The sequence below is a fragment of the Leptopilina boulardi genome, unplaced genomic scaffold (genome assembly GCF_019393585.1).
Source record: "Leptopilina boulardi isolate dan_hultmark-lab unplaced genomic scaffold, ZJU_Lbou_2.1 LbouV2_342, whole genome shotgun sequence".
NCBI classification, from domain to species: Eukaryota; Metazoa; Arthropoda; class Insecta; order Hymenoptera; family Figitidae; genus Leptopilina; species Leptopilina boulardi.
In genome coordinates this window covers 556,444-1,485,590 of record NW_026137910.1, presented here as the reverse complement: position 1 = coordinate 1,485,590, position 929,147 = coordinate 556,444, and the positions used below count along the sequence as shown (strand labels likewise).

Here is a 929,147-nt window from a genome sequence, read left to right as displayed (position 1 = left end):
TTTTTCCACACTTTTAGGTGTATTTTGTGCAAGAAATTGCAATAAAATAGTCTGCCTAAGATAAATTGAATTTTTTTGTAAATTTTTGTATTATCGGGTTTGAATAAAGGGTGGTATTTAATCGATTAAGGTCTTTCTCTAGTTGTTTCGGGATGTTAATTTCTTTCTACACTTTTAGTTTTATTTTGTGCTAAAATTTGCAATTAAGTTGTGGGTGTAATAAAATTTTGATTGTTTTAGAAAATGTCATGGTAGGGGATTTGACTAGGGGTTTTTTTCTAATTGAATTGGGGTTGAACTTATTTTTTTTTTACGCTTAATGTTTTTTTGAAGTTTTTTGTAAGTTTTTGTTGTGTTTATGCAATATGTTGGCTTTAAAATGTTCGATGATCGTAATGTATTTGAACTTCACCGACCTCGAAAACCTTAAGATACCAAGTTCCATGAAAATCCATTAAATTTTTTTTTTCAAACACTTTTGACCCAAATAGTGGAAATCGTTTCTACTGCCAAGGGTTCAGTTAGTTACCTTTCTAACGAAATGGTTAGGGTGACTAACTAAATGGCAACAGTAACTAATATAAATTAGCAAAAATCCCCTTAAACGAAATTTTTATCTCAACCAATCGTTTCTCTCAGTGTATTGATGTACAGTTTATAATTTTTATAATTTACTATTGTTGATTGATTTTTATGCTGTTACAAACATTATCCTTATTATTTTATTAATTTTTTTGTTATATTTTTTCCCTAATTTTTCAAAACAAGGAAAATAGCGTAATTCATGGATAATAATAAGGAAATAAACGAAATTTTTCGAACAGATAAAATCAAAAATAATAATTTTATTTTTTTTAAATATTTTATTCAGATCTTGACAAATATTGAAAAAATGATAATAATAAGAAATAATGGTATTTAAAGTGTGAAAACTACTGTTCTGTATCATTTCTGATATTGTAATAGTAGTGAAACTTTTCATTTACAACTATATCTTATTTTAAGTTACGTAAAAAGTTAAATTTTTTTGTTCGAAAATGAACAGTTTTTGTAAACTTTGTGCTTTTTTAGCATTGTTTGCACAACTTTCACTGGCGTAAGTTCTTACTTAAAAGAAGAAATAAGAAATTTCGCTGTCATAATCAGATCTATATAACTTTCCCCACAGCACCGAAACTTTCCTAAAGATTTCTTAAAGATTTATTTGAAATGTTCCGTGCTGTGGGGGTTTAACATTAATTAATGGCCTTAAATTACAGAATAGCATTTTTTTTAGAGAGTTTTTCATATATACTCTTTAATGCAAAAATATAGTTTTTTCAAAAAAAAAACATTTTAACTCATTTTTTTTAAATTACACCTTTATTTACATTTTCTCACAAACCCATTGTTTTCCCAATTTTTATATTTACGAAAAAATCTTGACTTTCTAAGAAAAGTAGCTAAAAAAAATATTAATAGGAAAAGGGTTTAAAAATGAGGAAAGGATTAATTTTCAAAAAAAAGTTTTGTTAAAATTTTTTTTATTTAAAGATTAAAATCTTACTTTTAAACCTGTTTGTTTTCTTTGATTTTTTTAATTTTTAAAAAATTTTCTATTATTTTTGACTTTCCTGTTTGTTTTCTTTGATTTTTTTAATTTTTAAAAAATTGTCTATTATTTTTGACTTTCCTGTTTGTTTTCTTTGATTTTTTTAATTTTTAAAAAATTTTCTATTATTTTTGACTTTCTTTTACAAGAATTTTGAAGTTGGGTTCCATTGTAAAAAAAATATTTTTTTCGGAAATTTTAAAAATTTTAAAAATTTTGAATGTTTTTTAGAAAATACCTCTGATTTTTTTTGATATCACATATATATTTATAGAGAAGGGACCTATCTCCGAAATAATATTAGGCTTAGTTTTCATGTACGGTGCACGGAAAACTGAGCCTAATGTTATTGCGGGGATAGGTCCCTTTTCTCGTGGAGCGTCACATATATTTTCATGCGCTCATTAAAAAAATCATAGTAAAAATATCTGCCAAAGTTTTAGATGATGAAAACTATAAAAAACACTAAAAATTAATATTTGATATGAATGTTGTAAATTTCATGGAATCACATTTTTATATGAAATATTTTTGAAAATTTTGCATATTTTATAAAAAAAAACTGTTAATTCTGTGTTTTTATGATTTTCGCCAAGAAAATCAAATTTGCTGATAATTTCAATATGATTTTCCTAATGAGCGCATTAAAATACATAAATATAAGTATAGTATCAAAAAAATTGGAGGTATTTTTGAAAAAATTTAAAATTTTGAATATTTTTTAAAATTCCTTTTAAAAAAAATTAGCAAAAATATAATATTTATAGAAAGAAGAAAAAATTGTTATGTCTATAATACAAAAACAATAACTACAAGAGTGGCAAAAATTTTTTAGAGCACTTAACGACTTTGATATACTGGTATTTGTTCAACAATTTCCAAAAACAACTTGTATTAATTCTCGAGTACCACCAGCTCGATGCAATATACCGCGAAACGATTTGTGGACAATTCATGGAATTTGGCCAACTAAATCTGGAACAAATGGTCCAAACAGTTGCAGGCGCGATTTACCATTCAAACCTGCAGAATTGAGAACCATAAGACGTCAACTTGAAGCTAAATGGATAGATGTCATTAGGACAAATCCAGAAACATTCTGGCGTCACGAATGGGAAAGACATGGAACATGTAGTGTTGATCTTGTTGATCTTAATACACAATTAAAATATTTCAGTAAAGCTCTACAATGGAATAATAGATATAATATTGAAAGTTATTTGAGAAGAGCACGAATTACACCCGGTCGAGCTTATCCCTCAGCGGATATTGTGAGAGCAATTAATCGAGGAGTTGGACTTCAGACAAGAATCACTTGCATTACACAGGTTTAAAAAATTTTAAACTTTTTTTTGACAATCGATCGAAACATTTTTTTTTTCGATAAATGGATGTTTTTGAGTAAGAAAAACATATTTTGAATTTTTTTCCTTCGTGCAGATTTTCTGATTCTGTAAATTATGTATTTTCGAGGTGTGACTTCACTTAAACTTACCTGTAGGAAAATCACCTTTTCCAAATATAATAAGTAATACATCAATAAAAAGGTAATTAAATTACCTTTCGAACCGTCGGTCATACGATAAAATCCAAGGACAATTGATAGACTTATAGTTGACAAAATTTCATGTAAATTTTGATGATTTTTAGACACTTGTCTAATTTCCGCCAAATTTTGTCAATGGAAACAATAGTAAAAGTTTATGTTTAAAATTTTTTACCGATAGTCTATTTAATTACGAAAATTTTGAGCCCAAGTAGAGCACAATCTATCGATAAAAAATTTTAAACATAAACTTTTTCTATTGTTTCCATTAACAAAAATTAGCGAAAGTTAGACAAGTGTCTAAAAATCATCAAAATTTGCATGAAATTTTATCAACTATAAGTCTGTTAATTTACATTAGATTTTATGGTATGACAGACGGTTCGAAAGGTAATTTGATTACCTTTTCATTGATGTATTATTTATTATATTTGGACAAGGTGTTTTTCCTACAGGTTAGTTTAAGTGAAATCACACCTCGAAAATACATAATTTACAGAATCAGAAAATCTGCACGAAGGAAAAAAATTCAAAATAAATGTTTTTCTTACTCAAAAAACACATATTATTTATCGAAAAAAAATGTTTCGTTCGATTGACAATTTCAATGTAAACCGGCGTTACAGACAGGGTAATGATAAACTATATTTTGGGTCGTATGGAATTTCCTACATTAGAACGTGTTGGAATTTTTGTGGTGTCTTATGAGAAATTATCCAATTTTTATTTAGCAGAATTTTATGAAATGGATTTTATACGAAGCTGAAGTACGCAACGTTTATGATAAACGATTTTTAAAGAAATAATTTTTTAAAATGAAAAATTCTATAATTTTTTGCCTAAAAATTTTTTTTTATATTTTGTTGATTAATTAAAAATAGAAAAAATATTTTTTAGGCAAAAAATTATAGAATATTTCATTTTTAAAAAGTATTTTTTTTAAAAATCGTTTATTATTAGCGTGCGTACTTCAGCTGCGTGATAAAATCGACTTTATAAAATTCTACTAAATAAAAATTGGACAATTTTTAATTCGACACCACAAAAATTCTAAAAGGTCTAATGTTGAAAATATACCGTTTAATAAATTATATTTTTTTTAGAATTTTGGCAATTTTTTAGGACAGGAAAGATATATTTAATTTAATAAATATTCTGCTAAATAAGTATAAATTATGTTTTGGGGAAATTTTGTTAAATATTTTTTAAAAATATTTTTCTAAAATCACACTAACAATTTACAAAATATTTAATTTATTACAGGCTAATAAGCAATATTTGCATGAGGTGAGAATTTGCTTCAATAAGAGTTTAAGATTAATCAGTTGTCAAGGACACTTTAATTCTCCAACAAATTGCGTTCCTTGGAGACAAGTTGAATATCCAAGGCGTTAAATTAATTTCCAAATCAAAAGGTCATCCGTTTTCGTTTATATAAATAAAAAATTAGTAACGAATAAAAGAAAAAAAAATTTGTGAAATTTTTTTTTTATCTTTTTTCAATGTTGATAAAAAATAAAATTATAATCATAATTAATAAATATATATGTATTATACAACGAAAACAAAAAATAAAAGTTTGAAATAAATTGACCTGAAAAATTCTAAAAATTTGTACCTAATTTAAATTCTTTTTAAGTGTGTATTATATGTATAATTATTAATTGTAAAAAAAAATATCCTACCGTAGATTCCAATCGCCGATGTCCGATCTCCATTCCGAAGCGGCACTTATCACAAAAAAAAACACTCGCGATTTTAAAAATTTCGGACACTCATGTTAACCGTGAGAAACTACTGATTTAATTTTAAGGGAAGATTTACAAATGATGTCACACATTTTTCAAGATTTTTGACCCCTACCCCCCACCCCTGTCATGCTATTGTACTATCCCTATTGAAAAAAAACACGTATAATTATACGTATAATAATATGTATAATAATATGTATAATAATACGTATAATTATATGTATTATTATATGTATTATTATACGTATAATTATACGTATTATTATACGTATAATTATACGTATAATAAGACATACGAATTTGAAACAAGAATTATACGTATAATTATACGTATAATAATACGTATAATAATACGTATAATTTTTTTTTTTTTTTTTTTCAATAGGGATATATTTTTGTTTATTAATATATACCTAAATATTATAAAATATAGACATGTATAATTATATTTATTATTATATGTATAATTATACGTATAATTATACGTATAATAATACGTATAATTATACGTATAATAATACATATAATAATACATATAATTATACGTATTATTATACGTATTATTATACGTATAATTATAATTCTATTAAAAATAGAATAATAGAATAGAATAATTAGTAGCAAAATTGCGCTGGAAATTTTTAGAAATTTTAAAATGCAAATTAAATTTCACGAAAAAAAATATCGTCGAATGTCAATTCAAGCAGTCACCCATCCAAGTACTAACCGCGTCCAACGTTGCTTAACTTCCGTGATCTGATGAGAACTTGTTCTTTCGCCTTGGTGTTTCCGCTGTCTTGTCTTGATTAATAACTTTGTCGTATAAGTATTGTATCGCACCTCACTTTTAGTGATACTTATACGACAAAGTTATTAATCAAGACAAGACAGCGGAAACACCAAGGCGAAGGAACAAGTTCTCATCAGATCACGGAAGTTAAGCAACGTTGGACGCGGTTAGTACTTGGATGGGTGACTGCTTGAATTGACATTAGACGATATTTTTTTTCGTGAAATTTAATTTGCATTTTAAAATTTCTAAAAATTTTCAGCGCAATTTTGCTACTAATTATTCTATTATTATTCTATTCTATTATTCTATTTTTAATAGAATTATAATTATACGTATAATAATACGTATAATAATACGTATAATTATACGTATTATTATACGTATAATTAATTATACGTATTATTATACGTATAATTATACGTATAATTCTTGTTTCAAATTCGTATGTCTTATTATACGTATAATTATACGTATAATTATGCGTATAATTATACGTATAATTATACGTATAATAATACGTATAATTACACGTATAATAATACGTATTATTATACGTACAATTATACGTGTTTTTTTTCAATAGGGTACTTTCTTATAGAAAAATAATACATTGTGTCACGTTTAGCAAAGCCCCCCCCCCCTTCATCGCAGTGTGTGACATCATTTTTGAACGCTCCCTTATAAACATTACGAACACTCCTGATATTGAAAAATTATTTCAATTTAAAAAATAATTAAAGGAAAAATAATTATTACCCTACATATAAACTCTATTGCGGGTTTAAAAAAACGAGCACTTCCGGATTTGACAAAAACGTGGTCTTCAGAAGCAAGAATGCCCTTTGATGAGAAATGAAGAAAAAACTTTTTACGTACTTTCAGAATCAAATAAATTTACAAAAGTAATAAAGTGTATCTTTATTTTCTTTTACATTTTGATGTCAGCAAAGTATATATATTTTAATTTTTTTATAGGTTATAAAAGGTTACACTTTTGCAATTTTTTTAACACCTCTTCTCTCCACATTATACTTTTCTACAGGGTTGTCATAAAATTTAGACCTATCCTCTCTCTTGAAGTGTGACGTAATAAGTGGATGAAGCTTAAAAAATTAATTTTAATAATTATTTACAAGTTTATTTTTTCATAAATAATTTTAGACTGCCTTGACATTATTAAATACCATTGTCAATTGAAAATGGAAGAAAATACCGTTTAACGGTCTCTGAAATAATTATTGACAAAGAGAGACTATCGCCCTATAAAAACGGCATTGAACGTGAAAATGATAAAACATTGATTTTAAAATATTTTTTTCTCGAAACAAGGACAGTTTTTAGAAAATCGGCCAACGTACCAAGAATTCTTGTTTTATAAATTTTCAAAATCAAAAAGATTATGCGAATTCATACAAAAATGCGATTGCAAAATGAAAAATAGGAAAGTAATGTAATTACAGTTTGGAGGTTAATTACGTCCAATTGACGTCAGATGGCAGAAACATGCAGGGAGACTGAAGTTACTTTTCTATTTCCAATTTTCCTATAGCGTTTTATCACGAATTTGCACAATTTCTCGGATTTTGGAAATTTATAAAACAAGGACTCTTGGTACGTTGAACGATTTTTTAAAAAGTGTTAGTTCTTTGAGAAAACAGTATTTTAAAAATCAATGTTTATCATTTTCACGTTCAGGGCCGTTTTTCACAGATCGTCAAAGACAATATTTATTGCTATCAGTTTCAATGTTCGTATAATTCAAATAAACAAAAATTACAAAATCCAGACGATATTTACATCGAGATTGTCAAATACAATGAAAAAAAGAAATAAATGCAAATCTTGTGCATATCGTTTAAAGAAAAAATATAATTGCAACTGGTGGCCAACAGTTGTCAAAATACGGATATCTATGAAATTTCAATAACCTGAGCTGCAAATAATTCAAAATTCGTCGGTTAGATGCAGAAACGTGCCACTTCAGAATAGTCTTGAAAAACGAGTCATTTCAAAAAACATTTGAGAAACCTGCCATTCCAGCTGAGATTTGGAAAACATGCCAATTCAGAATTGACGTTCGTTTTTTTTTTTTCTTTAAGTTGGCAGTATTGAATGGTTATAAATTTTTACAAAAGATTTTTTCATTACTATTTTTAATAATTATTTTATTTATTTCTTTGTTTTATTTATTTTAATTGTATTATAATTAATTAACTTTTTTCTATTATAATTATTCTTTATTAATTTTATTATAGTTATTGTGCGATTCCAAGTGAGATTTTGACTTTTTCGGAGTAGGTTAACCGATTGCAATGAAACTTTGGAATTTTGTTTTATATAGTAAGACTAATCTTTAACGTAAATTTCAACCTAAAATATTTGTTAGTTTACGAGATTTGCAATAACAAAAAATTTAAAACTGCTATATCTTCCGTTCTAATAAACGGATTGAGGTCTACTTTTTTTTTAAATGTCAAGGAAAATGAGAGGAATAAATCTCTTTCAGAACATTTTTTTATAATTTTACAACTAAAAAAATTATTAAATAATAATTGAATAACTTTCGCGCGACTAACTAAAATTCAATCACTTAAACGCTAAAATGATCTTACCTGTGTTTTCTTTAATGTTCCAAAGGATTTTTATTGTAAATGTAAGTTTAACTTAAGAAATTTTATTAATTTATTAGTATAAACAATTGAGATTTCTGCTAGTTGACGTGCAGACGACATTGCGCACGCAGCATTCTCACATAACCAACTGACGTGATTCGTGGACCTACTCCGAAAAAGTCAAAATCTCACTTGGAATCGCACTATTACTTTTTTTTTGAATATATAATATTTTTAAACATTTTGAATTACGGATTATTTAATTAGATTATTTATTATTTTGTAAACACTTCTTAGGACATTTTTTAATTTTATTGAGAGTGTTGGTTATACTTTTAAATTTGTTTAATAAATATGCCATGCCACTAAATCTTTAACCTTTAACTATAAAATTATTCTTGAGATAAATTTCTTTGTATATTTTTGTGATTTTAGAAATTGTTAATCAAATAATGAATAATTAACAAATTTATTTAATAAATTCATTAAAATACTCTTTTTTCAAACAATAATAACAAACATGTAAAATACAACATGAAAAGTCATTTTCGTACAAGTTTATAACCTTTTACTAGTGTCAACCTAATGAAAAAAAACGAACATCAATTCTGAATTGGCATGTTTTCCAAATCTCAGCTGGAATGGCAGGTTTCTCAAATGTTTTATGAAATGACTCGTTTTTCAAGACTGCTCTGAAGTGGCACGTTTCTGCATCCAACCGACGAATTATGATAATTCTTTATTGTCATTTCAGTAAATTAAAAAAAAATATTATTATTATTAATAAAAGAATTATAAGGACGCACTCACACCTTCGCTGCCTGCCTACAGGAGTTGTCATGGCAACGTACAGGAGTGAGAGAGAGAGAAAAATTCAAATTTTAATTTACTATCTCTATTACTCCTACACGTTGCCATGACAACTCCTGCAGGCAGGAAGGCAAGCAAGAGGTGATGCCCTAAGCAATGTTTTTCTTTCTATTGAATAATAATAATATCAATTCTAAATTATTTTACCATAAAATAATAAATAATACTATTTTTTAATAAATTAATTTTTCCATTTTTTGGAAGACGTAAAGGTAAAAGAAAAAATAATCTTTCACTTTTTTAAAATTTTAGACAACGTTTCGGTGGTCTGGTTCGCCACCATCATCAGGTTACTTTAATAAAAAAATATATTCAAATAAATACAACACAAATTTAAAATAAAAATTATAACATTAAAGAAAAAAATAAATTTTTACCTAATTAAAATCAATAAATAAACATCACAAAAATTTATTTTTTGTTAAATGTTATAATTTTGATTTTAAATTTATGTTGTATTTATTTAAATATATTTTTTTATTAAAGTGACCTGATGATGTGGTAGCGAACCAGACCACCGAAACGTTGTCTAAAATTTTAAAAAAGTGAAAAATTGTTTTTTCTTTTACCTTTACGTCTTGAAAAAAATCGAAAAATTAATTTATTAAATAATTATGGAAGAATAAATTAAATATTAATACTATTTTTTTATAAATAAATCTAATAATTGGATGGGATTTATAAAATAAAACAAACAATTACATAATACTGATTAATACATTTGGTTCTGGAATACATTTACTACACAAATAAAAATGTATATCATAAATACGTGTATATTGAGTATTATAAAAATTCACGAAAAATAATTTCATTATTATAGCCAATCTAACAAGAAAGGAAATCATCAAAAAAAAAAAAGAAAAATACAATTTTTAATACACACAAATCTCACATTAATACAATTTTGTATTATTTGCGACATTCATAATATTATTTGCAAAAAATTTATAATAATTTAAAATAATAATTATTAATTAATTATTATTATATTAATAATAATACTAATTAATTATCATTACCATTCAGTTTATCAATTAACGACCAATATTAACTTTTAAATAATATTAATAATAACAAAAAAAAAAAATTATAATTCTTCATTCAATATTTCAATTTGAAAATTAATTCGTAAAACTGCGAAAAATGAATGTTTTTAAAAAAATAAATTATAATTAAAATATTATAAACTACAGGACAAATAGATTATTATTTATTATTAATTAATAATAAGTTATAAATTAAAGGTAACTTATAATTGAATTAATTAATGTAACTATGTGTAAATAGTAATTAATATTTAATAATATATAATAATCTTGAAGAAAAAATCTTCTACACTAGATTTTATCAAATATATAATATTAAATATAATAATTTTAATATATCATTAGAATTCATTTTTCACAGTCATTGTCATTTTTGTATATATCCGAAAAATTCTTCATCATGAGAGTTTTTACAGTTTTCTAGAATATTGTGTATATAATATAATTATATATATATATTTAATATTTATCTCAATTTTACATTATATATATTACACATCGCTTTTTTACAAAAAAATATATTGTTTTCAAAAAATTTATATATAAATAGAGTGATATATAAATAGAATGATATAAAAATTTGAGCACTTTTTTTCAAATTTTCATATAATAATAATAATTTATGATCTTAAAATTTAATTAAGAATATATTTATAATATGTATTTATAAATCAATATTTATAAATAAAATATTTTTTCATAAATTAAATAATATATTTATGAATATTGCCTGAGTTTCATATGTATATGAAGCACTTAATAATATCACAAAAAAATTTACTGAATAAGGCACAATATTACTTTATATTATACACATGCATAGTTACGACATAGATCCTATTGCAAATTGAGGTGAACCCATTTCCATAAGAACTCTATCTAACCACTGCAATGGTCCTTTTAATTGCACTTCGATCCAACATGGTGTTGAAGTAACGTCCTGACGATGATATTCTGCTCCCCATCCTTTTACAAATGATACTCTGTAAAAAAAAATAAAAATTTACAATTAAGTAAATTAGCAAAAAAAAAAATGTTTTTGAATCGAATTCCATATTACAGAATTTTTATTTAATCAAATTTTCATTGAACGGAAAATTTTATTTACACCAACTTTTATTAAACAGAATTTTCTTTAAACTAAAATTTTATTTAACCGGATTTTTATAATGATTGTACGACATTTTCGACTTTTTCCAATTTATTTGGATCTACTTTATTTCAATTATTTAACAAATTTACGAAATTGAAGTAAGCAAATATTATGATAAACAATTTTTAAAGAAATAATTTTTTAAAATGCAAAATTCTATAATTCTTTGCCTAAAAAATATTTCTTGTAGTTTTTATTAATTAACAAATTATAAAAAAAAACATTTTTTTAAGTAAACAATTTTATAATTTTTCGTGTTGAATAAAAATTTGATTTATAATCGTTGTTGTCAAACGATTAAAAATTTTATAAAAATTCAATAATTGTTTAAAATTAAAGAAAAAATTATCACATAAAATTACCAAATATTTCAATTTAAAATCACTTAAAATTGAATTATTATCAAAAATTTCAATTGAAAAATTTTTTAAATTTAATTATTTCTAAAAAATGTCCATCTAATTTATTGAAATATATCTTTAGATATTTCAAAAAAAAAATTCTGTACAAAAAAGCACAATTCAAACGATGCTGAAGTACGCAAAGTTTATGATAAACAATTTTTAAAGAAATAATTTTTTAAAATGCAAAATTCTATAATTCTTTGCCTAAAAAATATTTCTTGTAGTTTTTATTAATTAACAAATTATAAAAAAAAACATTTTTTTAAGTAAACAATTTTATAATTTTTCGTGTTGAATAAAAATTTGATTTATAATCGTTGATGTCAAACGATTAAAAATTTTATGAAAATTCAATATTATTGTTCAAAATTAAAGAAAAAATTATCACATAAAATTACCAAATATTTCAATTTAAAATCACTTAAAATTGAATTATTATCAAAAATTTCAATTGAAAAATTTTTTAAATTTAATTATTTCTAAAAAATTTCCATCTAATTTATTGAAATATATCTTTAGATATTTCAAAAAAAAAACTCTGTACAAAAAAGCACAATTCAAACGATGCTGAAGTACGCAAAGTTTATGATAAACGATTTTTAAATAAATAATTTTTTTGAATGAATAATTCTATAATTTTGAGCTTGAAAAATATTTCTTGTAGTTTTTATTAAACAAGAAATTATAAAAAAAATATTTTTTTAGGTAAACAATTTTATAATTTCTCGTGTTAAATAAAAATTGGTTTCTAATCGTTGATCATAAACGTTGCGTAGTTCAGCATCGTCAATTCAGCACAATATTTGTTTTTTTTTTTAATATTTAACTTTTTATGTTTAAAAATATTTTTTGATTTTTTTACCCGGAATTTTTTTTTATCTTTTGGAAATTTTAATTTTAGACGTTTTAAAAATGTTTTTAAATTATTTTGCCCAGAATTTTGAGTTTTTCAAAAAGTAAATATTTGTGCACAAGTCAAGCGCCCAATTCAGCACAACATATTTTTTTTTTAAATTTTAATTTTAAACATTTTAATGTTATTAAATTATTTTTCTTGGAATTTTGAATTTTTCTTATTTAATTTTTTTTTTGCCCTAAATTTTGAATTTTTGCACAATTCAGTATAATAGATTTTTAAAATTTTTTAACGTTTTAATAATGTTTTAAAATTTTATTGCTCGCAATTTTGAGTTTTTCAACAAATGAATTTTTGGACAAATAAGCATAAACCTTGCAAAATTGGTCACAATATTTGTCTTTTTGGAAATTTTAACATTTTATATTTAAAAATGTTTCTTTGTTTTTTTGTCCAGAATTTTGAGTTTTTCAAAAAAAAAATATTTGCATTTAATTTAACACCGGATTTTTGCACTAATTTTAGCTCGGAATATTGAGTTTTTATGAGTCAAAAGTTTTGAACGTTCAAATGAACAAAATATTTTTTTCAATCTATAAATTATTAAAAATTAAAACGGCAATGTAAAATAAAACAGTAAATTAAATTAATTAATTAATTAATTAAATTAAGTTAATAACTTCTTTTTAGATATTTTAAACAATATTTTGTAATAAAATTCGTACTTAAAGATGTTACAAAAATATTTTGTTCATTTGAACGTTCAAAACTTTTGGCTCATGTGTTTTACAAAACGAATTTTTGCACAAGTCGAGTTCAATCGGGCACAAAATTTGTTTTTTGAAAAATTTAACTTTTCTGATCAAATTTCCTGGATAATGCAAATGATATAAGATTTTAGTGCAAACATGCAACAAGCATTATGTTTAATAAAAATTCGTAACTTAAAAATTTTATTAAATAATTTGTTTAAAAAGAAATTCTCTAAAATGCTAATTTGAAAAATTAAGATTCGTCGCTAAAACGAATTTTTCATGGAGATTTCGACTTTAAGGCGGAAAAAAAGTCGATTATTTAATTTAATTAGTTAATAAATATTTTACTTCAAATATCTAATGTTATTGTATATTATTTAATTTATTTTTTCATTCCTTAATAAGAATAATTCTACAAGAATATTATCAAGATAATTTATTAAGAGCCAAAAGTTTTAAACGTTCAAATGAACGAAATTTTTTTTTTCAACGAATTTTATTACAAAATATTGTTTTAAATATATCTAAACGGAAGTTATTAATTTAATAATTGTTTAATTTACTGTTTTGTTTTACATTGCCATTATAATTTTTATTAATTTATAGATTGTAAAAAATATTTCGTTCATTTGAACGTTCAGAACTTTTGACTCATAATTTATTTCGAATATTTCAAAACCGAACGAAGACAAATTTTCAAAATTTTAATTAAGTAGAACAAATATCTAAAAAAAAAAATGTTTAAGTCCTATTTAAAAAATTTTTTAAAGTCTGATTTATGCAAATAATTTGAATTTAAAAATTTAGTTAAGTTAAAAAAAATTTCGGAAAATAATTAAGTTGAAGCTTTTTTAAATAGTTGAATTTTTAAAGAAATATTAAAATTATTTAAAATAATAATTGAATTTTTAAAGAAATATTGAAATTATTAAAAATAATAATTGAATTTTGGAATTGTAAAATTTTACAGAATTGAAAATAATTTATCAAATAATTTTAGTTAAAAATTTGGTAAATATTTGAAATTAAAAAGATCAAAAGAAGATCTTGTATTGTTGTGTAATTAAAAAAAAAGACTTATTTTGTTTAAAAAATTTTGTAAAAAAAAAAAAGTCGGAAAAAGTCGGAAAAAGTCGTATAATCCAAGGCCTGTATTTTTGTAGAGAAATAAATTGAAATATAATTTATATAAGAATGAAATATAATAAAATTTCAATATAATTTACCTAATAAGGCACATTGTTGTCAACTCGTAAACAGCTTCATATCCACGATTAACCGTCTCTTGTAATAATGACCAAAATTCTTGATTGCTAAAAATTTTGAGCGAACATTTTGGTGGAATTTTACAAACAGTACTCAAATGAAATCCATGTGCTTGATTACAATTTCTCGATTGTACAAAAACTGAATAATCCGATAAGCATTTTGCATAAACTTCACCATTGACATAATGAAAACTTATACCCTTTCCAATATGTCTCCTTGTATTTTCAATAGTTGAATTTCTATTAATATTTGACAATTGCCCTAAGCAAAATCGTGCCGCATTATTTGGATGTGTAAATCCATCGACAATTATATTATGCGATTGACAATTAAAAACTTCACCAACTCGTACATTTAATTCATAATATGAAATTGTTGACCAATTTTGTGGTTCTTGATAACAAACTTGTGCAACTTGATTTGAAATAACATTTGACGTTGGATTATTCAACATTTGATTTCCATTCATTTGCTGATGTTGTTGATGTTGTTGTTGTTGTTGTTGTTGTTGTTGTTGTTGATGATGATGATGATGTTGATTATTATGATTATTATACTGCGATTGAGCGAATTGTTGCGATTGATATGGTGATTTGTCACAATTATTTGTATTTAAATATTGTGTGAAATCAGTTTGAAAATCAACGTCATTAGTGAAATTTTGTGGAATAAATGATTGCTCGAGATTTGTGAGTGATGATTCCATTGGTGGTGTTGGAAGTCCTCCGGATGTTGGAAAATCATCAGGCGATGGAAATCTGCCAGGATGTGAAAGTCCACCAGGACTTGGCATTCCGCCAGGTGAATTAGCTGAATTATTGAAACCATTATTGGAGCAGGTCATATTTTTTGGCATCACATATTCAGTGGCTGCTTGTTGAAATGGTTGAAGTGCATGATCAGGTGGATATTCCGAGTGTCTTGGCACAAGAATTGGTGGTAACATTTGAATATCAACACGTTTATAATGATAGGGATTAACGCAGACCTCGGGTTTTTTTGCATTAAATGGAAATTGACATGATTCAATGGATTTTAATTCATTGTGCGATTGTAAATCGGGCCATCGCCATACACGACAATAAATAACGTGTGGCAAACCTTTACGATGTGATACTTGTAATCGACCATCGAGACTACGTGGAATTGTTATACATTTACTTGGAACACCAGGATTACTTAATGCACGTTCCAATTCATCGAGAGAACCTTTTTTTTTCTTTAATTTTTTTACTAATGCATCGACAGCTCTTTCAGCCCATTTTTCTTCCTCGTCACCCTGCTTCCAACCAAGAAGCTTTTTTACCGCTGGATTTGTGAATGAAAAAAATTTGATGAAAGCATTTTTGTGACCCGATCCTCCTTCTTCGTCTTCCATGTTTTTTTTTGCTTTACCAAGAAGAGCTTGTGATTTTGTTCTATAAAAAAAAAATTTATTTTTGATTAATGACAATTTAGTTGAATTATTATTATTATTATTACAATTTTCTATTTATAAATTTTTAAAAATAGAATTTCATTTTTTGTACTTTTTGCAAACCTCGAAGCGCGTTCGACATTAAAAATTACATTATTTACAATTATTTAAAATTTAATTAAGAACAGTTTTTAGATTTTTTAAAAAAAATTTTCAAGTTCATTATAAAATTTTTTTAAAAAAGTTTTTCGAGTCTAATTTATGGAAATTATATCTATTATTGCATGTCAATCAGAATTTCAGTAACATTTTTGAATAGTAAATGATATAGAACTTTTACAAAGCTAAAGAACGCAACGTTTATGATAAACAATTTTTTAAAATAAAAATTCTATAATTTCTTGTCTAAAAAATATTTTTTTTCTAATTTGTTGATTAATGAAAACTACAAGAAATATTTTTTAGGCAAAAAATAAATAGAATTTTTCATTTTAAAAAATTTTTTCTTTAAAAATCGTTTATCATAAACATGGCGGTACTTCAGCTTCATTGAACTTTTATTATATCGAAATTTTATTTCGACGAATTAAAAAATTTTCGTAAATTAAACTAGGTAAAATTCATTAAAAAGGAAATTCTGATAAATAAAAATTTAGCTATGTAAAAAATCCTATTATCTTAAATATCGATATCGATTCGAAAATTCTGTTAAATTTAAATTCATTTATGTAAATCAAAATTCTGTTTAGTAAAACTTCAACTATATGAGAAAATTTTTTTTAAAATAAAAATTCTGTCAAATGGAATTTTTGCTCAATAAACATTCGTGTAAATAAGAATTTTTTAAATATGAATTTTCAAAAAATAAAAATATGACAATATGAAACTAATTTAGCTATATGTAAAAATTTGTATAAATAGAAATTTTGCCAAGTAGATTTCTAGGTAAATAGAAATTTTTCTAAAATAAGAAATTATAATACGTAAATTAAGCTTTATTAAAACTTGTCAAAAAGAAAAAAAAATTCTGTTGAATATAGGAATTTTTTTTTAATGCAAATTCTTCTAAATAAATATTATAAGCTATGCGAAATTTTTTTTAATGTAAAAATTCTACTTAATAAAAATATTGTGAATCTCAAATTATATTATGCATAAGGTGGGCCTTAAAAAAAATTGTGGACCTTAAAATTTTTCTTTTTTTTTTGAAAAAAATTTTACATTTTTAAAAAATTAAAAAATTTTTCCCCTGAAAATTAAAATTAACGTTTCATCAAAAATAAGAAACATTTCCTGTCATTAGAACAAAAATAAAAATGTAACACATGATTAATTTTGGGCCTTACAAAAAATTAAAAAACTTTTGATAAAGTTTATTTTAATTTTCGAAAGGGAAAAAGTTAATAAACTGTTAAACTTTTTTATTTTTGTTCAAATAGTATCTGTTCCATATCTTTGATAAAATTTTAAATTTTCGTCAAAAAAAAAAAATTTTTAAGTCCCACCTTAAACCATTTGTTTGGATAGGGAAAATTGACCGCAATAACAGTGTTAGAAATAGTCGATGCCATTTAAAGAAATTGAACTTTTCACACGTACGGCCCAAACGGTCCCTTGGAATCGATTTTGTTTAATAGATTTTTTTATTCCGAACAACTTTTGTATTTAACATTTTTTCCGAAGCTTGCAAATATCTCGAAAAGTACGAATTTTCGTAAAAAATGTTCAAGACAAAAGTTGTTCCAAACAAAAAGATGTACATCTTTGAAACCAAAAAAATTGGGCCCGGAGCCCAATGTTGGGCTCTACAATGAAAAAAGTGGTTTTCTTAAATGAGACCATTAATTTTCAGTATCAAATTCGTAATCCCCATGAAATTCTGCGTTCAGACATGTGGTATAAGTGCCCAAAATATTGGGCCCTATTTAAGGTAATGGGTCCAAAATTTATCTACAGATAAATAAATTTAAAAAAATCGCATCTTGGAGGGATTTTGAGATCACAGGATTAGAAATTGGAAGCTAATTTTCAAATTGGGCATAGAGCCCAATGTAAGATTCCGCGGCCCAATGTGAGGCCCACAGTAAAAAAATTAGTTGTCTTAAATAAAACCCATTAATTTTCAGTATCCAATTCGTAATCCCCATGAATTTCTGCGTTTAGACTTGTAGTAAAAGTGAAAAAAATATTGGGCCCAATGTCTGGGATTAGGCCCCAACATTTTTCGTTAAATAAATAAATTAAAAAAATCGCATTTTTAGAGGTTTTTGGGGTCACAGGATTAAAAATTCGAAGCTAATTTTCAAATTCAACACAAAGCCCAATGTAAGATTCCGCGGCCCAATGTGAGGCCCACATTAAAAAAATTAGTTGTTTTATTAAAACCCACTAATTTTCAGTATCCATTTTAGAATCCTTATGAAATTCTGGGTTTAGAATTGTAGTACAAATTCCAAAAATATTGGGCCCTCACATTGGGCTGCAGAATCTTACATTTGGGCATTGTGTCCAATTTGAAAATTAGCTTCGAATTTTTAATCCTGTGTCCCCAAAAACCCCTAAAGATACGATTTTTTAAATTTATTTAAATTAATGAAAAATGTTGGGCCTAATCCCAGACATTGGGCCCAATATTTTTTTCATTTTTACTACAAGAAAAAATGAAAATCATGGGGATTACGAGTTGGATACTGAAAATTAATGGGTTTTATTTAAGACAACTAATTTTTTTTACTGTGAGCCTCACATTGGGCCGCGGAATCTTACATTGGGCTCTATGCCCAATTTGAAAATTAACTTCGAATTTCTAATCCTGTAATCTTAAAATCCCTCCAAGATGAGATTTTTTAAAATTAATTTATCTGTAGATAAATTTTGGAACTAATATCTTGGATTGGGCCCAATATTTTGGGCACTTATACCACATGTCTGAATGCAGAATTTCATGGGGATTACGAATTTAATACTGAAAATTAGTGGTCTCATTTAAGAAAACCACTTTTTTCATTGTAGGGCCCAACATTGGGCTCCGGGCCCAATTTTTTTGGTTTCAAATATGTACATCTTTTTGTTTGGAACAACTTTTGTCTTGAACATTTTTTACGAAAACTCGTACTTTTCGAGATATTTTGTAAGTTTCCATACATTTGGAACACCCTGTATATTGAGTAGAAGAGAATTTTATGATTTGAAGTGTAATTTAAAAAGTTCCAGGAAAAGGTATTTTGTACAAATTATGGTAGTGCAAGAGGGGTTGGGACAAAACAATACAAAACTCGAAACGTTGAAATGTACAAGTAGATTTCATTCCAGATAAGAGTGGCACGGTTGAATTTTCCAAAACTATCATAAGCTCCCTCATAAATTCATCGTGCAAGTTTTTGTATTTCTCAACAACATTATATATAGGGACTTCTTGCATCGAGCATAATATAGATTGCTCAGTCCGATAGATGAAAATGAGATTAAAAATGGGTAAAACCCAATAATATATATAGTGAACCTCCACTAAAAGCAAATAAATGACAAAAACTTGTAATCTCTTTTTAAAAAAAAATTAAAATTACATCAATTTACTTTTTTCCATAAATTTACAATATTTTTTAAAAATACTATAATTTTATAAAATATTAAATAAAGACAAAAAAAAAGCTAAATTTTATTCAACATAATTCTTAGGTATTTTATATAATTTCTATTTAACCGAATTTTTAATATTAATTTTTATTTAGCAAAATTCTTATTTAACAGAATAAATTAACTATTTAATTGAATTTTTGAAAAACAGAATTTTTATTTTTGCATAAATTTTCATTTCACTATAAATTTTTAATTACAATAAAAACACAGAAATTTTGTATTAAATAAAAATATTGATAAATTAATTTTGATTAAATTGAAATCAATTATAAAAAAAAAAAAAATAAAAATGCAGTTTAATAATAAACTTATAAAATTTCTGTCACTGATATAGAAATTTATGAGTTTGAGAATATGCTTCTCGCATCTCAGTCACTTTGTAGTTATAGGTTAGGTTAGGTGCTTAAAAGTTGTCAATATTATTGTTGCATAACAAAGAACTAAATGCTTCATCTACACATAATTTTAACAAAATAATTTTTATATTATAAATCTAGCAAAAAAAACAAGCTTTATTATCAATCGAAAATTCTAATAAAAATAAATACCAATGTAAATTATCTCCTATTGAATTAGGAAAATTTGAAAAAAAAATATCTTGATTCTGGAATCAACTTTTAAGATCTAAACTTACAAAATATATATATATATATCAGATTGAAAATAAAAAGATAATGTATGTAATATATACCTTAATCTTGTAATCTTGGATATTATCTTTAGTGTGCTTGATTTTGCCGGTATATCCAGGGAAAATTAGAAAAAAGATCAGGCGTTTAAATACACAATGTCATTTTCAAAATCACTTATTAATTTCTTTATTATATTTTAATATTAACTGACAAACTATCCATGTTACGCCTCAAGTAGTCTTAAGTAATACACACGAACTAAAATACTAACTCTCCGAGAGAGTGAGTCAAATGCCACTTGTGTCGAACACTGGCGTTGTTGCCAAACTGAAAATTGGGTTCGCAAATTGAACATTGAACCTCTTCAGGCAGGTCAGGCGCGCACAAAAAGACGAAGGTTCTGGGCTTAGGTAATTCAGGTAGCAAAATAAGAGAGATATAACTGGTGTATGTAAACTGCTTCCAACTATATGCCTTGGATCTTTTAAAAGATAAAACCAAAAATTGTGATAAAATAATGTAAACTAATTTATATATATATATATATATATATATACAAAACGAAAACAATTTTGTTTACAATTCGATTGATACACGTTTTGACGGTTACCATGGAATCATTAAAATCGACTTTACTTTTCTATAAATACAATTTACTGCGATTTTATATTCATTGTATTTTCATTGTTTTTATTTCATCAAAATCATAATTTATTCATAAATAAGAAGAAAAAAATGATTGGAATAATTGATGAAGTTCTCAATGATCTTGGATGGAACGATGGATTTCGAATTCCAATTGCCAATGAAGAAAATAAAAAATTGGAAGAAGAAGTAAGAATAAATTTTTCAATCTACAGAAAATAGATTAAATAAAAATAAAATAAAAAAAATAAATAAATATTTTTAATATTTTTTTTAAATAAAATAAACTCCGTCATCGAAAATCACGTTTTCTAAATTAATTTTTTTTTACACATTAAGGAAAGGGACCGGAGAAATTTCAACTCATCGAAATTAATGTTATTAAGGGGTGTCAATTTTTTCTTAGCATTATTTGGAATCTAAAATTATTGTGAATTAACAAAATTAAAAAATAAATTTTTTTTACCATTTTAGAAATTTTATTTTTTTCAAAATATGAAAAATTTTTAAAAATTCATACAATTGATTGTTCAGAATCATGAAAGAAGCCTACAAAAAAAAATTACCGATAAAAAATTAATAAAAATTGTATAAGAAGTTGAATTTTTAAGGAATAATTGATCAAATTTAAATCAAACATTTGGTTTAGGGGTAACAATTATTAAAAAAAAAAAATTAGAACCTGAAATCATATTTCACTAGAAAAAATAAAAAAAAAAATAATTTTTTTTTTCAGAAATTTATTTTTTTGAAAAAATTGATTTTTTTCAAAATCTATTCGATTGATTGTTCAGAATCATGAAAAAAAGTGTGTACAAAAAAATCAGCAATGAAAAATAATAAAAAATTGCGACAGAAGTTTAAATTTTTAGGTTTTGAAAATTTCGATTTTTTTTTTTTAAATTATTAATTAAATTAATTAATTATTCAATATTAACAGAAAAAAAATTTCAAAACATTTGAAATTTTAGCGGTCCCTCTCCTTAATTTTTTTGTAATATTAATTTTTAAAAAATACAATAAATTCCTTTTACATTTTAATTACTTTTTTTTAAATTTAACTAAATTTTATTAAAAATTTAATTTATTTTCAAATAATTTTTTTTTAAGGTGGAGAAAAAACGAAAATTGAAAGATAAATTATCCTCAGAAATGGAGGCCAAAGAGGAACTTGTGCAAACGATAAAAAAAAATATTATTCATCTTACATCGCAACATGATCATAATCAAAATTTAATTTCTGCCTATTCAGCACAAACGGAGGCTGAAAATAATTTATATAAAACATCACAATCGACATTTTCAAGTATGAAACAAGAAATAAATCAATTTGAAAAAGATAAAAATGAAACGTGCGAAAGAATTGCCAACATGGAAAAGGATATGTCACGAGTTAATGAAAAATTAATAATAATGGAATCAACGATAAAAGTCGATCAAACACGATTGACAAAATGGGAAAAATCGTTACAACGCGATATAAAGGACAATGAAATAATTCAACATTTTATTCAATCGGATACAAAAAAATTCAAGGTTTAATGGATAATTCATTTTTTTTTTTAATTATTTTTATATATTTTTTCAGCATTTATTAAAAAAAAAAAAATCCACAATTTTTTTTTTTAGTATTTTTTTTTAAATACAATTAAAGTAATTATTGAAATTCGCAGGAATACGAGCTTAAACGTCAAAAACTTGGCGAAGAATTAGAAAATTATAGAAATGGCATTGTTAAAGCTGTTGATAAATTAAATGAAATTGAAAATTCTTTAGATCAAACGGCAAGAATGTATGTTCAAGCTTTAAAAGAAAGACGACAATTAATAAATCAATGGACACAAAGCGTTCTTATTTTAAGACAAAGGGATAATTCTATTCAAGAAACACGTAAAGTATGAAATATAATTTTTTTCTTAATTTTTAATTAAAATTTTTTATTTAATATTCTATAATATGTGTATACTATATAATAAATTATTATTTAACTTTCTTTTTCTCTCAATTTCAGGAGATGGGAAATCTACGAGAAATCGCGAAGGAAAAAATGGAATTATTCGAGGATGCTGAACAATTTTTAAAACATCAAATTTCAAATAATAAAGAATTAGACGAGAATATTGAACAATTGGAGAAAGAAATTTTCTTTGAAAAAGGAGAGCAAAAAAAACTCTCGGAAACTATCGTAACATTCGAATCTGAGGTTATTGAATTAATAATTTAATAATTTTGAAAAAAAACTTCCTTTTTTTTATTAAAAAATAAAAAAAACTTTATTCTGAGAATCCAAAAAGTATTAAATATAATTTTAAAATTAGTTATCGTAAAATATAAATTTCACAATAAGGGAAAATTCAATTCAAAAATAAAAACAATTTTAATTTTGTATTTTAGATTCAAATTCAGAAAATGAATTTACATGAAAATGCTTCACAAACACAAACGAAGAGAGCGAATATTAAAAGAAAAAAAATTGAAATCGAAAATAAGCAAATAAAAATGCGATCTATCAACAAACAAATTGATAATTTAAAAATAACTTTGAATGATATCAGCAATCAAAAAATGAATGTCGAAGATCGAATTCGTCAATTAGAGGAAATGCTCGAGGTATAATAATAATAATAATAGTAATAATTAAAAAAATTAATATAATAATTACGTCTGATAATTATTTGTAAGAAAAATATTAAAATTAAATATTTCAGAAAGAAGAAAAACGTAAAATTTCAATAACCAAAGAGACAAATCGCATTCAATCTCTAATATTGCGCACGACAAATCAAATAAATGAATTGGAAAATGAGAGAAAAATCATTTATCTAAGACATCAGAGTGAGAAGAAAAAAATTGAAGCTTTTGATGTGTTTCGGATGAAAATCGAGAAATTATCAAAAAAAAAGAAAACTGAACTTTACAATGTTGAAATTGAAGTACAAAAAAATGAAATAAGATTACAGCATATGACTGATATTGAAAAAGATAGAGGTGAAATTCAAAGAAAACAAAAAATTATCGAGGATTTACAGAAAATTTCAATAGAAAAAATGGGAACATTAAAATTACTACAATCACAAGTAGATCATCTTGATGTAAGTATAGAATTAATTTATCCAAAAAAGTAAAAAAAAAAAAAAAAAAATCTATCTATAATCGAATAATTAATATAATTATTGTTATATAATTTTCAAGCACGATTTAAAAGAAATGATGCAAGGACAAATAAAAAATAATGAAGAATTGGAACGTTTACGTGATAAAAAACAAAAATTAATAGCATTAATAGACGGTGGTGAGAAACAACTTATATCATTGCAAACAGCAAACGAAGAAAAGCAAATTGAAGAAAATTTATTACGACTAAAAGTTAATCAAATTGAAAAATTAATGTCAAGTATCGATGGAAAAGTGTATAATTTAGAAAAATATCGTCTTCAAATTGAAGCTGTGAGAAAAATTTTTTTAAAAAATTTATTTACCCAAAAAATTTATTATAAACCAATTTTTATATTTTGAAGGAATTTTTATTTAATTCAATTTCTATAAAATAAATTTATAAATCTACTATAAAAAATTTCATGAATTTTTCAATTAAAAACATAAATTCTTTTAATTTTAATAAATTCAATTAAACAAAATTTCACCACATGAAATTCATAGAGCTCATGAAATATATGAATTAATTTTTTTACTTGGATAGAAAAAATAAATATTAAAGCGGAAAATAAATAAAAAAAAATAATAATAATATAAAATTTCAGAGCATGCAAGAAAGAATGGCAGAAATTAAAGCACAACGCGAAAGTTTATCGATACAAAAACGTGTTGCTCTCAATGAATCTTCTGAATTGCGTACAATTATATCAGAGAGAAAAAATCGAATTCAACAATTGCGCGCAAAATATGATAATAATAATGCATTAATTGGCATTAATCCAAAAGATGGACAACCATTAACGTCAACTTATTTACAAATACAAAATGCCCAAGAAAAATATTTACTTCAAGAACATGGCGATGAACTCGATCGAACAATAAGAAAGTCTGAATGTGAAATTGAAAGTATGGAAAATACATTGAGAGTTGTCAAGACGTGTAATGACAAATATAAATCAAGTTTAGATCATGTCGATGAAAATGGACCTGAAAAAATGGAGCAAAAAAAATTGGAGGAAGAAATTTATAATATTATCGAGAAAAAGAAACAAATACGCAATAATTTGGAAGAGAAGCAAAAAGATCTAAAAGTAAAGTTTTTCAATTTGATAAATATTACATCATTTTTTTTTTTATTTTATTGTGTAGTAAAAATATTAATTGTTATTTTTTTATATACCTAAATGAGAGCTCTAAAATTAAATTGTTGAAATTTTCATTTTACAAAATTTTTATTTTATCGAATTTCAAATTGACAGAATTATTATTTGCTTATGAATTTTCATTAGAAAGAATAGTCATTTAAGAGAATTTTTATTTTACAGAAACAAAAAAAAAAAAGAATTCTTTTCTCATCGGATTTTCAATTGTTTAAAATTTACATTTTTACAACTCTGAATTTTTTATTTTACAGAACTTTCATTTGTTCAAATAAATATGAGACAAAAAATTATGACACAAATTTAAAAATTGACCAAACAAAAGTTATCAAACGAAATTATGATTGGTTAATTTTAAATTTTGCGCCGCATTTTTCTGTCAAATATTTATTCGAACAAATGAAAGTTCTGTAAAATAAAAATTCATCGAGAAAAGAATTTCTTTCTAATAATCCTTTTTTGTAAAATAAAAATTCTTATTCCTATTCTGTCAAATTCGATGAAATAAAAATTCGTTTATGTACTTGACAATTTTTTAATATAGAAATTCTATTAAGGGTATGTGGGAACCTCCCACGTGACCTAGTATAGGAAAATGTGTTTTGGTATAGTATACTTTTCACTCTAAAATAAGAAAAGATTTTTGTCTAAAATTTTGAGTGATGATAAATTAGGGTACAAGGAATCTCGCTGTTCTCCGTAAAATACGAACCACTTTTAGCGAACCTTTTTTTAAAAATAATGTAAAAATAATTTTTTAACATAAAATTATAGTTTTTCTAAATAAAATTGATTAATTTTTAGTATTTAAATCTGTGAGCTTGAATGGGCGAAAGTTAATGTTTTAAAAATTGGAAAATAAATGTGTATTAATTATGTATATATAAAAAAAAACAATTAACATTTTTACTACTATTATACATATATACAATATTATAAATTTAATTTCGAATTCAAATAATAATTATAAATACCAACATTTTGATGTTTTGGCGGTTTCTTAATCTATGACCTTGACTTTTGAGACTACGTGCGCCTCGGTTCGAAAAACTTTTTGAATCTAAAATGTATAACAAAATCTCTTTATAATAAATTATAACAGCAATAATAATAAAAATAATAATAATAATAAACTGATAACTAAATACAAAAATTTTTTCGCAGAGAATGGAAGATAATTTTGCAATACTTATCGAAGATATTGAAAGAAAGAAAGAAGAGAGAGTGGAAAAGGAGAGATATGTTGAAAATTTGGAACGTCAAATTACTGAGCAAAGGGAAAAATTGTTGAGGGCAGAGAAAAGTCTTAAGAAGGCGTACAAGGACATTCAAAATATGTGCATGTGCACTGACGATCATACAATTTTATGGCAGGAGGTACATTATTTATCTTCTAATTATCCCCATCTGCTTACCTGCTTATTTTTTTTTTCCTTTTAGACTATATAGGTAATTCTTTTCATGGTATTCAGACCCCCCGTTAAACTACCTGTTAACAGTGTTTCTAATTTTGTAAAGATCAAAAATAATTCTTTCCACATGTTTCTATAAAGTAAACCGAGATTTTTACTCTATAACCGCAGGACATAACTTATTTCATTTCACAGAATTTTTTTTTAAAATCTTCTCAAATTTCCATTTAAAGAAAATATTCATTTAGACAAGTTTTTTCAAAATAAAAATTTCATTTAATGAATTTTTTTTTATTCCCATACGAATTAGAGAGAATTTTTTTAAAACGCCAAATTCGAAAAATTCGGTACGAATTTAAAAATTAACCAATTATAATTTACTTGATAATTTTTGATTGGTTAATTTTCAAACTAGCGCCAAAAATCTTTCCAATTTTTTTCCCCACAAAAAAAATTGCAATTTTTAATTACATTATTTAAAAAAAAAAAAAAACTTTTAAATTTTAAGTCAGTAAAGAAATAAAAAAATGTTTTCACAGAAAGATATTTCAGCAAGAGAATTACACGATTTAAACAATTCAGTTCTACAGCAAGTGGCTGAATTCACAATTCGTCATGTGGAGGCAGAAGCGTATGTAAAAAAATTGCTTGCTTCTAAAAATATCGAATTGCCATCGAAATATTACATGAGACCATCGCCCAGTTCTAGCAGATGTGAAAGTCGAGCTTAAAATTTTTTACATGAAAATAATTGGAATAAATTTTTTTTTTTTTTGAAGCTTTGATTACATACAAATAAGTTATTATTAAAAAATTTCTTTATTAAGAAAGTTAATTATTTTTCTTTTATAACTTATACAAAAAAAGCCTATATATTTATATTTATTGAAACAGTAATATATGAATTATTATATAAAAATAAAATATTTACCTCCTCAACTGCTTCTTAATAATATTTTTTAGAAAAAGACTACATTTTCCCAAAAATTGTAATAAAAAAAATTGTTCACAAAAATTTTTTTTTTCTAAAAATATAAAAATGAAGTTGTAAAGACAGAGGAGAAAATAAATTGACTGAATAATTCGATGAGATTCAACAATTTCTAACTGTTCTTCTCATTAACTTTAACAATGACACTTTTTACTTCAGTGTAAGCTTCCAAACCATATTCTCCAAGTTCTCTGCCATGACCAGACATTTTATATCCGCCAAATGGAACTTGAGGTGATAGATTATTATAGGTATTCACCCTAGAAAAATTAAATTCGAATTTAAAATTTCTTCTGAATGTAGAAAAATTAAATTAAAAATAATAATAATAATAATAATAATAATAATAATAATACAATTAAAAATGAAAATTTTAATAAAATTTACCAAACAGTTCCAGCTCTTAAACCCTGAATAAGATAATTCGCTTTATCGATATTTTTCGTGAAAACTGCAGCTGCAAGTCCATAATCAGTGTTATTTGCACGTGAAATAACTTCATCTAAATTATTGAATTTCAAAATTTGCTGTACTGGACCAAAGATCTGCATAATAATTATTAGAAAATTAAAATAAAAATTCACAATCAACTTAATGAAAAACAGATTTTTTTTTACCTCTTCTCTTGCAATTGTCATTTCATCTTTTACGTCAGCAAAAACAGTTGGGGAAATAAAATATCCTTTGTCACCTACTCTTTCGCCTCCGCAAAGTAATTTTGCTCCTTCTGCTTTTCCAATATCGATTAAACTCAAGATTTTCTTCATTTGATCTTCATCCACCTAAAAATAAACAATGCCACTCTTGTGAAATTCAATTTAAAATAATAAGAAAATAAATTATGTTATTAATATTAATATATTATAAATATTTTTAAATATTTGAATATTAGAATGTAAAAAATAAAAAAAAGTGTCAAATTACCTGAGGACCTTGTTCATTTTTAGAATCAAATGGATTTCCAACAGTTCTTGCTTTTGCTCTCGCTGCACTGTGTTCAATAAATTTATCGTAAATTGAACTGTGAACAAAAGTTCTAGAACCTGCACAACAACATTGACCCTGAAATATATTGAACAATATTTGAACCATTTTAATTCTCAGTTAGGTAAAACAACTGAAAATCATATCAAAATACTTGATGATTTTATTTTTTAAAAATCTATGTATTAATATATGTCAAAATATTCACAACATGATTTCGTAACCATAAATTTTAGACTTAAAAAAACGATATTATTCAAAAAATATTTAACATTATTATTATTACGTACCGAAAATATAAATTATTAAATTTTAAAATAGTGTAAACGAATTTAAAAATTTAAAACATTGCAGGTATTTCTATTTTTTGCTTACAAATTTTCTTCCACCTTTTATTTGTTGACCACTAAAAGTTGCAAAAATTTTGTTCAGATAACACATTATACCTACAAGTGAAGTACAAGTGAAATACGAATGAAATACAGAGAAGTAAGATGAAGTACAAATGAAGTATGGTGAGGTACAAATGAAGTGCGATTGAATTCAGGTGAAATACAATGAAGTACGAGTGAAGTACGAGTAAAGTACGATAAAATATAAATGAAGTACAAATGAAGTACGATGAAGTACGAATGAAATACGGGTGAAGTACGATAAAGTACGAATCAAATACGGGTGAAGTACAAATGAAGTACGGGTGAAGTTTGATGAAGTACGGGTGAAGTACAAATGAAGTACAAGTGAAGTACAAATGAAGTACAGGTGAAGTACAATGAAGTACAAATGAAGTATAGGTGAAGTACAATGAAGTACAAATGAAGTACAAGTGAAGTACAAGTGAAGTACAAATGAAGTACAGGTGAAGTACGATGAAGTACAAATGAAGTACAGGTGAAGTACGATGAAGTACAAATGAAGTACGATGAAGTACAAATGAAGAACAGGTGAAGTACGATGAAATACAAATGAAGTACGATTGAAGTTTGATGAAGTACGGGTGAAGTACGATGAAGTACAAATGAAGTACAGGTGAAGTACAAATGAAGTACGATGAAGTACGAATGAAATACGGGTGAAGTACGATAAAGTACGAATGAAATACGGGTGAAGTACAAATGAAGTACGGGTGAAGTTTGATGAAGTACGGGTGAAGTACGATGAAGTACAAGTGAAGTACAAATGAAGTACGTGTGAAGTTTGATGAAGTACGGGTGAAGTACGGGTGAAGTACGATGAAGTACAAATGAAGTACAGGTGAAGTACAAATGAAGTACGGGTGAAGTACGATGAAGTACAAATGAAGTACAGGTGAAGTACGATGAAGTACAAATGAAGTACAAGTGAAGTAGAAAAGAAGTACAGGTGAAGTACGATGAAGTACAAACGAAGTACGAGTGAAGTACAAATGAAGTACAGGTGAAGTACGATGAAGTACAAATGAAGTACGATGAAGTACAAATGAAGTACAGGTGAAGTACGATGAAGGACAAATGAAGTACAAGTGAAGTACTAATGAAGTACAGGTGAAGTACTAATGAAGTACAAATGAAGTACAGGTGAAGTACGATGAAGTACAAATGAAGTACAAGTGAAGTACAAATGAAGTACAGGTGAAGTAAGATGTAGTACAAATGAAGTACGAGTGAAGTACGATGAAGTACAGGTGAAGTACGATGAAGTACAAAGGAAGTACAAGTGAAGTACGAGTGAAGTTTGATGAAGTACGGGTGAAGTACGATGAGGTACAGGTGAAGTACGATGTAGTACAAATGAAGTACGGGTGAAGTTTGATGAAGTACAAATTAAGTTTGAGTGAAGTTTGATGAAGTACGATGAAGTACAAATGAAGTACAAATGAAGTACAAATAAAGTACAGGTGAAGTACGATGAAGTACAAATGAAGTACGGGTGAAGTACGATGAAGTACAAATGAAGTACAGGTGAAGTACGATGAAGTGCAAATGAAGTACAGGTGAAGTACGATGAAGTACAAATGAAGTACAGGTGAAGTACGATGAAGTACAAATGAAGTACGGGTGAAGTACGGGTGTAGTACGATGAAGTACGATGAAGTACAAATGAAGTACAGGTGAAGTACAAATGAAGTAAGAATGAAATACGGGTGAAGTACAAATGAAGTACGAGTAAAGTTTGATGAAGTCGGGGTGAAGTACGATGAAGTACAAATGAAGTACAGGTGAAGTACGATGAAGTACAAATGAAGTACAAATGAAGTACGGGGAAGTACGATGAAGTACAAATGAAGTACAAATGAAGTACAGGTGAAGTACGATGAAGTACAAATGAAGTACGATGAAGTAAAATGAAGTACAGGTGAAGTACGATGAAGTACAAACGAAGTGCAAGTGAAGTACAAATGAAGTACGAGTGAAGTTTGATGAAGTACGGGTGAAGTACGATGAAGTACAAATGAAGTACAGGTGAAGTACGATGAAGTACAAATGAAGTACGGGTGAAGTACGGGTGTAGTACGATGAAGTACGATGAAGTACAAACGAAGTACAGGTGAAGTACGATGAAGTACAAATGAAGTAAGAATGAAATACGGGTGAAGTACAAATGAAGTACGGGTGAAGTACGATGAAGTACAAACGAAGTGCAAGTGAAGTACAAATGAAGTACGAGTGAAGTTTGATGAAGTACGGGTGAAGTACGATGAAGTACAAATGAAGTACGGGTGAAGTACGGGTGTAGTACGATGAAGTACGATGAAGTACAAATGAAGTACAGGTGAAGTACGATGAAGTACAAGTGAAGTACGATGAAGTACGAGTGAAGTTTGATGAAGTACGTGTGAATTACGATGAAGTACAAATGAAGTACAAATGAAGTACGGGGAAGTACGATGAAGTACAAATGAAGTACAAATGAAGTACAGGTGAAGTACGATGAAGTAAAATGAAGTACAGGTGAAGTACGATGAAGTACAAACGAAGTGCAAGTGAAGTACAAATGAAGTACGAGTGAAGTTTGATGAAGTACGGGTGAAGTACGATGAAGTACAAATGAAGTACAGGTGAAGTACGATGAAGTACAAATGAAGTACGGGTGAAGTACGGGTGTAGTACGATGAAGTACGATGAAGTACAAATGAAGTACAGGTGAAGTACGATGAAGTACAAATGAAGTAAGAATGAAATACGGGTGAAGTACAAATGAAGTACGAGTAAAGTTTGATGAAGTCGGGGTGAAGTACGATGAAGTACAGGTGAAGTACGATGAAGTACAAATGAAGTACGGGTGAAGTACAATTGAAGTACAGGTGAAGTACGATGAAGTACAAATGACGTACGGGTGAAGTACGATGAAGTACAAATGAAGTACAGGTGAAGTACGATGAAGTACAAACGAAGTACAAGTGAAGTACAAATGAAGTACGAGTGAAGTTTGATGAAGTACGGGTGAAGTACGATGAAGTACAAATGAAGTACAGGTGAAGTACGATGAAGTACAAATGAAGTACGATGAAGTACAAATGAAGTACGGGTGAAGTACGATGAAGTACAAATGAAGTACGATGAAGTACAAATGAAGTACGGGTGAAGTACGATGAAGTACAAATGAAGTACGGGTGAAGTACGATGAAGTACAAATGAAGTACAGGTAAAGTACGATGAAGTACAAATGAAGTACGATAAAGTACAAATGAAGTACAGGTGAAGTACGATGAAGTACTAATGAAGTACAGGTGAAGTACGATGAAGTACAAATGAAGTACGGGTGAAGTACGGGTGTAGTACGATGAAGTACAAATGAAGTACAGGTGAAGTACAAATGAAGTAAGAATGAAATACGGGTGAAGTACAAATGAAGTACGAGTAAAGTTTGATGTAGTCGGGGTGAAGTACGATGAAGTACAAATGAAGTACAGGTGAAGTACGATGAAGTACAAATGAAGTACTGGTGAAGTACGATGAAGTACAAATGTAGTACAGGTGAAGTACGATGAAGTACAAATGAAGTACGATGAAGTAAAATGAAGTACAGGTGAAGTACGATGAAGTACAAACGAAGTACAAGTGAAGTACAAATGAAGTACGAGTTAAGTTTGATGAAGTACGGGTGAAGTACGATGAAGTACAAATAAAGTACAAATGAAGTACGATGAAGTACAAATGAAGTACGGGTGAAGTACGATGAAGTACAAATGAAGTACGATGAAGTACAAATGAAGTACGGGTGAAGTACGATGAAGTACAAATGAAGTACGATGAAGTACAAATGAAGTACGGGTGAAGTACGATTGAAGTTTGATGAAGTACGGGTGAAGTACGATGAAGTACAAATGAAGTACGAGTGAAGTTTGATGAAGTACGGGTGAAGTACGATGAAGTACAAATGAAGTACGGGTGAAGTACAAATGAAGTACAGGTGAAGTACGATGAAGTACAAATGAAGTACAAGTGAAGTACAAATGAAGTACAGGTGAAGTACGATGAAGTACAAATGAAGTACGAGTGAAGTACAAATGAAGTACAGGTGAAGTACGATGAAGTACTAACGAAGTACAGGTGAAGTACAAATGAAGTATGGTGAAGTACGAGTCAAGTAAGATAAAGTACAAATGAAGTACAGGTAAAGTACGATGAAGTACAAATGAAGTACGAGTGAAGTACGAATAAAGTATGCTGAAGTCAAATATGAATTTTGATAAATAAAAATTTTTTCTTTTGAAAATTCGTTGTAATGTAAAGTGTACTCTATAAAAATTTTCCTAATTTGAAATTCATTAATTTGAATTTTGACATCATAAAAATTCTTCAATAACATAAGTTTAGTTTGAAGAAAATAAATTAGGAAAAAAATATTTTTTTTCATTTATATTTACCATATTGAAGAAGAGACCAAAATGTGATGTTTCAACCGCATGATCGAAATCGGCGTCTTCTAAAATAATATTTGGCGATTTTCCGCCCAATTCAAGTGTCGTTCTCTTTAAATTACTCATTGCAGCGCCCTGCTTTACTAATTTCCCAACTTCCGTAGAGCCGGTAAAAGCCACCTTATCGACATTCATATGTTGCACTAAATGTGCACCGACTTTACCAAATCCAGGAACAACATTAACAACACCATCGGGAAATCCAACTTCTTTTGTCAATTGGGCAACATATAAAGCCGTCAGGGGTGTTTGTTCTGCTGGTTTTAAAATGACACAATTTCCTAAAATGTGAAATTAAATACAAAATTTATTCAATTTTACATCAAAAAGATCGCCATTAAAAATATTATATATAAGAATTCTCTTTTTTTCGCTAAAGATATGAAAAAGTGTCTTTTTACTATCTGTTTTGGTCCGAAAATTACATAACTAGATCTAATAAACATAGTTTGCAAAAATTTTTATTTTAAATAGTTTTAAAAAAAACAAAATTTTTATCTTATATTTTTATATTTATTTTATTTACATGTTTTTTTAAAATGTATTTTAATTTGCTTTTCAATGAATGAAGTAATAAAATCTTAGCGACTGGAAAATTGCTAAATTCGTCTTCAAGATTTATGTGTAATAAAATTTGTTAATAAAACATCAACATTTTTTTAAATATTATTGGCCGGGGTAAATAATTTAATTATTTTATATGTAGAAAAATCCTTTATTATATTTAAGTTATAAGCGATCGACCAAAACTTTGATAATTTTTTTTTTTAATTTCGAGTTTTTTTTTGTCCTCAACCTTTAATGTTGTATAAATTAATTTTTTATTTTTAAATTTTAATCTTGCAATTTTGGTAAAAAGCAAGTTCCAAAAACACATTTTTATATTTAAATAATCTATTACAATTTTTCTTTTTTAAAATTAGTTTAAGTCGTTATGTGACAAGTGATTTTAAATTATCTTTTCATAATAATTTCTTACTTTGTCATTTGAGACGAATATTAAATGGATTGATTCATGCAAAATGAAATATTTTTTTTTTCTGAGAATATATACGTAAAAGCGTACCTGTTGCTAAAGCTGGAGCAATTTTCCATGCCATCATTAATAGTGGAAAATTCCATGGGATTATTTGTCCACAAACACCAACTGGTTCATGTCTTGTGTATGCAAAAAATTTACCATCCATTGGAAGGACTTTGCCATGATTTTTGTCAGCATAACCAGCATAATATCTTAATGCGGCAATACTGCTTGGTACATCAAAACCGTAAGAAGATGCAAATGGTTTTCCATTATCCAATGTTTCCAACGACTAGAAAATGAAAATTCTTTATATTGTGTGTATAGTTGCATTATTTTTATTTAAATAACGTTTCAAAAAATACGAAGCTGAAGTACGTAATGTTTATGATAAACGATTTTTTGAAATGAAAAATTCTTTACCTCCATGAAGTTGGCGTCGACGCTCAGCGTCGAAAAATAATTTTTCATGGGACCAAAAATATCAAATCATTTTTAAAAAGGTTTTTGGGTCCACATAATACATTGAAAAGTATTCCTCAGAGGCATAATTTGGACCGAAAATCATAAAAAAAATAATTTGACATTTTTGATACTGTGAAAAATAATTTTTGGCGCTGAGCGTCGACGCCAACTTCATGGAGGTAATTTTATAATTTTTTGCCTAAAAAATATTTCTTTATAATTTGTTGATTGATGAAAACTACAAAAAATTATAGAATTTTTCATTTCAAAAAATTATTTCTTTTATCATAAACGTTGCGTACTTCAGCTTCATCAAAAAATTATATTTCAATGATAAATTAAGATTTGCATTCAGAAAACATATTGTAAACAATTATCAAATTTAATACAGATTTTTCTAACAGTGTCCCAAAAAGATTGATATTAAATATATTATTACCGCAATATAAGTTTTATCTCGTTCTATAAAATCTGCTAAACGATTTAAAAGTTTGCCTCTCATTGAGGCATCCATTGTTCTCCATGGTGAACCAAGTTTGAAAGCTTTTCTCGCAGCTTTCACAGCTATATCAATATCAGCAGTATCTCCTTCTTGAACATCTGCTATTACCTCCTCTGTGGTAGGATTCACTGTTTGAAAAGTTTTTCCAGATTGTGATTTGTGCCATTCATTATTTATAAAAATCTACAACACAATTTTTAACCCATTAAAATTAAGACATCAATTTTTTTTTTCTTTTTTTTGCATTAGCAGGCCTCGGATCGACTTTAAGGCGCAAAAAAGTCGATTTACAATTAAAAAAAATCGAAAAAGTCGATTTTTTTTTATTTTAATTGAATTCAGTTAGTTAATAAGTATTTTACTTTAAATAATATTAATGTTATTAAATATTAAATCCAGTTTATTAATTTCTCAATAAGAATAATTCAATAGAAATATTATCAAGAAAATTTATTTCGAATATTTCAGAACTAAAGACGTAAATTTAAAAAATTTTAATTAAGTAGGACAAATTTCTACATAAGAAAAATTCTGACAATTCAATTTTACAGTATTTATTTATCTATTATTTAAATAGAATTTTTAAAGAAATATTAAAATTATTAAAAATAATTGAATTTTGAAAGCGTTATAATTGAAATTTTTAGAAATAAATAAATTTCAAAAGATTTTGTTAAAATTCAGACAATAATTAAATTTTATAAAATTGAAAATAATTTATTAAATAATTTTAGATAACATTTTTTAAAAGCAATTGAATTTTCAAAGATTTACAATTCATATTTTTGAAATTAATTGAACTTCAAGTGACTTTGAATTAAAATGTTTGATAATTTCCGTCGATGAAGAATTTATCAGATATTACAGACAAAAATTGAATTTCAAAAGTTTTTAATTGAAAAATGCTTTCAAATAATTGAATTATTTAAAGAATATTATGAAAATCATGTAAAATCATTAAATTTTATAAAAGTTACAGTTTATGAAATTTTTAGAAATAATTAAATTTTAGAAGATTTTAAATTGAAATTTTTAAAAATAATTGAATTCAAGTGATTTTGAATAGAAATTTTTTGATGATTTCTGCTGCTGAAGAATTTATTAAAAATTAAAGATATAAAAATTGAACTTTAAAATTTTTTAATTGCAAAATGCTTTGAGATAATTGAATTTTCGAAGAATATTATAAAAATCATTCAAAATAATTGAATTTCTGAAGAAATATAATTGAAATTATTAAATTTCAAAAAGTTTTAGTTGGAAAATTTTAAAAATTAATTAAATTTTAAAATGTTTTAAATAGAAATTTTTGATAATTTTATTTGATTTATTTTTAAATTTTAGACAATTGATGAATTTTATACAATTTTTAATTGAAAAATAATTAAAAATAATTGAATTTGTAAAGAAATTCATTAAAATTATTAAAAATAATTAATTTAGAAAAAAATTTTAGTTAAAAATTTGTTAAATAATTGAAATAAAGAAGATCTGCATTGTATACTAAAAAAAGACGTTTAAAAATTTTATTAAAAAAGTCGAAAAAGTCGGAACTTATTTAACTAAATCGAAAATAGTCGTATTTTGGAAAAAAAGTCAGAAAATGTCGTAAAATCCCAGGCCTGCATTAGGTATTTATGGGATCTAAAATTATTATTTAATTTATTAAAAAATTTTTAAACCAAATTATTTTTAATTTACATTAGAATTTTTATTTTTTGAAAAAATTTAAATTTTTCAAAATTTATAACAGTTATTATTTAGATTATTTAGAATCATGAAAAAAGAGTAAAAAAAAAAAAAAATTAGTGATGAAAAATAAGAGAAATTATGCAAAAAGTTCAAATTTCTATTTTTTTTTTTTTTGAATTTTCGAATAAAAAAATATTTTTTTCAAATTTGTTATGATGTAGCATAATTTTAAATTCTCAATAATGTCGTCAATAGATTTTAATTAAATAATGTAAATTTTGATTAATTAAAATTTCATTGGATACAAAATTTAGATGTATTCAGCAAAAATAAAGCATATCTCATATGAAGAAAAAAAAATATACCTATTTCTATTTTTTTAATAAAGATCATGCCAACTGATCATGTCAAAATAAAATGATAATGATAATAATGCAAAATTCATAGAACTGATAGGAAAAAAAAGTATATGTAAATAAAAATAGTGCAATAGGTTTATAGGTTAGGAAATTTATATATTTTTTCGAAACATTTTTTTCTATTTGTAATTAATGCGTTCTTCATTTTAATTGAAAATTATATGATACTTTTATACATTAATGAATAATAATAATAATTTTACTTACCCCAGAATATAAAACCGGTGGATTTGTATCCGGAACCGGACCAACTTTAGTAGAAAATGTGCGTGTTAATTCTAAATTTCTTGTTAATAAACGAAGCATTTTATTAATTATTCTATCAACAGTCTTATTTCTATTTCCAATGTAATCTTTTAACTGCACAAATTTTAATAATCACAATACATATATGTATATATATATATCGAACCGAGTTTTCTTTCACAATCGCTCGTGGCAAACGCGCGATCGTTTGCTTTGATTGTCTGTCACTTTTATACAACCACAGTGATAAAATTCTCAACATGCGTATACATATCTCAACTTACGAAATGTGATTTCGAGTCAGCATAATTCAAAAGTACACGATATTCAAATTATATAATTATAAATAGATGAAAAATTAAACAAGAACTTTTACAAAATGGAAAAAAAATTCTTCTTTATTTGGATGATAACAAATAAATAAAATAATTTTTGAAACCTGTTTTTCTGGTAATTTAGATATAATTATTTTTCTTATCAGTTTTCACCGCAAATTGTTCTTTAAAAATAGTATAGTATCATGTTAATAAAGTTATAAATATCATATTTACAGGTACATAATAATAAGACATATATATGCGCTGAAAATTTTATTAATTAATTTATATAATATATATATGAAAAGACACAGATAATCAATATGAATATCTATTTTTAAAAACCAATTAGAATTATTTTAAACATTTTTGTAAAATTTATTTTGGGCAGCAGTTGACAAAAATAATTTTTATAACAATATGTTTAAAAAAAACACATCGTTTTAATACAAAATTTTTTTTTAATATTAAGCTTATTATATTTCATTTATTTGTAGTAAACTTAATATTTTTTTAAATTAATTTTCTCATAAATTACAATATTGTAATTTCCATTTTTTTTTAAATAGCGTGTCTACAACATTTTGAATTTTTAAAAAACAGAGATTTTTTGGAATTCTATTTTATACGCGTTTTCTGTTTGCTCTCGCGAATAATGAATTTTTATTTATGAGTCATCGAAATAGAAAAAATTTATTTTATTGAAATAATCCGGTTAAATTATTTACTGTTTTTATCAAATACTTAATATTTATGATGTATTCCACGCCACAGTGTAAGTCCATCTACAATTGCATCTCTGATTTTTTTTTCTTTTAGTACTAATTGATAGTTTCTCCATGAATTTAAAAAAATTTTTTTTGCAAGCCGTTTTCGAGTTATGGAATTTTGAAAATTGGAGAATTTTCATGACTTTTAATTTTTGAATGCTCATAATTTATTTAAAAATGCATCAATTTTAAAAGTCTTTTTTTCCAAAATGTGTGTTTTTAAACGTACTTTTCAAAAAAAAAAATCGAACATTTTTTTTAACGATATTACTATCAATTTTTTGAGTTTTAATGATAAAAAGTCATTTTTCTCATTTGACGTACTGATCGATTTTTTTCAAAATTTTTTCAAAAAAACAACTTCTTTTTACGAAACTTTTAAGCCTAGTCCGATAATTTACAATATTTTAGGAATTTTTCAAAAATTTTTGAATTTTGAATTTTTTTAAAAATATTTTCGGTTTTTTTTTTTTGCATTACGTATTTTGATGCGCTGATTACGAAAATCAGAGTGACAATGTCCAAAAATTTGATTTTTATGGTGAAAACCATAAAAAAAAGTCCCAAAATTTATGGTTTTTTTCGTTTATTAGGTAAAATATGCTAAATTAAAAAAATTGCATCGGATATAAAAAATGTATTTTAATAAGATCTATAACTTTTGTTGAGAAAATCAAATTTTTGGGTATTGTCACTATGATTTTCGTAATCAGCGCATCAAAATACATAAAAGTACGTAGTATAAAAAAAAACCAAAAATATTTTTAAAAAATTCAAAATTCAAAAATTTTTGAAAAATTCCTAAAATATTGTAAAAATTGTTTGCCCATTATCGGGCTAGGCTTTAAAATTTCGTAAAAAGAAGTAGTTTTTTTGAAAAAATTTTGAAAAAAACCGATTAGTACGTCAAATGAGAAAAATGACTTTTTATCATTAAAACTCAAAAATATAATAGTAATATCGTTTAAAAAAAAATTTCGATTTTTTTTTTTAAAAGTTCGTTTAAAAACACACATTTTGAAAAAAACGGAAAAAAAGACTTAAAAATTAGTATACTAAAAGAAAAAAAAATCGGAGAAGCAATTGTAGATGGGCTAACACTTTGGCGTGGAATACATTAAATACAAAAATTAGTGCTTCGAATAAAAATTATTTAATTCACATAAAAATTAATTGATTTAAATAAATTTGTTTTGTTTAATTATTTAATAAATATTTCTTATTTTTTATTAATAAAATAAATATTAAGCTGGATAAAAAATAATTTACTTTTATTATACTTGGCACAACTCTATATTTAAAAAAAAATAAATAAATAAAAATTTTCTAATGAATCTTTTTTGTAAAAATTTATGTCTATTTTATAAATTCTCGAATAACTTTTCATTCTAATATGGAAAATCTTAAAAACTCAGGGAATATTTTTCTTAATTAGTAGTAGACACTTTTTTGTTTATATTTTAAATCATTACAATAAGAATTGTAAAAAATTACATAGATTTATCGACACATTTACATAGAATTAAAATACTGTATATACAATTGGATTTTCGTTTTTATAATAATTATCTCATTTTTTTTCATTCTGCATAGATATATAGACAAGATAGCTTATCGCTGTCAAATAATAATTTATATTATTATTTGATAGCGATTATTATTATTATTATTATTATTATTATTGATAGTAATAATAATCAAAATCAATACTTTGATTTTATCATTTTTTTAAATAATAAAGAATTCTGGCTGTTCAATGAACAATTTGTTTCTATATATAATACTTAAAGTAAATATAATATTATTTTCTGCTTTTTTTTATATAAAAAAGACGTAGAAACTTTTGTCTGTAATAAATAATTGGAAATTTTTTAAAATTACTAAACAATGGTTTCTCTAGCTTATTCTCTAATCTTAGACAAAAATTTGTTTTCTTACATTTCACGATGCTTCAATTCATTTAAACAATTAATTATTAGTTAGAAATAATTAATTCTAACACGGTTTTCTAATAGTCAGTAAAACGTTATAAAATTGATTTTAATCAAAAAAAAAAAAATTACAAAATATTTTCATAATAAAAATACAATTAAAATTTTCATAAGTTAATTGTTGAAAAATAAAAAATTTGGTTATTCATTAGACATTTTGTTTAAAAATTAATAATTAATTGACTAAAATCAATATTTTTATCAATTAATCGACTAGACGATAATATTAATTTATACATCAATCTTTGCAGAGGTAAATATTATTCTTTAAAAAATACATGTACATATTTTCGTCAAAATTAAATGTAAAAAAAAATTTAATTTTTTTAAATCTATAAAGGTTTTTTTTTGATTTATAAAAGAGTTTGTGATTTCAATACACAAAAAATTTGAAAGAAAAAATTAATACCTACACACCGGTTTCTGAAAGAGTTAATAAATATTTCCACATAAAAATTTGATATCAAAAAACATTTTCAAGCAGTGCATGTAAAAATGCTATAAGTAATGACTTTTATATATACCTATATATATATAAGATTCTTACGATAAAAATATTGTAGGAAAAATAGTTTTTTAAAAGATATTTTTAAAGATACACTTTTTAAAAAGCGAGTCTTACTTTTTCCACAATATTTTTATAAATATATAGAAATGAATAAATTATTTCTCCTCCATATTTTGAATTAAATTATTTGACTTTTCTTCTTGAGGCACCGAGTTTTTTCAATCTCGTATTCCTCATATGTTTCATCATAGTATACATACCGGGTAAACACAAAACAAGAAGATAAATTCTCAATACACTTGGAAAATGAAAAGCAAAATTCCAACTATTTGGCATGGAGACGGTGAATTTTAATGTTTCCTCAAAATATGGAATATTACGAAGAATAATAATACTTTCACAAAGAAAACCAAGTGGATAAAGCGGTATCCACATTGTATATCTCATCCATGTTAAAATTGTTATTTCAACATTTAACAATTGACTCAAATAATATGGATATCGAACAATTTCAATAACTGACCATACAACGAAAACATAAAAAACAACGGGTTTAGTTTGCATTCTTGGCTCGGCCTCTATCATACAAAAAAGAACAAATGTACGACCTGATATTTGCAGAAATGGTATAAATGCATTTCCCTTTACGTAACCAAATATTGGATGCATCACTTCTAGATATTGGAGAATTTGCACAAATTTCATTATACTTCCCACTATTTGATATGTGTCTTTCATTGAATCTGAAAGTTTATTTATTTTTTTTTAAATTCTTTTTTTCATTCAATCTAATTACAAATTTCTAAAACTGATCTTTAGGGTAGCCACTAATTTTTAAAAATTTTGTCTCCCGGTAAAAATGAGCGATTTTTTCTTAAGTTATAATTTAATTGTGAACAAAACATTACTTTTATGTAATATGCAGTTGTAAATGATATAAATTGGTTCAAAAACACTATGAAAATTAATATATTTTGATTTGAAAAATCTGTTTCAAAATTATCGTTTTATCCTTCAAAAAAGATCTTGATGATTTTTTCAAATTCTTTCATCAAGTCACATTTACGAAATATAAATTTTTCAAAATAGTGGAGAATTTAAATAATTTTTTATTTTTGAATTCTCAGAACTTCCTTAAAAATGCATCAATTTTCAAAGGTTTTTTTTTTCAAAATTTGTGTTTTTAACTCAATTTTTCAAAAATTTCATGCAAAAATTTATACAATTAAATTTTACTATATTTTTTGTAATTTAAAATTTAAAATCTTGTTTTTAAAACTGTTTGTATATTCTTCGATTTTTTTAAATTTTCAAAAAAACTACTTCCTTTTAAAAAAATTTTAAACCTGGTTTGGTCATGGGAAAACAAATTTTTCAATATTTTCGGAATTTTTTAAAATTTTCGAAATTTTGCATTTTTTAAAAAATATTTTCGGTTTTTTTTTTGCATTACGTATTTTGATGCGCTGATTATGAAAATCAGAGTGACAATATCCAAAAATTTGATTTTTATGCTAAAAACCATAAAAAAAAGTCCTAAATTTTTTATTTATTGGGTAAAAAATATGCAAAATTTTCAAAAAGTGCATAAGATATAAAAAAATGTATTTCAATTCAAAATTTCGAAAGTTTTAAAAAATTCCGAAAATATTGAATAAATCATTTTCCGACGACCAGAGCAGGCTTAGAATTTTTGTAAAAGGAAGTAGTTTTTTTTAAATTAAAAAAAAAGAAATGGAAAAATGCAAACAATTTTAAAAACAATATTTTAACGTTTAAATTACAAAAAATATAGTAAATTTTAATTGTATAAATTTTTGCATGAAATTGTTGAAAAGTTCAGTTAAAAACACACATTTTGAAAACAAAAAAACTTAAAATTGATACATTTATAAGAAAGTTTGAAGAGCATTCAAAAAAGGAAAGATCATTAAAATTCTTAAATTTTGAAAAATTCATATCTCGTAAACAGCTTGATGAAAAAATTTGAAAAAATCTCTCGATGTAAAATTTCATTCCCGCTTTTTTCTCGGTTCTCCCGGTTAGGTGGCAAACCTGATCTTTTAAAAAAGTCAATCCATTATATTTCATTTAAAGTCGTTGCGACCTATTTTTAGAAAAATTTTCTATAATTCTTAATTATTGTTCATATAGGTACAATTCATTTTTTTACAATTATTTAATGTTATGTGATTTTTGATTTCACATGTAAATATTCTCCTTAGGTTTTCTCGCAAAATTCTTGAACGATTGATCTAAAATTTTGTAGAGAACTCAAAAATAGTACAAAGACTCGTTTTTATGTATAAGAGTATTAATATTTTGTTAAAAAAAAATCTTTATACCTATTTTTAAATTCTCCACAAAGTTTTAGATCAAATTATCAAGTAATTTACGAGAAAAACCTACGGAGAATATTTATATCTGAAATCAAAACAATCACATGACCTTAATACAATTTTTATACCTTGGAATTAAAATTTTTAAGATCATAATTAAAGAGAAAAAAATGTTCAATTTCTTCAATTTTTGCAAAAACTTTTGGTGAATTATAATGTATTAATAGAAAAAATTACAATTTTTTTTGTAACTGTTTTTAAAATTAATTAATTACTTACTTAATTTAATTAAAAATTTACAGTACCGTCAACCGGAGCTAATATGGTACACGTTAATTTTTAATTTGGAAAAAAATCATTTCGAAATCTTCAAATTTGACACCTAGCTGTCATTGTAGTGTAAGATTTTGTCAACAAAGTAAAACTATAGTGTTTTTAGTAAATTTGCTTTTAGAAATTAGAATTATCGTAAAAAAAACGATTTTAAGACACTTAAAATTTTTTAAATATTTGTAATAAACTTACAGTTCCTGAGGATGACGGTTTTGCCATTAAAACAAAAAAAATTGTGTTTTTATTTAATTTTTTTCAATTTGACTCGGAGTGATTGATACCATTATTATTGTAATTATAAAACAAAAAAAAATTGCAATTTTTGTACCATAATAACCCCTCGTTAACGGTAATTAATTAAATGAACAATTTAACATATTTTCACTAACCTGGACCATCACGTGAATATTTTATACCCATCACAGAAAGAATATAAAAATATCCAATAAATTGACTTAGATTATAAAATATAAGATAAACCTTCTTATAATCCTCTGTAAAAAAGAAAATTAGTTTTTTGTATGAAAAAAAATATTTTCATTAGTTCCCAAAAGCATCCCATCAAAAAAATTGAAAAATAAAAAAAGAAACTTCCCAATTTTTTTTTTTTTGCAGAATCTAAGACTTTTGTTTGTACATTGTTTATAATTTAAATTTTGTTTGAACTACAATTCCTTTGTATTTGGTAAAAAAAATACATTGAAAGTTATTTTATTTATTTATTTATTTATGTTTAATACGTAAACATTATTTTGTTTTGAAAAAAAAAATTATTTTTTCTTAATGTTTTAAAAAAATATGTAATTAAATGGTGTTTATTTTTCTTTTCTAGTTATTATAATTTTTAATTTAACTTTGGAACAAAATTTCTTCTACGAATTGAAAAAAAAAATTTGTTGTTAAAATGACTAATAATTAAAATTCAGTTTTAGTCAATTTAAAATCCAAAAAAGTCGATTTTTTTTATTTTGATAAAATTTAATTAGTTATTAAGTATTTTACTTTAAATAATTAATGTTATTAGATATTAAATCCATTTTATTAATTACTTAATAAGAATAATTTTATAGGAATATTATAAAGAAAATTTATTTCGAATATTTCAGAATCGAAGACGTAAATTTTTAAAATTTTAATTAAGTAGAACAAATTTCTAAAAATGAGCCAAAAGTTTTGAACGTTCAAATGAACGAAATTTTTTTTGCAACTTCTTTAAGTACGAATTTTACTACAAAATGTTGTTTTAAATATCTAAAAAGAAGTTATTTAATTTAATAATTGTTTAATTTACTGTTTTATTTTACATTGACATCATAATTTTTAATAATTTATGGATTGAAAAAAATATTTCGTTCATTTGAACGTTCAAAACTTTTGGCTCATTTCTAAAAAAAAAAAATAATAAATAAAATAAAAATTCTGATAACAATTCAATTTTAGAGTTTTTTTTGAAACTTTTTTAAATAATTTAATTTTTAAAGATTTATGAATCAGATTTTTGAAATTAATTGATATTTAAGGGATTTATAATTGAAATTTTTTGTGATTAAGAATTTATTAGAAATTACAGATAAAAATTGAATTCCAAAAGTTTTCAATTGAAAAATGCTTTCAAATAATTGAATTTTTGAAGAATATTATAATTAAAATCACTAAATTTTGGAAGAGTTACAGTTGATGACATTTTTAGAAATAATTAAATTTTAGAAGGTTTTAAATTGAATTTTTTGAAAATAATTGAATTCAAGTGATTTTGAATTGAAATTTTTTGTTGATTTCTGTTATTGAAGAATTTATTAAAATTTAAAGAAAAAAATTGAACTTAAAAAATTTTTTAATTAAAAAAAGCTTTCAGATAATTAAATTTTTGAAGAATATTATAAAAATCATTAAAAAGAATTAAATTACAAAAGAATTATAATTGAAATTATTAAATTTCAAAAAGTTTTAGATGGAAAATTTTAAAAGGTTTTAAAATTGAAATTTTTGATAATTTGATTTGTTTTTTAATTTGTAAGCAATTGTTGAATTTCATAAAATTTTTAATTGAAAAATAATTTAATATAAGGTAAATGCCCCAGTCTTCGTCACTTCCTTAGTTACCGTCACTTTCATTGAAAATTACAAAAATTATTTTCTAAAACAAATAAAGATTATGTTTTTTCGATTTTAAATAATTATTTTTATACAAATAATAAATTATAATAATAATTTTTTCAATACATTGCTTAAAATTCTCAAATTACTTATGTGATGATTACTGAAGCAAAGGTGACGGTAACTAGAGCATTTACCTTAATTGAATTTGTGAAGAATTTCATTAAAATTATTAAAAATAATTAATTTAGAAAAAATTTTTAGTTAAAAATGTGTTAAATAATTAAAATAAAGAAGATCTGAACAAGATCTAAACAACATCTGTATTGTATACTAAAAAAGACGTATTTCGTTTAAAAATTTTGTAAAAAAAAAATGTAAAAAAAGTCGAAAAAGTCGTATCTTATTTAAATAAGTCGAAAAAATTCGTATAATCCAAGGTCTGTATAAATTATAATTTATAAAATTAATTTAATTCAGTAAAGTTAAGATTTTTAATTATGTAAAAAAAAATTCAATTTTTAACAATGTACAGACAAAATGAGCCAAAAGTTTTGAACGTTCATATGAACGAAATTTGTTTTGCTACTTCCTTAAGTACGAATTTTATTACAAAATATTGTTTAAAATATCTAAAAAGAAGATATTAATTTAATAATTGTTTAATTTACAGTTTTATTTTACATGGTCATCATAATTTTTAATAATTTATAGATTGAAAAAAATATTTCGTTCATTTGAAAGTTCAGAACTTTCGGCTCATCAGACAAAAGTCTTATTTTATTGATTGTTTATATTACCTCGTCTGTAGCCAAATTCCTCTTTGTGTAATTTGTCATACATATCGGGATAATCTTGTTGAACGTCACGTTTCTCATCGTCATTATCGTCAATATCTTCTGTTTTCCATTTATCAAAATCAATTTTTAACCATGATGGTTTTTGCGGTTGGCTAGTTAATCGTGGCCACCAACCATTTGTTTCTTTTATCAAGACAAAGTCAACTTGTCGATCAATAACTTTATAGTTGCTTTCCTGAAAAATTGTGAATCCATTATATTTTACCTAAAGTCGTTGAGGCCAATTTTTTGAAAAATCTTATAATTCCTAATAATCATTTTTTTTATATTCGTGCAATTTTATAAATACTTAATAAAATTTTATATATATATTTTTCTTGGAATTTGAATTTTTAAAATAATTTTCACAGAAGAAAAGATTCATTTAACAGCTGTAAAAAGTAATTTTAAAAAAAAGAAATACCTTATACATATAATAAAAAATTATTTACTAATTTTCTAAAAAAAAATTTAATGGAAATGTGTCAAATTTTGTCATTTTATAGGTAAGTTTAAAATAATAATAACTTCTTCCAAGAAAAACGAAAAAATCTAGTTATTTTTTTAATACTATATATAAAGAAATACTAATATTAAATAAATAAATACCTCAGGATTGATAGCTGAATGAAAATCGAGACTAAAACCATAATCGTTAGGACCCCTTGCACCTCGTCCATGAGCAAAAAATTTCAATCTTTTTTCCTCAATTTCAACATTAACATTCTGAAAATTATGCATTTTTTTTTAATATTATAGTTGCAATAAAAAAAAGGTAGATATAAAATTACATTGATTATTTTTCGTACCAAAGATGGTATTTTTATTTATATATTAAAGAATGAATTTTTATATTATAGAAATTTTTTTTTTTATATCTCACTATTAAAAAAAAAAAAAAATTAACTTACCCTTGCATTGTTAAGGTCGATTTTAAGCGAAATATGTTCTGATGTTTGGGCCCAAAATACAAATGGACTAAAACACTCGGGCATTGTTTACAAAACTATTAAAAACAAATAATAAAATTTAAACCAGCTAAACTGTGAGAACAATTGCTTACAAAAGATAAAAAAAGAAATAAGTATAGTGAATATTTATTTTTTTCTTTTTAAAATTCAAAGTTAAAATCTATTTAAATAAAAAATTGCAAGTAAAATTGTGATATAACTGTTTTCTCTACAGTAAAAAATTTAATTAAAAAAACATTATTAATTTCGAGGTTAAAAGAGTTTTGACTTTTAAAGGCAGAGATGGGTAACTGGGCTTTCAACTCTGGCACCGAACCCTCAAATGTATCATTGGACAAGAGGGTTGGGAACATATAAAGGTGTTTCTACAATAACTTTATTGAGTTCAAGAAAATTACATTGTTATTTTAACAATGCAATGTTTTTTTTTTTTATTATTTTAGTAAATACAAAAAAAACATTTATTTTTATTCGACCTGGAGACGATCAAAATCATTACACAATGCAATTAACGTTCGATAAAAAAATATATTGTTTAATGTTATTTATAAAAAAAAGAAATAAAAAAATAAACCAATTCCCTACTAAAAGAAAGGGCTCAAAATGGAGTCCATTTTTTTTTTAGAACAAAATCAAACCCAAATCTATAATAAATTTTAATTATTAACATTGTAAAACTTTTAAGGAATAAAATTTTAGATTAAAACTATAATCCTATAACAATAAATATTCTTTTGTAAACTAAGATTAGTTACAACGGGCATGATTTAAATTCGGACTCAAAACGATTCGAAACTGTTTACAGTACTTTTTGAGTCCGTTCTTCTAATAGTTTTTTATTTATAAATTTGCAAAAATTTTAAAATAATTTTCGTGCCTTTGAGGGAGAGTCCAGAATAAGTGGTTTCTGAACGTCGACGTATCATTCTGTCTTTGTCTCTCCCATTGATGTCCCATAAGACAGACGCGTTGCTATCAACGCGTCGACGTTCAGAAACCCGTATTCTGGACTCTCCTTGAAAAATTAATATCATCAGCTGTGACGTTAAGCAAAATATTTTGATATAAATCTGTGCCAGATTCCCATAAAATTAATCCCCAGGATGATAATTTTCGACAAATCTCCAGAGTTGGCGTTATTTTTGGAACTTCTTCACCTGAAAATTGTCAATAAATATAAAATATAATTCATTACAAAACGCACAATACAACTAAGGGTACGGTCACACGACTTTTGGAAAAACCATTCTTGTCTTTCTCCTATTACAGACGCATAAGTTTGTCTCACTCTGCATTTTCCGTCTTTGGGAAATGTAAGAAAATGCAGAGTGAGACAATCTTATGCCTCTGTCTTAGGAGAGAGAAAGACATGAATGGTTTTTCCAAAAGTCGTGTGACCGTACCTTAATAGAGGCTTAAGAATATGTGGGCAAAGGACGTTTTTTTGTGGTTTGAAACTTTCTCTGAAATAAAAAATGATTTCGGGTTAAAATTTTGGAAAAATGATTTAGTTTGGTACAAGAAATCTCGCTATTCTTCTCATTTACTATAACTTAACGCGAAAATAATAAAAATAAAGCAATAAATAGTAAAATAATGTGTTTTATCAAAGTTCATTCAGCGGCCACTCGCTCAAATTGGCGCTGTTTACTGGAATACTGACACACTCAAGCAACGTTGGTGTATGCGCCGCCATGTTTGTTTTCATTTTCACGTGGGAGGTTCTTTAAGGAAGTTCTCTCCCTCCAACGTCAGTCAAATCAATGCCCATTTAAGTTTTCATTTGTATCACGTAGTACTAGCTCAACGCTTGACAACGTTGGATTATATTTCCCTCGTTCCGTTTCGTGTCGTCTGCTATTGTTTGATTTATTTTCGTTAAATAATAATAATAATAATAATTTATTATTTTAAAAATCTTAATTTTTTATAAGCAAATTCAAATTATTATTCATTATTATGAATCTTTGAAGAATATACTATTATATGTATATACTACTTATATTACTTTCAAATTTCGCGCTTTTTCTATACCTAACCTACAAGACGCAACGTTGCCAAGCGTTGTGCTAAGTAATTTCTGATTGTCAAAATACGGTGTTTTTTTAGACAAAATAATTAATTGTGAGCCTCCTAAGCCAGGTCTGATCAATTTTATTAAAAGTAAGTGAACATTGGCTATTAAACTTTATGTATATAAAGTTCCAGTAATATCTTTTCGTCAGATTTTTCACAATTTGAGATTTCAGACCAAAAAATTCAATTTCCCATAAGAACCCGTGTTAAATGTGAAAAGAGAAAATTATTTATATCTTTTGTCAAAATCCACCTAGACCTCTAAAAATTTAACTACATCTTCTTTAAACCATTATCTATCAGTTTATCAAGTTTGATAATTAACTCTTCGTCATTTCTGTTTGCGAGAGAACTTCCTTAAAAAAGAGACCTTCAATTATCGCTCTATAAGAACAGCACTGAACGTGAAAATGATAAATAAAACCTTTTTAAGGCCTTTCTCCAATAGGATCCTAAACTCTTGCGTTGCGTATGCATTGCGTCGGTTGCTATTGGCAACCAATGCTAAAATCAACGCGTCAGTCACACAACGCAAAAGTTGAAGGCCTTTCTCCAATAGGAACCTAAACTTTTGCGTTGCGTAACTGACGCGTTGATTTTAGCATTGGTTGCCAATAGCAACCGACGCAATGCATACGCAACGCAAGAGTTTAGGATCCTATTGGAGAAAGGCCTTTAGGGTTCCGTACACCTTCGGTGTACCGACTACGGAAGCGCCTACGAGTCACCAGCGAACTGTCTTGTTCGCGTCACATTTTTAGCTGTGAAACCGAGGAACGCGTTCGATGGTTTCGCTGTTTCCTTGTTTTTGAGTGACGATAAAACACACTATACGGTTCGATAGTTCGATGGTTCTCTGGTTTTACTTAGTTCTATCGTTATCGAAGTCTAAATTTTGTATTAAAAAAATAAATTTAAATTTAAAAACCGAAATATAATAATATATATTTAAATTATATATTTGAGATATATCAGATATCTTATAATGTGTGCCTAAAAAATTATTTTATTTAAAAATAATAGTACAAAATATTAATAGTATAGTACAAATATAAAATGCAAACAAATCAACTTACTTCAAAATAATATTTTGTACTATTATTTTTAAATAAAATAATTTTTTAGGCACACATTATAAGATATCTGATATATCTCAAATATATAATTTAAATATATTATTATATTTCGGTTTTTAAATTTAAATTTATTTTTTTAATACAAAATTTAGACTTCGATAACGATAGAACTAAGTAAAACCAGAGAACCATCGAACTATCGAATCGTACAGTGTGTTTTATCGTCACTCAAAAACAAGGAAACAGCGAAACCATCAAACGCGTTCCTCGGTTTCACAGCTAAAAATGTGACGCGAACAAGATAGTTCGCTGGTGGCTTGTAGGCGCTTCCGTAACCGACGGAACCCATATAAAGTCGGTTCTACAATGGGCACGTCGCGTACCATGGATTGTAGAGCCGACTTGAAAAGACTCTTGCGTCCGTCCCAGCTTTGTGTCCCCACCCTTAACTTTTACATTTTTGTATATGAAGAACTGCAATTTAGTACACATACGTATTTTTACGTGTAGATTTGAGGAAAAATATAGCAAGACCGATTGGATTTGATGGATACGAGCTAGAAAGTAAAGAAATCGGTTTTTTTCGAAAAAATTGCAAAAAATGACCATGTTCCCCCCTTAACTTCTACATTTTTGTATATGAAAAACTACAATTTAGTACACATACGTATTTTCACGTGTAGATTATTGGAAAAATATAGTGAGACCGATTGGATTTGATGGCTACGACCTAGAAAGGAAAGAAATAAGTTTTTTTCGAAAAAATTGCACAAAATGACCCTGTTCAGTTATTTATATTTTATTTCTATATAAAAAGAGGTTATTATTGTCGGTGTACGGAACCCTCGAATTAGTGCGACTGCAACTCGCACTTGTCCGATTTTTTTTTGAAACATGAACACTTTTTATAAAATCGGCCAACATACCAAGAATTCTCATCTTATAAATGTTCTTAATCCAAAATATTGTCCGAATCCATGCAAAAACGCGATCGTAAAATTGAAAATAAGAAATCGCAGCTTTCATTATTTATTATTTTTCTATTTCCAATTTTGCAATCGCGTTCTTTCATGGATTCGGACAATATTTTGGATTTAGAAAATTTATAAGATGAGAATTCTTGGTATGTTGGCCGATTTCACAAAAAGTGTCCATGTTTTGAGAAAAAATTGTTTTAAAAACAATGTTTATCATTTTCACGTTCAGTGTCGTTTTTAACAGGCGATAATTAAAGGTCTCTCTTTGCCTAAAGAATTTCAGAGACCGTTAAATATTTCTTAATAAAATTGTTCTTTTATCAAATTTCTATTTACCCAATTATTTACTTGAGAATATTTTCATTAACTAAATTCACGTTTATCATAATTTTTATTTAACAAAATTTGGTTTTTGATTTTAAAACTCGCGCTGGAATGTTTCAAATAGGTGCATGATCTTATATGTGAAAGTTCTAACAAATGGAAATTTGAAATTTTAAGGGGATTTTCTTTCAATGTTTCAATTGCTAAAGTTTGAACAAATAAAAATTCAGCCAAGTAAAATTTTTGTTAAATAAAAATAAGTTCAAATATAAATTTTGTTTAATAAAAGTCTTGTCAAATAGAAATTATGTTAAAAATGAATCGAGTTAATAAAAATACTGACAAAAAATAAAAATTCTATAATTTTTTTAATCCACAAACATTCCGACAGGTCTAATGTGGGGAATATTTTGAGAATTTAAATGAAAATTATAAATTTAAAAATGAAAAATTATAGAAATAAATAAAAATTGAAAATTATTATAAATTATAAATATTTGTTAACCTTCAAGAATGCATATAGTTTCAAATTGTGTGTAAACATTTTGAAAGGTAACTTGTTCAATTCCAGTTCGTGTTATCTCTTGGGAAATTGCTTCCAATAGTATTATTTCCATCATTGAACAACACTTGATAGCTTGCACTCGTGAATTTGTTATCATTTCGTTCAAAGCGAATGTTACATCCAACATTTTAACGAAGTCTCTATTATTGTCACATTCTGCAATTTCCGTTGCTCGACGACAAATATCCAAAGCTCTTCGTGCATCGCCGTAAAATGAAGCTACTTTTCTATTTTTAAAATAAAAAAAAAAAAAATTTTTAGGGCACATGAATTATCCATAATAATCATTAGTGATTCGAATTTTTAAATACAAAAATTTACAATTCACCGCGAATATTCATTTGTCCGAAATTCGAAAAACAATCGAAAAAAAGATTTCGTCGCAAATTTAAAAATTAGCCAATCAAAGATTATCAAGAAAATTGTGATTGCGGTTGAATTTTTAAATTCGCGACGAAATCTTTCTTTCAATTGTTTTTCGGTCATTTGGAATTTCGGACAAATGGAAACGCGACGTTTTTAAACTTCTATCAAATAACAATTAGTGGAAATAAAAATTCATCGAATTGGAAATTTTCGCATTTAAAAATTCAAATCCTATAAAATTCTGTTAATCTGTTTTATTTTAATTCATTTAAAAATTGATGAGATGTAAATTTTATAAAAAAAAAAAATTAATTTAAATACAAACATACCTGGCAACAAGTTCAATAGCTTCTAGATTAAAGTCCTTCATATCATTTAGTCTAGTTTTTATGATTTCCATTAATTGAATGTGATTATAAGAATTGAATATTAATCTGGTCAATCCTAAACGAGAGGTGATACGTTTCATTAAAACTCTCTCCGGCAAATCCATTGCGTTGGCAATTGTTATCACAATCAATTGAGAAGTTTTGTGCGTTGGCCAATCCAGAAGATTATAAATCACATCCTGACGTTTAGTGCACAATAGATCCATCTACGGATTTCAACAATTTATAATAAATCAATAGAAAATTTTTGTATACTTAATCATTAAGTTTTTTAAAAACAAAGTTGCAAAACTTTTACTTAAAAACAAAGTTAATTATTTTTTTTTGAAAATAATTAATATATACCGTATAATTAAATATAATTTTTTTTTATTAAAATTAAATAAACAAAAACTATTTGTTAAAAAATAAAAATAATTTTCATAGAAAACACCCTTTAGGAAAATAATAATAAAAAAAATAATTATTTTTTCAATTTAAAAAATTTTTTTTTTTCTAAAAAGTAAAAAAAATTTGCTATGTAAACAAAATTAACAAGGAGGGGGTCCTTTATGTTTATTTCATAAACATTATGCTTCCTCATTGTGTGAAGCAAAAAATTCGCTTCCTCGTGAAGGACGCAATAAGTTTGTCCAATTCAATTGATTGATTTAAAAAATTTCGAGTTAAAAATGTTTTAAATTAATTAAATTTTTTGAAAAATAAAGAAAATTTTAATTAATTTTGAGTGTAACATAAACTTTATATATACGAATCGATTCGTTTTAATGAAAGGAATACAATTATTTTATTCATCAACTTGAATTTTAAAAAAACACAAAATTTTTTAGCTAAAATATGAATTTTCGATTTTTCAATTTTTATTAATTCTCAAATTTTAAATCAAATCTATACTTTATATATTCCAACCAATTCGTTTCAATGCAGGGAATAAAATTACTTCATATATAAACATGAATTGAAAAAAAACACATCATTTTTTAGCTAAAATGAGAATTTTTGATTTTTTAACTTTCATTAATTCTTTAAATTTCAATCAAATCTATACTTTATATATATCAATCGATTCATCTTGACATAAAGAAGACGATTATATTATATATTACCTTAAATTTTTCGATTTAAAAATTTTTTTAATTAAAAAAAAATTTTTGGAAAAAAAATGATAAAATTTTTTTTTTTTGGGGTATTTTTAAAAACCCTCTCGTCATTTTTGAGAGATTAATGTGTTAAATAAGCCTACCAAATTTTACGAGGAAGCAAAAAATAATTATTTTTTCAATTTAAAAAAAATTTGCAAAGTAAACAAAATTAATAAAAATCGATCAATTATGAATATATTAACCTCATCAATAAGCAACAAAGTCATATTTTTACAAACTACAGATTTTGTGAATCTATGATGAAGATAACGTAAAGATTCTCCCCATGAACTTGCGGTTTTAGTTAATTGCTTTTTAATTTGCACGTAGGCTTGACGTGGTTCGGTCAATTTCATTCCATTGATATCAACAAATTCAAATGGTGACAATTCACCCTTTGATACTAATTTTTTCAAACACAATATCACTTCATTAACGGTAGCAGTTTTTCCCGTGCCAGGTACTCCACTGATGTAAATGCATCTAAAAAAAAATTAAACAGTCATTTAATAAATAAATTAATTGTAATAAAAATAAATTAATACACTGAAAAAAAAATAATTTCATTCAAATAATCGGTTACTTGACTATTACCAAATAAATATTTATTTGTATCAAATAATTATTATTTGAGTCAATTAAATGTTATTTGTGTTTCAGATACAAAAATTATTGGTTCAAATACAATTTATTTAATTGAAATAAAATTTTTTTGATTCAAGTAAATATTTATTCGATAATAGTCAAGTAATCGAGTACTTGAATGCAATAAAACTTTTTTTTAGTGTACATATATCTTTTAAATTAAAATTCTTTTTTAGGAAAATTTTTTCTAATTATGAATTCTGTTAATTCGAAATTGCATTAGATAAAAATTCAATGAACTGGAGAATTTGTTATTTAAAAATTCAGTTCAATAAAAAATTATGTTAATTAAAAATTATTTGACATGAAAATTTTGGTTCAATAATAATTATTAATTTTATAAGTTCAGTGCGTAGGAAATATTTATTCGTTCCCAAAAAAAATGAGATAATTTTAAGTCAAAAATTGCATTATTAAAATTTTAAATATAAAAGTCACTTTAAGGGGGGACCGTTGAAATTTCAACCTTTCTAAATTAAGGCTGTTTAATGTTGTCAATTTTTTTTTTTTTGTCAATATTGAGTATTTCAAACTGTAATATACTATGGGAAATTGAAAAACAATTAATTCATTAATAATTTTTTAAGGGGACTTTCTGGTTTAGAATTTCAAAAAAATCGATTTTTTTTTTTGCTTAAAAATGTTCCATAGTATCATAGAATTACTGTCCCAAAACGTTTTTTAAAAAATATGTACAAAAACAAAAGTTATAACAATATTTATGACGGTATGTATTTCAACAACAATCTACAGTTATCTTATTTACATATTTGGTGTTCCTCTTTTATTGATATTAGCTTGAAACATGTTACTCGAGGGTTTTTGGGGTCGCTGATTACGAATTTGATGTCAGTTTTTGAAAATACAAAATGGCGGATCCAATATGGCGGACGAAAAAATAAAAATTCAACCGGATTTGCTTAAAACTTGTTACTCGGGGGTTTTTGGGGTCGCTGATTACGAATTTGATGTCAGTTTTTGAAAATACAAAATGGCGAATCTAATATGGCGGACAAAGATTAAGAAATTAATTAAATTTAGTTGAAAATGGTTACTTGTGGCCTTTTGAGATTGCTAGTTATGAATATAGGCACAAAACATTATCGTTCTAGGAACATCAAATTCGTAATCAGCGACCCCAAAAACCCCCGAGTAACAAGTTTTAAGCAAATTCGGTTGATTTTTTATTTTTTCGTCCGCCATATTGGATCCGCCATTTTGAATTTTCAAAAACGGACATCAAATTCGTAATCAGCGACCCTAAAAACAGCGGGATACGAAGTTCTGTTGTAATAAAAAGTTGTTTGATATTCATGACTCAATGAACTATGTTATAAAAACTTTGAACGCGTTTTTCTCGAAAACTCATTTTTCAAACTGGTACAGAGCTTTTCTCGAAATCTACCAAAACGATTTTGAAATCCCAAAAATTTTTCGATTCTTTATTTAAAAAACTGGGGCCTAAACCTCTAAAAACTCATATTTCTACCCCCTGTGTTTTTATATGGAGGTAAATTGACCCAAAAACACGGCGTTTTTGTGAGTTTTTGAGAAAAATGTACATAAAAAATAAAAAAACCTTTAAAAAAATCGTTTTTGAGGTTTAGGCCCAAGAATAAATCCTTATGAAGAGATTCCCGTTTGGAACTTGAATTTATGTATTACAGGTTGCCCGGAAACTAACGTACCAAAAAAAAGGTATCTTTTGGAAGACGCCACCTACAGCTATGAAATTGAACTAAATACACTCAAACATATTTTTTAAATTTTCTCTACGCAATGTGCTACAATGTCCAAAAATAATTTTTACAATTTCTTTAATACTGTTCTTACAATAAAAGTTTTAAAACCTTCCTTTTTTGTGAATTATAAACCAGAAAGTCCCCTTAAATAAAACCAGAAACATAAAATTTTCAAAAACTAAAAATTTAAACTTCTGGTCTCCCTTTTAAAAAAAAATGGGATTTTTATTTAAAATTCTTCGATTGGTGGTATTTAAAATAAAATTCTTTTTAATAAAAACCTTTTTTTAGGTAAAAATAAAGATTTTCTAATTTAATTCACCGGAAATTTATTAAGTTAACTTTTTGAATTTGAATTATTATTTTAAGGTTTTATTTTAAAATTCAAGGTGAAAAAAATATTTCAAGGTGAATTAAAGGTTTTCAAGGCCGTTGAACATTATGTGAAATTAAAACTAAATGGAATATTAAAATAAAATTTTACCCTCCCATCTCTTCAGTGAGTTTTCCTTTGATAAATGTGAAAATATTATTAAATTCAGCTTCTCGACAAGGCAAGGATTTGGGCATAAAACTGACATGCAAACGAGTTCGAAATTTTTCAATATTTGTTTTTGGCTTAGAAATAATGGAATTTCTCGTTTGCATAGGCGGTGTCAGGTTTCTGATCAAAATACGTCGCTTATGTAGAGTTCCCTTGTTAGATAATTTATTATCTAGTTGGGCAATATTTTTTTTTTCTCTAGTATTCGATTTTTGTTGGCTTTTCGAAAATTTTTTGTTTCGAGGGTTGTAAGTCACATTTTTATTATTTGAATTTGAGGGCTCTCTTTTACTTCTTGTAATCTTCGGCTCTTGTGTTTTGTTTAGCATTTCTTTATTCTCTGATCTAGTATTTGGAGAAGATGATTTCTCTTTACCATCACGGTAATTTATTTTTTTATTGCGAACCCTGAGATTTCTTCCACTTGACGTTTGAGAATTTTCAATATTAAATGTCCTATGAGCAGGAACTATATTTTTATCTTCGTAATTGTCAGAATTAAATAAACTTTTTTGAACTGATTCTTCAAATTTATAGCAATCTTCTTTTCGACTTAAATTCCATTTGGATTGACAATCCATATTTTTACGATGTATCTCTCTATTAAGGCAAATTTAAATAAAAATTAATTTTTATTTAAAAACTGTAGAGGGGGTAAAAAAGGTTCTTTTTTATAAAAAAAATTCAAAAATATTTTTCATTTTCAAAAAAGGGTTAAATTTTGAATTTTTGGAAAATTTTTTTGAAAGAGCAAGAAAAAAATTTTTGAAAACGTAGATCAAATTTTATTTCACTTTTATATAATTTTTAAATATATTTAATTAATTTAATAAAATTAATTATAATGTTTAATAATGTTTTAATTATGTTATATAACTCTCATGTCATGTTTTTAAATAATCAAATGTTAACTTATTTACTACTAGATCAAATGAGAAATTTTGCCACATATATAAATACCTACAATAATTATCTTATATGTATTTGAAAATATATACCTAGATTAAGTAATTGGGTTAATTATGCAATAATTGTTGTTGCGACAACAATGTATAACCTAGAATACGCTTAATTATATTACTTTTGAAAGAATTAATACACTGAACTCTATCTGGAATGCTGTCTGCCATTGATGGTCGCGAGCCGAGAAGAGAGGGCTGATTTTGGTATCCCTCTCCTTCTCTTGCTAAACTGCGCAGGCGTAGTACAATACGTTCCAAAAGTTTAAGGCCTAAGCAGATTAGCAGAATAGCTTCGCGAAAGACGTTCGCGAACGTGAAGCATGAGTTAGGAAAGGACAGAAGTATATATGTATCCTTTTCTATCTCATGCATCTCGTTCACGAACGACTTTCGCGAAGCTATTGTGCGTTGGCCTTTACTGTTAACTGAAGCATTTCGTATGAGAATACGAGGTCATCACGGTACTATTCCTTCGTGGGGGTCATGTCTCAGATTTTTCTCAAAATTCGGCAAATTGTAGTGATAGTGGTGCTAAATAAGTGTACAAATTTTGAATTTGAAATTTTTAATATTTTTCGAGATATTTACAATAACAAATTTGAGCAATATTTTTTAAGTTTTTGATCTATTGTGGACACAACCTAAAGTTGCTTCTCCAATGAGAACGTTTGTAAGCGAATATGAACATGTAGGTTCTGACGTCACATTGTTCTGCATATGGGTGACGTCAGCACTTACACGTTCACGTCGTGTACTAATGTGCCAATGTAGACTCAGCTTAAGTTTGTTCTACAATAAGCGCGTCGGACGTGGACGTACTGACGTTACCCATTTGAATAAAGTCGGTTCTACAATGGGCACGTTTGTACGTGAACGTATACGTTCCGTGCTGACGTCACCCATTGTAGAACCGACTTGAGGACCTGTCCAGAATAGACCAAAACATGAACGTAAACGTAACATCACAATGTATTTTAAATGGATACGTTAGGGTACGGTCATACCTCGGTAGAAGGCGAGGCTACCTGTCTATCATATAATATAACGTATAAGAGTGAGAGAAATAAAAAATGTTCTTATTTCTCTCACTCTTATATGTAATATTACATGATAGACAGGTAGCCTCGCTATCTACCGAGGTGTGACCATTCCCTTACGTTCACGTTCATGTTTTTGGTCTATTGTGGACACAACCTAACGTCAGCACGTTCACCGCGCTTAGTGTAGAAACAACTTTGAACGGGAACGAAAGAATAAGTAAGAGAAGGATAGCAAATATCTATTCTTCTCTCAACTTTAGGTGAGAGTAGAATCAGCATGAAGGTGCTTATATACCTCAAATTTCGATCAGATGAACATTATTTCTGGACCGTGAAAATGCGTGAAAAGTCATTTTCACGGCGGGTATTTTTGAATTGTTTTAAACAAAAAATGTTTTTTTAAGAAATATAATATTAAATAATTGTTTTAATATGTAAGAACACTTTAAAATAGTGATAGAGAGATGATTTGATTAAAAAATTTAGCAAATTTTGCTTTAAAACGTTTTCTGCTACAAGAAAGTGTAAAATGACGATGTTTGTGAAATGGTTTGTACAGTGCTTCTTCCTTGTTAGTGTCTCTCAGAGTTTTGTTTATGTTATGTCGGTTCTTTTTAACTTGTAATAAATAATGAGTGCTGAAAATAAATCGGTAAGTTGAAATGTTTATCAAATAAATTTAAATTCAACTAATTGTTTCGAATAACTGAAAGAAACATGTACACATGTACACTGTACAAACCATTTCACAAACATCGTCATTTTACACTTTCTTGTAGCAGAAAACGTTTTAAAGCAAAATTTGCTAAATTTTTTAATCAAATCATCTCTCTATCACTATTTTAAAGTGTTCTTACATATTAAAACAATTATTTAATATTATATTTCTTAAAAAAAACATTTTTTGTTTAAAACAATTCAAAAATACCCGCCGTGAAAATGACTTTTCACGCATTTTCACGGTCCAGAAATAATGTTCATCTGATCGAAATTTGAGGTATATAAGCACCTTGAATGAGTAGCATTGTGACGCCAGTACGGAACGTTTCGTCCACGTCCCATTGGAGAAGCAACTTTTGAGCGGGCTATGTAGATGATATCGAACACAGCCCTTTTACCCATCCCTGCACTCATGCAACATCTGTGTATGCGTCGCCATGTTTGTATCAAACTACAAAAAAACGTCCTTTGCCCCACATACCCTTAAAAACAATAATTTAGTTGTGTGAAACAAAAATATTTGGTAGACCGAACAAAACGATTGAACAAAAAAATTTAGTTCTGCCAACCAAATGGTCTAGTTGCATCATATCAAATAAAAAATTTGGTAGAGAGAACTAATGTGATTTATAATGATATAATTTTGTGGAAGAAAAAATAAAGGAGAATAAGAATAAAATGTTGATTAATTATGAATAAAATTTGCATTTAGTATAAATATTTATTTTGTATAATGAGACGCTTAATATGTTATTCGACTACCATTTTTTTCACATTTTGTTAATTGTAACAAAGTTTTTTAAATAAATAAAATTAACATTCGAGTATATATAGTGAAAATTTCTCGTGAACTTGTCACACTGTTCATATTTATTGTTTTTCGTATTATAAGAGTCATGGAAGCCAAGAAGTTAAATAAAGTTCGAGAAGTTTTTTGTGTCATAAGACGAGAATTAGCTTGCTATATTTGGTATATGTCATAAAAACTGAATCAAATAATTATTGTATATTTTCACATAATACATATAAATATTCTCCGCAGGTTTTCTTGCAAAATATTTCATAGATTGAGCTAAAATTTTGTGGAGAACTCAAAAATAGTTTTTTGTCATGTGCCAGATTAATTTAATATTTTGTCCAAAAAAATTTTCTTCAAAAATTGACTATTTGTAAAAAGAACTGGAATCACATTGTCGCCATATTGACAAATTTTCCTCAAATATGAAATTTTTTTAAAAATATTTTTGATAAAATATTAATGCTTTGGTATGCATAACAGTGATTCCTTATATATAGTATTTTTGTTTTCTCTACAAAATATTTTAGTCCAATCTATCAAAATTTATTTTGTGAGAAAATCTGCGGAGAATATTTACATGTGAAATCACAACAATTACATAAAAATTTTTTCACTTATTTTTATAAACTTTTTTTTATTATAGCAAGAAAGTCATTTCTAAACCCTACATAGCAAATTGTGGTCACTCGTACTGCAAAAAATGTATTCGAGAACAAACTATTTTAATGGAAAATTGTCCAAGATGTCTTTTTCATTTCATATATCGTCGTTATACTAAAAAGAATAATAGATTGAAAAAAATTGTTGAGCAATTTAAAGTAGTCGAAAATGCATTTCAACTTGACAATCAAATTGACAGTGAGTATTTAAAAAAAAAAAGTATAATTATAAATAGAACAATAATAAACCTCGGAGTACCGAGGAAAAGATAAAGAAATTAGCGACGTGGGGATTTGTTAGTGATAATTAAATAATTTTTAGTTTTTCTTTTAACGAAGTCAAAAAGGTTTAAAATAAATGGAAAATATGTCTCGAACCCTGTTCTGCAGGGAGAGTAAATAAAATAAAAACGACATTTAATAAAAATGAATATTTTTTAATTTTATTTTTTCTAGTTTCTGAAGATTTGTTTGAGCGTTCATTTGCAGTCGATGCGGAAATTCGAAAGCGTTTTAAAAATACAAATAAAAATTTATCAATTCCTGGAGAAGAAATTGAAATGGAAACTGTCCCCGAAAAAGAAATTCAGAGTGAAGGACTTTTTCAAGAACAAGAATCTGGCTATAATTCTGAGGGAACAACAAGTTTAATAAATCCAAATTTGATAAAAAAAATAGTTAATGTAGATGAATTAAGTTCATCAGAACTTCCAACAGAAGAATATTTTATTAAAAAGATAAAATCAGTTTGATTGAAAATGAAAAATAATTTCCATTAGTGATTATAGGATTTATTTATATTTAATGCATTGTTTATTTGATTATGTTAATTATTAAATTTCGTTTCTACTTCTTTATATAATAATGATCTTTTATCTTTTTTTTTTCTTTTCTTTTTTCTCTATAGGTGTATTTTTTTTTTGTCTTTGTATTCTTAATTTTTGTTAAAAGTTCTTCAATAAATTGTGATTTTTTGATATTGGGAAGTTTATTATTGAAAAATGTTAAATTTTTAAATTGAGCCACTGAATTGTAGAAGGGCACATAAATTTATTTCATCCAAAAAATTATATTCTTTAGCGCATTTTTTTTTCTTATGAAAAAAATTTCCATCTTTTATCCTCATTTACATTTTCTCTGAAGTTTTATTTAAATTATAAATTCGCGAGGTTATTCATAAAAATTGTGAAATTTTCAATAGAATTCTACATTATGATTTTATAAATTTTTGTTTCTTTTATTGTATAAAATATACATAATCAGAATATATTCTAGTTGTATAATATAATTTTTTTTTTAATATACTATGAAAAAGAACGTAACTTTCGTTTCTTAACAAGATAACAATATATAAAATAATGAAACAAAAATTAATACATATTTTAAGAAAGACTCATTTTTCTGAAATTCAACTCTGTTTCCTTTTGTTGATTTCGTTCACGATTATTACAAATTTCTTTTAACTTTTTACAAATTTTTATTGTCTCAATATCTAAATTTTTACTAGAAAATGCATTTGGCAAAAAATCTGTTGAAAGAAAAGTATAAATACAAGTTCGCCCTCCAAGAATGCATTGATGTAACTAAAAAAGAAAAAAAAGAATTAATTTTTTATTGTTTGAAAAAAATAATTTCTTTCGTTTTTTAACATATTATATTTTTGTACATGGATAAATAGAGATCCTTGAGCTTTTTTATATATATATATATTTATAAAAGTAAAATTCATTTACCTCAAATATTGAATTATTGGGAAACTTTTCAAACGCCAGTAAATAATATTTTGCTGCATTTGAAAGATCGTGATTGCACATGTAATAACAAGCCGCCAATTGTAAATAAATATCCAATATTCTACTCTCATATTTTACATAAGTTACCAACATTTCTTCTAAATGTTTTACAAAATCATATTTTTCTCCAGATTTTGCTTGACATTTTAAAAATGAATTTTCGGCTCCGTAATTGAAACCAGTACTCGCTTTTTTAAAATATATTGCAGCTTCCTGTAAAGTTAATCTAAATATTATTATTTTATTCTATTAAATTATAATTAAAAATTTAATTCTAAATAATTGAATTTTTAATTATATATAATTAAAAATTAACAAAAAAATTGTTTTTTCAAAAATCGTGAATTAAAAATCAAATTGTACTATTTCTTACTTTAAAATTTTTTATATTCTCCAAATAAATTCCTTTATAATGCAAAAACATGGAATCATCAGGAACTCGCGATTCAGCAAAATCGAGACATTTTTTCGCTAATGGAAGACATCCTAATCTTATAAAACCAAGCGCTAAACGTAAATTAATTGACGCACTTTCTGGCTTTGAATTATAAATTTCTTTATATATTTTCAAAGCACGATTTCTATCTCTCTTTTCTTTATGCATTTGTGCAAGATAAATACCAAAAGTTGGCTCTTTTGATAATTGATAAGCTTTTTGAAATGCCAATTCTTCTTTTTTTGTTGGTTTAGTTAAAAAATTTTCCATTCGTCTTAATCGTCGTAAATTTTTTCCCAATATAAAATGCCATACATCACAATTTCCATTGTCTTTAATTGATAATTGACTGAATTCAATAACATTTTTTATTCCAAATTCACCGGCTTCTTTATATTTTGACCATGCAATACTTTTACAGCCATTTAATGTACTTCTGTCCATAATATTTTTTTCATAGTCAATATCATTGTGAAGAGTTTTTAAAATCTCATCAATTTCATCGAAACAATTTTCCTCTAATAATAAAAAACATTTTGTGCCCTTGTAAATGTTTTCTAGTACATTTAGAGAAACATCTTTTTCATGTCTGTTTTAATAAATTTTCGTTTTTTAAAATTAAAATTATTTATTTTAATAAATTTTTGTATTTTTTAACTGGAAAAAAATATGTACATATTTTAACGTTTCGAAAACAATCCCGTTTTTCTCATTAGAATTTTATTAATCTATAATAATAATAATAATAATAATAATTTTTTTGTCTTTTAAATTTTGAAAAATACCTACAATTACAGATAAAAAAAAGTTACACATCGTCAATTAATTTTGAGCATGATTGTAATAAAAAAAATAATAATAATTCAAAAATTTTTTTTTAGAATTGACCAAAAAAAGGTCCAAGTTTTCTGAAAAAATATTTATAGTAATTTAATTACTAATAATTAATTAAAAATTTAAATTGTCAGAATTTGACGATATGTAAATTTTTTTTATCTGTAATTGAATTTTTCAAAATTAAAAATATTTTTATTATAGATTAATAAAATTCTGATGAGAATAACGGTACTGGTTTCGAAAATTCATATATATATATATTTTTTCCTGTTTCAATATACCAAAATAAATAATTTTTTATAAATTGAATAACAATTATTATTTATATAAATTACCTAATTATTTTATATATTTTTCTTTAATTTTTTTTTTAAATTAAAACAAATTTTTATATTGTTTTATATATAATTAAATATTAATAATTAATAAATTAATTAAATTAAAAATATAAATTAAATAATTTTACTTTTCTTTTACGGAATTCCAAGTATCTTCTGCTAATTTTAAAGATTCTTTTGCTTCGGAGAAATTCTTTTTTTGTACACTCTCATACACTTGTACTAAGGAACGAATCCATAATAATAATGGTACAAAATTTTCATCGTCATGAGTTTTTGAATCGTCTTCAATTTCATTCAATGTTTCCAATTCCCATGTAAATATGCATTCAATTTTTTTTAAACGTTCCAATATCTCTTCTGATTGATTCATTTTTTTTTTTTTTTTTTATCTAAAAATAATAATTATATATTTTACAAATAATTATTGACTTTTATAGAAGAATTTTTTTCTTGGCTTTATATAATTTTTTATTTAATTAACATTTTTTATTAAAAACATTAAATTATAAAAATATTCAAACATTACGTTTTGATGTAAAATATTACATGAGGGGCTGATAGTAAAAATGGTTTAAAATAACATTGGGAGCAAAAGTGGGATAAGTGACTTGGGAGCAAAAACGGGTTAAAATGATTCGTGTAATTTATTGATAAATTCATTATATTATCGACTAAAAAATATTAATAATAGGAAAAAATGCATATTTTATTATAATTAATATTTTTTAATCGATAATATAATGAATTTATCAATAAATTACACGAATCATTTTAACCCGTTTTTGCTCCCAAGTCACTTATCCCACTTTTGCTCCCAATGTTATTTTAAATCATTTTTACTATCAGCCTCTCACATCATTCTCATCATTGCAGAAACAGTAAAAAAGAAAATCGAAATTTTTAAATCAATTTTTAATGAAGATATAAATGTATAATTTTTTTTTTTAATATTATAGAATAAAAATTTTTATTTAAATATATTTTAATTAAATCCACATTGTTTCTGATGTAATATTTTACATCTAAATGTGATAAACAAATTTTTAAATATTTTTATAATTTAATAAAAAAAAAAAAAAGTTAATAAAAGTCGTTTTGTTACCTATTTTAGAAAAAGTTTTCGATTTTTTCCGTGAAAAATAAAAAACAATTGAATAAAAATAAAAAAAATAACCTATTTAAAAAACATTTAATTTTGTTTAATTTAAACTTACCTGAATTTAATCATGCAGGTCAACAAAAAAAGAAATGTTTTATTGATTTTTTAATAAATATAAACAAATGAGATCGATAATAATTAGCTTCTTGGTTTAGTTATCAGGATTCATGTCTGTCATTCTACGCCGGCAAGGCCGGTTTTCTCGTAAACGGTTGGGTAGATCAAGAATTGCAAATATTTCCTCTCAGACAATTGAAAACAAGCTTTTTCTTCTTTCTGAATTTTCAATAGATCAAAAATTTGCAAGTTAGCCATAAATTACTAAAAAAAAAAAGAAAAAAAATGTAAAAAATCATTTCTCCTTTTCATTCATTAAAAATATTTTAATGTCTGATTAAATATTAAACTATTATATTAAATATAGAAAAGATTACACATCTATTTTAAAATTTAAATTCGCGCTTTAAAATTTTTGACCAATAAGAATTGGTAAATTAACGCATGCGCATCGATGGAGAATTCCGGTGATCACGTTTTGGAATTCTTCATATCCCACTCTGGGCTGGAGAAATAATTATGATATTCTCTCGTCGGTAATTAATTAAAGAAAACGCGGTTCATTATTAGTTTTAATAATATACATATATAATGTAAGAATTTTTCAAGAAAATGGACAATCTTTCAAACATATGTAATCCTGTGAAAATTCATTAGTATTCGAATGTTTTCCTGGATTGTAGCTGCGAGTAAAAAAAGAATTTACAAAACGCAATGGCAACTCACAAGACAGGTGGGCAAAGTGCCCGAAAGAAAGTACAGGTATGATTTTTTAATTAAAAAAAAAAGAAAAAAACTAATTGAAAATTAATGTTTTTTGTATTTCATCTCTAAAAAGAAATAGAATTTCTCCTATGTGAAGGAGAAAAAAAAATACTTTTAAATTTCGAGGTTATAAAGCAAATAACACTTTCTTATTAATTTTTCTGCAATGTAAACAATATTTTGTTACTTTTTTTTTTTACAAAACTTATTATTATTGTTAATAAACTCGTAAATATTTTTATTTTTAAATCCATTATTAATACTTTGAGTTATTCCATTAAATTCTGTTTTAAATTTTATTTAATTCTATATATATTGAAGAATATTGACTTTTCAGGAAAATGACACGATTTTTCTTTCATTGTTTTGAGAAATTGATTTTATTTCATTTATGTTGAAAGTAATTTTTTTGTATTATTATTTAAAGTAATACAGATTTGCAATAAAAAAAAAATTTCCATTTTAATTTAGAAATAAAATTTTCTTTAATTTTATACACTCTTCTCGTAGATAAATAATAAAATTTAAAATTAATGAAATGTTAATTTTGGAAAAAAATCCAGTTTGAATGTTTTAAATTGTTATTCAGGTTTCAATGGTTATAAGAGATGAAGTGGAAAGGAAACACCGTGCAGGAGTGAATTCCTTGCAATATGATCCCAATCTGCATAGGTTATATTCTGCTGGCAGAGACAGCATAATCAGAATGTGGAATTGCACAAATATGAATGACCCATATATTCAATCGTTGGAGCATCATACAGATTGGGTTAATGATATTGTTTTATGCTGTGGAGGAAAGAATCGTAAGTATATAAGATGTATTCCACGCCAAAGTGTAAATCCATATGCAATTGCAACTCCGATTTTTTGAGATTTTTTTTCTTTTAGTACTAATTGAGACTATAGCTTCCATGAATTTTTTCAAATTTTTTTAGCAAGCCGTTTTCGAGTTATGGAATTTTGAAAATTGGAGAATTTTCATGACTTTTAATTTTTGAATACTCATAACTTCTTTAAAAATGCATCAATTTTAAAAGTCTTTTTTTCAAAATGTGTGTTTTTAAACGTTCTTTTCAAAAAAAAAATCGAACTTTTTTTTTAAACGATATTACTATCAAATTTTTGAGTTTTAATGATAAAAAGTCATTTTTCTCATTTGTCGTACTGATCGATTTTTTTCAAAATTTTTTCAAAAAAACTATTTCTTTTTACGAAACTTTTAAGCCTAGTCCGATAATGGGCAAACGATTTTTACAATATTTTCGGAATTTTTTAAAAATATTTTTGGTTTTTTTTTATACTATGTACTTTTATGTATTTTGATGCGCTGATTACGAAAATCATAGTGACAATACCAGAAAATTTGATTTTTATGGTAAAAACCATAAAAAATCGCAAAATTTATGGTTTCTTTTTTTTTATTGGGTAAAATATGCAAAATTAAAAAAAAATACATAAGATATAAAAAATTTATTTTAATAAGATTTATAACTTTTATTTGGAAGTTTTTTTTTATTTTGCATATTTTACCCAATAGACGAAAAAAATCATAAATTTTGGGACTTTTTTATGGTTTTCACCATAAAAATCAAATTTTTGGTTATTGTCACTATGATTTTCATAATCAGCGCATCAAAATACATAAAAATACGAAGTATAAAAAAAAAACTAAAAATATTTTTAAAAAATTCAAAATTCAAAAATTTTTGAAAAATTCTGAAAATATTGTAAAAATCGTTTGCCCATTATCGGGCTAGGCTTAAAAGTTTCGTAAAAAGAAATAGTTTTTTTGAAAAAATTTTGAAAAAATTCGATTTTTATTTTTAATTATTTAATTTTAATTAATTTTTTTAATTAAAAACTTTTTGAATTAAATTTTTGTATGTGATTTCTAATAAATTCTTCATCAACAGAAATCACCAAAAATTTCTCTTACTATAATTATTGTCTGAAATTTAACACAATCTTTTGAAATTCAAGTATTTTCAAAAATTTTAATTTAAAAGCTTCTAAAATTTAATTATATCTAAAATTTTTTGAAATTTAATAATTTCAATTATAATTCTCCTGAAATTCAATTATTTTTAATGATTTTTATTATATTCTTCGAAAATTCAACTATCTGTAACAATTTTTCACTTAAAAAGTTTTCAAATTATTGTATTTTTGTCTGCAATTTAAAAAAAAAATTTAGTAACAGAAATCATTAAAAAAAATTTTAATTAAAAATCACTTGAAGTTCAATTAATTTCAAAAATCTAAATTGTCAATCTTTGAAAATTCAACAATTTTACTTAGGTGAACGTTCACAAGATTTATTATCTTAGAAGAAAAAAATATATACTTTGTGTCTCAAAAAAAAATTTTAACGTTTCTTGATCAACAATGATCTAAAAGTTTTGAACGTTCAAATGAACGAAATATTTCTTTTAATCTATCTATAATAATTAGTAAATTAAACAATTATTAAATTAAATAACTTCTTTTTAGATATTTAAAACAATATTTTGTAATTAAATTCGTACTTAAAGAAGTTGTAAAAAAATTTCTTTCATTTGAACATTCAAAACTTTTGGCTCATGATCAGCAATTTTTAAATGGAAAATTTGTAGACAAATAATTAATTATTTCAGAATGAAAAAAATTTTTTTTTTTTGTCAATCGTTGATGTGCAATTTTTTCCTCTAAAAGGGATTACAGGTTATCATCACCTATTCACCTTTTTTCACCTATTTCATCTGTTTTGATAATTTATTACCTTTTTCACTTTTTATATGTTTCGATTAATTTGCAAATGAAATAATAAAAAAAATAATCAAGTTTACAATGTAAAAACATTGATTTAAGTTCAGGAATGTTGAAAAATAATTTTTTACCTACTTTAAAAAGAATTTTAACATTGCTGAAATTCTATTAATCTATAAAACACAAAATTACAGATTTTCATCTTTTCTATAAATTATTCAATTCGCTCTAGCTTGAATTTATCAAAAAAAAATTTATTTCGATCAAATTTCAATAAATCTACAATTAAATTAGTTGAAGCATTTATTGATTAAAATTGTTATCGATATAAATTTATAATCATTCTAATTCTAATTAACCTCTAATTCCATTGATACAAAATTAAATTTATTCAAATGAAATTTTAATTTAATTAATTTTTTTAATTAATTTTTCCCCAGTCATATCTGCGAGTTCAGATACAACTGTGAAAGTGTGGAGTGCTCATAAAGGATTTTGTATGTCAACATTAAGAACGCACAAAGATTATGTTAAGTCATTAGCCTATGCAAAAGATAAGGAACAAGTTGCCAGTGCCGGGTTGGATAGAGCAATTTTTCTATGGGATGTTAATACTCTCACGGCTTTAACTGCAAGTAACAATACCGTAACAAGTAAGAAAATATCAAAATATTTATTTATATATATTATTTTAAATTGAAAAATCAAAATATCTTTTTTTCTCAATGGTTTTTTTTTTAACTGAAAAATTTTAATGAACACTTTGTCATTAATTTATGTTCGTAGAAAATAAAGATTATAGAATAACATTGATTTTTGCAGCATCATCTCTTTCTGGGAATAAAGATTCCATATATAGTTTGGCTATGAATCCGTCAGGATCGGTAATTGTTAGTGGCAGTACGGAAAAAGTATTACGAGTTTGGGATCCGAGGACGTGTAACAAATTGATGAAATTAAGAGGTCACACGGACAACATAAAGGCACTAGTTCTCAATAAAGATGGCACACAATGTTTGTCTGCTAGTTCCGATGGTACTATTAAATTATGGTCTCTCGGCCAACAACGTTGTGTTCAAACAATAAAAGTACACAGTGAAGGAGTCTGGGCACTGCTGGTAAATATTTGAAATTTTTTTCAAATAGAAAAAAAAATATTATTTGATCATAATCAGAATTATGTGTCTGGAGTTCTGAACGAATAATTTTTAATTTTTAATTTTTTTTTTTTTAAATATTAATTTATGTACATATCTAAACAAATTGTAAATTCAGATGTTTATTACATGAACATTTTGCTTCCTCTTTACGATCAGCAAAAAAATTTGCTTCCTCGTGGAGAAATGAGCCGAAAGTTCTGAACGTTCATATGAACGAAATATTTTTTTCAATCTATAAGTTATTAAAAATTATAATCATGTAAAATAAAACAGTAAATTAAACAATTATTAAATTAATAATTTCTCTTTAGATATTTTAAACAATATTTTGTAATAAAATTCGTACATAAAGAAGTAGCAAAACAAATTTCGTTCATATGAACGTTCAAAACTTTTAGCTCATAGAGATAGCATTAACATTGAAATTAACGTACAAAAATAATATAATAATAATATAAACATTTTAGTACCTATAGATATGAGTTAAATTTAAAGAATTAATGAAAGTTAAAAAATCAAAAATTCACATTTTAGCTGAAATTTCTAAAAATTAATAAAAAATAATATATAATTTATAATTATTTACAATTATATCGATTCGTTTCAATGCAAGGAACACAATTATTTTCTATTTAAACTTGAATTTAAATAAATACAAAATTTTTCAGCTAAAATGTGAATTTTTTAACTTTCATTAATTTATTAAATTTACTTCAAATGTAAACTTTATATATACCATTCGATTCGTTTTCATTCAAGGAATACAATTATTTCATCTATAAACTTAAATTTAAATAATCACAAAATTTTATAGACAAAATATTGTTTGCCAGGTGAACGATACATTCAGTCATGTCCTATCGGGTGGTAGAGATAAAAAAGTAATAATGACAGAACTAAAGAATCCACAACGATACAGTTTAATTTGTGAAGAAAAAGCTCCTATCTTAAAAATGGTTATGACCCCAGACCAGTCCAGTATTTGGGTGGCAACTAGTGAATCTACAATTAATAATTACGTGAGTAATATTTTATTATACAATTAAAGTTATAAGCGACTGACCAACACTAAATTTCATCTTTTCTTTAATCTTTTAACTAAAACAGTTAAACCTTTTGTATTTTTTTTTTTGTAAAAGAAGTTTTTATTGCTATAATCCTTCACTTTCCCAAAATTACATTTTTTTTTAAATCGAACAAAATTTGAATATTACATTACAAAATAGACTCTCCTTCAATCGATGAGTTATTCACATTTAAATCAAAAAGTTGTCCCCATTAAAATTTTTTCAACAATTTTTTTAAATCAGTTTATATTAAACATATTCTTCACATTTAATGTTGTATATTTTTTTTATTTTTTAACTTATTGGTGAATATTCAATTGATATTTGTAAAATAAAAAATTTTAAAAACACGAATTTTTAAAATCAGAATTGCCACGAAAATTTTATTTAATTTTTTTCTGATTTCCAGACAAAATATATTTTTTATTTTTAATCATGGAAAATTGTATTAAATTTCTCTATTTTTTTTCCAAAATTCGGAATTTTTTTTTACAAATTCAGCTCTTTAATATTTTTTCAGTGTTTTTAATAAAAATATCTGCCTCTTCCCTGACTTCTCAGACATGTGGTAACCCTGAAAATATTTGTTTAAAAATCTTTGTTATTACGTAAAAACTATTATAATTAGTTAAAAGAGTAATCAAAAAATTATTATTTGATTTATTAGAACAATTTTACTATTATTATTATAAAGTTAAATAAATAAATGAAGTTATTAAAGTTGCAAAAATCAAAACATTTTAAAGAAGATTTCTTTTTGGATAATTTTAGTTCAATATTATTAATTCAAAATTAATATTTTCTACAAAAAAAAGATTTTAAATTTTTTAATGTTTTACAAAATTATTCACTTTTTAGAAATCAAGAAAAGAATAAATTGTTGAAAAATTTTTAGTTTTTAATTTAAAAATGTAATTTTTTTTTTTTTTTGATAAAAACAAAAATATTTCTTTGATGTTTTTATTTTTTTTATTAATTTAGAAATGAACCTTTGAAAAATGTGACGTAATTTAAAAAAAAAATTTGATTTAAATCGAACAAATTGTATTTTTTTTTTTTAAAAAAATCATGATTCTTATCAGCCCTATTTATTATACTAAAAAAAAAAAGAACAGTTAAACCTTTTTTATTTTTTGTGAAATTATTTTTTATTGCTGTAATATTTATCTGAAAAACTTATAAATATTTTCTCTGTTAAAAAAACTTTTTACGAATATTTGTGAAAGTAAAATTTTACATTTTTATATTAATCAATTTGGGTCAGTGCTGAAAAAAATTTCTCAATTTTCTGAAGATTGTAACTTTTTTTCGTACCTCCAAAAAAATTTGAGGTTTAGAGAATATTTTTATACTAATATAATTTATATAATTTTAAAATTTGACGAAGATGTTTTGCTTTATTTTAAAAATATTAATTTCTTAAATTTTTTTCCTTAAAAAAGTTAATCCTAAAACTTGAAGTTTTAAACTGAACCAAAAATTCTTATATAATTGAACTTAAATTTATATTTTTAATTAAACAGTTAAAAAATTTTTTTGTGGTATAATAATTAAATTTTATAAGTACAAAAAAAATTTGGGACTTAGAAAAAAATAAAAAAAAAGTTTTTTCTTTTTTTATTAATGAGTTCAGAAAAGTTTTGAAGTTAAAAAAAAAATTTTATTGTTTTTTTAATGCGCAATTATTGCTTGTGAAATATAAAATTTCATAAAAATAATAATATTAATTAATTGTTTAATGCAAATACAAAAAAACTGTACTAAGATAACTAAAATTAAAAAAAAGATAACGAAAAATGTGATATGGTTTATTAATTAATTATTTTATCACTATATTGTTAATTCATTAATTAATCGCTTGTTAAAAAATTATTTATTTCATAATGAATATCTTTAATTTTTTTCTTCTTTTTTTTCTTGACAATAAGAAATGTAATTATATTTTTATTATTTTTTCCTTTTTTTTCTAGAGTATTTCGTTTAGGGGAGACCAATGCGGAGATTATTGTGTTGACGGAATTGGCAATGCGGTAGGTGGAATTATACCACAAAATTCTGATCCAGTTCAAAGGATATTGGGTGGACCAGCGATAAGACAATGTTACGTTTTAAATGACAGGCGGCATGTCTTGACTAAAGACACAGAGGAAAATGTATCACTTTATGATGTATTGAAAGCTTGCAAAGTCGAGGACTTGGGTCACGTTGATTTCGAACAGGAAGTGAAAAATCGTAATAAAATTGTTTTTGTGCCCAATTGGTTTAATGTCGATTTAAAAACAGGGGTTCGTATAATTCTTTTTTTTCCATTTCAAAAACATTAAAAAGAAGAAAATTCTAGTTAATTTTTTTTTTTTTAGATGTTAACCATTCATTTGGGTCAAGATGAAAACGATTGCTTTTCCGCATGGGTTTCGGCAAAAGAAACTGGCCTAGCTGAAGATGATGCTGTCGATCAAAAAGGTGTAAATCTAATTTTTTTTTTTTTGAAATCTGTGTTTATTTTTGATAATTATAATTATCAAATTGTTAATATAATAATTTCTAATTATATTTATTTATTTCAGTCAATTATGGAAATCTACTTTTACAAGCCCTTTTGGAACAATGGTGGAGACCTTTACACGCGGACGATGAAAATGAAACCAATAGTAACGATGGTAATGTCCCAAGACATACGCGAGGTGGAAATCCTTATTTTTCGGTACCGGGACACACGCCAGTTATTTTCAGGTACATTTTTTTTGTTTACATTAATTAAATAAATAAATGGGATGCATTAATCTTTCCTAAAATTCATTAATTTGAATTTTATAAGGACAAATTTATATTTAAACAAATTTTATAATGTTTTCTCTAATTTAAATTTGCATTATAATTATCCCACATTTTTGTTGACTGATTACAGTGAAGTGGGAGGTAGAACATTATACAGGTTACTTGTTCAAGACGCGGGAGGTGAAACGGAAGGTGTTCTTTTAAATGACACTGTTCCGCCATGGGTTCGAGATATTGTAGTCGATAAAAATCTACCAAAATTCATTAAAATTCCATTTTATCTCTTACCACATTCCACGTCTGGTGTTAAGAGTTTAAAAAAGTAAGTGCAAACAGAGGAGATAATAACATTTTTTTTTTCATTGTGATATTAACATTTACTCTATAGATTTGTGGATGAATTTAAAAAAAAAATTGTTTTCTCTTTTTCTTCAAAGGGATCGCCTAATAGCTAATGATTTCATACAAATACGTAAAGTTGCCGAGCATGTGTACGATAAAGTTTTAGGAGCCGGAAGTGATTCTGGTTCAGTAGCCGGTGGAGGAAATACAGTTTCCAGTGGCTCTCCTGCTGGGGATAGAGCGAATACTGATTCAAATGCAGATAACTCGTCATTGGCTGAAGAAAAAGTTGAATTATTGTGCAACGATCAATTATTAGATCCATCAATGGATTTGAGAACTGTAAGATTAATATTTAAAATAATAATAATTTAATATTTTCAACATTAACAATTTAATTGTTCTATTATTTACAGGTGAGACATTTTATCTGGAAAAGTTCAACGGACTTGACGCTTCATTATCGACCTGTCAAATAAACTAAGACTCGTGTTTTAGAAAAAAAAAAAAAAAATGATCATTACACAAGTGTTCCTGATTCTCTTCGGTGACAAAGTAGACAATTATTCCTATCGGTATTTAATATAGAAAAAAAATATATACATATAAAATCCGGATCAATTAAATTGTACGCGGTAATTACAAAAAAAAAAACAGCATTAAAATTGCTGCAAGACTTGCGCGTACATATTTTATAAAAAATAATTTTTTTTTAAATATTCATATGATTAAAAAGAAACATCTTTAAATTAGTAGAAAATCTTATATTCTACCAATTTTAGAAACAGCAAACAAAATGAAAAACAGAAATTATTAAAAATTCAATTTTTCTAGGGAATAATACCTTTAATCAAATTGTAAGAGGAATATATATATATATTTCTTTGCATTTTATCTTCCTTGAAATCGTCATCATTTTTTTGTAATCAATTGTATTTTTTTATTCTTGAAATTATTCTCAATGATAAAAGTGATGACGTATATTTTACTCTGATTCGAAATTTTATTTATTTTTTGATGAAGAAAAAACAAATTTGTTGAATCAATTTTCCAAGTAATTTGTAATTACAATTTTACTTTTTAATTTAAAAAGAGAAAAAACTAAAAAAAAAAAAAAAAAATGAAATCAACTTGTAAATAGAAATTGATATAATTAGCTTTACTAAGTTGTGACTCCCATTTCTTCGTGCCATCGAGTCTTACATTGTACAATAAATTTTCATAATTTAAAATCAAACTGAATGTATATAATAATCATTAAATTTCATCTTCATGTATTTTTAAATTAAAGTAAGGTTTGTATACCATACCTGAAAAATTATTTATTGTCTTATTAATTAACCCGGAAAATAATTATATTTTTAATTGATCTGACTATTTAAATTTTTTTTTCTTGGCAAAAATTTTTTCAATTCAATTAATTTAAAAAGTTCTGTGTCATTGAAAATAAATAGATTTTTAAATATTCATATTTCAGCGTATTTAAAAAATGTGAACTATTACATGAAATCGTCCATATATTTTTTAAAATATTTTCTACAGGCTGAAAAAATACGTTTTCATTTTCACAAAATATAAATTCATATTTTACAATAAGTTACAAAAATTTTTTATTAAAAAATTTTTTATTTAATGAAATATTAATATTATGTACAATTGAAAAATGTAATGCAAATATTACATCCCACTTTTTTAAATGAAATACTTTTTAAAAGACTCGGATTTTTCTATCGACTGCGTCTGTTCGATTTTTTCTTAAGAATGAATTATAAATTTTTCAGGATTACATCCACGGCTTCGACAAAGGATTTACAAACTTTTGTCGGTGGTGGTGTTATAGTATTTTCATCACCAGGTCTATATTTACCTGTTTGTACTAAAATTCCTTTTATTCCCACAGATTGCGCTCCAGCAATATCATCTTTTACATCCTGCATTTATTAAAAGTCCATTTATTAATTTATTATTTATTTATATTTTTTGTGTCTTAAGTCTCATAATATCTAATATTAAACACTTTTTGAATATTAAGACAATTAAAGTCATCGCAGACAAATTTTAAAAAATTATAATACTTTACAGGAATGATTTTAAAAAATATCAAGATCACAAAATGAATTTAAAATCTAAAAACTTATAGTTATTCAGCCAGTAGAAAATATTTAAAAAAAAAAACAATTTATTACAAAAGTATGAAACAATTATTGAAATTTATTAATAATGATTAAATTTAATATTTTAAATTTTCATTTTCCTCCAAGAAAGTTATTAACATATAAAAATCGAGAAAATCAGCAAAGTGTCAATTTTCTTTGCAAAATTTTTTATGTTTATTAAGAAAAAAGAAAAGCTCGAAAAAATTCTGTTTTATATCTTTAAACATTTATCTAATAATAATAAAATTAATTATTAATAAATGTCAATAATTTCTTAACACTTTTATAGTGAATTGAATATTTCTTTTCAAATTTTTTCTACTGGCTGAACAACTAACAGTTTTCAGTACCTCATATACTTTAAATTCATATTTTCCAATAAAATTTTTTTTTAATTCACGATCTTGATAGTTTTGAAATTATTCTTGCAAAGTAAGTTTTACTTATAATTTTTTAAAATTTGTCTACAAGGACTTTAGTCGAAATATAATGGATTAAATCTCTAATAGTTATATTTTTGCATTAGGTGTAAATAATAATTTAATCATACATCGCCAATCATAATGGCTTCTTCCGGTAAAATATCTTGTAGTGCAGCTCTAAAAAATTCTGCAGTCGGTTTTCCTATTACTTCGGCTTTGATATTTGTAGCGTATTCTAAACCTTTTACAAATGCACCGGGTCCTAATGAAAGACCATCAGGTCTCTTGTAATAACGACCCTCATGAATGGCTATAAGAGACGCTCCATTCAAGATTAATCTAAAAAAAAAAAATTTAAGATGTTTGAACCCTATTTTACACATTTAAAATTTGCATAAAGAAAAAAAATTTTAATAATACTATTACAAATTTTTATAATATAATTTTTTTATATAATTTTAAATTTTAATAATAATTTCCACCTGAAAGCATTGTTCAAATCGTCGTAATTAAATTTCTCAGGTGCTAAACCAATTACAACGGAATCTTGTTTTTCTGATGATTTTATCAAATCATCAAAATCTTCCATCGCTGCTGAATCAATTAAGAGACATGGATTTAAAGAACGATTAATTATTATTTGTCTCGCCGCAGCTAATGAACTAAAAATTTCTTCCTTCTTTATGTCAAATCCAAGATTTTTTAATCGATTATACAAAACATTTTTTGACTCTTTTGTTGTGTTTGTGACGAACTTAATTTTCGTGTCTGTATTTCGAAGTCTGAGAATTTTTTTAAAAATATTTTTATTTAAAATTAAAAATGAAAAGAAATTTATTTTTCATAAATAAATAAAAAATTTTTATTATTTATTATAATAATTAATTCTGTTTTTTATAATTCATTAATTAGTAATGCGAATATAAAAAAACCTGAACTATTATTATTTACATTAAAAAATAAAAATTTTTTAAAAATAAACTTTTGTCAAATTAAGTATATAGAAAATAAAAAAAAGTAAAAGAAATTTAAAAATAAATTGTAAAAAATAGTAAAATATAGGAAATGTATTATAATTAATAAAAAATTAAAATTCATAACCTGCTCAATGCTTCTTGTGCTCCTGAAATTGCTAAATTGTCAATATGTAAAGTGCCACTAAGATCTATTAAAACAGCCTTTATTTGTCTATTCATTTTTATTAATCTAACAGACGAGTTATAAATGTAAATAAGGTATATTTTTTATAAGAATGTAACAAACACAAAGGGTATGTGAGAACCTCCCACGTGACCTAATATGGAAAAATGTGAATTGGTAGTTTCCTTATTACTATAAAATGAGAAAAGATTTTTTTTGTCTAAAATTTTTTTCTCTGAAAAATACATAATTTTGAGTTAAATTATTAAAAAATGAAGTTTAAAAAGTGACATTTTTAAACGAAAATAAAAACAAACATGGCGGAGCATACACAGACAGGGTTGCGCAGTTATGCGTAACTCGAGGTTTTTGACGTAATATACTTTATAATACGTAGAAAACTAGGTAAATTAAATGCCGACATCGCGACATCTTCCTTCCATATACATAACTGTTTTTGAAAATCATCTCGCTAATTCCAGACTCTCTTGTTCCGACATACTCCAAAATATTAAAGGGGAAGAAATATTCTTTTGTAATAATTTTGAAAATATGCCTCTTTTGTTTACATACAGACCTTACTAATCGATGAAAACTACATTTTCATTATTAAAAAAATAAAAAATTAATTTTCTTGACTATTTTAGAATTTTTTTTTTAAATCGAAAATTTTCAAAATTTATACATCCAATTTATAAAACTGGAATAGGTACTTAGGATTTGATTCATTTTTTTTTTTTGAAGTTTTTATTTTAAAAATATAAATAAAAAATCGTATTTTTTTAATTTGAAAAAAATTGTGATATTTATATCAGTTCTGTTCCTAATTTTTTCTTTTCTAAACAAATTCAAAATGAATTCAAAATAACAGAAGGCAAATTATTATATGATAGAATAAAAAATTTTAAATTTTTACACATGGTCTTCCAAGGTTTGCTTATAATATATAAAATAACATTTTCAAAAATATTTTTTTATGTATCAAAATAAATGATTCAAAAATAAATTCGTATATTTTACAGAACGAAGTGGCTAGTCGTCCGTCTAGACGGATACGAAATTACTGCTAGTCGTCCGTCTAGACGGATAAATATTTTTGTCCGTCTATTATACTGGCATTACTGTTAAAAGTATCAGACAGTATCCGGATGAAATAAATGGATTAAAATTTGTCCGTCTACTCTTAAGAAAATAATTATTAATAATAAGTCACGATCCAACTAACAAGGTCCTGCCACGCGCCTTTAAAAAACTCATCCAATTGGATTCAAAATAAAAAAAGAAATATTCATAAGAAACAGTTACTGCTAACCGTTAAAGGTAATTTTATTATAAAAAATCAAAACTATATACATTAAATTGAATATTTTACTAATTAAAATATTAAGGGGTTAGACCACTGTAAAGACCGAAAATCAGACCCATTTTTAAGATTTTTTTTCAAGAACAGAATTAAAAAATCAATTATATATTATTTTTAAGTACATATTAAAATTTAATTTTAATACATTAAAAAATTATTTTCATAAGGTAAAACAATTAAAATTGCGGCAAAGACAGTCGATCTACAAAAACCCTTTTTTATGCAGAAGTGTAAGGCCGGTAGAAAATCTTTTTCAGTTTTTGACTTAAAACAAAAAACCAAATTTTTTTCTTATTTTGTAATTCAAAATCTATAGAAGCTTTTAAAATTTTTTTTTTATATTTTTAAAAATTTTTTTTAGCTAGCCATTTTTGAGTTATGAAATTTTCAAAATTGCAGAATTTTCATGACTTTTAATTTTTGAATGCTCATAACTTCTTTAAAAATGCATCAATTTTAAAAGTTTTTTTTCAAAATGTATGTTTTTAAACGTACTTTAAAAAAAATGGAAATTTTTTTCAAATAATATTACTATTAAATTTTGAAGTTATAAAGATAAAAAGTCATTTTTCTTAATTGACGTAGTGATAGATTTTTTTCAAAAATTTTCAAAAAAATTACTTCCTTTTACGAAAATTTTAAGCCTAGTCTGATCGTGGACTAAGACTAGGTATTTTGATTCGCTGATTACGAAAATCTTAGTAGTATCCTTACCCGACAAAAGGTATAGATCTTATTAAAATACTTTTTTTATATCTTATGAATTTTTTTAAATTTTTTGTATATTTTACCCAATAAAGGAAAAAACCATAAACTTTAGGACATTTTTTATGGTTTTCACCATAAAAATCAAATTTTCGGGTATTGTCACTAAGATTTTCGTAATCAGCGCATCAAAATACATAAAAGTACGTAGTATAAAAACCAAAAATATTTTTAAAATATTCAAAAAATTTTGAAAAATTACGAAAATATTGTAAAAATTGTTTGCCCACGATCAGACTAGGCTTAAAATTTTCATAAAAGGAAGTAGTTTTTTTGAAAAAATCGATCAGTACGTCAATTAAGAAAAATGACTTTTCATCTTTATAACTTCAAAATTTAATGGTATGTAATATCATTTGAAAAAAAATTTCGATTTAAACTTTAAAGAGTTTGAATTTCGCGCTGAATGTTTATATGTATGTATATTTATATAAATATATACGGGTAGACGGACAGTTTTAACAAAAAATATTTCATCCGTCTACTGTGCCAGTAAATACTGGCACTAGACGGACAATTTAAATTCATCCGTCTAGACGGACTACTAGACGCAGCCTTTACAGAAACTATAAGAAAATATCTGATAGTAACAGTTCTTATGAGGAAAGCAACAGAAAAATATACATTTCATTTTTGCCATTTGGAGATGGTCCTAGAAATTGTATTGGTGAATATATCATTTTTATATAATAATTAAAATTATCTCATTCATTAATATTTTTTTTGAAAATTTTATTAAAAAATGACAAAATTTGGAAATACAGGTGCAAGATTTGCTGTTTATCAAACTAAAGTTGGATTGATGAAAATACTCAATAATTACAAGGTGGATGTCTGTGAGAAAACTTCTATTCCTTATGTTAACCATAAAAGTTCATTTCTTCTAAAGCCTAAGGATGGGATTTATCTCAAATTTCAAAAAATAACTTATTTTTTAACAGTTATGAAATTTTATATATAAAAAGATAATGTTATCCGTAATTCTCTATGTGCAATTAAATTTAATTTGTATGAATGTAACGATAATAAATTTAAAAAGTATAACTAATGTGATGTTGCACACTCAAATTATAAAACAAAGTGTATTCCTTCGTAAAAAATTTTGTTGGCCCTGAAAAGGGCCGATTGTTTTGTTGGAGAGATCAAGATTTACTTTGAGCTGGTGTACTTGGTGACAGCCTTGGTGCCTTCAGAGACGGCGTGCTTGGCGAGTTCACCAGGAAGGAGAAGCCTGACAGCGGTTTGGATTTCCCGGGAGGTGATGGTGGACCTCTTGTTGTAGTGGGCCAAGCGGGAAGATTCGGCAGCGATACGTTCAAAGATGTCGTTGACGAAGCTGTTCATGATGCTCATGGCCTTGCTGGAGACTCCAGTGTCGGGATGAACTTGTTTCAACACCTTGTAGATGTAGATGGCATAACTTTCCTTCCTCTTGCGCTTCTTTTTCTTGTCAGTCTTGGTGATATTTTTTTGAGCCTTGCCGGCTTTTTTCACAGCTTTGCCACTTGCTTTAGGAGGCATTTTCGATTTTCAGAGAGAGAAACAGTACGTCTGAACTCAACGAGAATACAGAGAGAAATGATGAAAAAATTTGAAAACCCGTCCTTTTACGTTCTTCCCCTGAACCATCCAAGCATGTGATTGGTGCGTGCACTCGGTGTAAATGCCCACCACTCATTGCACTGAGGGAGGGGGAACAGTGGTGGGGGACCCTAATGGAAGAACGTAAATAGGCGATTTTGCTGAAAATTTTGTATTATTCAACCAACCTTTGAGTTGTTCGTTTCGTTGTTACTAATCTAATTAAAAAAATGTCTGGACGTGGAAAAGGAGGCAAAGTCAAGGGAAAGTCAAAGACTCGTTCCAACAGAGCTGGACTTCAATTCCCAGTTGGTCGTATCCATCGTCTCTTGCGCAAGGGAAACTACGCTGAGCGAGTTGGTGCTGGAGCTCCAGTGTACCTCGCAGCTGTCATGGAATACTTGGCTGCTGAAGTTTTGGAGTTGGCAGGAAATGCCGCTCGCGACAACAAGAAAACCAGAATCATCCCCCGTCATCTCCAACTTGCCATCAGGAATGACGAGGAATTAAACAAACTTCTTTCTGGAGTCACCATCGCTCAGGGTGGTGTTCTTCCCAACATCCAGGCTGTGCTTTTGCCTAAGAAGACCGAAAAGAAAGCTTAATTTTCTACCCACATCCTCTAAAACAATCGGCCCTTTTCAGGGCCAACAAGTCTTTTTTACGTGTGAATCTTGAGTTCTTTACATTCTGATCGTATTTATACTTAATCTTTTTTTAACGTTAAATAGTAAAATTTTATACATAAGTCAAAGTTCGAAAATTCGAATTACTTTTTCGCCTTGTCTACTTAGCCCGATACCGAGAGGAATAATTATTTATCATTTCTCAAAATATGTACCTAAGCATTTACAAAATCAGGGTGTCTAACGGTCAGGGAATTTCAGAAAATTCGGTTCAAATCAGAAAAATTTATGTAATTTCTACAAAAATAAAAATTGTTTATTCTAAAAAAACATGATTTTTATTACCATTTGTTACTACCATTAGTAATTAATTTATTGTTAAATATGTCAGTAACCATATTTTTGTCCAAAGAAAGCAGAAATAAGGTTATTAAAAAGTCAGGAAATTTTTTTCTCATTCTTTTTTAGACACCCTGCAAATAATAGTATATTATGTGGCAAGCACGTAAAGTAGTACTTTTTAGGTGAGGATGTAATTTTCAGTACGAGCTGTCGTTAGTGCGACGTAGGTGAGACGAAGGCGAGCTGTAGGTGAGATGAAGACGAGCCGAAGGCGAGTCGAGTCGAGCCGAAAGCGAGCCGAGTCGAACCGAAGTCGCACAGACAGCGAGTATTGAAATCATCCGAACCTAAAAATTACTACGTGCGAGCCACATACGCTATTTTTTTCGCCATTGTTATGAAAAAGTGAAACAATTTTAAAGAAAAAAAATAATAAAAATTGATAAATAAAATAAAAGCAAAAAAAAAAATTATGCAAAAATTAACAACTGCCTAAAAAAGACTTTATAGGGCAGTTTACTGCCTAAAAAAGACTTTATACGGCAGTTTGCTGCCTAAAAAAGTCTTTTTTAGGCAGTTGGCCCAAACTGCCTTAAAAAGTGCTACTTTATCTGCCCAAAACAGGCACAAAAAAGACACTTTTTCATGTCAATGGCGAAAAAAAAAATTTATTTGTATTAATAAAATTACAGGGTTGCCACAAGTCACGGAAATTAATAAAAAGTGCTGGAAAAATGTAAACTTAGATTTTCATTAAAATATTCATTTGTTATGAATTTATATATCAAAATAACAATTTTACATGATTATTTGTAGAATTTATAATCGAAATTTTATTTAACACAATTTTTGATAGAAAAAACGAAAATGTCTGGGAAAAATACAAAATTTTTGTCTGGAATACAGAGAAAATTATTTTGAAATTTTTGTGGCAACCCTGAGTTAATTTTTATTTGGAAATTTAAAGAATGTTAAATAAACTATTTTTTAATAATTTATTAGAAAATAAATATATCTAGGTATAGCTAAAAAGTTATAAATTTAGTTTTAAAAAAAAATTGTTTCAAATGTCAAAAGAAATTCCTTCATAAAAAATATTTGATGGCCCTGAAAAGGGCCGTTTGTTTACAATCATCCATTGAAAATGTCACAAGAATGACATTTTCACCTCTTTACTTCTTGGCAACCTTCTTTGCTGCAGGCTTCTTAGCTTTGGGTGCAGCAGCTTTTTTAGGGGAAGCTTTTGCCTTCTTTGGAGCAGCTTTAGGTTTGGCAGCGGTGGATTTTGCCTTTGGTGGTTTTGCCGCAACTTTCGGGGTCTTCTTCTTTTCAGCAACAGCTTTCTTGGTCTTGGCTACCACAGCCTTCTTCGGAGAAGCTGCTTTCTTAGCTTTAGGAGCAGCAGCTTTGGGTTCAGCAGCAGGAGTCTTAGCCTTGGGCTTAGTTTTACCTTCAGCTTTGGTGACGTTCAATTTGAAGGATCCTGCAGCACCTTTTCCCTTGGTTTGAATCAAGGCCTTATTGGCAACTGCAGCTTTCAAATACTTTCTGATGAAAGGGGCTTGCTTCTCGACATCGACTTTGTAGGTGGCAGCGATGTATTTCTTGATGGCTTGGAGAGAAGAGCCACCTCTTTCCTTCAAAGATGCGATGGCTGCATTAACCATCTCGGATGCTGGTGGATGACTGGCTTTAGCGCGTGGCTTCTTTGCCTTTGCAGCTGCAGCCTTTTTAGGAGTTGCAACTGCAGGCACAGCTGGTGATTCTACTTTATCGGTCATTTCGATAATGAAATTTTCGAAAGAAAAAGTTTAATAACTTTAGAAATACTCTCAATGCAACTAGTGAAAGAGAAATGTAAATTTTTGCCCTGACGATCGGTGACCTAGGCAATTGCACGGACGGTGGAGAAAGACCCCTCCGCTCGTTCACCGCTCGCCGTTCGAATTCTCGGTAACTTAGGAACGACATTCAAAAAATTTGTTAACTTTTAAGTGTTAATACTTTGACATATTGTTGTAAATATCTTTAATTTTAATTGTACGATTATTGTACTTTATAACTAACAAAAAATATCTTTTACTTTTATGTCATTCTTGGGTAAAATTCAACATTTTTCGAAGCACTGCTTACAACGATCGGGCGTAACAAGTTTCAAAAATTGTTAATAATATGTTAAAAAATTTCGTTGTTAAAAATTTAAGTTTTTAAATCAATTCTCGATTTATTCCCCTTTATGAATATTTAGTTTATTAATATTTTAACAATATATTGAAAGTGTTAGGAGTAGTTTAAGTTGAGCATCAGTTCAAATTTTTGATACGGAAAGCGCAAACGTTTAGAATGAATGCTTTGATCAATAATGAAAAAATTTAAACATTATTTTAGCATTGTTATATATATTTATAAATTTTAAACTTAATTCATTGTATTAAGGAATTTTTATTTTTAACTATGGACTTGCAAAATCACAAAACTATTTACACGCTCCAATAAAGAGTTTCTGTATATACATATATATATTTATTACTTTTAGCACATTTACTAATTTATAAAAGAATTTTAAAATTTCATTTTTTTAATCTTGGAAAAAGGTGAATTATTTGCGGAAAGTATGTAAAAAAATGTGAGGAAAAACTGATAGTTAAAAACAATTAATGTGCAAAATAATTAATTTGTATGTACTGAAATTTGTATTAATCTTAATTTTTCATCAATGATTGAAGCATTAATAGTTTAAAATTTTTGTAAATTGAAACTTCATGGAATTAAAATTTAGATGAAATGAAATTCGGTTACTTTGAAAACTAAATCAATTCAAATTTGAATAATTTAAAACTTAGATCGATAATTCTTTAGATATTGAAATTCCGTTGCTTTTAGTAAGTTTCGATTGATTGAATTTGCATTTAATTAAAATTTTATTAACTTAATTGAAAGAAGAATGATAAAAAAATAAATAATTTACGAATAAATGAACAAATTGAAAATTTATTTATTTATTTATTTATAAAGGGGACTTCAAAAATAAAGTACCCTTTAAATACAAATTGTATAATATATGTGTATAATGTTGCTATTTAGAAAAGAATTAAACTAATTATTAAATAATAGATTACGCAGTGCTGTACTAAATGCATTTAAGTTAATATTAAAGAAATCAACGTCATTAGCAATCGTATTCGCCTTTATTGATAATCTATTAATGACAAAGTTAATTCCGTAATTTGTACTATGGTATGGTATTTGAAACAGTACATAATGTCTGGAATAACGTATTGGAATAGAAAATTTAATGAGTCATAGTAGAGGAAGACAATCAATGTATCCAGTTAAAATTTTAAAAAAGAAAAGTAAATCAAAATAGTCAAATCTAGATGCAAGTCTGGGTATGCTCGCCAATGAACGTAAGTTGTCATATTCATGTGAAAATCTGTCATAACGAACTTTTGTTTGTCTAGCAAAAAATCGAAGGAAGCGATTTTGAACTCGTTCGATTCTTACAAGATCATCAGATTCATCATTGATATTCCAGTTTTGCTCGTCGAACGAGTCAGACTGTATTCTTACGTAAGAACTTGCTTCTACTCATCAGTCCTTTTCAGGACTACCCATCCACCAGATATACTTGTTGACCTCTTGGTCTCGTGACTGTAAATCACATTTTGAAACAAAATGGATTTGCAGTCATCTGAAACTTCGCCTTCTCAGAGAGAAAACCAACTAATTCTGGAAAATCAAAAACTCCATCAACATGTTGCGTCCCTGCAAAATATGTTGCAGACCCAATCTAGTCAAATAAAAGAACTCACGCAGACAATTCAGCAACTATCAGCAAAATTAGATGCCAGGGATCTCTTAGATGCTGAAAGCAATGATTTCTCTTCAAGTGAATCAGTGTTGTCTGCATTCTCCAAAAGCAGAAAGCGCAAAAAATCAAAGGCAAAAACCAAAACCCCTGAGTCCATTCATACCTTAAACCAGTTCTCAGTTCTCCAAGGTGAAAATGAAGAATCTATGGACATCCAAGACAGCGGGAAGGATCAAAACGCTTCCAAGAAGACTACTGATGACACTTCAAAGAAAGAAAGAATTCCACCTATAGTGCTTCACAATAAGGATAAATGGTTACAAATAAGTTCAAAACTCTCTTCAAAAAACATAAACTTCTCTAAAGCCAAAACTACCTCTGAAGGAATTCGCATAGAACCATGTTCATCAGATGACTTCAGAAATGTCATTAAAACCTTAAAAGCAGACAACCTTCAATTCCACACTTGGCAACTTCCTTCAGAAAAACTACTGCACATTGTACTTAGAGGAGTTCCCGAGCCGATTGAGACAGACCTGATCAAGACTGAACTTCAGGAACTAGGGTTCCATCCACAAACAGTTTCGCGCATGAAACGAAGTAAAGACAAAACCCCAATCCCACTTGTATTAATTACTCTACCCAAAAGCGAAAAGGACATCTATCAACTAAAACATCTAGTCAATGTTGTGATAACCGTTGAAAGTCAACACCAAAAAGCTGCAGTTGGACAGTGCTACAGATGCCAAAGATTCGGTCACGCTCAAAGCCGTTGCTCGGCTAATCCTCGCTGTGTCTACTGCGCTGGAAATCACCATACATATGAATGTAAAAAAGAAAAAGTTCAAGCCCGAAAATGTTGCAACTGTGGCGAGGAACACACTGCTTCCTTCAGAGGATGTAAAAGCTGGCCTAAACCGAAATCAAAATCTGCCCAGAAGACCACACTCCCAGGAAGTAAATCTTTTGCCCATGTAGTGAAGTCAACTATTGACGAAGGAAATCTCAATATCAATAACTCAGCTGAACCTAACGGAGAAATGTCACTAACCCAACTTTTCTTAAAGTTTACATCTATGTACAGCCAAATGCAAGATCTTGCGTTGCAATTAGGTAAAATGTTCCAAGGAAATAATACAAATGAACAAAATGGATCAAAGATCTCAAAGTAACTTAATCATTTGTTATTGGAATGCTTGTGCGGTTACAAACAAAAAGCATGAATTGATGAACTTTCTTGTCGAAGAAAACATAGATATTATGCTATTGGGCGAAACTTGGCTCAAGAATGGAAACAATTTTTCAATACCAAACTATACAACTTACAGAACGGATCGCACAGCGCAACCACATGGCGGCACAGCAATTTTAATCAAGAAACATATTAAGCATACACTCCAGGATTCCAAAGACTCTCAAATAGAAAACACGTGCATAGAAATTCAAAGTACGTCTGGACCAATTCTTATCATTGCCGCTTATTGTTCACCTAAAAAGAAAATAACTAAAGCCGATCTAAATGCCTTCTTCTCGACAAACCGGAAAATCCTTCTTATGGGAGACCTCAACGCCAAGAACACTCAATGGGATTGTAATTCTACAAACATATCAGGCAAATCTATTCTTCGCTACTTTGAAAGAAATGACATTCAACTCCACATACCAAACTCACCAACTCATTATAGTGCAATTGGAAGACCAGAAATACTGGATATAGTAATTTCCAAAAACATATATCAAGACTTAGACCTTGAAGTCTTACAAGATCTTAGTTCAGATCACAATCCAATCAAAATTTCGCTCCTGGGCAATCATCAAATTAAACCCCTTTCTACAAAGTCTTTCACCGTATGGAACCGCTACACATATTACTTAAAAAACAAGATGGAAAACATCAAAACTTTAAGAACAACTGAAGACATCGACGAAGAAGTAAAACTTCTAACTCAAGAGATTAAACAAGCTGTTGAAAACTGTACAAAAGTAATCTCATCAAAGGCCAATGAAATTATCTTATTACCAACTGAACTGCGGCAACTAATTAAAGATAAGAGGAAAGCCCAAAAAAAGGCTCAAAGAACTCGCCATCCTAATGATATTCTCGCTGCTACAAGATTGAATAATAATGTTCGCTCACAATTGCAGACTTTCCACAACAACAGATGGAATAATAAAGTTGAATCCCTCAACTCGGATAGGTTTAGCCTCTGGAAACTAATTAAATCGCTCAAAACCAAACGATCCTCTATACCTCCTCTGCAAGGAACGTATGGAATTGGTTACACAAACAATGAAAAAGCAGAAATTCTAGCCACTAGTATCGAAAATCAATGTACACCTAATGAAGTTGACGATGAAAACGAGGCCGCAGAGGAACTTGAAGAAGAAGCTCTTTCTTCTGTAAACCAAATTGACGAAAGTGCAGCTACCCCAATCACCACGGCTACTCTCCAGGAATTAGAAAACATCATCAAAAAACTTAAAAACAAAAAAGCTCCTGGTGAAGATACCATTACAAACACTGCTATTAAGCACTTGCCTAAAAAAGCCAAAGTTAAGCTTTTAAACATTATAAACGCAAGCTTACGTCTAAACTACTTTCCAGCTGATTGGAAGAAAGCACATATTATCACCATACCAAAGCCAGGCAAAGATCACAAAAGACCAGAAAACCACCGACCAATAAGTCTTCTCTCTTCCTTCTCCAAGTTATTTGAACGCATCATTTTGACAAGACTCCTGAAACAAGTTGAAGAAATGAATCTGCTGCCTGCAGAGCAATTCGGCTTTCGTCAAAATCACTCGACGAATCTTCAAACTCTCAGACTAGTGGAGACAATTCACAAAGGATTTGAATTCAAGGATATTACAGCAATCGCCTACCTGGATGTAGCCAAAGCATTTGATAAAGTATGGCATGATGGTCTTATCCATAAATTGTCTGTGGCAGGAATTCCCACAAACCTGATCAAAATCATTCGCTCCTTTCTTCAAAACAGGAGTTTTGCAGTCAAAGTAGAAGATAAAATCTCTACAAGCAGACCCATCCTGGCGGGAGTTCCTCAAGGCTCTGTTCTTGGCCCAATTCTCTACAATCTGTACACACATGATATTCCAACAAACGACTACTCTCAAAAAGCTTTGTTCGCAGATGATACTGCTGTTATAACTCAGTCTCGCAGTCCTAAACTGGCAGTATCCAGACTTCAAAAATCCCTGAATGAGGTGGTGGATTGGATGGTCATCTGGAGAATTGCCATTAACAAGGAGAAAACACAAGCAGTATACCACACAAAGAAAAGAAAGCCACCACCGGATAAAATAGATGTTGTGGATAAATCAATTCCCTGGTCGAGTGATGCAAAGTACCTGGGACTACACATTGACCGAAAGCTGACTTGGAACAAGCACACAAATGAAATAAAGAAGACAGGACTCACGGCAATCTCGAAACTTTGGAGTCTATTGAGCAGCAACTTTCTAAATTTGGAATCAAAAAGGATAATTTACATTTCTGTCATTCGCCCTGCCTTGACTTATGCAATCGCCACCTGGGGCCATGCAGCGGACGTACATATAAACAAAATCCAAGTCATCCAAAACAAAATATTAAGGATAATAACACAAGCTCCATGGTTTGTCTCAAATCAACAACTTCACAGAGACTTGCAAATACCTAGTATACGGAAGTTTACAAAAGAAATAGCAAAGAAGCTATTTCTCCAAGTTGAGAATCACGAAAACATACTACTTCAAAATATACTTAACTATAACCCAAAAGATTGCCGTCCAAGAGCTCGGCGCCCTCGTACAGTAGAAATACTAGACGTGGGCCTCTACTAAACATTCTCACTATGTTCAACTTTAAAGCATTACAAATAATACAATATTAGATATCAAGGGTAAAGATACAAACGCATCAACCCAAAAATATCACTAGAGATCATAGATAGATAGATAGATAGATTCTTACAAGATATTGAGCATAATATGGTCTCCATGACACAGAACAATTTTCAATTCGTAATCTAACAAATGAAAAGTAAAGCGATTTCAGAGTTCGTGGGTTATGAAACGCTAAAGCATTACTAATAACAAATCCGAGTGACCTGAGAGCACAGTTAACGATATTAGAAATGTGATAACTAAAAGAAAATTTTAATATTTTCTTTGTTTAGGCATCATTTTTTTCAGATTTCAAGTTTAAAGAATCTTATCTTACAATTTAAAGAAATTATTAAAAAATATATACATAAAAATATTTTATACCTGAAAAGTATTAAGTTTTGACAAATTCAAGATCTTTTTCATGAATTTAAAATTTTGTAAACTTCATAAAAAATATTTTATTTTACAAGAATTTTTGCATATAATTTTTTTTTTATTAAAAATCAAAATATTTTTTTTTTGTTTCAGCTGCTGTTTTTGCATTTGTGTTAATAATAATAAAAAATATTAATAATAATAAATAATTGACAGTTTGTGAATAAGCCCTATAAATGTGAAACTAACTGGATCAATGGCTTTGTAAAAACTTTTTATCAATAATAATAAGAGAATTTATTTGTTTCTAATTTTTGAATTAATCAATGGAACAGTCAAAAACAAAATAATTTCAACGTAAAAAAATGTGTTGGCCCTGAAAAGGGCCGATTGTTTTTTTGGAGGGGTTGTAATAAAATTAAGCACGTTCTCCTCGGATACGACGAGCCAATTGGATGTCTTTTGGCATGATAGTGACTCTCTTGGCGTGGATGGCGCACAAGTTGGTGTCTTCGAAGAGACCGACGAGGTAAGCCTCGCTAGCCTCCTGGAGAGCCATCACAGCAGAGCTCTGGAAACGCAAGTCGGTTTTGAAATCTTGAGCGATTTCACGAACCAAACGTTGGAAAGGAAGCTTGCGGATGAGGAGCTCAGTGCTCTTTTGGTAACGACGGATCTCACGGAGAGCGACAGTTCCTGGCCTGTAACGATGGGGTTTTTTCACTCCACCAGTTGCAGGCGCGCTCTTTCTGGCGGCCTTGGTTGCAAGTTGTTTCCTCGGTGCTTTACCACCGGTGGATTTACGAGCGGTTTGCTTGGTACGAGCCATGACGATGTAGTTGGTTCAGTGACTAACACAATAATGATGTTGGGAGGGGGGAAAATGCTGTATTTATAGACTTTTGCCTCCCATTGTTGAATAAGCTGCCAACAGGAAGGGGAGTTCTAGACACTTGATTGGTAGATTGAATTATGGTGGGAGAAATGTGCAACACGACATTATAAAATAACGCTCACTTCCCCCTCCACGCATTCTCAGTTTGTTCTTCGTTCGAGTTTGACGTAGAAACTTTATTCTCTGAAAAATGACTGGTCGTGGAAAGGGAGGTAAAGGTTTGGGAAAAGGAGGAGCAAAGCGGCATCGCAAAGTTTTGCGTGATAACATTCAAGGTATCACCAAGCCAGCCATCCGTCGTTTGGCTCGTCGTGGTGGAGTGAAACGTATCTCCGGATTGATCTACGAGGAAACTCGTGGTGTTCTCAAAGTGTTCCTTGAGAATGTGATCCGTGACGCCGTCACTTACACCGAGCACGCCAAGAGGAAGACAGTCACCGCCATGGACGTCGTCTATGCTTTGAAACGTCAAGGCCGCACCCTTTACGGTTTCGGCGGTTAAATATAATCATCATCGTCATCATCATCATCTAAACAATCGGCCCTTTTCAGGGCCACTATATTTTTTAACGTTGAAATTCTTTTTCTTTGATTACATATTTATAATTATAATTTCATACAAAAGAGGATAAGTAAAAGTGATTATGTTCATTTTATGAACACAAATCATTTTTAAATAAAATAGCTCAAAAGTATCTTTTCTAACGATGAATTTAACATGCTACCAAAAAGAAAAATTTATCTGGAATATTAAATTCAAAATTTGTTATTTATTTTTCTCTGTATGAGTTTTTAGGTGCGTTCACAAATTATGTAACATTTTTTATATATACAAAATATCTTTATATAACTAGAAAAAATGATTAAAAATCAGGATTTAATTTCTTTAAATTGAAGATTAATGCCATCAGCAGCAGCAGTGAAAGTTGATCGATTATCCAAAGTAATTTCATCTTTAGACAATTGGATCACTTCGTACCTTCTTAAAATCATTGTTATTACAACTTTGGCGTGTAATTGTCCAACTTTCATACCTGAATAGTAATGTTAAAAAAATGATGTATTATATTTTATTTTTATGAAAAATTTTGTAATGAAATGCAGAGTAGAAAAATTGCATTTTTTTAATATAAATTAGCCTCACGATCGACATCGCCTTACCAATACACATTCGTGGCCCAACACCAAATGGAATATAAGCATCGGAAACATTAGTTTCGCTGTTAAATCGTTCTGGATTAAAGTCTAAAGAATTTTCAAAAAATCTAGGATCTTGTTGTAAACCATAAAGCGAAATATAAACCGCTGTTCCCTTTTCGAGGACAATATCAGTACCTGGAATCTAAAACCACAAATAATTTTTATTTTTGAAATGTAATTTTATAAAATTTGCATATAAGAAGTAAAAAAAATATTTCCCACCTGATAGTCGTTTCTAGTATAACGGTCAATTGTGGAGACTGGAGGATGAAGCCGAATACCTTCTGCAATACATTGATCGAGATATTTCATATCATTGAATGCCTCGTAAGTTAATCCATGTTTTTCTATTGATGCATTAATATCTTCCCGTGCTTTCTGTTGAAAATCAGAATGTTTTGCCAATTCCATTAGTGTGAATGACGAGGTCGTTGAACTGGATTCAAATCCCGAAAAAAATGTTCCTGATTGGTAAAATAGATTCTCGCCTTCAAATTCTGAAAACGTCATCTTTATTATTATTAAAATACTAGAACGACTTACGAACATCAGGCGCCAACCCCTTCGCCAACATGATGATCATAATAATAATAATTAATTTTTGTGTAAAAATACTTGTGAATTTATACCTAAAAATATTTGGGTATTTTTTTCAAAGGTATAAAAAATATGGAAAAACTTATGCACTTATTTACCAAAAAATTCTTTGGTAAAATCACCCAAGAAATTTTTTACCAGTGATATTCAATACTTACTATAATCAGGATTTTGTGGTTCATTTTTTAATTTAATTAAAGAATCAATAAAATCTCCTCTTTTAATTCCTGTTTTTTCTCTTGTTTCCATTGATTTCCAGAAAACTTTCTCAATGAAATTCGAATTAAACAGAACTCTTGTACCAAATAATTCAACTATTTCAGGCGTAAAGAAAACAGCAACCAATGCTATCATCCTTTTAATACCATGGTAAAATTGAGACACTAAATAATAATAAAAGTAAATAAATTTTAAAATTTTAGGAATTAAAAAATCAGGGAAAAACGGTAGTCATTTTTCGTAACTAATTGAAATTTTTTATACATACGCATTTGTGTTGTATTCTATGTAAATATACATAGAATTTCTGTTAAATAAAAATAATTTAGAATAAATATTATGTTAAATGTAAATTCAGTTAATGGAAATATTGTCAAGTGAATATTTGAATAAATAGAAACAATTTTGATAAGTAAAAATGATTTTTATGAAAATTTTTCGATATGAAAATTCGGCTGATTTATAAAATGTACATTATAAAATCTGCTAGATAAAAATTTTATAGTTTTTAATTCGTCACCAAAAAAATTCTGACAGGTCTAATCGGGGACAATTCAACCGGAGTAATTATATACCAAAACAGGGGATATTGATTTGATTTTGGACGAACAACACCTTTTGATTTCGGACGAACTTCCGACTTATACAACGGTGCCAACGTAAACCTTGTGAACTTGGTGTAAATATTCTTTGAAGTATATAGATTATAAATTTACAAGAGCAGGTGCAACATAACCTCAAAGGTGTAACTTATATTTTATGTTCTGTATTATGAAGCTTATTAGGAAAGCTATGCAGCTATTTCGTCCATTCGGACGAACTAATTCATTTTTCTTATTTCGCCCGTTGAAATAAAATGTGTTTTCAAAGACGGGCGAAATAAGCAAAAAAAGATTATTTCGTCCGTCAGGTAATAAAACAAAAACGAACGAAATAATCTAATTGTAAGTACAATATTTCGCCCATCAGGTATAAACAGCTGTTGGATATTTGTCATATTAATTTTAAAATTAATTTGAAGTTTTAAAAAATAATTATTATATTGAATAACAAGTTGATTTAAAAAAGGTTATAAAAAATTAAGGTTTTTTAATATAACGTATTGTTAAATTTACTTGTTAATTTTTGCATTTGAATAAATAACAATCAGATACGAAAAAATAGATTCAATTATAAATTGTGCAATTAAAAATTAGCACATATTATAATAATTAGGTTGAATAAATTTTAGATGAAATATTCCATAGGTTATAAAAATATTTTATGACTTAAATTTTGAAAAAAAAATTTGATTATTTTATGATACTAGTAAGTAAAAAAAAAGATTACATAATTATTTTTATAAAATAATTATAAAAATGAAAAAAAACTTAAATTTTTATTAGTTTAAATTTTACTGTTAATACTTTTCAAATTCAATTTCTTCGACAATTTATATTATTTTTCATCTAAAATTGACAAAAATATTTTTTTTTTCAAATTTCAATAATTTAGAATAATTTTAAACCCTAAATAATTCCAGAAAAAAAATTAAATAGACTACGTAAATTTTGAAAGATTAAAATTTTACTGATCCATTTAGAAATCGACTATTTCTGACATATTTTATGAAATTAATTATGCAATCATTTTTTTATTGACTTGAATCATAAAATAATCAAATTTTTTTTAGAACTTTAAATAATAAAATATTTTTATAAGCTATTGTCTAAAATTTATTTAATCTAATTATTATATGTACAATTTATAATTGAATATATATAGTTTTTTGCGTATATCAGATTTTATTTATTCAAATACGAAAATTAAATACACACACTGCAAAAAGATTTATTTGATTCAAATAATCAGTCATTTGACTGTTATTAAATAAATATTAATTTGTATTAAATAATTATTATTTGAGTCAATTAAATGGTATTTTTTTCAAATACTTAAATTATTATTAATTATTTGAAATAAATAAATTTTTTTTCAGTGCATTTAATTTTAACAACACATATAATTAAAAAACCACATTTTTTATAACCTTTTTTAAAATAAAGTCGTTATTCAATATAATAATTGTTTTTCAATACTTCGCGACGGGCGAAATATACCCACTCCGCGTATTAGAAATTATATTGGGTTCTTTACTGAACCTAATAAATGTTAATTTAAAAAAAATATCTTTTTAATAAATATAAATTTTAGTAAAATTTTGATGTAAATTAAAAAAAAAATTTTTTTTTAAATTTTAGAAAGATTGTGTTATTAATTTTTTTACAGTATTCTAAACTATCATATTACAGAAAAGATTTCATATTGTAAGTAAAAAATATCGTTTTTGTGAATATTTAATTACCCCGGTTGACGGTAACTGTTTATTTTATTTATTTATTTTTTTTTTTTTTGGTAAAAAAAAGTAATAATTACTACTTTTAGAGAATTCAGAATCAGGATTATGAAAAGTGTTGAATTTCATTCCAAGTGCAATTGAGGCAATTAAATCAGTGGTATATTTATAATTTAATTCTTGAGCGTCAACATTTTTAATTCCATTGGCGTCAGTTGTTTCGGTGTTTAAATATTCCATCATTGATTCACCAATTTCCATCATCAATGGTAACATTAATTTTAATTTACCTTTCGTTAATGTTGGTGTAATTTTTGATCTCACATATTTCCACGCCGGATTTTTCAATCCAAACAAATTTTTCATTCCAATACTGTCTTTTTGTTGTGAACCAGCAAAATGACGATCGGAGAAATTTTCAAAATCTCTTACCATAATTTGTTTAATTAATTTTAAATCTCTCAAAAGAATGCATGGTTTATGAAAAATATAGAATCCCAACATTGGAGAATTTGTTATTGCGGCATTATGCAATTCACCAAGATGCCATCCTGGTGCAGTTTTAAAAAGTGCGGCATTCTTAAAATTGCCGAAAATTAAATCCGTTGGCAATGATTCGACACCACGTCTTTTCCAATAATTTAATTTATATCTGGCGTAATATCGAAAGAGAATTGCAATGCCGCTTATTAACACTAATGAAGTTAATATAACAGCCATATTTGTAAACTTTTGCGTATGAATTTGTTACGAACATTTGCGATAACTTTTATAGCTTTTATATCTTTCCTTGGAAAAAAGTAAGATAATGGCATTTGATATAGTATTTTAATTACCTCCTACTTGTTGTACTTGATTACACGTGGATATAAAATACATATAATGTATAAGACAAAACTATGAACCATATATGTGTCCTGACGCGGTGAAAGGGACCTTACGGTTCCAAAGCAAATTTTACAGGAGAGGCGCTCGAAGTGTAGCACGAAAATAGACATTTGAGTAGTGGGGACGTACAACTGCAAATCAGCACCACTGCTCACCACTACAACGCTACACTCATATGTCTGTGAGCATGCTACCTTCGTGCATCTTCGGCTCTACCATATCTTGTACCTCCCTACTCTTTCTAAGCTCTGATGTAAACATTGCCCTGGGCCCGGCAAATGGATTCATTTTCTATTAAAGTTAATCGATTAATTTTGATTGACAAAATAATACGTAAATAACTTGAAATATCTTGTTCGGATTTGTCGGATTAATTAGATGAGGGCGAGCTGATTAAGAAGCATCTCCATTTTTAAAAGTAATTTTGTGGTTATAAAAGTTGGATTTTTGACAGAAGTGGGGACAGACATTGAATCTATGTGTCAGTGGCCCAGAAGGTGGCGCCAATTCTAGCTAGTGGCCGCTGCTGAACTAACTTACCCCAAATTACTCCACTTTAAATCTTTAATAAAATAATTTCCTCACAATATTATTGCAAAAATAATATTCCTCTATTATTCCTCCAAATGCCAACTCGAAATACTTTATCCTTTAAAGATGAGAAGAAATTTACGAAACCCCTTTTTGACAATGTTTAAACATTTTTTTAATAATTATTTATTAATTCTCTGAAAATCGTTGTTATCAAATGAAATTAATTTTTATTATTTATTTTATCAACAGAGAAATTTTCAATTTTTACTTTTCTTACAACAGTAAAAATAACATTACTTTTGCTGTATAAATAAGTTATATGTCTTGAATTTAAAATATAAATTATTATTATACATTATTAAAATAATGAAAATCTAATAAATTGTTTGTTGCAATTTTACTGGCTTTAATATGAGATAAATCCATTTTCCGGGCCCAGCGCAATGTATACATCAGAGCTTAGAACTAGTGGGGAGAGACAAGAAATGGTAGAGCCGAAGATGCACGAAGGAAACACGCTCACCGATATACGAGGGTAGCGTCGTAGTGGTGAGCAGTGGTAGTGGTTTTGCAGTAGCCACGAGGCGCCCGAGAATACGCGGAAAAGTACTTATGTTTAAAGCTATATAACACAATAAGTATTTGAAGGAGACAAATTTTAATTGTTGGAAATGAAAAAGCAACTCAAAAACTATCGATTGGTATAAAAAAATAAAAATCGATTTATTTAATCATAAGGTCCCTTTCACCGCGTCAGGACACATATAGGGATATGTGAGTGCGAGTGAGACGCTAATAGAACAACGCATAAGAGTGTCACTGTCGCACTCATGGGCTTATTTATAGTTTTATATTTTTAATATATAAGCGACTATAAATTGTTTTTAAAGGAAAAAAAGATTAGCAAAATATACTATATATTTAGAGCACGAGTTGTTTTTGATATATATACGTATATGGGTAATTCTCCAGAATATAACAAATAACACGTACATAATAATTTTTATAAAAATTATGCCGGCGATACGATATTATAATTATTATTTTGATAAAGTATTTTTGTTTTGATTGAAACAAAAATGAGTTCTGTAAAAAATTTTGTTTTATTCGTTTAGGCGGGCTTGCGCCCAAAAAAAAAAGAAAAAAAAAATAATTTCGAGGTTATAAGGAATCATTTCCTTATGTTCAACCTCTCAAAACATTCCAAAGTTTTGGCATCATTTGCAGCCACTTGCTTTATCATCAAGCTTTTGCAAATGTTTTGTAAATTTTTGCCGCTCGGCTTTTCGCCACTTTGAGCCTGCTTTTTTCTATCGTAAAAAGCTTTGAATCCAAACATTTGACTGCTCTCCATTCCGAATCAAAAAGAAAATTGGAATATTTTTCTCAAATGTTATCTAATTCAAGCTCAAACGAAGGATAATTTTTGCCCTGAAAACTTTTTGCCTTTATACTGAATGTGTCTAGTTTTTCTTTCGAGAGAAAAGAACAGCAGCGCACTCTATTTCAAAAGTGCTAAACTAAAAAAGATCGAACATGCTTTGCTATACTATAATTAAAAATTTTTATTATTTTTGTAATCGAATAAAACAAAATTCTTTTCATTAACCAAAAATCTAAAATAAATTATATTTATTATTTGAAAATGACAAATATTTTTCTCATCATTAATAAAAGATAATAAAATATTTGACGTGAATAAAGTTGGAAATATAAGTTAATTTTATTCGGAGTATGATATTTTATAGAATAAAATATATGACATTAGAATTAATCAATTTAAAATAACTAATAGTCAGCCCTATAAATTTTGTTTTCAATTTAAATTAATTTTTAAATAATATCTCTATTTTATTTTTGTCAGACTTGAAACACTTATGTGCGATTCCAAGTGAGATTTTGACTTTTTTGAAGTTTGGAATTTTGTTACATATAGTTCGACTAATTTTTAACGTAAATTTCAGCTTAAAATATTGTTAGTTTACGAGATTTTTAATAATAATAAAAAATTTTAAACTGCTATATCTTTCGTTCTATTAATCTGATTGAGTTATACCTTTTTTTAAATATCAAGGAAAATGAGAGGAATAAATCTCCTTTAGAATAATTTTTTATAATTTTGCAACTAAAAAAACCATTTAATTGTTAATTAAATAAATTTTGTGCGCCAATCTAAAATTCAAAATCTTACCTGTGTTTTTTTAATGTTCCAAACGAATCCATGAGCAGCGGTCAATTTAACTATTTAATTTTAATAATTTCTGAGTATAAACTTCATTAATAGAAAATTTAATGTAATATTTATTCTAATGATACTTAAAAACATACAATATTTATAAAAGCATTTAAGTATTGGTTTTTGGTGAAAATTTCTCTTCCGTCAGTGAGAAAAATGTTCGTCACATATTTTTTTAAGCCTTTCGTTTGCTACAAGAACTTCTTCAGGCAGATATATTGTCTTGTTTTTGATGTAATTTTCAATTTTCGGAAAAACATGATTCGAAAGAAAATTATATACGTTTACATTTTTATCCGTGAGAGGATTACGGTATCTCTGAAAAAATTAAATATTTATTTTAATTTACCAACTCAAATTAATATATAAAAAGAATTTTAAACAATTTTTGTTTTTAAAAAAATAATCATTTTACATACTTCCATTTTGAATTCAGGGGATTTGACTTGAAATGCTTGATAAAAATATTTAATAGCTTCACGAATGTCTCTTTTAATATCAAAAAAAGTGAAAGCAATATGTAAATAAATTTCTTTTTCTTTAAACTTGTCGGTATCGTGATGATATTTTTTGATCAGATTTAAAAAAAAATCAATAAAATCGAAGCGTTTTCTTAGTATTCGCATACATTTTGCATATCCTAAATCAGCTCCATAATTGTTTTGATCATACGCCTCTTTAAAGCACTCAGCTGCCTCCTGTAAGAACATATTTTTTTTTTTTTATTTATTAATTAAATATAAAATAATAATTTAGGTAATTTTTTTCCACAGCCGAAACGTTATGTAAACATAAATTTGCAACAAATGACCAAAAATACTAAAACCATTAACTATTTTATATATGGTGCATTCCTTGGGAAATTTTCATTCAAAATTTTTTTTTGCCCGAAATATTTTTTTCGAAATCTATATGAAAAATAAGAAAATACGTATTTTTTTTTATTTTATAAAAATGAAGGAAGTTATGATTTTTTAAATTTAACGTCATCAAAGGCAATATATTTTTTAACCATTTTTTTAATAGAACTAAAAATAATAATTTAAAAACTAAAAACACCACTTTTGCAGATAGGGAAAAAAATTCTTCAGTCATCAGAGATTGCAGTGCATAAAAAAAAAATTAAAAATCGAAAGTGTCCATCTTTGAGAAAACTCAAACAAAAATACACTGCCTTTGATAACATTAAATTTTAAAAAAATCATAACTTCCGTCATTTTTAACGAAGGTGAAGTACGCAACGTTTATGATAAACGATTTTTAAAGAAATAATTATTTAAAATGAAAAATTCTATAATTTTTTGCCTAAAAAATATTTCTTGTATTATTCATTAATCAATCCGCGGTCCAATAGGACCGTGGGTTTTATCTTCGTACAAATAAATAAATAAATTATAAAAAAATATTTTTTAGGCAAAAAATAAATAGAATTTTTCATTTTAAAAAATCATTTCTTTAAAACTCGTTTATCATAAACGTTGCGAACTTCAGCTTCGTCATTTTTATCAAGTAAAAAGATAAATAAATACATATTTTCTAATTTTTCATATAAGTTTCGAAAAAAAACAATGTTTCGGGCAAAACAAATTTTGAATGAAAATTTCCCGTGGAATGCCCCATAAATTTAAAAAAAAATTTTGGTCGAAACTTTAAATTAACATCTTATATTGAATAAAATAGAGTTCCTTTTTAGTCAAAAAAAAATTATATTTATTTATATCGTTTAGGTCTCAGATCGACTTTAAGGCGCAAAAAAGTCATTTTAGTCAAGTCGATTATTTTTATTTTAACTAAATTTAATTAGTTAATAAATCTTTTACTTTCAATAACTAATTTATTTATTTATTTATTTATTCAACATTAACACCCACGATCCAATTGGACCATAAATGGCCATTTAATATCTAATGTTATAAGATATTAAATTAATTTTCATTCATTATCAAAAAAAAATTTTTCAATTATTTCATAATCAAACTAAGAAAAATTATCAAAATTTTACAAATTTGTAAAAAAATTCTTAAAGTTCCATTTTAAAATTATTTTGCAGTCTGATTTAATCAATTTATTCGAATTTCAAATTTCGTCATAGTTTTGGCATTATTATAAAAATCATTAAAAATAATTTAATTTTCAAAAGAGTTAGGAGTTGAAATTTTTTGGAATAATTGGATTTCAAAAGATTTTATTAAATTTCAGACAATAATTAAATTTTACAAAATTGAAAATAATTTATGAAATAATTTTTTAGATAACTTCAAAAATAATTGAATTTTTGAAGATTTAAAATACAAATTTTTGAAAATAATTGAAGTTAATGTTATTTTTTATTTATTGAAATGTTTTTAAATAATTGAATCTTCGAAGAATATTATAAAAATGATTAAAAATAATTGAATTTCGGAAGAGTTATAGTTGAAATTGTTAAATTTCAAAAAGTTTTAAAAGGAATATTTAAAACTGTTTCTAATTGAAATATTTAAAAAATAATTGAACTACAAGGAATTTTTAAATTAAAAATTTTGTTAATTTTATTTGCTGTTTTTTTAAATTTTAAATAATTATTGAATTTCATTAAAGTTTAATTAAAAAATAGTTTAAGATAATTAAATTTGTGAAGAATTTCATTAAAACTATTGAAAATAAGAGAAGAATTTTAGTTAAATAACTACTTCAATAAATCAATAAAAATCAAGATTACTAATTAATATCTTGAACCTTCTTTTTTAATAACAAAAAAATAAAATTTACTCCATAATATAAATGAACTAAGAAAATCTTCAAGTATAATATATTTAAAAACTAGATTTGAAAAAAAAACAATATAGTTCTCAAAAGAAAATCAATTAACTGATCCTTATTTATTTAAACTAAAAATATGCTGATAAAAAATAAAAGAATTTTTAAATATAACTTAAAATTGAATTAAATTAATGAGCATGAAAATATATGAAAAAAGTTTTTACCTCATATTTATTTTTTTTCATTAAATAGAGCCCCTTGTAATGCAAAAACCAGGAACTTTTTGAATCTCCTGCTTCAACAAAGGTCAAACATTTTTCTGCTTTATCCAAAAAATTATTTTTAAGAAAATATAAAGATAAACGCAAATTAATTTTGCGACTTTGAATATTCATACTGTGAATTTCTTGAAATATAATATCTGCTTTGTCCTTCAAATTTTTTTCTTTATATGCTTGTCCCAAAAAAATAGCAAATTTAGGATTTTTTTCAAGTTCATAAGCTCTTTTAAAATGTAGAATCTCCTCTTCATTGGATGAAGTGTGACATGAAATTAATCTTCTCAATCCCCTCAAATTTTTGGCAAGAAGATAATGCGATGTTGCATTATTGGGATCATATTTTAATGAAAGCTCAGCAAATGTTATGGCAATTTTGGCTGTATGCGTGAAATCATTGCAATGTGTCCATAATGCAGCTTTAATTTCATTTATTATACTCAAATATATTTTATCCTCAATACTTTGAATATTGAATAATATATTGTTTGCCTCATCAAAATCTTCTTTTTTCATTAGAAAATGAACTTTCGTCGATAAAAAAATATGTTCCATTACGTCTTTTTTTAAACTGAAAAATGAATATGAAAAATTTAAACAGATTATTAATTTTTATATATCAAAGTAATGACAAATATTTTGATAAAAAAAAATTTTATTTAAATAATATTTGAAGGGTAGAATGACAAAAGGGGTCAAGCGCCAATTTATCGAAAATGAGGTTTTTGCATAAAAAAATCAAGAAAATTCATTTACACATTTCTGTAGAAGGATTTCCTTTTTTATTTCGTATTTAAATCAGTTTTTAATAAAAATTAAATTAATAAAATAGCCTCAAATTTACTTTATTGCAACCAGATTGAAAAACAAAAGAAAGTGTTGTTCAATTTTGATGAAAAATATTATTTTTTTAGGTTTTATTTTAACATTTTTTTTTAATTTTATTTTAATTTTATTTTAATTAATAAAATTAATAATAATAATAATGTATTTTTAATCTTAAGGGTATGTCCAACATGTGAAATGTAAACAAACATAAAATGTAAACAAACCATGCACATTTTTTCGCAGTTCTCATTTGCGTAGAAAATAAAAATTTGTCGTTTTCTTTATGAAAATGGTAAATTAATGTATTAAAGTTGGTTACTACACTTTATTTAACTAATTATATGAAAAAATAAGTACAATTATAATGAAATGAAAAGTGCACTGAATTAGCGATTTTTTGAAGGTTTCGAAAAAAAAACCATTTGAGTATATCTGAGGCACGGACGTTGAGCGCCTAGGTGGGAGAAGAATGTTGAGCCATTGGACGGTCACATCTTGGAAAGGGTAAAATTCTGAAATTTTACCCCTTCTCTCACTTTCTCCCACCTAGGTCATCAACGTCCGTGCCTCAGATATACTCGAATGCCTAAATTTTTCGTAACCTTGAAAAAATTCATATTTCAGTGTACTTTTTATTTCATTATAATTATACTTATTTGTTCACATAATTAGTTCAATAAAGTATAGTTACCTAGTCTAATATTTAAATTTACCATTTTCACAAAGAAAACGAAAAATTTTTATTTTCTACCCAAATGAGAAGTGCGAATAAAATGAGAAAATTGCTAATTCAGTGAACTTTTCATTTTATTATAATTATACTTATTTGTTCAGAAAAGTTGTTAAAAGAAGTATAGTAACCTAATACAATATATCAATTTACTATTTTCACAAAGAAAGTTACAAATTTTTATTTTCTATTCAAATGAGAACTGCGAAAAAACTGTTCAAAATCTGAACAAATCATACCCATTTTTTCGCAGTTCTCATTTGAATAGAAAATAAAAATTTGTAACTTTCTTTGTGAAAATGGTAAATTGATATATTGTATTAGGTTACTATACTTCTTTTAACAACTTTTCTGAACAAATAAGTATAATTATAATAAAATGAAAAGTACACTGAATTAGCAATTTTCTCATTTTTTTCGCACTTCTCATTTGGGTAGAAAATAAAAATTTTTCGTTTTCTTTGTGAAAATGGTAAATTTATATATTAGACTAGGTAACTATACTTTATTGAACTAATTATGTGAACAAATAAGTATAATTATAATGAAATAAAAAGTACACTGAAATATGAATTTTTTCAAGGTTACGAAAAATTTAGGCATTCGAGTATATCTGAGGCACGGACGTTGAGGACCTAGGTGGGAGAAAGTGAGAGAAGGGGTAAAATTTCAGAATTTTACCCTTTCCAAGATGTGACCGTCCAATGGCTCAACATTCTTCTCCCACCTAGGCGCTCAACGTCCGTGCCTCAGATATACTCAAATGGTTTTTTTTTCGAAACCTTCAAAAAATTGCTAATTCAGTGCACTTTTCATTTCATTATAATTGTACATATTTTTTCATATAATTAGTTAAATAAAGTATAGTAACCAACTTTAATACATTAATTTACCATTTTCATAAAGAAAACGACAAATTTTTATTTTCTTCTCAAATGAGAACTGCGAAAAAATGTGCATGGTTTGTTTACATTTCATGTTTGTTTACATTTCACATGTTGGACTTGCCCTTAAACAATTTTAAAATCATTTTGTTATTAATTTTTAAATATTTTTATGATTATACTAAGTAAACAATTGAATTTAAAGATGAAAGTATTGCTCAATTCCAAAGTAAGCAATTAATTCGTAATTTTCTTGAAAACAATTTTTTAAAGGAATTTTTTTTTCTATTCATTTCGTCGATTCCATAGAAAGAAACTAATTTTCCAGTTTTTCTTTAAACTGTATATTTTTTTTATAATTAATGCTTAAAGAAAATGTGCGCAGTTGATATAACCTCAAGGCACCACAGTTTTTTTTAATTTTATCGTTAATATGTAGGTTTATTTCAACAAATTGTTGTTTATTTATTAAAACATACTAATATATCGAAACGGTTTTCTCAGTTTTTTTTTAAATGACCTGCAAAATTTTTAAAAATGTTTTTTTTACTTCCTGTAAAAACAGTGAATTGGCGCTTGACCCCTTTTGTCATTCTACCCTTCATTTACTCTTTGAAGTGATCAATTAATTTTTCAATTTCGCCAATGCTTTCCTTGGCTTCGTTAAATTCTTGTTTTAATATTTGTTTATAAGCCACTATTAAATGTTTTATAAACTGAGATTGAGGGTCGAATATCTCGTGATACGTAGGATACTTCAATTCATATTTATCCCAATTACTTAATTCAAATTTGGTCATGTCCCAAGTAAAAGGACAATGAAGTTCACTTAGCTTTTGTTTCATATCTGAAATATGTAATTTATTTTCACTATTTGTTAGGTACATAGTAATGTATATTATATAGATTATATACATACAAAAAAAAATTTAAAGATATATTTATCACATTAAAAATTTAATTGTAAAAAATATATATATTTTCATCAGTAAAGATAATTGAAAATAATTTAATTTTAATTTAATAATTTTTTTTTCGTATTTTATTCATAATTATTATTCAGAAACTTTATAAATTATGTATGAAAAAAAAAAACATTTCTAATTGCTTTTATTTATTTTTTCGAACATAAGCGGACAACGTCTTTGTTTTAAAGTAAGAAAATAAATTGCCGAAAATTAACTAAAAATTATTATTTAATATTTTAAACATCACTTTTACAGATTGAGGTAATGTTAAATGATATATAATTTAAGAACTTGGAAATTTACCTTCTCTTTCCTCAGCCATTGGAAAAACTTTGATTTTTTTTTCTGGTTTTCTTATTATAACAAAGTTGAAAGCAATTTTTAATGCTGGCGAGTTTCACTAACACAACATAGGAGCCCCGTGAAGATGGCACACCAAGTTAAAGGAAAACAGGTTTTCTTGTATGGAATCGATTGGTGGTCGTTTGGTGGTGTTTGGTATTCAGGTTTGGAGGTTTGGTGGTCAAAATTGAAAAAATTATACAGATTTCAAGTTTAGAGTGCCATCTTCACGACAGCACTCCAAAAATTAGTATTTTTTGAAAATTCCTTTTGATATCGTTTGGTGGTCGTTTGGTGGTGTTTGGTAGTCAATTTTGGAGATTTGGTGGTCAAAACTATAAAAGATAAATTATTTCTAAAGCTTTTATAAGAGTGCGTGTTTGTGAATGCGCATAGTCTTCTGGCGCGAAAATTCAAATTGTATTTCTAAACTTATTAATTTTTTTCCTAATTTCATTTGTAAATTTATTTAAAAAATAGTATTTCACAAAATTTTGTATGAATTTCATTAAATATAATCATGTAATAATTAAATATAGTAGTAACAATAAAAAATTTTTGAAATAAGTAGTTTTGGACAAAAAATTTTACATGAGCACTTTAAAAATTGAAATATTTTTTAAACATTCTTTTTGATATCGCATGGCGGTGTTTGGTAGCCATTTCACAAGGTTTGGTAGTTCAATTTATAAAAGATAATTATAATTTTAAAAAATTCATCAAGGTGAATAAAGATGAATGCGCACTATGTCATAGTAGGAAAATTAAAATTGTTAATTACGACGATTCCATTACTCTCTTAATTTCACAAGTAAATTTATTATGAAAACAGTATTTTACAATACTAATCATGAGATTTTTATTTTAAAATTTATTTATATTTTTAATATAGAAACTTTCAAAAAAAATTGATAACCACAATACATACATTAAAAAACAAATTAAAAGTTCTAAAATTATATTTAATTAGGTTTATTGTTAAGAAAAGGGGAAAAAATGTTTGAGATAATAATATTATTTATATGAAAATTTGAATATATCTCTTCACGTTACAAATAAAAGTGAGTAAATTGAGAAAAATTTCGAAAGTATGTTTTAATAATTAACTAATAACTACCAATCCTTCAAAGTTGACTACCGAAAACCACCAAACAACCACTAAGCAGTACCAAAAAGAATTATTTAAAAATTATTATTTTTGGAGTGCTAACTTCACATCAGCACTCCAAAAATTAATATTTTTTGAAAATTCTTTTTGATATCGTTTGGTGGTCGTTTGGTGGTGTTTGGTAGTCAATTTTGGAGGTTTGGTGGTCAAAACTATAAATGATAAATCATTTCTAAAACTTTTATCAGAGAGCGCGTTCACTATTACGTAAGATCAACTGGCGCGAAAATTCAAATTGCATTTCACAATACTTAATTTTTTCCCTAATTCCATTTGTAAATTCATTTGGATTACAGTATTTTACAATTCTGTATATGAATTTCATTTAATATCATATTATAATTAAATATAGTAAGAAAAAATTATCATATATTTTAGGTACTTCAAAAAACGTTTTCCACTTTTCCCCTAATAACTACCAATCCTTCAAAGTTGACTACCAAAAACCACCAAACAACCACTAAGCAGTACCAAAAAGAATTATTTAAAAATTATTATTTTTGGAGTGCTAACTTCACATCAGCACTCGAAAAATTAATATTTTTTGAAAATTCTTTTTGATATCGTTTGGTGGTCGTTTGGTGGTGTTTGGTAGTCAATTTTGGAGGTTTGGTGGTCAAAACTATAAATGATAAATCATTTCTAAAACTTTTATCAGAGAGCGCGTTCACTATTACGTAAGATCAACTGGCGCGAAAATTCAAATTGCATTTCACAATACTTAATTTTTTCCCTAATTCCATTTGTAAATTCATTTGGATTACAGTATTTTACAATTCTGTATATGAATTTCATTTAATATCATATTATAATTAAATATAGTAAGAAAAAATTATCATATATTTTAGGTACTTCAAAAAACGTTTTCCACTTTTCCCCTAATAACTACCAATCCTTCAAAGTTGACTACCAAAAACCACCAAACAACCACTAAGCAGTACCAAAAAGAATTATTTAAAAATTATTATTTTTGGAGTGCTAACTTCACATCAGCACTCCAAAAATTAATATTTTTTGAAAATTCTTTTTGATATCGTTTGGTGGTCGTTTGGTGGTGTTTGGTAGTCAATTTTGGAGGTTTGGTGGTCAAAAGTATAAAGGCCTGAGCAGAATATACTTATACATATTGTATAAGTATTTTACATAATGTTTCATGACAGCGCGAATGCAGAATGAAAAAGAGAAAATAATGAGAGTAAAATTAATAATGATATCTTTCTGTTCCTGCTACTCTAATGAATTTCTGTTTTGCAATTTATCTGACGTCATAATCGAACTCGTAATATATCGATGAACTAACAGCGTAACGGTAGGTAGCAGGGTTGGGAACGTAATATACCTCGTGTAAATTACAGTATAACACTAACCAACTCTGAATGTGTCTACTTGTGGTTCTACCTTTGCGGTTCGCTTTTTTGGGATTCCCTTTATAAAACAATTTTACTTAATTTGTTGTTAATTATTGTTGTTTATTTTTTTTGTTATTGTTATTTATTATAGTTCATTGCAATAGTTTATTTCGAGGACTATTTCGAGTTAATAGGCCACCGTCGTGTGGTCTATTGTAACCAGTGATTTATAGTAAGTATAAAAAAAATATATATTTAATAAAAATGATAATATTAATTATGAAACAGGTGTCCGTGTATTGTTTTTTAAAACAATTACATGACTTTTAGATTAATTTATGATAAAATATGTTTCATATTAGGTGTTAGGACATTGATGGAACGTATACATACACTGAGAAAAAAGGTTTGAGCTGACAACCAAATATTTCATTTAATATATGTGCAACTAAAATTTTTTGGTTGACACAACTAAACTATAGTTGACATCAACCAAAGTTTGGTTGAGACTACCAAATTCTTTTTCATTTTCTTATTTAGTCGTCTGCATTGTGTCAACCAAAAAATTTTAGTTGCACATATATTGAATGAAATATTTGGTTGTCAGCTCAAACCTTTTTTCTCAGTGTACACTCAAAGAAAATGCAGTGTAAGAATAACAACGATCAGTGAATTTCACTTTTGGAATGCACTGTCACAGCTGTAAAATTACTAATATTATAAAAATTTGAAGAAATTTTCTATTTTTTTAAAATACTTTCTAATTGCTAAAAAAGTAACACTTTTCCGCTCCTTCTCCACTTCAAACTCATATTTTCAAAAAAGTAATAAAAATTTTAATAGAATTCTTTTTTTACTTCGTTTTTAAGATATCATACAGAATATTTCTGAAAGCATGTTTGGAAATATTTTTGGTTTGTAAAATAATACTTTTTTATTTGTAGATGCCACGACAAGCGAAAATCTCTGTTGACGAGGCAGTAAATGCAATTTGTAAATATTCGAAAGATTTATTAGATGGATCCTTGCCTCATTATACAAGTCAGTTTTATGTAAATGTGAGTAATTTACTTGAAGGACAATGGAATGCCCATAACATTTACACAAATCTTCGTGAAAATAGGAGGAATTTGAGAACAGAAGTTTTTGAAAAAATAGGAATAAAGGAAAAGATTATCTCAGACAATAGCATTAAATGCGATGAAGAACTAATCAATTTTTTTTCTGACGATGATGATGATGATGATGATGATGAGGAGAATTTGAACATTGATGATGTAAATAGCTCTTTTTGTGAATTATTAAAACTACCAGACAGCGAAACATTTAATTTATGTCTAAAATTTGAATTGTGGAAGAGAATTGAGCCCGTTCGTAAAATATATAATAAAAGAGAATTCCTTGTGTTACCACCAGGTGAATGGACTGACATTGTGGCAGACGAATTCTGGAAAGAATTTAGAATTCCTTGCGCGTTCGTTTTTAAGTACTGCAGAGTATCGGAAGATCCGGAAAAACCATACGTTCGGATTCAAGGGCGATGTAAAAGTAGTGAATGTAACAATGTATTTCTTGGTGTTATTAATGAAAAACCAATTCCTGGAAGTGATGTGTGGATAAAAGTAGGGTGTAAGGACACAAGACAATTTAGTCATGACCCGGTAAAGAGACAATTGAGAAACAAAAAACGTGAGGACATTGGAGAAGCAGTCGTTTTTGAAGGAGCAGCAAATTATAGGCGGAAATTGGCTTTAAAATTTCAAAATTTAGGCGATGTCGAAGCTCCTATGTTGTATAAGAATGATGTACTCAGAAAATTAATTCAGGAATGTAACGATAAGAAATTAGGTGTTGATTCTAAAGACGGAAATGATGTAGGAAAAATATTAAGGAAATTAAAATACAGCCCTCCATATGCTGGTTCTATTCACGAAATAGGTAATGACAAATTTTTCTTGATATATTTTTTACAGGAACAAATTTTTGTTTATAAGGAGTACTGCAGACTATTCAAAGAGTATATGAATGTATGTGTCGATGGCACAGGAGGTCTCATTCTTCCTTTGCAAATTACGGAAAATATCAAATCGCCACATATATTTCTTTATGAAATAGTGATAAACTTTTTGAATGTCACAGTATCCGTAGGTCAATTTCTGTCGGCGTCTCAAACAACGAATAAGATTCTATTTTTTTTAAATGAGTGGTTAATGTCGGTTGACATTAAACCGAAGGAAGTTGTCTGTGATTACTCAAGAGCACTTTTAGGTGCAATTAGCCGATCATTCAATCACTTATCTATTCAAGAATATGTTCAAGATTGCTTCTATATTTTGCAAAAGGAAAGTGACAAAACTCTGAACAATGTGAGCTATATACGTATCGACGTAGCCCATCTCATTGCGATTTTTTGTCGACAAAAATACTTCACCTCACGTAATAAAGCAATCAAAGATTTTTTAATTCGTTGCGTAGCATTACTGGTATCGTCTCAAAAATTAGAAGATTTTCGCGAGATTCTCTTATTGACGTTAACTATCTCTATCCATCAATATGGTGGACAAATATTAAATAGTTGTACTTTGTCACCAGCAGAAAACGCTAGAATTAAATTGCTCGATCTTATTGGAAATGCAACACATGAAGCTATGGATGATATGATTCCAAAAGAAGACAGTCTTGAATTTAAATGTTTGATAGAAAAGCTTTCTGTCAGTGGATTAGATCCAAATAAACAGGATCTGTTTTTAAACGAAGAGCCACAATCAGCAGAAAGTGTTAAAAATTGGGTAAACAGCATTAAGCTTGAAGCCGAAATAAATAAAAAGACTCTCTACGACAGACCAAATCCCTATTATCTTCCAGGATTTTTTAAACATCTTTGTAATTTAAGTTCCGAATTTCCGCTATGGACAGCCGTCATGAAAGACAATTTTAATTCAAGATACATCAGGCCTTCATCTTCTTATGTTGAAGGAGACTTCAATCAACTGAAAAATAATATCCTGAAAAATATTCAAGGTCCTTTACGAGTAGATAAAATGTTTAAAATTCATCATGAAGCACTAAAAGGCCAATGTTTATTAGCTTCATCAAAAATAACGGAAGCTCTTATGCTACCGCCAAAGACGGTAACAAATCCTCATCAGATCCTTCACAAATATAAAAAAAATGAAAACCAAGAGACAAATGAAGAACAATCTTCAACATCAAGTGATCTTCCATCTTTTGATGAGCACAACCCGCAGTCTCCAATAATGCACAGTAGTACAATATTTAATTCTTCCAATGTGAACGATGTGGTTGACACTAATGATAGTGCATCTTCAATAATATTAAATGATGAGACTTTTGTAAAAGCTTCAACTGAAGAAAATAGAAAGAAGGAAACGATCTGTGATACAGCCGACTTGCACGAAAGAGAAAATTGGAGAAACAAAGGGAAAAAAGATGATTTTTTAGTTTCTTGCTCGCCTCAAAACAATAATGAAATCGACAGTGATTTAAAAAAAGAAAAAAATATAAAAAAACGTCAGCTTGAAATTAAAGACAGGAAGCCTTCAAAGTTCTTTAAAAAGTTTCCAGAAATTCATTCTCATCATAATATTGTTTCCGCTTCGAATACGAAGTTTACAGCTTCATCAAAACACTGGCTTCTTATAAACGGTTCACGTTTTTCAAAACCGTTAATAATCAACAAACAACGCTACGTTATTAAAAACACATGCCAGTTTGATGCAATCATGCAAATTTTACTAACGAGCAAAATAGAAATTCCTGAATATTCTATACATATTGAAAATTCAAATAATGATGGTTTCAAATTTCTAAAACTCCTAGAAACCTCTGGAGCAAGTATTGAAAAAGCAAGTAATGTATATAAAGAAAGATGCTTATTATTGAAAGATTTTAAAAAAAGCAACAATGAAAATGACAGAACATCCTTTGCTAAAGAAATTGAATCTCCTAAAATTTTAAAGAGTATAGATGTTTTTTCAAATGTAGCAGATATGTGGGATTTCATTATGAAAAGAGAACCAAGTGCATTTAGATTGATTCATTGCAAATGTGGTTATTCTTTAATGGAGGAGGTTTCGTATTTCTACTTAAATCCTGAAATAATTGCAAAAGATGGATTTAAGAATCTTCAGGAGGCCGTAATTGACAGATGGGGAAATGCTTTAGCCTCAAATTGTGAGTGTGGACAAAAACCATTAGAATCATTGAAGCTTAATGCACACATTTTCATTGACGGTGATGTCAGGTCATTGGACGGAAAAGCAACACCTCAAATGTGCAATGCTTTAGAGCTTCCAAACTATATTACACTGTATGGTTTAAAATTCAGGTTAGTATTAAATTACTTTTTTATTTTTTTTGCAATAGAAAACTACAATTAAATTACAGTAATATTAATTATTAAATAATTTTTAAATTCTAATAAACAAATTGAGAGTGCAGTCACACGATTTTGTACTTCTGTTTGCAAAATCTATGCAAAATTTTGGAAATTTTGCATACAGCAGCTGCGTGACTGTACTCTAATTCAAAAAGTAATTTTAAAAAAATTCACGATAAGTTAATATTTTTTAATGTTAAATAAATAATTTTTTTTTGAAATATAACAAATATAAGTAAACATCAATAGACACATTTTGAGAACATTCTATTAATTAAAATTATATACGTTTACTCCTAATAGGTTAACAGGCGTAGTAATATACGATGGATCGCTAAGTCATTATACAGCTCTTTGTACAACCAAATATAAAAAATGGGAGATCTATGATGACTTGAACTCCAAAGTGACAGCTGCAAATAAAAAACACATTCAACCAGGAGGAATTATTTATATTCAAATCCACGGATGACTCGAAAAGAGTAACATTTCAATTTTTTATAATACATTACTTATTAACTAGCTTTTATAATGTTGACCACCAAACCTCCAAAACTGACTACCAAACTCCACCAAACGATATCAAAATGAATTTTCAAAAAATATTAATTTTTGTGCTGATGTTAAGTCAGCACTCCAAAAAAAATTCTTTTTGGTAGTATTTACTGCTTGTTTGGTAGTTCATTTTTTATTAGTAATTATTAATTAATTATTAAAACATACTTTTAAAATCTTTCTCAATCTACTGACTTTTATTTGTAACATTTTTCCCCCATTCCTCAAAAATAAACTTAATTAAATTTAAATTTTAGAACTTTTAATTTGTTTTTTTAAGGTAAGTATTGTAGTCAATAATTTTTTTGAAAGTTTCTAATTTTTGAGACTTATATGACTTCTAGATAAAATTCTCATGATTAGTATTGTAAAATACTGATTTCATAACAAATTTACCTGTAAAATTAAGAGAGTAACGAAATAGTTGTATTTAACAATTTTAATTTTCCTACCGTAACACCTTGCGCACTCATCCTTACTCACCATGATTAATTTTTTACAAATTAGAATTATTTTTTGTAAATTAAACTACTAAACACCACCAAACGATATCAAAAAGCATGTTTAAAAAATATTATTTTTTGAGTGCTGATGTGAAATTAGCAATAATTCACAACTAATTATTTCTAAAATTTATTATTATTACTACATTTAATTATAATATGATATTAAATGAAATTCATATACAGAATTGTAAAATACTGTAATCCAAATGAATTTACAAATGGAATTAGGGAAAAAATTAAGTATTGTGAAATGCAATTTGAATTTTCGCGCCAGTTGATCTTACGTAATAGTGAACGCGCTCTCTGATAAAAGTTTTAGAAATGATTTATCATTTATAGTTTTGACCACCAAACCTCCAAAATTGACTACCAAACACCACCAAACGACCACCAAACGATATCAAAAAGAATTTTCAAAAAATATTAATTTTTGGAGTGCTGATGTGAAGTTAGCACTCCAAAAATAATAATTTTTAAATAATTCTTTTTGGTACTGCTTAGTGGTTGTTTGGTGGTTTTTGGTAGTCAACTTTGAAGGATTGGTAGTTATTAGGGGAAAAGTGGAAAACGTTTTTTGAAGTACCTAAAATATATGATAATTTTTTCTTACTATATTTAATTATAATATGATATTAAATGAAATTCATATACAGAATTGTAAAATACTGTAATCCAAATGAATTTACAAATGGAATTAGGGAAAAAATTAAGTATTGTGAAATGCAATTTGAATTTTCGCGCCAGTTGATCTTACGTAATAGTGAACGCGCTCTCTGATAAAAGTTTTAGAAATGATTTATCATTTATAGTTTTGACCACCAAACCTCCAAAATTGACTACCAAACACCACCAAACGACCACCAAACGATATCAAAAAGAATTTTCAAAAAATATTAATTTTTCGAGTGCTGATGTGAAGTTAGCACTCCAAAAATAATAATTTTTAAATAATTCTTTTTGGTACTGCTTAGTGGTTGTTTGGTGGTTTTTGGTAGTCAACTTTGAAGGATTGGTAGTTATTAGGGGAAAAGTGGAAAACGTTTTTTGAAGTACCTAAAATATATGATAATTTTTTCTTACTATATTTAATTATAATATGATATTAAATGAAATTCATATACAGAATTGTAAAATACTGTAATCCAAATGAATTTACAAATGGAATTAGGGAAAAAATTAAGTATTGTGAAATGCAATTTGAATTTTCGCGCCAGTTGATCTTACGTAATAGTGCACAGTAAAAACAAAATCTTCTTTTAAGCTTATAAGTTGTCTTTTTTCAAGATGTAAACGGAAGTAGATCATATTGACTGAAAATCAGTACTCAAAAAATGTTTAAAAAGAATACCCTTATCTTACTATAAGTAAGATGTCATACGAGCTGAAATTTAGCTCTAAGCTTGTTGAAGAACTGAAATTCAGTTAGGTTTTAGACTATCATTTAGTCTTATGTTAAAAGAGGGCTGAAATTAAGCTTCCTTACAGACTGTCTTTCAGCGTTAACCTGGTGTGATAATAATCCTAAATTATGACTTAAAAGCATATTAGAATTTTGATATATATATATATATATTTATATTACTTATAACAATTTTTTCTAATTTATAAATTTGCATTATTTAAATGAAAATGACGAGGAACTTTTATATTTAAAAAAATCTTGTCATTTTCATTTTCAATTCTGCAAACTAAATTTAAAAAATAATAAGTTAGGAATTAACAGTTTAGAATAATTTAAGCTCTTCCAACAAGTTCCACACAGTTTTGTACTTTTGGTAATATTTAGCGACTTTTTTTCTAAATAGTATAGCTGAGACAAAGGTGAAAGATATGCGTGCTTTGCTGGAATATTCGATATTAAAAACCCAGTAAAAAAACCCATTCTTGTGAATTATAAATGAATAAAACCAAAATTAAAACACGAGAAAATCATTTCTCAACCACGCTTCACTGTACGCGTACGCTATGGCGTTTTCACAACAGACGTTTTGCCTGTGACGTCACAACTACCACTTTAAGAATCGGCGGACTGACACCCAGCTCAAGTAAAGACTTTTAAAAAGTCACTGTCGTCTTTTTTTTACTTAAGACCAGTGAATTAAAAATCAGTCGAATTATAAGCTTATTTATAGTAAGAGAACCACTAACTCTTATTTTAAGCTAATTTTCATTATTAAATAAAGTTTCTTGCTTAAAATAAGTTAAAAATTAAAGTAAGCTTACATTCGGTTTCAGATTTTGTTTTTACTGTGTGAACGCGCTCTCTGATAAAAGTTTTAGAAATGATTTATCATTTATAGTTTTGACCACCAAACCTCCAAAATTGACTACCAAACACCACCAAACGACCACCAAACGATATCAAAAAGAATTTTCAAAAAATATTAATTTTTGGAGTGCTGATGTGAAGTTAGCACTCCAAAAATAATAATTTTTAAATAATTCTTTTTGGTACTGCTTAGTGGTTGTTTGGTGGTTTTTGGTAGTCAACTTTGAAGGATTGGTAGTTATTAGGGGAAAAGTGGAAAACGTTTTTTGAAGTACCTAAAATATATGATAATTTTTTCTTACTATATTTAATTATAATATGATATTAAATGAAATTCATATACAGAATTGTAAAATACTGTAATCCAAATGAATTTACAAATGGAATTAGGGAAAAAATTAAGTATTGTGAAATGCAATTTGAATTTTCGCGCCAGTTGATCTTACGTAATAGTGAACGCGCTCTCTGATAAAAGTTTTAGAAATGATTTATCATTTATAGTTTTGACCACCAAACCTCCAAAATTGACTACCAAACACCACCAAACGACCACCAAACGATATCAAAAAGAATTTTCAAAAAATATTAATTTTTGGAGTGCTGATGTGAAGTTAGCACTCCAAAAATAATAATTTTTAAATAATTCTTTTTGGTACTGCTTAGTGGTTGTTTGGTGGTTTTCGGTAGTCAACTTTGAAGGATTGGTAGTTATTAGTTAATTATTAAAACATACTTTCGAAATTTTTCTCAATTTACTCACTTTTATTTGTAACGTGAAGAGATATATTCAAATTTTCATATAAATAATATTATTATCTCAAACATTTTTTCCCCTTTTCTTAACAATAAACCTAATTAAATATAATTTTAGAACTTTTAATTTGTTTTTTAATGTATGTATTGTGGTTATCAATTTTTTTTGAAAGTTTCTATATTAAAAATATAAATAAATTTTAAAATAAAAATCTCATGATTAGTATTGTAAAATACTGTTTTCATAATAAATTTACTTGTGAAATTAAGAGAGTAATGGAATCGTCGTAATTAACAATTTTAATTTTCCTACTATGACATAGTGCGCATTCATCTTTATTCACCTTGATGAATTTTTTAAAATTATAATTATCTTTTATAAATTGAACTACCAAACCTTGTGAAATGGCTACCAAACACCGCCATGCGATATCAAAAAGAATGTTTAAAAAATATTTCAATTTTTAAAGTGCTCATGTAAAATTTTTTGTCCAAAACTACTTATTTCAAAAATTTTTTATTGTTACTACTATATTTAATTATTACATGATTATATTTAATGAAATTCATACAAAATTTTGTGAAATACTATTTTTTAAATAAATTTACAAATGAAATTAGGAAAAAAATTAATAAGTTTAGAAATACAATTTGAATTTTCGCGCCAGAAGACTATGCGCATTCACAAACACGCACTCTTATAAAAGCTTTAGAAATAATTTATCTTTTATAGTTTTGACCACCAAATCTCCAAAATTGACTACCAAACACCACCAAACGACCACCAAACGATATCAAAAGGAATTTTCAAAAAATACTAATTTTTGGAGTGCTGTCGTGAAGATGGCACTCTAAACTTGAAATCTGTATAATTTTTTCAATTTTGACCACCAAACCTCCAAACCTGAATACCAAACACCACCAAACGACCACCAATCGATTCCATACAAGAAAACCTGTTTTCCTTTAACTTGGTGTGCCAACTTCACGGGGCTCAACATAGGTACAAACATATTAAAAAAATCAGGGTGAGGTAGGGCATTGCTTTTATTTGTAAGTTTCAAACAGGTTGGGGAAGTCCATGAGTAGAACGCAGGGTTGAGTTAGTAGCGTTAGAAATTTTGAAATGCCAGTTAAGTATAAAGGTACGGTCACACGACTTTTGGAAAAACCATTCTTGTCTTTCTCTCTCCTAAGACAGAGACATAAGATTGTCTCACTCTGCATTTTCTTACATTTCCCAAAGACGGAAAACGCAGAGTGAGACAAACTTATGCGTCTGTCTTAGGAGAGAGATAGACAAGAATGGTTTTTCCAAAAGTCGTGTGACCGTACCCTAAAGGACACTCACAAGGAAGAAGTACTTTACAAACCATTTCACAAACATCGTCATTTTATACTTTCTTGTATCAGGAAACGTTTTAAAGCAAAATTTGCTAAATTTTTCAATCAAATCATCTTTCTATCACTATTTTAAATTGTTCTTACATATTAAAACAATTATTTAACATTATATTTCTTAAAAAAACATTTTTTTTTAAAAACAATTCAAAAATACCCGCCGTGAAAATGACTTTTCACGCATTTTCACGGTCCAGAAATAATGTTCATCTGATCGAAATTTGAGGTATAAAAGCACCTTAAGCAGTTATCAAAATTTGGTCCACTTTTAATGCAGATTTAACATGGTTGTTCGGTCTCTTTAAGGCCTGAGCAGAATAGAAACGTAACCGTAATCGCAATCGTAAGGGTACGGTCACACGACTTTTGGAAAAACCATTCTTGTCTTTCTCTCTCCTATTACAGACGCATAAGTTTGTCTCACTCTGCATTTTCCGTCTTTGGGAAATGTAAGAAAATGCAGAGTGAGACAATCTTATGCCTCTGTCTTAGGAGAGAGAAAGACAAGAATGGTTTTTCCAAAAGTCGTATGACCGTACCTTAATCGTGAACGGAAGAATGGGTTAGAGAAGGATAGTCATATATTGTTGTTCTTCTCTTACTTATTCTTCCGTTTGTGATTGCGATTACGATTCCGGTTACGTTTCTATTGTGCTTAGGCTTTTATACTACTCCATGAGTTTTATATATGAATTTTCCATGTTCACATAGAAAAAGAACAATTTTGACGAGTTGCACTTAAAACGATACGATTTTGCCTATTGTAGAACCAACCTGAAAGGCAATGAGAGGTTTCTGTATACACTTTTGGTCGTATATGCCTACATATTTTTGTCCTTTTCTAACGCACGTGTTGCCATGACAACATGTGAGTTAGAAAAGGACAAAAAAGTGTAGGCATTTACGACCAAGAGTGTACATTGGATATGTAAAAGGTAATTCACCAGAAATTTATAGAATTACTCAAAATTTCCAATTTTTTAAAAAGTGAAATATTCATTTTTTAAATGAGTCTTCTTGAAATATTTATTATGTAATTCGTTGCTGATCACAATGAGAAAGAACAATATTCACAAAATAAACATATTTAAAAGATTATTCTAATTTTACACCTTATTTAAAAAGTTTATGTACAAAATTTCATATTTTATTATTTTAAAAAAATATTTTACGTATATCATTTGCCAGAGGCCAAATCCCAATAATGTTCTCCATAATTTCCGTTTGCATTTCCCCATAATACCTGTAACAAAAATAATAAAATAAATAAATAAGACCTATAACAAAATAAGTAAAAAATAAAAAAATTTCTTTATATTATTATCATACTTTTCCTTGATGGCGATTATTTTCAAAATCCTTTTGCTCAAATCTCTGCTCCCATTCAGTTGGATTTTCACAAACATGACCAAATTGAAACAATAAAGGTGCCAAATGATCAGAGAATATATCCCTAAAGTATGAAATATAATATTTAAATTATATTTTTTTAATTATTTGCTTAAATATTTAATGAAAAGTTTAATTTAAAAAAAATTGTTTTTTTTTGATTATTTTTATAAATATTTTGTTTTTTTCTATGTGAATAAAAGTTCTGATAAATAATCAATTTATCTTATATAAAATTGACAGAAAATCATAGTTAAAAACTTACTGGAAAAATTGTCTCTTGAATAAAATTCTACTCGGAACTTCTGTCTCTGAAATATCTTCATTTGAATTGTCTCTCAAATCCTCAAAAGATTCTATACATAAAAATAAAATATTTATATTTTAAATTAAATAAAAAACAGAAAATAATTTTAATTAATTTTATATCAATTTTTAGAAAAAAATACGTAAAATTCTTTTTTAATCAAAATTATCAAAAATATTGTTTAGTTGAGGATAAATAAAATTAAATATATATTTATATATCTTTTTAAATTTAATCTTACCATTTTCTGAATTGTCATTAATTATAATAGGAGCACAGATAACATTTGAAATTATATCAACGATAATTATACACAAAAAGAATGTCAAAGACATTTCTCAAATTTTATTCAAAGTGTTTGGAAAATTTACTTTTTGAATTATATTTTAAATAATATAATTTATAAATTCATTACAATTTTATTTTTAATTATAATATTTTTTGTGCTGTAGTTTACAATTTTGTGATTTTTATCAATTCACAATTAATTAGTTTAAAATATTGAATTGTAATTTATTTGAATTAAAAAAAAATATTAATTACAAACATAAATATTTTAATATAAATTTTTAGTTCACTAATTTTACTAATTTAGTTTACTGTTATAAATTTTAATAATCCATCACAGTTGTTTCTTGAATCAAGTATAATTTCACACTAAAATTAATGCGGCCAGTTGTCTATTCAATGAAGCGCAAACATTTTACGGGATCTACTCTATTAATCACAAAGTCGAGAAAGTGAATATATATATACGTGCAAGTGAATGTATGACAAACAAAAGTCTCGAATATGTATACTTTTTTTTTTATTAAGTAAAAAAAAAGAGACGGAAAACTAACTGTACAGGCAAATTTCACCGTTAATAGTATAGATAATATTATTTGCTGATTATTAATTGTAAAAGTTGTAAATTTCACTATTATAATGGTAACGTAATTTTTTTCCCTTCACAAAAATTGAAAAATAACGATTTTTTTTTTAAATCAAGAAAACTGTGTTTGAAGTAATAAACAGGGTTGCTACGCTTTCTAAAAACATGGAAAATCTTAAAAAGTCAGGAAAAAAGTACAAAACACCTGGAAAACAATAAAATCATAAAATTCATTAAATATTTTGACAAAACGGTCAAAGTGTGAAAAGAAAAAGAAGCGCACAAATCAAAAAGCTTCTCAGTATGATAAAAACTTAAAATTAATTAATTGTTATTATTTATTGTTTTTACCTATAGCCTAAGAATAATAAAAGTAAATTAATTTTTAAAAAATATTTACCGTCTTTTAATAAAATTTTTATATTGAATAACTATTTTTATATAAATCATTGTTTTATGTAGTTTAAAAAAAAAATCATATTAAGTCCTGGAATACCTGGAAAATTAATGAAATTTTAATCGAGAAAACTTGTAGCAACCCTATGATAAAAATTTATTAATTAAAAACAACGTTGATTCGCGAACTATGTTACAAATCGCTAAATATAATATTATTATCTTTCAAAAGGACTGTAGTAACTATTTTTCGCACATTTCATCACTGATTGGACTAATTTTATAAAGCCAGTATCTTTTGGTTTTTCCAAGCCACGAAGTACTCGATTTTTCATCACAGCCACAAATTCTCGATTGCTCAGTTGTCCATCCACTGAAAAATGTGCAAAAATCAGTAAAAATCAATATTATTATTACAAAAATTTGATAGATAATTTTTTACTTATTTTTTGAGAAAGCTAAAATAATAAAAGAAAAAATTGTTCTTTTTCTGAATAAATAAGCAAAATGAATAAATAAATTTTTCACATTTATCATAAAATAATAAAATTTACCAATTGGAGAAAAAATTAGATAAATATTCATGTTAAAATTAAATAAATTTAAAAATGATTTATTTATAAAAATTATGAAATTTTAGGCATTACTTTTTAAAAAAGAAATATATTTATAATTTATTAATTTTTTTATTCTTCTTTTTTTATCATTAGAATATAAAATACTTACTATTTTCATCGAAAATGGTGTAAACTACTTGAATAACGTGATCGCTCAAATCTACATGAGCCACAGTTTTTGCGACATGTTTCAAAGTAGCTGAAAATAAATATTTTCCATATTATAAACAAAAATATATTTTTTATTTTATTAGTCAGATATATCAATTTATTAAAAAAAAATAAAAGTTCAACAAAATTTTTTAACTTATAAAATAAATAATATAAAATTTACTATATTTGCTATTTACTTTTTTTAAAATTGAGTTACATGAAAGAAATGTGCTGGAAGGCAAGAACTTATGTAGAATAAATAATAAAAAAAAAAGTGTTAAAAAATTAAATAAATAGAATAAAGGATATAATTTTGAGATTTCATTTAATCAATTAATAAATGTTTAATCAAAAGTAATTACCTTGATCAATTGAAGCTCCAGCGATGTGATAAAATGTAAGAGCCGTATCAACATCATTAATATTATTCAAAAAATGGAAAAACTTTAAATATTCGTCTTTGTTGATACCTTTCGGACATTCTCTGAAACTTGATAAAGAAAAAGAAAGAAATTAATTTTCAATTATTTGAAAATATTTATTTTATAAATTAATGAAATTAATAAAAATATTGAATTTATTTATAAATCCTATTTAATGATCAATTATTTAAATTTAATTTAAAATTCAATATTTTTTTTTACTATTCTTTTTCATTTAGGTTTTAAATAATTAATACACGAAAAATAAATAATAATAAAATAACGAAAATAAATAATAATTACACGATTGCATTTATTATATAAAAAATAATTAAATTGTAGTTTTGTTTTTTTGTAAAATACAAACTAGTTGGAAATTTAAAAATAAAATTTTTGTTTTAATTTTTAAGTTATTAAAAAATAGTTTTTTTTAAGGTATTTAATTTAAATTAAACTTACGTTTTTTTTACTCGTTTCAACATTTTAGTTTTCTTCTTCTCAGGATAACCAGCATAGGCCAATAGTAATTCCGTAAAATCAACTTCAGTTATATTACCATTTTCATCAGGATTCCTGCGTTCAAACTGGAGTAACAAATAAAAAAATATATTTTTTTTTCGTTCTCAAGAATTAGTTTTGATAAATTAACGTAATTTTATCAAGAAATCAATACCTCAAGATTTAAAATTTCCGTCTGCAATTGTTGTTGAAAATCTAAAAATTTCTCAATGGTCAATTTTTGATTCATTTTTGATCCAAAGAAATAAGTTGTTAATGCCGAGTTTACGCCCTGTTTTTAAAAAAATACATATTTATAATGAATAATATAATAATAAAAAACTATACATATACAAAATAATAATTAGGAAAGAATAAAATGATTTGATACTAAAAATAAAAATTGTAAAACAAACTTGCAACAAAGAAAAATTTAAAACTAAAAAATCTTAATCAAAAGTATTTTTTAAAAATATAGGTATTTTTTTCAATATTTATATATTTCAAAAATTAAGTTCAAAATTTTACCTAAATTTCTCATTAATTGTCAATTATTACGTAATTTTCAATTCAAATTAATTTTTATTGGATTACTAATTGAAATTAAATTAATAATTCATTTCAAATTTAAATTTAACTCTAATTATTTACTTTAAAAGTATTTCCAGTGTTGGCATGATCGCGATGACGATTTCCAATACTGCTCTGTTGTCGAATTAAAGTTGCAACTTTATTAAATTCATCGCAATCGACGTCCCCATCGCCATTAAAGTCAAACATTCTAAATGCAATTTCAAAGTGTCGTCTTGATGCTAAAGTAATATTTAATTAGACAAAATAGAGAGAAAAAAAAATTCTTTCTCATGAATTGATAACATAATGATAATATTTTTCTTGGCAAAAAATTCTACTTACTTGACAAAACCGTGAGTAAAAAAATGTAATCCGAGAATGTAATCAAACCATAACTGCCTAGTCGATAAAAAAAGCTGTTTTCATCTAATGTCAATCCCAACTGATTCTGAATATTCTGTTGAATATGAAAAAAAGACAATTTATCTAATTTATGTATTTCGACTAAAAATCTCGCCGATAAATTTAAAAAAATTAATAATATTTTGCAGGAATGATTTTATTAAGGTATCATTATCACGAAATAAGAATTTTATTGGTAAATTTGATATTTACTGTAAAATATGAATTTACAATTTATGAGGTGCTAAAAACTGATAGTTGTTCAGTTAGTAGAAAATATTCAAAAAATTATACAATTTATTACAAAAGTATAAAAAGAATTGTTGAAATTATTATTATCATCACATGTAAATATTTTTTGCAGATTTTCTCGCAAATTATTTGCTAAAATTTTTGTGGAATATTCATATTCATTGAAATATTGATAATAGCAACAAACTCGGTTTTTTGTTTTTAATCGAAATATTTTAAAATATGAAATAATATATAAAATAAGATTTTAAAGTTCACCTGTAAAATAATTTAATGTGGCAATTTTTTATCCACAAATTACGAGAAAGTAAAATTAAATAAAAACTTGAGATAAACTTTTAGATGTTCTTTGCATTTTTTTTTCTTTCTTCTTGGAAAATAAAAAAAAAAATTTTTAAATAAAATTGATATTTTGTTGTTTAATAGTTTAAAAATAAATTCCAAATTGTTTTACAATTTTTTTTTTTTTTTTTTTTTTATATTTTCTACTGGCTGAACAAAAGTCAAATTTTTTTTTTGAAAATTAGTTGGTTGTGAATTGAATCTCAAAATATAATGAATTGACTCAATTGTTAATTTTATAAAATTAAAAAAAATTAATGAAATTTTAAAATTAAATTGACTTTAATTCGGTAATTATTTAATATAATATTTTAATAATAAAACAAAATTACACGAATAACTTACCCTTGGATCGTATCTTTTATACTGATCTAAACCAAGACCTGCAAAAATTAAACGTCCTTTCATTTTGTATTCTTTAATTTTTTCATTCAATATTTTACTACATTAAAAAATTTGAAAATCAATTAAAAATTTTTTTTTGTCTATTAAATGAATATATTTGTTTTTTTACACAGAAAAATTAAAAAAATTGGACCTTTTTTTCTTCAATTTTTTTTTCTAAAGTACAACACCAAAAAATTCATTCTCTATCGCTAATAATAATAATAATAATAATATAATGACACATGCAATGAAAGCGAAGAAGCACAAGATTACACACTTGAGTTCAATGCAAAGCAAACGACAGAAACAGTCAATGAATCGGAAAAAAAATAATTTGGCGATTTTTTTTTTAAGAGACTAAAATTAAAGAAAAAAAAAAAAAAATTTATAGAGAAAATTTTGGAAAATTCGTACCGTCAGGTTGCTTAACACCAGGCGTTAAAGACCGTAAAAAATCGTCTGGTGTCATAAAAATTTCATGTACATCGTTGGTTGGATTTGTGACTTGAAGTGTTGCAAAGTAACGAAACACTTTGTCTGGCGTCGAATAGTGTCTTATTCGATTTTCATATTCGATTATCTGTTCCACACAATTCAAATTATGATATTATTTAAGCAATTTTTTTAAAATTATATTATTCATTATTTAAATACAATTTTATTATTTTTATTTTAATAACATTAAAAAGTTTCATTAACTGTTGATTTCTTTATTTAATTTTTATTTCCACTCATGCATTTCAATCAATTTTATCACATTCACAGCACACAATCTTTCTTTATCGGAGAGTAAAGGACCCCAAGAGTTTCTAAATTGTTCAAAAAAAAAAAAAATAAAAAAAACGAGAAATTTTCCTCAGAATAGTAAAAATTAAAAATTTTTTCTTAAATTTTAATAAAAATAAATAAATTAAATCCTTCTAATAAAAAATATATTTTAAAAATTAATAATTTTAATAATTTTACAAAAAAAAATAAATTACAATTTTGATTATTTAATTAAAAATAAAATAGATTTTAATCCTAACATAAAAAATTATTAAAAATTAAATTAAAAAAAAACAATTTATTTAATTTGTAGAATTCAACCAGGGAAAGCGAAAGTTTTGCTGAAAAGAAGAAATTCTTAGAAGCATTTTGTTAAAAATCCACTGATTACAAAGCGTGAAGAAAATTCAAATATTACAAGGTTTTATGAGAAATATTAAATCATTTAAAATTTTTGATTTTTCGAGATGATTGCAAAAATTTACTGGTTAAGGATTAATAGAAGCAATGTTAGAAATACCATTTTTCTAAATGTTTTTTTTTTTTCGTTCTTTTTTCTTTTTCTAAATGAAATGTAGGAAAATTTTACCATCTGGCTGCTTCATGCCAGGTGTGATTGCTCTTAAGAAATCATCAGGCGTCATGTAAATTTCAATGCCTTCCAAGCTAGTTACTCTGACAGTGGCAAAATATCGAAAAATTTTATCTGGGGTCGAATACGCTCTCATCCTATTTTCATACTCAATTATCTGCAAGAATGCTTAAAAATTTCATTTAACGTAACGTAATATTATTATCATTATTCTGTAAAAACGTTTCATACAAAAAATTTTTTTTTTTTTTATAAGTAAAATTTAATAATTAACTTTTTTTCAATGTTATTTTCAATTTTATTATTTAATTGTTATTTTTAAAATACTTCTCATTTTAGTAAATATTTTGAAACAATATATTTTTTTTTTCATAAACTATAAATAATGATAAAATAAATTTTTTTTGAAAAACAAAAAACAATATTTGTCGAAAACATTGAACAAAAAATTGATACAGATGAGAAGAAAATAATAACAAAATCACACCTTTCTATCACGAAATCCAACTTTGTGCTTCTTCTTTTTCTTTTTGTGCTCTTCATGTTCGACATGTTCCACGTCTGTATCATTTTCTTCTTGATTTTCATTTAATAATTCAGCAGCTTCGGCTCTTGGAAATAGTCCAGCAATTTTTTCCTTTGTTTTATCATATAAATTCATCCTAAAAAAAAAAATAAATTGTTACTAAATTTATATTATACAATTAAAGGACTATAATTTTAATAATATATCTGTATTATTTTTCGTTCAATTTTTTGTTTAAAATTCAGAAATGTGGAAATCTAATTACATAAATTTCTAATAATTACCAAAAATAATGTGTACAACAAAATAGCATTCCTGATAAAAGAAAAGTACTGTAAACTATGAATAATGAACTGGCAGGTTTTGGCTTATGACCAAAATTTTTATAATATCGATGTTGAGTTTTATTGATAATGATAAAATCATTGTTTCGGGTGCGATTTGAAAAAACGCTTATTGTTCTATATTGTATTGTATTATAATTTTTGAAGCCACTTCCTACAGCAATCGCTATTATTCGTCTTGGGACAATCATTTTGCATTGTGAAACCTGCAAGTATAAAATATAAAAATTAAAAAATTAAAATAATAAGAAAAAAAATTAAAATTTTTAAAAATTCCATAACTTTTCCAGCTTTTTCAGACTATTTTTTAAAAAAAATTCTAGACTCAAATTTGTTTGATAAATTTTTAGTTAGTTACGACAAAAATTACAAAATATGTCAATTAAATTCTAAAAATAATTTATTGGATATTTTTTGGATTATTTTCATTCAAATTTTAGATTTGATTGCAACAATTTTTTTTTTTTTTTTGATTCTAAATTAAACAAAAAATATACTCATTTTTACTTTTTCGTAATTTGATTTAAATTACTTGAGTTATTAGTTAATAATTACAGTTAATAGTTGTTTTTAATTAGACGAAAAAAGTAGAAAAAATGAAAGGAATTCAAATTTTTTTTTTTTTGTTTAGGAAAGTCGTAATATCAACTTGGAAATTTGAGATTTGCGAGATTCAAATATAGAAAATTAACTTTCCAGAACAAAATTCGCTGACATTTCTAGGTTTTTCAGGTCGTTGACAACTTTGATAAATTAATAAAATAATGATAAATATTAAACTAATTATAATTAATAATTGCTGCTAAACAAACTAAATAAATTAATAAAATACAAATTTTTAATGACACAATTAAGCTTAAATAAATTATTTTTTAAAAAAACAGTAAAATAAAGCATTTCATTAGAAAATTATATATTGATAATTATGAAATTAATGATACATATAAATACAATATAAAAAAAATTAATTATCAATTGATAATTATTTGTAATAAGAAATAATCTATTATAAAAGAATTTGAAATATCGTTTGTCCCATTCAAAAAGCAGATAACATTCAGAGCAAGTTTAAAAAACACGTAAATTCCATTGACATATAATAAAAAAAATACTCAACTCTAAAAAACTATAAAAAAAAACATGCAAGTAATTGAACAATTTCTAAATAACAAATAACCTATCACTCGATGGTGATAAAATTTCTAATCTTGAAATTAAAATGCGGACAATATTCATAAATACAACATTACCCAGGATCTAGATAAGAAAATATTTTAACAATTCATTGTTTCTTTAAGTTATCAATAATCAATTTTCACAATAAATATATATAGTTTTTTATAACAATATTTTATTTCACTTTCATTCTTTACAGCACCGACGTGAAGATATCTTTCTTTGCGGAAATAAAGCAGACGACACGTGATTATTGTAGAGGGAAATTTGAATGTAATTAATAAAAATTCATTTTTTTTTAAAATACAGAAAAATATTTTATCGTTTTGTTAAATTAAACATCATATTTAGACTGTCAATAAATTATTCATTATTAAAAAAATACATTTAAAATAATAAGAAAAATAGAGAATGTGATTAAATGACTATTGACTAACTTCAAGGAACGGAAAATATGATTTTTTATAAAATTATTAATTGTATCATAAACACTATATGCATTTGAATAATAATTAATTATTAACAATTTAAAAATAATTTCATACTATATTAATAAAAATTTTTTGAGAAATTACAAGTAAATTTTTATCCTTATCCACCAATCAACATTGAATTATGGCGCTCGATAATTTTCGTAAGCTTTCGTTAAGTTTCGGGGTGAAAAGGCCGAATAAAAGCCGAAGACAAAATACGGAAGGCATTGTTGCGTTTGCTGTCGTACAGTTTAGTAGTTTATTTTTTTTGTGGTGACGCTACTTTAGCGTATATCTTCAACATTCATCTTAACTTATCATCATCAATGAATTCGAAGCACGTCTCGATAAAACATTATGTCACATTAGGTGAAGTGTTTATGTAGTATTAACTTAAAATCGCACGTCCAAGTCGAGTGTCAAAACTTGTCAAGATCAGCTGACTTGCCAAAAAAAAAAAAAGTTGTCTGGTGTGAACCATCGAAAAACCCCTTCAAAAAGACACAGACAAAATGGAGCAGAAACGCTTATACAAACTCGTTTTAACAGGAGGTTTGTAATCTAATAATTAATAATTTATCAATTTTCATTAATGACAACAATGTATTTGCGAAAAAAAAATAAGTATTTTATTAAACGAGACGTAAAATATTTTAAAAGATTAAAATATGTCTAGAAAACAGTGGTTGTACGTGACTACGTGGTCATATTAACATAGCAGCCGAGTATTTTCAGACCACGTGTTCTCCGAATAATTTTTCACTGCCATTTCTCGATTATATCATATCATCTGTTTTTATTATTGAATTATATTTCACTTTTTTATGAGAAATTTTTTATTAAAAAATATAACGGAAATGTAAAAAAAAAATGTCATTTTATTTTTGTTTCATCATACATTTTTATATATATATATATACATATATATAGTATTTGTGTCAAGGGTAAATCACTAGCCGCCCTTTTCAATTTTTATAGCTCGTTTTTTTTATTTCTTTTTGATTTTGTGATTAAAAGAGATAAACTCTTCTTTTCTAATTAAACTATTTCTAATTTTATCATTTTATTAAAAGATAAAATCAGAAAAAATAAAATTTATTTTTAGCAAATTTAAACGAGAATCTGGCGAAATTTTCCCGTGGGTGGGGGGAGGGGTAGAGAATTTTGACAGGAAATTATATGTTAACTTTATTGATTTCTATTATTATACTTTTATAAGTCACAAGAAGAAATGCAAACAAATTTGATTGCTATAATAATAATTAACAGGGGGTATAAATCTTGATTAATCCTTGAATTTTTAATCTCTTATCGATTTGATAAATGAATTTGACTTTTATTATCCTTTAGCATATATATATATATATAAGATTGATAATTTTTGCAGTTAGTGTTAAAAAATGGAAAAAAATAAAAAAAAATAAAAATTTTTTTTTTAGGACCATGTGGAGGAAAAACTACTGGACAAACTCGGCTCTGTACCTTCTTTGAAAATATGGGATGGAAGGTGGGCATTTTTTAAATATATAATTTTTTTCTAAAAAACAAAATTTTTAAATTAATGTTGAAAATCATTGATTATCATTGAATTTTTCAAATACAATATTTTGTCTATCTTTAGAATTTCCCGCCAAAGTATTTTTTTTTTAACATTGACCTTGAATTTTGCTAAATGATTTTTTTTTTTTAAATTCAAGTCCAGAAATCATTGTCAGTTAAAATTTAACAAAAATCAGAATTTACAGTAAAAAAAAATTTCTCAAATTAAACGTAAAAAATTAAATATTATATTTAAACAAACATTATTGTATAAAATATTAATTTAAATTAATATATAAAGTAATGTTTGAAAAATATTTTTTAAAAAAATCTTAATTTAAAAAAGTATATATTTTATTTTCAAAAGAAAATTTAATATTTTAAAAATAAATATTTGAAAAATATATATTTTTATATTTTCAATTTTTGTTGTAAATTTCCATTATACATACACAAAGGAAATTTTAAAAGTAAAATGAAGGCTTCAATTATATTTGCACTTGGAAAAATGATCTAAAGTGCTTTTCCCTCCCCTTAAAAAATTCAAACTATAAATTCATAAATGACTCATTGAGTTTCCTATACATTCTAAAATTCTTTCTCTTGGCAAACGTGAAATGAAACGACGTTGGTTTTTTTCAAATGAAGGATATAACACACTTAGAAAAAAGAATCGGATTTTCTAATTAAAATACAAAAACAATTCAATTTGTTGAACAAAAAAAAAATGTATTAAAATACAATTACTCTAATAGCTGATTTTTATCAGTTGTTTTTTTAATCTTTATGACTATATTTAAAAAAAATGTATTTTTTGTACTAATTATCCTACAATGTAGGTATTTTTAATTACAGTCAATTTCATTTTTTAAAAATTAAATTTAAAACAATTCTCATTTCATCCAACTCTAATGGTTCGATAAGAATATTTTGTTAATTGAAAATAATAATTTAATATTTAATTATATAAATAATTTTATATTAATTATTATTATTATTTTTAATAATAATTAAACGTGGAAATTTTTTCTAAGTGTGTTTAAATTTCAATTTCGTCTGAAAATAATTGCAAAAAAGAAACAAAAAAAAAGAAAAGATGTGAGAAAAGTGTTTTTTTGCGATTATTATCTCTTCGTTGTGGATTCGATAGAGTGGTGGTTGTCTTATTTTTCAGGTATTCCGTGTTCCCGAGACAGCGACCGTGCTGCTCAGGTATGACACTATCACGCTAACAAATTTCTCATTTCTTAGACTCGACATTTTGCATTTGCCCATTTGCTGTGTTGTTCTTTAAATTACGTCACTTTTGACGAAATCAAAACAAAAGACAAAAAAAAAAAAAAAAAAATGATATATCTCTCATTTTTATCTTTCTCAAAGAGTGCCTTTTTTTCTTGAACACTCGAAAAATTAAAAAATTATTTCTCATTAATGCAAAAACTTAAAAAAAGTTCCAATTCTATACGGATACATTATTATAATTTAAATATTAGCAAATTTTTGCATTCTTAAATTTAATTAACTCTAAAAATTTAATTTAATTAATTTTTAATTTTAAATTTAAATTTCGTCTGATAAAACGATTTTACTTTTAATTAGAAAAAACTAATTACATTTTGTGTAGATAATTTTGCTGTTTTTTTTAAATTATTATTATAAGAACAAATTTGAATTTTATATGACAATTTGAAAATTTCGATTATAATGTTTTTTAAAAAAATATATTCTGTTTGCTTTGCAGTGAATTAAAAAATTAAATATAAAAAAAAAATTTTTTATATTATTCGATATTTAATTTCTGGGAAAAAATTTTTGGAAAAAAAAATTTCTTTTTTTTTTAAATTAATTTTTAAGTAATCATTTTTTTAAACTGAAGAATTTAAAAAAAATTAATTTAGACTTAAGAATCATGTTATAAAATAATTAAAAATTTAATTGTTTTTTTTTCATCTGAAATGACTATATAACTGGGTTGGGATTATTATTGTTATTATTTAAAAAAGCGGAAAATTTAAGATTTTCGAATAAATTCTTGTTTTTTTCAGAATAAGTAATTTTAAATTCATGAAAATTCAGATTGTGACTTTAATAGAGAAAGAGAGAGTAAAAAGTTTTGACATTGTTGAGAATACACTGCAAATTAAAATGAATGAGTGTCTGATAAAAATAGCTAAACGAGAATCATATATACCTATATATTCGTTTCATAAAAGTAACTCCTTTATATATACATATATATAAAAATATAAAAATAATAAAGAACTCTTGAAAATTGAAGAAATTTTTTCTTCCTCTTTCTACGAGTCACAATTTGTTTTATATTTTAATTTATTTTAAAGTTAAAGTTTATTTTTTTTCTCTCTTTTTTCTAAAAAGGAACACATTTCGGAAAAATATTTTCTCAAGCATTAATCTCATCCCCCTCTGCTTTTTTTTCAATTTCAGTGGCGGTATCAAATTTTCAGACCTGAACGCAGAAGAGGGTGAGTCAACATATTTTATTATATATTATTAATATTAATTCTGACATCATTTTTAATTTAATTTTCCTCTTTTGGATAAAAATATTCATTTTTTCATAATAAAAGGTGTTTTTTTTTGTTATTCATTAAATTTCTCACGTTAGCAACAGTTTTTTCCCTCTCTCTCTATCTATATACACTGAAAAAAAATTTATTTGATTCAAATACTTCAAATTATTTGAAAAATATTTAATTGGTTTCAAATACTTTTTATTTAGATTAAAAAAATATATATTTGATTCAAATAACTTGAATTATTTGAATCGCATTTATTTGAACCAAATAAATCGTATTTGGTTCAATTAAATAATTAATTGAATTGAATAAATGAATTTATTTAATACAAATAATGATTTACATGAAACTATTCATTCATTTATTTCAATCAAATATTTCGTTTATTTGATACAAATAAAAAGTATTTGATACAATAAATTTATTTTATTTATATTAATCAACTAAATTATTTAATATAAATAATGCGTTATTTAATGTTAATACACTATTTTATTAATCATTAATTCTATGTATTAATTAGTTGAAAAATGAAAATATCCGATCATAGTATGCAGTAATTACATATTTTCTAATTTATTTATTTGAGTAAGAATTTAATTTAGAAATGGAAGAATTAGTAAATAAATGTGTTATTTATTCAATACAAAGTTTGATTTATTTGAATTTAAAAATTCTTACATTTTATTCAAATAAAATAATAATTGCCGCAATTAAAGAGGTTTTAATTTCAATTAAAACAATTACTTATGATAAATAATCGAATATTTGATTCAAGAAAATTTTTAGTTGTTTCAAGAAAAATATATTATTAATGCAAATAAATATTTATTTGAATAAAAAAACATGCAGTATTGAATGAAATAATTTTCATAATTGATTCAAATAATTATTTATTAGCTTTGAATATTCCATTTATTTGATTTGAATACTTTTGTATTTGATTCAAATAACTATTTATTTGATACGATAGAATAAAATACTTAGGTTTATAGTAAATGTGTATTTGGTTCAAATACATATTTATTGGATAATAGACAAGTAAATGATGTATTTGGATCAAATACTTTTTATATGATCCAAATAAAATTTTTTTTAGTGTAGCGTAATCTTTTTAAGAAAAGATTTCCTATTTTTGGAATTCTTGAGAGTTTATGAATTTTTTTTTTTTTTTTTTAATTGCATAATTTTTTATTTGTTTTTATATCAGAGACTTAGTTATAAGATAAAGACGAAAAATAAAGATAAATTTCACAATATTTAATTGTTAAAAAGATTAATTCATTTTATGAACAAGATTCTACAAGGGATTAGATTTTTAAAAAAATATTTTTAATTGAAATAATAAAGTTAATGTTTATTTTTGAAAAAAAAATTTATTTTAAAATAAAAAAAATTAAAAATTTTTTAAATTAGTTAAATTATGAAAATAAATATTTTCTATAGGTAAAAAATTGAATTAATTACCTGCTACAATGTTGAAAGAAAATAATTTATTGTTATTAACATAAAGCATTGTGACAGTATAACAAATGTAATATTTCCGGTTCTGTGAACCTTCACCTCCAGACGAACCGGCTAAGCGCTCAATTATATTTTTATTTTCCAACCAATGTCGTATAACGTCTCTCTCATCTCCTTGAAAAAATAAGTTTTTTTTTGTCAAAAAAAAATTTTTCTTTTATTCTTTTTTTTTCTTCAAGTTGTTTAAGAATATGTTTTTACATATTTTTTTTCTCTCTACTCCATTTCTCAATCACCGGAAATAGATTACGCAGGGAAACCATAACGACCTTAGGTTTTTTTGTACTTATACATTTTCCACTTCAATAAAGATTGATAAAAAAGTTCCTACCTATATATATATATATATATATATATATATATATATATATATATATATATTTAGATTTAAATATTTCTTTTAAATATTATTTAAATTTAAATTTCATCATTATATTAATTTCATGAATAAATTAATTTTGACTGACACTTAAGGTGTAATTTCAAGACAATTAAAAAAAAAAAATGGTACTTGAAAAAGTTATATTCTAACAATAAAGAATCTTTCGAAAGATCCGGGAAATAATTTTTTTTTTTTTTTTTTTGAATAATTATCAAATTTAATTAATTGATTTTGAAAAATTTGTGAAATATTTTATAAAATATTTTCTCTAAAGCAATATAGTTTGATAATTATGATGATTTAAATAATTATTCTATTGAATGAAAATGAGAATTATTACATATTTTGGGGGCTAATTTTCGTCAGATAAAAATTATGTAATTAATTGAAAACATGTGAATCTAATGTAATACGTTCGCGGCCTTGAGTACGAGCACAATGTAGGTTTCCGATATGATGGAATGAACCTCTTTCGGTTGGCTTCTTTATACAGTTTGTTTAAGTCTTTTTACAAATTATCAATTACGGTCAGTGACTGTTTTTATATTATAATACTTTTATTTATTTTTTTAAATACTTTTTGGTTTCTAATTTCACTACGAGTTGCATGTTTCACATCAGTAGAATCGAAATGATAACGATTCGGTATCATTTCGATTTGAACGAAAGAAAGAATCTCCTATTTCAATATTGTTATCGGATTTCTTTTTAAACAAAAAAAAAAAAACTGAATTCAATTTAACGAGTTTTAAAACAATTTATTATTAACTACATCAGTTTATTAAATTTCATTGGTTTTTCATTTTTATTCATTACATAAAATAATAATAATAATAATAATCATTTAATTAAATTTGAAAATAATTGTTTTTAATTGGAAACGATTTTTTTTCACACAATGACTTTTTGCGATTAGAATTTAGTGGAGATAAATTAACAAATTATTTAATGTCATTGCGTGGTTTATTCGTAACAACTATTCCGTTGTAAATTATACTTGCTCGGATTGTTGCCAAATATAAATTTGACAAGATACGTCGACCTGGCTTGTCTGGTGACAAGAAAAAAATATTTCTAACAAAATTTATGAGGAAAATTTGCCTTTGAATTTTGCATATATATATTTAAACGAAAAAAAATCACAAAAGTTGTCACAAATATATATTTCTTTTTTTTTTTTTTTTGATAATTTTATTGAAGTTTTTCAAACTTTAAAAAAACGATTAGCAAAATATGCATTTTAAATAAATAAAAATTCAAAAAATTAGAGGAAAGTCAAATTTTCAAAATATTTGAATTGATTTCAAAGAATAGATGTAGGTAATGCAATCATAAAATTTCAACAAGTTTTACATGTCACCATGTGACAATTTTTGATTCACGCTTTTAAAGAAAATATTGACGCAATATGAAAAAAGTTATGCAATAATTTTTGGCTATTTTCCAAAGGGGTCTCCTCGAAAGTTTAAATTATTGGGCACAGCCACCTGCACTCTCGACTAATTTTGAAACACATTTTTTTATTCACCGAAAATGATTTATCCAAATCGTTTTTTATAAATGACAGTTGTACATTTTTTTTATGTATCTAAAAAATTTCTTCTCATATATATATTTTTTTAAATTTCCTTTTGTCTCAAAAAAAAAAATTTTTTCAATTTGTTTTTCGAAAACAAAATTTATGTCTACGGAAAAAAATTGAAAATATTTTCAGGCCTCGGATTATACGACTTTTTCGACTTATTTTAATAAGATACGACTTTTTGACTTTTTTTTACAAAATATTTAATAAAATGAGTCTCTTTTTAATATACAATGCAGATCTTTTTTATTTCAATTATTTAATAAAATTTTAACTAAAATTCATCACTAAATTAATTTTTTTAAAAATAATTTTAATGAAATTCTTTACAAATTCAACTATCTAATTTTTTGAAATTTAAAAAAGAAATCAGCAACGGAAATTATCAAAAATTTCAAATCAATATCACTTGAAATTCAATTATTTTAAAATATTTCAATTTAACACCTTCTAAAATTTAATTATTTCTTAAATTTTCCATCAAATACTTTCGGAAATTTAATAAATTTTAATTATAACTCTTCCGAAATATAAATATTTTTTTTAATGAATTTTATATTATTTTTCAAAAATTCAATTATTTTATTTCTAAAAATTTCAATTGTAACTCTTCCAAAATTCAATTATTTTTTAATAATTTTAATGAAATTTGTCGAATTAAAGAATTTATGAAATTTAATAATAATTTTTCAAAATTCAAAAAAAATCGGGAAATAAAATCAAAAATTTTCAATTCAAAATCACCTCTAAAATTTAATTATTTCTAAAATTTTCTGAAATTTAATAATTTTAACTATAACTCTCCTGAAATTTAATGATTTTTATAATATTTTTCGAAAATTCAATTATATAAAATCATTTTTCACTTAAAAAATTTTCAAATTTTTTTTTTGTCTGCAATTTTTAATAAATTTTTCAGTAACAGAAATCATCAACAAAATAATTTTCAAAAATCTGAATTGTAAATCTTTGAAAATTCAATTACTTTTAAAAACTGTTATCTAAAATTATTTGATAAATTATTTTCAATTCTGTAAAATTTAATTATTTTCTGAAATTTAACAAAATCTTTTGAAATTCAATTATTTCGAAAATTTTTAATTTTAACTCTTTCAAAATTCAATTATTTTTAATAATTTTAATATTTATTTAGAAATTCAATTATTTAAAAAGTTTCAAATAATAACTCAAAAATTAAAAAAAAAAAATTTTTGTAATTCAATTATTTTAAAAAAAATTTTATTTAAAAAATCTGTAAAACTTAATTATTGTTCTGAATTTTTGTTGACCAGCAAAACTAAAAACTATGACAAAATTTTTAATTCAAATAAATTGCTTAAATCAGACTTCAAAAAATTTGTCTTACAATTAGTTCGATTCTAAAGTGTTCGAAATAAATTTTCTTGATAATATTCATTGTAGAATTATTTTCATTACAGAATTAATAAAATGAATTTAATATCTAATAACATTAGTTATTCAAAGTAAAATATTTGTTAACTAATTAAATTTTGTTAAAATAAAAAATCGACTTTTTCGACTTTATTTGAAATGTAAATAAACTAAAACGGCTTGTTTTTGTGCGTTAAAGTCGATCCGAGGCCTGTATTTTATATATTTAAAAAAAAAAATTAATTTCAAAGATGAGATGAAAAAAAAGGTTATAATTTTTCTTTATTTTGAACAAAAATGGGAAAATATTATTATAGGTAATTTTTAAAGGGCAAAAAGGATAATAAAGTATCCTTGTATGATGGATCGATGCGCTACTTCAATCTACGCAGTATGAAATTTTTAGATGCAACTTGTCAAGTTGATTATATTCTATATGCCTATTTGATGTCTGTAGATATTTATAATATATGACAGTAAAATCATTTAGACACACGTACAAAATGATTACGTTTTATTCGCGAAGTCAATGTCAATGTCAATGACCATTGCTTTCAAGTATTGGAAATTGCTATATATGTATATATATCTCAAGTTACGTAAATTTTTATTTATAATTGTATAAACAATTCTGAAAAGAAAACGCAAAAACAAAATTGTTTTCTATATATTTTTAATGTAAATTAACAAAACTAATTTTTAATTAGTAATATTTTATTTTTATTATTTTTAATTTATTAAATATAAAATATTTTCTAATGAATTTTTTTTTCATAATTCGTTTCATTTTTTAATTCATCTAATCGAGAAAAAAAAACAAAAAAAAAAAAAAAAAAAGTTTAGATGATTGCAGTGAAAATAGAGAATATTCTGATTCACATAATGTGGGAAATTTATCATCAAAATGGAAAATCTCAATAGAAGAAGAAGCCAAATGGCCTCAAATTTTCATAGTTGATTCCAGTGAGGGTGAGTCTTGCTTATCCCTTGGAGAAAAATTCCCGTAATTGGCTAACAATGCTTCTTTATACATATATATATATATAGAAACATTCAAGTGATATTTTTTCAAAAAATAAAATAAAAAAACGAAATTTTTGCTAAAAAAGGAAAGAAATTTAAAAAAATGAATTTTTAAAATAAAGATTGTCAAAAAAAAAAAATAGAAGTTTAGCAACGAATCTATTTAAAACATTATTTAAAAACCATGAAAAGTTGATAAGATAAATAATCCAGAAGTGATAGTCGCTTTATAGCGAGTTCTGTAATTTCGAATTTAATATGTTTAAAAATAAATTAGAAAATTTAGAATTTAAGAAGCTCAAATTTAAAAAAAAATTTATTATAGTTTTATGTTTTAACTTAACTATTATTAATTTAATTATTATACATAAAAAATATGATCATATTATTTTTTCAAAAGCAAATTGATTTAAAAAAAAAATTAAATTATGGATGTTCAACTTATTGACATAATCTCAAACTAAAAAATTGTTTTTAATAACATAAAACTATAGTTAAAATTAATTTAATCATAATTTTTGAAGATTTAGTTGCTCAATTTTCAAAAAAAATTATTGTAAATAAAATTTTTTTTTTTTATCCAATTTTTACAAACTATATCTCATTTTACTCGTTCAAAGATTCTCTAAAATTTTGTTTATTGAATTTTGTGAACAATGTTCTGTTCAAAAGTTATTAAACAAATAAAATTTTTGTTTTTTTATATATATTTTTTGAACAAAATATTATTTAACAATAAACCAACAAACAAAATTGCAGAGAATCTTTTAAAGAACAAACTGAGTTTTTGTTTGTAAAAAATTGAATAAAAAAAAAAAAAATTTTTACTAAACTTTAAACAAAAAAACACAAAATAATAAATAATTATTATTTGACAAGAAATTTTTATTTATAATATTTTCTTTTGGAAATTATATAAAATTGGATCTTTTAAAATTTATAGTAAAATTATTTTTAAATTTTATAATTTTATTTGCTAATAAAACCAATATATTTATTAATTTAATTATTTTGAAATTGATTGATTTAAAAAAAAATCTTGTTTCGCGATTTTCCTCAGAAAATTGTAAAAATAGTTTGAAATTAATTAAATTTATTACTTGTGCAATATTATTTATTTTAATGATTAAAATTTGTTTTTCTTTGTTCAGACATTTACCTATATTAAATATTGTACCTATTATTATATTTGTAAACAGTTTCTTTATTATATTGAAGGCTGATTGCTGGTATATTTGTGAAATATAAAATAATTATAAATAAATATGAAAAAAGAATCGATTTTTTTAATAATAAATTTTTTTTAAAATAATTTAATTTAACAATAAGTAAATGTTTCAAAATTTAAAATTTTTTGATAGAATTAAATTAAAAATTTTTTAAATTTAATTGATTTTTTTAATTTTCTTGTTATATTTAAATACAATTGTTTAAAAATTGAAATTTTTAATTAATATTTTAAAATAAAGAGAATGTCTTATCTCCTTTGGATTATTAAAGTTTTATTTATTTCACTTTCATTGTCAATTTAATAATAATGAAATATGAATTTCAAAATGAATCGTGTGTAAATTTCTTGTGATAAGAAAATAATAATATTGTATTTCACTTGAAATGTATCTTTCCGCTTTAAATAATTAACACTTGGATTTATTTTTTTTATTAAAAAATGCTGGAATTATGAATAAATATTTTACATTTATTTGTTTTATTTAGAGAAAATTTATGGTCAATTATTTTTAGTTTTTTATAATAATTTTGCGGTAATTTTGTTTGCTTTTATCTGCTTGTAATCCAATCATTTTTTTAATATTGAGAAAGTAATTATATTCCATTTGAAAGTAAAAGAATTTAATTAGTTTTTTTGGGTTTTTTTAAAAATTATTTTCCTTTTTCCATTCAGAGAAAAAAAAATTCCATTTGTTGATATCGTTTCTATTTTTGTATTGGTCAATTATTAGCAAAAAAAAAAAATATTCGTGCCAATCAGTATTCTAAAAAGAGAAATGCAAACACATTTACTTTGCATTTGAAGCTTGATACAAATTGAAGAACAAACTTGAAAAACCTTACGTCAATAATTTTCTGATTGAGTGGTCTCGGTACTTTCCACGATTGACAGATCAAAACTCAGGAAAATTTTTAGCTCCACCTTATATATGATAATAATAAATTTCTTTGTCGCATCGATTATAATCAATTCTTTAAAAAAAAAATGAGTTCTATCTTCAAATTTTCCATACAATAATTAATTATTTGATAAACAAATAAATAATAATTTAATAAATTTTTGTTAAATTGAACAAAAATTCGATACAAAAAATAAATATTTCAACTATTTTTTTTCAAAAATTAAAATCTTTTGAAAAATTTTATGTCTGATTTTTTAATTTTGTAAAAAAATATTTTTTTTAAATTTAATTAATTTTTTTGTAATTATAAATTTTACAATTTATTTTTTAATTTTTCACTATATTAGAAATTTAAATTTAGAAAAAAAAAATTATTCTCTAATCATGAACTTTGATTCCAGTTTTCGTCAGGGTTTTTAAATCATCGAAGAAGAATGTGTTTATCTATTAAATAAGGAAATCAACATAAAATAAACGGATATGATATAATTTTATCAAGAGAAATTTTTTTTTTTTTTTTTTTTTTTTTTATTTCCAGAAATGACTGGATATTTCAGCTATCAATTGGAAAAAGAACGATTCTTATCTCCTAAAGGAAATCTTGTAAAGATTATTAACCCTTTGTCTCTAGATATTTATCAAACGAAAAGTATGAGTCACAGAAAAATTTTGTATATTTAATCCATTTAATTGAATTTAATAATAGACTAATAAAAGATTCATTAGGACATTTTAATAGTCTCTTCATGTCTTTACAAATCTTGAAGAGATAATTAATCTTTCTCTTTCTCTCTCTCTCTCTCTCTTGTCGAAATGAAAAGAATTCGATTTAGCTGCTGAGGGGGGGAAAATTGATGCTATTAAACTTCGAAACACAATGTGAAGATTGATTTTGGGAACAATTCCAAAACAAAAGTTTGGCTACTTTCCTAATGGGAAATACTCACCAAATTAAAAACGTGACAATGCAATCATACGAATTTTCTGAGAGAAAGCCAATTCATTAAAACAATACAATATATAGGTACGAATATAAACATGAAAATAATTCACGGCACGTCAAAAGTAAACAAAACACTAACAAACTTTTTCTCGACGTTACAATATTAATTAAAATATAATTTTTGTCGTTTGGACAAAAAAAAAAAAAAAACAATTGAACATTTTTAAGAAATTTAAAAATATGTATTTTCGTAAAATACGTATATTTTTTGAATTTTCAAAAAATAAAATTTTTTTTTATCATTTTCTTGGTACAGAATAATTTTTTTTTGAACATTATTATTTTTCTTTCTTTTCGTGATTTGGAATATAAATAAGAAATAATTGAATTTCTTTGAGAAGAACATTGAAATAGTTTGATAAAACTATAATAAATGTAAAAAAAAAAAAAAAAATGTGAATATAAAATATATTGATGAAACAATTTTGAATTCAAAAATAGAGTATAAAAAAAATTAATTAAAAAAAAAATTTGATATTTTTAAAAGTATTTTAATAATTTATTCTAAGCCTGAAATATACATACAATGTATATTTATATATTCATGATGGAAATTAGACACGTGTCTTCAAGTAAAACTTGTTATATTGTCTATTACTGTAATTGTCCTCTATTAACGACAAAAAGAGTCAAATAACTTGTCTTCTTAAGTCAAATTTTTCTGTCTCACGATTAAATAAAAGTTCCTATTTCAATTATTTATTAATTTCTCGTGTCCTTGGAATCTCATTATTTTCATTCACAATTTTTATTAAAGACACTGAAAGATTGTTTAATAAATTTACTCCTGTGGAATAATTTTTATTCTAAAATTCAATGTTTCTGAAAAAAAAAAATGAAAAATATTTTAAAAAGGAAAATTTATATTAATTTTTATTATTTATTAAATATATAAAAAAAAATTACAAATTTATATCAAAATCAGTAATTATCAATCAATCAATTTTTTTTAAATTGAGTAAAGAAAAAAAGAAATCATTTAGTTATTAATTTCACGGCTTTTATTATTATTGATGATAGCGAAATCGTAGAAATTAATATATGGCTAGAAAAACTGTTGCTAGCAAAGAGAGAAAAATCATTATTTCAGTAATATTTATGATGATAATTTTTATTTTTATTTTCATTTGAAAAGTAAAAAAAAAAAAAAGAATTTTTTTAAGAAACTTTTTGTAATGTGAAAAATTTCTAAAAAAAATATTTTTTTAACAATATAAAAAAAACGGGGATTTTTGTCACTAACGATAATTTTTATTTTTTAGCATTCAAATTTCAAGAGAATCTTCTGCGAACTATGATCCAAATTGAAAATACATTTTTTCAACTGGGCGAAAGTTGTTCCCGAAATTGCCTTATAATCTGTGATCGTGGTGCTATGGACGCCTCTGCATGTAAGTTATATTTTTTTTGTTTTAACTATATAATTTTATTAACCCATTTTTGCATGGTGACAATTCAGTTCTTTTTTTTTCAAAAATATTTGAGAAATTCTTGACGATTTTTTTTTTCAACAAATATTGCAATAATTTTTAACTCTAACAATATTCAACTAAATAAAATTTCTGTTATAAAAATTAGGTCGAACAGAAAATTTTTTTAATAAAAATGTTGTTAAATCATAATTTAGTTAAATAGAAATTTGACTTATTATAAAATCTCTATAAAATTCGGCTAAATAAAAATTTTATAATTTTTAATTCGACATCACAATAAATCCAATAGGTTTCAATTGCTGGCCTCGGATTATACGACTTTTTTTTTTACTTTTTCTGACTTTTTTTGACAATACATATCTTCTTCAGATCTTCTTTATTTCAATTATTTAACAAATTTTTCTCTAAATTAATTATTTTTAATAATTTTAATGAAATTCTTCACAAATTCAATTATCTTAAATTAATTAAAAATTTTTTTTTATCAAATTCAACAATTGTTTAAATTAAAAAAAAATCAAATAAAATTACAAAAAATTTCAATTTAAAATCTCTTAAAATTTTCCATCTAAAACTTTTTAATAAATTTAATAATTTCAATAATACTCTTCCGAAATTAAATTATTTTTAATGATTTTTATAATATTTTTCGAATAATTCAATAAACTGAAAGCATTTTTTCAATCAAAAAAAATTTCACAGTTCAATTTTTGTGTTTAATTTTTAATAAATTCTTCAAGAACAGAAATCATCAAAAAAATTCAATTATTCAAAATAACTTGAAGTTTATTTAATTTCAAAAATTAAAATTGTAAATCTTTAAAAATTCAATTACATTTTAAAAAATGTTATCTAACATTATATTTCATAAATTATTTTCAATTCTGTGAAATTTAATTTTTGTCTGAAACTTATGTAACAAAATCTTTTGAAATTTAATTATTTCTAAAAATTTCAACTATAATAAGGGTTGCCACATAAGACTGAAAAAACCGGGTGAACCGAAAAAAGTCAGGAAAATTCAAAATTACCTGGAAATGTTAGGAAAAACGGTAAAAAAACGGAATTTATAAAAAAAACTTAGTTCAAAAAGTATATTTTGTCTTATTTCGGCATGTTTTCAATTCGAACGAATTTTTTAATATTTTTAAATCATAAATTTTCTACTAAAAATAGTTAAAAATTTTTACATTTTTACTATCTTTTAAGAAATGAAACAGAATTTTTTTTTTCTTATTTTATGTTAAAATTATGATTTTTAATATAATAGATTTTCGAAAAATTTTTATTTTATTTTCTTTAATAAAGATTATAATTTTTAAAAAACAAATATTTTACGCTTGTTGTGTGGCAACTCTGTATAACTCTTCCAAAGTTTTATTATTTTTAATAATTTTAATATTTCTTTAAAAATTCATTTATTTAAAAAAAGTTACAAATAAATACTCTAAAATTGAATTGTCAGATTTTTTTTTTTGAAATTTGTTTGACATAATTAAAATTTTAAAAATATACGTCTTCATTTCTGAAATATTCGAAAAAAATTTTCTTGATAATATATTTCTATTGAGTTATTCTTATTAAGTCGATTAGAACGACGTCGATCTGAGGTCTGTAAGTGGTAAATATTCATAAATGCGTAACCATATATTCTAATTTGAAAAATGTTTTTTCTTTTTTTTTTATCGATAGTTATTTCAAAAGACAAATGGGAATTGATGATGGCCTCGAATGGTTGGAACAATGTGGAATTGCGCGACAATCGTTACAATCAAATAATTCACATGGTCTCAGCGGCGAACGGTGCTGAGGATTTTTATTCAACCGAAGATCATGTATGTCGTTCCGAAGGCGTTGAACTTGCCCGTGAACTTGACTATAATGCCGCCGCCGCATGGGTTGGCCATCCCTATTTCGATGTTATTGACAATTCTCAAGATTTTGAGAGTAAAATTTGTCGAATGATTGAATGTGTTTGTCAAAAATTGGGCATCGATACGGGCGATCGACTTCGTGCAAGTAGCAGAAAAGTGAAATTTCTCGTCAAACCACCACTACCACCGGACAGCGAATTTCCACCGTTTCAAGATTTCGATGTTGTACATAATTATTTGCAAGGAAACACACCGAAGCTTCAGGCTCGTCTTCGTAAACGCGGTCAAAAAGGTTTGAAGAATTTTTTTTTTTTTATAATTTTATTATTTTTAGTAGTAATTTGAAAGGTTTTTGTTTCCTTTTGTTTTAATTTATTGAAATTCAATTTTTTTTTCGCCTTTAAAAATGAAGCAAAATTTTTAAAAAGAAATGTTTTTCAGGTCACTGGTCCTACATTCACACGATTCGACGACCAAAGATGTGCGGACAAGTTGTTGAAGTTAAAACACAATTGACGCATAGAGATTATTTAAATAATTTGGCTCAAAGGGACGATTCACATTTTACCATTTTTAAACGTCGTCGTTGCTTCTTAATCAATAATCAGTATTTCCAATTGGATATTTATAGAGAGCCAGGACATCCTAGGTAAAAAAAAAATTATAATTTTTTCTTATATTTCAATACTTTCTTATTTCTTTAGAAATCTAATTTTTTTTTTAAGTCTTTTTGATTTTTCTTTTCTATTTTGTGCTGAAAAATTTAATCATTTCATCTGTTGACGGTGGAAATTTCATAATACTATAATAAAATTATTTTATTTTACCAGATTTGAAATTAATATCAATTGCAGTAATAGCAAATAATTTGGTTTTTGAATAACAAAAAAATTAATTTAAAATATTTCGCAGGCCTCGGATTATCTTAAATTATTTTTCAATTAAAAATTTGATAAAATTCAATAATTGTCTAAAATTAAAAAAAAAATCATCAAATAAAATACAAAAAATTTCAATTGAAATTCACTTAAAAATCAACTATTTTCAAAAATTTCAATTTAAAACCTTCTGAAATTTAATTATTTCTATAATTTTCTATAATGTTTTAATTGTTAATAAAAAAGTCAATAAAATTTTTAATATATTTTTTTCTGTTATTTGCTTTTTTTTAATTTATTGAAATTTATTTAAAACAGTTTAAATAATAAAATAATTTTTCACTATACTAATTAGATGCAGGGGATTAATGTTACTTGAAACATACACAGCATTAAGTGGTGATGATTTAAGAAAAATTTTACCGCAATTTTTAACAATTGAGAAGGAAGTTACCGGCAATCCCGATTACAGTATGTTCAATCTCAGTCTTCGAGAAGAATGGAACGATACAAATAAATATTGTCGTAACTTGCATGGTATGTATATATTAATTCATTTCGAGGTATACATTTTTTATATCCTATATTTAAAAAAAAAAAAAATTTCCACTTAGAATTTTTTTTACAATCAATTGATATTTTCAAAAAAAATCAACATTTTATTTTAGAAATTTAATCGAAAGAAAAAAAAACAAAAAAATTTCATTTAAAAAAAAAGACGTTGAAACATTTCTTTTCTTTTCAAAAAATAATCAATATTTTTTTTTTGGAATCAAAAACTAATTTTTAATTAGAATTTTATTAAATTTTTTTTTTTGGGGGAGGGGAATGATAAATTAAGAGATATTTTTAATTTTGAAAAAAAGTGTAAAAATGTTAAATTTATAAATATTTATTTACACTTCCGCGGTTCAGAAGGACCATAAATAGGCGACTAACATATAAAAAAAATATTACAAAAATAGATTATTAGAAATTAGATAATTTTGAATATATAAAATTATAATATAATTGTATTTAATAATATAATTTAAATTTATTGTCGAGATAAAATATTTTTTGTTATTTATTCAAAATAAAAGAAGAATATCACATATTTTAATTATTCATTGTCACTTATTATTAAATTGTTTACGTTTATTTATTTATTTATTTAATATGCCAATTGTTTAAATTTGTTACTAATTTTATTTCACAATTATTAATGATATTAAGGCGATTTTTTTAAAACTATTAATCTCGCATGTCGTGTGGTGCTTTAGTTTCCCCGATAAATAGTTTGTAAGTCAAGTTTTATCAATATTTCTCTATTAATTGTACAGAATACGCTCTTCCAGGCACGCCCGAGAAACCACTAAGCACAACAAAATGTCAACCTGACGACAAAATGGAATCAAATAAACAGCTAAATGGCATCGAGAAGAAAAAAATCGATACAGAAACAACAGTCAATGGAAATGGTATTGATGCAAAAATTGTTCAAAATGGCATTCACGTTATGACGAATGGCGTCACAAATGGATTAAAACACAATGGGCAAACGAAAAATGCTACAGCCGTCGTCACGAAATAAAAAAAAACAACAAAAAGAAAAGTAACACATTCAATACAAAAAAAAAATGAATTCTTTCAATGAGTAACAGAATTGAACATGTCTTTTGGTAGTTGAAAATTGTCCTCTCAAGACAATTGTTAGTAAATATTTATAAAATTTTTCATTCAATATTATTCCCCGAAATTTTTCAACATTTTTCTCAAGTCGATTTAAAAAAAAATTACTAAAACCTGTTACCTTTTTATATATATATATATATATTTTTTTTTTTGAAAACTAAATTTAAAAATAAAATTTTAATACAATTGTTTTTATATAAATTTTTTTTTTCTGTTTTAAAATCTTATTTCTAATTTCTTTTTAATTATTTATTGTTTATGAAATTTTTAAATAAATGGAAAATTTCGGGTAATAATCGTCTAATGAAAAATTTACATTATATAGAGTAAGAGTTTATTTTCAAATTAATCGCGTGTGTGTGTGTGTGTGTCATTCTTAAAGCTTTCTGCTATTCAATTTGAAAAGAAAAAAAAACCGAATGATCTTTTCGCAAAATGTCGCATTAAACAAAAAAAAGTAACGAAAACAATTTTTAAATACCATAAAAATTGACTTCAATATTGAAGATAATTTTTTCATACACACTGCAAAAAGAAAAAATTGATTTCATTAACGAAAAACAATTGAAACATTATTGAAGAATAATGAAAGTTCTATAATAATGACAAGTTCCATTTTCAAAATAAGTACTTATTACTGTATAAAGAGAACAAAAATCACAAGACAATTTTTTTTTTTGATAAATTGTCATTAAAATAATTTGATGTTTTTTGATATACATTAATTTACAAAAATGAAAAAAAAAAAATTTTTTACACATGAAATTGAAATGTCTTTTAAAAATGAAGGAAATGTTATATAATCCACAAAAATATACATCTAACACACACTCGCCTGTAACATGAAAGTCTCGTTTTTCATCTATTTCAACTTCGCACTTCGATATTTCAAACGAGTACAAGTTAAAAAAAAAAAAAGAAAAATTAAGAGAACTAGAAATTTTTTTTGTTGCATGTGAAAGGTGATTTTTTTCTCATTTTGAAAATTACAATTCTAAATGTGCGCCTTTTGTGTAGTTTATAACAATGCAGGGGGGTGTAAAAAAAAAAAAAATTTTATTCAAGTAGACACTACCTCAGCGTCTCTGGTGTTAGATATTTTTTTTTTTCAAAATTTATTCACAATCAACTTCTTGTGCCACTGACAAAAAAAAAAAAAAAAAAAAAAAAAAAAAAGTAATGGAAAGACTGCATCCAAAGCATCATATAGTGATTTTATTTATTGGCAAAGACATCTTTGGAGAATGAAACTCTAGTAAATATGAGACTATGTTTATTTTACAAGAAAAAGACGGAGTAGTTCAATAATAAAATAGAGAATATATATTATATCTTTTCCACCTGAAATTCTGAACGTTCAAAAAAAAAAATTGTTGCCTTCGATTTTTTCCTTTATTTTTAATTTTAAATAGAATACAAAATTTTTTTTTTGCAAATTATAAAAATATATTATACTTTTAAAAACATGTGTTTTTTGTCCCAAACATTTTTTTGTATTTTTCTCTTTTATTTTAATTTTTTGTAATTTTTTCATATTTATTGTATTTATTTTGTTTTGACATTTTAATCAACAATTTTTATTTATTTTTTTCTTGCATGTTATATTTAAATCTATATATTTTTATGGGGAAAAAAAATGAGCATTCAGAATTTCATGGACATAATTAAATTTTAATTTAAGATTTTAAATAGGATTTTTCTCCATTCAATCTTGGAAAATAACTGTTAAGTTTTTCGTTTATGTATTTCGCAAAGTATTTAAGACTTATATATTGTAGATTAAGATTTTTTTCTCTTTTGTTTTTAACAAAAATATTTTATTATATATTATATTTTAGTTATGAAAATTGTACTTATTTTGAGTGTAGCGATTTTTATCTAATAGGAAAAGTAATTTTTAGTTGTACATATTATACAAATACAGTATTTTTCTTTTGAATGAAATTAATTTAGTTCATTGAACTACTCCACAACAAAGAAAAAAATTCACTTACTTAAAGAATTTCTTTTTCAATGAAAATCTCTTGAATTGTTGTGACAAAGAATCAGTGACTTAATGTTTTTACGTACAAAATTATAGGTACGTTATTCAATCATTAGTAAAAAGAATACTTAGATCTTAAAAAAAAAATAAATAAATCCCTGTAGTTATTTTATAGAAAAAATATTTCAATAGTTGTCTATAATCTGGAAATGAAAATCCTTCAAGGATTTTCAAAAGAAATTTTAATGAATTATTAAAATGACTATAGATATATTTAATAGATCAGAATATTTGATATAATTAGAATAATATTATTGCGAGACATTGTCACTCTTTTTTTTTGTATATTCTTGAAAATTACTCTTTTCCGGACAGCAATATTATTTTATAAATAACTGTGATTTTCATAATTTTTCTTATATATTTTAAAGTGACAGCGAAAGAAAAACAACATAAAAATTGTAAATGAAATAAAAAGAACAAAAAGTAAAAATGAGAGTGAAAGAGAGAATATGAGAAAGAGTAACAAAAAAAAAAATGAAATGAAGAAAACGATCGTTTTTCTCGTTGGTAATCGTATTATATATATATACATATTACAAAACTGTGATGATCACAATTTTCTTGTGAATACTGCTAAATCGAATTATCACAAATTTTCCTCCCACCAGAGTCAAAGTGCCTGTGACTTTCAGACAAAAGAGAAAAAAAAATAGAATACACTTAAATCAGATATATTTTAAATGAAAGGTTACAATACCAAATTATTGATGTATACACTTGCTGTATTCTTAAATGTGTGAATTTAATCTGAATTCAAATTGTAAATATGATTGTCGAATAAAAAATATCTGTCTGAAAATTTCGTTTTCTTTTATTTTGTTTTTTCTAATGAGAATTTTCTATTTTATTTAACTAATAGAAATTAGAAAATTGGAAAAAAAAACTTAAATTTTATATCCCTTTTACATCTTTTTTTCTCTATTAAAATCGAAAAAAAAAAATGAAAAATTCCTTTAAAAGAAAAAAGGAATTTGGAAAATTATATAAATTTTTAAGTTAAAATAATGTGAAAGAAAGAATTTTACCCAAATTTAGATGTATATTGTATATATTTTATTTTAAAATTATTTGTAACATATATATGAATACAAAATAATAAATAGTATTATAACAAAAATTGTAACTTGATTTCGGAAGTATGTGTAATTACAATGATAAATTCCAATTGAAATATTCACTAAGGATTAGGTAATTTTATACCAGAAAAAAATTTATACATATTCTAGTGAATATTTTATATTTGTTCCAGGTAATATTTTTTTAATGTAAAGTCACAAATAATTTATTCTTTTACAAATCTATTCGAAGCACGTTTTTTTTTCTTGCATATAATAAAAATTCTATTGTAACAAAATAATAATGGAAGTGTTTTAAGAAGCGCCTTTCATATTTTCATATTGAAAATAAAGTGACTAGTTTATTAATTTTAATTCTCTTATTAAAACACAATATGGAAGAATTCAAACAAAATTTAACTTATATCGAAAAAAAAATCTTTAAAAAAGTTCTATTGAAATATAATAATATTTAATATATATATATATTGGAGTATAAATTATGATTTTTTATATAGGATTTTTAAATATTTTCTATATATATATATTATATAATATATACGTAAAGACTTTCAAGTAAAAGGCTTTTTTTAATATTTCTTAAAAATGTACAACTATGGAAGTTTGCAAAGTTACTTTGTACACAAACTGTCATGTTTTAAAAGAAAATTTTCCAAAAAACTAATAACGAGCTCTATGTATAAATAACACTTTTTTTTGAACATTTGCGCTGCCTTTACTTTACTAATTCTGATAAAAATATTAAATAAATTTATAATGCAATATCATTAAATCTCATTAAACTTTGATTCATTAAATTAATTATATATAGAATTTTAGCAATAAATACTGTAGAATAATCTTATAAATTATGAATTTTAGTTGATTTTCATTATTTTCATTCATTTATTTAATATTTCATATTTAATAATTAATAATTAATAATTAATAATAAAAATATAGAAAAATTATTATAGACACAAATTTTAACAAAAATGTTTAAAAAAAAAATTTTAAGAAAATTAAATTTCTTTCTAATTTGGAAATTTTTTTCCACCACAATGTCTATAATATTTTTTCCGTAAGAGCGCATTAATTAATTAATTCTAATGACATTGACAGTGTGTCCAATGGAAGCACAGGGCTAACAGTATATCAAGACTACAGGTAAAATTGATCTACTAAAATGGAAAACTAGAACCAGCAGAATGTTTTTAAAAAAAAAAAAAAAAAACATTTTGCTAATCTATATTTAATTGGAAGCTATAAACGCGGAATTTTCTTCTATTTGAGACAAATTGGTATCCATTATTTTTAGTACCCATACAAAGAAATCAATAAAATTCATTGAAGTAAAAAAAAAAAAGAAACTAAATTCTTAAATTTGAAACGAAAAATTCTTTGGGAACTATTTTTTTTTATAAAAGACGTTGAATTTATCTACCAACTACCTTTGCTTGTTGTGCTTTATACATTTTTAAAACCTTCTTTCCAGGAACAAGTGTTTGACTTAATCCTGGTCGTTTCTTTCGTTTTATCGTTTGTTTATTCTCTTGATCAATTTCATCTTCATCAATCATACTAATTTGTCCATTATATGATGTTTGACAAATAATTGTCTCTTGTGGTGCACGCATTGCCTCTAATTCAGATGCAGTACGATGTAAATCTGAATCATGTGCAAATGTACAATTGTGACCAAATCGACATCTACCTTTACGATAATTCCAACATATTTTTCTTCCATTTATCATTTTTGTATCGTCCATTGTTGGTGTCATTTTCACGTGTTTCTCAAGAATTGCACTTTTTGCTTTTTCAGCTTCGACAAATGGATTTGAAAAAACAGAAGTCTTCATGGTGGTTGTGCCATTAAAATCAGGCGTTGGTAATGGAAGTTTTTCATATTGTAATTTATTTTCATTATAGCCCTCGTCATTATCACTGTCCGAATCCTCTTCCTTCTCCTTTGAACTGATAGTTTAGACAATATCAGATTACAAAGAACCGATACAAAATTTCATGTGATTTAAAAAAAAAGAAAAAATTTTTTTTTTGTAGGTTATGTGAACTAAAAACGATATAAATTTAAAAGAAAAATAGTGTTTAAAAAATTTTAATTTTTAAATTATTCAACGTGATATAATCTGTCAAATTATGTAATTTTTTAACATGGACATTTTATTAATTATTATAATTTAATAACAAATTGAAACTATAAAACTAAATTATAAAGAAATAAAGAAACAAAATTAAACGAATTATTATTGACTTAAAATAAATTTCTAGGTTAGAATTAGAAATGTGTTCGTGACACGCAAAGTAATTTTGTTTTTGTTATAAATTAATTTTAAGAATGTAAACTTACATGCTATCACCATTCTCAGAAACATTGTCAGATTCATTATCTGAACCAGAAGAGGATCCATAATCTGCTACCAAGGAAGCCATTTCTTTTTAACAAATAATAATAATATATATTTTTTTTTATAATTTAATAATATCTAGAGTGACTAAAATCTAATAATGACTAATAATAACCAACACATATACACCATATATGTCAAATTGTACATGTGTATATGTATTAAAAATTTTACGTTAGTATTTATGTATATATGTATTTTCAACTCTACTTACACCATCTCATTATTACTTTTAAAGGTCTTCATGTATATGTAAAAAGCTTTAACCCGGCAACTAACACACCTAGACAATTAAAAAGAACTAAAATGGCAACGTCGCAACAAAATGTCATCACACCGGAAGTTGCGTTCATTTTTTGATATCAACTTTTAAATTGACGATAAATTTAAAAAAATGTAAAAAAAATATTTTAATGTTTTTTTTTAGAAAATAGATATTTTTCTGTATTTTTATTAATTTATATATATTAATAGTTGGATTTATTATGACATAACCTCAAAATTAAAAACGTTTTTAAAATTAAAATAAAATTTTATTATTCTTTACCAACTAACAGTTACAATGATAATAATTAATAAAATTCGAGATTTTTGTTAATTTTTAAAATTGTTAATAAAAAAAAAATTTTTTTAAATAAATTATGGAGTATTTTTTTTTTTATTAATTTTCAAAAATTTAGATTAAATCCTAATGAAATATTTATAAAAAATAAAAAAAAATTTACATAAATTATATATTTAAATTGTGTCTATAAACATTAGCAAACACCAGTAGAATTTATATTTACATTGCATTTTTCACCGACATTTAATTCTAAACTATCCCAAATTGAAATTTCTCTTTCTTCATTTTTCAAATATTTCAACAAAATTCTTGTATTTGGCACTTGTAACCAAATTTTTCCTAATGTTGGTTTTACATTAACTGTGATATTTACACCATCTTTGAATGAAATAAATGCATTTTCTTCACTCCATTGTGTTATTAAATTTGTGGTAATTATTGAAATATTATATTTCCATTTAATGTGTCTAAGCATATTTCGTAAATTACATAAAGAATATGTTGATTCAATATTTTTATTCGACGCAAGACAAAAAGTAGACATCGAATCAATTATCAATAATTTTGTATCAAATTTATCCAATGAAATATTTCCCAAATTATGTAAAATTGAAAATAATAAATTAGTGCTTGTAACTTCTGTTACTTTAATATTTTCCATTACTCTTACTATTTCCTTGAATGAAGAAAAAAAAAAGGGCAAAATATAATTTTTAATTAAAATTTATTTTAAATTTTAAAATAAAAATATTCAAAAAATAATAAATATTAATAATTAAAGAATGAATTGGAAAATTAATCAATTTTTAATTACCTCATCCTTGCACTTTTTTGCATTTAAAATTTGTTCAACTCGTAATACTGAAAAATCTCCTTTGGTGTCGATATAGTGAACAATTTTATTTGTTTCTAATGCAATGAAAGTGGCGATTGACAAACACAATTGTGTTTTACCAGATGAAGAGGCTCCGCAAAATTCATAAATTTGATTTGAATGAAAACCACCATCCAATAATTTGTCTAAACTTCAATAAAAAAAAAAATATATTGAAATTTATTTTTTTTACTCGCTACTCAAAAGTGATAGAAAACAAAACTCAATATTTTGTAAATTCTGAACATTTAAATGAATAAAAAAATTTTTTACTACCTTATATTCAAATTTTATTATAAAATATTAGTTTTTTGTATCAAAAAAGAAATTATTAATTTAATAAATTAATAATTTCAGTATTTTTTAATTTTTCATTGTAATTTAAAAAAAAAATGATTTCATTCATTTAAACGTTTAGAACTTCAGGCACATAAAACTCACCTAGATACTCCTGAGGAAATAATTGTTTCACTTTTTAATAAGTCTAAAGCATTATTAATTATACGTCCACCTAAAAAGTTGGCTATTTCATTTTTAATATCCACAATTTCCTAAAAATATATATTTATTTATTTGCAACATAATTATATTTTTATAAATATGTAAAAAAAAATTTGAATAAATTATAACTTAAATCAATCAAACATTTAAATTGAAATTTGTATAAATTGATATTTAAAACAATTAAAATTTGAATAAATTAAAATTCTGATAATATATTTAACTTAAATCTATTAATTTTTATATAGATTGAAATTTAATTCATTTTAAATTTCGATCGATTATACATTTTCATTTCATTCAAAATTTTAATTAATAAATTACTTTTGACCAATAAAAATTAGAATTGAATAGTTGCGAAATTTAAAATTAAAATTTTTATTCATTAATATTTGAATCGAATAAAATTTAATTAAATTGCGAAATTTTGATGAATTAAAATTTCTAGATAAATTGAATTTTAAATCGATTAAATTGATAAAACTTTTTTTCTCATACAGAATAAGTATATAATTGATTTTTTTCTTTAAATTTGTTCAATTTCCCTATAATAAAAATAAAATAAAAACATAAATTACAAATCCATTATTTTAAAAATATAACCTAAAAAACGTACCTTAAATGACAAGCCGGTGTCTTTTATCAAAAGATTTGTTTCTTTATTAATAAAGTTAACGTACGTATAAATACCTTTATTAAATAATTTATTAATTACAGAATCTGTCAAATTTACATGAATTGAAGAATTTAATCGTGACATTATTCTAGAATATTAAAAAAACGAATTAATAAACAATAACAACAAAGGTGACAATAATTGTCATGAATGTCGTCTGCTTGATTTCCGTTTGGAATATTAACATCAAGTATCAGAAAAAGTAATAGAAAAAGGAAAAAAAATTAAGTGAAAACTGATTGATTTATAACAAAAATCACTATAAAGAGGAACTTCATTTTATTTATTATAAATCTCAATTTTCAGTAAAGAATTGGCTTTCATGTTATATATCTTTTTTTTTAAATATATTAAAATAATGTAAATTTAAATAACGGATATGTAAATCAAAACTACGTCAATCAATAGAGAGATATCGATTATTTCTAAAAGCTTTTAATTGACTTCATTTTTATCACTCTCCCCAAAAACTACCCAAAAACCTAATATCCGGTTTCGGAAATAGTTTCATATATTCTTCGTGATTCTCGTCGATTTTTCTCCACTTTTCTTGCAACGTCAACACGACAAAGTCATCAACTCTCTCTCTGTTAAAAGTATTTTTAAAAGACATCTAAGAAATTATTTATACAGTGAAAAAATACACGCATTTAAAAAAAAAAAGTCATATAATTGCAAATAATTTTTTTTATCATTATGATTAATAATACAAGATTAATTTCTTTTCTCTTTAAAATATCTTGGAAAAATGCTTTTGACAAATATTTACAAGGTAGAAAACTTAGGGAAATTGTACGCTAGTTTCATTGTCGGTCAATGTCCTCACGCTGTTAGAATTATTTCAACTTCAATGAGTTCTCGTGTGTGAGAAATGCATACGCTCTTCATGCTACATCAATAGATTTGGCGAATAAATAAGGTAAATTTTAATATAATAAATAATTTTTTTTTTCTAATCCAAAAAACGATTCGTCGAATAAGTGCGTGAAGAAAAATAACTTGGCACGTGGCATCGCGTCCTTTGCCATTTTTCTGAATATATGTATCATGTTTCATTTTATGAATTATTTCATTTTAACTTTGAATTTAATTTTAAAATTAATTATTATTTTTTTTATTATTGCATTTGTAAATTTAAAAAAAAAATTCGTGTTAATTAACATTTATCAAACAATTATGCAAACACGTGGTTCCTTAATGTTCGTTAATTGGTGAATTAAAATAAGGATTTATTTAAAATTTATTGAATTAATAAATACATAGAAGAATTTTTATTTTGTTAGTTTATTTTTAATAAAAATTATTTATTATAATATACATAATTATATTTTTTTTCGAAATCTTTGATTTTTGAGGTTATGTTAATCGTTTTCGAATTTGTGGAAAATTTAATTTTTTTTTAGTTTATATTTTTTTTTATATTAAAATAAATATTCAAAATAGTAATAATTTTTTTTACAATGTGTAAAACAATTTTTGTATCAAAATTTTAAGAGGTTAATTTACAGAAATAATAAAAATTGAATGTTCATTTATTTGACTCACTTATTACGTAAATGTATTAAATTATTTAAATAATCAGTTTCTATTTTAATTAATGTTTTTTTAGTGTAATAAAAAAAAAAAATTGCATGACAATAATTTTTCCATGAAAAAAAAATTTTTTCCCTTATAAGTGCATGAAATTTTTTTTTATGAAATATAAAAGAGTTGCTGATTTGACTTTCATTGCCGGAAGTCCACCCTTTTTATTTTTAACAATACAACCAATGGTGATCGTTAGAATGCACAATGTTGCCAAGTATCCTCATCTTTCTAGCCAATGAAAATTGCGATAGTCAAAATGTGCGCACTCTGTCGGCGGCTTTTGTAAACTCGCGAAAGCGATGTTGTTTCTCTTTCGGAGTCTCGTTGACATGAAATTTGTCGGAAACCGTCGCCATGTTTAGAAGTGTCTCTGCGTCCTTGAGCAAGTCAAGCAAAAATGTTCGGTAAAATATTAGATATATTGAATTCTCAGCAAATTACGTGAGATATCCATTTCTAATTTGTCGCTTATTAATCACGGGTGAAATAGTTATTCCCGTGGATGGGCGACCTAGGAGGCGGAATCTTGTGATTCCGAAATGGTAAGTCGTCTTCGTGTCGGGACAACGCCAATATGGCGGTCTAAAAATTTCCTTTGTATCTAGGCGAGGTTTTCTCATGTAAAAATAATTATCAAAATATTGTTTTCTTTATTATTAATGTTTTATTATTCAAACGTTTTATAATTAGTGTTTATGATAAATATTCAAGTTTGTGAGTGATTTCCGGTCAGTTTTAATTGGATATCGGGGAAAATGGATTTTTTTTTTCCACCGACCAGACGACAAAACGAGACGCCCCGAGAGTGCTTAGTGATGCAAACGCTATATTGGTTTGTTACTGTAATTTTAAAAAATGACATTGCTTTTTCTTTAGATTACGATAACGCGATTATATTGAGTTGTTAGAAAAAAAAATCATTTCCGCTCGCGAATCCTGATGACGAGCTTCTGGGGGAAAAAAAAATCGAAAGTTCACCTATAGTCTCCGATCGTTATAGTTAATTTTGATTTCGGCGCTTTTTTTTACGATGATAGTTTTATATTGTTTTTTTATATAGTTAAAAATACGTGAAAAAAGTGGATTTTAAATTGTATAATTTTTTAAAATATTTTTTTAACGAATGAATTCATTAGCCAATTTGACTTCGTATTAAAAATTTATTAGCTTTTTTTATTTTTATTGGTTGATTTAATATATAATTTTTTTAAAAAATAATTATGTTTCTTAATTTCTTAGTTTTTAAAATATAATGAAAATGGTTCAAGTGAGAAATTTATGTAATGAAACAAAAAAAAAATAATAATTGTAGTTTTGAACTTGTATTAAAAAATTGATTTCTTGGTTAGTTTCTTCACAGCTGGTGTTTTTATAAACTTTTTTTTTTAATCTTGAATATTTAATCATTCTATATTTGTACATTTTTTTTGCGTATGATTTAAGACTATTTTGGATTGTGGTTAAAGATTTCTTGAAGATTAGTATTTTATTTGAAAATTATATTATTCGAGTATAAATAATACAAATGTAACATGATTTGTTTTTGTAATTTTTTTTCTTTTTTTTTTGAGCCAATTTAAGATGTCAACTCTGAAAAATGAATTTTTTCATTATACTTTTATTTTGTAAAATTTTTTTCATTTTGTTTCTTACGATTTTATCTAATTTTATTTTATTACATATTTTTGATTTAATTTTAATTAATTAATTAATTAATATTTCTTCTGTTTTAAATGAAATTTATTTTTATTTAAAATAATTCATTTTTATTTTTGATGAAAAACATTATTTTTCTACTTAGTACTAATCGATAATAATTTTGCTAAAAATAAAAATTATTACTAAGTATTATATTTTAGAATAAATTTTTCTTCAAGCAGAAGATAAGACAAAAAAAATTTCGTAATTTTAAACGTTTTGAACATGAAGGATATTTTCTTATTTTGACTGAAAAATAAATTATTATTTTTTTAAATTAAAACTACCAGATATTGTATATATAATTTCATAATATTTTTTGTTCTTTTTTTTAATGAATTAATGAAATTGAATTTTTAATTGAAAGATATACGATGCTGAAGTACGCAACGTTTATTATCAACGATTAGAAATTAATTTTTATTTAACGCGAAAAATTATAAAATCAGGATGTTCAGCGATCAAGGAAATTTTTTCGTCAGAGAAAAATCAGGAAACTATTTAAAACTTTGCCAAAAATAAACATTTTAATGGATTTTTAAAATTTTTCGTTGCAAGAAAAAGTTTGTAATGCTAATAAATAAAATGTTTTTTATTATCTTAAAAATACTTTAATATTTGATGCTTTTCATTTTTTTAATATTAAATATTTTTATTAAAGCAAAGTTGGAAAAAGGGTTAGAAAAAAGTCAGGGAATTTTTTTTTGTACTTCTTACTGGACACTCTGAAAATAGTTTATTTAAAAAAATAATTTTTTTTATAATTTGCTAATTAAATAAAAACTATAAGAAATATTCTTTAAATAAAAATTTATAAAAAATTTCATTCTAAAAAATTATTTCTTTAAAAATCGTTTATCATAAACGTCGCGTACTTCAGCATCGTAAAGATATTTAATACAATGTAAAGTTACTAAGGAGCGTAATTTTTGTTTGTAATTAGCGAAGGAGTGAAGTTTGTAAAAACCCTGTATTGGGTATACAATGAAATAAATTATTATTATTATTATTATTATTATTATTATTATTACAATGTAAAGTTAATGTGCGGTTTTGTAATTGAAATGAATTATTTTACAGAATCATGTGTAATGAGTGATAAACAACCTGGTACTACTTTGCCACCCCTCAGCGGGGGTGGAACAAATAATGGAGGGAACAATGGAGGATCCCAACAAACAGTTAATATACATCAAGTTCTTACGACTGCTCAAGGCCTTAATGTTCTTACTACAGGTGCAGGACAACAATTTGTCCTCGCCTCTCAAGTTCCAGGCCTCACGCAGGTAATTTTTTAAATTAAAAAAAAAATTTTTTTTTTTAATTCACAGCTAAAATTTACAAAATTATAAACTGAGAAAAACTTTGATAATGGCCTCATTATTTTATACTTTTGTGATAAATATAAATGGAATAATTTTTTTTTTATCTAAACAGGTCTCGGATTAGACGAATTTTTTTTTTTTTTTTTTTTTGACTTATTTTACATAATAAAATTAAATAAAAAATATGTTTGATTTTTCTTTAAATATAAACTGTAGCTCTTCCAAAACTCAATTTTGATCAATTTGAATCTTAAAAAGTCTTAGCGAAATTAATTATTTTCAATAATTTAAAAAAATTCTTTGAAAATTGAATTATTTAAAACATTTTTCATTTAAAAATTTTCTGAAATTCTTTTTTAAAAAAGTCTTCAGTAATTCAAATTTATACAAAAATTTCAATTCAAAATCTCTTGATATTTGATTAATTTCAAAAATCTGACCTTTAGCCTTTCTCAAAATTAATTTTTTTTTCAAATTTCTATTTAAAATTCTTTGCCAAGTTAATTATATTCAATAATTTTAATCAAGTTCTTATAAAATTCAATTGTTTAAAATATTTTTTAATTATTTAATTAACATTTTTTTAAAATCCTATTATTGCTGTAATTATGAAAAAAAATCTGTAATTCAATTTTATAAAAATATCAATTTAAAATCTTTTGAAATTCAATTATTTCTAAAAATCTTAAATATGTGACTCTTCCAATATTTCATTTTTAAAATTATATCTAAAAAAATAATATAAAAATCTAAAAATAATAATTTTATTTTAAAAAAATCTATATTTTAAAAACTAAAAATACACATATTAAAAAATAATTTTAAAAATTACAAATAATTTAAAGATTTACAAATAACTGGCATTTTGTTGAAGAAACATAACCTAAAATTTGCCAAGAAAATTTTTTCAATTTTTTCAAATGTTTAATTTCTGAAGAAATTTTTTTGGATAAATTTTTGGGTTATTTTTTTCCAAACAAAATTTCATTGTTTTAATTGTAAATCCTTAAATAATTTTTCGTAATGAAAAATATTTTTTATTTAATTTGTTTGAATTCAAATAATTTTCAGGGCTCGGATTACACGACTTTTTCGAGTTTTACCTACTTTTTTTTCAAAAACAAGACTTTTTTCGACTTATTTTAATAAAATGTGACTTTTTTGACTTAAAAAATTTTTTTTTTTTACAAAATTTTTGAAACAAAATACGTTGTATAGAATACAATGCAAATCTTATTCAGATCTTTTTTATTTCAATTATTTAACAAATTTTTAACTAAAATTCTTTACTAAATTAATTATTCTTAATAATTTTAATGAAATTCTTCACAAATTCAATTATCTTAAACTATTGTTCAATTAAAATTTTTATGAAATATAATAATTGTTTATAATTTTTTTAAAAAAATAGCAAATAAAATTACGAAAAATGTTTAATTCAAAATCACTTGAAATTAAGTTATTTGCAAAAATTTTAATTATTTTTAATGATTTTTATAATATTCAAAAATTCAATTATTTGAAAGCATTTTGTAATGAAAAAAATTTTAAAAAGTTCAATTTTTGTGTATAATTTCTTATAAATTCTTCAATTATTTTCAAAATATTTTTTCTAAAAATTTAAAATTAAAAATCACTTGAAGTTCAATTAATTTTAAAAATCTAAATTGTAAATCTTTGAAAATTCAATTACTTTTAAAAAATGTTATCTAAAATTATTTGATAAATTATTTTTAGTTCTGTAAAATGTAATTATATTGTCTGAAAATTAACCAAATCTTTTGAAATTCAATCATTTCTAAAAATTACAACTTTAACTCTTCCAAAATTATTATTATTTAAAAAAAATTTGTAATAAAAAATCTGTAAAACTTGATTAAGTTTTTGTATAAAATTATTTTGATCATCAAAACTAAAAACTATGCATAATATACAGGAATAAATACTACTATTACTATTACTATTAAAAAACTGAAAATTATGAAAAAATTTTAAATTCGAATAAACAGCTTAAATCAGACTTCAAAAAAAAAAAAAAAAAAAAAAAATGTAACTTCAAAAATGTTTTTGGAAATTTGTTCTACTTAAATAATGCAATTATTCTTATTAATAAATTATTAATTTCTTCTAATTTAAATCGAAAAGAAAGGAATTTTTTGCGGTTTAAAATCGACCCGAGGCCTGTCTGAAAAATTGATGAATTTAAAGACAAAAAAAAAAATTATGCTTTCTATGTGGAGGCAATAAATGATGATAATTCTACCGAAACTGAAGGAAATGAAATCCATTCAATTCATTCCTGTTAATGCTGTGAAACGAGGCATTTGTCTGATAGAAAAATAAATTTTTTGGTCTCACAAATGATCCGATGAAGCAAAAGAAATGAAAAATAATGAATTATAATTTTTTTTTTTGTGTTAGGTTTTGCCGAGTGGCGCGACGACAACAGCAAATTTGCAACAATTGGGCGTCACGCGAATTGTCAATATTGGTAGCAGCACATCTCCCCGTGTTGTTGGACTCGCGAGTGCGAGCGGCTCGCCTCTATCATCACCCTCCCGTCAAACGTCAACCAAAGTGGTTTTGACGACATCGCCAAAACTTGTTCGCACCTCCCATGGCAATATGTTTGTTACGCCGACAGCAGCAGTAGCAGCAGCGACAACAACAGCAACAGCACAATTAACGGGACAATCGCCGTCAGCGAGAAAAAAATTAAAACTCACCGACACAACGGAAAAATCAACAACAACAACAACATCCGATGATAATACAACAATGGGTTATCGTCGACGAATAATGGAACAAAAAATGAAACGAATGCGTTCGGTGAGAGAAAAATATGCTGACAATGCCGCGGAACTTTTCTTTTTACACGCGGGCGGTAATGTGATGGATTTTCACACGTGGAGAAAACGACCAGTGACACCGCAATATTTACACTTTCTCCGACAGCATAAATTAGATCCCGATGATGATGATGAGGATTTAACAGTGCCGTTACCGGATTTGGCTGTTACGCCAACGATTACTGTTGTTAGCGCCACTCAATCAATGAGTCAAGGTGCAGAAGTCAAAGTACCGGGCATTGGCGTCACTCCTGTGGCTGTTTCGACGACTCTGCCAACTGCCGTTGCTCAACTTAGTCAACAAGGTTCGTGTGATAAAATAATTTATTTTTTTTATTTTATTCAAATTTTCAATTGACAAAGAAAATCTAAACTGGGCGTTTTTTTTTTAAGTTTTAGAAACATTTTTTTTTTAAATAGAAAAAATACATTAAAAATTGTTTTTTTTTTTTTCATGTGAGGCATTTCATGCCAAATTGGACACAATTTTGCATTTATATCTCCGATTTTTTTGAAATTTTTTTTAAGATATGAACTTTTCAAAAAATTTCTGAATTTTAATGATTTTTTATTTTTGAATACTTATGGGTATTGGTTCCGGTAATGGGAAAACGATTTTTTTTAAATTTTCGAAAGTATTGAAACCATGACCGGATCAGGCTTTAAATTTTTTGTAAAAATCGTTTTTTTTCTTTTTTAGAAATATTTTCAAAAAAAAAAAAAAAAAAAAAAAAAAAAAAAAAATTGAAGGATACAAACAGTTTTGAAAATAAAATTTTAATTGCAAAAAATATAGTAAATTTTTTGCATCAAATTTTTGAAAAGTTCACGTAAAAATACACAATTTAAAAAAAAAATCTTTGAAAATTGATACATTTTTAAGGAAGTCATGAGCATTCAAAAAAAAAAAAAATTCTGTAATTTTGAAAAATTTATATCTCGTAAACGGCATGCTAAAAAAAATGAAAAAAGAAACCATGAAAGCTAGTTTTAAATAGTATACTAAAAGAAAAAAATCTGTGCCGAAAGGCTGAAGCTTAATAAATCAATTATTGATAAAAGAAAAAAATGTTTCAAAAAAAAATCGGAAATGTAAATTCCAAATTTTATTTGATTTAACGTGGAAAACATTACATAAAAATTATTTCTGCAAAGTATTAAAAAAAATTTTTAAATTAGTCGGCGACGATTTTAGTCGAAATAACAATGAATTGATCCTAAAATAAAAAAAAAAAAATTTTTATAATACAATAAGTATAAATTAAAAACTGTTTTTATTTTTATAAAAACGTTAAGAAATATATTTGAAAGATTTCAGATGAAGTGATGAAGGTGAAAAAAAAAAAATTTTTCTCTAATTGTGCTTAAGGGTATGTGGGAACCTCCCACGTGACCTAGTATGGGAAAATGTGTTTTGGTAGTATACATTTCACTCTAAAATGAAAAAAGATTTTTGTCTAAAATTTTGAGGGATTAGGGTTCATAGAATCTCGCTGTTCTCCGAAAAATACATAATTTTGCGTTAAATTATTAAAAAATTAAGTTTAAAAAGTGGCATTTTTAAACGAAAATGAAAACAAAAAATGGCGGCAAATACACAGATGTTGCTTGAGTGTGTCGGTGCTCCAGTAAACAGCGCCGATTCGAGCAAGTGGCCGCTGAATGAACTACGATTAAATACATTATTTTACTATTTATTGCTTTATTTTTATTATTTTTGCGTTAAGTTACAGTAAATAAGAAGAATAGCGAGATTTCTTGTACCAAACTAAACCATTTTTTCAAAATTTTAACCCTGAAATCATTTTTTATTTCAGAGAAAGTTTCAAACCACAAAAAAACGTCCTTTGCCCACATACCCTTAAACTTGGTTCAACATTTTCATTTGTATACCAATATTTTTTATGTAAGAGGAGAGGAGTTTTTAATACAATTAACCTTAATAATTTTTTTTTCAATATCAGTTTTTTTTTTACCAAAAACAAAAAAAATATGAAAATCACAAATTGAAAAAATTACGTACCTAAGTATGAGCGCGTTTTGGAAAGAAACCTTTTTTGACCTTGATCACTTCACAAGAAATCCCTCAATTAGAAAACGTTTTTTTTTTTTCGTTGGTAAATTAGCGTTTTTTTTTTTTTTTTTAATATTTGGAATTTAAATGATGTGAACGAGTGATTTGCGCACTTAGGACATATACCAGGTAGGCCACAAGGGGGCCGCCATGGCATGGTCTTTGCCATCCGAGCTGCCATTCAGACCTCACCAGTGTCCGTTCACCCTTCACCCACCTCTACTCTAGCACCCGCTCTCATTATAGGTGATTACTGTAGGCCTGTCGTTCAATGTTTAAATCGTTCACTGATATATTCTTTATTTCGTTGATTTTTAATTAAAAGAGTGGTCGCAAATTCAGACGAGTAGAAAATAATCGCAGATTTTGATAATAATTTAATTTTCAAATTTACGTCGGTGAAGTTCAAGACGTTTATGATCAACGATTGAAAAAAATAATAACTAATTTTTTGCTTAGAAATTTTTTTTCAAAAAATTATTGATCAAGAAATGTTGCAAAAAAATTTTTAAATAAAAAATAATAATAATTTGCATAGAAAAATTTTTTTTAGTTATCTTTTGGAAAATAAAAATTTATTGCTAAATAAAAATTTTAAAATACATTATTGTTAAAAATAAAATTGCTATAGTACTAAATTCATTTATCAGAAAAAAAATCAAATATTTAACAAATGAAAAATGTTAGTTATTTATAAATTCCTTTCAATATTTTTAATAATTTATTTCTTTACAAAATAATAAAATTTACTTAAAATTGGAAAACTAAAGGAAAATTAGTAAAAAATATAATTATAAAAATTATATCATTTAATTTTCTTTATTTTTTTATCAATTTTGTAATATTAATAATTAATTTTGAGAAAAAATAAGCGACCTATTAGGGAATGTGCTATTAAAATTTTGCGACCACTCGTAATATTTGTTTTTGTTTTTCTTCAGTTTAGAGAACATTCGAAACTCAATTTAGTTCGACTGAATGTCACTACAAACAAATTGCATAATAAAGAATGAGATGCTTACGATACATTGTAAATATTAATAAAAAAAAAAAATGTTTATTTTCGGGATTACTAATTGAAAAGTAAATCAAAATTGAAATTAAAACGTGAAAATAATCGTTAATATCATTTAATTTTAATTCTTGATTATTAATTATTTTATTCTTTATACATATTAATTTTGAAACAATAATAATTGAAAATTAATTAACTTTTTATTGATTAATGGGAATAATTATTTTATTACTTTTATTGTATAAACTAATAAATTTTATAAACTATTTTATTAAGTAATAAATAAAATTTGAATATTTCATAAAAATATAAATAAAAAATATAATATAATAAATGAATACATGAATCAATACATCTTTTTTGATATTTTTAGTCATTTTCAATTTTTTTTTTTTTTTTTTTTTTTTTTTTTTTTTTTTTTTTTTTTTTAGTATATTATAGTATTATTAAAATCAATTTGGTTAAATTTCCTTTTTTTTTTAAATAAGTACACTCGGCACATAGAGTATTTCAAAATTTCTTTATCGTGTAATTGTTTGATGTAGTCAATTGATTCTACAAGTGAGAATAATATATTTATTGTTGAACATTTTTGCCATGATTGCAAATTATTGCACATCTGTGTCGTACATTATTTAATTTCTTTACAATTTGCTTTTTTAACAAGCCTACTGTGATTTTCTAGTGGAGATTTCAGTATTTTCATTTGAGAGGATTAAATAAAAAAAAAAATAATATATAAAAGAACTGAAGTGATTAAAGTAGAAATTCTATTTTTTTTTTATATTTAATTCTCTTAAGTTTTTATCATCATATTGTGAAATTTGCATGATGTTAAAATGCTGAAGTTCACAACATTTATGATCAATGATTTTTGAAGAAATATTTTTTTGAATTATGAATTCTAGTCTAAAAAATATTTCTTGTAATGTTTTATTGATAAACAAATTGTAAAAAACTGATTTTTAGACAAATTATTTTTTATAAATTTCTGTCTTAAAAAAAAAAAATTTGTTTTCGTTTATCATAAATGTTGTACAATTCATTATCATATGTTTGTTATTTAGGGCTTAATTGAGTAAAAATGGTACTGAAATTGGTTTTTATTTTCACATTTCAGTCACAATAAATTTTTAAATAATAATATTCCTCAAAGGAGAATTTCTACAAAATTTGCATGTTTCTATTTCCATCTTAATATTGTAATTTCATTATTTGACATTAGTTTCGTATCACGAATACTTTGTCTTTTTCAAATTATTCAAGGACAATTATTTATATTTTATGATTTTAAATTAAATTTAATAAACTGTACAATAAAAATAAATAAAAGTAAAAAAAAAAAAATTACTTGAAGTATCAAAAAATAAAATATTAAATTTTTTAACAACTAACGTTTTGAAAAATAAATTTCTTGAAAATAATAGAAAATTACAATTTTTAATTCTACATCCCCCACAAAGAGAATTCCGCTGTTTCATTAAATTTTGTGAAATAGTCTCAATTTTTGTGGGTAAATAAAAGTTCAAGCAATTGTAAGACTGTATGGCATTTTATCTATTCAGTCCAAGGGCAGTTTTGATACAAAAAAAAAATAATAAAAATAATTACATTTTATTCCTTTTTTGCAGTACACAAAACATGTAGTGCAAGAATTGTGATTCAGTTTATTTATTTTTTTTTATTTCTAAAATCTTTAACAATTTTGTTTTTGGAAATTTGGATTTTAAGACAAAAATTCGAATCAAAAGGAAATATGATGTACTTTTTTATTTTAGGCGGAACTCCCTTAGTTTTAGATCCACCACAAACAGTCACTACAAATTCTGCTAGTCCAGCATCGGAAAAACAATCGTCGACGACAAATTCGATGAATCGTTCATCACCTGCCACACTTTCCGGCAATCAACCTGTTGTTAAACTCGTGAAACTACCCACGTCTTCTGTAACAACAACATGTGATACCTCGAGTAATCAAGAACAAATTGTAGAAAAGGCCAAACAGGTATGTCTCAAAAAAATTATTATAAGAATTATCACGGTTCAGGGAAATTAGAGAAAAGTTAGGGATTTTATGAAAAATAGTGGAAGAATATCAAATTTCTAAAAAAAAAAAAAAAAATTACAGGCCTCGGATTATACGACTTTTTATCATCACTAATTTTTGTATTAAAAATATAAAAAAAAAATGATTTCATCTCCAATAATGAAGTAAAATTAAATTTAAAAAATTTTTATTTTCATTTTACCAAAAATAGAGAAAATTATTTTTAAAAAAATTAAATTTGTTCTATTATTGAATGAATAATTTTTTTTTTAGGAGGCGTATGTAATGCAGAGGATTGCCGAATTACAAAGAGAAGGTTTATGGTCCGAGCGAAGATTACCAAAAGTTCAAGAACCCGCGAGATCGAAGGCTCATTGGGATTATTTATTGGAAGAAATGGTTTGGCTTGCCGCTGATTTTGCCCAAGAACGAAAATGGAAGAAAGCAGCGGCGAAAAAATGCGCGAGAATGATTCAAAAACATTTTCAAGAAAAGGCCAGCCAAGCACAGAAAGCAGAAAAACTCGAGGAGCTTCGATTGAAAAAAATTGCGAGCTTTGTCGCAAAAGAGATAAAGACTTTCTGGTCAAATGTAGAAAAGGTAAATCTTTTTTTTTTTTTTTTTTAAATTTTAAATAACAAATTTACCCCACACTTATAAGCCGGCAATTTTGACTTCTTTTTTTTCAATGTTTAAATTGTGTGCTCGTTGTGGGAACATTAAAATTCTAATAAAATAAATGGATTGAATTGTTTTTAAAAATTCAGTCATCGTCTTTTTTTAGAAACAGATAAAAAAAAATTTGGAAAAAAATTTTGTTTAAAAAAAACGAGGTTTTTTTTTATATGTTTTAATGTTTTTCTGTATTTTTTCAGTTGGTAGAATATAAGCAACAAACGAGACTGGAAGAAAAGAGAAAAAAGGCACTAGATCAGCATCTCAATTTTATCGTCGATCAGACTGAAAAATACTCAACGTGGTTAACCGAGGGTCTTAATAAAACTGAAGGAAGTCAAAGCATGCCAGTATCCATAAATAGTTCTCGAATTTCATCGCCTATACCCTCAGGAAAGCAACATTCAGACGGTAAATATCTTTAGTTTTTTCTTAATTTATTAAATTATTCTACAAATTTTAATTTACATTTTCAAATGTAATTAAGTATAACAGGGTGTCTAAAGGGCAATATAGTACAAAAAAAAGATTTCTAATTTCTAAAATATTATTGTAAAATGTTTAAAAAATTTAATTCAAATAGGAGTTCATATTAGCAAAATAGTATTATTACCCAGAACGCAAAACATTTTTACGGTTTTAATGCAATTTTTTTTTAAAAAACTGTTAAAGATATAACTTTTTCATGCACTAAGGGCATAAAGTACATGTAATTGAGTTTTCAAAAAATCAAAAAACATTTTTAAAAAAAATATATATATATATGGGCGATTCCACGTGAGATTTACATATGACATTTTAAATTCGGTAAATATATTTTTTTCGATCTTTATAGAAAAAAAAGGTTTACTTATTTTTTTATAAGTGCTCAAATTTTCGAGTTATGAATTTTTTAAAATCTGATTTTTTCGAGTTGTTTTAAAATAAACCTAATTTTAATGACATCTAACTCTAAAAGCATTGAATTTACGAATTATGACCAAGATACAAAAAAGTTTCAGTTTTTCATCGACTTTCAAAATATGTTAACGAAAAAAATGTTTTTGAATTTGTTTATAAAAAACAGCGATTTTTTATAAACAAATTAAATTTTTTTAATTTAAGGGCGATTTTTTTTTCTTTTTACACACATGAAAATAAGCGGAAAATTTTGTAATAAGTTTTGGAGGGGGCCTGATGATCCTTTTGTTTATATAATTTGTTTTAAAAAAAATTTACTTTTTCGTTCTTTTTTTTTATTTTTCAAAATAAAATGTATTTTAATTTCCTTTTCTATGAGTTTACTAAAAGATCCTAGTTGCCAAAACACTTTTCATTTCGAAAAATAAAAAAAAAAGTAAAAATTTTTTTTAAACAAATTATATATAGTAAGACTAATCTTTAACGTAAATTTCAGCCTAAAATATTTGTTAGTTTACGAGATTTGCAATAATAACAAAAAATTTAAAACTGCTATATCTTCCGTTCTAATAAACGGATTGAGGTCTACTTTTTTTTTTATGTCAAGGAAAATGAGAGGAATAAATCTCTTTCAGAACATTTTTTTATAATTTTACAACTAAAAAAATTATTAAATAATAATTGAATAACTTTCGCGCGACTATCTAAAATTCAATCACTTAAACGCTAAAATAATCTTACCTGTGTTTTCTTTAATGTTCCAAAGGATTTTTATTGTAAATGTAAGTTTAACTTAAGAAATTTTATTAATTTATTAGTATAAACAATTGAGATTTCTGCTAGTTGACGTGCAGACGACATTGCGCACGCAGCATTCTCACATAGCCAATTTAGTCCACGAATCACGTCAGTTGGCTATGTGAGAATGCTGCGTGCGCAATGTCGTCTGCACGTCAACTAGCAGAAATCTCAATTGTTTATACTAATAAATTAATAAAATTTCTTAAGTTAAACTTACATTTACAATAAAAATCCTTTGGAACATTAAAGAAAACACAGGTAAGATCATTTTAGCGTTTAAGTGATTGAATTTTAGTTAGTCGCGCGAAAGTTATTCAATTATTATTTAATAATTTTTTTAGTTGTAAAATTATAAAAAAATGTTCTGAAAGAGATTTATTCCTCTCATTTTCCTTGACATTTTAAAAAAAAGTAGACCTCAATCCGTTTATTAGAACGGAAGATATAGCAGTTTTAAATTTTTTGTTATTATTGCAAATCTCGTAAACTAACAAATATTTTAGGCTGAAATTTACGTTAAAGATTAGTCTTACTATATATAACAAAATTCCAAAGTTTCATTGCAATTGGTTAACCTACTCCGAAAAAGTCAAAATCTCACTTGGAATCGCACATAAGCAAAAGGATCATCAGGCCCACTCCAAAACTTATTACAAAATTTTCCTCTTATTTTCATGTGTGTAAAAATGAAAAAAAAATTTTTTTAAGGAGGTTATAGGGATTGACTGAATAAGTCAAAACAGAAACCATTATTTTATGATTTGACTTTCTCGGTACAGTGAAACGTCTGGCAACACCACATTACGTCAGTCGAGTTGCAAATAGTTGCTTTATGACTTGTTTACTTTAATAAAACAATTATCCCTCTATTTAATTAACTTTAACTTAATTTTAAAAATGTATAATCAATTTTATTTATTAACTTTTATTTTCTTTTTAAATATAACGTATTTTATACGTGCTATCAGAATACAGAATAGCATGATCAAGTGTGCAACGTTGCCAGATGTTCTGACAGCTGTTCAATTTAACGTATAAAACGTGAAATATTGTTACAAATTAATTTATTGCAACTCTCACAAGAACCTAATGACCCTTTTTTAAACGGATATTTAATCATTATATATCTGTTTTGTATTAAAAAAAGTTTCATCAATTTCTTAATATCAGGTAATTTGTGGTGAACAAATATGTATGAGAAAGTACTCAATTCCCATAAGACTCAATGTTAAATGTTAAAAAACAAAAACACTCATAACTTTTTTCACAAGTACCTAGAGGTCTCAAAAATTTAACAACATTTTTTTGAAACCTTTATCTAGTAGTGGACCAAGTTTCATTAAATTGGTAATATCAGATCTATTATCCCTATAACCTCCTTAAATCGTCCCTAAATTAAAAAAAATTTTAATTTGTTTATAAAAAAATCGCTGTTTTTTCTAAACAAATTCAAAAAAATTTTTTTCGTTAACATATTTTGAAAGTCGATGAAAAACTGAAACTTTTTTGTATCATGGTCATAATTCGTAAATTCAATGCTTTTAGAGTTAGATGTCATTGAAATTAGGTGTATTTTAAAAAAACTTGAAAAATTCAAATTTTTAAAAATTCATAACTCGAAAATTTGAGCACTTATAAAAAAATAAGTAAACCTTTTTTTTTCTATAAAGATCGAAAAAAATATATTTACCGAATTTAAAATGTCATAATATGTAAATCTCACGTGGAATCGCCTATATGTACTTAAAAAGTTATGTTTCAATATTCAAGTTAATCGGTTAAATATTTTTTGAGTTATCATGCCAACCGTTTCAAAAAGCATAGTTGCAGAAGAATCAACATATCTCCGCCATTAAAATATTTTTTTAATGTTCTTTGATTTTTTGAAAACTTAATTATATGTACTTTATGCCATTACACAGTGGGCCAGGATCGTAAAAAAGTTAAATTAATGTTTAAATTTTAGGAAAATTTACAAAAAATAAATTCAGGTTAGAGAGATTTTACTAAATATAATGGCGTTTAGCGAATTGCAATTAAAGATTTTTTAAATTTATAAAAATGAATAAATTTAAAATTGAGGTTTAGAAATAAATTTATTAAAAAATTTCATAAAAACAAATGCAGCTGTATTTGAATAGTAGTATTCAAATATTATTATTATTATTATTTATTTATTTAATAAATCCAACAAGTCTGGAAGACCAATTACAGGATTATTTTCAACAATCTTGTTATACAATAAATATGTATAATAAAGTAATTAAGAAAAAATATTTAAACAATGATTAACACGCATATATATATATATATATATATAGAATAATAAAAGAAAAAACTGATATTACAAATTTCAACCCGTTTTAATCTCTGAAACGTCTGAGAATTTTAATTAATTTCTCAAAATCAAAAATTCAAAATATTTTTATTCCTCTTTTTTGTTCCACTTTATCAATGATGACAAAATACCGTCTCTGAAGGTGCGAGATTCATTCAACTCAATCCTACTTTATGCTGTTATCGAGGCATTTGTCTGAGAGTCTTTCTTAAAATAAAAAATTAAAATTAAAAAATTAATATTTTAATTTTTTCATAAATTTTTGCATATATTCAAAAAAAAGCAACTTTTTTTTTGCAGACGAATTCGAACCAAACCAAAGTTCCGACGATGATGAGGAGACAATAGCAAAAGCTGAAGAGGAAATAAAATCGAATCATAAAGAAGAAGTGGAACTTTTAAAAAAGGAATCAATTATTCCATTGGAAGATTTATTAAAAGATTTGCCACCAAATTATCTTGATGAACGTGATAAAAGTTTATCGCCTGAATTGAAAGAGAATTTCGAAGAAGAAAATGAAAAGAATGCAGATGGCGATACTGAATTTACCGTTGCTTCTGATGTATCATCAGACGATGAAGAGGACACAATTATGGAACAAGAGAAACTCGAGAAAAATGAGGATCATAAACAAGAATTGGATGATCTTAAAGCGGAAAATGAAATGTCTATCGATGAATTAATTTCAAAATATGGAGCTGGACAAGACATTCCAATGGATGTCGATAAAGTTTCAGATCGAGGTAGGTTTTTTTTTTTAAATTCTTTTAATTCACAGAAATTTGCTTTTTTCTCTATTTAATAGGGCTTATGATTATTTCATAAAAATATATGACAATTTTCAATTTAAAGAATTTTTTAGACGAATTTTCATCTTTCAAATTAGCTCTTAATAGAATTTCTTTTTAAACTAATTTAATTAGATAATTTAACTAATTTGTTAAAGGATAATTCAAAAAATGAAAATTCGTCTAAAATATAATTTTATATAATAGTATTATTTAAAATGAAAATTGTAACTAATTATTTTTATTAATCATATTTAATTTATAAGAAAAATTTGTAGAAAATTAATTTTGAAATAGAAATTCTTGTATTTCAAGAATAATTTTTTTATCAATGATGACGAAATACCGTTTCTGAAGGTGCGAGATTCATTCAACTCAATCCTACTTTGTGCTGCTATCGAGGCATTTGTCTGAGAGTTTACTTAAAACAAAAAAAGAAAAAAAAATTATTCTCTACTTTCTCTTTTTTTTTTGAAAAAAAAAATTTTTCTGAATTTTGCAGAATCTGAAGGAGAGAGTGACAAAGATGATGACGATGATGAGGATGAGAAAAGTGATCAATCGGAAAGTGAAAGCGACTATGAGGATAAAGATCATGATTCTCAAACTCAGAGTGAGGATGAAACAGGCGTTGGTCTTAAATCCCTTCTTGAAGATTTATCCGGCGATCAGTCACTCAATACCGTAAGTTTAATCATTCATTTTTTAATTTTTTGTCACAAAATAAAGTCACTTTACATAAATATAAAAATAGCAGGTCTCGGATTATACGAGTTTTTAGACTGTTTCCGATTTTTTTTCAAAAGTTTGAATAACATTAGTTATTTAAAGTAAAATATTAACTAATTCAATTTTGTTAAAATAAAAAAATCGATTTTTTCTAACTTATTTAAAAATGTAAATCGAATTTTTTTTGTTTTGCGTCTTAAAGTTGATCTGAAATAGAGTTGAAAAAATTATTATGTAAATATTATCAAAAATCGAATTTATGGAGCAAAAAAAAAAAGAGAATTAATAAAAAATTATAATTTTTTATTTTAGACTCAAGAAGCTGAAAGCAATGAAATGGACGACGTTGCCGCCTTGGCTGAAAGTATACAACCAAAAGGAAATACTTTACAAACGACAAGCGTAAGTTTTATTTTTTATTAAAAATATAAAGTAATTTTTTTAAATAAAATTTTTTTATATATTCATATTTTAATATTAAAAAAATTTAATTATAAAAAAAGAATGTAATAAAAAGAAATGCCTTCACTATCCAAAGCAACTTTGCTTTTTTTTTTTGCTTGTTGTTATTTCAGGAAGGCAGAGTAAATGAGATTGTCATTTGTATAAAGAATGCAAGTATTCTTCATTACAGTGACATCGCGACAATTAAAAAAAGAATTTTTTTTTTATTTATTTTCTCATAATTCTAATTTATATAAATTGAAAAAAATTTAATAAATATTTATAAATTATTTATTCAAATTTTATATAAATTATTAATTTAAATAAATATTTGAGATATATTTATTTATTTTGTGTTTGTTGCAGGTCGTGACAAAAGTTCCATTCCTATTGAAACACTCGTTACGTGAATATCAACATATTGGATTAGATTGGCTGGTGACAATGTATGAAAGAAAATTAAATGGTATTCTAGCCGATGAAATGGGCTTGGGAAAAACAATTCAAACAATTGCATTATTAGCTCATCTTGCATGTGAAAAGGGCAATTGGGGTCCACATTTAATAATTGTTCCTACGTCTGTGATGTTAAATTGGGAAATGGAGTGTAAAAAATGGTGTCCTGGTTTTAAAATTCTCACTTATTATGGCACGCAAAAAGATCGTAAACAAAAAAGAACGGGTTGGACAAAACCAAATGCATTTCACATATGTATCACATCATATAAACTTGTCATTCAAGATCATCAAAGTTTTAGACGAAAAAAATGGAAATATCTCATTTTAGATGAGGCGCAAAATATCAAAAATTTCAAATCACAACGATGGCAATTGCTTCTCAATTTTCAAACACAAAGGTGAGTTTAATTGTATGATTTATGTGACAAAAATTCTCGCTGCCGACCACAATGCAAAATATCAATTTCTGTATTTGTGTTTTTTTTTTTATAAAAACAGCGAGACAGTAAAATTCTTCATAAAAACTCGTGTGTTTGTTTAAGAGGAATTTTTTAGAACACGCGTATCCTGTCTGGAGAAACATTTTTATTAATTAATAAGTTTTTTCTTTTCTTTAGAAATTATATAATTGTAAATTGATTTTTTTTTTTTTTTGCAGGAGACTGTTACTGACGGGAACACCACTTCAAAATAATTTAATGGAACTTTGGTCATTGATGCATTTTCTCATGCCAAATGTTTTTCAATCACACAGAGAGTTTAAGGAATGGTTTAGTAATCCAGTGACGGGAATGATCGAAGGAAATAGTGAATACAACGAGAATATTATTCGACGACTACACAAGGTTTGTACGTACTTGAATTTTAAAAAGGATGAAAAAGAAAGAAATAATATTGATGATAATAATTCTCGCTGCCGACACACAGAAAGGGCAAAAATTTTGTTTTCTTTTTCTGTGTTTTTGATTTTCTCAACAGCGAGAGATGAAAATTTTCCATAAAAACTCGTGTGTCTGATAAGAGGAAATAATAAGTCACGCGTATCCTGTCTGGAAAAACAATTTAATTTAAATGAAAAAAAAATTATATTTTAGTGGTTTTTATTATTATACAGATGAGTCTATAAAATAATCTTTTTTTTTTAGGTCCTGCGACCCTTTTTACTCAGGAGGTTAAAGACTGAGGTGGAAAAACAACTGCCAAAGAAGTATGAACATGTTGTGATGTGCCGATTATCAAAAAGACAGAGATATCTTTACGATGATTTTATGTCTCGAGCAAAGTAAGTATTTTTTGTTTATACATTTATTTTTATTTTGAAAAAAATAATTTTTTTTAAATCATTTTTTGTTTATACATTTATTTATTTTTTTTATTTCAATTAAAGGACGAAGGAAACTTTAGCGAGTGGAAATTTATTGAGTGTCATAAATGTTTTGATGCAATTGCGAAAAGTTTGCAATCATCCAAATCTTTTTGAAGTTCGTCCAACGATTTCACCGTTTCAAATGGAAGGCATTGAATATGTCACATCTTCACTCGTTGCCAATGCACTCGACTACGATCCGTTTGAGGTAAAAAAATTATATAAATCCAAAAATTTCAATTTTTATAAACAATTTCAATTAAAAAACATTTGGGCTTTGATTTATAATTTCAATTCTTATTGCTAGCAAAAAAAAATTACCAAAATTTAAGTTTTAATAAACAATCAAGTCAATTTCTTTTTATTTTAAATAAAAATACTATAGAAACTTTAAAACTTGACGTTCCATCGAAATTTTGTCAAACAAAAAATAAAATGAATTTAATTTCTATTTCAGCATATCGATTTGTCTTGTGTGAATTTACTTTTGGTTAAGGTGGAATTTATGCTGACGGCATTTATTGCTCACAGAGCAAGACGTTTGCAAACTCCAAGAAAATTAATTGAAGAAATTGATAGTGCACCGGAACTACCGCCCCGTTGTCCTTCGGGAAAAATTAAAATCAACGTTCGTTTGTCAAATCAAGCAAAATCGACGAATGTTCAACAGGCAAAGGCTAAATGTATTACTAGCGCTGTTTTATCGCCAAGAGTTGGCACATCACCTTTAATTAAAAGCGCAAGCAATCAAACACCCTCTGGACAAGGTATTAATTAAAAAAAAAACATTTTTCCCTAAATGATTTTTTTTGTTTTTAATTACCAATTTTTATAGTCACCTATTTTTTTTTATGTTTTTGTCAACTTTTTTTAAACCTATTTCTTAGAAAAAAAAATCCCATTTCTTACTTCAAATTATTTGATTTTTATTTAAATCATAATTAAACTTTTTTTGTCAGGAAAATTGAAAAATTTATTTTTGTTACAACTCTGAAATGATATTTTTATTCTTGAGAAAATAAATAAAATGTTATTTTTTTAAATTTCAGGCGTGACATTGAGAGTTGCTGGTGGACAACAATTGCAAGGTTATTCGGTTCAATTGGTGCCACATCAAGGAAGTGTGAAAGGTAATTTTGATTTTCTTTTACAATTTCAAATAAAAAAAATTTTAAGCATCATCGATCAGTGATTGGAACACAAAGTGGACAATCGCTTTTGCAATGATGCAAGATAAAAATATTCTCGGGCCAGCTTGTTCATTGATCAATTCCTTTCATGAGCATTCTAGAACCAAGAAAACATTTTCTATAATAATAATATAATTTTTTCTTAATTAGATTAAATATATCTACTAAATTTTGAATATTTTTCATCAATAAGTTTTTTTACGCTTTTTTCATGATTTTGAACAATTTAAATTTAAAAGAAAATTAAAGTTCTGAAATGGACAAAATGCGTTTTTTTTTCAATTTTAATAATATATAATAATTTTAGATCCTAAATAATGTCAAAAGAAAAAAAAAAATTTACACCCCTTAATAAACATTAATTTCGATAAGCTGAAATGGGACGCATGATTATCCCATAAAAATAATTAATTACAATTTATATTTTAAAGTATTTTATTAGAAATAATAATTATTTTTTAGGCGAATTTTCAATTTTCGAATTAAAATTTGACAAATTTTCTTATTATACGAATTTTTGTATAAACAAAATTTTTAGCTATCGAATATTTGTTTTAACAGAATTTTCATTTTACAGTAATTTTTTTTACATTACTTTCTATATAAAAGAATTTTAATTTAATCGAGTTTTAATTTAAAAGAATTCTTATTCAAACGAATTTTAAAAATGACAGAAATTCCAATTGTCCGAATTTTTATTTATACGAATTTTTAATTGATAAAATTTATAAGCGCTGAATTTATACTTATTCGAAATTACAAATGTCCGAGCAAATAATCGACAGAAAGATTTCGGCGAAATTTTTTAAATTGACCAATTTTGTCGATATGACTGGAAAACCGGGAATTTAAAAAGTGACCGGGAATTTTTCAGATATTCTAAAAATTTATATCGTCTATTACATTTCTCAGAAAAATGTATTTTTAAAATAAGTATATCTAATTATTTTTTTTGTAGTAGTGCATTATTAAAATTTATAAGAAGAATTAATATTAAAAAATAAAAAAGTTATGAATTTTTTTTGTTTAGAAAAATGGTCATGTTTTGTAGAATTAAATTATTTACAAAATTTTGACCGGGAAAAACAGAAAATTAACCGGAAATTTATAATCATAAAAATTATCTCCACCCTGATCACGATTTTCTTGATAATTTCTATTTGGTTTATTTTAAAAATTACTCCAAAATCTTTCTTTCGATTGTTTGTTCGGACAAATAAAAAATCGGTGTCTTAAAAATTCTACCAATTAAAAATTAATAGAATTCGGATAAATTAAAATTCGGTGAATTGGAATTTCTGTCACTTAAAAAATTCGAATCACACAAAATTCGATTGAATTGAGAATTGTGTTAAATTAAAATTCGGTTAAATTGAGATTCTTTTAAATAAAATGACTGTTATATGAAAATTCTGCCAAATAAAAATTCGGTAATTAAAAATGTTAAGTAAAAATTCGTATAAATAGAAAATCCATTAAATGCTAATTCAAAAAATAGAAATTCGTCTAAAAAAATAATTAGGTATTTCCAATAAAATTCTTTAAAATGAAAATTAGAATTAAAAATTTTTATGAGATAATCCGGCGCCCCGCTGAAATTTCACTGGTCCTTAAGGGCATGTAAAAAAATACTTGTAATTTATTTATTACTTTTTTTTTGAAATTCTAATTGGAAAAAAACGATTATTTTAGCAATTCCACTGCCGCCAAATTTACAAACAACAAATGTCGGCTCAACGACAACATCATCAACAACAACCGGTGGTTCAAATTCGCAAAAAATCACCGTTGCAAACACCAATATTCGTGAGGGTCTACAAAGACTGGCAACGCAAACAGTTACCGTTAAACAGGGTGATTCCGTCCAAAGGATAGCAGTACCATCGGGCTTTGCTCATTTGGTACAAACGGCAACTGGACGACATATTCTCTTAACATCAAATCAACAAAATGCCAACACTGTTGTAACACCGAGTGGACAACGTTTAACGGTACTTTCAAAATCATTGGTTGGCCTTTCAACAACTGCCGGTGTCAATAAAGTATTTAGTGGCGTTGTTACCACAACATCAGGCGGACGACCAATTGTTCGTGTTCCACAATTAAATATGAATACATCGCAAGCACATATTGCGAGTGGCGCACAAATACGTCCAAATATTGTAACAACAACAACAACAACAAAACAGCCTGTATTGAAGGAAATTGTCGCCAGCAACAAAGTGATAACTAAAGAGGAACAAGCGCCAAAATCGGGATTTCATATGCCACAAGTTGAAGATGAACGACGACGTCGACGACAGGGTAAACTTCGTTTATTGGCAAATGTAAATGAGACACGATGCGCCGCATGTCCATTGTATGGTGAGGATCTTTTTATGGCATTGCGATTGGGTAAACCAGCGAATGGTTGCCAATGGCACGGTGGATGGATGCATTGTACAAATGCAAAGGAAGAAAGTCCACGTACAAGAAGACAATTTTTCTCACGCACCGAAGCACTCGCTGAGGCAATAAAATCAACTGAGCAAATTGTTGAGGAATTGAAGGGTATTTTTGAAAGATTTGTCACATATGTGCCGGCAGTTCAAGCACCGCAGCCACGTTTTCATTGTTCGCATCCACCGCCACAAAAATTGTGGGCCGAGCAACGTCTTAAATTTGAATTAAAACGACAATTATCACCAAAACTTGCACTACTTCATCCAGTTGCAAGATCAATGTTGACACAATTTCCCGAGCCACGTCTCATTCAATATGATTGTGGTAAATTACAATCGCTCGATCAATTATTGAGGCGACTTAAATCTGGTTCACATAGGGTATTAATATTCACGCAAATGACAAGAATGCTCGATGTATTGGAGGCGTTTCTCAATTTTCATGGTCATATTTACTTACGATTGGATGGAGCAACGAAAGTTGATCAACGACAAGTGTTGATGGAACGATTTAATGCGGATAAGAGAATATTTTGTTTTATATTGTCAACAAGATCGGGTGGTGTTGGTGTTAATTTAACGGGGGCCGATACTGTTATTTTTTATGATAGTGATTGGAATCCAACAATGGACGCTCAAGCTCAAGACAGATGTCATAGAATCGGACAAACGAGGGATGTTCATATTTATAGGTAATTATTGTCAATATTTTTCACATCAAAATTATTGTTTTAGATAATATTTTTTGTGTGCATAATTATCCAATAAAAATCATTAGTTAGAATTTTTATTTTCAACAATTTTAATAGATATAATTATTTTTTTACACCAATTTCCATTTTTCGAATTGACATTTGTCGGAATTTTTCGCAATTTTTAGGCATCGAATTTTTATTGTACAGAATTCTTAAAACGACGAATTTTTATTTGTCCAAAATTGCAAATAGTCGAACAAACAATCGACAGAAAGATTTTGTCGCGATTTTTAAAATCCACCCTGATCACAATTTTCTTGACAACTTTTGATTGGTGAATTTTAAACATTGCGCCTAAATCTTTCTGCCGATTGTTTGTTCGGCCATTTGCAATTTCGGACAAATAAAAAATTCGGTGTTTTAAGAATTATGTACAATAAAAATTCGATACATAAGAATTCTGTTATGTAAAAATTTGTTTAATTAAAAAGAAATTCTGTCAAATGTTTATTCGAAAAATAAAAATTCGTCTAAAAAATAATTATATCGAATAAAATTCTTTAAAATGAAAATTTTAACTAATCATTTTTATGGGATAATCATGCGCCCTAATATTTTCAAGTCTCGGATTATATGATTTTTTTTCAATTTTTAAACAAAATTTTTTTATTATACAATACAGATTTTATTCATATCTTTTTTTATTTAAATTATTTAACAAATTTTTAACTATAATTATTCTATAAATTAATTATTTTCAATTATTTCAATGTAATTCTTTACAAATTCAATTAGCTTAAACTATTTTCAATTCAATTATTTTTAAAAAAAGGTTTTTCTAAAATTATTTCATAAATTATTTTCATTTCTGTAAAATTTAACAAAATCTTTTGAAATTCAATTATTTTTAAAAATTTCAGGTAACTCTTCCAAACATTCAATTATTTTTAATAATTTTAATATTTCTTTCAAAATTTAATTATTTAACAAAATTACAACTTAATTATTTTCTGAAATTTTTTTTCGACCATTAAAACTAAAAACTATGGAAAAATTTTAAATTCGAATTATTATTTGCTTCAATCAGACTATAAAAATTTTTTTAAATGAAACTTGAAAAAAATTTTTATTTTAAAAATTTGTTCTACTTAATTAAAATTTTGAAAATTTGTCTCAGTTCTGTTCTGAAATATTCGAAATAAATTTTCTTGATAATATTCTTGTAGAATTATTTTTATTAAGAAATGAAAAAATAAAGTAAATAATATACAATAACATTAGATATTTAGAGTAAAGAATGTATTAAAATTTTTTTGTTTTAAACTTGTTTAAACATTCACGAATATTTTCTAAAATTCAAATGATACTTTTAAATAAATTATATTACAAAAGAAAATAATTATTTTAAAAATAAATGAAAGAAGTTAGAGGTTCCAGTGTAGTTAATGTAATTTTTATAGCAAAAAATTCTATTAAATTAAAATTTAATTAATTTTTAAAATGCAATAATAATAGTACTTAGCCCCGTTAGAATCGTAATTTTTATTCTATTTTTATAGACAATAGCTCCTTTTTCTCTTTGAAAAATTCTCTAAAATTCTGATTTTGTTATTTTGTTAAATAATGGTTTGTTTAAAAAAAATAAAAATTTGTTAATGAACAAAATATTGTTAATAAACTTCAACGAACAGAATTGTAGAAAATCTTTTTAAAAAGTAAAATGAGCTATTGGAAAAATAATTACAATTGTTCATCAACTTTAATCAAAAAATATAAAAAGTGAAAAATAATTATTATTTAACCAAAAAATTTTGTACAAAAAAAATTTATTTTGAAAATTGTACAACTGAATCTTTAAAATTTGATAAAATTAATTTTCATTTATCACTTTTTATTTGTTATTAAAAACAACTTTTTAGTTTGAGGTTATGTTAATTAATTAATTTTAATGATATTATATATGAGAAATTTATAAAAAAGAAAAGTAATTTATTATTATTATTTTCAGACTTGTTAGTGATAAAACGGTAGAAGAAAATATCTTAAAGAAAGCGAATCAGAAACGATTGCTCGGCGATCTTGCAATTGAAGGTGGAAACTTTACCACTGCGTACTTTAAGAGCGTAAGTGTTAATTTATTTGATATTTTAATGATGCATTAAAATTTTTATTTAATACATTTTTAATTCTAATAACGATAGTTTAATAGAAAAAAATATTTAATTTTCAATATTTTTTAATAATAATATTTTCTATAATTTACTATTTGAAAATTATCGAAATTTATCTACATACTCTAATTTTATCATTGAGTTTCAATAATTTAGTATTTATTATGTTTAATATTAACATTTTCATGTTTAATATAATTTTATAATTAATGAAATTTGATTTTTTTTTCGTTTTGTATTGTTTGTTTTTAATTTTTTGGTATTTTATTAATTTGTAATTTTTTTTACCTAATAATAATCACATCTTTTTTTTGCAGTCGACAATTCAAGACATTTTCAATGTCGATCAAACGGAAGGTGATGCCTCAACTCGAATGGCCGAAGTTCTTGATCAATCGCGAGAGCGCGAGAGAATTCTTCAAAGAGAGAGTTCATCGTCACTGTCGCAACCAAATTCAATTGGTGAAGAGAAAGCAGCAATGGGTGCATTGGAATCGGCTTTGGCCGCTGCCGAGGAAGATCTTGACGTTCAAGCGGCGAAAACTGCCAAAGCAGAAGCCGTTGCCGATTTGGCTGAATTTGACGAAAATATTCCACTCGACGAACCCGATAAAGATGAGACGCAAATTAGTAAAGCGGAAATCGAAGTTCAAAACTTAGTTTCACAGGTAAATTAATTTTTAATTTTAATTTTCTTTAAATAAAATTTTTGATTTGAAATGGCTTATTAATGTTAATGAATATTTTTTTTTTAGTTAACGCCGGTCGAACGATATGCGATGAAATTCATTGAGGAAGCGGAGGGAAGTTTTTCGGCCGCACAATTGGCAGCAGCCGAACGTGAACTCGAACAGCAGAAAAAAGAATGGGAATTGGATCGACTTCGTGCATTACGCGAGGAGGAGGAAAGACAAATGCGACTGGCCGATGATGAAGAAAAACCCCTAACGTATGGTCGCGAGGACGCGGAAAATCAGGTTAATAGTAATATTAATTCTAAGAAACATTCTAATAAGCGTGTACAACCGGGTAGAAAAAGTTCGCGTAGAAATAATCGTAGAGTTCAAGATAGGTCGTCAAGTGAAACTGAAACGTCAACCGAAACGGAAACTGAATCACAAGATGAGGATGATGATGATAATGAGGAAAATGAGGAGGAGGAGGAGGAGCTTGTTGGTGAAAGTAACGATGAGGAATCAAGTCATAATGAAAGTCAAAGTCAAGGCGATGATGAAGATGATGACAACAATGAAAATGGAAACGAGGAAAACGTGGAGACAATGGCGGAAAATGGTAACTACACTAAACATAAAGGTCGTCGTTTAAATAAAACGTCACAAAAAAATAAACTCGATTTAAATAGTCCCCGAACAAGATCAAGGGGAAATGTGAAAATTAATCTTTGGACATTAGACGTGAGTCCAATTCTTCCAAGTAGTATTAAAAAACCACGTGGTTTTCATTCAAAAAAACGTAACGAAAATTCAAAAACCGAGGACAATTTCACTTTACCATCACCTGTAAATGATAATAAAAAATCAGATTCAAATTATAGTAAAAAATTTCAAGAATCGGATATTTTACTTTCGCCAACTTTGAGTTTAGAAAAATTGGAAAATTCCAAAATGAATTTTCTATGTAAGGAAAAGAATACAAAAAAATTGAATAATGTCTCGCAATTAAATGGTTCGTGTTGTGATGATGATGTTGATATTGATGTTGATGTTAATGTTGATGTTGATGATAATTCTATGAACAATTGTGTTGAGGAAAAAGATAATGAAGCAATAGTAAAAACAAATTTAATCAACACGGAAACTGATTCACCGGTACATGTGACGCGAGCCTCTAATAAAGCATCAAATTTTGTGAAAACAAATAGTAATAATGACGAGGACACAGAAAATTGTGATGTTAATAATGCATCGCAAAATCGAAAATCATTTTTTCCAAAACGCACTACAATCACTACAACAAATCGAACAACATCCGGCGAGAATTCAAAAGACACTTCAAAAAATTTAGACGAGTCGAAAAATTTCACGAAAATAAAGCAAAAACTTCAGGATGGATTGAAAAATTCAAATAAGAATCTTGTGCCACATGTTTTGTTGTCGGCGTGCGCGACTCCAAAATTAAAGACAAATCTTGCGCCGGATGTTTCACGTCGATCCGTGAGTCCAACGGTGAAAATTGAAAAACGTGATAAAGACTGCAAACATAATACAAGATCATCAGCCAAATTAGAAGCGAAAAGTGAAATTGAAAATAAAGAAAAAGATTGTGATGCAAAAGATAAGGACGTCAAGGATAAAGATGCAAAAGAGAAAGATACAGAAGATAAGGATGTGAAAGAGAAGGAAATAAAAGATAAGGATTTAAAAGAGAAGGACACAAAGGATAAGGATTTAAAGGATAAAAATACCAAGGATAAGGATGTAAAAGAGAAAAATACCAAGGATAAAGATCCAAAGGAGAAAAATATCAAGGATAAGGATCTAAAGGATAAAAATACCAAGGATAAGGATCTAAAAGATAAAAATACAAAGGAAGAGGATACAAAAGATAAAGAAACAAACGAAAAGAATACAAATATTAAAGAAAAAGAAAGTAGCCAAGAATTAATCAACGAAACAAAAGAAATAGAATCAAATAAAATTGAAATTATCAAAACTGAAATTTGTTGTTCTTCTTTAGAAAAAATTTCCGAAACTCCAAGAATTTCCACACGTCGTGCAAAATTGAATCAAGAAATTTCCGAAACTCCCACAGAGTTGGAAGAAAAAACCACTAAATCAATTGATCACGATTCACAAACATTGAAAAAAATTAAATCACTCGATCACGATCCACAATCATCAAAAACAAAATCCATAGAACAAACAAGAATCACTCGTCGTTCAAGTATAATTCAAATGCCACCACCGCCGCCATCGCCAAAAGTTCAAAAATTAATAATAAAACGAAGACCCGACACTCCATTACCAATGAAAGTTGGAAGACCACGAAAAAGGCCTCTCATTATTGATGAAAAATTAGAAATTCCCACAGATAATATTTTCACAGTACCAACAAATATTGTCCCACCAAAAAAAGCAAAAATTCCCCAAAAAATAATTACAAATCATGAATCAACAAAAATTTCACAAAATAAATCATCATCATCATCATCGTCAGAAAATATTCCAACGCGACGTCGACCCGATACACCAATGCCCGAGACATTTAAAATAAAAATTAAAAAATCGAAAGTCGAAATTATTTCCACGCCTACAAATCAAAAAATTCGTACAACAGGTCGAAAATCATTGGAGAAAACAGAATGCGATTCAAATGGAATTGGTGAAGTAAATAATGATGATATTGATAATAATAAACCTCAACGAACAGCAAAAGTTGTTGCAATTTTAACACTTGACTCGCAAACAAAAGCAAATAATCGTTTGGCCCAACAGCAACCAATTCTTGAAGTGAAATTAAATAAAGTTAATGTTGAGGAAGCAAAAAATGGTGAACATTCAGCTACAACAATTACAAATCCAACGATTTCATTGAATAGATGTGAAACATCATCATCATCAATTACGACGCGAGCTTCAATGAAATTAGATAAGAAAAAAAATATATCAACCGATTTGGATAGTGAATGTACGGATAGTAGTGAACCCACAGCAGGATCAACGACAAGAATAATGAAAAAACGATTTAAAAAAAAAATAGCATCCGTTTCGACGAAAACGAACGATGGAAAACAAAATGATATTCAAGCTTTAGAAAACACTGACGAGGACGAGGCACCACCAAAAAGATCTCTTCGTTTTCAAGCTCCTCCTCATGATAAGCTCAATAATTCGGTGTAGAAAAAAGAAAAAAAAACTTTTTGTTGTAAAACAAAAACACAAAAAAAAATAGAAAACGAAGACACTGTCTTGAATAATAGGCTAGTTAAATAAAAAAAAAAAAAAAAAAAAATGAAAACTTGATAGAGAAATGATTGAAAGCGATTATAATCATAAAACAGATAAATTTATTTTCAAGGTGATGACTATTGTTGTAATATTTAATATATTTTTTAATGATGAACGCGTTGGGGTGTTTTTTTTCCTAAGTTACAGGGAAAAAAGAAATTATATTAAAAAGTTGAGTTTATTGTTTTACTTTTTTTTTTTTTTTTTTTTTTTTTTTTTCTCGAATGAATTGCGTCTGTAAATAATTGCGAGATTTTCGTTTTTGTACCAAGTACAATTTGTAATATTTTTTAGCACTGTAAAAAAAAAGAAAAAAAGCGTGCAATTTTTTAACGCTTTGTAAATGACGGACTAGGTTTAAACAGTTTAAGTTATAATTTAACAAAAGACTCATGACTGTTGTATTATAGAAACAAGAGAGAGAGAGAGAGAGAAAAAGAAGAGTGTATGAGAGAATGAGAAGAAAAAAAGTTCATAAATGTATATCTAAATCATAGAAATAATGATAGTCCGATTATATTTGTGGTAGTTTCTTTTTTGCGAGTTCGTGATTTTTTTTTTTTTTTTATTTTTTTTTGTTTTTTTCTTAAGAATTGCGATCTGATGTTGAGAGAAATGAAAAAAAATGTCTGATTAAACGTGAATTAATCGCCTCTAATTAATTAAGTTGTGCGCGCCTGTATTTTGTATGATCGAATGAGTCCTTAAAAAGGAAATAAACGAAATATTCCTTGCTAAAAAATAAAAAAAAACAAACAAATGTGTTTACTTATTTCTTGGTACGTTTCCAAGTCAAGTTCAATCAAAGGTTCAGTTCCGTTTTGGTGTCAAAAGTTGCTCGGTGTGCTTGTTTATGGTTGGAAGTTTTTATCGAGATATGCACAAAAAAAATTCTTTTTTCTTTTTGCATATCAGTTTGGTGTGGCAAGGCTGTCCATGGCCGCACTTACAAAAAAAGGGCTTCTTCAAGAGCCTTATTTTTAATATATTTATAAATTAATTTTTTATTTTTTTTTTTTTTTTGAAAAATTCTAAAATTTTAAAAGCATGCGTGAGAACCGATCAAATACTCACTCAAAAAAAAAGTAAAGAAAAAATGGCACCAAAACACTGCCTTTGCCATTCCAAACTTGGAGACAGCCAAGATATAAGCAGGCACATTAACGAGCCGCGGAAACCAAAGAAAAAAAAAATTACTTCTTAATACACTGTTTGCAGCTAGAAATATTCTTGGAACGAGCCTTTGAATGAACGGGGCTTTCGTTGTTCCTTTAAGAGTGTTTCACATTGAAATTGAAACGTCAATTTATCAATTTTCTTGATTTTTAATTTTTTAATTGTTACTCTTTTTAAACGAAAAAAATCATTTTAAATATTAAAAGTATTTCAAGTGATTTAAAAAAAATGGTTTAATATTTCTTAACATTGTTTTTTAAATCATTTAAAAAAATACTTTTTAAAAATTTCTATTAACTTTTCCTTAATTATTGAAAAAAATACCTTCAGTACAAAAAAAAATGTAGTATAAACTTTATGTTAATGATTTTTGACTTACATTGTAATACATTAAATAGAATTATTTAAAAATTCACGTTCAACATAAAAAAAACTCTGAAATTGCTAAAAACAAAGAATAACTCGATTTTTCAATTTCAAATGTGAATACTCTTTTTCCCCACATTTTTAATCTATCAAATTTTTATCCTCAATATTTTATGGTAATTATTAATTTTCTATTGAAAAAAATATTAATATTTTCTTTACTTATTATTATTATCATCAGAAATTTTTTTGTTTTAATTATTAATTCTAAAGAAAAGTTATTTGAAAATTTTTCTTAAAATATAATAAAGCGTTTAAAAAAATAATTAAAAAGAATAAATATAAAATAGATTTTTTTTTTCTATGAAATAATGAATTTGACTTGAATTGTTATTTTATTTGCTAGTAAAAAAATTTATTTAATGATCTTGAAAAAAAAATTCTCACGGTAAGTCTCAGTTTCAAAATCTAGCTGCAAATTTTAATGGATACTAAATGAAAACGTATTATTCATGAAAATAATTAATGAAAATATAATTTAATAAATTAATGTTTTTAAAAATTTTTTTTTAAATATATGAAAAACACCCTTTTATTCAATTAATTACAAGTAACTTTACGAATCATGAATAACATTTTGTTTCATTTAGAATTCATCGATTGATTAGTAATAAATGTTTTAACGTGGAAAAAAAAAATTATAAAAAATAGTTATTTTGGCAAAAGAAAATTATTTGTGTGCTTTAAAACATTATTAAAAAGAGATGAATTATTTTATCATATTTGAAATTTTTTGAATTTTTCAGATATGGTTATCGGAGAACACAATGGAACAGATGCCGGTTAGTATGAATAAAAACATGAATTTATCAATCAGATTTCATTACAAGATTATATATGGATTTATAAAAAAATTTAAAAAAAAATAACAAATCTTATTAGATGTGGTGTCCACCAACTCCACCAACCTCTGACAATGATGTTTACATTGATTATTCACTGGGATTTCTCTATGAAAATACACCAATGTCCGAGGCTCAATTGCCGCCAGTATTCGTTAAAAAAGAACCAAAACGAATTCGAGTCGATCCCGTAATAAGCGAGAGAGATGGTGAGTATTTTTTATTGAATAATATTAATTGTATTTAAAATTAATTTTACATTTTGAAGAAAAAAATAAATTTTTTTTTTTTTGTTGTGTAAATTTAACAGGTCGTCGTCCAACAAAAGTTCGACACAAGGAGGAATCTGTTTTTGCTCCACGTTCACTTTTCGATAGACCATCGCCGGCATTAGCGAAAATGCGACGCGACATGAAATTACACAAAATTCGTGGAATGGTACGACCATTGTCAAGTGGTATGTCTGGTTTGAAACCACCACTATTAAAATCACCAAATGAACAGGAAAATATTCTCGAATGGACAATTCATGAAGATTGGTCTCTATTGCAATCAATTCAGGTTTATCAAAGTTTACCATTAAATTTAGTTGTTCTCTCACCTGGACAAACACCAAATTGGGATTTGGTGGCCGATATTGTAAATAATACCGCGCGAATTTATCGTTCACCAAAACAATGTCGAAATCGTTATGAGGCTGTCATTGTTCCAAGGGAAGAGGGAAAACTTCTCTACGATACAACTCCAAAAAAGCAGAAAAAACAAAAGGGCGTCTATAAAACGCCACAAGTTGCCGACGTAAGAATTTTATTATTATTAAATATAAATAATACCAGTTATTTCAAAAAAAAATTTTCTTTTTTTTTAGAATTTTTGAGAAATTTTTCAAAATTATTTATAATATTCAATTTCTTTAATTTAATATAAATTGAATTTATTACTTAAAATTTAAGTTAAATTCTCTTCTTCTACTTTAATTTCGTCTTTTTTTCTTAAATTTTTTGATTTCCTTTTATTTAAAAAAAATCGTTTTTTTCTCTTCAACACTGTATTTCCATAAATTTTTTAGGTAATTATTATAGTTACCATTTTTTATTTACTTTTAATTTTCTAAAATTCTCATGTTATTAATTATTTTCCTATTTTACTGTAAATTTCATTATTAACAGAAAAAAAAACTTTTTCAGACCTTGGAATATAGGACTTTTTTCGTCTTATTTTAATAAGATACAACTTTTTCGACTTTATTTTTACATTTTTTTTACAAAATTTTTAAACAAAATATTTCTTTTTAAGTATAAAATACAGATCTTATTTATTTCAATTATTTAATAAATTTTTAACTAAAATACTTCTCAAAATTAATAATTTTCAATAATTTTAATGAAATTCTTAACAAATTCAATTGTCTTAAATTATTTTTCAATTAAAAATTTTATAAAATTCAACAATTGTTTACAATTTAAAAAAAAAAAATCCAATAAAATTACAAAAAATTTTAATTTATAACCTTTTAAAATTTAATTATTTTTAAAATTTTCCATCTAAAACTTTTTGAAATTTCATCATTTCAATTCTAACTATTCCGAAATTCAATCATTTTTAATGATTTTTATAATATTTTTCGAAAATTCAATTATCTGAAAGCATTTTTCAATTAAAAAATTTTAAAGTTCAATTAAACTTTAATTTTTAATCAATTCTTCAGCAACAGAAATCACCAAAAAAAATTTCAAGTCAAAATAACTTGTAGTTCAATTAATTTCAAAAACTTCAATTTAAAACCTTCTAAAATTTAATTCTATAATAATTTCATTATTGTCTGAAATTGAAGAAAATCTTTTGAAATTTAATTATTTCTAAAATTTTGAACAGAAGTGAAATTTGAAAAATGTATGTCTTTGATTCTGAAATATTCCAAATAAATTTTCTTGATAATATTCCTATAGAATTACTTTTATTAAAGAATTAATAAAATGAATTTAATATCTAATAAATTAATTATTTAAAGTAAAATAATTACTTTTTAACTAATTTAATTAAAATAAAAAAAATCGACTTTTTTTGCGCCTTAAAGTCGATCTGAGGTCTGATTTTTATTACTTTTTATTTATTTACTAAGAAGTGCGAAACCTGTTATTATTATAATTATTTTATTACATTTTTATATTATTAATAATTTTTATTAATTTTGATAAAAAAAACTGAATAATTTTCTTCTTTTTGTAGCAACAAAGCAAAACAAATCGACCAATGAGAACATCACAATTGTACAATCAGGATAAGAATTATTCATTTACCTCGATATCATGTCAGAGGCATGACGCAATAAAAGCCGTGTCAAATAAAAAGGCACCGACAACAAAGCCACTTTGCATGAATCCATCGATGAAAAATCCAAAGCACGCGGCTGTATTGGCAGAATGTGGAATACAATACGAGGCACCTTCATCGCCAATGGAAATTGCGGCACGTAAAGCCGATAGAATTGCAAAAGAAAAGAAAAATGCCGTTTTAACTGCCGAACAACAACAACAAGCGGCAGCACGTCTTGTTCAACAGCAGCAACAACTTCAACAACAACAACAGCAGCAGCAGCAACAACAAATACAATTACAACAGACACAACCCGTCACTGGAACAACGTCACAAGTTCATCAAATTGCCCAAACAACAACTGCCACCGCCGTTACAGCAATTACAACAACAACTTCGACATTGACGTCAATAAAAACCGCCACAACTGTTGCTTCATTGGCGGGAAATTCAACGCCAACAACGCCAATTAAAACACGACCAAGTGCAACGCTTGCAATTCAAGAATCGCGTGTAACACCAACTGTTGTTAGTGTTGCAAATATTTCCACATCGCAAAGAATTGCAACTGTCAATTTAGTACCGCAGAGTTCAACGGTGACAACGCCAAGAAATTTTGTTGGCGTAACAACAGCCGGTGGTAAACAAGTGACACAAGCGCAACTTCAATATTTTGGACAGCAACAACTTTTGCGTCAACAACATGGCATTAAAGTACTTCAATCGCAAGCTGGCGGAACGCAAAAAGTTGCCGTCACCGTACCAACGGGAACGGCGGCGCAACAACGTGCCGCAACACTTATGAAACAACAGGCAACAGTGCAAACGACCAGTGGCGGTAAACAAGTGACGAGGCCCGTCACCGAGACGGAAATGGCGGCATTACTCAAGAGACAAGCGGCAGCATCCACTGTTCTTCAGCAGGCGAAAACAGTTGCTCAGGTTCAAGTGCCAGGACAAACGGGTCTCACGCCAGCGCAAATATTCGCTCAAGCTGGTTTACAAGTGCAAGCGAGTACGTCGACGGGTGGAACGCCGGTGGCCACATTGGTGAAAACATCGGGAATGGGAGTGCGCGCTGCGACATCGCAACAAATTCGTCAATTACAATTACATCCACAAATGCTTGCTCAAAGAAAATTGCCCGGTGGTCAAAAAGTTGCACAATTGGCACAAGTCACTGGCAAAGGTGGCGTACCAACGCAATTAATTGTACAAAAACAATCGATACCAACGACAATGACTGTTCAACATCTTCAACAAGTTATGAAGCAAGTTCAACCGTCGACGGTTCAACAATTCAGTCACGTGAGTTTTATTTTCTTTTATTATTATTATTATTATAATATTTTTTTTGCGTAAGAATTTTGGGAAATTTGCATACCTTGGCTTCCGCCTGCTAAAATTCTTTGGCAGAGTTGACACAGACCTGGAAAATTTACAATTTGTCAGGGAAATTTTTTTTAGTTATGGAAAACCTGGAAATATTGGAATTTTATGAAATATCGTTCGGAAAATTTGATTTCCTACATTTAAATCAAGAAAATTTCAAAGTTGACAATACAACTTTTCTGTTTTAAATTTAGTTGAAATTTAAATGTTGAAATCATCGTGAAATTTTTGAATTTTAGTCTCTATTGGTGAAAAATGTTCTCTTACATAATACGGTTTATTAGTTCATTATTTCAGTAATTTCATTAAATAGTTCAAATTTTCAGTGAAACGAATCTTATAATTAAATTCATTTTTATTTAGCAAAATTTTATAAACTGGAATTAATAAATTGATACAAATTCAACAGGCCTTGGATTATACGACTTTTTTCGACTTATTTTAATTAAATTCGTCTTTTTTTTATATTTTTTTTTTTCAAAATTTTTAAACAAAATACATTTTTTTAGTATACAATGCAGATCTTCTTTATAGATTTTCTTTATTTTAATTATTTAATAAATTTTTAACAAAACTTCTTCACTGAATTAATTATTTTTAATAATTTTAATGAAATTTTTCACAATTTCAATAATCTTAAACTATTTTTTAATTAAAATTTTTATGAAATTTAATAATTGTTTCGAATTAAAAAAAAAAAATTATCATATAAAATTACCAAAAATTTTTAATTCAAAATGACTTGAGATTTAATTATTTTTAAAAATTTCAATTACTTTTAATGATTTTAATAATATTCTTTGAAAATTCAATTATCTGAAAGCATTTTGCGCTTAAAAAGTTTTCAAATTATTGTATTTTTCTCTGCAATTTCTAATAAATTTTTTTAATGTAATCATAAAAAATTTTAAGTTAAAAATCACTTGAAGTTCTATTAATTTTAAAAATTTAAATTGTAAATATTTTTAAATTCAATTACTTTTAAAAAATGTTATCTAAAATTATTTGACAAATTATTTTTAGTTCTGTAAAATTTAATTATTGTCTGAAAATTAATCAAATCTTTTGAAATTCAATTATTTCTAAAAATTTTAATTTTAACTCTTCCAAAATTATTATTTAAAAAAATTTGTATTTAATAATCTGTATTGACTGAAATTTTTTTTGACCATCAAAACTAAAAACTATGACAAAATTTTAAATTCGATAAAATTGCTTAAATCAGACTTCAAAAAATTATAAAAATGGAACTTTAAGAATTTTTTTTATAAATTTTTCCTACTTAAATAAAATTTTCAAAATTTGCCTTACAATTAGTTCGATTCTGAAATATTCGAAATAAATTTTCTTGATAATATTTTTATAGAATTATTCTCATTACAGAATTAATAAATTGAATTTAATATCTAATAACATTAATTATTTAAACTAAAATATCCATTAACAAATTAAATTTTGTTTAAAAAAATCTACTTTTTCGACTTTTTTTGGAATATAAATCGACTAAAACGACTTTTTTTGTGTCTTAAAGTTGATCCAAGGCCTGCTTTTTTCAATGAATGCAACTTTTTTTTTTTTTTTTTTTTGATAAAATAAGATTTATTTCGATTTATTTATTGAATTTTTATATGATAAAGAAGGACATAAAAATATTAGTTTTGAATAATTTTTAAAAATTTAATTTTGAATTAGATTCCTGTTTAAAATTTTTCTGAGTTTAAATCTTGAAAATTTTTCTAACTTGAAAAATATTTTCATTATTTGACTTAACAATTTCCCAGGAATTGACCTTTTAAATATAAGTTTTTATAAAACTGATTTTCAAAGTTGGTGACAATTTCAATTCAAAAATTTTATTGAAAATCTGAAAAAATTTTATATAAATTTATTTTAAATTAATAAACAAATAAATAAAACTTAAAAATAGTTTAGAAAAAAGAATTTTGATTTTTTTTTAACCTAAGGATCTTGAAAATTTTTCTCAGTTAAATTCTTAAATTTTTCTAAATAACATTTTTTAAAAATATTATCATTAATTGTTCTTAATAAAGAATTTTATTCTATTTATCACAAATACTTGGTTTGTTATTGAGTTTTTATATGATAAAGTAGTACATAAAACAAATTTAGTTTTTGAATAATTTTTGAAAAAATATTTATTTTAAAACTTTTATTTTAATTATTTGACTCAATTTATGAAGAATTGACCGTAGATAAATTTTTTAAAAGATACTTTTTTTGTACCTTTAAGTCGATAAAAGTTCTGCTAAATAAGAATTAAGATAAATGAAAATTCGATTAAATAAAAAATTCAGATAAGTAAAATTAAATCAATACAAAAATTCAATTAAATAAAAATTCCATTAATTAGAAATTCTTTGAAATAAATATCTATGACAATTCCGTTATATATAAATTTTGTTAATCAAAAATTCTGTTAAATAAAAATTCACTAAAGTATGTATATGAAAAAACAGATAAATAAAAATTTAATTAAATGAAAAATTAATTAAAGAAAAAAATTTTGGTGTGAAAATTCCATTCATTATGAATTTTTTACTTTATAAAATCTGGTTAAATAGAAATTCGATATTGTTCACATCGAAACATAAAAAAAATTATTATTTTTAATTTGAATGATTTCATTTTTTTTATTTATAAATAAATTTCTTGCTTTCTATGTATCTACTTACTTTTTAATTTTACAATTATTATTTTTTTATGAAATAATAAAATTTTTCAAGTAATCACAACGATATTTTGGGGTTCACTTTCTTTTTAATGTCACAATAATTTTCCTCTTGCTTTTGAAGAAAGAAATAGCAAAAAATGAAAAAAATGATTTTTTTTTAGGTCTCGACAGGACAGACTGTTGTCTCTCAACCGGGTCAAGTGGTTCTTGCAAAATCACCATTACAAACACGAGTGATTCCCGTTGCTTCAAGATCATTGAAGCAAACAATTCAAGTTGTGGCTGCAAGCGGTGCACAACTACGACAACCAAGTCCAATTCAAGGGAAGCCAATAGTGACAACGAGAGGTAGTCCCGGACCAAGTCAAGTAAGACTTCAAACTGTCGCCCATCCAACACACACTCAACAAGCTCAACAACCGCAGAATCCACCAGATTCACAATAGAAAAGAAAGAGAAAATAAAACTTACATCGACAAGAAGTATTTTTTTTTTTTAAATAAAATTTACTTCTTATTGAAAATATTTAATGAAATAAAAAAAAACATTCCATAAAGCGAGAAAGCAACAGTTTTCACAAATTCTGTAAATTATTAGAATTATAAATCAAATTAGCACATTCTTTTGAATGCTCGGTTATTTCTTCTTTTTCTTCTTCTTCTTCAATTAAAATAGAAAATTGAAGATCTTTATTTAATAAAATATAAAGACTTTAGTTGATTATTTAAGATTGGAAATAATACACCTAAAAAAATGAACAAAGACTGCAAAAAGAAAAAAGATAACCGATTATAAAATTTTTTTTAGAATAAAAATAGGTGACTATTTTTTTCTCAAAATGAATTCATTGCAGTATCTATCATCAAAACATATACACATCATTTCTATACACATTCCTCCCGTGAAACGTTTTTGCCACCATTTTTCGTGTTTGGAAAAAAAGAGAAACGTAACGAAATGATTAAAGAGAAAAATAAATAAATGGTGGTTAAGGTTGTAAATAAAAAAAAGCTGTGCAAATTTCTTGTTAATTATACAAAATTTTTTTTTTTTTTTTTTTTTTTTGTAAATGTATCGTTGATAATAGAATATTCAATTACCGATATATTTTCGGTTGTTATTTTTGATTTAAGGGAGGACAAGATTCTTTGGCAATTTGTTTAATTGTTCAGAGAATAGTTAAATTTTTTTTCTTCTCAATTATATAATGATAATTTAGCAATAAGAATTGTAGAATAAGTGATTGTATTATTTAAATGTCAAATATCTAATTTTTAAGTATTTAATATGCAAATAACATTTTAGATAACAAAGAGTAAAAAAATTGTCAAATTTCGATAATCGAAAATTGAAAATAAGATATATAATGTAATATCTGATGTTTAACTGTAAAAATTATATTAGATGAAGATTTAGTTTAACTCTCTCACGAATGCACAATTTTTTTAAAAAAAAATAAGGATAAATTTTAAACAACAATTTTTTAAATAGTCGAATTATGAATATATTTTAACAAATTATTTATAATTTTTAATTATTTTTATTTATTTTTTTTTTTTTTTGAAATGAAAGATTATTGTACATTTGATGATTTATTGAAATTGAAAATATGCACAGAGTTTCTGGGAAAATTGTTGATTTGAGAGTTAAATTAATTCTTTAAAAAAAAAAAATTTTTTTTTTTTGAAAATTGCCTTTAACAAAAATTGTCTTTTGATTGGAGAAACCTATGTTGTTCGTAATGTGCAGAGTCGCTTGTAATATTAAAAAAAAAGAAAATAAAAAAATGCTTCATTTCAATTTAAAATGTTTTTTTTTCAGTTTAATTGTCCCTGAATTTTACTTTCCGACGGCCCAGTTATGAACTTAAAAAGTATTAAATAAGAGAAAATCAAATTGAAGGATAAACATTAAGGGTATGTGGGAACCTCCCACGTGACCTAATATGGGAAAATGTGTTTTGGTAGTATACATTTCACTCTAAACTGAGAAAAGATTTTTGTCTATTTTGAGGGATGATAGTTTAGGGTACAAGGAATCTCGCTGTTCTCCGAAAAATACATAATTTTGAGTTAAATTATTAAATAATTATATTTAAAAAGTGAGATTGAATATTTAAAACATGTAATATACTATGGGAAATTGAAATACAATTAATTTATTAATAATTTTTTAATTAAGCATATCTTAAAGTACACAATATAAGCTTTATAAAAAAATTATTGCAAAAATTTATTATTTTTGGATGATATACGATTTTTAAAAAAAATTTATTTAAATATTCTCAAGATTTTTATTTACTTATAACTTTTTTGTCGGTGCTCCGAAAAAATTGAGGTTTTGCACAAAGATTTTTTATAATATTCTTTACCTGCTATTAAAATCTTACGAAGGTGTTTTGCTTCGTTTTGGAGATATTAATTTTCAAAATTTTTTATTTAAAAAGGTTAATTAAAAGACTTGAAGTTAACTAACCAAATTCAAACTGCTTCATTTTTTATAAAAATATATTAAAATCTAGCGATTTGAAATTGGTTAGTTAACTTCAAGTCTTTTAATTAACCTTTTTAAATAAAAAATTTTGAAAATTAATATCTCCAAAACGAAGCAAAACACCTTCGTAAGATTTTAATAGAAGGTAAAAAATATTATAAAAAATCTTTGTGCAAAACCTCAATTTTTTCGGAGCACCGACAAAAAAGTTATAAGTAAATAAAAATCTTGAGAATATTTAAATAAAATTTTTTTTAAAATCGTATATCATCCAAAAATAATAAATTTTTGCAATAATTCTTTCGTTCCTCTGTGCAGAATAAAGTGATTTATGTTTTTGGTGAGTTCCAACATCTAATTTTTAATAGTTTTTTAATAATAGCGTTTTTAAAAAAATTGAAAAATTTAAGGTTACAAAATCACATTGTGAACCTCCTACTTTTGATATTTAATATTTTTAAAGGGAATAAAATTTTTACCATAATATTATGGTTAATGAAATCAGGGAATCATCGAGTTTCACATATATATTAAAACTAGATTTTTTTAAAATTTGGTCGCAACCACTATTAGACGAAAGTCAGTGGACTGACCCATTTGGTTGTATCTGAAGTGCGAAACTTATAATTACTATATACATTCATACATCTAATTATAGATAAGTAATGCAGGATCATATTCTACAGATAGTAATCTAATTTTTAAAGCAAAAAAAAAAAATGAAAAAAAATTTTTTTTTTAAATTTTGATAATTCACAATAATTTTAGATCCCAAATAATGCCAGAAAAAAAATTGACAACCCTTAAAAACATTAATTTCGATGAATTGAAATTTTACCGGTCCCTCCCCTTAAAAATTGTTAGATACCTTTAGTAAGATTATTTATTTAGTTCAAAGAAAGAGTACTGAGTTTTTATTAATTTTATTTTATTGTTCAAAGTTTTTAATCAAATATTTAAATTTTTTAATTGTATGTGTACAAAAAAGAAGTAATTTGTCTTTTAATATATGCATTAGATTACGCTTTTGTATAAAAAAATGTATATACTTTCAATAAAAACATTTTTTGTTAATATTCCGTTGAATTAATTAATTTATTTATTATTATATTTATTATGATTTATAGATTTTTTTTTTATTTTTAAAATTGTGTTTCTTAAATATTTTTAAATATGTAAGCCAAGATTAGATATTCTTAAATTTATAACATCATTTCTTCGGTGGTTATATAAATAATTTTTATTATTGCGCATATGTAATTTAAAATTTTCACAATTGTTTAATATTTACTTAATGCATAGTAAATATCTGCTTGGTTCAACTCGCTTTTTTATGTATATTTGTTTTGGTCTAAAAGAAACATTTCTTGTAGAGTACTGTTCAGATAATGCCTCTGAGGTATATTTTTTGCAATTTAAAAATTGAAATTTTATTTTTAAAAATGTATGTAGCGTTTGGTTTTTTTTTTTTTTTTGAAAAATTTAAAAAAAAACTTCTTTTTACAAAAATTCTAAGCCTCGTCCGGTCATGGGCAAACAATTTTTTCAATATTTATGGAATTTTTTAAAATTTTCGAAATTTTGAATTTTTTTTAAAATACCCCCGGTTTTTTTTTCTATCCTATATACGTTTATTTATGTATTTTTATGTGTACTGATTACCAAAATCGTAGAACAGTAATTTATATTTGTTTAAAATAAAAATAGTAATATATGAATGTTTACAAAACTCATATATAATAAGAAATTTACAAATAAATGTCTGTGTTGTTTTAAGAATTTTTTTTCCTTCTTTAGTTAAAATAAGGAAAATTTGCTTGGTATACATATTTTGAAAAATTGTTGACCCCTTCAATTTAACTGCGTTTTAATTTTCTTAAGAAAAACTTAAAATTGATGTTTTTTTTTTAATAAAAAATTTTGAAAAAATCGATCAGTACATCAATAATGAAAATGACTTTTTATCTTTAAAATACTGAAATTTTTAAAAAATCAAATGGCTTGCTAAAAAAAATTAAAAAAAAAACATGAAAGCTAGTCTCAATTAGTACTAAAAGAAAAAAAAGTTTTCAAAAAATCGGAAATGCAAATTGCACAAAGCTTATACGTGTGCTATCTAAATTAATTCCATTATAAATACTTAAAAACAACTTGTGGGAAAAATATTCGAATTAGATAATTTTTTATAAATAGTTTTTTTTTTAAAGAGAAGACTTTTTTCACATTATAAAGAAAAAAAAATTTAAATAAACAAATTTCCTCTATTCGTTCCCTCATCTTTTTATATGCCAACAATCTTTTGATATAAAAGCTTCTTTCCTTATTGATAAAAATTTACTTTTTTTTGCGCATTTACATGCAAGAATGGCGTTTCTTTCTGCAATTGTACCATTTCTAATAGCTATTGTCATTTTATTTCGACTATATGCCAAATTTAAATTGTCCTATTGGAAAAGACGTGGAGTTGAATCATTGCCAACAGATGCAATTTTTGGAAATTTCAAGGAAGCATTACTATTTCGTAAAGCACCGGGATGGTTTCTTGGACAATTACATAAAGCTGCAAAATCAAATGCTACCGTTTTAGGATTCTACATTTTTCATAAGCCATGCATTCTTATTCGTGATCCCGATATAATAAAGCAAATGTTTGTGACGGATTTTGAAAATTTTTCTGATCGTCATTTTGCTGGCTCCAAACAAAAGGACAGTACTGGAATGAAAAATTTGTTTGGTTTAAAAAATCCAACATGGAAATATGTGAGATCAAAAATTACACCAACATTGACGAGGGGTAAATTAAAGGAAATGCTACCATTAATGATGGACACTGGAGAACCATTAATGCACTATTTGGAAAATCAAAGAACCGATGAAAATGGAATTAAAAATGCCGATGCACAGAATTTAAGTCTCAAACATTGTACTGATTTAACAGCATCAATTGCTTTTGGAACTAAAACGGACTCATTTCGTGGTTTGAATACTGAATTTTCACATGCATGTAAGTCTTATTTTTTTTAAATAATTAATTTCAGTATCTATTAATATAAAATTAATTCAAGAATGCAAATAATAGTTTATTATAATAGCAGAAGGAATAAATTACTTTTTTCAGTCATGGATTTCTTTCAAGGAATGAAAAGAATGACAGCATTAATAGCAGTTTTCTTTATACCAGAAATAATTGAATTTTATGGTGGGGGAGTATTTGTAAAACCTGATTTTGTAAAAACCGTCTTTTGGAATGCATTAAAATCAAGAGAAGAATCCAAAGAGAAAAGAGGAGATTTCATTGATTCTTTAATTAAAATGAAGAACGATGAACAGAATTCAGACTTCAGTAAGTATACATTAAATTTATACAATAATAAAAAAAAAATGAAAACTCGTATGGTATTTCTGGTTCAATATCAAGAAAATTTTTAATTCTAAATTTTCTGACAGTTATTTATTTTGGACGATTGAAAATTGTGCAAAATTAAAAATTCGTCGATATAAGAATATTTAATCCTAATATTCTTTTTGTAAAATAACAATTTTTTAAATGACTATTCTGTCGAGTAAATGAAGAAATTTGGTTAAATTGAATTTTTGTTCAATAATAATTCGAATAATTAATATTCATGCGTCTTATTTAATATTATATATTACACCGTCCGACACGATTTTTCACACACGAAAAAATCAATGATTTTCAGAAACTAGGACCAAAAAAAAGATACCCGTGTCTGGCCGTTTTGCTAGATCAGGTCATTTTTTGCTTTTAGGGGTAAAAACAACCCCTAATTGAAAGGTGATAGGAAATCTTGTACAAATAAATAATTTTTATGAAACCTCCCAAGAAGCACGTAATATAACCTCAATATCAAGGTAATATTACATGTAAGATTCGTAATATAAATGTCCGCCTCAAGGTAATATTACCGGTAATGTTACTGTAATATTACGCGCTAATATTAAGGTAATATTACAGTAATATTGTAGTAATATTATACCGTAATATTAAGGTAATATTACAAGAGAATATTACAGTAATATTATGGGAACATTTCTTTACGAAAAAAATCTACCCATCCAGGGAATCGAACCCCGAACTCAAAGCACACGAGTCCAGAGTTTTACCAACAAGCCAAATTGACTTATGGGCATATCTCTGGAACTTTTAACTTTTCAATAAAAGAAAAAAAAAATTCTTTTTTTCGAGCACAGTATTGAAACTCTGTCAACATAAACTTCAAGTACGAAGATTTCAAATTATATAAGTGGACAGATAAAATTTTTTGTCTTAAAAAAGTTATTAATTATTTAAAATTGCAAATTATTGTTAACCTAAAACAGAAAAGTATTCAACAGGTGGTTGATTTTGGAATGAAAAACAATGGAAAGGAAATTACTGTGAAGTTACAATTTTTTAAAAATGATAAAATTTGGTTAATAATTTTAACATTTATTTAAAATAAAATTCTCATTTTGTACACACGTGTTTTCTGTTATTAAAATTACAATAATTTTTTTAAGACACGAGGCACATCAATTTAATATGTCTCAAAATAATTCTAATGACTTGAACTTTAATTTCTCATAAGTTATTTTGGTGTGCCAATTGTCTTATCAAAGAAAAATGCTAAATAAGAGGATTGCAGTCAAAAAGGTTAAAAGTGAGGGACAACTTTTAAAAGCTTATAACTTTTTTTACAATTTACAAAATGTTAATTTTCTTGCGAAAATGTGTTCATCGTTTAATTAACTTTAAAATGACGTATCTTAGAACTGGTAATTTTTTTTAATAATAAAGTTTTATCGTTTAAAGCACCACAAAGTATGGTTAGGGACAAGTAGAAATTGTTGAAAATCGTGCATTGAAAATTAAATAATTATTTATTTATTTAATAAATTAATGTGAAACCTGTTGGAAATGATTGCTCGTATCAAGTATTGATTTTTCCAACAAAAACCAGGTAAAATTTCATTGGAATTAACAAAATATACGCGAGGGACATAATAGTTAAAAGTTCCAGAGATTTTCCCTTATAATATATTAACGTTTTTTATGCTTTATGAATAACTCAAATCAGTCTGTAATATTACTGTAATATTACTGTAATATTACCGTTAATATTACAGTAACATTACCGGTAATATTACCTTGAGGCGGACATTTTAAGATCACTGTAAGATTACTGTAATATTACAACGTTATATTACGAATCTCACGTGTAATATTACCTTGATATTGAGGATATATTACGTGCTTCTTGGGCTGGTATCTCGGGGTTTTCCGGGTCGCTGATTACGAATCTGATGTCAGATTTTGAATATTCAAAATGGCGGTCGAAATTTATAAATATTAATTATTTTTTATAAAACTTGGTGTCTAGGAGTTTTTGGGGTCGCTGATAATAACATAATAATAATAACATAATAACATTTATAAATTTCGACCACCATATTGGATCCGCCATTATAAATTTGGAAAACCTGACATCAAATTCGTAATCAGCAACCCCAAAAACCTTCAAGTAACAAGTTTCAAGTGAATTCGATGAACTTTTATAAATTTCGACCGCCATATTGAATCCGCCATTTTGAATTTTGAATATCTGACATCATATTCGTAATCAGCGACCCCAAAAACCTCTAAGTAACAACTTTCAAATGAATTGGTGAATTTTTATAAATTTCGACCGCCATATTGGATCCGCCATTTTGAATTTTCAAAATCTGACATCAGATTCGTAATCAGCGACCCGGAAAACCCCGAGATACCAGGTTTCATAAAAAATTATTTATTTGTACAAGATTTCCTATCACCTTTCAATTAGGGGTTGTTTTTACCCCTAAAAGCAAAAAATGACCTGATCTAGCAAAACGGCCAGACACGGGTATATTTTTTTTGGTCATAATTTCTGAAAATCATTGATTTTTTCGTGTGTGAAAAAAAAGATGAATTTTGTCGGACGGTGTTATTATTGTGTGTCTTATTTTCGACTATAAATTTATTGTGAATTTAAAAAAAAAATTTTCCTTATTCAAAAGAATTGGATGGTGAAAATTTACTTTTTCAATCTGGAATGTTTTTATCTGGATTTGAATCCAGTGCAACAACAACGGCATTCACTTTAATGGAATTGGCAAATAATCATGAATATCAAGAAGAAGCACGTAATGATATAAATAAGGCGATTGAAAAACATGGATTGACTTATGAGGCTTTTAATGATATGAAATATGTAGATCAATGCATCTCAGAAAGTATTAGACTTCATCCTCCAATCTCAACCCTTGATCGTTACACTAGACAAGATTATAAGGTAATTCTTTATAATTTTAATATTTAATTCTTAAATTAATATTACACGGACGGAGAATTTTGATCGTGACAACGTCTTTTCTAATTAATTAAAATATATTTTATAAGATTATTATTTAGGGTCAGTCGGGGTAAATCCGAACGCTAATTATTTCAGCTTAATTAAAATTTTTAAAAATAAGTTCGATATGAGAATTTTTACCTCAGATCCTCTTGAAGAGATTCTAAGTATTATCCCATTTTTTGTTTGTTAATTAGCAACAGCATAAACAAAGATAACAAGTATTGCAAAAAAGATTGAAAATCAAAGATGACACTCTTTCAGTATTTTGTCTCGTATTTGAAGAAAAAGAAGCTAAAAATTCATTTTATTATTTATAATTGTTTGTTATGAATACTAGAACAGAAACTATTTTTCATTTTTGCCTTCTGTAAAATTTTATTAATAATATCAGACCGTTCGTATTTACCCAGAAAAATTGGAAAACCGGGGTAAATCCGAACGGTATTTTCAATCATTTTTTTTTACATCAGAGCCACACAAAATTGTTTTTATTTCATTACACTATTATTTTAACATTATAAAAGTACATAGAAAAAAGTTTTTCTTTCTATACGTATCCTCGTTAGTAATTAATAAGCAGAAACTTAATCTCTGTTCTCTCGAAGGAGTGTTTCAATTTTTTTGCCAAATGGTTTGTTGAAAAAACTTTTTCAGGATCTTAATAAAATTTGGTATTCTACGGTTATTGGGATCGCTAATTACCAATTTGAAGTCAGTTTTTCAAAATTCAAAATGGCGGACGAGAATTAAAAAATTCATTGGATTCGCTCGAAAATTGTTACTCGGGGGGTTTCAGGGTTAGCAAATTTGATCATTTTTAAAAATAAGTTTTTTTAGAAAAGTCCGCCATTTTGAATTTAAAAAATTTGACTTTTATTTTTGTATTTACATTCAATCACTCCAAAATACTTTCTGTACCAAGTTTTGCAAAAATCCGTTATGATTTGATAAAGTTATTGAAGGTTTTAATTGTGTAATGCATTTTAATTTTTAACCTGTTTGATTTTTGTATTTATATATGATGCATTATTACATAATAGGTTTATTATCGTATTTTTTTTGAGTTTTTATATAAGTTTAACAATTGCAATACTTTAAATTTATTTTCCCTAAGATTTTTCTGAAATACAGTGGCGTTCGTATTTACCCCGGTATTTTAGGAAAGTTGCAAAGTATCGAGGTAAATACGAACGCTAAGTTTCCTGCGATTGTAATTTATCAAAAATTTTTTCTACCCCATAAAATTGTTCTATGGAAGTAAAGTAACAACTTCATGCACCAGAATACCGGAAGTATTTTTTTTTTTAAAGAAAAAACTTATGTTATTGTTGAAACTTACTAAAAGCGTTCGGATTTACCCCAGTTGACCCTACTATTTATTTTGTACATAAACACACTAAAAAAAAAAATTTATTTTATTCTAATAATCGGTTGCTTGACTATTATCAAATAAATAATTACTTGAACCAAATAATTTTTCTTTGAATTAAATAAATTGTATTTGTACCAATAATTTTTGTATTTGAAACAAATACCATTTCATTGACTCAAATAATAATTATTTAATACAAATAAATATTTATTCCATAATGATTAAATAACCGATTATTAGAATCAAATAAATTATTTTTCAGTGCATACATTTAGAATAAACTGACAATAATTTCCAAACAATTAAATTTAAAAATATTCAAAACGTAATGCCACATTATTAACAATTGCTGAAATTTTGCACCGGAATAATATCAAAACATAACCTCAATTATGGATTTACTCTGTTCAAGAATTGCGGTGGAGCAGTTAATTATAACAATTATTGAACAGAATACATCCATGATTGAGGTTATGTTTTGATACTATTCCGGTGCAAAATTTCAGAAATTCCCCAATGAAAATTCCCACATAGGGTCCCATATGGGAAACCACATGGGTCCCGTAGGAAGCCATAGGGTTTCCTATACAAAATCGTATACGTAATTGGAACAGGAATTTGAATAGGAAATTAAGTCGGAATTATCATATGAATCCACATCCACACAGGAATGTACATTCCTATATGTATATTCCTATTTCAATTCCTATAATATGAATTTTTTTTCAACTCTAACCCAAGAAGCACGTAATATATCCTCAATATCAAGGTAATATTACACGTGAGATTCGTAATATAACGCTGTAATATTACAGTAATCTTACAGTGATCTTAAAATGTCCGCCTCAAGGTAATATTACCGGGAATATTACTGTAATATTAACGGTAATATTACAGACTGATTTGAGTTATTCATAAAGCATAAAAAACGTTAATATATTATAAGTCAATTTGGCTTGTTGGTAAAACTCTGGACTCGTGTGCTTTGAGTTCGGGGTTCGATTCCCTGGATCGGTAGATTTTTTTCGTAAAGAAATGTTCCCATAATATTACTGTAATATTCTCTTGTAATATTACCTTAATATTACGGTATAATATTACTGCAATATTACTGTAATATTACCTTAATATTACCTTAATATTAGCGCGTAATATTACAGTAACATTACCGGTAATATTACCTTGAGGCGGACATTTTAAGATCACTGTAAGATTACTGTAATATTACAACGTTATATTACGAATCTTACATGTAATATTACCTTGATATTGAGGTTATATTACGTGCTTCTTGGGAAGATATATATCTTTCAATAGTAGAGGTTCCTGATAGACTACAGAGATGAAAAAAATTTATTGCGTAGCCGAAAAAGTTGAAGAAAACTACTGCGCATGATATTAAGATATAATGTGCATTCATATGATAATTCCTACTTAATTTCCTATTCAAATTCCTGTTCCAATTACGTATACGATTTTGTATAGGAAACCATATGGCTTCTTATATAGGAGCCTATGTGGGGATTTTCAGTAGGGTTGGTAATACTCCACATTTTTTTCCTCGAATAACGATACGAAAACAAAAGAAAGTGACAGCTTCGGCAGCCATGTTTATTTTGATTATTATACATATATATAGGTATACATAATGGATACTGTCAGCAGTGGCGCTGTATACTAACATGTTAAATCTCTAACCGGTCGGTAACATAGAAAACTATAAAAAATTTCATTTCCAAATTTGACAAAAATAAGTTTCGCATCGAGATTAGATCGAAAGTAATCGAATAACACAAAAATCTTGAAAATATGACTTATAGTTTTCGAGTTCTGGCCGGCGATATGAACGCCAATTTTTCTGACTGGCTCCCTAGACCTTGGAGTAAGACGTTGTCACGTCAAAAAATTATAAGACTAATCTAAAATAAATAAAAATACACTTTTATCAAGTTTTAAAAATATTATTTTTTCTAAATTAATTTTCTTAAAAAACTATGTTTGATTTTTTTGTTGTCACATATTGTATATAATATTATATATAAATTATAATTTTCTTTAAGATTCCTGATACCGATATTGTTATTGAAAAAGGAACAGCTGTTTATGTATCTCTTTATGGAATGCATGAAGATGATCGATTTTTTGATGAACCATTAGTTTTTAATCCAAATCGATTTGATAATGATATGAAAATTTCTGATGCTTACCTTCCTTTTGGAATAGGACCAAGGTCATGTGTTGGTAAGATTATAATATTGAACGTATTTTTTTTTATTAATATTTAAACAAATTTTACTTTCCCTTTAATAATATATTTATAATTAAATATACGTGAATTAAAAAATTTAAATAAAATAAAGTAAATTAATTAATTCTGATATATTTATATTATATTTTTATTATTATTGTAAAATATATAATGAAATTTTTTTTTAACAGTAGTAAGTCTATATAACAATGAAACTAATTATTTTCAGCAACAAAATTGGGACAATTACACGTGAAAGTTGTTTTAGCTACGATTTTACGAGAATATCAAGTCAATCAATTGAGTAAAGACAAAGCTATTTTAAATCCTAAGTCAACTTTTACTGCTGCAGCAAATGGTATTAATCTTCAATTTAAAAAAATTGTTTCATGAAATTTTTATTTTTGAAAAAAATTTTTTCCTTATCGAATGTTATATTAAGTTTACAATAATTTCTTAAACAATGCTTAAAAAACAACTATTTTGTATTTTATATATTTAAAATTCTTTATTATATAATATATATTAAATTTGTAAACTACTATACAAAATTTAGATACTGTTTATTTTTTTTGAAATGAATTTTTATTGCTGTAATATTTAATTTAAAAAATAACTCTTGAACATTTTCTAAGATAAAATTTTTTTTTGTTTAAATTAATTTTTTATTATGATTTTTCACGAATATTTGAGAAAAAACATTTTTTAAAAAATATTTTAATAATTTTTTCTAAAAATAATTAATCTTCTTATTTCTATTATTATTAATTATTAAATAGGACCTACTTCATAATGTTACGTAAGTCTGTTATAGTTTAACAATTTTTTTTTTTTTTATTTTCCGCAGTAGTTTCTTGACCTTTGTAACATTACATTTTTTTTAATACACACAATTATTGCCTCCGAACTTTAAGACTTCATAAAAATAATAACAATAATTAATTTTTTAATGCAAATAAAAAAACTCCAAACTCGTGTCAAACTTTGACATGCCCTTAAGATTTATTAACCATAATAAATATCTACACATAATAATAATAATAATAATTACAATTGCAAGCGACAGCGAGAAAGATTTATATCGCTATATACAATTATAATATTAATGTATAATTATCAAATATGTATGTTTTAATATAATTATAACAATAAAATAAACGATTCTATGTCATTTAAATAAATACATGAAATAATTATATTATATGAATTTGAATTTAACCCGTAAAACGTAAGCGCAAGAGATAATATTGTGCGCTATATTACCGACAAATTTTAAGCGGGAAACGACATTTAACAGTACACATGGAATCTCTGCACATGGTGTCATTGTGTAATTGTTCGTCTTTTTCGTTATGTTCTTCTTTTTTGTTGTTAACTATTAAATTTGTTGATTTATATAAGTGTTATTAACGTTATTAGTTTAGATAACAAAAAATGGAAAACCCTCAAGAAAAAGAGAATGAAACACATCAAGGATTTTCCATCGAAGCTGGACCTTCAGAAGATGCCAAATTAGCGGGTTTGTACTTGTCACTACAGAAATTTTTAGTATTGAATAATTTTTAAAATCATAAATAAAAAGTAACTAATATAAAAATCGAATTAAATTATGTTTAGTTTAAAAATGATATTTTTAAAATAATAAATATTTAGAATATGTTAAAAAAACACAAATTTTACTGTTATATTCCCGGTGATTGATCATTTATCTTTTGAGGTTATATTTTAAATCGCATGAAAACTTTAAAAAAAACTTTTTTTTGAATTAATATATATGAAATTAGGTGAATAGATAAATATTTAGAGAACATTATTTTCATATAACAAAAAAAACGCTCGATTTTAGTTTATATATATTGTAGTAAATTGTGGATTAATTCAAGGGTAAATTCATTTATTTATTGGTCACTGACTAATTTTAAAAAATTGTAATATTTTTTTTTAAAGGTATCAAGATCGCGAAATAAGAAAAATTTTATATTGTAAAATATGAATTTAAAATACAAAATGTTTTGAAAACTGATATTTGTTCATAGCCAGTAGAAATTATTATTTTTAAAAATCATACAACTTGAAGAGTGTTTAAAGTCGCATTATTAATTTACTAATGCTTCAATTTTTTAGTTTTTTTTTTTTTTTTATTCTTTATCAAAAACTATACCATAAAATTTAATTTATCACATGACATTTTTGTTCAAAAAAATTTATTTACTGAGAAACATTTTTTCTCAAATTTTATATGAAAAATTAAAGAAATACGTTTTTTTTAAATGTTTTTCTAATTATATTATTAGCAAATGAAAAATAATTTATTATATAAAATTTGTTCGATTTTTCCTTAATATTTTAAAAATGTGACTTTTCTCAAAACTGAAATCGTAAATTTTTTATTATTTAATATCTTCAAATACTTTTATCAATTTATAATAATAAATTTAATTATTCTTTATAACTTTCAATAATTTTTTTTACATTTTTTTAGAAAATTGTATATATATTTTTTTAAATATTTTTAACTGGCTGAACAACATTTTTCAACGTCTCATTTACTTAAAATTTATTTTTTACAATAAATATTTATTTATTTAACAAGTAAATTAAATTAGTAAAGTAATGTAAATAAATTAAATTTTTCAATAAAATTCATTTTATTTCGTAATCTTGATACCTTCAAAATCATTTTCGCAAAGTATTTTATAATTTTTTAAAATTAGTCAACGACAACTTTAGTTGAAATATGTATAATAGAACCAGAATGTAAAATAAATTCTTCTCTGTCAGAATTAGAGGCTGAAAAGCTTAAACGTGAGGCTGAGATGGCAGAGGAAAAGCGTCAACATGAGGCAGAAGTGGCAGAGAGAAAGCTTCAACGACAACTCGAAGTACAAGAAAGACATCGTAATAATAAAATTTATGAAGAAAAAATTCAAGAACAACGCTACAAAAGTTTAATGCATCTTCTTGATAAGAGTCAGTTTTATTCTAGTTATATAATGAAAAAATTCGACACTTCAACGGATGTTAAAGCAGTTAGTGAAAATTCAAGAAAACGCGGTAGAAAGCCTCCTGATAATAATTCCCTCGAAAACAGTGGAGCCTCACCTTCAAAGAAGAAAAAAACTGCTTCTGAAAATAAAAAAGTCCTCAGGGAAATTGTTTCCAACAGGGTAAGATTTTCTTTTTTTTTTTTTTTTTTTTTAATTCATTTTTAAATCTTTCAGTTTTTCAAATTAAAAAGACAACATTTTTAAAGAGTTTATAATTTTTTCAAAATCAAAAAATTAAAAATAATTTTTCAATTATAATTCATATAATTATTTGATTAATAATTAAATTTAATTAGATTGAAATTTCTACAAATAATTTAATTTAAAAACAGTTATTTAAAAATTTAACTATTATCAAATTCACATTTAATTGTATCAATTTTTTTTTTCGTTTTTTAATGAGCCAAAAGTTTTGAACGTTCAAATGAACAAAATATTTTTTTCAATCTATAAATTAATAGAAATTATAATGTCAATGTAAAATAAAACAGTAAATTAAACAAATATTAAATTAATAACTATTTTTTTTATATATTTAAAACAATATTTTGTAATAAGATTCGTACTTAAAGAAGTTACAAAAAAAATTTTGTTCATTTGAACGTTCAAAACTTTTGGCTCATGTTTTTTAAATGCTTTCTAACTTGAAAAAACAATATTTTAACCAATTTGACGAGTTCAAATCGAAATACAGCAATTTTTTCTATTTTTTTCAAACTCCTTCAATAAAAACCATAAAAAAAATTGAAGAAAAAAAATAATGAAATATGTAAAAATTAAAAATTATTTAATTATCAAAAAGAATTAAATGTAAAATCATTTGAATTTTACAAAATAGTTGAATTTAAATGCAATTAAATATCAAGATAAAATATAAAAAAAAATTCAATTTATTTTAATATTGAATTTAAAAATTATTTTCAAGATAAATGTTTTATTATACATACCTAATTAGGTAATTTTTTGAAAAGAAAAGTAGAAAAAATTTTGTGTTATTTTTATGTCTAAACATTTTTTTTGTAACCTTGCTTTTTTTATTACTATTTAGAAAACTGATTTTTTTAAATCATTGAAAAACATGGAATTTTATTTTCAAAATAATGAAATTTATAATTTTTAGAGAATATTTGTTTTCTTTACACTGAAAAAAAAAATTTATTTGATTCAAATAATCGAATATTATCAAATAAATATTTATTTGTATCAAAATAATTTTTATTTGAATAAAATAAACTTATTTAAACTAATAATTTCAATATTCGAAAGAAATAAAATTTAATTGACTCAAAAATTATTTGGTTCAAGAAAATATTTATTTGATAATAGTAAATAAATAAATTTTTTTTTCAGTGTTGTAAAAATGAAACAAAAAAATTTTTTTTCAGATAAAAGAAAAACAGAAGAAAAAAGCCAATTTGAGTTCTGATGATATCGCTGAAGCATTGGCATTAAGTTCTGATGAAGATGAAAAAATTGAGAGCGTAAAGGAGAAAAAAGAATTTGTTCATCCAGATTATTTTGTCGGCACTTTACATGACTATCAAAAAGATGGTCTTGAATGGCTAAAAGTTCTTAATAAAAATGGTCTAAATGGAATTTTAGCTGACGAAATGGGTTTGGGAAAGACAATTCAAGTAATTGCACTAATTTGCCATCTTATTGAAATTAATCAACCGGGTCCATATCTTATTGTTGCTCCTCTTTCAACATTACCAAATTGGATATTGGAATTTGAAAGATTTGCTCCCGAATTACCAGTTGTTTTGTATCATGGTCCAGAAGAAGATAGACTTATGATGCACAAGGATATTAAAAAAATACACAAAGTAGGTTCATGTAAAACACAACCTGTTGTAATTACATCATTCGATATTCCCTACAGAGATAAAAAACCTTTAAACAAATACAATTGGAGATATATAATTGTTGATGAAGGACACAGAATTAAAAATCACCAATGTCTTCTCGTTCAGTAAGTATTTTTTTTTCTTCACTTTTTTTTGCTTTTGAAAAATAGACGAATATTTGAAAAAAAAATTCTTTTCAGATCACTAAAATTTCTCACATCGCTAAATCGTCTCCTACTCACGGGTACACCATTACAAAATAATTTAGCCGAATTATGGTCACTGTTAAATTTCCTCTTACCGGATATATTTAATGATTTGCAAGTTTTTGAATCGTGGTTTGACGCTAAAGAATTGGAGACTGAAGGTGGCGCGGCAAAATTATTGAAACAAGAGGAGGAAAAAAATGTGATAGCATCGCTTCGTGAAATATTAAAACCATTTATGTTGCGTCGAGTCAAAGCTGAAGTGAATTTACAAATTCCACCGAAAAAGGAAATAATTGTTTACGCGCCAATTAGTCAATTACAACGTGATCTTTATAAGGCCGTTTTAAACCGTGATATTCAAAAAATTATTGACACATCAAAAGATAAAATTCAAATAAATCCCGATGGTTCACGGCCAAAGCGACGTTGTGCTTTTACAAGAAGTTACAATGAAAATAGTTTATTTGATCAATCGAAAACAAATGAATTAATAGTGAGCAACGTACCTGATAATAATGCAGTCAGTAATGTTGGAAGTAATTATGTATTCAATCAAAAAGTTTTGAGCGAATGGAATGACTATACAACAATAACTGATGATAATGCTGAATATTTAGTTCGAATGAAATTTGGAAATAGAGGTAAAATTTATTTTCAAAATTATTCAACCACCTTCACATTGAATTCACTTTGATTTTATTTTATAATTATTTCAAGTGTAAGAAGTTAGCAACGCCATTTTGTTTTTTTAAAAAAAATTATTTTTTGTGCTGCAAAAATTTTTTTGAAAAAATAATAATCGGGACTAGAATTTCAAAAAAAAAAAGAAAAATATTTTACGAAGCTGAAGTACGCAACGTTTATGATAAACGATTTTTTAAGAAATAATTTTTTGACAAAAAAATATTTTTTTATAATTTGTTGATTAATGAAAAATACAAGAAATATTTTTTAGGCAAAAAATAAAAGAAATTTTTTATTTTAAAAAAATTTTTCTTTAAAAATCGTTTATCATAAACGTTTGAGTACTTCAGCTTCGTAATATTTTTAAGATTAAAAATTCCACTCATGTGTAATTAAAAATAAATAATTGTGCAAGACCAAAACAAAAAGAAATTTTTGCAACAATTTTTAAAATTTTCTTCAAAATAGTTCAAATTTAAATTTAAAAAACTATTTTTTAACCCAGAAACATTTGAAAATTATTATTATTTAAAAAAAATTTTGTGCTAGACAAGTACAAAAAAAAACAATCATAATATTTACGAGAAATTAAATATTTTTTAAAATAATTAAATATTAAAATTCAATAACAGTTTTATTTTTTGCTTAGAAATATTCAAAAATTATTATTTTTCAAAATTGTTGAACTAACACAATTCGGTACAAAAATTTATTTTCGAAAAAAATAATGATTTTCGAATTGGTTATAAAAAATCGTTTTTTGAATTATTTTTAAATAGATTATTATTATTATTATTATTATTAAAGTTTTTGAAAATTGTTGTAAGAATTTCTTTTTGTTCTGTTTTTTCTCAATTGTTTATTTTTAAATAAGTGACATTTTTGAGATTAAAAATCCTTTTTTTTAATTCGAATCCTAATTATTAAATTTTTTTAATTTTTGCAGCACACAAATTATCACAAATTGGCAAAAAAAAACAAAAATTATTTTTGTTGAAAAAACAAAATGTCATTGCTAACTAATTATTTGATCTGAAACAAATTTTTCACATAGAAATTTCATAAGTAAAAATTATACTTAATAATTTTATCAAATATTATTTTTTTCCAAAAATTTTGCGCTATGTATATTTTTTGTTGATTTGAATTATTAAAAATTAGTTCCAACATTAGTTTTTCGCAAATTTTGATTTTTTCATTAAACAAAAAAACTCATCAAAAATGAGAAAGTATTCATTTTTTTCTAAACAAATAATAAAATAATTTTATTTTGAGTATAAATTAAACAATTATTTTATATGAAAAATTTCAATTTTTTGGTCAATTCCATTAAACAATGAAATTTTCTAAGTTTTAAAAAATTCAATAGACAATTTTCCATTTATAATTAAAAAAAATGTGCAATTATTTATTTATTTTTTAATTATATAAATTGTATTTTTTTTTATCCTTTCAGCTATGTTATATAAACAAATTGTTAATCATCCATACATGGTGTATTGTCCACTTGATATTATGTCAAAAATGAAAGCTGATGATCGTATTATCAAGGCATCGGGAAAACTTCTTCTTCTTGATAAATTATTAGAAAAACTCTATGCCAAAGGACATAAGGTTCTTCTTTTTTCAACTATGACAACAATTTTAGATACAATTGAAGATTATTTGACAATGCGAGAAAATTATGAATATGTCCGTCTCGATGGTAGAGTTAGTTCTCTTGAAGAGAGGGCTCAATCGATCAAACTTTTTAATAATGATCCAAAAGTATTTTTATTTCTACTTAGTACAAGGGCTGGTGGTATTGGTCTTAATTTGACAGCGGCCGATACTGTTATTATTTACGACAGCGATTGGGTTTGTTTTTTTCATAACTTATTAAAAAAAAAAAAAAAATTCTCAATTTACTTCACATTTTGAATAATATTAAAATTAAATTTTAATTACATTAATTTAAAACACAATTAGAATAATTTTTTTAATTAAAAATTTTTTTAGTAATTAAAGTTTAAAAAAAAAATTTTCAGAATCCACAAGCAGATATACAAGCAATGTCCCGTTGTCATCGAATTGGCCAAACTAAACCTGTTGTTATCTATAAACTTTGTACAAAAGGAACAATAGACGAACAAATTATGAGACGTGCAGAGTCAAAACGCAAATTGGAGAGAATGGTCATTTCTGAAGATTTTTCACTAAAATTAAACGATAAAGAAACATTGATGAAATTAAAGAAACTTTTGGAATCAACTGAAAATGATATGGTCACAGAAAATGGTATGTTAAATGTTTATATTTCTAATAATATTTTTTTAAAAAAATGTTATGTAATTATAGCATTTTTTAATAAATAGAAGACAATTTTTTTGTTTGTTTTAAAAAGACTGTTTTATTTTCAGTGATCAATGATGAAGAATTAAATAAAATATTAGACAGAAGTGACATGATGCAAAATTGCTAAATATCAATGGGAATTATAATAAAATTGAAGACCCAAAATTTATTCTTCAAATTACGTTTATTTTCATTTAAATTTTAAAGAGACTGAATAAGTTAATAGGAAAATATGAAATATTGAAAAAAATATTTTCTATTTAAATGTAAAATCCTAAGTTATTATTATACATGTATCCTATTTAAAAATTCTTAGTTTATAAATCTAAATGTACCTGTTGTAAACATTATTTTTTCATAAAAATGAGATAATTCTGATTTGAGTTTTTTTTTTCTTTCAAATGAATTGTATAAGAAAAAAATTGGTAATAAAATATTTTTCCGCATAAAAATTATTTTCAAATTCTATACCTATAAAAACAATTTTATGCATTTTATACTGGAATTTATTAAACTATTTTTTTTGTAATTTTTAATGTGGTACTCGATTAATTTCAATTAAAATTTAATATTTTCAAAACGGGGCAAAATATTTTCGTTAAATTTTAACAGTGAATAAATTATATTAGTAAAAAAATATTTACAAAACTTCAAATTTTTTGGAGATTCCAGAATAAAGTTACAAGCTTAAAATAGAAATTGTGAAATTTTTTCAACAAAAAAAAATATTTATATTCGATTATTATCTAAAAATAAAATAATTTTATAACAATTCCATCATTTCTGTGTGCAAAATAAACTAATTAATGTTTATGCTAAGTAATAATTAAATTTGATGATGATATAAAAATGATAAAAATGATTTTCAGTGAATTGATCCAATGTCTAAAAATACTTTAAAATAAATAAAGTTTCCTTAAAATTTTTTTTTTTTTAAATCTGAAACTGAGATAATAGTGAATTTCAAAGAGGAAAAAAGTTTCAAAAATTATATTTGAATTTGGCGCTTTCAAAGTTTGTCGTCTGCTTTCTTTTGCAGTGTTTGAGGAGAGAGAAAACAATTGCAAATATTGCAATGAAGTATTGAAAATTTTTTAATTATTGTTAATTTCACATCACTTCACATATACATATAAATAAAGTGTTAAAAATGTTAACTCGAAGAGTTGCATTATTGCAACAATGTTCACGTTTAAAGACAATTTATTCACGAAAATCAACAAAAGCAAAACTCGATCAAACAGAATTAGCTTTCCCAGAAAAGTTAAGATTTCCCATGCCAAAACCAAAACTTCAAAAGACAAAACCATTTTTAAAAGAGCTTTTCGTTGGGAAATTTGATGCTGAGATGTTGACATATCCCGAGGTGAGAGATTTTTAAAAATATGCAAAAATTATCATCGAATTTACATATTATAAAGAAAAAATTGTGTCGCATGCTTCATAACCTCAATTTTTTAGTTTTTTTGTTTTTATTTCCTTTTTCAGTTTTACGCAAGTATTTCATGGATTTTTAATTAATTTATATATTTTTTATATTAAATATTTTTACAAGACCTATTACCGATAAATGTTAAATATTTAAATTAAATTTTAATAGAGATTATTTTTGAATTTATGAATTCTATCCTATTGTTTTTTTCTATATTTTAATTTATTATTTTATTTATTTATAATTATTATTATTTTAATTCTATAAATATGATAATAAATACTTCTATATATGAGACTATGTATAAATATTTTTTTTCGTATCAATAACAAATTTATCCCTTGGTAGATGTACTAAAATAATATGATTGAAGTTTTGAACGTTCAAATGAACGAAATTGAATTTTTTCGACTTTTTTTTGAAATGTAAATCGAGTAAAACGACATTTTTTGAGTTCAATTCGTGGCCTGTACTTTATTATAAAATTTGAATTGAATTGAAGAATTGATTATTGTAATATATTTTCTATTTTATCTAATTTGCAATTATTCAATACCTAGTTATTTATTTCGTTTACTAAAAATCTTTAACTTTTGATTTTTTTTTTCTATTTCCAAGAAAAATTAACAAACAAAAAGCCCTCTGCAATAATATAAATATTTTTTTCAATAATAAAGTTTAAATTTTGAATTCAATTTTTATTTTTTTATCTAATTGAAAATTTTGTTTATACCAAGTTTTGAATTTCAATCTTAAATAAAATACTTATTATATATTTAAAAATTTAATTATAAATAAAAATATGTATCAATGCCTATTTTTTAATAAGCAAGGAAAAAAATAGAAACTAGTAATTTTTTCTAAAATTTCTTTTTAAACATTTGGGCGATTCCACGTGAAATTTACCTATGACATTTTAAATTCGGTAAATATATATTTTTTTTCGATCTTCATAGGAAAAAAAGGTTTACGTATTTTTTTATTTTTTTATAAGTACGAAGCTGAAGTACGCAACGTTTATGATAAACGATTTTTTAAAAAATTATTTTTTAAAATAAAAATTCTATAATTTTTTGGCCAAAAAATATTGTTTATAATTTGTTGATTAATGAAAACTACAAGAAATATTGTTTAGGCAAAAAATTATAGAATTTTTATTTTAAAAAATCGTTTATCATAAACGGTGCGTATTTCAGCTTCGTTTATAAGTGCTCAAATTTTCGAGTTATGAATTTTTAAAAATCTGATTTTTTCGAGTTTTTTTTAAAATACACCTAATTTTAATAATATTTAACTCTAAAAGTATTAAATTTAATACTTATGACCAACATACAAAAAAGTTTCAGTTTTTTATTAACTTTCAAAATATGTTAACGAAAAAAAAAAATTTGAAAGTTTTTCAGAAAAAATAACGATTTTTTATAAACAAATTAAATTTTTTTAAATTTGGGCGCGGTTTTTTTTATTTTTACACACATAAAAAATTATTTATTTTTTTCTATTAATATAATATATAATATTATATAATTTATTTAAAATAAAATTATTATTATTTTATTTTTTTTTTATTTTTCGAAATGAAAAGTGTTTTGGGCACTAGAATTTTTTAGTAAACTCAGAGAAAAGGAAATTTAATTTAATTTTATACATTTATTTTGTTTATAAAAAATCGTTATTTTTCACAAACAAATTCAAAATTATTTTTTTCGTTAACATATTTTGAAAGTCGATGAAAAACTGAAACTTTTTTGTATCTTGGTGATAATTCCTAAATTCAATACTTTTAGAGTTAGATGTCATTGAAATTAGGTGTATTAAAAAAAAAAAAAAATTCGAAAAAATCTTTTAAAAATTCATAACTCAAAAATTTGAGCACTTATAAAAAAATAAAAAAAATACACAAACCTTTTTTTTTCCCTATAAAGATCGAAAAAAAATATATTTACAGAATTTAAAATTTCATAGGTAAATTTCACGTTGAATTCCCGATTTACAGTAGGATATAGTAAAAGAAAATAAAGAATTTTTTAAATTTTAGCCACAACCCGATCAGCGTTCAAATGAATTTAACGATTGGTTGAGGCCAATTGAGGATTATGTGAAAACACTTGACGGTGAATGGATTTATAATAGTCGATCATTTTCTGAGGAAATGCGTGAAAAATTGAAAGAATTTGGAATCTACGGCGGTCGAATACCATATGAATACGATGGACTCAATTTATTAGAATCCGAGTATCTTCGTCTTATTGAAGTTCTCTCAACAATACCAAAATTGGGTATTAATTTTATACAATGCAATAATTATCCAGTTGAATTATTAAAAAAAGATGGTACAATTGAACAAAAACACAAATATCTACGACAAATTGCAAGTGGTTATTATTGTCCAATAGTTTGCGCAAACGAAAGCAACGATCGAATTGATCCTGAATGTTTAAATACAAATGCTCGTTTGTCGCACGATGAGAAATCATGGATATTATCGGGACAAAAATTATTTGTACAACAGGACAATAATGCAAATCTATTTATTGTTTATGCAGTTGCACGCGTTGGTGGCGATAGACGATGTATTCCTGAGACATTGTCAACATTTATTGTTGAAAAAACAACACCGGGAGTTGGTGAATTAATATCCGTTAAATCGCCATGGTTGGGAATGGAAAATATGTTTTCAGTGAATTTCAATGATGTCGTTATTCCTTATGAGAATATTATTGGTGAAGTGGGAAGTGGTGTGCAATCATTGGAGAATTATTATACTCGTGATTTACATTTTTCAACGGGTGTTTATATTAGTTGTTTAAAAAATTTTTTAAATTCATTAATTAAACATGTGATTCGTTATGATATGCATGAACGTGAGGGGATAAAAAGAATTATTTCCAATATTTCAACTTCAATTTATGCAATGGAAAGTATTGCTTATTTAACGACATCAATCGCCGATTTGTATGAGGGTCAGGATTTAATTGTGGAACAAGCTATTGCAAAGGAATATTGTAGTAAAGAATGCATTGCTAGATTAACTGAAGGATTTCAAATTTTAGATGCACATCTCTGTGCAACTACTTTTCCATTCGAACAGGTATTTTTTTTTTAATCAAATATAAGTATTTTAAATATTATTTAAATGCACAATTTTTTTTTCTTTTAAATTTAATTTAGTTTGGAAATTTTTTTTTTTAATTTGGAAAAATTACACTTTTACGATTGTATTTCAACTAAAGTCGTCTTGGAGTAATTTTTAAAAATTATAATACTTTGCAGAAATAATTTTCAAGGTATAAAAATAACGAAATGAAAATTATTTTCTGGAAATTATTTACCTAGATTTAAAATTTTGTCATCTATTTCACCTATTTTGACAATTTATTACCTTTTTCACCTTTCTCAAAATTAGATTAATGTAATATTTGAAAAATAATTAAATTTACAACGTAAAAACATTGATTTTAGCTCGGGAATGTTAAAAAATTTATTAGTTTAAAAAGCATTTTTTTTTAACATTCCTGAATTTATATTAATTTAAAGAACATAAAATTTTCATCTTTTCTATATAAATGATTCATGTGATCCGAGCTCAGCCTTCATAGTCGTCCCCTATTTTCCCTAAAAGTCCACATTTTCTCTATTTGTCTCTAAATTTCCCGTATTTTTCACAAAAAATTAGTATAAAGCTTTGATTTTTATTAGAATACTTTTTAAAAATATTAATACTTATCAAAAAGTTTTGATTGAAATTTCTATCAAAAAATTTCTACTTATTTTAATAATAAGTGACTTCTTCGATTTTTATGGATTTTTAAAAATATTTTTTAGATAAATAAGTACCTACTATTTTTTTAGTATAAAATCATAAACATCTCTGCAAAATTAAATTATTTAAAAAAATATTAACTAGAATACTTCTTAAAATTAATTTTTATTTTTAATAATTTTAATCAAGTTCTTTAAAAATTCCATTATTTAAAATAATTTTTCAATTTAAAATTCTTTAAAATTCAATTATTTCTAAAAAATTTAACTGAAAATGTTTCAAAATTGAATTATTTCTAAAAATTTTATCAAAAATTGTTTAATAAATTTATTATTTCTAATAACTTTAATCAAGTCCTTCGAAACTTAAATTATTTAAATCATTTTTTCAATTCAAAAATTGTTTAAAATTCAATTATTTTCTAAAGCTTTTAAAAAAAAACCTTCTGCAATTCAAATTTACGAAAATTTTAATTAAAAAACTCATGAAATTCAATTATTTCTCAAATTTTTTTAAAAAATTCTTTAATAAATTAATTATTTCAATAACTTTTATCAATTTTTTTTTCAATAATTAAATTTTTTTAAACATTTTTTAATTTAAAATTCTCTAAAATTCAATTATTGTTTGAAATTTTGTAAATAAATTTTCAAATTTACAATAATTTCAATTATTTTCAATTTAAATTCTTTGTTGAATTAATTATTTCTAAAAACTAATATAGTTTTTCAAAAAATTAAATTATTTAAAACATACATATTTTTTTATTAAATTTTTTTTTCTATAATTCCATTACTATTTTTAAATATTTGACGAAATTTTGAATTCGAATAATTTTTTTAAAAAAAGTAACTAAATAATTTTTTCAAAAATTTGTCCCATTGAAGTGAAATCTTGAATAATTTGTCTCAATTCAATTTTAACCTGTAGACTGACGGAAAACCTGAATTTAGGCTTTTTTTTATGGATTTTGCTAAACGCAGGCGGGCTAAAGGTTAAAATATATTTTAAATAAAAATTGTGGAAAATATTTTTAAGAAATATTTTTATTAGGAAATAAATATAATTCATTTAATTTCTAATAATAAAATATCACTTAAAATTTTTTAAATTACTTTTTTATGTAAGTAAAGAAAATGATAATTAAAAAACTTATAATAAAAAGTAAAGTGAAAAATTGAAGTTATTTTTTTTAAAAGTAAAATATTAATTATATTTATTTCCGCCATTGTGCACTTATTAAAAAGTTATTTTTTAATTTTTGCAGGTCATAAGAAATCAAATGTTTGCATTGCAAAATAATTGCGATTTAAAAACCTATATTGGATTATTGGGAGTTCAATATGCTGGAGTTTATTTTGGCGATGATGTGAAAAAGATGCGTAATCCTTATGATTATCCTGGACATTTTCTTAAAAAAGTATTTGGACGCGAAGAAAAATTTCCATCACTTAATCTACTAGAAAATCTTCATCCTTCATATGAAAATTATATTGGCCTTCTTGAAGAATCAATTGGAAGAATAAAGAAAAGTATCAGAGAAATTTTAATTCGACATGGCGCTGAAACGGTGACCAAGGAAATTGATATGCATCGTATTAGTGAAATGGCGTCTTTAATTTATGCAATTACCGCATGTTTTGGACGTGCATCACGTTCATATTGCATTGGTCTTGAAGGTTCAGATTTTGAAATGCAAACAGCTATTGCCTTTTCATATGACGCCTATTATAAAATTAAAAGTCTCTATGAACAAATTGACGATGGCGATATTTGCAATGGCAATATTTATTATCCTACTATTGCAAATCGTATGTACGAATTGAAAAAGTATATGTTGGAAAATCCTTTAAAGAAAAATTGGTAAAAATGTTTACACTGTTTTTTTTTTTTGTACAATTTTATAAATTATTTCAAAGATTTCTTTGGAAAAATGTGAAAAAAATATTTAATTTTTACACGTTCAATGAGAGAGGATTTTTGTTTGTATTTCATTTTTTTTTAATTTTTAAAATTTTATTGATTGAATTAATTTTGATAATTATTGAGTTGATTTCTGAATTTATTAGTATTATAATTATTTTCCAATAATTTTTGGAAAACAATTCCATATTAAAAAAAAGCAATTTTCAAAAATTGCACTTGCATTTTAAAATGAGAATATGTAAATAGTAAATTTAAATTATGTAGCGAATAAGTAATTTGATTGAAATAAAACAAAAAAGTAATAATTTTTCAATTAATTATTCTTTATTATAAAAAAACAAGGAAATAAATTTATAAAAAATGATCCAAAAAAGACGAATTAAGTCAAGAAAGTAATTATTTATTTAATTACATAACAACACAGGTTGTAAATATGAAATGTAATGTAATAAATTGCGCTAAAATTTAACACGTGAAATCTACTTATATATATATACATAATTTTTTTTATGTAAAAACAATAGGAATGACGGCCTTAAGAAAATTCGCTCAATCAAAGCTTTAAAAACAACTTTTTTCGTAGATATTTCATTAAATTCAAATATATAATACAGGTATACTTGAATTTCTAGTAGAAAATCATTTTACAATGACAAAAATTTGTCATCTAGAAATAAATTTATGAATTTTGCTTTTATATTTATTTTTTAATATAGGCAACTTTTTAAAAAAATGCAAAAAATATTCTCTAATGCATTTCTATTGCAATTAAAAATAAAATAAAAAAATAATTTCTTTTTTTATCTATTTAAGAATTATTTTTTATAATGAGCAAAAAAAAGACGTAAAATTCTTTATTTAATATTTGAAAATAATAAATAATTATCACAGATGCTTGCGGAAGAATCATGTTTATTCCATGTGTACTGGAATTTTTTTTTTTTTATTGCATCTGTCGGTAAAAATCAATCAAAGTTGAATTTCTTTTAAATATTTTTCTAGAAAATATCTGCCGTCAATTAGGAACGTTCCAAAAATTCAGTTCATAAAGATGTCAAAGATAGAGTTGTGTGAAATTTCCATTTCTTTTTTTTATTTTTTAATAAAAGTTTATTGCACTTTTGTTAAAAAAAAAAGTTTTTTTAAATTTAAAATTCCATCTTATAGATTAATTAGTATTTTTCATAGACCATAAAAAAATGTTTTTAATTTCAAAAAAATGCAGTATCTATTTTGTTAATTATTTAAACAATAAATTAATTATCCGAATATCAGAAAAATAGAATAAAAAATAAATTTCATTAAATCAATAAATTAATTTTAATGAATTATAGAAAAATTGTAAGAGCAACAAAATTTTTCTAGAAGATCAAAGCGCAAAAATATGTTTTCTTTTTCCTTTCTTTTTTTTTTTGTATACTAACGAATATTAATTAATGAGCACAAAGAAATTTCATTGTTTTCTTTTTTTCTCCCCAGATCCGTTGTACACTGGACGGAACTTGGTTTATGACGGCAATATTGTAATTAACAATTTTTTTTTTTTTTGTCTTTTTTTCTTGTCTAATAGTTTTGTGTAACTTGAAAAACGTTGAAAATTTTGTCTAATTTATATTATAATAATATAATGTTATTACAGTCTTTCCGCTTGAACAATGATGTGTTCTTCACGATAGGAATCAGTGGGTGACCAACAACTTCTCACACATGTAAACACCAAAATGGTTCCAAATTCAATTTGAAAATTTAATTTCAAATCATTGCGTGGTTGTAACCTCAATTTTTGAATAATTGTTGGCAAAATTTGTAGTTCAAATGTCATTTCTTCGCCACAATGTCGACATCGTCCCACACATCCTCCCATTGGATAGAGCAATAATGGCGCGCTGTTATTTCTCGAGTATCTTAAAAATTTATTAATTATTAAATTTTTTTTTAATTAAACAAAAAATTCTCAAAATCAAATGAAAAACTTAATTTAATTTTATTAATTTATTGTTTTTTAATTATTTATGTATTTAATTATTTAATTTTAAGTAGTTGAAGATCAAAATTCAAATTTGTGACTATAGAATTTTATAAAAATCAAATAAATAAATTGAGGGAGATAATAATGAATTTTTTACCTCAATATTTGTCCAGGATTTTCTTGTATTCGTGTAATGAGTTCGTGAAACATTTCATCGCCATGTTTTGGAATGCTTTTCTCATATTTCTCAACACCAGTTGTTTCTGTTGTTGTTGTTTTTAAATCGGCCGATGATGATTCAGATAAAAGTGAATCGGGATCATTTTGTTGATACTCGAGAAATAGATCGCGAACATGTTGAGGCACTTCCGTTTGGGAATATTCTTCAATCATGGAGATGAAAATTTCGGTAAAATTTAATGAACTTCTAGAATCGGCATGATGAACGGGCAATGGTGTGACTTCATGTAATAAACTAATTAGGTCGCATTGTGGTTGTGTTGGTGTATCAATGCAAACAACTTCACTTTCTTCGCCTTCAATTTCAGCAGTTGCATGAAGAGAATCAACTTTTCCAACAGCTCCACCTCCAACTGGGGATTCAACACTTGCTGGACTGAAAATTAACAAAATTATTTTATTTTTTAATCAAATTAATTATAATTATTCAAATATTAGGGTCAATCCATTATATTTCGATTAAAGTTGTCACCGATTTTTTTTCTGACATTATTTGGGATCTAAAATTATTGTGAATTATGAAAATTAAAAGAAAAAATTTTTTTTGAACATTTTAAAAATGATAATAAATTAAAAATGATAATAAAAATTGCGACAGAAGTTTAAATTTTTAGTTTTTGAAAATTTCGAGTTTTATTTTAAAAATTATTAATAAATGAACTGTTCTTCAATTTCCCATAGTATATTACAATTTTAAATTTTATTTTTTTATTTATTTTTTTATTTATTTTTTTATTTATTTTTTTATTTAAAAAATTTTTTTTTTTTTAATTGACAACCTTAAACAGCCTTTTTTTATTTATCCAGGTCTCCAATTAACTTTAAGGCACAAAAAAAGTCGTTTTAGTCAATTTATATTCGAAAAAAAGTCGAAAAGTCGATTTTTTTTTATTTTAACAAAATTTAATTGGTTAATGAATATTTTACTTTAAATAACTGTTATATGAGCCAAAAGTTTTGAACGTTCAAATGAACGAAATTTTTTTTGCAACTTCTTTAAGTACGAATAAAAAAAAGAAGTTATTAATTAAATATTTGTTTAATTAACTGTTTTATTTTACATGAGAATAATTATATAAAAATATTATTAAGAAAGTTTATTTCGAATATTTCAAAATTGAACTAATTATAAGACAAATTTTCAAAATTTTATTTAATTAGGACAAATTTTTAACAAAATTCTTAAAGTTCCATTTTTATAATTTTTTAAAGTCTGATTTAAGAAATTTACAGATTTAAAAAAAAAATTTTTTTTAAATAATAATTTTGAAAGAGTTAAAGTTGAAATTTTTAGAAATAATTGAATTTCAAGAAAGATTTTGTTAATTTACAGAAAATAATTAAATTTTACAGAACTATAAAAATAATTTGTGAAATAATTTTAGATAACATTTTTTAAAAGTAATTGAATTTTCAAAGATTTATAATTTAGATTTTTGAAATTAATAGAACTTCAAGTGATTTTTAATTTGAAATTTTTAATGATTTATATTTATTTATTTATTTATTGAAAATGTACATATTATATATATATTTTATAATATATTTTATATTATAAAAATTATTAAAAATAATTGAATTTCAGGAGAGTTATAATTATTGAAATGATTAAATTTCAAAAAATTTTAGATGGAAAATTATAGAAATAATTAAATTTTAGAAGCTTTTAAATTGAAATTTTGGAAAATAATTGAATTTCAAAAGATTATGTTAAATTTCAGATAATAATTATAATAAGAGAAATTTCTAGTCATTTCTTTTGATGAAGAATTTATTAGATATCATATACAAAATTTGAATTCCAAAAGTTTTTTTATTGAAAAATGCTTTCAGATAATTGAATTTTCGAAGAATATTTTATGAAAATGATTAAAAATAATTGAAATGCAAATAATTAAATTTGATGTGATTTTGAATAAAAAATTTTTGGTAATTTTATTTGCTAATTTTTTTAAAAATTATAAACAATTATTAAATATCATAAAAATTTTAATTGAAAAATAGTTTAATATAATTGAATTTTTTTGAAGAATTTCATTAAAATTATTAAAAAAATAATTAATTTAGTGAAGAATTTTAGTTGAAAATTTTGTTAAGGGTCAAACCATTATATTTCAACTAAAGTGGTCGCTGACTAATTTTTAAAAATTATAATACTTTGCAGGAATGATTTTGAAGTTATCAAGATCACGAAATGAAAAGAATTTTATTAAAAATTTAAATATTTATTGTAAAATATGAATTTAAAGTATATGAGGTGCTAAAAACTGTCAATTTTTTAGCCATTAGAAAATATGCAAAAAAACATAGAATTTACCATAAAAATAAAAAAAAATTATTGGAATTTACTAAGAATGAATAAATTTATCATTATCAATTGATATAATTAAATATAATTAAAAATTTCGTATTTTTTAGGCTATATTGACATGGGTTTTAAAGGTATTAAATCAATGTGAAGTTTGTCGTCACCAGTGAACCACCTTCACATTGATTTAAAATCCATGTCCATATAGCCTAAAAAATACGAAATTTTTAATTTACTTTATCTTCGAAAATAGCTTCGGGACCAATGCGAAATTTTCAGTGAATGTATATGTAGTGTGTATTTAAATAATTTTCGAAACCCCATATTTTTTCATTTTTCTCCAAGAAAGTTATTGACTTTCAAAAATAGTGAAAATAGACAAAGTAGCTATTTTATTTTTAAAATTTTTCATACTTATGAATAGAAAAGAAGAAAAGTGCAAAGAAATTCTAAAAGTTTATGGCAAGAACTTCATATTTGGTAAGTTTTTATTTAATTTAATGTTTTCTATTTTTTATAATTAATGAATAAAAATCGCAAAATTAGGTTATTTGACAGGTGCACTTGGAAATCATATTTTATATATTACTTCACATCTTTAAATAATTATATCAATTGATAATGATAAATTTATTCATTCTTAGTAAATTCCAATAATTTTTTTTTATTTTTATGGTAAATTCTATGTTTTTTTGCATATTTTCTAATGGCTAAAAAATTGACAGTTTTTAGCACCTCATATACTTTAAATTCATATTTTACAATAAATATTTAAATTTTTAATAAAATTCTTTTCATTTCGTGATCTTGATAACTTCAAAATCATTCCTGCAAAGTATTATAATTTTTAAAAATTAGTCAGCGACCACTTTAGTTGAAATATAATGGTTTGACCCTTAAATAATTAAAATAAAGAAGATCTGCATTGTGTATTAAAAAAAAAACGTATTTTGTTTAAAATTTTTTTTAAAAAAAGGTAAAAAAAAAGTCGAAAAAGTGTTGCATTTTATTAAAATAAGTCGAAAAAAGTCGGAAATTTTAAAAAATACCTGTTTGCATTAGGATCGTCCACCCTAAGATCAGAAAAATCAACATTGAAATCGTCCTCGAAACTTGAATGTTGAGTATTGAATGTAAATTTATTTGGATCATTTTGTAGCATATTATTTCCATTTGGTTCAGATCCATTATCATTCCATGTATCACCCCAATCATCCTCGTCGGGTAACCAACTTGTTGTCGGTGGAATTGCTAAACTTCCACATTCCATTGATTCGGAATTTGTTGATTCATCGAGAGATTGAACTTTTAAACAAGTCCAACTCTCATTGTGATTCCAACAATTTGGATTTGTACACGCAAAAATATAAAGTGTTCGATGATATTTGGAATTTTCTAATGGTGCATAAATTTGCAATGCCAAAATTTGATGCAATCCACACAATCGACATTGTGGGGACGATATTGTTTTGTCATTATGCCAATCCTGGAGTTCAAATAATATTGTGAAAATTTGCGTTTGGGTGTTGAAAATTATTTTTATATAGAATTGGTAATATAGAAAAAATTAACTATTTCAATTAAATAAATCAATTGACATTAATTATTTCAAAAAATATTTTCAATAATTAATAATTATAAACTGTTTGTTTAAAAATAAATTTACTATTATTATTAATAACTTAAATTGACAAAACTTTTACTGTATAATTTTTAATAAAAAAAAAAAACAAGGTATAGGAATTAATTCGCATATAAACATTGAAATTAGAAAAAAAGAGATCTACAAATTAATATTTATGTAAAGAATCATTTTCTTTCTAACTTACTGGTTTTCCACCGATTTTATCAGTCATGAAATTGACGAGACTTCGATTCTTGTCAGTAACATATTCATCCTCAAATCCAAGATAAATTTTCGTTCTTTTGTCAAAAGCCATTTGTTAGAATAAAGATATTTTTTTTTTAATTATTAAAAGAAAACAAAAAAATGAAATATTAAATTTTTGATGGAAGACTATATAAGTTAGTAACAATTGACACTTTGAATTGTTTCACAAAAACACCTTGTTTTGCAAATGACAGCTGAGGAAATTGTCATGTATTTTCTATATGTTTGCGTCGACAGGCGTTTTACGCTTGCGCTTTTTCCTCGTGTATTTATCGATTTTCTAAGTTTGATTGTAGAAAAACACACGTCAAAGGATTTCACGTAAACACAAAGAAATTTATTCTCTAAAAAAAAAAGGATTTGTTTTACTTTTCTCCTATCTTTAATAATCCTCGCGAGAGATAAACATTTTAAGGTTATGTACTCCACGTGTTTATGATGCGACTTTTTTTTTGTTACTCTCTGCAATTTCCTGTGTCGATTTTGTAATAGTTATTTAAAAAAGAAATATTGAAACTTAATGGAGGGTTTTAATAAATTACAGCGATAATTTTTCTAAATGTGTAGATTTGTATTTTTTATTTTATGTTACATAAATTGTGTGTAAAATAATTTTGAAACACATCATAAATTTTCAGCACTTATACTATTTGGTTCAAAAATATTCTGCAAATTTATTATGTATTTATTTTTGAAAAATAATTTATTTCAAGTTCAAAAATTAATAATAATTATTTTTTTTTTATTAAATGCTTTGAAATTGTTAAAGTTATAATTATTTATATACTTAATAAAAGATTCTTTGATTTTTATTGCATAATTGAACATTTTTCCTAATTTATTTTAAATAAATCTCGTAAATGGTACAATTTAATTATTTAATAAAAATTAAATACTCACTGTAAGTGGAATTATTAGTAAGGAAAAACAAATTATTGAATTTGACTCGAATAAAATCTTTATAGAATTTTTATTTTGAATTCAAAAAATTTTATAAATAAAACTTTTCAATTTCCAATTATGGATTTTGGAAAATTAAAAAAAAATCTTTCAAAAAGTAATTAACCTTTTTTTTAATTAAATTATTTTTTTCACTTATTTTTTCCTTTTATTGTATCTGAAATTTTACAAAAATTAAATTTCATCTACACAAAGAAAGATATTAACAAAATTAGAAAATACAATGAATAAATGATTTAATATTTAAAAACGTATTATTTACACTTTATTGATTGCTGATTAAGTTTTTACAAAGTCATAAGAGCTCGTTTTTGTGCTCGTTCTTTGTTTCTTCTTATTTTCTGTTTCTCTTTTCGTTTAAAAGTTGCATCTTTAAATAATTGAATTCCCTCTTTTTCCTCAATTGAATGACGTGTGTGAAGCATTCCATAAAGATTAAATCCAATTGTATCCTGTTTTTTTTTTTTTTTAAAAAAAGCAATTAGTATTTATTCTCACATGAAACTCTGAATTTAAATGGTAAATATTCAATTTAAAGAAAGATATAATTAATTGTAAAAAAAAAATTACAATTGTGAGTACCAATACTGACCCTCAGTGTGGTGATTTGTTCGATAGCAAGATTCTTAATTTCCTCCACTGTCGAAAAAAGATTACTAGCAATAATTGAATTATAGTGAGTTTGTATAAGAGTGAGAGCCAATCTTGATACTATTTCCGCCTGATATTTTCTTTTCAGTAATTTTGGCAACATTTCTAAAATGTCACACGCTACAGAAAATGGCAAAACATACAAAGCCTCCTCCAAATCGCTGAAATGAAAATTTAAAAATTCATAATTTCTTCTATATATATAAATTTTTGAAAGAAACAAATATTATTTCCCATTAAAAAGTATGTTTTAAATTTTGTAAAACTAAAATTATTAGAATTCCAAAAAATTATAAATAAAATTTGCATTGATTATTGAGAAAGAATTAATGTTTCTTTTTTTTTCTTACCTTGCACGAATTCGTTTCACAGTTTCTAAAAGATAGTCTTCCACCGTTTCGCATTGATACATTTGCATTTGCAAAGGTAATGGAGGCGGAGGATTTGGAGGTACAATTGTTTTAAGTTGTTCTTCGTATTCTTTTGATAATTCAATGCATTCTAATAGTAAATCCGCCTGTAATACAGAAAGAAAATAAAATCGAATAATTAAATACTGAAACAATAAATTGAATATAAAACAAAATATTCATAAATATTATATTATAATAATCTTATCTCGATGATTTATTATATAGTTATCGAAAATTTTCTTCAATAATTTTTATTATTATATTATTTAAGTTAAAAATTAACGAACGAAATTTTCGAAATATAATAAAATGTTTGTGATGATTAAATAAAATTGTAAAAAAAAATATTTACCCCTTTCTCGCTAGAAACAGTTTTTCTTGATGGTAAAATTTGTGCTTTTTGTCCTGGAACAACAGTATTTTCCCCAGTGGCCAATTCATTTTCTTGTCGTTCTCTCTCTTCCTCGGCTTCATCTTCGAGTACAAGAGTTTCTTGTGATCTTTCATAAATTCTCACGACTTTATCTGATCCGCAGGATGCTGCGAAAATTCCATTTGGCGAAACTGCACAATTCCAAGACTCGCCAGAGTGTCCCTAAAAAAAAAAAAAAAATGAAATATAAGATTTTATACGCAAGAAAATTCATCTCACAATCAACTTTTCTGAATTTGATGAAAAATTCTGTTAAATGGAAAATCGAAACAGAAATTCAATCTTTTAAAATTCAAAACCACTGAAACAACAATGTTTTACCTGAAATGTTATAATTTTTTGAAATAAATCTGCGTCCCATTCCTTAACTTTTCCATCTTTGCCGCAAGTGAAAAAATAATGTGTCTTTGGCACAAATGCCAAACCAGTAACGGAATCATCATGTGCAAATATTGACTTGTGACAATCGCCATGATCCATGCCCCAAATTTTTATATTACGATCAGCCGAACCAGTGGCAATTAGTGTTGAATCACTTGAAATGTCCATACAAAGCACAGGAAGTTTATGTCCGTAAAGTGATATCCAAAACTAAAATTTTCCAAAAAGAAATTATCAACATTGATTTGCTTAGGGATATGGAAATTTGTCAAAAAAAAAAAAACCCTCAACTTTATATTTAAATAATTTACATTATTCTTGAATTTTTAATTCTCTTTAAAATTTTAATTCCATTTTTTTATTGCAATTTGAATAGTAACAAAATAATTAATAATTGTAGCGATCACGCTAATTTATTATAATTTTCTTTTTTTTTAGTTTGTAATATTTTTTCTCACTTTATCTTTATAAAGGGTATAATTTAAATAAATAAATTACAATTAAAATTTCTAAATAAAAAATTCAGAGGGTTTTTTTTTCAAAAAATTTCCATTCTCCTCAGCTAATTAATGTTGATTACAATTAAAATTATTATTATTATTATTAATAATATTTACCTTGAAAGTGTCAAGGAAAAATATCTTGACTGTCGAATCGAGAAGAGCAACGGCAACAAATTTATTATTGGGACTAATTCTCACGCACAAAACACTTTCTTCTAATTTTAATGTTCGCAAATGAACAACTGAGAGAACTTTTGCTTTCGATTCACTATCAGGATCGTTGATAAGTTCAAATTGCCAAAATTTCACTGTCTGATCACCACCTCCACTGGCAATTCCTTTCTGCAAGAATTTTTATAAAAATATATATATATATTTATTAAAATTATTCAATTTTTTCCAATAAATTTCAATTTTTATGTATTTTTTAAGTTTAGTATAAATTTTTTTTAATATTTTTTTTATTTTCATTACCATATCGGGAAATAAAGTTATACTCCAGAGTTCTTTCGAATGTGCGGGAATCTCTTCCAAAATTTCGCCCGAAGCAATATCGACAATAAGCATTTTTCCATCTTTCATTCCAACAATCAAATGTCTATCTCCTGGTACAAAAGTCATTGTCAACGCATATCCACATGTGACTGTTCGTAAACATGCCAGAGTTGGTCTGAGAAATTAACATTTTTTTTTTAAATTATACAAGGGTAAGTCCACGTCAGAAATATCAGAATCTGCAAGTGGTTCTTCGATTTTAATAATACTTAGTAAAATTATAGCTTTATATAAGAGTAATGTGTAAGTAAAAGGAATTTTTAAAATATCTAAAATTGTAGGAGTTATATCACTTTTAATTTTGATACTGCATTTTTTTCTTTCCTTTATATCTCGGTCAATTTTCAACCGATTTTGATGAATCAAAAACGATTTTTTTCAGAAAATTACGTATTTTCAGAAAATTTTAAAATAAAAATAAAATTTTGTTATTTAAATAGAAAAAAGTAAAAAACAAAATTTCTTTTAGATTTTTTTTCAATTTCGACCTTTTTTTTTTAATTTTTAATTTTTTAATAATATTCCTTTTTATTTTATCTTTAATTAAAAAAAAAATCATCCTGGAGACTTTTTTAGATCTCGTGATATCGTCCTTTAAGTATTATAAGTCTTCATCAATTTGAAAAACGCAGGACTTGCTTCTATCATTACTTTCATTTGTTTGTTGAAATTATTTATGGTTATGAATAACTATTTGTTTTAGAATCCTCTAAAAGAAAGCTCTAAAAACTTCAGCTACAATTTCAGGTTGCATTGTTAAGGTTTCATTACAATTTATTTTAAATTATAAATATTACAAAAAATAAAAACTTTGCTTCAAATCTATTAATAAAATATTGATTTGCTTGAATTTTCACTTGTTTTAGTCAAGTAATTTAAAAATAAAAACATTATTACGCGAAAGTTTCTAGTTTGTAACAATAATATTATAAAACAAATGAAAGTAGAAACACAAATCTGGATCCTAGTTTTCTTGAGATGTGGATATTTAAAGAACGATATCACGAGATCTAAAAAAGTCTCCAGGATGATTTTTTTTTATAAATTAAAGATAAAATAAAAAGGAATATTATTAAAAAATTAAAAATTAAAAAAAGAGGTCGAAATTGAAAAAAAATCTAAAAGAAATTTTGTTTTTTACTTTTTTCTATTTAAATAATAAAATTTTATTTTTATTTTAAAATTTTCTGAAAATACGTAATTTTCTGAAAAAAATCGTTTTTGATTCATCAAAATCGGTTGAAAATTGACCGAGATATAAAGGAAAGAAAAAAATGCAGTATCAAAATTAAAAGTGATATAACTCCTACAATTTTAGATATTTTAAAAATTCCTTTTACTTACACATTACTCTTATATTAAGCTATAATTTTACCAAGTATCATTAAAATCGAAGAACCACTTGCAGATTCTAATATTTCTGACGTGGACTTACCCACAATCATATAAATTCAAAATTGAAAATTTAATTTATCAATTAAACTAAAATTAATATTTAAAATATTTAATTATTATCTTATTAAATAAATATATTTTTAATTTGAAAAAAAACTTTAAAAAATATATTCATGTAGAATTTTTTTTTCTAATGAAAATAATATTCTGAAATAAATAAAAAAAAGAAAAATTTGAATTTACCTATTCCATAATTTAATAGAATCACTGCTCGCAGTGGCCAAGGCCAAATTATCAGAACTAAAACAAATGGCCCGCACATCTGTCCGATGTCCATGACTAGTTAAGGATCGTAGAAAATTTATTTCTGACTCCTTTTGTGTTATTATCGTCGAATAAAGTTCAATACTGTTGAAATTTCCCGCAACACATACCTGTATTAAATATTTTGTTTATAATTAAAAAAAGAAATTATAATATAAAAATACATAGAAGATATATAAAATAATAATAGCAAATAATATTAAAACAAATAAAAAAAAATTGTATTTAAAAAAAATTACTATTGATAGAAAATTTTTCTATGAATAATAATTGTTTGAAAATTTTAATATTTAAAAAATTCGTTTTTATTATGTATATTGTATTTGAATTTTTGTTAGAAATTTCTTTTTTTACATTTTTTCAAATGTAAAATATTTAACATATTATATTATTTTTGAAAATATTTATTATTTAAAAGGATTTATTAATTTTTTGTACCCTTAGTTCATCTCCTCTTCCCATAACTAAATCGACTGCCTTCACTTTGTTACTTTGCTTCATATTATTCGCTACTTTGATCTCAATGGCGGGAAGCCTTTTAAGTTCGTCTTTTATACTGAGATCTGTAGAGACAATCTCTGATAATCCTTCTCTGAGAAATAAAATTAAAAAAATAATAAATTTTACTTGAGATTCAAAATTATATTTGAGAAAAAAAATTGTTTGAACCATTATTCTTACGCGGTAGCTTTCTTCCTCGCCTTTTTTAATCTTTTTGCCAATTTTTCTTTTGCTTCTTCTTCCGATAAAATGTAGAAAAGCTCAACAGTATTGTCAATTCCATGACAAGTCACAATTCTTCCCGTTAAATCTGTTCGAAGAGAAACGAGTCTTCCTTTGCCGGCTCTAGCGATACTTCCAATTTTTTCACATCGTAATGGATAATTCTAAAAAAAGAAATTTAAAATAAAATTATCATCATTACCTTCATGAACTGAATTTTACAATAAAAAAAAATGAATAAAAAGTAAAATATTAAATTGTGAGTTTAATTGGATTTTTAATAATAAATTAAATATAAAATAATTATTTTCCAAATTTATTGTAAAATAATAAAACTTTTATTGCTTACCATGTCAGTTATTTCATTATCAAGAGTTAAATTTTTCAATACATTGGAAATTTCAATTTCTGAGGGATCCACAAAGAATATTTTCCAAACTCGTAATTCATTGTCACTACAACCGGTTATTAAATATTTACCGTCTTTCACTAAAACAAGACCCCACACCTATGAACATGAAAAAAAAGTAAAATCAAATCTCCAAGTTTATGATTAATATTTAATTACATAAAAATAGTTAATGTTTTTTTTTTTCGAACCTCAGAACCATGACCAACAACTGTTCGGAAATTATGTTCTGTGTCGAGATCCCAAAATTTCACAAATGTATCTTTACTAGAACTTATTAGAATATTGTGATCTTTCATAAATACAAGAGCTGTAATAACTCCTTTGTGTCCTACTAATCTGCATATTCCTGTTTCTGCGACAACGTCCCATAAAATAATGTCAGTGTCCTGAAAAAAAAAGAATTTTTAAAATTTTTTCCTCTATTATATTGTTATTCAAGATTGTAACAAGAACAAAATTTTCAATTTCTCTGATATTAAAAAATTTTCCCTAACAAACAAATTTTATTAAATTTAATTGGTTTTAATAAAAATCTAATAATTTCAAGTTAGAAAAATGTTTTTTCCTACTGCATTTCACTGTTTTCACTAGAACATGGAGTATTTTTTTTTTTTTTTTTTGAAAATGGATGAAAAAATAAATTATTTACCGAAATTAAATGACAATAAGATGAAAAATTATAACTAATTTCAATCTATTCAAATTTTTCACAAATCATTAAATCATTAGTAGTTTAAAATTTGGGTAAATTGAATTTTGGATAAATCAAAATTATGATAATTTTAAAAAAATAATTTTAAAATTAAATCAATAAAAATTTAGATAATTTTAAATTGAAATCAATAAAAATTTAGATAAATTAAAATTTGAATAATTTTAAATTTAAATCAATTCAAATTTGAATAAATTGAAATTTCGTTAATTTTAAGATTGGATCAATTGAATTTCCGTTTAATTAAAATTATAATTTAATAAATATGTTTAGACCAATAAAATTTAGATTGAAATCGAATAATTTTAATTATTCAATTTATAATTCTATAATTATTGTTAAAAAAAAAAATTAATATATATTTTTTAATTAAATTTTTGAAATTTCTATAAATTAGAGAAATTAAATAAAAAATGTATATTTTAATTTTAAATAAAATTAAATAAATTAGTAAATTTTAGTCAAATAAAATATACTTTAGAACCAGATGCAAGTCGATGTCCTGATGAATCATAAGCTAATGTTGTTATTTCAGAACGATGTCCCACTAAAATACTAATATTTTCTCCAGAACGTAAATCAAACGTTTTTATTGTACCATCTGCATATCCAACTGCAATATGTCTTTTATTCGGAGATGCTGCCAAATGTGTAACATCCGACTTTTCCCCCGACAATACTTGAGCCTATAATTTTTATTTTTGTAAAATTTATAGAATAAATAATTTCATTCGAAAATTATAATTAAAATTTAATTATAGCACTATCAAAGTAGCTTGAATTTTAATTATTTTTTATACATTCAGATTTTTCTACAAAAATAATTTGTCATCATTTGTAATTGTAGTCCTTTATAAGCAAAGAATATTTTAAAACGCAGGTTATGTTGTGCTTGTACATTTTTAAAATATAAAAATAAACAAATAACAAAAAGTGGAATTTAAATTATAAATAACTATTAAAAGATAAATAATACCATTTTAAGTAGATTAATTAAAATAAAAATATTATAAAAATTATTTTCTATATTTATAAAAGAATTGAGAAAATTATTATTAATGAAAATTGAAATCTACTTACTTTTTCTCCAAGACGAAGATCCCAAATAAAAACATGTTCACTTGCACCAGCAGCAACAAATCTACCTTCTTGTCCTTCTAATGTCACAAATACAACATTACAATTTTGACTAGCGATAATATTTAAATTTCCTGCAGGAATATAACGCAAATATTGTTTCGTCAAACCCATTTTGTTGATAAACTTTTTACATGAAAATAAATTTATACATAAAAAATTTGTCGATTTACTTATTACCAGTTATAAGTTTTAAATTTTATTTTATACAATTAAATTTATCTACATAATATTGGGGGGGGGGGCAAATAATAAGAGATTATTTATTTGATATTAATCAAAACACGTGTGTAAAAACAAAAATTGACCACGTGCGTTTATAAATATTTTGATCATGGGTAATTCATTCATTAAGATAGGAATCATAGGATAAGAAGTGGAAATAGTAATGATGCGTTCACACTGTTACGTTTAACAGGGTCTTGAGACCTTTCGTTTCTTTCAACGGATCACTATTGGTGCGCCAAATTCAAATCTTTCAATTAGCACACTTTTAAATAATTAAAGAAATCAAGGTTCAAAATTAAATATTTTGTAAAAAAATTGCTTTCTTAAAATTAATATTGGACGTGAGACGCTTGCTTTTCACCGAACGGTCAATACGTCGAACAGACAAAACATCAAACAGCCATACGTCGAACGGACAAAATGTCGAAAAATTTTATTGACTCAAGTATAATTATAGTTAAGTCAATAAAATTTTTCGACATTTTGTCCGTTCGACGTATTGGCTGTTCGGTGTTTTGGTTTTTCGATATTTTGGCTTATCGATGTTTTGTCCGTTCGATGTATTGACTGTTCGACGTCTTGGCTTTTCGACATTTTTACCGTTCGACGTATTGACTGTTCGACATTTTGACCATTCGACAACTTGCCATTAGACATTATGTCTGTTCGACGTATTGACCGTTCGGTGAAAAGCAAGCGTCTCATCCTGCGGTGAACATTTGAATTATGTTCAAATAACAAAATGTTTGAAAGAAAGTTTATTTCTACGTAAAAAAATGTGTTGGCCCTGAAAAGGGCCGATTATTGTCAGAAGGGACTACATGCCTAACTGCTTTTTTATTATATCAAGTTTCTTCAGTGCTAAATCGATAGCTCGCGTGTGCATAAATATTTCATGCACACGGTTTTTCTTTTTTGCAGCACTTAACTTCTCGTACATTAGTCTTATTAAAATACTCAATCTTCTAAGATGCTGCATTGTAGACGGGCGATTCATTTTCGAAAAAAAATCAATTTTACTAAACGCCTACAACCCAGAAGACAAGTATTTACTGACTCGAAAATAAAATATTGCAGTATTTATGTATGTACTTTCTTTCCCACCAACGTTTCTTAAGTCGCGGGAGGGGGGTACTTAGAAATTCATTGGTGCTCCATTTGTATTTTCTATGAGGTCTTTCTTTACCGTCCGCTCGCAATTTTCGCTGACGGTACTTCATTATACGTGAAGGGTATGTGGGTAAAGGACGTTTTTCTGTGGTTTGAAACTTTCTCTGAAATAAAAAATGATTTCGGGTTAAAATTTTGGAAAAATGATTTAGTTTGGTATAAGAAATCTCGCTATTCTTCTCATTTACTATAACTTAACGCAAAAATAATAAAAATAATAAGCAATAAATAGTAAAATAATGTATTACATCATAGTTGATTCAGCGGCCACTCGCTCGAATTGGCGCTGTTTACTGGAGCACCGACCCACTCAAGCAACGTCTGTGTATGCGCCGCCATGTTTCTTTTCATTTTCGTTTAAAAATGCCACTTTTTAAACTTAATTTTTTAATAATTTAACGCAAAATTATGTATTTTTCGGAGAACAGCGAGATTCTTTGAACCCTAATCTATAATCCCTCAAAATTTTAGACAAAAATCTTTTCTCATTTTAGAGTGAAATGTATACTACCAAAACACATTTTCCCATACTAGGTCACGTGGGAGGTTCCCACATACCTTTAATATTGAAAATCCATTTTAAACATAGTTGTAAGTTGTAAATATTAAATCTTTTTTTATTTCTTTTTTCAAAATTTTTTTATTAAAAATTATATTTTAGAAAATATAAGTACACAAGATTTTATATATATATGGATGAATCGCGCAGACAGGATTTATATTTAGGTGACGTCACTCCTAACCTCACATTTTCTAATAATTTCTATTATATAAATTTCGATTAAAATAACTTGAGTAACTGATGTAATCAATCTGTGTTAAAGTTATTAACAATTCCAAACAACGTTTTTCTTTTATTTCTCGAATAAAATCTTCTATTCGTTTTGAAGGTAATATTTTGATTTCATCTTTTACTGGAAAATAATGTTTCTCCCAATTTTCACCATTTTGACCTTCTTTACAATCTAAACTAATTTTATTCAAAATTTTATTTTTATTCTGTTCATCATCGTCACTTTCAACAGATACTACAATATATCTGTCGCTGTCAAGATTTTTCATACATTTCAAATGAATGCGCAAATTTTTTGGATAATCTTCATTTTTTAAATTGAATGTAAATGATTTTGGAGGATTTTGAAATAGTAGTTCTTGTAGCGCTGTTGTTTCTCTTTCATAATTTAAACTCCATTTTACTTCAAGTAAATATTTTCTGTCAATTTGTGTTTCAGTTTCTAATATGCCATCAATAATGTGATATTGGAATATTTGTATAAAAGTTATCAATGTAACAATGCAATTGATTCCATTCATTTTTTTGTGCATTCTGTAAAAAGAAAAATAAAAAGAATTTTTTTTTTTATACACAATATTCGATTATTAAATTTTTTAAAAATATTATAAAATTACTACTTGCCCCCCCCCCCCACAGTCCTAAAAAAAAATGCCCAGCGATATTACTTGCACACTTGAATTATTTTTTAATAGTTAACAAATAAGACAAATATGAATTACTAACCTTTTAATAACAATTTTTTGATGATTTATGTAAATTATTATGCTTCAAAAACCGCAAAGTAGAAACAAGTGCGTTTTAATAATTTTATTTTGCCTCTATATCTTTCAAGACTGGCATTTGTATACTAACGAAAATTCATATACCGCATTTCTAAAGATCGAACTCATCCCCACTCTGACGTACAAAAAGGCGATTTTTCCGTACACCTGTCCTACACGGAGAGAAAAATCTAACTTTTATAGATTATGCTACACGTCTCCAAATCTAAAAAAACGGAATGCAAGTTACAGGATGTAAAATATACAGAAGTCTACAATCTATATAATTTTTTCATGGCTATTTGACCCTCGGGGACAAGAGGCCAATAAACATAACCAACCAACCAACCAACTTTTATAGAATGAAACTGATTCCTTATTTTACAGTAAGAAGCTGACTTATATTTAAATATTCATTATTCAAATAATTCATGTTATATTAATCAAGTACAATATCAATTATGTTTATAAAAATAAAAAAATTCTACGAAAAAATGTTTGGTGGCCCTGAAAAGGGCCGATTGTTATTTTTTTCTTCTTTTTTAATGAAAAGGAATTTAGCCGCCGAAACCGTAGAGAGTACGTCCCTGACGTTTTAGAGCATAGACAACATCCATTGATGTGACAGTCTTCCTTTTAGCATGTTCGGTGTATGTAACAGCATCGCGGATAACATTTTCCAAAAATACTTTCAATACTCCGCGAGTTTCTTCGTAAATCAATCCTGAAATACGTTTTACACCACCGCGACGAGCCAGACGACGAATCGCTGGTTTTGTGATACCCTGAATGTTATCACGAAGAACTTTACGATGCCTTTTCGCTCCTCCTTTTCCCAATCCTTTTCCTCCTTTACCACGACCAGTCATTTTTTCGGCGACTACGAAAATACGTCAATAATAAAGAAAACCACAACAGAGATTCAAGTTCCACCTGAATTTGTGGCCCTTTTATAGTCTCTGACAATAGTCTTCTCCCTCTCTTGCTTAATTGACCAATCATCGATTTTTAATCCCCTACCACTTGATTTTGTACAGAAGTGAGAAGTTTATAAAAGTCTCACATAAGAAAAAAAAATATACTATTCTCGTTTTGATTACTGTTAGAGAACTTTCGTTACTCAAGAGAAAAACAAAAATGGCTCGTACCAAACAGACTGCTCGTAAGTCAACGGGAGGAAAAGCTCCAAGGAAACAGCTTGCGACAAAAGCAGCAAGGAAAAGTGCACCAGCAACTGGAGGAGTAAAAAAGCCGCACAGGTATAGGCCTGGAACTGTCGCTCTTAGGGAAATCCGTCGGTATCAAAAAAGTACCGAACTTTTGATTAGGAAATTACCTTTCCAGCGTCTCGTCCGTGAAATCGCTCAAGATTTTAAAACAGATTTACGTTTTCAAAGTTCAGCTGTCATGGCCCTCCAGGAAGCTAGTGAAGCCTATTTGGTTGGTCTTTTCGAAGATACCAACTTGTGTGCCATTCATGCTAAACGAGTCACAATTATGCCAAAAGACATTCAATTAGCTCGTCGTATCCGTGGAGAACGTGCTTAATTTTCCCGCTTGCAAATCAAAAAAAAAAAAAAAAGAACAATCGGCCCTTTTCAGGGCCAACAAATGTTTTTTACGAAGAATAATTTTTTTTTCAAACACGATTTACATTTTTCATATATTCTCAAATAGAATATATATATTTTAATTTATATAATACTAATCTCAATGATCAATAATCGAAATTATGGTTCTCAAAAATATATTTTAATCTTGATTGTAAAAACCATAGGGTTTTTTTACAATTTATTTTATAATAATAAATCAATAGAATCTATTAGCGCATTTAAATTTAGCTTATATTTATAATTAAATTTAAAAATTTTATAAGTATTAACATAAGATAAAATTTATTTTTTCATTGTACATTTTTGTTACAGTATATTATTTTTCATCAATTTTCCTTTATTTTTAACAGTTAAATTTTTCTTTTATTTCATTGTTTATATTATTATAAAGTCCAAACAAGTAGTACACAGTTTATTTTCAAAATTTGAAATGAAAAAAAAGAGAAATTATTGTCTGAAACACTTTGTCTTCCTTACTATTAAATAATATAATTTACAATTATTCTATTTATTTAATTAAATTTATTGGTATTTATTACTAAAATTTATAAAAATAAATATAATTTTATAAAATTTGACTGACAAACATTTAATATTTTTATAAATTAAATTTTTCGCCATGTGTGAAATTATCGAAAATCAATTCTATGTGAATTTCAAATATAAGAAATCATAACTGTTGTATGTAAAAGAAAACACTTATAAATAAACACTAAAGGTCACAAAGATCATTTTGTAATATCTTATGTATTTTGTTTTTCGGATTTTCTTTATAGGTTTAATTTTAAATATTAAAAATGTAATGTAATAAAAAAATCGTCTCATATAGGTATATTAATATTTTGTAAAATATGCATATATAAAAAAACGGATCACGTTCTATAGTATATAACAATAATGCAAGTTTTTTCATTACTACCATATAAATTATATTTTATAGGTATTAATTTATGATTGTTTATACCAGAATTAAATTAATTATCTAATTAATTAAATCAATTAAATTAATTTAAATCTATAAAATTATTTAAAAATTTGTTTGTTTCACATTTTTTTGGACAAGCATTTTATATGATTTTGAGTCTATATTAATTTTTTTAATTGTATTTTTTATTGTTAAATATTTTCTATTTACTCTAAAATACGTTTAATAATAAATCAGATTTTAATTTTTTACAAGTAAGATCATTAAACATATTCTATTATCTAATCATTATGTTTTTTTTCTATATATTCAACAAAATTTCGAGTAATGAACGTGACATGAACTTACTTTCACATGTATTTTTTAAACAAATTTGACTATCAAATAGGTCTTTTTTTCATCTCGTTTTGTAAATTCAGAATTTGTGAAGTATTTTTCAAAAAAAATTATTTTATCTTAGTTGTAAACATTAAGAAAAATGAAAATAATTTATAAAATATTGGGCTGAAATTAGAAATTATTATTGAAAATTTACAAAGGCCTTTCTTCACCGTTCGTGCTTCAATATTTATACGTTGCCAATTCAAGTTGCTGATGATATTGTGATTTCCTTCGTAGAGGTAAAGTGTGTAACATTACCCAGTGTCATTGCTAAGTAATAGCAAACCTAAAAAAAATGACTGAATTATCTACTTCGGTTGGAGGAACAACTCCAAAAAAGTTAAGTTCTTCATCCAACATTAAAAAACCAAAATCTAAACCTAATCATCCGAAAACTTCTGAAATGGTGTTAGCTGCCATTTCTACACTCAATGAACGTGGTGGTTCATCTTTACAAGCCATTAAGAAGTATATTATCGGTACATATGCTATTGATGTCGTTAGGCTAGCGCCCTTCATCAAGAAATATTTAAAAAGTGCAGTTGAACAGGGAGATATTATTCAAACTAAAGGAAAAGGAGCTTCTGGATCTTTCAAATTAGGCTCAAAATCAAAAATTTCAAAGCCAAAGAAAGCACCGTCAAATTCGGAAAAAATCGTGGAGAAAGCAGTTGCTAAAAAATCTAAAGTAACAAAAGTTGCTTCTACAAAGAAGACAGCTGTCACAACGAAGTCTCCAGTTAAAAAAGCCGGAACTACAAAAGTGAAAAGTGCAACGACGAAAAAAACTCTAACGAAAGAAAAGGCAAAAACTTTACCTACAAAGCCCAAAATTCCTAAATCAAAAAAGATTACTCCAAAAAAAACCCGTTAAAACTGCCGCTAAATAAAAAGAAAATAAAAATGAATTTATTTTTTTAAAAATTAATAAATCCGTATCCAATCGGCCCTTTTCAGGGCCACCAAATATTTCTTTCGTAGAATTATCTTTTTTTCAAATACATATTTAATATTATTTGACATTAGTAAAACTGTATGTCAATATTAATTTATTTTTGATTCATTTATAAATAAAATTTAACCTTCAAAATGTGAAAATTTTCTTTGTCAATTTTAAATATTTGATTGAAATAATTAATTTGAACGCTCAAGATTATAATCGACATTCTGTGAATATAGAAAATAAAATATTTAAATAATTATGAAATTAAAGAACCCCGTACACAGAAAATGACTTACGGTTAAATTTGGCTATATTTTGAGAATTTTTAATTGAATGTGTCCTGATGGAAAGAAAAAATTGTCCGGACGTCACTGAATAAATAGTTTAGCTAAAAAAAAATGTCGAAACAACGCTGCGCCTAATGAATTTACGTATCTAAGTGGGCAAATCATGTACGTGAAGTTAGCACTCTAGACATAAAATATATAATTTTTTCCAATTGGAAAGGTTTGGTGGTCGTTTGGTGATCGTTAGGTGCTAGTTTTTAACGTTTGGTGGTCAAAAATAAAAAAACTAGAAAATCTTTCAATTTGGAGTGCCAACTTCACCCTTGCACTCCAGTTTTCAATATTTTTAAAAATTTCCTTTTCGAATCGTTTGGTGGTCGTTTGGTGGTTGTTAGGTGGTGGTTTTTAATGATTGGTGGTCATCCAATTAATAAATATAATCAAATTAAAGAACTTAAGTTACGCAGGCGATTCTGCTCGTGTTCAAAAGGCGCCAGAATTTAAATTAAAGAAATCCAATTACAAATTTGAAAAATACAAAACCCTAATTAACTAACAGTTTATATAAGCCTTTTGATTATTTAGTGTTCTACAACAATATTGTTATTTTTTATTTCATTTTATTATTTAACAACATAATCATTTTTTACTTTATTAAAGTAAAAGTATCAACTTTGATCAATTAACATGGAAATAACTATAACAGTTATTTAATTCAGAATACCTCGTAAAACTGGCATATGTTATTTTCTTTAATTTAAATAATGCCATATGAAAATCGAAGATTCTTAATATCTATAACGGAGTGCTAACTTCACATTTACAATTTCTTTTAAATAATTTTCATAATTTTTAAAATTTCTTTTTCGTATCGTTTGGTGGTCGTTTGGTGGTTGTTAGGTGGTGGTTTTTGATGATTGGTGGTCATCCAATTAATAAATATTAACAAATTAAAAAACTTAAGGCGCATTCAGACCTTCGACTGCCTGCACAGACAGCGTGGTGGGAGGCTGCCTGTGCAGGCAGTCGAAGGTCTGAATGCGCCTTTATGTCCTTATACGGAGGCGATTCTGCTCGTGTTCAAACGGCACCAGAATTTAAATTAAAGAAATCCAATTACAAATTCAAAAAATACATCGTGTAATTTTTATTTTTTTAAGATAATTGATGGTAATTACTCATTATTAGTTAATTAATTGTTAGATTATTAATTAATTACTCATAAATTAATAATTAATTACTATTTATTATCAATTATCTTAAAAAAATAAATGTCAACACGATGCGCGCGCATCCATCTCCAAGGGACTTGGAGTTGGACTTGCTTTTTGGAGCTATTGTAGAAGCTCCATCATATGTCTATGATTATATGCCATAGACTAACAACATTGTAATAGAACGCTCAGGACAATTCAAAAAGTGTCCAAACCGGAAGGACAGCATATAAAGGCCTGAGCAGAATAGCGTCGTAATCGTAAACGCAATCGCAAACGTAAACGGAAGAATGAGTTAGAGAAGGATAGGTATATTGTTTATCCTTCTCTAACTTATTCTTCCGTTTACGATTACGATTCCGGTTACGTTTCTATTCTGCGTTGGCCTTAAGATACTGCCTGTATATGTTTGCTGTATTTGCACTCATGACCTAGTTACAAAACGCAACACAAAACGCTGTCATAGAACTCCAGCCTAAAGGTTCTTTACGCGCCCAACCCTGCTACTCAGGCAGCAGACGAGCTGTGCAAGTAGCTTAAATTTAGAGTTATCGAAGTGAAAAAACTTCGATACATTTCCAAATTAGAGATTTCGTTTCATCTTGTTGGAAACCCTGTTTTTCTAAGTGACTAACAGGTCTTTTCTTGATTTGTAATTTACGTTGACAAGCCGCATTAAAGAAGAAAAAGGAAAATTTAGTTTTTAATACTAAGTTTACGTTAAAAAAAATATTGAGTACGCTAGAGTAAGTACAAAATCTTCACATAAATATTATATTCTTTTAAAACGGGATATATTTTTATTCAAAATTTCTTGTTTTTTCATACATTTTGATACTCTTTAATATATGCAATATTTTACATTTAGAATATTTTGTATGTCCACATTATATTATCTTTCGATATATTCAACACAGATATTTCAGAAAAAGTTTCATTTATTATTAAAATTAGCAAATTTTTCTATAATTAAATCATTACATTGATACACAACCCAAGTGGAAATATATTTTCTATAAAATTTACAACAAATTTTATACATATTTACAAAAATATCCCCCGTTTGCAATTTAAAATTATTAGAAATTTAATTTTCATTTACAGCAAGATTAAAATGCAAATTTGCTACAATAATTTGATTTGGATTTGTAAGAAGATTGTAATTCCAAGTTGCGAAAGGAAAACATGTTTGTTTACCTATGTGAAAGAATTGCCGAGAAATTTCAGAATTTTTTAATGGCAATTTTTCATAAATTTGTTTAAAATAATCTAGATAGTGTTGCTCGTGGAGAATTACTAAGTTACTATAATAATTACATATTATAATGTTTTTCGCACATGTTATCAAAATATTTAAAAATTAATTCTGCATGTTAGAAATGAAAGCATTTTTGTTTACAGGAGCCTATACGTGATACTGAAGCAAGTAATAGAAAAATTTTACTTTCTATTAATGGTCCTCAAATCTTCACACGGTGAGCTTACATGTTCCTTATATTAAATCTTAGAATTAAAAATTTCATTTATGATTTTATAGATGCCGCGGAAGCCGAAAGTTTCAACAAACGAAGCAGTAGATGCAATTTTGAATCAAGAAAGCAGTAAAGAAATTCTTGAAGAGAAACTGCCTCCATATTCATCCGATTTTTATAAAAGTGTGAGCAAAAGTTTGAATGGCCATTGGACTGCTCAAGATGTATATAGAAACCTTCGTGAAAATAGGAATAGATTAAGAGCTTTAGTTTTCGACGCGCTTGGTATTCCTGAAATAAATAAAATTCAAAGAAATATTGACAATGAACCTGGATGTTCAACGGAGAATGATGAAGACAGTCTTTCTGATGATGAAAGCCACTTCCAGTTTAATGACTCAATTTCAGAAAATGATAAAACTTTTCTAGTCATCATCAAAAGTGAGCTATATGAATTGATGAAGCCTGAAATGGTAAGATATAAAACTTGCGAAAAATACGTTTTGAAACCTCGTGTCTGGTCAAATATTATCATGAAAGAGGTCTGGCGACAATTACGTCTCCCCTGCGCTTATACATTCAAAAAACCTCATCCTTCTCGAGACAAAACTGCCATTTTTTTAAAAATATTTGGACGTTGCAAAAGTAAAATTTGCAATAATGAATTTTTTGCTATTGCAGATAAAGAACCTCTTCCGGGTGGAGATTTAGTTTTAAAAATTAAAACCAATGATACCAGCGGTAAACCTCACGAGAAGGTAAAACGTCAGTTAAAGTTTTATGAGCGTGACGAGTTGGGGAAGAAAGTAGTTTTTGAAGGAGCTGCAAATTTGCAGCGCAATATTGCTCGAGAAGAAATGCGCGTAGAAGATGCTAATGCTCCAATTCTTTATGACCAAATGGTTTTAAGAAAATTAAAGCAGCAACAAAGAGAAAAAGACTTAGGTCTTTCATCGAAAGACGGAATTAATCCTGTTCTTACACTGCAAAAGTTGAAATACACATCACCTTATAGTGGCAGCATACACCATATTGCACTGGATGATTTCACTCTTCACATATTCATGCCTGAAATGATTTACATGTGGAAAGAGCAAAGTCGGGTAAAAAAAAATCTTTCGGAAATATCAATAGACTCTTCAGGATCGTTAGCAAATAAGCTAAAGCTGCCAAATGGTGATCTATCAGGTCATATATTTGCTACAGAAATAATTATAAATGTGAAACACACATTAGTGTCAGTTGGACTTTTATTGTCAGAGTCTCAAGATAGTGCAACATTCGACTTTTTTTTAAAGAGGTGGCTTATGGCGGGTGCTCCTGTACCAAAAATCGCTGTCTGCGATTTTTCGAAAGCTTTATTGCGAACACTTTCCGTTGTTTTCAACAGAAAGTCAATTAAAGAATATGTTGATACTTGTTTTGAGGTTCTTCAACTGCAAGTGGATTACCGACCAGATGATACATTTATAAGAGTTGACGTAGCTCATTTCATGGCCATTTTCTCACGTTTGAAATGTTTTCAAATTAAAAATATTGCTGTGAAAGATTTTTTAATGCGATGTGTGGCCCTTCTAGTTTCATGCAGTAATTTTGAACGGTTTAAAACCATTTTAACTATGATTTTAATTGTGACAACACATAATTATGAAAGCAAAAATGTAAATGGTATGAATGTACCTATGCCCGCCAAAGAAGCTAGAAAATTCTTGAATAATCTTATATCCACAGAAGATCATTCGTCCATAAAACTGCTAATTCCAAATGAAGAAAGTGAAGAATACAAAAAAATTACATTGAAACTAAAAGCTAATAATCAAGATCCTCTGGAAGAGAGTTCAACTTTCTACGAAGAAATTAATTATTCTCAGAAAATTGAGTCGTGGATTGATTTGATTGTTCAGAATGTGAAAATCGGTAAGTTTTTTGTTGACGCTCATAATTTTGAACAGAACTACTGTTTAATTTTTTCTTAATTTTAGTTCAATATATTATTTTTTCAAATTAAAACTAGTTTAAGAATTTGATTTAATCTATTCTACTTTAAGTGTGTAATTTTTATATTTGTTTCTATTTTCTATCAAAGGTGACGAAAAAGGAATTGATCCAAATCCGTTTTATCTCCCTTTATTTGCACAAGATATGATAAGACTGTCAAAACAGTTTCCTCTGTGGTCTGCAGTAATGACGCCATTTTTCAAATGCGAAATTCTTCGAGGATCAAGTGCTTCTTCTGAAGGACATTTCAACGAATTGAAAAATCAAATTCTGCAGGGAGCTCGATTAACGGACGTTCACAAATTATTTATCATTTATTGGCGTGCAATGCAAGGCGCAATCAATATAAGTTCGAGTAAATTAATTAGTTCCGAATTAAAGAGTAATCTGGAAGTTACAGAAAATAATAATTTAGAGACCAATGATGATGAACAAATTAAAAATATTGCAAAAGATCCGGAACCACGAGAAAGAAATGAAAGCTGCAATATTCGAGAAATCGAATTTGATGAAAGTGCATCATCAGAGCTTGATAATAATAATAATAATAATGACGAATTAAATTGGGATAATAAAGACAGGAATATCGAAACAGACGAATTATTATTAATAGAAAACTGGCGGAACAAAGCCAAGAAAATAAATCCGGTCTTAACTCTGCCTCTTTCCAATTCACCTGCAGAAACTGTACCGAAGAAGAAACGAACTAAATATTTTCAACCATTTCCAGAAATAAAACAAATTGAGATAAATTTAGACAGTAAAAACAAAAAAGTGAAATTGTTTCTGCAAAATAGAAATCTTGCTAAAACGCGACTCCTAATTGACAAAAAATCAGTTACGGTGAAAAACACATGTGCTTTTGACTCAATTATGTCAATAATCTCAATTGCTGCAACAGATAGTCCCTCATATCTTCAATATCTGAAAGCAAAATCGGACTCTATTAAAGATGTGGTTAATTTTGTTTTATGCTTCTTGGACCTTGGAGGGATAGGGCGTAATGTTGGACCCGTTTATATACATCGTGCAGTTATTCTTATGGAGGCCTTTATGGTAAACGAATCCCATGTACAAAATACAATGTCTTATTTAATAGCGCAAGTCCAAATCAGCTAAGAGTTATAGATGCTTACTGCTGTCTTCCCGTTATGTGGCAACACTTAATGAAAGAAGAAATTACTTTCTCGAGGTCTAAAACTTGCGAAGCTGGACATAATGTTCTCCAAAAAGTAAAGAGAATATCGGTTGATGAGGACATTATTAGAACCAAAGGAATTGAAGCACTAAGTGAGTCTCTTATTTTACACTCAAGTTACAAGTGCTCTATTAGCAATTGCTCTCGGCAAATTAAAGATGTAAAAATAGATTTTAACGTTCAAATATACATAGAATTGGAGATAATGATTTCATCACAGACACTGATGACCTGCTCACCGAAAGACTTCCCTATCTACTTGAATTTTGATAATAATACTTTCAGGTAAATTAATTAATTTTTCTTCTTTAAAATTAAATTAAAATTGATTGCATATAAATAATAATTCTCATAACGCAGTGCTAAGAAGGGCATTTTTTTGCACTTTGTTATGAAAAGTATTATTCGTATTTGGAAGCAAAATTGAATTCGACTGGAATTTTATTTTGTATTGAAAAAAAAGTCTACTCCTCGTTACTTTTGTTCACACAGATTGAAACAAAAGTCTATTACATATTATTTTCGTTTCCACAGATGTTGAAACAGAAGTCTTCTTCAAATTCCTTTTGTTTACACTTAATATTGGATAAAAAGTCACTTCGAATTTAATTCCTAATTTGGTATTAAAACAAAAGTCTACTTCACATTACTTTTTTTTACACAAATTAAAACAAAAGTAGTTTTGACTTTAATTTGTAATTAATTTAATTTCAATTAAATTAAATAAAAATCAAATTAAATTGATACTAAATAGTAATAATAATAAGTTTAAATTGTTTAACAAAAATCACTTGAGCAATACTCTTGTGTGTACTTGAGTCCTGCACTTTTTTGAACAAAACTAAAGAGGAATTTACTTTTGATTTTGATATCTGAAAATTAAAAATTTAGAGATCTGAAACAAAAATAAACGAAGTTAACTTATAAATTTGATGTTTAAAAAAAAAGTAAAAAGGCATTTACTTTTGTTTCAAATATCTGAAACAAAGGTAAATTTAGTTGACTGTCAATTCTGATGATAAAACCAAAAGTTACTTTTGTTTCCAATACATTGATTCGAAACCAAACAAAAGTGTTTTCAAATTTGATTTTTATTTTGTAAACGTCCCTGTTGGTAACTTGTGTGAACATAGTTGCCGATTTTTGAACGAGCGTTGTTTTTGGAACTCGCAATTAGCTTCGCCTACAGCTTGTTCGAAAAAAGCGCTCGATCAAAAAATGGCAATTGCTCACACTCATTACGAAATATACTATTCTTTGTCATTTATCTAATCGCAAGAAACAAGTGAAAAAAACACATTTTAAATTTTTCCATTCTGTTTTACAAAATTTCTAATGCTTTTTGACATTTATGACGTTTAAAAGTCATTCAATCATAAGAAAATTTAATTTTCTTTTATATATAAAATTTGAAATACTATACTAAATAGAAAAATGGAACATATCTAAATATATGAATTTTTTTTATAGATTAGCAGGAATAATAGCTTTTGTCCCAGGCCATTTTACTGCACTCTGTAGAAGAATTAATGGAAATTGGGAAGAACATAACGATCTATGTCAGGGAAAGAAAAATTTCAACAGTAATATGAAAATAACACCAATTGCAGCAATATACATTACTTCTAAAAAAAATTGATGCATAATTACGAAAAATTTTAAAAACAAAAAAATTTAAATAAAGAGTTAATTGTCAAATTTGAACGAAAAGATTGCTTTTATTATTGTTTTTCATGTTTCATTTCATATTTTCAGTATTAATAAACATCATATTAAAAGTAATATAGAAGTTATACGAAAAAAAATTGAAAAAATTATTACTAACTTCATATAACATTGAAAAAAAGACTACTATAATTTCTAACCATTACTGAATACGCAAAAGTATTTTTTCAATTTTGACATTAAATCAAGAAAAATCACCACACAAAGATTTATTTTAACTGATATGAAGAAATTAAAAATTTTTTAAAATAAAATGCAAATGTATAGTTAGCACGATTTTCATATGGCAAAATTTATATAAAAAAAATTACATTGGCCTGTTTTACGAGGTATTGTGAATTATGGTTAATTTATTGTTAATTAATAATATTACATTGTTATAGTTATTTCCACGTTAATTTATCAATGTGTGATTTGATAAAATAGGAAAATATTATGAAGTTAAATAATAAAATAAAATAAGAATTAACAATATTATTGTAAATCACTAAATCGCTGAAAGGTTCAGTTGAATTTTAAGTTAATTAAAGATTTTGTATTATTTGAATTTGTAATATAATTTTTTTTAATTTCAAATTTGGCGCCTTTTGAACTCGAGTAGAATCACCTTCGTATAAAGGTACTTGCACAGCTCTTTTTAATAGAGAAAAATTTCCAGAAAAATACATTTTTCTACCATATCAATTCACATTTTACTTTAAAATAATAATAATACGGTAATTCTATTATCTTTTATTGATTTTTATTAATAATTTGCATTAAAAAACAAATATTTCATTTTAGTTGAATTCAAATCTTTCGCGGGAGCGTTCGGCATGCTGCACGGGCGTCTTTTGAACACGAGCAGAATCGCCTCCGTATAAGGACATAAGTTTTTTAATTTGTTAATATTTATTAATTGGATGACCACCAATCATCAAAAACCACCACCTAACAATCACCAAACGACCACCAAACGATACGAAAAAGAAATTTTAAAAATTATGAAAATTATTTAAAAGAAATTGTAAATGTGAAGTTAGCACTCCGTTATAGATATTAAGAATCTTCGATTTTCATATGGCATTATTTAAATTAAAGAAAATAACATATGCCAGTTTTACGAGGTATTCTGAATTAAATAACTGTTATAGTTATTTCCATGTTAATTGATCAAAGTTGATACTTTTACTTTAATAAAGTAAAAAATGATTATGTTGTTAAATAATAAAATGAAATAAAAAATAACAATATTGTTGTAGAACACTAAATAATCAAAAGGCTTATATAAACTGTTAGTTAATTAGGGTTTTGTATTTTTCAAATTTGTAATTGGATTTCTTTAATTTAAATTCTGGCGCCTTTTGAACACGAGCAGAATCGCCTGCGTAACTTAAGTTCTTTAATTTGATTATATTTATTAATTGGATGACCACCAATCATTAAAAACCACCACCTAACAACCACCAAACGACCACCAAACGATACGAAAAAGAAATTTTAAAAATTATGAAAATTATTTAAAAGAAATTGTAAATGTGAAGTTAGCACTCCGTTATAGATATTAAGAATCTTCGATTTTCATATGGCATTATTTAAATTAAAGAAAATAACATATGCCAGTTTTACGAGGTATTCTGAATTAAATAACTGTTATAGTTATTTCCATGTTAATTGATCAAAGTTGATACTTTTACTTTAATAAAGTAAAAAATGATTATGTTGTTAAATAATAAAATGAAATAAAAAATAACAATATTGTTGTAGAACACTAAATAATCAAAAGGCTTATATAAACTGTTAGTTAATTAGGGTTTTGTATTTTTCAAATTTGTAATTGGATTTCTTTAATTTAAATTCTGGCGCCTTTTGAACACGAGCAGAATCGCCTGCGTAACTTAAGTTCTTTAATTTGATTATATTTATTAATTGGATGACCACCAATCATTAAAAACCACCACCTAACAACCACCAAACGACCACCAAACGATTCGAAAAGGAAATTTTTAAAAATATTGAAAACTGGAGTGCAAGGGTGAAGTTGGCACTCCAAATTGAAAGATTTTCTAGTTTTTTTATTTTTGACCACCAAACGTTAAAAACTAGCACCTAACGATCACCAAACGACCACCAAACCTTTCCAATTGGAAAAAATTATATATTTTATGTCTAGAGTGCTAACTTCACGTACATCAAATCACTTGTTCGAAAGTGAATATTATAAAAAAATTAATTCAGTGACTTCTGGACAATTTTTTTTTCAATCAGAACACTTTCAACTAAAAATTTTCAAAATATAGCCAAATTAAATCATAAGGCATTTTCTGTGTATTTAATGCGGGGTCCTTTCATATGAAAATGTTTTATAACAAAAATAAAAGCAACGTTTTAAAAACTTGTTGGCCCTGAAAAGGGCCGATTGTTTTGTAATGTTTGTTAATTCTTTTTAGATAAAAGAAATTTAAGCTTTCTTTTCTGTCTTTTTGGGTAGAAGAACTGCCTGAATGTTTGGCAGAACACCACCTTGAGCAATAGTAACTCCAGAAAGAAGCTTATTTAATTCTTCATCGTTTCTGATGGCCAACTGGAGATGTCTTGGAATGATTCTCGATTTTTTATTATCTCTCGCAGCATTGCCAGCTAATTCAAGCACTTCGGCGGCCAAGTACTCCATGACAGCTGCCAAATAAACGGGTGCTCCAGCTCCAACGCGTTCTGCATAATTTCCTTTACGCAATAAACGATGAATTCTACCAACAGGAAATTGAAGTCCAGCACGACTTGACCGTGTCTTTGACTTTGTCTTTGCTTTTCCTCCTTTACCACGTCCAGACATTGTGTTTAACTTTTTTTTGGTCGAGGATACTAATTACTCGGTAGTTAGAATCAAAATAATAATTTCCCACTTTTACTGCTTATTATATATAGCTCTTGATAGAAAGATCCCCCACCAATCCTGAAACACCTGTCATTTACTTCACTCTCATTGGTGGGCGTTCTTTTGTTCAATGTCTATAAAATAAATGCGAAAAAATTGCAAAACCATTCAGTCTCTGATTATCGTCAAGTAAATATCTCTGTCTGGAATATAAATCAAAAAGTTTCGAGATGGCTCCTAAAACAAGTGGAAAGGCGGAGAAAAAATCTGGTAAAGCCCAGAAAAGTATTAGCAAGTCCGACAAGAAAGTCAAGCGGAAGAAGAGGAAGGAAAGTTACGCAATCTACATTTACAAAGTTTTGAAACAAGTTCATCCTGATACTGGAGTTTCCAGCAAAGCAATGAGTATTATGAACAGTTTTGTAAATGATATTTTCGAGCGTATTGCGTCTGAGTCTTCACGTTTGGCTCATTATAACAAGAGATCAACGATTACATCGCGGGAGATCCAGACTGCAGTGAGACTTCTTCTTCCCGGTGAACTTGCTAAACACGCTGTTTCCGAAGGTACCAAAGCTGTGACAAAATACACCAGTTCCAAGTAACTTTGAAATAACGAAACTAAAATAATAACAATCGGCCCTTTTCAGGGCCAACAAATTTTTAAACGTTTGAATTTTTTGTTCTTCAATATTTACATTTAACTTTTTGCAAGAAAAAATAATTATTGATAATTTATTTATTTTTTGTTTATTCTTTGCATAAACCTTTTAGTGTGATTTTCGATTGTTTTAGTAAAACATCGATATTTAAATTTCTAAAAATTTAATTTTCTAATATTATAATAATAATCTACAAAATAATTAAATTATATTTTTTTTTCTAATAAAAAAAAGAATGATTTTTTACATCCATATACATTTATATATTAATTAATTATATTTGCATTTTTTTTTGAAAATTCATAAAAATTTAACGTAAATTAATTAATCTATTACATTTTTTGTATTTTATTTTTCATATAGTTTTCTATAAATTCAGAAAACAAACAATTTAAATTTCTCACTTATAGTTTTATTTTAAATAAGAGATTGAGTTTGACCTTCGTGTAGATAAATTTTCGTAAAACTTGAAACAAAAATTATATATAACTTTTAATATCCTTTAAAATTTCAATAGAATTTAACGATACTAAAATCATCAACGTTTATGATAAACGATTAGGAAACAATTATAAAAAAAATTAATCAAAAAAAATATTTTTTACTACGAGAAATATTTTTTAGGTTAAAAAAAATTATAGAATTTTTCATTTAAAAATCGTTTATTATAAACGTAGTAAATTTCAGCCTCGTTATTGGTTCTTTATTCTTCTGGCAATAAATTTTAATTAACTTATATTCGTCACTACTATAATCTGCAATATATTTAAAATCATTTTTGGTTTTAAAAAAAAATTATATTTTTTCAATGTAACTTTATTATTTCTTATTGACATTAATAATATATACATATTTACAACATTAAATATCGAGATCACATAAAAGATAATTTATAATTTTATATCTTTTGTCAAAAAGCAATATATGCAATACTGAATATAATTTATTATGAAATTAATTTTTAATTTATTGTCGAAATAAAATATATCGCTATATATAATAATTTAATAATAAATCATGACTTTTCAATGACTTGAGTGTTTCTAATTTCTGATAATGTAATATCTAAAAGTAAAGTTTTACACATTTTTAATTCGCGTAGAAAAAGTTCAAATGGTTTTGAGGGACAATTTTTCACTGTATTACCTATTTGAAAAACATTTTTCGACCACACAAAATTGTATTGTGAACAATTTACAATAATATTATCAACAATTTTATCATCAGGTCTACCATCACTTTTCACACATATCACCATATATTTCCCCTCGGCAATTCTTTCCATACATTTTAAATGTATACGCATTGGACCATTATAATTTGGTAAATTAAATGCTCTTGATTTTAATGTTACTTCAAAGGGAGATTCTTCTAATGTTGATATAACAATATCCATGAAATTTAAATCCCAACTGATGTGAATTAATTTCAAATTGTCAATTACTGTTGTATTTCTAATACTGCCGTACATAGTGATGGTGTTTTCTGTTGAATTGAAGAAAAAGAGTTTTTATTTATATCACAGGGAGAAAAATATCAGGACTTTCTAGCAGAATACTACTTATATGTACTTATTTTGCACGCTTTCCTGTCGTTATTTTTTTCTTTTTTTTTTTGATACAATCAAACACTGTACTTATTGCTCAATATAGTTCTTGGTCGTACTAAAAATTGACGGCAGAGCGCGTGCAAAATAAATACAATAATAGTGTTCTGCTAGAAAGCCCTGATATTTTTCTTATGAATTTTAGTAAGCCAATATTTTTTTACAGAATAGTATTATTTACTTATTATATTTATACATCTTTTTGTTGTTTTTTCATCTCAAAACAAGAGCATTGTTTTGACACGGTAAATTGAGTTTCTTGTTTTGAATTATTTATCGAATATAAAGTATAATAAATTATATTATTATATAATTTTATATATCTAAAAGAAAATTATCTGATAGAAAAATTTAACCTTTTTTTTAAAGCAAGCAAATTTAATAAAATAAATAAATTATACCCTTTTATTTGATTTAGAATTCTAGAAACATTCTAAAATGGAAAATTACAAAAAAATTATGATTACAATATTGTTTGTATATTTTGATAAAAATATGAATTATTTCTTACCTCCTTTTTTTGTTCCTAAATGTAGAGTATAATTAATAAAATATTATTTGATTAAAACTAAGTCGAATATTAATAACTGGTTCTAGGAAGTTTATATAGAAATTTTGATATCTCACTTTTCTGAATGCCATCAATACTTTTAATATATAATACGACAATATCATCACAGAAATTTATCTCACTTTAGTAATTGTTTTTTTCTATAATCGAAGAGAGATAGAGAAATATATGATAGAAAAGGATAATATTAATTTCAACGCCTGAGAAAATATTTTCTGTTTTTGTTATTTATGGGCGATTCCACGTCAAATTTATAGTCGATCTTTTAAATTCAGAGATAAAAATATTTTTTTTTGTTCTTTATGGAAAAAAAATAGTATAAGTATTTTTTTATATAAGTGTCTGAATTTATGTCACGCACTGAGAAAGGTGGGGGGAGAGTCTTTGCCAAACGTGACATAATGTATTTTTTCTATAAGAAAATAATATAAAAAAAATAGTTTGACAGTTGTGGGGGGAGAGGGTAGGGGTGAAAAATCTTGAAAAAGTGCTTGATATTTATAGACGCTCTCTATTGGTACATTTTAATAATTTTTGTCAAGATAAGAAAACTTTTATTTTTTCATCGACTTTTCAATAATGTTAACAAATATCAATTTTTATTGAAAAAAATAATAATTTTTTATGAAAAAATTATTAAAACATTTTTTTTTTCTCTAGAAACACTAAGAAGATTTATGCAAAAGAATTGTATAGTTTTTGCAAAATCTTAGTTTACAAAAAAATTGTTATAATTTTTTTTGTTCACATTCTAAAGTTGAAGACAAATTGAAGTTCTCTTGTAAAAAATTGTTAAATTCAATACTTTCGGAGTTAAATACTCTTTTGGAAAAAACGGATCTAGAAAAAGCTAAAATTTTGAAAATTTATTATTAAAAAATTAATAAAATAATAATAATAATAAATAAAATTTAATAATTTTTTTTTGTAAAAAAGGATAAAAAAAATATTTTTTATAATTTAAATAGTTGACTATAAATTTGATGTGGAATTACCCTTAGACAATCAAGGCAATGAACGTAAGGAAAGGGGAATCACAGTGTTCTGTGAAGTGAAGGTTGATTAAATTTAAGTTAACTGCGGGAAGTACACTCGTAGCCAGATAAGCTTACACATTTTTGTCCTTTTCTAACGCACGTGATGCCATGACAACATGTGAGTTAGAAAAGGACAAAAATGTGTAGGTACGGCCAAGAGTGTACAATACAAGGTTTGCGCATTAAATTTCTAGCGGGAATTTCAAAAAAAAAATATATATTCACGTGAATTTAGAATTTAATTTCAATTTAAAATTTCTTATCGATTTATTAATATATTAGTTATTGCAATACTAAATATTAAATTAAAGTATTTTAAAGTTTATTTATTTTATTAATTTTTTTTTTTATTTAGGATACAAAATTGGTTACTTCCGTACCCTGTACTGTCAATTTATTATTTTCACGTTCAGTGTCGTTTTAAAGGGCGATAATTAATTTTGCCAAATAATTTCAGATACCGTTCAATAATCTTAAAAAAAAGACATTTTTTTAATTTTGAATTGAAAAAAATTTTTTAATTTAATACAAAACTCAAGATTAAAATTTTTCTTTTAAAAAAAATAAGGAGTAAAAAAATTTCAATGAAAATCTCTAAAAACTAATTTACTAAAACTTCATCAGTGTACAGAAAAAAAAGAATAATTTAAAATTAATGAATTTTTACCATTTTAAAGAATTATTGACATTTTATTAATTTAATACATTATAATTATAAAATAATGAATAATAATATGTTGAGATTCAATTTGCATATAAATCACATGAGATTCATTTGTACGTACAATATATAATACAATAAAAGTACAATATTTTTTTTTTCTCGTAATAATGAACTATATCATTAGTAACGTTGATCGATAAATTGATATAGATTTTTTCGATTTTCCTTTTTTGTATTATTATTATCTAAAGATTTTTTTATAAATATAAAATTTAGTTTTAGTTTCCATTTAGAGACTAAAGAACAACAAATAAAAAAAGATTTCTATTTTTTTCATCCCTCAATATTTACCGATGTCAGTTAAAAATTACTATATGTGAAAATATTTTTGGAATGACTTATATTACTTAAATATTATTGATTTTACATTAATTTACAAATTTTTGGTTTTCAGAAAATAGTGTATGGAAATTTTTTTTTTTTTTTTGCTATTCCTTGAGTTTAACAAATCGTAAAAATAATTGTTCTAATGTCGCTGATAGAATTGTAAAATCTACTATACAAGGATATTGTTGTTGTAATCGTTTCATTAAGTCGTACATTGTTTTCCACGTTGTTTCAGAATTTTTCACATAGTAGGTGATGTTACTCTGAAAAAATATTTGGAGAATAGTTTTTGTTTTATTTGAAAATGATTTATTATTATGTTAATAATTAAATAAATTTATTTACATAACTTACCAAATGTTCATCTCGAATTTCACAACTTATTGAATTCTCTAAATCATATTTTAGTGCATTTAATTGCGCCTCTGCTCGTTCTGGATTTAATTCTATATTAATATTGTATCCATTACTAAAACGTTGTTTCAATTCTTCACTCGATCCAATACAAATGAGCTGACCTTTCGCCAATATAGCCAATCGATTACAAAGTGCTTCACATTCCTCCATACTGAAAATAAATTGCCGAGAAATTATTATCTATATTTTTTAAATATTTGGAATTTTTTTTTTCTTTTTAAACGAAAACAAAAAAATTGTATTAGAAAAAAATATTTTAACAAAAAATGTTAAATATCATAATAACGATTTTATTTTTGAAATATTTTACCAATGTGACGTAAGAATAACAGATTGTCCAGCTCTTAAAAATGATTTAAGCATATTCCAAAATGATTTCCGTGAAGCTGGATCAATTCCAATAGTGGGTTCATCCAATAATACTAAATGGGGAGTACCAATAAAAGCCATTGCAATGTTTAGACATCGTTTATTTCCTGCACTATACGTGTAACATGGTTCAGAAGCACAATCAGTCAAATCTATAATGAAAATAATAATAATTATTATTATTTAAAAAAAACAAAATTTTCAAATTTGCTTAAAATAAAAATTTTTGCCTACTTAATCTCTTAATCCAATCCTCAACTTCTAAATTAACTTGATTTTTTGGCACTCCTCTTATTTGTGTGAATAGACGAAGATGATCTCTTGCATTTAATGAATCCATTAGTGCTGTATTTTGAGGACAATAGCCTATTTGTGATAGATACTGTAATAAAAAATAATTATTAAATAATTCTCATTATATTTTATTGTTGCCTAATTTAAAAAAAAATTCGTACTTTCAGAAATATGATATCTAGGAAACGAAATTTAATTATTATTTCGTTAAAAAAATTATATATTTTAAAGCTTGTAACTATTTTGTGAAAGTTCAAAAAAAATTTTGAAATTTAATTGTAGATATTTTTTACAAAAATATAATTTATCTGTTATTAAAATTTGATCAAAGTATTTTCCTTCCACTTCGTTAAAACAATTTCACATTTTCATGTTATTTTATAAAAATAGAGAGAGATATAAAATTTTTAGAAGCTTTTTGAGTAAAAATATTTTCAAATTTTTGAAACGAAGAAAAATACATCTTGGTGTCAAAATTTTAATAGCAGATAAATTATATTAGTATAAAAAAAATATTTGCAAATTGGAGCTTTCGAAAAAAAGTTACAAGCTTGAAAAAAATTTCAAATTCAATTTATAACAATTTCATCATTTCTTTGAGCACAATGAACTAATTTATGTTTTTAGCATCTTATTCAATTAAAATTCATAGTTTGAGAAATAATAAAAATATAATTTTATTCTCTATCGTAGAGAATTATTTTTGAAAAAATGAATATTTTATTTAATTTATTTTTAAATTAGTCCGTAACAACTTTAGTCGAAATATAATTATCTGACTTTTCTGTGAAAAAAAAAAAATAAAGAAAATAAATTCCAAATAATTTTCTATGAATATTACCTCCTTTTTATCAAAGGATATGCCATATCCTTTTAAAAACATATCACCATTGTCCGCTAATTCTTCTCCATTAATAATTTTGAAAATTGTACTTTTTCCCACACTATTCGCGCCAAGTAATCCAAAACATTCGCCAGATTTAACAGAGAAACTAACATCTTTTATTATTTGTTTTGATTTATAACATTTATTGAGTTCATAGGCTAAAAATGCAGTATCGCCCTCAACTCTCGTTTCCGTCACCAATTTATTAGCTTTTTTTGAAGCACCTGAAAATATTTTCATTTTTTTTTTTTTTTTTTGAAAAACGTTTATACCTAGGAATACAATTCTTCAAAAACAATATTTTATTGATGTTTAAAAAATTTGAAATATTAATAATATTAGTTTGAAGAACAAATATCAATTTTTAAGAAAAAAAATTTTAAACTTACAAAAATTATTTATTTGTACAAATAAATAATTATCGAATTCTATAAAGTCGAATAACCATTTTTTTAATGAATTTTTAAAACTTCAAATTACTATAAAAGATCGAATTTCTAAAAGTTTGAATAAAAAAAAAAAAAAATCGAATATTTAGAAATTCGAATTATCAAAAGATTTAATTTTTATACATTTGAATAACAAAAAGATCAAATTTTTATATTGTTAAAAGTTTGAATTACCAAAATTTAAAACTTATTATTTATTAATTAAGCTTCAGCCTTTCGGCCCAGAAGTGGACTTGGTTTAATACAAAATATATAAAACTTCTAAAATTTCGAATTATCAAAAAATCGAATGCTATATTTTTTTAATTCGAAATTTTTAAATTTGGATCTTGATAATTCGAACTTTCAGAAATTCTATTAATTAGACATTCGAATTTTTGAAAATTATATCTCTTGTTAATTCAAACTTTTGAAAATTTGCTTTTTTGATAATTCGAATTTCTAAAAATTCTGTCCTTTTGTAATTCGAACTTTTAATAATTTGATAAAATGGTTATTCGACTTTATGGAATTTGATCTTTTGAGATTAAGGTCAAAATAAGGCGTCTAGAAAATTTTGATCATATGCAAAATGTATAAGTAAATAATTTTTTTTTTCTTGGAAATTGGTATCTATTTTTCCAGTGGATATTAGTAATAATAATATTTTAATTTTCTAAACGTTAATTAAATTCTTTTTCTTTTAAATCCGCATTCACAATTATTAACATAAAAATGCCAATAAACAAAAATTCAACGATAATAATAAATAATATAGATGAAATTTGGATTTAAAAATTTGTTTCACTTACTTTCTGCTCTTAATTTATTGATTTCGAAACCCACTGTGTATTTTTCTTCCTTAACTTGATCGTCAATTTCCTCATTATTTGAAGTTTGAATCTTATTAAAATATTTGATATATAATTTTTGTAAAAATTTATTCTCTATTGCTGCTAGAATACCAAAATATAAAAGTGGAGTTAAACACAAAAATATGAAACATTCCTCTAATTGTATTTCAGCATGGGAGATTCTGGGAGTTCTACCAAAATATGGTAGACTCTTTTTACAAGATCCTCCATGGCATTCTAAATCTGTAAAATTTATTATTTTCGTTATTCAATTATAAAAGATGATTTTTCTTTTTTATTCACTTGTCAGGGAAAAATATATTTTAAATTTTTTTTGGGAAAATTTCCCCTGCTCTTATTTTATATAGATACAAAACTTACCTTCGCAATATTCTTCAAAAAAATGATCAGCAATATCATGTTGTACTAAATAGCGACAATGAGCATTTTCAATGGCTGTTGTTAAAAATGCAACTTGTCCATGAAAGAAACTTATATGTGGAATAAGTTGAAAGAATCGTTTTTGTATTTGTCGAAAATAAAAGAAGGTATTATGTTTTCTTTCATAAGTATCACTCTCATAATTGTAATAGTAGGGATAGGAATCCAATTCTAAAAGCCAAAAGAATCCCTCTATCAATACTGTAAAATAAAAAAATATATTTTCTTCTTTTTAAACAAATTATAAATAATAAATATTAATATTATTAATACATACAAATATTAATTATATTGGTGCCTTTCCAGGAGTTTTTTTTTTATCACATTAATCTCACCAATATAAATTCAACATATTAGAAAGTTTCATTAAAATTTATGATGTTCCTCCGAAATGTGATTAAAAAAAACTTCTGTAATGGCACATAGAAATATATATATATATAATTATGGTATTATTTAAAAAAGTATTTTAAACAATTTTCAAACTTACATAATAAAAATGGCAAGAGTCCTAAGCTAAAAATGACATTAGACTTTGACATTTTCAAATAACTGAAAATATACGCCATCGGTAGAGCATTAATTCCAAGTAATATTAATAACAATGTTACAATACCTGTAAAAAGTTTAATTATATTTTTTTTGCAAATGCGTTATTTTTGTTGTAAATAAAAAAAATTGCTTTGTTTATTAAAAATTCACTTTGGACTAGTCTGATTAAACCTTTTTTTTAATCAAACAATAATTTTGCAATAAATTTTATTTTTTTAAAACAAATTATATAAATAATTCCTACATTCTACGGACATTTTGGATTGGATATTTATAAATTTAATTTTTTAAGTATAATTTTTAATATCTAAGCTTCTTAAAAAAATTATCATTGAAAAATTTATTTTACTATTAACTTTCTTATTTTTATAAACAAATTAATATTAAAATACAATTTACGAAAAATATGTTTTGTTTTGAATTATTTTATTTTTATTTATAAAAAAAAATTTTCCTTTCTTAACATTCAAAAGTCGAAAAAAACTAAAAATTTTGAAAAAAATTGTAAAATGAAATAATTCAAATAGTTTTGTTAAAAGTTTCAAATTGGCCCCGATAAAAATTTTTATCTAAAATTATAGTTTTGGTTTAAAAAACAAAATTGGTTTTAAAAAAAAATTATCATTCTTTTTTTCTATTTTTGAAATAAAAATTACAGTTTTTGTAATATTATTTGTTTATTTAAATAAATTGTTTATATATTTTGTTTATGAAAAAAAGTTGATTGCAAAATAACTTTTTCACGAGAGAAGAATTTCTGGTAGGCTTATATAAAACATTATTTGTAAAAAAAAAAAAAATGCGATTTATTTTTGAACAAAAATCTCTATAGAGTGAAAATGTTTATAGAATTTTGTCTAAAAAAAGAAAAAAAAATTTTTAATGCAAAATAACTGATTGATAAAAAAAAATTTAATAAAAATAGTCCAAAGAAAAATAAAAAATAGTAATCTTTTATAAAGATTTCTAGAAATTTCTAGTAATTAATTTTTATGTAATATTAACTATTTAAAAATATTTTTTCTATAAAATAATAGACAAAAAAAGTATAAAAAATCACAATATTTTTTACATTTCTAAAATCAACAGTCACATTATCTGTTTAGAATTTAGTTCTGAATAGAGAAAAAAAAATTTTTTTTTTAATATTTTTTTTTGTCCATTTGTCGTTCAAAAATTAAATTAGATATTTAATTATTTAAAAATTTTGTAAAAAATTTCGAATTCTTATTTTATTATTTTAAAAAACTTACCGAGCTCAGTTGACCAATAAACTTCAAGACCAACAACGTGATCAACAGTGGATAATCCAATAAGACAAAAAATAATAAAAACAAGAAAAACAATGAAATCAACAATAAATTGACAGCCCCAATAAATTACTAATGGAATTCCAGTCATTGTTTGAAGATGCTTTAAACCAGAAGAAATTTCTTGCGATGGATGTATGCCAAAAAATGCTATAGCCGGATATAAAAAAACTGTGAATAAAAGTGATAATGTAAATAAATCGTACGAGGAATATGATCTTAATTGTGGTAGTGGATGATCTGAAATACTGATTTCATATTCATTTCCTCCATATGATCTAATTAGTGCATTTGAAATAATATTCATTCCAATTGGCAAACTAAATCCAGCCGTTTCCGAATAAAGAACATTAGCATTCATTGATTTTCCAGTGACATTTAATTCAATAGCCGTTACTAAATTGTTACGATATGCTGCAACATCTTTTGTTGAAAATTTCACAAGTGCTGAAAAAAATTTTTAATTACATTTATTAATATAAATATGTTATGAAAATACGTATTTTCTTATTTTTCATAAAAAGATTTCGAAAAAAATTTTTTTTTAATGAAAATCTCGATATATAATATTTTAAATCCAACTACATTGAAATTAAAATATTCCAATTTACACAAAAAAATTTTAATATGTTTTTTTAAATGTAAAATGTTGATTTGTAAATTTTGTTTACCATCGTTCATATTAATTTTTGAATCAATTTCAGTCAATTTTGCATGAAAACGATTGACATATGATTTTGTTTCACGACTGAGAGTTTCATTATTGGTGGCAAGCATAACTTGAGGATCATTGTAGAAATTAAGTGATATGTGTTTTAATTCTCTCACTGTATTCATTGATGAAAAATTCATTATCATAAATAATGAACTAATCAAGGGAAGTGCCATCTGAAATTAATACTTTATAAAATTATGAATATAATGGTTATCAATATTAGTATTGAAGATTAAATTATTTATAAACTATTAATGATGCTCACCATTATGAGAAAAATTTTCCAATTTCTTTTAACAATTGTAACATTTTTTTCAATTAATGCAAATGCAGATTGCAATAATAATTCACGATCTTTTAATTTATAGGCTGAATTTACAAATGGTCGTGTCAAGTCAATATCTTCTTCTTTTTTTGTTACTCTTGAAAAAAAGAAATTTCAAATTACATTAAAAAAAAAATAAATAAATAAATAATAAACGTTTTTCAACAAACATTTAAGAAATTTTCCATTTTTTTAAAACATTTATATAAAAGTTTTCTGAACTCAATTCATTTACCAAATATTTAATATATAATTTTTGAGTTAAAATAAAATAATAAAATTTTTTAAAAAATATAACTCAAAAATAAATAATGAATTTATGAATAATAATCAATTTTTCTAAATTCAATTGATAGCATATTTTTGAGGCAAAATTTTTTTTTAAAAAATTTAAAATTATGAATAAAATCAAGATTTTAAGATACAAGTTTTCAAAAAAAAATTCTAACTTAAAAACAAATTTTCATAAATTGTTCAAAAATAAATTCTAAAATCCTTGTATATTAATAATAATTTGTTATTTTCACTTTTTGAGGACTAAAACCTGCTTTACTATGTTTAAAAAAAAACTATACTTGTTTCAAAAAATTAATTTAAAAACACGTAATTTCCAAACAGCATTTTTTAAATTGATGCATTTTTATAAGAAAATTATAAGAATTCAAAAAAAAAAAAAAATTTTAATTTGAAATTTTGAAAAATTTATATCTTGTAAAATGCTTGATAAAAGAAATTCGTAAAAAATCATGGGACCTGTTTTTATAAAGTAGAAAAAGATAAAAAAATGTATCAAAAAATAAAAAAATTTCAAAATAAACGAATGTTGGAATGGAATATTATATTAATATTAAAATAAAATAATTTGCTTACTTTAGAACAACTTGTTCTAATGTAATGAGAGAGACTTTTATCGCTGTCACACCAAATTCCCTCTTTTGATTTTCAATTTTATCCAATGATTCGACTAATTTTTCTGAACATGGAACACATAAAATCATAGTATCGTCTTCTAATTTAAGAATTTCACTTTCTACACCCAATTCTTGTCTTATTGATTCTGTATTACACCATGTTGTTAATGAGAGTGTAATTTCAATATTTCCCTGACCTGCAAATTTATAATTAATTTATTAATTAAAGATAAAATTCTATTTTGAAAAAATTTTCCAATATTTCAACAATATTGTAATAACATTGTATTATTTTTGTAGGAATTATATTCAACCGTATATTTTCTTCAAAAATGTCGATGTTCCGTAACCCTTTAATATTCCTAGATGAAGAATTGCTATCTTGTCACTGAGTATATCAGATTCTTCTGTATCTTTTGTACTGATCAAAATTGTTTTTTCGCCTTTCATTTCCTAATTAGTAATTATTATTATTATTATTTCACTTATTTTGAATTTTTAAATTAATTTTATAATTAATTTGATATAAAAATATTTGAAAAAAAAGAATGATAAACTCATTGTTACCAGTAACATATTCCAAGTATTTCTTTTACTTTTCGAATCCATTCCTGCTGTTGGTTCATCCATAATTAAAATCTGTTTAATTAAATATTTGTAATTATTTATTTATCCATATTATATTTACTTCTAGGTTTTTAATTATATAGACCTCGGAACGACTTTAAAGCGCAAAAAAAGTCAAAATTTTAATGAAGTAGGACAAATTTCTAAAAAAGTTCCACTTTTAGAATTTTTTGAAGTAAAAAAAATATTTAAGCAATTTATTCGAATTAAAAATTTGGACATAGTTTTAGTTTTAGTGGTCAAAAAAATTTCATATAATACTTAAGTTTTATAGATTTTTAAATTACATTTTTTTAAATAACTGAATTGTAGAAGATTTTAAATTTTAAATAAATTTTCTGCAAATTTAAACTGTTGTAGTTTTTTTTTTTTTTTTTTTCTCTCTCTCTGACAACAATTCAATTTTAGAGTTTTTATTTGAAATTTTTTTTAATAAATAAATTTTTGAAGAATATTATAAAAATCATTAAAAATAATTAAATTTTGAAAGTTACAGTTAAAATTTTTAGAAATAATTGAATTTCAAAAGATTTTATTAAATTTCCGACAATAATTAAATTTTACATATTAATATTGAAAATAATTTATCAAATAATTTTAGATAACCTTTTTAAAAATAATTGAATTTTCGAAAATTTATAGTTAAAATTATTAAATTTTAGAAGGTTTTAATTTGAAATTTTTGAAAATAATTTAATTTCAAGTTATTTTGAATTGAAATTTTTGGTAATTTTATTTGATTTTTAAAAAATTTTAAATAATTATTGGAATTTTATTAAATTTCTAATTGAAAAATTGAATTTGTGAAAATTTTTTTTATAATTATTAGAAATAATTAATTCAGAGAAGAATTTTAGTTAAAAATTTGTTAAATAATTGAAATAAAGAATATTTGAAGAAGATCTGCATTATATACTAAAAAAAACGTATTTTAATTGTTTAAAAATTTTATAAAAAATGTAAAAAAAAAGTCAAAAAAGTCGAATAAATTGTATAATCCGAGGCCTAAATTAAAATATTAAATATTAATTTTAAAAAAAAAATCTTACTTTTGAATCGGATATTAATGAAATTCCAAGACACAATCTTCTTTGTTCACTAAAAGATAATTCTTTGGGTAAAGAGTTTCGTTTATCATAAATATTGAGTCTCTTCATTAATTTTTCAACGTTAAAAGATAACATTTTGCGTTCATCTTCAGTTTTGTTTATACAGTTGAGCTAAGAAATTATTTATTTATATTTTTTATATAAAAAAATCAAGTTTTTAATGCAAAATATAAATAATAATAATAATAATATTTATCATGACTCACCAATCCAAAAAATTCGATTTGCTCCATTACAGTTAGATCAAGAAAAAACATATTTTCCTGAGGACAGAAACTTAAGTCTGTTGAGAAATATTTAAAGAAATCATTTATTCTCTTACCATCTATAAAGACAATTCCTTCGTTTGATTCAGATATTCCTTTAAATAAAAACAGAAAAATATCCATTAATATTGAATTAAAAAAAAAGAAAAATATTTTTTTGTCCGATTAAATAAAAAAGAAAATACATTTTATTCAAAGTTACATAAAATGAAAACTTTGATCCGACAAGAAATGTTTCATCAAACAAATACTATATAATAAACTATTTCATTGTAGTTGAAAAATGTTTATTTGTTTATTGCATAAAAACCTGTTAATATTGACATCAATGCGGTTTTTCCCGAGCGATTACGTCCTAATAAAGTTGTAATTTGACCTTTATAAATATCCAACGATATTCCATGTAAAGCCTCGTTTTCCTAATCAAACATTTAAAAAATTAATTTTTTATCCAAAAAAATTATATATTTATTTTAATTTTATCGATATATACCTTTTTGTTAAATAAATTTGTTGTATAAGATTTTGTAACATTTCGAATTTGAATGCCAGGAGTGAAAACGCCTTTTGGTACTTTTTCAAAAGGTTTTCCATTCTCATTATTATAATTAAATTCATCTAATTCTTCTTCTAATTCTTTATAAATATTTTCTTTTTTCTGTAAATAAAAAAAAATGTAATTTTGTAATTTTATCTATAATCTTAATTTTGCAAAAAAAAAAATAATAAAATTTTACCTGTAAAAGGTAAAATGGATGATGTTTAAGTCCAAATTTTCCCGGGAACACAATATTAATATAAATGCATGAAAAAAAATGCAGGGCAGTGCCTAATATTGAAAAAATTATCATAACTCCAATACTTCCTGCTGCTGTATAAGGAGCATCTGAAACTCGAAACATGCTACTCCATTGAACTCCTATTGCTAAAAAAAATAAATAAATAATTTCACAATTAATATTTTTGATAAGAAAATTAATTTGAAAAGTTTTTTTTTTGCACTTTTAAATTCAAATAAAAAAATTTGTAAATTAAATAAAAATCTATTTATAGCAATTATATTAAATTTCATACAATTTATAATTTCATAATTTTATCGCAAATGTGTGATTATAGGAAAAACTCATTACAATTATTATCATTAAATTTTATCATGTGCTTCATTATTTGCTTATCAAATCTTTTTTTTTTTAAATATTAATATTTATAAAAATTTTGTACCTAAAGTTTCATAATTATCCATTTCTTGAAACATTCTAAATAATAATATATTAGGAAAAATGATACCCAAGTATGGTATCAATGCAAATATATAACTATCTATTAAATCCGCTTGAAACATAGAAGATCCAACGTACAAGATAGTAATAACAATTTCCATTGTTAGAGCTGTAATAAAGAGTAGAGCAAACAATTACAAAAATAAAAATATTTTTTTTATAATTATATATTATTTATACTTTTATGCAGCAGTGTTATATATACTTTTCAATTCAACAAAAATTGCGTTTACTTATTATATACTTCCTAATAATTATCTTCTATATGGAAAATTTTCTTTTTCAAATTTGTCTTGTTAAAAAAAAACAGAAATCTTATCTATTTATTTTATCAAAATTCTATTCAAACATTTTATTTTTCTCAATTGTAATTTTTATACGAATTTTTTCTTGTTCTTCATAATGAAGGAAAATTTATTCATTTTACTATTGTACATCCTTTCAATTTATTTTGATTTAAAATATACAAAAAAATTTAATAAATAAAATATAAAAAATATAAAATAAAGATATAAAACTGAAAAATGAAATAATATAAAAAGTAAAATATAAAAAAAAACTTACTGTTTGAAAAATAAGATGCAATATGCATTCCAAATGCAGTTAAATGACCAAAATGGAAAATCAAAAATAGCCAAATAATAAATGAATTTCCATAAGAAAGTATTGGATTTTCAAAACATTGTGTCATTACAATTATAATTAATGTTGAAAAAATTATGCCTTGCAATATACCAGTGATTAACCAACTGAATAAATTCTCATAAAAATGTATTCCTTTTAAATTCATTAATATCTGTAAAATCATTATAATTTTTTGCTTTTTATTATTATTTATTCATAATATATATTTCTTAAATCCCATTTGTAATAAAATTCACTTGAAATTAATTTTCATTTAACATAAATTTTACATCACATAATACACATTTAACATAATATTTATATGTCATAAAAATAAAACATAAAATTTGAAGAAATAAATTTATATCAAAAAAAATTTTAATGTCATGAGTTTTATATTAAAAATGATTATTTATTATTATTACAGGCTTAGAAGCGCAGTAAGAGGCTAAGAAAAGTATTACTTTTAAAAAAAAAATATATATCCCTAAAATTGAAAAAAAGTATATCAAAACAGTGCCATCTTTAAAATAGCTAAGTTTGATGTTAAAGTATAAATATTTTCTTGTCTAAAAAAATTGAAAGAAAACTTCTGAGGAATAAAATTAACATAATTTTTCTCATGATTATTTTTAAAAAAAAACTATTGTTAAATTTCGATTAACTTTTTGTTTTTGCAGCACAACGGTAGAAGCTTATGATTATTCCATAAAAATGATTTTCCACATAAATTTTTATTTTACACAATAGCATTTAATAAAGAATTTTTTTTTAAACGAATGCTTACCCAAAGAAATTTTCAAAGTATCGAATTTTTATTTTACAAAATTTCTCTTTACCCAACTGTTTCTTGAAAAGAATTCTAATTTAACCTATTTTCAATTTATTAGAATTCTCATTCAGTAGAATTTTAAGTAATTCGATCCTAGAACTTGGAATCGGAAGCTTATATAAAATATTTAGTATTTTTAAAAAATTCTCCAATAATTCAATTATTTCGAAAAATCTTCCAAAATTCAATTATTTTTAAAATTTTTATCTAAAATTCTTTGCTAAATTAATAATTTCAATAAATTTTATCCAAGTATTGAAAAATTCAATTAAATAAAACAATTTTTAATTAAAAATTCTCTAAAATTCAATTATTGTCCGAATTTCGGTAGAATTATTTTTAAAAAAACGGTTGAGTAGAGAGAAATTTTGTAAAATAAAAATTCCGTCAAAATAATTTGACAAATTAAAAATTCTATCGCGTAAAAGGTCGTTTAAAAAGAAATTATGTTAAATGCTATTTAGAAAAATGAAAATTCATGTAAAAATAATTAAATATAAAGCAGTAATTCACGCGGCCAATAATAAATCATCAACTTGTCGAGATTTTATAGGAATCAAAAAATTTATAAAATTTATAATTCTTGAATTTTGTCATTTTTAAAATTATTTTTTGAAAAAAGTAGCATTTAGTTGCTTTTGAACAAAATTAGTAGTAAAAAAAGTAGCCTCGTCGAAAAAAAGTTATTATTATTTATTTCAAATTTAATTCATATAAAAAAAATTTATGCCAAAGGCGTTTTTTGTTAAATAAAAGTTATGCCAATAATATTTGTGGCAAAAATTTTTTTTTTTTGATAATTATAACATTTAAAATTTATGTCAAATGAGAAAGATACGAAAATAAAAATTATACCAAAAGTACACTGAAAAAAAAAAAAATTATTTCATTCAAATACTCGATTACTTGACTATTATCAAATAAATATTTACTTGAACCAAATAATTTTTATTTGAATTAAGTAAATTGTATTTAAGAGAAATACCATCTTAAATAATAATTATTTGATACAAATAAATATTTATTTGATAATAGTTATAAGTAATCGAATATTTGAATCAAATAAATTTTTTTTTCAGTGTATATTTTATGTAAAGTGAGATTTATGTTAAATATTTTATTCCAAATGAGATTTAAGGAATATTTATGCGACTCGTATGTATAATACAGTATATAAATGGTAAAATAAAACAAAAATGTTCATTCATTACTAACATTGACTCCAGTGTATTTCTCCTTAGCAGAAAATGAAGATTCTGTAATCACAGTTATTAAAAATAGAACTACCGCTGATGTGGCGAAGAAAAATCTTGATATTTCTTCGCTTGAACGTAATTGTACCTTACTGTATTCGGGATATTTTTGTATAGACATCTATAAAAATGTCATTTTTTTAAAAATAAAAATAATTTTTGTTAAAATTTATGAAATTTTAATTTATAATTAAAAAAAATTTTAATTATAAATAATTTTAGTTTATTCCCCAAAAAAGTGATTTTTAATTATTGTTCAGAAAAAAGTTTCCTTTTAATTCAAAAAATAAATACTTATTTTTAATTTTGTTATATTCATTTGTTTGAAAGAATATAATTTTTCATTATTTAATTCAATTTGATTTAAAATCCATAATTATATACTACATATTGAATATTTATATTAAAAAAAAAAATAAATTTGTTAAAAAAAAAGAATTTTCATAATAATAACTTTTTCCTTATTATAATAAAAACAATTATTTTATTTTTGCAAAAATTCCTTTCATTCAATGAAACTTGTTTCTGAGCATAAAATTCGATTTCCCGCGTGCGAGACACGTGCAATTATTATTTATGCTAGTCATTTTATAAAATGTGCAATAACAGAGTATTAAAAAAAAAATAGTGTGAAGTTTATCTCTGGTCAAATGAACTGATATTATCAGAAAATAATTTTCTCTTATAAAAAAAACACGTGTGTATATTATCAATATAAATATTATCATCACGCAGTCATTATAAATTTCGAATTTTGATGTAAAATTTCTTGATAGGAAAAACCTTTTTTTACAAATTGTAAAATAATTCCGTATCTCGCAGCGTGCACGATTAAAAAAAATATATAATTCATTACAATTTACGAATATATTTTGACTTTTAGGAATAAAATAATCTAAATTTTATTCTTATATAATAATTAGAACGTTTATATTATTTTTTTTGTGAAAATTGTAAAAAAATATTCTTAAAAGAAAATTGAACAATATTTTTTGATTTAAAAAGTTTGTTATTTTTAAAATGTGGTCTGGATTATTTAAACGGATCAATTAAAATTAAAAAATTTTATTTATTTTTGTTTTATAAAACGAAAAATACATAATTTGTTAAAAAAAAAAAGAAAAATTTAAAGAAAAGTTGGCTAAAAAGAAATTGTTTATTTATAAAAAGTTAATAAAAAAATAAGAAAAAATGTAATAAAATTTTAATAAAAAAAAGTTATTTAATAAAAATTATTTAATTATAATGTAATAATTGAATAATCAATAATCAATATTCTTTATTGAAAACGATGCGCAATTGGCGTTTAATTACGTCTTCATACACGTAATTATTATTTATAATAATTATTGTTATTAAGTAGTACAAAGTTTTATAATTTTTTTTTCCACCGCAAAACTGGAAAAACCAAACAGTGAATAAAAATGATAATACAAAGAGTAATAAACAATATTAAAATATAAAATTAAAGTATATTATTTAATATAACTTATTTAATTTTTTATTTATAATAAAAATAATAAATAAAAAGTTTTACATTGTAAAATGTATGAGGAATATAAAACAATTTGTAAAGTTTACATAGTATTACTATACAATTCTGTGTTTTTTTTTATTATTAAAATTTTATAAATAAATAATTGATTTAAAATAAAAAAATGTTCATACAATAGTATATTATGTGGCAAGCACGTAAAGTAGTACTTTTTAGGTGAGGATGTAATTTTCAGTACGAGCTGTCGTTAGTGCGACGTAGGTGAGACGAAGGCGAGCTGTAGGTGAGATGAAGACGAGCCGAAGGCGAGTCGAGTCGAGCCGAAAGCGAGCCGAGTCGAACCGAAGTCGCACAGACAGCGAGTATTGAAATCATCCGAACCTAAAAATTACTACGTGCGAGCCACATACGCTATTTTTTTCGCCATTGTTATGAAAAAGTGAAACAATTTTAAAGAAAAAAAATAATAAAAATTGATAAATAAAATAAAAGCAAAAAAAAAAATTATGCAAAAATTAACAACTGCCTAAAAAAGACTTTATAGGGCAGTTTACTGCCTAAAAAAGACTTTATACGGCAGTTTGCTGCCTAAAAAAGTCTTTTTTAGGCAGTTGGCCCAAACTGCCTTAAAAAGTGCTACTTTATCTGCCCAAAACAGGCACAAAAAAGACACTTTTTCATGTCAATGGCGAAAAAAAATTATTTTTTACCTTCCAAGACTAGGAAAATTTTTGTTTTTGAATTAGTTAACTTGAAAATTTTTTTTTTTAAGTTACAAGTTACAATTGTTAATAAAAAAAAAATTTTTTGGTTTAATATTTTTGGAAACTTATTTATTTTTATAATAGTATAGAAGTAAAAAAAAAAAGAATTAACATTGTTGAAAATTTTATGTGATCCATTTGAGAAATCCTGATCCAATATTTTGAATAATAAAATAATTTATGATTAATAATAATTTTTATTAATTTAAATAGAAGCCAAAACTTATTCTTAAATTTTGAATATATTTTTAATTTATAATTAAACAAAAAAAAAAAGGGTAAAAGTTGATATGGTTTAATTACCTTAGGTGTAAAATAAGGATTTGATATAGACATATTGATAAATGATTCATCGAGACACATTTGTGTTTGAATATATGGAATTCGTGTGGTAAAACATTGCCGTATATAATAATGACCGTAACCTTGAAAAACGCCTCCTATTGAATTTGTCGGTGTATCGAAAGATGATCTCAGTACATAATCAAGTTCTTTTTCATCGTATGTATTTTGGAAAATAATTCCAAGAATTTTTACATCATACATATCGAAACCATGATCATATGAATAATTTTTTAACATGGCTTCTTCGGATTTAAATGCAGTTACATCTGGAAAAACATTGTATTTCACATACAATTCGTGTCTTTTTTTTTTATTTTACATGTTTCTTGATAATAATTATCTTGTCAATTTGAGATATGAAGCTATTGCAATTTTATACATATCGCATTCAAGACCATAAAAATCTTGTTAATGGTTCAAAATGCATTTAAAAAAAAATTTTAATTCAATATTTTTTTAATAAATTATAAGAAATAATATTAAAAAATTATTATTATTATTATTCAGGCCTCGGATCGACTTTAAGGCTAATTGTAAAAAAAAGTCGTTTTGGTCGATTTACATTCCAAAAAAAAGTCGATTATTTTATTTTAATTACATTTAATTAGTTAATAAGTATTTCACTTTAAATAACTAATGTTAATTTCTAAAAAAAAATTCTTAAAAAATTTCAATTTTAGAGTTTTTATTTGAAACTTTTTTAAATAGGTAATTGAATTTTAAAAAAGAAATTATAAAATTATTAAAAATAATTGAATTTCGTAAGAGTTATAGTTGAAATTTTTAGAAATAATTAAATTTCAGACAATAATGAAATTTTACAGAATTGAAAATAATTTTTGGCAAAATAATTTTTATAGATAACATTTTTTAAAAGTAATTAAATTTTTCAAAAATTTACAATATTCATATTTTTGAATTTTAAACTTCAAGTGATTTTTAATTGAAATTTTTTGTTAATTCTGTTGATAAAGAATTTATTAGAAATAAAAAGACAAAAATTGAATTATTAAAAGTTTTTAATTGAAAAATGCTTTCAAATAATTGAATTTTTGAAGAATATTTCAAAAAAAATTTAAATTGAAATTTTTGATAATTTTATTTGATTTTTTTTAAATTGTAAACATTAAATTTCATAAAACTTTTAATTGAAAAATAGTTTAAGATAATTGAATTTATGAAGAATTTTATTAAAATTATTTAAAATAATTAATTTAGATAAAATTTGTATTTTGTTTAAAAATTTTGTAAAAAAAAAAGTCGAAAAAGTCGCATCATATTCAAATAAGTCGAAAAAAGTCGTATTTTCGAGAAAAAAAGTAAGAAAAAGTTGAAAAAGTCGTATAATCCGTGACCTGCTATTAAATATTATGTGGTAAAAATAATCAATTAGGTCTATATTGCAATTAAAAAAAAAAAGTGGCGATTTTGGAATATTATTCCTATAGTGCCGAGGAAGACAAATATATGAAAAAATTTCATTCATATTTTCACATTCGAAAGTTATCCGAAAATATTAAATTTAAACTTTCTACTTTCACTTCCTTTTTGTGTTAAATTAAAAATTTTTTGCCATTAATTTCATTTACATCGAACTATATTCATTTTTGTCATTAACACATTTTATATTTTATACAAAAACCACAAAAGTTCTTGTAAATTTACTATTTTTTACATACATTAAATTTTTAAAATTTAAAAAAAAATGAAATAATTGTTCTTAAAATTTTTTATTTATTTAATAATAATAATATGGTAAATAAAATCAATAATAATACAATAAAGAAATAATGATTTCAAAATATAAAATTTTAATAATTATTTTTTATACTTACTGTCTGGTGAAAGAGAGAGACATTTAATTGTACTATTTATTAATTTTTCGGTAAAATTATTTTTCGGTGTATAATACAAATGAAAATCCTCTAAATCTTTTAGAAGAGCGTGCTTTGTTTCAATATCATTATAAGTGACAAGTCCCTCTTCTTTGGAATACCATTTTGGTGATCGTGCTTTTTGTAATAGTACAAAAATAAATAGGGGAAATAAAATTTGAACAAAAATAATTTGCTTATAATATCTTTTACGAGTCAAATAATTTTTCCACAATAAAGTACGTAAAATTCTCCATTTCACTTCCATGGTTTTTCTTTTTTTCTCACTGTTGACACTTTTTTTTTTTTGTTTTTTTTTTTAATATTGTTCGGTCGAGATATTAAAAAAGAAATACATTAAAAATTCACTTTTATTTTTTTTTATGAAAGCCTCAGTGTTCGCCATAAAGTTTTTCAGGGTAATTAAATTTTTTTTTCTTATTACACACACACCGCGTTTTATCACTTCGAGTGCATAAGCACTACTGGCCAGAACACTTCTCTAACCGATAACCTTTATCTCTATATACAAAAACACATCATATAAGTGTTAAGAGGCGTCTATAGGGTCTCAAAATGCATTATAAATGCTTGTCGAATATTTCAATGAGTTTAAAATCAAAGTATTTTTCTTCTTTATAATATAATTAAAAATGTAATAATTAAAGAATCATTTTTGTATATATAAATGTTTCAGAGTCTTACTCATCACATGCCGGTGACCTTGAAAAGGCATTACGTTCGCAAATCTATAGTATTACGACAATTGCGTAAGAACGTATATTTTAAGGTCGCTATACACATTAAGAAATTAGTTTAATCGCGAGATGAGCGCTTGTGGTGAACAATTTTCTTCTATTAAAATTGGTACATCTCTTAAATATTAACTGTCTCTCTTCTTACATGAAAAGGAGTTATACTTTTGTAACTATATAGCGATAAATAAAATGAGATATTACAATTTAAAAAGACTATATCAATATTGTCCCTAAATCTGAAATGTTTGGTATTTACAGTAGTAAATATATTTTTGGACTAGGAAGCGTGCACACTAGAGTTGCGCGAGAGGGCGCTTTCTTATTATATGATCAAAATATTATTTTCTGTTACTTGTTATATATACCAAACTTGTATATTTTCATATAATTTAATGATTTATTTCTTATATTTATTTTATTTTTATCAATATTTCTTTATTATTTTTGACTATTTTTTTTCACTTAAATTTTAATAAATATGATAATCGTATAGTTAACCTTCTGCTTATACCTTACCTGACCGTTATTGATCTACAATCGTCTATTCGGACGCCTGGTGGGGACTATGGGAATTACGTTTAGTGGCGCTAGAGTGGGGATAAGTTTAGCGTAAGCAGGGATATGTTTCAATTCTCTTTGTCTATACTCTAATTTAATTTAATCATAATAATAATAATATATATATATATAATAATAATATATATAATTCTCTATTATAAATTTCAAATGATAAAAAGTTGACTAAAATATATTTTTAAAATTTTAACTGCCTGCTAGGTATGCTTATTTTGTACCTCTTGTTCCCAAATGTGATGAGTTCCGTCACCTCTTTTCAAGCATGTTGCTTTTATTAATTCTGAACTTGGTTTCTTTAAGTCATATGCCCATCCGATTATTGAAAACATGTCAATTAAAAATGTTGTTACATTTAAGCCATACATCGGAAGTTCTTGTGCACTATAGTCCCATGGGAAGACGTGATGATAATTATGCCATCCTTCACCTAGTGTTAGAATTGCTATTGCTTTATTTTCCACTGGTGTTATGTTTCTAAAAATTTATTATTTTTTATTATAACTATTTTACAACAAAATGTTATTCTATTCCTAGATTCAACTGTGAATTATGAAAAATTGTTTCCTTTCCTATCTAACTCTATTTGAGGGAAATTCTATTAAAATCCTATTAGAAATAACATTTTGAAATTTTCTTCCACTTTCTGAGGGTGGCAAAAACATATTTTTGTCGCCCATTTAGAAAAAATTCATTCCTACGCTCTTGGTATTTTCGTATCAAACTTCGTTAACATAACCTATAATTTTTTAGTGATTTTTATCGATCCCTAAATTCAGAGCGCTTTTATTGGTTGTTTTCGGCGTTCGCCCTGGGTTAACTCTGAGTTAATTGTGATTGGTAGATCCAACAGAATGTTAATGATGATTGGACCATCGTTAACTCTGGGTTAACCCAGGGTGAACGCCGAAAACAGCCATTATATATTATATTTATATAATTTTCCTACCGATCATAAGGTTTCATTCCCCAAAAATGTGCGACACTATTTACAGATAACGTGATATTTCCCACCAAAACGAATCGCATAATAACTGCAATTAATGATAAACGCCAACTTTCATTCCATAAATATACTGGCACAATTATTGGTATAATAAAACTGCACATTATCATTAATGGATAAGCAAACCTTTAAATAAATTGTTTTAAATATAGTTACTATGTATACAACTTTATACTAGTTTTAAAAGTTTTCTAAATACTTTTCGCCATATTTTATGATCCAATCATCATTCAAATCGCTCAAATCAAGTTTCTTTTGTTGTTTAATATATTCCGAATGCTTTTTTAATAACAACCAACCCAAATGAGAAAAGAAAAATCCTCGTTTTCTATTATGTGGATCGGCATCTGTATCTGTAAATTTATGATGAATACGATGGAATTCTATCCATTCCATTGGTCTCAACTGCAAATAATTAACGTTGTTTATTGATTTTCAACAATAATAATTATTCATAAAATAGACTTTAAAACAATTATTGTTTATACCACTCCATTTGTGCAGTAGGAAAATAGTAAAATCAATCGAAGTGGCCATTTGGCTTTGTAAGCACGATGAGACCAAAGTCGATGAATACCTCCTGTCTCTCCAAATTTGGCAACATTTGCACAAAGCAAAACTACAAAATATAATATTGACCGCTCACATGGGATGAATGAAAATTCTCAAAAATTATATTATTGCCAGACTTTTGTAATCTAATCGTTGACTAACATTTTTTTTTTTATTTTTTTTTATTTTACGAAAAAAGGTTGCATGATTTTTTTCTAATCATATACTAAAAATACTCGCAAATTTAATTTTCATCGTGAAAACCATAAAAAGACACAAAATTCATTGTTCTTTTTTTTGGGTTAATAATATGTAAAAATTTCAAATAATTTTTTAGACGAAAGTTGTAGTTTTACTTTGTATACATTTTTTTGAAAATTTTACATATTTTACTAAAAAAAAAACCGTTTATTTTATGTTTTTTATTATATTTATTTTTATTGGATATTAGTGTGATATCCAGAATTTCCTGGGTATAATATTATACCCATTTTTAAAAATGAATTATTTTTCGGAAATTTGTATACATTTTTGACATTACTTTTGTCAACAAAATTAGAAATAAGTAAATGCAAGATAACCTCAAAAATGTAACTAACATTAATATTTATGTATGTTTTTCAAGTTAATTTTATAACTTTTTCTCTTAAAATAACATAAAAACCTATCGTCACGAAAAAATGGTAAGAATAATATAATCGAAAATCAATTATAGGTCTATTATAAATTTTTGTAAGGGAAATTTTATCCGAATCTAAATTTCTTCGTAACTCTCAACAAAAAAAATTTTTTTCGCATCATTCCGAATCAATCTGTTTCATTTCAATGTTTAATTTTAAACCTTTTGAATCTTGAAATTTCATTCCGAATCAATATCCAAAGCTTTATTTTAATTCTTTTAAATTATGAAATTTTATTCCAAATAAATCCGTTTTCAGGTCAATATATGGGATTAATTCAAAATGAAATTTCAGGATTCAAAATGATTACATTAAAATTTAGATTCGGATAGAAACTGATTGGCTTGAAAACAAATGTCTCGGAATATATAATAATTAGGTATTAAACTCTTTTTTGTAAAGTACAAAATGATAAAAAAAAATGTTAGCCAATTGATAATTATTGTTAAAGTTAAAAAATTGTTGGAATGATATACAGTGTTTTGTTATGAGAATATTTCATATGGATTTGTTTTATAAATCAACTTACGCCACAGAAATGTCATTTTTGATGACGCATAAGGAAAAGTGATGAATCCATATATTGCTATAATGTGCACAGTTGTTAAATATATAAAAAATGACCAAATAATCTTTGTTTTAAAATGAAACAATCCAGTGATTTTCTCAACTTTTCCCATATCATCATTTGTCTCAGTAGTAATTGTTGACATTCTTGAAATTTTTATATTTTCTAAAATATTCCATAAACTTTTTCTCTAGATCTTCTTTTACTTACTTTTATTTTTGTCCTATAAAATTCTTTTTTAATAGAGCAAATTATTTTTAATTTAAAGCGTAGAGTAAAACTTCTTTTGGGATATTATTGAATTTTTTTTTCTTTTTGACTCTTTATATATATGTGACACGCTCTGAAGAAAGGGACCTTAGAAGCAAAAAAAAAAAAAATAAATAAATAGGTTATGTTTTAAAATTTTTAATTGAAAATACACAAAGAGGATTCAGAGTGCGTCACATATTCAAAAACATTAATAAAAATTGATTTTAGGGTAAGTCCACGTCAGAAATATCAGAATCTGCAAGTGGTTCTTCGATTTTAATGATACTTGGTAAAATTATAGCTTTATATAAGCGCAATGTGTGAGTAAAAGGAATTTTTAAAATATCTAAAATTGTAGGAGTTATATCACTTTTAATTTTGATACTGCATTTTTTTCTTTCCTTTATATCTCGGTCAATTTTCAACCGATTTTGATGAATCAAAAACGATTTTTTTCAGAAAATTACGTATTTTCAGAAAATTTTAAAATAAAAATAAAATTTTGTTATTTAAATAGAAAAAAGTAAAAAACAAAATTTCTTTTAGATTTTTTTTCAATTTCGACCTCTTTTTTTTAATTTTTAATTTTTTAATAATATTCCTTTTTATTTTATCTTTAATTTAAAAAAAAATTCATCCTGGAGACTTTTTTAGATCTCGTGATATCGTCCTTTAAGTATTATAAGTTTTCATCAATTTGAAAACCGCAGGACTTGCTTCTATCATTACTTTCATTTGTTAGTTGAAATATTTTATGGTTATGAATAACTATATTTGTTTTAGAATCCTCTAAAAGAAAGCGCTAAAAACTTCAGCTACAATTTCAGGTTGCATTGTTAAGGTTTTATTACAATTTATTTTAAATTATAAATATTACAAAAAATAAAAACTTTGCTTTAAATCTATTAATAAAATATTGATTTGCTTGAATTTTCACTTGTTTTAGTCAAGTAATTTAAAAATAAAAACATTACGCGAAATTTTCTAGTTTGTAACAATAATATTATAAAACAAATGAAAGTAGAAACACAAATCTGGATCCTAGTTTTCTTGAGATGTGGATATTTAAAGAACGATATCACGAGATCTAAAAAAGTCTCCAGGATGAATTTTTTTTTAAATTAAAGATAAAATAAAAAGGAATATTATTAAAAAATTAAAAATTAAAAAAAAGAGGTCGAAATTGAAAAAAAATCTAAAAGAAATTTTGTTTTTTATTTTTTTCTATTTAAATAACAAAATTTTATTTTTATTTTAAAATTTTCTGAAAATACGTAATTTTTTGAAAAAAATCGTTTTTGATTCATCAAAATCGGTTGAAAATTGACCGAGATATAAAGGAAAGAAAAAAATGCAATATCAAAATTAAAAGTGATATAACTCCTATAATTTTAGATATTTTAAAAATTCCTTTTACTCACACATTGCTCTTATATAAAGCTATAATTTTACCAAGTATCATTAAAATCGAAGAACCACTTGCAGATTCTGATATTTCTGACGTGGACTTACCCTTTAGTTTTATATAATTAAAAAAGAACTTATTTTTTTCTCTTTTTTAGGTTCCTTACTTCAGAGCGCATCAAGTATAAATAAAATACTATAAAAATAAAAAAATATATATTTAAAAATAATACTACTATTAATAATAGTTATTTAATAAAAAATATTTGATAATTTATTTTACCGAGAATTTGCAACTTACAAGCAAACAATTCCTCAACTAACAGGAATTAATTATTGTCGATGGTAATTATACGAGTCAAAAGTTATACCTTTGATGATAAGAACACTCATTATAATTTCTTTCCTAGCATTTAATTTCTCTGATAAGTAAAAGACTATTTTACAAGTATATTTGCATTAACTTGAATAAGATAATATTTATTAAATACTTTTTTTAAAATGAGCAACAAAATTTATTAGGTATTTGTTTTTTTGAGGATTTCATTTTTTCAGAATATTAAAAACAAATTCTCTTTTTATGATGATAAGCTTATGTATTTTCTTAATAAAGCGTTTACATAAATTACATGATTTACATAAAGTCAAAAAAAAAAGAAAAAAAACTCGCTAATTACATCTTTATATTTATTAAACATTAATGCATTTATAAAAAAAATTATAGAAAACTAAATATTTTTTTAATAACTTGAAACTATAACTATACGTAACTTTTTAAGAATCGGATAAATAATCACAACAAAAGTTAGTTCAATTTTACAATTTTGTACTTTTTATTAAAAGAAAAAATAAATAATAAATAGGTTACATTTTTAAAATATTAGTACATGTGTGGAGAATTTAATTTTTTAACATTTTAAAGATTGTATTTGATATAAAAATTGAAATTTTCTGATACAGTAAATATTTAGATTTTGCTTTTGGTAAACATAATTTAAAATTTGATAATATTTTCTTATAGTGACAGAAATTTGTAATTTTTTATCCAAATACAACTTTTAATGATGCGAAATTATTAAAAATAAAATTACTCACACTTTTAGTAAAAAATAGTTTTGATTAAAAATTGTTTTTTTTTTCTTTTTTTACTTAAAAAAAAAAAAACTACAAAAATGTAAAGTTGTTGACTAACTTTTGTTTTAATTTTCTCCGTTCTATTCATTTGAATTGAAAACAAAATATAACCATTTCATAGTCATTATTGATTTTTGTTTTAAACATTTAAAATTAACTAAAAAAAAAAAATAACCATATAAATTATCGATAAATGCGAAAAGTCTTACTATTCGTTAAGTTTCTCTTTTCTAAAGAGTAATTTTAGTTCATGAAGTTGAGGGTGAGTAACTTTGATAATATCTGTATGAGTTTCTTCATCATCCGTAGGAAGAGTGAATTTTCCTTTTGGCTCTTCTATTTCTTGTTGACCATCTATTTAAAAAAATTAATAAATTTAAATTTAATGCAAATTTTTACAATTGATTTTTAAAAAAAATAACGTTAAATTTTATCTTTTTTTTTTTATTAAATTATTATTAAAAAAAAGTGTCAAAAGAATTATCAATGAAAAATAATTATAAATTATGAGAAAAGTTCAAATTTTAATATTTTCCGAAATTTTGATTTCTCTTAAAATAATATCTTATCATTTTTTTTCTAATTTTTCATAATTTATTATAATTTTAAATTCTCAGTAATTTAAAAAAAATATAAATAAATATTTTTCAATAATTTCTGAATTTAGAGTTCAAAATATGAGTTAAAATGTAAAAAAAAATAATGATTTAACGTACGTAAAATTTTAATAGTAAACAGATTTGTTATTGGATGCACATGGATGATTTCGCCATACATGAAATTTGAAATTTCAGGCGTATAATTGTCTCCCATTTTAAACATCTATAACACATAATTTAGATTATTTTACATAATAATAAAAAATTAATATATTACATTAATATTTAAGGGGATAAAAAAAAATTACTAATATTTTCAAATAGTAATTAATCAGCAGGGTTGCCTACGATTTCTCCCGAACAAAATTCCATGACTTTTCCAGAAATTTTTTCATACTCCATAAAAGTATGGTTTATATAAAAATAATTATTAAATCGTCGGTTAGATGCAGAAACGTGCCACTTCAGAGTAGTCTTGAAAAACGAGTCATTTCAAAAAACATTTGAGAAACCTGCCATTCCAGCTGAGATTTGGAAAACATGCCAATTCAGAATTGACGTTCGTTTTTTTTTCTTTAGGTTGGCAGTATTGAATGGTTATAAATTTTTACAAAAGATTTTTTCATTACTATTTTTAATAATTATTTTATTTATTTCTTTGTTTTATTTATTTTAATTGTATTATATTTAATTAACTTTTTTCTATTATAATTATTCTTTATTAATTTTATTAGTTATTACTTTTTTTTTTTTAAATATAATATTTTTAAACATTTTGAATTACGGATTATTTAATTAGATTATTTATTATTTTGTAAACACTTCTTAGGACATTTTTTAATTTTATTGAGAGTGTTGGTTATACTTTTAAATTTGTTTAATAAATATGCCATGCCACTAAACCTTTAAAAGTTAATTTGAATAATATACACTTATTATGAATAATAAATGTAAAATAATAATTAATACTAAGAAAACATGAAAAGTCATTTTCGTACAAGTTTATAACCTTTCAGTAGTGTCAACCTAATGAAAAAAAAACAAACATCAATTCTGAATTGGCATGTTTTCCAAATCTCAGCTGGAATGGCAGGTTTCTCAAATGTTTTATGAAATGACTCGTTTTTCAAGACTGCTCTGAAGTGGCACGTTTCTGCATCCAACCGACGAAATATACAAAATTCATTAAAATCCAGTAAAGTTTATTATTATAATAAATATTTTTTAAAAATTAATTTCTTGAGTTCTCTTCAAGTCTTTTGCGAAAAAATCTGCAGATAATATTTTCATGTGAAATCACAACAATCACAATATCTTAATCAATTTTGATGAATTTTATGATTTAATTTTTTTCCAGGTGATTTACACCATTTCCATAACTTTTCTATACCAAATAAAATTCTCTAACTTCTACAGGTTTCCAGAAAGCGTGAATCAATAACTTTAATAATATTAATTTTTATTTGTTTTTTTTTATGGAAATAATGCAAAAACTGAAATAAATAAATAAATACCTATAAATATTAATTTTTTCATCTAAATTTTTAAAATGTTTAATTTTTTGATTATTTTAAGTTATTATACACATTTGAGAAAAAATGATGCATTTTGAGTCAAATAATTATTTTTTAACTTTTTGATTTTTCTTTTCAGCTCAAAAACAAAAATTGTAATTTGTTTATTTTATATAATTTGAAAAAATATAAACAAATCAAATTATTTTTGTTTAATAATTTTTTAACGACATTAAAAAAATTATATTCGCTGAGGATGTTTTTATGAGTTTTTCTTTCTTTCAAAACTTTCGCTAATATTAAGTATTAAAAAAAAAATGATTTTGGGTCAAACCATTATATTTCAACTAAAGTGGTCGCTGACTAATTTTTAAAAATTATAATACTTTGCAGGAATGATTTTGAAGTTATCAAGATCACGAAATGAAAAGAATTTTATTAAAAATTTAAATATTTATTGTAAAATATGAATTTAAAGTATATGAGGTGCTAAAAACTGTCAATTTTTTAGCCATTAGAAAATATGCAAAAAAACATAGAATTTACCATAAAATAAAAAAAAAATTATTGGAATTTACTAAGAATGAATAAATTTATCATTATCAATTGATATAATTATTTAAAGATGTGAAGTAATATATAAAATATGATTTCCAAGTGCACCTGTCAAATAACCTAATTTTGCGATTTTTATTCATTAATTATAAAAAATAGAAAACATTAAATTAAATAAAAACTTACCAAATATGAAGTTCTTGCCATAAACTTTTAGAATTTCTTTGCACTTTTCTTCTTTTCTATTCATAAGTATGAAAAATTTAAAAAATAAAATAGCTACTTTGTCTATTTTCACTATTTTTGAAAGTCAATAACTTTCTTGGAGAAAAATGAAAAAATATGGGGTTTCGAAAATTATTTAAATACACACTACATATACATTCACTGAAAATTTCGCATTGGTCCCGAAGCTATTTTCGAAGATAAAGTAAATTAAAAATTTCGTATTTTTTAGGCTATATGGACATGGATTTTAAATCAATGTGAAGGTGGTTCACTGGTGACGACAAACTTCACATTGATTTAATACCTTTAAAACCTATGTCAATATAGCCTAAAAAATACGAAATTTTTAATTTACTTTATCTTCGAAAATAGCTTCGGGACCAATGCGAAATTTTCAGTGAATGTATATGTAGTGTGTATTTAAATAATTTTCGAAACCCCATATTTTTTCATTTTTCTCCAAGAAAGTTATTGACTTTCAAAAATAGTGAAAATAGACAAAGTAGCTATTTTATTTTTTAAATTTTTCATACTTATGAATAGAAAAGAAGAAAAGTGCAAAGAAATTCTAAAAGTTTATGGCAAGAACTTCATATTTGGTAAGTTTTTATTTAATTTAATGTTTTCTATTTTTTATAATTAATGAATAAAAATCGCAAAATTAGGTTATTTGACAGGTGCACTTGGAAATCATATTTTATATATTACTTCACATCTTTAAATAATTATATCAATTGATAATGATAAATTTATTCATTCTTAGTAAATTCCAATAATTTTTTTTTATTTTTATGGTAAATTCTATGTTTTTTTGCATATTTTCTAATGGCTAAAAAATTGACAGTTTTTAGCACCTCATATACTTTAAATTCATATTTTACAATAAATATTTAAATTTTTAATAAAATTCTTTTCATTTCGTGATCTTGATAACTTCAAAATCATTCCTGCAAAGTATTATAATTTTTAAAAATTAGTCAGCGACCACTTTAGTTGAAATATAATGGTTTGACCCTTTTAAAAAAACTTAACAAAATAGGCTATTGTTACGAAAAATTGCGATTTTTGTCTGAATAAAAGAAAAAAATTAAAATGTTAAAAAAATCATTATTTGACGAATAATTACCATTTTTTCTGAAATGTGTAGAACTAGTTTTTTGTTCCTCCGGTACACGGAAAGAAAATAAATATCAAAATAAAAGTATTTTCAAGTTGTGGAAAATATTGTAAAAAGCGAAATTTCCATATAAAAAATACAAATCTTTAATAAACTTTTATGAAATTTACTATATAGTTATAATAAAATTTAGTAATGAATCAAATACGTTTTACCAAATTTTATTATAACTATAATAAATTTCATAAAAGTTTATTAAAGATTTGTATTTTTTATATGGAAATTTCGCTTTTTACAATATTTTCCACGATATGAAAATACTTTTACAAAATTTGAAAATGCTTTTATAAAATTTGATATTTATTTTCTTTTCGTGTAAAGCATAATATCAAATCGATTTTCTTAGTTTTTTTTTAAATGACTAGAGGAATTTTGAAATATTGTTTTTTTTGCCTGTAAATTGGCCCTTGATCTCTTTTTTCATGCAACCTTTTATTTTTAACTTACTTTGAAAGCAACAGTGTCCTTCTCTTGTGGATTTGTCGTCAAAATTGGAATTTTTTCTACCTCCTTACTATCATAACTATTAATATCAAAACTTTTCTCCTTTTGTGAAATCATATTTCTATCAGATTCTGTGAGATTTTCTATATCCTCATGTATTGGAGTTATTATTTTTGAGGATTTTATTTGTTTATTATTATTTTTTGTGCAAGAAAATGTCAATGGAGTTGAGCATTGTTTTAGACTCAATAGAGCATCTAAACTGTTTGATGAGGAACTTTTACTAATTGGAGATTCAATGAATTTACTTTGAAATTCTGAAATGTTGGGAGATTTACAACTATTTGGGGATATAATTTCTTCATCATGATTACTGAAACGAATATGTTTCCCCGTACTCAACACAACTTGGTCAATAATCTTTGGTTTTCGTTTTTCCTCCTGAGGAGAATTGTCAATTTTTGAATTTGAAGATGTGTCAAGCCTCTTGATTCGCTTTCGACGTGATCGTTTTCTTTTTGCTGGCGTGTTTGTATCATAACTTAAATCTTCGGTCATTATACTGTCCATTTCTTTTGATTCCGCCGTACTACTACCGGCTTCTGATTCGTCTAATAAACTATGATACATTGTAACGTTCGTTGTCTCTGAAAGATTATTTTTAATTGATTTTTTATTTTTCGTCTTTAGAAAGAATGAAATTAAAAAATTTGTCCAACACTTCACATAATTTTTTTATTCAGTAAATTTATTAATAAAATCGAGAACAATTTTATTTAATTTTTTAACAACTTTGAATCATTGAAATTGATTGCATTTGGATAAAGATTATAAATAAATAGTTAAATTATATAAAATAATTTTTATAAAACGTAAATTTCACAATGATTAAAATTTTTTTTTTTTTAATAAATTACAAATAGAAAACTAATAAATTTGTAGACATTAAAATGCGTTTTTTCTATTATTAGGTTTCGAAGCGTAGTAAGAGACTAAGAAAAGTATGAAAAAATATCATTTAAGAAAACTGTTTCTTGAAAAGAATTCTAATTTAACTTATTTTTAATTTATTCCAAAATTCAATTATTTTTAAAATTTGTATCTAAAATTCTTTGCTAAATTAATAATTTCAATAAATTTTATCCAATTATTCAAAAATTCAATTAAATAAAACATTTTTTAATTAAAAATTCTCTAAAATTCAATTACTATTTGAAATTTTGTTAATAATTTTTAGCAATTCTAATTTAGAAAATTTTTTATTCAAAATCTCCTGAAAATCAATTATTATTAAAAATTTTGATTCAAATTTTTTGTCGAAATAATTATTTCTAATAACTTTAATCAAGATCTTGGCATTTCAATTATTTAAAATATTTTTCAATTCAAAATACTCTAAAATTGAATTATTGTCTGAATTTCGGTTAAATTAGAATTATTTTTTTAAAATAACAGTTGGGTAAAGAGAAATTTTGTAAAATAAAAATTCTGTCAAAAAAAAATTTGCCAAATTAAGAAAAAAATCGAAAAAAGTATCAAAAAAGTAAAAAAAAGTGTGTTACTTCGAAGCCTGTACCATATTTCACTTATTTTTCTAGAAAAGGAATTAAAGTACATTTTTTCTTAAAAAAAATAAAAAGGTGAATTATTTAAAAATAATAAAATAGGAAAATTAGGTGACGGAAATATAAACAAAAAAATGAATTGTGGATAAATTGAAATTTAAGTCGCAATTAAAATTTAGACAAATTGAAATTTGCGAATAATTAGAAACTTAAATAAATTAAAATTTGAATAAATTAAAATTCGTATAATTTGAAACTTAAAAAAATTAAAATTTGAATAATTCAAAACTTAAATAAATTAAAATACGTAAAATTTGATACTTAAATAAATTAATCTTTAGTTAGATTGAAATTTCATTAATTTTAAGTTTCGATCGATTGAATTTTCATTTGATTAAAATTTTAATGAATAAATTTATTTTAAATAATAAAAATTACAATTGATTGAAATTAAAATTGAATTGAAATTTAGATTGTTTAAAATTTTAATAGATTAAAATTAATTACATTTTATTCAATTTAATTAAATTGAAATTTGGATTAATTAATTAAAATTTTCACAGATTTAAATTTGAATAAATTTAATTTTAAATCTATTGAATTGATGTCTGATTATAAGTAAAATGAATCGAAATTTAGATCGATTACAATTTTAATCAATAATTGATTCAACTCATTTAAATGTAGATTTATTTATTTTTTTAAATTGCGAATTCTTAAATAATAAATATATTTGTGCTTTTAATTAAAATTAATTATTAGAAAAGTAAAATCGAACCTGGCAATGTATATCCAGAGAGAACAGTCGTGTTTTCATCTTCATTTGAATCGTCTTTATCTGTTTGTACTTCTTTTTCATCGAAGGTGCTGACTGAATTGTTATTATTATTATTATTATTATTTACAGAGCTTCCGGGAACAAGGCTGTCAATATTAAAAATGAAATAAAATTAAAAATATTCCGAATGTTTACATAAATAATTATGTTGTATTTTTTCTTTGATTTTTACAAAACAATTTTTTTTTTTACAAATATTTTGCGATATAAATTTTTTGTGTTAAAAATATTTATTAACCTTTCAGAGATTATTATAAAGGATAAATTCGAAATAATCAAAATAATTAGTAAACTAATCAACAGACAAAAATATTGTTAGCTTATTAAAAAAAAATTCCGAATTAGGATTTTAATATTCACTAGTCAGCAAAGGGAAATGAATTAAAATTAAAATAATGATGAATTATTAAAAAAAAATTTAGAAGACTCAATATAAAAAAAACAATTGTTTATAAATATTTTAAAATATCGGCAAGATTTTAATTTTAAAATCATTGAAAAAAAGGGAAAATTAAATATGATAAATATTACAATTGACAGTAAAAATGTCTGCCCGGTATACGAGAAATGTACATATATAATTTTTGAAAGAAAAAAAAATGGCGACCTATAAAAATTATACAATTAGAGAATAATGAAACAATTTTCTTTTTTGAAATTATACTTACGTTATGAGATTATCGTATTGAATAATGCTAACATTTTCATCACATGGCAAATTTGCTGAATCGCTAAGAATATGAAAGTTTTGAATGCCGAAAATTTTTGCAATATGATCTTTTAGATGTTTAATGCATGAAGTCTTTGTCCTGTCGACAAAAACCCAACTGATTTTTCGATGATCTTGAAAAAATTTCGAGAGATCAACTTTTACACGAAAATTGACATTTGTTTTATCCATTTTCTTTTTTTCAACTGAAACTATCACTGATATTTTTATAACAAAAGAAATGAGAAAAAAATCGAAAGCTACTCTACAGCTCAACAAATACCGGTTACCTAACCTAAACTGGCGGCTTTGCGTCTTCTTCACGTTTGTCACATGACTTGATATTTATATCACTCTATTGTCATCAGATGGAGCCACTTGGTTGAAAATTTAAAAATTATATTAAAAATCTCAAAAAAATGTCATCAAAATAAAAAAATTAATACAAAAAAATCTTATATTGTAAATTAAAAAAAAAAAATGTTTTAAATTTCTAAATTAGATTAACAAATTAATTTATCAAATTGTATTCTAATAACTAAAATTATGTGTTAAAATTATTATTTATTTTAATTCTCAAAAATGCTAATTATTTATTTAGAATTATAATTATAATGAAATTAATTATTTTATTTCTTTCATGAACATGAAGTTAATATTTATTTTTCACACCGTATTTACAACGAGAAATTACAAAGTCATTTTATTTATAAATTACAATAAATAAATATATTGTATTATTATAAAAAAAAATTGAAATTTTTTATTTTTTATGAAATATTTTTAAATATATATTAAATAGAAAATAAATGTGATCGAAAAAATATCTTTAGAATTAATTATAATAAACAAAAAATTTTTGTCAAATCAAATTTTTTTTTTTAATTTAGTTAAAATTAAATTTTTATAATCAATTAACGTAAATTTCTATAATCGCATAAATTTTTTTTTTTTTAACCAATACGAATATTGAAACATTGATTATATATAATTTGATGTAACATTTTTCATTTATAATATTTTATAATATTAATATATATATTTTTTTTAATAATTGTAATTAAATTTTTATACTAATCTCTATAATAAGTTTTTATTTACACACATATGTTTAATTTTATGCGTATAATCTATTTTATAAATATAAATTAAATTAGAGTGTTTAAATTTAAATTATTCATGTGGACAAAATTTATCGATGTCATTATATTATACGACTATATTCTTATAAAATTAATTAATTAATTATATTACACAATTATTACTATTTATAATGTTCTATATTTTATAATTTTTCAAAATAATCATTTTGAAGATGTAAAAAATTTTTTTTTTTTCATTCTCGTTGAAAATTAAACTTTAATATTTAGAAAAAATATTTAATTCTCGTAAAAATAATTTAACTTTTTTTTTTGTATTATTGTACTTTAAACAGGAAATTGTTATTATTTTAATTTTATAATTTAAGAAAATTATAATTTAATTAACGTATAGGAATTTTTTTTAATGATATGAAATTGGCAGTTTTTAGTTTGATATTTAAACTAAGTCTTTACAATAATTATTTTGGAAAAAATTTAATTTTTTTTTCATGAATCTTTCTATTGAATTAATTAAATTAAGAACGTTTTTAATTTTTAAAATTTGAAATATTAGTCAATTAATAATTTTTACGCATATTAATCATTTTATTGAGTAGAATGAAAAAGGAATTTTTTTAAAAAATATATTAACTTTTTTCCAGTACTTATATTAATTAATTATATTTGGTTAAAAGGAAGTGGATTTGGTTTTTAAATTACCATGTGTTACTATTTTTTTTTTTTTGTTCCAAATGACATTTTTTATGAGAAAGTTTTGCGACCTCGTCTATATTTATGTTTCTGAAAGACTTTTTATTTGAAATTTTCTAAGGAAGTTTGTAACAATAGAATAAGTAGAGTTTTATGTTAATTAGAAATGCTTTTAAGAAGCCCATATATATATATATTTATATAGGTATTTATTTAAAACAGGTAATTTTTTAAGAGGTTTAAAAAAGTTAATTTGAATTAGAAAATAATAATAATTATTATTATTCTTATCATTAATTAGCGTTATTGCGAAAATAAATAAATATTAGTTTTGATTTCATTTAAAAATATTTTTCTCGATTGATACATATTATACATGCAGTGAAATATATATAGATTTTATGTTTTCGTTTTTTTTTATTTATATTTTCGATTCATCACAATATTATAGAGAATTTTAGAGTAATTTGTGCTTCGTTATATTTATTTTTAGGAAAAAAAATAATTTCTTTTTTAGTGTTTTTATAAATTTTTTTCTTTTCAAAATTACTAGATATATATATACTTTTTTTTTTTTTTAATAATTTACTATTTAATATTAATCATCTTATATAATTATTATAAATTATTGCTTTCTTAATCCTGCAAACAATATATTAATTATTATTCATTATAACTTATACTTATAATTATCAAATTATTATTTCTTTGTTTACATAATAATATTGAATTAATTCAATACAAAAAATTTTATAATATTTATAGATGAAAAAAAATACAATATGTTATTATTAATTATATTGAAACAAAATAAAACAAAATAAAAACAAATGAAAACATATCCAGAAAAAAGATTTATTAAAAATATATTATTTTGGAAAAAAAATTACAATTTCACAGTAAATTAAATAATCTTTATTTAAAATAGAAAAAAAAACCACTGAGAATGTATGGAAATATCAATATTTATATATTCGATAATTACATAACAATTAATTCTTAGTGATTTTTAATTTATCAATTTATCAATTATATTTCGTAACAATTTTTTTTTGTATATTCACAAAAGATTTTTACGCTTTGAATATAAATAAAAAAATGTATTAATAATTCTTGATACTTTAATAAATCTTTTTTCTGGGTTTGGTCCATGCAAATTTACATTTATTTTATTCTAACACATTTGATTGCAATCGCAATAATGTTGCGTTTGTGTTCCCGCTCAAGTATATATTGACTTTAATATATCTCTGCTAATAAAGTTGAAAAAAATTTTTGTGTAATTAGAAAAAAAAAAAATGACAAAAAATGATCACAGTCTGGTAAATTTTAATAGAATTCAAATAATTTTCATTTTTTCATTAGCTATTAATTTTTCAAAATGAAAAAATTATAATTCACATAGGTAATATTTTTTTGATTCTACTTATACATTTTTTTCAAAAAGAAATTTTTGTACGATTTTATTTTTATAGAAAATTTAATTCAAAATAAAATTTGATAGTTTTTCGTCAAACGACAATTCATTTGATAAAAAGTAATTAAAAATTTATGTAATATGTTTTTTTTTACCATTGTTTTAGTTAGTATACTTATTACAAAATAAGATAAATTTCATTTCATTATATTAAATGAAAAATAATCCAAAGAAGAATTTCATATACAATTATAAATATTTAAACAATATTATAATAAACATATTTTTGATATAATGAAAAAAAATTAACATACTATAGTGAATATAAATACATTTTGAAAAGATAACAAAAACTTATATAGCTAAGGAATATTTGTGTAATTATAGTATATTTAAAATTAATAATAAAAATTCCTCTAAAAAAATTACCTGTATTTTCATTGCATAAACTTTTTTTTTCTGTAAAACCTTATTGAAATTATAATTTCGCTGCTTTATATTTTTTGAACTTTTTTTAGCAGAGCATAATTTACGCTAGATTTATGTATATATATATAATTTTCTGTTTGTTGAGAAATTTCAAATTTTGTATTCAAATTATATTTAAACAAGAAATCAAACAAAGATGATTAATATACATTTCTATGGTAATAATTATTATTAATTGTAATTGCTTTGCCGATATTATTTCAGGCTCAGTAAATGCGATTTACACTGATAGAAATATTTTTCATTATATATTTTCTCTAATATAATTTAATTTTTATTTCGAAGTATTTAAAAAATGAATATATATATAGAATAAAGAATATTTCGATTTTACAAATTTTCTTTTGTACTTGATTTGTTTATACTGTAAATAAATAAATAAATAAATAAATATATAATTTCACGTGTTGAATGCGCACTAAGCGTAATTTGATATTAATTTCAATTTTTGACGCTTGTTCGTGTTTATTTTTCAAATTAAATTAAAAAAAAAAATTTCTTTTTTTTACGATTTTTTTTTAATTTTAAAAATTAAATTTCTTTAAAAATTTCTTTTTTATGAAATTTATTTTAGGAATATTTTTAACAGTGTAAAGAATAGTTGATACTGAAGTGACTTTTATCCAGAATAATACTCTAATTGTGACTTCTCTATAAATTTGAATATTTTTCTCCAAAATTTTGATTTATAAATCTTAAAATTCATAGAGATACCATATTCAGTCATTTTTTTTATTAAATAAATTTTTCTGTGAAATTTAAGAAAACTTATAAACTATTTTCAGTATTTTATATATCTGCCATTCTAGGAATTTTTTTAAAATTACATTTCGTAGCAGTCTCAACAATTTAATTAACCCCTTCGCAGTTAAGTAGAAAAATCGTTTGTGGGCCTAAAACGGTTAAAAAAAAGTTTCCCAAAAAAATATCATATCATACTATTAAAAAAGTTTTTGGGTTGGCTGAATCCAAAATTAAGGTCAGATTTGAAAAATTCAAAATGGCGGACCCAATATGGCGGAAAAAATTTAAAGTTGATTCGATTCGTTCAAAATTTGGTACTCGGGGGGTTTTGGTGTCGCTGAATCCAAATTTAAGGTCAAATTTGAATTCAGCAACCCCAAAAACCCCCTAAAACTAAATTTTGAAAATATTGAGTCAATTTAAAAATTTTTCCGCCATATTGGGTCCGCCATTTTGAATTTTTTAAATCTGACCTCAAATATGGATTTAGGGACCCCATAAACCTTAAAGGAACCACTTTTATGCAAATCTAGTCAATTTTTAAATTTTTTGGACGCCATATTAGGTCCGCCATTTTGAATTTTTTAAATCTGATCACTTTTTACCAAAATTACGACGTAAAATAACTTTGCGATTTTTTACAGTGTAATTTAATATTTTTTTTGTTAAGTATGAATAACTGTAAATAAACAGTTTCATATATATATTATAAAAAAAAATAAAAATCTTTGTTCAAAAATTCTCTGTAATTAAATGTTGATGTTAAAGAGTCGCCCATGCGAACCAATTAATTAAGTCCAGGTGCAACTCGTCAAATGTAAACAAACATGAAAATGTACGTAATTATTGACAAATTTGCGACACCCTTTTTTTAAATAGAAAATAAAAATTGTTCTTTTCCTATGTGAAAATGGAAAATTCATATACATATAAAACTACAGCCTGACACTGTATTTGACTATAATAATATGAATAATATTAATAATTATAATAAAATGAAAATTACACTGAAACAACAATTTTCTAAAAGTTACGAATTATTTTTTTTTTAATTAGAATTTGTTTATTGATTTCAATTAAAGTTTTACAATAGTTTTAACATTTGTATTAACATAATGAAACTTAACCTTTGGCTCCTGTCTGTGCGACTTATCCATATATATAAAAAAAATATTATTTTATTTATTTATTCAACATAATTTTTTAGGAAAATTTTAAATGAATGAAACAGGAAAATTTTTGAAAACCTGCTTAGCCAAGGTTACGAAAAAATAACCATTTGAATATATCTGAGGCACGGACATTGAGAATCTAGGTGGGAGAAATAGTGTGGAAAGGGATAAAAGACCTAGTCTCTGTCCTCTGGTGGGGGTATAATTTCAGAATTTTACCCTTTCCAAGATGTGACCGTCCAATCGCTCAACTCTTTCTCCCACCTTGGTTCTCAACGTCCGTGCGTCAGATATACTCAAATGGTTTTTTTTTTTCGTAACCTTTAGAAAATTGTTGTTTCAGTGTAATTTTCATTTTATTATAATTATTAATATTATTCATATTATTAGTATTACATTGTAATATTACATAAATAATAAAAATATTACCTCAATATTACTTTAATATCACGAATTTTCTATGTAATATTACAGTGATATTAAGGTAATATTACGTACTATTTGGGTTCATTTAAATTATGGTGAGGTTATTCTGAAATGTGACTTTGAAAACTCTTGGAATGGCATATATATAGAAAAATTTAATAATGATTTTGTGAAAAAAATTCAAATTCAGAGAGAAAATTTATAGTGTTTATGGGCGGTAACTTTTTCTTTTCTTACGATAGAATACATGAATTTCGTTTTGAATCCGTTCGTTCGCTAATTTTTTGTAAATGTTGTAATTGTGCGGCTGTTGGGACTTGAGCGCTACTGGTCCTCGAATTAAGATGTTGAGGAGGCGGAAGGGACTGTCGACGTCGTCGTTGAAGTGCTGGACTTAAATTATACTTGACTTTGGCTTGACTTAGTAGCTCCTTAAAAACTGTGGATATTTCTAAATTATCTTTCGCTGATACCTCCACAAATCCATTGCTCCATTCGACAGTCACTAATTCTCTTGTGCCTTCAGTTTCCACCTAAAGAGAATAAATTATTTATTTGATATTATAATATTTACGTGACGCGCTCTGTGTACATTATATATAATTGATAAGCAAGAAAATTATATAGGTTATGTTTTAGTTTTCAAACAATCATAAATACATAACCTCTATATAAATTTTTATGTTTCTTCAGAGCGCGTCACAATATATTTTGATATTATTTGATTTTTACCTGCTCAACATCTTCTCTTAAATCAATTTTATTACCGACAACAACAATAGGTACATTAACACCTTTTTTGTCAATAATTCTTTGTCGAAGTGCAACTAATTCGGTAAATGTGTTTTTATCATTGACATCGTAAACGAGAACAAATGCATCAGCCGATTGTATGCGCATGTCAAGCATTACTGGAAATTCATGTGTTCCCGAGGTATCACGAATGTCAAGAATTAATTGAATTCCACTAACATCGAATTTAGCACGATGCATTTCTTCAACTGTACTTTTGTATTTTGTCGTAAATGTATTGAATAGAAATTGATGTATTATCGCTGACTTTCCCACTTTGGGTGCTCCCATTACAATTATTTCATGTTTCATCTTACTCTCCGATACTTTTCTACCACTATCGGCTTCTGACAACCTTTCATGTCTGAAACAGAATGTGTATTTTCGTTTATTAAAACAAAAACACAGATATCATTATTATTTCTTATTATAATCATAATTATTTATATTTAAAATTAAAGGACAAACGCATAATTATCTTTATCTTTTTCATACTCGTGGTCTAGTTACAAAATTTGACGCTTTACTCCTCGCTATGTGATTTCTAAAAGATCAAATTATTTAAAGGATTGAATTTCTATAATTCCGAATTATTTAAAAATTGAGTTTTCAAAAGTTTGAATAATCAAAAGATCAAATTTCTACGAATACCCAAAAGATCGAAACTTTTTTACTCAAATAAGTTTACTTTCTATGTTTTATAATTATAGTTAAATTGGATTCTATTTGAGCGGTAAATTTAAAAATTCTGTAATAATATTAAATTTCACACGTAAATAGATCGTAGAATTCGATCTTTTAGTAATTCAAACTTTTACAAATTCGGTTTTTTAATAATTCGGACTTTTGATAATTCCAACTTTTACAAATTCGGTTTTTTAATAATTCGATTTTTTGGTAATTCGAATTTTTAGAAAGTAAAATAGTATATCCTCTCAAATAGAGAGGAGATTCTTTTGATGCAATATTAATCTAAAGGAAAAAGGCGTTAAAAGGGAGATTAATTTTTTCTATATTTGAAAGTATTTTTCAGATATAGCATATATATGTATTATTTTATTTAATATATATTTAAAGAATCTGTCGATAACAGTGACGAACACTGGTGAATTTATTTTCTCTTATAAAAAATATATGTTGGAAAAAAATTTAAATATAGCACTCGGAATAAATCTTCTCCTTTCACTTTGAAAAATAGAAAAAATAGAAGTGAAAGAAACTGAAGAAAGGTACACATACTTTAATCTTAAAGAGCTATTAATTTTTATTAATTTTTTTTTAAGAGAATGCTTGACATAATTTATAACGTCAGCAATTAATTATAACAAAAAATTACCTTTCTAATTGAGCCGCCGGAAAGTAAAAGGGCGCATAAAGTTTGTACGGTCGTTTGAGTTGGCCGGCTGTACAAAATTTATGCGCCCTTTTACTTTCCGGCGGCTCAATTTTCAATTTAAAACAAACAAAATTTAAAGGACAAAAATTTCGTTTTGTCATTTCAATGACTTAATTATGTACATATAATTATATAATAATATCTCAATTTCAATTTTCATCTTGATATAACCTTAATTTTCACTGCTTTTGCTTTGTTATTCGTGCGTTCGGCGTTTTTGTGTCAAATTTGTTATTTGAAAAATATTTGGTATATTACTGTTTGTTCTATTGTTGCTAATATTGGTATTAATTGTATTAATATTACGATTTAAAAAAACCTATACAGTTTATCGTCTGTTCATGTGAATCTGTGATTGATATTTTGTAAAAGAAAATTTTTTTGAAAAAAATTGAAAAATGCAAAGAAGTATAACTAGCCTTCAGTTCCCCTGGCTGCCGCTAGATGGCGCCACTGTCACTTACAGCCGGTCGGTATTCACCTACAGTCGGTAATGCAGACATTAGTTCCACCGTCGGTCGATATTACCTTTAGTCAGTTTTAATATCAGTCGGTAATGTAGATTTCTACGCTGTCAGCAGTCGGTAAGGTAGGAAACTGTTTTACCGATCAACTGGACAAGTGACTATGTATAGTCACCATGTCTTAGTGGCGCGCAAATCGCATATGTGAGTGTGTCTATCGGTGAGATGTAATATATAAAGGTGGGTTGGACACAGTAGCGACATTATTAGGATTCTCTTGGAGCAACTCGGAAGGAGGAGCAGAAGCAGTCACTTGGTCGGTAAAACAGTTTCCTTGCATACCGATTGCTGATAATGTAGAAATCTACATTACCCACTGATGCTAATACTGAGTGGAGGTAATAAAGAAAAATTTTAATTTTATAATTTTTTGCATGGAATTTTTGAAAAGTTGAGTTAAAGACACACATTTTACAAAAAACTTTTAAAATTGATGCATTTTTGAGGAAGTTATGAGCATTCAAAAATAAAAAATGATGTAACATTCTCCAATTTTGAGAAATTCATATCTTGTAAGCGACTTGATGAAAAAATTTGAAAAAATCATGAAGCTCTTTTTTGGAGGGTACAAAATGGTAAAAAAATTTGAGCCAAATCGAAGATGTCAAAGTCGACGATATATTGGTTTGGTGCGGACCTGCCCAGACATTATATATATTATATAAATAATTATATTAGAGAAAAAGAATTCTGCGTAATATCACAAGAGGAACTATAAATTATAACGGATTTAATATAAAAATGAATGTTTCTTCCGCATGAAATATTATTATTTTCCGAGGAATGGTATTTTATATATAGTTGTATATAGATATATGAAGTTAAATAAAATCTGTGTTCGTCGTAAAACGGGAAAGAGCGCAACAAGTGAAGGATTTTTCCCCTTGAGTTGTTTCAGCATACTCTCGCTTTTTCGTTTCCTTGCTCCCTTCGTTAAACAAATCGCAGTGTATCTCGGGCGACGCATTAAACTGACTACGGTATTTGCATGCCGAGCTCGTTTAATTTAATTCAATTAATTAAAAGGGAACGAGGAAGACCGTCGTACTACCGAGAGGCGTCGAGGTTGTTCGACGCCAGGGAATTACGTGCTTCGAGTAACCGTATATCCTCGGCATCATACTTCGTCAACCCTCTTCACTTTTCTTCTTTTTTATTTTCTCTTTCTCTCTCTTTCTTCCCTCCCTCTAGTCTTACATCATCACATTTCGTAGCCTCTTTTATTCTTTCTCTCAAATAAGTCTTAAAGAAAAAAACTATTTCTTTTTTTTTTTTTAATTATCTCGATATATCTTATGCAATGTCCCACGTTTATTATCAAAGAGGTCGACCTTCTTCCTTATATTACAAGTCCTTCACAAAGATGTGCTTTCATTTCTGATGATAGCCTATACTATCTTATCTCAAATACACCACGAAATTAAAGTTATACTGTCTTTGAAAAAAAATATGTATACGGATTTGTGTGTGGGTGAAAAAGATGAAAAGTGCGAATATAAGGTTCTTGCAAAAATATAGGTGGGAAAATATTCTCTGAATAAAAGCGAAGTCTGTCAAGTATAGAATAATCCTTTCAATGGAATAAGGAAGAAAAAAGTAAAGGTGGTAATCAAGAGTCGTTTCAGGATTATATGGAAGGGTATAACTGAGGATTTCAACACCCATTGCGATCAGTATTATGCGCTATATATATACATATATACATAAAACGGACTTTATATGTCCCTTGTTCCTGGCTTTTCCATCAAGTTCATTTCATGAGAAAATACTTTTTAGTATAAGTTTTTCTAAGAAATAGACCGATTCTATTGTGTTTGTTCTATATATATATATCATTGAAAAATTATACAAAAGAGAAATATTTTCTATAAGTATTACTAAACAGTAAAGGTAAAGTGGATTTCCCGTTGAAAAAAATTTATACTTAATTCAAGTAATCTTTTACTTCATTGTTATATTATAGCAAATAAATATTTATTTAAAAGAAATAATTACATTTACTTAATTTAAATAATATATAGAGATTTAAATGCTGGTTGAACGATATTGTTTAATTTTAAGGTACACTCACATCGAGCACATTAGCAGAATACATTTCAGCTAATCAGACGATTCAGAAATTCTCTGCAATCGCCTGATTGGCTGAAATCTATTCTGCTAATCTGCTCCATGTGACTTTACTCTAATTGTAAGTTTTATCGGAAAATATCTATCAGTTACATTCAAAAATATTATTTATTTGAAAAAAAATTATGTTTGATTTAAACTTAAGGGTTAGTTTAGAATGGGCGCATATAAATTTCCCCTAAAAATACAGTAGAATGTCCGAAATATATCACAGTTTTCTTGTGTGTATCAAATTGATACAAGAATTAAGATCAACTCATGCAACGTTTTGATTCGATATAAGGTATCAAATTGATGCAAATGTTTGAATCATTTTCATAAGAAATGATCCAGAATATGGGATCATTTTTTGATACCTGAATTGGTATCAAAGTATAACTGTCATGGCTGTCATGCTCTTATTGACAAGTTTATTAATTAATTTATTCACTGCACTGAATATTAAGATATTAAAAATACTTTTATTATGAATTTTAAGAAAGAAAGAAGCGAAAACTTATAAATTGCGAGCAATTAAATAAGAAAAAATTTATTTCGAAATAAAATGAAATACACTAACCTTTATTTATGTTCATCACAAAAGATTTAAGTTAAGTTCACAATCACAACACTTGAAAATTTTTAATTATTTTTGTGGTTCAAATAATTATCAATAATTTATTTATTACAAATGAACAAAATTTAAGCAATACACGCTTGATAAATATTTCTAATGCGTTGTCAATTAATGCAACTAATAATTTTCTATTACACAATATCATAATCGACATATATGACATTTGTAAACAAACAGGGTTGGGAAACAAGAGACCAAAATATGTTCGTCCATAGCAGAGTTGGGTAGGATTGAAATTCGCTTTGGACGAATATATTTTAGGCTCTTGTTTCCCAACCCTGTTTGTTTACAAATGTCATATATGTCGATTATGATATTGTGTAATAGGAAATTATTAATTGCATTAATTGACAACGCATTAGAAATATTTATCAAGCGTGCATTGCTTAAATTTTGTTCATTTATAATAAATAAATTATTGATAATTATTTGAACCATAAAAATAATTAAAAATTTTCAAGTTTTGTGATTGTAAACTTAACTTAAATCTTATGTGATAAACATAAATAAAGGTTAGTGTATTTCATTTTATTTCGAAATAAATTTTTTCTTATTTAATTGCTCGCAATTTATAAGTTTTCGCTTCTTTCTTTCTTAAAATTCATAATAAAAGTATTTTTAATATCTGAATATTCAGTGCAGTGAATAAATTAATTAATAAACTTGTTAATAAGAGCATGCCAGCCATGACAGTTATACTTTGATACCAATTCAGATATCAAAAAATGATCCCATAATCTGGATCATTTCTTGAAAATGATTCAAATATTTGGATCAATTTAATACCTTATATCGAATCAAAACGTTGCATTCCAAAATGATACCATCAAGTTTACAGTGATGTCATAACTTTATATTTTTGACACCTTCTTCACCCTGTTTCTCTCTCTCTTTTTTTTTATCTCTAATAGATTTTCTAGATGATTGCATTTGTAATCTATACCCTTGAGGTCTAGTAATGTATAGTTGTTAATTCATATGAATTGTCTTAGTAATAGCATTCTATAGTGCGATTCCAGGTGAGATTTTGACTTTTTCGGAGTAGGTTAACCGATTGCAATGAAACTTTGGAATTTTGTTATATATAGTGAGACTAATCTTTAACGTAAATTGCAGCTTAAAATATTTGTTAGTTTACGAGATTTGCAATAATAACACAAAATTTTAAACTGCTATATCTTCCGTTCTAATAATCGGATTGAGGTCTACTTTTTTTTAAAAAAATGTCAAGGAAAATGAGAGGAATAAATCTCTTTCAGAACAATTTTTTATAATTTTACAACTAAAAAAATTATTAAATAATAATTAAATAAATTTCACGTGACAATCTAAAATTCAATAGAATCAATAGAGGAAAGAAAAATGTAAAAATTCTAATTTTCTTCATTCTATTTCATTTTATTTTTCCTTTAAGAGAAATTTTTAAAAGAGCTTTTTTCAATGAATATTCTGCGAAAAAAAATTATTAAATTTAATAAATAAATTTTTAAATTAAATTATTTTCCTTTTTATATAGACTCATGACCCTTTGAGTCTTTTATTTTGCAAAAAGAAAAAAATTTACATAAATTTTAAGAAGAATATTTGAGATGAATTATTATTATAGATATGACTTTATATTAAAATAATATATAATAGTTAAATAATTTTAAAAATATTTATTTTAAAACATTTTTAATATTATTAAATATTCAATATAATTCTCTATGTGAAACATTTTTTGTTAGAATTTAAAATTAAAGATGTTTCATTTAAGTAATAATTCAAGGTAAACTTGATTTAAAAAGACATTTGAGATATGTTTTATGCAGAGGCTTTTAGGAAATAGCTGACTCTTAGATTTTATTAGCGGTTCGGTAGAACCCACTTTAAATTGCATCCATAAAGTGCATAAAACTTTTCTCAAACTGTATGTGTGTGGATGTCTATGAGGTAATCAGAGAGTTTTTTGAATGGACGAAAAAATTGGTAAATTTTTTTCCTCTACTTTTCTCTGGAATAGGGAAAAATACTATACTTTGTTTAAAACACAATTACAAAAATATAGTATGTATTGCAAAATTTTTTTTTTTTTATAATTTCAGAACTCTAAAAAATTTAATAATTATACAGTTTTTTTTAAACGGATTTGATTTCTCATTAAACCGAATTTAGTGCGTAGAACTTGCGTAATAAAAATTGTTTCATTATTCCCGAAAAAAGTCTCATTAAATTCTCACAATGAGAAAACTTCCCTAATGTGCCTAAAAATATCTATAGAGATTTACAAGGGTCCGCAATGTCGAACGATATAAAAAAAAAAGGTTTTCTTCTGAATTTTTCATTTATAGTGGAAGTTTTTTGTCCACAGTACTTTATATGTTAAAAAAAATAATATGGATTCACTTCTTCTGTTAAAAAAATATACAATACAATAAATTAATAAAATTCATGATCATAATATTATCACAGAGAAAAATGAATATGGGCAAATCCACGAAACTTTTAATTTTCAAAAAAAAAAATTTCTTTTTTTAATTTGCAGGCACATTGATGTCACTTTGTGTACACGTTTAAGTACATTTTAGCACTACAAATTCATATGCGTGATTCATTTTTAGCTCACGCCGTCAATGTTTAACTCTTTAAATTCTTTAATGTTAATAAATTACATATAAAATTGGAAAATTCAACTTAGCTTAGCACGTCAGGATTTTGAGGGGGTAAAGACTCCAAAAAAGTTTTTTCAGCATATTCTTAACTTAATAAAATTTATTTCAATCAAAATCCATAAGCGGCTTTTTTGTGTTAAAATATATTTATGAAAATGTTTCCATCACACTATAGATTGACCTATTTAAAGCAAAAATGCAGTTGTGCCTTTCAAAAATGTATGAATTTAAATGAAACCACGATATTTATTATCATCTTTAAATTGTTGCCACAGGAATACAATTAGATGCACATCATTGAGAAAGGTCTTAAAAGTTTTGTTTTTTCGTCACCTTTTAAGAAATGCATTGAACTTTTATTTTTATCTAACGCCGTAATAGATATTTTCATAAGAAGACGTTCAATTGAATTTTTTAAAAAAGTGCTATCACTCAATCAAACCTTCGCATTTTTAGTTTTAGTGGTGGCACACTAATGCACTGAAAAAAATATGCTATTGAATCAACAGCATTTCTGCCAAAGGTATAAAAATTATTGATTCAAAAGTATATGCTATGTAAAATATTTTATAAATTCTATAGCATATGCTTTTGAATCAATAATTTTTATACCTTTGACAGAAATGCTATTGATTCAATAGCATATTTTTCTCAGTGTGGGATAGTGAAAATTTTTTGACAAAATATGTCGGTTAGATATTTCCATAGTAGTTGAAGTGATATTTTACACGCCGCAAAAATAAAAACGTTAAGAATATAAACTTTTTCAAGAAATTCAAATGAAATTTAAGCATTTTTTCACTTTTTAACTTATAAAACTAATTGTCAAATAAATATTTTGTTCTAATACTGTACATAAATGTTCCTTTGTATATAATTTAGCAAAAAAAAAAATTATACCCAAAGTTTTAATTAAAAACACACTAATTTAAAAGTATCAAATTTGTGTGAATAATTCAGATTTTTAAGTGTTCGATTCGAGAATCACAAAAGTTAAAAGTTTCGTGGATTTGCCCATAAATACTCAAAGCTGAAAATAATTATAAGTCAGAATACCTATGTACATATATATACTCAGAGATTGTGTATATCTTTCCTAAAATGATATATTTTGGATTTAATATCTCTAATAGATATTCAGAGCAACGCTTGTGCAAGTTTAAATAGTTTACGTCTGCTATATATATGCCTCAGCTAACAGTAACAAACTTAACCTCAAAATAAATGTGTTTTACAAACCTAAAACTTTCTCTAAAATGAGAATAAATTTTGGGCTGAAATTTTTAAAATAATAGAGAAGGGTACAATACGCATCTCTGTTCTCCTTAAAAATACATAATATGTAAAATTATTTTAAAAAAAGGTTTTAAAAGTCACATTTGTTAAACGAAAATGACAATATGGCGGCGAATACACAGACGTTGCGTGAGTGTACCAATGGTGCGATCTAGTGGCCAATGAATGAACTAGGAAACAACGCAATTTTTATTGCTTAATTTTTATAATTTTGTAGTTAAATAATAGGGTAAATGCACTAATTGCGGCGCGATTCGAGTCAAAACACCTTTGAAATAGAAAATTCGACATTTCTATTGTATAAAGTCAATTTAAGACTTATTAAACTAAAAGGTTATGTTATTTAGATGTTAAAAAAATGTTTAACTCTATAAAAATCGATTATTTAAACAAATATGAGAAATTAAAACTAATACCGTAATTTTCTATTGCGGCGCGTTTGTATCAATTTCGGTGACCAAAATTACGTGTATTTTGAAGATACTTTGCCCGCCGAAATTGGAGCCAATGAAAATCTTAAAAATGTTTCAATTGCGGAGCGGAAAAAAATTAGATCTCAAATAATTAAATTAATAATTATTTAAATGTGCATCTTTATAAGTAATTGTATCAAAAAAAGATTAAAATAATTTTTTTTAATCATTTTGCAACAGTTATATTAAATAAAATTGTAATAATAGTTATTTTTTTATGAACGCGCCGTAATTGATGCACTCGCCGTAATTGATACACTTATCTTAGAATAAATAATTAGAAGAGCAATGTTCCTTGTACCTTTCTTTATTATTCCTCAAAAATTTTAAACCCTAAATCTTTTTTTATTTTAGGATAGTTCGAGAGTTCCAATAAGTATCTTTTTCTGAGTCAATTTTTTTAAATTTCTTCGTAAAAAGTAGGACACTTTATTATAAATATACTTTGAAAATAATTTATATTTATTTATTAATTTTCATAGAAATTTTATCCAAAACTTATGATAAATATTGATTTAGTTTTTTCATTTCAAATAGAAGTGAATTGAATTTTTTTTTTTAATTTGGAATGATTATCCTGTCTGAAATATTGAATATATTTTAATTAAGGACTGGATTTTTTCCCCTATTAAATTAGGTATTCACTGTGAATTTTAATTGAAATTTAAAGAGATTGAATATTAATTTTATTGACATGTTTTAAAAGGTAACATTATTAATATCTATATATAGTTAAATAAAATTATGAGAAGTTTCTCAAAAGTCTTAAATTCTTCAAGTACTGTGGATTTCTAGGTTACATTTATAGCGATTTTATTATGAAAAGTTACAGAGGGAATATTAGATTTCTGCTTGAATAAGTGAATAACTTAATTTCTCATACGGCATAAACAGCGGTGTCGATTTATACAAAAATATTCTCTTTGTTTTAAAATGTAATAATCTCGGTTTTTAATGATATTATTCAATATAAATATAAAATTGAATAAATTGTGAAAGAATTTTTTTTATTATAATTACGATATTAACAACTGAGAGAGACTACACTGAGAAAAATAATATCGTAAAAATAAGAAAATAATTTAGTTAAGCATTTTTAGTTGGCCTTACTAAAGTATGGTTGGCACAACAGAAAAGAAAGTGGCAATCAATCGAAAAATTTAGTTTGCTCTACCAAAAAATATTTTTGAAGGTTTCATGTCTACGAACTAAACAGTTTGGTTCTCCGTACTAAATCGCTGGCACGCAGAATTGCGCACGCGCTGTTCTCGAAAATGTGGCGTCGGTCGTAGGGCCTAGTCAGTCGTGGACCTCTTCCGCGTTATGCTTATCCGATCATTTATGTCATGTGTTTTTATTGTTCGGGTGGTCTATTATACTGCCGCCCCAACAAGAATAACCGTATCTGCATTTAGGATGAGTCACCTACTTGCCACTGCCACTGCCACCAATAAGTGACTTATCCAAAATGTAGTTACTGCTACTCTTGTTGGGACGGCAGTATTATCGTAGCAGTGTCATTAAAGTTTTATAAATATTTATTTTTTAAAAGTGTACTGAAAGTGTTTCTTTTATTTCGAAAGAATGGCTGACGAAGTGACAAAACGTTTGCTAAGAGAATGGGGGTTAGAATGCCTCGTGGCATTCTGTATCAACTTTTGAAAACTTGCTCCTCAATTTTATGCGATATCATTTTGAGATATTTCATGAAACGCGCGTAGTGTGTACTTACGGGAAGATAAATTATTTTTGTAATGTCTAAGCATAATGAATTTAATAAAGTTATATTATTAATCTCATCTCTCTTGAATTAAAATACCTTATTTTTTATACAAAATCGTAAAAATGACCAAATAAACTATTTTATATAAAATAAATTATTTAGTTATTTCTACAAAAAAATTTTTTTTAATCAACGAAAACAGTAAGTTGAAATAACTAAATTTTATTTACGTCAACATAACATTTTTTTTCATTCTAATAAATGTATTTATTACGTAGACTAAATTATTTGGTTACACCTACTAAATAATTCAATTGAGCGAAATTTAACGGTTGGACAAAAAAATTTAGTACTCCCAACCAAACGGGTTAGTTGCACATATATCAAATAAAAAATTTGGTAGGGACAACCACACAGTAAACTTGGTTGTATCTTTTTCTATTGCAACGTTTTGATGCACATAAGTTATATCAAAAAGAGATCGTTTTGTGTATCATTTTTAGAAATGATACACGAAACGGTCTCATTTTTTGATGCAAAAAATTTAATCAATTTATATCAATCATGGCCGAATTGAATCGACTCAAAATTAAACGAATTTTTTTCAGATATTTTGGTAATAGTACAATTGCGGAGACGATTTCACTATTTAATTTGAAAATGAAAATAACAGAAAATCAAAGACAATGTGCAATTCGATAATTAAAAAGTGACAGCTTATAAACATAACCTAAAATGCATGAGAAAAAATTTGTCGATAAAATCAATATAGCCGAGCTTTTTAGAAGGTAGATGGCAGCACTCATCTATTTTCTTTCTTTAAATTTTTTCTGAATCGTTTTTATAAAAAGCAAAACTGCCATCTACCTTCTAAAAAGCTCGGCTATATTGATTTTATCGACAAATTTTTTCTCATGCATTTTAGGTTATGTTTATAAGCTGTCACTTTTTAATTATCGAATTGCACATTGTCTTTGATTTTCTGTTATTTTCATTTTCAAATTAAATAGTGAAATGGTCTCCGCAATTGTACTATTACCAAAATATCTGAAAAAAATTCGTTTAATTTTGAGTCGATTCAATTCGGCCATGATTGATATAAATTGATTAAATTTTTTGCATCAAAAAATGAGACCGTTTCGTGTATCATTTCTAAAAATGATACACAAAACGATCTCTTTTTGATATAACTTATGTGCATCAAAACGTTACAAAGATTTAATGCAATTTTTGGTCTCAATTTGATACTTTTAGGAAAACTGTGCAAACTTTGATACATGATACCAAACAGTTTTCTCAGTGTATATATACTGTTACAATCGGTACAACATTAAAAATAATTATTATACGAAAATCCATTTCCTATAGGAAATACATAAATGTCTCATTTTTGTGTTAGAAAATTGAAAATAATTATAATTTTAAAAGGGGAATAACATAACCTCTAAAAGTAAAATTTATTTAACTTTTGCATGTTGTTCAAGTTAATTTAAAACTTAATTTAAAATTTACGAGCCTTATTAATTATTACTATTTTTCCTTTATGTTGTGTAACATTTTGGAAATGTGTTTTTTAGCCTAATTTGGGGTCGCTGAAAACGAAAATGAATTACCAAAAAATTTGTAAACTAATGTATTTAATATAGGTACTTACCTAGGAGTTCTATTTGGCGGATTATCCTGTCCCTCTTTAAAGGACGCAGGTTGCAGACTGTAACGTCGCTTGAATTTAGGGTGACCCTTCATCACCCACACGTTTTGCTTCCTGTGAAAAAAGAGCAGTTCATTTAATACGAATGACCCCCTATTAGATAACAAAAAAGTTCCTTTATCATTGTTGAAAGGAAACTCTCTTTTTCTCATTTAGAATCACACAGATATTGATCAACTTCATGGACCGAATACTATATAATCTCGAACGTTAAACATACGCAGAAAACTGTTTTCTTGAAAGCCAATCGAATATATGTTTTATTTAATCAAATAAAGTATTCTAAATCAAAATTTTAACTGAAAAAATTTTTTAATGCAAATTTTCAAACTATTCATATAAAATAAAAAGATGTAAATTAATCATTGTTTTTATTTCATAAAAACCATGACGTTGAGGAAAATAATTATATAGTTATATTGACAAATATTTTTCAAAAATTTTAACTGTAAATATTTTTTTAATACTCTGTTTGTATATTCTTAAAACTTTTTTTTTTACATTTTTTTATTAAAAGATAAAACCGCGGGAACTGTATATATATAAAAGAAAGTTTACAATAAATATTTTAGATATATGAGGGCATCTGAATATAGTTAAAACATAAAAACATTTTGATTTCTATTCAAAATGATATGATTCGGAATTATTAATAACACAGAAAATTATAAGGGATTAAAATAAGCTGCAACGCTTATTATTTTAATCCAATTTTGCTTATTTTAATACCAAAATGGATTAAAATAAGCAAAATTGGATTAAAATAATAAGCGTTGCAGCTTATTTTAATACCTTTAAATTTTCTGTGAACATAGCCACACAAAAAATTAAAAAAGTTCTGATCTGGGAATTTACTATATATATATATATATTTTTTGGGTCGATGAATCTGAATCCTAGGTCTGTTTAACCCCATCAGATTAAGATTTTGACATAACCTCAAAAAACCCTAAAATTTATCTGCACAACAAGCAAGAAAAAAAACATTTTCTTTATGATCTCGATATGTTTACTATGTATATGTATTTAAAGGTCCTTGAATATAAACCCGAGGCCCATTTAACCTACTCACTTCAGAATTCTGCCATAACCTCAAAAAATGCAAAAGGGAAGGATGCCGCATTGTGCTCACTCGCCATTTGTCCTAATTCTCGTCAACTACCACACCCTGCTCTAGTAAAAATTTAGTGACTTTTTTGCTAAAATTAAAAGTTACTATAAAAGTTACTAAATTTTTAATAGAGCAGGGTGCGGTAGTTGACTTGTGGGGACAATGACATCCTTTAAATGGTCCTCGGATTCGGATTCAGGGACCGCAAAAATATATAGTAAACACAGTCAGACCCCCAGATTAGAACTTTTTTATTTTTTTCTATGACTGTGTATAATTTTATAATAGGGTAAGTGTATGAATTACTGCTGATGCGGCAATTACTGTGATTTTTATAAAATTAGTAAAACTTAGTAATTGAGAACATAAAACTGTTTCAAAATGACTTTAAAACTTATTCCAAATGATATTTGATATTATATCCACTAATGATGCATATTTCGACTATTATCAAATTATTTATTCAAGTTACAATTGAACCTATCACAGTAATTAGAGCATGCGTATATTTTTCTCATGCTGCTATTACTGTGGCCCATCCAGTCAACCTAACCTCTAAATCAACACTTTTAGCGCAGTAATTGGTGCACACCATTCGCAGTAATTCATATGCAAACTTGCAGTAATACCAGCATATGCCATTTTTAAAAAAGTTAATATTTTTAATAATATATTTGTTATTTCTTCAAGTTTAAAGTATCGTTTCTATTTTAATAGACACTAATAGTGATTTAACAAAAATAATTAAATCATTATTTCATTTACACTTTTATTATTTTATCATTAAAGTCGGTCTTGGGTTGTACATCACAGTAATTGGGACATTTACCCTAACCTTATAATTTATCTTTCATGTAATTTTTAGAAAATGACGAAAATAGGGACGCATGATTATGTTCTAAAAATCATTAGTCATAATTTACATTTTATCGAATTTTATTTGTCCTAATTAGTTTTGAGCCGAATTTTAATTTGTTCGAAATAGCATTTGGCATAATTTTTATCAATCCGATTTTCTATATTGCAGAATTTTTATATAACGGAAAATTCAACTCACAGAATTTTTATTTCTTCGAATTTTTATTTGTCAGAATTTTTATTTGCTCGAATTTTCATTTTAAATAATAGGCATTTTAAAGAATTTTTATTAGGTAGAATTTCATTGAACAGAATTTTTATTCAGATGAATTTTCATTTGTTCGAATTATTATTTGATATAATTTCCATATAATCAATTTTTCATACTACAGAATTTTTACTTAACCGAAAAATCATTTGTCAGAATTTCTAATTGATAGAATTTACATTTGTCCGAATTTTCAAATGGCCGAACAAACAATCGACAGAAAGATTTCGGCGCGATTTTTAAAATCAACCAATCAAAAATTATTCATAAAATTGTTATTGGTTGATTTTAAAAATCGCGCCGAAATCTTTCTGTCGATTGTTTGTTCGGCCATTTGATAATTCGGACAAATGTAAATTCTATCAATTAGAAATTCTGACAAATGATTTTTCGGTTAAGTAAAAATTCTGTAGTATAAAAAATTGATTATATGGAAATTATATCAAATAATAATTCGAACAAATGAAAATTCATCTGAATAAAAATTCTGTTCAATGAAATTCTACCTAATAAAAATTCTTTAAAATGCCTATTATTTAAAATGAAAATTCGAGCAAATAAAAATTCTGACAAATAAAAATTCGAAGAAATAAAAATTCTGTGGAGTGAATTTTCGGTTATATAAAAATTCTGCAATATAGAAAATCGAATTGATGAAAATTATGCCAAATGCTATTTCGAACAAATTAAAATTCGGCTCAAAACTAATTAGGACAAATAAAATTCGATAAAATTTAAATTATGACTAATGATTTTTAGAACATAATCATGCGTCCCCGAAAATATATATATATTTTTTAAATATTGACAAGTAAAGATGAAAATTTAGAGACTTTATATATGTACAAATTTTGTTTGTTCGAAAATTCCTGTCGCTTTACGTAAATAATGATAATAATTTTTTGTGATAAATGGTGAGATACATTGAAAAAAGTGACGTCATATTTATTGATAAAAACCAATTAACACATGTATATGCAAAAAGCATTGAAATTTATTATTATTATTATTTGATAAAAGTGCTAACAGCCATTGCTGGTGTATACAATATATATATATATAAATAAGAATGGAAATAGATATCTATATACATAAAAAGGGACGCATATTCATTGTCGAACCAAAGTTATATGTGTGAAATATCTTTTATCTCTCGATTTTGTCCATATAGGAAAGGATTTGGAGCATAAAATATCGATAGGAAAATGCTTATTATATGGCACGTGACGGGAAAATATAAAATTGCCGATATTCGAAAAATTGAAATAAAGTATTCCGATCTTTTCAATGTTTAACCCTCTATATATAACGAACAAGTCACTATTTTTTTTATCTTATATCAACAATTTTCCTATTTGAGATATATTAGTTATTATTTGTTGTTTTATTGTTTATAAATAGAAGAACAAATTTTCTATTTCATATAGATACTATTTTTTCATTTTGTTTTTATTTTATTTCAGTATATTATATTCTGTGCAGATATTGAAATATGAACCTAAAGGGGTACTGACAGATTTCCACATATGCCCGACAAGGCGATATTAGATAATATTATTTAGAAAATATAATATACTATTTAAATGAGATAATTAAGATAATATTATATATGGATTATTTAATATCTAGATTATATAATTATATACAATATATGTGCACAAATATAAATTGTACATTAAATATATATATATATATATATATATATATATATATGTGTGTGTTTGATAGAAGGAGGGTCGTAAAATACTATGTCAAAAAGTAACTGCAGAAGCCAAGATTCTATCTTTACTGCCGCTCGAATGGTTAACTGTACATGATGTTGATAAAATAAGGGGGTAGTGAAATGGACGGATGAAATGTTTTCTCATTTTCGTTCTTCCGAAACTGGAATAATGTTTTTCCTGCTTTATTTTTAGGTTGAGTGCATGCCAATATGGTTTCAGTAAATTTTCTTAGTCTGTGAGTGGAGAATTAAATAACATAAATTTTTATGCATTGTATATCGAATTTTCTTTTAAATTTCGAAATTATTATACATGACAAGTGCCAAACAACCTAAACTGCATCAGATGTGATTGAAATGCTCGATCATTATATATATGAGGCACTCTCTAGAAAAAAATGACAAAAAAATTATGCTTTTATAAATACATATATATATATACACTGAGAAAAATAATATCGTAATAATAAGAAAATAATTTAGTTAAGCATTTTTAGTTGGCCTTACTAAAGTATGGTTGGCACAACAGAAAAGAAAGTGACAATCAATCGAAAAATTTAGTTTGCTCTACCAAAAAATATTTTTGAAGGTTTCATGTCTACGAACTAAACAGTTTGGTTCTCCGTACTAAATCGCTGGCACGCAGAATTGCGCACGCGCTGTTCTCGAAAATGTGGCGTCAGTCGTGGACCTCTTCCGCGTTATGCTTATCCGATCATTTATGTCATGTGTTTATTGTTCGGCTGGTCTATTATCGTAGCAGTGTCATTAAAGTTTTATAAATATTTATTTTTTAAAAGTGTACTGAAAGTGTTTCTTTTATTTATATATACCTGATATTTCATAAAAATTCTTAAAAATTAAAATTTTTCGTATTGTACAAATACAAAAAAAAACATTTATTGATTTACTTAGTATATGAGACGTATATATAGAAGTATTCGTACAGTCGAGAAACGATTATGTGCAGCTTCTCGAGACTAATTCTCTCTGAAACGATCTACACCGCAATATTATGACATTATGATACGCGTCCTCGCATATTATGTATATACAATTTGCTGGGAACACCTGCCGTCATCATGTTTCAATACATATAAACGGAATATATTATTTTCCAATTTCTTGATACAATAGAATACTAATTTATAGAAAATTATTCTATTATATTTTAATAGCTATATAATGTAAAGGAATATTGTAATACATATAATTGTAATACATATAATTTTCATTGACTAAAAATATTACTTTGCACAAAAAAAAATTGGTGATAAAACGATATTTTTAGTTCAACCATACTATGTTGAACAAAAAAGTTGAATTTAAATTTAAAAAGTGACTTTTCTTAAAGATGGACACTTTCGATTTTTAATTTTTTTTTTTGCACTGCAATCTCTAATGACTGAAGAATTTTTTTTCTTATCTGCAAAAGTGTTAGTTTTTAGTTTCTAAATTACTATTTTTAGTTTTATTAGTACTGCTCACAAAATTTCAAGCAGTTATTCTATTACAAAAATATAACCTTTTTTCATTATCATTCATTTGTTTTTTTTTAATTTTCAAAAATACATGCTATAAATCGTTGCGTCTAGCTTAAAAATTGTAAACAGTAATTTAAAAACTAAAAGTACCACTTTTACAGATAGGAGAAAAAATTCTTCAGTTATCAGAGATTGCAGTGCAAAAAAAAAATTAAAAATCGAAAGTGTCTCTCTTTGAGAAAACTCACTTTTTAAATTTAATTTCAACTTTTTTCTTGCTTCCATTATAGGTACGTTATTTTTGAGCACATATTAAAAAAATTTGAGAAAAAGTGAACAAATTTCATATACAGTATAATTTTTTATTCATTAGTGCAATAGATAAAAAAATGTTTTAAAAATACACTGCCTTTGATGATGTTAAATTTCAAAAAAATCATAACTTCCTTCATTTTTATCAAATAAAAAAATATGTATTTTCTTATTTTTCTTATAGATTTAAAAAAAAATGTTTCGGGTAAAAAATATGATATTAATAAAAATAAAGTAAATTTATTAAACATAGAATAAACTTTTAACTTAAAGTTATATTTTTGGTTAAGAATCATGTCAAAATCTTATTCACTGGAACACCCGTATTGTCCCACTTTGCAGGGAGTGGTAGCTTTTTTCAATATACATGGCGGGGAACTAGAATATTGAGAATAGCAGGGTGAAGTAGGTGTCAAATATTTATAAAGATACGTCATATTTCGAACGTTCTACTGGATCAAATAATTTCCATTATTAAAATAAAACTTACAAACTGTGTGAAATTAAAGAAAATCGTTTACTTTTAATATTATCAAATAAATATTTATTTATATTAAATACCTATATTACTGAAAAAAATTTACGATTGTAGAGAATATTTTACTGAGTAAAATAAGCTATTGTTTATAAAAATTGGTTAAAAATTGCGATTTTTGTCTGTTTTGAAAGAAAAAAGTGTTTTTTTTTTTACAAAAAATATAAATTTAAATCTTCTAAAATTATTTAAAATTAATTTTTATTAAATTTTTGTTTGCGTTAAATACCATTTCTTTTAGTTTTAAGGTTATGTTAAGGTCTCCATCCTTCTTTAATGGTATTTTGTTTCAAATAAAAAAATTATTGGTCTAAATATACAATTTATTTAAGGTATATCTCCGGCTCCAGTGGTGCTCAGTTCCTTACGACTAGTTTATACTAATCAACAGCTCACTTCACTGTCGTGTTTTCTCTCTCTTTCTCAAGCGAGTAATATACATACTTGACTCTCTTGAAAAATCAATAGATAACTTAACTTTTCTACTTAAAAACGTTGTAATTAAAAAATTATAATGTGTACCCCTACTAAAACTTTTTTTTTTATCTTATTCTATTAATTCTATTCTACAATATACTCGTTTTTAAAAAAAATCTATCGATAACTTTTTAAATAATTCAATAAAATGTATGAGTTTTGCATGTTCAGATTAGAAATTCTATGTTAACTGGTGCAATTTTGAACCCAGATTTCTTAGTTTTTTGCATGGCAAGGAGTACTGGGTTTTTTACCACTTATAAAGTACATAAAAAGGAACATTTTCCCAGAGTTTAAAAAAATTCTAGCGAAAATCGATTTGCCGGAGAAATACCTTAATTGAAATATAAATTATTTGGTTCAAGTAAATAGTTATTTGATAATAGTCAAGTAACTGATTATTTGAATCAAATAAATTTTTTTCAGTGAATATAAAGGTTTTTAGCTTTGAAGATCTTCATTCTTAAGGAAAAAAAGAATCTTTCAAAAAGCAAAAAGAAAAAAAACAAGAATAATATGCTTTCACATGTCTATCTCAACGCGGTACGAGTCGAGTAACCGACGAAACAATCGACGGCTAACAAACAAAAGAAATCTCTCAGTGAGATTACACGCTGAGGAATTTGTACTTAATTAATTTTTATTTCAACTAATCAATATTTGAAAAAAAATCTATGTCCACCATTTTGCATTGGAAATTTTTAAAATTTAATCATTAATAATATATGGGGCACACCATGTGGGAATTTCATTCAAAAAATTTTTTTCACTAGGAAATTTTTTTCCAAATCTTTATGAAAAATAAGAAAATACCTACTTTTTTTATTTCGTTTATTTGATAAAAATTATGCAAGTTATTATTTTTCTAAATCATCAGAAACAGAGTACTTTTTTTTATCTGTTAGTAGGACAGAGAAAAACGTGTTTCAAAAATACTCTGCTTCTGACGAAGTAATATTTAAAAAAAAATCATAACTTCCATAATTTTTATCAAATGAAGAAATAAAAAAATAATTTTTTATTTTTCATAAAGATTTTGTGAAAAAATATTCAAGTCAAAAAAAATTTTTTTGAATGAAAATTTTACATGGAATGCCCCAATATATGGGGTAAAATTTCTGAAGCGATCTAACTGAAAAAAATTTTTTTTCCTATCGGGATGAAAATTGTTCTATATTTTGTCCTAGTGATGAGAATTTTAACCACGAAGTATTGTTAGATTTTTTTCAAAAACTTTAGTGAGGGGAGGGGGTTAAAGTTTTTAGTAAAGTGTGAACACTGAATTTTTGAAAAGTCGTTAAGCTATTTAACAACAAGGTTTTAAAAAATTTGAATTTTTTGTCTTTGAAAGTTTTTTTCATGCTCTTTTGAATGGTGTAACAAAGTTTTAAAAAAATGTAACTCTTTTTTTGAAAATGGAAAATATTTTTCACTTTTTCTCAAAATCGGATTTTTATTTTTTTATTAAATTTTTATTATCTCGAAAACAAAAAAAGGACATTTTCATATTTTTTTGTATTGAAAAAACACATTTTAAAGTTTATAAAAAAAAATGTTTTTAATTGATAAAAAAGCCGATTTTGAGAAAAGAGATTTAATAATATATGAATACATTAATTTATTTAAAATATATTGAATATCCGACTATGCTTAAAAAATATTTAAAAATAAATTTGTAAAACACAGAGAAAATAAATTTATATTAATATTTCATTGTTCGTTTCAGGATAAATTGAAGTATATATATTGAGTAGAAATCACAAAAAAGCAATATATCGAGTAAGTTTAAAAGTTTTGAAATCTTTCTTTAAGAAGTATAGCATTTCATAAATGTATTGTCTCATGGATATATAAAAGTTTATACTTTGCAAAAATGTTAAAAACTTTATAAATAAGGTCTGTTCATTTTTTTTTTTTTTTTTTTGAAATATCAATTATAATTAATAAACAAAAGATAGAGTTAAAACATGATTGAAATTAATATTATATATCAGACGCAAGAATTAATTTATCCTGATGATGAAATAATTCCTCGACAAAAGTAAAAATAGATTTTCTTGTATTAAGAGTTTACTTTTAGAGTCTTTTGAAAAAAAAAAATTGTGGAAAACTTTTTTTTTTCTCAATATAGTCTTTTATTTTATATTCTTTGTGAGAAAACTTCATTATAGACTCAATATAAGAGCATTGTGAGAGGATTCTTTTTTTTTTTATTCTTGTTTATCATTATTTTTTCACTCCCTTTTTTTTCTACATGCTATTTTCCCCTCTCCCTCCTTTTCTTTTTCTCTTTATTGTTTTCTTCTATCGCGATGCATTAAGAAAGGTCGATCTTCATTGAAACTTAATAGATTTCCTCGCGTACCAATTTAATTTACATTTCCGAAGGAAGATTCTTCGATCTCTTGTATTTCAATTTGATGTTGAAAATGTTGAATGCAGATTTTCTCGAGTGTTTTGTGCTTAAATTTTAATGTCACTTGCATTCGAATCTCAATTTTATAAATGAATCTATTTTCAAAATAGACTCAAACTAATGTATTTTATTAATAATTTTTTCCGCTGAACGAAATTTTTATTTGTAAAAAATTTTGTTTAAAAAAAAAATTTTTTTAAACAAATTTTTATTTAAAAAAAATTCTAATTTAACCGCAAATATTAATTTAGCACCATTCTTATTTAAGGCCATGTGAGACAAAAACACTTTGGTAGTTTTTGTTAGTTCTTTGAGCGGCCACTAACTCGAATTGGCGCTGGTTCCTGATACACTCACGCGACGTACCCCCGCCATGTTGACTTCAACTTTCGTTTAAAAAAATTAGAATTTCCAAACTTTTACTTTTAATACTTAAACGTAAAATTGTGCTTCAAACCGAAAACAGCGCAATTCTCAATGCTATTCTCTATTATATTTTCCAAACAAAATCATTTTTCCAAAATTTTAAGCCGAAATCATTTTTTATTTCAGATAAAGTTTCAAACCACAAAAAAACGTCCTTTGTCCACATACCCTTAAGGAAACTTTTTGCTTAAACCTTTCTTAGAAACTATACTGTCTCCATTTACCCCAAATTTTCTAAATCTTGGGGTAAATGGGGACAGTAATTTTCATGCGTTTAAAGCTTATCTAAACTTTCTTCTGATGCATAAAATTAATCCTGGGAATGTAAATAACAATTTAAAAAAATATAAACTCGCAAATATTACCCTTTAAAGGAGGAAACTTACGTAATTTGTGAAAAATAGAAATTTTATTCCCATTTACTCCAACTGACCCTAATTGTTATAAATTATAAATAATAATTTTAAGTATAATTATATAATAAATAAATAATAAATTGTTATTAGGATAAAATTTGATATAAAATGACATTTAAATAACGTAGATCAAGTGTCTCATAAAAGAAAAAAAAAATACAAAAATCATCTCTGTATATATATAGTTATTTATGACGTATCGCATTCTTTTTGAAATGGTCTCCGTCTTTAAATCTCCTCTTGCTCAATCGCGTGCTAAAACCATAAAGAACGTTAACCTCGCTCGTTATTAAGCAGAGCGTCAATAAAAGGAAATTCGTTTTCTTAGATGATTCAACGTTCGCTTTATATAGGCGGGAGAAAAAAAAAAAGGTTAACAAGAAAAATAATTGAAGTGAAGCTTTAAATGGTTCTTTTAATACAAAATCTTAACTTTCTTATATATAGATATAACTTTATATCTTCATTTCTTAAAGCTATCAATAAAAATAATAAGCAGAATTTTTCTTTTTAAATTCTTTTTCTTTCCGATTTATTTTATATTACAGACATGGAAATGATAAACTGTATAATACAATTGTTACAATTATTGCCTAAGAAATTTTATAACAATGACAAAAAAAAACGACAATAGATTTTGAAATAAATTATCAAAAATTCAAAATGACGCATCCAATATATGGCGAACGAAAAAATAAAAAATTAATCGGAATTGCTTGATACTTATTATTGTGGGGTTCTTGGGGTCGCTGATTATGAATTGAATGTCAATTCTTTAAAATTCAAAATGGTGGATCTAATATGGCAGACAATTTAAAAAAAAATCATCTGATTCACTTGAAACATTGAATTTTAAAAAACTGACATCAAATTCGTAATCAGCTAGCCCAAAAAACCCCCCAAATAACAAGTTTCAAGCACTTCTGATTAATTTTTAATTTTTTCGTCCGCCATTTTGAATTTTTTAAAAATGACTTCAAATCCGCAATCAGAGACTCTGAAAAACCACCGTGTAACGTATTTCAAATGAATACGATAAATTTTGAATTATATCGTATTTTGTATTTTTCTAAACTGATTAGGATAAAAGGATTTTTTGTATAAAAGACTAAAAAAAAAGAATGTGAAATGTCGAATATTTTGAAAATTTGACCTAACTTTGAAAAAAAACTGCCGCTATTGAATTCATCAATAATTAAATTTACCTCATAACTGTCAAGTTTGTTAAAAAAAAAAGGTTCTCTATTCGAGCACAGTATAATAATAATAATAATAATATTAAAAAATTGTTCATCATTTTGGATTTATTTTCAATTTTAAGGTATTTCAAAATTTAATGTTAGATTCGTATAATCATCGATCTCGATAACCTCAAAAATAATAGCAAACTTTATATGAATTGGACATTATTTGTAAAATAACAGTCGCCATATTGGATTCGTCATTTTAAACTTTGTAAATTAAATTTTGGCTTTTCAATATATAGTTGAAACTTTTCAAGTTGATTTTTATTTCTAAAATATACAAAAACTGTCTGAATATATATATATACCTATATATAAATACGTACATAAACTTAGCGAAACAACTTCAAAAACCAAAAGTCTTATATAGACCAAAATTTGCCGCTTTTTAGTCGCTAATTAGTTGTGAAAAAAAAAATTTTGTCGCTCTTCAAATTTTTTTTAAAATAGGGTGCTTTGCTAAGTTTACATAAAGTTAGCGAAGCACCCATTCTAACTCCGTTGTTTACAAAGATTCACAAAATTCTTCTTGACAGAAATTTGCCGTTTTTTTGCCGTAACAAGACCAAATAATTCATTTTCCAAATACCCAAAAAATTAATTAAAAAAATTTAAAAAAAAATTTATTAAAAAATTTTTTTTAAATTTAAAAATAAAATTAAGAAAAAAATTTTTATACGAACTGTAAATGAATGTAAATTAAACAACTGCAGATGAATCACATAAGTACAGTAAAAAAAATGTAATTCATATAGAAAAAAGAAAAACTTATTTGTTAAATTTTACATTAAACTAAATTAAATTATTTCATAAGAATTTAAAATCTATGCAAGAGAAAATACGTAATCATAAATTATAAAAAAAAATTAATCAACTACTCATACGAAGAACTACTCAAGCAAAAAAAAATGTTCTTAAAAAAAATTAATTTCATTACCTCATTTCACTTACATATAACTAACTACAAAAATTTCCTTAAAAATGTTAATTGTTATTAAAAATCAATTTTTTACTTCATTTTTGACGTTAACTTTTTTAAAACAGTATTTATCAATTTTAATTTGTCACGACAAAATCGAAACCAAATAAAATGATCTTAATAGTCAAAGCGACAAATTCCCCAAGTAAAATTTGAATTAAAAAAGTTAATTGATATTAAAAATCACATTTTCAATTTCGTTTTCGACTTAAAATTTGTTTAATCAATATTTATCAATTTTAATTTGTCACGACAAAATCGAAACCTACTTGAATACACTTAATAGTCAAAGCGACAAATTCCCCAAGTAAAATTTTCATTAAGAAAAATTAATTGTTATTAAAAATCACATTTACAATTTCGTTATCGACTTAAAATTTGTTTAATCAATATTTATCAATTCTAATTTATCACGACAAAATCGAAACCGACTTGAATACACTTAATAGTCAAAGCGACAAATTCCCAATTAAAATTTTCATTAAAAAATATTAATTGTTATTAAAAATCACATTTTCAATTTCGTGTTCGACTAAAAAATTTTTTAATCACTATTTATCAATTTTAATTTGTCACGACAAAATCGAAACCTAATTGAATACACCTTATAGTCAAAGCGACAAATTCCCCAATTAAAATTTTCATTAAAAAATATTAATTGTTATTAAAAACCACATTTTCAATTTCGTTTTCGACTCAAAATATGTTTAATCATTATTGATCAGGTTTAATTTGTCACGACAAAATCGAAACATAATTGAATACACTTAAAAGTCAAAGCGACAAATTCCCCAAGTAAAATTTTCATTAAAAAATATTAATTGTTAATAAAAATCACATTTTCAATTTCGTTTTCGACTTAAAATTTGTTTAATCAATATTTATCAATTCTAATTTATCACGACAAAATCGAAACCGACTTGAATACACTTAATAGTCAAAGCGACAAATTCCCCAATTAAAATTTTCATTAAAAAATATTAATTGTTATTAAAAATCACATTTTCAATTTCGTTTTCGACTCAAAATATGTTTAATCAATATTGATCAGGTTTAATTTGTCACGACAAAATCGAAACCTACTTGAATACACTTAATAGTCAAAGCGACAAATTCCCCAAGTAAAATTTTCATTAAGAAAAATTAATTGTTATTAAAAATCACATTTACAATTTCGTTATCGACTTAAAATTTGTTTAATCAATATTTATCAATTCTAATTTGTCACGACAAAATCGAAACCTACTTGAATACACTTAATAGTCAAAGCGACAAATTCCCCAAGTAAAATTTTCATTAAAAAATATTAATTGTTAATAAAAATCACATTTTCAATTTCGTTTTCGACTTAAAATTTGTTTAATCAATATTTATCAATTCTAATTTATCACGACAAAATCGAAACCTACTTGAATACACCTTATAGTCAAAGCGACAAATTCCCCAATTAAAATTTTCATTAAAAAATATTAATTGTTATTAAAAATCACATTTTCAATTTCGTTTTCGACTCCAAATATGTTTAATCAATATTGATCAGGTTTAATTTGTCACGACAAAATCGAAACCTACTTGAATACACTTAAAAGTCTAACCGACAAATTCCCCAAGTAAAATTTTCATTAAAAAAAAAATAACAATTATTATTTTTTAATGAAAATTTTACTTGGGGAATTTGTCGCTTAGACTTTTAACCCAGACAGCTCATAACATTGCGGCAATGTTGCGGCAATATTGCTGGGCAAGTTTCGCAATATTGCCTTGTAACATTACAGCAATGTTGCCACAACATTAAAATGTCTCACCTTGCTCAATATTTCACAGTAAGCTTGCCACAAGGTTATGGCAAGGTTGCACCACAAGCTTGCAGCAATGTTGCACGGTAACATTGCCGCAAGATTGCTCGGCAAGTTTGCATCGTAAGATTGATGTAAGGTCGAATAGTAAGCTAGCTGCAAACTTGATGCTACAGAAAATTCTCGCCGTAGGCCATAAAAATAATTTTTTCTTCCATTAAAAAATAGCTAGATTTAAATGTTTTAATTCCATTTTTTATACTATCTTTAATTTTTTTTAATTGAACAATTAAGTAAAATAAAATTTAAATTATGGATATTTTCTTTTTTGAAGTGTCGTTCAAATATTATATAGCCAAAAAACTGACAATAAATTTAAGAAAAGTGCCTACGGCGAGAATTTTCTGTAGCATTAAGTTTGCAGCTAGCTTACTATTCGACATTACATGAATCTTACAGCAAGCTTACGATGCAAACTTGCCGAGCAATCTTGCAGCAATGTAACCGTGCAACATTGCTGCAAGCTTGTGGTGCAACCTTGACATAAGCTTGTGGCAAGATTACTGTGCAATATTGAGCAGGGTGGGACATTTTAATGTTGTGGCAACATTGCTGTAATGTTACATGGCAATATTGCGAAACATGCCCAGCAATATTGCCAAACCATTGCCGCAATGTTATGTGCTGTCTGGGAAGTGTATTCAAGTAGGTTTCGATTTTGTCGTGACAAATTAAACATGATCAATATTGATTAAACATATTTTGAGTCGAAAACGAAATTGAAAATGTGATTTTTAATAACAATTAATATTTATTAATGAAAATTTTAATTGGGGAATTTGTCGCTTTGACTATAAGGTGTATTCAATTAGGTTTCGATTTTGTCGTGACAAATTAAAATTGATAAATAGTGATTAAAAAATTTTTTAGTCGAACACGAAATTGAAAATGTGATTTTTAATAACAATTAAAATTTTTTTTTATGAAAATTTTAATTAAGGAATTTGTCGCTTTGACTATTAAGTGTATACAAGTAGGTTTCGATTTTGTCGTGACAAATTAGAATTGATAAATATTGATTAAACAAATTTTAAGTCGAAAACGAAATTGAAAATGTGATTTTTATTAACAATTAATATTTTTTAATGAAAATTTTACTTGGGGAATTTGTCGCTTTGACTTTTAAGTGTATTCAATTATGTTTCGATTTTGTCGTGACAAATTAAACCTGATCAATAATGATTAAACATATTTTGAATCGAAAACGAAATTGAAATTGTGATTTTTAATGACAATTAATATTTTTTAATGAAAATTTTAATTGGGGAATTTATCGCTTTGACTATAAGGTGTATTCAAGTAGGTTTCGATTTTGTCGTGACAAATTAAACCTGATCAATACTGCCGTACGAAATAAAAACTTACTTAACTCATATTTTCGTGAAACCGAGAAAATGATGAAAGACTGTTTGTCTTAAAAAACCTAATATAATATAAATAATTCTTTAATCTAACTTCACTTTCTAGGTAAATAAATAGAGTTCTTTCTAAATCCGTTGTCAAAAATTGATTATTTAAACAAATTATATTAAATAATTGAGATAAGTGTTTTTTTACACAAGCAAAACTTAGTTAACTCGAGTTAAGGAGTGCTTTCCGAAAAGGTAGGCGAGTTCGAGCCGCCGCTCAGAAGTAAAAACTCACCTAACTCAAGCTAGCACGCGAGGTGGGGGAATAAATACACATTATAAAAAATTTGTTTTTGAGTTAAATTTTATTCTGATTGTGATTAACAAAGATTATTTTTATTATTTTTAATTTATATATTTTTTTATTATTTTATTATTTATTAATATTTTTTTAAAACTTAAATTTTAATCAACATGTTTCAGTATAAAATTTATTACAATTAAAAATGTGTAGAAGGATTGTATGAAAAAACGGCGTTATTAGTGGAAAAACATTGATTATATTTGCTTATAATATTCAAATAACTTACAACAGCTGTTTATAATTACTACAACAGTCTTTATATAATAATCAACAGTAAAAAACTATTAATTAAACTTTTTAAAAGTAAAAAAAATCAAAGAAAATTTTGTATTTTTTTCGTTTTTTTTTTCACTTATTCACTTATTTATTTTTTTCTAAAGTAAACTTTTTCTAAAAAGCCGGTGCATTATTTGCAAGAATAACAAACCGGCATGATCATAGCACGCGAGATTCCGAACCAACCCGACGAGAAACCGAAGTTAAACGATGTTGAGTTGAGGAGTTTGCTTTCGAAACACAGGGTCTAGCTCACGCCACTTTTCGAAATAAATACTCACTTAACTCGAGTTAAGGTTTTCGTTTCGAAACTATGCATGAAATTCGACTACGTTTTTGACAGCAAAAATACTCAACTCGAGTTGACTGAGTTTTTGTTTCTTATATCATGCTCGAGCTGCGACTTTCGGACTCCTTAACTCGAGTTAGCATACTTTTTATGTAGTATTTCTTCATTTTCTGGGTTTTCGACAATTTTTTATAATTATTTTTTTGCAATAAATAATTAAATAAAAATTTTTTAATAATACCATCAGACGCGTTTTTTTATTACGAATCCATTGATACCAAAAACTCATTTTTCGCCAAAATATGAGTTAACTAAGTTTTTACTTCGTACGGCAGAATATTGATTAAACATATTTTGAGTCGAAAACGAAATTGAAAATGTGATTTTTAATAACAATTAATATTTTTTAATGAAAATTTTACTTGGGAAATTTGTCGCTTTGACTTTTAAGTGTATTCAATTATGTTTCGATTTTGTCGTGACAAATTAGAATTGATAAATATTGATTAAACAAATTTTAAGTCGAAAACGAAATTGAAAATGTGATTTTTATTAACAATTAATATTTTTTAATGAAAATTTTACTTGGGGAATTTGTCGCTTTGACTTTTAAGTGTATTCAATTATGTTTCGATTTTGTCGTGACAAATTAAACCTGATCAATAATGATTAAACATATTTTGAATCGAAAACGAAATTGAAATTGTGATTTTTAATGACAATTAATATTTTTTAATGAAAATTTTAATTGGGGAATTTATCGCTTTGACTATAAGGTGTATTCAAGTAGGTTTCGATTTTGTCGTGACAAATTAAACCTGATCAATATTGATTAAACATATTTTGAGTCGAAAACGAAATTGAAAATGTGATTTTTAATAACAATTAATATTTTTTAATGAAAATTTTAATTGGGGAATTTGTCGCTTTGACTATTAAGTGTATTCAAGTCGGTTTCGATTTTGTCGTGATAAATTAGAATTGATAAATATTGATTAAACAAATTTTAAGTCGAAAACGAAATTGAAAATGTGATTTTTATTAACAATTAATATTTTTTAATGAAAATTTTACTTGGGAAATTTGTCGCTTTGACTTTTAAGTGTATTCAATTATGTTTCGATTTTGTCGTGACAAATTAGAATTGATAAATATTGATTAAACAAATTTTAAGTCGAAAACGAAATTGAAAATGTGATTTTTATTAACAATTAATATTTTTTAATGAAAATTTTACTTGGGGAATTTGTCGCTTTGACTATTAAGTGTATTCAAGTAGGTTTCGATTTTGTCGTGACAAATTAGAATTGATAAATATTGATTAAACAAATTTTAAGTCGATAACGAAATTGTAAATGTGATTTTTAATAACAATTAATTTTTCTTAATGAAAATTTTACTTGGGGAATTTGTCGCTTTGACTATTAAGTGTATTCAAGTAGGTTTCGATTTTGTCGTGACAAATTAAAATTGATAAATATTGATTAAACAAATTTTAAGTCGAAAACGAAATTGAAAATGTGATTTTTAATATCAATTAACTTTTTTAATTCAAATTTTACTTGGGGAATTTGTCGCTTTGACTATTAAGATCATTTTATTTGGTTTCGATTTTGTCGTGACAAATTAAAATTGATAAATACTGTTTTAAAAAAGTTAACTTCAAAAATGAAGTAAAAAATTGATTTTTAATAACAATTAACATTTTTAATGAAATTTTTGTAGTTAGTTATATGTAAGTGAAATGAGGTAATGAAATTAATTTTTTTTAAGAACATTTTTTTTTGCTTGAGTAGTTCTTCGTATGAGTAGTTGATTAATTTTTTTTTATAATTTATGATTACGTATTTTCTCTTGCATAGATTTTAAATTCTTATGAAATAATTTAATTTAGTTTAATGTAAAATTTAACAAATAAGTTTTTCTTTTTTCTATATGAATTACATTTTTTTTACTGTACTTATGTGATTCATCTGCAGTTGTTTAATTTACATTCATTTACAGTTCGTATAAAAATTTTTTTCTTAATTTTATTTTTAAATTTAAAAAAAATTTTTTAATAAATTTTTTTTTAAATTTTTTTAATTAATTTTTTGGGTATTTGGAAAATGAATTATTTGGTCTTGTTACGGCAAAAAAACGGCAAATTTCTGTCAAGAAGAATTTTGTGAATCTTTGTAAACAACGGAGTTAGAATGGGTGCTTCGCTAACTTTATGTAAACTTAGCAAAGCACCCTATTTTAAAAAAAATTTGAAGAGCGACAAAATTTTTTTTTTCACAACTAATTAGCGACTAAAAAGCGGCAAATTTTGGTCTATATAAGACTTTTGGTTTTTGAAGTTGTTTCGCTAAGTTTATGTACGTATATATAAATTGCGACCACCTGTTTTGAAGTTGTACTTTAAAAATAAACTTTCAAAAACACTTATATTACCCATGGGTAATTGAAGTTGAAAAGAACGATTTATGTGCGTCAATATTCTCTGGGGATATGACTGATGAAGGATATTGTGTTTAAATCGCCGAACGATATATATATATATATATATATATATATATATAGTTATATTTATACAGAAAATAAAATTTCCCATCGACTACATATGAAGCAAAATGAGCAAAAACTATTTTCTTTTTCATTCTGTACTTGAATGCCCTTTTAATGTTGTCACTTTTTTTTTTTTTTTGGCTTTTCGTATAATGAAAACACTACTAACTAAATACAATATGAACGCTCGAGACTCTTGATATAGCTTTTCTGTCTCTGGCTATACTAAAATTATTTGAATTGATGATCAACTTGACAAAAGGATTTGAATATGAAATACATCATTTTCCTGATGATGATGATCATAATATAGATGCGCATCTCAAATGTTAATAATTTGTATATTTGTATATTAGTGATAATAATAATAATAATAATAATAATTCTGCGTATATATGTAATCGTGTATAATAATTCATCATTAATGGAGAATTCTGGAATATTTTCAATATTATTACTCATTTATCTATACATAATTAAAAAGTACTTTATTTAAAAATTTTATTTTTTAATTATTAATTATTACTGATTGTAATTTTATATTCTAAATAAAGAAATATATAATATAGCAATCCTTTATATTATAGAAAAAAATTGAACTTAAAATAATCCCGATAACAATAAATTTAAACATAGCGCCATTATTCATAGTTTTTGTGTTACAATGTTGGCACTTTTACTTTTGTCACTTCACATATGATTCCTTTTTGTTTATAAATATTTTGTTTAGATAAATTCAGTCAATTGTGGTATATGGGTGGAAAGATCTACAAAAGAGGAACACTTTTGCTGTGGACCGTAAATTGATTGGTCCAAAATTAAAAAAAGTTATAAACATTTAAAAAAAAAAAAATCTAGTCAGGGTTGGACTTTTCAGTCAGGGTTGGACACTTTTTGAAAATCGAAACGCATTATTGGTAAAAACGTAAAATAACATTTGTAATGTTTTTTATTCTTATTTTTTCATGTTTATCTTTACTTATTGTTTACAAATTGTAAATCTTCATGGATTTAAAAAAGGAATGAACTCAAATTGCAAAAAATAACGCTTTATTGTTCCAAATAACTCAATGAAATGATGAACAAAATTTAAACAATTTAGGTATTATTTTTCTAATATCTTTGGCACAATTTTGCACTGAAATATCAATAAAATAAAATTTATTTGTAGGGTCATTTGGGGAAAATGTAAACAAGGGCTAAATGTAAACAGCAGATATTGCAGCTTAATTTACAGATTTAAAATTAAGTTCGACCCCAATATTTTAACCTCAGCTCACCTGCAACAGGTTCTGAGTATTGCCAATTTTTTTTTTCGACAATTGTCAAAGCCATACTCCAATTTGTCGCTTAATGCATGAAAGATTGAAAATCAAAGATTTACTGTTTCAGTATTTTGTCTCGCATTTGAATAAAAATGAACTAAAAATTCAAACTAAAATTTCTAATTATTCTTTATGAATGCCTTAACAAAAGCTGACTTTGATTTTTTAGAATTAGAATTAGAATTAGAATTTCTTTATTTTGTCCCAGGAAAACCATGAGAACAACAATCAAATATACAGAAAATAAGAAAAACAAAAATAATAACAATTATAAATAAAAGATAATATCATTCGCAACATACTTTGAATAAATTTATCGCAATAGCAAATTATAAAATATGTATATAAATTTGAAAAAATTTCTAATCATCACGCGCAAACAAATAATTATGCAATTTGATTTTAAAAGTCGACGTACATTTAATTGAAATTATAGAGCTGGGAAGAGAGTTCCACAGAGATGTCGCAGTAATTATAAAAGAGTTTTTATATTGTTCAGTTTTACAAGGAGGAGCCCTGAGAATATTAGGACACCTCAACGCTCGAGAAGTAATTTCATCCCTGAAAGTAAATTTTTCATAAAGATATAAAGGTTTTTTAGTATTTAAAATGACATGTGTTAAACATCCAATAAACCAGTGCCGTCTTTTACGAACACTCAGCCATCCAAGTTTTCGACGATATGGCGTTACATGTACATCCATACTTAAGTTGAAAATAAATCGAATACAAGAATTGAGTAGCTTTTCTAGTTTATAATTTAATTCATCAGTTAAATCATTGTAGACAGCACAGCAGTAATCGAAATGAGGAAAGATTAAGGACGTTACAATCTTTATTTTTATTTCTGTAGTGAGGGCATTTCTATTTGCTTTAAATTGCGATAAACTAGCATAAGTGTTTTTACAAATTTTACCAACTTGCTTGTCCCAAGAAAGAGTTGGTCTATAGATAACACCCAAGTTTCTAACAGAATCAACAAAAGGAATAGTAATGTTATCAATCTCAATCGGGGGGTAATTACATTCATTGACATTATTTATGTACCAAGTAGATCCAAATATCATAGAATAGGTCTTGTTAAGATTTATTTTAAGAATATTGGTCTCAGCCCAATTTAATACAGACTGAACATCTTCCTTTAGTAATGATAAATTATGTTTTAAGTCTTTCAGACTAGAATGCATATAAATCTGCAAATCATCCACAAAGTACATATGCTTACAATATTTGAGGACACTACTTAATTCATTTGTGAATAATAAAAATAAAAGTGGTCCTAGCACTGATCCCTGAGGAACTCCAGTTCCAATATCAGCCCACTCAGAAATTTCTCCTTTAGCTCCAACAACAGCCTGCATCCTACCTGAGAGATATGAAGTAAACCATTTTAAAACAGAGCACGATAATCCAATAGATTTAAGTTTCGTTAGCAAAATGGTATGAGGAACCATATCAAAAGCTTTACTAAAATCAAAGAAAACAATTATAGTTACTTTTCGCTCATCAATTGCTTTACATATATCATCATTTACTTTTATTAAAAGAGTTTGAGTACTAAAGCCCTTTCTATAGCCAGACTGATAAGGACTCAGGATATTATTAAATTCAATAAACTCAATAAACTGAAAATAAACAATTTTTTCAAGGACCTTTGACAAGCAACTAAGTAAAGCTATCGGACGGTAATCCGCAGGCTGTTGCGGCACACTTACTTTAGAAACCGGCTTGATAAGAACTCTCTTCCATTCATCAGGAAAGGTTGATGTTTGCAAAGATAAATTAAAAAGATCAAGCACGTAAGGAAACAACACCGGCATGGCTTTCATGACAGCACTTATGGATAAACCATCAAATCCCTGTGCCTCTGTTTTAATACTTCTTAGAGCTTTCATTAACATAGATGGACATATATCCTTAAAGAAAAAAAGAGTGTCATCAAACTCATCATCACAAAAAAAGTTTGAAAGAAACAAAGGCTTAATATTAAAAGACGAATTTCCACAAACAGATATAAAGTAATCATTAATTAAATTAACATCAAAATTAAGTGGAGAATCATCCATTTTTCTCTTTGCAAGGCCAATGCGTCTAAGCTCACTCCAAAGTCTACCCGAATCAGTAATTAATCTCAGCCTACCGGCATTGTACTCATCACGCGCTTTTCTAATTGAAAATTTAACAATATTTCTAAGTGTTTTAAACTTATTTCGCAATGAATCAGTACCAACTCTCTTCCAAGCTCTAAAAACAGAATCTCTTTGCCGTATCATATCTCGAATGTCATCATTCATCCAAGGACATACATTCCGTCGCATTACACAGGTGCGTAGTGGAGCATGTTCATCAAGTGCCTTAATGATAGCATTACAAATAAAAGACTGCTTAAAATCAATAGAATGAGAAAGATAAAGATTGGACCAGTTTACAGAATTAAGAGTTGACAAGAAAGAAGTATCATCAATCCCAGAAATGTTTCGAAAAGTTTTAGCAGAACATGTTGTTTGTTTAAATGTCCATTTATAAGATATTGAAATAAGCTCATGTCCCGCTACAAAAGGTACATGGGATTGAGATACAGCAATCAATTTATCTTTATCATCTACCACACACAAATCAATCCAAGATTCAGAATTAGTCGTATGGTGAGTTGAATCGTAAGGCACAATAAATAAATTAAATGACTCAAAAAAATCTCTGATATAATTTGACTCAATTGATATCCCATTAAGATTATAGTTAAAATCACCACATATTACAACATTATCATACAGATTAAAAAATTTTTTAAAATGATACTCAAAATCATCCAGACTTTCTCCACCAGGTCTACGGTAAACAACAGCAAAAAGTAAAGGCTTAACATGACGACTAGAAATCTCAACTATGATAAATTCTGGTTTATTATCAAAAAGTTCAGAGGATGAAAATAAAATTCTCAAATGAAGGTGACTCTTAACATATATTGCAACCCCTCCTCCCCTTTTACCATATCTGTCCCTTCTGACTAAATTAAAGTCATTAATATCAACCATGTCATTACTAATTTTATCAGTTAACCATGTTTCACTTAATGCCACCACATCATACGTATGCATTGAAAGATGACTACGCAGAAGATCAATATTTGCCCTAAGTGAATTAATATTAATATGACACATTTCTAAAAATGAGGAAGATATACAACCAGGATCAGCAGAAACAGCCGCATGTACATTTACAGATGTAGATGGCTGCATACATAACAATGGCCGTCATTCCTTTAACATTTCCAGATCATTTAAAGAGTTGATCCTGATTATTTCATCCTTATCCTGTCGTCTCACGAATATAGTTCCCTCCTTATGCCACACGTACTTATAATTGAACAACTTAGCTTTGCTTCTTGTTTGTTTAAGAAGAGAGTAAAAATTAGACGGGAGATATGCATTAATATACACTCGTGATTTCTGCAAATTTGGACTTATTTCCGAAGAGAAGAGAGATTTCTTAGACTTCATAGAAGAAATAAATTCAACTTTAAATCTACTCGAAGAAAAACAAACTAAAATGCTTCTATGTCTCTTCATGGAATCCACCGAACTGGAAGCAATAGAGCCACTAGATTGGATTCTATTGCTTGATACAATGTCAGATGCATCAATGCTGACCTTCAATACAGAAGCTATCACACAGACAAGCTGATTAAGATTTTCTCCTTCAATTTCCGGCAAACCAGCAACAACCATCAAATTATCACACTGCCTAATTTCAGCTCTAGTTAAGCGCTGGTCCATCCTTCTTTGTTCATCACTAATGGAGTTTATCTGCTCGTGAAGAACAACACTATCTTTTGAAATCTGGGAAACTTTAATATCCAAATCATGAGTGCGTTGAGAAATGTTATTCAACTGCTCAGTATTTTCACTCATCATTTTCCGAAGACTAGGAAGACACTCCACCTTTGATTTAATGTCAGCCAATTCAGAGTTTAAAACACTTTGTTCAGAACGCATTGATTTTACTGCATTAGTACAGGTTACAATAGCTGACATTAATTGATCAAACTGAGGGGTTGAAATATCATGAGTTTCCATTCTGCAAGCTTCCCCCATTTCCATATTAGTAGGTGAATTTGAACTTGACAGACCAGTTTGAACAGTTTCTTTGAGATTAATTTTAACAGGAGGTTCATTACAGATAATAAGTTCATTATTTGTATTATACACTTTATGACTGTAGCAAGTTGAGTTTGTATGAAAATATTTATCACACCTTTTACAATATGCAGCCATATTAATGATGTCCTTTTTACAATATCTACACTCCTGAGGCATTTTTAAACAAGAAACAGTGAACCAATAAATATAAGAGATCAGTCAATGAATAAAGTACTAACACTCCCTGTCCGTATGCAACCGAAAACACACTTAAGGCCCCTTAACTATAGGCAACCCAAAAAGCGTACAAGTCTCTGATTAAATACACTCATGATAAGCAGATAAGTAGGCAATCTAGGGAATATCAGATAAGCTATAACTTTCAGCAAGAGATCAACACTCATTTCCAAAAGATGGAACTCTGTCCAAAATAGTCTATGACGTCACAAAAAGAGCTTTATATAATAAAATAACACAAAAAAACAATGTATAAATAATATAATAAAAAGATAAATAAAGCACAGCATATAAATCACAATGTTAAAAAAGAAATAAGACACCAATTTACAGATTTAAAAAAAAAACAATCTTATTGCCTCAGATCACTCTAAATGAAACCAGATGTCACTTTAAGAAGTCACTTTTTTTTAACAAAAACATTATTATTAATAAAAGAAGCAATAAATAAATAAAATCAGTCCAGAAATCACTACACAATTATAGAGTCACATTTTATCTTTAAGAAGACACTAGATACAATAAAAAAAACATTATAATAAACTTGAAACAAAAACAATATTGCGGAGCAAATAAAAATACGTCATTCCAATACTTTATATCTATGTTTTCATCGATTAATTCAGTTAATAGATAATTAAGTGTTTACATTTACCCCGAGAATTCGAAAACTCGGGGTAAATGTAAACAGAATTTCTGCTGCATTTTAAAAGAAAATAATTGAATAAATTTGCTTCTATTTCACAATTACATTATTTTGGCCCTGTAAAATTACATAAAGAACGAAATTGGATCTTCTTTTATATCTCCTTCGTGTTAGTCAGTTGCAGGTATAGACCTGCATAGTATTGCATAGTGCATTTACGTGTTTAAAATATAGGAAAGCGATTCTTCACGATTGGTGAATAAAACTCAGGTACGTAGGAATCCTAGAATAAGAGTGAGTGATTGATTGGTTGATTGATTGATAGATTGATTGATGGATTGATTGGTTGATTGATTGGACGATTGATTTATGGATTGGTTGATTGAGTAATTGGTGGATTGATTGGTTGATTGGATAATTGATTTATAGATTGGTTGATTGGTGGATTGCTTGATTGATTGATTGATTGGTGGATTGATTGGATGCTTGGTTGATTGAGTGATTGATTGGTGGATAGATTGGTTGCTTGGATGATTGATTTATAGATCGCCATTTTGAAAATTTTAAATTTGTCTTCAAATTCGTATTTAGTGACCTCAAAAACCCCCGAGTAGCGAGATTCAAGCAAATTTGATCAATTTTTAACAATATTTTTATGTTTGTCCGCCATTTTGGATCCGCCATTTTGAAATTAAAAATTCGATTTTAGAATCTTATTCAGCAACCTTAAAAACTTATTTTCACCAAGTTGAATGAAAATTTATTAAAATTTATTGAAGTTATTCAAGTTTTTACATTACTACACGGAAAAAAATTTTCTGTAGAATTTACAGAAACTCCTGAGCCATCTACTGATGTTTCTCCAAATAGAGAAATATGTTGAATCATTGGCATTAAAATCTGCTAATTCTACAAGTTTGAGCTACAGTTCTTAAAAACTGTTGAGTGACCAAATTATGTATACTATATGGGGATAATATATATTTGGTAGAGTATTTCTTATAGGTTATATTCTCCTCCGAATACATTAAATTCGCGGAACATTATTGTATAAATTAGTATAACTTCTATGTAAATAAATTCATCCTTCAATAATTTTCTAACAAAAAAAATGAGGAGCAAGTTTTCAAAACTTATGATAAATCCACTTTTTCTTATGTCCAGAAATTGAAACAAACGACTTTTCTCACTTAATCACTACAGTTAATTTTAAAATAAAAAATTTGTAATAATTTATTTCTATAATAATGTTTATATACTTAAGACGCTTCCTTTTTAATTAAACTTTCTTGCAGACACTATGATAATAACAAAAACACTAAATTCGCCTTAACCTCTCGCACTCAATCGTACTCAGCCTTAGTCGAATCACTGCATTGTTTTCGCGCATGCGTTAAATCCTTGCAGAAAATATCTGTAGAATTAACAGATTTAGGAACATGTAAAATCTCTAAATCGACGTTAAAGAATTACCAGAAAATTTTTTTCCGTGTAGTTTTGTTATGGTAATGATTGCTTATTTTATATGTTGCATATCAATCAATTGGTTCAATTATTTTACATCTACCAAGAATTTTTTTTCAGTTTTTACATCCCTTTACACAGTAGTATACTTGAGATAACTTTTTTCTTAAACCTTTTTAAACTACAGGGGTGTTTACATTTACCCCGAATTTTGGGAAAATTTAAAAATCTCGGGGTAAATGTAAACAGTCAGTTTTAAGCGATTCAAGTTGATCAATATTTTTTTGTACCTCATAAAATGTTTCTAGGGAAGTGAAGTAACAAGTTCATGCAGTAGAAAACCGGAAGTATTGCTTTTTAAAATAAAAAACTCACGTTATTGTCGAAACTAAGCAAATCCGTTTACATTTACCCCAAATGACCCTATATTTATTTATAAATTGTGTCAAATTCATAATTAATATGGGTGTCCAACCCTAACTAGAAGCATCATTTTCGAATTGTGCTAACCATAACCAGACATGTGTCGCGATTCGATTTTTCACTTTTTTTCTTCTTAAATTATGTACCCCACAATACATTCAATAAGCTTACCTTGCCGAATTCTTGCTTTTTTTACACATTTTTTAGGTCAAACAAAACTTTTTTTGTCTCTTCGATTGCACCGAAGTCACAGGAGACGCTACTTTTGATTCTCCAAAAATGTAATGCCACAAAAAGTTAGGTTACACTACTAGAAGATTCGTCACGTACGCACACAGGTGGCGCTAGTGTTCTTATTTAAAAAAAGCCAAGTGTCCAACCCTGACACTATTCCCCTAATTTAAATAAACAAAATTCATAATAGTAGTAGAGGAAGCTATGATAATTCTTATATGTGTTTTACACAACTTATCAAAATACATTAATACCATTTCTAGGTTAGGAATATTGATAATTGACAAAAGTATAAGTGCCACCATTGTAACACAAAACTTTATTGATAATGGCGCTAAATTAAAAAATTATTTAGAAGTAAATTGACTATTTCATAACATAATTAACACGAAATTCTTAATACATTATTATCGAAATTTTGTCATTGATGTAACATTATATTATGCGGAATATTGAAAATATGTCTATTCATATTTTCTTGCAATCAGTACAAAAATTATTTATATTTGTTTAAAAAAAAAAATTCAAGCAAACACGCGTAATTATTTAGAAATAATTAAAAGTAATTTACATAAGATATTCTCATTATTATTTTAATTATTCACAATAATTAGTTAATATTGACTTTTAAAGTACCTGTAATTATTTCACATTATTACAAGAGCATGAAAGTTTTCTTTATAGCGCAGAATAAGGAATTTCCAGATTTCATAATATATTGGGAAGTGATTTAATATAAACAAATTAAATTTTATAATTGGAATAAAACAAAGAAAAAAGCAATGTTAAACCAATATTAATATAAAAAAAGAAAATGTATGTCATTTTTTTATATATTTTTTAAGTATATGCACCTATAAAGTTTTTCATATTCGTATGAAATGTTATCTGACATAATCTTGAACGACGATATGTCCAATTTCATTTTATATGATCGCACGTGATAAATTTTTAGATATAACATGAGAGACTTTGAAAATATTCTTTTGTATAATCTGTATCTTTTATTCTATAAAAATGCTTTGTATAGTAATATCGAAAATTAAATAAAACATTGTACAGATTTTTTTTTGTATAAAGTTTAGTAATTATTGTTTATTTTCTAATAACTTAAAGGAAAATGAAAAAAAAAGATTAGTTTCCAGTTTCACTTTAATTATTTAAAACTAACAGATGCTAACGTGACTAGAAATATTCAAACTATGCTAATTCAACATTTTCTCACCAAGCCAATCAATTTCCCAAAGTTTTAAACTTTAGAAGTTCATTTAAAATTAATGAGTCATAAAAATTTATGTAGTTATATTTATAGTAATAAACTTTCTATATTCGGGAATTTAATAATTTAAAAAATGTTATTAGAATACTAAAATACTAATTCATAATTATTTTCTTTTTGTATTAATCAATTTTTTTTAATTTTGTGTGATTATAGTTTAGTTTATTATAGTTACGTTTAAAATTTACCGGGATTTTTTTATTCTGTGATTAATCAAAATTCTAAACTTTATACAAAAAATGTTTTAAACTATTTAGTCATGTTGTTGATATCCTTATAAATATTTCCTCTGAGTTTAATAACAAAAAAATTTTTTTATCTAGCAATTATAGTAAAAAATTACCAGATAGCACGGAAGCTTGCCGCAAACTTACCATGCAAGTTTGACAAGCTTGCAGTGCAAAATTGCCGCAAGCTTGCCTAAAATATAGAAAAATTTTTCCACCCATAGTTAGCTTTCCGTGAAAGGTTGTTTTCAGAAATACTTCTTAAATTAAGAAAAAAAAATTTATTTATTTTTTAAATTTAAAGATTTTTTTGACGTTCATTTTTATTAATTGATACAATATGTTAATTTAATTGCAAATATTTTCAAAACTATACGATGAAAATTGTTTAAACTTTACAAAATTAAGTAAAATTAAATCCAACTCAAAAGCATAAAAAACTCCTTACTTTTTGTTATGTTACATTCCTCCTTAAAATTAGAATACTCTTTTTTTAGTGTATCGAATAAAAAAGAATTTTTATTAAAATTCTTTGAAATGGAAATTTGAATTAATAATGATTATATGTAAGAAATTCAAGCTACATTTAATTTTATAATTTGAAATCCATTAAATTAAATCTGAATTTGAAGAATCATTTCATTTGAAACTTTGCAAACCACAAATTTTACAGCACTAAAAGCAAGTTTCCTAACTCCCGTCTCTCATTAATTGCATAATTAATAAAAGTTATAATAAGATCGATATATTCTAAATCAAAATATAATTCAATTAAAACTTTCATGTTATTACTATATTATTTATATATGTGAATTTGTACGAAAATAATAATATTCTCATGAGATTTATGTATATTTCCAGTGTACAGAGTATATATATATATATATATATATATACTATTTCTAATATAGTTTCATAAAATAGGTTAAAAATATAATTTAGTATAAGGAACACATCTACAGAATGGTTGTATCTTCGTTGTAAACCAATATATATATAGCAGAAAGTTATTGGCACTTTTTTTCAAACCTCCGTCGTTTACTTTTAACTAGGAAGGCATGAAAAAATTCTTGAAAATGACGTGCTTTCTGGGAAAGATTCCAACAAAGATTAGGTATAGCTGCGAGTATATCTATACCTTCTATAACGTGAAAATACACACGGGTACTTGACATACGATCGATTATTCGCTTTAGGAACGCGATACCAAGCTTTCAGTGAAACACACCTTTTGCTTTGGATGCTACTTGATGAAACTTCAAACCCCAATAAATTTATAAAATATTCACAGCAAATATATAATTTCATTTTTTTTTTTTTAAAGAGAGATATATTTTAAAATCGAAAATTTGCCTAAAAATAACTTTTATTTGGTTTGAAATTTTTTTTTTTTTATGGTCAATTTTAAAATTTAATACCAAATTTTTCTGTCCAGCTATATTTATTCGAACAAATAAAAGTTCTGTAAAAAGAAAATTCGTCTGGCAAAAAATTGTTTCAATAATATATTCTTTTTGTAAAAAAAAAATTCATCAATAGTAATTTTAAAAAATTCCAAAAATATTTTTAAACAAATCGTTTACCCACGTCTGAACAGCAGGCTTAAAATTTTTGTAAATGGAAGTAGTTTTTTTCAAAATTTTTTAAAAAAATTATTAAATTGCAAAAAATACAGTAAATCACACAGGAATGCAAAACAAATTTTTTTTTGTCCGAAACACTAAACTAGTATATTTCTATGTATTTTCCCAGATGAATCCGAATTCGTAGTCAGATTGGCTCGAAATTAAAATTTTAAGATAAACTCAAAAAACTGCTCAAAAACACAAATGAAAAAGTGAATTTTACATCACTTAATAAACGTGGTCTCAAATTGAGTACAAAATTTATACTCAACTTGATTACGCATCGAAAAGATAGAAGATATAAGATAGATAGAAAATCGGACTCATTTTTGTTGCATCTCGAAATAAATCCATGTTAAATGACATAGAGTCTGCTTGACTCATTTTTGATGTTTATCAAATTGAGTATGAATTTCGTACACAATTTGAGGCCAGGTTTTTTCACTAAGGTAAATTTTAACTCTAGATTCAGACTAAACAAGAAAAACATAGCATTATAATAGAATAACGTTTTGAATAAAAAAATTCTCTTTTACATTCGTGTTTTTTGGAGCATTTTTTGAATTTATCTCAAAATTTTAAATATATTTGACAATTCTGACTAAAAATTTGGATTCAGCGGGGAAAAATATATGGAAATACATTACACTGAGAAAAATATGCTATTGAATCAACAACATTTCTGCCAAAGGCATAAAAATTATTTATTCAAAAGCAAATGCTGTATATAATTTTTTACAAATTCTATAGCATATGTTTCAGAATCAATAATTTTTATGCCTTTAGCAGAAATGCTGTTGATTCAATAGCATATTTTTCTCAGTGTAGTGTAGTGTCATAGCATATAAAAAATTTCTTTTTTTGATTTTAATTCGGTTTTTTAGTATAACTCAAAAACAAGAGCCAATCTGACTATTTTTACTTCGGATTCGGATTCATCGAGGAAAAATACATGAGAATATACTAGTGTACACTGTAAAAAATTTAGGGCGTTAACAGCACTAGGAGTTGGGAGTTCGATTTTTCGAGTTAAAAATCAACTCGAAAAAGGAGTTAACCAATAGTGGAAGGGAGTTCAGGTTAGGGAGTTCAGTATCAACTCCCTTTTGAGTTATTTTATAATGGAGGATCATATTCTTCAACTCGTGTAAGGAGTTAAAGTTGAACTCCCTAATCTGAATTCCCTTTGCTTTAACTCTAAAAAAGGTGCGACATTTATAGAGTCCCTTAGGGAGTTCAATTTTCACTCCCTTTTTTTACAGTGTAGTGTCTCGGACAAAAAATTTTCTTTTTTTGTGTGCCTGTGTTATTTTTGTAAAATTTTTTTTCATCGAATTTTTTTATATATTTTTAATAAAATATCATTTAAATTCTTCAATTTTAAAAAATGCGTAAATGGTTTGTTAAAAAAAAAAAATTGAAAAAAATCATGAAAGCTAGTTTCAATTAATACCTACTAAAAGAAAAAAAAGTTTCAAAAACATCAGAGATGAAAATGCAAAATAGTTTATGATATTTGGCGTGGAATACTGAATATTTTCAATAAAAAGAATTTTAAGCAGCACTTCTCTTAATGAAAAATGAACTTAACTTTGAAATATTAAGAGAGTTAAGGATACAAAAGGTCTGAAATGAATGTATATATGTATATATACGTGGACTTGACCGAATTTTATACTTATATACCATTGTTCGTACTTCTAATGCTTTATTCATAACTATGAAGCTTGAAAATTGAGAAAACTGAAACCCAAGAAGAAGAGTTAGAACGTTGCAAATCCCTGCGGCTAGGAACATGATTAAAACATGATAAGAAATTAAAACATCATACATTTTTTAAATTGTCCAAAGCTTTTGTGTATACTTAAATAAGGCAACAAAAATAATATGTAAAAAATGAATTTTTAGAAAATTTTATATATACTATCTTGTATAAATACTTCTTTTTATAAAGAGAAGCTCTCTCTCTCTCTCTCTATCTCTCTCATCCATATATAGTTTCATCTGCGGTGATTTTCTTTGCTGTGGTTTTGCTCCATCTTACCCTTTGTCCAATGGATCCACTATATAACTCTCTTCTATACCCTCAGATCAATGAAGATAACTCCCGCAACGGGCTGAGATTCTGTCTCTGACCCTGAGTGATAGGAGCTCGTTATCTTTCAGTGCGACTGTCTTTTGCTTCCTGCACTATACTTCGTCTCTTTATATCCTCATTTTCAATAGAATATTGCTTTTTCATGGAGAAGGTATTGTAATACCAAATTTTTTAAATTTCATTTTTTATTTGCCCAAGAATTTTGTTATTTTATAGAATTCTTAAAACGACGAATTTCTATTTGTCCGAATGTGCAAATAACCAAAAAAAAAAAACAATCGACAGAAAGATTTCGGTGCGAATTTTAAAATTAACCAAACAAATTGTCAATAAAAGTTGTGATCAGTTAATTTGCACTTTTGGACAAATGGGAATTCGGCATTTTAAGAAATTTAATAATTTGTGCAAATGAAAATTCGGAAAAATGAAAAATCAATTTAATAAAAATTTTGTGAAGTGCATTTTCGATTATATATAAATATTTTTTAATATAGAAAATCGGTTTAATAAAAATTCTCCAAAATAATAATTTCAAACAAATAAAAATATGGTTCAAAAAGAAATTCTATCAAATGTAATTCTAATGATTTATAAAATTTATTTATGCGTCCCTTAAAATATATTAACAATAAAGTGGAAATTTTCACTAAGCAAATCAACGACACATAAGAGCGAAGAGATTTTAAAAAATTAATAAAAAAAAAAAATTAAAAGAAAATAACTAAAAGAGTACTTTTAACCGTACAATAGAGTATAGACGGAAATTTTAATAAGAGATACCAGTCCTTTGTCTTTAATATGCACCTGAGAACAAGTTGAAGTGGTAAATTGATTGGCAACTCTTGATAGATTAGACCCAATCGCTTAGTGAACCTACGCTGTTGAGATCTCATTACTTTGAATATTAATTAGTACCCTATTCATATACAGTGACGGGTGGGGTGTTTGTTCGATTTTCCTCAAATAGTTTCACCCTTTTCTTTTATAAAATTCCACATAAAATTTACCTATGACCTTTTAAATTCATTAAGTAGAGGTAAATGTATCATTGACTTTTGACCTCCATGAAGTTGGCGTCGAAGCTCAGCGCCAAAAATTGTTTTTAACAGAACAAAAAATGTCAAAATTATTTTTTTTTGAAAGATTTTCGATCCAAATAATGCCTTGGTAAATACTTTTCAAGATTTTTTGTGGATCCAAAATCTTTTTTAAAAATGATTTGATATTTTCGGTCACCTGAAAAATAATTTTCGACGCTGACCTTCGACGCCAACTTCATGGAGGTCACTTTTGTCCAATTTCAAAATAGCGGATCCAATATCAGTTTTCGGGGTCGCTGATTAAGAATATGAAGTCAGATTTTAAAAATTCAAAATGGCGCACTGCATAAAGAAGTAACTTATTTTAAGATGTTTTGGTAGCGCTTTTAAGACATTAAGATGTTTATGATGTCTTGAAAATGCTACAAAAACATCTTAAAATAAAATACTTCTTTTTGTAATGCGGATCCAATATATTGAAGAAAAAATAAAAATATCAATTTGATTAGCTTAAAACTTGTTACTAGGGTGGTTTTTAGAATTTTTTTTTTTAGGATTTCGTGGCTCAGGTACTATGGTTGCCATAGTAAGTTACCATAGCTTCTCTCATATTTTTTGAGTCTCTAATTACGAATATGAAGTCAGATTTTACAAATTCAAAATAATAAGTTTCAAGCAAATGGAAGCATTCACAAATGATATCACGCATCGAAAAAATTTTGATGCAACAGCTGCCCCAAAAGAAAAATTTCTATATTCAATGAACTTCATACTTAAGGAAGCTCTCCGGCGCCAGTGGAGCTCAATAACAACCTGTTCTCTATACATATAAGAATAACTTCTCCCTCAAAAGAAATAGTTGAGAACATTTTCCTGTTTCCCTTCCCCTCTGTCAAGTGCAGGAGTGCAAAATTTGTAATTGTGCGCAGCTTTTTAAGATACGGCAACAGTGTAGAACGGCTGACTATAAACAGCTGACACAAGTTGGTTCATCGCAAGAAGAACATAACCTATTTTTTATGTTTGTTTATTTATTTATATGCGCGCGTTTCATACGAATAGTGCGGTGTTGCCAAGACCCGACCGGTTGTGTTTCTCCTATTTGTCAGTTCACTAGAAAATCACTTGAATTTCGATTTTCAGATTACTGTTATTAAAAATTGAACATTGTTACCCCTATAGAATTTTATTTACTTTTATTTCTCTAATTCGCCCCTACAATATACTAGTTTTTGAGAGAAAGTTATCACGTACTTTCGGAGAAAATAAATAAAATCTGTCATTTTCAACGTTCAGATTAGGAATTCTATGTTAAATATTACAACTTTCAAGTTAAATATCTCAATTTTTAACATCGCAAGCGATATTGAAATTTTTACCACGCATACAGGATATAAAAATGAGCATTTCCTCAAAGTTTTAGAAAAATCTATCACAAATCGATTTGCCGGAGAACTTCCTTAATATGAAGTTTTTATATGAAATGAAGTTAAATGAATAATAGACATTTTTCTCTACTGCACCAAAAATTTTTCGTTGTGTGTAATTAATACTTTTTACTTAAAAAATGTTGAAATATTCGTACTGGTAAAAGTAATTTTTCATATATGGTTGAAATGTTAGCAAAAAATAATTGAAAATTACTCTGCAAATGATGCCAACTTTGAAATCTGAAATTCCCGGAAGGATCATATTTTGAGTAACATGAATTATGTCCCTCACTCATTTCGATACCCAACTTAAAATGAATTGCAACAAAAATGAGTCCAAGTTTTTTCTATGTAAGTATTAGGAATCGGTCGCGGGAACAGCGTAAAAAGCCTTTTCGGGCACTAGTCAGTTTCTCTTAGAAGTATATACCATATAGGGAAATCTGATCAGTACCCCATCGGGCCCAAATTTGAATTTCCAATTTTCGTTTGATAGAAATTAACCTATCAGATTCATTTAATATATTGTAATCTACATCTAAACTAACGAAGGAAACGTGAATGACAAAACTAATTCCCTTTATCCTATATAGGTTTTATCAAATCGTGTGAATTGAAGTGAAAATTTCTCTCACTCCATAGGAAATGACAATTCCTACAAGTAGTTTCTTTTCCCCCTATATATCTTTCCTCGTTCGACAATGTGTAAAATAAAGGTTTAGCTTGTGGAAAGAACTAAGGGTATATCACCACCACTCACTTGAACAAGTCGATAAATCCCTTGAGGAATATATATATATATGTGGGAGAGAAGAAAGAAGTGTCAAGGAAAAGCGCGATAAAGACGATTCTCTTTCGATACGTATATAAGGGGGTGTCTGATGGGGCTAAAGTCTGAAGAAGCTTATTTCGTCAGGAGAAAAACAGTGACGGATCTCAAATAGATGAAGAGAGGCGAATAAAATATCGTGAGTCTGTGAATAGCATTGAGAGACTTAGTGGAAAGCTCTGCCCGAAGAATGGATATATAAAAGTAAAAAGTTAGGTCTGAAGAAAAGCGTATATATATAAAAGAAAGAGATTTGTTAAAGGGAAAAAGAACTGAGGAAGAGAGAGGGTTGTGCATCGTTTCGCTGGACACGCTACGATGCGACACGACGTCGCATTGTCTGCTGGGGAAAGAAAATCCCCATTGCTCCCTTTTAAATGGATCGGTGCAATACGATGAGCCCCGACAGCATGGAGCCAACTCGAGTCTGACTTCCCGGTCGTTGCTCTACTTTTTACCTATATATGCATCGTAACGTCACTGCATACACAAACTTACGATCCTTAGAGTCACGCCAACGTATATTTACATTTTATGCTACACAAAAGGTTTTCATTTTAAGTACTCGTTTCGTCCAAATCGATTAGCTCAGAAATGGTGATGTATGCTTTTTTTTTTTTTTTTTTTTTTTTTCTTTGCTTTCTCTTTTTGTGAAAAAATGAAGAATTGCCGAGAGATGCTGCTTTAGAGACGTTTCAATATTGTCTATAAAATTTATTTTATTTAAAAAATCAATTTTTTCATTTCATAGCATTATAAATGTTTAAAGATTTAGACCCCTAATGTTTATTTTCTCGACGTTTCGTACCAATTCTCATTCAACATAATTTTCAATTATTCGAATCTTGATTTTTCCGAATTTTTTTATTTGATAGAATTTTTAAAACGCAGAATTTCCATTTGTACGATAGTGCAAATGGCCTACGAAAAGACAATGGACAGACAGATTTCGGCGCGGATTTTAAAATTAACCAATCACAACTTTCATTGATATAATTTCTGATTGGTTAATTTTAAAATTCGATTGTTTTTTCCGGCCATTTGCACTTTCGGACAAATGGAAATTTGGTGTTTTAAGAGTTCTATATATATGGGCAAATCCACAGAACCGGCCGATTTCATGTTACTCACATATTTTTCTATTTTAGAAGTATTATATTAATTATTTTCATACTTCAACCATTTTGTAATATCTCTGAGAACCTATTGAAATAAGAAAATTGAATAAATGTGAACCTTCTAGTCTTTTATAAAAAATAAAATCGAATTAAGTAACTTAAAAAATGAAATTTACGGTGTTACTCCAGGTATAAATTTTAATTCTTATAGGTATAACTTGTTCGGCATAGATCCGAACAATTCCAAACTGTGGTGAATTATAGTTTACTTATTGAAGAATGTTTTGAAAGTAATAAAAAATATGTGCTCTTAAATAAAAAGAAATGATAGTCGTTGAAAGTAGCGTTACTCATTATTTTATAATAATGAAATGTCTATACATTTTTGTAAATATCTTTTGCGGCGATTATTCGATTTGAATTTTTCAAATTGGAGCTTATTGCTTGTGAACAGACGAACAAATGTATGTATCATAGAATAGAGTGCAATCAGAATTAAAGAAAATATTCCAATAATTATCACTCTATGTTTAAGCGTGAACCATTTTCAACTTAGCCTTTTTTCAGTAGCACAACTACAGGATAAAATATGATGAGTTGAAAACATGTGTGATTATATATAAAGACATTATTATAATTCTTGTATGCAAACGCCAAATTATATTTTCAATTTATAACGTCTAAAAATTAAAAATAATAAAAAAAAATTTATCGAAATTTAACTAGTTAATCGTGAAAAATGAATTATCCTTTCATTTGTTTTATTTTCAAAGTTATATCAAAATCGATGTCAATAATGTCAGTTTGTTGGTTAAAATAGTTAATATCAAAATTAGTAAGTAAACAATTTAATTTACAGAAATAAAAAATTAAATGCTAATAAATAAAATATATAATAAAATATGATAAAATATAAATAATTTATTTTTAATAATTAAAAAATTAATTATTTGTATTTTATCATATTTTATTATTCAAAATATTTTGCACATATTTCAAATAATATATTAAAAAAACAAAGAAATGCCATTTTTAATTATAATTTCCAGAAAAAAAATAATATTTTCGTTTTTGGCTTTTAACTCAAACGGCATTAAAATAAAATGAATCACGCAAGAAGATAATTGTTCTTGAATATATTTTAAAGAAAGTAAACCATAAATAAAAGGTGTGCTTGCTATTTGGATAATTTTCATCTTGATAAGTAAAAATCGGCCGGTTCTGTGGATTTGCCCGTATGAAGTAACAAAATTCAAATCGGTGAAGTTCACAACGTTTATGATCAACGATTGATATAGAAAAATATTTTTTCTATACAAATTATTATTATTTTTGATCTACAAAATTTTTTTCATCGTTTCTTGAACAAGAATTTTTTGAAAAAAAATTTGTAAACAAAATATTAGTTATATTATTTTTTGATTGGAAAAAATATTTTTTTTTCAATCGTTGATTATAAACATTGTGAACTTCACCGACGTCAAAATTCGGACAAATGAAGATTCGGTGAATTGAAAATTCTTGTGTATTTAAAAATTAGAAAAAAAAATTCGTCAGAAAAATAATATCCAATAAAATTCTTGAAAAATTACAACTAATGGTTTTTATGAAAAATTCATGCTCCCTGTATTGTATATTATTTATCTATGTGTGTATGTATATAATTGTTGTAAACATATTGTTAATTTTACTAACAAAAGTAATTACAAGTTTCTTTTTTTTTTAATGTTATGTACGTTTGCTACAATATACTGTAAAATGTGTTGTCGGAGTAAAATGATGTTGGATGTTGAACGTAAACATTATATATAGAACTAATTTTGACTTTGCAAATAAGTAAAGATTATTTCTTAAGCTAACATATAACATAAATTTCAACTCATTGCCATTTTCGAAAATTCCATCTCTAGTGTAGTTAAACATTTACTGCATTTAAAGTACTTGAAAGTTAACTTTAAAATTTTTAATATATATATACTCATGTATAGAGGGTAAATTTTATCCTGATAATATAAAATTCATAACTTTTTCCAATATATGACCTTTTTTTATATTTGATTAGAAACAATTTTTGAAAATATTAGATACTTTTTTAATAAAATAAAAATTTTAAACTAAATTTTCAAGCGAGTGTAGATGAATTTTCCATACCACATTTAATTGCATTTTCAACTACATGTAAATGAATTTTCAACTACTGTAACAAAATTGATTCGAGGGGATATATATATATATATGAGAAACTTGAAACTCGATACAGTCTATTTTTTTTTATATAGATTGTCGGATTATCCACATCAGGGTTTGTTTAATAAATCAAATGCACACATAAAAATTGCCTTTAATCCAATCATGATTGTTGAGAATAAAGAGGAGAAATGTTTTATTTTTCATAACTAAATTCTTTATAATAAAATATAAACAGAACTAAAATGAAAAATTAAAATTACTCGAGGGCGTAATTTATTTTAATTAAAAATCATAATATAAGAATTGTGTGTACCTTGTATATATATATATATGTGTGTGTTCAATCTCGATTACAAAAAAGAAATATATATTATATATTTTTTTGTAGCCGAAGGCTTTTTCACGTTAATCCTCTCGTCTTCATTATTTTCCTCTTTTATCTTGAAATCGTCGAATGCAACGAAAGAACTATATTCAATTCTAAGTGTGTATTCCTCTGAATTTACGAAAGTATATAAGACAATTTCCTTTGAAGATAATTATTCAGAATTTAGTGTAAATAAAATGAAAATTAAGTGTAAAGTCAGATTCTTTGATTTCTGTTTTACAGAGGTACACATAGTATAGAAACTATGTGTAATAATCTTGTTACATAATAATTCAGATAAATAAATATGTAAAATTAAAAAAAAGAATTTTTTTTTAAATTGTATGTTTTATGTGAACATTTTGAAAATTTCATACAAAAAATGACCGAAAAATAATTTACTAAAATTTTTGTCAATTTAAAGATGTAAATTTTACTTTTTAAAACTGTATCCTTCGATTTTGGTTTTGGAAAAATTAAAAAAAATTACTTCCTTTTACAAAAATTTTAAGCCATTTTTAATTTTTAAAATCAGCGATCCCAAAAACCCCCGAGTAATAAGTTTCAAGTGAATTTAGGCATTTTGAAAAATCATTCGCCATTTTAGATCCGCCATCTTGAATTTTTAATTTTTGCTACATTGACTTTAAAAGTAGACTTGAATAGCTGAATTTTAAGACCTTAATTGTAGAACCCTTTACGTCAAAGTGGATTTTGTTTATGATAAACGATTTTTAAAGAAATAATTATTTACCTAAAAAATATTTCCTGTAGTTTTCATTAATCAACAATAATTATAAAAAAATATTTTTTTGGCAAAAAAATTATAAAAACTTTCATTTTAAAAAATTATTTCATTAAAAATCGTTCATCATAAACGTTGCGTACTTCAGCTTCGTATATACTTTGCTTTGAAAAGTAGACGAAAAGAACTAAATTTTAAGCCCTATTACGACTCTTTTGGTCAAAACCATTTTTGGAGAGATAGGGGTTCAGAAAGAATGAACCATTTTTAAGAAAGTTATCAGCATTAAAAACAATTTTTCAATAATCTAAAATTTTGAAAATTTCATAACTTATAAACGGCTACATCTCTGAAGTTGGCTTCGACGCTAAGCGACGAAATTTTTTTTTTCGCAGAATCAAAAATATCAAAACATTTTTTAAAAAGGTTTTTGGTCCACACAATGTCTTGAGAAGTATTTTTCAAGGTATTATTTGGATTGAAAAATTAAAAAAAAAATAATTTGAAATTTTTGATTATGCGAAAAACAATTTTCGGCGCTGAGTGTCGAAGCCAACTTCAGGGAGGTAAACGACTTGAGAAAATAATTCAAAAAAAAAAAAATCATTTCCTAGAATACAAATTTTAGGCAAATCAAAAATGTCATTGATATTTGTAAATATAGTGTGGATGAAAATAATGTTCTAAAAAATTTTCTTCTATATTTTGTCTGCAATTTAAAAAATAAAATTTAACGTATAACATATTGTTTAGCTCTTCTAAATATGAAAAAGAAGAAAAATAAAATTGTAATTTGAAAAATTATACTTGTTATAGAAAGTTATAATTCACGAAAAATTCAATCAATCAGACATTTATTTGATCTGAAATTCATAACGCGAACAAAAAGGGAAAAGTTGAATGAGTCGAGAGAGAGAGAGAGAGAGAGAGGATAAGCCTAACTTTTCTCTATATACAAACTCGTGAATAAAAAAAATTCAGACCAACTCTCGAAATCCATTAATCTTTTTGTCTGCTATTTTAGAAGGAGGGGGTGTTTCTTTGTGTATTCACGCTATTATTTCATAAAAATAACAAAAAAAAAAAATTGTTCTAATGAAAAGAATAATAATAAAAGGTCACTGAAGGCAAAGGAAAATTGTCATTATTTGTTTATTTATTTTCTTTTTGTAACAATCCAATAACCATCAATCATGTTGTTTTTCATCATTTTTCCCTTAAAATAGAAATAACAAATATTTCTATACATTATTATATGGGACAAAATTAAAATTCCACTAATCCAAAATATTTCATACATATAGGGCACGTTGGATGCGGCAATTAGTAAGTTCAGAATCACTCTAACTTTATTTGTTGATAAACTATTTCATTTTTTATTAAAATTAATTAAATAATTATTTAATATCTCGAAAACAAAAAAATGACATTTTGTTTAATTATTTAATGAAAAGTATACAGGGGTCGTTCATATATCACGTGGACAATTTTTTACTGATTTTTGACCCCCCCCCCCTCCTTCCATTGTGGACACCAAAATATATTAAATCGTAGTATATGGAGGGTTTCACATTTTAAGCTTTATTTTAAGGGGTAAAAAAATTTTTGATTTTCAAAGAAGGGGTAAATTTTGAATTTTTAAAAATTTTTTTTGCACTGTTTGAAAGAACAGGAAACTATCTTTTGGAAACATATCTAAAAAAAAATTTTTTATTTTAATTGAATCACTTTAGATATTTTGCCCCTTATATGGGACATTCTATGTGAAGTGTGCAATCTCGATATTGGTTTGTTTTTCAATATTACTTTTAAATATTACAATTTTATTAAAAATCAATTAATCAAAGGAAAATAAGTTTTAATTTTATAGAAAATATTTAATAACTTTTGACGTCAAGGTTTTAATTTTGAAGATTAGATTAATTTTAACTTTCAAAATTGAAAGACAAATTTTAAATCAATTTTTTATGAACTTCGACTATTTTTAAAAAAATATTTTACAAAAACTTAAATTGTGTAGATTCTGTAAGTATAAAAATTGAAATCAATTCTTTTTACTTTTATATAACAAAATAAAATTGATAATTTTTTTTTAATTCAATAAACTGCAAATTTTTCTATGTTCAAATAAATAGAAATTATATAATGATATTTTTTTCCAAAAAATTTGAAAATTTAAGTTCAATTAAAAGTGAAAAATATTGCAAAAATTTACGAAATATTCAGAAAAGCAGAAAATTTTCCAAGTTCAATAAAAATTTTTTTTTTACTTTTTTGAAATTTTAAAATTTTAAAGGGTAAACCTCTCCTTTCAATTGAAAAATATTTCTTTTTTTTTGGATAATTGTAATTCTAATCTATTATGTAATATTTTGAACGTTTGAAATATTCAATAATTATCATTTAATTTAGAAAACTAAGAATAATATTTTACTAGCAACGTAGTCGGCCGCTTGCGGACGACAAAGATGCTAGTTTTAATATAATAGAAGATTTGTGAAAAATTTTAAAATATCGATAACTTTTAAAAAAATAAATATTTTTTGATGGGATTTGAAAGTGGGATGCAATTACATGTGAATTACTGAAAAATAACAAAAAGTTGCAATATTTGCAAAAAAATATTTTTTGCAATAAGTTGCAAAATAAAAATTCAGATTTTTTTCCAATTCATGTGTTTAATTTATGTTTAAATTTTAATTTTGAATCATATCTGTACAAAAATTGTTGAAAAAGAATGTGAAAAACGGAAATTCTTGGCCCAGTGACGTCACGAAGACGACAAAACAAACATTTTAATATAATAGAAGATATTATATACTTTTTCAATTTGAATTGAGGAGAAGAACACAATTGTAGAAAATATCAGTTTTTTTTTTGAAAATTTTAATTTCAGACGTTTTAAAAATGTTTTTTAATTTTTTTGCCCGGAATTTTGAGTTTTTTTAAAAAATGAATTTGTAGAAAAAAGAGCATGAAAATGAAATAATCACTGAAATACCAAACCAAATACCAAACCACAGAAATACAATTTTTAATTGAATTTCAGTAAAAGTGAAAATAAAAGTGAAAATTTAGAGAGTTCAAAATTTAAATATATGAATAAAAAAAAATGAGATGGATTGTCGCTAAAAATGCGCAAAGCGTTGAAATCGTTCTAAGATATGTTATATAAATAAAATTCAGTTGGAAATTGTATGAAGTTCACTTTCTGTATAAAGAAATATACACAAGTGTTACAAAAATGGATAATCTTGATTTTATTCGGGTCAGGCTTCTATCTTTTTCATGTGCGGTTCTTTTTTCTTTATACCCGAGGGACTATCTCGGTTTTATAGCACGTCTGCATTTCGGGAATACTATAAAATCTCTGAAGGCTTATTTCTTTTTTTTTTCTTTTAAGTTCGATTTAAATTTTCATTCAAATCGGTATGTATATTTTCTTTCTTCTTTATTTTCACCGACTCTACGAGAAAAACCTCGTCTCTGCATTTTATTCTCCCAGGAATTTAATAAATAAAAAAAAAAAAAAGAAAACATAAATATAGAATCGCTCAAGAATTTCAACGTTAAAAATGTCAAAAATAATTTCCATTATTGCACTAAAAAATTCGTTTCATTTTTTATATAAACAAGAAATGGATAAAAATAGAACAATTTTGTTTTCTCATAAGGAAGCTTTGTATTTAATAAATTTTTCTTTTTATAAAAAAAAAGATTTCATAATTCCTGAAAATACTTTTACTGATTAAAGTGTCAGGGTAAAAATTTTTAATTCTCAAAGTTGAATCATTTCGATGATTTCAGGTTATACTTTAGTAAACAGTTTCTAAAAAAAAGCAAAATCGCTCGGGTACTTTTTTTAATTTAAATTTTGGATAGAATAAAAATCTAAAATTAGTCGAATTTTAAAAAACTAAGGACAATTTGTGAATTATTAGTTCCGATTTAAAAGATTAATCGACTAATATATTTGTTTGAATAATTGAGAAATTTAGAAAAAAAACCAATTTATTGCAAAAATAAAAAGGGGAAATTTTTTAAAATATTTTTTTACATTTAGATATATATGTATTTCTTGTTTTGATTTATGAGAGGATCACCGCATAGAAGAAGAAAAATTACGTAGATAAAAGTTATTTTCCTCTTCCTTTATATCGAGGACTTCTTTATATATATATATAAATGTGTGTATGTATGTTATCTGCCCTTTCTATTCTTCAACTATAGGGATCAAAGTTCTTATCAGGAGCTGCATTTCGCTAGGAAACGTATCACTTTCCGCAGGTAAAACTTTTTAAAAACTATATATATATATACAAAAGTTATTTATGTACATTTTAATCCAATTCTTTCAATGCTCAGGGTGGAATTTTTTTTTTTTTATCTTACACACGTCTACCCTTCTCTGATTCACCCGATACTGATAACGGAATAAACCTTTTGAAAAACATTACCATTACTATAAATCATCGATCGCGCGTTGAAAACATGTTTTTTATTCTTAAAATACTCTATATTGTATATAGATAAGTGAACGATATTTTTTTTCTTCTCTTACTATTTTTAACCATAATAAATTCTGAGTATTAGTACAAAAAAAAAAGATTTATGGATTTTTGTGAAAAAAATGTTTCTTTTTTCAATTGTTTTCAAAAATATATATATATCAACTTTGTATTATAAAAAATATTTCATTATTTTTGTATGAAAATAAATTGTACAATAAGGACGATTCTCCAAAAAGAGGAAATATTATTATATATGTCTTTACGTTATGTACGATTCCAGATTTTGACTTTTTCGGAGTAGGTTAACCGATTGCAATGAAACTTTAGAATTTTGTTATTATATATAGTAAGACTAATCTTTAACGTAAATTGCAGCTTAAAATATTTGTTACTTTACGAGATTTGCAATAATAACAAAAAATTTTAAACTACTATATCTTCCGTTCCACAGTGGGACAGAACGCATCCAAAAGCGGCCCAAAAGATGACTTTAGAATTTTGAATCTAATAACCTAAATCTATAGTATTTTATGTAACTGTTTGTAAAATATTATAGTTATTTGTCAAAGATTATTGTGGTGATCGTATGTTAATGTGACTGACAAAAAATCATTGAAATAACTTCATTTGGTTAAATTTATTGTAAAAGTGGTAATTTTTACTATACTTTACAGCTAATCTAACAATTTTTACATAGTTGTTTCAACTGCCGTTTTGTTTATATAGGCGCCTCCTGGAACTAGGAGAAATACTTAAAATTTAGTCAAATTTACCATGAATTTTTTTGAAGGTAAATGAAAAAATTTCAAAACTGTATAACTTTTTTTAAAAAAATTGTAGAGCGATTTTTAAAAATGGGTTTTAAGGCCAGCTTAGACACTTTCTTAATTTGAATCAGTGAAATTTCACTGGTCAAATAGCTAGAAGTCGGTTACTGAATCATTTAGTGAAATTTTCACTGAAAATCAGTCATATATCACTGATTTCCAGTGAAAATTTCACTAAATGAATCAGTCAATCTGTATTATCGGTAATGGGTAAAACAGATTGACTGATTCATTTAGTAAAATTTTCACAGGAAATCAGTGATATATGATTGATTTTCAGTGAAAATTTCACTAAATGATTCAGTAACCGACTTCTAGCTATTTCACCAGTGAAATTTCACTGATTCAAATTAAGAGAGCATAGTACTATACACCGAAAAAAAATCCTCTAGTTTCAAAAGGATTCCTCTTATTTCAATGCATATTTTCCACTAGTATATGCTGCAAAAGGATGTCCTCTAGGTTTAAGAGGATTGTCCTCTATGTAAAATTATTCCTCTTAATTTAAAAGGGTACTCTTATTTTAAGAGGAAAATATCATCTTAAAAAGAATTCTGAAATAATAAAAATGCAATCATCCAATTTGTATGTCATAGATATAATCTATAAAATTAAAAGGAATAAAATTTGTTATTCCATGATTTACATCTATTTGAGTATAAATAAATTGAAATTGATTTTAATTTTTTTTGAATAAATCAACTAAATCTATTTTTAATAATATTTTTATGCGCAAAACATATAATTCATTAAATTTGAAAATTTATTTTAAATAAATTTTCAAATAAAATTAAAATAAATAAAAATCGTAATAAAATAAATTTTTAAATAGCATAACCTCAAAATTATTTAAATTTTCTTAAAAATTATTACTTTTAAAAATTTCTTTTACCTTCAAAAATAGGCACGTATTGTGTAAGTTGCAACTCTATCAAGATATTTAAAAGATTATTATCCATTTTGGTTTATTCCCCTTTTTTCACACGGAAACTAAAACTTTTTCACGCATGATATGCGATTTATGATGCGACGTAAATGATATAACGCAATCATCTTTGCGCATGAGCGACTTTTTATGGGAAATCCTCTTAGAATTTAGAGGAATCTTCTTAAACATAGAAGATTATTCTAAATTCTAAGAGTATTATTTTTATTCTAAAAAGATTATTCTGAATATAAGAGGAATGCTCTAGAATAGTCCTTTTGTTTCGATCCTCTTGAAATTAGAGGAAAATATTCTCATTTAAAGAGTAATACTCTTGTTTTAAGAATAAAATTCAAGAGGATTCTGTAAGAGGAATTTTCCTCTGAAAATAAGAATTTTTTTTTTCGGTGTACGATACAATTTCGCAAACTGAAAAAAAATTTTGGTTAGCCACAAAAAATTCCCAAAAATGATCAAAATGGCCATTTACGCCAATATTACAAAAAATCCTGACGTGATGGGCCATTTTTGAAGGTCGGATTCGTATTCTACATCACAAAACTTATATAAGAATCACTTTCCCCTTTCTTTGTAACAGAAGTGACCCAAAATTTGCAGGCCTATGTAATTTATTAGAGAGATTTTTTTTATGTTTGAGATAAAAATAACTTCCTTATAGAATTTTGGTGACAATTTAAAATGTCAAACACATAAGTTTGTAATATACTCGAAACATGTTTGATATTGTCTGTATATTTCTTTCACAAAAGATAAAATTTCGCGCAAACGATGACAGTTTTCTTTGTGGAGATTTTCTCATTTAATTTTAATAGAACACTACAGAGCTAATCTTTTCTCTTCCAAAAGTTCTTTTTAAAAGTTTGCTTCACGATTTAAAATATTTTTGTTAATTTTAATTATTTATTTGAAAAAAATATTGTGTCTCACAATTGTTAAATATAATAATTGATACATATATAAAATAAAATATATTTTAATACACTATTCAATGTAAAATTCGTATAACAAAAAAAAAATTGTTGTTAATTGATTTTATTGTCGAGTTTATATATAGAACAGAAAAAAGACAGTTGAATAAATATTAAAAAGAACACGTAACACACAAATTGAAAATAGCGTGAAAACAAAATATACAGATTTGTAAAATTGAGTTTGAAATTTATACATTTTGTTGAGATCAGTTTCATGAATTTCAAATTTATTTCTGGGTTATAGGAAACGTGTATTTGTTGTATAGCGAGGGGTTGCAATGAAAGCTTGAGCAGATAGCTGTCAAATAAATAAAAATGAGTCAGATAAACAAGCTTCCGATATAAACTGACATTATAGTTTCATCACTAAAATGAGTTTTCACTTAATTGGATTTTCATTAATTGAATGATAATAATTACTCTTCTGTTATTATTATTATTATTATTTCGCCAGTATTATTTCTAAAATTCTACATATATACAAATTTTTTTAACTTGTATAAACAATTGCTTTTAATAAAAAAAAAAAAAGAAAAAAAATGCAAAAAATATTTTCAAAACAAAAAAGTAATTATAAATTTGACAAGTTTTTTTTTTATTATATTGCAATCAAATTGAATTTGTCGAATAAAAAATTGAATGACACTTAATCCTAATCGAATGCAATCTAAAATCTGAAAGGAATTCGTATACTCTGTACTGACAGTATAATTGAACTCGATATTGGTTTACGTGCAAATAAAAATCTTCTCCAAAAATTGTAGAGCGAAAATAACACTAAAAATAAAAAATAACAGTTAACAAATAAATAAACAAAAAAAGAAAGAGAAAATAAAATGAAAAAGATTAACGAGTGGTCGAAAGAAATGAAAATAGAAAAAAAAGGAGAGGAGAGGGGAGCAGAGTAAAAAGGTTACCTTTGTAATCATCGTTTTTTTTCAAAAAAAAAAAAAAAGTGACAAAGTTTTCGCAGAATGACAAATTGCATTTTAGTGTAAAGTTTTCCTTACTGATAAATCGCTGAGACGATTAAATCGATTTTTTTTTTAACAAAAATTTCTTTGCTTTTCCATTAGTATATTATCGGGGGGGGGGGGGGGGGTTTAGAGAGCTATTTTTAAATGATTTTAAATATTATTTGTTAAGAACTTTAATAAAAAAACTTGTTTGTTTAATATTTTCAAAAACTTTTTTTGATCAAAAAAAAAAATAAAAAAAAAATGATCTAGTATTGAAAGTTATAATTACTTTTTGAGAATTTTAGATAATCCATTTGAGAAATTTTGACCCAATACCTAAATAATATAGTAATAGTAATAGAAATAGTAATAATTTAATAATAAATATTTATAATTGAGTGTTATTTAATTGTGCTTGAATTTATCCATGTAATATCAATTATAATAAAAAATTAAATCTTCCTATTAAATTGTTATATATAGTTAAAGAGACATTTTGTCGATTATCAGTTTAACTCATTATATTGACGTTGAAAGTAAAAAAGTTTTAATCTTTTCTCACCATCTTCTGCACCTGTTGCAACAATTACAGTTGTATATCGTTTCTATTATTGATTGAATCTTTTTACGTCCTTGAATTGAAATAGAAAATTATTTCATTGGATTATACTATTGAAAAAAAATTTAATTCTCGAATTTAAAATCCGCAAAGTGAAATTGCACAATTTTTAGGTTAGAAATTTTGTGAATTGACAAAATTACAATATATATATAAATAAATTTATAATTTTTTATATATCACTTAATTATTGGAAATTGAGTATTTTATTTATGTATTGTAATATCATAATAAATTGGTATCATTAAAATTCTGATATTTTAAAAAATTTATATCTCGTAAGCGGCTTGCTAAAAAAAAATTTTTTTTTTTTTTGATTAAAAATGAAATAAATTAAAATTAAAAAATAATATGAAAGCAAGTTTGAATTAGTACTTAATAAAAAAACAAAAGTTTAAAAAAATATTGAAGATGTAAATGCAAAATGGTGTGGAAAAAAAAATGGCGTGGACTTTATATACCTATTCTATGGGAAATTTTCATTGAAAATTTTTTTTTGTCCAAAATATTCTTTTTCGAAATCTATATGAAAAATAAGGAAATACGTATTTTTTTATTTTTTTATTTGATGAAAATGAAGGAAGTTATGATTTTTTGAAATTTAACGTCAACGAAGAAAGTGTGTTTTTGGAACATTTTTTAATCTATTGTACTAATAAATTAAAAATTATGCTATATATGAAATTTGTTCATTTTTTCTCAAATTTTTCAAATATGTGCTCAAAAATAACGTACCTATAACAGAAGCAACAAAAAAGTTGAAATTAAACTTATAAAGTGAGTTTTCTCAAAAGAGACACTTTTGATTTTTAATTTTGTTTTTGCATTACAATCTCTGATGACTGACGAATTTTTCCCCCTATCTGTGAAAGTGGTACTTTTAGTTTTTAAATTATTATTTACCATTTTTCAGCTTGACGCAACGATTTTTAGTATGTTTTTATGAAAATTAAAAAAAAACAAATGAATGTTAATGGAAAAAGGTTATAGTTGTAGAAAAAATGCTTAAATTCTGTGAGCCGTACTAAAAAAATTATTAATAGTAATTTAAAAACTAAAAATACCATTTGCGCAGATAGGGGAAAAAATTCTTCAGTCATCAGAGATTGTAATGCAAAAAAAAAAAAAAATTAAAAATCGAAAGTGTCTCTTTTGAGAAAACGTACTTTATAAGTTTAATTTCAACTTTTTTGTTGCTTCTGTTATAAAAAAATGTTTCGAACAAAAAAAAATTTTCAATGAAAATTTCCCGTAGAATGACCCCTATACAAGAAGAAATATACCAATGTTTGAGGGTAAAAAAAAATTTTGCTAGACTTATACCATTAAAAAAAAAAGAATGCAGATATATAAGATTCCCATCACGTAGACATAACATTTTGATGGATACCATCAGCTTTTGTAGCAGCTTGTATGAAATTGCATTGTGTAAAGGAAAATATTAATAAAAGAGTTTATTACACGCACAACACTTTATTTGAAGTTTATATTGCAAGTAAATATAAAAAAAAATAACTAAAATTTGTAATTAAGTGCAAGTTAATAAAATTAATAATAAAGTCAAGAAAAAAGAAACTGGATATGTAATTAAAATGAAATAATCAAAAGGGGAATTTTTTGATATTTTAAGTGTCAAAAAAAATTCTTTTCATGACAAATATTTAAACTTGGATTTGCACTATTACTTTTATTATAAAAAAAACGTAACAATAAAAATATATTTTATGAGTGGAATTTTTGAGAGAAAGAAATATTTCAAATAATTTGATTTATTATTATAGCAAAATGGTAAATAGAGGTTATATTACTTTGAAAAAAAAAAATAATAATAATAATAGAGTTTTTAAACTAATATAAAATGAATGTTGAGACAGTGCATATAATTAATAGACATATTTCATTTCAATTAAAGGAGTTGGTTCGAATTCATCGTCGGTGGAATAAAGGTGCATAAAATGTTTCATAATAAGAGAGAAAGAGAACTTTTTTTTTGTGACCTAATATCAAGCGGAGAGAATAAAACAAGGAAAAAATTTCCACCCTTGACTCGCGGACAATCTGAAGGCTATATTATTTGAACAACGTTTATGGTTCATGAAAATACAAAATAAAGTCTTACTACTGTTATTAGAAAAATAATGAGAGTTTTGGCGAAAATTCACTGGCCCCATTTTATATATCTCTTGAAATAACACAAACACACACACTCGTAAAATCTAGTGAAAAAAAAGTTATTGCCACATGTTTTATTTTCTTTAGAAAAAAATAGACATTTAGATTCTTTTGTTAATATATATGTTTGTAAGTTTTTTTTTTGTTTTTTTTTTTTTTATTTTTTGTGTGCGGTAAAATTTCTCTCTTTACACTCGGTTTTTGATAAATTTTTAAAAGAATTAAAAACTATTTGAAAAAATTGTTTTTATAGTTAAAGAATTATATATAATATTATTTACATAATATTTTTAATCGATATAAACCTAATATTTATAAAGTAAAGTTAATCGAGAATTATTGATGTGGAAATTTTACTATATTGGCATGTATCTTGAAAGTTTATTTAGTGCTCTTCAAAAACTTTATTTTCCAAGCGACAAGTTTCTGAAGGGCTATATGTTAACAGTAATCGTCAGTTAATTAAGCATTACCTATATTTTATTTTTCAAATCCAAAATTCATATTTTTTTTAATAATTAATTTTAAAAAAAAAGAAAAGGTAAATTTCAGGGGCTTTTTAAATTTCAAAATTTTTAAAAAGTTCAATTTTCTCAATTTCTAGACAAAATTTTTAATATTCATTAATTCACAAAAAAGAAATTTAATGAACTTTTTTCTTAATTGTTATTTAATATACAGATTGCTCAGATTACCCCCAGAGCTGGGGTTAGTTGTCATCTATATCAGGGGTAGGTTGTCATATTCTTGTTTTTAATTGGAAATAAAAAAAAATTGATTAACACATAGTAATAAAGAAAATATACAATTCTTAATAAATTAACTAAACAAATTTTATTTGTGAAATAAACATTTTTCAAAACTAAAAATAATTTAAAAAAAAATTTTTAAAACATTGATAAAAATCATTTTGATAATCTTGTCTGAAAAGTAATTACGAAATATAAATTTTAGCTTATAATGAAAGGAAAAAAAATTTATCAATATATTTAATTTTTTTTTTTTTAAGTAGGTGAAAAAAATTTTTTTGCCTTAAAAGTTTGCACTACAACACTATAAGATGTACATGAGTGAGTGAAATTAACAGGTGCTGATCCATATTCTATAATTTAGGATACAAGCCAATCTATATAACTGTATATATGCATAATGTAAGTGCCCCAATTATAAGCCACATCCCAATTATTGACCCCTGAGCATAAGGTGAACTAATAGAATTAGAATGATTAGAATTTCAGATAATAGCATTCATATATATATATATCTATATTCTAATATATATTGTAAGAATTTCTCCTGTATATAATTAAATGTCTGCGTATTTTCGTTTAATTTTTAATAACAAAATATAAAACTATTATTAAAAAACAAGAAAAAATGCGAAACTTGAAAATTAACTTTCCCATTGGGAGTATAAACTGCTTCATTTATGTTTGTATAATTTATAACACAATATTTAATTAGACTGTTAAGATATACGATCTTCATTAAAAAAAATTTTTTTAAATAAATTGGTATAATCTCATTTAAAAAAATAAGTTTTACAAGGAAAATAAGAATTTTTATAAAAACTGTCTTTTTACTTCTTTTGTTGAACTGACAAATTTTAATATAAACAAAGTAATTTGTAACAAGAGAAGCGACGATATTATATTTCAGGACATTCTCTGACTTTTATTCTATATAATATGTATTTAGTTGAAAAAAGAATTGATTTTCTTTGATTATTATTTTTTTTTTTTGATAAGAATAATATTATTTATATTACAATTATTTTTCTTCCTCATGGAGGAAGCATTGTAATACCGAAATTTTTCGAACTTGATTTTTTGATGTATCTTTACGTTTTTCGACCTCAGAAATCCAAAAATCACATTTTTAAAAAATGTAGTTCCGTGTGTATGTGTACATATATACTAAATTTTTTTAAATATCTCGAATAAGAGCTAAAGGGATAAATTTTTTTTAAATTTTAGGTCTCACTGGCGGACAAATAATGAGAGTACTTTGAGCAATATTGATAAATATTAACTATTATTATTTTGCATTTAAAAATTTTTGAAAAATCGTTTTTTGTCCATAATTTTAAAAAAATGTTAAGACACCTATGAATATTTTTCTTTAATTTTGTAGAGTTTTTTAAGACGCATCTTTTGAGATGTTAGCGAACATTCTATCCAAAGTTATTGAATTTTTAAAAATTAAAGGAAAACGTTTTTTCCCCATAACTTAAAAAAAAATGTATTGACACCAATAGATATTTATCTCTAGTTTTGTAGAGTTTTTCAAGACGCATCTTTTGACCTATTAGCGAATATCCTACTGTTATTTTATCCAGAGTTATTAACATTTTGAAAATTTTTGAAAAATCTGCCTTTTTTGCCTTATTTATTAAAAAATATTTATGTAACTTTAAAAGTATTATGAACAACTTGGAGAATATTTAAAAACGAATCAATATTGACCTATTATTGAACCTTTTATTGTGAAATATATTATGAAGTTATTGATGTTAAAAATCTATCTCTGCAAATACCAAAAAATACAACTTTTAACACCTTCTTAAAATTATTATAATACCAAATAAGTTACCATAAATTGATCACAAAAAATCTCCACGAGGAAGCAAAGTGTTCATTTTATGAATACAAAAAGTTCATACTTTAACTTGGCAGCAATTTTATTATTATAACATTATTTTTTTTTATATTATATTGCGCACTTTGGTTATAAAAATACCTCGAAAAATACAGTAAATTTACTACACGTAGAATAAACTTTAACTTAAAATCATCTCCGAACGATACACGAAAAATAATTTTTTAGGTTAAGAATCATGTCAAAAACTTAAGGCCTGCGCAGAATAGAAACGTAACCGGAATCATAATCGGAAACGCAACCGGAAGAATGAGTTAGAGAAGGACAAACAATCTATCTATCCTTCTCTAACTCATTCTTCCGGTTGCGTTTCCAATTATGATTCCGGTTACGTTTCTATTCTGCGCAGGCTTTTATTGACAACAATATTGAAATAATCAGTGGAACATCTGAATTGTGAAAACTTAGCTGGATGTGGTTCCTTTTTTCAATACATGGCGGGGAAACTAGAAAGTTGGTTTCCATTGTCCCCACTCGCCATTTGTCATAATTCTCATCAACTACCGAACCCTGCTCTAGTAAAAATCTAGTGACTTTATTGTTAAAATTGAAAGTTACTGTAAAGTTACTAAATTTTTACTAGAGCAGAGTGCGGTAGTTGACGAGAATTATGTCAAATGACGAATGGGAAACCTACCAGAATAGGAAGCAGGGTGAAGCAGGTGTCAAAAATATAGAAATACGACATATTTTGGACGTTCTACTTGAATTCCAGGGGAAATATACGTGCGCCCATTCGAAACTAACCTTAAAGTTTAAATATGAAACATATTATAATTTTCATTCAAACAAATAATATTTTTAAATAAAAGTGACAGATATTTTCCAAATATTAAAATATTACAAACTGTATTAATTTAAAGAAAATCGTTCAAACAGATTTCTTATATTTAAATTAATAATGAAACTACCTGCCTTAAGTTCTTTTAACTTAAAAAAAGGAACATTGTTTGGTCTATAATTTTTTTTAAATTACTTCGGCAATGACATTATACATTCAATAAATTATTAATTTATTTTTGGATACAGAAAACAATATTTAATAATAAAATTTAAAGTTAAAAAAGTATTAAACAAATTTTTCGTTCAAAATTTCAAGCACATATTATAAATTGTCAATGAAAAATCAACTCTAGAGTAGAGAAGTTGAGTATAGTAGTTGAGGAGTAATTACATACATATACATCTAGAGTATAGAAATTAACTTAGGAATATATTTTGGAGAAGTTTAAGATATGCGTAAAATTACTATAAACTACAGCACATTACTCACTCAACTAATTGTAAGCAAATTTGTCAAACTTGAAGAAGTTATACCTGTAAATAACATTAAACAAGAACTTTGTTAACCACGGTCAAGTGTAATTTGTTGTGGAATTTCGAAAATTGGATTGTTTCCGACCTAATTTTAGCTTTTCTCTCTTTCCGTACAGAATAAACTTGATTTTGTATAAAATTGTAAATAATCTCTACGCTTATATTTCTATTCGAAATTAAATATTAGTTTTAAATGAAATTTTAACCTTTTATAAAAATAAAAATGACAAATAATATAATATGTGTAGAAAAATAATTCGTTTCCATAAATAATGTTTATATATATATCTATATAAATGTATGTTTAAATTATCAAAAGAACTTTTTATAATACAATACAATTTTAATTGCACTTGCTCTAATCATTTGTTACAAGAGAAGATAATAATGAATGTGACTAAAATCTGAAAAAAGGTTTTTAACTTGATCTTTTAATCTGATTTTGTGTATTAAGTGAAAACATTTTGAAATCATAGTACCTCTTGGTAAGTTTCATGTTACTTAACATAAATTGTCTTTGTTGAAGATTAACATAATTAAAAGAAGTGACTTTTATTTTTTTTTTACATTTTCTCTATGTCTTTGCAAGGATTTGTAAAGGTATAAGTTAAAAGAAAATTCAATTTCACTCATGTCAACAAAGTGTTTTTCTACTTCAATTTAAATTTCGAATAAGGTTACGCATATACTTTTATTGAAAAATATTTATATTATAGCTTGAGAGTTTCTATATAAAAATATATAATATATATATAGTCTTTTTTCTGTGAAATGCGAAAAATATGTAAAAATTTTTGTCGAAAAAAATTTGATATCCATTTTGCAAAATATATTACTTGATCTTACATTATAACGTCACAGTTTTTCTGATGATATTAAATTGAGACCATAAAGTGTATCAAATTGTTGATAATGCAACGTTTTGATGCTGTTTATGGTCTCAATTTGAGAGCCTCAGAAAACTGTGGTTTCAATCTTAATTAAATTAAATTTTACTGATTTTCTTTTTTTTTCTCAGAACTAAAGTATTTAATGTCTTACAAACAAATTTTATTTGATTAAAATAAAAATTTTATTTTCCACAAACAATTTTTATACACATAGAAAATAGTTTTATTTTAAAATATGAAAAATATCTGTCACTTTCATTCAAAAATATTATTTGTTAGAATGAGTGCAAGTAAATTTCCACTGAAATTCCAATAGAACGTCCGAAATATGCCATATATTTATAGGTTGGTTTCCATTGTCCCCACTCGCCATTTGTCATAATTCACGTCAACTACCGCACCCTGCTCTAGTAAAAATTTAGTAACTTTATAGTAACTTTTAATTTTAACAATAAAGTCACTAGATTTTTACTAGAGCAGGGTGCGGTAGTTGAGGAGAATTATAACAAATGGCGAGTGGGGATAATGGAAACCAACCTTACATATTTGACACTAACTTCACCATGTTTCTCTCTATTCTATTTCCCCGCCATGTATATAGAAAAAGCTACCATTCCCTGTAAAGTGTCACAATTCAGATGTTCCACTGATTATTACAATTTATTGTCAATAAGGGCTCTGTCACATGGAGCAGATTAGCAGAAAATAGATTTTAACCAATCAAAATTTAGTCTCTTGCGACAAGATAATATTTCCCGTAAGAGACTCCGTTTTGATTGGTTAAAATCTATTCTACTAATCTGCTCCATTTAACAAAGACCTAAGATTTTGACATGATTTTTAATCTAAAAACAAAATTTATGTTTAAATAAAATATTTTTTATCAACAAAAATGTATTATTGAGATAAATTTAAGAATGTTCAACGATTATTGAAATTTTTTGGCAAAGAGAGACAATTAAAACTATCGCCCTATAAAAACGGCACTGAACGAGGATAAACAGTGATTTTTAAATATTTTTTTCTCGAAATTTTTAAACTCTGTAATTCAAAAACTATTTTATCAAATTTAACAATATTCGATATTTTGACTTCCATTAATGCCCCATTTATAAAACATATATATTTTTATTTAATTTAAATATATTGCAGTTTGATTAAAAAAAAGTATATCTCTCAGGTTTCTAAATATAAGTGATTGTTTGAATAATAGTATTATTTCGAAGTGTTATTAAGCTTCTGAAATTGAGAGGATTTTGACCGTAAACTCGGGATTGATGGGAGATTAATGTCAGGCGTTAAACAAGACTATATATATATATATTGGGTATGCGAAGTTGTAAATTGAAAATCCATATTGCTTTTTATGTAATTCCCTAATACTACGGATTGTTCACCTTACACGATTTAGAATCAAAATAGAAAAAGTAACAAAATACACGTGAAATTTACTCTACATCATGTATATGTGTATATAAATAGAGATCATCCTCACAAAATTGAACTATTTTCAAAATTTTAAATTCTAAAAAGTTTTTTAATTAAATTTTTAAACTTTGATGTAGTTTGATTATAAGACATATCAAGTTGATGTCTTTTAAAATTATTTGACATTTAGGCATATGTTATATTTATGTTTAATTTTGAAAATACATTTATTTGCATCTATTTTAAATAAAAATTGAAGAAAACAAAGAAGTTTGAGACGCACGTAAATTTTATTTGTATTTATTAAATTCAAACACATTTGACTGATTTTTAAAAATTTTCTTGCCTTTTTAAATTCTTGAAAAATTTATAATATATTTTGAATTTCGCTGTTTTGCAATTTAAAAATTAAAAATATTTAAAAAGCAAATATAATGAGTTAGGTGTGCAAATAATTTTATATATATGACAATATAAAATTGTGGTAAATAATTTTGAAAATTGTTAGTAAAATTTATTATAAAAACAAAAAATTATTGTTAGCAAATATTATATTTTGATATAAAAATTTTATCATTTATAAAACTTAATTAATAATTATATAACATATAACATAACATTTTATAACATAATTATTAAACTCATGGAAAAAAATTAATTTAAATGAATTTAATATAGAACAATTATTATTATAAATTAAGTATTGTAAACCACATATTCATAATATTTCGAATATATATAATTTTGTATTTTCAATTATAGAGAGACATATGAATGATAATTGTGTTATTTGAATGTTCAACAATGATTTCTGCAAATGACTTAAAGTACATTTACAAATAATTGTTGTTTTTTTTACTCCCGATAATGTCATTTTCATTATTTCGTTCGTTGATTATTTATTGTAATTAAGGAAATTTAATATTGTATTCTTAAATAAAAATTGTATACATGTGACTAAAGTTCTGAACGTTCAAATGAATGAATATGAGTAATTTTTTTTAAATTACCATAAAGGATCGATTATGTACACCCAGAAAAATGATATATTTGTCTCAGAGCTTAATAAATATTTATTTGATTCAAATAAACTTTTATTTGATTTAAATGAAAAATTTTATTTACGCCAAATAAATAGCCTAGTAAGCTGTGAGACAAATTATTTACGTTTATTTAACTAAAATATATTATATTTTGTTCAAATAAAATATTTCTCTGGGTGTAATTCCATTTACATTAAACATTTAATAAATTATCTCGTAAATTATTTACTTAATTTTAGATACATGTTTTATAACAAAATTTGAGATTAAAAAAATAGTAAAGAAATTTTTCGCTAACGTTCATAATTTCAGGCACAATAATTAAAGAGGCAATTTGAAAAAAAAACAACCATTTTTAAAAAGAATTTAAGAAAAAATATTTTAGTACTATTTACAAAATTTTTCCTTGATATACTTTTTGAAACAATATAATTATATATTACATAAAGTTTCTGAAAACAAAAGCATATATATAATATATGAACCTAGAAAATAGTACGTATTTTACTGTGAAGAACTTTTGTCTCATATCATAAATCTGGTACACATATTCACAAATAGAATTTTATGGATTTAGTTGGAGAGTAAGTTAATTATTTTCGTCGACAAAGCACCTATATATATATATATATCAACAAAATACAATCATTTTTTAAAAATACATTACACGACCACCGAATATATATTCTGTGGTCATGTCTATATTAATATATGCATTATTTATATTGGTGGTATGGTATGTCTTTATAATTGTTATGTTGATCCATTGAAAATTAATAATAATTATATTGGTAAAATAAATATCGTGCGGCTTATATGCGAGGGTCGCGCGTAATTGAAAATGTATAAAACAAAAGGAGAAGCCAAAATACGATATTTCTTTTATTTTTAATTTTTATTATATGAACAAATAAAAAAAAAGATTTTATAAACTACGTTATTATTTTACATTATAATATTTTTTTCGTTATTAGATATTATGAAGCAAGCACTTTACGATGTAAAACACACATATATATATATATATATATATATATATATATATATATATATATATATATATATATATATATATACAGAATTTGTGAATAATAAATTCTATTCTATTCTAATATTACGTTAATATTATTATTATTATTATCACCCTGGGGCGTTAATTAAGAGAACTCGGCGAGAGATAGGTACAGGAAAGACAGTGAATGCTTTTAATTTTCTTCAAATTTTCTTTGTCCACTTAAGTGGTGCTCCAGCGTAATTATTTTACCCAAAAAACGAAAAAAGAAAAACAAATTTTATGACTTTTTTTATCGTTTTCAACATAAAACTCAAATTTGAGGATACCCAAGTAATACGTAATATTACAATACTATTAAAATTTTCGCCTCATGGTAATATTATTGGTTAATATTACAGTAATATTACAGGCTCATTTTAAAATACATAAAAATTTCAAATTTTTTTATGATGAAACAGAAAAAAATAATAATTAATCAATCAAATATTCTTAAGTGATTTCTGAAATTTTGTGTAATATTACTGTAATATTAATCGCACAGTTTTCTGAGAATCTAAAATTGAGACCATAAAGTGTATCAAATTGTTGTTAATGCAACGTTTTGATGCTTTTTATGGTCTCAATTTGAGATTCTCAGAAAACTGTGCGGTAATATTACCATGAGGCAGACATTTTAATATTACTGTACACTGAAAAAAATTCCTAACCCCCGTATGCCAGGAATTGACTAATTTGCCTATAGTTACGAGAGGAACCCACTAGGTAATCTTGGTCAAATTTGATTTCGACAATTAGTCGGAATGACTAGGGCAGCTTATCAGAATAACCAGGTATCTTAGTTACATTGGCTAGAATCACTTTGACTGAATAAACTTTAGCAAAATTGACTATAGATACATGTCATATCAACCAAACATCTTAGTTAATATAACTAGTAAACAAGGAGTCAATTCTACTAAATAGACTTTGACAATACCCACATAGCACGACTTCTTGCTGTGAGGTTACTGTAAGGATATCTGTAGGGTTTGTAAGGTTACTGTGTAAGCCTGCAGTAAACTTGAGGTCATCTTAAAACTACCGCCTTACAGTAAGCTTACACAGTAAAGCTAAGGTAAGCTTACACAGTAAGGTCGTGGTAAGTTTACATGGTAAGGTTATGGTAAGCTTACACGGTAAGGTAGTTGTAAGCTTCCTTTAATGTTACTGTAAGGTTGATGTAAGGTTACTGTAAACATAGAATGTTGTTAATAAATAAAATTTATTAATATTTATGCGCAGTAGTTTTCTATGGCACATACGGCTGCGCAGTAACTTTTATTTGACAAACCCTATTGGGGTTCATAAAGTACTTTACCAAGTATATAATTTTTTATACAAAAAAATTTATAATATAATATATATTATAATATAATTATTTTTAATATATTTTCATATTACTTTACATTAACAGTAACCTTACATCAACCTTACAGTAACCTTAAAGGAAGCTTACAACTACCTTACCGTGTAAGCTTACTGTAAGGCGGAAGTTTTAAGATGACCTCAAGTTTACTGCAGGCTTACACAGTAACCTTACAAACCCTACAGATATCCTTACAGTAACCTCACAGCAAGAAGTCGTGCTATGTGGGTATTAACCAAGCTACATAACTGAATTGACTACACTGAGAAAAAAAAATTAGTGTTTGCAACAAAATTGTTTGATTAGGCAATTTTGGTTCTTGTAACCAAATTTTGGTTGGCTGAAACAAAGTCGTAGAATTATCTCAACCAAACATTTGGTTAGGTCAATAAAATTATTTGGTTGAACATTTTTAAATTCCAACCGAAATTCAGTTACAATAAAATAGTTTAGTCTAAAAAACCAAATGATCGTTTGTTGTCCTAACGAAAATTTGGTTGCGACAACCAAATAATTTGATTCGCTCTCAGCTCATAGCTTAAGAGAACAGTTAGTTTAAATCTCTCACAAGGATGGGTAGTCCAGTGGTCAGAGCTCCCGATCTTCAGTTTTAAAACAGAGGTTCGATCCCAGGCGGAGGTGAGTTTGGTTGAGTTAACCAAACATTTTTGTTATGCCAACAAAAAACACAAGCAAATTTTTTGTTGACCCAACCAAATTTTGGTTGCTCTGACTAAACATTTTTCTCAGTATTGCTATTTAAAGTTGCTATGGTCAATAGTCATTAATGCGAAACAAATTTTTTTCAGTGTAATATTACGTGCTACTTGGTCTTTTTGAAAAATCTATATTTCATAAACGGCTTGCTAAAAAAAGAAATTGAAAAAAATCATGAAAGCTAGTCTCAATTAGTATAGGTACTAAAAGAAAAAAAGTTTAAAAAAAAATGGAGATGTAAATGTAAAATGGAGTCTGATTTTACATAGAATACCTCATATATAAGAAAAAGTTGGAAATGAAAAAAATATATTTATTGGAGAACGCGTAGCTGTGAGACTCGAATGGATCTAATAATGATAGTTGAGGTAGGGTTGAAAGGACCGAAGGAAATAGTTCAATCGTCCACGTTATTTCCGGTAACGGCCGGAAGGACCGACTTGCCGATGCATAGTATAAGGGGAGTGGGGTAGTGGGAAATTAAACGATCGACTGCACGTACTTTAAAAATACTACTATACTATATTTATATATTTACTTTAAAAAAAGAATTTTTAAATTAAATACAAAGATCTGTTCAAAAAATGTTGTTTAATTTAACATAGTTCGTAAATTTTATTTTGTTTGATAGAAAATTATAATAATTATACTTGATTTAAAGTTTAGAATGGGCGCATGTAAATTTCCACTAGAATTCCAGTAGAACGTCCGAAATATGTCGTATCTTTATATATTTTACACCTTCTTCACGCTGTTTTTCTCTATTTTAATTCCCCGCCATGCATTGAGAAGAAGCTACCCATCCGTGCAAAGTGTCACAATTCGGATGTTCCACTGATTATTATTTTATATCGTGTAGAGTTCGGAGATGATTTTATTCAGTGTGTATTAAATTTACTGTATTTATATATCCAAAGGCGCAAGATAATACCCGCAAAAAAATCGTCATCTAAAACAGCAATAAGTTTCTCTGGAACAGCGATATATTTATCCAAAAAAGCACTGCAAAAAGAAATATCTTATTTTAAGATGTTTTGGTAGCGTTTTCAAGACATCAAGATATCTTAAACATCTTAATGTCTTAAAAATGCTACCAAAACATCTTAAAATAAGATATTTCTTTTTGCAGTGAGCGAAAAATTTTTGCTATTTTAGTGAAACATATTACTGTTCTAGGTGAAGATTTTTTTGCATGTATAAAAAAAATAATGTACTGCTATAGATCGACCAAAGAATTATATTTTTCATCTAAACTTTTTATATTTTTAACTGCATATCAAGAATATTTAAAGTTTGAACAAAACTAGATTATAATAAATTATTTTACTTGCTGAATGACGTTTTGCGTGAGTAAAGCTATTTTTATTTTTAATTTAAATTAATTAAGAACAAATGTATATTTAACAAAAATGTATTATTGAATTAAATAAAAATATGTTTCACTTTATAGCAAAGATATATTAAATTTGAATTAAGCATATAATAGTATGGTTGAACTAAAAATATCCGTTTTCTCAGTATTTATATATAGAAAGAGAATCGCGCGCTTTCAAGTAAAATTAAATCTCTGAATTTTAGTAAAATTAATGCCATTAATTTGGCTAATTTAATTAGTTTATACATACTCGGAGTCATTTCGTTACAAAAGACGGATCACTCACTTAATTACCAAAATGATACTAAACGTAAGAGAAAAATTTATTCTAATTATTTTTGTATAATAAAATGTAAAATTTTTACCTATTTTTTCTTGTCACCACGTTTTTTATATATATACACGTGGAAATTATAATTACTTTTTCAATATATATATATCTCTCTCTTTTTCCGATAATGAAATATTTCAAATGATAATCAAAGAGAAAAAAGATTTTAATTAGTAAAACTTATAATTTTATATATTAGATATAAAACTGAATATATAATATATGTTAAAATAAAAAAATATATAATATATAACAAAACAAACTCTTTACAACAGAATTTTTATCGCGCCTGCTATCTCGTGTTTAAAATTTAAATCTTTATACGGAATTGGCAAAGAGTTTTTTTCTTTGGAACCATTTTAAAATAATTATTTTCTGGTACAATCAAAAAATATTTTTAAGGTACAAGCAAAAATTGATATGCATATATAGATGCAAATTAATTTCATCGTGAAGCAAAAGAAGTTGAAATTATTTTTCAATCAATGAATTTTGAAAATATTTTTAATAACTGAACCATTTTTTATTAAAAAAGTAGCCATGGAATGTTTTAAATGTCCGTATACATTATATAGCAGAGAACTTGCATTTATATCAACAATATTATAATTTCAGTTTATACAGGAGAACTTATCGCTCATGAATAAAATATTTCACTTTGGTATATATATATATTTTGACTCTATCAAAGAAAGTTGTTTTTTGTTGAAATGTTTATCGACCTTAAGTGCTATTTTAATTTATTATTAATAAATAAATAAATATATAGTTCTATAAAAAAAATTTTTCACTGGAATATTTTTTTTTTCAAAATATTTGTGTAACGTATTTTTTTATTTGATCAAAATTATTGAACTTATGATTTTTTTTTTAAATTTAACTTCGTCAGCAATAGCAAAATATGTACTTTTGATACTAACTCTCTGTCATACTAACACATATAAAAAATAATATTTAATATGAAATTAATTCGATTTTTCTTCAATAGTTTAAAAATGTGGTAAAAAAATTGTTTAATAATTAATTTTGAAATTCTCTTTAATAAATTTAATCAAAGCTTATTAAAAGTATTCAATTTTTTTTTTAAAGATTTTATGTTATTTTTAAGTTTTGGAATTTTCTACAAAAAAAAGCCGAATTAATTACAAGGATAAAATGTAGGATTACGAAGTATTGTAATTTAAGATCATGTGCATTAATTTTCTTATCTAATCAAAATTCTCCTTATGGTGTGAAATATTAATTAATTTTACATCATATAGCAATTTTGATGTTACATATTCAAATATCTTCCTATATTTAAAATGTATTTAATAAAATTAATTACTCTGGTAATTTTATAAAAAAAATTAAGATTTCAATTAAATTAATAAAAAAAAATCTAGGTTAATTTTTATTTATCACAAAATAATATGTTATTTTTAAAATTAGCTATTAATTTTTTTCTTCCATATAATATTGTTTCTGAATTAAAAACTGTATTCTAAATTTTCATATTTTGCACAAATGTTCATGTTGTTTATTTTTTGCAAAATCCAATTAAATTTCTTGATGTAATTTAATTTTGTATTTCTGATTCTAGTTTTCCTTTTCACAAGAACTGTTTCTACTGCGCGCTCTCTTTTCCTATACCCATAACCAGCAAGTTTATTGCAGTACCATCCACAACTTTTCTAATTGCTTTAGTAAATTTTTCCCCTCGTATATTGCAAGTCAAACTCTTTTTATGTTTCTATTTAAACGAATTTTTATTTACTAAAATCGTTTTTCCATCTTTTATTTAAATTATATATTACAATAAATATCATTTTTTGATGCGGACAATTCAAATTGATATTATATTGATTATCCCATAAAAATCATTAGTGAGAATTTTCATTTTCAACAATTTTATTAGATATAATTATTTTTTAGACGAATTTTCATATTTCGAATTAACATTTTTCAGGATTTCTTTTTTAAAGAATTTTTAGGCACCGAATATTTATTTGGTAGAATTCTTAAAACGCCGAATTTTTATTTGTCCGAAATTACAAATTGCCAAACAAACAATCTATTTCGGCGCGATTTTTAAAATCCATCAATAACGATTTTCTTGACAACTTTTGACTGATGAATTTTAAAAATCGTGCCGAAATCTTTCTGTCGATTGTATTTATTCGGCCATATTGCAATTTCGGATAGATAAAAATTCGGCGTTTTAAGAATTCTGTATAATAAAAATTCGATACATAAGAATTGTGTTGAGTAAAAATTTGTTTTAAAAGAAATTCTGTCAAATGTTAATTTGAAAAATAAAAATTCGTCTAAAAAATAATTATGTCTAATAAAATTCTTTAAAATGAAAATTTTAACTAATGATCTTTAAGGAATAATAAGAAGAATAGTGTGATTTTTAATTCATATCTTTAGGAATAATTACTTATTGTTATTCGATAATAATATGTCAATTTGTCATTGGCTCAAAATGATACAAATCAGAATCATTTTTGCTCGATCAATCTTTACACACTGTTTATGATAAGAGAAAAAACGGATTTCTATAAATACATATATATTTAAATACAAAATATGTTAAATGCAATTAATGGTGTTTGATTTCAATTCTATAGAATATGGCACTTTTGATAATATCAACGATATAGTTTTCACGGATTGCCGATAAAATGTAATCTCACTATTAATATTAATCAATTGATATATATATATATATATGTGTGTGTGTTATATAAAGTCATTTAATTAAATTTATCAATTTTCGATGATACATAATTGAAAACATTATGTTCGAAGTTCTATATCAACAAGTAGTTATAATTTAAATTAATTTAATATAAATATCTATCTATGCTTAAAAAATAAAAAAAAAATAAAAAAAGTTCACAACTTTTTTTTAAAAAATTAAATATTTTTTTTCTAAATTTCCTCTTTATTAATTTTATCTCGAATAATCTATCACTGAGGAAAAAAATTTAATGTTTGCAACTAAATTGTTTGGTTAGGCAATTTTGGTTCTTGTAACCAAATTTTGGTTGGCTGAAACAAAGTCATAGGGTTATCTCAACCAAACATTTGGTTAGGTCAACAAAATTATTTGGTTGACTATTTTTAAATTCCAACCGAAATTTAGTTACGACAACAAAATAATTTAGTTAACACAACAAAATAGTTTGGTCTAAGAAACCAAATGATCGTTTGTTGTCCTAACCAAAATTTGGTTGAGCTAACCAAACATTTTTGTTATGCCAACAAAAAACACTCAACCAAATTTTTTTAGTGACTCAAACAAATAGTTTGGTTGCTTAAATACCAACAAAATTTTTTTGTTGGCCCAACCAAATTTTGGTTGCTCTGACTAAACATTTTTCTCAGTGTATATATTCTAATTGCATAATTTTTCGATTATTTTACTCTCAACGTCAATAAATTAGAATAACAAAAAAAAGGAATATTTTCAATAAAAAATTTGACACCCTTTTTTCAAAAAAAAAATAAAGAAAATAAAAAAAAACCTCTATATTCAAATTAATTACAATCAAGTGTGCTATATATATATTTTTTTTTTCCACAATGTACTCATGAAAATTCATGACTGTATATCAAATTTCATCCGTTTAGATTAAAAATGATAAAATATCAAGGATTATGATATCTTTTTTTATTGTTTGAAAATTTTATTGTACTTTGAAAAAAATTGTGATTAAAAATTCTGACACTTAAAAAGAAAATGAATAAAAGGGTTAAATTTCAAATGTTTATATGAAAAATAATAAGTAATAATGATAGAAATTTTTTTTTTGAAAAATATTATAAAAGTTGATTTACATTCTTAGTTTGAGATTATGTTTTTAAGTTATTTTCTGTTTATAAAAGTTTTCATAAAAATAATTTTTATTATTTTTTTTAAAAAAGAGATTTTATAAAATTAATTCTTTTTATGGTAATGTTTCTAATAATAATAATAATAATAATAATAATAATATAATAAAAAAGTAGAGTGTTTTTTTCTTTGCATATAAAACTGTGTCTCAAAGGATTAAATTCCTGTAGATATATCATAAAATAATAATGTTAACATTCAGTACACTTATATAAGATTCTATATATATTTTAAAACATGTTTGATTCATTCATGAAAATTATTCTTTAATTTCTCATAAATATATAAATTTTAAAAATTAAATTTGAGAAGAATTTTTAGTTTTTAATAATTTAAAGTTGAAAGAACTGTGGGAACATTTTTATGAGAACTTTATGAAGAACAGGAAACAAACATATTTTATATACCTATGAATTTTATATTTGCACAGTGTGCTATATTCATTTCATATAAAGCATTCCTTTAAAAAGTCATTTGATATTAAAATAAAGATTGAACTATATATATATATATATATATATATATATATATAAACATTTCCTAAGTTTTAAAGAAGAATTTTGAAATATATACTTGATGGAAAGTTAAATATGTCTTTGATAATAAATTATCGATAAAAACTGAATTTATTATTTTAAAGGATAAATATAAGAAATGTTAAGTTAGAAGTTTGGTAAAAATTTTGAACAAATGTTATCTTTCCTTATTAAATGTAAATTAATTTTTGTTTTACGAAGTATTACGCTTTTTTATGCTGAAATTTTTAATTTATCCACTAGAGGGTGGAATGGTATTTCTCTCACAAGCGAGATTTCAAAACTAAAAAGTTTGCTTTTGGTACATATAGGTATACACTATTTTAATAAAATATTAACTATATCATATAGTTGAGTCTAACAAAATTTTAAACGAAGCTGAAGTACGCAACGTTTATGATAAACGATTTTTAAAGAAAATTTTTTTTAAAATAAACATTTCTATAATTTTTTGCCTAAAAAATATTTCTTGTATTTTTCATTAATCAAAAGATTCGTTCCAACATTGGAAAAAAGTACTTGTCAAAATAAATTCAACATTTCAGCCGTCAATGGGCCAATAATGGCCCAGTAATGAGACATAGTTCGTCTCAATTATGGAAAAGTAGAATTACCAAGTATTGGTGCCAATATTGGCCCAGTAATGTGACGGAGTTCGGCCCAATAATGGCAAATAAGAGTAACTGAGAATCGGTGCCAATATTGGCCCAATAATGGGACGAATTGATCGCCAGTACTGGTCCAGTAACGTTTGTCGTACTTCGACAGACATTACTGGGCCAATGTTGGGCCGTATTGGTAGTCTTGGCATTTCCCACATCAAAGATCGGCATGACAAAAAATTAATATAATCTTTTCGATAACTTATTAAATTCTCATTCAAATTTTTTTGCTTATTTTAATATTGTATATTTAATAAGGAAAAAGAATTTTTACCGTAAGACATTATATATAAAATGCGATTTCTTATAAAGTTTTCAAATCACCATAAATTAATATTGCTTTTGTAAATAGGTAAATCGATGTGACGCTTGACGGAACTATATATAAGTTTAGAAAAGTTAAAATTTTTAAAATGATTCTTTCAACAAAAAATATCGTGAAAAATGCAAAAAAAAAAAAGTTAAAAGAAAATTTCTTATATTAATATAAAAAATAAAAAGTGCTCTAAATCTTAAGAACTGCGTTGAAACTCGGTTTTTACTTTTTTTCTTTTTTTTTTTTGAAAGTTTACATCTTGTACAACTTACATTTAGAAACTTGACGTTAATTCTCTTGTTGAAACTATAACTTTATTTACTCTCTTTATATACGTATAGACACTTAGGACAATCTTTATTAAATTTACGATAAACGAGAATAAATTCGAAATGAAATAATCGTACTCTCTAAATATGAATCAGTGAAAAAGTCACTGGTCTCAAATCAGTCGCTAAATTCTAGCTATTTGAATCAGTGGTTTTCACTGACAGTTAGTGACATTTCACTGGAGAATCAATTACTTTGACTGAAAATCAGTGAAATTTTACTGATTCAAATAGCTAGAATTTAGCGACTGATTTAAGACCAGTGACTTTTTCACTGATTCAAATTTAGAGAGTATAGAAAATGTCTTGAAAATAAAAAAAAAAAAGTTGCTTTTAATTAAAAGAGTATTTATCGAACAACATTTTTTAAGATAAACGAAAGTTAAAAAAAAAAAAATTTAAATAAAGTTTTAAAACTATTTTAAGAAAAGAAAATTTTAAAACAATTTTAAGCAGTAAATTTTTAAACAACACTTTAAAAAAAATTAAACAATTTTAAAGAAGCAATATTTTTAAACGATTAAAATTTTTTTTTTTAATTTTTAACAATGGTTCAAAAATAAAATTATTAAACTATTTTAAACCGAATACAATTTTTTTAAAATTAAAAAAAAAAAATTCTTAAATTATATATAAAAAATTTTTTATCTATACAGTATAAAGAGGCTTACAAAAGAGAAGAATAAAGATGCCCTTTTCGTATTTTGTAAAATGAAAATTTTTAAACTATTAAAGGAAAAATAATTTTTTAACAATTTTAAAGAAATAATATTTTATAACTTATATATTGGGTTTTTATGCTCGTTTGTATCTTTTTATAAAATAAAATAAATTTTTAAACAATTAAATTTTTTTTTTACTATTTTAAAAAATTAATTTTTCAAATATTTTTAAAGAATAAAATTTTTTAAACTATTTAAAGAATATACATTTTTTAAAACAATTTTAACAAAAACAATTGTCAAAAAAAATTTTTTTAAATAAAATTTTTAAACTATTAAGAAATAAATTTTTTTAAACAATTAAAAAAAAAATTCTAAATTATAATAATAATTTTATAAGCCCGTTTACATTGTTTTATTTATTTATTCATTTCAGACGGGTAGTAATTACACTGCCCATTAGTACAATGTACTGAATATTACAAAAAAAAGAATTACAGTAATTATTGTGTAAAATAAAATAATTTTTTTTAATCGAAGAAAATCGTTATTATTATTATTATTATTATTATTATTATTATTATTATTATTATTAGAAACTTTACGATACAAAAAAAGGATTTTTTTTAATAATCAACAATAATTGAAAAATTATCCTGAAGCTTAATTAAAAAAATTAAATACAAAAAAAAATGAGATTCATGAGCCAAAAGTTTTTAACGTTCAAATGAACAAAATTTTTTTTTGCAACTTCTTTAAGCACCAATTTTATTATAAAATATTGTTTCAAAATTGTAAAAAGAAGTTATTTAATTTAATAGTTGTTTAATTTACTGTTTTAATTTACATTGACAACATAATTTTCAATAATTTATAGATTGAAAAAAATATTTCGTTCATTTGAACGTTCAAAATTTTTGGCTCATTGAGATTCAAGATTAGTTCAAAAAAAGTTAAAATTAAAAAAAAAGAAATTTTTTTTTTAAGAAAATAGCTTATGTGAAAAATTTTTTTATTATACATATTTAATAAATAAAATAAAAATAGTTAAATCGAAAAAAATTTCTCTCAATAATAAAATAATTTTAAATTTAAAGCACTTAAAAAATAACTGTTTTTATTGAATTTTAAAAACAATAGAGACACGTTTATCGCATTTATAAAAATAATACAATTGAAATGATGAAAGAAAATAAAGCACATTGAACCGTATATACATATATATATATACACACACTATATATCATTTAAAATTAAAGTTGACTTATATTTACATTTCACGCGGTAAGTGAAAAATCACGTTTCTATATTGAAGAAAATTAAAAAATAAATGAAAAAGAGAAAAAAAAAATAGTGTTGAGTGTTAGGGGGAAAAAAAATTATTTGAACTTACCTGTGCGAGAGGGCGAAGAACCTGTGGGGTCAACAGGTAGCGATGTAAACAGAGGGGGTAGTTTATGTTGACAGGCCTAATTGGAGGCGGAGCGCCGTTATGTTAGTCACAGTTTTGTGTGGTTAGAGTCCTGGACCAAAATGGGAATCACGCCAAGTGTTTCTCTCTGGATAGCGTGTGTGTTTTGTAACCGTGGATATTATCTCTCTCTGTCTCTGTCTCTTTCTGTCTTTCAATAAACGTGTGTCTAACCGGTGTTTTCGACCAAGTCAGGAAAACGGACGAGCTAGCTCTGTCCGGTTCTCCTTTGCTGTATCGGGTGCTATCCTCATAGAACGCAGCGACTGCGCTTTACCGTGAACCTCTTCCACCTTGCTTCCTTTGCTCCTGTTTATCTTTTACTTCTTGTATAATATATCTGCATACATTATTCTATATATTATATACATATATATCCTGATGCGATTATGACACCTGTATACACGCGGTTTGTCTCGGTATCTCATTAACATTTTTATGTCCCTTGCGCGCTTTTACAACTAATCCACAAGGATACCTATCTTATATATAAGAAAATAAGTTGATGACATTTTTCTTAACGATGCGAGTCAAATACTTTTTGAAAAGAAGTTTGAAAAACTCTGATTGAGTTATATTCGCCTTCTATAAAAAAAAAAAACTTTTGGGTACTTATATTTTTTTTCTATACACGAGAGAAAAATAATAATATTTTTCATGGGAATTTTGTGAAAACTTTTTTATTACATATAGTTATGAATAAAATTGGAATATAGATAAGAAAAATTTATTTTCGAGAATAATGTGAAACGAAAATAAGGTAAAATTAAATTAATATAAAATAAGAAAATATAAAATAATTTTCAATGTAATGGAAAATATTTTTTGATGAAGTTCACATAATGTCAACGATTTAGCGAAAAACTGTCAAACATCAGCAGAAGTTAAAGAACTCGAAATTCACCAAAATTCCCTAGGTATCACTAGGTTATATACAGGGTTGAGTAAGTAATATACCTAACCTACGCGTAACTTTTAAGATTTTCGATATATTTTACGTAAAATACTCACTGTAAAAAAAGTCAGTGTTATTTTACATCGTATTACGATGAAAATTTTGTGCACACGTTAAACCTGTGGATTTAGGCAGCGTCTACAATAGATTAAAAAATGTGTAACGATCGTGTAGTGTAGTGTAAAGTCGTGACTTAAGGTGCTTATATACCTCAAATTTCGATCAGATGAACATTATTTCTGGACCGTGAAAATGCGTGAAAAGTCATTTTCACGGCGGGTATTTTTGAATTGTTTTAAACAAAAAATGTTTTTTTTAAGAAATATAATATTAAATAATTGTTTTAATATGTAAGAACACTTTAAAATAGTGATAAAAAGATGATTTGATTAAAAAATTTAGCAAATTTTGCTTTAAAACGTTTCTGCTACAAGAAAGTGTAAAATGACGATGTTTGTGAAATGGTTTGTACAGTGTACATGTGTACATGTTTCTTTCAGTTATTCGAAACAATTAGTTGAATTTAAATTTATTTGATAAACATTTCAACTTACCGATTTATTTTCAGCACTCATTATTTATTACAAGTTAAAAAGAACCGACATAACATAAACAAAACTCTGAGAGACACTAACAAGGAAGAAGCACTGTACAAACCATTTCACAAACATCGTCATTTTTCACTATCTTGTAGCAGAAAACGTTTTAAAGCAAAATTTGCTAAATTTTTTAATCAAATCAACTCTCTATCACTATTTTAAAGTGTTCTTACATATTAAAACAATTATTTAATATTATATTTCTTCAAAAAACATTTTTTGTATAAAACAATTCAAAAATACCCGCCGTGAAAATGACTTTTCACGCATTTTCACGGTCCAGAAATAATGTTCATCTGATCGAAATTTGAGGTATATAAGCACCTTTAGAATATTGCAAATTAACTGCTGCTATTAATAAACAAAAACATAACCTCAAATTCAGATTTTTAATATTAAAAATTAAAATTAATAATTAAATTAATATTAAAAATCTGAATTTGAGGTTATGTTTTTGTTTATTAACAGCAGTTAATTTGCAATGTTCTAAGTCATACAAGATACACGACTTTACACTACACTACACGATAGTTACACATTTTTAATTCTATTGTAGACGCAGCCTTACATGCGTATAGCGTGTTAAGGGAATTTTCATGCAGTATGTAATATAACACCACCTGTATGTTTTTTCTTATTTTGAAAAATAACCATCGGCAAACCATTAGTTGAATTACACACTGCATGTTTGTTCCATGTGGCGTGTTATTCTCCCTTGGCCATATGTAATAAGGTTTTTCATATTCATATTCACTTCGGCCATTCGCATTATGTTATCGCTGGCGTTCGTTTGTTTTACAAGTGATTTTTAGGGTTTCGTGGCCCATGGCCGAAAGCCTTATAGTTTCACTTTGGCGTCCGTCTGTCCGTAGTATATTTTGGGGCACCACAGCTCCCAAATCAAATTTTAGGGCACAGATCCCAAATTAAAATTTTGGGGCACCAGAGATCCCAAATTAAAATTTTGGGGGCCCACAGATCCCAAATTAAACTTTTGGGGCACCACAGATCCCAAATTCAAATTTTGGGGCCCCACAGATCCCAAATTAAACTTTTGAGGCACCACAGATCTTAAATTCGAATTTTGGGCAAACATAGCTTCCAAATTCGAATTTTGGGGCACCACAGATCCCAAATTAAAATTTTGGGGGCCCACAGATCCAAAATTAAACTTTTGGGGCACCACAGATCCCAAATTCAAATTTTGGGGCCCACAGATCCCAAATTAAACTTTGAGGAACCAAAGATCCCAAATTCGAATTTTGGGCAAACATAGCTTCCAAATTCGAATTTTGGGGCACCACCGATCCCAAATTAAAATTTTGGGGGCCCACAGATCCCAAATTAAACTTTTGGGGCATCACAGAACCCAAATTCAAATTTTGGGGCCCCACAGATCCCAAATTAAACTTTTGAGGCACCACAGATCCCAAATTCGAATTTTGGGCAAACATAGCTTCCAAATTCGAATTTTGGGGCACCACAGATCCCAAATTCAAATTTTGGGCAAATATAGCTTCCAAATTCGAATTTTGGGGCACCACAGATCCCAAATTCAAATTTTGGGGCACCATAGCTCCCAAATTCAAATTTTGGGGCCCCACAGATCCCTAATCTCCATTTACTGAATGGACATTTTCCCGAATGGACATTACATGTCCCATTAGTTAACATGCCCCTATAATTGACATGTCCCAGTAGTTCATCTGTCTCAGTAATTGACATGTCCCTATAGTTGACATGTCCCAGTAGTTGACATTAAAATTTAAAGCGACACGAAACCCTAGATGTAGGCGCAATTGCGCCTAGTTCTTTTCCTATTTTTCTGATTTTGTTTTGCCAAAAACTGAAACACAAAAGTACTGCAGACTATTAAATTTTGCTTTAAATGTTTAATTATATTGTATTGTAATATTTTTATAAAAAAAGTTCTGTAAGAAAATCGTTTTTAAGAAAAGTTGCGAGAATTACGAATTCCAATATTTAAAAACATTTTAAATAATAATTTAATTCTGTAAGAAAAAAAAATATTCGATCGATTTATCAGATTTTGTTTCCTTTAATTAGAATATAATTATTGTTAAGAAAAAAGAGAAAGAAAAAAAATTTACAAGCAAATGGTATAAATACAACATTTGTAGGTTATATTACATGCATAAGTTGAATTACATGATGCATATGTTTTTCCAAAAATATATATTCACTTGGAAAAACATGCAGTGTGTAATTCGACAGATGGTTATATTTGAGGGATGTGAAAAAATATAGAGGCTATGTTCGATTACACGCTGCATGTCAATCCACAGGTTTAACGATGTAAAATACTGACTTTTTTTTACAGTAAGCTCGTCAAAGGTCAACGTATTATAGAAACGTAACGTAACCGTAAACGCAACCGGCATAATGAGTTAGAGAAGGACAAACAATATGTCACTGGTCTATCCTTCTCTGACTCATTCTTTCGATTGCGTTTGCAATTACTTTTCCGGTTACGTTTCTATTCTGCTCAGGCCTTAATGTTGATTCTACACTCACTTAAAACTGCGCGAGCAGTCCGCTCTCTAAATTTGAATTAGTAGAAAACTACTAATTCAATAGCGAGAATTGAGCAATAACTAATTGAAAATAGTTAAATTCTACTGAAATATCAGTTAAAATAACTAATTGACAGTTAAATAATTTGAGGTTATGTTTGAAAATAACTGAAATATTAGTAGATTTCGTTTCATTATTGTTTCAGTAACGTTTTCTACTGATAATTAGTGGAATTTAACTAATGTTTCAGTTATTTCTTACTGTCAATTAGTTAATTTTTACTAATTAATGTAGCGAGAATTAAGCCAGGTTTTGACTGCTAATCAGTAGTTTTCTACTAATTCAAATTTAGAGACCGCTTTTCCGTGACGCTTCCTATATTTAACTGTATCTATATAGGCCAACGCACAATAGATTCGCGAAAGTCGTTCGCGAACGAGATGCATGAGATAGAAAAGGATACGAATATATCTCTGTCCTTCTCTAACTTATGTTTCACGTTCGCGAAGCTATTCTGCTTAGACCTTTAATCTAAAAAATGTAACGGAAAATCGAAGGAACCTTGAACTCGGGAAATGTAGAATGAGCATAATTTACACGACAATAAATATGGCGGCAAAAGGGCACGTTTAGACCTAACCTACAAACGTCAAACAGAAATACCAAAGACCTGGATTAATCTGCAAATTAAGGGTATGTGGGCAAAGGACGTTTTTTTTGTGGTTTGAAACTTTCTCTGAAATAAAAAATGATTTCGGGTTAAAATTTTGGAAAAATGATTTAGTTTGGTACAAGAAATCTCGCTATTTTTCTCATTTACTATAACTTAATCCGAAAATAATAAAAATAAAGCAATAAATAGTAAAATAATGTATTTAATCGTAGTTCATTCAGCGGCCACTCACTCGAATTGGCGCTGTTTACTGGAGCACTGATACACTCAAGCAACGTCTGTGTATGCGCCGCCATCTTTCTTTTCATTTTCGTTTAAAAATTAAACTTTTTAAACATCATTTTTTAATAATTTAACTCAAAATTATGTATTTTTCGGTGAACAGCGAGATTCCTTGTACCCTAATCTATCATCCCTCAAAATTTTAGACAAAAATCTTTTCTCATTTTAGAGTGAAATGTATACTACCAAAACACATTTTCCCATACTAGGTCACGTGGGAGGTTTCCACATACCCTTAATAGAAAAATAATTTACAATGACTTCTAAAAACAATAATAATAAGTGACATAAACAATCCTATACGGACATATCTTGGTTGGAAATGAATTTTCTAAAAATTTAAGATAAATGATCAAAATGTATCAAAGTGTCTGTTTTGTGAAAAAAATTTTAAAAATATAACTTACTTAACTTTGCTAAATATTTCCAAAGTTTATTCTATTTAATTTATTTACAATAAATGATAAAAAAACAATGTCTGATTGTTGTCATGTTATAACCATATATATATAACTTCCTCCATATACAATTAACAATATTATTTAATTGTTGTAATGTACAAAACTATTACAACAACTTCTCCCTTAATAATTCCTCACTACTCTTGGGGGGATTTTATTTTCTTTCACTTATACGATATACAATTAACTTGTTTTTTTTTCTTTCCCCTCGGAGAATGTTTAGCTTTTACATCCGCGTAACTATAACATTATTCGAGAATTATATATACCTATATCTTTTTTAAACGTTTTTATTTTTGATTTTAATATATTTTCATTACTTTTTAGAAGAAGTATTTATTGTTTCTCTTTCACTGTGTAATTCTTGCCCTGTTCTACGAAGTAAAAATGTAAAAAAAAAGTAAAGGTAAAGTTTTTTCTTTCTAGAACTAACATACTAGTCTTAGTTTTCGCAGAAAAATATAAATATAGAAAAAGTTTGAAATTTAATTATCACCTTTCTATAATAAAATAGGGATAAATTTTAATAAAAAGAAAAATTATAGAATGGAATTGTAAATTGGTTCTGTAACTTAGAATTTTATTTTATTTATTTTTTGTCTCTCTCTCTCTCTCTCTTTGTATACAATTTTGTTAGTAATTTCAAAGGTAGTGATTGTATTCAGAAAATTTATATCCGCATAACATTGAAACATTAACCCTTTTGTATATATGGTTTTTATTTATAAAATTTCAAAGTAAAAATCCATGCTGCACATTGTAGTCTCTCTAGTAGAATGTAATTTAAAAACTCCAATTTCACACTAAACGTGTATCATATACGCTCAAAAACAGACTTTTATGAGAAAACAGATATATGCTCATATAAAAAAATATATATTTCAGATAAATATTACCTATATTTTTTTTTAATTTTGTTATGTACTAAATAAGCATTTTTTTGCAGTTGTAAAAAATATTACAATAAAAATATGAAGAAAAACCGCTGCCAAGTTGAAGTATGAACTTTTTGTGTTCATAAAATGAACACTTTGCTTCCACATGGAGATTTTTTGTGATCAATTTATGGTAACTTATTTAGTATTATAATAATTTTAAGAAGGTGTTAAGTTGTATTTTTGGGTATTTGCAGAGATAGTTTTTTAACTTCAATAACTTCGTAATATTTCACAATAAAAAGGTCAATAATAGGTCAATTGATTCGTTTTTAAATATTCTCAAAGTTGTTCATAATCCTTTTATACATATATAAATATTTTTTAATAAATAAGGCAAAAAAGCCAGGTTTTTCAAAAGTTTTCAATTTCAAAATGTTAATAACTCTGGATAAAATAACAGTAGGATATTTACTAATAGGTCAAAAGATGCGTCTTGAAAAACTCTACAAAACTAGAGATAAATATCTATTGGTGTCAATACATTTTTTTTTTTTTATGAGGAAAAAACGTTTTCCTTTAATTTTTAAAAATTCAATAACTTTGGATAGAATGTTCGCTAACATCTCAAAAGATGCGTCTTAAAAAACTCTACAAAATTAAAGAAAAATATTCATAGGTGTCTTAACATTTTTTTAAAATTATGGACAAAAAACGATTTTTCGAAAATTTTTAAATGCAAAATAATAATAGTTAATCTTTATCAATATTGCTCAAAGTACTCTCATTATTTGTCCGCCAGTGAGACCTACAATTTAAAAAAAATTTATCCCTTTAGCTCTTATTCGAGATATTTAAAAAATGTAGTGTATATACACACACACAACGACATTTTTTAAAAATGTGGTTTTTGGATTTCTGAGGTCGAAAAACATAAAGATATATATATATATCAAAAAATCAAGTTCGAAAAATTTCGGTATTAAAATGCTTCAGTTTAAGCAAAATATATTAACGATTTAATTTATTACAATTTTTTCTTTTTTTCACTGCAAAAACTAGCCGTCTTAAAAGTGCAAGAAACGTCTTGTTTTCAGACACATTTGGTGTCTTAGACGCGAAAAACGTCTTAAAACAAGACGTTTTTTACACTTTTAAGACGGCCAGTTTTTACAGTATGTTTTTGCAGAACTGTAAACAATATTATATGGTAAAAATATATTTTGTAAAATGTATTAAAAAATTCCCAATGATTTTTACAAAACAGAAATAAAACACAAAAAGCCTAAAATAAATAATATACAGTGGCAGCAAGATAAATCAATTTATCTGTGAGAATAAAAAGTCAATTATAATATAACGATAATTAACTATATATAAAATTGCATAAAAGACGCGGGAAAACTAGATTAGTAGGTTATAGTCAACAAAAACAAAAAACGAGCACTTAGTTTAAAATGATTAAAAGCATAAAATTTGGAGTTATTAATTTTCCAGGCATGAATAGTTAATTCTTTTAATTTATATTTTAAGTGTACACTTCGTTTGTTTCGTTGATTACAACTTTAAACGTTTTCGTTGTTTTCATCATTATAGACAATTTCCCCGTTTTGATTGAATTTTTTTCAATTTACCCTTGCATCCTCATCTGTCGCAACTCTAATTTACGTATATAGACAATAAAAATTCCATTTTACCAATATATTTTCTATACATTTAAATTTTACTAATGTTGATTGAATTTTACAACAAAGTTAAATTGAAATACTCTAAAATAGATCAATAAAATTATTATTCTTATTTGTAGATTATTTTATTATTCGGTATCAATTAAATATTTGACTAAAAATTCTATTATAAAATAATTATAATTTTTATTTATTTGAAATAAAAATTAAAGTGGGATATAATTATATTTTTAACTAATATTGTATAAATATGTATGCAGATTATTGTTTAATATGCAGTCATTAGGATAATTAAATTCAGCGTAAGTTATACGTCTGCGATCATAAAATTAAAGTCATGTAAATTGCGTTTAGTAAGTTGAAAGTTAATATATTTTATAATACAGTATATATATGGTATAATAGAGTGCACTTAAGGGCGCAGAGAATATTAAACTTTCTCTAAAGTAAAATAACTCCTTAAATCACATTCATTATCCATAAATGATTATAAAAAAGCTCCAGAACAATTTTAGAGATAAAGAGGTAATATTCACAAAACTTTGGAGTTAATATTGCACTTATTGTCAAACTTGTATAGACATTTCATTATAACATATGATGCTGACAAAAAAATTTTATATAAGAATTTTTCTAATATTGATTTTTCTCTCTCACTCAAAAAAACTTGAATATTTTCTTACATTTCCGACGTTTCACTATTACTGCATTATATAATCTTAAAGGGGAAGAAACTTTATCATTAAAGTTGAAACTTTGATTTAATATATATATTTAAAATATTTTCAAAGTTTCACATTGTTTTGCTATTTCAATATAATCTCTGTTATAATTATTTTCAATAATCGATAAAATGAAATACTTTAAAAAAAATTAAAAAATGATTTTTTATTATAAAAATTAATTTAATTTAATCTTTTTTGCTTCCTCATGGAGGAAGCTTTGTAGTCCTTTCGTTTATAAAAATTTTTAAACATGGTGAAAACAAATTTTCCTCTATATAGAAACATGTTATATGAGATCCTGATCAATTGTCCGGATGTATGTATGTATGTGTGTGTGGATCGTTTTTGTGAATACGATATCTTTAACAGGTTTTAATGGATTTGGATAAAATTTGGTAGGCTTATTTATCACATTAATCTCTCAAAAATGACGAGAGGATTTTTAAAAATACCCCCAAAAAAAAAATTTTATCGTCTTTTTCCAAAAATTTTTTTTTAATTGAAAAAATTTTTAAATAGAAAAATTTAAGATAATAATATATAACGATTGGTATATATAAAGTATAGATTTGATTGAAATTTAAAGAATTAATGAAAATTAAAAAATCAAAAATTTTCATTTTAGCTAAAAAATGTTGTGTTTATTAAAATTCAAGTTTATATATGAAATAATTTTATTCCCTGCATTTAAATGAATCGATTCGTATACACCGAAAAAACGATATTCTAATTTTAAGAATTTTCAACTTATTTTAAAAATATGCGAGACTTAAATAGGCGCCACGAATATATTCTTAAATTAAGAATAGAATCTTCTTATATTAAGAATATTTTCTTAGAATCACTTTTTTAGAATATAATCTTAAAATAAGTATATTTTCTTCTTGTATCAAGAAATATACTTTTAGCAGTTTTAACAATACTATAAACTTAATTTAAGAATAGTAAATACTTAATTTTAAACCAAAATATACATAATTTCAAATAAAGAAAAAGTACAGCATTTTTATTTTAAAAATATTACTTTTATTAAAGTTTTCAAAAAAGAACACAATTTTAATACTTAAAAACAATGTTAATGTTAACCAATTGTCGAACATTTTTTTCAATTTGGGATCACAAAAACTTAAATTACGTATATAAGATTAAGAAACGCAATAATATTTTTTTTATAAATTTTTAAACGTGAAAAATTAAAAAAACACTCCGACGCGCACGACGACTCGTTAGTCAATGGCGACGCAAACAAGCTAGCAGCAGGTCAATTCTTGTTTTAAGAAGAAGAAGATTTAGTACATAGAAAATATTCTTAAAGTTAGAATCTGCTTAAGAATATTATTAAGAATATTTATGTAAGAATATAACATTCTTAAAACTAGAATATTTTAAGAATATTTTTAAGAATATTTTTTTAAGAAAATAATAATCTTAAAACTAGAATACCGTTTTTTCGGTGTATATAAAGTATATGTTACACTCAAAATGAATTAAAATTTTCTTAATATTTCAAAAAATTTAATTAATTTAAATCCAGTTTTTATCTCGAAATATTTTAAATCAATCAATTGATGATTAGAGAAATTCATAGCTTCCTCCACGAGGAAGCAAATTTTTTGCTTCACACAATGGGGAAGCAAAATGTTTATGATATAAACATAAAGGACCCCCTCCTTGTTTTATTAATTTTTTATGTTTTCGACCCCCTAAAACTATTTTTTATTTCATTTGTTTTCGTTTTTTAAACAAAAAAAGTGTAATTAAAAAAAAATTTTAGGGGGTCCGGAACATAAAAATCTACGTACCTCTATATATAGTACTGATCTGAAAAATTAATTTTTTTCCTTATATTAAATTTATAACAAGTTTCATTTGTTTTACATAAATTTGCATTTTTCGAAAATATATGTGAGCCGTAATAAATTTTTACATTTCATTTTTATTTCTAACTTATATTCAATTTAAGATTATTGCATATAAAGTATATAAAACACTTAAGAATAATTTTGAAAAAACTCACACGCATGGAGGATCGAACGCAGGGCCCCTGGGGACGAGAGTCGTGTACTATTACCACACAACCACATTGAGTTAAGGATTTTTTTACCTAACACTTCTTTTTAATATTAAAACTAGCTTCTGTTTGTGATAAAAAAAATAGCTACATTATTTAACCCTTTTAGGGGCACATTATTCTAAGCATACAAATTTTTGTTTCATTACGTATTTATACGTTTTTTGGGTCGCTGAATACAAATCCGAGGTCAGATTTTTGCAAATTTTAAAAATTCAAAATGGCGAATCCAATATGGCGGACATTTTTTTTTAAATTCAATATATTCGCCATATTGGATCCGCCATTTTGAATTTTAAAAAACTGACATCTGATTCGTAATCAGCAACCCCGAAAACCCCCGAGTAACGAGTTTCATACAAATTGCATTATATTTTTAAAAAGTCGTCCGCCATATTGGATCCGCCATTTTGAATTTTGAAAAACTGACCTCAGATTCGTAATCAGGGACCCCAAAAACCCCCGAGTAAAGATTTTCAAAGTCGTAGCACTTCGCGTTTACAAATAGCTGAATTAATTATTAAAAAAATGCATATTTTTCAGATTGATGGAATAATATTAAGTTAACAATAATAAATTATTCATAAACAATATTATAGATTCGTTATATTATATCCTTAGAATCTAAAAATAAGAAATATATGATTATTATTAGATAAATATGCCGGAAATACCAAAAATACAACAACAAAAAAGGTGGGACGTATACGTCCCACTGCCCCTGAAAGGGTTAAAAAAATTTACATCTAATAATAGGTCATAGCCCTATTTTCAATAGGGCAAAGTGGGGTAATTTTTGCACGGGATAAGGCAGAAGTTGATTTATGAAATTTTAAATGCCAGTAGACGTAGAAAAAACGGGAGAATATGTTTTTTTTTCTTTCTAAATACCTATATATGTATATAAAAGAAGTTTTTTCTTTTCGTTTAAAAAAGAATATTTCGAAGAAAGATTGAAGCATTGAAGAATTGAACTAAGCGTTATTATAAATTGATTCAAGGTAAATTATCGAAAGATATTAATGGAAGGTAATATTTTCTCTTATAGGACATATTTCATCATGTTTTGATTGATGGTTTTTTTTTTACTATTCTTGCGGCTACTTCTTTCTCTCTCTCTCTCTCTCATCTCTTTTTTTGTAATTTCTTGTGATTTTTTATTTATAATATACAATATTGAGCCAAAAGAAACATTAAAAGTAATAAAAATATAACACATATAGCCATTTTAAATATGTTATACAACTTGTTGATATAAACAAACACGAAAAAGAAAAATCATTTAATGATTTTTAATTTCAAAAAATATTAATTTTTGATATTTTAAAAAAAATATTTATTTATTATACGTTCTTTTTCAAATTTACACAGGACATAAAGAACACTCTTTTTTATTAACAGTTTATAAATAAAGAATTTGAAAAACTATTTAAGATAAAAAATTTTTTTAATAAAACTTATTATTATTGTTATTATTATAATTATTATTTTTACACATACATGTAATGTACATCTACTTTCCTTCTACAATGTGTTTGCAAAATTTATAAAAAAAATTATTTTTTTAATAATTATACTCTAAATATTAAACGGAATATTTTGTCTTACATTTTAATGTTCTCTTGTGATGTGTATATCTATGTACATTGCTCAGCGCACGTCTGACCTGTAATATTTTGTACTACTGGGAAATCCAAACGCATTCTTTCTCTCTGTCATTTGTCCTATTCCTATTTAATCGAATTGTGCGCTGTGTTGCATTTACGATATGGTTCTCCGAACAATAAGCAAATACTACTCTTCTCCAAGGGACAATATTGCTTTTATCGACAATCCATTATTATTGATAAAATATTTGTTTTCGCAGATAGCGGCCCATAGTCAAGAGTCCTTTTTTTTTTTTTTTTTTTAATTTTACACTTTTTATATTATTGCGTATAAAATAATATTTCACTTGAAAAAAAATATCGACTGTTCTTGAAATAATTTGTATTACCACACATATTAAATATGCATTCAAAATCAAAATAATAAAAAGTATATTAATTCAACTTTTTTTTCGTTTTTTTTTTTTGGTCTCAAATTGAGAGAATTTAATTCCTTTCAATATAAAAGTACTCCAATATAAATATATATTCATTTCATTTTATGTTTATTATGTTTCAATAATGTTTTTTTCATAAAGTTTTCTTATAAATAATTTAATGACTCTATATTAAAAAAAAGTCGTTTTTTTGCTTTTTTCAAAACTACATATACGAGACAAAAGTTAAAAATCTTAAGAATCTTATAAGAAAATCGAAAAATTCTATATATATATACATGTAACAAATGAATGAGGTCTGACCTCCTTTTCCTATTTGTACTACTTTGAAATTGGGACGATTTTGTTCTCTGATTCTGTTCAAAAATAAGTTTTTCTTATATATATGAGATCAAAGTACATTATTCCTAAATCCTTCGAGAGCAAAATATATGTGAGTGCTGCGTAAGTGAAAAATGTTGTTATTGTCCGCAGCCAAGAATATAATCTCCAAATTTATAATAATTCTTTTGGCACACACTGCATAAAAGTACAATCTAGTTTTATATGAAGTTAACTTATAGTAAAATTCTAAAAATCCTCATCAATTTTTTTTTAACAAGATTATATAAATTTATTTTTTATATGTTGGAGGAAGTATTATTTTTTTTTCTTGCATCATTATTTTATATCTTGAAAACATATAGAGTGGTCAAAATTCACTTAATAAAAACAGTTTGGCACACAACCTCCACATTCTAAATCTGAAACAGTGAATATTTCACTGATTTCAATTTAGTGGGCTATAGTTTTCTTTGATGAGTCAGTGGAATTACATTGACAATCAGTGGTTTTTACTGATTCTCAGTGGAATTTTACTGATGAATTAAAGAAAACTCGTCCACTGAATTGAGATCAGTGAAATTTTCACTGATTCAGATTTAGAGTGCAATCAGGATATAGAGATTTGTCCTCCAAATTAGATTCACCGTTTTGAAGTTTTAAAAACTGACATCGGATTCGTAATCAGCGAACATCAGCGAAGTTCACAACGTTTATGATCAACGATTGAAAAAAATATATTTTTTCCAATCAAAAAATAATAACTAATTTTTTGCCTACAAATTTTTTTTCAAAAAATTCTTGATAAAGAAACGATGAAAAAAATTTTGTAGATCAAAAACGAGGGGGAATTTACTCAGGTAGTCAAGTGTACACTCATCCTGTAATACTCGTGTAATACCTGGTAATACCGTGTAATACCTTGTAATAATGCCGTATTACGGTGCTGTAATAACGCAAAAATCTCTGTAATACCGTGTAATACTCTGTAATAACGTGTAATACTTAGTAATACGGGTAATATGAGGTGTAATACCGGTAGTCAAGTGTACACGTTTTTAACTAGTAAATTCCCCCTCGATCAAAAATAATAATAATTTGTATAGAAAAATATTTTTTCTTCTCAATCGTTGATCATAAACGTTGTGAACTTCACCGACGTAATCAGCGATTCCACAAACCCCCGAGTAATGAGTTTCAAGCTCTAGTTAATTTAATTATTTGGGTTCTACTCATTTTTGAATTTTTCCTTCTGGCTCACTGCGAATTTTCATTAGAAAAAATCTGTCAATTTTTTTGGATTTTTCTATTAACAGAAGATAAAAAACTACAAGATTGCAAAGTTACAAGAAATTTGACAGACAATTTTTTTTTCTATGTATTTGATGCGGAGTCCTTTTTTCAATAAAATAAAAAAAACTTAATTATAAAGATAATTTTTAAAAATAAATTGATTAGGATATATGTAATTTTATTTTCTCTGTCTTAATTTAAATTAAATTAAAAATTAATTTCTTCCAACCAAGAATATGATTTAGTAACTAAATTTTGACCTAAATTTGTTCATTTAAACATTAATCCTCTTAAGTTGGTGTCTCTCATCCACTTTTTCTTCGCGTGACGTACTTAAAATGAAGAAAAATTTTAAGTATGATAAATTTAAATTTCACATATTTAACAGTTATTTATATACATCTCATGGCTTATTACAAATAAGTACAAGTTAGAAAACAATTTTCAATTTTTCTTGTTTATATCAATTTTCACTTATGTCATACTTTAAAATTTCATTTTACCTATATATATTTTCTTAAATATTAAAAATTAATATTTCCTTTTAAAAATATTACAGCAAATTTTGTCTATTTTTTTGATGCCGTATGGCACTTTTTAAATATTAAATATGGGGATATAAAAAATTACCGACATAGAAATTTACATTATCAACTGGTGGTAAAAACAAAAATAACCATATAAAAATTACCGGCACAAGAAATCTACATTATCGACTGATGGTAAAAGCAGAAAAAAAATTATATACAAAATTACCGATATAGAAATCTACATTATCGACTGATGGTAATGTAGATTTCTATGTCGGTAATTTTTATATCCCCATGTTTAATATTTAAAAAGTGCTATACAGCAGCAAAAAGTAGACAAAATTTGCTGTAAGATTTGCTTTTTTTTTAAATTAAATCTATTCTGGGCAGAGGGGGTGTCTTTTTGTCATTTTGTGAACATTAAATTTATAGTACTTCGCGCGTAATTATTATATGTATGCGGAGCCTAGTATTATTGACAGAATACGCAAATAGCAAAATTTGCATTTTGATTGATTAACATTCTTGAATTGAGAAATTTATTGAAAACTAGAAAATAAAAAAATTCCTCTTAAACGAAGAATTTTTTTTGGAATGCATTTCTAAAAATTAAACAATAGATATTATACGTAAAGTACTTTTTGTCCTAAAAATGTTTGATAGCTTTTTTTATATTTAAATTTTCCTCTTGTTTTCTTCTTATAGTAATAAAAATTATATGAATTTAATTCTCAAGATGAAAGGGCTTAAAATTTAATACATAGTCAAGATTCGTGTTTCCCAAGTTCTCATTTCTATTCTTTTGTTTCTCTTCTCGTAGTGAATATATATATATATATGCAGCTAGTGTCATGATTTTCACGAAAACGCAAATTCGCAACATCTGGCTCACGTCGCAAGTGTAAAATATGAGATATAGAGTTTCGTATCATTCTCAGCTTACTTTTCTCTTCTCTTTTAGTTCCTTTCTTCATTCCAATTTCACTACTCTCTCGCCCTTTGCTGAGCACCACCAAAACTGACAGATAAACTTTTCTTTATTTACTTTTGTGCTCAATGAACGACCCCAATATAAAAAGGTGGAGCTTCTCATCAAGTTCGACACATTTCCGGATGTGTTCTCGGAAGTTGGAAAGTCAATAACTCAAGGTACGTTTCGTTCGTAATAATTCAACTTTGCAGTTTGATTACCTCGCACTACTGACTTATCGAATACAAAACCAATCCGCTATACGCATTACTTCACTAATTTATTAATTAGTCTTTGTTATTATAGATTAAAGTCGAATTTTTTTAATATCTCGCTTAAATGAAATTTTTGAACTTAAGTATATATTAGGATTTCAGTTTCTATTTTTAATGACCTATTTAATACAATAATAAAATTTATTAAAGAAATAAAATCGTTTTTTTATTAATAGAAAACGAAAAATTTATTAAATAGGTCATTAAAAATAGAATCTAAAATCTTAATATACTTAGGTTCCAAAATTTCATTTAAGTGAGATCCCAAGAAGCACGTAATATAACCTCAATATCAAGGTAATATTACATGTAAGATTCGTAATATAACGTTGTAATATTACAGTAATCTTACAGTGATCTTAAAATGTCCGCCTCAAGGTAATATTACCGGTAATGTTACTGTAATATTACGCGGTAATATTAAGGTAATATTGCAGTAATATTATACCGTAATATTAAGGTAATATTACAAGAGAATATTACAGTAATATTATGGGAACATTTCTTTACGAAAAAAATCTACCCCTCCAGGGAATCGAACCCCGAACTCAAAGCACACGAGTCCAGAGTTTTACCAACAAGCCAAATTGACTTATAATATATTTACGTTTTTTATGCTTTATGAATAACTCAAATCAGTCTGTAATATTACTGTAATATTACCGTTAATATTACAGTAATATTCCCGGTAATATTACCTTGAGGCGGACATTTTAAGATCACTGTAAGATAACTGTAATATTACAGCGTTATATTACGAATCAACTCACAACTTGAACTACCTAATAATATTATTTTCATTGCGAGGTGTGAAATAAAAAAAAATTGTATAAAATAAATAGTTGAATAAAAAGAAACACTTTTTAAAAAAGATAAAGTAGAATCCACCAGGGATGGGTAAATGTAACAAATTCAAAGTTTTCTACATGTTACCTAAATGACGTAACATATGTAACAAATTGTCGCTAACGTCAAAGAAATATGTCATAACCTCACTTTTTGTACTGAACATGTGTTGTTAACGTTGTTATAATAATAAACGGTAGAACTCATAAATAAAATAACAATAAATAAGTTTGTCTGTAAACAGAAAAATTGAGGTTTTGTTTAGTTTTGACTGACGTCATAAAATGTAACAAACGAACAAAAGTTTTGACAAAAATTACACTAACCTGCGTTAACAGTTGTTACAACATATTAAAGATGAGTATACAATTCACATATTTTTGAATATTTAAAATTAGTTTTTTAATCCAAATGTTTATTGAAATCAAAATCAATCACAAAATAATTATGCAATTGAAATAACAATAGTATATGGAAATAATAGATATTATAGACGACACATAACTTTATAACATACAGTTACCAGAGTTCGGAAGGTAAATTACTATGTGAAAATTAAAGTAAAACGTCTAAAATGTGACACATTTTTCGGGGGGTGGGATTTAAAGGCGTTTACACACCTTATTATTTTTCGATATAGCGAAAAAAAGATGCGACTTTTTGTTGGAGAAATAAATAAATAATAATATGGATCCAAAGAATAAATAAAATTTTACTGATGTAAAAGTACACAAAATATTTCTCTTGATTTCAAATGACTATTTACTCAATCTCAATATGCAATGTGATATAGATTTTGTGAAAATAAGAATTTTTCTCATTTTTGCGGGTAAAAATGACACAGTAAAAACAAAATCTTCTTTTAAGCTTATAAGTTGTCTTTTTTCAAGATGTAAACGGAAGTAGATCATATTGACTGAAAATCAGTACTCAAAAAATGTTTAAAAAGAATACCCTTATCTTACTATAAGTAAGATGTCATACGAGCTGAAATTTAGCTCTAAGCTTGTTGAAGAACTGAAATTCAGTTAGGTTTTAGACTATCATTTAGTCTTATGTTAAAAGAGGGCTGAAATTAAGCTTCCTTACAGACTGTCTTTCAGCGTTAACCTGGTGTGATAATAATCCTAAATTATGACTTAAAAGCATATTAGAATTTTGATATATATATATATATATATATATATATATATTTATATTACTTATAACAATTTTTTCTAATTTATAAATTTGCATTATTTAAATGAAAATGACGAGGAACTTTTATATTTAAAAAAATCTTGTCATTTTCATTTTCAATTCTGCAAACTAAATTTAAAAAATAACATTATACGTAATATATATATATATATATATATAAAGTTAGGAATTAACAGTTTAGAATAATTTAAGCTCTTCCAACAAGTTCCACACAGTTTTGTACTTTTGGTAATATTTAGCGACTTTTTTTCTAAATAGTATAGCTGAGACAAAGGTGAAAGATATGCGTGCTTTGCTGGAATATCCGATATTAAAAACCCAGTAAAAAAACCCATTCTTGTGAATTATAAATGAATAAAACCAAAATTAAAACACGAGAAAATCATTTCTCAACCACGCTTCACTGTACGCGTACGCTATGGCGTTTTCACAACAGACGTTTTGCCTGTGACGTCACAACTACCACTTTAATGCTGACTCTACATTGGCTGCGCAAACGTGTACGTGAACGTGAACGTGCTGACGTCACAATGTTATTCAAATGGGTGACGTCAGCACGTTCACGTTCACGTACACGTTTGCGCAGCCAATGTAGAGTCAGCATAAGACTCGGCGGACTGACACCCAGCTCAAGTAAAGACTTTTAAAAAGTCACTGTCATCTTTTTTTTACTTAAGACCAGTGAATTAAAAATCAGTCGAATTATAAGCTTATTTATAGTAAGAGAACCACTAACTCTTATTTTAAGCTAATTTTCATTATTAAATAAAGTTTCTTGCTTAAAATAAGTTAAAAATTAAAGTAAGCTTACATTCGGTTTCAGATTTTGTTTTTACTGTGGAAGAAATTGGCACAGAAGTAAACTCTAAACTAAAAAAAAGTAAACTCTAATATTCTTAACATTATAGAGTATTTTAATTTTTAAAAAAATTTAATGCACAAAATTACAGTATTTAATGACATTTGTTTAGTGTATTAGAAAATTTATATTTTAATTATCATATATAAAAAAAAACATTTTATATTAAAAAAATTTTAACTTTAATGTTAAAATGCTAATAATTGAACAAAACATATCTGCGGCTTTAGATATTGAAGCCGAATAAGTGGATTAATGAGAAATTGAGTGAAATTATGAACCACTTTATTTGTAATCGTGTCTAGAATAATAATATATATTATGAATAATAATGTAATATACTGGAAATACGTATGTTGAATATATGAATTCGATATATATTTGAAAAGTTACATGTAAAATTCAATTCCAATTTGAATAAGCTGTATATATATATATATATATATATATACAAGAAAGAAGGGAAATTCAAGCTTATTTATCAAAAATTCGTATTTTATCATCTCTTTTATATTTGAATCAAAATTTATCAAAATAATGATCATTAAGAAAAGATTTTGGTATTCGCATGTCAAAAAGCAATTTATCAAATAACGCTCAACGTTAGAATCATTAAATATAAAAAACAATTACACGATAAATAATACTTTTCTCCGCAATTCTATTTTGCTATAAATCAGATTTAAATAATTCAAATTATATAAGTTAAATAAATAATTTCTTTTTTTATTATATCTATATATATATATATATATATATATATATATATATATATATATATATATATATATAAAATGTCTTTATATTATAAAAAGATTTCACCGCTGTCTCCAGTATAGGTCATTCAATGTCAAGTGTCTCTAAGATTCAAGGTCATAGATCAAACATAACCTCAAAATTCTAGGGCATATATTTCCAAGATTCAAGGCCTTATTTCAAACATAACCTCAAAATTCAAGGACATAAGTCAAGGGACTGTTGGGTTTGAGGCAAACATAACTTCAAATTCCCCTAAGAACACGAACATAACCTCAAAATTTAGATAAAATTTTAATAATTTTAAGCATTTAACAAATTAATCATTAAAGTGGAAAATAATAGGGTTGGCGTGCGAATCGCGCAGGGGGGCGTGGCCCCCCTAGAAATTATAATAATATAATATCTACTTAAAATAGGGCTATGGTCAGTGCCCCTCCATTTTTTCCTGTTTAAAAAAATGTTAATAAACTAAGTTTCTAACATTACTTTATTAAAAAAAATATATATTATTAATTAAAGGAATCTTTAAATTAGTGTTTTAATAATTTTTTTAGTTTAGGAATTTGACCAGAATTCCCCGACGAAACTCCAAATAGAATTGTCACAATTGTCAATTGTCACTCTTATAAATATTCAAGAAGAAGTATTAGAAAAAAGGATCTTTAAGTCAAACTGGCTGTGTGGTAAGAGTACATGGCTCGCGTCCCAAAGGTCCTGGGTTCAATACCCCATGCATGCAAAAATTTTCAAAATCATTTTAAATAGAAAATATAAGTTAGACATAAAAAAAATTGTAAAAACCGTCTCCTACGTTTTTCCATAAGTACGATATTTCTTGAGAACAGCGTAACAGCCTTCTCAGGCGCTGGTCAGTTTCTCTGCACGGAAAAAAAGAAAAAGTAACTTTTACTACTTTAAAAGTAAAATTGGACCTGTCCGAAGTTTCTACGCATCTCTGGCAACTTTTACTCCAAAAATAGTAAAATTTACTTCAGAAATAGTAAAAATTACTACGGAAACAGTAAAATTTACTACAGAAATAGTCAATTTTACTATTTTTCGAGTAAAAGTTGCCAGAGATGCGCAGAAACTTCGGACAGGTCCAATTTTACTTTTAAAGTAGTAAAAGTTACTTTATTCGTTTTTCCATTTTTCTCCGTGTGGGAAGGGCCACATAGGGGAATCTAGTCGAGGTATACCCACATTTCATGAAATATAATAATTTTGTATAAAATATATGTTTATTTTTTGTAAATTAAATTTGTTTACAAAAAAATGTCCACTTTCTGAAAAAAAAGAAAACATAAAAAGAAGGAAATGTTTGTAACAACTGCCGAAGGCGTGTAACTGCTAGTTGTGTCAGTTACTGTTATGTGGTTTGCACTTCGAGTTTACTGGTTATCAAGTTTCGCGCGCTCTAAAATTGGTGAACACCCGAGTTGCATACAAAGTCATGCTTCATTCTCATGACTAAAACTATTACTGTAAATTCAAACGTTTCATAATGCACATCAAAAGTTTCAAACATGTTAAATTGATAGATCTGTTAAATAAAAAAAGTTCAATCATTTAAATAAATAAATGTTGAATTTAATATATATATATATATATATTATTTTTAATATAAAATGTACACAAAAATTTTTTAACTTATGTTATTATGTGTTACATGCTATGTTTTGAACGTCCTGTGAGTTAGAAACTTGAAGTCGTGAGTATAATAGCCCCTCGGTTGGCGCTGTTATTCTCAGCAAAGTTTGTTTATTTATAAAATATCCTAAACATATTTTTTTGTACAATTTTAGCTATATGAAATCTTTTCTTTAGATATTCTAGATTACGTAATATTAATTATTTAGAAAAATTTTAACTTAAACATTTTTTTATAATTTAATAATTATTAAATTATCTATACGTGTAGAAAAACTGCTTTAAAATTTTTCACATTGTTATTAAATGTATGTTTATATGTAAAAAAAATATTGAAAAAAATTTCTAACAATATATATATTTTTTCTAATAAATATACGTTATAACTAATTCGTTTAGATTCTTACTTTCTAACATTTTGTTTTATTTATTTAAAAATATAAATCCTAGTTTTTTTTTGCATTTTTCTCTTAAAATACTCAATAAAAAGTTAGTGCATCACGTGTACATCATCGCAACTAAATTTACAACATTTACCCTGCTATATTTTGCAGAAAAACTATAAAACTCTTCGAGATCCAGTATATATAAAATTTGCAAAAGTGCAAAACAAATTTTTCAGACTTTCACGTCTTTATGAATTTTTTTCTGCGCTCTTACAAAAATATAAGTAATTTTAACATTTAGCGCTTTCTGTAATAAAACAATCAAACAATATTTATACACTATGCTTCAAGTTTAAACATTTTAATAAATATTCTATTAATTAAAAACTGACACTGAGTATAATAGTTCCCAGTTGACGATATAAAAATTTTCACTAAAAACAAAAAAAATAAAATTTTCTATATACCATATAGAAAATGTGTCACCTCGATTATCGAATTGTATATATATTATATATATATGTTTATTTAGTAAATTTTATCTACAGAAAATAGTCAAATTTCAAAAATCAATGGAATCTCAAATTTCACAGTAATAATACTCGTGAAGCAAATGGACAAACAGTACAAGCTTCATTTGCATAACAAATGTATGATCAATACCTATCCCAGATACACAAGCTTTCGTCCTTTAACGATATGTTTCGACAGACAGAAAGTGGATACTCAGTGATTTGTCCATCAACTATCGGATTCTATCTTCTCGTTGTTTCAATTTCAAAGCCAGATTACTACATATATATGTATCAAGATTCTTAACATAATTTCAAATCCCATATACATACACATACCCACACACACACACACACACACATACACATACACATATATATATATATATATATATATATATATATATATATATTAGAGGGGCTTCGCGCGCCAACCCCCTATAAATAATAATATTTATTATTTATTATTTAAAATTATATTTAATCATATAGACCTGTATATTTTAATTCTCATCTGTAAACTTCATTTTTATTTATTCTGAAATTAAAAAATAAAGTAATTAGTAACGTAATAAGTTTTAACGTATTTTTAAAGATTGGTTTTTAGCCAAATTCTTTAAGAAAAATTTTTAATTTTTAAAGAATTTGTTTCCAAGATGCACCACGGAGAGGTGTAATAAGCTTTAAAGTTTATTACAAACCAATCTTGCATCTCACCTAAACTAAAAATTACGCGAGTTGAACGGTAGGCGAGTATTGTAAGCTCCCGCGTAGCGTCGAAGTTCTCGCCTAGCGTTCATTCTTGAATCAGCGGCGGCGACGATATCTTTTTATAATATAAATTCACTAAAAATATTAAATATTATTTTGATTAAATTTATTTTAAATCAAAAGTTTTTACATTTGGACAGCAAAAATTTATTTATATTTTAATATGAACATAAACTATATTTTAACCTGCATCCGTAAACTAAATTTTCATCTATTTTGCAATTAAAAAGTTAATTAGGAACGGAATAAGTTTTATAAGATTAATTTTTGCCAAATTCTTTTAAAAAAATTTATTTATATCCAAGATGACCCTAATTTTGAGGTTATGTCAGTGTTTTTTTCTATGAATTTGACAAAATTTTGAGGTTATGTTCGCCTCCATGCCTATCACCTTTGACGTAAATTTGAGACTGTTATTATTTGAGGCATACGTTACGCGAATATGTATGCTTTGTGTGCTCAATGGTAGGCGAGTACAGCGAGTTCCCGCGTAGTGTCGAAATTCTCGCCTATTGTTCATTTGAGACAAATTCTGAACGGTACGCGAGTCTGAATACTTGGTGAGTTGAACGGTAGGCGAGTACTGTGAGCTCCCGCGTAGCGTCGAAGTTCTCGCCTAGCGTTCATTCTTGAATCAGCGGCGGCGGCGATATCTTTTTATAATATAGTAATGATATATATAGTATATAATGCGATGTAATTTTGTTTTGTATGATAATAATCCACGTTTTACTTTTATAATTTTACGTATATTAGCTTTCGCCTATCAATGCGCTAGGCCTCTTCAGGTAATAAAACTGTAAAAAAAGATTAATTTTATAGAGAAAATCAGATTGACATAAAATTTTGTCTATATTACTACATTTATAATCAAAATATGTAAAAACAAGTTGTAAATTCATATGTTCATTACATGAACATTTTGCTTTCTCTTTACGATCAGCAAAAAAATTTGCTTCCTCGTGGAGAAAGCAAAATTTTATTGCCAAAATGTGAATTTTTGATTTTTTAACTTTCATTAATACTTTAAATTTACCTCAAATGTATACTTTATATATATCGATCGATTCGTCTTGACGTAAGGAATACGATTTTATTATATATAACCTTAAATTTTTCTATTTAAAAATTTTTTCGATTAAAAAAAAATTTTTGGAAAAAAGACGATAAAATTTTTTTTGGGGTATTTTTTAAAATCCTTTTTTGAGATTTGAGATATTAATATGATAAATGAGTCTACCAAATTTTATCTAAATCCATTAAAACCTGTTAAAGTTATTTTCTAAACAAAAAAGGGATCCACACACACACACGGAGAAAAATGAGTTTGCTATTATATGGATAGCTAATTTTTAGCTACAGTAGCTAATATTTAGCTGTTACAGCAAACTATTTTAGCTATAGTAGCTAATTTCTAGCTGTATTAGCTAACGAAAATTGCTGTCCATATAATAATAAATAAGGTTAGCTAAAATAGCTAAATTTTAACTAATATGGCTAACTTTTTTTCTCCGTGCACACACATACATCCGGACAATTGATCAGGATCTCATATAACATGTTTCTATAAAGAAAAAAATTTGTTTCCGCCACTTTAAAAAGTTTTATAAACTGCTTAACTTATGTTTTGTACATATTTAAACTATTTAATAATATTAAATAATATGTAAAACATGTTATTTAAGTTTGTATGTACAAAATGTCAAGAATGAGTCGCATTTAACCATTTTTTTCTGAAAAGTATTTTAATTTCAGTAAATCGGAACAATGATAAGTATTTGAATTACACTTTAATATTATATCTAAATACATTCTTTATTTATAGTGTGGAAATATAAAAACTTTTATTTTAAAAGTTGAAGATTCTTCCCTTTATCGTTACTTTGAACCTTAATAACTAACCTCATAACCTAACTAACAAATTATTTGTGCGCAGTAGTTTTCTATGACACCTACGAATGCGCAGTAAATTTTTTTCCGCAAACCCTATAACGGGGTCTCTAAACTATTTTATTAAATATGTAATAATTTGTAAAAAAAAATATTATAATATATATTTTAATATAATTATATTTTATTATATTTGAATAATAATTTTAACCTTACAGTAAGTTTACACCAAGGTTAGAATAACCTTACAGTAAGCTTACAATATTAACTTACCATAACCTTACCGAGTAAGCTTTATACAACCTTTACATGTAAGCTTAGTACAACCTTTAAATGTAACCTTACTATAACGTTTACATGTAACCTTACTATCATGGCAGAAATTTAAAGTCCACCGTAAGTTTACTACAAGCTTTATGATTATGTAACCTTACCATCCATACAAATAATAATAAGATAACCTTACAGCAATATGTTGTTCTATGTGGGTACTTTAAGGGGATGTTCCCATTGCGGAGGCCAAAATTAACACAAACGTTGCCAATTTTTTGCGGGACAAGAGGTGTTTATATTATCTGAAGAGGCCTAGCGTTGATAAGCGAATGCTAATATATGTAAAATTATAAAAATAAAATGTGGATTATCATATACAAAACAAAATTACATCTCATTACATAGTGGATTTTTTGAAAAATCATAACTATGTAAAAGAGGGTGAAAAATTTTTTGAATGATTTCGAAAGGTTTTTTCCTGCTCTTTCGTATGGTGCAAATTCAAAATTTACCCCTTTTTTGAAAATCAAAAATATTTTTGACTTTTTTTAAGGTTCCGTAGCCGAAGGGGAAAATGGACGGATACTGGGACATGGACGGTAACTGGTACATCCACGGTACATGCGTATTTTTACGTGTAGATCACAGGAAAAATATAGCGAGCACGATTGAAGTTGATGATCATATTGTTTTTAAGGAAAACTCATATTTTTAGAAAAAATCATGGATTTTTCGAATAAAAAAAAGAAAAAAATTTTATCTTAAGGGATTCAAATTTATACATTTTTACGTATGGGTCAATCCATTATATTTCGAATGAAGTCGTCGCTGGCTAATTTTTAAAAATTATAATACTTTGCAGGAATGATTTTGAAGTTATCAAGATCACGAAATAAAAAGAATTTTATTAAAATTTTAATTATTTATTGCAAAATATGAATTTAAAGTATATGAGGTATTGAAAACTGTCAATTTTTTAGCCATTAGAAAATATGCAAAAAAAAGAGAATTTACCATAAAAATAAAAAAAAATTGTTGTAATTTACTAAGAATGAATAAATTTATCATTATCAATTGATATAATTATTTAAATATGTGAAATAATATATAAAATATGATTTTCAAGTTCGCCTGTCAAATAACCTAAATTTGCAAATTTCATCTATTAAATGTGAGAAAGAGAAGTCATTAAATTGAAAAAAACCTTACCAAATATAAAGTACCTGTGACTAACTTTTAGTTTTTCTTAGCACTTTTTTCCTTTTTTCTTCATAAATGTGAAATAAAAAGCAATAAAAATTGGCACTTTGCTTATTTTCACTATTTTCAAATGTAAATAACTTTCTTGGAGAAAACTGAAAAATTACAAAACTTGGGCAATATCTAATTGATCACTAACCACACACACTGGAAAAAAATTCGCTTTGGTCCCGAAGATACTTTTTGAGATAATTATGTTTAAATTTTTCACAATTTTTATCAGGTTAATGCATGTGATTTTTATAAAATTGAAGTTAGTTCAAAATGTTTTTCCAATAAAACCTAACTTCGTCCTTAAAAAATTACATGTATTAACCTGATAAAAATTGTGAAAAGTTTAAACTTAATTATCTCAAAAAGTATCTTCGGGACCAAAGCGAATTTTTTTCCAGTGTGTGTATTTAGTGATCAATTAGATATTACCCAAGTTTTGTAATTTTTCAGTTTTCTCCAAGAAAGTTATTTACATTTGAAAATAGTGAAAATAAGCAAAGTGCCAATTTTTATTGCTTTTTATTTCACATTTATGAAGAAAAAAGGAAAAAAGTGCTAAGAAAAACTAAAAGTTAGTCACAGGTACTTTATATTTGGTAAGGTTTTTTTCAATTTAATGACTTCTCTTTCTCACATTTAATAGATGAAATTTGCAAATTTAGGTTATTTGACAGGCGAACTTGAAAATCACATTTTATATATTATTTCACATATTTAAATAATTATATCAATTGATAATGATAAATTTATTCATTCTTAGTAAATTACAACAATTTTTTTTTATTTTTATGGTAAATTCTGTTTTTTTTTGCATATTTTCTAATGGCTAAAAAATTGACAGTTTTCAGCACCTCATAAACTTTAAATTCATATTTTGCAATAAATAATTAAAATTTTAATAAAATTCTTTTTATTTCGTGATCTTGATAACTTCAAAATCATTCCTGCAAAGTATTATAATTTTTAAAAATTAGCCAGCGACGACTTCATTCGAAATATAATGGATTGACCCGTATAAATTACAAAAAAATATAGCGAGAACGATTGGAGTTAATTATTATAGCTTTTTCAAGGAAAAACTGATAATTTTTTATAAAAATCATGATTTTTCCCCAAAAAATGAAGAAAATTTTATCTAAAGGGCTTCAAATTTATACATTTTTACGTATTTTTACATGTAGATTGTAGTAAATATTTAATAAACATGATAGGCAGTTATTTTAATTGAGTTTTTTCGAAAAATAAAATTTTTTTTAAAAGTTGACTTTTCCCTTAAGTTTTAAAATTTTTGACCTAGAAAGATAAAATTTTCTTCGTTTTTGGGGGAAAAATTTATGATTTTTTTTCATCTCCAATTGTTCTTACTATATTTTTTTTGTATTGTTTTGCCATTCTTTATAATTTGCCATTTGCTATTTTTTTATCTTTTGAAATTTTTTATCTGTTGATATTTTTATTATTTGGTGAAATCCCCCTCAAATTTTAGGTTTAAGTGTATACGGAACCCACGGTTTTAATGCGAGTGTAACTCGCACTTGTCGGATTTTTTTTTTTTTTTAATAAAGGACAGTTTTCGAAATCATATAGGTCAAAATTTTTTTTATCTTTTTATACAATAGTTATGATTTAAAAAAAAATGCAATTGGATCACTTCAGGAATTTCGCCCCATATATTTTACTTCCAGTAAAATTAGTACCGTTCCCATATATAGAAGAACTTGTTTTTTTTTCCTTTAATTATATTTTAATTAAAATAAAACATTCTTTTTATTTTTATTAATATATAGAATGAGAAAATTAAGAAACTTTTGTTGTTTATTAATTTGGACAAAGTGCGAGAATGTCAGTCGGATTTTCATCGCGAGAACAGTAAATGGTGTGTGACATCTGGTTAAGTCTCTCTCAGAAAGAATAGAAGCTTATACCTGTTGCAAAAAAGTTGACATTTTAACAAAGATGGAAATTTAGTTTTATTGTTGTGACCAGAGTCTAATTTTGACTCGGCATGAAAGTGCCTTTAAATTTATTATATTCTTGCAATATAGAGAGTTGGATAAATTTCAAATTAACTTGAGAATATTTCAGTTTTTAAACATTCTTGAATTTGAATTTGAAATTTTTTTTTTTATTAATTATTAAAATATAAAAATAAAAAGAAGTTTATATTGGAATTATATAGTTTAATATTTTCATATATTTAGAGTTTCGAAACGTCAGTAATATTTATTTTTATTTATTACATATTTAAAAAAATGAAATTCATTTTTTGGCTGAAACGGCAAGATAATTTTAACAAGTTTCTATACATAAATGATGTTAAACGGAAATATCTTTTTGTCAAGTTTACCTACTGCAACTATATATGTGTTGTAAAGGAAAACTTTTCGTATAAATTTCTCCGCGCACTAAATTTTCTCCTTTTTCTTGGAAACCGAATTCTATATCCTTAATTAAACTATTCGTTACGCGTAGCATGAGCATGTTTCACCGCGACTGACATTTATTGTATTTCAATTAATTTGAATTGTATGTACAAATTTTTTACTAAATTTTTTAACAATTTAAACTGATTATACATTACGGGATTTTAATGTCTTTTTAAAAAAAAATTCTCAACTATATATTTTTTAATGTTTTTTTTTTTATTGTTTAAAAATACTGAATAACAATAAATTAAAGGAAATTATATCTATGACAATATATTGTCCTGAAAATCGTATAAAGACAATTTTGGAGCTCTTAATTCTTTGAATAAATCACAATAATAAATTTCGGTAACGGGAAATAATCCAAGATAAAATGAGATAAATGGAGATCACTCGAGGGTGAAATGGACTGAGGGATTATTTGGAATAGAATATAAGATAAGTAACGTGATCATTAGGAAGAGAATAGTGAGATGAATTTGTGAAAGATTTTTATAAAATTGTTCCGTTTAGCGGAAAATAAAATTATTATTACTATTATTCATGAAAAGTATTTATAAAAAAAATTATTTAAATTACATAATACACGTGTATGTATTATGGATAACACGATGTTATTGAATTCTCGTCAAAGAGACATTTCATTTTGTTCCTTTGATGCACACTTACTAGGATGTGGCTTAAGGAGCTTTAACTGATGATGATATGACGTGAAACCCCTTTTGAATTTTGCAAAAATTCATTCTAAATCTGAATTAGTAGAAAATTTTTAACTAATTTAATTTTACTGTAATTCATTTATCTTTTCAACAAAATTTTGCACATAATTTTTATAAAATTAACAAATATAAAAAATAAATTTAATTATAAATAATTAGGTCAAAGCGGAGCCACTAAAAAAAATTATTTAATGAAAATTATATTATTAATTTATGAAAATTTATAATTTGAATATAATCTAAATAATTGTAAATACTATTTACTGCGTTTTAACTGGCATTATTTTTTACATTAAATGAAAAATAGTTGCATTTATGAAGATAAAGTTGTATATATATATATATATGTATATACTTTTTAAAGAAGAAACGTGATGACTTTATAAACAAAAAAAAATTTGTACACTCAAAGACAATATAATTTTTTTTTTCCTTTGTTACTCTCGAGTTTAGCCCCGAGCTTCGCTTTTATTACAAGTATATGTTGGAAAGTTACAAACTTATTTTGAATTCAATTAGAATCTAAATTTCTTGCTTTAACTTTGTGGAACTTTAAAATAAGTGAAATTAATTTTAACTCGCACACGAAACTACAAGAGATGAATATTTCACATTACAAGATATATACAAAAAAATCTGCTTCTTAAAATCTCCTGATGATTATTTACATTACATAAATTTAAAATAATAATTTAATTTTTTTTTAATTCATTGAATTTTCATTTTTAAAAAATGATTTCTTCAAATTATAAAAAAAAGAAAATTTTAAAAAATGAGACTTTTACTTTTTATTGTAATAATAGACGCAAAATGAAGTTTTCTTTTATAATAGAGAAGCGCTTGTTTTTCTCGTGTAAACAATTCTTATGACGTCACAGCACTTTTGAAAGGATCACGTATGAAGTAGCTTTTGAAAAATGAACTTTTCTTCAACATCGTGCCAAGTGTCGGGAAACCAAACTCTAAAATCTTCAAGATAAACTCTTTTTAAAAGTTCTTTTCACATTTCTTATAAACTGTTCTCTATTCAGTCAACAGTGCTTCCTGTTCATTTACATATTTTTCTTCTACTTTTTAAAAGTCATAAATCAGTATGTGTACCTTTCATCTGCATTTGTTTCAAGTTATATTCAATAAAAAAGAAAAAAAAAATTTCTAAAACTTTTCTATTGTTGAAAGTTTTAAAAATTAACAATATATAATATATAATATTAAGTATGATCATGAAAAATATTATTTTAAATTTTGTAAAATCATGGTGTTATAAAGTCAACAACTTTAAAAAAAAAAAATTTTCTAAAAATATGTTTTTTACAATTTGTTTATCAATAAACATTATAAGAAATATTTTTTAGACAAAAATTTATAATAAATTTTTTAATTCAAAAGTGAACTTCAGCATCATGTAAAATCATTGAAAATAATAATTTCGCACTTTTGAAGAATACCGCGTATAGTTTTGCCATGGATCGGATCAGGGTTTGATCGGATTTTAATGCATCGTCGGGCCTTTTGTGGCCCTGATTAGCAAAACCACTTTTTCTCGTGGCCCTGATCTGAAAATCTTATATTAAGATGAGTCTTAAAATCAGCACTATTATAGTTATAATGGAAATTGCATTCCGTAAATTCAGCAAAGCTGCCTTAAAAATGTTATGCCTCTTAAAATAAGACCTCTTTTCGGCCTTAAGGTAAGACTTTCTTTTTACAATGTAGATACAATTAGTTATCTATGCAATTGTTTATTAAAAATCCACCAATTCAAAATACTTTCATAATAGAGCTCGTTGGATGCGATATTACGTATTTGTAAGTTCAGAATCACGGAAACTTTATTTGTTTGTAAAATATTTCATTTCCTCTATATAGAAACATGTTATATGAGATCCTGATCAATTGTCCGGATGTATGTATGTGTGTGTGTGGATCGTTTTTGTGAACACGATATCTTTAACAGGTTTTAATGGATTTGGATAAAATTTATGTTTTAGCTAAAAAAATTTAGTGTTTTTTAAATTCAAGTTAATACATAAAATAATTGAATTCCTTGCATTGAAATAAATCGATTCGTATATATATAAAGTATATGTTACACCTAAAATGAATTAAAATTTTCTTAATTTTTCAAAAAATTTAATTAATTTAAATCAGTTTTTAACTCGAAATGTTTTAAATCGATCAATTGATTAGAGAAATTCATAGCTTCCTCCACGAGGAAGCAAATTTTTTTGCTTCACACAATGAGGAAGCAAAATGTTTATGAAATAAACATAAAGGACCCCCTCTTTGTTTTATTAACATTAATTAATTAATATCTCGAAAACAAAAAACATGTCATTTGGTTTAATTTGTGGGATGCATGATTATGTTCTAAAAATCATTAGTTAGAATTTTCATTTTATGGAATTTCATTTGTCATAATTATTTTTGAGCCGAATTTTTATTTGTTCGAATTTTAGTATTCTGCAGAATTTTCTTCAAAACGATTTTCTACATTACAGAATTTTTATATAACCGAAAATTCACTTCACAGAATTTTTATTTGCTCGAATTTTCATTTAACATAATAGGCATTTTAAAGAATTTTTATTGGGTACAATTTTATTGCATATAGAATTTTCTTTCAGATAAATTTTCATTTGTTCGAATTATTATTTCATATAATTTCCATATAACCGATTTTTCATACTACAGAATTTTTACTTAACCGAAAAATCATTTAACAGAATTTCTAATTAATAGAATTTTCATTTGTCCGAAATTATAAATGGCCGAATAAATATATACATATATATATACTTTTTCGAGTATAGAATCTATTGAAACTCATTTGACACAAAAAAAGTGCGTTATATGCTTTGTGATTATTTCCTGGAACTGTAAAACTATGTGTAAAGAGAAGAAAAGCAACGTATAATCTCAACTATTATTGAGTTCTATATATATATATATATATAGATATCCAGAGTGATCGGATTATAATCGAAACAAAATGCAAATGAAATTGATTCTGATTTAAAACTATGTACCATTATTATTTCTATAAAGCAACCACGGATCCGTTTTTGTAAAATATGTAAAATTTAAATATTGAAAAATAGTGATTTTCATTCACAGAATTTAAAGGGACTCTGATTTTTATAATATTGAATTTTTTTTTAAATTACTAAAGCATTTAAAAACCCTCATACAAGTGTTATAAGCTTATATGAAATTAAAATTTTCAAATAACATTCTGATAAAAAATTTTAAAACACCTAGCACAACCACGCGTATTTTTAGTAATTTTTATCCTAAACAGAAATTAAAAGATAGAATTACATTAAGTCGATATTTTATTTGGACGAAATTCTACATGGTCGACATTCATGAAGAATTTTATTTGGTCAAAATTCTAAATGATTGACATTTAAAGTAGTCAACATTTTTTTATTTGTTCGATATTTTATTTGGTCGAAATTCTAAATGATTGACATTTAAAGTAGTCAACATTTTTTTATTTGTTCGATATTTTATTTGGTCGAAATTCTAAATGATTGACATTTAAAGTAGTCGACATTTTATTTGTTCGATATTATAAATGATAGAAATTTAGAAGCATCGAATTTTATATCTTGCGAAATTTAATTTGGTCAATATTTTAAAAGCTCGACACTTTTTTAGCTATACGAGTTTCCTTTCTATGTTGTTTGTCAGTAAAGTACATTGAAATTTTGCAAGAAGATCGAAATTATTGATGTAAATAATAATAACAACATATAGAGAGGAAACTCGTATAGCTACACAGAAAATTAAAAGGCATTAAAATAAGCTGCAACGCTTCTTATTTTAATCCAATTTTGCTTATTTTAATCCATTTTGGTATTAAAATAAGCAAAATTGGATTAAAATAAGAAGCGTTGCAGCTTATTTTAATGCCTTTTAATTTTCCGTGTAAAAAAAGTGTCGAGCTTTTAAAATATCAACCAATTTCGAAAGATATAAAATTTGATGTTTCTAAATTTCTATCATTTAAAATATCGAACAAATAAAATGTCGATCATTTAGAATTTCACGAAGCTGAAATACGCAACGTTTATGATAAATGATTTTTAAAGAAATAATTTTTTAAAATAAAAAATTCTATAATATTTTGCCTAAAAAATATTTCTTGTAGTTTTCATTAATCAACAAATTATAAAAAAAAATTTTTTAGGCAAAAAATTATAGAATTTTTCATTTTAAAAAATTATTTCTTTAAAAATCGTTTTTCATAAACGTTGTGTACTTCAGCTTCGTGAATTTCGATCAATTAAAAAATCGAACAAATAAAATTTCGACCACTTTAAATGTCGTTCATTTAGAATTTCGACCAAATAAAATAATAACTTAAAGTAATTCGAACAATTAAATTTTCGAACTTTTTAATTTTTGGAAAAAATCATGCGCCTCCCCTCGATGAAGATTCAAGGGGCAAGTAATCCAGATTTGTTAGTCAGCAATATTTTTTATAAAAAGAATTAATTTCCTTTCCCCTTATATTTTTGACCAATAAATTTAATTTTATTCAACAATATTTATTTAATTTTTCTCAACAATATTTTAGATTAAAAAATTAATTTTTTTCAGCAATATTTTTTATAAAATTATATCTAATAAAATTCTTTAAGGAGGTTATAGGGATTGACTGAATAAATCAAAACAGAAACCATTATTTTAAGATTTGACTTTCTCGGTACTGTGAAACGTCTGGCAACACCACATTACGTCAGTCGAGTTGCAAATGGTTGCTTTATGACTTGTTTACTTTAATAAAACAATTATCCCTCTATTTAATTAACTTTAATTTAATTTTAAAAATGTATAATCAATTTTATTTATTAACTTTTATTTTCTTTTTAAATATAACGTATTTTATACGTGCTATCAGAATACAGAATAGCATGATCAAGTGTGCAACGTTGCCAGACGTTCTGACAGCTGTTCAATTTAACGTATAAAACGTGAAATATTGTTACAAATTAATTTATTGCAACTCTCACAAGAACCTAATGACCCTTTTTTAAACGGATATTTAATCATTATATATCTGTTTTGTATTAAAAAAAGTTTCATCAATTTCTTAATATCAGGTAATTTGTGGTGAACAAATATGTATGAGAAAGTACTCAATTCCCATAAGACTCAATGTTAAATGTTAAAAAACAAAAACACTCATAACTTTTTTCACAAGTACCTAGAGGTCTCAAAAATTTAACAACATTTTTTTGAAACCTTTATCTAGTAGTGGACCAAGTTTCATTAAATTGGTAATATCAGATCTATTATCCCTATAACCTCCTTAAAATGAAAATTTTAACTAATGATTTTTATGGGATAATCATGCGCCCCTACTTTTTTTAAAATGTCAAGGAAAATGAGAGGAATAAATCTTTTTCAGAACAATTTTTTATAATTTTACAACTAAAAAAATTATTAAATAATAATTGAATAAACCTGTGTTTTCTTTAATGTTCCAAAGGAATCCAATTATAAAAAATTATTCTGAAAGAGATTTATTCCTCTCATTTTCCTAGACATTTTAAAAAAAAGTAGACCTCAATCCGATTATTAGAACGGAAGATATATCAGTTTTAAATTTTTTGTTATTATTGCAAATCTCGTAAAGTAACAAATATTTTAAGCTGCAATTTACATAAAAGGTTAGTCTTACTATACATAACAAAATTCCAAAGTTTCATTGCAATCGGTTAACCTACTCCGATAAAGTCAAAATCTCACCTGGAATCGCACTTTTTATTTTATTTTTATTAAATTTACAAATATTATTTTTATGTTTATTAACTTTAATAGTAAATAAATTTAAAAAGATATTATATAAATAAATAATAGTTTAATAATAAAATAATAATAACGGGGATAATTTGAGAGAAAATTCTTGGAAACTAACAATTTAAAATTTTATTAAATTTTCTCTGCACTTTTCCGGGAAATTTACTCCTATAATTTTCTGGAAGTTAACTGAGGAAGTTATGAGGAAGTTACCAAGGCAAACTGCCGAACCAAAGACATTATTAGATTCAGGGAAGTACACAGGAAGTTTCCAGGAAGTTACCCGTGATAGATAGTAAAAATGATTCTTACAATTTTCAGAGTTGAGACATTTTTGAAATTTACGATTCATTTGTTATGAAAATAAATCAAGAAAAAAATTATTTTCTTGCAGAGGTAGAAGAAAGTTATAGATAGTAAATATCAAGAATTGAATAATAAAAAATATCCACAAACTTTTTACAGTTTTTTAGAAGAATTATTCTTTTTTTTTTATTTGATGCTAACAATAATAAAAATGTATACCTAATGTTTTTATGACAAAGTATTCAAAAGTTTTTTGTTGTAACAGCAAATTCTATACGTTTTCTAACATTTTTTCGCGACGCAATAAAAAAATTATATAAAATAATGTTAGAAAAAAAAATTCTTAAATACTGTAGTAGAGAATAAATTAATAGAAATATATTGTAATATTAAACTTAATAAATTTTTCAAACAATTTCTACCGAAAAAAAAGGATATAAAATGTTTATAATTTTATTAAATATCAGCCGAAAATAAAAAATTTTGTTGATTTACAAACATAACCTAACAAAATTCAGTTCAACCAACTTGTTTCACGCTTCTATGCCACATCTCTGTTTTCTTTCATTTGGTTTGAATTGAATTTAATTAATTACAACACTTTTAAAATCATAAAATGAAAAACTATTATTACCTTCAAAGCTAAAAAATGAAAAAAAAACACTGATATAATAATCAATACAAAAATCGATATTAAGGAAATCAATCGACACATTGACAAGGCTGACAAGGTTGTGAAGTTAAACGCTACCATAGCACAGGAACGGAATTATTTTGTATAAGGCTAAATTTATTTATTTGTTTGTCAAAAAATGTTGGGCCTAATCCCAGACATTGGGACTAATATTTTGGGCACTTATACAACATGTCTGAACGCAGAATTTCATAGGGATTACGAATTTGATACTGAAAATTAGTGGTCTTATTTAAGAAAACCACTTTTTTCATTGTATAGCCCAAAATTGGGCCCCGGGTCCAATTTTTTGGTTTCAAAGATGTAGATCTTTTTGTTTGGAACAACTTTTGTCTTGAACATTTTTTACGAAAATTCGTACTTTTCGAGATATTTGCAAGTTTCCATACTATATAATGAACGTGAAAACTAAGAAGCGCGCGTCCCATCGCGCCGCACGGGACGTTTAAATTTTTTTTTCACAAAGTTCTTGCTGTCTCATTATGAAAATTAGAGCATAGGTAATAAGTAGAAATTTTTTTTTTTGAAATCTAAGAGGCAGTTTTTTCAAAAAATGAATTCAAAATTTTTTTTTCATGAACTATTTTTTTCTTAAAATAGCATCTTTTTGTGAGAAATTTGAAAAAAATTACGAAGCTGAAGTACGCAACGTTTATATAAACGATTTTTAAAGAAATAATTTTTAAAAATGAAAAATTCTATAATTTTTTGCATAAAAAATATTATTTTATAATTTGTTGATTAATGAAAACTACAAGAAATATTTTTTAGGCAAAAAATTATAGAACTTTTCATTTTAAAAAATTATTTGGGTGCAGTTCCGAATAGCACATACCTCTGATTTCGATAAAACTTGGTATCCCTACGTAATTTGGTGCGCTGATTACGAAAATCATAGTGAAAATTGGCGGAAATTTAATTATCATGGTAAAAACCATAAAAAACACCATAAAATCATGGTTTTTTTCGATTATCTCGTAAAAAACAAAAAACTTCGAAAAAAGTTTTAGACGAAAGTTGTAGATCTCTAAAAAACACACATTTCATGTTTTATGCATTTTTTACCAAAAGTCATTATTTTTCGAGAAAAACGCAAAATAGTAAACACGGCCTTCGGCCGCGTGAGGTACTGCTCGCTTCTCTTTTTAAGAAATCTTGGCGAGAGGGGGTGGATGTGTCCGAAAGTAATTTGCAGAAATTATCATATTCACCATTACTCAGGATCCAACGAATTCCGCAAAATACTTTCGGCCATATCCACCCCCTCTCGCCAAGGTTTTTTTTAAAAAGAAAAGCGAGCAGTACCTTACGCGGCCGAAGGCCGTGTTTACTATTTTGCGTTTACCGCTGCTGTAGACTCCACCCCACAATTTCTGCAAATTACTTTCGGACACATCCACCCCCTCTCGCCAAGATTTCTTAAAAAGAGAAGCGAGCAGTACCTTACGCGGCCGAAGGCCGTGTTTACTATTTGGCGTTTTTCTCGAAAAATAATGACTTTTGGTAAAAAATGCATAAAACATGAAATGTGTGTTTTTTAGAGATCTACAACTTTCGTCTAAAACTTTTTTCGAAGTTTTTTGTTTTTTACGAGATAATCGAAAAAAACCATGATTTTATGGTGTTTTTTATGGTTTTTACCATGATAATTAAATTTCCGCCAATTTTCACTATGATTTTGGTAATCAGCGCACCAAATTACGTAGGGATACTAAGTTTTATTGAAATCGGAGGTATGTGCTATTCGGAACTATATCCAATTATTTCTTTAAAAATCGTTTATATAAACGTTGCGTACTTCAGCTTCGTAAAAAATTGATCTCATTTTGATAACAAGAAAAAAAGTTACATGTTTTTTTTTTAAAAAATGACATAAATTTTTAATTAGAGATATCTCAAAAAATTTTGAAAAATTGTTTTGTGGGCTTTCATTCTGTACAAATAAAGGAAGATATTCACAAGGTTTCAATAATATTGCTCCAATCATCAAAAATTCTTGTGATCACATCCCATGGAATTGCTCAATAGCGAAATGGCATCACTATATATATTTTTATTTTTTATGTGAATATTGCAGTGTAAAATGTTAAAAAAAATCCTCGAAAAAACCAAACAAAATATAACCTAAAAATGGGACACTTCAATAATTAAAATATGTACTCACTTGTGAAAAGAAACACCTTTTGCATATTTTTTCCCATAATTCGCACATACTAAAACCATTTTTACTTAAATGTTAATTTCAATTATATAAATATTAATAAAAATTTTCGAAAAATTTACAAATCACTTGTCAAACGTACATGAAAAGCACTATGCAATGAACACTAACTTGCGAACCACGCGAATGTGTGCATACAATGTGTATACAACAGGGAATGAACAATATGGCGACCAGTGTTGCCCTTACTCGGAGCAAGAGCAATTGGCAACTTTGCCACAGATTGCTTTGCTTCAGAACGAAGCAATGTGTGACGTCATTAGCAGTGATCTGCCAACGATCTGCTCCATGGCAGAAAGGCAAATGACGTAATAAAATAAATTCTTTTTCAGAGCACTCTGCTTGCGAGCGACTGGAGTACTCCAAAGCAGATTTTTCAATTTAGCGCGAAGTAAAATTTTTTTAAAAATTTTATTTTTTGAAAAAATTATTAGGAACTAAATAAAAAAGCGCATATAAAAAATTGTCAATGAAAAATAATAATTATTATTATTATTATGAAAGACGTAATAATTTTGATTTTTCGAGAATTTCGAGTTTTATTAAAAAAATTATTGACTAATAATAATAATTAAATTTTTATATTAATTTTATTGATTTAATTTAATTTATTTAAAATTAATACACAATAATAATTAATTAATTAGTTACTAATGTTAGTAATTAATAAAAAATTAATAACCTATTTACTTTTAGCTTATTCCAAAATGTTTCCTTTTTGACAGTAAAATAATTTCTTATAATATTAAAAAGATATAATTTAAAGAACTTTCCTTTTATCATAAAAGAAAATCCTCTTAAATATAAATATTAAAAGGAAAATTCGTTTACGATGAAAGGATTCGTTTAAAATTAAATAGATTGTCCTCTCAGTGTATATACATTTAAAAAAAATTTTTTTTCTCTTTTTCTGATAATAGTAAAATTGAACAGCTTGAGTAATAAAAGTGAAAAATAAATTTTCAGAACATATGTAACCAAAGGTTGTAGAGAGTAGAAATAAGTCTGATTTGAGAAAAAAATTTATTGTTTTATGGAGCTTTGAGTCTTTTAAATCGGTAAACAGGAAAAGGTTTTATTGGGAGGCCTGTTCTATCCTTTTTTCTATAAGAAATTCATTCATAACTTCAAAAAATTCATTATCACTATCATCACTAGAACTTTCTAAAAGTTCAAAAGCTAAAGTCAAAGTTTCTGCTTCAATTTCCATTTTAAAATTCAAAATATGACATGCGCAGTAAGATATTTAAAAAATTATTGCTGTCGCTCCGTCGAAAAAGATGGAGCAAGATTTCTTGCTCTAGATTGACTCCGGGGTGGATTTATGTTACAAACCGAATACGTTTTTTGCCCTGTCGTGGAGCAGGATTTGTATCTCGAATACGCAAAATGCTCTGTGACGTAGCGGAGCGTGTTACACGAACACGTGTTCTGCCTGCTCTCGGAGCGGTGTTGTCAAGTCGAATACGCTACACGATATGCTCCGGGGCAGAGTTGCCAACCCGAACACATGGTTCTGAGTTGGAGCACTCTTGGAGCAGTTTAGAGCACATAACCGAATGTGCTATGAAGCATACCGGAAACGACTTTTCTACACTCGTGGACAAATATGACTACACTTTTTTGTCCTTTTTAGTTTTTTTTTGACGAATTACTATTTCATCAAAATTATTATTTGCCTAATTGTCATTTAATATAATGTGTTTCTTTACGAAATACAAAGTTCTCTGATTTTTATTTATCTGATTTATATGATAACCTAAATGTCATGTTTCGTATTTCTTATTCGTTATAAATAAGATGTGTTCTAATTATTATTTATCGTAATTTATTTATTTTCGAATTTAATTCTAACCTAAATATTAAAATCACTAATTATAAATTAAAGTAAATAAAATTTCGTCGAATATGTATTTCAACTAATCGTAATAGCATCAAATTATTATTTAAAATTAGGTTTACTTAATCGAATTTCAATATCTGATAATTTACATTACATCTAATTTTTGTTCAAGGGGGGGGGGGTATAGTTAATTCGGTGAAAATAATGCATACTTTTAAGAATTTTTTTTGGCGATACTAAGAAAGTTAATATATTTATTAAATTTTTATATAATAGTACAACATTTGAACAGTATTTCACTAAATTTTCATTGCAAAATATTGCGAATTGAGCGAGTAAGAGCAAATCTCCTCAGGCGCTTGCAAAAAAAGTTATTTTACGGTGTACACTCTAACTCGCAACAGAATCATCTAAAACAAAAAAACCAAGATGCATTAGTCAAAGGAGATGTTTCTCGAGGTAACGCTGGGAGGATTTTATTTTTCGATTTTTCGTAACACATAAAAGCCACATAATTGTCCGAATCGTTTATTGTCGAATTCTAAAAGTGCGAAAATTTGTGTAGCTGAATGAGTTTCCTACCTATGACATTTGTATTTAATATTAGTATAGTATAACTCAATAAATAAAAAAGTGCAATAAGCTGATTTTATTGTAAAAATAAGTAAAATTTTCCATATATATATAAGACTCTTCTCTTTCGTACAGTAGCGATTCTAAAAAGCCAAAATAGCACCTCAATGTGAAGGTGTGGAATGGCTTTATATGATGAGAAAAATGTCATTAGACCGGAGAACATTTTAACAATGATTTCTTTGTGTGGGATAATTTTGTTATATGAAAGGTTATACTTAGGTTCCTCGACATTGACATGAACTGACGCGAGCCGTGGACCTTTCAATCCACGCGCATCATCGACAATTAGATTATACGAGAGGACAAAGTGAAACTTGGCAAAGTTTCTCTACACGTATAAACTCCAGTTGCTGCTTCGTCAAACTTTGCTCTATCGATTGACTTAGATATCGCTTCAAGAAAATTTATATTACTTATCTAAATGCGCTCAAAGTGATTAGCAAGTTCGATATATATATAAGTAAATATTATTGGAGCTTCATTTATTTAAAAGTCTCAAATACACTGAAATCTCTAAACTTTAGACTGAACTATCATGATGTCTAAAGTTTGCCGAATAGAAAAAAACATTCAGAACCATACAATGTATAAAAACTAATGTCACAAAAAACAGTCTCTGAAATACATTATCAAAGAGAGATCATTAATTATAGCCCTATAAAAACGGCACTGATCGTGAAAATAATAATTATTGATTTTAAAATATTCTTTTTTCGAAACATGGACACTTTTTACAAAATCGGCCAAAACACTAAGGATCATTATCTTATAAATTTTCTAAATCCTGAAGATTGTGCGAACCCATGCAAAAACGCGATTCTAAAATAAAAAATAGGAAAGTAAATATAATAGCAGGTTCACTACGTCCTGTCGCCGTCAGATGACAGAAGCGTGCAGGAAACAAAGTCTTAGCTGTCATTGTATTACGTTTTTTTTTTTCATTTTGCAATCACATTTTTGCATGGATTTGAACAATCTTTGGGATTTAGGAAATTTATAAAATAAGGATCCTTGGTATGTTGGTTGATTTTGTAAAAAGTGTCCGCGTTTCGAGAAAAAAGTATTTTAAAATCAATGTTTATCATTTTCACATTCAATGCCGTTTTTATAGGGCGATAATTTAATTAATTATAAAAGTTTTTAGCGTAAATTTTATTTCGCAGCACAGTTCTCCTAAAAGTATCAAATTGAGACCAAAAATTGCATCAAATCTTTGCAACGTTTTGATGCACATAAGTTTATATCAAAAAGAGGTCGTTTTGTGTATCATTTTTAGAAATGATACACGAAACCGTCTCATTTTTTGATTCAAAAAATTTAATCAATTTATATCAATCATGGCCGAATTGAATCGACTCAAAATTAAAGGAATTTTTTTCAGATATTTTGGTATAGTACAATTGCGGAGACCATTTCACTATTTAATTTGAAAATGAAAATAACAGAAAATCAAAGACAATGTGCAATTCGATAATTAAAAAGTGACTGCTTATAAACATAACCTAAAATGCATGAGAAAAAATTTGTCGATAAAATCAATATAGCCGAGCTTTTTAGAAGGTAGATGGCAGCACTCATCTATTTTCTTTCTTTAAATTTTTTCTGAATCATTTTTATAAAAAGCAAAACTGCCATCTACCTTCTAAAAAGCTCGGCTATATTGATTTTATCGACAAATTTTTTCTCATGCATTTTAGGTTATGTTTATAAGCTGTCACTTTTTAATTATCGAATTGCACATTGTCTTTGATTTTCTGTTATTTTCATTTTCAAATTAAATAGTGAAATAGTCTCCGCAATTGTACTATTACCAAAATATCTGAAAAAAATTCGTTTAATTTTGAGTCGATTCAATTCGGCCATGATTGATATAAATTGATTAAATTTTTTGCATCAAAAAATGAGACCGTTTCGTGTATCATTTCTAAAAATGATACACAAAACGATCTCTTTTTGATATAAACTTATGTGCATCAAAACGTTGCAATAGAAAAAGATACAACCAAGTTTACTGTGAGACAATTGTTATATATAAATTAATAAAAAAAAATTATTTACAATATAAAATAGTTATTTTCGTATCAAGGGCGCAAAATAGGTGATAGTGTCTCAGGCGAGATTATGAAGAAACCTCGGCGACCCTACGCACCCTCGGCTTCGCCTCGGGCGCTTCGGGTCCCCTTGGTTTCTCTAATCTCGCCTTCGCCACAATCACCTTTTGCGCCCGTGCTGCGAACAACATTTTTTGTCCTGTCTGCATGGAAAGTGTATTATTGAGTGCATGCAAGTCCGCTTGTTTCAATGTTCCATCAGGGTTGGGAAGATAATATACTTAAGGTAAATTACATGTAGTTGTTTACGTATATTACGTATGTTTATTATGTCACAAAAAATGAAAACAATACATTTTTTAATGGTGCGGGCGCGAATGTATTTTGCGCCCGCTTCTATGACGTCAGCGGGCGCGAATGTACTTTGCGCCCGCATCTATGACGTCAGCGGGCGCGAATGTACTTTGCGCCCGCTCACCCCATCTGTGGGCGGGAATCACTTACTTTGCGACCGCCTCAAGTGCACGAAATAACACACTTTCCGTGCAGGTAGGACAAAAATATTTATATATATATACCTATATATTGTTATATTCATAAAAAAAAATTAAATAAATTACAAATACAAAAAAAGTAATTTTTTTCGGTCTATTTAAAAAGAGAGAATAAAATGAAAGAGAAGGAAATTCCAATGTGGAATAAATCAAAACGATTTGATCAATTTCAGAGATATACGAGAACTTAAAAGTACCTCAATCAATTTATAACAAGAGGAAAAAGTGCATAACGATTTACGAAAAAGAGTAATAAATAGAACAAAGGAGAGTTTTTGCAATCTTTCTCTTTTATGAGTTTTCTTTCTAAACTCCATTCTCTCTCTCTCTCTCTCTCTCTCTCTCTCTCTCACTCGAAATCGTAAATTTCAAAAGAACTACGCTCACAGAGAGTTCAATAAACAATTCTAATTTTCAGTTGCAGTTTATCGTCGAAAAAAATCATTGAAATTTATTATATAAACCGACTGAATTGAATTTTCTGAAGCGTTCATATATAAGAATTTTAGTACGGCGTTGAGACATCTTTTCACATCGTTGGCATTTTGAATAAAAGCGTAAAACTTTATTCCCTCCCTCCCTCTCTCTCTCTTACTCTCTCTCTTCACGATAGAGAATCCCGCCACCTTTTTTAAATTCAATGTTTATCCATGACCAGTTCACAATTCTCGCATTTTTCCTTGAATAGTTCTTCAAAGTGTTATATACAAAAAAGCAGGGGAAAAAAATGAAAAAAAAATTTCTTTTATTAATTTAAAAAATTTCTGTTTTTTCTATTTTTTTATAAATTTATTCACGTGTTAATTACCTAATAAAATAAATTTTTTTTCCGCTGAACGCGTGAAAAATAAGAGTTATCGTTATATCTCTTTTTTTAGGGGGAGGGAGATTTTTTTTTCATCCCTCCCATTCAGCGAGTAAAGCACTCAAAGTATGTAAATCACCATCACGATGGTTGGTATGCGCATACCAAGCTTCCTGGTGTGTACAGTAATACGCAAAATACAACGTGATGATAAAATATTTAAAAATTCAAGCGTCATCGTTTTTTTCAGTTCAAAAAAAAAAATTGTTTCGTTACAATAAATCATATCACACAAAAATTTTTTTTTTTCCATGATGAAAACTAAAATTCAAAAGTTTTCCTCTTTTCACTTTGAGTTTTAAAAAATTAAAAAATTTAAACTTCTGTCGCAATTTTTATTATTTTTCACTGTTAATTTTATTATACACTTTTTTCATGATTTTGAACAATCAATCGTATGGATTTTGAAAAAATTCAATTTTTTCAAAAAAAAAAAAAAAATTTCTAAAAAATAAAAAAAAATTGTTAAAAATTTTTTTTTTTCATTTTTTATAGTGAAATATGATTTGAGGTTGTAGCAAAATTTGTAAAAAAAAATTTTTACCCATAAACCAAACCAATTATGTTTGGTTTAAATTTGATCAATTATTCCTTAAAAATTCAATTTCTTCTACAATTTTTATTATTTTTTATCGGTAATTTTTTTTGTAGGCGCTTTTTTAATGATTCTGAACAATCAATCGTATGGATTTTTAATAATTTTAATATTTTCAAAAAATAAAATTTCTAAAATGATAAAAAAAAAATTTGTTTTTAATTTTGAAAATTCACAATAATATTTTAGATCCCAAATAATGCTAGAAAAAAATTCACCGGTCCCTCCCCTTTAATTTGATAAATTAAAAAAAAAGAACAAAAAAATTTGCATATGTACAGTTGTAAAATTATTGAAAACGAATCAAGTAAATATTTACCATTTTCAATGAAATATTCTATATACTTTGACCAGAGAAGGCGATCACAAGCGAGAAAATTGACCATGAATACGTGTTTTCATCTTTGGAACCTATTTTCCACCAAGTTCAATTTGAATATGATAATGCAATACGAAAACAAATGTGAATCTGTTCCTATTCAAAGTTTACAATATATATATATCAATGTGTATTATACTTGTTATACAAAATTCTTATTAAATTTTTATCTACTTCGCAACATGTGTGTATAACATTATTACTTTCTTTCTAAAAAGAAAATTATTCTCTCTGCTTTGAAAAAATTTAATAAAAATAAAAATTAGTTTTTCTAAATAAAAAATACATTTTTTTTTTTCTTAAAAAAACTATTCCAAAAAATAATTTTTGTATTAAAAAACAATTTTTTTGCATCGAAACAACATTCTTTTTTTTATTTATAAATTTAATTTTTCAAAGAAAAAATTTTTTTTAATAATTTGTATAATGTAAAAATAATTTATTGGCATTTAGAAATATAAAAATTATTCACAATTTTTAAATGACAAAATATTTTAACATACATTTGAATGCCTCGATGTAGAAAAACATTGTATGAGACCTCAGCTGCTACATTGAACCTTCTTTTTGTTTCCTCGCTTCCGCACTAAAAGAAAATTTATGTTATTTATAGAGAAGGAAAGAAAAATTTTCTTAAAAGCAACTTAGCAAGACTATTTATTTAATTTACCGGTAAAAAAAAATTTTTAATTTCTTCATTGAACTAATGTGTAAACATTTTCTAATTCCAACAAACAATGATGGGAAACAATTTTTCCACAGTTAAAAAAAAACTCTTTTTATTTTGTAATAATTTTTAATAATTTATTTAATAATTAATTATGAATGGAAACTAATTTCATTTGTATAAAATGTTGTCGAAAGGAATTTTGTTGGATTTTTATCAATTTTTTATTTTTGTTAATTTTTTTTTATTTATTATATTTTTTTTTAAATTTATTTATTATTATTATTTATCATACTATTTTTATTATATATTTCTAATTGATGCTTATTAGAAGAGGAGAAATATATTTGTCTACGAAAAAAGTTACAGGAGAAAAATACTGACATTCTCATACTTTTGAAATTTCACTTGTCAGTGCACTTGAAATACTTAATGTCCTTTTACGTTTCCCATTTTTTTTTCCACCTTTTTTATTTCCAACGTTTTTATTCATAAAAGGATGTCCAACTCGATTTCCACTTTTTCAAAATTCATTTTTTTTACAATGTCTATCATACAAATAGACCGATACTTTCTTTAAAAAAGTTACATATCTCATTTTATTTACAAATATTAACAATTTATATTAAAAAATAAAATATACAAATTTTTATAAAATCTTAATTATTTCTAAATTTTTAAAAACTATACTTTCAAATTAAAAGAAAATTAACACCTATAAAATAAATCGATTTGGAAAAAAAAAATTTTTTTATTAGTTAGAACAGAACAATTAGTTTTGTCCAAAATATTGAATAAAAACTGATTTTGATTTTACATAAATAAAAATGAACTTTTAATGGTAAAAAATGTTTTTCATATTTATAATCAAGAAACTAAGAGAAAAATATTTACAAGTTGTATAAATTTAATTTAATTTGAAATTAGAAAAACGAATATAAATAAAAAGCAATTGAATCTTACATATATCCGTTTACCAAAAATGCAAACAGTAAAAAATTCACCACTATAGAAAGTTCACTTTTCTTCAGAACATTTAAAAATATAAAGTTCAGCGCCGAAGCAATGAACATGTGAATGTTCCAATTAGAATTTTTTATTTGCTCGTAAAAAATTTTTCTTGATTTATACTTTATACTCGAAAGCACTCTAATTTCTTTGCAATTTTTTTTTCCGAGAATTTTAAACGCACTTTTTTAAAAAAATTACAATTCCCATTTTTCCATAGGTTAAAAAAGAAAAGAAAAAAAAATTTATGTGAAATGCAAAAATAGTGTGTATTTTTTTAAATTTCTTACAAGTACATAAATTGGAATAGAAAAAAGTTCAAAATTTTTAAATTATAAAAAAAAAAAATTTTAATTTACAATAATAAATTTATAAATTAAGAAATAGCTCCTAAAAAATTAGATTAGAAAATTCTTAAAATTATATATACATTCTAATATACATATGTAATGCGAAAGTCGCAATTTTCAGAAAAACCTCTTCTCATATTTGATGAAAATGTAAAAACAACTAATTGTTAATCATGAGCAAATTAAAATTCAACGTCAATTAACCTTCAAAAATAAAAAAAAAAATACTCACTTTATATTTCAACGAAAAATTATCTTTCACATGATGCAAAGTGATGAAAAATTGCAGGAGAAGCAAAAAAAAAAAATTCATATATGCAAATTTAAAAACGTTTAGTAAAATGAAATAGACAAGAATTCCTTTGTACATATATAATATAATAAAAAGTAAATCAGAAGGATGAGTGTATACTTAAATAAATTTTTTTAAAAAATAAATTCAAATCCTAGGACGTTAAAGTGATCTGTCTAGTATTTGCGGAAAAGGCAAAACTTTAAATTGGAACAGCACAGCATGTAATTTATTCGTTCGACCTAATTTTTTTACCGCATTCGAATTTCCATTCTTCGTTCTTTCATCGTGCACATATATATACGAAAAACCAAGCAGCGCGCGTTTATTATTTATAAAAAATAATCAAAACATAATAAAGTGAAAAATCAAATTTCTCGAACGAAAGAGAACGAAACTCATGATATATGTAATATATTGATTTGAAAATGAAAAATTCAAATTTTCGATGAATTTTATAAATATTTAAATAGCGCATTATTGATTTACAAATATTCTTTTTAAATTTTATATTGATTTTACCAACGGAAAATATCTTTACGTTCTGTTTTATTTTCTTTTTTTTACATTTCTTTCTATTTTTTTTTTTTTTTTTTATTACTTTTACTACCCTTCAGGTACTTAAAATTATGCTGCAAATGGAAAAACATGAGACTTAGAACTTTATATTCTCCATTATATGTTTAATTTTTAAAATAGTGTTTTCTCAACGTTTTATAAAAATTTTAAAATAATTTTTCTCTAAAGGTGTCCGAGAAAATAAAATAAAAAAAACATATAGAGTGAGGTTCAGTTTTTGTCGACGATTTTGGTAGGTATATATATAATGAGCGTTTTAAAGCAAAAAGAGGCTTATTATTCACACACGGCTGACGATAGATTAAAACCCTTCTTTGCACTTGAAAGATTCTAAAGGTGATAGAATATTCTTAAAATGTTTAAAGGATCATAGACGATTTCAATTTTCAAAAAAAAAAAAAAAAAAAAAAATTCATGTTAAAAAAAAAAGAAAAATCTACAATTTTTTATTTAAAAATATTTCCAATAGAATTTTAAATAGAATTTTTTTTTTTACTTTGTTTAGAAGTGTCGATATATTTTTTGATACTATTGAGAATTTAACGTTATGAAAAATTAGAAAAAATGGTTGAATTTGAAATTTTTGAAAAATTAAAATTAAAAATTCTCTCATAATTTCTGTTATATTTCACTATAATCTTTTTTATGTAATTCTGAATAATCAATCTACGAATTTTGAAAAATTGTAATATTTAAAAAAAATAAAATTTGTAAAAAGAGAAAAAAAATCACCATCATTTTAGAGAAATGAAGAAAAATAAAATAGTGAGAAAATAAAGAGTCAAAGAAATTGAAAGAAAAGTGGAGAATTTTTAGGAATTACAAAAAAAAGAAGAATTTATAAGAATAAATTATTTCAAAAACGAAAAATTTCTAAAATGAAAAAAAATTGATTTTGAGGAAATAGAAAGTCATAAAAAAAAATTGAAATAAAAAATCAATTTAATTTTACAAATTTGGAAAAAACAAGAATTTTGTATTGTTTTGTAAAAATAAATAAATTTCAGGAATTTCAAAAAATATAAGTAAAATTTTTTAACACATTTCCTTAACAAATAATTAATTAAAAAATTATTTTAAAATGGAAAAAATAAAAATAATAATAAAAAACATGAAAAAAGTATTAAATACCTCAACTTTTGCTGTATGCTTTTCCTAAAGTTCTTTCTTTTCTATAGAACACATTTCGTCAAATTTACACTCCTCGTCATTGTCCGGATACATGTCCTTCATTTTAAAAACTGGACATGGCATATTTGGTGGACAATTGGGAAGTTGAACGATACGTTCTTGATGCATAAAAAGAATACTTGGTCCTTGTGATTTGCAACTAAAATTCAAAAAATGATCAATTTATCCACAAGAAAATGTTTTGTTAGAATTTTACTTTTTTTAAAAAAAAAATTTAATTTCAAAGAAAAAAAAATAGTCATTATACTTACTTGTAGAATATAAAAGCAATATTAGATGCAAATGTGTCAATCAAACTAGTTCGCCAAAGACGATTATCTTTGTGAAATAGAAAAGATTCACTTGTGAGGGGAGTTTCGTCTTTTGACAATCCCAACAAACATAAAAATTTCACAATCGCCCCTGAATGTGTAAAATACGATACCACAGAGAGTTTTGCATTCGATCTAAAATTTTATAATTTTAAATAAATTAATTCTTAAAATGAAAACTATTAACTTTAATTAAAAAAAAAAAATTGATTGACCCAAAAATATATTTATTCTAAAAAAAAAGTAAAAAAAATTCCATAAAATTTTTATCAATTTTTTTTTTTTAAACTCACTCGAAGAATTCGAACATATTTTTTAAAGTCCCACAAGATTGATCGCAATTTAGAGAATGTCCATAACCATCTTTCCAAAAACTTTTCAAATCCTCTAAATAATCCAGGATCTAAAAAAAAGAATTGAAAATTTTATATTTGACAATTTTTTAATTTAAAAATATTTCAAAATTAAAATATTTAAAGAATTAAACAATTAAATTTTGTTTATTGAAAATTTGTAATTTCTTATTAAACACTTTTTTTAAAAGATGGGATTTTTGTTAATATACCTCGAAATCCTTTAACGACAATAAATCACACCAAGGAGAAACTTGACCCAAAGCTGTTTCAAAACTGCACGCGAGATAAATAAGTAAAACTGTGTCTGAAAAATTAAATTTCATATTTTAAAATTAACATACAACTCGTTTGGAAAATTAAGAAAGCGATATATCCAAAAAGTTGTTAATTTTTTTTTTTATCAAAAAATGTTTACGAGATATAAATTTTTTTAAATATCAGATTTTTTCGTTTGCTTATAACTTTTTTAAAAATACATCAATTTTAAAAAGTTTTTTTTTTTTTTAATTTTTCGAATGCAAAAAATGATGGAAAAATAATTCACCTTTTTTCGTAGAGTTCAAAAAAGATAAAAAAAAAATTTATCCAAATCAAAAGTTATTATACGGAAATAAAATCCTTACCAAAGTCCAATTTTTCTCCAATTCGTTCTGAAAATTCATTTAGCATATTTTCTACAGTTCTACTTTTTATAAATTTCTCTCTTTCTTTAGTAGCTGCGGGTTTTTTATGAATAGCTTGCCTCCACAGTTTGCAATTTTTATAAAACTGAAAAATAAAGCAAATAATGTAACGAAGTAGAGAAAAAAAATAGAAAAAGAAATACATGTATAACTATAAAGAACTAATTTTTTTAAAAAAAACTTACTCTCAAAATTGGATCATCTTTTTCTGCATTCTCATATAAGACATTTTGACTTTTTTTCATTCCAAATAATCCCAAAGCAAAATTTTTTGCACTCAACTCAGTTCGTTGAGTCGCTGTGTATTTAAACTATAACATTTTTTTTTTCAAGTTTTAGTACTTCAACATAACATTATTTACAAATTATATTTTGTTTCTCTAAAGATTTGATGAAAAAAAAAATTATTAATTTATATCCAAAATTTAATTTAAAAATTAAATTAGTAAATTAAATTTCAATTTAATAAATTTTGTTTATTCATTAATTTAAATATTATTAATTAGATTGATATTATTTATTATTCATTAACACAAAGTCAGGCCTCACAGCATAAAATTTGCTAAAAAAAAAGGGAAATAAGAAAAATTTTGTTTGAAAAAAGGGGAAAAATAGAGTAAAATCTAAATGTATATTTTCCTTAACCAAAATACTTTAAAGTTGTTTTAAATTACACTACCGGCGAAATTTTGGAGACCATCCACTTTCTTGATGAATAAAAACATTGAAAGTATAGAACCAAAAATTTTTTTCCAAATTTGTTAAAAGATGATAAATTTATATGGAGAAAAGTCAGATTTAAAGGAGAGAATTTCTCAGTATAGTAATTAATTTTCTTTTAAATATTATTTTAATGTTTTTTAAAAATTTGAATTGTACATCTAATAAATAAACACTTTTTATTTTTTTAATTTATTTTAAAATTAATTTTCCACCGATTGAAAATTACTTCTAAACTAATTTTTTTCTTGAAAAATGCAAGTAATTTTTTATTTTATAAAACCAAAAAAAAACCGTCTTGTAAAATATACAAAACTTGATTTTATTCATATTTTTCAAAGAAAACAGAAATTTTTAATTTATTTAAATTAAATTTAAAAAAAATTCAAATTTTTCTAATTCAGGCACATTTTATAAAAATAAGTCGAAATAGTGGCATTCATTGAAAAAAGTAGAAAAAGTCGTTCAATCCGAGGTTTATAATTTTTTGATTCAAATTTGGATTTTTATTAAATCTCCCATTATTCGAGTTTCAACATAAAATAGGAGAAATGAGTGAAAAAAGGGGAATTTTTTAAAATAGAGGAAAAGGGGAAAAACTGTGAAGCCTGCAAAGTTTAAAGAAATAATTAACTTTTTTTTTAGGAAATATTCGAGAATATGAATTTAATAATCACAATTTTTTTTGTACCTTATATGTTGTATTATCATAGTTTTTTATCAAAATACTCGGAAATCTGGATTGAAATCTTTCAGCCAAATCTATCATTTCATTTTCTCCTTCTTCGGCCAATGTCTTGGATTGATTCAGATCAAAAGTCACTTTCCATTTGGTAAATTTTAAAGCGCTTGACACGGTCAATGTAGTTTTATTAAGACGAAAATTTTCAAGTATCAAATTTTTAATTTCTGGAAGTTTCTCAATAAAGCTAAGAATCTGTTTTCTTTTTGGATAACGTGTACCATGTCGAATTAGAAACCAAATTTTCTTTTCTGTACAACCTGCAATTTTTAAAATGAATGAATTTTCAATAAATCAAAATAATTAATTATTTCACGCTTTTCAAATCAACTCATTAATAAAATATTAATTTTAAAAAAATATCGTCAAAAAAAATTAAATAAACAAAAAAAAATGTTTAACATAAATATATTAAAGTTACATACCAGGAAAATTAAATGAAGAATCTTCATAATTTGCAATATTTCTGTACGGAGTTTTTGAACCAAATTTACAATAAAAATTATTGCTGTCAATGAAACAGTTTTGCAAACCAGAAATAAACACCAATTTTATTAATAGCAATAATAAAATTGAAAATGATAGTCGAATCATTTTTTTAAAAATTCATTTGTGCTTAAAAAGAATAATTATCAATTCAATTTCAATATTTTCAGAAGTTTATTTGAATTAAAAATGTAGACTTTGAAAATTATTATTTATAGCTATTTAAATAAACGAAAAAAAAGAATTTTTAATTAATTTAAATTTTTTTAAATTTTTATTAAATACAATTGAAATAATTTTTTGTTAATTAGGTTTTTATTATAATTATTTATTTTTAAAAAAAAAGTATATTATTTTTATATTAAAAATTATTTTATTAAAAAAGGTTAACCTTATGTCAAATAATTACATAATAAAATATAAACACACTATTATTTTAATATTATTGAAAATTAGTAAAAAATATCAAAATTTGACAATAACACTATAAAAATTAATGATTAAATTATTAAAATCAATAATAAATGTATTAAATAAATGAATAATACTTTTTGAAAGTATTAGAAAAATTTGTTACCTTTGTGCATCATTTAATTTCCATTTTCTTACTAAAGTGTTCAGTTCAGTTTAGTTTGCTAAATGAATTTTCAAAATTTTTTACAAACATTCGGTGACATTCTGACGACGTTTAACATTGCAATGAATTACCATGCATGATGTTTGATTAACGACGATCCAATCATCATTAACATTTGTTAACATTCTATTGGATCTAACCAATCACGATTAACTTGGAATTAACCCGTGGTTGAAAAGACGAAAGATTAGGTTAGGTGGGAGACGTAAACAATTCCCTAAAGTAAATTCATTTATTCTTTCTATTGTTATATTATGAATATAACAATAATGTGGTAAATATATCAAAATTTTATGTTCATTTAAAAATTAATATCGTGACTTGATTGGGAAATTTCTTTTTTTAACGAGAAACACCACATTTGAATATACAAAAATGAAAAAGTGTTGCATGTGTGGTATTTCAAACAAGAAGGAAAGTAATCGTACATTTCACAAGTAAGTATAAATATATTTTTGAAAAACAACTTCTAATCGCAGTAAATTATCAATAACATACAAAACAAAAATTGAAATAAATCAAAATTATATTCTTTAGAAATTTATACAATATACTTTAAAAACTAACAATTGTTTATGCAGAATATTGTGGAACTTTTGTACAAAATTTATGTAATATTACATATAACATTCAATGTAGAAATTGTCATCAATATATTAACTATGTATATTGCTGATAGTGTGTTACAATTAAATTAAACATTATTAGTACTCAAGTACTTGAAACATAACCTGAAATTCAAAAAGCGTGGGTGTTTTAAATCTATATATAATAGAAATTGCAAAATTTTTAATGAAAATTATTTAATTATAATAAGTCTAATAATTGAATAATTTATAATTAATATTTTTTTTATTAATTGATACGTAATTAGCGTAGACGAGAAAAACCTATTTTTTAATTTTTTTAACTGAATCTTGAGAAAAAATTTTGTTTATTTTAGCTAAAATTTTCTATTATTAAAAAAAAATTACAATTCAATTAAAAATAACTTTTTTTTCTTAAAATTTTTTTGCATTGTAATTTCAAATTATATTTGTATATATCATTTTTTTTTTTTTTTATTTACAATGAAAATTTCTATTGTAAAAGTTATTATTTACTATTGCAGATTTCCTTTAAATGATTCTTTTGTTCTTGAACAATGGCTTCAAAATTTGAATTTAAAAAATTTCATACCAAAGAAAGAGGACATTTTATGCTCAGATCATTTTACTAATGATTGTTTCGATGTAAGTACATTTCGAACGAGACTGAAAAAAAAGGCTATTCCAACAATTCGTACAATTTCTGGTTCGCATTGTGTGTCCTGCAAAAGAAAGAGAACACTTCAAACGAAATGCTCGTTTTTCCAGTATGTAATTATAACTGAAAGCACTAATTTTTTCTTTTTTTTAATTTTTCTTTTTTATTCTTTATTTTTTACTGTTATTCACAGTTTTCCATTAGACAATCCGGAGCTTCTTCAAAAATGGTTAGAGAATTTAGAATTGAAAAATTGGCAACCAACAGTTGATAGTGTAGTGTGTAAGAGACATTTTGATAAATTCTCTTTCAATGAGCGAGAGGTGGGAGAACGTTTAAAATTATTAGAAGGAAGTGTACCGTCAAAATTAAATAACACTCCAAAACCAGGTTGGGAAATTTTTTTTTTTTTTATTAAAAAAAATTAAAAGCAGTAATAATGCTAATTTACAGAAAATAATTCAAAAGGATATGTTACATGTGTTAAAACTGAAAAATTAATGGACATTGTACAAGAAGAATCGATTGACGGGGAAAAATCACCAAGTGGATCGCCAGTTTTAAAATCACGTAAACTCGTTGATCATGATCATAAATATGAGCTTTCACCGCGAACATTACGACGAGGTATGGAAATATATGAAGAAAAATTAAAAGCCAAGGAAATTGAGAATAAAGAGAAAAATCGTCAAATTATTGAATTAAAACAAAAAGTTGCTTCCTTGACGGAAATAATTAAAAAATTAAAATCATATGAAAATATTTCTCAAAATCTAAATAATTCTGAGGAATCTATTAAAAATAATGTCAGTAAATATTTATGGGAGAATATATTGGAAAATGGTAAATATCACTTTATTTTCGATCGCATACTCAAGATTTTTGTGTAGTTAAAAAAAAAAAAATTTCTTTAGGTAACAATCACAACGGCCTTTCTCAATCATCTTTAGTAGAAAAACAAACTGTAATTCTTCCACTAGAGGAAGAACAAGATGTTAATTATTTACTTGTTTGTCAAGAATTGAATTTTGATCCACTTGCAGTAGAATCACAGAATCAATTACAGGTTTAGAAATTATGATACTTTGTAGAAGTGCAATAAAAATTTTGTAAAACTTATCTATTTAAAAAAAAAGAAATTTTTATTTGTTTTTAGAATAACTTAATTTATTATTTTAAATTATAAATTAACAATTAATTACCAATATGTATTATTAAAGGTTACAGTAAAGCGACCAAGCACATCTAAAAATAATGATTGTTTTGAGACAATAACATTAGACGAAAATAATTCTGATGTTCAATTGAATATTTTAGAAGAATCTAAAACAGAGGATATTAATGAAAATATTTTCAGAAATATGAATACCCTTGTAAGTTACTTTTTTTTTATTACACAATCAGTTATCGAATTATTTTTTTATTTCCAATCAATTGGAAACTGTATTTTATTTGTAAATTTATGAAAAGAGGTATATTTAATTTTTCTATAAAAAAAAAAAAATTGTAATATATTCTAAATTGTTTAAAAATTTCTAATATTATAACAAATTTTTGCAGGATTTGACTGCTCTTTTAAAAAAGACTATAACTGGACAGAAAATTTTAAATAAATATCAAGAAAAAGCTTTACCAGGCAAAATTCGAAAAGTTCTTGTCGATTTAATTATTCGATCATTGATGGAAATTCCAATATCAAGTGATGGTAATATTAAAATGTAAGTAACTAGAGTCAGTTGTGGTAAATGGGGACAAAATCGCTATTTTTCACAAATTACGTAAGTTTCTTTCTTTAAAAGGTAATATTTGCGGGTTTATTTTTTTTTTAAATTGTTATTTACATTCCCAGGATTAATTTTATGCAGCAGAAAAAAATTTAGATAAGCTCGAAACTGACTGTCCCCATTTACCCCAAAATTTAGAAAATTTCATAAAATTTGGGGTAAATGGGGACAGCATAGTTTCTAAGAAAGTTTTAAGAAATAAGTTTCCTGAAGTATATTATTGTATTAAGGGATGAAAAAACTTGAAAAAAAATTTGTAGTAGATATATAATAGTTAAACAAATTGAAATTTTTTTATTTTTTTTTTTTATTTCAGTATTTTGTCTCGCATTTGAAAAAAAAACAGACTTAAAAATCATAACAAATTTTTTTTTTATTCCTTATGACTCCCATAACAGAAATTCACTTGAATTTTTGATTTTTGTCAATTTGGTTAATAATAACAAGCTGTCCCCATTTACCCTGAGTTTTCAAATTTTTGGGTTAAATGGAGACAGCTTGTCATAATTAACCAAATTGATAAAAATCAAAAATTCAAGTGAATTTCTGTTATGGGAGTCATAAGGAATAAGAAAAAAATTTGGTATGTTTTTTAATTCTTTTTTTTTCAAATGCGAGACAAAATACTGAAATAAAAAAAAATAAAAAAATTTCAATTGATTTTCAAGTTTTTATGCATTGAGCGATAACTTTTTATATCTTGCTGCCAATTGTTAAGATAAAAGCTTGGCAATACTCAAAACCTCTTGCAGGTGATCTGAGATTAAAATATTGACGTTGAACTTAATTTCAAAACTGTAAATTAAGCTCCAAAACCTCTTGTCCCCATTTACCCCAATTGACCCTATAATTGTTTTTTTTTTTATTTCTATTTTATATTTACTTTCAATGAAAATAAAAATTATATTCAAAAAATGAAAAAAAATCCAAACAAAATTGATTAGAAAAATGTTAATAAATTAAAAATTAACAAATCTTTAAATAAAATTCTAAAAAAATTGTATTTGATATTTTGTTAAATATTAAATTGTTAAATGGAAATGGAAATTTTCCAATTTATTAGAAAAATATATACATTTTAAATATATAATTTTAGGCCAGAATTAAAAAATCATCACTTTCTTATTTTGACTAAAAAATTTTGTGCTATTTTCAAAAAAGAAGCTCCAGATTCATATTTCATTCCGCCAAAGACAGAAGGAAAAAATCAAACAATATCACGTGGAAAATTTGTCGATAAATATAGAAATTTGAGAACAACACAAAAAGAATTGGGATTTTTCGATTCAAAAAATTCTGATCATGAAGAAGATGAATCTGACATTAACGATATCAGTTCTAGTTGTAAGATAAATCATTATTTTTCTACATATAAATTGAAATTATTTATTTCATTTAATTTAATTCATGTAATATTTGATTTAATAGCTAAGGAACACGTTAATTGGTTACTCAATAATGATGGGCCTTGGTCAAGTGTTCTCATTCATTGGCAATTGAGTGTGAAAATTCGACAATCAGAATTTAAACGTCCTTCCGAAACTCTCAAAGTTATTTTTGATAAATATTCCATTTTAAAACAACCCTTGGGATACGAATTGGTATATATGAATAAATATTAATAATTCATAATAAAATTGCGCAAAATTTGACAAACTTAAAAATTTGTAATTAAAATTTTTTAAATATAAAAATTTATTTTTATTTAAAAAGACGAAAATGAAGTTTAACTAACTTTTGTTTTGTTTGTTCATTCGATTTTTTTTATTTTTGGAAAATTTTCTAAATTTAACATTATGGTGATTTTATTATTTTTAGATTGAAAGCGATTTTAAATATGAAATTGGTAGAGAAGGAATTTTAGATATACATTGGCCGATTTTATCGAAAAAAATTTACACATTAATGAAATCTGAAATTAAAGACAAGGCAGCTAAAGAATTACTTGAAACACTCTCATCTGGAAATATTTCCGAAGGTAAAATAATTTTTATTAATTTTTTTTTTTATAGACAAATTTAATATAACTGAATGCGCGATTTTTTATTTAATTGATTTTTGAAATGGTAATATTTATATTATTAGCCAAAAAATAATTTTAGCGCAAAATGCAAAAAAATTTACATGAATTTCTTTATTGATTATTTAATGGTTCACATTTGCTTAATTAATATGATAATAAAAACTGTTTTTTTTTTTTTTTTTTTGGTTGCATTCTAATGTTAAAATTTATTTCTGAAAACAATTTTTTAATTTAAATAAAAATAAAAAGTAAGTACATCACATTAATTTTCAGAAACTTTTTTTGATTATGCAGTAGGAGTAAAAAATAAATTTAACATAGAAAATTAAATTGTTTAATTATAGGCGATTAGTTTGAGAAATTTTGACCAAAAACACAATTTGACTATTCGATTAAATATTAATTCGGTTTAAATGACGATTTTGTTTAATTACACCTCTTTAACATAACCCATTTTTGAAATTTTTTTTTTTTTTTTTTTTAAAGAAAAAATTTTTTTATGAAGTAATTTTGAGCGTCACGAATTTATTTTTTTTAAGGTGAAAGAGACCTGAAATTATTAATGGTTTTACCAGCCCTATGTCCACCAATCTGTAAAATTAGAAAAGCGAAAACAGTGTGGAAGCCAACAATTGAAGAGGCACGAGCGTCTTTTATTTTGCATGTAAAGGTAAAAAATTAAAATAATAATAATAATATTTTTCTACTATAATTAATAAAATTATGCATATTTTCATGAATTAATAATTATAAAATTTCAGTCTCCCGATGATATTGATGAAGAAATCAAAAAAATGAGAGAAAAATTGTCAAATTTTAATATGTCACTTCAGCCGTTAATAATCGTTGTTGGAGAAAATTTATCTGTAGTTAATAGATTTTATGTGAATATAGATGACACAAGATATAGTTTTCAAAGTATTTTACAAGCTCTGGATTTATGTTTCAAAAGTTTTCACGTTTTACACACCGAATATCCAAAGCCAAGTGAACCAGTTTGGTTATTTCTTCAAAAATCAATATATTCTATAACAACAAAATGGGATAAAAAATTTTCTTGCGTTGCATCACTTCTTAGTGCAATAGAAAATATGTAAAAAAAAAAAGAGTAATTTCTGTATTTATTTTTAATTGTACCGAAATAGCAAGACGGAAAATTACAATTTTAATATAGATTGAGTCATTTTATATAATAGTATACCAAATATACTAAAATTGTTATTATTATTTATTATTATTAAAAAAAAAAGAAATAATTTTACATTATTTTGTCATTGAATTTTTTTCATTAAACAAAGAATGATTGATTCATATATTAAAATTTTTTGATATGGAAAATATTTTCTACTGTTTATACTAATGATATTAAATAAGTTAATTGTCTTTGAAAATATTATTAATTTACAGTTTTTTTCTTTTTTTAAAAAAGAGAGAGAGACAGAATTTTAAAGCCGTTTAGGCAAAAATTTGTGATATTATACCGATAGTTTAAATAAAAATACTGTATTCACTATATTTTATATTTTTCTATAATTCTCATTTTTATGTTTGTTCCAAGCATTTTAATAAAACGATCATTGAAAAAGATCATTGCATATATTTTTCATTAAGGTTTTTTATTGAATAGTAATAAACAAAATAATTAATTTTTTTTTTATTTAGTATTATAATAATTTCAAAAAAAGGTGCTCGGCATTCATAGATTTTTAACATCAGTAACTTCATAATATTTTTTTATAATAAATAAAAGGTTCAATAATAGGTAAATTGATTAGTTTTTAAATATTCTCTAAGTTCGTTATGATAATTTTAAAATTACATAAAGATTTATATGATTAATATTTGAAAATTGTTAAAAAAAATTTAGAAATACGATGATAAATTTTTCTTAAAATTTTTTTCAATACTATCTCAAAATATTATTTGTATGGAAATAAATATGAACTAAAATTATTTATTACGATTTTTTATTTTATGGCAATACAAAATATTTATATAGAAAATTTTTGCGTTCCTCAACTTAAAAAAAATGTTTTATTCATTTTATTTGGATTTTCTATAAATAATAAAGAAATGGAATAACATTTAATTTAGTTTATAATAAACAATTTGTTTAATTTTTTATATATTCCACACAAACATATGAAAAATAAATAATTTTAAAAATATGCACCAATTTTCTTGATAAATATATTAATTAAACATATATTTATTGTTCTTTTTATATCTTACACATTATATTTAATAGTGGATGAAGCGATGCAGATTGATTTTGTTTTATTTTCAACTTTTAATATGATTTTGTCGATATTTTGAAGCGAATCAACAGGCAAATAGTTTTTCTTGATTTTTTTATAAATTGAAAAGTATAAACAAACAAAAAAAAATAAAATTAAGAAAAATGTTAAAGGCATGTGGGAAACTCCCACGTGACCTAGTATGTAGTGTTTTGCAATATCAGGGTGTCTAGTGAATTTTTATTTTAAAATTCCCGGCAAAATCCCGGATTTCCCGGAATTTAAGACACAGTTTTCCCGGATTTTCTTAAATTGAAATTGTACAATACTATGTTTTAATAATACCTTGGAAGTTACATGAGTAACTAATAAAATTATATTTGTATAATTTTGTTACTATTAAAAATGGAAAAGCATTTTTTCTGTTTCGGAAGTAATTTTAATTTGTATAATTTATTAAAATATACTTTTTACAATTTTTTAATGAAATAAGCTTAGGATTAAGCATGTAAGACAAGTTTTTAATTAATTATTACGAAAATACCGTAAATCGCAGTATTTTTTCAATTTCAAATAACTTAGTAAATCTATCAAGTTGAAGTAACATTCATAATTTAACAAAAAAATTATTTCATATATTTTTTTCAGCAAAAATTGAAGGTCGTTTTTTAAGATTTGAAATATCACCTAGGTCACAAACGACCCAGGTCGAGATTCGAAGGGTTAGCATTACTAAAAAGAAATTTGTCTTCAAAACATATTAAATTTTTTAATGCAAAGATTTTGTGAGAATTTTTTCCAAGTACTTTTTCATTTAATTATAATATTTCCATCTGCACAACAGAAATAACTTTAATTTTTCCCAACTACATATTTTTTTTCCTCAATTTCGAAGTTTTTAGAATATAAGAAAAAATTTATGGAATAATATTGACAAGTTACCTTAATTTTATGAAAAATTACCTTTTAAGTAAAATTGCAAATTTGAAAAACTTCATTATTTTTTGAATTACTTGCAATTTAATAAAACACTGCAATTTGCACTGCTTTTGTAATAAATTACAAAAAATATATTATTAATACAATTAGAAATATTTCTAAAAAAAAAGGATATCAGATACGGGTATACCAATAAAAAATTTTCAACGAAAATTTAAAAATTAAATATATTTTTCTAATATTTTCTAAAAATCTACGGATTTCCCGGATCTGTTTACTAATTCCCGGCAATTTCCCGGTTTTTTTCATGACTCAAAAAATTCCCGCCAAAATCCCGGATTTCCCGGATCGCTAGACACCCTGAATATTCCAACTTTCTCTAAAATGAAAAAAGATTTTAGGCTAAAATTTTGAGGGTTGATAGATTTGGGTTCAATGCACCGCGCTGTTCTCCTGAAAAAACTTAATTTTGCGTTAAATTATTTAAAAAATAATTGAAAAAGTGATATTTTTAAACGAAAATGACAACAAACATGGCGGCGGATAAACAGACGTTGCTTGAGTGTATCAGTGCTCCAGGAAACAGCGCCAATTCGAGCAAGTGGCCGCTGAATGAACTATGATATAATACTACATTATTTTACTATTTATTGATTTATTTTTGCGTTAAGTTATAGTAAATGAGTACAACAGCGAGATTTCTTATACCAAACAAAATCATTTCTCCAAAATTTTAACCTAAAATCATTTTTTATTTCACAGGAAATTTTTTTCTATTATATCTAAAAAAATGCTATACATAATTTGTGATGGCACCTAATAGCTCATCCAGAGAAAAATAAACGCTGGCTCTATACCTACGCTAACGTAAACTGATTTCCAAAACTATAGTTACGCGAAGTGTAAATACACTTCATCATTACACTAGCGTAGTAAAAAACATGTGAATGCAAAATAGTAAACACGGCCTTCGGCCGCGTAAGGTACTGCTCGCTTTTCTTTTTAAAAAAAACCTTGGCGAGAGGGGGTGGATATGGCCGAAAGTATTTTGGGAAATTCCTTGGATCCTGAATAATGGTGAATTTTTTTTTTTACTATAAGTGAAAAGTGAAACTTACCCCACGGGTGTCACTTTTCGAAACTTTTTTCATTTCGCGTAGGTTTAGTTTTGGGAGATCGGTTTACGTTAATTTTTCATTTCGCTGTCACTTCGCGTAGGTTTAGTTTTGAAATATCAGCTTACGTTAGCATAGAAATAGGCACTTCGAAAAATAAATATCAAATTGTGAATTTTATATTCCAGATAAACTTTTCTTTTTGGTATTATGTTAAATTCATCGTTAGAAAAGATACTTTTGAGCTATTTTATTAAAAATTAATTTGTGTTCATAAAATGAATATAATAACTTTTATTTATTCTCTTGTATGAAATTATAATTATAAATATGTAATCAAAGAAAAAGAATTTCAACGTTAAAAAATGTAGTGGCCCTGAAAAGGGCCGATTGTTTAGATGATGATGACGATGATGATGATTATATTTAACCGCCGAAACCGTAAAGGGTGCGGCCTTGACGTTTCAAAGCATAGACGACGTCCATGGCAGTAACGGTCTTCCTCTTGGCGTGCTCGGTATAAGTGACGGCGTCACGGATCACGTTCTCAAGGAACACTTTGAGAACACCACGAGTTTCCTCGTAGATCAATCCGGAGATACGTTTCACTCCACCACGACGAGCCAAACGACGGATGGCAGGCTTGGTGATACCTTGGATGTTATCACGCAAAACTTTGCGATGCCGCTTTGCTCCTCCTTTTCCCAAACCTTTACCTCCCTTTCCGCGACCAGTCATTTTTTAGAGAATAAAGTTTCTACGTCAAACTCGAACGAAGAACAAACTGAGAATGCGTGGAAGGGGAAGTGAGCGTTATTTTATAATGTCGTGTTGCACATTTCTCCCACCACAATTCAATCTACCAATCAAGTGCCTAGAACTCCCCTTCCTGTTAACAATGGGAGGCAAAAGTCTATAAATACAGCATTTTACCCCCTCCCAACATCATTATTGTGTTAGTCACTGAAGCAACTACATCGTCATGGCTCGTACCAAACAAACCGCTCGTAAATCCACCGGTGGTAAAGCACCGAGGAAACAACTCGCAACCAAGGCCGCCAGAAAGAGCGCGCCTGCAACTGGTGGAGTGAAAAAACCCCATCGTTACAGGCCAGGAACTGTCGCTCTCCGTGAGATCCGTCGTTACCAAAAGAGCACTGAGCTCCTCATCCGCAAGCTTCCTTTCCAACGTTTGGTTCGTGAAATCGCTCAAGATTTCAAAACCGACTTGCGTTTCCAGAGCTCTGCTGTGATGGCTCTCCAGGAGGCTAGCGAGGCTTACCTCGTTGGTCTCTTCGAAGACACCAACTTGTGCGCCATCCACGCCAAAAGAGTCACCATTATGCCAAAAGACATCCAATTGGCTCGTCGTATCCGAGGAGAACGTGCTTAATTTTTTTACAACCCCTTCAAGAAACAATCGGCCCTTTTCAGGGCCAACACATTTTTTTACGTTGAAATTATTTTGTTTCTAACTGCTCCATTGATTGATCTTAAAAATAAGAAAACAAATAAATTCTCTTGTAATTATTATTGATAAAAAGTTTTTGCAAAGCCATTGATCCAGTTGGTTTCACATTTATAGGGCTTATTCACAAACTGTCAATTATATTTATTATTATCAGCAAAAACAGCAGCTGAAGGAAAAAAATGATTTCCTGGTCAGAAACAGAAAATATTAAAATTTTCTTTTATTTATCACATTTCTAATATCGTTAACTGTGCTCTCAGGTCACTCGAATTTGTTATTAGTAATGCTTTAGCGTTTCATAACCCACGAACTCTGAAATCGCTTTACTTTTCATTTGTTAGATTACGAATTGAAAATTGTTCTGTGTCATGGAGACCATATTATGCTCAATATCTTGTAAGAATCGAACGAGTTCAAAATCGCTTCCTTCGATTTTTTGCTAGACAAACAAAAGTTCGTTATGACAGATTTTCACATGAATATGACAACTTACGTTCATTGGCGAGCATACCCAGACTTGCATCTAGATTTCACTATTTTGATTTACTTTTCTTTTTTAAAATTTTAACTGGATACATTGATTGTCTTCCTCTACTATGACTCATTAAATTTTCTATTCCAATACGTTATTCCAGACATTATGTACTGTTTCAAATACCATACCATAGTACAAATTACGGAATTAACTTTGTCATTAATAGATTATCAATAAAGGCGAATACGATTGCTAATGACATTGATTTCTTTAATATTAACTTAAATGCATTTAGTACAGCACTGCGTAATCTATTATTTAATAATTAGTTTAATTCTTTTCTAAATAGCAACATTATACACATATATTATACAATTTGTATTTAAAGGGTACTTTATTTTTGAAGTCCCCTTTATAAATAAATAAATTTTCAATTTGTTCATTTATTCGTAAATTATTTATTTTTTTTATCATTCTTCTTTCAATTAAGTTAATAAAATTTTAATTAAATGCAAATTCAATCAATCGAAACTTACTAAAAGCAACGGAATTTCAATATCTAAAGAATTATCGATCTAAGTTTTAAATTATTCAAATTTGAATTGATTTAGTTTTCAAAGTAACCGAATTTCATTTCATCTAAATTTTAATTCCATGAAGTTTCAATTTACAAAAATTTTAAACTATTAATGCTTCAATCATTGATGAAAAATTAAGATTAATACAAATTTCAGTACATACAAATTAATTATTTTGCACATTAATTGTTTTTAACTATCAGTTTTTCCTCACATTTTTTTACATACTTTCCGCAAATAATTCACCTTTTTCCAAGATTAAAAAAATGAAATTTTAAAATTCTTTTATAAATTAGTAAATGTGCTAAAAGTAATAAATATATATATGTATATACAGAAACTCTTTATTGGAGCGTGTAAATAGTTTTGTGATTTTGCAAGTCCATAGTTAAAAATAAAAATTCCTCAATACAATAAATTAAGTTTAAAATTTATAAATATATATAACAATGCTAAAATAATGTTTAAATTTTTTCATTATTGATCAAAGCATTCATTCTAAACGTTTGCGCTTTCCGTATCAAAAATTTGAACTCATGCTCAACTTAAACTACTCCTAACACTTTCAATATATTGTTAAAATATTAATAAACTAAATATTCATAAAGGGGAATAAATCGAGAATTGATTTAAAAACTCAAATTTTTGTCAACGAAATTTGTTAACATATTTTTAACAATTTTTGAAACTTGTTACGCCCGATCGTTGTAAGCAGTGCTTCGAAAAATGTTGAATATTACCCAAGAATGACATAAAAGTAAAAGATATTTTTTGTTAGTTAAAAAGTACAATAATCGTACAATTAAAATTAAAGATATTTACAACAATATGTCAAAGTATTAACACTTAAAAGTTAACAAATTTTTTGAATGTCGTTCCTAAGTTACCGAGAATTCGAACGGCGAGCGGTGAACGAGCGGAGGGGTCTTTCTCCACCGTCCGTGCAATTGCCTAGGTCACCGATCGTCAGGGCAAAAATTTACATTTCTCTTTCACTAGTTGCATTGAGAGTATTTCTAAAGTTATTAAACTTTTTCTTTCGAAAATTTCATTATCGAAATGACCGATAAAGTAGAATCACCAGCTGCGCCTGCAGTTGCAACTCCTAAAAAGGCTGCAGCTGCAAAGGCAAAGAAGCCACGCGCTAAAGCCAGTCATCCACCAGCATCCGAGATGGTTAATGCAGCCATCGCATCTTTGAAGGAAAGAGGTGGCTCTTCTCTCCAAGCCATCAAGAAATACATCGCTGCCACCTACAAAGTCGATGTCGAGAAGCAAGCCCCTTTCATCAGAAAGTATTTGAAAGCTGCAGTTGCCAATAAGGCCTTGATTCAAACCAAGGGAAAAGGTGCTGCAGGATCCTTCAAATTGAACGTCACCAAAGCTGAAGGTAAAACTAAGCCCAAGGCTAAGACTCCTGCTGCTAAACCCAAAGCTGCTGCTCCTAAGGCTAAGAAAGCAGCTTCTCCGAAAAAGGCTGTGGCAGCCAAGACCAAGAAAGCTGTTGCCGAAAAGAAGAAGACCCCGAAAGTTGCGGCAAAACCACCAAAGGCAAAATCCACTGCTGCCAAACCTAAAACTACTAAAGCTGCTCCAAAGAAGGCAAAAGCTTCCCCTAAAAAAGCTGCTGCACCCAAAGCTAAGAAGCCTGCAGCAAAGAAGGTTGCCAAGAAGTAAAGAGGTGAAAATGTCATTCTTGTGACATTTTCAATGGATGATTGTAAACAAACGGCCCTTTTCAGGGCCATCAAATATTTTTTATGAAGGAATTTCTTTTGACATTTGAAACAATTTTTTTTTAAAACTAAATTTATAACTTTTTAGCTATACCTAGATATATTTATTTTCTAATAAATTATTAAAAAATAGTTTATTTAACATTCTTTAAACGAAGTGGCTAGTCGTCCGTCTAGACGGATACGAAATTACTGCTAGTCGTCCGTCTAGACGGATAAATATTTTTGTCCGTCTATTATACTGGCATTACTGTTAAAAGTATCAGACAGTATCCGGATGAAATAAATGGATTAAAATTTGTCCGTCTACTCTTAAGAAAATAATTATTAATAATAAGTCACGATCCAACTAACAAGGTCCTGCCACGCGCCTGTAAAAAACTCATCCAATTGGATTCAAAATAAAAAAAGAAATATTCATAAGAAACAGTTACTGCTAACCGTTAAAGGTAATTTTATTATAAAAAATCAAAACTATATACATTAAATTGAATATTTTACTAATTAAAATATTAAGGGGTTAGACCACTGTAAAGACCGAAAATCAGACCCATTTTTAAGATTTTTTTTCAAGAACAGAATTAAAAAATCAATTATATATTATTTTTAAGTACATATTAAAATTTAATTTTAATACATTAAAAAATTATTTTCATAAGGTAAAACAATTAAAATTGCGGCAAAGACAGTCGATCTACAAAAACCCTTTTTTATGCAGAAGTATGTAAGGCCGGTAGAAAATCTTTTTCAGTTTTTGACTTAAAACAAAAAACCAAATTTTTTTCTTATTTTGTAATTCAAAATCTATAGAAGCTTTTAAAATTTTTTTTTTATATTTTTAAACATTTTTTTTAGCTAGCCATTTTTGAGTTATGAAATTTTCAAAATTGCAGAATTTTCATGACTTTTAATTTTTGAATGCTCATAACTTCTTTAAAAATGCATCAATTTTAAAAGTTTTTTTTCAAAATGTATGTTTTTAAACGTACTTTAAAAAAAATGGAAATTTTTTTCAAATAATATTACTATTAAATTTTGAAGTTATAAAGATAAAAAGTCATTTTTCTTAATTGACGTAGTGATAGATTTTTTTCAAAAATTTTCAAAAAAATTACTTCCTTTTACGAAAATTTTAAGCCTAGTCTGATCGTGGACTAAGACTAGGTATTTTGATTCGCTGATTACGAAAATCTTAGTAGTATCCTTACCCGACAAAAGGTATAGATCTTATTAAAATACTTTTTTTATATCTTATGAATTTTTTTAAATTTTTTGTATATTTTACCCAATAAAGGAAAAAACCATAAACTTTAGGACATTTTTTATGGTTTTCACCATAAAAATCAAATTTTCGGGTATTGTCACTAAGATTTTCGTAATCAGCGCATCAAAATACATAAAAGTACGTAGTATAAAAACCAAAAATATTTTTAAAATATTCAAAAAATTTTGAAAAATTACGAAAATATTGTAAAAATTGTTTGCCCACGATCAGACTATAGGCTTAAAATTTTCATAAAAGGAAGTAGTTTTTTTGAAAAAATCGATCAGTACGTCAATTAAGAAAAATGACTTTTCATCTTTATAACTTCAAAATTTAATGGTATGTAATATCATTTGAAAAAAAATTTCGATTTAAACTTTAAAGAGTTTGAATTTCGCGCTGAATGTTTATATGTATGTATATTTATATAAATATATACGGGTAGACGGACAGTTTTAACAAAAAATATTTCATCCGTCTACTGTGCCAGTAAATACTGGCACTAGACGGACAATTTATATTATCCGTCTATAGACGGACAATTTATATTATCCGTCTATAGACGGACAATTTAAATTCATCCGTCTAGACGGACTACTAGACGCAGCCTTCTTTAAATTTCCAAATAAAAATTAACTCAGGGTTGCCACAAAAATTTCAAAATAATTTTCTCTGTATTCCAGACAAAAATTTTGTATTTTTCCCAGACATTTTCGTTTTTTCTATCAAATATAAATTCTATCAAAAATTGTGTTAAATAAAATTTCGATTACAAATTCTACAAATAATCATGTAAAATTGTTATTTTGATATATAAATTCATAACAAATGAATATTTTAATGAAAATCTAAGTTTACATTTTTCCAGCACTTTTTATTAATTTCCGTGACTTGTGGCAACCCTGTAATTTTATTAATACAAATAAATTTTTTTATTTGCAGGGTGTCTAAAAAAGAATGAGAAAAAAATTTCCTGACTTTTTAATAACCTTATTTCTGCTTTCTTTGGACAAAAATATTGTTACTGACATATTTAACAATAAATTAATTACTAATGGTAGTAACAAATGGTAATAAAAACCATGTTTTTTTAGAATAAACAATTTTTATTTTTGTAGAAATTACATAAATTTTTCTGATTTGAACCGAATTTTCTGAAATTCCCTGACCGTTAGACACCCTGATTTTGTAAATGCTTAGGTACATATTTTGAGAAATGATAAATAATTATTCCTCTCGGTATCGGGCTAAGTAGACAAGGCGAAAAAGTAATTCGAATTTTCGAACTTTGACTTATGTATAAAATTTTACTATTTAACATTAAAAAAAGATTAAGTATAAATACGATCAGAATGTAAAGAACTCAAGATTCACACGTAAAAAAGACTTGTTGGCCCTGAAAAGGGCCGATTGTTTTAGAGGATGTGGGTAGAAAATTAAGCTTTCTTTTCGGTCTTCTTAGGCAAAAGCACAGCCTGGATGTTGGGAAGAACACCACCCTGAGCGATGGTGACTCCAGAAAGAAGTTTGTTTAATTCCTCGTCATTCCTGATGGCAAGTTGGAGATGACGGGGGATGATTCTGGTTTTCTTGTTGTCGCGAGCGGCATTTCCTGCCAACTCCAAAACTTCAGCAGCCAAGTATTCCATGACAGCTGCGAGGTATACTGGAGCTCCAGCACCAACACGCTCAGCATAGTTTCCCTTGCGCAAGAGACGATGGATACGACCAACTGGGAATTGAAGTCCAGCTCTGTTGGAACGAGTCTTTGACTTTCCCTTGACTTTGCCTCCTTTTCCACGTCCAGACATTTTTTTAATTAGATTAGTAACAACGAAACGAACAACTCAAAGGTTGGTTGAATAATACAAAATTTTCAGCAAAATCGCCTATTTACGTTCTTCCATTAGGGTCCCCCACCACTGTTCCTCCTCCCTCAGTGCAATGAGTGGTGGGCATTTACACCGAGTGCACGCACCAATCACATGCTTGGATGGTTCAGGAGAAGAACGTAAAAGGACGGGTTTTCAAATTTTTTCATCATTTCACTCTGTATTCTCGTTGAGTTCAGACGTACTGTTTCTCTCTCTGAAAATCGAAAATGCCTCCTAAAGCAAGTGGCAAAGCTGTGAAAAAAGCCGGCAAGGCTCAAAAAAATATCACCAAGACTGACAAGAAAAAGAAGCGCAAGAGGAAGGAAAGTTATGCCATCTACATCTACAAGGTGTTGAAACAAGTTCATCCCGACACTGGAGTCTCCAGCAAGGCCATGAGCATCATGAACAGCTTCGTCAACGATATCTTTGAACGTATCGCTGCCGAATCTTCCCGCTTGGCTCACTACAACAAGAGGTCCACCATCACCTCCCGGGAAATTCAAACTGCTGTCAGGCTTCTCCTTCCTGGTGAACTCGCCAAGCACGCCGTCTCTGAAGGCACCAAGGCTGTCACCAAGTACACCAGCTCAAAGTAAATCTTGATCTCTCCAACAAAACAATCGGCCCTTTTCAGGGCCAACAAAATTTTTTACGAAGGAATAAACTTTGTTTTATAATTTGAGTGTGCAACATCACTTTAGTTATACTTTTCAAATTTATTATCTTTACATTTATACAAATTAAATTCAATCAATTGCACATAGAGAAATAGGGACCTAAATAAGGAATATGTATATTATCGTAACTTTTTTATTGTCCTAGATATTCATAAAAAAACATGTTCCTTATAATAAATCTTTTTACATATAAAATTTCATAACTGTTACAAATTAAGTTATTTTTTGAAATTTGAGATAAATCCCATCCTTAGGCTGTAGAAGAAATGAACTTTTATGGTTAACATAAGGAATGGAAGTTTTCTCACAGACATCCACCTTGTAATTATTGAGTATTTTCATCAATCCAACTTTAGTTTGATAAACAGCAAATCTTGCACCTGTATTTCCAAATTTTGCCATTTTTTAATAAAATTTTCAAAAAAATATTAATGAATGAGATAATTTTAATTATTATATAAAAATGATATATTCACCAATGCAATTTCTAGGACCATCTCCAAATGGTAAAAATGACATGGGATGTCGTGATACTTCTTCTTCTTCACTAAATCTCTGTGGATTGAAAGTTTCAGGATCAGGATAATTATTTGGATCTCGTTGAATGGCATAAGCTGGAATCCACACTTTTTGCCCTTTTGGAATAGTCACATTAGAACCAGAAAATGTATATTTTTCTGTTGCTTTCCTCATAAGAACTGTTACTACTGGATATTTTCTTAAAGTTTCTGTAAAATATACAAATTTATGTTTAAATCATTTTTTATTATTATACATACAAAAATATTTTTGGAAATGTTATTTTATACATTATAAACAAACCTTGGAAGACCATGTGTAAAAATTTAAGATTTTTTATTCTATCATATAATAATTTGCCTTCTGTTATTTTGAATTCATTTTGAATTTCTTTACGCAATTTGTCTTGAATTGAAGGAGCTAATGCAAGTTCATATAATGCATTACTCATTGTCGTTGACGATGTTTCAAAGCCGGCAATAAAAAATACAAAAGCTTGAGCTGCTATCAAACTATCAGTCAATTCTGCAATCACGATTAAATAAGTATATTGCAATAATAGAATTTGTTTAGAAAAGAAAAAATTAGGAACAGAACTGATATAAAAATCACAATTTTTTTCAAATTAAAAAAATTTGATTTTTTATTTATATTTTTAAAATAAAAACTTCAACAAAAAAAAATATGAAGCAAATCCTAAGTACCTATTCCAGTTTTATAAATTGGACGTGTAAAATATATTAAAAATAAAAAAAATTCATAAATATAAAAACATTTATTTTGAAAGAAAAATTTTTTAAATTAAAATTTGATAATTTTTATTATTTTTTACCACTAATTTCTTTTACGCTTTTTTTATGATTCTGAAAAATTATTAATCGTATAAATTTTGAAAATTTACGATTTAAAAAAAAATTCTAAAATTGTCAGGAAAATTAATTTTTTATTTTTTTAATAATGAAAATGTAGTTTTCATCGATTAGTAAGGTCTGTATTTATCTCCATTTTTTGTTTGAAAAGTAGATTTATCGACTTATGAAATTTTGCTCCTCATTTTTAAAATTCAACTTCCGCAATTTTCATTATTTTTCAGTGTCAATTTTCTTTATACTTTTCTCATGATTCCTAACAATCAATTCTATAGATTAAAAAAAATCTAACATAGTCCAAAATATTTTTTATTTATAGAATAATTTTAATCTTGAATAACCCTAGAAACTTATTGACACTTGTCATCAATATATATTTAAAATGTCATCAACTTGATTTAAATCATTGCAGCCTTGTGTGTATTCTACATAATATTTTACCTACCAAGATCACCTAATCGATCAGGATTTTCCTTCACCTCTCTCAATAAATCAATGAAATCATGCCTAACAATATTATTCTCCTTTCTGTACTGCATAGTATCCCTGATTAAATTAACAAAAAAATTATCTGTCTCCCGATCAGCTAAAATTGGTCCAAGTAATCCATACAACCATGGGGTAATGGTATTTAATCTAAATTTGACAGTTTTCCAAAAATTGAAGTCAAAAATTTTTCGTCCCATTCGAATAAATTCATTTTCTTCATTTGACAATGCATTTATGTCTATTCCAAAAACACAAGAACCAATCACATCAGCAGTGAATTTTGACGTTAATGTTCGACATTCAATTGGTTCATTTTCAATTACCACTTTATTTAAATATTGTTCCAAATGTTCCGATGTTTCTACAAGTAAATGAAACATTTCCTTCAATTTGCCGGATGTAAAAACTGGTGACAAATTTCTACGTAATGGTCGCCATCGTTCAGGCTCAAGTGTAAATAAATGTGGTGATAAAATGTCAACTTTCTCATTAAATGCCAATCCTCGATCGGCGAATTTATTAAAATCTTTAATTAACACATCCTTTATTAGATCTAAATCTCTTAAAAGTAAAATTGGCGTTCGTCTAGCAAATATTCCAATCATGGGTTCACTATTGAATTCATCGTAAAGTTTTTTTGTATAATCACCCACACTAATTCGATTTAGCATAAGATCCGTGAAATTGCCAAGAAGTGGTGTTGGTTTTGGCCCATTGACACCTTGATTTTTCCAAAAATCATGAGTCGACTTACTATATAAATAGAGTAGGAGAAAAATTCCCGCTATTATACACAAAATTTCAAGTGGTTCCATTTTTCTTCACATTAGATAAAATAAAAATTAATCTTTCTTTATTTTAGCAAAGTAAATTTTCTAATGATTGTATTTTATTTGTTATATTAAAAAATTCAAATTTCATCTCGATGCTTTTTAACAGTAACAATATTTTTTTTTTTTAGAAAAGAACACTTTTTCTAATAGTACTTATACAAACGTGTTTTTACAAAAAATAAACAAAAATTGAAGGTGCTTTCAAGGTTGAAGAATTGTTAGTTTTTCGATCACTGTCACTGTTGTTCATTTCCGTTATTTGAATTTAATAATTAGCTCTACAATAAAAAATTCCTTTTATTCCCACAAAAAAAGAATAATTATTAAAATAATTCTTGCATTCATTATAAAATTATTATTATTTTAAATTTATTTATTAATATTATTCAATAAATAATCATTGTTAATTTTATTGTTTTAAAAATTTTAGCGCCGCCGTGACTTTAGACACTAAGCGCACTTTACACAAAATGAAACATAACCTAAAATTATTTGTTTTCTGACAAAAGTGTTACACGTGTTTTTCATCGCATGTGTTTTAGAGAAATATTATTTAAATATTTATTTAATTCTTAGAATTTAAGAAGTATTTATTTATCAGTTTTTTATTAACAAAATCAGTAAAAAGAAAAGAGTGAGTTTTATAATATTTAGAAACAAACTAGTTGTTTGTTGTGTATATTGCCAGGATGGCAAAAACAGAAGAAATTTTAGGATTTGCAAATCCTGAGGAATTTGAAGACGATGATGATGAGGTGGTTAACACAAAGAAAAAAGTCGGAAAAAAATCCGGTGGTTTTCAAGCAATGGGACTGAGTCAAACAGTTTTAAATGGAATTTTGAAACGAGGTTATAAAATTCCAACGCCAATTCAACGAAAGGTATTGTAAAAAAATATTTATTTCTTTCATTTTGAAAATAAATTTGTTTCATTATCAAAATTTTCATTAAAATTATAAAAAGAAAATTTTTTTTTTGTATACGTACATAATTCATGTTGGAAAAATACATTAAATATAGGGTAAATTATATTTTTTGCGAGAGCAATATTTTATAATAAAATTTTGAAAGTAGTAAATAAATTTGTCGTTAATTTGAAGCAAATGGAAAAAGGAAGAAAATTGAACATTTTTTTTTTTAGACAATTCCATTGGCCCTTGAAGGTCGAGATGTTGTGGCGATGGCAAGAACTGGAAGTGGAAAAACTGCCTGTTTTTTGATTCCACTTTTTGAAAAGCTAAAAATTCGTCAAGCAAAAAGCGGTGCCAGGGCTTTAATTCTTTCACCAACTCGTGAATTGGCACTACAAACTCTTCGATTTATAAAAGAAATTGGAAAATTTACTGGATTAAAAGCTGCAGTTGTTTTGGGTGGTGACAGTATGGACAATCAATTTTCGGCAATTCATGGCAGTCCTGACATTATTGTCGCAACTCCCGGTCGATTTTTACACATTTGCGTTGAAATGGATCTCAATTTGAAGAGCATTTCCTACGTCGTTTTCGACGAGGCTGATCGGTAAATAAATAACAAACAAAAAATTTACCACAATTTTATTGTTAATTCTGAATTTTAGTATAAATGAAATTTGGAAATAATAATAATAAAAAGAAATACATTTTTTTTTATTCAAATTTCATTTTAAAGGACGTTTATCCAGGGAAATGCAGACCTCTAGAGAAAAATAATTAATTAACATTTATGTTATTAAAATAATATTATTAATTCTACTATTTGAAAGATGAAATATTAATTTTCACGAAAAAAATTTTAAACTTGTAAAATTTATTTATTTATACAATTTGCATAGGATAAAATATTTTTGTTATATCGCTTCTACAGAATTCTTTTAAAAATGATTCGATTTCAATAAAATATGACTTATTTTCTTCAGAAAATGATTCTCTACAACTTCACCGTGGGGATTTTCAAACAAGCAAGCCTTTTGGAAAATACAGAAATTTGTTTAAAAAAATCCAAATTTTTCTTTTAAACAAATAACTGCGTTTTTCAAACGGCTTGCTTGTTTGAAAATCCCCACGGTGAAGTTGTAGAGAATCATTTTTTGAAGAAAATAAGTCATATTTCATTGAAATCGAATCATTTTTAAAAGAATTCTGTAGAAGCGATATAACAAAAAAATTTTATCCTATGCAAATTGTATAAATAAATAAATTTTACAAGTTTAAAATTTTTTTCGTTAAAATTAATATTTCATCTTTCAAATAGTAGAATTAATAATATTATTTTAATTACATAAATGTTAATTAATTATTTTTCTCTAGAGGTCTGCATTACCCTGGATAAACGTCCTCAAAAATTAATTTTAAAAAACTTTAGACTGATTTGAAATCAGGCGAACTGAAATTTATTTTTTTTTCAAAATGTGATTTTTAAAAATTTCTTTTAGTCACATATTTTTTTGTTTGGCTGACAAATTTTTTTTGTAACGAAATTGTAATGAATTTAATTTTCAAATTCTAATTTTTTGACTAATCAAGGTTTATGATCAACGATTAGAAATCAATTGTTATTTAACACGAAAAATTATAAAATTGTTTAACATAAAAAAATATATTTTTTTTTTATAATTTGTTGATTAATAAAAACTGCTAGAAATATTTTTTAGGCAAAAAATTATAGAATTTTTCATTTTAAAAAATTATTTCTTTAAAAATAATTTATCATAAACGTTCCGTATTTCAGCTTCGTTGTTTGATAAATGGTATTTTGAAAAAAAAATTGATTTTCATCTTCAATGATGTTTAGTCTGCCTCTTTTAAAATAAAAATTTTTATGTAAAACAAAAATTATTTTTAAATACTACGTTCCAAGACAAAAAAAAATATATTTTTTGTTTTTAATTTAAATTTAAACCACATTAAATTTGTTATTTTTTGGGTGATCTGTTTGATAAATTCTGACAAAAAATTCTAATAATATTTGAAATTTGTAGATTATTCGAGATGGGATTTGGAGAACAAATCCATGAAATAGCCAATAGACTACCTCAAAATCGGCAGACGCTTTTATTTTCTGCAACATTGCCAAAAGTTCTTGTTGAATTTGCAAAAGCTGGTTTGGGTGATCCAGTTCTTTTGCGTCTTGATGTCGAGAGCAAACTTCCAGAGGAATTGACACTTTCCTTTGTAACGTGCCGTCCAGAAGAGAAATTAGCCGTTCTTCTTTGCTTATTGAAAAATATCATAAAACCAGATTCACAAACTGTCATTTTTGCAGCTACAATGCATCATGTCGACTATATTCATCAGGTTTTCATTTTTATCTCGTTTTTTTAAAGTAAATTTTGAATTTTAATTTAAAAAATACTTTTCTTTAATTTTAATCAATTCTTAAATTTTGGAAACAATCATAATTACAAAGTAAAAAAGACAAAGCGAATCTTCTTTTTATTTGGGACGCATGAATAAGTTCTAAACCAAATTTTTTAGAATTATGATTTGAAAGAATCTTATTTTTTAGAATATTAATTTTGCAGAATATTTATTTGTTCGAATATTAATGTTTTCGAAAATCAATTTGACAGAATTTTTATTTAGACGAAAATTAATTTGACAGAAATTTATTTGATCGAATCTCAATTTGATCGAAACTTTGTCTTGTAGAATATTAATTTTGCAGAAAAATTAATATTCTCTTCTAATCCTCTTTCTGCAAAATTAAGATTCTTTTAAATTACAATTTTGCAAAATTAATATTCTACAAGACAAAGTTTGGATCAAATTGAATTTCTGGCTAATTAATTTTCGTCTAAATAAAAATTCTGTCAAATTGATTTTCGACCATTTGCATTTTCTAAAACATTAATAAATAAATATTTTGAAAAATTATAATATTCTATAGAATAAGATTCTATCAAATCATAATTCTAAAAAAAGAATTTTCGAGCTTATTCATGCGTCCCTTTAATTTTTAAATAATAGATTTTTTTGTTATCACTTATTTAAACATTTCATTGCTTGTTTATAATTAAAATAAATATTTATTTTTGAAAATAATGAATGAATTGATTAAAATTGTATAATTTTTTTTTTGCTTCAATTATTTTCAGATTTTAAACAAAGCTAATATTTCCAATACCTACATTTATTCGAACCTTGATCCTTCGGCTCGGAAAATTAATGCGGCAAAGTTTCAAACTGGAAAAGTAAAAGTTTTAGTTGTAACAGATGTTGCAGCAAGAGGAATCGACATTCCCCATTTGGATTATGTTATAAATTTTCATTTTCCTGATAAGAGTAAAGTCTTTGTACATAGGGTTGGTAAGTAAAAATATTTTTAAAACGGCTTATTAATTTTTGAGAAAAAAGAAATTATACTTTTCGTTATACGAATTATAAGTTTATAAAATTTTTAACTGATAATTGTTTTTAATAAATTTTTAAGGTGAAATTTCTATTTACATATGTTCAGTTCTATTTTTTGCATTTTAGGACGTTGTGCTCGAGCAGGAAGAACTGGAACTGCTTACAATATTATTTGTCCTGATGAATACGCATATCTTTTGGACTTGCATCTTTTTTTGGGACGTCCATTTCACATTGTTCCAAGTGCAGGAAGTGATGATGCTCCTGAGGGGGCAGTAGGAAAAATGCCCCAGTCAATGATTGAGGAACAAGTTTCTGAACTTATTACTTGGCACGATAACACAACAGATCTTGTGTGTATTAAATAAATTTTCATTTTAAATTTATTTTACATATTATTGAAATAAAGGGATAGGATAAAAATTCATTAACAACTCTAATTTTTTTATTTCTCGTTAGGAAAATATGGAGAATGTTTGTAAAAACGCCTATCAACAATATTTGCGATCCAGACCTGCTGCTTCAACCGAAAGTGTGAAACGTGTAAAAAATTTACATATCATCGAAGCAGGAATTAGTCCTGAATTTTGTGATATTAAGACGAGAGATGCGGAGAATTCACTAGCGAATATTTTATCTCGGATGAAGAATTACAGACCTCCAGGTGTAAGTTTACATTTGATGAATTATGCTGAATTTTTGTTTTTATTTTGATTTTTAAAGTTTTTGAAAAAAATGTAGATTTGACCAAGAATTATGAAAACAATTTTTAAAAACGGATTTTTTTTTTTTACAAAAATGAATTTATTTCAACAAAAAGAATTTCGTGATTAAAGGTTTGATTAATATTTATACACTTTTCTATCAATAAGTTAAAAAAATATTTTGAAATGATTTTCTCATTCATTGGTCAAATTCGTAAGACCGAATTTTATGGATTTTTTCCAAATTCATAAAAAAATACAAATAATTAAAGTTACAAAATAATAAAATATGAATATAATATTGTAATTTACATAATTACTGCGGTTCCAACAAAATTTGAATTTGAAAAATAATTAAATTCCATAGAAATAATTGTATTTCATATTATTGAATTTATATAACAATTAATACGAAAGTGACTAAATTTATAGAATAATTGCATTTTAAAACCAATTAAATATGAAATATAATAATAATAATTCATGTTTCCAAATAATTGAAAATATCATAAAATTGAATTTTAAAATAAGTGAATTTTTATTTATTTACTCATTTATTTAGAGAAAGTAAACGAAAAAAAGTTTTTATACAATAAATTCCTAATTATTCTAAATAAAAAAAACATACAGTACAATTTTATTCTAAATGAATTAATAAAGTGAATTAATTTTTAAATTTTTAATAAATTGGTTGAAATTGTAAAGAAAATATTACAATTTTGAAGAATGTTTTATTTTTAATTTTCAAGATTGATATATAATATTGTTATTTTTTTCTTGAAACTTATACTTATAAAAATAGTGTTTATGTTTAATTTTTGATTATGCCGAAGTCCACAATATTTATGATCAACGATTAGAAAAAAAAACTTTTTAAAACGGGAAATTATAAAATTTGTTATGTCAAAAATGTTTTTCACATTTTGTTAATATTTTTAAGACAAAAATTTATAGAATTTTTTATTAAAAAAACAATACTTTTTCTAAAATTCGTTCATCATAAATAAACGTTGTGAACTTCAGCATCGTAATTTTTGAAATTGAATATTAAAATCTAAAATTTATTACCAATGTAAAATTACTGTATTATTTGTTCAAAAAAAAAAAAATTGGAGAATTTTGAAAAATTTCTTTAATAGTAAAATTTTAATTTAAAAAAATGTCGAAAATTTTCTTCAAAATTGGAAAAGAAACCCTTTGAATTTTTTACAATTTATTTAAGTGAAATAGACACACTGTTTAAATTTTTGTAAAATTAGTTATGTTTTTTTTAATGAAAAAGTATTTGAAATTAATTGATTTTTTTTTCTATTCAGACGGTGTTTGAAGTATGCAGCAGAAACACAGCAACCGATTACAAAGTGATGAAAAGCAAACGAGCATTTCATAAAGAGAGTATTCGAGATTTTCATCGAAAAAAAGAAGAAAGAGAAAACGACGCATTGAAATGTAAAAATTCAATTTTCAAATAATTTTCTTGAAAATTAATCGGCTTTCGTAAATTTTCTCTTTGTTTTAACGATTATTAAAATTATTTTTTGTTTTTTTTGTAGGCGTTGGAAATTCCACTAAAATATCAACACTTCCAACTAGCAGTGCCGATGAAATAAAAGACACCTTCAATGAAGTGATTACTCCAAAGAAAAGAAAAGTAGACGATCTCTATAAACCTTCGAAAAAGAAAAAGAAAGTGACGCGAGACGATGAATTTTATATTCCATACAGTGCTCCCGATAAACACACAGAAGATGGGTAAGTTAATGAAATTAATAATTATAAATATTGTCAATTCGAATGTTAATTTTAGTAAATTAATACTAAAAAGTACTGGAAATAATTCATAATTATTATGAGATTGAATTACGAGGAAATTTTCATAATTTAATTATTTCAAATTCAATTTATTATTATGAAATTTTTTTTTTTTTTTGAAATTTATTAGTTTATCGATCTTAGGTATTAAATTAAAGACTAAAAATTTTAGATTGGCTGTTAATGTATTCGCCAAAGATGCAGAAAGAATGCAATTAGATTTGACGGGAGACAGTGAAGAATCCAGAAGGTTACAGACACAAATAAAGAAATGGGATCGAAAAAAGAAGAAGATGGTGACGATAAATAATGTAAATATTTCTTTTAATTTATATTCTAATATTCAACTTTGACAATTGTTAGCTCTTTAATTTCCAAGTTTTTTTTTGAAACTAATTTATTTACTTAATAAAACACATTTCTGTTTTTGGATTTCAATCTTATTAAAATTGATGTGAAATAATTTTATCTTTTTTTAAAAAATATTTGTAATAATTTATCCAGGATTCCAAAATTGGAAAAATACGATCGGAATCTGGAGCTTGGATTCCTGCATCGTACAAAACAAATCGTTACTCACAATGGAAGGAAAAGAGCAAAATTGGCTCTTTAAATGATGACAATGACGACGAAGAAGAATCACCTCAAATTCAAAAATGTGAGTATTACAATTTTATAATTACTGCATCTTTATTTTTAAATGAAATTTTTTTTATAAATTATAAATTGAATTTTATAAAATTTTGTTAGAAAAATTAATAGTATTGGAAAATCGGGATACATGAATATTTCCTTCATTAGACTTGTCGGAATTTTTGTGGTATCGAATTAAAAATTATTGAATTTAGTAGAATTTTAAAAAAGTAGATTTTATAATGAGCCCAATTTTAATATTGAAAAATTTTTATTTAACAAAATTCTGATTTTTTAGAATTTCTATTCGACTTTACTGTGATAAAGCAGATTTTCTAATATATCAGAATTGTTCTTTTGCTGAATTTCTATTTTTCAGAATATTCACTTAAAAGTATTTTTATTAACAGAATTTCCATATAACAAAATTCTTATTTAACAAAACTTCGGTCAAATAAAGTATCGATGAAATAGAATATAGAAATATTTTGAATAAAACTTTTGTTAAATAAGAATTTTGTTATATGGAAATTTTTTTAATTGGAAAATACTGTTAAAATAATACTTTTAAGTGAATATTCTGAAAAATAGAAATTCAGCAAAAGAAAAATTCTAATAAATAAAAATTCTTTTTTATCACAGTAAAGTTGAATAGAAATTCTACAAAATCAGAATTTTGTTAAATAAAAATTTTTCAATATTAAAATTGGTCTCATTATAAAATCTACTTTTTTAAAATTCTACTAAATTCAATAATTTTTAATTCGACACCACAAAAATTCCGACAAGTCTAATGAAGGGGAATATTCATGCGTCCCGGAAAATAATTAAAAATTTAATTGAATTTTAATTTAATATTAAGTAAATTAGAATTTAAAAAAAAAGTTTATTAAATTTTTTTCATGTTTTTTAATTTGAAAAAAAATATAAAATATGTGATAGAAATCAGATACTATTTGCTTGTAATGTTTAATTACATTAGTATGTACGAATTAAATGGACATACGTAGCACTTTTATGAATGAGTATAATTTTTTTCTTCTTGTTCTAAAAAGAAAAAAAAAAGTAAGAGTCTTAATTGTCCGAAATTGCTGACTGTTGATTAGCAATGTAGACAGTTTTACTAATTGACTGAATTTATTTAACAAGAACAAAGTCAGTGTGTATATTTTTATCCTTACACACCAATAATATAAATTAAGAAGAGCCAAGTGCAATCTGTCCGAAGTTAAACACAGGAAGCGGGTCATTGATCTACTCAGTTGATGTTCTACTCTCAGCGCAAATAAACTTTTATATATGCGATACTTGAATCTCATGTCTATCCAAAGAGATGGAAATTGATGTTAAAGATTTATTTTTTCATCAATTCTTGGAATTTTTTTAAATAGATTTATTTAAAGGCTTTATAAAAATTATATTAGTTTTTTTAGAATGAAAAAAAATTTTTTTTCTCAAATATTTTTATAATTTTATCAAATTTTTCAAATGAAATTTTTAAATGTCATAAAATTTTTCACATAATTTTTTTTATGAATCTTTTTACGGAATTTCTGACTCGACATTTTTTTTACACATTTCTTAAAATTATTTGAATTATTTATTATTTAAAATATATCTGTTTGAAAATAATTTTTTAGAGACTTACCACCTGTTTATATTATACCTAGATATATTTTGTTATTTATATTTATTATTGATTTAATTAATTTTTGATTTATTTATATATTGGTATATATGTTACGGTTAAAGTGCGAAATTGGTGAATGTGCACATTAACCGGTCAATGTGCACATTGACCAAATTGGGCATCAGTAGGTAGGTGATTGTGAGAATAGCATACGAATTTCTTTGTTTTGTGCACTTTAACCGGTAAATGTACACATTCACCAAATCATTTTGGTTAAAGTGAAAAATAAATATTATAGTATTGATGTTTTGCTACTTTAACCGGTAAATGTACACATTCACCCAAATCGTTTTGATTAAAATAAATTTTGCTGCGTACGAAAAATATATTTATTTATTTTTGCAGGGGCGACTTTCATGAAATTTTGTTTAATTTGACATTTTTTTGCTATTTTTAAAGTATAAAGTATTTTAGAAAATATTGAATTTTGAATAATATATATATTTTTTGGGATTAAAAAATTTTAACTTTAAATATAGCTATGTAGGAAGAATATATTTATTTATTTTTGCAATTAATATATTTATTTACATTTGAGAGGCTGATAGTAAAAATGATTTAAAATAACATTGGGAGCAAAAGTGGGATAAGTGACTTGGGAGCAAAAACGGGTTAAAATGATTCGTGTAATTTATTGATAAATTCATTATATTATCGATTAAAAGATATTAATTATAATAAAATATGCATTTTTTCCTATTGTTAATATTTTTTAATCGATAATATAATGAATTTATCAATAAATTACACGAATCATTTTAACCCGTTTTTGCTCCCAAGTCACTTATCCCACTTTTGCTCCCAATGTTATTTTAAACCATTTTTACTATCAGCCCCTCATTTGAACTTCTATTTATATTTGTCTTCCTACTTCTGTTTATAATTTTCATTTATTATAATTCTATTCCTTTAATACAATTTATATTTAATATTATCTTATCAATTTATTAATAATAATATTCATTCCATTTTCACATTTTATATGCATAAAAAAATTATTTAACAAATCACTCATTTCAAATTTTCACATTTACCAACCAAGGCTGGTCAATGTGTACAATCACCAATTTACTTGGTAAATGTACATAATATCTTCCCCAAATGTCCGATTTCTCACTTTTACCAAAATGCCCGGTGAATGTACACATTGACCGGTTAATGTGCACATTCACCGGACTTCGCACTTTAACCGTAACATATATATTAATTAAAATATTAATTTAATTCAAAATCATGTCTATTTTGTTTGAAAATTAAAATTTTTAAAAGAAACTCATTGAATATTTTATTATCGATTTTAAAAGTAAAATATTCTATCATGGAATGAAAGAAACAATAAATATTTTTCATTCATACAAAGTGCATGATTTATTCATTGAAAATGAGATGAATAAATATAGAGTGAGAGAGATTGAAAGAGAGACTGAGAGTGCATTTTATCGGATCGAATATAAGGGACGAAACTTCTTGTCCGCATTCTTCTCGACATATGTGTAGTCTATATAGAGAGATGCACATGTTGAGATGACCTCTAGTAACACACGTCTACGTCGTTACTCTGTTCAGTTACAAAGTACGAACACACTATATAATGTGCCCATTCATTGAACCGGGTGGGGTACAACCTCTGAAGCGCAAATAGTTGACATTCCAGAGAGGCTTTCCCTCCCAACAGTCCTATTTGCAAAAATTCCAATCAGAAAACAACTCACGTAACTGAAACTTATTGTTTGACAAAATATGCTCTTATTAAGTTCGTGGATTGAATTCCAATCTAATGACATAATATCGTGCTACCAACTTTACATGTAAATATTATTCATTTTTCTTTTATTATCTTATAAATATATTCGAAGATTCATATAAATTCAATAAAATTAACGCGGAAATAATATATTTAGAGGAAATTATCAATAATTTATTGTTTCATCGAATAGTGAATAAATTTAATGGCAAATTTATCAAAAATTCCTGAATAATTCTCGATTGGAATATTTTTTTTTATATATCCATCTTGATATTGATTTTTCTTTTATAATTTCGTATCGTAGAGAATAAATAAAACAAAATTTTTTTTTATAAAAATATGTTCTCCGGATTAAGAATTTTTTTTTATCAGTTGAGGTTACTTTTTAAAATTTTTCCAATTATTAGATCTCAAAAAACACATGAATATTTGATAAAAAAAAATTTTCAAAAGAAAAGAAAATAAAAATGAAAAAATCGTTTTTTATTAATTGTAAAACGAAAAATTTTTTTTCAAACAGACACATTTGTCAAAATTTCGTTTCCAAACCATTTTTTCAATTATTAGACCTCTCTCTCTCTCTCTCTCTCTCTCTCTCTCTCTCTCTCTCTCTCTCTCTCTCTCTCTCTCTCTCTCTCTCTCTCTCTCTCTCTCTCTCTCTCTCTCTCTCTCTCTCAAAAAAAAAAATAAATAAAAAGAGCAGAAATTGTTAAAAATAAAAATTCTCAAAAAAAGGAAAATAAAAATAGAAAAATCGCATTTTATTAATTTTAGTGAAAAATATTTTCTGTCAGACAAACAAACCAATTTTTTCAATTATTAGATCTCAAAAAAAAAAAAAACATGGAAATTTGATAAAAATTGTGAAAAATAAAAATTCTCAAAAAAGAAAAAAAAATAAGTATGGAAAAACTTGTTCTTTTTATTAATTTTAAAGCAAAACATTTTCTGTGAGATAAACGAACAGACACTTTTATTATTATTTTTTTGTGCAACTATTTTTTTAATTAGATCTACAAAAAAACACAATTAAAATTTTTCAAAAATTGTGAAAAATAAATAAATGGAAAAAATTGTTTTTTTTAGTAAGGCGAAACATTTTTTTTCAGACAGATAAACAGACACATTTGTCAAGATTTCGTTTCCAAATCATTTTTTTCAATTATTATGTCTCAAAAAAAAATAAAATAAAAAGAGCAAAATTTAAAAAAAATAAAAATTCTCAAAAAAAAAAAGGAAAATAAAAATGGAAAAATCGCTTTTTATTAATTTTAGTGCAAAATATTTTCTGTCAGTCGAACAAACAGATACTTTTATTTTTTTTGTGTTCAAATTATTGTTTTCAATATTTAATTAGATCTCAAAAAAAAAAAAAGATTTGCAAAATATTTTGAAAAATAAAAATTCCTAAAAAAGACAAAATAAGTATGTAAAACTCGTAAAGCAAAAAATTTTTTGTCGTTTCTAAACCATTTTTTTCAATTATTAGTTCTCAAAAAAAAGGAAAAAATGGAAAAAGAAAGAGAAAAAATTCTCAAAAAAGAAGAAAATAAAAATGGAAAAAATCTTTTTTTTTAGTTGTAAATCAAAACATTTGAGTTGGAAAACAAGTTATTTTGTTTGTGAAAGGAAACGACATATATATTTTTTTTATAAGTTTCTAACCCATGTGAAAGGATTTCCGGAAAATTTCCGGAAGTGGTTTCCGGAAATCTTCCGGAAGTGACTTCCGGAAATTTTCCGGAAAATTGTCGGAATTTTTCTAAATAATTTTTTTTGGAATTGACAGCTTTTGCTTGTTATTTATGGTTAAATTTTTTGAGGAATTTAAATTCATAATTATTTTGAAAATTCAAAGCAATGTTTGAGGTATTTCTTGTCAAATTATATGGAATATGAAGAAAATAATCGTTTTGGAATTTTTACATTTCAGAAATCCTTTGAAATTATCATCTTTTGCTTGATATTTATGGTTAAAATTTTTAAGGAATTCAACTTCATAATTCTTTTAAAAATTCAAAGCAATGTTTGAGGTATTTCTTGTCGAATTATCTGAAATATGAAGAAAATAATAGTTTTGGAATTTCTACATATCAATTTGTGTTCCGGGTCAATATTGTTCAACTAACTTTAATGTCTAAAAATATATTTCTTGTGAGTTTAAGTGTCAATTTTATCGCCAGATCTCCCTTGGTTTATTTCTTAAGGTAAGTCAATATATCTCTTACTTTGTTTATCAATTATAAAATGAAGTCAATTTTTATTCACTTAGAAGATAACCTACGTTTGTCAGAATTTATCTTTAATATATATTTATCATTGAACCGAAGTAAAAATAATTTGTTCTAAAATTCTGTAAATAACTCAACGTGACAGACAATAGGAAATAACGAATTCTTTATTTCTTCTTCTAATATTTACAATCCAATTAAAACACATAAAAATTTTAGTGAATTGGAAATCAGTAAAAGGAATAAAATATTCAAGTAATTAAAATAATTATCTATTATTATAATAATTATAAATTATAAGACAGCAGAAAGATGTCCAATTGCTAATTATATTTTATATTTTAATTAAAAAAATATAGCTTTAAATACCAAAATGATTGGTATGACTATTTTTTCTCCACGTTATTTGGAAATAGACATATGTAATCTTGTACACGTAAAACTTTTGTGAATATTCTCTGAATTGGAATAACATTAGTGCAATACGAATCACGCACATGCTTTATACTTTCATTAAAGTCAAATTCAAGTTCTGTGTTTTTAATTTCTTGGGATTTATCGTTAGAAATTATGAGCTGACGTAATACAGCAAAAAGATTTCCCTCGATCATTAAAAAAAACTTAACAGCACCAAAAGACACTACAACATCTTCTTTCCACTGGACAATAAAATTCGAGCGTTTTTTTTGTCGAGTGTACAGTTCGGAAGTATAAATTTCGTTATTGATTAAGCATCTACTAAAAATAGTTGGTTTGGTCTGATGTAACTGCTCTTTTGTAAGGCGCGTGACGTGAAGAATTACTAGAAGATCACTTTCTTCTATATTATATTTCGTAGATGGTCCATGGGTTCGACACTGAGGTTGTTGATTCTGTCTGATCGGATTCATTAAATATTTTATGTTCTGATAACATTGTATTATTTTAATGGTATTAGATAATTCTACATCAACATTTTTTGTACCATGTGTCATTCGTAATAATTCTCCATTGTGATCCTCGGACGAAAAAGCCGACCAAGCCCAAAGTGGTCCCCATAAACTCACAAACAATGTCATGTGCTTTAATTGATGGACATTATATGAGCATTTGTTGCGACCATATAGACGTTCAAAATCGATTACAAAAATATGTAAAAGAGTGTTTGCAAAATTACGTTCTGTCGGGCTAATTTCATCCTTTAACAGTATATAAATCGCGCGGGAAAGTAGCAAAAAATGATTAAAATGTTCATTACTTAGACGCTTTTTTAACACGATTGGTCCGTAATAGAGGAGAAATGCTCTTAATTCTGAGGCTTTCCACAAATTTAGATCAGACAGTAGTCTTGGTGTACGTGTAACGTCATCAGGTGGTGAAATTGCTTCTAAAATTTTATCAATTTCAATACGCTGATCTTTTCGAAGGTAAAATTCTCTTTCGTGATTAGTTGAACTACACCAAAGCGTTAATAACATGAGCATTACACCCAGCAGAACAGCGTGCATGTAGTCAGGAACGAATCCCTTAGATCTATCGAAATGAGGTATTTGGGTAACAATGGCATCACCTTTGACACCTTTAAAGTGCTTCAAATCTTTATACTTTTCTACAATTTTGGTTTGTTTCTCCATTCTTGCGGCTGTCCGTAGACAAGAATGATCATGGGTTACTGGGAAAATCCAATTTGATCCACTGCCTGTTTCGCAGCTTTCCCCTTTCTCTTCGCAGCATCCACACGAATATTCTCCGTTATACTGTTGTACGTTCTGTGCAGCTGCTCTTGCCGGAGCATCTAAACACGCAACAGGGGCAACAACTTTAGTCACAATTATACGATTTAACACTCTATTAAACCATTGAAATCCATTTGTAAATAGGTTTTTTAAAATCAATACAAACGGTTGCAAATATGAATTCATATCTGGTTTCTTAGAAGATCGATTCGTATAGAAGATTCCGCAAACAAATTGAAAACTTCTTCTGTACTTTGGAGCTATATTGACTATTTGTGCGTAAACTGGCCATATATTACTTTTTCCACTTTTGGACACTTGCAGTCCATCAGTGAACCAAAGTAAAAAGACATCATATTCTCCAGGTATAGCTTCAGTTTTCAATCGACGAAACTCGGTCCCTGATGTAAGATCGTACAGATATTCTGGATTTTGGGTTGCGCATTCGGTTCGATAGTTGTCCAATAAAGTAGAAACATCTCTTACTTCAAAAGCAGTGCGCAGTTGAGATTCTAAGTCAAGCTCTAGAAAGAAACTGTTAACTTTTGTATTATCACAACGAGTACATCTTTCTAATGGATCATCGGACCATTTTCCCAAGTAATAAAAGCATTTGGAACAAATCCTGTGCTTCGTCGCGAAATCTGATTGAGAGCTTGGTAATACCTGATCGATTAAAGATAATAATTTAAATTTTGATCGAGGGATAGTATGATCATTGGGTAGCAATAAATCAATTGTAGACAAAATATCGCTTAAAGCTTTTTTACTCAAACGATTTGTGATGTATGTCTTTAATATTTGATATAATGCATTGCCCCCATTGATTGTTGCTTCTGCATAAATTGGATTATCAAGCCAGTTTGCTCTATTTTCTTCAGTATTATTATTGTCATTGTCATTTGTTACGAATAATAATGATGATGATGACGAGGATGATTCGAAAAGGGGAGACATGAAAACATCAGATTCGTTTGAACTTGATGCATCACCTAATACCACGTTATCTATTTCCATTTCAGAAGAGTCTTGTGTATAATCATCTTCAAGCTGATTGTTTTCAAATTGATCATCCACAAATTGATCGTCTTCAAGTTGATAATCTTCATTTTCAACTATTTCATTTGAACTTAATGAGGAAACATCTGCAACATTAATTTCTGAATCTTCTGAAGAGAGCATGTCATGTTCATTTCTCATTTCATTCGAACTTGATGAGGCAGTATCTGCAATGTCTATTTCTGAATTTTCTGAAGAGAGCACGTCAAATTCATTTTCCATTTTTTGGATTTTTGGACTACCGAATAGGAATTCTGTAAATAATACGATTGTATAGTAGAACTGTGCAATTTTCAAATCGAATCAAATTTTGTTAGATTTTCAGGCACCTTAACTCGAATTTTCGACATCCAGCTAGACTGACTCGGATGTCGAAACATTAACTTGACATTTGCTTTTTTACTTAAATTGATCTGTTTCAAGAGGATTAATAAATTCTATAGATCGTTTATATTTTCAATTGATAATTTCCAGATACGCTTTATGTTTAAATTTATCACATAAATGAGTTATCAAAAATATTAAATTCTTTATACTCTGGATAATTATTATATAAAAAATAATTGAAATAAAAAATAGTTATATATTATTTAAAGGCTACATTTAGTTATTTCTGATAATGTAAATTAACGCCTGTAGTAAAATTATAGCGTCCAGCAAAATATATTGGAACGGGCGTGACAACCTTCCTGAAAAATTATCTACCTTAGATTATACAGGCAAACTAAGATTTAGAAAATAAGGGATGATTTCCTAAAAATAAGTATCTCATTTTACTTAACGAATCAAATGAAATAAGTTTGTTTTGAAACAGTTATATCTTTTTAAAAAAATTATTATGCTAATTGGAACTACTTGAAAAGTAGTACTTGAAAAAGTTTAAAATTACATAAAGAATAATTACAATTCCCAAATATAAAATAAATTTTCAACAAAATTTAACAGATCCTTTATAAGTATAAAATGAAATTATTTTGTAATTCCTAATTTTCATTAAAAACAAATTTAAATGTACTCAATAAAAGAAAAAAAATTTATCGTCGAAATTATCGTAATTTAAAACCTTTGCAAAGATTTTTAAACCAATATGTTTCAGAAAAATAAAAAATAAAAAAAATTTTGACATTTGAAAGATTAATAACTCGAGAAAAATGATTCTAAAATAAGTCGAAAAACGCATCGTAAAAACCAGTAGAAAATAGAAGAAAAATATTTGTAAATATCATAACCTTTATTTGGGGTTATGAACAAAATACGCTTTTTGGAGAAATGAAGAACACAAAAAGCAGATATTTGTACTGGATAAATCTTAATAAATAGAAAATAAAATAGATCTATTTTATGTCCCCCTGTGAGATCTACAATTTAAAAAAATATATATGACTAGCTATTTATTTTTTCTATATATAAACATTACAATTTTATAAATATCACTTTGAAACAAATCTATATCAAGAATTTTATTTTTTATTGCGTTCTAAAAATTTAGAAAAAGTTTTTTTACAAATATAATTTCTTAGAGACATTCTCTGGAGATTTTATTTAAGATTAAATAATCACCAAAATGCGTCATAGAATTAAAATTTCAAAAAAATTCTTTTATCTGAAAGAATGGTTTAGCAAGGTTGGATCTCATATAGGAATTATTCCTCATATTGATAAGAATTTATGTTAAAAGTTGAAGTGAAAAAAAGTAGGGTTTGTGAGAAAATTACCTTTATTTTAGGAAATCATCCTTAATTTTGTTCATTTTCAAGCTTCTCGGAAATTTTAAATGGTAATTTAAAAAAGAGAAGGCCACTTAAAAGATCTAAAAAATAAAATTGGATTATAATAACTAGAAAAAAAATTACAAACGAAACAATTCTTATTAATTGGATTTTTCAAATCTTTCCATTTAAAGTGCAATTGTGAATAATTTCGTTAAAATTAATTTTTATATTTATAAAAAATAAAGAAATACGAAATAAATAAAAAATTATAAAAAATAAATAAAAAAATAAATAATAAATGAATATTGTATAAATATTTTTCATAAAAAATAACATATTTTAGTTACATTAAAATCTACTATAACTTGCAGTTACAGTTACAGTACAACAGAAAAGAATTTTCTTACAATATTTAAGAACTCTTACCACTACAATTTAAAATCCATTAATTTTCGTGTCAAAGGAGTCGATGCGTTTTTAGTGTAATACATCAAAATTGATTTTTGTTAGTCTATTGTTAATCAATTTTTAAACCATTGTTTAGTTAAAAATCCATTATGTCATCTTAAAAGGTCTACATTAATTTTCTTATAAGTTTACAGGTGTTTATTAAAAGTTTGAAGATGTTCACTATTTTGACAGTCATTTTGTGTCGTCTGCTTTGTCCGAAGCCCATCGACAACGATCATAGAGTAAACAAGTTATAAAGGGTGGAAATATCCTACTGAAAGTAGAATGCGACTGCGTTAAGGCCTTTCTTCAATTAGCTCCTAAGGCGTGTTCCACAATGAGCTAAAACGCGACGCTGACGTGACGCACTCCCATTTGATTTAAGCAGCGTCTACAATAAGCGCGTCGGACGTGTACCTAATGAGAGAGAGGGGTACGGAGATATACATCTATACCCCTCTCTCTCATTAGGTACACGTCCAATGCTAAAATCAACGCGTCAGTCACGCAACGCAAAAGTTTAGGTTCCTATTGGAGGAAGGCTTTATCTCTACTCATTTTTATCCGACTTGGTTATGATTATTTTTATTGGTTTTTTAATTGGTTATTTTTAAAGAAATGTCAAACGATGAAGATCAAGAACGAAAATTTTTAGTAGATGCTTTTACTGAGGACGGATGGTTTTATATTATTGATAAAAAGGCGTTATTAATCACTGACGATTCCGAAATTAAGCTGGGAGCTTTAATGCAATTTGAATTCCCTGACAAAAAGGGAGAAATAAAAATTCGAAAAGGAAAAATTATAATGGAATCAGGCAAGTATACATAATATATAGGTATTATATGTTTTTTATTGTTTACTAAATCCAATTTTTTAATTTCAATTTTTTGAAAACCGTTTTTTTCAAAAATTGAGCTTAATAAAAGTAAAAAATATAAATAAAAAGTTAATTTTCTAAAATTTTATATGCTTTTTGAAAAAATCATCAAATAATATCTCGTCACGCGGACTCAATTAAAAAGTTAACTAATTAGATCCCTATTTTGTACGAATCATCTTGATTCTTCACATTATGTTCACGAATGAGTTTCATAAATCTATTATTTTACATTTGCGATTTGGTGTTAAAATAAACAAAGACAGTACAATCTATATTTATGTTTAAATCTTCATTATATGCAAAATATTGAATAAAATATATATGTAGATGTCAGCATGAAAATTTCCCTCTTTGTCCGGTCTAGGTTCCGAGATAATCGCGTTTTTCTAAAAATAGTTCAAATTTTCGTTTTTTTTTATTGACTAAAAACAAATTACGGAGTGTCATACGTTGATTCATGCCTCTGTCATAATTTTTTCCCCATTAGAAACATTTGAAAATTTTTTTTTAAATTTTTATTATAAAAGGAGCCAAGGATAAACTTAAACTTTAAACTCTTTTTTCTCAAAACTAATGTTTTGGCACTTCTAAATTTTGTAGTACTGAATTTACTTTTTTATTAAAATTTTTACAGTATTTAAGATAAAATACCTACATAGTTAAGAAATATATATATATTTTTTTTCAGATTCGAATAAATTTTTAGAAAAAGAAATGAAAAGGAGAATGACTGAAATTGAAAAGAAGAAAATTACAAAAGAAGAAGTGTTAGAACAAGAAAACTTAGAATACGAAAAGGAAAGAATAAAATTTAAAAGGAGGGCAAGGGCGGGGAATGTTGAGATGGCATTTGAACTTCAAAAGGATCTAAACATCCAAAAGAAGGAAAAAGAAAAAGTTATGAACAAAATGTCTAATGCGTTGGGATTAAACAGACACACAAATGAAACTCTGTTAAGTATTAGAAAGGTATTTATTTTATTTTTATTATATTCCTTGTTAAACACACCCAAAGAGTTTTAAATTGTTAATATTCTATATTTAGGACCTGGAAAGACCTGGAAAGTCCGAATAGGGCCGACGAATATCTTCTGTTCACTGATTTTTATTTAAAATATTTATACATAATAAACATTTGCGCACAAAATCTCTTTCGTCTTTATGCTTGCTCTTCTTTAATTTTAAGAGAAAAAATAACCTTTTTCTTAAGAATTATTCAATAATAATCATTGATAAAAAATTAAATTACACGATTTAAAAAGCTGTGAACGATTTTGAATTTTAAGCTTTCATATAAATTTTAAGCGTATAAAATAGTAATCATGTAATTTGAATAAAATTTTTTAAATTAACCTTATGTAATGTGTTTTTACTTATAGGCAACATCATCAATTAACCATTTTTTACAGAAAGTATTGTAATATCACTTTTTTAGAAAAAATCAAAAAAATTTAACAGGAAATTACCGGGAACTTTAATTCATCAAAAAAACTCGCCACTTGCTTCTGCATTAACTTGTTCATGTTCTTTATTCAAAATTCAAAAATTTGGGTACGTGTATAAGTATGTATGTCTCCTTTTTTTGTTCATATTTTTACGCATAAACTTGTACCAAATCATGTACGAGGATTTTCAAAAGGTTGAGGATTTGTAGTAGGGCCGTTTACATCATTCTTAATAAAAATTATAATTTTAATAAATAAAAAATAAAATTTAATTTAAAAATAAAGGTTAATCTAGAATTTAAATTGTAAAGCAAAAGATTATAAATAAATAAAACAAAAGTTTAATTTTTATCTCATTGTATACTCGTTGTTATGACAACATAAAACATTAAAATTTATTCATTCGAGTTATATTTCAAAAGTAATCAAATTTTTCTAAAAACATGAGTGAAGAACAAGTTTTAATTGAAGGGGATGGCTGCTACACAATTCTTTATAAAAGTTCAATAAAATTCAATTCAAAAACGCCGAATTTAAAGGTTGGATCATCAATTGAATACTTATGGCCAGAAGACAGTGCTCAAAAAAAATGTTTTACTGGTACCATAATAGCAATCTCATGTGAGTATATAAACTATATTTTCTTTATTAATTATCTGTAATGTGTTATTAAAAATTTTTTAAATATAAAATAATTTGCCTTAAAAAAATATTAATATACTGATTCTTTTATTTTTCAATAAGCTGATGAAAACGAATTGGCAAAAATACGAGCCGAAAAAAAAAATGCTGCAAGAAGAAGCAAGAAAAGATCAAATGAGAAGAATGAAACAGCAGGTGATGAATCTTCAAGGAAGGTTAGGCACATATATTAATAAAATAAAAATAAAAAAACAAGTCATTAAAATTGTTAGTGAGTGTCTTTAAAATTATTTTTATTTTGTTTTAATATAAAATTTTTTAATAAAAGTATGATACAATTATGTCAGTCACGTATAGAAAATATTTCACTAATACAATTAAACAAACAATTATAATCAAGTTTTCTTATTCTTAACAATTAATTTAGAGATTATAGGGTCGAAATTTCTAAAACTACATTTACAATTAATAATTAATTATTTTTCAACGTAAAATCACTTTCTTTCCTCCTAAAATAAACTTCTTTTAATAATTTGATTACAAAAACTTTTTTGTTAAAGCAAATTGAAATTTATATGTTTGTCAGTCGTGTCACAATGATTATTTATTATAAATATAAATAATTTACTTTGCGAAGACTATAACTTTTTAACCTCTCTTAATCATTATTATACAGAAGCAGCTGTTTTCTATTTCTGCCTCAGGAGTTTTGTTGAAAAAAGTAGATGAGGTTCTAGTTACCAATGATGCGTTAAAAAACAAGTTGTTGGAATTAAAAGACGTTAGTAAATAATTTATGATAGAATTTCTTTTATTTTTAATGTAATTCGTATTTTGGCTAAACATTTTGTTTGTTCCGTAGAGAAAAAAGGTGTACGTGTTTTTATTTTTTTTATAGATATGTTCAAATTTTCAAAATATACACTTTTTAAAAGTTTAGACATTTTCAATAATTTATAATTTTAAAGTATTTTATTTTGAAAAATTTTACGTAAAAAAAACTTCTGTTTTCCTTTGAATGTTACATGTTTAAACAAATTTTTTTAGCTTTTTATTTAAGAAGAATAATATTATTATATTAATTTACAAATTCATTTTTTCATTTGTGTATTTTTTATTTGTTAGCTTTGTTTCTTACTTAAAAGCAATTAAAATATTTAGCATAAGTTTTAGAGTGAGCCTAATAAAACTTCTTATTCAATAATAATATATTTTTAAAGAATACTTTTTTTATCTTTCTTATTTTTTAAACTAAAGAGTTTCTAACTACTAGGACTTTTTACTATTTCACTTTCCACACTATACTTGAAGGTGAGAAAATAAAAGTATAAATAAAACATTTTGATTTAAAAATTAAAAAAAAACGTATTGTTTTGAATGAACAAGTTATTTTTATAAATAAAGTCATCAATACAACAGCAAATCTTTTTAGAAATGTTTCTCATTACTTATGGGTAATAAATAAATTTATAAGTTAAAAAATTTTTAATTTGAACAAAGTTTAAAGTTTGCATATTCCATTTTAAAAATACGTTAAATTCAAAGTAAAGAATTTAAAAAATATTAAATTGGTTTAGATCTTGGAACATCCAAGTCAATGGACAGAAGCTATTGAACATACTGCCGTTGAGCCAGAAGGTAATAATGAAGAAAAAAGGATTAATGCACAAATTTATGAAATAGACCTTCCAGAAACTGGAGTTCCAAACTTGGAATCGATGGCTACTATCCTGCTAAATCCAAACCTGGAATTTCTTCTTGATGATTCACCAATGCGATCAACACTAGACACACAGCCGGTAGAAGTGATAGGAGAACCTTTTCGTTTCACTTATTCGGAACAGACCGTGAACGAAGAAGAAACAGCAGCGAACCAAGATGACAACAGCAATTTGAACACTGTGGAAAACGAGGAGGGAGAGAGACTTCAAACTGGACCAACCAATAATGAAATATTTCAAACTTCAAAAAACGGTGATGTAAGTTTATTTTATTTAGATAAATAAAATCAGACTTCTTGTCAGGTCATTGCTCAAATTTTCAATATTTTCTACAGAAATAGTCATTAAAACATAAAGGACTCCAAAATTGCCAGTAAAATTTCCTTGTACCTATATATCTGTCACAAAACTTAGTATGCCCTTCACACATAAGCGGAATAACCAATTTAAATGAAACATTCCAATATGTGAGATATTAACTCAAGTTAGGTTTACAAAATACATTTGAAAATAATAAATAATAAAATAGATTTCAAAAAATCGGAAACTGAAATTTTTCAATTTGTAACATATTGCTACTAAACTTTCTACTCTCTTAATTTGAATCAGTGAAATTTCACTGATGAAATAGCTAGAATTTAGCGACTGAAGCAATCAGTGATTTTTTCACTGAAATTCAGTTATATTTCACTGAAAATCAGTAAATTCTACTGATTGAAACAGTCAAATCTGCTTTACCGTTCAATGATAAAGCAGATAAATCTCACTGATTTTCAGTGAGATATGACTGAATTTCAGTGAAAAACTCACTGATTGCTTCAGTCGCTAAATTCTACCTATTTTATCAGTGACATTTCACTGATTCAAATTTAGAGAGTATAATTTAATATTGAATGTTGTTAACTCACATTTTATTCAAAATTGGGTATCTCAAAAAGTTCTTTATCTATTTCATTTAAACTTCTTTTGTCAAGTAAAAAATATCAAAAAAATAACTTCTGTTAAAATTTTTTAAATGTTTTTAATAAATAAAGAAAATTAGGCTGAAAAATCACAAAAATTTATGAATTTTAAATATTTTCTCACACCTGGAGCCCATAGTTCTTAACCGATTCGTCTGAAATTCTCCTATAATATCAACTGGGTTAAAATTTCAATATTTAATTAAGGATATTTTAATTCACTCAAAAAATTTTTTAATTTTTGTTTTATTCTTTCTTTATTGACATTTATCTGATTTCTCGTTACTTCTTGACTTGCGGTCACCCTGATGTATTTAAAAAATTTTCTGAGATTCAGAAATATTCTCTGATATTTCCCGGAAAACAGTGTATTTATAATTGTGCTAATATTTACATGTTTTTGCAAATTTCACATATATTCTAGAAGTTCTGTATTGTACACATTTAAAGCGATATTTAAATACAGAATTCCAAAAATTGTCAATTTAAAAAAAATCAAAACTATTTCTAATTTTTAAAAATAATGGTCAAAATTTTAATTTGAAAATAAGATTAGAAAAAATTAAAGACCTATGTGTCACATTATTTTTATAACTCAATGAATAAATTTACTATATTATCCAAAAGTTTCACTATTGGAAGCTATTATGTTTGACCACTAGTTCTACATCCATATTTATGAGTTTTCTGATAAATTATTTTTATTTATAAAAAATTATATAACCAAGAATATATTAAAAATTTTAATTTTAGACAGTTGAATTAATTCAGGGAAGTGAAGTTTACGTCGACAAGGCAACTTTAAAAGCAATCAAATCTAATCGGGGAAATACTCATACATCATTGGCACGATCTCTTCTACTTGCGGTATTTAAAGAAAAAGCTCTGGTAGAGCACAGTTTGAGTGGAAAAGGTCATAAATCGAACAGCCTACCAGCTCTTCCAAAGACTGTAGTTGATACCATTTTGAGTAAAACTAAAATTATTAATTTAATAACATAATATAATAATACAGTAAACTCTCAATAACACAAAGCGCAATTACTCAAATTTTTTGGTAACTCAAAGTAATTCTTGGGTCTTAACCATTCTTTATAGGTAATTTCAATATTTCATAACTCAAATTTTTCGATAACTCAAAATATTTTTGATCTTCCTTTGAGTTTGTTTTATCGAGAGTTGACTGTAATTAAAATGAAACTATTAAAAAATGAATTATTTCATATATAAAAATAACATCGTTTATCAACTTTCTAATAATTCTTGTAAAATATCTGGTACCAGATCATACGTAAGAACATGATCTTGTACGTCTTGTACGAGGATTTTCAGTAGGGCACTCAACTAATTCAATCTAAATTTGAGAACTGTTTGAATAATCGATATTAACTTAATTATTTAATAAAAAAAAGTGAATAAATCCGAAACCATATTTCCTTTTACAGCTTTTGCCCGTGTCACGGCAAAGAAATCAAATTGGAAAGTGCATGATGATGTCCAGGTGAAGGAGAGTCTCCGTAAAAAAATGACTGAATTAAAAAAAAAAAATAATCACGCATGTTAAAATATATAAGAAATTTATTTATGAAACGTTAACAATTTAATTTGAAATTTTAATATTATTTCCAGTATAATATTCATTTGTAATTTTTATATTAATTAGTGATATATTGTTTTATCTGAATTTTTACTTGCAAATATTTACTATTATATAGAGTTAATAATTATTTATGTAACTATCGTTAAATTAATATAAAAAGGATGTTTAAAACGGTAAATTTGATTAATAAAAAGAAAATATACATAATGTATCGAATACTCTAATTACTAATTTAAATTTTTTTTATTTTAACACGTAGCAAACACAACCCCAGCCGAGTTTGTGATTTGTGGAACCTTGTATTCATTTTCATTTACTGTGACATCTAAAGAGTTTAAAAATTAAGAATTTAGATTTTTTTAAATCTTAAAAGCATCATAAATTGTACAATATAATTTGCCATTGATTGTTTGTTATTTTTTACCATAAAAATTAAATGTTATAGCATTATTATAATTTGTTGTTTACAGCAATGCTGCAGAGTATTTATTCTCCTTTATATAATGATGCAATTGAAATTTTTTAAACAACTTGTGTTTAAAAGTGTAAAATTAATGTTTGGGATTAATAAGACTATTTTAATAATGTTAATTATGAACATTAATATTTTTTTAAAATTCAAATTTATAATAATCTGCTTCCTTAATCTTTTTTTAAAATAAAATTTATTTTCATTGTCCTCTTTTAGAAGTTATTTGTCCTACTTTTTATAAACAACGTCTAGTAACACTAACTGATTTCTCTGTGAGTTGTCTAACTGTGACTCAGACCACAATATTTAGAAATTCCTGAGCTATCAGTTTATTCAGATTTTAAAGATTTTTAAATTTCTTTAAAAAATATTCCTCAAAAATCACTTTGAATTTTCAAAATAACAATGAATTCGAATTCCTCGAAAAATTTAACCATAAATAACAGACAAAAGCTGTCAATTCCAAAGAATTTCCGAAAGCAATTGAAAATTTTTCAAAAACGTCCCTTCTGGAAAATTTCCGGAATTCCTTTCACATGGGAATCTTCTTTTATTGGCGAACAATTTATAAAAGGAGTCAACAACTACTTAGGTAATAAAAAAGCGAGCTGGTAATTCCAAGGATGTAGAGTTGAAAAAGATAAGAATGAGAATGAGAAAAGATTCAAGGAAGTATTTATGGATTTCTTTTAAAACTGTTTTCTTACATTTTCTTCTTTTCATTTCATTTCGATAGACAATTTCCAAGTTAATTGCATCGCGGTATTCTTAATTATTGTTCACTGAGCGGCGCTTTTAATTGATTCCCTTTCAGTATTTATATATATGGGAAAATATTTAAATGAAACCCTTTATTTTAAAGTTGAAATGCTTCAATTTTTTTTCATTGAAAAATGTTTATGGAATTTAATTACAGTTTTAATTATGTTTTATTTTTTTTTTTTTTTAATTTTACTTCGTCAAAATTAATTTAAGTCTGATTTTAAAATATTAATTAGTTCAGAAGAAATTTAAATTTGTAATAAAGATCTAAAATCTTTTTATATTGTCGGTAATGTTTACAAGACAAAAAACAAGATTTCACCGGAAAAAATTGGAAACAAAAAAAATTTTTTTTTTTTTTTAAATTCTATTTTTGTTTATATTTTATCTTTATACTCTTATCATTAATATAGTTGTTAAATTCATTTCGAAATGTCATTGTAATGATAATGCAACATTTTGAAAAATTCAATATCTTTATTGCAACTAAAATTGAATTCACACGCGATGTTATTGAAAGAAAATGGACCTTGAAAATATTGACGATATTTGTATATAGGAACTCAAAAATTTGCTCTCCTCTTTTTCTCAATATATACAAAATAAATAAAATATTTTTCGACTAATAAAATTTTTCTTTCAGAAAAGTATTGATTTTTAATTTTTTTTTTATTTATATATTTTTTTAAAAATTTTTATATTTAACTCTAAAAACTGTAATTGATTTCAATTTTCATTTGGAATATTTACAACAACTTTTAGAGTTTTTAATGATTGTTTTTCATTTAAAAAAAAATATATATATATACGGCTTTAAAATGAAAAATTAAATATAGTAAAATATTGAGAAAGTTTATAACACTTTCAAAAGTTCTTATCGTACATGCTGTAAATTGTATCACTTATCAGAAATCTCAATTAGTCTGTAAATATTGATTGTAAAAATACTGATTTATGTATCGCGATTTATAATAGGGATAATAATTAAGAAATCCCCCATTTCTTCTTTTACTTGAAAAATAATGAATGGAGTTTTATTGATTTTTTGTAAAATTGAATCATACATTTTTTCCAATTTTATACTCTATTATTTTAAGAAAATCAAAATAAATTGCTAAGCCAAATGATTTGTTCTCAATTTAATTATTTATTTTCAATTTAATTTATTTCTATTAATATTTTTATTTATTTTTTAGAATTAAAAATTATAATTTTAAACATTCTGTTATGTAAGAATTAATTTAAAAATTAATAATAATAATAATAAAATAAAAATGAGAATTTATAGAATTTGAAATTAAATTTTCAATTCAATTATAAACGATTTGATGAGTAAAATTAATAACTAATTTAATTATTGCAGTGAAAACCGGAGCAAATACACATTGGGCTCGGCATAATCAGAAAATGAAGGATAAGGTCAAGGGCAGAGGTGAACTGAAGAGACCAGAACAAATTTTGAAGGCTCGTAAACTACTCGAGAGAAAACAAAATAGAAATGGCAGGAAAAAGGGAAAAGGCAAGAAGGGTGGTCATAAAAAAGGTGGAAGACGATAAATTTTCAAAAAGAGGTGAGTAAGAAAGAAATAAAATTTTTATATTTATGAAAAATTAAGATTGAAAATCTCGATTATTTTCAATCGTGAGTTGAAATGATTTTTTTTTCTCGTCTGCTTTCACGGAGAATATTATTGTTCTTTTCAATTAATGAAAAAAAAAACTTTTATGATCTATTACTGTCATTAATCTGTGGGACGAGAGAGGAAACTGATAATTTTTTTTTATCAATTTCGAAACACATCATAACAACTCCATCGAATATGAGAAAAGTAATTCTTTTTTTAAAATTCAATTTACAAAAATTAACGAATAAATTATTTTTGATAATTATTATTTTTGAAATATGTTTTTACAATTTTACAATTTTTATATCGATTTTTTTTTTTATTTTACTTTTTTATTTTTAATATTTTCAAAGTATTTTTAATTGCTTTAATATTGAATTATTATTGGAATTATAAATTTAATTAAAAATATTAAAATTTTAATTAATATAATTAAATAATTAAATATACATATATTCAATTATAATTTATTGTGATTTTCAGTTTTTTTTCAATGTAATTAATAACTAATTTTTAAAATTATGTAAATAATGTGCGAATTGAAATGTAAAAAAAAAACTTAAAGTCGATTTTCTCTCGTTGGAAAATAATTATTATTTGAAAATGTCACACGCAAACTGGAAATAATCTAGATTAGATTATATGAATGCTTTAATTGTCCTCTGACGTAGTTTCCTGATTTCACGACTAGGAAAATTTCCTGCAAATCGTGTCAGTCGTTCATTTCAGAATATTCCACTTTTTTTTTTTTTTTTTAAATATCAAGTTCCTTGGGGATTTTGTTGAAGATAATAATAATTGTACCACGCTAATTAATATAGAAATTGAGAGATAATCAAATTACAAAATTAATTGAAGATTATCAATAATGAAAGAGAATCTTACCATTATTAATTATATTATTAGTTATTATAGAAAGTTAATTGATCAAATATCAATGATTTTAATATAAAAAAAATAACTTTTTGATTATTTATCTCTTTATATTTATTTTTGTTCATTTATTATTTTTTTCTATTTGATAATATTGAAATTGAAATACTAATTTTACTTTTTTTTTTTATTGACAACATTGAATTTGAATCAAAAATGCTTGAAAGAAAATTTACAAAATTTGGATTCCACTTATTCTGTAAAATTTGAATTAATAATTAGTTTTTTTTATTTATTTATTATCAAACGAGACAAGTCAATTTTTTTGTCGTATACTTCTCGGTAACAAAAAATAATTTTCTTAATATAATAATTAATATATCTTATTAATTATAATAATTAATTATTTAATTAAAATTTAATAAAAAGTTAATTACATAAGAAAAAAGTTTTGAAAACTAAATTGATATAATAATAATGAAATAATTAATAATGACAAGATAATTATAACGATGACTCGATAAAAAAAAAATTTAGTTTTTTTTTTTTTTTGATCAGAATTGTTGTAGGGCTTTGAAAGAAAATGAGAGTTTGATTACGTCAATGGTCTTTCATAAGAGAGGTGCGAAGACTCTCGTATTATATTTTCAAGAGTGTATCTAGATGTTGATAAAAAGAATAGAATACAATGGATTGATAGTGTTAAGAGGACAAGGTCTTTCGATATTTTGCACAAAGGATCTTTGATATACCCATATATTATAATGTTAGGCTAGGACGATATGATATATATTAATTTGTCGCATTTAATTAAAGGCATATATTTATAATTTACGTTTTTAGATGTTTTTCACATTCTTCTTTTTCTTTCTTTTTTTTTTTTTTTTTTGTTAAATAGACACTTTTATGACTTCATGTCACGAGATTTTCGTAATGCAAGTTCTTTTTAGTCTTCGTTTGAAAAGACGGAATATATAAAGCAAAGTCGTATTTTTTAGCACAACAGCGAAAGTCTTTCAGAATAAACACTTTCACGTTATGAATATAAATAATCTCATAAAGCCTTTTGTATTTTTTTTACAAGTTATTGTTTATTTAATCTTTTGTATGAAAGTCGTTTATTTAAATAATTTTTTTCTCCCAATTTGGCGCCTTTATTTTTGAAAGTGAATATTTAGTTCCGATTTCTGTTGCATACTTTTGGGTAATCTTTATATTTCATTTTTAAAGATTTATAAATAATAGTATTTGCTTTTTGTTAAAACCGTTTTTTAAATAATTTTATAATGAAAAGACCTAATATTAATAAAAAAAAATTAATTATTATTATTTGTATTTTAAAATGATAAAATAGTTAACATTTTTTGTAAAATTACTTTTCATGTGAAAGAAAAATAAATATTCTATTTAGAAAATGTTTTCAAATAATTTCTTCTTTATGAATTTTTAAAAATAATTTTTCCTCAAACATGACTTTTATTTATTGATAATTAAATCATAATATATATAATACTTGCAATCAAATAATCATTAAAGTTAAGCAACAGCTGACGTAATTGATGAAAATAAAAACTGATTTAATAAATAAATTTACATTTTTTTTTGTCAGTGGCATATTTAGAATTTTTTTTTCTTCCTTTTGCGATTTTGTATTTGGTAATTTATTCATTTTTTTTTTTAAATATAAATTCTGATATTTTTGAATATATAGATTTTTTTAAAATATTGATTTGAAATAATATAATAATTTTCATTCAATAAATTATAATTTCTCCTTGAATTTGATTGATAGTTAATTATATTATTCGACATTTCTTTTTTGAGTCTAAATCTTGTTTCCTGATTAAAACCATAATTGGAGATTTGCAATGAAATAATCATTAAAATTAAGCAAATAGTTGTCGTAATTAGTAAAAGTGAAAACTGGTTAAATAATAAATATATAGGAAATGGAATTTCGTTGAATGAAATAAAGAATTGTCGATTGTAAATTGAAAAATACTTTTATGAGCTTTGTATAAGTATAATATATTTTTTCTCATACGTTTTGTTTACTTTGAATATTTACAGCGTGTAAATTGAACTACTGCTCTCTATTTTTATTGCGTAGCCGTTGCGTATGACTGCATTGTAATGAAACTACAGGTGCATAAGTCTATTCTGAGTGTATTTGCAAGAATGAGATTGTATCTTCTGTATACATGAGATATTTGAGAAAGTCGAAATTTCACTATATATATATAATGTGACGTATTCAGGGAATTGTTTTGATTTTTCCGATTTTTCTATAAAACAACACACAATAACAATAACAATTTTTACTTATTCATCTGATTTTCTTTATTTTTAATTTTTTGTTTTTCAAGTAAGTACAGTAAGTACCAAACATAACCTCAAACTAAAAATAGTTTTTTATACAAAAAATGTAACAGAACCATTTCACTTGAAAACGAAATTCGATGTCCTTTTAGTAATCAATAGTGATTATGGTGCTAAATAAGTATATATGTATGTACAAAATATTAATTTGGAATTTTTAATATATCTCCTTTTTTCAATATCGAAAAAAAATTTTTTGAATATTATATAATGAAGCAATACCGTAAATTTTACAATAATATTATTTTTTGTTTTCGAGAAAAAAGCTTTTTTTGAATTTTCTAATCCTCGCTTTTTATCACGTCGAAGTGTTCTATGGTGATTGTAACATAACCTCAAATTAAAAAATGGTTCCAAAAATATTAGAAAAATTAATTTCAATCAATTTTGAAAGATCTAGTTATATGCACATAGAAAAAATAATATTAAATCAAAATCATGTGTTAAATAGTGATTTTGTTTAATATATTGAAGTTTTAATTATTTAATAAAAACAATTTGTATTTGTTTATGATTTTTGAAGAAAATATTTTTAACAATTATGAAGAAAATTACGATTATAAAGAATGTATCAAGGATTGCAACGTTCGGAAGTTGTCGCTCTCGTTATTGAGCAGAAGCTCATTACACTAGCGTAGTAAAAAACCTATTTTGCAGTAAAAAATCATAAAAAACATTTTTGAAGAATGAAAAAATCTCACTTTTCACACATGTTTTTTACTACGCTAGTGTAATGAGCTTCTGTTCAATAACGAGAGTGACAACTTCCGAACGTCGCACGCAGCGATAGCAGACGTTTCACAATAAATAAAATACAAAAAAGTAAATACTTCTTTTAAAAACTTTTCAAAACAAATAAGTATAATTATAATAAAATGAAAAGTACACTGAAATACCTTTTTTTCAAGGTTACGACTTTTGACTTGAAAATATCTTTATTATCAAATAAAATAACATTTATACATAATACAGTTAATGTCTTAAAATATACAAGGACTCTATCTTTACAATATCTGCCTTTAGTAGTCTTATTCTAATAATATTTTATTATAAATTTTAAAGGATGCTAACATATCATATATTATAAAATTTTTTATCAGTAAAAATTTTTAATAAAAACCTGATTAATTAGAAAAGTAATAAATAACCTTAAACTAAAAACTATAAACTATAAACTATTTACAACAATAACAACTTATATACTAAAAATTTACTAGGCCATATTTTAAAATTGTGATTATTGTAATAAATGCTGTATAAGCTTATACTTTATTTTAAAAGGTGCTTCGGTATATTTAAGTTTACCAACATCTTTTAAAATATCTAATTTATTTATTTGATTTTCAAAAAAGCTTTTTGTTAAGTTATATATTTGATCTTTGATCATAGGCACTTTAAGAGTATCATGTAAAATTTTTATATTAGTGCTTAGTTTGGCATTTAAGGACATTCTAAGGCATTTATTTTGAATTTTTTGAATTTTTTTGATATTACTGATACAAGTATTACCCCATATGGGAGCGACGTACAAAGCTATTGGTCTGATTATGATTTTATATGTCATTAATTTATTATGTTGGCTCATTTTACTTTTATGATTCATAATATGATATAAATTATTTAGTGTCATAAAGACTTTAGATCTTATTGAGTTTACATGTTTTGTATAAGATAACTTAGAATCTAAAATTGCGCCTAAATATTTTGCTTGTTTTGTCGGTATTATTTCTTCGTCGTACATTGTTGGATTTATAAATTTATCATCACCGTCATTATGTGAAAAAATTACAAGTTCAGTCTTGTTAGTATTAATTTTAATTTTCCATCTCGCAAAATATTTTTCTAATTCGAAGACATAGTTTTGGAGTCTCTTTAAAGCTATTCTTTTTCTCCTAGACGCAGTATAAACAGCTGTATCATCAGCAAATAACGCAATTTTAACATTGTTACTTTTTGGAATGTCATTGATATAATATAAAAACAATACTGGTCCAAGGATAGATCCTTGTGGTACTCCCGCAGCTATATTCTTTTCTTCCGAGCTTTCATTATTAATTTCTACAATAAATTTTCTATTTTTTAAATAGTTATCTATAATTTTAATCAGGTACAAAGGTATATTATAATTATTTAATTTATAAATAAGTCCTTTGCACCAAACTGTGTCAAAGGCTTTTTCTATATCTAAGAATAGAGCTGCGGTACTATGCTTAATATTAAATTTGGTTGAAATAAAATCTGTGAATCTAGCTAATTGTTGAGCTGTGGAATGATCTTTTCTAAAGCCAAATTGCTCAGGTATAAGTTGTTTATTTTCATTTTCAAAAGTTTTTAATCTATTCAATAAAATTGATTCAAAAGTTTTACTTATTGTGGGAAGCAAGCTAATAGGTCTATAACTTTTAGGATCATTTTTTGGTTTACCTGGCTTATAAATAGGTAAAATTTTGGCTGTTTTCCACACCTCTGGAAAGTAGCTAAATTTTAAGCAGGAATTGAAAATATACGTCAGTTGGACTAGTGCTTTTTTAGGTAAGTATTTTAAAATTATATTTTGAAATCCATCAATACCTGGAGCTTTTTTAGGTTTAAATTTGTTTATTATTTGCTTGATTTCCAAAGGTGTGGTCAACTTAATATCATTAGCATCGAAATTAGAATCTACAATATCATTATATAAACTATGAACATGCTCATTATTTTCCGCAGTTCCCATATTGTCTGTCATTTTATGCACTTGTTCAAAATTATTTGCTATCACTTCAGCTTTTTCTTTATTATTAAAAATTATACTATTCGGGGTTTCTAAGGGTGGGATGGATCTTGAGCTTTTACCTTTTAAAACTTTTATGAATTTCCAGAGTGAATTATTTTTAGTGTCAAGTGACGAGAGTTTATTTTCCCAATTAGTGTTTCTAAAATTTATGATATTTTGTTTAATGCTTCTACACGCTTCATTAATTATTGGTTTTAAGTTTTGATTTCTAGTTTTTTGAAAAATTTTACGAAGATTATTTTTATGTTTTATTTGTTGGATAATTTCATCAGGAAGTTTCTCTTTAAACGATTTACAGGATTTTAATGGTATGGATTCATTAATGGCTTTATTGAGTAATTGATTTAGCTTTGTTATAGTTGAATCTATTTGGGTCACATTTTCAATATTTTGCAGAGTATCTAATTTTAAATCAGTATTAATTATTTGTTTAAATATATTCCAGTTTGCATTTTTATAATCTAGAATTTTTGGAGTTATATTAGATGAAGAAGTTATAGAGGTATCACTAAAAGACATGAAAACTGGTTTATGATCTGAATTCAATTCATTGATGACTTTACTATTTATGGGTATGGGAAAGCCTTTAATGATTGCCATATCAACGATACTGGGCCTTGCTTTGGAATTATGCGGATATAATGTATATTCTTCCGGGAGTGACAACATATACGGATATATTTCTATAAAATCAAAAATTATATTGCCATTACTGCTATTATAGGGACAGTTCCAGCTTACATGTTTGGCATTTAAATCTCCTGCTGCAATTATTTTATTACTAATTTTGAATATTTTTTGGAGATCTGCTATCTCTATTTTTTTTTCGGGGCATATAAAGCGACAATATGGATACCGCCTTCAAGTGTAATGGCATGTGCTTCAATAGTTTTTAAGTTATCAATTTTAATTTCAAGACAATCTATATTATTTTTAACGAAGATAGCCACACCTCCTGAGGCTCTTTTACCTATTCTATTCTTTTTGTAACATTTAAATCCAGAAATTTTATATTTAGATTTATCAGTAAACCAAGTTTCACTAACAATAAAAATATCAACTTTATATTTATCAAGAAATGAAGGTATTTCATGCGACTTATTTTCGATACCACCGGCATTCCAGTGTACAATATTAAGAGAGTTTACATTTATTTTAGGGTGTTTACCCATCTAGTTCAGCTGACATTTCATAAAAAGCTTGGAGTCGTTCTAAATTATTCTTACATACACTAAGTTTATTTTTAAGCTTAATTGCTAATTTGAGTAGCTTACCTAGATCACATAATTTGTTGATATCACTAAAAACATCAAGGATGTCTTGCATTTCAGTTCTTGTAGAGTCTTCTTTCCCTTGAGTTGGTCTTCTTTGTTGTTGGTTTGGAGTGTCATGCCTGTTGTTGTTGTTCCATTCGTAATACTTATAGGTATTCTGATTTACTGCTGGTTCCTGCCTTTTGGGCCTCAGTTGTGGAAAATCTCGTTGTAAATTTCCGTTGAATTGTGCAACTGGAGTTTTGAAGTTGGACGATTGTTGTCTTCTTGTTCTTGTTATGTTAACTTTTTCCAGGTGAGATAAATAAGTTTCACAGCCTGAGAAATTAGCGGGATGATTTCCTTTACAATTGACGCATCTCGCAGGTTCATCTTTGGTTTTTTTGCATTCACTAGTTATATGAGGTAGAAGGCACTTGACACATCTGGGTTTATTAAAACAATTTTTAGTACCATGACCAAAGTTTTGACATTTTCTACACTGGGTAACTTGTCTGTTATTTTTGTATTTTTCCCAAGTTACTCTCATGTAACAAACAGTTTTGATTTTATAAACATCACTAATTTTAACACTTTTGTCTAGCATAACTATGAACAAGGGATTGTAATTTTCAGGATCATTTTTCTGCTTCATTTTCACTACTTCTGCTTTAATTCCTTGTTCCATTAGTGAAGATTGGATATTTTCATCTGCAAAGTATCCCAGTCCTCGGAGAACCATCTTTACAGGCTTGTTTTCCTTTTTCTCAAAAGTGTAGTATGGTATTCCTTTCTTATTTAATAGCTGTTGGATTTTTCCATGATCTTCTTCCGTGTCAGGAAATACTGTTATTTTCGTGGAATCCTTGTTTTTTCGAAATATAGGGTCTCCTGATGTCACTTCATGAATTAGGTTTATAAACAAACCAATATCATCAATTGTAGTTTCAATTATAAAAGATGGTATTTTTGATTTCTTCTTCTTCTCATCTGTGGTTTGTTGATCAACCTTCTTTGATGTATCATTTTTCAATTTGTCAGTTGCGGTGTCTATTTTATGAAAGTCATCTTGGTCCATTTCCTCAGAAGATTCATCAATAAGTGGTTGAAATCGATTACTAATTTTAATAGGATTATTCTCCATATTAGTTCTATCATACGGCTTAAATTTCTTTGGACTTGCGTTATCATAATCTCTAACGAAAAGTCTGTCTGTTTTCGGCATGATTGCAAAAACTTGACACGCGCCACACGCCTTTGTCAAGTACAATGTATGGATGCGAGCCAAACTCCTTCATCCATACATATATCAAAAATATTATTTCGCTGCAGAATAATATTCGTAACAAGAATCAACGATGCTAAGTGCTCAGAGTCTCAAACTCGAATCCCAATCTCATCAATGAAATTTTAATGATCAATCAGGTTACGAAAAATTTAAGCATTCGAGTATATCTGAGGCACGGACGTTGAGGACCTAGAAGGGAGAAAGTGAGAGAAGGGGTAAAATTTCAGAATTTTACCCTTTCCAAGATGTGACTGTCCAATGGCTCAACTCTTTCTCCCACCTAGGTGCTCAACGTCCGTGCCTCAGATATACTCAAATGGTTTTTTTTTCGAAACCTTGAAAAAATTGCTAATTCAGTGTACTTTTCATTTCATTATAATTGTACTTATTTTTTCATATAATTAGTTAAATAAAGTATAGTTACCAAGTGTAATACATTAATTTACCATTTTCATAAAGAAAACGACAAATTTTTATTTTCTACGCAAATGAGAAGTGCGAAAAAATGTGCATGGTTTATTTACATTTCATGTTTGTTTACATTTCACATGTTGGACATACCCTATGGTTACTCCGAAAAGTGATAAAAAAAACTCATAGAATGGCACAGGAATAAATTAGAATATTTTATAAAAATTGCGATTTTTGTCTGAAATTTAATTTTTAATTAAAAAGTTTGCAGTACTGTTTCTCTTGATTCGCTCGCGCAACAACTTTCGAACTCGTCGGAAAATTATTCCTTTCTGTACTCGGTGCGCAATAAACAATAATTTTTAAATATTTTTTTTGCAAATGTTTAATTTAAAAAAAGTGTTAAATTTATTTTCTTTTTATGAAAAATTATTCCTTATAGAAAAAATTGAAAAAAAAGAATCTTTCGTGATATTCAGACTGGAAAGTTTAATTTTTTCTTTTTAAAATCATATATGTAATTTTATATCTAGTGCATAAGGCGTTTGTTGATCGATATATAGGTATAAAGCTAAGTGAATGATTCCCCTACATATATATATAGGATAATATTTAACGACATGCGCGTCTGAAGCCCAATATGTGTTTATAATTCAGTTGAAGCCCAGTCTCTCAATAAACAAGCTGCCACTTCACGAATATTCCATAAAATACAATTTTTCAACTTAAATTTTACTTCTTCAATTAAATTTTAAATTCTTTATTTTTTTCAAATTCTGCTCATAATGAGAAAGTATATATATATATATATATATTAGATTTGTGTTAATTTAAAAAAATCGGATGAACAAAAGTATTATCAACTTCACATTTTCGTGTTTATAAATTTATTAAAATAAAACAATTTTTAATTAAAAAGTTTTCCAGTAAAATATTTCGAAATCATTAAAAGTTCTATTTGGATAAAGATTTAAAATTTCTGACAAAATGATTATTAAATTTTAGGATATGTTGGATAAATTTTTTTCTACTGTCAGAAAATCGTTATACTTATTTTTGTTTAAATGCAATTTTTGATGTTTATTTAAAAATTAAATTGTTTACATTTGCTTCGCAATATTAAAAAAAAAAATTTTATTGCAAGATACCATTAGTAATATGCAGTTGGTCTAACTTTCGTTCCGATTGTTTGTATGATTCTATCTTAATGAGAGAAATGGAAATTAGAATAAATATTCAGTTTTAAAAAAATTACGAAAAATTTTAAAAATCTGAAAAATTAATAAATTTTTCTTAAAAAAAAAAAAATATTATTAAAAAAATAAAATATACTAAAATAGTAACTATTTTTAATTTTAGTACATAAATATAATACTAAATAAAAAATATTATATATATAATATATAAAAAAATATATAAAAAAATAAACCTTTTTTTTTTTTGAAGAAAAATTTATTAATTTTTCAGATTTTTAAAATTTTTCGTAATTTTTTTACACGAATTTATCAGAGTCCTTCAGAATTTAATTCTGTAAATTTTCTTTACATTTATTCTTTCGCAACAAAAAATTTAATTTATTTAAAAAAAATGAAAAACCTTCTTTTTTGTTATTTTTAAGTTTTTAAAAAAATTTCTCTTGAAATTAAAAAATTTACATTTAGAAATTCCATTTCATAAGAAAATAAAAAGTTAGTTGGGAAAGGTAAATTAAAAACTCCAATTTCAATTTTAAAAAGAAGTCGTCAAAAGACAAATTTGTGAACGAAAATTATTCCTAAAAAGTAGTTTCTTCAAAAAAAAAGAAAAAAAAATGGGGAGAAAAAAGGAAGAATCAGAGAACATAATTTGAAAAGCTGTTATTTACTGTACTTTCCAACACTTTCTTAACTTTCTAACAAACTAGCCGCCTGGTCATCTAACGCATTTTATTTTTTTTAAATATTAATTTCACTTTCATTGATTGTTCAAATAATTGAACAAGTGTCTTTCTAAATGTGTTGTATGATTAGAAAACATGAAATTTAAATCACTAAATTACATTTATTATTTAATTTTTTTAGTATTATATTTATATGTACTAAAATTAAAAATAGTTACTATTTTAGTATATTTTATTTTGCCTTTTATAAAAAAAAAATCTTAAAATTTCATTTCTATGATTTTTATAAAGAAAGAAATAAAAAAATGTCTTTTATTGTTAGACGCAATTTAAAAAAAAAATTTTTTTTGAGATTAAAAATTGTGGGACAGTATTATTATATTAAAAAATAGATATCAATATCTTATAGAATTCAGAGGTAGATTTTTTTTTATTTTAATGTTTATTTGTCAATATTTGAATTAAATAATATATAATGGCAAATTTGAAAACTGATTCAAGAAGAGACACCATGTAACTCGATCGAAAATGATTTTCAGGTCAAATAACTACCTTCTTCACTAACTTTCATTAATCTTGATTGTTGAGTAAATCGAGTTTGATAAGAGCACAGAGCTTAATCTAAGATAGTTATTCCGGAAGGATCAATTTTCAAGAATCTAGCCTTGTTAAGAGAATAGGATCACAAAAGTCTCATATAAGAAAAAAGTTACTTTCGCTTTTTTAAAATTAGGGAAATATTTTTATTTTAAATCACATAATGAGGAATTATGCTTTTTTTTAATTGATCTATCAATAAAATTTTTCAGACAATATTAAAATATTATGTTTATTAAAATATTTTTAATTTTTATTTTAATAAAAAATACAATAATATAATATAACGCTAATAACTTAATTTACAAAACTATTTTTTTTTTTAAATTTTTTTTAAAGAATAATAATTCATTTTTTTCTGTTTTTTTTGTGATTTTTACAACTTCAAGTGGAAATAATGTATAAATCATTGCGGAAAACGGAAATAAAGCGTGCAATTTAACATATAACTGTTCACTCAACAAAGTTGTTCGATCATCAGTTTTACGATCCGATAAATGTAGCTTGCAAATTTTTTAGAAATGCTTTGAAATTCAATTTTATCTGAAAATAAATTATCAATCTTTCTTTTATGGCACTCAATTATTATTCAAATATATCATTAACGTTTCAACTATTATGTTTATAATATGAGAAAAAATTCAAATTTTCAAATTTTTTTTATAAATAATGATCATTTTTTATATGAATAATAAATTATATTTCGAACAATATTATTATTATTATTATTTAAATAAATTATTTAGATTCTTGAATTTGTGTATTAAATTATATTGGTGTTTTATAAAAAAAGAAAATAAAAAATTCTTTCATAATTTTTTTTATTAACCCCTATAACATGGAATATTTCATTCACATTCCTGGAATATTCCATCCATATTCCAGGAATATTAAAATGTCCGACCTTTGGAATATTCCATTGGAATATTGATGGAATATTTCATTGAAATATTGAAGGAATATTCCGTTGGAATCACAGAAAATTAATAGGCATTAAAATAATTTGCAACGCTTATTATTTTAATTCAATTTTACTTATTTTAATACTAAAATGGATTAAAATAAGCAAAATTGGATTAAAATAATAAGCGTTGCACCTTATTTTAATGCCTTTTAATTTTCTGTGATATCAAAGGAATATTCCATCAGAATATTGAGGGAATATTTAATTGAAACATTGTACGAATATTTTTTTTCGGAATAGGCATTGGAAATTTATCAAAATTTAATCAATTATTTGTAAATTTTAATATAAAAACAATTTTTGTAATGTTGCAAAATTTATTTTTCAAAATTAATTTCTATAAATACATAACTGAACGTTGTTTATTTCAATGAGGACAAAATTAAAAAATTTGATAAGTAGAAAGTAGAAACATTATAAAATCAGTAATAATAGTTTGATTTTTCATTATTAAAAAATATTCGTACAATGTTTCCATTAAATATTCCTTCAATATTCTGATGGAATATGCCTCAAAAATTCCAACGGAATATTCCCCAAATATTTCAATGGAACATTTCATCAATATTACAATGGAATATTCCCTCAATATTCGAGTGGAATATTCCGAAAGTCGGATATTTTAATATTCCAAAGGAATATTCCCGGAATGTGAATAGAATACTCCGTGTTATTGGGGAATTTATTCTATAACTTTTTTTAGGATTTTCCAAATTTTTAATTAATATTGTTAATTATTAATAATGGCTTTATAATTTCGAAAAAAAGTTCTCCTGAGTTCGAAAAATTTTTCTCTAATTTTTCAATTGAGAAAATATTTTTTTTTATTATTTTGTTTACTTTTTTTTTATTCAGTCTCATTCGTTAAATAAGCAGTTATTTTAAAATCTTTTTTTTTGAAAAATTAAAAAAAAATCGTGAAAAAAAATTCTTTTATAGAACTGCATATTAATGAACCAAACCTAAAAAAATTTTGATTTTCTAAACATTTTTCAATACTATAAAAAGGAATAATTTTTAATTTTTTAGTTTTAAAATTGTCTACTTTGGTTCTTTCAAAATATAAGAATAATTTTTTTTTTTTAATATGAAAATAAATTAACGATTTTTGACATTTTTTCAATATGTGACTTTTGACTTTTCTGTATATATTAAAACTTTTGACAAGTAGTATCGATTGCATTGCCTTAATAATACTATTGTAGGAGACATTTGAATGATTCTATGAATCAAAGATGCAATTCATAGAGATCCAATCTTGATCAAAAGTCAGTAATTACTATTCCAGTTGAAGATTCCTTGAGGTTTCTCTCTCTCTCTTTCTGAGTCTCTAAATGCAATACCTATGCCAAGACACGTCTATATATGTATGGACATTTTTTCGTAGAGAGTATTTGTAAAATACGTATAGATATATGTATATAATGCATATATACCGGTACCAAGCAGTGCGAAGTACGTAGAATGTACGTAACAAATAACAAGCCTTAAGTTGGCCTTGGATATGCAAAACTATATGTAAAAAAAAACGAAGCACAGCATCTTTTGAAATTTCCAAATTCATTATGAAATATCTTCCTATATAGAGATAAAGCGAGAAAATTTATTTGAAATTATGAAAAAAATGTTAATTGACGTATAATAAATTATTAATCACTTTTTTAAAATAGGAAGTTGTTAATAAATCATAATTATATATGCTACATTCTTTATATATTTTTTTTATTTTAAAAATTAGGTATATAATAAATTTAGAGATTAATTATAATATTGATAAATATTATTGTAGATTAAATGTAATAATAATTTGACATATGGTTATACAATGAAATATAGTAGATATAATGAGATTGGAAATATAAAGCATTTTTTTTTAAAACTAATTTGCTTTTATTTAACCCTTTCAGTCACAGTGGTCAATATATTAACCACCTTTTGGTAAGGCTGAAAAAAATATAAAAATCCATCATATTTGCTTGACAATCACTAACTAGGGGTTTTAAGGGTCGCAAATTACGAATATAATATCAGAATTGAAAAATTTTGAAAATTGAAAATGGTGGATCTAATATGGCGCATGAAAAAATTAAAAATTAATCGGACTCGCTAAAAAATTATTTCCTGGGAGTTTTTGAGCTCGTTGATTACGAATATTTACAAAATCGATGTTATATTTTCAAAATTTTTGCAAAATTTACGAATTTTGCGAAATTTAAAATAGCGGATCCAATATGGCGGACGACTTTTTAAAAAATCCATCTAATCAGCATGAAACTTGTTACTTGGGGGTTTTCGGGGTCGCTGATTACGAATCTGAAGTCGGTTTTTAAAAATTCAAAATGGCGGATCTAATATGGCGGACGACGAAATTAAAAATTCATCCAATTGGCATGAAACTTGTTACTCGGGGGTTTTCGGGGTCGCTGATTACAAATCTAAAGTCAGTTTTTAAAAATTCAAAATGGCGGATCCAATATGGCGAGTAACAAGTTTCATGCCGATTGGATGAATTTTTAATTTCGTCGTCCGCCATATTCGATCCGCCATTTTGAATTTTCAAAAACTGACATCAGATTCGTAATCAGCGACCCCGAAAACCCCCGAGTAACAAATTTCATGCCGATGGGATGAATTTTTTATTTCGTCGTCAGCCATATTTGATCCGCCATTTTGAATTTTTAAAAACTGACTTTAGATTCGTAATCAGCGACCCCGAAAACCCCCGAGTAACAAATTTCAGGAAAATTAGAATGATTTTAAAAAAATTATCCGCCATGTTGGATCCGCCATTTTGAATTTTTAATATTTTGCAAATCTGACTTCATATTCGTAATCAGCGACCCCAAAAACCATAAATACAATAGCATTTTGAATGTTTTAGTTATTATCTGAATTGCGTGACTGAAAGGGTTAAGATCTATATTTCCTGTCTATATATGTATTACTTGACGCAGTTCAACGCAAATCTTTCGTCTAAATTTCTTGTAAACTTGACCTTTAATTAGTATTGTTGACTTTTCATTTTCTTAAATAATTTATAACAGACTTGTTATTTAAATTTTTATTCCTCTTATTAGAACCAATCATTAGAAATTAAATATATAGTAAGGTGAACTAAACAATGAATAATTTTTCGATTTAGTATATGTATATCTATAACCCTTTTTTTATCAATTTTCAGTTATTATTTATTTACAAACAGAACAAACTTGTCTATTTTTCTCTTCATTAATCGTTTTTTTATAATTTTTTAAAATTATCAATTTTTTTCAAAATTCGTCCCTTTTTACCGAGTTTTTTTTCCCTTAATTTAATTTACAAAAACAAAATTTCCAGACTTTTAATAATGTACAATAACACAGAAAATTAAAAGGCATTAAAATAAGCTGCAACGCTTCTTATTTTAATCCAATTTTGCTTATTTTAATACCAAAATGGATTAAAATAAGCAAAATTGGATTAAAATAATAAGCGTTGCAGCTTATTTTAATGCCTTTTAATTTTCTGTGAAAGTAATGTATTATTAAAAATCAAAAGTTTGAAAAATTTGTTATCGTAAAATAAAATTGAAAATTTATATAGGAAAACAAAAGTGTAATTTAATATATGACTGAAATAAATTTTTTTTTTATTGACTTTGATATATATTATGTAGATATTATATGTATGTGTTAATTAATTGTGAATTCCAAGTATGTAAATGTATTAATGAAGGCTACACCACCCCTATCATGATATTGAAATGCCTGACAGATGCCATATGAGGGACAATGAGAGTAGTCCATTAGCCCCTGACTTAGTATATAGATTGAATATTCAATAACTGTATAATAGAACGAATGTGATATAGAAAAATCGATTTGTTGTTGCTCTAGAGTGATATTCGATTGTAATAGTGTAAGTTTGTTTATATTTTGTGAAGAAATATTTTTTTTTTACATTAAACACTAAAAAAATAACACACGAAAAAATAATTTTATATATATTTACAAACTTTGAAAATTATTTGGCATTTGAAATTTGAATAAAAAATTTTCATTTTCTTTGTGCAAATGGTAAATAAAAATATAAAATCAGGTGACTATACCTTATTTAGTTAATAATACTAAAAAAAATAAATATAATTATGATAAAATTATTTTTGTTGACTAAAGTAGCAATGTATAAACAATTTATACATTGTTGTTTATTTATGGCTCCTGCAGGCTTCGAAGCGTAGTAAGAGACGAAAAAAAGCATGAAAAAGTATCATTTCTTAAAAAGAAGGATACCCAAAATTGAAAAAAAGTATCAAAAATGTGGCATCTTTATAAAATGAAGTAAAATTAGTTTGAAGTGTACCTAAATATTTTCTTGTCTAAAAAAATTGAAAGAAAAATTCTGAGGAATAAAATTAACATCATTTTTCTCCTGATTATTAAAAAAAAAAAAAACTATCATTAAATTTCGATTAACTTTTTGTTTTTGGCACAACGGTAGCTCGCGTATGATTATTCCATAAAAATGATTTTTCACATAAATTTTTATTTTAAAAAATAGGGTAAATGTACTAATTACGGCGCGATTCGAGTCTGAAATAGAAAATTCGACATTTCTATTGAATTAAGTAAATTGAAGATTTATTAATTTAAAAACCTATGTTATTGAGATATTAAAAAAAAAATTTGAACCTTATAAAAATCGATTATTTAAACAAATATGAGAAATTAAAACTAATACCGTAATTTCCTATTACGCGCGAGGGAAAAAATTTGATCTCAAATAATTAAATTAATAATTGTTTAAATGTGTAAGTAATTGTATCAAAAAAAGATTAAAATAATTTTTTTTAAATTATTTTGCAACAGGTATATTCAATATAATAGTAATAATAGTTATTTTTTGTGAACGCGCCGTAATTGGTACACTTACCCTATATAAAATATTTAGTATTTTAAAACAACAATTTTAATTTAAAATCTCAAAAAAATTCAATTATTTCTAAAAATCTTTTACTCGAACTCTTCCAAAATTCAATTATTTTTAAAATTTGTATCTAAAATTCTTTGCTAAATTAATAATTTCAATAAATTTTATCCAATTATTCAAAAATTCAATTAAATAAAACATTTTTTAATTAAAAATTCTCTAAAATTTAATTACAATTTAAAACTTTGTTAATAATTTTCAACAATTCTAATTTACAAAAATTTTAACCCTTTTGAGGACAATTGTTGCTTTCAGGCAACATAAACATTTTTTTGTTATTTTAAGAATAAGTTCCTTGATTTTTAAAACTAAATATTAGACCAATGTTTTTCATTTAGTCTAATAAATTTCCAATTCTAAACTCTGGTTTTGAGACAAAAAACTTTAATTAGTTTCGCTGAAAAACTTGTTTAAAAATAAAAAATCGCGATTTTTTAAGAAATAATTTGGTCCTCAAAGGGTTCATTCAAAATATCCTGAAATTCAATTATTATTAAAAATTTTTGATTCAAATTTTTTGTTGAAATAATTATTCCTAATAACTTTAATCAAGATCTTGGCATTTCAATTATTTGAAACATTTTTCAATTCAAAATACTCTAAAATTCAATTATTGTCTGAATTTCGGTTAAATTATAATTATTTTAAAAAAAAATCATTTGGGTAAAGAGAAATTTTGAGAAATAAAAATTCTGTCAAAAAAAAATTTGCCAAGTTAAAAATTCAATTGAGTAAAATTTCATGTAAAAAGAAATTATGTTAAATGCTATTTTAAAAAATGAAAATTCGTGTAAAAAATAATTATATAAAGCAATAGTTCACGCGACCAATAATAAATCATCAACTTGGCGAGTTTTTAAGAATCAAAAAAATTCGCTAAAATTTAAAATTCTTGAATTCATTTTTAAAATTATTTTTTGAAAAAAAGTATCATTTAGTGTGGCTTTTGGCTAAAATTAGTAGTAAAAAAGTAGCCTTGTCGAAAAAAAGTAAAAAAGTGTGTCATACTTCGAAGCCTGCTCCTGTCTGCGCTACTTATATCCATAGATATAAAATCTTAATTTACTTATATTTACTAAATATAATTTTTATAATTTAAAAATTTGTAATTGAAAAAAAAGAAACAGGAAAATAAATATTCTGACAAGTTAATTAATTTGTAACAGTCGGTTTTATATCTATATCAATTTACCATTTTCTCAAAAAGAAAACGAGAAATTTTTATTTTTTATTCAAATTTCATTATGGCAAGTTTGAAAAAATTTACATTATTTGTTTATATTTTCACGTTTATTTACATTTCACGCAATTTGATTGTACAAAAGAAAAGTAATTATTGAAATTAAAAATTCTCTGATTTGAAAGCAAACTTGTTTTTTAGCTGATTTTAAGCTATTTTAAAAAAAAACCTTTTGTTTTATGTGCTCGCATATAGTGAATGCAATCACCTTGATTGATTAAGCACTTTCTATTTAATAAATGTGTAGGCAAAATCTCATGAATTTCTAATATAAATGTGTCCAATCTTTAATGTCCAGTGGACCAAAAAGAAAATCATCTCTGTTGAATGAGATCATTAATTATTAAACTCGACAAAACCAGGCTGCCGTCGACCTAAATTGTAAATCTATATGAGAGGGCACCAGGTAATGTTTTGACGGCGCAGGAAAAAGTTATAGTCTCCAATCTCTCACCAACCAAAGATGATAAATTATACGAATATTATGTTTAAGCATAAAGTCGAAAGTTAAATGCAATTTATTTTTATATCTTAGAAATTTACAATAATTAATTTTTTTTTTAATATTTTTTATTAAATGAATCATTAAAAAACGGTAGCTAAATTGCAGTATATATCCAGATATAATGTAAAAAAATTTAACCTCTAATTTTTTGATACTTTCTCTAAAAGATCTTATTTTGAATTGTTTACAAAATATTTTTTGTTTTTAAACAAAATTACGTGGGAAATAATTAAATAAAATGTGTTAGAATCTACAAAATAATTAGAAATCAATACTACGATTTGAAATGTTTTTGCCTTTTTTTTTTTTTTTTTTAATTTTTTGAAAGATTGAAAAGAAAATTAGAAAAGTTAATTAAGAAAAATAAAAAGAAACAAATATTTAATGTTTAAAATTGATAGAAACTTGGAAATTATTTAACTGATCCTTGTTCATTTAACGCTCCATAACTCTATAAAATTAATACTAGTTTATCCCCTCCTCTTCTATTCTCATTGCTCATTAAAGCAAAATTAACTCGTAGTAGCTTACAAAATCGATGCTCCAGTATCATAAATATAACAATATTATAATGAAGATAAAAAAACGTTCCTGTATATGTATAGCGAACGCTCTAGTGAAAATTACATTTTGCGATTATTATTTCATCTTAGAGAAAAATTTATAATTGGCATTTGATACCTATAATTTTTAATTAAAATGTATACACATTATTTCTAAGCATATATAGATTTTCTACTCAAAATAACATTTGTTTTATTAATTTTCCTTTTTTACGCAAACTTTTAAAATACTTCATATGTATGGTTATTAATATTTGATTATGTATAATTTGAAAATAAAAAAATAATTGTCTGGAATGTATTTTCAAGTCGTTCAATGATTGCATTTCTATTTGAAGTTGAACGTGAAAAAATGTAGTGCTTGGTGTGTACATACACGAGCGCTTGTGTGTGTTGATTAACTAATTTATAATTGCTTTTAAGAGAAGTTAATTATTATATATATATATATCTTACTATGAGATTCAGACAGTGTTCCACATTTTTTGCACTTTGTACACTTTGTTTTTTTATATTCTTTTGCTAAAATATTTTTAATTATTAATTAACCTTTTTTTTAAAAAAAAAAAAAAAAACAATATGCATTTCTATAATAAAATCGTTGTAAATATGTAATTAGTATAAAATAGCTTTTTGAGTAAAATTAATTTTTTATTTAAAACATACAATAATAAATAATAAGACATTTTTTCATCACGAAATAGTTTTAATTTAAAAATATTTCTTTTTCCAGCTTTCGTATCAAAAAAAAAAGAACCAGCTCAAAATTTTAAAAATTGTTTTTTTTTCTTATTTTAAAATTTTAATTAAATAAACTTGATGGTATCATTTTGGAATGCAACGTTTTGATTCGATATAAGGTATCAAATTGATCCAAATATTTGAATCATTTTCAAGAAATGATCCAGAATATGGGATCATTTTTGGATACCTGAATTGGTATCAAGGTATAACTGTCATGGCTGGCATGCTCTTATTGACAAGTTTATTAATTAATTTATTCACTGCACTGAATATTCAGATATTAAAAATACTTTTATTATGAATTTTAAGAAAGAGAGAAGCGAAAACTTATAAATTGCGAGCAATTAAATAAGACAAAATTTATTTCGAAATAAAATGAAATACACTAACCTTTATTTATGTTTATCACATAAGATTTAAGTTAAGTTCACAATCACAACACTTGAAAATTTTTAATTATTTTTGTGGTTCAAATAATTATCAATAATTTATTTATTATAAATGAACAAAATTTAAGCAATACACGCTTGATAAATATTTCTATTGCGTTATCAATTAATGCAATTAATAATTTCCTATTACACAATATCATAATCGACATATATGACATTTGTAAACAAACAGGGTTGGGAAACAAAAGCCCAAAATATGTTCGTCCAAAGCGAATTTCAATCCTACCCAAGTCTGCTTTGGACGAACATATTTTGGGCTCTTATTTCCCAACCCTGTTTGTTTACAAATGTCATATATGTCGATTATGATATTGTGTAATAGGAAATTATTAATTGCATTAATTGACAACGCATTAGAAATATTTATCAAGCGTGTATTGCTTAAATTTTGTTCATTTATAATAAATAAATTATTGATACCAATTCAGGTATCAAAAAATGATCCCATATTCTGGATCATTTCTTGAAAATGATCCAAATATTTGGATCAATTTGATACCTTATATCGAATCAAAACGTTGCATGAGTTGATCTTCATTCTTGTATCAATTTGATACACGCAAGAAAACTGTGATTTTAATCAGCTGTTATGGTTGCGCGCGACAATTTTGACAAGAGAGTTAATGATAACAACCACATAACAACATAATTTGTGAATTAAATATGGTAAACATAACCTCACTTTTTAGTATTATGTTAGTAGCACTGACTGGCAAATAAGAAGGATCGCGCGCAGCCATAACAGCTGAGTAAAATAAAACGAAATAGTAAAAAAAGCAAAACAATTTCTAAAATTTTAAGCTATAGGTAGTTAATATTCTCCAATTTTTTTTTAATACGAAAGCTGGAAAAATAGATATTTATCAAGTGAAAACATTTCGTGATGTACATTAAAAGTAAAATTTCTTGTATTTTTTAAATAAAAAATTGTTTTTACTGAAAAAGTTGTTTTTTTGGAACTTTATATTAATAAATATTATACTACCATCAATCGTGGCTATTGTGGTCAGTAAAAAGCCATTTTTTTACTCTATGCCTCACTAAAATTGAGATTTAAAAAAAAATTAAATTTTAACTATTGAGTTACGTTTTGAACATAACTCTGAAAATTCGTATTCGTTTACCAATTGCATTAGTAACAGTTTTGACTAATTTTTAGTAAAAAAAACTACTAAATGCTAGTTGAAAACTACTAAATTCATGGAGTAGATCGTAGTTTTTACTATTTCAAATTAGTAAGCCGATTTACTCCACGAATTAGTAGTTTTCAACTAGCTAGTAGTTGTTTTTTACTAAAAATTAGTCAAAATTGTTACTAATTCAATTGGTAAATGAATACGCACTCTTTTATTAGTAGAAAACTACAAATTCAAATTTAGAGAGTACTCTAAAATGTGTTTAAAAAAAACTTTTGAAATTTGGTTCAAAATGGTCCTTACTGTATATAACGAAAGTTACATATAGTTAATTAATTAATATGTCTGATACTTTTTTGAATTTAAAAAAAAAAACGTAAAATTTCTATTCGTGCTAATTATTTTTTTCATTTCTTTTTTTGAAAGTATGCGGAATAGTTATACCGCATGAGAGGGGCATAAATGAGAATTCGCAATGCGATTCATACGGTTTTTAGCAAGCAAGGTCAGTTAATTGCTCGACCGCAAATCGATAAACTGTATTTCATGGAGAGTCTTCTTGTTGAACCTTTTCCTAGCAAGTGAAATGCCCTACCTTGAACCCCAGGTGCTGTGGTGAATCACATTTGCGAGGGCTCAAGACTTTGGCGCCTAACTTCCTACAAGTCTCAGAGGCGGGTTTACATACATATACGTATACATATAACTTAAGGTATACATCTTTGGCGCGACTACATAGGAAATTGATTTTTCATTTCATCTTTTTTGCATTAGTTCCATGAGACAAGAATATGCAATAACAATAATTTTCTTTGTTATATTACCATATATATATAGACCCGAGTCTTTTGGACTAGTCTTATCGTCTCCGAAAATAATTTAAATAGTATTATATACATATAATTTTCTGATATAATCATGTGTGAGGGGAAAAAATGTTTTCTTCTTTTTTTATACTTTATATACACAGAGAAAATAAGTTGTATAGTTTAATTATACAATTCGTTGAACTTTGGAACGCGATCCATTTAAATACGCAATTAGTACAGAAATTTAAATCTGGATCTGATAGGGTATGTACTGTATAGCAGATTTTCTTATTTCTGCTGGGGCTATTCTGAAAACAACTGACTAGTGCCCGACAAGGCTGTTACGCTAATTCCGAAATATTTAGAGAAAAACTTATCAGGGCCTCATCAGTTTTTCTTTAAATTCACCTCACACACAGCACATAAAATTTCCTGAATTTGTCCTGAATATTTCAATGAAAGGTCCATGAAATTTTGATGCAACAATGAAATGTCCGCCTATAAGAAATATTGCAGTTCCGATTGTACGAAAAATTTCAGCGAAATGTTGAGGAAATGTGAGGATGAAAAATTACTGACATATTATTTTTTAATATTTGCAAAATAAAAAAATGAAATATGTTACAAATTTTTAAGTGAAATATTTTGAAAAGATTATTCATTAAAATTCTAGAAATATCGAAATGTAATATTTCTAAATTGTTAAAAATACATATATTTAGGCAATATCATCCGGATATATTTGTGAAAAATAAAAAAAATGAATTTCAGAAATAAAGTGCGGTAGTGATTGTGAAAATATGTGACAAAATTTGTGTATTTAGTGAAATAGTGACAATTTATTTATTATAAAGAAATTATTACACGTAAGATGCAACAAGCGAAACATGATTAATATATATGAACAGTAAGTATAAAAATAGAATACTTAAAATAAATAAGATCCGCTCAGGTTCGCAAGGATATACTATAAAAGTCAATTTGTTACAAATTTTGCTTGACTGGACTTTCAATATTCGTAACTTTTTAATTGAATTCTTAATTTACTGCATAATTATAATTGAACAAAAAATTTTTTTCGCAGAATTGTCATTTGATAACATTTCTATTTTTCAGAGTATTCAAATGTTTAAAATTTAATTTGTCTAAAATTGCAAATGACAAAAAGTACATATGAACCGATCGCCGGAAAGACGGCATACGTCGATTTAAGACATTTTGAGATATGTTAAATTTAAGATTCACTTGTAAGTTATAATTTAAGGCATTATTATCGAAAAATTTTTTCTTTTACAAAGGTTTACTATCGGTCAATTAATTTTGTCACATATTTTCACAATCACTACCGCAATTTATTTCTGAAATTCATTTTTTTTATTTTTCACAAATATATCCGGATGATATTGCCTAAATATGTATTTTTAACAATTTAGAAATATTTCATTTCGATATTTCTAGAATTTTAATGAATAATCTTTTCAAAATATTTCACTTAAAAATTTGTAACATATTTCATTTTTTTATTTTGCAAATATTAAAAAATAATATGTCAGTAATTTTTCATCCTCGCATTTCCTCAACATTTCGCTGAAATTTTTCGTACAATCGGAACTGCAATATTTCTTATAGGCGGACATTTCATTGTTGCATCAAAATTTCATGGACCTTTCATTGAAATATTTCGAATCTTTCAATGAAATATTCAGGACAAATTCAGGAAATTTTATGTGCTGTGTGGGCTATTTTGTAAGATTATTTTTATTTTGAGTAAGAATTTCTGAAACTTAGCACCTAAAACTGAATAAATTTATTTTTTGTTAAAATTTTATTTTTCTTATAGGGTAAATGTACTAATTACGGCGCGATTCTAGTCAAAATACCTTTGAAATAGAAAATTCGACATTTCTATTGTATTAAGTAAATTGAAGACTTATTAAACTAAAAACCTATGTTATTGAGATATTAAAAAAAAAAATTGAACCTTATAAAAATCGATTATTTAAACAAATATGAGAAATTAAAACTAATACCGTAATTTTCTATTACGGCGCGTTTGTATCAGTTTCGGTGACCAACATTACGTGTATTTTGAAGATACTTTGTCCGCCGTAATTGAAGCCAATGAAAATCTTAAAAATGTTTCAATTACGGAGAGGGAAAAAATTTGATCTCAAATAATTAAATTAATAATTGTTTAAATGTGCATCTTTATAAATAATTGTATCAAAAAAAGATTAAAATAATTTTTTTAATCATTTTGCCACAGTTATATATTAAATATAATAGTAATAATAATTTTTTATGAACGCGCCGTAATTGATGCACTCGCCGTAATTGGTACACTTACCCTAGTTGATTAAAATTTTATTGGATTTTTCTTTTTTTTTACATCATATTTTCTGATATGTTGAGAAAATATGTAAAGTATAAATATTTTGTTATTTTAAACTATTAGAACATATATATTTCTTGATGATTAAAATTTTCTTTTAGTTTTTCTATTCTTTTTTTTCTATATGTTGAAAGGGCATGTTCGATATATGCGCCAACAAAGTGCTGTGTTGATAACAAAAAAATCTGATAAAAGTGCATTACTGTTCTCGCCTATATAGTGTATAATTATACGATTTTCCCTGTTATTAAATACGACACGTGCGTCGAGTCAATATATATGTATATATATATGTATTCTTTTCAATTCCAGATAATTTTTGTAATCTTAATACGTAGAATTAGAGAAACAAATTTCAATGCAATGACTAAGAATAAATATATTAAATCAATATGAATATAATTAGTCATAATGATTGTTCATAAAAAATGTAAATGTACTTTTATTTTTTTTTAATCAATTATTATTATTATTACTATTTTTTTATTAATGAAATTTGCTAAAAACCAATACTATTATTTAATAAGTAATGTAAAATTTAACATATTATTATAATTATTATTTTTGAATATTTATAGCGGTATTTCGCAGTATCAAAATCTAAGAAAAATAGTAGGTATGCAGGTGCTGCTCTCTGGCGGAAATGCACATTTGTTTAAAGTCTTCGTATTTTACTTCTTCTGATTGTGAATGTGAATAAATTTTCAATTTCTTGAGGACAAAGAAAATTTTTTAATTGGTAGTTGCTATTTTTTTTATAAAATGCTACTCACTGATTTTTATATATAACTGGATGGGCGACTCATATAGGAAAGTCGTTTCCGGTGTGCTACAAATTGAAAGATTGGTCGCCATATTGTTCATTCCTTGTTGTATACTTCTGTCATTGTGTGCGCACTTTCGTGGCATTCGCAGGTTAGTTTTTGTTGCGTATAGTGGTTTTCATCTGTTTGACAAGTAATTTGGAGATTTTGCAAAATTTTTTTTATTAATATTTATATCATTGAAATTAACATTTAAGTAAAAATGGTTTTATTATGTGCGTGTTATGAGAAAAAATGTGCAAAAGCTGTTTCTTTTCACGAGTGAGTACATATTTTAATATTACTATTGAAGTGTCTAATTTTTAGGTTATATTTTGTTGGGTTTTTTTTTTACATTTTACACCATAATATTCATAAAAAAAGGAAAATATATAAATTTATATACAGTAGGACTCCGGTTATCCGAGCTAATGTGGACCGGACCTACCTCGGATAAGGCGAAAACTCGGATAATCCGAATTGTTATTACAATTTAACATAATTATTGTTTAAACAATTATTATTTAATACAAAAGGGAAAATAATATTGTAAATATTCCATAATAATTTAAACAATTTGAATTTATTAAAAATAAACTCATATTTATAAAAAACTAAAATTAAAAATAACTCAGATGACGCGGACTAGACTCGGATAATGCAGAATTTCCTACTGGGACACCACCTTGGATAAAGCGAGCTCGGATAAACAGGGTTTTACTGTACAATTTATGCATACTTATATTTTGTAATATCCTTCTTCATATTTACGAACTAGAAAATTTGACTTTAATATTTTTATACATTTCCTTAAACTCAGAATCTGAACAAAATTTAAATGTTACAATTTACATTATGCATTATAATTATTAATTAATTAATTAGAAAAATTAAATTAATACATTTTATTATTTCCTTAAAATTAATTATGTAACTAATTATTTTCTTAATTTAATATTATAGCAACTATGTTTTTCTCAAATTAACCAATAATAATATCAATTACGTTAAAATGTTTTCAAATAATGGACAATTAATTATTTAATTTGAATTCAATATATTTCAATCCCATTAAATTATTTGAATTCTCCTGTCATTTAAAAAACAGGAATGAACAATATGGCACTTCTGGTCTTCTAATCGAAGTACGGTGAGCGACACAATGCAGTTATTAACGGTTATTAATTTATATCACATTATATAATTTAAATTAAAACAAAAACAAAAATTGAGGTTAAGTTTGTTAAATATAGCGATTATGTTTACCCCTTGACTTTTGACCTATAAGCAAAATTTTTATATTGTTCCCTCCATTACCCTTAATTTTGAGGTTATGCTCTCTTCTATATTGGCCTTAAATTTTATAAACACACTATAAAAACAGCTGTTTTGTTAAAATAACATGCCAAAAGTAAATTAATCTTATTTAACAATATAAATTTATTATGCATTTTAAATTTATATTAAACATTTTAATTTTACAATACTAAACTTTTGTGATTTTATTGTCGCGTGTAATGCATAATTCTAAAAAAAAAAAATTTTCCTAATTCTGTCCACAGTGATTGGCCGAAATTTCCTACTTCCGACGTTGTAAAATTATACTTGACAGAATCATAAAGTTAAGCATTGTAAAATTAAAATATTTGTTGTAAATTTAAAATGCACACATATATATATAACAAATTTATTGTCAAATAATGTTAATTTACATTTGGTATGTTATTTTAACACAACAGCTTTTTTTTTACAGTGAGGCCTAAATTTTGAGGTTATACTTATCCCTTGATTTGACTACTCTCTAAATCTGAATAAGTGAAATTTCACTTAAAATGTGTCAAAAGTCTTCCACGTAGAAAAATAAGTGTATATGCACTTTTAAATAAGTGGTTTTCACTCAAAAATAAGTGAAGTTTCACTTATTTTTAAGTGCATATACACTTATTTTTCTACGTGGAAGACTTTTGACACATTTTAAGTGAAATTTCACTTATTCAGATTTAGAGAGTAGGGTTGTAAAGTTTCATGAAACTTTCAATGCTTCATGAAACGTTTCAAAGTTTCAAAAAAAGAGGCGGGAATATTTAAATTATATATAATAAATCCTTATTAATAATAATATTAATTAATTTAACGACTGGAAATTATAATATTTTAAATCGGTGTTTTTGGTCATATTTGATGACTTTCAATGAAACGTTTCACGACTCATAACCCTACCTAGACTTGACCTTGAATTTTAAGGTTATCTTCGAAAAAATCAAATATAGAGTGATATTAATTTTATTTTTATATATAAAATAAATAATTATGCAGTAAAAAACGAAATGCGTCTAAAATTTAAATATATAATAATATAACAATGAATTCTGTGTCTCAAGAAAGACGCAGTGAAAATTGATTAATGAGAGACATTGAGTAAAAGGTCATTATTCATCATTAGAGGAAGACATTTCAATTATATTACATATAATGAAAACTTTAGCTAAACTTCCTGTTGCGGAAGATGTATATAACATTAAATCAATATTTCTTCTTTTGCGATTTTTAAATATTTATATATATTTCATTATTATATTAGTCATCTTTTAAAGTTTCGTAAAATGTTTGATGCAGTTATAAATGATATATGTGGGAAGCAATGACGGATTTTGAGTAACCAAATATGAAACTTGAAATAATAAAGAAAAAGGTCATGTGCGTATTCAATTTCGAAATAACATTCAAATATATTGCAATAGTATGTCAAATTTTTAAAAGATCTAAATTTAGATATTGCTACATATTTTGTAGTTTTAGTGAGCTTCGAGACAATATGTAATAATAAAATTAACATTTTTCAATTTGTAGCATCCGTTGTGGGATTTTAATTTTATAAAATTAGTAATAGATTCTAAAGTATTATTATTCTGCTTTGTTTTTTTTTTTCTTTATACTTTGTTATTTTTTTGACTTATTTTTATGTTTTTCGTAATATAACTATGAAATCCTTTCTAAAATTCACCGGCAATCGATTCGGTAATAGGAAAACTGTATATAAAAATCAGGAAATTGAAGGGAAAGTGAAGGAAATTAGTATATAGGGTTCTGAAACGTCTACTTTACGATATATATATATACGTACCGAAATTTTTTTTAAAATTGTTTCGTGTATGTAATTTGTTAGATCCGCGTAAGTTCCAATTACCGGTGTATATAAGTAATATAGTTTAAAACGTCGCAAAATATATATAAAAGGAGTGAAAGGATCGTATAGTGCCGCAATCATTATAAGCAAATATGCTTCTAGTCTATTTTAAAAGTTTTATGTATTATTTAGTAAAAGAATTAATAAATACTCTCAATTATGATGTATTCTACGCCAAATTTGAAGTCCATCTGCAATTACATCTCCGATTTTTTTAAAACTTTTTTTTCTCTTAGTATACTAATTGAGACTAGCTTTCATGATTTTTAAGCTGTTTTTGAGATATGAATTTTTCAAAATTTTCAAAATTTTAATTACTTTTTTATATTTAAATGCTCATAACTTCCTTAAAAATGCATCGATTTTAAAAGCTTTTTTTCAACATCACAGAAAATTAAAAGGCATTAAAATAAGCTGCAACGCTTCTTATTTTAATCCAATTTTGCTTATTTTAATACCAAAATGGATTAAAATAAGCAAAATTGAATTAAAATAAGAAGCGTTGCAGATTATTTTAATGCCTTTTAATTTTCTGTGATGTGTGTTTTTAAACCTACTTTTCAAAAAAGTCGAAATTTTTGTTACTATCAAATTTTGAAGTTTTAAAGATAAAAATTCATTGTTCCTTATTGACATACTGATCGATTTTTTTTCAAAGAAACTATTTTTTATGAAAATTTTAAACCTAATCCGATCATAGGCAAACAAATTTTTCAATATTTTTTGAATTTTATAAAATTTTTGAAAATTTGAATTATTTTAAAATATCTCCGTTTTTTTTTAAACTACGTACTTTTATGTATTTTGATGCTCTGATCACAGTGAAAAAAGAAGTATCTTATTTTAAGATGTTTTGGTAGCTTTTTTAAGACATTAAGATGTTTTAAGATGCGTCTTGATGTCTTAAAAACGCTACCAAAACATCTTAAATTAAGATACTTCTTTTTTATAGGTTATGTTTTGAAACGTTACCGACCCATGGTATCAATGTCATCTAGAAAAACTTGATGCAATTCCAATTGGATTAAACTCCATATTATTTGAAATTACAAAAGCGAAATTCTCATTTTAATAATCATCTGCGTTTATCATTGAGAATAGTAATTGTAAATTTTTATTCATCTTGTGTCACTGTTGATTTTTATTTCTTTCCGTTTTAATGATCAAGACGACACCAATACGTCCAGGAAGGAAGTGATATATATACTTCTCAGTGACACTTGAATCTGTAAAACAAATACGTTCTTCACATAGCAATGAGAAATTTTGTCAAACATAGCATACACTCTCTTCTCTCATTGAACATTTATTTTTTTTCATTTCATATAATTTAAATTTTTTACTGATTTTTTATTTATTTTTAATTTTTTACCGATGACAAATTTTCCATTCGCTGCGTATTTTATACTGCAAATAAACAAAACAGAAGATTACACGTATTTAATAAATAATATAATATGAGAAAAAATTATTGTAAACCGGTTTTATGGTGGAATATTATATAGCAATGGAAGAGCAATCTAATATTATTTCACACTTTAAAAGTTTTTTTTAATTTAACTAATAAATATAGGAAGGACATATATATATATATAATTTGTATACCGATTTTGAAATAATTTCTATTATCATAATTTTTTTTTCATAATCTAAATTGATATTAATGACAATATATACATTAGGAGATAAAGTGGATTATTGCGACTTACTAAAACAAACTTGGATTATTTCCGATAAAAAATCAACTCAAGATTCTTAGCAAGAATGTCGGAAAAAGGGACAAGGCCATTTTCATTCAGATCTATTTAAAAAGCGTTCAATAGGTACAAGTCCAGAGTCATCGTGTTAGGAAAAATCATGCAAAATAAAAAAAATATATATATTATTGGAGTTGTAGTTCAATAAGAAGGAAAATGAGGGCGCGCATAATTATTCCATAAAAATAATTAGAATTTTCAATTTAAAGAATTTTATTACATATAATTATTTTGACGAATTTTAATTTTTCGAATTAGACAAAATTCATTTTAAAACAAATTTTTACTTTAGAGAATTAAAGTGATACGAATTTTTAAATGTCAAAATTTTATAATTCACTGAATCTTCATTTATTCTAATTTTTATTGTATAATTTGGATCAATAATTTTAGAAGAAATTTGAATCAATATCATTTTTCATAGAAAAATATTTAAAAAAAAAGTTTGTGGATTATCTAAAAATTGGAAAATCTGTTTACTCAAAGAATGCACCAAATGTTTGCGCATTCAAACTAGATAATGCACCTAAATCCTTATACCTGTGGGATGCGATGACTCATTTAAATAAAAGACTGACAGTAAATTCCTTGAGGTGAGAAAACATACAGTGTGGGCCCATAGATGCCACGCGATACAATTCATGAACAACACCATTAGAAAATTTACCCATGAGCCTGGACCAAAAACCTTGAACCTGAAAACCCATGAACTTATGTTCTTCAGACTGGAACGTCCCTGAAAAAAAAATTTTTTTTTAATGCCACAACGTGTATAATATATTTTGTATTGTATTCATCGTTAAAGTCCACATTGGCGCACAGGTTGTATATGTACACCTGACACGAATTATATGGCATGTACTCCACCTACCTTATTAACTCAACCAATTAGAATTGTTAATTGTACTCTTTCAGTCGGAAAATCACTTGATTATCTTTTTCTTCTGAATTTTCTCATTAAACAAAACTACGTTTTTTTTTTTTTAATACTCTGTAATGATTGAAGTTCCTTATTTTTACGTAATTGATCATTATTTCATGGTTCAACTGTTTGCGCGAAATTATTTTTTTAAATTACAGGGGCCATTGCTTTTTTATTTGCAGGCCTAGGATTATATGATTTTTTTGACTTTTTTTTTGAAAATACGACTTTTTTCGACTTACTTGAATAAGATACGAATTTTTTGACTTTTTTTTTACATTTTTAACATAATTTTTAAAGAAAATACGATAAACCAAAAGTTCAGTACGTTCAAATGAATGGAATATAATAAATAATAAATAAATAATAAATAACTACTTTTCAGATATTTAAAATAGTATTTTGTAATAAAATTCATACATAAAGAAGTTAAAAAAAAAATTTCTTTCATTTGAACGTTCAAAACTTTTGGCTCATAAAATACGTCTTTTTGTAGTATATAATACAGATCTTCTATATTTCAATTATTTAACAAATTTTTAGCTAATATTTTTCTCTAAATTAATTTATTTTTAATAATTTTAATGAAATTCTAGACAAATTCAATTATCTTAAATTATTTTTCAATAAAAAATTTTATCAAATTCAACAATTGTTTACAATTTTAAAAAAATAAAATAAAATTGCCAAAAATGTCAATTTAAAACCTTTTAAAATTTAATTATAATTTTAAAATTTTCCATCTAAAAATCTTTGAAATTTAATAATTTCCAAAAAATAAATAAATTAATAATAATAATAAATAGAATAATAGATAAATAGAAAAAGTTTGCTGTGGCAGCGAACTATTTGCTGTCACAGCAAATAACGTTAGCTAATATAGGGATATAGCGAACAAATTTGCTATGACGTCAAAAAAGTTTTCTGTGACAGTAAATTTTTAAAAATTAAGACTGATATTGTTTATCACAGCAAACTTTTTCGTTTTCATAACAAAAAAATTTTTAGCTGTGTGATTACTATTTTTAATAGATCCGATAGCAAACATCAGTGAGCATCTGCAAGCAATTTTTTTTTTCCGTGTTTCAAAATTTAATGATTTTTAATGATGTTTATAATAATCTTCGAAAATTCAATTATCTAAAAGAATTTTTTAATTAACAAATTTTAATGTTCAATTATTATAAAAAATTTCAATTTAAAACTTTCTACAATTTAATTATTTTTAAAAATATCAACTGTAACTCTACCAAAATTTAATGATTTTAAATGATTTTTATAATATTCTTTAAAAATTCAATTATTTGAAATCATTTTTGAGTTAAAAACTTTTGAAATTTCAATTTTTGTCTATAATTTCTAAGAAATGTTTCATCAACAGAAATCAACAAAAATTTAAATTAAAAATCACTTGAAGTTAAATTAATTTAGAAACTCTTTGATAATTCAATTACTTTTAAAAAACATTAGGGTAAATGTACCAATTACGGCGAGTGCATCAATTACGACGCGTTCATAAAAAATAACTATTATTACTATTATATTTAATATAACTGTTGCAAAATGATTTTAAAAAATTATTTTAATCTTTTTTTGATACAATTACTTATAAAGATGCACATTTAAACAATTATTATTATTTAATTATTTCAGATCAAATTTTTTCCCTCGCCGTAATTGAAACATTTTTAAGATTTCCATTGGCTTCATTTACGGCGGGCAAAGTATCTTCAAAATACACGTAATTTTGGTCACCGAAATTGATACACCGAAACTGATACAAACGCGCCATAATAGAAAAGTACGGTATTAGTTTTAATTTCTCATATTTGTTTAAATAATCGATTTTTATAAAGTTCAAATTTACCCTATCTAAAATTATTTGATAAATTATTTCCAATTCTGTAAAATTTAATTATCGTCTGAAATTTAACAAAATCTTTTGAAATTTAATTATTTCTAAAAATTTTATCTATAACCCTTCTAAAGTTCAATTATTTTTAATAAATTTAATATTTCTTTAAAAATTTAATTATTCAAAACAGTTGTAAATAAAAATTCTAAAATTTGAATTGTTATCAGAATGTTTTTGTTTAGAAATTTGTCCTACTCAATTAAAATTTTAAAAATTTACATTTTTGATTTGGAATGTAAATCGACTAAAACGACATTTTTTGCACCTTGAAGTTGATCCGAGCCCTGTATTTCTTATTTCGGGAGTAATCAAGTTTGCAGAATTTTTTTTTTTTTTTCTTTTTTGAGAAAATGTTTAAAATACATTGGAATGTGAGAATATCTGAAATATAAACAATCATTGTGAATAAATGTTTTCATAAGCGTTTAAAGGTCGCGCATAAAAAGAGAATAATCATCGTGGATAAATGTTATTCTGAATTCGAAAATAACTGCGAGTAAGTCATATAAAGAGACATTGTTAAAGCAGCAGCACTAATTTAGAAATCCCACAGTCGAGAGATATCAATATAGCGATTATATATGTGATTAAAAGCGTAAATGTATTGCTATTTTCAATATATATATTTTTGTTTTATTCTTAGCGAGTGAAGTCCAACCCTTTTCATAATAACTAATAATAAAAATATAGATTTACGATTGTCTTTTATCATTTCTATTTTAATATACTTTTCCTTTGTTTGAAAACTAAATTAAAAATCTGATGGAATGTAATCAACATTTCACACTTGTTTTTTCATTATTTTTATTATTTCATATCTTACCGACTGTTGGTAATAATCTTTGCTGACTTATGGAATTTCTTAATTCCTCACCAGGCATCTGTTTTGAGGCTTTTTTAGATGGAAATAAGATATAAAGTAACTTTTACTATACTTACAAAGTTAAATTTAAACTGTCCGAAACTTCTGGCAACTTTTGCTTTGGAAAAAGAAAAAATTACTTCTGAAATAATTAAGTATTGGGAACGGTGGTCTAGTAACAATCTAGTAACTTTGACCCATTCTCTCCCTCCATTTTGTTTTTTCTACTCTTTCTAACCTATTAATTGAAGAGAGACAAAGAAAGAAAATGGAGGGAGAGAATGGGTCCCCACCAGATGGCGTATTGCAGTTTAGCCGATCCCAATACTCCGAAAATAGTATTTTTTTTACTATTTCCGAAGCAAAAGTTTCGGACAGTTTAGGATTTACTTAAGAAGTAACAAAATTCAGCTATATCACTTATTTAAATTTATTAAAATATAAAATTGTTTTTGAATAAAATTACAAAATAATGAATAATTATTATTATAATGACAATAATTTGGATGTTGATCTTGATTTGTTTTTCAATATTACAACTACAGTAGGACTCCGGTTATCCGAAATAATGTGGACCGGACCTACCTCGGATAAGGCGAAAACTCGGATAATCCGAATTGTTATTACAATTTAACATTATTATTGTATAAACAATTATTCTTTATTACAAACGGGAAAATAATATTGTATAAATTTCGTAATAATTTAAACAATTTGAATTTATTAAAAATAAACTCATATTTATAAAAAACTAAAATTAAAAATAACTCGGATGAAGTAGACTAGACTCAGATAATACAGAATTTCCTACTGGGACACCACCTCGGATAATCGAGACCTCGGATAAAGCGAGCTTGGATAAACAGGGTTTTACTGTATTTTATTATGAGAATCCATTAATTTTTTAAAATATTTAAAAATATCTTAAATAATTGTATATTCTGTATATCAAATTGTGAATGGGATTTTTAATTTTAAAAAAATAGTATACAGGTTGCATTGGGGTTAGTGCGACGTAAACATCTAACCCCAATTCGACCTATATTATTTTTTATAGATTAAATTAAGTGGATTAAATTGAATTTTTAGAGAAAAATAATTATAATTAGGTATTGATTTATAGTAAAAAAAACATAGAAAATTATAAGGTATTAAAATAAGCTGCAAAGCTTATTTTAATGCCATTTAATTTTCTGTGAAAATATTGGATTTTTGGGATTATTAGTGGAAGTTTCCTTATCCATAAAAAAATTAAGTTATTATTTTTAATGACGGGAACAATTTTGTTACGCGAAATTTTATACGTAATTTATCGACGACTTCTGCAACAATAAACTGCAGGTTAATATGCAAAAGATTAACAAATATTAATGATATTAAATTGATAGTTTTGCATATAATGTTTGTAATCTGATTACATAACAATAATAATGCAATATCCTATCGTAAATATCTCTTTTATTTTGATTCATTTTGATATATATATACAGTAAGAAAAGCTCCATGGTAGTCACAGCCCATGAGTGCGAGTGAGACAAACTTATGCGTAACGCATGCTTTCCTATGACTACCATGGTACTTTTCTTACTGTATATATTAATTTTTAAAGAGACATGAGTAAAATTGACATTTAAATATTTATACTATTTCAGATTAATTACTCTCTAAATCTGAATTAGTAAAATTTTACTAATTATTAGTAACTTTTACTACACGGAGAGAAATAGATGGTACGGGGTACTATCTAGATAGTATCAGGTATCATATTTGATCTTACATATACGGACAGGAATCTAGATTGTACGGGATACTATACATATTGTACGGAGTACCATCTTGATTGTGAAGTGGGTAACATAACCTCACTTTTTTATCATCTAGATGGTACCGAGTAGCATATAGATTGTACCGGATACCATCTACTTTTTACCATCTTAAGATCATAATTTCTTATCATCTATTTCTCTCCGTGTAACAATTAGTAAAATTTAACTATTTCTAAAGCAAAAAGTGAGTCACTAATTTAAATTAGTAAACATTTTTACTAATTCAGATTTAGAGAGTAATTTGCCCACGGGACATAGACTATATCAAATATATGTATTTATAAAATAATATATTTAAATAAAAAAAGATATTGTGTAATTTTTTATAGAAAGGATTTTTTAACTTGTGTGGCTTCTATTTTCCTTGTTCAGTGTGGACTTTATCGCGCAAAGCTATTGCTTATACCAATCGTGAATAACTATGAATAACATAGAGCACTATAAAATTATTTATACCGTTACGGACCAACTGGAATATAATTTCTTGCAATAGACTCAGCAGGCTAAAGTTATTAATAATTCAAAAAACTTGAATCTCAGACATATAAGGTTTATATACTATATAGTTGTCTCACGACAGTCTCTGTACAAAATTAATATTAAATATTTAAAATTATATTTTTGTTGTTCAATTTAATGTAAATTTTATTATGCATTAAATATTACAAAAAATTGCCAAAATAGAACACACATGGGTCAATTTGATCCTGCGTATACTTTTTGATTTATTTTCAAATTTGAATAAATTTTTTTTTTAACTTGATTCTCTGAAATAATTTTCGTTTTAGACTGATTCTGCAATAAAAATGATTTTTTGTTTGCAAGTTAGAAGTTTTTTTTCTCCACTTCTCTATAAAAATTAATTTATTCTTCATTCCATTGTATTTTTCAAAAATATTTAAAATCTAATTTTAAATATTCCGCCAAAAAGTCGTATCTATTTTTTTTGGTATATAAAAAACTAGTGTGTATACACCTTTATGAAAACTCATCCAAAGAAAGTGTCACATTTTGGACGTTTTACTGTAAATTGGAGATTGTGATTTACATTCCGAACCCTGGTGACTCCATGCGTCGTCTGCAGGTTAATATCAATTATTTCTTTGTATACCATTGTAATTTTTAATTGCATAAATAATTATTTTGTGTTTGATTATATTTTCAATAATATGTAAGACAAGAATAGACAATGCTATTTTTATGACAAATGAGTTTTATGTCAAATGAATTTTATATTAAATAAGTTTTATGTCGAATGAGATTTATATCAAATGAATTTTATGTCAAATGAGATTTATGTCAAATGAATTTTATATCAAATAAAATTTATGTCAAATGCAATTCATGTCATTTGAATTTTATATCAAATGAGAATTATGTCAAATGAAATTTGGGGTTTAATCATGCGAGTCCAAAAGTATAATGAAATCAAGAAATCAATTCATAAACTTTTCAGTAACTGCCTAACGTTTAGTTGTAATTGTAATTTTTGGTATCAAAACAAGATCCAAATAATGCGGATCAAATTAATACCATTTATTAGTATCAAAACATTACATAATTTGATCTAAATTTCAGGATCAAATTGACACCAACCAGGAAAACTGTAAAATGACAAACATTATAAATATATAAATAAAAGGGTATATATAATAAATTTTGAGTTTTCAGTGCCGCAAAATAAACAGAGTTAGCAAATATTTATCCTAAATTAATTTGATAAGAATATTTGTGTTTATTTTGAGTCTAGGGCTTGTACTTTTTCTACAAAAAAAAAAAAAAAAAAAATTTTTTTTTAAATGGAAGAGAAGGATTAGGTTGCGTTGAGTCCAATGAATGCTAAAGCGACCCTCTCTTTGTTTAAAGTGGGTTCCTCACGTTGTATATATACATATATCTATATGTATACTGTTGTACTTTAGTTTTTATCCTCTTAAAAAAAAAAAAGTTTCAAGTACTTTTTTTTCCTTAATTAGAGTTGAAAACTTTGATAACTGTGAGAAATAATGGTTTGAAAAATAATAAAGTTTTACACACAAAGAGAGAAAAATGAATATTTAGACATATAATATCGAGATATTTAATTAATTTTGCCGTAATTTTCTTTTTCAAATATTATTTAAGAGGAAAGATAGTTTAAGCGGAATGTCAATTAAAATTTTTTATAATAACTTTTTTTTTAATGAATAATACAAAAAAGAGACGTATTTTATTAAAAATTTTATAAAAGATGGTAGTATTTTGTATGGCAAAAGAAAATACTATCCATCCTTTTATTAAAAAAATTTCTGGCTTTTAAAAAAAGAAATTTTCTTTAAAAACTAATAATATTGAATGTCCTAGATTTTTGATTCCTCCTTTTTTTTCTATTCCTATATATATATAGTGGAAGTTTGTCTCGTTAAAAAAAGGAACGAAATGGTAATTTGTGTCGTATATAATGGGAAAAGAGAGCAGCTTTAGTCGTTGAGGGGGAGGGGAATAGTCAGTCGCACCCAAGTAATTTGGTTGCTGGTATATTGGACACACCCTTACGGCCCTTCCAACATCAGAGCAAAGTTTATATAGCTTGTATACTCTAAATATAACCCCTTTTTTCCTTATGTGTTGTTAAAGCCAAACGAAAGAGAAAAGGCACTTTTTTTTACGATCCTTATGTATATCCTCGACTTCCTGCTTCTTTAGAATAACGTTATAAAAACATTTAATTTTTATTTTTATATATACAAAAATAATATAAAAATAGTGCTCTTGATTTTTATAAAGCACTTCTTTCATCAATTATATATATATAAATAATAATATTCTTCGATGGTGGTTTCTTTGAAAAATATTTTTTTTAATCTTCGAAACTTATGAAAAAATATTTCAATTTTTTTGAGACAATTATATACAATATCTTTTTTTACTTATATTTATAAATATTTGAAAAACCAATAAATGCTCTCTCTAAATCTGAATTAGTGAAAAGTGAGTTACTAATTTAAATTAGTAAGAATTTTCACTAATTTTTAGTCACTTTTTATTAAAACTTTATAGTAAAAAAATTTTAAACTACTAAATCAAATAATAATATTTTACTAAAAATTAGTAAAAGCTCACTTTTCACTAATTCAAATTTAGAGAGCCTATACATTTTTTGAGTATTCGGGGCAAATAGTGCCGAAGTAAACTGAAAGATAAATGAGGGGCTAAGTCAGCTCTACTATTTTTTAAATTTGAATTAGTAAAAATTTTAATTAATTTAAAAATAGTGACTCACTTTTTGTATTTAAAATAGTTAAATTTTTTGTTTTCTTTACTATTCATTAGTTAAATTTTACTAATTCAAATTAGTTAAAAATTTTACCAAATCGAATTTAAAGAGTATCCTACACTGAAAAAAAATTTTATTTGATTCAAATAATTTGTTACTTTCTTATTATCAAATAAATATTTACTTGAAGCAAATAATTTTATTTGAGTCAATTAAATAGTATTTGTTTTAAATACAGAAATTATTAGTTCAAATACAGTTTATTTAATTCAAATAAAAATTATTTACTTCAAATAAACATTTATTTCATAATAATTAAGTAAATTATTTTGCAATTTTTTTCACCACATTTTTATTATTATTTTTATTATTATTTTTATTATTATAATCTTTATATTACTTTTAATAAATAATAATAATAATAATAATTATAATATTCCATTAATAAATTAATAATAAATAATACCTAATAATAAATACTAAAAAAAAAATTTTAACTTTTAATAAATTTTTAAAATATGTGCCGCATATAAAAAATCTCATTTCTTTGATATTTTTTACCCTAGATTTAAAATGAAAAAGGGGCATTCTGCTTCTAAAATACTTAAAGGTTGGGCTTTGATGGTACTACATTTATATACAAAATTATCTTTTTGAAAATGAAATTATGAGGGTTTATATATATAATACTTACAGTTTGTTTATCTTGTCTATAATCTGAAAACTTATTTTAAAATTCATATAACATTTTTCTTGTATAATATTCATTAAAAATAAAAAATAAAAAAATTGCGCGTATGGCTTTTGCGAAAAAACTTTTATGTTAAATCAATATAAACGAGTTTCAGGAGATATTTAAAAATTTTCTTTTCATTTCCGAATAGTTTCAAGTGACTTTTAAATGAATATATTTGACATTTTCTATATTAAAAAAAAATTGATAATTAAACTAGACGTGCGTGTATAAATATCGTAAAAATTGTTCCAAACTGAAAGTTTATAACTTGTTTATAATGTTGTAATAAAAAGAAGAATATTTAAATCAATTTCTACTTTGACGATAAAAAAGAATATCTTCTTGGCGGCTATTTAAAAATATTTCCCATTTTTTATTCTTAAAGTTAGAATATAATATATTCTAAAAAAAAGAGACAATTCTTAATTAATAAATATTCTAGAGACAAAAGAAAAAAAAATTTTAATTTAAAAAATTTTTCTTACTCTCTAAATCTGAATTAGTAAAAATGTTTACTAATTTGAATTAGTGACTCACTTTTTGCTTCTGAATTAGTAAAATTTTACTAATTATTAGTAACTTTTACTAACAATTAGTAAAATTTAACTAATTTAAAAGCAAAAAGTGAGTCACTAATTTAAATTAGTAAACATTTTTACTAATTCAAATTTGGAGAGTAGGGATATTTTAACTCTTAACTGGCACAATTTCGCGTTCGAACGTAAATGGCACAACGGGTCTGTTGGACCCGACGTATTTAAACGTGCATTGAAAAAAAAGAAAAGGTATTTATTTTGCAAAATAAAAATATTCAAAAGTTACACATTCACTCTCTAAATCTGAATAAGTAAAAATGTTTACTAATTTAAATTAGTTAAATTTTACTAATTGAGAAGCAAAAAGTAAGTCACTAATTCAAATTACATAGTAAACTTTTTTACTAATGCAGATTTAATTAATTGGAGCTCGAAAAAATACTCGGGTCTATTGGACCCATGGTACCAATTAAGGGTTAAGAATATTATTTTCTAACTTTAAGAATAAAATGCATGGGAAATATTTTTAACCCTTTCAGGGGCAGTGGGACGTATACGTCCCACCTTTTTTGTTGTTGTATTTTTGGTATTTCCGGCATATTTATCTAATAATAATCATATATTTCTTATCTTTAGATTCTAAGGATATAATATAACGAATCTATAATATTGTTTATGAATAATTTGTTATTGTTAACTTAATATTATTCCATCAATCTGAAAAATATGCATTTTTTTAATAATTAATTCAGCTATTTGTAAACGCGAAGTGCTACGACTTTGAAAATCTTTACTCGGGGGTTTTTGGGGTCCCTGATTACGAATCTGAGGTCAGTTTTTCAAAATTCAAAATGGCGGATCCAATATGGCGGATGACTTTTTGAAAATCTAATATTATTGGCCTGAAAATTGTAACTCGGGGGTTTTCGGGGTCGCTGATTACGAATCCGACGTTAGTTTTTCAAAATTCAAAATGGCGGATTCAATATGGCGGATGACTTTTTGAAAATCTAATATTATTGGCCTGAAAATTGTTACTCGGAGGATTTATAATCAGCGACCCCGAAAACCTCCAAGTAACAATTTTCAGGCCAATAATATTAGATTTTCAAAAAGTCATGCGCCATATTGGATCCGCCATTTTGAATTTTGAAAAACTAACGTCGGATTCGTAATCGGCGACCTCAAAAACCCCCGAGTACCAATTTTTAAACAAATGCAAGCAATTTTTAAAAAATCTGTCCGCCATATTGGATCCGCCATTTTGAATTTTGAAAAACGGGCATTAAATTCGTAATCAGCGACCCCGAAAACCCCCGAGTAACAAGTTTCAAGCGAATATATTGAATTTAAAAAAAAATGTCCGCCATATTGGATTCGCCATTTTGAATTTTTTAAATTTGCAAAATCTGACCTCGGATTTGTATTCAGCGACCCAAAAAACGTATAAATACGTAATGAAACAAAAATTTGTATGCTTAGAATAATGTGCCCCTGAAAGGGTTAAATAGGCGCCAAAAAGATATTCTTTTTTGCATATAATTTTTTCAGTGAAAGAATTTTCACAATAAACATTGGGTTAATATTTAAAAATATAGTTTTTAATATAATTAAATTAAATTTTTTTTTATTTCCACATGAGTGGAAAATGTAATACATATAATTTTCCTGGTTATATCAGTCAAAAATATTACATTCACCTCTCGGGGCCAACATTGTCGTAAGTTATGCTCGTAAATTAGAGAGATATATATATATAGTGTTTATGGATTGTAATAACTGCTAGGACCATTTACATGTCGAAAACATGTTATAAGATACCAATATAGATACGTCATTGATTTAAAAGTCGATCGAACTTCATGGTCAGTCGTAAATATAAATTTTTTTATTCAATTTACGAGAAACGGAAAAGGGGGGGTGGGGTAAACTTTACTATTATTTTTATTTCAATATATTTTCCTTTAGTTTTCTGATTTCCAAGATATATATATTGTACTATTAAAATAAAGAAAAAAAAACTGCTAATTTTTGCCGGGTGTCTTAATTTTCTGCGGAAACAGCGCAGCTGCACTAAAACAGGTTTTATACCATTTCTGATTCTATATAGTGTTCTCTCTCTCTCTAATTTTTTTTCTCTCTAATGAGAGAGAAATATTAACAGTATAGAATTCTCATATTCCTTATAAAATTGTTATATTTATAATTGCAGACTAATTATATTATATTAATAAAAGGAAAATTGAAATATCATTTTGTTTTTGCGTGAAATAATGAGAAATTTTATTTTAATTTAATAATAATATAATTATTTTAATTTTTTATTCCCTTATTGTATAAAATTTATTAAAATTATTATTAAGGTTAAATTATTAATTTAATAATGTCTCGCCTTTCCTTTTATGCTTTTCGCACCTATTTTTGTAAATTACGCGAACATAATGAAAATATAAGTGTTGTATATATGCTCGCAGCTAATATGAGAAAAGGCGACCAACACCTAATTTTAGCGCATTACGAAATTTTCAAATCGTATAATATGCACATAAAGTACAATAAACGTGAAAAAAGCGTGGAGAAACTTAATACCTATATAAATATTAAATGAACGGTTATTTGACTATATAGTATCAAATAAATATTTATTTAAATCAAATAATTATTATTTGAGTCAATTAAATGATATACATTCAGAAAAAAGATTTCTTTGATTCAAAGAATTAAATATTTTTGACAAATTTTTTTTTGATACAAAGAAAATTTATTTGTTTCAAAAAAAAATTTATTTTCAATGAAAGAAAACAAGTCAAAAAAATTGCAGTTTCTTTGTATTTGTTTTAAATACTGAAATTATTGGTTCAAATAAAGTTTATTTAATGCATATAAAAATTATTTGGTTGAAGTAAATATTTATTTATTTGATCATAGTCAAATAACTGATGATTATTTGATATGAGTACTGCGCCAGTAGTAAAATCTATATCAATTTTTGTTAGGAAATACACTCGCAGAGAAAAGATTTCTTTGATTTAAAGAAATCATTTTCTTTGACTTGTTTTCTTTCATTCAAAATAAAATTTTCTTTGAAACAAAAAATGTTTATTTCATTCGAAGAAAATTTCTTTGATTGAAACAAATTTTCTTTGAATGAAAGAAATTTGTGCATTAAATCGAAGAAATTCTAACATTGATATTGGGTCAAAGAAGCATTTTTTTGAATTAAATAACAAATTTCTTTGAAACGAAGATAATTTTTTTTTGAATCAAAGATAATTTGTTTAAAACAAATAAATTTTCTTTGAATCAAAAAAAAATTTGTCGAAGAAATTGATTTCTTTGAATCAAAGAAATCTCTTTTTTCTCGGTGTATAAGGTAAATGTGGGAGTTATCGACACCTTAAGCTGATTTCGGCACTTCAGAAGTCTTAAAAACGTATAATAACATAATTAAAAATCACATATTATGGTTTGTCAAATAAAATAGATATTCTAAAATGTATATTAACTTTGAAATATCAGTTATAATTTTTTAAATAAATTTGGGAGAAGTTTTAAACAAGAAATGCAGTGATGTTGGGGTTATCGGCAATCCGAAAAGTTGACTGATGTAGTGATCGGCATTTTCATGTAGTAGTTATCGACAATTTTAATATTGAATATATTTTTTGTAATATTAATGCAAAACATCACGAATAATGAAAGAAATTTTGTTTAAACATCCATTCATTAAAAATATAAATTTTATTTTAATTTATTTAATTACATATATCCACAAATTAAAAAACTAGTAAACGATTTAACTAGTAACACAAATTTTGGCATGTGTCTTAAATTTTCTTTCGAACATTTAAACAATGTAACAACGTAAAATATATTTAAATATATAAAACGTAAAATTGATTATAAAAACAAATTGTTTCATTTTTAATATTAAAGACATTATGAATCGTAATATGGAAACGATTAAATGTATTTATCTTTTGGCTAAAATATCACATGATTTCATTCTTCTGCTCCTGGAATCGACCTTTTAGAACTACGGGTCCATCGATGTCCTATTTCCTTTAATTTATTTATTAATTTCTGTTCTTTCTTCTCTTTTTTCATATTTTTTAACTGTGTTCGGATTTCAGCTTTTTCAGCTCGTTTCCTATCTCTTTCTTCTCTTTTTGTTTTTAATGCTGCTATTTTTGCATTAACTTTTTCTTCACGTTGTTTTTTTCGGTTTGCAGCTTCTAATGCGGTTACTTTTTTTTGTTCTTCTTTTTGTAAATAATACTCCCTCCACTTCTCAGATACAGCTACCGCTGGCACTTTGTTTTTTGGTATTCGTTTCTGATTAGCTTGTTTTTTTGTGTTCAGATCACCTGGCCAAAACAAAGCTCGTTTAAAAGGAGACGGTATATTACGACCTTTTGGAGTGTTGCACGCATTTGGATTGTTTTCTTCTACATTATCCACAAGGATATTTAATTCTCTGCAGGAATCGCTTTCATTTGTAACTGTCGATACATTACTTGGCACTGTAATAACTGGAACTAAACCATTAAACTCTTCATTAAATGAAGCTGAGGCGTTTGCTTCCATCACTATTGCATTGTCATCTAGGTTATCGGCCAACACAAAACCATTAAACTCTTCATTAAATGAAGCTGAGGCGTTTGCTTCCATCACTATTGCATTGTCATCTAGGTTATCGGCCAACACAAAACCATTAAACTCTTCATTAAATGAAGCTGAGGCGTTTGCTTCCATCACTATTGCATTGTCATCTAGGTTATCGGCCAACACAAAAGAAGGTGAAGAATCCTCCTGCAAGATAGGTCCACACCTTGAGAAGTCCGGATTATCATCTTGAATTTCGCAGGTTGCTTCTTGTAATGAATTTTCCGAATCCAAATCAGTGTAGACATCAATCTCTCCACATTTCTTTTTCAATTGGAACCACAATGTAAACAGATTTTGATCTTGAATTTCTCCCGTCCAAAAATTTCCGGAAGACTTAAACAAATCAATTTTTTCTGGTGGTATTTGCTGCTCGAGAAACCGTAAATGTAATTCGATACCATCAACGTTTTTTTCTGTACGAACTTCAGAAGGTTGCAATAGTTTTCCATAATTTACAGCGTCAGGGTTGAAGGGGTATAAACCACAAGTTCGGAAGCCACTCTGCAGATATTGTGAAACATTGCAGTTATTTAAAGTCTTTTGTAACAATGGGGCAAAATCTTTACGAGTTAATTTTTGACCAAAATTTTCCATTCGCCAATGTGTTATAATTTTTCTCCATTCTTTTTTCAGTGGCCCAAAAAACGAAACGTCCAGTGGCTGAAGAACGTGAGTTGAATTCGGGTTAAGTGCGATGAGAATGATTTGATGTTCTTGACAGAATTGACTTGTAGCCATCGTTATGTGAGAAGAGTGTCCATCAAATACAAAATAACAGGCAGCGGAATTTTTTCTTTTAATATCCATGGATGGAATATGTTGGCTATGTACTCGAAGAATGTTTCTCCTGTCATCCAACCGTTGCTTGATGTACCCAATGCCCAGGTTTTAGGAATCGAAGCCGCTATATCCGCAGGAACTCGCTTGTACGAAAATATGACCATTGGAGGTACAAGTTGTCCAGATGCATTACCATTTATTAAAGTGGTTATACATTCCTTTTCATCGCTATTAACAAAATTATAAACTGCTTTGTCGCCCTTTTTAACTAAGACATGATTTCCTTTAGGACAAAGAAAAAAAGCAGTTTCATCGCAGTTGAAAATCCTACTGCCATCAGCAAGTAAGGAAGACAAAAGATTTTCCTCGAAATATTCAGTTATTTCTTTAAACCATCCACGAATTTTATTTTCCGTCAATGAAGCTCGATTTTTCGTTAAATTTTGAGAAACTCTCTGAGATATTTCTGGGTGTCGTTTTCGAAAAGCATCATACCATGCTCTGCCAGGTCTACCATTTGTGAAACAAGTAGATTTTTTAAGCTCCTTCACGAGCAGTTGTACGCTATCTAAAAGCTGCTCTTTTGTAACAGGAAATCCACATTTTCCAACATCAAACATCCACTGAACAAGCAATGTTTCCTCTTCTTTCGATAGAACGCATTCAGGTCCCATCTTTCGTTCGACAGGAGACCGTCCATGATATTTGTCCCATAATGTGGTTCGAGGTACATTATAAAGTTTACTGGCAGCGCTTAAGGTCATCCCATTTTCGACATCTTTCAAAGCTGCCAGCATTTGATCTAGAGTTGCATTCGAGCGAGAAATTACGATAAATAACCTAAACGATCCACACACTCGTTCAATTGTTATACTTTTATCGTTTCGTCTCGTATCGTTTCAACAATCTCTCGTTAAAACGATCGATCTCGATAAAGTCAGTTGCCTTAACCTTGATATTTAAAATTTTTTATATGATAATGCAAAGTTTAGAATATTTGTGGAATTATGCAGTTCATAATTGAATTTTTAGTGATAAATGAATTAATAACCTATTCATTGAAAGTATATACAATGAGATTTTAAGAATTAAACGTCAAGAAAATATTCTTCTTCTAACCCTTCTAACCAAAAAGGATATTTTTTTTAAATCCATAAATTATTACATAATCATATATAATTTAAAATAATTAAGTATATTTTTTATAATAATTAAATTATCTATTTGTCCGTTCAATTTTCATTTTTTGTAATTCAATAATTTAAAAGTTTTTTAATTTTTTGTTAACCTTATTTTTTTGATAATTAATTAATTATAGAAATTTTATATGAAAATATATTTAAAAAATAATAAAATAACATCTTCATTTAATTGAATTGACTTTTGATTTCAATTAACACTTATTTTCCGGCAAGTGTAATAAATTTGACAATATTTGATTTTGAATAATTATTAATTTCATTTTGATTGCGCGGCTATACTAAAAACAATTAATAAATTCATGAAACATAATTATCAAATAAATAATTTTATTTGAAATTGATAAATATCAGCCAGAACGAAGCTTTAAACATTTTTATTTCACTTATTTTCAATTAATGAATCAATCTTCGAAGTAAGGGAACAATTATTCCACGAATTAAGACACATTAAGAGGGTAATAGAATTGTCAGATAAGCGGTTCCTATGCTTCCTGATAACAAGAGAACTACGTGAAAATAATCTTTCCGATGGAACGGATGTTGCGCTTGTACACAAAAAGTCACGTGCCATTCTTGCAAGGTTGGGTAAGATTGTTTCATGTTTCTTCCACCATTCGAGAATGTTGGTCTTTTTTCCAGCTCGTTTTAGAGAACAATAATAATCTATTTCCCATTTCCATTCAGGCGATTTAGAATTTTTCGGAACAGGAATATCATCACATTCGGAATCGGACGAGAATAAAACGTCCATATCAAATTTGTCATCAGTTTCTAAATTAGTTTTGTTAACTTTTGAAAATTCTTTTCCTGGTTCATCAGTGACCTATTATTAAGTAATTTAATAAACGTATATAGTATGTATACACAGACTATACATAAACTCTTTTTTAATTAAAATAATATAAAATTATTTCCCAATGACAAAATAAAAAATTGAATTAAAAGAGAAAATGACATTTAGTAAAAAACTAAAATTTTAGGGAAACAGAAAATATTTTAAATAATTTATTTTAAATAAAAATGATAAATTAAAATTTAATAATTTTTTAATTTAAGAAAATGTATCGATTTAAATAAACTTTTTGTCTCAGTACAAGATTAATATTAAAAAATACCTTTTTTTGGTAATACTGAGATTCATATATCTGATAAAACATTTCGATGGATTGTTTAGCCATTTCTTTACCCCACTCGGTAAATTGAAAGGTTTCAATTTTATGTCGAGGGTCCAGAATCAGAACAACACAATATACCCAGTGAAATTTTCTATAATGTTTCAAAAGCTTTTCAATAGCAGCTTCTAGAGCATCTAAAAGAATTTCTTGTACTTGCGTCCTGACATCTTTCAAAATGAGGTTGTTTTTCGCAACTTCAAGTTTATCCAGCAATAAATTGAATCCTATAATTACTGAGGGTAGAGTCACGTATTTATCTCCACTCAACTTAATCGATAAAACATTGAAATACTCCAAAAATGTGGACGCTTCTTCCAAAATTTCCCACTCTTTGGCAGAAAGCACGAACTTTTGTAAATCGAAGTTGTTCTCACAAAGCATATTTAGTGCTGGTTTCATTTTGAATGCTAACGTTAGCATGTCGTACGTGGAATTCCAACGAGTTGTTACGTCAATGTTTGGAGCCAGAAATTTTACATTACACACAGTGCAACAGGAAATTAATTTATTCCTCCTTTGCTCCGAATTTTTCAGCAAACTGAATAAGGATCTAAGTTTCGAGAGAGGAGAGGTTCTTCCCAAATTTTCAGAGTAAAACTCTTCATCATCTTTGGTGTTTTCGTCGTCAGTATCGTTTTCCTCCCCATCACTATTTTCATCAGTATCTTTGATGTCATCAATTCGGAGTATTTTCAAAAAATCTTGAACAGCCAGGTTTAAAAGGTGTGCTAAGCAACGATAATGCTGTTCACTGGCTTTGAAATTGATCATAATTTTGGACAGTTCTTCCATGAGCTTAGTATTCGCAGAGGCGTTGTCTACGGTGATCCCTTGTACTTTCTTCTCTAAACAGTATTTGCGAATAACACTGTGGAATAATTCCGCTATATCACGTCCAGTGTGATGTCCATTAGAAGAAAGAAAATCAATGACTAAGGAATGTAAAATCCAATCGTCATCGATAAAATGAGCCGTAATCCCGTAGTACGATCGATGAGCCAGCGATGTCCAACCGTCTATGGTGAAAGAAATTTTAGACGAATTTTCGAGCAAGATTTTTAAAACAACCTCTTGTTTTTCTTGAAATCGTTTTTCGCATTGTGACTTTAAAAAAGAGCGTAACGGCAAATTAACTTCGGGTTTCAAATAATGGAATAATTCTTGAGTCTTTTGATCCTCAAAAAACGAAAATGGCAAATATTTCGATGTTGTCCAATCGACAACCTTCACATCAAATGTGGCTTGATCAAAAGTCTAATTTTGAAAAAAATTTAAATATTTATAAAGATTCTAAATTCACGACTAAAATTTTGTTATAACTTTTAATTTTAATAATAATAATTGAAATAATTTTAAATATTATTTCTACCACTTTGTATAATTAAAATTTGAAAAATTATTGTAATTTTAAATTTGATTTCATCATGAGAAAACGGTAAGAATAAAAATTAACAAATAAAATTAGATAGATAATGAAAAATTAAATTTCTTAAATTTTGTAATTAATAAATTTATTTTTTATTTAAAAATTTAAAAATACTTGAATCGAAACATTTTCGGCCGGATAAGTTTCTGAATATTCCTTTGAATGGTGATTTCTGAGATGTCGCTTTAAACCGGACGTGTTCGAATCTTTCATTTTAATAATCACTGGTGTTTCTTTACACAATCTACATGTTCCATATTTGATACCGTCCTTAACCGTATATTGAAACGAATTATCTAACGATAAACCACCATTTTTGCGCTTCCTCGATTTAAAAACACCAGCTTCGCCAACATTACCTCCGTCACTAGAAAATGTAAATTTAATAAATAATATATTTTATTGATACAAAACACCAAAATTTTAATTCAAGAACTTTTTATTCGCTTCAGCAATTTGTGGAATTGAATCTTGTTTTTCTGTGACTTCCATTTTTCAAATTTACTTGAAAATTAATTATTTATTTTGCACATGTCAAAACATTCATAAGACGGAAGTTATCGCTCGTTATTACGAGACGATTCGATCCGATTATAAACAAAAGAATAATCGAGTGAAGAGATCGTAAAACTCATTTGGTAATCGAGTGAAGTCGAACGAGTTTAACGATTTTCTCGTATCGAATGCAACTCTAATTTGATCTTCTGGATAATTCAGTTTTTTAGACATTCCTATAAATTAAATAATATTATAGTAAAATTAATTATTTCTTATATCTGTTAACAATTATTTTAAATAAATTATAACAAGACTGAATCGCAGAAATATTTTTAAAAAATAATGTGTGATATTAATATTTACCATTATTATTTTAAAATATTTAAAGCATTATATTAATATATTTTTTGTGTAAGCATATAAAAATGAAAATAACACAAGAAAATTCAATTTGGGATATAAATAAATCAATGCCGAATACTACAGATGGATGTTTATTTTGATCAAAGCTGTAGTTATCAAAACCAAATATTTACTTTTAATTTAACATTTAGAAATATTATTTTGACTGACGAACACTGAACAGAGACAATATTAATATATATTTAATAGTTTTCCATACTGTTTTTTATATAATTTTTAATGTAAATATAAAAAAATCGACTAATTTCAGAAACCTGTCAATGTGTCAGTGTTCGACAGTCACGCCGGTTACTTCCACACCAACAGAATCGATGTATGTGTCACCGACAATCTTAATTTTTAAAAAATTCAGTATATTTTTCCAAAAAACTTTTTTACGTAAATGATGCACAAGTATTTATTTACAAGATAAAAATTTACTTACTGCATAATATCCCTTCACTCAGAAACACAGAGATCTTTTTCGCCACGTGCACTCCTAACCTAAAACTTAAGAAGTTGACTCGTTTCACCACGGCAACACGACGGGCCAAAATAACATTTTTTTATTTGAAATTGACTCACCTTTTTCACTAAAAAAAGTTTTGCCAGTTATAACCAGATATATAACAATGACAACTACGCCAATTTCATGGATAATAACTATCACAGATTCTTATTACAAGTAAATCACTGCGACATCTGCCGATAACCGGAGCATTGACGATAACCCCCACATTTACCTTACAAAATCACAAAAAAATAAAATAAAAGTAAAAAAAATGATACAAATAATAATAATAATAATAATAATAATAGGTAGATAAGAGCAATTAAATGTAACGAATAAAATCATAATTGCGATAATTTGATTATGTTAAAAATTGAAGTTAATTAATAACGCTGAATTGGATTTAATGACATTAGTAACACTTGTATAACAATTATGTGCGTAAAGTGGAGGAAGCACGTAAGAGGCATATAAACATTTCACTGTGATCATTGGCAGACGTATTTTGAAAGATGCCACGTCTCATAAAACGTCACACATACACACATATATATATGTATACGATTTTTAAAGTCGTGCCAAAAATTAGACAGGCACTTGCCGCGCTTCAGTTCTTGTGATGATGACCGCCGAAATAAATTGGAAGCACCACTCACGTCAAATAGCATTTTACTGCTAAAAACGTCACAAAGATCACGTTTGTCAGTCCTATTTATATATCGTTGCGAGTCTGTACATTTATGCATAATAACATCCCTTGCTCTTTTCGCATATAGTATACTTTCTTCAGTGCCACTTATTGGTATAAGGAAGCAAACTACTTCCTTAAACGAAACAATTTTTTTTTCAATTTCTCTCAAAATTTTATTATACACTAAAAAAAATTTACTTCATTTAAATAATCGGTTATTTGACATATCATCAAATAAATATATATATATTTACTTGAATTGCAAATAATTTTTAATTGAAATAAATAAACTACATTTGAACCAATAATTTATGTATTTGAAACTAATACCATTTTAAATAATAATTATTTAATACAAAAATACATATTTTTTTCATAATAGTCAAGTAACCGATTATTTGGGGCGCATGATTATCCCAAAAAAATCATTAATTAGATTTTCTTCTTTTTTTTTTAATTTTTACATTAACAAAATTTTTAGCTATCGAATTTTTGTTTGTCAGAATTTTTATTTTACAGTCCTTATGTGAATTTTTATTTACGAGAATTTTAATTTAACATAAAATTCTCATTCAATTAAATTTTTATTTGTGATTCGAATTTTTAAATGATCGCAGAAATTCCAATTTACCGAATTTTTATTTGTCCGAAATTACAAATGACCGAACAAACATTCGACACAAAAATTTTATCACAATTTTTAAAATTAACAAATTACGATTTTCTTGATAATTTCTAATTGGTCAATTATAAAAATTGCGCCTAAATCTTTCGATTGTTTCTTTGGTCATATTTGTAATTTCTTACAAATGAAAATTTGGCATCTTAAGGTATCACATCGGTAAAACCGTTTTCTATAGATTTTCTTGAAAATTTTACCATATGTTCTTATTATCATTCTTGACAAATTTGCAAAATATGAAGAATTTTCGCCGTACGAAACCAGAGATATTAGCAATCAAAGTTGCTTATTTTGCATGGGAGACGGGACTAATGTATGGGGGAGAAGTACATTTTCATAAATATCATCAGAAGTTTTCTATAAAATTTTTTCAAAAACTAATGTTGAATTCACGAATAAATTTGGAACTAAAATATACAAAGAAATTTATAATTTACCGTGCCGTTTATTTGTAATTATAAATTAAAAATTCTATTTCATGACGTCATTTGCAATATATAGCACACCCGCCACTTTGATGTGGCAACATCGCAGGATGGTAACATTAGTTAGAGAGAGACAGTAGTCCACAGTAGTCAAAGCGAGACTTATAGCGACGTTGTCAAACCTCCTACTCCTTCCAATCGCTGCTAGTGTGGGGTATACGTGTACGAGTGTATTTGTAGAAGTAGGTACAGTATGGGCTGAGAGTATAGGGAGTTGAGGGCGAAAGTATAGTGCGGGAAATAGTAATGCGAGGTACAAACTTTTGACTCCGATTAGTGCCGCTGTGATACCTTAAAAATTCTATCAATTTAAAATTGGTACAAATGAAAAAATCGGTCAAATTAAAATTTAGTGAAAATTGGAATTTCCGTCATTTAAAAATTCGAATCACATAAAATTCAGTTGAATGAGAATTCTTTTAAATTAAAATTCGATTAAATAAAAATTCATGTTAATTAAATGATTATAAAATAAAAATTCTGTCAAACAAAAATTCGGTAGCTAAAAATTTTGTTTTGTAAAAATTCATAAATCAAAAAAAAATCTGTCAAATTTAAATTCAAAAATTGAAAATTCGTCTAAAAAATTATTATTTTCTAATTATAATTCTTTCAAATAAAAATTTTAATTAATTATTTTTTTAGAAAAAAATTATCTGTCTAGCATAGTAAAAATTACAAAACTGTATAGTTTAAGGAAGCAATAGTTATTAAAACTCAAGGTAAAATTTAAAAATAAGGTTCTATTTTTTATATACGCAATTTGAATAAAGTTGATTCACTAAATATATTCTTAAGGATGATGAACAAGTCTTATTGTTAGTCTAAACAAATGAGTAACCAAGCTCTTGTTATAGAAATATCGTCTCTTTATTTTAAATTCAATTTATTTTTAAATTAATTTTCTTTTGCTTCCGTAGACAAAACTTTTGTAAATTCCTTTATTTCTTTTACTGCAATTTGTTTGAAAGGAAGAGATTTCAAAAATTAAGTTACTCAAATAAAAAATAAATTAATTAATACGGTTATATAAAGTATATGGGGCATTCTACGTGAGAATTTCATTCAAAATTTTTTTTTAATGAAACATTTTTTTTCGTAATCTGTATAAGGTAATGTAATGTAACAACAACGCAGAAACATCTAAAAAATTGAAATTAAATCTAAAAAGTGACTTTTCTCAATAACCGAGGGGATCAATTTTTAACATTTTTTTTTAATCTAATCTCTGATAAATAAGATACTTTTTCCGCTTATGCTAAAGTATACAAAAAAAACTTTAAATAGTATTTAAATTAACAGCAATATATAAATTAAAATAATTTTATATTTATATTAAAAATATATAAGTAATTTAACGATCACAGAAAATTAAAAGGCATTAAAATAAGCTGCAACGCTTATTATTTTAATCCAATTTTGCTTATTTTAATCCATTTTGATATTAAAATAAGCAAAATTGGATTAAAATAATAAGCGTTGCAGCTTATTTTAATACCTTTTAATTTTCTGTGATAAGAACATTTTAAATTTAGCATAAAGGCGCGCCAAAAACATCACCGGTATTAACAAGTTGTCCCCAAGTATCCAGCGTGGCCATGTAGTTACCCTCACAACAAAAGGATATTCTGAGGATATCCTAAACTAATGTATAGGATATCCTGAAAACGCCCATAGGATATCCTACGATATCCTGAGGATATCCAAACCGCCGTTACGTAGGATATTTTTGGGATATCCTGAGGATATTTTAGGGATATCCTAGTGATATCGTGGGGATATTCTTGGGATAAACTTGGTATATCGTTAAAATATTTTAGAAATATCGCTATAAGATCTCCCTAGGATATCATTATGATTCAAATTTTGACTATTTGAGATAGCGATTTTTTGATACAAATAGTTAACGCTTGAGTTGGTTTCAAGAGATTTTTTAAAGAAAAAGTAGAAAAAATAATTCTTGTAGACAAGGTAAATCATTTTAGATATCTTGGAAATACATTATAAATACATCCAAAAAATATGTTTTCCATTTTTATTTAATTAATTTGTATGTTAGGGTCGTTTTATGGATACCTTAGGGACATTTTTAGAACGACTCAAGGATATTCTAACTCTTAAGATAATATAGACATACTGTGGATATCCTTAGGACGTCCTAAGGACATCCCTAATTATTCCAGGGATATCCTTGGGATATCCTTAGGACGTCCTGAGGATATCCTAATAATATCCGGGGAAATGATTAGGATATCCCTGGGACGTCCTAGGGACATCCTTAGATATTCCTGGGATATCCCTAAGATACCCTAACCGCCGCTACTTTGGATATCCTTAAAGTATCCTTAGGATATCCCTAGGATATCCAAGGGATGTTTTTGGAATATCCTAGGATATCTGGTGTTGTGAGGGTAGCGTAGTAGGTTTGCGAGCATTAGGTCGTGGGTTCGGTGCCCAGTGCGAGCGAGATTTTTCAAATTAGATTAGGTGTTATTTCGACGGGTGTTGTTAATTAATCTTAAGTGATGAAACAAAAATAGTAAAAGATCTTGGGATTAAATTGATTAAACAATAGTAAATTTTTTTTTCAAATTACTAATAATAATTAAAGGAGATAAGTTGTATTGACTCTTATAAGATTCCAATACAACTTATCTTCTTATTATTAATAAATTAAAATAATATTATTAAAGAATACTACTGTTGTTTAAATTTTATATATAAATAATATAATAATACGTAATATTAATAGGATTATTATTATTATTACTATTATTATTAAGAATTATTGAACGCGAGAATGATAACACAGAAAATTAAAAGGCATTAAAATAAGCTGCAACGCTTCTTATTTTAATCCAATTTTGCTTATTTTAATACCAAAATGGATTAAAATAAGCAAAATTCGATTAAAATAATAAGCGTTGCAGTTTATTTTAATGCCTTTTAATTTTCTGTGAAGTTACAGTGGGAGTAGTCTTGACCGAGCCTGAATCAGAATTCGGCAAGATTGATTCAGTCTTAGGCGCCAATGCTCAATCCAGTCTCAAGCGTCAGGTTTAGATCGGTGTTACATTCTAGACTAGAGCAGCCTTACTTCCGCTTTCTTACCAAGGCTCAATCAATATTGACCAATGCTCAGGCAATCTTTATAAAGCTTCAATCCATCGTCACTTCACGCCTGGGATTTTTTGTTAATAGGCGCCTCCTGGAACTATAAAAATTAGTTACTGCAACCTAATGAAACAGTTAATGTAACTGATAAAAATCATTGTAATAACTTCTTTATTTGGTTAAATTTACTGTAAAAGTGTTAATTTTTACTATACTTTACAGTTAATCTGACAATTTTTACATAGTTCTTTCAACTACTGTTTGTTATAAGCGCCTCCTAGAACTAGGAGAAATATTTAAAATTTAGTCAAATTTACCATGAATTTTTTTGAGTGTGAAGTCGGTATTAAATTAATACCTTTCTTTTTACAATGAGCTTTCGGAAAGAACGAAGTTTCTAGGATAAATAGTTTTGGGGAAAAAAACGCACACAAAGGTTTAAGCTTTTAAATATTAAAAAAGCAATATTTCCGAGTTACTGAGATAACAAATGTCATTAAAAAAAAAATTAACCTAAGTTTTTAACCTGAGTAATAAATCAAAAAATTGCTTTTTTTAAAAATAAAAACAATAAATTGGTTTCTTTCGTAACGCGTCAGAAATTGCCATTTTTATAAAATAGATTTTTAAATATTTTATGTATGTATAATAAAATAGTTTACTTTATTTTATACGCGAAATGTCTAAAACATTCAACGAACATTTTGTATGTAAATTTTTTCCTATATATAATATGAAGTCACTGTTTATATTTAAAGAAAAAGAGTCACGCGAAAGTTGTGAGCTCAGCTTTTTGATAACAAAGTATATGTATACTATATATATATATATATATATTATAAATTTATTGCTTTTATTCAAAATTGGGTGCAAACTCTAAAGATCAAACAGTCAATTGCAAATATATATATATCAGTGTAACGATTTTCTGTGAAAAATTTTTACTCATTATTCCATATATTGCCTGCTAATGTGTCATGATGAATAAATAAATCCACATACATATATTGAATTACAACATTGACCTCGAAATTTATCCTTGCATAATATATAATATTCGTCTCTGGGGTGTGAATAAATTATATTTCCGTGTTAATAACCCACATTCATTTTGAAAATCTTGGTCTCTAAATATAAAATGAGTGTGTATGTGTCAGGGAAGACTTATTAAAGTAGTGAATGCTAACATCTCGAGTCATCGATCTGGCTTATTCACAACCTCAGTTGTCGATTCATACTCGGACGTGACTCATGTCGAGCAAAATGGTATGAGCTGCATCTATATCTCTTATTCTCTGACATTACACTATCAACCATTTATGGTTGTCATTTCCTGGTTTATTGCACAGGTCATCGACGGGTTCAGTGTCTGGCTTTTTAGAGTCAATGAAAAATTACTTCTCCATCAGGATATATAGAGCAAACATTGACATTCATCAAAAAGGATGTAATCATACCAAGGCGGAAAATTGTATATATACAAGCGAAATGGAGATCAAAAGCTAAAATGTTTCTTTTAAAATCGCTTCATATCCTGTGCGGAATAAAGTATATTAGTTTCGATAGGTTATGCAGTCAAAAAGTAGGAGTTATTTTTAGTTTTAGATATAAAATTGATGAATAATTATTAATACATAGATATGAGAATATGAGACTTCTTCTTTTGTTTGATTATTTTTTAAATATCCGAAGTTGATGCAGTTTTCTACAGATTTTTGAAATTTATAGACGTTCGAAAAAGTTTTGTTCTTGTAAAATTAAGTTAAATAATTCTACTAGATTTTCCACTTCCTGTGTAGAAATTGCCATATTTGGCCCAAAAATGGCTTGAAACGCCTCATCCAATATGGCCTAGACTTGGGAAGCATCAAAATGTGGCTCCATCTTGTGGCCCAAATCGGGTAAGGCGTTTCATGCCAATTTTATGAACGCCAAGTTTGACCTCGGTTTGGGCCATGACAAAATTTCTACACGGGTTGATCATAGAAGAAAAATCATGGTATGAAAATGTTTTACTATCTGTAGGGTCAAACCATTATGTTTAGACTAAGATCGTTGCGCACCAATTTTAAAAAATTTGATACCTTCAGAAATGAATCTATATCTGAAGTACAGAATAAAAAAATTATGTTAAAATTTCTAATATTTCTCTTTAAATATGCGTTTACAGTATAGTAGGTGCTTTAAAGTAATTGGTGAGTTAAAAATTAGTTTAATAACTCTACTTTTTTACAACTTTTAAAAATATATTTCTCTATTATATTTAATCTTGAATAAATTATAATCTATAAAAAAATATTAAATTTAATCATTTTAAATAAAAACGAATAATTTTTTGTATAATCTAGGGGATTATTCTAGGTTTTTTTAATATTTTTTCTACTTGCTAAAAATGTGACAGTTTTTCGCACCTACTATACTTCAAATGCGCATATTTAAAGAGAAATATTTAAAATTTTAACACAATTTTTTTTATTTTGTACTTCCAGATATAGATTTATTTCTGTAGGTATCATGTTTTTTAAAATTGGTACGCAACCGACCTTAGTCTAAACATAATGGTTTTGACCCAACAGCTAGTAAAACATTTTCATACCATGATTTTTCTACTATAATCAAGTGGAAAATCTAGTAGAATTATTTAACTTAATTTTACAGAAACAAAACTTTTTTGAAAATATGTTTTAGAAGTTTAAACAGTCTAAATATAATTTGGATAAGTATTTAGTAGAATGTTTTAAATATTTGTTCAAATTATTTTTAGATTGTTTAAACTTCTAAAACATATTTTGAAAAATGTTTTGTTCCTGTTTTAACTTAAATAATTCTACTATACGTTTTGCGTCAAAGCAGTTTTGATGATTTGATTACTATACTAATGATCTGTAAACCATTAAAAGACTGATATTATTTGAAATATTTAATATAGAAATCCGTTTTGGTTAAAATTAAAAGGTCAATTTTGATCTTTTATATTGATTATATATTAATTATACATTTTATATTAATATAAAAATTCATGTATGGTCTTATTTAAAAATTATTAATGTTTCAAAAAAATTGTTACGTTAAAAAAGTTTCGAATTTCCGCGAAATTCACCAATTTTTCTTGATAAAATATATATTTGATTCAAAGTTAGTAAATTCTTGATATGCACTTGCAGTTAAATATATAAGTTTAAATGAAAAATAATCTATTTAGTATATTATTTTATTTGTATTATATTGTGCACTTTAGATAAAAATACAGTAAATTTAAAACACACATAAATTTTAACTTAAAATCATTTCCGAACGATACACGAAAAATAAAGGCACTCTCATACCTTTTTGGCTGCCTGCAGGTTACCATGGCAACGCATGAGAGTGAGTGCGACAGAAAATTTAAAAATTTGAATATTCAAATTTTCTGTCTCACTCACACTCGTACGTTGCAATGGTAACCTGCAGGCAGGCAGGCAGCCAAAAAGCTGTGAGAGTGCCTTAAGTTTTTAGGTTAAGAATCATGTCAAAATTTTTTTAAAAATATTAAAATAAGTGTAACATCCGAATTGTAACACTTTGCAGAGAGTGGTAGCTTTTTTTCGATGCATGGTGGGGAATCAGAATAGGGAAACGCAGAGTGAGGTAGGTGTCAAAAATATAAAGATATGGCGTATTTCGAACGTTCTATTAAATCTTTATATTTAAATTAAGAATCCTTTCTTCTAAGTGTATATTCGATTAGCCGAAGCTGAAGTACGCATAACGTTTATGATAAACAATTTTTAAAGAAATAATTTTTTAAAATGAAATATTCTATAATTTTTTGCTTAAAAAATATTTCTTGTAGTTTTTATTAATCAACAAATTATAAAAAAAATATTTTTTTAAGCTGTTTTAGGTAAACAAAACAAATTTAATAAAAATTGATTTCTAATCATTGAACACAAACGTTGCGTACTTCAGCATTGTCGATTAGAAGAGAAAGGGAATAACTTCACATATTGACGTTTGTTTATTATCTCTTAATTAGAACCTATTAATAGAGGAAGAGAATAGATTATATAATGTACAATATATTATTTGAAGTGATTTCTAAGGGATTATGCAAAAATTTATCTATAGATATATACAGTATAGGAGAAAGTCAGGAAATATATGACAATTTTTAAATCCATTTAATATGCTGGTAAATACGCATTAAATATGCAATGAATGATTGTATGGTATATACGTGTTGCAACTGACGACTTAAAGTTACTATAATGTGGTTGGAATATCGGATTCCCCAGTCGAGAGTCGTTATCGTAAAAACTGAAACTTACACCAATGGAGCAATTCATGCATAGCTCGTCAGGGACGAGTTTAAAATTCTTCTATATATCTATATATATATGATTTTAATTATTATTGCACACCTCTTGTAAGAATATTGAGAACTTAAGGGATTTTAATAATTACCTTCGGATTTTAAAGAAAAGTGCGATTTATACTCTTAGCTTTTTTCTGATAAATTTTTATAATTATCATAACAATAATAGTAAATGACAAGTAATTATAATACAATAAGTGTATATATTAGTAAATATATAATACTTAAATATATAATACTTAAATATATTAACGAAACCTGAAAGAATGACTCATAACAAATCGTTCAACTATATATGTTTCATACTCGACGTTTATTCTAAGTATTGTTGAAAGGTTTCATAGGAATAATATATATACAAACATATATGTTAAAATTACATAATTTCTACATAACGATGAGACATGAAGGAATTTAAAATTTATTATTATACATGAGTCTTGAATCAAGTATGTGTATATGAATGAGTTCAAGTAATATAGATGTTATAGCAATCGAACTATAGTGACATTCTTTTCCATGCGTCTATTGTTTACAATGACTCATAAGTTTTATAAAATTTTCACTTTTTTTTTCTTTTATGACAAATTTAATATTTCCTTGGTTTTTCCAGATTTCAAATATGGGTTTATTTTTTATTTTATAAAAATTATGGAAGTTATGATTTTTTTTTTAATTTAACGTTATTATTGTCAGATGCAGAGTACTTTTGAAACCTGTTTTACTATGTCATATAACATAATAGATAAAAAAAATAATATTATTTTGTTCGATTTTTCTTTAATATGGTTACTTACTTTAAAAAAATGTAAATTTCACGTGTAATGCTTAGTATATATTAAATTAAATTATAATTATTTTTTGGAAGAAACGCAAAATGTTGATTTTAAATTAATTATATACTTATTTGTTATAATTAATTCGATTAATTTCTCGACATTTCTTTTATATTAAAAATATCAATGTGTTTGTGCAAAATTTATAATGCTCATGGGAAGCGACCTAGAAATTTTCTTCAGTTGAAGAATTTATCGAGAGTTTCCAATATCTTGATAAAAAGGAAATAAGTTATTTTTAGACTATATACTATATATATAAATACACACATCATTTTTTCCCCCATGAGACACATTCAGTGTCTATAGATACATATATCGTTAAAATAATTGTATAAACGATGTGAAAAAGAGACTTTGATCTTTTGACCTTTTTCAACTATAATATTATATTGTTTTCCAAAAAAAAAAGAGAAACATAAAATGATTTCGATGTAAGGAAAGAGAATATTTTTTATCTCAACATGGGTACAATAATTTCTATCATGAAATTAATTCTATAATTTTTGTATCAATTTTATATATATATATACATAAATTAAAATTTTTTCTCAATTTTATTTGAACGTTAAATAATTTCATCGTAGAAATTTTAATCGATAATAATAATATATAACACATTTATAAACTACTTATTTATTATTATAATATATGCATGGGGAAAAATAGTTGGCTGGAACATTCACTTTTTATTTGGGTAAGAGAAAATTTGTTGTAATACAATATCAATTGAGAATGATAAAGTAGTACTAATGATTACAGTAGCAGTGTAACATTTTTTACCTGTGATTGCATATTTAATCTAAATATATGAATTGAATTTTTGTTAAAATCAAGTTTTTTTTTGTAAAATCTTTATAATTATCTCTCTAAATCTGAATTAGTAAAAATTGAGCTACTAATTTAAATTAGTAAGAATGTTTACTAATTTTTAGTCACTTTTTACTAAAACTTTAGTAAAAAAAATTTAAAGTTACTAAATCAAATAGTAATATTTTACTAAAAATTAGTAAAAATTCTTACTAATGTGAATTAGTAGCTCACTTTTCACTAATTTAAATTTGGAGAGTATATATATATTTTTATTTTTTCTAAAAATTTCCAAAATTCATTTATTAGTAAATGAGAAACATTTTGTTTTCATATTTTGGACTTAGAAAGTTTAAAATAAGAATTGATTTTTAATTAATTGATAAAAGGTGCAACCTAACCTAAAAACTGCGTCGATTCGATCATTAAATGAATTAGTAACCGTTTTGACTGATTCTTAGTAAAAAATGACTAATTCTTAGTAGAAAACTACTAATAAAACTGTAAAAAAAAATAAAAAATACGTATTTTTTTTATATCGGCAATAAGGTTCGATTCATCCCTTTTGGGTTAGAGTTAGACATAAATTAAAAAAAATATCATTAAATTCGTTTGAAATTCGTTACTCGTCATGGGATTTTTTGGAGTCATTGATTACAAATATGAAGTCAGATATAACGAAAATTCTAAATGGCGGATTAAATACGACGACTGAAAAAAAATTTTTTATTTTATTTTATTCTCTTGAAACTTAGTACTCGGAGATTTTTGGCGTTATAAATTTCGTGCTAATCTGATGAAATTGAATTTTTGTTAGTCGACATATTAGATCCGACATTTTGAATTTTGGAAATCTGATTTCAGATTCGTAATCATCGACTCCATAAACCCACGAGTATAACAAATTTGAAACAAATTTCAAAAAAGGGATGATTTCCACCCTTAAAATCGAATCTTTTGCCGCTATGCAATGTTATTGGAAAATAACTAATTATGGAATTAAATTTATTTTTAAGAGCAGGTCAAAGTCTAACCAATTTTTACATAGAACTTCAAATGGGAAAATTGCATCGACTTTGACCTGCCCTTAAATCAAAATAACTAAAAATTTTATCAATCAACTCATAGTTAAATTTAACTATTATTTTGATTTATTTTAAAATAAAGCGAAATACCAAAAAAACAATTGTTGAATTCATAAAATTCAGATTTTTAATATATTGGAAGGAAAAAGAAAAATTTTATTTTAAGAATTGAAGTTTGATTGTAAGTCATTTTTCATGTATATCATATTATTTTACATTTTCAAGATAAGTTTAGAATCTTGTGAAAAGGGTTCGTGGTGGTTTGATATTTGATATCGATAGAGGATACGGTTTCGATTTCTTGGAGGGGTTAGTGTAGCAGTATACCGTATATATATGTAACACATGAATGTTTAAGACGTCGAGACGAGTGACGTTGGTCTGGAATAGTGAAGAGGGGGGAGTGGAGGGGGTGAGTATGGGAACTGAGAAAAGTGTTTACTTATCGAATGCATTCCACTTCCGTTTACATAATACATGTAGATCGCAGATGCATCTTTCAAAATGTCTGCACATGACATTGTTTCTTTTTATTTTGTTATTTTCAAGATCCGCGTTCATCCGTAAAAAAACGAAACGGATCTCTACAGCAAAATAAGTTTTTACTATAACCATCATTTAGGATTTTAAAAATTTCACCATTTAGATTTTAGAAATTTTTCGGAAAATTAGAATTAGAACAGACTAGAACCATTTCGATTTAATTAGTTGAAAAATAGAAACATTTATTTTTTTTTATTGAATTTATATGTTTTGGTATATGCAGGTATTTATAATAAATGTAAAATCTAATGTAAATCTGATATTATATGCGGTTAATAGCACTTTAGTTTCATTTTGAAAAAGCATACAACAGTTAAACTGTTTTCTATAAGTAGACTTAAGAAATTAAAATCTTGATTTGTTTTCGAAATTATATGCGGATTCGAATTATTATTAGTCGCCCTCAAAAGGATTAAAAATATATTTACGTATATATGTAAGAAGTATATAATATTGGCATAATTTCTTCTGAATGAAATGAGAAGATTCATAAAAGGATTATAGACGTTTCTCTCGGAAGCTCTCATTTCGTGTAATCATTGAAAGTAATATTAAATTATTTTAGGAAATGAACCTTTTATGGTGTTAAAACGCCCGAGGTGAATCTCCAAAGTGCACATTGAACGAAATGGCCATTCCGATGTGGTATACGGATCGAGGTACATATCCAGAAATACAATTCACATCATATCTCGAAATTCGAGCAAATTGAATTCTTTCGAGAGTGAGAGAGAGAGATGAAGCTATGTATACTATATATAGAGACTTAACGTGCTCGAAGAACATAATCCCTTTTAAATTATACTCAGTAAAATGTTTATAGCATTAATTTACTGTTTGTAAAAGGTGTGGCTATATTGATTATCATTTATAAATGAAAAACTACACTTTTCAGGAGTTCCATTATATGTTTTGGAAATTACATATTGTAAAGAGAAGTGTATATTAGGTACACACTAATTTAAAAGTATCAAATTGATATAAAAATTTGGATCAATTTGATATTTTCAGTATCAATTTGATACTTTTAAATTAGTGTGTACGTTTTTACTAAATCTTTTCAACTATTATAACTGCTCAAAACTGATATATAATTTGATTTTGAAAGTACTACATTTATGTCACTATCGACTGTAACTATCATTTATTTTAATACTACATCTGATTGACATTCTATTACACAGATTTACAAGGTTTTAAACACGAGCAACGAAAACCTGTTTCTAAGGTAAATTATTTAACGTTGATTTCGAATCAACAATCTTTTTTTCACTACACGTCAGATTTTTCAGATAATGTCAATTTTAATTTTTTGCTAATTTAAACAATTAATACTGAAAATCGAAATATACGACATAGAAAAAAAATCGTAACTTAAAGGTTTTCGGGATTTCTGATTACGAATTTGAAGACAGATTTTAAAAATTCAAAATGGTGTATCTAACATGGCGGACGAAAAAAATAAAAAATCAATTTTATTAGCTTGTAACTTGTTACTCGGGGGTTTTCGGGGTTGCTGATTAAGAATTTGAAGTAAAATTCAAAAAAAATTTAAATGGCGGATGAAAATATTAAAAATCATACAAATTTGCATGAAATTTATTATTTTAAATTTATAAAATCTTACTCCAAGTAACCAACTCCCTAGGCATAAAATTAACTCGTAAAACATTAACTCCCTTCGCTTCAACTCCAAATGGGTGGTACTTTAATTTATAGCATTCCCTAGGGAGTTGAAATTCAACTTCTTTTTTTTAGTGTATAGGAACTATAATTTTGAAACTATAGTTACAAAATTCAACATCAGCTGTAGCATCAAACGCTGTTGTTAAGCTAATATTCAGTAACATTTCACTGAAAATCAGTATGAATTTCAGTCAAATCTGTATTATCATCACTGTAAAAAGAAGGTACTAAAATAGTACCGATTTTAGGTATCAAAATAGAACTAAATGACAATTTAGTACACAGAAAATTAAAAGGCATTAAAATGAGCTGCAACGCTTATTATTTTAATCCAATTTTACTTATTTTAATCCATTTTGGTATTAAAATAAGCAAAATTGGATTAAAATAATAAGCGTTGCAGCTTATTTTAATACCTTATAATTTTCTGTGTACCTAAAGTAGGTATTAAATTAATACCTTTCGTTTTACAGTGATTGATCTGTAAAATAGATTTGACTGTTTCAATAAATAAAGAATTCTTTTAATTTCCAGTGAAATATGACTGAATTTCAATGGAAATCTCAGTGATTCAGTTTTGCTAAATTCAATGAATTTCCATCAATTAAACCTCATTGATTGAAATTCAAAGAATTGATAAACAAAAGTGGAAAATAATTATAAATTTGAAATTAAAATTCTATACATATTAGAGAAATCTTAAGGGTACACAAGTGAAAATGATAATTGTATTGTAAATTGTGTTGATTCGTTAATGTGTTAAGTAAATTTACATATACAGCTTCCCCATTCGAACTTGAAATCATTGTCGTATATATGTATATACTGAGAGTGGAGATTTGATTTAGGCATGTGGAATTACGATGCAACAATAGCATGGATATTCATATAGGGGCAACTATAGAATGTGGGAGAGGAACTCGATGAATAACTGTAGCAACAGTGGCACAATGCAGAGAACACATAATTATAAGATAGATCCCACGATATACATTTAACTCTTTCTTCGCGTACTTATTGTAATATATAAATTTATATCGCCTTAATTCTTGAATTTAATTATATATTTATTCTATTGTATATGCATTTAGTTCTACTGTTATTAGTATAAAACTATCACACTATTTATATTTATTACTTTTCTTTATAATATAATGTAAAGTGAATCAGTGAAATTTCATTGCGAATCAATGAAATTTCACTTATTCAGTATTATGTATTTAAAATATTTACATATTTTTAAAGTAAAAAAGTAATCTATAAAAAAATTTTTATACTTGTCAATTAAAAAAAAAAAAAATTTTAATTTGTTGAATGAAATATAATTATTTTATTTATAGTAATTTTGAATATGTAATTATTCATTTTTTTTACTATTATTTCCTAAAACTTTTTATCTAAAACTCAAAAGCAATATTATTTTGAGTTCAAAGGTTTTTTTTTCTGTGTAGTGTTGTTGTGTGTTCATAATATATATATATATATGAGAGTAGCTTCCGTCTACAAAGATGATGCTTATATTCTGGTCTCGAAACAGTTTCCCTGTTTTGGTCTTTATCAGAAACTTTCTGTCCTTCCGCTTTTTTTATTATCACTTTATGCTCTTCGTTGAAAATCTCATAAAAGGAAAGAATCAAAATGTTTCTTTGTCCCTGAAATCGATAAGTCAACATGTTATCTCCAGACGTAGAATGTCTTTTTAGGTTTCTTAAACTTTTACAGTTTATATAATATATATACCTATATATTTGTGTATGTGTGTGTGATTTTTCTAGCAGTGTTGGGTATAACTTACTTCTTTTTAGTAAGTAACTCGTTGTAGTGAAGTTATACTTTTATATGTAGTAAAAATTCTGAATTTAGCTTTCTTTGTATATACGTTAACTAAAAAATAATTATTTTTCATATAATTTTAATAATTCTGTTTTAACATAAAAAAGATATTTAAAATTATATCCCCCACTGGAAGACTGAGTGTGAACAGACTTCCCCTACCCAGTTGTGACCGACCAATCGCTCAACTCTTTCTCCCACCTAGTTGTCTTCTACATCAGTGCACCTGATACACTAAAAACGGTTAAATTTTTCGAAACTTATTATTAATTTAAGAATTCTTTCTTATTTTAAGAGTTGCTATGGAGACGGTTGTCATGGTAACGGTTGCTATTGAAGCAGTTGCTATGAAAACGGTTGTCATGGTAACGGTTACCATGGCAACCATACGAGTGTACGACGGACGGAAGGACGCCAAAGTGAAACTATAAGGCTTTTGATCTTGAGCCACGAAACCCTAGAAGCTATGTACAAACATCACTTTAAAAAAAATTAATCTGAATAAAATTCTATTATCACAAAGGTAGAAAAAAATATTTTTTTAAATATGTTTAAAAAAAGTATAATCGTTCAAGATTTTATCACTAGTACGCTTGAGATTGACGGTATATATACACAATCAATGAAATCGTATGACACTGAGATTGATAACTGATATCTCTTTACTACTGGAAATTTTCTATTTCAAAAATATACATTCACTCATGTTAAATTATCGTGGATAAACAAATAATAACTTAGAAAAATATTAAATAAAATAATTGTTTTTAATAAACAAACGTATAGCCCTAAAGAAAACTTTAATTCTTAATAAAGATGATTTACACAAATGAATAAAATTAAGTAATAGAATTTTTAGGTTAGAAATATTGTTGACGTTTTTGACTTCATTGACGCACTGTAAAAAATCTTTTTGGAGATTGTACATTCACAATTTGTATTTATGTTAAAATTTGTAAAATTACTATATTCAATAAGGTTGTTATGTTACTACATTAAAAAAAGCACTTTTACAATTTTCTGTAAATTTACTACTTTCAAAGTGGGTAATAGGTGAAACATAATTAGTTGTTGCATCCGTCACCTATTACCCACTTTGAAAGTAGTAAATTTACAGAAAATTGTAAAAGTGTTTTTTTTTAATGTAGTAACATAACCTTATTGAATATAGTAATTTTACAAATTTTAACATAAATACACATTGTGAATGTACAATCTCCAAAAAGATTTTTTACAGTGCAACTATATTAGTGCCAATCATATAACGCAAAAGTAGCTAAGCGCAAAAAGTGCTTAATTTAAAAATTGTTAAAATAAAGTTAATATGTATAATGAAAAAATTATAAATATAAAGAAAATTTTCATATTTTCACAAATTTTATTACACAAAAATCAAAGACATAAATATATTCTCTAAGTATAATTTACTTTAATATTTGTCTTATATATCACTGTTAAAAATCGGACTACAACTTTACACTAGAAAGATTGAATTTATATAGTTTCAATCTCGACAAGTGCGAATGTTTTTATTTCTTTCTTTTCGAGATTGAAAATATATTACTTCAATCTTTTTAGTGTAAAATTAGAGTCCGATTTCTAACAGTGATAATTTACAAGATTCTGCAGTACTACCAATATGAAAATATCACAATGTAGAACATAACCTATATTTTTACAGTTTTTCTTTTCAGGTTCATTTTGAGTAACGTGAAGTTGGCTGTTAACTCATTTTGATGTAGATCTCATAATGAGGTGCAGCAAAAATGAGTTTATTGTTTTTTTTTCTGTACAGAAACAATTTTTTAAGAGAAAAAATGTTCCATTTCCATATAAAATTAGAAAAAAAAATATTCTGTTGGTTTTAGAAAAAAATTGTTAAAAAAATATTCATTTTGATGTGTAGAATTATAGGGAAAAAAATGTTTAAAAATAAAAATTCTGTCTTTCTTATTAGTAGTTGCATATAAATGTGTTAAGTGTCAGCCTGTATTTGTATATATGTATAGAATGTGCGTCGAAGGAGGGCCCCATCATTCGATTAATGTGCTTTGAACACGAAGCTGAAAACGGCATTTGCCTTCCTTACTTGTGGTTATAATCCGAGGTCATCGTCGAATCGTCTGTCTACGACGTGACTCGTCATCGGCAGTATTCTACAATTTACAATTTCGCATAGTGGTGGGCGCCTAAACGTGTTTAGCTCATCAGGGACATTATTCAAGCCCATATATAGACACACAGTTATTCTATATATTCTTTTCATCACACGTACATTTTTTTCCCTATAAACTACATTTATAGTAATAACTACAATTTTATTGTTAAAAACGTATACGAAAATTTTTTTTGTCTCTATAATCAGAATTTAAAATTCATTTATATTTCATATTTCTATAATGTGGGAAAGATATTTCTTTTCTTAATAATATAATGATATTAAATATTGGTGTTTCATAAAAATGAGATATATAGCATATAATATTTATGTATACATTAAAGGAAGAAATAATAATAAGGGTATAACCGATGGAATGTTGTGAAAAAGGTTTTTTTTTTAATGCGATATATAGAATATATTTCCGTTATTTTGTGATTTTAACATCGTGATCGTTACGCTATCGGTCTTGGTATGTGAAGCATGGTTTAATCGGAATTGTTCTTCCGGCAGCAAACGAGTCGACGGTTAAAGTACATTAGTGTTCTCCTCTTAGTTAACGTATTTTATCAAATTATTCTCCCCTTTCTTTGAGAAAAGGCTTATTAGAAATTTTTCAAAAATTGAAAATTTTAAATATTTTCTTCAAAACAATATGTATTTACAGATTGCATATAGAATATACTCTTTATTATTGCGAATCTATAAAAATTTTTATGAAGTCAAATTTGAAAATTATTCAATTTTTATTTATAGTAAAATTTTATAATTAAATTATGTCTATTGAAAAAATATAAATTACAGTTAATTAAAAAAAAACAACCTATTTTTGTTACAGATCACTTGCGGTAATTCATTTGTGTCACTCAAAATTCTGTAAATATTTTTATGGATAAGGATAAATCTACAAAAAAAAGGTAGGTTGTCTTAATATAATTGAACGCGTTAATGCAAGCGAAGATAAACATCCAGGGATCCTGGAATCAGTGGAAATTAGAAAAGGAAAATATTAAAATTGTATTTTAATAGTTATTTTATATGAATAAACAAATGTTTTTTCATATTTTTTTGATTGTTTCCATTTTATGCCTTTGACCTATATGATCCTAATTCCGAACCAAATACTTTTTCAGAAAAATTTTAAAAACTGATTATATTTTAAAACGGGATAAAAATACAAAACAGGAGTTTATATAGTTTTCTGTTTTCTTATTTTTAATTTCTTTTTTAAAAAATAAGTTTTCAAATAACAAAGATATAATTCTAGCATGTATTTTTTTAATAGATTTTTCTCATCTATAGTACAAATTAATAATATATTTGTATTAAAATTTTAAACACCATTAAACAAAATCAAGGGGGAACTGTACACTCTTTTTGTAGTAAACGTGTAATAAGCGTATTATCATGTATGTATTGCCTTGTAATAACGTGTAATAATTATAATTTTTTTAAATCACAACAAAAAATATCAACATAGCTAAAAAATTTAAAGACTTATTCAAAAAAAAAAAAAAAAAGAAAATGAATTCTCACAGGTACCTATTGTCCTTTTTTAAATACAATATCACATATCTTTCTTTAACTATACAAAATTTGATCAATATCTGTTTGTTTAATGATTTGTAGTACAAATTATATATGTGACAAAGTAATGAATTCCCATAAGAATAAATGTTAAACAGGTGAAAAAATAAAACAATCATAACTTTTTTCTGAATAACCTACAGGTCTCAAAAATTTAACTACATAATTTTAGTAGCATTATTTAGTAGTACACCAAGTTTTATCAAAATCTGTTTGTTTATTCGATTATCAACAGAACCTCCTCAAAGAATTTGTTCTTAAAAATGAACAAGTCGTGCTTTCATTACGTGAAATGTTTTTAGTAAAAGAATATTTTAAGTGTACTCGGTTTAAAGTCATGTGAGAAATACCCACGTGACCCCCATGCAAAAAACATGGTATCGTAGTTCGCCAAGTTTTCTCTAAAATGGTAAAGAATTTTTGGTTGAAATTTGGAAAATATGATAGTGAGCATTTAGAATCGCGCTGTTCTCGGTTTGAATCACAATTTTGCTTTTAAGAATTAAAAATAAAAGTATGAAAATTCCCATTTTTGAACGAAAGTTGAAGTCAACATGGCGGGGGTATACACAGACGTCGCGTGAATGTAACCAGCGCCAATTCGAGTTAGTGGCCGCTCAAAGAACTAACAAAAACCCTATTAACTCCACTATTTATTACTTTTTTAAATTATTTCGCATTCAATTACAGTAAATAAGTAGAACGGCGCAATTCCTTCAACACTTTTTTATCATTCCTCAAAATTTCAACTCGAAATTTCTTCTCATTTCCGAAAATACTTGGAACTACCAAAAAGTGTCTTTGTCTCACATGGCCTTGAAGTCATTTTACGAAACCTTTCTTTTGACACATTGTGGAGTGTTTTTACATGTTTTCTTTTTTTTACATCAGAGTGAAGTTGTTTCTTAATTTTATATTTTAAATTAAAGAAAATAAGTCATTAATTGTTTATTTCAACAGATGTAAATTATTTATTAGGAATAAATACTGAAATACCTAAACCATATAACTATAATATTTATTGTAACTTATTTTGAATAGGTTACTTATTTTTGTGGGTAGCATTTACCAATTTTTCACTGATATAGAGAATAGGGTAATCGGTACAATGATTGGCCCCCCTAAGAAAATTTTTATGTTTGACTTACTGTCGAATTCACACCATATGTCAAAAAAATATTTGAGAAACACTAATCGCCCATAAATTTATTCTATTTTAAATATTAGTAATTAGAAAAAAATAGGAAAATTTTAAATAACAGATATGTTAAGAAAATAATGCAAATGTCAGAAAATACATTTATTGGCCTTAAAAACATAGTGATTGGCAGTTGCCAATAATTGTATCATTGGCCTCTGTAAGTTTTTAAATACAATGATTGGCCACCTTTCCTATTAACATGAAGTTATTAGAATTATAGGTATAACTTGTACTTTTTTGAAAGCAACAGAGGCGACACTGGTGGCAAAATAAAATGTTGAATTTTCAGTTATTGGCCCCTATCGTTGTACAATGATTGGCCGTGGCCAAAAATTGTAATTTAAGGTTATTTAACATTTTTACATAAACAGACTTATTAAAAACAAATATTTAAGTGTTGTAAAAAATGTTTGATAATATTTTACAATATTTTTGAAAACTACAGTCATTGGCCTCTTTAGCCACCATGGCCAATCATTGTATTTTCGTACAATTCAAAGAGGGTATTATTGGCCTCCCAATAAATTAAAAAAACGTTATATTTTTAAATAAAAAACTATTTTATCGTGTATTTGTAACCACTGCAAGTTTATATAAGAACAAATTTTCTTAAAAACATATTTTTACACTAAAAAATTTCTAATCTTTTATTAGGGTACACTACTGATCACCATAGTATTCTTTGCTGTCAAACTTTGTTTTCAGAACACGTAAATAAATAATTAAATTTAAATTAATAATGAAGGACCAGATAATCCCGACTGAAATGATCGCAGCGTAATTGTGTGAAGTTTATTAAGCATAAATTGAAAAATGATTTGATGTTAGTTCTTTCTTATTATATTTATATTTCATCAAGACGGCCAACCATTGTAGGGTGGCCAATCATTGTACCGATTACCCTACTATGAAAGTTAGTTGAAATAGCTAATGTTTTTAGTGACCAAAATTTAAAATTTATAAGTTAATTTTACCAACGAAGCTTTGTAATCACTCTAACGTATCCATGCGGTTGGTAAAATTTTTTATAAACGGGTACCAAGTTTTTTTGGGGCAATTAGTCATTTTTTATTGATAACGGTTACTAATTCATTTAATGAACGAATTGGCATAGTTGAAATAGTCAAAAATGACTAATTCAGATTTAAAGTTGTACTGGCTATTTGTAATTTACAAGAGGCCATTTAAACTAAGATTCTATTTATAGAGATCAAAAGTCATTTAAAAAAAGAAAATCGTATTAAAAGGAGCAGTAGAGCAATATCAAAACAAACATCTTTACATGAAGTCCATTAATTTTTCAAACACGCAATTTTCAGCAAATTGAAAATCGAGAATTGGAATTAGTATAATGTAGTCGTGTAGTTTCTGTATATAGATTCCAGAATAACATAAACATGGCCATATTGAGGATTTATAAATAAACTCACGGATGTTTGCGGTGCATTCGTTTCGGTCATTGTACTCGCGCAGAGTAGGTATTGCAACCGCACTCCACTATGTCATAAACGTAATGCAAACCTTTCTTTTATTTTCAGTAGTTTCTTCAATTCTATATGTATACATATATATATATATATATATATATATATATAAATGTTGGACGTTCTGCGAAAATGTCTATGGAATGTGTATGGAAGAGGTCAAGGCTCACTGACTTTCAGTAATTGGTGAAGGATAGAATGGATCTTGCATCACGTGCTCAGATCACGCATCTGTCCATAGTGTGTGATGTTTTCACGTATGTATACATACTACACTAAATGTACATAACATGAATCTACACAACAGTATATATATATGCACATGTAGCATTTTATATGGTCACTCTGTGTGAGTAAATACTGTAAACTTAAACCGTACTCCCCTGAACGCATTCCAACACGCGGAATTCCAATCAGGGACGTCCTTCTCGACTTCATCGGCTGAAAGCAATAATTAAGGCGTAAACCAAACAAACGTCATATGTGCGCGTCTATTTACTTCTTCAAAATGAAAAAAATATTTATTAATAAAATTCTAACAATTTTTGGAACTAGACCCACACAGCACCGAAAATTTGATAAAAATTTATTAAAGATTTACTTACAAACTTTGCAGTATTTAATTGCAAAATTTAGTGAAAATTGTCTAAAGATTTAAATGTCACACACTTAAATAAATGTTTCGCCTAAAAGTTGACTGAAAAGAGTGACGCTAAATTTAGCCCATTTTTCGGACCACGCGAATTTTGCAATCAAACATATTCTAAAGTATACTTCATGTGAAGGGATAATAATTTTATAACTATTTTGAGTGGAGCATATTCTTTGTTTTTTGGATATATAGTGTTAAAATTGGGTTTTAGAGGGGTTAAAGTACCAAAAATAAAATATGCTCAGAATCGCCTGAAACTTTTTACTCGGAGGTTTTTGGGGTCGCTGATAACGAATCCGACGTCAGTTTTTCAAAACTCAAATTGGCGGATCCAATATGTCGGACGACTTTTGAAAAAATTGAACGTATTCGTCTGAAAACAGTTACTTAGGGAGTTTTCCGGGTCTCTGATTACGAATCTGATGTTAGTTTTTCAAAATTCAAAATGTCGGTCTCTGATAATGAATCCAATGTTAATTTTTTAAAAATTCAAAATGGATGAAAATTAAAATTCGCACTTAAAAATCACTGGAAACTACTTTCTTAAGAGTTTTAAATAAATTAAGTTTATTAAAAATTCGTACGCAATATTGGATCCGACATTTTGAATTTTGAAAAACTACACTGAAAAAAAAATTTATTTGTTTCAAATACTCGATTACTTGACTAATATCAAATAAATATTTACTTGAACAAAATAATTTTTATTTGAATTGAATACATTGTATTTGAACCAATAATTTCTGCATTTGAAACAAATACGATTTAATTGACTCAAATAATAATTATTTGAAATAAATAAATATTTATTTGATAATAGTCAAGTAATCGAGTATTTGAGTCAAATAAATTTTTTTTCAGTGTAACATCAGATTCGTAATTAGCGATATTGGATCCGCCATTTTGAATTTTGAACAACTGACATCGAAATTTAACTATAAATATTTAAATTCAAATTTCATGAAAGTTTTGTCGGGAAAATTGACTGAACATTTTAAATTAAATTTTCGTCGTGAAAATGCTCTAAATATTTATATTAAATTTTCGTCGTAAAAATTCACTAAATTTTTAAATTAACTTCTTGTTAATTTTTCGAGGCAAAAGTTGACTGAAAATTAAAATTGTATTATGATGAATTATTTTTTTGAAAATATTTGTAAAAATAAAAAAAAAATTGGTTTTGAGAAATTATTGTTCAGTTAATTTTCCTGGTCAAAATTTCACAAAATTTCAATTTAAATATTTAGTCAAATTTCGCTACAAAACTTTCACGAAACTTTAATTTAAATTTTCAGTTAACTTTTAGGCGAAACGTTTATTTAAGTGGAACATTTAAATCTTTAAACAATTTTCACTAAACTTTGCAATTAAATACTGCGAAGTTTGCAAGTAAATTTTTAATAAATTTTTAGGAAAGTTTCGGTACTACACATGTGGGATTGAATATAAATTAAATTTGAGAATTATTGTAAAATAAGTTTAAACACATCAAATCTTATTATTATATGGGACAGAAAAGAATATTGATTATTGAAAAAATATTTATCAAATTATAAATATTTATTTGTAATTAATTTTTCTATCTCATCATTTTCAAACAATAATGACATTACTGTTTCCCCTCTGTTTTGACGTTATTATCACTATATAAAAGTTTGATTGAATTTGACAAGATAATAAATTTTTTTTTCAATCCATGTATTTTCCAATTTAACGCCATTTCTGCGGTTTCAGCCTACTTGCGGAAACAAATACGGAATTCGATATAATAAAACATTAAATTATATATATTTGTAAATTGTCAGCAGTGGAGATAAAAAAAATTGTAACGGTATAAAGAAATCAGTGAGAAGAAAATAAATTATTGAATACTGTAAATAAAGCGTTTAATTAAAAGTTTAAAAAAGACGTTTGGATTAAAAAATATACAAATTATAAATTTTTTTATTCAACCGGATGTTGTAATTATCAAATTATCGACAATATCGAGTCTTACACTTTATACTGATTACAATTCATGAAATTCTTATTTACGAAAACATATTTATTCTAAAATCGGTTCTTTTCCTGTATATGTATATAGAATTCAATTAAAATAATCGCCTATATAAGTAATAAAAAACAATTTAAGTCTTCATTTTACAAAACCAATGAATTTTATTTGTTTTTTCTATAAAAAAAGATAAAAAGTAGAAAACAGTTAAGTTGTATATTTTGCAATTCTAAAAATTGAGAATTCACATGTGAGAGTTGCTCAACTCTCATGAAAATACAATTTTCACATTCACTTTTTTTCTAAATACATACATGTACGAATTTTTCTTACGGAGTTAGATCACTAAAATTGGTTTTTTCAAAATTCACTATGTATTTTCTTAGATTTTGAGTTATAAATTCAGAAAAAAAAAGTTTTTTTTGTTATAGGGTAAGTGTACCAATTACGGCGTGTTCATAAAAAAGAACTATTATTACTTATTATATTTAATATACCTGTTGCAAAATGATTAAAAAAAATTATTTTAATCTTTTTTTGATACAATTATACTTATAAAGATATACAGATTTAAACAATTATTAATTTAATTATAATTTAATTATTTGAGATCAAATTTTTTCCCTCGCCGTAATTGAAATATTTTTAATATTTCCATTGGCTCCAATTTCGGCGGGCAATGATCTTCAAAATACACGTAATTTTGGTCGCCGAAATTGATACAAACGCGCCGTAATAGAAAATTACTGTATTAGTTTTAATTTCTTATATTTATTTAAATAATCGATTTTTATAAAGTTAAGACATTTTTTTAAACATCTAAATAACATAACCTTTTAGTGTAATAAGTCTGAAATTGAGTTTATACAATAGAATTGTCGAATTTTCTATTTTAAAGAGGTTTTGACTCGAATCGGGCAGCAATTAGTACATTTTATACCCTATGTCAACAACTAAAAAGATTTTTTACCGGCAAATTTATGTTTAATTATAGAAAATCAAGGTCAAAATTCAAAAATTTTTTAAAACGAAATTCACCATTGGAAAGAGCATGAAAAAACCTTCAAAAAACATACCTCTGCCAAAATTTTTTTTATTGCATTTATAGACAGAAAAAATTCAAATAGTAGACGGTGTCAAGGAAAACTGATAAAATTGATCCCCCTCTATCTCGCCTAAAATTTCAAAAAAGTCAAAAATTTTTTTGGCGATATTTTACTATCATATAGGACAACAATTTCCCCAAGTTTCACTTTTTTCGAGAAATCAATTTTTTAACTTAGGACATTACACGTAAAATGCCTCATAATTGAATTTTTAATTCATTTCATTCTGTTCTCGTAAAAAAAAACCTGATTTTCAGTCATCACAGTGGATAGATTTATTTTCTGATAGCAAGTATATTCGTTTTCACTAATAAACGATTTATATATATTAAAAAGAAATCATCGATTATTAAATAAACTTTTATTAAATGATGATTATTTTAATAGTAAATTGTTTTCTAATACGATAATAAGTTTTTTAAAGAAATCTGTATAATGCTAGCAAAAATGTATGATTAATACTGGCCGTTTTGCACAGAGTAATGAAACTCAAAGGTTGGGCACAGGGATGTGTTACATTTCACATACGCTACATTTGGGATGTTCAACTCTCTAATTTGGTAACACATCCCTGTGTACAACCTTTGAGTTTCATTACCTTGGTGCAAAATTGCCAGTTATGTATGTGAAAAAATGAAAAAATTGTATTTTCAATATTCGGAAGAATGATATATGTTTTCTTCGCGTCGTGTTTATAATTACAATTACAACAAAAATTAAATATTTATGTATATCAATTACAACTCCATTGTGTTTTTACTTAAATAAAAATATTTGATGTGTCATTGATCCTGTCATCGTGTTGTTTTCCCTACCATTTACCAAAAAACATAAAAGTTATGAACTAAAATTTTTTTTACATTCTCATCACATGAGAAGGTATTATTTTTTTTTAACCAGATGAATCTAAAAACTTCTTTTTCAGTGCGCCCGTTTTTTTTTTTTTGAATCTCAGCGATGAATATTGATTGCAATTCTTTTGAAGTTTTCACGTTTACGGAATCGTAAAGCATTAATTTGTCAGCTTAGAAATTTTAATGAGCCTTCGTGGTGTTCATGACACGAATAGAATTGGAGCAAGAGCTTCGTAAACGACCTTTTGCGGACGAATTAAGTCCGATAGGCCATATAGTGTTTGTATCCCCCCAGAGAATCAAGGCACTGAATCTAAATTCTATAGATATATACCTTTAACTATATTATGTATAGTTAAACAATGTGAAGCTTCTGAGGCAAAAAAGAAAAAAAGAAAATTGTTCCGCTTATAAGAAAATTAACCTTTTTGTATAAAATACTCTTGCGATAATTTGTGTTTCGTGTAAAATTTTCCGTTGTATTGATCATGATCTGAGTGAGTCCATTAATAGCAAGGGTGCGATTTGTTTTATTCTCGCGTAGAGTGCGAGAAGACTCACAGGTGCAAAACCAACAAGGTTTTTAGTGACGCGTTTAGTATATACTTTGTACTTCACTTGAGTCTTAGAAACATATATATATAATATATATATATGATTACATTTCAAAAGCAATTGACTCGGTTTAAATACAATTACGTGATATTATACACACGCTTGCGAGATGAATAATAATTTCTATCCATTCATATATATATATTTGAATAATTTACATATAAAAAAATTCAAATTGACTTTTTTCTTAGCTATATATATATAATTAGCCAAAAAATTTATGAAACACCCGTTTCCCGAAATTTATGAATTCATTAAATGTGATTATATCTTATAAAATATATGGTAATGAATTAGAAGACAGGAATATCAATCCTTATATACTCAAAGTTTTTGTAATTCTTTTTAATTCGGAGTCTTATTATGTTTCCTGGATCTATAAATATTACCAACTAATTTTTGTTTTGGTCTATACCTTTTTTTTTAAATCTATTTATGTATTTAAATTTTACACGCGCGTTAAGAAATGATTTTCAATGAATATGGATTACAATGTATATTATGTAAACTGTACGAGATGTTATGATTATTACACCAGCACAAAAAAATTAGATTTTTTCTAACCTCAAAAAACATGGATTCTATTTATAGTAGACAAATATAAAAATTTCACAAATTCAGATGTTTAAATAAAAAAAAAATATTGGTAAATAAATTTAAAACAGGTAGAGTTAATAAATTTAAAACTATATTGTAAATATTTTCATATTTATTATATATAAAAAAGATGATTTTTTTTTTTATTGAAACCTATAATGGATTTAATAAATTTAAATTTATTTCACATTGATATTTTACGATAATTTTCTTTTACTAATTATTCTGTAAAATTTAAAATAAAATTTGACTTACTGTGAGGTAGAACATTAAACAAAAAAATTTTTTTTAACCATATTTCATTTTTTATATTTAACTTTATTTCATGAAATAAAGATAATAATTTTTCTATACCATATAATCGCAGCAACAAAATAAGTTGTTAATAGTTATTTGAAAATTGCATATATGTACGTTCTCCTTTTCATGAATGTAGAAAGCGTGTAAAATTACAAGAAAGATAATTGTTCACAAGAATCATGGCCAGATGGTTTGGAAAAATCATGTTCAGGTTTTAATCGAAATATTAAAATTCTAATATATTATTAATAAATGACATTAAAAAAAAAAATTAATTCAGTCATAAAAAATTTATATAATATATGTTTCAGTGAACAATTTGTATTTTGCATATAAGGTAAATAATATATATAGGAAAAAATTTAAAAATAATTTAAATTATTATTATTATTATTATCATTATAGTTTCTTTAATTAGGAATTTTTTTTCAAAAATACTATTATAATAATTTTACGAATCCGTTAGCATTTCGTTAGCAGATTTATATCTGCATTCATTTGTTTGTTCGAGAAAGTTTGTTTGTGTACGTTATATATTGTCATTTAAAAACGTCAAACTTTGCAACGGTAGTTATGTAAAAATTACCAGAAATTATTCTTTTCCTGCTTTTCTTTTGTTTTTATTTTATAAAAATTTTTGAAGCTATTTAGAAGAGATTTTTTTCAATTTCTAAAGATGCATTTAAACAATTGAAATTATAAATTAATAAATAGCTTTATTAAATTATCGGAAAAAAAATAAATTAGATTTAATTGAATTGAATTGGAGAAAGCTGAATGTATTTATAGATTTGCTACAGATTTTCAAAAAACTATAAATTATTCAAAAAAAAAAAAAAATTAAAAACTTATAATATTTTTTAAATTTTCTAACAAATGATTACTTTTAATCTTTTTAAAAATTATTTAATTTTTCCTAATTTGTATTAAATTGTAATTAAAAATTCTAATTTTATAAAAATATGTTTTTTTTTGTTTAAAAAATAAAAAAAATTTTTTTAACTTTTCTAATTTTTTTTTAAATAATTCATATTTTTATAATTTGAATATTTTTTTAATTCGGAAATTATTTAGAAATAATTCGCAAAAATTATTGAATTTTTTTTTAAACAAATTTTTTAATTCTAAAAATTTTTTTAAAAAATTACATCGATTATGTAATGTAATATTTTCTACGTGAATAATCATTTAAATAAGTTTAAAAAGCATATTACTAAAAAAAAAAAAGGAAAAAATTTTAGTGTTATCGCAAATTTGATAAAAATTGTCAGTTATGAGCGGTGAAGCCTATATTCCACAGTAATTGTTTAAAATTTGCGGTTGTATATGTTTAAAAATTATTCAAATTTTTTTAAATAAAAATTGCTTTAATTGTTTTTAAAAAAATAACAATCTTCATGCATTTATAATTTTCCCAATAAATATAAATAATAAAAATGAAATAAGAACTATTGATAAAAAATTTTGAATTTTTTTTTTTCAACTATTCAGCAAATCATTAATCGATCATGTAACTTGTATATATATTATAATATTTCCTGGTATTGGAAACGTCAGATGAAGTATAGACGGACATAGACTCGTTTGGCGCCAGTTTCCCTTCATTTAAGTGTAGCCAATGATGGAGTGCAACTGTACTCACCAAGTACTCATGCAGTACTCACAGTTGTACGACCTTTCCCACCCAATCACCCAAAGAGGCATTGCCAACCTACCTGCTCGTAAAAACAAAAAAAAACAAACAAAAATAGCCCAGTCTCATGGACCACCCTTTTATTGTTTGTAAATAATAATACGCATTATAGCGCGAAATATCAAGGCGATGATTCTTTTATTATCGTTTTAGTAATTAAGATTTAGAGTCCGAGGTTCAAATATACATTAAAAATCAATCCAGACTCGTTTTACATTCCACTGTGTTATCTCTTTAGTGAAGAGAGCAGACACGCTCTAAAACCAGTAAAGTATCAAGAAAATTTTTTTCAAATTTTCAATTATTTTGCATTTTTTCAAAACTGTATTTTTTTCTTACAAATCAAATTTTCAACTTTTATTTTGCCACATTTCGAAAATTTGATTATAATACACACTGACTTGATTTTCGGTCAAATAAAACGTGTGAAAAAATATTTTAACAAATATTTCCATATGAGAATAAAAAAAAATTGTCCTGACCAGAGATCGAAAACTACATTGTACAGCACTGTATTGAAACTTGCCGCTCCTTTCAGTTGGCAAGACTGCAAGCCAGTCCTCAGTGCTCCGTGCGGCGAAAGACAGCAAATGAGTCTCGACTCGACTTTTGCCTCGATACGTAGAGTTCTATGTCTCAAGTTTTTTGACATTTTAATCGCGTATCTATTCGAGAATTAGTCTAAAAATTGTTTTCACATCACCGCTAATCGTGAGTGTTTTATGTGTTGTGTAAATTAGTGTGTGAAATTGACGGGCAGTGAAAATAAAAACGTCATTAATAGTGAAGCAGTGACAGCCCTGGCGAGGACAACCGTGTCAGCCATTTGGAAAGGATATCGCGTGTTTATAGTGTTGTGCACTTTTGTCTGTGTGTGACGAAAAAAAAGCAAGGCCAAGCTTGAAGCATGCTAAAATCCTGATCAAACAAAAATATGCTCCAAGTGTGAGGTGAGCCTGAAAATATTATTTTATATTGCATTTTGTGAATAGAAAAAGAAAAACGCCTCCATCTCATCCGTCGGTTCTACACGACTCAGGCGCCAGATTGATTTTATGAATGCGAATTGTAAGGGGTGGAATCCAATTGTCAACAGTCTGGCACACCCATCGCGTCAAATACTATTTGTCGTACAAACAACCACGCGGATCTTTTTTTTCTTTTAATACTTATTTGAAATTATTTCAAAATTTTAGTGTGTGTTGAAATCAAAATTTACATTCGCGACGATGACGATTCAATATATCGTTCTGAGTCTGATCCCGGAAATTAGCGATTGCTTCAAGTGCTCGCAAGTTGTTAACAATTGTTCGCAAAGTCTTTTTAAGTGTTTCTAGTGTTCTGCATCCGGATTATATGCTGTGACCTTAAAAATTCTATTAAAAATAATGCCCCTATTTAATCAAGAGATTGTTTTTTAATAATCAAATCAAATCTAAAATTTGCAAATGACATTTTTTTACTCGAGGTAAAATTTTTAATTTTATTTCTAAATAGAACACAAGGAAAATGAATTTTTAATTCTTAATTAAATGTTGCGAATAATTTTATTTGACATTAAATTCCCTGCTTTTTTTCAATTTTTGAAAATTTGCATTTTTCCAGGGGGAAAAAGAGTATTTTTTTTCATTGCAATCAAATATTTGTGAAATTAATAGTTAAAATAATTGATTTCCACGTGAAATCCAAATAGAAAAGTGTTTTTAATGGGTTTTTAATAAAGAATGTGAATACGCATAGTGTTTCATTTATATTCGTTTTTTTTTTAAAAAAAGCTTTGAATTTCCACTTAACAGAAGAGTGCAGAATAATCAGTGAAACGAGTGATCAGAGTTGAGAAAAAAAATCACAAGAGAGGAATGCCATAGCCTAGATTCCATTCAGAAGCCCCTCTCGACTTTCACATTGTACAAATGTATATACACCTGTCTCACCTATTTTGTACCTGTCCACTCACACCTCGACAATGCCAATTCTCAGTTGCAAAGTTTTTTTTTTTTTTTTAAAAAAAAAAGGACAATTTTTCGCGAGATATGTAATTTGTCAATTTTTTCACAATTGACAAACAAAATATTGAAATTAATTTCCAATAAATACAAATACGCATTTAATCGGTTGGTATTTATAATTTAAATGAAACCTAATTCTGCAGCATTAAAAATATTTGATAAAATTTACAATTGATGCAAAATAAATTATTTTTTTAACAAAAAAATTTGTAAGAAATTAAATTATTTTTGTAACAAAATTCTAATTATTTGTATTTTTTTTTCATATTTGTAAGATTTTCTATGAGTACGAATTTTGAAAATTTTCCATTATCAGTAATAAGTGTTATCTTGCAAGCATTTACGTCTATATTATATGATAATTTGAAGAATTTACTTTTTTACGGATATATTCAAAGAAGTAAAATAATTTATATTTACATTTGTGAAATTGAGACACGTGTTTTAGTATATAAACATTCGACTGAGAATGCTGAAAATACGTGTTCTGATTCTCACGCGGCTAACATGAGAAAAATAGTTATTAAACCTAGAGATTCTCATTGTGTTAACTAAGCATGACTTTATTATTCCTAATTTAACGAATTTTTCACTATTTTCCACTGTACTTTTTTTTTATTACACTGAACCTTTTTTTTTAAGTGTAAAACTTTTTTTTTTTGAAAGTGTTGAACATTTTTATTAATACCAATTTTTTTTTTTTGTATAACTTTTTTTTAAGTACCAAAAAGTTTTTATGTACTCCAAATTTTATTTTCATGGTCGGAACAATTTTTTTTTTAATCTACTGAATGTTTAAACGAACAAAATTTTTATTTGATCGTTAAAATTCAAATTTATTCTAAATTATTCTGTCACTTGTGAAATAATTAATTGTCGTCACAAAAATTTTGTTTTATGTGTGTGTGTGTGTTTTCACTTTCGTCTGCAAAAGTGTTTTATTTAAATAAACGATAAAAATTTCATTCTTATAAATTTTCAAGTATGAGTAGAAATTTTTTTTTGTATAGTATTTTGGAAATATATATTTTTTTTAATATATAGTCGTAATAAATTTTCAAATAGTACGACTGTATAATTTATGTTGTAAATTGATTTAAATATGTATATTTGAATAACTATTTTATTGTAGCCGTAGTGATTATCGTTCAATTTATTTTGTATTTCCTGTATTTTTTAAGTAGCTGTATAGTTAAATTGTTTATGTTCAAAAACAAAAATTTATAATTTTGTCCGTTTTAAAAATTTTTAAAAATATCTATCTATCTGTTGTTATTCATTAATATTTCACGTGTAAATCTGCGCATCTTTCATTTTAATACCTGTATGTCGTAATTGAAGACACGGAACGAAGTCTTTTAACCTAATTAAAAGATTATATTGATCAGGTGAACAAAATTTTATGTTTTTATAACTCTAAGCTTCATTTTTACTTTACATAAATCAACATTTATTCACTGTCTAAACGAAATTCAATTATATTAACAGGCCTCGGATTCTTTGACTTTTTCCGACTTTTTTTCAAAAATACGACATTTTTCGACTAATTTTAATAAAATGCGACTTTTTCCACTTTTTTTACATTTTTCCAAAAAAAATTTTAAACAAAATACGTATTTTTTTAGTATGTATACAATGCAGATCTTCTTCAGATCTTCTTTATTTAAATTATTTAACAAATTTTTAACTAAAATTTTTCTCTAAATTAATTATTTCTAATAATTTTAATGAAATTCATCACAAATTCAATTATCTTAAACTATTTTTCAATTAAAATTTATATGAAATTTAATAATTGTTTACAATTTAAAGAAAAATTAGCAAATAAAATTAAGTACAAAAAATTTTTAATTCAAAACCAACTTAAAATTTTAATTATTTGCAAAAAATTCAATTTAAAAGGTTCTAAAAATTAATTATTTCTAAAATTTTCCATCTAAAATTTTTTGAAATTCAATTATCTCTAAAAATTTCAATTCAAAATCAACTAAAATTCAATTGTTTTAAAAAATTTCAAATCAAAATAAACTCAAATTCAATTATTTTTAAAATTTTCAATTCTGAATTAATTAAAATTAAATTTTTTTCAAACATTTTAATTCAAAATCAACTAAAATTTAACTAAAATACAATTATTTTCCAAAATTATAATTGAAATTCAATTATTTAAAAAAAATTTCAATTTAAAATCAACTAATTTCAATTATTTTGCAAATTTTCAATTCAAAATCAACTAAAATTTAATTATTTTCCAAATTTAAATTCAAAATCAACTAAAATTTAACTAAAATTCAACTATTTTCCAAAATTGTCAATTAAAATTTAATTATTTTCAAATTTTTCTATTTAAAATTAAATAAAATTCAATTATTTTGCAAATTTTCAATTCAAAATCAACTAAAATTCAATTATTTTCCAAATTTAAATTCAAAATCGACTAAAATTGAACTAAAATACAATTATTTTTCAAAATTTTAATTGAACTTTAATTATTTTAAAAATTTTCAATTCAAAATCAACTAAATTTCAATTATTTTTTAAAATTTTAAATTAAAATTTAATTATTTGCAAATTTTTCTATTTAAAATTAACTACAATTCAATTATTTTCCAAATTTTCAATTCAAAATCAACTAAAATTCAATTATTTTTCAAAACTTCGATGGAAATTCAATTATTTTCCATTATTACAGAATTAATAAAATGAATTTAATATCTAATAACATTAGTTATTTAAAGTAAAATATTTATTAACCTATTAAATTTTGTTAAAATTGAAAAAATCGACTTTTCGACTTTTTTCGAACATAAATCAACTAAAACGACTTTTCTTGTGCCTTAAAGTCAATCCGAGGCCTGATATTGTCAAATTATTATTTTTCTCTTTTATATATAGGTGTATGTGTAGAGATTTTTTCTTTCATTTAAATAATTGCTTTGTAAAGGTCGCGATCCAATGAAACTTGATAAGTCATTCTCATAATTCTTTTTTGATTAATTTGGACAATGCTTTTTATTAACTATTTTTTTCATTTGATTAAAAACTTGAAAGATTAATTGTTTTATTTTATTCAATTATTGTGCATTTTATTAAATTTTTCTAATAATTAAATTAAATATTTAATTTATAATTCCACAGAGCTAAGAGTGATTTTTTTGTATTTTTCTTTTATTTCTCATTTTTTAAAATAATTTTCTCTTTAGAAAAATGTTTGTAAATCTGAAATTGACAATTTTTTTAATTTTTTTTTTTTTTTTTGCTGAATTCAAGTTAAAAAAAAATTTTCAACAATATTATTAAAGAATTATTTAAATAAATTAATTTATTTAATATTTGGTTTATCTAATAGAAATAATAATAATGTGTAATAGTTAATAAGGAATGAATAACGTATTTATTAAATATTTAAATATAAATATCGGCTTTTTGCAATTTTCGTTTATAATTTACGTCGGTGAAGTTTACAACGTTTATGGTCAACGATTTAGTAGAAAAAATATTTTTCTATGCTAATTATTATAATTTTTTGTCTAAACAAATTTTTATAATATTTTTTTATCAACAATTTTTAAAAGAAAATAATTTGAAAGCAACAAAATTTATTATTTTTCGAATGAAAATTATTTTTTTTTCAAACGTTGATCATAAACGTTGTGAACTTCACCGACGTTATAATTTAATGAGACGAATAAAACTTATTTTGCGTTTTATAGTCAATCCTAGGCCTGAATTTGTAAAATAAAAAATGAAGATTTTATTTCAGTTGCAGATTTCTATATAGAAATAAAAAATAAAATTCTGTACTATTTTTAAGAAACGATAAAAAAAATAATTCTTATAATATTAAAATATATACTATATATAAACTTATAAATAGTATCTGACTATATTGGTAATTAAAAATGGAAATATAATTAATAATATTCTCCTTTTTTTAGATGTCTGTAAAATTAATCAAATAATATAATTATACTTTCTTTTAACTCTGATGCATTTATTTTAAATTACTTTACATTTTAATATAAATTTATTCAATATTTATTGATTAAAATTTATGAATAAGAATTAAATATTCATTTTTAATAATAATTTATTTATCAAAATCTTTTAATAATAAGAATAATTTATATCACTTTTAGTGTTCATGTAAAAACGAATAAACATGTTAATTATGCAATAATAATTATTTCCACAGAGGAAATTAATTGTCTCATCATTTTTAATCTTGTCATCAAAATATTAATTTGAAAAAAAAAATTGTTTTCCATTAATTATTTAAATATTTTCTTCAATAATATTATAAGAATATTTGCCAGTGTGAATTTCCGTAAATTAATTTCTTGTTAATGTAAAAAATGAAGATTACGTATTTACAAAAAGAATGTAAAATTTTGTTCTTTTGTAATGTTGATAAATTTAAATAGAAAAATGATTTTTAAATTAAAAAAAAAACTCAAAGGTAAAAAATTGTTTCTTGAAAAAAAAATTTTTTTTTTTAATATTCATTTTTTGTTAGAAAAAAAAGTGAAAATGAGATTTAAAATTATTGAATTAAAAAATGGTTTTGAAAAGTGATACAATAAAGATTATATTTAATTGTTTCAGATATGAAGTTGATCATGAGCAGCAGATGACTGTTGGCCGAGCTAGTGCTCAGTTGACTTTAATATGAGCAAAGTAATAGCAGTATCACCAGTGTCCGATGCTGGACAAACTCGTCAAGAAAATCTGACACATATCAAAAGGAACAAATTAGCAAGCTGTAATGTTCCCCTTGTACATGGGAGGCCAAATCCTCCAGTCAACATCCGGAACAGGCTAACAACACACCAACGAAATCATAGTTTGGATTTTAGGTACTTGACTCATCTTTAAAAAAAACTCGACAAATATTTATCACATACTTTAAAACTCTCTTTAATATAGCTGAGAGAGAGAGAGAGAGCCAAATATAGAATTGCGGTTTTTTTTTGTTTCATTTTTTTTTCTAAAACCGTTAAACCGGAAATCTCTTTTTATCTTTTAAGCGCGGAAAAAGAAAAAAAAACAGTTTTATATTTAATTACAGAATATTTCTATTCTTAAATAAAATTCGAGAAATTTTTAATTTTTATTGTTTGCTTTCAAAAAAAGAAAAAAATTATTATAAATAGAAATGTATCTAAATTAATTAATTTTTTTTATAGAAATTAATTGAAATAGAAAATTTGAACGTCGGTAAAGTGCAAATTATTATTATTTTTGATCTAAAAAATTTTTTGCAACATTTCTTGATCAATAATTTAAAAAAAAATTTGGTTGGCAAAAAAATTACAAGTTATTATTTTTTGATATATTTTCTTTCCATCGTTGATCATAAACGTTGTTGCGAACTTCATCGACGTAAATTTAAATTGTTAAAAAATTGGAAATATTTTTTGAATTTAAAAAATTTTCCTTAGAATTATTTCATGTTTAAATAAATTATTGAAAGATAATTTTAGTTAGGATTTTGTTAAATATGACACAATTTATTATTATTATTTTTTTTATTATTTTTATTATTATAAAGGAGATAATAGAAATAAAATACAATAATCTAAAATTAATCTAATTGATAAAATATTGGAAAATTTAGAAAATCTTTAAAAATAGTGAACATACAATTCTTGTTTTAATGAAAAAAAAAATAATAATAAACAAAACTTAATATTGACGTAAGATTGATGATAAATAATGTTGATAATGATAATCATTGCGATAAGAGATAAAATTAATCTTTTACTAATTGTCATAATTTTTACATTTTTTATATCCCATTTTATTGTTTATCTACAAAAAAAATTTTACTATAAATAATAATTTATTATTATTATTATTATTATTTTTTTTTTTTTAATTGACATAAAATTTGTAAATCTACTGAAAAAAATTAAAACGATTTATAACACAGGAAGTGAATGAATGGTAAAAGAAAATATTTCTTTGTATGTTGTAAACACTTAGTTTTCTTATTGGTCTAATTATTGAGAAATTTTTAAGTCTTGTAAAAGAGAAATGGTCTCTACAAAATAATATTTTTATATTCTGTTACTTGCAATTGGGAATTTCCTTGATTTACAAAGTCACGACAAGAATGTGGTATAAAGTAGAAAATTAGATTTAAACTATTGCTGCTTAATATTATGCGATGCACGAAACTTTTTTTTTTTTTTTTTTGTACTGCATAGCTTATATGCGCGATGCAAAGTACTTTTAAAATTCAAGTTTTTAATTGACTATCTTAAAAAAGTTTTCCTTTCATAAAAACTAGACAGAATATTAAGTAAAAAGAACTCTCCTTTCTATATATACATATACTTAGTATGAGAGTGTAATATAAAACATGGAGAAATTTGAAAATTTCTCAACTTTTACAAACGTTGATGGGATTAAGTTTTCTTTATTGCTTAAAATTTTTTAAAGTTTTTTTTTTTAAGTGATAATTAAATTAAAGTCATTAAATTGTAAATTAAAAAATTTTTTTATATTAAGAAATTTTTAGTCATTGCAAATATTAAATAATGAATTCTTATAAAAAATAAATATTTTTTTTCTGTAATTTTTTTTTTATAATTTAGCTATATTTTTTATGAATAGAAATTTTCTAGTCGAGAATTGTAAACAGAAAGTTTTTGTCAAACCGTGAATGTTATAAAAAATATACTTTCTTTCCCTGAAAGACGACTGCCATGAATGATGTCATAGTTTTTGTTTTTGGAATTTTAGACCCCTACCCCACCCCCTTGAAGTGTGATATGATTTGAAATTTCTAAAATTCTTTATTTCTCTTTCAATTTCTCTGAATTTTTATTTCCTTAAATTCTTAAATTTATTTTTCTAAACTTCTAGTGTTTTTTTTTTATTGGCGATTATTTTCTATTTATTCGACTCTTTTTTTCCTTTCACTTTTTTTTTTTTTAATTCTAGTGACTTTTTCTTTTCGTATTTTTTCTTCAATTTTTCGCTCAAATACAATTAAATAATAATGAAATAAACAGATATAAACTAATTAAATTTAAAAACAAAACTTTCAATAATATGTAATGTAAAATAGTGCAATTTATTTTATTAACGTAGAGAAAACCGAAATTTTGGTCCATCGAAAAAGTAGAATTTCTGAATTTTATTTAATAGAATTTCTATGGAATCCAATTTTGTATATCCGATTTTTTATAGCTAACTGTATTTTTTTTAAACAAATTTTTTATTTTACAGAATTTTTATAAAACAAAATATCTCTATTTAACGGTTTTTTTTGTTTAATATTGAATTTATGATAACTTGAATTTTAGTGAATAGATTTTTTTATATAACTGAAGCTTTAGTTATTAGAATTTATATTTAACAAAGTCCGATTTAAAAAAACTAATTCCTAAAAATTGAAAGTGGTTTTGAGCAATAGGAAAAATGAATAAATTTGTCTAATGCCTTTTTTTGAAATATCAACATTTTTTAAAATAATCAATAATTTTTTATACGTGTATATCTGTTACAAATTTTCAAGGCAGACTTTTTATTGAAAAAAAAGTTATAACATTAAAATTAAATGGTCGTTTACATTAAATTTTTTTAAACATTTTTTTTTTAAAGTAAAAATTAATGTTTGTTTTACAGTAAAAATGTTATAAAAAAAATTATAATTTTATAATATAAAAATTACTATATCTTTGTTAAAAATAAAAATATTATTTAATGCTTGTATTAACTCAATCTTAAATATTTAAAAAATTTATGTAAATACAGGCCTCGGATTATACGACTTTTTAGACTTATTTTAATAAGATGCGACTTTTTCGAGTTTTTTTTTTGACATTTTTTACAAAATTTTTAAACAAAAAACGTTTTTTTTAGTATACAATGCAGATCTTCTTCCGATCTTCTTTATTTCAATTATTTAACAAATTTTTAACTAAAATTCTTCTCTAATTAATTATTGTCAATCAGTTTTATGAAATTTTTCACAAATTCAATTATCTTAAACTATTTTTCAATTAAAAATTTTATGACATTCAATAATATATTACGTTTAAAATTTAAAAAAATTTCTCAAATAAAATTACCAATAATTTTAATTTAAAACCTTTTAAAATTTAATTATTTCTAAAATTTTCCATCTAAAACCTTTTGAAATTTAATAATTTCAATTATAACTCTTCCGAATTTTCAATTATTTTTAATGATTTTTATAATATTCTTCGAAAATTCAATTATCTGAAAGTATTTTTCAATTGAAAAATTTTTAAATTCAATTTTTGTCTGCAATTTCAAATACATTTTTTAACAGAAGAAATCACCAAAAATTTCAATTAAAAATCACTTGAATTCAATTATTTTCAAAAATTTTAATTTAAAACCTAAAATATAATTATTTCTAAAAATGTCAAAATTTAATAATTTTAAATGATTTTTATAATATTCTTCAAATATTCGATTATTTGAAAGCAATTTTTCAATTAATAACTTTTGAAATTCAATTTTTGTCTCATTTGAAGTTCAATTATTTTCAAAAATCTCAATTGTAAATCTTTGAAAATTCAATTGCTTTTTAAAAGAATGTTATCTAAAATTATTTCATAAATTATTTTCAATTATGTAAAATTTAATTATTGTCTGAAATTTAACAAAATCTTTTGAAATTTCATTAATTATATACAAATTTCAACTACAACTCTTTCAAATTTTAATAATTTTAATATTTCTTTAAGAATTCAATTATGTAAAAAAAAACTCTCTAAAATTGAATTGTTTTCAGAATTTTGTCCTATTTATTTAAAATTGAAGAATTAATAAAATAGATTTAATATTTAATAACATTAGTTATTTAAAGTAAACAAATCGATTTTTTTTGTTCCTTAAAGTCAATCCTCGGTCTGTAAATAAAAAAAAAACATGACTTTTATCATCAGCTCTGAAAATAATTTAAAAATTGAAAATATTGATTTTATTTTTCAGATCCATGGGTATTCTCTTGCCACCCGTACCCCAGACGAACGTCACTCTGACTCTGCATCACAGGAATCGGAGCCTTGACTCGGCTTTACAACGAATACCAGAAGTTGACGTGACACCAAGTCCCGAATGTGAAACAAGTCCAACGCCAACGACAAAAGCCTCTTCGTCGAGTAAGTCGCGATGCAGAGAAAGAGAAGATCTCGCGAGTCTTGGCTCCGATGATTCGGGTATTCTTTGTGGCTCCGACAGTGGTTCAAGTGACACGGCAAATCCCACAACCCGAGAGTCAAGTGTCGATCATCTTCACAGTCGTGAGAGTCTCGATTCATCATTGTCGCAAGGTGGCGATCTCGATGGCGTTGATGCGGTTGACGGCGACGGTGCAAGTGTCATGTCCGCATCACCAATTGACATTGAACTCAGTGACGCTCTAATGAAGGGCCTTCGGAACGGTGACTGTGCTCCTTCTAATCATCAATTATTAACGAGCAGTGATTGTGTGGCCAAAGAGTTGCCAAATGGCAAATGCTCTCCCAAAGAACTGCAAAGTTGTTATTACATTGCCAAAGAACTGCGGGACAGTCAAGCTGAGAGCATGGACTTTCAAGTTCAACGCGCGAATGTCACGCAAAATGAATTGGCAGGCGCTGCCATGACATTGTGTTGCGGTACCGGTGAACCGGAAGAGGAATCTGTCCAGGAACAACCGCAAGTTCAAAGGCAGGAAACGGCGCAGCCAAAACCATCCGAGGGCTGTTTACTTAGGTTATTTGAGAGCCAAGTGTTCGACATGTCCATGGCAATTTCTTACCTTTTTAACTCGAAGGAACCTGGGGTTCAAAGCTATTTAGGTGAGAATTTTGTTTCATATTTTTTATGAAACTAAATTTACCAACGTTGATTCAACAAAAAAATAGAATTTAAGGATTCTAATAACTATCAATGAAATTTGATTATTTTCAACCCTCTGAAACATGAAATAAAAAAAACAATATTTATCATTGTTTTGTCACGGATTTTCTGAAAATTTCGAAATTTCAAGTATTTTTCATATTTCCTCGAATCGGAAGCAATTTTTCTCGTTTGATAATTATTTGTTTCAATGCAAGATGCATTTTAAAAAATAGAAAAATTGCTTCCAAGTCGGGGAAAACAATATTTATCACTGTTTTGTCACGGATTTTTCGAAAATCCTGAAATTTCAAGAAAATTACTATTTCCTTGCCTCGGAAGCAATTTTTCTCGTTTAATAATTATTTATTACAATGCTAGAAGCCTTTAAAAAAAAAAAGAAAATTTGCTTCCAAGTCGGGGAAATAGAATTTTTTTTTGAAATTTCGGGATTTTCAGAAAATCTGTGAGAAAAAAATCAAAATCACTGTTTTCCCTGACTTGGAAGCAATTGTTCTGTTTTTTAAAAGGTTTCTAGCATTGAAATAAATAATTATCAAACGCGAAAAATTGCTTCCAAAGCGAGGACATAGCATATTACTTGAAATTTCGGGATTTTCGAAAAAAATTCAAAATCACTGCTTTCCCCGACTTGAAAGCAATTTTTCTGTCTTTTAAAATGCTTCTAGCATTGAAACAAATAATTATCAAATGAGAAAAATTGCTTCCGATTCAAGGAAATATGAAAATTACTTGAAATTTCGAAATTTTTGGAAAATCCGTGACAAAACAATGATAAATATTGTTTTTTTTTTTATTTCAGATTTCAGAGGGTTGAAAATAATCAAACATTGATGGGAATTAGAATCCTTAAATTTTTTTTTTTCATTGAATCAACGTTGGTAACTTCAGTTTCATTATTCTTTACAATTCTTTTTTTTCTTAGGGTGTTCATTTAAATAATTTTTGAAGCCCCATACTTTTTTCATTTTTTTCCAAGAAAGTTATTGATGTTCAAAAATAGAGAAAATGAATAGGCTATTTTACTTTTTAAAATTTTTTATACTTATGAAGAAGAGAGAAAAAAAGGTGGGATTTTTATTTTCTACAGGATAGCGTTTTTAAAAAATTTAAATTTTGACTTTTATTTTTTTTTCATTTTTGAATCATCTGACTGGATTCAAGGCGTCCGCTTCAAGCGTAGAGCGAGTTATAGAATCGAGGTCCTCAATTAATGAATAAAAATCGTAAAATCAGGTTATTTAACAGGTGCACTTGTAAATCATATTTTATATATTATATTTCACATAATTAATTAAAAATAAAAAAAAGTAGATTAAAAACTATGAATTTTTTGGATACAGAAAGTAATATTTTATAATAAAATTTGAAATTAAAAAACTGGAAAAAAATAAATGAAAAATTTCAAGAGAAATATGATGCTAAAGTTCACAATGTTAAAAAATTATAATAACAATAATAATTTATTGCATTTTATGCCTTTTTCAAAGACCCTTACAATTTCCTCACTACCGACATTATTTGTCAAGAAATTATAAAAAAAAAAATTATAAAAAGATATAAAAAACATTTTCAAATAAATTATTTTTTGTTTTGTAATTGTTGATCATAAACAACGTGGACTTGAGCATCGTAGAGAAATTCCATTGGACCTTCTAGAAACTTAATGAAATTTTATCTAGAGACATTTTTGTACCTTCTCTAGATACTTTGTGGAATTTTATAGAAATTTTATAAAACCATCTAGATAAATTAATAAATTTTTTAATAATTTCATGGAATCGTTTTGAAATTTCATAAAATTTTCTGAAGAAATTAAATTTTTTGAAAAATTTATCAAAGTTTAAAAAAAAAATCCATGGAATTTTTTTTAGACTTTTATAAAATTGTGTAGTGATTAAAAATGCACATGAAGTTCTGAACGAAAAATTTGTTTACTACTTTTTTAACTTCAAATTTTATATGTATTTAATTTTTTTTATTTCATTTTAAAAATTTTGCCGATAATCTGAATTAGAATAATAGAAAAATTAACAATTTATTTTTACTATTTTTTAAAAATATTTGAGAAAGATTAATCATTTAACTAAATAAATAAATAAATAAACCTTATTGCATAAGCTTTTAATATTAAAAATATCTTTAAACAGAGTAGAAAGTAAAAAAAAAAAAAAATGTCAATAAAATAATTAGGTATCTCCTATAGAAAGTTTATAAAAAAATATTACAACATAAAAATGAGAAAAAAAAGAATTAAAAATAATAAATAAAAATAAAAAATTTAAATATAAAATGAAAAGAGTTTGCAGACATAAATAAATGAGAAAAAAAAATTCTCGATATTTACCCTTATTTGTTTTCGTGTTTTTAATGATGTAAATATAAATACACGCAAGAAAAGTGTTTGTTTAAAATTATGAGCGGAAAATCGATTAAATAAAATGTCAACAAAAAATAAAACAAATAGATGAAACAGTAGAAAATTTAAAAATGAAAAAAAAAATTAATGAAAATATGTTGTTTACATTTTGAAAAATAACTAGATTGAAGATGGTGAATAAATTGAAAAATATTTTTTTTCTCAACTCTCAGTGGAAGTTTTATACTTTTTTTTTGAATCGTTTCTCTTTGTTATCATACAATGTTTGACTATATAAACAATTTATTTTAAAGAATTTAAATATATTTAAAAAAAGGAAAAAAATGGAATATTTTTCTTCACTTGGAGTACGATAATAAATATAATATAATTTTTGAAAAAGAAATTCCTAACCATTTACTTATAAATATATATTGTATATGTTTCAAGTAATTAACTTTGTTGCTTTGATAAGAAATTAATAGATACAAGAAAAATTGCGCCTTTCATATAGAAAATGGAATATTTTTTTTTTATGTTCGATAATTTATCTAGATTACAATATGTATATTACATTTTTCTTCAATGCAATGAAAAGTAAAAAAGAAAAACTCTGAATGTAATTGAAATTGATCATTTTATTCTTGTATCTCTCAAGGTAATCCATGACAATATATAATTTTAGTAGATAATGTATATAAACTTATCAAGTATCAGTTACATGTATTTTTTTTAATGCCAGTATTGCGGAATTCAAATAATAATAATAATAATAATAATAATAAAGAAATAATTTTAAAAATTTACAATTTTTTTAAAAAATAATAATAATAACTATTAATTTTAATTTAGATAAAAATTTATTATCACGGTCGATAGATTTTTTCTCGCTTTGTTATTCGATGACCAAGGTTTTCGTTCCAATGAAGTCATCTGTGACAAAATTTTTACTTTTAAGTTTATTTTTTTTTTTCTAAAAATTAATAATTTTTCCAAGTATTTTTCAATAAAATGACGCATAATGGAAACACTCTCATGTTTATTGCCTTCAATTTTTTTATTCTCATTTTATTGTCATTTAATTAAAAATTTGTTCTCTTTTACTATATACATATATTCTCTTCTTTTCTCTAATTAAAAGCGAAAATTGAAACTTGAACGAAAAATACTTCATTTCATTTTCAATTAATTAAATTTTAGTAAATTTAAATTTCCATTGAATTAAATGAATTTTGAATTAAATTAAATTAATTGAAATGTAATGTTAAATTATTTTTTTCTCAAATGATTAAATTATTATTTTTTTATTTCTCATCAATATGAGATTTTACATTTTTAATAATAAATAAAGAGAGATATATTAATTTGAAATTATTCATATATAAGTTATGAGGTGAATCCGCAATTCAGTGATGCGTTAATTTCCTTGAAAGTATTTCATAGTTAGTCAGTTAATTTGCATATATAGAATATATTTCTAAAGATTAAGAACGTAGAATATCTATTCTTGCATTAGGAACTTGTTGGTAATGCATTTGTCCAACTTATATGATTTCAGGTAACAAGTTGTTTAGTTTCCCAGACAATGATGTGGATTTCTATTTGCCGCAACTGGTTTTAATGTACATACAGTTATATGATGTTACCGAAGTTCTTTATCCATATCTCGTCCATAGGTGAGATTCTCATTTTATTAAATTATATATTTTTTTTATTTCCATATTTTATTGACTAAAAAATTTTTACAAAATTAATTAATTCAAATAAAAATGAATTTCAAAATATTTTCAAATTATTCAAAATTTAATTTATAAATATTTAATATTGAATGGAAATGTAAAATATTTAAATTGAAAATAATTTATTGGTAATTTCACAGTGTTGGCAAATATCCCCTTTCAATTAGAGCATTTTCCATGTGTAAATATCTCTATTAGAAAGTGTGTTTCAGTCATTTAAATGAGCCGTTAATTTATATTCTTCTCAGGTGTAGACAGTCGGCAGATTTTTCTTTAAAATGTGCCTGGTTATTGGATGCATACAGTTCCGACGCTCATTTACCATCAAAAAAGAAGTCTCACGGGACCAAGCTCAAAAATCTCATTTTGTCTGATGAATTAAGGTAAATTTTTGAATTATAATTTTTTTTTCTTTCTAAATTCAAGAAAAAAAAAGGTCGAAAATATTGTTTAGAATTTAGGTTTAATAATTCAAAAAATAAAAATTGTTTTATGAAATGAAAAAATTTTTTAATCTTATTAAGAAGAAAAAATATTGTAGTAAAAAACAAGCGAAAAGTTTTTATTTAATAACTGAATTAAATAATAATTAATTCGCTAAATGAGATAAATTGTTTTTGTTTTCTTATTAGAATTTTTTCTACATTGTTTTTTTTTCAGGCCAAAGGGAAACGCGGGTTGGCGAAAACATCGCACCTCGGGTTTGCAAGTTCCCCCGCCACCACCTCTGCCTTCTGCTCAATGCGTTACGTCTCCCAACAAAAAAACCCACCAAAGATCTCAGTCTGACGCCACTGGACTCTTTCAATCTCTTCGTCGTAGCCATTCCGGTAAATGAACGATTAATGAAAAAGATAACAAAAATATCCACTAATTCTCATATTGTTATATAGACGAATATTTTCTTAACTTTTTTTTTTATGTCCTATCAAGAAAAATTTATTTTGTCTTCTTTCATTTGAGTATTTTTTGCGAAAATATTATTTTTCTACAAATGAAACCTTTTTTTTTGCGAATGTAAGTTTATTAATTTTATTTTTTTGTAGATATACAAAATCTATTTGTTTTTTTTACAAAATTAATTAATAATTTTTATTTTCAATTAAAAAAGTAAAAATAAAGCTTTTTTTTTGTTTTGCAAGAAAAATATTTTTAATTAACGTTAGTAAATAATTTATTGGAAAGTATAATTATTTTTAACACGTGAAACGATGATTTGTAGAAAAATAATAATTTAAAATGGAAAAAGATAAATTTCATTCATTAAATGAATGTGGTGGATTTTTAATTAATTTTCCATTTCTTGACGCTTATATTTTTCTTTTTACAGGATTAATAAATAAAATAAGCCTTGGCGATCTTAGTTCTGGCCGGGCTTTCGATAATGGATGTACCTGTTTTGATTCCTGCCAAGGAGTAGTAAATGACTTACGAGGACAGAAGACTGACTGCTTCTGTAATGTAAGTTCAATTTTCAATAAACGAAAAAAAATTAATTTTTAAATAGTTCAGTATTTAAATTTTATTTTATTTAAAACAACTTTTTAGTGTAATTCTCAATTCATTTTTTTTACTAATTTTTTTATTTCATTTTTAATGTGCCTAAAGTTTCGAACGTTTAAATGAACGCAATCATTTTTTTGGTCTATAATTTTTTTAAAAATTACTACAGCAATGAATAATAAAAACGTATTTTTTACAATTAATAAATTATTAATGTATTTTTGAATACAGAAAGCAATATTTTATTATAAAATTTGAAAGTAAAAAAGTAGTAAATAAATTTTTCAAAACATCAGGCACATTCATTTTTATAATCTCAATTTTTTTTTATTTTTAAATCTGTAATCACGATTTCTTTAATTTTTAACGTTAAATAATCAGGTGATTACATACATTTTAGTACACACATTGAAGAAGGTAAATCGAGATAAATTCAGATATTATTTTTATGTAATTTACAAATCTTAAAACCTAAATATTGACACGAGTTTAAATGCCAATGTTTTAAATGCGCAATTTTTTTTCTTAGAAATTCTCTAGAATGATTTCTTAAGAATTTTATGTAAATATTTATTTTTTTTTTTGTTAATTCACTTTTTATTTATTTTTTAGTGAAATAATAAATAATTAAAAAATTTCCATAGATTTTTTTCAATTTTACTTTTAAGTGGTGGTATACGTATTTTTTTATAAGTACCCAAATTTTCAAGTTATAAATTTTTAAGGATTTGGATTTTTTCGGATTTTTTTTCAAAATAGACCTATTTTCAATGAAAAAAAAAAGTTTTAAATTTAGGAATTTTTGACAAATTAATTTTTTTAACTTTAGGCACGAATTTAGTTACTTTTCTTTTTATTTTTATATAGGTAAAAATACTGAGAATATTTTGCAAAATATTTTAAAGTGGGTCTATTGATCCTTTTTGTTTAAATAATTTGTTTAAAAAAATTTTTTTTTCTTTTTTAGTTGTTTTATTTTTCAAAATAAAAAGTTTTTTATTCACTAGCAGGGTTGCCACTGGGAAATTTTCTAAAAATGCTACTAAAATTATAATTTTTGAAATCTTCTATTTAAACTTTTGCTTCTAAAAATTAAATTAGATTAAAAATTAAAATGAAATTCTTAATTATTTTGCAAGGTTTTTTTATTAGGGTTAGTAAAAAAAATTTGTATTCTGATTGGAAATCAGGGATAAACAAAATAAAAATTTTGTACCAACCTTGATTAGGATTTTTCACTTTACTTATAGAAAAGCAAACTAAAATGAATTTCATTTTGAAAAATAAAAAAAAAACAAAAATTTTTTTAAAACAAATTATTTAAACGAAAAGGATTATCAGCCTTAAAACTTTTTGCAAAATATTTTTAGTATTTCCAGGTATGTAAAAATAAAAAAATAATAAAAATAATCGTGCCCAAAGTTAAAAAAAAATTAATTTGTTTATTTAAAAAATCGTTATTTTTTATATAAAAATTTCGTCACAAATAAATTTCACGTGGAATCGTTCATATATTTTTCTAAATTACAAATAATGATATTAGTTTGTAAAATAGTCCAAAAATTGTTGATTTATTTCTCTATTAACAAAATATTGAAAAAGATTTATTAGAATTTGAATGATTTTGAGTATTTTAAATGAAATTTGAAAATAATTTTAATTTATTTTACTTTCAGGCACCCCGACTGGCTCCCGAATTGGAGTTCATTCAGGCGTTAATCTCAATTGGAAAACTACTTGGAACCATTCCCACAAAGGAGAGCAAAACAGTTCAACTTGTAGCAGAACTTAATACTCTCAATCTGAATCTCCCGGCAAGAGTTTGGCTTCCTTTGCACAGTACAGTGCCCCATCACATTGTTCGAGTTCCACCGCAATATGCGGCAGTTCTCAACAGTAAAGATAAAGTATGACATGTGCTTTTTTCTTGTTGTTTGTGCTCAAAAGTATCTTTTTCTTTTTTTGTATGTCATTTAATGAAACTTAATTTGAATTTAATTACAGGCTCCTTATATAATCTATGTCGAGGTCCTTGAGGTTGAGGATCTTTATACTTCGCCAGTGCCAACAAAAATAATGGGTAGTTCCTTACGACACACCAAGTCCGAGGAAAACTTGACGGGTGGAGAACAGTCGAGCTCTGGTCAGTCCAACCTTCCAAATATGGCGAGCCAGCATACCACGCCCTCGTCTATCGCGCGGCAAACTCCCGTCAAGGGCTCATCATCGGCTTATTTAAAAAGTTCCGATATCGCATTTCATTTTCACGATGACGATCCTAATGATTGTTGGAGTCAAGAGGATGACGAAATCACGCAACAGGTTTCGATTTTTTTTTTTTTAAATTATTCTTATTATTAGCGACTAAAATATTCGTGTGATTCTTCCGAAATACTCCTTATTGTGAGTTTAAAACAAAAAAAAAATAGAATTTTATATTAAAATAACAAGCCTCGGATTATACAACTTTTTCTGACTTTTATTTGAAAATACGACTTTTTTCGACTTTTAATTTTTTTACAAAATTTTAAATTTTGTTATTTTGCTTTGAAAAATTGAATCTATTCGTTCTTTAGCGAAATTTGAGTGATAAAATATTAGAAAAGAAAAAAAAAATTTTTAAGATTCTGTTCGGATAACATATTTTACGGTTCGTATAACAGAGGGTTCAGATAATCGAGGTTTCACTGTATTTTTAATTATTCTTATAATATTCTTTGAAAATTAAATTATTTGAAAGCATTTATCAATTAAAAACTTTTGAAATTCAATTTTTGTCTATAATTTCTAATAAATTTTTTATCATCAAAAAAATTTCAATTCAAAATCACTTGAAGTTTAATTAATTTCAAAAGTCTGAATTCTAAATCTTTAAAAATTCAATTATTTTTCAAAAATCTTATCAAAAATTATTTTCATATTTGTAAAATTAAATTATTCTCTAAAATTTAACAAAATCTTTTGAAATTTAATTATTTCTAAAAATTTCAATTATAATTCTTCTAATGTTCAATTATTTTTAATAATTTTAATATTTCTTTGAAAATTCAATTATTTAAAAAAGTTTTAAATAAAAACTCTAAAATTAAATTGTTTTCAGAAATTTTTTTTGTTTCTTAATTTCGATGCGAGGTTTAGAATAAATTAATTAATTGAATTATTATGAGACGAGAATTAATAACAAAAAATAAATTAATAATGGAACAATTTAAATAAATTGAAATAAAGACAAATTTAAAAAATATAATAAAGGTACAAATTGGAACAAGAATAAAAACAAAGGACCCCGCACGTTTTGCATGGAAAATGGCTTTCAGCCAATTTTTCTGAAACTGTGTAGTTTTGTAGTTTAAGGCCTCCTGAACAAAAAATGTTAATGGCAAAACTTAAAATAATGGACAGTTTTTTTGCTACAATGGCTCAAAGTTAAAAAACAATAGCATTATGGGCATAGACTTTTGTGAATTTAAAACTTTTAAAACTTAATTAAATCTGCTTAAAACTCGTTACTCGGGGGTTTTTGGGGTCGCTGATTACGAAACCGAGTTTTGTTTTTTAAAATTCAAAATGGCGGATCCAATATGGCGGACGACTTTCCTAAAATCTGATTGAATTCGCATGAAACTCATCACTCGGGGGTTTTCGGGGTCGCTGATTACGAATCCGAGGTTTGTTTTTTAAAATTCAAAATGGCGGATCCAATATGGCGGACGACATTCCTAAAATCTCAATGTAAACAGCGAAAAAAGCGCTTAAAGCCTGATTCCGTCTGATTTGGACAACAAGATCATTAACGAAAACAGCGTTAAATGCGTTATATTTCGGAAAAAGGAAGCTAAGTTTCTTCTGAAAATCAAGAAGGAAGTTGCCAAGATGGTAAAATCTTGTGACATTCAAAACAACATTAATCGCACGATCAAGTACAGACTAAAGGTTCTTCAGGACCTGATAGATTAAGCCCAGGTGAACCAAAAAAAAACGGAAAAGGGACATACTGAACCTTACGTTTTTGTTTCGATAGTATGTAGTCGGAAGGACTGGGATGCAAAGAAAGAGCGTACTCTTGAGAAGTACTGCAATACCATCACGATTTTAACGTTACTGTAACTATTACAATTTGGCAAAGTACCTAAGTATGGAGTCATTGGCTTTTAAATCAGGCGAATTCAAGCGATTTTCCAGAAAGTCGTCGATCTTTTTTGATCAGTCATTTTGAGCTTTGAAGAACAGCCCTCACGTTCATAATAAGCGACCCCGAAAACCCCCGTATAACCATTTTCAAGAGAATTCAATGATTATTTTTTAAAATCATCGACCTTTTTTGATCCGTCATTTTGAGTTTTGAAAACCAGCCCTCAGATTCGTAATCAGCGACCCCGAAAATCCCCGAGTGATGAGTTTCATGCGAATTCAATCAGATTTTAGGAAAGTCGTCCGCCATATTGGATCCGCCATTTTGAATTTTAAAAAACAAACCTCGGATTCGTAATCAGCGACCCCGAAAACCCCCGAGTGATGAGTTTCATGCGAATTCAATCAGATTTTAGGAAAGTCGTCCGCCATATTGGATCCGCCATTTTGAATTTTAAAAAACAAAACTCGGTTTCGTAATCAGCGACCCCAAAAACCCCCGAGTAACGAGTTTTAAGCAGATTTAATTAAGTTTTAAAAGTTTTAAATTCACAAAAGTCTATGCCCATAATGCTATTGTTTTTTAACTTTGAGCCATTGTAGCAAAAAAACTGTCCATTATTTTAAGTTTTGCCATTAACATTTTTTGTTCAGGAGGCCTTAAACTACAAAACTACACAGTTTCAGAAAAATTGGCTGAAAGCCATTTTCCATGCAAAACGTGCGGGGTCCTTTGTTAAAATCGAAAACATAAAAGAAAATTAGTGAAATAAATAAAATAAATACAAAAAATACAAAATTATACAAAGAACATAATATACAAAAAGAATAAAAAACATTAATATACATAAAAAAATAAATTTACTAAAATTAGCAATCAGTCATTCTCACAATTGTCATAAAATAAATTAAACATTAAAAACAAAAAAAAAATCCAAACGTTAGAGAAATAATATCTTCAGTCAGAATTAAAATTTTAATTATCACAGAAATAGCTGAATAACACTTAAAATTGATACAGTAAAAAGTATTATCGATATCGATTAGAAAAATTCCTTAGAAAATATTATTTAAATTTTTCAAAATTACTGTTAAATTTTTTTCTTTTCTATAATAATCAGTTTTTTTTTTTTATTAACAAAAGGATGGGAAAATTTTGTGTTGCAGTATTTACAGTTACACAAGCCACGAGACAGAGATACAATATCCCAATTGAGTCAGGAGTCCTCGGATAGTCGGGAGCCAATATTTATTCCAGGTGACATAAAACGACGATTAAGCGAAATGGCAGCGACTCCAAAAACGACATTCAATCATGACCCGGAGGATCCTTCGGCGGCGGTTCTTAAAGAACCTTGGGAATTAAAACAAAAACGCATAAGGGCCTCGAGTCCTTATGGGCATTTAGCTTCCTGGCGACTGCTGGCAGTCATTGTTAAATGTGGCGATGATCTCAGACAGGAACTTCTTGCATCGCAGCTTCTTTCGATGTTGCAAAAAATTTGGCAAGATGAGGACGTTCCCCTTTGGCTTCGACCATACAAGTAAGTTTTTTTTTCATTCAATATTTTCTTCAGTTTTTATTTTTTAATTTTTTTTTTAAACTAATTATATGAATTAACTTCCTTTTTCTTTTTTCGTATAAAATGTTTTAATTATTTGTATTTGTTTTTTGTTTTTTTTACAGAATTTTATGTCTTTCAAATGACAGTGGATTAATCGAGCCAATTCTCAATACAGTTTCATTACATCAAGTGAAAAAACATTGTCAATTGACGTTATTGCAATATTTTGAACGTGAATTTGGCCCAGTGAATTCAGATGGTTTTCGAATCGCTCAAAAAAATTTTGTTGAAAGTTGTGCGGCTTATTGTCTTGTTTGTTATTTAATTCAAGTGAAAGATCGTCACAATGGCAATATTTTACTTCACACCGATGGACATTTAATGCACATTGATTTTGGTTTTATTCTTTCAACGTCGCCGCGAAATTTGGGATTTGAAACGAGTCCATTTAAATTGACACCTGAATTTGTCGAAATAATGGGCGGCAATAATTCATTAATGTTCCAAGAATTCAAGTCACTCATACTTCAGGGTCTCATTGCTGCACGTAAACATATGGATAAAATTGTCAATCTTGTGGAAATCATGCTATCAGGTTGGTTTTCAATTTTCCGTACAAAAAATTTTATAATTTTTTTTTAAATATATTTTGTTAAAGAAAATGTTTTTAAGAAAGTTCGAAGTAATGTAAAAATAAAAGTTAATTTAATTAATTATAAAATTAATTAGGTATATTAATGGAAGATTTGTGATAATTTATTTTTATTTTCAGGGTCCCAGCTTCCGTGTTTCCGCAGCGGTGGTGCAGCGACAATTCAGGGTTTAAAAAATAGATTCCATTTGACATTGACGGAGGATCAACTGCGTCGGCACGTGGAGGATTTAGTCGAAGGCAGCATTCATTCCTGGTCTACGAAGCTCTACGATCGATACCAGTATTTCGCCAATGGCACACTATAATCGAAATTTATTTTTTCTTTTTAATTTTTTTTAATTTTTCTTCTTTTTTTTTTAGATAGAATTAATTCGTACGAGAAAAAACAGGAACAATTTTCACTTTTAACCCTTGTTCATAAGCGAGATAAATTACGCAATCTCTAAATTCAATAAAACGTCCCTTCCGTGCTTTTGAAATACACTTCATAGCATTCCAAAAAAAAATTAAAAATAATATATTAAACAGAAAATAAAAAGAAACGAAAATCTCGAAAAATGAATTTCGAGTTAATAAAATTTAATTCAAAATCTCTTTAATAAAGAAGAATAAATTAAATAATAATAAATTAAATAAGAACGAATGTGTTCATATCGAAATGATTAAATTACTTTCATTAAATTAATATTTAAATAAAATTTTAAATTATAATCTAGTTGAAATCGCCTCGTTTTAAACGGCAATTGTGACGTTTAAAAGAGACATATTTACTTTACATAGTCATTGATATGTAGTTTCTTGTATGTGTGTGTGGAAAGAAAGAAAAAAAAATCTTATATTAAATTATCGAAGCGTTTAAACGCCGACTGAATATATTGGATTGCTATGTCGTTGTAGTTTCTAATATATAATTCGTTAAAGGTGCCTTATTTATGTAGAGAAAAAAAAACGGCAAAAAAAAGAATGAAAACGAAAAATCAAATCTTATACTTGTGCGAAGTAAAAAAAAAATGCGGTTGGCGCATTATAAAAATTCTGTTGACGTTCCGAGCAGGACAATCTTATTAAATTTGTACATATTAACTGCGCGCAACAGAGAAACGAATTTTCCCTTCGTTTATAATTAGATAGATTTCCATTAATTATTAATTATACAATCGAGAATAGAAATCAAGTTTTTAATTTTAAGGTTGTTTCTCACATTTGTATATATAGAATTTCAAAGTGAAGAACGGTTTATGAAAAGTTTAATTTATTTTAAACTAAAGAAAAAAATTTTGTGGTTTCAAAACAATTTTTTTAACTGTGATTCTTTTAAATTAATTATAAAATTCTTTTATTTCAAAGATTATTAACTTTATTAATTTTTAAAAGTTTATTTTAAAAAATACATTTTATTAATATTTATGACATTTTCATAAACGGTTTTATTTCGTTTGAGACTATATTAAGAAAGTGAAACACCTTTTTAAGGCAGTCGAGTCCGAAGAATAGAAAAAGTAAAAAAAATTGCGGATTCGCGAAAGGAGAGCCGAATACTCAAAATATTTCCTACTTTATATATATATATATTATATATATGAATATAACGTATATTAATCGTGCGAGTCTGTATTCAAAACAAGTTTCTTTTTTTTATATATTCATAAGACAAAATCAGCAAATGCATCTGCGAGAGTAAGACAATTTTATTAATTATTAAATATATGTGCATATTATATTTTTCTTTTGTATTATATTTTATTTTTCATTTATTTTTAAATATTTTTATTTTTCAATAATATAAGTAAATTATAAGAAAGTGGTTTGTACATATAAATGCTGCTGCTGCAAAAAAAAAGGGAAAGAAAAAACTGATTGTCTATATAATGTAAGAAAGAAATCAAAGTCACCGCGAGCCAACCCAGAAGGCGAATGACCTGGGCTGTCCGACTTCCAAGTGTCTTATCTCTTCTCTTTCTACCGATAACCGTCTCACGAGAGATAAAGCCGATCGGAAATTCCCTTGAGACAATTAGGTGAAATAAAAAAGAAAATAGTAAACATCTCATGTCGGTGTTTCCGGTCCGTTTTCCTTCTTTCGCTTCTTTATGAGCTACAATAACTTTAAACTATATATATATATTTCATAATTATGAAAAAAAAAAAAAATAAATAAACGCTCGTCAATGTTATTAAATTATCTCGCGCGGAAAAATCTTGCGATGATAACAATTCGTTCAGATTTTTCGCCTTTTTAAATAATAGAAATAATAGTCAAATTTTTCATTCGAATTTCATCATTCTGATGAAATTTGTACATTTTCTTTTCTTTTTGACAAAATCTTAAGGGTATTATGATTCACATATCGAACGAGTGTAAAATTTGACTCAGAGGATTTGTTGTACCATTGAAAACAATCGAATTCCGTCAGTTGTTCGATATATCGATTCAATACAATTTTCTTGTCAAAGAAATTGACTAGAAGAAAAATATTTCCTTTTTTGGAAATAAAAAAACATGATTTATTTAATTAATATTCTAAGAAAATTGAATTTCTAACATTACGTTAATTTATTCATATTGAGGTTATGTGATTGTTGTGATTTCATATGTAATTATTCTCCGCGGGTTTTCTCGTAAAATATTTGATTGATTTAGAGTGTCGAACGGTCAGTGAAATTCTTTGACAAGGAGAGACCTTTAATTATTATCATCCTATAAAAACGGTACTGAATGTGAAAATGATAAACATTTTTATTTTAAAATACTTTTTTCCCGAATCACGAACACATTTTACAAAATCGGCCAAAATACCAAGGATCATTATCTTATATATTTCCTAAATACAAAAGATTGTGCGATTCCATACAAAAACGAAATTGAAAAACGAAAAAGTAGGTTCATTACGTTCTGTCGCCGTCAGATGGCAGAACTTGCAAGGAGCACAAAGTAGCGGCTGTTATTATATTACTTTTCGTTTTGCAATCGCGTTTTTTTTTTTATCGATTCGCACAATCTTTCGAATAGAGGAAATATATAAAATAAGGATCCTTGCTATTTTGGCCGATTTTGTAAAAAGTGTCCGTGATTTGAGAAAAGAGTATTTAAAAATCGGTGTTTATCATTTTCACGTTCAGTGCCGTTTTTATAGGGCGATAATTAAAGGTCTCTCCTTTACATTTTTTTCGAAAACTCAAAAATAATACAATAAAGATTCGTTGTCATGTGCCAAAATTTATTAATAATATTTTGCCAAAAAAATTATTTTTAAAAAATTGCACATTTGAGGAAAACTCAATATGTTGGCAATACGATTTTGATTATTTCCCCAAAAATATGGAATCAATTTTATGATAAAATATTAATATAATCTGGTACATGACAACAAATTCTTATACTATTTTTGAGTTTTTCACAAATTTTTAGAAATATTTTGCGAGAAAACCTACATAACCTTAATTAATCTAATTTAACGTCATTATCAAATTTTATATTCTATAAATTTTTTTTCTTTCGATGTCAAAAAACTTTTTATCTTCCAAATAGTTATTACAAATACGAAACTTCGAATTTTTCCTCTTTAAAAACTGAAATCGCAAAAATTAATTAAAAAAAAAACACTCTACTGTTTGATTTTTAGTTTCAAAAGCAATTTTATTTTTGAAATTGCGTGAAAACCCTTAAGAACCGACAAAGGAAAAGAATATTATGAAAAAATAATGAAATTATTGTAAAAAAAAAAAAGCTTCTTGAAACATTTGTCCTGTTTTTAATAATCATAAATGGGCCAAAATTAAATTTTTGACTGTTTCGAGGAGAAAAAAAAGAATATCGTTGAGATTAAGTGTTGGATAATCGAGAAAAAAAATCCATTTATTGTTAATACGCTGCACTCAGAGTTGGGCAGCTTTAACGTTTTCTTTTCCGTTTTTTTAAGTATTGACTCTTAAATAGAAAACTTAATTGTAAAAAAAGGCTTCGAATTCTTTCAAAATATCTAGTGGACGAAATAGAAAAGAAAGAATTGGAAGTTTTTAATATGAATAAAAAAAAAGAAAGCTTTGACATTTTAACTATAATATATATATACATATATATATAAAAAAAAATGCACAACTCTGAATGTGATGATTTTTTGGGGAAAACGTGATATCTGTAAATAGTAAATAATTGAGGAAATAAGATTTTATCTGAGAAGTTGATACTGCTTTCCATGTTTATATTGCCTATATTAAAATGTTAGTTTATGAATTTTTTGTATCTACGAGGTAACAAAAAAAAAAAAAAAAAAATGAAAATAAAAAAAAGTAAAACATCGGAAGCGTAGATTCTTGTAAGACTGACTGGATCCAGTCAATTATAATATGAAAGTAGAAAAATCCAGAATTATCGGATATAGTAGTGCTAGATGCGGACTGGACTCGATTTAATTTTTTTTTTTTTCGTTGTACTGTTTCTTTTTTCGTCTGTTTCGTTTGAATTTACAAATAAAAAAATTGTCATATATTATTTAAGTTTGTGGCGCAAGTGATTGTGCCTCTGGAATTCAAACCGAATTTGTTCATTCCGGATTAATTATATATAAATATATAGCTTTTAATAATTAATAAAATAAAAAAAATAAAAAAAAAAAATGAAAAATTGTGGCAGGATGAAAGGTGCATGACAGCGGCATTGGGAGTGTAATCATTTTTGAAAGCGCTTGTAGAATAGCTTTGTATCGATAACAATAAACTGTAATGTATACCATAAATAATTTTTTCTTTTCATAATACCCATATTTTTTTTTTTAAATATTGAAAAAATCGTTTTCCCACGACCAGACCAGACTTAAAATTTTTGTAAAAGGAAGTAGTTTTTTTGAAAAAAAAAGAAATGGAAGAATACAAAAAGTTTTAAAAACAAAATTTTATCATTTGAATTACAAAAAAATATAGTGAATTTTAATTGTATAAATTTTTGCATGAAATTTTTGAAAAATTCAGTTAAAAACACACATTTAAAAAACAAAATCTTAAAATTGATGCATATTTATAAAAAAAAGTTATGATTATTTAAAAATAAAAAATCATTAATTTTGAAAAATTCATATCTCGTAAACGGGGTGTTGAAAAAATCTCCCGGTGTAAAATTTCAGTGCCGACTTTTTCCCAGTTCTCTCGGTTAGGTAGTCATATTGGAAATTAAAAAAAATAAGAATATTTTTCACATGGATTTTTTTTATTTGTACAATTTTTTCTTTGATGGAATTATGATTGACTTAACTCGCTCATAAATAATAAAAATAATAGAAATAATAATAATAATAATAAATACAAGAGTATTATCAGTCCTGAATAAAATAAAATATGGAATTCATTTTTTCATTGTTCATTCAGCTTTCAAACAATCTTGTGACTACATTTCAAAAATGTAGATACAAAATAAAAAACAATTTGTTTAATATAACTTAACTTTTTTTTTTCTTGTAATCTCTAATAAAGAATGTCATCCGTATTCTCACATAGATTATAATTATTAATTAACAATCAATTTATCAACAATTAATAATGAATTGTTATTAAAAAATTAGTTTGTTAATTAATAATTTTTTTTTTTGAAAATAAAGAAATCGTACTACAAATATCACAATAGATTTTGGATCTTTTTTCTTTGTAAAGATCTTTTATATTCTTGAAAGTTGTTGTAGAAGATTCGAGGGCAAAACTGTCTCGAGTTTATCCATTACATAGTAAAATGGAAGAGAAAACCAGGCGAGCATTGCACGTGCAACGACACCCATTGTGTCTGGATATTGATGTATCAAGAGTGCTACCAATGCAGTGAACGAGCACAAACCGGCGGTGAATAAAATAAAAAATGGTAACTCTTTTTTTGGATAGACACTGACATCGTGAAACGCTGGCAATAGTTCACGATCAGCACATTCTGTGCATGTTGGATAGGGATAAAATAAATGTCCACGTTCCAATGGATAGGGTAACATTCTAAATGTGCCCTCCCACGTGCAATGCAGTAAATTTAATGCTCCCTCCATTTGTTTCCAGTGTGAAAGATGAAAGAACGCATAAGCAATTGCCTCAGAGTCGCCACGTTTTAAAACATGTTCAGGCGGCAATATTAATGGTTTCATTTCCAAAAGGTACTTGGGAACGTGAGGATTGAATTCCACTGCTCTGTAAATAGAAATTATTATCGATGACATTTTTTTTTTTTTATTCCTTAGTTATTAATTTCATTATTAGTTTGATTTATTTATTAAAATAGTGTCCGTCCAACCTTAAAAACAGGACAAATGACGAGAATTTAGTTAACTTGGTGAAATCACTGACTTTTTTCTAAAATTATAAAAAAATACCATTTTTCAAGATTTACGAATTTTTTGAAAATTAAAATTTAAGATGAATTATGATAAAATTGTTTACCTATTTTAACGTTAAAAAATTTTTTTTTTTTCAAGAAACAGAATTCGGTTTGTACGTTTTTTTCCAACTTTTTTTTTCAAAAATGCAACTTTTTGTTAAATTTTTTACAAAATTAAAAAAAAAATACCGTCTTTTTTAGTATACAATTTAAATCTTTATTTTAATTATTTTACTAATTATTCAAAAATTCAATTATCAGAAAATATTCTTCAGTTAAATATTTTAAAAAATTCAATAATTGTTTCAAATTTCGAAAAATAAAAAAAAATAATATTTTCAGCAAATAAAATTACAAAAAATTTTACTTCAAAATCAATTATTTCCAAAAAATCGAAACTTCATAATTTAATAATTAATAATAATTTCCATCAGATTTTTCAAAAAATCAATTTTCATTTTTTAATTCAAAATTCTGTAAAATTTTATTATTCACAGAAATTGAAAAAATTTTCAGCAAATAACAATTTCAATTTAAAATCTTTTGAAAAAGAACTTTTTAAATCTTTTTGAACAACTAAAAATTATTATTATTATTAATTTCCTAACAAGAATAATTTTATAGGAATATTATCAAGAAAATTTATTACACATATTTTAGAATTGAAGATGTAAATTTTTAAAATTTTAGTTAAGTAGGACAAATTTCTTTTAAAAAAAATTCTGACAACAATTCGATTTTAGAGTTTCTATTTAAAACTTTTTTAAATAATTTAATTTTTAAAGAAATATTAAAATTATTAAAAATAATTCAACTTTAGAAGAGTTATAGTTGAAGTTTTTAGAAATAATTGAATTTTTTTTATTTCAATTATTGATGAATTTGTAGGTTTTTGAAATTAGAGACAAAAATTCAATTTCAAAATTTTTTTTAGTTGAAAAATGCTTTCAAGTAATTAAATCTTAAAAGAATATTATAAAAATTATTAAAAGTAATTGAATTTCATAAGAGTAATAATTAAAATTATTATATTTGAAGAAATTTTAGATGGAAAATTTTAAAAATAATAAATATTAAAAGGTTTTAAATTGAAATTTTTGATTTTCTTTTAAATTCTTGAATTTCATAAAATTTTTAATTGCAAAATAATTGAATTTGTGAAGAATTTTATTAAAATTATTAAAAATAATTAATTTCGAGAAAAATTTTAGTTAAAAATTTGTTAAATAATTGAAATAAACAAGATTTGCATTATATACTAAAAAATACGTATTTTATTTCAAAATTTTGTAAAAAAAAGTAGAAAAAGTCGAATCTTATTCAAATAAGTCGAAAAAAATAGTAATTACAAAAAAAAAATCAGAAAAAATAGTGTACTCCGAGGCCGGATTTTCCAACAAAATTAAATGGAAAAAAATTATATTAAGAATTGAAAAGATTGAATAGAAATCAGGGTGGCGATAATTTCTATGATTATAAATTCCCGGTCAATTTTCTGTTGTTCCCAATCAAAATTTTGTAAATAATTTAATTTTCTCAAACAAAAAATTACCATTTTTCTAAAAAAAAATCATAACTATTTTTTAATATTAATTCTTCAAATTTTAATAATGCACTACTATAAAAAAATAATTAGATACTTATTTTAAAAATACATTTTTCTGAGAAATTAATGCTACAAGATGTAATAGACAATATAAATTTTTAGAATATCTGAAAAATTTCCAGTTTAACTATAAATTTACTGGTCACAATTGAAATTCCTGGTCATATCGCCACCCTGGAAATTCTGTTAAATAACAAATTAATAAACTAAATTTTCACTAAATATTTAAATTCAACAGAAATTTCAGTAAGTAATTTAATTTTTAATTGAATAAAAATGTTAAATAATAATAATTATACCTGTGAATAGCTTCAACAGCCGACATTTCCGATGTGGTTAATCCTCGTTTACTGGCGATATCAGGGGAAAATTTATCAGCAACAAGTCTCGCTTTCAATAAAGCGGCCGTATAACAAATTGTCGCCGATTTTGGTAAACTTATATCGTCATATTTTGCTAAAACCGCTTGAACGTCCGCATAGGCTTGCATCTCAAGCAATGCCTCAATGAGATTTTCATGAATATTTAATACATTCATAATTGGCGGCACCTCCTTGGTTAAATCGCGAAACATTTTCACCGCCTCTTTTAATTTTCCCAATTTTCTCGCGCACATCGCGAGTCTTCGTTTAATGTAAATCAAAACATTTGTATCTCGCCTATGAATTGCCTCGGCTATCGAACCTTGATGCTGTGTATTTTGTGATTTACGATAATTATTCTCAGCAACTTTTAACGCTTGTTTAAGAATTTTCTCCGCCTCAAGAATTGTCGTTGCCTCCTCCTCGGCTAACAGAATATAAGCCGGTGCACAATCCGGATTATGTTCAAGTGCCGTGTGAGCTGCTTTAATTCGCACCATTGGATTACGTTCTCTCCATGCTGTTTGCATTATTTCATATTCAGCTTTTCCATTATCGCCTTCGCATGTGAAAAATGTTTGATGATCCTGCGCCGATAAATTCATATCGTAATAAGTCAAGGGCTCTTTATTTGTTGCCCAATAGAACCTTTGGTATTCGGCGCCTCGAAAAAGATTTATTGGATTTCGCCATACTTTGCATTCAGGTACATTTTGTTGATTCGAGGAATTTGTACTGTTTATGCTGAAAAATATTATTAATCAGTATCAAAAATTAATAAAAAAAATTTTGAATTTAATCAAATCCGCAATTTTTTTATAATATAAATTTAATTTAATAAAAATTTTGAGAAAATAGCAAGTAGTTCAGACCTTGGATCGACTTTTTATTCGATTATTCTCGATTTTTTATTTTAATTAAATTTAATTAGTCAATAAATATTTTACTTTATTCTAACTAATGTTATTGGATATTAAATTCATTTAATTAATTACTTAAAAAGAATATTATCAAGAAAATTTATTTGGAATATTTCAAATTTTAATTTGAATCAAACTAAGAAAAATTTTCAAAATTTTAATTTTTGATGTGCAATTTATTCGAAATAAAAATTTTCGCATAGTTTTTAGTGGTAAAAAAAAATTTCGGATAATAATTAAGGTTTTCAGATTTTTAAATAAAATTTTTTTTTTTAAATAATTGAATTTGCAAAATTTGAAATACATTTTTTTGCAAATTAAAACTGCTGTAGAATTTTTAAAGAAATATTAAAATTATTAAAAATATTTTGAATTTTGGAAGAGTTACAGTTGATATTTTTCAAAAATAATTTCAAATTTTCAGACAATAATTAAATTTTAAAGAATTGAAAATAATTGAACTTCAAGTGATTTTTAATTTAAATTTTTCGTGATTTTTGTTAATGAAGAATTTATTATAAATTAAAGGGCATAAATTGAACTTTAAATTTATAATTATCAAAAATTCTTTCAAATAATTCAGTTTTCGAAGAATATTATAAAAATCATTAAGAAGAGTTATAATTGAAATTATTAAATTTTAGAAAATTTTGGAAAATTTTAAACAATTATTGAATTTCATAATATTATTATATGGAAATTAGTTTAAGATAATTGAATTTGTGAAAAATTTCATTAAAATTATTGAAAATAATTAATTTAGAGAATTTTGGTAAAAAATTTGTTAAAGAATTGAAATAAAGATCTGCATTGTATAACAAAAAGAAAAACATTTTTTATTTAAAAATAATGTAAAAAATGTTTTTAAAAAAAGGGAAAAGTGTCAGCTTATTAAAATAAGTCGAAAAAAATCGTATAATTCGAGTCCTGATAGTTGAAAAATTGTTGTAAAAAAAAAAAAAACACTACCTGGAATTATTTCCATCACTTGATGTGTCTCCACCACCGATCCACGGTGATATGTGATTTAAAGAAACTTGTTCAATGAATGAAGTTCCATACTTTCTGAAATACCACCACTCAAAAATTAAAATAAGTCCTGAAATTAATGATGATGTTCCGGTGAGAGCAACATAAAATTTAGGGGTTAGAGTGCTCAGGAACATTGTTGAGTCCCACATGCTCGTAAATAAAAGGGCCATTTATAGAATTTTAATACTGCTCTAATTTTTATCAATCTCTCTTGTTTTTTTTTTATCACTTTAGTTCATTAAAAGAAAAAAAAATATGCTATTTTCCCTTAGCAGAAGGAAAATATTCCCCTTTGTTATGATTTTTCCAAAATAATCACTGGCGTCTCTACTTTAGTTTTGTATCATTAAAACTTCACTAAACACTCGACTATAATACAGAGATTTTCACGTAATTCTCTCATGTTGCTTAGGGGTGTTTTTTTTTTCTATTTAAACCTAATTTTAACAAAAACACTTGGAAAATATGATGGAAAAACTACAATCATCGATAATCTGAAAAAGCGACAAACGGTATTGTTTCTGAGAGTCGTTGCAAGAGGCGCTAATGTAGCTTTGATAATTAAAAATTTAAAAATGATATTGAATTACTTTCCTCTGAAATATATGCGAGTACAAAGATAATTTTTGCTTATAATTACATTTTTTTAACATACATTTTTGTCAAAATACAGAAATTATGCTAACAGCCATGAATTAACTGATGATGATAATGAAATACTCTTCCTTATCGGAACTCATAACAAACACAAGCACTGCATAATTGCTGATTTTCCAGATTTTTTTTTTTTATTGGTGTATAAATGTGTGTCGACAGTATTGGAAAAGAGAAAATTTCGAAAAAAAACCCCAAAAAAAGTGCTTTAATAGAAAATAAGTAGAATCGATTTAAAGTTTCATAATTATTCTCATCTAAAAGAAATATTAGTAAAAAGTCGAAATTGTCAACTAACAGAGAAAAATTTGTGTATGTGGTTGTTTATTTAGAGGTTATAATAGAAATTGCAATTTGTGACACTTTTCCATTTTGGTGCAACGGATGGAAAAATAAGATTAACATCTTTGAATTTTAATTATATAATTATAAAGTTAATCAATTATCACGAGATTTTTGTGTCAACATAACCTTTATAATTTACACCTATATAATATAGTCTAACCGGTCATGATTGATTTTAGAGAAAATTTTTTCTAGTTTTTGAATGTAAAAAGATTGCAGTGAAAGATTTCGCATTATTATTATCCATTTTATTTGTGTCATTTTCTAACTGGTTCAAACACAGTTTGACATTGTGTGATTACGTGTGGGAAACTGAATTAAATGAAAATATTTTATGGGAATTCAAGGTCTGACGACTAAACTTTGTTCTTATGACTTTTAATCGATAAAAAGCTGACACAAAAATCCAGGTATTTATTTATTTAAATATTTACTTTTTTGTTAAATTTTATAACTTAATTTTCATATAACTTATTTTTTTGAAAGTTGAACTATTGTCACCAGTTTATTTTATTTATGGAATTTGTATTTATTTGTTGATTGATATTAAAATAAATTGTTGCTGCAAATTAATTGATTTATTTATATTTTTATACGATTTTCGTTGATAATCATTGGAAATATGATACGATATAATTATAAATAGGTCTGTAAAAAAAATAATTAACAATATGTTATCGTTACAATTATAAATATCAATATTTAACCTAATTGAGTAAAAGTTTCTCAAAAATTGAAATGATATTGTCAATTGTTGCAAATAACACGTTTCTATACTCGTAACAAGCGTATATAATTATAATTCGCATAATAAATTTGAAACATCATTCTAAGTTGTTCTGAATATATTTTCTACGATACCAAAGAGCGATAATGTTAAAAAAAGGCAAATTAGATTACGCATTGTTTTTATAATTAGCTTAATTAACAAATTTAACAGTTTATTAAGATTTGTGATAATATTTTTTAGTTTAAAAATTTAATTAATTATTTTTAAGTATAATCATAATTTTGAAATTATTAATTATTTATAATAAAATCTAAATAAATAATTTGAGAAATTTTTATTTTCAGCACCATGAGTAATATGCAAAATTCAACAATGATGGCAGTTGCTATTAGTGCAACTGTTGGAGTCATAACAGCAGCAACATTATTTATTTATAATAAAATTATTGAGGAAAAAAAACAACATAAAGCAATGGATCATAAAGTCGATCAAGTCAATCGAAAAGTCATTGAATTACAGGCTGAATTAAATGCGTTAAGGTATTATAATTTTATAATCGAGAATTAATATCACTGATATTGGTAAAAAGATTGCAAAAAGAATTAATTTTATTTTATTATAAAATGGTTAAATTATTAAAATTATTATTTTGTAATTATTTTATATAATTATTTAATAGTATAGTTATTTTTTTTATTTATATTTTTAAATATTTTTGTAATATATACGTATACTTTTATATTTGTGAGAAATTCGATTTAAAAAATATTTAATTTCTTTCCAGATTACAGCAGAAGCAGCAAAGGAGCAGAAGGAAAAAAGTGATGGGAAGTCGTCAAACTTTGTCTGAAGAAAATACTTATAACGCCACCGATAATGAAACCGATGTCGATGCTTATTCAATAGCGGGCACTGATATTGGAGACGATGAATTTTTCGATTGTTCCGACAGCGAAGGCGGTGCTGGAGATCTCGATAATAGGTTTGTCAAATTTTATTTTCGATTGATCTTAGAGGTTTTATAATTTTTTTTTTTTCTTATATGATGCTTTTTATTTATTGACTAGACATTTTTTGTAGAATTTTTTTTAAATTTTTAATGTTTTTAAATCTAAATGTGCAACATACAAAATATTTTCTTTTACTTGGATCAATTTAATTCTATTTCATCTGAAGTCGTTGCGATTTGTAATTTAAAAAGCGACAAATTAATTTTTTTAAAATTCAAGTATTATTTGTTTTTTAAAATTGGAATGAAGTAGAAAATATCGTTTTCCAATAAGTACCGTTAACCGTTAAAAAAGTTAAGAATTTTAGAAAAATTAAAGGAAATAAAGTCAAAGAGATAGAAAACAAAATGGAGAATTTTAGGTATTAAACAAAAGAGAATATGAGGAAAATATGGAATTAAAAAAAAACCTAAGAATAGTAGAAAGTGAATAGAAAATTAAGAAAATACACTATTAAAGGGAAGAAAAATCGAGAATTTTGGAAATTTCCACAATAAAAAAAAACAATTTGTGAGAAAAAATTTGAATTTTGATCCAATTTTTAAATATAAATGTTATGAATTTCAATAAAAGGAGAATTTGAGAGAAAAATCATTCGTAAATCTTAGACAATGAAAATAAAAAAAAAAATTTAAGAAAATAGAGAATTGTAGAAAAAAAACATTGAAAGAAAAATCGATAATTGTAGAAATCCCAAAAAAATAAAATAAAAGGAAAATTTAAGGAAAAAATCAAGGATTTTTCCGATTTGTAAAACTGTTTAATTTATTTATAATTTAATTCATTCGAAGTTTAAAAAAAAAAGGTTTAAAAGTTAGATAAAAATAGATTTTTAGAGAAATGGAAAATTTTCTTTCTATATAAATATTTTAATTATATTTTTTTGAAAGTTAAAAATATACAATGCTGATGTACGCAACGTTTGTGTTCAACGATTAGAAATCAATTTTTATTGAATTTGTTTTGTTTACCTAAAACAGCTTAAAAAATATTTTTTTGAATTTGTTCATTAATAAAAACTACAAGAAATATTTTTTAGGCAAAAAATTATAGAATTTTTCATTTTAAAAAATTATTTCTTTGAAAATCGTTTATCATAAACGTTGCGTACTTCAGCTTCGTAAAATATTTTAATTGCAAAAAATGATGCGTTAAAAATCATTTGTATATAAATTATCAGATTTTTTTCTAAAAATAGTTTGTAAACGACTTTGAATGAAATATAATCAAATCGATTCACTTCTGAAAAGAAAAAGAAAAATTATTTTACTAATTTTTTATGTTTTTATTTTTATGGTTTTATGTTTAATTTTTTTGGTGCACCGTATATATAAATATCACAAATGTTTATTTGAATGTTATTTTGCACTTAAGTGTAATTTCATGTATTCACAAATTCGCAAAAAAAATAGATGGCATTCATTAGTAATTATACAACCTTTGGGATCGAAATTTTTTAAACTTTAGGAAGAAAGTGTATATATGTTTAGTGATGCAGGACAGGAACAATAAATGGTGTGGATTCAATACTTGCTAATCTCGATGAAGACCGAAAGGATAAAACTTTGCACACTGAGGTATACTTTAAATTAAAATCGTTAGTTAATTCTTATCCCAATGATGTGGATATTGTTTGGAGGCTCGCAAGGTCTTGTCATGATTGTTCCAATAATGCAACTGAATCGGAAATTCAAAGGGAATTTATATTTGAAGGTGATTTTTAACAAAAAATTGATTATTATTTTTTATTAATAATTTCGTAATTACCTTGATTAACTTTGTAAAAAAAAGTACTAAAAATTTTGTTAACATATATTATTGTTATTATTTAATAATTAATTGTATATTAATAATGAATTAGTTATTGAATAGTGAAGGACGTTAAAGATTATTATTATTATTATTTAATAAATAAATTACTATTCTAATGAAAAAAAATTTCGCAATTCGAAAGTAATTTTTTTTTAAATTATTTGAAATTAAATTAGTAAAATAATTAAAATGAATTTTTAGGCATCGAGGCATGTGAGTCAGCTCTAGGAATTCCGGATGCGGATCTTTACAAATGGTACGCCATTCTCGTGGGATCAAGAGGAAAGTTTATGAAGACAAAAGAGAAAATAGTCGATGGTTATCTTTTTGCAGAATATGTTGAAAAAGCATTGGAACTTCGACCAGATGATAGCACTGTACATCATCTTTTGGGAAGGTTTAAATTTGAAATATCAAATTTAACTTGGATCGAGAGAAAAGTAAGAATTGTGTCTTTTTTTTCTTTTTTGTGAAAATAATTTTTTTAATTTCGATAATAATTTTAATATAATTGATTAATTATTATTAATTTAATAAAAGATAATTGTTTTTTCTCAGGTTGCATCAACATTATTTGCAAAGCCTCCAAATGCCTCGTACGAAGATGCAATCGTACATTTCAAGAAAGCCGAGTCATTGGCAAAAGAGCCATTTCTTGAGAATAAACTTTTTCTCGGAAAATCACATATCGCTCTCGGCCAATATAAAGAGGCTGTTGAATATTTAAATGAAATTTACGAGATGCCAACAAGCGACGATGAGAAAATTTTAACCGAAGTGAAAGAACTTTTAGATAAATATTCCGGCTATTTATTATAGCCATAGGGATCATTCCATATTTTATAAAAATAATATCTCAAGTCAAAGTGCATTATAAACGTATAAGAGGCTTGCTGAATTTTCGGCACACTTTGCAAGATTCTGTATATGTGGAATCTTATTTCTTCTATTAGTATATATTCACAAAGGATGTGAATTTTTTTTTTTTATGAAAAATATTGACTAAATCTCGTGTTTTTGTCAAAGGAACAATTTTTTGAAAAAATTTATTTTTAATCAAAACTATTTTTTTCCTTTACATTTCGTCTATGGGTTTTATTCATTTTCGTAATTAATTTTTCAAAATTATGTATGTCCTTTTTAAAACAATGTTTTTTATTTTTAATTTATTTTTTTACACGTATGACTTAAATTTGAATTACAAATAAAAAAGGGGGGTGTGGTCTAGTAAAATGGGCTCAAGGATAATTAGCACAAAGGTGAAATGGTTTCTTTACCTCATTTTAGAATATCTTATACAAGTAATATATATTTTCATCGATGCAAACTTTCATCTTTATTTCCTCTCATTTTTAAAATGTTCAAACAAAACAAAAATCTAGCTAGCTAAAATTATTGAAATAAAACATTTAGTGTCAATATGTCAAGAGTAATTATGATGAATTGTTATAATAAATTTTAAAATTCGAGGGTCTTAAAAAATTGGAAAACAAATTTTTTCTACGATAGTGAGGAAAATTGTAATAATCGTGAAAGTTGATAAAAAAAAAATAAATAAAATTTATATTAGAATTATCAAAATACATAAATTTTATCTTCTTTCACAATTGTTTTTTCTACAAATTTTTCTTGGTAAATTTGTTTTTTCCTTTTTACAAGAATTTTATTCCAATTTTTATAATGTAGCTCGCATGAATATGGTCTCAAATGAAATATTTAATGTAAAAAGTTGTACGGATATAATCTATTTGTAAATAAGTGGTGAATGTCAGAAAGAGGAAAAAAAAAAATATATATATATATGATGATGATGATGAAAAGAAGAAATTTTTTTTAATTTCCCATTCTTTTACTATTGTTTTTGTATTTATGGAAAAAAATGTTATAGTTTTTTAAAGTTTTTATTGAAAAAAAAAAAAAAAAAAAAAAAATTCAAGAAATGTTTGCGTCACGCGATCATTCTAGTGGGATAATTTAACTTGGATGAAAGAAAAAAATCGTGTGATAGTGTAACTGTGTTAGTGGCTTTGAGATCAATAATGGTCCAACACAGCATCCCACCAGTATATGGCAGAGGGTGGAAATATAAAGTTGGGTAGAGTGCAAGAGAGAAAAACAGGGGTGTGGGAAATTGTGAAGCCCTTCTGCTAATACTAGAGGGAAGCCAGTACAATTCTTCATGTGACAAGGCAGTAGATAACGACCAATGTCTGTGAAATGTGGTACGATTTTTCCTTCTTTTCTTTTCATTAATTTAAGTCACTTAGTGTTAATGTTAAATAATTCCTTTTAATTATCTATCAAAATTGACATTTTAATTCATCACAAGAAATAATTTTCCCTTTCTCTCGTAAAAAGTATTTTTTTTCCTAAAATATATTCCATTTTTCAAGATTTATACATAATTGTAGAAAAAATAATTTTTTAAATTTCACGTGGATTTTTTTTTTATTCAATTAATTTTCTCATTGTTCACTTATTTTTATTATTTATCCATATGTTTGAACTTTGAATTTTTATTTAAATTATTTATTAACATATTTGTTCTTATTTATTAAATTTGTGTTGCATTCGATCGAGAGGTTTTACGATAAAAAAAAAATCCTAAACGATTATCGTTCAGTTGTCAAAATATTATCGTTAGATTTCGTCTCGTTTTGACAGATTTTCATAGGAAAAAATCAGACAAACAATCGAAACAGAAGTTAGTTCAACTCTATCTTTTGAAGTTTTAAATAAAAAACCAATTTGGAAATTTAAAAATATTTTAATACAAATGTAAATTTAATTTTGAACTAATAAAAATTACAATTTCTATTGTGAATAGGAAACTTAACTTAAATATTTAACATAGTATTATTCACGTTTTTACTGTTAGTAAAAATTATAAATTTTTTTTTAAATATGAAAATATGAAATTGGACCAACTTTTGTTTTGACTGTTCGTCCGATTCTTCTAAAACGAGAATTTAAATCGCTTTATATTTTGAATAAACAATATTTATTGCAAAATTTAATTCGATTTTTAATTAATTAATTAGTTAATAATACAAATAGAAAATTTATTATTTGTATTGATAATAAATAATAATATAATACAGGAATTAATATTTAAAATCGTCGCAATTCAAATTTTTCCTACAAAATAACGATTTTTTATTTTAAAAGAAAATTATTTAGAAAAAATAATTAATCAATTCCAGAAATATTTAATTTTTTTTAACAATGTTAACTTTTAATGATTTAAAGCGACAAAAGAAAATTATTCATTAAATTTCACTTTAAAAATAATTTAATTATAAATTTCTTTTTGATTTAAAAATTCGAAAATATAAAATTAGACTAAATTTTGATGTGACTTTTCGTCTGATTCCACTTTAAAAATTGTAAAAGTTTCTTTGAGAAGCAGTCAAGCGAATTTAACGATTTTCTAGACTCTTCAAATATTTAAATTAATTACTTCAATTAGTTGATGATTAAATTTTGTCAAACTTTTTTTTTTTTTGTTCAATTTCACTAAATTTTTCTTTTTTTCATTTATAAACAATTAAAAATTGCAATTTTTGTGAACTAAATATTTATCAAATTTTTCATATTGTATATTTATAATTTTTTCTCAAATTAATGAATTAAATTTTTTTGAAAAATATAATGAAAAAAAATTATGTCTAGAAATTTTTGACGAAACGGGATGCGTGGACTTTTACGTGGAATTATCTACTGCAGTTTGTGGTATGGGAGTATTGTGGCGGGATTTTTATTCATCGCTTGCCCCTTATTACCATTATTGTTAATAAGTCCCCCAAAATTTCGACGATATGGAGATCTTTTATTTTCATGCTGGGAACTTTATCCCGCGGTAAGTTATTATTTTTATTGCAAAAAAAAAAAAAATCGATTTCTCAATTATTTTTTTCATTTTTAAGTTTTTGATCATTTTTTTTTTTTTTTTTTTTTATATTTGCACAGGCTCTTATGGAATTATTAGGGATGAAAATTATTGTTTCCGGTGATCATATTTCTCCTGATGATTCGGCAATACTTGTAATGAATCATCGAACAAGAGTGGATTGGAATTTTTTATGGGGCGCCATGTATCAAGCATGTTTGCCCAATGTTGCTGCTCATAAACTTAAATTTATTTTAAAGGATCCCATTCGTCATATTCCTGGACCAGGTATGATTTTTACATTCTTTTTTTAAAATGATTTGATTTTTTTTAAACTATTGAACCGACGGAAAGTAAAAGCAAAAAGTAAAAAAATGTTCATATTCTAAATATTTTTGTAAAATAATTTTACAATCATTAAAAAAATATTTTCCATCAAGAATAATTTAAAATTATTATTATTATTTTATACCCATATAAAACTTTTTATTATTTTTAATTTATTTTTCCTCCTTGGAAATAGTCAATTTTTTCATTTGACAAAAGTGAAATAATTACAAACGCAATTCATAAAAATAAATCGTGTCATAATAAAAAAAAAAAATAAATAATAAATTTTTATAAAAGGATAATATTATTATATAAAAAAAAATTACCTCAGGTTGGATAATGCAGATGAACAGCTTCTTGTACATAACTCGCCGCTGGGAAGAAGATCAAGGTCGTCTATCACGTTCCCTTGATTATTTAATAGATCTTCGTCGTCGCACACAATTTCTTATATTTCCCGAGGGTACAGATTTGACACAAAGTAGTCAAGAAAAATCCAATAAATATGCCGTCGAGCATGGACTTCCTAATTATAATTACACACTCCATCCAAAAACAACTGGTTTCACATATTTAGCACGTCATCTACAGGAATCCAACTACCTCGACTCAGTATACGATTTAACAATAGGCTATCCGGACAATATTCCACAATCGGAAATTGATTTGATAACTGGAAAAATGCCCAATGAAGTGCATGTATTAGTGAAAAGAATAGACGCTGTTGATTTGCCAAAGAATGAAACAAATTTACGTCGTTGGCTTGAGGAAAGATGGTGTCACAAGGAACAAATTCTTAAACAATTTGCTGAGAAAAAATCATTTTCCGATGTCCCATGGCCGAAACCAAGTCAATTACCACTCAGGATTGCTCTTGTTTTTTGGACACTTCTCACTGGTCAGTATAAGAAATTTTCATATTTTAGAATCTGAAAAAAAGATAGGTATTATATTGTTTGAATTTAAATTTTTTAGAAATTTTTCATAAAAACTTGAAAATTAAATTAGTACATATTTTTTGCACTGACAATTTTTCACTAGACCTAAATTCAAACTTTTCTTTTTATTTATTGAAAGTTTTTCTGAAAAAAAGTGAATTTTTTTTTGAACAAACGAAACAAAAGTTAATTCAACTTTTTATTTAAAAAAAAAATTGTTCAATTTAGAAAAAAATTTTTTACTAGATTTGTTAAAAATCTTTTATTTTTTTTCCTTTTTTTATTCTCATCATAATACATTTTAAATAATTAAATCGATTAATTAAATTATTAACTAAACTTCAATGATATCTCAAATATTCAAAAATATTTCTTCAATTTACAGCAAAAAAATTTTTTTATTAAAAAATTAAAACCCCCTAAAGTTGAGTTTTTAAAATTATTTATATTCTTCGGCACAAAAAAAGTCGTTTTAGTCGATTTATATTCCAAAAAAAGTCGAAAAAGTCAATTCTTTCTATTTTAACAAAATTTAATAGGTTAATGAATATTTTAGTTTAAATAACTAATGTTATTAGATATTAAATTCATTTGATTAATTCTGTAATGAGAATAATTCTATATAAAAATATTATCAAGAAAATTGATTTCGAATATTTCAGAATCGAACGAATTGTAAGACAAATTTTCAAAATTTTATTTTAGTAGGACAAATTTCTAAAAAAAATTCTTAAATTTCCATTTTTTTAATTTTTTTGAAGTCTCATTTAAGCAATTTATTCGAATTCAAAATTTTGTCAAAGTTTTAAGTTTTGATGGTCCAAAAAAATTTAAGTTTTATAGATTTTTAATTTTTTTTATAATTTTGAAGTTGAAATTTTTAGTTAAATAATTGAATTTTCAAAGATTTACAATTTAGATTTTTGAAATTAATTGAACTTCAAGTGACTTTTAATTAAAAATTTTTGATGATTTCACTAAAAAATTTATTAAAAATTGCAGACAAAAATACAATAATTTGAAAATTTTTTAAGCGAAAAATGGTTTCAGATAGTTGAATTTTCGAAGAATATATAAAAATCATTAAAAATAATAATTGAATTTTAGGAGAGTTATAATTGAAATTATTAAATTTCAAAAAATTTTATATGGAATATTTTAGAAATAATTAAATTTTAGAAGCTTTTAAATTGAAATTTTTTCAAATAATTAAATTTCAAGTGATTTTGAATTAAAAATTTTTGCTATAATTTTATTTGCTATTTTTTTTTAAATATAAAAAATTATTAAAATTCATAAAAATTTTAATTTGAAAATTAGTTTAAGATAATTGAATTTGTGAAGAATTTCATTAAAATTATTAAAAATAATTAATTTAGTGAAGAATTTTAATTAAAAATTTGTTAAATAATTGAAATATAGAAGATCTGCATTGTATACTAAAAAACGTATTTTGTTGAAAAATTTAAAAAAAAAATGTAAAAAAAATCATTTCAGGGTCCGCAATGATATTAATACTGACCTCATCGTTTTTTCAATTTTGGACAATTCTCCACGTATTGTTTTTCATTTGCCTATCCCTCTTCAGCTCAGGATTTAGTCAACTCGAGATGGGATGGTATTGGCATTGGAAATCGCAATTTTCTAAAAAAAATATTTGAGAAAATTGAGACTAAACTTAGATAGAGATTAGAATAATTATATAACTAATTGCAACAATGTGTTCCTCTTACCTTTATAAATAAGTTCTTACAAATATTTTCATGTTGGTCACATCCTTTTTTTTTTTTTTACATAATTTCAAACTACAATGGAATTTTATTATCAAAGCATTTTTTCTTCACAATTTTTTTGTTTTGGTAAATTTTCTTGAAAAAATATTTCAGAATTTATTTACAATTTTTAAATTATTTTTAAACATAAAGTTTAAAGTGAATTGCAAAACAAAAATACTTCAATCTATTTTTTTATTTCATTGTTGAAATTAAAAATTAACTTATTATTATATTATTATTATTATTATTATTATTATTATTATAGAACAATCATTTCTGCTGTAATTATTATTTTTCTTTTAAAAAATATATTTTTATAAACATTGTTTAAGTTTGAGATTATGTAACACAGTTACCAACAAACTTAGTACAAATTCATCTTCAAATGTTTCACTTTCCCTTGAGGCTGAAATACCTACTTATATATTAAATATATTCTCAAAACCTGATTTTTGTGAATATTGCAATATTTTCCAAGACTTTCTTCAACTTAGAGATTTGAACCGGAATTGATTAATTCATAATTAATTTTCTAACGAAAAATGTAATTCGTGTAATTTTTCAGCTTTTGCTGTCATTATATTTTATGCTTTCGTACCTCTATTCAATGTGGGCGAATGATATTGTTAAGTAGAAAAGTCTAATTAAAAAAACATATTTATCGTTGTCAAACAGGGAGGCAATTAAAAATAACTAATTAATTATTAGTTCAAAATATTTATTTTTAATTAAAAATGTTGCTTCCCTGTGAAAAAAAATTGTAATTACATATTGTAGAAATGAGGGAAAATCATTTTTTTCCCCGGGAATAATTATAATAATAATAATTAAATCTTGTATCGAGAACGTTCGACCTGAAACTAAAAGTCAATGAAGAAAATGAAAAAAAAATTATTTTCTAAATTGTCATTTAGTTTATAAAGTCGAAATTCTTAACAAAGAATCACAAGAAACTGTGAATTCACGTGCCAAACTATTATGAAAATAGAAAAACCTGATTGTTTTTCTCAAAAAATTCAATCAGAATTTTAGTAAGTAATATTGAATTATTCTTCAATCAAAGAAAGTTCAATTGTCAACTTGTATATAATATTACGTGTATAAAAAAAAATCTTAGACTTATTTAAATCGATATAGATGAAATATTCTTGTGCATCGAAAATACAATTTTCGAGTAACTTTAACATTTCCGACTAGAATTTCAATCAACTTTTGTGTTGGATGTTTTATATTTTTTAAAAATTCAAGTACGAAATATTTCAAAATTAAATAAGTTAATTGAAATTTATTAATTTCAATTAACTGTAATACAATCTAAATTCAATTGAACGGGAAATACCAAAATTTTTCTCGTTTTCTTTTTTTTATCAAAGAATTATTTTAGTTTAAATGAAATAAATATATGTATATTTTTATGTAAATTTTACTCTCCAGTGTAAATGTAAAAAAAAAATAGATCTTCTATAGTTTTTCTAAGAGATTTCCAATTAAAAATTAAGTTCTTTAAAATTACAAAAAAAATGGTTTTATATAAAATCAAAAATTTTTTTGGTTTTGAATTTTAGAAATTAAAATAGTGTACATTACAAATAGATACTAATTTTAATTTCTAATATTTGAAAATCTCAATTTAAGGCAAAAAAAATCACATTTTAAAAAATTATTGTACAAATTGCAATATTTTAATTATTTTTAAAAATACTGCAACTTTTTGAATACAATAAAAAAGAAACTATCATTACAAAAAGAAAATGAAAAATGTATTTAAAACGTTTTCGGTGCCTTTGAAAAATAATTAAAATTCTCCCCAAAAAACAAATGTCTAAAATCGAATTAATATTATATTGAGGAAAAAAAAACACAACTTTAAAAATTCAATGATACAAAAGAGCAAGTGAGCTCAATATTAAATAAATTTTTTGTATTACAAAAAAAAAAATACAAGTTACCTGTCTTAAAAAACAACAAAATATATTTTCAGTATATTACTTTCTTGTAAGTAAAAATGTAACTAAAAATGTTAATCAATTATTATCGACTGTTAAAATTCGACTGAAACCTTTCTATATATGGTACAAATTCGAAAAAATCTACAGTTCAATTTTTAGAAATTGAAAAAATATAAAGTAGATAAGAAAGAAAAGAAATCTTCTTTATTAAAAAAAAATAAAAATAAAAAACAGTATTAAAATGAAACATCGAGTTTTTTTTTGTAATCTAATGAAAATAAGCGAAATCTATTTATTTGAAATATTAAATTTGTAAATCGACAAATCTATTATTGGTCGCTTTTGATATAAATTGAAGAAATACAAGTGTAAGTTCAAGTAAGATTTCTGTTATTTCGGAATAAGAAAACCAATTGCAATGAAACTGAGGAATTTTAATCCAATTTTAATCCATAGATTAAAATTCCTTAGTTTCATTGCAATTGGTTTACTTACTCCGAAATAACTGAAATCTTACTTCAACTTCCACATAAAGTAGATAAAAATAAAAAAAAATCTTCTTGATAAGAAAAAAAAAAGTATTAAAATAAAACATCGAGTTTTTTTTTTGTAATCTAATGTTGATAAGCGAAATTTATTTATTTGAAATATTTACAAGTCGACAAATCTATTGGTCGCATTTGATATGAAAATGAATATAGTAAAAGATCATCAGGACTTAATGCATTAAAATTATATATGTGTATGTGAATATATCTGTAACCAGATTCTGTACAAATTAACTAGTCACAGATAAAAAGGATAAAAAAAAAATATAATTGATGTTCAAATGACACTGCTATCACTGACCACTTGAATAAAATTGCCTTTTTTCCCTTTTTTTCTCGCCTATAAAATTTAGCGATTTTTTTTATTATAAAAGGGATTTATCGGGCTTGGCAGAGGACTTGGTTTTAAAACACCCGCTCGTGGTTTTCGATTAGCGTCATAAGGAATCGCTGGACTTTGTCGAATTTGTTGAAAATATTCTGATGTATGTTGTGCCGTATTTTTTTGCAACATTATTTTCACTCGTTTCTTATTTGGTGTAAAATTTGCCTTTACATCGAAACAGCCCAATTTCTGGAAAGAAAAACAAAATTTATAAATATCTATATAATAAATTTAAAAAAAGACAATGTTTTAAATATATTTAATTACGCCATTTTGATCCTCGAGTTTAGTGAGAACAGGCCTCAATGTTGGTAATTTAGAATTTTTCAACGATTCAGTTAAAACTGACAGTGCAATGCTATTTTGTTTTCTTTGTATTTCTTCAAAATTTAAAGATTCCTCTGGTTCTGCACTGGAAACATCCCAATCACCACAAGTGCCGAATTCCGAAACTTTATTTTTCTTTTTGTGCTTCTTTTTCTTTAGTTTTCCATTCACAATAATTGCGTCCGAATTTGTGACTTTCTCCTTTTTCTTCGATTTTACATTAGAACTCGATGCCTCGGTATTTTCCATTTTGTGTTTCTTGTTGATAATTTTTTCGGTTGTCAAGTTTTTATCCTTTCCATTGACACTTTTAATTTCCGAAACAGTTTCCTCCTCATCCTCGTCCTCATCATCTTCATCTTCATCATCATCATCGTCATCGTTCTTGCGTTTTCGTTTTCGCAATGCTTTATTTGAATCCAAATACAATTCTTCCTCGAATTGAAGAAGATTTAACGCTGCTTTTTTATTGATGCTTTTCTTCTTCAAAGGAACTTGAATTTCCTTGACACCAATAGGCATTTCTCCATTTGCCATAAGAGTGAATCTGAGGGCAAAAAAAAAAAAACAAACAAACGAAAAAATTAAAACATGAAAAAGAAAAAACAAGAATTATTTGAGGATAAACTTACTCTTTTGCAAGTCGTACTATTTGTCGACGAGATTTGGTTGTTGATGAAGGAATAAACCTGTATTCAAGAAGCAAATTGGTTATTTCTTGTGGATCAAATGGAAGTTGTGGAATTTCAACGTCGACTCTTCCTGCTCGTGGATCGAGAGGACCATCAGATGGACCAGCCGCAATTTCCTCATCTGAACTGTGACTAATGTTATTTAAATCTGTTTCGCTATCTGACAATTCGACTTTTTTCATTACATCAATAACACCACAAGGAAAACCTGCCTGTAAAAAAAAATTTTTAAATAAACTTAGTTTTTCAATGAAAATTAAAAATTTAAATTTTTTCACTCACTTTTCTCCAGGCATCGAATTTTTCTAGATAATCCATTCCAATATTTGATTGAAATATTAAATACCTAAATATATTTTTGACAATGTGTCTCATTTGCCTAGCATCATCAATGCTAGATAAGTAAACGGCAAAAGGCCTGACCAATTCCGTAACTATATCTTCATTAATTAGCCCATTACTTACCTACAAATAAAAAAAAGACATTAGTGTCAATCCATTATATTTCGACTAAAGTCGTTGCTGATTAATTTGGAGCTATTTCTCATTCCCATATTTAGAAAATTTAACTGGTAGAATTAACAAAATGTACAGTCTAAATATGGGAATGTGAAATCGCCCAACTAGATTTTAAAAATTATAATACTTTGCAGGAACGATTTTGAAGTTATCAAGATCACGAAATGAAAAGAATTTTATTAAAAATTTAATTATTTATTGTAAAATATGAATTTAAAGTATATGAGTTGCTGAAAATTGTCAATTTTTTATCCATTAGAAAATATGCAAAAAAAAAGCATAGAATTTACCATAAAAATTAAAAAAAAAATTTTTTTATTGGAATGTAAAATAATATTAGCTAAATATTCGAAAAATATTCATTTAAACAAATTTTGCAATCTATTAAATTTATTTTTGTATTTTAAATAAAAATATAATTTTTTTTTTTATTTATAAACTTACTTTGGCGAGTTCTTCCATGAACACTTCAACTATTTGTAACTTAAGACCTAGGGAATTTTCCGTAGCAACCAAAAAAGCTTGCAATATCTTTGCAAATTCAACAATAAGTTCTTTGTTCCATTCATGCTTTTTACACATTTCAAAAGTCTGTCGAATAATCCTCCTCAGCAACTAAAAGAGAAATAGATAATTTATCGAATGGAAATTATTATTATTATTCATGTAGATTTTTTTTCACGAAAAATTCGAATCTAACTTCCAAAATGACCAATCACGCCAAGATAATTTTTTTTACCAAAAATGTCTACTTTGGCAATTTACGTGAATTTTTTTTTGCTTTACAAATTTTTTTTCTATTTTCCCAAATCGTATTGTACTACTTTTAAGCTTTGACACCCATTTTGGCAAATTATATTACGATTTTTTTAAAAAGAAAGTTATATGTCGATTTAAATTTTTGTTTATTAGTCAAATGTATATAATAACGATTTGTTTGTAAAATATTTTCTTTTTTATTAACATTAATTAATTATTTAATATCTCGAAAACAAAAAAACGACATTTTGTTTAATTTGTCTATTAAAAACATACATTTTAAGCTTCACTTTAAGGAGTAAAAAAAAGAAATAAAAACTGTCCTTTATTAAAAAAAAAGTCAAAAATATTCTTGATTTTCAAAAAAAAGCAGTAAATTTTGAATTTTTAAACAAATTTTTGAACCATTTTACATAATTTAAAAAAAAAAAAAAAATTGTAATACAATTCGCAAAAATGGGTTATAAAGCTTCAAAGTAGTACTATAAGATGTAATTCCCTCTTCCTTTTTTTGTGATAGACATAAGTGAAATTTTGAAGGTTTGTGTAAGTAATTGGCGCATTAACAGGGTGGCCACTAAAATTTACCAACAAAATTCAAGGATATTTCACAGTTTAAAAAAGAATTTCAAAGTTTTTTAAATTGAGATTTTAATATATAATTTTAAATTAGTATTAAAACGTGGCTTATTTTAAGTGTAAAACAAGAATGTAGCACGAAGGAAAATATATATATTCTTTAATTCTAGTATTAAAATGATAGTCATTTTGTTTAATATCGTTTCAAAGTTATAAAAAATTTTTTTAAATGTGTATTTTTGTTACTGTAAAAATTGAGTTGAAAACCCTAAGATTTGACTTAAAATATAAAAAAGAAAATCTTTTTTATGGCCTACATAACAATAAGCGTAAAAGAAAATAAAATTTTTGTTTTAAATATTTGAGAAATTCAACTATTGACAAAAGTTTTAATATAAATACTTTTGTTTCAATTAAAAAAAAAAATTAACACTTGTGCTGCATTGTTACTTGTAATCTATTGTAACGTAAATTATTTTTGGAAAAAATTAAAATTTTACCAAAAATTTCAAAAGTAAATATTGAGAAATATTTTAAAGATTGCGAATTATCAAAAAAATATATTAAATAATAAATTTTTTGAAAAATGTTATTAAGCAAAATTATAAAGCACAATTTTTTACTGTATTAAAATTTTCATTTAAAAATGTTGAAAGTTAAAAATTTGTCCTACTTGATTTCAAATAGAAAAATAATTAATTATTTTGGGAAATAGAAAAACTTGAGAAAAATGTCACGGAGAGAATTTTTAGAGCTTTCCTAGCACAATTTTTAATTTTTAGAATTTGCATTTTTTTTTAATCAATCAATTATAAAATTTGTTTTCATAAATTTGTAGTTTTTAATTTTTTCAAGAAACGTTTTATTTCAAGGTTAGTTCAAAAATTTAGGACAATCTATTAATCTCACAATAAAATTATTTTTTTTCTAAATAAGTTAAAAAAGTTAATTTAATAAGAGCAAGAAAAGATTAATTTCAGGTTCTCAAATAAATAAAAAAATGTAGATAAATCAACTAATGGAATACTCTAACTAATATTAAAAATTCGAATAAAATTAATTTTTGAATAAATAAAAATGTAATTTACCATTTCGAATTTATCGATTCTATATCGATCGATACCAAACCATTCAGTAGAGAGACTTTCAAAGGTACATTTAACATAAAGTAGCGCAGTCTTCATTGACGAAAAACAATGTACTATTTTGCTGATTGATTCTGCTAGTTCTTCTTGAACTAAAGGTTTATCCGACATCCACATGCAATAATAAAGACCTTTCCATAATCTTACAAAATCCGCTTCTGTAAATGCTGGAAAAAGACAAAAATTCAAATTTAAACACTCATAAGTAGCTTTGAATAAAATAAAATTAAAATACTTAAAAAAGATAGTTATTAATATTCATAACAATAAAAAATATTGTTCAAATTAATAATAATAACAAATTAAGAAAATTAATCTTTTAATCATTTTTAATTCAAAAATTGCAAAACAGCTTAACAATTCAAATATTTAAAAAAAAACCAATTAAACTATGTACGAAATAATCATAACTCTAAAAATAAACATGTTTTCGAAAATTATTTGATTATTTGTTATTTTTCATTTTGTCTGTATACATAAACACGCGCGCACGCATTCAAGGTTTACGGAAATAATATATATTATTCCAGAATTGAAACATTTTGTATAAGAAAGAAAAGGGAAAAATTTAATGAATTTTGATTCAAGTCATCAATTAAAAGAAAATTTATAAAACATATGGAACGCGTGCGCAGAAAATATATTGAAAATTGAAGAAAAACTTACCGAAAGAACTCTGGGCGCGAACAGTTAACCATTTTTTCAGATTTTTAAGCACTTTATCGCGCACCTTTTTGTCTTTGCTGGCGAGTAACCTAGCAAACTTAATCTCTTGGGCAATAATCAGTGCTTTGCCACTTTTTTCTTGTTTCACGTTGCTCACCTTTTGTTGCATATTGCATTTTGGAATTTGCTTCTTTTTCTTTTGTTTCGATGACACGGTTGTGCATCTCGTTGGTTTTTTAATTCCCATTTTTTTTTTATTCTGCACAAGCCAAGAAACAAATTTTTTGGCAAAGCGAGCAGACGCGCGTGGCAAAAGCAAAGAAAAATCAACGCTACACGCAACTATCTGCGCAAGTTTTCAAAAAAAAAGCTACCTTTAAGGCTGGTTTCTAACAATAAAGTAGTTCAAATTGGGTGGGGGCAATTCAAGATGGATGGTGCATCAGGTTCTCCAGTGTGACGTCATCGTGCAAAGTGGTAATTTAGCACAGGTATTTCTTTTATCGACGTGTATATATATATATATATATACTAATACATTGATTTTATACATATACTTATGTCGATAAAAGAAATATCCAGAGATGAGTAGTACGTAGAAAACCTAGAGTATCAAGACATTTTACGTATTGGGATCTGAAATACTGCGATACGCCATCTGGTGAGAGCCTTGTTGTGGTGGCCATGTTTTCATTCCGTGTTTCTCTAACATATACAAAAGAAAGAGATAAAAAACCAAGATGGTTGTCACAAGAAGGCTCAGGGGTGGGTCAGTTTCGCGTGATTTCTGATCCCAATTGCTAATTGAATTGTGGTAATTTGAATGTGTGTATTATGAATAAGTTCGGTATATTGGATCGGCCATTTTGAATTTTTGAAAATTGATATCAAATTCGTATTCAGCGACCCCAAAAACCTCCGAGTAAAGGTGCTTATATACCTCAAATTTCGATCAGATGAACATTATTTCTGGACCGTGAAAATGCGTGAAAAGTCATTTTCACGGCGGGTATTTTTGAATTGTTTTAAACAAAAAATGTTTTTTTAAGAAATATAATATTAAATAATTGTTTTAATATGTAAGAACACTTTAAAATAGTGATAGAGAGATGATTTGATTAAAAAATTTAACAAATTTTGCTTTAAAACGTTTTCTGCTACAAGAAAGTGTAAAATGACGATGTTTGTGAAATGGTTTGTACAGTGTACATGTGTACATGTTTCTTTCAGTTATTCGAAACAATTAGTTGAATTTAAATTTATTTGATAAACATTTCAACTTACCGATTTATTTTCAGCACTCATTATTTATTACAAGTTAAAAAGAACCGACATAACATAAACAAAACTCTGAGAGACACTCACAAGGAAGAAGCACTGTACAAACCATTTCACAAACATCGTCATTTTACACTTTCTTGTAGCAGAAAACGTTTTAAAGCAAAATTTGCTAAATTTTTTAATCAAATCATCTCTCTATCACTATTTTAAAGTGTTCTTACATATTAAAACAATTATTTAATATTATATTTCTTAAAAAAACATTTTTTGTTTAAAACAATTCAAAAATACCCGCCGTGAAAATGACTTTTCACGCATTTTCACGGTCCAGAAATAATGTTCATCTGATCGAAATTTGAGGTATATAAGCACCTTAACGAGTTATATGCGAATTCAGTGAAAAGAAAAATATGTAACTGAAAGGGTTAATAATTTAAGAAATATTTATTGCTACTTGATTGGAAATTTTTCTGATGAAAGAGAACAAGAAAAATCTTATGATAAAAATCTGACTTAGATGTTATTCACTTTGCTTTGTGCTTTGTAGTCCTTTCGTTTATAAAATTTTTAAACATGATGAAAACAAATTTTCCTCTATATAGAAACCTGTAATATGAGATCCTGATCAATTGTCCGGATGTATGTATGTGTGTGTGTGTGTGTATCGTTTTTATGAACACGATATCTTTAACAGGTTTTAATGGATTTGGATAAAATTTGGTAGGCTTATTTATCACATTAATCTCTCAAGAATGACGAGAAGATTTTTAAAAATACAAAAAAAAAAAAAATTTAACGTCTTTTTTCCAAAAATTTTTTTTTAATTGAACAAATTTTTAAACAGAAAAATTTAAGGTAATATATAATATAATCGTCTTCCTTACATCAAGACGAATCGATTGGTATATATAAAGTATAGATTTATTTGAAATTTAAAGAATTAATGAATGTTAAAAAATCAAAAATTCATGTTTCAACTAAAAATTTTTGTTTTTTTAAATTCAAGTTAATACATAAAATAATTGAATTCCTTGCATTGAAACGAATCGATTCGTATATATAAAGTATATGTTACACCCAAAATGCATTAAAATTTTCATTATTTTTCAAAAAATTTAAGTTTTCAACTCGAAGTGTTTTAAATCAATCAATTGAATTAGAGAATTTCATAGATTCCTCCACCAGGAAACAAAATGTTTATTTTATTTGTTCTAAATAAATATTAAAAGTTTTGAATCATAAAAATAAAGACAATAAAAAATGATCATGATAACCGGCTCAATTTGACAAAGTTTTAACTGTGAATTTCAGTATCATAAATATAACAAACTATTGTAATATATAATTGAATAGAAATAAATTGTTTTACAGAACAAACGAAATTCCTTCGTATAAAACGTGTGGTGGCCCTGAAAAGGGCCGTTTGTTTACAATCATCCATTGAAAATGTCACAAGAATGACATTTTCACCTCTTTACTTCTTGGCAACCTTCTTTGCTGCAGGCTTCTTAGCTTTGGGTGCAGCAGCTTTTTTAGGGGAAGCTTTTGCCTTCTTTGGAGCAGCTTTAGTAGTTTTAGGTTTGGCAGCGGTGGATTTTGCCTTTGGTGGTTTTGCCGCAACTTTCGGGGTCTTCTTCTTTTCAGCAACAGCTTTCTTGGTCTTGGCTACCACAGCCTTCTTCGGAGAAGCTGCTTTCTTAGCTTTAGGAGCAGCAGCTTTGGGTTTAGCAGCAGGAGTCTTGGCCTTGGGCTTTGTTTTACCTTCAGCTTTGGTGACGTTCAATTTGAAGGATCCTGCAGCACCTTTTCCCTTGGTTTGGATCAAGGCCTTATTGGCAACTGCAGCTTTCAAATACTTTCTGATGAAAGGGGCTTGCTTCTCGACATCGACTTTGTAGGTGGCAGCGATGTATTTCTTGATGGCTTGGAGAGAAGAGCCACCTCTTTCCTTCAAAGATGCGATGGCTGCATTAACCATCTCGGATGCTGGTGGATGACTGGCTTTAGCGCGTGGCTTCTTTGCCTTTGCAGCTGCAGCCTTTTTAGGAGTTGCAACTGCAGGCGCAGCTGGTGATTCTACTTTATCGGTCATTTCGATAATGAAATTTTCGAAAGAAAAAGTTTAGTAACTTTAGAAATACTCTCAAAGCAACTAGTGAAAGAGAAATGTAAATTTTTGCCCTGACGATCGGTGACCTAGGCAATTGCACGGACGGTGGAGAAAGACCCCTCCGCTCGTTCACCGCTCGCCGTTCGAATTCTCGGTAACTTAGGAACGACATTCAAAAAATTTGTTATCTTTTAAGTGTTAATACTTTGACATATTGTTGTAAATATCTTTAATTTTAATTGTACGATTATTGTACTTTTTAACTAACAAAAAATATCTTTTACTTTTATGTCATTCTTGGGTAAAATTCAACATTTTTCGAAGCACTGCTTACAACGATCGGGCGTAACAAGTTTCAAAAATTGTTAATAATATGTTAAAAAATTTCGTTGTTAAAAATTTAAATTTTTAAATCAATTCTCGATTTATTCCCCTTTATGAATATTTAATTTATTTATATTTTAACAATATATTGAAAGTGTTAGGAGTAGTTTAAGTTCAGCATCAGTTCAAATTTTTGATACGGAAAGCGCAAACGTTTAGAATGAATGCTTTGATCAATAATGAAAGAATTTAAACATTATTTTAGCATTGTTATATATATTTATAAATATTAAAATTAATTTTTTGTATTGAGGAATTTTTATTTTTAACTATGGACTTGCAAAATCACATAACTATTATACGCTCCAATAAAGAGTTTCTGTATATACATATATATTTATTACTTTTAGCACATTTACTAATTTATAAATGAATTTTAAAATTTCATTTTTTTAATCTTGAAAAAGGTGAATTATTTGCGGAAAGTATATAAAAAAATGTGATGAAAAACTGATAGTTAAAAACAATTAATGTGCAAAATAATTAATTTGTATGTACTGAAATTTGTATTAATCTTAATTTTTCATCAATGATTGAAGCATTAATAGTTTAAAATTTTTGTAAATTGAAACTTCATGGAATTAAAATTTAGATGAAATGAAATTCGGTTACTTTGAAAACTAAATCAATTAAAATTTGAATAGTTTAAAACTTAGATCGATAATTCTTTAGATATTGAAATTCCGTTGCTTTTAGTAAGTTTCGATTGATTGAATTTGCATTTAATTAAAATTTTATTAACTTAATTGAAAGAAGAATGATAAAAAAAATAAATAATTTACGAATAAATGAACAAATTGAAAATTTATTTATTTATTTATTTATAAAGGGGACTTCAAAAATAAAGTACCCTTTAAATACAAATTGTATAATATATGTGTATAATGTTGCTATTTAGAAAAGAATTAAACTAATTATTAAATAATAGATTACGCAGTGTTGTACTAAATGCATTTAAGTTAATATTAAAGAAATCAATGTCATTAGCAATCGTATTCGCCTTTATTGATAATCTATTAATGACAAAGTTAATTCCGTAATTTGTACTATGGTATGGTATTTGAAACAGTACATAATGTCTGGAATAACGTATTGGAATAGAAAATTTAATGAGTCATAGTAGAGGAAGACAATCAATGTATCCAGTTAAAATTTTAAAAAAGAAAAGTAAATCAAAATAATCAAATCTAGATGCAAGTCTGGGTATGCTCGCCAATGAACGTAAGTTGTCATATTCATGTGAAAATCTGTCATAACGAACATTTATTTGTCTAGCAAAAAATCGAAGAAAACGATTTTGAACTCGTTCGATTCTTACAAGATATTGAGCATAATATGGTCTCCATGACACAGAACAATTTTCAATTTGTGATCTAACAAATGAAAAGTAAAGCGATTTCAAAGTTCGTGGGTTATGAAACACTAAAACATTACTAATAACAAATCCGAGTGACCTGAGGGCACAGTTAACGATATTAGAAATGTGATAACTAAAAGAAAATTTTAATATTTTCTTTGTTTAGGCATAATTTTTTTCAGATTTCAAGTTTTCAAGAAATTATTAAAAAATATATAGGTATTATAAAAAAATGTTATACCTGAAAAGTACTAAGTTTTGACAAATTCAAGATCTTTTTCATGAATTTAAAATTTTGTAAACTTCATAAAAAATATTTTATTTTACAAGAATTTTTGCATATAAAATTTTTTTTTTTTATTAAAAATCAAAATATTTTTAAAGTAGACAAAATCATTTGAAATTTAGTTTTGAATTTTGTTAATCGGATTATTTGAATGGGAACTATAATTTTTTAAAATTCCCATGTTCGAGTCTAACTTATAACGTACGTAATTTTTGGTTTTCTGACAAGGAAACCATTTTTTTCCTTCAGCTGTTGTTTTTGCTGATAATAACAATAATAAATAATTGACAGTTTGTGAATAAGCCCTATAAATTTGAAACCAACTGGATCAATGGCTTTGTAAAAACTTTTTATCAATAATAATTACAAGAGAATTTGTTTTCTAATTTTTGAATGAATCAATGGAGCAGCCAAAAACAAAATAATTTCAACGTAAAAAAATATGTTGGCCCTGAAAAGGGCCGATTGTTTTTTGAAGGGGTTGTAAAAAAATTAAGCACGTTCTCCTCGGATACGACGAGCCAATTGGATGTCTTTTGGCATGATGGTGACTCTCTTGGCGTGGATGGCGCACAAGTTGGTGTCTTCGAAGAGACCGACGAGGTAAGCCTCGCTAGCCTCCTGGAGAGCCATCACAGCAGAGCTCTGGAAACGCAAGTCGGTTTTGAAATCTTGAGCGATTTCACGAACCAAACGTTGGAAAGGAAGCTTGCGGATGAGGAGCTCAGTGCTCTTTTGGTAACGACGGATCTCACGGAGAGCGACAGTTCCTGGCCTGTAACGATGGGGTTTTTTCACTCCACCAGTTGCAGGCGCGCTCTTTCTGGCGGCCTTGGTTGCAAGTTGTTTCCTCGGTGCTTTACCACCGGTGGATTTACGAGCAGTTTGCTTGGTACGAGCCATGACGATGTAGTTGGTTCAGTGACTAACACAATAATGATGTTGGGAGGGGGAAAATGCTGTATTTATAGACTTTTGCCTCCCATTGTTGAATAAGCTGCCAACAGGAAGGGGAGTTCTAGACACTTGATTGGTAGATTGAATTGTGGTGGGAGAAATGTGCAACACGATGTTATAAAATAACGCTCACTTCCCCCTCCACGCATTCTCAGTTTGTTCTTCGTTCGAGTTTGACGTACGAACTTTATTCTCTGAAAAATGACTGGTCGAGGAAAGGGAGGTAAAGGTTTGGGAAAAGGAGGAGCAAAGCGGCATCGCAAAGTTTTGCGTGATAACATCCAAGGTATCACCAAGCCTGCCATCCGTCGTTTGGCTCGTCGTGGTGGAGTGAAACGTATCTCCGGATTGATCTACGAGGAAACTCGTGGTGTTCTCAAAGTGTTCCTTGAGAACGTGATCCGTGACGCCGTCACTTATACCGAGCACGCCAAGAGGAAGACCGTTACTGCCATGGACGTCGTCTATGCTTTGAAACGTCAAGGCCGCACCCTTTACGGTTTCGGCGGTTAAATTTTCCTGTCATCTTACAAAACAATCGGCCCTTTTCAGGGCCACCAAATTTTCGTACTTTGGAATTTTTTGTTTCTTTGACATTTTTTTGTTTTGAAAAAAAATCTATTTCAAATAGAAAACCTTAATTTTTTATAACGTTTTTAAAATCAAGTTGATATTCAATATAACAATTATTTTTCAAAACTTCAAATTAATTTGACAAATATCCAACAGCTGTTTACACCTAATGGGCAAAATATTGTATTTCAATTAAATTATTTCGCTCGATTTTGTTACATCACCTGACGGGCAAAATAATCTATTTTTCTTATTTCGCCCGTTTTCTAAATCACATTTATTTCGACGGGCGAAATAGCCACTTTACACAGTCGTGTCTATTTCGCCCGTCGCGTAATCCGAGCAACCAAATGTTTGGTCAGTATTACAAACTTTGGTTAGGCTAACCAAATACAAAACAATTCTGTTTAGCATAATCAAAGTTCGATTATACTGACCAAACACTTTTCCAGTGTCCCCAAATGACAATATTATCGTAAAAATTGATATTTGCCGTAAGTTGCAATATTGCATTGCGTAACATTAAAATTATAGAATTTAATATTAATTTTTAAAAATAATATATTGAGAAAAGAAAGATTTATAAAATTCGATAAAAAGAGAAATTTCCAAGTCTAAAATTATAATTATACTTAAATATTTGCAATCTTAGTAAAATGAGCCTCAATATTTAATTAATTCACTATTAAGTTTCCTTGCGTCTATTCCTCAGACTAGACTGTCAAAATAATTTTTGATACTTGACATTTGTTATTACATTAATATAACGATTGTAATGTAGTTTTATTTAAATAAACGTAATAATATTAAATATAAAAATGTAACTAAAGTCATGCTGTATACTCTAAAAGGTATTAAATTACAGAACAAAAGTTATTCCTTCGTAAAAAATTTTGTTGGCCCTGAAAAGGGCCGATTGTTTTGTTGGAGAGATCAAGATTTACTTGGAGCTGGTGTACTTGGTGACAGCCTTGGTGCCTTCAGAGACGGCGTGCTTGGCGAGTTCACCAGGAAGGAGAAGCCTGACAGCAGTTTGAATTTCCCGGGAGGTGATGGTGGACCTCTTGTTGTAGTGAGCCAAGCGGGAAGATTCAGCAGCGATACGTTCAAAGATATCGTTGACGAAGCTGTTCATGATGCTCATGGCCTTGCTGGAGACTCCAGTGTCGGGATGAACTTGTTTCAACACCTTGTAGATGTAGATGGCATAACTTTCCTTCCTCTTGCGCTTCTTTTTCTTGTCAGTCTTGGTGATATTTTTTTGAGCCTTGCCGGCTTTTTTCACAGCTTTGCCACTTGCTTTAGGAGGCATTTTCGATTTTCAGAGAGAGAAACAGTACGTCTGAACTCAACGAGAATACAGAGTGAAATGATGAAAAAATTTGAAAACCCGTCCTTTTACGTTCTTCCCCTGAACCATCCAAGCATGCGATTGGTGCGTGCACTCGGTGTAAATGCCCACCACTCATTGCACTGAGGGAGGGGGAACAGTGGTGGGGGACCCTAATGGAAGAACGTAAATAGGCGATTTTGACGAAAATTTTGTATTATTCAACCAACCTTTGAGTTGTTCGTTTCGTTGTTCCTAATCTAATTAAAAAAATGTCTGGACGTGGAAAAGGAGGCAAAGTTAAGGGAAAGTCAAAGACTCGTTCCAACAGAGCTGGACTTCAATTCCCAGTTGGTCGTATCCATCGTCTCTTGCGCAAGGGAAACTATGCTGAGCGTGTTGGTGCCGGAGCTCCAGTCTATCTCGCAGCTGTCATGGAATACTTGGCTGCTGAAGTTTTGGAGTTGGCAGGAAATGCCGCTCGCGACAACAAGAAAACCAGAATCATTCCCCGTCATCTCCAACTTGCCATCAGGAATGACGAGGAATTAAACAAACTTCTTTCTGGAGTCACCATCGCTCAGGGTGGTGTTCTTCCCAACATCCAGGCTGTGCTTTTGCCCAAAAAGACCGAAAAGAAAGCTTAAATTTCTAACAACATCCTCTAAAACAATCGGCCCTTTTCAGGGCCAACAAATATTTTTTACGTTTGAAGCTTACGTTCTTTGCATTATATTTATTTTTCACCTTCTAATCATTTTAGATGGTGTTTCATGTTTTAGTTATTTTTACTCGTAGCAACTTTCATATGATTTACCTCGGGAAAAGCAAAATTAGTTTTTAAATTTAGAAGAGTAAGCCTAATTTTTGGAAAATTTAAAATCGTCACAACTATTTAAACCTTATGTTCATGGGGAAGTAATCTATTCTATAGAATTTTTTAGAAATAATAATTATTTTATTTATAAACATTAATATGAGACGATGCTATTTTTTTCAATAGGAAAATTTAAATGAATCAGACTTTTTCTTCTCATATAAAATATAAGTAGTTTTGTTCATTTCTGTAAATAGTTTTTTTTTTACCACGTATAAATGTAAAAAGGTTGCTAAATGCGGCTTCTTTCCTAATTCAAAAAATTAACCCTATCATAATAAAAATTATTGCTATAAATTGCAATTTTCTATTAATTTTAATAACTATTTTTTTATATAAATTTGTGGAAAATAAGTATACAATGTTATTTTTTGACTAAAAAAATGCATGAATTTTAGGTTAAACTAATATTTAGAGTTATTTATAACAAAAATGGTCCTCTACAATAATTGAGTTGACTAGTTTGGCATTATATAGAATTCAAAAGATCTGTTAGGGTCTATTACGTTACCTATTTTAGGGAGGTGAGGGGGTCCAAAAGAATAAAAAATTGGTAACCTAGTTTATGGATGGCCCCTTATTACTTTCAAAAATAAAACAAACATGGATTTTTGATGATATTTTTATTTTTCTGCAGATTGAAAAAAAATTTAACTAGATATATATATATATAACAAAAAATAATCTACAACACAATCTATAGTGACTGAAAACGATTGACATTGTCTACTTAATATACATTTCAGAAGTGTGTTTTTTTTAATTACACCAGATAAACATGTAGCATTAATAGTGCATAATTGATTTAGAATACTCCTTTCATTAGATTAATTTTCTCAATGATTTGTTCTTTTCTTATAACGATATACAAATCGCAATATGTGTAATGATACTAGTCAATTCTTAAATAGTTTTGATTTCTTTTATCATTAAAAATATCGTAACTTATTTTACAGGGTGCCACGTTGATAGACATAATTTTGTTTCTCTAGAAAAATTCTAAATTCCTAAGAAAGAACCAAAATCTACAATATACATAATTATACTCTAAAATATTTCGTTATTTTCTTAATTTTTAGAATACTTTTACAATAGTTTATTATTATTATTATTATTAATACTTCATTTTTCTTTTTGACAAAAAAAATCTTCTATATTTAGATATCATCAATAATATATAAATAATGATAAAATTATAGATAAATAGAATAAAATAGTACAACGTCAGAAATATAATTTAATTAAAATTAAAAAATTGTAATTTAATTTTAAATTTCATAAATACAATTTAATTAAGAAAATAGGTTTTCGTTAAAAATATAAATAAAAGTTAATTAAAAACTATATTTCCGTATAATTGGAAATTTAAAAAAATATTTTTTGAACAGTCTTTGACGTCTCACCCTGCAATTTCAGTTTAGTGCGTGAAGAACGCATTATTTAGAATCTCTCTCTTTCTCTCTCTTTCTCTATATATATTATTATATAATATAAATTATATACATATACAATTTGCACACAATTTTTTTTTTTTCCTAAAATCCGACGACTGCACAGCACTTATACGCTTTGCTTTTTGATTCACAAAGATATAAAATATCGGATCTTTTCTATCTAAATAATTCAACCTCAAGTGATGTCGCTGTATAATTTTTTTTTTTTCATTTATAACGATATTAGTTGTAATTTTCTTAAATTCTCAAGACTAGGCACTCGACAAGGGTAAAGCGCAATCGCTTCTAAGTCTATATTGCGACATGGCAGAATTTTAAATGCAAAAGGCAAGAATTATTATTGCTTTTCATTCAAAGTATTTTTTGTAGACAATTAGAACTATTTTTTTTAGACATTTTTTTTCTTTTGCTTTTCGTGACTGAATTACGTTACTCTACTTTACATTTAATAAATATATATATATATATATTCTATATATAACTAACAGACTTTATATTTATTGACGTAAATATATTATAGATTTGTTGGGTGAAAGTGTCGAAATATAGATTTTTATATATATATATATATAATAGAATATTTGAGATAATTTTTTGATACTAATATTCAATTTACAAATAAAAACTACTTTTTATGCTCTAAAATGGCATCTATCATGTTTTTAGCCTCTGTTTCTTTCGTCTTAAAACAGTGATGCCAATTGCTCCTCGAACTTTTCTTAACAAGTCGATTATGTCCGCTGTCGACATTTCTTCAACACTTTCGTCGTTAATCTACAAATAAAAAAATTTTTTAATTTATAATATTTGTAAGACATATATGTTTATAAAACAAATAATGAAATAAAAAAAAAAATAAAAATTTGTTATAAAATAATCATTAATTTATGAGAAAAATTTTGTTTCTAAGTAAAATTTGTCAAATTTCAAGAAGCAGCAGAATTTCATTTCAAAAATTTCCTGACTTTTCCCTGATTTCCAGTTTTTACCTAACTCGCTGCCACTCTGAATTTTTATAATAAGAATAGAGAGTACAATTTATATTTAATATTTTAAATAAAAATTGATCAAACTAAAATCAGGATAATATTAAGAAATTTGTAAAATAAATATGAAAGATTAATGAATAAAATGTTATATCTACCATAATAAGTACGTCGCCTTCCTTAAGTCTGCCATCTTTTGCCGCTACACTGTCTGGGTGTACAACGGAAATCACAGTTTGATTGCCATTTGGCTGTAAACTAAAGCCAAGTCGACTATTCCATCCTCTTGTTAGTTCAACCATGAAAACCTGAAAAAAAACGAAACTAATTATTCCGTTCAGAAATTTTTCAATATGTAACAAAGTCAAAATCGCATGAAATTAAAAAATAAAAAATTAATTTAATTATTAATTATTTAATTATAATTTGCCTTATATTTGTTGAAAATCCTACGAAAACTTTCACAAAAATTAATTTTAGAAAATATTTCTAAAGTTCTGAACGTTCAAATGAATTAAAACATTTTTTTTGGTCTATATAAATTTTTTAAAAATTACAATAGCAACGAAAAATAAAAAACTACATTTAATATTTAAAAAATTATTAATTTATTTTTAAATACAAAAAGCAATATTTTATTATAAAATTTAAAGTTAAAAAAAAAGTAAACAAATTTTTCATTTATTGGAAAGTTCAGAACTTCAGGTACAATTTATAAATACTTTGTAAAATTATATAATGGTTACTATTATTACATATTAGTAATTTATTGTTATTTAATAATAATTTATTTAATAATTAATATATAATTAATTACAATTAATTATTTAATATATAATTAATATTACCTATATAATTAACCAAAAATTAGTATAAAAGAATATTTACAAACATTTTTTTCTAAAATAATATTTTTTTTGTTTTTTGTTTCTTAATTATAATTCTATCAATTTTATCGCATTAATTTGATTGTCATCAATAAAATAATGAAAAATATTTTAATTAACAAAACATGTAATTAAGTTAATAAATTTAACTTTTTGTTTTTAATTAAAGGTTTAATTACCTCGTCTCCTTCTTCACAAGTAGAGGGCAATGTTTCTTTACCGCTACCATTCTGATTATTTTCACTTTCCTCATCATCTGGAGCAAACATGACACCTTTCCATTTAAGCAATCCTTTACTTCCACCTGGATCTTCGTTACCAAAGATTTTACCTGTAATTAGAAGAAATAAATAATTATGTAATTGTTCAACAAAAAAAAAAATGATTGTTGTCGAATATTTGTTTCTTGTTTTTTTTTTCTTTTTGTTTTCGTCGCAACAATAAGTCAGGAATAAGAAGGAAGACTGTTTTCGAAAAAAAAACAATCCTCAAAATCAATGGCGCGTGAATCCCGTATTTCCCACAATAAATTATATAATTGTGCATTTATTTGCTTAATATTTTGGTTTGAACTGTTTTTGACAATAAAAATTCTATTGACAAATTAAAATCAATAAAGTTTTGTAGAAGTTTTACGAATTTGAAAATAAAAGCTAAAAACTCAAAATTTCAATCCCCTCTACTTTTTATAATTTTTTTTTTAATGAGTTTATATATATTAAGATTTTACGATACTGAAGTACACAATGTTTATGATAAACGATTTTTTAAAAATATTTTTTTAGAATGAGAAATTTTATAATTTTTTGCCTGAAAAATATTTTTTGCAGTTTTTATTGCCTCATATAAATTTCAAACTAAAAAAATTGGTTATTAATTTAAAATCTTATAAATAATTCTAACTATTTTGAAATTATTATTTATTCAAAATTATATGGGGTGCATGATTATCCCATAAAAATTATTAGTGAGAATTTTCATTTTCTACAATTTCATTACATATAATTATTTTTTACACGAATTTTCATTTTTCAAATTAACATTTGTCAGAATTTCTTTTTTAAAGAATTTTTAATTAACAGAATTCTTAGACACTGAAATTTTATTTGGCAGAATTCTTAAAACGCCGAATTTTCATTTGTCCGAAATTGCAAATAGCCAAACAAACAATCGACAGAAAGATTTCGGCGCGATTTTTAAAATCAACCAATCAAAAATTATCCATAAAATTGTGATTGGTTGATTTTAAAAATCGCGCCAAAATCTTTCTGTCGATTATTTGTTCGGACATTTGCAATTTCGGACAAATAAAAATTCGGCGTTTTAAGAATTCTGCCAAATAAAATTTCGATATATATAAGAATTATGTTACGTAAAAATTTATTTAAAAAGTAATTCTGTCAAATGTTAATTGAAAAAATAAAAATTCGTCTAAAAAATAATTATATCTAATAAATGAAAATTTTAACTAATTATTTTTATGGGATAATCATGCGCCCCAAAATTATTATTTGCTTTTTAAAACGAAATTTATTTGAAACTTGGTGATACATTTTTTGAAGTTTATTATTTTTTTTATCTACAAGATTTTTTAATCTTTAATCAGTCTTCAATATATAACAAAAGAAAATAATAAGCAAATGATAAGTTTAATTTAAATAAATTAAAAATAAAATTGACATTTAAAGAAAATTTTTTAAAAAAACACATTTTTTTTGTAAACCAACCTGGAATATCCTGATCACTGGAGTGAGACACTTTGCTCTTTGTAACATCTTTGGTGTTTGATGAGGGATTAGCACTTTGATAAGCAGGATTCTTGTGACTAAATGTCGCGTCATTATTCGTTGATACTGGTGGCATTGATGCTGGTTCTGTTGGTAAATTTCCATCTAATTCATCACACGACAATGTGTCATTGTGTCCTAAATTTAATGAATTATCACCGCGATTTGTCGAATTATGATGATGATGATGATGATTCGACTTTGACTCGGGTTTGATACTGAATTGAAAATTTGGCTTATCTTGCGGTGCAGTAAGATCGAGAAAACTTGGTCGTGATGCTTTCAATGAGTCATAAGAATCGGCGTCATAAAGCGATGGTGGATCGATAATATCAGTTGACGGTGTATTTGCTTGTGAATTTGTAATTTGCGTTTTAATCGAACATTGATCCGACTCAGAAGTATCTCCTTGACTTTGACTTGAAATTTGTGACGACACTTTTCTCTTTAGAGTGCCTGTAAAATTTTATATGCAATAATTTAAGAAAAAAATATTATTTTCTCTTTTACTTGCAAATACAAAAAAAAATATTCAAAATTTTTCATTAAATCGATATTATATTGTAAATTTGAAATTTTTTTTTAATGATTTAATAAAAAAAAATTTTTTTTTTCCTCAAATATTTTCTAAAATTTCTAATACCATTATCAGCCTCTGTACTCGGTGTTCTTGGAGCAGGTCTTCGAAGTTTTCTTGGCGAAGTACAAGATCCCGATGTGGATCGATTAGAATCGTTCGAACCATTATTATTATTATTATTATTATTATTAGGTCCTGGGGATAATTTTCTCACTGCCAAATCACAAAGCATGTCTACAGCCTCTTGTCTGAAAAATGTGATAAAAAAAAATTAAAATTATGATAAAATGAGAAAAAAATATAATATAGAAAACAAAAGATTTTTGATAAAAAATTTGGTACATTTTCAAACTCTCGTTTTTCGATAAGATTGTGAAATATATATTTTTTCATTGACGATAAAAACAATTGACGAGATCTTCTTTTTTTTTTTTGTGTCAATCGACAGTTACCTTAAACTAGTTCGTGGCGGACGTAGAGGGTGATCAGGTTCCGTTGGTGATAAGGCTGAAACTGGAGTCTGTGCCAAATCACGATAGAGACGAAGTTTTACCATTGGACCACATTGTCGAAGAAGAGCAACAGCTTCCTCGTGACTCATTGGAGAGAGCGGTGCTTCATCAACGGCAACAATTTTATCACCAGGTCGAATTCTTCCATCGCTTAAAGCTGGTTCTCTCACTAAAGCTCTAATATAATGACCTAGAGCACTGCTATCGGCTTTTCTTAATGTGAAACCTAAACTTCCGCCCACTTTTGTCATCTCAATATCAAATTCCTAGAAAAAATTTTTATTTTTCTTCTTAATTTTTATCAACAAAAAATTTTTAATTTAGAAAATTAAAATTCATGAAAAAATTTAAAAATGAGAAAATTTATAATTCGCTCTTTTTGTACTTCATCAAATTGAAAATGTGAAAAATTTGTATAAACATTTTTTTTAAGAGAAGGAACTATTGAAATTTTCGTTGTTATTAATTAATTAATTAATTAATATATTTTTCACCATTTAAGAAATTTTATTTTTTGAAAAAATGATAAAAATTTTAAAATCCATACGATTTAAAAAAAAAAATTATCGATGAAAAATTATTTAAAAATTGTAGAAGTGAAATTTTAAAAGAATTAACAGTGAAATTTTAATTAATATAAATTTACATATTATATAGAAGTTGGTCAATTTTTTCGACATTTTTCTGAATTATAAAAAAATTAAAAAAAAATTTTTTAGTTATTTTATATTTTTCTTTTTTTTAGAAATTTTATTTTTGAACAAATTTTGAAAAAAAATTTATAATCCATATGATAAAAAAGTGTTAAAAAAAATTATCCATGAAAATTATTAAAAATTGTGGAAGAGGATCAATTTTAAATAAATTATCAGTGAAATTTCAATTTATCAAAATTAGATTATGTAGAGAGTTGTCAATTTTTTCGACCCCTTTTTTCGAATTATGAAAAATTGAAAAAAAATTTTTTGGTTATTTTACATTTTTCTTTTATTTATTTTAGAAATTTTAATTTTTAAGAAAAAAAAATTTAAATCTATATATATGATTGATTGTTCAGAATAATGAAAAAAGTCTAAAAAAAAATTGACAATGAAAAATATTAAAAATTGTCGAAGAAGTTCAAAATTAAAATTTTTCCTGAATTTTAAGGTCAATTACAAAATTTGTTAATTAATAGATTAATTACCTAAATTTTTTTCTAAATATTTATGACGTAGCGTCATTTAATAAAATTGATAAAATAAATTAATATCCTAAAACACCGAATATTTCAAAAGTTTAAACTTTCACTATTGATATTCGATTTTAATTATTATTTTAATTTTCTTTTTTAATCAATAAATATTTATTTCCATATTTGAATATTTATGTACAAAATGAATATTCAAAGTATAAGAAATAAAAAAAAAAAAGAGAGAGAGAAAAAAAAAAGGAAACCATTTCTGGCGTGACTGTAAAACGATTTTTATCGGAGATTTTATATTGGATTAAAAGTGAAGTTATTTTGCATTAATTTTAGTAAAACTGTTGCCAAGGTATAAAAGAGGTGGAAGCAGGAAATAAAGTTGCCATTACTTACTCCACAGGGTTCGATCTGAAGTGGTGGTAAGGGATTTAATATCCGTAAGGGTGGAGGTGGTTCTCTTCGAACTGGTGGTGGCGGTGGTGGTAGAGGTATATCGGGACTATTTCCGGTTGATTCACTGGGCAGTCGACACACCACTAGTTCGACCTTATTGGAAGTAGTCCGTAGAACTTCGAGGGCCTCCTGAAAACATAGAGAATTAATAACCATCTTCAAAATTGATAGATTCTGATATTGGTCATTAACTTAAAACTTATTGCTTCCTCTCGACATTTTCATGCACCTCTCGACTTCATATAATAATTCTTCAATTATTCATTGTTTTCTCCTCTTTGTCTATATATATACATCAATTTTGAATTTATAATTAATCTCTTCCTATTTATCCTCATTCCTTTTTATCTCGTAAATTTAAAATTTATTTTTTTTACATATTTTAGCCGCATGTATTTTCTTCAAATATAATAATATTTGACAAATTATCGATTTTTTGGTTCTATTATATATAATTATCAATTTTCTTGATAATAATTTTTGATTGATTTATTTTAAAATTCTGACCGTTAACATTTCTACTCAGTCGAAATTCTGTTATATAAAAATTTGATTAATTTAGAATTCTTTGAAATAAAAATTATAATTAAAAATTAAATAAAAAATTACAGAAATTCTCTTGAATATTTTATAAAATAAGAATTCTATATGAAAATTAAGTGAACTAGAAAATCAGTTATAAAAAAATTCTATTAAATGAAAATTCGATTAAAAATTTTAAAATATTTAAAACTATTTTAATAAAATTATTAAATATGAATTTATTTAAATAAAAAAGTGATAATTAAATTAAATAAAAATTTGATTCTTGATTTAAAAAAAAAAAAAATTTTCCTTTCTTTCACTTAAAAAAATTGAAAATAACTCTCTCCAATAAATAATTGAATATTATTGCAAGAAACTGTTTCTTATAGACTTTATCAAGAATCTTCTTTTGGTATATTTTATTCAACTTTAGAGTCTATATTTCATTGTTATCGAGTATTCACAAAAGATAAAAATGTAAAGGAGGGATGATAATAAAACGTTATTCAGGGTAATTTGAATAGATTCTGAAAACTGCGATAAAAAAAAACGACTCCTCAAATTATTCAGCAACGTGAAATTTTTCGTCTTTAATTAAATTTTTTCAACGGCAATCACTATTATAGGTAGTTAAAATTTCTTTTCTGAATATAAAAAAAGGATGATGGTTCTTTTGTTTTTTTTTCAAAGAAAAAAAGATTCTAAATTTTATTATTGGAAACGTTATATGGTTATAACCATATATCCCAAGAGAAATCATATATGGGAAAGTTTAATATGGAAAAATTTGTGCGGAAGTGAAATAATGGATTTCCATAAATTTCCATACGTTCTTTCGCAAAATTTCAGTGAGGATAACTGCTTTTTAAGAATCGACCGACTTTTGCCCAATAAAGTTTTCCGCGTAATATGTGTGTGTATATATATGTATGTTTAGGATATTACCTCAATACAGATATTATGACTATCGACATATCTAAGATTGAAACGTTCATCTTATACTCTCTAGTATCTACTATATATAGTATCGATTTGTGTCTTCAAAACTCTTGTATGTCATTTCTCACTTTGTGTAGCCATTCCTCGAGACTATATTTTATTGCTTTTCATCAACTAGGGAGATTTTCATTTTGGCAACCTCACAAATCATATTGATCTTTTTCTTTTATATTCTATTTTTTACGCTATATATTTCAACTGTAAGTATAAGTGAGCACGATTTTAATATATAGGGCATGTGAGATTTTCATTCAAAAACTTTTTTCAAACATTTGTTTCGAAATTTACATGAAAAATAAAAAAAAAAAAATAAAAATACTTTTTTTGTTTGATAAAAATTATTAAAGTTATGATTTTTAAAAATTTAACGTTATCGCAGAAGCAAAGTAATTTTGAAACCTTTTTTTCTCTGTCATACTAATAGATAAAAAATAATATATGAAATTTTTTTTCGATTTTAAATTTGTAATAAAAAATAACGTAACTACAATGGAAGTATCTAAAAAATTGAATTTTTCTCAAAACCGAATTAAAATACTATTTACAGTTTTTTTTTAATACTACTTATAGATTTTCAAGTATTTATTTTATAAATTCACTTTTTTTTGTATTATTTTCAGAAAAACATGGTTTAAAAAAATTTCAAATATCGATATTTTATTGGCGTTTATTTGAGACAAATAAAATTTATTTAAAGTAAATGACGATGTTAAATTTTAAAAAATCATAACTTCCATAAATATTAAACAAGGAAATAAATAAATACATATTTTCTTATTGTCCGCAAAATATCTATATAAGTACAATATTAAAATTAAATAAAAATAAATGGAAAATTTTTTTTTAATAAAATAAATAAAAATAAAAGAAATAAGCTGAATAGAAAATATTCCAATATTTATCTATACCTATAAAGATAACTTTGGAATTATTTCCTTTTTTTTTAGAGTTCTTTTTTTAAAAACACGGTCTGACAGTTGTATTCGACATCACCGCGCTAACTAGAGGAATCGATTGCAAATAGATGTTCATTCACTTGATCAAACTGTTTAAAACTGTCTGCACCAATAAATGTACAATAGGTTTTTAGTCGATATATATATGGGGCAAAATTTCTCAAGTGATCCAATTATCAAAAGTGTGAAAAGTGAATTTTTTGAAAGTCGTAATTATTACAAAGATTAAAAAAATATTTATTCTGTATGTTTTCGAAAGCTTTTTTCCTATTATTTTGAATGGTGTAAAATTTTTTTCAAAAAATTCAAAATTTACCCCTTTTTTGGAGTTTAAACATATTTTTCACATTCTCTCAAAATCGGTGTTTTTTAATTTTTTTTTTTATAAAGTTTAAAATGTGCACTTTCAGTACAAAAAAATATATGAAAATGTTCTTCTGATTTAAAAATTAATAAAAAAAAATATATTTTACAAACAAATAAAGTTAGCTTAATTCTGAAAGCCTAAATGAAATTCTGCATCCAACAAACCCAATAAGAAGTATTTTGGATTAATTATTATTGCAATTAATATAAATAATTGATTAGTAATAATTAACAATTAATTTTTAACAATTAATTATTAATAATAAAAATTAATTGATTAGTTCAGAATTATCCAAACTTTATTTGTTTGTGGAATATTTTAATTTTTTATTAATTAATTAATGAATATTTCCAAAACAAAAAGAAAGGACATTTTTTGTACTGAAAGTGCATATTTAAAAAAAAAAAAAATAAAAAAAAACAATTTTGAGAAAAAGTGAAAAATATTTTTGATTTTTAAAAAAAGGGTTGAATTTTTTGAAAAAGAAAAAAAATTTAACATTTTTTATTTCTAAACAATGTTGATAATAAAAATTTTAAATTCAATTTTGATCTCTAATTATTATCGATTATAACCCTAATAATTATAATTCGAAACAAAATTGATTTCACGTCTTGAAATGCATTTATTTATTTCAGTGAGAAAGCAACAGCAGAAAGGGGTGTATTAAGTGACTTTAGCTGAAGAATATAAGTGACATAAGAAGTGTTTAAATGAGAGGAATTTAGTTTTTGTTGTTGTTCGTGAAATAAAATGACTTACATAGTTGGTGAGACCGGTGAGTGGAATTCCGTTGGCTGCTAAGAGAATATCTCCCTGTTCAAGTTTATGAGAAAGTGCAGCTGGTTGTTGCGGGAAGAGTCTTTTCACCCTGACCGGGCCAGCGGTTCCACCTCCGGAAACGCTTAGACCAAGTCCACGATTATTTTTTTCCAACACCACTCTAAATGTGTTTTCTGCAACAATTACCGTGATTAAATTTTATCGCTCACAAGAACACAAACAACTATATTTTAAATCAATATGGGGTTGACTAAAAAAAAAAAAAAAAAAAAAAAAAAAAATTCACACATGTGTGGCGACACTGCATTTTAATTGTGCCTTCAGGTGCTTATATAAAATGTTCGCTCATCAAGTATTAAAATGAAAAAAATTTATTTCACAAGGTATTTTCTAAAAAAGAAACTTCATTTTTATTTAAAAATTCTTAATAAAATTTAATGAAAATTTTTCATGATTTTCAGAAACGAAGGAAAAGAATATTAAAAATTTATAATTACTTTGAATGTTCAGAGTTGATAGAATTTTAAAAGACAAATTTTTTTTTATTAATTTTTTATTCAGAAATTTTTTATTTAACAAATTTTCTTGTGACATAATTTATATTTAGTCGAATTTTTATAAGATCAAATTTTAATAAAATGAAAATTCTGTTAAAATTTAATTGAATGAAAATTTGGACTTATAAATAAAATAAATTGTTATCTAAAAATATGTTTCTTATAATTTATTGATCAAAAAACATTGCAAGAAATTTTTCATACTTTCAAATATTTTCAATATTAAAAATTTTCCAAACTTTAATTATTGACAAAAAATTACTCAATTATTGTTAAAAATTTGTATTATCTTTACCAATTCAATTGAATTCTAATTAATGTTAGAAAACGTAACAGATAACTTTTTCCAAAATTTAATTATTCATTAATTTTTTTCCAAAATTCTTGTCCAAATAAATAATTTTTGGTAATTTTAATAAAAATTTTGAAAATTCAGTTATATAAAAAAATTTTTTTATTAAAAATTCTTTGAAATTAAATTATTGTCTGAAATTTGTAAATAAAAAATCTTCAGAAATTTAAATTTATAAAAAAAATTCAATTGAAATTCAATTATTTTTAAAAATCTACACTGTAAATCTTGAAAAATTCAATTATTAAAAAAATAGAATTAAAAATTCTTTAAACGTCAATTGTTAAAAATTTGTAAACAAAATTTAATACAATTTCAATTCATAATCTCCTGAAATTCAATTATTTGCGAGACGAAACTTTTGAACTTTCAAATGAACGAAATATTTTTTTCAATTTATAAATTATTAAAATTTATGATGACCATGTAAAATATAAACAGTAAATTAAACAATTATTTACTTATTTTTATTTATTTTTATTACTTATTTGAAATAAATTTTTTTGGCCATTTTAAAAATTTTATTTTTTGAAAAAAATATTAAATTTTTAAAAAATCCATACGATTGATTGTCTAGAATCATGTAAAAAGTGTATAAAAAAATCAGTAATGAAAAATAATAAAAATTGCAATAGAAGTTAAAATTTTTAATTTTTGAAAATTTCGAGTTTTGTTTAAAAAATTATTAATGAATTAATTTTTTTTTAATTTCCCATAGTAAACAGTTTTAAATATTCAATATTAACATAAAAAAAAATTTATATCCATAAACAGCCTTAATTTCGAAAAGTTGAAATTTCATCGGTCCCTCCCCTTAATATTAATTAAAATTTTTCAAAATTCTTTTCTCATTATTAAATTATTATTTTATTATTTTAAAATTGTGGCTAAAATTTGTTGAAATATAAATTTTAAAAAAGAATTAAATTCATACCAGATGTGACATTGGGAAAAATATCGTCCTGTCCAGGTAGAGAAGGTGGTTGTTCGTCCTCGGGTGATCGTTCAGAGGCATAACCTTGGTCTTGTGGTTCATTGCCGGAAAGTTTGCTGAGTGTGAGATCAAGTGATAATGCTGATTGAAGTCGATGTTTCACCAATTGGCAATTTGGTTTATGTACCATATTTCCTGACTCGTTATGCGTTGAATTTTTCGATGAAAATCTTCTCCGTCGATAATTATTGTCACCGTCTTCAAATTCTGTTTTCTTATTGCTCGATGATGAATCACGTCGTGTTTCTTTAAACGAACTACTTCCTCTGTTAGTATTATTATCACTGTCGTTACGATTTAAAATTTTCTCTTTTGATTTACTAAAGGAAAATCTTTTTTTTGTCGTCGTTGGTTGCTTACTACTGTCGACGGTATCAGAGCCTTTCGAATTTTTACTTGCTAAAAGCGAGTGTAATTGACATTTTCCCGGTTCAAATTCATCGCTCAGTCTATATCTGAAAATGGATTAATAAATTCTTAATAAAAGCGATAATAATTTTAGAAATTATGTATTGAATTATTAATTATTAAAAATTGTATTTAGATAAAAATTAAAAAATCATTTTCTTCTGTATCAAAAAATTTGCAATTGTTATTGAAATTCAACTTTTAATGGTTCTAAACTAAATTGTTAAAACTTACACTATTAAAATATTTTTGAAGTCTAAATTGTTATTATATTTAAAAACTCCAAAATATTGGGTTGAATTAATTTTTGTTCTAATTGTTTAAAAAGAATTTTAATGAAAATTCTGTTAAATTACATACTAAACACATTTGTTTAAATTTTAAATAAATGTTCAGTATTATACAAAATCGATTAAAATTCGTTTAAATAGAAATTGAGTTGAATAAAAATTATTTGAATAGAAATTTAGTTTGATAAAAAATTTTTTTAAACCAAATTTCGATTTAATTAATTAATTGTACGCAAATTATTATAATTTTTGTCTAAAAATTTTTTATAACGTTTCTCGATCAATAATCATTGTGAAATTCACCAAAGTTAAATATTGTAAATTATTGGTTTTTGAAAAAATTTTTTTTTTAAATATTTTTGAAATTTCAACCAATATTTATACTTTTTTAAAATTAGTTTAAAGAAGTTTTTAGAGTATTTTTTTTTCTTTAATTAGAAAAATTAAAGAAGAATAAGAAAAGATGGAAATAGAAAAGTAAATGGATGAAATAGTATAATGAATATTGGAGTCAAATAAAAGAAACTTGGCATTAATTATGTAGATTTTCAATTTGTAACCAAAAAGGAGTCTCGACGATAAAAGGGTTTGAAATGTAAAGGATGAATCGTGAAATCAATTAACTTTTTTTTTCATCCTCTCTCTTTCTCTCCCTTTTTTTTCTTGAAAGAGCCTTCTGAGTTAAAATGAAAGATATTTTTAGATCCTTATTGAAGGACGTGAAATTCGTATGGGCTTAATTTGTATTTATAAAGGTGATACAAACCTCCAGGGATCACCTTCTAGGGAATCTTGGGATGGATGTTTAACGAGGTCAAAAGTACCAAATGGTGGATCACTGTCGGAGAGTTGCAAACCCGCCAGCTTCTTTTGATGTGGTAACGTCCCAGGGAGGTTTCCACCCACAGCACTGTGAATCACATTATTGTTCTCTCCAGATTCGATTTCGAGTCCCTCCTTATCATCCAAGTGGTTAGGCAGTGAACCGCAAAATTTGTACCTGCTAATACAGAAAAAAAAGAAAAAAAATTAGTGACTCACAGAGCCAAATGGACCCTTAATAAATATAGAATTGAATGTTTTTATTTTGCTAAACAAGCAACTTAGTAAAGGAATCCTTTTTGCTGTTGGATGAAAATTTTCTAAATGTAGGACATGTACAGATTGCAATGTAGGTCAAGGATAAGGCGCTTCTTAAATCGAGGACAATGCAGTAGTCATAGAATCATTTTTCCCCTCTTGACTCTTAATTTTTTTACTTGTCTCTTTTCTAACCAATTTTTTTTTTCAAATATCAAATTATTCGTAATGAAAGAAAAAAAGAGACGTGCATGATGATAGCCCCATTTTATTATGTTTTTTTTTTGAATAATTTTTTGTGACAATATTTTTTAAAAAAATAATAATTAGGACTCGAATCTCAAAAAAAACTTTAAAAAAATCTATTTATATGTAATTGAAAATAAACAATTATTCAAGACCAGGACAAAAAGAAATTCTGACAATTTTCAAAATTGATTAGTCAAATTAAGTTAAATTTAAATTCAAAAAACTATTTTTTAACCCCCAAATATTAAAAAATTAAAATTATTTTTCAAAAACAAATTTTGGCCTGAATTGAGATCGTCCATCATAAAAAGAAATAATCATAAGATTAACAGTAAATCTATAATTTTTTTATAATAATTCAATATTAAAATTTCAAGAAACATTTTTTTATCCCGAAATATTAAAAAATTATTATTCTTCAAAAACAGTAGAATCTTTCTGTGCTGAACAAAGACAATTTGGCATAAAATTACTTTTTAAAAATTAATAATATTTTTGAACATTTCTAGGTAAAAAAATTTTTTTTTTCGAATTTTATGAATTATTTAAAAAATTCTTAATTTTTCATAAATTATATAATTGTATTTTTTTGTGCTCGACTAGCACAATCAATATTATTTTGTTTAAGAAAAATAATAAGTTTTGAGAATATTTCTGAAAAAATCTTTTGAATTTTACTATTGAATTATTTTTTAAAAAAATGCGATTTTTAATAAATGTTATGATTATTTCTTTTAGTGCTCAACTGGAATAATTCAATACAAAATTTATTTTTGAAAAATAATAATATTTTTATATTTCTCGATAAAAAAATGTTTCCTGAAATTTTAATATTGATTTACATTTAAAAAATTATAATTTTTCGTAAATCTTATTATTATTTCTTTTTGTGATAAACTAGAACAATTCAGCACAAAATTTGTATGTGGAAAATAATAATTTTTGAATATTTGTTAGTTAAAAAATTTTCTTTTTGAATTATTTTGAATAATTTATTATTTTTGAAAATTGTTATAAGGATTTCTTTTTGTTCTGGTATTGAACAATTGTTTATTTTTAATTATTTTATGAAATTTTAAAGCTTAATAATTTTCTTTGTTTTTGAAATTTGAGTCCTAATTAACATTTTTTCCAAAAAAAAATTTTCCAGCATAAATTGGCACAAATTTTTTCTCTTTTTTTTTTTGAAAAAAATAGTGTTGCTAACTTCTTGCACGTAAAGAAGAAAAGAGTACGTTTTAATATTCTAAACGCCTTCTATTGAACTTTGAGTAAATTTTAACTTTATATGAAAAATAAAATTCAATATTTTCATAGCACATTTTTTGTATTTTTTATTTATTTCACGTTTTTAAAAATATTTTTCACATTTTCTTACTTTTTGAAAAAATTTGAATATCCCTTTAAAGAAAAAAAAAAAAAAAAAAATTGTGTGGCTATATTTCAGTACGTTTAAAGTGATATGAATGGCTTTTGAAAGCTTCCACCTGTTTTCTTTTTATCTTTGAAAAAGAAGCTTATAAAATCGACAATAGAAAGTCAAAGTCACCTTTCTCTAGACGTGCTGGAGCAGGGTACAAAGATTTTTCCAACGCTATTCAGCTTCCCTTTTGCATCACAGAGATTTCCAGATGATTGCGTCCTCCTGCCAGTGAGACCTTTGCCCGCACTGTGTCTACTTAAATTTGAGCCCATTTCTAATGGTGGATGAAGATCACCTTCTTCCGGTAATCCCTTTCCGTTTATGTCATGTCGTCGGGATTCCCTCCTTTCACTTGGATAATCGCTGATTGATTTCTCATTGATGTTTTCGGTGACATGAGTATTATTATTATTACTATTGGAAATTGGCGTTTGTGGTGCTTGGCGACGTTTACGATTTCCAATTTTCGCCTCGTTTACTAATTGATGATTGTAATTATTATGTTGCTTTGATTTGTGAAATTCACCGTGATAATTATTATTGTCACAATTCACCAAATCTTGCGATGAATTTTTGAATAATTTTCTCTTGTCAGTGAAAATTGCCGGCTCCTTCTCTTCACCTATGAAAAGAAATTAAAAACTTATTTAATAAATCTTTCGCTTTTTTCTTTTTTTTATTTTTATTAATCCCTCCCTCAAGAGTCAAATCATTTTCACTAAAGTCAAAAGACTTGGTGAAAACTTTTTCCCTTCGCAGCTTAACAAGATTATGAATAAAATTGCGACGAAAAAAGATATAAAAAGTAGACACACATACCAAAAAAAAAAAAAATTTAATAAAAGTTTCAAACGATAAAGCTTTGATGTTTCTTAAAAAAAAAAAAATTTATTAGATTTGTAATTTATGATTCATTAAACTGCTTTATCATTTCTTACATTTTGATTTTTTTATATAGTTTTTAATTTTTTAAATATTTAATTTAAAATATTTAAAAATACTAAGAAATATAAAATCTCCTTTACTATGAATTAAAAATAATAAAATATTCTTAAAAATATTTTGTAAATTAAAAATTTTGTTTATTTAATGTCATAGAAAAAAAGATTTTAATTCTTGAGGTTTCAAATTTATATTTGTCAAAAATATTGATTTTAAATTTTGATGAAAAAAAAATTTATAAGTGAAATATGTCAAAAGAGTTGTCAAAATTTTTGAACTCCCATAATAAGTTTATAGAAAATATTTTGAAAAATAGATTGGAAAAATATTACAAAAAAAAGCTAACTTACAAGTTAAAATTGATTTCAATACGAAAAGCAGATTAAAAGAGGAATTAGAATAATTTTAACCGCAATTCGAATGAAACTTGACAGTTGACTGACAGCTCTTAAAAAAAAAAACTACTCGGGATACATTTTAAGATACTATATGACACTTACAAAAAGTAGTAGGTGAAATATTTACAGAAATATTTTGTCAGCTTTCCTTTTAAGCTGTCCAAACGATTGGAAGCCAATTTCGGAAAAAAAATTCTTTTTTTTTTTAATTTATGTGAAACAGTTTTTTTTCACTAATTCTCAATATTTGTAGAAAAAAAAAATGTCAGTAGGTAAAATAAAAAGGTATAAAAAAAAATTCGATCTAATTAAAAGTTGACGTTGCTAAAGTACGCAACGTTTATGATGAACGATTTTTAAAGAAATAATTTTTTTGAATGAAAAATTCTATAATTTTTTGCCTGAAAAATATTTTTTATAGTTTCTATTAATCAACAAATTATAAAAAATAAATTTTTTAGGTAAACAATTTTATAATTTTCCATGTTAAATAAAAATTGATTTCTAATCGTTGATCATAAACGTTGCGTACTTCAGCATCGTTTAAAGTTGTGATAAATAAAAAGTTGCCAAAAAAAAAATTTCTGTAAAATAATATTTCGCTATTTTTTTTATGACACTTTAGAATTCTATGAAATTAAAATTATTTCAAAAAATTATTCGAATTAATTAAAATTATAACAAAAAATATTCTAATAAATAAAAATTCTATTACTTTCGATTTTGGAAAATAAAAATTATACTAATTTATGTTTATGATAATTAGAAAATTGATAAAAAAAAACATTCTCATAAAAATAAATTCGACGTATAGGTTAAAAAAATGATGTCAAAATAAAATTCTCAAAATTTATATTCGTAAAAATTTTTATTATACAGTTTTGAAATTCGGTAAAAAAAAAAATTATGACAAATTAAAATTTGTGAGCAATCATGCGCAAAGAAAAATTTATGAAAATAGATTTAGTTGATTTAGTTAAAAGAATTAAAATCAATTGAAATATATTTATATTCAACTAATGAAATACAAAATCTGCTTTCTTTTAAATTAAGAAGAAATTTTTTTGAGACATATTCTAGAGGAAAATATGCATTAAAATAAAAGGAATCCTCTCGAAACAAGAATATTTTAAGAGAAAATTTTAAAGGGATAAAATTATAATAATTTTAACCGTTTCGAATGGAATTTGACCGTTGAGTGACAGGGTCTTAAAAAATATATATTCAAAATAGAGTTGAGATTATATAGGATGTCTTAAAAATTTAGGGATACAATTAAAAAAGAAAAAAAATTTTTTGATGCAGGACCACCGCGGTGGCATATATATCTATTCAATCGATCAGCGTCAACAGTTTATTAAAAATATTTTATACCGTGAGCTGTATAAAAAATCTAAAAAAAAATTATTCTTTTATTCTTTTTTATCAAAATTATTATAACTGTATTTTATTATCCTTAAATGTTTTAGAAGTAATAAAACAGCAATAAAATATAAATTATATCTAGAATTTTAAGATCTAGACATATTATTTTTAACAAATTTTTTCAATTAATTAAATAAAATTATATTAAAATTTTGGACAATATTTAAATGTCACGTATTAACCAAGAGAAATATTCCACTAATCGAAATTTATTTTAATTTCCATTAATCTCATAATTAGACATTAAAATTTTGGAAATAAGTTTAAGTTCAGGGTTTAAGTTTAAATGCATGAAAGAATTAATCTTTCATGCTAGATAATTCTCTTAGATCCGCATATAATTCTCAAGTTTTATGGAATGACCCTCGGCGGACCATATATTTTACCCAGAAATAGCACTGAGACACGAATTTGGTACTCCACAATTTACAGTGAGCTTTCAGAGTGACTTATCCTGCCAAGTGTGAAATTTCTACTAAATTTTCGACAAAATAAATCTCATCATATTGCGTGCATATATATAGGTATAATACAAATGGTATATGGTAAATGAATATAATGAGAGAAAATTAATAATGAGAGGTAAAATTAATTCATAAAACGAAGTATTCATATTATTTAATACAGGGTATATTCATTGCTCCTATTATCTTTCATTTTCCAAAGATCCTTTCTATATCAAATAAATCGTTTTGTAGGTGCAGTGAATAATGCGAGTACAGCCATAAAAGAAAGGTCAATACACTATATATCGTTACCCAGTTCACAAGGAGTTAATGACCTTAATTATTGCGAACTGAGCTATAAAGTATCGCACACTTATTAGTTTCCAGTGCACATCACTCAATAATGCTGCATTTTTCCCCTCATTCATTATATACATATATACAGTGAGAAAACGATATTTTTAATTCAACTATATTATGTTTAATTCAAACTTTGTATCATTGTACACTCACGGAGAAAAATGGAAAAACGAATAAAGTAACTTTTACTACTTTAAAAGTAAAATTGGACCTGTCCGAAGTTTCTGCGCATCTCTGGCAACTTTTACTTCAAAAATAGTAAAATTGACTATTTCTGTATTAAATTTTACTGTTTCCGTAGTAATTTTTACTATTTCTGAAGTAAATTTTACTATTTTTGGAGTAAAAGTTGCCAGAGATGCGCAGAAACTTCGGACAGGTCCAATTTTACTTTTAAAGTAGTAAAAGTTACTTTTTCTTTTTTTCCGTGCTGTTAAAAATTGGGCTTCAACTTTACACTAAAAAGATTGAAATTATATATTTTCAATCTCGACAAGTGCGAATGTTTTTATTTCATTGGCTTAAAGTTTTTTGTCCAACCAATGACATGCAAACATTTACCCTTTTCGGATTGAAAATATATTATTTCAATCTTTTAGTGTAAAGTTGAAGCCCGATTTTTAACAGTTGGCCGATTCAATTTCAATTCAGACAGGCTATGTTTCTGTAACTCATGTTATAGTTTCCTATGAAAATATATTATTTTTCACACAATTTTAGACGACACGTGTTTTGCCGTTTTACCAAAAAAAATTATTTAACGAAGTTAGGCGCATTTGAATTTTTATAACTGCAAAGTCAGATTTCAAAAAAATGACGATAAAATATTTTTAAATTATTGTATCTTTTATGCAAATGCATATAATTTAATGATTCTTTTTGCTCCTAATTCTGGATTAAACGTTCTTTTAAATCCCGCATGTTAAATTAAAAAATATTAAAATTTAACAAAATGGCGGCGATTTTTCGAAAAAAATTAAAATCAAATTTTCTCAAAAACCCCAGCGTTTTTTTTCTTCTTGATTTTTTTATTGCTTTCTGGAAGTCTAATGATTATTTTCCAAAAGAATTTATTGAGGTCCTGCGTCTTGAGAAAGAGTAAAAAATTTTTTTGTTATATTTTTTTTTAATTTGTTGCTATTAGATTTATGCTACCTTTATTTCTTCGTTAGTGTTTTATTTCTAGACGTTTTGTCTTTTGAATTGTCATTTCTGAAAAACTGACAGCTACACAAAAAAATTAAATTTTTGGAAAAATTTAAAGAGTCCAAAATTTCTTAATAGGGCCCAAAAAAGCCCTAAAAAAACCCAAAAATCTAGTGTAGTCCGATTTCTAAATTTTAATTGTGGAGGTGCTGGTTTGACGGACCTATCATTGCGTATATCTTTGGTTGATGTAGTATATTCACTGTAAAAAAAGTCAGTGTTATTTTACAACGTCCGACGTGGGAAATTTTGTGCACACGTTAAACGTGTGGATTTACACGCTCAAAATATAACCATCGGCAAACCATCAGTTGAATTACACACTGCATGTTTTTCCAAGTGAATATATATATTTTTGGAAAAACATGCAGCGTGTAATTCAATTTATACATGTAATATAACCTACAAATGTTGTATTTATGTGTGTAAATTTTTTTTCTTTCTTTTTTTTCTTAGCAATAATTATTATATTATAATTAAAGGGAACAAAATTTGATAAATCAATCGAATAATTTTTTTTTTTTTTTACAGAACTACATTATTATTTAAAATGTTTTTAAATATTGAAATTCATAATTCTCGCAACTTTTCTTTAAAAATTTTCTTACAAAACTTTTTTTATAAAAATATTTCAATACAATATAATTAAACATTTAAAGCAAAACTTAATAGTCTTTGGAGACTAACACGAAAAATTCTAAAAAGTTAAACAAATCACTGTTTAAAATGTACTTTTGTGTTTCGAGTCTTTGGCACAATATTTATAATAAAACAAAAACAGAAAAACCATTTGAAAAAAAACAAACGAACGCCAGAGATAACATAGTGCAAATAGCCGAAGTGAATATGAATATGAAAAACCTTAATTACAGGGCCAAGGTAGAATAACACGCCACATGGAATAAACATGCAGTGTGTAATTCAACTAATGGTTTGCCGATGGTTATTTTTTGAAAATATGAAAAAACATACAGGTTGTGTTATATTACACGCTGCATGTACAAAATTTTCCACGTCGGACGTTGTAAAATAATACTGACTTTTTTTTACAGTGTTATTTTATCGAAAGATACATGAAAACTTATTTTTTAGGTTAAAAATCATGTCAAAATCTATTATTGACAATAAATCACGAAGTATGTAGTATAAGGAGACGTATCGCTGTATATAAAAGATGTCCCCGTTTTCGGTATACATTGTGACACTTTGCAGGGAATGGTAGCTTTTTTCGATACATGGCGGGGAACTAGAATAGAGAAAAGCAGAGTGGAGTAGGTATCAAAAATATAAATAAATAATGGTATATTTCGGACGTTCTACTTGATTTCTAGTGAAAATTTACATGCGCACATTCTAAAATCTAAAGGCCATGGCCGTTTCCGAATTGGGATTTTTAGCGCACTTTTTTGAAAGGTAATACTCGCGAAGTATGCAGTGTCCTTTTTTTCGCACGGAAAAACAAGAACACTGCATACTTCCCGAGTATACACTTTATCAAAAGTACAACAAAAATCCCAATTCGGAAACGGTCCAACGCAGAATAGAAACGTAACCGGAATCATAACCGCAAACGCGACCGGATTAATGAAGTAGAGAAGGACAAACAATTTATTTATCCTTGTCTATCTCATTCTTTCGGTTGCGTTTGCTTTGCGATTACGATTCCGGTTAAGGTCTTTCTTCAATAGCGACAGAATAGCGATCACAACACGGCTAAGAAATAACTATAAGTTCTCATCGGTTCACAGAAGTTAAGCAACGTTGGATGGGTAATCACTTGCAATAAATATTCGACGAAATGTTTTTTAGTGAAATTTAATTTTCAATTCAATACCAAATTTTTAGTGAGTGAAATTAAGAAAAATTGAAATTCGTTGCAATTTTTTTCCATTTTTGTAATCAATTTACTAAAACTACATTGAGAGTTTAAGAAAAAGTGATAAAAAAAATTTTTCAGTGCAAAAAGTAAAAAATGTATGTAGATTTTTTTTTTTGCGTCTATAAAAATTTCCATCGTTGACGGTGATTCTATATTTGCATTGATCGATTTCAAGTTGAAAAATTTTAAGAATGCAATATATTTTAAAATACATATATATTTCTCAGCTCTTTTTCTTAAATTCAGTTAATAATGAAATATTTCAAAGGAAAAAAAATAGGACGACGTAAAATTCCTCTCTATAAAGCAGCATTTTCTTTATACAGTTCATAAAACGTAAATTTTATGCTTAGACAAGAAAAATCTTCATGTTTTAAATATGAGATAAAAAATAATAATTTTTCTCGGAAAAACTATATTAATCGTATACATATAAAAAAATTTTTTTTTATTTTTGTACAACTTTCGTGGAAAATATTTTCGTTTTTTTCTCATTAAATGCAAGGTGGGAAATTTTCTTTTTTTTTTGTATAATAAATTAGAAAGAATTTTAAAAGTCTGATAAATTGAAATCAAGTTTAATTTGCTTCTTAAAGCATCGCATATATATCTTTCAAAAGTTTTAAATGTCTTTTAAATTTCTTTTAAGCTCTTTAAATTAGCCTCTATATTAACACCTTTGCGTCAGAGGTTGAATTGTAATTTGAATTTTTATAGCACTTTTTTATTACAAGGCGGCAGCATTATAAACGTCTTTATAATTTTTTTTAACCATACAGGTATATATATATAGGTATTATTAAAGGTGAAATATTAAAACTTGTCATCATGCTTCACAAGACCTATCATTTTCATTTTGATTTACGGAAATCACTGACGAGAGAAGCAGGTACTTCAGATTTGAGCGCACCATCATCAATCGACTGGACTGGCTGCGTGAAAAAAAAATATGAGAAAAAAACCCTCACTTCACTACCACATCTCAACTAAAAGCGCACAGCTATTACCAGGAGTTTTTCAATTTCACCACGAGTTTTATTTCAATTTCATATACGATAAAATATTATTTTCTTGACATAGTTCGATAAAAAAAAATAATTATTTTCTTTACATTGAAAAAAAAAATTATTTGATTCAAATAAACGATTGAACCAAATAATAATTATTTAATAAATATTTATTTGATAATAGCCAAGTAACCGATTATTTGAATCAAATAATTTTTTTTCAGTTTATAAAACATAATCGTGATTTTAATTGTATGGTAGATTTAATTATATACATATTTATAAGAATAATTAATTATAATAGATAAAACAAATAATTATAATATTAACAAATAATAATAATTATTATTATTATTATTATTAATGAAGTATTATAAAATTGAGAGTAATTAAATATAATGACGAGATTTAAAATTCTGATTCTCGTTTAGTGTGTAATTAATCACGGGCAGGTATTTAAAAAACGAATGCAAAAACATGTAGACGATAAGCAAATAGTTGACAGTGTGAGTGTGTGGACACGTCACATATATCAGAATAAGTGAAGTTGCGACGCGATGCATGTACCTACGTTATATTTACTTTCTTTATAGGGTGTGCCTCGCGGTCATCAAAGCCGCGCACTGACATCCAAGATTTACACTTTATTCGCATTTTTTCCCCTCATTAATATATAACATATGAAAAAAATTCGTTATATAATACAAAAATTTATTAAACATAAATAATTTAACGAAAATTAAAATTTACATTATATAGATAGAATAAAATACAAAAAAAGTATTTTTAACTTTAAATAAAAAAAATGTTTAAAAAATTAAAGCGGGGGTCTGTATTTATTACACGAACGGAGAATTTTGATCGTGACAATGTCTTTTTTAATTAATTAAAATATATTTTATAAGATTATTATTTAGTATTTATTTTGTACAAAAGCACACTAAAAAATTTATTTGATTGAAATAATCTGTTGCTTGACTATTATAATCAAATAAATGTTTACTTGAACCAAATAATTTTTATTTGAATTAAATAAATTGTACTTGAACCAATAATTTTTGTATTTGAAACAAATACCATTTCATTGACTCAAATAATAATTATTTGATACAAATAAATATTTATTCGATAATGATCAAGTAACCGATTATTTGAATCAAATAAATATTTTTTTCAGTGCATAAAATTAGAATAAACTGACAATAATTTCCAAACAATTTAATTTAAAAATATTCAAAACGTAATGCCACATATTACCAATTGCTGAAATTTTGCACTGGAATAATATCAAAACATAACCTCAATTATGGATTTACTCTAATGTTCAAGAATTGTGGTGGACCAGTTAATTATAAAAATTCTTGAACAGAATACATCCATGATTGAGGTTATGTTTTGATATTATTCCGGTGCAAAATTTCAGCAATTGGCAATACTGTGACTATACTATGTACACAGGCCAACATGTACACGATCGCGGATCGCTCCACATTTTTTTCCTCGAATAACGATACGAAAACAAAACAAAGTGACAGCTTCGGCAGCCATGTTTATTTTGACTGTTATACATATATAGGTATAGTGGATCGTGTCAGCAGTGGCGCTGTATGCTAACATGTTAAATCTCTAACCAGTCGGTAACATAGAAAACTATAAAAAATTTCATTTCCAAATTTGACAAAAATAAGTTTGGCATCGAGATCACGTCGGTTAGATGCAGAAACGTGCCACTTCAGAGTAATCTTGAAAAACGAGTCATTTCAAAAAACATTTGAGAAACCTGCCATTCCAGCTGAGATTTGGAAAACATGCCAATTCAGAATTGACGTTGGTTTTTTTTTCTTTAGGTTGGCAGTATTGAATGGTTATAAATTTTTACAAAAGATTTTTTCATTACTATTTTATTTATTTCTTTGTTTTATTTATTTTAATTGTATTATAATTAATTAACTTTTTTCTATTATAATTATTCTTTATTAATTTTATTAGTTATTACTTTTTTTTTGAATATATAATATTTTTAAACATTTTGAATTACGAATTATTTAATTAGATTATTTATTATTTTGTAAACACTTCTTAGGACATTTTTTAATTTTTTTTTGTGATTTTAGAAATTGTTAATCAAATAATGAATAATTAACAAATTTATTTAATAAATTCATTAAAATACTCTTTTTTCAAACAATAATAACAAATATGTAAAATACAACATGAAAAGTCATTTTCGTACAAGTTTATAATCTTTCAGTAGTGTCAACCTAAAGAAAAAAAACGAACATCAATTCTGAATTGGCATGTTTTCCAAATCTCAGCTGGAATGGCAGGTTTCTCAAATGTTTTTTGAAATATTTTTGATTTTCAAAAAAGGGTTAAATTTTAAATTAAACAAAAAAAATTGCATCATTTGAATGAACAGGAAAAAACCTTTCAAAAACATATATAGGTCAAAGTTTATTTTAAATTTTATATACAATAGTTGTGATTTTTCAAAAAATCCAATGTTCACATTTTTGCTATTTGAATCACTTGAGAAATTTTGTCCCATATATATATGAAATTAAAATACCAATATTTAAAATTAAAGTGAGGAAAATTGCTTTGAAAAAAACGCTTATCAATTTGTGAGAAATTTATTTTTATAGAGTTGTTGGAAATAGAAATAATCAGAGAGCAAAAAGAAAAATACCGAATATCGACAGAATCGATACAATAGCTAAACTATAGAAGAGAAAATAGAATATATATATATATACAACCTGACACGTCTTTATTTGAAATATTTATTTTTAAATTTGGTTTCCGGTTTTTTGAATATGTCTAAAACAAGGCAAAAAAAGCGACTACTACTGTAGAAGAATAAAGGAAACATGAAATACTATTTTCTCTGTTTCTTTTTATTATATACATATTTCATTTTGTTTTCCATAAGTAAAGTTAAGAACCATAAACAATTGAAATTCACTTGATAGAATATTTATATTTTCTATCAAAGGAAATATTTTTCATATTTAATAAATCAAAGGATATTTGAGGAAAATATAATTTTATGTAAAAAACATTTTTTTTTCATATGAAGATTTATTATTCAAAAAATTATATACTACTTTTTTTCATATTACTTAAAAAGTTTTTTTTATATTTTGAAGATTTACGATTTAAAAAATTGTGCATAATTTTTTCCCTTCTGGGATTTACTGGAAAAAATGTCCTTTAAAAAAAAAAAATTAATAACTCTGATTTTTCCAGTAAATTTTTTTCTACTGAAACTCTTTTTCTTGGTCTATTTAATAATATTTCCCATTTCTTTTTATTCTTAGAGTTGGAATATAATTCTTAAAATAAGAAATAATTCTTAAATTTAAAAAAAGTTTTTAATTTTTGAATCATTTCTTATTTTATTTTAAGAGTATTATAATTTAAAGCAAAGAATAAAATGCATAGAAAATATATTCTTAAATAGGCGCCAAGAAGATGTTCTTAAATTTAGAATAACGTTTTTTCTGTGTACTTGTTTATTAGTATACTTACAAACTCGTTGCGCACCACTTGATTCGAGAACAATATCAACAGGTTCGAGGCACGAGTCTTGCTTGAATAAATCGACATTGCGTTAAGAACTGTTAAAACGAACGATGCTTACCTGCAACAAAAAAAAACCAAGCAAAAAATGATTAACAAGGCTTTTATCATTTTAACATTATATGTTTTTATCGACAAAAAAGTAAATATACAATTTAGACTCATTGTCAATTTTTATCAAAAAAAAATTCTGACCGTAAGATTTGAGATAAATAAATTTCTATCACTTTATTTCTTTATTTAATAAAATATAAATTAAATAAAAGAATAAAATCTATAATTCACAGTTCATGAAATTAAATATTTCCAATAAATCCTGAATTTTGTAACATATATATATTTAAAAAAAATTTTTAAACTAATAAATCATTTCTATCCTCGCTGTCATTGTCGCGTGAAAAAGTCGAGATCAATACTAAAAAAAAAAGATAGATTTTTCTCAGCTTGAGATAAAAGTCTACTTAGTCTTCAGAACACGAAAGAAATCCCTCAGTGGTTTCTCGTCACATTTAGAAAAGTTTTTTTTTTTTTCAAAAAGAGGTAAAATTTTTTATTTTTTTATTTGAAAAAAATATGTCAGCAATTATTTTTTTTTATAAGATGTAACTAAAAGTGTATAAAAAAATATAAAGTATTTTTTAAAAAGACATTTAAAAATATTTTTGATTTTCAAAAACGGGGTAAATTTTGAAAAAAAAATTTTTTAAAAATTTTTTCCAACAAAATTGTATAAATACAAAAATTAGACGAAATTTCGTTTAAGAAAAAGTGTAAAGGAACCAATATTTTTGCCCTGTTTTTCATATTTTCTCGCAAATACAATGTTGTCCCATTTTTATATTCATGTTGGTAAAAATAACAACAAAAAAAATTTTATGGAGGCAAAAGAAGTTAAAAATGAAAAATAAATAAGGTTAATTTTGAAAAAATAATGTTAAAAAATATTTTGTTACTTTCATATAGGACATTAGTTTACCAAAGTATCAAGCCAACCTGACAACTTTTTTTTGGGGGGTGGCTTTTTTTCCGAGAATGCCTCGTGAAGAAAACTCTTTTTTTTTCAAACAGAGGTAAAATATTGTTTATTTTTCTCTTTGAAAAAAAAATGTCCGTAATTATTTTTTTTTTTATAAAATGCAGACAAAAATGTATATATGAGGAAAATAAAGTCATTTTAATTATGAAGCCCTTATATTCGTTAGAGTGGAATATAATATACAGTTATAGGAACGCGTTTAATGTGCGTGGTAAATTAATGAACTCTTAATTCCCATCGTTGTAAAAAGAAATGAAATTACAAATGAGACTTTCTTTTTATAAAATAACGTTTGTTTGCAAAAAAATTCAATTTAAATTCGTATCATCATTATTATCATCATCATTGAAGGAAAATATTTTAAATGCATAAAAATGCGAAAAAGAAAAAGTCATTTCCATTTTGAGGTCTTGCTTCTCACTGTATGGTGAAAAGGTTAAAGAGACGTCTCATTCAGAATAACTGGCAACACATTTCAGTTTACTGCTCTTTGTGAACTCAAGATAAAAAGCCAAGTAATCTTGACAAAAAAAAAAAAAAACATAAAATTGTCCATTTCTCTTTTCATTTACTGAAGTGGCAATTTAAAAAAGAAAATTCCATTTTATTCCCGGCCTAAAACAAATGTAACTCGAAATACATATTTTTTTTTATTCATGCGAAACAAAAATGATTTTCTTTGCGTTTGAAGTGAGATGAAAATGTACTCTTTTCAACACTCGTGGGTAAAATGATTTTTTGAACAGTGAGTAAAGTAAGCTTTTTCAACACTAGTGAAAAATTACATTTTTAGCCCTTGTGAGTAAAATGACGTTTTGAGCACTAGGGATTAAAATGATCACTTTTGAATCCTAGAGGCGAAAACGGCCTTTTTTAACTCTAGAAAATAAAATGGTCTTCTTAACACTACATTAAAGTAGGTACAGTATTTATTTTTATTTTATTTATTTAGTTTTTTTTTAATTAAATTTTTTTTAAATTAAGTTGAGGACCTAATATACTAGGCGGAGTAGTTAAGAAGTAGTCAAATCTACCAGTATTTTTTGAGTGTAGAAGTTAAATAGTTTTTTTAGCCTCGTTAACTTTAGGGAGTAATATGACCACTTTTACCCCTTGTGTCATAAAACGAAAGATATTTTTTTTAACACTTTTCTCAAATAATGATTAAAAATTGATTTTTTTATGAAAAGAAGTTTGTCAAAAGTGTAAATTGTCTTCGGATGTTGTTAATTGTAATTTATATAGTTACGTGAAATATACTTTCAGCGACCTTAGAACGACGGAAACTGACTTTTCACTTTGTCGATCGCGTTAAGCACATTAGGTACAATAATTAGGTTTCAAGTCACTTTCATTGCTGACAATATTATATGCTTTTTCGAATTAACCGTCCGTACATCCTTGCATTGTATATATATGTATAGTGTATATACATATATACAATAGTAATGTGTAACAATAATTTGAACATAAATGTTTCCCAAACAAACATTTTGTTATATAATTGCTCAAGTCCATAAAAAAAAACCCATGTGTCAATTATACTTATGTTTTCGTAATGTACATAACAAACAACATTAAAGTTTCAAGATGATTTACGCACCTATCATGATATATACAATATTGAACTTTTTTATTTGTTTTTTTTTTCGTTTCTTCCAACTTATTTTTACTTTAAATATAGGGTAAGTGAATTGTCGACTTCTGACTTTAATATTTTTTTTCTCTCTAAAATAAATGTACTTAAAATTTGAATTTCGTATATTTGTACAAAAAATGTATAATAATGTTAAATATTAAAATTTATTTTTATATAAAAAATTATAGTATTTGATAAATATTGTATATTTAAAAGTGAATTGAGCAAAATCACCATTTGTCGAGGTTTAGATCGAATTCTCAAAGGTTTTCTTTTTTATTTAACGAAAGCTGCTTTTTCTATATATAGGGACATATAGATGAAAAAATGGGCCTAAAAATTATCGGTTCAAATGAAAAAAATTTTTTACGAAGAATTACCATTCAATATAACTCATACTACATTAAAAGTATACAAATTGATACCAACAATATCAAATTGATACAAATTTTTATATCAATTTGATATTTTTGGTATCAATTTGATATATACTTTTAAATTAGTAAATAAATAATAAAATACCGTAAAATACCAATTACCCAAGTTTAAGCACGATTGGAGAAAACTTTTTTTCACCTTTATCCCTCACCTGAAATCCCTCATATATACGTAGAATTATAATTAAAATTTCTTTAGAAGAATTTTTCAAAGTCACGTGTATAATTATTTCAAGTTCTACATATTATATGTACTGTTACACTCTCTAAATAATATAATATGAATATAAACTTGAATACTATATATGTCTCGAAACTTTTTACTTCTATATATATATATATATGGATAGAAATGAAATGCTCATTTTCTTGATATAAAGAGTGATATATATAGAAACATATATACAAAAATTGATTTTCAAGTTTGCGCGCAATGCAATCCGCCAAGTTTGGATAGTGTCAATATTCTGCAATAAATAAGAATTTTAACTTTTCCAGGTCGACAAACTGTCCGGAAATACGAAAGAGAGAACTCGAAGAAACTCTTTAAAAGTTTTTAGTTTTTCGTTTCATTCAGGATTGAATCAAGAAATGGTGTTCGTAATGGACGAAAGTTTCAGATTGAAATTCGCCTCTTCCTTCTTCGCACAAGATTTATTAAAAACTTATCAAGGTGATTAATATTTTCGAATACCTTTCAATGTTTAATTGGCACATTTCTGATATTAATTATATATATTTTTTTGACTTTATATATCATTTTTTTAATTTGCAATTTTCTGAAATGATTGCAATCGTTATTTATTTTTCTTATAACATTATGCATATATTTTTCTTAAAACACCTTAAAATTAAAAAATTAGGTAAAATTTCTACACGGAAAAAAAGAAAAAGTAACTTTTACTACTTTAAAAGTAAAATTGGACCTGTCCGAAGTTTCTGCGCATCTCTGGCAACTTTTACTCCAAAAATAGTAAAATTTACTTCAGAAATAGTAAAAATTACTACGGAAACAGTAAAATTTACTACAGAAATAGTCAATTTTACTATTTTTCGAGTAAAAGTTGCCAGAGATGCGCAGAAACTTCGGACAGGTCCAATTTTACTTTTAAAGTATAGTAAAAGTTACTTTATTCGTTTTTCCTTTTTTCTCCGCGTATCATTGAAATTTGAAAGTTTTTTGCGAATAATAATTTTAAAAATATTATAAAATGGAAACTAAAAATAAACGAAAGTTTTTACTTCATTTATTCAAATTGCTGAGACTTTTTTTTGATGTCGTTTGATGCGAAGAACTCGCAAAAGTAAATTTTGAATTTAAGGGGATTCCTACTGTGGGAATAATAATAATTGTCAGGATGTTTAAGCGTTTTGGTAAGAACCACAAATTTACGAAGTAAAATAGTAATGCTAAGAGAACCATCAAGGGCAAATTGTAAGTGTATTACAACTTAACTACATGGTATACCGCAGTGTGGTTTAAACCATTTTCAATATTAAATTCTATTCTCAGTAAAAGCTCTATTAACAATTCTAGTATATAGTTCTTATTTGGCTGCATTATATATATACAATACGATATTGCAATTATGTTAATAAATTGACCACTTATAATAATCATCTTCTATCAATATTTCAATAATCATAAATGTATATTTATTTACAGAAAACAAAATGGTATAACAAACTGAAAATATTTAAATATAAGTCAAATTAATTACAACTTTTTTGCGGCATTCAAACATTTAAACATGTTTTTTTTTAAACAATTAAGATAACATTTTATTATCTCTAGGACAAAAAAATCACAATGTTAAAAAGAGATTACTTTTCTTCCTGGTGTTGTAAATACGATGCTTGAAGTTTACATTTATGATCAACGATTAGAAAACAAATTATTTTTTAAAACAGAAAATTATATAAAATTTTTTTTTACTTAAAAAAATGTTTTTTAAATCGTTGATCATGAAAATTTATGAACTTCAGCATCGTTTATAAATATTTTATTCTCTAGGGGCTAAAAAAGTGATTTTACTCCCTAAGGAGTAAACTGGAAATTTTATTCCCAATATTATATTATTTACATTATTAATATAATATAATTAAAATAAAAAATTGTGAGAATATTTATATATAGAAAAATAAAATGTAAATATATTATAACATCAAAGTTACATTCACTTCTTAACGTATTGAGGAGATATAATCTTTGTTCACTTCTTGTTGCGAAAACTGTGAATTGCTCTGTTTAACTGGAACACCCACATATATACTTGCATTCTTGAATAATACAATTATCTTGATTATTTGCAAAAAAAAGAAAAGAAAACTCGTATTGAGATTAACGAAAAATGTGCAAGAACGTGAGAAAATTTATATTACAAATAAATTTTTTAAATTTTAACACTTTTCTTGTCCTTTAAATTTAAATTAGTAAAATTTTTAACTAAATTAAATTAGTGACTCACTTTTTGGTTTTGATTTTTGAATTAGTAAAATTTAACTAATCAATAATGAAAAAAAAAATTTTAATAAAAAAAATTACTACTACTGAATAAGTAAAATTTAACTAATTCAAAACCAAAAAGTGAGTCACTAATTGAAATTAGTTAAAATTTTTACTAATTCAGATTTAGAGTGTGCTTTTCTGAATTTAACAATGTCAAGACGAAAACTGTATTTATAAAGTATTTCTTGTTTAAAATAAAAATCTCTTATACCTATTCGTTACTTCTTCTTCTTCTTCATTCTTTAAAATATTTTACTTGATTTTTATAAAAATTTATGAATGATTCATTTTTTCGCGTACGATGTATTTAGAGCTACTGAAAAATAAAAGAGCATTCGTCAAGCTCTCGCGGATAAGAATATAAATTATTCAACTTTTGGACAAAATTTTTTATGAAGCTTTTAGAATGCTTTCTATCCAGCAATATGAAAACTATTAACTTATGAATAAATAAATATATATATGTTTACAATTTATTTTTTAATGAAAACAAAAAACAACATCAATGTGTTTTAAAAATAAATTAATAATTCAATGTTTGATTTGCAAACAAAAACTGTGCTTTCACAATTTTCACAGTGGTTGTAAAATTTCATTTTTAAAATTACCTCGCTCTCTAATATATTTTCATGATTTTCAATTTAAGTAAATTTCTGTTATTTCTATTTAATTCCCTTCGAGAAAAATGAAAAAAAAGGGAGTAAAAAGAATATCGATCTCATAGGTTTTCTTGAGTATAAAAGTCTGCGCGTAAAGGTGACTAATCAACCACGTAATCTTATAGGAGCAAATTCAGAAACTTAATCTTTTGGAAATAAAATTGAAAAGAAATTAAATGAGATTAAAAAAAAATCTAATTCCTAGATAGCAAAATTAAACTTCACCTCCTTCTTTATGGAATTGAAAGAAATTAACAAAACAAAAATTTAATTACATTTTTTAAATATTATAGAATATATTAAACGCAGCAAAGACAAAATCACTTACTTCTAGAAGCAGATTTATAACAATATTTACAAAATTAAATACCTAGTAGAATCTTTTGAATGCATAAACATACAAGTGCCAATCTTGTAATACAAAATTGAAGAAATTTCAAAATTGAAGATAATAGCGGGAAATTTAAAAATTGTTGAAATAAAATAATAATTTAGTGAAAAATAATATCATTGTAAAGAAATTTTTTTTTTAATTTATAGGTACAAGCATATACGGGGAACATAAACATTTTACTATGTCCTGCAGTGCTATCAATATCAGAATATTACAATCTAGAACATAACCTATATAATTTGACAGTTTGACTGCTTCCTTTCAGAAATATTCAAACAATGTCATCCAATTAATTTTTATTACATTTTTAACCTTTACTATTTTTTACGAGGTTTTTAAGTATTCGATAAAAAGTATTAAACATTAAAAATTTCATAAAAGATTAATTAGATGTATTTAATTGAATATTTCTGAAAGGAAATTTTTTCAGTAGAAAAATATTGATTTGAAACAATTTCATAATGTTTCTACAAAAAAGTATTTCTTCTCATTTTTTAATACCTTGATTAATTTTCAGGTCAACATTGGAAATTTAGAAACATCGCCTGAACCAAAATTGGAAATTGCCAAGATTGAATATTGGCTAAATATTGGACCAGTTATTTTAGCCAATATTGGACCAAGTCTGGGAGTGTAGAGACCAATGCCAAGGCTCAAATTTCAATATTGGCCCAATATTCAAAAATACAAAAAATCAGACTTCAGCCAAGATTAAAAAGAATTAATTATTAAAACTGAAATATAATAAAATTTGTTGTTATATTTATATACTATATTTTATTATATATAAAAACATTATTATTTTCCTTCAGATCAAGGGTTATATATAAAATCATCCGCAATAAACGGAGAAAAAGAAAAAAATATTTTCTAACGTCCTGCTATAGGCATTAACAGTTATCAGATAAATAAAAGAGATACTTATATCCTAACCGATTGATGTTTATGAGAGAGAAAAACACTGCCATCTGGCGGATAGTTGGAAAGTTAACGTAGCGCGAAATTCAAATTGCGTGAAGGAAAAATTGTAAGTATAAACATTTACTTAAAAATGTATTTACTTAAGAATGCATACTATTGTATTAAACAAAACTTAATTAATGTTATAATTGTCACAAATAATTTTTTTTTTAATTTTAATTCTTTATACTTACAGTTTTTCCTTCATGCAGTTTGAATTTCCCGCTACGTTAATTTTCCAACTATCCGCCAGATAGCAGTGTTTTTCTCTCTCATAAACAACATCAATCGGTTAGGGTATAAGTATCCGCAATATGTACAGAATCTTCCCTTGATCCGAAGGGAAAGAATAATGTTATTATATATAATAAAATATAATATATAAATATAACAACAAATTTTATTATATTTTAGTTTTAATAATTAATTTTTTTAATCTTGGCTGAAGTCTGATTTTTTGTATTTTTAAATAGGGTAAGTGTACTAATGACGGCGAGTGCACCAATTACGGCGCGTTCATAAAAAATAACTATTATTACTATTATATTTAATATAACTGTTGCCAAATGATTAAAAAAAATTATTTCAATCTTTTTTTGATTCAAATACTTATAAAGATGCACATTTAAACAATTATTAATTTAATTATTTGAGATCAAATTTTTTTCCGCGCCGCAATTGAAACATTTTTAAGATTTCCATTGGCTTCAATTTCGGCGGGCAAAGTATCTTCAAAATACACGTAATTTTGGTCACCGAAATTGATACACCGAAACTGATACAAACTCGCCGCAATAGAAAATTACGGTATTAGTTTTAATTTCTCATATTTGTTTAAATAATCGATTTTTATAGAGTTAAAATTTTTTTTTAATATCTTAATAACATAAGCTTTAAGTTTAATAAGTCTTAAATTGAGTTTATACAATAGAAATGTCGAATTTTCTATTTCAAAGGTGTTTTGACTCGAATCTCGCCGCAATTAGTGCATTTACCCTATTGGTTGAATATTAGGCCAATATTGAAATTCAAACCATGGCATTGGTCTCTACACTCCCAGACTTGGTCCAATATTGGCTAAAATAATGGACCAAGATTGACAAAAGTGCTCCCAATATTGGACCAATATTCAGCCAATCATGCTTTCCCACTGGGAATAAGAAACCACCCTATTCATCATTTGAGTAAGTTATAAATTATATTATCTTTGGCTCAGAATTAACTTGGTATTTTCTTTTAATTAAGGGGGCAAATTATATTATTATTATAATAATCATTAATTATCCATTGGTGCCTATCTGTATGTTTTCCTAAGTAGTTTTGATCTAATTAAAATTAAATTAATTTAATTCTACGATAGTTATAGAATATTATAATAATACGGTTCAACTCCTTGAGATAATCTCAAACTAAAAATTGGTTTTATCCACAAATAAAACTATAATTACAGATCCAGTTATACAACCAACAAAAAAAGTATATAATTCGCATATTTTTGAATATTTAAAATTATTTTTTATTCAAATAACTATTGAAATCACAATCAATCACAAAATAATTATGTAATTAAAATAACAATGGTATGGAAAAATAATAAATATTAAACTCCAAAACGAAACATAAGCAGAGTTGGGAATGTAAATTATTATGTGCAATTTACCATTAAAAAGTCCAAAATGTGTCATCTTTTTCGGGGGAGTTTTTTTTAAGGTGTTTACACACCTAACTAGTTTTTGGTATATATCGACAAAAATAGAAACGATTTTTTGACGAAAAATTTAAAATTATATTATAATATTTCTAAAAAATAAAATTTTATGAAGAATAAATTAATTTTAGGTTTATTATAAATATTAAAATTTATTTTTCTTCATACCATTATATTTTTCAGAAATATTATAATATAATTTTAAATTCTTCGCCAAAAAAACAGGTATATTAAGTTGGCGCAACCACATTATCGAAATTACTTTTTACCTATGCTATAATTAAGTGCTCATTTAGTGCTAATTTAATGCCAAAAGCACAAATTTAATGCTGTACATTTTTAAAAAAAAAACCGTGGTGGCGCCAGCTTAACGTTAAGGTAGCGCCACCACATAAAAAAAAGCTGCAAAAAATTTTCTTATTGATACCATAATTTAGTGCTCATTTAGTGCTCTCCAAATATTTTGCTCTTAATTAAAAATATGAGATTTTAAATGTTAGATTTGTCCAAAATCAAGTTTCAGACAAAAACAAGTTTAACCACTTACATTTTTTTAATTTAAAAATTTACAAATTAATCGATTGACTTGATACCAGTTACACGGGGGTTTTCGGGATCGCTGATTAGGAATCCGGTATCATTTTTTCAAAATTTAAAATGGCGGAACCAATATGGCGGATGACAAAATTAAAAATTGACCGAATATGTTTGAAACTCGTTACTTGGAGGTTTTCTGGGTCGCTCATTACGAATCCGATGTTAAATTTTTTACGAATAAAAATTTTGAAATTAAAAAAAGATATAAACTCATCCTCTTTGCACAAAGAAAGATTTCTACTTGTGGAGCAAAAAATTTAAAATGGAGAAAAATTTATTGGCAAAAAATCTCCATTCTCTCTTTAGGGGAAGGGAGTAATCATTGTTAAATTAAAAAATTTGATTTTCTTTTCCTTTTGAATTTTTTAGGACACAAGTAGCAACCTTTTCATTTGTAGAGAGGAGAAGTTTAAATCTTAATTTTTATTGGCAAAAAAAATTATTAGTAATACTAATTACTTTTTACCTATACCATAATTAAGTGCTCATTTAGTGAATTTTAATGCGAATAGCACAAATTTAATGCTGTACATTTTAAAAAAAAATCATGGTGGCGCCAGCTTAACGTTAAGGTAGCGCCAACACATAGAAAAAATCTCTAAAAAATTTTCTTATTTATGCCATAATTTAGTGCTCATTGAGTGCTAATTTAATGCCAAAAGCACAAATTTAATGCTGCACCCAGAGAATAGATTACTTTGATTTAAAGAAATCAGTTTCTTTGACTTGTTTTATTTCATTTAAAATAAAATTTTCTTTGAAACAAAAAAAGCTTATTAGTTTCAAAGAAAATTGTGCTTTAAATCAAAGAAATTCTAACATTGATATAAAGTCATGGAAACATTTATTTGAATTAAATAAAAAATTTCTTTTAACGAAGATAAATTTTTTTAATCACAGAAAATTTGTTTGAAACAAATAAATTTTCTTTGAAGCAAAGAAATATTTCTCAAAGGAATTAATTTCTTTAATTCAAAGATATCCTTTTTCTAGGTCCGTTAACCTGGCTTGTCCACATTGTCCGATCTGGATAAAACCTATTTGAAAATTAAGGGCTAATTTAAGGCTAATTTAATGCCCTAATGACGAATTTAATGCTCGGCATTTTCTTTAAAAAACTTGTGGACAAGCTAGCTTAACATTAAGGTGGCTTTTCCACACAATGAAGGAGCACTCGTAGGAAAGTCTACTATAGGTCAAAATTGAGGGTTTTTTAAGGCTCTTTAATGCTTTATCGCCGAATTTAATGCCAGCATCATTTCGCGAAATATTTGCAAAAATTCAATTTTTACTTGATATCAGTTTGTCCACAGAATGAAGGAACACTCGTAGGAAGGTCTACTATAGGTCAAAATTTCGGGCTTTTTTAAGGCTCCGCAATGCTCTATTGACAAATTTAGTGCCGGCATAATTTCGCGAAATAATTGCAAAAATTCAAATTTAACGCTATATTAGTTTGTCCACATATTGAAGGAATACTCTTAGGAAGGTCTTCAAGGTGTCAAAATTTAGGGCTTTTTTAAAATTCTTAAATGCTTTTATGCCAAATTTAACACTACCTTAGCAAGTCTAAACGATTTTATTTAAAAATAAGCACTTAAGAATTACTTGCTTATTTATTTCTCGTAAATAGCACTGTATTGGCTGTTTAAAAATTATCTACCAATCCTAAAAACTACCCCCGACTAGTTCAAAAATTTATTTTTCAATTTTTTTTATAGAAAATAACGATTTTTTTATAAACAAATTATTTTTTTTAACTTTAGACCCGTTGTTTTACTTTTTTTATATTTACATACATGGAAATACTACTAAAATACTTTGCAAAATGTTTTACTGATAACCTGATTACCCTTTTTGGATGACTACTCGAAATTTTTTTTTGCAAAATATTTTTACTATTTTCAGGTATGTAAAAATAAAAAAAAGTAAAAATAATAGCTTTCACAATTTAAAAAAATTAATTTGTTTATTAAAAATCGTTATTTTCGATATAAAAATGTAAAAGAAATTTTTGAACTACTGAGGCGAAGTTTTTGAAGTTGGTGGATCGTTTTTGAAAATGCAATTTAGTGCTATAATAATGAGCCTTAAATTAGCCCTATATTCCAAAGTACTTGTTTTTTGTAAAAACTGAGTTTGAAGTACTCAGGGGTAGTTTTTGAAATTGGTGGATCATTTTTGAACATCTAATTTAGTGCTATTTAAGAACCCTAAATTAGCCCTAAATTTCTAATTACTTGATTTTGAAAAAATTGATTTTAATTTTCTCAGGGGTGGTTTTTGAAGTTGGTGGATCATTTTTGAATATCCAATTCGGTGCTCGTAAAGAGCCATAAATTATCCCTAAATTCCTAGGTACTTTTTCATGAAAAAATTGAGTTTAAAATACTCATGTATAGTTTTTAAAATTAGTGGATCACTTTTGAACATTTATTTAGTTCTATTTAAGAGCCTTATATTAACCTTAATTTCTAAGTACTTGTTTTTTGAAAAAATTGAGTTAGAACTACCCAGGGGTAGTTTTAGAAGTTAGTAGATCATTTTCGAACATTTAATTTAGTTCTATTTAAGAGCCTTAAATTAGCCCTAAATTTATAAGTACTTGTTTTTGGAAAACATTGTGTTTGAACTAATTATGTGTAGTTTTTAAAATTGGTGGATCAATTTTGAACATCCAATTTAGTGCTATTTATGAGCCCCAAATTCTTTAGTACTTTTTTTTGAGAAAATTGAGTTAGAACTACTCAGGGGTAGTTTTTGAAATTGGTGGATCATTTTTGAACATCTAATTAGTAGGTAGGGTAGGTTTTGTGTTTGGTTTTCTATCAGTTACATGGTTGGGGTGCTTGGGAGTGCATTTTTAAAAAGTCAATTTAGTGCTATTGAAGAACACTAATTTAGCTCCTAAGTCCTATATGATTATTGTTTGGTTAAATCAAGTTTTAATAATTGGGGATGTTTTTTTGAACTTAGGGGTGGTTTTTGAAAAATTTAAATAGTCTTAGTTGAGAACCCTACTCTCTAAATCTGACTTAGTAGTTTTCTACTAATGAAAGAGTGCGTATTCGTTTACCAATTGAATTAATAACAGTTTTTACTAATTTTTAGTAAAAAAAACTACTAATTCATGGAGTAAATCGGCTTACTAATTTGAAATAGTAAAAAATACGACTTACTCCATAAATTAGTAGTTTTCTACTAGCAATTAGTAGTTTTTTTACTACAAATTAGTCATAACTGTTACTAATTCAATTAGTAAACGAATGCGCACTCTTTCATTAGTAGAAAACTACTAATTCAGATCCAGCTTGACGTCAAGCTAGCAGTACGAAGGGTTACTTTAAATAGGTAAAGAGCCCTAAATTTTTGCATGTGGTACTAAATTAGCCCTAATTGAGCCCTAAATGTTAGCATATATAAAAACTTTTTTCGGGGAAGTGGTACCTCTAGGATTAACGACTTTTTGGCTAGACTTTTCAGACGAGCGACGCTATTTAGGGTCTGACTAGTGGCTGAGTAGCAGCAGAAATGGGCAAGCTTATCAAGTAAGAATTGAATTTTTGCAATTATTTCGCGAAATTATGCCGGCACTAAATTTGTCAATAGAGCATTGCGGAGCCTTAAAAAAGCCCGAAATTTTGACCTATAGTAGACCTTCCTACGAGTGTTCCTTCATTCTGTGGACAAACTGATATCAAGTAAAAATTGAATTTTTGCAAATATTTCGCGAAATGATGCTGGCATTAAATTCGGCGATAAAGCATTAAAGAGCCTTAAAAAACCCTCAATTTTGACCTATAGTAGACTTTCCTACGAGTGCTCCTTCATTGTGTGGAAAAGCCACCTTAATGTTAAGCTAGCTTGTCCACAAGTTTTTTAAAGAAAATGCCGAGCATTAAATTCGTCATTAGGGCATTAAATTAGCCTTAAATTAGCCCTTAATTTTCAAATAGGTTTTATCCAGATCGGACAATGTGGACAAGCCAGGTTAACGGACCTAGAAAAAGGATATCTTTGAATTAAAGAAATTAATTCCTTTGAGAAATATTTCTTTGCTTCAAAGAAAATTTATTTGTTTCAAACAAATTTTCTGTGATTAAAAAAATTTATCTTCGTTAAAAGAAATTTTTTATTTAATTCAAATAAATGTTTCCATGACTTTATATCAATGTTAGAATTTCTTTGATTTAAAGCACAATTTTCTTTGAAACTAATAAGCTTTTTTTGTTTCAAAGAAAATTTTATTTTAAATGAAATAAAACAAGTCAAAGAAACTGATTTCTTTAAATCAAAGTAATCTATTCTCTGGGTGCAGCATTAAATTTGTGCTTTTGGCATTAAATTAGCACTCAATGAGCACTAAATTATGGCATAAATAAGAAAATTTTTTAGAGATTTTTTCTATGTGTTGGCGCTACCTTAACGTTAAGCTGGCGCCACCATGATTTTTTTTTAAAATGTACAGCATTAAATTTGTGCTATTCGCATTAAAATTCACTAAATGAGCACTTAATTATGGTATAGGTAAAAAGTAATTAGTATTACTAATAATTTTTTTTGCCAATAAAAATTAAGATTTAAACTTCTCCTCTCTACAAATGAAAAGGTTGCTACTTGTGTCCTAAAAAATTCAAAAGGAAAAGAAAATCAAATTTTTTAATTTAACAATGATTACTCCCTTCCCCTAAAGAGAGAATGGAGATTTTTTGCCAATAAATTTTTCTCCATTTTAAATTTTTTGCTCCACAAGTAGAAATCTTTCTTTGTGCAAAGAGGATGAGTATATATCTTTTTTTAATTTCAAAATTTTTATTCGTAAAAAATTTAACATCGGATTCGTAATGAGCGACCCAGAAAACCTCCAAGTAACGAGTTTCAAACATATTCGGTCAATTTTTAATTTTGTCATCCGCCATATTGGTTCCGCCATTTTAAATTTTGAAAAAATGATACCGGATTCCTAATCAGCGATCCCGAAAACCCCCGTGTAACTGGTATCAAGTCAATCGATTAATTTGTAAATTTTTAAATTAAAAAAATGTAAGTGGTTAAACTTGTTTTTGTCTGAAACTTGATTTTGGACAAATCTAACATTTAAAATCTCATATTTTTAATTAAGAGCAAAATATTTGGAGAGCACTAAATGAGCACTAAATTATGGTATCAATAAGAAAATTTTTTGCAGCTTTTTTTTATGTGGTGGCGCTACCTTAACGTTAAGCTGGCGCCACCACGGTTTTTTTTTTAAAAATGTACAGCATTAAATTTGTGCTTTTGGCATTAAATTAGCACTAAATGAGCACTTAATTATAGCATAGGTAAAAAGTAATTTCGATAATGTGGTTGCGCCAACTTAATATACCTAAAAACGTTTCTATTTTTGTCGGTATACCGAAAACTAGTGAGATGTATAAACACCTTTAAAAAAATTCAATAAAAAAAGATGTCACATTTTGGACGTTTTACTGTAAATTGTACATAGTAATTTATATTCCCAACTTTGCTGATGTGTCGTCTGCAGTTTAATATTTATTATTAGGCCTAAGGAGAATGCAATCTCTAATCGTAAATCTTAAGCTTTTACATGAGAGAGAAAAGGATAGAAATATCTTTTGTCTTTTTCTCTCTCATGTAAAAGCTTAAGATTTACGATTAGAGGTTTCATTCTGCGTTGGCCCATTTCTCCATGGGGTAAAAGGTACAGTGAACGACACTATCTATTAAAAACGATAATAACTATAAATACAATAATATTGAATTAAATATCACTTGTAAATTAATTAATATACAATATTTAGAAACTGATACAGTTGACATAAAATTTTATATGTTTATATTTTCCTCAATATTTTACTTTCTAGAAAACTAACCTCAAAACCTTTGTTTTATTGATTACAAATTTTATAAATATGAAGAAATTGTTAAATAATTATATATTTTAAAAGCAACTTTTTTTGTACATTAAATCTGAATAATAAAATTTGTGATAAAATTTAGTAAATATCATGTTACTTAAATAGTAGTTTAAATATTTCTTATTTTATTAAAGGGTGTCGTTCACTGTTTTCATATGATAAATTTTTAAATTAATATTATAAACTCTTATCAAAGTGTTTCTTAATTTTAAACTTATGTACAATATATTTTAACCCAAATGTTTTATTTGAAATTTATTTTATACCTACCTAAATCTTTAATAAATTCCGATAAAATGTCATTTAAAGTTGAAAATATGCCTTCAAAATCATAATAATATTATTCTCGATTGTCAAAAATATAGTTAATTCAAGAAATCAATTTATAAAGTTTTCAGTAACTACACACCGTCCATGGCAATTGTATTTATTTTGATACCAATTTTCGTATCATTTCTAAAAATGGTCCAAATAATGAGGATCAATTTGATACCATTTATGGGTATCAAAATGTTACAATCCAAATTGATACCTTTAGAAAAACTATTGATCGAGAAATGTTATAAAAAAATTTTTCATCAAAAAAATGAAAACTGACCTTCAGTAATCGTTTAAGGAAGAGCACATTACAATACAGTATACTTATTTTAAAAGGATTTTTAGAAAAAGTGATAAACATAATATAATTTTTTTAATAAATAATTATTATTTAAAAAATCTTGAGGATATTTAAAGAGAAATATATTTCTTATCCGTAAATAAGTTTAATAAAAAAAAATAAATAAAAAAGTGAATTTGATGGAAAATTTTCCTAAATTGTCGGGAATGAATTTTATATTTTATGAAAGAGTACATTAGTTTATTGTGTTCGCCAGAGACTAGCAGAAATTGTGCTGTATATTTGGGTGGCAGTAGGCATTTGCAGCAAGCATTGTTTAATCGATGATTCGTGACACGAAGTGAAGTGACGAGAGAGAGGGAGAGAGATAAAGAGAGAGAGAGAGAGAGTGAGTGAGAGAAATGGATAAAGAATGCAAAGGAAAAGCGGAAAAGAGAAGGAAGGCACATTAGTGCATTGTACCATACAAAACGAACGATGCATTACGTATTGGGGTATGTATATATATTCTCGTGGTAAAACTGCAGCACCAATCACGAGCACTTCTCACGACTCTGATCGATATTAAGCTTGTTTTGAATCTTCAGTAACATAGCAACGCAGAAACGTAACCATATTATTTTAACCATTTTATTTTCATCATTAAACAAAGATTAAAACAAACAAAGTTCATAGTCACCAATTCTATAGGCTAAGATTTTTATTTGGCGAAAATTTTACAGTTTAGTCAAATTTTTATTTAACAAAATTTTTTCATTTTAAAAAAGTTTAGATATTCTTCGTATTTTTATTTAATTGAAGTCGGAAATTTTTATTTGACGGAAATAATTTTTAAGTGAGCGAAATTTTAAAAGTAGCCAATTAGAAATTATCATGTGCCTGAAGTTCCGAACGTTCAAATGAACGCAATAATTATTTTGATCTATATAAATATTATAGATATTGTATATAATATTATATCTAAAAAAGTAGAAAATAAATTTTTCATTCATTTGAACGTTCAAAACTTCAGGCACATAAAAATTATCCAAAAAATAATTATGATTAATTTTGAAATCAGCACTGAAACACTTCCGATGGATAAAATTTTAATTCATTGAAAATTTCATTCCTAATCGTTCATTTGATTTAATAAAAATTCGGTCAAATGAAAATTAAATCTCAAATTTTATTTGTGGATGTAAAGAAAAATTTCTGTCAAGCGTAAATTCATTTAAATTATAATTTAATTTAATGGAAATCCCATTAAATTATAATAATTTGTTTAATTGAAAATTCGACAAGACAAAAATTTGGTTTAATGAAAATTCAATCAAACTCTATTTTCATCTGCAATTTAAGGACGTCCAACCAATTAACATAATCTCAAACTAAAAAATGGTTGTTAATAACAAATAAAAGAATAATTAAAATTAATTTTTAAAAAGTGACATTTTTTTTAAAGTTAGTATAAAATTATAATTTTTCTCCAAATAGATATTATTTAACAAAATATATAACAAACAATAAAAATTGTAGAGAATCTTTCAATGAGCAAAATAAAATATTTTGTTCATAAAAATTAGATAAAATAAACAATTGTTTACGAAGTTTAAACAAAAAACACAAAATGTTAAAATAATTACTATCGGCAAAAAATATTGGCTTAAAAAAATATTATACATTTTAAATTGTAGGGACTTGATTTTTAAAAATTTAGTAAAATTAATTTTAATTTGATGTTATGTTAAGTCAATGGATTGAAATGCGTTAAATTTTTTAATTTTTACAAATAATTTACATATACCTACTACAAAATCTGACCCTCTATTAATTAACAAACTGGTATATAATTTATATTCCATATTATATATATGCGAAATTTTAATAATCAAACGAAGAAAAAAGTTGGACGTATAACCCAGATCTCATTTATTATCAAATAATGATTATACTTCTTGCTTTGTAATAATTGATAAACTAGACTGAACGTGATCAGACTTTTGAAACAAATTTTTATTGTTTTTTTTTCTGTTTTAATACATGAAATTGCTTTCTATACGTATGTTGTCACAAGCTATCTTCAGATATTGTCGACACAAAAAAAGATATATATCTTTTTTACACGGGAATGAGAAAAAAAACTGGGTTATCGAAAATGGAATGAAAGTTTCAAGATCAAAGACAATATGATATTGAAAACAGAAAATAATGATTGATTAGAATATTGTATTTATTGAAAGAATATTATTTGAAATAATATTTTAAGGAAAAGAGCTTAAACTAATTTTTTTTCAAAATTTTAAGCTTTTATATATATAATAATTACTGCACGGAGAAAAAGAAAAAGTAATTTTTACTACTTTCAGAGTAAAACTGGACCAACTCGAAGTTTCTGCGCATCTCTGGCAATTTTTACTCCAAAAATAGTAAAATTTATTATTTCTGTAGTAAATTTTACTGTTTCCGTAGTAAGTTTTACTATTTCTAGAGTAAATTTTACTATTTTTGGAGTAAAAATTGCCAGAGATGCGCAGAAACTTCGAGTTGGTCCAGTTTTACTCTGAAAGTAGTAAAAGTTACTTTATAAAAGAAATCTTTTTTCTCCGTGTGTCAAACGTTTTCTCATTATAAAAATTCAGTAGTAGGATTATGCAAATCTGGTATAGATATATCCCATATATAAGTGCATGAATTTTTTAAGTTTAATCCTATCCGATCTTGAAACTTTTTTTTTTTTAGATGGATATACAGTTGAGAAATTTTGATCCCCATTAAAAAGGAGCGGATTTTTCGAATATTAAACGAAATTCATTTTTAAACATTTGCATTCTATTCCAACTTTGTTATCGTAATGGTTTATAGTTATTAATAAATTTTTTCTTGAAAATAAAAATAATTAAATTATAGGTTAGGTTAACACAAGAAACAAACTTTTATCTGTAATTAAATATAGATATTCAAGTGGCAAAAAGAGAAGTGAATAAATCTCTTTTTGCATTTCTTTTTTTAAAACTTTTCTCCTTCAAATTTTCTTAAATTAATTAAATTTAAATCACACACTGGCGCTTTTACTAAACGAAATCGAATTGTTTAGTAGTTCCCTCTTTTACCACCAGATGGCGTCCAATTTTACGTCAATTCCCAAATTATTGGCGATTCAAACAGCTACACTAGCGCCACAGTTGAACTAATTTAGGCGTGACTCGCTCTAAAGCAGTCTCTGTTTTGACAGTTTATTTCAAATTATTTAATTATTCTGATATTTTTATTGCGTTTGTAAAATTATTTTTAAGCGTTAAATAAAAAAAAATAATTTAAAACACATGGAGTGCTACAGAGCGAGTCACGCCTAAATTAGTTCAACTGTGGCGCTAGTGTAGCTGTTTGAATCGCCAATACGTGGATCATTTTGAGTTCAGGTTTCTCTTGTAAAATATTATTCAAAACAACAAGAAAATAAAAGTGTGCTAAATCAAGAAAGAAACATTTTTTTTTTTAGTCGAAAAACTGAAAGTTCAAATGCAGCAGAATTTTCACAAACACTGATAAAAACAATAAATGTATATAGGTACTCTTTCATAAAATAAACACTTGTGAAAAATTCATTCCATATATATAAAATTTTACACATTTGATGATGATGCAACATTTACTATATACAATAAAACTAATAGAAGATAATAAGAGGAATGGAATATTTTCATGTCCAAAAATTTTCACTTATATGAAACTCATGCTTTTTAAATTTGTCGAGAGAGAGAGAGAAAGAGATAAAAAAAAGTGTGAAAGAAAAAGAATTGAAGAAAGTATAAAGAGGGCTCATTTTTCTTCTTTTTTCCCCCGTCTTGCGCGACAAGTAAAGGACCAAAAGCTGAATAAAAACGTGAAATGAGAATGAATAATATGTTCCTGTATGTAAGCTTCTACTGCGTATAAATACATGTTTGCACGTCATACGGTTTTATTCCGCTTTTGTAAAATTCACATTGTAGATAGAAGATTTTCTATTTACACTATGACAATGAGTACTTGTTTTTTTTTTTTTTTTGCATCGCGTCGTTACAGCTACACTTCACTCCATCATATTTTTTGTTTTGCACGTTTTTTTTCATATGTAATTACACAAGTATACATGAAAATATCAAATTTTACACAATGACATTATCTTTTGTTCCATTGATAATTAAAATAAATATGCCATTATTGATTTACTCGACAGTTATAATAAAAAAACTTTGTACGATTTGTCACGTTATAATTTTTAAATTATTTTCAATTATAACACGTTCGAGATCCATTTTTTAATCATTATTTTTTTTTATTTTTTCAGTTTTTCTAAATTATTGTAGAATATTGTAAATTTATTATTATTATTAATTTAATTATTATTTTGTTTCATTATGTATTTATTATTACTCTCTAAATCTGAATTAGTTAAAAATAACTAATTGTTAGTAAAATTTTAGCCGAATTTTTGCTTCAGCAATTAGTAAAAAATAACTAGGGTAATAAGTGCACCAATTACAACGAGTGCATCAATTACGGGGCGTTCATAAAAAATAGCTATTATTACTATTATATTAATTATTACTGCTGCAAAATGATTACAAAATATTATTTGAATCTTTTTTTGATACAATTACTAATAAAGATGCACATTTAAATAATTATTTAATTTAATTATTTGAGATCAAATTTTTTCCCTCGCCGTAATTGAAACATTTTTAAGATTTCCATTGGCTCCAATTACGGTGGGCAAAGTATCTTCAAAATACACGTAATTTTGGTCATCGTAATTGATACACCAAAACTGATACAAACGCGCCATAATAAAAAATTACGGTATTAATTAATTAATTCCTTCGGCAAGGGAAAAGATTTGATCTCAAATAATTAAATTAATAATTGTTTAAATGTGCATTTTCATTAGAAATTGTATAAAAAAAAAGATTAAAATAATTTTTTAAAATTATTTTGCAACAGTTATATTAAATATAATAATAATAATTTTTTAGGAACGCGCCGTAATTGATGCACTTACCCTATATAGTTAAATTTGATTAATTGAATTAAATACCAAAAATTTTAGTTACTAACATAACCTAAAAGTGAATTTAAATAAAAATTAGTTATTTTTAACTAAAAAAAATTAGTAAAAATATTAATATTTAAGTCAGTAACTGACCTTTTGCTATCAACTCTCTATAAATCTGAATTAGTAAAAATGTTTACTAATTTGAATTAGTGACTCACTTTTTGCTTCTCAATTAGTAAAATTTTACTAATTCAGAAGCAAAAAGTGAGTCACTAATTCAAATTAGTAAACATTTTTACTAATTCAGATTTAGAGAGAAATTAGTTAAAATTTTAAGTAATACAAATTTAAAGAGTATCATATTATTATTATAAGAATGATTTTTTTTATCAGTATATAAATTTTTACTATGTATATTTTACTTACTCTATGGATTGTTTTTATTGAATCGAAATCTTTTGAAATGAAGAAACTAAAATAAAATAATAAAAGTAAAAAAAAAAATTATCGAATTATCGTACATATATGTATATAACTTATGAGAGCATGTAAACCGTTAATGAAGAAACGACTTTTAAAACTGAATGACTCGAACAACTGCGAAATGTGTTAATTTCTTGAAAGTTGATAAAATAACCTTTTATTTTTATTAGTCATTAGGCAAATAAAATTTTTATTCGAGGAATTTCAATTTGATAACAAATAAGTAAATACATAAAAAATTGGGTGAATGACTGAACATAATATAATGACTCATTTGATAAAAATTTATAGAAATTTGATTCGTTTATATACCAATACACAAAATTCAATTTTAATATAATAATTACACGGAGAAAAATGAGTTTGCTACTATATGGATAGCTAATTTTTAGCTACAGTAGCTGATATTTAGCTGTTACAGCAAACTATTTTAGCTATAGTAGCTAATTTTTAGCTGTATTAGCTAACGAAAATTGCTGTTCATATAATAACCAATAGGGTTAGCTAAAATAGCTAAATTTTAGCTAATATGGCTAACTTTTTTTCTCCGTGTATAATATAATTTGTAATAACAGTTTATTCTTAAATTCAGTATACTTAATTTGTAACTAATTTTAATTTATTTTTTTGGTTTGGTATCTATAATTATTTTACGGTTATTGTTCCTAGTTATTAATATATAATATCAAGTAATTATATAAATGATGGAACATTATATACTTAGGGGATAATCATGGTTATTTTATACTATTATGAAAGTTATATAATGAGTGATGAATGGATAGTGACAACTGTCGTTTTCTATATTGAACATAAAATATACGCTTTGTGCCATTGCCTTCAAGTCATTGGGTCAGGAAGTTGTAAATATTCACCGCATCCTTTATATATTATTATTCAACACACACTCGCGCGCGCACATCTAGACAATCTTATATAAAATATGAACTTGCATATATATGTCAGTTGCAGTGTAAGAAATGTACCGTAAATCCACTTCCGCTAAAGTTCAACTGAATTTTAAGTGCTCTTCCGATTCACTAAAGAGCTCCCCTTTCTTAATTATATTTTAAACATTGTATAATGTCACTTTTTTCAAATTCCAACGTTGTAAAATAACTCTGGAATTTTTTTACACAGTGAGGATGATGGAGGCTCTAACATAACCTAAAAACTAAAAAAAACAAAAATTTAATAAAAATCGAGGGGGAATTTATTCATACACTCTTCCTGTAATACTTGTGTAATAACGTGTAATACCTCTCTGTAATAATGTGTAATACTCTGTAATAACGTGTAATAACTTAGTAATAAGGGTAATATGAGGTGTAATACCGGTAGTCAAGTGTACACGTTTTTAACTAGTAAATTACCCCTCGATAAAAATGAATTTTAAGGGGACATTCCAGTTCAAAATGGGGAAAAAGAAGGCTTTTTCAAGATGTATTTCGAAAAAAAACCATGTTATTTATTCAGAAATTTTAGTTTACATGTTATAAATAACTTATTGGAGAGTTGGAGATGAAGCTGAAGTACGCAACGATTATGATAAACGATTTTTAAAGTAATAATTTTTTAAAATAAAAAATTCTATAATTTTTTGCCTAAAAAATATTTTTTTATAATTTGTTAATTAATGAAAACTACAAGAAATATTTTTTAGGCAAAAATTATAGAATTTTTTATTTTAAAAAATTATTTCTTTAAAAATCGTTTATCATAAAGGCACTCTCACACCTTTTTGGCTGCCTGCAGGTTACCATGACAACGCATGAGAGTGAGTGCAACAGAAAATTTAAAAATTTGAATATTCAAATTTTCTGTCTCACTCACACTCGTGCGTTGCCATGGTAACCTGCAGGCAGGCAGGCAGCCAGAAAGGTGTGAGAGTGCCTTAAACGTTGCGTACTTCAGCTTCGTAGTTGGAGAATATGAAAAAAAAAATTTTTCACTTGTAGTCCAAGATGGCGGCGATGTACAACATTTTCAAAAATGGTAATTTTTCATGGGGGAGATTTTTCATTCCGAGATATCTGCAATAAATAGAGACATAAAATAAAAAACATTTTCTTTTTTAGATATTTCTTTATGGATGGAACCTCAAAAAAGTGGAATTTTCGTCCCCTTCCTTTTTTTAGGGTACGTTTTTCCAGAAACTTGAAATCTCGGAATCGTCGCCATCTTGGACTACAAGTGAAAAATTTTTTTTTCCATTCTTCAATTTTATAACATGTAAACAAATATTTCTGAATAAATGTCATGGTTTTTTTTAGAAATACATCCTAAAAAAGCCTTCTTTTTTCCCATTTTGTACTGGAATGTCCCCTTAAACACTTCTTAAAAATTTAATTTATATTGGAAATAATTATGCTGAGCTAAAATCTTTTGTTAAATAATTATTTTTTTTTTAACATTTTGACTTTTTTTCTTTCAGAACCGACAAAAATCACAATTTTCATGCAATTTTTAAAAAGTAGCTTATTTCACTTCAGTGAAACATTCTCTAAAATTGTAAACATTTTTAGTTGTTAAAAAATTATAAACAATACAAATTTTATTTATTGAATAATATTTTAACAAAACACTTTTTAACAATTGAAAAAAGTTTACAATTTTAAAGAATGTTTCACTGACAATAAAATAAGCTATTGTTTAAAAAAATTGAATAAAACTTGTGATTATTGTTTGTTCTGAAAGAAAAGAGTTAAAACAATCAAAATATGGTATATGTGTACCAGAATCTCTCTTATAATGTTCAAATAAACGAAAAATTTATTTACTACTTTTTTAGCTTCAAAATTTGATTATAAAATATTACTTTCTATATCTAAAAACAAATTAATTTGTATTTTTTTCATGCAGTAATATTATTTTAACTCAAACATAATTTTTTTTTCCAAAAAGTGTATAACTAGATCTTCTAAAATTGTTTGAAATTAATTTTTATTAAAAGTTTTATTTGCGTTAAAAACCATTTTTCAGTTTTGAGGTTATGTTAAGGCCATTTTGTGGCATAATCACGAAGTAGTATAAGGAGTCCCCACTATGCAAAATGAATATGTACCGAGTTTCCCGACAGCCTTTCAATTTGGTAGGTTAGCGATACTAGCGCGATTACCGGGGAAATTGTTGCAACTCAACTGGATAATGGCGGAAATGTATGTTTCGTGATGATTCGTATATGCTCGTGAAGAGTCGAGTGCAGACGACAAATGAAAATTGTTTTTTTTAAATTAATAAACACTTTTTTCTATTTTAAGAATCATTTTATGAAAAATACTTAAATTAATGCATTTTATTCAATTGTTAATTATTTTTTTATATGTATATAAATAAAATTTAGATTACTATTTATTAAGGCATCACGGTCAAAGGAGTTGAATTTTAATAACAATTTCACGATTCAGAATTTGGAACGCGGAAACTGAACGCTCAAAGTACTTCTGATTAGCAATATAGATATGTAATCAATCGGCATAACAATTAATGAAAACTGAAAATAGGACGTCTCATAATGAATATAACTTTCTAGTAATTTGACCATAATCAATTAGTTTACATTATCTATTTTCATTGAAATTAATAATGATATTTTCTCGATATCTCCTCTTATATTTCAAAAAAAAAAAAATTCTAAAATTGATAATATTATCCTTTAGCACCGTTTGTAAAATACTTTATTGCAATTTATTCTCAAATATATAATATTATAATATATATGCGATCAACGATTGAAAAAAAAAATATTTTTCACTCAAAAAATAATAACTACTTTTTTGCCTACAATTTTTTTTTTAAATTATTGATCAAGAAACGTTGCAAAAAAATTTTCAGATGAAAAATAATAATAATTTGCATAGAAAAATATTTTCTCTTCTCAATCGTTGATTATAAACGTTGTGAACTTCACCGACGTGATTTTTAGAAAATTTTGTTTATTAAAAAAAAATTTATTTTATTCATTTATTTTTTAGTTGAAAGAAATTGACTTAAAAAAAATACGCTAAAACAGCAAAAGCTTAAATTAATAATATTAAAAGAGGCAAACATATTAAAATGATAATTTTAGAAAAATTAGATTAAAAAAAAGGTAATATTAAAAATGTATACCGCAGAATATATAATAGAATCCTTTTTGAACTTCCCATAGTCCAATACAAATTTACATATATTTAAGCAAACGAAAATCTCGCTGAAATTTAGTTTGAAAACGCTTGAAATATTTTTGAAGTAAATTGCAATGGAACACGAAATGGAATAACTTAAAATAGAATAAAACGTGACACAAAATTCGTTTTACAAACAGTAGTATGAGCATATTTTTCATTTTTTTTTCTTTTAATGAGATTTTCTTTTAATTTAAATATTAATAATATAATGCAAAATCTCCTATAATATTTATAAAAAAGAAGCAATTTTTTTTTCTTTTTGCTTTGTTATATCATATTATAGTATGTTTAGAGATTAAATTCATAATGTTTAATAAAAATTTATTTATTTCCTTTAATTTATTTGACTTTATTAAGTCAGAACAATTTTTATTGAAAATAAAACACATAAAACTTTTTGTGATGCATTAGTTACATTTTTCTTTAGTATTTATTATAAAACATTTTTTTATAGATATGTTAATTATTATTATTTTTTTTTTAATTTAAAATCACGTTTGTGCGTTCAAAACTGACATTTTAAGGTTATATACAACAATCGGGTTTGCAAAAAATCGACATATCGAAATACATTTTTGATATATCGATTTTTTGAAAATCGATTGTTGTACATAACCTTAAAACGTCAGTTCACCTTGAATTCATTTTACAAAATCCTTCTATTGGTTTTTTTACATAATTTTAATATTTGTTTTATATAGTTTAACTTCTCTTTTCGCTATAAAAAGTAAAAAACGTTTTACCGCTGTGGTAATTAATTTTTTTTTCACCATAATCAATTAACGGTAAACCGACAGGCATAAAAGTCGAGGACATTTCATTGTTTTCATTTTCGATGAATATATACCTATATATACATTATCCTTTCGATAATAACTAGTTGAAAAAAATTATAGAAGAAAAAAATATAATTTTCCAGTGATAAAAATAGGAGTGCGATTCCAAGTGAGATTTTGACTTTTTCGGAGTAGGTTAACCGATTGCAATGAAACTTTGGAATTTTGTTATATATAGTAAGACTAATCTTTAACGTAAATTTCAGCCTAAAATATTTGTTAGTTTACGAGATTTGCAATAATAACAAAAAATTTAAAACTGCTATATCTTCCGTTCTAATAAACGGATTGAGGTCTACTTTTTTTTAAAATGTCAAGGAAAATGAGAGGAATAAATCTCTTTCAGAACATTTTTTTATAATTTTACAACTAAAAAAATTATTAAATAATAATTGAATAACTTTCGCGCGACTATCTAAAATTCAATCACTTAAACGCTAAAATGATCTTACCTGTGTTTTCTTTAATGTTCCAAAGGATTTTTATTGTAAATGTAAGTTTAACTTAAGAAATTTTATTAATTTATTAGTATAAACAATTGAGATTTCTGCTAGTTGACGTGCAGACGACATTGCGCACGCAGCATTCTCACATAGCCAACTGACGTGATTCGTGGACTAAATTGGCTATGTGAGAATGCTGCGTGCGCAATGTCGTCTGCACGTCAACTAGCAGAAATCTCAATTGTTTATACTAATAAATTAATAAAATTTCTTAAGTTAAACTTACATTTACAATAAAAATCCTTTGGAACATTAAAGAAAACACAGGTAAGATCATTTTAGCGTTTAAGTGATTGAATTTTAGTTAGTCGCGCGAAAGTTATTCAATTATTATTTAATAATTTTTTTAGTTGTAAAATTATAAAAAAATGTTCTGAAAGAGATTTATTCCTCTCATTTTCCTTGACATTTTAAAAAAAAGTAGACCTCAATCCGTTTATTAGAACGGAAGATATAGCAGTTTTAAATTTTTTGTTATTATTGCAAATCTCGTAAACTAACAAATATTTTAGGCTGAAATTTACGTTAAAGATTAGTCTTACTATATATAACAAAATTCCAAAGTTTCATTGCAATCGGTTAACCTACTCCGAAAAAGTCAAAATCTCACTTGGAATCGCACAGGAGTATATTTTTTTGTTCAATAAAGTTCTGTTTATACAAATGTCTTTTTATAACTACTATTGGAATAATTATTGCATTACATTTTATACAGTAATCATTACGTACATATTATTTTATGAGTAAATAACTGTAAAAACCTAAGTGTTTCTTTTTAACCATTAAAATTTTGATAAGAATCATCAACTTTATTATTATAAAGAAATTAAATGTTCCTTTTTTTTGCACCAATTATTATTATTAGTCGATCCATTTAACACTCTTATATATATATTGACCGCACATTAATCGTAATATTTCAAATGCAATATGAAAAACTACGTCGAGAAAAGGGAAATTCATTGGAGATTGATGAGGCGGTAATTTGCTCTCGCGGTTGAATCTCATGAATTGTGTGCACTTTTCAAACTTTTTCTTTTTATTAATAAATTTATATCTATTTCTTGCGGTGTTACATTGTACAATATTATATTACTATAGAAGATTTATTTGTTATTTACATTTATTTATTATTATTTATTTTGAAAATAACTTTTTTTAAATTCATTTTTTATTTATCTAATTTTTGTCATAATAAATTATATTATTGGGATAATAAATTAATAAGGATTAATATTTTTAATTAATTATATTATAAAATATTACATCCGCAGAAAAAATATATCTGTTAAATTCAAACGAAAAAGTTTACTGCTTTTTTAACCTCAAAAATTTTTTTTATAAAATATTGCTTTTTATATCCAAAAATAAATTAACAATAAAATTAATAATATTTTAGGGGCCATTCATTAATTACGTAAGGACGATTTTGGCTAATTTTGACCCCCCCTACCCCCATGTAAGGATACATAAGATTTTTCGGACCCCCCCTCCCCCTTCTTACGTAAGTTTTTAACAATATTAATGTAATTAAAAAATTAATTACATCAATACAAATGGAAAATACTTGGCAAAAGCTTACGTAAGATTAGCTTCTACCCCCCACCCCCCCACGTAAGACCATGTAGAGATTTTATAAACCCCCCCTCCCCCTAAGGACCCTTACGTAATTAATGAATGGCCCCTTATCTCTTTATTTTTTCATCGTTTAAAAAATTTGAAAATTGACTTTTTGACGTGACAACATCTCACTCCGAGGTCTAGGGAGCCAGTAATCGATCTAATCTCGATGCCAAACTTATTTTTGGCAAATTTGGAAATGAAATTTTTTATAGTTTTCTATGTTACCGACCGGTTAAAGATTTAACATGTTAGTATACAGCGCCACTGCTGACAGTATCCACTATACCTATATATATGTATAATAGTGCGATTCCAAGTGAGATTTTGACTTTTTCGGAGTAGGTTAACCGATTGCAATGAAACTTTGGAATTTTGTTATATATAGTAAGACTAATCTTTAACGTAAATTTCAGCCTAAAATATTTGTTAGTTTACGAGATTTGCAATAATAACAAAAAATTTAAAACTGCTATATCTTCCGTTCTAATAAACGGATTGAGGTCTACTTTTTTTTAAAATGTCAAGGAAAATGAGAGGAATAAATCTCTTTCAGAACATTTTTTTATAATTTTACAACTAAAAAAATTATTAAATAATAATTGAATAACTTTCGCGCGACTATCTAAAATTCAATCACTTAAACGCTAAAATGATCTTACCTGTGTTTTCTTTAATGTTCCAAAGGATTTTTATTGTAAATGTAAGTTTAACTTAAGAAATTTTATTAATTTATTAGTATAAACAATTGAGATTTCTGCTAGTTGACGTGCAGACGACATTGCGCACGCAGCATTCTCACATAGCCAATTTAGTCCACGAATCACGTCAGTTGGCTATGTGAGAATGCTGCGTGCGCAATGTCGTCTGCACGTCAACTAGCAGAAATCTCAATTGTTTATACTAATAAATTAATAAAATTTCTTAAGTTAAACTTACATTTACAATAAAAATCCTTTGGAACATTAAAGAAAACACAGGTAAGATCATTTTAGCGTTTAAGTGATTGAATTTTAGATAGTCGCGCGAAAGTTATTCAATTATTATTTAATAATTTTTTTAGTTGTAAAATTATAAAAAAATGTTCTGAAAGAGATTTATTCCTCTCATTTTCCTTGACATTTTAAAAAAAAGTAGACCTCAATCCGTTTATTAGAACGGAAGATATAGCAGTTTTAAATTTTTTGTTATTATTGCAAATCTCGTAAACTAACAAATATTTTAGGCTGAAATTTACGTTAAAGATTAGTCTTACTATATATAACAAAATTCCAAAGTTTCATTGCAATCGGTTAACCTACTCCGAAAAAGTCAAAATCTCACTTGGAATCGCACAATAGTCAAAATAAACATGGCTGCCGAAGCTGTCACTTTGTTTTGTTTTCGTATCGTTATTCAGGACATGTGAATCATACCTAATATTAACCTAAACTGACTATTAGTACTGGCTATTTGTTAATACAAGAGGCCATTTAAACAAAAGAAAGAAAGAAAGTATCGTTATTCGAGGAAAAAAATGTGGAGCGATTCGCGATCGTGTAGTGTTGGCCTGTGTACATAGTATAGTCACAGTATTGCCAATTGCTGAAATTTTGCACCGGAATAATATCAAAACATAACCTCAATCATGGATGTATTCTGTTCAACAATTTTTATAATTAAACTTTTGGCTCATTAAAATTCTCCGTCCGTTTAATATTTTTGTTATTTTTAATGGCGCACTCACACCTTTTTTGGCTGCCTGCCTGCCTGCAGGTTACCATGGCAACGCACGAGTGTAAGTGAGACAGAAAATTTGAATATTCAAATTTTTAAATTTTCTGTCGCACTCACTCTTATGCGTTGCCATGGTAACCTGCAGGCAGCCAAAAAGGTGTGAGAGCGCCTTAACGAATTTTTTCGTTTTGTAGTGTTCCGAGTTCGAAAATATTTAGCTATGATGTCGATTTGTCTGTCAATTCTGGTTAGTTTAAAAATAAAAGCTAAAAGTTTCTTATCAAGACTATAATTTTATCAAAATTAAAAAAAATAAAAAATGTTGAACATGATATACCTATATACATTTATTTATTTATTTATTTATACATAACAATAAAACACAAAAAAATATATTCGTTATCTAACAATAATATCTAGATTTTTGTCTTTTTAATTTTGTAGCAACTTTTATAAATATTAGTAACTTTTTTTTCTTAATAAAAGGAAAGAATACCAAAAAAAAAAAAAAAAAATGTGATTTATTAAAATTGAAATTTCTCTTTTTTTTGACTTAATTTATTCAATTAAAAAGAACTGAAAGAGGTACGGAGAGAACCAATAATATTTTGCAAGTGCAGACTACAGTTGAATTCAAATAGAGGGTAAATTCGATTTCCAGGAATTAACCAATCGAGACTATAACAAAAAGAATTTCGTATATTTCCGTAGGTCTGCTTTATATTGTATAAATGAATATACGCGTATATATATATATATATATATATATATATATATATATATATATATATATATATATATATATATATATATATATATATATATATATATATATATATATATATATATATATATATATATATATATATATATATATATATATATATATATATATATATATGAGAATGTGAAATAATCCTTTTGGCATTTTTAAAAAATTTTTCCTCCGTAATATATTAATATATATAAATGAATTTTTCAATTTCATCCGTAAACGGAAAAAAATGTAATTTAAAGTCAATTAAAATTCTTGTTATTAAATTTTCAATTACCAAAGGATAACAAAATTTGTTTTTTAAAAAATAATCATTTTTTTGGGTGCTTTTGAAATATTTTGAAAATGTTTCAAAATAAAAAACTTCTGGAATGGCACAAATTTAATTAATGAAATTTTTATAATTTTCAAAATATAAAATTGTCGGAGATGAATTTTTTAAAAAATATTTTATTCCAATATTTACTTTTTAATAGTGATACAATATATATTTATATACATTGTACCACTATTAAAAAGTAAATATTGGAATAAAATATTTTTAAATTGTTGAAGAACAGAAATGCATTATTTCAAAGTGAAAAAAGAATAAGGAAGTAAACGTTTGACTTATATAAGTACTCAATATAGACGATAGAAAATCATAAATATAACATAAGCAATAAGATGAACAAAAATTGAAAATTGATTCATATATGACGAATCAATGAATAATGTAGACAGGATTTCAAAATGAGACGTCGCGAGTTTTCTCGAAATATTCATTGAATATTGGATTTTTCTTGTGAAAAAAATATGAGGTATCGAGAAATATTTACTCATATAGCGGGAATCATTCAATAGTGTCGGGAAATTATTTTTGTGTTTATCAAAACAAACTTTTTTTTTATTTTTTATTATTATACTAGTATACATATATCAATAAACTATTATTTGGAGTTATATTGTTAAATAAAAACCTATAAAATGTACATGAGATTTCCATTCAAAAAATTTGTTTTCCTTGAAATATTTTTTTTCGAAATTTTTATGAAAAATAAGAAAATAATTTTTTTATTTAGAAAATTTATTATTTTTTTTTTATGTGAAACGATTGAAAATAAAAATATTTTTCATTCGGAAAATAATAAATTATTTTTAAAAAAATAACTTTAAAAAAATTAAGTTAAAATTTTTTTTTTTTAATTTTTAAGTTACTTAAAATTTTCCGCTTTTAACTTTGACCTCGTAACCTCCAAGCATATAAAAACCAACGAGAGGAGTTCTATTCATTCTATTGCGGTTATTTTTTGAAGGTCACAAAATGGTACCCAAATTATGTTTCATGAACTATTCAAAATGAAGCCATTACTTTTTCCATCAAAAAGCAATATTTTTAATTAAAAAGTATGTTTAATTAATTAAGATTAAGATAGATAACATTTTTAGGTTATGTTATCGGATTTTTTATAATCTTTCATAATTCTTTATAATCTCAGAAATTTTTAATTCGTTTTATATATATGCTTGGTTCAAAGTGGTAAACATAAAATTATTCATATTTTTACTGAAACAATTTTAAAAATTTAGAAATAAAAATTCTATTTAAAAATATAAAAATATGGAAGTTAGGCTAATTTTGTGTTTCTATATTGTTGAAAATATTTCATAGATCCTAAAAATTTCGAACCGTAATGTACTATTTTTATATTTATATATTAATATTTATTATTATTATTATTATTATTATTGTTATTATTATTATTATACTATTGCTATTAATGTTACCGTCATTGTTAAATTGTCGTTTTTGTTATTACTCCACATATAATTTCGATAATAATATATTTCATATGAAAATCTATAAAGTCGGTTTTGGCATTATAAAAATTAGAGACTTTAAAAACATTTTCTATTTATAACCAAAAAGTTCATAACAGCGTTTTTAAATCTCAAAGCTTAAAAACTTGGATGCTGTCCAGAAAAAATTGAACACAAAATTATGTGATTTAAAATTATTTTTAGGCCTGTCACATATCTTCCAAATTGGAAAAATACAAAACTTGTATACATATAAATTTTTTCCTCCAAAAAATATATGGTATAAAAATTGATGTAGAAAAAAAGAAAAAAAGTTAATAAAAAAAAAACAAATTAAAAAAAATTTTAAATAATTTTCAAAATATTTAATACAATTTAAATCAAGATTTTCGAAATAATTTTGACCATGCGTGGAATATACGAAAATATAGGTATGTTAATGAGATCAACATTTTAGAGTTTCCAAAGAGAAAAGGATGCTAAAAAAGTATTTTTTGTAGCTTTCAAAATGCATTTTTTTTTTTACATTTTTATTAAGAAATTTAAGTTTAAGGGTTGTTTGGAAACTACGTCATCACTTGGGTTGTAGATAGGGGGTAAAGGAGGAAGTCAGTGACGAAGTGTGACTATGCGTGATAAGAGAGGGGGAGGTTACTAGGACGATAGGTCACTGGTACCAAAAAGCATCCTTGAAATCTAAGGACGACACTCATTGTGTTTCTCTGCGTTGCATTTAAATTTACAATTCAAATTTTTCTATAAATATATGTATGTATGTAGAAGATAAAGATCTTTTATTTGTAGATCACTTTTTTAGTCAACTGAAAACTTCCTATTTCTCTATATTAAATTCAATCAAAATATATCCATTAATTTTGATTATTATTGAAAATTTTAAAACTATTCCTCATTCCGTTAACATTTATTATTATTATTTATTTTTAATAATTTATTTATACATAAAGTTATTAATTTATATTTTGTTATTTAATAATTTAAATTTCACTTAATTGTTTATTTTAATAGATTTTTAATTCAATTTATTAAAAAAGTATCCAATTATTTTTACTTTAATTAAAAAACTCATTTTTTTAATTAAACTTATGGAGAAAAGAGATTTTTGGTTTATTTAAAAAGGCTAATTAAAAATACAATTATCGAATAAATAGTAAAGTATTCTTTAAACAGAAGTTAAAAAGTTTAAATTAAATATTATGTAGATATAATTTATTCAATTTAAATTAATTTTCATATAATTTAGAAACGAAGTATAATAAATAGAAAACACATAAAATAGAACAAAACAAAGTAATATAACAATTATTATTTAATAAATAATTTATTATTATAAATTAAAAATATTTATGAAGAAATAATCTAAATTTTATATTATACTGTTAATTTAAGTAGAAATTGTTTGAACAAAAAAATAAAAACACGAAAAGAAATATTAAAAAATAGAAAAATTAAATAATAATATTTTTTCTACTTATTAATTTGCTTCAAAAAGAATAAACAATCTTACTGTCACTATAGTAAAATCAAAATAAGTTAAAATTACTTTTTTTCTTAAAATTAATGAATTTTTTAAAATAAGAACTTATTTTCCAATTAGAAGTAAATCGTTTTTCATAATGTTATTTAAATTGCAAACAAAGATAGTACGTAATTATTATTAAATTGTGATTGTTAATAATTAAGAAAAAAAAATAAAAATATTAATTATTATTAAATTTAAATAATATTGATAAAGTGCATTAATGATTTTGATGTAAAAAGGATTTAAATTTTCCAAAATGCATTTTCGGTGGAGTGAATCACGTGAAATTCGAAGAGGTAGACGTAAAGGAATGTGATGAGAGTGTTTCTCGAGTATAAATTTTCGTCGTGAAAATATAGAAAATATGTATTACTTACAAAATGCTTTTGAAACACGACACAATAAATAGAAAATCCATGAGTTACACTTAATGTTTCAACACAATAAAATTATTATTAACTTCACAGAAGTCTTAAAAATAAAAAGTAGTTGACTCAAAGAAAAAAAAAATACAACAATTCACATTTTATTTGGGTATAAAAACCCCGTCATTGAAGCGCGACACGGTTCGCGAGGAACTGAAGTCCTATTGCGCGAGGTAAGGTAACGGACGCTCCCTGCCTGAACTTTCCCAGGGCCGTCTATATAAAATCCCTCTCAATTCCCTTCAATTTTCACTACGTGTATTATGTGTTTGAAAATAAATTTTCTTTAATTATAATACAGTGAAAATACAATAATTATTGGGACACAGTGTGTTTCGATAACTCCAGTTTCTAGTGTGACAAACAATTTTATCATCAAAAATGATGCAAAAAAAAATTATATTTTTTAATTTTTGCTAGTTGAATAGAAATTATTTAAATTAAATTAGTTAAAAAAGGAAGAAACAAAGTTTTTCAAATGGTTAAAAAAAATGCAAATTATAAAAATTAAACCCTTTCTTTCGCATAAAAAATGTAATACTCATATAAGAAAATAATTTTGAAGCATTTACAGTTGAAAATTAATTTTGTCTTAAACAATTTTTTACTTAAAATAAACCCACTTGTGATTCTTAAAATTAAATTAAGTCTTAAATTCAGTTGATACAAGGTTGCAAAATTATTTATAATAATGAAAAAGAATTTTTATATTAAACAAAATAATACAAATTTGAAATAATTCTGTTAATTCTAAATTTAATAATTAATAATAACAATTATTATTATTACTATTTATTTATTTATTATTACACATTTACATAAAAATTTGCATATATGCATTAAATAATTACAACTGTGAATAAAATAAATATAAATGAAGTTCAAAAAAAAAAAAAAATAATAACAATATAACAAATTTAATAATTATTATTTATTTATACATTATGTTAATTATTACCCACAATTATTTAATCTTTTACGATCAAGAAATATTATTAAAGAGAGGTGAAAATAAACGAAAACATGAATTAATAATTGTTACATCGTCAAAAATCAAATAATTAAAAAAATTTATTAAATTTTATCGTTTTTTTTGTTGACATTTTTGCCATTTTCACGAATGTTTGAAGAAAAATTTCAGATCATGTTTGAACTGTAAACATTGTGAGTTACCTGAATTTTTCTTTGCGGAAAATGGACTTCCGGTTGTTGGGAAAAATGTAACACAGGAATGTATTAAGAGGTTCTACCTGTCAGGTATTATTATTATTATTATTGGTGCTTCTCCACTTTTCACTTGTATTCCATTGCTTTCTGGGTCTTTTCTAACTTCACTTGTTAAGCACTAACCCTTACTGAAAGAGCACGTTTCGGCACTTTTCAAGAAGATTGTTTCATAAAACTAATAAAATGTAAACTCTACATTTTATGCCTCTTATTAAATTTTTCAGCAAATAAATTGTGTTTATATAAAATAATTTACGGTAAAAGTAATATTATTATTAAAAAGTATAATAATAATAAATAAATGATAAAAAAATTAATAATAATAATAATAATAATAATAATAATTGGTTGTAATAACAAAAAAACATGAAAAGTAATAATAACAATAAAAATAAATACCGTCAATAGGGGCTATTATGGTACAAAAAGCGATTTTTTTTGTTCTATGCTTAACCAAAATTCTAAACTTTATTAATAAATAATGTTTTAAACTATTTAGTTGTGTTGTAGACACCCTTTTGGAAATTTTTTTTAAGTTTTATTAGAAACAAATTTTTTTTTATCTTAGTTATATATATAAACTCAAAAGTTTCTTTGAACAAAGTTTCTTATGAACAAAATTGTATTTTGTTCATAAAATAAAGTAAAAATTTGTTTTTTCGAATAAAGCTGTATGAAAACGTATAATTTTTATATTCTAGAAAATAATTTTTAAAAAGTTGCTGAAAAATCATTATTATTATAAGAACTTTATTATAATTACTGGAATTTTTTAGGTTAGAAATGATAAATTTAAAAATAACACATTTTAAAGGGCTAATAATTATTATTAATATTTATTATACTCCACATTTTCTTGTTAAGTTACTCGCAGTTTTTAAATTACCATGAAAACGATTTAAAAAAATAAATGTTAAACTCACAATTTATTAGAAAAAATAATGTTTGATTTAAACTGAAGGGTTAGTTTAGAATAGGTTCATTTAAATTTTCACTGGAATTCCAGTAGAACGTCCGAAATATGACATAAGGGCGCTTCCACAATCACATGCATTTTCATTTTGCTCTTTGCATTTTGCTCTTGCTTTCTGCGCGCGCAACCTACTTATCAGTCGTCAAAATTAATTAAGTAATTAATTACAAATTAATTACATGTAATTAAGTAGTAATCAATTAATTTGTTTAATGTATAAAATTATTACTACTTAATTACATATAATTAATTAGTAATTAATTACTTAATTAATTTTGACGACTGATAAGTAGGTTGCGCGCGCAGAAAGCAAGAGCAAAATGCAAAGAGCAAAATGAAAATGCATGTGATTGTGGAAGCGCCCTTAATCTTTATATTTTTGACACCTGCTTCACCTTGCTTTTCTCTATTCTAGGTTCCCCACCATGCATCGAAAAAAGGTACCATTCCCTGCATAGTGTTACAATTCGAATGTTCCACTGATTATTTTATATTTATTTGTCAATAAAATTTTAACCATTTTGACATTATTCTTAACCTATAAAACATAATTTTTCTTGTACAGTTAAAATGTATTTTTTTTCAGTGCAAATTTTATAAAAGTATTTTCAAATCGTCGAAAATGAGGTAAAAAGTGAAATTTTGATATAAGAAATACTAATCTTTAAAAAATTAATATTTACAATTTTTTTAGTACGGCTCAAATATAACCTTTTTCCATTAACATTCATTTGTTTTTTTTTTTTTAATTTCATAAAAACATACTAAAAATCGTTGCGTCCAGCTTAAAAATTATGTAAATAGTAATTTAAAAACTAAAAGTACCACTTTCGCAGATAGGGGAAAAAATTTTTCGGTCATCAGAGTTTGTAATCCAAAAAAAAATTAAAAATCGAAAGTGTCTTTTTGGAGAAAACTCATTTTTTAAGTTTAATTTCAATTTGTTTGTTGCTTCTGTTATAGGTACGTTATTTTTGAGCATATATTTGAAAAATTTGAGAAAAAAATGAACAAATTTCATATATAGCATAATTTTTAATTTATTAGTACAATAGATTAAAAAATGTTCCAAAAACACACTTCCTTCGTTGACGTTAAATTTCAAAAAATCATAACTTCCTTCATTTTCTTCAAATAAAAAAATAAAAAAATACGTATTTCCTTATTTTTCATATAGATTTCGAAAAAAATGTTATTCGGACAAAAAAAAATTTTGAATGAAAATTTCCCATGGAATGCCCCATATATAATAAATTAAAATGAGTTATTTAATTTATAAAAAATAATCCTTTATTTCTTCTCCCTCCCCCCATCTTTTCTAAAATTCTGTACGCCACTGAAAACGCAGCAAACTTGAATTTATTCATGGTCACTGATTGTGTTTTTATTTGGCATAGTTGGGAATGTAAAATTGCGCATGGATTCACATATGACATTGATCAATTACACGCCAAATGACGACCCTGAACTGGAAAAAAAAGAGATTTTATACCGAATATACATGTGGACAAAGTTTGGACGCATAAATATATATATATGAATATATCTGATGTATGTATATATATATTTATGTAAACGTAGTTAAACAAATTGAGTTCGTGTTTAATGTGCACAGTAAGTTCTATCTCAATTGAGTTTCGCTCGTCGTAAAATTGTTGCTAATAGTTATACACGGATTCTATGGGCACACACTTTAGCAAACTCGAGAGTCGTTAAAACCAAATCAAATTTTCGAGATGTGATCGTCAGATTAGAAATTGAAGTATATATATATATGTAACATATATACGCAAGCCTTTTCAAATCTAGATTTTCCCGATAACCTGCAATGTAAATTTACCAAATTTGTCACAGTTGTATGAGTCAAAAGTTTTTAACGTTCAAATGAACAAAATATTTTTTTCAATCTATAAATTATTAAAAATTATAACGGCAGTGTAAAATAAAACAGTAAATTAAACAATTATTAAATTAATAACTTCTTTTTAGATATTTAAAACAATATTTTGTAATAAAATTCGTACTTAAAGAAGTAAAAAAACAAATTTTGTTCATTTGAACGTTCAAAACTTTTGGTTCATACAGTTGTTTATATCATTAAATATATTTGTAAAAATTAATTTCTAAAATTTAATTGTCAAATGATCATTTTGTTTCTAATTAAATGTATAGGTAGGGTAAGTGCACCAATTGCGGCGCGTTCGTAAAAAATTATTATTACTATTATATTTAATATATAACTGTTGCAAAGTGATTAAAAAATTATTTTAATCTTTTTTTGATACAATTATTAATAAAAATGCACATTTAAATAATTATTAATTTAATTATTTGAGATCAAATTTTTTCTTTCGTCGTAATTGAAACATTTTTAAGATTTCCATTCGCTTCAATTACGGTGGGCAAAGTATCTTCAAAATACGCCCGAGTAGAAATCCCCAAGGTATGCCTAAAATGATAATTGGCCCTAAGCTGGTCCTAACTTGGCAGAAAATGTTAATATTTCCTAATTTGGTACTAACTTGGTCCTGCTTTTACAAGCCATTTTAGTAATATCGGAGTATTTTGGCATTATTAATTATAATTAATAATAATATTATAATAATAATATAATTATAATAATAAAATAATAATAAAATAATAAAAAAAATATAAATACAATAATAAAAATAATAAAAAAATAAAAATTTACCTACCATAGTTTTTTAAAAATTTTAATTAATTATTAATTAAATTTATATTAAACAAAATGAGAAGGGTTACATTTAATTTGAATTTTTTTGCCCCTACTTTTTCAACCCTAGCGGACGAAACGGACGAAACTATAAGCAGAAGTTATTTAGAGGTTAAGTTCTTGTGTAAAAAGTGCAATGTAATTCTGCTTGTTTATTGATTTATTATTATTATTATTGATTACATTTTTTTATTTCTATTATATACACCCAGAAAAAAGGGATTGTTTATTTGAAAAAGTCAGTTGCTTTGATTTGTTTTGTATCATTCGAAACAAATTTCCTTTTAAACAAAAAGTTTTTCTAAAATTTACATAAAGTTTCTTTGATTGAAATAAGTTGAAAAATTTAAAAGAATAAAAATTTCAATCAAAGAAGTTTCAATACTAATATAAAATCAAAAAAAATTTCTTTGATTAAAAAAATTAAAATTTTTCTGAAACAAAGATAATTTTTTTCAAAGAAACTTTCTATAATTAAAAAAAAAAAGATTTTATATCGAAGAGAACTCTAGTGGAAGAAACTGATTTATTTAAATCATAGGGTGCAAGCTAAACCTTTGTAAAAGTCCAGTTATATTTAAATGTTTATTTTTTTAAAAAATCTACGAATATTTGATTGTTAATACATTATTTATGTACATACATGGTAATATATATTATATATGCATAAAGAAACAAATATTTTATAAGTAAGTTTTTGTATATATGTATGTACTAAAAGTAAGCAAATATATTAATTTCAATATAAAATACAAAATTATGTTATCAAAATTTATTAACAAATAATTAATCCTATTAAAATTATGTGAATTTTAAAAAACCTGGTCCTATCTAGGACCTAAAAAGGACCCTTATATTGGTCCTAAATAGGCACCCAAATTAGGACCAGGCTAAAATCGCATCACCAACCATTTTAGGACCAAGTTAGACTGCCAAGATAGGACCTAGATAATAAAACGGCAAACTAGATAGGACGAAGTTAGGATCATTTTTCAATTTCCACACGGGACACGTACTTTTGGTCACCGAAACTGATACAAACGCGCCGTAATAGAAAATTACGGTATTTGTTTTAATTTCTCATATTTCTTTAAATAATCGATTTTTATAAAGTTAAATTTTTTTTGTAATATCTAAATAACATAAGCTTTTAGTTTAATAAGTCTTCAATTAACTTTATACAATAGAAATGTCAAATTTTCTATTTCAAAGATGTTTTGACTTGAATCGCGCCGTAATTAGTGCATTTACCCTATATTCTTAAAAAAAAATTATTTCTTTTTTTAGTATTTTTATTTTAAGAATTATAAATTTAAATTTAATGAATTTTTATTTTAATTTAATTTAATTTTTTATTTTATTGTTATAAGGGATTTACAGAGAGATTTGATATGGTTTCATGTAGTTATAGTAAATTTGACACTGATGAAATGTAGACTCTTAATTTATTGCCGGATATATAATATGACCTGAATTGAAAATGGAGTCGTAAAAAGCGAAAAGACAAAGGGAAGTGAGAGAGAAGGTCGTGTCGACGATAAAATAAAAGAAAAAGTAGACGCTGCATTTGAAAACCAACATGAGCCGCGCACATAGAATTAATGATCTTATAATGAATTATGATTCTGATGAATTTATCTAAATTCAATAAAAGTTGTGAGTTTTTTTTTAATAACGACTATATTATATATTATGTTAAATGATGCAATTTGTCATAGATTGCAATATATATATATATATATATATATATATATATAATATTGATTCTTTTTCCTTTTTTTTTTGGTAGATGATCCTGCTATAAACTTAGAGCCGGATTTTCAAATTCAAAATTGCGTATCCAATATTGAGAAAGATTTTATAAAAAAAAATTTTGAATTTTTCTAAAAACTTGTTTTTATATTTGCACCCAGAGAAAAGATAGATATTTGTCTCAAAACCAAATAAATATTTATTTGTTTCAAAATGAATTTTATTTTGTTTCAAATAAAAATTTTATTTTCTCTAGATAAAATTTTATTTGTGCTAAATTAAATTTTTTATTTGAAACAAATAAAAAGTTATTAGACTCTAAGACAAATATATTTTTATTTCATTCAAATAAATAAAACTTTTATTTGTTTCAAATAAGTGAAAATAAGAGATTTCTCTATATAGGTGAGAGATTGCTGAAAATGACAATGTATATAGATTTTAAAATTTTGAAATGATGGATTTAATATATAGCAAAGCAAAATACTAAAAAAAAGTCTGTCAAATATATGGACGATTCTATAAAAAAATTAGATAAAGAAAAAGTGAATGTGAAAATTGTATTTTCTATATTCACAAGAATATATATATATTTTCTTCGCGTGTTGTTTACAATTACAACCAAAATTAGACATAAAAATTACTATTAAAAATTACCAATTATCAAATATTTTGTTAGAAAATAGAAAAAAAAAAGTGCAAAAAATTTTGATACTACAATTAAATTAACTAAAATAGAAATTTATTGAAATTTCAAAACATATACCTCTATAATAGTTACTATATAGTTACAATTCATAACTGATATATATCTAAGCTTTAAACAGATATCCAATAATGACAAAATAATTACATATTCGATAGTAATGAAACAACAGTTTAATTCAATTATAAACCCAATATATGAAATTCCATGAGGAGGAATTTTGAATAAATTATGCTTTGTATAGAAGACCCTCATAGTCTTCAAAGTCTACCCTGAGTGCCATAACGTTCTCCCGTTATATCACGAGGTTGTCCGACCGGGGCCGATCTTTCCTTTAACCATCCCCAGCTCTGGGCAAAAAGTTACCCCTTTCCACACCCCCCCCAACCCAACCATATAGGTAATCCGTTGGGAGTGCGACACATACATATAAATGTGTGTGTGCAACCATGTGTATGAGAATATCCTCAAAACTTGCTAGAGTGCTTTTGTAACACCTATGTATCATGAAAATTGTAATGTATACTGAAAAGCACCTGCCAACTTCTTTTAAATTCACTCTGAACTCGAGCACCATTCACATTCATTTCAAAAACACACATGTGTCAAATAAAACAAAATTACTATTCAAACTTTAATTACTTATTCTCTATTTCTTTTCATCATGTTTAAAATAAAATTTATAGCATCGACAACATCGTCATTCTCCTAAATTTAAAAGATTTTTAACGAATTTATGATATTATAATTCAGAAATTAAATATTATTTACAAATATTTGTTACAATAAAAAAAATTTATTTGATTAAAATAATCGGTTATTTGACTATTATCAAATAAATATTTTACTTGAACCAAATAATTTTTATTTGAATTAAATAAAATGTATTTGAACCAATAATTTCTGTTTTTGAAACAAATACCATTTAATTACGTCAAATAATAGTAATTATTTGATACAAATAAATATTTATTTAATAATAGTTAAGTAATCGATTATTATTTGAATCAAATAAAATTTTTATATAATGTTGTATAAGGAGAGGGACCGCTAATATTTCAACCTTTCGAAATTAAGGCTGTTTATGGTTGTCAATTTTTTTTCTGACAATATTAAATATTTGAAACTGTAATATACTATGCATAATTGAAAAACAATTAATTCTTTAATAATTTCTTTAAATACAACTCGAAATCATCAAAAACTAAAAATTTTAACTTCTGTCGCAATTTTTATTATTTTTCATTGGCGATTTTTTTATAAACTTTTTTCATGATTCTAAACAATCAATCGTATGAATTTTGAAAAAATTTAATTTTTTCAAAAAATAAAATTTTTGAAAAATAAAAATAAATTGTAAAATTGTTAAAAATAACTTTTTTTCATTTTTCTTAGTGAAATATTATTTCAGGTTCTACACAAATTTTTTTCAAAAATTGTTACACATAAATCAAACCAATTATGTTTGGTTTAAATTTTATCAATTATTCCTTAAAAATTCAACTTCTCCTACGATTTTTATTTTTTTTGTAGGCTTTTTTCATGATTCTGAATAATCAATCTTGTGGATTTTTAAAAATTTTAATATTTTTAAAAAATTAAATTTCTAAAATAGTGAAAAAAATTTTTTTTCAATTTTGATATTCACAATAATTTTAGATACATTGGGGTAGTTTTTGGGGGCTTGCAATTTCAGGAGGAAGTGAGCGGGGGGCATTGGGGTAGTTTTGGGGGCTTGCAGTTTCAGGTACTATTTTTGTAAAATATTCAATAAAGTACAGTATACAAAGTTTGTAAATGATTCAAATTAGCATCAAATTTATTTGTGTCGGTACTTTTTGAACTGAAAGTTTATATAAGATTTTACAAAATTGTTTTGTAAATCATATGAAATTGAGTGTTGTATAAATGGATATATACAAGGTGTTTCAAAAGTTAATGTTATTTTTCAAGGGGGAAAAATATTTAAGACCCAAAATTAATAACGTGTTAAAACAGTTTATTTTTTGTTCAAGTAACACAAGCAGCAAGTGTTCCACATCTTTGATAAAATGTTAATTTTATAATTTTCGTAAAAGAAAAAAAATTTTTTAAGCCTCAAATATCTTTTATAATAAGTTAATAAATCAAATCAAAAATTTCTTTAAAAAAAAAAAATATTGATGAAGAAATGTTGGAAGCAGTTATGAAATGAGAAGAGAAAAATAAATATAATAAAAAAAAATTAATTAAAATTTTTTTTCAATTTAATAAATTTTATTACTAAAAAAATACTAGAAAAATCAATAATAAATATTAAAATATTTGTTAAAATTTATTTTTTAACTTTTTGAAGTTAACTTCAAAATTTAAAAGGGTGCAAAAAAAACAAAATCCAATTTGAATATTAAAATATAGAAACATCATTTTAATTAACAATAAATAAGTTTAATTTAGTTTAGTAAAGAATTTATCAAATGCAAAGACGATTAAATAAAAATTTTGATAATTCTCTAATTCCCGTAATTTTGATAAAGCAATGTAGAGTAACAATTTAGAAATCAATACAATTTCACGTAAAACTTACTGAAAATTAATATAGAAATATATCAGTATTTGAAATCGAAAATTCGATCGTCATTGATTATATAAAATCAGTTACAGTCAGTTGTATCACATTATAATAAAACCTTGAATTTTGTATTTAAAAAAATCAGTTAATTTTGCACATATTTGTTTTCTAAATAAAGTCATGAACTCAATAAACCCTGAGACTAAAAACAAAAAAATGGAGTACATAGTGAAAGGAAAAAATAAATTTTCTCATAAATCAAGTGGTTGTTTTCACGGCAGTATACATATAAAAAGCGATAAAGGAAAAATGTTATAATGGAAAAATTTTTAACGGAGCGTGGTTATATAGAAAATGGATTGGCTTGTAACCTTTATCGAAACGCTGAATCGACGCGCGCGCGGATGAAGTGCGAGCATCAGTGATTCCGGAAGTGAGAACGTCACACGGCGTTCTAGCTGGCACGATGCCAACTATTTTAAGGAGATGAGCCGAAGACAATACTTGAGCACGTACATATAACCATTGCTCCATACATTTACGATATTAAGTGGTGCTGCTGCTGCTTCTTCGACATAGGGTCGGTTTCACGGATTTTAATATAAATGGGATCTCCTCGTCGAATATCCATTACCTTGCGAAAATCCAATGTAGACCTTGCCAAGGGCTATTAAACACAACCTCGACTTAATTCTCTCCGAAGTTTTAAAGCTGATGCTGGGGATATCACTAAAAGTTTACTTCGTTTTCTTGTAATTTAATTGAGGAAAATAAAATTTGTTATTTCTTATAGTAAATTTCCAATGTATTAGGGAATTTGGCTTATATATTATGGAGTTTTTCATTTCAAGACGTTTAAATTTTCGTTCATTAAACATTTTCTTTAAAAATGATTGATGCTTCTTATCGAAAAAAAACTTTAATTCTACACTGTTAGAAATCAGCGACTTGGATGAAGAAAAAAAAATTTAAGCCAAATGAAATGAGAACATTCTCACTTTTCAGGATTGAACATTTTCCGCAACCGGAAATCGAGAGCAAACTATGTGGTCTTTGTACTATCATGATACCCTGGAAACAATTTCAACTATCAAGTTGCTTCTTCTCGCCGATTTTTGTTGCAATTTGTTCGGGGGCACCTCACTGAACATTTTCCAAAAATCAAAATCCATCGGGCGCTTTGATTAAAATTTTGAATTTAGTGATTTAGATTCGCACATCATTTAGATTTTGATAATCACTAAAATCAAAATTTTAATCAAAGCGCATATTTTCATATTTGGAAAATTTTCAGTGAGGTGCCCCGAAAAAGTTGCAACAAAAATCGGCGAAAAGAAGCAACTTGAGGGTGGAAATTGTTTTCAGAGTACCTTGATAGTACGAAGACCCTATATATAGTTTGTTCTCGATTTCCGGTTGTGGAAAATGTTCAATCCTGAAAAGTGAGAATGTTCTCATTTCATTTGGCTTAAAGTTTTTTATCCATCGAAGTCGCTGATTTCTAACAGTGTTAACTTGAAAACTTTGAAAAAGCGCCGGTGAGATTGTTTTGAATGTCTTTACAGTTTTCCGGATTTTCTAGGATTCCTCATCGAAAGTTAATGTCAGGTTCCAATTGTACTATACGTTAACGAAGCACTTTGACGTGCTGAATCCGAATCTAACTTCAGAATTGACCCAGCGCGTCCGGTTTTTGAGATATTCTATTTTAAAAGTGCAGAAAAGACGTTTTTTTTTACCACATTTGAGGTCGTGTAACATTAAGATATAATTTTTTTTTCAAAAAGGTTGTTACAGCATCTGAAAGTACTATTCTTACCCTTAAAAATGCATTTTGAAACTTTAAAAAATCTTTATTTGTCTCTGAGTTATCGTCATTTGAATTTTCTAAGTGGTGAATAATGCTTCAAAAAATTCAAATAACGATAACTCAGAGGCAAATAAAGATTTTTAAAGTTTCAGAATGCATTTTAAAGGGTAAGAATAGTACTTTCAGATGCTGTAATTAAAAAATTATACATGTGCCATTCCATGAGTTTTTTTTTATCACTTTTCGGTGTAATCTTTCCAAATTAAATGAAACATTTTTTTTATAATATTTATTAAGATAAAGGTCCAAAATAATCACTTTTTAAGTAAAAAGCAATTGTTCATTTAAAAAATACAACAATAAATAATAAAAAGAATTCACTTTTTTCTGCACCACCAAATAAATTGGTTGAAAGATCCAAATTTTCCTTATTTTTCAAGCTTTAATACTGCACAAGAAAAATGAGGTGATTCGAAATAGTTAACTCACAATTTATTAAACAATTTTTTCTTTCTTTTTTGTATTTTATTTATTGTGAAACGTCTTCTATCACTGCGCGCGACGTTCGGAAGTTGTCGCTCTTGTTATTGAGCAGAAGCTCATTACACTAGCGTATAGTAAAAAAATGTTGTGTGAAAAGTGAGGTTATGTTGTCATTGAAAAAAACATAAAAATTTCTGGTCATCAAATTGAATGGTTTTTAATTACCTACTTTGCAGTAAAAAATCATAAAAAACATTTTTGAAGGATGAAAAAACCTCACTTTTCGAACAAAATATGCTTTCTACTACGCTAGTGTAATGAGCTTCTACTCAATAACGAGAGCGACAACTTCCGAATGTCGCGCGCAGCAATAGCAGACGTTTCACAGTAAATAAAATACAAAAAAGTAAACAAACATTGTTTATTAAATTGTGAGTTAACTATTTCGAATCACCTCATTTTTCTTGTGCGATATGAAAGCTTGAAAAATAAGGAAAATTTTGATCATTAAACCAATTTATTTGGTGGTGCAGAAAAAAAGTGAATTTTTTTCATTATTTATTGTTGTATTTTTTAAATAAACAATTGTTTTTACTTAAAAAGTGATTATTTTGGACCTCTATATTAATAAATATTATAAAAAAATGTTTTATTTAATTTGGAAAGGTTACTCTGAAAAGTGATAAAAAAAAACTCATGGAATGGCATATTTTAATGTTACACGACAAAATATTGTCAAAAAAAAGTTTTTTCTGGCGCTTTTTAGTTAAAATATCTCGAAAACCTGACGTCCTAGGTCAATTCTGAGGTCAGATTCGGATTCAGCAAAGTTAAAATATTTCGAAAAAGTATGTTCTGGTTCTTGGTTCTGAAATATAAGCCAAAATTTCGTCATGATTAGTTGAAATTTAATTTAATTAGTTTATGTAATTAGAAAAACCAGGTGATTTGTTTTAAATTCGTCACTAAAAACACAAAAATCAAAATTAAAAAAACCGATGGATTTTTCTTTTTGGAAAATATTCAGTGAGGTGCCCCGAACAAGCTGCAACAAAAATCGTTGAGAGGAAGCAACTTGAGGGTTGACATTATTTCCAGGGTATCGTGCTAAATAACCAAACTACCAAAATCGGTTTAGAACTGCCTGTTTACATTTAATGGCACTTTATGTCTTTACTAACGTGGTATAGTTCAAACAACTACAGCTTTGATACCTGTATCACATTTATTTTTATTCCAGTGGTATGGAAACAAATTGATTCGTAATGAAACCTTTGGATTATAATTAAAATTTAACTACCGATTGTCTCGAAAACAAATAGTAAGGGCGCATTAGTACTGGTCCAAAATTAAAATCAATATACTACTTCAATACTAATGGTTAATTCATTAAATTCTTTACTATGAAAACCCATCCCACTATACGTCATCTAAGACAATTGTAGTTGGACATTTTCTATAAAGCAATTTTTCTGTTATTTATTTTTCTCTTTCTTTCAAAGTAATTTGAACGTTCATTTTCGACGGCAATCCTTTTTCAATGATTGTTTTCCAATTTCCACACTTGAATTATTGTTGTTGAACTGCGAAAATTTCTGATATAGCAGATAAAACGATTTGCTCTCCATTTCTCGACGAAAGTAAATATTAAATTGGAACGAAGTCAGGAGGACAATAGCTCTCGGCGAAAATGCTGCGTTGGAAACAGATGTGGGAAGAGAAAAACTTGATATGTGTGTTAGTTGATTTTATACTATAAATGAATTAGATATACTTGATTTGCGTGAGTCGGGAGTTGTCAATGTTTGATCTCATTTCATTATTATATAGATACTATATTAAATACACGATGTCGTTATATTTAAGAGGATACGTTTTATCAAAATAATTGGTTGCGTAAAATGAGTTCGCACGCCAAATTCTTCATTGCCAATGACAAACGTCTTTCAAGCCCGTAAGTTCTTTGGCAACGTTTATAAATATCTAGATATACTTTCAGTTTTTATTAACCCACAAGTGCGCCTAGACAAGATTTTTTAAAGTGAATTGTATATTTATATCTCTATTGCGTCTCACAGACCTAACCTAGCCTCTGTTTTGTAAATATTTTCCTTTTTTTTTTTAATTTTAAATCTTTTTTTTTTTAAAGTTGAGCAATTTTAAAAATACGATTAAATTTCAAATATGTGCCAAATATTAATAATAAATCATTTCATTTATTTTCCATTAAATATACAGATTTAAATATTTTTAAATTTTATATTAATTTTGAATATTTATTTGTATTTTTAGTTCAGTAATTACTAAAATTACCCAGTTTGTGAGCTTATGATATAGTTTTTAACTTTTCCAATTCTCTGCGACCTACTTTCACCAAAAGTTCTATGACTATATTTAATAATAATCAAATCCTACCCCAAAGATGTGATTCATATTTGCTTTTGTATATATACACGAAACATCGTTGATATTTATTTTTGCACGAAGAAAATATTATCAACTATTATTAGGTATATTGCAGAAAGTTTTGAGTAAGAGAAAAAAAAAGTTTCATGAGTCATGAATTATATTTATAGAAGAAAAAAATAAAAAAAAATTCCGTAAAGCAAAAAGGGAAAGAAAATTTATTTTATATTCTCACCTTGTGGAGAGTCGCCTATTTTTTGCCTACGCCGTCTCCTGGGTTTCATGATTTCCGTTTCCTCTAGTTCGCGTTCTGAATCGTTGCAAAGTTGAGCCAATTGTCTTACTTCTTCCTTGCGTTTCTTTAAAAGTTCATAAACCCTTAGAAAATAGTCTTCAGCAATTTCTTGATTAGTTTGTCTATTTAAATTTTGCTTGTCAATATCATTTGATAATTCATTGTTGAATTTTAGAGAAATTCCATTTTTCATGGGCAATTTTTCCTCATCAATTATTGTGGGATTTTCACTTCCGTCAACAACTTTGAACGTGTCACTTTTCTTAACAGCCGAACTAGAGCTGAGAATTTCCTTGTAGTCCCTCGACTGTTTTGGAATTGAGTTGTAACCAAAATCAGGCGAATTCCAACTGGAACTTGAAATTTCTTCCTCGCGGGAGTTAGTTGTAGTTTCTGAGATGATTGAATCGTGTTGAGGTGATGTTACTCTGTCTAAAACTAAATAATTTTCCTGTAAAGCTGTTTTGGGTCTTGAATTTATATCGGGACTTAATTGTCCATTTTGTTTGAGAATTTCTTGTTTCAATTTAGAATGATTGGTGTTTTCTTCAATTTTACTTGCCAATGGATTTATACAATTTTTAAGATTCTCACAAATCAGACAATTTCTTAGAGAACAATTTTCAAATTTCAAATCCTTCCATCTGGGTTTCTTCATAAAATCTTCTTCCTCCATATCTGATGTATCTAATTTATCTAATTTACTATCAATTTTCTTTCTGTCTTTATATTCCCTCCATGTTCTCTCAAGATTATCTTGAAGATGATATTTTGAATCGAGATTACCGAGCAATGTGTCACTTCTTGTTTTTCTTGTGTAGACCTTTTGCTTTACGACAGGTTTCCTCTCTCTGTAAATATTTTCCAGTTCGTCGGCTTCGAGTAGTGCATCGGTCCGTGTCCTTGAACGAAGTTTCCTCCTGAGAATGGAGGAATCTTCCAAATTATGTCGGCTTCCACTTGGTTGAAGTTGCCTCTCTTTAAACCGCACCACACTTGCATCGCTACCCACTTTTCTGATGTGATAGTTCTTTCGGTTGGGCGAATAATCGGAGTATCTTTTCTCTGATTCGATTTCTGTATCAGGAAAATTGTTCATTCCTATCGGCTGTGAACGGGATCGAGAAAGTTTTTCCTCTGTCATTTTTGCTGAAATACGATCTTGCAGGAAGCCGCGAATCTTTTCTAGTTCGTGTTTTGTTAATTGTTTTCCTGTTTTGAATGAGTTTACAGTCGTTTGGGGAAATGGCACTTTGGGAATATCGGTCTCCATCGATTCTGATGAAATATTGTCTCCTGTAGTTTTGTCGGTTGGCAAATCAATAATTTCATTGGAGATTTCTCCTATTCCATTGGGAGTATTACTTCTTCTAGATGAGGAATCTTTTCTACCATTGGAAGTGTCCCTTCTGTTGGAAAAATTCCTTCTGCTATTGGAAGCATCTCTTCGAATGTTGGAACATTTTTCAGATACCATCTCCCCATCGAAATATAAAGATCCTTCATTTTGTAAACTTCTCCTTCTACTATTACTCGTAGATCTGTCTACCCTTCTTTTGGAATTATTTCTACTTCTTTCTCGTGAAGAATGATGAATTTCGTTTAATGAGGAATCACTTTTATTTCTCAGATAAACACGAACTTTCTCACATCTGACTTGTGCAATTTCATTTGGAGTCTTTCCCTCAGTGCTATTGGTTCTAAGATCAACAAGAATCTGTTGACGTAAATAATCACCAGGCGAATATTTCTTATTATTCCCTTCTGATGATCGGCTAATTTCAATGGAACTATTTCTTTTACGTGATTTTTTACCACCATTTCTCACGTCAATGTCACTTCGTGATTTTCTTGGTTTACCAAAATGATGAGATTCAAATTTTGTACTGTAACCCTCAAAATTTCTATTTCCAAGTAATTTGATTTTTGAATCGGGAAATTCTTCGTGTGTTTTTAAACCTTCGCGAAATGAACCTTTTGCTCTTTGTGCAATTCCTGCCGCAGTTTCAACGAGTAAACGACCATCCTTGTCGATTAATTGAATAACTGGAATTGTATTTGAAGATGTTGTTAGTTGCCAATCCCAATTTGAGGGTTTATCAATTTTTAATCTTATTACACTGTCTTTGGGATCTTTTGTATCTGCTTCGTAAGATGATGATGGTGATGTTATATGGGCATTCTTCATGATTTATTATTGTTATTGATAATATTTCGGTTACTTGATAATCGCACAATGGTGCAATATTTATAATCCCCCCTCAGGGTGTTTGAGAGTTATTTCGTTTCATTTTTGGGTATAAATATCACTCGTTTTGTTTATTTTATTATTGCTAATTTACCTTCTTCTTTTCTCTAATATCACTAAGGGAAAGTAATGAATTTCTATAATATAGTATTGTGAAAAGTGAAAAAATTTTTGTAAAATATTTTACGTTAAAAACACTTAGAAAAATATTTTTGGTTAACGATTATAAAATTGTGTTTAAAAAATATGTAGAATGTTTGGAAGTGAATGTATATCTGAGGAATTTCAGCGGATTTTACCCTTCAAGATACCTGTTTCTTTACGTATAAGGAATTCTCTTCTTCTTCTTCTTCAACTTTTTCCCCCCTTTTTGACGTTGTTTTTTCTGCCTCTAAAATTTGTTATCCTATTGTAGATTCTGTTTCTCTTTAGCTGTAACTTTTTTTCTGTTACATTCTTATTAAATGATGCATATTTGCATCTTTTTTTTTTTTCGTAAAAATGGATATTTTGTATTTGCGTCATATAATAAATGGTAAACAGCTGTTTTGATGTATTTTATACTGCTCGATTAGCATTAAATCTGAGAAATTGGCAGTGAAGTTTCACTTTCTTTGCTAACATGATTGAAAATTTGGCTCTAGGAAATGACGCAATTGACAGATGCCAGTTATCATTATTTGACTAAATGAAATAATTTCAATTTATATTTTCATGTAAAATATATTTTTTTTGTTTTTGTCATTCTTAACAATATTCAAAGTATATTTACAATAAAATATCAACTATTTTGGAAATTAATTTCTTTTTAATAGAACACTTTCAACCTACTTTCACTCAGTGTTTATCGCATAATAAATGCGAAGGTCATCCTATTTTTTGCGAACGAAATGTTTGTAGATCTGAATATAAACGCATGGTTTTACACTCATCCCAACAAGCGAACATTATTGCAGAGAGCTTACGTAAAGAAGTTCACAGTCGACTTGGCAGTTTATCAAATAAATGTTTCCATTTTTCTAATGTAAATCTTGTTTTCTTTTTTGAAAATCAGGTACAATTTCACCCCCCAAAAAAAATCTAATATTGTACGATGAATACACAAGTTGAAATAGTTGAAGATTATAGGGCGCGCAAAGATATAGAAATCTTAGAACACTAAGACGCTTTTATGGTTGACGTTTTTATCGATAAGAGTCGTAAAGACTTAAGTGCATCGATAAGAAGGTGAGGACGGAATTTTTATTACGCTGACTGCACTTGGCGGTGTGTGTGTGTCATTTGAAAAATCGCGACTTTCAAATCCTATATGGATAGGATATTTAAAATTATTGGACTGGAATTGCGATTAAATCGATCGATCGATCAATTGATTGGTTAGTTTAAGATTTGGCGGTGGCTTCCGAATTTTAAAATTGACGCGTTGCCGACATCGGTTACGGTAAGACTGAACTGGCGTGGGGCCGGATTCGCTGTTACTGCATATATATACTCTAATGATGCTGCGATGTTTCATGAGAGTTAAAGTAGTGTATATGTTTGTACATCTTAACAAGTTAAAATTTCTTATTTTCAGTTTTAATAAGAGAAAATTAATTTTTCCTAATTTTACGAATAATTTCGGGACGCATGCGATTATGTTCTAAAAATCATCAATTTGGATTTTTATTTTATAGAATTTCATTTGTCATAATTATTTTTTTGAGCGGAATTTTTATTTGTTCGAATTAGTATTTTGCAGAATTTTCATAAAAACTATTTTCTATATTACAGAATTTTTATATAACCGAAAATTCATTTCATAGAATTTTTATTTGTACAAATTTTTAATTATGAAAATTTTTATTTACTCGAATTTTCATTTTACATAATAGGCATTTTTAAAGAATTTTTATTGGGTAGAATTTAATTGCACAGAATTTTCTATCAGATGAATTTTCATTTGTTCTAATTATTATTTGATATAATTTCCATATAACCGTTTTGTCATACTTTTTCAGCGAAAAATCATTTAACAGAATTTCTAATTGATAGAATTTTCATATGTCCGAAATTGCAAATGACCGAACGAACAATCGACAGAAAGATTTCGGCGCGATTTTTAAAATCAACCAATCACAATTTTATGGATAATTTTTGATTGGTTGATTTTAAAAATCGCACCGAAATCTTTCTGTCGATTGTTTGTTCGGCCATTTGCAATTTCGGGCATTTGAAAATTGTATCAATTATAGAAATTCTGTTAAATGATTTTTCGGTTAAGTAAAAATTCTGTAGTATGAAAAATTGTTATGTTTCGGACCTCCTAAAGATTTTTTTTAATTCCCCTTTTTTTTTGTTTAAAAAATGAAAAAAAGTGAGATTAAAAAAAAAAATTTTTAGGGGGTCCGGAAGATAAAAATCGCCCTGTATAGTATTTGTATTTATATAAAAAATAAAATTTTATGCAATCTCGTTGCATAGAGGGAATATATTTATAGGAGAAACGTACTCCATTTCTATGCGATTTATCTAGGCGGAAATTAAACGTATATTCTGAGTATATAGGTAAGCGATGTAGTCATTGATATCCCGACACTTATTGGATTATTGACATTTTCACTTGATTCTCGATCAAACACACACACACACACATATATACATATAAAATTAAATTTGAATTTATTTATTAAATTTTAATTCAAATTTAACGTAGCGGAAAAAAATAGTAAATAAAAATTATAACCGGAGTTTTCCGCTTCACGTAGAATGCCCCATTATCTGTATTATTTCTGTGTTTTTTATTAAATTTTTTTCAAACTGCCAAATTAACCTTTTTCCGTGGAAATAATCTTTAAAATTGAAATTATTCCAAGGTAAATATATATAAAATTTGATTAAATAATTATTAAAAATGAATTGTATCGACATCAAACACTGTAAAAAGTAGGTACTAAAATAGTACCGATTTTAGGTATCAAAATAGAACCAAATGACAATTTAGTACCTAAAGTCGGTATTAAATTAATACCTTTCGATTTACAGTGAAAAATGATGATAACGAATTATAAATATTTTTTTTTAAATAGACTGCAACGACTTTAGATAACATATATATAAATGGATTGACCAATTAATGATTTAATTGAAAATCATTTAATATATTGTATAATTTAATGGATTTTTGAAAAAATTGCAAATAATAAGTGAATGTTGAAAAATTAATGTCGCGAAATGTACCCGCGATGTATAATCGATATTAGAGATTGTGCTGGACACCCAATGCGCATCACTGATCTTAAAATAAATCCCGTGGGATCCGTGGGACGAACTCTGAGAATGCAGGCACGTGGGACGTGTCATGAATATATTCACTTTACTCACTTGAGCGCATACCATATTCCTTTGTAAACGCCATAATATTATGGTTCATCCCAAAAATCTATCCTTTTGTTTCTCAGGACAAAAGTATCAAATTTTATTTAACCTTACAATCAAAAGTAAACTCTGTAAAAAGGATAATAATATTTCATAATAAGTAATATAGTTACTGTTTATTTTTTTCGATGAAATATATTATTTTTATGCGAAAAAAATAGACTCAAAATAATTTCCGTTCGATACTCAGTTTGAAATGTAGTAAAAATGTGATAAATACTTATATTTTGTGTGATGTTATACGGAAAAAAAAAACTTTTCACAATTTTTTTTTTCTTGAAGCAATGTTTTTTGTGTAAATTTGTCTGCTACATATTTACATTTATTTACCTTAAATATAATTTTTATCAAACACTTTAATGTTTTTTTATAAAAATAAATTTAAATATTAAACATTATTAGGTAAATTTTTTTATTTTTATTATTATTATTATTTTTTTTTAATAATAAAATTATTATTTTATTTTTCTCTTCTAAATAAAAAAATCCAAATTTTAAAATACATTTAATCTGAAAATTATAATTTAATTAAGTAATAATGAAAATTTGGTAAAATAGAAATACACCTATTAAAAAATTCGGTTAATTAAATAATCATAATAATTTTATTACATAAAATTTCGTATGTAATAAAAATTCTCGACAGTGAAAATTTAGTTACTAATAATATTAATTCTATAAATCATCTTCTTTATAAAATTCAATTAAACGGAAATTCAGTCTTATAAAATTTGATTCACATGGAAATTTGATAATAATAAATTTTAGTTTTAGGTAATCTTCATACATTGCGTGGATTAAAATTGAAGACCGATTTTGAAATCTAAAAAAATATCTATAAGTGAATAAATGACATGAAACTAATTATTCTCAAAGCACTATTGCTATAATTATCTAATAAAATAGAAATCAGACTTTAAACTGCAAAAAGAAAAATGATCCTAAAAAACGTAAAAAAAAAAATTAGCATAATGCTGACATATTACTGCGAGTTTTAATACATTACTACAGTGTCATAAACATCAAGATTTAAAAAAAAATTTAGAATTATTTTAAAATGTATATTTTTATAAAAAATAACAAATAATAATAATATTTTTAAAAAATCGCAGTAATTTAGTGGATTTGCATATAGTAATATCCACACTTACCCTAATAAATTGTAAATAAAATATAATTTTCTGAAAATAAAAATTGTGGTAATTTGTAAAGAAAAAAGACAAATATTACAGCATAGAAAATAATAATTTATTCAGCAGTCGGCGGAAGAACCGCTAAACTCAAATTGAAGCATACACGGCATGTGCATACCACTAAACTACATATAATTCAATTGCTTTATTTTTTTTATAATTGTATTTTCTTGTTCCATATATAATAATAATAATAATAATTTTAAAAATAATAACATTAAATCGCAGTGCTATACAGAAAAGTGCAATATTGAAGCTTAATTCGTAACGCTTTTTTTTTATAGGCAAATCTTTCGAGGCTCTCGCTGAACGATATCGTTTCTTGTGTTTTTATTATTATTTTTTCAAAAAATCGCACATACGTATATATAAATTCACTGGGCTTCCTTTTCATTATTAACATGGTATGAATTCGTATAATACGTACGGTTATCCGGACAAAAAGTCCGCAAAGTCAATGAAGTCCAAAAAAAATTTTTTTTCAAAAATAGTTACAATTATGACTTTTTGATTTGAACATTTTGTCCTGGTCAAAAAGTCCAAATCAAAAAATAAACGAAAATCCAAATAAAATTTAAACAATGAATGAAATTGTCGTTTTTATTTATGTGGTTGTCTAATTTTAAGGTTATGTGATTGTTGTGATTTCACATATAAAATACATAATTGATGTAAAATTTTATGAAAAAATAGTATAAGGTTTTTTGTCATACAGAGTACAATATTATTATTTTGTCAAAACATTTATTTTTAAAAAATTTCATATTTGTACGGAAATTACTAAAATCGTATTGCCGCCATATTGGATTTTCCTGAAATGTAATTTTTTAAAAACACACTTTTTGAAAAACTATTGATATACTCTGGCGCACATAACAGCAATTTTTTATACTATTTTTGAGTTTTCCAAAAAAAATTTAACTTAATCTATCAAGTATTTTGCGAGAAAACCTGCAGAGATTGCATGTGAAATCACAACAATCACATAACCTTAAATTATCAAAATTACATATTTTTTAATTTAAAAAATTTTAAGGCGCACTCACACCTTTTTGGCTGCCTGCAGGTTACCATGACAACGCACGGGCGTGAGTGAGAAAGAAAATTGGAATATTCAAATTTCTGTCGCACTCACTCTCATGCGTTACCATGGTAACCTGACTGCCGAGGTGTGCTCGCGCCCTTAAACTAAAATAGCTCAATTAGTAATTATTATAAAACGTCGAAACGTTTATAGACATTTTTAAGGCGCTTGATTTATTTTTTGTCAATGTATCAAGAAAAAATAAATGTTTTATTATTTATTTTAAACTTTTTTTACTTTGAACTTTTTTTTGGACATTTCGATCTGGATATTTTGGATTGGACTTTTTGTCCTGTAATCATACGTACATCTATCTCATACATATATGCAATTATGCACATTTGAGTATTGTGTTTTTTTTCACCATCTATATATATATATATAATATGTATATTTATTTATATGTATCGATAAACTCATCTCCTTTTGTATGTATAAAGGATGCTTGCACTCTTCGTAATTCAACGGCCTGTAGGTATATGAACAGTATTCGAATAGACTATCTACATGTACATACATATATAACTTTTTTTTTATATAAAATGTTGTACAGATATAACGACAAATTGCATCTTGGGATTCATATTGCAATACTGAGATTACGATTTAAGTCTATTATAATCGCTTATTAGTATTATCGCATTTTCGAGGTCAATACAAAATTCGATTCTTTAAACTTTTCACCTTTTTATATTATAATTGACCTTATAAAAAACTCTAGGTTTGAAAAAAATTATAGGAAAAAAAAAATTTTCTAATCCGAAGGAAAATATAATTTTTTAAATATATTATAATAAAAATTATATATATTTTAATATTTAATAATATATTTAACATGTTGAATAAAAATTTTAATATTTTCTGATTTTTAAAATACTTCTTTTTAAAATATTTTGACGTATTTTTATATGTATGTAGGGGAATAGTGTCAGGGTTGGACACAGTTTTGGTTTTTTGTTTATAAATATTTTGTTTAGATAAATTCAGTCAATTGTGGTATATGGGTGGAAAGATCTACAAAAGAGGAACACTTTTGCTGTGGACCGTAAATTGATTGGTCTAAAATTAAAAAAGTTATAAACATTTAAAAAAAAAAAAATCTAGTCAGGGTTGGACTTTTCAGTCAGGGTTGGACACTTTTTGAAAATCGAAACGCATTATTGGTAAAAACGGAAAATAACATTTGTAATGTTTTTTATTCTTATTTTTTCATTTTTATCTTTACTTATTGTTTACAAATTGTAAATCTTCATGGATTTAAAAAAGGAATGAACTCAAATTGCAAAAAATAACGCTTTATTGTTCCAAATAACTCAATGAAATGATGAACAAAATTTATACAATTTAAGTATTATTTTTCTAATATCTTTGGCACAATTTTGCACTGAAATATCAATAAAATAAAAATTTATTTATAAATTGTGTCAAATTCATAATTAATATGGGTGTCCAACCCTAACTAGAAGCATCATTTTCGAATTGTGCTAACCATAACCAGACATGTGTCGCGATTCGATTTTTCACTTTTTTTCTTCTTAAATTATGTACCCCACAATACATTCAATAAGCTTACCTTGCCGAATTCTTGCTTTTTTTACACATTTTTTAGGTTTATTCACAAGTCAAACAAAACTTTTTTTTGTCTCTTCGATTGCACCGAAGTCACAGGAGACGCTACTTTTGATTCTCCAAAAATGTAATGCCACAAAAAGTTAGGTTACACTACTAGAAGATTCGTCACGTACGCACACAGGTGGCGCTAGTGTTCTTATTGAAAAAAAGCCAAGTGTCCAACCCTGACACTATTCCCCTATAGGGGAATATTACATACATACATACATACATATTTTTCTGAATACTTGAAACACTTTTTTTTTATATTTTCAGGTAAAACAAAATTTACCCCAAAAAAAGTGTTTTTCTGTTCTTAGAACTTTATTGCGGCATATTAAAAATGTTTTAAAAATTGAAATTTTTGTTTAATTCATTTTAAATAAATAAAAAAATAATATAAATAATATAATAATAATAATAATAATAATAATGATTTCAAAATAATTTGAATTTTTTTTCAGTAAAAATTTGTAAAATCAGATTTTTTTTCCCATTTTTTTAACTGGAGGAATCTCTCTCAACTTTTTAAAGATATATATTTTTCTATACTATTTTTTTTTTTTTATAAATTTTTATGAACTCTTTTTGATTGCGAAGGTTATAGAATCGAATTTGTAGTCCAATCACCTCTTTCCTCAAAAGAGTTCGAACCATCATATTATTTCATATCACATGTTCCTATATATATATATACGTATATTCTATAAGAGAATCTAACATCTTTCCTTTTCCTTATAATATCGTGTTTCATACGAAAGTCGTACACGGATCGAGGGATATCTCGTTTCTCGAGGAATAAAAATTTTCTTGATACACTGCGATATTTTTCGATATTGCGCACTTGTAGTATTATAAGAAACTGAATGAGATTGAATTGATTTTCACTTCTCAAATAAGTTACAACTGAGTACACTTTATTCGTAAAATTCTCGTTGATTTACAATATTTTTCTTCAATCAATTTTTTTTTCTTTTCATTACATTTTTCATCGATTTTTTTAATTTTTTAATTACATATAAACTATTTTCTCTTACAAAATGGTATACAGTGAGAATAATTGAATTTTAATAATTTCCTGATAATTTTAAAAATACTGCTGTTTTTTTCACAATTTTCTGATTTTTCTGGATATAATTTAGGGCGTATAAAAAAAAAAAAATTGGAAAAAAAGTAAAATAATCGTTTAAAGGGTCCTTCTGGGAAAAAATTCTCGAGATAAATGAGGATCATTTATACAGCGTCGATTTTCAGTGAAGATAATCTGCGTTGCAACTTTGGAAAGGATACAGAGAGAAAAAAAAGAGAGAGAAAGAGAGTGACTAATGACAAAAAGATAGAACCTCATTTTCCCTTTCTGGTCTTGCACTATTCATTTTCGTATATGGCCCATGCAGTTGTATGCTTCGGACGAAGATATTAGGCCCCTGGAATTTGGGATAAATAACAAATTTCATTAACGAATGAAAAATCGTGAAACGCCTATTTTTTTTTTTTTTTTTATTCTCTGTCATTGACGTCTAATATTTTAAACATCAAATACAGATTATTGCGAGTAATTAATGAAAATAAATTTTAATTTTTTTCTCACGAATGATAAATTCCAGTCATTTATTATTTTTCAAGAAAATTCAAATTTTTAGAATAATAAAATGGAATTTTATTTGTTTTTTTTTTAAATAAAATTCTTGTACAAATTATTTATTCTTTTTTCTGATTCTTTTTAAAAAAAATATTTTTTTTATAAAATTTAATTTGAATTATATAATTAAATGAAATCTAATTAAAATGAATAAGTGGTTAGTAGAAATGGAAAATAAGGGAAATTGCATCATGAAATATAAAAATAAATATGTCATTTTGAAGTGTATATTATTTAAGAGAAAATGATTTAAGAATTTTCATAAAATTGGATTTGATTCAATTTTCTTAACGTGATTTTCATATTGCAAAAGGCAATTTCGAAAAAGTTCGAGAGGATGGGTTTTTGTGTATTATGTGCAAAAGTGCAATTTTCAAGACAAGCCACTTACACAAATGCACAATATTGTATATAGTTGTACCGACGATGCAAAATACTGAGTTTATCTTTATATATATATATATTAACTATTTTTCCCTCGGTCCGAATGCGTCTTTTCATATATACAAAATGTCTTGCTTTATTCTCCACGATGTTCTCGTGATTTCAAAGAGACGTAAACTATACAAGTACAACAATTTCTTATAACATATATATCTATACAAATAATGCTTCTTGAAATTACCTCGATTACAATATATATAAGAACATTTCGAGCAAACAAATTAAAATTAAAATAATAATAGAATAATAAAAATAATAAAAAATAGAAATAAAATGAAAAAAAAATTAGATTTACAAAAACTATATGAATAAAAACCTAGAGACAAAAATTTATTATATACCTATATATTTCTAATATATAAATTATAATTAGAAATTAAAAATAATGGAAGCTGGACGAAAATACAAACTAAAAAATTGAAAAAATAATAATCGCTCTCAATAACTATATATATATAAAAGTATCTACAATTCTGAGATTCGTTAGAAATTTCGAACCAAAATAATAAAAATTATAATATCGGATATTTTTGGCTTAAATTCCAAAAAAATAGAAAAAAAATTTTTTTTTCTGAATCTCGTATACGTATAAATCTAAAAACTACATTATGTATTGATATAAAAATTGTACAATTGTTATAAACCATTTTTTTTGTATACAGGAATTATAACAATGTTATAAACCTTTGAATTTTGTTTTTTTTGGTTGTGTAACAATAATTTTGCTTTTCATGATTAATGAATCGAGTTGAGGGAAAATTATTTATGGAGGATTTTTGATGATTTATTTTATAAATGGAGATGACAACGGGAATGAATATGTACTATATATTATAACAATGTGATAATTAATGGCGTAACTTCTGCCGTTACCTTCAAACTATTCTACTTGCGATTACATTTACACACACAGGTTTATATATATACTTGTTCTATTAAGCCACATAATTGTAAGATGCATTTAATTCCTTTGCTAAATTACGTATTTCAAAATCGGTCTTGTCATCATATTGACAACTAATAAGAAACTATTAATTTTCTTGAAAATTGTCTTGAGAAAATAGGAAGTACTTAGTTTTTTTTTTAAATTAAAAAAAAAATCAAAAAATATACAAAGTTTTAAACATAAAATTTTAATCTATAATTTGCAAGAAAATCTAGTAAATTATTTTTTTCTCTTATTTTTTGCATCGAATTTTCGTAATGTTTACTTAAAAAACACAGAAATTTTCAAAATTTATATTTTTTTAAATCGGTTGATATTACTCTTCATGTTTTTTTTAACGATAAAATATACAAAATTTTTCTAATTTTTTTTTTAATTTATCCAAAAAACGCAAAAAGAAACATTAATTTTGAATGTTTTTTTTAATGATTTCACCATGAAAATAAAATTTTCAAAAAATATATAGGATATAAAAATTTATTCCACTGAGATTTTGTTAATTTAAATAATAATTTCAATGATTTTATATTATTTTCAAAATTGATTTTAATAATTTTCTATATTTAAAAATCAATTCTAATAATATTTTTCAGATACAAATCGAATTTTTTATGTATACAAGAAAAAAAATTGACAAGTAAAATTACAAATCAACATTTTTTTTCAAAAATGTGAAGATTTTAAATTAGTCATTATTTTGGAAAAGTTATTTGAAATATTTTTGAAAAGAAATAATCTTTTAAATATATTTTTTTTTGTTTTGATGAATGTGTGCGTGAAATTCATTGTAGAGGAGCTTTAAATGTTGAAAAGTTTCACAATTTTTGGCACAAAATTTTTTCTTGCAACACAGTGTGTATATTAGTTGATTTTCGTGCTTTAAAATTTAACCAGAAATTGCGTGAATTGACAATATATATATATATATTATAACTCCGACACATTCAAAGCTCCTTTTAACTCTTTTATTACTGTATCATTTATAATTGCCAAATTGGTCTTTAAATTGAAAATTATAAATATATCATTAAAGTGATATATAAATTTTAATTCAAAGGCAAATAATAATTTAGCTTTAATCATGATGTCAATTAAATTTTCTTTTTTTTTTTAATTAAGATTTACAAAACAAAGTTTTTGATTAAAATTTTAATTTCAATATTGAATTAATTTTAATTAGATAAATTAGTTTTAATTTTAAACATTTTTTTTTATTCAACAGGGTTCGTACAAAAATCTGTAACTGAAATTTTATAAAGACTTTTCTATGGTTTTCAAGCACAAAATTTAAAAAAATCCAGAGAAATTGTTAATCTAATTTATTATATATTTTACTCAAAATTTTTAACACCTAAATTTGAATAACATAATTTTTTTTATTATCCATCATTTTTTTTCTTTCATATTTCCATAGTTTTTAGAAATCTTTCTTTAAATTAAAAAAAAAATTAATTTGATTTAATTAAAACTGAAAAATTTAAGAATTTAAAAAAATTCAGCCCTTTTCCATGATTTCCAGAAAGTTTTTAAAATTCTATATTTTTTCCATAATTTCCAGATTTTGTATGAATCCTGTTGAAATTTTTTTTATTCAAATATTCTGTTAATTAGAATATTAAATTATTACATTTTTAATTTCATTGAAAAAATATTGTAATGAAATAAATATTCTGAAATCATTGATAAGCGTAATTTAAAATTTGAGAATTTAATTTTGGTTCCTAATTAAAAGTTTAAGAATAAAATTCGAGTATTTTATATTTAAATTTTGGTATTTTAAATAAGATTATTAAAAAAAAATACGATATTTTAATATTAAGAATATGGTATTTTTAGTAAATAGATCTGAGAGGTAAATAAAAATAAAAATTTAAGAAGAATAGTGACCATAAGATAATTTCTAACAAAAAATGGTTTTAAAGGCAAACAAAAATATTTAAAAAATTAATTTCAGTCAATTTTTAAAGACCTAGTAATACAAATTTTAGAAAAAAGTGATATTGAGTCACAATTTTTCGTCAAATATTAATTTTTTAACATTTTGATTTTTTCCTTCAGTTCAGACAAAAATCGCAATTTTAATACAATTTTTTTAAACAATAGTTTAATTTACTGATTGAAACATCCTTCTCAATCTCTATGATTGTAGAGAATATTTCAAGAAGTAAAAAGCAATTGTTTAGAAAAATTTTATTACAATTTCTGAGTTAAAAAAAATTTTAAATTTAAAAAAAATAATTATTTTACGCAAGATTTTGACTCGAGATTATTTTTTCTAAAAATTATATAAATGTATCTTCCAAATTTGAGATTGCATACAAAATTCGAAAAAATTAATCTAAATCTGAATTAACTTTTTTGTTTGCAATAAAAAGTAAAGAAATCGTTGTCTATAAGAATAAATAAATTTGTATTAAATATGAAAATAAAATGGAAAAAATGTTTCAAATATTGAAATTGATTTGATCGTAAAAAGAGAGGTTTGGTGGCAACGGCAAAGACAACGCCTGCTAACGCGACTCTTTAATAGAGGATAATTACTCGCGTAAGATTAATTATCGTAAAAGTATTCATATGAGATTAATTATCCATGAACGCGCGCCTAGTCGCGCGCGAATCGCTTATCACGAACATTATTCTCGGTAACTCGTTCCGCAAACTAGAAATGTATATATAAATTTTTAAAACCACAATAATTAAAGGCAGTCCTATTGATTATTTGTTTTTTTACATTTTTTTTTTTTTAATATACATTTTTCTTTTCATTTTTCAATAAACTTTTTCCCAGGGAAAATTGAAAAGAACAGTAAAATAAAGTTGCATCATGAAATATCGTTGAAAAGATGAAACTTTTAACCGGAACTATAAAGTCGAGTGATATATTCTTCTATATATATATATGATAAAAATGATTCATTACTTGATTCATGAGATTTGATTTTATTGTCAACAATTGATGAGGTGCTTAGATTATTTATTTTAAAAATCGCCAAACTGCTGAAAATTATTTTAAAAAATTAATAAAAAAAATGTTTCCTTTTTTAAAAAATTAATCAATTTTTTGAAATGTCTTTACACAAACATTTTTTTTTCAAACTTCTTTAAAAAATAATTTTCTTTCGGAATGAAATTATTTTTATAATTTTTCTTGTTTCTTTAATAATGAAAAATTTTATATCGAAAATTTTTTCTATTTTTTTTCGGTTTACTTGAATTTTTAAATAATTTTTATTTTAATATTATGTACGTTGTTTAGGTACTTATACATATTAAAAAATAGGACTGCCTTTAAGAATGTGCTCGCTTTTTTTCGGTGATGTTACGAAGATAAAAAAAAGGTGGCTTTTGCATATTTTGAAAAATGATTTGAGGACGTGACGCGAATTTTACACCTTGCAGTAAAAAACAAAAGTTTGATTGTGTCGAGAATTTTCACTTTTAGGGACCAAATGGCCTGTACCTGATTTCGAAGTGTTTCCTGTACTTTCCACTTCCGATTCATTCTGCAACAAAGAATTTTGTTTTCAATTAAATATATATATATATATATATATATAAATAATAATTTTTTTTATTATATTGATCATTGGTTTATAAAATTATATTTTTTTGAAATTAATTGAAACAATTGTTAAATTTCTCATCAGTAATATATAAAAAAAAATTTACGTTGAAAAATGAAATAATTTAAAAACTGTTAATGAAATGAAGACAAAAATTTATCATTTTTGTCAGCAATTTTTTTTAATTTAATTTTTTTTTTTATTAACTTCTCTCTTATAAAAAAAATAGTGAATTTTTTGTTTTGTTTTGTTGTAGATATATAATTGTCAAAGCTTTTAGCGTTTAAGAAAATATGAGCTTTTAGTTAAAATTAATTGATCCTAAAGCACTCGAGTTTTAATCCTTTAATGACTTTTAGAAACATATAACTCTCGCTGAAAATGAAAAAAACTATAGAGATTCATCTTTTTCAAGTTTAATTAAAAAAATATCTTTTATAATACAGAAATTTGTAATTTAATTTTTGATATAGAAATAAAAAGAAATATGTCTGAAATTGTTTTCTTTTTATCAAAAGAAAGTATTTTTTTTAAAAAGATAATATTGTTAAAATTTTTTTTTTCAAAATTTCGAAAAATATTTTTAAAAATTATTTAATATTAAATAATTTATATTCTCAATTTTTTTTTTACTAAAATTACATTATTTTGTACATTAATTTTGTAAAAATAATTGAATTTTATAATTTGAATTCTTTTAATTGAATTTTATAATTTTTTTTATTAACTGAATTTTATAATTCTATTTTTTTAGAATTGAATTTTATAATTCTTTTTTTTTTATAATTGAATTAAAAGTCAACAAGTGTGATAAAAATTTTTTTTTACACTTATACAAAACGGAAATGTTTTGAAGGTTATTTTACTAATTAGCAAACAGGTTTAAAAAAGCAACATTGTAATAAAAATAAAAAAAAAAGAAGAAGTAATAAAAAAATAATACTAATCCAAATAAAACGATAACAATAAATATTGTAAAACCAGTCGCGATGTTTCCTTATCGAAATTCATTGATAAATAAACATGATATGATAAAATAATGGTCTTACCTGAACTTCAGGTGTGCAACTATCGTCTGAGCGCAATGTTGTCTTGAATGTAATGGGCATTTGCATTTCCGGTTTGTTAGGCGCTTTACCTTTGATTCGTGATCGAATTCCATTGATCAACGATGACTTTGTGGTGTTCTCTTCATGTTTTTGTAATTGATATACCGTACACGCACTATCAAATTGCACACTCTTTTTAAATTCAGAAGTAGGGGACGTGTCATTGCTCTTGATACAAGAATGCCTTCGACCAATTGTAACACGGGGTCGTGAATTTTTCAAATGTGTATCTAATTTTTCTTTTGAATTTATCATCACCTCCAACGATTTACAACGATCATCATCATTATTATTATTATTATTATTCTCTTTTAAATCCACCAAATCAATAAATGCAATCTCTTGTTTATCATTTGATTTATAATTTTCCTCTGCTTTTGAATTATTCTCCTTCATTTTAGAATCGTTCTCCTTTATTTTAGAAGTCTTCTCCTTTATAATAGTATCGTTATTCGCTATTTCAGATTCATTTTCATTTCTAGAATCGTTCTCCTTGACTATTGAATCATTTTCTATTTTAGAATCGTTTTCACTAATTTTAGCATTATTCTCATTAAATTGAAAATTGTTTTTATTAGGATCACTTTCCTTAATTTTGGAATTATTCCATTTGTTTGTAGAGCTGTTTTTATTTTTGAATTCACTATCCTCGTCCTCGGGAGGATTCTCGCTTTTCATATTTTTGTAACTATATTCATTATTGGGAATGGAATTTCTAAAATCGCTTTCCGATTCGTTCTCCTTATTTCTAAAATCACTTTCCATTCTTCTGTAATGTTTCTCCTTACTTTTGAATTCACTATCAATTTCTTTAGAAACGTTCTCCTTAGTCTTAAAACACTGATAAGTGACTTCCCGATTAATTTCGTAATGTTTAATAAAATTTCTAACACTACCGGGAATTATTGAAAAAGCGTCGTGGGATTGGTCGGTACTTAGGGCTATGGGAGTCTTCGCATTATTGTCAATACTATTATTATTATTATTATTAATACTATTATTATTAATATTATTGTTGTTATTATTATTTAAGGTTTTGGGACATCTCCTATCTATGGCACACTTATCGACACTAGCAATCTGAATTGTGGCGCACGGCAAGGCATCAAATGAATAAATGACCTTGTCACTTGCGCTTACATCGTTCTTCACCACTTGATGGAGTTCATCGTCATTAGTCATTTGTTCGCGCGCACATTTATTCACAAATTTTTCATGATTGGCACTTATTGAATTGTCATCATTTTTCACAATTATTTTACTACTTATGCTTTTTAATTTGATCGCACTAAAATTGCACAACAGTTCATTGAGTACATCACATTTTACATCGTTAATTGATTTTTTCAATGAATTTTCATTTTTATTATCATTAATTGGGGATGATTTTTTTTCTCTTGATAAAATTTTGTTAGATTCAATTTCTTCTTCTTCTTCTTCTTCTTGGTACTCATTCAATTTTCGATGAATTGCTATTACTTCACATGATATTTCTTCTTCATTATTTGTCAGCATTTTATCTAAAAATGAATTTCGACGTACACTCATTGGCATTGATTTTGGAATTTCTTGAAAATTTTCCAGTTTTTCGTTATCATCATTTTTTATTTCTTCTTGATTTATTGGAGATTTTGAAAATTCTTGAAAATTTTCCAATTTTTTTTCATTATCATCTTCTTTTATTTCTTTTTGATTTATTGGAGATTTTGGAATTTTTTGAAAATTTTCTAATTTTATTTCATTTATTTTTGTTTCTTTTCGATTTATTGGTGATTTTTGAATTTCTTTTTCCTCATCCGACGATGAATTCCATTTTGCATTATTATCACTATCGTTATTAATGAAATCACATAATGAAGAATTGATGAGAAATTTTTTTGCATAATTTTTTTTCTCTTCAAATTCCATCGAATTGTGAGTAGCATCTTCATAACTATCACTATTGGAATTTTCCGATTTAAATCTTTCGATTTTTTTTAATTGTTCCGAATTTTCTTCCATTGTAATAGTTTCAATGAAAAAATGTTTGGAATTTGATGAATTTTCGTTTGTTTCAAATTTTGAAATTTCATTTAAAGAAAAAAATGGTTCATCATTCTTATCGACAATTGGTTTTTCATCAAGTGATTGTGAATCGATTTGCATTAAATTAAAATTATTTGAATCATACAGCAATGAATCGAATGGTGTTGAATTTTTATGATTCTCTGTTGAATGTTGAATGGATTCGTAGATATTTTGAATTTTTTGCAATTCCTCAAGATCATTGTTGAGTGATTCTAAATTTTGTAAACTGTCCATTGTGATATCGGCGTTTTCATCGGGTGTTGAATTACTTGGTGACTCGATGACAAATCGAACTTTGGATGTATTTGGTAGAAAATCATTGGAACTATTTTCTAAGCTCTCTAAACGAAATAAATCGGGTCTTGCCTGCATTCGTTTATTTCTATCGAGATAATCGTCGAATATAAAAAGATTTGACTCATTAAATTCGGGATTATCAAATGAATTTTGCCATGTTCCGAGGCACTTTTCAAATGGAATATTAGTGGTCGTTACTCTAAAGCAGACTTTGTTCTCGTCAATTAAATTATTTGATGGAAATTTCTCTTTATTGATGATTGATTCATTTTTTTCTGTTTCGCCAATGACACTTTGAAAATCTTGATAGGTGAATAAAAATGGTGAATAGCGTTTTGGTGAGGAATTTTGTTTATTTTCTCTATTTTCACCAGTGATATTGAACGTTGTTCTTTCGTGGGGATTGCTTTTTGAATTTATTTCAACTAATGAATTACTCTCGACGTCAGTTTCTATTTTTCTCAGATGTTGAGAATTTTTTAGTAAATTTCTTTTCTCACGAGCTTTTTGTACTGGCGGTGGTGGTGGCGGCGGCGGAGGCAAACGAGGTTTTCTCCTAGGTCCCGAAAATGGTTCCCGAATCATTTCAGAATTTATGCTCATTGAAAGATTATTATTCTTTCGTTTCTTTCTTCGTGGAGGAATCGGCGGAGGTTGTGGATCAATCTCATCTGCAAAGAAAAGTAAAAATTTTTTTATTTTAATAACATAATTTTAATTTATTGATAATTAATAGTTTCTTTGAATTTATTTTATTTCCTAAATATTTACTATTAATATTATTATGTTTGTAATAATAATAATTATAAATAACAGTGGAAAAATTGATTTAAATTTAGAAAAAAAAATTGTTTAATTTCTATAATTAGAAAAAAAAAATTTAGAATTTAAATTTAGAGTAATTGGAAATTAGAGATTACGAAGGTTGAATTGAGTTTTTTTTCCTTTTTTTTTTTTTATTGTGGTAAACGTGGTTTTAGAAAAACTATTGACGTATGTAATTGAGATAAAGGCAAAGGTGAATCGCAATGCTCACATTTATTCATATTAAATAATGTTTTCTTTGCGGGCAAAATCCCTGCCGTTGACTATTTGTTCGCGATGAAAAGGTAACGTAAAAAACGCGACACTGGCCACGAGGATAGACCATCGGTAAGATACTAAAGGTGATTCCTTAGAAGTGACATTCGATCCGTCTCCCCCCCTTCCACACCCCTCTCATTTACCTCTTTTCAACCGACAATGTCTTGCGCGTGTTAACTTTGATCGTCATGTGAAGATTCAATAACACTTATATAAGTAAAACTAGTCTTCTCTTCTTGCAAGAAATTCTAGTCCTCTGACCTCAAGTCCCATTTCCCAAGACTTTATTTTATTTTTCTAAAAATCAGAAACATTCCTTTTTTTCATTTATTTTTATTTTCTTTTCCTAAAAATTTTGTTGATATTTGTTTTAGCAAAGATTTTTATTTTATTCATTATTTTTTTTTTTCATAAATTATTTATTAAAATTGAAAAATAATTTAAATTTTGAATGTCAAGAATGGGGAAAAAAAAATTGCAAAGAAACGAAATTAAAAAAAAAAAAAGTTTCGAATTTTGTTGGTATAAAATTCAATTTAAGAAAGAAGAAGGAGTGACGAAAAAAAAACTTGTCAAGAACAACGACTTAATTATGTGTCGTTATATTAAAATCAGTGCCATATAGTGTTCCAGGATATATAATTAAAAACTCATTTGTACTTGTTTAAGTGGAGAACAGAAAAAAAAAAATTCAACGAAAAACTTATTGCGATGTCTAAACGTTTGTAAATGGAATAATTTTTGCTTCCTGATATTTATCAAGAGTAAAAAAAAAGTTAATTGTACAGAAATGGAAAACGATTATATATTATATACTTCTCTCATCTGTTTGTTAATTTATTCTGCTTTTTAAAAGACACTTTTTAAAAAGTCCGACTTTTTTTTTTTCTTCATTTAAATTGTCATGAATTATTTATTTAACAAATTATTTTCCATCTGATAAATAAGTATAATTTATTTGAAAATTAGAGTAATTAGAAATTTTTATTAAATTTGAATTCGTATAATTTTAGAAAAACACAATAAAATAATTAATTTATTAGTGCGTGATTAATTTTTTTTTTTAATTTAATGTTTTGTGAGTTTATTGAATAATACATTTCGTTATTCACTTGGGTTAATTAATATTTGCTGATAAATAAATTGTTAATAAATGAATTTTAATTAGTTTATTGGTGTTTAAACGAAACGAGAGTTTTTAATTTAATATCGAAAGTTAAACTCAATTTGTATAGAGGATAATTGATTGAGTGATTGAATTTTATATACATATATATTGTCGTTGCTGATGTTCTCAAAGAATTTGTAGAGATATTTTACAAAGAGTGAAAAATAGAGAGAATAAGATAAGGAGGAAACACTAAGAGCCCTGTAGATAGAAGGCTTCGTTAATCGGATAAAAAAAGAGCAATTCAATTAGTTGTGGGTTAGTCACTTTCACTAATGATTTTATGCAACTCCAGACTCCTAAAAATTAAAAATCAATTCTTTTTTTTTATTTATTATTATTATTATCATTATTATGAATAAATTAATAATTTAACAAAAGTTTTTTTCGTCTCGATTTCATTTATTTTCTCCTGACCGATTTTTCGATTTTTATTTTGTTTTTAAATTACTTTCTCTGTTACGTTTTCTCCATTTTTTTTTTCATTTTTATTCCCTTTTTTTATACTCAAGTTTCTGGATTTTTATTGATACTAATAGTAAACTGTGTGTAAAAAAAGAGTCTAAAACGTGTGCAGAAAGGAAAAGAGATGAAAAATAAAAAGCTCTTTTTTTTGAAGCCGAAAAGTGAAACAGAAAACTTTGCTGGATATTTTATACTTTTAGTAAATGGGGTAAATCTTTTTAAATTTAAAACCACGTGACGAATCAATAATGAATTTGAAAAAAAATTTCTAATTAATTTTTATAAATTTATTTTTTAAAAATTAAAAAAAAAAAACCCCAGAATGCAAAAAATGCATAAAATAATATTAAATATTTTCATTTTGTGTCAATAATTTTTTTTCTTATTTATCTGTTAGCGTATTTACATTGTAAATAAAATGAATTGAAAAAAAAGTAAATTTGAAATGAAAAATGAAAAAAACTTTACCATATATAAAATACTTCTGACGGCACTAGATAAAAACTTGTTGACTCGTTCGGCTCACGTCTAAATCCTCAAGACTAACCAATATGCTGGCAGATTGCAAAGCATAGGGATCGATTTTATTAGCTATGGTGTAAGTTTCATTTACAGGATAATTTTCAATCGTCGTTGAAGTTGAACTATTGTGTGAATCCCAATGATTTTTCACATCAGATTTTTCATTTCCCAGCCATTTTGATGACATATTCCAATAATCAGTTTCTGATGAGACATTGAATCTGATACTTCTGAAAAAAATAATTAAACACACATGGAATTTAATTTTTTTTTTTTCTTTTAAATAGTAAATTTATAATTTTTTAAAAATAAATTCTTACTGAAGATAATTGGCATCATTTTGTTGAATACGATGGAAATTTTTGTGATTTTCAACTCGATTTGAAGCAGCTCGTGATAGAACTAATTCCACAGTTTCAGATGAACTTTGCAATAATTTAAGTGCATGTTCATAACCAAGATTCATTAAAGTTTGACCGTTTATCGCTACCACTCGATCGCCTATTAAAATTGGAGAATATTCGTTATTAAAACTGAGTTATTTTACACATTTTAGATTACATAAAATGTTTGAAGAAACTTTCGTTTTATACCTTTGTTTATGTTTCCAGTCATATCGGCCGATCCTCCAACGGAAACGGCTTGAACATAAACTCCTCCATCGTTTCCCTCGGTCACTTGCAATCCTATACTTCCTCCATTACCGCGTTCAAGTTTTATCACATGAAGTATTCGCTCTTCTGTGAATGACATTTCCTCAAATCGGGCCACCAAAGATGATGACATAGTTTCCTCGTCTTGTATTCGAAAAGTCTCGTTCGCTGTTCGAATGTCTGCATCTGTAAGACACGGGAAAATTATTTCATTTTTTTCATTTTTCTATATACTTGAATTTAAATTTCATTATAATTTTAATCATTTATTTGAGTTTATCATTTATTTGATCTATTACAATTTATCGAAAGTAATTGTTTTAATTTTTTATTTATTTCTTCTATTTAAAATTGTCTTTTCATTTTTCGTACTTTGTTCAAACATAAGAAAATGTTTGTATCTAAATACTTGTGAAAATAAATTTAAATATTGACATTGAAAAAAATAATTATTCTTAAAATATAAAATTAAAAAAAGAAAAAATAGTTTTTATATTTTTAACCAATATTTGGAATTTTTTTTTCTTTCTTATCGTATATCATCTAATTATTTAAAATGAAAAATATAATTTGATTTTTTGAATACTTTGCTAATTTTTATATTCATTGAGGGGAAAACGTACTTAACACATAAGCTTCTGGCATTGGCGACTCAACCGATCGTGCTGGCGTTGATTGCATCGACGAAGCAGTGTCGGATTTCAACGATAGAGATTCTAAATCGTCGGCAAGGGAGATATCCTTTTGCGACATATTGCTACTGCTGTAAATAGCGCGAGTTCCCATTTTTACTCCCAAACGTCGTGGTAAACTAGGTGTTCGAAATCCGCTCGATTGCCTTGATTTTGGTGTTCCATAATTTGGTAAACTCGACGTTTTTGCCTGTGAAGCAATATTTAAATTTTTATATTTTCATCAATTTTAATTTTCATAATAAAAAATTTTAAATATCATTTATCATATCCACTTTGACATTTACGATTTGACAAATTTTTTTTTAAACTTTTAGTACTCTACAAAACAGTGTTTCATGATTTTTTTCCAATTTTTTTTATCAAAATGTTTACAAGATATGAATTTTTCAAAAATTTCTGAATTTTAATAATTTTTTTATTTTTAAATGCTGATGATTTCCTTAAAAATTAATTAATTCAACAATTAAATTTTTTTAAATTCTTTGTTTTCCGTGAACTTTTCTAAAATTCGATGCAAAAAATTCTAAAAAATTTTCCATTCTTTTTGCAAATTAAAGGTTAAATTTTCAAAAGATTTTCAAAGAATACTTCTTCCTATTACAAAAATTTAAAACCTGGTCCGCTCGTAGGGAAACATTTTTTCAATATTTTCAAATTTTTTGAAATTTTGAATTTTTTTAAAACTACATCAAGTTTTTTTTTTTATAAGACTACGTAAATTTTTTATATTTTAATGCGTTGATTACGAAAATCATAGTAGAAATATTCGCAAATTTGATTTTTATAGTGAAAATAAAAAAAAAAGAGACCTAAAATTTGTGGGTTTTTTTTTCGTTTTTGGGTTAGGTATATGCAAAATTTTTAAAAATTGCATAGAATATAAAAAATAAATTTCTATAAAATCTACAACTTTCGTCTAAAATTTGCTTTAAATTTTGCATATTATATTTATTTATAATTTAATTTATTAAAATTTTAATTTAATTTTACCCACCAAAAAATTGTAAAAAAAATTTAGTAAATAATTTTTCTAGAATGTTTTGCATCGAATTTTCGAGAAGTTCACGTAAAAATACATAATTCAAAAAAAAAAAAATTTTTTTTAATTGATGCATTTTAAAAGCAATCAAGAGCATTAAAACATAAAAAATCATAAAAATTCTCAAATTTTGAAAAATTCAAAAAAAAATTGTACTTGAACGATTGTTAAAATTGAATGTCTAATTAAAATAAATTTTAAAATGTATAATTATTATATTAAAAATTAAGAAAGTTCAAACAAAATGATTAAATTTATGGAAAAAAATAAGAATTTAAAAATTACGTTAAAAAAATGAAATTATCGAGAAGAAGTAGAAGAAGAAGAAGAAAGGCACCTTATTCAAAGACTCTTTGATATCCGACACGTCCCAAACTTCCTCGGGTACCGGAAGTGAATTTTTCTTTGGCGTTCGATTTTTATTAACAGCCGCATAAATGTCCTCGGGTTTTTCTGATTTCACTTCGAGTCGTTCAATTGCACTCGAGTAAATTAACTTTGGAATACAATAAACGTATTCTTCATTGTGAGCGCGTCCAACATTCGCGTAACCATAGATTTGATCCTCAATAGCTGAAAGGACTTTTGGTCCATTCAAAATTCTTGAAATCGCTTGATTTCTTATTGCTGAACAACCATCACGATCTGATTCATCTTCCGTGTCACGTGATTCGCCTTCCGGTTCCAAGCGTGTATTCACCTGGGCATAAAGAACATCTTCATCTGGCGAAGAACAAATCGGTGATGTTGTAGTCGTGACTTGATTGTTCATTGGCCAATTACACAAATCTTTTTGTGGATTTTCATTCTCTTTATTTTGATACTCCTCTAATTGAAATGGATACTTTAATCTTGATTCGGGTTCTTGTTTTTTTATTGCATTAGCAATTGAGATTTTTGTTTTTCCACTTTCGGGCTTTGCTTTCGGTGAATTTGGCTCAATCACCAATGGAACACCGAAATCTGAAATTAACAACAAAATTATTATCATAATGAAAAAAATTACTTTTCTTAAATTTAATATTATTTATTGCATTTTTGGAATTTATCTCTTATTCATGGTGTTCGGCAATTTTTGAAAAAAAAAATTTAAGGACTTTTCAAGAAGTTTCAATTAGTTTATTTAGCAGTTTAAGAATTTTAAAAAATTCTAAAATAAAAAGAGAATTTGAAGGAAAAATTTTAAACACAAACAGTTTGAGAAAAACATTGAGAAAGGAAAATAGAAAATTTAAGGGAATACATGAGAAATTTGGGCCAATTCGTAGAAAATCGCAAAAAAATTAAAAATTGAGGGAAAATCGCTTTAAAAACAAAAACTTTAAAAGTATTTAAAAAAAAATTTATTTAAATTGAATTATTAAAATTTTGTATCGAAAGCTTTTTTTGCAATGTTTCTGTATTAAAAATTTATAGAAGAAATATTTGTAGGCAAAAAATAAATTATTTTTTGATTGAAAATTTTTTTTCTTTAATCATTGATCATAAACATTGTGAATTTAATCGACGTTGTTAAAATTTGAAGTCAAATGAATGAATTAAATTTTTTTTAAAGTAAAAGGAGAAAATTTACATAAAATATACAATGAAAATGATAAAGAGACTAAAAACATGACATTTATATTTCATTAATTAATTTCTAAATTAATAATTCTCATTTGTAATTAAAATTTACTTCTCTGATATTTATCTCTGTAATTAAAATTTAATTATTCAATTTAATAAATTCAAGTGTAATCTTTTGTGCAAATATCTCATCGAAATTGATCAATTTTATACTATAAAAACTATATTAAAGTTTGAAACTTTTCTTTTTGTGGAATTCGCGGTTGTAATTTTATTTCCTTTTTTTTGTGAGTGGGATATTTTATCGATATACTTCAACAGTTTCCGTTAAAAAAAAAAAAAAAAGTAAAAGATATTTACTATCAAAGTTGCTTGTAAATAACGGTAAATCTTTATTGCAATCACCTTTTGCTAGTCCTTGAAGAGAAGATATTTCGGATCGAAGTTTGAGAAAGAACTGATGGTGTAAAGACGTCAGCTTGAAAGCAAAATAACTCCTGCAATGAAAAACATTCTTTATAAAAAAAAGTTTTGCTAAAAAAAAAGAATAATAATACTTGAATTTATTTTTCGACAAATATAGAACATAGATCAGGGCATATAAAGTTTTAGTGTTAGTTTTTTTTTTAAATTCGTGAACCATGATAAAAGGTAAGTGCATTGAGGATTACTTGGTATACTGTATATAATATATATATATATATATATATATATACTTTCTGCACAAACATTGATCGATGTTTGCTTAGAAGCTGCTTTATTTCCGAAAGAAACTTTGTTTTATCCGGAGACTGATAGGGCAAAAGTTTCTCTCTTCTTCTTTTTTTGTTGACATAAATTTCAAAATAAAGCTGTTTAAAATATTTTTCAATTTCTTGCTATAAAATTAAAATTTTACAAGGAAATCCAAATTGTTAAAATCAATCAAATCAAAGTTTTTTATAGCAATTAAAATTCAAAATTTTTGTACCAAAACTTTTTTCATACAAAAAAAAGTTTACCAAATAAAAAAAAAGAGGAAAAATTGTCATGTCGAGAACATCGCAAAGTTTCTTCATATCTAGTTTCTAATTTTGCTACATGAGGAAAGTAAAAAAGAAAGAAAAAAAAAAAGGAAAAGTATAACTAAATATCGAAATTGAAAAAGATGTTCCCAGGAGAAATTAAAACTCACTTTCTGTGGTCCATTCTAAGTTTGAACTTGCATCGTTTTCCATTAACTTTTGTATAAATAACAAGACATGATTTACTGTAGCTTAAAGTTTGAATATCCCTCCATTGAAATCTTGCCAATTCTTTTCTTTCACGAAAACGACCACCGCCTCTTTCAAAAAGTTTTAAACCCTCACCATGAATTGCTAACCACACAGCGCTTTCAGTTTTTTTCAATTTACTATTACTGTTGTTACAATTATTATTATTATTACTATTATTATTATTGACAATTTCCACACTTTCTTTTCCACTTGTTGCCAATGAATTGCATATCATATCATCGTTAATAATTGGATTTCTGGCGAGAATTATTTTCTCCTCATCAGTATAGGGTTCCATTGTTTTGCCATCAGCTGATAATGCGGGACAATTGCGTTTTAATTGAGCATAAATATCCTCAGTACATGTACGTCCCACGGGTGATGTTCGTTCATTTATTTTTCTTTGCCGACTTATAATTTTACTTAATTCCTTAGCGTCAACTGTCGCTATATAATAATGTGAACCAAAATCTATTAAATTTTGAGCATGAGTGATAAACATTTCTTCCGCTTTATTTGTATCAAGACCACGTCTATCTCTGTGCGCTTGATGTAATTGTCTTTTTAAATTTTCCGCATTACTTGACAAATCATTGTATTGTTGATCATGATCGGGATTTAATATCAATGCTTCGGGTATATAATGCTCCAGGAGAAAATAATCAGCGCATCCGTGTTCCTGAAAAATATTTTCTCTTGATAATTTTTTTTTTCCAAAATTGCGCAGAAAAAGTGAAAATTTTTTTTTTTGTATATATATCTATTAAAATGTACCAGAACCAAACAAAAATTTCTAAATCAACTTTTTCTGTGTTTAAAAATAAAAAAAAAAAAATTCGATTTAGATAATTTTTTTTTTTTTTGAAAGGTTCGATACATTTTGATCATATGTAATATATAATTTTCAAAGAATTTATTAAAGATTCTTGTAAAAAAAAAATTAATTTCTAATAATTATTTAAATGTTTTTTTTCGAAGATAAAAATGATGAATTATTATATTTTGTATTTTGTCATGTTTACTTACATTGACACTATAATTTCCAAACTCTGCCTGCAGAGCGAGACCGGTCAAATTAATTAGCTGCGTCAAAGGACATACCAGCTGCTGTTCTAATATACATCGACGAATTTGAAGGTATAGAAGATGCTTCGAAGTCCAGCTTCTATTAACAGAAAATGGAAATTCAATTTAAAAAACCATTTATGACATTATTTCTTGTGATTTGTTCTTTATAGTCATTTATTAAAGCATAAAAATAGGGTTAAAATTCATTTATAGTAAAATAATAATAATAATTTTTCAGCAAATTTTTAAAAATTATTTCCAGAATATATATTTATTATTTTATATTTAAAAATCAGTTTTAAAATTTATATATAAAAAAAATGAGTTTAAATTGAATTTATACATTATTAGGAAATTGGCTAAACATCAATTTAGTATTTACTAAACAAAGTAATATTTAACATAAATGTGAACAATTTTGAGAACTTGTGAAACCTCAAATATATCATTTATATTCGATATTTTATAACGGTAAAACTCAATTAACAAAAATTTATGGATCAGTGCCATTATCGCTAATTACTGTAACTGTGGTAATCTGAACTTCGCTTTATTTATCTAAAAGCAATTTACTTCCACATTTATTATTATTATTACTATTTATTCTACTGTGACATTAACTTTTAAACAATTTCATCATATTTCGTAGCCACTTTTTTTTTATTTTTTTTTTTTTAAGAAAATCAATTTTCTCAAATATAATCTATTTAAATGATATTGAAAATAAAGTTGATTCAAAAACAATTTGATTTTTTTTTGCAGAAATTATCCTATATATTGAAAAATTGGCGAAATTCTCCATTTTCAAGGTTTAAGAATGTATGTATATGAAATTTGCATTTTTGATATCATTAGAGTCATAGGTTATGAGGTTGAAGCGGCTCTCTTCTCTGCGGAATAAATTCTCGGTATTTCGCCCATAAATTATTTTGCTGGGTTGGTTGAAAATGGTGAAAAAAAAAGAAAGTTAATGGGGCGTTACTAAGTTTGTCACGAGGGTGCAGTCGAGTGTTACGAGCGTACTTTTTCGCGGAAATTAATTAAATCTTGAATTCCCGTCAGTAAGATGTGTATAAGCAAGGCTTCTGAAATATTTATATATATATATATATACTACACTTTACATTAGTACACGAAACGAAAAGTTAAACTTCCCTACAAGATTTTGGCTGACTTATTAAAGTCAAGTTTTACTTTTGCAAATATTATTCTATTTAAATGTCCTGAAAGTGGAAGCACGAGTTTCAAAATATTTCTTCCGTTCTAATTATTTTCAAAATTGTTAGTGGATTATTATTATTTTTTTTAATTTTTGAACCATATGAAAATTTATTAATTTCGAATCGAATTATAATAATGCGTAAAGATTATAATATATGGATGATTCTCCGCTTAGCGTAAAATTTGGTTTCTGACTTTTTGTTATTATATAGAATTTTTTTTCAATTGAAATTAAAATCATAATATAACTTTCAAGTATTCAGGGTGTCTACTAAAAATCTGAATTAAAATTCCATGACTTTTCCAGGACTTTCGAGGACAAATTTCTTATTTTTTCAGGACATTAAATTGGATGACTTTAAGGAATAAAAAAAATTTTTAGTTTAACTATTGTTTTCAGAAATTATTAAAAAATTAATTAATTACTTTACTTAGTAAATTTTCATTTTACTTATTTAATAAATTTTTTCTAACTTGATTAACAAAATTAGAAATTTTTGAAAATTCAAAAGCAAAATATAATAAATTCAAGGACAAAAATTAAAATTCCAGGATTTCCAGGACTTCCAGGACTAGTAGACACCCTGAAGTATGATAGTCAAGAATGAAATATCTGTAATGGGCCGGACAAATTGTTTATAATTTTGGTATATTTTAAATAAATTAGATGTAAATGCATCCATGTAATATAATGAGATATTTTGGTACTTAATAAAAATTTGAAATAATTTTTAATAATAATTAATTAATAATTTTTAATAATAATAATAATAATACAAAATTCAAGATTCAAAAAACTATAATGCAGATAATTTATTTGGTAATTTATGTAAATTTATGATAATTTATGAAATTTTAAAGTTTATTTATAATATATAAAAGAAAAATTTTAAAAACTAATTTTGCAAATTTGTAGGGTAGGTAATTTATGGAAATTTATGTGGTAATTTATAAAAATTTAATAGAAATATAATATGTTGTAATGTTGTGAATTATTTTTAAAAAATTCTATCTTAATTTTTAATTAATTTAAAACACAATTAATAATTTTTTTTTAAAGAAATTATTAGCAATTTTCAATCGGTTTCGCATTTTTGTCAATTTATATTCATTGAAATAATATTACTACACAGTATTTAATAAAAGAAAAATTTAATTTTATTGATTTATTATAAAATATGTGAAGGCTTGATGATTCTGTGATTCTCTATATATGTATAAAATTGGCGCTTTAAAAGTGTAAAAACAAAAAAAAAATCAATCATAAAATTACTTTCTATCGTAGATAATCGCTTGAGGGAACTCTATTGTTACTTATGATAAAGTATAATTAAATTCTGATTTGATTTTTATAAAATTTTAATCAAAATTAATTTTTTTAACAACCAATTTTTTTCTAAATTCTATACAAACTTGGACAATAAAAAAATGTTACACCAATAATAATTTTTATTATTGTTTATTGCTAAAAATATTTATTTTTGTTTCGTAAATGACACTGGGGACAATTTGGCTCTTTAATTTTATAAATTAAAGTGGCTATAGGCTTTTGTTTGTAAACACTAAAGTTACTTTTTCACGTTGGATTCATTACAATATATATACAATTTATTTCTTAAAAAACATAAGGGACATGGAATTGTACGCTTCGTGAAGAATCACCCATATATATTAGAGAATGGATAATAGAAAATTATTCAAGGTATAATTAATTTCGATGGAATCATTTTATATGGAAAATTCTTTTTGTACTTTTGACATTGATATGAAATAAATAAGTTATGTTGAATTTTAATTTAATAGTCTGCATTAGAGTGAACAAAGTTGAGCCTAAACCCGTAAAGAGAATACAGAACTAATACCCTTCACTTTGAGGGCTGAACGTGAACCAGGTTGTGATCATCGTTCTTGCTTGCTCTCGACATATCGAGCTGCGTATGGGAGATTGATGGGACATTAACGAGTAGCTTCTAACGAGTAATGGGTTGGCTGTGCGTTAGTTCACTCTCTTGATAGACACTAGACACTAAAATATTGAATATTCATGTAAATTTAATAGATCAGTGGAGAAAGACGAATTTTTAAGATTCAACCTTTAGTGTCAAAATAATAATATCTGACTTGTTTTATAAAAATAGTGAAACTAAAGCAAGGTCGATAAGAGCTCATGAAATTTAACATTGATTTTTTATGGGGGTAACAATTAAAATTTATATTATTTATATAGATTTTAATTGTTACCCCCATAAAAAATCAATGTTAAATTTCATGAGCTCTTATCGACCTTTGTCCGATTTGAAAAATTGATTATAAAAAATATTGAGATTCTTCATTTTGATCATAATTATAATAATTAAAATAAGTGTGATAAATGAGAGTCTCGTCTCATTATGAGTCACTAAAAAAACGATAAAATGTTGAGATTGAACATTATGAGAGAGGAAATTGAAGAATTTTTTAAAGAGTCTCTCTCTCTCTATACTTATATATAATACTTTCGTTCTCAATAAACCTTGGATAATTCATGTTTTAATTAAATCGAAAGTGTTTGAAGGAAATTAAAATACCTTATTCCACGGAGCGAAGGAAGGAAAAATCTCAGCCTTAAGTAGAGCATAAAGCTTGCCGGAAGTCCCAGTAGACCTTTGCTCTTACCGGTGTTTAACCAGCCTGGAGGGGCGACTTTATTCAATTTCGTATCTGGCGGTAGCAATGCGAAATCTCCGGCCAATAGCGCAGCTAATCCCAGAGTAAAGTTTTCATCGAGTCCTTCTGCCTGCACGATAGCCTGAAAACGAGATTTGCAACGTTTTTAAACGTCATTAATTGCATTATTTTTCAACTCTCTCCCCCCCCCCCCTCTCTCTCTCTCTCTCGCAGCATCGAAATTGAAAGATTCTACAATCAACGTTCAATTTTCTACTTTCGTGATAAATACAAAATTACAGATGTTACAACTAAAAAAAAACAAACGCTAATTTTAATAAGAAAGTTTGTAATATCTATTTTTTTTAATGAATAAGCACTATAAGCGTAATTTTTTGGCACTCATCAATTTTAAAGATTAACATTTCTAAATGAATATTTTACAAATTAAAAAATAGCCCAGATTGACGAAGTACTTAAAAAAATTAATTTTTAATAGCCTTTGATTTTTAATTACAAAATTGCGATATAAAATTAAAAAGAAGAAAAGAAAGAATTTTATTCAGAACAAAGTGCTTAGAAAATAAAAATTGGTTTTTGACGTTGCAAGAGAAAATTTCAATGGATTCTCGGAAAAAAAAATATATATATATCAAAAAAGCAGCCTTTTAACTTTTAACGCAAAACTCGCGAAATTCTAATGAAAATTGGTGAACCAACATAATCGCTCGATAAATTGAAGGCCTTATCGGACGAAGCCAGCTCTCAAACTCGCTAGTGACTTTGTAACAGTTTCCATTTGCCTATTTGATATTGAATCTCCAACTCATTTCAATTCTTTTATTTTTTTGTTCACGAATTTCCCGATCATTTGATATCGAAGTTTCACATTATTATCAAGGGCAGCGATTTTCCACATATAGAGAAAAAAAAAAACGTTGCTGATATAAATACATCTAACTTTTATTGAATAAGAGAAAATTAACTGTAAATATTTTTGCATAATTATTGTAATTAATGTGTGTTAAATATAAAGCATAATTTAATTACTTTATTTTTTCAGCAACAGAAAGTTATGAATTATTATTATGTTTTGATTTTTCAACGAAAAACAAAATTTATTGATATTATGTAAGTTTTATAAAAATTCTTGTTCTCTATATAGTGGAAATTCTGAAAAGTTTCTTTTAAACATTCTATAATGAAAGAACCATTCATGAACCCTTCTTTCAATTCCATTTTATATTTCTATAAATTTATAATTTTTTTATATTTATATAAATTTCTTTTCATTTCGTGTCAGATTTATATACAAGAAAACGCGATGTTTTGAAACGAATGCAAATGGGGAATTGAGAATACGGATACAATAACCGTCTCTGTAATAGAATTTGCAACCTAAGTAGATGCATTCAAGATAAGGATTCTTGACGATATCACATAATATTATATAAAAAGGTCACAATTATAGGTCAATTGATGCGTTATAAAATATTATTTAAAATGATTGTCGATACTATCGTCAAAAGCTTAAAGATTTTGCGTCCAATGATGTATTAATCAAATTTTTTTTTTTCTTTTGGAAATTTAAATTATTTTTCATCCCTCAGGGACAAACATGGCCTATTTAGATACCTGACGTCCAGGTGTAAAGCCAATAATTTATTCTCCCGTCTAAAATCCTAAGCAGAATAGATTTTTGAACGGGAACGCAATCGTAAACAGAAACGTAAGAATGAGTAAAAGAAGGATAGCAAATATCTTTATTCTTCTCTCACTCATTCTTACATTTTCATTCACGATTGCGTTCCCGTTCAAGAATCTATTTTGCTTTGGCCTTAAAAATGTCGTCAAAAGATTTTTATCAAAAAATTCTACAAATTTTTTGGAAAAACATTTATAGATGTTGGAACATATTTGAATGATTTCATACTGATCATAGGTAAGCGTGAGTGCGAGAGAGAAGCAAATGGAACTGCGCATAAGAGTGTCTTCGTCGCACTCGTGAGCTGGCTTATAGTCAATCATTCTTACTGTATATTTTTATAGATATCCAATGTCAATTGTTTAAAAGTCAAAATGGAGGAAAATTGTTCAAATAATTATTAATAATTTATTTATTATAAATGAACAAAATTTAAGGAATGCACGCTTAATAAATATTTCTAATGCGTTGTCCATTAATGCAACTAATAATTTTCTATTACACAATATCATAATCGACATATATGACATTTGTAAACAAACAGGGTTGGAAAACAAGAGCCCAAAATATGTTCGTCCAAAGCAGAGTTGGGTAGGATTGAAATTCGCTTTGGACGAATATATTTTGGGCTCTTGTTTTCCAACCCTGTTTGTTTACAAATGTCATATATGTCGATTATGATATTGTGTAATAGGAAATTATTAATTGCATTAATGGACAACGCATTAGAAATATTTATTAAGCGTGCATTCCTTAAATTTTGTTCATTTATAATAAATAAATTATTGATAATTATTTGAACCAAAAAAAAAGTAATTAAAAATTTTCAAGGGTTGTGATTGTGAACTTAACTTAAATCTTATGTGATAAATATAAATAAAGGTTAGTGTATTTCATTTTATTTCGAAATAAATTTTTTCTTATTTAATTGTTCTTAATTTATAAGTTTTCGCTTCTCTCTTTCTTAAAATTCATAATAAAAGTATTTTTAATATTTGAATATTCAGTACAGTGAATAAATTAATTAATAAAATTGTCAATAAGAGCATGACAGTTATACTTTGATACCAATTCAGGTCTCAAAAAAAGATTCCATATTCTGGATCATTTCTTGAAAATGATCCAAATATTTGGATCAATTTGATACCTTATATCGAATCAAAACGTTGCATGAGTTGATCTTATTTCTTGTATCAATTTGATACACACAAGAAAACTATTTTCTCTATTTTTCCAAAACTGGAAATACTTTTTAATATTTCAGAAAAATATAAGTTAAAATTAAATATTAATAATATGAATTCGTCATCAAATTTGGATTTAGCGAGACCTTCAAAATCTCCGATTAACCTTCGGAGCACACACCTCTTTTTTCGAACAAGTAGCACAGTCTGGGTCGCTGTGACCCTGTTTACTTTACAAAACTCCCCCATTTTTGAACTATTGGACTGATCAACACAAAAAAAATATTTTTTTATTCATTGAACCTTGTAAAATAAGAATATGCAGTTTAGAAATATTATTAAATTATTTGCATATTGAAAAAAAATTCGTGAAGTTAACTAATTAAAAAGAAAAAATTGAATTTAAAAAAAAAATGTAACTTTTGTAATTTTTAATATTTTAAGCTAAAAATTGGGATTTATATTCTCGAAGTGTGTTAGAATAAGGGAAAAAATACCACCTTATTTTATTTTTTAAAAAAGGTATTTATTTTGTAGTTTAACGAAGGTAACTTTTAAGACGATAAAAATGTGATTTTCGACACAACTTTTTAAAACTATACTTTTTTAATAACATATTTACTAGTATTTTATTATTTTCTTTGGATTATCATGTTACTTATTATTCCTTATTAGTTAGTTACCACTATATGGCCTTAGGTTCGTGTTGTATTGCCGACTTTTCAAATTACACTTCATTGAAATTAATGACAGGGTCTGTGTGACCCAGTATGTGCTCCGAGGGTTAAAGAGTTTCAAAGAAACTAAAAAACATCTTTTATATTGAAATAAAAGTTAGCATATTACCTGAAATAATTCTCCAGCCGTAATTTTCTGTGGATCACAGGTTACTTCAAGTCGTTGGCCAGTCAACATAATTACGACTAAACGACTAGAATTGACCGACTGTAAATGAAATAATAATATCAATTAATTTTAGTGTACATAAATAAATATATATTAGTAATTAGTTGTATAATTAATATAATAAAACATCTGTTTAAGGTGTTATATACCTTTTCATGGGTCAAAAAATCTATTTTTTTTTCATTGCATATATTAAAAGTGCATACTTTCGAGAATGTTTACCCAAAATTTCATCAAAATCGGAGCATTAGAACCAAAATTATAGCTGTTTTAATCCGCTACTTCTCAAAGAAGAGTATATACGCTTGAAACTTTAAAGGCTATTATCTCGGAATCGTGATTTTTGAGAACTACTGTTACGGTGACTGCGATTTTTTTTAAAACCACTAAACCGATCGGGCTGAAATTTTCAGTGACAATAACTGGTGCGTGAACGAAGGAATTTAAATTTGAACCAAAATTAATATTTTTTTTGGTCAAAAAAACCAAATTTTAAAACTCTAAAATCATGATTTTTGAGGAAAAATCATCGCCATTTCTAGAAAATTTTTTTTTTCAAAATCCTTCGTTCACATACAAGCTAATATAACATACTAACGAAATTTCCATTGTTTTTTAATTTTAGTTAAATTCTGCCTGACTTATCGCAGTCACCGTAAGCAGCTTTTAAAAAAAAGGTGTTTTAGTGAAAGATTTACAGTTTCCTCAATTATTAATATTTTTTAATTAAAATTTATATACAACTACATCGAAATATGTACTATTCGATAAAAAAAATCATTTTAAAAAAATTTTAAACAAATGCTAAATTTTTTTTCGAAAATTCCTCTTTTTGGACGCGAATAAACATATATAACCCCTTAATTTATTATTCAATTTTTCATATAATGACAATTAAATTGTATTCTATTGTTATAAAATTATAACGAGTATTTCCTTTTTTGAGGAATGCAAACACATTTTACTATAAAAGTTAAGCATCGCTATTTGTGTGCAAAAGAGAACAACCAAAAAGTAAACTGTTTCATAAATGCGGTGCCATTGCTGCTTTTTGTACGGGGAGAACAGCACTGTTATGACAAAAAATTAAATCTTTCTTTTTCTTCTTTCAGTAAAGTTAAGTTTAGGAATTGGGATAATCCGTAGAGCTATCTACCTATACTGATGTGTAGGTAACTTTCAGTTTATCCGCGCAGAGTACAGATGACAGCACCTACTTGTGAATATACTTAAACTTCATTTACCATCGAGAGAAGAGCAGGCAACTGAAGTCGTTTCAATCACTCGAGAAATTTAATTTTTATTATTTCTCTTCAGTCTAAACAGTAATTTGTACAGTTAACACTGTAAGCTTAGAAGATTCTACTGTTTTATAAAATAATTTTAAACATTAATCAATATACATTATTTTTTTTTTAAATTAACGACAACTTTATAATTTCGTTTAGTTTAATTTAAAATAATAATGTTCGTTTAAACCGGAAATATTTTAAAATTTTCACAATCTGGTATTCTATATAACATTGTATTACTAATTAGTTTATATTTCACAAGTTTTTATTAATTGGTTCTCATTGTGTTTAAGTATTAAATTTTTTTGGAAAAATTAGAAAATAAATTTTTATTAACTAAAAATTTCTGGTTAAATAAATAAAAATTTTAAGTAAAAAAACCAAAAAAATTTCCGGTACCGGGAATCGAACCCGAGCCTCCTGGGTGAGAGCCAGGTATCCTAGCCACTAGACCATACCGGATTGAAATACACCGGAGAAAATGGACTATTTTTGTGTTTTGTTCTTGTTTATGTAAAATAAACCAATTAATGAATATTGTCAACAGTTAAAATATGTAAAATGTTTTATTCTCAATCATTGGAAATTGTGAAAGTCGGTTTCCTATGCATGGTTCCTATACATGATTCACCACTATGAAGAAGAAGACTCACTAATACTTTTTTACATCGGTGAGAGATACCTTCTAAAAAGTGTCTCCCTACTGGCTGGGCTACTTCGAGTTTGACCTTTAAAAATAATAATTATATGTAATTCTCATTCACAGCAGTAAATAGTGCATCAGTTCAATTAAGTAAACAGTATTCAATATCAGCATCGGTTCAGTTTTCTATAAGCAATAAACATAAGCGTTAAAAGCCGGTAAATACGAATCCAGATCTTAAGTGCAGTTAACTTGGTTACATAAAATCTTCAATGTGAAATAACTATCGACACTCAAATTCGTAGACACAGCAGTCGGGGTGATCCATACAAAAAGACCACGCTGATCGCTTATGTCAAAGCAGTAAAAGTCAATCAAGGAGCCGTTGCAGTTTGAGTCATGATCGTAAATCAAAGAAGAACTATTCACAGAAATCTTCGCCTACATCTAATAGATAAAAATCAGAAAAACTTATTACCAAAAGAATTATTTGATTAAAGGAAATTCGTCTTACGCAAATTAACAATTATTGAAAATAGAATATTGAATTAATTTAATAAATGATTTTATAAATTAATTACAATTCATTTAATATTACCTCTCCCTCACCTTAGTTTTAATAAACTAAGTTAAATTAGGGGTTAGATTAGGGAAACTCAAAAAGGGAGTTAATAATTAAATTAACTCCTTAAAACCAACTCCATAGGCATAAAATTAACTCCCTTCGCTTCAACTCCAAAAGGATGGGACTTTTATAGCATTCCCTAGGGAGTTGAAATTCAACTCCATTTTTTTACAGTGCACTAATTGCGGCGCGATTCGAGTCAAAACACCTCTGAAATAGAAAATTCGACATTTCTATTGTATACACTCAATTTACGACTTATTAAACTAAAAGGTTATGTTATTTAGATGTTAAAAAAATGTTTAACTCTATAAAAATCGATTACTTAAACAAATATGAGAAATTAAAACTGATACTGTGTTTAAAGATAGATTTAAAAGATTAAGCCAAAAAATCATTCTCTTACGAATTTTCTAAATGTTATAAATTTAAAAACTCAAAAGTTTAAGTAAAAACCGATTTTCTCACGGTGTTTAAAACTTTCTCTTTTCTTTTTTTATACATAAGTCTAACTAACAAAAGTCAATGGAAAACTGCAAAACATGTGTTAGCATGTGCTGGCCAGAGCCGAGCGCAGCCCTTTTTTATGATATTGCCTGCGATCGACCCTGGCGGGCGCATCTCATCAGGTTTGCAAGTTTCTTCCTAAAACACGGAAACTAAAATATTGCAGAAAACTTTGCTTTTCCCCCTCTTTTCTCACATTTTGTACATTGAGTAAAGGATAAGGCCCTTTTTCTCAAATCGACCGTTCAGTTCGCTTTTGCCTAAGTACTAGTTAACTCCTCGCAAAAGTTGCAACTCCTACAAGAGTATTCTCAATCAAGTACGTTTATAAGTTCTGAGTTTTCCTTACAATATTGCTATCGCAATCTTGAAATAGAATTTATACAATAAAGAAAAGTGCATAACATTCTGGCAAGGTCCCTTTTATGTACAAATGTGTTAAGTCTCTCCCTTTTGGGCCCTTATGAGTGTAATTATCCCTGCAAGGGACCATTATCGACCTTTCAGAGGGTTATCATTGTTCTTTTGAAAAAAGCTCAATTTGTATAATTTATGTTTTAATTCTATTTGTTTTAATAACAGAACAATAAACTGATATTTTGTGTGTTTTTTTGTGGTCTTTCTTAAAATTAATTGATATTCTCCAAACATAATGTAATTTTCTATGGAGGCGCGTTTGTATCAATTTCGGTGACAAAAATTACGTGTATTTTAAAGATACTTTGCCCGTCGAAATTGGAGCCAGTGGAAATCTTAAAAATGTTAGAACTTTTTTTTTCTCTCCGTGTGGGGTCAAAGAAATATTTATTTGAATTAAATAACAAATTTTTTTGAAACGAAGATAATTTGTTTGAAACAAATATAAATTTTCTTTGAATCAAAGAAATTCTTTTTCCTCGGTGTACGAATATGATGTCAGATTTTCAAAATTCAAAATTTTGATCCAATATGGCGATCGAAAATTTTTAAAACTTGTTAATTTTATTATAAAACTTGTTATTTAGAGGGTTTTTGGAGTCACTGAGTACGAATCTGATGTCAGATTTTCAAAATTAAAATGAAGGATCAAATATGGCGGTCAAAATTTATAAAAATTCATCGAATTCACTTAAAACTTGTTACTAGGTTAAGTAATAATTTAAATAAGATGAATTAAAATATAATAAATTAGGAATAAATATACATATATTTTCCGTAGAGTTATAACTTTTAAACAGACAGATGAAAAAAAAATTGACCAATATGATTTTGAAAGGAATTTTCCTACTCTTTCGAATGGTGCAAAAATTTTTACAAATTCAAAATATGACCCTTTTTTGAAAATCAAGTATTTTTTTTTAATTTCGGTTTTTTTTTAAAGTTAATAATGTGTATTTTCACTACAAAAAATATTGAGATATCCTTTTTTGTTATTTTCGATATATTAATTAATTAACTATTTAAGGTTAATAAAAAATGAAATATTTTACAAATAAATAAAGTTTTTGCAATTCTAAATTTATCAATTAAAAACTGACGTAATTCCGCATCCAACGAACCTAAGATGAATTATTTTGGATTATAGAGGAGTTTTTCTAAACAATTGCAATGTTAGCCAATTGTTTATTATAACAATCCCACTTATCCAAAATGCTTAAACTTTCATTTGGTATAAAGTCAAAATTACGATAACTTTATTTGTTTATAAAATATTTAATTTTTTATTAACATTAAATAAATAATTAATTATTATCTCGAAAATAACAAAAAAAGACATGTCAATATTTTTTTGTGGTAAAAATACACATTTTTAACTTAAAAAAAAAATTCTTGATTTTCAAAATAAGTAGGGTAAAATTTTGAATTTGCAAAAATTTTTGCACCATTCGGGAGAGCAGGAAAACTCCTTTCAAAATCATATTGGTCAAATTTTTTTTCATCTTTCAGTTTAAAAGTTATAACTTTACCGAAAAAATATATATTTATTTCTAATTTATTATATTTAAATTCATCTTACTTAAATTATTACTTAACGAAGTAACAAGTTTTAAGTGAATTCGATGAATTTTTATAAAGACCGACATATTTGATCCACCATTTTTAATTTCGAAAATTTGAGATCGGATTCGTAATCAGTGATTTTTTTTTTTTTTTATTTTTTAAATCGTGTAACGTAAAATTCAAGTGGTTGTATTAAAATAAATACATACCTTAATGTCTCCAACAGTCATGATTTTGGAGGGTTGATTAGCGCGAATGACGAACTCAGGACCGACGCATTGCGTTTTATTAAAATTCCTCATTTGACCTCCAATTGCTCTATATAATCGAGAAGGTGCCCTTTGAACTGGTTTCCCTCGTCGCGCTCTTGGTCCATTCTTAAGATTGACTCTAATAAAAAAAAAAAGTTTTTCAAATTAAAATAAGTTTTTTTTTTATACAAGGAATACTTATTTTACAAAAAGATTTTATTTTCATCTTTATAATTATAAACTTTTAATCGAACATTTCTCCAACTTCTTTCAAAAATCTTTTCATGATTATTAAATTTTTTTAAATAAAAAAAAGAGTTTATTCAATGAAGATGGAAATTTGTTAAAAAAAAAAATTCTTAATTTACTGAATTTAAAAATGTTTAACATATAAGCTTCCGCCAAGAATTTTTTTTAATCCAAACAAAGCATCTTTATTAAATTTTTGTTTGTAAACTTGAATCTAAAATATACATATAATTTATTAAAAAGTGTATATGAAAAAAAAGTATTATTTTTTGATTTGGCAAACATTCAAGAAGGCATATAATTATCGTAAATAATAGAATATTTTCTTATATAATATTAGAACGTATATGTATATATGTAACTGAGATGCAGCTAAGGAACTTATAAACGATGGTAAAAACTCCTTAAAGTGGGCACTAATGCAAGACATTATGTCGCTTTGCTGAGGAACACCGCTTTAGTGTGGTAAATTTAATTAAACTCCAAGCTCAATAAAAACTCTTCTTTTACATTAGAGCGTCTTTAACACTGTCCTCTGTAAGCGCCTTAACTCGTATGCTATCATTATTTTCTGTATGCTTTCGTTTCTCGACATTTAATTAAAAAAAAGTAAACTTGTCCAAAACGAAAAATTTAAAAGCTCATTTTTTATTTGATCCTCTGACAATCTAATAAAATAAAACTGATCCCATAAACACTGTGAGTGACTATTAATTGAAAATAATTTTCTTTCTCTTTTAAAGAAATTATTTCCTTTGTAAAAAAAATTTTCTATTAATGTTTAAATAATCTGTTTGATGTTGAATAATAATTGTATTAGTTCTTGTTTGCCAAATCAAAAGGTACTATGTATACATATTTAAGAGGATTGTTCCTATAGTCATCCAATCAGTTTGTTAATCAGTTTCAAAGGTCTTTCTCTCTGAAATTGATTTTGTGTCGAATATTTCATCCTTAGTTCAAACCGGGGTCGAAACATCTGATGGAAAATCATGTAAAGTACGGGGATATTTGGTATGTTTGTGTTGAGAGAGATCCATTTTATATATCAGATATTCCACGTCAAATCATACACCATTTTGCATTTACATCTCCAATTTTTTTGAAAGTTTTTTTTCTTTTAATACTAATTGAGACTAGCTTTCATGATTTTTTTCCATTTTTTTCACCAAGCCGTTTACGAGATACAAATTTTTAAAAATTTCACAATTTTAATGATTTTTTATTTTTTAATGCTCATAATTTTCTTGAAAATGCATCAATTTTAAAAGTTTTTTTTTATAATTGTATGTTTCAACGAGAGATTTTCAAAAATTGATGCAAGAAATTCTAGAAAAATAATTTACTATAATTTTTGAAATTTAAAAATTAAAATTTTATTTCTAAAACTGTAAGTATCTTTTAATTAAATTTTTGCAAAAGAAAGACGCTTTTTTGAAAACTTTTTTTTTTAATGGAACGCTACTTACATTTTTAAAAATAAAATTTTAATTTTTAAATTGCAAAAAAAAATAGTAAATTATTTTTCTAGGAATTTCTTGCAGCAAATTTTCGATAAGTTCACGTAATAACACAGAATTTAAAAAACAAACTTTTAAAATTGATTCATTTTCAAGGAGGTTATGAGCATTAAAAAAATAAAAAATCATAAAAATTCTGAAATGTTGAAAAATTCATATCTCGTAGATGGTTCGCTAAAAAAAATTGAAAAAAATCATAAAAGCTAGTCTCAATTAGTATTAAAAGAAAAAAAAGTTTCAAAAAAATCGGAGATGTAAATACAAAATGTTGTCTGACTTGGCGTGGAATACCTTATACCTATATTAAATACCTATATATATATATAAATGAACTCTGTAACCTCTCTATGGTAATAAAGGGATAATTCAGCCTAAGGCTCAACCACACCTTTCAGAATAACCAAATTTGGTTTTAGGAAATTTGCTCTACTATTTTTCATTTTTAAATAGATGAGCTAGTTTTATGTTTAGATCCAAATTTCTAAACAATGATCATTTGACTAAATTTTTATAATCTTTCAATTCTTTTGAAAAAACAAGTTCAAGATCTTTTTAAGATTTTCAAAGTTCATATGTTTAGTATAGTAACTCTTTAATTTTTTTTAAACCTGAATTTTTTGCGACATCAAAAAATCACGTCTGTTAAGTTCACAACGTTTATTATCAACGATTGGAAAAAAAAAAATTTATCCGGAAAATAATAAAATTTTTTGCCTACAAATTATTTTCTTTTTAAAATTGTTCATCGAAAAACGCTACTATGGAAAATTTTTTTTTTTTTTGACAAAAAATTATAATAGCATAAAAAAATATTTTTTCTTCTAAATCGTTGTTCATCGAAATTCTTTACTTTTAATAATATTTTGAAATATAGTGTTAAAAATTGAAAAAAATACCCCAAGAAAGAATTAAAATTTTGAAAATTGCGGAATTCAAGAAATTTTAAAGTAAAAACCAAAAAGAATTTTTTCTTCTAAGAAACAAAAAAAATAAATAATAAAAATTTCTAACAATATTTTCTGAAAAAGTATTTAAAAAATGAAACTAGAAGCAACTAAATAGTTTGAAAATTGTCAAAATCTTTAAAAATTGGTAAAAAAAACTGCAAAAAAAAAATGTGAAGCAAATTAAAAAAAAAAATACGTGTTTTTTTATTTTTCAAGCAGAAAAAACTATTTTATTGTAAAGTTAATTTTTAAAATACTATGTCGAAAAATTTTTACCAAAATTTTCTGAATTTTTTTTTTTAATTTAATTTAATTTTTATATAAATTTATATATATTTATGCGTACCTTGGAGCAGTTTCGATTGGTATTCCATTTTCCCCATCGGAAATTGGCTGATTAGGCGAATCTCTGTCCTTTTTTAAAGAGGTGATTATTCGTGGTATTTTTGATGGTACTGTTCCATAAATATCGGGAATATTATCGGAAGGCACTGGATTTCGACAATATTCTTGAATTTTTTGTTGTTGACCATTTAAATTTCCAATACGAATTCTTAGATGTTCACTTATTGATTTTGGAATTAATGGATTGCTTATTGTCTCATTATTAATGTCTTGATTCAAATTGGAAAGTCTATTATTTGAAACTTGTTGATGAAGAACGACTCTGGGACGTGTGTTTCCCGTTGTCTCAGCACTTGCATAAATCTCTTCCTGTTTCATTAGTGTGAAAATATGAAAAAAAAAAAAAAAAAAAAAAAACGTTAGCATTTTTATCAAAATCAATATTATATTATATTTTCTATTCTCTGTCGTTTATTTCATTTATGCAACATAAATATCTTTTTCTTTAAAGAAAAATTTTTGTAATATTTTATTTATTATTTACTAAAATACTAAAAAACAAGATATTTAGGTAGAAAAGATCTCATAATAATAATTTACCCGTAAAAGTTAAAATAATATAAAAACCTTGTTTTTTAGTATTGTTTTTTTGAGTATTACTATTAATACTTTTAAAATTCAACTTCTTCCACAATTTCTATTATTTTTCATCGGCAATTTTTTTTACACTTTTTTTATGGTTCTGAATAATCAATCGTATGGGTTTTTGAATTTTTATTTAAATACAGGCCTCGGATCGTCTTTAAGGCACAAAAAAGTCGGTTTAGTCGATTTATTTTGAAAAAAATTCGAAAAAGTCGATTTTTTCATTTTAACAAAATTTAATTTATTAAAATAAATATTTTACTTTAAATAATTAATGTTATTAGATATTAAATTCATTTTATTAATTTTGCAATGAGAATAATTCTATAAAAATATTATCAAGAAAATTTATTTCGAATATTTCAGAATCGAACTAATTGTAAGACAAATTTTCAAAATTTTATTTAAGTAGGACAAATTTCTAAAAAAAATTTTTAAAGTTCCATTTTTATAATTTTTTCTAGTTTGATTTAAGCAATTTATTAAAATTAAAAATTTTATCATAGGTTTTAGTTTTTATGGTCAAAAAAATTTCAGGCAATATTTAATCAAGTTTTACAGATTTTTAAATAAATTTTTTTTTTTAAATAATAATTTTGAAATTTTTAGAAATAATTGAATTTCAAAAGATTTTGTTAATTTTCTGACAATAATTAAATTTTACAGAACTAAAAATAATTTATCAAATAATTTTAGATAAAATTTTTGTAAAAGTAATTTAATTATCAAATATTTACAATTTAGATTTTTAAAATTAATTGAAATTCAAGTGATTTTTAATTAAAATTTTTTTATGATTTTTCTTACTACAAAATTTATTAGAAATTTCAGACAAAAACGAAATAATTTGAAAATTTTTTAAGTGAAAAATGGTTTCAGATAGTTGAATTTTGGAAGAATATTATAAAAATCATTAAAAATAATTGAATTTCGGGAAGAATTATAATTAAAATTATTAAATTTCAAAAAATTTTAGATCAAAAATTTTAAAAGCATTTAAATTGAAATTTTTGAAAATAATTGAATTTCAAAAGATTGTATTAAATTTCAGACAATAATTATAATAAGAGAAATTTTTAGTGATTTCTGTTGGTGAAGAATTTATTAGAAATTACATAAAAAAATTGAATTCCAAAAGTTTTTAATTGAAAAATGCTTTCAGATAGTTGAATTTTTGAAGAATATTATAAAAATCATTAAAAATAATTGAAATTTTTGCAAATAATTAAACTTCAAGTGATTTTGAATTAAAAATTTTTTGGTAATTTTATTTGATAATTTTAAAAAATTATAAACAATTATTAAACAAAAAATTTTAATTGAAAAATAATTTAAAATAATCGTATTTGTGAAGAATTTCATTAAAATTATTAAAAATAATTAATTTAGTGAAGAATTTTAGTTAAAAATTTGTTAAATAATTGAAATAAAGAAGATCTGAAGAAGATTACATTGTATATTAAAAAAACGTATTTTGTTTAAAATTTTTTTAAAAAAAAATGTAAAAAAAAGTCGAAAAAAGTCGTATTTTTTAAAAAAATGTCGGAAAAAGTCGTATAATCCGAGGCCTGAAATATAAATTCTAAAATTGATAAAATTATTTTATTTTCAAATTTCAAAAATTTGAGAATAATGTCAGAAAAAAATTGTCGTGAATCAAGAATGTAAATTTCGAAACGTTAAAATTTCACTAGTCTCTCTCCTCAAGTTTAAAAAATAATTTCTTAAAACAAATATTGTAAGAAAAAACAATACCTTAGGTGCATTGACTAGAGTCTCATACGTAGGTTCTTTTTGCTGAATTCCATTGGGCCTTAAAGACGACGTGGAAGACGATGACGATGAGAAGCATGTAAAATTATTTCTCCTACCATTCATTGGCCTTGCATAGAGTTGATCTTGATCTTGTACTAATTTTGACAATCCACAACCACCATATCTCACATCTTGCGAGCTAAGAAATGGTTTCATTGGTGGTGGCATTTCAAGTAGGCCATTACGTCGATTTCTTTGATATCGATGATATTCAGTGATGTTATTTGAAATTTTTCTCTCAATAAGATCGCCATTACTTTGTATTTGATGCGGTGGCATTGTCAATGGCTGTGAAACAGTTCTCAAATGACTGAATGCAATCGATGGATGATCCAACATTTCAGCAGCATTAATCATATCCAATTGGGATTGAAAACGTGCTATTGGATTTTCCTCATTACGCGTCGACAAACCCATGAGATTTGGATGTGATCTTGAGTTGCGTGACTGAATTTTGAATAGTGAATTGTCTGCTTTTGAATTATTATATTTCGCGAAACGATGATTGGCCGACCATCGTTGATATTGACGACTTTGTTTATGCTTCATTTCCATTGATGGTGAATTATTTTTATTTGTTGTACGGAGAATAACTCGTTTTCTCGCTGCATATTGTGGCGAACAAACTACCTCTCGATACATATCCATCACAATGTGAGTGAAAGGTCTTGATTGTAAGCGAGAACGGCAGTATTCTGATATTACCTAAAAGCAAACAAAAAAATTATATATAGACTTAATTTTTGGTATGAAATTGAGTTTATAAAAATCGATTTTTTTATATCGATATTTCTTTTTGTTTTTGAGGTTGATGTATTTCAATCTTTAAATTTTCAATTTAAAAAAAATTTTCCCTTTTATGAAATGTAAAAACAATTTGTTACTTTAGAATTCAAAGGATTGTTTTGAAGTCAAAACAAATATAAAAATGTAACTTTATAAAAAAAAAGTGCATCATTCATTTAGAAAATGAACTTTCAAATATCCGAATGCCTTTCAAGTCTTTTCATTCTTCTTGTTGATTGTCTCTTCAGTGCTATTGTTCAGAGTATTTCCTTGAGAATATTGTCATAGAAATTCTTAAAGTTCCAATTTCGATATTTTCCTTCAACTTTACCTTGACAATTATTTTTGTACACAAATGGTTATCAAAAAGGGATAAGAAAAAAAAATGGTAAATTTAAAAAAAAAATTACATTTCGTTTAAGATATTGATATATAAATAGATAATGTCAATTGGAATGAAAAAATTTTATATTCTTTGAGAGTATATCTATAATGGCAGCATAATATTCTCCAGTCTTTTCTATTCTGTAGGACCTTATAATATATATATCGTTAGCTATCAAGTTTCAGATACACTGCATTAAACTCTTTTAAAAGAATTTCTAGAGCTAAAGCGTTTTCGCGAAATATATACAATAATCGATTTTATTTCATGCCCTGAAGGAAAGAAATAATAACTTCACTTATTGTTGGAATAATTTACTTTGAAAATCGAAGCTCTTTTTATAGGGGGGAAAAATTTCTTTTACTTATTATTTTAAATTGACTTAAATCAATGAATAACTAATTAATATACAAACGCAATGATAAAATAGTCTATTTGGGATAAGAGAAATTTCTTTATTGTCAAAAGAAATTTTTTCTTAAACAAATCCTCTATCCCTAAAAGGATTCTATTTCCTTTGACATATTAAAAGGAATCTTTTCTTATAAATACAATCACTTTTTCAACTAAACGATTGCTCTTAAAATTAGTAAAATTCTTTTATTAATAAAAGGAATAAAAAACGAAAGAAGACGATAGTTTTACTATATTAAAAGAACTTTTCTGTAAGTATGGAATACAATTTATAAAAGTGATATTTTATATTATTTTTCGCTAAGAAAGAATTGTTACATGTTTTTAGCAAACTTTTTCAATTTTCAAATTTTCATGTCATATATGGTCATTGAATGAAATATTATATTTATGAAAAAGTCTTTTGCTGGAAAATCCATTATTTTCCCAAAGAAGGAACCTTTTTACAACTTCTTTTGTAAGGACAGCTGACTCTATTGTACTATATGAAATGTAAACAAAGCATTTCATTTTCTTCTGATGTTTACAGAATTGAAAATTTTATAAAATCCACTACTTGATGTTTTGACAAAAATATAAATTTATTTTTGGTTCTGAATACGGTATATTATTGGTAAAGTTTTGCAAGTACCATTTTTGACAATAAATAACTTCTAACTTTGAAATTAGACCTAATTTAGGTCTTATAATTTTACAATAATTATTCGAATTTAGTTTGGTGTAAAAAAATTTAGGGCTTTTAAATTTTTGGAAAAATTCTTCTAAATGGCCACAGTAACAATTTGCGAAAACCATCATCAAAATTTACATGAAGTATTTTTTAAACTCTTTTCCATAATAATTTAGCAACAGTTTAAAGGTCCCAAAATGTCCCAATAACAATTTAAAAAAAAAATCCTTAACATTAAAACAAGAATTTTTCCGAAAATTTCATATTCAGCTATTTAGAAATTTTTTACTCGTCAATTTTAGATTAATTCAAACAGTTTAAATAAGCTAATCTTATTTTTTTTATATAAATGTAATTTTTAAATATTTGTTGTAAATAATGTACATGTTTTCTGATGGATAATTTGTAGTATTCCTAAAATATTATAAAATATATAAATAAATATTATAAATATTTCAGCAATAGGTTTCAAATTTACAGGGCTTATTTCTCATATAAATGATTAGTTCGTAAAGGAAGTATTTGTTAAAAATTAGTTTTTTTTTTTTTTACAAAAGAGCAACTTTAATGTCTACTTATTTCAGAACCAAAATTAAATTTACAGTTAGACAAAAGATTAAGAGCATTTTATAAAATTTTCAATTTTGTAAACTGAAAAAAAAATTTGAAAAGCTTGTTGTTTACAATTCATTCAGTATAACGGAGAAAAATTTTCAATGACAAAAAATACTGTATTATTTGATAAAATATAAAAATGAAGTTAAAAAACATAAAATGATATGGAAGAAGGGACGAGAAGGGGGGGGGGGGGTCCACGCCACTTCAACATATTATTGACTTTTGACATTTTTGATTTGGCTAAAAATTTTTTATCTTTTTGAACTTTACGAAAAACGGGTTCCATGATTTTTTCGAATTTTGTTGGTATGGGAACTTTTAACTATATATTTTGTAAATAATTTTTAAAAAGTTGCTGAAAAATTTATTATTATATGATAGGAATTTTATTATAAGTGAACTTTTTTTAGGTTAGGAATGATATTTTAAATTAATTTCAAATTATCTTTTTTTGATACAATTATTTATAAAGATGCACATTTAAACAATTATTAATTTAATTATTTGAGATCAAATTTTTTTCGGTGCCGCAATTGAAACAGTTTTAAGATTTCCATTGACTTCAATTTCGGCGGGCAAAGTATCTTCAAAATACACGTAATTTTGGTCACCGAAATTGATCCAAACGCACCGAAATTGATACAAACGCGCCGCAATAGAAAATTACGGTATTAGTTTTAATTTTTCATATTTCTTTAGATAATCGATTTTTATAGAGTTAAACATTTTTTTTAACATCTATAAATAAGATAACCTTTTAGTTCAATAAGTCTTAAATTAAGTTTATACAATAGATATGTCGAATTTTCTATTTCAAAGGTGTTTTGACTCGAATCGCGCCGCAATTAGTGCATTTACCCTAATTAAATAACTTAATACGGCCCAGAATTGTTTTTTTAAAATATTTTAAATTATCTTGAAGATTATATAAAATGGTAAAATTAATAATAATCATTTTTGAGGTTATGTTGTAAAATTATATGTTATTTTTAATTTTCGGAAAAAATTTTGTCATAAATTTTTTTCTGATTTCTAAAACCGAATTTATTAATAACACTTACTTTGTTACCAAAATGTCACACAATTACAGCTAGGATGTAAAATTTTTAACATTTCGAAATTTGAATATTTTACAAATTAAAAACCAGTTTTTTACCATAATGGTTGACGGTATATTAATATTAATGAATTATATTTTCGATAAATGATTGGTGAAGAATATATTATTGATATAACAGACAATGGCATGTCGGAAGCAAATTGTGTTTAGCTGACATTGCATTCTATATATATATATGTATATCTGAGCCTATAGTACGGTCTTTTTAGAGCGAAACGATTGTAGTCAGATCCAGCTGTAGGTTCTCGCACCTACGTCACGTTTTCGCGGAGCATTGAATTACTACGGTTCATGGCTGCTGGCAATAACGCTAATTAATCTGTGTGCAGTTGAGTTTAGCGTACCGAGAGACCACTCACGTTGAGCTAGATCGATATAGAAACCACCCACCCACTCAAACCGTGAAAGCCATCTGTTCTCAGGTCTCTAGTTAAGATTAGATCGAAAACACTCACCACCTGATACAATTAGACCATTGCATCGTCGACATAGCATTCGTACCACCTGACTAATTGTTTCCTTCGGAAAAATACCTGCTCTTTCCAAATAAAGAATGTTCTTTATTGGCCCCAGGAAAGAAATTCAATTTCTCTCTCGCTCTCACTAGAGGCAATTTGAGTTATGTAATTTGATATTGATTTTGAAAATTGGATATAAGATGGACGAATTTCAGCTAATTTCCGCTCTTTTATGAAAAGGGGATTCAGTTATAATTATTCTTTGTTGAATTTATATACAATATATATATGGTCGATTTCACGTGAAATTTAACTACACTTAGAAAAAAAAGAATTTTTAATTTAAATATAGAGATCTGTTTGAAGGATTTTATTTAATTTGAAACAGTTTGTAAGTTTTATTTTTATATATGGAAAATATCTTTCTTTTTTATTCAAAAATATTATATCTCCGAACGATATACGAAAAATAATTTTTTAGGTTAAGAATAATGTCAAAATTTTGTTGACAAAAAATATAAAATAAACAGTGGAACATCGGAATTGTGACAGTTTGCAGGGAATGGTAGCTTTAAGGCCTGAGCAGAACAGAAACGGAATCGCAAACGCAACAGAAGAATGAGTTAGAGAAGGACAAACAATATGTTTATCCTTTTTCTAACTCATTCTTCCTGTTGCGTTTGCGATTACGATTCCGTTTATATTCTGCTCAGGCCTCTCTCCAATAGGTTCCTAAAGGCGCTTGTACACCTCACAAATTCTAAGTATACTCGGAATTTGTCAAAAGTTATACTAATTTTGATTGGCCTTGCTCATCGAGAATTTCCAAAAGATAGGGAAATTTCGAAATTCTCTATGAGCAAAGCCAATCAAAGTAAGTGAAACCTCTGACAAATTCCGAGGATACTAAGAATTTGTGAGGTGTACAAGCGCCTTAAAAGTTTGCGTTGAGTGACCGACGCGTTTGATAAAGTGTATACTTGAGAAGTATGCATTGTCCTTCTTTTTCCGTGCGAAAAAAAGGACACTGCATACTTCCTGAGTATACACATTATCAAAAGTACGCTAAAAATCCCAATTCGGGCCATAGAGAAAAGCAGGGTGAAGCATGTGTCAAAAATATAAAGTTGTGTCATATTTCGGACGTTCTACTGGATTTCCAATGGAAATTTACATGTGTCCATTTCTAAATTAAGGGCCAACGCACAATAGCTTCGTGAACAATGTGCACGAGTTGAAAAAGAACAGAGATATATTTGTATCCTTTTCTAACACATGTATTTCGTTCACGAAGCTGTTCTGCTTAGGTAGACGGATATTTTCATCAAAATTAAAAATTGTTATACATAGAAAACAATTCAGGTAAAATTATTTTTTGGTTATGTTACCTAAATCGTTTACTATCCATAAAAACTTTTAATTGTAATTACAATTTTATAATTTTCCGTGTTAAATAAAAATTGATTTCTAATCGTTAATCATAAACGTTACGTACTTTGGCAACGTGTCTATATATAGATTCAAAACTTTAAATTGTTTTCGGTTGACTAAAATCAAAGAATAAAAGAAAAAAAAATGTTGATAACAAATGGAGAACGTTTTTTCGTTAAAATTAAATTTTAAAGACTTTTGAACTTTGAATGCATTTAGAGTAACTGAGAAATTAATTAAAGGTTAAATCTATAGGTACACATAGTGTAAACACTTGTTTTGAACTTACGTCAAGAAGATTCATTAATGAAGCTCGCCTTCGTGGATCTGGTTCTGTCATAGCAGCTAAAACCGACTGTAAAGCACATGAGGGTGAAACGGACACTGTTCCCGTTAAAGCTGTTACCCTCGGAGTTGTGTCTAATAAGGCTCGACCCAGTGAATACATCCACATCTGTAATTATTATGTAATTTCATCTAATTAACATTCTGCAAATTTTTAAATTGAAAGAAGAAGAAAAAAATGTTACTTAGAATTTCTTTTTTTTTTCCCTAATGACTTTCTTTTCATGAATTTAATCATAGGTATATATGTGACTTTTTAATTGAAATTTGTTTTAAAAAAATGTTCGTAATTTTAATTATATATACTGAAAGTGTATATGTCACAAAAAAATATATGATGTGAAAATTTTTTTTTGAAAACTTTTTCATTTTCAAATGAAAATGAAATTTAATTTCTTGTCCTCTTATGTTGTTCTACTTTTTATTGTAAAAAACTTTTTAAAACTACTGTTTTCTGTTTATATGGGAAAGAAAAAATTGGTTCTTGAAAGCATTTTGACATGGAAACACTTGAAATTTAAATTACTTTTTAGTAATACAAGAAAAAATCATATTTGTATACAGATATATGCAGTTCAAAAATAATATGCTACTATTGTTCGAATATATTTTGAATTTTTGTTAATCCAAAATATTATTTTAATCAAATCAAATAAACAATTACTTGACCTTGACTATTATGAAATAAATATTTATTTGAGCAAAATAAATTTTATCTGATTATTGTATTTGAATAATTTTTACATGTCATTAAAATAAATGCAACAATATTATTAATTAGATTTGTTTTTAATTAAAGTTTGTCAATGTATTTTGAAAGCTTGTTAACTTTGAGTTAAAGTTAAATAGAACGAAAATTCTCTTTCATCAATTTCTAAACTCAATGCTGTATATTAATATTTTAAGTTTAATTAATTTTCTACACTTAAAGGTTCTTAGCGCTTAGCCCATTAACTGAATAACTAATTGAGGTTAGTTTACCGTTTTAAGGCCTAAGCACAATAGAACACAGTTTTCCTAAAAGTATCAAATTGAGACCAAAAATTGCATCAAATCTTTGCAACGTTTTGATGCACATAAGTTATATCAAAAAGAGATCGTTTTGTGTATCATTTTTTGATGCAGAAAATTTAATCAATTTATATCAATCATGGCCCCGAATTGAATCGACTCAAAATTAAACGAATTTTTTTCAGATATTTTGGTAATAGTACAATTGCGGAGACCATTTCACTATTTAATTTGAAAATGAAAATAACAGAAAATCAAAGACAATGTGCAATTCGATAATTAAAAAGTGACAGCTTATAAACATAACCTAAAATGCATGAGAAAAAATTTGTCGATAAAATCAATATAGCCGAGCTTTTTAGAATGTAGATGGCAGCACTCATCTATTTTCTTTCTTTAAATTTTGTCCGAATCGTTTTTATAAAAAGCAAAACTGCCATCTACCTTCTAAAAAGCTCGGCTATATTGATTTTATCGACAAATTTTTTCTCATGCATTTTAGGTTATGTTTATAAGCTGTCACTTTTTAATTATCGAATTGCACATTGTCTTTGATTTCTGTTTACCGTGAAACGTAATCGGAATCGTAATCGCAAACGGAAGAATTAGTAAGAGAAGAACAACAATACTTTAACTCATTCTTCCGTTTACGATTGCGATTACGATTCCTGTTACGTTTCTATTGTGCTTAGGCCTTTATTTTGACAGCTGAAAAGACTAAAAGACTAAAAGCTAGCTTTATTAGTATAAAAGCCTTTAAAATAAATTTATACCATGATCACATTAAGTATAACTTTATTTGATGTCAGTAAATAAAAATTGAATTTCCAGTTACTTTAAAAAGAACAAATTTTTCCCTCGAAAATAACCTGTTTCTGATATAGATGATTAAATGTTAATATTTGTACTGTAAGTCTTGGATGGTAATCTAGTATAGAAATATTTATTTAAATTTTCAACAATTGCAACTAAATAACATTTTGAAAAAAAACATATGAAACTATATTATTCTAACTGAAATATTTTCTCTAACAAGTGTAGTAAATTGAATTTTTGTTTTCAAATAAAGGATAATAAAGAGACATATATAGTGACGGAAAGGTTTTCCTACTTTTTATCTTTCGTGTTGTATTTTCTTTTTTTTCTTTACCTAAAGTGTCCTTTTTATTTTATTTCTTTAAAGCATTTTTAACGTTTTATAAAAAGGATGACAGTTCTGTCTACTTTATAATATTTTGTGACTCGGTTCTGATAAAAAAAAATTTCAACTTTATTTAAAAGACAAATTTATTTATTTATTTATTTATAGATAATTTTAATATATTAATAATATGCAATGAATTAATTTGATAATTATTATAATTAATAATAATAATTTTATCCTATGATAATTATTGTTTCATATATGAAATTTGTTATTTCATCTTTAACGTAAAACATTTTTACTCTTCATTCGAAAAAATAAAATAAATAATAAAGAAACGTGAAATAATATTTTTATTTTATTAATATAAAAAAAAGTGACCAGAGAATGTGATAATCAATTGAAATACTATATTTTCTCAACAAATTTCCAATGACGTTCCATTAAATTTTAATGGTTCAATCAATTGAAATTGGTTACTGTTCAAAAAGTAAATGTCATTGAAAGTGCAATGATCACTTTGATTGAATCAGTCACATTTCAATAACTCTTAATAAAATTTTATTAATTTTTTGTTGACATTTCAACCAACTCTAATATTATTACAAAATTTTTTAAATTATTATTTTATTTCTATAGTTTTTATTTATCGACATATTATGTTTTTTTCAATAAATATTTTCTATTAACAATTCTTTTAGTTTTTTTTTTACTACTTTTTCTATTTTTCATTGCTATTCAATATTATTATAAATTATTATTATTATTGGCTTGAAAAGTCGTACGATTATATAATATTGAATATTTCACATTTTGTTGAATTAAAACACAAATAATTTAAAAACTCAAAAATACGAACACCTCGGGCAAGTATATATGACACGTCCATTGTGAATTAAAGTTTTGACAAAAAAAAAAAATTGAAAAAAATCCAATTTATCTGTAACTTTTTTTCTTGCTTAGTCATTTTATGAGTATATATATATATATACTTGAGAAAATAATATCATATAAAGAAAAACTTAATAATTTTATAGAAAAAGATCTAAGTATAAAATTTGTAACAATTTCTAAAAACGAAACCTTTTTACTTTCAAGGGCATTTAATCCTACTTCTTCCATCGATATGCGCGTATAAAATTGCTTTCAAAATTTATTTGCGAAAAAAACTTCTGCAACTTTTATGTATATATATATATATATATAAGCTTTTGAAAGCTCGTAAAGAATTATTACGGCTTGAGATAAGCCAATTGTTAAAGTTTAAAAGAAAATTCCCATAAAACCCAATGAAACCAACAAAAAAAAATAGATTATGTTATATTATTTAATAAGTTCTTCTATTTTCTGCTCTTAAAAAAACGAAAATATAACGTAAAATTATTTTTAAGACTTTCTTTGCAACTCGTAATAAACAGTTGGAGAATTTAAAGAGACAATAAAATTTAGAAATGACATACAAAAAAAAACTTAGACAGTGAATTTGTAACAAAAATATGACATTAAAATTTTTAGTCCTTAAAAAGTTTTCTCACTAAAACAATTTTTTTTTTTATTATAATTTATTTTATTTTAATTTAAAAATACTAATCTAAAAATTCTACAAATTCATTTTGTGAATTGTCGTAAAAATTAGAAAAGTTAGAAAATCATTTATATAGAAACATTTTTGCGTTATGTTCAAATAATTATTTTTTGGTTGAAGAGAAATTAAAAAGAAAATGAAATCAGATATAATCTGCTATTAGAAAAAACAACGTTAAAAGCTAGGAGCTTTTAAAATATATTTCTCATCTTGGTTTTTAGCAGCGAATTTAAATTGTATATATATATACCATATGAAATTGTGCAGTGAGTTGTTTTTGCAAATTAAAAATTAGCGTGCTCGAGATATTTGAAAAGTAAATTCATATATGTGTGGAGCGAATGTGACAATTTAGCTTTTTATATACCTTTTCAGAATCTGTGTCAGAGTAGACGCGTCCAGGACGATATTCCGGAGGCAGATAAGCTCGAGCAGTTTCCGGTGGCGCCTGTAGTAAAGCCACTCTACCTCGTGGAGTCAATTCCAATGTGTTTGGGGTGACCACTGGTCCTGCTCTCGACCCATCCACCACTCCACCATCTGTGCAACAAATTAACGACACATTTTAATTAAAACGACAAGAGACGAGTCAATTTCTGCTACGAAAAATAAATCAAGTCTTGCATATTAAATCTCTGCTGTTCATTATTATTAAATCCTATTCCACTAGTACATATATATATATATAGCTGAGAAGAAAAAAGTGCAGTTTTCCCTCTTCTTTTTTTCTTCAATTATAAAGTTTTAAGTAAATTAAATTAAAATTGATCATTGAACTCAATAACTAACTTTATAAAAATTTTTAACGAATTTTTATATTTCTCTTCAACTTTTATTAAAAAGTTGAATTTTATTTGTTTGTTTTAACGATTATATATAGAAGGAGAGTTTTAATATATTAGAAGAAATTGAAATGTAATTCTAGTTAAAATCAGGGAATTTAAATCATTTGTTTTATTTTTCAAACTGAAGAACAGAAAGGAAGATGCAGAGAATAAAGAATACGCGCTCTATTTTTTTTTTTTTTTATTTAAAGAATATATCGACACAACTGATATGAATATTAATTTATTAATATCTACATATTTAATTTTCATATTAAATTAAATTTTGCCCAAGTATTAATATTTTATAAAAAAAATTTATTTTTAAAATATTGCTCATATTTGAGAAAAATTCAAAGCGGGAATTTATGAAAAACATCATAAAGTAAATTTTTTCAAATTATTATAAATAAATAAATTAATTAATTAGAAATATGTAACTATTTTAAATAGGGCAAAGTGGGTGAATTTCTACACTAGTTTCTTTAAATTATTATACATACATAGAAAAAGTTTGCTGTGACAGCGAACTATTTGCTCTCACATCAAAATTACGTTAGCTAATATTGGGATAGCGAACAAATTTGCTGTAGGGTAAAAAAATTTTGCTGTGACACTAAATTTTTAAAAATTAAAACTGATATTGTTTATCATAGCAAACTTTTTTGTTGTCATAGCAAAAAATTTAAATGTGGTTACTAATTTTGATAGATCCGATAGCAAACATCAGAGTTAGCATCTTTAAGCAAATTCCTTTTTTTCCGTGTATGGCAAAAAATGTTAGGTTATATTTGTTACTATTAGAATGAAAAAAAATTTTATTTGATTCAAATAATCGATTACTTGACTATTATTAAATAAATATTTACTTGAAACAAATAATTTTTATTTGAATTTAACTGTATTTGAACCACTAATTTCTTTATTTAAAATAAATACCATTTTATTAACTCAAATATAATAATTATTTGATAAAAGTAAAATGTTTATTTGATAATAGTCAAGTAACCGATTATTATTTGAATAAAATAAATTTTTCTTTCAGTGCAAAATATTCAATAAAAACAGATTTTGATTTTACACAATTAAAAACGAACGTTTAATCAAGGTAAAAATCTATTGTAAAAATGTTGGGTATTTATTTTGTTTAGTAAAAAAATATCTTCTTAAATGTAAACAAGAAAATATTTTGGTTTCAAGAATATTAATTGGCTAATATATTTAATCCTTTATTCCTTTTACAATTAAAACTGAAACAAGGATATTTTGAGGTATATATATATATGCACCTCTTTTGCAAGGCAATGCATACTCTGAATTTCTTCCCAACTTGAGAAAGTCCTTTGAAACAAATTAAATACTCTGCATTCTTGTTTAGCAAAGGAGTATATTTTCTTTTTTAGAGTTGTATAATCTTGCTTTTTAAGAATCAAAAAAATAATTCTATTTATTTTAAAATTAATTCCAATTAATGATTCAGTATTTTTAAAAATCATTCTTTTTTTGAAAATTTTATTTTATATTTTTTGAAAAAATATATGTTTATGCAACGTTTTGTAAAAGTTTATTGTTTATAGAACTTTCTTTTTTTTGTGAATTTCTCATATATATATAAACCGGGTTTACAGATCAATTTAGCATGAGTGCAAGAACTATATCGAAACTAATTAATTACACAGCAATCAAGTACAGGAATTAGGATATACATATGTATACATAAATGTATGTATGTCACATGTTCGCATGCATTGTAGTTTCATACAATTGGTAACAGGTTTCGAAAACAATTACTACGGATGCTTCAAACGTCACGTTTCCTACAATTTTCAATTATGATTATTTGATTATATTTATAAGTGTATATTCTATAATTGAGAGTTCCACTTGAATAAAAATCATAATGATTTTAAAATGAATGAATTTTATTGCAATTGTAAAAACTACAATTAAAATCATAATTTAATTGTATAAAAAAACATTTGCATAAACATTTTTTAAATAAACGTCTTAATTTTAAATTTTCTATTTCCGTTTTTCGTTTCTTACAATATTATTTTTTTAAATTTATTATTATAATTTTTAGCTTTAGGGAGTAAAGTGGCGGTTTTCAATTCATGGGAATAGAATTACATTTTTTAACCCTAGGAATGAAAATCATAATTTATAATAAATTAATTATTATTGGCTAAGAATTGATTTATGCTTCTTTTTCATAATTTTCATCCTTCTGTAATAATTTTTGATTTAATTATGATTAAGTGAAATAATGTCATTGCATTGTAAGCAATGAAAAGTAATTAAGGATTTCAACTATTTGCTTTCTATTGTGATTCAAAATAATCTGGTTAGCTAGTGTGACAACCATGAGTTCGTGTTGGCACCTACAGAATCTAGAGAATGCAGGTATTTCCACAAACTATGCAGGTGTATGGGATATGTAAATGAATGCCGAGTCCTTATAATATGAGAAACATCACTGCAAAAATAAGTGACTTATTTGGTATCTTACAATAAGATGTAATATGGAAAAATAGTATCTTCCACCTTAAAAAAAGATATTTTGTAAAGTATCTTATTAATATTTAATATGCTTTTTGCGTTTTAACAAAAATGAAAATATTTCTTCCATCTTAAATTGTAAGTTACTTCGGTAAGTTTCTATAAGTAACTTGAATTAAGATATTTGTGGGGTCATAAGATGTTTAGAAAAAAGATGCTTGTAAATTCTAAGATACGTCAGAATTTGAAGTTACTAAAATATAAAATACATTAAGCATCTTACATAAGATTTTTTTCATCAAAAATATGTAAAGCACTTTGGCGAAGATACTATTAACATCTTAAATTAAGATATTTTAAATAACTAAAAAGTTACTACCAAAACATCTTAAAAATGACTACCAAAACATCTTATATTAAGATACTTCTTTTTGCAGTGATGATTCTTCGAAATGTGATCTCTATATTCTAAACGTTTCAGATGCTATAAATAACAAATGATTGTTCCAAATTTAAATTTCAAAATTCACCTTATTGAATCATATATTCTTCAACTATACATTTATATGTAAAGAGAAATTACTCTCTCGAGAAATTTTATGTTACACTCTAAACTTGAAAAGGCGTCATTTTATTCCTTAGGGTTAAAAAAATGTAATCTTAGTCCCAAAGTAATTGAAAAGCTTCACTTTACTTCCTAGGGTTGAAAAGAGTCATTTTTCTTCCTGCGGTAAAAAAAAAGTTACTTTACTTCCTAGGGTTAAAAAGAGTAATTTTTCTTCCTAGGGTAAAAAAATATTACTTTACTCCCTAGAGTTAAAAAGTATCATTTTTCTTCCTAGGGTAAAAAACATTACTTTACTCCCTAGAGTTAAAAAGCATTCTTTTTCTCCCTAGGTTTAAAAAAACATTACTTTACTTTCTGACAAGAAGAAACCTACTTTTGTTCCTAGAGTTTAAGAGGACAAATATATAATATCTGCGTTACTAAAAAATTGTTTTAAAAAAATTTTTGTTTTACTATTATTAAAATCAATTTATTAAAAATTTTTAACAAAAATACATTTTTTGTTTTTATTTTAGATTCTTTCGAGGGAAAATGTGTTTTGAATATTCATATGTACTACGCTGAAATTTTTCGATGGTCATAATAGTCGTAAAATACCACATTTTTCTCGGACAGTAAAATTTTTTGTCAATAAAACGAATGACAACATTAAAAGACTTATGGAATTTGTAATTTTACGACCTTGGATCATACATATATATATATAGGTAAAAGAAAAAGGGTTTTTGTATGATCTTCATGTGTGTAAAATATAGATAGAGTAAAAAAATAGATGAACAGAGTTATTCATCGTGAAGTTTTTCTTTTCTGTTTACTGAGTTGAAACCAGTCAGTCTTATCGTTCTTGACATCGAATCATTTCGTTTTTTCTATTTTAGTTTCGTCAGTGTGAAAAAAAACACAACAAAACAAATAAAAGTAAAATGAATTTTTCCATGAAAAGATTGAAAAATTGTTATCCAGTGCTTACTTTTTTTTTCAACTAGGCATAAAACTTTTGCAAGTTGATTGATAAATATCGATTGTTGAATTGAATGAAAAAGATTTAAAAATTTATTTTTAGAAACTGAATTTATATAAAGATATTAAATTGAAATAACTATTTTTATTGTTTTATTTTTTTTTTTAATTTAATTTGTTTTTGGAATTTTAATTATTTCAATAAAGATACTTCTTGTCTTTTTAATCGAATCTCTGTTTTTTATCTCGCGTGTATAAACTCAACTTTCCGGAAATCATTTATCTCGATCAAATTCACTTGCAGATATTAAGTTTGTTACAGGTTTGTGTATATTGAAAGTTTCTGAAAAGACGATTTCTTTTACATATATTATATATATATATATATATAATTTTTTTCTTCTAATTTCAAAATTGTATGAAGAAAAATTTTAAGCTTTTTACAAAAGTGAAAAATTATAAATATTTTCAGTGTCCATTATTCGGATACATATAGGTATATTAATTACAATATAAAATTAAAAATAAATAATTTTCAATTTCGTTGCACAGAGTCGTTTAATTAAAAATAAATGGTTAAAATATTGAAATGAAATTCCATTATTATAATAATTCTCTATCGATTATTATTGAGATAAATTTCAGGCATCCGATTACTGTATAAGAATTCCTTTTTATTAAATAGATGAACGTGAAAATGACTGAAATGCCGAGAAAATAGATTTCAAAGCATAACTGTCTGCTTGAATTGATGAACAAACTTTTCGAACGAAAAGAACGAATTTATTATTATCTGAATTTTTGCGGTAACTGATAATATAACGGACAGATAAACAGACAGACATTATTGTCAAATTATGATTTTTGGAATATTTCAAAATTTTATAAAAATGCAAATTTTTTTTTCTTTTGAGGTACCGTTTTCTTTAGTAAATTTCTTTTTTCTTAAATATTGAAATAAAATTTTTTTTATCGATATCAGTTTTAACAGCTTTTTTGACTCCCTTTCGGTTATTAAAATGAATTTTCGAAAAAACAATTTTTGCACGAAAAAAAATGAAAATCAAAAATAAATTTACTTTTCATTTTCAGTTTTTTGGTCAAAAAATTTTTTTTTTCAAAAAGGAATTGCATCAAAGAAGCAATAAAAAATGATATTGAAAACAAAATTTATTTCATTACTTAATTTTAAAAAAATTATCTAAGAAAAAAATTGACCCATATGTTTTTGAAGGGGTTTTGCTTATTCTTTCGAATGGTGTAAAAATTAAACGAAAATGCCCTTTTGCAAAAAAAGTCAAAAATATTTTTGATATTCAAAATAATTGTTGAATTTCAAATTTGTTGAAAAATTTTTTTACATCATTCAATAGAGCAGAAAAAAATCATTCGAAAACACGCATGGGTAAAAATTATTTTAACCTTATTGCATAATAGTTACGACCTTTCAAAATCCACTGTTTACAATTTTGATGTTGGATCATTTGAGAAATTTTGCCCCATATATATAGCAGATATAGTCGAAAATGCTGAAAATTTTTCTTTTGTATTATTTTTCTTTGTTTTCGAATGAAAGAGTGAAATTGCTTTGAAATGGAACAACACCCTGTTCAATACAGAATCCCTTTTTTTTACGATATACGAATAAGATTTGATTTGCTTTTCTTTTTTATACTTTTGGAAAAAATTCGTTATAGGATAGAAAGATTTTCTAGTTGGAGAATTTTTGTCGATAACAGTGAATATTAATTAAAACTGTTACTATTTTTCTTTGTTCTTCTAATATAAACTTTTTAAAGAACACTATTTTGAAAAATCTTTTGTATAAAATAAACTATTTTCGATTTAAGTCTTATTTATTTTTTTACCGTATTATTTTGGAGAAGAAAAATATTTTAACAATAATATATATAGAAATTTTTTTAAATTCATTAATTAAAAGAACTTTTTTTTTTTAAATGTGTGTGCATTATTCTAAGAAAATTGTTGATATTTCTTATTCGCAATTGTATTATATATATATATATATATTTAACACAATGGAATTAATGGAATGAAAGTTAAGGAAAGTAGAGTGAATGTATGTTCAGCGTGAAAAGTCATCATCGAGAACAATGAACAATAATCGTAATTTTGTATCAACTTGGCACATGAATCGGTTTAATAACGTTTTAATGCTTCGTTGAACACAGCGAAGGAAAATCAATGCCATTCCGACGCGAGAATAGCAGGTATAATAATCGACCAACTATTAAATAACAGCTAAATTAATTTCAAAAAATTTTCATCACATACTTTTTTATCAAATCTTAAAAATTTGTTAAGTATTATATGGAAAATTAATTAATTGAATTGACAAATCGAAGAAAAGCGCAAGTAAATTTAACTTTTTTTATTCAAATATATTCGAACTTTTTTTTGTTATTTTCATTATGATAAAATATATAATTTACAGAAAAAAAACATATTTTACTTAAAAATTACTGAGTATTTGTACTTATAAAGAAAATTTATCTAGTATTATTGAAATATTAGAAAAAATAATTGTAATTCAAAATCACACTGCAAATAAATACAACCTAGAGATCTGAAAAATTCCGGATAGGAAGATTTTGAGCAGTTTGAAATTTGTCATTTACTCAATTTGATAAACTCAAAATGAGTTGCAACCGAAATGGGTCCCAAGTAAATTTTTGATTTACAATTGAATTAATAATAAATGATATATTAATACTAATAATTATTATTATTAATTCAATTTAATTTATATTTAGCGAATGATATTACAATAAAGACATAAATAAACAGTTCGTTTGAATTTCAATAATTTTTAATTTTAAACATGAGTTACTAAATTATCGATATGTAATTAAATAAATTGCAATTTAATAATTTGCCTCTTTTAATAATATATTATCATTAAATTATTCTTATATTTTAAAAATTAAATTACATATTTCATTCAGAGATTTGAGAATTTTAACTGAATTTGCTTTCTCATTGAGGGAGGTTTGCATGTAATATTATTTTAAATAATATGAAAATAATTTTTCTAGTTGAAAAACAAAACAAAATCAAGATAAATTTTAAAAAATTGAAAATATTTTATCACTTATACCATATAGTGAAAATATTGTTTCTCAATTGAAAAAGGGCTTTAATCAAAAAGGACAAAGAAAAAGGTGTCGTAAACTGCAGTGAAAATATTATGTGGAGAAGAGAGTGAATCTCTTTCTCTCTTAAAGGAAGCTGTGAAAATGTCCCGAAATTTATGTCGCTACTATAAATAAAATAGATAGAATCAGTGTTGTCTGACTCGAGAGTGGAATTTTTAAACCTCGATTTACATCGTTCAAAAAAAAAGACAAGAAAAAAAAATGTTGAATATTTTGTTTTACCATTTTCTTTTGTAATAGTGAAAACTTTTTTTTTTTAGATGAAAATATGCTTTTATGAAACATTATATACATAATGTTCATCGCTCTTTATTTTCCTCCTACTTATTGGAGAATCCCTGTGTTAATGAGTTTTACTCTTATATTTTCCTCTTTTTTTCTGCAGCTAGTCGATATAGATAGTGGGTTTACGTAATTTAGAAAAGCTTCCGAAGTTTTATGAGTTTTAAAACCATTTTTGTTTAATACGTTTTCAAATAAAGTACCTCATCAGTGTCATATTGTAAAATCTCACGCTTTTGATTGATTATACAATTGTTATATATATATATCCCAGCGAAATCTCTTATTCTTATGTCCCATTTCTCAAAAGTTGAAATCTCATTTTAATTTCTTTTATATTCTCCAAAATTTGAATTAAGTTAACAAATAACTCATTTGCTAGCAAAATGTCAGCCACTGATTCATATAGTAATATTTATACAAATTAATTAGTTAAAAATAACTAATAATTAGTCAAATTCACATTTAGGTTATGTCAAAATAGAATCAAAATTTCTCCAATGGATTACCTAAAATTTTCAAAAATTTTATAATTTATTTTCGATGCTAAATAAATTATTTCATAAATAAATAAATTTTATTATTATTTATTAAAATATTTTACTAAAGTTATATTGCATTTATATTTTTTAAAATAAAACTTACAGGAAAGGTTATCCACAACAAAAACGATATTTTTTTCCTCAAAACATCATTAAAATTCAAAATTAAAAAATTTTGTTATTAAATTTAAATTTAAAATTATTTATATTAATGTAAGGGATTTCAAGATGTAAAAACTATGTACATAGTATACAAGAGAAAAATACTTATCTCTATATGAAATATTTTTTGTAAATATAATCTAGAATGCAGTTAAAACAAATTAAAAGAATTTTTTTTCCGGAAATTGTTCAACAAATTCCAAAATTAAAACTGAAATATTACTAAAATATATATTTTAAAAAGGTGGAATTAAAATAGGTATAATTATATCCAAGAAATTCTGTTTTTTTCAGTTTTTCCCACATTTCTTTTAAAATATTCAATAAAAAAATTAGTGCACCATGTACACATCATCTCAACTAAATTGACAATATTTATCTGCAATATTTTCCATTGAAAATTCAATTAATACCACTTTGCATAAAAATACAGTAAAAATACACACAGAATAAACTTTAACTTAAAATCATCTCCGAACGATACAAGAAAAATTATTTTCTAGGTTAAGAACCATGTCAAAAACTTGTTGATTACAATAAACATGGAGAATAGAAAATAATCAGTGGAACATCCGAATTGTGACAGTTTACAGGGAATGGTAGCTTTTTTAGATACATGGCGGGGAAACTAAAACAGAGGAGAACAGGGTGAAGCAGTCGTGAAAAATATATAAGTATATGACATATTTCAGACGTTCTACTGGATTTTACAGTGGAAATTTTAAATTTACATGCGTCCATTTTAAACGAACCTTTAAATTGTCAATAAGATTTTGCCATGATTCATAACCTAAAAAATAATTTTTCTTGTATCGTTCGGAGATGATTTTAAGTTAAAGTTTATTCTGTGTGTATTAAATGTACTGTACTTTTACCAAAAGTGCGCAATATATTACAAATAAATACATTGAATATGAAATTACTGTTTTTAAACAAATTATTATTGTTATTTACCATGGACGTAAGAAGTAAATGGACCCAGCACAAAGTTGCGGGGTGGGGACTCATGTAGGTAAGAGGAGAACTGTTCAGTGCGCATGAATTGGTGGAAATTCTGTGATTGGTCGAACATTGCGTCGTGTATAGCAGACGATGCAAAATGGAAATCGACTATTGTTTGTTGACAATGTGTCTAGCGGTTTTAATTATGCATTCTATTATAATCTTAGAATAAGTAAAACATGGTAAAAAAATATGAAAAATGCATTATTAAAACGTGTGAAAATTCTCGGACTATTAAAACAAATGGAAATAAGAAAAATGTGACATATCACAGGTAAGTATTTATCTCGTGTTTCTCTGTTTGTTCACGGTACAGGTTATGTTTTTAACAATTTTTATGTGACATTTTTTAATTATTAATTTCATTATTTATAGAAATAGTTGATCATATTTCTTTTAAATGTATCTATTCATAATTTATTTTTATTAATTTTTTTATAATTCATTTTGTATTATTAATAACATTATTATATCGTGTTATATTTTATTTATTGCATATTGTTTTGTATTTGGAAAATATCTGTTTCATATTAAATATTTACAGAAAAATGTTATTAATTAATTTAATGGACACTTTTTTGAAAAACATATTTTTTTAGATTGAAATTTACGGATTTTATTACAAGTTACTTTTTATAATTATGTTATTCGTTTTAAATTACGCGCGCCGGCGCAAGCGTACTAAACGGCCAATCAACGTACTTCCACCAATGCCTCACCCTTCACCGAAGATCGGTTTTACCCCCCTTGTCTATCAAACATACAACGTGCTGGGTCCATTTACTTCTTACGTCCATGTTATTTACTAACTTTTTTCACATTGCACCAAGAAAGTTGATGTCTTTTTTTTAATTTTTCAATTTATTTTGCTGAACATAACATAAATATTAAAAAGGATAAAGTTCCGAAAGAGGTACACCTTCGATTTGAATGAAACTTGGTATACTAACGTATTTCGGTGCGCTGATTACGAAAATAATAGTGAAAATTGGCGCAAATTTTATTATCATGGTGAAAACCATAAAAAAAACACTATAATATCATAGTTTTTTGTGATTATCTTTGAAAATACAAAAAATTTTGAAAAATACTTCAAACAAAAGTTGAAGGACCTCTTTTGGAACTGCACTTTTTATTCTAAAAAAATGCTGAAATTATGATTTGATTTTTAATATTTATTTGTTCTTACATTTACCTCGATAAATTGCAAAATTAGGAAAATAAAAGTTCATCATAATATATGATATATATGTGGAAGTGGAATAGGTTTTATTTTATGGTACGATTGGATAAATTAGAGAAATTCCTTGGAGAATAAACTTTAGATTGAGAGAAGTGTGCAAGTGTTTTCAGCATGAACGGAAGTGTCGTAATGCAAAAGTCGATTTCAAGTGCACTGCGGTAGTTTGAGTGCCGAGCTGGCGCATCTAGATGTAATTAATGACCAAAGATGGAACTAGACTGAAAGAGGGTACAGTGGCAGGGTATAAGGTGTTACTAAGGGTTGCAGATGAACAGTATATCCATTTACTTATCGAATTGATCGAGTTATGCAATTGCAAATTGACATTCGCCTTACGTTACTTACGTACAAAATCAATCAGACGTGACCAATTTATAATTACATTCATCTTTCATTTTATATAGAATATTAGTAATAATAATAATTATTTCTCAAATGGATCACTTAAAATTAACAAAAATTTAATTAACAATGTTACTTCATTGTTTTTAATCCTACTGTGATTAAAATAAGTTTCCGAAAATATTAGAAACAAAAAAAATTTTTTTTGTTAATGTTATAAACAATTAGCAATTTTTATTAACAAATATTTTTTTTCAATTTTATTTAACTGTCTTAAAAAAAATTCTGGAAATCAATTTAACTAATTTAAAAGAAATAAAATAGGTTTTTCTCGTCTTTAAATGTAGTATTTAAAAAATTTTTTTTAATTGTTTATTTATAGAATGTTAATGAAAAATAGCGTTCACGTCCTATGTAAAATTTGAAAATTTTTTTATTCTGCGCATACATTTTCGAGTGTAAATCCGTTGAGATCAAAAAAATAAACTCAATTGGAAAAAAATTAATTAATAAATTATTATTTATACTAAATAAATATTGTTGTTATTTCATTATTATTTTTAAATACCACATTCCAAGACGAGAAAACACATTTTTTTTTATATTTGTCAACTTTTCGAGAATATATTTTTTTTATTATTTAAGACAGCTAAAATTTTTTATTGTTTTTAACTTTAAGAAATAACTTTTTTGTCTAATATTTTCAGAAATTTATTTTGATAACAGTAGAAGTAAAAAAAAACGATTTAATATTGAAAAATAATTATTTGTTGAAAATTTTAGGTGATCCGAGTGAGAAATTGAGGACACCAATGCAATAACCAGACGGACGCTCGGACCGGCCGCGCTGAAGCCAGTCAACGAATGAAAAAGTCGAAAAAATTAAAATTCAAAATTTTGATTCTTGAAATATACTACGTTGTAGAGAATAAAACGGCGCATCTTTTTTTCCTTTAACTTTTTTTTGTAGAATGAATAGTTTTGACAATAATTGCAAAAAACTAAATATTTTCAATCAACAAATTTTATTGAATTTTTAAACACAAATCGTTCCAGTTCCGACAAATATTAATGAATTTACTTCAACTTTGGTATACCCACGCATTTAGGTCTAGAGAAGACGATAGCATGATGAAAAAGTTAAAAATTAATTCTTACCCAGTACTATGTTTAATAATAATTTACGAATAAGTAAAATTATTAAATTTTACGAAGCTGAAGTACGCAACACTTATGATAAACGATTTTTAAAGTAATAATTTTTTGAAATGAAAAATTCTATAATTTTTCCCCTAAAAAATATTTTTTATAGTTTTCATTAATCAACAAATTATAAAAACTATATTTTTTAGGCAAAAAGTTATAGAATTTTTCATTTTAAAAAATTATTTCTTTAAAAATCGTTTATCATAAACGTTGCGTACTTCAGCTTCGTTAGAATTTCAATTTTCTAAATTTTTCCTTTCGCTTTTTTTTAAATTTTATATTGTTCCTCATATTGCGTTTCTTTTTTATCATTATATAAAAATCGCAAATCCTAAAACAAAAAAAGAATATTTTTTCAGATGAAAATTAAAAAAGATTTTTTTTTGTCATTTTTCGAAGCGGAGACTCGAAAAAACGAGGGCGACTAAAAAGTTTTTCAAAGATTTTTGATAAAATTTTTTTTTTATTCTTTCTTCTGTCATATTTCGTCATATGTGTGTGCCTTTATAGATTGTAAATTTTATCACACATTCTCGTAAAATGTTGTAAATTTCCTTTCAAGTCTTGTTCTCTTTGAAGGCTCTTTTGTCAAGTAATTTATTGCAATGTAAAAAAGAAGCAGCAAGTCCAGAAAGAAGTGAAACACATCCACATATATATATGTGTATGCGGGGGAAATGTGGAAAAGAGAGTAAATACAGAGAGACAAAATGTGACGATTCACAGTTTGAACAGAGCCAACCTCATATGTTGGAATTACTATATACGTATACGATTCACCCTTTTCTATAGTTTCATCTTTTTCATTTTTACTTTACTGTGCCTATTTTTATTCTTTTTTTTTTTGCTACCAAGTCTTTACTATTTACGTTAGAAAAAAATTTTAAACTGTTTTTATGAGTTTGCGAATGATCGAAATACTGACGCTTAATACATTTATTAAGGTCGATACACGTGTGATCGTATCTTTTATATTTTCCAGAAATATCCCTCGAAATATAAAATTCAGTTTACGGATTTAGCATCAGAGTATTGTCATTGCGAAGGACTGATGCAATGCAAAAGAAAATCCTTTATAATCTTTCTTTTTTTCATGCGAAAAAAAAATTTAATTTTTTTTTTTTGTAAAGTTCCAAGATTTTAGGATTTGCGATTTTATTGTTTTTTTTTTGTGAATAGTTTTTTGATATCTGTTATAAAAAGTCAAATGCTTTTATAAATAAAAATTTATTTCATACGGCAGAGTGTTTCGAAATTTTGAAAATTTTTCATTTTATTGTAAATTAGTTAAAATAAAAAGCAGTTTGTAATATTCAATTTACTCTAAATACACTTTTCATCGGATTTATTAATATATTGTTTGAGAAGGAGAATGAAAAAAAAATTTTAATTAAGCTTTTTTATTAGTAATGTAGCATTTGCTGTTAACTTGTCATTAACCTCTGTTTGCATTCACAAGTGAAGAATAGTTGACATATATTTAGAAGAATACTTGACATCACGAGGTCATCAGAAAAAGAATTACAGTTACTGAACTTCTATACAATATTAAGATGCATCTCGTTAATTAAAAAGTCGCATCTTTTTTTTTTTGTCAAAAATTAATATTTCAAGATTTTTAATTACCACGTGTATACTCGTGTGTCAAGAATAAAATTTATTTCTATTTAACAAAATAATTATATATACCTTTACTGATTTCTTGAATGTATCAATATTATGGGACGCATGATTATGTTCTAAAAATCATTAGTTGGAATTTTCATTTTATTGAATTTCATTTGTCATAATTATTTTTGAGCCGAATTTTTATTTGTTCGAATTTAGTATTTTGCAGAATTTTCATCAAAACGATTTTCTATATTACAGAATTTTCAAACAATCAAAAATTCACTTTATAGAATTTTTATTTGCTTGAATTTTCATTTAAAATAATAGGCATTTTAAAGAATTTTTATTGGTAGAATTTCAATGCATAGAATTTTCATTTGTTCGAATTGTGATTGGTTGATTTTAAAAATTGCGCCAAAATCTTTCTGTCGATTGTTTATTCGGTCATTTGCAATTTCGGACAAATGAAAATTCTATCAATAAGAAATTCTGTTGAATGATTTTTGGGTTAAGTAAAAATTCTGTACTATGAAAAATCGGGTATATAGAAATTATATCAAATAATAATTCGAACAAATGAAAATTCTGTGAAGTGAATTTTCGGTTATATAAAAATTCTGTAATACAGAAAATCGTTTTGATGAAAATTCGGCTCAAAAATAATTATGACAAACGAAATTCCATAAAATCGAAATTCTAACTAATGAGTTTTAGAACATAATCATGCGTCCAAATATTATTGAATTGGATCAAATTGATACCAATATTTGGATTAAATTATATTTTCATCCAAAAATTGGTATTAATTCGTTGCAATTTAATACTTTTAAATTAAGCGTATTTTAATTTCAATAATTTTCTATTTTAAAAGGATTTGTCTTTAAAAATAATTCTCTAACGATAATGATACTTTTTACACTAAACGGTTGGGAAATTTTTTTTAAAAAAGATAAATGAAATCCTTTCTTACACAGCAAAACAATAAAAACACAAAATAAAGATTTAATTAAATTGAGAGATATATAAGGAGTACTTCGCGTGTGTCTTTGAAACTGCATTCAACTTTTGGATACAAAAATTGAAAAGAAAATAAAATACAATGGATTTATGAAAAATATTACTATATAGCGTGATAAAACATAATTTTTTCGATTCATTCAAAAATACATTTCAATGTTTCATTTGTAATTATATATTATTGATATTTTTTCATTTAAAAAAATTTTCTTTAAGAAATTTTTGAAAAATATTTTAAACTTTCACAGAAAATTAAAAGGCATTAAAATAAGCTGCAACGCTTCTTATTTTAATCCAATGTTGCTTATTTTAATACCAAAATGGATTAAAATAAGCAAAATTGGATTAAAATAATAAGCGTTGCAGCTTATTTTAATGCCTTTTAATTTTCTGTGTTTATATATTGAAAAGAACAAAAAACGTTAAATTGAAGCTTCTTTTATTTTTTAGAAAAAGAAAAACAAATTTTCTTTTCTATTAAAAAAATTATTTACTTAAAGTAAATATTTGTAACAGAAAATCTTTTCTCTACCTCATAAATATATAGTATATGTAACTGAGATATGAAATAAAAAAAATATTAATAAACACTAATTTCTGTGAAGCGTCTATAAGAAATGTAACAAATAAAAAATAAAAATCTAAAGAAGAAGAAGAAGAAGAAAAAGAAGAACAATATAATTTACGAGCAAGGGACTTGGATTCTGGAAACAACTTTTCACTCTGTTTACTCTTTGCAAGCATTGCTCGCAGAGACAACTTAATTTCACCAACAAGAAAACCGATACTACCCCAGTGACAATCAGAAGGCAAGCAAATAATTTTATGTAGGATAGATTCAATATTTATAAACATTTAATTTAATCCCAAGTAAATTTTCAAAAAGTGTTTATCAAAACTCTTTTTACTATCAGAATTGTACAAAAAAGAAATTGTTTTTAAAAATTCTCTCAAAAAATTAAAAACGTTTTTTTTTTAAAATTAAAATCTAGAACGAGAGTAATTATTTATTGATGTTCTTTAATTAATGCCATTTGTAAATAAATTACAGTTGTACTTTAGTGTTTTTAATATGTGTGTGTACATGTATGCGCGAATTTACAATTTCTGGGATTAAATCCTACGTGAATTCAATGACACACGCATTCCATTCGAAATTGATACAGAGTGACAGATTGAGGATGTGACGAGGAAAATCAAATCAGACAACTATAATTACCAATTTGCTTTTAATCTAATTGTAAGCGAGACTGAAGCAAATGGTATTGAAATATATTATTGATACATTAATCTCTATATACTTTCTATACGGTAATATTTGCATTCTATAAATAAACGTGAAAATATTATATAAATAATTTATATATGTGTATATTTAGTTATTCAATATCTACTTTTATACCAATTTAATATAATAATAATTTTTTTTTTTTGATTAATTATTACCATTAACGGTAATTTTTTCCTTGTATGCTAAATCAAAATGCTGAACTTTATGGAAAATTTCCTTAAACTACCACCGACCGATGTAATATTATACTCTGAAAAAGGATAAATTTAGTTCAACCGTATTATGCGTTTAATCCAAACTTATATTTTTGCTATACAGTCAAATATATTTAAATTTAATTCAATAATACATTTTTGTTGATGAAATATATTTCATTCAAACACAAATTTTGTTTCGATTCAAAGTTTGTATAATCTTTGGATAAAAATACAGTAAATTTAATACACACAGAATAAACTTTAATTTAAAATAATCTCCGAACGACACGCGAAAAATTATTTTTTAGGTTAAGAATCATGTCAAAATTTTGTTGACAATAAAGGTCTAAGCACAACTGAGTCGGGGTACGCAAATGCAAATCGGATACGGGATATGTTAAAGGCCAACGCACAATAGATTCGCGAACGTGAAACATGAGTTAGAAAAGGACAGAGATATATTCGTATCCTTTTCTATCTCATGCATCTCGTTCGCGAACGACTTTCGTGAACCTATTGTTGCAAGCGCAGTGACGTCATCAAAGCATTGATACCAATCGCGAACAAAAAGTTTGGTTTAAATTCCTCTTATCGCCTTGTTCCAACTTTACAATTTTTAATGCAAATGTTTATCTCGACGGCTTTTAATAATTTTAATTATTTAATATTTATAATTAAAAAATTCAGTGTCTTAAAATCATAAATCAAACTTTTTGTTCGTAGTTGGTATCAATGCTTTGATGACGTCACTGCGCTTGCGAATCAACGTGTCAGTCACGCAACGCAAACATTTAGAAACATATTGGAGAAAGGCCTTAAAGACGGTTGCGGTAATTTACATATTCCGTATCCAACTTGCGTACCCGACTCAGTAGTGTTTAGGCCTTAAATAAAAAATAATTATTGGAACATCTGAATTGTGACACTTTGACGAAGCTGAAATACGCAACGTTTATGATAAACGATTTTTAAAGAAATAATTTTTTAAAATGAAAAATTCTATAATTTTTTGCCTGAAAAATATTCCTTGTTGTTTTCATGAATCAACAAATTATAAAAAAATATTTTTTAAGCAAAAAAATTATAGAATTTTTTATTTTAAAAAATTATTTCTTTAAAAATCGTTTATCATAAACGTTGCGTACTTCAGCTTCGTACACTTTGCAAGGAATGGTAGCTTTTTTCGATGCATTGTGGGAGAACTAGAATTACATAGGTAGTTCAAGTTGAGTGGGGGAAAATTCAAGATGGACGAAAGCCGAGCGACAGCTTTATATTGGAACTGGAAGAAAATTTAATTTCTAAAATATCTGGCTTAAATTAAATTTTTTAATAAATAAGTATTAAAATGTTATTTTCTATTTTTAAAAAACTATTTGATTCAATAAAAAAAATTTATTCTAAACTAACCCTTAAATTTAAATCAAACATTATAATTTTCATTTAAACAAATAATATTTTTAAATTGAAGTGATAGATATTTTCCGTGTATTAAAATAAAACATACATACCATGAATTTAGAAAAAGAAAAAAGAATTTTTAATTTAAATATATAGAAATCTGTTTGGACAATTTTGTTTAATTTAAAAAATTTTGTAAGTTTTATTTTAATATAATGAAATTTTTTATTACTTTCATTTGAAAATATTATTTGTTTGAATAAAAATTATAACATGTTTAATGTAAATTTAAGGGTTACTTTCGAATGGGCGCATTTAAATTTCCACTGGAATTCCAGTAGAACGTCCGAAATATGACATATCTTTATATTTTTGACACCTGCTCCATCCTGCTTTCCTCTATTCTAGTTCCTCTGCCATGTATCAAAAAAAGCTACCATTCCCTGAAAGGTGTCACAATTCCGATGTTTGACTGACTATTTTATATTTATTGTCAATAAAGGTGCTTTTATACCTCTTAATTTCGACCAGATGAACATTTTTTCTGAACCGTGAAAATGCATGTCACTGAATGTGATTGGCTCTACAGAAATTCCATTTTCACGTATTTTTTTGTAGAGCCAATCACATTCACTGACTTGCATTTTCATGGTTCAGAAAAAATGTTCATCTGATCAAAATTAAGAGGTATAAAAGTACCTTAAGATTTTTACATGATTCTTAACCTAAAAAATTATTTTTTATTTTTTTTATATAAAATCTCTACTATTCATTATCATTATAGTTATAATTAATATTATTATTGTTACTATTATTATTATTATTATTATTATTATTATTATTATTATTATTATTATTAAATATAATTTTATTACCTATTACATATTTTTATTTTCAAATTTTGTATTTTTAATTTATATCTTTGCTATATGGTAAAATGTCAGAGATTCCAATTTGGTTCAGTGTTTTATCGATATTGTAAATTCGGTAAAATTAAAGAATTTTTTTTTACTTTGTGAAATAAATGGGACATGACATTGCTTTTTACTTAAAAAGAGAAAACAAAATCGACCACATTTTTGAAAAAATTTCTTTTTTTAATAACAATAATAATAATAATAATAATAATAATTTACTATATTACTATAAAAATAAAATTATTACGAAATGAAAATTTTGTTTTTTTAATGAAGTCTATATATTAAAAAAATATTTTTGAAAAATTTTTAGAATACGTATATGTATAAATATATCAGTGTATGCCATAGACAAAAAAAAATCTGGTGAATGCAAAAAGCGCAAAAACGACAAGTATAAGGGATGAAGAGCGAAGAGCCTTCAAGCGTGAAAGACGAGAGCTGAGGCGACGAAATGTTCATTGAAAGTGCTTTTACTTTTCTGCAGAGTACGACTAAAGAGATAGTGAGAGAGAGAGAGAGAAAACGTGAGAAAGAGAAAATTAAAGAAAAGAGAAGAAAAATAATATTTATAATGTCACTATTGAAAAAATCGAGCCAAACCATAAATCATAAACTCTATAAATAGACGACGAAATGGATTTTTAATTTAGAATTTATATTTTTAATTATTTGATTTTTAAAAGTTTTACTTTATGAACAAAAAAATAAAAGTGTTAAAAAATAAATGTTTAAAAAAAAAATTTTTTTTTAAATGTTTAAAAAAAAATTTAACACAAAAGTGGAAAATTATTGAAAGAAATTTTAAAAAGTTGTTATAGAGTTTCTAATAAAAAAATTAAAAATAAATAAAACTTTTATTTTGTTAATCACACTAAATTATCTAGATAATATGTCTAAATAAAATAATTTACATAAATTTATCAATTATAAAGAATTTTTCATTAAAATAAAAAATTATATCTTTAAAAATCGTTGATTATTATCAACGTTGTGAATTTCGTCATCGTGAAAAAAAAAGAATTATAAAATAGATTTTCGCGATGAGAAAGAGCTTATTTTGTTCGGTGATGTATTTTTAAGTGTCTCATTATTGTAATTTTTCACAATTTGTGCGCTTCTAGTTTGAAGTATATAATTCACTTACTTGAAAGAAAGAGATCTTGAAGAGCTTGGGCAGCTTGACAAAGGAGAGCCCAAGTTTCTGCAGCCTCCAAACCTGCACCCCTTAAAGCCAGAACATCCGCCGCCACGATACTTAACCCATCTTCGACGCCGGCACAAACGCCTCCAACGCTCAACGTGGGCATTCTATAAAATAAAGAATAGACAAAAAATAATATTTATTTAAGTTCTCGTTAATTTTTTTTTATTTTATTTTATTTATAATTAACAATGAAAAAGAACTTTAATTAACTTTAATTTTTATATTATATTATATTTTATACTATAAAAAGATTTCGCCGTTTCCGCTGATTTTGAAAAATTTAATCACGTGAATATAGCCGTAAGTTTATATTATACTGAAAAAAAAATTATTTGTTTCAAATAATCTGTTACTTGAGTATTATCAAATAAATATTTACTTGAACCAAATAATTTTTATTTGAATTAAATAAATTGTATTTGAACCAATAATTTCTGTATTTGAAACAAATACCATTTAATTGACTTAATTAATAATTATTTAATACAAAGAAATATTTATTTGCTAGGTAATAGTCAAGTAACCGATTATTTGAATCAAATAAATTTTTTTTTTTTCAGTGTACTACCTCTGTTTAAAGACGTGAATATAGGTGAAAGTCTATATGACCGTCACAATTTTGAGGTTATATTAGCCCATTTTAACCTTAAACCCAGCATTCTCTTCACCAATGTATTTAAAATTTGACCTTGAATTATGAGGTTATGTTAGCTTCTTGATTCTTATATCACCTAATTTTGAGGTTATGTTACAGGTTTTTTAGTATTTTTGGCCCTGAACCTTGATAAAGGCCTAAGCAGAATAGATTCTTGAACGGGAACGCAATCGTAAACGGAAACGTAAGAATGTGTAAGAGAAGGATAGCAAATATCTTTATTCTTCTCTCACCCATTCTTACGTTTCCGTTCACGATTGCGTTCCCGTTCAAGAATCTATTCTGCTTAGGTCTGAGAAAGGTCTGAGGTTTCAACATAACCTCAAAATTAGGTTAAAGTTCAGGGTCAAAAGACTGTAAAAAATCAAGAAGACGTTGGGTTTGATATTAAAATCGGCAAACTATGTCCCTCAATTTTAAATTGGGGTTTTTTTTCATCCAAGTGAGTAAAATTGTATTTTCCCCTCTAGGGAGTGAAATAGCTCCTTAAATCTATAAGTATATCTATATATTTGAAAAAATGTCTCCTTTTTTTTGAAGTAGAAATGATAAGAAATTCGAAACTGATGAAGCAAAAATCGAGAAGTTAAGCTTGAAATAAGTCTCCGTTCACATAACGAAAATGTCAGAAGCTTTATAATTCCCAGGAGAAATATAAATCCATTTGACAGGAGAAAGAGAGTCGAATGTTAGACGTTTTAGAGAAGTTTTAACGGTTAAAAGCAATGTGTACGTGATATTGGATCAAACTTGGAATACAAGTCAAAGATACAATATATATATATATAGAGAGAGAGAGACTCGAATGCAATGGTCACTGGGATTACAAATCTTCCAATGTGCTAAGTCTAGCAGAAATTTCTGATCGAATCTTATATAGACTCTTGACCTTTTTCTATACAATACATATGATTCACAATCAGAATATATATATAAGATTTGAACAGAAAAAAAATCTACATTAAAATATTGCCAATGTTATATATTACTTATTTTGTTATATATCATAGAGAAAAGATTAGCTTGAAGTAATTTCCGTACAATTTTTATTTTTTTATTTCTAAATAAAAATTCTATTGTAAATAGCAAAATTATAATTCATTTTTAATTTCAGATAAAAGGGTTCGAGGAAAATTAGTACAAATTATATTTTAGGTTAGGAATCATGTGAATTTGAAATTTATAAAAGTGGCAATCATTAAACATAAAGATATAAAGGTCAATTACCTAAATTTTTCCGGATTCCACATTTCACATTCCTTATTCCACTTTTCACATTCCGGATTCCTCATTGCGGATTCTATTTTTCATAACGCGGTGCAAAAAAGAGGCACTTTTTTAGCACGCCGTGCTAAAAAGTGCGTTTTTTTGCACCTTGTCATGAAAAGTATCGTTCGTAACTTGTGTTAATATTTGCAGATTTTTGAAAAAGTGTTTTTTTTGGGACGAGCTGTAGGCGAAGCTTCGCTTCGCCTACAGCTCGTCCCAAAAAAAAAAATTTTTTCAAAAATCTGCAAATATTCACACTCGTTACGAAATATACTATTATGCTACTTCTACACTCACCTAAAACTGAGCGAGCAGTCCGCTTTTCCGTGACGCTTCCTATATTTAACTATATCTATATATATAAAAAACGTAACGCAAATCCAGACCGCTCGATCAGTTTTATAGGTGAGTGTAGAATCAGCATTAAAAATTCCGAATTCCACATTTCACATTCCGTATTCCGCAGCCCACATTTCGGATTCCACTTTTCAAATTCCGTATTCAGGATTCTACTTTAAAAATTCTGTATTTCGGATCCTATATTCCACATTCCGAATTCCACTTTCCAGATCCCACATTGCGTATTCCATTTTACACATTCCGTATTCTGGATTCAACTTTCAGAATGTGAGATGTGGAATCCGGCATTTTGAAATTGGAATCCGACATGTGAAATTCGGAATGTAAAAAGTGGAATACGGAATTTTGAAAGTGGAATACGGAATTTTGAAAGTGGGATCCGGAATATCGAATTCGAAATGCGGAATCTGGAATGTGGAAAATTGAAAGCGGAATGTAAAAAGTGGAATCCGGAAATCGAAAATGAAGTACGGAATATGAAAAGTGGAATCTGGAATGTGAAAAGTAGAAGTTGGAATGCGGAATGTGAAAAATGGAATACGGAATATTCAATGTGAAAAGTAGAATCTGGACAGTAGTCACTAGTCAGCTATCTTAAAATTTTTAAAATAGTTTTCATAAAAAGCTTTTTTAATTTTTTCTCCCTTTTATCTCTCGTTTCTTTTTATTTCTTTATATTTTATTTATGAAAAGGGTTATAAGAATAAGTTATATCTAAAAATGTTCCGGTTGATTTCGCATGTGAATTCTTGGAAAACCTCAAATCGTAAATCAGTGGAGGCTGAAGGAAACATCTTTTACCTCACTTGAAGTAGTTTTGAGAGTGTTTGAGAGGCACGGGCATTTGAAAGATATTCAGAGAGAGAGAGAGAGAGGTGGCTCTTTGAAAATATAAAATGTTACCAAGAAATGTTATGCGACGCGTAAATTTTACAGAGATTCCAGAAAAGTTACCGCATGTGTTTTCGTGCAGAAGAAATTGACTTCAGTCAAATAGCACATTTTACGCCAACAAAACTGTGTGATACTTTTTAAGAGCTTAAAACTGTATAAATTTATACAGACCAACTCTGCGTATTTATATTTAAATAAGAAATATCTCATATCAGCTTTGCATCCAATTATTTTAAATGACACACTTCCTTTAAATGTGCGATTAATGTTTTTTTAAAAGTATTTTTGTTCCTTATATTTTGAATTTGGAAAATATAAAATGAGATTCGCGTTTAACAACTGTTAAAATCCCCGAGTGACAAGTGACAATTAACATTGTTTTGTGTCATTGAATAATATTATAACATTTTTGTACTCTACTTTGTCCCCAATAAATTTTCATCTGTAGAATTCTCTCTCAAACAAAATGTATTGACAATTGTACTCTAAATATGCATTATATGAAAGATGAACAAAAAAAAAAAGAAAAATTGAAACACATAAAAAATATTGAAGTTCTTTTGTTTAATCATGAGATTGAAATATATGACAAGTTTTTATATTCTTGACACATATATGAAAAATTTTATTAGCTCCATTTTATTAGGCATTATGAGCATTGTTGAGAATGACCATTGAGAGTGTCGGACACAAATAGCAATTAAAAAATACTTTGTCAAAGCTAATTCTTCGGGCTCTTGAAAAGTCTCGAATTAAAATCACGGATATTTTCACATGATGTGTATGTGTGTGTGTGTGTGTTTGACTATTGGAAATCGATACTGTATATGCCTACGCGGGATTTTTTTTTTGGAATTGTCATTTTCAAGTCGTGTCGATATTGTGCGGACAGTATTAAATAGGTCTGTCGACGGAGTGAACAATGATGCCATGGTGAGCCTATTCAGAAGTTTAAAACTTCCGCAACGTACTCGCGCGAATATTGTTCTGGTGGGATTGTCGACAGGTGTTTTACTTCACTCTTCAGAAATATACATATATACATATGCACTACATTTAACGCTTCTACATTGCTTGTCGAAAACTTCATATTAATTAACTTTAACGTTCATAGTTAATTAAGTCTCCAGGAACTGATAGTCATATATATAGTTGAAAAATAAGAAAGAAAAAGAAATTTGAAAAAAAAATTTATTTTACGTAGAAAATGAAGGAGGATGATGATCGTAACGTAACCTTTAAAAAATGGTTTTTAACGCACATAAAAAATATTCGAAACATTTCTATCAATTTTGGAGGGATCTAGTTACACAATACGGTGGTCCTTATTTTTAAAATTTTTTCGAATTTTTATCCTAATTTTAATAAATATTTAATGGTTCCGCAAAAAACCTATTAATTTTTACATATGGTCGATTTCACGTGAGATTTAAATTGGGATATACATTTTTTTTCGTTTTTTGCAGAAAAAAGTTACCAATACGTATTTTAAAAATTTTTTTAAAAGTGGACAAAGTTTTAAATTTTTAACACAGCACAGATTTTTTTACAAATCTGTGCTGTGTTTTTCAACGGTGACCTAATTTATTAAATAAATATTTACTTGAATCAAATAATTTTTAATTGAGTTAATTAAATTGTATTTGAACCAATAATTTCTGTATTTAAAACAAATATACCATTTACATAATTGAATCAAATAATAATTATTTGATACAAATAAATATTTATTTTATTTAAATCAAATACATTTTTTTTCAGTGCGTCTAATTTAGAAATTTTTGCCATAAGAAAATAAAGTTTCAGTTTCTCATTGACTTTCAAAATATGTTAATGAAAAAAAAATTTGATTTTCTTTATATAAAAAAATAACGATTTTTTGTAAACAATTTAATTTTTTTTAATTTTGGGCATGTTTTTTTTATTTTTTATTTTACATAACTAATACAAATACAAAGAATATGTTGCAAATACGAATGATCCGTTTTGTTTAAATAATTTATGTGAAATTTTTCTTTCTTTTTCACAATAAAATACATTTTAGTTTGCTTCAAAGATCTTAGTATTTCCAGGTATGTAAAGTAAAAAAAAAAGTAATAAAATCGGTCCACATGTTAAAAAAAATTAATTTGTTTGGGGATTTTTTTCCTGTTTTACACCACGCAAATCAAATAAGCTGGTGGTATTATCACTATGATTTTAGTAATCAAAATACATAAATAATATTACTAAGCAAATCGAAGATAATTTTAAACAAATTTTAAATTTCGAAAAATTCAAAAAAAAATTTCTAAAATTCTTTGGTTACAACAGGATTAATATAAAATTTTCCATATAGAAAAACAATTTTTTGTAATAAAGTATCATTTATAAATATATATATATATCCAACCTTAGCCCACAACTGTTGTATCATTTTGGACGAAGAATGATCTCCTGGAAACACACGCGCGATTAAAAAAAATTCGAACACTCACAAAATTAATTGTAAAATCAAAACGTCTTAACAGGTCAATACACGAATTGCAACTGATTTTGTTATTTCCAACCACATTTTTTATATGGTCTTCGGTTTAGAGTACCTATACCCTTTGTGTTCTTTAATGTAAACAGGTATAAAGATAATTCCAAAATTTCTTGGACACATTAAATTCTTTGAAATTATAATTTTTGATTTAAATATTTCGAGATTTTCAATTTTAGTGTTAAATGTGACTCAAAATATAAAACTGCCAATTTTTGTTAAACATTATAAAAAAAACAAAATGTTTTGACAGTACATTGTAACAACTATTGTATATTTTTTGATAGACTCCCTAAAGAAGAAACATTTATATATTTCGAAACGATAGAGTGAATTTTATTAAATAACACCATTTGTCCGAATGTTATCGTTTCATTTGTATAGCCTTCTAACATTACTTCTCGGACGTTAAACAATTATTAATAATAAATTTAGAAAATGGAAAAATTAGTCAGAAACAATTTGATTTAAATAGTATAATTTTGTATATAAAAATGTATAATAAAAAATGTATATATAAAAAAATTTTGTTTAATAAAAAAGAAATAAAATTGTCCATTTGGGTCAAAACTAAAAAATTTAAATTTGAAAGAAAAAGGTATTAAAAATTCTTTCAAAATTTACATTAATATAAAAATTAAAATTCATTGTGTTTATTATAGTCAGGTTTTAGTAGGAATGACCGAATAAATAGTTTAACAACCTTTTTTTTTTTTAAAAGTATACACTTGTTTAATTTACGTTAGAATTTGAGAGATTTTATTGAAATTAATTTTTAATTTGATAAGATTTTTGATTATTCGTAAACTCAATAAAATATGTTAATAAAAAACAAATAAATATTTTAACAGCTTTGTGGAAAAACAATTAAAAATCTGTTATTTGTTGCAAAGTTTTTTTGTGATTTTAATATTTATATATTATTTCAATTGTACTAATATTTATTTTTACACAAAGCTAGAAACATTAATTAATTTATAAATGCATTATATATGTTTGTTATTTTATTTTTCTAAATTTTCTTGACAGTTTTGATAAATATCCTTTAGCTAGTCAAATATGTCAACTGAAGGAAATATTTTAATAATTCATGAAATATTTAATTGAAGATAATTATTTTTTTTATAAATAGATGAATTATATATAAATACCACGTTCACGAGATTTCAATATCAAATTAAAAAACGTTTCATTTAAAGAGTGTAAAAACCAAAAAAAAAAAAAAAAAAAATGTTCAAATTGAGTATTGGTCTGTTTTTTGTAATTTTTACAACATTTCCAAATTTGAATCGAGCTAATTATTGTTGCCCGACTAATAGGGTAGAGTTTAAAAAGCCAGTTGGCTCTAATTGTTCAACGTATGGTGCATGGGATATTGATTTTATTTATCGATTATTTACTGCATTCACAACTTGGAATGAAGATTGTTACGCGGCCGCATGTGGCGATGGAAACTCACCAAAAGAACAATTTTGTGGCAAAGGAAAATGTAATCTTGTTGGATGCGAATGCAGAGGTGGATGCATTGAGGGAGATGCTACGAAAAATTTTATGAAAAAATTTCAATTAATTTATAATTAATTTAAATTTAAATCGTTAATTTGTAATGTTAAATTTTTGTTTTTCTACTTTTGATAAATATTTTTAAAACAATATTAAACAATAATGTAAATATTAATAAAAATAAAAGTATTTATATTTTCTGAAAATAATTTTAAAAAATTTTTTTATAACAATTTCCTGTGTAATGAAAAAATTTTTAATTTGCCAAATTACTTCCAATTGAATAATTTTCTAAAGTTTCTTATTGTAATAGAAGCAGATTTTGTTAAAAGAGAATTTTTTTCTTGAGAGAGATGAATGAAACTTTTTTTCTGGATAAAAACTTGTAACTCAACAAAAGGTAATTAATTAAAAATTAATTAGGTATTATAATCGATATTTCTCTGTCAGTAAGTCAAGTCATATAATAAATATACATATATATCTTCCTATATTACAAAAAGATATCGCCGCCGCCGCTGTTTCAAGAATTCTTGACCTAGGGGGGTCCCCCCTCCTAAATTTTGAGGTTATGTTCGTTTCAAGGCTCTGAATATAGCCGCAAGTCCCCCCTCCCTCCTCTCATTTCCCCTCCTCCTCCAAAAATGACCTAAATTTTGAGGTTATGTTTGTTTTAAGACTTTGAATATAGCCGCAAGTCCCCTCCCCTCCCCCGCCAGAAATGAACTAAATTTTGAGGTTATGTTCGTTTCAAGGCTCTGAATATAGCCGCAAGTCCCCCCTCCCTCCTCTCATTTCCCCTCCTCCGCCAAAAATGACCTAAATTTTGAGGTTATGTTTGTTTTAAGACTCTGAATATAGCCGCAAGTCCCCTCCCCCGCCAGAAATGACCTAAATTTTGAGGTTATGTTCGTTTCAAGGCTCTGAATATAGCCGCAAGTCCCCCCTCCCTCCTCTCATTTCCCCCTCCTCCGCCAAAAATGACCTAAATTTTGAGGTTATGTTTGTTTTAAGACTCTGAATATAGCCGCAAGTCCCCTCCCCCGCCAGAAATGACCTAAATTTTGAGGTTATGTTCGTTTCAAGGCTCTGAATATAGCCGCAAGTCCCCCCTCCCTCCTCTCATTTCCCCTCCTCCGCCAAAAATTGACCTAAATTTTGAGGTTATGTTTGTTTTAAGACCCTAATAAAGCAGTAAGTCCTTCCCCCTTCCCTCATCTCTCTCTGTATTTCCCGCCAAAAATGACATAAATTTTAAGGTTATGTAAATTTCAAGACTTTCAATATAGCCGCAAGTGAAGGTGGAGTTTCCACCAAAAATGACTTGAATTTAAAGGTTATGTTCGTTTCAAGACTTTTTAATAATTTATTGGTTTTTAGGTAATTTCATTGAAATTATTTTTAAAAATAATTTCTTAATGTCGATTTTAATTTATTTAATTATTTATTTATTATTAATTTAATTAATTTATTAATTAAAATTTAATAATTTTAATTTTAATAATATTTATTCAGATTTCAATGAATTTGTAATAATAATTCTTTGAAATAGGTGGTTCATTTGGAAAAATAAGATCAATGGAAAATTTAAAAAAAATGATTAAAACATATAATAACGTTTATATAATAAGCTCGTTTTTTAAATATTATTTTATTTTGCTTCCTCGTGGTGGAAGCTTTGTAGTCCTTTCGTTTGTAAAAATTTTCAAAGTGTCAGAAACAAATTTTTATCTATATAGAAACGTGTTATATGAGATCCTGACCAATTGTCCGGATGTATGTGTGTGTGGATCCCTTTTTTGTTTAGAAGATAACTTTAACAGGTTTTAATGGATTTAGATAGAATTTATCATATTAATATCTCAAATCTGACCAAAGGATTTTAAAAAATACCCAAAAAAAAAAAATTTCATCGCCTTTTTTCCCAAAAAATTTTTTTTAATCGAAAAAATTTTTAAATAGAAAAATTTAAGGTTATATATAATAAAATCCTATTCCTTACGTCAAGACAAATCAATCGGTATATATATAAAGTATAGTTTTAATTTAAATTTAAAGAATTAATGAAAGTTAAAAAATCAAAAATTCACATTTTGGCTATAAAATTTTGTGATTATTTAAAGTTAAGTTTATATAGATGAAATAATTGTATTCCTTACATGAAAACGAATTGATTGGTATATATAAAATTTACATTTGAGGTAAATTTAATAAATACTTTCATTAATTCATTAAATTTAACTCAAATGTATAGGTACTCAAATGTTTATATTATTATATTATTTTTGTATGTTTATTTCAATGTTAATGCTTTCTCCACGAGGAGGCAAATTTTTTTGCTGATCGTAAAGAGGAAGCACAATGTTCATGTAATGAACATCTGAATTTATAACTTGTTTTTAATATTGTACCTATGTCGTTAAATATTTATTTTTACTATTGTCGACGTTTATCGATATATTTTGTTTTAAGGATTTAATTTTTCAAACGTGTTTTATTTTTACTGCTTTAAAATTTTTCAAACTTATTAAGTGTATGTGAATGTCTATATATAAAAAAATATTTAAAAAATTTGCAACTACGAATTTGACCTTTAATAAGGGCTTAGGGTGATTTGTTAGAGTTTTTACTGAGAGCCTTTAATAAGCCTTTAATTATTCTGCAGTAAAAATTAGGATTTTTTCGAATGTAAGTAAAAAGTTAGTGTTCTGCTGGAAAGGGCCCCTAGTTTAGCCCTTTAGATGGGCTCTGGGTGATTTGTTAGAGTTTGTTCTGAGAGCCTTTAATTAGCCTTTAATTATTCTGCTTTGAAAATTAGAATTTTTTCGAATTTAAGTAAAAAGTTAGTGTTCTGCTGGAAAGGGCCGCCAGTTTAGCCCTTAATAAGGGCTTAGGGTGATTTGTTATAGTTTGTTCTGAGAGCTTTTAATAAGCCTTTAATTATTTAAACTTAAAAATCTGGATTTTTGAGGTTTTAAATGATTTGATAGTGTTTTGATGTGAAGTTCTCGTGCTTCAACCCTTATTAAGGGCTTAAAGTAGTTGGTTATAATTTTTTTGTGGAGCCTTTAAATAGCCTTTAAATAATCTTTACTTAAAACAAAATATATATTATTCAAACAAATAATTTTATCAAGCTTATTTAGATACATTCTTTTGTTAAGTTAATTATTTATTTTAAATTAACTATAAACTTTTTAATTTTGTCAATTAAAAATAATAAAATAGATTAAATAAACTATTTTGTTAAGTCAAAGCGAGGAAGAATTTACTCTGGTAGTTAAGTGTACACTTGCCTGGTAATACTCCGGTAATACCTGTAATATCTGTAATATTTTGTGATGTCTTGTAATAATAAGTATTATTGTGTAATATCATGTAATACTGTGTTATACTTGTAATATTGTGGTTTTATGGTGTAATACCTTAAAAAATTTAAAGAAAATCAAACCAAAAAATGTTAATATAAGTAAAAATTTTAAGCATACTTATTCAAATGTAGCCACCTATGGCAAAATTGTTATACTTCAGCATCAACTCCCGCGCTACATTTGAATAAGTATGTTTAAAATTTTTACTTATATTAACATTTTTTGGTTTGATTTTCTTTACATTTTTATAAAACCGCAATATTACAAGTATTACACAGTATTACATGATATTACACAATAATACTTATTATTACAAGACATTCCAAATTATTACAGATATTACAGGTACTACCGAGTATTACCAGGCAAGTGTACACTTGACTACCGGAGTAAATTCCCCCTCGAAGTATACATATATTTATATAATAATCTCGTTTTTTAAATATTATTTTATTTTTATTATATGATTTATTTAGAAAAATTCTAAAACTTTAAACCATTAATGTGTACTGTATTTATTTTTTTCTAATGAAAAGACACATCTCCAAATTAGAAATGAGCGCATTTGGCGATTTTTGTTATAACGTTTTACACAAAATTGAACACAATTTATTGCATCATTTTTTATTGTGTCTAATCTAGATGTATTTTTTAAATTTTCTTTGGAATAAATTTATTTCAATTTTAGTCATTACTTTTTTTCCGTGTTGAATGTTTCAACTTAAAAAAAAAAAATTTTCTGAATGATTGCCGAAAACATACAATGTCATTAGTACCCATTTCCGCAACATCCGCACAACGTAGATTATTTTTGGCACGTAATTTTACGAGTGCAGAATTTTTTTTTTTTGTAAACTATATCTCGGTAAATAATATTTTATTTATAAAAAAAATTAATAATCTCAACTATAAAAATAAATAATATTTTAATAATAAAAAAGATAATATTTTTCTATTACTGCACTGAAAAAAAAATTTATTTGATTCAAATACTCGATAAGATAAAATAACTTTATTTAGAGATTAATATGATTATTACATTTTTATTTGTTTATAATTATTTTTTTAATGCAAATTTTAATAAAAGTAACCATTTTATAGAAAATGTGTTCTATTGCTATAAGCGATTGTAAAATAGTAAAAACAAGTTAAAAACACTGTTCTTTTTAAATGAAAAAAATTATACGAATAAAAGTTTACATTTTATAAACAAATTAAATTAACAAATATTTTTCTATTTGTTCGTATAGCTAGAGCTGCAATAACGTCGCGCCACGCGCTTTGTTTAAAAAAGTAAAACATTGAAAATTTACAACAACGATTTTAGCTGTTGAAACGAAGGGGTTTTCATAGATTTTAAAAAATTTACAGTAGGAACTATTGTTAAAAAAAAGTTGATAATAACATATAACCAGCCGTGACATAGTCAGAGACTTCTGGCACGCATACGAGTATATCATTTGAACTTAGTAGTTCAAGCAACGCAACTGAAGGCTCGAAATTATTTCCGTGATATAGAAATAAAAAAAAAAATGTTCAAATTGAGTATTGGTCTGTTTCTTGTAATTTTTGCAACATTTCCAAAAGCACACTATGGAGTAATAATTCATAAAAATATCAAAAAAGACTCTACTAGTTGTTGCCGGTCTAGTCGGATAGAGTTTAAAAAGCCAGTTGGCTCTAAATGTTCAACGTATGGAGCATGGGATATTGATTTTATATATCGATTATTTACTGCATTCACAACCTGGAATGAAGATTGTTATGCAGCCGTATGTAGCGATGGAAACCCACCAAAAAATCAATTTTGTAGCAAAGGACAATGTAATTTTCTTGGATGCGATTGCACTCTTGGATGCATTGAAGGAGATGCTGTGACAAACTTTATACTAAAACATTTTAATTCGAGTAACCAAGGCAAGGTAAATTGCCTACATATAGAATCTGCTAATGATTATTCTGTATAAAAATAATTAATTTAAATTTTCATTTTTAAAGAATTTTATTAGAAATAATTATTTTTTAGACGATTTTTCATTTTTTGAACTAGCATTTGACAGAATTTCTTTTTAAACAAATTTTTAACTAAACAAAAATTTTTAACTACACAGAAAATTAAAAGTCATTGAAATAAGCTGCAACGCTTATTATTTTAATCCAATTTTGCTTATTTTAATCCATTTTGGTATTTTGAATTTGATTGAATGATAAATCTGCTAAATTAAAATTCGCTTGAATTAAAATTCTTATGAATAAAAAGTCTAATAAAATATTTTAAAACAAAAATTATAATTAATGTTTTTTTTTATAGAAAATTATAAATATATTATTCTATTATAGATTTCGACCAAAAAAATTGGACATAAAAAAGAAAATTTTTATCTGGATGAAAACCTTAACTTAACGAAACATATAAAAAAAAAAAATAATATCTAAACTATAAAAATTAAAAATATATATAATTTTATTAATACCAAATAATCATTTTTTTCTATTACTGTACAATTTTAAGAAAATACCATTGACATTATTAACAGAATTTTTTTGTTTTCAAATTTATTGAAAACATTATTATTGAAGAGATTTTTAAAATATTTTTAGTAAAATTTTCATAAGTTTCAAATCGTAAGTTAAACATAAAATAAAAAATTATTTTAGTTTCTCACTAAATGGTATTTAAAATTAAAATTTTTTTAAATTCACTGTTCAAAAATTGAAATTCATTGTTTCGTCAAATAGTCATAATTTTGAATACAAATGACTTAATGTTTAACTACCTTTTATTTAGAAAAGTAAATAATTGCGTCAGAATTTTTACATATTATTTAAATTAATTTTTTATTTGATAAGAATCTTGATAATTCTTAAGCTTACACTAAATATGTCGATAAAAAGAATTGTTTTAATAAATGAGCCGTGAAATATTAAAAATAAATGTAATATATATTTTCCAAATTGATTTTAATTATAAAAATGTAAAACATAATATGTAACATCAAAATGAAATAAATATATTTATCTAATATATTTTTCAAATTTTTCTTAAATTCCCAATTTAATTAAAATTACCACTCAAACTCATTATAAAATGAACAGTTCTTAATATTTTTCAATCTAGAAGAGTTTTTGTTTAAAGTTTGGTGGGGAGAATGATTGTTGTTCTACCACAGCAAACTTTGCTCGTTCAGTTTGGAACAGCGAATAAGTTTGCTATGAGATTTAAATTGTTTATTTTATTTTTTTATACACGTTACAGCTAATGTTTTTATTAGCTCTAGCAAAAATTTTAACGAAGCTGAAGTACGCAACGTTTATGATAAACAATTTTTAAAGAAATAATTTTTTAAAAGGAAAAATTCTATAATTTTTTGCCCTAAAACTATTTTTTAATAATATTTTGATTAATGAAAACTACAAGAAATATTTTTTAGGAAGAAAATTATAGAATTTTTCCTTTTAAAAAATTATTTTTTTTTAAAATTGTTTATCATAAACGTTGTCTACTTCAGCTTCGTAGATTTTTGATGCTGTAGCAAATTCTTTTTAGCAAACATTCATTCCCAATCAAAAATTTACTAATGGCGCAGTACTGGCGCAGTACTGACAAGTGTTGGCGCAGTACTGGCACCCAGTATTGGCACCAGAGTTGGCGTAACTTTGAGATGATAACATTTTACCAGTATTGGCACCAGTACTGGTAACCACTACTGGTTCAGTACTGGCTGAGTACTGGTAGTTTTATAATTTATTGTATATACGAAAAGAAAGCTTTAACTGTAACAGAGATAAGTTTCACTGCAATAGTGAAATCTCTGCTCCAATACTTTTTTTTAGGAAAAAGTGTGTGAAATTTTTAGTAACCCAACACAAATTAAATATTAATTAAATTAGTCAATTAACTAATTAATATTTTATTATATATAAAATCGAAAACACCAAGAGTTTTTTATTTTTTAGTAAGTATAATATATATGCAAATTATTATTTAAAAAAATCAAAAAAAAAAATATAAAATTATGTTTATTATAAAACCAAAGTTTTTATAATATATAAAAATAGTTCAGTAAAAATAAAAATGTTTATAAAATAATTATAATGTATATAATTATATAATTAGTTATTTTATTATTCACTTTAATTATTTGCATCAAAATAAATTTTTGAAAAATTTTTTTAATAAAATAAAAGTTGTTTTTTAATTTTTTTAACAAGTGTTGTCAAGAAAATTTTTTTAAATTTTTATTTTAAAAATTAATAATTTTTTTATAAAAAATTTTATTTTTTCGCCATTGACATGAAAAAGTGTCTTTTTTGTGCCTGTTTTGGGCAGATAAAGTAGCACTTTTTAAGGCAGTTGGTTTGCCAGTACTGGGAGGGTGGTACTGCACCAGTACAGATACAAAGAAAATACCAGTACTGGTTTAGTACAGACTATTGGCTTCGGCAGCCAATACTGAACCAGTACTGGCGCCAGTAGTTAACTCTGGTATAATACTGAAATTTTTGGTTGGGTTTTGGCATTATCTTTACATAATTCATTTTTTTCGTGTATTTATTCTTACATAAAGTAGGACAAGTTAATAATTATTTATAAATTATGTCTACTTGATAATTTATTTTTCACAATTTTTTTGACAATTTTGATAAATATCCTTCAGCTAGTCAAATATGTAAACAGAAGGAAATATTTCTGTTTAATAATTTATGAAATTTTAAATAGAAGATACTTATATTTTTTATGATTGTTCAATTACAGTATATAAAAAATAAAGTATATATAATACGATATTTCAATATTAAATTACAAACGTTTCATTTCAAGTGTACGTAGAAATTTAAAAAAAAAATGTTTAAATTGAGTATTGGTCTGTTTCTTGTAATATTTGCAACATTTCCAAATTTTAATCGAGCTAATGATTGTTGCCGGTCTAGTCGGATAGAGTTTAAAAAGCCAGTTGGCACTAAATGTTCAACGTATGGAGCATGGGATATTGATTTTGTTTATCGGTTATTTTCTGGATTCACAACTTTGACTGTAGATTGTTACGCAGCCGTATGTGGCGATGGAAACCCACCAGAAAATCAATTTTGTAGCAAAGGACAATGTAATTTTCTTGGATGCGATTGCACTCTTGGATGCATTGAAGGAGATGCTGTGACAAACTTTATACTAAAACATTAAATTTTGTATAAATAAATTATCATCAAGTTACTATGGCTCCGTGGTAAGTTACATATACACGTAGCGTCTGCAAGGTCCTTGTTTCGATCCCCGATGAGTGTGTAAATTTTTATTCTTATAGATTTAAGTTTCATTATGTACCTACATGAAGGACCAAAAATGTTAAATTATTTTTTTTAAAATATTTTTCGTCTGATTAATGCCTAGGGAAATATTTTTCAAGGTATTATGTGGACCCACACACTAAAAAAGAAATCTTGATTTCAGCCTATTTTTGAGGCTGAATTTAAGGTGTAAACGGAGTCAGACCAATTAAAAAAGGACAGACTTATGCAAAATATATGGGCTTAATTTAAGGTGTAAACGGTTTAAGACTTTGTTTTTACTGTGCAAAACCGTTTTAAAAATAATTTTATATTCTTGGTCCCGCACGGAGAGACCGCCGGTTAGAAAAATTACTAAAAAAATTTACAAGTAGCGGAAATAAGGTTACATTGTCAAACATTGCTGTAGACTATAGTAATTTCTATTCCAATTTGTGTGCAATTTTACTATAGTATACAGGTTTTATTAAGTATGCTGCTAATAGAATTTTCGATTTCCTACAGCAATATATGACAAAGTAACCTTATTTCCGCTACTTGTAAATCTTTTTAGTAATTTTTCCAACCGGCGGTCTCTCCGTGCGTGAAAAATAATTTTCGACGTTGAGCGTCGACGCCGACTTTATGGAGGTCATTATGTGTATAATAATTTTTAATTAATCTTAACTAATAAAAATAGTTGTAATATCTAAATAAATAAGAATTAAAAATAAAATAATACAATCCTAAAAAAAATTTGTTCTAGATTAAATTTGGACATAAAGAAGAGAATTGTTTTTTTGATAAAAACTTTAACTCAACGAAACGTATAACTATAATATATTTGTCAGATACATTCGGTCGACACAATGTAAAGAAAACTTCAAAAAATTTATTTGAAATGAAATAAATTTATTCATTTATTATTGTGATAAATCATATGTCTCGAAAACAACGTTATAATATTTTCTCCATTGTTAGAAAATTAACAAATTCTTAAGATAATTAATAAAAATAATTCTCAAAAATTTGTTTAAGAACTTTTTCATGCGTCCCGTTTATCAAACTAAATTTTATTAACTTTTTTATATTCAGAATTGTTAAATGATAATTTTTTTTATTATTGTTCGATAAACCGATATATTTTCAAGGAATCAATTTTTTATACGTGCCTTTTTATTGTTTTAAAATTTTTAACATTTATTAAATTTTAAAGAAAATTAAAAATTAAAATTAAATTAAGGGCAAGTCCAACATGTGAAATGTAAACAAACATGAAATGTAAACAAACCATGCTCATTTTTTCGCATTTCTCATTTGTGTAGAAAATATAAATTTGTCGGTTTCTTTATGAAAATGGTAAATTAATGTATTAAACTTGGTAACTATACTTTATTTAACTTATAATATGAAAAAGTAAGTACAATTATAATGAAATTAAAAGTACTCAAATGGTTTTTTTTCGAAACCTTGAAAAAATTGCTAATTCAGTGTACATTTCATTTCATTATAATTGTACTTATTTTTTCATATAATAAGTTAAATAAAGTATAGTTACCAAGTTTAATACATTAATATACCATTTTCATAAAGAAAACGACAATTTTTATTTTCTACGCAAATGAGAAATGCGAAAAAATGTGCATGGTTTGTTTACATTTCATGTTTGTTTACATTTCACATGTTGGACTTGCCCTTTAATGTTAATTCGAAAAATGAAAATTTGTCTATAAAATAATTGTATCTAATAAAATTGTTGAAAATGAAAATTCTAACTACTGATTTTTATGTGACAATCATGTGCCCCAAATAGGGCAGTTTAAAGAAAAACTGACAAGGCCCTAATAAATTTTACCCTAAGTAAGATATTGGTCGGGAACAGCGTAACATTCTAGCTAGTTTCTCTAGAAAGGACCATATCAATGAAGATAAGGAAAACTAGTCAGTAGCTCATTAAACCCAAGTTAACAAACATGAAAATGTAATCAATTATTGTTCAACTTGTGGCCGCCTTTTTTTAAAATAAAAATAAAATTTTTTCTTTCTCTATGTGAAAATAGAAAATTGATATATAAAAAATTAAAGCGGGTGTCTGTATTTATTTCACGGGCGGAGAATTTTGATCGTGACAACGTCTTTTTTAATTAATTAAAATATATTTTATAAGATTATTATTTAGTATTTATTTTGTACATAAAGACACTGAAAAAAATTTATTTGACTCAAATAATCGGTTGCTTGACTATTATCAAATAAATATTCACTTGAACCAAATAATTTTTATTTGAATTAAATAAATTGTACTTGAACTAAATAATTTTTATTTGAATTAAATAAATTGTATTTGAACCAATAATTTTTGTATTTGAAACAAATACCATTTCATTGACTCAAATAATAATTATTTAATACAAATAAATATTTATTCGATAATGATCAAGTAACCGATTATTAGGAATTAAATAAATATTTTTTTCAGTGCATAAAATTAGAATAAACTGACAATAATTTCCAAACAATTTAATTTAAAAATATTCAAAACTTAATGCCACATATTACCAATTGCTGAAATATTGCACTGGAATAATATCAAAACATAACCTCAATTATGGATTTACTCTAATGTTCAAGAATTGTGGTGGACCAGTTAATTATAAAAATTGTTGAACAGAATACATCCATGATTGAGGTTATGTTTTGATATTATTCCGGTGCAAAATTTCAGCAATTGGCAATACTGTGACTACCAACACTACACTACACGATCGCTCCACATTTTTTTCCTCTAAGGCTGCGTCTACAATAGATTAAAAAATGTGTAACGATCGTGTAGTGTAGTGTAGTATAAAGTCGTTTGTATCTTGTATGACTTAGAATATTGCAAATTAACTGCTGTTAATAAACAAAAACATAACCTCAAATTCAGATTTTTAATATTAATTTAATTATTAATTTTTATTTTTAATATTAAAAATCTGAATTTGAGGTTATGTTTTTGTTTATTAACAGCAGTTAATTTGCGATATTCTAAGTCACGACTTTACACTACACTACACTACACGATCGTTACACATTTTTTAATCTATTGTAGACGCAGCCTAATAACGATACGAAAACAAAACAAAGTGACAGCTTCGGTAACCATGTTTATTTTGACTATTACACATACAGTAAGAAAAGTTCCATGGTAGTCACAGCCCATGAGTGCGAGTGAGACAAACTTATGCGTAACGCATGCTTTCCTATGACTACCATGGTACTTTTCTTACTGTATATAGGTATAGTGGATACTGTCAGCAGTGGCGCTGTATACTAACATGTTAAATCTATAACCGGTCGGTAACATAGAAAACTATAAAAAATTTCATTTCCAAATTTAACAAAAATAAGTTTGGCATTGAGATTAGATCGAAAGTAATCGAATTTTTGATCATATCAGTCAAATATTGGTGTCACTCTGTAGTTTTATATATAAAGTTTTCATTTTCACATATAGAGAGAAATAATTTTTTTTTTATTTTAAAAAAAGACGGCCATTAGTCAATAATTGCTTAGATTTTCGATTTTGTTTACATTTAACAAGTTTTATGCGCCCCAAATTCTAGTGTATATCTATAAGAGGAAAAGTCAATCAGCGACATAATTTTTCACTCTCATTATATAAATACTGTGCTGATGGAATCAATATAACACAGTGTATATATGTATATATGTCGGAGAGTTTTTGATAAAATTGAGTGTCGTCGTGTATCATTAATTTCACTCGATTTAACCTCACCTCAAACATTGTCGATTGGTGCATCTGTACGTGGTGGTGTTCTTGCTTCAATGACCTCGTAAGAAACGGACGCGGCGACGGCGGCGGCAGTCGCAGCATGACCTCGCGATCCTGGTATATAATAGACTAGACAGGACACCATCACAAGAAACAGGAAGAACAGGAACACGAGGTCAAACATCAAGAGAGAGTTCAAAGTCATTAGCTGCATCCTGTGTGACCCCCTTCACCATTACACTCACACTACATAGACATTCTTCTTAGTTTTCTTTTATTTTCTATTATTTTCTCTTATTTTTTTTAAATTCACATTAGTATATTATACTTTTCATTTCAACAGGCCAAGATCATCGTTCACTACGTTATGCATTAGAAATTATTGTCGACAATATTTAAACCAGAATATGACCTTTCTTCATATCGCAAAATCAAATGGCTCGCATAAAACAACCTTTTTTTTTATTTCAAGAGGACAAGGTTAAAAATCAATGTCATTAGCGTGAATTGAGAGGTGCAATTTATAAACAGTCAATGTTTTATCGATTTACACACCAGAGGAGCGAAAAATGGTCTTGTACTTATTTTTAAGTGAAATCTTGTTTTATTTTAGTTTAAAAACTAAGCTATGTAACTGTATAAATTTTATGATGAAAAGAGTTTTGGTATTTAATATAATATATTTGCAGAATATCGGTAAAACAATTTCCTCAGATTATCATATACGATAGTATAAAAAAAATAATTACAAAATACAAAAAAATCTAAATAAAACTATCCAGATAAGGTTCTTCAGACGACAAAAACAAAATAATAACTAGACGCCTTCAGCTAGGTAATATTATCTAATAATAAATAGAAAATTCTTAACAAGATAATATTATTAGATAAAATAATTTAAAAAGTTTTTTATTTAAATAACATTATCTAGATGAGATTATCTTTATATAATCTAAACAAGATAATCAAGTTCTTATCTAGATGAGATAATTTAGGTATTAACTAAATTAGATAATCTATGTATTATCTAGATGAGAATATCTAGATATTATCTAGATTATCTCTAATAATAATTTAGATACTATCTGGATGAGATAACCTAGATATTATCTAGATGAGATAATTTAGATATTATCTAGATGAAATGATCTAGTTATTATCTAGATGAGATAATTTAGATATTATCTAGATGAAATGATCTAGTTATTATCTAGATAAGATAATCTTGGTATTATCTAGCTGAGATATTATCTAGATGAGATAATCTAGGTATTATCTAGTTAAGATAATCTAGGTATTATCTAGTTAAGATAATCTAGATATCATCTACATGAGATAATCTAGATATTATCTAGATGAGATAATCTACATCTATATCAACATAAAATCTTGCATATTTTACTCAATAAACGAAAAAAAACACAAATTTTGTTTTTCATGGCTTTCAAAACAAAACTCTATGCGGTTATTGTCAGTATAATTTTCGTAAGTAGCGCACAAAATACATAAAATAAACGTAGTACATAAAAAAAGGGAAAATTTTTTAAAAAACCAAAAATTTTGAAAATATTGAAAAAATTGTTTGCCCACAACCGGACAAGGCTTAAAATTTTTGTAAAAAGATATTTTCTTATTTTTATTTTTTTTAAATTAAATGATACAAAGAGGTTTAAAAATATAATTTTAATTTTTAAAGTGCAAAAAATTATTGTATATTATTTTTCTAGAATTTTTTTTGTACCTATTTTTCGAAAAATACATCAAAAAATGCACATTTTGAAAAAAAATCTTTTAAAATTAATGCATTTTTAAATGAAGTTATGAGCATTGAAAAATAAAAATTATTAAAATTCTGAAATTTTTTAAAATTCATATTCCATAAACGGCTTGGAAAAAAGAAATTGAAAAAAATCATGAAAGCTAGTCTCAATTAGTATTAAAAGAAAAAAAAAGTTTCAAAAAAAAAAAAAAAATCGCAGATGTAAATTCAAAGTAGATAGTGTCTGATTTGGCGTAGAATACCTCATATATACATACATATATAAACAAATATTTGATGAATGTTAATGAAAGTAAAATCAATGATTTTTTTTAATCAATCTCTTGATTATATTATAGGGAAAAGTAAAAGAGAATTTAAATTCAAAATTTATTGAATATTGGTTTGATCGATTTTTGCAGAAAATTTTAAAAATTGAAATTGTGTTAGAATAATAAATTTACGTAAATTAATTGATTATAAAAATGCAGTTAAAAATAAATTGATTCTTTTATAGAGTCAAAGTTAAATTAGACAACTCTCTCCCTTTTCCCAGCATCTGTTTACAATTGCTATATTGATCGCAGGTTTTTAACTGTAGAATTATTTGATCCCAAATATTAATTATTTCTTCTTAATTGATATGATTTTATTTCCACGTAAATGTGAAATAATCACATTTTTAAATTTGTACTAGTTTCAAAATTAAATAAAAATTCTCAGAAGTTTTGAAAATTCACAAGGAAAAAAAAAGAATCAATTTTCTTTTTATTATTCAAATATGTCAATGATTTTTAAGAGAAAATTCATAGTAAATCCAGTCGCTCTTATTGTTTTATCGATAAACCTTCAGCTTAAAAGCGTATACATAAAAAATTAATGGCTTTTCGAGAAACACATTTTTTTTTCTCCTATGTATGAATTTTCAAGTATATATATATATATTTAGTTTTTAAATTTTATACTTTAAATATAGCGAAAACTATCATGAAAATATTGGTGAATATTTTTCTGAATAAGTTTTTTTTTTGTATTTTATTTTTACATGAAAATTTAATTCTTCTTTTTTACTGAGAAAATATATTTTTCAAAGGCATATTCTGAAATTTCAATGTGTTAACTTTATCATTGTAAATTGAGGGAAAAAAAATTTATATATATATATATAAAAATGTTATCCTTTATATAAAAAAATGTCGAATAAAATTTTCAAGAGGAAAAATTTTTCCATTAATAGAACAATTTTTTTTTTCTTTTGCTGTATGAGAAGCAGAATAACTTTGAATCAATTTGCTTGAACAAACGTTCGACAGGGAGTCTACTTTCGTAAACGATAACACGCCTTCTGACTCTTCAACAATTTCAACTTTGAATATCTTTGGTATTTTGACAGTCTTCTGACGTATGGGAATTTACTAAGTCTCTCTCACTCTCTCTCTCTCTCTCACTCTCTTCCTTTCTGGATTATTCTGCATTTTAACAGAGCAAACATTTCAATACTCCGCTTTCGCTTCTCATTATCGTTTGCTGATATTCGATCCAAATTGCAAGCAGACATTTCAATCATTCCTCAACAACAAGTTATACCTTATAATTTTACTACTATTGATGTACTTTATGTTTAACGTGATTTTTTTTTCTCAAAACATGAATAAATTTATTTATTGGAATAAAAAATCCACATTTATATTATTAAAGTAATTTTCTGATAATATTCATATAATTAATTTTATTTTGTAATTTTCAGTCATTTCGACGAAAGAAATATTTAAGGTAATTTTAATGAATTTAAATTTGAAAATAATGATTTGAATTGTTACTTTAGCACTCTTGGATAGTAAAAGTATTATTTTACCTCCTAGTGTCGAAAAATATTACTTTATTACCTAGTGCTGGAAAATATTATTTTACTCCCTCGTTTCAAAAAATGTTACTTTATTTCCTAGTGTAGAAAAATATTATCTTACTCCCTAGTGTCGAAAAATGATACTGTACCAACTAGTAGTAAAAAAAATTATTTTATCTCCCTAGTGGCCAAAAATGTTATTCTTTACTCTTTAGAATCGGAAATGTTTTTTACTCCCTAGTACCAAATAATGGTTCTTTTCCACCCTAGTAATAAAAAAGTTCATTTTACTCTCTAATGTTCAAATAAATTGTTTCATTACCTAGATTTAAAAAATTCGTTTCACTCACTAGTTCTAAAAAAGATCACTTTTTTTTCCTAGCATTGAAAATGTAACTTCACTTTTTCTCTAGTGACAAAAATATTGATTTTTCTTTCTAGCGTTAAAAATGTAATTTTCCTCACTAGTGTTAAAAAAACGTTCCTAGGTAGCTCTGGCTCTGTATTAATAAGTCACAAAATGAAAGTATAAATTTAAAAAAAAAATTAATCTATTTGTTAAAAAAATACATTTTTAAAAAAAATAAAATTTGTCTATGACATTTTCTTTTACAAATATTAATTTTCAAAAAATGTATTTTTTAAAATAATTCAAACGAAATCGAGGAAAACAATTTTGTCTGAATAAAAAGAACAGTGTATATTGAAACATATATCGTTTGTTGTATATATATAACATTTTTTTACATATATATATATATATATATATATATATATATATTTCTTCTCCCATAAAGCGTGTACAGATATATCGAAACTTGTCAATTTTTTTTCACCCTGTATTATTGGAACTGCATTCGTGTCATTTTTCTTTTGAAGTTTTTTTTTTAATCCAAGGAATGGGTTTGAAATTTTAGCTTTAGGCGCATCAAATTTTCAACCTATTGGAATTTGATCATATGTTCTGCATAAAAAGCAGTGTCACGAGCATTCAAAACCACGAAAAATTGATCCAAAATCATTTACCCTTTTCATAGAATAAGTAATTTTTTTGTTATCGCTATTTTAACAGACTTCCTGACATACTTTATTATTCTCAATTTTTTTTTATTTTGAGCAAGTACATAAATTTCAATTATTCCACTTTAAAGTTGAAATATCTCTTTTTAAGATTTTTCAATGTATGTGAGACATGTCCATTTTACTGCAAAATTTAGAAAAAGAATAATTTTTTTTTCTCAGTGTTAAAATAAGGTTACTTTACATCGTAGTGTGGAAAAATTTGCATTTTACCCACAAGTATTGAAAGACGTTACTTTAGTCCCTAGTGTTAAAAGAATAGTATTTGACTTTCTAGAATTAAAAACCGTTTTTTTTTAAATAGTGAATGTTTAAAATATCATATCATAATAAAAATATTAAAGAAAAATAATTTTAAAAAATTGTTTTATCATAAAATTTCCAATGCAATCAAATTAATTGAAAATAATTTTTGAATTAAAAATGAATAAAATTTAAATCGCAGTAAATGAGTACGTGACACCTTATCGTATGTGTATATTCGTTTTTTTTTTTATTTATTTTTCTTTTTGTTCCTTTTTTTTATTTCCGGTTCGCCATAAATGCCAAAAGAGTCGTTTTCCTCTGTGGAATAAATATGTACATATGTACAAATAGCAAGTTTTAATTTTTTTTCACACTCTAATCTCCAGCTTCCTTGAATCTCGTAGCGCGTTAGTTGCAAGTCAGTCCCTTTGAGCGTTTTTTTCTTTTTTTTTTTTTTGCATATAGCGTATTACACTCTAAACTGAAAGCATTATTTTTTTCCCCTTAGTTTCACAACTAACGAGCATCACCACCGCGTATAAGATTAAAGGGACGAAAGCGGATAAAAAGGTGACACACGGTAAAAGTTTATGGTATGGGTGTAAATGTCATATGTTTATGTATATACATATAAGTATACGCACACTTTTTTTTCGATATTTTTTACATATATGCAAGTTTTGTGTTTTTTTTTCGTTCTTAACGAGACTTCGATATCCCTCTAGAAATGAACTGATTTTTTTTACTTCTTTCATATACATATAGCTTAAAAGTTTAGATAAATAAATTTTAATTTTTTAAATATGCTAAAATAATTTAACACTCTTGTTAGTGTTAAAAATAATGTGTTTAAAAATTTTTTATAAACATTACCACCCAAGTGAATAAAATGACTTTTTTTATACACTAGGGCGTAAAATAATCTTTTTTAACCCTAGGGAGTAAATCTATCTATTTTCAACAGTAAAAGAGAAAAACCTACTTGTTAATATTATTATTATTATTTATATTAATATTATTCTAATTACTTTTATTATTAACTCTATTATATTTCTTTATTAATAAATATTAATGCGATTTATTTGAAAAGAAATGAAAGAAATTTTTTTATCTTTTCTCGTGTTTTAATCAATAAAATGAATAAACTAATTAAAAACGAATATCACAAAAACATTCCTGTAATTTATTTTGAAAAATTCGTATTTCAATTTTAAATTTAATTAATCCATTGTTCGAAATGTTTCATTGAAAAATTTTCTACGTTAATTAATGATGGAAATTTTTTTTATAGAAAATTCTCAAAATTTTAATTAATTTTCTACTTTTGAAAATTTATTTAATAAATATTAAAAATACTCAATACTGTAAGAACGGGTTAAAAAATTTTAATTATTTCAAAAAAAAAAAAAAAAATTTCGATCTTAAAACGTATGACATTATTACTTTTTTTTAAATATATTATGGCATTAATTGTTTCGTAAAATTTATATTCAACGAATTTTTCTCTGCTATTAACTAATTTTGTAATTATTTAATTAATTTTTTAATAATTTGAAATAATTTTATTTCATGATTTTTTAAATACATTATTTACAAGAATTTTTGGACTATTATAAAATGTAAAAATTTAAAAATAATTTTGTTATTATAAACCCGTGTTCATCATTAATTTGTGTTTAATAATCAAGAAGAAGTGTTTGGTTAAATATCAGATTAGCTGTGTTGTCAGAGTCCACGGCTCGCGTCCCAAGAGTCCTGAGTTCGATCCCTCACACGTGCGACATTTTTATAAAGTTATATTTGTTATTATTTATAATATATATGTTTTATATTTATATTGTCATTGTGTTTTAAATATTCTATATGTAATAATTTTAAATGGAATATTATAAAAAAAAACATTGTGCGCAAGAATAAAAATAATTCCTCATTAGAAAAGTAAAAATTTTAGAAAAAAATTTTGCCGAAATTTAATTCTGTCATATTTTTATCATTTATATATATAATAAATAAAGATTTTTTGCTTCAAGTATTCGGTGAAATAGCGCAGCACTCTAATGAATTACTTTTTTTTTCTATTGTAAAATTTTTGTCTACCACATGAATTATGAGAAATTTTTCAAGCTTTCAGGTATATACCTATATATTTAATATATATATATATGAAAAGCCTCTTGCAAGAGGAGCATTCACTTTTTTCTGGTTTCATTCTCATTTTCTTTTTTTTTTCTCTTATTATCATTCATATATATAAAAAATTCGAGGTTTCCAAAAGACATACTGCGGCGTTCTTTGTATATATGGTAAACAAAGGAGTAGAACACTGAAAAGTCAAGATTTATACAAAAAAAAGAAAATATTCTTATGCTGACATCTTAAAAGGCTTTTCATTTCTTATACTCTCAAAGAATTTTCCATTTCTTTTTCTTCTATGTATTTTTTTCTCTCTTTTTGTAATAATTAAGTTGAAATAAAATTTTTTCAATGAAACTGTTTTACTTGGTAGTGAATTTTTTTTTTCTTCTTCATTCACAGCTAGAAAAATACTTGCAGCATATATAGATTTCATTTTAAGGGAATAAAAAAGTCTAATTTTAGTTGAAGTGTTATCTCTGACGGATAAAAAGCAAGTTTCAGGACTCCATATCTGAAAAACATGTCCTTAATGAAATTTGAAGAGCTTTCATAAATTTCCTGGGATATTTAATTTTCTTGGCATATATATATATATATATATATTTAAAAATGTATCTATCTAGTACTTCGTTTAAAGAAAAAAAAATAACAATATTTTTCAATGTCACCAGTTTTTTTTCTTTTGCTTCCTCATATTTTTTCTTTCTTATTAATTTTTTTTTTCATTGTAAATTTAATAGGTCAAAAAATTAAGTGTGAGAATTTTCATTTAATAGAATTTTATTAGAAATATTATTTATTGAGCCGAATTTTCAACCATTTTCAATTTCGGACAAATGAAAATTCTATCAATTAGAAATTATATGATATTTTTCGTTTTTTTTTTATTTTTTGTAATTTTAACTCAATAATAATTGGAAAAAATAAAATTCGGCTCAATGAAAATTGAATCTAATAAATAAAAAGGAAAAAATTGTAACAATTGATGTTTAGAATTTATTTATATATGCGTCCCATATGGTGGAAATTTATCATTGTCGATTATTCAATTTGAATGTTTTTGCTTGGATAAAATTGTCGTTGCTTTTGTCATTAGTTTTCTCTAAATGAGGCGCTATAATTATTCTTGGCACGTTAGCTGTGTGCTAATGAATTCTTTAAATTAATTACACACGGTGTGCATATATTGCGCAGAGAGGACCTTGTCACAAAACGTCACCAACCTCAATGGCTTACGTAAAAGGTATATATACGTGGTTTGCTGCATACACATTAACGTACAGTGAACTTTGTACTCAAAGTTTCGACATATTACGTTCTTATAAAGTTAAGAAGGCTTTAACGACCCTCTAACTTTCGAACCTCGATAACGAGCATCGGCTTCATATTCAATATATCTTGGTCGCTATTGGAAAACTAGGTTCGTAGGTTAATTTTACGATGACACGAAGTCGATACATCAAGGAGGCGTGATGTTTAAAATTAATAATAGAATAGCCACTGATTTTACTATGTGAAAAAAATCTATAGGACGAAATTTGAACTCAATTTTATAATGATATTAAGGGTTGAAAAATATTACTTTCCTCCCTAGTGTTGAAAGAAGACAATTTACTCCCTAGTTATTATAAGAATAATTATTTTATATATCCTATAGTGTGGAAAAATGGCACGAGTATTAAAAAAAGAAGTTAATTTTCTCTCTACTGTTGAAAATATAATTTTACTCACTAGTGTTCAAAAAGGTTTCTTTATTCTCCATAGAGTTGAAAATGTAATTTTACACATTTATGTGATAAAAGATACTTTACTCTTTAGTGTAAAAATCAAATTTTACTCACTAGTGACGAAAACTGTTACTTTACTCCCAAGTGTTAAAAAGAGTTATTTTTCTCTCTAGCATTAAAAAACAGATTTTATTCAAACTAATTTAATTATTAGAATAATAGCGCCACAAAACCCATGAAAATAATTTTCTTCTTAATTATTATAATTATAAAATTAATTTCTATATCTTATTAAGAATGAAAATAACAATAAATCATTAATTCGGCAAAAAAAATTTCTTTCAGAAAGCAAAATTATTTTTTCATTTTATTTCCACTTTAATATTATTAGTAATAAGTCTCGTTCATTTTTCCACAATCACTTGAATGAAAATTTCTCCATTTAAAATGTAAAATATTTTATTTTTATTATAAAAATTGTGTGTGTGTGTGTGAATTAACGTAGCGTTAATTTTTATTTAACGAAAGCTTTTTTTTTAGCTGCGATTAAAAAACGACTGTGTGCGCGTGTGATTTTTAAAGTTAAATGTGGCGTTAAAAATTCAAACTCTTTTATTTTTATGTCATATAACGTTGACAAGTGTTTTATAGAATCGACATGTTGGCAATAATTTCACATAGTTGGTATGCGAATGACACAATTGTCGTTAGAATATATATATTTTCTCATTGGCAATTTTCACTCAATTTATATATAAAAAAAAATTTACTTCTGGTCGATGAAAAAAAAAAAATTGAAAGCAGTCGCACATCCGGCCCACCTATTATCCCAAATAATTTTCTACATATTCACGATTGATGGGATGAAAATATTCAATTTTTCTTTTTCACTATTTCATAATTTTATCCGATAAAAGCATATATTCAAATATCAATTAATAATTTTCAATAGAATTAATTATAAAATTTTTAATATAATTACTTTTAAATAAAAAATTTTATAAATTAAATATATATATATATATATATATTTAAGTATTTAAATAAAGAATTTTAATTTAAAAAAGGATATTTCAGAAAAAAATTTTTTTTATTACACTGCAAAAAGAAGTATCTTGTTTTAAGATGTTTCAATTGCCTTTTTAAGATGTTTTTTACAACTTGCTTCTAAGTTATCAAAAACATCTTAAAATGCATTAGTTTCACAGAAAATTAAAAGGCATTAAAATAAGCTGCAACGCTTCTTATTTTAATCCAATTTTGCTTATTTTAATATCAAAATGGATTAAAATAAGCAAAATTAGATTAAAATAAGAAGCGTTGCAGCTTATTTTAATGCCTTTTAATTTTCTGTGTTCTTAAGATATAAGATAGATAGGAAAATACTTTTGGTAACTTTTGCTTCCAATGTGTCTTATAATAAGATACTTCTTTTTGCAATGTAAAATTTATAATTAATTAATCTTTTAATTTATATTTTAATTTACATTTTTATTTATTTAATTTTATTTAATTAAATAAAATATGTAAATTTAATTTTTTGGATATTTATTTATTTTGAACAATTTTATCTAAAATGGTTGTAAAATTGATTGTAAAATGTATAATTTGTTTTGAATTTTCTTATCGATGTTATAAATATATATTGAGCAATAATAAAAAATCATATTGGTAATTTAGTACCGTTAAATATGTCACTTTAAAGATAAACTTTCTCTTGTTAGTTGATAAAGTTTTGTTATACGTTAATTTCTCTAAGTTACTGGCTAAACAAACTTTACATGAACTTCACAGAATTTCTGTTAAGTTACTATAGCCAGATTAAGTATACGGAGTTAAACGCCATTCTATGCAAATGTGCGTCAATAATTTAATTAAAATAATTTCATGAATAATCTCAGTTTTATTTATATATATATACATTCATTTTAAAACGTTAAATTATTCCCACTCTATAAAATTTTCCAAAATAAGCCATAATTCGCAGAAATGCACAATTATTTTTTTATAATAAATAAAAAGTATGATTTAATTTTTAACTTAATTTCTTCATTAAATTATGTTTTAATTAATTCAGTAATTTATTAATTAATAAATTAATTTAAAAATTCTAAATTTTACTAATTGCATATAATTTTTTTCAGTAAATTTAAAAAAAAAAATTATATGCAAAGTTTTTAAAATAATATTATTTTTTTAAATACAGAATTTAATTTCAGAACGAAATTATCCTGAAATGTAATTATATATCGTCATTAGTAGTTTATGGTTGAAATGTTTAAATTCACGTTAATTATAACGTGATCTCTGTACAAAATCTCTTAACCCCGCAGAGATTATACTCAACTGGTCCTCGAGTCGTTTTAGGCAACAGAATTCTAATCCTATTAAAAAACGGTCATTTTACTATCAAAAACTTTTTCACTTATTATGCCACTAATCTGTATTTGCGTTAAAGGAAAATTTGTTTCACAATTTAATAAAGAAACATGCTTTTGAATACTATATTGAGTAAAACGATATTTTTAGTTCAATTATGTTTAATTTAAAACTATTATTATATCTTTGCTATACAGTCAAATATATTTAATTTTAATTCAATAATATACATTTTTGTTGATAGAATATATTTCATTTAACCATAAATATTGTTTGATTCAACGTTATTATATTCTTGATAAGTTCAATATAAATGAAAAATAATTCTTTTGGTCCATTATTTTATTTTTATTATATTGCTCACTATGGATAAAATTACAATTGTACGGAAAGAATAAACTTTTACTTTAAACCATTTTCCAACGATACACGAAAAATTATTTTTTAAAGTTAAGAGTCATGTCAAAAACTTGTTGACAATAAATATAAAATAATCAGTTGAACATCCAAATTGTGATAGTTTGCAGGGAATGGTAGCTTTTTTTCGATACACGGCGCGGTACTAGAATAGAGAAAAGCAAGGTGAAGAAGGTGTCAAAAATATAAAAATATGGCATATTTCGGACGTTCTACTTGATTTCTAGTGGAAATTTACATGTGCCCATTCTAAACTAACCCTTAAGGCCATGTGCAACTCGTCAAATGTAATCAAACATGAAAAAATGTACAAATTTGCGACAACCTTTTTTTTAAATAGAATATAAAAATTGTTCTTTTTCTATGTGAAAATGAAAAATTCATTTTTTCTATTTAAAAAAAGGCTGTCGCAAATTTGTCAATAATTACACAGAAAACTAAAAGGCATTAAAATAAGCTGCAACGCTTCTTATTTTAATCCAAATTTGCTTATTTTAATACCAAAATGGATTAAAATAAGCAAAATTGGATTAAAATAAGAAGCGTTGCAGCTTATTTTAATGCCTTTTAGTTTTCTGTGTACGTACATTTTCATGTTTGTTTACATTTGACGAGTTGCACCTGGACTTAAGTTTAAATCAAACATCAAACCTGTCAAACAGATCTGAATAATTAAATTAATAATTTCTTTTTTTAAGTGTAGGAGAAAAGTGTTTAAAATCAAAAATCCCGCTCTGATACAACCGGAATAACATTTAAAATAAATATTATACAAAAATTCGTTAATGAGTGAAAAACAATTCTATATGCTTTAATTTTATACGTAAATGTACGTCTTATTTTTGTGTCAGAAAAAATTAAAAATAAGTCAATTACAATTTTACAAAGAGTGTGACATAACCTCGAAAATTTATTTATTTTTCTAAAATATGTACTTAAAAATTTCCATATAGCTTAATTCGAAAAATTAAAGCGGGGGTCTGTATATTTATTACACGGACAGAGAATTTTGATCGTGACAACGTCTTTTTTTAATTAATTAAAATATATTTTATAAGATTATTATTTAGTATTTATTTTGTATACAAACACACTGAAAAAAAATTTATTTGATTCAAATAATCGATTGCTTGACTATTATTAAAATAAATATTTACTTGAACCAAATAATTTTTATTTGAATTAAATAAATTGTACTTGAACCAATAAATTTTTGTATTTGAAACAAATACCAATTCATTGACTCAAATAATAATTATTTGATACAAATAAATATTTATTCGATAATGATCAAGTAACCGATTATTAGGAATCAAATAAATATATTTTCAGTGCATAAAATTAGAATAAACTGACAATAATTTCCAAACAATTAAATTTAAAAATATTCAAAACGTAATGCCACATATTACCAATTGATGAAATTTTGCACCGGAATAATATCAAAACATAACCTCAATTATGGATTTTGTTCAAGAATTGTGGTAGACCAGTTAATTATAACAATTCTTGAACAGAATACATCCATGATTGAGGTTATGTTTTGATATTATCCCGGTACAAAATTTCAGAAATTGTCAATACTGTGACTATACTATGTACACAGGCCACGATCGCGGATCGGTCCACATTTTTTTCCTCGAATAACGATACGAAAACAAAAGAAAGTGACAGCTTCGGCAGCCATGTTTATTTTGACTATTATACATAATATATAGGTATAGTGGATACTGTCAGCAGTGGCGCTGTATACTAACATGTTAAATCTCTAACCAGTCGGTAACATAGAAAACTATAAAAAATTTCATTTCCAAATTTGACAAAAATAAGTTTGGCATCGAGATGAGATCGAAAGTAATCGAATAACACAAAAATCTTGAAAATATAACTTATAGTTTTTGAGTTCTCGCCGGCGATATGAACTTTTTAATTGAATAAAAAACTTGTAATTCTTTATTGATTTTAAAAATAGATCTAGATTAATTATTTGAACCAAACATAATTTATTTAATGCAGTAAAACATATATTTGTCTCAGAACTAAATAAATTTGTTTAAAAATACAAATTTTCTTGAATGTAAAATAAAAAAAAATGGAAAAACATGTTTAAATTTGTGAGAAACATTAAGGAAGTAAAAAGTTTCGTTTTAATAAAAAAAAGAAGAAGAAGAAGTCAGAGCCAAAAGTAAAGAGATGTTAATTTATAAGGGATTCTTATTGCAGCAAATGTACCTTGCCATTTTGTATATGTGAAATCTGCTCCATTATCCCAAAACGACTCGTACTTTTATCGCAAGCTTTTTGCATTGCTTATAAAGCTCGAAACTCGAGTCTGAGTCTAAATGAAATTGCTATGTACTTTAAAATCGAGGTGGATTTCTAAGTCGTGGATATACAATTTTTTTATCAACTTTCATTTTGAAAAAAAATATTACTTTTCCCAAAACTCAACAAATTTATAAATATTTTTATTTAAAAAATATTTTTTCTTTCCCAGTTTTCTTTTAATTTTAGTGTATGTTTTTACACCAGTTTAAATTTCTAAATTATTATTATTTTTTTTATAAAAAACGTGAGTTTTGTATCTGGATTTTCGTTCATATATTGTGTGAAAAATAATTATAAATTTTTTTCCCTATATATAATTTTACGGGAAAAATTGTGTGTTTTGAATAAAATTTATATTCATGGAAGCAGAAGACAAATTTATTTCTCTTTTAAATTAAAACAAAAAAAAAAGAATTTATTCACATTTTTATTTGTCCCAAAAAAAAATTTACATCAATGTCAATGCAACTGTTGGACAAATGGAATTCGTATTTCGTTTGTCAAACTCATATATGATCTTTTCATGAATGCAAAAAACTTTTTGTCCTCAATCGAGCACATTTCCCGTTTTCATTATATATATTATTTGTTTTCAATAACCCCTTCGAATTAACTAAAATTTATTGGAATTTTTATAGTCAAATTAAAGACTTATGAGAGATCTTATAATTCTATTATAAAATAATAATAACAATAGTTTATAAGTTAAATTTAGATATTAAAAAAATATATTATTTATATATGTTCGTTCGCCGCAAAAATTTTACATAATTTTGTTTTTTTAAATTACCAAAGTATGTAATTTTAACTTTATCTTTCCATTTTTTTAATTTATATTCATTATTTATCCTAATCAAATATAGAAACTTTTCTCTGTATATTTAAAAAATGGGAATTTAAAAGGTAACATACCTTAGAATATATAATTATTTTTATTAAAAATTTGTCAATAAAATTAATATTGATAGTATGGCGCCGAATAAATTAATTTGACATTTTAATATTATATATAAAAATATATGTAATAAAATGAAAATTTAATAAACGATGATTTAAAATGAATTTTCTAGGGTAAAAAAGATTTGCTTCGAGAGCATAAATTAATTGATTGCCGCAAGTCGATACGAAACTTGAGTTTTAAATTATTATGAGACTCGAGAGGATCCTGTCACTTCCTCTCTCTCTCTCTCTGCGGCTTCCGCGCATTGAGTCATTATTATATATACCGAAAGAAAAAAAAATTCCTCCCGCAGAAAAACGAAAAAAAAAGAAAAAAATATAGGAAAATAAAAAAAAATAAATTTCTATATACATATATGCAATGGCTATTAGCGTCTGTTGAAGACAGACCGCGTTGCCAGTCATTTTGCGTGAATAATATATAACAATGGATAGTAAATGGGTTTTGGTAAAATGAATGTGAATGTTACGAACATTCTGTTGGTAACAGCTTTTCCCATTACATAAATACAGTGTAGAATTAATAGTGGGTCGTAGATCCCTGTGATTCAGGACCTCGAGTACCCGTAGTCCCATGTAATTTTCTTGCCACCTTCAATTACACTTAGCTAAGTATCTTTCAATCTTTATTGTTACTTATTGCCTCTCTCTCTCTCTCTCTCTCTCTCTCTTTCTTCCATTTTCAAACTTTCTCTTCAATATTTTATCATGGATTTTCAAACCTAAAGTACAATTAAAAACTTCAGTTATAATCTATTCCTCAATTGTTTGCAGTTGCACACTGGATAATGTCGGTCTCTCTTATACAATCAAGATTACATTATCTAGATTATATCAGCTAGATAAAATATTATCTAAATAATTTAATCTAGATAATATATTATCTTGAGTATTATCTACATAATTAAATTTAGACGATATAATGCAGATGATATAATCTAGATAATATACACGGAGAGAAGGGCGTAGTAGATCTTACTACTATCTCAGTTAAATCTACTAAACAGTATCGTTCATTTTGGACGGACTAAACATTCAGTTAAATGAACGATACTGTTTAGTAAAAAAATTTACACGATTATCGATAGAAAAAAATTTACCGACAGAAACGAAATGTAGAAACCTGATTGGTTGTCCGCAATCTGGTTAATTGTGGACAACCAATCAGATTTGTGCATTTTTATTCTGTCGGTAAATTTTTTTGTGTGACAGAACTATAGTAGTCCCTCTGACTACGCTGTTTAGTAGAATCTGGACTAAACGTGTTTAGTAGAATAGACTAAATCTCTTCTCTCCGTGTATTATCTAAATTAAATTATTTAGATAATATATTATCTAGATTACATCATCTAGATTAAATTATCTAAATGTATATATATATATATATATATTATATATATATATATATATATATATATAAACAGTGTGAATTTTAGCATCGTAAATATTGTATATAGAGAATGTTTCACTGAAAAAAATAAGCTATTGTTTATAAAAATTGGATAAAAATTGCAAGTTTTGTTATTTCTTTTTATTTAAAAGAATTTTAATTTAAGGCCAGATCCAAGTGAGGCAGCGCCATCTACATTGATACTAAAATTTTGGAAAATTTTCAACAGCCTTTTCTTGAAAACAAGGTGGTAAAATGCTTTTTCCTTTATGGATAATTGATTATTGGCAAGATATATACCAGCTAAAACTTTTTTTGAGTTAAAATAATGAAAAAAATTTTAATGTCGATAAATTAAATATGTGCACTTTTTTCACAAAAACTGTAACAGTACTTTCTCAGAAATTACAATCAAAAATGCAATTTCCATTTGGAAAATTAATAAACGCTAAAAAATACACCACCTAAGATTTACCAATCAAGAAAATAACAAAAAAAAAAAATTTATTAAATATTTAACATATTGATACTGCTTTACTGATTGTGACAGCCCTTTGGTAGATTATGTATTTCAGGTGGTTAGCAACAGCGCCAATCTCCTCCTTTCGGCAAAACTACGAAACGTCTGTTGACATATATAACCTGCCAAACGGCTGCCATAATGAGTAAAATATGTTATGTTAAAATACTTTTTTTTTGTTATTTTCGTGATTGGTAAATCTTAGGTCGTGTATTTTTTAGCGTTTATTAATTTTCCAAATGGAAATTGCATTTTTGATTGTAATTTCTGAGAAAGTACTGTTACAGTTTTTGTGAAAAAAGTGCTCATATTTAATTTATTGACATGAAATTTTTTTTATTATTTTAACTCAAAAAAAGTTTTAGCTGGTGTATATCTTGCCAATAATCAATTATCCATAAAGGAAAAAGCATTTTACCTTCTTGTTTTCAAGAAAAGGCTGTTGAAAATTTTCCAAAATTTTAGTTACAATGTAGATGGCGCTGCCTCACTTGGACCTGGCCTTATTAGAATTCTTATTCAATCGAATTTTTGAATGACAAAAATTCCGATTCGCCGAATTTTAATTTCTCCGAATTTTTATTTATACAATTTTTTATTTGATAGAATTTTTAAAAAGTCGAATTTTCATTTGTCCGAAAGTACAAATTGCCGCACAAACCAGTCGATAGAAAGATTTCGGCGCAATTTTAAAAATTGACCAATCATGATTTTCTTAATTCTAATTGGTAAATTTTAAAAATTTGCTGCGAAATCTTTCTGTCGATTGTTTGTTTGGATATTTGTAATTTCGGACAAATGAAAATTCGGCTTTTTAAAAATTCTATCAATTAAAAATTCGGATAAATTAATATTCAGTGAATTGGAATTTCTTTCATTTAAAAATTCAAATCACATATAAATGTCAATTGAATGAGAATTCTGTTAAGTAAAAATTCGTATATAAAAAGAAAATCTTTCAAATTTTAATTCAAAAATTGAAAATTCGCCTAAAAAATAATTATTACAAATAAAAATATTTTAAAATGAAAATTTGAATTAATGATTTTAATGGGAAAATCATGCACCCCTTTTGTTTGCATTAAAAAATATTTTATTAGTTTTGAGGTTATGTTACGGCTTCCATCATTTTTAAAATTCATTTTATAATTTTCAAATACTTTTTCAATGAGTATAAAATATAAAATATTTATACTTGTTAAAAAAAAGTTTTCGAAAATTTTTTTAAAATAAATTTTAAAAATCAAACAAGAACAAAAAAAAGTGAATAATTTTGCATTATTTTTAAAAAACAGTATTGACATACTTTTATGACACTTATATTTTCACAATATCTCGTGTTGACGGTAATTGCGTTTAAAAAAAGAAAAAAGAATTTTTCTTCTCTATATAAAAATATGATATTTACGATGTAATAAAAAGAAAATATTTTTGTCGACTTGAAATTGGAATAAAACATAATGTAGAATTGAAAAAGAAGAAGATGAAGTAGAAGATATTTTAAATGAAAATTAAAAGGGTGAATGGTTAAATTTCCTAATTCTGGCATGGGGCCAATGAATTTTGCAGCCATTCAGAAAAGTATGTTTTCATAATATAAGAGAGGGTGACCTCTTATATGTATCTGTCCCATACGTCGCTCTCGGAATGTGCCCACAAAACCATAAATCCTCCTAATGGATTTTCTTGAGAAGAAACGCGAATCGTTGCACTCTTGTATGTATTCTCTCCACACTTTATATTATATGTATATATGAGATAGTTGCCATTGGTAACTTGGTTACATCGACAGCATATGGGCCAACATACGTCATCAAAATAAGAGAAAAAAAATTGGATCATCCCCTATATATATATTACATTGTTCAGGAAATGTCTTCAAAAATATTCTGAATACAAACATTTATTCAATTTCAAGTGCAAAAAAAAAAAATTCTAACGTAATCGTTTTCGTGAAATTTTCTTAGAAATTTTAACAGAAAAATATTTTTAAAAAACAGTGACAATATATTTTTAAAATTATTTCCATGTGAAAAAATTTCAATATTTTTCGCTTTTAATTTTTTTTTTTTTACTGTTAAAAATTCAACTTGTTTCGATATTTATACATTTGAATCCACTTCTCCGGATGAATTGAATATTACATGAAAATGTCTCGTGAATTTTTACACACTATTTCCGGTTTTCTGGTTTTATATATATATATAGAAGTAAAAAAAGTAATATTATATTGCAAATAACTTTGTATTTTATTTCATTCGTCTGTTTCCCATTAAAATTACAGTGACAATTTTATTTTTCTATTTATATTAAATTAAATCTGTTTGTATTTTTAGAATATGTATATTTGTAAATTTTTTCGATGTTTTTATTATTATTTTCGAATTTTACCACCTGTTACACACTTTTTCAAACTCTATGAATTATGTATGATATGAAATTCTAAAACTTTATTTAATACACATATACAAACGCAATTTATATATATATATATTGTATATTCCGTTTGTGGAAAATTATAACGTAATGAAACCACGTGTACCGGCTGCGCGTATTCAGAACAATTGATTCTATATTTAATAAATAAATTGAAATAGATAACAAAAGCATTGAAAATCAGTGATTTTTGTGAAAGCATTATTTTTTAAATTAATTATCTCTATTGTTTATATCACTTTTTTTTATATGCGTATATTATACAAAAACGAAATATAATTCGTTAAAAAATTTTTATTGAAAAATTTACAAAAATTTAATAAAATAATTAAAACAAAATTTGTTTCTGACATTTCTGAAAATTTTGCAGTATTTATTTTATTTTTTGTAATTTTTCAGATAAATTAAGCAATTAGGATAAAAAAATATTTTTGGAATTTAAAAATTTTAATATCGTGAAATTGTTTAAATTACAAAGTTTTTTGTAGTCCTATAAAATTTTTTGAATTTTTCTTGTATATATAGAAAAAAATTGCAAATTGGGCTTGCAATTTGAAACTTTGGAAATGCAGTTAGTGCTGCGGAAAATTGGTGCCTTAATTTCAGGACAAGAGTAAACAACCCATAATTTGGGCCAATCGACTATATAGGTATATATATATATACCCTTTACAATTTTCTATATCAAAGTGTGTGTTTGTGTCGTCACATGAGAACTTTATCACTCTGCCTGTGTGGTATTCAACAGAGATTAGCACTACAAACTTAACAGGAATATTTTACAGGACATTGATCCTCATACTCATCGATTTGGATTTCCACCTTTGAATAAACCACATTCACAGCTCATTCACCAAAGTTTCTTATCGCAAAGTGATTTTCGATTTTATTTAAAAAAAAAGAAGAAAAAAAAGTTTTATTTCAAAATGAAGATAAAATTTTCAATATACCATTAAATATACCTATTTTTTAATTTAATCAGTCAATTTTTAAAATTAATCGAATAATTAATGAAAATTTAATCTCAAATTTTAATTTCATTACCGCAGATATAAAATAGAAATTTAAATTTCATTCTATATAAATTAAATGTACATATATATTCAATATATACAAAAGAACAAGAAATAATTACAATGGAATTTAATTAGAAAAATTTAATTTCCACATATTATAAATTCTTCATTAACTAAATATTTCAATAATTATCAAATTTTAGTTCTAATTTGACTGAATTTTCGAAAACACAGTATATAATTTTTATAAAATTTCCTTTGAACCTAAATAATAAACACTCAATCACTTTTTTATATATATATGTACAAGACAAATTTTCTCCATGGTAAAAGCAAACACATTCTTTTCTGTGTTTACAAACACTAAAGTTTAAATCAAAGTAAAAAAATTATACATCTACAATAATGTAATTTAAAAAAATAAGTGGCGCAAACAGAAAAATTTATTTCGAGATTAAAGTATCTCTCGAAATTTTTCAGAAAGAGGGGAACCATAATTTTTTTCAGATTGCGTCCCTGAAATAATATTCATAAATAAAATAAAAAATTAATTAAAATCAAAACAAAAGAAATAGTCAACTAATTAATGAAAATTAATTAATAATAAAAAAGAAAAGATTTTTAAAAAATAAAAATTTTTAAAATAAAATTTTTAAAATAAAATTTTAAAAAATAATTTTTTAAAATGAATAAAAATTGAAATTTTGATTCGAGTTGTAAAAATAAGAAAAAAAAAAAATTTATGACTGTGACACTAGTAGGATAATATGCATACATGTAGAGGGTACGCGGCGCGATCCGCTGACGACGTGCAAGCAGCGAGAACTGATTGCTTAGCACGTCTACTCTCACGTTCGGTAACTCCCTCATGCTTCACACAACCCCTTTTATCCTCCCACGAACGGCAAAGTTTCTCTACCCCACTCCCCACGTACTCAACCACCCCATTCATTTTCATCGACTGTGATCCACTCGCGCATCCACCCACGCAACTGTTGCTCCCCCGCTCCCATTTACCGATCTTATAACCTCTTTCAAGTCGCGCGCTCCTAATGCGTTACCTTCGTCGATTTATCATGAACGTCGTGCCATCCCCCCTACCATCTTCATATCGGCACCCGGGTACAATCTTATTAGCTAAACTTCCTTCCGTATGTTATATATACTCGCGCATAAGGCATTCCATACACTGTTGTTGTTATATTTATAAAAAAAAAAAGAAATAACTTTGCTTTTTTAGTATTTTTTCTAAAACTACCGTCAATCGGGACTATAATTAGTACAAAAATTGCCATTTTTTTCAAGGGGTTTTATAAGATACACCGCATTTCATAATTTTTTTTCTTTTAAATTAAATACACAGGCACACAAAAAAAAAGTTGTCTGTTTCTTGAACTAGACATATATTTCCTATAGTATTTTGGCCCGCTGAAACCGAATCTGAGCTCAGAATTGCTCCATCACCCTCAGTTTTTTTTTTTAAATCGACCAAAACCACCCTTAAACGGACAAATTCACACTTCGGAGATAAAAAATAAATCAACTTATTTTTTAAAAAAACCGAATTTTACATCTACAAAACTTTGCTCCACTAACTCAAAAACAAAGCCAGTATTGATCCATCACGCCCCTGAATTTTTTTAATCGAAAAAACTACCCCTAATCTGAAGAATCAAATTCAGGAGGTAAAACAATAAAATAACTGATTAAAAAATTTTATAACCAGGTATTTTTACTCCAGCAAAGCAGAAACAAAGCTAGAAATGCTCCCTCACCCTCTAAATTTTTTTTAAATCGAAAAACCACCCTTAAATAGAAAAATTCAAGTTTAATAAGTAAAAAATATTAAATTACCGGTTTGTTTAAAAACAGAACCTTACATGTATGTAGTTTTGCTCTACTAACTCAAAAAAAAATCCAGCATTGATTTATCACCCTCTGAATTTTTTTAAATCGAAAAAACTACCCCTAATCTGAAGAATCATATTCAGGAGGTAAAACAATAAAATAACTGATTAAAAAATTTTATAACCAGGTATTTTTACTCCAGCAAGGCAGAAACAAAGCCAAAAATGCTCCCTCACCCTATAATTTTTTTTTAAATTGAAAAAACCACCCTTAAATAGAAAAATTCAAGTTTAATAAGTAAAAAATATTAAATTACCGGTTTTTTTAAAAACAAAACCTTACATGTATGTAGTTTTGCTCTTCTAAATCAAAAAAATAAAGCCAGCATTGTTCCATCACCCTCTGAATTTTTTTAATCAAAAAAACTACCCTTAATCTGAAGAATCAAACTTAGGAGGTAATACAATATAATTATATTGTATTACCTCCTAAGTTTGATTCTTTGGTGGTTTTTTCGATTTAAAAAAATTTTAGAGGGAGAGGGAGCATTTCTGGCTTTGTTTCCGCATTGCTGGAGTAAAAATACCTGGTTATAACTTTTTTAATCAGTTATTTTATTGTTTTACCTCCTAAGTTTGATTCTTCAGATTAAGGGTAGTTTTTTTGATTAAAAAAATTCAGAGGGTGATGGATCAATGCTGGCTTTTTTTGAGTTAGTAGAGCAAAACTACATACATGTAAGGTTCTGTTTTTAAAGAAACCGGTAATTTAATATTTTTTACTTATTAAATTTGAATTTTTCTATTTAAGGGTGGTTTTGGTCGATTTAAAAAAAACTAAGGGTGATGGAGCAATTCTGAGCTCAGATTCGGTTTCAGCGGGCCAAAATACTATAGGAAATATATGTCTAGTTCAAGAAACAGACAACTTTTTTTTTTGTGTGCCTGTGATATTAACCCCTTTGTTGGCAAAAGGAATTCGATAAAAAGTGCAAAAAATGTATAGAAAAATTTTTTTTCCTGAAAATTGGTATCTAGGGGTATTTGGGGTCACTGATTAGGAATTCGATGTTACTTTTTCAAAATTCAAAATGTCGGATCCAATATGGCGGAATTTTTCAAAAATTGTTCGAAATCGCTTGAAACTCTCTACACGGAGGCTATATTTGATCAGACCATTTTGAATTTTAAAAAAGTAACATCGAATTTATATCAGCGACCCCAAAAACCCCCGAGTACCAAGTTTTAAGCTAATTCCAGCAATTTTTTTAAATGTCCGCCATATTGGATCCACCATTTTGTATTTTGAAAAACTAACATCGGATTCGTAAACAACACCAAAAACCCCCGAATGGAAAGTTTGAAGCAAATTCGTACGGATGGTTTCGCAAGCTTTTTTTAATACATTTTCGACTAGTTACATTGATTTTTGAAAAAAACATTTTGACCAAAAAAATGAAACTCAAAAATAATAACGAATTTCTTGTTCTTACAATAAAAAAAAACCGAAACAATTAAAAATTTTCAGACATTGAAAAATCTTAATAAAAAAATTGCATAATTGAGGGGCCGGAAACAATAACAACCACACAGTAAAAACAAAATCTTCTTTTAAGCTTATAAGTTGTCTTTTTTCAAGATGTAAACGGAAGTAGATCATATTGACTGAAAATCAGTACTCAAAAAATGTTTAAAAAGAATACCCTTATCTTACTATAAGTAAGATGTCATACGAGCTGAAATTTAGCTCTAAGCTTGTTGAAGAACTGAAATTCAGTTAGGTTTTAGACTATCATTTAGTCTTATGTTAAAAGAGGGCTGAAATTAAGCTTCCTTACAGACTGTCTTTCAGCGTTAACCTGGTGTGATAATAATCCTAAATTATGACTTAAAAGCATATTAGAATTTTGATATATATATATATATATATATATATATTTATATTACTTATAACAATTTTTTCTAATTTATAAATTTGCATTATTTAAATGAAAATGACGAGGAACTTTTATATTTAAAAAAATCTTGTCATTTTCATTTTCAATTCTGCAAACTAAATTTAAAAAATAACATTATACGTAATATATATATATATATATATAAACTTAGGAATTAACAGTTTAGAATAATTTAAGCTCTTCCAACAAGTTCCACACAGTTTTGTACTTTTGGTAATATTTAGCGACTTTTTTTCTAAATAGTATAGCTGAGACAAAGGTGAAAGATATGCGTGCTTTGCTGGAATATCCGATATTAAAAACCCAGTAAAAAAACCCATTCTTGTGAATTATAAATGAATAAAACCAAAATTAAAACACGAGAAAATCATTTCTCAACCACGCTTCACTGTACGCGTACGCTATGGCGTTTTCACAACAGACGTTTTGCCTGTGACGTCACAACTACCACTTTAAGACTCGGCGGACTGACACCCAGCTCAAGTAAAGACTTTTAAAAAGTCACTGTCGTCTTTTTTTTACTTAAGACCAGTGAATTAAAAATCAGTCGAATTATAAGCTTATTTATAGTAAGAGAACCACTAACTCTTATTTTAAGCTAATTTTCATTATTAAATAAAGTTTCTTGCTTAAAATAAGTTAAAAATTAAAGTAAGCTTACATTCGGTTTCAGATTTTGTTTTTACTGTGCAGTACGCTCGGCCGGTCGCTTTGAAGCCAATCAACACCTCAAAATTGAAACTCAAAATTCGGATTTTTCAGAAGCACTACTTTATAGAAGATAAAAAAACATATCTTTTTTCTCTTAGAAACTTTTTTTTAAATCCAATATTTTTGATAATAAAAGCAAAAAGCCCAAAAAAAATTTTATCAAATGTAATGAAATTTTAAAATGTAAACGATTATTTTTTTCACAAATAGTAATAAATTTGTTTACAACTTGGTATACATACTAAATTAGGTCTAATAAAGCCATTAAAACATTAGAAAAGGCAAAAAAAATTATTGTTTTATTATTTTTAATTAAAAATTGAAAGAGGTCGATATTCACATTTTCTAACTTTTGACGATAAAATGTCTGCAGGGAATTTCAAAACTGTAAGAACTTCTCTTATAATATTTATATTATTTATATTTATTTATATTATATTTATAATATGCGTATTTTAAATATTTACAAAATATCAAGTATGAATTATAAATGTTACTAATATTAATATTGTTAACAATTCTAATACTAATGTACATACATATAAGATACTGATCACAAAAAATAAACATAACTTTCTTCTTATTTCACTAATTTCTTATTATTCGAGCCGAAATAATTTCACATACTTCAAGAAAGAGTCTCCAGCGGGTTAAGTGAACGCGATGGGCTATCCGCTTTTTCTTGAAAATTAATTTTTTTAAAAACTATAACAGGAATTGATTTGGAATTTTGCAGAAAACTTCCTGAAATAGTAGTGAATAAATATTATAAGAGAAGTTCTTACAGTTTTGAAATTCCCTGCAGACATTTTATCGTCAAAAGTTAGAAAATGTGAATATCGACCTCTTTCAATTTTTAATTAAAAATAATAAAACAATAATTTTTTTTGCCTTTTCTAATGTTTTAATGGCGTTATTAGACCTAATTTAGTATGTATACCAAGTTGTAAACAAATTTATTACTATTTGTGAAAGAAATGATCGTTTACATTTTAAAATTTCATTACATTTGATAAAATTTTTTTTGGGCTTTTTGCTTTTATTATCAAAAATATTGGATTTAAAAAAAAGTTTCTAAGAGAAAAAAGATGCATTTTTTATCTTCTATAAAGTGAAGCTTTTGAAGAATCCGAATTTTGAGTTTCAATTTTTTCACCTTTTTGACGTGTTGACTGGCTTCAAAGCGACCGGCCGAGCGTACTGGTTGTTATTGTTTCCAGCCCCTCAATTATAGAAATAAATCATTTTCAATCTTCCATCAAAAAAGAATCAACTATTATAATATACTCAACAAGTAATTAACAAAATCTACCTGACGTCAAGAATTTAATCACATAAATAATACAAATTATACACATACGCCACGCAATTTAAAAAATCTTTTTGATTATGGTTCTTAGTTGAATAAAAAAAACATTTCTCAATAGGTTTTTAAAATCAGTGTACGTTCCCGATTAAAAAAAAAATTGCGTTTTTATATAAAAACATTGTTTCATGGGGAATCAGAATTTATTTAATCTATAAATAGTGTAATAAATGATAAAATAATTACTTATTTTCAGTTTTACATATAAATAATTATATTGCTGTAGTGTTTGTGTCCAATTTCAAAAGATTAAGTTTTAATGTTTAAGTCGAATATAGTCTCTGAAATTCTTTGGCAAGAAGAGACCTTTAATTATCACCCTATAATAACGGCACTGAACAGGAAAATGATAAACAATACTTTTTTCTCGAAAGACGGACAATTTTTACAAAAGCAGCCAAAGATTTTTATCTTATAAATTTTCTAAATCCGAAAGATTGTGCGAATCCATATAAAAACGCGATTGAAAAACGAAAAGTAGGAAAATAATATAATAACAAATTCATTGCCTCCTGCCGCCGTCAGATGGCAGAAGCATGCAGAGAGCACAAGGTCGCAGCTGTTATTAGATTACTTTTCGTTTTGCAATCGTGTTTTTCTATAGATTCGTACAGTCTTTTGGATTTAGGTGATAAGGATTTTGGCTGATTTTGTAAAAAATGTCCGTTCAATACTCTAAATGCATAAACATAAAAACGAAATAAGAAAATAACTTTAATGTTAATAAATTTATTTGAACACAAATATAAAACATCTATTATCTATACACATATGAACATTAAATAAATTCTGGTTCTTTATAAAATACTAGTTTTATATTATTAAAACTCAATTTTTTTTAAATTGGACACGTAAACTGATTTTAAAACCTATTGTGAAATGTTTATTATTCATCTAAGAACCATAATCAAACAGAATTTTTAAGCTAACAATTCATTTTTATTTAAACCGCTTCTTCGCACCAGGGATGTGTCCGGAAACGGAACTAAAATCAATTTTAATTTTGTTCCGTTCCGTGCCAGAGGCATGAAACTGAATTACTTAAGAAATTTGTTTTGTGTCCCGCCACGAAACAAAAATAAGAGGCAATTTTATTTTGTGCCGAGGAACGGAACAAAAATACGAGGTAATTATATTTCGTGCCGAGGTACGAATCCAAAATAAGTGGTAATTATAATTTGTGCCAAGGAACAAAACAAAAATAAGAGGTAACTATATTTTGTGCTGTGGAAAGAAACAAAAATAAGTAGAAATTTTATTTCGTTCCAAGCTCAAAAACAGAAATATATAGTAATACATTTACGTGTCCTGACACGTTACTAATTAGACTCGGATTTTGTTTTGATTCTAAACCCTTTATGCAACATGATACAAACATTTAAATATCATAAATTCCGAGAAATGAATATATATCTAATTCTATAGTTTATTTCATTATTAAGATTAAATAAAAATACTCTATAAATTTTAATATATGAATATTAACATCATAAATGAATATTGTACACTTTCAGATATATGTATATTTTTTTACTCAACAAAGTTTATAGATCATTGTACCCGTAAGGGTTTTTGGGGTCGCTAATTAAGAAACCAATATCAGTTTTTTAAAAATTCAAAATGGCGTATCCAATATGGCAGACGATTTTAAAAAAAAATTATCGGATTTACATGAAACTTATTACTTAGGGGTTTTTTGGGTCGCTGATTACGAATCTGATATCCGTTTTTAAAAATTCATAATGGCGAATCCAATATGGCAGACGATTTTTTAAAAAAATTATTGTATTTACATGAAACTCGTTACTCAGGGGTTATTTGGGTTACTGATTACAAATCCGATATCAGTTTTCAAAATTCAAAATGGCGGATTCAATATGCCGAATAATTTTGCATAATGTCCTAGCCGTAGCCGGATATCTCTACGATGTCCTCAGGATATCTATGGATATCCTAATTACCGGATATCCCTAGAACGTTCGTAGGATTTCTTGAATATCCGGATGCTGTTAGGGAATATTAATTGAGTAAAAACTCAAAGAATATTTTATGATTACATGTTTTCATGATAGTACCCGGTTATTATAGACCCTGTATATATTCAGTCTATATTTATTTTATTTTAATTAAATTTCTCAGAAATCTTATTTAACATTTAATAGACAGTCAACTTGTTGATAAACAATTTTTATTGTATGCGACTTATTTATTTTATTTATTTATTATACATATATACACTGCCGCTCAATAATATTTACCCACCTTACAGCATATTAGGGCTTTACAAAAAGTTTTGCATCTTTAATTCTAAAAAAGATGTAACCTTCCTCAAATATTCATCTTATAGCTTATATCTTTGACTTTAACGATACAAAAAAGAAAATAAAAAAAATGCATTGTTTAATTGTTTAAAATAACAAAAAAATTTTTTATTTTTTTTGTAAATTTCAAATTGATCTTGGTTATGAAGAAATGATCAGAATTTAATTCTCGATACGGAATTTGAAAGCTTATTTTATCACCTTTTAAACGCTTTTTTGAAAATTTCTCTACAATGATTTTTGAAAAAGATATGACCATTTACTCGACCATTTATTTAAAAAAATGGCCCATTTTTTTCAATTGTTGATAACTTATGAACAATTGACTTTTGAAAAAAATTGTTTAGAGAAAAAATGTTCCTTATTATGTGTAGAACTAGGAAAAAATAATTAAAATTTTTTAAAAATAATTTTGTTTTTCTCATTTTGACCTCATGTATTTGTCGTAAAAATATATAAGATCAAAATGGGAGAAAAACAAAATTATTTAAAAAAAATTTTTAATATTTTTTTCCTAATTCTACATATAATAAGGAACATTTTTTTTTTAACCAATTTTTTTCGAAAGTTAATTGTTCTTAAATTATCAACAATTGAAAATTTTTTTCAATGACTGATAACTCGAAAAAAATGGATTTTTTAAATTTTTGATAAGAGAAGAAAAGTTTCAGTTTTTCTTTTACTTTTCAATAATGTTAACAAAAATTTTTTAACAATTTTACAATTTTTTTTAATTTTTAAAAATGCGCAAAATGCTGCGCGCGGTGTTTAAACGTTTACTTAAACCAATAAAACTTATCGGCCCACTCTAAATTTTTTTTTCAAAATTTTCTTAGTATTTCCAGGTGTGTTTAAAAAAAATTAAAAAAAATATCATAGCCAAATTAAAAAAAACTTTATTTGTTTATAAAAAATTGTTATTTTTTTAATAAAAAATGAAAAAAAAAATTTTGTTAACATTATTGAAAAGTAAAACAAAAACTGAAACTTTTCTTGTGTTATCAAAAATTGAAAAAATCCATTTTTTTCGAGTTATCAGTCATTGAAAATAGGTCTACATTGAAGAAACTGAAATTTCGAAAATTTTTCAAAAAATAAAAGAAAATAGAAAAAGTAACGGTAACGCGATAATTTTTAGAAACATTATCGGTAACGATTACGCGTTACTCGTTAAAAAAAGTAACTGTTCCCACAGCACATTACTGTTTAGAAAAAGTAATCCTATTGATAAAGAGGGGGGCCGGGGGTTATAAAAAGAATAAAATATTGTTAACTTATTTTATGGAGGGCCCCTTATTAATAATACCACCCTTTATATGATACATTTTATTGTAGTCGAGTAATTGATTTTATCAATTTTATTAAAAAGTATTACGCATGTAACTCATAAAGCTGTGGTTTGATTTTTTTATAATAAGAGACTAAGTACATATTATTTAGAATAAAAACATTTTCTTGTCTCTTTTCATTTCTAATGTTGCACATATAACGAATTTGAGAGATAATATCCTTGAGTGCAAGGACACTTAATGTAAACAGGCCCGACAATCTGTTCTCATTTATTGTTGTTTACGTATTTGGAACGGAATAATATTCCTAAATAATTAATTTTATTCTGTACTTATAGCACGAAAATAAATACCTGTAAATTTTTGTTTTGTAACTTGGCACGGAATTAAATATACAACTATTTTTGTTCCATGCCTTGGCACAGAACTGAATATTTAACCATTTTCGTTTCGTGCCACGGCACAGAACTGAATATACAACTATTTTCGTTCCATGCCTTGGCACGGAACTAAATATATATACATTTTCGTTTCGTGCCTCGGCACGGAACTGAATACACAACCATTTTTGTTCCGTGCCTTGGCACGGAACAAAATATGTAAATATTTTTATTCCGTGGCACTGGCACGGAACAGAACAAAAATGGCATTTCCGGACACATCCCTGCTTCGCACATTCAAAGTCAATATAATATATAAATAAACTTTGTTTTAAGAAAATATCGATTTACAGAAATAATAATTATCAATAAAAAAATAATAAAATTCAAATATCCGTCAATTTGTACAGTGACTATTAATCGCTCTCTATTTTTAAAGTCGTTTGATTAATTTAATATAAATAGTAATATAAATAATAAAAATAAATTTCTGGTACTCATCCATATATACAATGAGAAGGCGGATTTTACATGTATACTCATAAATTACTATTTTTTCCTACCATTCTATTTATAAATCACATTATAAATAAAGAAAAAAAATTATTTTTCTAAATTTTTGCATGGTAACAATTAAAAAGTTGTGAATCTTCTTTAACCCCTTGACAGTCCAGGGCCCATATGTGGCCAGAAAAAGTCGTGCCACCTTTGTGCAAGTGGCCATATATGGCCATCGCAAAAAAATAATACTAAATTTAATTTGATTCGCCTGAAATTTGTTACTCGGGGGTTTTTGGGGTCGCTGAATCCAAATTTGAAGTCAGATTTCAAAAAAACAAAATGGCGGACCCAAAATGGCGACCATGAAAACTTAAAATTTATCAGATTTACATGAAACTCGTTGCTCAGGGGTTTTCGGGGTCTCTGATTACGAATCTGAGGTCGGTTTTTCAAAATTCAAAATGGCCGATCCAATATGGCGGATAATTTAAAAATTAATGCGTTTTGACCACAAATTGTTACTCGGGGGTTTTCGTAGTCGCTGAATTCGAATTTGAGGTCAGTTTTTCAAAATTCAAAATGGCGGATCCAATATGGCGGACAAATTTTTAAAAAATCAATCCGATTTGTCTGAAATTTGTTACTCGGGGGTTTTTGGGATCGCTGAATTCGAATTTGAGGTCGGTTTTTTGAAATTCAAAATAGCGGATCCAATATGGCGGACAAATTTAAAAAAAAAAAATTTTTAATTTGTCCGCCATATTGGATCCGCCATTTTGAATTTTGAAAAACTGACCTCAAATTCGAATTCAGCGACCACAAAAACCCCTGAGTAACAAATTTCAGGCAAATCGGTTTGATTTTTTAAAAATTTGTCCGCCATATTGGATCCGCCATTTTGAATTTTGAAAAACTGACCTCAAATTTGAATTTAGCGACCCCAAAAACCCCCGAGTAACAATTTTCAGGCAAATTGGATTGATTTTTTTAAAATTTGTCCGCCATATTGGATCCGCCATTTTGAATTTTGAAAAACTGACCTCAAATTCGAATTCAGCGACCACAAAAACCTTAAATATGATGAAGTCATATTTTTTTGGAAACTTTTTTTTCGGACCGTTTTAGGCCCACCAGCGATTTTTAACTGGACTGCGAAGGGGTTAAGGGGGGAACACCAGTTGTAACTTTCGAAAAATCGATTATTTTTTTTTTGCATTTTCTTAAAGTATACATATTTAGAAATGTGTCTGTAAATTTTAAACTTGATCCGATGAAAAATAAATGAGATATACAGAACACTGCAGCGGCGCGTCCCGTGGCTTCAGACAAGGTGGCCAGCCATACCTGACCCTAACGACAGATGGCCTTTTCCTATGATTTAGAAACGGCAACCACTGCGGAAGAGTTATTATATGGTCCAGGAATCGATGACTCTTTGTAAATTGGAAACAAAATTTCTTCTGAACAAAAAAAAGTAAGTTGAAACTTTGAATGCGTTTTTCTCAAAATGACATTTTCCAAGTCGGTGACCACGATTACTCGAATACCATGAAACCGATTTATTTAAAATTTAATGTGCTTCATTTACACATATAAGTCTAGTTCGTGATCGAAGGATTTTTTTTTTTATGCAAAACTTTTTTTTATATAGCTGAAAATCGACCGTATTTTTTTAACGAAAATTATACTTTTGACTTTGACAGGTCGCCATTTTGTCAAATTTTTTTTTTTTTTTAAATCCTTCGATCACGAACTAGATAATCTTATAATAAATGTAAATCAATTTCATTTTTGTATTTCAGACGAAGTATACCTGCAGAATGCTGGTCACCGCAATTCGCCTTTTTTCTTAAGGCGCCACTTCAATGACTCATATCTCTAAAAGTTTTTGTTAAAAAAATTTTTTTTTTCTTTTAAATTACAGCTTTTAACATGTACTTTTAACTAATAAATAGTATTCTTTAAAAAGATTCATTGTTCTTTTGGAAAATATTCTTGTAAAAAGCATTATTTCTTGAGTTACAACTGGTGTTCCCCCCTTAAACACTTTATTTAAATTCTTTAAAACCTAGAAAATTTTGGGTATTTTTCAAAATAGTTTGGGTACAAATACGAAAAAATAGTGCTTTTTTACTTAAAAATTCTTGGGTACTTTTTCAAAATAATTTGGGTAAAAATCCGAAAAAGTTTGAGCATTTTCACATAAAAATTCTTGGGTATATTTTCCAAATAATTTAGGTAAAAATTCGAAAAAGTTTGTGCATTTTCACATAAAAATTCTTGGGTGTATTTTCCAAATAATTTAGGTAGAATCACGAAAAATTTTGTGCATTTTTACATAAAAATTCTTGGGTATATTTTCCAACTACTTTAGGTAGAAATACGAAAAAGGTTGTGCATTTTTACACAAAAATTCTTGGGCATATTTTCCAAATAATTTTGGTAGAAACACTAAACAGTTTGTGTATTTTTACATAAAAATTCTTGGGTATATTTTCCAAATACATTTTGTAAACATACCAAAAAGATTGTGTATTTTTACCTAAAAATTGTTGGGTTTTTTTCCAAATATATTTTGTAAAAATACCAAGAAGATTGTGTATTTTTACCTAAAAATTCTTTGGTTTTTTTTCCAAATCTATTGTGTAAAAATACCAAGATGATTGGGTATTTCTACCTAAAAATTCATGGGTTTTTTTGCTTCCAGAAGATTTTTGGTAAAATTACCCAAGAAATTTTTTACAGTGTAACTATTACAGTTTCGGTTATCCTAATCATGATTGTCGCGTCAAGAAGGTTGATAATCAATAAAGTTGAAAATCAAATCCAAATGATAAAAACGGCCACATTTTATATGAAAGCATAAGAACACGGAAAACCATATGATAATAAAATAAACCAATAATAATTTATAAATTTAAAGAATGAAAAATAAAAATAAGAATCTTTCTGTGTTCTCGGCCGGCACATCCATACTTTTGACTTTCAAGAACAAATTTTGTTTTTTTTTTTTTAATTTGCAGGCAAATTGATGTCACTTTGTATACATGTTCAAGTATATGTTTTAGTACTAAAACTTCGGATCCGTGATTCGTTTTTAGCTCACGCCGTCAATATTTAACCCTTTAGTGTTAATAAATTATTTTAAGTAGGTATAACTTCTGAATGCTTCATTAAAATTAAGCGCAACTTCATATTTCAGTTTTACTGGAGTTGCTGATTATACAAATTTGCATATTTAGATTAAAAAATTCAAAATGACGGATCAAATATAGTGAATTAAAATTTCAAAAAATGATTTGATTTTCATGAAACTTTTAATGCATAGTATTTTTGATAGAATTTTTATTACTTATCTTATTTTTGAAACATTTCTGAAGAGTAACAGAGTTGTCTGGTTAAAAAATATAGATTTTAAAAAAACCGAAAAATCGTTTTTTTCATATAAAATACAAGGGAAATTTGAACCATTATAAGGCATAGTTTAAAAAAAAACAAAAAGTAGTCAAATACTTCAATCCTAATAAAAAAATCCCAACAATTTTTCCCCATGTATATTTAGACCACCCTAATACGTAGTCATCATTTTGAAAAATTTGAAATTTTTTTTTGACAAAATTGTTTTTTTTTTAAGTAATGAACAAAAACGAAAATTGAAGTAGGTATATAAAAATATATTGATTTATATATTTTATTTATTTATATATTATATACTCTTGAGCGTAAAATAGAATATAATATATTGGAAAAAGAGGCGATTCGTTCTTCTCGGAATTTCCAAGTAGTAGTAGTAGTTTCTTATACATGGTGTCAAGCACCCATAATAATTTATTTTCACAGCGACACTATTCATATTAAGACTGAGGAAAAACATTTACGTCACGGCAAGGGTGTCTTTCCTGTTTTATTTCTTTTTTACACGAAACCAAATGTCTCGTTTACAAGTATTTTTTTTCTCTCTTTTCTTTTACTATAATTTAAAAACAAATTTAAACATATGAATACATATATACAATATAAAAATGTAAACATAAATTCTACATAAAAAAGTATATAAAACGAAATAAGTTTTCAAACTATTTCTACACCTTTAGATATTTTGTTTTTTTTTAAATTTTAAATGTATATATGGGAGATTTCATGTGAAGTGATCAATATAAAAAAACGTTTCTTTTTGAAAGTAATTTTTTCATATTATAGAAGAAAACTCCTAGTAATCGCGTAATAAAGTGAAATATGTTTTTAGGTTAGAAAAATAAAAACAATTTTGACAACTGGAATTTCAAAACTTGTGAAATTAAATATTTATTGAAATAAATAATAATTAATATTTTTTTAAATTATTAATCCATTTGTCCAAATGTTATTGTTTTTGTTACGTAACCCATTCAAATAATATTTTTTTATTTACAAATTACTAATTATTTCGTATACTTTGACGTCAAAGTCAAATTTGAATGCGACGTCAAATTTAAATCAAAAATTAATTTTTAATTTAACGTCAATGTTAAATAAAACAATGAATTTGTTGAATTAAATTTGACATTGACGTTAAAATGAATTTGATTTTGACGTTAAAGTTAAATTAAATTACATAATCGACGAACCATGGTAGAGAAAATCTTTTTGAAATACCTATTATAAAAAATAATTGTTAAGAATAAATAAATTTTTAGTTTGAGAAGGTTGGTGAATTTGTGCAAACGAAACACTATAAAATTTGAATAATTTTTTATTTCTCCTAACTTTCCAAAGATCGTTTACTTCTCTTTATACTATACATTTAAATTGATATTGAATGTATGTGAATTTGATACGTCAATACGATACAGATAATGTTTCTCTCTAATGATCATTAGTTATATATATATATATGAGGAAAAATTTCTAAAATGATCCAATTAAAAAAAAAATTCTTCGATCTTTCTACAATTTGCACAACATTTAGTAATATGGATGAGTACTTCACTCATAAATTATTATTAATTTTTAACAAAAACTGTAGAGGGAAAAGAGGATTAAAATTTTGGTCAAATGCGTGAACAGTGCATTTTTTCAAAAATAATAACTATTGTATAAAAGGGTAAATTTTTTTTTGACATTTATGTTTTCGAAATGTTATTTCCTGCTCTTTCGAATGGTCTAACTTTTTTAAAATTCAAAATTTATCTCTTTTTTTTTAAAAAAAAAACAAAAATATTTTTATTTTAAACGACCCTTTTTACTCCTTAAAATAAAATTATACTTTTATTACATAAATTTAAAAAACGGCATTTTGTTTAATTTATGTATTAAAAATATACATTTTAATTTTTAAACTTCATTTTAATATTGAAAGAAAATTATTATTTATTAAAAGAAAGAAAAAAGGTTCTAAAAAAAAAATCAAAAATATTTCTGTTTTTTAAAAAAGGGGTAAATTTAGAATTTAAAAAAAAAATTTCTGCATTATTCAAAAGAGGAGGAAAAAATCTTTTGGAAACATGTAGGTCAAAAATTTTCTTCATTCATTTATACAATAAAGTTATGATATTTTAATTACTCCAATGTTTACACATTTATGGTATTGGAACGCTTGAGAAATTTTGCCCCATATACAAGTCAAACCACTATGAATGGATATGGAAGGTAGGTCATGCTATTATAAAATTTTGTATTAAATTTAATACAATGTATGGTTATCAAATCATTTGCATATTCATGAGATATGCAAATAATGTCACTTCATTGTATATACGATTATAATGTGACTTAAGTTTACGGGAATGGCTATTTTTTTTTATTTCGATTAAAATGTTTAATTTAAAAAAATTAATAAATTAGGTCTAAGTATTTAAAAAAAATCGTTTAGTTAATTGTTTTTTATTTATTATAATAAGAAAATGAAAAAAAAGAAAAATTAAAATAAAAGCGTATAGGGTCAGTTCCCGCAGGTGCGAATGGTCGGCCCAACTAGGGCTGCACGAGAGTCGACCGCCCTAGTTGGGCCGACCATCTTCTATCTTAGAATAAGATGTTAATTTTAATATTAAAATGCTTTATTCCTATTATAACATCTTAAAATAAGACACTTTAAATAACTAAAAAGATACATACTACCAAAACATCTTATATTAAGACACTTTTTTTTGCAGTGTACAGGGTTTCATTTTCATGTTTGTTTATACATTTCGCAAATTGGACTTACCCTTTATTTGTTAAATAGAGTGAAATAGTTTAATATTTTTGTAATTATTTTATGAACAATTTATATTATTTTAGATTATTTAACTTTCAGACATTTCCTAAAGTGTGAAAAATAATTTCCAAAAGTTATCTTGAGTTCGCCTATAGTATTTTTTTTTTTTGCAATTTTCAATGCTTTAAATATCAATTTAGTTCATTTTAGCGTTAAATTAACTTTGAGAAACTTCCTCTTGGTGTATAGGTGTTATAACTGCATGAAACTTTAACGCGAGAACTTTAAAAGCATTCTTTTCATTGTGCGGCAATAATGACGAAAAATTAACCTATTATTCCAGGATTCTATAAGAAAATATAGAAAGAACTTATGCATGGAAAGAGTACATGTTTTTTCACTTTTGGAAAAAAAAGGTTTTTATAATGAAGAAATGTTGATTTACAAATTAAAATTGGATTATGAAATTTTGTTGAAAAATTAAACAATTTTATAAAAATTAACAGAATTTTAAAAATTAAATCTAAAATATCTCATAACAAATAATTTTTGTTGGAAAATATATTTTTTTCAGATATAAAAGATGAGTTATAAAAATTGTTTGCTTTAAATAAAAAGGACTTTTTTTTGAAAAAAGACTTAATATTTAAAATTTCTACCTTGCGGCAGAGGATTCAGTTATTTAAGATTATCCCCTTTTTTTACGTTATGACGTCAGAGAATCGTTTATTGTGACGTCGACAGACGTAGAGACAACAAAGCAGACGATAATATCTTTTTCAATGAGTGCATCCAAGTCGAATGCATCCACAGTCAAATTGAATTTCAACTTTTAATCGCCCTGTTTATCTATAATAATAATAATAATAAATATTATTATTTCTAATAAATTTAATATTGTTTTTTATTTTTTGATATTTAATTTTCATTTTTATTTAGTTATAGTGTCAGAATTTCTCAAAATTGATGAGCTAAAATTTTCAAAAGGTAATTAATTTTCAATGTTAAATCGTATTTTTTACTTCTATCAAAATAAGCTTCTGTAAATATTAGACCAAAAAATTTTTTTTTGTTAAAGTCATAATCAATTGAAATTTTTAGCTGTTTTTAATTTAAAAATTTTTTCTCGAGATCTAGTTGATAAATGAGGGGCTGGTAGTAAAAATGGTTTAAAATAACATTGCGAGCAAAAGTGGGATAAGTGACTTGGGAGCAAAAACGGGTTAAAATGATTCGTTTAATTTATTGATAAATTCATTATATTATCGATTAAAAAATATTAACAATAGGAAAAAATGCATTTTTTATTATAATTAATATTTTTTAATGGATAATATAATGAATTTATCAATAAATTACACGAATCATTTTAACCCGTTTTTGCTCCCAAGTCACTTATCCCACTTTTGCTCCCAATGTTATTTTAAACCATTTTTACTATCAGCCCCTCAAATTTAAAAACAAAAAAATAAGTTTCTTCCTCGTCTTGGAATGTGGTATTTTAAAAGATAGTTATTTAATAAAAATTATTTAATTATTTATTTATTTAAATAATAATTAAATATCAACAATAATTATTATTTAATATAAATAATAATAACGTATAATGAGGCGAATGAATTTTATAGCTAATTGTTTTCAACTTAATAATTCAATTATTACATAATTAAAAAAAATTCCATAAGCATTTTCTGTACAAATTAAAAGTTAATAAAATCCACGAATTCGCGTATAGTAATATATTAAATTATTTACGCTAATTGAAAAAAGTAAAATTTTTACTAATTTTGCAAATTTTAGAGAGTGCAATTTTGTTATTTTTTTTTTTTATTTCAAATAAATGTAAAGCCAATTTAATTCAGCGGACATTTAATCTCCTTTTATTTGTCAACATGTATACGTCATAAGGACGAACGTCACCTCTTGGCGTGACGTCATGTATATTGCACACGTTTCTCTTTCGTTCGAATTTTTCATTATTTCATTTGTATTATTGCGTAGTATTTAAACGAAAAAAATTATTATTTGTGACATTTAAAAAATATTAATAATAATAAGAAATATTTGCATTAGAAATATTTAAAAAATGTTAATATACATTATAAACTATTATTAGATGTAAAAATTTAAAAATAATATTTTGTTATTACAATCAAAAGGTAGTACTTTTTAATATTTAAAAAGAATGTATTAGGTAAAATATCTGTAAGTTAATGTGGCTGTGTGGATATAGTACACGTTTCGTGTCACAAAGGTCCTGGGTTCGATTCCCCATGCGAGCGAGATTTTTCCAAATTACTCTTTAATGTTTTATATACTGCATAATGTAATAATTTTAAATACAATATTAGAAATAAAAAATTCTAAAAACTTTTAATTTATTTAAAATAAAAATAATCTCATAAAATAGGACAATTTTAAGGAAAAATTGAAAAAAGTGTCATAAAAACGAATACAAAGGAAAGATTATAATAATAATTTAGTAAAATGAAAAATTTCTATATATTTGATTTACAATGGACGATTATACTTGTTAGCTGAATCTAAAGACCATCAAAGCTCTGATCGTTACGGGTGGGCTATTTCCCATTGGGAAATACACGTCACCTGCTGTTGGGAGATAAACGTCACTGTCATAGAACTAAAGTACATTTGATTACTATAATAGCACTCACGAGACATGTATATATGTACATTACTCTTCGAAGTTATAAGCATATTCTGTATTATTCTATAAGCCCATATTCCAGAATTTAATGAGAATCCACTCGTGTACGCTTATGTTTACGTAATTTACATTCTGAAATTGTCCTCGTAATTATAAATTTCAGTTGTTTAACATTATACATTCTTATAATCTCGGTTGTATATATATTATTTATACATCAGATTGTAAATAATTAGATTTTTTTGAAAAAAGAAAACAAAATTTTTTCTTTCTAAAAAAGGACACCTTTTTTACCAAATTTTCAGGGCTTGTAAATTAGCACTACTAATGTTAAAAAGGTCATTTAGTATTTTTTGGTTCTTACAAAAAATTTTTTTTTTAAATTCCATTTAATATTATTATTATTATTGTTTTCGTTATTTTTATTATTATTTATTAACATTTTTTACTTTCCATAATATTTTCTAAGAAAAAAAGTATTACAAATAAAAAATAATGAAAATAAGCATAGGTGCAATTAAAATAGATTAATAATTGCAGAAATTTTAAAATTTTTAACAAAAAATTTGCCCTCCCAAAAAACTCATTTTTTCCCTAAAATCTTAAAAAATCCATAAAAACTGCAACAAAAATTTGTTATGCAATTTTAAAAAAATCCATATTTCTTTATTTTTTAACCTCTTAACTGCTGATGACGACAATTTTGTGCGTCAAATCTTCGTCATCGCAGTTAAGGGGTTAAATAGAAAAAAATATTTTACATGTGTAGTTTATTCTTAATGTATCATCAACTGCATTGATTTAAGATTTATGTGGTCTTTAGTTGCCTAAGTAGAAAATGTACGTATTTGGTCAGACAAGCTAGAAAAATTCTTACATGTATACACGGTTGCCTAGTGTCTGACAAAAATTCATATGTTCTACTTGGGTACAACTATTTTTATCTTATTTTCGACAAATTTTATGGGAATTTTATTTAATAGATATATTGAATTGAAAAAAATAGGAATATTATTTTTTCTCATTTAACTGCTAATTAAACACACTGAAAAAACTATATTCTAAATTTAAGAATATCTTCTTGGCGCCTATTTAAGAATATTTCCCATATGCATTTTATTCTTAAAGTTAGAATATAATATTCTTCAAATAAGAAACATTTCTTAAATACCTCCCTGAAGTTGGCTTCGACGCTCAGCGCCGAAAATTGTTTTTCGCAGGATGAAAAATTTCAAATTATTTTTTTTTTAATTTTTCAATCCAAATAACAACTTGAAAAATACTTCTCAAGGCATTGCGTGGACCAAAAACCTTTTTAAAAAATGTTTTGATATTTTTGATTCTGCGAAAAACAATTTTCGCCGCTTAGCGTCGAAGTCAACTTCAGGGAGGTTCTTAAATTAAGAATTTTTTCTTAATTTAAGAAATTTTTCTTATTTTAAAAATATTCTCTCTCTCTCCTTTGTTGTATTTTTCATCAGATTCACATAAAATTCACGGTTAATGAATTCGTTGAATGATTTTTTTAAAATTTACAGTGTGTATAACGATACGATATATTTGTACGCATGTGAAATTTTTCAAACTCGCCCCTTATATTCACCCAAAAAAACGATAAGAAGAAAAAGAAATCTTATATAGGAAAAAATGTTCTACAAAAGATATGTCTATAACGATCGTTATCGTTATCCTGACAGAATTTCCAAGGTAAAAATTCCATATTCTGAAGTTATTTTTCGCTTTATGAAAAAGGTGCCAAAGAGAGTTACATTGAGCCGTTAGGGATGCCGCAGGGCATCAACTTCTGGGCTCCTTTATTCCTTTGAGTATATATAACCAACGAGAGAGTTACGGGACGCTCAGATGCCATCTAAAACATGGAATGCACAGCTAAGACAAAAACGACGAGTGCCCTGAGGTGCTTTTATATATATATGTATGTACTACTCGACACAACTGGACGTGTATACTAACACGGGTGTAGTTTTATTCAAGTAGATATAGTGGACGCGAGACTTCATTTACGTAGAATTTTTTTTTCTTTTTTATTCTTGAATTTAGAGAGAGAAAGAAACAATCTCTTTAAACTAAAATTTATCTGTGATTTCAGTATATTCAAATTAGAAATTAATAAAATATATAATAATTTTGCGGAACTTGTTCAGTAATTACCAGATGTACTTCCTTAATATTTGTACTACACTGGTTTTACTAATTTTACAATACTGGTTCAATAATATTTCAGCACTGCTTTAGTAGTTTGCACTACGATGTAAGTAATTTTCCAGAACTTGTTCCGTAATATTTACCTATTTTTTCGTTAAATTTCCGATAATGGTCTACACACAAAGAACAAATACTGAAACCGTTAACATCTTAAAATCAAAATACCTGAAAACTAGCGTAATTTTTATCTTAAAACTAGATTAAATCAATTTTGGGACTGAAAATCATTCACTAAAGGCTGAATTTCAGTAAAAATGGTTCTAATGTTAACGGTTTTTAGTCAAAAGTGAACTGAAAGTAAATATTATTTTTTAGTGTGTAATTGTGACTCTCCATAACTGGTTAATTAATTTAGCTGTACCTTGTTAGTTCAGCAATTTTCCGGAACTAGTTCCTTAAATTTCCGCTACTACTTTAGTAAAAATACTTTAGCAGGAATTACTAAACCATTAGTATAACTGGTTCAGTAATTGCTGTAAGTGCTTTAGTAGTACAGTACAAGTTCGGTATTTTTTCGGAACTGGTTTATTAAAGACCCGGTAGTAGCCTAACCATGATCTACTACTGCTTTAGTAATTACTTAAAACGGCTTTAGAAGTAGTACAGTACACAGTAATTTTGCGGAACTAGTTTATTAAATCGAAGGTACTTACCTAGTAATTTTCCATTACTGGCACAGTAATTGCCTGAAAACTGGTTTAATAATAGAACAGTACTAGTTTAGTAATTTTTCGGAACAGTTGATTAAACTTCTACTAATAATTGTCCACTACTGGTCCAATAATTGACAAAAACTGGTTTAGTAGTAGTACAGTACTTGTTCCGTAAGTTAATAGTTCTGTAAGGTACTTCTTTAGTAAAAAATACTAGTTCATAAAAGTTTACGCTATTTCTTTACAAATTTTTCGTTACTCTTTCAATATTTACTTAGTATTGGTTCAATAAATTTTTTCGATTCTGATTCAGGAATTGCATGTTATTGTTACATTAGTTCCTCAATACCAGTTCATTAATTTTCTACTATTAGTTCAATAAATTTTTTATACTTGTTTAAAATTTCTTCAATAATGGTTTAATTTTTTTTCCTGAACCGGTTCCGTAATTAGATAGCACTGATTTAAAAAGTACTGACTACGAAAAATGTGTAGGAAAATATATTTTCGAAAAAAAATCTAATAGATTCTCATTATGATATATGAGAATGTAAAAAATTTCGGAAGTTTAAAAAGTAAATTATAAGCACTGCTATATTGGAGCAAGAAACTATGTATTAACGAGTAATTGTTGGATACAACAAAGTTTCATAACATGAGGGTATCTTTCGACCTTCTATAACCACAAAACACTGAAAGTTATCTCATTTTAGATATAAATAGTTTATATTATGTACTCACTGCATATTCCTCTGGTTTCTGTGTTGTAAACTTGTAAATTATGTAAAAAAAACTCACCTGTAACAGATTAAAAAAACAATTTATTATTATATATTTTTCGAAATTCATTAATATTTTTGTTGTTTCTGATGATAAAATATGAGAAAATACTAGGTACACCTACTCTCTAAATTTCAATAAATTTGTTATTCACTAATTAGTGACAATTTGTACTAATTTTTAATAATCACTAAAACTTTTAAAAAAATTACATTAATATTTTAGCAAAAATTAGTGGAAATATCTACTATAATATTTGAATTAGTGAACAATTCCTCACTAATTCAAATTTAGAGAGTACTAATGTCATAAAAGTAAGTGTTTTATTTCTTCTCAATAGTTGGTATTTCTAAGAATGAAACAAAGTTGCATTTTCTTTTTTTGTTACAATTATAAGAACCTATTATGGGGGACAAAGTGCATTTCTAAAGTAGTTGTCTAAAGGTACGTGGCCATTGGAAGGAAGGTTTTAATACCTGGAGTTCTGGACGAAAAAGCTGCTATCAAGCATAAGATAGTCAACGAACGTGCTCGAGTTGAACTCCTCGTTTGTCCAACCGGCTCTTACCTCATTCGTATTCCTTGCAGAAAGGCAAGTTACAACGATAGGGGGACGACAAATCGGAGAAGAGAAAAAGGGAGGGAGAGAGAGAGAGAGATCAAGAAAGTGAAAGAGAAAGAGAGAGAATATAAGGTACCACTATAGATAAGTCGTATCTCAAGAGCAGACCTTCGCGGACACTATTAAAAAGCCCCCAACGTACCTGCGGACGATCACACGATCGTACTCATCCGGATCCTTAACTCTATTTATCCTCCTGAATTCAAGACACTCTTTTACTGTCAAACATGATTCTCAATCTGTTAAAAGTTCTCTTTTTATTTATCGCATTCAGTGCTGCCGAGGAAACTGAAAAACGAGGTTTAATCCACGTTGATCTTACGGATAAGGACATCATCTCACCTTCAGAATTGGTAAATTTTTGCACTTTTATTCTCTCTCTCTCTTTCTTTTTTCTCTTTTGGTATAATTGTCTTTTAACTTTCAAATGAAAAGATCCAATTTTAACAAAACTAAACAAAAAAAATAGTTATCAAACTTTTTCAGTTTTAGATTTTCTTAAGGGTAGATAACTGAAATTTTGTTAAGGGTAGGTCAAAGTCGATGCAATTTTTACATAGATCTTTAATGGGAAAATCGCATCGACTTTGACTTGCCCTTAGGGAGAGGGATCAGTAAAATTTTAAATCAAAATTTATGCTCTTTACTCTCTAAATCTGAATTTGTAAAAATGTTTACTAATTTAAATTAGTGACTCACTTTTTGCTTTAGAATTAGTTAAATTTTACTAATTGTTAGTAAAATTTAACTAATTCTAAAGCAAAAAGTAAGTTACTAATTCAGATTTAGAGAGTACAGAAGTGTCAAATTATTTACCGACAATATTGAGTATTTAAAATTAAAATATTAAAATTTTTTTAATATTATTGTACTTTAAATTTTTTTAAATATAACTCGAAATTATTGAAAAATTAAAATTTGATTTTTCCTTGTAATTTTTATTATTTTTAACTGACAATTTTTTTTTACTCTTTTTTCATGAAACTATCAATCATATGGAATTTAAAAAATTCGTCATTAGCGACGTAAACTTTTAACCCCAATTCGACATGTACTTTTTTTTATAGATTAAATAACTTTTAAACTATTAAACATGCCATTCAACAATTTAGTAATACAGAATCTATAAAGAATTTAAACTATCTTTTACGATATTTTAAAATATATTTTAAATATTTTAAAAAAAAGTCGAAGTATATATTAAAAATTGATTCAAAATTTGTTTTTCAAATTTTTAAAGTTAAAATTAATCTAAATTTCAAAATTAATACTGCGATGTCAAAGCACATTAAATTTACTATAAAATCCACATCTATATTTTCCTCGATTTAATGTACTTTTTAAATAAAATTGTAATATTTAAAAGTAATATGGAAAAACAAACAAAAATCGGGGTTGAACGCTTTACGTAGAATTCTCCTTATAAGACTTCAAAAATTTCTTCAATTACGTAATAATAAACAATAATTAATTACTGATGATAATAAATTATTTATTATTATTCAGTTGTAAAGTGATATATAACCACTTGCAAAGATATTTAAAAAAATAAAATTTTAAACTTTATTATGTAATAAGATGTATAGAATTCTATAAGCTTTTCAATGGAATTTCTTGTAAACCTCTATCTTCTAATTATTTTTTTCTCAATTGAGTTATTATATGGTTTTACTTAGTTTAAAACTCTATTTTTCTTTTTAATTGAATTATCGTGGTTCAAAGACAGGTATGTACCTGAAAGAAACTTTTAATGGTTTCTGCCGCTATATATTTACTTTTAACTTATTCTTTTTCTAATTTTTTAATGATGAATTTTTAAATTTATAACAAAGCTTTTCATAAAGTTAAAAAAAAAACAGTTTATTTTGTATTAAAATGAAATTTTGAAAATTTAGAACAAAAAATTTTAAGGTAAGAGAACATTTTAACGACGATAAAAAAGAGTATCATTAAATGTAAATTTTGCGTATAATTGTAATTATATCATTAAAATCTTTTGTGAGTTTTGTTTCCTTTTTTGTATAATGCAGTACAATAGGCGATAGAAAAAGTGATTTAAATAAAAAAAAAATTTTTTAAATTATTAAAAATTTTTAGAAAAGAAGGATTAGAAAATATTTTTTAGAAAAAGTGAACACCTACCATTTTTACATAGTAAAGTCAGTGAGCTAACAAAAAATTGAGTTATCATTTAAATGAATAAATCAAAAAGTTAGATTAAACATTGGGGTTTATAATATTGACCATCGTTTTGTTTGAAACTTATTATATAGTAATTTCCCAGTTTTTGTTATATTTATGTACATATGAATTTTAGGGATCCTTATCTGCTTATAGTATATATATATATAGGGAAAGATTCCAATTTTTTTTCCATTTGTATTCAGACACTAAACTTGGTTTAAAATTAGTATTCACCAAGCACATCATGACTAAGGATAAAATAGAATTCATCCTCGGAAAGTGAGTTTCATTGCAGTCAAACTTATAATATATATATATGTATTATATACGAAAGACTTCATTGACTTGTGCAAGAAGGTTTAATTAAAATTCTGCGTATACCAGAAGACATGTCATATATTGCTTTTGCAAGTAGACTTTTAATTTTAATTAATTCACCCCCACGAGTTATTATAAGCTGTCAAAGTATATCTATACAAAAAAGATGAGATTATTTCATCTATACTAAATAGTTGTATTTCGATTATCATATTAAGAAATTATTATCTAGATTCTTTTATCTTATTGTAGATATAATATTATCTAGATTATCTTATTTTTTATATAATATTATCTAGATTATTTTATCTTGTTGTATTTATTAAGACCAAGATTATCTTATTTTGTTGTAGATAATATTAACTAGATTATCTTATCTTGTTCTAGATAATATTGTCTAAATTATCATATCCTGCCATAGATTATATATTATTATCTTGATAAGATGACCATAAAACAACTATTCAATCCAGATAAAATAATATTATCTAGATTTGATTATCTAGATACTATTTTCTAGATTATCTTATCCAGATAATATAATCTTCTTTATAGCATAGTTAAATAATTTTATCTTGATTATTTTATCCAAATAATAATGTAATTATCTTGAAATATTATTATCGTATTTTATTGAGATAATATTATCTTGTCTGAATAACTTTCGGATGATTGAAACGATAAAAAAAATGAAATGAAAATTGATGTATAATTTAATTCAAATTTAGTTAAGTTACAGCAAAAAACAAAAAAAAAAAAAAAAAAAAAAAACTAATAAAGCACGTAAGTTATTTGAGGAAAAAAATGGTAAATTTTGCATTTTTATCGTTTGGGGAAAATATTTGAAAAAATTTCGCAATAATAAAATTTATTTCCCTAAGATGAAAGTGCCTGAAGCAATGTTTTTTGTTGCATTTTTCTACTTTTTTAGCCAAGGGTGGCCGGTTCAGATGAACGAGAAACAGGATTCATCGGTGATTTGATTATCGGATTGAGGCGTGCAGACGAAACTGTTTTTCGTCGTACGGTCCAAGTATCCAATCCAACCAAACGAGTTTACAGAAGTACAATATCACTGAATGTTAACAATGGTATGTTGTTTTCATTTTTCTCAAATTTTTTATAATGATTTAAAAAAAAGTTTTCTTTAAGAAAAAATAATTTTTTTGAATTTTTTAAAAAATATTTTTATAGGGTAAGTGTACCAATTACGGCTAGTGTATCAATTACGGCGCGTTGATAAAAAATAACTATTATTACTATTATTACATTTAATATAAGTTATAACTGTTGCAAAATAATAAAAAAAAATTCTTTTAATCTTTTTTTGATACAATTACTTATAAAGATGCACATTTAAACAATTATTATTAATTTAATTATTTGAGATCAAATTTTTTCCGTCGCCGTAATTGAAACATTTTTAAGATTTCCATTGGCTTCAATTACGGCGGGCAAAGTATCTTCAAAATACACGTAATTTTGGTCACCGAAACTGATACAAACGCGCCATAATAGAAATTTACGATATTAGTTTTAATTTTAGTTTAATGAGTCTTCAATTGACTTTATGCAATAGAAACGTCGAATTTTTTATTTCAAAGGTATTTTGACTGAAATCGCGCCGTAATTAGTACATTTGTCCTAGTTTAACCATAATTTTGACATTTTTCTTTATAATACACGAAGTAAAAAACACTTCTGAGTAAATTTGACTCCCCAAGTGCGAATTGCCAGGACTGCCAATACGGTCCAATATTGGGCCAGTAATGTCAGCCGTATTTCGGCTAACATTACTGGGCCAATATTGGAGTTTAAATTCGTCCCATTACTGTGCCTTTACTGGTGCCGATGTTCTTTTTTTTTATTTGACGAGACTGGCCCAAATCTTGGCTCAATAATGGCGCATTAACGACCCAAGTAAGGAGCCAATAATGGCAAATTAAAATTACCGGTAACGAGACGTGTCTCGTCCGATTACTGGGCCAACATTGGCACTGATGCTCACTATTTCTAATTTGCTGATACTGGCCGGAGTTTTGGCCCAATAATGGCACATTAACGGGCCAAATAATGAACCAGTAATGGCAAATTGACATCGCTAATAACGAGACGAATCTCGGCCCATTACTGGGATAATATTGGCACCGATAATAAATTATTATAGAATTTATAATGGCAAAATAAGAATTGCCAATATCGCGACGTGTCTCGGCCGATCACTGGCTAAGCATTGGCACCGATCCTTAATTATTCAAGGATTTATAATGGCAAATTAGCATTGCCAAAATCGCGACGTGTCTCGGCCGATCACTGGCTCAGCATTGGCACCGATCCTTAATTATTCAAGGATTTATAATGGCAAATTAGCATTGCCAAAATCGCGACGTGTCTCGGCCGATCACTGGCTAAGCATTGGCACCGATCCTTAATTATTCAAGGATTTATAATGGCAAATTAGCATTGCCAATATCGCTACGTGTCTCGGCCGATCACTGGCTCAACATTGGCACTGATGCTCACTATTTCTAATTTGCTGTGACTAGCCGGAGTTTTTGGCCCAATAATGGTACATTAACGGGCCAAATAATGAACCAATAATGGCAAATTAACATCGCTAATAACGAGGCAAATCTCGGCCCATTACTGGGATAATATTGGCACCGATAATTAATTATTTTAGAATTTATAATGGCAAATAAGCATTGCCAATATCGCGACGTGTCTCGGCCGAATACTGGCTCAGCATTGGCACTGATTTTCTACTATTCAAGGGTCGATGTATATAATGGCGAATTATAATTGCCAGTAGTGCGACGTAGTTCGGGCCAATAATGGCAAAAAAAATCTGCCAAGTGTTTATCGTTGTTTACGAGTGCTACAAGACATGCGCATGTGTTTACGTAACCTGAAACTGTAACACATAACCTAAAACTGTTGTTTGCCGAGTAATTTACTTTTTATAAGTAATTAATATATACCAAAAAAATGACCAGTTACAAGTCAGTGAAGTATCGGGCCTTAAAACGATTACTCAAGAAAGATAGCAGTGATGAATTCGAGCCGCCAGATAAATTGATGAACTTGTCTCTAAGTGGATCGACTTCGGATTTTGTCAGTTCGGAGTCAGCATGTTCAACAATGGACAATAATTTAATTCCACAATATGAGTAAGTTATATTATATACAATATAAAAATAATTATTTTTATCTTATGAATTTTACAATTATATATGTGTATCTTACAATAAGAAATAATTTTTTCCAGATCGGATCGAAATATGGGAAAAGTGTGTTTGTCAGAGAATCTCCCTTTGCCAGAAAAATCAGATTCACCACCTGTTCCATCTGCAGTTGATGTTGATAATTTTGTGTTGCCCATTGTAGCTTCTCAGAGGTAAATGTTTAATAAATTTATAATATAATTTAATTTCTTGAGATTATTCTTAAAAAAGTCAATTGAAAAATTATTTTGTCTATTTTTTCTTTTTTTTCCTTTAAATAACTCAAATATATTAACTTTAAAAAAATTCAGTTTATTAATTAAAAATGGTCAATTTTAATCAATTTTAGTGACGATTCTCTGTCAGTTTACGATTCTGACGAGATGAAGGAGGCAGAAAAAAACTTTGCAGAAAATTGCAAATTGGACCAAAATGGCCAAAATGACGCAGAAGAACCTGAAACATTGCGTTAACTTTAATAAGCTCATTGTAAGCTCCTTATTGTACCTTCAAAAAGATAAAAAAAATAAAACGTATTTTACTTAATTTTTTCGTATTTTTATTATTTTAATTAACTATTAAAAATTAATAATTTATTTCATTGAAAATAATTGAGCCGATATTGTCCCATTATTAGTCGCCAAGATCGAGCCATTAATGTCTGCCGAGATTTGGCTGCCGAATGTCGGCCGACACTCAAAAACTAACATTCGACCAAGAATCGGCACCAATATTAGGTCAATAATGGCAGCCGATTGTCGGCCGCCGACGTCCAGCCGTGGTAAACATCCAAGAGTCGGCCCAGTTATCGGCCCAGTCTTGCTGCCAACACTCGGCGCCATCGTTGCCAATACTGGGCCGATATTGGGCCGTGTTGATTTTCGCACTTGGGTCAATATATATAAACTTTTTTTTATAAAAAATAATTTTTCCGAAACGTCAAATTTTATGAAGTCGTCACATATATATATATGTATATATGCAAAAAATAATTTTCACCAATCAACACTTTCTTTTTTTTTTTATAAAATTCCTTAACACAAGAAAGAAACTTGAACCATAAGATGAAAGATATTTTAATGGATCATAAAAAGACATCGCAATGATTTTATTCATAAAATTTCTTTTTATCATATTACATATTATGACGGATATTTAAGTAAATGTGTCATGAAAATGTTATTTGCGAATAATGTTGAAAAAATTATTAAGAAAATATTCCTATATCAAAATTTTCATGATAAAAATTGTCGAAATTTGTCAAAAAAAAAAAAAAAAATTGACATTTTTAAAAAAAAACTTACTAGCTATTTTGGATTATATTCGAGGTAATTGAATTATTAACAGAAAATAAATTTTCTTTCTTTTCTCTAAAAATTTTACTGTAAAGTGATAACCTTATAAGTATAGATATTCTGAAATCCAATAAAGTACGTTTCAAGCTTTTTCCAATATTTTTCATGGTTGTATAGAGAACTCGTAAAGGAGCTTCACCTTCGTTTCTTTTTCTTGATGCTTGTACCAAGGGGTTTTTTTTTATGAATACGATCTTGTTTGTTTGTTCATTAATAAAAATACCTATTTATTTTCTCGACATATTGTTCGATTCTATATATCTATTTCTTTCTTCATTTTTCTTTTTTTTCTGCTTAACATATATATGATTATTAGACAGAAAAAATTTTATTCTAATTTTACGAATATGCGTCTTGGCTCTTATATATTTGAAGAATATTTTTTATGCATTTTTATTCTTAAAGTGTAGAAATAAAATATTCTTAAAGTAAAAAATAATTTTTAAATGAAAATTTTTTTTTGAGGAAGTAAAAAAATAATCTTAATTTAATATCTTACTTTAGTTATATGAGAGAATAAAAATTATTAAGTGGATGGAACGACAAAATTTCAACTCAACGAAATGAATTGTTGTTTAGAGGGTATTAAATTTCTTCTTGAAAATATATAGTATTTAAAAATATAATATAATTTAAAAAAATTAAGAAAAAAAAGTTAATTTTTAAAATATAACTCGAATCTATGGAAAAATTAAAATTCTATTAAAATTCATCTTCTTCTTTTGTCAAATTTTTTATACGCTTTTTTCGTGATTTTGAATATTTTATTTCTGAGTTTTTTTTCAATTTTTTTATGGACATTGTAAATAGCAATTTAATATTTTGCAAAGTGTATGTGTCTCTGTGTGTGTCGAACACGAAAATGTCCAGTTTACTTTATGAAAAATATGTTGAAATTGAAAATTTGTTTTATAACGTTTAATATTTATATTTAATTCATGAAAATGCTATTGACAAATTTTGCAAACTCTCATATTTATACTTATTTATTGATATAGAAAAAAAAATTAATTTGCATTACGATAACAGCATTTCTGTAATTAGTTCCATAATAATAGGAAAGTTTACATTTCAATTGAGAGAGATTTTGAATAATCACCATATATATATTTATACGCTAATTTCGCAAACTATTCGTACGTTTATTATTATTATTATTATTATTGCTATTATTATTAAACTATCACTAAAGATTCAATAAATCACATGCTAAACTATAGTCGTAAATACAGATGGCATTAATCAAAGTTTAATTTCCGAATAATTCCGATAATTCATGAAACTGAAATTCTTGATATATTCATATTGATTCACGGAGAAAAAACGAATTTTCAGAAGTAGTACTAAACACCAGATATTTTTAAGGCGAATAAATAAATGATTTTTAGAATTCTGTATTACAATTTAAATATTCAGCACTAGGTATTTGTATCGAGTCCTAAAACTCTACGAATGCGAATCCAGGATGAAATTTGATCAAGTATTCTAAAACTGTTTGGGATTCAGTCCAAAAGTTTTCTACTTGTAAATATAAAACTTTAGGACTCTTCCTCATTACTAGGACTGAATTGAGAATTTTCAAATTTTATTTTTCTCCGTGAATTATTGAAGTTATATTATATTTTACTACTCTTTAAATCTGAATTAGTAGTTTTCTACCAATAAAAGAATGCGTATTCGTTATGAAACTGAAGTTACCAACGTTGATTCAACGAAAAAATAAAATTTAAGGATTCTAATTCCCATCAATGAAATTTGATTATTTTCAACCCTCTAAAACCTGAAATAAAAAAAAACAATCTTTATCGTTGTTTTGTCCCGGATTTTCCGAAAATTTCGAAATTTCAAGTAATTTTGATATATTTCCTCGACTCGGAAGCAAGTTTTCTCGTTTGATAATTATTTGTTTTAATGCTAGAAGCCTTTTAAAAAACAGAACAATTGCTTCCAAATCGGGGAAAACAGTGATTTTGATTTTTTTCTCATAAAATTTCTGAAAATCCCGAAATTTCAAAAAAATTTCTATTTCCCCGACTTGGAAGCAAATTTTCTTTTTTCTAAAAAGCTTCTAGCATTGAAATAAATAATTATCAAACAAGAAATATTGCTTCCGAAGCGAGGAAATAGCAATTTACTTGAAATTTCGAGATTTTCGGAAAATCCGTGACAAAAAAATCAAAATCACTGCTTTCGCCGACTTGGAAGCAATTTTTCTGTTTTTTAAAAGGCTTCTAGCATTGAAATAAATATTTATTAAACGAGAAAAATTACTTCCGAAGCGAGGAAATAGTAATTTTCTTGAAATTTCGGGATTTTCGGAAAATCCGGGACAAAACAATGATAAATATTGCTTTTTTTTATTTCAGGTTTTAGAGGGTTGAAAATAATCAAATTTCATTGATGGGAATTAGAATCCTTAAATTCTATTTTTTCGTTGAATCAACATTGATAACTTCAGTTTCATTATTCATTTACCAATTGATCTAGTAACAGTTTTGACTAATTTTTAGTAAAAAACTACTAATTGCTAGTAGGAAACTACTAATATTCATTAGTAAGTCGTATTTTTTCCTTTTTCAAATTAGTAAGCCGATTTACTCTCTATGAATTAGGAGTTTTTTACTGAAAATTAGTCAAAACTGTTACTAATTCAATTGGTAAACGAATACGCTCTCTTTCATTAGTAGAAAACTACACGGAGAGAAAAATCTGCCTTTTATAGTATAGAAAGGTTTACATTTAATGCACAGAAATTTTCTATGCTATATAGACATGAAATTTGAGTAATTATAGTACAATCGTATGTCTTTTTAGCATGAAACTTGTCTATGCTAATAAAGTTTGTCATATAGCCTCTTATTACATACTTATTATACTTTTAATCCAACGGCGCCATGCGAAGATCGCACATAACATCATCCTACTATGTTTGCATAAGTTCTATGCTTTTTCGGGGATAGACTCTTGCAACTGGCGATTAGGGCAGTTCCAATTAAGTAAAGGTGGGCGTGGCCTAATCGCCAGTTGCAAGAGTCTATCCCCGAAAAAGCATAGAACTTATGCAAACATAGTAGGATGATGTTATGTGCGATCTTCGCATGGCGTTGTTGCTATTAAACTACATGTTTTGTACTATAGAAGCATATATACTATGCTTTTTTAGTACGGACAAATACTATACTAAAAATTCTCAAATCTTTGCTCTATTAGTATGAAAAGTTTACAGAAAAATAGCAGCAATCTATTTCATACTATAAAAGGCAGATTTTTCTCTCCGTGTACTAATTCAGATTTAGAAAGTACCGTCAATTATGGTACAAAAATTGCAATTTTTTCTTTTATGCCCTTATTGGGTTAACTCCCGTGTTAATATTTTTAGAGAAATAAGTCAAATTTAAAAATTTTTTATTTTTTTAATACGCCATGAAATTATATTTTTTTTGAGAAACTTTTTTTTTTACTGTTTTGGGCCCAAAAACAATTCTTCTACTAAATTGCGAACACAGTTTTCCTAAAAGTATCAAATTGAGACCAAAAATTGTATCAAATCTTTGCAACGTTTTGATGCACATAAGTTATATCAAAAAGAGATTGTTTTGTCTATCATTTTTAGAAATGATACACGAAACGGTCTCATTTTTTTATGCAAAAAATTTAATCAATTTATATCAATCATGGCCGAATTGAATCGACTCAAAATTAAACGAATTTTTTTCAGATATTTTGGTAATAGTACAATTGCGGAGACCATTTCACTATTTAATTTGAAAATGAAAATAACAGAAAATCAAAGACAAAATGTGCAATTCGATAATTAAAAAGTGACAGCTTATAAACATAACCTAAAATGCATGAGAAAACATTTGTCGATAAAATCAATATAGCCGAGCTTTTTAGAAGGTAGATGGCAGTTTTGATTTTTATAAAAACGATTCAGAAAAAATTTAAAGAAAGAAAATAGATGAGTGCTGCCACCTACCTTCTAAAAAGCTCGGCTATATTGATTTTATCGACAAATTTTTTCTCATGCATTTTAGGTTATGTTTATAAGCTGTCACTTTTTAATTATCGAATTGCACATTGTCTTTGATTTTCTGTTATTTTCATTTTCAAATTAAATAGTGAAATGGTCTCCGCAATTGTACTATTACCAAAATATCTGAAAAAAATTCCTTTAATTTTGAGTCGATTCAATTCGGCCATGATTCATATAAATTGATTAAATTTTTTGCATCAAAAAATGAGACCGTTTCGTGTATCATTAATTTCTAAAAATGATACATATCTCTTTTTGATATAACTTATGTGCATCAAAACGTTGCAATAGAAAAAGATACAACCAAGTTTACTGTGAAGGAGTTAAAAAAAATCCTCGAAAAACACAGATTTTTAAAAATCCAGAATTAAACATTTTTTGGCATTTATAAAAAAAAATATAAAGAAAATATAAATATCATTTTTTTCTGTAAAGAACGAGAAAAAAATATATTTATCCAAATTTAAAAGGTCATAGGTAAATTTAATATAAAATTGCCCATGTACTAAGAATCTCGACTAAGAATATATTCTTATTTTAAGAGTAAGAATATTTTTTTAGATATGAAATTTTAATGGAGTGAAAAAAAAAATTTTTTATCTCGCGAGCACAGTAAATTTGTATTGTTTTTTATCATTGTTGTTGTAAAAAAAAAGTTTGCGGCATATTTGATTGTTTTCGTATATATGCGCTTAAATCTCAGTGAATCAAGAACTTTTGGGAAGTGATGAATATTTGATTGAAAACGATACACACATGAGTAAATACGTGGGCAATATGTTTGAATTGCTTTGTGTATACACAATGTGCAAATATGATATATATTCTGTATGTATATATAAATTTGTTTGTATGTATTAATGCAGGGATTATACACCATTTGAGTGTATTCAATGAAAGGGGCAGCTATGCTGTGGTCTGCGACGAACCGTATACTCTCGGAAATTCCAGAAGCAGCTTTAACGTCCGAGTGCCACCCAATACTGAGTCCTCGCTCACGCTAATCGTCGCCGCTCACTAGGACAATATTCACTGAACAATATACATATATATATATATACTTATCATTCAGAGAAAAATTTTGTTTCAAACAACCAAATTTTCGTTGATTCAACTAAATAAATGCATTTCTATACAATTAAACAAAAGTTTGATTGATTCATAACTAAATACTTTTATTTCAATGAACCAAATGATTTATTGCATTTGACATCTTAATCAAAACAAAAAGTTTGTTCTTTACAATTTAAAAAATTTCTTTGATTCATATAAATTATTTTATCATCGAGCGTATTTGGTTCATATAAATACATTTTTTGGTTAAGTTAATTATTTATTTTGCTCGAATGTCATAATGTAATATTTAATATACATTTTTAAATTAATTTATAACAAATTATAAATTACAAAATAAGTTGGAACAAAATTATGAAATAAAATTTGGCGATTTAAGAGATCGAGTTTTAAGCGTGTACGCAACTGATCAGAAAGACTGCGCGCTGTCCTTCTGCGTCGATTACACACGCATGCGTATACGCATTTATTGGAAATAACCAAATAATTTTAGTTAAATGAAACAAATTTTTTCATTGTTTGAACCAAATTATTTTTAAGTAAAAAATACGTTTAATCAGACAGTGCTTTGGTTAAATGGAACAAACAACTTTAAATAAAAATTTTGTTTCTGTTAATTAAATGAATTTTATGCATTTATTGGAATGAATCAAATTTTTATCTCAGTTAACTAAACTTATTAATTGTGTGAAACAAAATAGGGTAATTAAACTATTTGGTTAAGTCAAATTAATATTTTCTCTGAGTGTATAATATGGAAACAGACACACACACGCTTCGATTTTCAATTTCTTTCATCGTATAATTCTTATTGTATTTTATAATCAATACTACTTCTTTTCTCACTTCATTTTATATCTCATGATCTATCATAAATAGCATTTCATTTTACACTATTCTGTTCGATTATAAAAATACCGTATCTACATTTCAATCCTCTTAATACTAAACGAAAACTTTTAATTGAAGAGGAAGTATTTTTTTCTTCTTTTATACATTATATATAATATTTCTTACTGTCACAATAAATAAATGTCATTTATTTAAATCCTCTGAATCGAAGAGGAAAACGTTGAAGTAATCTCCTTTTGATATTCTTTCTTTTAAAAAAACCAATTAAATATTCTACATTGAATTTTTTTTATTTTCAATAAAAAGAGAAATTCTCAGAATAAAAATTTGTCCTCTCAATATTAAGATCAATTTTTTATATTAATAATAAATCACAGAAAATAAACAATATTTTTGCTCACAAATATAAATTTTTTAAAAACATAATAATTTTTAAAATACAAATTCAATTTTTATATTCAACTTATATTCTGATATAAAAAGTTAAAATGAGAACACACACAAGTAGTTATTTTAATTTTGTTTACAGAATGTCCCTTCAAAATATATATATACCTACTTGAGAATATGAAAAATTTAATATGTACATGAGAAATAAAGTGTCTTTAAGAAAAAACAAAGAATTTAAATAAAAATCTTTTAAGTATACAGTTTTCTTTGAATTTCAACAAAAACTCTCATCTTTGTTATATCCGACAATTTTATTTTCATCAGTATTAAAAATTTTTTTTTCACATAAAAAACATTTTAAAAATAAGTGTCAAAATGAATTAAATTCTTCTTTTTTTTGTATATAAAATGCTTTCCGCATTCATTTTTCGAAATCCATTTAGTTTCCACTGTTCATACTCGATAATCCAATTTGACGATTGTTTACATTTTGACCTTTTACTATGTTAAAATTTTTTACCATTATAAATTGAACATTTTATTGATGTATGGTTTTTAGAGTTTATTATTCTATCTTTATTCTGCCATAACAAAAATACTCGACAAATTAAAAAGAAAAAAAAATGTAATTCAATAAAATATTGATATATTAATATTAAATACACGTTAAAATGTAGCTTAAAATATTATTCACAATAAATAAAAATGCACATAAAAGTATAAAACTTTTTATTTGTAATAAATAAAAAAATTATTTTCGTGTTTTATTCTTTAATTCGTGTTAATAAAAAAAGTAAAATTTTATTAACAGGTTAAGTAACCGCAAATTGTCATAAAGAATAAATTTTTATAAATAATTTTTTTAAATACATTTTTTTCAGTCTGACTTTTTACGTTGATGACATTTTAAAAAAAAATCGGATTCAAAAAACGAATTTAAAGTTTAAAATTCAAGTATAATTTTAGAAATCTGAAGTTAATTGAAATTAGAAAATTTTTTAATTAATAATCAGAAAGCAAAGTTCAATTTTCAAAATTAATTGCATTTTAACTTTTAAATTTGTTTACCTCCCTGAAGTTGGCTTCGACGCTAAGCGCCGAAAATTGTTTTTCTCAAAATCAAAAATATCAAAACATTTTTTAAAAAGGTTTTTGGTCCACACAATGCCTTGAGAAGTATTTTTCAAGATATTATTTGAATTAAAAAATTAAAAAAAAAATAATTTGAAATTTTTGATTCTGCGAAAAACAATTTTCGGCGCTGAGCGTCGAAGCCAACTTCAGGGAGGTATTTGTTTTTTGTACCAGATTTTAAAAATACGAAAAAATATATAAACAGTATCTCGGTCCTTAACACTTAGGTGAAATTTGCGAAATTCACAATGTTTATGATCAACGACTGAAAAAAAAGAATAATTTTCATTAAAAAAATAATAATTAATTTTTTGCTGATCACTTTTTTAAAATTATTAATAAAGGAACATTGCGCAAAGAAATGTTTAGATGAAAAATTATAATTGGAGGTGAAAAATAAAAATATTAGTTTTCATATTCAGCGGAAATTTTCAAAATCACAACATTATGGTAAATTTTTTTCATATTTCTATAATGAAGAGTGTTAAATTTTGACATTTTCACAAGGTAAGTTTAAAAATTAATTTTCACCTAATATTTTGATTATATTTATACAATAAAATCAATTAGTAAAAATGAATTAGACTATTTTGAAAAATTATAAAAAATTTACATTACCTATATATCTAAATTATTTCTATGATTTTTAAATTAATTTTTATACAGCTGTCAAATTAACCATTCTTACGTTCAACTTATATTTAAAATTCAAATTCCGAGGTAAATGTATAAAATTTTATTAAATAATTGTCGAAAAGAAGTTGTAATTATGAGATATTAAAATGTTTTATTTTTTTTTATGTTTTGTTTAAAGTAATTTTTAAAGCTATAAAAATCCTATATTTTTGGTTACATAAGTATATAAAAAGTCACTATGGCAATATGTATAACCTTATTTTTGAACTGCAATATTTTCATGTTGATAGATTGTAAATATTTATTTTGCATCATATTTTGACGTCGATTTGAAAATATTGATATTAAAAAACAATAAGGATGAATGAAAGTCTAGTATATTCGCGAACAAAAAAATTTTAGATTATTAAACTTTTTTTTGACATTTTAGAGTAATTTTTTTTTTTTTTAATTAAATTTAATAAATAATCTAGTTATCGTGTTCCACTTATCCGAAACGTAAAAATTTTTGAAACACTTGGAGGTTATTGTTTGATTACACAGTGGAATATTAAAAATTGGATTAAGATTTGACTATGATGGGATGAAAGTACATACTACCCCAGCAGAGTAAAATCCCCAAAGGGTTTTGAAAAGTTAGCGGCCGTTTGGTTTTTATTGCAATTTTAAGTTTTGATAATTCAGCGTTTTTTTTTGAAAAATCGCTCTAATCAGTGTTTGGCCAGTAAATCGTGCATTTTTGACAATAGCTTCTTACTTCCTTGAGTAAAATTGTAGTTTTTATTTTAATAAACAAATTTCATAACAAACTATATGCTTAAAAAATCACTTTCAGTTAATGTTTTGGAGCAAATTATTCGATTTTTCTAAGCCTTTTATTAACTAAGTATATACCGCTAAATATTTCATGTTTTGATCTTCGAAAGCATTGAAAGGGGTACAATGTGAAGTGTATATAAAAATGAGAAGCAAGGGGCAAAAAGATAGTATTGCCAAAGAAACCTTTATGTTAAAATAATATTTTACTTCTAATTTTACAACATAATTAGTTAGCCAATTTCAGTTTTTTCAACAAGTATCAAAAAAGTTTTTACCTGTCACAAAATAAGTGTTGTGTTATTCGTTTCATGTTTATATTTCATACTATTGACAAACTAATATTACTGCTTTTTTTTATTTTACTAAACTGACAAAGTAATACCTACTGCTTATTTATGTTCTATCTATTTATTTATTTATCATATATAACAAGATATTTTCATATTGTTTTTATTTCATTTCCCATCATAGTCAAGTCTTAACCCAAAAAAATTTTTCTAAAATTGTTCCACTGTTTTATCAAACACATAAATACATAAAAAATTTTATTAAAATTACTTCGGAAAATAGTAATTAAAACTTCAATTTTTTTCATTCAAGTAATTAAATCAAACTATATTATACCATAATATCATAAGGGGCCATACTTAAATTACGTAACGCTTTTTTTTGGAAATTTGAACCACCTCCCCCATGTAACACAATTTTGTATATACATTTGCGCCATTTTTTGCTGTATGTAACAAATAGCTTGACCCCCCCCCCGCAGAAATGACAAAATAATAATTTAAACATACTCTTAAAAAATAAAAATTCCTTAAAATTTTAAGATCCAAATTGGCCGAAAATCGCAGATATTGTACATCATAACAACATTAAATAATTAAAATTAGCAAATCGCATTTTTCTTAAATTATTAAGGGAAAAATTTGTCCGATAACCAGTGCACTTATATATACGAAAATATTTTATACTTTATAGCTAAAAATTATTGATAATTAACCAGGAATTTTTTTTAATTACCCTGTAAGAGTAATAATTTTAAAACAATGTTGTACCTATTTTGAAAAATTAGAAAAATAATGTTAAGTTATAAATAGATATAGTTTAACGGAAAATTATGGAAAAATAAATTTTTTTTTTGTTTTCGTGGGAGAATTTAGACGAATAAGTTTATCACCGTGAATAACAATATATTCTTTGTATATATGAAGAATTTTTAAAATGATAATATAACTTTTGCATTTGAAGGCGAATAGAAAAGTTGGTGAAAAGAATGCATTTTAAAGTAAATAAAAATGCGAGGTCGAGAGAGGAGGTATTGCTGAAGTTTGTAGATAAGGAATAATTTTTTCATTTACATCCATTTTGAAGCAAAGTTCTTTAGCCTTTTAGGTATATTTTTTTTTCTTTTTTTTTTTTAGAAGAAAGATGAGTTCAAGAGACAAGAGAAGGTAGACAATGGGTGTGTATACTTTACTAGACTGTAACGAACTTCACTATTATACTATATATATATATATATATACATTCTCAAAATGAACATGACTGAACTTTATGGTACATGATATTATACATTCATTCACACACAGAGAAAGAGAGACATCATAAACTTTTTATTTATCTTCTCACAAACTTAACAGGTTAATCACACTGGACAATATAAGTTTGTCCTCAATTTTCTATCTTTAAAGATCTTTTTCTTTCAAAAATTAGAATTATTTTACAAAACAATATACATAACTGTACACTGAGAAAAAAAATTTAGTGTTTGCAACAAAATTGTTTGGTTAGGCGATTTTGGTTCTTGTAACCAAATTTTGGTTGGCTGAAACGAGTTATCTCAACCAAACATTTGGTTAGGCCAACCAAATTATTTGGTTGAACATTTTTAAATTCCAACCAAAATTTGGTTACGACAACAAAATAATTTGGTTAACACAACAATATAGTTTGGTCTAAGAAACAAAATGATCGTTTGTTGTCCTAACCAAAATTTGGTTGCGACAACCAAATAATTTGATTCGCTCTCAGCTTATAGCTTAAGAAAACTGTTAGTTTAAATCTCTCACAAGGATGGGTAGTTCAGTGTTCAGAACTCCCTACCTTCAGTTTTAAAACAGGTTCGATCCCAGGCGGAGATGATATTTTTCAAAGTCCACAAATATTTCAATTGGATAAATATAAATTCAATGTTAAATTGATAATAAATAAATAATGAAATAAATAAAAAAGATAAAAAGAAAAGAAATAAGGTAGAATAAAATTTTTAATTTTACAAAAAAACTACTGTTTGTTTGATCAACCTAACATTTTTGTTGACCTAACAAAAAAAATTTGGTTGAGCTAACCAAATATTTTTGTTATTCCAACAAAAAACACTCAACCAAATTTTTTGGTTGACTCAAACAAATACAAGTTTGGTTGCTTAAATACCAACAAAATGTTTTTGTTGGCCCAACCAAATTTTGGTTGCTCTGACTAAACATTTTTCTCAGTGTAGCATATTTTTTGTAGCAAAAAAATTCATTTTTTGTTTAATTAGTTTATAATTTTTGATATTATGTTAATCCATAAATACCCATAAAATGAAAAGTTATCAATGAAAAAAACAAAAAAAAACTTAAAAAGTTGTGGTTAGAATTTTTTTTTCTATTTTTTATATCACAATTTGGCAAAAGATTATAGAATTAGGCACAAGATTTGTTTTTTTAAATCTCTTTAATTTTATACGTTTAAAAAGGGTTTTTCAATATTTTTGACCAGAATTTTGAGATATTAAAAAAATTATAATAATTTGTATAAAAAAATATGTTTTCTTGTAAATCGTTGATCGTAAACCTTGTGAACTTCACCAACGTTAATAAAAATGATTTAAAAAATGATTGTAAAGTTTTAAGTAAACAAATTACATATTTATGTTTCTCTTTACTTTTCTATAAAAATTTTAAGATTTCATATCTATTTTCTATCGTAGAATGACGAGTTTATAAAATAAAATATAAATAAACTTGAAAAGTGGAAAATATTAATGAAATTCTAGAAGATATAAATTTTCAAGTTTCTTAAACATTCTATAGATAATGTTGAAAATTTGAAAAGCTTTCAAACGGATTCAAGAGGACACTTTTGCTATCAATGAGAAAGAGAGAGAAAGAGGAAGAACAAAGTTTCAAATGCTGGACCTCTCGTCGCGTCATAGGGCTCAAAAGTTTAAAAGTGGAAAGTTTTTACTCAATACTATGCAAAGTTCATTCGAGAGGAATTAATGAATCGTCTATTAAACATATTTGAACTTTATAAGAAAAGTAGTTGTGTTTTAATGATCTTTGTCGCAAATTTCAATTTTGAGATTCAAAGTTCCGAGAGCAACCAACGATGAAAGGGATTTTGCTTTAACGTTTAAATAAATAAAATAAGACATGGATTGCTTCTACAATTATATCATAACTATAAAAATACTTTAAAAACATTAATGGTGTTTTAAAAGTATTTCACAATAAATAAAAATTTCAAAAAAAACGAAGGAATTTGTATAAACAAAAAATGAATAATTGATGAATTATTTTTTTGTTATTTATTCGCGCTTCTCTTTGAAAGATGTTAAATGTATATATATATACATATACATATACGAAAGAGTGTGGGTGAGAAAATGCGCACATATCACGATGACATCGCACGAAGGCAAATCTCTTTCCGATATTTGCTAGAGAGGAAATTAAATTTTAGCCAACATATAAGTGGCTCGAGTACCAAATCGACAGTTGCTGCTTCGCTTTCTCGCTTTTCCCGAGAGTTGCATTCAAATTTTCTCCTGTTATTTATGTCTCTATTTTTTCCACCTATTGTATGTCGCGACATCGCACGCAAAAACACATTTTATTGAGTGAGAGAAAATTTATTGTAAATACAATATTATATTTATCTCTAAAATTATATGTATAAAATAATTCCAAAATTATAGAAAAACAAAATAGACTCATTTTTGTGTGTTATGAACATTATTTTGAGTTCGCGATGTAGAAATTGTAGTTAATATGGAATTTTTTCGAATTTATAAAATATTTTAAATATTAATTCCAATAGTAATATTAAATAATATAAATAATTGATATTAATAATATTAATACACCTCTATACAGAAAAAACCTAAACTTAAAATGAGTTCAAACTCAATTTAAAGTGCAATAAAATTGAGTCAGTGCTAAACGACATAGAACGTATGCACTTAGAGAAAAAGTTAATTTGATTTAACCAAACAGTTTAATTAACCTATTTTGTTTGGCACAATTAAAAAGTTTAGTTAGTTGAAATATAAATTTCGTTTATTACAATAAATACATAAAATTCATTTAATTAAGAGAAACAAAATTTTTATTTAAAGTTGTTTGTTCCATTTAACCAAATTGTTTTTGTTTATTGTTTAGTTAAAAATAATTTGTTTCATTTAACTAAAATTATTTGGTTAACTCCAATAAATGCATATACGCATGCACGTGAAATCGACGCAGAAGCACAGCGCAATCTTTCCGTTTTTTCCGCAAGTTCGTTTCTTTGGTTCAAATTTGAGCTTTCCGTTCTACGAGTTGGGCTTTTAAAAAAATTCGGCATAAAGTTTTTTAAAGAGTGTTCTCTTTTAGAATCTATAAGAAAATTTCAATTTGGACTATATGATAAAAAGTTATAATTGTTTAAACAAAAAAACACGGTTTTTTGAGTGTTTTTTTTATATTTAAAATTAGATTTTCTAATCAAAATCGCGTCCAAAATGTTGGGACTATCAGATAGGCATGATGACAAAAAATAAATTTTTTAATTCAAAATAGCCGCCAAAATTTTCAAATTTGTAAAAATAACATAAAAAAATGTTACCCTGATTTTTTTAACTTAAATGTTTCAGTTCAGTAAAATAATACTATAAAATGAAAAAAAAATTGTTATTCGGTATTATTTAACAATATTATAAACAATTTCTTTAAATAAATTACAAATTATGTCCCAAAGTGGTAGAAGAAATCTTTTTTTCCATCAATTTGATTTCTATTTCCGTATTAAATTCGCTATTTTGAAATTAGAAAAACTGACATCAAATTCAAAATCAAATTTTTTGGTCGCAACGCACCTTTTTTTTGATGTGATCACATAGAGTACTTATAACATAATAAAATATACATATATTCGGAAAGGAAACTGTCTTAGCATAAATTCACCCTCATAACTTAAGAGAATGTGAGATCATCTTGATCCAAACATCTTATATCTATATATATATATAAAATATAACTCTAGTTGTAATCCACATTCATGCGTGTGTACACATAATAACCATATATATGTGAACTCGAAACTCCGACCCTAATGGTATAGAGCATGTTGGATTGGCGGTTGATTCGGTTTCAACTTGAATTCGACATATTATCAAGAAACTTTAGACTTGATGGAATACACTTGATCTCTAAATCTATACTCGACATAGTTCCAATTAATTTCATTTCTATTACCTATAGTTAAATATAATTATTAATTATTATCAATTATGATTTCAACTTTGTTAATATGTCCTTATAACTTGGGAAGGGTGAGATTAATTATATAAGGATCAATAATAAAGTTATTGACCCAATTGAGAATTACCAATAAAGACGATTGGCTCATTAGTTATTAGTGGTTCAATGATGCGGTTATAGCAACCATTATTATCAATGTGATTAAGTTTTCAAATATATTATAAGTTTTTTAAATTTTTGTGAATTTTGAAAGAATTTATTGTTATTTTATTAAATATTTATATCGTTTTGTATAATTTTTCTTCTCCTACGATTTATAAATTTAATTCTGCCTAAATGCAAACTATCTAAAGGTAATTAAAATTTTTTTTTTGCTATACGTTTCAATTCCAGGTACTGGTGCATTTACCATATTTGAAATCGTGAAAATAAGATTTAAAGAAAGAAAATGTAATTAAGAACATTAACGAGTCCCTCGTGAATTGAATGTAGGTCTTTCGATTCAAGGGCCAATAACGAATCTGGCAAGAATTCAAAAAGATCAATCATTGTAATAATAGTTAATGCGAATTGGCAGCAGTCGAGCGAGAAATTTCCCACGACGATACATTTTGACAATATATATATATATATAAGATAGAGAAGAGTATAACGTGTCGTTTAACTGGTGGCACAATTGCAATATTTATGCCATCGGTATATATATATGTATATATCTCGGAAAGGAGGTAAAGATAACCGTGTTACGAGTCAATCTCTCACCAATCCTCCTTCCTCACTGGATTTGCCTCAAGAATAGGCAAACGCCTCAAGGGTATCGATCATAAATGAAACTTGCTTCTCGAGGATGAATGATTACTTCCCTTTACTCGACTCGACATTATATATATATATATTCATGTATCTATGTATATAATGTGCTTAAATTTGCAAACGATGCCATACAATCTGCCACGTGGGCAATAGCAAATGTCCTGATAATTCAGGAGTCGACCACAGTTATTTCACGTGCGGAGGGTAAATTAATCTGTTGGCTGATACTCCACCACTAACCGATCACTAGATCATTTTCACCCTCAAGCTATTTTCATTAATAGACTTTATATCATTTTCACTAATTTTAAAGTGATGATAATTACCTTTTGTAATGATAATAATAATAATAATCTACATAAAATTATCGAGATATTTTAATTCCTGATATACTAATAAGTCGACGAAATAATCTATTAATGATATAAGATAATGTAGATGAAATTGTTCACAAGAATAATATAGATAAGATTATCATCAAACAATATAACCCAATATCTATAAATATACAATCTAAGTGCTATTATCTAGATATAAGATAATTTATATATTATTTAGATAAGATCACTGTTAACTCCGACAATATCAAATTGCAACAAATTGATTCAATTTGGTATCAAATACACACTAAACTGCATATATCAGGAAAAATGCTTACAAATTTATTTTTGCTTTACGCAGTTTAACGGTGTGTAGATTAATCGTAAATAATTTATTAATATTATAAAATATTAATTTAATTCGTGTGTAGTTTTCCTGTATGCAGTTTAATTGTAGGCAACAACTTTAACCACCCCTAAAAATATAGTTTATTTATAATTTTCCACACAGGGAAAACTGTCGAGGCCCTGACTAAAGTCTTATATATTAAATAGGACAAAATATGTCAATTTCTGCATGGGAGAATATAATAAGGGGAAAAAAAAAGTTTTTAAAAGTTAGTTTTTCTTTATTTTTACGAAGGAAAAAAGTTTCTTCAGAAGCGGAAATAAAAGTTTTTGTGTCTTTTATTAATTAAACTGAGAAACTACCTTGAATTTGATTCTATGTCTATAATATAGTATACGTTATCATGATCTATTTGTGTGCAATTAAAAATTGTTACCTATTACAGTTTTAAAAATAGAATTTTAATTTTTAATTGAAAAAATATACTAAATTATTTTTCTACAATTTTTTTGCAAAGAATTTTCGAAAAGTTTACATAAAAAACACAATTTAAAAAAAAAATTTTAATTGATGCATTGGTAAAGAAGTTATGAGCATTCAAAAATAAAAAATCATAAAAATTCTGAAATTTTGAAAAATTTATATCTTGTAAATGGCTTGATTAAAAAAAATGAAAAAAATAATAGAAGCTATGTCTCAATTAATACTGAAAAAAAGATTTAAAAAAAAAAAAAATCGGAGATGTAAATGCAAAATGGTGTCTGATTTTGCGTGGAATACCTCATATATATATATATTGAATATTTGCTATATTGATTGCATATTGTGAATTTTCAAGTTTGTTTCGAAATCGAGTTAAATTGGTATGTACATAGTTCAGTTAACTGCCGTACAATATCAAATTTAAAATAATGATTTTTTCAATTTTTATAATACTCTTTTTTTGAAATACGAGAGAGGGAGAGAGAAAATAAATGAATGGCAGGTGCACTTTCAATTTGGTGGAAATTGTTTGGTTTTTAAATGAAAGGCCCCATTGCTCTTGCCAGTTTATAAACTAGAACATGGTTCATCGAACATTGCATGCACTCCCTTGAGAGAATATGGAATAATCTCAAGGGGAATTAGGAATCAGATAAACAGGAACAAAAGTTCACGCTTAACGATTAAAGCTCTTGAGATTATTGTATATACATATATACAATAAATACCTAAAATTCACAAGAACTACAATTTGATCGAAGAAAACTTTCTGAATAAAAAAGAAGGTACAAATTCTATAATAATAATAATAATAATAATGTTGAAAGAGAGAGAGAGGGCACATTTATATCTTTAGCTAGTGCGAACTTTTGATATTTATCAAAAGAAAAAACTTAAGATTTTCTCTTGAATTTTAAAAATTATTTCTTTAATTATAATTTATATTAACAGTCACCAGTTCTGTCTTCGTAGGAATTAAAATTTCATTTAATTACATAATAAATATTCTATTATCATTTTGCAATAACTTTCAACAATTTATCAATTACTATAACAATTATTTTTATTAGACGAAATTAGTTTACAGTTTTATAATAATATAATTAAACTTAAAAGTTGACATATTCAGCTACAAAAGTAGGTTTAAAATTCCCTTTTTTTAAAGTATATATTTAGTATTCGTTTTTTTTTTTTTTAGTAAATATTGTACTTACAATATTAATAAATTATTCCGTTGGTAGAAATTTTTTGCAAAAAAAAAAAAATGGAAATTTTAACTTTGTAGAATTTTTACAATTTTACATTATGAGCGTTTGAAAAGAAAGCTCAGGTCGGCACTGCTACGGAGTCTGTAACGAGCTTAATAATTTGAGAAGCCTTAGGAGTTTTTAGCTCGGTCACAAGGTACGTCAAGTTTTTCTCGTCAGTATTTTTTCAAAGCGTAACGCAATACCATTAAATTATCCATTAAGGAAACGATAATTTTTTTTGACACTCAAAAATTCGTATATTTTTCTACAACGATTCATTACGAACAGAAAATTTCCTTTCCAGAAATTCTACAAGTAAGTATTTATATGAATATTTATTATTATTTATATTTAATTAATTTTTTAACTTAAGTCAACTTTTCATATTGTGATTCTGCTTTTTTCATTAGAGAAATTGGTAATTTTTTTTTATATAAATAGAAAATCACTTTCTATTTAGAGCTCTATTTCTATCTTCTACTATTAGTTCTCGCGCAGTAGCAAATGCAATTAAAAGATTGTCGATTTAAATTGGAAAGCAATAAACCTATCTCAAGCTTAAATTTAAATTAGGCAGTAAAAATAAAGTTAACTTGTGATTAACTTAAATTTAAAGTGGAAAAGTTCACTTCGGTGTTAGATATAGTTAGTGAGTATTAAAATAATTATCAATATCCTCTTATATTATTTTTGTAACTTTAATAAATAATTAATAAATTAATAAAAACTACAAGAAATATTTTTCAGGCAAAAAATTATGGAATTTTTCATTCTAAAAAATTATTTCTTTAAAAATCGTTTATCATAAACGCTGCGTACTTCAGCATCGTTTTTGTTGCGATGCTACTATACAGTGACTACTATCCGTTCATTAAATCCTGGCCCCTCTAGTTTTTGTTGAATAACTTCGCGAAAAAAAATCGCTATTAAAAATGGAAAAAAGCATGTTAAAGACAATTTTATTACGAACAATTTGATATAACTTTTAAGATAGTGTGTCAAATAGTGTTGATAATACGATAAGGAAATGGTGAAAAAACACGGGAAAAACGATAAATTTTTCATTACTGACTTTCACCCCTTACAATTTAAAGAATAATGGTTGAAAATTGAAACAAAAAATCATGTGTACACATTACTTATTCCTAAATAAAATTGTTAAGAAAAAAATTAAAAATGTTAATTAGTTTAATGTACAAAGTAAAAAAATTAAAAAAATGCAATCTCAGCTTCCAACAGTCGCATAAATTCAAATTTTAGCTTAAAATACGTGAAAAAATTCACACGTATTTAATATAAATTTTCAAAGTTCTGAATAAATTAGGAAAAAAGTTTATTGCAAAAATTTTTTTTTCAATTTTTTTCGAAATCAGAAGGCCTCGAGTGAAAATGAGTCTCCCATTGTTGACGGTCCGACAATGCCCAGTTTATTGCCCACTGCAGCAAGTGGCAGAAAACGCCAAAGGCGCAGAAAATGGAATATTGAGGGGAACAAATTTTTGGTCTCTGTTTGTGAGTTGTGGACATTCAAATCCAAAAAATCCAAAAAAGTGTAAATTTTGTGAAATATTTAAAAGAAATTTTTTGGATTTGAATGTCCACAACTCACAAACAGAGACCAAAAATTTGTTCCCCTCAATATTCCATTTTCTGCGCCTTTGGCGTTTTCTGCCACTTGCTGCAGTGGGCAATAAACTGGGCATTGTCGGACCGTCAACAATGGGAGACTCATTTTCACTCGAGGCCTTCTGATTTCGAAAAAAATTGAAAAAAAAATTTTTGCAATAAACTTTTTTCCTAATTTATTCAGAACTTTGAAAATTTATATTAAATACGTGTGAATTTTTTCACGTATTTTAAGCTAAAATTTGAATTTATGCGACTGTTGGAAGCTGAGATTGCATTTTTTTAATTTTTTTACTTTGTACATTAAACTAATTAACATTTTTAATTTTTTTCTTAACAATTTTATTTAGGAATAAGTAATGTGTACACATGATTTTTTGTTTCAATTTTCAACCATTATTCTTTAAATTGTAAGGGGTGAAAGTCAGTAATGAAAAATTTATCGTTTTTCCCGTGTTTTTTCACCATTTCCTTATCGTATTATCAACACTATTTGACACACTATCTTAAAAGTTATATCAAATTGTTCGTAATAAAATTGTCTTTAACATGCTTTTTTCCATTTTTAATAGCGATTTTTTTTCGCGAAGTTATTCAACAAAAACTAGAGGGGCCAGGATTTAATGAACGGATAGTAAACCTTTTTTCTAACTCCAACTTCTATATCATCAAAATCTCTTTCAGTTTTAGTTAAAAATTCTTCATCTTCATTATCAGTTATTTCAATTTGAGTTTCATCAAAAATATCCATAAAACCGTAATTTTTTTAAAATTCTATACAAGTTGAAATTATACAAAAAGAGTATATCATGAAATCTACAATTCTGATACTCAATTCTAACTAAACCAACTACATCTAAACGCAAAACTAAATTCTAAACTAATGTAAACTTAACTCCAAGTTTAATTGGTGTATTGTGATGTAATTATGACAAAACTTATGCAACAACAAAAATTTAATACATAAAACGAAGTCTGAACTGTTGACTATTACATTTACCTAAAGAAAGATAAGCAAATCAGTTTTCACAAACAGCGAAGCAATATGTACATATATATATACGAAGTTTGTGGGGGTTTTGAAATGCGCAAATTTCCAACAATATCGTCAAATTATCCGGTCGTTTCTCCAGTTCGCTTCCCTCCGAGAAGCTCTTTAGTACTGCAGAGTTTTAATGAGACAAAAGTTTGGAACGATCAAATGAACGAAAATTTTTTTTTTTCATTTACTAATAAAAACCCAATAACATCACTCAGAGTAGTTAATAATACAATAATTATCAATAAAAAACCAAAACTATTCACATTAAGGGTGAAAACAACCCTTAATCATATTATGTCTATTGTGAAAAAAAGAATGTCCAAATACAACAATTTGGTGTTCGGCTATTTTCTTAAAAATACCGCCAAAAATTCTCTAAAAATATACCCCACCAAAATCCATTATCCACATGCGGCGCTCGCACCCCTAAAAGCCACCCCTATAGGTGGTGAAAAATAAAAGTGTCATTTTTCACCCTTTGGTGTTCGGCTTTTTTCTTAAAAATACCGCCAAAAATTCTCTAAAAATATACCCAACCAAAATCCATTATCCACATGCGGCGCTCGCACCCCTAAAAGCCACCCCTATAGATGGTGAAAATAAAAGTGTCATTTTTCCACGTTTGGTGTTCGGCTTTCTTCTTAAAAATACCGCCAAAAATTCTCTAAAAATATACCCAACCAAAATCCATTATCCAATTGCGGCGCTCGCACCCCTAAAAGCCACCCCTATAGATGATTAAAATAAAAGTGTCATTTTTCACCCTTTGGTGTTCGGCTTTTTTCTTAAAAATACCGCCAAAAATTCTCTAAAAATATACCCAACCAAAATCCATTATCCACATGCGGCGCTCGCACCCCTAAAAGCCACCCCTATAGATGGTGAAAATAAAAGTGTTATTTTTCCACGTTTGGTGTTCGGCTTTTTTCTTAAAAATACCGCCAAAAATTCTCTAAAAATATACCCAACCAAAATCCATTATCCAATTGCGGCGCTCGCACCCCTAAAAGCCACCCCTATAGATGATTAAAATAAAAGTGTCATTTTTCACCCTTTGGTGTTCGGCTTTTTTCTTAAAAATACCGCCAAAAATTCTCTAAAAATATACCCAACCAAAATCCATTATCCACATGCGGCGCTCGCACCCCTAAAAGCCACCCCTATAGATGGTGAAAATAAAAGTGTCATTTTTCCACGTTTGGTGTTCGGCTTTTTTCTTAAAAATACCGCCAAAAATTCTCTAAAAATATACCCAACCAAAATCCATTATCCAATTGCGGCGCTCGCACCCCTAAAAGCCACCCCTATAGATGATTAAAATAAAAGTGTCATTTTTCACCCTTTGGTGTTCGGCTTTTTTCTTAAAAATACCGCCAAAAATTCTCTAAAAATATACCCAACCAAAATCAATTATCCACATGCGGCGCTCGCACCCCTAAAAGCCACCCCTATAGGTGGTGAAAAATAAAACTGTCATTTTTCACCCTTTGGTGTTCGGCTTTTTTCTTAAAAATACCGCCAAAAATTCTCTAAAAATATACCCAACCAAAATCCATTATCCAAATGCGGCGCTCGCACCCCTAAAAGCCACCCCTATAGATGATTAAAATAAAAGTGTCATTTTTCACCCTTTGGTGTTCGGCTTTTTTCTTAAAAATACCGCCAAAAATTCTCTAAAAATATACCCAACCAAAATCCATTATCCACATGCGGCGCTCGCACCCCTAAAAGCCACCCCTATAGATGGTGAAAATAAAAGTGTCATTTTTCCACGTTTGGTGTTCGGCTTTTTTCTTAAAAATACCGCCAAAAATTCTCTAAAAATATACCCAACCAAAATCCATTATCCACATGCGGCGCTCGCACCCCTAAAAGCCACCCCTATAGATGGTGAAAATAAAAGTGTCATTTTTCCACGTTTGGTGTTCGGCTTTCTTCTTAAAAATACCGCCAAAAATTCTCTAAAAATATACCCAACCAAAATCCATTATCCAATTGCGGCGCTCGCACCCCTAAAAGCCACCCCTATAGATGATTAAAATAAAAGTGTCATTTTTCACCCTTTGGTGTTCGGCTTTTTTCTTAAAAATACCGCCAAAAATTCTCTAAAAATATACCCAACCAAAATCCATTATCCACATGCGGCGCTCGCACCCCTAAAAGCCACCCCTATAGATGGTGAAAATAAAAGTGTTATTTTTCCACGTTTGGTGTTCGGCTTTTTTCTTAAAAATACCGCCAAAAATTCTCTAAAAATATACCCAACCAAAATCCATTATCCAATTGCGGCGCTCGCACCCCTAAAAGCCACCCCTATAGATGATTAAAATAAAAGTGTCATTTTTCACCCTTTGGTGTTCGGCTTTTTTCTTAAAAATACCGCCAAAAATTCTCTAAAAATATACCCAACCAAAATCCATTATCCAATTGCGGCGCTCGCACCCCTAAAAGCCACCCCTATAGATGATTAAAATAAAAGTGTCATTTTTCACCCTTTGGTGTTCGGCTTTTTTCTTAAAAATACCGCCAAAAATTCTCTAAAAATATACCCAACCAAAATCCATTATCCAATTGCGGCGCTCGCACCCCTAAAAGCCACCCCTATAGATGGTGAAAATAAAAGTGTCATTTTTCCACGTTTGGTGTTCGGCTTTTTTCTTAAAAATACCGCCAAAAATTCTCTAAAAATATACCCAACCAAAATCCATTATCCACATGCGGCGCTCGCACCCCTAAAAGCCACCCCTATAGATGGTGAAAATAAAAGTGTCATTTTTCCACGTTTGGTGTTCGGCTTTTTTCTTAAAAATACCGCCAAAAATTCTCTAAAAATATACCCAACCAAAATCCATTATCCAATTGCGGCGCTCGCACCCCTAAAAGCCACCCCTATAGATGATTAAAATAAAAGTGTCATTTTTCACCCTTTGGTGTTCGGCTTTTTTCTTAAAAATACCGCCAAAAATTCTCTAAAAATATACCCAACCAAAATCAATTATCCACATGCGGCGCTCGCACCCCTAAAAGCCACCCCTATAGGTGGTGAAAAATAAAACTGTCATTTTTCACCCTTTGGTGTTCGGCTTTTTTCTTAAAAATACCGCCAAAAATTCTCTAAAAATATACCCAACCAAAATCCATTATCCAAATGCGGCGCTCGCACCCCTAAAAGCCACCCCTATAGATGATTAAAATAAAAGTGTCATTTTTCACCCTTTGGTGTTCGGTTTTTTTCTTAAAAATAACGCCAAAAATTCTCTAAAAATATACCCCACCAAAATCCATTATCCACATGCGGCGCTCGCACCCCTAAAAGCCACCCCTATAGATGGTGAAAATAAAAGTGTCATTTTTCCACGTTTGGTGTTCGGCTTTCTTCTTAAAAATACCGCCAAAAATTCTCTAAAAATATACCCAACCAAAATCAATTATCCACATGCGGCGCTCGCACCCCTAAAAGCCACCCCTATAGGTGGTGAAAAATAAAACTGTCATTTTTCACCCTTTGGTGTTCGGCTTTTTTCTTAAAAATACCGCCAAAAATTCTCTAAAAATATACCCAACCAAAATCCATTATCCAAATGCGGCGCTCGCACCCCTAAAAGCCACCCCTATAGATGATTAAAATAAAAGTGTCATTTTTCACCCTTTGGTGTTCGGCTTTTTTCTTAAAAATACCGCCAAAAATTCTCTAAAAATATACCCAACCAAAATCCATTATCCACATGCGGCGCTCGCACCCCTAAAAGCCACCCCTATAGATGGTGAAAATAAAAGTGTCATTTTTCCACGTTTGGTGTTCGGCTTTTTTCTTAAAAATACCGCCAAAAATTCTCTAAAAATATACCCAACCAAAATCCATTATCCACATGCGGCGCTCGCACCCCTAAAAGCCACCCCTATAGATGGTGAAAATAAAAGTGTCATTTTTCCACGTTTGGTGTTCGGCTTTTTTCTTAAAAATACCGCCAAAAATTCTCTAAAAATATACCCAACCAAAATCCATTATCCAATTGCGGCGCTCGCACCCCTAAAAGCCACCCCTATAGATGATTAAAATAAAAGTGTCATTTTTCACCCTTTGGTGTTCGGCTTTTTTCTTAAAAATACCGCCAAAAATTCTCTAAAAATATACCCAACCAAAATCCATTATCCACATGCGGCGCTCGCACCCCTAAAAGCCACCCCTATAGATGGTGAAAATAAAAGTGTCATTTTTCCACGTTTGGTGTTCGGCTTTTTTCTTAAAAATACCGCCAAAAATTCTCTAAAAATATACCCAACCAAAATCCATTATCCAATTGCGGCGCTCGCACCCCTAAAAGCCACCCCTATAGATGATTAAAATAAAAGTGTCATTTTTCACCCTTTGGTGTTCGGCTTTTTTCTTAAAAATACCGCCAAAAATTCTCTAAAAATATACCCAACCAAAATCCATTATCCACATGCGGCGCTCGCACCCCTAAAAGCCACCCCTATAGATGGTGAAAATAAAAGTGTCATTTTTCCACGTTTGGTGTTCGGCTTTTTTCTTAAAAATACCGCCAAAAATTCTCTAAAAATATACCCAACCAAAATCCATTATCCACATGCGGCGCTCGCACCCCTAAAAGCCACCCCTATAGATGGTGAAAATAAAAGTGTCATTTTTCCACGTTTGGTGTTCGGCTTTTTTCTTAAAAATACCGCCAAAAATTCTCTAAAAATATACCCAACCAAAATCCATTATCCAATTGCGGCGCTCGCACCCCTAAAAGCCACCCCTATAGATGATTAAAATAAAAGTGTCATTTTTCACCCTTTGGTGTTCGGCTTTTTTCTTAAAAATACCGCCAAAAATTCTCTAAAAATATACCCAACCAAAATCAATTATCCACATGCGGCGCTCGCACCCCTAAAAGCCACCCCTATAGATGGTGAAAATAAAAGTGTTATTTTTCACCCTATGGTGTTCGGATTTTTTCTTAAAAATACCGCCAAAAATTCTCTAAAAATATACCCAACCAAAATCCATTATCCAAATGCGGCGCTCGCACCCCTAAAAGCCACCCCTATAGATGATTAAAATAAAAGTGTCATTTTTCACCCTTTGGTGTTCGGTTTTTTTCTTAAAAATAACGCCAAAAATTCTCTAAAAATATACCCCACCAAAATCCATTATCCACATGCGGCGCTCGCACCCCTAAAAGCCACCCCTATAGATGGTGAAAATAAAAGTGTCATTTTTCCACGTTTGGTGTTCGGCTTTTTTCTTAAAAATACCGCCAAAAATTCTCTAAAAATATACCCAACCAAAATCCATTATCCAATTGCGGCGCTCGCACCCCTAAAAGCCACCCCTATAGATGATTAAAATAAAAGTGTCATTTTTCACCCTTTGGTGTTCGGCTTTTTTCTTAAAAATACCGCCAAAAATTCTCTAAAAATATACCCAACCAAAATCCATTATCCACATGCGGCGCTCGCACCCCTAAAAGCCACCCCTATAGATGGTGAAAATAAAAGTGTCATTTTTCCACGTTTGGTGTTCGGCTTTTTTCTTAAAAATACCGCCAAAAATTCTCTAAAAATATACCCAACCAAAATCCATTATCCACATGCGGCGCTCGCACCCCTAAAAGCCACCCCTATAGATGGTGAAAATAAAAGTGTCATTTTTCCACGTTTGGTGTTCGGCTTTTTTCTTAAAAATACCGCCAAAAATTCTCTAAAAATATACCCAACCAAAATCCATTATCCAATTGCGGCGCTCGCACCCCTAAAAGCCACCCCTATAGATGATTAAAATAAAAGTGTCATTTTTCACCCTTTGGTGTTCGGCTTTTTTCTTAAAAATACCGCCAAAAATTCTCTAAAAATATACCCAACCAAAATCCATTATCCACATGCGGCGCTCGCACCCCTAAAAGCCACCCCTATAGATGGTGAAAATAAAAGTGTCATTTTTCCACGTTTGGTGTTCGGCTTTTTTCTTAAAAATACCGCCAAAAATTCTCTAAAAATATACCCAACCAAAATCCATTATCCACATGCGGCGCTCGCACCCCTAAAAGCCACCCCTATAGATGGTGAAAATAAAAGTGTCATTTTTCCACGTTTGGTGTTCGGCTTTTTTCTTAAAAATACCGCCAAAAATTCTCTAAAAATATACCCAACCAAAATCCATTATCCAATTGCGGCGCTCGCACCCCTAAAAGCCACCCCTATAGATGATTAAAATAAAAGTGTCATTTTTCACCCTTTGGTGTTCGGCTTTTTTCTTAAAAATACCGCCAAAAATTCTCTAAAAATATACCCAACCAAAATCCATTATCCACATGCGGCGCTCGCACCCCTAAAAGCCACCCCTATAGATGGTGAAAAATAAAAGTGTCATTTTTCACCCTTTGGTGTTCGGCTTTTTTCTTAAAAATACCGCCAAAAATTCTCTAAAAATATACCCAACCAAAATCCATTATCCACATGCGGCGCTCGCACCCCTAAAAGCCACCCCTATAGATGGTCAAAAATAAAAGTGTCATTTTTCACCCTTTGGTGTTCGGCTTTTTTCTTAAAAATACCGCCAAAAATTCTCTAAAAATATACCCAACCAAAATCCATTATCCACATGCGGCGCTCGCACCCCTAAAAGCCACCCCTATAGATGGTGAAAAATAAAAGTGTCATTTTTCACCCTTTGGTGTTCGGCTTTTTTCTTAAAAATACCGCCAAAAATTCTCTAAAAATATACCCAACCAAAATCCATTATCCACATGCGGCGCTCGCACCCCTAAAAGCCACCCCTATAGATGGTGAAAATAAAAGTGTCATTTTTCACCCTTTGGTGTTCGGCTTTTTTCTTAAAAATACCGCCAAAAATTCTCTAAAAATATACCCAACCAAAATCCATTATCCACATGCGGCGCTCGCACCCCTAAAAGCCACCCCTATAGATGGTCAAAAATAAAAGTGTCATTTTTCACCCTTTGGTGTTCGGCTTTTTTCTTAAAAATACCGCCAAAAATTCTCTAAAAATATACCCAACCAAAATCCATTATCCACATGCGGCGCTCGCACCCCTAAAAGCCACCCCTATAGATGGTGAAAAATAAAAGTGTCATTTTTCACCCTTTGGTGTTCGGCTTTTTTCTTAAAAATACCGCCAAAAATTCTCTAAAAATATACCCAACCAAAATCCATTATCCACATGCGGCGCTCGCACCCCTAAAAGCCACCCCTATAGATGGTGAAAATAAAAGTGTCATTTTTCACACGTTTGGTGTTCGGCTTTTTTCTTAAAAATACCGCCAAAAATTCTCTAAAAATATACCCAACCAAAATCCATTATCCACATGCGGCGCTCGCACCCCTAAAAGCCACCCCTATAGATGGTCAAAAATAAAAGTGTCATTTTTCACCCTTTGGTGTTCGGCTTTTTTCTTAAAAATACCGCCAAAAATTCTCTAAAAATATACCCAACCAAAATCCATTATCCACATGCGGCGCTCGCACCCCTAAAAGCCACCCCTATAGATGGTGAAAATAAAAGTGTCATTTTTCCACGTTTGGTGTTCGGCTTTTTTCTTAAAAATACCGCCAAAAATTCTCTAAAAATATACCCAACCAAAATCCATTATCCACATGCGGCGCTCGCACCCCTAAAAGCCACCCCTATAGATGGTGAAAATAAAAGTGTCATTTTTCACCCTTTGGTGTTCGGCTTTTTTCTTAAAAATACCGCCAAAAATTCTCTAAAAATATACCCAACCAAAATCCATTATCCACATGCGGCGCTCGCACCCCTAAAAGCCACCCCTATAGATGGTGAAAATAAAAGTGTCATTTTTCACCCTTTGGTGTTCGGCTTTTTTCTTAAAAATACCGCCAAAAATTCTCTAAAAATATACCCAACCAAAATCCATTATCCACATGCGGCGCTCGCACCCCTAAAAGCCACCCCTATAGATGGTGAAAAATAAAAGTGTCATTTTTCACCCTTTGGTGTTCGGCTTTTTTCTTAAAAATACCGCCAAAAATTCTCTAAAAATATACCCAACCAAAATCCATTATCCACATGCGGCGCTCGCACCCCTAAAAGCCACCCCTATAGATGGTGAAAATAAAAGTGTCATTTTTCCACGCTTTGGTGTTCGGCTTTTTTCTTAAAAATACCGCCAAAAATTCTCTAAAAATATACCCAACCAAAATCCATTATCCACATGCGGCGCTCGCACCCCTAAAAGCCACCCCTATAGATGGTGAAAATAAAAGTGTCATTTTTCACCCTTTGGTGTTCGGCTTTTTTCTTAAAAATACCGCCAAAAATTCTCTAAAAATATACCCAACCAAAATCCATTATCCACATGCGGCGCTCGCACCCCTAAAAGCCACCCCTATAGATGGTGAAAAATAAAAGTGTCATTTTTCACCATTTGGTGTTCGGCTTTTTTCTTAAAAATACCGCCAAAAATTCTCTAAAAATATACCCAACCAAAATCCATTATCCACATGCGGCGCTCGCACCCCTAAAAGCCACCCCTATAGATGGTCAAAAATAAAAGTGTCATTTTTCACCCTTTGGTGTTCGGCTTTTTTCTTAAAAATACCGCCAAAAATTCTCTAAAAATATACCCAACCAAAATCCATTATCCACATGCGGCGCTCGCACCCCTAAAAGCCACCCCTATAGATGGTGAAAATAAAAGTGTCATTTTTCCACGTTTGGTGTTCGGCTTTTTTCTTAAAAATACCGCCAAAAATTCTCTAAAAATATACCCAACCAAAATCCATTATCCACATGCGGCGCTCGCACCCCTAAAAGCCACCCCTATAGATGGTGAAAATAAAAGTGTCATTTTTCCACGTTTGGTGTTCGGCTTTTTTCTTAAAAATACCGCCAAAAATTCTCTAAAAATATACCCAACCAAAATCCATTATCCACATGCGGCGCTCGCACCCCTAAAAGCCACCCCTATAGATGGTCAAAAATAAAAGTGTCATTTTTCACCCTTTGGTGTTCGGCTTTTTTCTTAAAAATACCGCCAAAAATTCTCTAAAAATATACCCAACCAAAATCCATTATCCACATGCGGCGCTCGCACCCCTAAAAGCCACCCCTATAGATGGTGAAAATAAAAGTGTCATTTTTCCACGTTTGGTGTTCGGCTTTTTTCTTAAAAATACCGCCAAAAATTCTCTAAAAATATACCCAACCAAAATCCATTATCCACATGCGGCGCTCGCACCCCTAAAAGCCACCCCTATAGGTGGTGAAAATAAAAGTGTCATTTTTCACCCTTTGGTGTTCGGCTTTTTTCTTAAAAATACCGCCAAAAATTCTCTAAAAATATACCCAACCAAAATCCATTATCCACATGCGGCGCTCGCACCCCTAAAAGCCACCCCTATAGATGGTGAAAATAAAAGTGTCATTTTTCCACGTTTGGTGTTCGGCTTTTTTCTTAAAAATACCGCCAAAAATTCTCTAAAAATATACCCAACCAAAATCCATTATCCACATGCGGCGCTCGCACCCCTAAAAGCCACCCCTATAGATGGTGAAAATAAAAGTGTCATTTTTCCACGTTTGGTGTTCGGCTTTTTTCTTAAAAATACCGCCAAAAATTCTCTAAAAATATACCCAACCAAAATCCATTATCCACATGCGGCGCTCGCACCCCTAAAAGCCACCCCTATAGATGATTAAAATAAAAGTGTCATTTTTCACCCTTTGGTGTTCGGCTTTTTTCTTAAAAATACCGCCAAAAATTCTCTAAAAATATACCCAACCAAAATCCATTATCCACATGCGGCGCTCGCACCCCTAAAAGCCACCCCTATAGATGGTGAAAATAAAAGTGTCATTTTTCACCCTTTGGTGTTCGGCTTTTTTCTTAAAAATACCGCCAAAAATTCTCTAAAAATATACCCAACCAAAATCCATTATCCACATGCGGCGCTCGCACCCCTAAAAGCCACCCCTATAGATGGTCAAAAATAAAAGTGTCATTTTTCACCCTTTGGTGTTCGGCTTTTTTCTTAAAAATACCGCCAAAAATTCTCTAAAAATATACCCAACCAAAATCCATTATCCACATGCGGCGCTCGCACCCCTAAAAGCCACCCCTATAGATGGTGAAAATAAAAGTGTCATTTTTCCACGTTTGGTGTTCGGCTTTTTTCTTAAAAATACCGCCAAAAATTCTCTAAAAATATACCCAACCAAAATCCATTATCCACATGCGGCGCTCGCACCCCTAAAAGCCACCCCTATAGATGGTGAAAATAAAAGTGTCATTTTTCCACGCTTTGGTGTTCGGCTTTTTTCTTAAAAATACCGCCAAAAATTCTCTAAAAATATACCCAACCAAAATCCATTATCCACATGCGGCGCTCGCACCCCTAAAAGCCACCCCTATAGATGGTGAAAATAAAAGTGTCATTTTTCACCCTTTGGTGTTCGGCTTTTTTCTTAAAAATACCGCCAAAAATTCTCTAAAAATATACCCAACCAAAATCCATTATCCACATGCGGCGCTCGCACCCCTAAAAGCCACCCCTATAGATGGTGAAAATAAAAGTGTCATTTTTCCACGTTTGGTGTTCGGCTTTTTTCTTAAAAATACCGCCAAAAATTCTCTAAAAATATACCCAACCAAAATCCATTATCCACATGCGGCGCTCGCACCCCTAAAAGCCACCCCTATAGATGATGAAAATAAAAGTGTCATTTTTCCACCTTTGGTGTTCGGCTTTTTTCTTAAAAATACCGCCAAAAATTCTCTAAAAATATACCCAACCAAAATCCATTATCCACATGCGGCGCTCGCACCCCTAAAAGCCACCCCTATAGATGGTGAAAATAAAAGTGTCATTTTTCCACGTTTGGTGTTCGGCTTTTTTCTTAAAAATACTGCCAAAAATTCTCTAAAAATATACCCAACCAAAATCCATTATCCACATGCGGCGCTCGCACCCCTAAAAGCCACCCCTATAGATGGTGAAAATAAAAGTGTCATTTTTCCACGTTTGGTGTTCGGCTTTTTTCTTAAAAATACCGCCAAAAATTCTCTAAAAATATACCCAACCAAAATCCATTATCCACATGCGGCGCTCGCACCCCTAAAAGCCACCCCTATAGATGGTGAAAATAAAAGTGTCATTTTTCACCCTTTGGTGTTCGGCTTTTTTCTTAAAAATACCGCCAAAAATTCTCTAAAAATATACCCAACCAAAATCCATTATCCACATGCGGCGCTCGCACCCCTAAAAGCCACCCCTATAGATGGTGAAAAATAAAAGTGTCATTTTTCCACGTTTGGTGTTCGGCTTTTTTCTTAAAAATACCGCCAAAAATTCTCTAAAAATATACCCAACCAAAATCCATTATCCACATGCGGCGCTCGCACCCCTAAAAGCCACCCCTATAGATGGTGAAAAATAAAAGTGTCATTTTTCACCCTTTGGTGTTCGGCTTTTTTCTTAAAAATACCGCCAAAAATTCTCCAAAAATATACCCAACCAAAATCCATTATCGAGATGAGAAAGAGATAAAACTTTGGCGTAGAATCTATTGGTGTGTCTGTCGTCTTCTGTCACGACTGAACCACTTCGAATTTTTAGTATAGTTTTAACAAATTTCGAAATAATCTTTCCAAATTTTCATATAAATTTAGTAAATAACGAAGTGCGCGTCGGTTTAACTTACTTCTGGTTTTTCGTATAAATTTATCAATTTACGAAATAATAATTTCAATTTCTGGAATATATTTACTAAAAAGACTATTCGTAAAAATATACCGATTTTCGTTATCAAACTTAAATGTTCCGCGTTTGAAAAAGAGAATACTAAAATTTCCTATCAGATTTATCAAATATTGCTACACTGAAAAAAAAATTTATTTAGATCAAATAAAAAGTATTTGATCCAAATACATCATTTACTTGTCTATTATCCAATAAATATGTATTTGAACCAAATACACATTTACTCAACCTAAGTATTTTATTTTATCGTATCAAATAAATAGTTATTTGAATCAAATACAAAGTATTCAAATCAAATAAATGGAATATTCAAAGCGAATAAATAATTATTTGAATAAATTAGGAAAATTATTTCATTCAATACTGCATGTTTTTTGACTCAAATAAATATTTATTTGCATTAATAAAATATTTTTCTTGAAACAACTAAAAATTTTCTTGAATCAAATATTCGATTATTTGTCATAAGTAATTGTTTTAATTGAAACTAAAACCTCTTTAATTGCGGCAATTATTATTTTATTTGATCCAAATACATAATTTATTTGCATAAAATGTAAGAATTTTTTGATTCAAATAAGTCAAAATTTGAATTGAATAAATAACATATTTATTTACTAATTCTTCAATTTCTAAATTAAATTCTAACTCAAATAATAAATAAATAAATTAAAAAATATGTAATTTCTGCATACTATGATCGTATATTTTCATTTTCAACTAATTCATACATAGAATTAATGATTAAACGCAAACCTGAGAAATAAATAAATCTAACGCATGGTGGGAATCGAACCTACGACCATACTACGGATTATGAGTCTAACGCTTTACCAACTACGGTACGTGAAAACGAATGTTAACTTCTTGATGTCATTTGAACTTGCAAAATACCTAACTCAGAAAAGTGCTTGGCATCATTAAGTTAAAGTTAAGATATTAAATTATATTTTCCAATTAAATGCAATTTATAAAATATAATTAATTATATGTTTCATGATTATTATCATGAATCATCCCAGGTGAATTTTCAAAAAAAAGTGTAAATATATTTTTATTAAAAATGCGTTTTTCGTTGTTCTGAATCATTGTAAATATTAATTTTTTGTAGATGAAAAAATATTTGACTTTTGGACTTCGAATATTATTAAATAATATATATAAATAAATGAATAGTAGGTATCAAATAACTGATTACTCTCATTACACTTAAATATTTAATTTATCAAAATATTTTATTTTCCTTCAATAAAATAGTGTATTATTTAAATAACGCATTATTTATATTAAATAATTTAATTAATTAGAATTAATAAATTTATTGTATCAAATACTTTTTATTTGTATCAAAAAAATGAAATATTTGAGTGAAATAAATAAATTAATTGTTTCAAGTAAATCATTATCATCGTTTCAAATAAATATTTAATTGATTGAAATATTTTTTTATTTGTCTTAATAAAATAGTGTATTAGGATTAAATAACGAATTATTTGTATTAAATAATTCAGTTTATTTGAATCAATTACATAAATTTATTGTGTCAAATACTTTTTATTTGTACCAAATAAACGAAATATTTGAGTGAAATAAATTAATGAATAGTTTCAAGTAACTCATTATTTTTATTAAATAAATCCATTTATTCAATTCAATTAATTATTTAATTGAACCAAATACGATTTATTTGGTTCAAATAAATGCGATTCAAATAATTCAAGTTATTTGAATCAAATACATATTTTTTTTATCCAAATAAAAAGTATTTGAACCAATTAAATATTTTTCAAATAATTTAAAGTATTTGAATCAAATAAATTTTTTTTCAGTGTACTAAATTTCTTCCGTGTGTAAGTTTGAACAGAGTGGATAAAAGCAGATATATTTACTTGCAGGCGACATTGACTCTGGCTGGGACTGGTGTAGTGCAGGCGGGGATATTCGGTCGCGTCCGGTGTACTTCGTTTACGCTCGGCGCTACCCCCGCCGGCCGCCACATTCACCTTCAAGGCTCTGGCGAAAGTCGACTGTAAAACGTTTCTTGCATTTCTCGACTAATTTCGTTCTCTCTCCACTCGGAAACAAATTTTTTTTGTGCTAGCACGGCGGTTTAAATGTAACACAATTTTTTTGTTAAATATTTAGCTAATAACATAAATTTTTTTTGTTAAAAAAATTGATTTTTTTTATCGAAAAAAATTTTTTTTTAAGAGAAAAAAAAATTTATTTAAAAGAAAATTTTATTTTTTTATTAAAAGAAAAAAAATGTTATCAAAGTTACACTTTCTAAAGTACAACTTTGACAACAAAGACCCTTATCTCTCTATCTCTTAATAAAAAAAATTTTTGTTACTTAAAAAAATGATTTATTTTACCAAAAATTTTTTTTTAATTTTAGCAAAATATTTAAGGGGGAAGTCTACTGTGACAAGGGAAAAAAGCCGTTTTTTCGAATTTCTTTCGAAAAAAATATGACTCATATTTTGATAACATTTAAAAAAAAATTCTCTTTTAAATAAACTTTTTTCTCTTAAAAAAAATAACAATTTTTAGAAAACAAATTTTTTTTGTAATAAAAAATAACAATTTTTGGAAAAAAATTTTTTTTCGTAATAAAAAAATCAATTTTTTTAACAAAAAAATTTATGTTATTAGCTAAATATTTAACAAAAAAATTGTGTTACATTTAAACCGCCGTGCTAGAACAAAAAAAAATTGTTTCCGAGTGGAGAGAGAACGAAATTAGTCGAGAAATGCAAGAAACGTTTTACAGTCGACTTTCGCCAGAGCCTTGAAGGTGAATGTGGCGGCCGGCGGGGGTAGCGCCGAGCGTAAACGAAGTACACCGGACGCGACCGAATATCCCCGCCTGCACTACACCAGTCCCAGCCAGAGTCAATGTCGCCTTCAAGTAAATATCTCTGCTTCTATCCACTCGGTTCAAACTTACACTGTCTCTGACATATGTGTGCGTGCACATTTAATTCCAGGAACCATTATTACAAATTAAAATGATAAAATATTTTCTGAATTAACAAATTTTTGTTAAAAAGATTTAAAAAATATTTTTTTCAAAAAACATTTTTTTAATTCCCAAAACAATAAAAAATTTTGTGCATAAAATTTTTTAAAATTTTTTGTTGAAAAATTTTTTAATTTTATTAAATGAAGAAAAATTTTGTTATTAAAAACTCTTATTTTTTAATTTTCATTAGGTCAATAAATTTTTCTTATTATTTTAAAGTGTTCGTTCCGTCCATTGTTTAGAATTTTTTTTTCGTATATTACAGAAGGTATCTAAACAATAAAATTTTTGGTCCCGGCTATTCTTTTTACTCCTTGTAAAGTATGCCTTAAATTTCGCCTCGGGTTACTATACATATAATACTTAAATCTCAGAATTAAAATTTTTGCAAGCATCGAAGATCAAACAACTTAAACATGAAGGTATTTTTCTAGCTTAATCGATTATTAACTATGCATAATAACAAAGATATTATAGACGTAAATTTTTTGGGGGGAGGTTAACATCAAATTGCATTCCGCAAATATTTACAGGCTCAAATGTGAGGCATTTTACGTGTAATGTCCTGAGTTAAAAAATTGATTTCTCAAAAAAGTAAAACTTAGGGAAATTGTTGTCCTACCTGATAGAAAAATATCCCCAAAAAAAGTTTTGACTTTTTTCGAATTTTGGGGGAGATAGAGGGGGTCAATTTTATCAGTTTTTCCTGACACCGCCTACTATCTGAATTTTTTCTGTCTATAAATACAATAAATAAAATTTAGGCAGGTATGTTTTTTGAAGTTTTTTTCATGCTCTTTCCGATGGTGAATTTCGTTTTTTTGAAATAAATAATTACAAAGAAAAGTTAAGGTTTTTTCCGATCTGTATATAAATTTTCAGAATGCCGAGTTTTTTTGTTTTCGAGATATTAAATATCAAACATTTTATGTCGGCGCGCGCCAGTGTAAACAGCAACCACGGCGCGGTATAAGTCGACATTTAAGGGTACTTTCCTGATGACGTCGGGCAAGTTAACCCCAACACCAACGCTTTCCGCCCCCTCTGGGGGGTTCTAATGTACATATCTTTTAGTCTTATGGTTAGGAGAAGCCATTTTAACCAAAAAATTTGAAATGTTGGGCCATTTAAGGGTACTTTACTGATGACGTGGGTCAAGTTACCCCCAATTTCAGGTTTATTTGGGGGTTCATGATTTAACATTTTGTTTTTGTTATAGTAAAGTGTATTTTAAGCGGTTGTCATTGCGAAAAGTTAATTTTTTACATTTTTAATTTTTAGTTTTTTTAAACGTTGCGGACTTCAGCTTCATGTTTGGTGTTCTTTTATCTACATGTTACATATTGCATTAATTTTCAATAATGTTAATTTTTTAATTTATTTACAAGTTTAATAAAGTGATAAAGTAAGAAAAGTTTTTAATAGTGAGGAATTTTTTTTTGGCGGTATTTTTAAGAAAAAGCCGAACACCAAACGTGGAAAAATGACACTTTTATTTTCACCATCTATAGGGGTGGCTTTTAGGGGTGCGAGCGCCGCAATTGGATAATGGATTTTGGTTGGGTATATTTTTAGAGAATTTTTGGCGGTATTTTTAAGAAAAAAGCCGAACACCAAAGGGTGAAAAATGACACTTTTATTTTCACCATCTTTAGGGGTGGCTTTTAGGGGTGCGAGCGCCGCATTTGGATATTGGATTTTGGTTGGGTATATTTTTAGAGAATTTTTGGCGGTATTTTTAAGAAAAAAGCCGAACACCAAACGTGGAAAAATGACACTTTTATTTTCACCATCTATAGGGGTGGCTTTTAAGGGTGCGAGCGCCGCATTTGGATATTGGATTTTGGTTGGGTATATTTTTAGAGAATTTTTGGCGGTATTTTTAAGAAAAAAGCCGAACACCAAAGTGTGAAAATTGAGACTTTTATTTTTCACTATCTATAGGGGTGGCTTTTAGGGGTGCGAGCGCCGCAATTGGATAATGGATTTTGGTTGGGTATATTTTTAGAGAATTTTTGGCGGTATTTTTAAGAAAAAAGCCGAACACCAAAGGGTGAAAAATGACACTTTTATTTTCACCATCTTTAGGGGTGGCTTTTAGGGGTGCGAGCGCCGCATTTGGATATTGGATTTTGGTTGGGTATATTTTTAGAGAATTTTTGGCGGTATTTTTAAGAAAAAAGCCGAACACCAAAGGGTGAAAAATGACACTTTTATTTTTCACCATCTATAGGGGTGGCTTTTAGGGGTGCGAGCGCCGCATGTGGATAATGGATTTTGGTGGGGTATATTTTTAGAGAATTTTTGGCGGTATTTTTAAGAAAAAAGCCGAACACCAAAGGGTGAAAAATGACACTTTTATTTTAATCATCTATAGGGGTGGCTTTTAGGGGTGCGAGCGCCGCATTTGGATAATGGATTTTGGTTGGGTATATTTTTAGAGAATTTTTGGCGGTATTTTTAAGAAAAAAGCCGAACACCAAAGGGTGAAAAATGACACTTTTATTTTAATCATCTATAGGGGTGGCTTTTAGGGGTGCGAGCGCCGCATGTGGATAATGGATTTTGGTGGGGTATATTTTTAGAGAATTTTTGGCGGTATTTTTAAGAAAAAAGCCGAACACCAAAGGGTGAAAAATGACACTTTTATTTTAATCATCTATAGGGGTGGCTTTTAGGGGTGCGAGCGCCGCATTTGGATAATGGATTTTGGTTGGGTATATTTTTAGAGAATTTTTGGCGGTATTTTTAAGAAAAAAGCCGAACACCAAAGGGTGAAAAATGACACTTTTATTTTAATCATCTATAGGGGTGGCTTTTAGGGGTGCGAGCGCCGCAATTGGATAATGGATTTTGGTTGGGTATATTTTTAGAGAATTTTTGGCGGTATTTTTAAGAAAAAAGCCGAACACCAAAGGGTGAAAAATGACACTTTTATTTTTCACCATCTATAGGGGTGGCTTTTAGGGGTGCGAGCGCCGCATGTGGATAATGGATTTTGGTGGGGTATATTTTTAGAGAATTTTTGGCGGTATTTTTAAGAAAAAAGCCGAACACCAAAGGGTGAAAAATGACACTTTTATTTTCACCATCTTTAGGGGTGGCTTTTAGGGGTGCGAGCGCCGCATTTGGATATTGGATTTTGGTTGGGTATATTTTTAGAGAATTTTTGGCGGTATTTTTAAGAAAAAAGCCGAACACCAAAGGGTGAAAAATGACACTTTTATTTTTCACCATCTATAGGGGTGGCTTTTAGGGGTGCGAGCGCCGCATGTGGATAATGGATTTTGGTGGGGTATATTTTTAGAGAATTTTTGGCGGTATTTTTAAGAAAAAAGCCGAACACCAAAGGGTGAAAAATGACACTTTTATTTTAATCATCTATAGGGGTGGCTTTTAGGGGTGCGAGCGCCGCATTTGGATAATGGATTTTGGTTGGGTATATTTTTAGAGAATTTTTGGCGGTATTTTTAAGAAAAAAGCCGAACACCAAAGGGTGAAAAATGACACTTTTATTTTAATCATCTATAGGGGTGGCTTTTAGGGGTGCGAGCGCCGCAATTGGATAATGGATTTTGGTTGGGTATATTTTTAGAGAATTTTTGGCGGTATTTTTAAGAAAAAAGCCGAACACCAAAGGGTGAAAAATGACACTTTTATTTTAATCATCTATAGGGGTGGCTTTTAGGGGTGCGAGCGCCGCAATTGGATAATGGATTTTGGTTGGGTATATTTTTAGAGAATTTTTGGCGGTATTTTTAAGAAAAAAGCCGAACACCAAACGTGGAAAAATGACACTTTTATTTTCACCATCTATAGGGGTGGCTTTTAGGGGTGCGAGCGCCGCATGTGGATAATGGATTTTGGTTGGGTATATTTTTAGAGAATTTTTGGCGGTATTTTTAAGAAAAAAGCCGAACACCAAACGTGGAAAAATGACACTTTTATTTTCACCATCTATAGGGGTGGCTTTTAGGGGTGCGAGCGCCGCATTTGGATATTGGATTTTGGTTGGGTATATTTTTAGAGAATTTTTGGCGGTATTTTTAAGAAAAAAGCCGAACACCAAAGTGTGAAAATTGAGACTTTTATTTTTCACTATCTATAGGGGTGGCTTTTAGGGGTGCGAGCGCCGCATGTGGATAATGGATTTTGGTTGGGTATATTTTTAGAGAATTTTTGGGGGTATTTTTAAGAAAAAAGCCGAACACCAAACGTGGAAAAATGACACTTTTATTTTCAACATCTATAGGGGTGGCTTTTAGGGGTGCGAGCGCCGCATGTGGATAATGGATTTTGGTGGGGTATATTTTTAGAGAATTTTTGGCGGTATTTTTAAGAAAAAAGCCGAACACCAAACGTGGAAAAATGACACTTTTATTTTCAACATCTATAGGGGTGGCTTTTAGGGGTGCGAGCGCCGCAATTGGATAATGGATTTTGGTTGGGTATATTTTTAGAGAATTTTTGGCGGTATTTTTAAGAAAAAAGCCGAACACCAAAGGGTGAAAAATGACACTTTTATTTTCACCATCTTTAGGGGTGGCTTTTAGGGGTGCGAGCGCCGCATTTGGATATTGGATTTTGGTTGGGTATATTTTTAGAGAATTTTTGGCGGTATTTTTAAGAAAAAAGCCGAACACCAAAGGGTGAAAAATGACACTTTTATTTTTCACCATCTATAGGGGTGGCTTTTAGGGGTGCGAGCGCCGCATGTGGATAATGGATTTTGGTGGGGTATATTTTTAGAGAATTTTTGGCGGTATTTTTAAGAAAAAAGCCGAACACCAAAGGGTGAAAAATGACACTTTTATTTTAATCATCTATAGGGGTGGCTTTTAGGGGTGCGAGCGCCGCAATTGGATAATGGATTTTGGTTGGGTATATTTTTAGAGAATTTTTGGCGGTATTTTTAAGAAAAAAGCCGAACACCAAAGGGTGAAAAATGACACTTTTATTTTCACCATCTATAGGGGTGGCTTTTAGGGGTGCGAGCGCCGCATTTGGATAATGGATTTTGGTTGGGTATATTTTTAGAGAATTTTTGGCGGTATTTTTAAGAAAAAAGCCGAACACCAAAGGGTGAAAAATGACACTTTTATTTTAATCATCTATAGGGGTGGCTTTTAGGGGTGCGAGCGCCGCAATTGGATAATGGATTTTGGTTGGGTATATTTTTAGAGAATTTTTGGCGGTATTTTTAAGAAAAAAGCCGAACACCAAAGGGTGAAAAATGACACTTTTATTTTCACCATCTATAGGGGTGGCTTTTAGGGGTGCGAGCGCCGCATTTGGATATTGGATTTTGGTTGGGTATATTTTTAGAGAATTTTTGGCGGTATTTTTAAGAAAAAAGCCGAACACCAAAGGGTAAAAAATGACACTTTTATTTTAATCATCTATAGGGGTGGCTTTTAGGGGTGCGAGCGCCGCAATTGGATAATGGATTTTGGTTGGGTATATTTTTAGAGAATTTTTGGCGGTATTTTTAAGAAGAAAGCCGAACACCAAACGTGGAAAAATGACACTTTTATTTTCACCATCTATAGGGGTGGCTTTTAGGGGTGCGAGCGCCGCATGTGGATAATGGATTTTGGTTGGGTATATTTTTAGAGAATTTTTGGCGGTATTTTTAAGAAAAAAGCCGAACACCAAACGTGGAAAAATGACACTTTTATTTTCACCATCTATAGGGGTGGCTTTTAGGGGTGCGAGCGCCGCATTTGGATATTGGATTTTGGTTGGGTATATTTTTAGAGAATTTTTGGGGGTATTTTTAAGAAAAAAGCCGAACACCAAACGTGGAAAAATGACACTTTTATTTTCAACATCTATAGGGGTGGCTTTTAGGGGTGCGAGCGCCGCATGTGGATAATGGATTTTGGTGGGGTATATTTTTAGAGAATTTTTGGCGGTATTTTTAAGAAAAAAGCCGAACACCAAACGTGGAAAAATGACACTTTTATTTTCAACATCTATAGGGGTGGCTTTTAGGGGTGCGAGCGCCGCAATTGGATAATGGATTTTGGTTGGGTATATTTTTAGAGAATTTTTGGCGGTATTTTTAAGAAAAAAGCCGAACACCAAAGGGTGAAAAATGACACTTTTATTTTCACCATCTTTAGGGGTGGCTTTTAGGGGTGCGAGCGCCGCATTTGGATATTGGATTTTGGTTGGGTATATTTTTAGAGAATTTTTGGCGGTATTTTTAAGAAAAAAGCCGAACACCAAAGGGTGAAAAATGACACTTTTATTTTTCACCATCTATAGGGGTGGCTTTTAGGGGTGCGAGCGCCGCATGTGGATAATGGATTTTGGTGGGGTATATTTTTAGAGAATTTTTGGCGGTATTTTTAAGAAAAAAGCCGAACACCAAAGGGTGAAAAATGACACTTTTATTTTAATCATCTATAGGGGTGGCTTTTAGGGGTGCGAGCGCCGCATTTGGATAATGGATTTTGGTTGGGTATATTTTTAGAGAATTTTTGGCGGTATTTTTAAGAAAAAAGCCGAACACCAAAGGGTGAAAAATGACACTTTTATTTTAATCATCTATAGGGGTGGCTTTTAGGGGTGCGAGCGCCGCAATTGGATAATGGATTTTGGTTGGGTATATTTTTAGAGAATTTTTGGCGGTATTTTTAAGAAAAAAGCCGAACACCAAAGGGTGAAAAATGACACTTTTATTTTAATCATCTATAGGGGTGGCTTTTAGGGGTGCGAGCGCCGCAATTGGATAATGGATTTTGGTTGGGTATATTTTTAGAGAATTTTTGGCGGTATTTTTAAGAAAAAAGCCGAACACCAAAGGGTGAAAAATGACACTTTTATTTTAATCATCTATAGGGGTGGCTTTTAGGGGTGCGAGCGCCGCAATTGGATAATGGATTTTGGTTGGGTATATTTTTAGAGAATTTTTGGCGGTATTTTTAAGAAAATAGCCGAACACCAAATTGTTGTATTTGGACATTCTTTTTTTCACAATAGACATAATATGATTAAGGGTTGTTTTCACCCTTAATGTGAATAGTTTTGGTTTTTTATTGATAATTATTGTATTATTAACTACTCTGAGTGATGTTATTGGGTTTTTATTAGTAAATGAAAAAAAAAAATTTTCGTTCATTTGATCGTTCCAAACTTTTGTCTCATGAGTTTTAGGAGTTTCGGGAAAATTGTAGATATTCTGATCCATTTCCAAACCAATAGTACAGTGAGAAAGTTCTCCGGAGACCATTTTTATATACATATATATACTGACGAGGTACAAAGTTCGATAGTATATAGGGATAGTTCATTATGCTCGAGTTGGAAAATTTTACCCTTTACTTTGATGCTTCACACACAAAAGTTTATTGGGTTTAATTTGCGATTTGGATTACAATTTATAAATGAGGGCGGATAAAAATCATGATTTTTTTTTAAATCACCACCTCCATGAAGTTGATGTTGTCGCTCAGCGTCGAAAATTATTTTTCACGGGACCAAAAATATTAAATTATTTCTTAAAAAGATTTTGGATCCACATAATACCTTGAGAAATATTTTTCAAGGCATCATTTGGATTGAAAAACTTAAAATAAAATATGTAATTTGAAATTTTTGGTCCTGTGAAAGTGATGCATGATTTTTCCCCAAAAATTCGACATTCCAAATGATCGAAATTTATTAAGTTGACATACTAAGTGGTCGATATATTAAATGATCGACATTTAAAATGCTCGAACCTGCAGATGGTCGATACTCTAAATGTTCGAAATTTTGAACATTAGAAACTCAAAATGTTCGACATTTTATTTATTTGAACGGCACTCCAAATAGTCGAAATTTTTAATGAACGACATTTTAAATAATCGACATTCGATAAGGTAATTCCAAGTGATAGAAATTCCAAATGGTCGAACTTTTATTTGATCGAAACTTCAAATAGTATTAGACACTTTTTTGGTGTAAGAGTTTTTTTTCCTTTTCCTTTCTATATAAACAACAGAGAAAGGAGACTCTTACACGAAAAAAGTGTCTACTATTTAAAATGTTGACTATTTAAAGTTTCAATGAAATAAAAGTTCGACCATTTAGAATTTCGACAATTTGGAATTAAATTTTTATCACTTGGAGTTACCTTATCGAATGTCGATTATTTAAAATGTCGATTATTTAAAATTTCGACCATTTAAAATTTCGATAATTTAAAATTTCGACCAAATAAAATTTCGAATAGATAATTCTACCAATTGAAGTTTGAAGTTTAATAGATAATTTTTCTCAGTGTATGAAGACAGATGATACACATTATAGTTTATACATATATATGTGTTTGCGATATAGAGAGTGAAAGGACCTTGCATTGTGCAAGCAATAAACGATCGAGACGAGTCAAGACTGCCCTTCGCTGATAACATGTATTCGCTTTTCCCTCAGCGATTTTAACCGGGCTGCAGTAGCGGCGGTTGCCCACAGATTTCGTACTACTCTGCTTTTGGCACGCTGGTATTTGACATCGTTACAAGTGCCTATACTCTGAAAGATAGCGGTCGAGGCCAACCACAAGAGAATTTCAATTCAATTGTGTCCAGGTAGCCACTGGCCCACTGCAGTTGCAGCAAATCCATTGCTCACTTTATACATCAGAAACGTAATCACTAATCATCAAACATTCACTGATGCATCTATATAAATTCGAGGCTTTTCAAAAAAATAAATAAATAAAATTGCAGTTTTCTCTAACTGTCAAAAGGGGCTATTATGGTACAAGCTGGTTTTTAATTTGTCAAATATTCATTTCGAAATTGTATACCTGAAGTTCTGAACGTTCAAATGAACGAAAAATTTATTTACCAATTTTTTACTTTCAAATTTTATTATCAAATAGTGCTTTCTGTATTCAAAAATACAATAATAATTCATTAAATATTTTATATACGTTTTTATTTTTCATTGTTGTATTCATTTTTTAAAAATTTATAGATCATTTCGAAATTTTTAAATTGGACACCTACACGGAGAAAAAAATATTGTGGTTACTAAAAATTAAGTCCTCAAAACAATTTCTGATTGTCAATATAGAACTAGCAATTCGATTTGTTGTTGAGACAGAGAAAAATTGTTAAAATGGTATTGTTATTAAACCTATTTAGATTTGTTAAAAGCATTGAAAACTACATGAAAAATTCTTCAAAAAATCATACAAATTAAAATCCATAAAGTATTGTCATAGACACAATTTTACATAATTACATTCTACGATTTTTTTTGAACTTTTTTTTCTGTTAGTACTGAGATTGAAAAAGGAATTAAATTACATTAATTAATTAAAACTAAAATCTGAGATTAAAATCATTAAATTCATATCTTGTAAACGGCTTGCTACGAAAAATTTCAAAAAATTGGAGATGTATAAATGCAAAATTTGGCGTGGAATACCTTATAATGTATATATAGAGTAGATACTCCATTCTCACACTATGGTATACAAAACATGAATGTTTACCGCAAATATTCTCTCGATTCGCTCCGCATCCATTAGATTACATTGAATGCAATCTAATAAATTTCCCCTTTTTCCGAATTTGCATCAAATGAAATTGTTTTAAATTAGAATTTTCGTCTATTTAACACTTTTAATGTAACGAAGCTGAAGCACGCAACGTTTATGATAAACAATTATTAAAGAAATAATTTTTTAAAATAAAAAATTCTATAATTTATTGCCTAAAAAATACTATTAATTTATTAATAATCACAATTTATTATTTGATAATAGTGAAAAATACAATTGTTATTAGAAACATTTCATGTTTTTTTCGATAACAGGGAGGGAAATTAATATTCCTTTCCTGGTCGCCGGGAAAGACTTACTTTCCACCCGCTATACAGGTGAGAAATGATGTACTTTCGTTGCGTGTGTTAGAAAAATTTTTTTTACACCTACATTAAAACGAAGCTGAAGTACGCAACGTTTATGATAAACGATTTTTAAAGAAATAATTTTTCAAAATGAAAAATTCTATAATTTTTCGTCTCAAAGATATTTCTTGTAGTTTTCATTAATCAACAAATTATAAAAAAATATTTTTAAGATTTTTCATTAAATGATTTTACTTTCAGTTTAAGTGTGTTAAAAAAACTTTGATACTTTTGAAAGCTTATTATTCGCTTTTAAAATCTTTTTTTTAAAAACCTAATAAATTCTGCCAGTAATAGAAATTGTATTGTATTGTGAGGAGTAGTTAAAATCTCCATTCATTTCGTACGTGATAAGTATAATGAAACAATTAAGGGATCTTTCAATTTCTCGTTCAGAGTCTATAAGAAGAGTCCAAAAGAAACGTGTTGAATGAGTGATTATTGTTTCTAGGTTAACATTAGGTTCACAATAACGATTTTATCTTGAAAGCATAAAATTCAGGTCAACATTAACAAGTAAAATACTTCAAATGAATGGAAAAACAGTTAATTTAGTTTATTATAAGATTTACCTTAAATAAAGATAAACTACACTGAAAAAAAATAATTTATTTTGATTCAAACAATCGGTTACTTAATTATTATCAAATAAATATTTACTTGAACCAAATAATTTTTATTTGAGTCAATAAAATGTTATTTGTTTTAAATACAGAAATGATTGGTTCAAATACAATTAATTTTATTCAAATAAAAATTATTTGGTTCAAGTAAATATTTATTTGATAATAGTCCAGTAATATATTATTTGAATTAAATAAATTTTTTTTTTTCAATGTAATTTTACATTTTTACATTTTAAAATTAAATTCTAATTTTTCTTTCAGGAAAAAAAATATATATAGAATAATGAATCGAAAATGGTACATGACAAAGATTTTTTTTAGAAGCTTTTTATATACAGCTTAGGTCGTGTGCTTTTCGCGAGCTTTTAGCTGCTATTGACCTGAGGGGTTTACTTTCTCAATGTGCTGAGTTTACAATACTCCACTGGCAGAAATAAATAATTTAACGCGTTGAAATTATATGTCATTGTTTATGAATTTAATTATGTATTCAGATTAAATTCAATAAAAAAAAGAAATTTTTTTATTAAATGGTTGTGAATATATTAATTTTGAGTTGAAATCTTTTTTTTAAATATGAATTTACACTTTTTTTCAAAATTGTATTTACATTATAGAATGGGGGAAAAAAAATTTACTAAATAAACTTACAAATATTTTTCAATATTTATATACCTATATACATATATGTACACGAAAACAAACGTTTTATTTAATTAAATTTTTTAATATAAATTTAAAAAATTTCATTTTTCTTCTAAATTAAATAAATTATATTATTTTTATTACGTATTAATACACAAATCTAAATATCAAAGCCAAAATTGTCGGATTAAATTATTACGGAGCTTTTGTTTCATGAATTAATTTCTATTATTATTATCGCACATCAATGAAATATTTAGTTTTATTTCCAAAAGTTAATTCGAAAATGTTAATTAAAAAGGTATATTTTACTCGCATTTAAATATTAATAATTTAAAATATTACACTAATTATAAAGAAAAATGATTATTAAACATTATATCAAAAAGAAAATACTAACAATATTAATAATAAATAATTAATTAATAATTTACTAATATTGTCAGTTTCAGATGAAAATTGTCTCGCGATGAAGAAACAAACTGAAACATCAAGGGACGAACGTTCAAAAAATAATCGTCGAGTACCGAAAATTAATATTTCAAAACCAGTTGAAGATAACATTGAAGTAAGAAATTTAGATGATGACGAAGAGCTTAATGAAGGATTCGGAACGTGGATACGTTCTGATAATGGTGTAGAAATGATGAAACTTTTCGTCATTGCCAATTCTATTCTAGCTGTGATAACAATGGCTTGGCCAAGTTTACAAGAAACATATAGTATTATTCGAGAATTAATTATGGGAGATGATTAAATTCTTTGAAAAAAAAAAAATTCTTTTTCTACTCCACAAAGAGAACAAAAAATATTAAATTTTAATAAATGTTGATCAATTCCTAAGGAAAAGCAAGCAAAGATAACAATTACATAAAAAATAAACAACAATTAAAAATAAACAGAAAACAACAAAGCGTTTAAAAATATTATTTTTTGCCAGAGAAATAAAAAAAAATAGTAAAAACATTCAAAACTGTTGTTTACTACAAAAACAAAACTAAAAGTAATCAAACAACAACTAGTAAACAAACAAAGAAACAACCATCACTAAACTGTTGTTTACTAGAAAAACAAAACTAAAAGTGAATAAAAAAATACACTATTATCGATAATATGTTGTTTACTACAAAAACAATAAACAACTATCAGTAGACTGTTGTTTATTATAATAACAATAAACAACACCTATTAAACAAATAAACAATAAAATTTTGTTTATTACAACAAGAAACAAAAACTAGTAAACAAACAAACCACGAGTTTACTTTTGTTTATTACAACAACAAAGAAAAATCTGTAAATTGTTGTATACTATATTAACAATAAACAGCAGATGAACAATTAAACAACTAGTTAACGTTTGTTTACTACAGCAAGAGAACAACAATAACAATAATTACAACAACTACTAAAAAAATAAATAAACAGCAATTAGTAAATTTATAAAAAAAAATGTTCTTTTGAACAGAATTTTCAACTGTTCGATGAAAAATTTTTTTTGAAGACTAATATTACTTTTGCTGAAGGAGTTAAATTATTATTATTACTATTATTATTATTATTATCATCTGAATGAGAAGATGTTTGCCATAATTTTCCGAGGAGTTTTCCTCGTTGGTATTCTGGGACTGTACAGCACCAATGTTTGGAAGATGATTGATGGTTTTTTTAAGGATCGATTTCAGAATTATCTTCACGAGGAATTTAAGAAAAATCCGAAAATGCGAGACGATTTAAATGCATACGCAGCACTCAAGGCCGATAAGCGAGAAAATGAATTTATCAACGCAAAGAATTTGTTAACAGCGCCAAATGAGGAGCAACGTCAAACAGCCGAAACTCATCTAACCGGACCAAGATCAGTCGATGTTTTAACAACTGCCGCCGCCGCATCCTTCTTAGAAAATGTCGATCACGAGACCAATGAGCCGAGAGAAAACAGGGTCACAGCATCAGTCGATAATAATGCATTCCAAGAATCTCACGAGATGCAAGCCATGCGAAATGCGATGCCCATCAAGTCGACCGGAAATCATGGATTTCAAGATTATTCTCCATTGGTCCAGCGGAAAGAAAAAATGGAAAAACAGAGAGAGAAGAATGGCAGAGATGCTTCATTGCATGATTTAAGAAATGAGAGAGATAAAAGAGAGACGAGAATTAAAGGAACAATGAAAAACAAAAGAGTAACTAAAGACAAGAGAGAAAATAAAGAGAATAGAGAGAAGAGATCAATTCAAGAGTCAGAGAGCAATAAAAGAGAATCAAAAAAGCGAAAATACACTCCAATTACATTCACAGAAAATGATTTTAAATTTGCGAAAAAATCAGTTAAAATTGATGACGATGAGAATGATGATTTTTCAGAATTTGATCTCGATGAAGAGATTACAAAAATTGAAAGTGAACATCGCGAGGGAATTTTAGTTTCAGAATTACCATTTAAACCGCGATTTGATATTGGAGATTTGGAAATTGTAACTGCTGATGAATTTTGTCCTCTGACCTTGGAAGATGAGGCGACGTGTGGAATAACTAGCAAGTGGCCTTGAAATTCTCATCGCGAATAACGATCTCATCTCTAAGGCAAGCTTACATTTTTTTTTATTCCACAAATAAAGCACGATGACGATTCAAATTCATGATCCAAAGGAAGTGGACTCGAGTCAGAGGACAGAGGATTTGAGTTCATTTGGAAGGATATTTTCTTTTTTTTAAATTTTACATTTATACTGAAATTTGTCTTATTTTACTTTAATATTGTATAATTAGTGTCTGTTTGAATAATGTTATGTATAGTGTAATGTTAATTTTCACAATCGTAATAAAAACAGATGTGTTAATGTGACTTAAAAAACATTTAACCTAATTTAACTTAATTCAAGACTTGACATCTTTTTTTAAGTTCAAAAAATTACATACTCTCTAAATCTGAATCAGTAGAAATTTTACTAATTCAATCAGTACTTTTCATTTTAACTGAAGTTTCAGTTATTTTTTGAAATTTACTAATATAATTAGTGAATATGCAAGCAATAGAAAATAACTTATGTAAATCAGTAATTTGTATATAACATAACCTTTAAAATTAACTATTAAATCAGTAGATTTTGTGGCCGCTGCCATATATTTATATTACTGATTCAATCAGTAATTTATATTTTACTAATTGAATCAGTAAATTTCTACTAATTGTCAGTTGCTCAATTCTCGCTATGGCAATTAATAGATTTCTACTGCTAATCAGTAAAATATGACTGATTCAGATTTAGAGAGTATTAGGGACTAATTTTGAGTTAATTGAAATTCTCATTTCGATTTTAAGTAAAAAAAAATAATTTTGTAAAAAGTTTTATTATAAATCCAATTTTTGTTACAAAAAATTAAATTATTAGTCTAAGAAATTTTTTTTTAAATAAATGAGTTTTAAAAATTTTTTTATCTCCAACTTTATATTCTTTTTTAAGATACGAGACCTTCGCGCACTGATTATTTTCTTTTAATCATTGAATTATTTTGTATTAATAAAACAGTAGTATAATGATGTTTTATATGATATTTTATGTTGATATTATATTCGACTAATTAATTTTATTAGTTTTACTAAAAAGCGTTACACATGTAACGCATAACGCTATGTACTTTTTATAATAGGATTATATAATAAACCTTATATAATTATTTATTTTATAATACAGTATATAAAATACATAAGAATAATTTTAAAAAATCTCTCACGCATGGGGAATCGAAGCCGGGGCCCTTGGGACGCGAGCCGTGTACTCTGATCACACAGCTATATTAACTTATAAATTTATTAAATTAAACTTCTTTTTGAATATGAAAATTATACAACCTTGTTTCTCATAATGAAATATTAACATAATTTTTAAAATTAACATCAACTCTCTAAATCTGAATTAGTAAAAATGTTTACTAATCTAAATTAGTGACTCACTTTTTTCTTTAAAATTAATTAAATTTTACTAATTCAGAAGCAAAAAGTGATTCACTAATTCAAATTAGTAAACATTTTTACTAATTAAGACTTAGAGAGTAATAATAATTTATAATCCTTTTTTTAAATAATATATAAGGGCCATTTTCTGCCAAACGGACACCCGCTAATACCCAAAATTGGTTTGATATTAAAAAATCATACGATACATGATACTGTAGCTTAAGATGTCTAGTTTCATTTGCCGTTTGGCGTTTTTGAAAATATAAACATGGACGATAAATATGGCGCCTGGTATAAAAAAATGCAAACAAAAAAAAATATAATTGTTGTTGTCAAAGCTTCAAAAATTAGTTTAATTATTCAGACAAGGTATATTAAGGGCTTCTGGGGGTCACTGATTACGAATATGATGAATCTGAAGTTAATTTTCAAAAATTAAAAATGGTGGACGTTTTTCTAAAACTTTAACAGATTTGCCTGAAACTTTTTTCTCGGGGGTTTTTGGAGTCGCTGACTACGAATAGGAAGTTGGTTTTTAAAAATTCAAAATGGCGGATCCGAAATGGAGCCCAAAAAAAAATTTGATCAGAATCACTTGAAATTTTTTACTGGGTAAATTAATAACAAAATTACATTTTTTTAAATGTTATAATAGCTGTATTGGATCCGCCATTTTGAATTTTTAAAAACCAATTTCAAATTCGTAATCAACGACTCCAAAAACCCCAGAGAAAAAAGTTTCAGGCAAATCTGATCAAATTTCTATTTTTTTGGGCGCCATTTTGGATGCGTCATGTTTAATTTTTAAAATTAACTTCAAATTCATCATATTCGTAATCAGTGACCCACAGAAGCCCTTAATATACCTTGTCTGAATAATTCAACTAATTTTTGAAGCTTTGACAACAACAAATTATATTTTTTTTGTTTGCATTTTTTTATTCCAGGTGCCATATTTATCGTCCATGTTTATAATATTTTCAAAAACGCAAAACGGCAAATGAAACTCGACATCTTAAGCTACAGTTTCATGTATCGTATGATTTTTTAATATCAAACCAATTTTGTCAGTAGGCAGTAGAAGAGAACCATTTATTTCAAATATATAAATTACACGTAATTAGTCAACTATACAAGAATAAATAAATCATAAATAATAAATATTATATTATTATAAATAATAAATTTTGGTCAAAGACCTATAATAAAAAAATTTATAAAAAACTAGTACAAATATTCCCTTTAATTATTAACCTTTTTTTACTTTTTTTTTGCAAAACGGTAGGTAATGTTAAAAACTTAGTTTATTTACATTTTTTCCAAACATGAAAACTGTCAAGGCCCTGAAGGAAGCTTCATTTTAAATAAGGTAAAATATGGTAATTTCTGCATGGTAAGTGGTTTAAAAATAATAAATGGCTTTTAAAATACTACTTAATATTAATAATTAATAAAATAATAATATTAGGGTCAATCCATTATATTTCGACTGAAGTCGTCGCTGACTAATTTTTAAAAATTATAATACTTTGCAGGAATGATTTTGAAGTTATCAAGATCACGAAATGAAAAGAATTTTATTAAAATTTTAATTATTTATTGCAAAATATGAATTTAAAGTTTATGAGGTGCTGAAAACTGTCAATTTTTTAGCCATTAGAAAATATGCAAAAATACGTAGAATTTACCATAAAAATAAAAAATTTTTTTTGTAATTTACTAAGAATGAATAAATTTATCATTATCAATTGATGTAATTATTTAAATATGTGAAATAATATATAAAATATGATTTTCAAGTTCGCCTGTCAAATAACCTAAATTTGCAAATTTCATCTATTAAATGTGAGAAAGAGAAGTCATTAAATTGAAAAAAACCTTACCAAATATAAAGTACCTGTGACTAACTTTTAGTTTTTCTTATCACTTTTTTCCTTTTTTCTTCATAAATGTGAAATAAAAAGCAATAAAAATTGGCACTTTGCTTATTTTCACTATTTTCAAATGTAAATAACTTTCTTGGAGAAAACTGAAAAATTACAAAACTTGGGCAATATCTAATTGATCACTAAATACACACACTGGAAAAAAATTCGCTTTGGTCCCGAAGATACTTTTTGAGATAATTAAGTTTAAATTTTTCACAATTTTTATGAGGTTAATGCATGTGATTTTTATAAAATTGAAGTTAGTTCAAAATATTTAACCAATAAAACCTAACTTCGTCCTTAAAAAACTACATGTATTAACCTGATAAAAATTGTGAAAAGTTTAAACTTAATTATCTCAAAAAGTATCTTCGGGACCAAAGCGAATTTTTTTCCAGTGTGTGTATTTAGTGATCAATTAGATATTGCCCAAGTTTTGTAATTTTTCAGTTTTCTCCAAGAAAGTTATTTACATTTGAAAATAGTGAAAATAAGCAAAGTGCCAATTTTTATTGCTTTTTATTTCACATTTATGAAGAAAAAAGGAAAAAAGTGCTAAGAAAAACTAAAAGTTAGTCACAGGTACTTTATATTTGGTAAGGTTTTTTTCAATTTAATGACTTCTCTTTCTCACATTTAATAGATGAAATTTACAAATTTAGGTTATTTGACAGGCGAACTTGAAAATCATATTTTATATATTATTTCACATATTTAAATAATTACATCAATTGATAATGATAAATTTATTCATTCTTAGTAAATTACAACAATTTTTTTTCATTTTTATGGTAAATTCTGTTTTTTTTTTTGCATATTTTCTAATGGCTAAAAAATTGACAGTTTTCAGCACCTCATATACTTTAAATTCATATTTTGCAATAAATAATTAAAATTTTATTAAAATTCTTTTCATTTCGTGATCTTGATAACTTCAAAATCATTCCTGCAAAGTATTATAATTTTTAAAAATTAGTCAGCGACCACTTCATTCGAAATATAATGGATTGACCCATTATTTAAAACAAAATTTTTTTAATGTCACGAATACTCTGAAACTTATACTTAAATATTTTACACAACGCTCAATGCTGTAAAACAAGGTCAAATGAATTCTACAAAAAGAAAAAGAAATTACCAATTTTTTTTTTTTTTAATGATAAAAATGTTATTTAGAGTATCTAATGAAATAAAATAAGAATTTTTCTAAGTTTTTATTAGAAATATGTTTCTAGCGGAATATCGTAATTAATGTATTTGCAAAAAAAAAAAAAAGAAAAAACAGATTTTATTATCACTCTAGAATATATATGAGATAATTGCTGGTCTGTTGTATTTTATTATATAGTATAGTGAAATCGGAATACCTGGGGATCTAATGGGATATGAATTATTGCGTGCTACTGACCAGAAACCTCGATATATAGAAGAAGAATGTAAAGAGAGTATAACATCTTTCATTGGCACTGTTACACTCTCGCAAGAAGCCTCCTGTTACTTAATATTCTGTCAATGAGCTCTCAAGTCAATGATTTTCCTTCCTCCTAACCATAAAACTATCTTCAACTCATGCTTTGTGGATAATATTTATAATTTACTAGACAATTCATTTTCAAATTATATACATCAAGTTAATAAATTTAAAAAGACTCTTAAAAGATATTATTTACCGCACAGTCATCTTCATCGTTTATTTCACTTGGAATTTGTTGAAATTAAAAAGAAATATTCTTTATAATTTTTCCAATTTTTCATATACTTTACAAGAATTAACCATTTTCGAACATTTTAATAAACCTTTAAATAATAATTAGATTATATAGTTGATCTAATTCTATAAAATCAATTTTAATTAAATATATTTATAATTTGAAAAAATAATGATTCAATACTGTCATTCACAAAGTCAGAAAAAATTTTTTTTAATTCAAACTAATTGGGTCAATGCTTTTATATACATACAACTAATGAAAATGTCATTGATTTAAAGAAATTATTTTCGATCCAAAAAATCATTTGTTTTTCAATAAAAAAAAAAAATTCCTTTAACTCAAAGAATGATTTAAAGGTTTTTTTCTTTGAAAAACAAAATGTTAAAAAATAATTTATTTGACTAAAAATATTTACTCAACATTCTTTTTTTTTTTTTTTGAAAAGTCTATAAGTATACCTTTCAAAATTATTTTAAATTAAATATTACATTTGTGTTTTTGTGTTAAAAAGGTTAAAAACCATTTTTTCGTTTGAGGTTATGTTAATAATTTTATAAAATTTAATAATAAAATTAATAAATGAATATTAATAATAAAAAATTATTTAATACAATTGCAAATATAAAAATAATTTTATTCAAATTTTGGTATAGTTAATCCAGTATATTCAATTATATTTAATGAAACTCATTAATTATAATTGATTATAGTTGAATTACAGTTGATTTATTTTTTATGTAAACAAAAAATTTTTAATTATATGTAACATATAATCTAAAAAAATTTTAAATTAAAAATCATATTTACTTACCATTTAGAAAATTTGAAACACTTTATTTAATGATAAAAACAAACATATTCTCCAGAGAAGTAGAACAAACATTTTTTCATTGTACACTCAGAAAAAAGAATTCAGATCTGTTTGAAAGATTTTGTTTAATTTAACACAGTTTATAAGTTTTATTTTAATATATGGAGAATATCCATAACTTTCATTAAAAAAATTATTATTTGTCTAAATGAAAATTATAAGTGATTTAAACTTAAAGCTTAGTTTATAGAATGAACAAATGTAAATTTCCACTGAAAATCAGGTAGAACGTCCGAAATGTGACGTATTTTTTATATTTTGACACCTGCCTCACCCTGGTTTCCGCTGTTTTAGTTTCCCCGCCATGTATAAAAAAAAGCTACCATTCCCTGTAAACTGTCACAATTTGGATGTTCCACTGATTATTTTATATTTGTCAACAAGTTTTGGACATGATTCTTAACCTAAAAAATAATTTTTAGTATATGGTGATTTTAAGTTAGTTTTTTATTCTCTGTGTGTTAAATTTATTGTACTTTTATCCAAAGTGAGCAATATATAATACAAATAAAATAAGGTACTAGTTCAACAAAGAATTATTTTTCATTTATATTTATAACTAAGAATATACTAACTTTGAATCAAACAAACTTACGTCGGTGAATTTCACAACGTTTATAATCAACGATTGAGAAGAAAAACTATTTTTCTATGCAAATTATTATTATTTTTTATCTAAAATATTTTTTGCAACGTTTCTTGATCAATAAATTTTTGGAAAAATTTCTAGGCAAAAAATTAGTTAATATTTTTTTAAGTGAAAAATTGAAAAATATTTTATCAACAAAAATATACATATTATTATTGAATTAAAATTAAATGTGTTTGACTGTATAGCAAAAGATATATTAACTTTGAATTAAACATAATATAAAAATAAAAATATCGTTTTCTCAGTGTAAACAATATTATTTATGTTCTCCTTCTCTGGAGAATACATTTGTTTTTTCATTAAATAAATTCTTTCAAACTAAAATTGAGTTTTAATTTTAAAAAAATTTCTAGGTTATAATTAAAAAATATTTATTACAATTTCTGACTGTTAATTTTGTGTTTGCGGTTGCATAAAGAAAAATTATTTATAAAAGAAGAGAACAATTTTTTAATTCCATCAACACATACATAATAATAATATATTGTATATACAAGAAAATAGCTCTCTCTATTCTTTTCTGACAGGACGAGATAAAGTCAATATCTTAAAAACTTGTCACGATATCGCATCACGTCAACAAGGTTGTTTCCTTTATATTCAAGAAAAAGTAGTATATCTATAGTAATGTCCTAATTCCTTCTATACATGTTTTATAAGTGGAAATGAATGTACATATCCTTCTGCGTGCATCAAATGGAAGACGAGACACGATGAATTTTTTTATCATGTGAAAAAATGCTCATTCTCACAATAGAAAAGTCTTTTATACTATCATGCAATTATTGTTAAGAATGACTAAAATGACAATCGGAAATTGTCGTTGACGTGCGATGAAACGCGAATATTTTAAGTAAGAAATTTTAGATAGAAAAAGAACGAGGATCGTCAGTACTCGACACGAGGGCGAATAATAACTACTGTAATATACGATACATTTTTTTGAATTATATTAAATTAGACGATACATTTTTTGAATTATATTAAATTAAATAAATCATGTGGAGTGATTGTTTATAAATAATGTGAATGTTCTTTTTAATAAATTATAATAGTAAGAATAACAATCTTGAAAATAAATAAATATGAATAGTGATTAAATTGTTACAAACTTTATTTAATCCTAGAAGCCACACAATTAAAACATTAAAAATTATTAGGCTTGATTGTGTAGAATTAACAATTATTTATATACTTTTTATTCATTTATTAGTATAGTCCACACCTTTCGGTTTTGGGCGAACTTTCGATTTTTAAATATACTATATAATAATACCTAATTATTATTATTAAGTGGACTTTCTGGACGAAACTGAAGTGCGCAACGTTTATGATAAACTATTTTTAAAGAAATAATTTTTTAAAATGAAAAATTCTATAATTTTTTGGCTAAAAAATATTTTTTTATAGTTTGTTGATTAATAAAAAGTACAATAAATAGTTTTTAGGCAAAAATTATAGAATTTTTTATTTTAAAAAATTATTTCTTTAAAAATCGTTTATCATAAACGTTGCGTACTTCAGCTTCGTTCGTCTTTCTGGTTTAGAATTGACAAAAAAGAAACTTTTTAAAACTTTTGTTCAAAGAAAAGTATTAAATAAATTGAAAAAATTCTTTTTGGACATTGTTGCACATTACATAGAGAAAATTAAAAAAAAATTTAAGTGTATTTAGTTCAATTTCTTAGCTGTAGGTGGCGTCTACTAAAAGGTGCCTTTTTTTGGTGCACGCAGGCCTCGGATCGAATTAAAGGCACAAAAAAGTCGTTTTAGTCGATTTATATTCCAAAAACAGTAAAAAAAAAGTAGATTTTTTTTATTTTAATAAAAAAGTGTTACAGATTTTTAAATAATTTTTTTTTTTAAATAATAATCTTGAACTTAAAGTTGAAAATTTTAGAAATAATTGACTTTCCAAAGATTTTCTTAATTTTCAGACAATAATTAAAATTTTACAGAACTAAAAATAAATTATCAAATATTTTTAGATAACATTTTTTAAAAAGTAATTGAATTTTCAAAAATTTACAATTGAGATTTTTCAAATTAATTGAATTTCAAGTGATTTTTAATTAAAATTTTTTTGATAATTTCACTAAAAAATTTATTAGAAATTGCAGACAAAAATACAATAATTTGAAAACCATTTTTAATTGAAAAATGGTTTCAAATAGTTGAATATTCGAAGAATATTATAAAAATAGTTTTAAAAAATTGAATTACAAGAGAGTTATAATTGAAATTATTAAATTATTAAATTTAAAATTGAAAATTTTGAAAATAATTGAATTTTACTTGATTTTGGATTGAAATTTTTGAAAATAATTTAACCTTTATTGAAATTTTGGATAATAATTTCATTATAGTTGATTTTGGATTGAAAATTTTGATAATTAATTTGGAATTGAAATTTTTGAGAATAATTAAATTTTAGTTGATTTTGAATTGAAAATTTTGAAAATAATTGAATTTTAAAAGATTGAGTTAAATTTCAGACAATAATTATTATAATAAGAGAAATTTCTGTTGATGAAGAATATATTAGAAATTATTTAAAAAAATTGAATTTCAAAAGTTTTTAATTGAAAAATGCTTTCAGATAATTGAATTTTCACACTGAGAGACCTTTTGCACCGCATCAGAACTACGTGTGTGACTGCAGCGCCACTATAGGTTTTGGTGCGCTGCATTCTAAATTTTGTATCGTGACTGCCCAAAAATGAAAATGAACCTTTCGGCCGTCAATTTTTTGGACAGCTACGCTCCAAAAATTGTACGGCTGCTGACCAAAAACGTAGTTTCATAGCTGACCGCTAGAATGCTCCGCAGCCGTCTGTCGAAAGTCTGTTACGGTGCAAAAGGTCTCTCAGTGCAAAGATTATTATAAAAATCATTAAAAATAATTGAAATTTCTGCAAATAATTAAATTTGAAGTGATTTTGAATAAAAATTTTTTAGTAATTTTATTTGACAATTTTTTTTTTAAATTATAAACAATTATTAAATTTCATAAAAATTTTAATTGAAAAATAGTTTAAAATAATTGAATTTCTGATGAATTTCATTAAAATTATTAAAAATAATTAATTAAGTGAAGAATTTTAGTTCAAAATTTGTTAAATAATTGAAATAAAGAAGATCTGAAGAAGATTTGCTTTTTATACTAAAAAAACGTATTTTGTTTAAAAATTTTGTAAAAAAACATCGAAAAAGTCGCATTTTATTAAAATAAGTCGAAATAAGTCGTATTTTTGAAAAAAAATCGAAAATAGTCGAAAAAGTCGTATAATCCGAAGCCTGTGCACGTGATATTGCGGACAACCTGTAATATATAATTTCAAATTTCAAAATGACGCTGAAGTTACCAACGTTGATTCGACGAATCAACGAACGAATTTTTCGTTTTCAGTTTAGTTTAAAGGCCAAGAACCAATTTTTTTAAATTTAAACTTCTTTATTTTGATCCCAAATACATCCTTAAACACTAAAAATCCTTAACCAAGGCGGGGAAATATTCAATCTGAGGAAAAAAAAAATTCTTTTCGTCGATTCAACGTTGGTAACTTCAGTGTCATATTTCAAATGCGAATCTTTTTATAAGGGTTTATTCTAGACAATAAACCTAAAAAACGATTTTTTTTATTTTTTATGAAAAAAACGCGTTTAAAGTTTTCATAACATAATACATTGTGCCAGGACTATCAAACATTTTCAAGCAAAAAACAAAATCGATTTTTTTGGAATTCTAAACCAGAAAGTCACCTCAATTTATAATTATTATTTAATATTATATATGTAAATCTTGAGAGAGTACGGAAATACTAATATTTCAACTTGAGGATTTATTTTTATCTTCAACTGTCAATGTAAAAACGATATATGAAGAGAAGGAATCGAAGGAGAAAATTTTAACGATTCACCTAGATTTTCAGGGAGATTTTATACAAGGACATACACATGTAAAAGACGCATATGTATGTAATATATGTTCAGTAAATCTGAATTGTTTACTATCAATTTTTCAGATAATGTTATTAAAAAAAAAAAAATAATTATAAATTTGTTTATGTCATTAAAAGTTTATAATACAAAATAAATTATTAATTATTTCGTGAAAATTCACGTCATAATTTAATTATCATTTATAGTTAAAAATAATTAATTATTTTTCATCAATTTACTATAATAACAAAATATCTCAACAAAGATTTTACTAACAATTATAAAATTTTATTTTTAACTAATTTAGGTTTATAGCATGCGCACAGCAAATAAAATTTAAATAACTTTTTTGTGTATATAAAATTGCAACAATTTATCAAGGTGATTAAGGAAGTTCTCTCCCTCCAACGTCAGTCAAATCAATGCCCATTTAAGTTTTCATTTGTATCACGTAGTACTAGCTCAACGCTTGGCAACGTTGGATTATATTTCCCCCGTTCCGTTTCGTGTCGTCTGCTATTGTTTGATTTATTTTCGTTAAATAATAATAATAATAATTTATTATTTTAAAAATCTTAATTTTTTATAAGCAAATTCAAATTATTATTCATTATTATGAATCTTTGAAGAATATACTATTACATGTATATACTACTTATATTACTTTCAAATTTCGCGCTTTTTCTATACCTAACCTACAAGACGCAAAGTTGCCAAGCGTTGTGCTAAGTAATTTCTGATTGTCAAAATACGGTGTTTTTTTAGACAAAATAATTAATTGTGAGTCTCCTAAGCCAGGTCTGATCAATTTTATTAAAAGTAAGTGAACATTGGCTATTAAACTTTATGTATATAAAGTTCCAGTAATATCTTTTCGTCAGATTTTTCACAATTTGAGATTTCAGACCAAAAAATTCAATTTCCCATAAGAACCCGTGTTAAATGTGAAAAGAGAAAATTATTTATATCTTTTGTCAAAATCCACCTAGACCTCTAAAAATTTAACTACATCTTCTTTAAACCATTATCTATCAGTTTATCAAGTTTGATAATTAACTCTTCGTCATTTCTGTTTGCGAGAGAACTTCCTTAAATTAAGTCTAATGAATTTTTTCTCATGTATAAATTTAGATTTCTCGGTGCAGTGAAAAGAAATTGTTAATTGACTACTAAAAGAAAATGTAATATATATATCACACACGTGAGGTAAAATGTTAATTTAATAATTAGGTTTAATTTCCTTGATTTATTGTTGTATAATTTCTAAAATAAATAATTATTAAATTTTCTATATATTTTTTATTACAATAATATTATTGGTGAAGTTAAAAAATTAATTACAAATTTTATAAGTGTTAGTAAATTATAAATTATAAATAAATCTTTTAAAAACAGAAACAATATATTTAAATACTTTTGAAATTATTTTTATTTTTCAGTACAATTAACATGTACATATATAGAAATTTTTTCCTATTCAGTAAATATTATCAACTTTTTACAGTTTTCAGTTAATTAATTTTTAATCAACTAGACAAATTTATGAGTTATGTGATAATTTAAAAAAATAACGCACACTTTAAAAAATGCGAAAAATTTTCGCATAAAATGATGCGGAAATATTTTGTGAATCCTGTGAACCGGATATGGCGCGAGGGTGGAATGAAGGTACAAAAAAAGAAAATGCACACATTTTCAGTTTTACGAGCTCTTTGGATATTTCTCGATGGAGGAAGATCTCGAAGCCATCACACGGCCTTGAATAAGAATCGAGAAACCCCTGGAGGAGGTGGGTGTATAGTAGTAGTACAAACCTAAACAAAAGAATGCGCCGTACGGGTCGGCAGCCAAGTGGCCATAAGGACCCGGCGTTCACTACTCTCTTCTCAACGGAATAAAGAAAGAAAGAGAAAAAAAAGGAGAGAGAGAGAATTCTTTCCTCTGAATTTGAAAGGACAACCTGCTATCCTGTACCTTCCCTCCCTCCCCCCCACAACATTCGCTGAGCATCACACACAAGTGACCCGCCTCAAGTTACTGGTACATCGGGTTGAGTCCTCTAAAACCCGCAGGGAAAAAAATACGCCGGACAAAAAAAAACATAGCAATAAACTATATGTACAGACACGAATAAAAATAATCCATTAGAATTATTTTTCTTTTTCATTCTTTTCAATTTTCAGGATAAATAATTTAAAGAAATTCAAATCAATTTACATAGCCTGAGAAAAAAAAATATTTTTCTCAGAACTAAATGAATATTTATTTCAAATAAATTTTATTTCATTCAAAATTAAAGTTTTAATTCATTCAAATAAAAGTTTTAATTCAAGAAATAAATTTTATTTGCTTTATACAAAAAAAAAAAAATTATTTGGTGCAAAACTGATTTTTTGAAAAGTAAATAAAATTTATTTCATTAAAATATAAATATTAATTTACGAATTAAATTTTATTTGCTGTACACAGAAAAAAAATTTTTTCATTTGTACCAAATAAAATTTTATTTGTGACAATTAAAATTTTATTCGCTGCAAATTAAAATTTTTTTTTTTTAAGTAAATAAAATTTATTTCATTAAAATAAAAAATTTTAATTCATGAAATAAATTTTATTTCGTGTTCAAAAAAATATTACAAATTTAAATTTAAATCAGTGGAGTTCACAACGATTTAGAAAAAAAAAAAATTTGACAATTATTATTTTTTTTCACCTATTTCACCAAAGTTGATACAAACAAATAAATATTTTTTTAGCTATGAAAAAAATGTATTTGGAAAAAAAATTTTATGATTAGATAAACTAAAAGAAATCGGTAAATAAAAAGTGAAATTTTAAAAGAGTACCTGCACATTTTTTTTTTTTTTTTTTTGAATTAAATGAATTTAAGAGGAATCTATTAAAAATACAATCCAGATTTTCTGTGCAATGCGTATAAAGTATATAAACATGGGACACCTACGAATTTCCAGGATGCGGATTTATTCGTGGAAAAGAAATTTCACGCAATGCTTCTATTCAGTAGCAACACATAATTGCTATACTATTCAAAAATAACAAAAACATGACTTTGAAAAATAATCAACGGAATTTAAATAATATAATATAATTTCAATAAATTTTTTGTCCCATTTAATAATAAAATTTGCCACTTACTAGAATTTTATTGTTATAATATAATATACAAACATTATATTATGGTATTTTATACAAGTATTTATTCCATAAAAATATAAAATTTTTAACGAAAAAATATTTTCTTTTCTTCTCTTTTTTATAAATATACATATTTGAATAAATTTATTAACCAATAATGTAATATAAACATTAAAAGATTTTAGTAGCCTTTAGCAATATTTTTATAAATTGTAAATAAATAATATATTTTTTTTGTATATATTCGTAATTTAATGTATAAAGAAAAAATATCGTCTAATTTAGTGATTTCGTTTTTTCTCACATTAATTCAAAATATATACATTTTCTAAATATCCTAATGAATATTATAAGTTTACAACAACAAAAAATTAATTTTTTTTATGTAAAGTAAATTTTTTTTCCAATTCTTTTTTAAAAAATGTGTCATTTATTTTGGTTTAAGCTAACTGGAAAGTTAAGAAATATAAACAAAACAATATTTTCACCCCTTAATCTCACAAAAAGCTCTATTTTTAAAAGAAAAAAATTTATATAATATACGCTTTGTGGATTTATAAACAACCTGACAATGTGATTAATGATCAAATGTGACCATAACCTATAGTACTAAAAATTTATATACATTAAAAATAAATAAATAAATAAATAAATAAAATTACCTTTTATTTGATCGATAACGATGAGTATATAAATCCAGAAGAAAAATTCCAAGGACCAACCAAGAGAGATTTCACACACCACTAAACCAATCACAATTCACACCGCAACAATCGTAACAATATCACTGCACACCTCTCCTTTCCGCGATAGAAATTCGAAAGGATAACAACATTGCTTCTCACAGCGTTCGTCTTCCTGTTGAGTTTCACGATGCACATATTATTTTTCACCAATCACAATATCACAGAACATTACATGATAAATGAAAACATCAGAATGAAGTAAATGTCAAACGGCTTTTTTTGAGAGAGAGAGAATATCGCGTGTATTTTGACCTTGTACAAGCGCGCGCGCTCTTGTAACAATAACGAAAAAAGTCAAAATGACTTTGAAAACGGCCAGCAAGCGTGGTTACACGCCAACCGATGAAGTGTGCCGTTTGACCTGGCTATACGATTTGGCCAATCGCATTGCAAGTATCTTCGCGTGAGGTAAGGTTGGGTTGCGGAAAAAGGCCGGGCCCCAACAACTCAAGAGTCTCGTGGAGGCACTCTACAACTCGCTCTACAGTTTGTGTTTTGCTCATCGTATATTATTCTTTGGGAGAATGTCTCTTTGTAAACTATATGTGAGTATAGCGTCAGTCCCAAATCTGTGGCGCAATCTGTCGATGTTGGGCCCAATTTTCTTCCACCTTGTGGTAAAATCGTTTCCTAGCTCACTGTAGAGAAAGCGTTTATCTTTTTGTTAGTTAGTTTGAGTAAACTATACGAGAGGAGGCAAAAAACAATTGCCGTAGTTATACCGATAAGTTTTTTTCTCTTTTCGGAAATATAATTTTAATCATAGAAAACAATACGTTTAATCTATATTAATAAAATTAGACTTTTGTCTGTACATTGCTTAGAACTTAAAAATTCATGTATAATTCTTCGTTTCAAGTCATAAGGATTCTAAAAATAGCATTAAAAAAAATTCTGCCTGTCTGTCTGCACAATATTTTGTTCACCAATCATGCATAAACGGCTTGACCGATTTAAGTGAAACTTGGCAGTCTTTTAGGTATTAGACTAACTAAAAATCAGCCATACCCCATTAAAAAATATTAACTTGAACGGAAGTTATGGCACTTTTTGTAAAAATCGAAATTTAAAATTTTTTTATTTTTTCGCTTATTTTTAGAAGTTTTTTGAGGTTAATTAATCGCATTTTTACCTTAAAATTGAGAAAATAACTGATAGATTTGAAATTGTGAAGAAAAATTCCAAAAATCAAATTTTTTAAATTTAATTTCTGTTATATTTTACTAAATCTTTTTTAGCTATGTTTTTGAGTCCAATTAATCAAATTTTAACTTTAGAATTAAAAAACATGACAAATATAAAGAAATGAAACAATGTTTTTTTAGCAACAACCTTTTTATAATTATTGTTTTCGGGTTATAGATTTTTATTTTAATATTATAGTTTAAATAATATTAAAAGATTTTAAGTTGTAAAAAAAGTATAAGAAATTAAAATTTGAAAATAATTATTTAAATAAAATTTTATAATGCTGTTTCGATTTTGTCTCAACTGATTATTTGCAAACTTCATTCCCGCAATTAACTGTCTTATTTTGTCAACCCGTTTAAATGCTTTTATAAAGTATTCAATATAATATTTAATTTAAATAAATTTGAAACAGAAAGAAAATGATCAAATTAGTTTCAATGAAATTGACTAAATACCAGTCTATTTGTATACAGGGTGTTCCAAAAGTATGGAAACTTGCAAATATCTCGAAAAGTACGAATTTTCGTAAAAAATGTTCAATACAAAAGTTGTTCCAAACAAAAAGATCTACATTGTTGAAACCAAAAAATTGGGCCCCAGGCCCAATGTTGGGCCCTACAATGAAAAAAGTAGTTTTCTTAAATGAGACCACTAATTTTGAATATCAAATTCGTAATCCCCATGAAATTCTGCGTTCAGACATGTGGTATAAGTGCCGAAAATATTGGGCCCAATCCAAGATATCGGACCCAACATTTTTCGACAAAGAAATAAATTTAAAAAATCGTATCTTTGGGGGTTTTTGGGGACACAGGATTACAAAATTCAAAGATACTTTTCAAATTGGGCACAGAGCCCAATGTAAGACCCACAGTAAAAAAATTAGTTGTCTAAAATAAAACCCACTAATTTTTAGTATCCATTTCGTAATCGCCATGAAATTCTGGATTTAGTTTTGTAGTACAAATGCCAAAAATATTGGGCCCAATATTTTTGGCATTTAGACTTATTTTTTTACTGTGAGCCTTACATTGGGCCGCGGAATCCTACATTGGGCTCTATGCCCGATTTGAAAAGTAGCTTTGAATTTTGTAATCCTGTGACCCCAAAAACCCCCAAAGATACGATTTTTTAAATGTATTTCTTTGTCGAAAATGTTGGGCCCCATATCTTGGATTAGGCCCAATATTTTCGGCACTTATACCACACGTCTGAACGCAGAATTTCATGGGGATTACGAATTTGATATTCAAAATTAGTGGTCTCCTTTAAAAAAACTACTTTTTTCATTGTAGGGCCCAATTTTTTGGTTTCACCAATGTAGATCTTTTTGTTTGGAACAACTTTTGTATTGAACATTTTTTACGAAAATTCGTACTTTTCGAGATATTTGCAAGTTTCCATACTTTTGGAACACCCTGTATATAGCTTAGAACATAAAACTTCTGAAATAATGTTTCTTTTTAAGAAATAAAGAATCTAAAAATGAAAAAAGATAATAGAATAATGATGCTGTTTGAAAAATTTGGTTCGAGAATTATCAAAACAAGGCTTAAACGAAATCAAATTAATCATGTTAATCTGTTAGAGATTCAAAACATTTGAAATCATTAATTACGAAGTTGATAAAGAAAAATAAAAGTTTAGTATATTTTTAGTATGTGTTTATTAGATTTAAAATTTTAAACAATTTTAAAATTTAACAAATTTGTGAAATTATTAGTTCAAGTTTTTAATAACAATCAACTATCTATACAAAAAATTATTTGCACGAAAATAGTGTTGGGCGCACACTACTAGATTTCGCTCCCGCCGAAGGCGGGTACGAAAGCTAGTATTAAATAATAATAAAAATGTTGAGGGGCGTATGATTATTCCATAAAAATTATTTATTTATTTACAAAGATATAGAGGCATATGCCCTTTTGAACAAAAAAAAATTTTACTCAAAGCGCAATTAACAAACAGAAAAAATAATTGAATTTAATATATATTAATTAAAATAAAAAAAGGAACAATAATTTTGTAAAATTTAAGAAAATTGTTCCTCTTCGTATCACTTATATTATTTATTGTTATACAACACATATTTTTTAAACATTTGTTTTTATACTAAGTAAGTTCGCTTCGAGTACGGAACCCTCGATTTCATTGCGAGTGTAACTCGCACTTGTCCGATTTTATTTTCAATTAAAATAAAAATTTTCTTTAAAAAAAATGTGAAAAGAATATCGAATCAAAAAAGGAAGAATAGAAGAAAGAGAAAAAAATTAGAAAAAAATAAATGGAACAGAGAAACTATTAAAAACCTTATGGGAAAAGTCCACTTTTTCAAAAAAAACTTAATTAAAACAACTTCTTATCATGTTTTTTAAATTATTTCTATAATCTACACACAAAAATGTGTAAAAATGAATAAATTTTAAGCCCTTTAGATAAGATTTTCTTCGTTTTTGGGAGAAACTTCATGATTTTTTCTATTATTATCGCAGTTCTTTCCTGACAGCACCAGGACCATCAACTTCAATCGTCCTCGCTATATTTTTTTTTTAATCTACACGTAAAAATATATAAATTTGAATTACTTTAGATAAAATTTTCTTAGTTTTTGGTCGAAATATACATTAATTTCTTTCCTTAAAATTATCATTTTTCTTTAAAAATTTGATAAAAATTAATCATTAACTCCAATCATGCTCACATCTTTTTCACTGTAATTTTCACACAAAAATACATTTATACACCAAATATGAACTGTCTGGGTTGAATATTGTGTGCGCTAGGGGGAGAAATAACCGTTTTTTTAGAAATTTTTTATTTTTCCTTGACAACGCTATGTAAATTGATCCGTATCAAGTTCGCTATATTTTTCCGAACCGAGTACGGAACCTTAAAAAGAAACCTGTACATAAAATTTTACAGGCCGACGTGATTAATCATTTACAATAATGATTTTGCGTAGTTTTACAATAAAACTTGCCAGAGAGTTATCAAAGAAATCTAAATCTTTACATAGTAAGTTCGCCTCCCTGCTCAATCTAATAAGAACAGAATTTTCTGTAAAATTAGTCCTAAAAATTCCTTAGAATTTTTATTTTAAAGAATTTTATTAGAATTAATTATTTTTTAAACGAGTTTTTATTTTTCGAATTAGCATTTGACAGAATTTCATTTTATGCGAATTTTTACAGAACAAAATAAATTTTTAGATACCAAATTTTAGTTTGACAGAATTCTCATTCAATTGAATTTTATGTGATTCTAATTTTTAAATGACAGAAATTCCAATTCACTGAATTTTAATTTGTTCGAATTTTTAATTAATAGACTTTTTAAGACGCCGAATTTTCATTTGTCCGAAATTAAAAATGTCCGAACAAACAATAGACGGAAAGATTTCGGCGCAATTATTGAAATTGACCAATCACGATTTTCTTGATAATTTCTAATTGGTCAATTTTTGAAAATTACGCCAAAATATTTCTGACGATTGTTTGTTCGGACAAATGGAAATTCGGCGTCTTAAAAATTCGTGCAAATAAAAATGTGGACAAATTAAAATTCGGTGAAATTTTTTCTCCAAACGAAAATTATTAATTAAATATGATTATGTACACGGATTTTTCTTATTTTTTCAAAATTTGATGTATTTAACTTCTTTGGTTTTTAAAATCTTAATAATTTATATTTGTCAATTTGTTATAAAACTAAGCCTTATTTGAAATTAATATTTAAATATTGGCGGTGGGCCGGATAAAATATTATTCATAATTTTTTTTCCACTTATTTTACACAAGCACTATGGCTCTGGCCCGTACTAGAATTACGCCTCAGATAGCACGTAAGCTTGCCGCGCAATATTGCCTACCTTGCATGGCAACTTTACCGCAAGTTTCAAATGTCCCACCTGACCCAAGCTTGCATGGTATAAAGTATAAGGTTATCGCAAGATTGCTCAGTAAGCTTGCACGGTAAGTTTATAGCAAGGTTGGTGCAAGGTTACCAAAGAACATTGCTTTAAAACCTACATTTTTTTTAAATGTTTCGTCTAATTTATATAATAAAATTTATATAATAAAATTTATATAATAAAATTTATATAATAAAATTTATATAATAAAATTTATATAATAAAATTATATAAATGTGACGAAACATTAAAAAAAAATTTTGTAAGTTCAAAGCAAGGTTATTTGGCAACGTTGCACCAACCTTGCTACAAGCTTACTGAGCAATCTTGCGATAATCTTATTGTGCAATCTCGCAGTAACGTTACACTACAATCTTGCAGAAACCTTACACTGCAATCTTTCGGTAAGCTTACCATGCAAGCTGTCAGGTGGGACATTTGAAGCTTGTGGTAAGCTTGCCGTAAGGTTGCTGCAAGCTTATGTGCTATCTGGGGTCACAATTCGAATGTTCTACTGATTATTTTATATTGTTACTAATATTTTGATATTATTCTTAACCTAAAAGATTATTTTTCGTGTATCGTTCGCAGATGATTTTGAATAAATTAAACATATAGTTAAGTGAAAAATATTGTTTTCTCAGTGTAAAATTTAGTTGTCATATAACTACAAATAATAAAACATTCGTAAAAACTTATAAGCTGCTTAAAAGTCTTGTAAAATTTTTTTAATTTATACTGGTCTTAATTATAAGAACCAAAATAACTATTTGTTAATTCAA

The 929,147-nt window shown here is 25.9% G+C and overlaps 67 protein-coding genes, 3 long non-coding RNA genes and 1 other non-coding gene across 104 annotated transcripts; 31 read left to right on the top strand and 40 right to left on the bottom strand.

The window, feature by feature from the left end:
* The first annotated feature begins 1,037 nt into the window (after positions 1-1,037).
* LOC127285891 (ribonuclease T2-like) lies at positions 1,038-2,925 on the top strand. The gene is made up of 2 exons (XM_051312098.1): positions 1,038-1,096; positions 2,427-2,925. Exons 1-2 carry the CDS (start codon positions 1,038-1,040, stop codon positions 2,923-2,925), a joined length of 558 nt encoding a protein of 185 aa, XP_051168055.1.
* Positions 2,926-9,861: 6,936 nt separating this feature from the next.
* Positions 9,862-20,680, bottom strand: LOC127285880 (mothers against decapentaplegic homolog 9-like). Its single transcript, XM_051312086.1, has 3 exons — positions 20,397-20,680; positions 14,607-16,067; positions 9,862-11,195 (listed from the first exon to the last, which is right to left on the bottom strand). Exons 2-3 carry the CDS (start codon positions 16,025-16,027, stop codon positions 11,036-11,038), a joined length of 1,581 nt encoding a protein of 526 aa, XP_051168043.1. The 5' UTR covers positions 16,028-16,067; positions 20,397-20,680; the 3' UTR covers positions 9,862-11,035.
* A 190-nt stretch (positions 20,681-20,870) lies between these two features.
* On the top strand, positions 20,871-27,750 carry LOC127285879 (coiled-coil domain-containing protein 39). The gene is made up of 10 exons (XM_051312085.1): positions 20,871-21,171; positions 22,093-22,518; positions 22,656-22,877; positions 22,994-23,185; positions 23,377-23,592; positions 23,691-24,074; positions 24,175-24,429; positions 24,744-25,229; positions 26,463-26,675; positions 27,250-27,750. The coding sequence occupies exons 1-10, from the start codon at positions 21,073-21,075 to the stop codon at positions 27,439-27,441; spliced, it is 2,685 nt and encodes an 894-aa protein (XP_051168042.1). The 5' UTR covers positions 20,871-21,072; the 3' UTR covers positions 27,442-27,750.
* On the bottom strand, positions 27,511-38,161 carry LOC127285881 (aldehyde dehydrogenase, mitochondrial). The gene is made up of 8 exons (XM_051312087.1): positions 37,895-38,161; positions 35,514-35,759; positions 34,655-34,901; positions 33,535-33,869; positions 28,626-28,763; positions 28,319-28,483; positions 28,089-28,246; positions 27,511-27,961 (listed from the first exon to the last, which is right to left on the bottom strand). The coding sequence occupies exons 1-8, from the start codon at positions 37,991-37,993 to the stop codon at positions 27,814-27,816; spliced, it is 1,536 nt and encodes a 511-aa protein (XP_051168044.1). The 5' UTR covers positions 37,994-38,161; the 3' UTR covers positions 27,511-27,813.
* Positions 38,162-41,296: 3,135 nt separating this feature from the next.
* LOC127286050 (very-long-chain (3R)-3-hydroxyacyl-CoA dehydratase) lies at positions 41,297-48,395 on the bottom strand. Of its 2 annotated transcripts, XM_051312342.1 has the most exons (6): positions 48,236-48,395; positions 48,039-48,133; positions 47,737-47,853; positions 47,089-47,323; positions 44,581-44,685; positions 41,297-42,262 (listed from the first exon to the last, which is right to left on the bottom strand). In XM_051312342.1, exons 2-6 carry the CDS (start codon positions 48,120-48,122, stop codon positions 41,703-41,705), a joined length of 1,101 nt encoding a protein of 366 aa, XP_051168299.1. In that variant the 5' UTR covers positions 48,123-48,133; positions 48,236-48,395; the 3' UTR covers positions 41,297-41,702. The 2 variants fall into 2 exon arrangements, with proteins under 2 accessions (XP_051168299.1, XP_051168298.1); XM_051312341.1 differs by having other exon boundaries at positions 48,039-48,395.
* A 499-nt stretch (positions 48,396-48,894) lies between these two features.
* LOC127285882 (origin recognition complex subunit 1-like) lies at positions 48,895-59,051 on the bottom strand. The gene is made up of 6 exons (XM_051312088.1): positions 58,943-59,051; positions 57,885-58,544; positions 55,217-55,496; positions 53,812-54,077; positions 53,057-53,343; positions 48,895-49,255 (listed from the first exon to the last, which is right to left on the bottom strand). Exons 2-6 carry the CDS (start codon positions 58,523-58,525, stop codon positions 49,089-49,091), a joined length of 1,641 nt encoding a protein of 546 aa, XP_051168045.1. The 5' UTR covers positions 58,526-58,544; positions 58,943-59,051; the 3' UTR covers positions 48,895-49,088.
* A 2,065-nt stretch (positions 59,052-61,116) lies between these two features.
* On the top strand, positions 61,117-63,103 carry LOC127285883 (uncharacterized RING finger protein T02C1.1-like). The gene is made up of 3 exons (XM_051312089.1): positions 61,117-61,636; positions 62,109-62,323; positions 62,581-63,103. The coding sequence occupies exons 1-3, from the start codon at positions 61,563-61,565 to the stop codon at positions 62,874-62,876; spliced, it is 585 nt and encodes a 194-aa protein (XP_051168046.1). The 5' UTR covers positions 61,117-61,562; the 3' UTR covers positions 62,877-63,103.
* Positions 63,104-63,340: 237 nt separating this feature from the next.
* LOC127285887 (uncharacterized) lies at positions 63,341-66,880 on the bottom strand. Its single transcript, XM_051312094.1, has 5 exons — positions 66,746-66,880; positions 65,657-65,920; positions 64,291-64,942; positions 63,858-64,130; positions 63,341-63,707 (listed from the first exon to the last, which is right to left on the bottom strand). The coding sequence occupies exons 2-5, from the start codon at positions 65,899-65,901 to the stop codon at positions 63,507-63,509; spliced, it is 1,371 nt and encodes a 456-aa protein (XP_051168051.1). The 5' UTR covers positions 65,902-65,920; positions 66,746-66,880; the 3' UTR covers positions 63,341-63,506.
* Positions 66,881-67,232: 352 nt separating this feature from the next.
* Positions 67,233-76,928, top strand: LOC127285886 (WD repeat-containing protein 48). The gene is made up of 11 exons (XM_051312093.1): positions 67,233-67,509; positions 68,102-68,318; positions 70,701-70,913; positions 71,083-71,378; positions 72,254-72,439; positions 74,458-74,772; positions 74,848-74,950; positions 75,055-75,220; positions 75,396-75,587; positions 75,703-75,949; positions 76,024-76,928. Exons 1-11 carry the CDS (start codon positions 67,462-67,464, stop codon positions 76,084-76,086), a joined length of 2,046 nt encoding a protein of 681 aa, XP_051168050.1. The 5' UTR covers positions 67,233-67,461; the 3' UTR covers positions 76,087-76,928.
* Positions 76,929-77,213: 285 nt separating this feature from the next.
* On the bottom strand, positions 77,214-79,668 carry LOC127286066 (haloacid dehalogenase-like hydrolase domain-containing protein 2). Its single transcript, XM_051312361.1, has 4 exons — positions 79,287-79,668; positions 78,668-78,967; positions 78,314-78,524; positions 77,214-77,538 (listed from the first exon to the last, which is right to left on the bottom strand). The coding sequence occupies exons 1-4, from the start codon at positions 79,379-79,381 to the stop codon at positions 77,374-77,376; spliced, it is 771 nt and encodes a 256-aa protein (XP_051168318.1). The 5' UTR covers positions 79,382-79,668; the 3' UTR covers positions 77,214-77,373.
* A 2,917-nt stretch (positions 79,669-82,585) lies between these two features.
* On the bottom strand, positions 82,586-83,048 carry LOC127286065 (histone H2B). The gene has a single exon (XM_051312359.1). The coding sequence runs from the start codon at positions 82,972-82,974 to the stop codon at positions 82,603-82,605; it is 372 nt and encodes a 123-aa protein (XP_051168316.1). The 5' UTR covers positions 82,975-83,048; the 3' UTR covers positions 82,586-82,602.
* A 157-nt stretch (positions 83,049-83,205) lies between these two features.
* Positions 83,206-83,679, top strand: LOC127286064 (histone H2A). The gene has a single exon (XM_051312358.1). It carries the CDS (start codon positions 83,265-83,267, stop codon positions 83,637-83,639), a length of 375 nt encoding a protein of 124 aa, XP_051168315.1. The 5' UTR covers positions 83,206-83,264; the 3' UTR covers positions 83,640-83,679.
* Positions 83,680-85,054: 1,375 nt separating this feature from the next.
* LOC127286063 (histone H1C-like) lies at positions 85,055-85,855 on the bottom strand. The gene has a single exon (XM_051312357.1). It carries the CDS (start codon positions 85,781-85,783, stop codon positions 85,175-85,177), a length of 609 nt encoding a protein of 202 aa, XP_051168314.1. The 5' UTR covers positions 85,784-85,855; the 3' UTR covers positions 85,055-85,174.
* A 6,611-nt stretch (positions 85,856-92,466) lies between these two features.
* LOC127286061 (histone H3) lies at positions 92,467-92,931 on the bottom strand. Its single transcript, XM_051312355.1, has one exon. It carries the CDS (start codon positions 92,903-92,905, stop codon positions 92,495-92,497), a length of 411 nt encoding a protein of 136 aa, XP_051168312.1. The 5' UTR covers positions 92,906-92,931; the 3' UTR covers positions 92,467-92,494.
* Positions 92,932-93,111: 180 nt separating this feature from the next.
* Positions 93,112-93,536, top strand: LOC127286062 (histone H4). The gene has a single exon (XM_051312356.1). It carries the CDS (start codon positions 93,162-93,164, stop codon positions 93,471-93,473), a length of 312 nt encoding a protein of 103 aa, XP_051168313.1. The 5' UTR covers positions 93,112-93,161; the 3' UTR covers positions 93,474-93,536.
* Positions 93,537-93,719: 183 nt separating this feature from the next.
* Positions 93,720-98,146, bottom strand: LOC127286060 (cytochrome P450 6k1-like). Of its 2 annotated transcripts, none has more exons than XM_051312353.1 (5): positions 97,403-98,146; positions 94,927-95,151; positions 94,394-94,668; positions 94,133-94,313; positions 93,720-94,005 (listed from the first exon to the last, which is right to left on the bottom strand). In XM_051312353.1, exons 1-5 carry the CDS (start codon positions 98,040-98,042, stop codon positions 93,842-93,844), a joined length of 1,485 nt encoding a protein of 494 aa, XP_051168310.1. In that variant the 5' UTR covers positions 98,043-98,146; the 3' UTR covers positions 93,720-93,841. The 2 variants fall into 2 exon arrangements, with proteins under 2 accessions (XP_051168310.1, XP_051168311.1); XM_051312354.1 differs by having other exon boundaries at positions 97,613-98,146.
* Positions 98,147-101,025: 2,879 nt separating this feature from the next.
* On the bottom strand, positions 101,026-108,542 carry LOC127285901 (uncharacterized). The gene is made up of 5 exons (XM_051312107.1): positions 107,714-108,542; positions 107,052-107,289; positions 103,947-104,571; positions 101,400-101,678; positions 101,026-101,298 (listed from the first exon to the last, which is right to left on the bottom strand). The coding sequence occupies exons 1-5, from the start codon at positions 107,730-107,732 to the stop codon at positions 101,125-101,127; spliced, it is 1,335 nt and encodes a 444-aa protein (XP_051168064.1). The 5' UTR covers positions 107,733-108,542; the 3' UTR covers positions 101,026-101,124.
* Positions 108,543-121,313: 12,771 nt separating this feature from the next.
* Positions 121,314-122,236, bottom strand: LOC127285992 (uncharacterized). Its single transcript, XM_051312243.1, has 4 exons — positions 122,090-122,236; positions 121,807-121,897; positions 121,482-121,605; positions 121,314-121,395 (listed from the first exon to the last, which is right to left on the bottom strand). The coding sequence occupies exons 1-4, from the start codon at positions 122,181-122,183 to the stop codon at positions 121,330-121,332; spliced, it is 375 nt and encodes a 124-aa protein (XP_051168200.1). The 5' UTR covers positions 122,184-122,236; the 3' UTR covers positions 121,314-121,329.
* A 111-nt stretch (positions 122,237-122,347) lies between these two features.
* LOC127285990 (calcium uptake protein 1 homolog, mitochondrial) lies at positions 122,348-130,406 on the bottom strand. 2 transcript variants are annotated; one of them, XM_051312242.1, is made up of 12 exons: positions 130,245-130,406; positions 128,935-129,200; positions 128,612-128,786; positions 128,122-128,281; positions 126,723-126,760; positions 125,724-125,838; positions 125,460-125,620; positions 124,984-125,100; positions 124,770-124,894; positions 124,251-124,378; positions 123,845-123,934; positions 122,348-123,491 (listed from the first exon to the last, which is right to left on the bottom strand). In XM_051312242.1, the coding sequence occupies exons 2-12, from the start codon at positions 129,183-129,185 to the stop codon at positions 123,337-123,339; spliced, it is 1,515 nt and encodes a 504-aa protein (XP_051168199.1). In that variant the 5' UTR covers positions 129,186-129,200; positions 130,245-130,406; the 3' UTR covers positions 122,348-123,336. The 2 variants fall into 2 exon arrangements, with proteins under 2 accessions (XP_051168199.1, XP_051168198.1); XM_051312241.1 differs by lacking the exon at positions 128,122-128,281 and adding an exon at positions 127,179-127,344.
* Positions 130,407-130,854: 448 nt separating this feature from the next.
* LOC127285987 (TRPL translocation defect protein 14) lies at positions 130,855-149,536 on the top strand. Of its 3 annotated transcripts, none has more exons than XM_051312236.1 (10): positions 130,855-131,195; positions 132,083-132,150; positions 133,357-133,394; positions 134,628-134,665; positions 140,443-140,568; positions 145,020-145,148; positions 146,883-147,356; positions 147,506-147,713; positions 148,298-148,479; positions 149,265-149,536. In XM_051312236.1, exons 1-10 carry the CDS (start codon positions 131,156-131,158, stop codon positions 149,513-149,515), a joined length of 1,554 nt encoding a protein of 517 aa, XP_051168193.1. In that variant the 5' UTR covers positions 130,855-131,155; the 3' UTR covers positions 149,516-149,536. The 3 variants fall into 3 exon arrangements, with proteins under 3 accessions (XP_051168193.1, XP_051168194.1, XP_051168195.1); XM_051312237.1 differs by having other exon boundaries at positions 130,856-131,195; positions 149,280-149,536; XM_051312238.1 differs by lacking the exon at positions 140,443-140,568 and having other exon boundaries at positions 130,856-131,195.
* LOC127285989 (uncharacterized) lies at positions 142,354-143,882 on the bottom strand. The gene is made up of 3 exons (XR_007843688.1): positions 143,702-143,882; positions 142,696-142,774; positions 142,354-142,616 (listed from the first exon to the last, which is right to left on the bottom strand). It is a non-coding gene; the product is annotated as an uncharacterized LOC127285989 (long non-coding RNA).
* Positions 149,537-153,950: 4,414 nt separating the features above from the next.
* On the bottom strand, positions 153,951-155,407 carry LOC127285988 (uncharacterized). 2 transcript variants are annotated; one of them, XM_051312240.1, is made up of 3 exons: positions 155,359-155,407; positions 155,087-155,171; positions 153,951-154,692 (listed from the first exon to the last, which is right to left on the bottom strand). In XM_051312240.1, the coding sequence occupies exons 2-3, from the start codon at positions 155,167-155,169 to the stop codon at positions 154,155-154,157; spliced, it is 621 nt and encodes a 206-aa protein (XP_051168197.1). In that variant the 5' UTR covers positions 155,170-155,171; positions 155,359-155,407; the 3' UTR covers positions 153,951-154,154. The 2 variants fall into 2 exon arrangements, with proteins under 2 accessions (XP_051168197.1, XP_051168196.1); XM_051312239.1 differs by lacking the exon at positions 155,359-155,407 and having other exon boundaries at positions 155,087-155,342.
* A 248-nt stretch (positions 155,408-155,655) lies between these two features.
* LOC127285986 (DNA repair protein RAD51 homolog 4-like) lies at positions 155,656-157,910 on the bottom strand. The gene is made up of 4 exons (XM_051312235.1): positions 157,701-157,910; positions 157,025-157,134; positions 156,524-156,734; positions 155,656-156,385 (listed from the first exon to the last, which is right to left on the bottom strand). The coding sequence occupies exons 1-4, from the start codon at positions 157,842-157,844 to the stop codon at positions 155,903-155,905; spliced, it is 948 nt and encodes a 315-aa protein (XP_051168192.1). The 5' UTR covers positions 157,845-157,910; the 3' UTR covers positions 155,656-155,902.
* A 392-nt stretch (positions 157,911-158,302) lies between these two features.
* Positions 158,303-199,965, top strand: LOC127285984 (helicase domino). 7 transcript variants are annotated; one of them, XM_051312232.1, is made up of 25 exons: positions 159,638-159,889; positions 162,126-162,331; positions 164,792-165,524; positions 167,411-167,539; positions 170,087-170,313; positions 170,629-170,955; positions 171,231-171,441; positions 175,370-175,813; positions 176,361-176,542; positions 176,900-176,989; positions 177,398-177,888; positions 178,149-178,335; positions 178,636-178,772; positions 178,878-179,064; positions 179,314-179,623; positions 179,906-179,986; positions 181,739-183,179; positions 185,191-185,305; positions 185,671-186,021; positions 186,109-186,330; positions 191,670-191,705; positions 191,806-191,974; positions 192,076-192,563; positions 193,995-195,389; positions 198,327-199,965. In XM_051312232.1, the coding sequence occupies exons 2-25, from the start codon at positions 162,137-162,139 to the stop codon at positions 198,609-198,611; spliced, it is 8,433 nt and encodes a 2,810-aa protein (XP_051168189.1). In that variant the 5' UTR covers positions 159,638-159,889; positions 162,126-162,136; the 3' UTR covers positions 198,612-199,965. The 7 variants fall into 7 exon arrangements, with proteins under 7 accessions (XP_051168185.1, XP_051168189.1, XP_051168190.1 ...); XM_051312233.1 differs by lacking the exon at positions 167,411-167,539 and having other exon boundaries at positions 159,639-159,889; XM_051312228.1 differs by lacking the exons at positions 159,638-159,889; positions 191,670-191,705; positions 191,806-191,974; ... (1 more) ...; positions 193,995-195,389; positions 198,327-199,965 and adding an exon at positions 158,303-158,679 and having other exon boundaries at positions 186,109-189,445.
* A 3,013-nt stretch (positions 199,966-202,978) lies between these two features.
* On the top strand, positions 202,979-211,851 carry LOC127285983 (cytochrome P450 6k1-like). Its single transcript, XM_051312226.1, has 5 exons — positions 202,979-203,662; positions 203,777-204,001; positions 206,698-206,972; positions 210,468-210,648; positions 210,885-211,851. Exons 1-5 carry the CDS (start codon positions 203,023-203,025, stop codon positions 211,046-211,048), a joined length of 1,485 nt encoding a protein of 494 aa, XP_051168183.1. The 5' UTR covers positions 202,979-203,022; the 3' UTR covers positions 211,049-211,851.
* Positions 211,852-211,941: 90 nt separating this feature from the next.
* On the top strand, positions 211,942-219,228 carry LOC127285982 (lymphocyte-specific helicase-like). The gene is made up of 7 exons (XM_051312225.1): positions 211,942-212,174; positions 213,437-213,822; positions 215,088-215,674; positions 215,750-216,399; positions 217,899-218,299; positions 218,470-218,719; positions 218,842-219,228. The coding sequence occupies exons 1-7, from the start codon at positions 212,090-212,092 to the stop codon at positions 218,901-218,903; spliced, it is 2,421 nt and encodes an 806-aa protein (XP_051168182.1). The 5' UTR covers positions 211,942-212,089; the 3' UTR covers positions 218,904-219,228.
* A 580-nt stretch (positions 219,229-219,808) lies between these two features.
* Positions 219,809-226,210, top strand: LOC127285980 (complex I assembly factor ACAD9, mitochondrial). The gene is made up of 3 exons (XM_051312223.1): positions 219,809-220,142; positions 222,247-223,299; positions 225,239-226,210. Exons 1-3 carry the CDS (start codon positions 219,927-219,929, stop codon positions 225,836-225,838), a joined length of 1,869 nt encoding a protein of 622 aa, XP_051168180.1. The 5' UTR covers positions 219,809-219,926; the 3' UTR covers positions 225,839-226,210.
* Positions 226,211-226,276: 66 nt separating this feature from the next.
* On the bottom strand, positions 226,277-232,829 carry LOC127285981 (programmed cell death protein 2-like). The gene is made up of 4 exons (XM_051312224.1): positions 232,244-232,829; positions 231,464-231,900; positions 228,024-228,482; positions 226,277-227,801 (listed from the first exon to the last, which is right to left on the bottom strand). Exons 1-4 carry the CDS (start codon positions 232,352-232,354, stop codon positions 227,531-227,533), a joined length of 1,278 nt encoding a protein of 425 aa, XP_051168181.1. The 5' UTR covers positions 232,355-232,829; the 3' UTR covers positions 226,277-227,530.
* A 655-nt stretch (positions 232,830-233,484) lies between these two features.
* On the bottom strand, positions 233,485-241,230 carry LOC127285979 (WD repeat-containing protein 3). The gene is made up of 14 exons (XM_051312222.1): positions 240,848-241,230; positions 240,244-240,453; positions 239,244-239,441; positions 238,993-239,151; positions 238,602-238,807; positions 238,359-238,512; positions 237,840-238,030; positions 236,121-236,316; positions 235,761-235,988; positions 235,084-235,353; positions 234,682-234,924; positions 234,267-234,433; positions 233,858-234,077; positions 233,485-233,717 (listed from the first exon to the last, which is right to left on the bottom strand). The coding sequence occupies exons 1-14, from the start codon at positions 241,016-241,018 to the stop codon at positions 233,553-233,555; spliced, it is 2,778 nt and encodes a 925-aa protein (XP_051168179.1). The 5' UTR covers positions 241,019-241,230; the 3' UTR covers positions 233,485-233,552.
* Positions 241,231-243,276: 2,046 nt separating this feature from the next.
* LOC127285978 (uncharacterized) lies at positions 243,277-248,139 on the bottom strand. The gene is made up of 3 exons (XR_007843687.1): positions 248,018-248,139; positions 243,822-244,085; positions 243,277-243,629 (listed from the first exon to the last, which is right to left on the bottom strand). It is a non-coding gene; the product is annotated as an uncharacterized LOC127285978 (long non-coding RNA).
* On the bottom strand, positions 244,357-244,799 carry LOC127285977 (histone H4-like). Its single transcript, XM_051312220.1, has one exon. It carries the CDS (start codon positions 244,726-244,728, stop codon positions 244,417-244,419), a length of 312 nt encoding a protein of 103 aa, XP_051168177.1. The 5' UTR covers positions 244,729-244,799; the 3' UTR covers positions 244,357-244,416.
* LOC127285976 (histone H3) lies at positions 244,930-245,462 on the top strand. Its single transcript, XM_051312219.1, has one exon. It carries the CDS (start codon positions 244,997-244,999, stop codon positions 245,405-245,407), a length of 411 nt encoding a protein of 136 aa, XP_051168176.1. The 5' UTR covers positions 244,930-244,996; the 3' UTR covers positions 245,408-245,462.
* Positions 246,986-247,737, top strand: LOC127285974 (histone H1-like). The gene has a single exon (XM_051312218.1). It carries the CDS (start codon positions 247,074-247,076, stop codon positions 247,650-247,652), a length of 579 nt encoding a protein of 192 aa, XP_051168175.1. The 5' UTR covers positions 246,986-247,073; the 3' UTR covers positions 247,653-247,737.
* Positions 248,140-257,990: 9,851 nt separating the features above from the next.
* On the bottom strand, positions 257,991-258,498 carry LOC127285973 (histone H2A-like). The gene has a single exon (XM_051312217.1). The coding sequence runs from the start codon at positions 258,428-258,430 to the stop codon at positions 258,056-258,058; it is 375 nt and encodes a 124-aa protein (XP_051168174.1). The 5' UTR covers positions 258,431-258,498; the 3' UTR covers positions 257,991-258,055.
* A 126-nt stretch (positions 258,499-258,624) lies between these two features.
* Positions 258,625-259,132, top strand: LOC127285972 (histone H2B-like). Its single transcript, XM_051312216.1, has one exon. It carries the CDS (start codon positions 258,703-258,705, stop codon positions 259,075-259,077), a length of 375 nt encoding a protein of 124 aa, XP_051168173.1. The 5' UTR covers positions 258,625-258,702; the 3' UTR covers positions 259,078-259,132.
* Positions 259,133-259,969: 837 nt separating this feature from the next.
* LOC127285971 (uncharacterized) lies at positions 259,970-261,418 on the bottom strand. 2 transcript variants are annotated; one of them, XM_051312215.1, is made up of 2 exons: positions 261,252-261,418; positions 259,970-260,619 (listed from the first exon to the last, which is right to left on the bottom strand). In XM_051312215.1, the coding sequence occupies exon 2, from the start codon at positions 260,603-260,605 to the stop codon at positions 260,150-260,152; it is 456 nt and encodes a 151-aa protein (XP_051168172.1). In that variant the 5' UTR covers positions 260,606-260,619; positions 261,252-261,418; the 3' UTR covers positions 259,970-260,149. The 2 variants fall into 2 exon arrangements, with proteins under 2 accessions (XP_051168172.1, XP_051168171.1); XM_051312214.1 differs by lacking the exon at positions 261,252-261,418 and adding an exon at positions 260,706-260,816.
* A 1,599-nt stretch (positions 261,419-263,017) lies between these two features.
* Positions 263,018-281,639, bottom strand: LOC127285968 (phospholipid-transporting ATPase ABCA1-like). The gene is made up of 24 exons (XM_051312204.1): positions 281,332-281,639; positions 279,455-279,762; positions 276,855-277,013; positions 274,748-274,979; positions 274,125-274,292; positions 273,641-273,828; positions 273,397-273,561; positions 273,214-273,322; positions 272,844-272,998; positions 272,578-272,748; positions 271,469-271,540; positions 271,216-271,354; positions 270,861-271,098; positions 269,931-270,087; positions 269,622-269,838; positions 268,894-269,397; positions 267,579-267,704; positions 267,029-267,289; positions 266,606-266,890; positions 265,321-265,589; positions 264,420-264,567; positions 264,127-264,337; positions 263,754-263,967; positions 263,018-263,662 (listed from the first exon to the last, which is right to left on the bottom strand). Exons 1-24 carry the CDS (start codon positions 281,636-281,638, stop codon positions 263,501-263,503), a joined length of 4,965 nt encoding a protein of 1,654 aa, XP_051168161.1. The 5' UTR covers position 281,639; the 3' UTR covers positions 263,018-263,500.
* Positions 281,578-287,482, bottom strand: LOC127285969 (acyl-CoA Delta-9 desaturase-like). Of its 9 annotated transcripts, none has more exons than XM_051312213.1 (6): positions 285,469-285,877; positions 284,196-284,326; positions 283,907-284,112; positions 283,651-283,833; positions 282,923-283,178; positions 281,578-282,715 (listed from the first exon to the last, which is right to left on the bottom strand). In XM_051312213.1, the coding sequence occupies exons 1-6, from the start codon at positions 285,650-285,652 to the stop codon at positions 282,707-282,709; spliced, it is 969 nt and encodes a 322-aa protein (XP_051168170.1). In that variant the 5' UTR covers positions 285,653-285,877; the 3' UTR covers positions 281,578-282,706. The 9 variants fall into 9 exon arrangements, with proteins under 9 accessions (XP_051168170.1, XP_051168164.1, XP_051168169.1 ...); XM_051312207.1 differs by lacking the exon at positions 281,578-282,715 and adding an exon at positions 287,465-287,482 and having other exon boundaries at positions 282,737-283,178; positions 285,469-285,740; XM_051312212.1 differs by lacking the exon at positions 281,578-282,715 and adding an exon at positions 287,465-287,482 and having other exon boundaries at positions 282,737-283,178; positions 285,469-285,672.
* Positions 287,483-288,318: 836 nt separating this feature from the next.
* On the bottom strand, positions 288,319-296,234 carry LOC127285967 (coilin). 2 transcript variants are annotated; one of them, XM_051312202.1, is made up of 5 exons: positions 295,886-296,234; positions 295,158-295,303; positions 292,818-293,461; positions 289,014-289,119; positions 288,319-288,651 (listed from the first exon to the last, which is right to left on the bottom strand). In XM_051312202.1, exons 1-5 carry the CDS (start codon positions 296,116-296,118, stop codon positions 288,506-288,508), a joined length of 1,275 nt encoding a protein of 424 aa, XP_051168159.1. In that variant the 5' UTR covers positions 296,119-296,234; the 3' UTR covers positions 288,319-288,505. The 2 variants fall into 2 exon arrangements, with proteins under 2 accessions (XP_051168159.1, XP_051168160.1); XM_051312203.1 differs by lacking the exon at positions 289,014-289,119.
* Positions 296,235-299,503: 3,269 nt separating this feature from the next.
* Positions 299,504-425,621, bottom strand: LOC127285965 (ras-related protein Rap-1). 3 transcript variants are annotated; one of them, XM_051312199.1, is made up of 4 exons: positions 425,483-425,621; positions 315,220-315,330; positions 302,700-303,123; positions 299,504-302,500 (listed from the first exon to the last, which is right to left on the bottom strand). In XM_051312199.1, the coding sequence occupies exons 1-4, from the start codon at positions 425,539-425,541 to the stop codon at positions 302,201-302,203; spliced, it is 894 nt and encodes a 297-aa protein (XP_051168156.1). In that variant the 5' UTR covers positions 425,542-425,621; the 3' UTR covers positions 299,504-302,200. The 3 variants fall into 3 exon arrangements, with proteins under 3 accessions (XP_051168156.1, XP_051168158.1, XP_051168157.1); XM_051312201.1 differs by lacking the exon at positions 425,483-425,621 and adding an exon at positions 404,135-404,235; XM_051312200.1 differs by lacking the exon at positions 425,483-425,621 and adding an exon at positions 386,588-386,895.
* Positions 425,622-427,773: 2,152 nt separating this feature from the next.
* LOC127285962 (multiple inositol polyphosphate phosphatase 1) lies at positions 427,774-440,571 on the bottom strand. 3 transcript variants are annotated; one of them, XR_007843683.1, is made up of 11 exons: positions 440,425-440,570; positions 439,787-439,976; positions 439,311-439,621; positions 438,085-438,210; positions 437,840-437,984; positions 437,426-437,520; positions 437,154-437,263; positions 436,801-436,995; positions 436,490-436,688; positions 432,966-433,048; positions 427,774-427,792 (listed from the first exon to the last, which is right to left on the bottom strand). XR_007843683.1 is itself a non-coding variant. In XM_051312195.1 (10 exons), the coding sequence occupies exons 2-9, from the start codon at positions 439,953-439,955 to the stop codon at positions 436,514-436,516; spliced, it is 1,326 nt and encodes a 441-aa protein (XP_051168152.1). In that variant the 5' UTR covers positions 439,956-439,976; positions 440,425-440,570; the 3' UTR covers positions 432,881-433,048; positions 436,490-436,513. The 3 variants fall into 3 exon arrangements, 2 of the variants coding, with proteins under 2 accessions (XP_051168152.1, XP_051168153.1); XM_051312195.1 differs by lacking the exon at positions 427,774-427,792 and having other exon boundaries at positions 432,881-433,048; XM_051312196.1 differs by lacking the exons at positions 427,774-427,792; positions 439,787-439,976 and having other exon boundaries at positions 432,881-433,048; positions 440,425-440,571.
* A 100-nt stretch (positions 440,572-440,671) lies between these two features.
* On the top strand, positions 440,672-447,049 carry LOC127285960 (uncharacterized). 2 transcript variants are annotated; one of them, XM_051312194.1, is made up of 12 exons: positions 440,672-440,921; positions 441,596-441,838; positions 441,923-442,119; positions 442,198-442,572; positions 442,644-442,795; positions 442,950-443,102; positions 443,290-443,447; positions 444,610-444,857; positions 444,942-445,114; positions 445,332-445,491; positions 446,076-446,206; positions 446,298-447,049. In XM_051312194.1, exons 1-12 carry the CDS (start codon positions 440,860-440,862, stop codon positions 446,631-446,633), a joined length of 2,388 nt encoding a protein of 795 aa, XP_051168151.1. In that variant the 5' UTR covers positions 440,672-440,859; the 3' UTR covers positions 446,634-447,049. The 2 variants fall into 2 exon arrangements, with proteins under 2 accessions (XP_051168151.1, XP_051168150.1); XM_051312193.1 differs by having other exon boundaries at positions 440,673-440,921; positions 442,183-442,572.
* Positions 447,050-450,198: 3,149 nt separating this feature from the next.
* Positions 450,199-450,637, bottom strand: LOC127285963 (histone H4). The gene has a single exon (XM_051312197.1). The coding sequence runs from the start codon at positions 450,563-450,565 to the stop codon at positions 450,254-450,256; it is 312 nt and encodes a 103-aa protein (XP_051168154.1). The 5' UTR covers positions 450,566-450,637; the 3' UTR covers positions 450,199-450,253.
* A 140-nt stretch (positions 450,638-450,777) lies between these two features.
* Positions 450,778-451,269, top strand: LOC127285964 (histone H3). The gene has a single exon (XM_051312198.1). The coding sequence runs from the start codon at positions 450,810-450,812 to the stop codon at positions 451,218-451,220; it is 411 nt and encodes a 136-aa protein (XP_051168155.1). The 5' UTR covers positions 450,778-450,809; the 3' UTR covers positions 451,221-451,269.
* Positions 451,270-453,320: 2,051 nt separating this feature from the next.
* On the top strand, positions 453,321-454,095 carry LOC127285959 (histone H1C-like). Its single transcript, XM_051312192.1, has one exon. The coding sequence runs from the start codon at positions 453,411-453,413 to the stop codon at positions 454,026-454,028; it is 618 nt and encodes a 205-aa protein (XP_051168149.1). The 5' UTR covers positions 453,321-453,410; the 3' UTR covers positions 454,029-454,095.
* A 2,640-nt stretch (positions 454,096-456,735) lies between these two features.
* Positions 456,736-457,196, bottom strand: LOC127285958 (histone H2A). The gene has a single exon (XM_051312191.1). The coding sequence runs from the start codon at positions 457,160-457,162 to the stop codon at positions 456,788-456,790; it is 375 nt and encodes a 124-aa protein (XP_051168148.1). The 5' UTR covers positions 457,163-457,196; the 3' UTR covers positions 456,736-456,787.
* A 192-nt stretch (positions 457,197-457,388) lies between these two features.
* On the top strand, positions 457,389-457,868 carry LOC127285956 (histone H2B). The gene has a single exon (XM_051312189.1). It carries the CDS (start codon positions 457,453-457,455, stop codon positions 457,822-457,824), a length of 372 nt encoding a protein of 123 aa, XP_051168146.1. The 5' UTR covers positions 457,389-457,452; the 3' UTR covers positions 457,825-457,868.
* Positions 457,869-458,024: 156 nt separating this feature from the next.
* Positions 458,025-460,786, bottom strand: LOC127285952 (probable cytochrome P450 6a13). The gene is made up of 4 exons (XM_051312184.1): positions 459,739-460,786; positions 458,728-458,949; positions 458,382-458,633; positions 458,025-458,285 (listed from the first exon to the last, which is right to left on the bottom strand). Exons 1-4 carry the CDS (start codon positions 460,595-460,597, stop codon positions 458,119-458,121), a joined length of 1,500 nt encoding a protein of 499 aa, XP_051168141.1. The 5' UTR covers positions 460,598-460,786; the 3' UTR covers positions 458,025-458,118.
* A 319-nt stretch (positions 460,787-461,105) lies between these two features.
* LOC127285951 (ATP-dependent RNA helicase DDX54) lies at positions 461,106-559,839 on the top strand. Of its 2 annotated transcripts, none has more exons than XM_051312181.1 (12): positions 461,106-461,496; positions 461,757-462,133; positions 463,572-463,887; positions 464,688-464,898; positions 465,070-465,296; positions 465,403-465,609; positions 466,964-467,096; positions 467,201-467,399; positions 467,632-467,770; positions 467,964-468,117; positions 488,547-488,754; positions 559,615-559,839. In XM_051312181.1, exons 1-11 carry the CDS (start codon positions 461,305-461,307, stop codon positions 488,738-488,740), a joined length of 2,349 nt encoding a protein of 782 aa, XP_051168138.1. In that variant the 5' UTR covers positions 461,106-461,304; the 3' UTR covers positions 488,741-488,754; positions 559,615-559,839. The 2 variants fall into 2 exon arrangements, with proteins under 2 accessions (XP_051168138.1, XP_051168140.1); XM_051312183.1 differs by lacking the exon at positions 559,615-559,839 and adding an exon at positions 490,240-490,827.
* LOC127285955 (uncharacterized) lies at positions 473,455-480,936 on the top strand. Its single transcript, XM_051312188.1, has 4 exons — positions 473,455-473,736; positions 478,849-479,513; positions 480,268-480,548; positions 480,625-480,936. The coding sequence occupies exons 2-4, from the start codon at positions 479,315-479,317 to the stop codon at positions 480,652-480,654; spliced, it is 510 nt and encodes a 169-aa protein (XP_051168145.1). The 5' UTR covers positions 473,455-473,736; positions 478,849-479,314; the 3' UTR covers positions 480,655-480,936.
* On the bottom strand, positions 474,058-478,849 carry LOC127285950 (uncharacterized). Of its 2 annotated transcripts, XM_051312179.1 has the most exons (3): positions 478,673-478,849; positions 478,250-478,344; positions 474,058-476,788 (listed from the first exon to the last, which is right to left on the bottom strand). In XM_051312179.1, exon 3 carries the CDS (start codon positions 476,754-476,756, stop codon positions 474,147-474,149), a length of 2,610 nt encoding a protein of 869 aa, XP_051168136.1. In that variant the 5' UTR covers positions 476,757-476,788; positions 478,250-478,344; positions 478,673-478,849; the 3' UTR covers positions 474,058-474,146. The 2 variants fall into 2 exon arrangements, with proteins under 2 accessions (XP_051168136.1, XP_051168137.1); XM_051312180.1 differs by lacking the exon at positions 478,250-478,344.
* LOC127285957 (uncharacterized) lies at positions 481,449-482,007 on the top strand. Its single transcript, XM_051312190.1, has 2 exons — positions 481,449-481,645; positions 481,769-482,007. The coding sequence occupies exons 1-2, from the start codon at positions 481,468-481,470 to the stop codon at positions 481,897-481,899; spliced, it is 309 nt and encodes a 102-aa protein (XP_051168147.1). The 5' UTR covers positions 481,449-481,467; the 3' UTR covers positions 481,900-482,007.
* LOC127285954 (uncharacterized) lies at positions 482,219-486,088 on the top strand. The gene is made up of 5 exons (XM_051312186.1): positions 482,219-482,447; positions 483,244-483,304; positions 483,350-483,645; positions 485,103-485,319; positions 485,795-486,088. Exons 3-5 carry the CDS (start codon positions 483,385-483,387, stop codon positions 485,911-485,913), a joined length of 597 nt encoding a protein of 198 aa, XP_051168143.1. The 5' UTR covers positions 482,219-482,447; positions 483,244-483,304; positions 483,350-483,384; the 3' UTR covers positions 485,914-486,088.
* LOC127285953 (uncharacterized) lies at positions 535,109-536,364 on the bottom strand. Its single transcript, XM_051312185.1, has one exon. It carries the CDS (start codon positions 536,080-536,082, stop codon positions 535,246-535,248), a length of 837 nt encoding a protein of 278 aa, XP_051168142.1. The 5' UTR covers positions 536,083-536,364; the 3' UTR covers positions 535,109-535,245.
* A 17,658-nt stretch (positions 559,840-577,497) lies between the features above and the next one.
* Positions 577,498-599,443, top strand: LOC127285949 (phosphatidylinositol 4-kinase beta). The gene is given in 12 exon segments (XM_051312178.1): positions 577,498-577,522; positions 577,525-577,723; positions 581,841-582,691; positions 586,670-586,787; positions 587,099-587,233; positions 587,511-587,680; positions 588,181-588,311; positions 590,030-590,260; positions 590,358-590,675; positions 593,652-594,028; positions 594,172-594,644; positions 594,822-599,443. Coding segments are annotated over 12 exon segments (3,216 nt in total). The 3' UTR covers positions 595,010-599,443.
* A 562-nt stretch (positions 599,444-600,005) lies between these two features.
* LOC127285946 (protein ST7 homolog) lies at positions 600,006-605,503 on the bottom strand. The gene is made up of 3 exons (XM_051312174.1): positions 604,908-605,503; positions 602,956-603,762; positions 600,006-600,863 (listed from the first exon to the last, which is right to left on the bottom strand). Exons 1-3 carry the CDS (start codon positions 605,138-605,140, stop codon positions 600,353-600,355), a joined length of 1,551 nt encoding a protein of 516 aa, XP_051168131.1. The 5' UTR covers positions 605,141-605,503; the 3' UTR covers positions 600,006-600,352.
* A 232-nt stretch (positions 605,504-605,735) lies between these two features.
* On the top strand, positions 605,736-611,348 carry LOC127285948 (regulator of microtubule dynamics protein 1-like). Its single transcript, XM_051312176.1, has 6 exons — positions 605,736-606,379; positions 607,044-607,238; positions 607,484-607,681; positions 609,208-609,422; positions 609,723-609,961; positions 610,080-611,348. The coding sequence occupies exons 2-6, from the start codon at positions 607,048-607,050 to the stop codon at positions 610,338-610,340; spliced, it is 1,104 nt and encodes a 367-aa protein (XP_051168133.1). The 5' UTR covers positions 605,736-606,379; positions 607,044-607,047; the 3' UTR covers positions 610,341-611,348.
* A 105-nt stretch (positions 611,349-611,453) lies between these two features.
* LOC127285947 (lysocardiolipin acyltransferase 1-like) lies at positions 611,454-619,235 on the top strand. Its single transcript, XM_051312175.1, has 5 exons — positions 611,454-611,743; positions 613,194-613,380; positions 613,491-613,698; positions 614,072-614,638; positions 616,176-619,235. The coding sequence occupies exons 2-5, from the start codon at positions 613,213-613,215 to the stop codon at positions 616,337-616,339; spliced, it is 1,107 nt and encodes a 368-aa protein (XP_051168132.1). The 5' UTR covers positions 611,454-611,743; positions 613,194-613,212; the 3' UTR covers positions 616,340-619,235.
* On the bottom strand, positions 619,078-624,367 carry LOC127285945 (ribosomal RNA processing protein 1 homolog). Its single transcript, XM_051312173.1, has 7 exons — positions 624,023-624,367; positions 623,300-623,523; positions 621,318-621,488; positions 620,637-620,819; positions 620,295-620,566; positions 619,603-620,209; positions 619,078-619,524 (listed from the first exon to the last, which is right to left on the bottom strand). Exons 1-7 carry the CDS (start codon positions 624,267-624,269, stop codon positions 619,300-619,302), a joined length of 1,929 nt encoding a protein of 642 aa, XP_051168130.1. The 5' UTR covers positions 624,270-624,367; the 3' UTR covers positions 619,078-619,299.
* Positions 624,368-626,707: 2,340 nt separating this feature from the next.
* On the bottom strand, positions 626,708-627,451 carry LOC127285940 (histone H1C-like). Its single transcript, XM_051312167.1, has one exon. It carries the CDS (start codon positions 627,393-627,395, stop codon positions 626,778-626,780), a length of 618 nt encoding a protein of 205 aa, XP_051168124.1. The 5' UTR covers positions 627,396-627,451; the 3' UTR covers positions 626,708-626,777.
* Positions 627,452-629,885: 2,434 nt separating this feature from the next.
* LOC127285941 (histone H3) lies at positions 629,886-630,369 on the bottom strand. Its single transcript, XM_051312168.1, has one exon. It carries the CDS (start codon positions 630,341-630,343, stop codon positions 629,933-629,935), a length of 411 nt encoding a protein of 136 aa, XP_051168125.1. The 5' UTR covers positions 630,344-630,369; the 3' UTR covers positions 629,886-629,932.
* A 180-nt stretch (positions 630,370-630,549) lies between these two features.
* On the top strand, positions 630,550-630,929 carry LOC127285944 (histone H4). Its single transcript, XM_051312172.1, has one exon. It carries the CDS (start codon positions 630,599-630,601, stop codon positions 630,908-630,910), a length of 312 nt encoding a protein of 103 aa, XP_051168129.1. The 5' UTR covers positions 630,550-630,598; the 3' UTR covers positions 630,911-630,929.
* A 944-nt stretch (positions 630,930-631,873) lies between these two features.
* LOC127285943 (histone H2B) lies at positions 631,874-632,346 on the bottom strand. Its single transcript, XM_051312171.1, has one exon. It carries the CDS (start codon positions 632,280-632,282, stop codon positions 631,911-631,913), a length of 372 nt encoding a protein of 123 aa, XP_051168128.1. The 5' UTR covers positions 632,283-632,346; the 3' UTR covers positions 631,874-631,910.
* Positions 632,347-632,538: 192 nt separating this feature from the next.
* Positions 632,539-632,999, top strand: LOC127285942 (histone H2A). The gene has a single exon (XM_051312169.1). It carries the CDS (start codon positions 632,573-632,575, stop codon positions 632,945-632,947), a length of 375 nt encoding a protein of 124 aa, XP_051168126.1. The 5' UTR covers positions 632,539-632,572; the 3' UTR covers positions 632,948-632,999.
* A 1,017-nt stretch (positions 633,000-634,016) lies between these two features.
* Positions 634,017-713,957, bottom strand: LOC127285906 (uncharacterized). The gene is made up of 12 exons (XM_051312111.1): positions 711,488-713,957; positions 650,132-650,627; positions 648,020-648,256; positions 646,496-647,010; positions 644,632-644,825; positions 640,963-641,151; positions 639,324-639,649; positions 638,935-639,119; positions 638,232-638,747; positions 636,684-636,835; positions 635,776-635,925; positions 634,017-635,405 (listed from the first exon to the last, which is right to left on the bottom strand). Exons 1-12 carry the CDS (start codon positions 713,733-713,735, stop codon positions 635,286-635,288), a joined length of 5,328 nt encoding a protein of 1,775 aa, XP_051168068.1. The 5' UTR covers positions 713,736-713,957; the 3' UTR covers positions 634,017-635,285.
* A 17,735-nt stretch (positions 713,958-731,692) lies between these two features.
* Positions 731,693-923,760, bottom strand: LOC127285907 (uncharacterized). Of its 4 annotated transcripts, XM_051312115.1 has the most exons (19): positions 830,210-830,279; positions 809,198-809,648; positions 789,519-789,682; positions 769,499-769,671; positions 765,336-765,500; positions 759,105-759,869; positions 756,706-757,073; positions 753,602-753,782; positions 748,286-748,384; positions 744,472-744,692; positions 740,642-740,780; positions 739,534-740,294; positions 738,765-738,856; positions 737,131-737,756; positions 735,683-735,941; positions 735,000-735,245; positions 734,727-734,907; positions 734,353-734,636; positions 731,693-731,839 (listed from the first exon to the last, which is right to left on the bottom strand). In XM_051312115.1, the coding sequence occupies exons 3-18, from the start codon at positions 789,679-789,681 to the stop codon at positions 734,378-734,380; spliced, it is 4,698 nt and encodes a 1,565-aa protein (XP_051168072.1). In that variant the 5' UTR covers position 789,682; positions 809,198-809,648; positions 830,210-830,279; the 3' UTR covers positions 731,693-731,839; positions 734,353-734,377. The 4 variants fall into 4 exon arrangements, with proteins under 4 accessions (XP_051168072.1, XP_051168071.1, XP_051168070.1 ...); XM_051312114.1 differs by lacking the exons at positions 809,198-809,648; positions 830,210-830,279 and adding an exon at positions 923,181-923,760; XM_051312113.1 differs by lacking the exons at positions 809,198-809,648; positions 830,210-830,279 and adding an exon at positions 852,274-852,329.
* Trnae-cuc (transfer RNA glutamic acid (anticodon CUC)) lies at positions 750,028-750,099 on the bottom strand. The gene has a single exon. It is a non-coding gene; the product is annotated as a tRNA-Glu (tRNA).
* Positions 804,892-806,355, top strand: LOC127285937 (uncharacterized). The gene is made up of 2 exons (XR_007843680.1): positions 804,892-805,379; positions 806,186-806,355. It is a non-coding gene; the product is annotated as an uncharacterized LOC127285937 (long non-coding RNA).
* Positions 853,020-865,142, top strand: LOC127285934 (uncharacterized). The gene is made up of 3 exons (XM_051312162.1): positions 853,020-853,287; positions 856,368-856,527; positions 864,918-865,142. Exons 1-3 carry the CDS (start codon positions 853,162-853,164, stop codon positions 865,070-865,072), a joined length of 441 nt encoding a protein of 146 aa, XP_051168119.1. The 5' UTR covers positions 853,020-853,161; the 3' UTR covers positions 865,073-865,142.
* LOC127285936 (uncharacterized) lies at positions 877,840-907,053 on the top strand. Of its 2 annotated transcripts, none has more exons than XM_051312165.1 (2): positions 877,840-877,996; positions 906,743-907,053. In XM_051312165.1, the coding sequence occupies exon 2, from the start codon at positions 906,766-906,768 to the stop codon at positions 907,051-907,053; it is 288 nt and encodes a 95-aa protein (XP_051168122.1). In that variant the 5' UTR covers positions 877,840-877,996; positions 906,743-906,765. The 2 variants fall into 2 exon arrangements, with proteins under 2 accessions (XP_051168122.1, XP_051168123.1); XM_051312166.1 differs by having other exon boundaries at positions 877,842-877,996; positions 906,749-907,053.
* On the top strand, positions 907,870-909,175 carry LOC127285928 (uncharacterized). Its single transcript, XM_051312154.1, has one exon. The coding sequence runs from the start codon at positions 907,877-907,879 to the stop codon at positions 908,846-908,848; it is 972 nt and encodes a 323-aa protein (XP_051168111.1). The 5' UTR covers positions 907,870-907,876; the 3' UTR covers positions 908,849-909,175.
* Positions 923,761-929,147: the final 5,387 nt, after the last annotated feature.

What these genes read in the sequence shown, in the direction of transcription:
- LOC127285891 (XM_051312098.1), top strand. Translation starts at nt 1,038, where the DNA reads ATGAACAGTTTTTGTAAACTTTGTGCTTTTTTAGCATTGTTTGCACAA. An exon ending in TTTGCACAACTTTCACTGGC is followed by an intron (nt 1,097 to 2,426) that starts GTAAGTTCTTAC and finishes AAAATTTTTTAG; the next exon opens with AGCACTTAACGACTTTGATA.
- LOC127285880 (XM_051312086.1), bottom strand. Translation starts at nt 16,027, where the DNA reads ATGGAAGACGAAGAAGGAGGATCGGGTCACAAAAATGCTTTCATCAAA. An exon ending in ACAACAATGTGCCTTATTAG is followed by an intron (nt 11,196 to 14,606) that starts GTAAATTATATT and finishes TTTTTTTTACAG; the next exon opens with AGTATCATTTGTAAAAGGAT.
- LOC127285879 (XM_051312085.1), top strand. Translation starts at nt 21,073, where the DNA reads ATGATTGGAATAATTGATGAAGTTCTCAATGATCTTGGATGGAACGAT. An exon ending in ATAAAAAATTGGAAGAAGAA is followed by an intron (nt 21,172 to 22,092) that starts GTAAGAATAAAT and finishes TTTTTTTTTAAG; the next exon opens with GTGGAGAAAAAACGAAAATT. An exon ending in CTATTCAAGAAACACGTAAA is followed by an intron (nt 22,878 to 22,993) that starts GTATGAAATATA and finishes TCTCAATTTCAG; the next exon opens with GAGATGGGAAATCTACGAGA.
- LOC127285881 (XM_051312087.1), bottom strand. Translation starts at nt 37,993, where the DNA reads ATGCTTCGTTTATTAACAAGAAATTTAGAATTAACACGCACATTTTCT. An exon ending in AAAATGAACAAGGTCCTCAG is followed by an intron (nt 28,484 to 28,625) that starts GTAATTTGACAC and finishes GTTTATTTTTAG; the next exon opens with GTGGATGAAGATCAAATGAA. An exon ending in TTAAGAGCTGGAACTGTTTG is followed by an intron (nt 27,962 to 28,088) that starts GTAAATTTTATT and finishes TAATTTTTCTAG; the next exon opens with GGTGAATACCTATAATAATC.
- LOC127286050 (XM_051312341.1), bottom strand. Translation starts at nt 48,122, where the DNA reads ATGCCCGAGTGTTTTAGTCCATTTGTATTTTGGGCCCAAACATCAGAA. An exon ending in TCGACCTTAACAATGCAAGG is followed by an intron (nt 47,854 to 48,038) that starts GTAAGTTAATTT and finishes CATAATTTTCAG; the next exon opens with AATGTTAATGTTGAAATTGA. An exon ending in ATTCAGCTATCAATCCTGAG is followed by an intron (nt 47,324 to 47,736) that starts GTATTTATTTAT and finishes ACAATTTTTCAG; the next exon opens with GAAAGCAACTATAAAGTTAT.
- LOC127285882 (XM_051312088.1), bottom strand. Translation starts at nt 58,525, where the DNA reads ATGGATTGTCAATCCAAATGGAATTTAAGTCGAAAAGAAGATTGCTAT. An exon ending in CTCACTGAAGAGATGGGAGG is followed by an intron (nt 55,497 to 57,884) that starts GTAAAATTTTAT and finishes ATTTTTTTTTAG; the next exon opens with ATGCATTTACATCAGTGGAG. An exon ending in AACTATATGCATTCTTGAAG is followed by an intron (nt 49,256 to 53,056) that starts GTTAACAAATAT and finishes GACAATTTTCAG; the next exon opens with GTGAAGAAGTTCCAAAAATA.
- LOC127285883 (XM_051312089.1), top strand. Translation starts at nt 61,563, where the DNA reads ATGGAAGCCAAGAAGTTAAATAAAGTTCGAGAAGTTTTTTGTGTCATA. An exon ending in GAATTAGCTTGCTATATTTG is followed by an intron (nt 61,637 to 62,108) that starts GTATATGTCATA and finishes TTTTTATTATAG; the next exon opens with CAAGAAAGTCATTTCTAAAC. An exon ending in ACTTGACAATCAAATTGACA is followed by an intron (nt 62,324 to 62,580) that starts GTGAGTATTTAA and finishes TATTTTTTCTAG; the next exon opens with TTTCTGAAGATTTGTTTGAG.
- LOC127285887 (XM_051312094.1), bottom strand. Translation starts at nt 65,901, where the DNA reads ATGAATCAATCAGAAGAGATATTGGAACGTTTAAAAAAAATTGAATGC. An exon ending in AGAATATAAAAAATTTTAAA is followed by an intron (nt 64,131 to 64,290) that starts GTAAGAAATAGT and finishes TTAACTTTACAG; the next exon opens with GAAGCTGCAATATATTTTAA. An exon ending in CCAATAATTCAATATTTGAG is followed by an intron (nt 63,708 to 63,857) that starts GTAAATGAATTT and finishes TTTCTTTTTTAG; the next exon opens with TTACATCAATGCATTCTTGG.
- LOC127285886 (XM_051312093.1), top strand. Translation starts at nt 67,462, where the DNA reads ATGGCAACTCACAAGACAGGTGGGCAAAGTGCCCGAAAGAAAGTACAG. An exon ending in ATGCTGTGGAGGAAAGAATC is followed by an intron (nt 68,319 to 70,700) that starts GTAAGTATATAA and finishes ATTTTTCCCCAG; the next exon opens with TCATATCTGCGAGTTCAGAT. An exon ending in AATCTACAATTAATAATTAC is followed by an intron (nt 72,440 to 74,457) that starts GTGAGTAATATT and finishes TTTTTTTTCTAG; the next exon opens with AGTATTTCGTTTAGGGGAGA.
- LOC127286066 (XM_051312361.1), bottom strand. Translation starts at nt 79,381, where the DNA reads ATGAATAGACAAATAAAGGCTGTTTTAATAGATCTTAGTGGCACTTTA. An exon ending in GCACAAGAAGCATTGAGCAG is followed by an intron (nt 78,968 to 79,286) that starts GTTATGAATTTT and finishes AAAAATTCTCAG; the next exon opens with ACTTCGAAATACAGACACGA. An exon ending in GATTTGAACAATGCTTTCAG is followed by an intron (nt 78,525 to 78,667) that starts GTGGAAATTATT and finishes TTTTTTTTTTAG; the next exon opens with ATTAATCTTGAATGGAGCGT.
- LOC127286065 (XM_051312359.1), bottom strand. Translation starts at nt 82,974, where the DNA reads ATGCCTCCTAAAGCAAGTGGCAAAGCTGTGAAAAAAGCCGGCAAGGCT.
- LOC127286064 (XM_051312358.1), top strand. Translation starts at nt 83,265, where the DNA reads ATGTCTGGACGTGGAAAAGGAGGCAAAGTCAAGGGAAAGTCAAAGACT.
- LOC127286063 (XM_051312357.1), bottom strand. Translation starts at nt 85,783, where the DNA reads ATGACCGATAAAGTAGAATCACCAGCTGTGCCTGCAGTTGCAACTCCT.
- LOC127286061 (XM_051312355.1), bottom strand. Translation starts at nt 92,905, where the DNA reads ATGGCTCGTACCAAGCAAACCGCTCGTAAATCCACCGGTGGTAAAGCA.
- LOC127286062 (XM_051312356.1), top strand. Translation starts at nt 93,162, where the DNA reads ATGACTGGTCGTGGAAAGGGAGGTAAAGGTTTGGGAAAAGGAGGAGCA.
- LOC127286060 (XM_051312353.1), bottom strand. Translation starts at nt 98,042, where the DNA reads ATGGCTGTTATATTAACTTCATTAGTGTTAATAAGCGGCATTGCAATT. An exon ending in TTCTGAATTCTCTAAAAGTA is followed by an intron (nt 95,152 to 97,402) that starts GTAATTATTACT and finishes ATTATTATTTAG; the next exon opens with TGTCTCAATTTTACCATGGT. An exon ending in ACCACAAAATCCTGATTATA is followed by an intron (nt 94,669 to 94,926) that starts GTAAGTATTGAA and finishes TGACGTTTTCAG; the next exon opens with AATTTGAAGGCGAGAATCTA.
- LOC127285901 (XM_051312107.1), bottom strand. An exon ending in TTAATTGATCACTTCAAAGA is followed by an intron (nt 104,572 to 107,051) that starts GTAAATGAAGGG and finishes TTCATTTTTCAG; the next exon opens with TTTAAAAAAAGACGTAATGG. An exon ending in CCCCTGAATTCAAAATGGAA is followed by an intron (nt 101,299 to 101,399) that starts GTATGTAAAATG and finishes TAATTTTTTCAG; the next exon opens with AGATACCGTAATCCTCTCAC.
- LOC127285992 (XM_051312243.1), bottom strand. Translation starts at nt 122,183, where the DNA reads ATGTCTTTGACATTCTTTTTGTGTATAATTATCGTTGATATAATTTCA. An exon ending in TAATGACAATTCAGAAAATG is followed by an intron (nt 121,898 to 122,089) that starts GTAAGATTAAAT and finishes TTTTATGTATAG; the next exon opens with AATCTTTTGAGGATTTGAGA. An exon ending in ATAATCGCCATCAAGGAAAA is followed by an intron (nt 121,396 to 121,481) that starts GTATGATAATAA and finishes TTTTTGTTACAG; the next exon opens with GTATTATGGGGAAATGCAAA.
- LOC127285990 (XM_051312241.1), bottom strand. Translation starts at nt 129,185, where the DNA reads ATGATTGTCCCAAGACGAATAATAGCGATTGCTGTAGGAAGTGGCTTC. An exon ending in ACACTGGAAATACTTTTAAA is followed by an intron (nt 125,101 to 125,459) that starts GTAAATAATTAG and finishes TTTTAAAAACAG; the next exon opens with GGCGTAAACTCGGCATTAAC. An exon ending in CACCATTTTCGATGAAAATA is followed by an intron (nt 123,492 to 123,844) that starts GTAAGTATTTTA and finishes CACATTTTTCAG; the next exon opens with TGGATGGACAACTGAGCAAT.
- LOC127285987 (XM_051312236.1), top strand. Translation starts at nt 131,156, where the DNA reads ATGGAGCAGAAACGCTTATACAAACTCGTTTTAACAGGAG. An exon ending in TTGAAAATATGGGATGGAAG is followed by an intron (nt 132,151 to 133,356) that starts GTGGGCATTTTT and finishes CTTATTTTTCAG; the next exon opens with GTATTCCGTGTTCCCGAGAC. An exon ending in AGACCTGAACGCAGAAGAGG is followed by an intron (nt 134,666 to 140,442) that starts GTGAGTCAACAT and finishes AAAAAAGTTTAG; the next exon opens with ATGATTGCAGTGAAAATAGA.
- LOC127285988 (XM_051312240.1), bottom strand. Translation starts at nt 155,169, where the DNA reads ATGGCTTCCTTGGTAGCAGATTATGGATCCTCTTCTGGTTCAGATAAT. An exon ending in TCTGAGAATGGTGATAGCAT is followed by an intron (nt 154,693 to 155,086) that starts GTAAGTTTACAT and finishes CTAAACTATCAG; the next exon opens with TTCAAAGGAGAAGGAAGAGG.
- LOC127285986 (XM_051312235.1), bottom strand. Translation starts at nt 157,844, where the DNA reads ATGTCACGATTAAATTCTTCAATTCATGTAAATTTGACAGATTCTGTA. An exon ending in ACACCGGCTTGTCATTTAAG is followed by an intron (nt 157,135 to 157,700) that starts GTACGTTTTTTA and finishes ATATATTTTTAG; the next exon opens with GAAATTGTGGATATTAAAAA. An exon ending in CAAAAAAGTGCAAGGATGAG is followed by an intron (nt 156,386 to 156,523) that starts GTAATTAAAAAT and finishes TCTTCATTCAAG; the next exon opens with GAAATAGTAAGAGTAATGGA.
- LOC127285984 (XM_051312228.1), top strand. Translation starts at nt 162,137, where the DNA reads ATGAGTGATAAACAACCTGGTACTACTTTGCCACCCCTCAGCGGGGGT. An exon ending in ATACTTTACAAACGACAAGC is followed by an intron (nt 176,990 to 177,397) that starts GTAAGTTTTATT and finishes TGTTTGTTGCAG; the next exon opens with GTCGTGACAAAAGTTCCATT. An exon ending in TCAAACACCCTCTGGACAAG is followed by an intron (nt 179,624 to 179,905) that starts GTATTAATTAAA and finishes TTTAAATTTCAG; the next exon opens with GCGTGACATTGAGAGTTGCT.
- LOC127285983 (XM_051312226.1), top strand. Translation starts at nt 203,023, where the DNA reads ATGGCGTTTCTTTCTGCAATTGTACCATTTCTAATAGCTATTGTCATT. An exon ending in TACTGAATTTTCACATGCAT is followed by an intron (nt 203,663 to 203,776) that starts GTAAGTCTTATT and finishes TACTTTTTTCAG; the next exon opens with TCATGGATTTCTTTCAAGGA. An exon ending in TGAACAGAATTCAGACTTCA is followed by an intron (nt 204,002 to 206,697) that starts GTAAGTATACAT and finishes CTTATTCAAAAG; the next exon opens with AATTGGATGGTGAAAATTTA.
- LOC127285982 (XM_051312225.1), top strand. Translation starts at nt 212,090, where the DNA reads ATGGAAAACCCTCAAGAAAAAGAGAATGAAACACATCAAGGATTTTCC. An exon ending in CACCAATGTCTTCTCGTTCA is followed by an intron (nt 215,675 to 215,749) that starts GTAAGTATTTTT and finishes AATTCTTTTCAG; the next exon opens with ATCACTAAAATTTCTCACAT. An exon ending in TTATTTACGACAGCGATTGG is followed by an intron (nt 218,300 to 218,469) that starts GTTTGTTTTTTT and finishes AAAAATTTTCAG; the next exon opens with AATCCACAAGCAGATATACA.
- LOC127285980 (XM_051312223.1), top strand. Translation starts at nt 219,927, where the DNA reads ATGTTAACTCGAAGAGTTGCATTATTGCAACAATGTTCACGTTTAAAG. An exon ending in AGATGTTGACATATCCCGAG is followed by an intron (nt 220,143 to 222,246) that starts GTGAGAGATTTT and finishes TTTAAATTTTAG; the next exon opens with CCACAACCCGATCAGCGTTC. An exon ending in CTACTTTTCCATTCGAACAG is followed by an intron (nt 223,300 to 225,238) that starts GTATTTTTTTTT and finishes TAATTTTTGCAG; the next exon opens with GTCATAAGAAATCAAATGTT.
- LOC127285981 (XM_051312224.1), bottom strand. Translation starts at nt 232,354, where the DNA reads ATGGCTTTTGACAAAAGAACGAAAATTTATCTTGGATTTGAGGATGAA. An exon ending in ATAAAATCGGTGGAAAACCA is followed by an intron (nt 231,901 to 232,243) that starts GTAAGTTAGAAA and finishes TTTGAACTCCAG; the next exon opens with GATTGGCATAATGACAAAAC. An exon ending in GACGATCCTAATGCAAACAG is followed by an intron (nt 228,483 to 231,463) that starts GTATTTTTTAAA and finishes GTTAATTTTCAG; the next exon opens with TCCAGCAAGTGTTGAATCCC.
- LOC127285979 (XM_051312222.1), bottom strand. Translation starts at nt 241,018, where the DNA reads ATGGGTTTGACGAAACAATATTTGCGTTATATTCCTGCAGGAAATTTA. An exon ending in GTGAAACGAATTCGTGCAAG is followed by an intron (nt 234,078 to 234,266) that starts GTAAGAAAAAAA and finishes TTTTCATTTCAG; the next exon opens with CGATTTGGAGGAGGCTTTGT. An exon ending in AACAAATCACCACACTGAGG is followed by an intron (nt 233,718 to 233,857) that starts GTCAGTATTGGT and finishes AAAAAAAAACAG; the next exon opens with GATACAATTGGATTTAATCT.
- LOC127285977 (XM_051312220.1), bottom strand. Translation starts at nt 244,728, where the DNA reads ATGACTGGTCGTGGTAAAGGAGGAAAAGGATTGGGAAAAGGAGGAGCG.
- LOC127285976 (XM_051312219.1), top strand. Translation starts at nt 244,997, where the DNA reads ATGGCTCGTACCAAACAGACTGCTCGTAAGTCAACGGGAGGAAAAGCT.
- LOC127285974 (XM_051312218.1), top strand. Translation starts at nt 247,074, where the DNA reads ATGACTGAATTATCTACTTCGGTTGGAGGAACAACTCCAAAAAAGTTA.
- LOC127285973 (XM_051312217.1), bottom strand. Translation starts at nt 258,430, where the DNA reads ATGTCTGGACGTGGTAAAGGAGGAAAAGCAAAGACAAAGTCAAAGACA.
- LOC127285972 (XM_051312216.1), top strand. Translation starts at nt 258,703, where the DNA reads ATGGCTCCTAAAACAAGTGGAAAGGCGGAGAAAAAATCTGGTAAAGCC.
- LOC127285971 (XM_051312215.1), bottom strand. Translation starts at nt 260,605, where the DNA reads ATGTACGGCAGTATTAGAAATACAACAGTAATTGACAATTTGAAATTA.
- LOC127285968 (XM_051312204.1), bottom strand. Translation starts at nt 281,638, where the DNA reads ATGGAAGTGAAATGGAGAATTTTACGTACTTTATTGTGGAAAAATTAT. An exon ending in GGATAATTATGAAACTTTAG is followed by an intron (nt 273,829 to 274,124) that starts GTACAAAATTTT and finishes TATTTTTTTTAG; the next exon opens with CAATAGGAGTTCAATGGAGT. An exon ending in TATCCTTTGATAAAAAGGAG is followed by an intron (nt 264,568 to 265,320) that starts GTAATATTCATA and finishes TTTTTATTACAG; the next exon opens with TATCTATCACAAATAGGCTA.
- LOC127285969 (XM_051312207.1), bottom strand. Translation starts at nt 285,652, where the DNA reads ATGTCAACAATTACTACTGAGACAAATGATGATATGGGAAAAGTTGAG. An exon ending in AAAAATGACATTTCTGTGGC is followed by an intron (nt 284,327 to 285,468) that starts GTAAGTTGATTT and finishes TATATTTTGTAG; the next exon opens with TTTTGCTTTGTGCAAATGTT. An exon ending in CCTACTGCACAAATGGAGTG is followed by an intron (nt 284,113 to 284,195) that starts GTATAAACAATA and finishes AATTATTTGCAG; the next exon opens with TTGAGACCAATGGAATGGAT.
- LOC127285967 (XM_051312202.1), bottom strand. Translation starts at nt 296,118, where the DNA reads ATGGATAAAACAAATGTCAATTTTCGTGTAAAAGTTGATCTCTCGAAA. An exon ending in CAATACGATAATCTCATAAC is followed by an intron (nt 295,304 to 295,885) that starts GTAAGTATAATT and finishes TAATATTGACAG; the next exon opens with CCTTGTTCCCGGAAGCTCTG. An exon ending in GTTTACTATTAAAATTTTAC is followed by an intron (nt 288,652 to 289,013) that starts GTACGTTAAATC and finishes TTTTTTAAATAG; the next exon opens with ATGGTCAACAAGAAATAGAA.
- LOC127285965 (XM_051312199.1), bottom strand. Translation starts at nt 425,541, where the DNA reads ATGGTTTTAGTATGTGCGAATTATGGGAAAAAATATGCAAAAGGTGTT. An exon ending in CCGCCAAATAGAACTCCTAG is followed by an intron (nt 303,124 to 315,219) that starts GTAAGTACCTAT and finishes ATTCTGTTTCAG; the next exon opens with ACATGAAAGGTTGTCAGAAG. An exon ending in TAAGAGAAGATGTTGAGCAG is followed by an intron (nt 302,501 to 302,699) that starts GTAAAAATCAAA and finishes TATTCTCTTTAG; the next exon opens with GTGGAAACTGAAGGCACAAG.
- LOC127285962 (XM_051312195.1), bottom strand. Translation starts at nt 439,955, where the DNA reads ATGATTCGACTATCATTTTCAATTTTATTATTGCTATTAATAAAATTG. An exon ending in TTCTTCATTTAATTTTCCTG is followed by an intron (nt 439,622 to 439,786) that starts GTATGTAACTTT and finishes TAAAAATTGCAG; the next exon opens with GTTGTACAGAAAAGAAAATT. An exon ending in TGTCGTTAAAGGATTTCGAG is followed by an intron (nt 437,264 to 437,425) that starts GTATATTAACAA and finishes TCTTTTTTTTAG; the next exon opens with ATCCTGGATTATTTAGAGGA.
- LOC127285960 (XM_051312193.1), top strand. Translation starts at nt 440,860, where the DNA reads ATGAAAAAGTGTTGCATGTGTGGTATTTCAAACAAGAAGGAAAGTAAT. An exon ending in AAATAACACTCCAAAACCAG is followed by an intron (nt 442,120 to 442,182) that starts GTTGGGAAATTT and finishes GCTAATTTACAG; the next exon opens with AAAATAATTCAAAAGGATAT. An exon ending in ATCTGGAAATATTTCCGAAG is followed by an intron (nt 445,492 to 446,075) that starts GTAAAATAATTT and finishes ATTTTTTTTAAG; the next exon opens with GTGAAAGAGACCTGAAATTA.
- LOC127285963 (XM_051312197.1), bottom strand. Translation starts at nt 450,565, where the DNA reads ATGACTGGTCGCGGAAAGGGAGGTAAAGGTTTGGGAAAAGGAGGAGCA.
- LOC127285964 (XM_051312198.1), top strand. Translation starts at nt 450,810, where the DNA reads ATGGCTCGTACCAAACAAACCGCTCGTAAATCCACCGGTGGTAAAGCA.
- LOC127285959 (XM_051312192.1), top strand. Translation starts at nt 453,411, where the DNA reads ATGACCGATAAAGTAGAATCACCAGCTGCGCCTGCAGTTGCAACTCCT.
- LOC127285958 (XM_051312191.1), bottom strand. Translation starts at nt 457,162, where the DNA reads ATGTCTGGACGTGGAAAAGGAGGCAAAGTCAAGGGAAAGTCAAAGACT.
- LOC127285956 (XM_051312189.1), top strand. Translation starts at nt 457,453, where the DNA reads ATGCCTCCTAAAGCAAGTGGCAAAGCTGTGAAAAAAGCCGGCAAGGCT.
- LOC127285952 (XM_051312184.1), bottom strand. Translation starts at nt 460,597, where the DNA reads ATGGAACCACTTGAAATTTTGTGTATAATAGCGGGAATTTTTCTCCTA. An exon ending in TGATCGATTAGGTGATCTTG is followed by an intron (nt 458,950 to 459,738) that starts GTAGGTAAAATA and finishes TCGTGATTGCAG; the next exon opens with AATTGACTGATAGTTTGATA. An exon ending in TTTACACATGGTCTTCCAAG is followed by an intron (nt 458,634 to 458,727) that starts GTTTGTTTATAA and finishes TATATTTTACAG; the next exon opens with AAACTTTAAGAAAATATCCA.
- LOC127285951 (XM_051312181.1), top strand. Translation starts at nt 461,305, where the DNA reads ATGGCAAAAACAGAAGAAATTTTAGGATTTGCAAATCCTGAGGAATTT. An exon ending in CAACGCCAATTCAACGAAAG is followed by an intron (nt 461,497 to 461,756) that starts GTATTGTAAAAA and finishes TTTTTTTTTTAG; the next exon opens with ACAATTCCATTGGCCCTTGA. An exon ending in AGAATTACAGACCTCCAGGT is followed by an intron (nt 465,610 to 466,963) that starts GTAAGTTTACAT and finishes TTTTCTATTCAG; the next exon opens with ACGGTGTTTGAAGTATGCAG.
- LOC127285950 (XM_051312179.1), bottom strand. Translation starts at nt 476,756, where the DNA reads ATGGAAAATGAATTTGACGTGCTCTCTTCAGAAAATTCAGAAATAGAC.
- LOC127285955 (XM_051312188.1), top strand. Translation starts at nt 479,315, where the DNA reads ATGTCAAACGATGAAGATCAAGAACGAAAATTTTTAGTAGATGCTTTT. An exon ending in AAAAATTATAATGGAATCAG is followed by an intron (nt 479,514 to 480,267) that starts GCAAGTATACAT and finishes ATTTTTTTTCAG; the next exon opens with ATTCGAATAAATTTTTAGAA. An exon ending in CTCTGTTAAGTATTAGAAAG is followed by an intron (nt 480,549 to 480,624) that starts GTATTTATTTTA and finishes TTCTATATTTAG; the next exon opens with GACCTGGAAAGACCTGGAAA.
- LOC127285957 (XM_051312190.1), top strand. Translation starts at nt 481,468, where the DNA reads ATGAGTGAAGAACAAGTTTTAATTGAAGGGGATGGCTGCTACACAATT. An exon ending in TACCATAATAGCAATCTCAT is followed by an intron (nt 481,646 to 481,768) that starts GTGAGTATATAA and finishes TTTTTCAATAAG; the next exon opens with CTGATGAAAACGAATTGGCA.
- LOC127285954 (XM_051312186.1), top strand. Translation starts at nt 483,385, where the DNA reads ATGGCTACTATCCTGCTAAATCCAAACCTGGAATTTCTTCTTGATGAT. An exon ending in AAACTTCAAAAAACGGTGAT is followed by an intron (nt 483,646 to 485,102) that starts GTAAGTTTATTT and finishes TTTTAATTTTAG; the next exon opens with ACAGTTGAATTAATTCAGGG. An exon ending in TGTAGTTGATACCATTTTGA is followed by an intron (nt 485,320 to 485,794) that starts GTAAAACTAAAA and finishes TTCCTTTTACAG; the next exon opens with CTTTTGCCCGTGTCACGGCA.
- LOC127285953 (XM_051312185.1), bottom strand. Translation starts at nt 536,082, where the DNA reads ATGCTGGCAGCTTTGAAAGATGTCGAAAATGGGATGACCTTAAGCGCT.
- LOC127285946 (XM_051312174.1), bottom strand. Translation starts at nt 605,140, where the DNA reads ATGGCCCTTTTATTTACGAGCATGTGGGACTCAACAATGTTCCTGAGC. An exon ending in AGTGATGGAAATAATTCCAG is followed by an intron (nt 603,763 to 604,907) that starts GTAGTGTTTTTT and finishes AATATTTTTCAG; the next exon opens with CATAAACAGTACAAATTCCT. An exon ending in GCTGTTGAAGCTATTCACAG is followed by an intron (nt 600,864 to 602,955) that starts GTATAATTATTA and finishes TTCTATTTACAG; the next exon opens with AGCAGTGGAATTCAATCCTC.
- LOC127285948 (XM_051312176.1), top strand. Translation starts at nt 607,048, where the DNA reads ATGAGTAATATGCAAAATTCAACAATGATGGCAGTTGCTATTAGTGCA. An exon ending in GCTGAATTAAATGCGTTAAG is followed by an intron (nt 607,239 to 607,483) that starts GTATTATAATTT and finishes ATTTCTTTCCAG; the next exon opens with ATTACAGCAGAAGCAGCAAA. An exon ending in AAGGGAATTTATATTTGAAG is followed by an intron (nt 609,423 to 609,722) that starts GTGATTTTTAAC and finishes ATGAATTTTTAG; the next exon opens with GCATCGAGGCATGTGAGTCA.
- LOC127285947 (XM_051312175.1), top strand. Translation starts at nt 613,213, where the DNA reads ATGCGTGGACTTTTACGTGGAATTATCTACTGCAGTTTGTGGTATGGG. An exon ending in GCTGGGAACTTTATCCCGCG is followed by an intron (nt 613,381 to 613,490) that starts GTAAGTTATTAT and finishes ATATTTGCACAG; the next exon opens with GCTCTTATGGAATTATTAGG. An exon ending in TCGTCATATTCCTGGACCAG is followed by an intron (nt 613,699 to 614,071) that starts GTATGATTTTTA and finishes AAATTACCTCAG; the next exon opens with GTTGGATAATGCAGATGAAC.
- LOC127285945 (XM_051312173.1), bottom strand. Translation starts at nt 624,269, where the DNA reads ATGGGAATTAAAAAACCAACGAGATGCACAACCGTGTCATCGAAACAA. An exon ending in AATTCGATGCCTGGAGAAAA is followed by an intron (nt 620,567 to 620,636) that starts GTGAGTGAAAAA and finishes TTTTTTTTACAG; the next exon opens with GCAGGTTTTCCTTGTGGTGT. An exon ending in ATAGTACGACTTGCAAAAGA is followed by an intron (nt 620,210 to 620,294) that starts GTAAGTTTATCC and finishes TTTTGCCCTCAG; the next exon opens with ATTCACTCTTATGGCAAATG.
- LOC127285940 (XM_051312167.1), bottom strand. Translation starts at nt 627,395, where the DNA reads ATGACCGATAAAGTAGAATCACCAGCTGCGCCTGCAGTTGCAACTCCT.
- LOC127285941 (XM_051312168.1), bottom strand. Translation starts at nt 630,343, where the DNA reads ATGGCTCGTACCAAGCAAACTGCTCGTAAATCCACCGGTGGTAAAGCA.
- LOC127285944 (XM_051312172.1), top strand. Translation starts at nt 630,599, where the DNA reads ATGACTGGTCGAGGAAAGGGAGGTAAAGGTTTGGGAAAAGGAGGAGCA.
- LOC127285943 (XM_051312171.1), bottom strand. Translation starts at nt 632,282, where the DNA reads ATGCCTCCTAAAGCAAGTGGCAAAGCTGTGAAAAAAGCCGGCAAGGCT.
- LOC127285942 (XM_051312169.1), top strand. Translation starts at nt 632,573, where the DNA reads ATGTCTGGACGTGGAAAAGGAGGCAAAGTTAAGGGAAAGTCAAAGACT.
- LOC127285906 (XM_051312111.1), bottom strand. Translation starts at nt 713,735, where the DNA reads ATGAAGAATGCCCATATAACATCACCATCATCATCTTACGAAGCAGAT. An exon ending in AATAGGCGACTCTCCACAAG is followed by an intron (nt 650,628 to 711,487) that starts GTGAGAATATAA and finishes TTCTTTTCATAG; the next exon opens with GTGAAGAGAAGGAGCCGGCA. An exon ending in CTTGTGAAGAAGGAGACGAG is followed by an intron (nt 635,926 to 636,683) that starts GTAATTAAACCT and finishes GTTTTTTTTCAG; the next exon opens with GTTTTCATGGTTGAACTAAC.
- LOC127285907 (XM_051312113.1), bottom strand. An exon ending in TTGGAAATTATAGTGTCAAT is followed by an intron (nt 740,295 to 740,641) that starts GTAAGTAAACAT and finishes AATATTTTTCAG; the next exon opens with GAACACGGATGCGCTGATTA. An exon ending in TCTTCAAGGACTAGCAAAAG is followed by an intron (nt 737,757 to 738,764) that starts GTGATTGCAATA and finishes TGTTAATTTCAG; the next exon opens with ATTTCGGTGTTCCATTGGTG.
- LOC127285934 (XM_051312162.1), top strand. Translation starts at nt 853,162, where the DNA reads ATGATTCTCAATCTGTTAAAAGTTCTCTTTTTATTTATCGCATTCAGT. An exon ending in TCATCTCACCTTCAGAATTG is followed by an intron (nt 853,288 to 856,367) that starts GTAAATTTTTGC and finishes CTACTTTTTTAG; the next exon opens with CCAAGGGTGGCCGGTTCAGA. An exon ending in ATCACTGAATGTTAACAATG is followed by an intron (nt 856,528 to 864,917) that starts GTATGTTGTTTT and finishes GTATTAATGCAG; the next exon opens with GGATTATACACCATTTGAGT.
- LOC127285936 (XM_051312165.1), top strand. Translation starts at nt 906,766, where the DNA reads ATGAAGAAACAAACTGAAACATCAAGGGACGAACGTTCAAAAAATAAT.
- LOC127285928 (XM_051312154.1), top strand. Translation starts at nt 907,877, where the DNA reads ATGTTTGCCATAATTTTCCGAGGAGTTTTCCTCGTTGGTATTCTGGGA.